The sequence below is a fragment of the Trichosurus vulpecula genome, chromosome 3 (genome assembly GCF_011100635.1).
Source record: "Trichosurus vulpecula isolate mTriVul1 chromosome 3, mTriVul1.pri, whole genome shotgun sequence".
Lineage (NCBI taxonomy): Eukaryota > Metazoa > Chordata > Mammalia > Diprotodontia > Phalangeridae > Trichosurus > Trichosurus vulpecula.
In genome coordinates this window covers 244,425,627-245,579,059 of record NC_050575.1, presented here as the reverse complement: position 1 = coordinate 245,579,059, position 1,153,433 = coordinate 244,425,627, and the positions used below count along the sequence as shown (strand labels likewise).

General features: G+C 36.3%; 2 protein-coding genes and 3 pseudogenes across 2 annotated transcripts; all 5 read left to right on the top strand.

The window, feature by feature from the left end:
- The first annotated feature begins 336,453 nt into the window (after positions 1–336,453).
- Positions 336,454–336,658, top strand: LOC118841297 (annotated as a pseudogene).
- A 20,310-nt stretch (positions 336,659–356,968) lies between these two features.
- On the top strand, positions 356,969–1,055,452 carry SNTG2 (syntrophin gamma 2). Its single transcript, XM_036750363.1, has 17 exons — positions 356,969–357,040; positions 617,141–617,278; positions 645,174–645,230; positions 645,334–645,391; positions 695,356–695,399; positions 695,504–695,545; positions 727,708–727,795; positions 737,157–737,248; positions 771,735–771,862; positions 840,750–840,879; positions 844,897–844,935; positions 883,075–883,191; positions 905,003–905,074; positions 910,439–910,648; positions 992,324–992,416; positions 1,002,528–1,002,638; positions 1,055,315–1,055,452. The coding sequence occupies exons 1-17, from the start codon at positions 356,969–356,971 to the stop codon at positions 1,055,444–1,055,446; spliced, it is 1,623 nt and encodes a 540-aa protein (XP_036606258.1). The 3' UTR covers positions 1,055,447–1,055,452.
- LOC118844965 lies at positions 517,721–518,151 on the top strand (annotated as a pseudogene).
- On the top strand, positions 751,217–751,558 carry LOC118844966 (annotated as a pseudogene).
- Positions 1,031,798–1,033,091, top strand: LOC118843001 (phosphatidylinositol 5-phosphate 4-kinase type-2 beta-like). The gene is given in 3 exon segments (XM_036750364.1): positions 1,031,798–1,032,205; positions 1,032,208–1,032,739; positions 1,032,742–1,033,091. Coding segments are annotated over 3 exon segments (1,248 nt in total). The 3' UTR covers positions 1,033,050–1,033,091.
- Positions 1,055,453–1,153,433: the final 97,981 nt, after the last annotated feature.

Genomic DNA, 1,153,433 nt, shown 5'->3' with positions numbered 1-1,153,433 from the left:
CCCATATGTTCTTGTTTGGAGATGATATTGTGCTAGTTGCTTCAAGACCTGAAACACCATGGAGCATCCTAGAAGATATCGATACTTGTTCGGGGTGGGGGGTAAAAAAAAAGGTGTATAAATTTAACAACCAAGTCAAAGAAGAGTATCCTTTAGCCAGAATCCAACATGAAATTTGGATGAACTGTAGAATCTGATCATCAATATGCATATCTGGGACAGAGAGCAAAGATGAACCTTGAACTGGGCCCAGAGTAGAATGGGAAGAGAAGAGTAGACTGAATGATTTGGGGGGATTAAAAAGTTCCTTTAAGACCCCTGAAAATCCCATGAAAGTTGAGATAAATCTTTTGTATGAAAAATATTCTGGCCTTGCTATTTACCAGAAAGTCTCTGAACAATTACAAATTAATATCACACAATGCCATGGAGAGGCATATAATGAGAGTAAATAGATTACAAAATATAACCAATTAGAAACTTAAAGAACAGAAAGATTTTTTGAAGGAAATGCCACCAAGGCGAAGAAGATGAGGTTTTCATAAGGACAAAGAGGGATAAGAAGATATTCATAGTACTCCATTAATATTATTCATATTTGAGGAAAAAATGAGGAAGGCTTCTAGCATGTTGGATGAATCTTCTGTAGCAAAATTAAGGGAAAGTCCAGGTAAGTGTTACACAGAATGGGCAGGAATTAATTATTTGATATGTACATTGTAAGAAGAATTTTGTTGATTTATAAATTTACTAATGATTCATTTTACAGAGATAAAAATAACTATGTCATAACATATTCATATTATTTATATCCCAAGTATGAAAATTTTAGAAAGCAATCTAGTTCAGTCCCCTCACTTTTCAGGCAAGGAAATGGACAAAGAGAGATGAAGTGATTTGCCTAAAGTCATGTCACTCCATTGTTACAAGAAGAATACTATTCCAATAGAACTGTTAAAATGAAGAGAACTTATTTGTACTCTTTGAGGAAAATGAATCGTTTTCTTTTTCCTAGTAAACTTTGTAATCCTGCAAAAGCTTGTAACTCAATCATCATTAAAGCCCATTGTAGCCTCATTGTGCTGTAGGAGTGAATTGGATTTCTTAGTGGCTGTGCTAACACAACCTATATTCTTGAAATTCTATTCACTCAGATATTGTATGAAGGTTGCTCCTAAGAATGGACTATATGCCTGTCAGAGGATCAGTTTAGTTAAGGTTGAAGTTATAGTTAAGTGAATATTTGCTACACTTGAAGGTAGAAAGATTTGGATTTGAAATCCCGTCTCTGACACATTGTTAAGTGAACATAGGCAAGTCATCTAACTTCTTTAAAGGTTGGTTCAATTAATCAACAAGTATTTAGGAAGGAAACAATTATTTATTAAGTGCCTACTATGTTCCAGGCACTGTCCTAAGCATTTTCCAAATATCTAATTTGATCCTCACAATAACTCTCAGATGTTATAATTATCTCTATTTTACAATTAAAGAAACTGAGGCAAACACAGGCTAAGTAACTTCTCTGGTGTCTGAGGCTGGGTTTAAACTCAGGGGGCTGATTATAAAGATCTGGGACTCATCAGTATTGAGATGATAGTTAAGCTCATGGAAGCTTATGAGGTCACTAAGTGTGAGAGTATAGTGAGAAAAGAGAAGAAGGTTCAGGGGAAAAATGGGATATGTCATACTAGGCATGTCATGTATGATGATGCAGCAAAAGAGATTGAAAAGGAGCAGTCAGATAGGGAGGAGGTTAATCAGGAAAACACATTGTCATGAAAACCTACAGAAGTGAGGCTCTGGGTTGGAATGGATAGAGGTTTGGCCTATGAATAAGGGAAAACCTGGGCTTGAGCCCTTCCTCTGCCCCATATTTTCTGTGGGCAAGTCACCTGATTTTTCCATGGTCCAGGTACTTCTCTAGGACTTTAAGTTACAAAGAATGTACTACTTTGTTTTGGTAGAGATATTTCCTCATAAGCTACTCCCTACTCAAATGAAATTGCACAACCAGTTTTTAAAATGGCTGAGAAAAGGAGGTGAGAAATAGGATGACAGTTAATAATAAAAGTATCTAGTCAGGGCTTTTATGAATGGGGAAGATAGGTGTGTCTGCAGCAGTAAGGGAAGAATCAATTGACAGAGAGATTGAAGGTTAGGGTGAGAAAGAGGATATTGGAAATAATCTGCTGGAGAATATAAGAGAGGATAGGATTGGGAGGCTTTGGCCTTGTTGTAGATAGTGGGCACCTATTGATTAAAGACTTGTAATGGGAAAAATAGTGATGGATGGGATAAAGTGGTTGTGAGTGAAAGAGCTGAAGTGAAGAGAATGGTGACTGGCAGTAATAATAACTGTACTATTCATCAGAAACCAATGAGATAATGTACATAAAGAGATCTACAAACTTTAAAGTATTATGAAAATGTGCATTGTAATTTTAACAGATCTTTAAAATGTCTTGGTAGATGAAGTCTCCATAATGGTAAGAACACGGATCTTTGAAGCACTGAGGTTTGGAGATAATCATGCACTTACACAGTCCTATATCAGTAGAGATATGATTGGTTTTTATATTTGAACTACAAGGAGGAGCATATGATTTAAAGCTGGAATGTACCTCAGGGGTCAGCTAGTTTAATTCTGTCATTTTTACAGATTTAGAAACTATGACTTTGAGAGGCTGAACTGCATATGTAGTTTGTAAAAGACTCTGATGTCAAAACCTAGTCTGTGATGTAAGTGAAAGAGTACTGGATTTGTACTAAATGGAGCTGCATAGGTGTGACTGCTTAACACCTTTTATGATCTCAAGAAAGTCACTTTATCACTCTGGGTCTTAGTTTCCTTATATCTAAATGAGGTTTTGGACTAGATGACCTCATAGGTTCCTATTGACTCCAAATCTATGTTCTTTTCCCAGTGTATCAAGCTGCTAATGACACACATTTAAATAATCCAAAGCTCTTTGCATCCATTATCTAATTCGATTCTCACAATAAACCTTTGAAGTAGTTCACAAAATTTTATTTTCATTTTACATAAAACTGAGACCCAGAGAAATGAAGTGGCTTAATTTTCTGACCTTTTTTCTACCATATTTATTAAAGAAACTTTCATTTAATCTGTGTTTGTTTTTTTATCTAATTATATATCTAATTATATGTGTTTTCCCCCTTCCAATAGTATATAATCTCCTTGAGGGGCAGGGACTATTTCATTTTTGCCTTTCTATCTCTAGAGCCTGAAACTTGTTCCACTTACCAGCTACTAAGTTCTGTGATGAAACACTGTTTAAAATATCACTGAAAATAAACACTAAAAGTAGGTTACTTAATGGTGATTAATCATACTGAGAATTCAATGTAAAGAACATAAAGAGTGCCACCGTTAATATAATGTCAGATGTAAAAGTAATACCCAGCAATATATGAATCTAAAAACATTTTTAGATCATTGTATAAAGGCCAAAATTTCTAATATAAAGATTCACAGGTACTTATGTGGAATTTTCCAGACATAAAGAGCTGATTGTTTTTGTTATTTTTATAAACAAATAATCCCTTTTCCTATCTCCCAGTGCTAACATATCCAGTAATATGCATGTAGATCTTCCACTAGTTGTTGCAAATGAAAGTTAAAGCACATTTAGGGATATAAATTATTAACATTTGGCTTATTGATATATAGCAACTAATTTTCAAGGTACCAGCTACAAAGAGCAGTAATGGTGAATTAAATATTCATATTATCAATATGATAATTAACCCATAAAACAATTATAATTAAATTGAAAGCAGCTTGCTTTATAAATAACCAGAATGAAATTGAAGAACTTGAAATGATAGGAAAACATCACATTAAAATTCTTCCATGTGGCTTGAAAAGAAACGGATGATGTAGAATCTAAATAAGAGTATAAATAGTTAAATCTCAAGGGCCTGCTTTTATTTATTTCAAACTAAGGTGTTATTTCTATGGATAAGTAAGAGATTACTTTTACAGGGAGAAAGGAGTAATGTAATATAGTGAAAAATACACTGGATTTCATGTCAGAAAAGGCACTATGTGAAATAAAAAAATACCCTGGGTTTGCAGTCAGAGGTTCAAATCTTACCTCCTCTATTTACTCCCTATCTAACTTTGGGCAAAATACTTAATTCCTTTATATCGGCCTCAATTTCTGTAACAACAATGTTGCTAGCAGCTGCTGTGGAGGTGAAAGACCAACAACAAGAGCATACAAGAGGGCTGCTAGTAAAGGTTCTTTGATCTGCTTTTCTAAGGAAAGCAAATTTAAGGGGTTAACAATCTCACTTTAATTAAACATACAGATATCATTCACTTAGTTCAGGGGAAAAAGTCAGCACCCTGAACTTCAGAGCAAATACAAACAGAAATTACAAGCAGAAATTATAAACAGAGCAAAATAGCACACAGAAATCAAGAGACAGGCCTCTAGCTGTCCAACCAGGACTTTACCTACATAGTTATCAGAGAGAGAGAGGCACCAACATCTGGGTATGGCTACCCAGAGTCTTGTCTGTCTAAATCACCAACACTCTTCCAATGAGTGTACCCTCAAAAGCAAAACAGCAACCTCAGAACTCATATACCCTCTTCAGGGCCCTGAGGTCTCAGTACCTCCTTAGCAAAAAGGGTGTGGGAAAGATCTTTAATCACTAGCACCACATCATATATATTGTTTCTAATCAATGGCTCTTAATTCAAACAAAAATAAGACTCAAAGACACATGATTGCTTCAGTGCTAAGAAGCACTCCAAGACAAAAAAAGGTCCCACTTTGCTTGCCATTACATTTGAAAGGCAAGACTCAAAGGTACTTGGTTACCTCAGTGCTGAGAAGCACTCCAAAACAACACAAAAAGGTCCCACTTTACCTGCCCCATTCAAAGGCAATACTCATTAAAGGCACTTGATTGCCTTAGCATTCCAAAAGGGAATACAGTAAAAAAAATCTTACCCTGCTTAACATTACATATTCCTCAGCTGCAAAATGAAGGGATTGGGTTAAAGGATCTCTGACATTTCTCCTATCACTAAATCTATGATCTTATGATCCAATTCACCCAGATTAAAAAGAGTTAGATTTCCCAGGCCTATTTATTTAAAGACTAAAGAAGTAGTTATATGCATACGAGAAATAGCTTTAATAGAAAGAAATAAGTAATATAATGTTGTGTGGTAAAAGAATATTGTATGTAGAGTCAGAAGAGGAAGCAGGGTGGAGAGGAAAGTCTGATAAATGTGTGTAACAACAAGCAAAGTATTTTTGCTGGATCGAGTCCTAGACAATCAGAGACTTGTATTTGAGTTCTAGACAATCAGACACATGAATTAAGTTTCAGCCAATCAGACTCTGACTAGAACTGTATGTAAAGAGAGCAGGTATTAAAAGAAAGCAGACATTGAGAGAAATAGTTTTGAGAGGGTTAACCAGTTTTGAGAAGAAGAGAATGAAGGGAAGACACAAAGAAGAAGAAAACTTTGAGTGTTGCATTGGGAAGAAACATTTAAGAGCTGAAAGGAAGCCTCTGAGAGCTAGGAGGAGATTTCTGAGAATAGAGAGGACACTTCTGAGAGTGAAGAGAAGACCTTTGATGGCAAAGACTTGCTGAAGGAGATTCCAAGCCGTAAAAGCAAATACAGCTGTTGGGCAGAAACCTGCCAATGGGAAGAAGGCTTAGCTTAAGCTCTTTTTGAGAGCTGTGAAAGTGAACAGAGCTGTCATCACAGAGCCTATGGACTTTGGAGGTGAATTGAGTTGGTGCTCCTGGTAGGGTGTGTTGTTGCCCTGTTAAGCTTTGTTTTCCCAGAGGCAGAAGCTTCGGGCACGAGCCCCTGAAGCCTGTTGTGGGGCAAGAGCAGGAAGAGCTTGGAATGGAGCAGTGCCAGTGAGCTGAGACCTAGAGCAGCAGCAGAGAGCTGCCTTTGTGTGAATCTGGGCAAGAGTCGGGAATGATCAGCCCACAGAGGAAGAGCCATGGGACTGGGAAGTCAACCTCAAGATGAAAGAGGACTTTATTTGAATGCTTGGTGTTGATTGTTCTTACTGTAACCTAGCGGTGGATGGTATGGCATTTTCTGCTACCCCTTAAGGATGTGTTGTGCTAGGGAAAACCCTAGCCTGGGACTCCCTGATTTTGGGGATGAAATGATATATGTTGTGTACTTTGATGTTCTTACTGTAACATAGGGGTGGATGGTATGGTAATTTCTGCTACCCCTTAAGGACGTGTCATGCTAGGGAGGACCTTGGTCTGGGACCCCCTGATTGTGTAAACAAGTATCTTGGGGTGTGCTATTAAATGCACATATGTCATATGATTTTAAATACACACACACACATATATTTATATATGTATATATATATACATATATACATACATTAGATGATGTGTTTTGCTTAAGGATGCTGTTATGAATGTTATGCTTTACTTTATTGAACAATGCTTTAATTTATTGCTGAATAAATAGAGAGTTCATTATACTATGCAATTAAACCCTTGAAATTATTCACAGCAGCAGTCCTCAAGTATTTTGCTGTGATTGGCATTACAGTGTGAAATCAAAGGACCTGCTTCTACGACTCTGGAAAACTCCCTTGACATTTCTGGGCCTCACTTCCCACATCTGTAAAATGAAATGGCTAGACTAAATAACCTTCAAGATCATTTTATCTTCTCTAACTATGATCTTATGCTCTGAATTTGAGCTCTGGCTCCATCCACCATAGTGGTGTGACTTTGGCCTAGCTACTTAAGCTCTCTGAAGTCCTTGCTTCCTCATTTGTAAAATGAAGACAGTTTTTATACAACCTACTTCAAGGACTATTTTAAAGAAAACATTTTGTAAATTATAATTTTTTTTACATATAAGCTAACTTGGTTATACTTTATAAATAAAACATATAGTATTTACCATTATTATATGAGAAGCATAGGTAACAATCCATGAAATCTGGGATTTTCTACTACCTCTCTGAGATTCATAAAATCAATTTGTCTTTTCCTACTAAAATTTTCTTTTTTCTTTTCACACTGTCTTAAGAATGTTTGGAAGTCTTAATTAGCTTTTTAATGGGCAGCTATAATTCTCGTTAGTAAAGACAGAAGTAGAAAGTTCCTAGAGTTGGCAATATTGGAATGTCATAGAGATTCAGGACTGTCTAAATAATAATGATTCAGATTTATAGAGCATTTTAAGTTCTTTAATCTGAATTCACAACAGCCTTCTAAATATATTGTCCCCATTTTATAGATGAGTAAACTTAGGCTCAGAGAAATTATATGACCTGTCCAGAATCAGAGGAATAGCAATAGATCAAGGTTTTGAACCCACATCTCCTGACTCTAAGTTCACTGCTTTTTCTACTTTACTACATTCTTTACAACTTCTCAGGCTATTAGAAGCACACAAACAATGAAAGGATTACAGATGGGAAAGGCGTTGTTGTTGTTTTTGTTGTTCAGTAGTGCCCGACTTCTTGTGTAATATTTGGGTTTTTTCTTAGCAAAGATACTGGAGTGGTCTGCCATTTTCTTCTCCAGCTCATTTTAGAGATGAAGAACTGATTTGCCCAGGGGGTCTCAGAACTAGTAATTGTCTTAAGCTGGATTTGAACTCAGCAAGATAAGACTCTCTAACTCTAGGAACAGAACTCCCTTAACTGCACCACCTAGCTGCTCCAAAGAAAGGTTATAAATTGAGTCCTAAGCCTAAGTGGATAAATGATTTACATAATGTGGTGTTAATGTGATTAAAGATCTTCCTCACCCATTCAATAGGGACTTTACTTACACTCTTTACTTACTTAGTTAAAGCCCCAGGCCCACACCATTTCACTAACTAGGCATGATGCCCCAGGCCCACACCCTTTTGCTAATTATGTGTGAAGCCCTCAGGGCCCTCAGGAGAGGTGCTAAGGCCAGAGCCAATTGTATGTGCACTCGAGTTCTAGCCAATCAGATGTCAGGTAGAACTATATATAAGGAGACCCCAGAGTGTGAGAGAAGCAGAATTGAGAAGCAGACATCAGGAAGACATTGAGACAGAGACATTATGAGAGAGGCAGAGTCTAGAGAGACTGCAGAGCAGAGAGTACAGACCAGAGAGTTGCGGAGATCAAAGAGCTGAGAATCTATAGCATTGAGAGCCTAGAGAACTGAGAATCCAGAGAATCTAGGTGACTGAAAGGACTCTGAGAACTGCAAGGGCTTTCAGAACTACAGGAGAAGACACAGGCAAGCAGACAGTTAGGACTTGTGAGTGATTGTTTACATGAGGGCTCTAGTGGTGGTGAGGGGGCGGGGAGGAAGGTTACAGGATGACTTGTTTCCTTGCTCTAATACCATGTTATAATTTCCTTGTTGCTACATTGAGGTAGGCTTACCAGTTTGGGAATATAATTAGTGCTATATAGAACCAGGGTTATTGGTCTTTGGATTGGATCCTCTGGTGTTTAAATAAATGTTTACTTTCTCTACCTAGAGAGTTTTTCATACTTTGTGATTCAAAACCATATAGGCACGTTCGAGATCATCCTTAAGGTCATGGATCTTGCCTTACTGATACACATATCATGACTAGTGAAGCTAAGAGATAGCAAGGGGGCCACATTATCTACTCCAGAGGCAGATCCAGGACTAGAATATGGGTCTTCTAACTCCCAGTTCAGCTTTCTTTCTATTATAACATCTTTACCTATAGCTTTTGATTTAAGCAGAACCATGAGACAGAGTTTATGTTTGCACCTCCCATTCCTTCTGTCAATGTACTCCTTGAATTCTAGCTCTATTATAAATTTGCTAAGTGACCATGGACAAATCACACAATCTTTCTGCACTTCAGTTTCCTCATGTGAAAGATTGTGGGTTGGATTAGATCAGTGGGTCTTATCCTGAGTTCAACTGATTCTAAAGGGAACTGTGCATAATTTCTCGGGGGTTCAAGAAGTTGGTATGGGCAGGAACCCTCACATCTTTCTTTTTTTTCAATAATCCTTTGTAATCCTATGTGTTTTATTTTAAAATATTCTGTGGACTCCATAAGATACATCAGACTGCCAGAAGAGTCTATGACACACACGCAAAAAAAGTTTAGAACCTTTGGATTCCATTACCTATAAGACCTCTTCTAACAATTTTACATGATGGAAATATTGTCATGAGTGGAGTTAGAAGCCCAGTTCTGTTCCTATTACCTTTTTGACTTTGGATAGGTCACTTATTCTCCCTTGGCTTCATAGTCCTCATTTATAAAATGAGGGCATTAGACTAGATGATCCATCTCTAAATATATAACCACATGATATGTCTGCACCCATGTCCCTTTTCTGCCTTGTGTTTTGGTGGAAAGAATAGTGAACAGGAGTCAGGATGATCGGGTTCTAAAATTGACTCAAGAACTCACTACATGGCTTTAATAAATCACTTTACTTCACTTTTGTTGTTGTTTAGTCATTTTCAGTTGAGTCCAACTTTTTGTGACCCCTTTTGGGGTTTTCTTGTCAAAGAGACCAGAGTGGTTTGCCATTTCCTTGTCCAGCTAATTTTACAGTTGAGGAACTGAGGCAAACAGGGTTAAGAGACTTGCCCAGGGGCATATAGCTAGTGAGTGTCTAAGGCCAGATTTGAGCTCGGGTCTTCTTGCACCTATATGACAAAGCAGGTAGAACACAGGGCTTGGAGTCAGCAACACTCATCTTCCTGATTTCAAATATGGCCTGAGACACTTATTAAATGTGTTTAACCTAAGCAAGTTACTTAACCCTATTTGCCTCAGTTTCCCCATCTGTAAAATTAGCTGGACAAAGAAATGGCAAACCACTCCAATATCTTTGCCAAGGAAACTCAAAATGGGGTCATGAAGAGTCAGACATCAGTGAAAGGACTGAACAACAAACAATTTCCTGACTCCAGACTTGGTGCTCCAACCACTGATCCACTTACTTCTCTGAGGCTCAAATCTTTATTTGTGAAATTAGAGCTGAACTCTCTGACTTGTATGGTTCCTTCCAACTCTTTCTATTTTCTCTAACTCTTCTCCATTCCTGGAATGTTCTTATCTGGTCTACTGACTTCCTTTAAGTCTCAACTAAAATCCTGTCTTCTATGGGAAATGTTTTCTAATTAATTAGTGCAGTGACTTCTTAATTCCAGTGTAGTGACTTTCCTCTTTTATATACTCACTATTTATTCTACATTTTACTTTCTATTATTCTATCCCTGTATTATTAATATTTATCCTTCTTTATTTACTATTTATCTTGTAGTTTATTTATACATATTTGTTTGTTTGTGGTTTCCCCCATCAGATTGTGAAATCCTTGAGGGCTGGCACTGCCCTTTGCCTCTTTTTAAATCTCCAGTGCTTAGCATAGTTCCTTCCACATAGTAAGCACATAATGTTTATTGACTGACACCTATTTTACCTAGGTCCAACCTAGGTATTGTCATGGAGTGCCACCCAGGGTATATTAGTTAAAAGCTCTTTAATACTTCCATCTTTTTTTTTAATGACCCATACTGTCTAAACATCTAGGATCTTCTAAACCAACTGAAATGTGCATGGTGCCCTCCATATTTGACCACAGCTCCCGAGGTTTCAAACTCAAATTGACACTTTCTATTTCTTAAGTCTCTAGTACTTGAATTAACTAAGCTGACTTATGAATTTACCAAAATGGGCAACTGCTGTTCTAGTACCATGCAATCAATCTAAATGAGTGATCTCAAATTAGAAAATGACTGGCTAGCCATTTTAACCCATGCCTACTAGCATAGAAGGTGGAAATAAAACAAATATCACCTGACCAAAGGAATCATACATAAAGTTGAAGCAGATATAATGAGATGTAGGGCTTTGCAAGTTTTAAGGGCAGATTCTCCCTTGGTTGACATAAAGTAAAGGAAGGAGTATCTAGAATTGTCCTACCTCTTTCCATTGCTCAATCAATAAATCAGTTATTACACACCTATTACGCAGCAGACTGGAACTACAAAAACAGAAGTGAAACAGTTGCTGTTCTCAATGAGCTGAAATCTATCAGAAGAAATGATACATATTCATATGAATGGGTATAAAATATGTGTAAAATAAATGGGTAATTTTTAGAGTAGGCATCTGGGGAGATCAGAAAAGATGATCCTCTACAACAAAGGAGCTTCTTCTTTTTTCCAGTGGAGGAAATTTGTCCAAACTCCTCTGGCAGACATTTTAATGTTAATTTACAATTAATAATTGATATTTGCCTAGCACTTTAATGTTTGCCAAGTCCTTTACATATGCTATTTCTTTTAAACCTCAGAACAACCCTGTGAGTTAGGTGCTACTGTTATCCCCGTTTTATAGGTGAAACTAAGGCCAACGGAGGTTAAATGGCTTGCCCCCAGTCACTTGGCTAGTAAATGTCTTTATCAAGATTTGAACTTAGATCTCCTTGCCTTGAAGTCCAGTATTCTATTCACTATGTCTCCTATGTTCACTATCTGCTGACTACACCTTATCTATTCACCATTTTCCCTAGTGACTTTTTTTGCTTTGTTTAGGGATTGCTCTTTCCTACTTCTATGTCTGATTGTCTTTAATTCAACAAAGGCTTCTTAAGCAGACACTAAGTGTAAGGTACATAGGAACACAAAGCTTTCGAAAAATCACACATTTACTACTTTCAAGAAGTGTATATTCTTATGGGGCCTAGAATATACAGATGTTGTTGCTTTTGTTGTTGCGTTTGTCCTTTCTTCTCCAAGAGGACCATGATACCAGGGAAATAATGATATGCCTTGCAATTTACTTTGATTTGAGAGAGGGAGGGCTGTGCAAGGTCACCAGCCTCACTTTCTCTTCCAGAGCCATCTGAGTCCAGTGGCCTGAAATTTACCAGGAGGACTGAAGATGGCCCAGGATGCACTGGGTGACCCTGCCTTTCAGGCTAAGGCCTTTTCAGGCTAAGGTCTTTGATTGAGGTAATGCCCATCCAGTGAATCGTCCTCATTAAGAAGTTAATCAAGGGGTAGCCCCTATATTCAAAACTCAAAAAACAGTAAGGCTGGTGACCTTGCACAGCCCTCTCTCACTCAATCAAAGTCAACTGCAAATTATGTTAACATTTCCCTGAAGTCCTGGTCTTCTTCTAGAAGGAAGGATAAACATAACCCTGTGCATAGTGGCCCCTGCCCCGCCCTGCTCCATTTTGGTGACTGAAGGCTCCCTCTTATCTTTGGGTGTACTGGCTAGATTTCTTTCTCAAAAACCAAGCCTTAAACCCAATTCACTCTGGAGCTCATAGATTGGACAATAGTTCCCCGCCCTTCTAGCACACAATGAATGTAAATACCTAATAGTAACTGTTTCTCTTTTGGCCAGGAGCCCTAAAGGTCTCCCCCTCCCAGTTTGTTTTTGAATTTTGATATACAGATAAATATGATGATAAGGAGGCATGTGAGAGGGATCAAGGCTAGGTTCAGCCAAAATGTTCTAGGAAGTGAGTATTTTTAGCTATGGAAATCACCTAAGAAGGAGCCCCTGACTTGAAATCTTGATGGATAAGAAGGATCCGGAAAGGGATTCAGGATGAAGTGCATTCCCTGTATCAGAGGTAGCTTGGTTGGAATGAAAAGACAGCTGTTAATTTTGATTGAAATGCAGACAGTATGAAAAAATAAATAAAATGAGATAAAACCAGAGAGATAGTTTGAAACCAGATTGTGGAGTGATTTATATAACAAGCTGAAGAATTTGTATTTCTTAATAGAGGAAATAAGAAACCACTCAAGACCACTCTGTAGTGGTCATAATTGTCCTCATGTCAACAAGTTTCTTGCATTTCCTTATTGTGGGAACTCCTTTTGCTAATTCAAATGATCTCAAACTTAGAGATAAATCACCAAGAGTTGAGGCTTGAGAGGTTAATAACTTGCCTGTTCCTACACAGGCAATGTCAGAGGCGTCATGTGAACCCAGGCTTCCCTTATTCCAAGTCCAGAACTCTATGCACTATACAGTACTACCTTTGAAATATTATTTGGAGGAGTTGAATGGAACAGAATTTTAACACTAAATCAACAGGACTCAGAAAAAAATTCCACAAAAATTAGAAGGCAATTACAATAGTTTGAGCAAGATACAAGAAGAATTTTCCAAGGGTAGAGAGAATTGAATGGATAAAAGAAATGTTATGGAGGTGGTATCTACAGAAGTTGGTAATTAATTGTATGTGGGGAGTGAGGAAAAGGAAAGAAGCAATAATTACTGAGTTTTTGAGCCTAGGCTATAAGAAGAATGATGATGTCAACAACAGAAGAAAAGGCAGGTAGAAAACAATTTAGTAGTGCTTACTTTGTCTTTTTCTTTGGCTTGCTATCTTTACAGTAGTTACATGAATTCAAGATAATAGTCATGGCTAAAAAAGAGTTTAATTAGATTTAATAAAAACACAATAAAATTCAGAAATATGTGTAAGCCACAATATGATTCATGTTCCAGGTCCAACCCCACTAAGGCAGGAAAATTCTTTTCAAGTTGGAATCCGTTGTCTCTGTCCTTCTCTTTACCTTCTCTCTCTCTTCCCTCCACAACATTAGCTTCCTCAGCCAATGTCTATATCACAATCATTTGAAGACATTATCTGTAATATCTTTTCATAATGTCCCGGGTGCAATTTTCAGCAAAAGGAATAAGGAGCCAGTCTCAAATTAAGAGACATATTGCAATTTGAAGGTTGGAATTCCCCTTACACCCTAGCTGGAGCTTGTCTACTACTCACTTCCCCACTGGAAAGTAGATATATCCTTTCACTTTCAATATGGTCACTTTGCATCACTCATGTCTGTAATTCATTGACCTACATGTCCTTAAAAGCAATGCCTTCCCTGGAAAGAACTGATGTTAAAGTATCCTAGGGTCAACAATGCTAGAAGACTGAAATGGATTGGTATGTCCTGGAAAAATTTTTTTCCTAGAAGACTGAAATGGATTGGTATGTCCTGGAAAAATTTTTTTCCTGTCTCTTCATATTTAAAGGCCTATTTTAGTCCTTCATCTAGCATTGTCTTCCACCAACTGCTCTCCTGGTTAGCTCCTTTGTTTATGCATCTTAAGAGAAAAATTGAGCATAGGACGCTATGTCCAGATGTGTGAGTCATGGCACGGGGTCATAAAGATTTGAGAATGGCGTGGCTCAAGAACTAGTGACTTACCCTCTGACTAGAGATTTTCAGTTTCAAACTGGATGAATGCCCTCTTTATGAAAATGTTGTAGAAGTAATTCTTGGTTAGATATGGGTGGCATTATATGCTTTCCACCCTTGAGATTCTGAAATTCTATGGTTCTGTAGTTCTGATGGGCTCAGTATGTAGGTAGAATTTTGCCATGTTTGCTTGAATTTAAGGCAGCACTATCACATAGACAAATACATGCATGTATGAATGTTTGCACACAATACATATATCTATACAGTTATGTTTGCATTTATTTCTGTCTCACTAATTCAAACTAATTAAAGGAATGGTCAGGCTGAATGAATATCTATTAATGAAAAGAAACAGCATTTTGTTATTTTCAGTGACATACAGCATCTAGGAAAGGTCCTTGCACAAAGTAGGTGTTAAATCAATCAATTTATGAACAAGCATTAAACACCTATTGTGTGTTCAGAACTGTGTTAGGAACATGGAATACAAAGATGAAAAACTCCCTGACCTTAAAGAGCTTTCATTCTAGTTAGGGTTAAATTCTGCCTGGTTTTTGTTTGTTTCTTTCTGACTCCATTTTGACTCCTTTTTTCTTTGCTTTTCTGTATAGCCAATTCACTATTTTTATGGTGATGAGGACTGAGAATGTGCAGCCCACTCCCTGAGAAAGATTTGTCATCAATCCCCTCAACCTTCAAAGCCATGATATCACAGGGTCTGCTTGGGAAACAGCTATATCTCCAATGAAAGGAACAAGTTTCTCTTCTATATCCTCCCCTCACCCTAAGAGCTCTCAGACCCCAGGGACCTGTGAACACATCAATTCTGCACATCGATTCTCCCGAGACCAATTAGTCTGGCCCCCTTTGCTTCCAGAAGAATAAAGCCAGCAGCAGCATTCCTACACTATTCTGGAGTCAGAAAATGTCAGAACTATCAGTCAGAACTGACGTATACAAATTGGAACCTGGGGTCCTCCCTATCATGAAGCCACACAGAATGTCAGCGGGAGAGCTGGAGGGATCTTTTATCCACCTTGTGCCTTCTTCTCCCTAATGCCTCTAGAAAATCTTCTCTAGGCCCACATTCTCCGTGTACTTAATAAAGGATACCAGGAGGGCATGAACAGGAAATCAAGATGCTTTCAACCGAAATCAGTATATTGTGACATGAACTAAAGCCCTTATTCCTTCTGTCCAAAGAAAGATCATACAAGTCTGTCAAACCTTGCCTAGGTGAGCCCAGAAAAGAATATATTTCTGACAATATGAAAAATTCAGGTTTTTTGAAATTCCATGGAATAATAGGAAATAAAAAGCTCTCACTAGAGAGTCAGTGTGGTTTAGTGACTTGAGGGCTGGTCATGGATTCAGGAAAACCAGGGTTTTAATCCCATTTTAGATATTTAATAGCTATGTGACTCTTTATAAATTTCTCTGATCTCTCAGCTTTCCCACCTGAAAATTGGAATAACAATAGTGTCAACCTCATAGGGTAAGTCAAGATCAAATGTGAGGATATATGTAAATCATTTTCACTAAACCACTTATAAACATTTCTTATTATTTAGTCAAGGTGGTTTGTCACTTCCCTTGGTCTAGTAACCAGGATATCTGTTTCTGAATCCCAGTAATACTTACTTAGCTATGTGAAATTGGTTTGCCATTTTCTCTTTGAACCTCATTACCCACACCTTTAAAATGAGTGTGTTGAAATAGATTATCCATAAGGTTTGTTTCTGCTCTATGTTCTCTATTATAATACTTTGACTGATTACTCAGTGTACAAACTGATGTGGTCCAGGGCAAAGAATGCTGATTGTAGAGTTGGTGGGTTAAAACTGGGTTAAAATTCTTTTGTCTGATGACTATGGCCTGTGTGATCTTGGGCAAGCCTCATCCTAACTCTGGGATTCAGTCTCCTCATCTGTAAGACAAGGGGGTTGGACTAGATGGCCTCTAAGGTCTCCTTCAGTTCTAGAGCTGTGATCTTATGAAATATGCAAATAATACTAATACTTATGCTAATTAGCATGCTAGTATTCATATAGCACTTCAAGGTTTGCAAAGGACTTCACAAATATGTTATTTTTTTTTCCTCAACTGTGGGAAGTAAGTGAAAAAAAAAACTAAAATGCGGTGGATGCTTTAAGGAGTTATTTAGGCTGGGGGGATATTCACATAGTCTGGTAATTGACACAATAGACAGAGCTGTGGAATTTGAGTCAGGAATTCAAATTGAGTCTCAGATATTTTCTAGCTGTGACCCTAGGCAAGTCATTTAACTTCTGCCTACCTCAGGTTCCTTTTCTGTAAAATGGGGATAATGGCATCTACACAGTAAACCCCAAGTTAAGTGGGCAGCTTCTGGCCATCAAAATTTACCTGTCTTTGGAGAGAAGAAAGAGAAGGAGAGGGAGAGGGAGAGGACGAGCTGAGTTACTAAACTAACTGGGTCCCCATTCAGGCAGCTCAGTCTACTCAACAGATTATGTTTGTGCTTCATTTTTGAAGAGGACTGTGGCATCAGAGAAACGATAACATGACTTGCAGTTGACTTTGCTTTGAGTGAGGGAGGGCTTTATAAGGTAACCAGTCTCACTTTCTCCTCCAGAGCTAACTGGATCCAGTGACCAGATATTTATCCAGATGACTGGAAATGGCCCAGGATGCAATGGGAGACCCTGGCCCTTCCAGGCTAAGGCCTTTTCAGGTACTCACTTAGAGTGAGATAATGCCCATTCAGTGAATAGGCCTCTTTAAGAAGTGAATCAAGGGATAGCCTCTTTGATTAGGAAAAGAAAAAAGAAAAAAAATCTAGCTGGGAGAGGAAGACCCCCAGGGTTACTGTCCAAAGAAAAACAGCTACCACTGACATTCACTCTATGCCAGGAGGGCCCAAAATATGGCCATTAAGTGGAGTTTGGGCAGGCCATTCTATGGGCTTCTGAGTGAACTGGGTTTAAGGCAGAAATCTTTCTTTCTTTCTATGGGAGGATAATTAGCATTTTCTTTGAAAAAAAGATCTGAGGTTTGTGGTGAATGACAAACTTTATATGTGTCTACAGTGTGGCAATATTAATATCATATAATTAAGTAATAAAATTAAATCCTGAATATAATATGATAAAATGTAATATAAATTTAGTTGTATGCATGGAATAATGCTTAGAATGTGAGAGGAAGTAGAGGTACTATTGTAATCTGTTCTTGTTAGACTATATCTGGAATACTGCATTTACATCTAGGTGCCACTTTTTTTGGAAGGACATCAATAAACTAGAGACCATCCCAAAGAGTGACCAAAATAGTGAAGGGCCTTGCAGTCATGGCATGTGAAGATTATATCACATGGACATAATTTACTTATGGAAGAAAAGATATTATTGAAGGTTAGGAAATGAGAGGGGGTATCTGCATGATAGTCATCTTTCACAGTTTCACTGGCTATCATGCAGATGAGACATTCAAGTTATTATACTTTGCCAAAGAGGGAAAAAAAAACTCAGAGTAATGGGTGAATGTTGAAAAGAAGAATATTTAGGTTAGGTGTCAGGAATAACATTCTAATAGCATTAGTTATCTGAAAGTGGAAGATGGTATGCATAGATGAAGTAGGTTCCCCAGCACCAGAAGTCTTTGAACAAAGATTGGTTGACCACTTGTTAAACATGATGAAGAGATTCATATTCAAACGAGGGTTGAACTACATGGCCTCTGAAGTTCACTGCCATCCTGTCACTCCCAGCCTCTGAGAAAATGAAGAATATGTGATTCAGTTAATATAAAACACAAAATATGCAATGTTCATTTTACAATGTAATGGTTTTCCTAATTGTTTTAAAATTATGTCAGGATCATTAATAAGCATTAGAAATGGGAACAGTTTCACATTGAAATGGCTTGTACTGGAAAAGAAAGCCTGAATGTATAGAATGGCACTGGAAAAATTATTTCTTGCCAATTTAAAAAAAATGAGTTTGCAAATCATCTAGCTGTTAGAGTGCTGTATTCTTAAATGCTAGTTGATAGCAGTATTTATAGCAGTTTCTTTGATTAAACATTTCTCTTTCATGTCTTTTGAGAATGTCAGTGAATGGCTGCCCATATTTCTGAAGAAGAGATGAAAGCCTTCACACAGAAAGAAGGAAATCAATTTGTATCTCACTATGTGGCTATAACTTTGCAACAGACTGAAAAGAAATATCCTTTCTTCCTTTCCTTCCTGAAATAGAACTCTAGTAGCACAGATATTCTTTAATGAGAAGCCTCAAACTGAGACATATTTAATTGACGTACAGTACTTTTTTTGCAAGCATTCCTGTCACTGAGTTTGCATACTGTAACTTGAAATGTTCAGAGTGTATCAGTTCAGAAGTATAGTGCTTCAGGTCCTGAGTAAATAACTAGACAGGCTGCAAGAAGTAGATTTTAAGAAAGACTGTCAATATCTGTATGTCATGGACCAACCTAGTAAAGAACATCTAAGGGAGACGTCACCCTTGATCATAATCCAGTTTGTCTCTACTCAATGCCTTCTCTACTCTGGCCATAATCTCTATATTTTCATATAAGAAATTTGTACTCCATCACTGAAATTAACTCTGGGCTCTGGTAGGAACCTTGGACTCTGGAACCAACTTGGTCAGAGATGAGCTTTCTCTTTATTTTAGCCACAACCAGGCCTTCATGCCACTACCAGTCCCTTTCCCTGCCATGTCACCTTCATTCTAGTCATCCCCAGTTTATCCCAACAAAAATCTTGGACTATACCCTTGGAACCATTCTGGACTTTTTACAGGTGAGCTTTTGGTTTATCTTGTCCAGAAGTATATTTCTATACTACTTCCAGGCCCTCCTCCTTGTCAGAATGTGAGCTCTTTAAGGATAAGAAGTATCTTGGTTGTATTTGTATCCCTTGGTCTTATCAGAGCCTGAAGCAAAGCAAGAACTTAATAGATGCTCCATATCTCTCTCTCTCTCTCTCTCTCTCTCTCTCTCTCTCTCTCTCTCTCTCTCTTTCTTTCCCCCTTCCTCTCCCTCCCCCTCACATCTATATCTACATCTATCTATCTGTGTATCTATGTATCTATCTATCTAATCTCCCTGACTCTCTATGTTTATTTTTTCTTGATCTAAAGTAGAGTACCTAGGAGAGAATGACCTTGAAAGATTTGAAAAGTCAGATTACTGGGAGTCCATACCAAAAGTAATGAAGCACCAATAATGATGTAAATATAGGCATGTTAGACTCAGCACAGTGGCAGTTCAAATCTGCATCTGGGTCACCACGCCTTGGCCCGATGTAACTGAGGTGAATTTGTTTAATTTGGGAGTGAACTTGATAAAAGTGAATATTCATAGAGTCATGGTAGGATCTGCAGATTAAAAGGAAAGTATGGAGTTTTGGGGTACTGAAATAGTGGTTGGATGTATCCCAGTTACTGGGCTGCTCTTTATACTTGTGGTGCCTATAGTTCTGTGGAGTGAGTTCCAGAGTCCTGAGGCAAAACAGGTGGGTGGCAGTGATGGGAGTGATTTCCCAGGAGCCCAGAGCAGGGGCCCTGGGAGATCATGCCTCTGTCCCCCTCCCTACCCCACTAGCACTTCAAAGGAGACAGGCCAAAGAAGAGGCTGTGGGAGGAAAACATGCTGGAACAGTGTGTTGAGAACAGACCCCCAAGGGAACTTTATTTGGACTTTTTTGTGTTGGGACTTTGCTAATTAAAGCATGCTGGTATCTGAAGGTGACAGGAAGAAGCCTGCAATGGCAGTGTGGGGAGAAGGACGCACCCTCAAGAACGACTTTACTTGGACACTCTGTGTTGACTGAGGAAATTGTAACTTGCTGTAACCTAGGAGTGGACGGTGTTTTGTAAACAAGTATTTTGGCGGGCTGCTACAGAATGATATGTTTTGTTATAGCTCCCTGAATGTGATTGCATTCTATAATGCTTCTGTTTGTTCCAGGATCCATGGCCATTTAGATATTGTAAGGCCAAGGATCCTGGAAGGGGTGGATTATGTAATGGTAATCAGGGTAGGATTTCTTTTGCTGTCAAGTGTCTTTGATGAGTCTGGTCTTTGTTTGAATGGGGCAAGTATAGTGGGATCTTTTCTCTTGGAGTGTTTCTCAGCACTAAGACAGTCAAGAGTCATTGATTTGCATATGATTTGGTACTTTCCCACACTTTGGTTTCCCATACCCTGGATGGTGAGTCTTTAGCCCCCAGGGTCCTGAACAGGGTGTATGTAATGGAAGGCAATCATTTGACTTTTGGGGGTACACTCATCAAAAGGGTGACAAGACCCTGGGCAAGTCATTGAAATAGCCTCCCTGGCTTTGATAACGCAGACAGATAGATATTGGTGCTTCTCTGGTAACTATGTATTGCTGTGGATAGACTAGTTTGTTTTATTCACTCTGTTTATAATGTATGTTTGTAATTTCTGTTTGTATTTGCCCTGAAGTTCAGGGGGATGATCTTTTCCCCCTGAACTAAGTAAATGATATATGTATGTTTAATTAAACTGAGACTGTTAACACCCTAAAGTTGCTTTCCTTAGAAACGCAGATCAAAAAACCTGTGTTAACAGCCCTTCCGTGTACTCGTCTTGTTGAGTCTTTCACCCCCACAGTAGCTACTAGAAATATTATTGTTACAATAGCATACACTTGTAGTTTTAGCCCATACTCTTCACTGACTAGGGGATGGTGATGATGACGTCAGCTAACATTTATATAGCTTCTACTATGTGCCAGGCATTGTGCTAAGCACTTTAGAATTCATATCTCACTGGATTCTCAGAACAACACTGTGAAGGAAGTGATATAATTCTCATTTTTATAATTGAAGAAACTTAGAGGTTAAGTGACTTGTCCAAGGTCACACAACTAGTAAGAGCATGAGGTTAAACTTGAATTCAATTCTTCTTGACTTCAGGCCTGTCAATCTATCCACTGCATGAAAATACCTGCCTCAGTAATAGGCATACTGATATAGTTAAAGAAAGGAGTTAGTATGCCCCTGTGTTGGAAGAAATGTTTGTACTCCTTTACCTGCTAAATCTTCTCAGTAAATGTCAATTTGTAACAACTAATTGATATCAATTGGTTAAATGATTCTCAGGTGCTAACCAGAGGTGACTAATATTGGGGAAAGTGGGGCGGAGCCAAGATGGCGGCTGGTAAGCAAGGAATAATGTGAGCTCCGTACGGAGACCCTCCAAAAACTTATAAAAAATGGCTCTAAACCAATTATAGAACGGCTGAACCCACAAAACAGCAGAGGGAAGTAGAGCTCCAGCCCAGGACAGCCTGGATGGTCTCTGGGTAAGGTCTATCCCACACGGACCTGGGAGCTGGGAGCTGGGAGCTGGGAACGGAGTGGAGCAGAGCCCAGCCTGAGCGGCGTGGACGATCCAGACCAGAAGCCGGGCGGAGAGGGCCCTAGCGCCCTGATTCAGTGAGCTGCGGCAGTTACGAGACTTCTTAACCCACAAACACCAAAGACTGCGGAGAAGGTTAGTGGGAAAAGCTGCAGGAGTGGAAGGAGTTCCAGGTTCGGCTTCCAGCCCTGGGGGCAGCGGAGCTGGGGCAGCTACAGCTGTTGTTACTTCCGGCTCCAGGCCCACCTGGTGGGAGGAATTAAGTGGTGGATCCGAGCAGGAGTGCACAGCCTGCCGAAGATCTAAGCCCAGTTCGGGTTGGGGGTTGGGGAAGGAGCAGTGCTGGTGCGGCAGAGCTGGCACCTCCCCCCCAAACGTGGAACATAGAACTCTTAAGTCTACAAGCAGTCATACCCCACTGAAAAACTCAAGGGTCAAGTTAGTTGGCTAGGAATATGGCCAGGCAGCGAAAACGCACCCAGATTCAGTCTCAGACTTTGCATTCTTTCTTTGCTGACAAAGAAGACCAAAACATACAGACAGAAGAAATTAATAAAGTCAAAGAGCCTACAACAGAAACCTCCAAGAAAAACAGGAACTGGTCCCAGGCCATGGAAGAGCTCAAAAAGGAGTTGGAAAAGCAAGTTAGAGAAGTAGAGGAAAAATTGGGAAGAGAAATGAGAAGGATGCAAGAAAACCATGAAAAACAAGTCAATGACTTGCTAAAGGAGACCCAAAAAATACTGAAAAATACACTGAAGAAAACAACACCTTAAAAAACAGACTAACTCAAATGGCAAAAGAGCTCCAAAAAGCCAATGAGGAGAAGAATGCCTTGAAAGGCAGAATTAGCCAAATGGAAAAGGAGGTCCAAAAGACCACTGAAGAAAATACTACTTTAAAAATTAGATTGGAGAAAGTGGAAGCTAGTGACTTTATGAGAAATCAAGATATTATAAAACAGAACCAAGAAAATGAAAAAATGGAAGACAATGTGAAATATCTCATTGGAAAAACCACTGACCTGGAAAATAGATGCAGGAGAGATAATTTAAAAATTATTGGACTACCTGAAAGCCATGATCAAAAAAAGAGCCTAGATACCATCTTTCAAGAAATTATCAAGGAGAACTGCCCTGATATTCTAGAGCCACAGGGCAAAATAGAAATTGAAAGAATCCATCGATCACCTCCTCAAATAGATCCCAAAAAGAAATCTCCTAGGAATATTGTTGCCAAATTCCAGAGCTCCCAGATCAAGGAGAAAATACTGCAAGCAGCCAGAAAGAAAAAATTTGAGTATTGTGGAAACCTAATCAGAATAACCCAAGATCTGGCATCTTCTACATTAAGAGATCGAAGGGCTTGGAATGCGATATTCTGGAGGTCAATGGAGCTAGGATTAAAACCTAAAATCACCTACCCAGCAAAACTGAGTATCATGTTCCAAGGCAAAATATGGATTTTCAATAAAATAGAGGACTCTCAAGCTTTCTCAGTGAAAAGACCAGAACTGAATAGAAAATTTCACTTTCAAACACAAGAATCAAGAGAAGCATGAAAAGGTAATCAAGAAATGGAAATTGCAAGGGACTTACTAAAGTTGAACTGTTTTGTTTACATTCCTACATGGAAAGATGATGTGTATGATTCATGAGACCTCAGTATTAGGGTAGTTGAAGGGAATATGCATATATGTATGTTTATGTATATACATAGGTGAATGTGTATGTATGTATGTATCTATGTGTATATGTATGCATGTGTATGTAGGTATATATATATGTGTGCTTTTATATATGTACATACATATATATATATATATATATATATGTAAAAGAGAGAGAACAGACACAGGGTGAGTTGAAGATGAAGGGAAGATATGTAAAAGAAATAAAATGAAATTAAGGGATGAGAGAGCAACATACTGAGAGAGGGAGATAGGGAGAGATAGAATGGGGTGGATTATCTCGCTTAAAGGTGGCAAGAGGAAGCAGTTCTGTGGGAGGAGGGGAGAGGGCAGGTGAGGGGGGAATGAGTGAACCTTGCTCTCATCAGATTTGGCCTGAGGAGGGAATACCATACATACCCAATTGGGAATCTTACCCCACAGGAAAGAAGAGGGAAGGAAGATAAAAAAAATAAAGGGGGGGGATGATGGAGGGGAGGGCAGATGGGGGTGGAGGCAATCAAAACAAACACTTTTGAAAAGGGGACAGGGTCAAGGGAGAAAATTCAATAAAGCGGGATGGGTTGAGTAGGAGCAAAATGTAGTTAGCCTTTCACAACATGAATATTGTGGAAGGGTTATACATAATGATACATGCGTGGCCTAGGTTGAAGTGCTCGACTTGTTAGGGAGGGTGGGTGGGAAGGGAAGAGGGGAGAGAATTTGAAACTCAAAGTTTTAAAAACAGATGTTCAAAAACAAAAAAAAAAGTGTTTGCATGCAACTAAAAAATAAGATACACAGGCAATGGGGCGTAGAAATTTATCTTGCCCTACAAGAAAGGAAGGGACAAGGGGATGAGAGGGGAGTGGGGTGATAGAGGGGAGGGCTGACTGGGGAACAGGGCAACCAGAATATATGCCATCTTGGAGTGGGGGGGAGGGTAGAAATGGGGAGAAAATTTGTAATTCAAACTGTTGTGAAAATCAGTCCTGAAAACCAAATATGTTAAATAAATAAATTAAAAAAAATGTACAAAATAAAATACAAAAGGTTATAAAGGAAAAAATAATATTGGGGAAAGTATGCTAGTATGGAGATTCAATATGATAGTTTGGAGAAAAAAATACAACCAAAATAATTTTGTAACATCTTGATGGACTAATCCATAAACCACCTGATAGCCTAGTATTAGAAAGTTTCTAACCCATATTATAGGAGAAATAAAATATTAATAAAATATGTAAGAACATGAAAAAGGAGCTGGTCTCATCCACTGTTGTAATTTACTGTTCTTGGCTGAGAGACCATGCAGTTTTATCTAAAAAGAACTGTTTTCATAATTGTAAAAATATTTCGGAGGGGGCAGAGCCAAGATGGCACTGTGAAAGCAGGGAACTACTAGAGCTTTCTCACAAATTATGTCAGCTATATCTGAAAAAAATGAATCTGAGCAGATTTGAGAGAGTTAGAAGCCACTAGTAGACTGAGTGGGGCAGGAGCACTGGCACACAGATTGGCACCAGACCACACCAACTAGGAGCAACAGAGGAACCCAGCAAGTGCACCTGTCTAGGAGAGCACTGGAAGAAGGCTGGGCTTGCAAAACACCAGAGCAGGAGCAGACCCAGGGAGGAAGTACCGGCTAAGGCAGCAACTGAACCCCAGGCCTCTCAGCCCAGGGCAGGAGTCTGTCGGAGCTACAGGAGACACCAGCACAGAGCCTGTGGCTGGGAGAGCAGCTACTCCAGAAGCCTCCAGCCCACAGCCTAAAGGTTTGAGACTTGCCTTCTTGAACTTCCAGGAGTCATGATGGCCAGTAAAATGGCTCTCATCCCTCCCTTCCTCAACCATAGAATACTTACTCCCTGAGGAGAAACACTGAAATAGAGGAACAAGAAGTGGGGCTTCAGTAGCCTTTTAGTGAGAGAAACTGGGCAGAGGGCCCTTCTTGTGGTGGCAGAAGGAGACTAGTGCAGGAAGAGAGGTGTCCCAGCAGGCCCCACCTCAGCAAAACAAGGAAAGTTCCTGAGCCCCAGGGGGTTAGAGCTAGCAAACATCAACACCAGGACCCCAGATGTACATTTGTGCAGCCAGGGGAAGTGGCAAATACCAGCACAGACAAAGTCTGAGACCACCCATGCTGTAGAGCAGTGCCGGGGAAGAGGAAACTTCCAGCAGCCAGACCACCCCTCCCCCACACCTCACAAAACCAGAGGCCACAGCACACAAAGCCAGTGAGCAGGCCCACAGTTCCCAACCCAAGAAGCTTGGGACAGAGCCCCCTGAGGCCCAGAAGCAGAGATCTACTTTCGAAGCCAGGGGGAAAAACACCATGATAAAGAATACTAAAAAGCCAAAGACTATTAATTCCTATTATGGAGAAAAGGAAGATCAAAATATCAATTCAGAAGAGGATAGCATTGACACTATACACACATCTGAAACCTCCAAACGGAATGTGAATTGGTCTCCAACCCAAAAAGCATTCCTGGAAGAACTCAAAGAGGACTTTAAAAATCAAATTGGAGAGGTAAAAGAAAACATGGAAAAAAAAATTCACTGATGAGAACAAATCTTTAAAAAGTAAAATTGGCAAAATGGTTAAGGAGGTTCAGAATACAAATGGAGAAAATGTCTCATTGAAAAGTAAAATTAACCAAATGGAAAAGGAGAAAAAGAAGATAAATGAAGAAAACAATTCATTAAATATTAAAATTGTTCAAGTAGAATCTAATGCCTCGATGAGATATCAATAATCAGTAAACAAAATTTAAAGAATGAAAAATAGAAGAAAACATGAAATATCTGATTGGAAAAATAACTGACCTGGAAAATAGATGCAGGAGAGACAATCTAAGAATTATTGGTCTACCCGAAAGCCATGATGAAAAAAGGAGTCTGGACAGTATCTTCCAAGAAGTCATCAAGGAAAACTTTTCCAAGGTCCTAGAACCAGAGGGTAAAATAGTCATTGAAAGAATTCACCAATCACCCCGTGAAAGAGATCCCAAATTGAAAACTCCAAGGTGTATTGCACCCAAATTACAGAATTACCAGGTCAAGGAGAAAAAAGTTCAAGTAGCCAGAAAGAAACAATTCAAATATCATGGAACTACAGCCAGAATCACATAGGATCTTGCAACTTCTACAATAAAAGAAAGGAGGAATTGGAATATGATTTTTTTGAAAGGCAAATGAGCTTGGGCTACAAGCAAGAATCAACTATCCAGCAAAACTGAGCGTAATTTTTCAGGCAAGGAGATGGACATTAAATAAAATAAGGGAATTCCAGACCTTCCTGATGAAAAGGCCAGAGCTCAATGGAAAATTTGATCTTCAGATAGAAAACTCAAGAGAGACATAAAAAGGTAAATGGAGGGGAAAAAAACCTATATTATTCAATAAGAGGAAAATGTTTACATCCTTGTATAAGATTACATTGATATATGTATGTTACATATATGTCAATCTTGAGAATGATAATGTCATTATGACAATTGAAATGGATATACGTAGACTGAAGGTGTCAGTATAGAGTAACTGAAGTGATGATAAAACAGAATTAAAGGGTGCAAAGGGATTTTTCTGGGAGAAGCGGTAAGGAGGAGGTAGAAAAGGGTAAATTACATCACATAAAGAGGCACAAAAACACAGAGGGAAAGAAGGAAGGGAGAAAAGTAATGTCTGAGCTTTACTCTCATCGGATTGGTTCAAAGAGGGAAATACATGATCTGATAAATATAGGAATCAAATTTGGCCTACAGGCAGTAGAAGATGAAAGGGGAAAGAAAGGGGTGGGTGTATAGAAGGGAGGGAAGGAGTAGCAAGGGGAAAAGTGTAATATAAGGGAGGGATGTCATTAGGGTTGGAAAATTGAGGAAGCTGGTGGCCAAAAGCAAAACTCTTTTGAGGAGTGGAAGGGAGAAGGGAGAAATAAAGGCATAAACAGGGTGTGGGGTGGGAATACAATGGAGAAAAAGACACAGATAGTAATCATAACTGTGAATGTGAATGGGATTAACTCTTATAAAACAGAGGCAGATAGCAGAATGGATTAAAAACTGCGATACTACAATATGTTGTTTAAAAGGAACACATTTGAAACAGGAGGATACACAAAGGGCAAAAGCCTGTAGTGGAATATATTGTACTTCAACTAAAGTAAAATAAAGCAGGGGTAGCAATCCTAATCTCAGACAAAGCAAAAGCAAAGGTAGATCTAACTAAAAAAGATAAGGAAGGACACTATATCCTGCTAAAAGTCACCATTGACAATGAAGCAATATCAGTACATAACATGTATACACCTAGTTATATAGCATACAAATACATAGAGGAGAAGTTAAGGGAATTATAGGAAGAAATAGACAGCAAAACTATACTACTGGGAGATCTCAACCTTCCCCTCTCTGAACTTGATAAATCTAACCTCAAAATGAACAAGAAAGTAGTTAAGAAGTTGAATAGAATTTTAGAAGAGGTAGATATGATAGATATCTGGAGAAAACTGAATGGGGATGAAAAGGAATATACATTTTCTCAGCAGTACATGGCACATACTCAAAAAATGACCATGTACTAGGGCCTAAAAACCTCACAATCCAGTGCAGAAAGGCAGACATAGTCAATGCATCCTTTTCAGTTCATGATACAATTAAACTTATTCGTAATAAAGGACCATGGAAATATCAACTAAAAATTAATTGGAAACTAAATAATCTTATCGTAAAGAATGAGTGGATCAAAGAAGAAATAATAGAAACAATTAATATCTTCATTCAACAGAATGACAATAAAGAGATAACACAACAAAACATATGGGATACAGCAAAAGCAGTCCTCAGGGGAATTTTTTTTTTTTTTTATATTTTTAGTTTTCAACATTGGTACTCACAAGAGTTTGAATTACAAATTTTCTCCCCATTTCTCCCCTCACCCCACTCCAAGATGGAATATATCCTGATTGCCCCACAGTCAGCCCTCCCTTCTGTCCCTACTCCCCTCCTCCTCTTTTCCCTTACATTCTTGTAGGGCAAGATAAATTTCTATGCCACATTGCCTGTATATCTTGTTTCCTAGTTGGATGCAAAAACATTTTTGAACATCCGTTTTTAAAACTTTGAGTTCCAAATTCTCTCCCCTGTCTGCTCCCCACCCACCCTGCCTAAGAAGGCAAGCAATTCAACATAGGCCACATGTGTATCATTATACAAAACCCTTCCACAATACTCATGTTGTGAAAGACTAATTATATTTTCCTCCTTCTTATCCTATATCCCTTTTTTCAATTTTCTCCCTTGAGCCTGTAACTTTTTGAAAGTGTTTGCCTTTGATTACCTCCTACCCCTATCTGCCCTCCCTTCTATCCTCCCTCCTTTTTTATCTCCTTCCTCTTTCGTTCCTGTGAGATAAGATACCCTATTGAGTGTGTATGGTATTACATCCTCAGGTCAAATCCAATGAGAACAAGATTCACTCATTCCCCCTCACCTGCCCTCTTCCCTTCCTACAGAACTACTTTTTCTTGCTACTATTATGTGAGATAATTTACCCCATTCTATCTCTCCCTTTCTTCCTATCTCAATATATTCCTCTCTCATCCCTTAATTTGATTTAACTTTTTTAGATATCATACCTTCATACTCAACTCACCCTGTGCCCTCTGTCTATATATATGCATATATATGTGCATATATATACATGTATATAGATATATATATATATACACCCATATATGTGTGTGTGTGTGTGTGTATATATATATATATATATGTATATTCCCTTCAGCTGCCTTAATACTAAGGTCTCATGAATTATATGCACATCATCTTTCCATGTAAGGAATGTAAACAAAACAGTTCAACTTTAGTAAGTCCCTCATGATTTCTCTTTCTTGCTTACCTTTTCATGTTTCTCTTGATTCTTGTGTTTGAAAGTCAAATTTTCTTTTCAGCTCTGGTTTTTTCACTGAGAAAGCTTGAAAGTCTTTTATTTTATTGAAAATCCATATTTTGCCTTGGAGCATTACACTCAGTTTTGCTGGGTAGGTGATTCTAGGTTTTAATCCTATCTCCTTTGACCTCTGGAATATCATATTCCATTCTCTTCAATCCCTTAATGTAGAAGCTGCTAGATCTTGTGTTATTCTGATTGTGTTTCCACAATACTCAAATTGTTTCTTTCTGCCTGCTTGCAGTATTTGCTCCTTGATATGGGAGCTCTGGAATTTGGCAACAATGTTCCTAAGGAGTTTTCTTTTTGGAATCTTTTTCAGGAGATGATCGGTGGATTCTTTCAATTTCTATTTTACCCTCTGGCTGTAGAATATCAGGGCAGTTCTCCTTGATAATTCCTTCAAAGATGATATCTAGGCTCTTTTTTTGATCATGATTTTTAGGGAGTACAATAATTTTTTAATTATCTCTCCTGTATCTATTTTCCGGGTCAGTGGTTTTCCAATGAGATATTTCACCTTGTCTTCCATTTTTTTCATTCCTTTGGTTCTTTTTGATAATATCTTGATTTTTCATAAAGTCATTAACTTCCCCTTGTTCCAATCTGATTTTTAAGGTAGTGTTTTCTTCAGTGATCTTTTGGACCTACTTTTCCATTTGGCTAACCCTGCCTTTCAAGGCATTCTCCTCATTGGCTTTTTGCCATTTGAGTTAGTCTATTTTTAAGGTGTTTTCTTCACTATTATTTTTGGGTGTCCTTTAGCAAGTAATGGACTTGTTTGTTTTGATTTTCTTGCATCACTCTCATTTCTCTTCCCAATTTTTCACCTACTTCTGTAACTTGCTTTTCCAAATCCTTTTTGAGCTTTTCCATGGCCTGAGACCAGTTCATGTTTTTCTTGGTGACTTTTGATGTAGGCTCTTTGACTTTGTTGACTTCTTCAGGCAGTATGTTTTGGTCTTCTTTGTCACCAAAGAAAGATTCCAAAGTCTGAGTTTGAGTCTGATTTCATTTTTGCTGCCTGTTCGTGTTCCCAGCCAACTACTTGACCCTTGAGTTTTTCATCGGGATATGACTGCTTGTAGAGGATAGAGTACTTTGTCCCAAGCTTGAGGGGCTGTGCTGTTGTTTTCAGAGTTATTTCTACACAGCAGGCTCTGCCACATTAGTGCTCATCTTCCCCCAAGAACTGCCAATGCGGACTGTGACTCAGATCTTAATCAGGCTCTGCATTCCCACTCTGATCCAGCACTTCATTCCTCCCACCAGGTGTGCCTGGGGCCGGAAGCAACTGCAGCTGTAGTTCTGTAGCTGCACCTCCTCTGCTGCCCCCAGGGCAGTGGCCAAACTGCAAACTCTTTTCACTCTGTCCCTGCAGTTTTTTTTCCCCACTAAGCTTCTCTGTTGTCTTTGGTGTTTGTGGGTTGAGAAGTCTGGTAACAGGCACAGCTCCCTGATTCGTGGTGCTAGGGCCTGTTCCTCCTGGCTCCCTGTCTGGTTGGTCTGGATGCAGCAAAAATGGACTCAGATTCACACTCATAATTTGGAATCTTTCTCTGGGGACAAAGAAGACTAAAATATACAGCCAGAAGTCCACAAAGTCAAAAAGCCTACATCAAAAGTCTCCAAGAAAAACATGAACTCTTCTCAGGCCATGGAAGAGCTGAAAAAGGATTTGGAAAAATAAGTTAGAGAAGTAGAGGAAAATTTGAGAAGATAATTGAGAGTAATGTGAGAAAACCATGAAAAACAAGTCAATGACTTGCTAAAGGAGACCCAAAAAATACTGAAGAAAATAAGACCTTACAAAACAGACTTACTCAAGTGGAAAAAGATCTCCAAAAAGCCAATGAGGAGAATAATGCCTTGAAAGGCAGAATTAGCCAAATGGAAAAGGAGGTAAAAAAGACCACGGAAGAAAATACTACCTTAAAAATTAGATTGGAGCATGTGGAAGCTAGTGACTTTATGAGAAATCAAGATATTATAAAACAGAACCAAAGGAATGAAAAAGTGGAAGACAATGTGAAATATCTCATTGGAAAAACCACTGACCTGGAAAAGAGATGCAGGAGAGATAATTTAAAAATTATTGGACTACTTGAAAGCCATGATCAAAAAAAGAGCCTAGATATCATCTTTCAAGAACTTATCAAAGAGAATTGCCCTGATATTCTAGACCCAGAGGGTAAAATAGAAATTGAAAGAAACCACCAATCACCTCCTTAAAAAGAGCCCCAAAAGAAAACTCTAGTAATATTGTCGCCAAATTCCAGAGCTCCCAGATCAAGGAAAAAATACTGCAAACAAGAAAAAAACCAATTTGAGTATTGTGAAAACACAATCAGAATAACACAAGATCCAGCAGCTTCTACATTAAGGTATTGAAGGGATTGAATATGATATTCTGGAGGTCAATGGAGCTAGGATTAAAACCAAGAATCACCTATCCAGCAAAGCTGAGTATCATGCTCCAAGGTAAAATATGGATCTTCAATAAAATAGAGGACTTTTGAGCTTTCTCAGTGAAAAGACCAGAGCTGAATAGAAAATTTGACTTTCAAATACAGGAATCAATTGAAGCATGAAAAGGTGAACAAGAAAGAGAAATCATAAGGGACTTACTAAAGTTGAACTGTTTTGTTTACATTCCTTACATGGAAAGATGATATGTATAATTCATGAGAACTCAGTATTAGGGTAGCTGAAGGGAATATATATATACATATATATAAGATATACATATATATGCATATATATATAGACAGAGGGCAGAGGGTGAGTCTTATATGAAGGGATAATATCTAAGAAAATAAAATAAAATCAGGGGATGAGAGAGGAATGTGATGAGAGAGGGAGAAAGGGAGAGATAGAACGGGGTAAAATATCTTGCATAAAAGTGCCAAGAAAAAGCAGTTCTGTAGGAAGAGAAGAAGGGGTAGGTGAGGGAGACTGAGTGAATCTTGCTCTCATTGGATTTGACCTGAGGATGGAATACCATACACACTCAATTGGGTATCTTACCCCACAGCAATGAAGGAGGAAGGAGATAAAAAAGAGGGGAGGATAGAAGGGAGGGCAGATAGGGGGAGGAGGTAATCAAAAACACTTTCAAAAAATTACAGGGTCAAGGGACAAAATTGAATGAAGGGGGAATAGGATAGGGAGGAGCAAAATATAGTTAGTCTTTCACAACATGAGTATTGTGAAAGGGTTTTGCATAATGATACAGAAGTAGCCTATGTTGAATTGTTTGCCTTCTTAGGGAGTATGGGTGGTGAGGGAACAGGGGAGAGAATTTGGAACTCAAAATTTTGAAACTGGATGTTCAAAAAAAAAGTTTGTACATGCAAATAGGAAATAAGATATACAGGCCCTACAAGAAAGTAAGGGAAAAGGAGTTTGTGAGTGTGGTGACAGAAGGGAGGCCTGACTGGGGAATGCGGCAACCAGAATATACGCCATCTTGGAGTGGGGGTGAGAGGAGAAATGGGGAGAAAATTTGTAATTCAAACTCTTGTGAAAATCAATGCTGAAAACTAAACATATTCAACAAATAAATAAATAAATAAGCAAGCAAGCAAATAAATAAATAGATAAAGAAAGAAAGAAACAAATAAATGCATGATTAAGAAAAGCAAAACCAAAAAAAAAGAATTGTTATAGAACATTATTGTACTGTTTGAATCCAGCCCTGCTTGTCTTGTTATTTAGTGATCCCTAAGTAAGGACCCAGGCTATATAGGCTGACTAGAAACCTAGTCAGATCCAAAGACTGATGCAAAAATTGTTCTCACAATTACACATCTCAATCAACCCATACATCTTTTCTAAAAACTGGCCTTGTTCTAGTCAATCAGTTACAGTTTCTTTGTTCCTTTGATTGAATACAGACAAGGGGAGAATTGGGATACCTCTTTTTCTGATTTCTGTGAATTGCACCTGTTCACTATCCCCCTCCAAACTCATAAAGCCCCTAACTTTAATTCCATGCTTTCTCATGCTTTATATCCTTTTATTTTAATGAATAAAACATCTGACTCCTCTTGTTTCCAGGTCCCAGTGACAAGTTGAGAAGACCTTGATCTGATTTGTTATATAATTAGCATGCATTGATTAATAAATCAATATATTCAGAAGCTCAAAGTTTTGTTTCCTCAGTTATTTCAGGTTTTACCCATCATAATTTTTGGTGAAGCCAGTCATACCAAGAAAGTTCTCTGACCCCTAGGATGGCATCTTAGATGGAAGTCTTCATGGATGTCAAATCTGGAAATATGACTCTCTCCCCACCCTTGTTTTCACATTCTTTCATTTTAAAATAAGGTTCACCCCTACATTGCTAGGGATGATTTACTCCTACTCTTCTGGGGATGGTTTGCTTCCACTCTACTGGAGAAGAACTATTCCCTGCAAGAAACAATGGGTTTCAGTAATAATAAAATACTAAAGGTTTCACCTTGGATAGGGCAAACTGACACCCTTTTTGCAAAGTTCTTACTGAACTAGAATTTACTGTACAGAAGTGCTTAAAAATAATGACTTCAAATAAAATATGTATATGCACATGGATATATACATACATATTCATATACATACATACACATATGTGTGTGTGTGTGTGTGTGTGTCTCCAAATGCCAAATTGGGTGATAGATAAAAACTCTGAGATTAGACTTTCAGTAGGAGATAAGGAGACAATTCTTCTGTGTTTTTATTTCTTTGTAAAATGCAGAAAAGTCTTTGTCTTGTGCAGTATTTGATGATTTTTTTGGTAGATTTTGCTACCTTAAAAGATTACTAAGTGGAAAAGGAAGCCAGCCCAAAAGACTGCTAAAAAGTTATAGCCAAGAAGTTTAAAATGCTGGAGAAGATCAATAAAGTTTCTTACTCAAAGCAGTTCATCCAGATGCTAAACTCTCTGTCCCAGTAAGCAGCACTAACTCTAACCTTAAGCTTTCAGTTGGAGAATAGTTTAAAAAGAAAAAGAAAAAAAACCCTGCAAGATACTTTCTCTCTGTCATTTCAGCCTTAATCATGCTGGAATTAAAAAAAAAAATAAATTAAATTAAATTTAAAAAAATTAAAGAAAGGAAAACTTTTCCAAATTTGTAGAAATTGATGGCATTATAAATGAATTAGAGATTCCAGATCATAGTAAATGCAAAAAAAACAATTATTAGGATTTCAGGAGCCAAGATGATGGAATAGGGAAGGAACACCTGAACTCTCAAAAAATCTGTTTCCAAACAATTGTAACATAACTCCTCAAAATGAATTCTGGAGTAGTAGATCCAACAAAAAGAAAGGATGAAACAATGTTCCAATACAAGACAATTTAAAAGGTTGGCAGGAAAGGTCTATCTCTCTTGGGTAAAAGAGGAGCCCAGTCTATTGTTAGTGGTGTCCAGGGAAGCTAGCAGCAGGCCCTGCTCCAGTAAGCCAATAGGAGATACTGAAATTCAGTATATGCCAATGACCTCAGTGACCCTCAGCCTCAGTGCAGCAGCAGGGGAACGGCCAGGTCCTGTAGCACACAACCCAAGAAGCTTGGGACAGTTCCCCCTTTACCCCAGGAGCACAAAACACCTGGGAAAATGAGCACAAACAAAAAAAGACAACTTCACCATAGAACAGTACTATGGTGACAGGGAAGATCAAAATTCACTTAGAAGAGGACAACAGTGTCAAAATGCCTACATGCAAAGCCTAAAAATTTGCCTTGGTCTCAGTCCCAAAAACAACTTTTGGAAGACCTTATAAAGGATTTCAAAAATAATATGAGAGATAGAAAAATAATGGCAAAGGAAATGAGAGATGTGCATGTTAATCATGAAAAAAGAGTCAACAACTCAGTAAAGGAAGCAAAAAATGCTAAAAAGAAGTAGAAAAATTTGCTGAAGAAAACAATTTAATAATCAAAATTGCCCAAATAGAAAATAGACTTAACTAAAGGAAATAATTCCTTAAAAATTAGAATTGAACAAGTGGAAACTAATGACTCCATGAGACATCAAGAATCAATCAGACAAATTGTTTTTTAAAATGAAAAAAATAGAGGAAAATGTGGAATATTTCATTGGAAAAAAAACAACTGACCTGGAAAATAGGTCCAGGAAAGATAATTTAATAATTACTGGACCATCTGAAGGCTATGCTCAGAAAAAGATCCTGGACATCATGTTTCAAGAAATTATCAAGGAAAACTGGTATGATATCCTAGAACCAGGAGGTAAAACAGAAATTGAAAGAATCCACTGATCACTACCTGAAAGAGATCCTAAAAAGAAAACTCCTTGGAATATTATGACTAAATTGCAGAGGTCAACAAGAACATATTGCAATTAGCCAGAAAGAAACAATCGAAGTATCATGGAGCCACAGTCAGAATTACACAGAATTTAGCAGCTTCTACTTTAAAGTATTAAAGGACTTGTAATATGAAATTCCAAAAGACAAATGAGCTGGTGTTACAACCAAGAGTCACCTACCCAGCAAAACAAAGCATAATAATTCAGGGAAAATGGATATTCAAATAAATAGAGAACTTCCAAGCATTCCTGATGAAAAGACTAGAGCTGAATAGAAAATTTGACTTTCAAATATGACTCAAAAGAAGCATTAAAAAGGCAAACAGGAAAGAAAAATCATTATTTCAATAAGGTTAAATTGTGTATTTTGCTACATGGGAAGATGATACTTGCATCTCTTCAAAATTGTATCACTATTACAGCAGTTAAAAGGAATACACACAAAGAGAGGGTGTGAGTTTAAGTTGACTGGATGATATCTAAAACAAACAAACAAAAAAACAAAATTAAGGAATGGGAATAGGGAGTGCTTTGAGAGAAGAGGGAAGGAAGAGGTAGAAGTGGGTAAATTATTTTACATGAAGTGGTGGAAAAAAGATGTATTTCAGTGGAAGGAAAGATGGGGCATAGCAGTGGGCATAACTTGAACCTTCCTCTCATTGGAATTGTGTCAAAGAACGAATATGGTACATACACAATTGGGTATAGAAATCTATCACCCTTTAGGGAAATAGTAGGGGAGGGAGTAAAAAAAAAGGAAGGTTGATAGGAGAGGCAGTGGTCAACAGCAAAACAGTAGTGAGGAAAGACAAAGTGAAAGGAGAGGGAGAGAGGAAAAAAAGATAAACAAGGGGAAAACAGGATGGAGGGAAATACAGTTAGTAACAGTAACTGTGAATGTGATGAACTCACCCATAAAATAGAAGCAGATAGATTTGATCTAAAAAAAAACAGAATATGTTGTTTACAAGAAGTATAACTGAAGCAGAGAAACACACACACACACACACACACAGAGTAAAGGTAAGGTACTGGAACAGAATTTATTATGCTTCAGCTGAAGTTAAAAAATAAGGAGTAGCAATAAGGATCCCACACAAAGCAAAAGGAAAAAAAATATAATTAAAAGAGATAAGGGAGGAAAGCACATCTTGCTAAAAGGTATCATAGATAATGAAGTAATATGAATACTAAGCATATATGCTAAACATATGCAGTAAACATATATGAATGGTATAGAATCCAAATTCTTAAAGGAGAAGTTAAATGAGTTATAGGAGGAAATAGAAAGCTAAACCATACTAGTGGAGCACCACAACTTTACCCTCAAGAAATAGATAAATCTGAATAAAAAATGAATAAGAAAGATGTTAAGGAGGTGAATTGAATTTTAGAAAAGTTACAGATGAGAGACATCAGGACAAAACTGAATGGGATAGAAAGGAATATACCTTTTTCTTTGCAGTACATGACATCTATGTAAAAATTAATCATATATCAGGGTATAAAAAACCTTACAGTCAAATGCCGAAAGATTAAATGCAACCTTTTCAGATCATAATGCAATAAAATTACATTCATAAGGGCAGTGGAACAATTAATTGGAAACTAATAATCTAACCTTAAAGAATAAATGAAACAAAGAACAAATCATAAAAACTATCAGTATTTTCATTAAAAACAATAATAACAATAAGACAACACGCCAAAATTTATGGGATGCAGTTAAAACAGTATTCAGGGGAAAATTTATACCTCTAAACTCTTACATCAATGAAACATAAAAAGATCAGATCAATTTATTGGGGATGCAAGAAAGAAAACTTGAAAGAGAATAAATTAAAAATCCCAATTGAACACCAAATTGGAAATTCTGAAAATCAATGAATGAAATTAAATGAATGAAAATCAATTAATGAAATTGAAAGTACTAAAACCACTAAACAAGCAAATAAAACTCAAAGCTGGTTTTATGAGGAAATAAACCTCAAGAAAATAGATAAGCCATTGATTAATTTGATTTAAAAAAATAAGAAAAACAGTTTACTATTGTCACAATGGAAAGGGATGAATTTGCTATCAATGAAGAAATTAAAGCAAGTAATAGGGGTTATTTTGTCCAATTATATGCCAGTAAATCTGATAATCTAAGTGAAATGGATGAATATTCAAAAACTGAATTGCCCAGATTAACGGAAAAGGAAATATAATACTTAAATCTTGGAAAAAAAAATTGAACAGGCTATCAATGAACTCCCTTAAAAAAATCTTCAGGGGTGGAGCCAAGATGGCAGCTGGAAAGCAGGGACTTGCTTAAGCTCTCCTGCAAATCCCTCCAAACACCTGTAAAAACGGTTCTGTATAAATTCTAGAGCTGCAGAATCCAAGAAATAGCAGAGGGAAACAGGTCTCTAGCCCAGTAGAGCCTGGATGGTTGCTGGGAAGGGTCTATTGCACAGTGCTGGGAGGGTAGAGCAGCCCAGCATGGCTTTGGGGCCATTAAACAGTGAGCTGTGGCAGTTACCAGACTTCTCAACCCACAAACACCAAAGAGCTGGTTAGTGGGAAACTGGGATCGAGGCGAGAAGTTCTGCCCCATCCCTGGGGGTGGCAGAGGTGGTGCAGTGGTGGTGGTGGTGGCAGCAGCAGGAAGCTCCTGAGGCTGCTTCCACAGCTCCAGCATCAGTTTCTTCCAGAATCCTTCCCTCACATGGTAGGAAGCAACTAGCAGCAGATCAGAGCAGGAGTGCAAGGAATGCTTTGTGAGCAAAGAGGCAGGTTCTCTTGCTGTGCCCTGCTTGGATCTGGATTGCAGTCCTGGTTGGTGGTTCTTGAGGGAGGAGGAGCACTTCTGTGTCAAAGCCTGTGGTGCTGGTGGAGTAGAAGTAGCTCTGAAAACAGCAGTGCTTGGACCCTAAAGCTTGGGACAAAGTACTCTCTACTCTACAAGCAGTGATACCCTGACAAAAAGCTCAAGGATCAAGTAGTTTGCTGGGAACATGAGCAGGCAGCAAAAACAAAATCAGACTCAAACTCAGACTCAAATTCAAACTCTAGTTTTTTGGTGACAAAGAAGATCAAAATATACAGCCAGAAGAAGTCAGCAAAGTCAAAGAGCCTACATCAACAGCCTACATCAAAAGCCTCTGGGGAAAAAAAAAAAAAAAAACATGAATTGATCTCAGGCCATGGAAAAGCTCAAAAAGTATTTGGAAAAGCAAGTAAGAGAAGTAGAGGAAAAATTGGGAAGAGAAATGAAAGTGATGTGAGAAAACCATGAAAAACAAGTCAACGACTTGCAAAAGGAGACCCCAAAATACTGAAGAAAATAACACCTTAAAGAATAGACTAACCCAAATGTCAAAAGAGCTCCGAAAAGTCAACGAGGAGAAGAATGCCATGAAAGGCAGAATTAGCCAAATGGAAGAGGTCCAAAAGACCACTGAAGAAAATACTGCCTTAAAAATTAGATTGGAGGAAGTGGAAGCTAGTGACTTTATGAGAAATCAAGACTTTTTAAAACAGAACCAAAGTAATGAAAAAATGGAAGACAATGTGAAATACGTCATTGGAAAAACCATTGCCTTGGAGAATAGATCCAGGAGAGATAATTTAAAAATTATTGGACTACCTGAAAGCCATGATCAAAAAAAGAGCCTAGTCATCATTTTTCAAGAAATTATCAAGGAAAACTGCCCTGACATTCTAGAGCCAGAGGGTAAAATAGAAATTGAAAGAATCTACCAATATCCTCTTAAAAAAGATCCCCAAAAGAAAACTTCTAGGAATATTGTCCCCAAATTCCAGAGTTCCAAGATGAAAGAAAAAATACTGCAAGCAGCCAGAAAGAAACAATTTGAGTATTGTGGAAACAAAATCAGGATAACACAAGATTGAGCAGCTTCTACATTAAGGGATCAAATGGTTTGGAATATGATATTTAAAGGAGCTAGGATTGAATCCAAGAATCACCTATCCAGCAAAACTGAGTATAATGCTCCAAGGAAAAAATAATATAGATTTTCAACAAAATAGAGGACTTTCAGTTTTTCTCAATGAAAAGACCAGAGCTGTATAGAAAATATGACTTTCAAATACAAGAATCAAGAGAAGCTTGAAAAGGTAATCAGGAAAGAGAATTCATATAGGACTTACTAAAGTGGGACTGTTTTGTTTACATACCTAAATGGAAAGATGATGTGTGTAATTCAGGAGACCTTTCTCAGCATTAGGGTAATTGAAGGGAATATACATACATATAGACAGAGGGCATATGGTGAGTTGAATATGAAGGGATGATATCTAAAAGTATGAAATAAATTTAAGGTGTGAGGGAAGAATATATTGAGAGAGGAAAAAAGGGAGTGATAGAATGTGGTAAATTATCTCACATAAAAGTGGCAAGAAAAAGCAGTTCTGTTGGAAGGGAAAAGGGGGCAGGTGAGGGGGAATGAGTGAATCTTACTCTCTGGTAGAACATATGCCATCTTGGAATGGGGGGGGAGAGTAGAAATGGGGAGAAAATTTTTAATTCAAAATCTTGTGTAAATCAATGTTAATGTTGAAAACCAAAATATTAAATAAAAATGATAAAATTCAAAAAAATACTTAAAAAAAACCTTAAAAAAATCCTTAGGGCCAGATGGATTCACAAGTGAATTCCACCAAACAATTAAAGAATTAATTCCAACACTATATAAACTATTTGGAGTAATAGTTGAAGAAGGAGTCCTACCAAATTTCTTTTATGCCACAAATGGGGTGCTGATACCTAAATAAGGAAGAGATAAAAGAGGAAAAATAAAATTATAGACCAATTTCCCCATTGAATATTTATGGAAATTTTTAAAAAATAAAATACAAGCCACTGATCCACATCACTATATCACAAGGATCATGTACTATAACCAGGTGGGATTTAAATCAGGAATGCAGGGATGGTTCAATGTGAAGAAAACTATTAGTATAATTAATCATATCAGCAACAAAACCAATAGAAATAATGATTATCACAAAAGTTTCAGAAAAAGCTTTTGGCAAAAATACATCATCCATTTCTATTAAAAACTTAGGGAGCAAATGAATAAATGCATCTTTCCTTTTAAAAAATGACAAGTAATATCTATCTAAAACCATCAGCAAACATTATTTGTAATGTGGATGGGCTAGAAGCCTTCCTAACAAGCTCTGGGGTGAAGCAAAGGTGTCCGTTATTAGTACTATCACTCAACAGTGTACTAAAATGTTAGGTATGGCAATAAGAGAAGAAAATGGAATTGGAGAACATAGAATATGCAATAAGAGAAGAAAAGGAAATTGAAGGAACTAGAATATAACTTTTAATAGATGTTATGATAATATACTTAGAGAATCAACTAAAAAACTACTTGAAATACTTAACAAATTTAGCAAAGTTCCAGTATATAAAATAAATCCATGTAAATCATCAGCATTTCTATATATTACCAACAAAGTCCAGCAGCAAGACACGTGAAGAGAAATTCCATTTAGAATATCTGTAGACAATATAAAATACTTGGGGGTCTACCTGCCAAGACAAACCTAGGAACTATATGAACACAATTGCAAAACACTGCACACAAATAAAGTCAGAGCTAAAAAACTAGAAAATATTAATTGCTAATGGATAAGCCAATTCAATATAATAAAAATGAAAATTCTGCCTAAATTAATTTATAATGCCATAACAATCAAACTACCAAAAATTATTTCAGGAAGTTAGTAAAAATCATAACAAAATTCATCCAGAAGAACAAAAATTCAAGAATATCTAGGGAATTAATGGGAAAAAAATGTGAAGAAAGATGGCCTAGCCATACCAAATCTCAAATTATATTATAAAATGGTAATCATCAAAACTCCCTGGCACTGGCTAAGAAATAGAGTGCTTGATGGTGATCTAGTGATCTAGTGTTTGATAAAGCAAAGAGCCCTAGCTTTGGGGACCAGAAATGACTATTTAACAAAAACTTCTGGAAAAACTGGAAAAAAAGTATCATAGAAACTAGGTATAAAACAATATTTTATATGATATATCAAGATAAGCTCCAAACCAGTACATGATTTAGTGATAAAGGGTGATACCATAACCATGTGGAGGGGATGTGGGAAAATTGGGACACTAAGGCACCATTGATAGAGTTGTGAACTGATCTAACCATTCAAGAGAACAATTTGGAGTTACGCACAAAGGGCAATCAAACTATGCATATGCCCATGGATCCAGCACTACCATTAGTAGTGCTGGATCCCAACAGGATTTTAAAAAGTGTGTGTGTGGGAAGACCTTTGTAAAAAATATTTATAGCAGCTCTTTTTTTTGTGGTGACTAAGAATTGGAAATTGAGTGGATAACTATCAATTGGGGAATGAGTAAACAAGTTGTGCTATAAGATTATAATAAAATACTGTTGTGCTATAAGAAATGATGAGCAAGCTGATTTAAAAAAAAGACCTAGAAAGACTTACTTAAACTGATGCAAAGTGAAATGAGAAGAATCAGGAGAACGTTGTACATAGTAACAGTAAAATTGTGTGATGATCAATTGTGAATGATAGCTATTCTCACCAATACAGTAACCTAAGATAATTCCAAAGGACCCATGATGAAAAATGCTATTCATAGCTAGAGAAAGAACTGATGGAGTCTGAATGCAGGAAGCAAACCATTGTTCACTTTCTCTATTTTTTCATTTTATTTATTTTATTTTATTCAGTTTCTTCTCTCACAACATTACTAATATGGAAGTGTGTTTCATATGATTGTTCTTATTGAACATATATCAAATTACTTAGCATCTTAGGGAGGGAGAGAGTTGAGGAAGTCAGAGAGGGAGAAAGTTTGCAACTCAAAATTTTAATAAATTGAATGCTAAAATTTGTATTAGTAGATTTTGGAGGTTTGGAGACTAAGGAGATTAGAGATTTATTAATTAAGAATTAGATTCTGTAAAAGTTTCAGTGATGAATAGCACTTAGATCACTTTTACCCTGAAGACTGATAGATCTATTGTTTCAGTGCAATGAAGGAAGGCATGCTGTTCATTTTTTGCCTCTTGTTAAACCTTTCTTGACCAGGGAAAGTGAAGAAATGGAAAGAGTGATTAAAATTGAAGAGGTTTTCTGTAAGTAAAGATTACCTACTTCATGTCCACCATTGCCTGAGCCTAGACTCTATTGTGTATAGTGGGGATAGATATTCACAACGATGGGGTTGTGAGGAAGTGACCAGGAACTCGGAATGTCTTTTGAGAAGGCTTAAGTGGACATTTCAAAACTTTATATAACAGAATTGTTTAAATGAACCAGAACTAAGGGTCACCAAAGAAAATTAGAAAAGATGAATTTGTGAGTTCTTAGGAAGCCAAAAAGGTAACATTACAATTAATTGGGGTTGTGTGAAATTTTGCTAAATTACAAAAAAATAAATACAATGACTGTAGATTAGTTATTTGGATAGTTTGGGTTGTGATTAGAAGATACAGCACTCTGGCCCTGAAAGACTATTCTGGAGCTGTGTTCTCAAGTGTTTAGTATCTTGTAAGCTCAAAAGCAATGGGATGGCAATTCAAGGCTACCTCTTGAAATCCCTCTCTCTCTCTCTTTCACAAAAAGAGGTTGGAGCTACATTATGAACAGGAAAATAATTGATTTAGGTCTTTGGGTGATTTTTAAAAGAAAATAAATAATAAGTTTTGAAAAAGTGAAAGCACTATTATGAACCCTTGAAGATTATCGAATTGTTAAGTTTGGGATCTAAATTTGAGGAATATGTGATTAATAGAGCTGGAAAATTGAGATTTTGATTTTCTAGTTGTAATTCCAGATTCTAGAATGTCCAAGAAAAGATATTCTGAAGTGCCAGTCAACTACATGGGACTTCGGGGACTCAAGACAAATGTGCTAATTAAATGGACTTTGGGAATGGGTTACTAGCATACAAGGAGACAAGGAGACTTGATGTTATTTGATGTTGATGATCATCATTGTATTACTTTGGTCATTTGTTTTATGGCGTTTATGTTTCCTGATTTTTCTTGATTACCTCAGTTATGTGTAAATCTCCTATCAAATTATTCCATTGTGGGCCATCTGAGTAGTTTGTTGTGTAGTCTGACTTAAATAATTCTGATTATGAATATATGAAATACCTTATAGATTTGGCTGTCTTATAAGAAAACGTTATTCAATTATGGGATGTGTGAGAACACTTTATTCATTGTTTGAACTTAGCTTTGTATGGCTAGGAAGCTGGACCACCTCCACCTGGTTGCTTAGAGACCCTTAACTAAATACCTAGGTTATGCTGATCAGAAACCTAGTTAGATCCACATATTGATGAAAGGAGTTTTCTTACAATTATAATATTTCATCCATTTAGAAATCAGATTGACTAATCTTGTATCGTGGTTTATATCCTGCTAATTGTTCCCTTTTAATGTGCTAAAAAAATCTGTCTCCCCGTGTGTTCAGAGTCTAGTGCCAAGCTGATGAGGTCTGGTCCTGATTTGTTAGGCAAATGGTATACACTGCTTAATAAATCAATATGCTTAGAAGTTCAAACCTTTGTTTCCTCAAACCTTTGTTTCACGCATCACGGGAGCATGTCTGGTTGGTGCTGAAGAAGGAAACAACGCCTTTGGTGTATGGACCCTTTGGTGGTAGGGAGGAAACTGCCATCTTGTAGCTTTCTATTTTAACTTATTATTCTTCCTAATTAGTTAGTAAATTCAGGTATTTCTGTGCTCCTGTAGGACCTACAAGTACTTTCAACAACCTCTAAATTGTGGCAATTTAATGCAAAGCCATGGTTTCCCTACCTAGTTACAGCTTTGCTGGTATTGCTGAAGTATTAACAGAGGAGAATCTCCAGCCCATTGAGCAGATCCATTAGGGAGGATTTATGGGATGATATGGACAATATTGAAAGATAAAAATGTATGTGTAATTTATAATTTGCAGTGATGAGGAAGCAACCACATATATGAAATCACCAATCCACACAACTATGGGAGTCAGTTGTTATAAATGGAGATCCTTCTGGGAGAAAGGGATATAATGATTTACATTCACACTAAAATATAAATTGCCTGTGTCAGAAAGTAAGTTTTAGAAGAAGGATCAGCTAGCTACATGTACTGCTTTAGTGAGAAAAGGGCATACATGGAAAGGTGAACTAAAGTCATATTTTGTCTCTTTCATAATTCTTCCTGAGCTGGCCTTAATGATCACATATAAATTGTCAAAAAACATCTGAAAGGTGCTAAAGGCATAGCTCTGCCCTGAAAAGAAAGGCCTTCATTTATGCAGAGGTAAAATTACAGCCCCACAGAAATGCCATCCACTTAGTGCAGCAGCTTGAACCAAGGGTGGTTTGACCAATTTAAGTTCATTTCATCTGAGAAAGGCTGTGGGATTCTGAATTAATTACTTGGTCACACTAGGAAACTTTCAAGCCTCCTCAGGGTATTTTTGAAATAGATTATTTTTTTGGGGGTGGCGCAAAGAGTCCCATTTCATACTAAGGAACTAGAATGGAGTGCTCTCTTTCTTGAAAATTAAAATGCAAGTTTTAGGAGATGATATTAAGTCATAAACACTTTGTTTCATATCTTGGGAGCTTAATGAAAACCTCAGAGAAGGTGCATTTTGGCCTTCTGGTCACAGAAAAGATCAAAGAAACAAAAATAGCAACAATAAAACAACCTCCCATTATCTGCAATATGCAGTAAGAATTTGAAACAGAAGCATTTGATGAATAAAAATTCAGGGCAGACATGGCTTTGAGTAGGGCAGCAGGTGGCAGAGTGGATAGAGTTTTGGGACTGGAGTCAGGAAGACTTATCTTCCTGAGTTCAAATGTGGCCTCAGATACTTACTAGCCATGTGACCCTGAACAAGTCATTTAACGTTGTGTCTCAGTTTCCTCATCTGTAAAATGAGCCATAGAAGGAAATGTTAAGCTGTGTCAGGATCTTTGCCAAGGAAAACTCAAAATGGGATAATAAAGAGTAGGATGTGACTGAAAAACAACAAAATAACAACAAATACATTTGAGTGGGAAGCAGCTTCCTGAAATATGAAGACATTTGAATCCAGGTACCATTTAAAAGTTAGCACAGTGCCTAGAACATTGTAGGTGCTTAATAAATTATCATTAATTCACTGATTAAAATGATTTTTTTTTGTAATTGAAAAAAATTGTTTTCCCTCTCTTCCCACTTTCCTATCTCATTTTAGGAGAAGAGGAACAAAGAAAGAAAAAAAAAGTTCGACCTCAAAACAAATATGTATATTCAAGCAAAATAAATTCCTGTACTATCCATGTACAAAAAAATTAATATCTCATTCTACACCCAACATTCATTGTCTCTTCAATGAGCTGGGGAGGGGTGCAGGTTTCATCTTTTGTTCTCTGGGGTCATACCATTTAAAACTTGATATTAATATGTAACATAGAATGTTTGCTGCTTGAGAGAGACTGTCTCATTTGTTTTTCTATATATACATAGTACCTAGCACAGAGTATGACCCAGAGTACATATTTAATAAATGTTCACTGGTTGATTGTTCTTGAAGGTGATGTAATTTATTTTTCCAGTATCACGTATGGAAATACCAGCTTCAGTGTGGAATGGTCAGACAAAAGGCTATGTTTTCAGCAAGAAAAATCTCATTTTCATTCTCAGACACTCCTTAGGACAGAGGTGTGGGATGTGGGTTTTACTCTTAATTTGTAGGTGAAGAAAAGAAATATCTTCAAGATTTCATGTCTAGGTTCAATTAAGAAAATCTTATTTCACCTTTGAACTTGCTGTGCCAGGCTTTGATTAGAAACTGTCGATAAAATCCAACAGTTCTCATGAAAACATGCAAAAAATAAACTGCTAGAACACTAAAGACAATTGAGAAAGACAGTCTTTCTCATGGAGTTTAGGAAGTCATCAGTTTTGACTGGCATATTTTCTTGTCTATTTTTTTGGGTGAAATAATCCCTTATGGGTATATAGCGTTTACAACTTACCAGTTCTTTTACATACATTATCTCATTTGACTATCACAGCACCCTCGGAGTTAAGTAGCATGGGTTTTTTTTTCCTTTTTATATATAATAAAACTGAGGCTTAGAGAAATTAAGTAACTTAAATTCTCACAGCTAGGAAATGGAAGTGACAGAATTTGAAAACAGGCCTTTTGCTCCATACTGCTTCCAAATCAAATACAAAATGCAATGAAGCAAGCAATATAGAAGTTTCTTCCTTTATTAATGAACTAGGTTTTCTCCCTACCAAGAATTCAGCTATCTTTTCTAAAAATGAAACCATGTATTTGAAACTGCATTGTCACAAGTAATAGAATTTCTGATGCCTTTTGTCAATGAAAGCTATTTTCTTAGAGTAAACTAATATATTCTCCATTAAGATCCTTCTCTAATGCTGGTATGGAACTGACCATGTATTCTTAGAATCACAACAGTGGACTGAAAGTTCTGGTGGGTCCTATGAAAAGGTAAAGAGAAGGTGAGGAGTTAAAGCAGGGAACTCCCATATAGCCTTTAAAAGTATTTAATTATCTGACCTGAGTTCAAATCTAGCCACAAACACCTACTAATTGTGTGTCTTTGGGCATGGCACTATCCCTCAGCTCTTCCTATTTTCTACCCTGATTCCTTTAAGACCTAATTTCAATCTACTCTTTCACAGGAAGTCATCCTCAATTCCTCTTAATTCTAGTGCCTTCCCGCTAGTAATTATTTCCTATTTATCCTGTATATGGCTTGTTTTGTATATATTCATTTGCATATTTTGTTCCTCATTAGATTGCACGCTTGTGGAAGGCAAGGACTGTCATTTGTCTCTTTTTGTATTCCCAGAACTTAGTACAATGTCTGGCACATCATTGGTGCTTAATAAATGTTTATTGATTGGTTATTATAATACATCACTGTATTCAATATTTTGTCCCTAAACGTTGCCTATTTTAACTTATTTCTTTGTATATACATATACGTACACATACATGTATGTATGTATATGTATATACACACATACATGTATGTACACATATATATGTATACATATATACATACTTAAATGGATATACAGTTATTTGTATATATACATACACATATATGCAATGTGTCTATGTATATATAACACTATATGTGTATATTACATAGTCATCTAAAAGCATCCTTTCCACAAAATTGAACAAGTTGTATGATGATTTTTTTCCTGTCTAAATATAGAAATGTCTCATGTTCTTTTATTTGAGCACCACAGGACAGAGAGGGAGAGCATCCATTTTGAACTAAGGCTACACCAAGAAACAAATGATGATAGCTCATACATTTCACAGAATCCTACATGTACCAAAGTATGATGGCACAAATGGATGTATCATAAAAGACCTGAAATAGGACCAAGGAGTTCTGTTTTGAAACTCAAGCATGCTGATTTTAGTATTGGAAGAGATTGATCCAAAAGAAAGACATTTCATAAATAAGGATTAAAATTGCCCAAACAAACTACTCAATGTCTCTATCTTCGTGACAACAAAAATTACATGGCTCATTCTTATTTTAGTGGTCATCTCCTTTAAGAAGCGGCACAATTATAGGAAGAGCCTCTTCCTTCAAGTCCTTGAAACTTTTCAGGACTTTTGATGTTTTAATTACACAGATGAAATACCAAGACTGGAAAAATCCATTTCAGGATCACTCTTTAGTCATCTATGCACAGAGGAATACACAAACACAAACACACACGGAAAGAGAGAGAGAGAGAGAGAGAGAGAGAGAGAGAGAGAGAGAGAGAGAGAGAGAGAGAGAGAGAGAGAGAGAAGCTAGAGATAGTCTGAGACAAGCACTTGTATTCACTTCCATTTTTGTGCAAAAATCATAACAGTTGTTAAGGAGGGTGGCAAGGAGTGCCATCCCTCTCTCTTACCTCCATTTGCTGGAAATATGAAGGGGAACTATGAGAATCCCAAACAATATGTTGGAAAGAGAGAAATTAAGAATGAGAGAAGAATTTGCTTCTTCTTTTATGCCTAGTGAGTGGGCAACATCACCTGTTCAGTTGTCATAAACAGACCCTTGGAAAGGGAACAGAGGGACAGGAAGAAAGAAAGAAAAGGAAGAAGGAATGAAGGAAGAAAGGGAGGAGGGAAGTAAGGGAGAAAGGAAGGAAGGAAAGAAGGAAGGAATGAAGAAAGAAAGAAAGAAAGAAAGAAAGAAAGAAAGAAAGAAAGAAAGAAAGAAAGAAAGAGAGGAAGAAAGAAAGGGAGGAAGGAAAGAAGGAAAGAAGGAAAGCAAAAAGAAAGAAAGGAAGAGAGAGAGAGAGAGAGAGAGAGAGAGAGAGAGAGAGAGAACATGCAAACTACTATGTACAAGCAAACTACATAAAGGAGAAAATGAAAATAAAATCAACAGAGGGAAGACACTACAATAAGGGGGAACAGGAAGGGTAGACGTTTTTATTTTAGCTGAGTTTTGAAGAAAGGCAGGAAACCCAGGAAGTGAAGATGAAGAGGGTTACTGTTGCAAGCACAGGACAGAGTCAGTGAAAATGCCTGGAGATAGGAAATGGAGTTTCTTATTTGTGGAACAATAAGGAGGCCCAGTATCATGGTAAGGAAATGTATGAGAGAAAGGAGTGTACATTGTAAGAAGACTGAAAAGGTATGAAGGGGCAGGTTATGTAAGTATGAATGCCAAAGAGAGGATTTTATGTTTAATCCTGGAGGTGATAGGAAGCCAAATGCAGAAACACTTCTCGAAACAAAGAACTGGAATACCTAAGTTTTTCAGGGATGGAAAATATAACAGAGAGAGACATGAATTCTAATTGAATTTATGACATATGAGAGTTGGAAAGTATTTGTCATAATCTTGGGATTTAATCTTTCCAATTACTGAAACAGAAACAGAAGCATTAGATTCTTCAATGAAAATGGAGTTGAGATGTAGATGTGCTTACTTAACAATGCAGCACAGACTGAAATTCAAGTTAGAAAATAATTGAGGTTGTGCCAGTGGAAGCTCTCTGACCTCAAGGAAATGAAATATGGGTGAGGATGGGGGATGACAAGTTCTGTCTTTTATACATGTAATTGGGTTCTGTGTCCCTCTTGGATGACCTGGGAATATCTAGTCACAATTCCTAGTGATTCTTCCCTCCAGCCAGAGCTACATTGCAGGACTGGCTCTTAATTTGGGTATAGCAAGCCTGAGTTTATGAAGGCTTAACAAAAATATCTTCTCCATTGACTCCCTGAAATTCTTACCTTTAAAATCAAGCCATTGGATTGATTGTTATGGAAAGCTTGGGTTAAAATATAAAGGAAACCATAATGGAAAATGGGATTGGATTGTAAAAAGAAACCAAGATTTAGTGTCAAAGGCCACCAGTTGGAATTCCTTTCCTGACACCTTCTGATTGTGTCACATTGGATGAATAACTTACCTCTCAGCCTCAGTTTTCTCATCTATAAAATGTGAATAATAAGATTCACAATACCTGCATCATAGAATTATTGTGAAGAAAGTGTTTCATAAACTTTGAAGTGATCTATCAATATGAAAATATACTCCAAAGTTATGACATTTGGAGAAAACAGTGTCCCCTGGGTATCAACTCTGCTTGCTTTGGACTCAACTGAATATGATAACTTCCATGCATCTTGTTTCCCCCCATGTTCCACCTTTCTAACTGCCTTTTGTCTTCCCCCATTAGATTGTAATAACCTTGAGCTTACAAAATAAATGTTTATTCAATTGAATTATGAAATTGAAAGAAATCTGCAGTCTTGTGAGAAAGATACTGGCTTTGGAATTAAAGGACATGGATGTGAGTTACACCTCTTATGAGTCACATGGTCTTGGAAAAAGAAACAACCTCTTTCAGCCTCATTTATCTCCTTTAAAAAATGGAAATAATAGAACTTGAGAGTTGAAAGGGACCTTAATCATCATCTTGTGCAAGCCCCTGCTTCAAAGAGAAGGAAACATGCCTGCTCTGCTTAATTTAAGGCTTGTTTAGTGTAAAGGCAATCAGTGAATGGGAAGATCTTTCCCACCCATTCACTGGGCTTTGGGGGTGGGGCTCTCAGGGTCCTGGGGGGAGTGGCTAGGACTGGAGCCAGTGGTAGGCGCCTGAGTTCTGGACCCCATGATGACATGAAGCCTGTGGTTGGAGGAGCTTGCTGAACTGTTGGAGCAGAGCTGAGAGGCAGTTGGAGAGGCAGTTGGTGAGAGCAGTTAAGAGCTGAAGGGGAGAGGAAGCAGTCAGCTAGCTGGAACACAGCTTGGAGATTGCGGTGGAAGTGGCAGAAGCGGCAGCAATGGCGGCAGGTGCTACAAAAAAAGCAGGACTGACCCTCATGGAGACTGGAGAGTGCTGTGCAGGGGCTTGAGGCCAGTGAGTGGTCTTCTTGCTGGAGGGCCCTGGCATTGGTGGGGCTTGGCTTGCTGCCATAATGTTTTTCTGTGGCTTCCTGGTCACTATTGTGAGATGGGCATACTGGTTTTGGAAGGGTCTTGCCAGGATGTTGAATTGGGGACACTGGTCCATGGGTCTCCTACTTTTGAGTTTCAATAAATGTTTTAACTCCTCTGCCTTCCACTTAGAGAATTCCTTGCATCCTGCAATTCTGATCATTCAGGCATTTTCATGGTTATCTTTGAAGTCATGAATTCTGCCTTACTGATATATTCAGGAAGATCAAATGAAATCATGAGTTTTCTAAATTTTCAAGCGCTTAACAAGTGTGTTACAAGTATTACTGCCATACTGGTTCCAAAGAACTAGAGGAAGACCTTCAGCTGAATGAGTTGATCCTCTAAGGAGGATTTAGAGGAAGAGCCATAGGTTTGAGAAATCAAGGATGGAGATGCCATTTGAACCAGTGAAAGCTATGCAGAAGTTGATGAGATTAAAGATCCATTTAAAAATCAGACAATTGCAAAGGGCAGGGTGATAGTAATGTTCTGAGTACCTAGACAACAAGGAGCTACAGTAGGGTGTCTGGGCTCCCTGGGAAATTACTAAAAAAAGGAGCAGGGTGTCGCTAAAGATAAACCAGCGATTTTAGTTAATCAGTCAATAAATATTTATTAAGCATTTTCTGTGTGCTAGGCATTGTGTTATACACTGGGGATACAAAAATTATGTAAGAAAACACAAAACAAAACAAAACAAAATGCTCTTAAGAGGTTCACAGTCTAACAAGGGAGACAACAAATAAATTTTGTATTTTGGTTTCAAGCTTGCCCTGACAGGTTAGAAAATAGACACCGATACATAATTCCACCTGGCATAGTTTTAAAAGATAAGAGGCCACACATGCTTTCTCTTTCCTAGAACCTAGTGTTGAGTGGAAAAAAATAATCAGCTTCCTACCCTATGTGGTCTCAAATTTAGAGCATTTCCTTTCAGAGGGAAGATAAAGAGGTCCATTAAAAAGACATACCATAAGGGGCATTAGCCCTATCATACAAATTTGATGGCAGATAGTTAAATCCAGCTTTTGCTGGCTTTGATATTACATGGTGCACTTAAAGTCAATTTTTGATCATTTATAAGGAAAAGAAAACTCCCAGATCAAAAATGTGTCCAACCCCCTGGGTCATACATCAAAGACTACAGGCCACTCAGCTGTCTTGACTATTGCTACACTCCAACAATAAGAGAGTTGGAAATTTTGTGGCAATTTCCATGGAGGAAGAAGTATTGACTTCATGGGGACCTTAAGGGTAGCAAAAGGAGAATTCCATCAACCTATTACTGTTCTCCATTAAAATTCTAAGGCAGGAGTCCTTCCTGGATAGTGAAAAGTTCAGCAGGTCTGACAATGTTACCAATTTCTGATCTATATCTACCATTTAACAGGATTCTGTTTAATAGCACAGCATGAAAATACAGCTGCAGCCCATGTGCTGAAAAAATGTATTGAAAACTGTATTATTGGGGACAAAATAGAAAACGTTTTGTTTTGTTTGCTTTGTTTTGTTTTGTTTTTCAGCAAAGGAATATTATTTCAGAGAATTAAACGATCCAGTCATATCCTTAAGATGACTTTACCCAGTTGTGCCTCTGTGGCTCTCATATCACTTGGGCTGAGTAGTCATTTGTTCTTTCTAAACTGACATATCTTTGTACTTTTAAAAATCATTAGACATTTCGTGAGGAAAAAAGAAAGTTACCAGTATATAGTCCTGTTTTTAGATGCCTTTCTTGGTTTTCCTCTTCTGTAAAATGGAGTTAAAATAGACAGTCTCTAAATTACTTACCAGTCTAACAGCTTAAGATATTTCATACAATTCAACTTAATTTAATTCACTTCCATGCCCAAGGAATTTCATTTTACAATCAGAAAGTAAATTTACGTAGTGTAGGCTAGTTTTGGTTTTCATATGTTTATAAATGTATGATTAAAGTTAGAATTGAAGCCTTTGGATCCCGCAGGCCTGTTTTAGAACCTTAAAAGTCTTCTTATACATAATCCCACCTATGCATATGACATTCCAGAATATTAGTATAATTTCAGTTCCTTAAAAAATATATTTAACTTCCCTACATTTATACTGCCTATCTTCTCGCCTGGAAATCTCTCCTCCTTTACCTATGCATCAGTTTCTCTGGCCTTTTTTATGATAGCTCAAATACCACCTTGTGCAAGAAGCCTATCCTGCCCCACTTTCTCCGCAGCTAATACATTCTCCCAGAATGCTTTCCATATGTTAGATATTTGCCATTTAGATACATAGCTATATATACATTCCCACCCCCCAACTTTCATTGACATTTGAACTTTTAAGGATAGATACTGTTTTTGACATTGTTTCTCTAGTATTTACCACAGTGCCTGACACATAAAAAGTGCTAAATAAATGCTTGTTGACTGGATGACTAACCATCCTCTGTGTGTCTATGTATTATATTATTATTTTTTTAAATTAAATAAATTTCTTTATTTATTTTTAGTTTACCACACCCGGTTCTACATAGTTTTGAGTTCCAGTTTTTCTCCCCTCCCTCCCCCCTCCCTCCCCAAGACGGCATGAAGTCCCATATAACTGTCATGTATAACTTCGCATTGAATTAATTTATGCTCTAGTCAGGTCGTGGAGAAGAATTTTGACCAATGGAATGAATCATGAGAAAGAAGAAACAGAACCAAAAAAAAAAAACCCAAAAACAAAAACAAAAGAGAAGCAGAAAAGGCGAGCATGTAGTGTGTCTCGATCTGTATTCAAACTTCGCAGTTCTTTCTCTGAATGAAGATAGCATTCTCCATCGTGAGTCCCCTGGAGTTGTCCTTGCCCTTTAGGTTGCTGAGAAAAGCGCAGTATGTCAGGGTTGGTCCTCATGGAATCCACATATCTGTGGCTGTGCACAACGTTCTCCTGGCTCTGCTCCGCTCACTCAGCATTATGTCGTGTAGGTTTTTCCAGGTTGTTATGTAGTCTGCATCATCCCCATTTCTTATGGCACAATAGTATTCCATCACCTTAATATACCACAGCTTGTTCAGCCATTCCCCAATTGATGGGCATCCCTTTGCTTTCCAATTCTTGGCTACCACAAAGAGAGCTGCTATAAATATTCTTGTACATATGGGTCCTTTTCCCGCTTGCGTGATTTCTTTGGGATACAACCCTAGAAGTGGTATTACTGGGTCAAAGGGTATGAACATTTCTATAGCCCTTTGGGCATAGTTCCACACCGCCCTCCAAAATGGCTGGATCAGCTCACAACTCCACCAGCAATGCAACAATGTTCCAATTTCCCTACATCCTTTCCAGCATTTATCATTCTCCTGATTTGTTATTTTAGCCAATCTGACAGGAGAGATGTGGTATCTAAGAGTTGTTTTGATTTGCATTTCTCTAATCAGCAGCGATCCAGAGCATTTTTCCATATGCCTGTAGATAGCTTTAATTTCTTCCTCTGAAAACTGCCTGTTCATATCCTTTGACCATTTCTCAATTGGGGAATGGCTTGTATTCCTATATATTTGGCTTAGCTCCCTGTATATTTTAGAGATGAGGCCTTTATCAGAGATACTAGTTGCAAAGATTTTCTCCCAATTTTCTGCTTCCCTCCTAATTCTTGTTGCATTGGCTTTTTTTGTACAAAAACATTTCAATTTCACATAATCAAAATTATCCATTTTGCATTTTGTAATGCTCTCTATCTCTTGTTGGGTCATGAATTCTTTACTTTTCCACAAATCTGATAAGTAAACTATTCCTTGCTTTCCCAAATTACTTAGAGTATCAACTTTTACTCCTAAATCATGAACCCATTTTGACTTTATTTTGTTATATGGTGTAAGATATTGGTCTATGCCCAGCTTTTGCCCTACCATTTTCCAATTTTCCCAACAGTTTTTGTGAAATAGTGAACTATTAGCCCAGAAACTGGCTTCTTTGGGTTTATCAAAGAGTAGATTGCTAAACTTGTTGATTTCACCTGCTTGTGTACCTATCCTATTCCACTGATCCACACCCCTGTTTCTTTGTATTATATTATTTTATGTCATGTCATATCATGTCACATCACATCACATCACATCGTATCATATCATATCATATTAGCTACAGCAAATAGAGGTCAAGTGACTTGCCTGAGGTAACAATCTGTTTGAGGCTGAATTTGTACTCAGATGTTCCTGATTCCAGGTCCAGTGCTCTCCCCTGTGACACATAGATGACTCTGTGTGTATATAAATAATAGACAATTATAGACACATGCTCATATTATTTGCATGCACATGTTTATGCATATATATAGGCACACATGTATGTGCATGCAGTGTTACAGAAGAGAAGGAGTACTAAACTTGGAGATGGGAAACCTTGGCTCCAGTTGGGGATTTTCTACTAACTAGCTGTGTGACCCTGAATAAATCACCTACTTTCTCTGAGTTTCATTTGCCTCCTCTATAAAAATGATGAGTAGACAAACTTTAATCGTCTTTTAATCTCTGAGTCTACAAATTTATTACTGTGGGCTGAAAATTGGGAGAAAGTTGCTTCTATGGTAAGCTGAGTATTTCTGAAAAAAACATAAATCCACCAATTAGAGAAAAGGGAACCTGTTTATTTTTCATGTTACAGAGAATATGGATGAGGGCATTGAATAAAATCAAAAAGTAATGGGATTCTTCAGAGAAGAAACTTGACATTTTTGATCCCAAATTCTAAATATGAAGAGATAACTTCTTTCCTAGCATTTATTGACTACTTGTAGAAGTGGAAAATCAGTAAATATTCAAGTGAATAATAAATGGGAAAATATTAAATTTATACACTAAGTTTTGGAAAGTATAAAATAGCATAAGCTCAAGTGAAGCTGTGTGTTCAAGTTGTCAGACTTTTTTTTTCCTCTCTTGTTGACAATATTCCCTTATATGAAAATTCAAAAGTTTTTAAGTTATCCTTAAAGGACGAGAGGAACAATATCTCAAAGATTCAAAGATTTCTTTTTCCCTCCTTCCTTTTCTCTTTCTCATTTCTTCTTTGCTTCCTCCCTTTTTTCCTCCCTCCATCCCTCCCTCCCTAATTTCCTCCCACTCTTCCTTCCTCATTTCTTCCCTCCCTCCCTCTCTTCTTTTCTCCCTCCCTCCCTCCCTTCCTTCCTTCCTCCCACTCTCTCTGCCTCCCTTCCTTTTCCTCTTTCTTCTCCTTTTTTCTGGTTCTCCTGCGATTTCATTGGTATGGGATATACCAGGGTGGAAACTCTCTACAAAAGAAATCATTAACCAATTTCCAGTTTATAGTCTTAGAATAGTCTGGGACTGCTGAGAGATTAATTAATTGCTCAAGGTCAAAATCCCATATGTATTATAGATAGGAATTAAACCCAGGTGTTCCTGAATCCAAGGCCAGCCCTCTAGCTACTACACCACAATGGTGGAGAAAGTACTCATAATTTAATCCTTGCAGTAACATTGAAAGAGAAATGTTTGGAAAAGAATTCAATTTGTAGGCATGCATATAATCAAACTTTATGGGTGCCTGCAAGGATCTATTTAAAAGTTTTTGCCCCTTTTGTGAGTTGGTTGGAACTCTCTTTTTCTTTTTGCCACTCCAATCAAAAAGTTACTCTGGGTCAGAAGAAGTATACCCTTCAAGTAGGGACTAAATGAGGTTCCTTTACTCTGTTTCCTGCCAAGGGCAAAGGAAGACATTTGAAAACCAATGATGAATGAATTTATAAAAGGTCCAATTAAACTCCTGAACATGTAAATGTTTTATTTAATCCTCTGGTCTGAGCATTACTCTTGAAATCTCATCAAATAGGTTGTTATTGTAAGTTCCCTACCCAAACTCCAAAGTTGCCAAATTTTAGTCAAATTAAAAGAAACAAAGGAATTTCTCATATCATGCTAGCTATTATTTTATTTCTATTTCATGGAGAAGAGAAACTAATGGGATAGGAAACAGTTGTGGATTGTGATTTGAATATTGGATATAGAGTCTGAATAAATCAACGAATAATTATTATGCAACTATTACATGCCAGATGCTGCTATCCATTGAGAATATGAAGACAAAAATGAACAGTCTCTGATCTTGAGGTACTTACATTCTCTTGGAACCAAAAAAGACCTTTGAGTCATGGAATACAACTCATTGCTTCAGAATTGGATGAGATTTCATAGGCCTTCATCCTTGTCATCTTACTGTTAAGGAAATTGAGGCCCAGGGAAATAATCTCTTCTCTTAGACTTAGCTTCCTCAGTTTTAAAATTAAAGGATTGACTTAAATTATCTGAAAGATTGCTTCCAGATCTAAATTACATGCTTCTAAATATATAGGAGCTAAAAGGAAAATTTGAAAGAAATGCTAATTGTTTACACACTTTTATTCAGAATTAGGTTGAAGTATCGTGCAATTTTGGTTATTTATAAATTCATGTATCCAGAGGTATTAGAGAGGACACAAATAAAGGTTTTGTAGTATTCAAATACCAAAATTTTGTTGGAGTGGTTTCACAAAGCAAGGTGCAGGCATCTGCCTATACTAGCCTTTGGAAACAAGGTTTATTTGAAATTTTATTTCAGATATCTTATAACAGTGGTTTGATGAAGCAGAAAGATTTCTGAACTAAATGTGAACAGACACTTAAATATGAATTGTGATACTAATTTTTACTCATGTGATTCTCAATAGAGTTCTGGGCCTGGAGTCAAGGAGGCCTGAGTTAAAATCTGACACTTACTAACTGTATGACTCTGGACAAGTCACTTAACCTCTGTTTGGCTCAATTTCCTCAAACGTAAACTGGAGATAATAATGGCACCTGTCTCAAAGAATTGTTGTGATGAGCAAGTGAGATGATATATACTAAAAAGTGCTTAACACAGTGGCTGGCACATAGTAGGTAGTAAAGGTATACTTATTCCTTTTCCTTTCCTTTTCCTATCTATCTCACAAGGCTATTGTGAGAATCAAATGAAATAAGTGTAATGTGCAGTAACTAGTTTAAAGTATTATGTAAATGTCATGATGATATCTTAAAAAATGTTGTTAAATAACAAATGGTATAACAAACTTAGAAGTTTAAACTACATAGAATACATTCCTCTATTAAATTATAACTGTTTTTAATGGAAAGGTATTTATTCCTGGTCAATAAGAAGAAAAAACCACATTATCTTTTGGATGAATTCAAGACAATTGTTATAATTTTACCCAACCCAACATGATAGAGCTTCTAATGGGAAAACAATAGTTCTGCATACATGTAAAAGATGATACAAACTTAAAATCACAATATAAATGTCAGTTTTAATTTTTCTATAAATTTGGGAAAAATTCTTTGTAAACTTCAATCAATACAAAAGTTAATCATTATTTCATGATGGTAATGGAGTATTGAATTATGTTAATGTAATATAAGCTTTAATATCCTCTTTCACTGAGATTACAGATATTGTTACTGTATCTTGAAGAACCAATGGAATTTGGGAAGTTACTGATTAACTGTCATCCTCTAAGGACTTTGTAAGTAGACTGAACATTATAAGTGTCAATGTGAAGAGACAGTTAGAATGTACACAGAAGACAGACATAAAGCGCTCAGAGAACCTATTTCTTGAAATAACTGAGTTTAGTCAATATCTTTTGAAGTATCATGATGAGAATTATTGAAAAGGAATTTTAATTGGTACCCTGCAAGAAATGAACAGTGAGACTGCATTTCCAAATGTGAGAAGTCAGCTGTTACAATGATGTCTAAAGATAGCTTTTACTATGATCAGTCTCACAGATGTTACATAATTCTGTCTTTGTTTTTTCTTTGTTCTTTGCACTGTTGATAAATAGTGTAGTCAGTTACCTTGATGCTTATTTAAGTCTAAAATGTTAAGGGGATTTGATAAACAGAGAGATGAATAAAATGTTATGGGAAATTTTTCTTGTTGATTAAATGATACTTGATAACTAGGGTAGGTCTGGATATAGTAATTTATATAGTCTGTAATCCTTGCTATTGGGGAAGGCTGAGGCTGATGCACCCCTGGAGTTCAGGAATCTTGAGCTGCATTAAGGCTTAATGTACACCAAGTCTGTAACCAATATGGTGAGCTCCAGTGAACAAAGGGTCTCTAGGATTCCTAAGGGAGGGTAAACCAGGACACAATGGAGAAACAGAGTAGTGACAGCCACCCTTTCAGCCTGAGCAAGATAGAAAGATATAGCATTAAAATATCAACAACAGCAAGATAAAATAAATATAAACTAAAGAGGGGACTCATAGCTAATTATTTATTTAGTGAGAGATGTTGCAACTTTAGAAATTAACAAAGACATATTGAAACTTTCCATTTGATGACATTAGAATCTGAGATGAAAATTAATAATGAAAATGAACAAAGTAGCAAATGTATACACATACATAGTACATTCCCCAAATGATTAAAAAAAGTATGATTATATGGATGCAATTCTATACAAATGCTTTTTAAAATGTCATGAAGAGTTCATGATCCCAGGAAAAACAAAACAAAACACACTTATGGGAGGTCTCTGAAGCACTCTGTACCTTGTGGAGAGTAATGATTATTACCTAGTAACATATTAAGAGATTGATGATCACCTAGCTATTTTTTATATGAGGAGAGAAAATCTTTTATACTACAATAATAATGTAGTTATTATTATTCTTAAAACTATTTAGCCCATTTTTTACAAGTATGAATGAGGAACTAAGAACTGTCTTTTATGTCAAGCATATTAGTCCTCATGAAATTTATATTTTCATATTTTTGTTCAATAGCTATGTTAATATCAATGATGGTCATTGGAAGAATAGGGAGACAACATTTGAAGTCAGGAATCTTGAAGATAGACTGGAAATCAAATACATCATGTGAAAAGAAGATGTTCTTAGGGTTTGAGACGTGTTCCCAATAAGACAAGAAGGTCCTTCAGAGATTTCCCATTTCTAGGGATTATGGACTCTTCAGGATATTTTAAAAAAGCATTTGGATAGAACTCTATTCATTTAGATATGCTTCTTCAACAATTCAGGGAAAGCATATTTATTTCATTTGTGTTTATGTATATTATTATATTATGTTTTGATATATTATATTATACATATGGAGAAGCAGAAATCACTTCATCCATATCCATATCCATTTTTGTGTAGAATCACAGATGTTTTTAGGTTCAAGCAACCTCAGCAGACATCTAGTCAAACCCATGCCTAAATTAAAATTCCCACCACAACATACCAAGCAAATGGTCATTCAGCGTTTTGTTTGATACCTCTCATGAAGGAGAACCCACTTCTTTCTGAATCTGCCCATAATGGAGTGGGATGGTTCTAATTATTAGGAAATTTTCCATGATATAAAAGTAAAATACAGAATTTGCTTTATTTTTGAGCATGGTACTGTCCCCTGCATTCTTGGTGCCTTTCATTTATTAGAATTGCCCCTGCAACATTCTCCCATTGCTCTTCATTCTCTCCTCTAGGGGCAAATAATAGAAACCTTTCTCCTCCACAACAACTTTCAAATGATTAAAGACAGTTCTTACGCATATATATGTGAGCTCTCTCATAATTATATGTGAATACAAAACCTGTAGATGTGTTAGCTTAATATATACACAAGTACTACATATATTTTGTATTTACTTATCTGTATACATTCTGTCTTCCCTGAGAAGGATGTCAGATACAAACTCCTCGAGTGCAGGAACTGATTTGTTGTTTCCTCAGTGTATTTCTAGCACAAAACCAGACATAAAAATGCTTAATAAATGCTTGTTGATATATTATTAACTTTATTGAATTATGTATCCTGAACTACAGTTATGTATATCAGATTATTCCTAACTGAATTGAATTATATATATTGAACTTTGTCTTTCTGAGAAATCCCCTTTCTCCAATAAATTCAAATTAACTTTCGGCTTTAAAGATTTCCAAGTTACCAAGTAAAAACTGAAACTGAACTTTCATTTCTCTCCCTTTCCCATGAAAATGCCCCCTTTATAACTGCACAAGAAAGTGAAATACCCACATTTCAACCTATCTTATGATTTTAAAAAGTCCTCTAAATTCCTACCTTGACTTTTCATCATGGAAGTGACTCTGGGTTCTTAAAGGTTATTCTAGAAAAGGATAAACTATGAGAGGTAGCAAGGAGGTGTAGCAGTCTTATTTAGAGGTATGGATATGCTGATATTCCAGTGACTAAGCTAATTAAATCCAGAGAAATTTCTCAACAGGTTGGTCACACTGCAATGCCTTTTTTGCCATAGCAGCTTTGGATATTATTTAATAATAATACTAATAGTGATGTTTATGATAGCTAACATTTGTGTAGCTCTCTAAGGCTTATGAAGTGCTTTGCACACAGTACTTTATTTCATTTCCTAAATTTTATAAAATATTTGCAATACATAAGATTGGAGGTATAATCCACCCTGTTGATATTTCAAAAGTATTAAAGCAGATTTGTGAGAAGACTTGCAAGAAAAATAAACACAACTGGAAATATGGATCTTGACTGAAAAACAAAAGAATTTTTTATGTAATCAGAATATATTTCCCCATTTTGTAGAAAGTAATATTTAAAGTTATTTTTTATTAATGCTAAAAAAGATATTCCATTACAAATTGTATTTATTTGACTTGGAAAAAATCCTTTACTGTTTTATCTTTGTAACACTTACACCATTAATTTAAATTGGTTAAACTGCATCTCTCATGCATTAGTAATAAGGCTAGACTAAATTACAATCTTTAATTTTCCAGTGATGTTTTTACTGCCTGGTGATATATGGACAAATACATTTCTCCAAAAGTGTTAATTCATCTTCTCTACCTTCCCTAATGTAGGGGTGGCTGGCAAAAAGTAAAAGTTAAGTGAAATAATACACATGTATATGCCTCATGAGATACGGATTTGGATTCTGAATTTTCAAAGGAAAATAGAACTGTCCTAATTATTAGCCTAAGAAAGTAAAGGGGAAAAAAGACAGTATGCTTATTTTGGGAAAAGACCTGGCATTTTGATACAGGTGGTGCCTAACTTATATAGTGTTAGTATGACAACAATCCATATTTTTGAAGCATGTTGTTTCCCCATAAGTACAACTTTACAAATAAAAGTTAGGTCACCAGTCCATCTCACAAAAACGTGAATGTAACTAAAGACTTAGCTGACCATTAGCAGTAGCCTCATTCCTTAGGCAATAGGCAATAGAGAGTTTCAGAGATTTCTTTCAAGGAACTCTTTTAGGCTCCTTGGATGCCTATTTCTGCCCCCATTGCAGGCCAGCCATTTATACGAATATATGTTATTAAGTTGAGTGTTTTTATCTCACTGTGTCTGTACTTTTTGGGGAGTATATAATAAATTCTAATTGATGAGAAAAAATTACAGAATGCTTTGGTACTTTGGAGTATAATAATATGATGTTAGGATTTTGTGGATTTTGATTTAAAGAAACAGGGAACTTTAAAGATCATCTGCTCCAACATCCTTCTTTTGCAAAGGAGTTAATTTATTTATGGTCAGCTATGAAGGAGAGAAAAGATTCAAGCAATAAGTAGCAGTAGATAGCAGAAGTAGGATTTCAGCTCAGATATTGTCTGTCTAAGTCTATGGCTTTTCCAAGTTCACTGAGTTCTAACATTTTTTAAAGAATGAAAATCTTTATAATGTCAAAGAAGTTCATGGATTACAACTTAAGATTAATTGTACTAGTAGCTTAATAAACAGGTGACAATTCTGACTACCAGTCTGATGCTGTTCATTTTAAAAACCAGACCCAAGGCAGTCACAAGCTCAAAGTGAATATTTGCATGCTATAGTAGCCTCCAGAGGGAACTCTGGAAGACTGTAAATCTCTCTAACATTCTCAGGGAGCAGATATCCAATTTCTAATTCCATGTTTTCTGGTTGGCAGCTTCTCCTCTTGTTCATCTAAGGGGTATGATTAATGTGTATATATCAAATCAAATTAGGTCATTAGGCCTCTTCCACGAGGAACATTCCACTTTCTTCCTTGCCATGATCTGCGGTGTCTAGATGAGCCTTAATCATATGAAAAAGGTAAAATGGAATCTCCCACTCACATGACCAAGGAAAGCCTCCTAAATCAGTACACTTTCTTCACTCAGAAGCATGGGTTGTTTTTTAAAAGCTACTAAGAATTCAGTAATGACTTTAAATGAATTTATATTTTATTAATCACAACAAAATATACATAATCATTTGAAAAAGAAAAGACATTTACATATAGCCATATATATATGCAGATATGTATATGTGTGTGTACATTTATATAATGTTTGAGACTTTTTTGGCAGCATAATATAATGGATGAAGGTCAGTATGTAAACTTAGAAAGACCGAGTTCAATTCCTGCCATGTTTACTTCTCAATGTTGTTGTTTTCAAGCATGATATAGGGAAATAATAATATCTATTTGAAAAGCTTCCCGTAAGTAGCAGGTGAGAATATGAGGCAATTTTAACAATTTTAAAATACTATGAAAATGTTAGCTTTTACAATTTATTTGTCTATACCAGGTGTGTTTTCTCACTTTTTATACTGAGTCAATTTGATGAGGTGGAGGCTTCACAGCAATTCTTTGGACCCTCAAGGAACTAAAGTGTACAGACTGGGAGCCGTTTTGTTGTGGGAGAATTTGGATGAAAAGCAGCAGAGCCATGCAAGGAAAACAGCTAACAAAACTTTATTACTACTTACAAGATAACAGGAGAGGGAGCATCTTATTTGTATCCCCCATTACCTGAAGAGGAGAACAACTCATAGAAGGGTGATTTCCTGACATGGAACTTCCCAACAGCTTTAACAATCCATTTGGTCAAAAGCCAAGAGACTCATTACACTCAAATTTATGTAGTGTTTTAGACAAAGATTGGTTGGCACCAATAGGAGATTATTTTGCCATCCAGAGGGGGAGATTGTAGTATACTTGAGACCAATGCAACGAGGGTATTTTCTAAATTGCCTGATAAGGAATGAGCAATGGGAGAGAGGGAAATATGGGATTTGATTCTAATTGGACCAATCAAGCAAGAGGCTGGGAGGGGGCTAATGCTCAGTTTCTGGGTTTTCTTAGCCTTATATATATATATATATATATATATATATATATATATATATATATATATATATATATATATATATATATGCTTCCTAGAAAGTTGGGGCCACGCCAGTAAAAGCAGTTTTACCTGTTCAGAAATTAAGTACTAGATCATGCTGCATTTAATATTCAAGTGATTATGGGTTGTAAATCTAAGTAAAAAATATTTATAATTCAAATGCTTACTTCCCTGAGCAGGTATTCAGAATGAATTTTGCATTATTATTTCAGGTATTTTATTGAAGGTATATTGCTTAAAATTCTGAGGTGAGGAGTGTCTATATATTCACATAAAGGAAAATGACTCTTTGACCCTTGCTTATTGTCCAAACCCTCTCTTATTCTATTGTCTCCTGATATCATTTTAGGCACAAAGGTTTTTGGAAAGAGTATATTATTTTTGTATTTTCTAGGCCTTTATACTGTTAAACATCAGGGCTGGTACTCCTGGTGGGGATGTTCTTTGTGGCAGGGGAATAGGGAGGTAGAAAATCTACTGCCTATAAACAGTTTATACCAAGCGGTCTCTTAAACACCACAACTGTCCAGAGCCTCAGATCCTGCCTCTCCCCCATGCATTCCTGCCTAAATTGATAGCCAAAGAAACATACCAGCTGAGTCCTGGGCCTGAGTTACTGTGGCTTGCTGAGAAAAACGTGACAGTCTATTATGAATAGTTAACAAATCTCTCCCTTTCTAGTCCTTGTGCTTTGGAGCCCAAAAGGTGAAAACTCACTTCCTTTACTAATGCCCCATTTCCAACTCTTGGTCCCCTATCTGCAACTGTAGCCCTCCTCCACCTCTATTCCCATTCTCCTCTGTCCTCCCCTGCGGCTGTACCCTCTGAAACCCCCTTCTATGATGAACAAAATGTTCTTTTATTATTTTCCTCTTCTCCTTCTATCTCCTTGCTATCATAGTAACCTACCTACTCCCTGAATAATCTGCACCTTTGGCCAGGCTACTGAATGCTCCTTTCCCATGCCTTTTGATACACAGATGCAGCAAAAGGGGAAGGCCAACTCCCTGCAATTGCATCCGGCCTAACTTTCTCATCAATTTCCTTCTAGATTTACTCCTCTCAGATTTATCACCACATCCAGACAGTGGTGGCAGTTATCTACCAGTTCCCCATGTCAAGTTCTCTCTTTTCTAAGGAAGTTAGTTACTTGGTTCAGTCTTCCACTTCAGCCTAACCCCTTGCCTTATACTTTGGAACTTCCATTTTCTTATTGAAGTTCTTTTATCTCTAAGATGAAGATTGTCTTTCCAGTTCATCAACCTCAACTGTAATGGTTTGCACTTTCACGGTACCTCAGTCTCACAGGTACAAATATACTATATCTTATCAAATTTCATGTTCCTGAACTATGAGGTTTTTCTCTCTGATGATAACATCTTATTCCTCTATCTCTCCTTGTGCATCAGCCCTCCTAGAAATATTTTCCACCCTTCCTGCAACTTTAATTTGACCCACCTCTTCTTGCTTTCAATATTTCTCCAGCCTTGGTTTCCATCCTTAAAAACATTGACTATGTTAACTTTTGCTGTTTTCTGCCTTCCAATCCTCTGATCCCATGTCCAATCACCTAGCTTTGAATTACCTTCACTATCCATATTCTCTCCTTGGGATAAGAGGAGTGAGATGCAGTGGAATGCTGGTGGAAGAGATCACATAGCCATTTTGACTTATTTCACTGTAAGTTTATATCATCTCATCTCAATTTATTTATAAGCAAAGAAGGAACAAAATTGTTGTTGTTGTTGTTGTTGTAATTTTGCAGAGTGTATGATTGTGTATTTAGACAACTCCAGAGTCAAATCAAAATTAATCTAAATAATAAACAACTTTAGCAGATAGTATTTACAATAAATGCAAATGAATCACTTATATATCAGCCTATAGAGATGTGGCACGATAGAGAACCAAGAAAATTTGGGATCAAATCACACCTTTGAAATATACTGTTTGCGTGACCCTGGGTAAGTCATGTAACCTCTCATTGCTCTAAGACTATAGATGACAGGAATGTTGCCAAACTGCATTGGTAGGGAAATTTTCCTCACCTAGGAGATCCCTTAAACAATGAAATCATAGATACAATCCTTTCCCTAATCTCAAATTGACTTTCATATCTCTGTGAAGAGTCTTTTAGTCTTCTCTGTTCATCACACGGCACAGAACACCGCTTCCAAGATTTATTTTTCTCAAACCACTTACAAGATTCTCTCCCCCCAATCCCTCTGCCCCCATACCTTTGGCAGAGGATTTCACCTCATGTTTTAATGGGAAACTTTAGGTCATCTGCCATACCCATTTCTACAACTCATGTACCTATCGCCCTCTTTCTTTTGTCCTTTGCTCCAGCCTCTGAGAAAGAGTTAGTCCTTATTCTTTGTAAGTTCAACCATTTTACTTGTGCTTTAGTTCCTAGCCTTTCTCATTTTCTCTGGAAAACTGCCCTTTATCGTTCTCTGTCTCTCTGTCTCTGTTTCTGTCTCTGTCTCTGTCTCTCTCTCTGTGTCTTTGTCTGTCTGTCATCTCTTTCTGTCTTTGCTGTCTCAGTTTCTCTCTGTGTCTCTTTCCCTCTCTGTCCTTATCTCTCTGTCTCTGTTTCTGTCTCTCCCTCTCTCCTTCCCTCTCTCTGTCTCCTATCTCTGTCTCTGTCTCTGTCTCTCTCTCTGTCTCTCTCTCTCTCTGTCTGTCTCTGTCTCTCCTTCCCTCTCTCTGTCTCCTATCTCTGTCTCCGTCTTTCTCCTATCTCTTTCTGTCTCTCTCACTTTCTCTCTGTCTCTCTCTCTCTTTCTTCTATACTTGATATAAATGTTTCTAGATCACCTCCTCATCCTCATCCTAAAATAACCCCCTCTTGATATTTACCATGTGTTTTACTATATCTCTCCTGTCTTTCACCCATAATCTCCCAGAAAAAAAACAAAACAAAACAAAACACAAAACCACTATCCTTGATGCCTCTATGTCCTTGCCACCCACTGACTTCTTAATCCTTGCAATTTCTCGTTCAACTACACGACTGAACTGCACTGTTTTCTCCAAGGTTACCAATACTCTCTAACTAATAAATTCAGTACCAATTTTTCCTTCTCAGTTATCATCATTGTTGGCATCTCCACAGTTTTTGAAACTGTTGACTACTACTTCCTCTAATACATTTTCACCCTTCCAGGTTTTTTCAATATTATATTCCTAGTTTATCATCTGTATATGGGGCCATTTATTCTTGGTCTCCACTTGTTCACCACCCATGTCCTATGGCCTTTGGACTCATACACTCCAAGGTTCTATCCTGGGTCCTTTTATATGCTGTCCTTAAATTCCTTCTTCATGTGCTTATCAGTTTACCTGGATTTAATGAGCAACTCAAAGAATATTACTCCAATCCTGAGCTCTTTACTGATCACCAAATATTGCATCACCTCTTGCCTTCTGGACATCTCTCCATGAATATGTCATTAGTATATCAAATTCAACATACAGCAAACAAAACTCATTAACCACCAGTCCCACAAACCTCCTTGTTTCCTCACTTTTCTATTTCTTTCAAGAGTGTCACGATACTTCCATTCATCTATATTTTTAATTTCTAAGTTATCTTTGACTCTCCTCACTTGCTATGTCCCACATCCAATAATTATCAACTCCCACTGATTACCTATAATATCTTTTACATCTATTCTCGCCATTCAGTACCTCTTTCTACCATCCTTCAGGCCACCATTACCTCTTTCCTTGATGATTGCTATCGAGTAATATGTCTCTTTACTTTCAAGTATCTCGCCTATCCAATAGCCACCACGTAACTGCCAAATTGATAATTTTTTTTTCAGGAATGTGAACAGTTCAACTTTAATATCACCTTTATGACTTCTCTTTCCTGTTTACCTTTTCATGCTTCTCTTGAATCATGTATTTGAAAGTCACATTTTGTATTCAGCTCTGGTCTTTTCATCATGAATGCTTGAAAGTTCTCTATTTCATTGAAATTCCATTTTTCCCCTGAAGTATTATACTCAATTTTGCTGGATAGGTTTGATTATTCGTTTTAATACTAGCTTCTTTGACCTCTGGAATATCATATTCCAAACCCTCTGATCCCTTCATGTAAAAGCTGCTAAATCTTTTGTTATCTTGATTGTGTTTCCACAATACTTGAATTTTTTCTTTCTGGCTACTTGCAATATTTTCTCCTTGCCCTGGAAATTCTGGAATTTGGCTACAATATTCCTAGGAGTTTTCCTTTTGGGATTTCTTTCAAGAGGTGATCAGTGGATTCTTTCAATGTCTACTTTCCCCTCCGCTTCTAGAATATCAGGGAAGTTTTCCTTGATAATTTCTTGAAATATGATGTCTAGGCTCTTTTTTTGATAATGGCTTTCAGGCAATCCAATAACTTTTAAATTATCTCTCCTGGATCTACTTTTCAGGTCAATTATTTTTCCTGTGAGATATTTCATGTTGTCTTCTATTTTTTCATTCCTTTGGTTTTGTTTTAAAATCTCTTGATTTCTCATAAAGTCATTACCTTCAATTTGCTCCATTCTAATTTTGAAAGAATTATTTTCTTCAATGAGGTTTTGGACCTCCTTTTCCATTTCACCAATTCTGCTTTTTAAGGCATTCTTCTCCTCATTGTTTTTTTGGACCTCTTTTACCATTTGGGTTAATTTATTTTAAGGTATTATTTTCTTCAGCATTTTGGGGGGTCTCTTTTAACACACTGTTGACTTGTTTTTCATTATTTGCTTTCATCACTCTCATTCTCTTCCTAATTTTTATTCTGCTTCTATTACTGGATTTTTAAAATCCTTTTAGAGCTCTTCAATGGCTGTCAAGCAATTAATAATTTTCTTTGTGGCTTTGGATGTAGGAGCTTTGACTTTGTTGTCTTCTAATGGTTGTATGTTTTGATTATGTTTTGATCTTCCTTGTCACCAAAGTAAGATTCTATAGTCTGATGTTTTTCTGCTGTTTCCTCATTTTTCCAGCCACTTCCTTGACTTTTTAGCTCTGGGCTCTGTTTCTAGTGTAGGGGGTATATTGTCCCAAGTTTCAAGGGTTTTGAGCAGCTGCTTTCAGAGATACTTCTAGGGACCTGTAAATTTTCAACTTTTCCAAGGTGCTATGATCAAAGGAGAGGTGTTTACTCCTCTCCAGAAGCACTCTTTTCTGCCTTGGAACTGTGAGGAGGATTCCCTCTTCATGTCTGTCACAAGCTCTGCCACAGTAGGGCTCCTCCTCACCTCAGGACCTCAAGCCAGGACTGCTACCCAGATCGAAGCAGGTCAAAGCAAGAGACTCCTGCCTCAGCTACAGCAAATAAATCATGCAGTCCCCCTCTCATTAGCTGCTTGATTTTCTCCACCATCTGTGATCCAAGAGCCCTGGAAGCAGCCACTTCCACTGCCACCACTGCCCTCCACAATTGCTACCCTAAGGCTGGGGCCTCTCTCACCCAGGTCAGACAGACTTTTACTACTGACCTTCTAAGTTGTCTTTGGTGTTTTGGGGTTGAAAAATCTGGAAACTGCCATAGCTGGCAGTGATTCAGTCCCCTGAGGCCTGCTCCATCCCTGTCTAAGCCAGTGTGGCCCTCGCTGGACTGCTCTCTTCTCTTAGACTGGGCCAACAGACCCTTCCTGTTGGCCTTCCAGGTGATTTTGGGCTACAAACTTGTTCTACTCAGTCATTATGTGGGTTCTGCTGGTGTAGGATTATTTAGAGCAATTTTACAGGTATTTGGAGGGGTTTGGGGGGGTAGAGCTCAAGCAAGTCCCTGTTTTTCCTCTGCCATCTTGTCTCTGCCCCACCAAATTGATATTTCTAAAGCACAAGTAACACTAGGTCACTCACTTGCTCAAGGGACTACAGAGGTGATTGCTGTAAGATAAATTATGAACTATTCTGGCATTCAAGGTCCTTAACAGTCTGACTCTAGCCCATTTTTCTAGACATCACACATTTCTCCCTTTCAGTACACTCTATACTTCAAGGAAACTATTTCTACTTTCCATATATAACATTACTTCTCCTTTCTCTTGCTTCTATCCAAGTCATCACTTCTATCGTCCTTACTTCTGTAAGCTAGCTTCCTTCAAAGTGCAGCTCCAAAGATAGCTTCTTAAATAGGTATTTATTGACTGTCCCTACTTCAGCTGTTAGCATGCCATCAAATTGCTTTGTATTCACTTTGTATATATTTTAAAAATTTCCTTCTCTGTGTGCATTAGGTACCATGAGAAGCACCCTGGATATGGAAACCGAGGACCTGAATTCTCATATCCCAGATCTGCCACTTAATATCTGTGTGATGATGGGCAAGGCATTCTACTACCTTTCTGAGTCTCATTTTCCTCATCTGAAAATGAAGAGGTTTGGATTAAGTGTCTTCTTTTTTTAAATATATTTAGTTTTCAGCATTCATTTTCACAGGAGTTTGAATTACAAATTTTCTCCCCATTTCTACCTCACTCACTCCAAGATGGCGTATATTCTGGTTGCCCTGTTCCCCAGTCAGCCTTTCCTTCTGTCATCCCACTCCCCTCCCATCCCCTTTTCCCTTCCTTTCTTGTAGGGCAAGATAAATTTCTACGCCCCATTGCCTGTGTATCTTATTTTCTAGTTGCATGCAAAAACTTTTTTGTTTTTGTTTTTGAACATCTATTTTTTAAAACTTTGAGTTCCAAATTGTCTCCCCTCTTCTCTTCCCACCCAACCTCCCTAAGAAGTCAAGCAATTCAACATGGGCCACATGTGTATCATCATGTATAACCCTTCCACAATACTCATGTTGTGAAAGACTAATTATATTTTGCTTCTTCCTAACCTGTCCCCTTGTATTGAATTTTTTCCCTTGACCCTGTCCCTTTTTCGAAAGAGTTTGTTTTTGATTACCTTCATCCTCATCTGCCCTCCCTTCTATCATCTCCCCTTTTTTATCTTCCTCCTCCTTCTTTCCTGTGGGGTAAGATATCCAAATGAGTATGTATGGTATTCCCTCTTCAGGTCAAATCTGATGAGGGCAAGATTCACTCATTCCCCCTCACCTGCCTTCTCTTCTCTTCTTACAGAACTGCTTTTTCTTGCCACTTTTATGCGAGATAATTTACCCCATTCTATCTCTCCCTATCTCCCTCTCTCAATATATTCCTCTCTCATCTCTTATTCATCTTCAACTCACCCTGTGCCTGCTCTCTTTCTATATGTACATATATACACATACATATATACATACATACACACTCAAATATACATACATACATACATATATATATATATATATATATATATATATATATATATATATATATATATATATATATGCATATTCCCTTCGGCTACCCTAAAACTGAGGTCTCATGAATCATACACATCATCTTTCCATGTAGGAATGTAAACAAAACAGTTCAAGTTTAGTAAGTCCCTTGTAATTTCTTTTTATCTTGTTCTTTTTCTTGATTACCTTTTCATGCTTCTCTTGATTCTTGTGTTTGAAAGTCAAATTTTCAATTCAGCTCTGGTCTTTTCACTGAGAAAGCTTGAAAGTCCTCTATTTTATTAAAAATCTGTATTTTGCCTTGGAGCATGATACTCAGTTTTGCTGGGTAGGTGATTCTTGGTTTTAATCCTAGCTCCATTGACCTCTGGAATATTGTATTCCAAGCCCTTCGATCTCTTAATGTAGAAGCTGCTAGATCTTCTATTATTCTGATTATGTTTCCACAATACTCAAATTGTTTCTTTCTGGCTGCTTGCAGTATTTTCTCCTTGACCTGAAAACTCTGGAATTTGGCAACAATATTCCTAGATTCTTTTTGGGATCTATTTGAGGAGGCGATTGGTGGATTCTTTCAATTTCTATTTTGCTCTGTGGCTCTAGAATATCAGGGCAGTTCTCCTTGATAATTTCCTGAGAGATGGTATCTAGGCTCTTTTTTGGATCATGGCTTTCAGGTAGTCCAATAATTTTTAAATTATCTCTCTCCTGGATCTATTTTCCAGGTCAGTGGTTTTTCCAATGAGATATATTACATTGTCTTCCATTTTTTTTCATTCCTTTGGTTCTGTTTTATAACATCTTGATTTATCATCAAGTCACTAGCTTCCACTTGCTCCAATCTAATTTTTAAGGTAGTATTTTCTTCAGTGGTCTTTTGGACCTCCTTTTCCTTTTGGCTAATTCTGCCTTTCATGGCATTCTTCTCCTCATTGGCTTTTTGGAGCTCTTTTGCCATTTCAGTTGGTCTATTTTTTAAGGTGTTGTTTTCTTCAGTACATTTTTCAGTATTTTTTTGGGTCTCCTTTAGCAAGGCAGTGACTTGTTTTTCATGGTTTTCTCTCATCCGTCTCATTTCTCTTTCCAATTTTTCCTCTACTTCTCTAACTTGCTTTTCCAAATCCTTTTTGATCTCTTCCATGGCCTGAGACCAGTTCGTGCTTTTCTTGGAGGTTTTTGTTGTAGGCTCTATGACTTTGTTGACTTCTTCTGGCTGTATGTTTTGGTCTTCTTTGTCACCAAAGAAAGATTACAGAGTCTGAGACTGAATCTGAGTGCGTTTTTGCTGCCTGGCCATGTTCCCAGCCAAGTTACTTGACCCTTGAGTTTTTCAGCAGGGTATGACTGCTTGTAGACTAAAGAGTTCTATGTTCCAAGCTTGGGAGGATGCGCTGCCACACCAGCACTGCTCCTTCCCCAAGAACTCCTAACCCGGACTGGACTTAGATCTTCAGCAGGCTCTTCACTCCTGCTCTGATCCGCCACTTAATTCCTCCCACCAGGTGGGCCTGGGGCCGGAAACAACTGCAGCTGTAGTTCTGTAGCTGGCCCACCTCCGCTGCCCCTGGAGTGGTGGCTGAACTGCAAACTGTATCCCCATCCCCAACAGCTTTTCCCACTAACCTACTCTGTTCTCTTTGGTGTTTGTGGGTTGAGAATTCCGGTAACTGCTGCAGCTCACTGATTCCGGGCGTTAGGTCATGGTCCACCCGGCACCTGGTCTGGTTGGTCTGTGCTGCCCACGCTGGGCTCTGTTCTGCTCAGCTCTGCTCTGCTCCCCTCCCAGCTCCTTGCAGGATAGACGTTACCCAGAGACTATCCAGGCAGTCCTGGGCTAGAGCCCTGCTTACCTCTGCCACTTTGTGGTTTCTGCAGTTCTAGAATTGGTTTAGAGCCATTTTTTATAGGTTTTTGGAGGGACTTGGCAGGGAGGTCACACTAGTCCCTGCTTTCCAAGTGCCATCTTGGTTCCGCCCCCTGGATTAGGTGTTTTCTAAGGTCCCTTCCATCTCTTTGTCATATGAGCCTATGTCGTTTCTTTCCAGGAGAATGAAAGATCCTCATGGGCAATAAAATTTTATTTTTTTTTCTTTCCATTACTAGGGCCCAACAATACCTGGCACATAGTAGGCATTAAGTAAATTCCTGTTGAATGAAAGTAAATTGAAGTTTCTATTCCTAAATAGGACTCTTAACTGTGTACATAAATTAAAAAATAAAAGCAAAGATAGATGCAAAATGTCAGTTCAATTAAACCAAATGCCTTCTAAATGCCAGAATCAGAGATATAAATTGAAAGCTAGGTAGTACAGTAGACAGAGCACTGGACCAGGAGTCAGGAAGACCCAAGTTTGAATCCTGCTTCAGATATTTACCAGTTGTATGACCTTGCACAAATCACTTAACCTTTATCTACCTCACTTTCATCATCTACAAATTAGGGATAATAATAACACCTGCCTCCCAGTGTTATTGTGCAGATAATATAAGATGATACTTCTTAAGTCCTTTGTAGGCCTTAAATCTCTATATAAATGCTAATTATCATTATTATTTACCTAAATTATTAGACATATATCTCCATATCTTATGGGTATTTTTTTTTAATTTATTTATTTATTTTTAGTTTACCACACATGATTCTACATAGTTTTCAGTTCCAGATTTTCTCCCGTCTCTCCCCCCTCCCTCCCCAAGACGGCATGGAATCTCATATAACTACCATGTATAAATTCGCATTGAATTAATTTATGCACTAGTCAAGTTGTGGAGAAGAATTTTGACCAATGGAATGAATCATGAGAAAGAAGTAACAGAACCAAAAAAAAACCCCAAAAACAAAAACAAAAGAGAAGCACAAAAGGCGAGCATGTAGTGTGTCTCGATCTGTATTCAAACTTCACAGTTCTTTCTCTGGATGAAGATAGCATTCTCCATCGTTAGTCCCCTGGAGTTGTCCTTGCCCCTTAGGTTGCTGAGAAGAGCACAGTATGTCAGGGTTGCTCCTCACGGAATCCATACATCTGTGGCTGTGCACAACGTTCTCCTGGCTCTGTTCCGCTCACTCAGCATTATGTCGTGTAGGTTTTTCCAGGTTGTTACGAAGTCTGCATCATCCCCATTTCTTATAGCACAATAGTATTCCATCACCTTCATATACCACAGCTTGTTCAGCCATTCCCCAATTGATGGGCATCCCTTTGATTTCCAATTCTTGGCTGCCACAAAAAGAGCTGCTATAAATATTCTTGTACATATGGGTCCTTTTCACGCTTGTGTGACTTCTTTGGGATACAACCCTAGAAGTGGTATTGCTGGGTCAAAGGGTATGAACATTTCTATAGCCTTTGGGCATAGTTCCAAACTGCTCTCCAAAATGGCTGGATCAGCTCACAACTCCACCAGCAATGCAACAATGTTCCAATTTCCCCACATCCTTTCCACCATTTATCATTTTCCTGTTTTGTTATTTTAGCCAATCTGACAGGAGAGATGTGGTATCTGAGAGTTGTTTTGATTTGCATTTCTCTAATCAGTAGTGATCCAGAGCATTTTATCATATGCCTATAGATAGCTTTAATTTCTTCCTCTGAAAACTGCCTGTTCATATCCTTTGACCATTTCTCAATTGGGGAATGGCTTTTATTCCTATATATTTGGCTCAGTTCCCTATATATTTTAGAAATGAGGCCTTTATCAGAGATACTAGTTGCAAAGATTTTCTCCCAATTTTCTGCTTCCCTCCTAATTCTTGTTGCATTGGCTTTTTTTGTACAAAAACATTTCAATTTGACATAATCAAAATTATCCATTTTGCATTTTGTAATGCTCTCTATCTCTTGTTGGGTCATGAATTCTTTACTTTTCCATAACTCTGATAAGTAAACTATTCCTTGCTTCCCAAATTACTTATAGTATCAGCTTTTACTCCTAAATCATGAACCCATTTTGACTTTATTTTGGTATATGGTGTAAGATATTGGTCTATGCCCAATTTTTGCCCTACCATTTTCCAATTTTCCAAACAGATTTTGTGAAATAGTGAATTATTAGCCCAGAAGCTGGCCTCTTTGGGTTTATCAAAGAGTAGATTGCTAAACTTGTTGATTTCTCCTATTTGTGTACCTATCCTATTCCACTGATCCACACCCCTGTTTCTTAACCAGTACCAGGCAGTTTTGATGACTGCTGCTGTGTACTACAGTTTAATATCTGGTGTGGCTAAGCCACCTTCTCTAGTATGTCTTTTCATTAATGCCCTAGATACTCTAGACCTCTTGTTTTTCCAAATGAACTTTGTTATTATTTTGTCCAGCTCAGTAAATAATTTTTTGGTAATTCGATTGGTATGGCACTGAATAGATAGATTAATTTAGGTAAAATTGTCATTTTTATTATATTAGCTCGGCCTAACCATGAGCAACTGATATTTTTCCATTTATTTAGATCTGATTTTATTCACGTGAAAAGTGTTTCATAGTTATGTTCATATAGGCCCTGGGTTTGTCTCAGCAAATAGACTCCCAAATATTTTATAGTGCCTTCAGTAACTTTGAATGGAATTTCTCTTTCTATCTCTTGCTGTTGGGCTTTGTCAGTAATGTATAGGAATGCTGAGGATTTATGTGGGTTTATTTTATATCCTGCAACTTTGCTAAAGTTGTTTATTATTTCAAGTAGTTTTTTACTTGATTCTCTAGGATTCTCTAGATAAACCATCATATCATCTGCAAAAAATGATAATTTAGTTTCTTCTTTTCCTATTCTAATTCCTTCAATTTCTTTTTCTTCTGTTATTGCTATAGCTAATGTTTCTAGTACCAAATTGAATAATAGGGGTGATAATGGACATCCTTGTTTCACCCCTGATCTTATTGGGAATGCATCTAGTTTATCCTCATTACAAATAATGCTTGTCGATGATTTTAGGTAGATGCTATTTATAATTTTGAGGAAGGTTCCACTTATTCCTGTGCTTTCTAGTGTTTTTAATAGGAATGGGTGTTGTACTTTGTCAAAGACTTTTTCTGTGTCTATTGAGATGATCATATGGTTTCTGCTAGTTTTGTTGTTGATATGATCAATTATGCTAATAGTTTTCCTAATATTGAACCAGCCTTGCATTCCTGGAATAAATCCTACCTGGTCATAGTGTATTATTCTCATAATGAGTTGCTGCAATCTTTTTGCTAATATTTTATTTAAAATGTTTGCATCAATATTCATTAGAGAAATTGGTCTATAATTTTCTTTCTCTGTTTTGACTCTACCTGGTTTGGGTATTAGTACCATATTTGTGTCATAAAAAGAATTTGGTAGCACTCCTTCTTCACCTATTTTCCCAAATAGTCTACAAAGTATTGGAATTAGTTGTTCTTTAAATGTTTGATAGAATTCACATGTAAAACCATCTGGCCCTGGAGGTTTTTTCCTAGGGAGTTCATTGATGGCATGCTCAATTTCTTTTTCTGATATGGGTTTATTGAGAAATTTCACTTCCTTCTCTGTTAGCCTGGGCAGTTTATGTTTTTGTAGATATTCATCCATATCTCTAAGGTTGTCAAATTTATGGGCATACAGTCGGGCAAAATAATTCCTAATTATTGTTTTGATTTCCTCTTCATTAGAGGTGACCTCACCCTTTTCATTTTCGATACTGGTAATTTGATTTTCTTTTTTCCTTTTTTTAATCAAGTTGGCCAAAGGCTTATCAATTTTTCATAAAACCAGCTCTTTGTTTTATTTATTAATTCAATAATTTTCTTGGCTTCAATTTTATTAATCTCTCCTTTGATTTTCATTATTTCTAATTTGGTATTAATTGGAGGTTTTCAATTTGCTCTTTTTCTAGCTTTTTCAGCTGTATGCCCAGATCATTGATCTCCTCTTTCCTATTTTATTCATGTAGGCATTTAGGGATATAAAACTTCCCCTAAGAACTGCTTTTGCTGCATCCCATAAGTTTTGATATGTTGTATCATTATTGTCATTCTCTTGAATGAAATTATTAATTGTTTCTCTGATTTGTTCTTTGGCCCACTCATTCTTTAGAATTAAATTATTTAGTTTCCAATTAGTTTTTAGCTTATTTTTCCATTGTACTTTATTAAAAATATTTCTTATTGCATCATGATCTGAAAAGGATGCATTGACTACTTCTGCTTTTCTGCACTGGATTGTGAGGTTTTTATGCCCTAGTACATGGTCAATTTTTGAGTATGTGCCATGTACTTTTGAGAAGAAAGTATATTCCTTTTTATCCCCATTCAGTTTTCTCCAGAGGTCTATTATATGTGCCTTTTCTAAAATTCTGTTTACCTCCTTAACTTTTTTCTTATTTATTTTGAGGTTAGATTTATCAGGTTCAGAAAGGGGGAGGTTGAGGTCTCCCAATATTATAGTTTTGCTATCTATTTCTTCCTGTAACTCCCTTAACCTCTCCTCTAAGAATTTGTATGCCTTACCACTTGGAGCATATATGTTAAGCAATGATATTGCTTCATTGTTTATGGTGCCTTTTAGCAGGATATAATGTCCTTCCTTATCTCTTTTAATTAAATCTATCTTTACATTTGCTTTGTCTGAGATTAGGATTGCTACACCTGCTTTTTTTACTTTAGCTGAGGCACAATATATTTTACTCCAGCCTTTTACCTTTACCCTATGTGTATCCCCCTGTTTCAAATGCGTTTCTTGTAAACAGCATGTTGTAGGATTGTGATTTTTAATCCATTCTGCTATCTGCTTCTGTTTTGTGAGAATGTTCATCCCCTGCACGTTCAGGGTTATGATTTCTATCTGTGTCTTTTTCTCCATCCTAATTCCCCCTGTTTATGCTTTTATTTCTCCCTTTCCCCTTCTCCTCCTCAACAAAGTTTTGCTTTTGACCGCCACTTTCCTCAGTTAACCCTCCCTCTTTATTCCCCTCTCTTATCTTACCGTTACCCACTTGCTACTTCTCCTCTCCCTTCTGACCACCCCCCTCCCTTTTTCCCCCCTTACCCTCCCACTTTCCGTAGGACAAGTTAGATTTCTAAACTTATCAGAGTATGTTATTCCCTTCTTGAACTAGATCAGATGACAGTAAAGCTCAAATACTGCTCTTCTCCCTCCCTTCTTTCCCTCTACTATAATATGTTTTTGTGCCACTTCATTTGGTGTAATTTACCCTTTTCTACTACCTCCTTACCTCTTCCCTTATAGCCCTCCCTTTATATCTCTTACATATATTTTATATCTTTACATCAGTTAATTTATACAGGCATTCACAACCTATGTATATCCCTTTCAATTGTCATAATAGCTGTACCATTCACAAGAATGACATATATATATATATATATATATATATATATATATATATATATATATATATAACATACATAAGATGATATAATCCCACATAAAGATGTAAACAACCTGCCCTTATTGGTTAATAAGGTTTCTGGGGTTTTTCCCCCAGGTTACCTTTTTATGTCTCTCTTGAGTTTTGTATTTGGAGATCAAATTTTCCCTTGAGTTCTGGCCTTTTCATCAGGAAGGTCTGGAATTCCCTTATTTCATTGAATGTCCATAGCCTTGCCTGGAAAATTATGTTTAGTTTTGCTGGGTAGTTGATCCTTGGTTGCAGTCCCAGCTCTTTTGCCCTTCGGAATATCATATTCCAATTTCTCCTGTCTTTTAATGTGGAAGCTGAGAGATCCTCTGTGATCCTGACTGTAGTTCCACGATATTTGAATTGCTTCTTTTTGGCTGCTTGCCGTATTTTCTCCTTGAGTTTATAGCTCTGAAATTTGGCTATAATGTTTCTTGGTGTTTTCAGTTTGGGATCTCTTTCAGGGGGTGATCGGTGAATTCTTTCAATGACTATTTTGCCCTCTGGTTCTAGAACCTCTGGGCAGTTGTCTTTGATAATTTCTTCGAAGATACTGTCAAGGCTCCTTTTTTCATCGTGGATTTCCGGTAGACCAATAACTCTCAAATTGTCTCTCCTGGATCTATTTTCCAGGTCAGTTGTTTTGCCAATCAGATATTTCACATTTTTTTCTATTTTTTCATTCTTTACGTTTTGTTTTATTACTTCTTGATGCCTCATAGATTCATTAGCTTCCACTTGCTCAAGTATAATTTTTAATGAGTTAGTGTTTACATTTTACTTTTGAGTCTCCTTTTCCAATTGGTTGATTTTGCCTCTCAGGGTGTCCTTTTCTCTCTCTAGATTCTGAATCTCCATAGCCATTTTGCCAATCTTATTCTTTAGAGACTTGATTTCATCAGTGGATTTTTTTCCATTTTTTCCATATTTTCTTTTAGCTCCCTAATTTAGTTTTTAAAATCCTCCTTTAGCTCTTCCAGCAGTGCTTTTTGGGCTGGAGACCAGTTCATATTAGCTTTTGAGGTATCTGATGTATCTACCCTGTCAATGCCATTCTCCTCCATATCGATATTTTGATCCTGCCTGTCTCCATAAAAAGAATCTATTGTCCTCGTTTTTTTTGTATTCTTCTTCATGTTTGTTGTTTTCCCTTTTCCTGGCGTTACAACGAATTTCTATCTTTGGGCTCTCTGTCCCAGCTTTCTTATTCTGGGGGTCGTACATCTAGAATTATAACCTTCAGTTTCCTGAGGTGTGGGGGAGGGGTCTGGCTCCCTGGTGTCTCACTCCCTGTGGGTGCTCTTCAGCACTTGCTTTTCAGCGATGGTCTCAGCTGTTTGTTGTTTGAGCTGATGTCTGGCACTTCCCCTGGGGGAGCAAGGTTACTTCTGGGCTCCTGGCGTTGACCCCTGCTGACTCTGCCCCTATGGGACTAATGAAATTCTGCTATTTGATCACTGAAGCCCCACTACTTTCTTTTCAATTCCAACGATTTTTTTTTTCCTGAGGGATTCTCTGGGTGGGGAGGGGAGGGATTAGAGTTATTTACCTGGCCATTAAGCATCCTGGAAGTTCAAGAAACCGCATTTAATACGTTTGGGCTGCAAACGTCTGGAGACGGTATTTCACAGCTGATGGCGTTGCGCTGCCTCTCGTCGCTTCCACAGACTGCCATCCTGTGTTGGGAGGCCTGGGGATCTCTGCCGGTTTCGGGCGCCCAGCTTTCTCCCAGCCCGTCTCCCACGTGGATTTCCCGGCCAGCCTCTTTCACCTTGGTCTGGAGCAGCTCCGCACCGAGCACTCTCCGAGCCTACGGGTTTGTGCCTCCCGCCTTTCAGACTCTCCTGGCTCGGAAATTTGCCCCGCACAGACTCCTCGCAGTTTCTGACTCTCTCAAATCTGCTCAAATTCATTTTTTTATAGGAATCTGACAGACCTTGTGAGAGAGCTCCGGTAAGACGCTGCCTTCCTGCGGCCATCTTGGCTCCGCCCCCCTTATGGATATTTTTTAATAAAAATAAGGAAATAATAAGTTTCCCCTCCTCAATTGGAACAGATATTCTTTAAAAATGAAATAGCAATGTCGTATAAATGGATGCAAGATGAAGCTTGCTTTTTTTGCCACAGGATTTGTGTTTCTCAATTCAAAATTACTCTGTCCCTTTAGCGTTCTTCACATCTGGAATAAAGTCTGAAAAGCAGAAATTGTGGTCTTGTCTCCAACCTTCCTTCAGAAGCAGCCAAGAAGTAGGCTATGAAGACTCTATACATCAGAAAGCTGACTTGAATGGATGCAAAGGATTTTGGAAGGAATGATTTGGATGCACAGGAATGCTTTTCTTCCGAACTTCAAGCTTTGAGCTCTTTCTTTTGATTAGCAAGAGATAAAAAAATCAGGCTTCCCCCTTTCCCTGCTTGGTTAGAAGTAGGAACATTTTTTTTATATATTTTCATCCCTTATGTGATCTGGGGCCTAAGAGCATTCAACCAATTTTTTCCATCTGTAGGATGCTTGTATCTCTGTGTCCTTAGGATTACTGTTAAGAATTACGGCATCAATATATACCAGTACTTTCTGATGGATTTATTTGTTTGTACTGATCTAGAAAATATCTGGTATTATTGTGCTTTTAATTGTGTGTTTGTGTGTGTCCCTTTCTTTCTCTCTCAAAATTACCTCTCTGTTCTGTAGGTCTCTTAAGCAAGTATCTTATCAGCCACTTGTGAAAATTCCTGAGTTCTTTCTCAGAGGAAATATTCCCAAGTCCCTCCTCAGAACAGTGTTGCTAAGAGTGTGATATGTAAGCCCATTGGCAAGCATTGCAAAAACTGCTGCTGCCACTCATTGAACTGAAAAGGAACTAAAATGACCACTGAGAGAAGTCCTCAGTGGAAACAACCAATAGAATCAGGTCTGTACAATATTTCTTTGGCTCCACTGGCAAAATTTATAATATTGGCAAATTCGTGTTCAATATAGAATCACTTGGTCTAGATAAAAGTGAAATTCACTTAATTTTTCCACATATCTAGGAACTCATCAGTTGCCTACTTTCTCCAAGCCATTTTACTTTCACATTGAAGCTAACTATTGAAGTCACCATTCGTAAACTGCAGGTCGATAGAAAAATGTAGCAATGACTACTTGTCGAATTTTAATAAAAAAAATCAAATCACAATGTAGATTGCCTTTATTTAAGAAAAAGTAAAGCTAATGACAGAAAATTAGATATCTCAGGAAATAATTTAGTGCCTTGTCTTTCATTTAGTATATTTTTCTAAACATAAAATCCATGAAAACTATATGAGTTGGCTCAAATATTGTTTATATTTTTTCCTGTGGAATATTTTCCATCTGCATTCCATTCTTTTGGGATTAGCTGATTACTTTTTAATAGAGGGGATATTGAAAGTTAAGTCCATTCAAACTTAATAACAAAGTGTACTCTGCCAATTTGGAAGTACTTTATAATTAAAGGAAAATATAATTAAAGAGTAGTGCAAAACTATTGAAATAAAATAAAATAAATTAATGGAGATTTATCTACATCAAGAGAATACTTCAGTGTGGGCAAGGTGGACAATACATTTGATTTGGACTCATCTTTCCAAACTTCAAATTCATACGTGAACTAGGTACCTCATAGTATTGGTATTAGGAAAGTTCTATGTGAACTTTAAAAAAGCTCTATGCAAATGCATGTTACTTATACCTTGATAGGCTGATGATTTGGTTTGTGTATACCTGACACCTATTAAAGATTGAAAAGCATTATGTCTTCTCAGCCTACATAATTCTTGTCTCTTGTCCCTGCTTTTTCGTTAATTACTCCATAGAGAATCTACCCAATGTACATTGAGATCTTCCTTGGAATTATTCACATTTTTATTTGATAGTACTGGCTAACTAGGGCTATCTTGCTATTACCATTTATTCTTATTACTTTAGTGACCACCCCTTACAGATCAGTATTTTAAATCACCTCTTGTGTAAAATTTGTCATTAATAGTATGATTATTTAAACACACAATATGTCATTTTATTATCCTTTATGTAACTTGAATGCTTAATTCTTCCAAGATTTGGGTTTTCTGTGATTGGCAACCACACAGCATTATCACCAATCAATCAAACTTAAAATTTATTAAACACTTACCATATGCCAGGTATCATGCTAAGTGTTGGGGACATAAATAAAAAAAAGAAGGAAGAAAGAAAGTCCCTCTCCCCAAGGAGCTCACAATCTAAGGGGGGAAGACAACATAGAAAAAGAAGCTGAATGGCAGGGAGTGTGATGGGAAAGAAGAAGGTACCCTACTCCGGGCATGGGGGGAGAGTTAGAGAAGTCTCAAAGTAGTGCATCCAGGTGAGAAATAAGGAGATGTTCTGAGCTTTAAATGGAGGTTTAGAAAAATATTTGTGTTAAAATGAAGTGCTTTGGCATCTGAGAGCATCTAGAAATTATTCAAAGGAAAGACTGGACAATTTTCCAAATGTAAGCCAGTCAAATTTCCTTTCATTTAATTCTATGCCTAGAAATATGTACTAATGTATCACCCATTCAACTACACATTAAAATGTAGGTAATATCCATTGTTCATTCATTTGATCTTTCTTTAATGGTTAACCAAGGATGAGGAGGGGAAGAGTCATGATGGCGTAATGAGATGTAGAAATTTTTCCTTAGCTCTTTTACATTATCCACAATGACCTAGATGGTACAGCAAACCAAATTCTGATAAAGAAAACCAAACAAGAATTATAGTGAGTCATCTTTCCAGCTCAGGGAAGCTTAGAAGGATAAAAAGAGAATCTTGAAGATACTGGGGTTGGGGCTGGACAGGAGCATAGGTAGGTGAATGTTGTGGCAGTAGGCTGCGGTGGTGACAATGGTGGCAGAGGATAGTTCAGCATTCAGGTCAGTAAGGGGACTAAACTCTTGGCAGAAAGAGATCCTTAGGGGCACTTGAACTAACACTTAAGCTGGGCGGAGCCAAGACGGTGGCTGCAGAGCAGGGACTAGCATGACCTCCCTGCCGAGTCCCTCCAAAAACCTATAAAAATGGCTCTGAACCAATTCTAGAATGGCAGAACCCACAAAATAGCAGAGGGAAGCAGGGCTCCAGCCCAGGACAGCCTGGATGGTCTCTGGGTGAGGTCTATCCCACATGGAGCTGGGAGCTGGGAGCTGGGAGCCAGGAGCGGAGCAGAGCAGAGCCCAGCGTGAGCTGCTCGGACCACCCAGACCAGGAGCCAGGCGAAGCGGGCCCTAGCGCCCTGAATCAGTGAGCTGTGGCAATCACCAGACTTCTCAACCCACAAATACCAAAGACAGCGGAGAAGGTTAGTGGGAAAAGCTGCAGGAGTGGAAGGAGTTCCCGCTTTGGCTACCAGCCCCAGGGGCAGCAGAGGTGGGGCAGCTACAGCTGTTGTTGCTTCCGGCCTCAGGCCCACCTGGTGGGAGGAATTAAGTGGCAGATCAGAGCAGGAGTGCACAGCCTGCTGAAGATATAAGCCCAGTCCGGGTTGGGAGTTCTTGGGGAAGGAGCAGTGCTGGTGTGGCAGAGCTGGCATATCCCCCCCACCCCCAAACTTGGAACATAGAACTCTTTAGTCTACAAGCAGTCATACCCCACTGAAAAACTCAAGGGTCAGGTTAGTTGGTTGGGAATATGGCCAGGCAGCGAAAACGCACCCAGATTCAGTCTCAGACTTTGGATTCTTTCTTTGGGGACAAAGAAGACCAAAACATACAGACAGAAGAAGGTAACAAAGTCAAAGAGCCTACAACAGAAACCTCCAAGAAAAACATGACCTGGTCTCAGGCCATGGAAGAGCTCAAAAAGGATTTGGAAAAGCAAGTTAGAGAAGTAGAGGAAAAATTGGGAAGAGAAATGAGAAGGATGCGAGATAACCATGAAAAACAAGTGAATGACTTGCTAAAGGAGACCCAAAAAAATACTGAAAAATATACTGAAGAAAACAACACCTTAAAAAAATAGACTAACTCAAATGGCAAAAGAGCTCCAAAAAGCCAAAGAGGAGAAGAATGCATGAAAGGCAGAATTAGCCAAAAGGAAAAGGAGGTCCAAAAGACCACTGAAGAAAATACTACCTTAAAAATTAGATTGGAGCAAGTGGAAGCTAGTGACTTGATGAGAAATCAAGATATTATAAAACAGAACCAAAGGAATGAAAAATGGAAGACAACATGAAATATCTCGTTGGAAAAACCTACTGACCTGGAAAATAGATCAGGAGAGATAATTTAAAAATTATTGGACTACCTGAAAGCCATGATACAAAAAAGAGCCTAGATATCATCTTTCAAGAAATTATCAAGGAGAACTGCCCTGATATTCTAGAGCCATAGGGCAAAATAGACATTGAAAGAATCATCGATTGCCTCCTTCAAATAGATCCCAAAAAGAAATCTCCTAGGAATATTGTCACCAAATTCCAGAGCTCCCAGATCAAGGAGAAAATACTTCAAGCAGCCAGAAAGAAATAATTTAAGTATTGTGGAAACACAATCAGAATAACCCAAATCTGGCAGCTTCTACATTAAGAGATCGAAGGGCTTGGAATACGATATTCTGGAGGTCAATGGAGCTAGGATTAAAATCAAGAATCACCTACCCAGAAAAACTGAGTATCATGCTCCAAGGCAAAATATGGATTTTTAATAAAATAGAGGACTTTCAAGCTTTCTCAGGGAAAAGACCAGAACTGAATAGAAAATTTGGCTTTCAAACACAAGAATCAAGAGAAGCATGAAAAGGTAATCAAGAAAAAGAACAAGAAAAAGAAATTGCAAGGGACTTACTAAAGTTGAACTCTTTTGTTTACATTCCTACATGGCAAGATGACATGTATGATTCATGAGACCTCAGTATTAGGGTAGCTGAAGGGAATATGTATATATGTATATATGTTTATGTGTGTGTATGTATATATATATATATATATATATATATATATATATATATATATTTATATAAGTGAATGTGTATGTATGCATATATCTATGTGTATATATATGTAGAGAGAGAGAGAGAGTGGACACAGGGTGAGCTGAAGATGAAGGGAAGACATCTAAAAGAAATAAAATTAAATTAAGGGATGAGAGAGGAACATATTGAGAGAGGGACATAGGGAGAGATAGAATGGGGTGGAATATCTCGCATAAAGGTGGCCAGAGAAAGCAGCTCTGTGAGAGGAGGGGAGAGGGCAGGTGAGGGGGGAATGAGTGAATCTTGCTCTCATCAGATTTGGCCTAAGGAGGGAATACCATACATACCCAATTGGGTATCTTACCCCACAGGAAAGAAGAGGGAAGAAGATAAAAAAGGGGGGGATGATGGAGGGGAGGGCTGATGGGGGTGGAGGTACTCAAAAACAAACACTTTCAAAAGTTGACAGGGTCAAGGGAGAAAACTCAATAAAGCGGGATGGGTTGGGAAGGAGCAAAATATAGTTAGTCTTTCACAACATGAGTATTGTGGAAGGGTTATACATAATGATACGCATGTGGCCTATGTTGAATTGCTTGACTTCTTGGGGAGGGTGAGTGGGAAGGCAAGAGGGGGAGACAATTTGGAACTCAAAGTTTTAAAAAATAGATGTTCAAAAACAAAACAAAAAAGTTTTTGCATGCAACTAGAAAATAAGATACACAGGCAATGGGGCGTAGAAATTTATCTTACCCTACAAAAAAGGAAGGGAAAGGGGATAGGCAGGGGAGTGGGGTGACAGAAGGGAGGACTGACTGGGGAACAGGCCAACCAGAATATACGCCATCTTGGAGTGGGGGGGAGGGTAGAAATGGGGAGAAAATTTGTAATTCAAACTCTTGTGAAAACCAATGCTGAAAACTAAATATGTTAAATAAATAAACTAAATTAAAAAAAACATTAAAAAAAAGAACTAACACTTAAGACAAGAATGCATGCCATCTGGAAGCTTTGTTGCCCATTACCCAGTTTTGGTTTACAAAACCAATATGGAGAAAGACAGTTATGGTCATGAAGGAGTACAGGTATTAACTTTGTAAGGAGCAAGGGTCAAGTACCAGAAACAATTCTGTGGCTCTGACTGTAAGAGCAAAGCGAGGTGGGGATGGGGATTCCTTTCTAGCCTTTGTCCCCACAAAGAAACCTGCAGTGGAATAAGCCAGAGGAGACCAAACCTGAGTGTGTACCAACAGCTCAGTATCTCTGAACCTACAGAAACTCCCAGCATGCTATCCATGACTAGGTCCAGAAGCAGTTTATAAAAACTTAACCATTCACAAGCTATCAGAAAGGAATTTGTAGAATATAGACACAGAGAGCCATGAATAGACCTCTTCCCAGATCATAACACTTTGGAAGCACCAAAAGTTTACATGCCCCCAGACTGAGTTGAAAGATATAAAAGATAGAAGTAAGGAAAGACAGCCCCAGAGGTGAGCAGAGCCCAATGTTAACAAGAGATCTAAAGTGAAGAGATAGACTGGAAAAATAAGCAAACAAACCAAAAAAGAGTCTGGCTTTACGAAGCTACTATGGTGACAGGGAAGCTCAAGATACAAATTCAGAAGAAGATAACTTGAAAGCATCTAAAAGTAAAGTCTCAGTGAAAAATGCAGGATAAAAACCAGCCCAATAAGAATTCCTAGGAGAGTTAAAAAATAAAAAAGAGCAAAAAACAAATTAAAAATCTAATATGAGTAGTAGAAGTGAAATTGAGAAAATAAATGAGAGCTATGCAAGAAAATTAGGAAAGGAGAATTATTAACAACTTGGTAAAAGAGTCACAAAAATACAGAAGAAAATAGCACCCTAAAATTGCTTACAAATCTTCACTGAAGAAAATCATTTTTCTTAATAATTAGAATTGACCAAGTAGAAGTAATAACTTCATAAAACATAAAGAAACAATAAGATGAAATTTTTAAAAGATTGAAAATAATAGAGGAAATGTGAACTATCTCGAAGGAAAAACAACTGACCTGTAAAACAGACCAAGGAGAGATAATTTAAGAATCATTGGACTACCAGAAAGATATGCCTCAACAAGTTAATCTCTACTGAGTAGCTATGGATATCACTAAAGAAACTAATGTTTCAGGGTTTGGTGCAACCACTGCAATACTATGCATAGGAGGGAAAAAAGGGTGAATATAAAAGAGAAGGGCATTGTGAAGAAAATTGGGAGAGATTTGGACTTGTGAAGAGGACAGATATTAAATTTTGGGAGGAAAAAAATTAACAATTGAGGAAAATGTGAAGAACACTTTTTATGTTCTGATTCTGTTTCTGTCTTCTGTGAGAACAGGTAGAAGGAGGAGTAAAATTAAGTAGGATTAACTAAGTAGAAAAGGCAAGTAAAATCATTGGTATGAAAAGAAAATTCATAAAGTTGATTAGTTAGTGGATTAATTTTGAAAATTAGATAGGAGTTGGGTTTGAAGAAGGAGGCAAGATAGGGTGAAGTTATGAATTTGCTGAGACTAAGGAAAGAGAGATGAGCATGTCTGCCAAGTGGTTAAGAGGTTATAACATTCTGTACTTGTTATCTTGAGGTACTTGTAGGTAAGATATAAAGACCCAAAATAAATTTTAAAAACTGGGTTTAAAATTTTGTTAATTATGTGATTTTTATATCTGCCACACTAAAGTGACCATAAGTACTGTTCAAAATTTAAATTGTTTCCTGTTTTAGAAGAGAAGGAAAAATGACTCAAAGATTTCCTCTCCACACTTCAGGTTATCAGCACCAATGAAATGATTCTTAAAAAAGTTAGAGAAAATATTCAATGGGGCAAAACTAAAGACTCTGAAGTAGGAAGGGAAACTGAACAGTCAACAGGAGATTGAATAATAGAGACACATCATGTGGAAGGAGGAAAAAAGTAAAAGGACATCTACATATGCATTAAATCTATTGTTACTTATTTTCTATACCCAGGATGTGTGAATTCCAAAGCTCTACTTGGAAAGCAAATGGTCACTCAATATTCAGTACCAACTTATAAAAGTTCTGAGTGGATAGACTGCTACAATTGGAATCAGAAAAATGGGGTCAAACATTTATTAACTCTATGTCCACAGACAAGTGACTTATCAGATCTAAATTTCCATTTCCTATTTTACTTGTAATTTACTTGAAGTTTCTAGAACACTATATACCATGTCTTTCCTCCATATCTTTGAACATGTTTCAATTGTTCTTTCACTTCACCAACACCTTTAAATTTCCAAATTTCCTTCAAAATTCAGTTCGAATTGGGGGGTGGATCCAAGATGGCAGAGGGAAAGAAGGGACTTGCTTAACCTCTCTCCCAGGTCCCTTCACACACCTGTAAAAAATGGCTTTGAACAAATTCTAGAGCTTCAGAACCCATGAAAAACCAGAGGGAAGTAGGGTTCCAGTCCAGGAAAGCCTGGATGGTCTTTGGAAAGGGAGCAGAGCAGAGCACAGCCCAGCATGGGCTGTGCCAGGACCAACCAGACCAGGAGCTGGGAAGAACAGCTCTAAGGCCCAGAATCATTGAGCTGTGGCAGTTACTAGACTTCTCAACCCACAAAAACCAAAGAGAACAGAGCAGGTTAGTGGAAAAACTGCTGTAATTGAGTGAAAAGAGTGCATGGTTGCCCCTAGCCCTGGTGGCGATGGAAGTGGTGCAACTCTGGGGTGGCTTCCAGAGCTACAGCTGCCGGTTGCTTCTGGCCCCAGGCCCACCTGGTGGGAGAAATTAAGGGGCAGATCATAGCAGGCATGCAGAGTCTGCTTTGATCTGGGTCGCGGGCCTGGCTGGTGGTTTTGGGGGAGGAGGAGCACTGGTGCGACAGAGCTTTCTACTAGAGGTAGCTCTGAAAACAGCAGCTTAGCCCCTAAAGCTTGGGACAAAGTACTCTCTACTCTACAAGCAGTCATACCCTGATACAAAGCTCAAGGGTCAAGTAGTTTTCTGGGAACATGAACAGGGAGCAAAAATGGATTAAGATTCAGACTCAGACTTTATAATCTTATTTGGTGACAAAGAAGATCAAAACATACAGCCAGAAGAAGTCAACAAAGTCAAAGAGCCTATATCAAAAGCCTCCAAGAAAAATATGAATTGGTCTCAGGCCATGGAAGAGCTCAAAAAGGATTTGGAAAAGCAAGTTAGAGAAGTAGAGGAAAAATTGGGAAGAGAAATGAGAGTGATGCAAGAAAATAGTGAAGAACAAATCAATGACTTACTAAAGGAGACCCCAAAAATACTGAAGAAAATAACACCTTAAAAAGTAGACTAACTCAAATGTCAAAAGAGCTCCAAAAAGCCAATGAGGAGAAGAATACCTTGAAAGGCAGAATTAGCCAAATGGAAAAGGAGGTCCAAAAGACCACTGAAGAAAATAGCACTTTAAAAATTAGATTGGAACAAGTGGAAACTAGTGACTTGATGAGAAATCAAGATATTATGAAACAGAACCAAAGGAATGAACAAATGGAAGACAATGTAAAAAAGCTCATTGGAAAAACCACTGAACAAGAAAATAGATCCAGGAGAGATAATTTAAAAATTATTGGACTACCTGAAAGCTGATCAAAACAAGAGCCTAGTCCTCATCTTTCAAGAAATTATCAAGGAGAACTGCCCTGATATTCTAGAGCCAGACGGTAAAATAGAAATTGAAAGAATCCTCTGATCTCCTCTTGAAAAAGATTCCAAAAAGAAAACTCCCAGGAATATTGCCGCCAAATTCCAGAGCTCCCAGATCAAGGAGAAAATACTGCAAGCAGCCAGAAAGAAACACTTTAAGTATTGTGGAAACACAATTGGGATAACACAAGATCTAGCAGTTTCTACATTAAGGGATCAAAGGGCTTGGAATATGATGTTATGGAGGTCAATGGAGTTAGGATTAAAACCAAAATCACCTAACCAGCAAAACTGAGTATCATGCTCCAAGGCAAAATATGGATTTTCTACGAAATAGAGGACTTTCGAGCTTTCTCAGTGAAAAGACCAGAGCTGAATAGAAAATTTGACTTTCAAACACAAGAATCAAAAGAAGCATGAAAAGGTAAACAAGAAAGAGAAATCATAAGGGACTTACTAAAGTTGAACTGTTTTGTTTACATTCCTACATGGAAAGATGATGTGTGTAATTCATGAGACCTTTCTCAGTATTAGGGTATTTGAAAGGAATATACATATATATATACATATATATATATGTATGTATGTATATATATATATAAACAGAGGGCACAGGTGAGCTGAATATGAAGGGATGATATCTAAAAAAATAAAATAAAATTAAGGGATGAGAGAGGACTATATTGAGGGAGGGAGAAAGGGAGAGATAGAATGGGATAAATTATCTCACACAAAAGTGGCAAGAAAAAGCAGTTAATTGGAAGGGAAGAGTGACCAGGTGAAGGGGATTGAGTGAATCTTGTTCTTATGGGATTTGACTTGAGGATGGAATAACAGACCCACTCAGTTGGGTATCTTACACCACATGAAAGTAGGGGGAAGGGGATAAAACAGGGGGGACAATAGAAGCGAGGGCAGATAGGGGAAGAAGTAATCAAAAGCAAACACTGTTGAAAAGGGACAGGGTCAAGGGAGAAAAGTGAATAAAGGGGAAAGGATAGAATGGAGGGAAATATAGTTAGTCTTTCACAACATGACTATTTATGGGAGTGTTTTGTCTAATGATACATGTGTGGCTTATATTGAATTGCTTGCCTTCTTAGGGAGGGTGGGTGGGGAGGGAAGAGGGGAGAGAAATTGGAACTAATAGTTTTAAAAACAGATGCTCAAAAAAAAGTTGTTTTGCATGCAACTAGGAAATAAGATATACAGGCAATGAGGCATAGAAATCTGTCTTGCCCTATAAGAAAGTAAAGAGAAAAGGGATGGGGGGAAGTTGGGTGACAGAAGGGAGGGCTCACAGGGGAATGGGGCAATCAGAATATATGCCATCTTGGAGTTAGGGAGAGGGTAGAAATGGGCAGAAAATTTGTAATTCAAAATCTTGTGGAAATCAATGCCGAAAACTAAAAAGTATTAAATAATAAAGTATGGAATTCAAAAAAAAATTCAGTTCAAATCACACCCACTCCTGATGGACTTTTTCTGGTTCCTGCCTCCCTTCCCTTGAACTTCAGCTGCTAATTCCATTCCTTCTTGAATTATTTTCCATCTACTCTGTATTTATCTTGTATATGTTTAGTTGGTACATGCTATCTTTGCCATTAGAAAATAAGCTCCTTGAGGGCAGAAACCATGCTTCTTGTCTTTCTTTGCAATTCTAGTTATTAGCACTGATACATAAAATGTTTTTATTTTTTTCCCTCATTTTTTTAATTTAGTTTTCAGCATTGATTTTCACAAGAGTTTGAATTACAAATTTTCTCCCCATTTCTACCTTCCCCCCCACTCCAAGATGGCGTATATTCTCGTTGCCCTGTTCCCCAGTCAGCCCTCCCTTCTGTCACCCCACTCCCCTCCCATCCCCTTTTCCCTTGCTTTCTTATAGGGCAAGATAAATTTCTATGCCCCATTGCCTGTGTATCTTATTTCCTAGTTGCATGCAAAAACTTTTTTTTGTTTGTTTTTGAACATCTGTTTTAAATCTTTGAGTTCCAAATTCTCTCCCCTCTTCCCTTCCCACCCACCCTCCCTAAGAAGTCAAGCAATTCAACATAGGCCACATGTGTATCATTATGTATAACCTTTCCACAATACTTGTGTTGTGAAAGACTAACTATATTTTGCTTCTTCCAAACCTATCCCCCCTTATTGAATTTTCTCCCTTGGCCCTGTCCCTTTTTGAAAGTGTTTGTTTTCAATTACCTCCACCCCCATCTGCCCTCCTTTCTATCATCCCCCCCTTTTTTAATCTTCTTCCTCCTTTTTTCCTTTGGGGTAAGATACCCAAATGAGTATGTATGGTATTCCCTCCTCAGGTCATATTTGATGAGGGCAAGATTCACTCATTCCCCCTCACCTGCCTTCTCTTCTCTTCCTACAGAACTGCTTTTTCTTGCCACTTTTATGCAAGATAATTTACCCCATTCTATCTCTCCCTATCTCCCTCTCTCAATATATTCCTCTCTTATCCCTTAATTTTATTTTATTTCTTTTAGATATCTTCCCTTCATCTTCAACTCACCCTGTGCCCGTTCGCCCGTTCTCTCTCTCTCTCTCTCTCTCTCTCTCTCTCTCTCTCTGTATATATATATATATATATATATATATATATATATATATATGTGTGTGTGTGTGTGTGTGTGTGTACATACATATATACACATATATACATACATACACACTCACATATACATATATATACATAAACATACATATATATATATATATATACACACACACACATATATATATATATGCACATTCCCTTCAGCTACACTAGTACTGAGGTCTCATGAATCATACACAGCATCTTTCCATGTAGGAATGTAAACAAAACAGTTCAACTTTAGTAAGTCCCTTGCAATTTCTTTTTCTTGTTCTTTTTCTTGATTACCTTTTCATGCTTCTCTTGATTCTTGTGTTTGAAAGTCAAATTTTCTATTCAGCTCTGGTCTTTTCACTGAGAAAGCTTGAAAGTCCTCTATTTTATTAAAAATCTGTATTTTGCCTTGGAGCATGATACTCAGTTTTGCTGGGTAGGTGATTCTTGATTTTAATCTTAGTTCCATTGACCTCTGGAATATCGTATTACAAGCCCTTGAATCTCTTAATGTAGAAGCTGCTAGATGTTGGATTATTCTGATTATGTTTCCACAATACTCAAATTGTTACTTTCTGGCTGCTTGCAGTATTTTCTCCTTGATCTGGGAGCTCTGGAATTTGGCGACAACACTCCTAGGAGATTTCTTTTGGGGGTATGTTTGTGGAGGTGATTGGTGGATTCCTTCAATTTCCAATTTGTCCCATGGTTCCAGAACATCAGGGCAGCTCTACCTGATAATTTCTTGAAAGATGATATCTAGGCTCTTTTTTTGATCATGACTTTCACGTAGTCCAATACTTTTTAAATTATCTCTCCTGGATCTATTTTCCATGCGAGTGGTTTTTCCAATGAGATATTTCACATTATCTTCCATCTTTCCATTCCTTTGGTTCTGTTTTATAACATCTTGATTTCTCATCATGTCACTAGCTTCCATTTGCTCCAGTCTAATTTTTAAGGTAGTATTTTCCTCAGTGGTCTTTTGGACCTCCCCTTCCATTTGGCTAATTCTGCCTTTCAAGGCATTCTTCTCATTGGCTTTCTGGAGCTCCTTTGCCATCTGAGTCATTCTATTTTTTAAGGTGTTGTTTTCTTCAGTATATTTTTCAGTATTTTTTTGGGTCTCCTTTAGCAAGGCAGTGACTTGTTTTTCATGGTTTTCTCTCATCCGTCTCATTTCTCTTTCCAATTTTTCCTCTACTTCTCTAACTTGCTTTTCCAAATCCTTTTTGAGCCCTTCCATGGCCTGAGACCAGTTCGTATTTTTCTTGGAGGCTTTTGTTGTAAGCTCTTTGACTTTGTTGACTTCTTCTGGCTGTATGTTTCAGTCTTTTTTGTCACCAAAGAAAGATTCCAGAGTCTGAGACTGAATCTGGGTGTGTTTTCACTGCCTGGCCATATTCCCAGGCAACTAACTTGACCCTTGAATTTTTCAGCGTAGTATGAATGCTTGTAGAGTTAAGAGAACTACATTCCAAGCCTGGGGGGATGTGCCAGCTCTGCCACACCAGCATTCCTCCTTCCCCAAGAACTCCCAACCCAGACTGGACTTAGATCTTCAGCAGGCTCTTCACTCCTACTCTGCTCTGCCACTTAATCTCTCCCACCAGGTAGGCCTGGGGCTGGAAGTCACTGCTACCATAGTTCTGTAGCTGCCCCACCTCCGCTGCCCCTGGGGCAGTAGCCGAGCAGGGAACTCCTTCCACTCTAGCAGCTTTTCCCACTAACCTTCTCTGTTGTCTTTGGTGTTTGTGGGTTGAGAAGTCTGGTAACTGCCCACAGCCCACGGATTCAGGGCGCTCAGGCATGCTCCACCCGGCACCTGGTCTGGTTGATCTGCACCGCCCATGCTGTGCTCTGCTTTGCTCCGCTCTGCTCCCAGCTCTTTTGGGATAGACCTCACCCACAGACCATCCAGGCTGTCCTGGACCGGAGCCCTGCCTCTCTCTGCCACCTTCTGGTTTCTGCAGTTCTAGAATTTGTTCAGAGCCATTTTTTATAGGTTTTTGGAGGAGCTTGGCAGGGAGCTCATGCTAGTCCCTGCTTTCCAGCTGCCATCTTGGCTCTGCCCCCCCATAAAATGTTTTTGAATAGTTAAGCCCCTGTTTGAAGAAATGAATGAGGGAATAAATGAGCAAGGAAGAGCTCACTATGTACAAAACACTGTACTTAATGCTAGGGATAAAATTAGAAGAGAAAGTTCGTTCCTTCAAGGAGCTCATATCCTAATAGGTGAAGACAATGTATGTAGGAGGTTTCAGCAGGAAATCATATGAGAAGACCCCATGAACTTAGTTGTCTCATCTGTGACACAGAGATGATGACAACTTCCCTGATTACCTCACAAAGTCATTATGACTATCAAATGATCTCATATCAAATACAAAGTGTCCTTTGCTTAGTTGTTTACCTTCCTTAGATATATTATGCAGAGATATCTCTATGAACATGCTGTGAAAGGAATCCTTGCCAAACTTTATGTCTCAAGGAATAAAAATATCTTATCTCCCCTGACTATACTGATAGTTTATAGTGATCCTTTTATTCTTCTTAAAAATGTTAGCCAGACCTTCCAGTAATTTGAATTTACTTCAAAGTTTATAGTATCCAGTGATATGACAATTCAAAGACTGAGAAAATCATTGGTATACTGGTAAACGTTTAACAACTCGTAATCCAAAAATTAAAAAAAAAGTTTAATCTATATTATTAAATTTTTCTCCTCACTTTCTTAACCTTATGCAGTCACCAAAACAATAAATCAAACTCTAATTTATAGTTTTCTGCTTGCTAAGGTGTAAATGCTGAAAATGTAATCATTGGCTTTTTGCACCTGGTTAAAAGCTGGCTCCAGATAAGTCCTGGACAAAGAACTCAAAACTAGGAAAATTAGCACAGATTTCCCTCAGGAAGTGACTTATGAGTGGAGGCTGGAAGGAAGCTAGGGATTCTAAATGCTCCAAGTAAGAAAAGAGTGCTTTCCAAGCCTAGGGAACAGTCTACAAAACTGAAAAAGCAGAAGATAGATTTGTAAGTTCAGGAGTTAAGAAAGGAGGACAATTAGTCTAGAAAAGAAAATGAATGTGTGCGATAGTGTAAAGTATGGCTACTTAATATTACTTTATATTTTGTATATATTCTATCTTTCCAACCCTAGTAGAATGTGAACTTTTTGAAAGTTGGTAATATTTCATTTTTATAAAATATTCTCAGGGCTTAGAACATAGTAGGCATCTCCTTAAATTTTAAATTGAAAAGTTTAATAAGAAAAATTAATAAAACCCCAATTCATAAGCAAGCACAGTTAAGGTTTTCACTGTTCAAATTTATGTGGAACTGGAATTACTTTATTTTTCTCTCGCATTTTTGATGTATATCTCATTAACAATCCATAGCTTCTAATTAGGCCGATAAGGGAATTCAAACAATTCTACCAATAATTTGAAAATTTACACATGGCTTTTAATACTTATACTGCCATGTCCAAACTTTAATCTCATATCCAAGTGATATTATTTCAGAACTAATTTTCAAAGCAATTAGTGGGTATGCATTATGCAGCATTGTAATATTAAAAAAGGAAAATAATTTATTCTCTGTTCTCTAATCCTTTCCATTAAATCTAAATCCATTTTTATTAAATGGCACACAGAACAACTTTCATTTCCAATTAACAAAAAACAACTAAAACTTTTGAAAGTCCTTATGTAATAGAGGACAGAAAATTAGCAGTTTGGTGTGCTTTTTAAATTCAAAGAATAATCAACATTACTACATATTCAACCCCCCACCTTGTTTCCTATAATGTTGTATAGACATTACGTTTTTTTGCAACACAATTCTCAATTTGGAAACCTGAGCAGAAATTGTAAATAACAAAAAAAAAGTATTTCAGACTCTCCCATTTACAATTTAAAATATGGTCAGTATATTATTGACTATAACATTGGAGAATGTTCAATAGATTTGAACTCAGTAATCACATTTCTTAGCAAGATGATTAACAATGACTTTTTGTGCAATGAAAAGTGTTGTATTCTCTCAATACTATAGACAAACTCTTTTGATAATATAGAATTTGCTATTAAAATGTCACAGTTTATTATAGTGGATAGAGATCATGGGGTCATAGAATTCAGAGTTGGACAAGATCTTAGATGTGATCTAGTCCAAAGCTTACAGGTGAAGATACTGAGGCTCAAAGAGAAGGGATTTATGCAAGGTAACACTGGTAAGAACCAGTAGTGCTAGGATTCATATCTAGGTCTTCTATCTCCAATTCCAGTACTCTTTCTCTTGGGTTGAAGTTTCACCTCCAACAGACATGGACTGGGCAAGCTACTTAACTTCTCATCGTTATAGACAACTGTCAGACTATAAGGTGCTGAACAGTTGGTAAATGTTAACACACTAAGAGTATTATACATTGGTGAAATCACAAGTCTGGATTAAAAATTGAAAATAAAATTGAAAAAGGATCAATGGAAGGGAGTTTGCAGTTTGATAAATGAACGTTATTTTTTTTTTACAAATTTTTGAATAGGTGACACAGTGGATAGAGTGCTGGGTTTGGAGTCAGGAAAACCTGAATTCAAACCTGCCACTTACTGGCTGTGTGACCTTGGGCAAGCACTTAAACCTCCATTTGCCTCAGTTTCCTCATCTTTTCAATTGTGATAATAATAGCACCTGCCCCACAGAGTTGTTTCAAGATCAAATGTCATATGATTGTAAAGCATTTAGCACAATGACTGACACATAGTAAGCATTATATAAATATTAGCTATTATTATTGCTATGTTTGTCATTGTTGTTTTTATTATTAATGGGTTTATAAGCAAGATTCTAATTCTAGTGGCACATTAGGCTATTGTGCTAAGGGTGAAATGGACATGGCAAGAGATCTAATCTTGCAACAAACCTTTTGATCATGTTTATTTACTTACCTGAGAGATTCAGCTCAAGTAATTTCATATTTATAGAAAATTGTTTGTCCTCTAGATTATGTATTTTACCAACGATTCATAGATTCTAAAATGCCAATACAAAAAAGTTGCCCACTGTTCTTGATCATAAGACGATTTCAATAAGTTCCAAGAAAATGTGGACTCTGAAAATTTCTAGAATATATCGCTAATAGAATGAATTGTGGACATTTACAAAGGAAAGCAGTGACCAATGAGAGTAAAAATGACTTAAGGATTCAATAACAAGTCATGCCAAATTATTCTGGATTATTTCCTTTGTTGACAATGTTTCTATACTGATAGATCATGGAAATATTCTATCTATAGTTTAGTTTGACTTCAAAGAGCTATTTGAAAGAAACTCAATATGTCCTTAAAGACAGGATGAAGAGAAGTCTGCCAGATGATAGCAGGGTTAGGTACATTTGGAACTGGTTGAATGACTGAACAAAATAAGTGGTGACTAATGGATTAATATCAGCTAAGAGAGATGCCTCTAGTGGAGTACCTCAAAAATAAATTCACTCAATCAAGTATTTTTCAAACTATAATGTGTGCAAGGTAGATGGTAGATGGTAGATTTACAGACAAAAATGAAACTACTTGGCCACAGACTATGTTCTGCTTAGGAGAAAAAAATAGTGAAGAGAAAATTAAATATAAAACATATTAAAAGTATGTGCAAATTGATTTATAGAGAGAATAATAATACTTCAGAAAGTCAGTATTGGCTCCCTGTTGGACGTAAAACTTGAATGAAACTTTAAAGGAAACTAAATACTACAAGGCAAGGGTAAGGGAGAAACACATTCGAGATATAGGGGGAATACCCTGTGTTGTGGATAGAGAAAAGTTAATGAGCCAATTTTGATATATTTTAAAATAATAATAATATGAAATTCGTCTGGAAAGGTATGTGGAAGCCTTTTTAAAAACTCCTTTGGAGTTTCCCCTAGGAATATTAAAAACAAGCGTTTCTCTAGTCTAAACCCCTTTCTAGATTTATCACTTTGAAAAAGTAGGTAATAGGGCAAGAACACAAGTTCTAGATAACAAAACATTTTCAGTCTGCATGTTCTTTGCAATAAATATTAAAAATAAACGCAGTAATAGGGATTTATAACCTGTGGATTAAAAAGAATTCTACTCTGTAAGGCATAAAAAACTTGGGTACTTTTTGGAGGTCAGTAGATGACGGGAAGCAACTTCTTAACATTTAGTTATCCAGTACTAAAATGTATGACTTTGGAATGTGATAATTTCTATCTAACTGGAGTCAAGTAACTTAAGCTCTCTGAGACTCAGTTTCCTCATTTGTAAACTGAGGAGATTGAACTGGCTCCAAGGTTCCTTTCATCTCTAAGAATGTGAAATGTTGGTTTATTTTTTCCCTAGGAAGAACAGTCAGTGTCAGAAATGAAATTGATTTCCACAAACCACAGATAGACTCCAATCTCTTTACTTTCTTGTCACCATTCAGTTACTAGTAAATATTTGACTTTCTACTATACTGCCCACAATCATTTGTAAGCCTTTGAGTTAGTCCATTCCAGTGCTGTCATTTAAGCTGGAAAGCTAGATTTAATGAGAGATTGCGTGGAAACTATTGTACATTACACTCCTACTATGTGCAACAGTAGCAAGAACGATTCATAGTACATCAGGGGAAATGTTTTCCCTTTCCAAGTCTACCCTTTCTTCGCTGAGGGCCTCTCTCTACCTTTCTATGTCAGTATCTCCCTCTGAAAAGTGGAAAGAACAACTGCCACCACGTAACACTCAAAGTCAACTTTCCAAATCAAAGTCTCTCATCACATAACACAGATCAGTGAGTAAAGGAAAAAAAACAGGAGATTTGTATCCCCACTCTGGTCCCCACCCCATCATACATGGTTGTATCATAACGTTGGCCCTCTGAAGAAACAGCTCAGCTTTCTGGATGAAGAATTTTTATAGGATATTAAAAATCTTACATTCAAGATATATCCTATAATTCACTTCAGTGGACTTTGTAATGCAGTTTTCAAAGTACAGATAAGATAGAGTAGAAAAGCTCAGCGGTGTCCCAGTGGGTTTCTGGCTTTACACAGGTGACCTAGATGCTTTCCTTCATCAGTGAATAGATTTGTTTCTTCCCCAAAGCACTTTGTTGCTAAAGAATTAATGATACTGGGACCTGAACTTCTATCCTCCCACCTTGTTATTCATGTGCATGAATAGAGTTGAGCATTGTTTCATTCTCTTAATATTTCTAATTTTGTTTTCTGGGCCTTAATTTAATCCTTTTTTTGCCCCCTCCTTTCTACTACTGTGCAGTGAGGAGAATAAAAAGAAGGCAAGTCAAGGATTTGCAAATTTGAGTCTCTAAAGCATCAGGATCATTACTTTATTCCTGGAAAATAATTAAGGATCAGATGAGCATTTTTATATATCAGAATGATCATATTCAAAGCTCAGGCCATTTATTTCATGGAAAATGGAAATTTTTCATTTATCCATAGAAAATAAAAGGATGGTATGTATAAGTAAATTTTCTTTTTCCTGCTGGTATTTTTTCCTTTCCACTCACTATTCCAAAAGAAGTGTTCATGCTTATGAGGTAATTTAATGTCTTAGTGTGGGTATATCTATCACCATTTCATTGTGGGTTTGGGAAAAATCACTTCTTTCTTGAATCATTTTTCTCATTAAAAAGGAGTCAGGCTGGACTAGAAGATGATCTAGTTTTGCCATTTTATGATGTCATTTATATGATGCTATTTTATTTGGATTAGGAAGGAGGATTTTTGTTTTATTTTGTTTTGTTTTGTTTTAAGCTAAGGCCAAGGAAATAGATGTAGCTAGATATTCCTGGCTATTGCATGGACATTTTTGATGATACACTTGAATTTCCCATTTTTTAACCTGGGGAGCAATCTGAAGCCTCTATTGACTAAGATGACATGTAGGAAAGAGGATACCTTCCCTCTTTCCACCCCCTACTGAGGTACATAGCAACTCCAACTCCTTTCATTTAATGGTGTGCTGCAGGCAGTCATGATGGCATTTTTGGTCGTTGATCAATAGACTTAATTACATGTAAAAGCAGTAGCAAACTTGGGATTGTATATAGTTGGGGGAGATGGGTGGTATGCACAAAAACCCAGTGGATTTAGCTGGGGTTTTGATAAACTTAATGTGATTACGAAAACAATGAAAACAATGGCCTACTTCCTAATTCTTAGTATATGAGTAAATGCAAACTGTCCCCATCAACAAAATCATGGAGAAACAGGTAAATTTAGGGTCAGAATATCCTATGTGGGCTGATATGATTCATCTTCTAGGTAAGAGTATTTGGTAAGACTTTCAGTTACCCTATTTCTCTATGGAACCATAACTTCTCTTATCACCAATGGAGGTGATAAGTGGAGGGAGAGTTGGTGCATGATTTTTTTGTTTCCATACAATTGTGGACTCTTTGACCTCTGAAGCTGAGAGGCAACAAAGTATGTATTGGTTGTCTGCTGCTTGTGCTACTTTTGGCTTAGCAATTAACACCAAAAACAAACAGGTGTGCTCCACCGGCCAGTACCACCCCATTCACACATGAAATGTATGAATACAACAAATGGAGAATGTTGTTTTAATGCCAAACATACATTTGCTGAAAAGACTATTTTATAGAGAACTCAAACAAGGCAATTACTCACATGAAGATCAGAATATGTGATACAAAGACATTATAAAGTTTCTCTGAAAAACTTTGAAATTGATGTGTGATGTGGGAGATCCAGGCAAAGGACCACCTAGCATGGTGGGCCCTCATCAAAGAAGTCACTGTACTCTGTGAGTGAAGCAGAATTGCAGCTCAAAAGAAAAATGAATGCTTAATTTTAGAGCTATCTCTCCACTCCAAATGTTCATGTGGGCTATTTCTGCCCAATCAGTGGTAGAGCCTTCTGAGCTCGTATTGGAAAGATCAGCCACAGTCAAACACATTGTACCTTGACCCCAATATAGTGATTTTATTTTGGTCCTCTTTGAGAACAAAAGACAATGACCAACTGACCAACCAGGTGTGTCACAAGGCTCTGTCCTGCGTGATCTTCTCTCTATACACTATTTCACTTGGTAATCTCATCATCTCCCCGGGATTTAATTATTATCTCTATTCTGATAATTCTCAAATCTACTTGTCCAGCCCTAATTTCCCTGCTGATTTCCAGTCTCATGTATCCAACTGCCTTTCATATATCCAAACTAGATAACCTATCAACATTTTAAAGTCAGCATGTGCAAAAGTGAACTCATTACCAGGACCCCTAACGCCTCCCCTCTTCCAAACTTTTCCCTGTTTCTGTGAAAGGTGCCACTATCCTCCTAGTCCTCCCTAGACACAACCTAGGTGTCATCCTTTACTCTTCCCTCTTCTTCACATCCCATATCCAATCTGTTGCAAAGACCTATTGATTCTACCTTTGTAATATCTCTTGCAAACATCTCCATTCTCCTGGGACACTGTCACTATTCTGGGTCAGACACTTATCACCGCATGCCTGAAATATTTTGGTAGATTAATACTTGGTCTCCCTGACATAAGTCTTTTTTTTCCACTACAGACTCTTCTCCATTCAGCCCCCAAAGTGATTTTCTTAAAGTTCAGTTCTGATCATGTTATTCCTAGCCCCTACTTGACAAACTCTAGTAGCATCCTATCATTTCCAGGATCAAATACAAGATCCTCCATTTGCCATTCAACATCCTTCACAACTTCTGGTCTTAATATAACTTCCAATACCTCCACCATTCACTTTTCGATTCAATGACACTGGTTTCTTACTGTTCCTCAAACAAGACACTCCATCTCTCAGTTCAGGTTATTTTCCTGGCTGTCTTCCATGCTTAAAATGTTCTCTGTCCTACCTTTGGGTTTCCTTGGTTTCTATCATATCCCAGCTGAAATCCTTCCTTCTACACTAAACCTTTCCTAATCCTTCTTAATTTTAGTGCCATCCCTGTTAATTATTTCTTACTTATCCTATAAATAGCTTATTTGTACATATTTGTTTTCTTGACATCTCTCCCATTAGAATGTGAGCTTCTCAAGGGAAGAGATTGTCTTTTGCCTTTCTTTGTTATCTCTAGTACAGAGCATAGATCCTGGCACATAGCGCAAGCTTAATGCTTATTGACTGTTTCCAGGACTATTGCAATATCCTAAATTCAAGTTCCACCTCTAATATATAAAAGTTATGTGATCCTGGCTCATATGACTTCTCAGTGTTCTAGGCAACTCTTTAATAATAAATGCATAAAAACAATTTATCATTTTCTATATGTTAGACACTATGCTAAGTGCTAGGTATGCATATAGAAAAAATAGTATCTATTCTCAAGAAGCTTGCTCTCTAAATTCACTTAAATACTGATTAAATACTGATTTCTTTCCTCCAACACAATGTAAGTTCCTTGAGGACAAGGAAGCTTCCTTGTTTTTGCATTCCTAAAACCTCATAGTCTTCGCATTCCTAACATATCATAGTTCCTGGAACATAGTTGATACTTAAGAAATGTTTGTTGACTTGAGCTATGTAATCTATTAAGTCATAGATCAACAGGTCTATGGGGGAATTTCTCCCACTGGAAGTACTCTCGCTGAGGCCAGCAGAAATAATTGGGAATAGGCTCTAAATTGTATTCATTTATATAAAGGAGAGGAGTGGCCAGCAAAAAGTGTTTCATCAAGGAATTCACAGGTAGGGTAAGTGTAAATGATACTTCATTTTCGAGAATTTTGACTTGATTATTGTTTCCAGATATGGAACTGGAAGTGAGGAGGGCAATTCAGTGATGACCTAGAGTGAACGTGCCCAGCAAATGGCAGTATGGTGCTTTTCAGTTGACTGTAAATGGTGACCTAATCGGAGCTGGGAGAGTGACAAGTTAAAGCTGGCCACAACCACAAAAAAAGTAATGTAAGGATGAAGAAAAATGGTAAAGATTTACTAAATTTAAATTAAAGAGCAGGTGCCTATTTGCATTTGGGGAAATTGTCCCCACACTAATGAAATCACCAGTCTAATTTTAGAAAAAAAAGATCAGTGGCTCCTTATTTCCTTTAGCATTAAATACAAATAACTCTGTTTGGCATTCATATCCCTTCATAATCTCACTCCACTCTAGCTTTCAGGGCTGAATATTTCATTTACGCACTCTACAATCCAGCCAAACTGTCCTCCATGCTGTTCTTTGTATACAACATTCCATTTCTATCTTCATGCTTAACTCAGCCTGGTCCCTGTACCTGGAATTTACTTTTTCTTCCCTCTTTGCCTCTTAGAATTCTTTTTCTGTTGTTCAGTAATTTCAGTCATGTCTGACTCTTTATGACTCCATTTGGGGTTTTCTTGCAAAAGACACTGGAGTGGTTGACCATTTCCTTCTCTGGCTCATTTTACAGGTGAGGATACTAAGGCAAACAGGGTTAAGTGACTTGCCCACAGACACGTACCTACTAAGTGTCTGAGGCCAGATTTTAAATCAAGAAAATGAGTCTTCCTAACTCCACACCCAGCCTTCTATCTACTAAGCCTCCTCGCTGCCCATTAGAATTACTAGCTCACTTCAAAGCTAAAATCATCTTCTATTTCCCACATGAGAGTTTTTTTCACCTGAGTGCTCCAGTTGCTATTTCCATTCCTGATTTCCACCTTCAAAATATATTCATTCTATGCACTTTTATAAGAACATGATTTTCCTCAGTGCAATGTGAGCTTCTTGTTATAGGGACTGTTTTCTCTTTGTCTTTGTATCCAAAGGAGTTTATACAGTTGTCAATTGATTTATTGATTGGCTGATTGGTTTCCTACTAGAAAGACCTAATTGACTTCCCTGTCTCCAGTCTTTCCTGACAGATCAATGTTTCTAATGTAGAAATTTAGTAACGTCCTTCTACTGCTCAAGTATTACTAGTAACTCCTTTTTGCCCACCAAATAAAATCTGTTTTCCAAGCCCAGCATTAAAGACTGTCTAGCTACACCTTACCTTTCAAACCTTATCTACTGCTTTCAGATTACTTTAAACAAACACTGTTTTTAAGAGCTATACCAAGGAAAAGTCAAGTGAAGTACTTGGTTCACATATATAAAGCTCAAGAGGGGGCACAGAAAATAGAGAGTATACCCATCTACTTTTATGACCGATAGATTATAGATGATGTGTATATGTGTGTGTGATAGATTGGGATAGATCATAGATGATGAATAGATAGATATAGATGACAAAGAGATGCATAGATAAATAGAAAATTTATTAAGCATTAAGGATATGAAAACAATATTATTATTCTCAAGGAGCTTACATTCTAGTAGGAGAAGATCAAATGCAAAAGGGAGCTTTATGGAAAGGAGAAAGGAGAAATTATACTATAACACTAAAATATGGAAACATTATGTTTTGACACATAGCTAGTTAAGGGACTATATCTATAAATCTTAATGATCATTAAGGGCCAAGTTCAAGGCCTACTCTCTCTATAAAGCCTTCCCTAATTTTGTAAGGCAGAGTGACCTTTCTTCCTTTCAAATTCATTTAGTACTAATCAAATAAGGCCTTGTATTTACAGTTATTTGCATAGTTTACTCCTAATATATGAAGCAGCATGGTAGAATGTTATTGTGCTGAGCGTAGAGGTGGGATGACCAGGGCTACAATCTAATCTGTCAGTTACTAGTTATGTTAACCTGAGTGCATCTCTTAGCTTCTATTATTCCCAGTGCAACAACCCAGTGTTTATTGTACACTCTTCCCAATTTGACTAATTTCCCAGACTTCTTGGGCATTACTCTGTTTCACAAGTTTTATCTATGCTCTAGCAAAACTGACCTGCTCGCTATTGTACTGAGTGCTCTATCTCATAATTCTGAGCATTTACACAAGCTGTGCCCTATGTCTTGAGTGCACTTTCTCCTTATCTATCTATCCATCATCATCATCATCATCGTCATCATCATCCTCATCTCTTTCTATTATCTATCTGTGCCATCTCTTTCTGTTACCTTTCCATCCATCCATCATCTTTCTCTTAATCTCTCTATCGATATCTGTCTTTCCCTCTATCTGATTATCTGTTATCAATCATCTATCCATCTGGCTTCTTCATGGGATTGCTATGTTGATCAAGTGAGATAAGAATTGTACAAATGTTAGCTATGATAATGATGGTAATGAAAATGATGATGATGATGATGATGATGGTTCTGATTTCTTTCCTCCAACAGAATGTAAGTTCCTTGAGGACAAGGCTGATTCCTTGTGTGTCTTTGCATTGGTAACACCTCATAGTGCCTGGAAAATAGCTGATACTTAATAATTGAGTTGTTTAATCTATTAAGTCATAGATTAACAGGTATATGGGGGAAGTTCTCACACTGGAAGTACTCTTGTTGAGGCCAGCAAAGATAATTCTAATGTTTCTCTGCTCCTTAGGAATAGGGTCTAAGTTGTGTTCATTTTTGTATCTATTGTTTTTCCTCTTTAAAAACCACTACTAGTCTATTTTCAAATTTTTCCATCAAGGAAGGGTAAGTTTACTACATTTTATTTTCATGTTTGCAAAAAAACTTTAAAAATAAAAAAGCAAACTTAAAGATGTACATAATGTGATGAGATCCTCTAGAAAGCATTTCTATAATTGGGAATTCTCTTTTTAACCCTTGGTAGGGTCAGAATCTAATATTTATAAGCATTGAACTTTGATTTTAGTAGTTTACCACAACTTCTTAAAGTTCAATTTAGTTCTTATGGCTATTAAAGCTTTTTCCAAAGAGGTTTATGCTACCATTTTGTACAAAGTACCATAATTTCAATCAATCAATCTGTATCTATTAAGTGCTTACTATGTGGCAGGTATTAAGCTGAGCCCCAGGAATGCATATAAGCCCTTTCTCTCAAAGAGCTTACAATCTAATTTATAAAAGTGAAAAATATTTTATATTCCAAGAATGTCCAAACTTGAGAAGAAAATGAAAGGCAAATTATCAGAGTTATGACTCCATAATATAATACACACTCTTAGAGAAAATCTTTAGAAAAAAACCTTAGATCTAGATCTCTAGGTTCACACAGACTTCTCTGAAGTATACCAGACTTCTCTGAAGTATACCGGGACATAATTTGTTTCCAATTTTCTTGGGAAAAAAATAAATCATCGCACTGAGGAATGAGCATGCAACAAAGAGAACAGAAGAATGAAATAGTAATGAGCACAGAGGCTCAAATGAATACTACTGACTGCACAATTCTGCTTGGTTTGCTACAACCTCAGTGAGTGGGTTTGTGTGTGAATATAGCAGGTAATTGGGAATAAAGGTCACAAACTTGTCACCTAAGACTATGGTGACTCAATGTTAGTGATAAATAAAGTATAATTTTTCCCTAATGCAGAAGCCTCACTCATGAGTAGGGAGTAACTTATAGTACATAGCTGTTTAACATTTCTGTAATGTGCAAAAATAACTAGTAGGGAAAACAAATAGAGAATTGGGAATGATCCTGTATGAAGAAATGAAATATAATTGAGTATGTGAAAAAGCAAACACAGTAAGAGAGTAATCTGCTTGTTCTGCCCCCATCAATAGTGTGTAGCACAGTGTAGCACACAAATTACTCTGAATATTGAATAAATAAATTAATGATCAGAAGTAGCCTCTTACAGAACAACAATTTCTCTTCCAACATTGTTCTAACTAGTATCATAGCGTAGTTGATTTGGAGATACCAAGGACCTCAGAGATCATAGCATAAGACTAATCCTACCCCCATTTTAGAAGTGAGAAAATTGAGGGAGAGAAAGAAGGACAGAGGGAGAGGGGAGAGGGAGAAAGGGGGGAGGGAGAGAGAGAGAGACTAAAAAATGTACCACACTGCCTTGACTGAAAGAAGTAAAAAATTATGGGTAAGAAATATTGCCTATTCTGTCAAATTCAGAAGCTGCAATTGTGAGTGTGATGAATTACTTTTCACTTTTATCTACTTTTAAAACTTTGTTACAAACTGTCTCACTGAAGGGTAGAAGGAGTATTTGTAAATTAATTCAATAAAATAAGATAAAAATCTTAAAATAAAATAGACCATATCTTTTTCATTGTTGTTAAAACACAAAAGGTAATGTAGAATCACAAAATGTTAGGATTAGAAGTCTTCAGAGTTCATCCAATTCAATCTTTTTATTTTGCCAGAGGGTAATGGTAGATGTGGGGAACTGAAATTACTTGTCCAAGGTTGTCTATTAGCCAACAGACAAACCAGGACTAAAACCTTGTACTCTTATTTCTAAATCCAGCATTTATTTGTTGAGACATCATTTTGCACTTCCTCATCACAATGAAAAGGTTTTCGTTTGTTGGTTTTTGCTGTCCTCTAGAGGGTGAAGGGTGATCACTACATGGTGGTTATCCTGTGTGGAATAAATCATTGCTAAGTTACTAATATTAAATACTTTGTTTGAGTGTATGATTTATTGCTGTCATTTAGTCATTTTCAGTTATATATGACTCTTCACAACCCCATTTGGGCTTTTCTCAGCCTGACACTCTATCCACTGTACCATCTAACTACCCAACTGTATGGTAAGAAAAGAAGACACTTCACATGATACCTATTTTCCCAAAGATGAATTATTATTTTTTTCTTTATATTCTACTTTGTCACACAACTAGGAGAAATAGGTGAGAATTTACAAAGAATAAGATTTAGATTTGATGTAAGGGGGAAGAAAATCTTTACAATTTAAGTTATCCAAAAATGAAATGGACTGCCTCAAGAGGTAGTAAATTCCCCATTGCTAGAGTTTCTGATCAGGTATAGATTGAACTGGATTCGTTCCAAGGTTCGTCATAACTTTGAGATTCTATATTAACTCCTAAACAATTGTACTGAGATCTCCTTAGCTGGAGGTCTTCAGACCAAAGTTAGATAGCAACTCCTCAAGGATATCAAAGAAAGGATTCTTTTTCAAGTATGAGTTAGACTACATGGCCTCTAAGGTCCCTTCCAGGTCTGAGATTCAGAGATTTTGTGAATTTAGAAAACGGTTGACAAAACTCTTCTTCATGAGAATGTGTGTTCTTTCTCGAATCATCATGCCAGATGTGAAAGATTACAGCAAACCTACAAAGAACAGTATTTGTTTTAGCGAAAATGAGCAAAGTACAACTCAAATTTCAACAGACAAAAAGAAATTATATCTATTAAGTTGTTAGATTTTAAGTACTTTAAAATTAAAAGTTGTTAACAGCAAGCAAATCATTTAAATCATTTCATTCTATTACTGTAGATTTATCTTTTCAAATTCCACAGGCTATTAATGATTATGCAAAGATTCAATAATATGTTTTTATGTGTTGAAATCATTTCTACTGTTATGTGTTGCATTGTTCCAACAGTAGATACTGGCCTTTCTGATCTCACTCCTTCTTTCACTCTCTTCTCTCATTAATTTTTCTTCTAAGCAATAGCTTCACTTTCACTAAACTTTCTAAGATTAACTTACAACTAGGTAGAGTTTTTCAGCATATACATATATTTGGCACCTCATATTGTCAAGATATTAGTAGGCACCCTATTTTCCAGAGCTGAGTTCCAGAATGCAGGCTGTGTCAATCTCAAGATGATCTCACCCTCTGGATGATCTCAGTTAGAGCAAAATTCCAGAATTGCTTCCCACCAGCATCAGGTGGTTTCAGAGCTTGGCCAAGTACCTGTAGTACCTATGTTCTGGTCATGAAGTTCCCATATGAATCAAACATTACGTTATTGCTATTACCTCTCATTGTCAGGGCTACAGCTCAATTCCAAGCCATTGGTTTAAGTATTGAGCTCCCACCGCACTGCCTCGCCTCCCTTTCCTGACCCTATAGGGGCAGTGCTCTGGCACATATTTCCTAGCTGCAAGCCATTTCTTTCACTTTGAAATTAAACTTCAGTTTGATCCCTGACTGTCCTTTCTCTAGCCTACTTTGTTTGGCTCCAACCACCCACAGGTTAGAGGTTGGTTCCGGTCTGGTTGACAATATGTTTAGGGCTCTGCACAAGGCTCTGAAGATGACAAAAATTATAACCTGACCCTACTTTCGAGGAGTTTACATATAGTAAGGGAAGGTAAGACATGCACACAAATAACTTATACAAAAATAAATATGATAACTACCTAATATGTATAAAAACAAAGTCTTCAACAAGACACCTTTCCCAATAAATGTTCATTTGAGTGCTTTCTCTGTTTTAATTCTTTCCTGTTTTTCCTTTACATATCTTGTCTGTAAATATTTGTTTGCATCTCTCCCCTTAGATTGTAAGCTCCTAGGGGGCAGGAACTATCTATTGTTTGACTCTTTTTGTATTCCCAACTTATCACAGTGCTTGGCCTTTTTTCCCATCAGCTCTACTGCTTTTAGACTTCTCTGAAATTCTTCAGCCTGCCTCAGAACTTGTAATCTTCTCTTCCTGGTCCCATCCTCCTCCTTTCAGCTTCATTTTGCTTGTTGTCTTCCACCATAAGATCATAAACTCTTTGAAGACAGGAACTGTCTTTGTTTTTAATTTTATTTCTATCCCCTAAGGGCAGCTAGGTTGTGTAGCTGATAGAACACCAGAGCGCCAGGTTTGGAGTCAGGAAGACTCATCTTCCTGAGATCAAATCTGGCCTCAGACACGTACTAGCTATGTGACCCTAAGCCAATCACTTAATCCTTTTGCCTTGGTTTCCTCACCTGTAAAATGAGCTGGAGAAGAAAATGGGAACCCACTCCAGTATCCTTGACAAGAAAACTCCAAAAGTCATCACAAAGAGCCAGACACTCCTGAAAGCAACTGAACAACACCAAGCATAATTTGTATCCCCAGTTCTTAGCACAATACCTACCACATAGTTATTACATTTGTTGAGCACTTGAGAGTGAAAGACTTAAAAAAGACAAAGATCACTGTGGGGAGAAGGGAATGAAAAGTATCAGGGGAGGCTGCATCAAAGAGGTAAAATTTGGTCTGTGTCCTGAAATACGTGTATTATTCAAAAAGGCAAAGATTAGGGAAGAATATTCTGGACTTAGGTCACACTATGAGCAAAAAGATGAATTTAAAAATCTGATATAAATTCCAGTACACTCCATACCTAAAAAGAAACTCTAGAAGATAATTATGTTACAGTCTAATTTAGAACATGAAGGAAAGTATCAGATTGTGGATGACCATGAAGATTCAGACTTTATGTTATAGGCAATGGGGAGGCTTTGAAGGTTTCTACGAAGGAAAATAATGTAATTAGATTAAATTCAGATTATTCTGCCAGCAATGCAGAAGATGAAATAGATGCATAAGGAAAATTATGTTTAATCATGAAGGCCCAGGAGGAGGAAGCAATTTATTCCAGTTTCCCCTCAAAACAATTCTATAAAAATCTAGAAAACATATGACACCCTAGTTCAGATTAAGAAATAAAAAAAATTAGACATTTTTGCAGCTCAGGTTGGCATAGGGAAACTAAGGTTGGTGGATAATGGGGACTGGTTCTCTACTGAAGTTTGTTGAGCAGAGCCTTCTAGTTCAAGGAATGAAGAAGGACCTGTTGTTGTTTATTAAGGCAGAATAGGATTCTGAATGCAGTGCAGCAGGATCTGGCACTGGGGAGGGAGTAGGAGCGTGGGCCAGTTGGTATCTCTGTTAGTCATCCATCCCCCAGAGCTCCCAGCCTAATGTGAAGTCCAAAGCAGAACAACCAGCACAGATTGATCAGACCAAAGGAGATCCTACAGTTATCTTTCTCAGAATCTGCAGAAGTTTCAAGCTAGCTGACAGTGTCTGAGTCTAGCAGCAGTCTACAGGAATTCCAACCAGGGGCAAGCCTACAGTTTTGTTGCTTTGGCCCAAGTCAAGGTGAGAAGATTGCAAAGCTCAAGTAAGGAAGACAGTGATCAGACTTTACCCTGTAGCAGAATACTTTGAACACACTGAAAACTTATAGGTCCCCAGACAGAAATGTCCCTGGGATTCTTGATTAACACAACACTGAATACAAGAAGAAAGAATCAAGAGGACCCAGGACCCAGCAGCAACTCTTCTCTGTTTCCAGTCTATGCAACATCATTCTTTCCCCAGGTTTAGCTGATCACTTAACACCTTCTTAACTTCCTCAGTTGTCTATCCCCTCTAGAAGGCTAAAGAAAGGAGCAATAAACTCCTCCCAAAGCCCTCCAGGACTCAGAACTCTCAAGGTTGCTCTTCATTTTCTTAATGCCTCTGCTTAGTTTCCACTGAGCAGAACCTCATGTCCATACCAGGTACTTACTAAATGCCCTGCTCCACCCCTGCCAAAACATATCTTTTTCAACTTCCTTTTTGTGTATCGTTTTCCATCATTAGATTGTAAGCTCTTTTTGAGGGCAGGTCTTCTTTATATTTTTGCATACCCAGGTCTTAGTACAATGCCTGACACATAGTAAGCACTTAATAAATGTTTATTGAATTGAATTAAAAAAGACAAAAAATGCTATAAGAAAAAAAAAGCAATGTAAAATACAGCCAGAATGAAAAAAATCAAATTCTAAGGAGCTATAGTTAGGATCACACAAACTTTAGTAGCCACCACTCTAATGCAGCAAAGAAAGGGCGACATTTATCACTTTACTAGCAGAACAACTTTTTAAAGGGCAACATTTTTCACTTTACTAGCAGAACAACTTACCCAGAAATATTAAGCATAATCATATATGAAAGACATGGGTACTTTCAATGAAATAGAGGAATTTCAAGCATTCTTGATCATAGAAAAAATAGATAATTTTATTAAAGATAACGAACAAAGCCAGATTTGACCAAAAAGAAAAAAAAAAAACTTCAGAACTTTGATCACCACAATGAACAAAAACAGTTGGCAGGAAGTCATGAGGAAACATGCTACCCACCTCTTAACAGAGAGGTAATGGATTAAGGGACAAAGTAAGTTGTATTTTTGGAGAGAAATTGCCAATATGGATCTTTTTGGTTTGTTTCATTTTTGCTTGACTGCATGTTTGTTACAAAGTTTTGTTTTTCTTTTCTTTTTTCAGTGTAGTGAAATGAGAGGCAAATAAGATGAATTTTTATTCATTGAAATACATTTAAAAAATAGGACAATTGGTAGGAGAGAGAACAGTTTGGAGATTATTGTGATCTTTTCAATGAAAGGTAATGAAGATCTGAGGTAAGCCAATGGCAAGGGGAAGGAAAAGGTGATTATGTAATTCAGAGATCTTAAAATGATATTAGAAGTTAATTATCATGATTAGATGAATCTAATAAGATAGGGATGAACAAATGAAATTAGGTCAAGGTGACCTAGAATTTTGAGTTTTGGTAACTGGTAGTGACATTTTCATCCAAATTTTAAACTCATTTATTTGTTCAATGTGGAAGAAAAAGGTAATATAAGGTAGAGAATGGCAGGGAAAAAGAGAAGCCAGACAAAGATTTCTAGGACTGTTTGAGCTGAGGATTGGGGATGGAAGATATTTTACAACTGTATCTTATGCATAATTTCTCTTGTGAAATTTTTTAATGGTAATATACACAATAATGGCAGCCATATGTATCTCCATTGCCTTTTAGATGACTTCCATCATTCATTCTTTTGAGACTTGATATTCCATGGGTCACAGCCATATAATTCCACCAAAAGCACATAAATGTTCAAAATGTGGGTATTAGTTTCAAGGAGAAACTGGGGGGTCAATAAACACAAAAACACTTTCTCAAATGCAAGCTATACCTCTTTACATCCTCTTATGTAACTTGAGGCCAGATCCATTGTTGAGCTATAATGACTTTCTATGTACCCATTAATGCATTTATTTTGTGGCTTGTCTAGGCACTATTATAGATTAGAAAAAGTGTCACCACACTACAGGCTGTGGACAAAATCTGGCTCACCACCTTTTTTTGTACAGCCTATGATATAAGAATGGTTTTTACATTTTAAAATTCAATTTACATAATAAACATGCTCCATTTATATGGTTTATAGTTAGGACAAATGCTTTTGAGTGATTATAGGTATCATTTAGGGGTATTTGCAACATTATGGGCCTTAATGCAATTTAGACAACATAATCCATAAACAAGACTGCTGAGAAGACAAGCTATATTGAATTCTTTTTCCATTTAGACTCATTCAATGATAGTAGAAAACACTTTTGATGAGCATATATTTCCTTGCCTTATGCCTCATTTTCTGACACAGAGAAAACTCTCAATAAATGTTTTTTTTTTGTTTATAACACTTATAATATTTTTTTTCATTTAATTTAATTCAATAATAATATATTTTTCTCAATTTATAATTTCATTTATAACATAAGAGTGTTGTGAAATCAAGTTATCTCTTTTGGAAAATATATCAAGGAATCTTGTAAGATTTTGACACAGGTATGAAATACACTTTTTTGGAAGAGACTAAATCTATTCTCTAACAAATCAAACTCTTTTCCCCTCCATAGGCAACGAACAAGAAAACTATGGTTTTGAATCAACCTACTTTATTTTGAAATAGAACCTCTGATCTCAGGGGAATGAAAATGAATGAGAACTTTTGGGTAGCACACTCCATTTGTTAGTATAGTCATCGATTAAATTATTAATATACTTCTTAACAAAAAAGAATATATTCATGTCTTCCCCCAACAAAACTTTGCCAGTCCTAAAGATATGAATAGATTTGATGGTTTCTGGCCATGAAATATAGAGCGTAGCTCAGTTCCCTGCTGTCAAAGCTCATTTATAATAAAAATAAAAGAGACCTTAACCTGTGACTCACTTTCTAATAAATGTCTTCTTCTTCCTTTGTTTTTTCACAAGGCAGAAGGGCCTGACTGACATGACAGATGCTCATCCCCTCATTGATATTGACCTCAAACCCTCTATTCAAATACTCAGCATTTGTAATCAGGTTTTCCTGAGAAATAAAATGAAACCAGGTGATTCAGTGAACTCTTTTCATATCCTATAGTCAAGGCTTAAACTTTTTCCACTCATGACCTCTTCAGAACTTCTTAATCTGTGGGGAAGAAGCACTGCTAGATCTCTGTGTGCCCCATGTGTATGAAGCAAGATAGATAATGTCACCAAATCATAGCAACTCAGATTTGGAAAGGAAACTTTCCAATTTCACAACTAAGTAATAATGCCATCTAAAAATCACATTAGAGGCCGAAGAAATAATTTAGTCCAACAGCATAATTTTATGACAAAAACCTGAGGCACAAGATGGTTGATTGACTTACTTAAGGTATTTTAAGATTAATTTTCACATGTAGCTTATGGAAATATGCTTCATATAAATGTCTTATTGATTCATGGTTACTCTGTAGTACAAATAATACTTTCTAAATACATGGATCTATGTCTTGGTTCTGACAATATGTGATGGTGGGCAAGTCACTTAACAGCTCTGAGCCCCAATTTCTTTATCTGTGGTAATTTTTGTATCATCTATCTTAGAGTTATTGAAAGGAGAGATGCTTCATAATTTATTTGATTATGTACAGCATTTTTTCCGTTCCATTGATTGCTATGGCCAGAATCTTTTTAAGCCCTTCAGGGTCAGACATTTTTGTGAAGAACTTCTCTGTGACTTGGTTAATCTGGTCCTTTTATCTCACACACACACACACACACACACACACACACACACACACAATCACTAGCCCTATACTCAAAACCATTTAATACCTGTTGAAAAACTACTACCTGGTATAGTCTTTGACAACTCAAGACTACTTATATGTACCACAGTAGAGTTTTTAGAGGAGAATACTAGCACTCACATAATCTTAGACCACATTTAACCATTATGTAGGTAGTTTAGCATTGCTACTTTTTCTATGTGATTTGTGCCCAATAACTAATGATTTGACACAGTACTAGAGAACTTCAGACATATCCTTATAAATATCCTATAAATAAAATCAGAAATTATATGAAGTGATGTAAAAAGACACCATCAACAATACATGTGACCAGAAGAGGAGATGGACTGGTCATGAAGCATATTGGAAGACAATCAATAAATAGTCCAAATGGCACGTGTTATGTTGGTAACCCAAAGACAAGGGAGATATCATGGTACAGTGGAATGAGTGCTGAACTGGAAGATACCAGACCCAAGGTTGAATACTGGTTCTACAACTCATACAAGTCACTAAATGTTTGTAGGCCTCTGTTTCCTCCTCTGTAGAATAAGGGAGTTGGGTTAAATGACCACTAAGTTCTACATCTTCACCATTACTTTAAAAGAACAATAAAAATATTAGTTATATCTTTGTATTATTTATTGGAAAACATGTACAGGGAGGAGTCATCTGTATAGAGAGAAATCTCCATTGATGACAGGAATACTAATACAAATAAAATCACAGCTCCTTCAAATCACTATGGAAAGAAAGAGAGAGAATAAGAGAGGGAAATAAATTCAGAGAGAGAAGCAGAATACCTTCCTTAGCATATATTTTTATATTTCATTTTCAAAAGTGAATATACTGAGGGCAACTTCAGCCTGTCATTGTAGTTAGCAGTGGTTAAAATTATGGTTGCAAAGACTAATGGTGTATCAATGAACACCATGATTACTTATAGTGTAATGGGGAGACCTCTGACATTTAAGTTTAAATCTTGCCTCTGTCATAAGCTTTATGCCTGTGAGAAAGCCCCTTAATCCCTCTAAAACTCTTTCCTCCTTTGAAAGATGAGAATAATAAAGTTTGTAGTTGGCTATCTTTTAAAATTATTGTGAGGATCAAATGAAATAATGTATGAAAATATATATATGTATACATATATATATATATATATATATATATATATACATATATGTATACACATAGATATGTGTGTCTAATGGTAGCCATATCTAAAGTGGGGGAATGGAAGAAAAAAGTTTAAAAATTAAAAAAATACAAAATAGCCTTATTACATATTTAAATGGATAGCAAGTTGTATATAATAGATTTGCAGTTACATGTGCAGCCATTTTACTATACTTTATTATAGAAATATTTGGTTTATCCCATAAATTAAAAAATAAAATAAATATTTTAAATAAGGAATAAAGAGAAAATAGACCTAATCATTCTGTAGATCGAGAGTGGTCTCTGTTATCTAAAAGGAGGGAGGAGTTAAAGCAGTAGCAGCATACCTATGGTATTTTGAAATTTCCAGATATCTATCCTCTGTATCATGCTGATAAATCCACTTTTGAGGAAAATTACCAAGAGGTGTGTATATGTACGTGTGTGCGTGTACGTGTGTGCGTGTACGTGTGTGTGTGTGTGTGTGTGTGTGTGGAGGGGTGGGTGGGTGTGGGTGTTTCCTCTAAGATATATATTTTTTTATAAGTTGACAACACTGTAGGGTCCATTCAGTAATAGTTAATGGTGATTCTATACCTCAGATTTTGTGAAAGTTGAGTATCTATTGGAATTACTTAGGAATACTTCCATCCTTCAGATATTCCAGGAAAACATTAGAAGCTTGATGTTGACCAGGATGCAAAGACTTAAAAAATGAGGCAGCATGGAATGGGAAGAGTTTAGAGGTAAAGGACCTTCCTTCAAATCCTGGCTCATAGTGCTGTGAAAGTGGTAGAAAGGATCAGTCTAACATGACAGACACAAGCCCAGGGATTGTGTTCCTATCTTCCACCTGCAGGCAGCTATAGAATTAAAGAAAGACTGGAATTCTCCTCAGGGCAATTAGTCTTAGGTCCCATTCAACAACCTATGTCTTCCTTAGAGCAGTCACAACTGCATCAGTTTTCCACCACACTTTTCCCTTACCACCTGAACAACAGAATAAAGCACATTCACTTACTCTTGAAAAGCTGTTTAACTTCTGCATTTGAACAAATCAATTTTATATGTGTTGAATATTTTTTCCTCCCCCATGAAGTATTTATCTTGAATATGTTGTGTTTAGTAAGTCCATCTCCTTTCTTGGAAAAGAATAGAATCTCCAACACAAGCCATAAAAGCTACAAATACTGCTTGTAAAAATTGAGGAGGGGAGAATTTCTGATTCTGTTTACTTGTTTCCATCTCCCAGGCATCAGACTTTCCTACACACACACACACACACACACACACACACACACACACAAACAAACATGTATTTTAGAATTAAAATACACATATACGTACATAGATATATGTTTATGTATGTATTTTTCCCAAGGAGAAAATATCGAGGGTGATAAAATCGTCACATGGTATTGAAAATTTGAGAAGAAATGCTTATAATAATAATAGCTAGCATTTATATAACCTCATATATTCTACATCTTTTGCTAATCACAACAACTCTAGGAGGTAGATGCTATTATTATCCCCTTTTTACAGTTAGGGAAACTAAGGCCAAAACGAATTAAGTGACTTACCCAAGGTCAATCTTTCAATCAATCAACATATGCCAAGTTTCTACTATGTGCCAGACACTGAGCTAAGCTCCAGCAAATGGCTAGTATGTTCCTAAGGCCAGATATAAACTCAGGTCTTCCAGATTCTGGACCTAGTGCTCTACCCCCTGCACTGACTGTCTGCCTCAAAAATGCTTCTACTAATATATTGTTAGACTTGGTAAGGACCGTAGCAATCATCTATTACAGGGGTCCTTAAGATTTTTTTGTGTGTCATGGATACCTCTGAAAGTCTGGTGAAGCCTAAGGACCCCTTCTCAGAATAATGTTTATAAATGCATAAAACTAAACATATAGGAGTAAAATGGAAACCAAATACATTGAAATTCAGTTATTAAAATATTTTAAAAATCAAGTTCATTGACCTCAGATTAGGAATATGTAATCTCTTCTAACCTCATAATTTTACAGAAAGTGAATTGTGGTGGAGATGTGAAAGATGTTAAGTATCTATTATGTGCAAAGAACGGTAGTCATCCTGTGCTAGGCACTACTCAGATACAAAGATAAATGAGATATTATTCCTTCTCTCAAAGAGCTTACTTTGAATAGAGATGTGCTATGGACTATTTGTACTCAATACCATCTCCCACACCATGAGTAGAGAGTATGAGATTGCATAATATGGAACTATCATGCATTCATAAGGAGGAGCCACTGGAACCAAACAGACTGTGTCTGTTCAAATCTGCCTTTTCCCTTCCTTTGAAAAATAATTGTACCATGCAGTATAGGAATTTCAATACTCCTGATTAGTGTTTTAAATCATGCTCTGTGTGTTTGTGTATCTTTTAATATGATCACTCAGATTTTTACAACATAAACACATGCTTGTTAGAAATTTCTCTCACTGTTGACAACTAATAGGAAGGGAGTGAGGAGAAAGATGGGCTGGAGGAAGGGAGTGATCTTTTGTTTTGAAATCTACTAAAATATGTCATTAATTAAGGCTTTATCAAGGTTTCTCTACATACTAATAGAATTAGAGTCCGCATTCATGTTTGGATAAAGCAAAATTTTGGAAAGCATTTTTGGCTATATGAAAGCTATCAAGAGAGAGTTTAATGTATGCCATTATATTTAGTTATCATCTATCATTCCTGCCAATTGGAACTATGAGGCTATGGTATGGAGGTGAGGATGGGAATACTGTGGGATATGGGTAATGCAATTGAATAATAAAAACCAGGCATAAACAATAAAACAAGAGTTCACCCAGGTGTCCCTTGCACTATCCAAAAAGTGAAGGCCACTCAGGATTTTCAGTTAAAGCTCCCAGGTACCGTCTTAGGTGCTGTGGCAGTTTCTGTGTCTGAACCCCTCAATTCTTCCCCTAGTGGATTGTGGCCCAGACTTTGTGTTTTTTTTTTTTTTGGTAGGCTTGGATTATGGGTTTATCCAATCAGATTTCTTTTGTTTCTAACTTTCTCTCTTCCCTCCCTATCCCACTTGGAAAAATTCCTCCATCTCTTCCTTTCCTGCCGCTGTGCTTCACCGATTAACTCCTAATTCCAGGACATATCTTAATAAGCCTTTGATCATGCTAAATAAAAGTAAAAATAAAGCAGAGGAATGAATCAGGACAGAGCCTTGACATAGATCATACATTGTATTGCATCTTCAGACCTATCACAAATAAATAACACTTGGGGAGATTAAAACTATCTTTTCTTCAGTCTCCCAGCCAGTGGCCAAGAGCTAATTGAGAAGCTCAAATTCCACTTGACTGAGGTACAAGAACCTCAGAGTACGCTTGACAGAAGGAAAAAAAAAATGTTAAATGCCTACTCTGTGCCAGACATTGTGCTAAGTGATATACAAATATTATCTCATTTGATCCTCACAACAACTATGAGAGTTAGATGCTATTATTGTCCCTATTTTGCCACTGATGGAACAGAGGCAGAGAGTGGGTAAGTGACTTGCCCACAGTCACACCGCTACTAAGTATATGATGCTGGATTTCAACTAGGATCTTCCTGATTCCAGGAACAGATCTTTATGCACTCTTCCACCCAGCTGCCTAGAGTAAGAAAAGAGAAGGTGCTGGTCACAGGTTCTGAAATCCTCAATCCTGTGGAACTGGCCAAGATGAAGAGACCAAATTTTCCTCTATGAGAATATACTAAATGGCCAGTGACTCTTAGTTTTGTTTAAGGGGTCAAAGGGGAATAAAAGAGAAATAAACAGCATTCACATAGCTAGCACAACCGCCTTCAAAATTCTGGAGCTTCGTTTTGACTTTCTCTTTTAAAAAAAGTTTTATTTTTGTCTCTCTTTTTTTTACATTTTTATAATTTCCCTGCCCCAAGTATTTCTTCCTCTTTCCCTCCTAGGGAACCATGCCATATAATAAATGAACTAAAAACAAAGAAAAAAGGGAAAACAATTAGCATAACATCTATATCATGTGAATGTCTGAAAAGATGTGCAATGTATAACAATTGTGGACCTCTCAAATTTTCAAAGCGGTGAGGAGAAACTGTCTTCTCATTTTTCTTCTTTCCAACCATACTTGTTCTTTATAATTTATAATAACATTCACTTTTGTTTTTGTGTATGGTTTTAATTTCTGTTTTGGAAAGAACATTGTTGTAATCATTGTATATGTTGTTTTCTTGGATCTACTTACTTCACATTACATCAGTTCACATAGATCTTTCTATGCTTCTCTGTACTCATAATATTTATAATTTCTTATGGCACAGTAACATTCCACTACATCCCTGTAAATTTTATTTAGCAATTTCCCAGCCAATGAGCATTCACTTATATTCCAAATTCCTTGCTCTCATGTAAAATATTGTTATAAATATTTTCTATATCTTGGGATTTTCTATTTATCAGTGGCCTCCTTCAGGTATAAGCCTAGTAATGAGATCACTAGATTAAAAGAATGGACATTTTATTCACTTTATTTGCATAATTTCATAATGATTTCCAAAAATACTTGTATGCATTCATAGCTCTACTAATATTATATGTGTCAATCTTCTTATCACAAAACTAACATTTACTATTCCCTTCTTTTGTTGTCTTTGTCACTTTGCAGTACGTGGAGTAAAAAGTGAGGACTGTTTTCATTTACATTTCTCTTATAACTAGTGGCTTAAAAAATCTTTCATATGGTTGTTGATAGTGTTTACTTCTTTTGAGAATTATTTGTTCATATCCTTTGGCTACTTGTGTATTGGGAAATGACTTTTGACCTTTTTTTAAATCACTCTTTCTTTGGATTTTTCCATCAAAGATTGCTCTGAAATTTTGTCATAAGAGTCGACAGGATGGTTACTTGACCAGATGGAACAAATTTTATTTTTTATGTTAAATTATCTTTTTTATTGTGAAAGTAACATTATAGGAACAGAATAGAGATTGGATCTATAATTTCATCAGTATGGTGTACTCCCAGGAGAGGTAACATCTACCAATGCAGTCTGGTACCTTTACTGACAGTTATAATTTTAGTTAGTTAACAAAAATGTCAAGAAACTAAGTAACTTACAAAGAGTCACATAGTCAGTACGTACCAGAAGCAGTACGTGAACTCAGACCTTCCTGGCTCAAAGGTTGACTCTCTATCTATAGCTATAGCTGATTCTCAATAATACAAACATTTTAATATACAGAGAAGAAGAAGGTTGGGCTTCCAACAATTATTCCACCTACTTAAAAGTAATTATTTTCTTTAATACTTCTTGAATGACTCAATCAGAACTGAGTGTTCATAGGACATATACAGCTCCTGGAATCATTTAAGTCATAATATGAGAGAGTTGCTCATGTCCTAAGGAGTTAATACAAAAGGGAAGAAACTATCCAGAAACAAAGATTCTGAGATTCTAAAATTCCAGAAATTTGACTTTGTGGCTTTCTAGAACATTCCTGAGGAGGAGCACATGGCTAGGGGAAGGGCAAGTCTTTGGCTTTGGCTGTGGTTATTCCTACTCTCTGTCTCTGTCTCTCTGTCTCTGTTTCTGTCTCTCCCTCTCTCTCTCTCTCTCTCTCTCTCTCTCTCTCTGTCCCTCGCCATTCCCACCTCTGCCTTTAGCCAGAACAGTCTTCAGGATCTTGGCCTTCCTGCCTTCCTATTGATATTCTAGTGTTATCCATACCTGCATAATCCTTCAACAGCATCTTCATTGAAATAGAAGGACTAAGAGGAAGTTGAGTGCCTTATTCTTGGGGGGAAAAGAACTTCCAACAAGCAGGACCCCAGAATTATGCCTTTGTCACATGTGTTCCTTATAATTTCAAGTATACTTCACCCTGGACTTGTTGGAAAGTGTGCCATAGATTTTTGAGGGGATGTTTTGTCCAAGTTGATTACTGTAGAACCATAATAAATCAATCTTTCTATAAGCTACTGAAAGCTGGCTAACTGAAAGGATTCTGAACTAATAATTTTTTGGGGAAGCACATTGTTGGAGACTCAAGCTAATAGCATTAGGGGCCCCTAGAATTCTGAGGGGGAAATGGAACTATCCTGTCTCTGGAAACATGACTCATCAGTGAAATTTTGAATTGTAATAAAGATCTTCAGAAATTACAGTGAGAATTACAGTAAGAATGTGAAAATGTGTTGCACATAGTTCCCCCCCCCCCTGGGATTTTTTTCAGAAATGTATTTGATCTGGATTCAAATTCCAGTCCTGCTGCTAATTAGCTGTGTGACCTCAGGCAAGTCACATGATACCTCTAGGTCTCAGGTTCCTCATTTGTAAAAAGAGAAAATTTGAATAATTGACTCCCTTAGCTCCCTTCTAATCCTAAATTTATATTCCTAGATGAACAAAAATATTCTATTTGTGTCCCTTTTTCTGTCAGAACAAGAGTCTAAGGCAGACTTATATCTGCCCTTTTTTCTTTTCTGTATTTAAACAAATATATGTGGGTATGTATATATGTATGTGTATATGCATGTGTTTGTTATGTGTTTGTGTGTGATGGGATCTTATTTTAGGAAGATATAACTAAACCTGGAAGGTATCTTATGATGAGGTTTAGAGTTGGTCCAGCTGGTTTAGGTATGAAAGAATTCGCTTACACTTTCTCTGTAGCAATTGGGAGCTTTATTGACACAAAATCGATATAGGTCTCCTAGCAAGAAAGCTAAGGGAAATTCCAATATTTGGGGGAGTTATGCTTATATAGATGTTTCAGAATGACAATGTACTTTTAGAAATTTTTACAGAGGTTAAAGATTAAAGACAGGACAGGAGGATACAGGATGAGGGAGACAAAGGGAATTCTTTATGGTTTAAAGGATTTAAGGCCAGGGAAGGAGGACACAGGTTAAAAATTAAAAGATGGGGGAACACAGGATAAGGGAGACAAGCAATTCTTTTGGTACAGCTTCAAGATAATGGAGGAAATGACTTTAGGTCACGTTCAGGTTACAGAATAAACTACAGGCTTCACAAAGTCAACCCTTACTGTTGTTTTTAACTCAGGGTACTGTTTGTATCCACATCACTTAGAGTCCAACTTGTCTAGTCCTTTTCATTTTAAAGTTGAAGAAACTAAGGCTCTAATTGTTATTCTATTTATTTTAGTATCTACTAAACCCTACCATCTCAAGTAGATCCTTATTTTGTAACAAATATGTGTAACCCAACAAAACAAATCAATATTTTGGTCACATATGCAAACGCATATCTCAGTTTGATTCTCCTGTCCTTTACCTCTCTTATACAGTTTACAGCATTAACTCCAAAGGAATAAATTAACTGAATATCAAAGGTCATCTGTCAAGAAGACAGAGGAGAAAGGAAGGAGTATTTTCAATGACATATAAAAGGAGAATTTTTACTTACAGGATAGCGGTGATCATAAAAGAAAGACAATTTTAATTGCATAAATTACACAAGCAAATTCAATGGTTTTAGAAGGAGAGTCAACAATTGGGTTAGAATCTTCATGGCAAATTTATGTGATAAAGGTTTAATATTGAAGACATAAGGACCTGATACAAATATATAAAAACAAGGGCCAATAAGTAGACAAAGGCTATAAAAAAGTAGTTTTCAAATGAAATACAAATTATTGGATGACACATGAAATTGGTCATACAAATCAGGAGTAATTTAAAAAGCAGAAATTGACTAACTCTGAGGTTTCATATAATTTCTACAAGATTGGTCAAGGTGACAAATAAGGGTAATGATTGTGGGAGAAACTAAGGGAGAATAGGCACACTATTGTGCTACTGGAAAAGCTACAAATTATTTCAACCATTCTGGAAAATAAAATGGAATTATTCCTTAGAAGGTTACATTTTTTCCCATAAATTATACAGTACATAACATTGCCATCTTTTTGCTTTGTTGAACCTGTGATTTTATAGATTTAGGAAGCTCTGTGGTAAAGGAAATTTGTCTACCTAATCTGCACCTCTTTTGCTACGTATCTTAGAATAATCTGAAACACTGTGAAATAAAATGACTTGCCTAAGGTCAAACAGCCAATGTGTCAGAAATGGAATTTGAATCCAGGTTTATTTAAATCAATAATTATTTATGAAAGGCTTATTATGTACTGTGCAGCATACTGAGAGCTGCTGGTAGAATAGGAAAACCAGACATGACCTCAAGGAGTTCACCTTCTAATGACAAATATAATATGTGAGCAACTGGATCCATGTAAGATATATACACAGTATATATGTGAGAATGCAAACTCAGAGGCAAAGGCACTGTCATTTGGGGAGACTGGGAGGGCTAAGTCTAAGAAGACTAGAAAGATAGAAATGGGCCATTTTATGAAGAGCTTTAAATATAAATCAGATGACTATATATTTCATCTTGGAAATTCAAATATAATTGAAATAATATAGATAGAAACTACTGGGATTTATTGGCTAGAGATATGACAGACTCAGTTCTGTACTTTAGAAAAAATAACTTTGTCAACTAAGTGGGTCTAGGTGATTTTGAGAAAGGTAGAACAATTGATTAGAAGACTATTGCTATACCCCTAGAGAAGGAAATGGCAAACCATGCCAGTGCCTTTGCCAAGAAAACTCCAAATGAGGTCACGAAGAGTTGTACATTACCAAAAATACTAATAATAACAACAGCAAAAATGACAATAGCTGAGGCAAGAAGTAATGAGTTCCAGAACTAGAGTGGTAACTGTGTGATTGAGAGAATGATGCATAGATAGATAAATAGATAGACAGAAATATGTGTGTATACAAGTCTATACATACGCACACACATATATATGCATATATATACACACATACATACATACACACATATATGAATGAGAGATATTGTGAAGGTAGTAATGAAAAGATTCGGCAACAGATTAGATATGTGGGACAAAGTAAGAGTGAGAAGTTGCAGAGAACGCTAAGTTTGTGCACTTGGTAACAAGAAGGCTAGTTACACCCTTAGCAGTAATAGAGAAGCCTGGGAAAAGGTCAAGGCTTGGGGATTAAATATACTAAGTTCTTTGTTGAATGTATTGAATTTGAACTGCTTACGGGACATTTAGTTAAGAGATTTCTAAATGGCAGACGGAAAGGCAGAGCTGGAGTTCAGGATAGAAGATGAAGCCAGGTATGTAGATGTGGGAGTCGTCTACATAGAGATGATAATTATCTCTAAGGTTTTCTCCCTAGGGCTGCAAAGAATGTTCACAGCTCTCACTGAGGAGGCCCTGTATGCAAAGCAATCTCCAAACAGCAGCATCTGGAGGGACTTTTTCCATTTGGCCTCTAAGCAAACACCTTTATGGAACCTAGCTTTTCCTATTTTATACCTGGCTTGATACTGCAATCAAAGGATCACTGAATAAAATATTATCTCTTTGGTTGTCTCTATCAAGAAATCTTGTATAAAACAAACCATTTCTTCTTATAAAATGAGAATTCAAGAAAATGCTAATTTTGTGAAAGGGAAACCCTCAAAGCTGTGGGGATGATATGTGGGTGTGTGTGTACATATATATATATATATATATATATATATATATATATATATATATATATATATATATATATATATGTGTGTGTGTGTGTGTGTGTGTGTGTCTGTATGTGTGTGTGCATGTGTGTGTGTGTGTGTACACACACACACATATATATATACACACATATATATGTGTGTGTTCGTATATGTATATATGTGCACATATACGTATATATGTGCACATATATAACACTATTAGATATTTTCTTACTAAAGATATGAAATAGGAAATAGTATAAAATACCACGCCTTACGTAAATGCAAATTTTACAACTGTTGAAAAATGGAAGTGGTGATATATTTAAGTAGATAAAATAAATAAAGAGCTATACACAGCTAGGTGGCTCAGTGGATAGAGAATGAGGCCTGGAGTCTGGAAGACTCATCTTCATAAGTCCAAATCTGACCTTAGACATGTACTAGGTTTGTGTCCTGGATAAAGTCACTAAATTTTGTTCACCTCGGTTTCCTCATCTGTAAAATGAGATGCAGAAAGAAATGGCAAACCATTCTAGTACTTCTGCTAAGAAAACCCCAAATGTGGTCATAAAAAGTAAGACATGACTGAAATAGAACTTAACAACAATAAATACATAGTAATAAGATTTAAATTGCTACATATCATCACCTATTCTGCGACTCTATTGTGAACTGCCATAAAAAAGAGTAGTTTAAAATACTCGCCAAAACTTTTAATGATGTCCATTCTATGTAATAATGATAATTACTGGACCCTATAAATCAGAAATTCTAATAGGGCTGAAGAATAAGTCATACCTTCATAATGTATGCTTCTGTCTCTTCTTTTCCATGCACAATTTCCTAATGTATCTTTCCTTTATGCAAATTCATATTCACACAATGACTCTAATATAAAAAGTATTAAAAAGTGGTTCAATCATTATTAAGCTGGGATTCTCCTTCTTTTAGGGTCATTGGCAATGCTTTTTCAACAATTAAAATTTAATTTCTGGGAAATGACGCAAATCTGTTAGAAATATGTTGGAACTTTGGCTGTAGGTGGGGAATAGAATAATAGATGTATTTTCTTCCCAATGAGAGAAAGGGAAGGATTTGTTGGAAAGAATGCTGGACTTGGAGTCAGAGGAGACCTGGATTCAAATGTCAACTCTCATATTTACCATAAAGTTTTTAAATTACTATTGAATTTCATCTACATTTCATTCAAGAAACTTTAAATGTATTCTCTGGTTGGCTAGCAAAAGTAAGCACATAGTTGAGGCTAATATGCAACAGTTTAGAAAGATTCTGACCCAGGACATCTCATATAGCTTTCTGGACCTGAACAGATGAAAGGTTCCTTGGATGTCACATTATTTAGTTGCTAAAAAACCCACAGAGGTTAACTGTAGAGCAATCCTTCTTGTCAGTTGTTTGCATGGCACATATCAACAACAGCATAATATTGAGCAGATTAAAGCTAAACCAGGTTGAGAAAGCGGACCAATTATGTCAGATCAGTTGGTAGAAAAGATATCTATGTTCCACCACATATTTTATGTTTTTCTTTTAAACAATCAATATTATCTCAGAAGTTTCAGTGCCATTTAACATTTTAATTGACATCTTGGATAAAGGCACCACATTTTCAGGTGAAGTAAAACTGGGATAGATAACACAATGGATTGCAGAGTTGAGAAACAAACAGATCTGAGCAGACTAGAGCACTGGGCTAAGTCTAATAAGATAAAATACAAAAATAAGGTTTTACACTTGGCTAAACATAGCATCTTCACCAATTGCAAGACTGGGGAGGTATGGTAACAAAGCAATTTTCTGAAAAAAGACTAGTATGAAAAAAGACTTAGTATGATGTGGCAGCTTAAAAAAATAGACTAATGAAATTTCATGCTGTATTAGCAAAGGATGTGGAGGTGAAGGGAACACCATACTCTGCCTTCATCAGAATTTACATGCAGAATTCTATTCAATTCTGGGTGTTACCATTTAAGAAAGACTGATAAGATAGAGAGTATCCTTTAAGGGGTAACCAAGATGGCAAATTTAATTCATGGTATATGAGTGTTACTTGAAATAACTAGGCATATTTAGCCTGGAGAAGAGACTCAGAGATGATAACATAACTGTTTTGGAGTATTTGAATGGTTTTCCTACTTCCTTTTGCATCTTCTGCTCTGCCTGGTTTCAACTCCATGGAATAAGATGCTACTCCCAGGATAAACTCATCACTTTGAAACTCACAACCATGCAGATAACTCAAGCCTTAACTGATTCCATTTCCTTTAGCCTCCTCTTCCTTCTGAAGGACTGGAAGGTCAACTATCAAACTCTTCCAAATGCTTCTCTTTACAGAGAGAAGAAACCGAACTCTAAGCTAGCTCCATTTTGCATGTCCTGTCCTGCCTAGTTTCAATTACACAGTACAAGGTACCCCCATATTGGGTACACCCTGATGTCCCATCACCCTCCGACCTCCATTTTCCTGGCTTCTTGTTGTCTCCCCTTTATACTGTAAGTTCATTGAGGACAGATGCTGTCTTTCTTTTCATTAATTGTATTATGAGCATTTTTGGATGTTTTAGTACAGTACCTGGTACATAATGTTGTTTAGTAACTTCAATCCTGTTCCACTCTTTGTGACCTCATTTGAAATTTTCTTGGCAAAAATATGGGAGGGCTTTGCCATTTCTTTTTCTAGCTCATTTTACTTATGAGGAAACTGAGGCAAATAGGGTTAAGTCAATTGCCCAGGGTCACATCATAGGAACTTAATAAATGTTGATTGGATTGGATTGAAAGAGGTATTAGTTGTTTTTTTTATTTAGCCTCAGAGGGCAAAATCAGGGATATTATGTGGAAGTTGCAAAGAGGCAAATTTAAACTAAATGTAAAGTAAAGCTTCCAAACAATTAAAGCTGTCCAAAAAAAAAAACTCAATGTTTTTCTTCTAGAGGATGTCAATGCCTCTTCTTGAATGTCTTCAAACAGAAGCTGAATTACCATTTGTCCAGTATGTTACAGTGAGAATTGCTTTCATGTACAGGTTGGACTAGTTGACTGTCACACTGCTTTTCCAACTCTCAAATTCTACGATTCTGTGAAATTATAAGCCTTCGGGGAAGGGATAATGTGTTAAATTTTCTGATGTCCAATTTAGCACCTACTACAATATTGCATGCTCAGTATCTAATTACTGGTAGATAGAGCACCCATTACCATATATGTATATGAAAGTGTTACGTTCAAATAGTCTGATTTAATTTAGAATGTTTATACTCCAATTTGCATTAATTTAGTAACCAGAATTTCAGTTGGAATTCTTGTTTTCATTTTATCACGTTAAAATTTTTTCAGTAACATTCACACATGCTCATTCTTCAGTGTTGCCTCTCTGTTGTTGTTAAGTCATTTCAATGATATCTAGCTCTTGGTGACCCCATCTAGTGGTTTTTTTGGCAATGATATTGAAGTGGTTTGTCACTTCCTTCTCCAGCTCACTTTACAGATGAAGAACTGAGGAAAACAGGGTTAAGTGACTTGCCCAAGGTCACATAGCTAGCAAGTGTATGAGGTCAGATTTGAATTTAGGTCTTCCTGACTCCAGACCCAGTGCTCTAGCCACTGCACCTCCCCCCCCCCCCACCAGCTCCCAAAATGTTGCCTCTACCTCAAAGATATTTTCTAACTCATTTGGAGACGACTGTTCAATTTCTGCCATAAATGTGTTTCCTTCATTAAGCCATGCCATCATTAGAGACTGTGTTAGAAATAGTATGGGTCTTAAAATCAAGGGAAGGCTGGGATCAAATTCCACCTCTCACATTTACTGTCTAGATAATCGTATATACATAGATAGAAACATATATAAATGCTAGGCAGCTAGGTGGCTCAGTGGGTAGAGCACTCATCCTGGAGTCAGGAACATCTGAGTTCAAATCCAGTCTCAGATGCTTACTAGCTGTGTGACCATGCACATGTTGTCTTACCTTTGTTTGCCTAGGAGGCTGATAGGGAGTTCAGTGGATATAGCAATGGGTCTGGAGTCAGGAAGACTTGAATTTGAATCTGACCTCAGACATACTAGCTACGACACTGAGCAAGCCACTTAACCTTTATTTGCCTTAATCCACTGGAGAAGGAAATGGAAAACTACTACAGTATCTTTGGCAAGAAAACCTCTTAGCATTGGTGTGGTATGGTCCAAAGGGTCATAAAGAGTCAGACACAACTGAACAACTAAACAACAAATCTTAGAAAAGGCTCTGAGACTCACTTCCCTCATTTGTAAGATGGAAATAACTGTAGTGACAATATAAATGAACAATGGAAAACAATCAAAAAACCTGAACCCTGTATAACTACAGTGACTAAGCTTAGCTCCAAAGTAGAGCTGAGAAAATGTAGCTCTCCCCTCTTGGCAGAGGTGGGAAATTATGAGTATTAAAAATTCCCTATATTCTTAGTCTTGTTGGATGTTCAGGTTAGTTCTGCAGACCATTTCCCCTTCTCTTTCTGTTTCATCCTTTGTTACAAGAGATGGCTCTTAGAGTTTGGGAGTGGGAGGGATATATATATATATGTATGTATATATATATGTATATATGTATGTGTGTGTATATAAATATATATACACACACATATATATACATATATATATAAATATATATGTAAATATATGTATATATTTACACACATATATTTGTGTGTATGTATGTATATGTATGTAAATAAAGATGATGTAAAAACAAAACATAACAATTAAAATTATGAAATATTAATTCAACTACCTACCAATTAGAACTATTAGAAGGATCAAGTATGATAATATATGTAAAGAACTTTGTAAACCTTAAAGCACTATGTAAATATTTATTTTTTATTGTTATTATTAACTAGGTTCACCAATATCTCTTCCATAATGGAGATATCTTAAGGGCTAGGTTTTTGAACATATTGTAGCTAATGGTATAGCCCTAGCTTTTCCTGCTTTTCTAGTCAGATATGTCCTTGAGATGTTACTTGATGTGCTTTTTTAAGCAGTTAATTTTTATTTTCAATAGGGACATAATGTAGCTTCTTCTCAAATGGATACCAGTTAAGACAGATCCTGTATCCTGCAAAATATGCCTAATCAGCAAAAAACTGATTTTTTTTTTTTTAAAAGAAAGCACTTTAATCTATATGGTAAGGAGGCAGAGTAGGCATTGGTTCTGGACTCCAGTACCAGATGATAAGGACATTTTCTATAATTTATTGTCAGTAATTATTCAATATACAATAAGCATGGAAAATACGGAGTGATGGAACTTAAGGATCCCTGGATTTATAGAGAGAAGACCTAAGCTCAAGTATTCACTGTCAAATCAATATCTTCTCCAGGTTTATCCAGGTTACTGGAGGCCCCCAGAATATAGAACCACTAGATCTTGCCTGCCTTGCCTGCCTCTCCTCCATCTCGGGACACAGAAATACTGACAGCTAACCTAGTGATGGGTTACTCTGAGAGGAATGTTCTAATCGCCTGCCTTCATCAGGCAAGCCCCTCTCATCAACTGATAGTCTACGTGGACACCTCCCCTGATGGTTAGCATCCTTGAAGCTCCTCTCAGTGTCCTAAGTAAGAAGAGTATAAGGACAGTAAGAAGAGTTCTAAGTAGGCTAACCATCAGGGAAGGTTTCTAGGCAAAATAATTGGCACAGTGACAGGTACAGTGAAAGTGTACTTCTGACTGCTGAAGAATAAACCCCTTTCCAAAACCCCTACTCTCCAGTATCTCATTCTGCTCCTCAACCTAAATATAAACCAACCCCAATAATATCCCAATCTTTATTTGACTTTTCCACTGTGTCCTCTGTAATTCCCAAACTAGAATGAACAATCACACTTTCATTTAGACCTTTTCCTTTAATGGCCTTTCTCTCTTCTAGCACTTCTTGAGACCTGGTTCCACTGAATAGCACTGCGCCCTTGACATCTTTTTTCAAGTATTGGGTTCACCTTTTCAGACAACACCCAATACACTGATCCTAGTGGTTAAATCATAATAGTCATTGCCTTTTCCAAACTATCCTTCTACCACCTCCAATCAACATCTCCTCTATCATCACTTATCCCATAATGACTGGTAGCCATTATGTACCAATCACTAGTAGATTTTTTTTCACCTTTTTCAACAAACTCAAAGTTTAGCCTGTAGTTCCCCTCTCCACTTCAACTCCTATTTTTCAAAGTAGGGGACTTCAATATACATGTTGATGTTCTTTAAATGCCTTAGTTTTCCAGTCCCTTAATCTATTCAACTCCCACCACATACTCTTTCTCTCCACTTCAGCTATACAAAGGTTAGTCATATCTTTTTTTTAATTTTTCAGTCACTCATATGTTCCACAGCCATTTCCAAGCTCTGAAACTCTATCTCATCAAAATATTTTATCACCCCATCTTTTCCTCATACCATCTGTTATTATTCCTCAATCTACACAAAAAGGGAAAAGGACCTATATACAAAAAATATATTTATAGCAGTCCTTTTCATTATGACAACAAATTGGAAATTGAAAGGATATCCATCAACTAGGGAATGGCTTAACAAGTAGTGGTATATGAATGTAATGGGATACTATTATGTAATAAAAAAAAAATTAACAAGTAAATATCAGAAAAACCTGGAAATATTTGTATGAACTGATAGAAAGTGACATAAGCAGGACCAGAACAACACTGTACATGGTATCAGCAACATTGTGTGATGCCCAACTATGAATGACTCAGTTCTTCTCAGCAACACAATGATCTAAGAGAAGTGCAAAGGACTCACAAAGGAAATGCTATCCACATCCAGAAAAAGAACTGATAGTCTCTATATGCAGATTGAAGCATTTTTTCACTTACTTGTTTCTTTTTCATGGTTTTTATCCTTTTGATCTGTTTCTTCTTTCGCAACTGTGACTAATACGGAAATATGCTTTACATGATAGCACATATATAACCTATGTCAAATTGTCTACCGTTTTCAGAGGAGGAGAGGGGAAGGAGCAGGGAAGAAACAGTTAGAACTCAAAATCTTGTAAAAATGAATGCTAAAAATTATCTTGACATGTAATTGGGATGAAGTGAAATACTATTTAAAAATAACTAAATGCCGTAAAAAACCCCAAACTATTCCTAGATAAATTATTTGTCCTCACTGTTATTTATAATCCTTTCTATCTTTACTATTTTTCAATGCCATAAACTCTGCTCTAGCTACATTCTTCACCACTTTCTTAACCCTGACCCCAGTGTCAAATCCATCTAAATGACATTCTTCTCTAGTCTCAAATCCCTTTCTCTCCTGTATTATCATCAACCCACAATGCCAAACTAAAACCCCGAATTACTCCCATGGATTGCTGAATAAAGCTAGAGTAAGTCATTTGACCAGTCTCCAAGTTCACTGTTCTCAACTGGGCCTCCACTATAGCCAGGCAAAATTTTCATAAGTGATTCTCTTTCTCACATGTTAGATGTCCCTGAGACATATCATACTCTACATGTCTAAAATAGAATTCATTAACTTTTCTGAAAAAAACTCATCCCTCTTCCAAACTTTCCATTTTTCTTGAGGGTACCAACATTCTTCATTTTCACTGGTTTCTGACTTCACAAATATGCAGTAAGTTGAAAAACATTGCTATTTCTTTCTCTACAACATCTTTTATTTTGCCTTCCTCCCTTTTTTCCACAATAACCTCCTACATTCAAATGTGCATCCGTTCTTGCCTGAATTATTGCAAAGAGCTTCTGATCAATCTCTCTGCCTCAAGTCTTTCCCCCATTTAATCCGTCTCCCTCTTACTTGCCACAGTGATTTTCTTAAAGCATAAATCTGACCATGCTTCTTTTCTTCTTAATATACTCCAGTGGTCCTGTGTTACCTCCAGAATCAAATATAAAGTGTCATTTGGGGGCATGTAAAGCTCTTCAGAAAGTAACCTTTTTCATTCATTCCAGTCTTCTTACATATTAATCCCCTCCTACCACTCTAAAATCTAACTATAATGGACTACATGATGCTCCATCACCTAACTATGATTTTACACTGATCATCATTTTTTCCCTAGAAAGTTCTCCCTCCTCATCTCTACCTCTTTAAATTTCTGGCTTCCTTCCCAGCTCAACACAAATTTTACTCAGGTGACCATTCACAATTCACCAGCTGGTCATCCTTTACCCTATATAAGGTTATCTGGTATCTAGTTCACACACACACACACACATATAAATATATATATATTATATATATATATATATACATGTACATATATATGTGTGTGTGTTTGTATGTGTATGTATATACATATATAAATATATATGTATATCACTTGCATATATCTACACAAAACACATACACACACATTGTTTCACTGTGATTATTAAAATTTAAGTTTCTAGAGGGAATGGATTCTTTCTTCTCCAGTCTTTTCATGCCTCAGATTTAGCATAGTGTGTGGCACATATCCAGAGCTTAATCAGTGTTTCTTGATTGTTCAAGAATAATTATTATTGCACTACTTATCTCACAAGATCACTGTGAGAATCAAATGAGATAAGGTGTGTAAAACACTTTATAGATCTAATCCTATGTTGGCCAATAGTTGACAATTCACCAATAATGACATAAAGTTCATATTAATCCATCTGTCAATCTATACACCTTCCTCATCTGCTATGTATCAGAGATTGTGCTAAGGGTTAATGATAACCAAAAAATAGAAAGAAAAAAGAAAGAAAACACTCTTCCCTATGAAACCTTCAGTCTAGCCAGAAAAGAGACGTATGTATTTAATCTATACGAAACAGATGCAAAACAATTTGGTGTAGTCAAGGACACATTATTACCAACAGGAGTAGCAGCAAAGTCTTCATGTAGAAGATGGCATTTGAACTTAGTAACTAAGGATTCTAAATGGTAGAAGTGAAGAAGAAGAGCATATGAGAAATTGAGGATAGTCAATTCCAAAAGTACAGAGAGGATTAATTGTGTCTAAAGAACAGTACCAACTGTTATTTTCCCTGATTTGTCACTGTATGACAATAGGATCAGCATTTTAGAGCTGGAAAGAAACTTAGACATCTTCCAAACCAAGGAAGAAAGTGAGGCTCATAAAGAGGAAATCAATTTTTCTAGGTCACACTACTAGCTAGTGGAGTTGTGATCACAACTCAGGTTTTCCTGGTCTTTAGTGCAGCTCTTATGATTGTATGACATAGTTTTTTTGTTTTCTTCATATTACTAGACTAAAAAACATGATACCAGACAGTCTTGAGCCATTCTTCGGGAATTTGAAAAATATGAGGTTAGCCAGTTTTTGATGTGTATCGTACCTCAAGAGGAGCTACTCTATCTTTGTAATTCTCCTCATATGGTATCTCTAGCAAAGCATGACACATGATTAGGTGCTTCATAAATACTTAGGATGAAGATGATACTTAGCCCAGCCATCTGTTAATACAAACAAATGGGAAAGTCAGACAAGAAAGAATGTAGGCATTTCTCATTTGAAGTGTGATTCTTCTGTTATTTCATTGTTACTTAAACTACCTAATTGACATTTTGTCAATTATTCCTAAGTGCTATTGGACATATGAAGAAACACTATTACATTTCTCAGGCTACTAAGATATTCTGTCAGCATACCAGAATGTAATATGAGCTAGACTAGGAATCAAAAGTCCTCTGATCAATCCCCACCTTTGTCACTTCATGGTTATGTGACCTTGGGCAAGTCACTTTACCTAAATAAATGCTAATGTTTTATTTTGTTTAAAAAAAGATATTTTTACTATTCACTTCACATATAGTGTTGAAGAAAGCACTTACAGCATGGCATATTGGATATGGTGATAGGCTTAGAATCAGGAAGATAGAGGTTCAAATCCTGCCACTAATATTATGACATGATCATGGGGAAGTGGTAAACATCTCTATACCTCAGTACCCTTATCTATAAAAAGGGGATAAAAATATCTCAAGGTTTTTGTGATGGTCAAATAGAGGAATATATGCAAAGTCATTCTTAAACTTTAAGACACTGTAGAAAAACAGCTATTGTTAAATCTCAAAGGCTTAAATAAAAGTGTCTAGTAAAACACACACACACACACACACACACACACTCACACAAATATCCCTGTTCACATCCTTATTTGTATCTGCATGACAGAAATATTAGTTAATTCAGAGAAAATTAACAAATGTGAGAGAAAGGACCGTAATTTAACTAAGCTACCTAAGAGATTTTTTTTTCATATGAGGATTTCTGGAAACCTGGCTGGTCATTTCTCGGTCTTGGATTCTTACATTTTCAAGTCCTATAATTGCTGGAGTCCTCTAAGAGATTTAGCAAACAAATCCATTGACATTGTATAGCTATAAAAATTAAATTTTAAAATATGACAGAATAACTGTTTAAATTATGGTTTTAACAATCCAGCTAGCAACTTCTGTGGGAGTGTAAGATCCACCAACAACCAGCACCCAGAAAGCTGCCAACACACTGCAAAAGCACAGGTTCTTTTGATGTGCTTTAGTAAGGAAAGCAAGGTTAAGTGGTTGACAAGCTTACTTTAATTCAGCATACAAATATCATTCTCTTAGTTCAGGGGAAAAACCACCACCCTGAACTTCAGAGCAAAATACAAAGTGCAAACGTGGACAGACAGACCTTGTCTGATTCAAATCCCAAAACATAGTTACCAGAGTTTAACGAAGTCCCAGCATCCATGTTACAAGCTGGAGGGCTCTTAGCCACAGCTGCCCGGAGTCTCTACATCAGCATGCCACCAAGAGTGAGATCCCTGAGCAAATTACAAACAGCGACAGACAGACCAAATACAGATTCATAGTTACCAACATCTAGGTTCAGCCCGGGAGCTCATAACGTGGGCTGGCCCAGAGTCACTCGCGCCACCACTGCTGCTGGTAAGAGCTCCAGGGAATAGAAAGCCAACCCCTGGTTTTATATCTTTTTTCAGGGTCAAGGGTGAGTCACACATGCGACTCACCCATGTGACCTAAAATCATCACAAAGAGGAGACTTAAACCCACGTGGTCTAAGAGCCTCTGATATCCCAAACCTATCACTCAAACTCATGTGCAAACCAGGCCCTCCCTTTGTTAGCCCGACCTGGGGCTCCACCTTGGTTATGAATTCCCACCCACGTAGGTTTAGTGTGCCTAGTTGGAGTTTGGGCATGGGGCTTAGCACCTAGTAAGACTCAAAAACACTTAATTAATCATTTTAAAACAGTAAGAAAGTCCCAACTCAATTGATATTACAATTATTCATATAATTTTACACAGCAATCCTCTTCAACAAAGAATGCAAAGATCAAAGGAAGTCTCCATACAGGCTTGCCAGAGTTTTGTCCTAGAAAGGAAAAACAAAAACAAAAACAAACCAAAACACTGGAAACAAAATGAGTGTCCATCCTTTGGGCAATGTCTGAACAACCTGTCATCAAAGAACGCAATCAAGTATTACTGCTCTATAACACATGAAGAATATGACTAATTTAGAGAATTATATGAATATTTTTAATTATTTAAGAATAATAAAGATAATAAAAATAATAAATGTATGTATACATATATATATATACATATACATATATACATATGCATATATATACACATACATATATGTATACAATATACAGAGAGAGAGAGAGAGAGAGAGAGAGAGAGAAAGGGGGGGTGGATCAGGGATGGCAGGAAAATGGAGCTCTGAAATCCCAAGGCACACATCTTTAAAGATTGAGCCAGAACATGTCTCTCTTGAAGTGACCCAGAGAATAGGCCTAGAACTATGCAGGTTCTGTAGGATGGCCCATACAGTCCCCAGTCGAATGGGGCAATGGCTTCTCTAATTGTCCAAACTATAGGCACTTAGCGACAACAGCATCTAGATCAATAATATAATCAATCTTGAGTCCAGAAGACTAAAAATGAAGCATATCCTCTGTTGCCCCCTTCTTTCAGTAGTGCAGAATAAGGCAAATATTATCAGAAATGCTTGTCATTTTTTTTCTTAATCATACTCTATTACAAAGTAGTATTCTATTGGAGGTAAGTATTGGGATGTGATCATGATATAACAAAAATTAATAAAACATTTTTCCTAAGAGAAGAAACATTTGAGAATATTTTTTTTTAAAAAAAACTTCTCCATCAGTTTTTGCACTCAAAATTCAATAAACATAGCACAATGTTGTTTCCGCAAATTGAAAGTATTAAAGGTTTGACCAGAGAGTAGATCGTTCCTTCAAGCAACCCATCTTAGCAAAGCTTGGAGGGGCACCTAGGAGGGAGAGTGAGTAGAACACTGGCCCTGGAGTCAGGAGGACCTGATTTCAAATCCATCCTCAGACACTTGACATACATACTAGCTGTGTGACCTTGGGCAAGTCACTTAACCCCAATTGCCTTGCCTCCCCCCTTCACAAATATTTTAAAAATCTTGGTAAGACTTCAACAAAATGGAACTTTGTCAAAGGAATGTATGGTTTGATGAAGACTAAATTAAAATAAAGGGCGGCTAGTAGATAGTGCTAATGGGCATATTTTTGAGCATGGTATAAGGAAAACAGTTCTGGTCTTAGAGTCACAGCATCACAGAATGTCAAAGTTAGAAGTAAAAACTGATGACCTCTACTTCAGCGTGAACTTGTGCAGGAACCCAATATCTGGTGGTGAGATAAATGTGGTGATCTTTGATGTTAGAAGTGGTACTTTTGATTTCTCCATTCTTCCATTGAAGATGGCTTCTTTGAAGTCAAGTCCATAGCTGTGGATACCTACTTGGGTAGGGAGGACTTTGACAACCACAGGGTCAAACATTCCATTGCTAAGTTCAAGAAAAAGCACAAGAAGGACATCAGTGAGAACAAGAGGGCTGTCTGCTATATCAGTAAGGCAAGATTCATGACCTCAAGGATGACAATGAACATACCTGTATGGTTCAGAATCAAAAAGTATGAAAAAATCTCTAGGTAGAAGGCAGAGGAAGTATAAGATTTATTTAGACACCAGAAGATCCAATCCTAAGACCAATAACCCCAATTCAATATAGCACTAATTACATCCTAAAACCAGTAAGCCCACCTCAATGTAGCAGCAAAGAAATTATTACACATTATTATAGCAAAGAACCAAGTCATTTTGTAGCCTTTGGGGTCCCCTCCCCCCCCGCTAGGGCCGTCCCAGGAACAATCACTCACAAATCCTGTCTGCTTGCCTGTGTCCTCTCTTGCAGTTCTGAAAACCTTTCCTGTTCTCAGAGTCCTTGTAGTTTCCTGGATTCTCTGGATTCTCAGTTCTCCAATCTCTCCATGCTGTAGATTCTCAGCTCTTTGATCTCCACAACTCTCTGATCTGGACTCTCTGCTCTGCAATCTCTCTCAATGCTAGCTCTCTCTCAGTGTCTGCTGCCTCAATGCCTTCTTGATGTCTGCCTCTCAATTCTGTTTCTCTCACACTCTGGGCTCTCCTGATATACAGTTCTAGCTGGCATCCGATTGACTAGAACTCAGCTCTATGATTGGCTGAATTCATGTACATCTGATTGGCTAGAACTCAGTGCACATACAATTGACCCTGGTCTTAGCACCTCTCCTTAGGGCCCTGAGGTCTTCACACCTCTTGTGACATAATTAGCAAAAGGGTGTGTGCCTGGGGCCTCATGCCTAGTTAGTGAAAGGGTGTGGGCCTGGGGCTTCACACCTAGTAAGTAAAGGATGTAAGTTAAAGCTCTATTGAATGGGGGGGGGGGAATCTTTAATCACATTAACACCACATCTGCCATCTATGTTCTGCTTGTGAACATACAACTTGCATTCTCTCTTCTAATACCCAGGCCAGTATTGAAATTATTTTTGCTGTTGTTTGTTCTTCGTTTGTGAGTTAAGGTGCTGTCTACTCCAAGCATGTGAAGACTTCTTCTATAGGATAGGTTTCAGAGAAAAAAATATTCAAATTGCCATGAAGGTGTCTGAAGCAGGCACTGTGGAGTGCTTAAAGTTTGGTTAGATATTGAGATTGACTCCCTCTCTGAAGATATCAAATTCTATACCTCTATCGCCCATTTCTGTTTGAAAGAGCTGAATGCTCACCTCTTACATAGCATAAAGGATCCTGTGGAAAGGGCCCTAAGATATGCTGAGCTTGATAATTCACAGATACGTAACATTGTCTTGGTGGGTAGTTCTAAATCTAGGAGCTTCTTCAAGACTTGTTCAATGTCAAGGAATTCAAAAGATTATCAAGATGGATGAGGCTGTGGTCTATGATGCAGCTTTCCAGGCTGCCATGTTGTCTGATAAATCTGAGAATGTGCAGGACTTGTGGCTGTTGGATGTCACTCCTCTTTTTCTTGGAAATGAAACTGCTGGTGGAGTTATAACTGTTCTGATGAAATGCAATAACACCACCCTCACCAAGCAGATGCATACTTTTACCACCTACTTAGAAAACCAACCCAATGTGCTTATTCAGGTTTATGAAAGTGAGAGGGCAATGACAAAGGATAATAATCAGCTTGGCAAATATGAACTCGCAGGAATCCCCCTGGCCCCAGGGATGTTTCTCAGATTGAAGTAACATTTGACATTGATGCCAATGCTAACTGCAGTGTGTCTACTGTAGATCAAAGGACAAGCAGGGAGAATAACATTACCATTATGTATGGCAAAGATCAGCTGAGCAAGAAGATAGTGAGTGTCTGGTGCAAGGGGCTACAAAATTTACAGCTGAAAATCAGAAGCAGAGACAGGATATCTTCCAAGATAGGCTTTTCAACTGGTGATGAAGACAAAGAGAAGATCCTTGATGAATATAATGAAACAATCAACTGATTGGAAAAGATCAGATTTCTTAGAAGGAAAAATCTTAGCATCAGCAGAAAGAATGGGAGAATGTCTGCAAACCCATCGTTACTAAGTTGTACCAGAGTGTAAGGGAATTTCAGGAGACATACCTGGTAGGTTTCCAGGGTAGGGAGCAGCCCCATCTTGAGGTACTTATTCCAGACCCACCATTGAAGAAGTTGAAATGCACCAGAAGAAAGAGCATTCCACACAGTTTTCCGAAAACTGAAGGACTCGAATTTATAGCTGAGGCAGTAGCAATTTTAAAGCAACTCTTAAACTACTGTGTAAATCTGGGCATTCTGAATACTTTAATGTGTGCAGAGGGAAAGAAAGTGAATAGCATTGCACTTTATCAGTATTGTAAACAAGTAAAAGTGGAATTTTTGTTCTGAAGAACAAAATCTATTTGCAATTGGCACCATAAAGAAAATCAGTTCACAGTCCTAGTTTGAGTCCATGCATTAACACTTACTATTTATGCAACCCTCAACAAATCAGTTAACCGATGTGAAATTGTAGTTAACTCACATATATAATGGATATAATGATACTTGTGCCATTTATCTTATAGGTTCATGGAAAGCAAGCCCCTTTGTAAGCCTTAAAGTACAATTGAAATAAAAGCTTCAAGAGCTATTTTCTAAAGACACCTTGCTTCTTTTCATGGAAAGAATCTTTAGAACTGGCCCTCTTTTCAGGAAATAGAACAGCAAGTCTGGGCCCCAGGCTCCAAAGTGGTCCTTATTTTTGGCTTGAATATAAAATGATAGAGATTCTATTAATTATTGTAGCTAGTTTATATTCTTTGAAAAATAATATAAATTCACTGGTCTAATTCATCACCCTGAAAATTATAAATTGGTCTTTCAAAGTGAAGAACCAGACTAACCTATTTTTTCTACGTCCCTTCCAGCTCTTTTTTTTTGTCTGTGGTGCTTCTCCCACTACAAGTTAGAACAAGGAAAGAAAATTGAACTAAATATGTGCACATATACACTTATGCAAGCTTGAACTAAAATTATTTTTTCTTTGGGTTCAATGATCAATTTAATTAAGGACCACACCAAAATTGTCCAGTTTTTTTTTCTACTTAGAATGAAAAATATTTTCCCCAACTTTTAACAATCAACAACAAATTAATATCAGACTTTATTTAGTATCTGTAAATAAGGGTTAATAATAAAAATGTATACCATTTTCATATCATGGTGATTTAAAAGAAGAAGAGAGAATAGGTATGTTCTTTTTAAAAACATAATGCTTGAGGGACAGAGCCAAGATGGTGGAGTAGGAGGAGGGTACTAATTGAACTCTCCTCCCGAACTCCTCAAAACATTTGTAAAACAATGACTGTAAACAAATTCTAGTGCATCAGAAGCCACAAAATGAGACTGAAGGAGATTTCCAGCCCAAGACAATCTGGAAGACCAACAGAAAGCAGAGCACAGACCAGCCTGGGCCATGCCTGCAAAGACTGGACTGGAGCAGGCCTCACAGCACTGAATCACTGGCAGGTGCAGCAATTTCTTGACTTCTCAACCCACAAAAGTCAAAGACAGCTTCAAAAGTCGGTAAGAAAGGTCTCTCACCTGGGTGAGAGAGGAGTGTGGTCCAGCCACAGTCTCAGTCCCAGCCAGAGGACAGTGGCAGGCAGTGCCAAAGAGGTATCTTCTTCTGGAGATTTCTACCCATAGAAATTGGGGAACTGAGTGGCTGATCATGGTCACAGTCCTGGGTGGTGTTCCTGGGGTGAGGAGAAGTGCTAGTGTGATGGAGCTGGTAGTGACTGTGGAGAGAGAAACTTCCTCACAGTTCCAGGGCAGAAAAGATCACTTGTGGTAGCTCATGGACCAAAGTGCAGGCCAGGAGAGAAGTAAACATCACTCTTTTGATCACTTTGGAGGAACAGAGAATTTAGAGTTCCCTAGAGATATGTATGAAAACAGCTGCATAAAACCCCTGAAACTTGAGGCAGTACACTGTTCATTTACCAAAGAGCTCAAATGAGCAAACAGGGGAAAAAGAATAAGGCTATAGAAGCTTACTTTCTTGGTGGAAAGATGTTTTGTTACACACTTTCTGATGAGGAATATCAAAGTATGCAGCCAGAAGAAGAAAACAAGGTTAAGGCTGCTACCTCCAAAGCCTCCAAGAAAAATAAGAAATGGTCTCAGGCCATGGAAGAGCTCAAATAGGATTTTAAAAATCAAGTAGGAAAAGTGGAAGAAAAATTGAGGAAGGAGGAAAAAATGAGGCTGATACAAGAAAATCATGAAAAACAAGTCAAGAGCTTGCTAACAGAAACCCCAAAAAATGCTGAATAAAATAACACCTTTAAAAATAATCTAAATCAAATGGCAAAAGAGGCAAAGAGGCAATGAGGAGAAGAATGCCTTGAAAAGCAGAATTGGCCAAATGGAAAAGGAGGTCTAAAAGTTCACTGATGAGTAGGCAGCATAAAAGGACTCAGATTGTAGAATCCTTCTTTGGTGACAAAGAAGACCAAAACATACAGCCAGAAGAAGTCAACAAAGTCAAAGAGCCTACATCCAAAGTCTCCAAGAAAAATATGAATTGGTCTCAGGCCATGGAAGAGCTCAAAAAGGATTTGGAAAAGCAAGTAAGAGAAGAGGAAAAATTGGGGAGAGAAATGAAAGTGATGCAAGAAAATCATGAAAAACAAGTCAATGACTTACTAAAGGAGATTCAAAAAATACTGAAGAAAATAACATCTTAAAAAATAGACTAACCCAAATGGCAAAAGAGCTCCAAAAATACAATGAAGAGAAGAATGCCTTAAAAGGCAGAATTAGCCAAATGGAAAAGGAGGTCCAAAAGACCACTGAAAAAATGCTGCCTTAAAAATTAAAATCAAGCAAGTGGAAGCTAGTGAGTTATGATATTTGGCTAGAGTAGACCAAAAGAATGAAAAAATGGAAGACAATGTGAAATACTTCATTGGAAAAAACCACTGACCTAGAGAACAGATCCAGGAGAGATAATTTAAAAATTATTGGACTACCTGAAATTCATGATAAAAAAAGTGCCTCAACATCATCTTTCAAGAAATTATCAAGGCTAACAGCCCTGATATTCTAGAACCAGAAGGTAAAATAGAGATTGAAAGAATCCACCAATCACCTCTTGAAAAAGATTCCAAAAAGAAAACTCCTAGTAATATTATAGTGAAATGCCAGAGTTTCCAGGTCAAGGAGAAAACATTGCAAGCAGCTGGAAAGAAACAATTCAAGTATTGTGTAAACACAATCAGGATAGCACAAAATCTAGCAGCTTCTACATTAAGGGATTGAAGGACTTGGAATATGATATTCCACAGGTCAAATAGCTAGGATTCAAACCAAGAATCACATACCCAGCAAAACTGAGTGTAACACATCAGGGCAAAACATGGATTTTCAGTGAAATACAGGCTTTCAAGCATTCTTGATGAAAAAAACCAGAGCTGGATAGAAAATTTGACTTTCAAATACAAGAATCAAAAGAAGCATGAAAGGTAAACAGGAAAGAGAAATCATAAGGGACTTACTAAAGTTGAACTATTTTGTTTACATTCCTACATGAAAAAATGATATTTGTAACTCATGAGACCTTTCTCAGTATTAGGGTAGTTGAAGGGAATGTTCATATATAAAGACAGAGGGCACAGGGCGAGATGAATATAAAGGGATATCTAAAAAATAAAATTAAAGGGTGAGAGAGAAATATACTTGGAGAAGGAGAAAAGGAGAGATAGAATGGGGTAAATTATCTCAAATAAAAGAGGCAAGAAAAAGCTGTCATAATGGAAGGAAAGAGGGGGTAGGTGAAAGGGAATGAGTGAACCTTGCTCTCATCAGATTTGGCTTAAGGAGAGAAAAACATACACACTCAATTGGGTATCTTACCCTACAGGAAAGTAGGTGGAAGGGGGGGCGTGATAGAAGGGAGGGCAGATTGGGAGAGGAGGGAGTCAAAAGCAAACATTTTTGAAAAGCAACAGGGTCAAAGGGGAAAATTGAATAAAGGGTGACAGGATGAGATGGAGGAGAATATAGTTAGTCTTTAAAAACAGGACTATTATGGAAGTGTTTCGCATATCAATACAGGTATAACATATATTTAATTTCTTGCCATCTCAAAGAGGGTGGGTAGGGAGGGGAAATGGGAGAGAATTTGGAACTCAAAGTTTTAAAAAACAAATGTTAAAAACATTGTTTTTTACATGCAACTGTGAAATGAGATATACAGGCAATGTGGTATAGAAATCTATCTTGCCCTACAAGAAGGTATGTGGAAAGGAGTTTGGGGGGGCAGTGCGGTGATAGAAGGGAGGGCAGACTGGGGAAAGGGCGATCAGAGCACATGACATCCTGGAGTGGGAAGAGGGTAGAAATGTGGAGAAAATTTGCAACAAAACCTTGTGGAAATGAAAGTCAAAAACTAAAACTAAATGTAAAAAATAGAATGGAGGAAATGTAAGCTAATGACTTCATGAGAAATCAAGAAATTATAAAACAAAACAAAAAGAATGAAAATTAGAAGACAGTGTGAAATATTTCATTGGAAAAGAACTGACCTGGAAAATAGATCCAGGAGAGATAATTTAAATATTATTGGACTACTTGAAAACTATGATTAAAAAAAAAAAAACCTAGGCATCATCTTTCAAGAAATTATCAAGGGAAACTGCCCTGATATTCTAGAACCAGAGGGTAAAACAGAAATGGAAAGGATCCACTGACCATCTCCTGAAAGAGATTCCAAAAGGAAAACTGCTACGAATATTGTAGCCAAATTCTAGCATGCGCAGGTCAAGGAGAAATTATTAAGAGTGACCAGATAGAAACAATTCAAGTATTGTGGAAACACAATCAGGATACCACAAGATTTAGCAGCTGTTATACCAAGAGATTGGAGGGTTTGGAATATGATATTCTAGTGGTCAATAGAGATAGGATTAAAACCAAGAATCACCTACCAGCAACACTGAGTATAATATTTCAGGGGGAAAAAATAGAATTTCAATGAAATAGAGGATTTCCAAGCCTTCTTGTTGAAAAGACCAGAGGGAATAGGAAATTTGATTTTCAAATACAAGAATCAAGAGAAACATGAAAAGGTAAGCAGAAAAGAGAAGCTATAAGGGACTTATTAAAGTTGAAATGTTTACATTCCTTCATGGAAAGATGATATTTGTAACTCAAGAGACTTTTCTCACACACATATATATGTATATGTATGTATATATATATATATATATATATATATATATATATACATATATATGTATATATACACACACATATATATGTGTGTGTATGTGTATGTATGTGTGTGTGTATGTGTATATGTGTGTATATGTATGTATATATGTATGTATATGTGTATATATATACACATATATGTATGTATACATGTATATATGTGAGTATATATACACATGTATGTATGTTTGTGTATGTATGTATATATGTGTACATATTTGTGCATGTGTGTGTATATGTAGATAGATGGCACAGGTGAGCTGAATATGAAAGGGATGATACTTAAAAGCAAAATTAAGTTTTGAGAAGAATGTACCAGGAGAAAGAGAAAGGGAGAGGTACAATGTTATAAATCATCTCAAATAAAAGAGGCAAGAAAGAGGTTTTATAATGGAGAGGAATAGGAGGAAAGTGAGAGGGAATAAATCGAACTCTCATTGGATTTTACTTAAGGAGGCAATAACTTACACACTCACTTGGTTATGGAAATCTATCTTACCCTACAGCAAAGCAAGGGGGAAGGAGATGTGAGAGGGGAGATAATAGAAGAGATGGCAGATTTGGGGAAGCGGCAATGAGAAGCAAATACTTTTGTGGAGGGACAGGTCAAAGGAGGGAATAGAATAAATGGAGGGTGGGACACGACAGAGGGTCATATAATTAGTCTATCACAACATGACTATTATGGAAGAGTTTTGCGTGACTATACATGTATAACCTATATGGAATTGCTTGCTTGCTCAATGAGGGTGGGTGGGGATGGAGGAAGGGAGAAAATGTGGAACTCAAGGCTTTAAAAATGAATGCTAAAGTTGTTTTACGTTCAACTGGGAAATAAGATATACAGACAATGGGATACAGAAATCTATTTTGCCCTACAGGAAAATAGAAGGGAAGAGGACAAGAAAAGGGGGTGGGGGGTAATGAAGGGAGGATAAATTGGAGGAAAGTATACTCAAAATGCATGCTTCATGGTGTGGGAGGGCAGGAGAGAGATGGGAGAAAATTTGGAATTCAGAACCTCGCGTTAGTGAATGTTGAAAATTGAAATATATATATATATATATATATATATATATATATATATATATATATACACACACATACATACACACACATACATACATACATATATATATATACACTTTATGATTTATGAAAAATGTTATATAATAAAGAGTTAAGGGTGATGTTTGGATGTCTTCATGAGGGCAGGGGAGGAAATTGGAAGATGAATTCATTTATGTATTAATTCACTAGCAAATCATTTTTCTGTTCTCCTTTCTTTAGTCTTCATTTCCAATCTATAATTCAGTTTTGTTGATTCTGCCTCCACAATATCTCTCATCTGGAAATTGCTTTCTATTCACACAGTTATAATCCCAGTTCAAAACTTGCCTGAATCACTGCAAAAGCCTCCCAGCTGCTTTCCATGGCTTCATTTTCTTCCTCCAATCTATTACAATCCAATCCAATTCAATGTCAAAATCATCTTACCAAGGCATAGGTTTGATTATGTTTCCTCTCTTCTCGAAAATGTTCAATGGTTCTCTATCTCTTTAATAATTCAATAATAAGGAGCAAGCTCCTTAGCCTGAAATTTAAGGTCATACACAGTCTAACTCTAATCCTTCTTTCCAGTTTTTTTTTTTTTATCCTTCTTCTTTGTATACTCTATATTCTCTTTGAACTGAATTACTAGTTATTTCCTGGACTCAACATGCTATCTCCTAACCCCTATAAATTCATTTAAACCATCCTCCACATGGAATGTTCTCTCTCTTATCTTTCCTTTTCAAATTATCTTCTTTCAGAAATCATATCCAATGTCACCCACTCCTTGAAACTTTCCTTGAACTCTGTAGTCAAAAGTATGGTCTCTCTCCTCAAATTAAAGAACTTTTTCTGGATCTCTTCTTTGTCTGCTCACCCCCACTTTATGTTATATTTAATTATGTTCATGCCATAACTTCTTGAGCCTTTCATATCAGTAAAAGGTAGATTTCTTAAGGATAGTGACTGTATCAATTATAAATTTTGCCTCGATCTTTAAAAAGGGCTTGAGGAAAGCCCTCAGTTCATTGGGTGAACACTAGAGTAAATTTATAGAAGGACATGGATGGTATTCACACTAGAAGGGCAGGTATTGATGGGTTGTAATTTGCTTCATTGCAGAAAACATGTACATTGATGAGGTTACAATTCTGAGTAGCCTCGGCTCACAACACTTCACGCAGTAGGCACATAATAAATGTTTCTTGGATTTGTGGTGGCATTTGTTAATGAGTTGTAAAATATTTGCAACATGGTACTTCTTTACAGGCCCTAAGGAAGGTATCATTAAAAGTGGAGGGTTAGCCATTGTAATATGGGAAGGCCAACTAGATAGACCTATATAGGCATTTTATTTCAGTGATCCCTTCTGATGAATAATTCTTTCTGAAGACCCAAAGTGAAGGGGATAATTTCAGTGTAGTTGAATCAGAGAAATGACTCTGACTACATTTTTTCCCTTCACCAGTCATGAAGAATATAAGTGGGGAAAACCTAAACCAGTGTAATGAAGCAGCCACTAGTTTTAATGTAACATTTATCACTTGATGGGCCTAAAATTGTATTTAACTACTTTAGTGAAGTGAAATAAGCAAGTTGCACTTTCTCCTTCCTTGCAGTTATGGCATTTCTTTATGATTTTGCCATAGTTTGCAACAATTAGAAATATATATCGTGCTGTTAGTGGGTATTATGCCTACATAAGCTATCTAGATAAAACATAGAAATAAATGCACTAGCTCCAAATTGGTCTTCGGGAGATGTCTGAGAAATGTTCACCAATTAAAAAGATGCATGAAGAATGAAGTGGGATTATATCATGAAAGATAAAGCCATTCTTATTTTATGTAAGGGTATTATCAATGGATATTTAGCCACTTAGGGGAAGAGAAGCTAGTTGAAAGACAAATAATTTGTTCTCTTTCATCAGACCCTTTATAGATTTTCAATTAAACTGGGCTTATTTTATCTTTACCCTTCATATTACAGGGCTGGAAATGCAGTCACCAATTAGGAAAATAGCATACTAGGACTTGGGGACACTGAGGGAATGTAAGATTATCAGGGCAACATTTAAAACTCAAACTAGAAACTGTTTTCATTACACTTCCCAAGTCTTCTATAAAGTCATCCTATATCTAATTCTCTCCCAGACCTTACAAATAGCATGCCTGATAGAACACAAACTGGTTTTGCATCATAAACTCACTGAAAGATAACACTCTGAATTTGTGTTCAGAGGACATGGGTTCAAATCCTGTCTTTCTTCTATATGTTTGATTTTGTTTTAACTAAAATTTCCACCTGTCTATAATTGTTTCCTCATCCATCTAATGAGAAAACTGTACTTGTTACTGTTCAGTCATGTCCAACTCTTAATGAGGACGTTTTGAATTTTTCTTCACAAAGATACTGGAGTGTCTTGCCATTTCCCTTTCCAGCTCATTTTACAGATGAGGAAGCTGATGCAAACAGGATTAAGTGACTTGGCCAGGATCACACAGCTTTTAAGTGTCTGAGGCCACATTTGAATTCTGGAAAATGGGTCTTCCTGACTTCAGGGCCACCACTCTATCCAATGAGCCACCTGACTTTGCTCAGCTCTCCCTTATTTAAACCCAATTCATTAGCAAGTCAAGACCGCCCTTGTGATGACATTATTTCTCTTTGAGAATGAAGGATCAACAAAAACAACAGCTGTCCTGATAAATGCACTAAATGATCTCTAAGGCCCCCCAAGCTCTAAATCTATACGTCTACTCTGTCAACTCTTTCTCTGCAGGGATTGCAAATGTGAAACAATTTTGTGTACAACAATTTTGAGCAATATATATATAATATATATATATATATATATATATATATATATATATATATTTATCTCATGTCTTGATTTTTGTGATTCTTCTCAAGAGAAATCTTAAGAACCTCAGAAATTCAAATGCTACCCGAATACCAACCCCTCTATGCAAACAATCATTTTTCCTTCAATTAAAAACTTTTAGTGATAGGCAGCTCATGACCTTAGATATAACTGACTCCATTAGCTCTAATTGTTTGGAATTTTTACTATATTGGGAACTTGAAGTTTTTTTTTGTTTTTGTTTTTTTTCCTGAAACTCCCATTCACAGATTTTAGATCAGCCTCCTAAGGCCAAGATACACAAATGCAAACCTCTTTCCACAGGACAGTGTAGCAATTTTTTGAAAACCACTGTCATGTAAGTTGTAAGCTCCTTGAGGGCAGGGATTGTCTTTTGCCTCTTTTTCTATCTCTTTATCTTAGCACCAGGTTGTTTAATTGATTGATTATCAATTGATATATGGAGCAGCAAAAATGATGCAACTACAGGAGTTAGAAAGAAAGGAGCCCAATATATTTTCAATAGAGTTGGCTAACATTCCATCTCTGAGCAAACCCAAATATACACAGAGCAGTATGATTGGCTTTACAACCAATCAGAGAATGGGGAAAGGGTGTAAGCCTGGGGCTTAGTGCTTAGTAAGTAAAGGGCGTAGGGCTGCTACACACAAACCTCTAATCAAGCCTCCCCTTAACTGGCCCCACCTGAGGTCTATTGAATGGGTGGGAAAGATCTTTAATTACTGATTGGCATCACAGAGCAGAGGATTTGCATGATAAAACTAGCCTTTTAGAAATATCAATTGGCTAAATGTGTTGGGGATAGTTTGAAAATAGGAAAGGTTATGGAAACAGAGAAAATTAGGAAACTAATCTAATACTGCAGGCAAGAGGTAATTTGGACCTGAACTAGGGTAGTGGTTTTATATATGAAGAGAATGACATAATTCTGAGAGATATTATGAAAATAAAACTTAAAAGAACTGGTTACTGACTAGATATGTGAAAGAGGGAAGGTAAAGTATCAAGAGTGACTCAAAGGTTTTGAACTCAGAGTAGAACTTCTGGCATTAAAATTAAATGTATTTACAAAAACTAATGTTTAAAAGCATCTCACATTTTACACCTCTCCAATGTGTTGAGACTTAAGTAGTGGCTTATTTTGCTTAACCTTATTTCTGTCTCAGATGTCAAGAGATTTTAAAGAAAATATCTTTATGCTTTCAAGATGTCAGCTTTACAGAGGAAAAGAAAAGGCATGTTATTTTAGGATTAGAAATTTCACATTAAAAATGATCAAATATATTTCTGGAGGGCTTTTTACCACTTTTTCTAATGGAATAGTCTGAACAATCACATGGAAAACATTTCCTTCTTGATCCATAAGTATTCTGGGGAAGTTAAAGTTCCTTTGGGTTTGTCATCAATTCTGCACCATGTTTTAGCCTGCCAAATTTTTCAAAGCCACAAATAATTAGAATAGATAGCAAAAATAAATCCCTTTTCTGCCCTGAAATACTTTGGATTAGGAGAGACTTAAGAAAAAGAAAGAAAAGAGTAATCAATGTGGAGGTTTAACCAACTGAATCCACTTATAATCTACATATTTCTCCAATAATGAAAATAAGCTCTAATTAATTTTATTGGTGTCAGAGTCAAAATGTTCCTTCTCTTACTATTCTTGGTATCATGTGACAGATACAGATTTACAGAAGCTCCTTCCTGCAAACTCTACATGTATAAGCTCATTTCACATATACAAGAACCACACTTAGTTCTGAAAAAATAAATAATAACCTTTCTTTTGGTTACTCACTATTCAACAAGTATTTATTTTTTCTCCTCTGAAAGGTATTAGGGAAGATAAAACTTTTGTGCAATATACTTCTTCCTTCGTGGAGAGTAATAGCTAAGGAAGGAGATAACATACAAAAAAAATGAGTCATACATCCACAGAATCTCCATCTCCTCTCTCTGTCTCTGTGCTTCCTTCTGTCCATCTGTCTTGCTGATTCCTCTCTAAAACAAACCTTAAAAATGAATGGCCATATTTAAAACTAAAACTCTTACTCTACAGATAGATGGATAGATTAAATTGATTATTGATAGATCCAATGCCTAGTTAGACATTTATATCAGCAAGGCAACAATCACAACTTTGATGATAATTGTGAATAAGCCTCTGTAGTTCTGTATAACAAAATATGAGACTCTCCATATAGAAGGCAGAAGAAGTAAAACATTTATTCAGAGACCAGAAAACAAATCCCCAAACCAGTAAGTCCAATCCAAACAAGCAGCCACCAAATCCCAAAACCAGTAAGACCATTTCATCATAACGGCAAGGAACTTAAAACACAGTATCACAGCATGGACCCTCACCATCCCATTAGCCTTCCCCTCTGCTGAGGCCTTCCCACAAAAACTCACAAATCCTAGCTGACTACTTGCTTGTGTTCTGCTCCTCCATTGGTTCTAGCTCACTCTGAGTATTTCTTGTTCCACCCTTCCAGTTCTACTAATTCAGCAAGCTCCTCCCACCACACATGACTTGGGCTTCCTGTGACATAAGCAGGTCATATTGGCCTATTAATGGGTGGGAAAGATCTTCAAATTTATATTACCATTACAACATTACATCAGTTAATAATACTGGACTGTTCACGAAGTCCAGAGACATGGACTCAAATGTGTTTTTTTAAGCTGGGTAACCAGAGCCAAATAACTTCTTCTCTCTGAACCTCAATTACTTCAATTTTAAAAGGACAAAAATGAGGGGGTGGAGCCAATATGGTGGCTGGAAAGCAGGGACTCACTTAAGTTCTTCCCCAGGTCCCCCCAAACACTGATATAAAATGGCTCTGAACAAATTCTAGAACTGCAGATACCACGAAATAGCAGAGGTAAGCAGGTCTCCAGCCCAGTAAGCCTGCATGGTCACTGGGAAAAGTCTATTGCACCATGCTGGGAGCTGAGCACAGCCCAGCATGGGCTGTGCCAGAACCAACCAAACCAGGAGTCAGGTGGAACAGGCCGTAGGGCAATGAATCACTGAGATGTGGCAGTTGCCAGACTTCTTGACCCAGAAACACAAAAGATAACAAAGCAGGTTAGTGGGAAAACTGCTGGATTGGAGGTGTGTGGTCCTACCCAGCCCTGGGGACAGTAGCACTAGCAGCAGGAAGCTCTTGCAGCTGCTTTCAGAGCTCCAGTAACAGCTGCTTCCAGAGTCCCTGGCCCACACGGTGGGAGGAATCAAGGAACAGTTTGGTGCGGGATTGCAGGGAACACTTTGCTGGCACAGAGGCTTCAATCTGGGTTTCAGTCCTGGTTGGCAGTTCTTGGGGGAGGAAGAGTCTGGTGCGGCAGCACTTCCTGTGACAGTGGAGTAGAAGTAGCACTGAAAACAGCAGTGCAGCCCCTAAAGCTTGGGACAAAGTACTCTCTACTCTACAAGCAGTCATATCCTGACAAAAAGCTCAAGGGTCAAGTAGTTGGCTGGGGACATGAACAGGAAGAGAAATAGGACTCAGACTCAGACTCAGACTATAGAATCTTTTGTTGGTGATAAAGAAGATCAAAACATACAGCCAGAAGAAATCAACAAAATCAAACAGCCCACATCAAAAACCTCCAAAAATAATATGAATTGGTCCCAGGCCATGGAAAAGCTCAAAAAGCATTTGGAAAAGCAAGTAAGAGAAATAGAGGAAAAATTGGGAAGAAAAATGAGAGTGATGCAAGAAAATCTTGAAAAACAAGTCAATAACTTGCTAAAGGAGACTCAAAAAAATATTGATGGAAATAACACCTTAAACAATAGACTAACTCAAATGTCAAAAGAGCTCCAAAAAGCCAATGAGGAGAAGAATGCCTTGAAAGGCAGAATTAGCCAAATGATAAAGGAGGCCCAAAAGACCACTGAGGACAATACCACCTTAAAAATTAGATTGGAGCAAATAGAAGCTAGTGACTTTATGACAAATCAAGAAATTATAAAACAGAACCAAAGAAATAAAAAATGGAATAAAAAGTGAAATATCTCATTGGAAAAACCACTGACCTGGAGAAGACATCCAGGAGAGAGAAGTTAAAAATTATTGGACTACCTGAAACCCATGATCAAAAAAAGAGCCTAGACATCATCTTTCAAGAAATTATCAAGGCTAACTGACCTGATATTCTAGAACCAGAGGACAAAATAGAAATTGAAAGAATCCACTGATCTCCTCTTGAAAAAGATCCCAAAAAGAAAAATCCTAAGAATATTGTTGCCAAATTCCAGAGTTTCCATGTCAAGGAGAAAATCCTGCAAGCAGCCAGAAAGAAACAATTTGAATATTGTGGAAACACAATCAGGATAACACAAGATCTAGCAGCTTCTACATTAAGGGATTTACAGGCTTGGAATATGGTATTCTGGAGGTCAAAGAGCTAGGATTAAAACCAAGAATCACATACCCAGCAAAACATGATCCGAGGCAAAATATGGATTTTCGATAAAATAGAGGACTTTCAAGCTTTCTCAATGAGAAGACGAGAGCTGAATATAAAATTTGATTTTCCAATACAGGAGTCAAGAGAAGCATGAAAAGGTAAACAAGAAAGAGAAATCATAAGGTACTTACTAAAGTTGAACTGTTTTGTTTACATTCCTACATGAAAAGATGACATTTGTAGACAGAGGTCACCAAATGAGGTGACTATGAAGGGATGATATCTAAAAAAATAAAATTGAAGGGTAAGAGAGAAATATATTGAATATATTGGGAGAAGGAGAAAAGGAGAGATAGAATGGGGTAAATTATCTCACATAAAAGTGTCAAGAAAAAGCAGTTCTGTTGGAAGGAAAGACGGGTCAGGTAAGGGAAAATGAGTGAATCTTGCTCTCATTGGATTTGACTTGAGGAGGGAATAACATACACACTCAGTTGGGTATCTTATCCCACAGGAAAGTAGGGGAAGGGGATAAGAAAGGGGGATGATAGAAAGGAGGGCAGACAAGGGGAGGAGGTAATCAAAAGTGAACACTTTTGAAAAGGAACAGGGTCAAGGGAGAAAATTGAATAAAGGTGTATATGATAGGATGGAGGGAAATATAGTTAGTCTTTCACAACATAAATATTGTGGAAGTGTTTTGCATAATGATACGTGTGTGGCCTATGCTGAATTGCTTGCCTTCTTAGGGAGGGTGGGTGGGGAGAGAAGAGGGGAGAGAATTTGGAACTGAAATTTCTAAAAGCAGATGCTCAAAAAGTTGCTTTTGGATGCACCTGGGAAGTAAAATATATGGGCAATGAGGTATAGAAATCTATCTTGCCCTACCAAACAGTAAGGGGAAAGGGGATTCAGGGGGAGTGGAGTGACAGAAGGGAGGGCTGCCTGGGGAATGGGGCAATCAAAATATATACTATCTTGGACTGGGGGGAGGGTAGAATTGGGGAGAAAATTTGCAACTCAAAATCTTGTGGAAATAGGGGGCAGCTAGGTGGTGCAGTGAGTAGAGCACCGGCCCTGGAGTCAGGAGGACCTGAGTTCAAATCCGGCCTCAGACACTTGACACATGTACTAGCTGTGTGACTTTGAGCAAGTCACTTAACCCCGATAGCCCTGCCAAAAAGCAAAAAAAAATCTGGTGGAAATCAATAAATATCAAATAATGAATTACAAAAAAGAAGAATAAAAAGGACAAAAATGGCAATGGCATTAATTATCTCAGAGAGAGTCTATGAAGTGTCTTATTAACTTTAAAGCACTACTGAAATTTGAAATTATTCAGTTAATCTGATACAATAAATAGTCCTCACCCTTAACAATCTCTTATCCAGCTTAAATCTCTTGTTCTGTCCTTGGAACCTATTTCCTCTGAGGACTTGAGGTATAGCTTATCAACATTCCTCTCATAATCAAATCAGCAGATATTTGAGTGTCCATCAAAAGGCAGGAACCTTTTTTCAAGGTCCTGTTCTGAACCCTCTTCCTACACTAAAATGAAAGTCATGATGCAACTGTCCAAAATTTCTCCCTTCCTTGGAATAAATAACCAAATTCAAAAGGAGTGTTTTTTTTTCTTTAAAACAATCAATGGAAAAAAAAAAGATACTATTAAATTTTGTTTGAGAGACTTCATATAATCACATTAAAAAAAAAAAACCTCACAATTAAAGACCCTTAGAAACACTTCAACAAAACTACATTGGAGAGTGATTGCAGCTGACATTTGAAAATTTACACTTTTATCATTCATTAAAAAGAAGGTAGAGCTGTACTCTAACTTTAATAAATTAAAATAACAGCAAAGTACATTGTATTTTAGATCAGTATTATTGCCCATTAAGGTTGTCTTTCTATGTATGAACTTAGTTATGATGCTTCCTTCAATCCATATCAGTTCATGTATATCTTTTCATAATACTTTGAATTCTTCAAATTTATCCCATGTTTAATAATGATATTTAATTTTGTTTTTATTGTTGAGTGGTTTTAGTCATGCCTGACTTACCATGACCCCAATTTGGGATTTTCTTGGCAAAACCATTATCTTCCCCAACTCATTTTACAGGTGAGTAACTGAGGCAAACAGGGTTAAGTAATTTCCCCAAGGCTACACAGCTAGTAAGTATCTGAAGCTGGATTTGAATTCAGGTCCTCCTAACTCCAGGACTGGCTCACTATCCATTATGCCACCAATGATGTTAACATATTTCAATTTGTTCAATTATTCCTCAGTTGTTGGCACACAGTTTATTTCCTACTTTCTGTTATTACAAATAGTTCTACTAGAGATACTTGTTTCACAGGGGTTCAATAATTTCTTGAAAGTAAGACCATGATAGTGGGATCTATGGGCCAATGGTGATGAAACTTTTCATCATATTTTTAACAATCCTGATTATTTTCCGAGAAATTCAATCAATTCACAGTATCACCATCAATGAATTAGTATTCTTACCTTTCCATTACCAATACATGATTGAAATTTTCCATCTTTTAGCATCTTAGTCAATATGATTGGAGTAAGAACAATATTTGCCCTTCTTTGCTTATTAATAATTTTAACACTTGCTCAGATGGTTGCTGATATTTTGCACTTAATTTCTTGAAATTTGTAAATGTCATTTAACTACTTATCTCTTGGGCAATGTTTCTTAATCATCAATACTTGTTTTAACTCCCTGTAAAGTTTGCGTGTCAAACTTATCAGATATCATTAATTCAAAGATTTTTCCCAGTCTATTACTTCTCATTCTCATGATATTGATTTTATTTGTGTGTTTTAATTACTTTTAATATAGCCAAATCTGTCTCTTGTGGTTTCCTTTATCCTACTACTTCTTACTAATTCTCCTCCATTCACAATTGAGAAGTATTATTCTCCATTCTCATAACTTTGCAATAGCACATTTTTCAAATATTTAGCTTTTTTCATTTGGAAATTGTTTTAGAGGATGCAAAACATTTGGATCAACTATTCTTCACCAAACACACAGGAACCTACTCTAGAAGTTCTCACTGAATAAGGCAGATGTTAAGAAGAATAAAGAACATTTTTATAAACCTAGGAGTTAGTGTTCTCATGTTTATCAGTGTCTGCCATATGTATTTCCTTTAAGGTCCTGTTTAGTTTATAAGTTCTATTGCTATTTTTCCATCTTTTCTACTGCAAGATATTTAGTTATTTACTAAACTATGATATTATTTAAGGTACAGTAATGCCAAATTCCATTAATTCCCCCTTTCTGCAGCATGTCCCTTGAAATCATTTACCTGTTTTCCAACCTAATTATGTCATCATATTTCTAATTTTATGAAGTAGTCCTCTAGAAAACTGAGTGGTATAGTATATCTGGGGATTAATTTGGGTAGTGTATTCATTTTTTAAATATAAGCATAGTCAAGCCACAAAGTAACGATTTCTGCAATTTTATATGCCTTAACTTCTATGAAATTTTTGGTACTTGGATTTTTATAAATTTTGTGTGTCTGTTTTGGAAAGTTAATCTCAAGATATTTAATCAATTTATTAAATGGCATGTGTGTATGCTTATATGTGTGCGTGTATATAAATATGGATCTATATATAGATACACATGTATTTGTTTATACACACTTGCAAAGATAATACACAGGTATGTATACATGTGGTTTTTTTTAGTTTTTAATTAGTAGCATATAAAATGCTAATGACTTTGTGGATTTCTTTTGTGGTGTTTTAATATATTAAAATCACTTTTATTAATTTTCTAAGTAAATTTCACATCATATTCAGAGGGATATAATTGTACCTTCTCTATGACAATGCAGTTGTGGTCTTGTGATTTGGTCTTTTGTACACTTATTCATTAGGATATAACTTTAAATCCCCTAGCTTCTTTAGTTCCTTTTTTCTTTCCATGATTACATTTTTATTGCATTATACTTTGTGAAGGATGTGATTGACTGTTCAGTTTTTCAGCCTCTATTCATGAGTTCATTGTTCAATAACATAATTTTTGAGAAAGTCTCATGGGAATCTATGCATATTCTCTAAGATTACCACAGAAGTCTTTATAAACCTATCAAAATTCAGGGTTTATATCTCATTTTGCTCAAGTTTTTTATTTCCTCCTAGTTAATATTTCTGTTGGATTTGTCATACTCTAATAGGATTTTAAAATTAGTAAGAAATAAAGAAATGTTTTACTATAGAGATTTTTTTAATTCATTTTTTTCTTTGAGAACTTATTTATTTTGTTATTTGGTTCAAATATGCGTATTATGTGTACAGTTTAATTCTCCTCGAATTTTGGTTGGTATTGTATTATCTGTAATAATGATATCCTTCAGGAACAGATTTTCTTCTAGTCATTCCATTTTTATTTACATAAATTAATAGGCTTTTAAATATATTTCTTATATGGAATTAATGGAAAGGTTTTATTGTCTAATCCATTCCATAACTACTCAATAATATCCAGTAGCATCCTTTTTTTTTCTCCAGGAGCCGATAGAAAAGTCTTATGTTTGCATTCAAAATTTTTTATCTATCTTTCCTATCTTTCCAGTTTTCTTATTCTACACTCCCCAATATTTGCTCTTTGATCCAAGGAAACTGTACTCTTAGCAGTTCTTTTTTTTATTATTTTTTTTTTATTTTTAGTTTACAACACACGGTTCTACATAATTTTGAGTTCCAGTTTTTCTCCCCTCCCTCCCGCCTCCCTCCCCAAGACGGCATGGAATCTCATATAACTACCATGTATAACTTCGCATTGAATTAATTTATACACTAGTCAAGTTGTGGAAAAGAATTATGACCAATGGGGTGAATCATGAGAAAGAAGAGACAGAACCAAAAAACAAACCCAACAACAAAAACAAAAGAGAAGAAAAAAGGTGAGCATGAAGTGTGTCTCAATCTGCATTCAAACTTCACAGTTCTTTCTCTGGATGAAGATAGCATTCTCCATCGTGAGTCCCCTGGAGTTGTCCTTGCACCTTACGTTGCTGAGAAGAGCGAAGTATGTCAGGGTTGGTCCTCACAGAATCCATATATCTGTGGTTGTGTACAATGTTCTCCTGGCTCTGCTCCGCTCACTCAGCATTATATCGTGTAGGTTTTTCCAGATTGTTACAAAGTCAATATCATCCCCATTTCTTGTGGCACAATAGTATTCCATTACTTTCATATACCACAGCTTGTTCAGCCATTCCCCAATTGATGGGCATCCCTTTGATTTCCATTTCTTGGCTATCGCAAAAAGAGCTGCTATAAATATCCTTGTACGTATGGGTCCTTTTCCCGCTTGTGTGATTTCTTTGGGATACAACCCTAGAAGTGGTATTGCTGGGTCAAAGGGTATGAACATATCTACAGCCCTTTGGGCATAGTTCCAAATTGCTCTCCAAAATGGCTGGATCAGCTCACAACTCCACCAGCAATGTAGCAACGTTCCAATTATCCCACATCCTCTCCAGCATTTGTTATCCTCTTGTTTTGTTATTTTAGCCAATCTGACAGGAGAGATGTCGTATCTAAGAGTTGCTTTGATTTGCATTTCTCTAATCAGTAGTGATCCAGAGCATTTTTTCATATGCCTGTATGTAAGCTTTAATTTCTTCCTCTGAAAACTGCCTGTTCATATCCTTTGACCATTTCTCAATTGGGGAATGGCTTGTATTCCTATATATTTGGCTCAGTTCCCTGTATATTTTAGAAATGAGGCCTTTATCAGAGAAACTAGTTGCAAAGATTTTCTCCCAATTTTCTGCTTCCCTCCTAATTCTTGTTGCATTGGCTTTTTTTGTACAAAAACATTTCAATTTAACATAAACAAAATTATCTATTTTGCATTTTGTAATGCTCTCTTTCTCTTGTTGGGTCATGAATTCTTTACTTTTCCACAAATCTGATAGGTAAACTATTCCTTGCTTTCCCAAATTACTTATAGTATCAGATTTTACTCCTAGATCATGAACCCATTTTGACTTTATTTTGGTGTATGGCGTGAGATATTGGTCTATGCCCAGTTTTTGCCCTACCATTTTCCAATTTTCCCAACAGTTTTTGTGAAATAGTGAATTATTAGCCCAGAAGCTGGCCTCTTTAGGTTTATCAAAGAGTAGATTGCTAAACTTGTTGATTTCTCCTACTTGTGTGCCTATCCTATTCCACTGATCCACACCCCTATTTCTTAACCAGTACCAGGCAGTTTTGATGACTGCTGCTCTGTAGTACAGTTTAATATCTGGTATGGCAAGGCCATCTTCTCTAGCATTTCTTTTCATTAATACCCTAGATATTCTAGACCTCTTGTTTTTCCAGATGAATATTGTTATTATTTTGTCCAGCTCAGTAAAATAAGTTTTTGGTAGTTTGATTGGTATGGCACTGAATAGATAGATTAATTTAGGTAGAATTGTCATTTTTATTATATTAGCTCGGCCTAACCATGAGCAACTGATATTTTTCCATTTATTTAGATCTGATTTTACTCGCATGAAAAGTGTGTCATAGTTATGTTCATATAGGCCCTGGGTTTGTCTTGGCAAATAGACTCCCAAATATTTTATAGTGTCTATAGTAACATTGAATAGAATTTCTCTTTCTATCTCTTGCTATTGGGATTTGTCAGTAATGTATAGGAATGCTGAGGATTTATGTGGGTTTATTTTATATCCTGCAACTTTGCTAAAGTTGTTTATTATTTCAAGTAGTTTTTTACTTGATTCTCTAGGATTCTCTAAATAAATCATCATATCATCTGCAAAAAGTGATAATTTAGTTTCTTCTTTTCCTATTCTAATTCCTTCAATTTCTTTTTCTCCTCTTATTGCTACAGCTAAAGTTTCTAGTACCAAATTGAATAATAGGGGTGATAATGGACATCCTTGTTTCACCCCTGATCTTATTGGGAATGCATCTAGCTTATCCCCATTACAGATAATGCTTGTCGATGGTTTTAGGTAGATACTATTTATAATTTTAAGGAAGGTTCCACTTATTCCTAAGCTTTCTAGTGTTTTTAATAGGAATTGGTGTTGTACTTTGTCAAAGGCTTTTTCTGCATCTGTTGAGATGATCATATGGTTTCTGCTAGTTTTGTTGTTGATATGGTCAATTATGCTAATAGTTTTCCTAATGTTGAACCAGCCTTGCATTCCTGGAATAAATCCTACCTGGTCATAGTGTATTATTCTCATGATGATTTGCTGCAATCTTTTTGCTAATATTTTATTTAAAATTTTTGCATCAATATTCATTAGAGAAATTGGTCTATAATTTTCTTTCTCTGTTTTGACTCTACCTGGTTTGGGTATTAGTACCATATTTGTGTCATAGAAAGAATTTGGTAGTATTTTCTTCAGTGGTCTTTTGGACCTCATTTTCCATTTGGCTAATTCTGCCTTTCAAGGCATTCTTCTCCTCATTGGCTTTTTGGAGCTCTATTGCCATTTGAGTTAATCTATTTTTTAAGGTGTTGTTTTCTTCAGTGTATTTTTCAGTATTTTTTTGGGTCTCCTTTAGCAAGTCATTGACTTGTTTTTCATGGTTTTCTCACATCCTTCTCATTTCTCTTCCCAATTTTTCCTCTACTTCTCTAACTTGCTCTTCCATGGCCTGGGACCAATTCATGTTTTTCTTGGAGGCATTTGTTGTAGGCTCTATGACTTTGTTGTCTTCTTTATGCTGTGTGTTTTGGTCTTCTTTGTCACCAAAGAAAGAATGCAAAGTCTGAGACTGAATCTGGGTGTGCTTTCTCTGCCTGGCCATATTCCCAACCAACTAACTTGACCCTTGAGTTTTTCAGTGGGGTATGACTGCTTGTAGACTAACGAGTTCTATGTTCCACATTTGGGGGGGAGGTGCCAGCTCTGTCACACCAGCACTCCTCCTTCCCCAAGAACCCCCAGCCTGGGCTGGGCTTAGATCTTCAGCACGCTGTGCACTCCTGCTCTGATCCACCATTTAATTCCTCCCACCAGGTGAGCCTGGGGCCTGAAGCAGCAGCAACTGTAGCTGCCCCAGCTCTGCTGCCCCCAGGGCTGGAAGCAGAACCACGAACTCCTCCCACTCCCGCAGCTTTTCCCACTAACCTTCTCTGAAGTCTTTGGTGTTTGTGGGTTGAGGAGTCTGGTAACTGCCGCAGCTCACATATTCAGGGAGCTGGGGGCCCCATCCACCCAACTCCAAGTTTGGTTGTTCCACGCTGCTCAGGCTGGGCTCTGCTCCACTCTGTTCCCAGCTCCCAGCTCCCAGCTCCTTGTGGGATAGACCTCACCCAGAGACCATCCAGGCTGTCCTGGGCTGGAGCCCTGCTTCCCTCTGCTGTTCTGTGGGTTCTGCCATTCTAGAATTGGTTCAGAGCCATTTTTTATAGGTTTTTGGAGGGACTTGGTACGGAGCTCACACTAGTCCCTGCTTACCAGCCGCCATCTTGGCTCCGCCCATGTAGCTTGCTTTTATATATTTCTTTGCATGTTGTCTCCCCCAGCAGACTGTGAGCTCCTTGATGGCAGGGACATTTTTTGCTGCTTTTTTCTGTATATATTTTATTTACTATTTTAGTTTTCAACAGTGATTTCCACAAGATTTTGAGTTTCAATTTTTCTCCCCATTTCTACCCTCAACTCATTCCAAGATGGCATATATTCTGACTGCCTCGTTCCTTAGTCAGCCCTCCCCTCTTTCACCCCATTCCCCCCATCCCCTTTCCCCTTACTTTCTTGTATGGCCAGATAGATTTCTATGCCCCGTTCTCTATATAACTTCTTTCCCAGATGTATGCAAAAAAAAAAAAATTTAAGCATCTGTTTTTAAAACTTTGAGTTCCAAATTCTCTCCTCTCTTCCCTTACTACTCACACCTCTAGGAAGGCAAGCAATTCAACATAGATCACACATGTATCATCATGCAAAACACTTTCACAATGTTCATGTTGTGAGAGGCTAATTATATTTCCTTCCATCCTATCCTGTCCCCCTTTATTCAGTTTTCTCCTTTGACCCTGACCCTTTTCAAATGTGTTTGCTTTTGATTACCTCCTTCCCTGATCTGCCCTCCCTTCTATCATCCCCCCCTTTTTTTATCTCTTCCCCCTTACTTTCCTGTAGATTTAGATTCCCAGTTGAGTGTGTATGTTATTGCCTCCTCAAGTTGAATCTGATGAGAGTAAGATTCACTCATTCCCTCTCACCTGCCCCCTCTTCCCTTCCAAGAGAACTGCTTTTTCTGGTCACTTTTATTGGCCCATTCTATTTGTCCCTTTCTCCCTCTCTCAATATATACTTCTCATCCCTTAAATTTATTTCATTTTTTAGATATCATCCCTTCATATTCAACTCATCCTGTGCCCTCTGTCTATATTCCCTTCAAATCTCCTAATACTGAGAAAGGTCTCCTGAATTACAGAAATCATCTTTCCATGTAGGAATGTAAACATAATAGTTCAACTTTAGTAAGTCCCATATGAATTCTCTTTCTCGTTTACCTTTTTATGCTTATCTTGATTCTTGTATTGGAAAGTCAGATTTTCTATTCAGCTCTGGTCTTTTCATTAAGAAAGCTTGAAAGTCCTCTATTTTGTTGAAAATCCATATTTTGTCTTGGAGCATTATACTCAGTTTTGATGGGTATATAATTTTTGGTTTTAATCCTAGCTCCTTTCACCTCCAGAAGATATTCCAAACCCTTCGATCCCTTAATGTAGAAGCTGCTAGATCTTCGGTTATCCTGATTATGTTTCCACAATATTCAAATTGTTTCTTTCTGGCTGTTTTCAGTATTTCTCCTTGACCTGGAAACTCCAGAATTTGGCAGCAATATTCCCAGGAGTTTTCTTTTTGGTATCTCTTTTAAGAGATGATCAGTGGATACTATTAATTTCTGTTTTACCCTCTGGTTGTAGAATATCAGAGCAGTTTTCCTTGATAATTTCTTGAAAGATGATGTCTAGGTTCTTTTTTGATCATGGGTTTCAGATAGTCCAATAATTTCTAAATTATCTCTCCTGGATCAATTTTCCAGATCAGTGGTTTTTCCAATGAGACATTTCATATTGTCTTCCATTTTTTCATTCTTTTGGTTCTGTTTTATAATTTATTGATTTCTCATAAAGTCACTAGCTTCTACTTTGTCCAATCTAATTTTAAGGTGCTATTTTCTTCAGTGCTGTTTTGGACCTCCTTTTCCATTTGGCTAATTCTGCCTTTCAAGGCATTTTTCTCCTCATTGGCTTTTTGGAGCTCGTTTGCTATTTGGTTTAGTCTATTCTTTAAGGTGTTATTTTCTTCAGTATTTTTTTGAGTCTCCTTTAGCAAGTCATTGACTTGCTTTTCATGGTTTTCTTGCATTATTCTCATTTCTCTTCCCAATTTTTCCTCTACTTCTCTTATGTGCTTTTCCATATCCTTTTAGAGCTCTTCCATGACCTGAGCCTATTTCATATCTTTCTTGGAGGGCTTCTATGTCGGCTTTTTGATTTTGTTGACTCCTTCTGGCTGTATTAGTTGATCTTCTTTGTCACCAAAAATGGAATCTAGAGTTTGAGTTTGAGTCTGAGTTTTAGTCTGAGTTCATTTTTTCTGCCTGTTCATGTTCCCAGACAACTACTTGACCCTTGAGCTTTTTGTCAGGATACGATTGCTTGTAGAGTAGAGAGTACTTTGTCCCAAGCTTTAGTGTCCAAGCACTGCTGTTTTCAGAGCTACTTCTACTACACTGCCACCTCACGCTCTGTCACAGCATTGCTCCTACTCCCCCAAGAACTGCCAACCAGAACCGCAATTCTGATCCAAGCAGAGCACATCAAGAAAATCTGCTTTTTTTCCCACAAAGCACTCTTTGCATTCCCGCTCTGATCTGCTGTTAGATTCCTCCCACCATGTGAGCCAGGACTTGGGAAGCCATTGATGCTGGTGCTCTGTATGCAGCCTCAGGAGCTTCCTGCTGCTACTACCACCACTGCTGCACGACCTCCTCCACCCCCAGAGCTGGTGGCTGGACTGTTCTGAACTGGATCCCACAGTTTCCTCCTGACCTGCTCTTTGGTGTTCATGTGTTGAGAAGTCTTGTAAATGCCGCAGCTCACTGTTTCATGGCCCCAAGGCCTCTTCAGGTTGCCTGACTCTGGGTCTGGTCTGTCCAGGCACGGCTCATGCTGGCCTGCTCTCCACTCTCAGCACCGTGCGATACACCCTTTCTGGTGACCATCCAGGCTCTCCTGGCCTGGAGATCTGTTTCCCTCTGCTATTTCGTGAGTGTCATGGCTCTAGAATTTCTTCAGAGCCATTTTTTACAGGTGTTAGAGGGATTTGGGGGGAGTTTAAGCAAGTCCCTGCTTTCCTGCCACCATCTTGACTCTGCCCCCAGAATCTCTTTTGCTGCTTTTTGTATCCATCATACTTAGCACAGCTTCTGACACATAGTAGGTGCTTAATTGTTGTTTACTTATTGATTGATTGATCCTCAACTCTTTCCTCACCAAATATCCAATTTACAGTCAAGTCATGTTGATTCTGTCTTCATAGCAACTCTGAAATCCACATCTTTTTCACTGCTTGCATAGTCATTACCCTTGTTCAGGCCCTCATCATCTCTTGGCTGCACTATTGCAAACAGCTTATTTCTTGGTCTCCCACATTTCAGTCTATGTCCATCCAATCTATCCTCTACACAGTTTTCAAATTATTCCTTCTAAATGACAGATTGGACTCTCCTGCTCAAAAACTTTAAATGGTTCCAGAGTGACTCCAGGATATAATATAAACTTTTGATCTTTATATGTATTAATTTAAAGTTCCTTACAATCTTGCCCCAGAGTACCTTTCCAGATTTCCATCACTTTCACCTTCATCCATGTTACATTGCAACAAACAAGCATACTTTCTATTGCCCAAATGTAGCACTACATTTCTTACCACTGTGCATTGGCATAGTCTTTCAGCTCCCCTAGAATGGCTGACATTCTATTGTGCATGACCCAACAGTAAGTAGTTTCAAATATTCTTCAAAATCCTACTGTCATTTAAAAGTTGCATGTTCTTGCTTCAGTTGTTAGAAAGAAAGAGAAAGAAAGAAAAGAAAGAAAGGAAGAAAGAATGAAGAAAGGAAGTAGGGAAGGAAGGATGAAAAAGAGAAGAGAAAAGAAAACAAGAAAAATAAACGAATGATGAGGGAAGAAAGAAGGAAGGAAAGAAAGAAGGAACACTAAAAAAGAAAAACAAAAAACAGAAAAAGAAACATAAGGTAAGAGGCAGAGTGAAACCTTACACTGTGACAGGAGATAGTACTGTGGAAGAATGTGGCACAGAGAAGGGAGGAAAGAAGAACTGCTGACCATTGGGGGCAAAGTAATAAGATTGAGACTCTTTTGATGGATGGAGTAGCTAGACCTTCCAGTACTTTGAGAAATGATGATGTAGAGCCACTTACTCATCGAGAGAGAAGTCATCCAGAGAAAGAGCATATATGGACTGTGATTGACTCATTGCTGAGGCCTATCAAGACAATTATTTTGTTACTCTAATGTTAGCAATAGAGAGGCCACTGCTTTTCCAGAACATACATACAGTATATTATTGAGAGAATAATGTGGTGGAGTGGATAGAGGGCAGTACCTGGAGTCAGGAAGACTTGAGTTCAAATTTAGCCTCAAACACTTAATAGCCATATAACCCTGGGCAAATCACATAGCCTCTGTGAGCCTTAGTTTCCTCAGTGGTACAATTGGGATAACAATAATACTATCTCAAAGGGTTGTTTCAAGGATCATATGACACAATATTTGTAAAGTTCTTAGCGTAGTGTCCAGTACATATAATCGGTGCTATATAAATGCCAGCTATAATTATTTTTATCACTGTCATTATTGTTCATTATTATTATGAACTTCTGCTAATAATTTGTGTAGGAACAAATTACATCAAAATAAATTACCTAAAAAAAGAAAAAAAAATCCCTTGAATTGAATTGAACTATGTCTCTGACACAAAGAATGCAGCCTTGTAAGATTCAACCCTCTTCCCAATGGGAAAACAACAATCAATTGGCAATTAAAATAAATGTTTTAGAATGGGTTTATAAATGAGATAACCTAACAGGGTTATTGAGTATGACAGAGTGAAGGCCTAGTACCACAGAAATGAAAAGTGAATTTAAGAATGGAAAGGACCACAGAGGCCATTTAATTCAATCAGTACATGCTACAAGTATCTAATCCTTAATTTCTGCATCACTGGCAAGTGGTTATCTTACTTCCACTTCAAAGCCTCCAGGTAGGGCAAACTCACCACCTCCTGAGGTAACCTATTGCAATTTTGACAGCACTGATTGCTGGACAGTCTGGTTCCTTAACATTTTCCACCTACAACTTTTGGTCAAAATGATTATTGCAGTGTTTCTGCTGAATAGCGGAAGCTAAAAATACTACATGCATCAGAAATAAAATAAATATAAACTGATAGCAAAAATGGATCAAGTAGACCTAATAAGAGCTTTCTTGTATGTACAATAATGAGTTTTGTAGAGCACTTTACACTTTCGATCTCATTTGATCTTCAGAATAAGGCAGGTGCTACAAGTATAGTTTTATCCAGGAGTTAAGACATTTAAGTCAAAAGGCATTTATTAAGCATTTAGTATGTGCCAGGACTTCTACTAAATGATAGGAATACAAATACAGAGAGAAATAATCTTTTCCCTAAAATAGTTTATATTCTAACAGGGGAAGATAAAAGGGGGGTTGAAGATAAAAGGGAGTTGAAGGGAGGGGCAGTGTGATAGTACCCAGCTTGGGGTCATGGTGCAGAAAGTGTTCTGGAGATGAGTCAGCAGTGCAGCCTGGAAAGGCATGAAGACAGGGTTGATGTGGACTTCCTCTTTAAACTGGAAGTTCCCAGAAGAATTAGCCAATATGAGGAAGAGGCTGCAGGGACAGCAGGTACTCCCAATGTGAGAAGTAATCAATGAGGAGATTCTCAGACAACAAGATTTTTATGATAATAGCATTTACATAGCACATTAAGGTTTGCAGTGAATTTTATATGTTAACTTATTTGGCCCTCACAACAACCCCATGAGGTATGTGCTATTATTATCCCTACTTTACTGATGAGAAAACTGAGGCTGAGTGTTCAAGAATCTTGCCCAAGGTTATACAGCTTAATAAGTACTTGAGTTAGGATTTGAATTCAAGTGTTCTTGACTTCAAGTCTTATGCTCTATTTACTATTCCATCTAGCTGCCTTAGATTTAATGCTTTAGAGATGGGAAAAAAAATTCCAAGTCCTGTAGCCTGACCCTCTTCCCCCCAAAAAATTACAGTTCTGGAAGCTGAGGCCCAGAGAAGTTAAGCAACTTGTCCATGGTTATACAGTTATCCTAAGTCTCAGAACCATGATTAAGTTACAGGTATTTTTTATTCCATGCTCAGCATGTGATTCAAGACACCATCTGGGATGTTAGCACTGTGCTTAGAACACAATGACACTGTTGAAAATGTCACCAATGGCAAATGAAGCTTCTCTTCCTCCTCCTCTTGTCCTTCTTCTCCTTCTCCTCCTCATTCTTCTTCCTTATCTTGTATCATTTCAAAGTCATTACGAATAAGGGAAATAGAAAACAAAATAAAATAAAATTTTCATTTGCATCAGATTTCTTTTATTACATCCTTGGGCGAGAATTTAGTGCTGAACACTTCAGAAATATATTGATTTCTCTTGGAATGCCTTCTTTACTCTAATGAACATTTACTGAAACTCCCTTGAAAGGACATCCAAAAGATTTCATTTTCATGCTGCATTTGCTATGGCTGAATCACTGAGCCAAAGAAGCTATGTAGGGTGAATTCAAATTTACAGAGACAGTTAAGGAGATCTATACATCAAAACAAGGTATTTGTAATTACGTATCTGCCCAAGTTTATTGAAAGAACAACCTGGTAGGGCTAGATGTATTGTGTTTCTGCAAAACACAAACTTTTCTTAATCTCTCAGTTTTAGATGGGAAGCAACATTGTCTGCCCTTGGTCAGTTTCTGTGATATTTACTGTCATTTTTTACATTTTAATTTATAAGCAATTTCTCTAAGGTTGTTTGATTTCTTCCTAGTTGTTATATTGAAAATTCCTGTAGCTGCTGCCAAACAGATATGGAGTGAGGAAGGTGACAAATCACCTTAAACTGCAGGCACTATCTCTGTGACCATGGAGAGTCACCTTAATCCTTCTGGGCCTTTGTTTCCTTACCTGCAAAATAATGTCTAGTCTTCATGCAGCACACTAAGATTTATAAAATGCTCTACAAATATTACCTCAATCTCTGGGAGGTAGCTCTTATTATTATCCCCATTTTACATATAAGGAAACTAAGGCAGAGAGCAGTTGTCACGTAGCTAATGGTATCTGAGGCTAGATTTCAACTCAGACATTCCTGACTCCAGGTCCATTGTGACACCTACCAAAAACTAGATGATCTCAGAAGTCTTATTCAGTGCCAGATAGCATATCTGGTACTTCTGTCTCAGTTTTCCTATCTGTAAAAAGGGGACAACCATACCATCTCACAGGGTTGTTTTGAAACTCAAATGAGGTGATAGAAAACATTTTACTCATATTAAGCAACTGTTATTTAGATAGTCTCATATTCTGAACAGTTGGATCTGCATATGCATATGTATAACTAATTCACAGAAAATATATTTTCTCACTGTGTTCTATTTTAAAAGTATAAAGATAGGATTATTCTTTATTAGTTTAATATAAACAAAGAAAAAATATAATTTATAAATATATATATATATAATATAAATATAATTTAAAACAACATAAATACTTCAATAATCTTTAATGGCACGATTTCTGCTTAATCATACTCATTATCTTAAATGTAAGCCAATCTTAAACTAACCAGCCTTTTCTGAGGCTCAGAAGCCCTTCAGGGAATAAAAATGATGCCAGAGTTTATCACAGTTCCTGGCACAGATTAGGTGCTTAATAAATATTTGCTGTTCGATTGCCAGTATCAAGAGATTTCAGTGTTTCATTGTCCAAAGACCTTTCAAAGAGATACAATTTTATGTTGCCTCTCTGGGGTGAAAAAATCATTTATGATCTATTTATAATTTCAGAGAAAAGGGGTTGCATTGCCTTCTATGAACTCACCATTTATTTTCTGAATAATCCCTTTTAATTATATATTTTTTCCAAAATAAGTGACAAAGTATAGCAAAAATAATTCATGTTATAGTTTAATGCCATGGATCGACATTCAGGAAAAAAAAAAGAATTATAAATGTCTTTTTTTCAAATCAGCAGAGACTTTCACAGTTGATTTTCTCACTAATCAAGTTTTTTTCCTGCCTGTTGTTTGGCCTACATTTTTCTGCTATATCCTCTCTTAATTCTCCTACTTACTTGCTGACATGCTGCATTTGGGGCTGGAGTTTGTAACAGGAAGTAAGGAGAAGAAAAGTATAGCAACAGCAGAAAGTGTGTTGCCTCTGTGCTCAAGAGAGAGATGAAAGGATGACACCTTCATTCCTTGCCTGGGCTGTTTGCCAGTGCTGCTAACCAAGATCTATGATGGGTTCACTGCAGCCAAAACAGGTCAAAAGTCTTCTGTTACCTCCATACAAATCACCAACCCACCTGATTTTTAATTTACCCTGGGTCATCCAAAAGATTAATGTTCCTGAGTTCCTGTCAGTGATTGAACTTGCAAACCAGTCTCAATGCCTTGACTGAGTTGTGACCCTAAGACCACAGTTCTTCCATTACTGATGACATCTTCAGTGAAAAGTGTGACAAACATCTTGTGGAAAATGTTGACCCACTCCTTTATCTACTGAAGGGATCATTTAATCTGCATTTATTCTAGAAATCTTGCATCACAATCAATGCTATTTCTGGAGGAATGACTGTGGACTAAGAGAGCAATGATTCTACCACCTCCTAGTATACATTTACATTTGGTAATTCTATGGTAGAGGTCTGTCTTATTATTCATTGTTTTTTAAGTGTTATATTGTATTTACTCTGATTTTATGTTGAGCAAAAAAAAAATCTCATATGAATCTCCAAAAGCATTTTGCTTCTCAGGAAAAACAAAAACAAATCCACCGTGTCAAGATCATGTGACTAGAACTCCTTGAAATATAACAGCACAGAAAGAGGAAAGAGTAGCTATTGGTAGGTGCTCTTTAATTGAGCAGATCAGCAAATCTACATTCAACTAGACTATGTGCAGCTCCACTGTAATGAAGAGACAGCACTGAGGGATTGAAAGTTACTGACTCTGGTGACCATAAGGAACCCAGCAATGACTCAGAGCTACAGCAGAAATGCAGTTTTAACTTCCAGGGTTAGTTTGGTTGGTATTTAGCAGTGCCACCTTGTTATTCTAATCAGAGGTAAAGGCATAAAGACACCTGAGCAGTCAACAGCAGTCACAGTTCAAGGGTCCTTCATGGGTATTGGTCCTGTATGTGAGAGCTCCTGCCTCCCACATAATTCAAATGAATCTCTCATTTGTTAATTATTTGCCTGTACTATTTGAGTATCTTTTTTAAAGGTCTTTATACTTTCTTGAATATCTAAAGAAATCCCAGTTGCTCTTTTTAAGGACTATTGACTTCTCATCCCTTTGGATGTCCTGATTTTTTCTTGGTTACCTGGCTCCTTACTCTACTATGCCTTAATCTAGAATTTAGGGATCAAATTTCATAATTAGAAGGCATCTGAGCAGGTATATGATAGATAAGTCTAGACAATATGGGATAGCTGGTCTGGTCCCTGGAAATTTCTGCTCACATTCTGGAAAATTAGGATGGATAACCCTTTACCATTTAAGGAAAGTAGTTCCACCTTCAAGGACTGATCCCTAGATCCCTCTTTACTGGTACCATATCCACTTAGCTGATGTTGAAATTTCATAAGTATCAGAATTGGAAGACTTTTTTTTTTTACATTTTACATTTGATTATTCTGTTTCCAGTAGGGCAGTGATCTTTACATGTTAGAACAGACAAGAATTAATCCTTCCACGGAGAATTAAAAGGACTTGGATATGAACTATACTTGGCATCTTAGTTTTGTAATTATAGAATATCAAAAAGTCCTTTCCAAAATAATTGAATTCACATAATTATAACACATTTCATATTTTCTCATTAAAGTATGGTTATTTCTTTTACTATAAATAGTACATAAGTAAATCCCCTCAAAAGTATTGTACTTTAATATAAATCCGAGATAACATTTTCAGGAAATCAATATTATGCCCTTTCACTTTCATACCAATGGACATTAGAAAATCATTATTAGTACACAAAAGACAATGTGGAGAATGCAGGAATTATCCAAATGATTCAAGTTAAAATAATTTTTTTGACACATCCAGATAGCTGAACCAAAAGTTTCCTTAATCTACTATCATAAATGATTCATTAATAGAATCATAGATTAAGAACTGAAAGAGATATCAGAGGTCATAAAGACCAACTACCTTATTTTACAGATGATGAAATTGAACCCCAGAGGAATTAAGTAACCTGCCCTCCTTTTTCTAAGTTACTTTGTAGGCACTGGGAAAACCCAAGGGCTAAAATGAATGTCTACAAATCAGGAAAACATTCATAAAATAGGATGATTCATCTGCATATTTTGCCTGAAAAAAATTGATATAGTTGAGCTAGGAATATGCCTTGAACCAGCAAAACTTAACACAGGCCAATGTGTGACATGGAAGAGAAAAAGCAAATGCCAGCATAGAAACAGCATAATCAGGAAGAATCATAAGACACTGGGAAGCAGACTGTATTCTAATGTTCAGATATAAGAAAGATTTTTTATATTAATGGAATAGGACATGACACAGGCCGCAGGAGACATTCTGGAGACACTAGGTTAAGAAAACCAAAACTGTCTTGTAATAGAATACTGAAATATATTGGAAAACAAGTGAAACAAAAATAAAAAAAATAACTCAGGCAAATACAGACTGAAATACTTTGTCCTTCACTAATTGTGTTGATGGGGTCCTGGGTGCCTGTGCTTGGACCCCAGTTCCAAAATCACATCCAGTTCCAAAATCGCATGTCTCCCTAGCCTTAAATCCCTGTCCCTAGCAGTTCCACTCCAGTTCAAGGGCAGCATGCCCAAGCAAATTACTTATCTCTCCTCATGACACAGTAGCTATCTGCACCTATAGGATTTATTGGTTTGGACTCACTGTGTATGTGCGGAACTGGCTGTGCACTGGGTCATAATGATATTTACTATTCACTGACCTATCATATGCATGCTAGACATAGACATATGTATACTCCCTTACATTTATCTTGTGTAACAAGACATTGATGGAAGCAGCCTGGGTATTTCCCAGTCGGCCTTGGTAGTTGACTTAGTGGACATTTCAGGCCTAAAACCACACCTCCATGTAGCCCCACTTTGGGCTATTTCCCACTAAACTCTGGGTAAGACACCTGTGCAGTCGATACAAAAAGTGCATGTTCCTTTAAGAACTGACCACTCCTTAACCACTCCCTAATCCTTCCCTGAATCACCTAATTAGCATATTTGACATACATTTTACCACAGAATATACTATATAAACTACCTGAAGCCCTCCAAGGTTGTAGGTGCCCTAAAAACTCTTGCCCACTGAAAAGCGTAATAAATCTTTGCTACCTTGGCTTAAAGAATGCTTGAGTCTGTGAATTCATTCCTATTGGTCCTGACCCTCTCCAGTACTCTGGTCCTCAAGGGGTACTCCCCCTCAACTATCATGTCTGGGAACTCCAGTCTTGGGGTTCCTGGACTTCGTCTCTTCTTCAACAGTGTGACCTTAGAACATTTAGTCCTCATTTTCCCTTTCAATAAGATCAAGGTATTAGGATAATCCCCAAAAATCAATACAACAGCATCAACCATCAAATTTCTGCTCTGAATATTTACTATCTGTGTGGTTATAGGTAAATCAGTTGATCTTTATGAGCCTCAATTTCCTCATTTGAAAGACGAGGGGGCTAGGTAAGATGGCCTCTAATATACTATCCAACTCTAAATTCATGATCCTCTGGCTACCTCCTAAACTTATTGTGAAAATCAAATGAGATAATGAGTGCAAAGCACTTTGCAAAGCTTAAAGCAGTCTTCAAATGCAAGCTGCTGTTATTGCTCATCACTGTCCTCTCTTAGTGCAGCATGGCAACCTGATTATGAAGAGATATAGGAATGTAGTTTAGTGAAGGCCACATTGATATAGCTAAACATTATAAATAAGTTGCTGAGGCTTTGGAAGAAAGATAATTGTGATCAAATTGGATAAAGTGTATAAAGCGCTTTTTGAGTATTACTGTAGTACATGAATGTAAGTTATTATTATCACTATTGTGAAAAAACACTCATTAATTGACACTGAAAATACAAAATGACCTTTTACATGAGTGGTCGGGTAATACTGCAAAGAAGAATTACAATCCATTACTCTTAGAACTGCAAAGTGTCTGATTAGGATAGGAAGAGCACAGCATCTGACTGTGATGGTAAGGCAGATTTCTGCAGCTTGGGCATTAACTTTCTGTAATAAACTTTGTTTTTCTCTTTGAGTGTGAGAAGGATTAAGTTAAATTCATTTGAGCAGAACCTGGGTGTGTTGGTACGTTAGGGTTTTGAGCACCGCTACAAACATATGCTTCCCTGACCTCATCACATGATTCCCTGACTGGGAAAAACTGCTAATCTCAAGTTGTTCTCTAGCCAAGACTGGAAGGTGTGTAAACCTCTCCCTATCCCCTTCTTGCTCTCCAAGTACCTTGGAGGTATATTTGGGGCCTGACATAACAGGTCCCAGTAGGTCAGACAGCTAGGAGACTGTCTTGTACTCAGCCTGACACTCTCAGGTGGTTATTGTTTCAGTTATGTTGGAGGCCATGGACCTGAGCACACATTCTGAAGCATGGAAGACAAGGACAGATGACCCATCCAGAAGCGTATGCCCTATTCTTTCAATTCTCTCAACGCTAGGGATTTGAGAGAACTTCAGGTTTCTTTTTGTGTTTTTTGGTTTTGTTTTGTTCATTTTTGATGCTTACTCCTGTATTCTCCTTTACAGAGAAAGGGACTTCCAACCCCCATGCCTATAATGGGTCAATCATTTCCAATTCCCAAGAGTTTGCCTTTGGGTTGTTTTTTTACAAAATTGGGAAAAATCTAGTTTCTCTAAAGTACTTAAAGGAAAAGAGCTAGTGTAGTTTTGCAACACTGTTTGGCCTCAGTATCACCTAGAGGGCCATGAAGCATGACCCATTTTTGGCACTTAAAAACATCATAATCTCTTGCAGTTAGAATTATACTGTCACAGAGAAAGAAAATGGATAGAAGTTTGCCTACATGATGGCCTTTGTCAAGCTCTTTTGGAACCTTGTCCTCAGAAAAGATTGTTAGATTCTCATAGCTAGAGTTCCCCAAAAAGAGGCAATGGGGGCCAAATAAACGACCCCCTTCTTATGGCCCCCAGGCCTTTGTCCCCTCCCCTCTCAAGACCTCCTGCTCAGGTCCCAGCCACGGGTCTCACAGAGGCAGCTTCCCCTTCAGCCCCTCTCAGGTTCTGGCCTCAGGCACTGCCCCCATGGTAGTCTCTGGGGTATCTCCCCCTCTGACCCCTTCCCCTCCTCAGATGCCAGCTGACCTTTTCCCTTGCCAGTTGGATTCCCTGGTCCTACAGTCCAATACAGATCAGCCAGCACTCCCCAGCCCCTCCCTCACAAGAGGTGGGACTTCCTATCTCCATCCGCAGGCCATTGTCCCCACAGCAACATCAGGGGTTTTTCCCCTGAGGGAAGTGTCTGCCTCCCCTAGATAATTAGAATACATGTTTGGTTCTCCATTTCATATCTCACTTAAGTTAAAGAAAAATTTGGGAGATACTCAGAAGAACCCATTAAGTTTACTGAGGGTTTTAGGGATCTGTCCCTACAATTTGAGCTTTCTTGGGATGATTTTCATAGCCTCTTCTCTACCTATTGTACCACTGAGGTCAAAAGGAGAATTTGGGAATAAGCTCCAAAATTTGGGGATCATTTGGCTAGCAATGACCCCATAAAATACCCCCCAGGAACAGCTGCTGTTCCCACTAGTGATCCCAGATGAGACTATCGAAAGAGTGAAGACAGGGGAAAGAGGGACCATATGGTAATTTTCCTGGTAGAAGGCCTAAAAAAGGCACTTCAAAAGCAAACAAATTTTCCCCCTTGAAGTCTGATGACGTGTTGGTCTGAAGTCATTAGCCTTTCATTATCTCTAGGCCCAAATCTCTAGGTTACTCTTAACCTAGGCTACCCTCCTTTGTCCAGCTACTTCCCACCATTGATCCTATCAAAGTGCCTATGCCCAAGTCTGTCACCCTTAAACTAGGGGAGCCTACATTGTCTGTTATCTCCAGGTAGCCTTCAGCTACTTCCTACCCTTAATCCCATTCTCCTGGTTCCTGGCGTCTGACTTCACCCCAGTCCCATCAAGATTCTCCTCAAGACCCTCCCTAAACCCTTCCTCCTACCATTCCAGGACCACTCTAGATCCCTTCCACAACCTTTCTGCCTGTATATTTCATCTTGCCTCCATGAGGGTGCTCAGATTCAACCTACCTCAGACTGAATCTGGCCTACTTGTGGAAACAAATATCACAAATGGTGAGATTTCTTAAGACTACCAATGATGGTGAATCTGTAATAAACTTTGTTTTTCTCTCTGAGTGTGAGAAGGCTTGAGTCAAATTCATTTGAGCAGGACCTGGCATGTTGGTATTTTGGGGTCTTGAGTACCCCTAAAACATATGGTTCCCAAATGTCATCATTTATGATCCCATTCATGATTTTCTTGCTAAAAATACTGGAGTGGTTTGCCATTTCCTTCTCCAGTTCATTTTATAGATGAGGAAACTGAGGTAAAGTGGTTTAACTTGACTTGCCCAGAGTCACTCAGCTAGTTAGTGTCTGAGGCCAGGCATACCTCATTTAGCTTAGTCTTCCTGACTTCAAGTTCAATACTCTGTCTACTGCATCACCTAGCTGCCCCCCCATAAGAATTTATAGAATAAATATAAAGAAAATAAGCACAAAGAAATATAATATTATTAAAGACGAGATATTTTGGGATGGAGAACAGTAGTGGTTTGTAGGTATTTAAGAAATGCTTGTTAAAAAACCTCTTTTCCTTCTTTTCAGAGGTGAAGGACTGGAATATGGAAAATTGCATATATTATTTGAAATGATGAAGTTTAGGGGTGCTGGGAACACCAAAATATCAGGATACAGGGTGATATCACCTGGAATGAATTCATACACTCAAACCATCCTCTGGTCAAGTGGCAAAGTTTGTTGTGATGCCAACAGAAGTGGGCAGAGTTCCTTAGGAAACTTGCAACCTAATGGGGGTGATTTTAAAGCTTATATGGAAAATGGGCAGCAGCTTATGGGAGAACCCAGCTTAACAGGAGGTGGAAGCCTCCCAAAGGAGACCCTCCTCTCCCCCAAGAGCGATACCCACTTGCCAGGAAAAGCTAGGGATTCTTATAGAGGAAAACCTGCTGTGGGCATCTAGATGAGGTAACCAGGGACAAGTAGGCAAGGAGACAGGGGTGGTTCAGAGTTTCAAACATATTTAGGCACTCCATTATTACATTGTTCAGCCCAGGGCAGAGGGGCAGAGGAGACTTTGTTAGTTTAGGAATTTCATAGACCAGGCTACTTGAATCTCGAGGTCTCTTAGAGTGGCTTTAAGTGGTACTTGAGATAACGGGCTTCTCATTGGCCAATCTATTTGAATCTACCTCTCTCCTAAGTATTTATAATAGCTGCCTAATTATTTTCTTTGTCGTAAGTCTCTCTCTACTGCATTTCATCCCATACACAGCTGCCAAAGTGGTTTTCCCTAAACCAGATATGACTATATCAATTCACTATTCCATCACCTTCAGTGATTCCTTATTGCTTCTGGCATCAATATGAAATCCTCTACTTATCTTTTAAGATCCTTGACAAATTGACCAAACCTACTTATCCAGCCTGGACCATACCTTCCCAAATTCTGAAAACCAGCCAAGTAGACCTTATTTCTTTTCTTCAAATATAAAAATCTATTTTTTGTCTATGTATCTTTGTCCTGCCACGATTAGAATAAATATCTTCCTTACTACCTAACAGGATCTCTTCAAGAAGGACCCTGGCACCAACTTGCATGTGAAAACATTTGGCAGTCAGATATGTTTGAACTCATCCCTCTCTGGCAAATAAGAAATGTCAGTTTCTTTATGGGACTAGGCTGCCTCTAGCAATCTTGGTTAAAAAAAAAAAAAACAAAACATTCCCAAACAGGTCCCCCAACCACTCACCCCAATTCTATATGGCCACCTTCTAGACCACATCTCCCCTAATTTTGACAAAGAGACAGGAGAGTTGTCCCCTGAAAAAGGCCTAGCTCAAGCCACTTCTGTTTCTCTGTAAAAAGAAAACAAGGGTCCCACTTAAACCGGTTACCTAGCAAGTGCCCTAGGGGCTAGAAGTGATTACATTATGATCTCACCTTTAGAGATAGACTTATGAATTAGACTAAGCTGTGGGGTTTTGAAAAAAAAATGGGGAAAAGGATGGATTACAGAGTAATGTTAATTGTCAAATGATACCATATATTATTTTTTCTCATTTGATAAGGAAGGGGAGAGAATTGCATTTGAAAATAGGTGATAAAATAAAAATACAGATCAAAGAAATATGATATTTATTTTTTGTTTAATATTAACAATTTTTAACATTTCTTATTAAAATTTTTTGAATCCCAAACTTTCTCCCTTCATCTGTCCCCTGCCCATTGAGTAGACAAGTCATTGGATATAGGTTATATGTGTACAGCCATGTAAAGCATTTCCATATTAATCATGTTGTTAAAGAAAACATGGGCCAAAATATGAATAAAAATATGAAAGTAAAGAAAAAGTATGTTTCAATTTGTGTTTAGACACCATGAGTTCTTTCTGCAGGGATAAATAGCATTTTTCATCATAAGTCCTTCAGAATTGTCTTAGATCATTGTAGTGTTGAGAATAGCAAACTCATTCATACAATATTGCTGTTGCTGTATATGATGTTCTCCTGGTTCTACTTTCACTTTTATTAGTTCATGCAAGTCTTTGCAGGTTTTTTTTTTTTTTTCTGAGAGCATCCTGCTTATCATTTTATTATAGCGTGGTAATATTCCATCACAATCATATGTCACAACTTATTCATCTAATCCCCAATTGATAGATATCTCCTCAATTCCCATTGCTTTACCACCAGTAAGAGTCGCAATAAATAATTTTCAACATCCAGGCCCTCGTGGCTTTATTTTTTTTTAAATTCCTTTGGGATACAGATCTAGCAGTGGTATTGCAGGGTCTGCATGGTTTTGTGGCCCTCTGGCTATAGTTCCAAATTGCTCTGCAGAATGGTTGAATCAGTATACCACTTCACCAACAGTGCATTAGTGTCTCAATTTTCCCACATCCCCTCCAACATTTATCATTTTCCTTTTCTGTCATATTAGCCAATCTGATTGATGTACCTCAGAGTTGTTTTAATTTGTATTTCTCTAATTGATAGAAATTTAGAACATTTTTCCATATGACTTTGATTATATTATCTGAAAACTGCCTGTTCATATACTTTGACTATTTACTAATTGAAGAATAGCTCTTATTTATATAAATTTGACTAAATTCCATATATATTTGACAAATGAGGTCTTTAGCAGAGAAACTTATTGTAGATTTTTTTCACAGTTATGATGACTTCATATTTCCCTATATCCTATTTTTCCACTGCATAACTTACTTTCTCTCCCTTCCTTTTTACCCTGTCCATCCTCAAAAGCATTTTGTTTCTGACTTTTAACTCCCCCATCTGCCGTTTCTTATATCAGCCCCTTCCACTTTTTCTTAGCCCTGTCCTCTCCTATTTTCTTGTAGGGTAAGATTTCTATGCCCAATGTCGTGTGTATGTTATTCTCTCTTTCAGACAATTCTGATGAGAGTAAGGTTCACACAGTCACCCCTTTCTCCCTTTCTGGCCTCCATTGTAAAAGCTCTTTTGTGTCTCTTTTATGTCAGATAATTCACCCCATTTTACTCCTCCTTTCTTCTTCTCCCAATTCATTTTTCTTTCACATCACTTAATTATATTTTTTAGATAATTAGCCTATCATATTCAACTCACACCTCTGCCCTTTGTCTATGTATACTCCATCTAACTGCCCTAATAATGAGAAAGGTTTTAAGAGTTATAAGTATCATTTTCCCATGTAGGAAGGTAAAGAAGTTAACTTTATTGAATCTTTTATAATTTCTCTTTCCTGTTTAACTTTTTATGTTTTATATTTCTTATTATTATTTTTGCTTGGAAACACTTTATTTTCAACAATTAGGGAAGAACTGAAAAAGTAATTTTGCATGGATAAAATTAGAATGTTAATGTTTCATAGGAAATGACAAATTTGACAAATGACAAAGAAATCAGGTGAAAATATATGAAAAAAATATGAAGTTAAGAAAGCATAATCAGAAAAGTATCCACAGTAACTGGGATCATGTGAGCAATACTACAATAAATAGAAATGTAAATATAATCTGGAAGATACACAAAAAGATGCCAGGAAGGGAAAAGATGCTGCCAAAATTACTATATACTCCTTAATAAATAATAAATTATGGGTCATGTGTCATATGTATTATAACGTATTTTTTGAGTCTTATTTTTGAAAATCAAATTTTCTATTCACCTTTGGTCTTTTCATCAGGAATTCTTGAAAGTCCTCTATTTCATTGAATATCCATTTTTCCCACTGAGCTATTACACTCAGTTTTGCTGGGTAGGTGATTCTTGCCTGTAATCCTAACTCTTTCACCTCCAGAATACCATATTACAAGCCTTCCAATCCTTTAAGGTAGAAACTGCTAAATCTTATGTTATCCTGACTAAGCCCATATTTGAATTTTCTTTTAGCTGCTTACAATACTTTCCTTGCTCAGGGAGTTCTGGAGTTTTGATATAATACTCCTGGGGACTTTCATTTTTGTATCTCTTTCAAGAGCTTATGGGTGGATCTTTTAATGTCTATTTTATTCTCTAATTCCAGAACATCAGGACAGTTTTCATTAATAATTTTCTGAAAGATGATATCTAGGCACTTTTTTATCACAGCTTTCAGGTAATCCAATAATTCTTAACTATTGTCTCCTGGACAGTCAGGGATGGGGGCACAGAGCCAAGATGGTGGCTTAAAAACAGGGACTCACTTAAGCTCTCCCCCAAATCCCTCCAAACACCTGTTAAAATGACTCTAAACAAATTCAAGAGCTACAGGACCCATGAAATAACAGAAGGAAACAAGTCTCCAGCCTAAGATGGCATGGATGGTCCCTGGGAAGGGTCTATCACACCATACCATGAGTGGAGCACAGCCCAGCATGGACCATGCCAGAACAGACCAGGCTAGGAGTAGGCTGGATGGAACAGGTCTCAGGGCACTGAATCACTGATGTACAACAGTTACAAAACTTCTCAAATCACAAAAACCAAAGACAACTTAACAGGTCTGTGGGAAAACAGCTGGATCTGGATAAAAGAAGTTCATGGTCCAGCCCCAGCCCCAGGGGCAGCAGAGGAGGCTGAGGTGGCAGCATCAGGGAGCTCCAGAAGCTGCTTCCAGAACTATAGCATCAGCGGCTTCCAGAGCCCCTGGCCCACATGGCAGAAGGAATCAAGCAGAGGATCAGAGCAGGAGTGCAGGGAGCTCTTTGCTAGCACAGGGGCAGGGTTCTCTTGCTTTGCCCTACTTGGATCTGAGTCACAGTATTGGTTGGCAGTTTTGGGGGGAGAAGGAGTGCTGGTGTGTGAAGAGGGAGTCATCCTGGTAGTTACACAGCAGAAAGGAGTGCTTGAACTCACACAACAGAGCATATGCCAGAAGAGGAGTATAATACCACCTTACAATAGAATTAGCTCTGAAAAGAGCACAGCAAAGCCCTGAAGCTTGGAACAAAGCACTCTCCACTCTGAAAGCAGTCATAATACTACATAAAGTTCAGGAGTCAAGTAATTGGCTGAGAAGACAAGGAAGCAGTGTAAAAGGACTCAGACTACAGAATCTTTTTTGGTGACACGGATGATCAACAAATACAGCCAGAAGAACTCAACAAAGTCAAAGATCCTACATCAAAAGTCTCCAATAAAAATATGAATTGGTCTCAGGCCATGGAAGAACTCAAAATGGATTTGGAAAATCAAGTAAGAGAAGTAGAGGAAAAATTTGGAAGAGAAATGAGAGTGATGCAAGAAAAATAATGGAAAAAAAAACAAGTCAGTGACTTGCTGAAGGAGACCCCAAAAATACTGAAGAAAATAATACCTTAAAAATTGACTAGGTAGGGGAGCCAAGATGGTGCTGTGAAAGGAGAGAACTACTGGAGTTCTCTCATAAATTCTGTCAGATACATCTAAAAAGATGAATCTGAATAGATTTAAGAGAGTTAGAAGCCACTATTAGACTGAGTGGGGTAAGAGCATGGGGCACGTTGAATGGCACCAGACCACACCAACTGGGAACAGCAGGGGAACCCAGCCAGTGCACTAGTCAGGGAGAGCACTGGGAGAGCAAAATGCTGGAGCAGGAGCAGGCCCTGGGTAGAAGTACAGGCTACAGTGGTGATCCAGCCTCCAGGCCTCTCAGTCCAGGACTGGAGTCTGTTGGAGCTATGGGAGACACCAGTGCAGAGCCTGTGGCTGTAGGAGCAGCTACTCCAGAGCCCTCCAGTCCACAGCCTAAAGGTTTGAAACTTGCCTTCTTGAAATTCCAGGAGCCATGATGGCCAGATAAAATGGCCCTCATCCCTCTCTTGAACAAACCCAGTGAATACTCCCACAGGAGAAACAGAGGAGCCAAAAGTGTGGCTTCAATAGCTTTTTAGTGGGAGAAGTTGAGGAAAGGGTCCTTTCTATGGTGTTGGAAGGAGACTAGTGCAGGAAAAGAGGTATCCCAACAGGCCCCACCTCAGGAGAACAAAGAGAATTACTGAGCCCCAGGGTGGATGAGCTAGCAAACATCAACATCAGGACCCCAGACATGCCTTTGTACAGCCAGGAGAAGTGGCAGACACCAGCACAGAGAGCAACTGAGACCACTCTGCTGTAGAGTAGTCCCAGGGAAGAGGAGACCTCTCACAGCCAGACCACCCCTCCCCTACAAATCATGAAACCAGGGGCCAGAGCACAAAAAGTCAGTGAGCAGGCCCACAGATCCCAACCCAAGAAGCTTGTGATAGAGCCTCCTGAGCCCCAGAAGCAGAGATGCACTTTAGAAGTCAGGAGGAATAAAAATAAAAACACCATGAATAAAACACTTTAAAAAGCTTTCAAAGAACGTTGATTTCTATTATGGAGACAGGGAAGATCAAAATACCAGCTCAGAAGAGGACAGCATGGACACTATACCCACATCTGAAATCTCAAAAGGGAGTGTGAACTGGTCTCCAGACCAAAAAGCACTCCTGGAGGAACTCAAGGAGGACTTTACAAACCAAATTAGAGGATTAAAAGAAAAAACGGGAAAAAATCACCAAGGAAAACAAATCTTTAAAAAGTAAAATCGGCTAAATGGTTAAGGAGATTCAGACTATAAATGGAGAAAATGTCTCATTGAAAAGTAAAATCAACCTAATGAAAAAGGAGATAGAGAAGCTAAAAGATGTAAGCTACACATTAAAATTAGAATTGGGAAAGTAGAAGCTAATGACTCTATGAAATATCAAGTATCAGTGAAACAAAATCTAAAGAATGAAAAAATACAAGGAAGTGTGAAATATCTGATTGGAAAAACAACTGACCTGGAAAATATATCCAGGAGATATAAGCTAAGAATTGTTGGTCTACCAGAAAGCCACAACAAAAAAGAGCCTGGACAATATCTTTCAAGAAATCCTCAAGGAAAACAGCATGAACCAGAGGGTAAAATAGTCATTGAAAGAATCCACTGCTCACCCCGTGACAGAGATCCCAAACTGAGAACTCTAAGAAATATTATAGCCAAATTCCAGAATTATCAGGTCAAGGAGAGAATACTGAAAGCAGACAAAAAGAAACAATTCAAATATCGTGGAACTACAGACAGGATCACACAGGATCTTTCAGCTTCTGCATTAAATGACAGGAGAAATTAGAATACAATATTCTTAAAGGCAAAAGAGCTTGGACTACTACCAAGGATCAACTACCCAACAAAACTGAGCATAATTTTTCAGGCAAGGAGATGGACATTCAATGAAATAAAGGAATGCCAGACCTTCATAATGAAAAGGTCAGAGCTCAATGGAAAATTTGATCTTCAAATACAAAGCTCAAGAGAGACATAAAAAGGTAAACAGGGGGAAAAAATCCTTGTTAACCAATAAGGCAAATTATTTACATCCTTACATAGGATTATATCAATTATGTATGTTTCATATATGTCAATCTTGAGAATAGTATAGTTATTAAGACAATTGAAAGGGATATACATAGACTGTGGGTGGTAGTATAAAATAATAGATATAATGATAAAAAACATAATTAAGAGATACAAAGTGATGGTTCTGGGAGAAGAGGTAAGGAGGTAGTAGAAAAGGATAAATTACATCACAAGAAGAGGCACAAAAACATTATAGCAGAGGGAAAGAAGTAGGGAGAAGAGCAGTATTTGACCTTTACTCTCATCAGATTTGGTTCAAGAAGGGAAAAATATATTCTGATAAGTATAAAAATCAAACTTGTCCTGCAGGCAGTAGGAAAGGGGAAAGAAAAAGGAGGGGTTGGTTAGAAGGGAGGGAAGAAGTAGCAAGGTGAAAAAGGTAAGATAAGGAGGGGAATCAAGAGGGAGGGTAAACTGAGGAAGGCTGTGATCAAAGGCAAAACTCTTTTGAGGACTGGAAGGGAGACGGGAGAAACAAAAACTTAAACAAGGGGGAAATGGGTTGGAGAAAAAGACACAGATAGTAATCAAAACTGTGAATGTGAATGGGATGAACTCTCCCATAAAACAGAAGCAGATAGCAGATTGGAATAAAAACCACAATCCTACAATATGTTGTCTACAAGAAACATATTTGAAACAGCGGATACACACAAGGTAAAAACCTGGAGTAGAATATATTGTGTTTCAGCTAATGTAAAAAAAGGAGGGGTAGCAATCCTAATGTCAAACAAAGCAAAAGGAAAGGGAGATATAATTAAAATAGATAAGGAAGGACACAATATACTGCTAAAAGCCCCCATAGATAATGAAGCAATATGATTATTTAACATATATGCACCAAGTGGTACAGCATGCATACTCTTAGAGGAGAAGGTAAGGGAGGTGCAGGAAGAAAGAGATAGAAAAAGTGTACTAGTGGGGGACTTCAGACTCCCCCTCTCTGAACTTGATACATCTGACCTCACAATCAATAAGAAAGAAGTTAAGGAGGTGAATAGAATTTTAGAGAAGGCAGTTGATAAGCCTCTAGAGAAAACTGAATGGGAATAAAAAGGAATATATTTTTTTCTCAGTGGTATATGGCACATACTCAAAAATTGACCATATACTAGGGCATAAAACCCTCACAATTCAGTACCAAAAGGCAGAAGAAGTCAAAACATCTTTTTCATATCATGATGCAATAAAAATTATTTGTAATAAAGGACTATGGAAAAATAAACTAAAAATTAATTATAATCCTAAGGAATGATTGGATTAAAGAACAAATCAGAGAAACAATTAATAACTTCATTCAAGAGAACTACAATAATGAGAAAGCATTCCAAAACTTATGGGATGCAAAAAAGAAGGTATTAGGGAAGTTTTATATCTCTAAATGCTTACATGAATAAAATAGATGAAAATGACATCAATGAATTGGGCATGCTACTGAAAAAGCTAAAAAAGAATAAATTAAATATCTTCAATTAAAAAGCAAATTAGAAATACTGAAAATCAAAGGAGAGATCAATAAAACTGAAATCAAGAAAAATATTAGATAAAACTAAGAGCTGGTTTTATGAAAAAAACAATAAAATTGTTAAAACATTTGTTAAATTTCATTAAAAAAAGAAAGAAGAAAACAAATTACCAGTATCCAAAATGAAAAAGTTGAATTCACCTCCAATGAAGAGTAATTAAAACAATAATTAGGAATTATTTTACTCAATTGTATGTCCATAAATTTGACAACCTTAAGGAAATGGATGAATATTTACAAAAATACAAATTGCCCAGGTTAACAGAAGAGGAAGGAAAGTACCTAAATAACCCCATCTCAGAAAAAAGAAATTGAGCAAGCCATCAATGAACTCCCTAGGAAAAAATCCCCAGGGCCACATAGCTTTACATGTGAGCTCTATCAAACATTTTAAAGAGCAATTAATTCCTATACTTTATAGACTATTTGGGAAAATAGGTCAAGAAGGAGTCCTACCAAATTCTTTTTGATGACACAAAATGGTACTAATACCCAAACCAGGAAGAGTCAAAACAGAGAAAGAAAATTATAGACCAACTTCCCTATTGAATATTGATGCAAATATTTTAAGTAAAATATTAGCAAAAAGATTGTAGCAACTTATCATGAGACTAATACACTATGACCAGGTAGGATTTATTCCAGGAATGTGGGACTGGTTCAATATTAGGAAAACTCTCAGCATAATTGATCATATCAACAAGAAAACTAGCAGAAACCATATTATCATCTCAATAGATGCAGAAAAAGCCTTTGACAAAATACAACACCCATTCCTATTAAAAACGCTAAAAAGCATAGGAATAAATGGTGTCTTCCTTAAAATTATAAATAGCATCTACTTAAAGCCATCAACAAACATCATTTGTAATGGGGATAAGCTAGATGCATTCTCAATAATATCAAGGGTGAAATAAGGATATCCATTATCACCCCTATTATTCAATTTGGTACTAGAAATGTTGGACGTAGCAATAAGAGAAGAAAAAGAAATTGAAGGAATTAGAATAGGCAAAGAAGAAACTAAATTATCACTTTTTGCAGATGATATGATGATTTACTTAGAGAATGAAGTAAAAAACTACTTGAAATAATAAACAACTTTAGCAAAGTTGCAGGTTATAAAATAAACCCACAAGAATCCTCAGCATTCTTACACATTACTAACAAAGCTCAACAGCAAGTGATACAAAGAGAAATTGCATTTAAAGTTACTGTATACACTATAATATAATAAAAATGACAATTTTACCTAAATTAATTTACTTATTCAGTGCCATGCCAATTAAACTACCAATAATTATTTTACAGAGCTGGATAAAATAATAACAAAATTCATCTGGTAGAACAAGAGGTCTAGCGTATCTAGTGAAATAATGAAAAGCAATGCTAGGGAAGGTGGCCTAGCCATACCAGATATTAAACTCTACTATCATCACCAAAACTACTTGGTACTGGCTAAGAAACAGAGTGGTGGATCAATGGAATAGGTTAGGTATACAAGATGCAGTAGTCCACAACTATAGCAATCTAATCTTTGATAAACCCAAAGAATCCAGCTTTGAGGCTAAAAACTCACTATTTCACAAAAACTGCTGGGAAAATTGGAAAATGGTAGGGCAGAAACTGGGCACAGATCAATATCTTACACCATATACCAAAATAAAGTCAAAATGGGTTCATGATTTAGGAGTAAAGGCTGATAATATAAGTAATTTTGGAGAGCAAGAAATAGTTTACCTATCAGATTTATGGGAAAGGGAAGAATTCATGACCCAACAAGAGATAGAGAGCATTACAAAATGCAAAATGGATAATTTTGATTATGTTCAACTGAAAAGTGTTTTTGTATAAAGGCCACATCTCTAAAATATGCATGGAACTGAGCCAAACTTATAGAATACAAGTCATTTCCCAATTGATAAATGGTCAAAGGATATGAACAGGCAGTTTTCAGAGGAAGAAATTAAAGATATCTATAGGCATATGAAAACATGCTCTAAATCACTATGTATTAGAGAAATGCAAATCAAAACAACTTTTAGGCACCACAGCTCTACTGTCAGATTGGCCAACATGACAAAACAGGAGAAAGATAAATGCTGGAGAGTATATGGGAAAATTGGGACACTGTTACATTGCTGGTGGTACTGTGAACTGATCCAGCCATTCTGGAGAGTAATTTGGAACTATCCCCAAAGGGCTATAAAAATTTGCATACCCTTTGACTCAGAAATACCCAGGGGTTGCATCACAAAGAGATCACACAAGTGGGAAAGGGATCCATATGTACAAAAATATTTATTGCAGCTCTTTTTTGTGGTAGCAAAGAATTGGAATCAAGGGAATGCCCATCAATGGGGGAATGGCTAAACAAACTGTGGTATATGAATGTCATAGAATACAATTGCAATATAAGAAATGTGGAAGATACCGACTTCATAATAACCTGGAAAGACCTACATGATATGATGCTGAGCGAACTAGGAGAACATTGTACACAGCCACAGACATATTGATTCTGTGAGGAGTAACTTTGATAGACTTGTCTCTTCTCAGCAATATAAGGGTCAAAGTCATCTCCAAAGGACTCATGATGGAAAGAGCTATCTACATCCAGAGAAAGATCTATGGAGTCTGAATGCAAATTGAGGCAAATGATTTGCTAACTTTTTCTTCTTTTTCCTTTTCACCTTTTTTCTGGTTTTGTTCTTCTTTCTAATGATTCATTCCATTGGTCATAATTCTTCTTTACAACTTGACTGTTGTGTAAATAAGTTTGATGTGAAGGTATATGTAGAAGATATATTGTATTCATTGCCGTCTTGGAGGGGAGGGGAATGAAGAAAATCTGGAACTCAAAAATATATACCACTGAGTGTTGTAAACTAAAAATAAAAAAAAAATCTTAAAAAAAAGAATGCCAATGATTTATATGGGTTTAATTTGTATCCTGCAACTTTGCTAAAGTTGTTCATTATTTCAAGTAGTTTTTTACTTTACTCTGTAGGATTCTCTAAGCATATCATTATATCATCAGTAAAGAGTGATAACTTAATTTCTTCTTTGCCTATTCTAATTCCTTCAGTTTCTTTTCCTTCTCTTATTGCTAAAGCTAATATTTCTAGTACCATATTGAAGAATACTGGTAATAATTAATGTACATCCTTGTTTCACTCTTGATCTTATTGGAAAGTCATCTAGCTTATCCTTATTACATACAATGCTTGCTGAAGGTTTTAGGTAGATGCTACTTATCATTTTAAGGAAGGTTCCATTTGTTGCTTGTTCTCTAGTCTTTTTAATAGGAATGTGTGCTTTATTTTGTCAAAAGCTTTTTCCGCATCAATTGAGATTATCATATGGTTTTTGTTAGTTTTGTTGGTGATATGGTCAATTATGCTCATAATTTTCCTAAAATTGAATCAGCCCTGCATTCCTGGAATAAATCCTACCTCATCCAAGTGTTTTATTCTCATGATAACTTGCTGCATTCTTTTTGCTAATAGTTTACTTAAAATTACTGTATTTATATTCATTAGGGAAATTGGTCTAGAATTTTCTTTCTCTGCTTTGGTTCTTCCTAATTTATGTATTGGTACCATATTTGTATCATAAAAAAGAATTTGGTAGGACTCCTTTTTAACCACTTTTCCCAAGCAGTCTATATAGTATTGGAATCAGTGGTTCTTTAAAAATTTGATAGCAATCACATGAAATCCATCTGGCCCTGGAGATTTTTTCTTAGGGAATTCATTGATGGCTTGTTCAATTTCTTTTTTTGAGATGTAGTTATTTAAGTATTTTACTTCCTCTTCTGTTAATCTGGGATATTTATATTGTATATATATATATATATATATATATATATATATATATATATATATATATATATATATATATATATATATATATTTATATTGTATATATATATGTGTGTGTGTATAAAATATTGTTTAAAATTGTATGATATAATATACATTATATATTATATCAATATATTATTATATATAATAATATATCCTAATATAATATATTGTTTATACTTCATTAAGATCATCAAATTTATGGGCATACAGTTGGCCAAAATAATTCCAAATTACTGTTTTAATTCCCTCTTCATTGGTGATGAATTCATCCATTTCATTTTTAATACTGGTTATTTAGTTTTCTTTTTTTAAATCAAATTAACCAAAAGTTTACCAATTTTATTGCTGTTTTCATAAGACGAGCTCTGAGTTTTATTAGTTAAATAGTTTTCTTAATTTCAATTTTTTAATCACTCCTTTGATTTTCAGTATTTCTAATTTGGTATTGGGGCCTTTTAATTTGTCCTTTTTCTAGCTTTTTCAGTGGTATGCCCAATTCATTGATCTTCTTTTATCTATTTTATTCATGTAAGTATTCAGAGATATAACCGTTCTCTTAAGAGCTGTTTTTGCTGCATTCCATAAGTTTTAGTATATTGTCTCATTATTGTCATTCTCTTGAATGAAGTTATTCATTGTTTCTATGATTTGTTGTTTGACCCACTCATTATGTAGGGTTAGATTATTTAGTTTCTAATTAATTTTTAGTCTGTCTTTCCATGGACCTTTATTTACATATGATTTTTTATTTCATCATGATCTGGAAAGGATGCATTTAATATTGTTGCCTTTCTGCACTAGATTGTGAAGTTTGTATGCCCTGGTACCTGGTCAATTTTTATGCATATACCACGTAACATTGAGAAAAAGGTATATTCCTTTATATCCCCATTCAGTTTTCCACAGAGGTCCGCTGTATCTATCTTTTGTAATATTCTATTCACCTCCTTAACATCTTTCTTACTTCCTGTGGAGTAAAATATCCAATTGAGTAAGTATGTTATTCCCTCCTCAAGCTGAATCTGAGGAGAGTAAGATTTCCTCATTCCCCCTCACCTGCTCCCTCTTCCCTTCTGTATTAGGAGGGCAGAGTTTATAATCTCAAAGAGGATCATAAACATGTCTGAAAGGTTCGGAACTGCCGGATATAAGAAACTCTCAAAGTAGAAGGCAGAAGAATCAAAACATATATTTAGGCTCCACAGTAACCAACCCATGAACCAGCAACCCCATTTTGATATATTGATCAAAAGCTTCCAGGCCCAATAAGTACGCCTTGAAAGAGTAACCAGGAGGCTACAGAGAAGCATGATTGCGTAAAGCAAAATCATGCTTCCCCCTCTATGGTAAAAAGATTACCCACTGGCCTGAAGTCTTTGTTCAGCTTCCTCCCGTAGGTCAGCTCTGCTACTGGCAGCTCCTGCTTCAGCTGTGGCTGTGGCTGTGGCTGTGGCTGTGGTTGTGGCTGTGGCTGTGGCTGTAGCTATAGCAGCCTCTGGCTCCAACGGGAGCTGCTTTTAACCATCCAGCTTCTGCGGGGGTGTAAGGTACGCCGGGGAAAGCACAGGTTCTTTCAATCTGCTTAAGCAAGGTGAAGGGGTTGACCAGGAAAGCACAGGTTCTTTCCATCAGCTTAAGCAAGAGAAGCAAGGTGAAGGGGCCGACAAGCTTACTCCAGTCCAACATACAAACAGCATTCAGTTCAGGGGAAAAAGCCAAACTAGTCAAGGCCACTTGTTGACTAAGTGCTAAGGAGCCCATTTTTGGTTGCCAATACACCTTCCAACAGAATTTCTTTTTCTTGCCACTTTTACATGATGTAATTTACCACATTCTATTTCTCCCTTTCTCCTTCTCTCAGTATATTTCTCTGTCAAACCTTAAATTTATTTCATTTTTTTAGATGTCAACTCTTCACATTCAACTAACCCTGTGCCCTCTGTCTATATTACCTTCAATTTCCCTAATTCTGAGAAAGGTCTCTTGAATTACACACATCATCTTTCCATGTGGAAATGTAAACATAACAGTTCAACTTTAATAAGTCCCTTATGAATTCTCTCTCTTGTTTACCTTTTCATGCTTCTCTTGATTCTTGTATTTGAAAGTCAAATTTTCTATTCAACTCTGGTCTTTTCATTGAGAAAGCTTGAAAGTCCTCTACTTTATTGAAAATCCATATTTTGCCTTGGAGCATTAAGTTTGGCTCGATAGGTGATTCTTGGTTTTAATCCTAGCTCCTTTGACCTCCAGAAGATCATATTCCAAACCCTTCGATCCCTTAATATAGAAGCTGCTAGATCTTGTGTTATTCTGATTGTGTTTCCACAACACTCAAATTGTTTCTTTCTGGCTGCTTGAATTATTTTCTGAATTGACCTGGAAACTCTGAAATTTGGTGACAATATTCCTAGGAGTTTTCTTTTTTTGGGATTTTTTTCAAGAGGCAATTAATGGATTCTTTCAATTTCTACTTTACCCTCTGGTTCTAGAATACCAAGGCAGTTTTCATTGATAATTTCTTGAAAGATGATGTCTAGGCTCTTTTTTTGATCATGGCTTTCAGGTAGTCCAATAATTTTTAAGTTATCTCTCTTGGATCTTTTCTACAGGTCAATGTTTTTTTCCAATGAGATGTTACACATTGTCTTCCATTTTTTCATTCCTTTGTTTCTGTTTTATAATATCTTGGATTCTCATAAAGTCACTAGCTTCTACTTGCTCCAATCTAATTTTTAAGGTGTCAGTGGTCTTTTGGACCTCCTTTATCATTTGGCTACTTCTGCCTTTCAAGGCATTCTTCTCTTCATTGGTTTTTAGGAGCGCTTTTGACATTTGGGTTAGTCTATTCCTTAAGGTTTTATTTTCATCAGTATTTTTTGCTGCCTGTTCATGTTCCCAGCCAACTACTAGAGCCTTGAGCTTTTTGTCAGGATATGACTGCTTATAGAGTAGAGAGTATTTTGTCCTAAGCTTTAGGGTCCAAGCACTGCTGTTTTCAGAGTTACTTCTACTCCACCACCACCCCAGGCTCTGTCACAGTAGCACTCCTCCCCCACAAGAACCACCAACCACCACTGCCATCCAGTTCCAAGCAGGGTACAGCAAGAGGAACTACCTCTGTACCCATAAAGCATTCTTTGCTCTCCTTCTCCGATCTGCTGCTAGATTCCTCCCACTTTTTGAGCCAGAGACTCAGGAAGCAGCTGTTGCTGGAGCTCTGGAAGCATCCTCAGGAGCTTCCTACTGCTGCCACAGCCACCACTGCACCACCTCTGCCACCCCAGATATGGGGCCGGACCACTCTAAACTCAATCCCACAGTTTCACACGAAGCTGCTCCTTGGCGTTTGTGTGTTGAAAAGTCTGATAATTGCCACAGCTCTAATGCCCTAAGGCCTGTTCTGTTCTGGCCAACTGACTCAGGTCTGATCTGTCCTGGTGCGGCCCACACTGGGCTGTGCTCCGCTCCCAGCACCATGGGATAGATCCTTCCCAGTGATCATCCAGGCCCTCCTGGCCTGGAGACCTGTTTCCATCTTGCATTTCATGGGTTTGGTAGCTCTAGAATTTGTTCAGAGCCATTCTTACAGGTGTTTGAAGTGAAATGCGGGAGAGCTTAAGCAAGTCCCTGCTTTCCAGCCTCCATCTTGACTCTGCCTTCAGCTTATTTCTTCACTCTTAGTTCTGCTTCCAGGGTGGTGGTTGTACTGTCTCAAATTTCAGGGGTTTTGTGAAAGTGTTTTCAGAGATACTGCTACAAACCAGTAAGTTTTCAGTTCTTCTAAGGTGGTATGATCTAAGAAGGGGTGTTTACTACTCTTCTGGCTTGTGCTATAGTTTGTGAGTTATCACAAGCACTCTTTTCTTCCATGGAACTGTGATGAGGATTTCAGCTTCCCTGTGCCTGCAAGTTCTGGTATGCTACTGCTTCTCCTTGCCCTGGGATTGCCTCCAAGGTCTGGATCCAAGTATGGGCAAAGCAACAGAGTCCTTCCCCTAGCTGAGAAAAGACAGTCCTGTAGTCTCTTTCTGAATGATTGTTCAACCCCATTACTGTCCGGGGGTTGAGAGCTCTGGAAGCAGCTACTGCAGCTGCTGACTTCTTCTCCCCCAAGGCCTGTTCCTGGTTTGTTGGGGCCAGGTCTGCACCAACACAACCTGCACTGGACTACACTCCACTCTCATCCTGGTGCAACAGACCTTTCCTGGTGACCTTATTAGTTTTCTTTGACTGGAAAATTGTTTCACCCCATCCTTTTCCGGGTTCTCCCACTCCAGAATTTATTTGGGGGAATTATTAAGTTTTTCAGAAGGGTTTTGGTGAGGACTAAGGTGAGTCCTACCTGTTCTCTGCCATTTTCCACAGGATTCTTGTCCAATCTGGAACTGTGACTGTGGTTTCAGCTTCTCTCTGGCTGCAAGCTCTGGTGTATAGTGCTCTGCCTCACCCTTGGACTGTGACCCAGATTCAATTATGGGCAATGTAACAGAATTCTGCCCCCAGTGCCAGCAAAAGGACCCCTGTAATCACCTTCTGACCAATTGTGTGACCCTTCCCCCCACCATCTGTGGTCTGAAAAAGTGCCACTGCTGCCTCTGATTCAGTTGTCCTGAAGCCTACTGCTGGTTTTCTGGGCAAGGCCTCTGCTGGACTGTGCTCTATTCTTACCCTGGTGCAACAGATTATTTTGCCAACCTTCTAAGTGGTCTTGGACTGGAAAGTTCTTTCACCTCATTCTTTTGTCAGCTCTGTTGCTTCAGAATGTGTTTTGAGAAGTTATTTAAAATTTTTCAGAGGAGTTTAGGGAAGAGCTCAAGTGAGTGCCTGCCTTTACTCTACCATATTGGTTCTGCCTCATGATTTTGATTTTTCAAATAAAAATAAATGTTTGATTGATTGAATAATGAGCTTACCATCTTTCTAAGGAGATATTATTTACACATACAAATCAACTAGAAAACAAAACAGTATTTAAGAAAATTGTTAGCTTTGTGTGACAGAAAGAATGAACAATAGGAATAGGAGATGTAGGAATGCCAGTATGATAAAATGATAATTATAAGATTGTTAATTAGATTATCTCTTCACTGACAGATATGCAGGCAAAGTGTGAAAAAAACTCTAGGCATCTCTGATGTCTTGTCTACTCATTGTCAAACACTTGGATATTTTGTAAGATCTGAATTTTCATCAGATTTTTCATTTGTGAATTAGATGGTTTGACATCTTGAAGACAAAGCCATATTCTCAATTTATCCAGCAAGAATAGATGTGTAATGCTGTCTTTTACCTTGCATAAGAAATGGATAATATATGAGTCCAACCGTGAGGCAATAATAACAATGTAGATGATAATTGTCAAAATACCTATGTGGTTCTGTATCGCAAAGTATACGAGACTCTCCACATAGAAGGTAGCAGAAGTAAAGCATTTATTCAGGCACCAGTGAATCATATTCCACAAGCCATTTATCCAGTTTCTCACAGCAGTAAAACATTCCACACACAATATAACAACCTGGAGCCTCGCCATACCAAAACCTCTCCAACACCCTGCTAGGGTCTTGCCAAAAACAAACTTACAGTTCAGCTAAGTCAGCTTGTTCAGTTCTAACAGTCATGAAGGTGAGCATTAGCAGCCATTAGTAGCCATAACTGTCCTTACTGTCCTCTCTCTCTCTCTCTCTCTCTCTCTCTCTCAGCATTTCCTATGACATAACTTCCTTTTCCTGTCAGGAAGCTCCTCCCAACACATGTGTCTCAGGCTTCCTGTGACATATGAAAGGTTATATGGCCTATTAATGGGTGAGAAAGATCTTCAAATCCAAATTGCCACTACAATAAGAAATAAGAAGTGGTACACCTTTCAAGATTTTGTCATCAGTCATTCCTATTTAGCCGTGACATAGTCACAGTGAACTTAATTCTTACACTGAGTCTAAGATGCAAGAGTCATAGCATCATAGATTTAGGTCTAGAAGGTATATTGTAGTCATCAACTCTATCCTTCTTTATTTCACAAATGAGGAAATAGAATCCTAGAAATATTAAATGACTTAATCAAAGATATGAAGATTATTGTTGCTGTTCAGTCCTGTCTAAATCTTCATGACCCCATTTGGCATTTTCTTGATAAAAATGTTAAAGTGGTTTGCCATTTCCTTCTACAGCTTATTTTATATATGAAGAAACTAAGTCAAATAGGGTTAAGTGACTTGCCCAGGGTCACACCATTATTAAGTGTCTGAGGTAAAATTTGAAAATAAGAGAGCTCTAATTTTAGTGTGCTTTCTGCAATTTGATAGCCTTTTGATTACAGAACCAGGTGAGGGTTGCTTGCCTGATTCACAACAAAGTCTTGGCCTTCTGTCATCACCAAGTATCCAGGCATTGGATTTAGACATCTAACGTGTTCCAGGGCCTATTGCCACAGATTCCATAGGGAAGATCTGGCTATTCTCAGAGCCTTGGATTTAAACGGCATCTCTTCTTCAAAAAGTGACTCTTCATTGTAGAATACAAACTTCTTGGAATGGTAAAAATCTCCAACCAATTAGCACTAAAAGGCCTTAAGTCTATTTTTTAACTTCCTGTTCAGGAATGGCCAATCTCTATCACAGCTCTTCTTTTGACTAAGGGTTAGAAACACCTTGCCTTTCCCCAGCTGATGTTCACTCAATAAACTGTGTTCCACCAGCAGGTGTAGTAGCTGCCCTTACAATAAGCCCGTGATTTATTTCTGAGGATAACTTGGTTTTTCTAAAACCAGTTTCATTTTTACCTTCTATAAAAATTAATTTTAAAAATGAGAAAACTTGAAAAAATAGCCCAGGTTTAAGGTTATAAGATATAAAAGATATAAGGTTATAGGATTATAAATTTAGTACTGAAAGGAACTTTCAAGGACATTAATTTAGAGTAAGGAAAGCGAGGCCCATAATGATTGAGTAACTTGCACAAGATACATAGGAAGTAAATGGCACAAACAAGATTTGATCAAGTGTTTTAACTCCAAAACTAACATTTTTTATATTGTACCATCCTACTACTCCTACCTGGCTTCTTTTTTACCCCTTAGATAGATAGATAGATAGATAGATAGATAGATAGATAGATAGACAGGCATATACACACAGAGAGAGAGAGAGAGACAGATATTGTTACTGATATAGATGATACAGATATAGCTAGATATAGATGGATGTATACATATACATTTGTGTATGTGTGTTACTATACACATATATGTGTATCTATGTGTATCTATATAAGTACATATTTGTATATATGTATATGTGTGTATATACCATATATCATGTAGAACTATATGCATGTGTATAGATATAGATATATGCTTATATACCTATGTGTGTGTGTATATATATATATATATACATATATATATATATATACACAAACACACACACATACATATACATACATTTATACATATACGTATTTTATCTCTTATTTGGTCATAAATTCTTCCCTTCTCCATAAATATGAGAAGTAAACTATTCCCTGCTCTCCTAATTTGCTTATGGCATCATGTCTAAGTCATGTATCCATTTTCACCTTATCTTAGTGTGAGATGTTGGTCTATGCCTAGTTTCTGCCATACTATTTGCCAGTTTTTCCAGAAATTTTTGTTAAATAGTGAGGTCTTCTTCCAGAAGCTGGAGTCCTTGGGTTTATCAAACCATAGATTAATATAGTCATTGACTACTGTGTCTTGTAACTACCCTATTCATCCCCTCTATTCCTTAGCCAATAGCAAATACTTTCAATGATTGCCCCTTTATAATATAGTTTTAGATCTGATAAAGGCAGGCCAACTTCCTTTGCATGTTTTCCCCACTAATTCCTTTATATTCTTGACCTTTTGTTCATCCAGATGAATTTTCTAATTATTTATAATAATTATTATTTTTATTGGTATGACACTGAATTAATAATTTAATTTAGGTAAAATTTTCATTTTTATCATATTATCTTAGCCTACCCATGAGTAATTGATATTTTTCCATTTTTTTAGATCTGACTTTATTTTTGTGAAAAGTGTTTTGTAGTTGTGTTCATATAGTTCCTGGGTTTATATTGCCAGATAGACTCCTCAATATTTTATATGGTCTAGAGTTATTTTTAATGGGACTTTTCTTTCTCTCTCTTGATGCTGGGCTTTGTTGGTAATATATAGAAATGCTGATAATTTCTTTGGGTTCATTTTATATTCTGGAACTTGGCTAAAGTAGTTAGTTGTTTCAAGCAGTTTTTTAGTTGATTCTGTGAAATTCTTTTAACCAGCTAATCAATGTGGAAGGAGGGGTACCTATCATGTGCACCATCTTGTACTAGACACTGATAGAGCTATAGATATAACCCAGTGAAATAATCATTTTAGCATTTGATATTTGATTATTTTAATTGGTTTTCAATATAGGCATTTTATATATTTTCAACCAGGAATTTCTTGAGTTGTTCAGTAACTTTCCCCCCAACACATTTAACTGTTGCTATTTTATTCCGTATATAATCACATATGAATCTGCAAAGAATTTGTCCTTTACCATTTACCATGTTGATCTCAAATTGTGTCTCTTTCTATTTTTGTTTCTCTGTTTCTCTCCCTTTCTTTGTGCCTCTCCTACACACATATACACTCATGCATGTGCACACAAACACGTAATTTTGGAGGAATACTTTAAGATGCATCTTTAAATTACAGAATATATTCTTCATTCTTTTAATAAAAGTAGTTGTGTACTGTACCATAATTTATCTGTGTTAGGCAATGTCAAAGCCTGGAATAGTTTTTATTCATTTTTCTTCAGCAAGATATATACATATAAATTTATATTCACATATACCTATATACACACACTTATATGTACACACATATACACATATATGTATACACACGCATATATATGCATTATATATATATATCTCACATATATGTGTATATATCCATGTCTAGCTATATCTATATCATCTATATGAGTATTGATATCTATGTATACATGTGATATATGTATCTCTGTGTGTATATGCTTATCTATCTATCTATCTATCTATCTATCTGATAGAAATGAAGTCAGGTGGGAGGCAGTAGGATGGTACAACATAAAAAGTGTTAGTTTTGGAGTCAGAGCAATAGATCAACATCCAGTCCTTTCAAGATGCCTCAGTATTAATCACAGTACGAGTTTAATGGCCATATGAGAAATTATATTATGGTGAAAAAAACCAAACCTTTTCTTCTTACAAGGGCTGGATATCACCATTCTTTAGTTTTCCAGATGTCCTGCTAACTGAACTATTATACAGACTTGCATGTAGGGGTTGAAGAACATGAGATGATCTAGAACAGAGAGACTGAGTATATTAATTTGCCCTGTGGCTTTTAAATTTTTGTGCCACTTGATTTTATTTGGTTCACTTCATGTCTTTTAGACCCTGGGCTTAGTCAGTAGTAGGACTTGTTTTCACAATGAATTTGTAGCTACTTCTGTACTGCCAATTTTCTTTCTCTCTCAAGATTATAGAGGATTTTACAAGTGACTTTTTGATATTCTTGATAATATCACTATCAGATAACATAGGCTTATTACACTTTCATACAACTATTACATTTTGTTTTGTTTTGTATCCCTAGTTAAATAGGAGAACTTATTATGAAAAACAGAGATAATGTATTTAAAGAAAAAAGTGGAACATGCCTCAAGCTAGGGAAGTAGAGAGAGTGAAAAAAGGAATATGCTTCTGAAACAAACACAATATTACTGTGAAATTTCATTGAAACATGTTTCACATGAGTAATGCCAAATTGTCATCTATCCTTTGACTGAATGAGTAGGAAATCATCATCTCTGAGAAATAGCGATAGTTCTCTATCTCTGTTTCTCAGTCTCTCTTCGTGTATGTGTGTATGTATATATGTTGTCACAAATTAAGGCATCCTCACTTCAATACTCCCTTGAGGAAGAGGGTACTATACTTATTTGGATCAACATCACCATCCATTGTGAAATGTACATTGAAATTCTTAATTCACAAATGGGGGTAAGGAAGGCAAGTAAGCAGAAAAATTATTTAGCTACACTAGGATTCCTAATTTTTTTCTTCCCTTCCATTGTAAAAGTTCTTTCATACCTCTTTTACAAGATGATTTACCTCATTCTTCCTCTCCTTTCCACCTCGTCCCAATGGATCCTTCTTTCTTACTCCCCTAATTTTATTTTTTTGAATATCATACTATCGTAGTCATACGTCTTTCTCATCTCTTAATTTTATTTTATTTTTAGATATTATGTCTCATAGTTAATTCAAACCTATGCCCTCTGTCTATGTATATTTCCACCCTAATAATGATAAAGTTCTTAGGAGTTACAAGTATCATCTTCCCAAGTAGGAATGTAAACAGTTTAACCTTATTGGATCATTTATAATTTCTCTTTCTTGCTTACTATTTTATACTTCTCTTGAGTCTTGTATTAGAAAGTAATATTTTCTATTCAGTTCTGGTCTTTCCATAAGAAATTTTAAAAGTACTCTATTTCATTAAATATTAATTTTATCCCAGTGGATGATGCTTACTTTTTCTGGGTAGGTGATTCTTTGTTATAATCCTAGGTCCTTTGGCTCCTGGTATCATGTTCCAAGACCTCAGATCCTTTAATGTAGAAGCTGTTAAATGTTGTGTTATCCTGACTATGGCTCCACAATATTTGGGTTTTTTTCTGGCTGCTTGCAATATTTTCTTTTTGACTTGGGAGTTTTGAATTTGGGTATAATATAACTGTGAGTTTATATTTTGGGATCTCTTTCAGGAAGATATTGGTGAATTTTTAAACTACTATTTTACTCTCTGGATCTAGGATGTCAGGGAAATTTTTCCTTTGATAATTTCTTAAAGGACAACGTCTAGGTTCTTTTTTTATCATGGTTTGAAGGTAGTCAAATAATTCTTAAATTATCTACCCTGGATCTATTTTCCCAGTCAGTTGTTTTTCCAATGAGATATTTCACATTTCTTCATTTTTTCCATTCTTTTGATTTTATTTTATTGTTTCTTAATGTCTCATGGAGTTATTAGCTTACACTTTCTCAATTTTAAATTTCCAGAGCATTGAAGGCTCTTCACAATTTGGGCCTACCTATTATTCCAGAGTTATCATATATTATTTTCCTCACATTTTCTATGCTACACTCAAGCTGTACTGTTCTGCTCAGAATACATTATGAATATTCCCACTTCTCTGTGCTATGTTCATTATGGCTGTGATATCCTTTCCCTTACATTCTATGTTTTGGTAATGTTTTCTCCCTCTTTGGCAAAATGGGGATTTAGAGCAAGTGTTGAAATAGGTTAGATATAAATCATGATACTGATTTACCTCCATGGATCTATATCAATGCCAGTCTGAAGTCATGATTGGGATATTATGAATGTCAATCTAAAGTAATTGTAATCTAGAAATTCCATAATCAACAAACAGTATGGCTTTCATTCAGTAGACTATACAAAAGAAGATTTCAGCTCAGTGTAAGGGGGGAAAATGAGTCCTGCCAATTAAAAATACTCAAAAGTAGAATGGGCTGTCCTTAAATGGCAGTGTTTATGTAAATGCTGCATGGCCACATGTCAGTAGTGTTGTAGAGAGAAATATTATTCAGATGAAGTTGAAATAGGAGAAGGGAATGGTAAACTGCTCCACTGTCCCTACCAAGAAAACCTCAAGTTGAGTCATGAAGAGTTTCACATAACCTAAAAACAACTCAACAACAACAACAAAGTTAGAATATGACATTATGACAATAAGAGTAATGTAAAATTCCCCTGTGCTGCTTATGTAGATGAAACATGTTCACCTGGGTCTGTCTAGATGTGGCTGACAGGCAGTCATGAATAAATATCACTAGTCTCCTTCCTCCAACCTTCCCTAAGAGCGATTTTGATTCCTGACGGAAGAGGATCAGGAGATTGGAGCCATAAAGCTTGCTGCTCTGCAAGCTTTGGTCAAGAAGGAATTTTTTTCTACATTTAAAGTGTTACTCTTATTTGCTATCTTTTTAATGCAGAACTCTAAGTTACATGTCTGGAAACTTTACTTTCTTTCCACTAAATGCCAACTATACAAAGATCACCATATGTAGCAGATAGAAAATAAACCCTTTTATTCAAGGCAGTAGCAAACAGAAATCTGCAAAGCTATATACATTAAAATATACCAGTGAATAGACAAAAATAATGAGCTCTTTCCCCTGGAGCCAAGATAGTTCAAGAGAGAGTGACACATACAGGGACAGAGACAAAAGTAGAGACAGACAGACACGGAGAACAGCTGATCTCACCCAAAGAGAAATCCGCTGTCTCTAGTGTGGCAAGCTGGAAATAGAGATGTAGTAAAAGTGCTGACTCTCCTATATGTCAAGTTCTACTCAAAGTCTTTGTCTCTATTCAGAGACCTCTCCTTGAAGAGAGCCTAGAACCATGTGTTTTCTCTCACAATTTCAGAAGCCAGAAAAATAAGAATCTCTCCTCTTTGAAACTCAGGTATAGAATACTGAGTAAACATTCTCTATCATTGTGGAAAATCTGGCATATGTAGGCTTGAGCTTTGCATTACAATATCAATAATTACAGCAATAATAAAAATAGCTTGAATTTATATAGCCTTTTACATTTTACAAATATTAAAGCAAATAAAAATTGACATGAGTTAAACACAGTTATTTGATCTTCATTTTAGTTAAGTACTAATTTTAGGGAAATATAATTATTGTTTTGGGGCAGTGAAATGGCACAGTGGATAGAGCACTGGGCCTGGAGGGAAGACCTGAATGACAATCCAGCTTTAGATATTCACTAGCTGTGTGACCTTGGGCAAGTCACTTAAAAATCTATTTGCCTCAGTTTCCTCATCTGTAAAAATGGTGATAATAACAGCACTTATCTTTATTATGAGACCCAATGAGATAATAATTATAAAGTGTTTAGTATAGTGCCTGGAAGTGTATAAATGTTAATTATTATTATTATTACCCCCATTTTGCAAGCAAAGAAACTGATGCTAAGAAAAGTTAATTGACTTGCACAACATCAGACAGCTAGATGGGTTTGAAGAAGGATTTGAAATCAGTTTTTACTGATTCCAAGCCCAGCATCCTTATACCCTTTATTAAACTATTCCTACTTTTTGAGATTGTTCAAGGTAGTCCTTCTAATTCTGAGAAACTATAATTCTTATAAGTCATGGAACCAATAGAAGAAAGAATAATAGAAAGGAGAGTGTTGCTTACAGTAACAAATTATATGGGGTAAGGTGGTAGCTGAATGAGATATATTAGTCAATGGAAGGTATGGGGAACAGCATGAATAAAACTATGGAGGTAGTAAAGTATAAAGAGTGTACTGAGGATACATTAATTCTAAGGGTTGGCCAAAATGGATTATTAGAGCTCTGTCCTCCACTCCAACTGCTGTGTATACTCATAAGCCATTCCCCATACTTGAAATGCATACCCCTTTATCTCCACCTTTCAGAAACTTTGTCTTAATTCAAGGCTCAATTCAGATGCCATCTGAATTTATGTACTGTTCTGTAAAGCATTTTTCTAATGTAATGGAAGCTGCTTCTGGAGATTCCAGCTCACAGATGGTAAGGGCACAAACAATTGGTCAAAAGGAGATTAATGGGGTCTTTTGCAGGACTGAGGCAGGACTATGTTGCTCTGCCCATATTCAAATCTGGGTCATAGGACTGGATGGCTGTCCCATGTCAAAGAGGAGCACTAACACACCAGAGCATGTGGCCACAGAGGAATGGGGACTCTCCTCAGTTCCAGGACAAAAAAAAGCATGCTTGTGGTCACTCATAGATGATAGCACAGACCAGAAGAATAGCAAATACCTCTCCTTATATCATACCAACTTGGAAGAACTGAAAACTTACAGGTCCCTAGAAGTTTCTCTGAAAACAGCTGCACAAAACTCCCGAAGTTTGGGACAATTCACCCTCCACCCTGAAAGCAGAACCCTACTTTAACAAAGAGTTAAAACTCAAGTAATAGGCTGGGGAAATGAGCAAAGAACAGAAAAAAGTCTGACTATAAAAAGTCACTAGGATGACAAGGAAGAAGATAACAAAGTCAAAGTTCCTACATCCAAAGCCTCCAAAAAAATATGAATTGGTTTCAAGCCATGGAAAAAATTCAAAAAAGGATTATGAAAATCCACTAAGAGAGGTAGAGGGAAAATAGGAGAGAGAAGTATGAGTGATACAAAAAAATCATAAAAAAAACAAGTCAACACCTTGGTAAGGAGACACAAAAATATTGAAAATCACACCTTAAAAACAGACTAGGCCAAATGGTAAGAGAGGTACAAAAAGGCAAAGAGGAGAAGAACGCCTTAAAAAAAACCATATTGAACAAATGGAAAAAGAGGCCCAAAAATTCACTGAAGAAAAGTCCTTAAAAAGTATAATTGGCCAAATGGAAAAGGAGGAACAAAATCTCACTGAAGAAAATAATTGCTCACAAATTAGAATTGAGCAAATGGAAACTAATGACTTTATGAGAAATCAAGAAACAATAAAACAAAACCAAAAGAATGGGAAAATAGAAGACAACATGAAATATCTCACTCGAAAAACAACTTACCTGGAAAATAGATCCAGGAGAGAGAATTAAAAAAAAACAACTTTTGGATTACCATGATCAAAGAAAGAGGTTAGCTATCATCTTTCAAGAAATTATCAAGGAAAACTGTCATGATATTCTAGAAAAAGAAGGTAAAATAAAAATTGAAAGAATCTACAGATTTCATCCTGAAAGAGATCTCAAATTGAAAACTCCTGGGAATATTATAGCTCAATTCCTGAGCTCCCAGGTAAAGGAGAAAATGTTGCAAGGAGTGAGAAATAAACAAATCAAGTATCATAAAGCCACAGTCAGTATAAAATAAGATTTAGCAACTTATATTTTACAGGATTGGAGGGCTTGGACTATGATATTGCTGATGGCAAAGGAGCTAGGATTACAACCAAGAATCACCTACCCAGAAAAACTGAGTATAATTCTTCAGGAGAAAAATGGATATTTAATGAAATAGAGAACTTTCAAGCATTCTGAATGAAAAGACCAGAGCTGACTAGAAAATTTGACTTTCACATGTCAGATGCAAGAGAAGTATAAAAAGGTAAACAGGAAAGGGAAATCATAAGGGCCTTAATAAGGTTGAACTGTTTATGTTCCTACATGGGAAGATGACACAACTCATAAGAACTTTCTCATTATCAGAGCAGTTAGAAGGGGTTTATATAGACAGAGGGCACAGGTGTGAGTTGAATATGAAGGAATGATATCTAAAAAATGAAAAATTAATGAGTAAGAGAGAAATATACTGGAAAAAATGGAAAGTGAGGAGTAGAATGGGATAAATTATCTCACATAAAGGAGGCAGGGAAAAAAAGCTTTTACAGTGGAGGGGAAGAGAGGAGAGATGAGGGGGAATAAGTTAGCTTTACTGTCATCAGAATTGACTCAAAGAAGGAATAATACACACACTCAATCAGGTATAGAAATCTATCTTACCCCACAGGAAAGTAGGAGTGGAAGGGCACAAGAGAAGGGTGGGGAGTGATAGAATGGAGGACAAATTGGGGGAGGAGATAATCAGAAGAAAACACTTTTGATGAGGGATAGCATGAAGGAAGAAAGAATAAATGGGGTGGGGGAAACAGTATGGAGGAAAATACAGTTAAGAACAGTAACTGTGAAAAAAAAGTTGAAGAAAGTTTTTTTCTGATAAATGTCTTGTTTCTCCAACAGAGAGAACTGAGTCAAACTTATAAAAAAAAAGGCCATTCTTCAAATGATAAATGATCAAAAAATATAAACAGCTTTCAGATAAAGTAATCAAAGCTATCTGTACCCATAGGAAAAATATCTCTAACTATTAATTGGAGAAATGCAAATTACAACAACTCTGAGGTACTTCCTTTTACCTATTAGATTGTCTAAGGACAGAAAATGAAAATGAGAAATATTGTAGGGGTTGTGGGAAAGATGAGACATTAATATGCTGTTGGTGGAGTTGTTGAACTGTTTCAACAATTAAGTAGAGCAATTTGGAACTATTCCCAAGGATCTATTAAACCATGAATACCCTTTGATCTAGCAGTGCCAATAAAGGGCCTGTATCACAAAAGAGATAATTTTTTAAAATAGAAAAGGACCTATACTTACAAGGGAATTTGTAGCAGCTTTTTCTCTGGTGGCAAAGAATTAGAAATTGAGGGGATGTCCATCAATTGGGGAATGGCTGAACAATTTGTAGTGTGTGATTGTGATGGTATACTATTGTGCTACAAGAAATGGTGATCTAGATGCTCTCAGTTAACCCTGGAAAGACTTACATGAGCTGATGCAAAGTGAAACACGATGTGTCCAAAGTAACAATAATATTATAAGATGATCAGCTGTGAATGACATTTATTCTCAACAATACAATGATCCAAGACAACTTTGAAGGACTTATGGTTAAAAATGCTACCCATCCCCAGAGAAAGAACTGATAGTGTCTGAATGCAGACTAAACATCTTTTATTTGCTTTATTTATTTTTCTTAATTTTTTTGGTTGGACTATGTTTTCTTTTACAACATAACTGTTACGGAAATGTTTTGCATGACTACACATATATGATCTATATTAAATTGCCTGCCTTCTCAATGAGGGTGGGTGGTGAGGGAGGAAGGAACAGAATTTGGAATTCAAACTTTTAAAAATTAATGTTTAAAATTGTTTTTACATGTAACTGTAGAAATACTAAACAATTTTTTAAAATAAAATTAGGATGATGAGCTCTCTCACTGGGAGCAAAGAATCTCAGCTCAAGAGAGAGTGAAACAGAGAAAGACTAAGACAGAGACATAGAAAGAATCAAAGGGACACAGGGACAGAGAAAGAGAGAGAAAGATATAGATGGAGACACAGATTATAAGATCTCACCCAAGGAGAAATTCCCCAAAGTATCTAAGCTGGGGATACACACATAATAGAGATGCTTGCTCTTCTATTATGTCAAGTACTTCCTGGAGATTTTTTCTCTAAATCCTTGGGGGCAGCCTTTTAATTGAGTCCAAGTTTTACAGAACAAATGCTTTTATTAAGGGGATTTGTTCTGTGAAGTTTGGATTCAGTCAAAGGTTACACTTGAGGACCTAGAGAGCCATAAATGGCCTTCAGGCTGCAGGCTCCCCACCTGTGTGATAGAGTGTTAAACCTGAAGTCAGATGTAGGCAGACCCAGGTTCAAGTCTACCCTCAAAAACTTATTAGCTATGTGATGTTAGGGAAGTCATCTAACTTCTCTGTGCCTCAGTTTCTTCATCTAGGTATGAAGAAACAGAGACAGTTTCCTATGGGCATAATAATAGCTCTTCTAGAGTTGCAAGTTTGTAATGAGATGATATTTGTAAAGTATTTTGTAAACCTTAAAGCTACATATAAATTCTAGCTATTATTATAAAATAATAACATGGTAGAAAAAAAGTCTGAGCTTCTGATTCAGAAGAACTGTCTGTAAATCACACCTTCATCAAGTCACTTAATGGTCCTCAGGTTTCTCAACTGTAAAATGAGGTTGGACCTGATTGGTGACCCTGTATGGGGTCACAACTGACAGTTGAAGATGTACTGATGGTGTTGTGAATGGAAAATGTTTAATTAAGAAGCCCTGGACAAGATGACCTCAAAAGTACTTTTCAACACTAAATCCATGATCATAAGTCATACTTGTAATAGGTTCCTCAGTAGGTAGCTTTGCTATGCCCCTAAATACTTAGCAATTAACTAGGTGAATTAAAAGGGGCAGAGCTAAGGTAAGCAACCAAGTCTTTCAGTGGCAAAAGTGTTTTGGCTATTATTTCAAAGTGCCCTCTTTTGTTAGCTAATGCACATAACATATAATGCTGAGTGCCTGGCTGACACCTTAAACTCATCTTTTCACTTAAGTGAATGAGGCACTGGTTGTTGTGCTCCCTTTCATATCATTTTCATTCATTCTTAGTTTAATAACTGTATGATCCAAACACTAGATTGATATGATGAGACAAGACCTTAGCTCTGTATCTTTATGGGCCATTTGTTAATTAAGTTGACCTTTCAAACACTTACCTTATGGAGATAGTAAAAGATATTTCACCTATATCTCCAGTAGAGATTCGCATAGCTTAAAAATGGTGACTGAGTCCTTGAAATTCAGAAATGCTCTATTTTAAATCTTACGTACTGTTCTTACTAGCATCACTGTTACTGAGAATATTTTTTAAAAATTTCTTATTCCTTCCTAAGGAGTATCAATTCCTCTTTCTCTTTAGGAAAAGAAATAGAAATCTATTACATAGGTGTTACTTCTAAGATTACTTTAGTGCATTTTTTTTCCTTTGTCAGTCTATTGTGAATGTACATGAAAAAACTTTTATGGTGAATCAAAATATGCTAAGAATGTGAATATGTTTATTATTAGAAGTTCTCGTATGCTTCTAATTTTCCTTTTCTTTCTTTTTATAAGTTTCCCAATTCTTCTATTTAGTAGATTATTTGTGCAGAACTTTAAAAAAAATTCTGGTTAGTGTTTTCTGAATTCTTTACCTCCTACGCTCTTAAGTACCCCTCCATCAAACATTTGCTATTTCTAGTCAACAGATTTATGTGGCTATTCCTATCAAGATCCCAAGGGGAATTACTATTTCACATTTCTTGCCTCCAAATCAATACAGTAAGAGCATTAATATTTGTTTCCTCTGTCTGTTTGCACTTTAGCTTTGCAGATCATATGGCATGAAGATATGTTGTCATATGATGGAGACTTGCACCAGTTTCAAGATACATACTTGACCTTTCTCTAATAATTGTGCCTTGGTTCATCTCTTCTTATACAAAGCAGAGAAAGCACGTGTCCTTTTCCCTATTATTACATGAAACAATGCTCAGAAAAACCAACAACACCAGCTTGAGCTCACGTATTTTCAATATCTGACATAGTAAAACTGTATCTACATTAAATCTTTTAATCAAAGATTTATCTATCCATAAGGATTTGTAAGTGCCTTCTATGCCAAGCACTGTGCTATGGGCATTCAGCAATAACACAATATTCTAACTCTTTGAAATTCTTTAATGTTCTGACATTGAAAGCTATACATCATGAAGTAAAGCAGAACAAAATCCCTAAGACAAAGGATATAAAGTTAAAATAAAATAAAGAAAGTTAAAGATCATTCATTTCTCAGGACATTAGTGTATAAGAAAAGTCAGAAGAAAGAATTTAAATATGTTGGTGGGGAGGGTTCCCCACTCATTTAAAAGGATAAGAATCATCTAATTTTAATATAATCATAGATATACTTAATTGAAATAATGTATTAAATATAATTATAAGTTTTGTATTAGGATAGAACAAAAGTGAAAACAAAGGTCAATGATATTCCTGTGGGAAGATATTCATTATCCTCCAATAGTGTTTAAGTAACAGATATCATCTAACCTAAGTCTCAGGAATTTAAAGAATATGGGGTCAAGAATGATCTTGGAAATTAGAAGTCATAATTATAACTGTTTGATTCTTTGAACAAAAGCTGACAATTTCAGTAAGACAAAAGGCTTTATCACACTACAGGCTAGTGCTTCAAGCTACAATATATTTGGTGGAATAGCCATTATAACCAGGGCTTAGCTAGGGTCACTTTGAAAACTGATTAAAAATATTTAATGCTTCCATTCTTAGCATCTTCCTGGTAAGTTTCCATGTGGGCTTAATTTGGAGTCAAGGCAGAGTCCAGGATAAATACACACACACACACACACACACACACACAGAGGGAGAGAGAGAGAGAGAGACAGAGACAGAGAGAGAGAGAGAGAGAGAGAGACAAAGAGAGACAGAGAGAGACAGAGAAAGAGAGAGAAAGAGAGAGAGAGTAAAGTCATCAGTCAGGAGTCATGTTAAAGGTGCCAGACTGTGGTCAGAAAGTAAAAGATCAGTATTTGGCTAAAGTTAGGTACAGCAATTAGAAGTCAAGGTCAGAAATGTAGGAAATCAGAGCTAGAAGGTCAAGGTCAAGAGTTTTTGATACCTTTTTGATAGCTTCTCCCTCACCAATCACCAGGCTACAAGTAGAAAAGCTGCATTAGTCACCCAATCAATGGGCCAGCAACAGAATTCACCTTCACATCTTGTTCTACCCTCTCTCTATCCAATTTTTGGATATCCAAGTCTTAACTGTGGATATATACTGTCTTCAACAGTCACCACTACAGCACATGGCTCTGTACTGCAAAAGATCTCTGCAGAAGAGCAAAGGAATAAAGGGCTAAAAATAGAGCTCAACCTCATAACCTGAATTCCTTTTCCTCCCAGATCCTCAGAGATGCGAACTCCAAATGACAGAAGTCAAATCTTATTGCAGTGATATCAGTGTGGTAGAGCCCTATACTGCTGGTCCAGAGAACTGAGCCAAAGAAGCTAACATTGGGGCCTGTTCTGTTCTCCAAAAGTCACTTAGGGCTGATGCACTATGAATTGTCCTTCTTGGAAAGACATTGAGATGCTTTGACTATCAGCCCTTAGGAAAACCACCATCAGAGAGAAAGTTAATATTAGGAGAAAATAAGGGGGAAAATGATTAAAATGAAGAAAGATCTAAGGAGAAAGAAAACTCCAAGATCTTGAGAATAATCAGATAAATTAATGGGGAAACATTAATAGTAGAAGGAAATATGATGTCCAGATCAAGTAAATAAGTTCAGGCCTCTATGAATAAATATTGTGAAAAAAAGAAAATAACAATATTTAATGAGTAAGAGAAGCCTGTGGAATCTGAAGAGACCATGGAACTACAATATGACATATTCCTAAGTGGATAAAAAAGGAATGGGAATTATTAGAGCAGACTGTATAGCTTGCATAAAAGAAAAATTTGAAAGAATAGAAAAACTTGAATCTCTAAGGAAAAGTCTAATAACAGAAAGAAAAGAGAGGATAAATTACTGGGAATGTGAATACTTAAAAGTGAGGATAATCTAGAAGTAAAGCAAGAACATTAAAATAAAACATACTTTAAATTCAAGCAAAACACATTAACCTTGAAAATAGGTTGCATAAAAAGAACCCAAGGTATAATACCTCTCCCAGAAGAACATTGCAATCCAAAAGAACCTGAACAATATAATAATATAAGAAAACTTTTCAGAATTTCTAAAAACAGAGAAGGAAATGTCAGTTGTAAGAATACACAGCTTTTCTCCAGAAAAAAAAAATAAAAAAGGAGTGACTGTAAACTCCAAACAATTAGCAGTTAAATTTAGTAATCCCATTGAGAAACAAAGGATTCTACAAATGACAAGGAGAAAGACCTTCAATACATAGGAAAGAAAGTTCAAATAACTTACGATTCTCTTCTCACCAGAAAATGAGAAAGGTATAAAGTGTTTTGAAGAATAATGCCACTCAGGACTCAGCCCAGAGTTACCTTCCCTTCAAATGTAAACTTAATTTTAAATGAAGAATAGTATAGAAGTGTAAAAAAACATTCTTACAGAGAACACCATACCTGAACAAACTATTTGCCTCACAAACAGCCTAGGCAATAGAAATGCAGGAAAGGTGAATGCATGTAGAATCCAAGGACAACAACAGTAGGAGAGTGAAAACACAAGTCAGTAAGAGGGTACACAAGGAAACAAAGGATATGGTGGAAGTCATGTGGAAGAAAGTCAGGTAGAGAGGCAGACCTGGGGAATTATGGGCAGAACCTTAAACTATCCCCTATGGATCCATCAATGTTCTTTGTAGGACCTCATTATAAAATGGGATGGTGTATGAAAGGGCAAGGGAAAGAGGATAGACAGGAGACTATAATGTTCCCAGATCCAATTAAGGCCTAAAAAAAAAGAAAAGGTGACCCTTAATGTTTTCAGGAAGAGTCTATGGGGAAGTAAATGAGGAGGAAGGGGAAGGATTGAAAAGTGGAAGAAAGAGAGAGCCTTTGTTTTTACCGTGGTTTGAGGATCTAGTGATGAATGTTTCTATAGGTGAAAAATTATATTCTGTGAAGAAATATAGGGGAAAATTCTGTATATTATTGAAAAATAACCACTTGTTTTGAGAGAAGAGGAGTTAGAATTCCTCAGGGAAATGTCACCTAGGGGAGTGAGAGGACATGGACACAGGCAGTATATTTTGAAACTAATGGGGAAGGAAGTTGACAAGGAGAGGGTATAAGTCAGAGTTAGGCTGAATATCCAGGACATGGGACATGATAGAAGGTGTTTCTGTGGAAGTTTCCTTTCACATGTAATAATTAATATTTTTCAGGGAGTGATGCACAATGTAAAAGAAGAATCTGTGGATGAAAATTTAAAAGTCAGTAAAAGAAACTGTCCAGAAGGGGAGAGCCTAGAATCGAAACTTTGGAAGTTTTAAGTGAATGAAAAATGCAGAGAATGGAGAGGGAATTGATGAGGGCAGCGGTCATGAACCAGAGAAAGAGAGTCTAGTGTAGACAGAGAAAGAAGATAGGAAAGGAAGAGAATGAGTGAGAGAAATCCTCTTTGGAAAGGAATGAAAAACATGGAATTAAAAAAATACAAAACTAAAGAATAGGACAATATGAATAGGAGGAGAGAAAATGAGAATCTACTTGTGGTGATAATGTGATTAAAGATCTTTCCAGCCCATTCAATAGGCTTCAGGTTAGGCTAGTTAAAGGAGGCCTGATTAGAAGCAAGCCTACACCTTTGTGATGCCAATCAGTAATTAAAGATCTTTCCCACACCCTTTTGCTAAGTAGATGCTAAACCTCAGGCTCACACCCTTTTGCCCTGGGGCCCTAAAGAGAGTATGTACACCCAGAAGGTAGCCATTGGGAACTGAGAATTCAGAAGTCAGAATAAAGAATTCACAATCTAGCCCAATGAGGAGAAGTAAGATCTCTGAGACCACAGAGTTTCAGAAAGAGTTCAGAGCTGAGAGTGGAAACCAGGGAACTGAAGAGACCAGAGAAATAAGGGGGGAGAGAACACAGGCAAGCAGACAGGATTTGTGAGTGTTCAAGGAGAGGCCCCAGTAGAGGGTGGAAGGTTACAGGATGACTTGGTTCCTTGCTATAATACTGTGTTATAATTTCCTTGTTACTACATTTAGGTGGGCTTACTGGTTTTGAAGTATAATTACTGGTATATCTAATTGGAGTTATTGGTCTTGGGATTTGATCATCTGGTGTCTAAATAAATGTTATATTTCCTCTGCCTTCTACCTAGAGAGTTTTTCATACTTTGTGATTCTGAACCATACAGGCATGATCATGGTCATCCTCAAGTTCGTGAATCTTGACTTACTGATACACTACTTTAGTGTGAAGAAGAAAGAGAAAAATTAAATAACCTGATACAAGCAAGCAAGAAAAAAGGTATTAATAAGCAAAACTCAATAGGGAAAAGAGTAACAAATGGGAAGAGAGATTGGGAGAAAGGGGAAGAGAGCCAAAGAAAATTGGACAGCCTTTGAAAAAAAATTAAGCTAATGTAATTAAAGAGATATCATACTGTTTTTGCAGTGGAAGAAGGAAAGAATTGTAGCTTGATTAAAAACCCAACATTAGACACAAATGGAAGAAAAAGAATTTATAGAATTTATAGAATAATTTTTAAAGTTTATTTTAGCATGTATTTTTAAAATTTTTAAGTCCAAATTCTTTGCCTTGAATCCTTCCTTCACCCACTGAAAAAGAAAGCAATATTCATTGTACACAAAACATATTTACATATTATCTATGTTACAAAAAAAAATTAAAGCAAGAAAAATAAAGTAATTACTTAAATGTGAACTCAGAATTCATTGCTACTTTCTCTAGAAGTAGATAACATTTTTCATCGTGAGTCTTTGAAAAGGTCTTCTATCACTGTATGGCTCAAGGAAGCTAAATATTTCATGGTAAATAAGCATAACAAAAATTGTGTTACTGTATACATCATTCTTCTGCTTCTCACTTCGCTTTGCATCAGGGGTTTTGTTTAAATCAATTAATTAATTAATTAATTTTTACTTTAAAACATTCACTTCCACAAGATTTTGAGTTTCAAATTTTCTCCCCAACTCTCACCTCCCCCAACCCCAAGATGGTATGCATTCTGATCACCCCTTTCCCCAGTATGCCTTTGCTTCTATCACACCCCAATCCCTTTATCTCCTTCCTCTTCTATTTTCCTGTAGGGCAAGATAGATTTCTATCCCCCATTGCCTGTGTATCTTATTTCCCAGTTGCATGTAAAAACAATTTTTAACATTCTTTTTCCAAACTTTAATTTCCCCCTTCTCTTCCTTCCTCCCTCCACACCTACCCTTATTGAGAAGGCAAGACATTTGATATAGGTCATACATGTTTAGTCACGCATACCCACACACACACACACACACACACACACACACACACACACACACACACACACACACACACACACTCTCCCTCCAACTATCTTAATACTGAGAAAGGTCTCATGAATTATAAATATCATCTTTCCATGTAGGAATGTAAACAATTCAACTTTAATAAGTCCCTTATTATTTCTCTTTCCTGTTTGCCTTTTCATGCTTCTCTTGAATCTTTTATTTGAAATTCATATTGCCTATTCAGCTCTGGTCTTTTCATCAGAAATGCTTGTAACTCATCTATTTCATTGAATATGCACTTTTTTCTATGAAGGATTATGCTCAGTTTTTCTCAGTATGTGATTCTTGGTTGTAATTCTAGCTCCTGTGACCCATAAAATATCATATTACAAGCCTTTTGATCCCTTAATGTAGAAGCTGCTAAATCTTGTATTATCTTGATTGCGTTTCCACAATACTTGAGCTGTTTCTTTCTGGCTGTTTACAATATTTTCTCCTTGACCTGAGAACTCTGCAATTTAGCTACAATAATCCAAAAAGTTTTCCTTTTGAGATCTCTTTCAGGGGGTAATCAGTGGATTGATTTCCATTTCTATTTTACCTTCTGGTTCTAGAATCTCAGGACACTTTCCCTTGATAATTTTTGAAAGATGATGTCTAGGCTCTTTTTTTGATCATGGCTTTCAGGTAGTCAAATAATTTTAAAATAATCTCTCCTGGATCTGTTTTCCAGGTCAATTGTTATTCCAATGAGGTATTTTACATTGTCTTCTATTTTTTTCATTTTCTTGGTTTCATTTTATAATTTCTTGATTTCTCATAGAGTCATTAGCTTCCATTTATTCTATTCTCATTTTTAAGAATTCTTTTATTCAATGAGCTTTTGGACCTCCTTTTCTATTTGGACAATTCTGCTTTTTAAGGCATTTTTCTCCTCATTGGCTTTTTGGACCTCTTTTGCCATGCAGAAGTCTATTTTTTAAGTTGTTATTTTCTTCTGCTTTTTGGCAGCGTCTCCTTTAGCAAGCTGTTGACTCATTTTTCATGATTTTCTTGCATCACTCTCATTTATTTTCCCAATTTTCCCTCTACTTCTATTACTTGATTTTCAAACACCTTTTTGAGCTCTTGCATGGCCTAAGACCAATTCATATTTTTCTTGGAGGCTTTCGATGTAGAATATTTGACTTTGTTTTCTTCTGGTTGTATGTTTTGACCTTCCTTATCATCAAAGTAAGATTCTATAATCAGATTTATTTTCTGCTTTTTGCTCATTTCCCCAGCAAATTACTTGACCTTTTAGCTCTTTGTCAAGGTAGGACTGTGTTTCCAGTGTGGGATGTATGTTGTCTCAAGCTTCAGAGGTTTAGTGCAGCTCTTTTTGTAGATACTTTTGGGAACCTGTAAATTTTCAGCTCTTCCAAGGCATTATGATCAAAGGAGAGGCATTTGCTCCTCTTCTGGCCTGTGATCTGGTCTGCAAGTGACCACAAGCCCTCTTTTCTGCCTTGGAACTGCGATGAGGATTTCCCCTCCACCACCACAAACTCCACCATGCCACACTCCTTGTCACTGCAAGACCACCACCCATGACTGCAACCCAGATCCAAGCACAGGCAAAGCAAGAAAAACCTGCCTTGTTACAACCCAAGAGACATCTACAATCCCCCTCTGATCATCCATGTGAACCCCCCACTGTCAGTGGGTCAAGAGATCTGGAAGCAGCCACCACCACTGCCACCACCACTGCCACCCTGGGGCTGGGGCCAAACCATGCTCCACTCTCACCCAGGTTAAACAGAACTTTCCTACTGACTTTCTAAGTTGTCTTTGGTGTTTGTGGGTTGAGAAGTTTGGAAACGACCACAATTGCCAGTGATTCAGTCCCTTGAGGCCTGGTCTGGCCCTATCTATGCTGATGAGGCCCACACTGGACTGCATTCTTCTCTCAGACTAGTACAAGAGACATTTCCTGTCAAACTTTCAGGTTGTCTTGGGCTGGAAATTTGGTTCACTTTGTCACTTTGGGGGTTCTGCTGCTCTAGAATTTGTTTAGCATCATTTTTACAGGTATTTGTAGGGTTTTGGGGGAGAGCTCAAACAAGTGCCTGTTTTTACTATGCCATCTTGGCTCTTCTTCCTATCTCAAGTTTTTTTTCTGAAATCTTTCTCCTCATCTTTTTTATGAGATAATTGTATTCTATCACAATCACATTCTAATTGTTCAGCAATTCCCCAACTGCTAGACATCTCCTCAATTTCCAATTCTTTGCTACCACAAGAAGAGTTGCTATAAATATTTTTATACATGTAGATCCTTTTCCCTTTTCTTTCATTTCTTTGGGATAAAGACATACTACTGCTATTCTTGGGTTAAAGGGTAAGTATGGTTTTATAGCCCTTAATTGTTTTCTACAATGGGTGAATTCAATTCACAACTCCACCAATAATGCATTTTTGCCCACATCCCCTTCAATATTTGTTATTTTTCTTTTGTGTCATGTTAGTCAATCTGATGGGTATGAGGTGTTACCTCCGAGTTGTTTCAATTTAATTTTCTCTAATTATTATTGATTTAGAGCATTTTTTCATATGACTATTGATAGTTTTGATTTCTTCTTCTGAAATGGACTATTCATGCCCTTTGATCATTTATCAATTGGGAAATGGCTCTTAATTTTATAACTTTGGATTAGTTCCCTAAACTTTTGAGAAATGAGAACTTTATCATAGAAACTTGCTTTATTCCCAGTTTCATGTTTTTCTCCTAATTTTGGCTACATATGTTTTCTTTGGGAAAACTCTGTACATTTCATATAATCATCTTCATATAATCATATAACCATCATATGAGTTATTCTTCCTTTTTTCATAAAACCTTTCCTTATCCATATGTCTGACAGGTACATTTTCTAATGCCTCTTACTTTGTTTATATCACCTTTTATATCTAAATGACTTACATATTTTGACCTTATCTTGGTATGTGATGTAAGATAATTGTTTATGCCTAGTTTCTGCAAGATTGCTTTCAAGTTTTCTTAGCAATTTTTGTTTAATAGTGAGTTCCTATTCCCAAAACCTGGATGTTTGGGTTTATGAAACACTAGATCACTATGGTCATTTACTAGTATGTATTATGTACATAATCTATTCAATGGATTCAGTACTTTATTTCTTAGACAGTACCAGATTGTTTGGATGATTACCATTTTGCAATACAATTTAAAATTGGCTATTGTTAGACTATCTTCTTCCACTTTTTTTCATTGAATTCTTTGATATTCTTGACCTTTTGTTTCTCAAGATGAATTTTGTTGGATATTTTTAGCTCCATAAAATTTATTTTGGTACTTCTGTTACTGTGGAATGGAATAAGTAAATTAATTTAAGTTGAATTGTCATTTTTATTATATTAGCTTGACTTACCCATGAGCAATTATTTTTCCCAATTGTTTACTTTCTTAGTTATTTAATTTATTTAATATATTTAATTTTCAGGATTGATTTTCACAAGAGTTTGAATTATAAATTTTCTCCCCATTTCTACCTTCCTACCCACTCCAAGATGGCATATATTGTGGTTGCCCCATTCCCCAATCAGCCTTCCCTTCTGTCACCCCACTCCTCTCCCATCACCTTTTCATTTACTTTCTTATAGGGCAAGATAACTTTCTATGCCCCATTGCCCTTGTTTCCTAGTCGCATGCAATAACATTTTTTTTTTGTTTTTGAACATCTGTTTTTAAAACTTCTAGTTCCAAATTCTTTCCCCTCTTCCCTCCCCACCCACCCTCCCTAAGAAGGCAAGCAATTCAACATAGGCCACAAGAATATCATTATGTAAAACCCTTCCAAAATACTCATGTTGTGAAAGAGTAACTATATTTCAGTCATTTTTAAACTATCCCACTTTATTCAATTTTCTCCCTTGACCCTGTCCCTTTTTGAAAGTGTTTGTTTTTGATTACCTCCTCCCCCTATCTGCCCTCCCTTCTATCGTCCACCCTTTTTTACCTTCTTCTTCCTTCTTTCCTGCGAGGTAAGATACTCAATTGAGTATGCATGTTATTCCCTCCTCAGTTCAAATCTGATGAGAGCAAGATTCACTCATTCCCCCTCAACTGCCCCCTCTTCCCTTCCTACAAAGCTGCTTTTTCTTGACACTTTGATGTGAGATAATTTACCCCATTCTATCTCTCCCTTTCTCCCTCTCTCAATGTATTCCTCTCTCATCCCTTAATTTGATTTTACTTTTTTAGATATCATTCCTTCATATTCAACTCACCTTGTGCCTTTTGTCTATATATACACGTATATTCCCTTCAGCTACCCTAATAATGAGGTCTCATGAATCATACACATCATTTTTCCATGTAGGAATGTAAACAAAACAGTTCAAATTTAATAAGTCCCTTGTGCTTTCTCTTTCTCATTTACCTTCTCATGCTTCTCTTGATTCTTGTGTTTGAAAGTCAAATTTTCTATTCAGCCCTGGTCTTTTTCACTGAGAAAGCTTGAAAGTCCTCTATTTTATTGAAAATCCATATTTGGCCTTGGAGCATCACACTCAGTTGTGCTGCGTAGGTGATTCTTTGTTTTAATTCTAGCTCCATTGATCTTCATTATATTGTGTTCCAAGCCCTTCAGTCCCTTAGTGTAGAAGCTGCTAGATCTTGTATTATTCTGATTGTGTTTCCACAGTACACAAATCGTTTCCTTCTGGCTGCTTGCAGTACTTTCTCCTTGATCTGCGAGCTTTGGAATTTGGCAACAATATTCCCAGGAGGTTTTTTTGGGGATCTTTTTCAGGAGGTGATGGGTGGATTCTTTCAATTTCTATTTTACCCTCTGGCTCTAGAATATCAGGGCAGTTCTCCTTGATGATTTCTTGAAACATGATATCTAAGCTCTTTTTTTTTGATCATGGCTTTCAGGTAGTCCAATGATTTTTAAATTATCTCTCCTGGATCTATTTTCCAGGTCAGTGGTTTTTCCAATGAGATATTTCACATCGTCTTCCACTTTTCCATTCCTTTGGTTCTGTTTTATAATATCTTGATTTCTCATAAAGTCACTAGCTTCCACTTGCTGCAATCTAATTTTTAAGGTAGTGTTTTCTTTAGTGGTCTTTTGTACCACCTTTTCCATTTGGCTAATTATAACTTTCAAAGAATTCTTCTTCTCATTGACTTTTTGGAGCTCTTTTGCCATTTGAGTTAGTCTATTTTTTGAGGTGTTATTTTCTTTTTTTTTTCTCCTTTTTTATCTTTTTTTAAATTTCTTAAATTTTTTTTTTAATTTTTAGTTTACAACACATGGTTCTACATAATTTTGAGTTCCTGATTTTCTCCCCTTCCTCTCCACTCCCTCCTCAAGACGGCATGGAATCTCATATAACTACCATGTATAACTTCGCATTGAATTCATTTATACACTAGTCAAGTTGTGGAGAAGAATTATGACCAATGTAATGGATCATGAGAAAGAAGAAACAGAACCAGAGAAAAAAGACCCAAAAACAAAAACAAAAGAGAAGGAAAAAGGCAAGCATGTAGCATGCCTCAATCTGCATTCAAACTTCACAGTTCTTTCTCTGGGTGTAGATAGCATTCTCCATCGTGAGTCCCTTGGAGTTGTCCTTGCACCTTGTGTTGCTGAGAAGAGCGAAGTCTGTCAGGGTTGGTCCTCACAGAGTCCATATATCTGTGGTTGTGTACAACGTTCTCCTGGCTCTGCTCTGCTCACTCAGCATTATGTCGTGTAGGTTTTTCCAGGTTGTTATGAAGTCTGTATCATCCCCATTTCTTATGGCACAATAGTATTCCATTACCTTCATGTACCACAGCTTGTTCAGCCATTCCCCAATTGATGGGCATCCCTTTGATTTCTAATTCTTGGCTACCACAAAAAGAGCCATTATATATATATCTTTGTACATATGGGTCCCTTCCCCTCTTGTGTGATTTTTTCTTTGGGATACAACTCTAGAAGTGGTATTGCTGGGTCAAAGGGTATGAACATTCCTATGGCTCTTTGGGTGTAGTTCCAAATTACTCTCCAAAATGGCTGGATCATCTCACAACTCCACCAATAATGTAAAAATGTTCCAATTTTCCCACATCCTTTCCAGCATTTATCATCCTTCTGCTATGTTATTTTAGCCAATCTTATAGGAGAGATGTCGTATCTAAGAATTGTTTTGATTTGCATTTCTCTAATCAGTAGTGATCCAGAGCATTTTTTCATATGCCTATAGATATCTTTCATTTCTTCCTCTGAAAACTGCCTGTTTGTAATTTTTGACCATTTCTCAATTGGGGAATGGGTTGTATTCCTATATATTTGGCTCAATTCCCTGCATATTTTAGAAATGAGGCCTTTTTCAGAGATTCTAGTTCCAAATATTTTCTCCCAATTTTCTGCTTCCCTCCTAATTTTTGTTGCATTGGCTTTTTTTGTACAAAAACATTTCAATTTAACATAATCAAAATTATCCATTTTGCATTTTGTAATGCTCTCTGTCTCTTGTTGGGTCATGAATTCTTTTCTTTTCCATAAATCTGATAAGTAAACAATTCCTTGCTCTCCCAAATACTTATAGTATCAGCTTTTACTCCTAATTCATGAACCCATTTTGACTTTATTCTGGTATATGGTGTAATATATTGGTTTATGCCCAGTTTCTGCCCTACCGTTTTCCAATTTTCCCAGCAGTTTTTGTGAAATAGTGAATTCTTGTCCCAGAAGCTGGCCTCTTTGGGTTTATCAAAGAGTGGATTGCTATAGTCATTGACTTCTCCATCTTGTGTACCTATGCTATTCCACTGATCTACACCCCTGTTTCTTAGCCAGTACCAGGTAGTTTTGATGACTGCTGCTCTGTAGTGCAGTTTAATATCTGATATGGCTAGGCCACCTTCTCTAGCATTTCTTTTCATTAATACCCTAGATATTCTAGACCTCTTGTTTTTCCAGATGAATTTTGTTATTATTTTGTCCAGCTCAGTAAAATAAGATTTTGGTAGTTCGATTGGTATGGCACTGAATAGATAGATTAATTTAGGTAAAATTGTCATTTTTATTATATTAGCTTGGCCTAACCATGAGCAACTGATATTTTTCCATTTATTTAGATCTGACTTCATTTGTGTGAAAAGTGTTTCATAGTTATGTTCATACAGGTCCTGGGTTTGTCTTGGCAAACAGTCTTCCAAATATTTTATGGTGTCTACAGTAACTTTGAATTGAATTTCTCTTTCTATCTCTTGCTGTTGGACTTTGTCAGTAATGTATAGGAATGCTGAGGATTTATGTGGGTTTATTTTATATCCTGCAACTTTGCTAAAGTTGTTTATTATTTCAAGTGGTTTTTTACTTGATTCACTAGGATTCTCTAAATAAATCATCATATTATCTGCAAAAAGTGATAATTTAGTTTCTTCTTTTCCTAATCTAATTTCTTCAATTTCTTTTGCTTCTCTTATTGCTACAGCTAACATTTCTAGTACCAAATTGAATAATAGGGGTGATAATGGACATCCTTGTTTCACCCATGATCTTATTGGAATGGATCTAGTTTATCCCCATTACAAATAATGCTTGTTGATGGTTTTAGGTAGATGCTATTTATAATTTTAAGGAAGGTTCCATTTATTCCTATGCTTTCTAGTGTTTTAATAGGAATGGGTGTTTTACTTTGTCAAAGGCTTTTTCTGCATCTATTGAGATGATCATATGGTTTCTGCTAGTTTTGTTGTTGATATGGTCAATTATGCTAATAGTTTTCCTAATATTGAACCAGCCTTGCATTCCTGGAATAAATACTACCTGGTCATAGTGTGTTATTCTCGTGATGAGTTGCTGCAATCTTTTTGCTAATATTTTATTTAAAATTTTTGCATCAATATTCATTAGAGAAATTGGCCTGTAATTTTCTTTCTCTGTTTTGACTCTACCTGGTTTGGGTATTAGTATCATATTTGTGTCATAAAAAGAATTTGGTAGGACTCCTTCTTCACCTATTTTCCCAAATAGTCTACAAATTATAGGAATTAGATGTTCTTTAAATGTTTGATAGAATTCACATGTAAAACCATCTGGCCCTGGAGATTTTTTCCTGGGGAGTTCATTGATGGCATGCTCAGTTTCTTTTTCAGAGATGGACTTATTTAGAAATTTTACTTCCTTTTCTGTTAACCTGGGCAGTTTATGTTTTCGTAGATATTCATCAATATCTCTAAGGTTGTCAAATTTATGGGCATACAGTTGGACAAAATAACTCCTAACTATTGTTTTGATTTCCTCTTCATTAGAAGTGAACTCACCCTTTACATTTTTGATACTGGTAATTTGATTTTCTTCTTTCTTTTTTTCAATCAAATTTGCCAAAGGTTTATCAATTTTGTTGTTTTTTCATAAAACCAGCTCTTTGTTTTATTTATTAATTCAATAGTTTTCTTGGTTTCAATTTTATTAATCTCTCCTTTGATTTTCAGTATTTCTAATTTGGTATTTAATTGGGGGTTTTCAATTTACTCTTTTTCTAGCTTTTTCAGCTGTATGCCCAGATCATTGATCTCCTTTCCCCCTATTTTATTCATGTAAGCATTTAGGGATATAAAACTTCCCCTAAGAACTGCTTTTGCTGCATCCCATAAGTTTTGGTAAGTTGTTTCATTATTGTCATTCTCTTGAATGAAGTTATTAATTGTTTCTCTGATTTGTTTCCAATTAATTATTAGCTTATTTTTCCATGGTTCTTTGTTACAAATAATTCTTATTGCATCATGATCTGAAAAGTGTGCTGTGACTACTTCTGCCTTTCTGCACTGGATTGTGAGATTTTTATGCCCTAGTACATGGTCAATTTTGGAGCATGTGCCATGTACCACTGAGAAGAAAGTATATTCCTTTTTATCCCCATTCAGATAGACCTCTCCAGAGGTCTATCATACCTGCCTTTTCTAAAATTCTGTTTACCTCCTTAACTTTTTTCTTTTTTATTTTGAGGTTAGATTTATCAAGTTCAGAAACGGGGAGGTTGAGGTCTCGTAATATTATAGTTTTGTTGTCTATTTCTTCCTGTAACTCCCTTAAACTATCCTCTAAAAATTTGTATGCCTTACCACTCGGTGCATATATGTTAAGAAATGATATTGCTTCATTGTTTATGGTGCCTTTTAGCAGGATATAATGTCCTTCCTTATCTCTTTTAATTAAATCTATCTTTACTTTTGCTTTGTCTGAGATTAGGTTTGCTACACCTGCATTTTTACTTTAGCTCAGGCACAATATGTTTTGCTCCAGCCTTTTACCTTTACCCTATGTGTATCCCCCTGTTTCAAATGTGTTTCTGGTAAACAGCATATTGCAGGATTATGGTTTTTAATCCATCCTGCTATCGGCTTCTGTTTTATGAGAGTGTTCATCCCCCTCACGTTCAGAATTATGATTTCTATCTGTGTCTTTTTCTCCATCCTATTTCCCCCTCTTTATGCTTTTATTTCTCCCTTTCCCCTTCTCCTTCTCAACAAATTTTTGCTTTTGACTGCCGCCTTCCTTAGTTTACCCTCCCTCTTTATTTCCCTCCCTTATCTTACTGTTTCCCACTTGCTACTTCTCCCCTCCCTTCTGACCACCCCCTTTTCTCCCCCCCCCCACTTCCCCTCCTACTTCCCTTAGGATAAGTTAAACTTCTAAATACTGCTCTTCTCCCTCCCTTCTTTCTCTCTATTATGTTTTTGTGCCACTTCATTTGGTGTAATTTACCCTTTTCTACTACCTCCTTACCTCTTCTCTCATAGTCCTCCCTTTATATCTCTTACTTATATTTTTTTAACTTTACATAAGTTAATTTATACAGGCATTCACAACCTATGTATATCCCTTTCAATTGTCATAATAGCTGTACCATTCTCAGGACTGACATATATATGTATATATATAAAACATACATAATGTGATATAATCCCACATTAAGATGCAAACAACCTGCCCTTATTGGTTAATAAGGTTTGTGGGTTTTTTCCCCTGGTTACCTTTTTATGTCTCTCTTGAGTTTTGTATTTGGAGATCAAATTTTCCATTGAGTTCTGGCCTTTTCATCAGGAAGGTCTGGAATTCCCTTATTTCATTAAATGTCCACCTCCTTGCCTGAAAAAGTATGCTTAGTTTTGCTGGGTAGATGATCCTTGATTGTAGTCCCAGCTCTTTTGCCCTTCGGAATATCATGTTCCAATTTCTCCTGTCTTTTAATGTGGAAGCTGAGAGATCCTGTGTGATCCTGACTGTAGTTCCACGATACATGAATTTCTTCTTTTTGCCTGCTTGCAGTATTTTCTCCTTGAGTTTATAATTCTGAAATTTGGCTATAATATTTCTTGGTGTTTTCAGTTTGGGATCTCTTTCAGGAGGTGATCGGTGAATTCTTCCAATTACTATTTTGCCCTCTGGTTCTAGGATCCCTGGGCAGTTGTCTTCGATAATTTCTTCAAAGATACTGTCAAGGCTTCTTTTCTCATCGTGGATTTCCGGTAGACCAATAACTCTTAAATTGTCTCTCCTGGATCTATTTTCCAGGTCAGTTGTTTTCCCAAGCAGATATTTCACATTTTTTTCTATTTTTTTCATTCTTAACGTTTTGATTTATTGTTTCTTGGTGCCTCATAGATTCATTAGCTTCCACTTGCTCAACTCTAATTTTTAACGAGTTAGTGTTTTCATTTTGCTTTTGAGTCTCCTTATCCAGTTGGTTGATTTTACCTCTCAGGGTGTCATTTTCTCTATTTACATTCCGAATCTCCAAGGCCATTTCACCAATCTTATTCTTTAAGGACTTTTCCATTTTTTTTCCATGTTTTCTTTAACTCCCTAATTTGGTTTTTAAAATCCTCCTTTAGCTCTTCCAGCAATACTTTTTGGGCTGGAGACCAGTTCACATTATCTTTTGAGGTATCCAATGTATCTACAGTGTCATTGCTGTTCTCTTCCGTATTGGTATTTTGATCCTACCTGTCTCCATAAAAAGACTCTATTATCCTCGGTTTTTTTGTGTTCTTCTTCATGTTTGTTAGTTTGCCTTTTCCTGGCTTTACAAAAAAATTCTGCCTTTGGGTCTCAGGGCTCTCTGTCCCAGCTTTCTTATTCTGGGGGTTGTGAGTCTAGAATTGTAGCCTTTAGTTTCCTGAGGTGTTGGGGAAGGGGTCTGGCTCCCTGACTTCTCACTCCCTATGGGTGTTCTCCAGCACTGTTGCTTTTCACCAATGGTCTCAGCTGTTTGTTGTCTGAACTGATCTCTGGCACTTCCCCTGGGGGAGCAAGATTACGTCTGGGCTCCTGGTGTTGACCCCTGCTGACTCTGCCCCTCTGGGACTAATGAACTTCTACTATTTCACCACTGAAGCCCCACTTTTTTCTCTGTTCCAGCTTTCTTTTTTTTTTTACCAAGGAATTCTCTGGGTGAGGGGGGAAGGGATTAGAGCCATTTACCTGGCCATTATGTCTCCCAGAAGTTTGAGAAGTCAAGTTTCATTCCTTCAGGCTGCAAGCCTCAGGGCTCGATGTTTACCAGGCCGGTGGCATTGCACTGCTTCTTGTCGCCTCCACAGACTGCCATCCTGTGTTGGGAGGCCTGGGGATCTCCGCCGGTTTCAGGTGCCCAGGTTTCTTCCAGCCTGTCTCCCTTGTGGGTTTCCCAGCCAGCTGCTTCCGCTTTGGTCTGGAGCAGTTCTGCAGCCAAGCACTCTCCGAGCCTACAGATTCGTGCCTTCTGCCTTTCAGACTCTCCCGGCTCAGAAATCTGCCCCATGCTGATTGCTTGCAGTTTCTGACTCTCTCAAATCTGCTCAAATTCACTTTTTTATGGGAATCTGACAGACCTTGTGAGAGAGCTCTGGTAAGACGCTGCCTTCATGCGGCCATCTTGGCTCCACCCTAAGGTGTTATTTTCATCAGTATTTTTTGGGGTCTGCTTTTGCAAGTCATTGACTTGTTTTTCTTGGTTTTCTTACATCATTCTCATTCCTCTTCCCATTTTTTCCTCTACTTCTCTAATTTGCTTTTCCAAATTCTTTTTGAGCTGTTCCAAGGCCTGAGACCAGTTCATGTTTTTCTTGGAGCCTTTTGATGTAGGCACTTTAACTTTGTTGACTTCTGGCTGTATGTTTTGGTCTTCGTTGTCACCAAAGAAAGATTCCAAAGTCTGAGTCTGAATCTGAGTGTGTCTTCGCTGCTTGGCCAAGTTCTTAGCCAACTACTTGACCCTTGAGCTTTTCATTGGGTATGACTATTTGTAGAGTAGAGAGTACTTTGTTCCAAGCTTGAGGGGCTGCACTGTTGTTTTCAGAGCTATTTCTGTACAGTCGGCTCTGCCACGTCAGCACTCCTCCTTCTGCAAGAACCACCAACCCAGACCAGAGTCAGATCTTAAGCCGGCTCTGCACTCCTGCTCTGATATGCCTCTTAATTCCTCCCACCAGGTGGGCCTGGGGCCAGAAGCAACTGTAGCTGTATTTCTGTAGCTGCTGTCCCCAGGGTGGTGGCCAAACTGAACTCCTTCCACTCCCAGCAGTTTTTCCAACAAACATCTCTGTTGTCTTTGGTGTTTGTGGGTTGAAAAGTCTGGTAACTGCCACAGCTCACTGATTCAGGGTACTAGGGCCTGGTCTTCCATGCTCCCAGTGTTGTTGGTTCTGCCGCCACTCACGCTGAACTCTTCTCCACTCGGCTCCAAGTTACATGTGATAGACCTTACCCAGCAACCATCCAGGCTGTCCTGGGCTGGAGCCCTGCTTCCCTCTGCTATTTTGTGGGTTCTCCAATTCTAGAATTTCTTCAGAGCCATTTTTGTAGATTTTTGAAGGGACCTGGGGGAAGCTCACGCAAGTTCCTGCCTTCTAGCTGCCGTCTTGGCTCCACCCCAATTATTTAGATCTATCATTATTTTTGTTAATAGTGTTTTGTAATTGTGTACATATCTGTGTATCTTGTCTGGTAGACTCACAAGATTTTTATAATAGTCTTTCATCATTTTAAAAGAAATTTCTCCTTCTATCTCTTCCTTTTGGCTTTTGTTGTTATGATATAGAAATGCTAATGATACATGTGGATATAGTTTACATCCTGCAACTTTGTTAATGTGGTTAATTGTTTTTACTAGGTTTTCTTTAGTTGATTTTCTTGGGTTCTCTAAAAATATCTGTAAAAAGTAATAGTTTTATGTCCTCATTGTTTTGTTATTCTGTTATTTTTCCCTCATCTTATTGCAAATAATGAATAATGATGGGGATAATGGAAATCCTTGCTTCACCTATAATCTTATTTGTAAGGCTTCTAGCTTATATTCATTACAGATGTTTGCTGTTGCTTTTATATAGATACTACTTATCATTTTAATAAAAGTTCCATTTATTCCTAAGCTTTCTATTATTTATAATAGGAAGGGTTTTAGTTTGTCAAAAGCTTTTTCTGCATTTGTTAATATGTTTATATCATTTTATTGTTATTTTTATTGATATGGTCAATTATTCTAATAGATTTTTTTTTCTAATATTGAAGCAGCCCTGTGTTCCTGGTTATAAATACCACCTGGTCATAGTGTATGATCTTTTTATGTACTTTTTGCATCAATATTAATTAGGGAAATTGGGGTATAGCTTTTATTCTCTGTTTCTGCTCTCACTGGTTTAGGTATCAATACCATATTTGTGTCACAGAAAGAATTTGGTAGGTCTCTCCCCTTAATTATTAATATTTGTAATATGGGATGTTTTCTTGGGAAGAGGTTTGGGAGGCATCTTGGTGATAATCATAATGTTGTAAAACACAGAAGACAAATGTATGGTGATAACTTGTCAAATATATAGTAAGAGAGATCCTTTTTCAGTTATGGTTTGAACTAGATGGCTATTGAGGTCTCTTCTAATGCTAAAATTCTTATATTCAGTGATCATTCAATACACTCAAGTATTTTCACATTCCTTCTTGTCCTCCATGGGAATCTTTCCAATATCATTCTCATGCTGTGGTAACTAGGAATAAATGACAATAAAACATTACATATATACACATGCATATATGTATATATGTGTGTACACACTATATATATATATATATATATATGTATATACACACACACACACACACACACACATATATATATATATATATATATATATATATATATATATACACATATATGTATGTATATAATCTTCAACACTAATCCTGAAAGTCAAAGACACAAATTATCCTGAAGAAGAGATGACATTCCTGTAAATAGGATGGCAATGAACTAAGAATAGTGTTTTGGGAATTATGAAATTATCAGTATCTCAGTGACCACCAAATCATTGGATTTTACTATTTTCTTTCCATGTTCCAAATCTTTTTTTTTTTTAATCATCTTGTAGACCCAAACTACTAAACAGTAGACAGGAAATATTTATCCTCTAATTTGCTTAAATAACAAAAAGAGATGAATTATTTTTCTTTTCATTATCATTATTTACTCCTAAGAACCTATCAACAAAACATCAGAAACATAATCGATACCTCTAATTTCATGATGTTTGAGTTGGAATCTTGTAGCTAAGATTTCATTATGCAAATTGAGACTGTGACAAAATTATGCAATGCTCTTGAGTGGAAATGTTTGTAATGAAAAATCACTTTACCTCTGATTAAATTAATGAATGTATGCTAATTTTACAGACTTACTAGCATGTTTCTGTCTTGTACCAGAACCAGAAGGCAGAAGCAAATTGATAAGCCTAGAAACATTCCTTTTGAAATATGATGTCTGTGGCATTAACATAATTGAGCATCTCCAGCTTAAGAAGTCAGTCAGTTTTCAAGAGTGTGATGCCTTTGTCATAGCGGATTTGAAGCTTCCTTTTTTTTGGGGGGGAGGGGAACCTACATCTAATTATACTTTTAGTTTAATGTTCTAAGAATTTTCTTTAAGCTTTTGCACTTCTTTTAATTTGCTCCATACAAGAATGATGAAGGAATTCAAAACCAGGTATTGAATATGGTTTTATTTTATTTTTAATTGAAATCATTTTAATAGTATTTTATTTTCCAACTTACATGTAAAAACAATTTTACATATTTTTTAATTGTAGTTCCAAATTCTCTCCCTTCCTCAGTCTTTCCCTCTCCTCCTCAAACCCTGAGATGGTAAGCAATTAGATAGAGATTATACATGCAGTCATACAAAATATGTTTCCACATTAGTCATATTTTGAAAGAAAACACAGATGAAAAAACACAAAAATATTAAAAGAGTTTAAAATAGCGTAGACTGTCAATTTTTTCTCGGGAGGTGTATAGCATTTTTTCCTTATGAATCCTTTGGAATTTTCTTATATCATTGCAGTGCTAAAAATAGCTAAGTCATTCACAGTTGATCATTGTTCAATATTGCCGTTCCTGTGTACAATGTTCTTCTGGTTGTGTTCACTTCACTTTTTATCAGTTCATGTAAGGCTTTCCATTTTTTTTTCTGAAATCATCTTGCTCCTCATTTCTTTTAGCACAATAGTATTTCATTACAATTATGTACCACTACTAGTTCAGCCATTCTCCAATTGATAGATATCCCCTCATGGATATGATTTTAGTGATCTGAGGATCTTAAATTTAAGGAAGAGAAGACTTCAGGAGGCATCCAATATACCTTGATTCAAAACACAATTATTAAACACCTGCTTTGTAAAGGGTACATTGTGAAGAAATGAGAATACCAAGATTAAAATTAAAAAAAAAAGAATAACAGCAATTTCTACTCAAAAGATGCTATCGGGGGCTAGTACCAGTACACAAATAATTATGATGCAAATTCAATGTAGAAGAGGTAAAGAGGAAAATAAACTTAAACATATATTGATGGTAAGATAAGGGAAAATTTTGTGGATGAAGTAGTACCCAAACATAGTTCTGAAGGTAGAAAAGTTTAACGGAGAGATATAAAGATATTTCATTCCAAACATGTGGGACAGGGCACTCAAAATTTCTTCAGCAAGGTGTGAAGGATAAACTAGAAAGAGGTGAGAACAGGTTGGGGAAATTGCAGCAGGAAGTTCCTGAGGCTGCTCCCAGAGTTCCAGCATCAGCCACTTCCCGAGTCCCTGGCTCACAAGGTGGGAGGAATCTAGCAGTGGATCAGAGCGGGAGAGCAAGGAGTGCTTTGTGGGCACAGAGGCAGGTTCTCTTGCTGTGCCCTGCATGGATCTGGATTGTGGTCCTGATTGGCAGTTCTTGGGGAAGGAGGACTGCTGCTGTGACAGAGCCTGGGGTGATGGTGGAGTAGAAGTAGTTCTGAAAACAGCAGAGCTTGGACCCTAAAGCTTGGGACAAAGTACTCCCTACTCTACAAGCAGTCATACCCCAACAAAAAGCTCAAGGGTGATGTAGTTGGCTGGGACGATGAACAGGCAGCAAAAACAAACTCAGACTCAAACCCAGAGTCAAACTCAAACTCTAGATTCCTTTTTTGGTGACAAAGAAGATTAAACCATACAGCCAGAAGAAGTGAATAAAGTCAAAGGGCCTACATTAAAAGCCTCCAAAGAAAAAATATGAATTGGTCTCAGGCCATGGAAGAGCTCTAAAATATATATATAAATATAAATATATTTATAATTGTATTATCTAAAAGTTAACTATTTTATTTTCTTTTTCTTATCCCCTCAGTTTCTAATTTTTGGTCACCACAAAAAGGCCTGCTATAAATATTTGTGTATGTGTGTGTCCTTTTGCCTTTTTTATGATATCTTGGTAATATGGAACTAGAAATGCCATTTCTGGATCAAAGGGTATGCACAGTTTTGTAGCCCTTTGAGTATAGTTCTAAATTTCTCTCCAGAATGGTTGGATCAGTTCTCAACTCCACCAATAATGCATCAGTGTTCCAATTTTCCCACATCTTCTCACCTCACATAATTATCATTTTCCTGTTTTGTTATATTAGCCAGTCTGATAGGTATAAGATGATACCTCAGAGTTGTTTTAATTTTCATTTCTCTCATCAATAGTGATTTAGAGCTCTTTTTCATATGACTATAGATAGCTTTAATTTCTTCATCTGAAAATGGTCTTTTCATATCCTTTCATCGTTTATCAATTGCGGAATGAATCATGTTCTTATAAATTTGACTCAGTTCTCTATGTATTTTAGAAATGAGGCCTTTATCAGAGACATTGGTTGTAAAAATTCCAGTTTTCTCTTTCCCTTCTAATCTTTGTTAGATCGGCTTTGTGCAAAAACTTTTCAATTTAATGTAATCAAAATCATCCATTTTGCATTTCATAATGTTGTCTCTCTCTTGTTTGGTCTTAAATTCTTCCCTCCTCCATAAATATAACAAGTAAACTCTTCCTTGCTTTCCTAGTTTGCTTACAGTAACAGTCTATATCTAAATCATGTACCAATTTCAACTTTATATTAGTATAGGGTGTAAGGTGTTGGTCAATGCCCATTTTCTGTCACTCTATTTTCCAATTTTCCCAAAAGTTTTTGGCAAATAGTGAGTTCTTATCCCAGAAGCTGGAGTTTTTGTATTTATCAAACAATAGTTTACTACACTCATTGACTACTGCACCTTGTGTTCCTAACATATTCCACTGATCAGCCACTCTATTTCTTAGCCATTACCAAGTAGTTTTGATGATTGCTGCTTTATGATACAGTTTTAGATCTGGTATGGCTAAGTCTCCTTCCCTTGAATTTTTTTTCATTAATTCCTTTGATATTCTGGACCTCTTGTTCTTTCAAATGAATTTTGTTCTAGCTCTATAAAATAATTTTTGGTGGTTTGATTGGTATGGCATTGAATAAGTAAATTAACTTAGACACAATTGTCATTTTTATTATATTACCCCAGAATGCCCATGAGCAACTGATATTTTTCTAATTATTAGATATGACTGTATTCATGTGAAAAGTGCTTTGTAATTGTGTTCATATAGTTCCTGGGTTTGTCTTATCAGGTAGACTCCCAAATACTTCGTATTGTCTGCGGTAATTTTAAATAGAATTTCTTTTTCTATCTCTTGCCCTTGATTCAATTGAAATGTCTTATGGGTATCTCAAACTCACATGCCTAAAATAAATCTCATTCTATTCCCTCCTAAACCACTTTCTCCTCCAAAATTCCCTTTCTGTTGAGGGTAGAATCGTTATTCTAGCTATTTAGGATTGTAGCTGTAGTAGATGATCTTATAGTCATCCATTGTTCATTTCTGCCCACATTATTCCCTATTGCCAAGCAATAGTTAAGCCTTGTTGGGCTTAGGGATTAGGACAAGGGAGGGATTTTCAGAAGAGAGAATGTGGTAATAGGTAAAGGGTAGGCACCACTTTCAAATCTACTTCCTATTTCTAAAATTTCCCCTCTAATATTCATTCTCCACGGAGTGGTTAAGTTAGAATTCTTAAAATATACGTCTTATAATATCACTTGCCTACATAGAAACATTCAATGGAATCCTATTGTGTCTAGGATAAAGATAGTTTGTCATTTGAAACCTTCCATAAATTCACTCAACATGAGAGGCAGCTTAGCATAGTGGAGAGAGCACTGGATTTTACAGTCAAGAAGACATAGGTTTGAATCGTAATCAAGACAATGGCTAATTATATACCCTTGGCAAAATAACTTACTTTCTCTATGCCTCAATTTCTTAGAATTATAAAGTAAGGGAACTATACTTGATATCCTTTAAAATCCTTATGAGCTCTTCATCTATGATCCAATCTTTCCATATTTATATTATTCATGTTCACATATTCCATATTGGACTCAAATTGTTCCACAGACTAAATATTCCATTTCCCTTCTCCCTGCCCTTGCATAGTTCCCACAATTCTTATCAATGCCACCTTTTCAAATCCCTAGCTTCCTTTGAAGATCACCTTCTAGGCAAAGCCTTTCTTGATCTTTGTAGATTTAACTTTGTGCTTCCTACAATTATCTTATAATTACTTATCTGCTTAACTGTTTACCCTATTCCACTGCCAAAAGAATATAAACTTCTTGCAAGCTGGTGCTGTTAAACTTTTGTCTTTGTATTCCCAGGGTATAACTATGTATTGTATTATGAAATGAAAATAAAAGAATGGAACTGATTGTTTTTGGAATTCCAAAATATAGAATAAGACCAGTGGAGATAAGCTAATCTGTAAAAAAGATTTCAGCTCAACATAACTAACAACCACAAAACAATTTGAATTATAACAAAATATTAAGGATTGCTTTTGTAGGTTATGATTTCGCTGTCATGTAACTTATTCTAGTAGATTAGGCTAGAGGGCTCCTGAACTACTTTTCACCACTGAAATTTTGTGATTCTGGGGGTTGTTTTCAATAATCTTAGAGCTAGCAGTCACATGAATACAAATGAATATGGGGGCAGTGACAATCAGAATTTTTTCAGTTGGAATTGCTGTTGACTTTCTTTTCCAGGAGGGACACAAATCAGAATTTCATAAAGTATTCTTAGTGAAGATTCTGACAGAGAAGAGGAATTGCTTTTAATACATAATGGGAGTATAAAAAATGATGTTTTTGTTAGTCTTATTAAATTACTTATATTTTCTTTAAAAACTTTACAAAATTTCAATTTTTATACAATCCTTTTTCTTATTCTTTCTGTTTTTGATGTCCCTTAAGCTCACAATTTTTTTTCCTTATTAAGAAAAATATATCAGAGTCAGGAGATAATTGTCAAATTCCTATATTATAGTAGTCAAGAAAATAAAGGACAGGCTTCAGAGAAGATGTACAAAGTAGCAACTGCATCTCTTCTCTCAGTGGATAAGTACAGTGTCTACCCCAGGAAAGAGCATTCAAACAGAAATGGGATTATTTTTCCATTTGTGACTCCCTCAGTGTAATTGTATCCTAATAAGAGCTAGAAGGGACACAGAAAAACAGAGCTTTGTTTTTGTTTTTGTTTTCTAAGCACTTCACTGTTTTTCTGAAATAAATAATTTGTCAGGGAGGATGAAGAACTTCACTGAAAAGAGCTCCCAAAGAAGGAGGACTGTGATCAATCTGAACGGCCCTTTCAGTTTCCTTACTATCCTATTAACACCTGTAATGTGTTCTACTCAACTCCAAAAGCCATTCTAGGGAATCAGTCACAGCTCCCAGATCTTTCTCATGTTCTCAGACAGTTGTTGTGACTTGGCTATTGGCTCTGCCCCTTGGTAAATAGTGTACCTTATTCTAATATTGTCTAGGGTTATTGTAGATTATGAAATCAGATCATATAGTTCAGCCTTCAGTGTATTTACAGAAAGTCTTCTCTTTCATTTAGTGCCTGCTGCATTTCATTTGAGATCGTAAGTACTGGTCTAGGAATGGGGAAGATGTTAGTTCAAATCCTACCTCACACACCAACTAGCTGTGTGACCTTAGGAAAATCTCTGAATGCCTAGGACTTTGCCTAAGTTTCCTCATTGTACTGGTAATTAAGATGGGCTCTTAGCTCTTATTCAATCAAGTGCCCTTGAAGAGTTTGGCCTTTGTTTCCTTGATTAAAGTGTCACATGTCACATGTGTGACTCACCTTTGACCCTGAACAGGACATATAAACCCAGAGGTTGGCTTTCTCCCTTGAGGCTCTCACTCTTAGAGTAGTGTTGGCATGGGACTCTGGACAGCTGCTCTAAGAGTCGCCCAGCTCACCCAGATGTTGATGGTTTCTTAGTATCTATGAATTGTCTTTGGTCTGTTTATAAAGTATGTTTGTAACTTGTTTGTATTTGCTTTGAAGTTCAGGGTGCCGGCTTTTTCCCCTGAATTAAGTGAATAATATTTGTATGCTGGATTGAAATAAGATTGTTAATCCCTTAACATTGCTTTCCTTAATAAAGTAGATCAAAAGAACATGCGCTGGTAGTGTTCTTGTTGTTGGGCTTGTATTGGGCTTTCACCCCCACAGCAGCTGCTAGGTGAATTGTTGTAACACTCATTTGTAAAATGAGGATAAAAATAGCACCTACTTCCTAGGGCTATGAGGATTAGGTAAAATAACATATCAAGCATTTTGCAAACTTTAAAGCACTTATATAAATATTAGCTCATTATTACAAAAGAATGATTGTATATAGCTATTTACTTACACTTGTAAATGAATAAAAGCAAATTACTTCATTACACACAGTAGAATGTTTTTTTAATTTCTTTTGAAAGTAGGAAGGAAACAAGAATTTATTAAGTTCCTATCGTGTGCCAGGCACTGTGCTAAGCATTTTACAAATATTCTCTCATTTGATCCATTATTATCTACATTTTACAGATGAGGAAACTGAAGCAGGTAGTGAATAAGTGACTTGCTCATGGTCCAACAGTCAGAGCTTCCTGACTTCAGGTTCTCATGTACCTAGTCCAGCATTCCCTCCACTATAACACCTTAGTGCCTAGGTGCCAGTGGAGTGTCACAGTGGTGGAGAATAGAGGATTAGAAATAAACCCAGAATAAAATTAAACATACTTTGCAGAAATGAGTTATTGCTTCATTTATCACAAGGAAAAAGTGAACAATCTGTTCACTTACTGCTTTTTTTCAGATATTGTTTGGATTAGCGAAAAACATGCATCAGCAGTTAGCATATGAAAGACAGCAAATAATAAGAAAGTCATTGCCATATGTTGGTTGGCTGTTTTCCTTAAATGTCCAAGAGGACCAAAATGAAATCACTAGGCTGGAGTCAAGTTTCAGTGTGTCCTACTGTGGCTGATGAGACCAAGATGAGCTCAGAATGTTCTTAGTTTTTTTTTCCTTTCTCTTAACAATTATTTTAGGCTTTTGATGTAGGTTCTTTGACTTTGTTGACTTCTTCTGGCTGTATGATTTTATCTTCTTTGTCACCAAAAAAGGAATCTAGAGTTTGAGTTTGAGTCTGAGTTTGAGTCTGAGTTCATTTTCCCTGCCTGCTCATGTTCGCAGCCAACTACTTGTCCCTTGAGTCTTTTGTCAGGATTTGACTGCTAGTAGAGTAGAGAGTACTTTGTCCCAAGCTTTAGCATCCAAGCACTGCCATTTTTTGAGCTACTTCTACTCCACTGTCACTGCAGGATCTGCCACAGCAGTGCTCCTCCTCCCCCAAGAGCCATCAACCAGGACTGAAACCCAGATCCAAGCAGGGCAAAGCAAGCCCTGCACTCCTGCCCTGGTCTGCCACCCGATTCATCCCACTGCGTGAGCCAGGTACTCCAGAAGCAGCAGAATCTGGAGCTCCATCAGCCCACCACCTCTGGCATCCCAAGGGCTGGGGACAAACCACTCTCTATCCCAATCTCGCAGTTTATTCACTAAGCTGCTCTGTGATCTTTGGCATTTGTGGGTTGAGAAGTCTGGTAACTGCCACAGCTCAATGGCTCATGGCCCTAAGGCTTGCTCCAGACTGAATCCCAGTCTGGTCTGTCCTGGCCCGGCCCAAGCTGGTCTGTGCTCTGCTCCCAGTGGCATGTGATAGACCCTTCCCAGTGACCATCCAGGCCCAACTGGGCTCCTGACCTGCTTCCCTCTGCTATTTCATGGGTTCTTCAGCTCTGGAATTTGTTCAGAGCCATTTTTTGCAGGTGTTTGAAGGGATTTTCGGGAGAGCTTAAGCAAGTCCTTGCTTTTCAGCCTCCATCTTGGCTATGCCCCACCCAGTACAATTAAAGCACCCCAGATTTAGAACTGTTTAGAGGCAACATGATTTAGTGAATAGAGTTCTGGATTTACAGTCCTATCAATTCATCTAACATAACCTCACCAACTTACAGATGAAGAAATAGAAGTCTAGATATGTAAGGTCGCATAGCAATTGACAGAACAGGGATTTAACTTAGATTCTCTGTTTCTAAATCCAATACTCATTCCATTATATCATGGTGGGGAAGTCAGATGATCTTCAAATAAACTATTAAGGCCCAGTGTCTCCAAATCACAAAAATCAGTTCCTTTTACTACTCCCAATAAGTAACCACCAAAGACAAATGCCTAAGGTGTTTCCCTTCATGACAGAAGCTCCAGAATGAGGCAGTGGACAGTGTATTGTGATGAGTTAGGAAGTTGGGTGACACTATAGGTCTTTCCAAAATAGCGGTTTAAGTTTTTCAGTCAAGTCAAGGAAGATGACTCCATTAACAGATCTTCATCTCACCCCCTAATCTCATCTCTCTGCCCTTCACATTAGGCAATTATGAAGGGCATGTTGCCATTAGCAAAGAAGTCTCCATTTTCTTTTGCTTAATTAGTCTTTATATTGCCCTGCTCCTGACATTGCTTTCCTTTCAGTTGCCATCACTTAAAACTCAGTGAGTTCTAGGATGCAAACCAGACAGATCAATCTTTGACAGAAAGTCAATGAACTGCCAGGGACAAATATGTGCTAGGTACCAGGAAAATGGTACTTCAGTTGAAACCTTTGGCATCACATCCATTTTCATCTGCAATGGTATGTTTACTTCACATTTTTAATCCTTCTATTATCCATTTTTCTCCTTTACTGTCCATAAAAACTAACAAACTGTTAGAGAAGAGAGAAAATAAAGCTGTTCTCATGTTTTCCTTAAGATGAAAACAGATAAAAAGAGAAAGGAGAATAGAAAGATCTTGAACTTGAAGCCAGAAGACCTAGTTTCATGTACCAACATTTCCATTCACTATCTATGTGAATACTGACAAGTCAGGTTCCATCTCTGTGTCTCAGTTTCCTCATAAGGATAATTATTACACTTATACATCTTTCCTCACAGGATAATAGGGGATAAAAATGCAAAGTACCAGATAAATATTAAAGAATAGAATAATGAGGATGAGGTTTAAAACTTAACATGTTACTGTCCTTCATTCTTGAAGAGGACCAAAATAACATCACTATGTTGGAAACAAGCTACAATGTGTTGGACTGTGGCTGATCAGGCCACTATGAGCTCAGAATGCTCTACCACTTCTCAGAAACAAATAGCCCATGTGAATATTTGTAGTGGAGACGTCTCTAAATTTATTCATCACCTATTTCTTTTGAGCTACTGCAATTCTGCTGCACTCATAGAGCACAGCATCTTCTTTAAGATGGGGATGCTATTCTGGGTGTTGCTTTGCCAGAATCTCTGATGTCACACAATTAATTGCAAATTTCTTCAGAGAGATGTTGAGAGCATCCTTCTATTGTTTCTTCTAACCTCCATGTCAGCACTTGTGATATGTGAGTTCTCCACAAAAAAAAAAATATTCTTTTAGGCGAACATACATTTGGCATTTGAACAATGTGGCAAACCCATCAGAATCGCACTGTTTGCAATAGCATTTGAATGCTTGGTAGTTTGGCTACAGAAAGGACTTCAGTGTCTGCTACCTTATCTTGCCAGGTGATCCTAAGAATCTCCCTAACATAAGTCAGAAGAAAGCAATCCAGTTTCCTGGCATGGCACTGGTAGACTACCCTGGTTTCACAAGCATACTGAAAGGAAATCAGAACAATGACTCTGTGGAGCTTTATTTTGGTAGGCAGTCTAATACTTCTCTCCCATGCTTTCCCTTTGGAGATTCTCAAACACTGAGCTACCTCTGGCAAGGTGTGCATTGACTTCATGATCTATATGTACATCCCTAGGAAGTATACTACCAAGGTAAATTAATTTATTGACAGCATTCAGAATTTCTCCATTTGCTGTAACTATTGGTTCCATCTGTGGATGGTGTGGTACTTACTGGTGGAGAATCTGTGTTTTGTTGGTGTTAATTGTTAGGCCAAAATTACCACAAGCAGCAGGAAATCAATCCATATTTCACTGTATCTCAGCTTCAGAGTCTGCATAGAGTGCGCAATCATTTTTAAACAAAAAATCATACACTAACTCCCCCTCTACTTTAGTCTTAGCTTGTAGCCTTTATAAATTAAATAATTTACCATCAATGCAATAGCTGACCTTGATGCTGTTTTTATCCTCATTAAAGCAACTGCCAACGTTGTTAAAAATATCATGCTAAAAAGCATGCGGGCAAACACAAAACCTTACTTCATTCCATTCATGACCAGGAAAACCAAAGAGCATTGCCCATTACCCAAATCCCATGTGAGCATGCCATCATGGAACTGGCATACAGTAATGATGAACTTCTCTGAGAACTGAAGTTTTAACATAAGTTTCTACAAGCCCTCATGATTAACAATATCAAAGGCTTTTGTCACCTTAGTCAATACAGTGTGCAGACCTCCGTTCTGCTCCTGGCATTTGTCTTCAAGATATTTTGCAGCAAACACCATATCAACCATTCCTTGGGCCTTTGTGAAGCCACCCTGTCTCTCATGTGGATCATCATCTTCCAGGAGAAGTATCAACCTATTAGGAATTTCCAGCAACTAATGCAACACCTACCCTCCCCCCCACCCCACCCAAGATTGTCACAGGACAATCTATTTGTTTTACTTTTACAGAGATGTAAAATGGAGGCATCCTTGATGGGAGATAACCTCCTCTTGCCATAAAACCCAGAAAATTTCAGTGAGCTTTTGTATGAGCAGTGGACTCCCTGCCTTCTAAATCTCAGCTTGAATAGAATTAGCACCAGATACTTTGACATATGAGAGGAGCCCATCTTCTTCAGTTGGAAATTTGGTTAGAGAGAGATTGTCTTCAACGTGAGGTATAAGGTCAATGGCTTCAGCATTGATTAATGATGATCTGTTGAGAACACTATGGAAGTTTTCAGCCCATCTCTCCAGGATCATATCCTTATTATCAATCAAAGTGACTCTATCAGCACTGGGTAACTGAGATGCTCTATAGGTCTTTGGCCCATAAATAGCCTTTGGGTCACCATGAAAGTTCTTTGGATTATTACTATCAGTGGAAAACTGAACTTCAGCTGTCTTCTTACTGAGGCAAGAATCCTGCATCTCTCTAAGCTTAGCTTGCATTTTACTTTTGATGGAATTAAATGCTGCCTTCTTAGGGATGGATAAATATCCTGCTGGTGAATCCTATGTTCTTGTTTTTTCATTCATTTAGCAACTTTTGAATTTCCCCATAATTTTCATCAAATCAATCTTAATGTTTACAAGTTTTCTGGCTCAGATAAGTAAATGCAGTGCTATACAACAAATCTCTGAAAGCTGCCCAGTCCTATTCTGCTCCACTTTCAGCTTTTACTCCAAGTTAACAAAGAACTGTTTGTGTTCAGAAAAGTGCTCCAATCTATTGATATTGTCATCTAATAGTCATCTTGCTGGGGGGGTCACTGTTTTCCTGAATATGAATATTTACCTTGAAAAGGATAAGTCTATAATCAATCCAGCACTCTGCACCACATATTACCTTCATCACTCTCAAATCTTGTCTGTCTCTTCTCGTTACAATGACAAAGTCTATTAAATGTTAATGTTTGCTGCAAGGGTGTATCTATGAAGTCTTACTGCTTTCAGGTAATCAAAAGACAGTGTTTGTGATGAGAAGGTCACAAGATGTACAAATCTTCAGGACTCAGTGACCACTGCTCTTGCTATTTCCAACTCTATTCCTCCCAAGGACTCCCTGCCATGTCTGGTAGTCTATGCCTACTCTTACAATAAAGTCACCCAGAATCATAACCTTGTTCTCTTTCAGCACATCAATGATGAGGGTCTCCAGGTCTTCATAAAATTTTTTCTTTGACCTCATCAGGGTTCATCATGATGATAGCATATGCATTGATGATAGTGTAGAGAACCATGTTAGAATCAGTAACGCCTGTGTTACTTTGGTTGCAAAAAAATCATAAAAGTACTGGGGTTACAGAGAAAGGCAAAAAAGTGGTTTGAAATGAAACTTGGATCCCCCTGAAACATTTTGAGAATTTTTCTTTTTCAGTCCTTTTAGTCATGTGCAACCCTTCATGACCCCATTTTGGGTTGTCTTGACAATGTTATTGGAGTAGTTTCCCATTTCCTTCTCCATATCATTTTATAGATAAGGAAATTGAAGCAAACAGAATTAAGTTACTTGCCCAGGATAACACAACTATTGTATTGGAGGCCAAATTTAAATTTGGTTCTTCCTAACTCCAGGCCCAGTGCTCTATCTACTGAACCACCTAGATATCCCAATAATGCATTATTATACATCTTTTCCCATTTCCACTCCAATATTTTAATTCTCTTTTTTGTCAGTCAATCTACTGTGTTTGATGTGATATTTCAGAATTGTTTTAATTTGAATTTTTCTACTTTTAGTGATTAAAGCATATTTTCAGATGTCTTTTGATAGCTTTGATTTCCTCCTCTGACAAGTATCTGTCCATATCCCTTGACTATTAATCAATGGGAAAATGGCCCTTATTCTCATAAAAGTGGATTGGTTTCATATATGTTTGAGATATGAGGCCTTTGTCAGAGAAACTTGCTGCCAAGACTTTCCCCCAAAATTTCCTGTATTTCCTATACTTTTAGTTGTCTTTGCCTTGTTTATGCAAAAACTTTTTTTAATTTTATGTAGCCAGTGTTACCCATTTTACCTCCCAGAAATCTCTCCTTTTCTCCTTTAGTAATGAACTTTTCCCATGTCCATAGATATAACTATAATTTCTTCTATGGTCCACTAATTTGCATATATCATTTTTGATATCCAAATCACCTCCTCATTTTGTGCTTATGTTGGCATAGGATGTGAGATGCTGGTCTATGCCTACTTCCCAGTTTTCCCAGGAATTTTTGTCAAATGAAGAGTTCTTGCGCCAGTAATTGGGAGATATCAAGAGTCTTATATGTCTCATAAAAACAAGTGTATTGTCAGAGACATAAGCAAAATACTCCATCACTGTACACTTGATAATTCAATATTTGGGCTAACTCTTAGAACCAAACCACATTAAAGGAGTGTGATCAGTGAAAATTATAAAGTCACAGATATCAAAGGAGTCCTAAAACTTCTTAACTTCTGTAATCATTGTAATGATTTATTTTTGCTTAGTTCCATTCTTTAGGTGACATTTTTATTAAGTGCTGATCAATTGGTTCCACAGGGCCATATGGCATCTGGCAAGTAAATACAGCTCCAATATCAGAAGGTAATGCATCTGTTAGAAGAAACAGCCATTAATGTTTATTATACCACCCAGAGGTCAGGCAGTATGAGCTCCTCATGGACTTGGGTTTATGTTTGTGGGAGTCATTTTCTGCTAAGGAAATCCTCCATGGATCAAGTCCTTATACCATTATGAAGCAGAGGACCTGCAATGTCAATTCAAGTCTAGATACTTAGTTATTACTGTGCAAATAGAACCATAGGCAAGCAACAATAAACTACAGAATCAGTTAAATCTTTGAACTAGAACAGGAAAGTAATTATAAAGACATAACAAACATTCTCAGCAACCAACTGGAGGAATCCCTACTTCAATTTTTCCCCTCTGCATAGTCCAGAGAAGAGGCTCTACCCTCCACCACCGCACATATGCATTATCTGATATCCTAAAACAAACTGAAGAAAACATCTCAGTACCCTAGCAGCCATGAGCCTCATCAAGTAGAGCTCCTGGTCATCCCTACCCTACTAGAAGATTTTAAAAATCTATAGCTACTTCTCCACCTCACTGTTCTTGAGAAAGATGAAAGCTATTGCTTTGTTTTGTTTTTAGAGCAAAATCATAAAAAATTACATTGAGTATATAATCCATGACCATGAAAAATAGAACATCCTAATAAACTATAGAGAAGGAAAAAATTAAGTGGGTGAAAAATGCCCATTTTTCAGACTATGACATGAAAAGCAATCTTTTTATAGTTTCTTTTAAATGGTTGTGATTCTGTTTCAACAAACATTAGTCTGACTAAAAAGATGGAACCACCTTGAGCTGGTTTGTCTGCCTTTAGTTAGTTCTCTGTCAAATCAGTCCTAAATATCACACTATACGGAGGTTTTTGTTTTGTTTTGTTTTGTTTTGTTTTTGGCAGAGGAAGGTATTTATTACACTCCTCGAGAAAGCAGGTGCAGTACTCACTGGGAACACTCACACTGCTACAGAAGCAGGAGTGGGGGTAACCATCACCTCCACTCCTGTTTGAGTTATGGTTAGTTTACATTCTTTACTTTTTACATAGTTTTCTTAGGTTATACAGTTTATATAGGTACGATAATAAGGATACAGAAGCAAAAGTGAAGTTAAGTAGTTCTGTCTTCCTTGTCTGAGTTAAGATTAATCTACATTCTTTATTTCTACCTTCCTTTTTTAAAATATGCAAATTATGCAAATCAGTAGGCCTGTACTCTTGATCAAGACCAGATTCTTGAACTGACATGATAAGCTTGAACTGGTTCAACCAGTTTGGGCTCTCTAGTTTCCCTGACATCAGGATGGCCATTGACTTCAGAAATAAGTGTTAACTCAGCTATATGGATAGCTTTTGTGGGAGCAAAACCAGATACCATACTATCTTTTCTTACAATTCCTTCCCTTTCCTTTTTAATAGGATTTTTGCTCCCACACTTCCTATTCATCGCTTCTAGTCTCAAATTGTTTTAACATTAATTCACATTCTTCACCATTTTTGCCATCATCTTTTTTTACGATCAACATTTTTACATTTCCTCCTCCATTAAAATATACTACACCCCCCCCCCATATCCTGAATGGCACTCTGTACAGTTTTGGTAACTAATTGTATGATACAGGGTATACGTAGAGGTAACAAGATTAGACCACATAATGTTAGTAGGAAAACTCCAGCAATTTGTTTCCACCATGAACCTTTGACAAAATAAAACCAAGAAGGATTGAATGGACTGGTCCATGTCTGAACTGGGACATGTGCTAGTTTCCTGATACTATTAGTGATCTCTTTTACAACCCGTCCATTATCATCTATTTTTATGCAACAGCTAGAGAGGTTTAGTTTCCCACAAACACCCCATTCTTCTGCTAGCAAATAATCAAGAACCAATCTGTGTTCCAGTACAGCCTCCCAGGTTTGGGTAGCCTGATCAGCCAGTAGGTCCAATGCCTCGGCAGTCTGGTTGGTGATAATCTCTACTACAGATTGTAATCTTATAAGCCTGTTTGAGGATATAGATTGGAGTTCGGTATCCCCAATTCCCATCCTGGGCCCATGTAGCAGGCCCATAGGTTTGAACAATTCTTTGTGGAGGCCACTCTTCCCCCCACCCATTGGCAACCCCAATGACTGGTAGGGAAATATCTATCCCCCGCTTGAGCCTCTCATGTTGGGGCATAAGGCCATCATATAGCTGTATTCCTAATTTGTCCCCTTCTTGACCTGCTAAGAAGAAAACTTTTGGTCTAACCAACCCCACATAGCACACCCCTGTCCAATTTAAAGGGAGAAGGGTATAGGCCATATGGCCACAAATCCAATAATGTCCTTTTAGGGCTGGTTGCTCTGTCTTGTGTATTTTGGAAACATTCCAAAGAAAGGGATAATATTGCTTATCTTGTGACCCCAAGGGTCCTCCTTTGTAAGACTGGACTCCATTTCTTCGATATGGGCACCTCCACAGCTGCTCTTTCCTTCTCCACTCATACTTTTCTACCTGGGAGCTACTTGTTTTGTTCTTTTTACTCCAAAATTATCAAAATGTCCAAAATAAGAACCATTATCCCACCCCTACTGTCTATAAGGAGCCAGGATTATTCCACTAGTTTTTCTTTATGCTTGACATCTTTCTATGACTACCGAGTGCCAGAAATTCCAGCCTATATCACCCTTACTCATAATAAGTATTATACCACAAGAGGTCATTAGGTTCAGTATGGTAGAGTTACACTGCACCCAAGTCCTATTACTATATTGGACATGGGTGGACCTCCCTCTGTAAGACACACAATTATATCTCGTTGTAACTGGTTTCCACTTATAGGTCCCTTTACATTTGCTCTCTCCCAGATTTTCTCTTTGTCCTGTCTGGTTTACACAGTATTGACCTCGAACTGACTCTGTCAAATGCCACTAATGTTTCTCATGAGTGGACCAGAACCCAGTACCATTATGTATTTCTGACCAGTTACTAAGGATCCAGGCCAGACTCAAAGGTACAGGTACCCAGGGCCAATTTTCAAATTGTTGTGGGCCCCCACAGATCCAACAATTGGTCACATTAAAAGTTTTGGCAATGACTTCCATCAGCTGAGTGAACTTATTCCCCTCCTCCCATGGAGGGGAAATAGGGGCTCTGATGGTCAGAGTGATCCACGTAACCAGGACAATAGGAGTGTATCTGGATGTCATTTTCTTGCCTAATTTTACCTTAATTTACCTAATTTTACTAACTTTAGCTCTCTTTACCTTTCCAGAAGAAATACGCCTGTGCTTTCCCTTAGGCCTCCCCACTTATTCTGATGGAAGAGAAAAAAATGCTGCTGTTCCTGTTCTACCCACTATTCCTAATTCTCTACTAGTGGAGTAATCCCTCCATCCTTCATTGAAGCTGGTATACCCTGAATGATTGACAACAGAAACAATATTAATACAAACGTTATTAGCCCATTTTCTTCTGATGTCCCTCTCTCTTCTGGTGTGGAATAATCTTCAAGGGATTAGAATTCTCCTTAATAGTCCATTCTTGGGATTCCCCCACAGGTCCTTTTGCCTTGGTGTAATGAGTCTGTCCTTTCTCAGCACTTCCTATAGCAGTCTCTGTAGTAAGAAGTACCTGGAATGGTCCCTCCCAGATGGGCTGAAGCTTAGTTTCTTTCCAGCATTTAATCAGCACCCAGTCTCCTTGCTCAGGTGACCTGACCTGCACAGTCTCTGGCCGTTCTTTTGCGTTCGTCTGCATACTCTTCTTGTTCAAACAAGATCTCGGGTTTTTCAGCTTGGACAGTGGAACCATTCTAAGGGTGAGTGGGAGTGCTCTTCCCTCTGTCCTATCTTACTCACCCTTCCTGGAGTCTTCAGAATCCCGGACTAGCCCCCAAATTGTGAGAAATGTGGTTTGGGGGATCACTGAACTTCCTAGGCAGGGCCAAAGTCCTAAGGAAGAACCCCATGATAATCCCTAAGGAAGGTTGCTCAGACCACAGGACTTCCAGAGGAACACCAAGTGGTAGCCCCCCTTTATCTGTGGGGATCACAGGGCTTCCTAGGGGTCAGACCCTAAGGAGGACCCAAGTGATGGCCCCTTAGAATAGTAGTGGTGAATCACAGGACTTCCTAGGGTTGGACCGTGAGAAAGAACCACATGACAACCCCTAAGGAAGGCTGTGCAGACCACAGGATTCCTACAGGAAGACCAAGTGGTAGCCCCCCTTTATCTGTGGGGATCACAGGGCTTCCTAGGGTCAGACCCTAAGGAGGACCCACGTGATGGACCCTTAGAATGGCGATAAGATCACAAGACTCCCAAGACAGGGCCAGAAGACCCAAGTGATAGCCCCTTAAGAAGGCTGTGCAGACCACAGGGTTCCCAGGAAATCCCAAGTGGTAGCACTCTTAACACCACAGTGGGGATCACAGGACTCCCCAAGGCAGGGTCAGGAAGTTAGCCCCAAGATGTGCTTTCACAGCTCATTGTTTTCCTGGTAGCATAACCTTAGCACGATCCATGTGATTTGCCCACTCTCACCCAAAGAACTCAGGACCAGAGTGGGCAGAGGAAGGCATTTATTACACTCCTCGAGAAAGCAGGTGCAGTGCTCACTGGGAACACTCATGTATACAGAGGTTTGATTTATATTTCGTGTTGTGTTCTTAATTCTGTGGTTCTTAGGAATGATACTTATTTCAAGGACATATGCAAAGGTTTTATCTCTTGAAAACACACTTCAAAGACTTGGAGATATTCAAGCATATACTGCTTTGGATATGTCAAACATTTCAAAAATCATTCAAAACCATATTCAACTAAGATCAGTTTCACTAAAATGTGAAAGAGTCTCCTCAAAAATGAAAAACAATGCAAAAATATGACAACTTATTACTGGAAAATGGGTTAATTCCTTTTCACAAAACAAGCAAAATCCTTCAGAGTAACTTTGCAGAGAATTAATGGGCAATTTAGGATAGACAAGTAACACCTTTTTTTTTCAGGAGCACAAGTAGAAGAAGGGGAAAATCTAATAGGGAGAAATGGGATGGAGTTTTGTGGAGGAATATTTGGAATTAGAAAATATAAAGGAAAAATAAAAAAGAGGAAGTGACCAAATACATCACAATTGTCAAAAAAGTCATTTTCTTCTAAGACAGCAGGGGTGCGGTAATCATTAAGGCATCACTAGAGGTTTCTTTTATCCAAGACCAACAAATAAATTTTAGAACAGTAGATAAGACTATTTTATTTACCTTGCTCTTGCATAGTTAGCAATCTTTTATTTTTCCTTCTATATCTGTGTTCAGTGTGGTTTCATGATGAATTAAAGAATATACATTAAAATCTTGTGAATTTAATGCTGTCATGAACAAGTAATTTTAGCAAAAGGAGAACATATTAAAAGTTTTTAGATGGAGAAAATTATATATGTTCCTGCTTTTCAATAAATTTAATTATTTTACTTTGTCCCTGTTAATTTGTATATCACTCTATACCTAAGAAAAGCTAGCTAATTATTTCTCATTTCCATGCCTTTGTTCTTCTTGACCTTCCGAGCTGATAGGATAAGTCCCTGATCAAGTTTAACCATTTCTCAATTCAGTTTAACCATTTAATCAAGTTTTAATCTCTTAGTGAGCAGAAGAAGTAGAAAAGCTCTAGTTTAGGAGGTAGGGAACCTGCGGCCTCAAGGCCACATGTGGTCCTCTAGGTCCTCAATTGCAGCCCCTCTGTAGCTATTTACAGAGTGAAAAATATAAGTCACTAATTCCAAAGTTGTCATGACACCTAGCAGTTAGAAGGTCTTAGCAGAAATGTAGTCTTCACTGTGGTTACTTCTGTTTTGCTGAGGCAGCTTTGTGCTCCTTGTGTCTGGAACCCTAAGGAGTCCTGAAAATGGGTTATAAATACATTTATATCTCGTAAATATTTATCCATTTTTAAAGTTTTCAGCTGAGTTGCAATATAATTGGATATTATAGTCTCTGATGATTTTCATTTTTTCTTAATTCCCTGTGAATTCCTTTTCCTCTTTTTTTCCTTAATTTTCACAAAGGATCATGCATATGGAATTTTATAGGTTTGTCACAAGTGAAAGTTAACAAAAGGATAAACTGAGTGAATACTCTCTCTGTCTGATGAAAGAGGGCTAGGCTTCAGATGTGGTTGATTATGCCCTACTTGGACACTTAGGCAATGCAAGTTGCCTTATGTGATCCAGCTGCCTCTAGCAACCTTGGCTAGAAAAAAAAATCTTAATGAGATTACTCTGAATTTGGTCTCCCCCTAACTTTAATAAAGGAAAAGCAAAGACAAGAGAGCTGTCCCCTAGGGAGTGCATAGCCCAAGATGGTAAAAGAGCAGATGCCTGGGGGGCTGGGAGAGATCATAGTGCTGGATCATATCCTTCAGAATCTTTCAGAAGTGGGGTCTGACAAAATGAGAAAAAGAATGGATCATAGAGTAATATTGTGATTAAATGATATAGCTTTATATTAATTTTCCTCAGCTGTAAAAGGCCTCTATCAAGATTCTCATTGGATACCAAACTCAAGACAGAGAAATAAAAGACCTCTTATTTGCATAGGGGTTACTTTATGCTTTGTGTAGTCATATACCCCCATTTCCTGTTGAAGGACCTAAGACTCTGTCCCAGCTTGCTTTCCCACTAGCAAGTACAAGAAAGCAAAAGAATAATTCCCAAGGTTGCAAACTGAGTGAATATTTTGTAGCTGTATTTATGTGTTTCTAGTTATGTAAATTCCCAGATATTTTATACATTGTGTGGTTACTTTTAATGGAATTTCTCTGTCTTCTCCACCAAGATTTTGCTAATAATATACAGATGAGCTGATGGTTGTTTTGATTAATCCTTTTCATTGAATTTCTGGTGTTTGCTAAGTGAAGTCCTATGTCTTCTAATCGAGATCATTTGCTTCATTCTTTGCTAATGTCTATTCTTTGAATTTATTTTTTCTTGTCTTTTTGTTATATTTAGCTCATCTAGCAGTGCATTAAATAATAAGGGAGGCAGCAGGCATCCTTGCTTCGCCTCTCTCATTAGGAAAGCTCACAGGCTTATTGCATTATAAAAAAAATTACAATAGGTACTTATTAAAGTTCTTTTATATCTATTTTTTTACTGTTTTAGCAAAGATGAATGCTGATTTTTGTCTAAATCTTTTTTTTACTCTGCTAACAAAAAATGAGGTTTTACCATTTCTGTTTATATGATTTGTGCTTACTGTAGTTTTTCTAATGTTAAACTATCCTTGCATTTCAGATATGAATCTGACCAGGTCATAATGGATATTTTAATCACCTCTTTGCTAGTACTTAATTTAAATTTTTTCTCATTAATATTAATTGAGGATATTATTTTCCAGTTCAAAACATATTGAAGATAGCCCATTGAGGATTGCTAGATCAGAAAAAAAATTAAAAGAAGACATCATAGGTGGCTTCAAATATTTGAAGGGCTATCCCTTGAACATGATTTTTTGACGCCAGAATACAGAATTAGGAAAGGTCAAGTCAAGCCAATAAGCTTTTCATAAGCTTTTAGGGGTCATTCCTTGATTAACTTCTTAAAGAGGCCTATTCACTGAATGGGTGTTACTTCACTCAAAGTGAGAACCTGAAAAGACTTTAGCCTAAAAGGGTCAGGGTCTCTCAATGCATCCTGGGCCATCTCCATTCTTCCCGGTGAATATCAGGCCACTGCACCCAGATGGCTCTGGAAGAGAAAGTGAGGGTGGTGACCTTGCACAGCCCTCCCTCACTCAAATCAAAATCAACTGCACGTCATGTCATCATTTCACTGATGTCATGGTCTTATTCAAAAACTAAGGAGAAAGCCAACCTATGAGTAACCTCTCCCTCTCTCTCTCTCCCTCTCCCTCTTCCTCTCCCTCTTCCTCTTCTTCTCCCTCTCCCTCTCACTCTCCCAGTTCTACCCAAAAGAATGTATATTTCAATGGCTGAAGGCTGCCTCCTTAACATTGAGTTTACTGGCTAGATATATTTTTTTCTCAAAAAGCCAAGTCTTAAACACAATTAAGTGTGGAGTTCATAGATTGGACAATAGCCCCCTGTTTCAACAATCTAGCTAGCAGCTGTTGTGGGGTGAAAGATCAACACAAGCCCAACAACAAGAATGCTGCCAGCATAGGTTCTTTTGATCTGCTTTACTAAGGAAAGCAACGTTAAGGGGTTAACAAGCTTATTTTAATCCAGCATACGAATATCACTCACTTAGCTCAGGGGAAAAAGCCAGCACCTTGAACTTCAGAGCAAAATACCAACAAAGTACAAACATCAACAGACAAACCTTGTCTGATTCAAACCCCAATACACAGTTAACAGAGTTTAACAAAGTCCCAACATCCAGGTTATGAGCTGTTGGGCTCTTAGCTACAGCTGCCCAAAGTCTCCGCTTCAGTGCGCACCACCAAGAGTGAGAGCCCTTCTCTTCTTATAGCATTTCAGACATCATCAAATGTCATCTGAATGACCAGAACTTAGGCTCCTATGATTGGCTCTTGAGTTAGCACCTCCCCTTAGTACCCTAGGAGCTTCACACCCACATAGGCTTAGCACCTAATAGGGGTTTGGGCCTGGGGCTTAGCACCTAGTAAGACTCAATGAAATACACTGAATTAATCAAAGTAAACAAAAGCCAAACTCTTCAAGGGCACTTGGTTGAACTGAGTGCTAAGAGCCCATTTTGCTTACCAACACAGCCCCTCCCCTCTTAGCACAGAATGAATGTAAATACTAAATAGTAACTGTTTCTCTTTTGGCCAGGAACCCTGAGGGTCTTCCCCTTCCTTCCTGGTAGGTTATACAGAGAATGTGCAATATTTCCCTCCAGGTTCTGATCGAATATGTGGATGCTTAGTGAGCCTATTTCCAGCCAAGAGTGATTATGGAGTTTTATTGTGCGGTGAGGAAGAGTTTTCTAGTTAGCTGAGGAGTCAGAATAAATTGTTGTGTGCAGCCAGGTAGAGAGATGGACAGCAACTGCCCAATCTTTGCACATAGCCAATGATATCAATAAACAATGAATCTGTTGCTTTTGTGTTTATTCTTTCCTGATCTTATCTAAGAAGAAAATATTTAGGTGACTGGTAATTTTGGAAGATCCATGAGAGCGATCACAGAGGTTTTACTAAAAACCAGAGCCTGTAGTAGTGGTAGCCAAGTCCAGTGAAGAGCCAGCACAGCAAACAATTTGCTTGATCCAGCCCATGAAAGGACTGACTTGTCAGTTGAAACACTGAGTCACTCCAGGAGCAAAGTCCTCAGAGCAAGGAAGTGGACCATCCTTCAATGATACTTCATCATGAATAATACTTGGTAAGGATTTCAAGGGAGAAAAGGACTCCTAGAGCCAGGACTAACAAAACATTCCTTGTCCTCTCATCTTGCCTACATCAGTGCATCACTACACTTGTATTCTCCATTTGATTCTACTATCCCCAAGGACCAAGTGTATACAGAAGGGAGAATTCCCCCTCAGTTTCAGGGAGGCTTTTGTAACTTCTGTCTTCAATCAATACATTTTTGTCAAAGTTAATAAATTACTTCTGATTGATTGATTTGGAGGAACAAACTGGCTGTGAACTCAGAAGTACCAATCTGGCTTCCTCTATTTACATGTAGGTAGTCCTGGCCAAAGGAACCATTATCAACAAACCTCTTAAATCAACAATCAAAAATCAAAGTCTAGATTGATATTCATCTCAAAATTGTTATTTATTCACCTAAGTTTAGGAAAGGACAAATGAAAGTTAGTCCCAAATCCAGGATCAGGGTTATTTAAGCAGGAAAACATCTTTCATTTCCCGATGCTCATATCATGGCAGCTAGGGTGGAAGAGAGGGTTAGCCACCCTTCTTCCAACCCTCTTAGGAGGTCCCAGGATTATGTGATGGCACTAAAGAGTGCCTGGCAGGCAAAGAAGCCATGGGGGCATTTACTCCCTTTTTAAAATGCTATCTAATTCATCAACATACTGCACTTGACTATGATAAGCCCAAAGGGTATTTCAATGCTGAGTTCTTGGAAATAACCAGAGACTTCTTTGTCTCCAAAATGCCTAAGCACTGAACTAGTACCTTTAGTCAGATGGAATTAGGAAGGAATGGTAACTCTGTGTCTGACTTCTTCAACCTTATTATACTTTTATTGAACCTCTCACAGAATGTGAGATTATATAATTGAAGCATTTTGTAGCAATATTACATTATATAAATATAAGTTATATGTGAAAATTTTTAAATAAACAAAAACTTATGAAGTAGAGAGTTTCCCATCACTTGAGGTCTTCAGAAGAAGTAAGATGACAACTTATCTGTAATACTGGAGATAGAATTCTTGAGTCTAGAAGGGACTTGGACTTTAATATGAGTTTTAACAGAATTTCAATATGCCGACATACCTCAAAAACTATAATTCTATAACTTCCTCTGAGTCAGGAGCCAGGGCAGACCCTAACATACTGCTTCCACTCTAAGAAGAATGAATCAATTTGATTTAATCAACATTGATTAAACACCTACTAAATTTAAAGCCAATGTTCTTTACTGGTAGAAATTACCACCCAAGTAAAGTCTTCTGCAAGACCTTTTATTCTTATGATCTAAATTGTACAAAAGAAATTATCAAGATACTTATTTCTTTTGTAGTTTTCATATATATGATTTATATTTTAGATATATGCCTGTCTATAAACGTATAAACATATGTGTGTATATGTATGAATAAATGCATATATGTATCTGTGTATAATACAAAAGCACAAACATTCCTTATGAAACTTTGCTTGTTGTCTTGAGATTTACCTTTTTCATGCAATAAAATAAAAATCAGTATTATTGTTGAGGTTTAGGCTCTGCCCACCCAGGGACGCTAAAAACTGTTGGGTTCTGATGATATGTTGTAGTGAAACCATCTCAAAGATTTCAGAGTCAGATTACCTCTAATCTAACTATAGGCATTTATTGAGATTGGTCTCTCTTGGAATGGGTTAAGTTCCAAGAGGAAACAGCAACTTCAGAGAAAGCAAGATGGATTTTTAGGTTTTTTTTTTTTGTTCCTTCATATTTTTTTTGTTTTTGTTTGTTTCTGTTTTTGATTTTGGGGCAGGGCAGTTGGGGTTAAGTGACTTGGTGAAGGTCACACAGCTAGTACATGTGTCAAGTGTCTCTGGCCAGATTTGAAATCAGGTCCTCCTGATACCAGGGCCGGTGCTCTACTCACTGCACCACCTAGCTGCCCCCAAGATGGATTTTTATAGTGTAAAGATGCTGAGTATAAAATCAAAATTTACATAGAATATAGGAATATGATTAATATTATAAAGCCAGGAGGAGTTTGCTAAGGGATTAGGTAATGGAGGAGGGGTGCCAGCCAAGGTAGAACTGCAAATGTGATTACCCACAATGCCTACAGAAAAACCCATTGGGGGGTACATATGTATAGAATCTTCTCTACATCACAAATTTACTCCAGGTTGGTTGGTTCTTTACTATTACTGAGAAGGTGCCTACTTAGGGAAAGTCCCTTCTATTGTTTTGGGGTCATATCCTACTTGGGCATCTTGGTGGTGCTGCTTTCTGATTGGCTGAGAATTGTGGTCCTGTCTAAGGCTAGATGGATGTGGTTGTAGTAGAGTGCTTGGACACACCTGCTGTTTCTGTGGGAAATGTGAGGCATGGGTCTTGAGGCAGTGGCTGGGATCCCATCACATGGAGATGCCTGCTATTTCTGTAAGAAATATGAGTTCATGGACACACATGTTGCTCTAGTGAGCAGTGAGGCATATATAAAGAAGTTAAGATAGAATGTCTGTGTCGGAGCAAGGTGAGTGGCTAGGTAGGAGCACTATGTCTGCTGCTCAGTGAGGCCTATAAGGAAGTTAGAATATTGGGACTTGAAGCAGTTTTATTAAGATTCCATCACTACTACTATTGATTGCTATTTATACAAATTAGTTTTTACAAGCTAGACTCATTTCTAGGGGTTGCTTGTCAAAAGTAAATAGTACATATTGATTTATTTGTGTCTGTAGCACTAAAATAAACATCTTAAAATTTCAAAGCACAGTTGGTATTTGAAAGCTTATTATCCATAATGTGAGTAAAAAGTCACCTGGAATGGGGCCTAAAAATAAGAGTTTTCATGGATGACCATGTAGTCAAGCTGTGTATAATGAGAATTTTGTAATAGATGATATAACTTTTAGGTATTCTGAAGCTTTAACAGTGTATAATTAATGTTTTAAGGTTCGGTCTTTAAATCAAAGGATCGAGCAAATGAAAAGTTAAGTATCTGTGCTTGAGTCTACTGTAGAGATTTAATTATGAAAAAATAAGGCTTTTCAGACCATTTTACAAAAATCAAAACACGTTTCCAGTGCATTAGTAATTTGGTTATCCAAAATAACATTTGTCAAATTAAATAAAAAAAAATAAACTCTTCTCAAAGTTCACTTATAGAGAATAGGAAGAATTGACAGTTTTCCTTGGTAGCAGTTTAAATTAGATCTAACTTTATCTTTAACATATTAAAAGAGAAACTCTATTCTATGTAGTCATGTGACAAGGAATTTGCTTTATGTAAAAATAAAACCATGGTTCATTGTGCAGTTTGACAGCAGTTTTAAATAAGAGAATCAGCAATATGCAGAAATATATTTTTGCATATTTTAACAAAGAACAATAAATTTTCTTATGAAACCAAACAAAATGAATTTTTTCTTTCTGTTTTCTAGCAACAACTCTCAATAAAGACTTTTTGTACCTTGATTTACTATGAATTGGTTGTCCAAGTAAATGTATTCCTTCAGGACAAAATGTTCTGCAAATAAGACCCTTTTGAAAGTCAGACACTACTTCACTTATTCTGAAAACAATGTGTGAGGGGTGGAGACAAGATGACTGCTGGAAAGCAGGGACTTGCCTGGGGGTGTCCCCCAGGACCCTCCAAACACTGATAAAAATGGCTCTGAACAAATTCTAGAACTGCATATCTCACGAAATAGCAGAGGGAAGCAGGACTCCACCTCAGGACAACCTGGATGGTCACTAGGTAAGGTCTATTGTTCATGGAGCTGGGAGCAGAGTGGAAGGGAGCCCAGCGTGGCCTGTGCCTGGACCAATAAGAATGGGAGCTGGGTGGAACAGGCCCTAGTGCCCTGAATCAGTGAGCTGTGGCAATTACCAGACTTCTCAACCCACAAACACCAAAGACAACAGAGAAGGTTAGTGGGAAAAGCTGCAGGGACAGAGTGAAAAGAGTTCGTGGTTTGGCCACCACCCCAGGGCAGCAGACGAGGTACAGCTACAGAACTACAGCTGCAGTTGCTTCCAGCCCCAGGCCCATCTGGTGGGAGGAATTAAGTGGCACATCAGAGCAGGAGTGCAGAGCCATCTTAAGATCTGAGTTGCAGTCTGGATTGGCAGTTCTTGGGGGAGGACTAGCGCTGGTGTGGCAGAGCTTGCTGTGTAGAAAGAGCTCTGAAAATGACAGCACAGCCCCTCAAGCTTGGAACAAAATACTCTCTACTCTACAAACAGTCATACCCCAATGAAAAACTCAAGGGTCAAGTTGTTGGTTGGGAACATGGCCAGGAAGCGAAAACAGACTCAGATTCAGACTCAGACTTTAGAATCTTTCTTTGGTGGCAAAGAAGACCAAAACATACAACCAGAAGAAGTCAAAAAAGTCAAAGAGCCTACATCAAAAACCTCCAAGAAAAACATGAACTGGTCTCAGGCCATGGAAGAGCTCAAAAAGGATTTGGAAAAGCAAGTTAGAGAAGTAGAGGAAAATTGGGAATAGAAATGAGAATGATGCCAGAAAACCATAAAAAAAACAAGTAAACAACTTGCTAAACGCGATCCCAAAAATACTGAAGAAAATAACACTTTAAAAATTAGACTAACTCAAATGGCAAAAGAGCTCCAAAAAGGCAATGAGGAGAAGAATGCCTTGAAAGGCAGAAGAAGTCAAATGCAAAAGGAGGTCCAAAAGACCACTGAAGAAAATACTACCTTAAAAATTAGATTGGAGTAAGCATAATCTAGTGACTTTATGAGAAATCAAGATATTGTAAAACAGAACCAAAGGAATGAAAAAATGGAAGACAATGTGAAATATCTCATTGGAAAAACCACTGACCTAGAAAATAGATCCAGGAGAGATAAGTTAAAAATTATTGGACTATCTGAAAGCCATGATCAAAAAAAGAGCCTAGATATAATTTTCAAGAAATTATCAAGGAGAACTCCCCTGATATTCTAGAGCCAGAGGGTAAAATAGAAATTGGAAGAATCCACCAATCACCTCCTGAAAAAGATCCCCAAAAGAAAACTCCTAGGAACACTGTTGCCAAATTCCAAAGTTCCCATATCAAGGAGAAAATATTGCAGGCAGCCAGAAAGAAACAATTTGAGGATTGTGGAAACACAATCAGAATAACCCAAGACCTAGCAGCTTCTATATTAAGGAATATGATATTCCGGAGGTCAATGGAGCTAGGATTGCAACCAAGAATCACCTACCCAGCAAAACTAAGTATCATGCTCCAAGGAAAAATATGGATTTTCAATAAAATAGACGACTTTCAAGCTTTCTCAGTGAAAAGACCAGAGCTGAATAGAAAATTTGACTTTCAAACACAAGAATTAAGAGAAGCAGGAAAAGGTAAACAAGAAAGAGAAATCATAAGGGACTTACTAAAATTGAACTGTTTTTCTTCCTACATGGAAAGAAGAGAGCACAGGGTGAGTTGAATATGAAGGGATGATATCCAAAAAAATAAAATCAAATTAAGTGATGAGAGAGGAATATATTGAGAGAAGGAAGAAGGGAGAGATCAAAGGGGGTAAATTATCTTACATAAAAGTGGCAAGAAAAAGCAGTTCTATAGGACGGGAAGAGGGGGCAGGTGAGGGGGAATAAGTAAATCTTGCTCTCATCTGATTTGACCTGAGGAGGGAATAACATACACACTCAGTTGGATATATTACCCCACAGGAAAGAAGGAGGAAGGAGATAATAAAGGGGAGCTGGCAATAGAAGGGAGGGCAGATAGGGTAAGGAGGTAATCAAAAGCAAATACATTTGAAAAGGGACAGGGTCAACGGAGAAAATGGAACAAAGGGGGATAGGATAGGAAGGAGCAAATTATAGTCAGTCTTTCACAACACGAGTATTGTGAAAGGTTTTTACATAATGATATACTTGTGAGCTATATTGAATTGCTTGCCTTCTTAAGCAGGGTGGATGGGGAGGGAAGAGGGGAAAGAATTTGGAACTCAAAGTTTTAAAAGCAGATGTTCAAAAAAATCATTTTTTTTAATGCAACTGGGAAATAAGATACACAGGCAATGGGGCATAGAAATCTATCTTGCCCTACAAGAAAGTAAGGGAAAAGGGGATGGGGGGAAGTGGGGAGACAGAAGGAAGGGCTGACTGGGGAATGGGGCAATCAGAATCTATGCCATCTTGGAGTCGGAGGGAGGGTAGAAATGGGGAGAAAATTTATAATTCAAACTCTTGTGAAAATCAATGCTGAAAACTAAAAATATTAAATTAAAAAAAGAAGCAATCTGCCTAGATGGAATTATTCTGTTTCCCTGACCTGTAGAAATATCCTCCTCTCCACCTTCTTTCCTTTCCCTGCCTCATTGCCGCCTGTGGAACTGACACAGCTTGCTGGAAATTCTTGTTTTCTTTGAACACTGCTTATTTTCTGTCTGTATTTTTCATCACAAATTCTGTCTCCAGATAAATATAAGCTAATTTTTCTTTCATTCTGAGTGTTTACATTAAATAATTGAACCACAATGGGGAATTTCAAAAGCGAATTCATGAAACAATAGCCATAGACATAACTGGGTGTCTATGTAGGCTCAATCTCTATCTCTGTCTCTCTCTCCTTCTTCCCACTCTTTCTCTTTCTTTCTCTATTTCTCCCTCCTCTTTCTCTCCCTCTTCCCTCTCTCACTCTATAAACTAGCTTCACATTCGTAAAAAGTTATCTCCTATTATATATGACACTTCATTAGACCCTGAAAAAGATAATTTAAATGGGACACAGTCCCTACCTATATCATGTAGCTAATATTTTACTAGCAGAATAAGTCATCAAGACAGATAACTATAATGGACAATAATGCCTGATCAATTAATTAAAGAAGTATAAAAACAAAGTTCTCTGTGAGATCTGAAGAGGAAGGTTTCTACCAAGGGGAAAATAAAAGAAAAATTCTTGGAGGAGGTGCTACTGAGGTGAGTTTAAAAATCTCATGTAGTAGGGATTGGGCTTCTGGATGTGTAGGAATTTTTGTGGCAACAACTGGAGTTTACTCTTCCCCTGCCCTCTGAATGGGCCTTTAAGGACCTCCTGGCTTAAAGTATAAAAGGATTAGCATGATGACAGGGAAGCTTGTCAAAATTCTTCCTTGAGTTCAGTAAAAGAGTTGTACTATTTTCAGATAAAGCCCTATCTAGTTTTCCCCATCATGTGTTTGTTAGGTTGATACTTAACAAATACCTAAATATTATTGTTTACCTTTGTCCCTATTGAATTTTATCATTAGATTCAGTCCAATACTATGGCCTGTCAATATCTTTTTAAATCCCTACTCTAGCATCTAGGGTATAATTAGTTATCCCTCACAGCTTTGTATCATCTATAAACTGTGTTAGCCTATTATCTATGTCTTCTCCTAAGTCACTGATAAAGATGTACAACAGCAGATGACCAAGCCAAATATCCTTGGGACACACCATTGCTATATTATGCTTCCAATGTCTTAAGAAGCAGCATAATTCAGTAGAAACAGTACTGAATTTGCATTCATAGGAGCTGACTTTACAGCACCTCTTTGCTAATTAGTACCCTCAAACAAATCAGCAACATTGCTAGGCCTCCATATCCTCATATATAAAAGGAGTTGGAGAAATAATCCAAGCTCCTTTTTTAGTTTTAAATCTTTGACAGTAATAAACACTAAGTTGACATTGTACTATTAATGTAGAACTTTGGGTTTTGCCATTCAAGCAGGGAAGATGGCCTTAAAAGTTCAGTGTGATTTCACAAATAACTTATTGAATGAGTGTTTCTTCTTCCAATTGTATGGAAAATTATATTTAACATCCTGAAAAAAAGACATGGTCATTCCAAAGAATCATTAAGATAAATCCAGAATAATATTAAAAAACAACTTTGTATTACAAGTTAAGCATCTCCTTTTAGCATTTGTTATTGCTTAGTAGTGCCTACTGAAAATAGAGCTAGTCAGGCAGCAAAGCAGAAATTTTGCTTTGAAATATTGACATATTAACAAAAATGGGACACTCCAAAGTGCTACCTCTATGACACTGCCCTGAACTTCAGGAGAGGAAGCTTTCTTGATTAGAGGGTACAATGAGCACTATTTTCCAAATGGCTGAAATGTATTTTCCACATCAGTGGCCACCATTTTCCAAATGGTTGGATGTAGAGTGAGAATTTACCCAGAGTGACAACACTATTCTGGGTTTTCAATAACAGCTGGATTTCCTTACTAAAGATATACATTTTGTGATGCCTTTGTTCTTGTGATTTGGGGCATTATCACTACTTTTAGGTGAAGATATTAGACAAAGGTGGGGCAATCCTTTTGCTACAATAGAATGCTCCAAGTTTTGCAATTCACTTCATATATAATTCTTTATAACCTTTATATAATCCTATATCTTTTATATCAATCTTGTGAGATAGTTGCTATTTTCCCATTTTACAAGTAAAGGAACTGAGAATTGGAGAAGTGAAATAACTTACCTGCGATCACATAGCTAGAAAATATCAAAAGTCAGCTTGGAACCCTCTTTCTCATAAATCCAATTTTTTACTAGACTACCTCACTTTGATTTTTAGTATACCATGCCAAAAAAAAGTTTTTTTAGAGGCTAGAATAGAACATCATATGTTGTTCATGCTATAATCCCTCTGCTATCCACTGGGTCTGTCAGGTCATTTCTTTGTCAGGTCAATATTTTAAATAATTCCTCTACTTTTTAATAGACCACTAAATTTAATCTATTTGACAACAGGGTATGAAATTTACATAACCCCTGATTTCTGTGACGTGCAAAGAGATTATCTGTTTCCTTTGTGACATCAATGAATATCATCCATTTTATTCATTTCAATCTGTTATGTTTCAAAAGACAGACATAAAAAGTTAAACGGGGGAAAAATACCTTGTTGGTCAATAAAGGCAAACTGTTTATAACCATATATAGGATTACATTGTTTTATATATAATATATGTGTATATATATATGTCAATCTAGAGATTAGTACAGTTACTATGACAATTGAAAGGGATATACATAGACTGTGAATGTCAGTATAAAATAACTGATACAATGATAAAAAAAAAGGTATGGCTCTGGGAGAAGAGGCAAGGAGGTAGTAGGAAAGAGTAAATTATATCACATGAAGAGGCACAAAAACTTTAGTATAGTAAAGGGAAAGAAGGGAGGGAGAAGAGCTATATTAGAGCTTTACTCTCATCAGATTTGGTTCAAGAATGGAATAACATACTCTAAGAAGTATAGAAACCAAACTTATCCTACAGGCAGTAGAAGGGATAAGGGGTAAGAAGAGTGGGGGGTCAGAAGGGAGAGAAGAAGTAGCAAGGGGAAAAGGGGAAGATAAGGGAGGGAAACCAATAGAAAGGGTAAACTGAGGAAGGCAGTTGTCAAAAGCAAAACTCTTGTGAGGAGTGGACAGGAGAGGGGAAAAATAAAAGCATAAATGGGGGGGGGGCAATAAGATGGATAAAAAGATGAAACAGTAATCATAACTGGGAATGTGAATGGGATGAACTCTCCCATAAAACAGAGGCAGCTAGCAGAATGGATTAAAAACCATAATCCTATAATATGTTGTTTACAAGAAACACATTTGAAACAGGGGGATACACATAAGGTAAAGGTAAAATCCTGGAGCAGAATATACTGTGCTTCAGCTGAAGTAAAAAAGGAGGAGTTGCAGTACTAATCTCAGACAAAGCAAAAGCAATGATAGATCTAATTAAAAGAGTTAAGGAAGGACAGTATATCCTGCTAAAAGGCACCATGGACAATGAAGCAATATCATTATTTCACATATATGCAACAAGTGGTATAGCATGCAAATTTTTAGAGGAAAAGTTAAGGGAATTACAGGAAGAAATTGACAGCAAAAAAATACTTGTAGGGGAACACAATCTCCCCCTCTCTGAACTTGATAAATCTAACCTCAAAATAAATAAGAAAGAAATTTAGGAGGTGAATAGAATTTTAGAAAAGGCAGATATTATAGACCTCTGGAGAAAACTCAATGGGGATAACAAGGAATATACTTTTCTGGCACAGGGCAAATACTCAAAAACTGACCATGTAATAGGGCATAAAAACCTCACAATCCAGTACAGAAAGGTAGAAATAGTTAATGCATCCTTTTCAGATCATAATGCGATAAAAATTATTTGTAATTAAGGACCATGGAAAGATCACCTAAAAAATTAATTAGAGACTAAATAATATAATCCTAAAGAATGAGTGGGCCAAAGAACACATCATAGAAACAATTAATAACTTCATTCAAGAGAATGACAATAATGAGACAACATAATAAAATTTATAAGATGCAGCAAAAGTAGTTCTTAGGGGAAGTTTACATCTCTAAATGCTTACATGAATTAAATAGATAAAAAAGGAGATCAATGAATTGGGCATGCAACTGAAATAAAACAGAAAAAGAACAAATTGAAAATCCCCAATTAAATACCAAATTAGAAATACTGAAAACCAAAGCAGAGATTAATAAAATTGAAATCAAGAAAACTATTGATCTAATAAATAAAAGTAAGAGCTGGTTTTGTAAAAAAGCCAAAAAAATTGTTAAATCTTTGGTCAATTTGATTTAAAAAAGAAAGAAGAAAATGAAATTACAAAATGAAAAGGGTGAATTCACCTCCAGTGAAGAGGAAATTAAAACAATAATTAGGAATTATTTTGCCCAATTGTATGCCCATAATATATTTGACTACCATAAGGATATAAATGAATATTTACAAAAATATAAATTGCCCAGGTTAACAGAAGAGAAAGTAAAATTCCTAAATAACACTATCTCAGAAAAAATAAATTGAGCAAGCCATCAATTAACTCCCTATGAAAAAATGTCCGGGGCCAGATGATTTTACACGTGAATTCTATCAAACATTTGAAGGACCACTAATTTCCATACTTTATAGACTATTTGGGAAACTAGGTGAAGAAGGAGTCCTACCAAATTCTGTTGATGACACAAATATGGTACTAATACTCAAACCAGAAAGAGTCAAAACAGAGAAAGAAAACTATAGACCAATTGCCCTAATGAATATTGATGCAAAAATTTTAAATAGAATATTAGCAAAAAGATTGCAGCAACTTATCATAAGAATAATACACTATGACTAGGTAGGATTTATTCAAGGAATGCAAGGTTGGTTCAATATTAGGAAAACTATCAGCAATAATTGATCATATCAACAACAAAACTAGCGGAAACCATATGATTTTATCAATAGATGCAGAAAAAGCTTTTGATAAAATACAACATCCACTCCTATTTAAAACAATAGAAAGCATAGAAATAAATGGAATCTTCCTTAGAATTATGAGGAGCATCTACCTAAAACCATCAGCAAGTGTTATACACAATGGGAATAAGCTCAATCCATTCCCAATAAGATCAGGGGTGAAACAAGGATGTCCATTATCACTGCTATTATTCAATTTGGTACTATAAATGCTAACTCTAGCAATAAGAATAGAAAAAGAAATTGAAGGAATTAGAATAGGCAAGAAAAGCTAAGTTATCACTCCTTGCAGATGATTTGATGATTTATTTAGAGAATCCTAGAGAATCAAGTAAAAAAAAATCCTTGAAATAATAAAAAAACAACTTTAGCAAAGTTGCAGCATATAAAATAAACCCACATAAATCCTCAGCATTCCTATATATTGCTAACAAAGCTCAATGGCAAGCAATAGAAAGGGAAATTCCAGTCAAAGTTACCATAGACCCTATAAAATATTTGGGAATCTACCTGCAAAGACAAATCCAGGGCCTGTATGAACACAATCAAGAAACACTTTTCACAAAAATAAAGTAAGATCTAAACAAATGGAAAAACATCAGTTGCTCATGGTTAGGCTGACTAATATAATAAAAATTACAACTTTACCTAAGTTAATTTACTTATTCAGTGCCATACCAATTGAACTACCAAAATTATTTTACAGAGATGGATGAAATAATAACAAAATTCATCTGGAAGAACAAGAGGTCCAGAATAACAAGGGAATTAATGAAAAGATATGATAGGGCAAATGACCTAGCAATACCAGATATTAAACTGTACTATAAAGCAGAAGTTGTCAAAACTACTTGGTACTGGCTAAGAAACAAAGTGGTGGATCAGTGGAATAGGCTAGGTACACAAGCTGCATGAGTCAATGACTATAGCAATCCAATCTTTGATAAACCCAAAGAATCCAGCTTCTGGGCTAAGAACTCACTATTTCACAAAAACTGCTGGGAAAATAAGAAAATGGCATGGCAGAAACTGGGCATGGACCAATATCTTACATCACATACCAAAATGAAGTCAAAATGAATTCATGATTTAGGAATAAATGCTAATACTATAAGTAATTTGGAAGAACAAGGAATAGTTTACCAGGCAGATTTATGGGAAAGGGAAGAATTCATGACACAACAAGAGATAGAGAGTGTTACAAAATGCAAAATGGATAATTTTGATTATGTTAAATTGAAAAGTTTTTGTATAAACCAATCCAATGCAACAAATATTAGGAGGGAAGCAGAAAATTGGGAGAAAATCTTTATAAATAGTGTCTCTGATATCTAAAATATACGGTGAACTGAGGCAAATTCATAGGAATACAATCATTCCCCAATTGAGAAATGGTCAAAGGATATGAACAGGCAGTTATCAGAGGAAGAAATTAAAGATATCTATAGGCATGTGAAAAAATGCTCTAAATCACTATTGATTAGAAAAATGCAAATCAAAACAACTCTTAGGTACCACATCTCTCCTGTCAGATAGGCTAACATGACAAAATAGGAAAACTATAAATGCTGGAGAGGATGTGGGAAAATTGGAACATTGTTACATTGTTGGTGGAGTTGTGAACAGAACCAGCCATTTTGGAGAGCAATTTGGAACTATGTCCAAAGGGCTATAAAAGTGTGCATAGCCTTTCACCCAGCAATACCACTTCTAGGGCTGTATCCTAAAGAGATCACATAAGTGATAAAGGGACCCATATGTACAAAAATATTTATAGCAGCTCTTTTTATTGTAGCAAAGAATTGGAAATCAATTTGTGGTATATGAATATAAGGGAATGTTATTGTGATATAAGAAATGGGGAAGATACAGAATTCATAAAAACATGGAAAGAACTACATGATATGATGCTGAGTAAGAGAAGCAGAACCAGGAGAACATTGTACACAACCGTAGACATAATGATTCTGTGATGACTAACTTTGATAGACTTGGCTCTTCTCAGCAGTACAAGGTTCAAAGACAGCCCCAAAGATCTCATGATGGAAAAAGCTATCTAGATCCAGATAAAGAACTACGGAGTATTAATGCAGACTGAAGGAAACTATGAGCTTTCTCTTTTTTTCTATATATACATATTTTTGGTTTTGTTTCTTCTTTCTATTCACTCCATTGATCATGGTTCTTCTTTATGACTTAACTATTGTGTAAATAAGTTTAATGCAAACGTATATGTATAACATATATCGGATTCCATACTGTCTTGTGGAGAGGGAGGATGGGAGGGAGTAGAAGAAAATTTGGAACTCAAAAACCTGTGGAACTGAGTGTTGTAAACTAAAAATAAAAAAAAATTAAATTAAAAAAAGTGCTAGATGAATGTGAAGTATTACTGTCTTCGTTTTGTATAGGACACAAGTCCATTCATCAGCATTTTCTCTTCCCATGTTCTTTCTATATATTCCACTTCAACTCTTTCACTTATTGTAATAACCTTGAATCTCTTTGTATTCATCAGTTATCAACATCTTTTATAATGCTCTGTTTCCAAGAGTTGATCATTAAGTTTCTTACTAATAGGTGTACATTAAAGAACCTAAGAAAATAAGCTTGGAAGAGTGGATAGAATGTTGGAATTGAAATTAGGAAGACATAGGATCAAAATTACAACTTTAACATTCATTACCTATATGACTTTGGGAGACTCTTTGCATCTTTTTACCCTATTTTTTTCATCTTAAAATGTTAATAATAATGCCTGTACTACATACCTTATATAGAGTTGTTGTGAGGTCCAGATGATATAATGTATATCAAAGGCTTAACCAGCCTTAAAATGTAACATAAATGTTAGCTATCTTTATGACTATCATCCCTGTCAATTATTACCTCCTGGGATACATTTTTTAAACAAAAACATAGATAACGTGGACATGGGTTTCATTTGTATTTATCAAAATTTTGAAAAATTATTGTTATTCTAAACCCTCAACATCAAAGATTTTCATATATATTAATAGGCTTGGTCTTAACAAAAATGAATTATCTTAGAAATTGCCACATATCCTGAAAAAAGTATTAAATGTGAAAAATTCACTTCAATATCATGTAATACCAAAATACTCAAATACAATAATAAAACTTGTGATATTTAATAATATTTTATACTACTATACTTCTATATCACTCTTTCAACCTTGTTGATCTTCTCCTATAAATGACATTTTATTTACTAGGTGGGTGACTATGGGCAAATCATTTTGAAGTTCTAAGCCTTAGTTTCAATATCTATAAAACAGGGATATGATAATTGTGCTATCACACAGGGTTATTGTTAGGACCACTATTGTAAATTTCAAAGTAACATATTGGACTGAGTTGTTAGTAATAACATTGTCACAATCATGTGAGGGCACAATTGCCTTAAGTATTTTTATCCCAAAGAAGGTCTTTAAGGAGAAGTCAGATTAGCACTTAGGGATGCTCTGGCTGGATTTATGATTTGTAGAGGGGTTGGAATAGGTCAATTATAATTTAATTTAATTTTATATAGGGATGGTTTTCAGATTTGGAAACTGAGGTACAGAGCTTATGAGGCATTTACAGTAGGCCAAAAAGACAGTTAAGGTCCAACTGGAGCCTAAAACATAGATTCCTCATTGCCAGCCAGGAAGTGATGTTTTAAGTATCCATCCTTCCTCAAATGGAATACAGTTGTGTTGAAAACTGGATTTCTTGGCTGCTCCAAAGGACTTGATTTTTTAAAAATACTACCAAACCCCCAGAACTTTAAATATCTCCAATCCTGGCATGGATTCTGTTGCCTAATATGAAAAGTAAAACTTTTAAGGAAATAAGTTGTCCTTTAAGACCTTTCCCCAATGTTTTGTATTCAGTTGATGATTTGAGTTTCCAGCTGTGATGGACTTCTATTTCAAATTTCTAGTCTGGCACCAGCAATAGAAAAATCAAGCTTGAAAAAATCATCACTTATGAAGATGAAATGAAATGATTTAAAATAGATGATATCTAATATTACTATAAGTAATAACAAATTTTCATTTCAAATATATGAACTTTCTGGCGGTAATGTCTCTGTCCTTTCTTATTGAAGAGCCTTCCCATTTGTTCTATTTAAAAAAGTAATAACAGACCAACAGAAAAGAGTCAGAGGAATAATACCATATCATGACTTCTGCACAAGATTAAAAGTGAGATTGAAGGTCTCTGATTCTTGATGGTTAAGGGCATTGCAAATCCTAAAGCCTTCCATATTACCACCATCATTATCATTAATTATTACCTCCTTGTAGAAGACATCTCTGGGCAATAAGATCTGGAATAGCATAAATTTCTTTACAATTATTAGGCGAAGTTTTTGTTTCCATTAATCTCTAAGAGGCTCCAGAGAGAAAAGTGTATGTAAAAACCATTCCCAAACTTGCTATAGGCAAAGTTCTGCTATAAGCAGTGCCTCCTGTCTAAGCTCTCTTTTAGCAGACACTTTAATATCCCAAAGATCTGATATTTAATCAGTATGGGTCTTTCTTAGAGTCTTTCAATCTCCATGAGGCATTATGATGAAAAGAAAAAGAAAAAAAGGAAAGTAAAAAATAAAAACGCCTGATAAATGATGTTGTACTGATGGCTGTTTCCCATTATATGTGCTAGAGGGATCCTTAGCTATGACAGATAGTCTCTTTGTCACAAAATTCAAATTCATATCCTCTCCAGTTTGTTATGACTAGTATAGTCTTTGAAATCCCAGGAGTTTGTTCTACAATGAGGCATTTAAAGAAGATATAAGGGAGGCTAGAGAGACCAAGTGCCTTGATGCCTGAAATTCCCAGTCACTATTTTTTTTGGTTAAGTCTTTTAAAGTTTCTACTAAAATGCAAATATCTTTCTTCAGAGGAAATGCATGAATGGCTAGTTACTCAAATTCTAAGGTTATCATACATAAGGGAGCTAAATTTATGGACACAGAAAGACTGAAAGTTAGTAATTTACTAACATCAGGTTTTATTACAGAGGAGAGTCCTAAGTGAAATACCACAATGTCCTCCACAGGTAATGTGAATATGTTTGGCAAGGAAAAAGTATAAGAACTTATACAGGTCATGGGTGTCATTTTAATCAAGTGGGCAGAAAAAGACAGAAAATTTAGATTCAGATGATAGGACTATCTCACACATTTCATATTGTAATGTATTCTTTTGATGAAAAGAGAAATGGGTCAATGTTGCCCTCATTTTCAAAACCAGAAGAGAATGGAATCTTGCCAAGTATATTGCTCAAAGAGTTTGATTTTAATTGCTAGTAAAAGAAAGCACTACGAAAAACTTGGATAGTGAGTACTTGAGAAAAGGATCACAAAGAGATACCTAACATAGCTTCATCAATAGGATATATGAGATTATCTTTGTTTTCTTTTTTGACAATATTACTAGGTTGAAAAATGATAAAGATAACATTAAGTCGATTTTGGAGACCATTTGAGAAAGTCTTTTGTGTTGTTCTTGTGGAAAAGTATATACAAAATTAAGGAGATTCAGACTTGTTTGAATGAATGAATCAAAGGAATAGCCATTAATGGTCTAATGTCAAATAGGAAGGAGGTCTCTAGTGGACTGATCTGGCAATCAGTGCTTGTTCTGTTCTATTTACTATTTTTATCAATAACATAATATAGGCATAGATGGAATGCTTGTTGAATTCTTGGGTGACACAAAGCAGAGACAAAAGCCAGAACATTAAATATAAGAATAAAGATTTTGCCAGTTTAGAATGTTGAGCTAAATACAATAGGATATAATAAAATAATGATGAACATAAAGTCTTAATGCTTAAGTTTTAAAAATCAACTGCAAAATTAAAACATAGGTTAGACAAAGTGAGACAGCTATTTATCTGAAAGAGCATAGTAGAATTTTAGTGGAACTTAAACTAAATATCAGTGAATAGCAGCTGATTAAGGCCAAGAAATGGACCCCTTTGCTAAGTTCAATCAAATTCCAAATGCTAAAACAAACTACCACTAGGTCTGTGGGAGCCAGAAATACTTGTCCTTTTCCTTTCCCACTGAAGGGTTGCAGTTAATACCGAATTTTCATTGGCCTAGGTCCTTAATATTTGGGGTTATACTGAACTCCTCACTCTCATGAAATCTACACACCCAAATCAGTCAGTAAATGAAGACTTATTAGGTGTTTACTATGTGCCAAGCACCATGCTGAGTGCTAGGGATACAAAAAAGGCCAAAGATAATACCTATCAAGGAGCTTATAGTCTAATGAGGTAGACAACATGCATAAAACTATTTACAAACAAGCTACATATGAGATAAGTTGGAAATAATCCATAGAGGGAAAGCTTTAGAATTTAGGAGGAATTAGGAAAATTTTACTGTAGAAAATGAAATTTTTATCAAGGACTTAATGAAAGCTAGGGGAATCAGGAAGCAAAGATGAGAAGGGAAAGCATTTCATAGGTAGGGGAGAGTCAGTAACAATTTCTGGAATCGAGACATGGAGTATCCTATTTGAGGAACATCAAGCAGGCCTTTGTTACAAAGACCTGCTGATTTTAGAGTGTCTTTGCCTATGCACTCATATTTTAGAAACTTAAATACCTGAAAAACTTCTCAAAAGACTCTATCTTGAGTTAGCCTTTTATTTAGTCTGAATGTTGAACTTGTGGACTGACATGGTATTATTATCCATCCTTGTGTCCCTTTTCTGGTCTCAAATCCTGGCCTTTATCTCTTAAAGAGAAGTCATCCTAACAATCTTTTTTAATCTCACCTTGTTTGGCCTAAGCTTCAATAAAAGCTGAAAAATCAGTGTCATTTTCATCTTTGTGTCTTGGATTCCCTTAAAATGATATTCTATTCTGTTTTTTTCTTTCAATAGTAAGTTACAATGGGAAGAATAATCATTCTTATTTCTGGTATATACTTTCTACTTAAGATAAAGCTAGTCCATTTCCTTCTCTGGACCTTAATTTCTTTCAGTACAAAATCAAGAAGATGATCTAGATGTCCTCTTAAAATCCTTCCAGCTTTCGATATAAATCCGTAATCATATGGAGTTTCTACTTTTTGGTCCCTTAGAGTACAACAAATTGTCCTTTGAAATTCTTGAACTACAGAGGAACACATTTTGTTAACTTCAAGATTCTCTTCATGGAATGAACCCACCATTTGACTCCTACAAGAGAATCCAGGAACATGGAGACCTAAAATGAAAGCTAATACCTAACATTTCTATATCACTTACTATGCTAAACACTTTGCAGATTTTACCTCACTTAATGCTCACAATAACCCTGGGAGGTCTGTGCTGTTATTATAGCATTTTCGTGGATTAGGAAACAGAAGCAAAGTGATATTTTTTAACTTTACAGAGCCACAGAGCTATTAAGTGTCTGAGGCCAGTTTTGAACTCATATCTCCCTATTTCCAGACAAGATGCTCTATTCACTTCTACCACCACCTGATTTACCTGTTTATATTCTTCTGGACATCAGCATGAGAGGTTAAAATAAGATGTTAGGACAGGTGCTCTAAGTGGCTGCTCTTCCACTAGCATAAATTTCTTTATTGCCCACATGTGATATGAGCTGAAGAGCCATGTAGCAAAAGTTTTGTACCCTCATCTAGAGATAAAGGCAATTCTTTCTACCACCAACACAACAAACATTTCTAAATTGTCTACTATCAGAGAACTATAACAGGCATTGGAGAAAGGTACAAAAAATACTTGGCATAATGTAAGTCTCAAGTGGGGTAAGGTTGTACACAGACAACTACAATTCAGAGCTAATTCTGTCACATGTATAACAGAATTATATTATATATATATATATATATATATATATAACATATCATCTGTGTAATAATTATATTGCATGAAAAGTATGCAAGAAAGATGCAAAGTGCTACATGATGTCTAAAAGAAAAGTTACTGAAAGAAGATATATAAACTTGAGTTGTCATTGAATTGGGCTTTATATTGCGGGTAGCCTTCCATCTACACTTGTCCAATAATTTATTCAAATAAGAGAGTCAAAGAGATTAATGATATAAACTTTTCTTCTTTCTCTTTATGCCACTAATGAACTTGAATCAGCCACTTTCTCTTCCTCAGCCTTTGTTTTCACATCCATAAAAAGAAAGAGTCTGATTAGATGGTGATTTTCAAGGTTACACTGAGCTCTAAAATTCCATGATTCTAACAAATAAAATCAAGTAACATATGAAAATGAGATTAATTGTTATTTTTCCCATTGTTCAGTTATTAATGTTAAAGCATTTGAGAACTGACCAGAATGCAGCACTATACAGTTGGGAAGAATTCATGCTCCTGTTCAACAATGGGAAAGATTTGAGACTATAATGATCTTTGAGGCAGAAATCAGACCTGAATTATTCCCGGGAGTTTTTAAAGACTTACATGGCGTCTGTGAGAGACAGACTTCCAGGAAGTAGCAGGGACTTCAAAAGCTAAGCAGCAGTAATGGGGAGAAAGTACCCCTAGCCTATTCAGGATGCAATACGCTGAGCCAGAAAGAATCATCAGCAAAAAGGAAACAAGTGAAAGGAGACACTGAAGGGAAAGTCTGAAAAGGAAAAGTGAAAGAAGGGCTAAGAGAAGAAAAGGAACAGATTGAGAAGGGTGATCAATCTCCTACAGACATCTAAAAACAGAAGACTCAGGCTGCTGAATTTCTCAGTTGTATCTATACCTTCAAGGACTGAGGGAAGTTCCGTAAATGGCCTGCTCTTTCCCCTAACTCCCCCACCCCACGACTTTTGTGTAACAGACATTATAACATACTCTACTCATTTCTTTTACCTAAATGTTTTTGCTTGATTTTTTGCCTCAAATTCAAAGAGGTTAGAGGTTAAATAGAGATAAAAAACAACAACAAAAATTAAATTAGGTTAGAGAACTAAATATCTATCTAAATGTGAGTAGTAATTTTCCTAACTGGGTGTTCTGAGCTAATGTGATTATATTACTATCTTTCATCTACTAAAAATTCCATAAAGTAGCCAAAGAGAAGAACAGTTGGTACTTTAGATCATTATATTTGCTCCATAATAGAAACTAATTATGGTGACAAAATGTGGTTAATTCAGTTTCCAGAGTGAAAAGGGATAAGGAAGACAGGACAGGGACCAGAGAAACGCTCATGCCCTAACTATCCTACTGTAAATAATACAGCAATTGCCTGGAAAAGATTCAGCCCTGTTCATATCCAGAAAGAAAGAAACAAATACCAGTGAATCAAGTCTGCACTCTACAGAAATACTCATGGATAGATTAATAAAATTAGGTCATTATTATATTCCTGGGTATTTTATTGCTTCTATAATTTAAACTCATCAAGGAGTATAATTTAACTCAGAATCCACTGGAGCTCTTTCTCCAAAATATGTGATTATTTTTAAAGTTGGGGAATGTATTGGGAATAGGTGATTAGCCTGATAATGCATTTTGAAATTCACAATTTTGGAAGTATTTTATATTGTAAAGTGAAGAAAAATGCAATGCAGTTCTAAGTGTTTTTTTCCTCTATTTTATTCATGAAGTGTTTAGAGATATGAAACTTCCCCTAAGAACCACTTTTACTGCATCCCAAAAATTTTGGTATGTTATCTCATTATTGTCATTCTCTTAGATGAAGATACTTATTGTTTCTATGATTTGTTGTTTGACCCACTCATTCTTTAAGATTAGATTATTTAATTTCCAATTAATTTTAGTCTATGTTTCAATGTCCCTTTATTACAGGTAATTTTTGTTGAATCATAATATGAAAATGATGGGTTTAATATTTCTGCTTTCTGCATTGGATTGTGAGGTTTTATGCCCTAATAAATGGTCAATTTTTGTGTAGTTGCCATGTACCACTAAGAAAAAGCCATATTTATTTTTATTTCCATTAAATTTTCTCCAGAGGTCAACCATATCTAACTTTTCTAAAATTCTATTTGTCTCCTTAACTTCTTTTTTTGTTTGTTTTGTTGTTAGATTTGGCTAGTTCTGAGAGGAAGAAGTTGAAGTCCCCACCCCCAATTATAGTTTTGCTGTCTATTTCTTCTTGTAACTCCCTTAAATCCTCCTCTAAGAATATGGTTGCCATACCACTTGGTCTATATATGTTTAGTCATGATATTACTTCCTTTTCTATGGTACCTTTTAGCAGGATGTACTTTCCTTCCTTATCTCTTTTAATTAGAATTATTTTTGCTTTTGCTTTCTCTGAGATCAGGATTGCTACCCCTGCTTTTTAACTTCACCTGAAGCATAATAGTCTAGCCTTTTACCTTTACTGTATGTGTATCCTTCTGCTTCAAATGGGTTTCTTGTAAACAATATATTGTAGGATTATGGTTTTTAATCCTCTCTGCTATCTGCTCCCATTTTACAGAAGAGTTCACTGAATTCACATCCATAGTTACTATTTCTGTCTTTTCTCTCCATCCTATTTCCCTCCTTGGTAATGCTTTTCTCTCTCCTTTCTCCCTTTCCCTCTTCACTAGAATTTTGCTTTTGGCCACCACCTCCCTCACTCTGCCTTCCCTTCTATCAGCCCCTTCTCTTTTCTTCTTCTTTTCCCTTACTACTTCTTCCCTTCTTCTATCCACTCTCTTGCTTTTCTTTCCCTTTCCCCTCCTACTTACTAAATTTCTAAATTAGATTTCTATACCTAACTGATAATGTTATTCCCTCTTTGAGCCAAAACTGATGAGAGTAATGTTCACACAATGCTCATATCCCTCCCTTTTTTCCCTCTACTGTCATGGGATTTTGTGCCTTTTCCTGTGATGTAATTTACCCTTTTCTGCCTCCTGCGTTCTTCTTCTGCCAGTACAAGCCCTTTTCACCACTTAATTAGATTTTTTGTCATCATATCGTAGTCAACTTATACCCACACCCTATCTCTATGTATATCCCTTTTAAATGTCCTAATAACAACAGAGTTCTCAAAAGTTACGAGTTTCACCTTCCCTTGTAAGAATGTAAACACTTTGCCTTTATTAATAACATTTTTTTTCTTTCCTGTTTATCTTTTATGCCTCTCTTGAGTCTTGTATTTGAAGATCATATTTTCTGTTGAGCTGTGATCTTTTAATCAGCATATTTTGGAAGTCCCCCATTTGGTTGGATTTTCATCTAATTCCATGAAAGATTATGATCAGTTTCACTGGGTGTTTGATCCTTGGTTGTAATTCAAGCTACTTTGCTTTATAGAACAACATATTCCATGACCTCTGATCTTTTAAGGTAAAAGCTGCAAAGTCCTGCATAATCCTGACTGTGGTTCCATGATATTTAAATTATTTCTTTCTGGCTGCTTACAGTATTTTTTCTTTGACCTGGTAATTTTGGATTTTGGCTAAAATATTCCTTGGCATTTTGAATTTGGGAACTCTTTCAGGAGGTAATTGGTGGATTCTTTCAATGATTATTCTAGTTTCTTGCTCCAGGACATAAAGGTAGTTTTCCTTGATGGTTTCCTGAAAGATATTGTCCAGGTTGTTTTTATCTTCATGGCTTTCAGGTAGAACAATAACTTTTAAATTATCTCTCCTGGATCAATTTTCCAGGTCTATTGTTGTACCAATGAGTTATTTAATGTTTTCTTCTTTTTTTCATTCTTTTGTTTCTGTATGACTGATTTGTGATATCTCGTAGAGTCACTAGCTTCCAATTATCCAGTTAATTTTTAACAAATTGTTTTCTTCTATTAGATTTTGTACCTCCTTTTCCATTTGGCCAATTCTGTTTTCTTTAGTGTACATTTTTTCCCATTTGGTGAATTGTATTTTAAGGACTTGTTTTCTACAATCAATTTGTGTCCTTCCTTTTCCAAGCTATTGATTCCCCCTTGCATACCTCTTATTTATTTCCTCCATTTTTCTTCTACCTCTCTTATTTGACTTTTACAATTCTTCTTGATCTCTACCATGAAGGCATTTTGGGATTGAGACCAGTTATCATTCCCCTTTGAGGTTTCAGATGTGGGTATATTGATGATATTGTCTTCTTCTGAATTTGTGCCTTGATCTTCCTTATCCCCATAATAGGAATCTATTATTATTGTCCATTTCTGCTTCTTACCCATGGTATTTACCTTTTTCCTGGCTTTTAAATTTGAGCTCTCCTGCTGGAGCAAAGAGGGCCCTGACTCAGGCTTCTTATCCTGGGAGCCAGGATTTGGTCATTGGTTTTGTGTGCTGGGGCCTCAGGTGCTGGCAATTAGAGACTAAAGGAGTCTGGTGGCTTACCTGGTGACAAGCTGATTTCAGCAACACTGGAGCTCTCATGGTGGGGGTGGGGAATCTGTCCCCTGGAGGACATATGCTTACCCAGGCTTCTTTAAGACTCTGGAAGGTTTGGCTGCTGGAAGATGTCTGCAAGCATGGAGCTGTGCCTCTTGGAATTGTGCTTCCTAGACTTGTGCTGAAGTGCCTGGAGTTTTAGCTACTGGAGGATGCCTGTCCACTATTAGCATGCGGTGGTTTTCTAAGCTAGTGTCTATCAGTTCCCCTTTGCTTGTTCTGAGGCACTTGGGGATCCTGGTGTTGGTGCTTGCCTGCTCCACCAGCCTGGGGCTCAGGATATCCCCCAGTTTTCTTAGGTGAGAATAGCTGCTTGCTTGCTGGGATGTTTCCCACTCTGTACTATGCACCCTCCTCCAGTGCTAGAAGTACCATTCCCATTAATCCCTCAAGCTTCTTGGGTTATAAAACTGCTACACCCCATCTTTCTGCTAGCTTGGCTATTCCAGGGTTTTTCCTGGGGCTATATTTTCTGGACTTTCAGAGGTAAAACAGGGGATGAGTGAGAGCAACTTACTTCTCATTCTGTCCTAATTCTGTCTTGATGACCTATTTCCTCTTCTGCAGTAACCTTGATGTAGTGACAGAAAAGAGATACTTTCTAAGTGGACTATAAATATAAATTTAATTGTTGATACTTTGTGTTCAATCCTTGTTCAATGACCAATGAATAGACATGCTATTGATAGATTGAAACACACCAGTATTAACATTGGCAATATATAAATTAAACGAGAAAACATAAAGACAACGTGATTAAATGTATTGCAAGTTCATAGGAGTAGCATTGTTAGTTTCATCACGTGCCCAAAGACAACAGAAAATGAAGCTTAACGATATAGGAAAGAAGCAAAAGGACCACCATGAAGACAATTGAAGCTTACACACAAATAAATATATCAGAAGATAAAAAAATAGAAATACTTTGAAAAACCTGAGCCTATCCTTTCATCCCAGTCTTTTTACCCAAGGAGGTCAGAGAGGCTTTCAGAGGGTAGGGCTAGCCTCTCTTGGAAAACAGGAACTTAGGAAGCACCAGATGGCCTCAGGGCTCCTCCCCCAGGCTGCAAGGACATGGCAATGAACTTTACCTGACAAGAGTGGGGGCACCTGGGCCCTGCCCAGATGAAGCTGTATGGGGAGGTGTTGCTGGAGAACTACAGGAACCTGTCTGCCTGGTCGGGAATCTCCCTCAGGACCCTTTCTACCTTAGTGAATGTCGTGACATGCCTCACGTTTTAAGCAGTTATTATTTGCCAAGTGGGAATCAGAGGTTGCCAGGTTCTTGGAGGAGACACCTAATCGGAGGGAAAAGCCACAGGCATAAAGGTCAATGGGGTTGCTAGAGGTTTATCCATATTGTTCCTCCTAATTGTATGTGTTTTCCAATGTTCTGTCCTGGGTCCTTGATTTTCTCTCTATTTTATCAACTCTGATGTGTTTAAATATCATCTCTTTGCAATTGACACCCATATCTGTTGATGCAACTACATCCATTCTCACATCACTAAATGTCTATTGCACATTTCAAATTAGATATCTTGTAGTCATCTCAAATTCAAGATACTCAAAACAGAACTCATATATTTCCCAGGCAAAAAAATACCTACCCTTTTTTCTAATTTCTCAATTATTCTCAAAGATATTTTTTTTGCCCATCACCCAAGTTCACAACCTTGGAGTCATCATTTTCTGGTCATTTTCTCTCATCTTACCTATGCATTCAATTCCCAAGAGTGCTATTCCTATTTTTACAATATCTCTCCTACTTGTCCCCTTCTTCTTATTTGCACAACCAGAAATCTAGCTTAGGTCACCTTTAGTATCCCCATACCTGAGATACATTCAGTCCTGGCCTACCTTTCAGAAGATTTAGTTTTCTTCAAAGTTCAACTCAAGCATCATGTTCCATAAGAGGATTTTCCTGATTTATCCTTCCAAGGTGTAAGAACTTCCTCTTAAAATTTATCTTGGATTTCTGCATTTCTAAACAAATTTTATATGCACTTATATATGTTCATTGTCAGATCCCAATAGAATAGAAGCTCCTTGAGGACAGTTAGAGCCTTCTTTTTTGCCTTTCTATCCCTAGAAATTAGGATAGTATATGACATATAGTAGTAGGCATTTTAAAAAGATTTTCTAATAAATTGCTATAAAATACTTCCTTTATTTGCATAATTGTAGTCAATTATGACATTAGAGTACTTAATAAAAGTTTTAGGTTGATTGCATGTATGTGTATATATACACTTACACATACATATATGTATCTATATGTATGTGTGTGACTATGTATTTCCTTTTGGATCTGCTTTCCTCAATCCAGATAACTTCATCTTAGAATTATTCACATCCATCATTACTTACAGCATAATCGTATTACATTTCATTCAGGTACTGCAATTTGTACAACTGTTCTCTAATTATTGGACACATGATTTGTGTCCAACTCTTTTTATTATAAATAGTGAAGCTAGGAATGTTTTGGTATAGACAGGCCTTTTTCTCCTGTTAATTGCCAACTTGGAGTATAAACATCAGAGTAGCATCGCTGTGCTGAAAGGTAAAATCAATTTTATAATATTCGGTTACATAAGCTTTGAATTATAGTGACTCTTTTTATAATGCCACCATTGAATTCATTTCCATCTGATATGCATATGTATACACACACATATATATACACATATGTACTCATATACATATATAATGTATATACACATGTATATGCATACGTTCATATATATGCATGCATAGGTATAGTATGTATATATGTGCATACAGACACACATCTGTAAAATTAAAAGTATGTTTCTGTGGAAAGAGCCCTAGATTTGGAGTCAATGGATCTGAGTTCAAATCTTGCTTCTGTCAGTACCTGTGTGACCAAGGAAAAATAACTTTACTTTAGTTTCCTTATTTAAAAAATGAAAGAGTAATTCATGGTGTCCTCTGAAATCCCTTTCAGCACTAATTCTGTGATCCTTTGAACATGAGAGGGTAGAGTGGGTTTTAGAATCAGGAAGAATTGGGTTTAAAAATTACCTAAGACATATACTGGCTCTTTGAAACTGGGCAAATAAAATTCTTAGACTATACATTGCAGAAATAAATAATAAGTTGCACTGGTAGAATAAATTTCCTGTCTAGGGAATCCATATAGTAAGGAAGGTTTTCCTTGTAGTTCATGTTGTGGTTATCAGGGTCATTTTTTTTAAATTGCAAGGGATTTCTTCAAGAGTCATCTTTCTCTGATTTTTTAATAGTTTATACATCCTGAAATAATTCATTACTAAATGTTTAATAGAATTCACTTATGAATTTGTTTGGTATTAAAGTTATCGTCTATGGTAATTAACTTGTGGTTTATTGAATTTCTTTTTTTTGAAACTGGATTGTTTAGATTCTGTAGTTTCTGCCCACAACAATTGAGCTTCCTGTGGGTATGGCCATTCTTGGAGTGGGCAAGGAATACATTTTGTTACTATTATTTTTCTCTAGTATGACAATCAATGCCTCTACTTTAAACTAATTTTGTCTTGCTGACTATTAAGGATAAACATGCTGGTGAGGGCTCATGAGATTTTTCTAGGAATATGGACTCACAGAGTACCTTGAATCTGTGATAGTCATTCCAAAGAAGAATGTAAGGGTGATCAAAATGGAGGAATACTATATATGTGTCCTTTATTATTATCTATCTAAATCTTATTGATCCTTCAAGACACAAGTCAAGTGCTATTTTATCTATGTATTCTCCTGGGATGGCTCAAGTTTCTTTCATTTTAGTGTAGCGGAAAGCATCATGCCTTGGAGTCAAAATACCTGGATGTGAATGCTAACTTTGCTGATCTCTACATGTACGACCTTAAATAAGGTATGTCCCTTTCTGGTCTTCTTTTTTGTTACCTGTAAGTGAAGTATTTGCCTTATAGTTTGAAATCCCAGGAACCTATGATCTCTCTCTCCTCTGACTTTTTACTAAACATCAACATGCCTGGAATGCTCTGGCCCTACATCTAGATCTCTTGATTTATCTGTATTCCTTCTAAAGTCAACTCCTGTCAGATTTTGGGCTAAAAGCTTTATCCCTCAGTGGCCTCACATGTGATTTGCATTTATCTTGTATGTACCTAATAGTTTACACATTGTCTCCTCCAAAGTTGCTTGAGGACAAAAACTATTTCTTTTACTTACTTTGTATCTGTATCATGTAGTAACTGTACTAAGCTTGGCATGTATAAGCATTTAATAAATGTCTGTTAATTGACTGACTGAGACACTTATATTTTGCACCCAATCATTTTTCTCCTTAATACATTCTGCCTTGGATTGTTTGGTCATGTTTGAATGTATTTTAACATTAATTAATAAATGCAGTTACAGTGTTGGTATTTATATTTATTATTTATGCCAATTCTTAATTACTAACCATGCTAATAACCTAACCATTCAATTAATAGTTTTAAATTTTAATGTAATAATTATTAATAATGAATCATTAATAATATTTAATCATTTGATGTGTTGTTTTTCAGTAGTTTTTGGTCATGTCTGACTCTTTTTGACCCCTTTTGGGGTATTATTGGCAAAGATAATAGTTTGCTATCCTTCTCCAGCTAATTTTACAGATAAGGAAACTGAAGGAAACATGGCCAAGTGACTCGGCCAAGGTTGCACAGCAAGTTTATGAGGCAGATTTGAAATCAGGAAGAGAAGTCCCCCTGACTTCAGGTCTAGCACTCTATTCACTGTGTCACCTAGCAGTTCCAATAATTTAATGTATGTGTTTATTAATATTGAATATCAATGTTTCCTGAAATTGACCACCAGCTCTTTAAATAAGGAACTAGGGATTATAACTCTGAATCTCTTACTGTAGTGCTGAGCACAAAATCATAGAACTTTGGAATTGAAAGGGACTTTAGAGGCAGCCTTGTCTAGCTTGTGTCTGATTAGGCACATGATGGGTTTTCAATAAACCCTTGATGATTGATGATTATTGTTGAAAGGATGAGTTGGAGAACTCTTTGATATCATTTTTGCTCTATGATTTACCTTCACTAAAAATAATAACAAAAACAAAAAAAAGCTTAAAAACAACTGTAAGAACCTGAGGCCCCAGCACAGAAAAATGGTAACCAAGCCTCAAGCCCCCAGAACAATAAATCTGGGACAGTACCTACTGGGCTGAGAAGCAGAGATCAAATTTTAAGAAAATAAAGGCAAACCATATGAACATGAAAAATAAAAAAAATCAATGACCGTAGAGAAATATCTTGGTGACAGGGATGATCAAAACACAAATTCAGGAGAGGACAACATGGTCAGGATACGCACATCCAAAAACTCAAAGGGGAATATGAACTATTCTCAAGCTTGAAAAGTTTTCTTCAAAGAGATCAAGAAGGATTTTAAAAGTCAAAAAAATGAGGTAGAAGAAAAAATTAAAATAAAATTGACAAAATGGGAAAAAATGTACATTGAAGAAAACAACTCCATCAAAAGTACAATCGGCCAAATGGAAAAGGAGGTACAAAAGCTGACTGAAGAAAACAATTCATTAAAAATTAAAATTGGACATCTGGAAACTAATGACTCCATGAGACATCAAGAATCAGTCAAACAAAATTAAAAGAATGAAAAAAAGAAAAAAAAAACACAAAATATCTCATTGGAAAAAACAACTGACCTGGAAAATAGATCCAGGAGAGAGAATTTAAGAATTATTGGGCAACATGAGAACCCTGATGAAAAAAGGAGCCTGCACAGCATCTTTAAAGATGTCATCAAAGAAAATTGCTCCCAAGTCCTAGAATAAGATGATAAAATAGTCATCAAAAGAATCCACCAATCACCTCCTGAAAGAGATCCCAAACTTAAAACACCAAGGAATATTATAGCCAAATTCCACAATTATCAGATTAGAGAGAAAATACTGCCAGCAGCCAGAAAGAAACAATTCAAATATCACGGAACCACAGTCAGGATCATGCAGGACCTTACAGTTTCTACATTCAAAGATCCTAGGGCTTGGAATATGATATTCCATAAGACAAAAGAGCTTGGATTAGAACCACAGATGAACTACCCAGTAAAATTGAGCATGGTTTTTCAGGGGAGAAGATGAATATTCAATGAAATAGGGGACTTCCAGACTTTCCTGATGAAAAGGCCAGAGCTCAATGGAAAATTAGATCTTCAAATGCGAGACTCAAGAGAGGCATAAAAAGGTGAAGAGAAAACAAAGAAAAAAATATTATTCAATGAGGGCAAGCTGTTTGCCTCCCTATATGGGAGAATGATAGTTGTAAATCTTGAGAATTGTATCTTTATAATGACATTTAAAAGGGATATAAATAGACAGAGGATGTGGGTATAAATTAACTGATGTGATGATAAAACACCTAAGTAAGGGGTGAAAATTGATTGTAATGAGAGAAGAGGATAGGAGGAGGCAGAAAAGGGTAAATTATATCACATGAAGAGGACAAAAACATATTACAGTAGAGGGATAGAAGGGAAGGAGATGAACATTGTCTGAACTTTACTCTCATCAGATTTGGTTGAAGGAGGGAATAACATATTCATTTAAGTATAGAAATCTAACTTGCCCTACAGGAAGTAAGAGGGGAAAGAGGAAAGGGAGGGTGTGGTTATAAGGGAGAAAAGAAATAGTAAGGGAAAAGGGAAAGAAAAGGAGAGGGGTTGACAAAAAGGAGGGAAGATTGAGGGAGGCAGTGGCCAAAAGCAAAATTCTTTTGAGGAGGGGAAGGGAGAAGAGAGAAACAAAAGCATCAATGGTGTGAGGGGAAGAGAATAATATGGAGAGAAAGACACAAATAGTAATCCTAACTGTGAATGTGAATGGAATGAGCTCTCCCATAAAAAAGAATCAGATAATAGAATGGATTAAAAACCATAATTATGCAACATGATGTTTACAAGAAACACATCTGAAACAGGGAGATACACATGGGGTAAATGTAAAAGAATGGAGTAGAATATATTATGCTTCAGCTGAAGTAAGGAAAAAAAAAGCAGGGGTAGCAATCCTAATCTCAGAAAAAGCAAAAGCAAAAATAGATCTAATCAAAAGAGATATGGAAGAAAACTATACTCTGTTAAAAGGCACCATAGACAATGAAGTAACAGCATTACTGAACACATATGCACCAAATGGTATAACATCCACATTCCTAGAGGAGAAATTAAAGGAGTTATAGGAAGAAATATACAACCAAACTACACTAGTGGAGGACCTCAACTCCCCCTCTCTGAACTTGATTAATCTAACCTCAAAATAAACAAGAAAGAAATTGAGGTGAATAGAATTTTAGAACAAGTAGATGTGGTAGACCTCTGGAGAAAACTGAATAGACATAGAAAGAAATATATCTTTTTTTCTCAGTGGTACATGGCACACAAAAATTGACCAATCATCAGGGCATAAAATCCTCACAATCCAGTGCAGAAAGGCAGAAATATTCAATGCATCCTTTTCAGATCATGATACAATAAAAAATTATATGTAATAAAAAGCCATGGAAAGATAGACTAAAAGTTAATTAGAAATGAAATAATCTAATCCTAAAGAACGAGTGGGTCAAATATCAAATCATAGAAACAGGGGTGGAGACAAGATGGCGCCTGGAAAGCAGGGACTTGTGTGAGCTTCCCACCAAGTCCCTCCAAAAACCTATAAAAATGGCTCTGAACAAATTCTAGAACTGCAGAACCCACAAAATAGCAGAGGGAAGAAGGGATCCAGCCCACGACAGCCTAGATGGTCGCAGGGTGAGGTCTATCACACACGGAGCTAGGAGCAGGAGGAGAGCTCAGCCCAGCGAGGCCCACATGGACCAAGCAGACTGGGAACCCGGCGGAGTGGGCCCTAGTGCCCTGAATAAGTGAGCTGTGGCAGTTACCAGACTTCTTAACCCACAAATACCAAAGACAACAGAGAAGGTTAGTGGGAAAAGCTGTGGGGGAGAGAGTGGAAAGAGTTCCCAGTTAGTCCACTGCCCTGGGGGCAGCAGAGGTGGGGCAACTAAAGGAAATACAGCTGCAGTTGCTTCCAGCCCCAGACCCACCTGGTGGGAGGAATTAAGTGGCAGATCAGAGCAGGAGTTAGAGCCTGCATAAGATATGAGTACAGTCCCAGTTGGGGGTTTTTGGGGAAGGAGGAGTGCTGCTGTGGCAGAGCTAGCTGTAATAGCTCTGAAAACAACAGCACATCCCCTCAAGCTTGGAACAAAGTACTCTTTACTCTACAAGCAGTCATACCCAACAAAAAACTCAAGGGTGAAGTAAGTTGCCTGGGAACATGGCCAGGCAGATGAAAACACACTCAGACTCAGTCTCAGACTTTGGAATCTTTCTTTGGTGACAAAGAAGACCAAAACATACAGCCAGAAGAAGACAACAAAGTCAAAGAGCCTACATCAAAAGCCTCCAAGAAAAACATGAACTGGTCTCAGGCCATGGAAGAGCTCAAAAAGGATTTGGAAAAGCAAGTTAGAGAAGTAGAGGAAAAATTGGGAAGAGAAGTGAGAATGATGTGAGAAAACCATGAAAAACAAGTCAATGACTTGCTAAAGGAGACGCAAAAAAATACTGAAAAAAATACTGAAGAAAACAACACCTTAAATAATAGACTAGATCAAATGGCAAAAGAGCTGCAAAAATCCAATGAGGAGAAGAGTGCCTTGAAAGGCAGAATTAGCCAAATGGAAAAGGAGATCCAAATGACCACTGAAGAAAATACTACATTAAACATTAGATTAGAGCAAATGGAAGCTAGTGACTTTATGAGAAATCAGAATATTATAAAACAGAACCAAATGAATGAAAAGTGGAAGACAATGTCAAATATCTCATTGGAAAAACCACTGACCTAGAAAATAGATCCAGGAGAGAGAATTTAAAAATTATTGGACTACCTGAAAGCCATGATCAAAAAAAGAGCCTCCTTACCATCTTCCAAGAAATTATGAAGGAGAACTCCCCTGATATTCTAGAGCCAGAGGGTAAAATAGAAATTGAAAGAACCCACCCATTCCTCCAGAAAAAGATCCCAAAAAGAAAGCTCCTAGGAATATTGTTGCCAAATTTCAGAGCTCCCATATCAAGGAGAAAATATGGCAAGCAGCCAGAAAGAAACAGTTTGAGTATTGTGGAAACACAATCAGCATAATACAAGATCTAGCATCTTCTACATTAAGAGATCGAAGTGCTTGGAATATGATATTCCGGAGGCCAATGGAGCTAATATTAAAACCAAGAATCACTTACCCAGCAAAACTGAGTATCATGCTCCAAAGCAAAATATAGATATTCAATAAAATAGAGGACTTTCAAGCTTTCTAAGTGAAAAGACCAGAGCTGAATAGAAAATTTGACTTTCAAACACAAGATTCAAGAGAAGCATGAAAAGGTAATCAAGAAAGAGAATAAGAAAAAGAAATCGCAAGGGACTTACCAAAGTTGAACTGTTTTGTTTACATTCCTACATGGAAAGATGATGTGTATGATTCATGAGACCTCAGTATTAAGGTAGCTGAAGGGAGTATGTGCATATATATGTGTGTGTATGTATAGTTATATAGATATACATACATGCATACATATATATATACATGTATATATACATATATGTGTGTATGTATATATGTATGTGTCTGTGTGTGTGTGTGTGTGTGTGTATATATATATATATAGACAGAGGGCACAGGGAGAGTTGAATATGAAGGGATGATATCTAAAGAAATCAAATTAAGGGATGAGAGAGGAATATATTGAGAGAGGGAGAAAGGGAGAGATAGAATGGGGTAAATTATCTCTCACAAAAGTGGCAAGAAAAAGCTCTTCTGGAGGAAGGGAAGAGGAGGCAGGTGAGGGGGAATGAGTGAATCTTGCTCTCATCAGATTTGGCCTAAGGAGAGAATACCACACACACTCAATGGGGTATCTTATCCCACAGGAAAGAAGGAGGAAGAAGACAAAAAAAAGGGGATGATAGAAGGGAGGGCAGATGGGGAGGAGGTAATCAAAAACAAACACTTTTGAAAAGGGACAGGGTAAAGGGAGAAAATTCAATAAAGTGGGATTGGTTAGGAAGGAGCAAAATATAGTTACTCTTTCAGAACATGAGTATTGTGGAAGGGTTTTACATAGTGATACTCATGTGGCCTATGTTGAATTGCTTGACTTCTTAGGGAGGGTGGGTGGAAAGGGAAGAGGGGAGAGAATTTGGAACTCAAAGATTTTAAAAACAGATGTTCAAAAAGAAAAAAAAAGTTTTTGCATGCAACTGGGAAATAAGATACACGGGCAATGGGGCGTAGAAATTTATCTCAAAAGGAAGCGAAAAGGGGATGAGAGGGGAGTGGGGTGACAGAAGGAAGGGCTGACTGGGGAATGGCTCAACCAGAATACAAGCCATCTTGGAGTGGGGGGGAGGGTAAAAATGGGGAGCAAAGTTGTAATTCAAACTCTTGTGAAAATCAATGCTGAAAAGTAAATATATTAAGTAAAATAAATTAAAAAACTCATAGAAACAATCAATAACTTTATTCAAGAGAATGACAACAATGTAACAACAAACCAAAGATGCAGCAAAAGAAGTTCTTAGGGGAAATTTTATGTCTCTGAATCCTTACATGAATGTAATAGAGAAAGAGGAGATCAATGAATTGGGCATGGAATTGAACAAGCTAGAAAAAAATTTAAAATCCCCAATTAAATACCAAATTAGAAATTCTTAAAACCAAAGGAAATGTTAATAAAATTGAAATCCAGAAAACTATTGAACAAATAAATAAAACTAAGTTCTGGCTTTATGAAAAAAAAAATAAAATTGATAAAACTTTGGTTAATTCGATCAAAAAAAGAAAGAAGAAAAGCAAATTACCAGTATCAAAAATGAAAAAGGCGAATTCACCTCCAATGAAGAAGAAATTAAAAGAATAATTAGGAATTATTTTGCCCAATTGTATGAACATAAATTTGACAATCTTAGGCAAATGAATGAATATTTTCAAAAATATAAATTGCCCAGATTAACACAAGAGGACATTAAACACTTAAGTCATCCCATTTCAGAAAAGAAATTGAATAAGCCACCAATGAACTCCATGGATTTACAAGTGACTTCTATCAAATATTTAAAGAATAATTAATTCCAATACTATATAAGCTATTTGGGAAAATTGGCAAAGGAGTCTTACCAATTTTTTTATGATACAAATATGGTACTGATCCCTAAACTGGGAAGAGCCAAAGCAGAGAACAAAAGTTATAGACCAATTTTCTTCATGAATATAGATGCAAAATTTTTAAATACATTTTATCAAAAAGATTACAGCAACTTATTATGAGAATAATACACTGGGATTAGGTAGGATTTATTACAGTATTGCAGGGGTGGTTCAGTATTAGGAAAACTATCAGCATAATTGATCATATTTACAACAAAACTATGAGAAACCATACGCTTATCTCAATAGATGCAGAAAAACTTTTGACAAAAGACAACACCCATTCTTATTAAAACACTAGAGATCATAGGAATAAATGGAACTTTCCTTAAAATGATAAGTAGCATCTACCTAAAACCATCAGCAAGCATTATATGTAATGGGGATAAACTAGATGCATTTCCAATAAGATTAGGGGTGAAATAAGAAAGTCCGTTATCACCACCATTATTCAATATTGTACTAGAAACGTTAGCTTTAGCAATAAGAGGAGGAAAAGAAATTGAAGGAATTACAAGTTGAAAAATTAAGAAGAAACTAAGTTATTACCCGTTGCAGATGATGTGATGATTTACTTAGAGAATCCTAGAGAATCAAGTAAAAAATTACCAAAATAATAAACAACTTTAGCAAAGTTGCAGGACATAAAATAAACCCACATAAATCATCTTCATTTCTGTATATTACTAATAAAGCCCAACAGCAAGAGATAGAAAGAGAAATTTCATTTAAATAGAAATTCCACATAAAGTTGTGGTACACATTACAGAATATTTGGGAGTCTACCTGCCTAAAACAAACCCAGGTACTATATGAACACAATTCTAAAACTCATTTCATGGTAATAGTGAGATCTAAATAATTGGGAAAAAAAGTTAGTTGCTCAGGGTAGGCCGAGCTGATATAATAAAAATGACAATTCTACCTAAATTAATTTACTTATTCAGTGCCATACCAATCAAACTACCAAAAATATTTTATAGAGCTAGAAAAAATAATATCTAAATTCATCTGGAAAAACAAACGTTCCAGAATATCAAGGGAATTAATGAAAAGAAATGCTAGGGAAAGTGGCTTAGCCATACTAGATCTTAAATTACATTATACAACAGCAATCATCAAAACCACTTGGTACTGGTTAAGAAATAGAGTGGTAAATCAGTGGAAGAGGTTAGACACAAAGACAGAGTAGTCAATAATTATAGGAATCTACTCTTTGATAAACCCAAAGACCCCAGCTTCTGCTATAAGAACTCACTATTTGAGGAAAAACTGCTGGGATAACTGGAAAATACTACGGTAGAAACTGGGCATAGACCAACATCTGACACCATACACCAAAATAAAGTACAAATGGGTACATAATTTATATATAAAGACTGATACTATAAAACAAGTTAGGGGAGCAAGGAATAGGTTACCTGTCAGAATTGTCAAGAATGGAGGAATTTATGACAAAACAAGAGATAAAGAATATTATGTAATGCATAATGGATCATTTTAAGAACATTAAATTGAAAAGTCTTTGCACAGACAAAGCCAATGCAACAAAGATAAGAAGGGAAGCAGAAAACTGGGAAAGAATTTTTACAAGTAATTTCTCTGGTAATGGCATCATTTCTAAAATATATAGAGAACTACGTCCAATTTACAAGAATACAAGTCATTCCCCAATTGAGAAATGGTCAAAGGATATGAACAGGCAGTTTTCAGAGGAAGAAATTAAAGCCATCTATAGTTACATAAAAATGCTCCAAATAACTATTGATTAAAGAGATGCAAATCAAACCAACTCAGCTACTACATCACTTCCATCAGATTGGCTAACATGACAAAACAGGAAAATGATAAATGTTGGAGAATATGTGGGAAAGTTGGAACACTAATTAATTGTTCTTTTTGCTGTGAGCTGATCCAAACCATTCTGGGGAGCAATTTTTAACTGTGTCCAAAGGGCTATAAAAATATGCATGCCCTTTGATCCCGCTATACCACTTTTAAGGCTGTATCCCAAAGAGATCAGAAAAATGGGTAAAGGACCCACATGTACAAAAATATTTATAGCAGTTCTCTTTGTAGTAGCCAAGAAGTGGAAATTGAGGGCATGCCCATCAATTGGGGAATGGCTGAACAAGTTGTGGTATACGAATGTAATGGAATGCTATTGTGCTATAAGAAATGATAAACAGGAAGATTTCCGAAAAACCTGGAAAGATTTATATGAATTGTTGGTGAATGAAGTGAATAGAACTAGGAGAACATTGTACACAGTAAGACCTACAGTCTCTGATGACTGATTTGGATAGACCTAGCCCTTCTCAGCAATGTGAGGAGCTAAAACATTTCCAAAGGGCTTATGATTGAAAATGCCATCCACATCCAGAGAAAGAACTATGAAGTCTGAATGCAGAGAAGACTATTTTCTTTATTTGTTTGTTTATTTTGTTTTGTTTTTTCTTTCTCATGGTTTCTCTCATTCATTGTAATTCTTCTATACAGCTTGACTAATGTGAAAATATGTTTAATAGAAATGTATATATTAGATTGCAGGACATCTTGGGGAGGGAGGAAAGAGGGAATGGGAAAAAATTTAAAATTCATGGAAGTAAATGTTGAAAACTAAAAATAAATAAACTAAAAAAAAAGAAGTTCAGTTGCCTTAATGATGCCCTTCTTTAAGTTCTAGTGGCAATGATCTGGCTCTGAATGGCCATTAAAGTCATTAAATATTTCTTTTTAAAATTTTCATGTTTCATTATTTAATATTTTTTTATTTTTAACATTGATTTCCACAAGATTTTGAGTTACAAATTTTCTCCCCATTTCTATCCTACCCCCCATTCCAAGATGGCATATATTCTGATTGCCCTTTTCCCCAGTCAGCCCTCCCTTCTGTCACCCCCCATATCCTTTCCCCTTACTTTCTTGTAGGGCAAGATATTTTTCTATACCCCATTACCTGTATATCTTATTTCCCAGTTGCATGCAAAAAAAAACCTTTTTTGACCATCTGCTTTTAGAACATTGAGTTTCAAATTCTCTCCCTTCTTCCCTCCCCACCCACTCTCCCTACGAAGACAAGTGATTCAACATAGGACACACATGTATCATTATGAAAAGCACTTCCATAATAATCATGTTGTGAAAGACTAACAATATTTCCCTCCATCTTATCCTGCCCCCCTTTATTCAATTTTCTTCTTTGTCCTCCCCCAATCTGCCCTCCCTTTTATCATTCACCCTTTCTTATCCCTTTCCCCCTACTTTCCTGTGGGGTAAGATACCCAAGTGAGTGTGTATGTTATTCCCTCATCAAGTCAAATGTGATGAGAGCAAGATTCACTCATTCCTCCTCAGCTGCCTCTCTTCCTTTCCAAGAGAACTGCTTTTTCTTGCCACTTTTATGTGAGATAATTTACCCCATTATATCTCTCCCTTTCTCAATATATTCCTCTCACCATTTAATTTAATGTAATGTATTCAACTCATCCTGGGCACTCTGTCTATATGTGTATATACTCTTCCACCACTCTAATACTGAGAAAGGTCTCATTAATTACAAACATCATCTTTCCATGTAGGAATGTAAACAAAACAGTTCAACTTTAGTAAGCCGTTATGATTTCTCTTTCTTGTTTACATTTTCAGGTTTCTCTTGATTCTTGCGTTTGTAAGTCAAATTTTCTATACAGCTCTGATCTTTTCATCGAGAAAGTTTGAAAGTCCTCAATATTATTAAAAATCCATATTTTGCCATAGAGCATTATACTCAGTTTTGCAGGGTAGGTGATTCTTGGTTTTAATCCTAGCTCTTTTGACCTCTGGAATATCATATTCCAAGCCCTTCAATCCTTTAATGTAGAAACTGCTAGATCTTGTGTTATCCTAATTATGTTTCCACAATACTCAAATTGTTTCTTTCTGGCTGCTTGCAATAGTTTCAATTTGACCTGGGAACTCTAGAATTTGGTGACAATATTCCTAGGAGAATTTTTTTTTTGGGGGGGGGGGGAACTTTTTCAAGAGGTGATTGGTGGATTCTTTACATTTCTACTTTACCCTCTGGTTCTAGAGTCTCAGGGCAGTTTTACTTTATAATTTCCTGAAAGATGATATCTAGGCTCTTTTTTTGATTATGACTTTCAGGTAATCTAAGAATTTTTAAATTATCCCTCCTGGATCTATTGTCCAGGTCAGTGGTTTTTCCAATGACACATTCCACATTGTCTTCCATTTTTTCATTTCTTTGGTTTTGTCTTACAATTTCTTGATTTCTCATAATGTCACTACCTTCCACTTGCTCCAATTTAATTTTTAGGGTGGTCTTTTCTTCAGTGGTCTTTTGGACCTCCTTTTCCATTTGGCTAATTTTGCCTTTCAAGATTTTCTTCTCCTCATTGGCTTTTTAGAGTTCTTTTGCCATTTAGATTGTTCTATTTTTTAAGGTGTTATTTTTTTCAGTATTTTGGGGGTCTCCTTTATCCAGTCATTGACTTGTTTGTTATGATTTTCTTGTATCACTCCCACTTCTCTTCCCAATTTCCCCTCTACTTCTCTTATTTGCTTTTCCAAATCAATCCTTTTTGAACTCTTCCATGGCCTGAGACCAGTTCATGTTTTTCCCGGGGGCTTTTGATTTAGACTCTTTTACTTTGTTGACTTCTAGCCGTATGTTTTGATCTTCTTTGTCCTTTTTTGCTACCTGTTCATCTTCCCAGCCAACTACCTCACCCTTGAGCTTTTTGTCAGGGTATGACTGCTTTTAGAGTGGAGAGTAATTTGTCCCAAGCTTTAGGGACTGCACTGCTGTTTTCAGAGCTACTTCTACTCCACTGTCACGGCAAGCTCTGCCACACCAGTGGTCCTCCTCCTCCTAGAAATGCCAACCAGGACTGTGGCCCAGATCCAATCAGGGCTAAGCAAGAGAACCCTGCCTCTGCACCAGCAAAGCACTCCCTGCACTCCTGCTCTGATCTGTCACTTGATTTCTCCCACCTAGTGAGCATGGGCCTGGGAGTAACCACAGCTGGAGCTCTGGAAGCAGCCCCAGGAGCTTCCTGCAATTGCTGCTGTTGGGGTTGCCACTTAGCCTCCACCACCCCTGGGGCTGGGGCCAGACCCTCACTTCTGTCTTCCTGATCCAGTAGTTTTCCCACTAGCCTGCTCAGTTGTCTTTGGTGTGTGTGGGTTGAAAAGTCTGGTAACTGCTACAGCTCAGTGATTCATGGCCCTCAGGCCAGCTCTGCCCCATCTCTTCTGTCCTTATGCAGCCCATGATTGGTTGCACTCCACTCCAAGCACCATGTGATAAACCCTTCCCAGTGACCATCCAGGCTGTCCTGGGCTGGAGACCTACTTCCCTCTAGTGTTATATGGGTTCTGAGACTCTAGAATTTGTTCAGAGCCATTTTTATAGGTGTTTGGAGGGATTAGGGGAGAGCTTAAGTGAGTTCCTGCTTTCCAGCTGCCATCTTGGCCCTGGCCCCACCTCATTAAACATTTCTAGAAGGAAATCAGCATATTTAGCCCTTTGTTTAAGGATTTTTTTGATATGTTAGTTGGTTGAATTTGTGTAGATATCACCTATTGCATTCTTTTTGACTCCACTCTTAGATATGATCCAATTAAGTGTTCTATCCAGAAATAAACCAATTTTGCTTATATTCAATAAATCTATTTTTTTTACATTTTTCTTGTTACTATTATGATCACTCATCTTATTCTCACTTTTGGACAGAGTCCAGATAGAGACAGTCCAAGGATAAGTCAATATCTTACTATTATTAATTCATATTTATTGCTAGGCAAGGTTACTGCACAGTTCAGTAAAATATCTGCTATTTGTAATTAAATAAAAATATTGGAAAGTAAGGCAATCTATGGTAGACTAACTGAAAGGATCCTCAGTGCAATTCCCATATGTAATGGCAAGTAAAATGGGACTTTTTGTTGTTGTTTTTCATTTGTTTTGGAGTGTTTCTCAGTACTAAGGCAATCAAATGCCTTTGAGCCTTGCCTGTGTATGAATCAGGAGTCTTTGATTGAATTGGGTGTCTTTGATGACCTGCTTAAGTCACAGGAAGGCTTAAGTCACTTGGATTGAATCTCATGGCTGTGGGACCTCTGACCCTAAAGAAGTATATATATACTCAAAGGTTAGCATTTTGTTTGGGGCTCATTGACAGAAGGAGGACCATGTGAGTTCACCAGACAAGACTCTAGGTAGCCATTAAGGAGCCCCCCTGATTTGAAACCCCAGATGTTGGTGCTTCTCTCTCTGATAACTGTGTATATATTGCTATGGTCAGATGGCTAGAAGCCTTTCTATTGATTTGGGTTATTTTGCTCTGTTTATATAATTTTTGCTTGTAATTTCTGTTTGTGTTTTCTCTGAAGTTCAGGGTGCTGACTTTTTCCCCTGAACTAAGTGAATGGTATATGTATGTTTAACTGAAGTAAGATTGTTAAGCCATTAAAGTTCTTTCCTTAGAAAAGCAGATCAAAGAACCTGTGCTAGCAGCCCTCCTGTGTGCTGGCATTATTGGCCTTACACAGCCACAGTAGCGGCAAGCAGCATTATTGTTACACCATAGCAAACTGGACAACACGGATAATAGTAACCTCATTCTTTTTTTCCCATGATTTTTCTCCCCTCTGCAAATTCTCTATATTTTGAAAGCTTTTCATTCTATATAACTTGGAGAGTATAGTTATCCTATATGGCAGTATCTTTTTAAAATGTCCTTAAATATGTATGGATCTGCGTGAATTTTCAAATATTGTGGGCCACCATTCTGTCTGCGCTAATGTTATAGTCATAATAAATTTTATTTGGTGAATTCTTAAAGATATTTTGAAGTTAAAAAATTACCTTTTCCCCAGTCTTTAATACTTCTGTCTATTAGTTGTCTTACTCACAACTTGCATTCTTCACAGAAAAACCTAGCCATTAATCTTCTCATAGTTCTTGAAAATTCAAGAAATCCATGTTGCACTCCAGACAAATTAGTAACAACCCTTAAATTTTTCTGGTTGCCATGTCTCCCTGACAAGCTTCACTTATTTTCTGTTTTGCAGGCTGCTTTGCAGCAGTAATTTGCCATTTCCTGGAATTGTTTCTTTGGTTTTGACCATCCTTCTCTTTGTTTTCTATGAGCTTGATCCTTAGCTCTAAAACCTTCTGTAGCATTTTAAATTACGTAGAATCAAGAATCTTGAATTAACACAAGTAAGAAAGGCTCAAAATAATAGATTTAATCTTAACTGGAGACATTCTGTTGAATATTGTCAACTGCCTGACTAGGTATGGTGGCTTTAAGTCCTGAGTCATGCAATATTCTCCTAGTATATTGATAAATATTTAATGAATGGCTCTCAAAGAAAAAAAAATATTATACCTGACACATTTTTAAATTTAATCTGAATTATTAGAACTTTGTCAAGTTTAGACATCCATAGAACAATAAATCAAGTCCTGATTTGTAGCATTTGCTAATTCCCAAAGTGTAATTGCTCACAATGAAAATTTAACAAGGGGCTCTATGGAGCTAGCATGAATGGATTCTATCACCCTCTTGCCCACTAGTCACATTATCCACACCCCTTCCTCCAGATATGGTGGAAGAGAGCATCAGATAAGCTTAAAGGGGTTAAAGAAAAGTGATCATATAAAACAAGAGTTGAGCAATTAATTGAACAGAAGAGAAGTGCAACAGAGCCTAGAGATGAAACATTCAGCAGATGTGTCGTAAAACCCCATCAAAAACAATGAGACAGGAGCATCAGATAACACTGATAATTCAGCAGCCTAAGTTACTTCAACCAAGAATATTCCCTGGCCAAATGTTGCCCATGTTTATCTTATAGTTCTTTCCCCCAGTTGAATGCATTCTCTGTGTATGCCTCCTCCCACTAGAGATATGTTACCTTTGGAAGAGCAGAGACCATCTATACATAGAAAATTATTTCTTCTTACTCAACTTGTGATACTCTTTGATTAAGTGTGTATAACCTTGGATCAATCCATTTTAAGGTTAGTACATAAAAGTGAATACATTAATAGGGACTACTGAACTATCATTGTCAGTGTTACTAAGACACAAAATATATCAAACATGGGCTAATTTTCAGGAGGCACAGTGAAATTTTAAATACTTTCATTGAATAAATATTTACATAATTGCATCAGAGTGAGCCATTTGTTTTCAGGAAGCAGTTTTTGGACACCAGAAACACCAAGTCATCCATGACCTGGCAATTCTATCTCTCTCTTTTTTTTTGCTAGGGGGAAGGCAGGGCAATTGGGGTTAAGTGACTTGCCCAGGGTCAAACACCTAGTGAATGTGTCAAGTGTCTGAAGCCGGATTTGAACTCAGGTACTCCTGATTCCAGGGCCGGTGCTCTACTCAGTGTGCCACCCAGCTGCCCCTTTTCTTTTTCTTTTTTTCCTGGCAATTCCTAATGTGTTATTTTATTGTATCTATTTTTATTAACTTCTTTTATCCATCTATGTCTACCTCAAATATATGGGAAGCACACCTATTTCAGGTGGCCTTAAAGCATCTTCAAGAACATGGAATGAATTGACATTTACACAATAATTACTTTTAAAGACTTCTACTTGTAGCAAATATAACAACATCCTAATTGAATATGTGTGATAAGCAAATTATAGAATATAGAATAGAACATGAGAACCTTCTATATTATATGTTATAAGCCACTCATTTGATAAATAAGAAAACAATACAAGAAATGGTCCAAGTCATTCAAGTAATAAGTGATAGAACCAGGATTCAAAAACCAATTCCTCTCATTTAGAATCCAATGCTCTTATATATTTGAAGATAATAACTTTGATTTCTCCTCCTCTCACCCATAATTGAACTGGTATATTGTTTATTGAGCAGTCTTCATAAGTTATATAGGTTGAAAATAAATCTTGTCTTGTTGTCCAAACTTTTGGCAATGAGTCTCTCCAAACCTACCTAAGATGACGCTCAAAGAACAGACTTATAAACCATCACAAACCTGTCTGAAACCCTTTCAAAATCATTAAGCTCTGCAAGCACTTTTGTCCTGGTGACATAATTTTCGAGAATTCAGGGTCACCTTTGAGCCACAATTAGACATTAGAGGAAGACTTCACTTGAGGAATAAAGAGATCATCACCATTGAAAAAAATTAATGGTTTTGAGCAATATAGATTCTGCAGTGTATTTAAGAATATAAACATTTCAGATAATAATATTTAAAAGGATCATCAGTCACCACATTGCTAATATCAGTAGGAATTAACTTGTAGTGGCACCTATAATACTGGCAATATTGGGGTGGATTTCACTAGGCAAGAAAGGAAATAAGTTTATTCCTTCATTCCTAAGAATGCATTTAAACATAGATAGGGACAATAGACATCTACTACTACATTCAAAATGGACGAATATTCAAGGAAAGTACCAGGTATGTCTAAGCATAGTTTATAATTGTAAAAGCAATTTGACCTCTGCTTCAATTTGATAGCATGTTATGTTCCCTGATATCAATTTAAAAGGCAAATGCCAGGATTTCATAGCTGAGATGAAGGAATTATCTGGTGAACTGGGGCCCCTATCACTGGACAATGGATTATTTAGGTCATTGTACCATTGACAAAATATTAAAAGGATGATTCACAAAATTTTGAAAGGGTAAATTTAAATTATATTTTTTTAATCTTTAAATACCAGTGTAAATATACCCCTTGCAACCAGGGACAGTATTTGACTTTGGCTCGTAGCTACTGTTGAGGATGTTCTCTTATACCTGACAACAGTCCAGGGAACTTTGCTTGAGAAAATAACCTCATCTCTTCTCAATGGCTATTCCACTCTTCTTTAGACCAAGTCCAATAGTTGGTCCACAAAGGAGATCCAAGCTTTAGGAGTAGGGAAAGTAAGGAGAATAGAGGGAAGGCAAATCCTGGTAGACAGTTTTCTTAATATTCCACTGCAATTACACAATTCTTACTAAATGATCTATGACTTTGTCCCTTTGATGGCCAAGTAAAACATTTAGATGACTTTCTTTTTCTTTTTTTTCTGGGAGAGAGAAAATGGAAGTTGGCAGGAAAGATTTGTGGAAATGAAACTTTCAAATTCTTTGGTTTCTATTTGTTACTGGCAGAGGCAGAAAAATCTTTACCACAATATTTCAATGCATCTGACATTCCATTAATGTAAGTACTTAGGGTAGGATTGGGGATCACAATCCAACTAGGCTTGCATATTTTAGGCAACTCTTCTACATATACTCCCATAACGACAGCTTAGGGGGTCAACCAGTGCCAAGGAGCTTTCCTCTCATCCTTGTAACATTACATAGATACCCATAGGATATATGAGTTCTCTCAACAGTTACTATTTCATCTCCCAAGAAGTTCATCTACCTATTATATTAATGGAAATGAGAAGCTCTTTCCCATCCATTAATAGACCTATATGACCTACTTTGAGCCAGAGTCACATGGAAGCCTGAGTCACATGAGTCTGGGTCACATGGAGTCTTTTGGTACGAAGAGCTAACCAAACGGGTGAAGCAGGAATTGTGTGTGTGGTGGAGCTGGGAGAGAGAGAGAGAGAGGAGGCAGAAAGAGAGAGCTGAGCAGCTAGCATGGGTGAGAGAGGGGAATTTGGCCTGAGGGAGCTTATTTGTGGAGAGGCCTGATAGAGGGAAGGCATGGGAATGATGTTGCCCCCTGCATTGGTAATGTGTATAGACTTTTTTTGTTACTATGATAGATTTGGCTCTCTGGTCTTTGAATAAATGTCTTGGTTTCATCTTCATTGAAGAGAGTCTGTTTTATCTTGTGATTCAAACTGGGGAATACACCTGTCTGAAAGACAATTGGAAATGAAATATGAGAGATGAGCAGAGAGGTGAAGGCAGAATAGGTAGATTTGATAATCATTAGCAGAAAGATTCAAATTAAATCCCTATGAAGTGATAAGATCATGATGTGAAATAGCATAGAGGGACAAGGTAAGAGGACCCAGGACAGAGCCCTGTGGAGACCTAGAGTTAGAAGGAATAACATGAATGAGGATATAGCAAAGGAAATTGAGGAGTCAGACAGGTAGGAAGAGAAAAAGAGAGTGGTATCCCAAAACTCTGAAGAGAAAAGAGAATAAAGGAGAAAAGTGTAATCAACACTATCAGAGGCTTCACAGTGTTCAAAAGAAATGTGGTTTGAGGAGGTGCCATTGAATTTGGGAGAGGAATTAAGAGACTGGTTTTGGTGGAGTCATGAGGTTGGAAATCAGATTGAAAACGACTAAGGAGTAAATGAGAGGAGAGAAATTGCAGGCACCTATTGTGCTTAATATTTTCAAGGAATTTAGCTAATCAGAGAATACAATAATACTTTCACGATCCATGGGACAATAGAGAGTGGGATTGGAAGTGGGGGTTGTTTTTATTTGTTTGTTTGCTTGCTTGTTTGGTTGGTGTGTGTGTGTGTGTGTGTGTGTGTGTGTGTGTGTGTGTGTGTGTGTGTATTAGGGAGACAGACATGAGCAAGTTTTTAGGTAATATAAAAAATGAGCCAATAAACAGGGAGAGAATTAAAATAAATGATACAGAGGGAATGACAGGGAAGACAATTTATTGGAGCAGACAAGATGGAATAGGATATTTTGTGAAGGTAGAGGGATTAGCCTTGGTAATGCAAAAGGCCACCTCTTCACATGAGACTTGGATGCAGGAGGAGATAGTAACAAAATATATCTGAGAAGGAGCTCACAAAAAGGCTTAATATTTCTGTAACATATGAGGTAAGGTTCTCAGATGATACAGTCAGGAGAGAGAAAGCCATAGTAGGTTTGAGAAGGGATGAAAAGGTTTGGAAGAACCACTGTGGAGAGTAGGATACTGTGTTCGTAAGGAAGTACAATAGAATTGCCTAGCAGTACTGAGGTCCAGTTGATGTTGTTTAACATACCGTAGTGGACCCATTCAGAACAGCTGATTTATTTTCTCTATGTGTTCAACAGTACATGAGTAGGAGTGAAGGCAATGGCTATTGAGAGTGTTACAAGACTGAGGCTTGGCAGTACATAGTGAGTAATATGATAAAGGGGACAGGGACTCAAAAGGAAAAGGCAGTGTAGAGTTGAACTGGTTCATCAAAGGGTCAAAATGGAGAAAAGAAGGGAGAGCAGCTAGTACAGAGATGATGGCCTGAGAGACAACCAAGGCATCTAGGGATTGACTTTTCGGTCAGAGGCTGATGATCGTGTGCTCATAGTTTCTACACTGTCTTTTCCTTTTGAATGTGACTGGTGATCTGGAAGCAGGACAAAAGCTCTAGCAAGTCCAATGAAACTGAAAAGCTTAAAATGATAGACCGTGTTAAAGCAAAAAATTATTCTATGTGATGGTGTGATATAAATGCATGAAACTTGTATTTAGGCTGATGTATATAGTGTTGTATATCGAACTATCATAAGCATATTATTTTTTATAAATTGTCATTTAAACATAAATGAAAGTAATTTTGTAGATATGTACTAGTCTATGAAAAGCAATTGGGAATATGATATGATAATAACTTACCTTCATGTGGCAATTGAAGGTTTCCAAAGCACTTTCCTCTGACAATATTGTGAGGTAAGTAGTACAAGTATTAATATCTCAGTTTTACAGGAGAAACATTTAAAGGCCAGAGAAGTTAAGTCACTTAATCAGCAACTTACTGCTAATAATTATGAAACCTAGAACACAAACCCAGTCTGTCTTCTTTTAATTTGACTAGATCCTGTGCCCATGCCTCTTGGCAATCTAAGGAGCTTAGATTTCAAATTCTGAATTCTGCAGGTAGGTTGTAGAGGTGATGTTTGTACATGTAGACCATATGGACTTTGAAGTCCCTTTGTATCCTGACAATCAGAGATTATCTAGCATTTTCCCTACTCCATGAAGATTTTTCTTAGGTTGTGTTCACAAGTTTCCATGGTAGTAATCCTTATTCAAATGAACAGAAATAGAATGCAACACCAAACTATCATCTCTTTACCATAACAAAGGATCAGAGAAGAACTTTAGTGGAGATGGAAACAAATAGGTCATATCTGCTTACCTCCAGAAGCATAGGAGGGTGGGATAGAGTAGGGATAGAGTACTAGGAATCTACATGAAAAGATATTGAAAGATACATCAGCTTATGAGATGAACCATGTGGACAGTGCTATTATAAGTGTAACCCTTGTGCATGAGACAGTTGTACTTTGAGCGATAAAAAAGTCTAGGTCTGGAAGGCACCCTAGAGGTCATCTAGTGTATCCCTTTTATTTTGCAGATGAGATCATTGAAATCAAAGGGCCAGGAGTATGATATTTGACATCACAGCTAAACAGCAGAGCCAGGATTTAACACAGATGTTACTGACTGCAAATTCACTGTACTTTCTACATTTCCTTCCAGGATCTGACTGGGTTTGAGCACTCCCAAGAAGTCATGGAATTTCTTGGTATAAAACAGCATGAGCCTTCTGCCTAAGCATTTACAGAATAAGTCACCAAGAAACTTTTAAAAATAGTAAGGGCTCTGGTCAGCATTGGCTGGCTCCACTGCCTTCCTCTCTCCCAGTTTCCTTTAGGAGGCCTTCATAAGATTGCTTATTTCCAAAAGAAATCAACAGATTGTGACACAGTAGGTTTTGAATTATTAAATGTGGGAATAGAGGATGCAGGGGAGGGAGCAAATCATAACTTAGTGAATTTGACTGATTTGTAGGAAATATAACATAAAGGGAAGTCCAAGGTATAAAACTAACTGCACAGTGTAATATTTCCTTTTAATAAACTGCATCTAGTTCTAATACCAAGGGTTTAGAATGCCTTTTGTGTTACTTCAAGACTGAATATCATTCCAAATAGATATTTTCCTTTGTGTATTTGGATAAGCCAGTGGCTAATTTGTACTCCAGTAAAAGGCATTTTTGTACTGAATTTTCACATTGTGGTTTACTAAAGTGCAAATTAACAGAATTACTGTACTTACAGTGGGAAATGAATAGCACATAAAAGCAAAGTAGAACCCTGAATAACATTGGATATGGATAAAATTAATATTGAATCACAAAATTAAAAAAAAATAATTCTCTTGCATGAGATAAAGGTAGTGTAATGCTGGCCTCAGTTTGAATCACTACTGTATTAGTTGATAGCTGTGTAACCTTGGGCAAGTGACTTAAACTCTCTGAGCCTCACTCTTTTTACCTCTGAAATGAAAGGATAAGACTAGATAACCTTTAGTTTCCTTTCTAGATCTAAATCTATGATTCTATTTTATTCTATTCTATTCTGTTATTTTAGATTGCTATGATATCACAAAGAAAGGCAGAATCAGATAGTGATATAGAATTGGTCTCAAAGTCAGGAAGATGTATATTCAAGGCCTGTCTCTGACTGTGGCCCTAGGTAAGTCATTCCAACTCTCAATGCCTCCAGACAACACTCTAAGACATTATGTTGCTTCAAAGGTGTGTTCTAAACTGGTAAAGGGAGTTCCTCACTGAGTTCTCCCAACAATTCAATTCAATTCCACAAACACTTATTTTATTTATACCAATTGATCTACATCAAATAAATAACAGTATTAGTTTTTAAAAATGCATAAAAGGAATGTTCCTTAATTCAAGATAGGTCATTAATGGAATTTATATGAAAGGAATTTGATAAAAATTTTACAGCTTATGAAGGCATGGATGAGTTCAGATCTTTGCAGATGGAGGGAGTTTCCACATTGATCAGATCATGTTCCCATTGAAGCATCAAGGAAATATGTTATGTTATGCTATGCTATGCTATGTTATGTTATGTTACATTATGTTATGTTTTCTTATGCTTTGTTGCACTATTTCAGACCATATTATAACTGTATTCATATTGCACCATGATGCTATCAATTACTAACAAACACTTATAAGATAAAAACCATCTCTATCAATTCTATAAAATATTTAATAACTCCTATCACATCATTTGTGAGGCCTTTCCCAATTCCTTCAACAATCAGAAATGATCCCTGTCTTCTTTAAACTTCCATAGAATTTTGTATCTTTCTGAGCATGCTCATGATCTACTTCTCAGCCACTCTAAAACCATGCTGCCCACTCTTTGGGAAGTCTCCTCCCTCCTCCCCACCCAGAACTCTGAATCTGTACCTAGGATGCTAGGCTCATACAGGTGACCTTTTGACTTGTCTTGCCTAGAACAAGTCTACCAAGCCTCTTCTTCCAGAACATGACCCAAATGTGATAATAATTCTGAAGCACTACAATTCCTGGCACATAATAAATGGTACATAAATGTTAGCTGTAATAATAGTAGTAAATATTATTATAATTATTAATAGTAGTATATGCCCCCCAACCTTCTCAAGCTCCCTTTTATGCTTTGTCTTCCTTCTTTAGAATTTAAGTTCCTTGAAGACAGTATTTGTATCTCTAGTGCCTAGCCCAGAGTAAATACATAATAAATCATCATTTATTCATATTTATCTGTGTTATATGTCTTATTTTTCCCTAGTAGATGTCAAGGCTATTGAGGGAAGGAACTATGTTTTATATCCATTTTTATATCACCTATTCTTGGAGAGATTTCCAGATATTGCGTGGTTGTTACTGTTCTTGCTAATAATGATATTGGGTTTCCTAGTCCCTTCAAACTATGAATATGGTGGTGGTGTTGCAGTGAGAAAGAATGAATATTTGAAAGGGACACCTAGCCTGTGAACCCGGGTAACTGAAAGGATGATGGCATCCCTAACATTAATAAAAAATGCTTAGAAGTGCGAAAGGTTTAGGGGAGAGATAATGAGATCATTTGAGGATATGTTTAGTTTAAGACATCCAAAACAGCAACATAATTATGTATTATGTGCTTAACTACTCTTATCTGTCATATTGCTATGTACATTGAACACAATTTAAGTTAAGATTAGTATTAGTATATTAAAAACTTAGTGCATTGGGAAATACTACATTGGGAGATTTTGAGCTGAATTTCCACTAAGGACTTTTGATAGTAGGAATATATCTTGACAGTTCAGACAGAATTACAGAAGAATAATTGAATGAAGAAGTGAGTAATTTGTGAAGATATTATTAATTAATTAATATTAATTTAATTAAATTAATATTAATTTAATGTTACAGGAATAACAATAACAATGATAGCTTACTATGCTAAGTGCTTTACAACTGTCATCTAATTTGATCTCCACAACAAACCCTGGAGGTAGGTGTTATTATTATTCCCATTTTACAAATGAGGAAACTAAGGTAAACCTAACTTGCCAGAGGTCACAGAGCTTGTCAATGTCTGAGGCTAAATTTGGACTCAGCTTTTCCTGACTCCAGGGACAGTAGTGCTCTATCTATTGTGCCATCTAACCACAGAAAGAGTCCTTCTTCTAGGCTGGAGGTTACCTGCATCAGGAGCTTATTCTAACATCTTGAAATGATTCAAAGAAAATACTTGGAAATTACTCATTAGGTTCGCTACCGAGGAAGAAGAAATATTAAAAATATAAACACTCCTGAAAAGTGAAGGTCTCTTTGAAGATGTTGTTCAATGCCTATATGAAGAGAAAACTAAAAAGCTAGAGATGTCAAGCAAGCTCGATACAGACCAAGCAAGGTGTTCACTTTGCCAGCTCTGTCCCTTTTCATAAGAATAATCACATCAAGGTGACAACGAACCTACTGGGTACCCCGATACAAGTCAAAGAAACATTACAGAGGTGGCAGGTGACTAAAGTACAGGTTAGGGAGAGATCACTGGACAAGCTCAAGAGACCAGCTTTTGGTCTGGTGTGTAATCTGAAATCGAAAACCTGGATATCACATTATGTTTATGTTTAAAGAACTAGAGGAGGAATTTGGCATTCAGAGAATTTCAAGAAGATAATCATAAATTTGTCAGTATTTTCCGGAAATTAGAGAAGGAGCCTTATAAATGTGTGCAAATGTAGAAAGGTTGCATCAGAGATTAGTAGTCCAAGAATCAATAAATCCAGATCATATAAACAGATTGATTGCTCCAAGTGAATATAAGTCTTATAAGAAATAAGCAAACACTACTACAAAAACCTCTGAATCAACTTGAAATAGCTAAACAGCATATTGGATACAACAAGCTGCTAAACAGTATATAGTTATTTGAGCAAAAAGCTAATTAAAGTAGAGGTTCTTTTTTGTCACAATGCTATGAAAAAGACTTTCTCAAAATAACATTTATTATTTTTTGATTCATAATTAAAGGAAATCCTAAATTTCAGTAAAAGGTTAGTGAAAATCCCTGTTGCCTACAATATCAAATATAAAATCTTCTGCTTGACTTCTAAAGCCCTTCATAACTTATCTCTCCTGTTTTTTTACCTATATATCTATGATTGAGCCAATGACACTGATGTTATAATTTCTCAATCACTGGATGTTATCTACTGACTCTGTGCATTTTCAGTGCCTTTCCCTTATGCCAAGAATGTTCTCCCTCCTCAAACTGGGTGTCTTCAAGACAGCTAAAATCTCCCCTTTTGCAAAGAAGCCCTTCCCAATGCTCCTTAATGCTAGTATTTTCATTTTGAGATTGCTTCTGAGTTACTAAATATTGATAGATATAGATATACATGTATGTGTATATATATGTATATGCATGCATATGTATATATGTGTATGTGTATGTGTATATATACATATATGCATATACATATATATACCTGTGCAAATAAATATATACATATGCAAATATATATATAGGCATATACAGATAGATAGATAGATATAGATCTATATATACACTGTGTGTGTCTTTTCCATTAAATTGTGAGTGCCTTGAGGGCAAAGACTTTTTTTCTTCCTTTGTGTCTACAATGCTTAGCATAGCGTATAGCACATAAGACCTTAATAAGTGCTTGTTGATTTGACTGAATGAAAATAAAGATACATTGTTCCCCATCCAAACCCCCTGAAATCAGGCTACAGACTCCTTGGGCCTCTTATAGACCCCAAGGTAATCCTCATCTTAGAATGAGCACTTAGTATTCAATTATCCAAAACACTCAGTAAAAACTTCCTGAAATATATTTTAATGAAATACAGAAGTGAGGCAAGGTACTACTGTTGTTTATCCAATTCTAAAGTCAGGGGCTAAGGTCTCCTGAGGTGTAAAATACTGAACAGAATTAGTATTCTTAGAAGGATAAAAGTCACAGAACTCTAATGTAAGAAAAGGTATTTACATGGTCTGTCACAACAGCTTAAAATCTGCATGTTCGATCTATTCAAGATGGCAATCCAGATTTGTATATGTAGAAATTGTTATCCACTACCCCACTATTGCTGAAAGGGGGACATCTAGGTGGCTTAGTGAAAAGAGTGCTGGGCCTGGAGCCAGGAAGAACGGATTTCATATTTAGCCTAAGACCCTTCCAAGCAATGTGATGCCGAGCAATTCATTTAACTATGTTTGCCTGAGTTTCCTCATCTATAAAATGAACTGGAGAAGGAAACGGCAAACCACTCTAGTGTCTCTGACAAGAAAGCACTGTGGATAGTATTGACATGCTATAGTCTATGAAGTCATAAATTTGGACACAGCTAAATAATTCACAACAACAATTAGACCATTATTGGCAAATGGTGGTGGGATTAGGGACAGAAGTCATTGAAAACCACAAAGGCTCTAAGAGTTCTCTTATTAATAGTTATTCATTAGACCTTTTCTCTTACGTCCATAGGACATAGGATAGAAGTGGTTGTGAGAGCTGAAAGTTAAAAGCGTCTTGCAAAGGTATGCAATAGACCTTAAGTAAGCATTATATTCCATTAAGTATATAAAATACATTTTTAAAAGCTATGTTTACAATTCATGCAAGGGCAGGACACAAGGACTACGCATATGTGACTTTTGCATTAGTGTGAGCTTGGAAAGTCCTAATGTTCTGATGAGCTTCACTAAGAATATTGACACTTTGGTTCTGGCACTATCAAATTTAGCAATCATATCCGGTGTATTAGCATTGATTGGGACTAACTTCATCTTATTGGTGGTATTAGCAGAATATTTCTTTTTTTGAGGTTAAATAGATAAATTTTATGAAAAATGAGAATAGTTCTTTATCAATACTACATAAACTGTCTGGGAAAGTAGATAAAGAAGATATTACACACAATTATTTTTTTTTGGCAAAAATGTATTCATTGTATATAAATTGGAGAATGATAAATTGAGAAAGAAAAATGTAGATGAATATCCCTAATGGGTATGATGTCAAAATATTGAATATTAGCAAAGATACTATTGTAATATTTTAAAAGATTATACACTTTGGCTGTGTGACCCTGGGCACGTCACTTAACCCCAATTACCTCCAACCCCCCAATAATAAACCAAAAGAAAAAAAGAAAAGATTAAACACTTGATTGGATTTATATTATTTTTTAAATTTTTTTAAGCATCCACTTTTGAAACTTTGAGTTCCAAATTCTCTCCCCTCTTACCTCCCCACCCACCCTACCAAGGGAGGCAAGCAATTCAACTTAGATCACACACGTATCATAATGAAAAGCACTTCCACAATACTCATGTTGTGAAACACTAATTATATTTCCTTCCATCCTATCCTGTCCCCCTTTATTCAATTTTCTCTCTTGACCCTGTCACTTTTCAAATGATTTGCTTTTGATCCTCCCTCTATCAGCCCTCGCTTCTATCATCCCCCCTTTTTAATCACCTTTCCCTTTCTTTCCTGTGGAGTAAGGTATCCAATTGAGTGTGTATGTTATTCCCTCCTCAAGTTGAATCCTATGAGAGGAAGATTGACTCATTCCCCCTCACCTGCCCCCTCTTCCTTTCCTACTGAACTGTTTTTTCTTGCCACTTTTATGTGAGATAATTTACCCCATTCTATCTCTCCCTTTCTCCCTCTCTCAATATATTCCTCTCTCACCACTTAAATTTATTTCATTTTTTAGATATCACCCCTTCATATTCAGCTCATCCTGTGCCCTCTGTCTATATTTCCTTCAACTCCCCTAATACTGAGAAAGGTCTCCTGAATTATACATATTATCTTTCCATATAGGAATATAAACATAACAGTTCAACTTTAGTAAGTCCCTTGGGATTTCTCTTTCTTGGTTACCTTTTCATGTTTCTCTTGATTCTTGTATTTGAAAGACAAATTTTCTATTCAGCTCTGGTCTTTTCACTGAGAAAGCTTGAAAGTCCTCTATTTTACTGAAAATCCGTATTTTGCCTTAGAGCATTATACTCAGTTTTGCAGGGTAGGTGATTCTTGGTTTTAATCCTAGCTCCTTTGACCTCCAGAATATCATATTCCAAGCCCTTCAATCCCTTAATGTAGAAGCTGGTGGATCTTGTATTATTCTGATTGTGTTTCCACGACATTCAAGTTATTTCTTTCTGGCTTCTTGCAGTATTTTCTCCTTCACCTGGAAACTCTGGAATTTGGCAACAATATTCCTAGGAGTTTTCTTTTGGGGATCTTTTTCAAGAGGCAATCAGTGGATTCTTTCAATTTCTATTTTACCCTATGGTTCTAGAATATCAGGGTAGTTTTCCTTGATAATTTCTTGAAAGATGATGTCTAGGATCTTTTTTTGATCATGGCTTTCAGGTAGTGCAATAATTTTTAAATTATCTCTCCTGGATTTATTCTCCATGTCAGTGGTTTTTCCAATGAGATATTTCACACTGACCTCTATTTTTTCCCTCCTTTGGTTCTGTTTTATAATGTCTTGGTTTATCATAAAGTCACTAGCTTCCACTGGCTCCAATCTAATTTTTGGTGGTATTTTCTTCAGTAGTCTTTTGGACTTCCTTTTCCATTTGGCTAATTCTGCCTTTCAAGACATTTTTCTCCCTATTGGCTTTTTGGAGCTCTTTTGCCATTTGGGTTAGCCTGTTATTTAAGGTGTTATTGTCCTCAGTATTATTTTTTGCATCTCCTTTAGCAAGCCGTTGACTTGTTTTTCATGGTTTTCTTGAATCACTCTCATTTCTCTTCCCAATTTTTCCTCTACTTCTCTAACTTGCTTTTCCAAATCCTTTTTGAGCTCTTCCATGGCCTGAGCCCAATTCATATTTTTCCTGGAGGCTTTTGATGTATGCTCTTTGACTTTCTTAACTTCTTCTGGCTCTATGATTTGATCTTCTTTGTCACCAAAAAAAGGAATCTAGAGTTTGAGTTTGAGCCTGAGTTTGGGTCTGAGTTTGTTTTTGCTGCCTGTCCATGTTCCCAGCCAACTACTTGACCCTTGAGCTTTTTTTCAGGAATTGGTTGATTGTAGAGTAGTGGGTACTTTGTCCCAAGCTTTAGGGTCCAAGCACTGTTGTTTTCAGACATACCTCTACTCCATGTCAACCCAGACTCTGTCACTGTAGCACTCCTCCTCCCCCAAGAACCACCAATCAGTACCCTAATTCTGATCTTAGCAGGGCACAGCAAGAGAACTTGCCTTTGTGCCCACAATATGCTCCTTGCATTACCGCTCTGATCTGCTGCTAGATTCCTCCCACTGTGTGAGCCAGGGATTCAGGAAGCCCCTGAGGCTGGCACTCTGGAGGCAGCCTCAGCAGTTTCCTGCTGCTGCTACCACCAACACTGCATGACCTCCTCCACCCCCAGAGCTGGTGGCCGAATAGCTCTGAACTCGATCCCAGTTTCCCCCTAACCTGCTCTTTGGTGGTTGTGGGTTGAGAAGTCTGGTAACTGCCACAGCTCACTGTTTCATGGCCCCAAGGCCTCTTCTGGCTGGCTGACTCTGGGTCTGGTCTCTCCCAGTGTGAACCATGCTGGGCTGCCCTCCGTTCTCAGCACCCTGCAATAGACCCTTCCTGGCGACCATCCAGGCTCTCCTGGGCTGGAGATCTGTTTCCCTCTGCTATTTCATGGGTTCCACAGCTCTAGAATCTGTTCAGAGCCATTTTAACAAGTTTTTGGAGGGATTTGGGGTGGAAGAAACTTAAGCAAGTCCCTGCTTTCCTGCCATAGCATAATATTTCAAGCAGAGATTGGAGCAAAAAAATAAAAACCTAGAAGAAAGTCAATGAATAAATGAAGTAGTCAATTAATTAAAAAGCATTTCTTATGCACATGTCAGGAACTTATAGAGTAATGGCCAGAAAGGGGTGAGGACACAGGGATGGAAAGTGAAGTCATAGGGCAGAAGCAATGGTGGTCTTGTAGGGATCACTATTCCCATAGTAAGAGAAGAAAAGGGTGGGATGGCTGGGGGATGGGGGGGGGAGTCGCTGTCAAGACTTGTTGCTGTTGATAAAAGATTATAACAATATATAACAAAGATTATACCAAGGTTCATCATGGTGAGGACATACATCCTGAGGACTGTGGCTTAGGGCTTTCCTGCACATGGCAATCACATTATCATGAACCTATCATTCATTCCCTTTGGGAGGCATGCAATATTTTTGACTAGATTGTATCTGATTATGAAACCTGTGATTGCTTCTTGGTGTTCTTCAGCATGTTGGCCACTCGCAAGAAAAAAAAAGTATACCCACTTCTGACTTCAGTAAGCCAGGCTTCAATTTTCAGCATTGCTTTACTCAGGACTCCCAATTATTCTCTCACAGAAAGAACTGTTTATCTCTCAGGTCTACTGGATTTCATGTTTTCTATAAATGTGTGCTAATTCCATGTACCGATGTTTTTGTTTTGTTTTGTTTTGTTTTTTTTGCATTTCAACTAGAGTGTAGGATCTATGCCTGTTCCAGGAAGCAGGCCAAGATGAAGCAGGCAATTTTTAGGGTATCTTTTCTAGCCCTTTCCTTCTGCCAGGAAGTGAACAGTGTGGTCCTTAAAAGGGCTGCTCAGACACCCAGGGAGCTGCAAATCCCACGGCTAATTTGGTCCACTAAGAAGATCTAAGTAAGAAGCCCAAAGCCCTGGGTTGCCTTTGTGCAGGGTTTTGGCTATAGCTCCCAGGTGCTTCATCACTCAACAGTTACCACAGGATTTCAAGGTGGATGAAGTAGTGGATGATAGGTGATGTCTTGCCTTGCTCATTAACTTAAGTGAGGCAAAGTTGCAGAGTCATCAGCTTCACTCTCTCTTCCAGAGTCATCTGTGTCCAATATCAATACTTAAGTCAGAAGGACTGGCAATGGCTCATAATGACCTTGTTGTCTTCGATTTCTGACCAATCTCTAAGCACTTGGAGAAGTCTTTACATGCTTGAGTAGACATCTCTCTAATTCGTTGATGGTTTTGATGCCCCTTGACTACTCTTTACCTGGTTTATCCTGTCTATTGAGACACTTTTATTGGGGTTTGGCCACCGGGCATGCCACATCTTCTTGGAGCCAGATGGCAGAGTTAAGTAACAGTTGAAGAACAAAGGTGGATGAACAGCCCTCTGTATCATTAATGAGATATTAGCAGCTTCTGTGAATACATACACACATACATATGTGTGTGTGTGTGTGTATTTTAAGGATGGAACTGCATAGTATAATAAGGACTCTTCACTCCAAACTTAATCAGCATAACATTTATTCTGTACACAAGGACACTATAAAACAATATTATAGAAATATAGAAAGATAAAGCTTAACAGAGTAACAGAAATATTTACATACATCACCAGATGGGGGGCACCAACATCTGAGCTCATGTTCACAAGCCAGGCAGGCCACTTGATAATGGCTTCCCAGAGTCCCATACAGGAAATAAAAAAGGCCTCAGGTGAAGAGCCCTTCCAGTAAATGAGTCCCAAGGAAAATATTAATTCCCCATAATATATACAGTTTTCAAACAAAGACTCAGCATTGGATCGGCTTAATGCCAAAAGGTGTGAAAAACCTACATGACTGTGCACCTGATTGACTCTGCGCTAGGGCTCTATGTCTATGTGACTCAGCACAGGATGTGTTACAGCTGTGAACTGGGCCAGAGCTCAAAGGAGTAAGGCATTTGTGATTTATAAGACAGAGTGTCTGTGTTCTAAAGGACACAGAATTGATTCCATATGTTCCTAGAGGGGTGGCCAACACTTCAAGGAAGAGGAACCAGCTATATATGTTCTAGTCTTTTTTAGTCCAAGGAGAAAAAAGGAACATATGTAGTCACATAGGCCTGTAAATGTACAGGAAAGATCTTTATATTCCATTAACCCTTCACTTTGAAAGAGCTTGGCAAGCCCTCTCACCAGAGGTATTGGTCCTTCATGAACACCCCATTTAGGTAGTGCAAGCATGGCAGCACTGGGGGAAAATGGCATGGTCAGGTGACTTGGGCTATCTAGATGAAATGAATTTTCAACAATTATCCTGTCTCCAGATTGGGAGCTAAAGGTCTAGGATTAAGTGACTGGAATAGCAACAGCCACAGGAAGAATAACATAAAGATGATGTAGTAGGGTTGCAATGGGACATTAGAAAGCATCATGAGTAGATTAAATTGTTCAGCTCAAGAATGAAGACAGAGTTATCTGACTCTGGTAATTCTCCAGTGCCTAAAGAATAGAAGAATCATCTAGGTAAAACACTGCAATTTGACAAACTTTTTTTTAAAAATTGTACAAATGGCTTGTGTGCCTGAGGAAAAAAAAACACAAGGATTCCACCTCAATGACTCCAAGCCTTTTCCTGAGAACAGTCTCAAAAGATTTATCCTTCCGAAACCACCATAAAGTACTATTAGTCAATTGTATCTTCTCAGATTCTCACAGTGTGCATACATTATCCATAGTTTTGATAAGAGGAAAGACTAGAAAAATCTGAAAAGAGTAGATTACCAGATAATGAACAAAAGATCTAAAATGGCATAATATACTAAACCTCAAGTTAGAGATTCCCTGGACATCTTGTCAGTCAGCCAACCATTTCTATTACTGACCTCTCAAAGTGATTAGTACCCAATATGAATAACAGAAGAAGACAAAGAAAGGAAAACTTGCATCTGCCCAACAAAATTCCACTAATGTTAGTATATGAACCAAGGAATATCAGGGGAAATGGCCATATTTCAAAGATGTGCAGAAAAGTTTATTGGAGATATGAACTACCTAGAAGTGTTTGTGTACCTTGATGATCTTGCGGTATTTAAGAAGACATTAGAGGCACATAAGAGAAGGTATATGAAAGTGCTGGATTTGTTAGAAGCTGGTCTCAAGCTATTACTTGACAAGTGTAACACAGAGCTTCTATCAATTACATAGGAAACATAGTGTTTCAGCAGGCATTGAGAACTGACTTAGAGGATATACTGTGGGATTGTTTACCATATGGCCATATGTAAGGGCAAGCAAAATGAGATTTTTTTATTGTTTTTTTTTTTTGGAGGGCTTCTCAGCACTAAGGTGATGAAGTGCCTTTGATTGAGTCTTCCCTTTGTTTGTAGGAAGGTCCCCACCCTTTTGCTAATTAGGGAGGGGCGGAGTCCTTGAGATGTGTGAAGCCCCTGGACACTGAAAAAGGGTATATATACTCTGAGGGTAGCCATTAAGCTAGAACTCTCAGAACTGCAGGAGGAGAGGTTTTGCTTTGGGAGCTCACTAATTGGTAGAACATTGGTGTGATTTGGCCAGATGAGACTCTGAGTAATCATTAAGAAGCCCTCCCCAGCTTTGAAAACCCAGGTGATGGTGCTTCTCTCTCTGGTAACTATGTATGTAGAAGCTAGAAGCTCTGTCTGTTGATTTGTGTTTATTTTCTCTGTTTATAATTTCTGCTTGTAATTTTGGTTTGTGTTTTCTCTGAAGTTCAGAATGCTGACTCCCCCCCCAACCCCGCACTAAGTGAATGATACATGTAGATATAATTAAAGTGAGATTATAAACCCCTTAAAGTCACTTTCCTTAGAAAAGCAGGTTAAAGAACATGTGCTAGCAGCCCTCCTGTGTGCTGGTGTTATTGGCTTTATACCTCCACAGCAGCTGCAAGCAACATTGTTGTTATGACATATCTAGACAATCTTTATTAACGGAAGACTTTTTTTAAAAGAATTCATTGAGTATTATTATAAAATTTGTGAAGAATCATTTACAAATTGACATATAGTCTAACTCATGGATATGTATGTGGTTGGGGAAAAAATGAATGGTAAGAAAACTTAACCTGTCCTGGTCCCTTCAAATCATTTGTAGATAATTGGGATAAGAAGTGTGAACAATTTTTTGAGGACTTGATCAATTTCTTCTACATACATACCAATGTATGTTTATGCAGATCCACTCAACATCTATGTCCCAATCAAATTCTGTGTTCTGCACAGGGATTCTGGCCAAGACGTTATACCAGCTGTGGTCAACAGGAACCCACTTCATTTGTCAGTAGATAGCTTACAGACCTTGAGACTCACTATCTCATAGTTCATGGTTTTAAAGTATGTTGTCATTGAGAAATTCATGGAGCTCAATTTCAAATATGGCCTAAAAACAACACAAGACTTACCTTTTGACCTTTAATCTGGATGCTACTTATTAGGGGTATGCATCAGCATTAGAAAACTAGGAGGTCTGTTTTCACTATAGACCAGGAAAGACTAGCATAGATGCAGATATTCTGCTCAGTAGGCTACAGGAGTGTGAGCCTATGGTGATAATCACATAGGAACTAAAGGAAATATGAAATTGAAAACAAGCTGGACTTTTGTTACATGACAACGCAGCTGAGACCTTTGTGCTTCAACCAAAAGGTCAATTGTTTGTAAACTTGATTTATTTCCATCAGTTAGTTACTTTTGAATTACTAGTTGTAGATGTAACTACAGGATGAAGGGATACAGCAAATGATGCAATCCAAGAAGCCAGGAAATATTTTTTAGGGATATGAATTCCATTCCCTAGAAGGATGATCTTTTTGAGATACCCAAAGAAGTCATATTTTGCAATAAATCACTAAATTAGACTTTCCATTGCACTATTTGTATCTTCTCATTAATTAAATATTTTTGAGTCCTATGCATGATGCTATATCTACCAGAATGGAGCAAAGATGAAGAAACCACTATCCTTGGCTTTGATCATCTTACAGTCTAGTTAATGAGAACAAAATACACACCATGTTCGCAGATAGTAACAATTCAAGACAGAGTAGGGTAAATGTCATAAGGGAGATATAACATGCCATGGGAATATAAAGGAGAGATAATTATGCATTTTTATTGATAAAAGAATTTAGCCCTCATAAAGAAAGTAAGAGGAAATGAAGGAGAAACTGTCCAAATAGTGTTAGCAAAGTAATAATTTACTTGATTTTGATTATTATACTTCATCATATAATATTAAAAGACATCATGGCATAGCAGATGGAAAGCCAACCTCAGAGTAAGGAAGACCTGAGCTCAGATCCTGTCTTTGAAATTCATTGGCCCTATATGTTGACTTAGACAAGAGACTTAATTTCTCAGTGCCCCCATGCAACTCTCTAAGACTTCATGTTACAAAACAGTTGCAAAAGGCAATTTCTAGTTCTCTGCACTGGAGAAATAAAAGATCTAGAATTTTCTTAAAGCATAGGAGGGTTAGGCATTGAAGAAGGGGAATAAATGTGTCAATTAAGGGAGGTAAAAGGAAATCCTACACCAGTAACCTGAAAGAATGACCACAACTCCCACAAATGAGTACTCTTTCCTGATGCAATCATGCTCTTTACTTACAAAGTGCTTTCTACCCCATTACAATTATCTAAACTCTTCATTAAATGTTGAAAAAGATCATCATGTGAAATTTTCATGGGTATTAATAGGTAAGTAATTGCTGAGGAAGACAAAAATAGAAGAATAATCCAATGGCAGGCTCAGAATATTTTATTTACAGGAAATGAATCTATAGGACCAAATGGGACAAATGAGGTATAAATCATTGAAAAGAAAATAGACAAATAGATATGGAAGAGGATAGAGAAATTTGTAAATGTCAATCAATTGGTATTTTCAATGATCAAAGTTAATATGCAAGGCAGATAATGCATTTTGATATCTGTTCTTGAATTATAGATATTATGTTTCCTTTATATGCTACTCTGTTGAGAATAAACCTTGAATTTAATTTTCCATACCTGGGGGGAAAAAGAGAGAGACAGAGTTCAAAATGCAATTAAGTGTAAGAGACAAGTAAAAGTGAATTTCTAAGGAAAGATTAGGGAAATAAATGTGAGTGTCATGTTCAAATGAAAGTTAAGGAGGACAATCAGTATTGAAAAGTATTTGATAGGAATCAGTGTTTAAAATAAAAAGGAACTAACCATAATGAAAAAAAAAAGATTATATATCTGGTATTTTGTAAAAAATCCTTTTTATAATGAATTTCAAAATTTCTAATGGCACATTAAATTATAAAATTATCAAGCAGCATTTCATAAAAGTCTCAAAAGTGTTGCTCTGAAGGAGTGACCAATAAAATATTTTTTACTTGGTAGGAGACTCATCTAAATTCCTACTCCACATGCTTGGAGTGGAACCTGTGGAGGAGGCTGAAGAGGAAATCTGAATAGATTTCCCTCTCCTCCAAGAAGCATTTATAAAGTGTTCATTATGTGCAATATACTGTGCTAAGATTTGGAGATCAGATAAAAACAAGAAACAATTCCTCCTCCAAAGAAGTTTATGCTTTTCTGGGGAGATAAAATATTTAAACAGATGAGTACATACATGCAAATTTGGGAAAAACAAGATCATCAATAATTAAGGGGAACTTTTGTACCTTGTTCACACGGAGAGCTCCAGAACCCAGTGAAAAAGATAGAGCATGGATAAGGAAGTTGTTTTTGTTTGTTTGTTCATTTGTTTTGTTTAGTTTCAAAGTGCAAATGCACTATACTAGTGGGTATGGAACTTGTTATCCCCCAAACATAGTCAAAATATAGACTGATGATATAAGGTATAACTCTTACAGGAAGGTTGTTGAGCTTGAACCAGTAGCCCACATGAGCACTTCCAAATAATGGAAACAGCCTCTTTGGGAAAGTACTGGACTAAGAGGATAAGAAACTATGAGAAACTGACACATTTTCTTACCCATTCAAAAATGTTTATTCAGAACAAATCACAATATAATTTCTCCTGAAATGCTTTCTTCCTACTTCACTCTGCTTCAAATCTTGATATGTGAAAATCCTATCCATCCTTTAAGGTCCACTTGCATGACACCTTCTCCATAAAATCTTCCCTGATGCCACCCACCCCTCATTATTATTCTATCCTTCTCTGATCTGTCATGGAACTTTGTTTCACTTCTATATGCTTGTCACATATTCTTTTGTAGCCCTTTATAAGCATTCCTCAGAAATTTCTTCATCTTGGAAGCCCATTCAAGACCTGGGATTCACACATTGGGAGTACCTGCCATGCCCATGGCCTCTTTATTTGACTGGATGGCTCCTCCAAGAATATACATTTGAGGAAGACATCCAAGCCAGCCATGTCTTACTCCTTTCCAGGCTACACTCTGTATTTTTTCTACCATGACCCACCGCTAAACACCTCTTTCATCCTCAATTCCTCTTTCAGTATTCTCTTATGTATTGTCTTTTTCCCATTAGAATGCAAACTTCTTTTCTTTAGATTTTTTTGAGGGGGGGGAAGGTAGGGCAATAGGGGCTAAGTGACTTGCCCGAGGTCACACAACTAAGAAGTGTGTCAAGTGTCTGAGGCCAGATTTGAACTCAGGTCCTCCTGAATCCGGGGCTGGTGCTCTACTCACTGCACCACCTGGCTGCCCCAGAATGTAAACTTCTTGAAGGCTGACTTTCTTTCTTTCTGCTTCTATTAGAATATACCCAGAACTTAGCACAGTTCCTGGCTCAGGTAAGCGCATAATGAATGTTTGTTGACTTACTGTTGACTGACACTTAAAGTGTGATCTGGCTGCATAGAATTTTCTATCAATCTAAACATACCTGTTTGCCACATTGTGGGACATAGTGAAATTACCCCCTTTCTGTCTTTTTGTATTGTAACTTCCCAACTAACTGGCCTCACTACCCTTGGGATTTTTTCTTCTTTATTAAAACTTTTTTTAAAAAATGGTGTCTGAATTTTTAGGTTTTTTTCTCAATATAAAGAAAAGTTCATTTTTGTTGGATTCTGAATGTATTAAATAGTTTTGGCTATAAAAATGTAGACTATGCAAGGGAGATGAGGACAAAAGGGAACCTGAAACCAATTACCTTAAAATTCACCATGAGCCTAAATTAAGCTTCCTTTAAGACTGCATAAAGTACAGCTTCAAATAAGAAAGGCATCTTGGGAAAAAAATTGTTTGCACTTTTCTCTGCTTGAGGTTATATACTTTAAAAATGGTGTTGGGTTTTTCAAATCTCTTCTCTTTGTTATCTGCTTTGACCCACTAGCTATAGAGGTTAGTAGTAATAGGGGCTTGAAAACCCCAAAATGAGGATGTGATCATTTTATACTGAGTTTTCAAAGGCTTTAAATAAAATGAATAAGTAGGAGTACAGTTAAATGTACAGAATCTTAAACTAAAACTATCTAGTTAATTTTTTTTAGAATCAATGTGTAATATGTAGTTACCTAAGCCCAGAGATATACAGAAGGAAAGCTCCAGGTTAAAATAAATTTTAACACCTAACAAAACTAGGCTGATGATATTACATATAACTCTTACAGAAAGGTTGCTGAGCTTGAACCAGCAGCCCACATGAGCACTTCCAAATGATAGAAACAGCCTCTTTGGGAAAGTACTGGACTAAGGATAAGAAATGATGAGAAACTGACACATATGCTGTCATTTTTGTTGTTTGTCCTTAGGGACACATATGCACCATCATCTTCAAAAGCCAGAGAGACAGAACTGCCCTTTGTTACGACTGTCAATAAAATGTCCCCATGTATTCAGGTAGCTAGATGGTGCAGTGGAGAGAGCACTTTGCTTGGAATCAAGAAGACTAATCGTTATAAGTTCAAATGTGGGTTCAAACACTAGCTGTGTGACCCTGGGCAAGTTGCTTAATCTTATTTGCTTCAGGTCTTCTTCTGTAGAAAGATCTGGAGAAGGACATAGCGAATCGCTCCAGCATCTTTGCAAAGGAAAACCACAAAATGGGGCCATGAAGAGTCAAACATGACTGAAACAACTGAACAAATAAGGTATGTTATTTGAACTTGAAAAGAGAATTCTACCTTGATGGAAATACTGATTTTATCAACAATTCCTCATTGCTCTTTTGCCCCTGGATTTAAAGGAACTCACAGAAGCAAAAGTGAAAATTGGGACTATAGATTACACTTTTGTCCCAGACACTGTATTTCAAGTGACCATCATAGTCATTCTGAGGAAAACATTTGAAGAAAAGATTGTCACAGCTTTCAATAGATTCTTCCCTTGGAAGACTGAGATATAAAAACTACCAATTTGTGGGATACACTGAAGTGAGTGGGGTCTTAAGTTATTGCTGGTGTCAACAATAATAGTAAGTAAAATTTATGTTACACTTTTGAGGCATGCAAAACATTTTTACAAATGTCCCATTTTTCCTCAAAAACAACTTTAATAGATTGGTACTCTTTTTATACTCACTTTGCAGGTGAGCCAGCTAAGGCATGCAAATTTTAACTGATGCCCAGGACTACATAGGTAGTCCTTTCCTTTCCTCTTTCCTTTCCTTTTTCCTTTCCTCGCTTCTTTTGAATATAGCTATTTTATGAAACTGACCTAGAACTCAAATCTTCCTGGCTCTGGTTTGTCTGGACCATTGTGTCAATGGAGTGTTACCTCTCATCGGGAACCATTTCATTTTGCTTAGAATATTAGCAGAATACTGCAAAAACAAGTTGAGACTCAATATCTACACACTTTGAAGAACCCATGAAGGCATACAGGAGAATAAAATAAACCTGTGACAGTGAACATGATTAAGAGTACAAACTTGTTAATAGATGAGGTATACCATGAAATCTTTGAATTTGGGGTTCCCTACTACTATAAGAATGGAGGAAGTGGCTGAGAAAGAAGTACACATAGTGGACAAATGTCTCCTTTCTCCATAAATTGGATGTGAGAAATGCCCAGGGCTAAATCTGCAATATCCAACTTAGCAGCTTTTAATGGTTCTAGAAAAACATCTAGAAAAATCCCCTTCTCTGTTATGGGATGACCTCAGATGTCATCTGAAGAACCTGTTGTTGGATGGTATAATCCCAAATAGTTCATGTATTTGGCCCACAGTTGTGGTACCTAAGAATGGAAACATATATATGTACCTAAGCTACCTAACCTTGAACAAAAATAAACACAATGGTCCAATATACTTTGCCAACAGTTCCAGAAGCCCTTGATTGTCTACTATGAATCCAAAGGTTTTCTGTATTAGATTTTTTTCAGGAGATATCAGAATTCTATGGTAGAGGAAGACAAAGAATTTTCATCTAACTAGATTTTACAAGATTGAATGTGTTTCTTGAGGCGTCTGGGAGAATCTGCCATCTTCTGATGATAGAGAAAGTAATTGGAGACATGAATTGTGTGCAAGTGTTGGCATCCCTTGACAACATCATTGCCTTTGGGAAGACTTTGAAAGATCATGAAAAAAGACTGATAAAAAATATTGAAACAGCTGAAGGGAAATTGCTTAAAACTTTCAGTTGACAAGAGCAAGTTTTATAAAGCCTCTGTCAAGTATGTTTGTCATGTTGCATCACAACAAAGTATGAGTACTAACACAGTGAAGTCCTGGTGACAAGGCTACATGTTAGATCTAAGGATATTTCCCATACTCTCAATTCTATAATGGTAATCAAATCAATACTGATAATGGTATGAGAAGAAGTGTGGCAATTTACTCTTTAATGAATCCACCAAGTATTCCTGGGTTTTTCCCAACCAAAGCCCCCAATCCTAGAAACCATTCCCCTTCCTTTATTAGATTATAAACTCCTTGATGACAGAGGCTATATTATTTTTCTATTTGAATTTTAATTGATACCTAGTATGCAAACAGTGATTTTTTATTAATTCAGAAATAGTGAAGTCATTGCTATAATTATTGTATATAATAATAATCATGAAGTCTTAGAGATAGTGTGGATAGAATGTTGGGCTTGGAGTCAAAGAGGCCCGAGTTCACATTTTTCCTCTACTTATCATCCATGTGACCCTGAGATAATCTCTTAACTTTGCACACGACTAATTCTCTAGTAGTTATCTATTAAGCCCTGGTGTAAAAAATCCTTTTCTAATGGGAAGTATTCCTATATTTCCAAAATAGAGTTTTATAGTTTGTGAAGTTTAGTAATCTTGGATAATGCTATATAAACCAAGCAGCCTGTAAATAAACTGGACATGATTTAGTCCTTCAAGGATGTACAGTTTTAGTGGTGTGAGTAGGCCTATGATCTAAAAGTGTGTTGTAATTCCTATTTGACTCAATAAATGGTATTCATTAGTTACAGTGTTTAAAAAAATCCATCATTCTTTGGCCAATTAAGTAATGAGTCTCTCCAAGTGTGGCTAGGCCCATACTTGGACAATAGATATACAATCTATTAAAAAGTTGATCCTTGAAATTTTGCCAGACTATAACACCCTGCCAAATCACTTTTCTAATATAATTCTCAAGAATCCAGATTTATCTCTCTGTATTGATGTTGTTGAAGAATAACTATAACGTCAGATATAGATATATATATATGCATGCATACATATACATGTGTATGTGTATATATATGTATATATATATATATATATGGATATATGAGGATTGCAAAGGACTTTATATACATTATCTCATGTGATACACCAAACTTATAGAGTAGGTATTATAAAACCATTTTACAGATGAGGAAACTGTAACTCATAGAACTTAAGTAACTTGCTCAAGGTCACATAATTAGTGTCATAGGAAAGATTCAGTATGTCATGTCTTCCTAAGTCCATGACTAGTATATTATTCATTATGCAATGGCACCTCTGATTGGGGAGGATGTAAACAAGAAATGGCAGGCATTTTTAATTTGGAAAGCATGTGAAGAGCAATATATCATAACTTTCCTATCAAAACAGATAGTTATTGATATTCCCAACTCCACCTTTCTCTCTTTCAAATAGGCTTGAGATCACTTCCTTTATGTGGTATGTAAACCATTTGCTTTAGTATATTTTCATGGCATTTAGATTTTTGCCAGTATTTTACATATAAGAAAAATAAGGCTACTTAATTTCTACAAAAAAACAATAATTTGGCTGCATGGGAAAACTAAGAAATGGAACTCACTTGACTCTGAAACAAGTGATTTCCTCTTTTATTATTCTTTTCAATCATTATAATGATAATAATATCTTTTGTTTTTGAGAACTTTAAAGATTCCAAAGTATTTTTATATTTTTATCTCATTTAATCCTCATAAATCCCTGAGAAGACATCATGAGGGGTAGTTTAATGTTGTGAATGGTTGGCCAGATCTTGAAACAGGAACACCTAGGTTTAGGTCCTGCCTTTGACATACTAGCTATGTGACCCTGGCAAAGTCATCTAACCTCTATATGCTGTTATGCAACTCTCTAAAACTATCATTTGCATGTGTCATTCATGTTTTATAAAATGTTTATTTAGATTTCACAAGTTAGAAGTCTATAAGAAATAACTGAGTTCAATTATATCATGACAAATGCTTTCTAGAATTATGACACAACTACTGACATTAGAATTAGAAGATCAGGGTTCAAATCCTACTTCTCACTCTTATTAATTGTGAAACCCTGAGCAAGTCAGTTAACCTTCTAGAACCTCAATTTCCTCATGTCTGCAATAAGGATAGTAATAATTTCAATATAAATTCACAAAGTCACTTTGAAGAAGCATAAAAATAGGGAGAGGGCCTAGATTGGCCATATCTTTGATATAGGGAACTCATTGGTGAGGTAACTATTACTACCAATGCAAGTTATGTCCTTCTCTGGCACTTACGTTCTTAAGAGATTTGACTAAAACATTAAGAGGTTAACCAATTTGCCCAGGGTCATGCAGCCCATATGTCATCTAATCTGCATAGTCCTTTATGCTTGAATCCCTTGCCCCTTGTCTAATGACCTGGGTTACTTTCTCCATCTGACTCCTAAGTACTTGCTCACTGCTGCCAAATGGAGCTTGAGAAAGTCACAGTTGTAATAAAAAGGTACATTATAAATTCATGTTATCTAATATCAGGTAGGTCTTTGATTGCCAGATGTACACAATAGTTAATAAATGAATTATGTATTAAATACTTACTGCGTGTAAGGCACTAGAGAAAGAAGAATAAACAATGCAACAATCCCTACTCGTAAGGAGATTACACAATAGTCAGAAAAACAAGGACCTATAGGAGTACAAATATCATAAAGATGAAGCTAATAAATAGAAATAAATAAAAAATTATAAAAGAATAAATATATTTTATATTATGTATCTACAATATAATAATTACAGTAGCTAACGTTTATATAGTTCTTATTATGTGCCAAATAATATATTATTGGATCCCTATCACAACCTTGAGAGGTAAGTGCTATTATTATAACCATTTTACAGTTGAGTAAACTGAGACAGACTAGTTAAGTGACTTCCCTAAGGTGACAGAACTAGAAATACCTGAGGTTGGATTTGAACTCCGATCTTCCAGACTTTAGGCCTAGCACTCTATCCGCTATATACAAGTCATGCACAAAGTAATTAAATACAAGAAAATTTAGATGAAAGGGGCATTTTGGAAGATTGGGAAAGGTTTTGTTGTTTGTGCTACCTCTTAAAGCTAGGAGCTCTTTGAGTCAGAGATAAGGAGTATACATTATAGGTATAATGAGGGAAAGTCATGAGAAAGACTTATTTGTGAGGATCAGACAGATGATCAGTGTCACTTGTTTACAGAATGCAGAAGGAGGAATAATATTAAATTAATCTTAAAGATAGGTTTGCATTAGGTCATATAGAGCTTTAAAAGTTAAATAGAAAATTTTATACTTTATCATACAGTCAATACAAAATCACGAAAGTTGACTGAGTAGGGTAATCACATGATCAGATTTGAGTTTAAACATAATTACAGTGTAGATAATGTATTAGAACAAGGGGGGCATTTGAAGCAAAGATATCAATTAAGAGTCTATGCAATAATTTTTACCAAATAATTCTTTTCCCCAAATCTTAAGTCTTTACTGTTGTCAAATTAAAAATTATTATGTTTATTTGCTGCTATAAATTTTATGTCTCCTCTACTCCATTGTTTTCTACTTTTCTATTTCCTAGCCAGTACCAGACAGTTTTGATAATTAATGCCTTATAAAGTTTAAGATCTGGTATTGCTAAGTCTCTTTATATTTTTTTTCCTATTATTCCCTTCAATTTTATTGAGTTTTTCTTGTTCAAAATGAATTTTGTTACTATTTTTCTAATTCAGTAAAATATTTTTTGGTAATTTGATTGGGATGGCATTGAATATATAAATTAATATGGGTAAAATTCACATTTATATTATATTGGCCCTGCCTACCCATGAACAATTAATCTCTCTCCAATTATTGAAATCTAATTTCTTTGTATAAAAAGTTACAAATGCATATATATATATGTATATACATATGTATACTTATATATGTGTGTGTGCACGTGTGTGTGTGTGTGTGTGTGTGTGTGTATGTGCTTGTGTGTGTATATGTGTTGGGTTTGTTTTGGCAGTTTTACTCTCAAGTATTTTATACTGTCTAGAGCAGGGATGAGAAACCTGTGGACTCAAGGCCTCATGTTGTCTGACAGGTCCCTTTTGACTGAGTCCAAGTTTTACAAAACAAATCCTGTTTTTTAAGGAGATTTGTTCTGAGAAATTTGGATTCAGTCAAAGGGCTGTACTTGAGGACCTACAGTACATGTGGCCTAAAGGCTGTAGGTTTCCCTCCCGTGGTCTAGAGTTATTTTAAATGGGGTAATTTTTACTACCTCTTCTTGCAGCGTGTTGTTTGTGATATCTAGGAATGCTGATGACCTAATGGATTTACATTGTATCCTTCTACTTTACTAAAATTATTAATTGGTTCAATGAACTTTTTAGTTGTGTCTTTGGGAGTTTTTAAAATATTGTCATGTCATCTGCAAAAAGAGATAGTTTTATCACTTCATTTCCTATTCTGATTCCTTCTATTTCTTTTTCTTCTTATAGCTCTGATTTCCAATTCAATGTTGACAATGGACATTCTTGATTCACACCTGATCTTACTGGGAAGGTCTTCAGTTTATCCCCACTAAAATAAAGTTTGCTGACTGCTTTAGATAATTTTTTTATGAAATTAACAAAAAATCCATTTATACTGACACTTGCAAGTATTGTAAATTGAAATGAATGTTATGCTTTATCAAAAGATTTTTCTGCATCTATTGATATAATCATATAATTATTTTACTTTTATTATTGATGTAATCAATTATGTAAATATATTTCTTTATGTTCAACCATCTCTGAATGAATAGTATAAATCCCACTTCATCATAATGTATAACCTTTGTAATATATTGTTGTAATCTTTTAGCTAGTATTTTATTTAGGATTTTTGCATCCATATTCATTGATGAAATTGATATATAATTTTCTTTTAATATTTTTATTTTTCCTGATTTAGGTATCAGTATCACATTTGTTTCATAAAATGAATTTGATAGAATGCCTTCTTTAAATATTATTCCAAATAATTTATTTAATATTGGAATTAGTGGATCTTTAAATATTTAATAGTATTCATTTGTAAATTCATTTCATCCTGGTGCTTTCCTCTTAGGAAGCTCATTTACAGCCTGTTCAATTTCTTTTTCAAAAATACATTTATTTTGATATTTCATTTCCTTTTCTGCTAAGCTAGGCAACTTATATTTTTCTAAATATTGTCCCACTTTACATAAATTTTTAAATGTGTTGGCATATGATTGGGCAAAATAGCACCTTATAATTATTTTAATTTCATCTTCATTGGTGATATATTCATCCTTTTCATTTTTAATATGAGTGATTTGGTGTTCTTTGCTCTTTTTTAATCAAATTAACCAATTGTTTTTTTTAAACCAACTCCTAGCTTTATTAATCAATTCCTTTTATTCTCAGTTTTATTAATCTCACCTTTAATTTTTAATATTTCCAATTTAGTGTTTAGTTGGGGATTTTTATTTGTTTTTTTCTCTATTATTAATTGCATGCTCAATTCATTAGTCTGCTCTTTCTCTATGCATCCCATAAGCTCAGAGATGTTGTCACAATATTGTCAATCTTTAATGAAATTGTTTTTATTATTTGTATTTAACCCACTTATTCTTTAAGATTAGGTTGTTTAATCTCCAATTACTTTTAAAATATATTTTCTTGATCCTTTATTAAATGTAATTTTATTGTAGTATGATCTGAAAAGGATGCTTTTCATATTCTGATTTTAACTATAAAATTGTTATGTACTAATATACTGTCAATCTTTGTAAAGGTATAATAAACCACTGATAAAAATGTGTATTCCTTTCTATTTCCATTCAATTCTCTTCAGATACCTATAATATCAAGTTTATCTAAATGTATCTAAATCTAGTTTATCTACAATTGCACTCATTTCCTTTACTTCTTTCTTATTTATTTTTAATTAGATTTATCTAATTCTGAGAGGGGAAGATTAACATTCCTTACTGTTATAGTACTATCTCTCTCCACCTGTAATTCATTAACTTTTCTTTTAAAATTTTAGATGCTATATTATTTGGTGCATGTGGGTACTATATTGTTATTACTTCATTGTCTATGGTTCATTTTATCAAAATGTAGTTACGCTGTTTATCCCTTTTATAAATTTGTTTTAGTCATAACTTTGTTTGAAATCATAATTGCTACCCCTGCCTTTTTGTATACAATGAAGCATAATAAATTCTACTATAACTTTCCATTGTAACTCTGTCTGTATCTCTCATTTTTAAATATGTTTCTTGTAAACAATGTATTGTTGGATTCTGATTTTTAATCCATTCTGCTGCTTCCATTTTATGTGTGAGTTCCTCCAATTCACATTTAAATTTATAATTACTATTTGTGAATTTCTTCCTATCTTAATTTTACTCAATATTTTCCTTCTTAAACTCTCTTTTTACCCTAACCCTTTTACATGATCTTCTCTCTTTAGCCTTTTATTCCTTATTTTACATACCACCCTAAAAGTACCTCCCTTATCTATTCCCCCACACACCATCCTAATCTTAATCTATATACCCTTGCAAAAGTCACCCTCCTACCCCATCACCCAGTTTTCTCACTTTTCTAGAAGTTCAGAAGTCTTCTAAATCTCTTCAAGTGTATAAGCTGTTTCCTCTTCAACTCAGATAAGAGTAAGGTTCCAATATTACCAGCCCTCTACCCCGCTTACTTCCTCTGGATTAGTTCTTCTTTTCATATATCATTTTTATCAAATAAATTCTCCTTTGAACATTTTCCTATCCAATTCTGTGATTTTAGAATCACCTCATAATATATAACTGAGCCCCAACTTTTCTTTCAAACTACCTTAATAATCATGTTTTAAAAATAATATTACTAATAACAATTAATAATTGTTAATGTTAATAACATTTCTGCACATCATAAGTAAACAGTTGGACTTTAATCTTGGCCTTAGTATTTAATGATTTCCTTATATTTCTTTTGGATCTTTTATATCAAATTTCCCATTGAGTTCTGTTTTTTTTGTTGTTGTTACAAATTCATGACAGTCTTTCAGTTGATCAATGTCCAGTATTTTTTCATTCCAGATTAAATTCAACTTTTCTTGATAAGTTATTCTTTGATGCAATCCCAGCTCCCTTGCTCTTTGAAATTTAATGTTCCAACATGTGCAGTTTTTTTTTTTTTAGTGTAGAAGCTGCTAAGTCTTCTGAAATATTGTTTTCCATAATATTTAAATTGTTCTTTCTTTGTTCTTTGAAAATTTTCTCTTTAACCTGGGAATTTTGAAAATCGGCTGTGACATTCCTGTAGGTTTTCTTCCAAGGATTTCTTTCGGATGGTGATTGGTAGATTCTATCTCTACTTTACCCTATTATTGTAGAACTTCAGGGCAATTTTCCTTTATAATTTCGTGTAATATTGTATCCAGATTTTTTATCATAACTTTCAGGTAGTCTGACAATTTTTTTATTGTCTCTCCTCAATCTGTTTTCCAGATCAGTTGTTTTTCTACTGAGTTTTTTCAGATTCTCTTCTATTTTTTCTCATTTTGTTAAGTCTTGGTTTTTTGTGATGTCGTTTGAATTCACTTGCCAAATTCTAATATTCAGGGAAATATTTTCTTCCTTAAGATTTTGTGACACTTTTTTCTAATTAATTAACTTTCTTTTCACAATTTTCTTGGATTGCTTTGGTTTTTCCTAACTCTTCCTTGTTCTCTCTTATTTGATTTTTAATTCCTTTTTACGTTTGTCCATTAGTTCTTTTTAGGCATGTTGCCCTTTGCTACTGTTTAGGGCTGCTTTGGCTTTTTTTAAAATCTCACTATCTTCCTCTTAATGTGATCCCATATCTTCTTTTATACCAAAGTTGCTATTAATGTTTGGGTTCTTTTTCCTTTGCTTACTTATTTTTATTTTTAATTTATCTTATTTAATTTAATAATTTAAGCTGATGACAAGAGCCTGAACTGAGGTTATAGCAATGTGAGTGGAGGGAAAGGGTCACATATTAAAAATGTTATGAAGATAGAAAAGGCAAGGTTTAGCAATGGATTGGATAGTGAGGAGGCCACGATAAAGTCACAAACAGAAATCTGGAAGCTGGAAGTAGAGTGTAGTGTATTCAACAGAAAAAAAAGGGGGAATGGAAGAGGGATGACTATAGGGGGAAAGACAATGAATTCAGTTTTTTTCCCCTTTTTTTAAAGTTTTTTTGAAATTTATTTTAAACTTGAATACAAACTAAGAAAAGAAAAAGAAAACATTGCCATGTACACAGCAGAACATAAGGGAAGATTCAATTTAAAACAATAAATCTCCATTTCAAGAAAACCTATATAATAATTATTATGCATTTTCAAAGCTGTCCAGCTTTTCTTTGCTTCCTTGAAGGTTTTCTTTTTTCTCTGCTGTGCACTTTTTATTTTATTTTTCTACCTCCCTCCCCATCTCCCCCAAAAGGCTATAATGAAGCACAGTTATATAGATATATATGTCTGTATGTGTATATATATATGTATATGTATGCATGTATGTATGCATGCATATGTGTATATGTTTTAGTATGTGTATAGATGTATATATATAGATGTGTTTGTATCTGTACATACATATGTATGCGTATACATAGATATATATAAACCTGCGCATAAATACATAAGTACACTCATACATATACATGTAAGACCATACTATACTTATTTCTACTTGTCATCTGTTTTTCTAAAGGCTGATAGCATCTTCCTTCATGTGCCCAGTACTTTCCATGTTTTTCTAAATCAAGCAGCTCATCATTCCCTGCACCAAAGTGTAGAAGCAATTTAGACTTGAGGATCTTTCCCTCCTATTAATAGGCCATGTGACCTGCTTACGTCACAGGAAGCCTAAGTTACATGAGGTTGGAGGAGCTTCCTGACAGGAAAAGGAAATTTTGTCACAGGAAATGGAAAGAGAAAGAGAGAGAGAGAGAGGGAGGGAGAGAGAGAGAGAGAGAGACAGACAGACAGACAGACAGACAGACAGACACAGAGAGAGAGAAACAGAGAGAGAGTGACAGAGACAGAGACAGAGAGAGAGTGAGCAGTTATGGCTGCTAATGGCCGCTAATAGCCACCCTCATGTTAGTTAGAACTGAACAAGTTGACTTAGCTGTGCTGTGAGTTTGTTTTGGGGAAGACCCTAGCAGGGGGTCATAGAGTTTTTGGGATGGAGAGGCTCCATTTTGTGATGTTATACATGGAATATCTCATGCTCTGAAGGATTGGGTAAATGGCTTGTGGGATATGGTTCTCTGTTGTCTGAATAAATGGTTTACTTCCTCTACCTCCTAGGTGGAGAGTCTCATATACTTTGTGATACAGAACTACACAGGCATGTTGACAATTATCATCTACATTGTTATTATTGCCTTACTGATACATTATTTGGTGGTGAATAGGATGGAGGGATTGCAAGGTATAGGATTTCTATTTAGAAGTAGAAGAGCTTTAGAGGAAGAAATGGTTGTCCCAGGATGGGAGGATGTAACTTATTGCTCCCTAGCAAGGGAGTGGTCTAAAGTCATTGGTCTCTGTGAAGACTGGAAGCAGAGGCTACAGAATGGAGAACCTAGAGATTTGGAGCTATATCTCAGAGAAGTTACTATTGAGCCATGAACAGAAGTGCCTATAGAGATCTCTAGACAAGGCCAGATTTTACTCACAGCCTATCATATTGTATGTGAAAACAGGGACAGACTATTACAAGAGAGAACTCAGACAGTTGCTGAAACATCTGATAATTCAAGTGAAAGTGCTTCTTCTATACCACAGCAAGATGGATAACCTCAGGCAGTAGAACAACAGGAACCTAGTAGCCTTGTAAATTCAGCTAGAAAGCAAAGAGAGCCAAGGAGGTCAGGAGTGCAGCTCAGTTCAGCTGAGGTCGAGACTAGCAGTCAGTCTGGTTCCCATGATAACAGGGGCAGAGAATCTAGACAAGAAGATACAAGGTCCGAACCTCAGGCATGAAGTGATACTTTGTAGCCTACTGCTACTTCTGAGCCACCATTGAGTATTACATTATCATACCAGACTTCTCAAAGTGAAGTGTGCCCCATACAGCAGAGGAGGTAAGAAACACAGGATTGTGATACTGAATTCAGGGAGATTTTGGATGATTTTACATGGCAGGAAATCACAGATATCTTGAGAAGGTTCACCCAAAGAATGGGAGAATCATTAATATCTTGGGTGGTGACAATCAGTGATGAAGGGGCCACAGGAGTGTCTGTAGAGTCTGTGAATTGTATTGGATTCATAAGTATTAGTCAGAATTCTTTTGTATAGCAAGATTTTAGGGATTATCGTTTGCAAAGAACTAACCAAAGAATCAATTTGTTGGCTTTGGCTATGATAGGCTGTAAAGAACAATATCCTGCTGATACTATGTGGCTTACTGCAGATAGACCCTGGTACTCAATTAGGGACTGTATGAGAAAGTTAAATGAGGAGGTAAGGAATATTACTCTTATGTGAGGGAATCTGAAGTTTATTATGAGATTCCCTTGGGAGTATCTCATAGGAATTTGATCATTGAGACAGCACCCCCCACTTCTAAAACATGTGATTCTGACTTTGCTGGTGGAAGAAGTAGAGAACCTTCTTTCAGAGGTGCTGGATAAGATTTCACATTTAAGTGACTTAGAAGACTGGGGAAATGATAGATTTCCTCAGGAGAGAAAGGTAAAAAAAACAAAAGATTCAACATTGGAATAGAATGACAAGAATAGAAATGTTTACTGCTCTACTGAAAGCCAGGGTAGCTTTTAGAAGAATAGATGGTATTCAAACTAATGAGCTATACAAAAAGTACCGAGATAAGGGGATTAATATCAAAGGGAATAGAGAAGTAAGAACTGCCCCTACAAATCCTACAGATCTTGAACCCATGTATCCAAGTGAGTCACACCTTCAAGACTAGGGAATAGGCTGAGCCCCAGCTTAGATTAAAGAAATGCACAGATGGGATTACAGACTATATATTGAAAGAATACTATATCAAATACTATAACTAGGGCATAGATAGACACTGTGGCAGAGGCCAGCTTGAACAGGAGTAGGAGGGGCTGAAATTTCAGCTAAACAAGTGAAACTGATGATGAAAATTAGACAATTGCCTAAGAAAGAATATGCCGTGGTCATTGTACCCATTCCTGAATACATCATTGGAATAGATACGTTGAAAGTCATGACTCTGAATTTGCCTGAGGGGATATACCAATTTACAGTAAAGAGGACAGGAATTAATACAGTTTTAGTGGGAAAAGTAAAGATGGACCCAATCACTTTACCTGAACCTTCTAAAGTAATTACTTTGAAGCAGTATCATGTGCCAGGTGGGCAAGATGAAATTGCCAATACTATAAAGGAATAAGTTGAAGCAGGAATATAAATTCCTACAACCACTCAATGGAATAATCCTGTATGGCCAGTATGAAAGTCAGATGAAGTATGGAGAATAACAGTGGACTATAGACCATTGAATAAAGTGACTCCACCCTGGTATGCTGCTGTTCGTGATACTGTTACCTTAATAGAGAGGATCCAGAAATATGATGGGACTTGGTATGCAGTAATTGATTTGGCCAATACTTTCCTTATGATCCCAATGGACTCCAAACAATGGGACCAGTTTCCTTTCACATGGCACGGTCGAGGTTGACAACATACTTTTGCATGCTTGCCACAAGGATATTTGCATAGCACAAATATTTGGCATAGGATTGTAGCTAAACATTTGGATGAATTAAAGTTACCTGGTATACAGCTTACCCACTACATAGATGATAGTATGATACAGGGACAAAATGTAAAAGAAGTGGAGAAGAGTTTGATATTTTTTATTGAGTATATGAAAAGCAAAGGATGGGAAATTACCACTGCCAAGATTCAAGGTTCTACTCAGATTGTAAAGTTTTGGGGTATACAATGGAATAAAGGGCAGTGAGAAATTCTCCCACAAGCTTGTTAGAAGATTCAGGATTTTCCTATCCCCACCAATAAGAAGGAAGCACAAAAGTTCATAGGACTGTTTAGTTATTGGAGGCATCACACTCCACATCTTGGACAGATTTTGAAACCCTTACATAAAGTTACCATGAAAAAATTTGAATTTAATTGGGGACTTAAGCAGAGTAAAGTTTCATGGATTTATGGCCTATGCAAAGTGGACCGGTGGAATTACAAGTGACTGTACAGGATAACTATCTGAATTGGAGTTTATGGCAGAAACAACAAAACCGAAATGTACTTTTAGGATTTCTGTCAAGGAAACTACCTTCATCTGGATTACAATATACACCTTTTATAAAGCAGTTGTTAGCTGCATATTGGGCTTTGGTAGTGACTGAAGAACTGACTCTTGGGCATGAAGTGATATTAAGGCCTGGAATCCCAATTATGACTTGAGTAATGTGTACCCCAGCATCTCACAGAATTGGACATGTTCAAGAGGCTAGCATAATTAAATGGGAATGATATATTCAGAACAGATTGAAAACAGGCAAAAGAGCAGTTTCTGCTCTATGTGAATCTATCACAAGCATCAACATTGATGGAAATGACAAACCCTCAGAAACAAGGCAACAGTTGGTACAATCCTTGGTAAAATGGAATGACTTCTACCAGCTACCTTGCCCTCCTATTATTTAACCTACACCCCTCTATGAATCCCTCCCTTATCCTGTTCCACCACCCTATCTTGTTGCCTTCTTGTTTCTTTCTGAATTAAGATGTTTATACATATATACATATATACCTACGTAATGCATATATATATATATATATGTATGTATAATGTTCCCTCTTTTACCCATTCTCCTTAATCTACACACCTTTCTATATTTCCCTTTATCCTATTCTCTCACTCTCTTATTTCTTTATAAATATAGAAGACATTTATGCCCTACTAAATGTATATGTTGTCCTCTCTTTAACACAGATCTGATGTGAGTAGGGTCCTATCACTACCACCCCTCCTCCCTCATCAGATTCCTCTGTATCAGTTCTACCTCTTGTGCCTCATTTGTATGAAATACTCTTTTTTTCATTTTCCTATACCATTTTGCTTTTTAGATTCACATCACACTCAGTTCTACCCCAGTCTTTCATTTGAGCTACCCAATTACTAATAATAATCTTAGACATATGGTTTATATTACCATGTATAAAAAGTAATCACTTTGTCCTTATTGAGTCCCTTATAATTAGTCTTTGATATTTACCTTGTATTTCTACTGGATCCTGTATGTAATTTTTTTAAAAATTAAATTCTGATCTTTTGCAACAAAATCCAAGTCTGCCAGTTCACTGAATTTCCTATTTTTCATTCTGAAATATACTCAACTTTGCTGGGTATGATATTTTGGGCCACAACCCCAGTTCCTTTGTTTTTCAATACAGTGTTCCAAGACCTGTGGTCTTTTAGTATAGCTATTACTAGTTCTTGTGTAATTCTAATTGTGACTCCACACTATTTGATTTTTTTTTGTTGTGGTCTTTTAATACTTTGTCCCTAAACCTGGGGTTTCCAGAATTTGGATGTGACATTCCTATATAATTTCACTCAGTGTTCTTTTTCAGGTGGTGATTGGCGGATTTTTTTTCTATTTCTATTTCCCCCTCTTGTTCTAAAATTTCAGGGCAATTTTCTTTAACTATTTATTATGTTACTATGTCAATATACTTTTTTTTTAATTGTAGTTTTTAGGTAGGTGATTTTTTGTTTTCTTTTCTCGATTTGTTCTCCAGAACAGTTCTTTTTCTTATGTTTCACATTCTCTTCTATTTTTCATTCTTTTTCTTTTATTATTTCTTAATCTCTAATAATATTGTTGGCTTCCCCTTGACCAATTCTGGTTTTCAAGGAGTTGTTTTGTTCCTTAACATTCTGGATTTCCCTTTTCATTTGTTTGACTTTCTTTTCATAATCTTCTTTCTTTTCTTGGACTATCCTTATTTAAAAAAAAATGTTTCTCATTCTCTCTTCTAAGAATTCTTTTGGAGCATGTGACCATTTGACCTTACTCTTTTGGGTGGGTGCTTCACTATCCCCCTCTGAAGATGAGCCTCAGTCTCCTCTATTCCCACAGTAACTGTCTATTGTTAGGTTCTTTCTCCTTTGTGTGTTCACCTTTATTTTGTGTTGTTTTTTTAGTAGCCAAGAAAATCTCAAATTGGGTCATGAAGAGTTGGACACAATCTTGTTGCAGCTAGGGGGTGCAATGGGTAGAGTGCCAACCCTAGAGTGAGGAAGATCTGAGTTCAAATCTGCCCTCGACCACTTACTACCTTTGTGACCTTGGTCATATAATCCTGATCACTTAAGCTTATTTGCCTCAGTTCCTCATCCATAAAATGAGCTGGAGAAGGAAATGGCAAATTGGTCCAGTATCTCTGCCAAGGAAACCCTAAATGAAGTGGCAGGGAAATGGATAGGACTAAAATGACTCAGCAACAACAAGAAGATGGTCACATATTTCACAAAGCCAACTACGAAAACTTGATCTCTACTATCAAGGAGCTGGGGAAAGTAATACAGAAAAAAAAAACAAGAAATAAAATGATGAGAGCAGGACTCCTGGTTCTATTGTCATCTTCTGATGGTTGGGAGTGTTTTCATAGAGTCACAGTTTGGGGAAAGTTTTTATTTACATCTCTTAAACTGTTCATCTCATTGTTATCAAAAATCTTCCTAATATTTAGGGTCCTTCATAATTTAGTCCCAGCCTATCTCTCCAGCCTTATGTCAAACTACTTCAATGGCTTTATAAAACTTCTTCATTCATTAACTGATTCTATATTACAGTGAAACTTCAGTACTCTCTATCATCTGTTCCAATCCTATAATATCCTTTCTCTATATATTTCTTCACAATACTCAGAACAAATAATATTTCCACTTGTGAAATCTCTCTCCTTTCAAATTTTCCCAGTTAAAGCTCACCAAGAAGTCTTCACTGACACCATTATACAAGTCAAAGTAATGCCTCTCCTCCTCCAAGAAAATAAACAAAAATTTAAGACATTATTTTACTACAATTGAAGGTATGTAAAAACATTTTAAGACCCGTCCATGATAGCATATATCAAAATTATTTCCACAGTAACAAACATAAGAGTAAAACTGGGGCTATCTAGGAGTACTGTTAGACTAGGCATCAAAGAGTACCGTGGCTGAAGGTGTGTGAGAAAACTATTAAAAACCCAAAGATTGATATTGAAGTTTACATGAATATTGGCTATCTGATGACAATTTAAAAAAAGAAACTTTTAAAGGAATACAGAAAACAAAAGGATATTAGAAAGTCATCATATTTTAATCAACAAATAAAAGCAAAATGACAAAAGACTGAGGAGATGCAGAGGCAAATGAGGGTTAGAACAAAAAACAGAATTCCACAGCATTCAAAAGTTTTTGAGAGAGGCAGCTAGGTGGCACAATGGATAGAACACTGGCCCTGGAGTCAGGAGGACCTGAGTTCATATCTGGCCTTAAACACTTACTAGCTAGATGACCCTGTGCAAGTCTCTTAATGCCATTGCCTCTTGCTCCCCTCCACCCTGCAAATATGTGTGTGTGTGTGTGTGTATACACACACGTATATGTATGTATGTATGTATATGTGTATATACGCATATATGTATGTATACATATATGTGTATATATACATATATAGTATATATTTTGAAATAAATATATGCACACAAATATATATACACACATATGTGTGTACACATGCACACACACACACACACACACATATATATATATATATATATATACATATATACATATATGTATATGAGAGAGGAATGAGAAGCTAAGAAATTTGAGGAGAGAGAAGCAGGGAAATTGTTCTAGTGATTTATAAAGTTTCAAAAAGTCAGTTGGAGTCTCCTGGGCTACGGTGGAGGTGGAAGTGTAGTGGTAGCCCGAGTCTTTCCATGACGTATCCGGATTGCAAAGTGAATTGGCCGCGATGTTTCTGCAGTATTACCTCAACGAGCAAGGGGACCGGGTCTACACCCTAAAGAAAATAGACCCTGCAGGAAAACAGAGCTGCTGAGCTCACCCAGCCAGATTTTCCCCAGGTGACAAGTACTCAAGACACAGTATCACTGTCAAGAACAGACTCAAGGTTCTCATGACCCAGCAAGCACGATTGGTCCTCTGAATTGCCAGCATACCAAGCAATGACAGCCACCAAGGACTCTGGCCCAAGAACCTTTCCCTACATATTGGAGACCTCATTCAGGATGAGCTCAAATCTTTGACTCTTAACCCATTCTCACAACTTTAAAATTATTCCTTTTGTACACTTGCTTCTTAGAGTCTTAATTTGCCTCTGTTTTTCTCTGTATTTGGTAGCAATTAAGCTAAAATGAAAAGGCCTTAAGTTGCCACATCTTTTTAATCAGTGTTGTAGGCTATTAAAGCTGAAATGATTAAAAAATGTTTCAAAAAGTCCAACAGAGCAAAAATGTAAGTTGACTCAAATGAAATAAGAAGTTAGTTTATCCTTAACATAATGAATGACAGAAAGTTTACATCAAGAGAGGTGACTGAATCTCTAGCCTCTGTGCAAAATTGGAAAACAGAATTCAGTTAAGATCGTAATTGTTTGGCTCAAAATATTTTACTAAATTACTACTAAAACATTTTACCAGCTTCCATCTAGCTGTTTTACGAGAAGACATATTTTTTTTTGCTAACAGAGAATGCCAATAACTCCTAAAAACATTCCAAATACATGTTCATATTCTTTAGGCAACATATTCATAGCTTATTAGTCTTTAAAAAAACCTATTAACAACTACAAACAACAAAAGCAAAGAAATAAATAATATATTGGCTGAGGACAATGAACAAGCATGGTAAAATGTCCTAGGATATTAATATGGTGAATATTGATTAAGTCACCTAAAGTTACTGTGACATTTATACTGCCTTTATTGATTATGCAAAATCCTTTTGTTCTGAACTCATGGTTTAGGCATACATTGGAAATATATACAATAGATCCAAACATAATGAGAATGCTGGAATATTTGATATCTACATGGAAAACTATTCTCTATTTAAAATAGACCACCAACACACAAATTTCAATAATAATGAGTATAAAGCAGGAGACCATTAAGACTCCTTGTGGTTCTACCTAGTATTAAATACAATATCATTATTTCAGAATAGGTTAGTATGGCTTTCAAGAAGATGAGGCAAACTGTATCAAAGAATTTCATTAAGTATTTGATGTGAATGAATGACATTATTATATGGCTTCTTTAAAAATTTACATAAAAACTAGCCATTGTTATATGATTAATAATTAAGGATAAAGATTGCACTTGGGATTTCATTGACTTATGGCCATTCTAGGCTCATGCTTTATCTGTGACTTTTAGCCTTAGAGAGCTGCCTAATATACTATATAATATGAACCATTATTACATTTTTCTTCGTTCCAGACATGAGATTTCATCCAGGTAGGAAACTCCCCCTTGTGAGCACACATTGCACTGTGACAGATTTAGTAACTCATCTTAATTTATGATTTTGAAGAAATGGAGCACTGAGAGGTTAATGACTTGTTTTAGAGTCACACAGCCTATATGTTTCAGAATTGGAAGTCGGACCCATGTCTTTTTAGCATCCCTAGCCAATATGCCATAATACCTCTCATTTTATCTTTCAAATTATGGAAATAAGAGAATTATCATAATAGCAGGAGTGAGAATGGATATTTCTTTCATTCTTTATTATTTCTTTCCCCAGTGTCTGGCTAGTAGTAGTCATATAATAATTATTTCCAGGTTAATTTATTCAATAATTCAAATAGGAAACATTTATTAAGCACCTACTCTGTGCAAGCAATTATCCTAGGTGTTAGGAATACAAAGAAGAAAAATGTCAAAATATCTGTCCTCCAGAAACTTACAGAGTAATAGGGGGAAAAGTAGAAGGTATGATATACATGCAAAAATATGTGGGAAATGAAGTAGGATATGTTTGAGGATAAGAAGAGCTAGGTAAAGTGCTATGAGATTTTAGAGGAGAGATCACTTTAACTTTGGAGGGTTCTGTAGGTCAATCAAATAGCATCTAATCTGGCCCTTAAATAATGGGAGGGGGTAGAGCCAAGATGGCAGAAAGAATCCAGGAAGTTGTCTGAATTCTCCCTAGTTTCTCTCAGAAATAACATTAAGTCAAGCCTATAAAAAATTCCGGAGTGACAAAATCCACAGAAAAACAGAGTGAAACAATTTTCCTGTCCAAGATAACTCAGAAGGACTTCAGGAAATGTCTATCTCACTCAGGTAAGAGGGGAGCACAGCACAGCCCAGGCAGTGTCCAGGCAAGCATGTGGGAAGTTCTTGGGCACAGCACAGATGAGCATCTGAGACCCCAAGGTCCTGACTTAGCAGGCCAGTGATACAACAGGGCAGCTGTGAGACCTTCAGCTACAGCACAGCATACAAACTCTGGAACTCAGAGCACAATAGGTATGACTAGGCTGAGCCACCCCAGTGCAATGGGCAAGCTGCCAGCCCCAGAGGCCATGGCAAAGAAAGCCAGTAACCAGAACCCTGGCCCCCAGTGCAAGAAGCTTGGGATAATGCCCCCTATACTCCAGAAACAGAACTCAACTTTAAAAAATTAGCAAAAATAAGAGGCCTTAGAATAGAAAGTTACTATGGTGGCAGGGAAGACCCAAACACAAACTCAGAAGAGGACAACAACGTCTAAATGCCTAATGTGAAGCTTTGAAGGGGAATATTTATTGCCTTGAGCCTGAAAAATCCTCTTGGAAGAGCTCAAAAAGGATTTTAAAAATCAAGTAATAGAGGTAGAAGAAAAGTTGGGGAACAAAATGAGAATTATGCAAGAGAATTATGAAAAAAGTGTCAACAGCTTGGAGAAAGAAAGCACAAAAATTGAATGAAGTAAACAACTTCTTAAAAAATAAAATCAGCCAAATGGGAAAAAAATTCCTCTGAAGGAAGATAAAAACTTTAAAAGTAGAATTGACCAAATGTAAAAAGAGGTACAAAAGCTAACTGAAGAAAATAATTCCTTCAAAATTAGAATTGGGCAAGTAGAAGCAAATGACTCTATGAAACATCAAGAATCAGTCAAAGAAAATCAAAAGAATGAAGAAAATAGAAGAAAATGTAAAATACCTCACTGGAAAAACAACTAAACTGGAAAATATATCTAGGGGATATAATTTAAGAATTATTGAACTACCTGAAAGCCGTGATCAAAAAAAGAGTCTGGACAGTAACTTTCAAGAGATAATCAAGGAAATTTGTCCTAAAATCCTAGAAGTAGAGGGTAAAATAGTCATTGAAAGAATCTGCCAATCACCTCCTGAAAGAAATGCCAAAATGAAAACTGCAAGTAATATCAAGGAGTCACAGTCAGGATTATACAGAATTTAGCATCTTCCACATTAAAAATCAGAAGACTTCAAATACAATATTCTGGAAGGCAAAGGAGCTTGTATTACAACCAAGAATCAACTATCCAGCAAAAGTGAGCATAGTCTTTCAGGGGAAAAGACTGATATTAAATGAAATAGGGGACTTTCAAAATCTCCTGATGATAAGACCAGAGCTGAAAGAAAATTTGATCTTAAAATACAAGACTGAAGATGAGCATAAAAAGGTAAATAAGAAAGAAAACAAAACAAAACATGGTATTCAATAAGATCAAACTATATCCCTACATAGGAAAATGATACTTGTAGCTCTTAAGAACTATATCTCTAATCGGGCACTTAGAGGGTGTGGTTATAAGTTAACTTTGATGTAATGATAAAAATAATTATTGAGGAGTGAAAAAGGATTGTACCAGGAGAAAAGGCTAGGAAGAGGCAAAATGGGGTAATTTATATCATGTAAAGAGGCATGAAAGACATTACAATAAAGGGAAAGAAGGAATGTGGTGAGCATTGTTTGAACCTTACTCTCATCAGATTTGACTCAAAGGAAGAATAACATATATACAGAATGGAATAAAGAAATCCATCTTACTATATAAGAAAGTAAAAGGGGAAGGGGAAAAGAAAAAGTAGGAGAGTGATAGACGGGAGGGTAGATTGAGGGAAATGGTGGTCAAAAGCAAAACACTGATGAGGAAGAACAGGGTGAAAAGAGAGAGAGAAAAAAAGTATAAATAAGGGATAATAGGATGGAGGGAAATACACAATAATCATAACTACAAATCTGAATGGGATGTACTCTCCCACAAAATGGAAGTAGATAGCAAAGTGAATTAAAAACCAGAATCCTACAATATGTTGTTTACAAGAAACACATTTGAAGCAAAGAGATACACAGAGAGTAAAAGTAAAAGGCTGGAACAGAATATATTACACTTCAACTGAAGGAAAAAAGTAAAACATGGATAGCAATCTTGATCTCAGACAAAGCAAAAGCAAAATAGATCTAATTAAAAGAGCTAAGGAAGGAAACTACATCTTGCTAAAAAGTGCCATAGATGGTGAAATAATATCAATACTAAACATACATGACCTGAGTGGTATAGCATCCAAATTCTTAGAGGAGAAATTCTTAGAGAGAATTCTTACAGAAAGAAATGGATAGCAAAACTATACTGTAAAGGATCTCAATCTCCCCCTCTCAGAACTAGATAAATCTAACCACAAAATAAACATGAAAGAAATTAAAGAGGTAAATAGAATTTTAGAAAATTTAGATATTATAGACCTCTGGAGATAATTGAATAGGGGTAGACAAAAATATACCTTTTTTCAGGGGCATATGGCACCTTCAAAAATTGGCCACGTATTAGGGTATAAAACCCTCACATTCAAATATAGAAAGGCAGAAATATTAAATTCATACTCTTCAGATCGTGATGCAATAAAAATTACATGTAATAAAGGACCATGGAAGGTAGATGAAAAATTAATTGGTGGGCAGCTAGGTGGCACAGTGAGTAGAGCACTGGCTCTGGAATCAGGAGGACTCAAGTTCAAATCCATCCTCAGATACTTCACACACTTACGAGCTGTGTGACTTTGGGCAAGTCACTTAACCCAAATTGCCCTGCCTTCTCCTCCTCCAAAAAAAGTTAATTGGAAACTAAATAATCTAATCCTAAAGAATTTCTTAGATAAAACAATAAATCATAGGAACAATCAATAATTTCACCAAAGAGAATAACAATAATGCAACTACATACCAAAATTTATGGGATGCAGTCAAAACAGTTCTAATGGGAAATTTTATATCTCTAAATGCTTACATGAATAAAATAGAGAAAGAAGATCAGTGAATTGGGCATGAACTTTTTGAAAGGCTAGAAAAAGAAAAAATTTAAAATCCCCATTTAAACACCAAATTGGAAAGTCTGAAAATCAAATTGAACTATTGAACTAATAAATAAAACTAAGAGCTAGTTTTATGGATAAAGACAATAAAATAGACAAATATTTGGTTAATTTGACTAAAAAGAGAAAGAAAACCAAATTACTACTATCAAAAATAAAATTCACTATCAATGAATAAAAACATTAAAACAATGATTAGCAACTATTTGGCCCAGTTATATGTCAATAAATCTGACAATCTAAAAGAAATGGGTGAATATTTACAAAAATATAAATTGTTTGGCCCGACAGAAAAGGAAATAAAATACTTAAATGATCCAATTTTAGAAAAAAGAAATTGAACAAGCCATCAATGAACTCCAAAAGAAAGAAATCTCCAGTGCTAGACAGATTTACAAGTGAAATTCTAGCAAACATTTAAAGAACAATAATTCCAATACTATATGAACTGTTTGGAAATAAGAAGGATTCTTACCAAATTTGTTTTATGATACAAAGATGGTGCTGGTACCTAAATTAGGAAGAGACAAAACAGAGGAATAAAATTATACACCAATTTCCTTAACAAATATTAATGCAAAAAATTTAAATAAAATATTAGCAAAGAGATTACAGCAATTTATCATGAGAATAATACCCTATGATAACTTTGGATTTATACCAGGAATGCAGGGCTGATTCACTTTTAGGAAAACTATTAATATAATTGACTATATCAATAACAGGAACAACAGAAATCGTCCAATTATTTTAATAGCTCCAGAAAAAGCTTTTGACAAAATACAGCACCTATTCCTGTTAAAACACTAGGAAGCATAGGAATAAATGGAGCTTTCCTTAAAGCAATAGGTAACATTTATCTAAATCCATCAGCAAACATTTTTTTTTTTTTTTGTAATGGGGATAAGCTAGAAGACTTCCCAATCAGATCAGAGGTGAAGCAAGGATGACCATTATCACCACTATTATTCAATATTGTACTAGAAATGTTAGCTTTAGCAACTGAAGAAATTAGAATAGGACACAAAGAGTCAAAACTATCACTCTCTGGAGATGATATTATGGTATACTTAGGGAATCCTATAGATTCCACTAAAAATACTTGAAATATTTAACAACTTTAGCAAAGTTGCAGGATATAAAATAAATCCTCATAAATCATCAGCATTTTTCACAAAAATAAAGTCAGATCTAAATAACTGGAAAGCAACCAGAATAAAACAACTAAACAACTGGAAAAAAATAAATTTCTCATGGATAGGCTGTGATAATATAATAAAAATCACAAGTCTACCTAAATTAGTTTACTTATTCAGTGTGACACCAATCAAAATACCAAAACAAATTTTATAGACCTAGAAAAAATAATAACAAATTTCATCCAGAAGGACAAAAGGTAACAATATCAGAGAAGTCATGAAAAAATGCAAAGGCATTTGGCCTAGGTGTACTAGATCTAAAACTGTATTATAAAGCAGCAATAGTCAAAACTATTTGGTACTGCCTAAGAAATAGAATAGTGGATCAGTGGAATAGATTAGTTTCGCAAAACATCTATTGCTTGATAAACCCAAAGACTCCAGCTTCTGGGATAAGAACTTACTGTTTGACAAAAACTACAAGAAAACTGGAAAATACTATGGTGGAAATTAGACATAGACTGACATCTCTCATCATAAACCAATAAAAGTTTGAAATGTATGCTTGATTTAGACATGATACCATAAGAAAATTAGGATAGTAAGGAATCATTTGCCTGTCAGATCTATGGAGAGGGGAAGAATTTATGACAAAACCAGAGACAGAGAATTTTATGAAATGCAAAATGGATAATTTTGATTATCCATTGATTATTTGCACAAAGCTAATACAATCAATATTAGAAGAGAAATAGAAAGACGTGAAACAATTTTTACAGTGTCTCTGATAAAGCCCTCATTTCTCAAATATTCAGAGAACCAAGTGAAATCTATAAGAACATATCATTTCCCAATTGATCAGTGACAAAAAGGTATGAATATGTAGTTTTTAGATGAAGAAATTAAAGCTACCTATAGTCTTATTAAAAAATATTCTAAATCACTATTGCTTAGAGAAATGCAATTAAACCAACTCTGAGACACCACCTCAAACCTATCAGATTGGCTAATATGACAAAAAGGAAAAATGATAACTGTTGGAGAAGATGTGGGAAAATTGGAACACTAACGCATGGATTTGTGAACTGATCCAACCATTCTGAAGAAAACTTTGGAACTATGCCCAAGGGCATTCGAACTATGCTAACCCATCAGTCCAGCAATAGCACTACTAGGTCTGTATCCCAAATAAATCATAAAAAGGAAAAGGACCCACTCGTACAAAAATATTTTAGCTGTTCTTTTTGTGGTGGCCAAGAATTGGAAATTGAGGGGATGGCCAACAAATGGGAAATGACTGAACAAGTTGTGGTATATGAATGTAATGGAATACAATTGTGCTATAAGAAATGATGACCAGGTGGATTTCAGGAAAAACCTGGAAAGAATTGCATGAACTGATGCTGAATGGACTGAGAAGAACAAGGAGAAAATTGTACATAGTAACAACAACATTGTGCAATAATTAACTATGATTGACCTAGCTCTTCTCAGCAATGCGATGATACAAATCAATTCCAAAAGATTCATTGTGGAAAATGCTATCCAAATTCAGAGAAAGAACTATGGAGACTGATGCAGATCAAATCACACTATTTTTCCTCTTTTGTTTCTTTCATGGCTTTTCTCTTTTGTTCTGTTTCTTCTTTCAAAACATGACTATAGTGGAAATATGTTTACATGATTCCACATATATAACCTATGCCAGATTGCTTGCCAACTTGGTCGGGGGCATGGAATGGAGGGAGAAAAATTGGAACTCAAAATTTTATTAAAATGAATTTTGAAAACTATATTTACATGTAATTGGAAAAAAATAAAATATGAGAGAGAGAGAGAGAGAGAGAGAGAGAGAGAGAGAGAGAGAGAGAGAGAGAGGGAGGGAGGGAGGGAGAATGGGAGGCATTTCAACAGAAGAACCTAGAAGCCAGGGATCTATTTCAAGGATGTCATAGAGAGGGAAAGGACTAGAAATAAGTCCAAAAGAATAACATATCAAAATAAAAACAAAAAGTGAGAGAAATGTTATTGCAATAATTATTTTTAATAATTATATAATTTAATAATTATATAATTTATGTGAAATAGTCACATGTATTTGAATCCTATCTGTGACATTTCTTAACTGTGAAACCATATGGCTCTCAGCCTCAGTTGCTTCATCTTTTAAATGAAAATAATAATAGCTAAAGTAACCAACTTCACAGGCTTTTGGTGGAGGTCAAATGACATACTGCATATAGAATATTTTGCAAATCTTAATACTCCATAAAATGCCAACCTTTAAGAAGCACAAATGTTTTTTTTGTTTATTCTGTCCCACACATCCCAACTCCATTGTTGCTGTATATGATGATGCTCAAAAGGAAGATTACAGCCCCATGACTCTCTTCCTTTTATGAATGTTTTTCTGTAACAACTTCAAAAAAAAGTATTATAGCCTTTCTTTCATGCAACCTGGGGACTCTAGAATTCTTTGCTTTTTCCCACACACAAATGGCTGGTTTGGGTAAATGTGTACTTGGTTAGGTATTTCCCCTGCCCCCACACAAATAGCTTCGGATGTCATCCAAGTTAGAAATCACTTAGCACTCATAGTTCTCCAGATATTTTGACTGGAAAACAGGAAAGGGGAAAAAAGATAAGTAGATGTGTGTGTGCATGTGTGTGTGTCTGTGTGTGTGTGTGTGTGTCTGTGTCTGTGTGTGTGCATGTATGAAAGAGAGAGGGGGGGGGAGAGAAAGGGAGAGGGAGAGAGAGAGATATTGGCATCATGAGTTTTCCTTAATGTAGCCTGATGTGTTCCAGTGCATAAAATTTATGCTTTCCATCCAACTCCCTTTTTCTTATTGCAATAACTTACTCTTTAGGCAAATAAAATGAGAATTTAGATTTTAGATTTTGACTATACTTGTGGGGCCAGTGCCTATCATTCAGTGTCTTTGGGTAAAGGAACTGAATCTACATTCAAAACTTTTACAGTTTTCAAATTACCAGTTTTATGGAGAAGGGGGTTTATTATTTTGTAAGCATCTTGGGCCATTTGCTTCCATTTGAAGGAAACATAAAATAAAGAATGTCTTGCAGGCTCAGTAGAGCTAGTAAAAGTCACAAAATCTCTGAGTTGGATAGACCCTCAGAGGCCATGTAGTCTAAAGTCTACCTGGCTGAGAGGCCCCTCTCCAATATTCTTAGCGAGTAGTAATCCAGCATTTGATTGAGTATCATTATTGAAAAAGAAACCACTACCTCTAGAGGCAGCCCATTTCAGTTTTGTACAGCTCTTAATGTCAGGAATGTTTTGTTGTTGTTGTCATCATTTTTGTTTTGTTTTGTTTTCTCTTCACATTGAGCTGAAATCTACTTCTCTGCAACTTCCACCTAGTGCTGCCCACCGGGACCAAGCAAAGCAAATCTAATTTCTTTTCCTGATGACAGTTCTTCAAAACTTGAAGACAGTTCTCATGCTCCCTCTTCAGTCTTCACTTTTCTAATGTAAACACCCACAGTTTCTTTAACCTGTCCTGATGTGCCATAATGTTAAGGCTTTTCATTTTCTTAGTCACTTTTCTCTGAACACTCTCTAGGTTATAAATTTCCTACCTAAAACGTATAATATCCATTCAAAAATACACCTCCTGAAACTGACCACAAGAATCCATGTGTGTTCTAAAGAACCAGGAAAAGCATAATCAGGCAATGATTTTTCATGTTCCAGACACAATTTCTTTCCTAATGTAGCCTAAAATTGCATCAGATTTTTTGGCTGCCTTAATTTACTCCAAACTCTTGCTTAATTTGTGGTACTCTAATATCTCCAGATCTTTTCCAATGAAGTGAATTCTTCTGATTCCATCTAAAAGAGATATGAAGGGAAAGTAGAAAGAGCACTGGATTTGTGTCAGAGGAACTGGACTCAAATCCTGGCTCTCATAGTAGCTGCCTGTGTTACCTTGGCATGCCACTTAATTGTTCTCTGACTCATCTATCAAATGAAGAGATTGGACAAGATGTCCTGAATGGCCATTTTCAATTTTTAATCTTATTTTATGTAAAACTTGATGCTTATCATAGTTAAATATCATTTTATTAGATTTTCATCCAATATTCTTTGTGATTCAATAATTTTAGTTGTTTTCAATTCTTTATTACTCCATTTGAGCAAAGACATGAGTGTTTTTTCCCAAGTCATTTTACAGATAAGAAAACTGAGGAAAACAGGGCTAAGTTACTTGAGCAGTCACATACTTAGTATCAGGTCTTCCTGACTCCAGGTCTGTTGCTCTATTTACTATGCCATGTAGCTATCTGATATTCTGGCTTATTATTCTTTTTTAAATTTGTGTTGTGCTTATTTATTCCATATATTGGAATGTAAATGTAAAATCTGGAATGTAAATGTAAAATCCATGTAAAATCTGAAATCTTACTAGAGTCTCTTCTACACCTTTGCCATTGTGCTTAATATGGGGAGATTTTTTTGGTGGGGAGAGGTTAAAAAATAGAGATATCCTTGCATACCTTTGGACTAATTATTTGGCTTCCTGAGATTAATTTCTTTGTGTGTGAAATAATAGTGTTAAAGAATCTCAAAGTTCCTTTTGAACTACAGATTTCTATCTTCTGGCAGATCTAGAAAATGTTTTTCAGTCATGTCTGACTCTCTGTTACCCCATTTGGGGTCTCCTTGGCAAAGATACTGGAGAGGTTTGCCATTTCCCTTTACAGCTCATTCAATAGATGAAGAAACTGAGGCAAACATGGTTAAATGATTTGCCCAGAGTTACACAGCTAGTATGAATCTGAATTCAGATTTGAACTCAGGAAGATGAATCTTCCTGACTTCAGGCAGCACATTCTATCTATTGGATCACCCAGATGCCCCCTAAATAATTCACAACTGATCTAACCAAAAACGAATACTAGAAGCCTTCAATCGTCTGGTTCCCTGGCAAGTTTTATCAAGACACATAAAGGATCTTCATTAGAAACTTCAAAACTTCAGCATAAGGAACCATAACCAACATAAGTACCAGTAGACACACATAAGCATCACTTACACTCTGGCAATTTTTAACCAGAATTTTGAGGGGGCTCCAAATTATTGCACCTTTACATTAAAAAAAAACCAAATCCCTTCAATATGGTTTCCTTCTTCTCCCATTCTCTTCATCCCAAAATCCCTTGGCATCATCTCCTTGTTTCCCCCCAGTCTCTGACAAAGAAGCTGCCTTTTTGACTTGATCTCATCCTCTTTCATCTTCTCCAGCCAGTTTGCATGCTCGATCATTGTAATACCTCATTGAATCTTTAGCCTCTCCCTACTACTAGTTCTTTCATAGTTGTTAAACATGCACAAGTCTCCCTCATCCTTAAAGAAAACACACACACACACACACACACACGGAGAGAGAGAAAGAGAGAGAGAGAGAGAGAGTTCGCTCTAATTTTTCCTCAATCCACCACCTATATTTCTCTTCCCCTTTTCAGCCAAACTCCTTACAAAAGCTCACTGTACTTGATGCATGCTTTTTCTCTCCCATAATTCCATCTTTAATCTTTTGTAATCTGGTTTCTGACCTCATCATGCAACTGAAATTGCTCTCCAAAGTTACCAATAATGTTTTAAGTGAATAATCTGATAGCCTTTTCTCAGTTTTAATTTTCCTTGACCTATCTGCTGCATTTGATAATATGACCAACCTCTCATTCTCAAAATTTCTCTCTTTCATGAGTTTTCAGGAAACTGTTTTTTCCTAATCGATTTGACCTGTACCTTCTCCATCATCCGTAAGAGTGTTGTCAAAAGTTCTATCCTAGGTCCTTCTCTCGATATATACTCTCTCCCTATTAGTAACATTAGCCACTCCCAGGTGGTTAATTATAATTTTTATGTAATGATTCCCAATCTCTACTCTGAGCTTAGACCCAACATCAATAATTGCCTACTGAATATTTTAAGCTTAATAATGATATCTAGCATTTATACAACACATTAAGTTTTGCAAAGCATTTTATGTATACTAACTCATTTGATCATCTCAACAGCCCTGAGCTAGATATTATTGTCACCATTTTACAGAAGAGGAAACTGAGGCACAAAAAGAGTAAATGACTTGCAAAGAGTCAAATAGATTGTATCTGAGGCAGGATTCGAATTCAGGTTGTCCTGACTCCAAGCCCAGTGCTCTGTGCACTCTACCAACTAGCTATCCCTAGACAGATGTCCTAGAGTCATCTTAAACTCAGTATATCCAAAATTTAAATCACTGTTTTCCCTCCTAAAACTTTCTCTTCCACCAATCTTCCCTATTTCCCTGTTTTCCTGATTATAGGCACCAATATCTTTCTAGTCTCTCAGGTTTGTTACATTGTCATTATTCTAAACTCATTCTATGTTTTATATCTCTTCTTCCTCTTTTTGGTAAAAATTCTTGAAAAGACAATCTGCAATATGTGCTTCCACTTTCTTTCCCCTTCTTAACTTTTGAAATCTGACATTCAATCTAATCACTCAACAGTAGCTATTTTCTCCGAAGTGACTAATGATCTCTTATTTGATAAAGTTAATGACCTTTTTTTTTAAAAAAGTCTTTTCTCTTGACCTCTCTTCTTGCCTTCAACGCTGTGGATTACCCCCAGATCACTCCTGCATATCCTCTTCTCTCTAGGTTTTCATGACATTGCTCTCTCTTGGTTTTCCTCCTATTTATCTGACAATTCCTCTCACTTTTTTGCTGATTCTTCATTAGTAACAAACCAGCTGACATTTGGGGTCCCCCAAGGCTCAGTCCTCTTCTTCCTCTAACTAATTTCTGTTAATGATGTCATTTCTTCCCATAGTTTCAATTATTATTTCTATGCATATGATTCTCCGATCTACTTCTACAAACCTAACCTCTCTCCTGACCTCCAATCTTGCGTCTCCAACTTCAACCATCTTAAACTGTGTGTCCAGTAGACATCTTAAAATCAGCAACCCCCCATTCCCTTTTCTCCCAAATCCTGCCCTCTTCCCAACCTCCCTTTTTACTGTTGAGGATAACACAATGCTCTTAATCACCCAGGCTTGCTACTCAGAAGTTATCCACTACTTCTCACTCTCCCTCATCCTCCATATACAACCAGTTGTTAATTTCTGACATTTCTACCTTCTTGACATCTCTTCTATATGCCTCCTTCTCTCCTCTGCTCCTGCAAAAATCTCAGTGCAGGTCCCTGCCACTTCAAGCCTCAACTATTGCAAAAGCAAAAGAGTTGGTCTCCCTACCTCAATGCTCCCTTCACTTCAGTCCATCCTTCACTCAGTTGTCACATTGTTCTTCTGAAAGTGGATGTCTGACCAGTATCATCACTCCATTTTAATAAAAAACAGGGGCTCCCCAAGGTCTCCAGTAGTAGGTAGACAATACTCTGGCTTTTAAAGCCCTTCTTAACATGGCTCCTTCTTATCTTCCCAGATTTCTCATACTTTATTCCTCTCCACATACTTCATGATCCAGTGGCACTGATCTGGATATTCCTTTTGTAGGACACTCCTATTAACTGTAGGCATTTTCACTGACTGTCCTAATGCCTGTGATTGTTCTCCCTCCTCATGTCTATCTCCTACTTTCTCTGGCTTCCTTCAACTCTCACATAAATTCCCACGTTCTGCAAGATGCCTTTCTTGATCCTTAGTACCTTCCCTCTGATACTACCTTCCCTATATGTATATTGTTTTTGTATTGCTGTTTTCACGTGGTTCCCGCCCCCCATTATTCTGTGAGCTCCTTGAGATCAGGGACTGTTTTCCCCTTTCTTTGTATCCTGAGAGCTTAACACAGTGTCTGATACAATGTAAGTGTTTAATAAATGCTAGTTGACAAATTCTCCCTCACTACCATGTTCAATCAGTTGCTCAATCTTCTCAACATCTCTCATATCTGATCCTTTCTCTCCATTCTCAGAGCTACTGTCTTAATTCATGCCCTCACTATATCTTTACCTAGATTATTGCAACAGCCTCTTAACTTTGGTTTCCCTTTCTCAAGTCTTTACATATCCCTTTAAAACAAATCTGACCATCGGACTCCCCTATTCAACGAATTCCAGGGGCTTCTCAAGGAAGAAATATCAACTTGTCTTCAATTTTTAAAGCCTTAAATAATCTGTCCTCAACATGTCTCCTTCCCCTTCCTTATTCTATAATCCAGACAAATTTATCTTCTTTCAATTCCTTAAAAGAAGAAAAAAACCTCTGTCTCCTCTTTCTCCACACCTTTCTACTGGCCATCACCTATGCTGGGAATGCAATTTCTATTTACCTCTTAGAATCCTTCCCAGTGAATCTTATGTAATAATTTCTTCAGGAAGCTTTTCCTGATTAGCCAACTCTTTTTATCCTATCTACCAATCCACCTTGTACTTAATTTTATGTTTATTTTATTCTCTTTACATTAATTCTATACATACTTAGAATAATCCTTGTTGTCTCTTTCATAGGAAAGGAAACTCCTTGTCAGTAGGAATTATTTCACTCTTATATCCTAGAACCTAGCACAATGTTGATTACAGTGTAGGAGCTTAATTTTTTTTATTAATAACATGATAATTTTAGGCATAATAAGAGAAGATTTGGGGAAGCATTATAGCTGTTTTCAAGTAATCAGAAAATTACCCATATACAAGAAAGATTAGACCTATTCTACTTGGTTCCAAAAGGCAGAACTGAGAGCAAGTTTCCAAAGTTACAGAGAAACTGTTTTTAGTTCAGTATTATGAAACACTCTTTCTATAATCAGAAGTATCCAAAAATTGAAGCAGCTGCTCAGAAGTCCATGGATTCCCCCTTATTGACATTCCCCAATAGAAGGATGGATGGCTACTTGTCATTTTGGGAATTACTGTTCAACTATACATTGTACAACATGATCTCTGAAGTAATAACAACTAGCATTTACATAATGACTACTCGTATAAGTAAGGCAAGTGTCACAATATTGATGACCATGCATATGCCTACATAGTTCTGTATCACAGAATATAAATATAAATATAAACAGAATATAAAAAGACTCTCCATGTAGAAGGCAAAAGATACCAGAGGATCAAATCCCCAAACCGATAATTCTGATTAAACATAGCAGCAATTATATCCCCAAATCAGTAAGTCTATTTCATTATGATAGCAAAGAACTTAAAGCACAATATCACAGCAGGGAGCCAAGCCATCCCATAACCGTCTCCTGTGCTGGGACCTTCCCCTTTGCTGGGGCCTTGCTATAAACACTCACTCACAAATCACAGCTGCCTGCCTGCTTGCATCTGGAAGTTCTGAGACAGAGCTTAACCTTTTTAGAGCCTAAGGGCTTCACACCTCTCCTGACCTAAAATTAGCAAAAGTTGTGGGTCTTCCTACAAACAAGCCTCGCATAACTAAGCTTCCCTTAACTACACCACTAAGACCTGTTAATGGGATTAATGGGCCAGGAAGATCTTCAATCCCATTAACACTACACTACTACGTGCCAGGCACTGTGTTAAGGGCTTTACAAATCTTATCTCATTTGATCTTAATGATAACCAAAGAAGATAGTTGCTATTATTATCCTCACTTCACGGTACAGGGACTGAAGCAAGCAGAGGTTCAGTGACTTGCTCAAGATCACACATCTAATTTCTCTGCATTTGACCTCTGGTCTTTCTGACTAATATCTCATCATTCTATCCACCATGCCACCTAGTCTCAAATAATATTCTGTGGTCTTGTACTTTTGAAAAATTAATTGAGAATGTACTGGGGTCATTCTTATTTATTTGGCAGGGCGGGTGGGGTGGGTTAAGGTGTATAGAAACTAACTTTTGAAAAAAAAAGTTCCATAAAAATTTTCGCCAGTACTGTTCTTATAAAATGTATGAAATAACCCAGAACACAAGAAATGCTGTACTTCACAAAGAAATCACTGATTTGCTCAGAGGAATTCAGGGTATACGTGGAGCCCCTGAAATTAAACTGAAACCACAGACTCTTAAAGCTTCAGGGGACCTTAGAGATCATCTATTCCAGTAAACTCATTTTACAGAGGAGGAAATAGTTATGCAGATTGGTGCAGTGACTCGCTTAGGTCATGAAGTGATTTCATAGAATCTTAAAAAGCTTGGATTGGGAAGACTATAAGGATCTTAGAAATCACCTAATCTAACTTCACATTTTATAAAGAGGGCAATTTAAGGGCAGAAGGGGAAAGGATTGATCCACTGCCACAGTTTGGTAGTAGTTCAGCAAGTGCTTGAATCCTCTTCTCCAGATTCCTAATCTAGTGATTTCTCCACTGTACCACAACTACCTTAAGACCAAACAATAATTTATCCCTTAGAATATTAACTCAATTTACAGTAATATCTTGAGCCAGCTGGATATGGATCATGGGATTTGCAGTATGATGCAAGGAACAGAGATCTAGATTTGTCTTCAAGGGATATGAGTTGGAAACCCGGGTATGCTTTATGCTACCTGAATAACCTTGGGCAAATAATTTCACCCCTTTCTGTTTCAGTTTGATAAAGATATTAGAGAGAAGTCTCTCCCAAAGCTAAATCTCTAATCCTAAATTTCCCTAGAATTTTGCCAAAGCATTGTTTCCTGAATTTTGACCACTTGATCTGTTAATCTCCCTAGGGTAATGTTTTACGCTACAAATAAGCCTACATGGTATGGTTTTAGTCATCTGGAGTTACTACTTTGTTGACTCTCTAATGAAGATTTTTTTCCACCTTTATCCCTTGATTTCATTATAAAGAAACTGTTAATAGAGAATTTTTCTCCCCAGTGGCTGATTTTTTTTTCTCAAATGGAAACATATCTGATTAATGCTGATATTGATGACCATTTTTTTCCTTCTTTTTCATTTCTTCTATGTCAGGAAATGGAATCTGATTGGAATGACTGTTCTCGGATCTAAGCACTAAAATAGGCACGCTCAGGAAGAGTTTTGGTCACAGGTAGAAACATCTCTTATTCTTAGACACAGCTAGTCGTATGCTGGCTCTCAAGTGATCTTAGATTCATTTCTTTTTCCAGACTCTCCAGAAAAGAGACAGGGAATTTGTGCATAACAAAACCCTCTTTTGGAAGAGGGGAACAGAAAAGCAGAACACTGTATGTTTCTCTTTGTAAAATAAACTAAAATAAAACCTAACCAATGTGGTACTCTTAAGTGCTATTTGCTACTATCTCAAATGAACTCCCAGCTACCTATATTCCATTAAGGGCATAGCTAATTTTTAGAAATAAATGCACCTTGCTGTAGGGTGACTAGGATGATGACCAGATAACATATGAAATTAAATTGAAGAAATTGAAGACAGCCTCGTAAAGAAAAGAGACAAGACCGTACTCTTCAAGATTAATAAATCTGTTAAGTGGTAGAGGGCTTGGGCTTTCTCCATTTTGCCCCAGAATACAAAATTAGAAGTAATGATTAAAAGGGCAAGTTTCAGCTAACTAAAGTGTCCCAAAAGCTTTACTGAAGTTTTAAACCTTCATAGAAAAGAAAAATAAATCATTGCTAATGCTCAAAGCTTTCCAAAAGTAAAAGGGGCTACCTTTGAAACAGTGATTTCTTCTTCACTAAAAATCTTTCTTCAAAGAGGTTAGGTGGCCACTTGTTAGGAATGTCACACAAAATATGACTTTTTATGTACTGTTTTGACTAGATGTCCAGTGGAAAGGGAAAGAGTATTGACTTTATTTATTTATTTATTTTTGAGATGACCTGGTTTGGAATTCTGGCTTTGCTACTTAATACCATTGAGACTTTGGGCGAACTGCTGCCTCTCTCTGGTCCTCAATTTCTCATCTGTAAATTAAAAGTTATAGATGATCTTTTCCTGCTCCAAATCTTATTATTGATGGATGCTCTTCCTACTCAGCAATTCTGTGAGATTTGTTTCAGGTAGAAATTAAAGACATCTATAGGCATATGAAAGAATGTTCTAAATCACTATTGATTTAGAGAAATGCAAATCAAAACAACTCTTATGTACCACATCTCTCCTGTCAGATTGGCTAACATGACAAAACAGGAAAATGATAAATGCTGGAGACGATGTGGGAAAATTGGAACATTAATACATTGTTGTTGGAGTTGTGAACAGATTCAGCCATTTTAGAGAGCAATTTGGAACTATGCTCAAAGGGATATAAAAATGTGCATACCCTTTGACCCAGCAACACCCCTCCTAGAGATATATCCCAGAGAGATCACACAAGTGGGAAAGGGACCTGTATGTACAAAAATATTTATAGCTGCTCTTTTCGTGGTGGCAAAGAATTGGAAATCGAGGGGATGCCCATCGATTGGGGAATGGCTGAACTAGTTGTGGTATATGAATGTAATTGAATACTATTGCACTATAAGAAATGAGGAAGATAGGGACTTCACAATAACCTGGAAAGACCTACATTATCTGATGCTGAGTGAGAGGAGCAGAAACAGGAGAACATTATACACAACCACAGAAATATTGATTCTGTGATGACTAACTTTGATAGACTTGCCTCTCCTCAGCAATACGAGACTCAAAGACAGCTCCAAAGGACTCAAGATGAAAAAGCTAGCTACATCCAGAGAAAGAACTGTGGAAACTGAACGCAGATTGAGGCAAACTATTTTCTCTCTTTCTTTTTTTTTTCCTCCTTTTTTTTGGTTTTCTTTCTTCTCTGTCATGATTCATTCCATTGCTCATAAATCTTCTTTGCAACTTGACTAGGGAATGAATAAGTTTAATGAGACGGTTCATATAGAATCTATATTGTATAGAATGCATGTTGTCTTGGAGGGGAGGGAGGAGGGGAGGGAAGGGAAGAAAATTTGAAATTCAAGAACATGTAAAACTAAGTGTTTTAAACTAAAAATAAAAATCTAGTTAAAAAAAGATTTGTTTCAGGTGAGGTGTTGAATATGTCAGGGACAAAAGGTGCTCACTAGATGCTGTTTTTTTTTTTTTCTGAGACTCTAAATTTAATTTTGTTGGGGTATCAGATAAGTGAAAGTGAGAAAGGCACCACCCATAAAAGAAACGGCAAGAAAAAAAAAAAACAAAAACAAAACAAAACCTGGGCCATTGCTTTCCAGGCAATGGAAGGAAAGGCAGAGGGCCAAGACCAGCAGGTGCAAATTGTAGGAACTCCAGTGAATGGAATCTAGGGAGCATTCAGTACTTTGCAGGGGAGATATGGAATCTCAGTTTATACAGCAAAAAGGCAGAATAAGATAGTTTTGCTAGGATGGAGGAGACATGGTCATAAACCTTGACGTGGGGAAGATGCTGGAATATGTTTCAACCTGCAACAAAGTGTCTTTATCCTGGGAAAAGTAGTTCAAAGGGTTTGAAACATTTTCCCAGGGTGGAAGAGGGGCAGGATCGGGAAAAACCCACGTGTAAATGGCAGAAATGTAGCAGCTCTCCGCGACGAGATGACTGTGAGAAACAGCGGGGTCTGCGTGGACTAAAAGGCTGAGTGGAAAGGAGACAGCAGTACACAGAGCCAATTGAACGAGGAAACTGAACTTACAGCTGTTCTCCCCTTCGAATTTGTTAATCGCTTTCCCCCAAAGGGCCCAACCTGGTGAGAAGCAGCGTTCATTCGTTCCCCTCCCTGGCTCGGCGCCCCTCCCTTTCTAGAGCCCCCTTGTGCAAGGAGCGTGTCGTGGCCCCTGCTCTTGAGCGGCTCTCATTGGGAGTGCGGAGCTGAGCTCATGGCCTGGCCGAGATCTGCCGCCGCCACTGCCTCTGCCGCCACCGCCCGTCTCCAGCTGGTGTGAGCTAAGAACCAACTGCCTGACTGACAAGCCCTGAGCACTGGCTGAGCCCGGAGCCGGGGACGCCGCGCTGGGGCTGAGCCCGCGGCTGCCCCCGCTCCTCTTTGGGATTATTCAATGCCTGATAAAGGAGCGATAGAGTCGAGTACCGCGCAGAGAGGACCCGAGCTGCATGGGAGGAAATGAGTGTGGCGGAGAAGCAGACACCCCCCGCACCTCGTGAGCGCCCGGTCACCCTCCTGGTCCCCACTTGGGTAAGTACGCAGCGCTCCCCGGTTTGCGCGTCTCAGCTGCCGTTTCTGCGGCCATCCAGCTGTATCTGCTCCCTTTCGCACCACCTGGATAACTTTCCTGACAAGGAAGAGGAGTAGAGAGCAGCCACTAGGTGTGGGGGGCCTTTGGGACACCCTCGGGACGGAGCTCAAACAGATTGCGAGGAAAAGTCCTTCCTGCCCAAGCCGTGGGGGTGACTCTCCTTCCTTCCTTGTTCCTTCATCTCCCATATCTCTTACTCTAAGAGAAACTTCTTGGATTTTACTCTTCTATTTATTTTGAAGTGGCGTGGAGGGCTTAGCAGGACAGGGCAATTACTTTAACTCGAGGAGAGAAAAAGCCTCTTTCCCCCTCTCCCCTCTTAGTAGGAGCGTTTAAGGATTTATGTCCAGCTCTTCTTTGGGCTTCTGTCCCAGATTGTAAGAGGGACGTCTGTTCCGCCTCCCCCCACCCTTGCCCCTTCCAATCTCAAGTCTTCAATCTTCTTATCTTGTCCTTCTACACCAATAGACAACAGTGGCGTAGGGGACCTCTGTAAACTTAGGGAAGTGGTTGATCTGAGTTGACGGCTCCTCAGCTGTCAGCTGTTCTTCCAGGATTCATCCTTACACACCGTCCACTCCAGCATCTATCCACCCCGCCCCCAAGCCTTTCGGTCAAACTTTTAGTGGTTTTAGATGGTGCAGACACACTTGAAAAAGTTCTTGATCACCTTAAGATTTGAGAGAGGGAGAGAGGGATGGAAAAAGAGAGGGGAGAGAGAGAGAGAGAGAGAGAGAGAGAGAGAGAGAGAGAGAGAGAAAGAAACAGAGAAACACCATCCCATCAGGTTACAACTAGGCACAAGAAGCTTTCAGAAAAGGAGGCATGGTTGTATTCCTACAGATGAAGTTAGAGAAAACTACTTAAAATATACATTTCCCTGACCACCCCCACCCTCTTTACCACCACTACCAGAAGACTAAAAACAGTGTAACCATTAATACCTTTTGCCAGCTTTCTCAGAATGGCTGATTGATGTTCCAAAAGGCAATAAGCTTTGGAAAAAGTGACTGAATTGTCTCCTTTGTGATAATGCATCTATACTTTCATTGTACTTCAGTTCCTAAATGAAGATTCTCATCATAAAGGCACAAGAATCATAGATGAGAGTTTGTTAAGTGTTGAAATATTGCTAGTGAATCTTAAACCTAAGCTTCTGATAAGTTTCTTAAAAGTACCTTTTTTATAAAAAATGAAAATTCCTTGGAATTTGTGGCAGGAACTATAATCAAAGCTTTTCATATGGTAAAATGAACCTTGTCAAAATAATAGGCTTCATAATTATAATTTTCATAGAAGTATGAATGTTACACAACCAAAAACTTTCTTTTGAATGATTGTTTAAATTTATAAATTATGCCCCCCAATGGTTAAGTATTGTATGCTTTGTATATCTGTGGGAGCCTTTAAAGTATTCTGGTCCAACTCAAATACTCTTCAAAGCCATTAATATTAACATAGATTTGAAATGATGAACAATGTATCATGTTGACCCATTTGATGACTTAATTCTTGAAAAATTTTAATATAAAAGATGAATCTATCACGTTTATTCCAAGTACTTTTCAAAATGCTAATAGCTTATCAATCCATTCATTGCTTGCCTTGATGTATTGAATTTGCTGACTAATACACAGAATTTAAATATATTTTCTTGAGGTGGAGGATATTTGCCACAACTAAATTAAAAGGCACTAGTAGCCTACTTTTATAGCAGTTTGAAACCTCCTTCTATGAAATGACAAATGAGTTATGTCATAGGAAACTTTATGTCAATGTTGGAAGTTAAATACCAGGTCGATGGCATACAGGAGATTGAAAGTAAGAAGTCTAACATTTAGTAAATTCATTTTAAAACTAATGAAATATATGCTATGATCCCTGTTGTCCTACACATAAAACTTGTGAAATATTCTGAACTTTCATTACCCAATTATTTGTTTATATTTTAGATGAGGATTCATCACATAAGATATACCCTTTACTTTTTCAATGTGATGGGGGCTATGCTGATAATATATGTAATGTTCATCTTTTGAAAGGTAATGCAGCATAAGGTACTGGGTGTTATTTGGTTTCTCTTAGAACAGATGACCAAAAGATTAGCCAAAGGTTAATTAATATTGGAAAAAACCAATTTTAATATCAACAAGTCTGTGGTTTTCTTAATGATTTGGAGTAATATTTAAAGGTTTTAGTTAAAGAGAATTCATATCTTTTATTAAATTCTAAAAATGCATATACATGAATTAACATATGTTGAATTTCTTATAACCTAGAGCTGATACATTATGTAGTGTAAGATGTATTCACAACTTCTGTTGGACAATATGAATGTAACAAATTTTATGAGGATGTAATGAGTGTTTGCTATTTGATTTTATTTTTCTCTTTTGTTCTATTTATAGTATTTGTCCCTTATTTTTTCCAACTTAAGAGAGTTTTAGCTCAGATTCTGCTTGTATTCACATTACAAAATCCCATTGCAGTGAACCATTAGTACAGTGTACTGTGTGTTTTCTGCTATTGATTAGTATTTACAGCACACTTTCTGTTTTTAAATAACAATGCTACTTCAGTCTACCAAGCTTGAAGCATTAGACTGAGCGAGACAATAATGATCTGTTTCATATGATGGGTTTGTAGATTGAAAGGTAGGGGGAAAATGCTAGGTCATTAGAAATGTGCATTTTGCAATATAACCACTTAACCATCACTTTAGAGGTTGAATTATTACATGCAGTAAATTAAACACCTAATCTCCCAAAGAATCTTAATCATTCGTTTCATGCTTTCATTATGTGTGCCTCAGCCTTGCTGACTCATCTTTCATTTCAAGTGTGGAATTTCTGATGATGGCCATGACATCATACATAAAACACAGCAAGTACACTTATTTTTGGAAAGGGCAAAATATTCTGTTCTAACAGATGGGGGGAAACAGATCAATGGTGAAAATTTTTAGCAGGTTCTACTGCAGAAAATCAACTTATGTTTCATAGAAAATTTGAAATGTTAACAATATAGAGTATCTTTCAAACTAAAATATATTTAGCATATTCTACGGAAAAATTTAAAAGTGTATTTTAGTCCAAGTTATTTTTTATAGCGCTATTGTAACCCGAGAGAGGTGAAAGATAATACAATTTTTTGTATATGAATATCATCATCTATTAAATGAATATGCTCCCAAAACACGATTATCTCACAAAGAGTGTAAAGGTAACTAGAATTGGACTAATTCTAGCCTAGGATATCAGATACCCAAAATCTTGGAAAATTCTTATTATATCACGCTCCTAACACATGATCAACCCTGTATAAGCATTGCTTTCTTCATATATGTCCATTTCCACTCCATGATTCTGTATTCTGACTTTTTTTTCAGTTAGTCTTCTCTGTAAATGAGTGTGTGTGTGTGTTTGTCTTAAAGACTAAAAGATATAAGAAATTCAAGATTATTTTTAAAAATCCATAGGAAAATTATATTAAAATTCATGGTGGAAAGAAGAGTAAACATAGAGGAATCAAATACTTGGTCTAGCTCATCTAGCTGTGTGACTTCAAGTAAGTAACCTACTTGCTTTAGTTCATAATTCCCTCAGCTGTAAAAGGTCCCTGTCTGTGCTACCATTCTGCGAATTTATACATTCCTATTGAACAGATGCATTTTTTTATTATTAAGTCACCTGGATAATGCATTTTTCGATTATGTTAGGTGAACACTAGATGTCACTTTACCCCAGACCATCAAGATTCTTAAATTTTCTGGCATTAACAATATGAGGCCTCATTTATCCCACTATTCCTTCTGTAGTGAATAAAATACTAAGCCGTTACTACTGAAGTGTCTTCCTTAAAAAGGTCTGACAGAGAGCGATGACAGGGGAATTGATTTTGTGAGCATTCACAGCAATGAAGAAGACCCTCTCCTTTCCTTCTCTGATGACTCTTAACAGATGCATAGGACTCTGTTAGCCTTAGCTACACTTGCAGATCTTCCCATATTATGCTAATCATCAGTAGTACTGTCCTCAGAAATTTCAGCTAAAATGACTCAGGAAGACAGTTTCTGATGTCTAAATTTCAGTGTTTTATGTGTTACTTTATTTATATTTTAGACAGGAAGAGAATCAGGGGGAAGTAAATGTATCTTTTTACTGACTAGATAAATGACTATTAAAACTGGCATTTCTAGAAGACACAGAATTGAGAATTCCATCATTAGCCTTCATTGTATTCTTTTTTCTCTGTCTTTTGCATCTGGAAATTCTCAGAACTGATTCCAGTATTCAAACAGCTACACAGTGTCAAACTAGCCATCCACCAATCACATGTTGAATATCTCATCTGCTGTGTTTAGATAAACAGTTAAGTTCAGTATAGTCAGTTTTGGATGAAGAATAATATTCAGTGATGATAATATCAGTAACACAGAATTGTACAATCTAAAAACCATGATCATATTAATGTTAGATGAAATATTATTTATAGAGCCAGTCAACATTATAGGTTTATCACCATTGATTTTTATATTTTATTTTTTAACATTGTCTTGTGGTTGGATCACAACTTTAAATAATGTATGAAATATTAAATATTCAAAGTAGCAATAATGATCAGCAAAAGCAGCTTCCTATCAAGCAGCTAGGCATTTAAAGGTGAAGAAATGATAATTAATTATATAACTTCTGAATGGAAAGCATTTAAATTTAGACATTCATAGGATTTAGAGCTGAAGGTTTCTTAGAGAGAGTCTTTATTTTATAGGTAAAGGAGCTAAGGCCCAGATCAGGGAAGTGATTTTCTCAGTCAGAGGCATACTAAGTGGCTAAGAATCAAACTTAAGGCCCCCTAACTTTAAATCAATCTATTTTCTGTTGCACCTCTTGTTTCTGGTAGCATAGTTCTTTAATTATCTTCATAAAGTTTATTTGAACAATTAGATGATTTTAATTCCAAATATTTGTTTCTGTTGTGAATTACTTTTCAATGATTTAAAAAATACTTGTTTCAAGTGTGTAAGATTGTGAATAATTGTTGTGGGTTTATGTTATATTTAGAGGCATTATGGCCTATTGGATAGCTTGCCGGACTTAGATTTAGGAAGAGTTCAAATTCTGCTTCTGAGGCTTTCTAGTTGTGTGACCCTGGTTAAGTCACTTAATCATTAGGGGCCTCTGGCAAATCTCTAAAAGACTAAAAACTTATAAACTATTGTGTTCTGCCTTGATGTAGGTAGTTCCCTATACTTATACAATCACAAATCCTTTTTAGATTCACTTGTGTGCTATACTGTAAATTTTCTGAACTTGCATATTGTCTCAATTCATCAAACAATTATTAAGCACCTGCTTGATAGAAACACTGTTGTAGACACTAGGAATATAAAAGCCAGAAAGGAAAAATAAAATATTTATCATAGTTATCTATATTGCCTGTAAACTATATCCCTGAAGCTTCCCTGATGAAATCTCATCTCCATTGTATACAATCAGCATTTAATATAATGATTTATATTTAAGTCACTTGGATTGTGCATTATTGTTTTCCATGACAGTCTTTTCAAGCCGTTGCCAGCTTTGAGGAAGTGGGATGCCAAGGTATTGATTTACACTTTGAATTTAGGAGAGAAGAAGAGAACTGCATGGAGTAGGTATTGAACCCTGAGAAAAATCCTAGAAGTGTCACCTCTACATAGTCTACCATGAAAGATTCACCTGAAAATACAGGCCCTTTTAAACAATGTGAACACTCCCTTGAGAGAATTAAAGGGGATGCTGGTTTGGGGTTATTTATTGTAGAACATGGATGCTTTTCCAGATATTTTTAGTATTTTGAACTGGAAAGGAACCTTAGAATCCATCTCATTCAACTCCCATTTTGTAGATGAGGAAAGAGATGCCCAATGATTGGGGAAAGATCATTGAATTTGGAGTCAAAAGATCTAAGTTTAAATTCTGACAGCTACTTGCTGTCTGTTTGACTTTGGTCTCAGGGTCCCTCCTTTCTAAAATGTGGAGATTGTGGTAAAAGTCCTCACATGACTTTTTGAGCTCTAGAATCACTGAGATCTCATGATCAGCCTTTGGTAACAGAGTGAATTAGTGGATAAACCAGGACTAGGAAATGCCAGTATCCAAGCTATCAATTTAGTGCACTTTCTATTACTATAGCACATTGCATCTTTTGATCAGGGCCCCAAAATGATACTGAGTGTTCCCAGAGACTTCCTTTATTTTAAAAATAGTTTCTGAGGGTTGGCCCATGTGGCAGCAGTTTCTACCTGCTGTTTTTCATCTTTTTGTGTGCCAAGGTTGCTGATAACTAGTTTCCACTAATCCTGACTTCTCAGCGTTAGAAAAGCACAATGTCAGGAATATACGTGAATCACACAACCGAATATACTTACTGTAGCAAAGGTGTTCATAATTCAGGGGGATCTGTGTGTACTTCTTCATCAGGACTGTTCAGATTCTTTCCACAGCCTCTTATGCTACACAGTTCATATCTACATCTTTGTTTAAACCTTCTGTAGAGGAGCCATACACCATGACGACATCTGAAGTCTCTGTTCTCTATATCTCTTAATATTTAATGAGAACCACTGTAATACCTGTTTAAGTAACACAGGTTATTAATGTTACCTTATTTCAAAGTAATTCTAACTGGATTTAAAATATTTGACCCCAGGACTATTTCAGGGTAAGAAATATGCAGATAATGTGGTCTATAATCGTATTAGTTCACATTTATATAGTATTTTAAAGTTTACAAGCACTTTGTGTATACAGTTGATCCTCACATCAACTCTTTGCGATATCAATCAGTCTATAAGTATTTATTAAGTGTCTACTACATGCCAGATATTGTAGTAGATGCTGGGATAAAAAGGCAAAGAACGAAACAATTCCTACTGACAATGAGATTGTTATTATTATCCCTCTTTTATAGATAAGGGAAATGAAGCTCATAGAAATCAAGCGATTTGCTTGGGGTCACACAGTTAATCAGAGCCTGTAGTTGAATTTGAACCCAAGCTTTCTTCACCTCTACTATAAGTATTCTAGTGTACCCACTATCTGATACTTTTCTGTCATCTACTGTAATATAACATAAAACATGATTAATACCTAGACTGTCATTATGTTGGGTTAACAAAAAATGCTTTAAATATGAAGTTATTTCAATATTTTGTAGTGGAAGTCATTCTCCATTTGGGGTGAGAAAACCTGAGTATGAGACCAGGTTGCAATATTTACCACTTTTGTGACCTTGGCCTTCTAAACTTTCTGAGTCTTAGTTTCTTTGTTCTAGATGGATAATGGAATTTGTATGACCCATTTCACAGGATTTTTGTGAGAAAAGTACTCAACAAATCTGAAAGAGTAGTAGGAAACAGTTTGGTGTAATGGAAAAAGTACTGGATTTGGAGTTAAATGACAGGAGTTCTAATGCTTGTTCCTTTATTTACTACCCAAGAGTCCTTGAAGAGTTCCTTAGTTCTAGCCCTCAGTCCCCTCCACTAGCTATAAAGTGTCAAAAGATAGACTAGATAATCTAGATAATCACTAAGGACCCTTAAGGTTCTAAATTTATGATCTTTTTGCTATAGAGGTGATTTGTTAGTATTATTTTAGAGCCAGAAGTCCAAAGGGTACTTTTAATGAAATAATTTTATTTTATAAACAATGAAAAAGCAGAAGCATCCTACTTAAAGGTCATTTCAATGATAACAATAAGTGTACGGTGCATATAGATTCTTATGTTAGGAAATGATGGAGATATAACTCCTTAGATCCTGTCCTATCATGTACATATTTGTGTGTGTATTTGTTGTTGTTGTTGTTCAGTGATTTCAGTCATGTCTTACTCTTTTTGATCCCATTCTGGAGTTTTCCTGGCAAAGATATTGAAGTAGGTTGTCATTTCCTTCACCAGTTCATCTTACAGATGAGAAAACTGAGCCAAACAGAGAATAGTGACTTGCCCAATGTCCCACAAGTAGTAAATGTCTGATGCTAAATTTGAACTCAGGTCTTCCTGACTCCAGGAAAGGTGCTCTATGCACTGTACTACTTAGCTGAATATATCATATGTATGTCACATATATATGCTTTCATATGTATGTGTGTATCAACATATATATATATGTATGCATATATGTATATACATATATATATATATATATATATATATATATATACACATTTCTCTCCTCTTGAGAGTATTTTGCTTGCTTAGTTTGCCAAATAAATGACAAGACACAACCCCTACACACTTGAAAGTACTATGTCAAACTCAAAGGTGGGGTCAGGGAAAGCTTCCTGAAGAATGTGATAATCTGGCCTTTAAAGGATAGTGAGAATTAAGGAAGCATATATGTGAAACAGTTGCTTCTATATCTCAGGAATAGTATGATAAAAGCCTCAGATATGGGAAAGCATCAAATATATATGGAAAATGGTAAATAGTTCAGTTTGGCTTAAGCATAGAATATATGGAAGGAGCAATTTGAGATAAGACAAGAAAAATAAAATAGTGGAAGATTACAAAGAACCTTGAATGCCAAATCAAGGAGTTTCAATTGTGTTTGGTAGGCAAAAATGAAACCATTGAAGATTTTTCATCAGAAAAGAGAAACAGCCAAATCTATGAATAAGAAGATGAATTTAAAGTTAGTATAATATATAGACTGGAGTGGATACAATGGATTTGGAAAGATCAACTAGGAATCAAGTGGGAATGAAGGCTACTCTCTGTTTGACTGATTATAAAGTTTAGTTATAAAGTTAAAGTGTAGTTATGAGAGGTATCTTGAAGATGGAAACAATAATGCTTGGTCACTGATTAGATATGAGAAGTGAGTGGAAGGAAAAAGTGAAAAATAACTCCAAGTTTACAAATATGATAAAATGCATGGTTGCTGAAACTATTAACATGAGAGGGAGGACCGGTTTTGAAAGAATGATAATAAGCTCACTTATGGTCAGGTTGAGTGTTAGATTTCTATAAGACAACAGGAACAATATACATCACAGGAAATTGTAGAAGCAGTGGTGGAACTTAACAAAGTTCGGAATTGAATGTAATGATTTAGCAGTCTTCTGTTTAAAAGTGGAAGTTTAGGCCATAGAACTCAATGATATTGACAGGAGGAAAGGCATATAGAGAGAAAATAAGAGGGTAGAAGCAGATCTTTGTTGAACCCTTACCTTAAGCATTCAGAAAGAAAACAGAGATCCAACAAAGAGACAGAACTGTGATTGCAGCAGTATAAGAAGCAGAATGGCATGGTTTCTCCAAAGCCAAAGGAAAGATTATTCAAAAGAAAAAGTTTAACATGGTCAAAGGCCTTAAAGGTAAAAAAAAGATGAATTTTGATTAAAAGCACATAAAAGGAATATAATTTTTCAAGTAGGAGGGCTTTATCAAGGTATAAGGGGTAGATTTGGAAGGGGTAGTGACTGAAGCCAGATTGCAAGAGATTGGTGATGAGGAAGTGAAGATACTGCTGCAAGAATACGTTTTCCAAGCTATGTAGAAGAGAAGGTATCAATGAGATTTGATAGAATTGTCTAAGGAAGGCAATTTTGCCTTTAGAAAGATCTAATCATATTTTTTCATAAAGATGAGAGGGAGAAAATGAAGAGCGGGAGATAAATTACACTTTCTTTTTCATTTTTTAAATTTAGGATTATATTTTCTTTTCCCAAGTACATGTAAAAACAATTTTAGCATTCATTTTTAAAAAATTTTGAGTTCCAAATTCTCTCTCTCCTTTCCTCCCTTCTCTCTCCCCTCATTGAGATGGTAAGCAGTTTGATATAGGTTATACATGTGCAATCACACAAAATATATTTCCATATTAGTCATGTTGTAAAAGAAAACACCATGAGAAAAATAAAGTGAAAAATTGTATGCTTCAATCTGCATTCAAATGCCATCTGCTTTTTCTCTGGATGTAGATAACACTTTTCATCATGAGTCCTTTGGGATTTTCTTAGATCATTGTATTGCTGAGAATAGTTAGTCATTCACAGTTTATCATCATACAATATTGCTGTTACTGTCTGTGTACATCGTTTTCCTGGTTCTGTTCACGTCACTTTGCATCAGTTCATCTACATCTTCCAAGATTTTTCTGAAAGCATCCTGCTCATCATTTCTTATAGCAAAATAGTATTCCATAATAATCATATGCCACAACTTATTCGCCATTCTCCAATTGATGGGTAACCCTTCAATATCCAATTCTTTGCCATCACAAAAAAACAGCTATGAATATTTTCAAACAAATAAGTCCTTTCTCCTTTTTCTTTGTTCTCTTTGGGATCCAGACCAAGTAATGGTATTGTTGGATCAAAGAGTATGAAAAATTTTACAGAGCTTTGGGTGTACTTCCAAAGTGTTCTCTAGAGTGCTTAGATCAGTTCAAAACACCACCAACATCCCCTCCAAAATTTATCATTTAACTTTTCTGTTATATTAGCCAACCTAATAGGTATGAAGTGGTACCTCAGAGTAATTTTAATTAATTATTAATCAATTGTAATTTAGAGCATTTTTCATATGATTAGAGATAGCTTTCATTTCTTCATCTGAAAACTGTTCATACCCCTTGACCATTTATCAACTGGAGATGACTCACATTCCAAAAATTTGACTCAATTCTTTGTATATTGGAAAATGATACCTTTATGAGACACTCAGGAAATTTTACCTATTTTTCTGCTTTCCTTTTAAATTTGGCTGTATTGGTTTTGCTTGCACAAAACATTTTATATTTAATATAAACAAAATTATTCATTTTACATTTTGCAATGCTCTCTATCCCTTGTTTGGTCATAAATTCTTCCTTTCTTGATACATCTGACATGCAAACTAGAATGAACTTACATTCTAATAGAAGAAAGCACCTGTACAAATATAAGCATGTATAAGATATGCGTAAAATAGATATAAGGTGTACATCATCAAATTATAAGAAGTGTGATTTTCACCATTGACTCAGAAACAGAGAAGTCAGATGTAAAAGGTTATATGGGGATGAAGATTAGTACTTTGAGAAGACAATAAGAAGGGAAAGTGAGGGGCAGAAAGGACTTCCAAAATGGTTGCTAGTGAGGTGATACAGATATAGCATCTAGTGCTTCTCAAAACATGTCTGAAATTTTCTTAAGTTCATGAATGGGCTAATTCTTCTAAGACAACTTTTAGAAATTGTCCTAAGAAGAAGAAATTGTATTCATCCAATTCCATGACTGATTGTTACAAGGTAGTATCTCTACCTTCTCTATCTCCTTTCTACCCAAAATTGCCACTATGATAGATGTGTTTTTTGTTTGCTGTTTTTCTAAAATTAAGTCACTTATTGTGAAACTAATTTTACACATAGGATATATGCTTAAACTTTTTTACATTTAAAAATGTGAATTTCCCCATAAACTATCCATAAAAGTTATTCCTTCCACTGTTGTGTTCATTTATAAAATTCTCCTTTAACATACTCATAGGCAATTTATATATCATTCAAAAGGTTTTGCCTTATTTACTTAAGATTTAACCAAAGCAGTATTGTTTAGTGGAAAGCATATTGAATTTAGAGTTAGAAGATCTATTTTGAATTTTACTTCTGAGCCAGAGAGAGTATTTGTGCATATAAGTGGTGAAATCAGGAAGCGAGAGTCTAAAGGGAAGTGTACAGGGTGTAGAGAGGTAAATATCTTAGATTTTGGACTTACTGAATTTGAGATGCCAAAAGGACTCAAAATAGAGTTGTTTCTATGGAGTTTAGGAGAAAGCATCAAAACTGAAGAGAGAGATTTTGGAATTATCTACCTAGATAGGAGTTGGCCATCTTACTTTATCTCTATCATTTTCCTCATCTGTCAGATGAAGTCATTGGCTGAATAATCTCTAAGGTTTCTTTAAGTTCTAACATCCAATGCTGTTAATACCTTTCTATATTTCCATTTTTCATATTTGTTATTCTTAATTGTAGTGTTGAGAAATAGCCTGGTGTAATGGATAGAGATCTAGCCTCACAGTCAGAAAGACCTAGATGCAAGGTCCACCTATGTCAAATACTGTCTGTTACCATGTGGAAGTCACTTAAACCTGGAGCAACTTTTAAAACTGTAAATTGTAGAAAAATTCCTGAGCTGCATTGGTGGAGGGAGTTTCCTTACTGGAATTTCCCTGATGAAATTATCAAACTAGACTAAAAACAAACCAACAATTGCAAAACTTTTTTTCTATAGTTTGTCTTTTACTAGGTGAGATTTGATTGTGGGGGAAAATATATTACTTTTCATTAGCTGGGTTCCTTTTTTGTTACCATAACACTGTCTGCTGGCTCCTTGTGTTGCTGGCTCTGAGCACAGGGTGTAGTCAACTTTTCCACTTACATTCCATTTAATTAGCTCTTACTAAGTGCCTACTACATGCTCAGCATTGTGCTAAGGCTGCAAGAGATTTAAAGGTAAACATTTCATAATCATACTTGATATTCGAATGGGGCTTTGTGTTTTGTTAAGTGCTTTCATAGTTATCACATTTGATCCTCACAATTGCTGTTTGTCAGGTAAGGAAGAAAGAGACAGAGCCTGGTGCCTCAGGAAAATGCTGAATTTAAAAGTCAGATAACCTGGATTTAAATCCTGGTTTGTTTTCTTTTGTTTCTTTGTTTTTCAATTGTTACCTTTGAGATTTTGGGCAGGCCACTTAACCTTCCTGGGTCTCAGTTTCCTCATATCTAGAAATAAGAGGATAAACTAGTTGGTCCCTAAGGTCTCTGTCAGTTCTAAATCTAAGATCCTCTAATATTAAACTAAATCTGGCTGTATCAGTGGCACCTCTGGCTCCATCAGAATTCTGTAGACATTTAAAAAAAAACTTATGGGGCAGCTAGATGGCACAGTGCGTAGAGCACCAGCCCTGGAATCAGGAGGACCTGAATTCAAATCCGCTTCAGGCACTTGCCACACTTACTAGCTGTGTGACCTTGGGCAAGGCACTTAACCCCAATTGCCCTACCTTCCTCCCTAAAAAAAAAACAAAAAAAACAAAACAAATAACAAAAAAAACCCCAAAAACAGAACACAACTTGTATTAAGAAAATACAGAACACTATGCTAGGCATTTGGGGCGATAGAAATTTGTATGAGACATAGTCCCTTTATTTACTGACTATGTAAGAGTTGAAACATCAGTCCTCTAGCTCTAGGATTTGTTTCTTTTAAAAATGGAGTCCATGTAAAACATTTATGTAAAACAGATGCCAGTGTGATATACCATTAGGGACTTGGGTTCCCTCAAATCCAAATGCTGATACCAAGAAACATCATAGAAATAACTCCTGAATACAGTTAGGTTTCTTGAAGAAAGGAACATATTGTGACATAAATTAGCCATTAAAACCAATCACTCAAGCAACAATCATTTATTAAGCACCAGTATCAGGTACTGGGCTAAATACAGGCATATAAAAATAAACAGCCTTGCACTCAGGAAACTTACATTTGTTCAAAAGAAGACATAAAAGGAATATGTAAAATATAAACAAAATAGTGGTTTAAAAATTGCAACCCATTCATATTCTGAGTATGGTGGTCCTTGAGCTCTTAACAAACTTTCACCTTCAGAAAAGAGATGGTGATATGTTTTTCTTTTCTTTTATCATTTCAACTGTTTCCTAACCCCTGCCCCCTCCAATCTCTAGAGGACTTAGCTTATTTCACTGTCTGACTTTCAAGACTAAAAGTGTATAATGGATTGCTTTCCAGGATGTAAGCTGATAGTGAGCTTAAGGTACCTTCCAGTGTGGATGGGTATCCATCCCGTTAGAGAATACTTGAAGACTTAACAGCCTTCTAGATCCAGAAGGATAGATTCCTAATGGTGGAATGTTAGAGCTTATAATAGAACAACTATTTTTAGGTGGGAGAATTTGAGGATAAAAGGAACTTTTCTAGCACCTTTCAAATCATATCCTTTAGGCAGTAACCTATTTGTAAGGCTGATCTTGCTCTGAATGAAAACACCACATTTTCTTAATAATACCTTAGAATGAAAGCATTCATAATTGATTTTAGAAATATGTTCTATCTTTGAGTAAGTCATTTAGATAGAAACAGAAGTCCCTATTTTTACCAGATGCAACTTTAAGCATAAGACAGTAGCAAGACTTGGGGAGTTTCTGAAAAGCAATTTTATTTAATAAAAAGAGCACCAAATTTGAACTACTATGACCATGAAAATTTGTATAATTTAGATATATGAGGACCTTAGAGATCATCTCATCAAAATGCCTCATTTTGCAAGTGAGAAAACTGAAGCCAAGAGAAGGGCGTCTGCTTAGTGTCATACAGCTAATAAATTGCGGAGATAGGATTCAAATCTAGTACCTCTGACTAAAAATCCAGTGCCCTTTCTAATACTTTCCATCATTGTGGTATATTATATTTTGCTGAGTACAATTACTTCGTTATTATTTTTGCCCTCTATTGCCAATTGAGGGCAGCTTAATGGATTTAAGACTTTGGGAACATTTGGGATATTTTATTCCAAAAATACATCTATTACTTTATTTCTTCTTTTCTTGACTTTTAGCCACTTATTATATTGCATTGCTTTTTTCCTGCAGACTTTAGTATAATTTTAATTCCAATTTAATTTTTAGTACTCTCAAGTGTTTATATATCTTCCAGTGGATAAATCTGAAATAATGACTGTCTCAATCTTGTGCTGCATAAAGTAAGGGGGACTTGTGAAAAAAAAAAAGAAGAAAATTACAAACAAGGAAAGATTTACATGAAGAAAACTCAGACTAGTACATTGTGGGATGATACTGGAAAGATTTTTATCCTATCAATATTTTCTAGAAGACTTGTGCTATAAAAAGATAGAGAATAATTATTCTGAGTTTTGTTTCTTTTTTTTAGAAAGGAAGCTAATTTTTTTTAATTCAACCTTAACTAAATGTATGATCTTAAATGCAAAATTAAACCCTCATTTCAGGTATGTGTCATGTGACACTGCACATTGACTGGGTTCAACTACCTGCTTGGCAACTCTATCTGTAGTCTAAGTCATCATGGTATAGAGGACAGATTGCTAGACCTAGAGTCAGTGGTCTGGCGGTTTGAGTTATGGTTCCAATATGCACAACTGTGACCTTGGATGAAGTTACATCTTTGTTTTGGGATATTACTTTCTTTCTTTAATAAGATAATGGCATCAATCTTACAGTGTAGTGAGGGAAATCATTTGTGAATCAACAAATCAACACATTATATTAAGTGTGAGTGCTTACACTTAGCAGCCCATACCTTTCTAATCTTACACTCCAATACATATTCTTCAATCCAGGGACCCTGACCTCCTTGCTGTTTCATGAACAAGACATGTCATTTCTCTGATCTGGGAATTTTCTCTTGCTGTCCCTCATGCCTGAAATGTTCTCCCTCAAACTCTCAGACTACCAACCTTCCTGGGTTCCTTTATATCCCAACTAAAATCCCACCTTCTACGGGAAGCCTTCTCAAACTCCTCTTAATTCCAGGGCTTTACCTCTTGTCATTATTTCCTAGTTATCATATGTGTGTATTTGTTTGCTTGTGAATTCCTTAAGGGCAGGGACTGTCTTTTGCCTCTTTTGTATCCCCAGTGCTTATCACAGTGCCTAGAACATAGTAAGTATATAATAAATGTTTATTGATTGATTTATAGGCATTATGCTAAGCACTGGGGATATGAAGAAAAAAATTGAACCAGTCCTTGCCTCCAAAAATCTTATGTCTAATGTGAGACTCAACATGTATACACATGAGTATATATGTAAAACTTATACAAAATGAGGAGAAGGTTGTTTTGAGAAGATTGCCATAATCATTGTGGGGACCCCAAAAAATCATCACAAATGAATTAAGTCTTGAAAGAAAAAAAGGATTTCAAGATATAGAAGATAGGTGGGAGCACATTCCAGGCAGGAGAATAAGCAGTACAAAATTTATTGTTTTTTGGGGGTAGCCTACTATGGCTGGAATTATGAACTTAGAAGGCTTGGAATCAAACCCACCTTTTGCTACTAACTGTATGACTTTGAAGAAGACTCTTACCTTCTCTGGACCTCAGTTCCCTCATATGTTAGATGAAAATTTGTATGTAAGATGATCTTTATAAGGTCCTTTCTAGTTCTATGATTCTATCATTCTATATAATTGAATATGTTGTTGACCTATCTGAGATTTTTATAGATTATATAAAAGTCAAATGTGAGTTCCTTCAAACACACCCCTTCAGCAAAGGACTTGTTTCTTATTTTGGACCCTGTTCAGGGCAGAGGTCATTTACAGGAAAATTAAAAAAAAAAAGAAAGATGGGAAGCTCCCAAAAACAAACAAACAAACAAACACAACAAAAGACTTATTTACAGGCCTATCTGCCCTGGAAATAAATAAGCATTTTCTGCCTCAATCAGATTTGTGGGGCAATGGGGAAAGAGGAATTGAGCTTGGATCCAATTGAGTATAGTGACTTTGGTTTATTCTTATTTTGTTGAGTTCAGGGAAGATTGACATACAAATGGCAGAGAAAGTATGAAATATCTCCTTTAAAAGAATGCCATAGGGCAAAGAGCACATGAATTGGAATCAAAATATCAGTTTTATTAATCCTGATTCTGAAAGGTGAGAACTATGGGACCCTAGACAAGTTGAGAAATGTGGAACCTTAGACCAGTCACTAAAGCCATTTAAGTGTCAATTTCTTCATCTGTTAAATTGGGGTGATGCTTATATTCCTTATTTTATGGGAGTGATGTGAAGAAATGGCCTGAAAATTTACAATGTTGGGGGTGGAGCCAAGATGGCACAGTAAAAGCAGGGACTTGCTTGAGATTTCCCCCAAACCTAAGTACATGTAAAAATTACTCTAAATAAATTCTAGAGATACAGAACCCAGAAAATGACAGAGTGGAATAAATCTCCAGCCCAGGACAACTTGGTAGGTTGACAGGAAAGATCTATTATGCCAGTCTGGGAGAGGGGTACTGTCTAGTGTGGGCTGCGCTCTCATACACAGGACTGGAGCAGTCTTCTAGACTAAATTTAATTAGTTAGTAATAGGGAGCTCTGTGCCATAAGAAATGCCCCATTCCACATTTGGGTAGCTCAAATAATTTGTAACTTATTTGTCTGACTGAGGTAAGATCTGTTTCCAAATCAGCCTTTTGCATGATACATATTTGAAAAAAGCAGTTGTATTTTCACTCCTCCCAAATATTTTCTTTTCTAGCTGACCTTCAAATTCCCTCAATCTTTTCTCATATGTCATTCTTTTAAGTTTCCTTACAATTTCTGATACTTTCTTCTGGCCACTCTCTGGTTTATCAGTGTCATTATTCATGTGTTTTATAAATAAATGAAGACAAGAGTCTATCTGTGCTCTGATCAGCATCCTGTTAACTGCCTTGTTATGACTACTGTGATTTTTCAATGCAACTTAATTTCCATCCTTTTCCTAAAGGATAGGTATTGTACTCTTTACTAAGAATTGGTGTATATTCAATTAAAACCTAAGGTTCCCTCCCCCCATGACTTTCTACTAAACAATATTTTCCCCATTTTGTAGCTGCGTAGGTGATTTTCTAAAAATTAAAAGCAGACTTTCCCTTAATCCTTAAGTGTCATGTCATTTGATTTGGCCCTTCTTTCCAGCTTGTCAAGATCTTTTAGCATTTGGATTCAACCACCTATCACATTAGTTATTCTTTACAGCTGCTTGTCATCTCCAAACTTCATAAACATTCCTTCTATGTTTTCATTCAAGTCATGGATAAAAATATTGAACAGGACAGTAACATGGCCTGAGCCTTGTCGAAGGTCACTAGAAACTGCCTGGGCTGACAGTGATATTTTCAGGTACAGGTATTTAATCAGTTCACATACCCAACTTTTTTTGTTAGTCCAAAAAAAAAAGAGATTATCAAACACATTCCTGATATTTGAGTCAATTACATCTATTGGTCAAATAATTTTCTGAAGGAAAGGAAATAAATATCCTTTCTTATCACTCATTCAATGTTACTTGAGATCAGGTATACAAGTATGCATGGTCTTATTAAATACAAATATTTCTATTGCCAAGTTAATGTATACAAGGTCCTCATTACAGAAAGCATATCCCCTATATTGAATTTATGGGAGAACATAGAACAGAATAGCATAGAATGGACAGGCATAGATAAATTATAATTTGCAGGATTGGAAAACAGAACTCACATTGATGTGACAGAACTGCTGAAGATTTGGGGTATTAGAGTGTTGTGTTATAATCTAGACACAATATTAATAAGGATCTTTGACTAAGTGAAGCTAAAATACCTTCAGTGGAATTTTACAATTCTTTTATTTGTATATTTTCAGAAGAATCAAACTTGCTTTATTAAACTTGTCTAAAATTAATATGCATGAAGTAAAATCTCTATTCTAATGATGTGAACTTAGTGTTCCCAGAAGGATACCTGTTCCATTACAATGTTCATTCATTCAGCCATAGTAATAACTCCTTAAATGCTTCAGTGGATCCATGATTACACTGGTGTGGGTACTCTCTCTACTTCTACAGATTCTAATCCTTTCACACTTTCCTCTGGTTCTTTGGCAATTTCATGGAAAATAATAAAACAACACAGCCATCCATCAATACATTTTCTGATTATAGAAGTCCTCTTTTGTAGGAGGTAATTCTGCTACCTACTTTGGGGTAAACCCTAGATCTGAGTGATATCTAAGTTTGTTTCTAGTATTTCTATGGAGTTTTACTCTGAGGGAGAGAAGAAATTAGAGAGAGAGCCTGTTCCGTCTGAGCACAGGGCCCCAGAATTAACTCATGTTTCCACAAGCTCATAGTCCCCTCTGGGGAGTGACATGAGGTGAGAAGAGGTTGAGCGATGGACAACTTCTTGGAATCTCATCTGGGATTTTTGGAGGATGGATTTCCAGTCAATTCTGTGATTAATATTTTTGGGGAGCCCCATTATATCATTAAGTCAGAATTCATGACTTCAAAGATAACCATGAATATGCCTGAATGGTCCAGAATTGCAGCATATAAGGAATTCTCTAAGTAGAAGGCAGAAGAGTTAAAGCATTTATTGAAACTCAAAAGTAGCAGACCCACGGACCAGTGTCCCCAATTTGACATCCTGGCAAGAACCTTCCAAAACCAGTATGCACATCTCACAATAGTGACCAGGAGGCCACAGAAAAACATTATGGCAGCAAGCCAAGCCATACTGGTGCTTCCTCTACCCAATGTCAGGGCCCTCCAGCAAGAAGACCACCCACTAGCCTCAATCCCCTGCTCAGCACTCTCTGGTCTCCACAAGGTTCAGTCCTGCTTTTCTGTGGCACCTGCCAGCGTTGCCACCGCTTCCGCCACTTCTGCCGCAATCTCCAAGCTGTGCTCCAGCTAGCTGACTGTTTCCTCTCTCCTTTAGCTCTTAACTGCTCTCACCAACTGCCTCTTAGCTCTGCTCCAACTGTTCAGCAAGCTCTTCCCACCACAGGCTTCCATTGGCTCCAGTCCTAGCCACTCCCCCCAAGACCCTGAGAGCCCCACCCACTAAGCCCATTCAAATGGGCTGGAAAGATCTTCCCATTCACTGATTGCCTTTACATCCAGACAACTTTGAGATTCCTTTGAATTTGTTTGGTCTTTGTGTGTGTGTGTGTGTGTGTGTGTGTATGTATGTATGTATGTATTTGGGCAGCTAGATGGTGCAGTGGATAGTGCACGAGGCCTGGAATCAGGAAGACCTAAGTTCAAATACAGACTTATGCATTTACTAGCAGTGTGACCCTAGGCAAATCACTTAACCCTATTTGCCTCAGTTTCCTCATCTGTAAAAGGAACTGGAGATTTTGTTTCATTTCAGTCATGTCCATCTCTTTGTGATCCCATTTGGAGGTTTTTTGGCAAAAATAATAGAGTGGTTTGCCATTGTTATTTCCAACAGTTATGGCATTGGTTGGCATATATTAGATATTTTAAAAGTACTTGTTGATTTTTTTTTCTTTGTGAATTTCTAGACTTGCCTCTTCTTAGTGATGTGGTGGTCCAATGTTCTATATAATTATCACAATCTTATCTTCCAAAAGGGCATCTAGAAAGCCAAGTGGATAGGAACTGGGCTTGGAATCAGAAGACTCTTCATGAGTTCAAAACCAGCCTCACACATGTACTAATTGTGTGATCCTAGGCAAGTCACTTAACCCTATTTGCCTCAGTTCTTCATCTGTAAAATCTGCTGGAGAAGGAAATGGCAAATTACTCCAGTATATTTGCCAAGAAAACCCCAAATGGGGTCACAAATAGTCGTACATGACTGCAAAATGAATGGCCAATAACAATCCAACAAAAAGAACATAGATAGTATATTCTTCAGAAGACTGGTGAACCTCTTTGTTGAATGTATATCTACCTGCATTATGACATGATGTACTAGATGTTTATATTCAATTTGTTATTAAAATGAGTTATTTTATAATAACATCTGTAAAGGAATTGAAATATATGCACAAGAGTTAAAATATTGAAGTAAGAGAACATTTAAGGTCCTATTTGTTCTACCACACCAAGTCTTTCTTTTTTTTCATTTTTTTTTATTTTTAGTTTACAGCACAAGTTTCTACATAATTTTGAGTTCCAGATTTTCTCCCCTCCCTCCCCCCTCCGTCCCCAAGATGGCATGGAATCTCATATAACTACCATGAATAACTTTGCATTGAATTAATTTATACACTAGTCAAGTTGCAGAGAAGAATTATGACCAATGGAATGAATCATGAGAAAGAAGAGACAGAACCATAAAAGAAACCCAAAAACAAAAACAAAAGAGAAGAAAAAAAGGCGAGCATGAAGTGTGTCTCAATCTGCATTCAAACTTCATAGTTCTTTATCTGGATGTAGATAGCATTCTGCATCGTGAGTCCTTTGGAGTCGTGCTTGCACCTTGTGTTGCTGAGAAGAGTGAAATCTGTCAGGGTTGGTCCTCACGAAATCCATATATCTGTCGTTGTGTGCAATGTTCTCCTGGCTCTGCTCCACTCACTCAGCATTATGTCGTGTAGGTTTTTCCAGGTTGTTATGAAGTCCGTATCATCCCCATTTCTTATGGCATAATAGTATTCCATTACCTTCATATACCACAGCTTGTTCAGCCATTCCCCAATTGATGGGCATCCCATTGATTTCCAATTCTTGGCTACCACAAAAAGCCGCTATAAATATTTTTGTACATATGGATCCTTTTCCCGCTTGTGTGATTTCTTTTGGATACAACCCTAGAAGTGGTTTTGCTGGGTCAAACAGTATGAACATTCCTGTGGCCCTTTGGGCGTAGTTCCAAATTACTCTCCAAAATGGCTGGATCATCTCACAACTCCACCAGCAATGTAACAATGTTCCAATTTTCCCACATCCTGTCCAGCATTTATCATTTTCCCTTTTTGTTATTTTAGCTAATCTGACAGGAGAGATGTGGTATCTAAGAGTTGTTTTGATTTGTATTTCTTTAATCAGTAGTGATCTAGAACATTTTTTTCATATGCCTATAGATAGCTTTAATTTCTTCCTCTGAAAACTGCCTGTTCATATCCTTTGACCATTTCTAAATTGGGGAATGGGTTGTATTCTTATATATTTGGCTCAGTTCCCTGTATATTTTAGGAATGAGGCCTTTATCAGAGATACTAGTTGTAAAGATTTTCTCCCAATTTTCTGCTTCCCTCCTAATTTTTGTTGCATTGGCTTTTTTTGTACAAAAACATTTCAATTTACATAATCAAAATTGTCCATTTTGCATTTTGTAATGCTCTCTATCTCTTGTTGGGTCATGAATTCTTTTCTTTTCCATAAATCTGATAAGCCAAGTCTTTTTTTTCCTAATCAACAAACAGTAGTAAGAAGAATGTATATTTTCTGTACCTCTAAGTGAATTGTGGAATTTGCTACAGTACCATTTCTAGAAAGTTTCCTGTGGTTTTTTTTATATTCATGTTTTTCAGTACCACTTTCACTTCATTCTTTAGGTACTTAGACAATAATCTAAATCTGGAAGTTCCATCATCATTACTTATAAGAATAGATCTCCACAGAAATGTTGATATGTCTCTTCTATTACATGTCTTTTCTCTTTCTTCGTCCTTCATCTAAATTCATCTGCAAATGCTTTAGGGTGACCAAGCTGCCTTAGCTGGGTCTCACAACATAGTTTTTTTTTCAGGCTCATTTTCTTCCTTTTTGCATTTGACTGTTATGTGAGTGATATTGAATATAACCTTCTACAGTGGTTCATAATGTTTTACAAATAGGTTGTATGCTGAAGTGAAATGTTGCCTGACCAGCAGTTTCTGGATTCTTTTGGCTACCTTGTTATGTTGACAGTTTATATTAGTTAAACTTGTCTAATAATGTTAAAAGAGTCAATGCCTTTAATTTTGTCAATTTCTCTTTTTCTTAGGCAACCTCTTTGTTAAACAAGTTGGGTTAGAGCTTTTGGTACTTAAACAGTGACCTTTTTTTTTGAACTCTGTATTTGTCTTAAAATAGAAATAGAAAATTAGCTGCTTATAGAATCATGGATCTAGACCTGAAAGGGACAGCAGAAATCAATTAATCCAAACCTTTTTATTACAAATGAGGAAACTGAGGTCTAGGGCAGTTAGATAACTTGCCTAAGGTTACATTCAAATACATTTATCCCTAGGTCCTCTGATTCCTGAGGCAATCAGAATTCCTCTGATTTCTTTCTACTATATCACTTTGTCTTTCTAATACAACAAGGAAAGTAAGAATCTGCCCAAATTGATCAAATGACAAAGTTTTTTTTTATCTTCTGAGTTAAGTTCTGGTCAGGTAGAACATCACTTACCTCTTGACTTGTTAATGAAGTAGACACCAGATATTCTATTACTCCACTACTCATCTATGTAGTTGCCCTTTACTACATGGAAATTGGCCATGGCAGTGCCCAATATTGCTCTTCCTAGCATACTACTGCACAGGCTGAATTTACTAAAAGAAACACGTTACTGGAAACAAGTCATGCTAATATTAGTCCTAATTTTATTTCCTTTGGGAATAATCCCTGGTTTTGACCTCATATGAAGTAAACATTAAATTATTATAAATATAATAGACTGTACCTTAGTCTGAAATTAGGGTCTTACACATGGTTCATCCTAAATTCAAATTCTAAAAAACAGCAACAACAAAAAAACCCAACAAAACCCAATTTATATTAAAAATGCTAAAAGAGAGAAATCCCTACAGTCTAAAAAGCAACAAATTGAAGACTAACAAGGAAATAAATCCTTTATACAAACTGACCTGACAACATTAGTAAAGGTCTAATCACACATTGTTACCCATTTCAAATTAATTCTCTGCATTCACCTAGTTGGAAAATGACCGATTCTTTTGTTTGATTGTCCTTAATCTTGTCCCGAATATTCAATTACAACAACAGTGAGTCTTTTCAGTCAAAGTCAACATAATGAAGCCTTCCTGTCATTCTTTATGTAGATCAGCAGGCATGGTGATATAATTAGATTTACCTATTTCCAAAAGAATAGAACTTTCAGATGCTGGGGCCACTGAGCACAATCCAATGAGTTTTATCTCCTTTATCAAAGACTGCTCAGGCTCTGCATTCAGTAAAGAGCTAAAATATTTTTGTAACATTTAAGACTTTTATGAGAAATGTTATAAAAATTAAATTCCATGTAATTTTCAAGTCAAATTTCTATTGGGAGAATATATTTACTTTGGATATGTCAAGTTTCCTAGGAGTGTGAATAGCAATTTTGTTTTCCTTTTTTTCTTTTTCTGCAGATGAGATGACAGTTTTGGGTCACTAGGTAGGAAATGGATAAGGAGAAGGGTACATTAATTGTTTCATTCCTATGTAAGTGTTCTAACATTTAAAACAATTAGTTTCATCTAATTGTTCTCAATTACTCTATTACTCTAGCTAAATCCTAATAATTAAGTAAATCCTAATAATGATAGAAGTTCTTCAAGCTTCATTGCTCCTTGTCAACGATAAAAATCAACTTTTATACAGAAACATCACATTCTCTGAAACCATGCAGAATAAACATCCTGCAATGATATGCGATCAGAATATCACTGGTGCTGAACCAAAAAAGGGTATCTTTCCTTCATGCCAGTATTCCATAACCTTTTCCTAATGAAAAACTACTGTTGATTTCCCTGAACTTATTATTTGACTGTAGAGGGGCAGCATTTAAAATGCAAGTAATTTATCAGAGTTGGAGAGTGGGATGCTGGAGAGAGAGAGAATCTGACAAGTTGTCATGTAGATTCCCCAGTGATTTTTTATTCAGTTAAAGGGGGAAAGAAGTCTCATGCTCTAAGCAAACGTAGGCTACTATAATCTATTTTAGTGGGCATTCATTGTATCCTAAAATTCATTGAATGTATTGTTTGTCATGTTGATAGAAATTATGATGAAAAGGAAGAGTGGAGTTACCTATGGAGTTACTTTTGTTTCAAGAACATTTGGTGCATTTGCTCCTTTCACCAATAATCTTCAAGAGTTAAGATAAATGAGAATGATTTTACCCTGCTACTTTCTTCAAGTAGGAAAATACAGGTATTATAACTCTTCATTTTCCATCCATGGCTCTGCTTGGTTTTGACTGCCCAGAACATCATGCCTCACCCAGGACATGCTGATCAAATGAAGTCTCATCAGCATGTTAATAATTCAGTTTTTGATACTCAAAACCCTTTCAATTTCCTCTGTTGCCTCTCCCCTATTTTTGAAGGGCTGGGTCAGGGTGGAGCACTGGACTCCTCCCCAAGACTTCCTTTAAAGAGTGCTGGTATTTGAACTTTCCAGATAGTATTCCATTTTCTATCTGCAGTTCCACTTGGTTTTGACTCCACGGAATATCATGCATCTGCTTTGGGTACTCCTTGTTCTGCACTACAGCTCTTGCTCTCTCTCTCTCTCTCTCTCTCTCTCTCTCTCTCTCTCTCTCTCTCTCTCTCTCTCTCATTATCTTACCCCATTTGTTTGTAAACTGAGAATGGGGACAATCTTTCTTTTTCTATTTGTGTCCCCAGTACTTAGAACACTACCTGGCACATTTGTTGGATTGAATTGGTACATTATTTAAAAGGTCAACCTTTTTCAATATTTTGGTTAATTTTGCTGAACTGTTTCACTTTTTTTCCTTGTTGGATGACTCAGCTGGAGACAGAATACACTGGGAAATGTTAATGGCAAATATTATCAATAAAATTTTATTTTTTAACTGTTAATATGTCCTCAAATTTCATCAGCCTGTAACCACCCTGGTAATGAGACTCTCCAGTTCTTTTCATGACAATTATCAGGCTGGATGAGACCATATATGATCCCTTGTCCTACACCCTAAATTTACAAATAAAGAGATCAAAAGTTACATGGGAAAGGAACTTGCTCAGGTTCACAGGAATACTCAGTGCAGAGCCAAGCTTGGAACCTGAATCTTCAGATTCCAAATTTAGCACTTTCATTTATACTTCTCATAATGAGTACTTCTCTGATGAGAGAAACTAGTTTATTCCTCTTCATTGTTTTCTATTTTTAAATTACCATCCTGCCTTGAAAAAACAAATATTCATTTTTACCTCATCACATGGTGACTCATTTCTCTTTTTTTACTTCCTTGGTGAAGAAACTTGTCAAAGCACTTTTGAAAAGTCCAAATAAATTGTATCCACTGGTTACTTTTTCCCTATGTACTTATTTATCTACTTTAAAAATACTAGAAAATTAATCAGGCATGATATTTCCTTGTTGCAACAAGTTCACATTTCCCTGTCTTCCTATCTACTCCATCCTACCCGCTAAGGAATGCTTATACCTGTTCAGTTGTCTGAATCTTCGTTATTAATTTCACATGTTTCCCCAAACAAAAGGGAGCCTCCACTGACTTTAATTCCTGTGATCTCTTGTGGAGTTCTTTTCATTGTAGTTAGGTGCTTTGGCAGTCCTTTGTGATGACATTAAGCAATCTCATATTTTTCATTTATCTTGCCCACTTGGTCAGTAGTTCACAGTTTTCTCCTTTAGACCTTTCAACATTCTGGAGTGGCTAGAGTCGTGGTAATTTAGCTAAGTGTAATTTGTCTGTTAGGCATTCCCCATTATGTGATCTGGTATTTTTAGCTTGGCTGCTTCAAAAGATAATCTGGAAACAACCATTCTTTTGACATTTTTTCCACAGTAAAAATCAAAACAAAGAAATTGCTTAGCTTTGCTATTTTATTCTCAGCAAACTTTTTTGTCTTGTAATCTTTAAATATATTTTTCTACCCAGTGGCTATAATGGACTATAACTGGCATCGTACCTGGTAAAACCAGGAGTCTGTTCAGTTTGTGGTCAAAAAGTAGACAAAAGTTCACTAAAAACTACAAAAACAATCTTTATTAGTCATATACTTCAATTATTCAAGGATTATGACTTCTTCCACCTACATAATACCTTCCAGCAAGCCAGACCACAACCCCTCCATGTATTAGAAGTGTTAGGAGTTATCTTTAGCAATTTTCTTAAAAAATCATCACCTGGTATCCAACCATTTGTTAATAACATGTTTTAGTTTAACTAGATTGTTTCTTGGATCAAGAACCACATATTTGTTTCCAGACTGTTACTTGAAGCCTTTCTATTTGAATAACACTCACCAGAGTTATAGCTTGGCAGAAGACTCTATCACTCTATCATTTAATCAATAATCAACAAGCACATGGTAAAGCTTACTAAATGGTAAGCTTTGGTGATATGAAAAAAGCAAAAAAAAATAGTTCCTGCTCTAAAGGAGTCAGCATTCTAATGATAATGTATATGAATACATATAATTTATATTAATCAGAACATACATGATGAATATAGAGTAGTTGAAAGTTAACCATAGTGGGAGGGGATGGTCCTGGCAACTAAGGGAATAATGATAAGGAAAGACTTCTTGGAAGAGACGGCATTTGACTTAAGTCTTAAAGGAAGCCAGGAATTCTAAGAGCTGGTGTTTGGAAGAGAAAGCATTTCCTACATAAGGAAAAGCCAATGCAAAGGCACAGAGATGGGGGAAAAAGAATGCTGTGTTCAACAAACAGTGAGTAAGCCAGTATAGCTAGATGATAGAATACATAGAGGGGAGAAAAGTGAAAGAGGACTGAACATATGAACAGGCAGGAAGGGGCTAGGTTGTGAAGAGCTTCAAATTGAGGTAATAGGGAAATTGGAAATGCAAACAAGACTGGAGAATATTTGTAGGAAGCAGGGAAGGAGACATTAAATACGAAGAAATTGAAGGTTAGGTTTTTTTTTTAAAGTGTCAATGATGGTGAAAGGGGAACTTCTGGAAAAGCTGGAAAGGAATAAGTTCAGTGACCCATGTGGAGAGATTCGTCTATGAAAGCAGACAAGCCATCTCAACATCAGAGATGGAAGTAAAGTAAAATATAATGGGGGCAGATGTCAGAGGGATTGCAGATTAGGAAGGGAGAAGATGGAGCTCTTTTATAATGGCCTCCTTTTGGGGAGAAATCAGAGAATGAAGTGAATTCCTTGGCAGAAACTCAGTACAGGAGAAATAGTTTTTAGGGGGGAGGAACCTATTGGAATAGCTGCTATTGTGTATCATATTGGGAACCAATAAGACAGAAGTAAGTTTGACATACCATAGTGAGGGCCCAGTTGAGATTTACTAGCATAACTTTATGGCAGACCCAGCCAATAAACCAGGCTCACTTCTCTGTTCCTAGAAAACAATCAATCAGGACTTTAGTTACATATTAAAATAAAATTGTAGCCTATATACTCTGGCTCTTCTCCCTTAGTCATGGTGACTACATCTGTTCCTCAAGGTACTTTGTAGGGTTTTAGAAAATTTTCCTTCACTGCTATTGAGGAAGAGAGCCCCCACTGGTTGTGTCCTTCCCATTATTATACTAGGCCTCCATTTCATTTAATCACTTATTATTAGGTATTATTTTAATAAATGGATATTTGCTATGAATATATACTAAGAACAAGTATACAAAGGTTTTCCTTAATACATCAAAGGCGTACTATCACCTCCATCATTTTTAGGAGAGAAGGATCAAAATAAAGTTCAGTTCCTCCTTGTTCTTGTTCTTGTTCTTCCTTCCTTGTCTCATTCTCCTTGTCAAGTTCATGTGCATATACAGCATGATTACTGAATGGATCTTTTCTTTGGCCCAGGATGCTAAAGCTCATTTATGAAGGTGATTCCTTTCTCCTAGAGGCATCAATGATGCACTGCCTCTAGAACCTAGACTCTGGAATGCCTGAATGCCATAGCGCTTCTTTATTACTCTTTTTTGTAAGGCTCTACTTCCTTCTACTAGAATGGAAAAGAATTAATGAAAAAGCCAAGAACTAGGATCTATCTCTCAGGGGAGCAAAATTGCATAGGGTACGTTGAACCAAAAGTCTTTCCTTTTATAGCAGGGTCTTTCACTAAATATCATGATCAATGGATGCACTGGATGAGGGGAAGAAAGATAAGAAGAGAGGCAAGAAGCCAACTATTGCCTTCTCTTAAATGCCTCCACAGCTAATTAAAGAAACTTCTATTTTCTTATGTGGTTAACCATCTTTAATCAAATAGAGAATGTCTACACATTCTCTACAATCTCTTCAAGATTACAAATAAACATGATTATCTCAGAAGCAACCTTCCTGGCATCCTCTGTGTGTAGAAGTTGCATCAGCAGAAAAAGCTAATAGGGGTCTGCAAATGTCTCCTGTTACTCAGTGCCCAGGTACAAAATATAATTTTTATCTAAAGATAGTCAAAAGAAGTTACAAAATATAAATATTTCACTTAAATCAACATTCCTTGAGCCTAGATTCAGTGAAAATAGATTTACATTATAGGACTATTATTTATTTTAAATGCAAACATATTAGAGGAAAAGAGCATCTTTTTTTTTCTTTTTAATAGATGAATAGTATATTTTTATTATTTATTTAATATTTGAGTTTTCAGCATTGATTTCCACAAGATTTTGAGTTCCAAGTTTTCTCCCCATTTCTACCCTGCCCTCCATTCCAAGATGGCATATATTCTGATTTCCCCATTCATCAGTCAGCCCTCCCATCTGTCACCCCACTCCCCTCCCATCCCCTTTTCCCTTACTTTCTTATAGGGTAGGATTGATTTCTATGCCCCATTTCCTATATATCTTATTTTACCTGACCCATCTCCCCTTTCAAAAAAACTGCTTTTTCTTGCCACTTTTTTACGTGAGATAATTTACCCATTCTCTCTCTCCCTTTCTCCCTCTCTCGATATATTGCTCTCTCATTCCTTAATTTAATATTTTTAGATATCATCACTTCATATTCAACTCACCCTGTCCTCTGTCTATATATATGTATATTACCTTCAACTACCCTAATACTGAGAAAGGTCTCATGAATTACACACATCATCTTTCCATGTAGGAATATAAACAAAACTGTTCAACTTTAGTAAGGCCCTTCTGATTTCTCTTTCTTGTTTACCTTCTCATGCTTCTTTTGATTCTTGTGTTTGAAAGTCAGATTTTCTATTCAGCTGTGGTCTTTTCATTGAGAAAGCTTGGAATTCCTCTTTTTTATTGAAAGTCAATATTTTGCCTTGGAGCACGATACTCAATTTTGCCAGGTAGGTGGTTCTTGGTTTTAATGCTAGCTCTTTTGACCTCTGGAATATCATATTCCAAGCCTTTCGATCACTTAATGTAGAAGCTGCTAGATCTTGTGTTATCCTGATTGTGTTTCCACAATACTCAAATTGTTTCTTTTTGGCTACTTGCAGCATTTTCTCCTTGACTGGGAACTCCGAAATTAGGCAACAATATTCCTAGGAGTTTTCTTTTTGGGGTCTTTTTCAAGAGGTGATAGGTGGATTCTTTCAATTTCTATTTTACCCTCTGCCTCTAGAATATCAGGGCAGTTCTCCTTGATAATTTCTTGAAAGATGATGTCTAGTCTCCTTTTTTATCATGGCTTTCAGGTAGTCCAATAATTTCTAAATTATCTCTCCTGGATCAATTCTCTAGATCAGTGGTTTTTCCAATGATATATTTTACATTATCTTCCATTTTCTCATTCCTTTGGTTCTGTTTTGTAATATCTTGATTTCTCATAAAGTCACTAGCTTCCACTTGCTCCAATCTAATTTTTTAAGGTGGTATTTTCTTCAGTGGTCTTTTGGACCTCCTTTTCCATTTGGCTAATTCTGTCTTTCAAGGCATTCTTCTCCTCATTGTCTTTTTGAATCTGTTTTGCCATTTGGGTTAGTCTGTTTTTTAAGGTGTTATTTTCTTCAGTATTTTTGGGGTGTCCTTTAGCAAGTCATTGACTGTTTTTCATGGTTTTCTTTCATCTCTGTTCCCAATTTTTCCTCTACTTCTCTTACTTGCTTTTCCAAATCCTTTTTGAGCTCTTCCATGGCCTGAGAGCAATTCATATTTTTCTTGGATGTTTTTGATGTAGGCTCTTAGACTTTGTTGACTTCTTTTGGCTGTATGTTTTGATCTTCTTTGTCACCAAAAAAATTCTAGAGTCTGAGTCTGAGTCTGTGTCTTTTTTCCCTGCCTGGCCATGTTCCCAGTCAACTATTTGACCATCGAGCTTTTTGTCAGGGTATGACTGCTTGTAGAATAGAGAGTGCTTTGTTCCAAGCTTTAGGGGCTGTGCTGCTGTTTTTAGAGCTACTTCTATTCCACAGTTACCACAAGCTCTGCCACGGCAGTACTCCTCTTCCTCCAAAAACCACCAAGCAGGGCAAAGCAAGGCCTGCACTCCCCCTCTGGTATGCCACTTGTTTCCTACCACTGTGCGATCCAGAGACTCAGGAAGCAGCTGATGCTGGAGCTCCACTGCCACACCTCCTCCATCACTCCCAGGGCTGGGGCCGGACCACTTTCTAACCAGATCTAGCAGTTTTCCCACTAACCTCCTCCGTGGTTTTTGGTGTTTGTGGGTTGATAAGTCTGGTACCTGCTGCAGCTCAATGATTCATGGCCCTACAGCCTTCTCCAGGCTGTCTCCCAGTCTGGTCTGTCCTGGCATGGCCCACGCTTGACTGTGCTCTACTCCCAGCACCAATCCTTTCCAGCAACCATCCAGGCCGTCCTGGGCTAGAGACCTGCATTCCTCTGATGTTTCGTGGGTTCTGCAGATCTAGAATTTATTCAGAGCCATTTTTACAGGTGTTTGGAGGGATTTGGGGGAGAGCTTAAGCAAGTCCCTGCTTTCCAGCCACCATCTTTGCTCTGTCTAGTATCTTTTAATACCATAAATTTTTAAGCTCCAAGTCATCACACCCAAGTGGCCTACAATGATCTCAGTGTGTTTTTAGTGGTTTCTTCTACATAGAATCTTGGTGTTGAAGGGATGATAATGTTCATTAACCAGTGTACAAATTTTATCTATGACATCTCCAATAGTTGTCATTGTATTTCTGTTTTAACACTTCATGTGACAGGGAAGTGACAAGGAACTCACTACCTAATGAATTTTTGGATAACATTTAAACATCTGTAATTTCATTTTCTCGTAGATCTAATTATTAGGAAGTTTCCCTTTATATTGAACTGAAATGCCCTTCCTTATACTTTTACCCACTTTCACCCTTCCACATGATAGTCCTTCAAATATTTAAAGCAATAAGTTTTCTTTTCTCTAGTCTGAACACATCCAGTCTTGTTAACTATTTCTTACTTGATATGGTTTTCATTCCCATCACCATCTTTTCTGCTATTCTTTAGATGAGCCATAGCTTATTGCCAATGTACTTCTTATTGTGGTGGTACCCAGAGCTGAAATCAATATGCCATATTTTCCCCTATCAGCAGAATACAATGGGATTTTTATCTCTGTTGTTCTGGGTATTATACTTCTATTAATGTAACCTAAGTTTGCCTTTCTCCACTCAATTCCTCATGATGACATGGAAGCCATCCTGGATTTTTGATGGCTATGCCTGCAAAACATAAACTCTGACATGCCTAAACAAGTCAGTAAGTCTTTGAATATAGACTGGAAACCATCATCCAAGTTACTTTTGGAATAGGTCACTACTACAAGATTGAACACTTTTTTTGGTGTGGGAGAAGAGAGCAGCTTACAAAAATACACTCACCAATGTATGGAGGAAGTAAAGACTATAGTGGTGGGAGGGTACCATGGACAGAAACTGAGTAGGTAGATGAAAAAAAAATAGTTTAGTGGTGAGGTGGGAGCATGAACAAAGAGTTCATTTCAGTACATTTTCAGTTTGACATGCCAGTGGTATCTCCAGGCAAAGATGATTAGTGGTTTGTTGAACAGTTACATTTCTTTGAAGGAACATATCTTTTCTCTTATATGTAGGAGACTGTGTGAGACACTTCCAGGTCTGGTGTCATTCCTTAGGATTCTGGATGAGGGTTTCTGCATGGACTGTGTTACTTATTTAATTAAGAGATACTATATCTATGTGTATGTACACATACATATACACATGTAGATATATTAATTGTTTCTTCTGATGATGCCTTTTTATGGCATAAAAGTAGCCCTCTGTTTAGTACTTATGAAAATCAAACACACACATATACACCATAAGCATATATGTGTGCAGGTGTGCATGCACACACAGACACAGACACAGACACAGAAACACACACACAAACACACTTTGATGCTGAATAAGCATCTCCCAGAACAAAAAATAATAATTGAATGTATACCATTTTTTTCTGCGTGTCATTTATAGCTCATATGCCATGTCATATAAGAGGCCTTTCCTAATCTACTCTTCCTTCTATCCCTCAGTTATTAAAACTCATTCCCCTTTGAAATCTTTTTTGTTATTTTATGTTTACTTATTTTTGTGCATGTTGTATCCATCTAGTAAAATGGGGGCAGGGATGATTTTGTTTTTGTTTCCCTAGTGCTTAACATATTGTCTTGGAAGTCAAATCAAGAAGTATTCATTGCCAGTTAATCAATATTTATTAAATGCTACCCACTGTGCTAAATGTAGGGAATGCAAAGAAAGACAAAAAAATAGCCTGTGTTCTCAAGGAGCTCAGATAAGGTTTTTAATTAATGTTTAATTGAATTAGATGAATAATTATAGAACCTTAAATTTGAAAGGTATTTCAGAAGCATGCCATAGCTGAAAAAGAATACCCTCTACAATATAACTACTGTTCCTACAGTCTTTGGTTTGAAGGCTTCTAGTGAAATATAATCCCCTATCTTTCAAAGCAATTCATTACCTTTTGGATAACTTTGATAGGGATTTTGTCCTTATGTTAAACCTAAATCAGCATTGCTACAATATCACCTGATGGGGAGGAGGCACAAGAATCTGAAGTCAGCATATCTTTTGTCCACTGTTCATTTAAAAAGCTAAATATTATTATAATCAAATTCAGTTGACTGAGCCATCTGTATTGTCAGAAAGTTGGCTTTGGGAACATAATTAGGAGGCCAGATATAGTTGATGAAATAGTCGGAACATTTTTTGGCTTCTTCAGAAAACTCATTTTTGTGTAGTGATGAAATCCATTTATTTTGGTAATGTTTGACAAGTATTCTGTTGGACGCCAGTGAATCAAATATTTCAAAGGTTCAGCAGAATAAGGTGATGTTGCAATCTAGTGTTCAAGTTCCTATAAAATCAGGGATTATTGGAGGCTTGTGAGGTACTCTGAATGTTTATCCTGGCTGTTATTCCCTGGCTAAGGTCCCCTGGCCTTCTCTATCAGCAACTGGACACCAACAGTCTCTCCATACTCATTATTTTCAATACTTGCCTGTGTTTATCATCTTGGTATATCTTAGGTTTGTAGGATTGGAGCCTACAATATTGGTGGGTGCTAAGGATAAACTAAAACTTGCCCTAAGCAAAGTCATCCTAACCTAAGGAAGGATGGGGAATTGGACTGGAGATTCAGTAATGACCAGAATTCTATAGCTATCTGACATGTATGGAATCTTATGCAAAAGGCAACCTGGCTGAAATCTGAGGCTAGAATTTTTTTGAATTTTTTTTTTTAAAAACTGGTACAAGTTACTTTTGTCCTCCCCAGTTTTCACTGTTTCTTGAGATACAGCTCTGAAAAAAAACAGATTTTTTTAGAAGCCCATTATGTCTCAAATGGAGCAACTTGAGGCCAATATTATCCCCCAGGAAGAGTCAGACAAGACTTAAATGACTGAACAACAATAACAACTTCTGACTTCAGGCCCAGCACTCTATCCCTTTTACCTTCTAGCTGCCACACAACAGACACTAAGCAACAGATGCCAAGAAAGAAATTCTATGGCTTTTAAGAAGTGTGATTTGTTGAGGCTCATTTATTCAAGCATGGAGGTGACAAAGTGGATAGAGCACATGTCCCAGAGTCAGGAATATTTGAGTTCAAATCTAGCCTCAGACACTCACTAGTACTGTGACCCTGGGCAAGTCACTTATCCCTGTTTGCCTCAGTTTCCTCATCTATAAAAGGATCTGTAAAATAAATTGGAGAAGGAAATGGCAAGCCACTCCAGTATCTTTGCCAAGAAAACTCCAAAAGGGGTCATGAACAGTTGGACATAACTGAGAAATGGCTAAATAACAACAACACTAAAAAGGAGGCAGGAGATTGTAGATATTCTTAGAGCACATGATAAACAGACCTACAGAGGTATGGGGCAGTGGAATGTGGTGCAGTGGATCGAGTCCCAGCCTGAAGTCAGGAAAACTCATCTTCTAGAATTCAAATCTGGACACTTACTAGCTGTCTTACCCTGGGGAAGTCATGTAACCCTGTTTGATTCAGGTCCTCATCTTTTACTGTAAATGAGTAAAATGATCTGGACAATGAAATGCCAAACCATTCCCGTATCTTTGCCAAGATAACCCCAAATGGGGTCACAAAGAGTCAGACATGACTGAAATAATTGAATGACAAATAGTCCCTAATCCAAACCTTTGTGGCTCACAGTTTAGGTTTTTGATGATTTAGAATAAGCGTGAATAGCATTGTTTTCTGTTTGGGCCAGAAAGTCTAAAGGTCTTCCCTTCCCAGATTGACATTTTTGTGATGATAAATTGGGCCACCTTTCATCTCAATTTTGACTTATCCCTTAGGCATTGAGTGGGTATTACCTCAAACAAACTGAAACTTGGGAAAGATCTTAATTTAGAAATACCAAGGTCACCCACTTCATCCTAGGTCATTGCCATGTATCTTGATTTTTGTCTTGCCAGGGGACTTTGATGACTAATGGAGAGAGTGAGGCTGATGACTTTGTGTAGCTCTGCCTCACTTAAATTCAGTACACTAGCAAGTCAAGGCATCACCCTTGTGATGGCATTGGTCTTTTTGAGAAAGAAGGATGAAGATTAACAGACCACTCCTGATTAGCAAGTCGATTAGTTCTATTTCTCTGAAACTTCATGTACCTTCAGGAAAGGGTACCCACTATAAAGATGATGGCGAGAGAACCACTGAGAGTGGGGAGGAAAAGCAAACAACTGAGTCAGTCTGGATTATTAATTCCGTAGAAAGGCAGTCATACTTGTTGAATTCAACTGATTTGAGTTGAATTGTTAATGACAACGTGGAACACTACCTTTAGGAGAAATATAACCTAAAAATATGACCTATGAGAAAAATAACTTAAAACCAAGCTGAACACAAAGAGTTTTAATACAGCTTGTCCCATTTTGGGGGTCAGGAAACCCTGTCAGCCTTTTTACCAACACCATCTGTTCAGATCTACCATTTTTTCTTTTCCTCATGTTAATAAGGGCCATCATTAAAACCATAAGTTATCGAGGAAAGTTGAATTCTATTCATTATATTCTGCTCTATTAAAGTACTTTTTCACATCTGCATCATGATTGGTAAATATCTCTGAATTCTTGAAGGAAATGTCAGCAGAGTGCAAAATTTAGTGGGGCCTACTAAGTTTGAAGGGCTTTGAATATAGACCCAGGATAGACTGTGTGTATGTTATCTGAGAAATAGGCCTAGCTAGGTTTGTAGAGGCTCACTGCTAGGCTGACTACAGGGTGATGAATTTGTCTACAGCCATTCTCAAAGACTTTCTTTTAAGTCACAGAGGGAATCTGGTCTATGCATGAGGGAGGAACCACTCCATCAAATTTCAGATCTTGGAAATATTGAAGGCCCTGAGTAAAATAAAAAATTTCCATTAGAAATCAGTATTTTGAACATTATAGTGCTTAAAATTTTACCTCCCAAGTATCCTTTCAACAATGTGGAAACAGTCCCAAGAAGAAAAATTACTTGCTTAATGTCACAATCTGATAAATAATAAAAACAAGAATGCAGGTTTTCTTAATCCCAGACTAATCCCAGCATATCCACATTGCTACTTGAAATGGAAGAGGCAAAATATCTACAAAAGTTTTCCTTATTCATCCACTGTTCATAGTAAGAAGGTTAAGTGACTATACCCTGACAGCCTTCTTCAGGATGATTCAAATTCCTCCTATCTTCTTAGTAGTTTTGTTTTATGAGACCCTGAAGGACAGATCATAAAACCTTTTGTCAAAGTCACTAGTAAGATAAATGCTTTAGCAAGTATTATTTTTCACAGTAATTTTTAAAGAATGTATATTCTTCTGAGAGATAGCATAGCAAAACTATGTGTCATGGGGGTGGAACATAGAAATATAAAGAAATGTCAGCTGCTGCTTCCATATTATGGCATATGAAAGGTAGGCCAAGATATTTTTCTTGCCCAATGAAGGATATACCAACTAGTGACATTGGCATCTATGAATATATCTTTAGTAGATGAAGCTACTGGTGTCAGTTATCCAGCTTAGCTTGGGTAGAGCATAAGCAGCTGAGTATATAGATTAAAAGGAAAAAAAATGAAATGTACAAGAATTTCATCTGAATCTATCATGTAAACAACTCTGTGTTCATTGGGGTGTGACTGCAGTGGGAATTAGGTGAAAAATGGATTATGGCACAACTTGTAATGCATGCTGGTAGTAGAGAGGCAGCATAGTTTTAATGGCTAATGAGTATATAGAGTTGTCTTCAAAGCCAGGAACATGTGGGTTCAAGATATACCTCTGACATTTCTTCAGGGGTACCCATAAAAGGTATTAGCAGTTGAAGGCACTCTGCAGTTCAGTATCCATAGTCCGTGAGCCCCCACCAGCATACGTATTTTTACCAGTCAGCTAATAAATTACTTAACTTCTCAGTGTTCTGGGAAGCTGCATTAATTAAATCTATCAAAGCCAGAGAAGATACCAGCCTCCTTTGGTAATAGAAGTTCCTCACTAGGAGCTCCTTACATCAATGAAATCACATATTCTATTCTTCTTTCTATACCCCCATAAACCTATATCAGTATAATAGAAATCCCATTAGCCTCCAAATCAGAGGACCTGGATATGAATCCTGTCTCTGCTGCCTATTCCCTTTGTAGCCTTGCGGAAGTCACTTATCCTCTTTGGGACTTGGTTTCCTTATCTATAAACCTGTTGACTTTGATCTAGAGATGATAACTAAGGTTTCTTTCATCCCTAGGTACTAGAAATAGACACATCTGTAAAAATTTACTATAATAGTACAATCATTCCCAGGTCTGGTGGCATATTCTTAACCTCCATGTTGTCAGACCTTCACCCTGTTGATATTAGAAGATTTTTTTTTTCCTCAGAATGGTGTTGTTGAAGCTGTCATTAGACAGAGGAGGCTGAGTGTGGTTCTCACTGTACGTACTGGATTAGATGCCTTGGGCTGAAGAAAGACAGATTTATGAATGCACTTGGTAATGCCAGTTGCTCGCCAGTTGTTATTTTAACAAATGTCAGCTATGGGGATTGGAACGCTGTTAGAAGCCTGTCAAAAGTAGGATGGCACTTGGCAACTATGTGTTTGTATGTGTATTTTAGTAAGTTTCGTTCCACTGAAAAACTAATTTGTTTTTAAAGTATAAAATGCATGTCTTCCAATCCTCATTTTAGGATAGATCACAAAAGCAGACAGACAAAAGTTCAAATATCAATGGATAAGATTATACAGATAGAACTCAGGGAGAGGTCTTTCAATTTACTCAAGAGTTAAATGCAAAGTCCTTACTTCAAGTAGTCACTTTACTATGCTTCCATTTGGTACTAGTAGGTTTTGCTGAAATTAAAGTTTCCAGTTCCTTTTACAATTTAGTTTCTAGCAAAGAAGTTGGGAGACCATATTAGAATTCATTTCCACAAAATATTCCTAAATTTAATTGTACTCCCTAGTGTGACTTTGTAAAAATGACATCTTAGGAGTTCATGCTCTTCCCATGACAAACTTCACCAGTTTTAAATGTCAAAATGTAATTTCTCTAACTGCCAACGTAGTAAATTTAGCATTGAATTTAAAAGCAGTATCTCACATCAAGGTCACACAGTTTTTAACTTAGAATTTAGCCAAGGAATCTAAAAATTAATTTGATGAACTGCTATAACTTCTTATTCTTCCTTCTCTTGCAGATGGGCTTTCCAGTCCAATTCAGCAAGCATATATTAAATACCTATTTTATTGAAGGCACTGTCCTAGGCAGTAGAGATGACAGTAGTCCCTATCCTCAAGGAGCTTTCATTCTATTAACTCTATAATATTAAACACTTTGAATTCATTATGGATAATCTGCATGTCGGGCAGAGATATAAGTAGCTTGGGCAAGGAGCCAAAAGTATACATTTCATTCATCTGAAGGGAGTGAAGTGGCAGCACCTCCACTGGTCCTGGCAAGGGAATAATTTACCAGGCCCAGGAAAGAAGCTGTCATCTGATAAGTTACTAATTTAACTCATTTTTCTTGCTAAATATCTACGAAGCTCAGTTGCTTCTCTGCTGATAAAGGATATAAAATGTCACCACCTCCTTCAAATTTCAGCACCCCCAAGCAAATTTCAGAGTGCCCTAATTGCAGCACTGGGTGGGTGATTGGTGTATCATGTAACGTGATATGATCAAAATATCAAAGTATCAGACAACTAGGATGGTCTCATGTTTGGAAAAAATGGTATCTTCTGACCCTATTATCTTTCTTAGCAAAAATACAAAACAAATTTTTCAAACTATTTGCTGGTGGTTTTGAAGAATTATTCAGTAGAAAGGTGATCATTCAGAATCATGAAAATTGGTGCTAGGACATAGGCAATATCTTGTCTGGCAAGTCATCTCTCAAAAATGTATGAGTTAAAATTTGCAAATGCTTTGAGAGTTCTGGAATCATAAGTGATTCACATATAGCTCTTACTCTGAGACTCACTGAGCAGAGGAAGTGACTCAGCTGCCATCTCTGAGAATGGGGATGTGGGCAATGATAATTTAGCAAAGGTTTGGGAGCCTTAACCTTTCATCTTGCTTAGTAATCTGCCTTCTCTGAACAAGTCTAGATGCCAATGAGTTCCCAATTGCTAAAAGTTCCTAGTCTTAGCACTGCCAGATGATTGACCTGTATATACTAAACTCTCAGCTGATTTAATGATTTCTTTTATTTGAGTAATTAAGCTTTTATTTTTTTTAAAAAATCTGAAGTCTTCTGACTTATCGTCAGTAGAATGAGCTTGTGATTTGTTCAGAAGTTGTGAGGAGTAAATTATAATTCTAATTTTTGGAAGGCATGCTAGAGTTATTTGCATTAATACCTTTTCTTCCCTACTAGATAATAAACTCCTAGAGGATGATAACTATGGTATACTTATTTTTGCATCCTCTAATTCTGAGCACACAGTAATACACGTAGCAAGTGAAGAATAAATATTTGTTGAATTGAGTTGTTGAACAAACTTTCAGTTGGTCCCCCATTTTACCAGTGGCACATCTTCATAAGATGAATGAAGGATTTAAAATGCCTTTAACTACCATAAAAAAGTACAGAACTAACTATACCAGCTTTGAGCTCACCCCCTTGCCCCATGTTATTATTATCAATAAGCCATTGTAATAATATAGCATATGATATTGCCGTTAGGATGAGGGAAAAAATCAAGAAGAGAAAACTTGTAAAATATAGTCATACATGAAATAATGTTAAATGCAATTTTGACTTCTTTTTTGACCCTTAGTTTGAACCGTTAAATTTGAATATGCACAGAATTCAAATTAGGTATGAGAAGAAGTTGCCGTTATGTTTTCTATTCTTTATACTGTAGTGTTTATTACATATAGAGAAAGACAGATGTAGCCAAAAAAGAGTCCAAATCCAAGTATTTTTTTGTTTATTTACCTTTTAAAGACAAACTTAAGAAAGGCACTAGTGTGAGCCAGGAGCGTGCAACAAAATGACTTGGTTACATTCATTTATTTTTTATTCTGTTTCAAATCAGTTACAAGCTGATGGCCAGAAGATCTTGGATTAAGTGACATACATACCTATAACTCTTACAGGGTTTACTTTTCAGAGTCCCCTGAAATGAATTTTGCAGACACAATACCTCCGTAAGGGATAAAAAGGTAATTACAAAAATGTCTAACTCTAAGCAAGATATTTGTCCAGAACAATGGCTGTGAGTCAATCCCAGATATAGGTGAACAACAGCAATGACTTAATCTTCACTTGGGATCACTTTCCTTGCTTTCAGTAAGACTTTCCCATAATAGGTATGGTCTTTATAGTCCCCTGTGCTCCAGTAGATGGAAGCTGAGATGTTTAAGTGGCCCTGAAGAGAAGAATCCAAAAGTTGATGGTAGAAAGAAGCCTGGTGACTACATGTCTAGCAGAGATATCCATTTACAACCAGCAGAGCAAGATCTTTATGAAGAGATGTACAAATGGAAATGGATCCTGTAGAAAGCAGCAGAGAGTGGTGTGATGACCTCACAGAGGATATCATTAACCTTATTGCATCAGAGTTGTAGGTTGCCTTGGCCACATGTATTCTTTTCCTATATATGATGTGGGTACAGAAGTTACAAAATGCCTAGAAATGATGGGCATCATCATGCATGTTTTCTGTCTACACATGCTCCTCAAGTATGTACTTTCTATGTGTGGTCCCTCATCATACATATTTCTTACAGTTGTGGCCTGCTTTAATTTCCTTGGTTATGAGCATTCTCTGAATAGGTACCTTCCCCATCAATGAAAAGGAAACCAGTAAGGGACTGCACCCCATGCATACACATTGGGAAATCCTTTCTTGCCACTTTATTTGCCATGCTGTTTGATTAAATAGCTTTGCTTGAACTAATGTGTCCTCTGGCAAGCAATAAAAATTAACACATTGATAGGGGCCAATGAGCTATGGTATTGATTAAATAATGAATTGTAGAGTCCCTTCTACCCCTGGTAGTTTTGTTAAGGACTCACATAAGAATAAAGGTGCCTAAGAGTAAATGTGCTTCAGAGACTATAGATATATTTGTGGAGTGATGGAGAATGATATTCAGATAAGATGACTAGAAAAGAAATCATAAAGGACCTAAGAACAAAGAAAAGGCAATATCTCTAGGCTTTGAAACAAAGATAACAAAGCAAGTGTTGTTTGATTTTTTGTTGGTTTTGGTGGGATAGTGATTATATTTCATTAATGAAAGATTGTGGTGGGCTAATCTTTGCTCTCTCTCTTCTTCCCTTACACCCTTATGAAACAAAACAAAACAAAAACAAAACACAAAACCCTTGATTTTTTTTAATCTGTGTTCTGTGTCTTTTCCCTTTACTAAGTTATATCCTCCTTGAGGGTGGATAAAATGTCTTCTCTGAACTTTTAGTCTTCTCCAAGATCTAGCACAGTATTCTGCACACACCAGGCACTTAATGAAAATTTGTTTTAATGGCTCAATCAACCAACACGCATTTATTAAAGACTCTGTAGATGACTCTAAAGTGCTAGGGTTACAAATACAAAACTGAGACTGTTTTTACTCTACAGGAGAATATATTCTACTAAGGTGACACAAGATGTTCACAGAGAAAAGTAAGATATAAAGCAAAAATATACAATAATCATCTTGGTCATTAACAGCTCAGAGAACCAGAAAAGTTCTCTTGAAAGAGATGGCACATACTCAAAACAAGGAAGGATTTCCAAGAGACACAGTTGAGAAGGGAGAACATTACAGGGATGGGGAGATGGTCTATTCAAACACATAGAATCAGGAAATATAACATCACATACTGGGAACAGTAAGCTTGCCAGTTTGGCTGAAATGTGGAGTGCATGGGAGAAGGGGAAGTAATATATAATTAGCCTGAAAAGTGAGGTAAGAGCCCGGTTGTGAAGGTCTTTAAATGCCAAGCATAAGAGTAAGTATCTTTAACCTAAACATAATGAAGTGCTTCTAATGCTTTTTGATGAGAGGAGTGACACAGTGAGGGCTTCAAGAATATCAATTTGTCAGTTGTATGAAGGACAGATTGGAAAGGAGAGAGGCTGGTGCAGCAATGTGGTATAGTGAATAGAGCACTAGGACCTGAGTTCAAATCCAGCCTCAGACATATACACACATACTAGCTGTGTGACCCTGGGCAAGTCATTTAACCCTGGTTGTGTCCTCCCCCCAAATAAATTAAGAAAAAGAAAGGGGAGAGGCTGAGTGAGGGAAAATGAATACTCATACACTATTACAATAGGCTGATGTTAAGGTTCTAGATAATTTTGGCTCTAGTGTAAATGAAAAAAAAGAGAGGTGGATAGAACAGCTGCTGAGAGTTGGAATCAATGAAATTTATCAAAGATTGGGTATGGGGGAAGGAATCTCCATGAAGTGTGCAAGATGATTCATATTGTGAACCTGGTTGACTGGAAGAGTGGTGGTACATTTGACAGAAATAGAAAAGTTATAAGGTGGTTTGGTTTGGGTTACGAGGGGTAATACTATGAGTTCTGTTTTAGATCTATTGTATTTGTAATGCCTAAGGAATATCCAGATGGAGATATCCAGCTAGCAGATAGAGAAGGAGGACAGGCACTCAGAAGAGATAAATACTACATATGTAAATTTGGGAGACATTGGCATAGAGATGAAAATTGAATCTTTAGGAGTTTATGTTATTACTGAGAATGTAGAGGAAGAAGAGAGGGCCCAAGATAGAGCCCTAAGATGTCTAGCAGATGGGATAATGGTTAGGAACTGGCAAAGGAGGCTGAGAAAAATCAGTTCTACAAGATAGGAAGAGAAATATAATGTCACAGAACCTGCTTGGCCTCTCTTTAATCTCTTTCCCCTTCACTTTTAGCCAATCTTCAAGATCTATCTCAAATTCAGAAAAGTTTTATTTACTTTAGTGCAAAGAAAACTACTTAGACATCTTTATTTATCTGTTCTTGCTATGTTGGTTTTTATGTAAGATTTTATAGAGAGAATGGAAACTTTTTAAATATTAATTTTGCTTGATTGAAATTAAAGCACATAGTATACTTTAATCTATAGATTCTTTAGAGAGATTTTACAGTCACCTACTGACTTTAAAAAATATTGGATGAATTGAACAAACCAATTGAATAAATTGAATAAATTTTATTATTTTGTTGTGTTTATACTGTTCAAATTTATTGGGCCTACCATTATTATTCAGTAAGTTCCTATACTGGACCCTTTCTTATGTTAATGCTGTCTATGGAACCTATGATATGAGAAGATTAAGTGAAAGTGCTTTTTATGAGATCATTTTTATATTTCCATAATTAATCTTCTTCAGGTGGATGCCATGACATATCCTGTTCTGTCATATAAGACCTATCATATTGTCTTTGACTTCATATCATAATTAATTACAATGCTTTCACATTAAAACACACTCTGTTTCTTTTGATGGTCACCATGATCCTTGAAGTCACCCAGTTGAAAGCCTCAGTTTCATCCTCATATCCTCACCATCATTTTTCCCATGTGTCCAGTCAGTTGCCAGATGTTATTCTCTCTCCATACTGTCTTTCATATGAAACCCTTTCTTTCTGTTTACAGAGCTCCCATCCTAGTTCTGGCTTTTATCACATTTCATCTGTATTGTTGTAATTAACCTCCTAAATGGTGCCCCTGCCTCATGTCTTTCCCTACTTCATTTTCCACACAGCTGTCAAAATTGTTTTCCTAAGAATCAAATATAAACTCCTCTTGAAAAATCATTTAAGGCTTTTTGAAATTTTCATAATTCCTGCCTTTCCAGTTTTTCTACACATTCCCTCAATGAGTGCTGCAGTCCAGGCATATTGACCTACTTTCCCTTCCTCAACACAGGACAATTCATCTGTCATCTTCATGTGTTTGAGTGGCTTTTTCCCATGGCTTGAATGCCGTATCTCCACTCTTATATTACAAAGAACCCCTGGTTTCCTTCATGTCTCAGCTCAAATCCTTCTTTCTGTAGGAAGTCTTACTTCCCCCAGCTGCCAGCACCTTCCACTCCAGCTTTCTCTTCTATCATCATTTTGTCTATTTTTACATTCCCATTTATATACCTCTTCTCTGCCCAATTAGAATATAAACTCAATGGACAGGGGATGTTTTTATTTTTTTATATGCATCTCCAGTCCTTAGCATTTAACAATATTTCTGGCACATTGTAAATGCTCAACAAATGTTAGTTGTTGGTTTGAGAGTAAAAGCTTAATAAATATTTGTCAAATTATATAAACAATGAACTTAGAGAGTACACCCACATGTGAAAGTATGATTTTTTTTTATTTCAAGTAACTGGACAGAGGGAATCAGATATAAAATGAGGAGGTTGGAAGTACATGATCTCTAAGGCCCCTGCCAACTCTCAGTCCTGTGGTTCTAGTTTAGAGAGCTTCTAAATAAAAGCTCACTGCACAAATTTCTAGACATTCAGCATAAGAAAGTTCGCTAGCTCTTCTGTGGTTGGTCAGATGTTTTTCCTGAAGTCATCTGGCACTTTTAAAATTGTATCACTTTATTTATAACCACATCAAACAATTGTTATGAACAGAATAGACATATTATGACACTCAAAATTCTCTCATCTAGATATTCACTTGGTAATACTGTCTCCACCTATCTTGGACTTCATATTTACTTTTCAGCTTCAAAGGCTTGTAGATTTGAATGGAAACAAATCATTTACCATCACAGAAAGCTCAATTAACAATCCTTTCCCTTAAAGTTAATTCTTAATTACAGACACCAGCCTAGTTAAACACTACCAAATAAAATACATGTGTAGTTGATGTAATACACTTAACAACTAATCTGGTAGCATCATTTTGTAGAAGAACAGATGAGGATTGATAATGTCGAAGTTAAATACCAAATAGGAGTGAAGATTTCCTAAAGTAAAATCATAAGACATCTGATGTTGAATAATTCATAGAAAAATTCCCTGATTCCTAAAGACCAAAATAAAAGATATTGCCATAGGGGAATAAAGTTCTTCAGAGTTACTCGGATTGTGCTAGACACAGTAAACACTCAATAATCATGTTTGTTAATGTTCAGCTTCTGGTCCCCTGATCTCTAAAGAAAAGTAAACTAAGCAATATTCTTATAGATTTCAGTACATTAGTTCTCTTGGCTATAAGATGACTTCTGCGAATGAAGTTTTCCTTACTGTGATTTTTATTAACTTCAAATAGAACTGTGTCATCCTTACTTAGAATGTAAATTAGAATAGAATGTTAGAATATTACAATGTAAAAGTAATTTCCTAGGTTAAAGAAAATTATCACAATTATTGATATATATTATGTAAATGGAAATAAAAATGACATCATGAGGAAAGTGAATGTAAAACCATGAATTAAGTTCTTACTGTGAGTAAATCTTGGGGAAACAGAGGAGCAAGGTAGTCCCTGCTCTATAACTCATATTCCAATACAGAGAAACAAAACATAACTCATATTTATTGACTGGCCAATATCACATATAGGAACAGCCAATTGTTGTTTGGAGGGTTAGGGAAAATAGGAAGCATTTTGGAGAAACAAAATTTAACTTTGTATTTGAGAAGGAGGAGGTCATAGTAGAAAGATCACTAGATGAGGAATGCTTTACTTGCGTGGGGTGGGTTATGAGTGTGTACACATACACACACACACACACACACACAAAGAGATAGGTAGATAACTGGATTTCAACAATAGTGACTGGCATTTATACAGTCTTTTTTAGGTTTATAGAGTTGTTGTATATGTTAGTGCATTTGATCCTCAGAAACAACAATGTGAGATCAGGGATGCTACTAGTATTCCTGCTTTATATATGAGGCAGAGAGATTAAGTGACTTACCCAGGGGCATTCAAATTGGGAATGCATGTCTGAGGAAAGATTTAAACCAGGGTCTTCCTGACTCCAAGTTCTTCACTCTAGCCACTGTCACATGATTATACAATATATACATATATAATTGAAAATAATTATTTTCTTGTGCAATCCTATATATTTTGTTATACATTGAAAAACATTCTGAGAAAGTCTATGGGTTTTCCCAGATTTGGGTCCATCATTTGGGTTCCCAGAGCAGTTCATAACATACATTATGAAATCTTGCTATAGACTGATTTCTAGTCAGGAAAGCTCTGAGTTTTAATTGTAGCCTTAACATTTACCAGTAATATCTCTGGCAAACCTTTTAAACTCACAGAGCCTTGGTTTCTTCATCTGTAATTATATATATATATATATATATATATATATATATATATATATATATATATATATATATGTGTGTGTGTGTGTGTGTGTATTATATATATACTACCTGTGTAGTAAATGGATTTTAACCTTAACAGATTTTAAATATGTGAAGTATTGATATTATTACTAATATCTTCAATTAAATTCTTCTTGAAAAGACTCAGCAATATGTAAAGATGACCATGAGTTTTCAAAAGCTGTGCCAATGTAGTGAAAAGTCTGGCAAGTCCTACTAAGTTGGAAAGGTTTCCAAGATGGACCCAGTTGTACAGTCTATATATCATCAAGTACCAGACTCTTTAAGTTTGAATATGTTCATTTAAGACATTTTTTTTGAAAATCATAGCTACTTAATTAATTATCTGCCAAGTCACACAGAGATTACAATTTGTTTTGGTGGAAGGATTACCTTCCCCTTTGAAATCACAGGTCCTTGAAGCAGTGAAAAAAATCCAAGTCACTTAACCCTATTTGTCTCACTTTCCCCATCTGTGAAATGAGCTGGAGAAGGCAATGGCAAACCATTCCATGATCTTTACCAAGGAATCTCTTAATAAGGTCACAAAGAGTCAGACATGAATGAAAACAACTGAACAAAAAGTAGCCCACGCAGTCCAGAAACTCTTGACAGTCCTCCAGAAGACTGGGTTACAGAAACTCTGTGTACTTCATAAGACTGGATTTAGGAATTCTTCCCACTTGCTCACATGTGTCCCTTTCCCATGGATTCCATCTTTTGGGTATTGAGGTCACAACAATGCCTTCCTTGCTTGGACCAGAAATACTCCTGAGGCCTTGTGATTAAAAGTCTCTCCCCCAATACCACCTTTCAGATTTGGTAAATGATAAATCTCAAAGAAGCAGATTCATTTATTGCCAGAGGTGGAGATAGAACCTTAGGACTCCCACACTTGATCCTTTGCTTTTTCCACCTATGTGCCATAAAGCCAGCATGATCTATGGCTAAACCTTCTCCTTAGACTTCTCTGGTTTGTCACTTCTTTTCTGCTTAGATTTCCTGATTTGCTGCCGAGGTAAAACTAGCTATATTTACAAGGAAATTGTAGCCACTACTCTTCTCTCTTAATTTTCTTTTTGCTTGCTAACTACAGTAAAATGGAACTCTTTCTTTCACAGGATGCTTGTTCCTCTTACCTCATTCTCTATAATTCTCATTCTTAAAGGAAAGTGCCCCTAGAATGGACAGAAAAAGAAAACAGCAAGATGTATGGGGAAAAAACAGATTTCAGAAGCAAGGGACATATTATCTTTTTTAAATTAGATTTTCTATTTTTGTTTTACAGAACTCCATTCTACATGTTCTTGAGTTTCAAATTTTCTTCCCTTCCCTTCCCTCTCCCTCCCCCCCAAAACTTTTTTACACAGTAGTCAATTTGTAAGGAAGAATTATGGCCAATAGAATGAAGCATGAGAGAGAAGAAGCAAAACCAAAAAGGAAGAGAAAAAAAGAGAGTAAATAGTTTGCCTCAATCTGCATTCAGAGTCCATAGTTCTTTCTCTGGCTGTGGATAGCTTTTTCCATCATGAGTCCTTTGGAGCTGTCTTTGAGCCTTGTGTTGCTGAGAAGAACCAAGTCTATCAAAGTTAGTCATCACAGAATCAATATGTCTGTGGTTGTGTACAATGTTCTCCTGGTTCTTCTTCTCTCACTCAGCATCAGATCATGTAGATCTTTACAGCTTATTATGAAGTTTGCAATTTCCCCATTTCTAATAGCACAATAGTATTCCATAACATTCATATACCATAACTTGTTCAGCCATTCCCCAAATGATCAGCATCCCCTTAATTTCCAATTCTTTGCTACCACAAAAAGAACTGCTGTAATTTTTTTTGGTACATACAGATCTTACGGGACATATTATCAAAGGAACAATCTAATTAAGAAAAATCAAAGGGAAGTGATCATGATTGTGGACAGCGTCTATCACCTTGAAGTAGATATACTATTTCCCTTAGTTACTCAAATGGGCAGGAGAAGACAGTGAACAATGAAGCAGATGGCACAAATGTACAGTATTGGTTATATATAGTATCATGAGATCTTGGATCTAGAATTGGAAAGGACCTCAGAGGACATGGGGATCAACTCCATCGTTTTATAGATGAAGAAATGAAGATCCATGGAGCTTAAGTAGCTTGCTTGAGGTAACAATAAAATGGTTTCTTACAGGAAAAGAGCAGTCAGTCCTATAAAGGCCTGGTTAGTCCTAAAAGCCAAGTCAATAGAGGGAAAATAAATTAGGTTTTTAAGATCATCATCTTTCTTGTATTACAATAGAAAAGTGGTGCTAACCAAATTCTCAGTATTTATGTGTGAATAGAACTAAACCAAAGATACTTGGTATGTGTTTAAGGAAATGGCAGTCTTAGGAAAATTTTGCTGTAGTTGGTCCAGCCCTTTCTGACCCATTTATTTGTATTTTCTAGCAACAACAAAAATGTATTTAAAACAATTTTTAATGAAGGGTTGCATTATGGATGATTTTTTTATTTGTTTTCTCTGAAGCCTTTATTCATTTCTTCTCCAAGCAATCACCTCATTTGCTGAAGATAAAAACTGTAATGATCATGTTTTGTCAAACACCTGAAATGTATAAATTATTTTTATTCTCAGATACAATCTCACTTCTGGAAAGGAATCACCTAAAGGAAAAAAAGACTTCCTCTGACAGAATAATTGCCTCTCCCTGGGTTAATATATCATTTTCATCAGAGAAAATTTAGAAAGACTTATGTACCTGCTTCCATTAAACATGAAGTTTATCTGTTTTCTTTTCAGATTCAAGGTCTGGATAGGAAGCACTTCATGCTACAATGCCTTTTGTAATTAAGTTTGTTTTCCCTCCTTCAAAATGGAAAAATTTTTTGTGTACCTTTTCTATATTAATTTGTTTCATTTGGCATTCCTGATTTTCTCCTAGATGAAGTGGAAAAACCAGAGTTTTTCCTTCATCCTGTGGTAGTGCTAACTTTACATCTTAGCTATAGAGGCTTGGTCATGGAGGCCTAAATGTGCCCATGGACACATTTCTCAGCAGCACAGAGTCATTAATGGCTAATTGTTGTTATTGATGTTCATTTGTTTTTCAGTCATGTGTACAATTCTTCATGAACCCATTTGGAGTTTTCTTGGAAAAAGATACTAGAGTGGTTTGCTATTTCCTTGCCCAGTTCATTTTAGAGATGAGGAAACTAAGGCAAATGGGGTTTAGTGACTTGAACAGTGTCACAGAGCTGGTAAGCATCTGAGGTCAGATTTTAATTCAGTGAGATGAGTCTTCCTGAACTGAAGCCTGTCATTCTATTCACTGCACCATCTAGCGGGTGGTCAATTACATACTGTTTAATGAGAAGCGTTTATAGGCCTCTAACCAAGACCATTTAATTATCATTTGTAAGTCAAGGGAAGAACCTGTGTACAAATGATATACTTTCCTAAATGGAAAATGAATATTTGTTTTTATTGATGTTTCGTAAATGAATGACCTATGATGTCTAGTGGATCAGTCTGGCTAGACTAGGACCCTTGTTCAGAGAAAGCAGAAGGGGATATGGAGACCTGAATACCTAGGATGATTTCCTTTCTTCAGTCCCCTAAAATAGAAATGTAGGCACATAGATCTCAAAGGAACCACAGAGGTCACTTAGTCCAATTGTATCTTTATAGAGAGGTAAGTGATAAGCCTATCATGAAGGTTCTGATACCAAAGTACCTCTGCATCCTTAACTAATATACTCATAAAGAGTGTATTCAAAAGGTACCTAGTGTCCACTTACCTTAATGAATTTAAAAAAGGATTCCCACTCCTCTTATCTCCTACCCTATGAAACACCTCTGGCCCTAGTCATTGGAGATGCACAGATCCAAATCCTATTTGTGGGGAGGTAGAATTGCATTTCCTTTTTTAAGATCTCATATTGAATGAATTCTTCTAGCAAATTTCACTAATTTATCTATAAAATGAAGGGGGTGCACTGGAAGATGCAGTGGAAAGAGCAATGGATTAGTAGTCAGAGTACTTGGGTTCCAATCTCACTTCTGTTACATTCTATTTATGTGACCTTGGGCAAGCCTCTTCAGCTTTCTGGGCCTCTCTCTGTTGCCTCACCTGTAAAATGAGGGAGTTGAACTAGAACATAGCATTTGTTATAGGCTTTCACAGTCTTTCAAAGCCTATGGACTTCTCAGTATAAAATAAAACATATAGAATTGTAAAGAAAACTAATTCTACTGACATGCAGTTATCAAAATATTTTTAAAATCACAAGTTCACTCTGGGTGAAGAATCCCTGGACCAGAAGATCTCTGAGACTTTATCTAGCTTTATTATTCTTTCATTGGTTTCCTTTGTTGCATTACGATTATGCTCTGGCTTACAATAGAACTGTTATTGTGCATTGAATGTCACCATATTCATCCAAGCTACTGTGAAAGCAGAACCACAGACCAATCCTGAGTTGGACAGATACTCTCTAATTGTTATGTTCCATTTTCACAGTGTTTTTGCTCTCCTTAGCTCTTTCATAGGTATCATCTCATTTCCCCACAATAGACTTTAGGAGTAGCAAAGGTATATACTATTCAAATTTTACTGAAGGGAAGGGGAAGTTGACTCAGAGCAGTTCTCCCAAGGCCTCATGGCATCTAAATCTTATGGTTCCTAGCCTACAAAATAGATCATTCCCAGAGAAAAGAAACTGATGCTTTGAACTTTTGCTGGTTTATTCAAATCAAAATGGAGCATTCTTAGGTTCTATGCAGTGTTTTTAAAGAAGCCTTAGAAAATTGGGAGAAGCCCACAAAAAGCTGGTGACTGGTCGTTCCATAGATCAGATACGTAAAGTAATCATGAGGAAGACTTGGAATCATTATCATCCTATGGCATGAATATTAATTTTGAAATACTGTGCTCACTGATCAGAAGGAGCATCCCAGGGTCCAAAAGAAGAAAAAAAGCTTCATTTCAAAGAAAAAAGGAAATCTGATATGTTGTGATTTTATGATATTAATGTTCTTTGTAAATTAAGCATTATTATCAAATGCATAAGAGCTTTAATCAATAATTTCATTGATTTTAGAAATTAGAGCTTAGCAAATTTTGGTGAGCTAACCAACCATATAAATGAAGCCCTCCTCACCAGTACATACTCAGCATTTCCTCCACCATGCCACAGAAATATCTTTGGCCTGGAAGCTCACACCAGCCACAGAATTCATAGATTGGAAGTACTCTTTGTCCCTGCATCTGCCCTCTCCCTCTATTTGGATGGCTCCTTTAAGACCCTCTATTTAAGGAGTACCCAAGCCATCCATGTCCAATTCCTCTCTAAGCTTCAATCCAGACTCTCTCTACCCTCCTTTGTCCCCCTTTTAGCTTCATTTTGAATGTTATCTTCTTCCACAGATTGTAGAATTTGAACATAAGTTCCTTGAAGACAAGGGGTGAGTGTTTGTTTTTGTCATTTTGCTTGGATTTGTATTTATAGAACACAGCATAATGTCTGGCACATAGTACACAATAAATACTTCTTGGTAGATTAACTGGAGTAATGTGATCTGACTTGTTCATGAGGAAGATTAATCTGGCAATTAAAATTTAGTAGAAAGAAAAGCCCCTCTCTTAGTGTAGATGAGATATATCAAGAGCCTGAGAAAGACATATGGGGCAGGCAGACTCAAATGGACTTTTTGAATGCTTGAAATGAGGGAAGAGAGAAAATAATAGGATTCAAATATGACTGTGAGGTTTAAAGCATGGTGACTGGGACACCTGCCTCCAACTAGATCATTGCCTTGTTGTGGCAAAAGGGCTTGTGTATCTCAATGAAATTATGAGCTATGCCATGCAATGTTGCCCAAAACAGACTGGTCATAGTGGAGAGTTCTGAAAAAAGGGGATCCACTGGAGAAGGAAATCACTAACCACTCTAGTATCTTTGCCAAAAAAACCCCATGGGCAGTACTAATATAATTTTTAAAAAAGATGGCATTGGAAGATGAGCCCCTTAGGTTGGATGGTGTCCAATATGCTACTGGGTAAGAGTGGAAGACAACCAAAAAAACTCCAGTGCTAATTGAATGTCTGGGCCAAAGCTGAAAGGAAGGTCAGCTGTGGATGTATCTGGTGAAAAGAAAATCTGATGCTATAAAGATCAATATTGCATAGGAAGCAAGAACGTAAGATCTATGAGCCAAGTCAAATTCAATGTGGTCAAACAGTAGATGGAAAGATTAAACAATGACATTTTTGGTGTTGGTGAACTTTAATGGATAGGAATGGGTGGATTGAATTCAGAAAATCACTACATATACTACTGTGGGCAAGAATCCCTTAGAAGAAATGGAGGAGCCCCATAGTCAATAAAAGGGTGAGACACAGTACTGGGATATAATGACTGAATCTGTTCAAATCCAAAGAAAACACTTCAACATAACAGTGATACAAGTTAATGCTCCAACTACTGATGCCAAAGAGGTTAAAGTTGACCAGTTCTATGAAAACCTACAACATCTTCTAGAAATAACCTCCCCCCCAAAAAATGTCACATTCATCATGGGGGATTACAATACTAAAGTAGGAAATCAAAAGATAATTGGAATGACACACAAATTTGGACTGGAAGTACAAAATATAGCAGGGCAGAAACTAATAGAGTTTTGCCATGATAACTCACTGGTCATAACAAACATTCTTTATCTTTCAACAACCCAAAAGATAACTCTACACATGAATATCACCAGATGGTCAATATAGAAATCAGACTGATTATATACATTGCAGCCAAAGATGGAGAAGTTGTATTCAGTAAGTTAAAACAAGACCTAAAGCTGACTGTGGATCAGATCATGACCATGTTTTAACAATATTCAGACTTAAATTGAAAAAAGTAGGGAAAACCATCAAACCATATAGGTATGACCTAAATAATATCATTTATGAATTGATTTAAGGGATTAGATCTGGCAGATAGAATGCCTGGAACTATGGACAGTTCACAATATTATACAGGAGACAGCAACAACAACAAAGAATCCAAAGAACAAGAAGATCAAGAAAGCAAAATGAACATCTGTTAAGGCTTAACAAATAACTGAGGAAAAAAGGAAAAGTGAAAAGGAAAGAAGGAAAGATATACCAAACTTAATGCAGAATTCCAGAGGAGAGCAAGGAAAGATAAGGTTTTCTTAAATGAGCACTCCAAGGAAATAGAAGAAAATAATATAATGGAAAAGATAAGATCTCTTCAAGAAAATTAGGGATATAAAGGGAAAATTTTCTGCACAAATGGACATGATAAAAGACAAAAATGGTAGGGAATTTAACAGAAGTAGAAGATATTAAGAAGAAGTGGCAAGAATACACAAAAGCACTGTACAAGGAGGATCTCAACATCACCAATGACCAGAATGGTGTGGTTACTGATCCAGAGCCCAGAGATAGTGGAGAATTAGTCAAGTGGGCTTTAGGAAGCATTACTCACAATAAGGCTAGTGAAGGTGAGGGAATTCCAGCTGAGCTATTTAAAACCCTAAAAGATAATGCTGTTGAAGTGCTGCATTCAATATGCCAGAAAATATCAAAAAATCAACAGGGACCACTGGATTGGAAAAGACCAGTTTATGTCCCAATCCTAAAGAAGGGCAATTCCAGGGAATGTTCAAATCAATGAACAATTTTACTCATTTCACATGCCAGCAAAGTTATGCTTAAGATTTTCAAAGCTAGATTTCAGCAATATGTGAACTGAGAATTACCAGAATAGGCTGGTTTTCAAAAAGACAGAGGAACTAAAGACTGAATTGCCAGTATTTGCTGGATTATGGAGAAATCAAGGGAGTTCTAGATAAACATATGCCTTTGTTTCATTGACTGCACTAAAGCCTTTGATTGTGTGGATCACAACAAAATGTGTCAAGTCCTAAAAGGGATGGGATAATCTTAACTGGAGACACTCTTTTGAATATTGTCAACTGCCTGACTAGGTATGGTGGCTTTAAGTCTTGAGTTATGCAATATTCTCCTTTATCATAAAGAGACTTATTAATAGGAACATAGTGATAAATATTTAATGAATGGCTCTCCAAGAAAAAAAAATTACACCCTACACATTTTTAATTTAATCTGAATTATTAGAACTTTTTCAAGTTTAGACATCCATAGAACAGTAAATCAAGTCCTGATGTGAGAGCTTGCCAAGCCTATTTCAGGGCTGCTCATCCACCTTTGGTGTGTACCTTCACCCAACTCTCTCCTGTGACTGTAAGGAGGTGTAGCATGTATACTAGAAACACCCCAGTTAAAAGTGTCTCAGCAGCTAGGCTAAACCAGTATTGAGGGTAACCAACAGGCCTCAAATCTAATGAATAATGGGGATGTCTACACCCACCATGTAAAGATTTCCCCCTCACAATGGGCAGATGAGAACAATTTGTTTCAATAGCCATAAAGTTGGCTGAAACAGGTGCTGTGAAGGGCTTAGTGCCTGGTCAGACATCAAAGATGCCAACGTCATGCACTGCACCTCAGGCCATCTTCAGTTGTCCTGACTTTTGTCTTATCATTAGAGTTTGAGGACTCTGGAAGAAAGATTGAGGTTGATGACTTGGTGCAATTCTACCTCACATTCAAGACATCACCTCAAGATGTACTCTTCAGAAACAAACTTATAAAACAGCAACATGGAGTTTCAGCTACTTTGGTAATAGGTTCATAAGATCATTGATGTAAAAATGTAAGTCTCCTTAGAAGCCATTTAGTCCATTTTCCTCATATTATAAATCAGAAAACTGAGTCCCAAAGACATTATATTAAGGTGTAGGAGAAAACAGTATTGGAACCTAGGTACTCTAAACATAAACCCACTATACTTCTAAGCGTACACTGATTCCTCATCTTGTTTCTTATCCCATCACAGATAAGAAACAGCAAAGGAGATAGGAAATGAGAGGGCCTAAAAGAGACAGATGGACCAATCATAATTGGAAATATACTTAGCAGGTTAATGATGAAAAAGGGGATTTAAAAAATAAATTGTAAAACACTGAGGAAAGAGGACTAAATAACATAGAGGCAAACTGCCCCATATACATACATATATATATATATATATATATATATATATATGTATATATGTATATATCCCATTAACATAACTGTATTATAGCACAGAACAGTAATTGATGTTCATAATATTGAATTTGAGTAATAAATAAGAGGTTTCATTATGTCTGGTATCTCCTTTTTAATAAGATGTGAAAGAGTACAGGATATCCCTAAAGTCAGGACACATACACAAACATTTTCAACAATATTTTATTTGTTTAATTGGAATATTAACAGACCTTAGCCCCCTTGACTTGTTTTTCTGGTGTATACTAAAAGAGGAGTATTTGGGGATGGAGCCAAGATGGCGACTGGAAAGCAGGGACTTAAGCCCTCTTCCAAATCCCTCCAAACACCTGTAAAAATGGCTCTGAACAAATTCTAGAGCTGCAGAACCCAAAAAAATAGCAGAGAGAAGCAGGCCTCCAGCCCAGGACAGCCTGGATGGTTGCTAGGAAGGGTCTGTCACATGGTGCTGGGAGTGGAACACAGCCCAGCCTGGGCCATGCCAGGACCAACCAGACTGGGTGTCAGGTGAAGCAGGCCTGAGGACCATGAATCATTGACTTCTCAATCCACAAATGCCAAAGACCACGGAGCAGGTTAGTGGGAAACTGCTGGATCAGGGTGAGAGCAATCAGTAAATGAGAAGAGCTTCCCCTCCTTCCCCCCCCCCCATTTGAATAGGCTTCAGGTGAGGCTCCAGGTGAGACCAATGAAGGGAGGTCTGATTATATCTTCGCTCCCAAGTAGGCCCAAATCCCTAGCTACTAGGTGCTAAGCCCATGTGGGTGTGAAGCCCCCAGAGTCCTAAGGGGAGTTGCTAAGACCACAGCCAATAGTAGGTGCCTAAGTTCTGGTTGCTCAGATGATGTTCTAGTTGATTGGATGGTGTCTAACAACCATGTAAAAAGAGAGAACACAGCTTGGAGAGGGAGACTTGGTGGAAGCAGGTGAAGGAAGAGCGGCTAAAGCAGAGCCAGAAGAAGCCAAAGCAGCAGGCGCTACTGAGAGCAGGACTGACCCAAGTGCAGACCAGAGAGTTCTGAGCAAGGACTTGAGGCCAGTGGATAATCTTCTTACCAGAGGGCCCTAGCATTGGGGGAAGTACAAGTATGATTTGGCTTGTTTCTCTGTAACCCCGTGGTTACTATTGTGAGGTACACTTATTGGGCCAGGAAGGTTTTGGTCAAGATATCGAATTGGGTACATTGGTCCATGGGTCTACTACTTTGGACCTTGAATACATGCTTTAATTCTTCTGCCTTCTACTTAGAGAATTCCTTATATGTTGTGATCCTGAACCATTCAGCCAAATTCATGTTTTTCTTCAAAATCATGAATTCTGCCTTTATGTTATAGCAGCCCAGCCCTGGGGATGGTGGAGGTGGTGTAGCAGTGGTGGCTGCAGCAGGAGGAAGCTCCTGTGGCTGCTTCCTGAGCTTCCACAGAGGTTGCTTCAGGAGTACCTGGCTCACATGATGGGAGGAATTAAGCAGTAGATCAGAGCAGGAGTGCAAGGAGAGCTTTGCTGGTGAAGATGCAAGTTCTCTTTCTGTGCCATGCTTGGATCTGGGTCATGGTCCTGGTTGTCAGTTCTTGGGCACTGAGGTGCACTGCTGTGGCAGAGCTTGCAGTGACTGTAGAGTAGAAGTAGCTCTGAAAACAACAGCACAGCCCCTAAAGCTTGGGACACAGTACTCTCTACAAGCAGTCATACCCTGACTGAAAGCTCAAGCATCAAGTCATTGACTGGGAACATGAACAGGCAGTGAAAATGGACTCACAGGTTAGGATCTTCTTTTGGTGACAAAGAAGATCAAAACACACAGCCAGAAGAAGTCAACAAAGTCAAAGAGCCTACATCAGAAGCCACAAAGAAAATTATGAATTGCTCTCAGGCCGTGGAAGAGCTCAAAAATGATTTGGGAAATCAAAGAAGAGAAGTAGAGGAAAAATTGGGAACAGAAATGAGAGTGATGAGAGAAAATCAATAAAAACAAGACAATGACTTGCTAAAGGAGACCCAAAAATTACTGAAGAAAATAAAACCTTAAAAAATAGACTAACCCAAATGTTAAAAGAGCTCCAAAAAGCCAATGAGGAGAAGAATGCCCTGAAAGGCAGAATTAGCGAAATGGAAAAGGAAGTCCAAAACATGACTGAAGAAATTACCACCTTTAAAATTTGATACAATTTGATTGGAGCAATTGGAAGCCACTGACTTTATGAGAAATTAAGATATTGTACAACAGAACCAAAGGAATGACAAAATGGAAGACAATGATATCTCATTGGAAAAACCACTGACCTGGAAAATAGATCCAGGAGAGATAATTTAAAAATTATTGGACTACCTGGAAGCCATGATCAAAAAAAGAGCCTAGACATCATCCTTCAAGAAATTATCAAGGAAAACTGCCCTGATATTCTAGAACAAGGGGGTAAAAGAGAAATTGAAAGAATCCACCAATCGCCTCTTAAAAAAGATCCCAAAAACAAAACTCCTATGAATATTGTCGCCAAATTCCAGAGTTCCCAGGTCAAGGAGAAAATACTACAAGCAGCCAGAAAGAAACAATTTGAGTGTTATGGAAACACAATCAGGATAACACGAGATCTAGCAGCTTCTACATTAATGGACCGAAGGGCTTGGAATATGATATTCTGGAGGTCAATGAAGCTAGGATTAAAACCAAGAATCACCTACCCAGCAAAACTGAGTATAATGTTCCAAAGCAAAATAAGGATTTTCAATAAAATAGAGGACTTTCAAGCTTTCTCAATGAAAAGACCAGAGCTGAATAGAAAATTTGACTTTCAAATGCAAGAATCAAGAGAAGCATGAAAAGGTAAACAAGAAAGAGAAATCATAAGGTACTTACTAAAGTTGAACTGTTTTATTTACATTCCTGCATAGAAAGATGATGTGTAAATTCATGAGACCTTTCTCAGTATTTAGGGTAGTTGAAGGTACAGAGTGAGTTGAATATGAAGGGATGTTATCTAAAAAAATAAAATCAAATTTAGGGATGAGAGAGAAATATGTTGAGAGAAGGAGAAAAGGAGAGATAGAATGGGGTAAATTATCTCACATAAAACTGGCAAGAAAAAACAGTTCTGTTGGAAGGGAAGAGGGGGCAGGTGAGGGGGAATGAGTGAATCTTGCCCTCATTGGAGTTGACTTGAGGAGGGCATAACATTCACAATCAATTGGGTATCTTACCACACAGGAAAGTAGGGGGAAGGGGAAAAAAGGGGGAAAAGGGACAGTGTCAAGGGAGAAAATTGAATAAAGGGGGACAGGATAGGATGGACAGAAAAATAGTTTTTCACAACATGATTATTGTGGAAGTGTTTTGCCTAATGATACATGTGTGGGCTTTGTTGAATTGCTTGCCTTCTTAGGGAGAGTGGGTGGGAAGGGAAGATGGGAGAGAATTTGGAACTCAAAGTTTTCGAAGCAGGTGCTCAAAAAAAGTAATTGTTTTTGCATGTAACTGGGAAATAAGATATATAGGGAAAGGGTCATAGAAATCTATCCTGCCCTACAAGAAAGCAAGGGGAAAAGAGATATGGGGGGTGGTGCGGTGGCAGAAGGGAGGGCTTACTGTGGAATGGGGCAATCAGAATATATACCATCTTGGAGTGGTGGGGGTAGAAATGGGGAAAAAAATTTGTAACCCAAAATCTTGTGGAAATCAATGTTGAAAACTAAAATATTAAATAATAAAATATGAAACATAGTGTTTTAAAAAAGCAGAAGGTGTGCTCAATGAAAATCACAGATGCAGTGCTCTTGATTGAATACATAAAGAGTGAATGTGCTAAAATTGAAGGCAATGTGCAGTTAATGCATTGAGTTCACGTGAATCTTGAGAAGCGCATCTACCTTTGCATCACAAAGTTCTTTCACTACTTCCTCATTTAGAATGGTTTCAGGTTTACCTCAACCTTCCTAGCCTCTTTGAAAGATTATTTTTTGTCCTTTAAATATAGCTTGATTAGTTAAACATAATACTCTGTGACCTATCCAGTACTGAGAAGTATCTTCACCTCTCAAAGAGGTATTTATTAATTCAGCTAAATATTGTACTAGCTTTTAGGGCTGTCATATGGATAACATTGTTTACGTATTTAAATTCAAACAAATATATTTGGAAGAGATGCCAAAGGGATCTTGTTCAACCCATATATGAACAGGAACACCCCTCTCACTCTACTATAAATTTCCTGACAAATTGTAATCCAGACTCTCCTTGCAAGCCTTTACTAATGGGAAACTATTACATATTAAGGAATTCTGAGGAGTGGAGGTAGAGCTGGATAATATAAGTAGAGTGGTGAGAATAATACATCAAAAATGCAAATCAAACAAAATAAAATAGAATATGATGATTCCATAAGAGGCATTGATTGAATTTCAAAGATAGATAGATAGATAGACAGACAGATATGGGTGTCTTTTGAAGACAAAAATGAAATACTGAATCACCTTTCAGCAAATCATGGTTGTTGAGTTGGGAATTGAGCATTACAATCCAGTGGCTGTGCTTTCATTTAAAATTTAAAATTAAGAAGACACAATTTAAACAGGCTTTTCTTCAAAAGATCTATCCTTTTGTTAAATGTATATTATATATATATATATATATATATATATATATATTATGTGTATATATAATATATAAATATATATTTCCCACATATATACTAAAATGAAACATATATTTTGGCTTGTAATTTTTGTTTTTTTTTCAAGTTAAATTTCCAGGTACATCAAGAAACTAAATGCTAATACTGACCAAGCTAATTGGTATAGATGCTTGTGGAATTCTTAGATCAATTATTTCAACTAACAAGTTAATGCTACATATTTGGTATATATTCTGCTTTGCTTCTCAAGAGGATAACAACTTTCACTTAGGGCAAGAAATATTTATATTTCTTCATTCACAGAAAAAAAGAACCAATATTCATTCTGAATATTAGTCTTTGGCTCCTAGCTAAAAGCCATATGTATAGTTGAATATGTATTTTATTAACATGCATAAAATTGTTTATTAAACAAAATGACAACAAGAACAGAAACAAAAAAATTGCCAGGTAAATGGGATAAACTAAAAAGATACCTACAATGTAGTTACCTCAGTCTTCATCTTTCTATTCCTATATAGTCATAGTCTGGGTGTTGGGGGGGAGATAGAACTTTCCAGCTTATTTAAATTCTGAAGTCAGTTATTATTATAGAATGAATTCATCCAAAGAAAGAAAGCATTTATACTTCCACAAGAAGTTAGTTCTATTAAAAGACACAAAGTTTTTTTTTTCTTTTCTTTATACTGTATTCTTCATGTGACTTCAATAATAGGATCTGCTAATATATATATAGAGATTTTAGATTTGCAAATTATTTTACATTCATTATCTCATTTGATCTTCATATCAATCCTACAAAGTAGGTCCTAGAAATATTGAAGAAAATTGAAATGATTTGAAGGCATAAATAAAACAGTTAAGTAACTTGCCTATGGTCACACAGTTTTTATATTGGAGGTGCGATTCAAACTCAGTTCTCTCCTAAACTCCAAGTTCAGCACCTTTCTCGTCATACTATGGTGCCTTGATTAAACTTTAATTCTCACTTCATAGTTAAGTCTTAACCCTGAAATATACTCTAGTTGGCATCATTTGGTGATAAATGTCACAGTTTCTGTGTCACAGCAAACATTATTTCATATTTTAAGGACAGACCCTGTTATCTAGCACCAGAAATATTAAAAAATGATCTGGAAATAGATGTGAACTTTTATGATCTATTCATGCTTTTTATTAAGGTGGTATTCCAGAACTGATACATTTTCAAATTCAACATATTTTCACATTCAAGTTAACTAAAAATTTTAAGTACTTACTATGTGTCATGCACTGAGATTATGCAGAGAGATAATGTAGTCCCTGTTTTCAAGGAGTTCACAGTTTAATTGGGGAAATGACATGGAAGCAACTATGTACAAGCAAGATATACATGCACACACACAATAAATCAGTGGTAGCTTCAAAAGGAAGGCACTAATATTAAGGACTGGGAAAGTCATCTTGCAGAAAATGATACTTTAGCTGAGACTTAAAGGAAGCCTACGAAAGTACGTGTCATAGATGAGGAAGAAGAATTTTCCAGGTATGGCAGACAGCCAATAAAAATGTCCAGAGTGAAAAGATGGAGTGCTTTGTCAGAAAAGCAAGCAGGGAAGCCAATATTACTAATGGAGGTGCATGTGGAGAGGGGAATAAGAAGTAAAAAGACTGAAAATATGAAAAGAGGACAGAGTATGAAGAGTTTTATAACCAGAGGATTTTATATTTGATCCTGGCAGGGATAAGAAGCTACTGTAATCTATTTTATGGGATTTGTGGTGATACAGGTTTACCTGTGCTTTAGGAAGTTTAATTTGGCAGCTGAGTGAAGGATGGAATGGGATGCAGAGAGAGTTGAGAAGGGAGACCAATAATAAGGCTTTTGCAGTAGTCAGGTTTTGAGGTGATAAGCACCTGCACTGAGGTGTTTGCAAAGTCTGAGAAGAGAAAGGAGCATGTACTAGAGATATTAAAAGATAGAAATGACTGGACTTGATGGTTGAATATGGGAGGGTAATAAAGAGTAAAAGAGGGTAAATAAAGAGTAAAGAGGATGACACCTACATTGTGAGCCTCAATGACTGGAAGGATGGTGGTATGCTCAACAGTAGCAGGAAATTTGGGTAGAAGGGAGTCTTTGAGGACTTCCAAAATCAGTTCTGTTTTGGACATGTTGACTTTTTAAATTAATTATTTATTTATTTAATAATTTTAGTTTTCAGCATTGATTTTCACAAGAGTTTGAATTACAGATTTTCTCCCCAGTTCTACCTGCCCCCCCCACTCCAAGATGGCATATATTCTGGTTGCCCCATTCCCCAGTCAGCCCTCCCTTCTGTCACCCAACTACCCCCCATCCCCTTTTCCCTTGCTTTCTTGTAGGGCAAGATACATTTCTATGACTCATTGCCTGCATATCTTATTTCCTAGTTGCATGCAAAAACTTATTTTTGAACATCTGTTTTTAAAACTTGGAGTTCCAAATTCTCTCCCCTCTTCCCTCCCTAAGAAGACGAGCAATTCTGCATAGGCCACGTGCATATCATTATGTAAAACCTTTCCACAGAAATCACATTGTGAAAGACTAACTGCATTTTGCTCCTTCCTATCCTATCCCCCTTTATCCAATTTTTTCCCTTGACCCTGTCCCTTTTCGAAAGTGTTTGCTTTGGATTACCTCCTCCCCCTATCTGCCCTCCCTTCTACTGTCCCCCTTTTTTATCTCCTTCCTCCTTCTTTCCTATGGGGTAAGATACCCAATTGAGTGTATATGTTATTCCCTCCTCAGGTCAATTGCAAAGAGAACAAGATTCATTCATTCCCCCTCACCTGCCCCCTTTTCCCTTCCTACAGAACTGCTTTTTCTTGACACTTTTATGCGAGATAACTTACCTCATTCTATCTCTCCCTTTCTCCCTCTCTCAACATATTTCTCTCTCATCCCTTAATTTGATTTTATGTTTTTTTAGATATAATCCCTTCATATTCAACTCACCCTGTGCCCTTTGTCTATATATAGATATAGATACAGATATATGTGTATATATATATATATATATATATACATATATATATGTGTGTGTGTGTGTGTGTGTGTGTGTGTATTCCCTTCAGCTACCCTAATACTGAGGTCTCATGAATTATACACATCATCATTCCATGTAGGAATGTAAACAAAACAGTATTCAACTTTATTAAGTCCCTTATGATTTCTCTCTCTTTTTTACCTTTCCATGCTTGTCTTGATACTTTTTTCTGAAATTTACATTTTCTATTAGGTTCTGGTCTTTTCACTGAGAAAGATTGAAAGGCCTCTATTTTATTAAAAATCCATATTTTGCCTTGGAGCATGATACTCAGTTTTGCTGGGTAGGTGATTCTTGGTTTTAATCCTATCTCCATTGACCTCTGGAATATTGTATTCCAAGCCCTTTGATCTCTTAATGTAGAAGCTACCAGATCTTGGGTTATTCTGATTGTGTTTCCACAATACTCAAACTGTTGTTTCTTGCTACATGCAATATTTTCTCCTTCATCAGGGAGCTCTGGAATTTGGTGACAATAATCCTAAGAGTCTTCTTTTTGGGATCTTTTTCAGGAGGCAATTGGTGGATTCTTTCAATTTCTATTTTGCCCTGTGGCTCTAGAATATCAAGGCAGTTTTCCTTGATAATTGCTTGAAAGATGATATCTAGGCTCTTTTTTTTATCATGGCTTTCAGGTAGTCTAATAATTTTTAAATTATCTCTCCTGGAACTATTTTCCAGGTCAGTTGTTTTTCCAATGAGCTATTTCACATTGTCTTCTGTTTTATAATATCTTGATTTCTCATAAAGTCACTAGCTTCCACTTGCTCCAGTCTAATTTTGAAAGTAGTATTTTCTTCAGTGGTCTTTTGTACCTCCTTTTCCATTTGATTAATTCTGCCTTTCAAGGCATTCTTTTCCTCATTGGCTTTTTGGAGCCCTTTTGCCATTTGAGTTAGTCTATTTTTTAAGGTGTTATTTTCTTCAGTATTTTTTGGGTCTCCTTTAGCCAGTCATTGACTTGTTTTTCATGGTTTTCTCTCATCACTCTCATTTATCTTCCCAGTTTTTCCTCTACTTCTCTAACTTGCTTTTCCAAATGCTTTTTGAGCTCTTCCAGGGCCTAGGACCAGTTCATGTCTTTCTTGGAGGCTTTTGATGTAGGCTCTTTGACTTTGTTGACTTCTTCTGGCTGTATGTTGTGGTCTTCTTTGTTGCCAAAGAAAGATTCCAAAGTCTGAGTCCGAATCTGAGTGTGTTTTTGCTGTCTGGCCATGTTGCCAGCCAAATTACTTGACCCTTGAGTTTTCCATCATGATATGACTGCTTTTAGAGTATAGAGCACTTTGTCCCAAGCTTGAGGGGCTGTGCAGTTGTTTTCAGAGCTACACAGCAAGCTCTGCCACACCAGCACTACCCCAAGAACTGCCAACCCAGACTGGACTCATATCTATGCTGGCTCTGCACTCTTGCTCTGATCCGCCACTCAATTCCTCCCACCAGGTGGGCCTGTGGCTGGAAGTAACTGCAGCTGTAGTTCTGTAGCTGCATCACCTCTGCTGCCCCCAGGGTGGTGGCCAAACCATGAACTCCTTTCCTCCTGTCCCAGTAGCTCTTCCCACTAACCTTCTCTGTTGTCTTTGGTGTTTGTGGGTTGAGAAGTCTGATAACTTCCACAGCTCACTGATTCAGGGTGCAAGGGCCTGTTCTGCCTGGCTCCTGGTCTGGTTGGTCCATGAGGCCCATCCTAGGCTCTGCTCAACTACGCACCCGGGTCTGAGTGATAGACCTTACCCTGCGACCCAGGCTGTCCTGGGCTGGATCCCTGCTTCCCTCTACTATTTCCTGGGTTCTGTAGTTCTAGAATTTGTTCAGAGCCATTTTTTATGGGTGTTTGGAGGGACGTGGGTGGGACCTCATGCAAGTCCCTGCTTTCCAGCTGCCATCTTGGACATGCTGACTTTAAGATATCTACCTGGCTTTCAGTTTGAGATATACAATAGGAAGCTGCAGATGTGAAACTGAAGGTCAGGAGACAGATTAGGGCTGAATAAATACATCTGCATAGATAATAAATGAAGCCATGAGATGAGATCACTAAGTGAAATCCATCATGGAATATTCCAAAAAAAGAGAAGCTGACAATAATTAAAAAATATTCGGGATTTCGTAGTCCTGTAAGTTGTCTTTCATATCTATAATGATATTATTTTCTGAACTTTCTTCCCATGCAGATTCTCTCTTCTCAGGTAGACTCATATGTGTTTGTGACAAAAAAATCCTCACCTGTATTGTTTGGAAATAAGCTTCTCTTGACTTCTGGTTATTCTTGTAATCAATTAATCAATAAACATTTATTAAATGCCTATGTGCCAGCCATTCTGCTAAGTACTAGGCATGCAAAAAGAGGCAAAGTACAGTCTCTGACCTTAAGGATCTTATAGTCTAATGGAGGAGACAACATACAAATAAATACATGCAAAGGATATATAGAGGATGAACAGGAAATCATTCACAGAGGGAAAACATTGAAATTGAAAAGAGTAGGGTAGCAATCTTAGTAACAGATGGCATTTTAGTTAGGACTTAAAGGAAGTCTGGGAGGTCAGTAGTCAGAGTGTGAGAGAGAGAGAGCAAGGAGTACAAGCAGAGAAAATGCTTTGAGCCAAGAGATAGAATGCTTTGATGGAACAACCAAAAAGACAGTGTTAATGAATTGAAGATTATGTGGCATGTGATAAGTTGTAAGAAGATTGAAAATGTAGGGGTGTAGGTTTTGAAGAATTCTTAATACCAATGTAGCATTTTGGATTCTGGAGGCAATAGGGAGTCATTGGACTTTATTGAGTAGTCAGTAACATAATACCTGTGCTTTAGGAAAAACATTTTCTCTAGCAGACAAATTGAGTATGACTGGACTAGAGAGTGGAGTGATTTGAGAAATCACAAGAATGATGAGTAAAACCAGAAAACAAATGACTGACTGATCCTTTCAGGAATGGCTTTGACTCCAGAGTCTTTCTTTGGAATACTACCTGCCAGAGCTAGGGTATAACTTTAAGAAAACAAGATCTCCTACATGTCATATTAAGTCAATAAATATAGTTCCATGGCACTCTATTAAATCAAAACTGTCATTTTAAGTAGTTTTTGCGAAATCATAATTTTTAAAATTGCCAATTAAATTTATTTTCAATTTATCATATAATTTGTTGTCATTCAGTCATTTCAATTGTGTCTTACTCTTCATAACCTCATTTGAGGTTTTCTTGGCAAAGATACTGGAATGGTTTGCCTTTCCTTCTCTAGCCAATTTTACGATGAAAAACTAAGGCAAACAGAATTAAGTGACTATCCCAGGGTCATACAGCTAGTGTCAGAAGTCAAGTTTGAACTGAGGAAGATGAGTCTTCCTGACTTCAGACATGGAACTCTATACACTGTGCCACCTAGCTGCCCTTATCTAATAATACCTAGCTTTTATACAGTGCTTTAAGATTGGCAGAGCACTTTAGAAATGTCATCTAATTTGATCCTCACAAAAGCCCTATGTTGAAGATGCTATTAAAATCTCTATCATACCAGGAAATAAATTGAGGCATATAGAGACCAAGTGACTTGCCCAGAATAAGAAAGCTACTACATTTCTGATGTGGGATTCAAAGTCAAGTTTTCCAGATTGGAAATACAGTTCTCTACATTTTGTACCATCTAGCTGCTTGTGGACTATTAGCTTCATTTTCTTACTATATTGGACTCCCAAGCCACCATCAAGAGAGCTGTGGTTGGAATTAGGTGTTGATGACTCAGATAAACTCATTTATCTTTCTGTGCTAGGCAAGGGGGATATAAAGACAGGAATCAAACAGTCCCTCCTGACCTCAAGGATCTTACATTTGAGATGAGGGGGAACAAACCATATATAGATAAACAAATTAGTCAAGCAATAAGTTTTTATTAAACACCTATTATGTGTCAGCCATTGTGAGAAGCATTAGGAATGACAAGACAACAGGGCAATAGTCCCTACTATAAAGGAACTTAATGTACTAACATTAGCTTTCCTGGAAAGGATGAGTCAGTTGTATGTTTTATGGCTGCAACCAACTTTCCTATGACTTCCCAGGCCGAAACACACCTCCATGGAAACCATTCCCCTTGTATGTGTTTTGTTATTCTATTATAAATAATTATAGCTAGTATTTGTATAATACCTTAAGGTTAATATTGTGCTTTGATATATTGTAACTTATGTAATCCTAAAAACAACCTTGTGAGTTATGTGTTTTTATTTTCCTCATTTTACAAAGGAAGAAACTTAGGGGTAGAATGGTTAAAGGCTTATCCAGGTTCATACAGCTCGGAAGTGTCTAAGGTAGGATTTGAAATCTGCTCTTCCTGAATTCTAGTCCTCCACTCTATCTATAGTGACACATGGCTTCTTGAAGGTAAGAACTCTTTTACTTTGTGTATTTATATTGACTGTACCTTACACAATGCCTGGCATGTGATAAGAATTAATAAATGCTATTTGTATATTCATGCACATGTACAAACAAGTATAAAATATATACACAATTCATATAATTTTGGAAATGAGGGTCCCAGTATTTGGGGGGCCTACTAAAGCTTCATGAAGAAGGTAGTGCTTAAGCTTAAGAACCAGGTGTTTAAAAAGATGGAAATAAATATGTAGTGAATCTTTTTAGACAAGGGGGATCAACCAGCTCAAAATCAGACATAGGAGATGGAATGTCACATATGAAGAACGGCATGTGAACCATTATGGTTGAATAACAGAGTTCAGTAAGGGCAATGACATGTGGAAAGGGAAGAAAAGGGGCACATTATTAGCCTTAAATGGCAGGTAGTGGATTTGTATTCAATCCTAGAAGTTATTCTAGGGTTATTGGGGAAATGCTGGAGTGTATTGAGTGGATAGGTGACATAGTCCAACCTGTACTTTAGAAAAATAACTTTGGAAACTGAGTGGATTGAAGTGAACAGAACCAGGAGAACACTGTACACAGGAACATCGTACACAGAAATAGCAACATTGTGTGATGATCAACTGTGAATGACTAAGCTCTTCTCAGGAATACAATGATCCAAGAAAATTTCAAAAGACTCATGATGGAAAATGCTATCCACCTCCAGAGAATTAATGGAATCTGAATACAGAATGAAGCATATTATTTTTCACTTTCTTTTTTCATGCTTTTTCCTCCTTTTGTTCTGTTTCTTCTTTCACAACATGATTAATATAGAAATTTGTTTCACATGATTGAATATATATAATCTATATCAAATTGCCATCTTGGGAAGGAGAGAAGGGAGGAAGAGAGGGAGAAAAGAGTTGAAACTCATTTTTTTTAACTTTTCCTTTACTTTCTTCCTTTTGTGTTTTTTGTCTGTTTTCTTTAACAACATGATTAACTTGGAAATATTTTGCATGACTGCACATGTATTACCTATATCAAATTGCCTTCTCAATGAGGGGGAGAATGAAGGGGGGAAGAGAAGAAGGGAGATAATTTGGAAATCATTTTTTAAGTGAATGTTAAAAAAGGTTTTTTACATGTAATTGGGGACAACATTAACTAAAAACAAACAAAACAACAACAACAAAGAGAAGTGTCCACTGAAACAGCTCTCATGGGAACCACAGAGAAGGCAATGGGACCAGGCCAGTGGAAACCAGCAGGGGAAGCGGGGGCCTGCAGTCAGGAGGTCCATGCTGGAATCCTGGCTCTACCACTTAATGAGATAGATGACATCGGATATGGTCACTTTTCCTCTTGGGAATTCAGTCTCCTTCCTTATAAAAAAGGAAGGGGTAAAATTGGTGACGTCTAAGGTCCCCTCTAGAGTTAAATCTATAATCTTACAATCTTAGAATCAGTGATAAAAAGTCAAGTTGAGCACAATCAGACATGCAACCTATATTGAAGGATTTATATTGGAGGGATAGAAAGGAGGCAAAGAGAGATAAAAAGTCCTAAAGCAGGAGGTCTTAATACTTTTTTGTGTTCTGGAATTGTTGAATATTCTGGAGAAGCCTTGTGGACACCTTCTCAGAATCATGCTTTTAAATGCACAAAATAAAATACGCAGGATTACAAAGGAAATTTTTATTATGTTAGATAATCAATAGTACCAAAATATTAAAACAGTTCATGGATTGTAGGCTAAGAATTTCTTTTCTAAAGGATGAAAATGCTGGGAACTCAATTCCCTCACATGAATTACTATTAAGACAGATCTTCCCTTACCTTTCATATTCAATTAGGTTTACTTCAACTTCATTGCTAATTGAAATCAGCAGAGGAATAAACCCAGCATGAGATAGAAAGAGTTAATAATGATGTGATTATAACTTTCTAGGTCACTGGAGGCTAATCTCATCACTGTATATAGATTATTTCTGTCTTGTCCTATTTGGGTAATCATTTCATGTCCAGAGTTCCCTTTAGTCCTTTCATACTTATCAGCATTTTCACTATAATAAAGTTTGTTCTCAAAATACAGTTTGCTTTTGAACAATTTTTTTCCTTATGTTCTGTGTGTTGGTGAACTTTCTAGACTTTAAGTGTCCTTGATTGCATGAAAGTCTTTTCTAGGGTGTGACTCCTCAGTTTTGATGGCTCCTTTCACTTACAGTTGAGGGGGAGTTGCTAAGTGCAGTGAATCTTTATTTCCCATTGACATCATAATGCATATAGTACCACATGCCCTCATTAATGTGTCTGACTGTGTAACAAGCTCTTCATGGTTTCTGCAACATAAAGCTGGCAGAATTTTTGTTCCTTTTTTGAAATAAAAAGTTTGCAACTATATTTATTTATTGACTTCCTTTTCAATTTTTTAAAAATTCAATTATTTATGGACAAAGGCACTTTGCAAAATGTTAGAGAGAAGACAATAATGATTGATGATGATGATGATAAATGGGGGACAGCAAGGTTGTACAGTAAAAAATTCACTGGCTCCGGAGTCTGAGGACCTGGGTTCAAATCCTTATTGTGCTTCCTCCTTGGGTGATCTAGAACAAGTAATTTCACTTCTCTGGCCCCTCCTCATCAGTAAAATGAGGAATGTGGACAGGATGGCTTCTGAGATCCCTTTCAACTCTGGATATATGGTTCTGATTTTTACAAAGCACCTTAAAATGTGCAAAATGCATGACATACATTATCTCATTTGAACCTCACTTACATCTTTGTGTATATAGTCTATCAAAAGATGATTGTGAATCATCTTAATGATAATTCAAAATAGAAGGTGCTGAATGCATAAAAGGGGAAAGAATAAGTTGCTGAGATTTCACAGGAGAGTGATTTTTGGACCGACGAGGATCAGGAATAGTCTCAGGCTAAATCTGGTATTTGAATTCATCCTAGAATGATTGCAAGGATTTTAGAAGGTATAAGACATGGATATCCCAGATGTAGGGAGTAATGTAAATAAAGATACATAAGCTAAAAAGGAAGGGGAAAGTTTGAGTGTAGAAAACAGCCCAGTTTTTCTTATTGTGACATAAAACTATTGTGTAGAATAGAGCTACTTATGGCCATATTGAGGAGGACCTAATGCCAGTTTTTTTTCATATATGCACATTTTAAAAACCCAACCTTACCAGTTGCCAACTGTCTCTCTGTACTCTGCTGGTTTTTCCTAATATCAGTGCTGCTTCATTGTGAGGGTTGAAGGAATAACCTGTTTTTTCTCTAGGTCCTCATAGTTCAATATAAGTATTATAACTATCTTTGGGAAAAGAGCAAGGCCAGAGATACACAAAAATTACTCTAATGTAACTCTATTTTAAAAAATTAAACTGCCATTCTCTCAAAGTAACATTTTCTTTTACTTTAGAAAAGATAATGTTCTTAGTTTATATAAATGTATAAACACTCAAACATCTCTCAATGTTTATGAACAAGTTTTGCTGCTTTTGAAGTGTCAAGGCTACCTAAAATGGAATTGACTCATGGGTATATATTATTAAAGAAGTTAGAAGCCATAATTGACCAGGTATCTTTTATACAGCATGACTTAGCTTATGAAGAGTTTTTAATTTAGCTAATGACTTGAACTATTTTATCAGAAAATTTGGAAGAATGGAATTTGAAATCCTGTAGAAACTGATGAGAAAAATCACCTTTATTAAAGTAAGTTAAGGGAGTTGGTAATTTGGTTTTTAGCTTTAGATGATAAGTAAACTTCATATTTTTGTTTGAAAATTAAATAATATATGTAAAGCACTTTTAAAACCTTTAAATACCCTATAACAGAGTTACCATTTCTATTATTATTCTTATTTGGAGTAATTCTTCACTTGCCCTTTTTCTTCTCTGTGTACTTACCACAAAAAAAGAAGAAAATATTTCAGCTATACTGCTCTTGTATGCTCCTCCCTACCCCAGGGAAAAAGAGTTATTATTTTTTGTGGCTTTATCTTTTTCTTCTTCTTCTAATCAGGAAGTCTTAATATTGAGTATAGAGGACCAGATGGTGACTTATATTGTTCCATAGCTTTAGGGAATATAGCTGGGTCTCACTTCACAGTCTATTCCAGGTATGCATTTCTGATGCATGTCAAGTATGAGTGCTAATACCTCAAAGAAATTATTCAGTTTTCTCAACCGTATTAAATATACTCAGGATGTTAAGAGAAGAGAGAGATTCTGAAACATGTTTTTAGAATATTAGGATTTGTTTCTAAAAGAGAGAATATACTAGGAATTTTCTTTCCAGAGATGTTTTAAGTGTTTTCTCATCTAGCACAGGGGTTCTTAACTTGCGGTCTGTGAACGCACACGTATACACACATAAATAAAATATATATGTATATACATGTATGTGTATATGTATATACACATATATGCACATGCATATACATATACACACATATATACACATAGTACATGTACACACAATGCATGTGCATAAAAATATACATATACATATACATTTCAATTTTATTTGTTTTTGTCATAATCCTGTATATTTTACTTTATACATTTAGAGACAGTCTTCTGAGAAGCTGTCAGTCCACAGGTTTTGCCAGACTGCCAAAGAAATCTGTGACACACAAAAAGTAGTTGAATATAATCTTTTCTTTCAGTTTTTTTTAGATTTGCTAAGGGAAAGGGGACTTGGATCATTACATATTAGGAAGCACTCAAAAAATATTTATCCTGGAGAGAGAATATCTTGATTTTATTTCCAGAAAGTTTGGTTCCATTCCCTACTGGGTTAATTTCCTCAGAAACAGAGTTGTGCACTATTGTTTCTGGTGTGTTGTGATATGCTCTGTTCCCTTGGTGTTGCTAATCTCTGGATAGTTGGCTTTGAAGCTTGAACTTCCATTGTAAGCAAAGCATTCTCGCTAACACTCTCCTCTTCCCACAACCCCCATCTTTTTCTCATGGATCTTCCGTTTCTCAACCAGAAACCTTAATATCTTCACAACTTTGCACCCTGATTAATTCCTTACCTAAATCTTTTAATATCCCTTAGGTATATTCATTGCTATACAGGGCAGTCCATTTGCCATTGATATTTTGGCTACATGACTGGCCTCTTAGTTCTGGAGTCACAAGTCCTGTGTTAAATTCTGCCTTTGATCCTGGTTACCTGTGTGGCTTTGGGCAAATCACTTAATATCTCTGTGCCACTTTTTCTGCATCTGTAAGATGGGTTGTACTTGGTGGCCTCTAAGGTTCCTTTAAAACCTAAACTAATAATCCTATTGTCCCTTCTAAATCTTGTCTTCTCCAGTCTTAATACCTCCAATTCCTTCAACACTAGTTTGAAATTATGTAGATAGCCTAAGCTTTACAAATCTACACTATCTCCTTGGATTTTTCACAACCATCCTATTAGGTGGGTTCTATTATTATCCCCATTTTACTGTTGAGAAAACTGGGGTTCTGAGAGAGATTACTTACCCTAGGTCACCTGGTTAAAGTGTGTGAAGTGAGATTTAAAACTAGACATTTTAAATTTAAAGCCTCATGCTCTATCCCCTTCAAACTAGCATTTACTATTATGGGAATATGGGAAGTGTTACTAGATACTAGATAAAATGGAGAATCAGAAGGATTTCAAAACATTAAGGTCGGTGAGGTACAAACATTTATTAAACACTTATTCTTCTCCAAGTATTGTGCCAGGTGTTGAGGATTAAAAAAAAAAACATAAAATAGTCCCTGCTCTCTCAATGAGGCTATAGTCTTTTAGGGGATATAACATATATATACATATATATACACACACACATATATACATAAGTATATAGTGAATAAATATATACAAAATAAATAGACATTAATACAAGGAAGTTAGAGATGGGCAACATTATTGTTCTGGAAATCTAGAAAGGTAAATGAATAATGAAAATGAAATGGCAAATGAAGGACAAAAAACAAATAAATAAATGAATTAGTGAATACAAACTGCTACTCAAGGACATTGAGTACAAATAATAAAGTGAAATAGATTCTGCCCATAAGAAAGGGTGTGGGAGTGAGGAGGCAATATGCATATGGGAAAGATGGCCAGGAACTGGAGTTTTAGTCTGGAGAGTCATCAGGATTGTCATGCCCTTTCTAGGAGCAAAGGTAGCATTGATTTGATTGCTTGCTAAGCATATTGTTGAGGCTCTGATAGAACCTGGTTTACTGGTGAAATGTTAAATGGATGGGAAACATGTTCTGGGATGGACCAGGTTATCGAGGGTAACATGAGTGCTCCACTTCAGTCTTTTTTTGAAATTTTTATTTAATTTTGAATTTATGGAATAAAACAAAAATTTCCATAACATAGTATTAAAAAAGATGATTTCACATGAAATTGTAAATCTATGATGTACAACTTGTTATTCCTTTTAAATATATAATAAAGCTATCTTGTAAATTTTTTTCTTCCTTCCCCCACCCCACCCTAGAGATGGCTACCATTAGACCATTAGACACAAATAGGTATATATACGTGTGTGTGTGTGTGTGTGTGTGTGTGTGTGTGTGTAAAATAGTTCTATATATACTTCCATTTGTTAGTTCTTTTTCTGGATGCAGATGGCATCTTTTTATGTTATTTATTTTTGTGAATTTATAATAGTCAAAATGACAATCATTCAAAGTCATTCTTAAAACAATATGGCTGTTATTATACACAGTGTACCCTTGGTGCTACTCTGTTCTTCTCCATTTTGTGTAAGTTTTACATGCCTTTCCAAGTTCATTAAGCTCATCAGTTCTTATAGCACAGTAATATTCCATCACAACCCTACATCACAACTTGTTCATCCATTCCTCAGTTGATGGCACAAAAAAAGGTGCTATAAATATCCTATTCATGTTTGAAGTTGTAATTATCATTTGTGAATTTCCCTCCATCTTACTTTTTTCTTTCTCAGCTTCTTTTTACCCTATCCGTATTACCTTATCATTGACCCCAACTCTCCCCCTCCCCATCTCACCCACCCCTCTAAAAGTTCCCCCACTCTCCCAATACAACCCACATGCCCCTGCAAAAGTCCCTCCTCTACCCTATCCCCCAGTTTTTTCATGTCTGTACATGCTCAGACGACTTCTACACCCTTCCAGATGCGCATCTTGTTTCCTCTTCAACTCAGATGACAGTAAGGTTTCAACATTACCAGCCCTCCACCCCAGCTTGTTTCCTCTGTATTAGTTCTTCCCTTCATGCCCCATTTTTATAATATAATTGCTCCCTTTTACCTTTTCCTACTCAATTTTGGTTTTTGAATCACATCATAGACAACTGAGCCCCAACTTTTCTTTCAAACTACCTTAGTAATAACAGGTTGAAGAATACTGATAACATTTTTACATATATACTAAGTAAACAGTTTGACCTTAATGAGTGTGTTATGATTAGTCTTTAATGTTTACCTTTTATTTCTTCCAGATCTTTTATATTGAATTTTCCATTGAGTTCTGTTCTTTTCTCTTTTTTTGTTACAAGCACCTGAAAGTATTTAAGTTCATCAAATATCCTTTTTTTTCATTCAGAATTATACTCAACTTGGCTAGGTAAGTTATTCTTGGATGCAACCCCAGTTCCATTGTTCTTCAAAATATAATGTAATAAGACCTATCATCTTTTAGTGTAGAAGCCGCTAGGTCTTGTGAAATCTTGACTGTTTTCCACAGTATTTAATTATTTTCCTTGTTGCTTATAATATTTTCTCCTTAATCTTGGAGTTTTAACGCATGGCTATGACTTTTCTATGAGTTTTTCTCCTGGGATCTCTTTCAGCTGTTGAATGGTATTTTTTTTTCTGTTTCTACTTTACCCTCTTATTCTAGTATAGACCTGCATAACTTGGCAGTAGAAAAGGGCCAGAATTAAAATAGGCTAAACTTCTTCAGGCCACAGATAAGTTTTTAGCAGCTCACTTTACAGGTAAAAGTATAATTAATGATTAAACTATTTTGCAAATAAACCATATTAGACAAGAGAAATTTCAATTGATATCAATTAATTAACTTTTTACTTAAGATTTTTATTCATCATGAAATAACATTAATGTTAAAAATTACTTTGCTAAGCAATACAAGTTTTAATACATTTTTTCAACTTTTCTTACTGTTTAACATTTAGTTAATGGGACATATTACTCTTCTTTTCAGCAATCAGTGTATTACAACTACCCTTCACTGCATGGTCATATGGGACAAACATATTCTCAAAAACACTTTGTTTTATCAGGACATAATCCAGAAACTGCCTTCAGCAAATGCTTTTTTATGAAGTCACCTTCAGTTAAAGACTTCTCAGCAGCAACAATTTCTTTAGAAATCTAAAATTTAACCTTAGTAGCTGCCTCATTTTCTGAGTTTACTTTCTTGAAAAACCATTGTTCCCCACTGAGATTTTTTCAATAATTTGCATGTTTTAATTTGTTTTTCATTGTTGTCCAATTTGCTTAAGTCAGAATGTTTTGATTTGAAATGGTGATGAAGACTACATTCCTTTGGAATGGCTAGCTATTACTTCTCAGCAAACAGAGCACAGTATTTTGTCACTGGTATAAGTAAACAAGTATCTATTTGTCCACTCTTGATTAAGCACTTTATGTTCTGATCTTCCCTTTCTTTTTGTCACCCACTTTAAAAAGTCATCCCAAAAACTTTAACCAAAAAGTCTCTACAACTGCTCACATACAAAGAAATACTGAACTGAGCGTCTGACCTTAGAGAGAGTACAATACACTCATGTAACTGGAAGGGTGGCCATGTAGCAAGGGGCAAAGTGGGAGTCAGCTACATTTGGTAAGAGCTACACTCGCTTTGTCCCTGTTCAACACCAGTAACAAAAAAAAACACAGCAAAAAGGTAGGAATCTTGCTCCTCTCAGACTAGAGACAGACTGACAATTGTTGGTTGTCATGAGTCATTTGACAACAGAAGAGAGTGGCAGGGGCAACCCACCCCAAGTTACATGACAAAGTAGTGATTAGTGGAAGGCAGGCTAAGCAGGGCATGGACAAAGCACTTGTTGCATCTTTACTTTCTTTACATGCTCTACATTTTTCTCTGGCCTCCCAAAATCCTCTGGTGGGCTGTAAGTGGCCCTTGGGCTTTAGGTTATGCACACCTCTTCTAGAACTTCAGGATTATTTCCCTTAATAATTTTTTGTAATATTGCAGCCAGATTCTTTTTTTGACCGTAATTTCAGTTAGCCCAACAATTCTTATATTATCTCTCCTCGATCTTTTCTACAAATCAATTGTTTTTAATGAGATGTTTCAGATTCTCTTCTATTTTTTTCTAGCTTTATTATTTCTTGGTGTCTAATAATGTCATTCAATGAGTTTTCCTGATTCTAGTTCTCAAAGAATAATTTTCTTCCTTGAGATCTTGTAACTTTCTTCCAATTTTATTTTCATAATGTTCTTGGATTGTTTTTTTAAATATTTTTTCCTCAATCTCTCTTACTTGATTTTTGAATGCTTTTTACAGTTCTTCCAAGAACTCTTTTTGGGCTTGTGACCATTTGATTTTATCCTTTGGGGTAGGAGTGGCTTTTTTTAACCTCATTATCTTCCTCTGAATATGAACCCAGATCTTCATTTATACTAAAGTAGTTATCTCTGGTAGGGTCCTTTTTGCCTTTGTTTTTTCAATTTTTTAAATTTTTTAACAGCTTATTATAATAACCAAGTTTTAATCCCAGGTTATGGGTAATGTTGCCCTAGGCCTCAGGTTCTCCTTCTGGTTATTTTCTGAATTCTGTCCAGGGGCTCAATTTCAGAGACTCCTCCCCTGTCCTAAGCCCCTGTTGGGCCCCCAGCCATCCTGTTCCAAAACTCTTCTTGCTCCCTGAAGTATTGCACTCACAGGGCATGAGCTTGCTCCTCTTCATCCACAGGCACAGCCAGCAACACTTCTGGTTAACACCACCAGGTATGACTCTCTAAAACAGCAAGGGTGGGGATGGGGGGCAGGGTATCCTTCTACCTTATCCCATTCAGCCATTTGCTGTTTCTTAGATGAAATTTGGTGAGGTGAAATTTTGTGAGGTAAAATTTCATGAAGTGAGAGTTTCTGAGGCTGTGAGGTGAAAGTTTGTGAGGTGAAATTTCTTAAGGACAAGTGAGGTAAAAGTTGAGATAACATTTCTTGAGACCTAGTCAACTTCAGGACAGAGCTGTCCTAGGGCCTAGAAGTCCTGTATTTTCTGAGATCCTCTCAATTATCTTAGGAGAACAACTGCTTTGCCCCTTTATTTTTGCTGCTATTAGTTAATTTTGTGGTGATTTTCTCTCTGTAGAGGAAATCTGAAGAGCCTGGAAATTTCTGACCTACTCTGCCATCTTCCCAGAATTCCTCTTTGGGTTCAGGCTCAGAGAAAGTGAGAGATTTTGTGAGGTAGAATCCCAGGTATTTGTCCATGTTGGGCTATTTAAATCTGCAGAGATAAGATAATTAAATTCATGTGAGCAGATAAGGTTACATAGAGAGAGGAGAGAAGAAGGCCTAGGACAGAGACCCAGATTCCCATGAATAAGAAATTGGACATGTATGATAATTCAGACCAGGAGTCTATGAGGATATAGTTGGGTAGGTATGATGAGAAGCTGAAAAGCAGTGTTATGAAAACTCAGGCAGAAGACAGGATACAGAAGGATAGATGGTTATTAACAGTGGTAAAAATAGAAAAGAGGTCAGCAGGGCTGAGGATTAGGGAAAACAAAACATAGGATTTAACTGGTTGGACATTGTTGGCAACCATGGAGAGAGTAGTTTCAAGTTAAATGGTGGTTTTAGAAGAAGAGTTGCAAGAAACTGAGAAGTGAGGAAGTCGATGGAGTGAGTGAATGAGAATAGAGACCTTTTTTTCTAGCAGTTTCACCGTGATAGAGAGAAAACATATATGATGGTTTGAGGGCATGGCAAAGTCAAGTAAAGATTTTTAAACTTGATATATCAAAATAGTTGCCAATGCTATAAACACACATATGCACTGGAAAATACACACACAAGCATTTGTACTCATACACACATATGTATGTATATATGTGTGTATGTATATGTATATATATGCATTTGAAAAGAGAAAAGGAGAGGGAGAGGGAGGGAGGGAAGGAGAGAGAGAGAGAGAGAGAGAGAGAGAGAGAGAGAGAGAGAGGGAGAGGGAGAGGAAAAGGAGAGTGGGGGAGGAGGGGGGCAGAGTAGAGGGAAAGAACTACTTCCATATCCAAGGGAGTACTAAACTTAATTAAGAGGTAGGTGTTCTCTTGGGAAAAAACATAACTGAACCACCATCCTAAAGCCAGATTTTGTTATTATTACAGCATTTCATAACCGTACACCTGCTTGTAATGGCTATTTTTGTTTTGACTATATTTAAATTCTTAGAATTTACTATGTGTGTGTTGCTGTTGCTGTTGTTATTCAGTCATTTTCTATTTGTGTACACTCTTGGTGACACCATTTGGGGTTTTCTTGGCAAAGATGCTAGAGTAGTTTGCCATTTCCTTTTCCAGTTCACTTTAGAAATGAGGAAACTGAGGCAAACAGAGTTAAGTGCTTTGCTCAGGCTCACAGAGCTAATAAATATCTGAGGATGGATTTGAACTCAAGTCTCCCTGACTCCAAGTCCAGCATTCTATCCACTGTGCCACCTAACTGGCCAGATAGTATGTTATACTAATATAATCAATAATAGTATATTAATGTAATTAATAATGTTATATATTATATTGACATAATTATTAACATTATATTATATTCAAAATTAATTATATATTGATACAGCATATATTTTATGATACATTATAAAATAACATGTGACATCAATATATTAAATATTGTATAATATTGTACATTAAATATATCATATAATATTATACATTAACATTATAAGCATCAATATTATATGTATAAGAGGGGGGCGGAGCCAAGATGGCGGCTGGTAAGCACGGACTAGAGTGAGCTCCGTACCCGAGTCCTTCCAAAAACCTATAAAAATGGCTCTGAACCAATTCTAGAACGGCAGAACCCACAGAACAGCAGAGGGAAGCAGGGCTCCAGCCCAGGACAGCCCGGATGGTCTCTGGGTGAGCTCTATTCCGCACGGAGCTGGGAGCTGGGAGCTGGGAGCTGGGAACGGAGTGGAGCAGAGCCCAGCCTGAGCGGCGTGGACGATCCAGACCGGAAGCTGGGCAGAGGGGGCCCTAGTGCCCTGAATACGTGAGCAGTTACCAGACCCCTCGACCCACAAACACCAAAGACTGCGGAGAAGGTTAGTGGGAAAAGCTGCGGGAGTGGAAGGAGTTCGCGGTTCGGCTTCCAGCCCCGGGGGCAGCGGAGGTGGGGCAGCTACAGTTGTTGTTACTTCCGGCTCCAGGCCCACCTGGTGGGGGGGAATTAAGTGGCGGATCACAGCAGGGGTGCACAGCCTGCCAAAGATCTGAGCCCAGTCTGGACTGGGGGTCCTTGGGGAAGGAGGAGTGCGGCTCTGACAGAGCTGGCACCTCCCCCCCAAACGTAGAACATAGAACTCTGTAATCTACAAGCAGTCATACCCCACTGAAAAGCTCAAGGGTCAAGTTAGTTGGTTGGGAATATGGCCAGGATGAGAAAACGCACCCAGATTCAGTCTCAGACTTTGGATTCTTTCTTTGGTGACAAAGAAGACCAAAACATACAGCCTAAAGAAGATAGCAAAGTCATAGAGCCTACAACCAAAGCCTCCAAGAAAAACATGAACTGGCCCCAGACCATAGAAGAACTCAAAAAGGATTTGGAAAAGCAAGTTAGAGAAGTAGAGGAAAAATTGGGAAGAGAAATAAGAAGGATGCGAGAAAACCATGAAAAACAAGTCAATGACTTGCTAAAGGAGACCCAAAAAAATACTGAAAAATACACTGAAGAAAACAACACCTTACAAAATAGACTAACTCAAATGGCAAAAGAGCTCCAAAAAGCCAATGAGGAGAAGAATTCCTTGAAAGGCAGAATTAGCCAAATGGAAAAGGAGGTCCAAAAGACCACTAAAGAAAATACTACTTTAAAAATTAGATTGGAGCAAGTGGAAGCTAGTGACTTTATGAGAAATCAGGATATTATAAAACAGAACCAGAGGAATGAAAAAATGGAAGACATTGTGAAATATCTCCTTGGAAAAACCACTGACCTGGAAAATAGATCCAGGAGAGATAATTTAAAAATTATTGGACTACCTGAAAGCCATGATCAAAAAAAGAGCCTAGATACCACCTTTCAGGAAATTATCAAGGAGAACTGCCCTGATATTCTAGAGCCACAGGGCAAAATAGAAATTGAAAGAATCCATCGATCGCCTCCTCAAATAGATCCCAAAAAGAAATCTCCTAGGAATATTGTTGCCAAATTCCAGAGCTCCCAGATCAAGGAGAAAATACTGCAAGCAGCCAGAAAGAAACAATTTGAATATTGTGGAAACCCAATCAGAATAACCCAAGACCTGGCAGCTTCTACATTAAGAGATCGAAGGGCGTGGAATGCGATATTCCGGAGGTCAATGGAGCTAGGATTAAAACCTAGAATCACCTACCCAGCAAAACTAAGTATCATGTTCCAAGGCAAAATATGGATTTTCAATAAAATGGAGGACTTTCAAGCTTTCTCAGTTAAAAGACCAGAACTGAATAGAAAATTTGACTTTCAAACACAAGAATCAAGAGAAGCATGAAAAGGTAATCAAGAAACGGAAATTGCAAGGGACTTACTAAAGTTGAACTGTTTTGTTTACATTCCTACATGGAAAGAGGATGAGTATGATTCATGAGACCTCAGTATTAGGGTAGTTGAAGGGAATATGCATATATATATATGCATATATATATGTTTATGTATATATATAAGTGAATGTGTATGTATGCATGTATCTATGTGTATATGTATGTATGTGTATGTATGTGTATATATATATATATGTAAAAGAAAGAGAGCAGACACAGGGTGAGTTGAGGATGAAGGGAAGATAGCTAAAAGAAATAAAATGAAATTAAGGGATGAGAGAGTAACTTACTGAGAGAGGGAGATAGGGAGAGATAGAATGGGGTGGATTATCTCGCATAAAGGTGGCAAGAGGAAGCAGTTCTAGGAGAGGAGGGGAGTGGGCAGGTGAGGGGGGAATGAGTGAACCTTGCTCTCATCAGATTTGGCCTGAGGGGGAATACCATACATACTCAGTTGGGTATCTTACCCCACAGGAAAGAAGAGGGAGGAAGATAAAAAAAAAAAATAAAAGGCAGGGGGATGATGGAGTGGAGGGCAGATGGGGGTGGAGGTAATTAAAACAAACACTTTGGAAAGGGGACAGGGTCAAGGAAGAAAATTCAATAAAGCGGGATGGGTTGAGAAGGAATAAAATGTAGTTAGCCTTTCACAACATGAATATTGTGGAAGGGTTATACATAATAATACATGTGTGGCCTAGGTTGAATTGCTCAACTTCTTAGGGAGGGTGGGTGGGAAGGGAAGAGGGAAGGGAATTTGGAACTCAAAGTTTTAAAATCAGATGTTCAAAAACAAAAAAACTTTTTGTATGCAACTAAAAAATAAGATACACAGGCAATGGGGCGTAGAAATTTATCTTGCCCTACAAGAAAGGAAGGGAAAAGGGGATGAGAGGGGAGGGGGGTGATAGAGGGGAGGGCTGACTGGGGAACAGGGCAACCAGAATATAAGCCATCTTGGAGTGGGGGGGGAGGGCAGAAATGGGGAGAAAATTTGTAATTCAAACTGTTGTGAAAATCAATGCTGAAAACCAAATATGTTAAATAAATAAATTGCATTAAAAAAAATATTATATGTATAAGTAAATGCAGTCATTGTTTTGAACATACATTTACATCATATTTATACCACATACATATATTCACACTATACGATTATAAGGAAAACTACTGTCGGTGGCCTTGAATGCCACAATAAAAATTTTCAAATTGAATAGTATTAATTAGAAGAGTATCATGATTAAAGTGATTGATAAGGAACAGTAAGCTAGCAAATATCAATGAAGAATAGAAGAAAGAAAGACCAAGAGTCAGGAAACCACATAAAAAGTTACTGCAATAATTCCAGATGCATTTAGGCAAAGCCTAGACTAAGTAGTTGGCAACTCCCATATATCATCAGTTGCCACATCCCAGAGATAATATCGAGCTTTCAGTCATTGGTGTCTAGATAATTGTGGATTCCTTTGAAAGAAATAGGAAAAGAAGCAATGAAATAATGATAGAAAATTGGCTTACTAGCCAACATGTCTTAAACCTAGCATTATTTAGAATCAGAGAATATGAAAGGAAGAAGTGACCTTAGTGGTCTTCAAGTCCAAGAAACTTCCTTTATAGATTAAAAGAGAGGTTAAATAACTTGCCAGAATGCATCCACCTAATTAATGTAAGAGCCTGCACTAGAACTCATTTTCTGATTCCCGGGGTACGGTGCTCTTTTCACTTCATTACATCTCTAAGTATACTGCTGTTGTTGCTGCTGCTGCTGTTTTAATGAAAGAAAAAAATTGATCGATAGTCTACTAAATGTCTAACACTGTGCTAGAGGCAAGACAGAGATACGAAAGTGAAACAATCCTGCCCACGAAGAGGTCACCACAGCAGTTACCAGGAAGGGAAGTTTTTATCTCAGGTGTCACAGGAATGGGGAGTTCAATCTTAACTATTATCACACTTTCCTAAAGGAATGGGAGTACTGATTTTTTCAGCTTTTTAACTCTGAACTTCATCAATATGAAAAAAAAATATTTCCATGTCCATAACAGAAACAAAAGATTGTATATAAAACTATGAATCTCCGTTTTATATTGTTTGCTTTTAAAAAAAAGTATGTCATAAATTCTTATACATTGCTTTCTGAACTGTCCTGCTTATCTATGCTTCCTTCTGAACTTCTTTCTTCTCTTGCCTATGCATTTATAAAATATTTCAGTGGACTCCTTTTTGGGGGTTTTGGCTGTGGGGTAAGATTATTCCTGCATCCTGTGGCTTCTAAATTGAACACTGTGACTTTCTAACCATCCTGCGGCATATTGAGGGGAGCTGTCCACTCATGCCTCTTCTGAATAAGGTGCCTTCCAGGTTTACATACTTGCTTATTGTTCCTATTCTTTTGGTTAACAGTGGGGGGGGGGGGGGTTCTGTTTGTTTTATTTTGTTTTTGGTGGTTTTTTTGCAGTTCTGGGGTGCAAGAAGTCAGTTATTTAGTGTCTTAGTGGATTTCTTGATGATTGTTTGGTCCAGTAAATTTTAATTGTTTTTGTTTGCTAGAACAGGTATAGGAAAGCTGGGCTTTCTACCTCCATAATATCATTCATCTTGATTTTAAAGTCTGGTAATAATCCAAAATAATCTCTCTCTCTCTCTCTCTCTCTCTCTTTTTCCCCCCACCCTCCCTTCCTCCCACTTTCTCTCTCTCTCTCCCCCTCCTTCCCTTCTTCCCTCCCCTCCGTGTGTGTGTGCGTGTGTCAGAGGTAGAGCAATTATTTAAACACACATCATTTTGTTGATTTTTGTTATTCATACCATCTTCATTTCTGAATATATCCTTCTTTCCTCCCTTGTCCAAAGAACTATATCTTATAATAAAGAGATAAGATAAAAAATCAGTTCATCAAAATTAACATATGAATAGAATCTGAGAATGTTGTATATAATGTTACACAGTCATAGACCTCCATGTCATCAAAGAAGTAACTTGAGGTTCCAAAGAATAGAGGTACATTTTCTCATTTTTAATATGAGGAAAATCTTGATCATTATAATTGCATTAATATTCAGTTCCTTTTGTCATTTTTTTCATTTGCTCTGTGTGTGTGTGTGTGTGTATAATCTGGCACTGATTATTTCAGTCAGTATTAGTTCAAGTCTTCCAAGTTTATTCTTCACATTGCCTCTTTCTTTTGGTGTGGTAGTATTGCATTACAATTATGTAATAAAATTTATTTGGCTATTTCCTAATAGATAAGTGCATACTTTGTTTTCAGTTTGTTGCTACTACAAAAATTGATGTTGCAAATATTTTGGTCCATATGAGACCTTTCTTTTTGTCTTGATATATTTAGTACATGTCCTTTGCAGTGGAATCTTTGGGTCAAAGAATATGAACATTTTAGTCACCATTCAATCAACAATGTATTAGCGTGCCTGTCTCAACAACCTTTCCAATATCATCTATTTCTGTCTTTTATCATCTATGATAATTTTCTGGGAATCAAATGAGATGTCAAGTTTTTTTATTACATTTCTGTTATTGTTACTGATTTGGAGCAATTTTTCATATGGTTGTAACTGATTTACCATTTTTTTCTAACACCAATTTGTTCATATCACTAGAAACTTATTCAATGTGGAATTCTTTTTGGTCCTATATATTTCGCTGTTTCCCTATACAAGGTGTTCCAAAAGTCTTAGTGCAGCTTTAGGCTATTACACCTTGAATATCTGTTTATCTTTAGTATGGGACAACTTACATATAAGTATATATGTGTATTAGTACAGGAAATTATATAAGAATGAATATAATTAATACTATGCAATAACTTAAATAGCTATTTAATTTTAATGTCTTAAAACTGCATTAAGACTTTAAAACACACTATATATCTTAAATATAAGATCCTTTTCAGAGATATTTGATGCAGGGACATCTCGCTCCAATCAATAGTTTCCCTTCTTATGCTAGTTGCATTGATTTTGTTTGTGCAAATCTTGTAAATTTCATTTAATTGGAATGGCCTATTTTATATATTGGATTTATTTTATCCCCTTTTGGATTATGTCTTTTCTCCCATGTTACAGTTGTGAATAATAATTGGTATAATTTTTTCTAATATTTAAGGATGATGTGAGCTCTCACATCTAGTTTTTTTTTCCTTCTATTTTGAACTTATCTTGGTATGTAGTATAAGTAGTTGATCCAAATGTAATTTTTACATAACAGCTTTCTAGTTTGTTCAGTTCAGCAGTTGTTCCTCCAAGTGGTTTATATTCATAGTTTTATTGAATACTCTATTATTGATTTCAAATATTGCTTATTCTTCCTTATCTAGTCTACTTCACTATTCTATTTTAAACCAGTACAAAATAGTTTTAATGATTTCTGCTTTACTATGTAGTATAATATCTGATAGTGTGATACTCCCTATCTTGCTATTTTATTCTTTAATTTATCATGACATTTTTACCCTTTCTAAATGAATTTAGTTACTACTTTGTCTAGTGCTATAAAATATCCCTTTGTTTTTTGATTTGTAGAGGACTGTCTGTAAATTAATTTAGGTAGTATCATTTTATTGAAGCACTCTACACTTGAACATAAATATCTTTTTTGTTTGTCATTCTTTATTGCTTTGAGTATTTTGTAATTGTATTTATATGTTTTGAATGTGTCTTGTTATATTGATTTTCTGATTTGTGATATATTTTACAATTATCATGAAAGGGACTTCTATTTTTTTATTATTTCCTCCAGAATATTTAAAAATGATTTCTCCACATTTTCCATTATATAATTAATTTTGTTATTATATTATTGCCATTTTACTGAGGCTAGCAGGTAGGTGGTGCAGTGGATAGAGCACTGGGCTTGGAATCTCATCTTCCTGAGTTCAAATCTGATCTTAGACACTAGCTGTGTAATCTGGGCATGTCAGCCAATTCTCTTTTTTCACCTCAGTTTTCATCATAAAATGAGCTAGAGAAGGAAATGCCAAACACCTCCAGTATCTCTTCTAAGAAAATCCCCAAATGCGGTCACAAATTGTTGGACACATCTCAACAACAACAAACTTTGCTTGTTTTTTGATTGTCTCAACTGATTACTTGGTTGATTCTTTGAATTTCTCTATGTAAAACAATAAAACTTATTTCACTAACAAATTAACTCACATTTGTAGAGAACATGTATGACAAAGTTGTACCCCATAAGTTTTAGCACTTGGAGAATCCTTATTCACCTTTGTGGTGATTTTCTTTTAGACTCCATGGTCTTTTTAGAGCACATGAGAGTGAATAATCCACAATTCTATGAATAATAAGGAGTCTAGCCATGATTTGAACCCAGGTTTCCATGATTGTAGTAGAGTATTTCTTCAACCAACTTAGCTATGTTTCTCTTTCAATCTTTTGTAAAATTTCCTAATATCTTCCTTTGAATCCCATTGTTTCTTTAAAAGCTTCATCTTCTTTAGAACTCAGTTCTTCTATTCTTTCTTTGATAGTCATATTTCTAGGATTCAGTGCCTTAGACCAGGAGTTCTTAACATATTTCGCCATGGACCTTTCTGCAGATCCTTTCTCAGAATAATGATTTCAAAATATCTTATTTTAACAAAGTGCTAAATTTTGATTAGAGTTTAGGGAAAGTAAATTTAGTTTTTTTTTCCTATACAAGTTTGCTGACCTTTGGAAATTTATCCACAGACTCCTTGGAGGCCCACAAACTACTAAGTTAAGAACTTCTGTCTTAGATGAACATAAATATAAATGTCAGCATGTTTAATTCTCGCCATTTGGGAAGAATTTTTTAAATCACTAGAGGAAGGCTATGTGGAGAAATCATAAAATTAGTCTAATATGAACTACTCTTGACTAGGAACTACTGAAATTTCCAATTTTCCCACATCCTCTCCAGTGTTTATCATTTTCCTGTTTTGTCATTTTAGCCAATCTTACAAGAGACATGTAGTATCTGAGAGTTGTTTTGATTTGCATGTCTCTAATCATTAGCATTTTAGAGCATTTTCTAAATGCCTATAGATATCTTTAATTTCTTCTGAAAACTGCCTGTTCATATCCATTGAACATTTCTCAACTGGGGAATGACTTGTATTCCTATAAATTTGCCTCAGTCCCCAGTATATTTTAGAGATGAGGCCTTTATCAGGGACAGTAGTTAAGCTACCAATTTTCTGCTTCCCTCCTAATCTTTGTTGCACTGGGTTTTTTTACTAAAATATTTCAATTTAACATAATCAAAATTATCCATTCTGCATTTTGTAATGCTCTCTATCTCTTGTTCTGTCATGAATCTTTGATTTCCCATAAATCTGATAGGTAAACGATTCCTTGCTCTCACAAATTGCTTGTAATAACAGCCTCTATTCCTAAATCATGTACCTTTTTTGACTTTATTTTGGTACATGGTGTAAGATATGGGTCTATGCCCAGTTTCTGCCCTATACTTTTCCAACTTTCCTAGCAGTTTTTGTGAAATAGTGAATTCTTAGCCCAGAAGCTGGAGTCTTTGGGTTTCTCAAGGAGTAGATTGCTATAGTCCTTGACTTCTCCATCTTGTGTACCTATCCTTTTCCACTGATCTACCACATGGTTTCATAGACAGTGCCAGGTAGTTTTGAGGACTGCTGCTTTATAATACAGTTTAATATCTGGTATGGCTAGGCCACATTCTCTAGCATATCTTTTCATTAATTCCCTTGATATTCTAGACCTCTTGTTCTTCCAGATTAATTTTGTTATTTTATCCAGTTCTGTAAAATAATTTTTGGTGGTTCAATTGATATGGTGCTGAGTAAATAAATTAATTTAGGTAAAATTGTCATTTTTATTATATTAGCTCAGCCTAACCATGAACAACTGATAGTTTTCTATTTATTTAGATCTGACTTTATTCACATGAAAAGTGTTTCATAATTGTGTTCATATAGGCCCTGGGTTTCTGTTGATAGATAGACTCCCAAATATTTTATAGTGTCTACAGTAACTTTGAATGGAATTTCTCTTTCTATCTCTTGCTGTTGGGCTTTGTTAGTAACGTATAGGAATGCTGAGGATTTATGTGGGTTTATTTTATATCTTGCAACTTTGCTAAAGTTATTTATTATTTTAAGTAGTTTTTTTTTACTTGATTCACTGCAATTCTCTAAGTAAATCATCATATCATCTGCAAAAAGTGCTAATTTAGTTTCTTCTTTGCCTATTCTAATTCCTTCAATTTCTTTTTTTTCTTCTCTTATTGCTACAGCTAACATTTCCAGTACCAAATTGAATACTAGGGATGATAATAGACATCCTTGTTTCACCCCTGATCGTATTGGGAATGCATCTAACTTATCTCCATTACAAATAATGCTTGTTGATGGTTTTAGGTAGATGCTATTTATAATTTTAAGGAAGGCTCCATTTATTTCTATGCTTTCTAATATTTTTAATAGGAACAGGTGTTGTATTTTGTCAAAGGCTTTTTCTGCATCTATTGAGATGATCATATGTTTTCTGCTAGTTTTGTTGTTGATATAATCAATTATGCTGAGTTTTCCTAATTTTCAACTAGCCTTGCATTCCTGGAATAAATCATACCTGAATGTATTGTATTATTCTCATGATTAGTTGCTGCAATTTTTTTGCTAATGTTTTATTTAAATTTTTTGCATCAATATTCATTAGGGAAATTGGTCAAAAATTTTCTTTCTCTGTTTTGAATCTTCTTGGTTTAGTACCATATTTATGTCATAAAAAGAATTTGGTAGAACTCCTTCACCTATTTTTCCCAAATAGATTATAAAGTATAGGAATTAATTGTTCTTTGAATGTTTGATAAAATTCACGTAAAACAATCTGGCCCTGGAGATTTTTTCCTAGACAGTTCCTTGATGGTTTGCTTAATTTCTTTTTCTGAGATGGGGTTATTAAGATATTTTACTTCCTCTTCTGTTAATCTGGGCAATTTATATTTTGGTAGATGTTCATCCATATCCCTAAGGTTGTCCAATTTATGGGCATACACTTGGGCAAAATAATTCCTAATTATTTTTTTAATGTCCTCTTCATTGGAGGTGAATTTACCCTTTCCATTTTTGATACTGATAATTTGATTTTCTTCTTTTTTTTTTTAATCAAATTGATCAAAAGTTTATCAGTTTTATTGTTTTTTTCATATTTTCATAAAACCAACTCTTGGTTTTATTTATAACTCAATAGTCTTCTTGATTTCAATTTTATTAATCTCTCCGTTGATTTTCAGTATTTCTAATTTGGTATTTAATTGGGGATTTTCAATTTGTTCTTTTTCTAACTTTTTCAGTTGTATGCCCAATTCATTGATCTCCTTTTTCTCTATTTTATTCATGTAAGCATTTAGAGATATAAAACTTCCCCTAAGAACTATTTTTTCTGCATCCTGTAAGTTTTGGTATGTTGTCTCATTATTTTCATTGTCTTGAATGAAGTTATTAATCATTTCTCTGATTTGTTCTTTGGCCCATTCATTCTTTAGAATTAGATTACTTAGTATCCAATTAATTTTTACCTTATTTTTTCATGGTTCTTAATTACAAATAATTTTTATTGCATCATGATCTAAAAGGCTGCTTTGACTACTTCTGCCTTTCTGCACTGGATTGTGAGGTTTTTATGCCCTAGTACATGGTCAGTTTTTGAATATGTGCCATGTATAGCTGGGAAAAAAGTATATTCTTTTTTATCCCCATTCAGTTTTCTCCAGAAGTCTATCGTATCTGCCTTTTCTAAAATTCTGTCCACCTCCTTAACTTCTTTCTTGTCTATTTTGAGATTAGATTTATCAAGTTCGGGGGGGGGGAGGGAGTTGAAGTCTCGATTATTATAGTTTTACTGTCTATTTCTTCCTGTAACTCCCTTAACTTCTCCTCTAAGTATTTGCATGCTATACCACTTGCTTCATATATGTTAAATAGTGATATTGCTTCTTTGTCTATGGTGCCTTTTAGCAGGATGAAGTGTCCTTTCTTATCTCTTTTAATTAGATCTAGCTTTGCTTTTGCTTTGTCTGGGATTAGGATTGCTACCACCTTATTTTTACTTTAGATGAAGCACAATATATTCTACTCCATCCTTTTACCTTTCCTCTGTGTGTATCCTCCCATTTCAAATGTGTTTCTTGTAAACAGCATATTGTAGGATTATGTTTTTTAATCCATTCTGCTATCGACTTCTGTTTTGTGGGAGAGTTCATTCCATTCACATTCACAGTTATGATTACTAACTGTTTCTTTTTCTCCATCTTATTTCCCCCTATTTATACTTTTATTTCTCCCTTTCTACTTCCACTGTTCAAGAGAGTTTTGCTTTTGACTGCTGCCTTCCTCAGTTTACACTCACTCTTGATTCCCCTCCCTTTTCTTACCATTTTCCCCTTGCTACTTCTTCCCTCCATTTCTGACCACCCCCTGCCCTTTCCTTCCCCTCCCCCCCACTGCCTGTAGGACAAGTTAGATTTCTATACTTATCAAGGTATGTTATTCCCTTCTTGAACAAAATCCAATGAGAGTGAAGCTCAAATACTGCTCTTCTCCCTCCCTTCTTTCCCTCCACTATGACATGTTTTTGTGCCTCTTTATGTGATGTAATTTACCATTTTCTACTACCTTCTTACCTCGTCTCCCAGAACCATACCTTTATATCTCTTAATTGTATTTTTTATCATTATGTCGGTTATTTTATACTGACATGCATAATCTATGAATTTCACTTTCAATTGTCATAATAAGTATACTATTCTCAAAATTGACATATATATAAATATATATATATATATATATATATATATATATATATATATATATAAATATATATATATATATAAAACAAAATAATCTTACATAAGGATGTAACTAATTAGCCTTATTGATTAACTAGGGTTTTTCCCCCATTTACCTTTTTGTGTCTCATTTGAGTTTTGTATTTGGAGATCTAATTTGCCATTGAGCTCTGTCCCTTTCATGAAGATGGTCTTGAATTGCCTTATTTCATTGAATGTCCATCTCCTTGCCAGGAAAATTATGCTCAATTTTGCTGGGTAATTGATCCTTGGTTGTAGTCCAAACTCCTTCACCTTTAGGAATATCTTTCCAATTTCTCCTGTCATTTAATGTAGTAGCTGAAAGATCCTGCATGATCCTGACTATAGTTCTGTGATATTTGAATTGTTTCTTTCTAGTTGCTTGCAATATTTTCTCCTGGACCTGTTAGTTGTGGAATTTGGCTATCATATTTCTTGGAGTTTTCAGTTTGGGATCTTTTTCAAGGGGTGATCCATGGATTCTTTCAATGACAATTTTACCCATTGGTTCTAGGACCTCTGAGTAATTCCCCTTAAGGATTTCATGGAAGATACTGTCCAGGCTCTTTTTTCAACATAGCTTTCAGGTAGACCAATAATTCTTAGATTGTCTCTCCTGGATCTATTTTCCAGGTCAGTTATTTTTCCAATCAGATATTTCACATTTTCTTCTATTTTTTCATTCTTTAGATTTTGTTTAACTGATTCTTGATGTCTCATAGAGTCATTACTTTCTGCTTGCCCAATTTTAATTTTTAATGTTTTGTTTTCTACCTTTATCTTCTGTATCTTCTTTTCCATTTGGTTGATTTTACTTTTCAATGAGATATTTTCTCCATTTATATTCTTATTTTCCTAACCAATTCCCTAATTTTACCTTTTAAAATTTCTTTTCCTCATTGAATTTTTTTCCCATTTTTTTCTTTTGCCTTTCTAATTTGGTTTTTAAAGTCCTCCTTGAGTTCTTCCAGGAATGCTTTTTGGTCTGGAGAACAGTTCACTTTTCCTTTTGAGGTTTCAGATGAGGGTATAGTGTCCATGATATACTCTTCTGAATTGGTACTTTGATCTTCGCTGTCTCCATAATATGAATCAGTCACCTTTGAAAGCTTCTTACTATTCTTTTTCATGGTGTTTTTTTTTCTCCTGGTTTCTGAAGTGGATCTCTGCTTCTGGGGATCAGGGGACTCTGTCCCAATTTTCTTGTGTTGAGATCTAGCTTTTTCTACTATGGCCTGTGGTTTTGTGAGGTGTGGGGGAGGGGTAGTGTGGCTACTGGGAGTCTTCTCATTCCCAGGACTGTTCTATAGTAGCGGTGGTCTCAGCTCTTGTCTGTGTTGGTTTCTGACACTTCCCCTGGCTGTGCAAAGCCAAGTCTGGGGTCCTGGCATTGATGTTAGTTAGCTCCACCCCCTGGGGCTCAGTTACTCTCATTGTTCTGCTGAGGTGAGGGCTGTTGGGAGACCTCTCTTCCTGCACTAGTCTCCTTCCATCACCACAGGAAGGACCCTCTCCCCCACTTCTCTCACAACTGATGACCCCCTTCTGGCTCCTCTGTTTTTTCTGAGTTATTATTCTCTGGGTTTATTCAAGGGAGGGATAAAAGCCATTTTACTGGCACATCATGGCTCCTGGAAGTTCAAGAAGGGGAGTTTCAAACCTTTAGACTTTGGTTGGAGGCCTCTGGGATAGGTGCTTCTGCGGCCACAGGCTGTGGACTCCAACAGACTCCCATTCTGGGCTTAGAGGCCTGGGGCACGATCGTGGCCATAGCCAGTACTTCCACCCTGGGCCTGTTCCTGCCCCAGCATTTGGCTCACCCTGCCCTCTCGCAGACCCACACACTGGCTGGTTTCCTCTGCTGTTGCTGGGTTGGTTTGGTCTGGTACCATGTGCCCAGCGCTCCTACCCCTCTCAATCTACTAGTGGCTTCTAACTCTCTCAAATCTGCTCAGATTGACTTTTTTAGATGTTTCTGACAAATTTTGTGAAAGAGCTCTGGTAGTTCCTTCCTTTCACAGTGCCATCTTCGCTCTGCCCCCTGACAATTCCTTTTTTCTAGGTACACAATTCTTTAATTTATAAAATGTTTTTGGCAATGTTGTGCTACCTTGTCTCAAATGTCATTTTAAGGAAAAAGGGCTTGGTAAACCTTAAGGACGAATAGAAATGTGTTCAATTAAGCTAGGTTAAGTTCAGATTTGGATTCACACTGGCAATAAGACACACTCCTGACAGAATAAGGTTTTTATTGAAAGACAGGGGAAATACTTTATTAAACCTGCAACCACATTATTTAACAATTCCTACTACACAATTAACACAGTGACAAAGACAGTGACACAGACACACAGAGGCATCACCTGTTCAGATGATCATTGCCACCCAAGGTTTCTTCAAGCTGGGGAATCCCTCTCTTTTCTACAAATGAAGCAACAACGACAAAAGACACACACACACACACACACACACACACAACATACAACATACACTTCATGTTCAGTACCTGCACCCAAGGCTTCTCCAAAGCAGGGGAACCCCTTTTACAGCCTCCTTGATGGTTTTTCTGAATGTAATCCCAGGCAAAGCATCCTCTCTGTGCGTAAGGTTCCAATGTGATTCACCCACATGGTGATTTTTACAGGACCCTGAAGAAAGCAAGTTTTACCAGCCAGAGAGGGGAGCCACCCCCACCCCCCTCATTCCTAAGAACTGGCTAGGTTAATGTCTACAGGAATGTTTCTCCAGTGGGAGAGGACTTATTTCTTATCCTTTGTCTTAAGAGTCTCCTGTTCTTCGTTCAAGGCCTATCAGTCTCCAAGCGGGAGAGTCTAAAGTTTTGTTAAAGTGGGCAGGGAGCTTGTCACATATATGCTGGGCTTATACTGTAATTTGGAGGATTTTCTCTAATGATTTATCATTCAAAATGTGAGATATCAATAGTCCCTATGATTTTGCAATTATGGAATGCTAGAATGTCTAAATTGGACAGGACTTTAGAGATTATTTCTCTCATTCTGCCCATTTTACAAAGATAGAAATTGAGTCCTAGCACTTGAGAGTGAATAATCCACAATTCTATGACTAATAAGGAGTCTAGCCATGATTTGAACCCAGGTTTCCATGATTGTAGTAGAGTATTTCTTCAACCAATTTAGCTATGTTTTCTCTTTCAATCTTTTGTAAAATTTCCTAATATCTTCCTTTGAATTCCATAATTTCTTTAAAAACTTCATCTCCTTTAGAATTCAGTTATTCTATTCCTTCTTTGATACTTATATTTCTAGGACTCCGTGCCTTAGACCAGGAGTTCTTAACCTATGTTACCATGGACCTTTCTGCAGAGCCTTTCTCAGAATAATGATTTCAAAAAATCTTATTTTAACAAAGTACTAAATTTTAATTAGAGTTTAGGGAAAATAAATATATTTTTTCCTATACGAGTTTGCCGACCTTTTGAAATTCATACATGGACTCCTTGGAGGTCCACAAACTACTAGGTGAAGAACTCCTGTCTTAGATGAACAATAAATAATAACATCAGCATGTTTAATTCACATCATTTGGGAAGAATTTTTTAAATCACTAGAGGAAGGCTATGTGAAAAAATATAAAAATAAAAATAATACATATATTGTTGACAGGAATCAGTGGATTTGGAGTCAAAGGAACTGGGTTCAAATTTCTGAATCACCTTGTAACACCTTAATGTCACTGGTCTTCAGAACCCTCATTGGTAATGAGAGTTTTGGATTAAATGACCTCTGAGATCTCTTCTGTCTCTAAATTTTTGTACCATTAAGGTTATCTATCTCAATATATGTACATATATATGGAGGGGAATTTGGTTCTCCAGTGAGCTATATTGCATTTTACCACTCTAAAAAAATTAAAAAAATATTCTATCTTTAAGGTACTTTATTAACCACTTTGAATCATCAAAATACTATTTGAAATATCCAAAAATTTCTATGTTGAGAATGTTTAGTTATGCAATTGTATTACTGTTCCTATCAAACAACCAACAAAAATTCATTAAGAACCTACTATGTGTCAGATGTGGTAGATTTTTTTTCAATAAATTATGAACTCATGTACTTTGATCCTTTCCATTGAAAAGTTAGAATCACAAAGGACTGCTTTGGGAAATACAAAGTAGATACAACCTTTTGTAATATACTCAAATCATGTCACTAAATTTTATAGATACATTCAAAATGTTGGCAATTACTATGGTTTAATTATTTATAGTCTTATACAAAAGACTAGCTACAAAACATTTATGTACACACTTAGATAATAGCTAATGACAAAATTATTAATAAATGTTGACATTTCAAATAATTTTAATGAAAAGCAGCCAATACACTGAAGTAAATTTAATGTATCTTATACAATTAGTTTTCTTTCCCAGGGGAACAGCTGAATAATTTCTGTAGATTTTGTTTTTGTTTTGAGAGTTTTTATTTTGCTTTACAACACTAGGTTCTACATAATTTTGAGTTCCAGGCTTTCTTCCCCACCTCTGCACCTCCCTCCCCAACATGGGATGGAATCTGATATATCTTCTATGTATAACACACAGGTCAAATTGTAAAGAATTATGACCACTGGAATGAATCATAGGAAAGAGGAAACAGAACCAAAAAAAAAACCTGAAAACAAAAACAAAAGAGAAAAAAAGGGGAAAAAAAGGCCAGCATAAAGTGTGCCTCAATCTACATTCAGACTCCATAGTTTTTTTCTCTGGATGTAGATAGCATTCTCCATCATGAGTCCTTTGGAGTTCTCTTTGCACCTTGTGTTGCTTAGAAGAGCAAAGTCTATCAGGGTTGGTTGTCACAGAATCCATATATCTGTGGTTGTGTGTTAATGTTCTCCTGGCTCTGCACCACTCACTCAGCATTATATCATGTAGGTTTTTCAAGGCTGTTATGAAGTCTGTATCATCCCCATTTCTTATAGCACAGTAGTATTCAATTAACTTCATATACCACAACTTGTTCAGCCATTCCCCAATTGATGGGCATCCCCTTGATTTCCAATACTTTGCTACTACTAAAAGGGCCACTATGAATATTTTGGTACATGTGGGTCCTTTTCCCACTTGTGTGATCTCTTTGGGATACAACCCTAGAAGTGGTATTGCTGGGTCAAAGGGTAGGAACATTTTTATAGCACTTTGCCCTCCAGAATGGCTGGATCAGTTCACAACTCCACTAGCAACATAACAGTCTTCCAATTTTCCCACATCCTCTCCAGCATATATCATTTTCCTATTTTGTAATTTTAGCCAATCTGACAGGAGAGATGTGGTACCTGAGAGTTGTGTTGATTTGCATTTCTCTAATCAGTAGTGATTTGGAGCATTTTTATATGCCTATAGATATCTTTAATTTCTTCCTCTTAAAGTTGCCTGTTCATAACCTTTGACCATTTCTCAATTGGGGAATGACTTGCATTCCTATAAATTTGGCTCAGTTCCCTGTATATTTTACAGTTGAGGCTTTTAGAGGATGAGGATTTTAGAGATACTGGTTGTAAAGATTTTCTCCCAATTTTGTGCTTCCCTCCTAAGCTTTGTTTCATTGGCTTTTTTTGTACAAAAATATTTCAATTTAATATAATCAAAAATATCCATTTTGCATTTTGTAATGCTCTCTGTCTCTTGTTGTATCATGAATTCTTTTCCTTTCCATAAATCTTATAGGTAAACTATTCCTTGCTCTCCCAAATTGCTTATAGTATCTGCCTTTATTCCCAAATCATGAACCATTTTGACTTTATTTTGGTATATGGTGTAAGATATTGGTCTATGCCCAGTTTCTGCCCTACCATTTTCCAATTTTCCCAGCAGTTTTTGTGAAATAGTGAATTCTTTTCCCAGAAGCTAGATTCTTTGAGTTTATCAAAGAGTAGATTGCTATAGTTGTTGACTTCTCCATCTTGTGTACCTAGCTTACTTCACTGATCCATGACTCTGTTTCTTAGCTGGCACCTAGTAGGTGTGATGACTGCTGCTTTACAATACAGTTTAATATCTGATAAGGCCACCTTTCCTGGCTTTTTTTTTCCTTAATTCCTTTGATATTCTGGACATTTTGTTCTTCCAGAGGAATTTTCTTATTATTTTATCCAGCTCTGTAAAATAATTTTTGGTAGTTCAATTGGTATGGCACTGAATACATAGATTAATTTAGGTGAAATTGTCATTTTTATTATATTAGCTCAGCCTAACCAATGGTAACTGATATTTTTCCATTTATTTAGGTCTGACTATATTCCCGTGAAAAGTGTTTTGTAATTGTGTTCATATAGGCCCTGGGTTTGTCTTGGCAGATAGACACCCAAATATTTCATAGTGTCTACAGTAAATTTGAATGGAATTTCTCTTTCTATGTCTTGCTGTTGAGCTTTCTTAGTAATGTATAGGAATGCCGAGGATTTACGTGGGTTTATTTTATATCCTGCAACTTTTCTAAAGTTGTTTATTATTTCAAGTAGTGTTTTACTTGATTCTCTAGGATTCTCTAAATAAATCATCATATCATCTGCAAAAAGTGATGATTTAGTTTCTTCTTTGCCTATTCTAATTCCTTCAATTTCTTTTTTTTTTCTCTTATTGATACAGCTCATGTTTCTAGTACCAAATTGAATAGTAGGGGTGATAATGGACATCCTTGTTTCACCCCTTTTTCTGCACAAGATTGTGAGGTTTTTATGCCCTACTACATGGTCAATTTTTGAGTTTGTGCCATGTACCACTGAGAAGAAAGTATATTTCTTTTTATCCCCCTTCAGTTTTCTCCAGGGGTCTGTCATATCTGCCTTCTCTAAAATTCTGTTCCCCTCCTGAACTTCTTTCTTATTTATTTTGAGGTTAGATTTATCAAGTTCAGAGAGGGGGACGTTGTGGTCTCCCATTATTATTGTTTTGCTGTCTATTTCTTCCTGTAACTCCCTCCTCTAAGGATCTGCATGCCATACCACTTGGTGCATATATGTTAAACAATGATATCACTTCATTGTTTATGGTGCCTTTTAGCAAGATGTAGTGTCCTTCTTTATTTCTTTTAATTAAATCTATCTTTACTTTTGCTTTGTTTGAGATTAGGATTGCTATACCTGCTTTTGTTTACTTTAGCTGAAGTGCAATATATTTTAATCCAGCCTTTTTCCTTTCCCTTATGTGTATCTAGCTGTTTCAAATGTGTTTCTTGTAAAAAGCATATTGTAGGATTATGGTTTTTAATCCATTCTGCTATCTGCTTCCATTTCATTGGAGAGTTCATCCCATTCACATTCACAGTTATGATTATTATCTGTATCTTTTTCTACATCCTATTTCTCCCCTGTTTCTGCTTTTATTTCTCCCTTTCTACTTCCATTCCTCAACAGAGTTTTTCTTTTGACTGCTGCCTTCCTTAGTTTACCCTCCCTCTTGATTCCCCTCCTTTATCTTTACCATTTTCCACTTGCTACTTCTCCCTCCCTTCTGACCACCCCCCTCCCTTTTTCCCACTTTCCCCTCCTACTGTCTGTAGGACAAGTTAGATTTCTATACTTATCCTAGTATGTTATTCCTCTCTTGAACCAGATCTGATGACAGTAAAGCTCAAATACTGCTCTTCTCCCTCCCTTCTTTCCCTCTACTGAAATGTGTTTTTGTGCCTCCTCACTTGATGTAATTTACCCTTTTCTACTACCTCCTTACCTCTTCTTCCATAACCCTCCCTTTACATCTCTTAATTATGTTTTTTATCCTTATAACAGTTATTTTATACACACATCAACAGTCTGCGTGTATTCCTTTCAATTGTCATGATAGCTTCACTATTCTCAAGATTGATGTATATATGTATATATGTATTACATGTATATATATATAAATATATGTATATAACATACATAAGATAATATAATCCTATATAAAGATGTAAATAATTTGCCTGTATTGATTAATAAGGTTTGCAGGTTTTTTTTCCCCATTTACCTTTTTATGTCTCTCTTGAGTTTTGAATTTGAAGATCAAATTTTCCATTGAGTTCTGGCCTTTTCATGAGGAAGTTCTGGAATTCCCTTATTTCGTTGATTGTCCATCTCCTTGACTGAAAAACTATGCTTAATTTTGCTGGGTAGTTGATCCTTGTTTGTAGTCCCAGCTCCTTTGCCCTCCAGAACATCACATTCCAATTTCTCCTGTCATTTAATGTACAAGATGAAAGATCCTGCATGATCCTAATATAGTTCCACGATATTTGAATTGTTACTTTTTGGCTGCTTGCAGTATTTTCTCCTTGACTTTGTAATTCTGAAATTTGGCTATAATAGTTCTTGGTGTTTTCAATTTGGGATCTCTTTCAGGGGGTGATTGGTGGATTCTATCAATGACTATTTTATCCATTGGTTCTAGGATCTCTGGGCAGTTATCATTGATAATTTCTTCAAAGATACTGTCTTTGTCAAGGGTCTTTTTTCATTGTGGATTTCCAGTAGACCAATTATTCTTAAATTGTCTCTCCTGGATGTATTTTCCAGGTAAGTTGTTTTTCCAATCAGATATGTCACTTTTTTTCTATTTTTTTATTCTTTACATTTTGTTTTACTACTTCTTGATGCCTCATAGAGTCATTACCTTCCACTTGCTCAATTCTAAGTTTTTAATGAATTGCTGTCTTCATTTTGCTTTTGAGTCTCCTTTTCCAATCGGTTGATATTACCTCTCAGGGTGCCATTTTCTCTATTTAGATTCTTAATCTCCATAGCCATTTCACCAATCTTCTTCTATAAGTACTTGATTTTGTCAGTGGAATTTTTTTCCATTTTTTTCTGTTACCTCCCTAATTTTGTTTTTAAAATCCTCCTTTAGCTCTTTCAGTAATGCTTTGTGAGCTTGGAATCAGTTCTCATTCCCTTTTGAGGTATCAGATGTCGGTATAGTGTAATTGCTATCCTATTCCAAATTGGAATTTTGATCATGTCTGTCTCCATAAAAAGAATCAACGGTCCTCGGGTTTTTTTGTGTTTTTCTTCAAGTTGGTTAGCTTTTTCCTGGCTTTACAGTGAATTTCTGCTTTTGGAGCTCAGAACTCTCTGTCCCAGGTCTCTTCTTCTGGGGATTATGAGTCTAGTTACTGGCTTTATGTACTATAGACTTTAGTTTCCTGAGGTGTGGGGGAGGGGTCTGGCTTCCTGAAGTCTCTTCTTCCCCTGTTCTCCGGCACTGTTGCTCTTCAGCAATGGTCTCAGCTGTTTGTTGTTTGTGCTGTTGTCTGTCACTTCCCCTGGGGGTGCAAGGCTATGTCTGGCCTCCTGGTGTTGACTCCTGCTGGCTCTACCCCTCTGGGACTCCGGAACTTCCACTGCTCAGCCACTGAAGCCCCACTTCTGTCTCCTCTATTCCAGCATTTTTTCCCAAGGAATTCTCTGGGTGTGGGGTAGGGAGGGATTAGAGCCATTTACCTGGCCATCATGTCTCCCAGAAGTTCAAGAATATGCATTTCGTACCTTTGGGCTGCAAGCCTCAAGAGTTGTCTCAGAGCCAGTGGCACTGTGCTGCTGCCTCTCCTTGCTTCCACAGATTGCCATCCTGTGTTGGGAGGCCTGCAAATCTCTGCCTTTTCAGACACCCAGCTTTCTCCCAGCCTGTCTCGCTGGTTGGTTTCAGCAGCTTCTTCCACTTTGGTGCTGTCTGGAGCAGCTTGGCACACTGAGCACTCTCCCAGCCTACAGATTTGTCCCATTGGCCTTTCGGACTCTTCTGGCTTGGAAATTTGCCCCATTCAGATTGCTCACAGTTTCTAACACTCTCAAATCTGCTCAGATTCACTTTTTTACATATATCTGACAGAGCTTGTGAGAGAGCTCATGTAAGACGCTGTTTTCATGTGGCCATCTTGGCTCTGCACCCTGTAGAGTATCTAGAAGAAGCAGAATACTTTAAAATTCTTTCCCTTGAAGTCACATTCACTGCCTGATATATGTTGATGAAATGAAATAAAATTTATATAAAAAACAATCTTGATTATGTTTATTCATGCAAAAAAGTATTCTTGTGGTTTGGTGGTATTCTCTTGTAATAGCTGTAGTGACACAAGTCCCCTGTAGAACCCTTTCTATAATGCTTCATTATGACATGGAAGTGATCATTGGTTCTTGAAGGCTCCGCAAATGTAGTGAAAGTTGAGAGAGATCCTAAATATTAGGAACCTAAGGCCCAGGGATGTAGAATGATTCTACCAAAATTAAGTAGATAGTCAGTGGCACGCTCAGTACTCTAGGTGTTATGATTCTGATTCTAGGTGATGGGGCAGTTCGTTTAATAGTGATCTTTAGAAAATGATGCATGAAGCAATAAATGGACATTACTCATAAACAATTCACTAAAACTTTAAAACTGTATTTTATTGTGATGTAAGGCTCACTTTATACTCTTCCTCAAGGAATTCCAGACCTGACTCAGAGATGTGGACTTATCTTGCCAAGGTTCTGATTCCTAATAGGCAGAGTTGAAGTTTCTCTTGATTTCTAGCTCATTGCCCACCACATGGTAACTGCAGAGAAATCTTCAAAGAAAGTTTGAGCGTGGCTCATATCAAGGACCTCCACAGAAAGTGAAGAGCAGAATCCTGTCTGGAAAAAATATTCAATGTCTAGTCTGAGTATCAGAGATGTGATTGCTATATTTCTTCTATAATAGATAAATGGGACAATCAAGAAAGGCTTCTTGTAGAAGTTGGTTTTTGAGCTGTGTCTTAAAAAGAAGTAAGATATTCTGGGAATGAAGATGATAAGGCAGTGCATTCTGGGAATGAGGGCAGTCAGTGAAAATTAATAAAGATAAGTGATGCAGTGCAGTATAGAAGGAATAGTAGAAAGGCACAAGCCAGAAGGGAAAGAAAAACTATTGATGCTGAAAAGAACAATTATGGCCTTCATCTGAAGGTCTTTAAGAGTGAAAAGAAGAGTTTAAATTTGGTGATAGAAGAAAATAGGGAGCCTCCAAATTTTATTGTGTGGGGCACTTAAGAAAAATCATTTTTGTAATTACATGGAAGATGGTTTGAAGTGGTAAAAGATTAGTTAGGAGGAGATTGCAATAGCCTAATTTGTTGATTCTCTTTCCATGACCTCTAATTTTAATTCCTCCTCCTGTGCAACTTTTCTTTCATTTCTTTCTTCCATTCTTGGAGCTCTTCATGCCAATCTCTTCTCCTATTTTATATTCTACTTGTAATTATTTTGGAATTATTTTCTTCTGAGATTTCATCTTATCATTCCCTTAACCCATGGTACTTCATTATGTGAAAAAAATTATCCAGTTTAATCATGTCTTTAGTTTTTCCCCTCAAATTGTCTGGCAAAGTCCTGCTCTATTGTTTCTTCACAGCACTTCTTGACTCTGTAACTGCCAAAGTAACTGTCATTCCAGTTCCTCTGTAAAGTATCTAGGAAAGAGTAGAACAGAAGAAGCTACTCTAAGATCTCAGTTCTAATCCAGCTTGCCAGACACATAATTTCATATTACTTTAATTTTAAACAGATTCTCTCTGGGCATTGAGAATCATGACAATGGATAGAATTATTGATTCTGAGGTCCCCAGATATGTACCTAGCCTTTCTATTATTTTGAGTGGGATAAATGAACTAATATTTTGTTGTTCTTAGAATTTCTACCTCTGATCTTCTTCCTGCAATTTGTTCTGTGCCAAAGCTAGATTTTTTTCCTCTTCTATTCTTGAATGAAATGTCAAGATCCAGATACTTTGAACCTCATTGTGGTTCAAAGGTGAGATACCATTATTTGGGTGAGAAATTATTCCTCCATTCCAATTTGGGTTTAACATCTGTGGTTCACATGAACAAACCCCACAATCTGAAGTAGTTTTAGAAAGAAATTTATTAGATCATTTCCTAGAAGACAATGATCTGTAAAGGAGGGTGGCTCCCTCTCCCCCAATTTCTAGAAGGTTTACTTTATATAAGACTTAAATAAAGGTATCCACACAGGAATCGCATGTATGTAGTTAGGCAATTTTGACTAGAGGGCAATGTCAGATCAAGGAAGATTGAAATGAATCAATACATGTAAACACTCAATATTATTTAAGTGAAGCCAGAACACAAAGGGAACCTAAAACATAAATTTGTGTGGAAACAAAACAAGACCTTGGTGAAGGGACCCAAAAAAGTCTATTTTGGGTGTATCCAGAATCTGAGGGGAGGCAAAATTCCTTGTAGTCATCTTTGGCATTCCTAGAGAGTGACTGAGGTCAGGATAATATTTTGGGTGCAGACTCTCTAATCAAATAAAGTTGGATTTAAACAGTTTAATAAGTAATGTTTTCTGATCAATATAATAAATGTTGAATAATAATCCACAAAGAAACATTCTTCTCTATTTCTACCTGGATCCTGGTCTTCTCTCTAACAGTATACTTCCTTGGCCAAGAGCTGTGTGGGGTCAGGCTCAATATCCATTCAAAAGTCCATCCTTCCAAAGTCCGTGCATGTTCTCTTGAGAGCATTCCCTCCCAAATCCCTCAAAAGGATTATTGTCTTTTGGCCATGTTTTCTATAGCCCCTAACTGGAATATCTGACATCTTCAGTCTTTATATTCTGAAACAATCCTTAAGCAGATGGAGGAACTCACTGGTGTTTCTCTTTGTGTTTCCTTTCCCTTTGATTCACATGGCATCTTTCTACATCATTCCAGAGGTATTTCTTGGGGGAGCTGGGATTGACTTATTTTTTTTTACATTTCTATCTTTGCTAGAATAAGGTTTTGTTCTTCTAGAATGGAGGACAACAATCATAATAATTTATATCTAAACCATGCTTGCAAAAGAAAATATATATATATATATATATATATATATATATGTACATATATACATATATATGTTAACAATTATTGTTAAAAGCACCATTTTTCTCTAAATTTAGGACATTGGATAAATCACTTAACCTCTCATAGCTTTTGTTTGTTCATCCATAAAATGGATGGTTGGGCTTTTATCAAAGATGGAAATGTGAAAATGTCATGTCTCATTTTGATGTGACAGAGGATTTTGGACTACTCTGGGCTTCATTCTCTCTATTAAGGAAGAAACTGTTGATTAAATTGAATTATTCTACATCTTAGAAGAAAAGTGGCATGACATTATTTACTTTTATAACGGATTTTAACTAAAGAAAGAATACTTGATATACCCAAGTATGCACTTTTTTGTGGGAAAGCTGATTATGCAACTTGTAGAAAAACAATTTGCAACATCTTTACCAAGATTTCATGACAAGACATTCTGAAAGAGAAGATGGCTAAAGTGAATGGAAGAGTCTGAAAAAAGGAATTTATGATAGTATAATCATTAACCAGATGATGGAGAAAGGTGATGGGAAAATTCACTCAAAGAAACCAATGTGACTGTACAGGGAGCTGTCTGAGATCAAACATGAAAACACCAGGTAATGAAAGAGAGGGAAACCTAAGAATAGATAGAAAAGAATGGTATCAACATATAAGGATAGGCTTCACAAGTCAAAAAGGTAGGATGTGCCAAGGGTATGAAAAATGGAGAGAGGGAATAAAATGGATTTTTGTGTTTGTTTCTTAAGTATATCCTGAGAAAGAAATAATAGACTACCACTTGTGATAGATGATATATTCTTTTAAGTATTGTTTAAATTTATTTAATATATTTAGTTTTCAGCATTGATTTTCACAAAAGTTTGAATTACAATTTTTTTTCCCCATTTCTACCCTCCCCCCACTCCAAGATGGTGTATATTCTGGTTGCCTCATTCCCCGGTCAGCCCTCCCATCTGTCACCCCACTCCCCTCCCATCCCCCTTTCCCTTCTTCTCTTGTAGGGCAAGATAAATTTCTATGCCCCATTTCCTATGTATCTTATTTCCTAGTTGCATGCAAAATTTTGTTGTTGTTGTTGTTGTATTTGAATGTCTGTTTTTAAATCTTTGAGTTACACAGTCTCTCCCCTCTTCCCTCCTCACTCACCCTAAGAAGGCAAGCATGTCAACATAGGCCACATGCATATCATTATGTAAAACCCTTCCACAATACTCATGTTGTGAAAGATTAACTATGTTTTGCTCTTTCCTAACCTATCCCCCTTTATTGAATTTTCTCCCTTCACCCTGCCCCTTTTTGAAAGTGTTTGTTTTGATTACCTCCTAGCCCCGTCTGCCCTCAACTCTATCATCCCCTCTTTTTTTATCTTTTTCCTCCTTCTTTCCTGTGGGGTAAGATACCCAAATGAGTGTGTATGGTATTCCCTCCTCAGGTCAAATCCAATGAGAGCAAGATTTACTCATTCCCCCCTCACCTGCTGCCTCTTCTCTTCCTACAGAATCACTTTTTCTTGCCACTTTTATGTGAGATAATTTACCCCATTCTATCTCTCCCTTTCTCCCTCTCTCAATATATTCCTCTCTTATCCCTTAAATTGATTTTATTTTTTAGATATTATCACTTCATATTCAACTCACCCTGTGCCCTTTGTGTGTGTGTGTGTGTGTGCGTGTGTATACACCTACATATATACATACATAGACACACACATATGTGTACATATATATGTATATACATATATATATATATATGCATATTCCTTTCAGCTACTATGATATTGAGGTCTCATGAATCATACACATCATCTTTCTATGTAGTAATGTAAACAAAACAGTTCAACTTTAGTGAGTCCCTTATGATTTCTCTTTCTTGTTTACCTTTTCATGCTTCTCTTGATTCTTGTGTTTGAAAGTCAAATTTTCTATTCAGCTCTGGTCTTTTCACTGAGAAAGCTTGAAAGTCCTCTATTTTATTGAAAGTCCATATTTTGCCTTGGAGCATGATACTCAGTTTTGCTGGGTAGGTGATTCTTGGTTTTAATCCTAGCTTCATTGACCTCTGGAATATTGTATTCCAAGCCCTTCGGTCTCTTAATGTGGAAGCTGCCAGATCCTGTGTTATTCTGATTGTTTTTCCACAATATTCAAATTGTTTCTTTCTGTCTGCTTTCAGTATTTTCTCCTTGACATGGGAGCTCTGGAATTTGGCGACAATGATCCTAGGAGTTTTCTTTTGGGGATCTATTTGAGGAGGCGATCTGTGGATTCTTTCAATTTCTATTTTACCCTCTGCCTCTAGAATATCAGGGCAGTTCTCCTTGATAATTTCATGAAAGATGATATCTAGGCTCTTTTTGTGATCATGGCTTTCAGGTAGTCCAATAATTTTTAAATTATCTCTCCTGGATCTATTTTCCAGGTCAGTGGTTTTTCCAAGGTGATATTTCACATTGTCTTCCACTTTTTCATTCCTTTGGTTCTGTTTTATAATATCTTGATTTCTTACAAAGTCACTAACTTCCACTTGCTTCAATCTAATTTTTAAAGTAGTATTTTCTTCAGTGGTCTTTTGGACCTCCTTTTCCATTTGGGTAATTCTGCCTTTCAAGGCATTCTTCTCCTCATTGGCTTTTTGGAGCTCTTTTGCCGTTTGAGTTAGTCTACTTTTTAAAGTGTTGTTTTCTTCAATATTTTTTTCAGTATTTTTTGGGGTCTCCTTTATCAAGTCATTGACTTGTTTTTCATGGTTTTCTCACATCATTCTCATTTCTCATCCCAATTTTTCCACTACTTCTCTAAGTTGCTTTTCTAACTCCTTTTTGAGCTCTTCCATGGCCTGAGACCAGTTCATGCTTTTCTTGGAGGCTTTTGGTGTAGGCTCTTGCACTTTGTTGACTTCTTCAGGCCATATGTTGAGAGCCATTTTTATAGGTTTTTGGAGGGACGTGGTGGGGAGCTCACACAAGTCCCTGCTTTCCAGCTGCCCTAGATGATATAATTTTAAATTTGGTAGAGAAAAGATATGATCTATAAAATTCTGTTTTTATTTCATTTTAAGGTAAAGATAATTGTTATTAAAACAAAAACAAAATGCTAATAAGTACATGATTTTAGAAACTAGAGATCAAAATAGCTGAGGATGTACTCACAAGGAATTTCCCTGGCTTAACTCAGTCTATTTATTAAGTGCCTACTACATACCAGGTACCTTGTTAAATAGCAAATGAATTTTAGTTTCCAGAATGAGAAAATCTGTATATCAGTGTATACAAAAACTTGTAGTTGTGATTAGAAAATCATTGTCAGTAATTGAGAAATCAAAAAGAATGAAAAAGGTACCAGGAAGCTACAGAGTGGCAAATGTTGGTTCACTTAAAAAAACAGGAAGAAAATAGCTTCTGAAAATTATAACTTGAAAAACTTGATTTCAATCATCTGCAAAATTCTAGAATATGTTATCAAATAGTATTCAAACACTTAGGAAAGAGCTGTTATCAGCAGCCAGCATGAGTTCTCACTTCATTTCCTCTAAATAATTATTAAATTGGTAGATCAGGTGAATGCCAGAAGCAACATGTCTACTTTTTTCCACAAGGACACTTGACAAAAATTCTAATATCATTGAAAGCAAAATGGAATAATGTGTACTGATTGAATATAGTGTCAATAAGTTGCTTCATAGCTTATTGGTCATTCCAACTCCAAGAGATTGAGTTAAACCCGGATCCCCCACTAAAATCTTATTATTTTATCACATCTTAGAATGAAAGTAATGGGCTTCTGTCCTGCTTAGACCACAAGAGAGTTACAAAGATTATTGGTAATATGGAGCCTGGTCATTTGAGAGAAGGGATTGTTCCTGATTAACTTTGTAACTCTCCCAGTATCTTCAATGGTGCTTTCCAACATAAATTCTTAATAATTTCTTGAAAGAATGGCCAAATGTATGAACTAGCAAATAACAGTAATGATAATACTCCTAATTCAATCTCATTGACCCAAGAACTTCTGCCAGGGATGTAGATTACAATCCATCTAGCTCTGTCCATCCTATGCAACATCCAATCATTTCCTCATCAAACAGGATCAAACAGAAATACATCTAATATAACAGAGGCCTTCTTCACTTTTCCCCCAAATCATTACAGTACCAGTGGAGCTTATTTTAAAAAAAAATCTTAAAAGGTAGTAAGTTGGAAGTGTTTTTGACAACTTACTTAGATCATTATTTTTATATGTGCTTTAATGCATTTATTAGGAGATATGACTAGGCAACACAGTGGCTAGGTCCTGGAATCAGAAATTCCAGTTTGTCTAATTTCAGATACTTACTAGCTATGTGACCCTGTGCAAGTCACGTAACTTCTGTTTGTCATAATTTCATCATCTGTAAAACTGTGATTAATAATAGAACCTATTGTTATGTATGATATCCTATTATGTTTGTTGTTTGTTGTCTATTATGGAGAAAGAAAACATATTTGATTCAGTAGAACAAAACATCACTTTAGAGAATCATGTACAGCAAGATGTGTCCCTTCAAGGTATTGAGACTGGAAGACATAAAAATGGAAAAAATGCTATTCAATGACTCCCTAATATAAACATCAGTAAACACATAAAACAGGGGGATGTATCATACATGAAAAAAGGATGTGTGTTCAACAAAAGTATTCATGATTGTGATGGAATAGATCCAGGTGAAAATTCATATTCAGGCAGATTCCCAGTAGGTAGTGAAATCTTCTAGTTTGCAGGTGACATTGAGTTGACTGAATCAAGCCACAATACATCACAGAATCTACTAGAAGAGATCAGTACTTTATCAAAGAAATTTGACCTGACCATCCATACAGAAAATATAAAATATCACCTGACATTTATATGATGAATGAAATTTTCATAAAATTACAGTCTCTTTTGGGGATGCAGCGTGGTGTAATTGGCAAACATATTGAGTCAAAAGAGAATTGGTTTCAAATTTGGAATAAAATTAAGATTAAATGCACTAACTTAGATTTATCTCCAAGGTTAATGACAATTCTAACCATCTGTAATGTAATCTTATTGGACTCAAGATGTATGGTTTTAGTTTTCTGGGTTTTTTGTAAATGAGATAAATGGGATCTGTATAATTTTGTGCTCCAAAATTATATTAAAAGACTGAGCATGGGAACAGATATTGGAACTTCTCAGAGAAAATATTCCACTATTTGGGCTATATTTACTAGGATTCAGGGAAATTCATGCAACTGAGTAACAATGTAAGTGGTGTAGTTCGACCCTTCTCTGACACTACACAATTCAATGAACTATGTGCTCTATGACCCAGTATGTTTATCAGATAAGAACAACTCTTAAATTGAATTACAGAATCAGTCAATGGACATTATTTGAACAAGATTTTCCATAGCCTGAACTGGAATTTTCTTTAGTGCCATCAAGTTGCAAAAAATGCAGCTGGTAACCTAAATAAGCTACCTGTGACTTTCAGAATTTTAAATAGCAGAAACATTCTAGCAATTCCATAGTCCAAAGGGGTTCATCCCAGTGGTGGAAGATTTCAACCTGGGGTATAGAAATCTATCTTGCCCTACAAGAAAGTAAGGGGAAAAGGGATGGGGGGAGTGGAGTGACAGAAGGGAGGGTAGACAGGGGAAAGGGGCATTTAGAATATATGCCATCTTGGGGTGGGGAGGGTAGAAATGCGGAGAAAATTTGTAACTCAAAATCTTGTGCAAGATTTCAACTCAGTAGTTTAAAATTCCACTTTGAGCCAAGGCCCCTAGTGGGAACTGGTCTTGGAAAAAACTGGTCCCCTACCAACAGCAATTTTTGGTCACTTTCTGGTCTGTTACAGATATTATTGAAGATTGCAGCCTTGAAGCACTATTTTCTAAATAGCTTTTGAAATAGAGAGACTCAAGTCCTATTATTCTATTTTATATCTTTAAATTTTACTTCATGCATTTCTAATGAACCCAAAATTCGTATTTTTCTGCCTAGTATATACTACTGTTATTTTATACCTTTGTTCTTCATGTCCTATAATATTTTCTTTCAATAAGAGAAAATGGTATGAGGATAGTTAGGCATCAACAATACCTTTTGACCTAATATCTTTAATTTCAAATCTCTGTTAATATCAAGCACTCATATGTTTTTGTTGTTTTTTCAGTTATTCAATTATCTGTTTTGGAATATATTATATAATGATGCTAAGCATTACAATACATATATTTTGGCACATCCACTTTCCGGTATTTTCAAATGAAAGAAAAATTTTACGTGGCAGGTGCTGGGTGATATTGCAGCCAACTCTACCATTTATGTTACATGTTATCAGGTAGTTTTGTCCTAAATATTTCTTTAGCTTCTAGATTCTGATTACAAAGGCATCCTTCGATGCTACCTCTACTAATGTGCTTAAAGCACTGACCTACATGATGTTATTTTAAATCATTTTGTCCATTAAAAATTTGCAACTGGCAATTTGCTTCCAATATAAATTTTATGACAGCATTAAGAGGTTCTTGCTTATAGCTAGATGGTTTTGGGTATTATTCTAAAGAGTACTTGACAATGATCAGTGAAGGTCTTTTTAGTTTTAAGAATATCGGTGTCTCAGTTCTGATCAGAAAGATTGAAAGTATGTAGAATGGATTCTCTATTTGCTTAGATTTGAATGTGAGTTTTGTCAATATCTATGCAACTTTGGGTAACACCCACTGGGGCTCATTTTCTTTTTTTTTCATTTTCTTTCTTTTTTAATTTTTAATTTTTTCTTTTCTTTTTCATTTTCAATCACATCTTCATTTCTAGTCCACAACACCCAGCTCGATATGCTCCTGAGTTCCACCTTTTCCTCCCTACCCTACCCTCCCCCTCTTCCCCCAAACGGCGTGCAGTCCGATATAGAGTCTACATAAACCTTCGCATCAAACCTATCTACACAATAGTCAAGTTGCAAAGAACCATGACCAACAGTCTGAGACTTGAGAGAGAAGAAAGAAAACCAAAAAGGGAGATGAAAAAAAAAGAGAGTAAACAGTTTGTCTCACTCTGCAGTCAGACTCCACAGTTCTCCCTCTGGACACAGCCAGCTCTCTCCATCACGAGTCCCAGTGAGCCGTCCTTGAGCTCTGCATTGCTGAAGATATCCAAGTCCACCAGAGTTAGTCACCACACAACCAATACGTCTGTGACTGTGCACAACGCTCTCCCGGCCCCACACCCCCCACTCAGCATCACATCATTTAGGTCCCCCCCCAGGTCACCATAAAGTCCATATCCTCCCCATTTCCTACAGCACAACAATATTCCATTACATTCGTACACCACAGCTTGTTCAGCCACTCCCCAACTGATGGGCATCCCCCTGACCTCCCGCTCCTCACCACCACAAAAAAAAAGCCACCATAAATATTCCTGTATGTGCAGGTCCCCTTCCCACCTGTGTGATCTCTCTGGGATACAGCCCCAGGAGTGGAACCACTGGGTCAAAGGCTATGCACATTTTTATAGCCCCTTGGGAATTGCCCTAAACCACTCCCCAAAATGGTGAGATCCATCCCCAATGCCACCAGCAATGCACCAATTTTCCGATTTTCCCACATCCTCACCAGCATTTATCATTTTCCTGTTTTGTCTTGTTAGCCAATCTGACAGGAGAGATGTGGTACCTAAGAGTTATTTTAATTTGCATTTCTCTAATCAATAGTGATTTTGAGCATTTTTTCATATGCCTATAGATATCTTTAATTTCTTCCTCTGAAAACTGCCTGTTCATATCCTTTGACCATTTCTCAGTTGGGGAATGGCTTTTATTCCTATAAATTTGGCTCAGTTCCCTGTATATTTTAGAGATGAGGCCTTTATCAGACACATTGGTTCTAAAAATTTTCTCCCACTTTTCTGCTTCCCTCCTAATCTTTGTTGCATTAGTTTTGTTTATACAAAAGCTTTTCAGCTTAACATAATCAAAATTACCCATTTTGCATTTTGTAATGCTCTCTATCTCTTGTTGGGTCATGAATTCTTCCCTTTCCCATAGATCTGATAGGTAAACTATTATATGTTATCCCAAACTGCTAACAGTATCAGCCTTTATTCCTAAATCATGAACCCATTTTGACTTTATTGAGGTATATGGTGTAAGATATTGGTCTATGCCCAGTTTCTGCCCTGCCATTTTCCAATTTTCTCGGCAGTTATGGGGGAATAGTGAATTCTTAGCCCAGAAGCTAGATTCTTTGGGTTTATCAAAGAGTGGATTGCTATAGTCCTTGACTATTGCATCTTGTGTACCTAACCTATTCCACTGATCGACCACTCTGTTTCTTAGCCAGTACCAGGTAGTTTTGAGGACTGCTGCTTTATAGTACAGTTTGATATCTGGCATGACGAGGCCACCTTCCCTGGCTTATCTTTTCATTAATTCACTTGATATTCTAGACCTCTTGTTCTTCCAGATGAATTTTGTTATTATTTTATCCAGCTCTGTAAAATATTTTTCGTAGTTGGATTGGTATGGCACTGAATAAGTAAATTAATTAAGGTAAATTGTCATTTTTATTATATTAGCTTGGGCTAACCACGAGCAACTGATGTTATTTCATTTATTTAGGTCTGACTTTATTTTCATGAAAAGTGTTTCTTAATTGTGTTCATATAGGCCCTGGATTTGTCTTTGCAGGTAGACACCCAAATATTTTAGAGTTTCTACAATAACTTTAAATGGAATTGCTCTTTCTATCTCTTGCTGTTGGGCTTTGTTGGTAATATATAGGAATGCTAAAGGATTTATGTGGGTTTATTTTATATCCTGCAACTTTGCTAAAGTTGTTTATTATTTCAAGTAGTTTTTTACCTGATTCTCTAGGATTCTCTAAATAAATCATCATATCATCTGCAAAAAGTGTTAATTTAGTTTCTTCTTTGCCTATTCTAATTCCTTCAATTTCTTTTTCTTCTTTTAATGCTAAAGCTAACATTTCTAGCACCAAATTGAATAATAGGGGTGATAATTGACATCCTTGTTTTACCCCAGTCCTTATTGGGAATGCATCTAACTTATCCCCATTACATATAATGCTTGCTGATGGTTTTAGGTAGATGCTATTTATAATTTTAAGGAAAACTCCACTTATTCCTACACTATCTAGTGTTTTTAATAGGAATGGGTGTCATATTTTGTCAAAAGCTTTTTTTGCAGCTATTGAAATAATCATATGGTTTCTGCTAATTTTCTTATTGATATGATCAATTACACTGATAGTTTTCCTAATATTGAACCAGCCTTGCATTCCTGGAATAAATCCTACCTGGTCATAGTGTTTTATTCTCCTGATAAGTTGCTGCATTCTTTTTGCTAATATTTTATTTAAAATTTTTTGCATCAATATTCATTAGGGAAATTGGTCTATAATTTTCTTTTACTGTTTTGACTCTTCCTGTTTTGGGTATTAGTACCATATTTGCATCATAAAATGAATTTGGTAGCACTACTTCTTTGCCTTTTTTCCCAAATAGTCTGTAAAGTATGGGAATTAATTTTTCTTTAAATGTTTGATAGAATTCACATATAAAACCTTCTGGGCCTGGAGATTTTTTTTCCCAGGGATTTCATTGATGGCTTGCTCAATTTCTTTTTCTGAAATGGGGTTATTTAAGTAATTCACTTCCTCTTCTGTTAACCCGGGCAATTTGTATTTTTGTAAATATTCATCCACTTCCCTAAGGCTATCAAATTTATGGGCATACAACTGCGCAAAACAATTCCTAACTATTCTTTTAATTTCCTCTTCATTGGAGGTGAATTCATCCTTTTCATTTTTAATATTGGTAATTTGGTTTTCTTCTTTCTTTTTTTATTTATCAAATTGACCAGAGGTTTATCAATTTTATTGTTATTTTTTTCATAAAACCAGTTCTTAGTTTTATTTATTAGTTCAATATTTCTCTTGATTTCACTTTTACTAATCTCTCTTTTGATTTTCAGCATTTCTAATTTGGTATCTAATCAGGGATTTTCAATTTGTTCTTTTTCTAGCTTTTTCAGTGGCATGCCCATTTCATTGATCTCATTTTTATCTATTTTATTCATATAAGCATTTAGAGATATAAAACTTCCCCTAAGAACTGCTTTTGCTCCATCCCATAAGTTTTGGTAAGTTGTCTTAGTATTGTCATTCTCTTGAATGAGGTTATTAATTGTTTCTGTATTTGTTCTTTGGCCCACTCATTCTTTAGGATTAGATCATTTACTTTCCAATTAATTTTTAGTTTATCTTTCCATGGTCCTTTATTACAAATAATTTTTATTGCATCATGATCTGAGAATGATGCATTGAAGATTTCTGCCTATCTACACTGGATTGTGAGGTTTTTATGCCCTAGTACATAGTCAGTTTTTGAGTATGTGCCATGTACCACTGACAAAAAAGTATATTCCCTTTTATCTCCATTTGGTTTTCTCCAGAGGTCTATCTGCCTTCTCTAAAATACTACTCAGCTCCTTAACTTCTTTGTTGTTCATTTTGAGGTTCGATTTATTGAGTTCAGAGAGGGGGAAGTTGAGGTCCCCCACTAGTATGTTTTTACTGTCTATTTCTTCCTGTAACCCCCTTAATTTCTCCTCTAAGAATTTGCATGCTATACCACTTGGTACATAAATGTTAAATAATGATATTGCTTCGTTGTCTATGGTGCCTATTAGCAGGATGTAATGTCCTTCCTTATCTCTTTTAACTAGAACTATCTTTGCTTTTGCTTTGTCTGAGATTAGGATTGCTACTCCTGTTTTTTTTTTTCTTTTCACTTTAGCTGAAGCACAATATATTCTACTCCATCCTTTTTTTATCTTTCCCCTGTGTGTATGCCCCTATTTCAAATGTTTTTCTTGTGAACAACACATTGTAGGATTATGGTTTTTAATCCACTCTGCTATCTGCCTCCATTTTATAGGAGAGTTCATCCCACTCACATTCACAGTTATGATTACAAGCTGTGTCTTTTTCTCCATCCTCTTTCCCTCTTCCTTTTATGCTTTTATTTCTTCCTCCTCCATTCAACTTGTCAAAGAGTTTTGCTTTTGACCACTGCATTCCTCAATTTACCCTCCCTCTTGATTTCCCTCCTTTATCTTACCCTTTTCCCCTTGCTACTTCTTCCCTCCCTTCTAATGAAGCCCCCCCCCTTTCTTTTCCCCTTTCCCCTCCTACTGCCTGTAGAACAAGTTTGATTTCTGTACTTATCACGGTATGTTACTATTTTCTTGAAGCAAATGTGATGAGAGTAAAACTTGTATGCTACTCTTCTCCCTCCATTCTTTTCCTCTGCTGTAATATGTTTTTGTGCCTCTTCATATGATGTAATTTACCCTTTTCTACTACCTCCTTACCTCTTCTCCCAGAACCCTCCCTTTACATCTCTTAATTATGTTTTTATTATATCAGTTATTTTATACTGGCACCCAGTTTATGTACATCCCTTTCAATTGTCATAATAACTGTACTATTGTCAAGATTGACATATATATATACATATATATATATGTATGTATACACACACACATACACACACACACACACACACACACACACACACACACATATATATATATATATAATATATATAAAGCAATATAAGCCTATAGAAGGATGTAAACAATTTGCCTGTATTGTTAACAAGGTTTGTGGGGGTGGGGGGGTTTCCCCTTGTTTACCTTTTTATGTGTCTCTTGAGTTTTGTATTTGGAGATCAAATTTTCCATTGAGTTCTGGCCTTTTCATGAAGAAGATCTGGAATTCCATTATTTCATTGAATGTCCATCTCCTTGCCTGAAAAATTATGCTCAATTTGGCTGGGTAGTTGATCCTTGATTGTAGTCTCAGCTCCTTTGACCTTCAGAATATCATATTCCAATTTCTCCTCTCATTTAAGGTAGAAGCTGAAAGATCCTGCGGGATCCTGAGTGTAGTTCCATGATATTTGACATGATACTGTCCAGGCTCCTTTTTTCATTGTGGTTTTCTGGGAAACCAATAATTCTTAAATTGTCTATTTTCCAGGTCAGTTGTTTTTCAATCAGATATTCCACATTTTCTTCTATTTTTTTCATTCTTTAGTATTTGTTTGACTACTTCTTGATGCCTCATAGAGTCATTAGCTTCCACTTGCTCAATTCTAATTTTTAATGATTTGTTATCTTCATTTTGCTTTTGAGTCTCCTTTTCCAATTGGTTGATGTTACCTCTCAGGGTGTCATTTTCTCTATTTCATTTCTGAATCTCCTTAGCCATTTCACTGAGCTTAATTTTTAAAGATTTGATTTCATCACTGTTTTTTTTTTTCATTTTTTTTTCCATTTTTGCCTCCCAGATGTGGTTTTAAAATCCTCCTTTAGCTTTTCCAGTAATGCTTTTTGGGCTTGAGATCAGTTCACATTTCCTTTTGAGGTATCAGATGTGGGTATAGTGTCAATGCTGTCCTCTTCTGAATTGGTATTTTAATCTTCCCTGTCTCCATAAAAAGAATCAATGGTCCTCAGTTTTTTCATGTTCTTCTTCATCTTACTTAGCTTTTCCTGGCTTTACAGCAGATTTCTGCTTTTGAGGCTCAGGGATCTCTGTTCCAGATGTCTTCTTCTGGGAATTGTGAGCCTAGTTGCTGGCTTTGTGTATTATGAGCTTTGGTTTCCTGAGGTGTGGGGGAGGGGTCGTATGGCTGCTGGAAGTCTCCTCTTCCCCTGGGGGTGCTCTCCAGCACCAGTGGTCTCAGCTATTGTCTGTGCTGGTGTCTGCCACTTCCCCTGGCTGTGCAAAGGCACATCTGGGTTCCTGGTGTTGACCCTTGCTGGCTCCACCCTTCTGGAACTCAGTTATTCCCATTGTTTGGCTGCTGAAGCCTCACTCCTGGCTCCTCCATTCCAGGGTTTTTCCCGAGGTATTCTCTGGGTCAAGGAGGAAAGGAGAGATGAGAGGCATTTACCTGGCCATTTCATCTCCTGGAAGTTCAAGAAGGCCATTTTCAAACCTTTGGGCTTCAAGCTTCAGGAGTAGATGTCTTGTGGCCACAGGTGCTGCACTGCTTCCTTCCATTGCTTCAACAGAATCCTGTCCTATGTTGGAAGGCCTGGGGATCTCTGCCAGTTTCAGGTGCCCAGGTTTAGACACCCAGCTTCCTTCCAGCCTGGATTGCTGGCTGGTATCCTCAGCTGCTTCCACTTCGGTGTGGTCTGGTGCAGCTCCTCAAGCCAGGTGCTCTCCCATTCTACAAATCTGCCCTATCAACCTTGCAGACTCTCCTCACTTGGAAATTTGCCCCTCTCAGTCTGCTAGTGGTTTCTAACTCTCTCAAATCTGCTCAGATACTTTTTTAGAGGTATCTGATAGAACTTGTGAGTGAACTCTGGTAAGACGTTTTCACATGGCTGGCTCATTTTCATCTACTGTAAATTGAAGGGGTCAAGACTAAATGAATTAAAGTCCCTTCTAGGATTTCAACTTTTTAAACCTGAATAAAAAATCTCCCCATTTTGACCTGATCAAACTTATGTTGGAGCAGATTATGTTTACTTTTTAAAGAAGTACATTTAAGATACCTACCACTCTATGTACAGTATCTGCTAAACAAAATATCTGTTGGTATTTAGTAACAAACTTTTTTATTTTTCATGATTTTATAAGAAAGCTGGCATTGGACATTGCATTAGATTTGACTTTCACATATCTTTTTAATAAGTAGCACCTGAGACCCCCTATTGCTGACAGAGAAAGAGAGAGAAAAAAATTACTCTGCAGGCAAACTGTGAAGTTTTTAATCAGCTTACATTGCTGAATTTAAATTAATTTTTGGCAAGTCAATTTTGCTTCCTTAACAAGGTTCACTGTTTCAAATTTAACAGTGAGTTGTGATTGTATCTGTTGCTCAGGCATTCCATCTAATCCAATAACTGATTAATGTGTCATGATTAATGTATTTCTCAAAATCCCTAAAAATATGCCATAGCTAAAAATAGCATACAACCTAAAATAATCTTCACTTAACAGAGAAGAATTGTTATTTAGCTATAGCTCAAAATCACTATCATTTTTCTGGGTGATAAATAATTTCAAAATATGTTGTAATCAATATGTTGATATGTTGAAAAGAATGTCATATTTGTTGTCTAAGTTTGTTGACCTTATCAGAACCAGATTTTTATTTGATAAAGAAAATCAAGTATGACCTTAGACTTCATAAATCTAAATTAGTACAGTCTCTACTGTGTCACATGCTACTCCACTTTTTTGAATTAAAAAAAAAACCTATCCATGGAATAGGAATCCACAATTTACTATCTGTGTTTCATATTGAACAGACAATAGTAAAGTGTGTTGAATATTGCTACTACTACTATTTTATTTTTATCATGAGCAAAAATGACTAACATATAAGGGAAAACCACACTCCTCATTTAAACCATAGTCTATCAAAACAAATTCATAGATTTGCCATGTCATTTCTCATGATGCACCCAGATACCATACTTGAACTGCCAGAAGACAGGTCATATACTTCATTATTAGTTATAAAAGGTCATAGTTTGTTGCTGCATTATCAGAGTTTTTACATCATTCCACAATAATTTTATTTACAACGTTGTTGTGACTATTCTGGATCTATTTACTGCTTTGTAGTATGCTTTGAGGTCCATATTGTTGGTGCATTTTTCCCATTATTTCTCTTGAGACTCTTCTTCCTCCAGATAAAGTTTACTTTAGTTTCTTGCTCTCCAAAATAATACTTTGGTAGTTTGATTGGTATGACAATGAATAAACAAATAATATAATTTTATCATATTGGCATCATCTAACCTTAAGCAATGCATGTCTCTCCACTCATTTAAGTCTCATTCATAGTTCCTTTGAAAATAGTTTTTTGATATACCTAAGCAATTTATCTATTGTGGACTTGCTATTGGCTTTAAATATATTTAATAGTTCTCTGCTTATTTTAGATTATAAACCAGGGGTGGGGAACCTGCAGCTTTGAGGCCACATGTGACCTTCCAGATTTTGGCTGCAACCTTTTGACTGATTCCAGACTTTACAAACAAATGCTTTTATTAAGTGGATTTGTTCCATAACATCTGGATTCAGTCTAAGGGCCACACTTGAGAACCTAGAGGGCCACATGTGACTTCAAGGCCACAGGTTCCCCTTATGGACAATATTTTATGCAAGTATGTTTCCACTTTGCAGTTTGTCTTGTAATTGCAATTGCATTGATTTTAGTTTCATAAAAATTTTGGAAAGGAGTTTATTCAAAATTAATTCTCACTTTTTAGAAAGTTTTGCTTCTATCCTTTCTTTAAGATTTTTCCACAGTAACCATGGTCATACATGTGACTCCTTTTCAATATATTAGTTTCTTATTATGTGAAAGAAAAGTTCCTGAAGGGTGCACACATACCTGGACTATTTCTAGTAGTTCTAGAAGCTGTCCCCATTTTTTATACTATCTCTATCTCTCTTTTCTCTTTTCTTACCTGCCCCATTCTACCTGGATGTTTTTGCAATTCTGAAGTGGAAGATGTTCCTTATTATTGTTTCTCATTGGATTTCTAGATTCTTAATGAATCCAATGTGAGTTTCATGTTTTTCTCTTTTAAAAAATATGTGAGAACTGGGTGGTCTGCTTCTGTTCAGGCAGCTATTCTGGACAGAAGTCTGAAATCTATTTTTTCCTAAAATAAATTCATTTCTATGTTCTCCTTTTTCTTTATCTTTATCAGAATTGTTTAAATGCAAAATAATTTGTGTTCTACTTTTAAAAATTATTTATATCTTTTTCTGCAACTTAATAAAACTAACATTTATATAGTGTTTTAAAGTTTTTAAGGTGCTTTACATACATCATCTCATTTGATCCTCAGAATAACCTTGACAAGTCAACATTTTATAAGTCAGTAGGAAATAGAGTTTAAATGACTTGTCTAAAATCATACAGCTGGTTACTGTCTAATAGTAGATTTCAAATCAGATTCAAGTCTTTCCTCTATCAACTGTATCTCTTATTGGTCTCAATTTGGCAAGTTTGACATTTATGAATTTAGAAGTTATACAAGGTATATTTCTTTAGCAGTGATATTTCATTTTCAATGATGTCTTTAAAAGAAATTTGGCATTATTTTTCTCTTTTTACATTGTAAACTTTTGAGTCTAAAATCATGATTTCATCTGCTTTTTTGGGGAACTGCCTGAGGCTTAGTAAATTTTCTTTGAAGTCCTCATTATCTTTCAGTTCACATCTTTGCTTTTAAAATGTATTTTCTGGTATGGAACATATATTTGGATTTTGTTTTCTTACTCATTCTGCTACTTTGTTTTTATTGGAGAATTTACTCAGTTGAATTTACAATATTTTTTAGATTTATATTGATTTGCCTCTATTTCTGAGTCAAAATTTGATTCCTTTGCTTAGCTTAGTTTTCATTAATTTTATCCTACTCATCTCAAACATACTTTCCCTAATCACTCCACCTTTCCGTCCTTATCTTAATTTCCACAAGTTTACTTAATCTCCTACATTATCTATTGATATTTTTTCCTATGATTCTCTCTTCTGACCTAGCTATGAGTGTGCTTCAAAATGCTACCTGTATCCCCACCTAATAATTCATATTTATTTTTGTTATAATCATTTTAGGAAATTTTTTTGACTATGATTATTTTTGTTCCATCTCACTCAGTTCTTTCCCTTACATGATCTTGAGAATTCCAGCCTTTCATTTCTGGCCAATATCTCACATAATCTTTCTTTATTCTTTCTTTGTACCTCACAAATGGCAGGGACTTCTCAAGACAAAAACTTTCCTTCTTACATTCGTCAGGGAGCAGGATCACACATCCTTCCACTCTTCCCTTACTGATCTTTTTAAATTAATTAAACATTGTTTTAGAGGTACTTTATTCTGCTGATTATCACTCTAAGACATATTAATTCATGAAAGAGATAGTGTGACCTGGTCACTATGTTTTGTGAATTAAAGAGCCTGGTCTGATTCCATGTTTTCATTATATCCAATATCTAGAGCAATCTTTCCCACCTCACACTGTTAAATGCTCGATGTTCTTAAGGGCCCATCATTCTACTTCTGAGAATCATGGCCATTGTTTGGAGAAGGGAAATGCCAAAGATCCCTATTTCCCTATTACCAATCATGTTAATACATTTTGACTAACCATGATTATTTTTCCATCCAAGATGTGACATGCTTCCTATTTCCCTAAAAGGCTCCCTTCCTTTATTCACATTACCCTAGTCTATCACCCCCATCCTCCACAAGGCAGTTTCAGAGATTCTCCTCTCTTCTCTATTTGTGAGTGATTTCCCTCAGTGTCTACTATTTTATATATGTGCACACATATACATAAATACATACATACACAGATACACACAAACACATTAATCTCTTCTATAGGATATAATTCAATTATTTCTCTTTCTCATCCCTTGATTATTTTAGTCCCTTAGGACATTAGTCTGTTTTGTCTTTTTGTCCCTAGATGATATTTGTTTGGTGGGTCTTTAGCCTTAACCAATATGAATTTTTAAAAAATAGCTTTGTTTTGCTCTAGATTAGTTAGAGAACTGATGCATTTTAGTCATTTCTTTTTAAATGATTTAATTATTGCCTTCTTGGAAAATTTGTATTTTGTTGATTGAAGATTGTGCTATATTTTATAACATATATTAATCTGGGGGGAATCCTAATTATCTTTGTCACAATATAATTTTCCATTTTTTTACTCTGGTTTCTAGAAGACAAGAAATTTAGTGTATTCAAATTAATTGCCTTTGATAGTTACAGATCTTTCTCTTGGATTCCTGTCACATCTGTTTTTGGATATTGAAATTTTCAAGTTTAAACATGACATTCCTTTGTGATTAAAGCTTAGGGTTATTTGCTACCAATGAGCTCCGGTTGCACAAAATGACTAATAATAGAGTTTTAAATTTTGCAAAATGCATTGCAAATATAATTTCATTTTGTACTGACAACAACCCTGAGAAGAAGGTACTATTTTCTCTATTATACAGATGAGGAAAGTGAGGCAGAGAGATGTTAGATGATTTGCTCATGGTCACATAGCTATAAAGTGTCTGAGGCTAGATTTGAACTTATATCTTCCTGACTTAAGTTATAGCATCCCATCCATTGCAGCACCTAGCAGTCTCTTAATTAGTATTTTGTCCTCTATTTTCATTACTTGTAGGCAATTTATATGTAGTTACTATTAATGATCCAGCTCTAATAATCTGCATTTCTGTGATTTTAACTACTCTATAAATGACTGACTATTCCATTGTCAAAGGGCTATCATATGTAAAAAGGATTAGCTTTGTTTTTCTTGGTCATTATGGGACAGAACTGGGAGCAATGCTTAAGTTGCAAAGAGGTAAATTAGATTGATGTTTCTTAACATCAATTTAGAATAATTTAAATATGAAATAAAGCTTTGAAGGTAATGGAGCTTCCTTACTTGAGGCTTTAAAGAAAAGGCTTGATAAACACCTGTTTACTATATTATAGGTTTTCATAAAAGTATACTTGATAAAGAAATGAATAAGTATTTTCAGGAGAGTATCCCATTTGTAATCTGTAAAATAATATATGTTTGTTGAAAATATTTTAAAGTTTACACAGCTTTATTTTTTTCATTTTTTATTTATTTAACATATTTAGTTTTCAGCATTGATCTTCACAAGAGTTTGAATTACAAATTTTCTCCCCATTTCTACCCTCCCCCCCACTTCAAGATGGCACATATTCTGGTTACCCTGTTCTCCAGTCAGTGCTCCCCTCTGTCACTCCACTCCCCTCCCATCCCCTTTTCCCTTCCTTTCTTGTAGGGCAAGATAAATTTCTACGCCCCATTGTCTGTGTATCTTATTTTCTAGTTGCATGCAAAAACATTTTTGTTTGTTTTTGTACATCTGTTTTTAAAACTTTGAGTTCCAAATTCTCTCCCCTCTTCCCTTCCCACCCACCCTCCCTAAGAAGTCAAGCAATTCAACATGGGCCACATGTGTATCATTATGTATAACCCTTCCACAATACTCATGTTGTGAAAGACTAACTATATTTTGCTCCTTCCCAACCCATCCCCCTTTATTGAATTTTCTCCCTTGACCCTGTCCCCTTTTGAAAGTGTTTGTTTTTGACTACCTCCACCCCCATCAGCCCTCCCCTCCATCATCGCCCCCATTTTTTTTATCTTCTTCCCTCTTCTTTCCTGTGGAGTAAGATTCCCAATTGGGTATGTATGATATTCCCTCCTTAGGCCAAATCTGAAGAGAGCAATGCTCACTCATTCCCCCCTCATCCGCCCTCTCCCCTCCTCCCACAGAACTGCTTCCTCTTGCCACCTTTATGCGAGATAATCCACCCCATTCTATCTCTCCTTATCTCCCTCTCTCAGTATGTTCCTCTCTCATCCCTTAATTTGATTTTATTTCTTTTAGATATCTTCCCTTCATCTTCAACTCACCCTGTGTCCTCTCTCTCTCTCTCTCTCTCTCTCTCTCTCTCTCTCTCTCTCTCCATATATATATATACACATATATATATATATGTATATATATACACACATAGATGTATACATACATACACATTCACCCATATATATACATAAACATATATGTATGCATATTCCAGCTACCCTAATACTGAGGTCTCATGAATCATACTTGTTATCATTCCATGTAGGAAGGTAAACAAAACAGTTCAACTTTAGTAAGTCCCTTGCAATTTCTTTTTCTTGTTCTTTTTCTTGATTACCTTTTCATGCTTCTCTTGATTCTTGTGTTTGAAAGTCAAATTTTCCATTCAGTTCTGGTCTTTTCACTGAGAAAGCTTGAAAGTCCTCTATTTTATTGAAATTCCATATTTTGCCTTGGAGCATGATACTCAGTTTTGTTGGGTAGGTGATTCTTGGTTTTAATCCTAGCTCCATTGACCTCCGAAATATCGTATTCCAAGTCCTTCGATCTCTTAATGTAGAGGCTGCCAGATCTTGGGTTATTCTGATTGGGTTTCCACAATACTCAAACTGTTTCTTTCTGTCTGCTTGCAGTATTTTTTCCTTGACCTGGAGACTCTGGAATTTGGCGACAACATTCCTAGGAGATTTCTTTTTGGGATCTATTTGAGGAGGCGATCGGTGGATTCTTTCAATTTCTATTTTGCCCTGTGGCTCTAGAATATCAGGGCATTTCTCCTTGATAATTTCCTGAAAGATGGCATCTAGGCTCTTTTTTTGATCATGGCTTTCAGGTAGTCCAATAATTTTTAAATTATCTCTCCTGCATCTATTTTCCAGGTCAGTGGTTTTTCCAATGAGATATTTCACATTGTCTTCCATTTTTTCATTCCTCTGGTTCTGTTTTATAATATCTTGATTTCTCATCAAGTCACTAGCTTCCACTTGCTCCAATCTAATTTTTAAAGTAGTATTTTCTTCAGTGGTCTTTTGGACCTCCTTTTCCATTTGGCTAATTCTGCCTTTCAAGGCATTCTTCTCCTCATTGGCTTTTTGGAGCTCTTTTGCCATATGAGTTAGTCTGTTTTTTAAGGTGTTGTTTTCTTCAGTGTATTTTTCAGTATTTTTTGGGGTCTCCTTTAGCAAGTCATTGACTTGTTTTTCATGGTTTTCTCACATCCTTCTCATTTCTCTTCCCAATTTTTCCTCTACTTCTCTAACTTGCTTTCCAAATGCCTTTTTGAGCTCTTCCATGGCCTGGGACCAGTTCATGTTTTTCTTGGAGGCTTTTGTTGTAGGCTCTATGACTTTGTTGTACTTCTTTAGGCTGTATGTTTTGGTCTTCTTTGTCAGCAAAGAAAGAATTCAAATTCTGAGACTGAATCTCGGTGCGTTTTCGCTGCCTGGCCATATTCCCAGCCAACTAACTTGACCCTTGAGTTTTTCAGTGTGGTACGACTGCTTGTAGACTAGAGAGTTCTATGTTCCACATTTGGGGGGGAGGTGCCAGCTCTGCCACAGCAGCACTGCTCCTTCCCCAAGAACCCCCAACCCTTACTGGTCTTAGATCTTCAGCAGGCTGTGCACTCCTGCTCTGATCTGCCACTTAATTCCTCCCACCAGGTGGGCCTGGAGCTGGAAGCAACAACAGCCGTAGCTGCCGCACCTCCGCTGCCCCTGGGGCTGGAAGCCAAACCGCGAACTCCTTCCACTCCCGCAGCTTTTCCCACTAACCGTCTCAGCAGTCTTTGGTGTTTGTGGGTTGAGAAGCCTGGTAACTGCCGCAGCTCACTGATTCAGGGAGCTAGGGCATGCTCTGCCCGGTTGCTGGTCTTGTTGGTCCAAACCGCTCAGGCTGAGCTCTGCTCCACTTGGTTCCCAGCTCCCAGCTCCCAGCTCCGTGTGGGATAGACCTCACCCAGAGATCATCCAGGCTGTCCTGGGCTGGAGCCCTGCTTCTTGTCTCTGCTGTTCTGTGGGTTCTGCAGTTCTAGAATTGGTTCAGAGCCATTTTTATAGGTTTTTGGAGGGACTCGGTACAGAGCTCACACTAGTCCCTGCTTACCAGCCGCCATCTTGGCTCTGCTGACACATAGTTTTATTGAAGCTATAATTTGTATGACATTCTTATATATTTATTTTAAAAATGCATAGCATTTATCAGAGAAAAATAAGGGTCACAAGAATAGGATGACTGAGAAATCCAGCTTATTTAAACTCATGCAAAGCTAGTGACAAAGGTCATAATAGCCCAAAGGTAAATAGACATGAGTTCAAATTACATTGAAAATATCCAAGGGTGAGAAAATTACTGCATATTTAACATTATAGGACACTATATATAGATTATGATAAAAAGATCCTCAGCTTTCCTTTTATGATTCCCATTTCTTGGATTTGAGTTATCAGATTGTTGGCAATAAATGAGAGGTGATATGCTTTCATAAAAAAGTAATAGCTTTGTATAATATTAAAGAGTAAATTAACTACTTCCTTGGGTTTAAGGGATAAAGGGATCCTAAATTTGTACCTCTAATTGGATGTCCGATGTTATTCACTTCTTCATTTGTGTCCAACTCTTCATGACCCCATATAGGGTTTTCTTGGCAAAGATACTGGATTGGCTTGCCATTTTCTTTTCTAGTAAATTAAGGCAAAAGAAGACTAAGTGAGTTGCTCAGGGTCACAAAGCTAATAAGTGTCTGAGGCTAGATTTGAACTCAGGACTTCCAACTCCAAGCCCAGAGCCATATTCACTGAGCCACCTAGCTGCTTGAACTTAACATGTTCAATATATAATTCATCATCTGTCCCTCAAACACTCCTCTCTCCATCTTCCTTATTTCTGTGAAGGGTAACACCAATCTCCCAGTGCCTTATGCTCCTAATTTAAGGGTTATCCTGATCTACTCACTATCTCTCACCACGCCCACCCCACATCAAACAAGTTGCAGAGGCTTGTTGATTTCACCTCAGCAACATCTCTCAAATATAATCCCTTCTCCCCTTTAAATCCACCCCCATCATCATCTCATGAATGGAATATTGTGATAGCCTGCTGGTGAATCTGCCTTTCTCAAGTTTCTTCCCAACCAAATCCATCCTCCATTCAGCCACCAAATAATTAGGTCCCTCCTACCTTTCTAGTCTTCTTACACCTTACTTCCTGCCATGTGCTTTTTGATCCAGTCCCACTGGCCTCTTTAGTGTTTCACAAACAAGGAACTCATTCAATCTGTCAACTCTGGCTATTTTTTTCTGGCTGTCCCCGATGCCTGGAATGCTCTCCATCCTGAATCACACCTGCTGATTTCTCTGGCTTCCCTAAAATACCTCCTCAAATCCCATCTTTTTATAGGAAGCATGTCCCAACTCCTCTAAATTCAAGTGCCCTCCCTCTGTTAATTGTTTCCTATTTATCCTGGAAATAACTTACTTTGGATATATTTTTGTATGTAATCTCCCCCATTACATCATGAGTTATTTGGTGCAGGGACTGTCTTTTGCCTCTTTTTATATCCTTGGTGTATAGCACAGTGTCTGGCATATAGAAGGTGCTTATCTTTTTTAATTGATTTGCTGATTCTCACTAGACAGCACACTTTCTACCCTTCCCTCTAGTCTCTCAGGGCTTCTCTCTCTCATTTGGATCTGCCACAGTGGTGTAAAATATCACATTTTATGAAACAGCTGTACTTCTTAAAAGACATGGTAGATAGTCTGACACATGTTGATAATTTCCAAAGTCTAATCAATTGCATTTTAAATCAATTTTAAATATTTAAATGTTTGTAGGAAGGGTCTATAAAATAATATCATTAATTATTGGCTCAGTTATCAAAATCTAGTTGTATATGTTCTGCAACTGATTCATGATCACAGTAAAGAAAACAACCCACCTATACCTTACACTCTACTACTTCTTTTAGTAGTTTTCTGTAAGTTCTCCGAAAAAATTCCCTATAATTAGCTAGTGGCCTTCCTCTTGTTCTTTTGATACTTTATGGATGTTTATACTTACTATACTTTAAAGAGGATATTGCCAGATGCAGCATTCTTTGCTCTCTGTATCCATAAACAAATGATAATATAAAAGAGCAATCCTTGCATCTCTGCCTTGACTTTAAGCTAGGGCAAAATTTATGTGGATATCTCTGATTTCGCTCTGACTGCACTCAATACTTGTATACCAATGACATTTGCATTTAGCGGACTTCATATAGGACATGAAGTACAAATTGCTTCCTTTAGATTATCATTCACCAAACATACATAATAGTCCTGCTCTTGCTAACTCTCTGACCCCTTTAACTCACACACTAAGTTTTTTAGGTTACTAGAAAGACTAGTTACTGAAACAAAGATTCAGTCCCAGGAAGTTCAAACAAGATTTAAAACCTTAAAAGCCCAGAATGCCAAGGAGTTAAAACTTGACTTGTCCTGCTTCCCCCAAGTTTTCATATTCTTATGGTATAAGAAAATACTTAGCACTGATATGTCAGTGTCCTCATAGGATGTGGAAAAATTGGGACACTAATTCATTGTTGGTGGAATTGTGAGTTGATCCAACCATTTTGGAGGGCAATCTGGAATTATCCCTAAAGTGTTATTCAACCATATACTATATACTATATGCTATATATTAAACTATATACCTTATACCCTTGCACCCAGCAATACCACTGCTTGGTCTATTTCCAAAGATGATTAGGAAAAAAGGAAAAGAACCAATATGTTCTAAGATGTTTATGGCAGCTCTCTGTGTAGCAAGGAAATGGAAATTGCAAGGATGTCCATTAATTGGGCAATGGCTGAACAAGTTGTAGCATATGATTGTGATGGGATAAAACTGTGCTTTAAGAAATGATAAGCTCAATTAATTTAGAAAAAAAAATAGGAATACTTGCATGAAATAATGAAAAGTGAAATGAGCAGAACCAAGAGCACATTGTCTACAGCAATATTGTTTTAAGAGTCGATTTGAGCAAACAAGTTATTTTGTCTATTATACATATCCGAATTAGCTATAAAGGACATATGAAGGAAGACACTATCTGCATCCAGAGAGGGAACCGATAAGGAGATGTCTGTATAGAATAATTTTATACACACATACACACAAATGCATACACACATTTGTGGCTAATGGTAGTTATCTCTAGGGCTGGAGGAGGGAAGCAAACAAAGAAAAAAGGAAATTTATATGATAATTCTATTGCATATTTGAAAGGAATAACAAGTTGTGCAGAGTAGATTTGTACTTTCATATACACCCATCTTTTTATTATACCATATTATGGAAATGCTTGTTTTATTCCATAAATTTTTAAAATTTAAAAATATAAGAAAAAATCTTGTCATACAAGGCCAAGCAGTAATCTTTGTTGCATTCTACTGGAGATCAACTTTCATGCTGAATTCAACCATTAATGAACACTTTTTGCATCCAGTCAATAAACCAGTTCAAAGTCCATCTAATTTTAATTCATTTAGCCCGTATCTCTATATCCTTCTCCCCACTTGTCAAATGCTTTCCTAAAATGTGGGGAAACTATATTTATAGCATTTTCTTGATCTTTTAGCAATCATGTAGAAAAAGCATGTGAGTTTAGTGTGACATGCCCTGTTCATGCTGAAGCCATTCTGTTTCTTTGTACTCAATTATTCCTTTTCTAGATATTCACCAGCTACCTATTTTAGTTGTATGTTCTAGAATTTTGGCAAGAATATAATTCAAGCTCACCAGACCAAAAGTTTCAGAGTATTTATGTTTCCTTTATTTGAAAAGCAGGTCACTGGCCTCCATCTAGTCTTGTAGTACAACTTCCATTAAAATTACCAATAGTTACTCAGCTGTCAAGTCATCTATTTTTCCCAAAACTAAGTATTAATCTGTTCCAAGTGCCTTGAATTCATCAGCTAGATATTATTGTACTCTTTTTACTTATCTTCTCTATCAAGGCCCTGTTAATCATTTCTTGCTTTTGTTTTGCTCTTTCCAATGAAAAACTCATTCTTCATGGCTAGACCATGAAAAACAGAAACAAGGCAGGATTTTATGAATTCTCTTTTCTACTTCTCGGCATTCATCAGTGACTTATCTACTCAGAATGATAGTCCAATCCCTTCTTTGTTCTTCCTCTTCTCCCACAATGTAGATTAAAAAATAGAATGAAACAAACAAAAAAGCCAAAGGTGGTATATATCATACTCCAATGGTACCATGATTTCTTTTCCTGCATTGATTAATTTTTGCTCAAATATTTTCCACCATGATTCCTTCCTCTGGTCCCTGAATGTATCATATAATTTTATCTTCTTAATATACTCCTCTTTTAAAGAGGGGAACAAATTCTACTCCCTTTCAAAATCTGATTTGTTTCCTTTTTGATTAAGCAAAACTTTCTAGAGTCTTGTTATAGTCATAGTTATCATTCCTCCCAATTTCAATGACACTCATGACATCAAATTTGCCTACTTTCTATAGGACCTACAGGGCAACTTTCTTGTCTGTACTTTATCCACTCTGATGTAGACATTAGATGCCATAGGTCTTACTGATTAATGTATCTTTTCTTGAAGATTTTTTTCCTGTAATAAACCAGAAGTTTTCTTCCTGCATTTGAACTAACCTCTATCCTAATTTTCTGAATAGGTACATAGGCAGTTTTCTCTGTCCTGCATTGCATTTTGGATTTGACTAGAGCATGAAGATACCAGTTTAATACAGACATTTGAGTGCCTGGTCACAAGTCTCTCATACTTATCTTTTAAGTCATTGTCAAGAAATCCATTTACCAAGTGTTAGGTTCCAGACCAGCAATTTATTTCCCAAATTTTGTTTCTGTTCTGCATCTCTTGCCTTTGATGGATTTTAATTGTAAAAATATTACTGATACCCCCATGGTCTTCAGATTTTCCCCATGGTTCATCATTAACAATACTTGGGTGGGGGGGTGGGTTCTCCTGGTTGCCGTTAGTATTAATTAATTAATTAATGTAGTCATCTGTTCCAATAAATCTTGGAATAGTCCCTGGTATATCTAATATACGTTTCCTTAAGAGACAGCATACCCTTTTATTGTATCTGGTAAATAAATGACTGTCTCAGTATGCCTCAGTAGTGATTCTTCAACCACTGCTTCTCATGTCTTCTTACTCTAACCCTTAATGGATGATCTTTAGATAGAGAGGATTTATGAATATACTTAATTATTCTTTTGAGAACAAACAGCTGTTTCATAGTTAGAGCAGCCTGCTCCCTCATCTTCAGGAAGATGTTTCTTAGTTTGTTTCTTAGCTCCAGTTATTCAGTGGACCATTTTCTTCTTTTATTTTTCTGATGTTATTCCACCAACTTAACTCTGGGTTCCCAGAGTATCTTGGGATCCTTCTACGCACTTTGTTTTCACATTGAAGCTGTCATTGTTGTTGCTGTTGTTGTTGTTCTTCTTCTCCTTCTTCCTCTTCTCTTGTTCTTCTTATTCATCTTGTTCTCCTTGATCTTTTTCTTCTGGTTCTTCTTTTTCTTCTTTTCTTCCTCTTTTTCCTCCTGCTGCTTCCTTTCTTCTTCTTCCAACTTTCTTTCTTCAGTTAGTATGTGCCAAACTCGCAAATAAGCTGTCATATTGCTACTAATAATCTAGTGTTACAGAACCTAACTTTACTTATTATTATTGGATTTATTTTTAACATTACTTTGATTTATTTGTAAAATCAAACTTTTTGCAGCTATTTTCACAACTCGTGAAACCATCTTGGAATATCCCAATTCAAATGAAAAAAAAAGTCTTTGAGATTATTGTTAAAAAGTAGTGTTTTTTTTTCAAATATACATGTTTTTATTTTATTTATAATGTTTTACAGTAGAGGTGTCAAACTTTTCAATACACACTGGCTACAAGCATTCTTCAAAATTCTCTAATGCACTGGAAGTAGATTTAAAAGTACTTGGGAAATGTTTAACAAAAGACATACAAGTAAAACATAAGTTAATTCATGCTTTTCTTAATTTCTAGCATATAATTCTTTTTGTGTTTGACACTATTTTGTACAATATTCCTTGGCCCCATTTCTTATATTTGACTTGTATGTTGAAGCATGTAACAATTTCTAATTTGTTAATTATAGATATCATAAATTATTATTATTGTGTTGCATTTAGGTAACTGGAATTGAAAAATGATATTTACCTTACAAATAAGATTAGAGGGAAGTTAAATAAGTACCAAGAGACATAAGTAAATTATAAGAACTGAGACAAAACTTTTGACCAAAGAAAACAAATGAAAACAGGGTCATATTATCTTTTTAGAACTAGATCACAAGCTCATTAATGAAAGGATGAGATACCATGTTCTTGTAGAAGGAACACATGATTTATGCTGAGAGGACTTGGCACTACATCTTCAAACTTTTATATGACTTTTGCCTAGTTAGTCATTCACTCTAAATCTATTTACTCATCTAAAATTGTGGTGTTTGGACTCAAATGACCTTAAATTTTCCTATGAGTTATAAATCAAGGAGTCTTGATCTTTTTTTCTGTTATGAACCTTTTTGACACACTGATAAAACCTTTAGCTCCCTTCTCAGATTAATATTTTTAAATAAAAAAATACTTAGCATAGTAAAGGAAACCAATTATATTAAAATATTTTTATTATTACTTTTTTTTAAAGTTAACTAGCTTCTTGTGAAGAGACCCTGACTAAAACAAAACAAAACAAACAAATAAACCCTCCTCTAGAAGGAACCAAGTCTTACGTTTATTTGCCACTTCCATTCCACTTGGCCAGAATTGTAGACACAGGGAAAAGCTTAGTATATACTTGTTGATTGATTGAAGAAAAATGTATAGAAATATAAACGTACCCCACACTTTATTCAAATTAAACAAATTTTTAAAAATCCTAAGTTGTCACAATAAATCCAGTAGTTGCAATGATGAAATGGTTCTATATATACTGATTGAAAGTCCTATGAATGAAAATTTTTACATGTCTTGGCATTCATTAGAAAGGAGGTACTTCGAAGTCTTGTCCATATACCCAAGAAGTTTTTTTTTTCCCAATAGTTAATTATTATGGTTTTTTAAATAACTTAATATTATATTTATAGGATCTATAAAGACAAAATTATATCACTTTTGTATTTTTATCTCTTTTAGTAGACATATTATGGTCAACTTGTAGTTGGGAAGGAATTGTGTGATTTACAAAGCTACCACTAACAAGTAAATCTAGGAATTTTAAATCTCCTATAGGAGATTACATTGTAATTGCATTTTAATTCATCTTCTAAAAGTCTAGCAAGAGAAACTGAAACTGTGTTTGCAATGTTTAAATACTTTGAGTCTGAGTAGATGGGTTAATGCTTATTCAGCTACTCCTACCAAGATTTTTTTTTATTAATTTTTTTTTATTAATTTTTTTTATTTTTAGTTTACAACACAGGGCTCTACATAATTTTGAGATCCAGATTTTCTCCCCTCCCTCCCCCTTCCCTCCCCAAGACGGCATGGAATCTCATATAACTACCATGTATAACTTCGCATTGAATTAATTTATACACTAGTCAAGTTGTGGAAAAGAATTATGACCAGTGGGGTGAATCATGAGAAAGAAGAGACAGAACCAAAAAAAAAAACCCAAAAACAAAAACAAAAGAGAAGAAAAAAGGCGAGCATGAAGTGTGCCTCAATCTGCATTCAAACTTCACAGTTCTTTCTCTGGATGAAGATAGCATTCTCCATCGTGAGTCCCCTGGAGTTGTCCTTGCACCTTACGTTGCTGAGAAGAGCGAAATATGTCAGGGTTGGTCCTCACAGAATCCATATATCTGTGGTTGTGTACAATGTTCTCCTGGCTCTGCTCCGCTCACTCAGCATTATATCGTGTAGGTTTTTCCAGATTGTTACGAAGTCCGTATCATCCCCATTTCTTATGGCACAATAGTATTCCATTACTTTCATATACCACAGCTTGTTCAGCCATTCCCCAATTGATGGGCATCCCTTTGATTTCCATTTCTTGGCTATCACAAAAAGAGCTGCTATAAATATCCTTGTACATATGGGTCCTTTTCCCGCTTGTGTGATTTCTTTGGGATACAACCCTAGAAGTGGTATTGCTGGGTCAAAGGGTATGAACATATCTACAGCCCTTTGGGCATAGTTCCAAATTGCTCTCCAAAATGGCTGGATCAGCTCATAACTCCACCAGCAATGTAGCAATGTTCCAATTATCCCACATCCTCTCCAGCATTTGTTATCCACTTGTTTTGTTATTTTAGCCAATCTGACAGGAGAGATGTGGTATCTAAGAGTTGTTTTGATTTGCATTTCTCTAATCAGTGGTGATCCAGAGCATTTTTTCATATGCCTATAGATAGCTTTAATTTCTTCCTCTGAAAACTGCCTGTTCATATCCTTTGACCATTTCTCAATTGGGGAATGGCTTGTATTCCTATATATTTGGCTCAGTTCCCTGTATATTTTAGAAATGAGGCCTTTATCAGAGAAACTAGTTCCAAAGATTTTCTCCCAATTTTCTGCTTCCCTCCTAATTCTTGTTGCATTGGCTTTTTTTGCACAAAAACCTTTCAATTTAACATAAACAAAATTATCTATTTTGCATTTTGTAATGCTCTCTACCTCTTGTTGGGTCATGAATTCTTTACTTTTCCATAAATCTGATAAGTAAACTATTCCTTGCTTTCCCAAATTACTTATAGTATCAGATTTTACTCCTAGATCATGAACCCATTTTGACTCTATTTTGCTGTATGGTGTGAGATATTGGTCTATGCCCAGTTTCTGCCCTAACATTTTCCAATTTTCCCAACAGTTTTTGTGAAATAGTGAATTATTAGCCCAGGAGCTGGCCTCTTTAGGGTTTATCAAAGAGTAGATTGCTAAACTTGTTGATTTCTCCTACTTGTGTGCCTATCCTATTCCACTGATCCACACCCCTATTTCTTAACCAGTACCAGGCAGTTTTGATGACTGCTGCTCTGTAGTACAGTTTAATATCTGGTATGGCAAGGCCACCTTCTCTAGCATTTCTTTTCATTAATACCCTAGATATTCTAGACCTCTTGTTTTTCCAGATGAATTTTGTTACCAAAACTTATGGGATGCAGCAAAAGCAGTTCTCAGGGGAAGTTTTATATCCCTAAATGCCTACATGAATAAAATAGGGAAAGAGGAGATCAATGATCTGGGCATACAGCTGAAAAAGCTAGAAAAAGAGCAAATTGAAAACCCCCAATTAAATACCAAATTAGAAATACTGAAAATCAAAGGAGAGATTAATAAAATTGAAACCAAGAAAACTATTGAATTAATTAATAAAACAAAGAGCTGGTTTTATGAAAAAACCAATAAAATTGATAAACCTTTGGCCAATTTGATTAAAAAAAAGAAAGAAGAAAATCAAATTACTAGTATCAAAAATGAAAAGGATGAGGTCACCTCTAATGAAGAGGAAATCAAAACAGTAATTAGGAATTATTTTGCCCAACTGTATGCCCATAAATTTGACAACCTTACAGATATGGATGAATATCTACAAAAACATAAACGGCCCAGGTTAACAGAAAAGGAAGTAAAATTTCTTAATAACCCCATCTCAGAAAAAGAAATTGAGCATGCTATCAATGAACTCCCTAGGAAAAAATCTCCAGGGCCAGATGGTTTTACAGGTGAATTCTATCAAACATTTAAAGAACAACTAATTCCTATACTTTGTAGAATATTTGGGAAAATAGGTGAAGAAGGAGTCCTACCAAATTCTTTTTATGACACAAATATGGTACTAATACCCAAATCAGGTAGAGTCAAAACAGAGAAAGAAAATTATAGACCAATTTCTCTAATAATATTGATGCAAAAATTTTAAATAAAATATTAGCAAAAAGATTGCAGCAACTCATCACGAGAATAACACACTATGACCAGGTAGGATTTATTCCAGGAATGCAAGGCTGGTTCAATATTAGGAAAACTATTAGCATAATTGACCATATCAACAACAAAACTAGCAGAAACCATATGGTTTCTCATCTCAATAGATGCAGAAAAAGCCTTTGACAAAGTACAACACCCATTCCTATTAAAAACACTAGAAAGCATAGGAATAAGTGGAACCTTCCTTAAAATTATAAATAGTATCTACCTAAAACCATCGACAAGCATTATTGTAATTGGGATAAGCTAGATGCATTCCCAATAAGATCAGGGGTGAAACAAGGATGTCCATTATCACCCCTATTATTCCATTTGGTACTAGAAACTTTAGCTGTAGCAATAAGAGGAGAAAAAGAAATTGAAGGAATTAGAATAGGAAAAGAAGAAACTAAATTATCACTTTTTGCAGATGATATGATGATTTATTTAGAGAATCCTAGAGAATCAAGTAAAAAACTTCTTGAAATAATAAACAACTTTAGCAAAGTTGGAGGATATAAAATAAACCCACATAAATATTCAGCATTCCTATACATTACTGACAAATCCCAACAGCAAGAGATAGAAAGAGAAGTTCCATTCAATGTTACTATAGACACTATAAAATATTTGGGAGTCTGTTTGCCAAGACAAACCCAGGGCCTATATGAACATAACTATGACACACTTTTCACGCGAGTGAAATCAGATCTAAATAAATGGAAAAATATCAGTTGCTCATGGTTAGGCCAAGCTAATATAATAAAAGTGACAATTTTACCTAAATTAATCTATCTATTCAGTGCCATACCAATCGAACTACCAAAAAATTATTTTACTGAGCTGGACAAAATCCTACCAAGATTTTTTAAAAATATTCTGATGTTCTTAAATACACTTAGAAGCATTTCAATGGCAAAATTAGATTCACAAAAAAAAATGTTGACTAAGATTGAGTGGAGGAAGTAGGTAAAATATACAGGTGGGAAAATAAGTAACTACTTTTAAATCTACATTTATAAATAATACCTTTGTGTGTACGTATATGTATGTAAGTATAGATATATGTATTCATGTACATTTAACAATATAAAATAATTTTATTTTTTCAGTTGCTATCCATTTATCACTTAATGTTATCCAAACCATTCCTTCTTCCACATAGCTAGAGCAGGTGAGTTTAAATGAATATTTGGTCCACCAAGTTGGGTACTTCAGCACCAATTCAGGTCATAATCCCTACACGTTTTCTCATGTAGGGTGATTCTTGTCCATATCTGCATTTGGCATGCTAGGTGCCTTCCTCTAGTTCTTTTAACATTTCCTAGATATCGGTGCATAGACTGGGCATCTTTTATCCCTCATTTTTATCGTGTGATTAGTGCTGCATTTTCTAATCAAACATATTCTTGATTATGCCTTTTATGCTATTCCTTACTTATAAGTAATCATTGGTAATATGCTACAGTCCATTTAAATTCACCATGACTCTCTTGCTTGCCATTTGGGTTACATTCATACATACATACGTACATACATACACATTTTCTGAGATTGTGACATTGATGGACAGGTACATAGCATCATCTTGAAAATATTGTTCTTGTGAAAGCAATTTTTGGACCACTAGAAGCATAGAATTATTGTTAAAAGTACTACATAATTTCACACTTTTGATCTAGTCTGATTTCTATTTGAATTCTATACTCAGGGCATTTTCCATCTACAAGCAAAGAAATTGTTTGAAGAACTCAATAAGACCCGCCAGATCAAATCAACATAAATAAGCAATTGATTTGATATTCAGTGAATATAAAACAAAGATTAGGAGAAAATAGTGAGAAATATATGGAAAACCATGAGTCATGAAGAAAGAATGATAGAGATTAGCAATTTATACTCACAAAAAAAACTTATGCTTTGAGTGTCACACATATGTTCTTCAATGCAACAATTGGTAGGGACTGGCCATGGCAAGGTATGAATAATATCACAAATATTAAAACAATTATACTTTAAAAGATAGAAAATACACATTATTGATATGGAATTCATACTATTTTTTGTTTTATGTTGCTTTTAATGTTATTAGTGAATCACCCAATTTATCTTAGCTTCATTGGAGAATCATCTATAATTTTCAAATTTGTTTGGGGGACATCTTCCTTGAGGAGATCCTTTGGAACCGAATTTTGCTGAATTCAATCAAATGCTTTTTTCAAAAAGAATCAATAAATAGTATGCACAATGATATCTTATATTGTTCTATGTAGGTGTCAGTTATGCAGCAATTGAAGCAATGATTATTATAGAAAATCATATTAAGATCATAGATCTAGTACTGAAAGGGAGCTCAATGGACATCTAGTTTCAATACCTCATATTACAGATATAGAAACTGGGACCCAAGAGCAGATTTGCCTAGGATTACATAGTTAATAAGTGTTACAGTGGGGATTTGGACCCAAATCTTTTGAGTCTTGAACCAGTACTTTTTTCCACTGTGTTGTCTCCTCTCTGAAAACCTACCCATTTTCTCATATTTTCATTAACTACATCCACAATGCATGAATGAATCATACATTACATCGATGGGGAAAATATAAATATGTGAGTTGTTGCTTATGTTTTACTTTTATGTTGGTCATTAAAATAACTGAATTTTCCATTCTTTTCTAAATGGTTTTCCCTTTGAGGTATCATGAACTTCAATCACATAGCTTCTTTAAAATTGTGTTATCTTAATCACAGATTTCTTTCAAATGAATTTGATCAGGCCAATTCCTCCTCACAACTTCATCTTCTTATGTGCAATAGGACTTTGGGTATGGAAGTGGTAGAATCCAAAGGAGATGTTCCACTATTTTTGCTGACAACAATACATAGGTTTTGAGTTTTGAAGGCTGGTATATCTGTAGGTCTGTTCCATTCATGTTTGTTTATTGTCTGACATCCAATTTCACTGAAAATTGTTTACCCCATGTTCTGACTCATCTGGTCTCATGCTAAGGTTGTTCCAGAATCATTTTTTCCCCCACAACTGATTTTTATAGGGAATTAGTACTCTATAATTTCTGTCATCCTTTTTCATGATATTTTGTACATGAGTATGTACTTTAAGTGATGCTGTTCTGCAATGCCACATTTCTCTGCTTGTCAAGTAAACGAAATGTTGCTAGCCAAGGTAATTTGTGGGTTCTTTAACTATGTCATTGGGCTTCCTCTTTTCAGTCAGATAATCTTCTCTAAGAAATGTTAATAATTAGACCCAGTTCTTTTACTTTTAACCATTGTCCATTTTTTGAAGGATTTAAGAATGTTTGAATAGATCATCTTGAAGCTCCTGCAATTGCATGTTGTGTATCATTTATATTTTTCTGCTTTCTGTTTAGGTTTGATTTTAATCTTTGCTGCAGGCAAAGATAATGCATTTAATAAGCACTTGTTATGTGCTAGACACTCTGCATACAAAGGCACTTCCTATTTTCAATTGTATTTTATTATATTTAGAAAGGGACCATGAGTATGTATGTTTATATTATATATACACATATATGTACACATGTGTACATATATATGTATGTGTATATATAAGGGTGTGGGTGTGTATACACACACACACAAATAAATGCAAAGTAATTATATGCAGATTGCACTGGAACTTAGAGGTGAGGAATCAGTAAATGCTTCATGTAGAAGGTGGTGCGTGAGGTGAGTTTTGAAGGAATTCAAGGTTTCCAAGCAGTTATTTTCCTAAAGAGACAGAAGCTACTGATTCTACTGGCTGCCATATCATTAACCTGTTGATTCTTCTATGTTAAGGGGTTCTATGCTTATTTTTATTTTGCAAATGTTTTTGGTTCTTTTTATATATAATCCCTCTTTTTATGAAGAAAGCCTTTATGTATTCTGCTTCTTAGTAGTCTGTTTTACCCTCTTTCATTTCTTCATTCCAATTTTTTTTTCCAAAATTTTCCCACCATCCTTCCCTCCATCCACTTATATACCGAAATAATGGAGTCATCATATAATAACCTAGTTTGGAACATATTGTCAGATTCTTCAGGGAAGATCCATGTCTTTATGCTCTGCAATATATGTGTTATGTAAAGTTGTCTTCAGTGTTCTGTTTGCTAACATTTCTTACGAATATTATACTTTAAGATGATGGGCATCTCAATAAATGAAGTTTTGTGCCTGATTAAATGAATTTTATCAATTCATTCATTCACTTCTCAGAGGGGAAACTAGGAGATATGTGTCTTTTTCTTCTATACCTTCCTCATTTCTTCTGGTTTTACTTAGCATAAGAATGTTAGTATGATTGTGGACCAATTCTTCCACTGACATATGAACAAACTGGCCATTAGACAAAGATCACACATGAGTAGAACAAATGCACCAATGAACAAACATTTATTAAATATCTACTATGCCCCAGGCTTTCTGTGCTAGGTCCTGGCAGTATTTTTTTAAATGAAAAGTAATTCTCACTTTCAAAGATTTTACAAATTACAGGAGAAGAGAAGTCCATATGTGTAGAATAAATATTAACAAATGCAGTTGATGGCATTAGTGAAATTTTCACCATACTTTAACTTTCCCTTCACTGTGGCATTAGGCAGAAAAGACTGATGGCAATTTTTCTTTTATTGGTAGCTGTGGTCCCTAAATTCAGTAACTAAGAGCCAATCCCCTGCTAATAAATTTCTCTGTACTTAGGTTAGTATTCAAATAGCAGATACTGTTTGTTGTCAGGTCTCTATTTGAATTCTTTCCAACTTCTGATCTGCTTCTAGGGTTTGTATTCAAGTAATAGAGTCTTTGAGAGTCCAGGTCACCCACAGATCAGATTGATGAAATTGGAGAAGACTTTTATGGAGTTACCATCTTACATGTGAGGAAATTGAGTTGTAAAAGGCTACTCAAAGGGTAGAAGAGAAATGCTTACATCACAGATCTTTTACCCTTACCTGCATTCCCCTTCTGCTAGATTATCCTGCCTCCTATAAATTTGTTTTAGTTTTGATAAACCATTAAAATATTAAAGTAGCAATTTGCTATATTTAATATTCATCATAATCATTATAATATTTTTGTGAGTTAATTGGATATTTTTACTCCTTATGAATTCTCTATAGAACTAACATTTGAAAATATATTAGATGCCTCTGAATTTAAAATGGCAAAATAGTTAGTGTATTTCTGGAGGGTATCATAATTCTTTTGGAATGAATAAGTACTATTAAAGCAAGTAATGACCTTCCTAATTATGAAATATACCAAATATTTTCATTAAATTGGATTATATAACAAAAATGCTTGTCATCATGAACTCTAATTAAAGGCAATGATCTTTTGCATTTTATTTTATGTAAGTTGCATGACACTAAATACTTATATATCATAACTATATTAAAATGTTTTATAAAATCTCTTATTAAGTAACTTGAAGTATTTAGAAGTAATAAATGAGATTGCAAGAATCAATGCATTTAAGTATTCATGTATTTAATATTTTAAACGTCTATAAACCTTTGTTTACTCTGCTCCCTTGCCCTGGAATGCCTTCTCGTATCTTATCTGGTTATTGAGGTATTATTCTTCCTGCAAGGTAGATCCCCGTTGTCCCCTTCTTTGTGAAATCTAATACCTCACTACTGTATCTTGCTGCTCTTAACTACAATAGCATTTGTTCCTTGTATTAATGTCTTTTGGTAGAGTTTATCTTCATGTAACCACTTTTTCAGTCTGTCATGGAAGTAAAGTTCACTTGGGTAGATTTCTCAGTTTTTTGGTCCATGACCCTCTTCTAAAGAGTCTGCAGAAATTATTATGTGACCCTACTTGATTTGTTTTGTTCCAACTCCATTTTGTTTCAGGCACGTAGTTCATGAATTTTTAAAGAATTTAACTGAGAGTTAAAACAATATAATAAAACCTCAGATTCTTTAGAAAATAAATGGATATTCTCTAGCTATCCTCTTTGAGGAAACATTGTGGATTACAGTCTCTTGTAGTTCTAAATAAACATCTTCTCCTTGCTCCTCTCAGCAGATATTACCAAGTATGATGGCTCTTATGTTTATGATAACAGGCCAAAAATATCTTCAAAGTGATCAGGGAGGTAGAGACACTCTCTCTGTCTGCCTCTCTCCTTCTCTCTGCCTCTCTCTCTCTCTCTCTCTCTCTCTCTCTCTCTCTCTCTCTCTCTCTCTTTCTCTCTCTCTCTCTCTCTCTCTCTCTCTCTCTCTCTCTCTCTCTCTCTCTCTCTCTCTCTCTCTTTCTCTGTCTTTCTCTCTCTTTCTCCCCTTCTTTCCCCTCTCTCTCACTGTTTCTCCCCCTTTCACCCTTTCAACCTCTTAAAAATCATCAAAATCCCTACATATTAATCATGGGGCTGATTTAAATGACCTAGAGCCCTTCAGTAATAGTGAAACATGGAAAAAAAATCACTGATAAGTGTCAGAGATGAGACTTTATTTGTGTTTAAAAGTCAAGTTGGGAAGTAATTTTTGACACTATCATCCACAAGTTGATCTAATGCATAAATGAAGTCTTGCAGCATCTTTTGTCTCTAGCCTTACTTAGGTTGGGGTTGGCTATAAAGAATGGACTTCAGGGAATCTCATTTGGACACAAATTAATTGTATATGGTCTCTCTTTACTTTCCTAGTGTGGATCCTGATTTACCACAAAACCACTTTTTCTGAGAGTCAATCACATGCTATGCCAAGAAATATAGTCAGGAGAGATTAATAAACTACCCATTTCCTTTTAAGAAAAATCCTGTAGACCAAAAGGATAATGTCAATCTCTGCATATCTTATAATGTGAATATGTTTAAAAATAATAAAAAGGTATATAACTTGAGAAAACAACTTCAGTTTTCTGGGCCTCTATTTCCTCCTCTTTATAATGAAAGGGTTGTGCCAGATGACCCATTTAGCGATCTTTAACTAAATTAAATTTTATATAAAATATATGGAATGTTAGAATTTTCTAAACCACAACAAAAAAAAACTTTTATTGAGAAAACATTCAAGCAAATACAAAAAAAAATACACAGTTGATGAAGTTGGGGTGGAGCCAAGATGGCAGCTGGAAAGCAGGGACTAGCGTGAACTCTGTCCCGAGTCCCTCCAAAAACCTGTAAGAAATGGCAGAACCCACAAAACAGCAGAGGGAAGCAGGGCTCCAGGCCAGGACAGCCTGGATGGTCTCTGGGTGAGGTCGGTCCCACACGGAGCTAGGAGCTGGGAGCTGGTAGCTGGGGACGGAGTGGAGCAGAACCCAGCCTGAGTGGCGTGGACCATCCAGACCAGAAGCCAGGTGGAGGGGGCCCTAGCACCCTGAATCAGTGAGCTGTGGCAGTTACCAGACTCCTCAACCCACAAACACCAAAGACTGCGGAGAAGGTTAGTGGGAAAAGCTGCGGGAATGGAAGGAGTTCGCGGTTCGGCTTCCAGCCCCGGGGGCAGCGGAGGTGGGGCAGCTACGGCTGCTGCTGCTTCCAGCTCCAGGCCCACCTGGTGGGAGGAATTAAGTGGCGGATCAGAGCAGCAGTGCACAGCCTGCTGAAGATCTAAGCCCAGTCCCGATTGGGGGTTCTTGGGGAAGGAGCAGTGCTGGTGTGACAGAGCTGGCACCTCCCCCCCAAACATGGAATATAGAACTCTCTAGTCTACAAGTAGTCATACCCCACTGAAAAACTCAAGGGTCAAGTTAGTTGGTTGGGAATATGGCCAGGCAGCAAAAACACACCCAGATTCAGTCTCAGACTTTGGATTCTTTCTTTGGTGACAAAGAAGACCAAAACATACAGCCTAAAGAAGACAACAAACTCATAGAGCCTACAACAAATGCCTCCAAGAAAAACATGAACTGGTCCCAGGCCATGGAAGAGCTCAAAAAGGATTTCGAAAAGCAAGTTAGAGAAGTAGAGGAAAAATTGGGAAGAGAAATGAGAAGGATGCAAGAAAACCATGAAAAACAAGTCAATGACTTGCTAAAGGAGACCCAAAAAAATACTGAAAAATACACTGAAGAAAACAGCACCTTAAAAAATAGATTAACTCAAATGGCAAAAGAGCTCCAAAAAGCCAATGAGGAGAAGAATGCCTTGAAAGGCAGAATTAGCCAAATGGAAAAGGAGGTCCAAAAGACCACTGAAGAAAATACTACTTTAAAAATTAGAATGGAGCAAGTGGAAGCTAGTGACTTTATGAGAAATCAAGATATTATAAAACAGAACCAAAGGAATGAAAAAATGGAAGACAATGTGAAATATCTCCTTGGAAAAACCACTGACCTGGAAAATAGATGCAGGAGAGAAAATTTAAAAATTATTGGACTACCTGAAAGCCATGATCAAAAAAAGAGCCTAGATATCATCTTTCAAGAAATTATCAAGGAGAACTGCCCTGATATTCTAGAGCCACAGGGCAAAATAGAAATTGAAAGAATCCATCGATCGCCTCCTCAAATAGATCCCAAAAAGAAATCTCCTAGGAATATTGTTGCCAAATTCCAGAGCACCCAGATCAAGGTGAAAATACTGCAAGCAGACAGAAAGAAACAATTTGAGTATTGTGGAAACCCAATCAGAATAACCCAAGATCTGGCAGCTTCTACATTAAGAGATTGAAGGGCTTGGAATGCGATATTCCGGAGGTCAATGGAGCCCCACCCTTTATTGATTATACCATCTAGGTGCTCAGATCACTCTGCCTTTTCTTTAACCTATAGGACCCTACTTCAACCATATAATAGAAGGGACATTGAATTTGGAATTTAAAAATACAGATTCAAGTCTCATTAATCTCATTTATTTGGAACTTAGCCTTCTCCTTTGTGATCTTTAATTATATGAAATTTCACCAATGTTTATGGAGTCATAATTGAACAGTAACTGGCATAGCCATTTGTACTAGCATTGGGAACAAAAAGTCCAAAAAATTTGGTCTGTGGTGGTACTAGCTAGACCAAAGATCACTAGAACCAAGACACTAGACTGACCAGCAGGGCAATGGAACTTCAGACATGTAGTGTCAAGGAGCTTGAGAACCAGGGACAGTCACATGAGCTGGTTGAGGGCAGGAATTCAGATCCTAAAAGCATTAGGTGGGAATGGCAAGGTGAGAATTTTATGCAGTTCCGGGATGTTGCATACCTAAAATGATTACATGCATATTCAATTAAATCCTTTCCTTTGAATGTTATCCATATATATGCCGATATCTATGTATATATGCATCAGTGAGACAGAGAGAGAGTAATAAACATCAGCTATTGATTCAATGCCTGAGTAATTGTACTGAAAATCACATTTTGTTGTATATTTATCAGCTGTAGAGAATCATTTCATTTTATGGAATTGATGATAGATAGTCTAGTGCTCAACTTGGTTTTCTAGTTATGTCTTTGAGGGGCAAATGGACAAATGCTGTAGTTTTATATATTTATTATTATTATAGACCAAAAATAAAACCATACTAAAAATCATAATTTAACCATGAAATTAATTTTTTCACAAATTTATTAAAGTTTGTCTCCTTTATATTTTTAAATTTTATTTCCAAATCTGTCTTTCCCAATGGAAACCAGAGAGCATCATATCATATTTGACAGAATATGCTATTTCAATTATTAGACATCAAGAAATATAGGAAAAGATGGCATTTATGACAGCACGAAATTGATTTTATGAGTGATTGTCCTTCATAAATTATATGACACTGGAGAGTGAAAGGATGCTATTTGGAAGAAGAAAATTAAAAAAAAAATAAAAACCCACTCACCAAACCTATCATTTACATAGTATTTGTGTATCCATAACAAGACATCATTTATGTAAGGGTCAATGATTTAGATTGAGCATCAGCTTTAGTCACTCAGCAATTCTACTCGTACTGTAGCTCACAATCTGACAAGAAAATTAGTTTGCCTTTCCTACTAAATTGTTCAAACAAGTAGAAACAGATTGATCTTTCATTAGCCTTAATTTGTCTAGACTTGTATTTATGTGCAAGAGTGAGTAAGATCCTTTTCAACAAGAATTTACATTTTGGATCCCTTGGTTCACACATTTCTATAGGTATAAAATAAAATGGTTCTATCCACATAATTAATGTATTTGAAAAGCTAAGCCATTGAACAGTCATTATAGTCCAAAGGATTGAAGACTGTCAAAGCATAACACCAGTCTTTTACAGATGAGAAAACCATACTTCCATAGTAAAGAGCAGAGCTGTAATTTAAATACAGGTCTTCTGACTCTAACTCCATGTATCTTACTTTAGTCCTCGGCTTTGTACAATTTAATGTCATATGTCCCAAAAGTCTTAGTGTAATTTCAAGCCACGTTCTGTTCATTCACTATTTTTTAATTGAAAACTTTCAAAGACATGGACTCAACTCTTGGCATTTATCAAAAATGATTTTAAATGTAAAGGATTATTAAAAATGATGAAATTGATTCAGAAACCATAATTTTCTATAGTAGGGATATTTAATATATCTGTGATTTCAATGGAAAGGAACTCTCTGGTAAAGAAAATACCTCTACCATTCAAGATTTTTTTCTGAAATTTATAGTCTTAAGGAATTGATAAGAGCACTGAGAGGTCAAATAACTTGCCAAGGGTCAAACATCAAGTATGTGTTAGAGGCGTAACTTCAATTCAGATCTTCCTGGCCCTATGACTGGCTCTACCTGCTATGCCATGCTGCATTTAATTGTCTGTAAAAGTACTTATATAATAAAAATCAATATCACAGCCACTAGGAATATTTATTAGTGAGTTATAATAAATTAATGCATAATTAATTTATCAGTAACACCAAATTGGATAAGAGTTGTAATGAATTACAAATCAGGATGTGAATGGATATAACCTGCATGGATATACATATAGTTATTCAATCATTTCCATAGTGTCTCTTTGTGATCCCATTTTGGTTTTTGTTTGTTTCTTTTTGGTGAAGATACTGGACTAGGTTAACATTTCCTTCTCCAGCTCATTTTACAAATGAGAAACTGAGGCAAACAAGGTAAAGTGATTTACCTAGGGTCCCAATGAGGATGAGCCTTCCTGATTCTAAGCACAGTGCTGTATCTAGTGTGTCATCTATGGATATGTAAAAGAAAAAAAAATATATTACTAAGGAAGTCTGCAAATTTTGTGAAAATTGGGTCTTTACAATGAGATAGATGAAAAAAGAATAATCGACAAAAATTTGAGACAGGTTAAACAGCACTACTTTTGTTGTGTTTTTGTTGATGGTGTTTCTTGAGTAACTAGCACATGATTTACCCAAAGTATTCCCCATTGCTGCACTGCTCCCAAGTTTAAGTTAAATATAAGTAAGAAAGGTAATGTTTTTGACTACATTTGACTAAAATTTTTGAAGGTAGAAAAAATATGCACTTGGATCATACGTAGATAGAACCATGGAATGTTGCAATTGTGAATAAATTAGATCCCAAACTAGAAAGATGTATGTAAGAAATGTCTCACTTACTAGCTGTGTGACCTTAGGCAAGTCCCTTAACCACAATTGCCCTTCCTTCCCCCCTCCAAAAAAAAAAGAAATTTGTCTTATTTTGTTGTCATAAAACTGGAATGTAAATAAAAAGCTGGGGTTAATGTGAAAAGGTTATTCTCCCTACCCCCTTTAAGAACAAAGACAACTTTCCTTTAATCTTTGAGTAAGAGGGTATCCTTTTCAGATACAGGTAATTTTAATATTTGAAAGGGTTAGAAACCACAATTATAAAAAGAACACTGAGAAAATATCATCATAAAGGCCCTTACTGAGGGCAGAGATGGCTAGAGTCCTTTTATTTTCCAGCATCTAACTTTTTATGTGATTGACATGAGGACTTTGAAATTAATAGATAGGAAACCCTGATCATTTGGTGAATATGAGACAAATGTATAGGGCTTAGTTAATCAAAAAACAAGTAAACATTATTGTCTCTTATGGACCAAGCACCGTGCTAAGTGCCAGAGATACAAAGAAAGGTAAAAGACATTCCCTGCCCTCAAGGAGATTACAATCTAATTGGGGAAAGTAACACATAAAGAGATGCTGAATAGGGGAAAATGGTACCCAGCATGGGAACATAATAAATCTTATAACTGGATGAAAAATTGTGAGATGACTGTTGTGGGTTCCCTTATTAAAATGGAGGATATTGGAAGAGCTCTCTGATGTCCACACTCAACCCTCTCCAATAGGAAGGAGGGAGAGATTCCTGGAGAGTGGATATTGAGGAGGTGTGAATTCAAGAGTTAATGTGATCTCCCAACAAGATGAGTTCCTGAAAACAGAATATTATGCAATATCAGCCAGATGAGAAATTAATTTAACTATCAGAAGTGAGATGTTACACTGAAGAGACCCTTCTTTGAACTAGTCGGGTAGAGTTCAAAACTGACAGCTTAAGAGGGCTCAGAAAAGCAGAGCTCACAACTGAGAACTCAAGATAGCTCAGAAGAACCAAGATTAGAACAGTTCTTTTATCAGGCTAGACCTCCAATTTGGTCTCAAAAAAAAAAAAACCTTAGAGCTCAAATTACCATTTGATGCTTAAAAGAGCTAAATGGATTAGGAAGGCTTTGACATCCATTGCATAAGACATGAAAACTCTTCAGAACCCAGAAAAGGTAACCAACATATAAAATCTCTAGAGATGGCAGGCTTAGTTTTTTTTTTCTTTTCATGGAAAAATATTAATACTATCTCAGCATCCTAGAGGAAGAATTGAGGATACAGTGAAAAATTAGGCTTACCTAGCAGTTTCTCCAATAGTGCAGATTGTCAAATTAATGTCCACAGTGCAGAATTGAAAGTTGCCCTAGAATATGTTTTCTCTACACATGGGCCTGCATACTATGGTTTTATAACTTAGTCAACAAACATTTATTAGTCATTTACTATGTGTCATGTACTGTGTACCTTTTCCTCCCAAAGGCACTTCATGCTTTGGTGGGATTGTGTTTTCTTGATTTATGGGTATGATGTTGTTAGCATTATTCTTGTTTCACCTTCTATTTAGTGAATATTTCTGATCAAGAGGTAATTGGAATGGAGCCAAGATGGCAAAGCAGAGACAGCAACCCAACTGAACTCTCCCAATATTCCCTTCCAAACAACTTTAAAATAAATCATCAAATCAATTGTGGAGCAGCAGAATTGACAAAAGGTTGAAATGAAACATTTTTGTAGCCTAAGGCAACTTCGAAGGCCATCAGAAGAGGTCTGTCACTGGAGTGAAGGCCAGTTCAGAGCATATATACATAGTGGCATCACACCAGTGCAGACCTTGAAAGTGATAGCAACAGGAACAGCAGCTGCTTTGGGAGCTCTCAGCCCAGTGACAGTAAGATGGATGTACAATAAGTCAGAAAGAGATTACAAGGGACATTTTGCTGGCACTGGGTGTAGCTGGTGTTGATTGGCAACTCTATCACTTATAAGCAGCTCTGAGTCACAGTTTAAGGGCAAATAGGAACACTTTTGGCCAGGCACAAAGGAACAGGGTGCCCCTGATTGCATTTCCAAAACAAAGAAGAGCAGTACGTCTTGCAGCTTCAGGGGACCTGAGGCCCTTCCTAGGTAAGGAGAAATAACTACACCTCTTCCTGTATCATACCACCTTTGAAACACTAAAAAAAAAAACAAAAAAAACCCTTGCAAACCTCCAGAATCAGCTCTGAAAACAGCCACATGAAAAAACCTGAAGCTTTGGTAAGTGCCTCCCCATCCTCACATTTGCAGAGCCAAATTTTAACATAACATTCAAAGTCAAGAAATAGGCTGCATAAGTGATCAAACAGAAAAGCTATCACTTTCAAGGCCTGCACTGGTATGATGCCACTATGTACATATGCTCTGAACTGGCCTTCACTCCAGTGACAGACCTCTTCTGATGGCCTTCAAAGTTGCCTTAGGCTACAAAAATGTTTCATTTCAACCTTTTATCGATTCTGCTGCTCCACAATTGATTTGATGATTTTTTTTAAAGTTGTTTGGAGGGGAATATTGGGAGAGTTCAGTTGGGTTGCTGCCTCTGCTTGGCCATAAAAAGCTACTACAGTGTCAAGAAAGACCAGAACATGAATTTAAAAGGAAACAATCATGTGAAAACAGATACAGGCAAAGCCTCAAAAAAGAATGCTAATTGGATCAAAGGCTAACAAGAATTCCTGGAAAAAGTTAAAGAAAGAGATAAGAGTAGCAGAGGAAAACAATGGAAAAGAAATGAGAGTGATACAAGAAAATTACAAAAGGAGAATTTAACAATTGCTGAAAGAAGCACAAAGATACTGAAGAAAATAACACTTTGAAAAACAGAATTGGCCTGATGGTAAAAGAGACACAAAAACTCACTGGAGAAAATAATTCCTTAAAAATTGAAATTGGCCAAATGGAAGCTCATGACTCCATAGGACATCAAAAACCAAAAGTTAGTAGAAACATCTTAGCTAATTTGTTAAAAGGAGAGCACACCAGAGAGGGTTCCAGAGCACCAGTGTTTAGCAGTACATGACTATTTAATATATAAAGTTCTCTGGGAACTGCTGTAACCTTCAGGTAAGGTTGATGACTCAACTCAGACAAAAGACAAAAGAGAATGGAGAACCAAAAGGATGGGGAGAGACTAGTCCAATATTTGTGTGGCCAGAACCAAAAACAGTGCCTAATAAATGCCTGTAGACTACTTTATAGTAGGGAAATAAGACACTAATGCAGATAGTTCACATGCACATGGTTATATAAGCTAATATGTAGGAGATATCAAAGAGTTGCAGGATGTCTGAGGGTGAAGGTTATTAATGATTGGTGACAGGGAACATGAAAGCCTTCTTGGAGGAGATGCTATTTGAGTTGGGATTTGAAGGATCCTGTTTTTGAAAGCCTGTTTTACTAGTTTAGAGAGCTAATTTTAAAATCAGGAAGACTTAGATTTGTGTCCTGACTCTGTCACGTATTTCCACATCTGTGAATATAAAAACATGGCCATTCTTTCAGTACCCCAGCAATTCTCTAAGATGATTAGTATCTCTTACTATGAGCAGGTAACTTTAGCCTTCTAGGCCTAGTTTTTCTCACTGGTAAATGAGAAATTGGACTCAGATGATTATTAAGACTAATCCCAATTCCAAATCTGTGATCCTGATTCTGTGGTAATCAATTCATGTGTCTGATTGGTTTTATAGAGGGATTTTCTACAGTGAGAATTTCCTACACAGATAAAATCATAATTAATGGCTAAAAGAAAAAAATCAATAAGTAATACGAGGAAGGGAGTATATCCTGGACATGAAGAAAAATATAGAGGGAGGAAAGTGCATGGTGTTTTCAGGAGACAAAAAAATAAGATCACTTTAAATGGAATGGAGATTATTTAGAGGGTAATAACATTAGATGAATGCTTCAGGTGGGGTAGCATCAGATTGTGAGGGTCATTGAATTCCATTCAGAGTGCATTTTTCTCACTGGATACTAGATAGCTGCTAAAGATTTTTGAGCAGAAGAGTGATGAAATTTGATCTATTTGTGAGAAAATGTATTCTAGTAGCAGTATCCAAGGTAGTTTGGAAGAGGCAAAAATGGAGGGAAGAGTAAGGATGGATGATAATGAGGACCTCTGGCAAGGTAGTGGCAGCATATGTAAAGGGGAAGTGACAGAATTTCAAAATGTCCTAAAAAGGATAAAAAGAACTTGGTTTCTGAGTGAAAATGAGAGTTTAAGAAGAAGGAAGAGTTAGATACAAACAAAAAACAAAAGGGAAAAAGGCAAATGGAAGGGGGAAGTCTTCATAGTATTATATTATTCCTTATTTTCCTAAATATTCATTAATGTTGAAAGGTAAATCCATAGAGGATAAAAAAGTTCTAATTTCAGTACTCAGGATGTTCAGTTTCATAAGCGAGTTTGTTTTAGGGAAATGCTGGGAAAAGAATAATGTACCATACTTCCACATTTCAAGATGATAGCTTGGCTTTTAAATTTATTGAAATGAGAGGAAATTTGAATATTCTTGAAACCTAATTAATTGTTTATTTACCTGATGGTGTTCTTTGTTTTGTGTTCAGTTCTTGTTCCCCTTGATTCCAAAGTTGTGAAGCTTTCTTTAATTCTCTCATTGTACTATATTTGTACTACGTACCCTTAATTTATTCTTCTTAAGCTGGGAGCCAGCACCATCATTAAGCCTTTGAAATATTTTTGGTTTTGATATTTTGGTTAGAGTCTCAAACTCTTTGTTAATTGAAAAATGTTAATATAATTGCATTGATTTTCCTAGATTGCCCTTATATTTGACAAGGGGGCTTAGGACCTGATTATGCAAATCAAGTGATTCCTTTTTCCTGCTTTAGTCCACTTAGGTTTCAGTAATCCTTGCTTATTATAAACTGAAAAATAAGTCACAAAAGATAAATCATATTGTAACTTCTCATCTGTAAGTGTAAATTGTTATACTAGGTATTACTGTGATTTAAATATGTATAACATTTGCAAGAAAACCATACTGAGATAAATTATGTGCATAGAAATATAATTCTTTAAAATCACATAATATGAGAACTAAATATAGTCAGAGGTAGACTGTTTGAATTACGTATATTAGGAGCTGATTTTCCTTGCTAATTCTAGTGAATACCAAGTATTAAGGTTATTAGATTTTCTTCCATTGAAAGCGCTGACAAACATGCCATGACAGATGGATTGAAGATGCTTTGAGAAAGCTGCTATCATTTGTCATGATGGAAGACCAAGTAATTTGGAGGATCTGATGAAGAGTCATTTCTACTTCTAAAGCTATCCATGTACTTTCAAGGTCATTTCAAAGTCAATATCCCCTCTGAATGCTGCAAGATCATTGCATTTAGAGATAAGAGGCCCTTTTTAGCTACCAATATGTCCTTATTCTCTCTGGTAAGTTTTCTCATCTGTAAATGAAAGGATTGAACCCTCCATTTATGAATCAGCCAAATAGCACTTATTAATAATAACAAGTAGTATTTATATAACACTTTAAGGTTTGCAAAGTACTTTGAAAATTCTATCTCATTTGACTTTCAGCAGATCTGGGAGGGAGATTTTATTATTATGCTCATTTTACAGATGAAAAAACTGGGCCAGACAGAGGTTGTGAGTTGGTCAGATCCCACAACTAATTAGTATATAAGGCAGGATTTTAATTCAGGTCTTCTTCACTCTAGGTCCCTGGTTGCCTTAACTCAGTCACCTTGCTACCTCTTACTATATGTTAGGCCCTCTGCTAAGCAATGGACATGAAAAAAATCACTACTTGCTCTCAAGGAGCTTACAATGTAATGAGGGGACAACATGTATGTGAAAAGTAATAGATAATATCTAAAGATCCTAGCTACTCTAAACATTAATATACCAGAATCCTGGAAGAATTTATTTTAATTTGCAATCTCTTGCTCTAGAAGAGTCTCATCACAATATAGCCAAAAGTCATGAGCTTCCCTCCTGCATAATATATGTTAAATCACAGCTGTCTGCCTTTATTACTTTCCTGGGCCAGTGATCCTCCAAATGAAAGAGATTTGATGGTGTCTGAAAACCCAGACACAGCTGTTGCTCATCTGGTTCTGTTCCTTTCCATCCAAAGTTGGCATATAAGTCGTTTAACCATGCAAAATCGTTGTCCTGGATCACTGTATTGCTGAGAATACCCAAGTCATTCAAAATCTATCATTGAATAATATTGCTGTTACTGTGTAGAATGTTCTCCTGGTTCTGACACTTCAATATGCATCAGTTCATATAAGTCTTTCCAACTTTTTCTGAAATCATCCTACACGTCATTTCTTACAGCACAATAACATTTTATTGCAATCACATTCCACAACTTGTTTAGCCATTCCCCCAATTGATGGGCATCTCCTTAATTCACATTTAATGTTTTAGCTCACTCTCTGTTCTTTCTTAACTGAATACTGTGGTATTGAAATTCCATTGCATGAAATTCATGAAATTCAATATTTATTTTTATTTAATTATTAATTAGTATTTAAATTCTTCCTATTCCCAGAACCTAGCATGGTAACCTGTATCCAGTAGATACTCAAGAAAGGTTTGCGGAGATGATTCTTTCTTATACTACTGGCCATTGTTACATATTATTTTTATCTCTCCAGTTACACTATAGATTCTGTGAGTTAGAACAGAAGTCATGTGTTTTGCTTTTGTACTATTTTATAGTACCTAGAACAGTTATGGATTGCAAATAGTGTTATTCATCCAATGAATTGAGCATATTGCAAGATTTACAAATATGTTGTACTTTTATATTGGAAGGGGAAATACCACTGGAACTGACCAGGGAGATATTCAGTAATTGAAAAGAAGTGAAAATGTTATGTCTGCTTTGGGACTATAGAAGATGAATCCCCAATATCTTTTATTACATTTCTTCCTACTTGAGATGGAGGTGCCTTTTATTCTCCAATACTAGGCTGACTGAAAGTAATCTCTAACAGGTGGTAAGAAAAGCTGGGAAATTTTCCAAATAGAAAGCCAGCAGTAGACTATGTTGACTGTTGCCTTAGAACCAATCTGCCTAATTTCAAAGGAACTCCTTATCAGAGAGTTGACAATTTTTTGATCACTGCAGCCCTTGAAGCAATTAAATAAGTATTAAATAATAAAATAACTATTATGAGAAATGTATGTCAAATATAATTGAATGATGAAAATAAATATTTAGAATTTGTATATGTCAAATTAGAATTTTCATTTAAATTTATAAACCATTCATAGAATGTGTATCATAAACATCTATATGTTATATATGAATATATGTATATATGTGTGTATAGAATGTAGCCTACATGCACACATACATATACACATAGATATATATGCACACATGTGCATATATATGCATATACACACATGCATATTGTGTGTTTATATACAATCATATATGTAGAATTATACATCTATAGATATGTAGAGATATGGGAAGTTACCTGATATGGCCATCCATCCTTTTCTTGAAGACTTGCATGGTAGGATTGGTAGGGTTGGGGGGACTTGACACTGCTCAAGGCTACCCATTCCACTTTTGGAGAGCAGTTCCTTATGCCCATGCAGTCACAGATATATTCACCTTCCTCATTCCAATTCTCCACATGTGTGTTTTAAACCTTCTCTTCCCTCAAGATTTCCATACCTCTTACAACCTCCAGCGAAGTATCTTGCTCATAATGTCCAAGAGAAAAGAGGCCATTCACCCTCAGTTCCCTCCTTTTCTCCATTTTCTTAATCTCAAAACCCCTGGAAATTATCCTCGTCTTTCTACTCTTTTATTCTAGTTTATGATAATGTGATAGCCCTTCTCCTGTCATCACTGCCTCTCTTCAACAGAGTGCCCCCTTATTCATTCATTTCTCTCTAAAATTTTAAAATTCTAACTCTCTACTAGTTCTTTACTTGTTTCTTTGAAATATATAATCTCCTCTGTGCTAGATATCTTTCTTCTTTTGATTCTCCTGACTTGTGAAATCCCAAGTTCCTATACTGTGGAATTGGAATTAAGCCATCGTTAAGTCACAGTACCTTTGTTACACCTTACCATACTCAAAAAAATTACATGGAACTCTTTGTCTCCATATCCTCTTGTGTTACTTTGCAAACTGGCTCTTTCCACAGATGCCAACAATCTTAATTGCCAAAATATTTCCAATGTGCAGGGGTCAGATCTCATGGGCTTTTTTCAGTCATTATCTTTACTGGTCTTTCTGAACCGTTTTCTACCTTGAACAAGAATCAGCTGGATATTCTGTCTCCTCTGGCTTTACATGAAATTACTCTCTTCGGAATTTCTTCCTATCTCTTTCTCAGTCTCTCATCTCCCCAGCTCATAATTCATATCTTACCTCCTACCTGGATCATTAGAACTACTTTTTATATACATTCAATATATTAGTAGACTAAAGAATAAATTCTATTCTAAAATGAACATAATCTTGTGCTTAAAGGGCTTATCTTGGCCCTCTTCACTTCCAGAAGATATCATTGGAATATATGGATACACACATACATGTATGTTTATGTATGCATGTATGCATGCATGCATGTTTGTGTATATTCACTCTTCCATCCATAACCTCTCAGCTTACACAGCCACTGCCCTGGTTTAGACCCTCATCTCATGACTTTTTGCCTGTATTGGCTCCTAATTCATCTGCTTGATTCGAATCTCTCTCCTATCCAGGCTTCCTCCATGTACCTGCCTAAGTTAATTTCCTTACATACCAGTCAGAATATGTCACTTTCCTACTCACTAAAACCCGTTGGCTCCCTATTACTTCTAGGTTCACACGTGAATTCCTTTCTTTGTCTTTTAAAACCTGACTCCAGCCTAGTTTTCTAACCTCTCTATATATTCCTCTGCTTCCTGAAAACTCTGCTATACCCAAACTGGCCTTCTTGTTACAATTATGTTATAATACTATGTTATTATTCTTGTTGTTATTTTGCTCACGCAGAATTCATTCTGTCTCTGCTCTGTATGCATGGGCACTGGATATCTAGTGACTTTGAATCATCAGGATATTAAAATAAGCAGGTGTGTATGATTAATTCTTTCATCTCCTGGAACCTGGATTCACATGGAGAATTATGTTTAAATCCCACCTCTGACATTTATCAGCTATGTGACAATAGGAAAACTGATTTAATTGCCCTGAACTTCAGTGTCTTCATCTATAGAATGGGGATAATAATACCTCTAACATCTATCTCGCAAGTTTTTTTGTATGATTAAATAAGATAATATGTGTAAAATGTTTCCCAAAATTTAAAGAGCTGCATAAATGTCAGTAGCTATTATTATTATTTTTAGAAAGTTCTCATTTTATTCAATAGGATTCAAGTAGAAATAATCCTGCTACAAGTTATTATCCCACCATTGTTCTTTCGTATTAAGTGTTCTCAGACTATAGAAGATGAAATAAATGCCTTAAAAACATTTGAATAAATGTTGTAGTGTGTAGGAACTGGACTTGCGATTAGGAAGTCCTGGGTCCAAGTTACTAATCTCTCTCTTCCTTCATTTCCTTATTCGTAAAATGAAGAGGTTGGACTCTAAAGTCTCTTAGCAACTCTGTCTATGACCCTATGAAAAGTATGAGACCCTATGAAAAGCTCATATTCTGTAGTTTCAATGAAACTGCCCTTAGAAAAACTCCAATGGCACAGAGAACAACAGAGATCATATAAATGTGATGGGAGGTCTGCTGCATGGCCAGAGCTCCTGGCATAATATCTATCCACATGGAGAAATTAAGGAGCTTACTTCTATGAGCATAGTGAGAATGTAAGGGAAGTGCCTTGGAGAAACTATAGTCACTGTGTAAAGAGAGATTGTGAAACATGCATAGAACTCCTTTAACTGATTCAGGCCTGCTACCTAAAGAAGAGAATCTTGATTTGCTATGGAGGCATTGAAATAGGCCTGCCAGCATCAGCCACATTCTCTTTTCCCTCTGTCTTTTGAGTTCAATTGCTGATGTCTTAACTGATGGCATCTTGGGAGAGTGCATATCAACTCTGAAAGTTTCTAAAGGTTGAGAGATTAAGCCCCAGAATTCTGTGACTAACAGTCCAGTCTGGGTTTTGCAGACAGTATAGCAGCTATGCCCTGAGGAACAAGAAATAACCTATGAAAGTTAAGCTTGAGACTTTAGCCCAGTTGTACCTGAGACATGGACACATGAGACAGGTGTACACTGTCTGGGTGTGAACTTGGTGAGATCAAATGGAATAGGAGCTATAGTTCAAGCCTATGTCCCCTGAGGTCCAAGTGATGTATGGGAGAGTATGCCTCTTAGGGAAAAGATCATATTTTTGTTCTTGCCGTATCTTTGGGATAAAATTACTTTAAAAAAAGCCAAGTGATGATAAGTGGTTGAATGGAACTAGGATCCTAATCACTGGCCAACAGCAATACAGGGAAAACAAGTTAATGGCAACTCTATCCAATGGTATTAGAGAAAAAGTCTTCTCAAACACTTCCTCAGAGTACTCTGGCAGATAAATCCTGTGTGACACTGAGAGAAGAGGGCCAAGGTTATACACTCTATGTTTTCCTTGATCTGTTCTCATGTGATTTTTCCAGTCATGTCTATTAGTTCTCTATATTATTTAAAACATTTTGTTCCATATATCATGGCAATTGTGGGCTTTTGGTACTTAAGTACCAAATCTACGAACATTGACTTTTTAAAACATTGTTCCATAAGATTTTATGAATCTATATTATGGTCCAGGCAATTGTGCACAATTATTTGAGATGTTATAATAATCTGGTTCCATACAGTACATTGGTACAGTTATTCTGGATATTTTGAGGTCTTTTTTTATGGTATGGTGATATTGTAGTCTGTTAGTTCATGAAATGTAGGGGTTTCTGATATGTAATTCGAGTATCATATATTGTTATGTATTCAGTAGGTCAGTCAATAATAGCAAGCATTTTAAGGTGTTAAAATTTTGCAGCTTGAAACAGGTGATATATATTCTGTCATTTTTTCATAATCTAACAGGAATTGTTGGTATTAATACTTTCATTTTCATAATTTTATGAAAATAATTAGTTGAATTATTATTACTAATTTTTATTGATTTCTTATGTTTTATATAATAATAATAATAATAGTAATAGTAATAATAATAATGAATTGTAAGGTGTTCCCTCCCTTTCTTACCTACCAGTTTTGAAACATTAATTTTCTGGAACAAAGAAAAAAATATTAATCAAAAGCAATTGATGCAATGAAAGTATCTGACAGCGTATGCATAATTCTGACTCGTTATCTCCCAACTTTGTCCCTTTGATGAGATCTCTGTTGAGAATGTGGAAATATGTTTATTATCTCTTCTTGAGATCATTATGTCATGTTTTCATAATTTATTTTTTTATTTACATTATTTTTATTCCTTTGTAGATTTTATTTACTCTGTATTCATTTTTACAAGTTCTTATGTGTTTCTCCCTGTTAGCTTGTGGGCTTCTTGATATTATGGAATATCTTTTACCTTTCTTTGTATTGCCATCACTTAGCACAGTGCCTAGAACATTGTAGGTGATTCATAAGTTTTAATTTATTGACTAATTTATTCATATTCCCCCCTTTTTGTTTTTTTGGAACGTATCCATGAAATCATTAATGTTAGTATTTCTTAGTGCAAAATAATAATGTGTTGTATTTTATGCCCCAAACTATTTAGAATTTCCCTATCCATTGGTGCCTACTTTGTTTCAAGTTCATTGCTACCACAAAAGTGCTATTTTCTATTTTTAGGACTTTTCTTTTGTCTTAGATCTCTTTAATTCATTCTTGGAATATCTGTATAAAGTGTTAGGGGACATTCTTTCCTAGAAATTTAATAAATGCTCTTATGTTTTCTAATATGTTCTGTTATTTTTTTCTATTTTTATCTTCTAGTAAGTCCTATTAAGAATATTTAAAATTTTGATAAAGGGAAGAAGGGTTTTCTTTTTTTTAATGGAAAAATGTATTTTCAATCATACCCAAACCAAGAGATTACAGCTGACCAGAGGTAGACTAGGACTAAATAGGAAAATTATTTTATTACTTCTCTTTGTCATATTTTAATTTCATTATTCATCCAATTTGATCAGCATTATCAGTGTAAAGAACAGTAGATTTGGAGTCAGTGGGCATGGAAGAGAGTACCATACCCTTCTACTTTCTAACTAAGATCGGAAGTTTAAAAAAAAACACTTTTCTGATTTATGAGATGGAGAATACAGAAAGGGTTATTTCAACTATTAAAAGAAACAAATTGGTTGTAGATTGTAAAACAATAATATAACACATAGGATTTGGGGATTTAGAGATAAAGGGAAGTTTTCTAGATTTGCTAATAAGTAATTATGGGCCCTCAAAGCAAAATGACCTGACTTCTTCAAGTCAAATTTGTAATAACAGTTAGTATTATGACCTGGATTCTTTTTAAAAAAAAAGACAAGGTACTTGCCACTATATTAGAATGTTGCAAACTACCTTCTTATTCATATGAAATTATACAGAATCAAAGTGTGATTAACTATGAAATAACTTGGTTTTGGTTCAGTAAAATATCCTATTTAACAGGTAAAGATTCAATAAAAAAAATTTTGGCAAACTTTGATCGGATAATCCTTAATTTACTATAATGAAAATTTCGTGAAGCATTGAAATAATCTCTATTTACTCAGTTGTTAAAATTTAATTAATTTCACAAACTTCTGATTATTGTAAAACCTTATTAAATTGAGACACATCTCAAAACTCAAAAAAATAATTTATTAGCCATTAAATGTTGTCATCAGTTACTTATGATTGTTGATAAATGAAACCATTGAAAACTGAGTAACAATTTTATTACTTTAATGCATTTATGATGATGTATCATCAACTTTTTAAAAATGTGGTTTTAAGGCTTAATGCATTTTCTTTAAGATTAGAATGAAAGTAATCATGTGACAGTGGGTTCAACAAGAAGCAGCTCTAAGCAGTCAGAGCTCCCTGTGGTTGAGGACAGCTGCAGCCTCAGCAGTCTGTGCCACATGTAGTAACCATCCCCAAAGAAGGGGGTCATCATGTTGGATGATTTGAAGAGATTCCTCTAAAAAAGCTACTAAGTATCGAAGGTCTTTATGCCTTTGTAGTCTCAGACAGGGATAGAATACCTGTTATCAAAGGAGAAAAGGCAAATCACAAGAAAACAAGCTTATAGCAGAGATTTATATAAAAAGAAACTTCTAGTTAGCAGATAATAATGCTCCAGAGCATGCTGTGAAACCTGCTTTCCTTTGTACTTTCGGAACAGGGCAACATACATGGACTTTCAAAAATTGAAAGTATCATTTGCTACTACAACACATACCAAGTGGTCCAATTTGAATGGTTACCATTGGTGGTGAGTTTCTTAGCAAGCAGCAGTGCTAATGGTGGACTGATTGTCAGCCTCAAAAAAAAACCTTTTTTCCCATTGTTTGAGGAGTTGAGGCAGGTCATGGAAAGTTCTTAACCTAACTGTGGCCTTACGCTGGCCATATTTTGATCTCAGGGAGTCCAGTGAAGCAACCATGACTTCATCAAGTGCCATGACTGCACACACTCAGAAAAGACAAGTTCCCCCAGTTTATACTGAAAGAAAAGACTATACTTATTATTTCTAGATTGATAGACTGTTGTGTTGGGTTTTAGGCTTAATTCTTCTATAGTGTGATTTCTGGGGATATGTATTGCCAATGCAATATTCACAGCACTGATGGTAGCTATGAATATACTGGTATAGTTCTGAATTGGAAAATATAACAGACTATCTATATGGAAGACAGAACCAAAACATTTATTCCAACAGCAGTCACATCCTAACACCAGAAAACCAAACCCATCAGAGCAAAAAATAAATCCATACACAATAACAATGTAAGGGGCAGAGCCATTCCCAAGCGTTCCCCCTACTAGGGACTTCCCACAAATAAAAACTTACAGCTAGCTGCTTGCTTTCTTCCTCTCACTCCCTCAACTCTAACTGCTCAGACCAACATCCGTTCTGATTCACCCTTCAAGAAGCTCCTCCCACCACAGGCTTCCTGTGACTTAGGCTTCCATTTGACTTAAGCAGGTCATGTGGGCCTATTAATGATGGGAAGATATTCAAATTACATTACCATTATAGGAGATCACTAAAATGGTTCATTATCCATCACAGCTCCCATAGAGTTAGCTCAACCAACAATGAGGGATGTGATTCTTATTCAGTGGATAAGGATCAAAATGTTTCTGTGGGGGGCGGAGCCAAGATGGCGGCTGGTAAGCACGGACTAGAGTGAACTCCGTACCCGAGTCCCTCCAAAAACCTATAAAAATGGCTCTGAACCAATTCTAGAATGGCAGAACCCACAGAACAGCAGAGGGAAGCAGGGTTCCAGCCCAGGACAGCCTGGATGGTCTCTGGGTGAGGTCTATTCCACACGGAGCTGGGAGCTGGGAAAGCAGTGGAGCAGAGCCCAGCCTGAGCGGCGGTGGACTATCCAGACCAGAAGCCGGGCGGAGGGGGCCCTAGCGCCCTGATTCAGTGAGCTGCGGCAGTTACGAGACTTCTCAACCCACAAACACCAAAGACTGCGGAGAAGGTTAGTGGGAAAAGCTGCGGGAGTGGAAGGAGTTCGCGGTTCGGCTTCCAGCCCTGGGGGCAGCGGAGGTGGGGCAGCTACGGCTGCTGCTGCTTCCGGCTCCAGGCCCACCTGGTGGGAGGAATTAAGTGGCGGATCAGAGCAGGGGTGCACAGCCTGCCGAAGATCTGAGCCCAGTTCGGGTTGGGGGTCCTTGGGGAAGGAGCAGTGCTGGTGCGGCAGAGCTGGCACCTCCCCCCCAAACGTGGAACATAGAACTCTGTAGTCTACAAGCAGTCATACCCCACTGAAAAACTCAAAGGTCAAGTTAGTTGGTTGGGAATATGGCCAGGCAGCAAAAACGTGCCCAGATTCAGTCTCAGACTTTGGATTCTTTCTTTGGTGACAAAGAAGACCAAAACATACAGCCTAAAGAAGACAACAAAGTCATAGAGCCTACAACCAAAGCCTCCAAGAAAAACATGAACTGGCCCCAGGCCATAGAAGAACTAAAAAAGGATTTCGAAAAGCAAGTTAGAGAAGTAGAGGAAAAATTGGGAAGAGAAATGAGAAGGATGCGAGAAAACCATGAAAAACAAGTCAATGACTTGCTAAAGGAGACCCAAAAAAATACTGAAAAATACACTGAAGAAAACAACACCTTAAAAAACAGACTAACTCAAATGGCAAAAGAGCTCCAAAAAGCCAATGAGGAGAAGAATGCCTTGAAAGGCAGAATTAGCCAAATGGAAAAGGAGGTCCAAAAGACCACTGAAGAAAATACTACTTTAAAAATTAGATTGGAGCAAGTGGAAGCTAGTGACTTTATGAGAATTCAGGATATTATAAAACAGAATCAAAGGAATGAAAAAATGGAAGACAATGTGAAATATCTCCTTGGAAAAACCACTGATCTAGAAAATAGATCCAGGAGAGATAATTTAAAAATTATTGGACTACCTGAAAGCCATGATCAAAAAAAGAGCCTAGATACCATCTTTCAGGAAATTATCAAGGAGAACTGCCCTGATATTCTAGAGCCACAGGGCAAAATAGAAATTGAAAGAATCCATCGATCGCCTCCTCAAATAGATCCCAAAAAGAAATCTCCTAGGAATATTGTTGCCAAATTCCAGAGCACCCAGATCAAGGAGAAAATACTGCAAACAGCCAGAAAGAAACAATTTGAGTATTGTGGAAACCCAATCAGAATAACCCAAGATCTGGCAGCTTCTACATTAAGAGATTGAAGGGCTTGGAATGCGATATTCCGGAGGTCAATGGAGCTAGGATTAAAACCTAGAATCACCTACCCAGCAAAACTGAGTATCATGTTCCAAGGCAAAATATGGAGTTTCAATAAAATAGAGGACTTTCAAGCTTTCTCAGTGAAAAGACCAGAACTGAATAGAAAATTTGACTTTCAAACACAAGAATCAAGAGAAGCATGAAAAGGTAATCAAGAAACGGAAATTGCAAGGGACTTACTAAAGTTGAACTGTTTTGTTTACATTCCTACATGGAAAGATGATGAGTATGATTCATGAGACCTCAGTATTAGGGTAGTTGAAGGGAATATGCATATATATATGTATATATATATGTATGTATATATATGTGTATGTATATATATGTGTGTATATATATATGTGTTTATGTATATATATAAGTGAATGTGTATGTATGTATATATCTATGTGTATATGTATGTATGTGTATGTATGGGTATGTGTATATATGTGTTTATGTGTATATATATATATATATATATATATATATATATATATATATATATATGTAAAAGAGAGAGAGCAGACACAGGGTGAGTTGAAGATGAAGGGAAGATATCTAAAAGAAATAAAATGAAATTAAGGGATGAGAGAGTAACATACTGAAAGAGGGAGATAGGGAGAGATAGAATGGGGTGGATTATCTCGCATAAAGGTGGCAAGAGGAAGCAGTTCTATGGGAGGAGGGGAGAGGGCAGGTGAGGGGGGAATGAGTGAACCTTGCTCTCATCAGATTTGGCCTGAGGGGGAATACCATACATACTCAGTTGGGTATCTTACCCCACAGGAAAGAAGAGGGAGGAAGATAAAAAAAAAATAAAAGGCAGGGGGATGATGGAGGGAAGGGCAGATGGGGGTGGAGGTAATCAAAACAAACACTTTGGAAAGGGGACAGGGTCAAGGGAGAAAATTCAATAAAGCGTTATGGGCTGGGAAGGAGCAAAATGTAGTTAGCCTTTCATAACATGAGTATTGTGGAAGGGTTATATATAATAATACATGTGTGGCCTAGGTTGAATTGCTCAACTTCTTAGGGAGGGTGGGTGGGAAGGGAAGAGGGAAGGGAATTTGGAACTCAAAGTTTTTAAAATCAGATGTTCAAAAACAAAAAAAGTTTTTGTATGCAACTAAAAAATAAGATACACAGGCAATGGGGCATAGAAATTTATCTTGTCCTACAAGAAAGGAAGGGAAAAGGGGATGAGAGGGGAGGGGGGTGATAGAGGGGAGGACTGACTGGGGAACAGGGCAACCAGAATATAAGCCATCTTGGAGTGGGGGGGGGAGGGTAGAAATGGGGAGAAAATTTGTAATTCAAACTGTTGTGAAAATCAATGCTGAAAACCAAATATGTTAAATAAATAAATTGCATTTAAAAAAAAATGTTTCTGTGATCTACATAAACCACCTAAAGCTCCTCTATTAGTAAAGTGTATGCAATCCTGCAATAGGTAGGCCCTGCTCTGTATATTCTATTTCTGTTTTGTGAATAATAGGGAACTTATTTTTGTGTGTACCATGTTGTGTATCTGCACTGAGAAGCAGATAGCCTCTAACAGCAGTAATTAACCAGTACTATCACTATCTCTGTTTATATCATTTTGAGGCAGACATTTAAGATAGTGTTAGTAATTGGTATTTCTCTTTAAGGTTTTGTATGTCTAGGAAGAAATCTCTTGCCTTGGATTTATTTTTACATTCAGCTATCAATAATCACTCAGTATTTTGATGTTTTTTTTTTTCTCTTTGTACTATTTAAGTGTGAAAATCAGTATCAAAGCTTCTGTTTGTAACATTTATATGGATAGCATAATACAACAGTTCTTTTTCCTAAATAAGGGTCTAAATAAAATAGTATTTTGTGAAAGTTTAAAAAAGATTAGAATAAAACAATCTCAAAGCTAGAAGTTTCTTTAGAGGTCATTAGGTCCAAAACTTTTCTGAAATGGAACTTTCTTTATAATATCCCTGAAAAGTAGACATCTAGCCTTTTTGGAAGACTTCTAGGAAGGGGAAATTCACAACTTCTAACATATCTTACTTCAGGATAATTTTAATTTGTACAAATATTTTCCATATTTAAAAGGATTTGTGATGTAGCTATCATTGGTGTGAGAATTCTTGGGTAGGGAATCTTCTTCTAGTTGTACAGATAAAAACCAATCCAGTACTTCTAATTGTAGGCTATGTGCTCATATCTTCCTCTATATCATTTCCTGTGATTGTACTAAATGGGCTGGGCAACGTCTACATGACATGACTGCATGGATGTCAATATAACATACAACATCTCATCCTTCTCTCTTCATGCATGCCAACCACTTACTTTTCTGGTCATATATCTCCCTAATTTTACAATTTAACTCTTGGCAAATTAGTATTATGTGATAGTAGATTCAGAGCTCTAAGGGGTTTTGGAATTCATCTAGTCCAAATCCATCATTTTTCAGACTTCTACCAATTATTTTTAGTTCTGACCTCTGCGGCCAAGTGGAATAAATAGACATATGCACATGGGTGTCTGTGTGTGTATATGTATTTCCATCTTTTCGCAAGTTCTTATTGAGAGCCATCATATCATAGTAAAACTTCTTTAGGACAAATATTCCCAGTTCTTTTAATCAGTCTTCATGTGACATTAATTCAAGGCCCTTCACCATTCTAATTATGCTCCTCTGGATGTTAACCAGCTTTCTAAAGTCGTTCAAAAATTATGCTACATAGAACTGAAAACAATATTCCAGATGGGATGTGACTAAGGTAGAACATCCTGGGGCTATCACTTGCCTAATCCTGAATATCATACCTTTCTGAATGCAGCCTAGCAGGAGGATTTTCTCCTCTTTTTGGCTTCCATATCACAAAGCTTAATTATTCAACCTGTAATATGAAAAATTTCATGGTCACACAGACAGTTGATGTGGTATAGTCAGGATTAGAACCCAAAGGCAGAAAAAATTAATGTAAATGAATTGTTCAGTTAGAAGAAAACTGAGTGTGGATCCCTGAATCTGAAATTTCCTAATTGTGTGAGTTTGGGCAAGCCATTTAATTTATCTAAGCAAGTTTCCTTATCTGTCAACTAAAAGGTATCCTATAGACTTCCTTGTGTCTTGGAAAAAATGGGCCTTGTAAAATAAATTAATTGTAAGCTATTACTATTACATGATAAAGTCAAGCATCATTTCTGTTACCAGGTTTACTGGTAAATATTTAATAAATTTCAAATCAGAAAAAAATACAACAAATTTTAACTTGTTTAATCCACATTATTAACATTTTCCTATCACTTTCTTGGGATTATATAATTAACAAAATAATAAATCACACCTTTATTTGTAGCATTTGCCAAATTCCAAAGTACAAATGCTCTCACTGAAAATTTAATAATCTCCTCTCATGACCTAGTCTGAGCCAGCTCTAACACACATCTGATATACCATACATATTTCTCCTGTATACATTTTTTTAAAAGCCCAGCTAGCACACCAGAGGTTGTAGTCACAGGGTATTGAAGACTTTGGTCTCAGTTTCAGGGCAGAAAATAGTGCTTGTGGCTGCTCATAGGCCTGAGCACAGGCCAAGAGATCAACGAGCACACCTTTCCTTGGATCCTGCCATGTTGGACGGTCTGAAAGCTTACAAACCCCCAGAGCTAGCTCTGAAACCAGTGACACACAAAACTTGGTGCTTGAAACAATACTGCTCCACCCCCGGAGCAGTGTCCAACCTTAATATAAATCTAAATGTTGAGAAATAGGATGGGAAAAATGAACAAACAGCAACAACATCAACAACAAAAAAGATCCTGTCCATAGATGATATGAGCGAAGATTGAGACACAAACTCAGAAGACAACAAAATCAAAAGAGCTACATCCAAAGCCTCAAAGAAAAATGTGGATTGGTCTCAGGTCTGAAATAATTCCTGGAATAGCTCAAAAAAGGATCCTAAAAATCATATAATAGAAGTTGAGAAAAATTAGGAAAAGAACTGATAGTGATGCAAGAAAATCATGAAAAAAGAGTCAACAATTTGGTAAAGGAGGCCCCCAAAATACTAAAGAAATAATACCTTGAAAAACTGAATGGAACAAATGGTAAAAGAGGCACAAAAATCCAATGAAAAATGCTTTAAAAAGGGGAATGGGTCAAACAGAAAAAGATGAACAAAAAATCATAGAAGTAAAGAACTCCTTAACAAATTAGAAAAATTGACCAAATGGAAAAGGAAGCACAAATGCTCACTGAAGAAAATAATTATTAAAAAATTATAATTGGATGATTGGAGGCTAATAACTTCATGAGACATAAAGAAACAATAAAACAAAACAAAAAGAATGAAAAAATAGAAGAGAAATTTCCCATTGGAAAAACAACTGACCTGGGAAACAGATCAAAGAGAGGTAACATAGGAATTATGGTCTACTTGAAAGCCATGATCAAAAAAGAGCCTAAATACCATCTTTCAAGAAATCATCATGGAAAATTGCCCTGATATTCTGGAAGCAGAAGCTAAAATAGAAATGGAAAGAATTACTAATTACCTTCTGAAAGAGATCCCAAAATGAACCCAGGAATATTACAGTCAATATCCAGAGCCCCCATATCAATGAGAAAACATTGCAAGCAGCCAGAAAAAAATTCAAATATCATGGAGCCATAGTTAAGATAACAGTATTTAGTACCTTTGACATTAAAGGATCAGAGATCTTGGAATATGATATTCTGAAAGGCAAAGGAGCTAGGATTACAACCAAGAATCACTTACCTATCAAAACTGAGCATAATCATTCATGGGGAAAAAATGGATATTCAATGAAATAGAAGGTTTTCAAGCATTCCTGATGAAAAGACCAGAGCTGAGTGGAAAATTTAACTTTGAAACTCAAGATTTGAGAGAAGGATAAAAAGATAAACAAGAAAGAGAAATCATAATGAATTTGATAAGATTAAACTGTTCACAATCATATATGGGAAGATGATACTTGTAACTCTTAAAAACTTTTTTTTCATTATTAGAGAAGTTAGAAGGAGTCGACATATACAGAAGGCATAGGTGTCGGTTGAATATGATGGGATAATCGCTAAAAAAGAAATTAAGGGATGAGAAAGAGAAATGCACTAGGGAAAGGGGGAAGTGAGAGGTAGAATGAGTCAAATTATCTGACATAAAAGGTGTGAGATGTTTATAGTGGAAGGGAAGCTGTAGAAGCTGGATAGGAGCCCTTGCACCTTAATATCTTTGGAATTGCCTCAAAAAGGGAATAACCTACACACTCAGTTGGGTATAGGAATCTATCTTACCCTATAGGAAAGTAGAACAAGAAAGGGATGAGAAGATTTAGAACAGCACTCAAAAGGATATAAAACCATGCATACACTTTGACCCAGTAATACCACTACTAGGTCAGTATCCTGAAGAGATTTTTTTTAAATAGGAAAAAGACCTATATGTACAAAAATATTCATAGCAAGTCCTTTAGTTGTGGCAAAGAACTAGAAATTAACCAAATGCCTACCAAATGGGGAATGGCTGAAAAAGTTGTGGTATTTGATTGTGATCGAATACTGTTGTGCTATCATAAGGAATGAGGAAGAGAAATCAATGAAGTCTCCAGGAAAAAAAATCTCCAGATCAGATGGTTTTACATGTGAATTCTAACAAACATTTAAAGAACAATTAATTCCCATACTTTATAGACTATTTGGGAAAATAGGTGAAGAAGGAGTCCTACCAAATTCTTTTTATGATACAAATATGGTACTATACCTAAACCAAGAAGAGTCAAAACAGAGAAAGAAAATTATAGAACAATTTCCCTAATGAATATTGATGCAAAAAAATTTTAAATAGAATTTTAGCTAAAGATTGCAGCAACTTATCATGAGAATAATAGACTCTGACCAGGTAGAATTTATTCCAGCAATGCAAGGCTGGTTTCATATTAGGAAAACTATCAGCATAAATGATCATATCAACAACAAAACTAGCAGAAACCATATAATTATGACAATAAATGCAGAAAAAGCTTTGGACCAAATACAACACCCATTCCCATTAAAAACACTAGAAAGCATAGAAATAAATTGAGTTTTCCTTAAAATGTTGAGTAGTATCTATCTTAAAACTATCAGCAAGCACTATATGTAATGGGGATAAGCTAGATACATTCCCAATAAGATCAGAGGAGAAATAAGGATCTCCATTATCACTGCTATTATTCAATTTGGTACTAGAAATGTTAGCTTTAGCAATAAGAGAATAAAAAAGAAATTGAAAGTATTACAATAGGCAAAGACGAAGCTCAGTTATCACTCTTTGGAGATAATGTGATGATTTACTTAGAGAATCCTAGAGAATCAAGTAAAAACTACTTGAAATAATAAATAACTTTAACAAAGTTGCAGGATATAAAATAAACCCACATAAATCCTCTGCATTCCTATATATTGCTAAGATAGAGAGAAAGAGAAATTCCATTTAAAGTTACTGTGGACACTATAAAATATTTGTGAGTCTACCTGCCAAAACAAACCCAGGACCTATACGAACACAATTACAAAACACTTTTTATGTAAATAAAGTCAAATGTCAATAAAGGGAAAAACATCAGTTACTTGTGGTTAGGCCTAGGTAATATAATAAAAATGACAATTTTATGTAAATCAATTTACTTATTCAGTACCATACCAAACAAACTACTAAAAATATTTTACAGAGCTGGATAAAATAATAACAAAATTCATCTGGAAGAACAAAAAGTCCAGAATATCAAGGGAATTAATGAAAAGAAATGCTAGGGACGGTAGGCTAGCCATACCAGATATTAAACTGTATTATAAAGCAGCAGTCATAAAAACTACTTGGTACTGGCTATGAAAAAGAGTGGTGGATCAATGGAATAGGTCAGGTACACAAAACAGGATATTAAATGACTATAGCAATCTACTCTTTGATTAACCCAAAGAATCCAGCTTCTGGGTTAAGAAAAACTGCTGGGAAAACTAGAAAACAGTATGGCAGAAACTGGGAATAGACCAATATCTTACACCATATACCAAAATAAATTCATAATGGTTCATGATACTATAAGCAATTTGGGAGAACAAGGAATGTGTTACCTGTCAGATTTATGGGGAGGGGAAAAATTCACTACCCAACAAGGGATAGAGAGTGTTGCAAAATGGAAAATGGATAATTTTGATTATGTTAAACTATAAAGTTTTTGTACAAACAAAGACAGTGCGACAAAAACTAGGGGGAAGCAGAAAATTGGGAAAGAATCTTTACAAGCAGTGTTTCTGATAAAGGTCTCATATCCAAAATATACAAGGAACTGAAAAAAAAATTTATAGGAATACAAGTCGTTTCGCAATTGGGAAATGGTCAAAGGATATGAACAGGCAGTTTTCAGAGGAAGAAATTAAAGATATCTATAGTCATATGGAAAAAATGCTCTAAATCACTATTGATTGGAGAAATGCAAATCAAAACAACTCTTTGATACCACATTTCTCCTGTCAGATTGGCTAACATGAAGAATGATAAATACTGGAGAGGATGTGGGAAAATTGGAACATTGTTATATTGTTGGTGGAGTTGTGAGCTGATCCAGCCATTCTGCAGGATAATTTGGAACTATGCCCAAAGAGCTATAAAGTGTGCATACCCTTTGACTCAGCAATTCCACTTCTAGGGCTGTATCCCAAAGAGATCACACAAGTGGAAAACAGACAAGTATATACAAAAATATTTATAGCAGCTCTTTTTGTGGTGGCAAAGAATTAGAAATAAGGGGCATGTCCATCAATTGGGGAATGGCTAAACAACTTGTGGTATATGACTGTAACATAATAGTATTTTGCTACAAGAAATGAGGAGCAGACTGACCTCATTCCAACCTGGAAAGACTTATATGAACTGACGCAGAGTGAGGGGAGCAGAACCAGGAGATAATTATGCATGATTACAGACACATAGCATCTGTAAGGACTAACTTTGATTAACTTAGCTCCTCTCATCAAAGACAGCTCCAAAAGACTCATGATGGAAAAAGCTATGCACATCCAGAGAAAGAATTATGGAGTCTGAATGCAGATTGAGGCAAACTATTTGCTCTCTTTCTTTCCCTTCTGTTTTGGTTTCATTTCTTCTTTCTCATGATTCATTCCACTGGTTATAATTCTTCTTTTCAACTGGACTGTAGTGTAAATAATTTCAGTGGGAATATATATGTGGAACCTACATTAGATTACATGCTGTCTTGGGAGGGAGGGGAAGGAGAGTGAGGGAGAGTAAATTTGGAACCCAAAATCTTGTGGAACTGAGTGTTGTAAACTAAAAATATAAAAATGAACTTAAAATTCAAAAAAAAGATTTTGGAGAAAAGGGAAAAAGCACATAGCTAATCATTGGGAAAGTCAGTACTGGAACACAGAACTCCAGATGTTTAGTCCTGTTTGCTTTCTTCTAACCCTTCCTGATGCTTAATTTACTTCAACTGATGCACAATAGTTTGGAATTTTATTACTTCACATTGGGGAATTGGGGACTAAGGAAAGTAAACGTTCTGGGACAGCACCTCTAACTTAATTCTGTCATGTATGGATAGAAATCTTCCCTATGTTGTACTGCTTACTTAATGAGCTACAAATACCCTTTAAGATTTACAAAGGTCTTTTATTGCAACTATCTTAAGAAATGGGCAATGGAAGCCCAGAAAAATTAAAATGAAAAAAAAATTCTTTACTGTTTGATCTTGGGAGAGTCACTAGTCAGCTGACTCTAGGTCCTGGATTTCCTGTCGCATCAATCTGCCTCCCCTCATGATTTAAAATTTCCTGACAGCAACAGTGTTAGATGTACTTATGGATTTGCAAGATGCCAAAATCCCAATTTCCTTCCTCAGTTACTTTGAAAAATTCTATCTGTATAAGCAAGTAACATAATTAATCCTGTTTTGATTTACTATATGTTTTGTTAATGGGTTTTGTTTTCTTATGATTTTAATAGGGAGTTTGAGGTGAAAGATCTATGAAGTGAATCTCGTTTAAATAAAACAAATGATTATTTTTAAAAAAAATTGGTTCTGAAAGGTTGTGAAATTAGCTTGGTCTTTCTTAATTTTTATTTTAGGACTTAACCTATGTAAAATTTTGAAAAAAAAATCTTTGACTTCTTTTATTTTATCTTCAGTATATTTTTCTTTACTATATATTTTTCTGTCAGCTCAGTCTGATGCCTTCAATGTAATCTACATGAGGACTGTGTCTATTTTTTGTTTTTATTTTTTTTTACTTCCAGCATCTAGGGCAAGGGGTCTTTCACATGGTAGTCATTTTTTGTTCAGTTGTTTCAATTGTGTATGACGCATTGTGACCTCATTTGGGATTTTCTTGGCAAAGATACTTCAGTGGTTTCCCATTTCCTTCTGCAGTTCATTTTATGGATGACGAAATGAAGCAAATAGGCGTAAGTGAATTGCCCAGGATAACACAACTAATAAGTGTCCAAGGCCAGATTTGAACTGAAATAAATAAGTCTTCCTGACTGTGGGCCATGTACTCTATCCACTGAGCTATATAGCTGCCCTATAATAGTCACTTAATATTCTTTAAGTTGTATGGAAGTTATTTAGCCAGACACCCTTATGTTAATGTCATTTAAATGGCATGAAAGTCATTTAACCCAAAATCTTTACATTATAGCCAAGGAAGCTAAGTTATAGAGAGATTAATTGACTTGTTCAAAATCCTTAAGTGACAGATTCAGAATTATAATGAAGGTTCTCAGATTCTAAATCCAGAACTCCATCTGTCTCTACTAAGTAGATTTGTCTTTATTCCATAGGGCACAATAGATTTTGAATTTTTTTTCAGCTGTGGAGTGAAAAAATAACATTAGTGCTATCATGAAATATGCAGGATAGATGCGGATGGGACTAATGAGGAAACCAATTAGCATAGCAGGATAGGATATTAAAGTGAGATGATACTCACCTTAACCAGAATGACAGGTGGAATGGTTTCTTTTGATAATCTAAGCCATGTGAATTTTTTCATTGAGTACTATTTAAAATCAAATACTTCCCAATACATAACATACTTGGGTTTTTTTAGTAGGACCTTTTACAAATGACCTGTTCGTTGAAAGATGGATGAGTAAAAGTATTTTGCAGTAGGTGGGGATTCCAGGACCTCTCACATAACACAAGTTATGTAAATTTGTTTCACCTACATGGAAACAAACCAAATGGTTTGTTTGAAAATGGCCTGTGTTAATATTGAGAATGTAAGGGGAATTAGAGTAGAATAGTTCAATAATTTTGATTGCATGGAGTTATATATGTATTTGTGATATGTAATATGATGAGCATTCTTTTTAAATCTAAAAATAAAAAAATAAATTTAACTCACTTGTTAAGGAGGATTTGAAAAAGCAAAATTATCTTAGCCCTGTGGCTTTCGAAAATTGTGGAGCACTTGTTCAGGAAAGTTAGTTACACTGCTCAAATACCTGATCCAGCCATGACAGAGGTTTAATTGAAAATCACTCTAGCGTTGTTTTATGATAATCCATGGTTATTAATCAGTTTCTCAAGCAGGAGTGTGCTCAAGTGATGGTATTTAACCTGAATACTGAGTAAGAGGCTGTGTGAAGTGGGATTAGTTCTTTTCCTCCCACATTTTAAGTGCTTTGAGGTCTCAGTTCAAAACTGGTTAATTATTCAATTTCTACAGAGCTCATTGGGTAGAATAGTAGAAAAACAAAGTAAACCTAAATGTGATATTATGGGTTAGCGTTTTACTTACCTCTCCCAAAATTCTCAAATAGGAATGATCAGGTATTGTTTCTACTTTGCTAAGTAGCCTGAGAAGACTATCTGTAGTCACAAGCAACCCCCCACCCCTTTTTAGGAAGGGATCCTTAAATTATAGTTCCAATATACCATTATTTGAGTATGCTGTTCTCTTTCACCTTCTCATGATATATTTTGGGATACTCCCTTTATCTCCCTTCCCTAATAAATTTACTTTTTACCTACTGGTGCATTTTTAATGTGTCTAATCTAATGGCCTCAATATTCATCTTTCCCAATCTGTGTAATATTTAATATTGCTGGCCACTCTCTTTTTTTATATTGTCTCTTCTTCCTGGATTTTCATGACACTTGCTATATTGGTTATTCAACCTATCATACCTCTCTTTAGCCACTTTGCCCCATAAGCATTCCTAAAAATATAATTGATATGATATAATGTGATATAAAAGTATGTCATATAACAATTATTATTACATAATATGATACAATTATTATAATACTAGTTCAGTATCTGAATTCAGATTTGAAGTCTTGCATCTTGACTTGAGTTTAAATGCTTTACCCACAGCACCACCTAGGTGTGTCTTCTGAACATTCTTATTACTATCTAAGGTCCTACACTACCACCATATTTCTAGTCATCTAGCTTTGTAAAACTGCGGTTTTCTTCAGTTCCTTAGACTTGTTCAGTCCACATATCAAACCATTTCCTAATCTTATTATTTGCATCACCAAAAAATCTCCTTAACGTGGCCCCTTCTCTTCACTCTCAAAACTGGCACCTTTAGTTCAGCCTCTTATTACACATTTACAGGACTTTTCTAGATCAAATCACTTCTCACTCCAAATCATCTTCCACGGAGCCACCAAAATGATTTTCCTAATACATAGTTTTCACTATGCCACCCCTTTCCATACTCAATAAATTCTCATGACTCCTTGTTACCAATAAACTCCTCCATCATTTGATACTTAACAACCTAACCCTATTGTACCTTTCCTACTATGAAACACATTTTCTTCTCTATGCACTCTATGATCTAGTTATACTGATCTTTCTTTTTCACACGCAGGACACTTCATTTTCCGTCCTTATGACTTTGCCTTTATCCCATGCTTGAAAGACTCTGCCTCTTCCCTCCCAACTCTTGGATTTCTGGTTTTCTCTTTTCAAAATGTATTTTTATTACATTAAATATTTCACAATTATACATAATATATTTAATATTCATTTTTTCAAAATTTTGAATTGCAAATTACATTCCTCCCTCCAGCCTCTCTTTCCACTTGAGAAAATGAGCAATTTGACATCGATTATACATGTGAAGTCACACAAAACAAATTTCCATATTAACTACATTGCAAAAGAAAACACAGCCAAAAAAAGGAGAAAAATAAAGAAAGTTAAAAGTATACACTTTCATTCAGAGTACCAGTTCTCTCTCTCTCTGGAGGATAGTATTTTTCATCATGGGTCCTTTGTGAATTGTCTCAGATAATTTTCTTGATCACAGTAGCTAAGTCTTTCACAATTCATCATCCTTGCAAATTATTTTTACTGTGGGCAAAGTTCTCCTGGTCCTGCTCACTTCACTTTGTATCCATGCATATAAGTCTTTCCAGTTTTATTTTTTCTGAAACCATCTGGTTCATCATTTCTCACAGTACAGTTCTATTCCATCAGAGCCATATGCCCCAAGTTTTTCAACCATTCCCCAACTGATGGACATTCTCTCAATTTTAAACTCTTTGGCACCGCAAAAAAAATACTTTAAGTATTTTTGTAAGTATAGGTCCTTTTCCTTTTTCTTTGAAGTCTATGAGATACAGACTGTGTTAAAGAGTATATACAGTTTTATAGCTCTTTTGGGCATAGTTCCAAATTGTTCTCCAGAATTATTGGACTAGTTAACAATTCTACCAACAGTGCACTAGTGTCCCAATTTTTACACATCCCCCTCCAGCACTTGCCATTTTCCCTTTCTGTCATTTTAGCTAATCTAATAGTTGTTCAGTGGTATCTCAGAGGTGTTTTTATTTGCATTTGTCTAATCAATAGTGATTTAGAGCATTTTTTTTCCTATCGATTGCTTTGATTTCTTCTCAAAATCATCTGTTCATATTCTTTGAACATTTAACAACTAAGGATTGAGTCTTAATTTTAAATTTGCCTCAGTTTTGCTTATATTTGAAATTGAGGCCTTTATCAGAGAAACTTACTGCAATCCTGGTACCTCCCACCCAGTTTCTTGTTTACCTTTCATTTTGACTTAATTAATATTTTCTGTGCAAAAGCTTTTTAATTTCATTCAATCAAAATTATCCGTTTTTCTTCCTGTCATCCCCTTTGTCTCTTGTTTGCTCATAAACTTTCCTCTTATCCATAGAGATGACAGGTATATTTTTCCATTCTTCTATAATTTACTTATGATATCACCCTTTATGTTTAATTCATTTATCCACTTTGACTGTATCTTGGTATGCAATGTGAGATGTCATCCTATGCCTAGTTTCTTCCAAACAGCTCTCCAGTTTTCTGAGAAATTTTTGTCAAATGGTGAGTTCTTACTCCAAAAGCTTGGATCTTTGAGTTTATCAAACAGTAGATTACTATGGTAATTTACTTCTGTGTATTGTTTACCTAATCTGTTCCACTGATCCATCACTCTATTTCTCAGCTTGTACCAGATTGTTTTGATGTTTGCCACTTTGTAATATAGTTTAAATACTGGTACTGTTAGACCAGCTTCCTTCATTTTTTTCTTCATTCATTCCAATTATATTCTTGACCTTTTGTTCTTCCAGATGAATTTTGTAGTTATTTTATCTACATCTACAAAATGTTTCTTTAGTAGTTTGATTGATGTGGTACTGAATAAGCAAACTAACTTAGATAGAATTGTCATTTTTATTATGTTGACTAGGCTTCCCCATGAATGATAAATATTTCTAAGATTCTTTATATCTGATTTTATTTGTGTGAAAATGTTTGGTAATTGTGTTCATATAGTTCTAGGGACTGTCCTGGTAGGTAAACTCCCAGGTATTCGTAGCAACAATTTGGCTAGCAGCTGTTATGGGGGGTGAAAGACCAATACAAGTCCAACAACAAGAATGCTGCCAGCAATGTTAAGGGATTAACAATCTTATTTCAATTGAACATACAAATATCATTCACTTATTTTTGTTTTGGGGCAGGGGGGAGCCAGCACCCTGAACTTCAGAGCAAATACAAAAAAATTACAAACATACATTTTAAACAGACCAAATACAATTCATAGTTACCAAGTAACCATCAACATCTGGGTTGAAGAGCCTGGAGGATCTTACAGGAGGGGCCCAGAGTCCCATGCCAACACTCCTCCAGGAGTGAGAGCCTCAAGCCAATAGCTCTGTTCTCTCTTTTTATACAGTCTTTGGACATCATCAAACATCATCTGAGTGACCAGAACTTAGATTCATACTATTGGTTCTGGTCTTAGCAACTCCACTAGGGCCCCGAGGGCTTCACACCCACATGGGCTTAGCACCTAGTACATAGGGGTTTGGGCCTGGGGCTTTGCAACTGGTAAAGCTCAATCAAAGACACTTAATTAATTTATCATTCTAAAACAGTAAAAAAAAGTCCCAATGTAATTCATATTACAGCATTTTATGTTGTCTACAGTTATTTTAAATGTAATTCCTCTTTCTCTCTTCCTGCTGAGTTTTGTTTTTTTTATATTTAGAAGTGTTAATCTTGCAATTTTAGTAAAGTTGTTCATTGTTTCATGTAGTATTTTTAGTTGATTCTCTAACTCTGAGTCTAACATTATATCATCTGTAAAGAGTGATAGTTTTATTTTCTCATTGCTCATTTGTATTCTTCAATTGATTTTTCTTGTCTTATTGATATAGTTGGGATTTCTAATACAGTACTGAAAAAATTTTGTGAAAATGGGCATCCTTGCTTCACCACTGATCTTTTTAAAAAGGCTTCAAGTTTATTCCCATTACAGATAACGTTTGCTCTTCATCTTAGGTAGACAGTACTTATCATATTAAGAAAGATTCCATTTATTCCATGGCTTATAGTATTTTTAAAAGGAATAGATGTTACATTTTGTGAAAGGATTTCTTTTTCTTATTGTAATAATCACATAATTTTGTTGCTTTGTTATTCATATAGTCAATTATGTTAATATTTTAATATATTAAACTATTTCTGCATTCTTGCTATCAATCCAACCTGGTCACAGTGAATGGCCTTTGCAATATATTTTTGTAATCTCCTTGTTAGTATTTTGTTTAAAACACTTTGCATCAATATCCATTCAGGAAATTGGTCTATAATTATCTTTCTCTTTGTTCTCTCTGGTTTAGGTATCAAAACCTTATTTATGTCATAAAAAGAATTTGGTAGGACTCCTTCTCTACTTTTTTTTCAAATTGTTTATATAATATTGTGATTATTTGTTCCTTAAGTGGTAGACTTCACTTGTAAATCCATCTGGGCCTGGATATTATTAAGAAGCTGATTTTTGGCTTGTTCAGTTTATTTTTCTAAGATAGGGCTATTTAAGAATTATATTTCCAAAAAAAAAAAAGAATTATATTTCCTCTTCTACTAATCTGGGCAGCTCAGATCATCAGTTTTGCTGGCATATAATTGGGCAAAATTGTTCCTAATAATTGATTTAATCTCATCTTCATTCATGGCACTCTCATTATTTTCATTTTTGATAATAGTAATTAGGTTTCCTTCTCTTTTTAAGTCAAATTAACCAATGCTTTATTTTATTATTTCTTATCATAAAGCCAGATCCTATTTTTATTAGTTCCTTTTTTTTTCTTTGAATCTTACTACCTCCTTTGATTTTCAGAATTTCTATTTTGGTGCTTAATTGGGGAATTTCGATGTGGTTTTTTTGTTTTCTTTTTTAGTAGTATGCCCAATTTATTGATTTCCTCTTTCTCTCTTTAATTTATGTATACCTTTAGAGATATAAATTTTCACCTAAGTACCAGTTAGATTGTATGCTACAAATTTTGGGATGTTTTTCGTTGTCATTTTTAAATGACATTGTTGTTTCTGTGATTTGTTCTTTGACCCATTCTTCTTTAAGGTTAGATTATTTAGTTTCCTATTAATTTTTAATGCATGCTTCCATATCTCTGTTGAATTTTATTTTTATTGCATTATAGTCTGAAAAGGGTTCATTTAATATTTTGCCTTTTTGGATTTGTGAGATTTTATGCCCTAACACATGGCCAATTTTTGTGAAGATGTCATATACATCTGAGAAAAAGGTATAATGGCATAACTCAAAGATATTGCAGGTTTGGTTCCAGACCACCACAATAAAATGAATATCACAATAAAGTTAAGTCACACTTTTTTTGTTTCCTACTTCATATAAAATTCATCCTTATACTATACTGTGTTCTACTAAGTGTACAATAGTATTGTCCAAAAAATACATATGTTAATTAAAAATATTTTGTTATTAAAATGCTAATCATCAACTGTGCTTTCAGTTGTAATCTTGTTCTAGCTGGAGGGTCTTGCCTCTATATTGATGGCTGCTGACTGCTCAAAGTGGTGGTTACTGATGATTGGGATGGCTGTGGCTATTTCTTTTTTAACATTTAATTTTATTTACTTTTACTTTTCAACATTCATTTCCATAACATTTTGAGTGCCAAATTTTCTCCCCATCTCTCCCCTCCCACCCCTCTACCCCAAGATGGCATGCATTCTGATTACTCCTTCCTGCATTGTGCCCTCCCTTCTATCATCCCTCCCAGCCCCTTCCCTTGTACTTTTTTGTAGGGCAAGACAGATTTTTATACCCCATTGGCTATATATCTTGTTTCCAAGTTGCATGTAAAAACAATTTTTAACATTTGTTTCTAAAACACTGAGTTTCAAATTCTCTCCCTTCTTCCCTCCCCACTCACCCTCATTGAGAAGGCAAGCAATTCAATATAAGTTATACATGTGTCATTATGCAAAACACTTCCATAATAGTCATGTTGTGAAAGACTAACTATATTTCCCTCCATCCTATCCCACCTCCATTTATTATATTTTCTCCTTTTACCCTGTCCCTTTTCAAAAGTGTTGGCTTCTGACCACCACCTCCCCCATTGGTCCTCCCTTCTATCATCCCCCCTCTCTTATCCCTTTCCTCCTTACTTTCCTATAGGGTAAGATACCCAACTGAGTGTGTATGTTATTCCTTCCTTCCTTAAACCAAATGTGATGAGAGAAAGTTTGGCTCATTTCCTTTCACCTCCCCCACTCTTCCCTTCCATTATAACAGCTTTTTGTTGACTCTTTGATGTAAGATAATTTACCCAATTCTATCTCTCCCTTTCTCTTCTCCCAATATATTCCTCTCTCACCCCTTACATTTTTAGATATCATCCCTTCATATTAAACTCACTCTGTGCCTTCTGTCTAGTTACAGAGAGCCAGATAAATATAGATATACATACAGATATAGATATAGATATAGATATATACACATATTCCCTTTAACTACTCTAATGTGGCGAAAGTTGTCATGAATTACAAATATCATCTTTACATGAAGGAATGAAAAGAATACAACTTCAATAAGTCTCATGATTTTTCTTTCCTGTTTAACGTTTCATGCTTCTCTTGTTTCTTGTATTTGAAAGTAAAATTTTCTTTTCAGCTCTGGTCTTTTCATCAAGAATTCTTGAAAGTTCTCTGTTTCATTGAATATTCTTTTTCCCCTGAAATATTATAGTCAGTTTTGCTGGGTAGGTGATTCTTGGTTTTAATCATAGCTCCTCTGACCTAGAGTTGTCTTAGAACCTTGCATTGCTGAGAAGATCTATGTCTACAAAAGTTAGTCATTGCACAATGTGGCTGCCAATTCTGCTTTTTAAGGAGTTATTTTCACCAGTGAATTTTTGTACCTCTTTTTCCATTTGACCAGTTCCGCTTTTTAAGATGTTATTTTCTTCACTATTTTGTTCTTCTTTTACCAAGCATGTTGTCTTTTCATTATTTTCTTCCCTTTGATCTTATTTCTTTATCTAATTTTCCCTTAAAACTTTCATTTGATTTTGAAAATCATTTTTAAGTCCTCTAGGAATTCTTATTGGAGATTTGTTCAATTTATTTTTCGTGGCTTTGCTTGTAACTGTTTTGACTTCATTATCTTCTTTTGAGTTTGTGTCTTGCTCTTCCCTTTCATCATACCTTCTTATGATCTGATTCTTTTTTTCTTGGTTGCTCATTTTATTCACCCTATTTCTTGATTTTGAACTTTATATTAAAATTCAGTTTTGTTCCCAGTGTTGAGGGTGGAGGAGAGGAAAGGGGTCTGTCTCAAGATTGAGGTTTTTTTTTCATACTGATGCTTTTAGGTTTGAAAGATTAGAGTGCTTTCAAGGTGGTGTAATATGGTGATGTGTAATCATTGCTCTCCTGCTCTGCACTATGTTCCTTACCCAGGAAGGGCCTCTAATCCCTTTGGATTGAAATTGGTATTGTTTCTCAAGGCCACTGTTCCTTTGGGAATGGAAATGATACTGTTCCTCAGGTACCCTGAATCCTTGGGACTAGAAGGGATTCTGCTTTTCAAGAGCCCTACTCTCTTGGAACCAGAAGTGATACTATTCCACAGTGTCACTGATCCCGTGACCAAAAGTGATATTGATCTGCAGGGTTCACATACCGTGTTAACAGAGTGCTCTTCTCTGTCCTTGAACTATGACACAGAAGTGAGTGTAAACAATGGATTTGCCAAAGAGCATCCAGTCCTGTATCTCATGCTAGCACAGGGGTTCCTGTAATCTCTGGCTTAAAAACTGCTGCTGCTTCTGTCACCACTACTTAGGCCCCACACTGGTATTTCAGCCATGTGGATTCTGGGCCAGTCCTTCCCCACACACACACACACAACCCCAGTGTCACAGATGTCTTTTCCTAACCTTCTAAGTTGGAAGAATATTTTCCCCTCACTTTTTGTTGTTTTTGCCACTCCAACATTTGACTTGGGGCATAATTTTAAAATTGTTTGAAAGAGATTGTTGGGAGAGCTTAGATGAGTGCTTACTCTACTTTGTCATTGGGGCTTCACCACTGCAAGTCTATTAGATTCCCTGTTTTCCTTCATGACATAACTCAAGCGCTATCTTCTCCTGATTTCAGCTTGGAGTGCTGTGTCTTCAACACCAAGGTTGCTTTTAAAGTCTGTTTTTGTGCATATGTGTGAGTATGGGTGTGTTTTTATAAACACATATGCACATGTTCTCTCTACTATTTCAATGTAAGCTCCCTGATGACAAGGACTGTTATTTTATCTTTGCATCCACAGTGCCTAACATTTAGTTAGGACTTAATGCATACTTCTTAATTGACTTTTTGATTGAAAAATGTACAATCACACAAATGCAAATCATTTACGTCTCTATGGGGCAGCTTTAGCCATAGAGGTTTAGCTCTAAAATCTAAGAGGAAGAGACCTCTTGAGCTATCTGATATCATCCTATTTTAAAACAATACAAAGACTGGCACAACAAACTTTTATTTTGTACTTGCTCATCATAGGAAGAGCCATGGTCCCACTTTCTTTTTTTCCCTTTTAATATTTTATTTTTTTCTACTTACATGTAAAAAATGTTAACATTCATTTAAAAAACTGAATTCAAAATTCTCTCCTACCTAATCTCCCTTCCCATGTTATTAAGAAAGCAATAATTTAATATAGATTATGCATGTACAAAATATATTTTCATATTACTCATGTTGCAAAATAAAATGCAAACAAAAAATAAAAATAGTATTTTTAAAAAGTTTGCCTTGATATGTATTCAGACTCTTTCAGTTGTCTCTTTGGAGGTATGTAGCATTTTTCTATTATAAGACCTTCAAAATTATTTTGGATCATTTTACTGCTGAGAATAGCTAAGTCATTAACAGCTGATCATCATACAACATTGCTGTTATTGTGTACAATGTTTTCCTGATTCTGCTCACTTCACTTTGCATCAGTTCATGTAAGTCTGTCCTAGAATTGTGACCAGGGTACCTACTCTCCTGCAGGCCCATGCTGTAGTTTGGTAGTGCTCCTCCTTGCCCTGGACTGTGGCCCTGAACTAAATAGGGGGAATGCAACAGAGTTCTATGCCACTGCCAGAAAAAGGAGCCCTCTGATCTCCTTCTGACCAGTTGTCTCAGCCTCTTACTGTCTGTGAGCTTAGAGCTCCAGAAACCACTGACTCAATCATCCCCAAGGCCTACTTCTGGTTTTGGGGGGTTTGTCCTGTACTGGACTGTACTCCATAACTCACCCCAGTGAAACAGACCTTTCCTACCTCCCTTCTAAGTTGTCTTGGGCTGGAAAATTATTTCACCCTGTCTTTGTCATTGTTGTTCTGTTGCTCCTGAATTCATTTTTAGGCATTATTTTAAAGGTGTTTGGAGGAAAATTTGGGAGAGCTCAGGTGAGACCCTACCTTTACGCTGACATTTTGGTTCTGTCCCTCCCATGGTCTCACTTTCTGTGATAGTAAGGGGGATAAGAAGCAAATATTACCTACCAACATATATTACAGATTATTTATACTTCAGTTATCTGTGATTTCATTATTGTGGGTACTTCTTCCACTGATGGAGATAAGTTCTATGCTACTTGGAAAAAAGTCTTCAATAATTTTTCTCCCTATCAAATCTGTTCCCCTATCTCCAACTTAGTGATGAGGCTTTCTCCAGACTTAATCTAATTTTTGGGAGAAAGATACAGTCTAGAACCAGGACTGCCACTGAAGTTTTTTCAACTTAGTAGATTCTGGCAGAGGACCTATTGTAATATATATTCAGCACATTAGGGAGTTCAAAAAGAAAGCACTAATATTAGTCTAATGGAGAAAGTCATTCCCAATAAGTGAGATCAAAGAAGTCTCCCTAAAGCAGGATGCACTTAAAATGGATTTTACAGGATGAGTATGAATTCAATAGGTTAAGTGGAGAAGAAAAGGAATGGGTGTTAGGCATTGGCAGCAGGCTGAGCAAATGCACAAAGGAATGGACATGTAGAGTAGAGTATATTCAAGGAGGTCAGGGGCTGCACATTTTGACTGGCATGACATGGAATAATATTAGACTGTAATGGTCAAATATCATTATATATTAGAAAGCTTTGAATAGTTTTAAGTTTACTAAGAAAGCAATTATTAGCCATGGAAGATTTTTACATAAAGATGATCTATACTGGCAAAGGTAGGAAGGACAGGAGAACAGAATTCCCACTAGGAAGCTGTTTCAGTGTGTTTGTGTGTATGTGTGTGTGTGTGTGTGTGTGTGTGTGTACTATGAATAAAGAAAAGAAAATATGTATTTAAGACCTTAGTATGTACAAGACTTTGTGCTAAGCAAGTCAGAAAAGTCTTTGCTCTCAAGGAGATAGCATTCTAATAGGTCAAGACAAAACACACAGAAGGATTCTAGCTGCATATGTAATTGCAAAGCCCAGTGGTCAGTTCTTAGGGTACAGGACTAAAGCAGATCATAATGTGTCATCTTTAGTGTGATATATATTAAGAAAAATCTATTTGTTTTCTGATGTTAAAACCTTTGGCAGTATCAAGGACTTTCACAATGAAAAATGTCTTGCCTGCTTCTCAAATAAAAGGTGGAGGGAGCCTGATTGGATTACAGTTAGTGGAAAGGTAACCAGGATGATGAAGGATCACAAGATGATGGCTGGTGAGAACCTATTGAAAGACATTGAAAAAAATGGAGAATCAAAGACTTAGAAATTAGGGTTATTTTGCTTGTTCTCAAAGGGAAGAATTAATAGAAATGGGAAGAAGTTGAAAAGAAATTATTACGTAAAGAAATCTTTCTTGACAAAGGTATTCAAAAGTACTTTCTTGAGAAGTGGTTTCTCTCTCTTTGTTCTTAAAGTAAATGCTAGATAGACATTTGTCATGTTTTTTGAGGACAAAATTCTTGTTCAGGCATGGGTTTGACCAGAAGGCCTATATTCATTCACTCATTCCTAACTGTGTTTCTACAATTTTGAGAAGAAATCAGCAGGACAGTACTGATGAGGAAACTAAACTCTTAAAAAGGAAAATTACTTAATGTCAAATTACTTGTTAGTTACAGAGCCAAGACTAGAATCCAGATCCCTATTCTCTCTCTTATTTGTCCACTAATCTATGCTAATCTGCACATTCCGTCCTATTCTGTGTAAGCTTTCCTCCCTCTTCCCTATGCAAAGCCTTTTCCCCCATATTCTCTCATTCCTCTACTGTTTTTTCACTTGTTTACTACTCAAAGTGGTCATTCCAATTCTGAGTCTTCAGGATATATTGATTTGCTTATTACATCTTATTCACAGAGATTTGGAGAATGGCTTTATCATGATCCAGTTGCAGAATGATAACTACCCAGTTTCTAATGTTTCTTAAAAGAAACTATATGCATTTCAGAACTTGCCTGCCATCTCTTAGAATATAGGAAGAAAACATTACAATTTTCCTGTAATGATTTCCCTCCAGATATGTAAGGGAACTGTAGGATGTTTTGTGGTACATTAAAATTCATTGTATTGCAAGGCCCTTTTATCCCTTGGCATTTGAAGTGGGATTCACAGGTATCCCATGAATACCAAGTCAAATTTAACTCTCAATATATTTAGGGACTCTGTGGTTCATCACACTTTAGCACTAGTTCCCCAAAGCAGGTTACAATCACTTCATGGTATTCTGAAATCATACTGCATTAATCCATAATTCTGTGATTCCTAGTTAGAACATAAACAGAAGTTTAAACTAACTAAATTATGCTGATTTGGATTAAAAAACAACATTTGGAAGATAGATTATAAATGGGATGTACATTTTGAAATGTTAAAAGAAGTTATAAAAGTCAATGGAAACAATCAACATACAAGGGCATACATTTACCTCATTCAGAAAATAGTAGAATATTGCACTTTTATAGGATCAATGATCATTTTTCTAAAAACAGAAGTAACAAATTACCGTAGGTCTTTAAAGGTTACAAAGTTGTTTTCTTTCAATGCCCCTGTGATTCTGGCAATACGAACTTTTTTTTCAGTTTGCATATGAGGAAATGGAGGCTTGAAAATCATCTTAAAGCCCTAGGCCTTCCCCTGGACAATGCATGATTCTGTCTGAGAGAGAACCAGTGTCACTGAAGAGCCAGTAATTTTGGGCGGTTGTAACTGTGTTGAAAAAGTCTTTTTATAAGAGTGAAATTTCAACTCTCAAGGAGCTAAAATCCTTTGACAAGCAAAAGATACAACATGTGAAAATGTTGTTCTTTGAGTGCAGAGCAAGAATTAACAGCTAGCAGTATCAGAAAGTATCACATAGGAGGTGTCACTGATCTGAGCTTTGAGGGAGCAAAAGATTCCAAGAAGTATAGGTGGGAAGAATGTCTTCTGGACATGGTTAAGAGCTAGTGTAAAGGCATGTATACTGGGTAGGAGAAAATATCAAGGAAGGTGCTATAATCACTAACCCACCAGATATAGGAAATATAAAGAAAAAATTACTAAAAATCAAGACCAGGGTCCAAATATTGGACTAGCTAGGTGACTGTTTCTCTTCTCTGGGCTATAGTTTCATACTCTGTAAAATCAAGGTTTGGCTTAGTTGATCTCTCTATATCTTGAGGCAGGTAGGTGGCACAGAAGATAGAGTGTTAGGCCTGTAGTCTAGAAGTAGCCCAGCTTCAAACGTTTGCTAGAACTGTGACCATAGGCAACTCAACTAAACCCTGTTTGCCTCTGTTTCTTCAACCATAAAATAAAGGTAATAATAGCACCTACTTCATAGGATTGTTGTGAGGATCAAATGATATAATATTCATAAAGTGATAGCTATGGTTCCCTGCACATAAAATGTGCTTCCTGAATGCTATTATTATTGCTATGGTTATTGAATCCTATGACCCTATGAAATATGAAATAATGTTGAAATAAAGAATTTAAAATACATTGGAACTATCTAAAAGTGTAATAAACATATGAACTGATGCAAAATGAAATAAACATAGTTAAGAAAACAATATGTAGTCCCTAATAACTACAACAAGGTAGTGGGAAAAATAATTATGAAATAAGCAAAAATTAATGTTGTAGAAGTATGAAGAATAAGCTTGACTCCCAGACTATGATATGAGAAGACAGCTCCCTCCATGCCTTTGCAGAAATAAGGGGGTCCACTTGTTGCATATAAACATTTCCTGTAAAGTTAGATTCTTTTTCTCCAATGCATAAATTAGTTTTACTATTTTTTTCTTTTTCCTGTTTTAATATTTACACACACACACACACACACACACACACACACACACACACACACACACAATTGATGGCTCCCTACAGGAGGAAAGGGAGAAGAATAGAGCAGCAAATCTAGGTGGTATAAAACAAAAATATATAATTAAAAATCTACTTTTTTACAATGCACTGAGTTATTGTGGGAACTATTTGGGTTCTCCCTTACAGAAAATTTTCAAGCAAAGGCTGTATGTCCACTTCTATAAGATGAATTCATCAGCTAATTGATAAAGCATTTATTAAGCACCTTCTTTGTAACAGGCACTTTGCTAGACACTGAGAAACAAATGTAATGAATGAAACAATCCCTATTACTAAGAAGAACATGTTGTAATGGAAAAGACAAATATACACATATTCACACATACATATATACATATATATGCACATAAATATATACACATAAACACATATTGTGTATATATGTATATGTGGGTATATGCATGTATCTGTGTATATATGTATATATACGTATGTATACACACATGTATTTGACAGCTAGGTCCTGCGCTAAATAGAGTAGAGGAGTCAGATTCAGGAAGACTTGAATTCAAATCCTTAGCCTTTCAGCCTGAATTTCCTAATCTATAAAATGGCAATGATAGCACTTGCCTATCAGGGTTGTTATGAAGCTCCAGTTAAATAATATTCCATACTTATAAATAATATGCCAATTATATAGCTACATGCTATATAAATGCTATTTTATTATTAAGCACCTACTAAGTGCCAGGTAATGTTCCAGACCCTGGGAATACAAATACAAAGAATAAAACAATCCTTGCTTGCAATGAACTTAGATTATAATGGAAGAGAGAAGTAAATATTAAAATATACACAGCACTAATTAATATAAAGTTAATAAATAGTTATATACACATACACACAATGTAGTTAAAGAAAATGTACTAAGGAAGTGAGGTAACTGGCATGTGAGGGAATTGGGGATGCCTTTATTATACTTGAGCTGCATCTTAAAGTAACAAAGGATTTCTTTTTGAAGTAGAGGTGAGGGAGTACATTCCATGAATGAAGAATGGTGTCATAAGTGTAAACTTTATATTGTTAGATATTAAAGTTTAAGTTTAATATTATAGTTATAATGTGCAGTTTCAGTCATGAATGACTCTTTGTGACCCCTTTGGGGGTTTTCTTGGCAAAGATACTGGAGCCATTTGTCATTTCTGTCTCCAGCTCATTTTACAAATCGGAAAACTGAGGCTTGACTGGATCAAAAAAAAATTATTTGCCTGGGTCACATGGCCATGCAGTTAGCAATTGTTTCAGGCTGGATTTGAATTCATGAAGAGTCTTACTGATGACATGCCTAGTGCTCTATCCACTGTGCCATTTAACTGCCCAGTTATGATGAGGCTCCAAAATGGAGTCATTAAGTTAAAAAGCATATGGGCAGACAATGTGTCAAGCAGATAAAGCCTATCTCTTTCTGATTGAATAACTCTTTTGGGTGGCTATAGTTGTCAAACCTAGTCCTCTCTTCTGCTATCTTAGACAGCTAACATTAGATCCATCCCCTCCCCTATTTGTGGTCTCAATAAAAATAAAAAGTTCCCCCTACCCAAGCTTCACCCAAACATGGTATTGATAGGTGACACCAAAAACTTTACTTCACAAGAGTCTGATTAAGAATGCCCCTTCTCACATCTGGCACCAATTTCCTGTTCTCAATCAAGTTCAATGCTTAGGGTATAAAATTGTGCCACCTGAATCCCAACTTTGACTGTATTTCCTCTCTGATACATTTCTTTCTCCATCATACTGGGTAAATTTCTTGCATCTATGGGAATACACATTTATATTCCCATATGGTGTGTGTATGATTTGTTTACCTGCCTACTATGCTGCATAGTGATGAAGGCTGTCATTGTAACATATTCCAAAACACTGTTTTCTAGAAATTCCTGTTTTTGCTTTTACCTAAGCCATGAAACCAAATCAAGCAGATGGCCAGTAAAAGAAGAATGGAGGAGTATCATGAGTGAGGAACTGACAGAGAAGAATAATTTGGTTATATAATATAAACTGAATATGTACATATATATGTATATGTATATGTGTATATATATGTGTATATATATGTATATATATATATATATATATATATATATATATATATATATATATATATATGGAGGGGGGAGAGAGAGAGAGAGAGAGAATAAATATCAAAGTAGATAAATACCAGGAATTTATGAGGGATTTTAGCAGCCAGAAGGCAGGTGGGGGACCAGGAAGGGGGAGCAGTAAAGTTTCATATAGAAGGTGGTACTTGAATTAAGAGAGGGATTCTATGAAGTGGAAGTAAGCAGAGGTATCTTCAGATATACCTTGACTAGACAAGTTCCTTTCTTCCAATTTTGAATTTCTGTAGTAGAAAAAAATTGGGTTTGTTGTTGTTGTTTTTTAAATTCCAGATTGATTGAAAGCAAATGACCAGTTTTGATCAATCAACATGTTCCCATGTATGGGCAGGCTTTATGATATAACTTAATCTCAGTTTAGGAATGCAATTAAATGAAGCTTCTGGTTCGTGCCAAAATAAACTTGAAATTGTAAGCTTCTTACAGGCTACTCAGAAATGTTTCTTGGAAGCATTGGAATAGATGAAAGACACAAGAGCCAAAATACATTGTTGTATTTCATTCCATTTCTTTTTGGAACTTCTTGGTAACTCCTACTTTGTCTTTTTTTATTAGATTTTTTTTTTATTTTCAGTTTACAACATTTAGTTTTACATGTTCTTGAGTTTCAAATTTTCTTCCCTTCCCTCCCCTCCACCTTCCCACTCCCCAACATGGCATGCAGTCCAATATACATTCTACATAAACCTTCACATTAAACTTATTTACACAATAGTCAAGTTGCAAAGATTTATGACCTATGGAATGAATCATGAGAAAGAAGAAACAAAACAAAAAAAAAGAGAGAGAGAGAAAATTGTTTGACTCAATCTGCATTCAGATTCCACAGTTCTTTCTCTGCGTGTAGTTAGCTTTTTTCCATCATGACTTCTTTGGAGCTGTCTTTGAGCCTTGTATTACTGAGGAGAGCAAAATCTATCAAAGTTAGTCATCACGAAATCAATATGTCCATGGTTGTGTATAATGTTCTCCTGGTTCTCCTCCTCTCATTCAGCATCAGATCATGTGGGTCTTTCCAGGTTATTATGAAGTCCATATCTTCCGCATTTCTTGTAGCACAATAGTATTCAATTACATTCATATACCACAACTTATTCAGCCATTCCCTAATTGATGGGCATCCCCTTGATTTCCAATTCTTTGCCACCACAAAAAGAGCAGCTATAAATATTTTTATATATACAGGTACCTTTCCCACTTGTGTGATCTCTTTGGGATATAGCCCTAGGAGTAGTATTGATGCGTCAAAGGGTATACACGTTTTTTATAGCCCTTTGGGCATAGCTCCGAATTGCTCTCCAAAATGGATGGATTTGTTCACAACTCTACCAACAATGTATCAGTGTTCCAATTTTCCCACATCCTCTCCAGCATTTATCATTTCTCTTGTTTGTCATATTAGCCAATCTGAAAGGAGATATGTGGTACCAAAAGTTGTTTTGATTTGCATTTCTCTAATCAATAGAGATTTTGAGCATTTTTTATATGCCTATAGATCTCTTTAATTTCTTCCTCTGAAAACTGCCTGTTCATATCTTTTGACTATTTCTCAATTGGGGAATGACTTGTATTCCTATAAATTTGGCTCAGTTCCCTGTATATTTTAGAGATGAGCCTTTATCAGAGACATTGGTTGTAGAGATTTTCTCCCAACTTTCTGCTTCCCTCCTAATCTTTAATGCATTGGCTTTGATTATACAAAACCTTTCCAGTTTAGCATAATCAAAATTATTCATTTTGCATTTTGTAATGCTCTCTGTCTCTTTTTGGGTCATGAATTCTTCCCTTTCCCATAAATCTGACAGGTAAACTATTACTTGGTCTCCCAAATTGCTTATAGTATCAGCCTTTATTCCTAAATCATGTACCCATTTTGACTTTATTTTGGTATATGGTGTAAGATATTGGTCTATGCCCAGTTTCTGCCATACTATTTTCCAATTTTCACAGCAATTTTTATGAAATAGTGAATTATTAACCCAGAAGCTGCATTCTTTGGGTTTCTCAAAGAGTAGATTGCTATAGTCGATAATTTCTCTGTCTTGTGTACCTAACCTATTCCACTGATCTACCACACTGCTTCCTAGCCAGTACCAGGTAGTTTTGAGGACTGCTGCTTTATAGTACATTTTGATATCTGGTATGGCTAGGCCACCTTCCCTAGCACTTCTTTTCATTAATTCCCTTGACATTATGGACTTTTTGTTCTTCCAGATGAATTTTGTTATTATTTTATCCAGCTTTGTAAAATAATTTTTGGTAGTTCAATTGGTATAGCACTGAATAAGTAAATTAATTTAGGTAAAATTGTCATTTTTATTATATTAGCTCAGCCTAACCATGAGCAACTGATCTTATTCCATTTAATTAGATCTGAATTTATTTGTGGCTGTTGGGCTTTGTTAGTAATATATAGGAATGCCAAGGATTTATGTGGGTTTATTTTATATCCTATGACCACTAAAATTGTTTATTATTTCAAGTAGTTTTTTACTTGAATCTCTAGGATTCTTTAAGTAAATCATCATATCATCTGCAAAAAGTGATAATTTAGTTTCTTCTTTGCCTATTCTAATTCTTTCAATTTCTTTTTCTTCTCTTAATGCTAAAGCTTACATTTCTAGTACCAAATTGAATAATAGGGGTGATAATGGACATCCTTGTTTCATCCCGATCTTATTGGGAATGCATCTAGCTTATCCCCATTACATATAATGTTGGCTGATGGTTTTAGGTAGATGCTATTTATAATTTTAAGGAAGACTGTTTATTACTATACTTTCCAGTGTTTTTAATAAGTAGGTGTTGTATTTTGTCAAAAGCTTTTTCTGATCTATTGAGATATTCATATGGTTTCTCCTAGTTTTGTTATTGATATGATCAATTATTCTGATAGTTTCATGATATTGAACCAACCTTGCATTCCTGGAATAAATCCTACATGGTTGTAGTGTCTTATTCTTCTAACAATTTGCTGCAGTCTTTTTGCTAATATTTTATTTAAAATTTTTGCATCAATATTCAATATGGAAATTGGTCTATAATTTTTTTCTCTGTTTTGACTCTTCCTGGTTTAGGTATTAGTACCATATTTGTGTCATAAAAAGAATTTGGTAGGACTCCTTCTTTGCCTATTTTCCCAAATAGTCTATAGATTGTGTGAATTAATTGTTCTTTAAATGTCTGATAGCATTAACATGTAAAACCATCTGGCCCTGGAGATTTTTTCAATTGATGGCTGGCTCAATTTCTTTTTCTGAGATGGGGTTATTTAGGTAATTTAGTTCCTCTTATGTTAAACTAGGCAATTTGTATTTTTTTTAAATATTCCTCAATTTCCCAGAGGTTATCAAATTTATGGGTGTGCAATTGGGCAAAATAATTCCTAATTATTGTTTTAATTTCCTCTTCATTGGAAGTGAATTTGCCTTTTTCATTTTTGATCTTGGTAATCTGGTTTTCTTTCTTTTTTTAAATCAAATTGACCAGATGTTTATCAATTTTATTGTTTTTTTATAAAAACACCTCTTAGTTTTATTTATTAGTTCAATCATTTTCTTGGTATCAACTTTATTAATCTCTCCTTTGATTTTCAATATTTCTAAATTGGTATCTAATTGGGAGTTTTCAATTTGTTCTTTTTCTACTTTTTTTTTCAGTTCCATGTCTATTTCATTGATCTCCTTTTTTATCTATTTTATTCATGTAAGCATTTAGAGATATAAAACTTCCCCTAAGAAATGCTTTTTGCTGCATCCCATAACTTTTGGTATGTTGTCTCATTATTGTCATTCTCTTGAATGAAGTTATTCATTGTTTCTATGATGTGTTCTTTGGTCCACTCATTCTTTAGGACTAGATTATTTAGTTTCCAATTAATTTTTAGTTTATCTTTCCATGGTCCCTTATTGCAAATAATTTTTATTGCATCATGATCTGATAAGGATGCATTGACTATTTCAGCCTTTCTGCACTGTATTGTAAGGTTTTATGCCCTCGTACATGGTCAGTTTTTGAGTATATGCCATGCACTGCTGAGAAAAAAAGTATATTCCTTTTTATCCCCATTCAGTTTTCTCCAGAGGTCTATCACATCTGCTTTTTCTAAAATTCTATTCATATCTTTAACTTCTTTCTTGTTTATTTTGAGGTTAGATTTATCGAGTTCATAAAGGGGGAGGTTGAAGTACCACTTGGTGCATATATGTTAAATAATGAAATTGCTTCATCATCTATGGTGCCTTTTAGCAGGATATAGTGAACTTCCTTATCTCTTTTAATTGGATCTATCTTTGCTTTTGCTTCGTCTGAGATTAAGATCCCTACTCCTGCTTTTTTTACTTTAGGTGAAGCACAACCTATTCTACTGCATCCTTTTACTTTTACCCTTTTTCAAATGTGTTTCTTGTAAACAATATATTGTAGGATCATGGCTTTTAATCCATTCTGCTATCCACCTACATTTTATGGGAGAGTTCATCCCATTCACATTCACAGTTATGATTACAAGCTGTGTCTTTTTCTCTGTCCTGTTTCCCTCCCCTGTTTAGGCTTTTATTTCTCCCTCCCCTCTTCTGCTCCTCAAAAGACTTTTGCTTTTGACCACCGCATTCCTCAATTTACCCTCCCTCTTGATTTCCCTCCCTTATCTTACCCTTTTCCCCTTGCTACTTCTTCCCTCCCTTATGACCACTCCCCTTTCCTTTCCCCTTTCCCCACCTACTGCCTGTAGGACAAGGTTGATTTCTATCCTTTTCTGAGTATGTTATTCTCTTCTTGAACCAAATCTGATGAAAGTAAAGCTCATACACTACTCTCCTCCCTCCCATCTTTCCCTCAACTATAATGTGTTTTGTGCCTCTTCATTTGATATAATTTACCCTTTTCTACTATCTCCTTACCTCTTCTCCCAGAACCCTCCCTTTACATCTCTTAATTATGTCTTTTTTATCCTTACATCAGGTATTTTATACTGACACCCAGTCTATGTGTATCCCTTTGAATTTTCATAATACCTGTACTATTCTTAAGAATGGTATATATATACACTATATATATATACACTATATATATATATATACACACTATATATATATATATACATATATATATATATGTATGTATGTATAACATATCTAAAACAAGATAATCCTATATTAGGATGTAAAAAATTTGCTGTTATTGATTAACAAGGTTTGTGAGGGTCTTCCCCCCTGTTTACCTTTCTATGTCTCTCTTGAGTTTTGTATTTGAAGACCAAATTTTCCATTGAGTAGGCCTTTTAATAAGGAAGGTCTGGCATTCCCTTATTTCATTGAAAGTCCATCTCTTTGCCTGAAATTTATGCTCAATTTTGCTGGCTAATTGATCTTTGGTTGTATTCCAAGTGCCTTTTCCCTTCAGAAGACCATATGCCAGTTTCTCCTGTCAATTAATGTAGACACTGAAAGATCCAGCATGATTCTGACTGTAGTTCTACGATATTTGAATTGTTTCTTTTTGGCTGCTTACAGTATTTTCTCCTTGACTTTGTAATTTTGAAATTTGGCTATAATATTTCTTGATGTTTTCAATTTGGGATCTCTTTCGGGCATGATCAGTGGACTCTTTCAATGATTAGTTTTCCCTCCCATTCTAGGACCTCTGGGCAGTTATCTTTGATAATTCCTTTGAAGATACTGTCCAGGTTATTTTTTTCATCATGGCTTTCCAGTGGCCCAATAATTCTTAAATTGTCTCTCCTGGATCTGTTTTCCACATCAGTTGTTTTTCCAATCAGATATTTCATGTTTTCTTCTATTTTTTTATTCTTTACATTTTCTTTGACTATTTCTTGATGCCTCATTAGCTTCTACTTGCTCAATTCTATTTTTTTTTTATTTTTAAAAGTTATTTTTTTATATTTATTTTTATTTTTAGTTTACAACAGACGGTTCTACATAATTTTGAGTTCCAGATTTTCTCCCCTCCCTCCCCAAGATGGCATGGAATCTCATAGAACTACTATGACTAACTTCGCATTGAATTAATTTATACACTAGTCAAGTTGCAGAGAAGAATTATGACCAATGGAATGAGTGATGAGAAAGAAGAAACAGAACCAAAACAAAACAAAAAAAAACAACCCAAAAACAAAAATAAAAGAGAAGAGAAAAAGGCGAGCATGAAGTGTGCCTCAATCTGCACTCAAACTTCTTAGTTCTTTCTCCGGATGTAGATAGCATTGTCCATCGTGAGTCCTTTGGAGTTGGGCCTGTACCTTGTGTTGCTGAGAAGAGCGAAGTCTGTCAGGGTTGGTCCTCACGGAATCCATATATCTATGGTTGTGTACAGTGTTCTCCTGGCTCTTTTCCGCTCCCTCAACATTATGTCGTGTAGGTTTTTCCAGGTTGTTATGAAGTCCATATCATACCCATTTCTTATGGCACAATAGTATTCCATTACCTTCATACACCACAGCTTATTCAGCCATTCCGCAATTGATGGGCATCCCTTTGGTTTCCAATTCTTGGCTACCACAAAAAGAGCCGCTATAAATATCCTTGTACAAATGGGACCTTTTCCTGCTTGTGTGCTTTCTTTTGGATACAACCCTAGAAGTGGTATTGCTGGGTCAAACAGTATGAACATTCCTGTGGCCCTTTGGACATAGTTCCAAATCACACTCCAAAATGGCTGGATCATCTCACAACTCCACCAGCAATGCAACAATGTTCCAATTTTCCCACATCCTCTCCAGCATTTATCATTTTCCTGTTTTGTTATTTTAGCCAATCTGACAGGAGAGATGTGGTATCTAAGAGTTGTTTTGATTTGCATTTCTCTAATCAGTAGTGATCCAGAGCATTTTTTCATATGCCTATAGATGGCTTTAATTTCTTCCTCTGAAAACTGCCTGTTCATATCCTTTGACCATTTCTCAATTGGGGAATGGCTTGTATTCCTATATATTTGGCTCAGTTTCCTGTATATTTTAGAAATGAGGCCTATATCAGAGATACTAGTTGTAAACATTTTCTCCCAATTTTCTGCTTCCCTCCTAATTTTTGTTGCATTGGCTTTTTATGTACAAAAACATTTCAATTTAACATAATCAAAAGTATCCATTTTGCATTTTGTAATGGTCTCTATCTCTTGTTGGGTCATGAATTCTTTTCTTTTCCATAAATCTGATAAGTAAACTATTCCTTTCTCTCCCAAATTGCTTATAGTATCAGCCTTTACTCCTAAATGATGAATGCATTTTGACTTTATTTTGGTATATGCTGTAAGATATTGGTCTATGCCCAGTTTCTGTCCTACCATTTTCCAATTTTCCCAAGAGTTTTTGTGAAATAGTGAATTATTAGCCCAGAAGCTGGCCTCTTTTGGTTTATCAAAGAGTAGATTGCTATAGTTGTTGACTTCTCCATCTTGTATTCCTATCCTATTCCACTAATCCACACCTCTGTTTCTTAGCCAGTACCATGTAGTTTTGATGATTGCTGCTCTGTAGTACAGTTTGATATCTGGTGTGGCTAGGCCACCTTCTCTAGAATTTCTTTTCATTAATGCCTTAGATATTCTAGACCTCTTGTTTTTCTGATGAATTTTGTTATAATTATGTCCAGCTCCCTAAAATAATTTTTTGGTAATTCAATTGGTATGGTACTGAATATATAGATTAATTTAGGTAAAATTGTCATTTTTATTTTATTAGCCCGGCCTAACCATGAGCAACTGATATTTTTCCATTTATTTAGATCTGATTTTGTTCACGTGAAAAGTGTTTCATAGTTATGTTCATATAGGCCCTGGGTTTGTCTTGGCAAATAGACTCCCAAATATTTTATAGTGTCTGCAGTAACTTTGAATGGAATTTCCCTTTCTATCTCTTGCTGTTGGGCTTTGTCAGTAATGTATAAGAATGCTGAGGATTTATGTGGGTTTATTTTATATCCTGCAACTTTGCTAAAGTTGTTTATTATTTCAAGTAGTTTTTTACTTGATTCTCTAGGATTCTCTAAATAAATCATCATATCATCTGCAAAAAGTGGTAATTTAGTTTCTTCTTTTCTTATTCTAATTCCTTCAATTTCTTTTTCTTTTCTTATTGCTACAGCTAACGTTTCTAGTACCAAATTGAATAGTAGGGGTGATAATGGACATCCTTGTTTCATCCCGGATCGTATTGGGAATGCATCTAGCTTATCCCCATTACAAATAATGCTTGTTGTTGGGTTTAGGTAGATGTTATTTATAATTTTAAGGAAGTTTCCATTTATTCCTATGCTTTCTAGTGTTTTTAATAGGAATGTGTTGTATTTTGTCAAAGGCTTTTTCTGCATCTATTGAGATGATCATATGGTTTCTGCTAGTTTTGTTGTTGATATGGTCAATTATGCTAATAGTTTTTGTAATATTGAACCAGCCTTGCATTCCTGGAATAAATCCTACCTGGTCATAGTGTATTATTCTTGTGATGAGTTGCTGCAATCTTTTTGCTAATATTTTATTTAAAATTTTTGCATCAATATTCATTAGGGAAATTGGTCCATAATTTTCTTTCTCTGTTCTGACTCTACCTGGTTTGGGTATTAGTACCATATTTGTGCCATAAAAAGAATTTGGTAGGACTCCTTCTTCACCTATTTTCCCAAATAGTCTACAAAGTATTGGAATTAGTTGTTCTTTAAATGTTTGATAGAATTCATATGTAAAACCATGTGGCCCTGGAGATTTTTTCCTAGGGAGTTCATTGATGGCTTGCTCAATTTCTTTTTCTGAGATGGGGTTATTTAGAAATTTTACTTCTTTTTCTGTTAACCTGGACAGTTTATATTTTTGTAGATATTCATCCATATCTCTAAGGTTGTCAAATTTATGGGCATACAATTGGGCAAAATAATTCCTAACTATTGTTTTGATTTCCTCTTCATTAGAGGTGACCTCACCCTTTTCATTTTTGATACTGGTAATTTGATTTTCTTCTTTCTTTTTTTTAATTAAATTGACCAAAGGTTTATCAATTTTATTGGTTTTTTCATAAAACCAGCTCTTTGTTTTATTTATTAATTTAATAGTTTTCTTGGCTTCAATTTTATGAATCTCTCCTTTGATTTTCAGAATTTCTAATTAGGTATTTTATTGGGTATTTTCAATTTGGTCTTTTTCTAGCTTTTTCAGCTGTATGCCTAGATCATTTATCTCCTTTTCCCCTATTTTATTCATGTAAGCATTTAGGGATATAAAACTTCCCCTAAGAACTGCTTTTGTTGCATCCCGTAAGTTCTGGTATGTTGTTTCATTATTGTCATTCTCTTGAATGAAGTAATTAATTATTTCTCTGATTTGTTCTTTGCCCCACCCATTCTTTAGAATTAGATTATTTAGTTTCCAATTAGTTTTTAGCTTATTTTTCCATGGTTCTTTATTAAAAATAGTTCTTATTGCATCATGATCTGAAAAGGATGCTTCAACTACTTCTGCCTTTCTGCACTGGATTGTGAGGTTTTTATGCCCTAGTACATGGTCAATTTTTGAGTATGTGCCATGTATCGCTGAGAAGAAAGTATATTCCTTTTTATCCCCATTCAGTTTTCTCCAGAGGTCTATCATATGTGCCTTTTCTAAAATTCTGTTTACCTCCTTACCTTTTTTCTTATTTATTTTTGGTTAGATTTATCAAGTTCAGAAAGGGGGAGGTTGAGGTCTCCCAATATTATAGTTTTGCTGTCTATTTCTTCCTGTAACTCCCTAACATCTCCTCTAAGAATTTGTATGCCTTACTGCTTGGTGCATATATATTAAGCAATGATATTGCTTCATTGTTTATGGTGCCATAAAGCAGGATATAACGTCCTTCCTTATCTCTTTTAATTAAATCTGTCTTTACTTTTGCTTTGTCTGAGATTAGGATTGCTACACCTGCTTTTTTTACTTTAGCTGAGGTGCAATATATTTTACTCCAGCCTTTTACCTTTGCCCTCTGTGTTTCCCCCTTTTTCAAATGTGTTTCTTGTAAATAGCATATTGTAGGATTATGGTTTTTAATCCATTCTGCTATTCGCTTCTGTTTTATGAGAAGTTCATCCCCTTCACTTTCAGAGTTATGATTTCTATCTGTGTCTTTTTCTCCATCCTATTTCCCCATGTTTATGCTTTTATTTCTCCCTTTCACCTTCTCCTCCTCAACAAAGTTTTGCTTTTGGCTGCCGCCTTCCTCAGTTTACCCTCCCTCTTTATTCCCCTCCCTTATCTTACTGTTTCCCACTTTCTACTTCTCCCCTCCCTTCTGACCACCCCCTCCCTTTTTTCCCCCTTCCCGTCCTACTTCCTGTAGGTCAAGTTAGATTTCTAAACTTATCAGGGTATGTTATTCCCTTCTTGAACCAGATCAGATGACAGTGACGCTCAAATACTGCTCTTCTCCCTCCCTTCTTTCCCTCTACTATAATATGTTTTTGTTCCTCTTCATTTGGTGTAATTTACCCTTTTCTACTACCTCCTTACCTCTTCTCTCATAGTCCTCATTTTACATCTCTTACTTAGGTTTTTTATCTTTACATCAGTTAATTTATATAGGCATTCCCAATCTATGTGTATCCTTTTCAATTGTCATAATGGTTGTACCATTCCAAGACTGACATAAATATGTATATATATAAAACATACATATGATGATATACTCCCACATAATGATGCAGACAACCTGCCCTTATTGGTTAATAAGGTTTGTGGGGGTTTTCTCCCCTGGTTACCTTTTTATATCTCTCTTGAGTTTTGTATTTGGAGATCAGATTTTCCATTGAGTTCTGACCTTTTCATCAGGAAGGTCTGGAATTCCCTTATTTCATTGAATGTCCATCGCCTTGCCTAAAAAATTATGCTTAGTTTTGCTGGGTAGTTGATCCTTAGTTGTAGTCCTTTTGCCCTTCGGAATATTGTATGCCAATTTCTCCTGTCTTTAAATGTGGAAGCTGAGAGATCCTGCGTGATCCTGACTATAGTTCCACGATATTTGAATTGCTTCTTTTTGGCTGCTTGCAGTATTTTCTCCTTTAGTTTATAGTTCTGAAATTTGGCTATAATATTTCTTGGTGTTTTCAGTTTGGGATCTGTTTCAGGGGGTGATCGGTGAATTCTTTCAATGACGATTTTGCCCTCTGGTTCTAGGACCACTGGGCCGTTGTCTTTGATAATTTCTTCAAAGATACTGTCAAGGCTCTTTTTTCATCATGGATTTCCAGTAGACCAATAACTCTTAAATTGTCTCTCCTGGATCTATTTTCCAGGTCAGTTATTTCACATTTTTTTTCTATTTTTTCATTCTTTACATTTTGTTTTACTACTTTTTGGTGCCTCATAGATGCATTAGCTTCCACTTGCTCAACTCTAATTTTTAATGAGTTAGTGTTTTCATTTTGCTTTTGAGTCTTCTTTTCCAACTCATTGATTTTGCCTCTCAGGGTGTCATTTTCACTTTCTAGATTCTGAATCTCCATAGCCATTTCACCAGTCTTTTTTTCTATAAATTCTTTTAGCTCCCTAATTTGGTTTTAAAAACCTTCCTTTAGCTCTTCCAGTAGTGCTTTTTTGGGCTGGAGACCAGTTCACATTACCTTTTGAGGTATCCAATGTATCTACAGTGTCATTGCTGACCTTTTCCATATTGGTATTTTGATCCTGCCTGTCTCCATAAAAAGAATCTATTGTCCTCGGTTTTTTTTGTTGTGTTCTTCTTTATGTTTGTTGGTTTACCTTTTCCTGGGTTTACAACAAATTTCTGCCTTTGGGGCTCAGGGCTGTCTGTCCCAGCTTTCTTATTCTGGGGATTATGAGTCTAGAATTATAGCCTTCAGTTTCCTGAGGTGTGGGGGAGGGGTCTGTCTCCCTGATGTCTCACTCGCTATGGGTGCTCTCCAGCACTTTTGCTCTTCAGCAATGGTCTCAGCTGTTTGTTGTTTGAGGTTCCCCTGAGGAAGCAAGATTAAGTCTGGGCTCCTGGTGTTGACCCCTGCCGACTCTGCCCCTTTGGGACTAATGAACTTCTACTATTTGACCACTGAAGCCCCACTTCTTTCTCCTCTGTTCCAGCATTCTTTTTTTTTCTTTCCCGAGGAATTCGCTGGGTAAGGGGGGGAGGGATTAGAGCCATTTACCTGGCCATTATGTCTCCCGGAAGCTGTGTTTCATTCCTTTGGGCTGCAAACCTCAGGAATAGGTATTTTCCTGGCTGGTGGCATTGCGCTGTCTCTCCTCGCTTCCACAGACTGCCGTCCTGTGTTGGGAGATCTCCGCCAGTTGCAGGCACCCAGCTTTCTCCCAGCCTGTGTCCCACGTGGATTTCCCAGCCAGCCGCTTCTGCTTTGGTCTCGAGCAGCTTCCCACATTGAGCCCTCTCTGAGCCTACAGATTCGTGCCCTTGGCCTTGCAGACTCTCCCACCTCAGAAATTTGCCCCACGCAGACTGCTCACGATTTCTGACTCTCTCAAGTCTGCTCAAATTTACTTTTTTATAGGAATCTGACAGACCTTGTGAGAGAGCTCTGGTAAGACACTGCCTTCATGTGGCCATCTTGGCTCCGCCCCTCTCAATTCTAATTTTTAATGAGTTGCTGTCTTCATTTTGCTTTTGAGTCTCCTTTGCCAATTGGACGATTTTAACTTTCAGGATGTTATTTTCTCTATTTAGATTCTGAATCTGCTTAGCCATCGTGCCAATTTTACTTCTTAAAGATTTGATCTCATCTGTGTTTTTTTTCTATTTTTTTCCTTTTATCTCCCTAATTAGGTTTGTAAAATCCTCCTTTAGCTCTTCCAGGAATGCTTTTTGGGCTTGAGACCAGTTCATATTCCCTTTTAAGGTATTAGATGTGGGTATAGTGTCAATGCTGTCCTCTTCTGAATTTGTATTTTGATCTCCCTGTCTCCATAAAAAGAATCAATGGTCCTAAGTATTTTGTGTTCTTCTTCATGTTGTTTAGCTTTTTCTGGGTTTTACAGTGGGTTTCCGTTTTAGGGGCTCAGGGATCTCTGTCCCAGGTTTCTTGTTCTGGGAATTGTGAGCCTAGTTACTGGCTTTGTGTATTATGGCCTTTGGTTTCCTGAGGTGTGGGGGAAGGGTCATCTGGCTGCTGGAAGTCTCCTCTTCCCCAGGGGTTTTCTCCAGATGCAGTGATCTCAGCTGTTGTCTGTGCTGATGTCTGCCACTTCCCCTTGCTGTGCAAAGGCACTTCGGGGTTCCTGGTGTTGATCCTTGATGGCTCCCCACTTCTGGGACTCAGGAATTCCCACTTTTGACTATTTAAGTGCCACTTCTGTCTCCTCTATTCCAGCATTTTTCCACAAGAAATTCTCTGGGTCAGTGAGGGAGGGAGCAATGGAGGGGTTAGGACCATTTACCTGGCCATTATGTCTCCTGGAAGTTCAAGAAGGCAGGTTTCAAACCTTTGGGCTGCAAGCCTCAGGAGTAGATGTCTCATGGCCACAGGTGCTACCGTGCTGCCTCCAGTCACTCTGTCTGACTCCTGTCCTGTGTTGGGATGCCTGAGGATCTCCACTGGTTTTGGGTGTCCAGCTTTCTCCCAGCCTCTGGATCACCGGCTGGTCTCTGCAGCTGCTTCTGCTTTGGTGCTGTCTGGTGCAGCTCTGCATGCCAGGCACTCTGCCAGCCTACAGATCCATCTCGTCCACTTTTTGGACCCTCGTAGCTTGAAAATTTGCCTCACTCAGTCTACTAATGGCTTCTAACGCTCTCATATCTGCTCAGATTCACTTTTTTAGAGGTATCTGACAGAACTTGTAAGAGAACTCCAGTAAGACGCTGTTTTCACACAGCCTTCTTGCCTCTGTCCTGTCTTTTTTTGATATAGAATTAGAGTACACTAAAACTTAATGATTCAGGAACTTCTAAAAATTTATTTCCCTTAAAAATGGCTTATCCAACCTGGACCAATATCAGTTTCTAATTTAAAATTTCTATCCATTCATCACTTGAGCTTTTCCAGGTCTCCATATTTGTTAATGTTCTACCCTCCCCAAAATATCTTTTATTTATACATATATGTCCATACCATTTCCTCATATAAAATCTAAGTTCATCAAAAGCAGGGAGTTGTTAGTTGTCTTAGTCTAGTTTCTACTTGATTGTGGAATAGTTGACAAAGATTTAGAAATTTACAAAATTGTTAGTGATAGAAATAGCCTTGGAGTTTAGTCATCCTATCCAGTCCTCTCATTGTTCACGTGAGAAAATTGAACCCTAATGAGGTAGCATGACTTGTCCAATGCAACATAGCACATAAGTGATCTATGTGAAATTGAAAGCCATGTCTCCTGCTGGAATAGCAGTACACTTTCCACAACAGTAACCCATATAATCTTCTATATATCCTTTATGTAAATCCTTCCTGTTTTGGATGCAATGGGTGGTGAAAGAGTCTTTATCAGAGAAATACAGTCAATAGAAGGAAATTGTAGTTGTAGAATTCATTTAAAATGACAACTTTTATATAGCAAAAGGAATGCATTGTTATGTTGTTCTTATTTACAGTAAGTTTCCATGGCATGAGCTCCATAGTTATTGTTATAGGTGAGGCCACCACTCATGTTAGTTATTACCAAGAGTGTCTTGAATTCAGTGATTTATATATTTTTTTAATTACCAAATCTTTATATTAGGTTTTGACAGTTTTACTCTCATTTTCAAAATTTAAAATGATTTAATTTGAGATCTCACACTCATTAAACAGTTAAAATATCCCTATTGGAATGTGATACATTGGGAAATGTAGGCTCATTAAGTTTAGAATTTATGGATTGTCTTCTAAGTTTATTCTTCCCAAATGATCACTGTCTTTTGATAGTGCTGCTGCCTTCTTCCTGTAGATGACATCTGTGTTCAGAAATAGATTTCTTCCCTATCTACAACAGTTGTGAATCCATATAAGCTGCTGTGGGGTGGATCTAAAAGCTTCATGCACTTTGTAGTTTAGAAAACAGGCTTCAGCACTTATAAGCAGCTATGACATTTCATCTTAAATGGGACTTTTTGGAATCAGAATTTTCCCTTTTAGAAAATTTAAAGAGTTGTTTTGACATATTCAAAAGCAATGCCAGACTAACTGGCATTAGAGTCCAAGTAGCATCGTAAAGTGACTCATTTCTGTTTTCATGCATGTAATGGCCTTTTAAACTTAAACTTGTGAGTGCAGCAAGATTTTTTCCCCAATCATTTTCCTCATGATTGGATTTTATTTTAAAGTATAATATGAAAAGGCTGATAACTATTTTACATATAATGCTGAAATATTTCTGCATAAAAAAACTTGTGTTATTCAAATGTGTTACATCTCAATTAAGTGGTTTGTGATCTCTGAGGTCCATTGTGTTTTTAGCTTTCTATTTTGCAGTAATGTAAAACATCCAATAATACACAACCTACAACTGTTATACTTATTGTCTTTCTAACTATATAGCAGATAAACTTTTGATGCCAATTCCTGGTCTGTGTGTGTGTGTGTGTGTGTGTGTGTGTGTGTGTGTTTTATTTAATGTTCTTGAGTCCCTTAAGTGGGACAAATTGAGATGCTTCATGTCAGACACTTTTGTAGTAGATGAGTAGTAGACATTTATTTTATAAAAAGAGGGAAATTTATAAACTGAAAAATTTAAACCTCCAAATAAAAAAGGAAGCTGATCCATAACATTTTTCTTCATAATTAAAAAAGAATGCCCTACTGTTATGTTATGAGGCTTATAAGCTGACATCTTGTTTTATGGATCTTTTACTAATGACAAATTATTTTTTGCCAAGTCTACTTATCTTTAAAGAATACATTTAAAGGATTTAAAGGATACATAGTATTTAAATTAATCTTTTTACAATTTTCATCAAAAATGCCAATTGTGATCATACTGAATAAAGTCCAGACAAGCTCTTCATAAGTCTCATTGGCCATTTTCAATTAAGAGTCCTAAAATCCAACATCTTCAACCTTGCAGAAGCAAACTAACTACTCAAGAATAGCATATTAATCATTTTATCATTCAATTAATAAGCATTTATTAAGTTCTTACTGTTTTCATGGTGCTGTACTAGGCACCAAAGATAAAAAGACAAAAGGGAATAGCTCTTACCCTCCAAGGGGTACATTCCAATTAAGAAAACAACATCTGTACATACATAAATGTATAAATAAATAAAGATGCAAATAGACATATCTAACTCAAATTATTTTCTTCATAATTAAAAAAATGTAAACCTTACCACTATTGAAGCTTATGAGAATATTCCACATTAGGTTGGTCTATCTACCAATCTGTCTATCTACCAAATTATCAATAAATCGATAAATAGATAAAATTGTATATACCTATATTTCTATAGATAAATAAGCATATGCAAAATGGATATGATACATTTGGGGAGAAGATACTAGCAGCTGCATAGAACAAGAAAGTTCTCAAATAGAAGGGGAAATTTGAGCTGAAATTTAAAAGAAGAGATTCTCAGGGGTGATTGGGAATTCATTACAGTTAAGGGAAGAAGCCTTACAAAGTCAAGGTAGTAAAAGATATGGAGTGTTGTGTGTGAGGAACATCAAAAACTGGAATAAGAAAGGTATTATAAGAAATGATGAGCTCAATGATCTTAGAAAAACATTGATAGACTTGAATAAAATAATGAAGAGTGAAATGAATAGAACCAAGAGAACATTGTGCAGAGTAACAGCAATATTATTTTAAGAACAACTTTGAGTGAATAAGTCATTTTGAGGATTATAAATAGCCAAATTAGTCACAAAGGATATGTAAAGGAAGATCTTATCTGTATCTAGAGAAAGAACTGATAAATAGGATTATGTATAGAATGATTTTATATATATATATATATGCATATATAAGCATGTGTTTGTCTATATATACACACGTACATATTTATCTCTAATGGTAGTGATTTTTAAGGAGGTTGAGGAGGGAAGAAAAAAGAGAAAAAATAAATTTGCATAATTTATTATGTATTTAAAAGGAATAGCAAGCGATACATAATAGATTTGCACCTTTAAAGTTGTTGTGAAATCATTATTTTTTATTATACTCTGTTATGGACATGCTTGTTTTATTCCATAAATTATTTTTTTAAAGATCCATTTGTCTAAACCATAGGGAGTGTAAAGTGGAGTGACATAGCAAAGTTTGGAAGGTATGATACACCCAGGTTGTGAAAAACTTTAAATGCCAACAGAAGAAATCATATTCATTTCTAAAAGTAATAGTCACTGGAGTTTATTGAATTAAAAGATGACATAGACTTATGCTTGAGAACAATCACTTTGGTGACTGTGCATAAGATGATTTGAAATGGAAGTGTTTGAAGCAAGAAGACCAATTAGGAATACATCACAATAGTCCAGGTGAAAGGTGATGAAGGTCTGCAGTAGGGAGGTGGCACCATGAAAGTGATGAGAATGAAATAGTTGTGAAAAATGTTTTGGAAGTAGAAAAAATAATATTTGGTGGCTGATAGGCTATGTGTTAGGAGTTAAGTATTAAATCAAGATTACAAACCTGAGTGAATACAAGGATGATGGTACCCTAGGGAAAAATATAAAAATTCAGAGCAAAGGTCAATTGTACATAATGAATTCTATTTTGGTTATTTTTGTTGATATAGGATATCCAGTTTGAAATGTCAAGTAGACAATTGGTGAGGTAAGATTGGAGTTTAAAAAGGTGAATAGGGCTATGTATATACATAACCATTTTCATAGATAAATGATGGATAGATTGATGATAGGTATATAAGGGAATCTGATGCATAGAGCTAACATTTTACACTATTGGAACTGATAAGGTCACCAGTGGGAGCCTGAGAGCCTATAGATATAAATGAAAAATGTCCATAGAACAGAATCTTGGGACATACCATGACTTAGGAGGTATGATATAAATGATGATTCAGTAAAGGAGACTAAGATGGAGCAGTCAGACATGTAGGAGGAAAACTGAAAGAGAAAAGCAAACCCAGGAAAACCCAGAAAGCAGATAGTACCAAAAGAAAATGGCCAACAATACTAAATGATGCAGAGTGATCAAGAAGGATGAAGATGCATAGATTTAAAGATTCTTAGTGACTTTGACAACAGTTTGAGTTAAATGAGGAAGTTGAAGGCCAGATTACGGAGGATTTAGAACAGAATTAAACGATCATAGAGGGTGTATAGGCCATTAGTGAGGAAAGCTTTTGAAAGTTATTTTGCTGAGAAATGAAGAAGAGATATAGACCAATAGTTTTCAGGGATGGTAGAGTATAGGAATTTTTTAAAAATTTTTTGATTTGTATAGAGGTGACTTGGACATGTTTTGGTCAAGAGGAAAGGAGCCATTAGAGATGGAAAATTAGATCATGAGAGGGAATGATAGTGGGGGCAATCTACTGTACAAGATGGATGAATTCTGTGCTTTTTTAAAATTAAATTTTATTTTGTTCAATCAGCAAAAATACACCTTCTCTCCTTTCTGTATCCATTCCAAATGAGAATGAAAGAGAAAAAAATCCTATTACAAACATGTATAGTCCAAAAATGCAAATGTCGGCATTACATATGTGTGCATACACACATATAAATAATATACATACAGATATATATATATATATGTGTGTGTATATATACATACATATTACATGGGCATAATTTGAACTCTGAGTCTTTCATATCTCTATCAGGGAGCAAACAACATGGTTCATCAGTAGTCCTCTGGTATCATGGTTGGTGATTATGCTGATCAAAGTTCCTAAGTGATTCAAAGTTGTTTGTCTTTACAATATTGTTGTCATAATAAATTGTTCTTCTGTTTCTATTTGCTTCACTCTTCTTTATGCCATATAAGTCTTTCTTGGCTACTCTGCAACCATCCCCTTCATCGTTTCTTATACCACAAAAGTGTCCCATCCAAGTTATATACCATAACTTCTTCAGCATTCCTCAAATGATGAGCATCCCTTGAAATTCTAATTCTTTGTCACTTCACAAAGAGCTATAAATATTTTTGTACATTCTTTGAGTTTATTTTGCTTAAGACTTCCTTTAACCTACCTTTGATTCTTCCTTTGTCCTCCTCCTCTTTACCTCCTACTTGCCTGTTGAGTGAAATGTATTTCATTCATACCTAATCTTCTCTTTATATTCATCTCTCTTTTGACCAGATAAGAAGATAGGTTCAAGTATCAGCCAGTCCCCTACCTCTTCCTCCTTGTTTTTATGGATTTCTGCTTGTGCTATTTGATTATGTGAAGCAAGTGGTTCGATGGAAAAAATAGTGTATTTGGAACTGGAACACTTGGGTTTAATTCCTAATCTGCTACTTGCAAATTTTCGCAAGTCACTAAATCTTTCTAAGTTTCAGTGTCTTCATCTGTAGAAACAGACAAAATGATTAAATTTATCCCTTTCAGCTCAAGAAGCTGTGATCCTGTAAACAAGTATCACAAGATTTTAATTATCTAATAAATCAATAATCAGTATCTGAATGAAGAACAGCCTGTAATGGTGAGAGTGAATAGTTGCAGTACTGTTGAAACAACTTTTGGTTTCAGAAAGTGGTGCTGCTTATTGAATACCCAAGAAAATCAAAGAAAGAAGCAAAAGTACTATATGTACAAAAATACTTAAGAGTAGTTCTTTTTGTGGTGTGAACGAAGCAGAGACTAAAAGGTCACCCAAGTTCAGCTCTCAATGCCAGAGTTATTGGAATGGCTATTATTAGGTGAAGGAAGTTTTGAGTTCACAAATCAGGTGAAGGAACTGGGCATGTTTAGCCTGGGAAAAAGACTAGAGTCCAGAAAGAAAGCATGATAAGTGCATTAATATATTTAAAGGCTTGGGAAAAGGGATTACATTTGTTCTATTTGTCCCCAGAAAGAAGAACCAGCAATAACAAGTGCTTATAAAAAGGCAAAGAGGCTAATCCAGGCTGGATGTTAGGAAAACTTCTTTAGCAATACCAGCTATAAATGCAAATCAAAGCGTATATTCAACATTCTTTTTCTTGGGGTTCTTTTTTGGTTGATGTTTTCTTTCATGACTAAAATGGAAATAGGCATGCATGATTTCACGTGTATAACTTATAACAAATTTCTTGCTTTTTCAAGAAGGGGGAGCAAAGAGAAACAGGGAGAGAATTTGGAACTCCAAATTTAAAAAAAATGTAAAAAGTTGTTTTTACATCTAATTGGAATAATAAAATAAAACACAAGTCTGGGAAAAATTGAAAATAAGCAATGATAGCTATGCAAAAGTGGAATAAGTTGCTTCAAGATTATGGGTTCCCCCTATTTGGAAGTCTTTAAGCAGAGGCTGGATGAACAGTTTGTTGGGTATATCATAAAAAAGATTCTTAGTCATTTAGTTGGACTAAATGACTTCTGAGTTTCTTTTTAGCTTTTAAATTCATGATTCTATGACTAGATTATAGATAAGCACTCCAGGCTTATACTCATAACACTTAATACTGGCTCATCAATGTTGCCTTGACCTTTTAACTTCCACAGACTTTCGGAGTCTCGACCTCAAACTCACTAATCCATGCCTTCTGGCTATAGTATCTTTCTTGTTTCTCTACAGTTGGCCAAATTTTTGCTTGGTTTACTGAACTTTGTGTTTCCCAGAGTTCTTAACCATGCCCCATGATCATTGCCTTATGTGCTTATTTTTCCTATCTTATCGTATAAAATGCACTACTTTACCAAACAAATTCCTTCTTGACTAATGGTTCCTTCAAACTCCCTCTCTCCTCCCTCCTCTAAACCTCGACAACCCTTATAAGGATCTTAAATCATGCTCTCCTATAATCTCCTTCATTGTTTTTGTCCCTTGTCCTACACACAAGACCTGTTCTCATTGAACTCTTCTTGCTCTTCACTATATTTCAGAATTTCCACATAGTGACAGAGTCAGCATAAAACACATGTGGTCCATTTATAATTCACAAAGAACTTTTATCAATATTTTGATGATGATTAGCAGATTTTTTCTGGCAGAAATATGAACCCCTCTCTTGTTTCTGGCAGAAAACAAAAATAATGAGATAATATAACAGGTTTCAAGCCTTACAATTAATATTAAAGATGACATTGAAGTAGAAGAAAGGTTTGAAAAGATGTGGGAGGCAAAAAAATAGTAACTAAAAAGGCTAAAAGGCATGAATGACAGTGTAGGCAGCTGAATAATTTAACTATGAAGCTCTTCACTTTTCTCTGATTTTCATGTTAATTTTGCTATAAAAATATAGCTTTATACCATAGCTTTGAGTATAGAGTCAAATTGAATTGATTAATTTCTGATTTTTTCATCCCGTTTCTACACTTAGATTTTATTTAGTTTCTGTTTATTGACACTAAACCAAAAAAGGTAGGTGGATGTTCTATGAAAAGAGTTATCAATTTCTAATTAGATGGCTGGCTAGAAGAAAGAATTCCTTGTGAGAATGATCTATAGCATAAAAATTATGGAAGGATCCATATTTTAATCCCATGTCTCATCGCCAGTCAGTGTATGTAAATTTTTCTTTAAAAAGCATGTGGACTATTCTTGAAAATTTCAGACTATTTACATCACTTCAGATCTCTAGAATACAACAGAATAGCCATAAAGAATTCCAAATGCCTTCTCTAATGCTTAGGTGATAGATCACAATAGGCAGTCGAGGCAATGGAGCTTCATTCAGCTGTATATCAATTCAAGGTATCCTCAATGATTTTCCTTATTCAACATCCATTTCCTATTATAGTTAAGTAAAATCTCTTTTGTCGACTGTTGAATGACTAATTAATCTATGAGAATTATGAGCCCTTTAGCCATCAGGCTGAACTCTCTTACCTAAAAAAGGTAAAAATCATCCCCATGATATCACTAACGTGACCCCAATCCTGCATGATATTTTCGGAGAAAATGGTTATTTGGGGACAGAAGTTGCTACTTTAGTCATACTGCATTCTTATCGCTTATGTTTTTTGGTTTTTCTGTGCCTTTAAAATTAATCACTTGTTTGGCATTAAATTTCATTTGTATACTAAACTCTACTGCTTGGCCCCTTTTCAGTTATTCCTATTAAGTTTTCTTTAACTAAAAGAATTTTTGCAATTTGATCTTCTACTGATAAAAACAATTATCTTACTGGACTCAATCAAACTTTCCACATAGTGAACATAATAACAGAGTGGTGTGGCTGAAGTAGTCTTTAAAGTTTATCAAAATGTGACTTCATTATTTTAGAGATGAAGAAAATGATGTGAATTGTCCAGGTTCACATAACTAGAAAGTGGCAACCCTCTATTTTCTTTAGCCCTTTCAAGTGCATTTTTCATTGTACCATATTTTTTCTTCCAAAGGATTTTGAATACCAAGCTAAGTATTTGTGGCATTTGGCAGTAGAGAAGCATTGGAGGTTTTTAAAGGAAAAGAATGATATGAAGAAGATGAAAAATTTTCTAAAACTCTTTTCTTATAAAGGATAGATAAGGAAAAAAGAAATAGTAGTATAATTTTAATGTGCTTGAGAAGATGCAGTGATGAATTCAATATCACATATGCTGAAAAAGATGCAGTTTATCAGGTTCCACATTAGGGCAGTTGACAGTGCTGTCATAGAATTTGTGGGCAAGTAGGAAAAGTTAGCTATAGCTAGAGTTTACATGAAATGGTGGTTGACCATGGGATGATATTTTGTTTTGTTTTTATGATAGGAAATCTTGAGTACTATACACTGAGACTTAAAGGGTGTGGTCATGTTCACTGGTAAAAGGACTAGATCACTGATTAAATTACATACCCTTGAAAATCTTATCTGAAGTAAGTTCATTTACTTTGTCTACTTGGTATAAATTTCTGACAGAATTCCACAAACTTCTCTGTACCTTCTTTTGCTATCATGACTCCTACCCAATTATATCCTGCATTATATTATTTGGTTAGTTACTTATCTAATTACACACCACATAATAGCAGTTAGTAAAAAATATGCTCCCTCTAAAATTGTCCAAAGCAACACAGTGCTGTTCTTACCCTGAATGATTTCACTGTTAATCTTTTTTTTGTATGTAGTTCCTCTTAGACTAAATGACCCTTACCTCTCACAAAATAGAGATAAACTAAATAGTCCAACTTATTCAAAATGCCACATGAATACTTTCTGGTCACTAAAATATAAAACTTAATATCAAGTCTAATACAACTAACAACTGCTTTTAGACAATGACTATTTATTAGGATGGCATCTTTTGATGTGAAGGGAGAGTATCACTACTTGTCCTTTCACTTGAGATCTAATGCTGCTACCTTTGTTTGAATAATAGTATGAAATAATACATAGTCCTATTATTAAAATTGACATGGGTTCAAATATCACCCTTGATATTTGCAAACTAGTTGTACGATGATGGAAAAGTTGCTTAATCTTTACATGCCTCAATTTCTATATATGTGAAATGGGGATAACTATATTTGTAATCTTTAACTCACAGACTGTCACCAGGGCAAAATTAGATAATATATATAGATTAGATAACTAGATAATAGATGTTGCAAATTTCAAAGCAGTTAGGTATTATCAAAACTGTGAAATAAGCAGACAAATGAAAGAAGTGGATAATAATTCTTCACCTGAGTATCACCTAAGCAAAGTGGGAAAATTAAATTAATAATGAGTGGAGGATGCCAGTAATATAAACATTATTTTTTCCATTTGAACCAAACACAATGTCCTTTAAGAAGATCTAACTTAGATTTTGTTTTACTCTTAATAGGTAGATGCATAGAAGTGAGAGAGAGAAGTTATAAATAAATTTATTAGTGACAAGCAAAGTTTAGACTTTAACTGAAAAGAAATGTGCGTTCCTTCCCTATGTTGGTGTCATGGAGTGGGATGGCAGCCAGAGTGGGAGAGAGCTGCCATGAGTCATGGTTTCTGCATATGAACATACCTGTGGATGAATGATCTGTTTGTTCTTCTTTGAGTATTATCATGTCATCCATGCTGACTAGAAGTGCATATAGGAGATTTTTTCCTGTAAATTATGAAACTAGATATCATCATTAATCCACCTACAGTAAGTACACTGATGCATATTTTTACCAAAAATGTAGGTGGTGACATTATCAAATACTGCATGTACTATGTGGGTAGATTGATAGATTTCATGAATTTTCAAAGCAAGGACATTGCTAATGAGAAAGCATTTTTTAATAAATGTGAGCATTGAAAACCAACCTCAATGGAAGCATTTCTTGGACAACATCCATCTTAGAGACCCTGGAGGTACGATGGACCTCAAAAGGCATCAGTTTTAAAAGGGGCCCAAATGGGAAACACCTCAACAACATAACTGACAGATTGTCAGCTATGCCTCTCTTAGACTTCCAGTGATGTGGAACTCATTATCTTGGGAAGCAGTTCATTCCAGTTTCAGACAGCTTTAGTCATTTGGTTATTTCTTAGATTGAGTTATAATCCTAAATCTTTTGTAACTTCTGCCTGTTCTAGTTCCACCCTGTGAGGCCAAGCAGAACAAGTTACTCTTGTTTCCGTATGTTGTTGTTGGTGCTGTGTAATCATTTTTCAGTTGTGTCCAATTCTTCATGACCCCTTTTAGTGTTTTTTGGCAAAGGTATTACAGTAGTTTGCAATTTCCGTTTTTACCTCATTTTACTGATTAAGAAATGGAGGTGGGGGGGACAGAGCCAAGATGGTGGCTGGAAGGCAGGGACTAGCATGAGCTCCCCACCGAGTCCCTCCAGAAACCTATAAAATTGACTCTGAATGAATTCTAGAACTGCAGAACACACAAAACAGCAGAGGGAAGCAGGGCTCCAGCTCAGGACAGCCTGGATGATCTCTGGGTGAGGTCTATCCCACACGGAGGTGGGAGCTGGGAGCAGAGCAGAGCCCAGCATGAGCGGCATGGACCAACCAGACCAGGAGCCAGACAGAGCGTGACCTAGCACCCTGAATCAGTGAGCTGCGGCAGTTACCAGACTTCTCAACCCACAAACACCAAAGACAACAGAGAAGGTTAGTGGGAAAAGCTGCAGGAGTGGAAGGAGTTTGCTGTTTGGCCACTGACACCTGGGCAGCAGAGGTGGTACAACTACAGCTGCAGTTGCTTCTGGCCCCAGGCCCACCTGTTGGGAGGAATTAAGTGGCGAGTCAGAGCAGGAATGCACAGGCTGCTGAAGATCTAAGCCCAGTCTGGATTGGGGGTTCTTGAGGAAGGAGGAGTGCTGGTGTGGCAGAGCTGGTGTGGCAGAGCTGGCGCATCCCCCCCAAATGTGGAACATGGAACTCTTTAGTCTACAAGCAGTCATACCCTGCTGAAAAACTCAAGGGTCAAGTTAGTTGGTTGGGAATATGGCCAGGCAGCGAAAATGTACCCAGATTCAGTCTCAGACTTCGGATTCTTTCGTTGGTGACAAAGAAGACCAAAACATACAGACAGAAGAAGTTAATGAAGTGAAAGAGCCTACATCAAAAGCCTCCAAGAAAAACATGAACTGGTCCCAGGCCATGGAAGAGCTCAAAAGGGATTTGGAAAAGCAAGATAGAGAAGTAGAAGAAAAATTGGGAAGAGAAATGAGAAGGATGCGAGAAAACCATTAAAACAAGTCAATGACTTGCTAAAGGAGACCCAAAAAAACAATGAAAAATACACTGAAGGAAACAACACCTTAAAAAATAGACTAAATCAAATGGCAAAAGAGCCCCAAAAAGCCGATGAGGAGAAGAATGCCTTGAAAGGCAGAATTAGCCAAATGGAAAAGGAGGTCCAACAGACCACTGAAGAAAATACTACCTTAAAAATGAGATTGGAGCAAGTGGAAGCTAGTGACTTTATGAGAATCCAAGATATTATAAAACAGAACCAAAGGAATGAAAAAATGGAAGAGAATGTGAAATATCTCATTGGAAAAACCACTGACCTGGAAAATAGATCCAGGAGAGAGAATTTTAAAATTATTGGACTACCTGAAAGCCATGATCAAAAAATAGCCTAGATATCATCTTTCAAGAAATTATCAAGGAGAACTGCCCTGATATTCTAGAGCCACAGGGCAAAATAGAAATTGAAAGAATCCATCGATCGCCTCCTCAAATAGATCCCCCAAAAAAATCTCCTAGGAATATTGTTGCCAAATTCCAGAGCTCCCAGATCAAGGAGAAAATATTACAAGCAGCCAGAAAGAAACAATTTGAGTATTGTGGAAACATAATCAGAATAATCCAAGATCTAGCAGCTTCTACATTAAGAGATCGAAGGGCTTGGAATATGATATTCTGGAGGTCAGTGGAGCTAGGATTAAAACTTAGAATCACCTACCCAGCAAAACTGAGTATCATGCTCCAGGCAAAATATGGATTTTCAATAAAATAGAGGACTTTCAAGCTTTCTCAGTGAAAAGACCAGAGCTGAATAGAAAATTTGACTTTCAAACACAAGAATCAAGAGAAGCATGAAAAGGTAATCAAGAAACAGAAATTGCAAGGGACTTACTAAAGTTGAACTGCTTTGTTTATATTCCTACATGGAAAGATGATGTGTATGATTCATGAGACCTCAGTATTAGGGTAGCTGAAGGGAATATTCATATATATATATATATATATATATATATATATATATATATATATATATATATATATATATATATATATATATATATATATATATATATATGTGTGTGTGTGTGTGTGTGTGTGTGTGTGTGTATGTTTATGTATATATATACATATATGTATATATATATGTGAATGTGTATGTATGTATATATCTATGTGTGTATATATATGTGTGTGTGTGTGTGTGTGTGTGTGTGTGTGTATATATATGTATATATACAGAGAGAGAGAGAGAGAGTGAGAGAGGGAGAGATAGCGGGCACAGGGTGAGTTGAAGATGAAGGAAAGATATCTAAAAGAAATAAAATCAAATTAAGGGATGAGAGAGAAGAGAGATAGAATGTGGTGGATTATCTCCCATAAAGGTGGCAAGAGGAAGCAGTTCTGTGGGAGGAGAGGAGAGGGCAGGTGAGGGGGGAAGGAGTGAATCTTGCTCTCATCAGATTTGGCCTGAGGAGAGAATACCATACATACTCAATTGGGTATCTTACCCCACAGCAAAGAAGAGGGAAGAAGAAGAAAAAAGGGGGAGATGATGGAGGGGAGGGCAGATGGGGGTGGAGGTAATCAGAAACAAAGACTTTCGAAAGGGGACAGGGTCAAGGGAGAAAATTCAATAAAGGGGGATGGGTTGGGAAGGAGCAAAATATAGTTAGTCTTTCACAACATGACTATTGTGGAAGGCTTATACATAATGATACACATGTGGCCTATGTTGAATTGCTTGACTTCTTCGAGAAGGTGGGTGGGAAGGGAAGAGGGGAGAGAATTTAGAACTCAAAGTTTTAAAAACAGATGTTCAAAAACAAAAAAAATAAAAGGTTTTTGCATGCAACTAGAAAATGAGATACACAGGCAATGGGGCATAGAAATTTATCTTGCCCTACAAGAAAGGAAGGTTAAAAGGAGATGGGAGGGGAGTGGGGTGACAGAAGGGAGGGCTGACTGGGGAAAAGGGCAACCATAATATACGCCATCTTGGATTGGCGGGGAGGGTAGAAATGGGGAGAAAATTTGTAATTCAAATTCTTGTGAAAATCAATGCTGAAAACTAAATCTGTTAAATAAATAAATTAAATAAAAAAGAAAAAAATAGAAAGTGACAAATTAGAAAAAAAGATTCTAAAATTTAAAAAAATGTTAATTGTTCATGAATAGGTTAAGGCAATTTAATAAAAATGACATTATTATCAAAATTAATACCAAAGGATTATTTACAGAGTTAGAAAACATAACAAAATTCTTTGATATAACTTTAAATCCTATTCGAGGATACCACACAACTACTGGAATTCACCATACTCTCCCCACCCTCCCCTTTCCATTACCCCTTTATGTATGACCTTCTGCTTGAACTTAAGATCCCTGAGAACAAGCAAGGTTGTTTTGCTTGTTAATATTTGTAATCTTAGCACTTAGCATAAGCCTGGTAAACAAGAAGTGCTTAATAAATTCTCTATCTACCTATCAAAAAAAAAAAAGAAAGAAATTGAGGTAAATGTGGTTAAGTGATTTGTCCATGTTCACACAGATAGTAAGTTGTCTGAAGCTAGATTCAGCCTCAGGAGGAAGAGTCATCTTGACACCAGGCCCATTACTCTATCTACTGCACCACCTGACTGCCCCATGTTACAGAACTTTAAATACTTTGTCAGTTACCACAAACTCCCTCCACATTCATTCCTTTCTTACCAAGGGTAAGTAACATTATTTCCTTGAGGTGATCTTCATATTATATGGTTTGAAGTCCCCTGACTATCCTGGTTACCATTTTTGGGGGGCATGTTGGTTTTTCAATGTACTTGCTAAAATTTGGTGTAACAAATCTAATCTCTGTAGAATAGATGTCAGAAGTTCCAACTTTTAATTTGAAGCAAGTGCCATCTAACCATTTCCAAAAATTGGAACAGTATTTTTTTCAATCACACCTTTTAAATTTCCCTCCGTTTTTTTTTTAATTAAATTTGTTTTCATTCATCAAGCATTTTTTCTGTCTCTCCTGCTCTCTTCCTCTAACCCCTTGGCAAAGCAAAGAAAAATAAAAGTATTCTAACAAATAAGCATAGTCAAATAAAAATAATTTCTGTGTTGGCTATGTCCAAAAATATTTGTTTCCTTATGCATATCATTCTATCATTCTTCTGTCAGGAGGTGGGTAACATGTTTCCTCATTGGTCTGGAATCCAAATTGTTTGTTTCTCCAGCACTGATGTCATAGTATTAATAGTTTGGGTTCTGATCACTTCACTCTCTATCAGTTTATATAAGCCTTCCTATTTCTTTAGTTCTTATAACATAATATCATTACTTATATTAATATATCGTGACATATTCAACCATTTGTCAATTGGACACCAATCTCAATTTCCCATTCTTTGCCGCCACAAAAAGCACCTATGAATATGTTTAAAAAACAATAAAGAACCATTGTCTCTTTTTTAGATCTCTTCGGGGTATAATCCTTTTAGCTATTTTTGCTAAGTCAAACAGTTCACACAATTTGGTGACTTTGGGGGCATGATTCCAAATTGCTTTCCAGAATGACAGTATTATTTCACAGTTCCACCAACAATGTATCAAATTCCTTGTTTTCTTGAATCCCCTCCAACAATTGTTATTTTTCTCAATTTTCTCATTATAATCAATGTGAGATGGAAACTTAGAGTTGCTTTAATTTTCATTAGTGTATTTTTAGTGATTTCGGGCATTTTTTTCATGAGGCTAAGTGGAGCTTGGGCTTGCTCAGCTTTTCATGGATCAGGAAGAGTGTCTTATCAGCCACATATCTGTTTTTTTTTTTAGTACTTTCAATATGCAGTTAATCTGAGAGTATCAACTTGACCTCACTAAGTGCAATTATATACTCATTTACATCTCCTAAATTATTTGGAATTTCATTTTCTTGAATGTTAATTTTGTTCTATCCTTCATAGTCTGAAGATCAAGCTCCATGTTAGAGAACTAGAAGCAAAAGAAGAATGGCATTTTGTCTTTCTTCTATCAACTTTCATCATCCCATCCACCCTCAGCACCTGTCCTATCCCTTCTTTGTTCTTCCTTTTAATGCATCTTCCCAAAATATAATTTTGCTTTTTGTTCTTATTTTTGTTGCTTCCTAACTTTGGTTTTAAGGGTTTTCATTTTCCTGACAATTACATAAACATGGCTTTTAAAAAAAATTCTGCTTCGGTTCCTTTCCCTTTCACCTGTCATTTACACAAACTTTAAAAAAAAATGAGTTGGTTGATTGTTCCATGTGTGGCCATATATGTGTCTTTAGAGAGTTCCACCCTTACCTTTTCTTGCTCAATAAAATCATGTTAGTTTTGTCATCACAATTTCATTTATGAGATTTTCCTTTCCCTATTGAGTTTCCCTATATAATTTGAATACCTGGGATTCTACCTATCCTTCAGAGTCTGTAATCTATTCTTTTTAAGTTGAGTGTATGAGAGAGACTCTGTCCTGATACTTCCACTTCTTATTCACCTTTGTATTCTGCCTTCTAACCTGGTCATTCCTCTAAATCTTTCAAACCGTCAAAGTTCTCTCAATTGTCCAATCCAAAGATCTTTTTTTCTCAAACTTTTTCTACTTTGTAGAATTGAACATTATCACCATTTTCTCTTCTTGTATTCTCTCTTCTCTGGGCTTATATTCCACTGTGCCCTCTTGAATTTCCTTTTAGTAGTATTACCATAGAATCATTGAATTTAAATTGGGGGGGATTTCAGAAATCATACAGTGCTACTTATACCTAAAATTAATTTCCACTATAATATATCTGAAAAGTAACTGTCCCCTGTTTGAAAACTCCCAAGGAAACTGGCTCTTTTGTGGCAGCCCATTTTACTTGTCAGCAGTTCTAAATGTAAAGAAGTTTTTCTTGACATCAAATTTGAGTTTATGACTTTTTATTCTTGGAAGCTATGCCTCTGAGATAAAGCTCAAAATCATGATAGGTTTTTGTTTTGGCCCTAACATCATACTTTTGACTCACTAAGCTTATTATTCACTATAATAATGCTCAGATCCTTTTTTTAGTCAAATTCCTGTTCCCCACATTTTGTAGTTGTGAATTTTTCCCCCACCGAATTTTATCTTCTTTGATGTTATTAGATGATTGATCTAACCAAGATATTTTTGGATCCTGGATGTCATCTAGTGTGTTTTAAATCGTCCTTTTAGCTTAGTGTCATTTATAAATTTAGTATCGATGTCTTTCTCCACTTCCTTAGGATGAATATATAATGGCACAAGGCCAAAAAAAAATTCCTCATTTTCTCCACAAGACTCCTTCTGCCTAACTGACATTGAACCATTAATAAACAACTCCTTGCTTCTGGAATTCTATCCAGTTAGGAATCCTTCCAACTGTATTGTTTTTAGTCCATATCTCTCCATCTTCTCCATAACAATTCTATGAGATAGTTCATCAAAAGTTTTGTTAAAAATCTAGGTAGGTAAATTATATTTATTATATTTTTTTTATCAACTAATTCAGTAACCATGCCATAAATGGAAATGAGTTGAGTTCAGCATGATTTGTCCTTAATGAAGTCATGAAGGCTCTTTTTAATCACTGCTTCCCTTTCTGGTTGTTTACCAATGGTCTCCTTACTGATCTGTTCTAAGTATTTACCAAGAATCGAAGTCAAACTCAGGGGTCTATATTTTTCAAATTGTGATATCCCTTTTTCTGAAAACAAGAACAATATTTGTCCTTGTACAAACTTGGGGGTACCACTTCCATTTTCTATGATATTTCGAATATTACTTGCAATCATATGTGCTAGTATTTTCATTTCCTGAGGATATAGTTCATTTAGACCAGGTGAATTGAATTCATCAAAGGCAGCTTTAGTAGCTTTCTTATTGTCTCCATATTTATATTGGATAGCAACTACCCATTAGCCATTTTTGTCTATACACCCAACTTATTGAAAGCTAACATCACTTGTGCTCCACAAATCCAAATCTATTGCAAATCTTGTAATCTCTATTTTTTTACATATCCTATATACATTCCCTTCTCTACTCACACAGCAGCCAGCCTACTGTAGTCACTCATCACCTCATATATGGGTTATTGCACAAGTCTTCTGATTGTTCTTCTGGCCTCATGTATTCCACCCACATACACACACACACACACATCAGTCTGTCTTCCACTCAGCTGCCAAAATAACTTTCCTAAAGGATAATCTGACCATCTTACACCCAATCTGTTGGTTCTTCATTGTCTCCAGAATCAAAAATAAAAACAATTTGTTTGGTATTTAAACACCTTCACAGTCTGGCCCCTTTTAATTTCCCAAAAGTCTTTGTACAATTTACTCTCATCTGCTTACTCTATAACATAGCTACACTGGACTACTTGCTGTTCTTTGTAGATAACATTTGTGTGACCTTTGGCAAATTACTTAATCTCCTTTGTCTTCAGTGGGATATTCCCTAAAATTAAGTTTCATCCTGCCCCAAATCTATGACCTTATGATTTGCCCTCCTTGACCTCATGTCACCTTTTTTTCCCTTTTGAAGCCTCAGTTCTGCTTCTTTTAGGAAATCACTGTCCTTAACATCTTGTAAATCGGAGAGATGCTCCTCTAGTCCCTTCACATTTTTTCCATGAGAAGATCAGGCTGTACCTAGAAGAAAGATATTTCACTATTATGGCAGAAATCTGAATGAACATCACAGATTCAATTCAAATTTCTGTATACTTTCCGCTAGTCTGCATATTGATTGAGCATCCTTCAGTCCCCTTTGCTTGAACTTTATTCAAATAAAACACTCTAACATGAGTATACCAAAGTCTCTGTCTTGGCCAAACTTCTTTCCATCATTTATATGCTCTCTTGGTAAACTTTTTGCCTTTTATCAGTTGAATTATTATCTCTGTACAAATCTCTTCCAGATCTCTTTGCCTAGCCCTAGTTGTTTTCTTCAATTTTAGTCCTGAATCACCAATTACTTATTCAGTACTTCCAACTGGATGTCTTACAGGCATCTCAGACTCAGCATGTCCAAAAAAGAAACTCATTGTTTCTCCCATGTTCACCCCTCATCTAAACTTCACTATTTTGTGAGGGTACAGGTTACTCAAGTGTGTAAACAGATCAGTATCATTGGCTCCTCATTCTCACCACACATAAACCAGCTTTGGTCAATTCTTTGAATTCAGTGCTTCTCAAATGGTTTGCCCGATTGTAAAGTTATGTGGTAAATTCTGGCTAGCTATGCTGCCAATTGTATGGAACTTATATTTACAGTTGAATTCCTATGTCTCTTGATTTTCCTGTGCTATTACCAAAAATGTTAGAGGACTACTTTGCAACATTTCCTATGTATGCCCTGCCCCCTTTACTGACATGACCGCCACTTCTTGCCTGAGTTATTACAATGGCCATTCAATCAGATTCCCTACTTCAAGTTTTTTCACTATCTAACCTGTTCTCTACACAGCTGCCTATGTGTAACTAACTCATAAAGCACAGGTATGCCCATGTCACTTCCCTAAATCAATAAACTCCAGTGTTTCTCAGATTAAATTCAGATTTCTCTTTTTGGCATTTATAGCCTCCACATTGTGGCTCCAACTTATTTTCCAAGCCATATTTCTAAAATGGTCTTTTTGCTTTCCTTTTCCGAATCTGGCATTCCTTCTCTTATCTATGCCTTTAAATGGGAGGCTTCCTGTGTTTGGAATGCACTCCATTTTCATTTCTGCTTCTTAGAATACCTAATTTCCTCCAGAACTCACCTCCTACACAAAACTCTCCTGATCCCTGTGTGTCAATGCCTCTGCTCCCAAATTACTCTGCATTTCTTTTGTGTATATTTATATGTGTATATATCTTTGTATCTCCAGGGTTAGACACATAATAGGTAACTAGTATCTTCTCATTGTTTGATTTGCAATTAAAAATAATTAAGCAAAATAAGTAGATTAGTTTTACTTTCCCTGTCTGCCAGTTGTGTAAGAGTAAAAATAGTTTCACCTTATTGCCCTACATTTTAGTATATGAAAAGCATAAGCAATATAGGAGAGTGATTTTGTTTTAAATTACACAACTGAAAACAAAGCATTTGGGAAAAGACTTTAAGTACAAAAATGCATAGAGCTTTATAACACCAGTTTAAGATTCTTTTACATCTTTTCCTTCTTAAGAAATTCATTGTTTTTCTATCACTGCCCACATATGTGTGTGTTTTTGCACTTGATTAACATATGAATATATAGTCAAGCTTATCTGCTCTTGACATAGTCTGCTTTTTCCAATTTGCCTAGAGGCTACTTAATTTTAATGCTATTTGATACAGGAGCAACAGTAATAGCTAACATGTATATAGTACTTTAAGGTTTGCAAAGCATTCTCCAAGAATAATCTCATTTGATGTTTTTTATCTTCTCAACAAAGCTGAGACGTAGTAACTATGATTATCTTCATTGGAATAGATGAGGAAACTGAGACTGAATATAGTTAAACTTACTGTGTTGGTAAGCAAAATGGGCTCTTAGCAACTTAGTTCAACAAGTGCCCTTGAAGAGTTTGGCTTTTGTTTCCTTTGAGTAATTCAATGTATTTCATTGAGTCTTACTAAGTGCTAAGCCCCAGGCTTTAACCCCTATTAGGTGTTAACCTAACCTATGTGGATGTGAACCTCCCAGGGTCCTAAGGGGAGGGGCTAACTCAAGAGCCAATCATGGAGCCCTAAGTTCTGGTCATTCAGATGACATTTAATGACATCTGAAATCCTATAAGAAGAGAAGACAGAGCCGTTTGCGCAGGGCTCTCACTCGTGATGGTGCTGATGCGGAGACTCCAGGAAGCTGTAGCTAAGGAGCCCTCCAGCTCGTAAACCCGGATGCTGAGACTTTGTTGAACTCTGGTAACTATGTATTGGCATTTGAATCAGACAAGGTCTGTCTGTTGATGTTTGTACTTTGTTTGTATTTTGTTCTGAAGTTCAGGGTGCTGGCTTTTTTCCCCTGAAGTGAATGATATTTGTATGCTGAATTAAAGTAAGCTTGTCAACCCCTTAACGTAGCTTTCCTTAGTTAAGCAGATCAAAAGAACCTGTGCTTTTGCAGCGTGCTGGCAGCATTCTTGTGGTTGGGTTTGGGTTGTTCTTATACCCCCACAATAGCTGCTAGCTGGATTGTTGAAATGCTTACTTATATTTAAATTCACATAGTTACTGTATCTGAAATGAGATTTGAACTCAGGGTCTTCTTGACTCAGAAGTCTAACATTCTATCCATGATGTTAAAAATGAAAAGTGTTGATTCAGTGGAAGGAAAACTTGCACTAGTTATAAGACCTGAGTTAGGAATATCAGTTCTGTACCTTATATTTTTGGGACCAGGCACTTCTCATGGGGGCACAAGTTGCTCATTCATAAAATAGAGATAATAATTGTATTTCCTAGAGCACTTCCATAGTTTTCAAAAGTAGGGCCCTGCCTACCCTCATCCCCTATGGGCCCCACCCAACTTTGTAGCTTCTTCCGATTCCTAATATTGGATACCCTTCGTCAAAGGCAGCTGACATTTGGGGTGGGGACACCGTGGGGAAGAAGCTAATACAGACACAGTTTCTCCTTCAGGGAGTTTATTTAGCAGGAAAAATGTTTTGAGTTGACCTTGTTTCCATTCCACCTACAAAACAGACATGAAAGGAAAAATCCAGAGGCTCTTCATGTTTCATCTCTAGCAGATGAAAGGCAAAAGATCTGTTTTGCATCAAAGCCAGTGTAACTGGATAGACACTCCTATCAATATTGTACAATCCATGGCCCTTGGCAATAACAAGCCCCGCGCCCCATACACACACTCCAAAGACTTTAGTCTCACATGGACTAAGTACTATCCTGGGAGGCTGACCCAGGTGAAATCAGTTTTTCTCTTTGGCTCATTGCCCTCACTCTGGGTTTTTATTCCTGGGAAATCTTCAGAATAATGTTTAGTTATAACACATCTGTAGGTTTCTCCAGATGTGGATAACAGAGCTGCAAATCCCATAAAGTTCTCAGTATACAATATGAATATAGTGAATAGTACTTTATTTTACCTCTGCATAGAATTCAGCATAAGGCTCCAAAGACTCACAGGAGTCAATGAACAAATACAAAAACATAAAAACACTGAAATAGTCAATGAGGCAATCTGGAACTCCCCTTAGGAGGCAGAAACAATCTCTGTGACTGCTAAACAAGTACTATTTCTTCTTGCACTTGTACTATCCAAAGAATTCACTGTTTTTTGGTCTCCAAATGCTATGTTTCAGCTTGTGTGGAATTTCTTCTTCTTCTTCTAAGCAGTATATAGCATCAGAAAAGATTTTTTTTCACAAAAAGGCTGGTGCCTGAATCTCAATCTTAGTAATTCTCAATCTCTTAGGACTTCTAAAACTATTCAGTTGACATTTCACATTCTGATCTTTATATTTCATGTAATTATTTGTCCTTGCAAGATTTTTCTTTAGCTTTTGGTGTTGTAGGGCTTCAAAAAGGCATACGTTCATGCATAGGTAACTTTCTGATAGCTTTGTGTTACACTCAGTACATGCATTATGAGAATCCTTGGGTATATTTCAACAATTCTGAATAGTGTTTCATATAATTACCTGAGATGTTAATTTAATTTTTATGCAAGGGAATTTACTCTTTTTCAGTTCTCATTCAAGAGAAGTTTAAAGATACTTCTCCATCTATTTGTTGATTATGTACAGTTTGGTACTGGCCACTGTTATATAGTGCCATAATATAGAAATTTCTGTCAGAAGGAACTCAGTTGTTTTTGTGGCTGGACTTTACATTTTAGTATGATTTCAAAAGCTGAGTTAGTGGATATATTTAAAATTCAAAAAGCACAAAGGAATCTGATAGCATAGCCAACTGATGGCAACAATTTATGTTATACAAGTCTTTAAATTAACATCAGATTAGCTGGGCTTTAAATTCCCTGGAACATGTCTCTAAGCCTGTTATTAAGTTATTGTGATTGCTTCTCAACGATGTGCGGCTGCACAGATGCCTTTGTCTTTTACCATTGGAGAGAATAATGGCAGTAATCAAACAGCATTTGTTGCTTCTTTATTTACGAGTTCTTGTTGATGTCCTTTCCTCCTGGTGAGCTTTTTTCCCTAGGACTCATTCCCATTTCCTTACATTTCCTAACTGTCTTCACGTTCAAAAACAATAAAGCAACCACATGTTTGTATTGCCTCTTAAAGTAATTTTTCCTCTGCTTGTCTTTGTGTCACATACTAAACTGTGGTTAATGTTATTGATTTATGTGTTATTCTTTTCATAAAATTAGAAAAGGTATAATCATGCAAACTGAAATTTCTGTTTTCTGCTCAGAATAGACTTCCTTGCCCATGTTCCTCCTTGAGTTACACTGGAATTGGCTGACAAGTCTATATGATTTAAATCGGGAAAGACTGACCTTAGAGACAATCTAGTTCTAAATCATCATTTTATAGAGGAGCACACAGAGACTAGAGAGGGGAAAATTACTTGCCAAAGTCAGAGACATAGTAGATAGCAGAAGTAGGATTCAAACACAGGTCCTCTAACTCCAAATGTTACTAGAAGCTAACATTCTGTTTATTGACAATGTTTTCTAATTTTCTTTTCTTGAAGATGGCATGATGGGGGTAGCTAGGTGGTTCAGTGAATAGAGCACCAGCCCTGGAGTCAGGAGGACCTGAGTTCAAATCTGACCTAACACACTTGATACTTAATTGCTGTGTGACCTTGGGCAAGTCACTTAACCCCAATTGCTTTGCCTTCCCCGCTTCCAAAAAAAAAGAAGAAGTTGGTATGATGGGTAGAATTGTGTTTCTCAGTTTTAAAGGAGGAAACAAAAAAGTGCAATGTAAAACAAACTTTTTTATGGGACTATTATACAATGTTTTCTGCCAAAATGCTTCTTATTCCAAGGTTACTCTAAAGGGATTCTAAATATACTTCAAGTTTTGGAGTATGAGAATGGAAGGAAATGAGTACCATGAGTAAGTACCATGCATCTAACCTGCTATGATATTTGAAGAAAGAACTTGGTAATTGAAGAAGGAGGTATATTTATTTTACTGCCTGGGCCAATTATTTGTAATGTGGTGACAATTTAAAATCCTTTTCTTTTTCCTAGAGGCCAAGATTTTATTTGTCTTTTTTTTTATATTTGACTTAAAAATTGCTTAATATATAAGGAGAAAAAGGATACATTATTAAAGTTTCTGATGGGACTGGAAACTTACAATACTCAAATTTGAAAGGATATATATGAAAGAAACAGAAACCTGGTTTATTATTTTTATATAATGTTCTATAAAAATTTTATGCATCTGATATCACCTGCAAAATTGTGATAATTTCACAGATTCAGTATTACAAAGGATCTCACAGATCACTTAGTACACATTTATAGCATTTAGAGTTAGAAGAAACTATAGAGATTTTTCCCTTTCACCTATTTTAGAAATGAGGAAACTGAGGCCCAGAGAGGTGATATAAATAACCTGTTCTGATATTATATATCTATATTTCTATTATATATCTATATTCTCTATCTTTCTATATAAATCTACTCATTTAAATCTTCCTATTTATTTTACATATGATATGATATAATACAATATAATACATATTTCATAACATTATGTTTTTATGTATATATGTGTATATATATGTATGTATGTGTGTATGTATGCATCTCTTAAGTCTCTTGCTTCTCTGTTTTTCGATCACTTTTTTCTTCAACATCTGAAATCGCACTCCCTCCCCAAATAGTTAAAATATTTCAAATCCCAGGTCATACGCTTCTATATCCATGTAGCTTTCTCTATCTCCTCCCTCAAACCAGAAATGAGCCCTCCCACCATTTTTCACATCCCATCCAGCTATCCAGTCATCCACCCTGCCCACCTTGCTACACGCACTTCCAATGCCTTGCCTCTTCCCACTTAGAATGGAAGGGAAAAAATAATTTAGTTTCTTGGGGATTTAGTTGTGCACTTGTGCACTTAACTTTGGAACCCTTCTTTTGGAGCTAAGCTGCATGCATTAATGAGTAAATAAATTTAATCTCAACCAGCCCACTATATTCCTTAGTAACCAGACAAGAACCTGCTTTACTCCCAATCCTGGTTTCTGTATTACACATCTTGCTATTTGCCCTGTTGCTTAGATCCTACTTCCCAATCCACCTCCTCTTTCTACATTGTGCTCTGGGTTTAATGGTAAAGTCAATACTTTCATATTACCATTTTTCCTAGAAAAGGTGACAGTTGACTGCCTTGTGAATCACATCTAGCAAGATATACCCCTCTCTGGTCACTGTTCATATTAGAATGTAAGTTCCTTGAGAATAGGGCCTGTCTCAAATTTATATGTGTCCTCACTGCTTAAGGCTTGCTAATGATTAGGTATCACAGTGGATAGAATGGTAGGCCTGGAGTCAGGAAGACCCTGAATTCAAATGCATCTTCAGACACTTACCAGCTGTGTGACCCTGGGCAAATCATTAATTTGTTAACCTCAGTTTCCTCAAAGGTAACTTGGTCTTAATAAAACATCTATTTCCCAGGATTGCTCTAAGGATCAAAATGCATGGGTTGGACTCTGGCATATAGTAGGCACTTACTATTTATTTCCCCATTCATTTACTTATGTATAATATTAATAAACCTCGGGAACTCATTCAACGGTATGTCAACAAAAAAAGCATTTAATAAATGGCTGGGTTTTAAAATAGAGATATAAAAACAAGTAGTTGCTTCAAGAAATTAAAGAAAGCTTGTCCTTAAGGAACACCAATTCACTCATCAATACAAATTTTGCAAAAAAAAAAAAAAGATAGATGATATTTATAACAATCCTTAAAGTATGTATACTAGAAATGAGCATTTTACAGATAAGAAAAACTGAGGGTCAGAGAGGTTAATAGAATTCCCTCAGGGTGCATAGTTAGTAAGAGTCAACTCATGTGGTCCTTTGTTTATACCCTTCTCATGCACATTTAGCTTTCACTTTGTGTTATTCCAAAGTCTCCCATGCCTGGAATACTCTCCCTCTTCTGTGACTGCTGACCTTCCTGGTTCCCTTTTAGTCCAACTAAAATCCCACCTTCTACAGGAAGCCTTCTCCAACCACTCTTAATTCTATTGGCTTCCTTCTTTTAATTATTGCCTATTTGTCCCATATTTGCATGTTGTCTCTCCCCTATTTGACTCTAATGTTCTTGAAGGCAGGGACTGATTTTTGCTTCTTATTGTAACCCCAGAGTTTGGCTCACAGTAGCATTTAATAAATGTTTATTTATTGATTGACCTTCATGTCTCACTCATGCAATTATCAGTTCCTTCAGAGGCCATATTATATTTCTCTTTGTTTTCTTCTCAGCACCTAACACTCTATCTCCAGATTCCATGCACTTTTACTGGCTATCTTCCACACCTGGAATGCTTTCCTTCCTGAACTCCACCTCCTGACCTTCCTTCAACTTTTCCCTAAATTCTCGCTTTCTGCAAAAAACTTTTCCCAAGTTTCCTTAATGTTAGTTTCTTCCCTTTTAGACTACCCCTACTTAATCCTATATATGGCTTATTTGTATAGTTTTTTTTAATTGTTTTTAATTTATGGACTAAAACAAACATTTCCAATAAAAAGATTATTGCATATGAAACTGAAAATCTACTCTGCACAACTTGCTATTCCTTTCAAATATACAACAAAATTATCTTGTAAATTTCTTTTCTTTCCTTCCTTCCTCCCACTGCCCTAGAGATGGCTACCATTAGACACAAATAAGTATATCGATACACATATGTGTGTGTGTGAGTGTGTGAAAATTATTCTGTAAATCTATTTATCTGTTCTTTCTTTGGAAGCAGATAGTGTTTTTCTTCATATATCCTGTATAGTTAATTTGGTTATTTATAATACTAAAAATTACTTATTCACTCAAGGGGGTTCTTTAAGCAATATTGTGATTACTGTATACATTGTGCTCTTGGTTCCACTCACTTCCCTCTTCATTTCATGCAGGTCTTTCCATGTTTTTCTAAGATCATTGAGCTCATTATTTCTTATAGCACAGTAGTATCCCATAACAAACATATCTCACAGCTTGTTCAGTCATTCCCCAATTGATGGCCATGCCTGCAATTTCCAATTCTTTGTGACCACAAAGAGAACTACCATAAGCTTCTTAGAACATATAGGTTCTTTTCCTTTTCCCCTGATTATCTTTGGAAATAGAGCAAGTAGTGATATTGCTGGGTCAGAGGGTATAATTAGTTTAATAATTCTTTGGGCATAATTCCAGATTGCTCTCCAAAATGGTTGGATCAGTTCACAATTCCACCAACAATGAATTAATGTCCCAGTTTTTCCATATTCCCTCCAATATTTGTCAATTTCCCCTTCTATCATTTTAGCCCATCTTGTAGGTGTAAAATGATATCTCCGGCTTGTTTTAAATTGCATTTCTTTAATCAATAATGATCTAGAGCTCTTTTATATATGACTATAAATCATTTTGGTATCTTCATTGGAAAACTCTCATTTGACCTTTATCAATTGCGGAATGACTTGCATTTTTGTAGATTTGACAAAGTTCACCATATATTTTAGGTATGAGACCTTTATCTGATGAAATGTCTATAGAATTTTGGCCCCAATTTTCTGCCTTCCTTCTGACCTTCACTACATTTCTTTTATTTGTACAAAACATTTCCATTTAATGTAATCAAAGTTATCCATTTTACATCTAACTTTGCTTCCTATCTCTTCTGTTTTCATAAATTCTTCACCTATCCATAAGTCTGAAAAGCATTATGTTTTGTATTCTAATTTTCTTGTAAAATGTCCCTTTCTATCTGGGTCATTTATCCATTTTGACCTTATCTTGGTAAATGGTATAAGATATTGGTCTATGCTCAACTTCTGCCATACTGCTTGTTTCTTCTAACAGTCTTTACCAAATAATGAATTTTTATCCCAAAATCTTCTTTACACTTGTCAAATTCAAGATTATTGTATTTATTTGCTGCTGTAAATTCTATCTACCTTTCTGTTTTTTTTTATTTAGTCTTTCCCATTAAAAAGTTAGCTCAGTGAGAGATAGGACTGTCCCCCCCCCTTGTCTTTTTAAATTCCCAGCACTTAGCACAGTGCCTGACACACAGTATGTAATTAATAAATGCTAGTTTACTTAGTGATTGACATAATGATCTTCATATGATAGACACACTAAATTCCATTGAAAGTTAATTGAAATCCTCCTAATTTACGAATAATATTATTTTTTTGTAAAAAAACTGGAAATTATTCTAGAGATTATTTTATCAGGTACTATCATTACACCCATGAAAAATATACAGTTTCTCAACAATTTCCTGTGATACATCCATAGCTCTGCCACACTATCTTATCTCAACATAATCAAATTAATCAACATGGTCAGAAACTGAGTACAAGATCTACTGGTTCTCATTCAATCTAAAGAGGATTTTTAAACTATCTCTTTAAGGTCAGAATCCATCTTTTAATTATTTATGTATCTTTCTGAGTGTCCAACACAATGCTTTAAATATACTAGTTTAGAGGTATCAAACACAAAGACCACAGCATCCTCAAGTACAGTATAAACAAGATTAAATAATGTTAATTAATGTGATTTTTCTAAGGCACTTACAGTCAGGCTTATATACAATTTAGTGGCCCCCTTTTCTCCTTATTAAGTTTGACCCTGATCTATTAGATATCAGTAAATATTTGAATATTTGGGTAATAAATTATAATTATAATAACAAACAAATATTTATGTAAAAATGCATTGTTGCATTGTTAAAATGACTTTTTTGAGAAGAGTTTTCATACGGGACAGATGGAAGTACCACATGCTATTTAAGTTGCATACAAATGATGATGCTGAGGATAATATATATTTATGCAGTACTTGAAGATTTACAAAGGGTTTTTTCTCACAACTGTCCTGTGAGTATAGATAAGGCAAGGTGTATGACCTCCAATTTACAAATGATGAAACTGAAACTTAGAGAAGATAGGTGACTTAACCGAGGTTATAGAGGACTAAGTATCAGAGATGTATTATACTTTATTCTCATAGAAACCCTGTGACTCAGTTAAGATTTGCTGAGCCTGTTTTAGAGATGAAAAGACTGAGGCTTGAAGAAGTTAAGTGATTCACAAAAAGTCACATAAGTAGCAGAAGCAGGCATGAAGCAAGGGTCCTCTTATTCCAAGTCCAGCATTGTTTCTACCACATTGAATGCATTCATTCATTTATGAATGAAACAATTTCATCTCTTCTTTGTGATAGGTGATCTTCCCTTGTGAGCTTAATCACACCTTGGTTCTTGTTTAGATAAAAGTCCTGGATTTAGAATCAGATCAACATGTTCAAATTCTGACTCTGCCAACTTCTAGATATTTTTAAATCACTAAATTATGCTGGATCTCAGAATTTCCATCTATAAACTGAAGGGGTATAACTAGAATTTCTTTCTTTCTTTCTCTCTTTCTGTCTGTATGTCTGTCTTTCTTGCTTGCTTTTTCTATCTTCCTTTCTTCCTTCATTTCTTCCTTCATTTCTTCCTTCCTTCCTTCATATCATTCTTTCTTTCATTCAGCCTTCCCCTCCTTTGCCTTCCTTTCTCTTTTCATTCTCTAGATCGCTCTATCCTGCCCAGGCTGGATACCACCACTCATGGGCCATTTGTAAATGATGATCCACAGGAAAATTTTAATCTTTTCTCTTTCTAACCTAGGCCAGTTTACCTCTCCTTTTACAACCTGGTGGCCACTCTCTTCCAAAAGCTTTCCATATTAGTGCTAGGTTAATATAAATTCCCATTAGCCTTTTTCCTACCATAGGTCAGAATTCCGTAACTTTAGTGATCCACCAGTCTGAGCCTCTTATATATTAATTTAACGATGAGCAGTAAATGAACACATTTACCTCAAGTCAGAACACAATCAATATCTGGTATATTTCTATCTTTGATAACCATCTGAATGATTATTCAATAATTTTTAAAAAGTGCTAAGGAAAAGGCAACATTTGTGATTGGACTGATTTTTTTTACATCAATTGTTTTGGGATGTTTATTTTTTTTCTAACACATTTTGAAAGGCCATATCATATTTTAAAACAGTGCCCAAACCCCTGGTCCTGTTTAACACAAATGCATATTCTGAAAGTTTTGTGAAAGACACAGTACAGAATGTAAATGTTTTTGCTTTTTACCTTGAGAGACATTTAAGGATGACAATAATCAATCATATCTAATTAGCTAGTGACAAACTGTGCTTAGAGTAATTAAAAAAGACATCAATGCTTACTTTCTAATGATTAAGATCATGTAGATTAAGAACCAGCTGTTAATCATTTTTGTTGCAAGGCTAATGGTTTTAACAGAAAATGCCAACATTTTACCTTAGGGTTTATTTTTAACAAAGCTATGAGCTGAAAGACTGATTTGAGTGATAGAAATATGTATTTTTAGAGGCTCAATTTGTAATAACTTTCTAAAATCCAGATGCCTACTTAGCAGTGCCATTAAATCAACTGCACCATTATGAAGGTTGAAATCTAATAAAATAGTTTAAAGGTTAGTACAAAGAGTAGCACTGTATGTGTATGTATGTATATATATACACACACACATATATATGTATGTATATATACACATACACACATATATGTATGTATATATGTATATATACACATACACACATATGTATGTATATATGCGTATGTATGTATGTATGTATGTGTATATATATATGTATATATATATATATCCTTAAGCCTAATTATATCATATTTAGTCAAGTTGTTTTATTTTAAGATGTCCTTGAGTATATATTTTTAAAATGTAGCTTTGTGCTTCTTTGAAAGGTATTATTTTAGAACTTCATTAAATGGGAAAATGCAAAAGATGCTAAAAATGAAAAAAAAAAGATCCTGTAAATTCTCTATTCTAGAAAATAGGAAAAATAGTCAGAAAATATTTTCTTTGAAGATAACAGCATTTCTTCTTCCTTTTTCCCTAATCATATATGTTTTATCCTTTAAATCACAACTCCACAATTTTCTTTTTTCTGAAAATTTCTTAGTTACACACTTAGAGAAATAGGTGAATTTTCAGAGTATTTATTCAGATATAATGTAATTAAAAGCAGAGAAGATATACTTAACCCATAGAAATATGAGTACCTTTAAAACCATAGCTATGCCAAAGAGAGATGAAAGCATAAACATGACAAATACTCCATTGATCTCCTTTCTAGCAAGTATGACCAGTTTACACACACACACACACACACACACACACACACACACGAACACACACACATACATATATACACATATATGTTGTGTATACTTATATATGCATGTATGTATATGTGAATATATCATAGAGTGTATACATATAAAATAGTGCTTGTGTGTATGTGTGTAAGAGTGTATATGTGTGTATATATACGTGTGTGTGTGTATATATATACATATATATATATACACATACATATATTTCACAAGAAAACAAAAACATCCAATTTCTCCCAGATAGCCATTATTGTGATTTCCTTGGCATTGACCATCCCCTCTAGGCTTACCCACAAATGCACCAAGACAAGATACTTTCCTTTAAAACAGTCAATTATGATGATGAGGAGGATGATAGTGATGATGATGATGATGATGATAACTGTAAAGAAGCTAAAACAAAAATCACAAAACTTATACACTGATAAGGTTGGATTCACACCAGTACTATAGAGTTTATTTAACATCAAGAAACTGTAATCTAAATTAACCATATTAATAATGAAACAATGGAAATTATTATGGAAATTATAATATTATGACAGAAGCATAAAAGGCTTTTTGCAAAAATACCAAAAAAAATTATTTTTTTAAAAAGCACTAGAAAACAGGAATAAATGGGCCTTTTCACGTGCAAAAAATAAATGATAATGAGGATAGAAATATATGATATACATAAATACCCAAGAATTATGATTACATATAATGGAAGAAGAAAACGGATTCCTGAAATCCTTTCCAACAATGTTAGCAGTGAGGCAAGGATATCTATTCTTACCACTTTTCTATTTGCCATAGTACTAGATATACTGAATATAGAAACAAGACAGTGCAAAAGAAATTGAGAAAATAGCCGTTGGTAAAGAAGAAACATAAATATCATTTTGCAGATGATATGATGGTATATTTAAAGAATCATAAAGTTAATGAAAAATTAATTGAAACAACAACTTCAGGATACTTTCAAGATTTCTAATAAATCCATTCAGACCATCATTTCTTTTCTTTTCTTTTTTTAATTTAATTTATTTAATACATTTAGTTTTCAGCATTGATTTTCACAAGAGTTTGAATTACAAATTTTCTCCCCATGTTTACCCTTCCCCCCAATCCAAGATGGTGTATATTCTGATTGCCCTGTTCCCCAGTCAGCCCTCCCTTCTGTCACCCCACTCCCCTTCCATCCCCTTTTCCCTTCCTTTCTTGTAGGGCAAGATAAATTTCTACGCTCCATTGCCTGTGTATCTTATTTTCTAGTTGCATGCAAAAACTTTTTTTTTGTTTTTGAACATCTGTTTTTAAAACTTTGAGTTCCAAATTCTCTCCCCTCTTCCCTTCCCACCCACCCTCCCCAAGAAGTCAAGCAATTCTACATAGGCCACATGTTTATCATTATGTAAAACCCTTCCATAATACTCATGTTGTGAAAGACTAACTATATTTTGCTCCTTCCTAACCTATCCCCCTTTATTGAGTTTTGTCCCTTGACCCTATCCCTTTTCGAAAGTGTTTGTTCTTGATTACCTCCTCCCCCATCTGCCCTCCCTTCTTTTTATCTTCTTCCTCCTTCTTTCCTGTGGGGTAAGATACCCAAATTAGTGTGTATGGTATTCCTTCCTCGGGTCAAATCTGATGAGAGCAAGATTCACTCATTCCCCCTCACCTGCCTTCTCTTCTCTTCCTACAGAACTGCTTTTTCTCTCCACTTTTATGCGAGATAATTTACCCCATTCTATCTCTCCCTTTCTCCCTCTCTCAATATATTCTTCTCTCATCCCTTAATTTGATTTTATTTCTTTTAGATATCATCCCTTCATCTTCAACTCATCCTGTGCCTTCTCTCTCTCTCTCTCTCTCTCTCTCTCTCTCTCTCTCTGTATATATGTATGTCCAGTTAGGTGATCTGGACATGCTCACCAAAGTCCCTGTTACCCAGATATAGTGTTAGACCTAAATAATTGGGGAAAAAAACTAATTGCCCATGGATGGGATGAGCCAATATGATAAAATGGCAATATATATAAATTAGTTTACTTATTCAATACTATACCAATCAAAATATAAAGGATCACTTCATAAACACAGAAAAATAATAATGAAATTCACATAGAGAGGAAAAATTTGTTTTAGAATCTCAAGAGAAATAAGCAAAAGAAGCAGAAAAGGAAAGGGTTCAAACAGTGCCAGATTTCAAACTATACTTAAAAACCATAATTATCAAAACAATATAATGCTAATATAAATAGATCTACTTGTAGAAGAGATTAAGTACACAAATAGAAAATGGATTTATTTCCCTAGTATTCAGTAAATGCAATAGTTATTTATCAAATATAAATAGAACATTATTCTTAGCGACTGGAATAACTATTTAAATAAGGCCTTACTGTAATATTTGACAAAATTTGCTTGGAAAATTGAACAGTACAGGAAAAAATTAGACTGACCCTTCATACCTTATGCAAAGATTAGGTTCATATAGACACATGACCCAGATAAAAAGATTGCATCATAAATAAATTAGAGAAACATGGAAACATACTTATCAAATGGAAAGCTTATCAAATCTATAGATTATTTAATAGTCATGGAAAGGCTTCCATGAAGTGAAGCAGAGTGAAGTGAGCAGAGCCAGAAGCAGTATATACAATATTATATTTATATTTTAGAAACAAATAGTTTGGTTAACTTATAAACTGATGAGGAATGAAGTGAGCACAACTAGGATAATGTCATGCAGTAAAAACAATACAATAATCAACAAACTTTGAAAGTTGTAAGAACCATTTGCACTACTTTCACTAGTAATAGAAAATTGTCATCAAGTAAAGAGATTTTGGAGTTCCTGAGTAAAGAAGTGAAATACTTGTAGATGATCACGAGATCAAGTGTTTGTCCTCCCCTGTGTGGGGCGGAGATAGATAAAGTAAAGAAATATGCCATAGCAGCCAAGTAAAGTTCTCTGACTCTTCCATCATGCTCTAGGAAGTTCATTATTGGGAAAGCCTCATTATCTTGCAAGATTCCATCCATCGAAGAACTCCACTTCATCAACACTCTCTGTTCATCTGATTAGAAGGTGGAAACATGAACTCAAAAAAACAAAAAACAACCTTCCATTTAAAAATGGAGTTCAGCTCAGTATATCTCATTTCTCTCCTTGCTTCACACTTCTCTGATGCTTCCACCATGCTCCTGTCCATCAAGTACATTTTCACACATTTTCAGCTTCATTTTGTGTATTGTCTTTGACTATTAGATTACAAGTTCTTTTGAGAGCCAGAACTGTCTTTTTTTGTAACTTTTATCCCATTGCTTAGCACAGTGTCTGGCACCTAGTAGGTACTTAATAAATGTCTACTGACCAGGAAGGGGGTCAATGGAGGAGGATGGTATGGGCAAACTTTAACAAGTACTGGGAAGGATGGTTATAGATAAATGCAGTGTGTTCTCGAAGGAGCCAAGTCTCAGTGAGCACCAGAAAGTGGGAAATATACAGAAGTCTTTGAAAATTAAAATGTAAACTGAATATCCTGAAAGTCTCATATAAATTTAAGCTTTAATATTTTAAAGAGAATCTTTATGCCCTCAACTATCTGAGTCACTTTTGTCTTATGCTTTCAGTAAAAGACAATTTCTTATATTTTCAATATATGAAAAATCAATTTTTAAAGTGGGCACAATCTCACTGTTAAAAAATTAATGATTTACTGCTTAAGTGTTAAGAACTTAAGACGCATTAAAATTTTAGGGACCCTCTGGACATTAAGGCTGTTGTCTTAATAATGAATCCAGAGTGAATGCACATCTAAGTTCTCTCCTAATTGTCTATTTCTCATCAAGTATCTTGAATCTATCAAAATAATGTGCAAATTTTAATATTCTACCATTGTTTTGCAATAAGAAAAAGTAAAAATGACAAAAATAAAAAAAAAAACCTTTAACTCATTCTCATTTGTCTGGGTCTCTTTTCTGCCATTATTGTATACAAATAATATATTTTCATATCCATATAATGGCCATAGTCTTAGTTGGATGACTTTTTATGGAGCTATACTTTACACGTTAAATGAAGTTTGGCTTCCCTTCTACATTAGATACTCAGGTCTTCGACTTCTGCCTATTTTCGTCCATTAAAAGAGCTGTAGTGTCCCAAAAGAGAATATATTCTTCTGTTCTTTCATCATGACATATCAGGACACTTTTTTCAGATGGTTGTTTGGATTTTCTTCTTAAGCTAATGTTAGATCATCTGCAAAGGCAATTTTTGCTCTTTTTTTCAAGTCAAATAATGTGGACTTGGTGTTCATTAAAAAGAGAATGAGAAAAAGGAACAATTTTCATAAATTTGTCATTGACAACTGAAAGCTAGTATGTTTACAAAGTATTTTTAAAGTCTCATTTCTCCCTAGGTTTGCTTCATTATTATGAATTATACCAGTACAATATTTTTTCTTATTAATACCTTCCCATGGGGCTGAGCACTTGGGTTAAGGATAAATTTACCTTATAATACAGGAAAATAAAGAATAAATGTAATTACAATCCAACATTTTTTGCCACCTGTGATCTAACAAAGAAGATACCATAAACCTCTTTGTGCCATTGACTAGGAGTCATGAGATCTGAGTTTTAATCCTGTCTTTGTCACTGATTTGCTTTGTTACCTAGGGGAAGTCATTTCATCTATTGGGGTTTCCAGTTTCCTAACACATAACATGAAGGAATTGGACCAGAAATATCACTTGTTTGTGAATGGTGTTACTATTCACATAGATAGCCTACGGTATCTTCTATGGTTTGTATTTTCAGGTTTCCTTAACCAGAATCCCCCTTCTCATAGTCTAATCTTTCTGCATGTGGCTTGATTTACATAGAGAGTAGTATTTACCAAAAAGAGAACCTTAGGAGAGTTTAGAAAATAACTAGGTAAAGAGTAACAAAGAGACAGATATGATATATGCTGGCCAAGAATGAGGAAACAAAGTAAAGGAGAGGAGGTGATAATTTAGCCAAGTTGGAGGTAACCCAAGGCTGAGGCCATCCATTGGGAACTCTCCTTTTCTGACTTTTTTGTTGTTGTTGTTGTTCAGTCATTTCAGTCATGTCTCACTCTGTGACCCCATTTGGGGTTTTCTTGGCAAAAAATACTGAAGTGGTTTGCCATTTCCTTCTCTAATTCATTTTGCAGGTGAGGAACTGAGGCAAAAAGGGTTAAGGGACTTGCCCAGGGTAACACAATCTGAGGCTAGATATGAATTCAAGAAGATGAGTCTTTCTGACTTCAGGCCTGGCATTGTATCCACCATACCATCTTGCTGCCCCCCTTTCCTACTTTTACACAAAATAGTCTCAGTGTTGCTCCCCCATCTCCACCCTTTGCTTCTACTTTGCAACACTCTCAGATGACTTGGGTGGTGGTATTGATGCTCTAAATATGTCTTCCTAGTTTCCTTTTTGCCCATGAAAAATTTTACCTCTGATATATTCATTTAATTTCCAAAACTCACCATTTCCATCTCCCTAACTTCTCTGCCAAGAACTTCTCTCTTCTTCTCCTTTTTAACTTCCCTTTTTAACTCTTTTCTCCCCATTCATACACAGCCAGCATTCTAGAGTCTGGTTCATATCCATATTATTTTCACCTGAACTGTTTAGGTATTTTCATAATTGATCTCCTTGCCTCAAGTATCTCTCCTCTCCAATCTATCCTCCACATAGCTGCCAAAATTATTTTTTCCTAAAATGCAAGTTTCCCCACATAATTGCTCTATCTAACAAAATCCAGTGTCTTTCTATTACCCCTAGGAAGAAATGTAAATTCCTTTGGTGCTTAAAGCACTCAACAACCTGGCCCCTTCCCCAGTCTTCTTACACATTACCCCTTACTAAGAACTCTGTGGTCTAGTCATATTGACTATTTGCTGTTGCTTACACAGGGCATTACATTACCTTTCTAAAAGCCTTTATTCCAGTTGTCCTTAATATTGGAGCCTCTGATTTCCTGTATTCATCCCAAGTACCACTTTAAGGTCCTTCCACAGCTGCCACTGCTTTCCCAGCCTAGGTTACTTTGCTCTGCCTTGTTTTACATAAATACCTGTTTATGCATGTTTCTTCCCCTTTTGTAATATAAGCACCTCAATAGCAGGAGCTGTGCTTCATTATTGTCTTTGAATCCTTAGAGTTTATCACAATGTCTAGAACAGAAAAGTGCTTAATAAATACTTGATTGATCAACATGTGCTAGGGATGCCCCTTGGAAGCTCCAAAATGATAATTAGTGGAGGTGCAATGTATTATTTGTTACCTTCTATTCCCAGGAGGCACTGTGCAACTGAAAAAAGAGCCCTGGCTCTTGAATAAGAAGGCAAGCATTCAAATCCCATCTTCAACACTTGCTACCTGTGTGGCCATTGGCAAGCTGCTTAACCTACCTGGCTCTGAGCTTCTTCATCTGTTAGATGAGGGTCTTGGATTTGATGGTCTCAGAAGCTCTGTACAAATCTATCTCATTGGTCCTATGATCTATATTTTAGGATATTTGAGGATTGTAATTGTTTGAGGGAATTAGGAGCATAAAACAGAAATGGCAGTTTACCTTCTCTAGGATTGGTCAGCTATCAAGGGAGAAATTAAAGCCTTATCTGTGCCCCCTAAAGGTATGTGTTTTCTATCTATGTAGTCACAATTGTGGAGACCTTCTATGCACAGAAGCAATTTAAAATGCAAAGATATGCATAATAATAAAGGAATTCTTAGTGGCCTAAGCATTCCAGGGGAGTTCTTTTCCTATGTAAGAAGATCATGGAAAGGATAATGGCTTGGTTCTTTTTTGTTTTCTTGGCTCTTTTCCTCAGGTGAGAGATCAAAGCCTCTTGGATATGTGTTTATAACAACAAATAAATGCAATTCTGGTAGAGGGGAAATAATTATAAATATTGAAACATTTTAGCACGAGAAAAGAAGACCTCATTTATTAAGATAGTCACATGTAAATGTTCATACACATGTATACAGTAGATAGTCATTTACATTAAAGAGGAAGGATGATGTTTGAGGTTAAAAATAATTTTAAAAAACCCAAACATACAAACATTTAAGGACATCAAAGAGTAATAGCAATCACAAATCAGATACTAAGATATGCATCTGTGAAATCTTGGTCACAGCTAATAAATAATGGAGGTGGGACATGAATATAGATATTTTGATTCAAGGTTTATCCCTTTCATCCACATCAAATAACTTCCTTAAATAAAATCAACAGAGTGACAATATGGGCCTAAAATAATGAACGAAAAGTCAACATGATAATATATTAATGCAGTATTATTGTCCTTAAGTATATTCATGTATCCGTTAGGTTGTATGCCTATTAAGTATGTTCATATACCCCATATGCTTGTTGTTGGTTTTTCATATTTAAATGTTTCTCTTCGTTTCTGTTAAAATATGAGCTAAGGATTCTTTGTCTGTTTGTTTTTGTCTCCACCACCACCCCATTCCCAAGGAAGGGACTTCCAGGCCTGCTTTAATGAACAGATAAAATTAGTTTCTATAGAACATCTATAGAACAGATAAAATTAGTTTCTATAGGAACAACAAATCTGATAAAGGCAGAAGGATGTAGATAGAGCATGGGAATTGGTATGAAGAAGGTATGGGTTTGCATAGTGACTTTAACCATAGGCAAATCACTTAATCTCTCCATACTTCAGTTTCTAATCCATAGAAAGAAGGACTTGATGGTCAGCTTCTTCATAGTTCTAAATCTATGATCTTATGAATTTAGTTCTTTTCAGCGAATTAAAAAAATTGCCAGAGAAGATGGCGGCTGGTAAGCACAGACTAGAGTGAGCTCCGTACCCGAGTCCCTCCAAAAACCTATAAAAATGGCTCTGAACCAATTCTAGAATGGCGGAACCCACAGAACAGCAGAGGGAAGCAGGGCTCCGGCCCAGGACAGCCTGGATGGTCTCTGGGTGAGGTCTATTCCACACGGAGCTGGGAGCTGGGAGCTGGGAGCTGGGAACAGAGTGGAGCAGAGCCCAGCCTGAGCGGTGTGGACGATCCAGACCAGAAGCCGGGCGGAGGGGGCCCTAGCGCCCTGAATATGTGAGCTGCGGCAGTTACCAGACCCCTCGACCCACAAACACCAAAGACTGCGGAGAAGGTTAGTGGGAAAAGCTGCGGGAGTGGAAGGAGTTCGCAGTTCGGCTTCCAGCCCCAGGGGCAGCGGAGGTGGGGCAGCTACAGCTGTTGTTACTTCCGGCTCCAGGCCCACCTGGTGGGAGGAATTAAGTGGCGGATCAGAGCAGGAGTGCAACAGCCTGCTGAAGATCTAAGTCCAGTCCGGACTGGGGGTCCATGGGGAAGGAGGAGTGCGGCTCTGACAGAGCTGGCACCTCCCCCCCAAATGTAGAACATAGAACTCGATAGTCTACAAGCAGTCATACCCCACTGAAAAACTCAAGGGTCAAGTTAGTTGGCTGGGAATATGGCCAGGCAGCGAAAACGCGCCCAGATTCAGTCTCAGACTTTGGATTCTTTCTTTGGTGACAAAGAAGCCCAAAACATACAGCCTAAAGAAGACAACAAAGTCATAGAGCCTACAACAAAAGCCTCCAAGAAAAACATGAACTGGCCCCAGGCCATAGAAGAACTCAAAAAGGATTTGGAAAAGCAAGTTAGAGAAGTAGAGGAAAAATTGGGAAGAGAAATGAGAAGGATGCGAGAAAACCATGAAAAACAAGTCAATGACTTGCTAAAGGAGACCCAAAAAAATACTGAAAAATACACTGAAGAAAACAACACCTTAAAAAACAGACTAACTCAAATGGCAAAAGAGTTCCAAAAAGCCAATGAGGAGAAGAATGCCTTGAAAGGCAGAATTAGCCAAATGGAAAAGGAGGTCCAAAAGACCACTGAAGAAAATACTACTTTAAAAATTAGATTGGAGCAAGTGGAAGCTAGTGACTTTATGAGAAATCAGGATATTATAAAACAGAACCAGAGGAATGAAAAAATGGAAGACAATGTGAAATATCTCCTTGGAAAAACCACTGACCTGGAAAATAGATCCAGGAGAGATAATTTAAAAATTATTGGACTACCTGAAAGCCATGATCAAAAAAAGAGCCTAGATGCCATCTTTCAGGAAATTATCAAGGAGAAATGCCCTGATATTCTAGAGCCACAGGGCAAAATAGAAATTGAAAGAATCCATCGATCGCCTCCTCAAATAGATCCCAAAAAGAAATCTCCTAGGAATATTGTTGCCAAATTCCAGAGCTCCAAGATCAAGGAGAAAATATTGCAAGCAGCCAGAAAGAAACAATTTGAGTATTGTGGAAACCCGATCAGAATAACCCAAGATCTGGCAGCTTCTACATTAAGAGATCGAAGGGCTTGGCATGCGATATTCCGGAGGTCAATGGAGCTAGGATTAAAACCTAGAATCACCTACCCAGCAAAACTGAGTATCATGTTCCAAGGCAAAATATGGAGTTTCAATAAAATAGAGGACTTTCAAGCTTTCTCAGTGAAAAGACCAGAACTGAATAGAAAATTTGACTTTCAAACACAACAATCAAGAGAAGCATGAAAAGGTAATCAAGAAATGGAAATTGCAAGGGACTAACTGAAGTTGAACTGTTTTGTTTACATTCCTACATGGAAAGATGATGAGTATGATTCATGAGACCTCAGTATTAGGGTAGTTGAAGGGAATATGCCTATATATATATATATATATGTGTGTGTGTGTGTATATGTATATGTTTATGTATATATATAAGTGAATGTGTATGTATCTATGTATCTATGTGTATATGTATGTATGTGTATGTATGTGTATATATATATACGTGTGTGTTTATATATATGTATATGTAAAAGAGAGAGAGCAGACACAGGGTGAGTTGAAGATGAAGGGAAGATATCTAAAAGAAATAAAATGAAATTAAGGGATGAGAGATTAACATACTGAGAGAGGGAGATAGGGAGAGATGGAATGGGGTGGAATATCTCGCATAAAGGTGGCAAGAGGAAGCAGTTCTATGGGAGGAGGGGAGAGGGCAGGTGAGGGGGGAATGAGTGAACCTTGCTCTCATCAGATTTGGCCCGAGGGGGAATACCATACATACTCAGTTGGGTATCTTACCCCACAGGAAAGAAGAGGGAGGAAGATAAAAAAAATAAATAAAAGGCGGGGGGATGATGGAGGGGGGGCAGATGGGGGTGGAGGTAATCAAAACAAACACTTTGGAAAGGGGACAGGGTCAAGGGAGAAAATTCAATAAAGCGGGATGGGTTGGGAAGGAGCAAAATGTAGTTAGCCTTTCACAACATGAGTATTGTGGAAGGATTATACCTAATAATACATGTGTGGCCTAGGTTGAATTGCTCAACTTCTTAGAGAGGGCGGGTGGGAAGGGAAGAGGGAAGAGAATTTGGAACTCAAAGTTTTAAAATCAGATGTTCAAAAACAAAAAAAGTTTTTGTATGCAACTAAAAAATAAGATACACAGGCAATGGGGCGTAGAAATTTATCTTGCCCTACAAGAAAGGAAGGGAAAAGGGGATGAGAGGGGCGGGGGGTGATAGAGGGGAGGGCTGACTGGGGAACAGGGCAACCAGAATATAAGCCATCTTGGAGTGGGGGGGGAGGGTAGAAATGGGGAGAAAATTTGTAATTCAAAATGTTGTGAAAATCAATGCTGAAAACCAAATATGTTAAATAAATAAATTGCTTTAATAAAAAAAAATTGCCAGAGTACTCATATGTTATAATTTCTTCAACAAACCTCTAAAAATTCAAAGGCAAACTTCAATCCAATTAAAATCACACTATCATAGCCCAGAAATAGCCAACTCAAAATAATAACATTCCTAACTTTCAGTTGACCTCAGGAGTGGTTTGGTTCTATGCAGATTAAAAAAAGGGACTTGTTCTTCAGCATTTTTCATTCTTGTCCCATTCTAATTTTATTAGGAGGGTCTTGATATAATATGGTGAAATAAAACTTTTTGCAAGCCTCACTCCCTTCATTTTGTCCCAAGGGCTAAGAAGAAGGATTAAACCCTCTTCCATATGACTTGAATACTGCTGTTCATAGTTTTTATCCACTATTATTCATGTACCTCTCTGGACCAAAAATAATAATAAAAAAAATGACCAACTCTAGAAACTCTAAAAAAAAATCTGCTACCCTGAAGCCACTATTAGTGTTGAACAGGAAGATAATTAATTTGTGATACATACATATGCATTAAATGTATCTATAAACCTAAGTAACAAAGGTTATATGTAACTATCCAGTGCTCACCTGTGGCTCCAAGAAGCTGTAGCATATGCAGAGACCATACCCCAGTAAACTATTTTGGCAAGCTAAACCAGGTTGAGAATAACAGGGAATAAGTAGATGAGAATAATTTGTTCCAGTGACCATGAAAGCAGATGAAGCAAGCACTGTGGAGTGTTAGAGCTTGGTCAGAAATTGAAGGTCATCTACTACACCCTGAGCTACCACCAGTCTTCTTTTTTTAATATATATTTTTTTCTTTTTAAATTTATTTATTTTTTGTTTATATTATTAGTTCAACAAGTTTTTGAGTTCCAAATTTTCTCTTCCTCCCTCTCCTACCCCCTACATATACCTTTACACTAAACATATTTTCAGTTTAGTTATGTTGTAAAGAAGAATTATAGACAATGGAATGAACCACGAGAAAGAAGAAACAAAGAAAAAGAGGGAGAGAGAGCAAATAGTATGTTTCAATCTGCAATCAGACTCCATAGTTCTTTCTTTAGACGTGGATAGCTTTTTCCATCTGAGTCTCCTGGACTTGTCTTAGAACCATGTATTGCTGAGAGGAACCAAGTCCATCAAAGTTATTCATTTCACAATGTATCTGTAATTGTGTACAATGTTCTGGTTCTGCAGCCCTCACTCAGCATCAGTTTATATACGTCTTTCGAGGTTATTATGAAGTTCACCTGCTCCTCATTTCTCATAGCACAATAGTATTCCAGTACATTTATATACCATTATGTTTAGTCATTCCCCAATCAATGGGCATCCCATTGATTTCCAATTCTTTCCCATCATCAAAAGAGCTGCTGTAAATATTTTTGTACATATGGGTCCTTTTCCCATTTGTATGATCTCCTTGGGATATAGCCCTAGAAGTGGTATTGCTGGGTCAAAGAGTGTGCACATTTTTATAGCCCTTTACACATAGTTGCCAATTACGCTCCAGAATATCTGGATCAGTTCACAACTCCACCAACAATGTAACAATATTCCAATTTTCCCACATTTCTCCAGCATTTATCATTTTCCTGTTTTCTCATGCTAGCCAATCTGACAGTAGAGATGTGGTACCTAAGAGTTGTTTTGATTTGCATTTCTCTAATCAATAGCGATTTAGAGCATTTTTATATGATTATAGATATCTTTTAATTTATTCCTCTGAAAACTACCTGTTCATATCCTTTGAGCATTTATCAATTGGGGAATGACTTGTATTCTTATAAATTTGACTCAGTTCTCTGTATATTTAGAAATGTGGACTTTATCAGACACACTGGTTGTAAAAATTCTTTCCCAATTTTCTGCTTCCCTCCTAATCTCAGTTGCATTGGTTTGTTTGTACAAAAAGTTTTCAATTTAATGTAGTCAAAATTATCCATTTTGCATTTTGTAATGCTCTCTATCTTTTGTTTGTTCATAAATTCTTCCCTTCTCCATAAATCTGACAAATAAATTATTCCTCGCTCTCCCAGATTGCTTGTAGTATCAGCCATTATATCTAAATTGTGAACCCATTTTGACTTTATTTTGGTATACAGTGTAAGATATTGGTCTATTTCCAGTTTCTGCAACACTATTTTCCAGTTTTCCCAGCAGTTTTTGTCAAATAGTGAATTCTTAGCCCAGAAGCTGGATTCCTTGAGTTTATCAAACAGTAGATTACTGTAGTCATTGACTACATCACCAGTCTTCTTGACTTTTGTCTTGTCACTGTACTCTGATGACTCTAGAAGACAGAGTCAAGACAATGGCTTTACCCAACTCTGCCTCACTTAAATCAAATTTAAATACAAATTAAAAGACATCACCCATACCATATTACCATTTTTATCTAACTCAAAGTCCTGTGACAATTAGCAGGTAATGAAGCAGAAGTGATATGATGAAGCAGCAGTTGCAGATACACAGGAGCTGTGTTCATGTCCTTGCACGTAGAGGTGGCCTAGGCCATAGGGTCATATTCTCAGTGCACTGAAACAACAGTGGGATTTGAAAGCTCCTTGGGTATCTCAGCAGCTTTTTAAAAAGACCACACTGCTCATCTCCTGATATAAAGAATGGCCTAGAAAAGGTGCCTTAAAATTTGTCTGTCTCTAGGAAGGCATCATTTAACTCCCTCAAAGGTGAAGTGCAAGTGAAGGTTCGAGAGATAAAGGATTCTTAGCTCAGTAAGAAGGCAGATGAAAGTCAGTTTGCTGATAACAATGCAAAGCACTTTTATGATGCCTTCAAGGTTATTTATGGGTCGAAGACCTATGGTGCATCTTAACTACTCAGCAGTTGATGGAGCCACATTGATTAATGATAAGGACATGATCCTGAAGAGATGGGATGAATACTTCTACAATGTTCTTAACAGACTGTCATCAACAAATGCTGAAGTTATTAACTGTATACATCAGGTTGAAATCAATTCCTCTGTAGCTGAACTTCTCGCTGAAGAAGAGACGTTGATTGCCATTTGGTTCCTCTTGTGGCAAAGTGCCTAGTGATGATTCTCTTCCAGCTGAGATTTATAAGGCGGGGGTCCATTACTCATACAAAAGCTAACTGAAAATTTCTAGATTACATAGCAAGATGAAGGTACTGAAGTAATCAAGTCCTTCAATAATTAGGTACAAATGTAACTAGGTATTTACATACTTTTAATCAGGTAATTAAATCTATCTGCAATTAGGTATTTAGGTGATTAAGTAATATTTTCCTTGGGTATTTAATTACATAAGCACTTAAGCTATTAGGTACTTGCAATTAGATAGTTAAATATATAGTTACATTAGTAACTACTTATTTAACTTTGCCCTCTCCTTAATCAGTCTGAAATAGTTTGAACTGGTCAGAACTTGTTTAGACCAGTTTGAAACATTTAAAATAAGTTCGAACCTGTTGAAATCAGTCTGAATCAGATCTAATCAGTTTCAATCAATCTGAACTGGTCTAAAATGGATAAATTGGAATAAACATGATTGAACCACTTTGAACCAAGTTTAACCTACTTGAATTGTTTTGAACATAGCTACTTAAGTATCTAGGTTCTTGTGTAATTAGTAAAGAAAGTAAATAGGCATTCATGTGTTTAGCACTTAGGTGATCAGGTAATTTGGTACTTAGGTACTTATAATCATATAATAACATAATTTTGATTTTAAGTAATTATGCACTTTGTTAATTGTTTACTTAGGCATTTGAATACCTAGGTACTTATTATTTGGTGCTTAGGTAAGTAGGTAATAATTTAATTTAAATATTTTGGTGCTTAAGTGATCATATCATTTGACAGTTAGATATTTAGGTACATATTTAATTAGGTATTTGTGCAATTAGATGATTAATTATTTCATTGCTTAGGCATTTAGGCAATCAAGTATTTATTCAATTAGGTACTTTGGTTGTTAGGTACTTAAGCATTTAGTTACTTAGGTATTAGTGTATTTTATGATGGATGAAAGTAGCTCATTTTTTTCATGTGACAGTTTGTAGAAAATTATATTTGTTTTGTTATTAAGCTGAAAAAAATGTAACCATTAGTTCCTTCTAAGTCAAAACTAAAGATTGTATTATCATGTGGTTCATTTACCTACATATTCTTTGAGACTGAGAAATATAAAACTCAATCGGGTGGGTGAAAATTAGCTACTCTCAAAAGCTAGTGCTTTTAAAAGATTTTCTTTTTAAAAATTATTTGGAACTAGCCTTCTACTTTTAAAAAATGCATGAGGCAAATGATATCCATTTAAAGTAAGCTTCTGAGAAGTATTCTCTAAAATTTGGAGCAATTTTGTTTTTATGTATTTGTTCTTTTTCCTTGATTCTAAAAAAATGAGGAGAAAGGGATATGATTGTTTTTTTTCCATCAATAGTTGCTTTCACTACTTGAGTGCACCACGTTGTCTGACTGAGATCAGGTTTGTATGTGACAGTGGTGTTGCTGTTCTTTGTAGGGAAAATATGGCTGTTTTTCAGTCTCAAAGAATTTGTAGGTAAATTGACTCCATGATAGTCTTACCTTTAATTATGACTTAAAAGGCATGCATGGTTAATTTTCATAATGAAACATCTTGATTACAAAACAACACATACACATATCAATATCTATGTATCTATACACATGTATGTATGTTTTGCAACCTGTCATCTTTAAAAAGAATAAAATTTAATATATATTGTTAACCACTGGCATGATGTTAAATTCTTATACCTCTTATCCTTTTCCCCAGAGATGTCACTTTTTGAGGGAAAAAGGAAAACCTCCCATTGGTCTTCATTTTGCCTGGATTGTTTAAAACTTCACAATTGTCGTCTCTTCACTGAAAGAGCAGACCATTGGATTTTATGTCAGCTTCTTGAGTCACTCTGTGTGAAAAACATACAAGCTCAGGAAATATTTATATAGATGAATGATAAAGGTTAAAATTCATGGTTTAGAATTCCAATTCTGCCTATTACAAACTGTGTTTTCTCGAAAGAGATGATAACCTGGATTTTCCACCTGCCTTCATTGTAGGAGTTATGAAGGAGGAGAACCTTGCTTTCTGCTATTGGCCTTATTCACTTCCTTATACCTTTGCATTTAAGTGGGGGTAGGAGCAGAGGAGGGAAACAATGCATTATTAACTTCATTCTATCTTTAGACAGCTCTAACTTTTAGAAAGTTCTCTTGGCTATTCAGCCAAAAAATGCCTTACTTTAACAGCGTGGTGGCAAGCAGTGTGGGACTTTCTGTCGTCTTTTGTTTTGGAGTGATTCTCATCATTAAGTCAATCAAGGGCATTTGAGGCTTGCCTTTGTTTCAATCAAAAGACTTTGGATCAGTATTCTTTGATGACCCACTTAAGTCATGAGAAGGCTTATATCACATGTGTTTGAGTTGAATGCTTGTGACTCCCTCTGAACCTGAAGAAGTGTATATGTACTCTGAGGTTAGCATTTTGCCTGGGGCTCACTCATTGGAAGAGTTCCACGTGATTTGACTCTGGGTAGCCCTTAAGGAGGGCCCCCCCCTTTGAAAAACCTAGATGTTGGGGCTTCTCTCTCTGGTAACTATGTATGTAATGTCTTTGTCAGACAACTAGGAGCCTTTGTGTTGATTTGTGTTATTTTGTTCTATTTATATAACTTCTGCTTGTAATTTATGTTTGTGTTTTCTCTGAAGTTCAGGGTGCTGACTTCCCCCCCCCCAAACTAAGTGAATGGTGTATGTCTGTTAGTTAAAGTGAGATTGTTAACCCCTTGAAGTTGCTTTCCTTAGAAAAGCTGATCAATGAAGCTGTGTTAGCAGCTGTCCTGTGTGCTGGTGTTATTGGCCTTACACCTGCACAACAGCTGCAAGCAACATGTTGTGACAAACAGCTACCCATTTCTCTTCATTATGCCCTCTAGGTCTAAGTAGAACAACTCTAATCCATGGGACAATGTAAGAATTATTAAAATAGATTTCGTGACATTTTAAAAAAATAGTTTGATTAAAGGCACAGAATATAATTTGTTTCCTTTATATTCCTAGTATTTTTAATTCGTGCATTTAAAACATCATTCTGAGAAGGGATCTATGAGTTCCATCAAACTGCCAAAGTGGTCTGTGACACACACAAAAAGTTAAGAACCCTTGTTTCAATGTCTGAAGAAAGCTAGTATGTCCAAATTTCTTACAGTTAAATATAAAAAGAAAACTTTTGATCCTTCTAGAACTAGATCATTGATCTAACATACTATATAACTTTTCCCTTTAACAATAAAACTTATAAATGTGGTTCTAAATCCTCAGTCTAAAGAACATCCTTACTTCTCAGTCATTCCTCAATACTTTGCAATCTTGCTTCTCTCTCTCTCTCTCTCTCTCAAGCCAATCTGACTAACCTCACTGGTGACCTATTTGCTGTTGTTTGTCCTTTGTTCTGAAGGAAGACTATAGTATCAGAAAGGTGATGCTATGACTAGCAAGTGAATTGGATTTAAGTGAGGGAGGGCTGTGCAAAATCATCAGCCTCACTTTCTCCTCTGGAGCCACCTGGCTTCTGTGGCAAGATATAAATCAGTTCTCCTGGAGATGGCCCCAGATGCAGTGGGAGACCTTGGTCTTTTTAAGCTAAGGTTTTTTCTAGGTCTGTTTGACTGAGGTAACATCCATTCAGATAGCAAATAATTTGGAAATATTGCACAGCTTCATATGCATAAATGGGTATCATATTTCTTGTCTCCTCAATGGGGAGGGCAGGGTTAATGTGATTAAAGATCTTCCCCCACCCATTAATCTCCTTAATAATCCTCAGCTCTAGCTAGTTAGGGAAGCTTCCTTAGGGGAGGCTTGTTTGTAGGAAGGGTCACACCCTTCTGCTAATTAGGTCAGCAGAGGCATGAGGCCCTAAAAAGGGTATACATACTCAGAGGGTAGCCCTTAAGTTCTCAGAACTGCAAGCATTCAGAACTTCAGGAAGAGAGGACACATGCAAGCAGACAACTAGAATTTGTGAGTGTTTAGGAGAAGGCACCAGCAGAGGGAAGGTTACAGAATGACTTGGCTCCCTGCTTTGATATTGTGTTTTAATTTCCTTGCTGTTACAATGACATGGACTTACTGGCTTTGGGATGTAATTGCTGCCATGTTGAATTGGAGTTATTGATTTGGAGATTTGCTCTTCTGGTGTCTGAATAAATATTTTACTTCTTGTGCCTTCTATATGGACTGTCTCTTATATTCTGGGATACAGAACTATAGAGGCATATTCATGGTCACTATTGATATTGTGACACTTGCCTTACAGATACAGGGGGGGTGGAATTGGTGATAAAAATAATTTTAAAAATAAAATTAAAATAAAGGTATTTTTCCTTGAATACTGACATTAAATGCCAAAAACAAAACAGACCTTATTATAGTAACGGTAGAGCTGGATTCAGCTCAGCCTAGCTCAGGAGAACAGACTGTTATATTTTCAGTTTAAGAATTTCAGTTGGCAAATGCTACAAGCCAGGGCTTCATTATTGAGGTTTTTTATTGTTTAGTCTTAAAAAAGTGATGGTGAAAATGTTAATGCGGATTAAAGCTAAAAGTTTATTGTGTGTGTCAGCTGTTAAATGTCTACCAGCACACCAATAGATATTTTTATCCTGTTAACTTAGTTATGAAGGCTGATGAGATATGAGAAGACATTCCAACCTCTCACATTGTAGAGGTTGGAGCATTGAAGTTTAGGGGTGCTTTGTAGTAACAATGTGCCTGTGTAAGACCAACAACAACCAGCACACAGAGGGCTGCCAACAAAGGTACTTTGATCTGCTTTACTAAGGAAAACAACTTTAAGGGGTTAACAATCTCAGTTTAATCAAACATGCATATATCATTCAATTAGTTCAGGGGGAAAAGATCAGTCCCCTGAATTTCAAGGAAAATGCAACCAGAAATTACAAACATCAGCACAGAGACATTGTTTGATTCAAATCACAATTCATAGTTACCAGAGAAGCACCAATATCTATTTGTCTGGGTTACAAAGCCGGGGCAGAGGGGATGGTTTCAATGGCTTGCCCAGAGTCTTGCCACTCATATCCTTTCAGTGAGTGTACCCTCAAAAGTCAAATCCAACCTCAGATCTTATATACCTGTCTCAGGGCCCTGGGGCACTTTAGGCTCACCATTTAGAGTGTGAGTAATAACAAATAATATTTTAAGAAAAAAATCAGAAAAGTATTCATATCATCAAAAAATATGAAAAATATGCAGTGTACCATAACTTTGGACCTTCTGATGGGGTATGGGCTCTGGGAATCTCCTTGAACTCTTCTTAAATCTTCCCACTTCATCTAGAGTTTGCCCGAGGCCATAAGCCTTCCATTATCACTAGGCCCAAATCTCTGTTACTCTTAACCTAGCCTAGCCCTTCACTGTCTGTTACCTCCAGATTGCCTTAGGCTACTTCCCACCCTTCTTCGCATCAAAATTCTATTCTCTTGGTTCCTCTAGTCACCCCAGTCCCAGTCCCATCAAGATCCTCCCTAATCCCCTCCTCCCATCACCCCAGACTACTTGGCCAACTTTAGATCCCTCCCACAATCTTTCTATGTATAAGATCCATCTTGCCTCCATGAAGGTGCTCAGATTCAATCTAGCTCAATGGAATGAGATATTATATAGGAAAAGGAGAAGTAAAACTGGGAGAAATGAAAGATATTAAAAATTATTTTTAAATGGGAGTGATATGATAGAAATAAAGACACTTGATCCAAATTAGACAATTAGGTAAGTATATAGAGCTACTTGGATCTCCATGTACTGTGATCTTCTTTAGACGTGTACTTTACAGTGTATAGGCATTGTACAGTGACCTAAGTGGATGGTATTGAACATATATATATATAATTTTTTCAGTGATAGATTAGAAAGCATATGAAGTAGTGAATAAATTAAATTCTCTCGATACTCTATGTATAAATGAACTTAAAACATAGCATAAAGAAATGATATTTCAATTAACATTATTGATTTTTGTCAACAAATAAGGGAAAGTTATATGTCACTTTAGAATATATTATGATTGTTATCTTGAGCAGTGGCTATGAGGATTTAATGAATGTAGAATATGGCACTTTTTCATCTTAATGCTGGAGGGTTTAATTACATTTAATATAAAAAATTAGTTAATAAAACATCAGATAAGCTATTTGTTAATAATTATTTCCTGGCTACTTTAACTCAAAGCATGAGTAAACTGATAATAACAGTGGAATTATATGAAGAGAGAGTTACTCAGACTATATTCTATCAAAATGAATTTCTAGCAATTTTATGGAAAGTGATTATTCAGCAGAGTAATAAAGGAAAGTGAAATCATAATTTCACAAAATCTCAGACTTGGGAAGGACCTCAGAGACCATCTATTTCAATCTGTGCCTGGGAAGAAGAAAAAAGTCCCTCTATAACATGGCTAAAAAGTGATCCTCCAGCCTTTGCTGAGAGACCTCCAATAAAGGTGAAATCAATACTATTCCACTTTCGTACAGCTCTTATTGTTAGATTTTTCCTGATATGAAGCCTAAATTGTTTTCTTTGCAATTTCTATCATCAGTCCTAATTCTGTCCCTCTGGCACCAAGTGGAATAACTCAAATCCCTCTTCATCATAACAGCCCTTTCAATACTTTAAGATAGATATCACATCCATTTTAAGACTTCTTTATGCTAAACGTTCATAGCTTCTTCTCTCATCCTTCATTTGGCATGATCTGGAAACCCTTAACTATTCCACTTGCTCCCTTTTGCATACACCCCAGCTTATCAGTGTTCTTCCTAAAATGTAGGACTGAGAACAGAACACAATACTCCAAATCATAATATCATAACCTTGGAGGCCCATTATGTGACATGACACCTCAGTTTCCTCATCTGAAAAATGTGGGAAGACAGGTAAGGTGATCTTTAACTTTCCCTTATTTTCTGGAAGTAATTCTCCTTGAATTCTGTGGCCTATTAAGAAGAATTGTAAGAAGATATTTGGCATAAAGTGAAATATTTTCACTATGTTAGCAAATGAAGAATTAAGCACAGCCTTGAAGTTAAATACTTTAAGCAATTTGGCTGTGATCATTAAAACTGATTAACATCTTGTCAACTGAGATCTACTTTCCTGAAAACATTAACCCTTCTATTTGGGGGTCATTACCAGATTTGAACGTGCATAATCATGCAGAGTTGATGGGATTAGCAAGTAAAAGAAGAGCAGAGTCGGAGTCTCTTAATATTTCCTTTGGAAGTAGAGATTCAAAATTAATATTCATATTCCAATTAGTCCTTTTTAATGAAACCCTAGAAATTGGAGGTTATTAAAGGGTCCGACTAAAAGACTGAGATCATCATTTTCTTGAAAATCGGTTGGGTGAACACACAGCTTAACGAACAGCAAAAAGCCTTTGCTCAGTGTTTTTTTTAAAACTCTTTCATACATTTTTCTGATGGTGCTCTCATTTATATCAGTTTTTTTTTCTGAGTATTTATTTGTTTTGCACTAAGCTGTAGCCTGTTGATACCCACTTCATTTCTCCCTGTTGCTCCTTCAATGACTCTCAAGTTCAGTTCTTCAGCGATGGTAGTTTTCTATTATTCACATCCATGAAATATCACCAGAAAAATATTAATGTATAAAGTGTGGACTTTTACTACAGAGAGAACTTCGGATCGTTAATACCGCTTCCCTCAGGCAATTTCTCAAATGTGATGCCACCTTCTGTGATACTCCTCATCTTAAATTCTGGGCTCAATTTATTGTCCATTTGCAGTATTCATTAGATAGATAGAGAGATAGATGAGTTTGTAGGTTGTCCATGAAACTGAATATGATTGGAGAATATGCAAGCTTTGATTCTAAATATATTGCTGTTTTTCCACTAATATGTGAAAGAGCTGCTTTAGAAATTACATATGTAAGATCTATACATATTTGTCCAAGTGAACAATTCCTCATGATGGAACATCCTCTACAAATGCAAATAATGCAACCTGCTTATGACATAGTATATAAAGTGGGGAGAACTGTCCATGACATACAAAAGTTAAGGGATTTGAACTTCTTGCAAATGTTAGAAGTGGGATTTGAACTCATATTGGCATGACTCTAAGCCTAGGACACTATGCACTAGATCACATAGCTGAGTACACTATTTAAATCCCATAGCCACTATTTCACACAAGAATAAGTATGCAATGTCACACTGTCTTCCATGACAAAATGTAATTTCCTTGATTCTAAAGAAAAGTTTTCAGTTTTGAAATCAGAGCTCTATTCAACAGGATGTCACATTCCCTTTTTACTTAACCTGAACTAGCCATAGAATATAGTTCTCCATAGTTCAAGGCAGTGTAACAGTGATCTCGGGGTGCTGGGGATGGAAATCTTAGATAATGGGGAAGGCACAGGTCCTGTGAGTGGGGATTCTGATGGAGTTTCAAGCATTGACTATGCTCCCCTTCATTGCCCCCTCCATTGTAAAAACTTTTTTGCATAATTATTTTACGTGAGGTTATTTCCCCCAATTTTCTTCCCCTTCCCATTCTCCCAGTACATCCATCATTCTCAGCCTTACGTTTTTGTTTTGATATCATCCCAACAAAATATTCTCAGAGCGATGTCTTCTAACTGCCTTATAATGATAAAGTTCCTAGTAGTTACATGTGTTATCTTTCCATGTAAGACTCTAAAAAGTTTAATCTAATAAGTCCATTATGATTTCTCACTCATGTTTACCTATTTATGCTTCTCATGAATCTTGTATTTGAATGACAAAATATGTAGCTCTGATCTTTTCACCAAGAATGTTTTAAAGTCCTCTGTTTCATTAAATACTCATTTTTCCTTTGCATGATTATAATTATTTCTTGCTTGGAAGATTATTCTTTGTATTCCTAGCTCCTTTGCCTTGTAGCATATCATATTCCAAGCCCTCAGTTCCTTTGATGTGAAAGCTGCTAAATCTTGTGTGATACTATGGTTCCACAGTACTTGAATTCTTTCTGGCTAGTGGCAGCATTTTATCCTTTAACTGGGAACTATGGAATGTGTCTATACTACTCCTGGTAGTTGATTTTGGAATTTCTTTCAAGTGGTGACTAGTGTATTCTTTCAATATCTACTTTGCCTCTGGTTCTAAGATATCTGGGGAGTTTTCCTTTATGATTTCTTGACATATAATTTTTAGGCTAATTTTTTTCATCATGAATTCAAGTAGCAAAATAATTCTTCAATTAACTCTCCTCAATTTATTTTCCAGATTACTTGTTTTTGCTATGATGTATTTATATTTTCTTCTCTTTTTTCCTTTTCGGTCAATTCTAATTATAAGACATTTTCCTCAATATGTTTTGTACATCTTTTACCATTTGTCTAATTCTGATTTTGAAGAACTTAGTTTCTTCAGAATTTTTTTTATCGAGCTACTAATTTCCTTTACATAATTATCTTATATCACCATCACTTCTTTTCCCATTTTTTTCTCTACTGCTCATATTTGATTCTTAATATCATTTTTGCTCTTTTATCTCTTTTGTTAGCTCTTCTATGAAATCTTATTGGAATTATGTTCAGCCTGCATCTTTTCCATTGAGGATTTGCTCGTAGATCTTTTCAAATCATAATCTTCTTTTCAGTTTTTGACTTGAGCTTCCTTGTCATCATTGTAACTCTTTATGGTCAGGGGATATTTTTTTGTCCATTTTTCCCACCCTATTTCTTGACTTTGGACTATGTGTTAGATTTGTCTTCTGCCTACTTCTTGGAGCAGATGGGGGAAAACCAACCCGGCCTTCCAACTTTTATGTCTTTCTGTTTTCATAGTTAAGTCTGGTTTTGTTTTTTGTTTGTTTGTTTGTTTTAACCTATGTGTGTTCAATGCTTCCAAAGTGTTATGATCCAGATTGTTGTTTGGTCATTGCCCTCCTAGTCAGTGCCCTGCTGCTTAAAGGTAGAGCCCTTGCTCCCTTAAGACGACAACTGCTCCTTTCCACTATGGATTTCAATTGTACCCAAGTAGGGCCCCTACTCCCTCAAAGCCACAATCACTCCATTCCTCCCTCGAACTGCAACCTTGAACTGCATGATGGACATGCCAAAAAGGTACCAGTCCTATACCCAATGCCTGTAATCAGCTCCGCCCCCCACTCTCTCTTTCTCCCTCTCCCTCCCTCCCTCTCTCCCTCTCCACCCCCTCCACCCCGGAGATATTGTCTCATTGCCAACCTTGGACACTGGGGGTTTCTTGTGCTGCTGCTCCCACTGCTACCCTTGCTACAGCTACTACTGCTGCAGTATCCTCCAAGGCCAGCAGCCAATAGCTCTTTCCTCCCACCCCAGTGTCTATAGATCTCTCTATCTGTCTTCCTGGCATACCCTGGCCTGGAAAAAAGACTTGATGCTTTTTCTTGATTATCCTGCTCAGAATTCAGTCTGATACACTTTTAAAGTTGTTTGGAGAGGTGGAATGGGAAATCTTGGCAAAATTGCTGATTTCATTCTGGTATCTTGGATTTACTCTTTGGTATTTGATGGATGACTTAGATCTCTAGCCTTTAGAAATCTGATTTTTTCTGTGCCTCAGTTTCTGCCACTGTAAAATGAAAGGGTTTGACTAGATGATCACTAAACTTCCTTCCAGCTCTGACATTTTACATTTTTATTTTCTTTTCCCCTTTTCTTCACCTGTGATTTTATAGATATAGGTAACTCCCTGTGATGAATCTCCTTTTCCAAAATAGATAACAGTTAAGTGTTACACTGGGCACAGTGAGTTCAAACCCTGCCTCAGAAACTTATTAGTTGCATGGCCTTGGACAACTCTCTGCCTCAGTTTTCTCATAGTTAAAATGGAGATAATACATCTACTACCCAGGGTTGCTATAAACATAAAATATAGCATATATAAAACCCTTAACAAACCTTAAAAAACTATATGAATGAGAAGGATGACAATGATAATGGTTATTAGCAAGTGCTCTACAACTTATCTATCTGGGTTAATGAGAGATACTATGGTTTGCCATGGGTCACACAGTCAGTATATATCAGAGTGGGGACTTAAACTTAGGGTGCTTAACTCTCAGGCCAACTCTCAATATAGAGAAGGGGGAGAGAGGAAGGAGAAAGCTGAGATGAAATTAAAATACACAGAAAAATATTGTTTGTAGAATTTGAATTACTTTTTTGTTATTAATTTTAACACATTAGGAATCTAAGTAATTGTCTTCAAAGCTCATTAGTGCATTTTATTAGGAATACTAATTCTATTTAAATCTTATTGAAAAGAAGACATTATTCCATCATTTTTTTTATTTTTGTATGTACAATTTAAAACTTCAGGAAGAGGATATTAGTAAATTTGCAGCACATTTTTCAGTGAAAGATATTTTTAAAAAGAACTCTGTTGCTTACCAACTATTTTATTTGCATTTTTATTTTGTCTCTGCAGACTAAAACGGGTATTGCACTGTTGTATGATGAAGGGTCTGAAAGTGCTTTTGACATCCGATTGAAACTTACAAAAGAAGTACTCACAATTCAAAAACAAGATGTCATCTGTGTTAGTGGGAGCAATCATAGTGCAAATGTAAGTGCTTCTCTATTTCTTTGTGTCTGATTATATATTTCAATGTGTGTGTAAGAAAATAGGACAGTACTCAGATTAACTATTTAATTGAGAAATGCCACAGTTGGTTGAAATGAATTTAATTTTTATAAATATACTGAAAAAGACCCATATTTTTGCAATATATTTCCTGTTATTTCAAATATCCTAATCCACTGAGTTTGATACATCATTAAATAATAGTTTTCTACAAATAATGGAAACAGCTTCAAAAAAGTTATATATTTAAATGTCTTTATTGTTTTATGTTCTAAGTTTGTTTTTTCCTGTTTTTATTTTTTTACCCTGAGATTTTATAGGTAAGATGTTACTCCAAACAGTAATAAATAGAAATTTAGTATATTTTACTTTACAGTTATAGAAATGTACCAATTAGTCGAAAACATTTATTAAGCAACTATTATATTCTGGGCACTGTGCTAAGCACTATGGATACAAAAAAAGCAAAAAATCTCTGCTGTCAAGGAGATTACAACTGACTGTGGGTAGCAAAAAGCAAATGCATATATAAAAACAAGTTCTATATATGATAAATAGGAAACAATTGAGAGATGGAAAGCACTACAATAATAAAAGTTTGGAAAAGGCATCCACTATAAGATGGGATATTAATTGGGACTTAAGGAAGGCAAGGATGGCCATAGCCAGAGAAAAGGAGAGAGAACAGTTCAGGTATGGCGAACATCCAGAGAAAATGCCCTGAGCCAAGACATAGAGAATCTTGTTCATGGAAGAGCAAAAAGGCCAGCATTATTGGATCAAAGAGTATGTGGAGGGAGATTAGGTATAAGAAGACTGGAAAAGTAGGAAGCAGGTTGACTTTGATGAGCTTTAATGACACATAGAAGATTTTGTATTTGATCCTGGAGGTGATATAGAGAACCACTTTTTGCTGAAGTGACTTTTTGAGGGGGCTAATGGGAGGATGGATTAAAGTGGGGAGAGACTTGAGGCAGGTAGATCCACCAGCGTATATTTACAAGAATATTTGCAGGTATGAAGTGATAAGGGTCTGCATTAGAGTGGTGGCAGAATCAAAAGAAAAAATGGGGAATATTTGATTAGTATTACAAAAGTAAAATCAATAGGCTTTGGCAACAGATTGGATAAAGGTGAGGGTTAAGAAACAGTGAAGAATTGAGGATGACACCTACCTTGTAACCCTGAAGGACTGGACAGATGTTGTTGTTCTACTGTAATAACTAGGTAATAAGGTAGGAGAAGTACAGTGAAGAATTTAGGGAGACACATGAGTTGTATTTTTGACATATTTGATTTAAGATGTCTATTGAACACCGAGTTTGAGATGTCTTAAGAGCAGTTGGAGATGTGTGATTAGAGATCAGCAGAGATGTTTGGGTAGGATTCGCAGACTTGAGGATTACCCGCATAGAGAGGGTAATTGAATCCATGGGACTTGATAGGATCAACAAGTGAAGCAGTAAAGAGGGAGAAGAGAAGAGGATCCAAGACAGAACCTTGGTAGACACTTATTGCACTTAAGGGCATGTTTTCGATGAAGATTCTGCCAAGGAGACTAAGGAATACTCAGATAGGTTGGAGGAGAACCAGGAGTGAGTGATGTGCAGAAAACCTAGGGAGAAGAGTTTATCCAGGAGGGTGTGATCAGTAGGGTCAAAGCTATAGAGAAGTCAAGGAGAGTGGTAACTGAGAAAAGACCTTTTGATTTCACAGCTGAGAAGATTAGTAACTTTGGAGAGAACAATTTCAATGGAATATTTAGGATTTAAGCCATATTGTAAGGGCTTGAGAAGAGAGTAAGAGAAGAGAAAATGAAGGCTCCTACTGTAGATGACCTTTTCAAAGAGTGTAGCTACAAAAATAAGAAGGGATATATGAATAGATATCAATATAGATAGACATTGATATAGATAGATATTAATATCTATCCATCTCTATCTATCTATCTATTTATCTATCTATCTGAATGATAGCAGAGAGTGGAAAGACAAATGAGGTGTTTCTTAGAATGGGAAGGATATGAGTATGTTTATAGACACTACAGAAGGAGCCAGTAGAAAAGAGAGATTAAAAAAAGATAGAGTGAGGAAGGCAAGACAATATATTGGTGGAGGTGAAAAGGAATGGGATCATTTGAATAGGTAAAGGAGTTAGCTTTGGTAGGGAGTATGGCATCATGTGAGAGTGTTTAGAAGAAGGAGATAATGGCTGAAGATACATGAGTGATGAGATGAGTTAGGGAAGAGAAGAAGGAAACCATGGTGAATGGCCTCAATTTTTTCAAGAAATTATGAGGCAAGGTTCTCAGCTGAGAGGGTGAAGGGAGAGGGACCTGTGGGAGGCTTGAGGAGGGATGAAAAGGTTTGGAAGAGCCACTGTGGAGAGTGAGATAATGTGTTGATAAGGGCAGCAGAGTAGAATTGCCTACCATCAGTGAGGTTCCACTTAATGTTGTGTAACAAATCTGTAGTGGACACACTCAGGACATAATTTTCCTCTACCTTTGTTCAGCAGCACATGCGTAGGAATGAAGGCAGTGAATGGTGGGAGTGATCCAAGGTTGAAGCTTGGCAGAGCACAAGTGGCAAAATGATAAAGTGGCTAGGGATTCAAGAGTAGAGGACAGTATAACATTGAATTGTTTTACCAAGGGGTCAAGATGGCAAAAAAATAGACTGGCTAGTGCTGGTGAGATGGTACGGGAAACAACTGAGAGGCTAAGGGTGTGTATGTCACGGTACAGATGAAGAAGAGGGCTTGACAATGAGAGAAAGGGAAAACTAATAGGTTGTAGGCAGATGAGAACATTTCAAAATTCTTGAACTTTAATTTTATACATTTTTGGGTGATGGCAAGATCAAAGGTATGACCATCTTTGTTTATTGCTGAGTTTATGTGGAAGAGTTGCTTGTGAGAAATGAGTAGGTTTGAGGAACTGGGTGGTTAGAGTGTTTGAGGATGTCAATATGTATGTTGAAGTCTATTTGTATGAGGGCAAGAAATGAGGAGGAGAGAAACATTTTGAAACATGTGTTGAACTCATTGAGAAAGAAAGGGAAATTACCTGGAGGTCTGTAGACAACAGGTACCAGGATTGTAATTGGGTGATAGAAATGAATTGCATGAACCTCAAAGAGAAAAAATATTGAGTGATGGAGGGAGGGAGAGAACCTAAATGTGGCAATTAGGAGCAAGTATTCTAACTCCCTCACTTTGACCAGGTGGGAGTCCAATTGATGTGGTATAACATAAATAAGTGGAGATGTAGCAGTACTAGGAAGGGTAGTTGTTGAGGCTGTGTCATTAGAAGGGAAGTAGGCTTCAGTAAAAGCTAGCAGATGAATGAGGTGGGAGAGGAAAAGATTTAGAATGAAGAGAAGTGTGTTGCCTTTAGGACTGGCATCCCAGATGGCAGCTTGGAAGAGATGGGTGATGTTTGGTTGGAACATTGAAGTGGGAGACTTGAGGGGATGAGAATAAGGAATTTGATGGGAGGGTATGGAGAATAGCATTTGAATGATGAACTAGAGTGATTCAGAATCACTGGGATCTGTAGGGAATGAGACTACAAGTGTTCATCAGTGAGTGGAGGGGCCACCATCCTCTTTCCAAAGGAGGCTAGAGACTGAAGTGGAAACAAGACTAACAAATGTTATGTAGTTTTTGTTCCAAGTATAGATTTTGGAATCTTTATATTGGGTATCACGTCCAAGAAGAAGAACAAAATAAAAATTAATATCATATACTATTCATATGCCTTGTGTATGTGTGATTTATTTTACTTAGAAGGATGGACTTCCTTTGTATTCTTGTCCCTCTTATTTATAATTAACTTCCTCTTTAACAATAAATAAAAGATAGTGAATGTTATATATTGTTAATAATTCATCTCGTGCTTTAAGGTTTATAATTCCTATGTCATGAGGTAGTATTGTCTCTTTTACAGAGAGAAATGCCTTGTTCTCAGTTGCACAGTGTCAGAGGCAGAACTTACTCCTCTATGTACTTGACAACCAACTCCAGTGTGCTCATCCCCTGTACCAAAATTTCTCAAAGCTTAAAGGAAAAACAATCATTAGCTTACTTGCTTTTAGCAAATATGTCCCACATTTGAGTTTTTCATAAATTTAACAGCAAATGTATTGTGTTAGAATACAGTTGGGTCCCAATTAATTAGAATAATTAATCCTGGCAAGTGGTCTTATTATTCTAATTCATACTGCATATTTCCATTAGGTTGGAACCAATTACTGTAATTATAACTTCAAATAGTGTGAATTTTACTACATGTGACCACTCCATGGGATTCATCGTTCATGCTATTTGGGTATTAAGCCTATGTTTTCTTGTGTGTTTTTTTTTTTATTCTTTTTTTTTTCCTTTATTTATTTTTAGTTTACCACACACGGTTCTACATAGTTTTGAGTTCCAGTTTTTCTCCCCTCCCTCCCCCTCCCTCCTCAAGACGGCATGAAGTCTCATATAACTGTCATGTATAACTTCGCATTGAATTAATTTATGCTCTAGTCAAGTCGTGGAGAAGAATTTTGACCAATGGAATGAATCATGAGAAAGAAGAAACAGAACCAAAAAAAACAAAACAAAAAAAAAACCCAAAACCAAAAACAAAAGAGAAGCAGAAAAGGCGAGCATGTAGTGTGCCTCAGTCTGTATTCAAACTTCGCAGTTCTTTCTCTGAATGAAGATAGCATTCTCCATCGTGAGTCCCCTGGAGTTGTCCTTGCCCCTTTAGGTTGCTGAGAGAAGCGCAGTATGTCAGGGTTGGTCCTCACGGAATCCACATATCTGTGGCTGTGCACAACGTTCTCCTGGCTCTGCTCCGCTCACTCAGCATTATGTCGTGTAGGTTTTTCCAGGTTGTTATGAAGTCTGCATCATCCCCATTTCTTATGGCACAATAGTATTCCATCACCTTCATATACCACAGCTTGTTCAGCCATTCCCCAATTGATGGGCATCCCTTTGCTTTCCAATTCTTGGCTACCACAAAGAGAGCTGCTATAAATATTCTTGTACATATGGGTCCTTTTCCCGCTTGCGTGATTTCTTTGGGATACAACCCTAGAAGTGGTATTACTGGGTCAAAGGGTATGCACATTTCTATAGCCCTTTGGGCATAGTTCCACACCGCCCTCCAAAATGGCTGGATCAGCTCGCAACTCCACCAGCAATGCAACAATGTTCCAATTTCCCCACATCCTTTCCAGCATTTATCATTCTCCTGATTTGTTATTTTAGCCAATCTGACAGGAGAGATGTGGTATCTAAGAGTTGTTTTGATTTGCATTTCTCTAATCAGCAGCGATCCAGAGCATTTTTCCATATGCCTGTAGATAGCTTTAATTTCTTCCTCTGAAAACTACCTGTTCATATCCTTTGACCATTTCTCAATTGGGGAATGGCTTGTATTCCTATATATTTGGCTTAGCTCCCTGTATATTTTAGAAATGAGGCCTTTATCAGAGATACTAGTTGCAAAGATTTTCTCCCAATTTTCTGCTTCCCTCCTAATTCTTGTTGCATTGGCTTTTTTTGTACAAAAACATTTCAATTTGACATAATCAAAATTATCCATTTTGCATTTTGTAATGCTCTCTATCTCTTGTTGGGTCATGAATTCTTTACTTTTCCACAAATCTGATAAGTAAACTATTCCTTGCTTTCCCAAATTACTTAGAGTATCAACTTTTACTCCTAAATCATGAACCCATTTTGACTTTATTTTGGTATATGGTGTAAGATATTGGTCTATGCCCAGTTTTTGCCCTACCATTTTCCAATTTTCCCAACAGTTTTTGTGAAATAGTGAATTATTAGCCCAGAAACTGGCTTCTTTGGGTTTATCAAAGAGTAGATTGCTAAACTTGTTGATTTCACCTACTTGTGTACCTATCCTATTCCACTGATCCACACCCCTGTTTCTTAACCAGTACCAGGCAGTTTTGATGACTGCTGCTGTGTAGTACAGTTTAATATCTGGTGTGGCTAAACCACCATCCCTAGCATGTCTTTTCATTAATATCCTAGATACTCTAGACCTCTTGTTTTTCCAAATGAATTTTGTTATTATTTTGTCCAGCTCAGTAAAAAAAAATTTTGGTAGTTCGATTGGTATGGCACTGAATAGATAGATTAATTTAGGTAGAATTGTCATTTTTATTATATTAGCTCGGCCTAACCATGAGCAACTGATATTTCTCCATTTATTTAGATCTGATTTTGTTCACGTGAAAAGTGTTTCATAGTTATGTTCATATAGGCCCTGGGTTTGTCTTGGCAAATAGACTCCCAAATATTTTATAGTGCCTTCAGTAACTTTGAATGGAATTTCTCTTTCTATCTCTTGCTGTTGGGCTTTGTCAGTAATGTATAGGAATGCTGAGGATTTATGTGGGTTTATTTTATATCCTGCAACTTTGCTAAAGTTGTTTATTATTTCAAGTAGTTTTTTACTTGATTCTCTAGGATTCTCTAGATAAATCATCATATCATCTGCAAAAGTGATAATTTAGTTTCTTCTTTTCCTATTCTAATTCCTTCAATTTCTTTTTCTTCTCTTATTGCTACAGCTAATGTTTCTAGAACCAAATTGAATAATAGGGGTGATAATGGACATCCTTGTTTCACCCCTGATCTTATGGGAATGCATCTAGTTTATCCCCATTACAAATAATGCTTGTTGATGGTTTTAGGTAGATGCTATTTATAATTTTGAGGAAGGTTCCCCTTATTCCTATGCTTTCTAGTGTTTTTAATAGGAATGGGTGTTGTACTTTGTCAAAGGCTTTTTCTGCGTCTATTGAGATGATCATATGGTTTTTGCTAGTTTTGTTGTTGATATGGTCAATTATGCTAATAGTTTTCCTAATATTGAACCAGCCTTGCATTCCTGGAATAAATCCTACCTGGTCATGGTGTATTATTCTCGTAATGAGTTGCTGCAATCTTTTTGCTAATATTTTATTTAAAATTTTTGCATCAATATTCATTAGAGAAATTGGTCTATAATTTTCTTTCTCTGTTTTAACTCTACCTGGTTTAGGTATTAGTACCATATTTGTGTCATAAAAAGAATTTGGTAGGACTCCTTCTTCCCCTATTTTCCCAAATAGTCTGCAAAGTATTGGAATTAGTTGTTCTTTAAATGTTTGATAGAATTCACATGTAAAACCATCTGGCCCTGGAGATTTTTTCCTAGGGAGTTCGTTGATGGCCTGCTCAATTTCTTTTTCTGATATGGGGTCATTAAGAAATTTCACTTCCTTCTCTGTTAGTCTGGGCAGTTTATGTTTTTGTAGATATTCATCCATATCTCTAAGGTTGTCAAATTTATGGGCATACAGTTGGGCGAAATAATTCCTAATTATTGTTTTGATTTCCTCTTCATACTTTAAATCAGGATTCTGAAACATGGAAAACAAATGTTTTAGTTGACTAAACGAACATTTAAGAGGAATATAAATGATTCATCGGCTTTAGTAGCTAATCATTTTATTCAGAAATGCTACCCTAGCTACACAAGAGATAATCTTTGTTACTGGATAATTATAAATTTTTCTCATAAACAGATTTTATGTGTTCCTAGTTGTATTCTAAACCAACAGTTCTTGGCTTTTCTTCTTAATAATAGGCAGCATAGGACAGTGGAAATGCTAGATTTGTAATCAAATAATTTAAATTCAAATCTCAGTTCTACAACATACAAATTTTTTTCACTTTAACTTAATCACTGGATCTCATTTTCATCATATGTAATGTGAAAGTACTGAGCTAGTTATTCCATAAGGTTAGACATTTCAGCTCTAAGTCCTATGCAAGGACAAGTTTACAAATCTGGCTCTACCTTTTCCTATTTGTGTGAACTTTTGCAAAATTTTAGGCCTCTCTGAATCTTAAGGACCAATCTGATACAATGTGTTTCATAAGAATTTTTAAGCAATTTGTAAACCTCAAAGTGCTATAGAAATATTAGAGATAATTATGATAATTAATGTTATCTTATCTAGGTTTCAATTTCATGAGGTATAAAATAATGTAAGCTCCTTGAGGGAAGGGACTGTTTTTGCTTTTTCTTTGTATAAGGAGAGCTAATTGAGATAAGAGGCAGTGTGATTGAGAAAGATAAAACCATGATTACCACCCCTCACTAGGCCTTTGGGGAGAAACCCATCCAGAACCCACATTCAAAAGCCCCATGAATAGGCAGTACCTCCAGGCCACTGGCCATGACCCTTACCTTTGGACCTACAACTATCATCCAGATGAGGATGTCCAGTGGAGACATGCCTCTAGTAGAAATACCTTAGTTACAACCAAACTTTGTACCTAGCAGAAGCATTAAGATACTCTGAGGAAGAGAAAAAAGACAGAACAAACAAGGCAGTTCAGACTACAATTACTAACTCTGCCTCCCTTTAGGCCCCTGCTGAGATGGCTATGGAAACCCTAAAATCTTGTGAATGGCAGCACTCTTCCTAAGTCATCATCCTTGCTGTTACCAATGCCTTTTCCTCTGCCCTCTACAGAAACAAGTCCAATGAATAGAAGGCCCAAGCAGTTATCTTTAAAGCAGCTGAAACTCCCTCCCCCTTCAGTAGTCATAGATTCTAAAAAACTGGAATCAAAGTTCTTGCCATCAAAGTCCTTGACGCTATCAAAGAGTCAAGCATTAGAAACAGATATAATTTCATAAATCATAATGACACTAAAGATATATCTGAATGTCAACCCTATCTCCCCTCTACATCATATCTGAAATTGAACCTTATGTTCATTTCTGCCCCCTGATCTCTACTATAGATGGCATCTAACCTATTAGAGAGATTCTTGTGAGCAACAGTTGTCTGTCTGTCTGTCTGTCTATCTATCTATCCATCTATCTATCATCTATCTTGTATTCCCAGTGCTTTGATCTTTGCAATATTATTTTTTTTCATTCTTGAATTCATGTATCCATTTATTCATCAAGCTGAGACATCTTCCTAGCTGTGCTTCCATTAATAAGTTTCTTAATGGGCTAGAATCTATTCTAGTCATGTTGCTTCTTAGATGCCTAGCTAGATTTAGTCTATGCTGATTTCTACTTTGAGATTCAATTTGCTGAGCTCTAGTAGCTTTAAGGTAGTTAGGACACGTTCAGTCTAAGAAGGAGTTACTTTACCATCCTAAATGTGGCCCAGCATTCAAGGGGTTCATCAAAAATCAATTCATCCTGTGATATATAGGAACTGAATCAACCATTCAACCCTCTAATTATCTTTATGCCTCAAACTCACAGATTTACAATTTAGGGTGGCATCCCTAATATTCTGTTTTGCTTCTTATCTCTCATATTTTAGAAGTTTGTGTTGAGGTTGGGAAAGTAACTCACAGTGGTACATAGCCTTTTCCTTCATCAAGGTGAGAAGGTTTAGGAATAATTTTATATTCCTTAACATAAGATAATACCAATGAACTGGAAGATAACAAAAGATAACTCAAGCAAAACTCTTAAATCCATTTCCATGTATATGCTGCATAGATACTGCATGTTCATCTTAAAAACAGTTTGTTTTATGCCTCTCTTGTTAGTCTAATCATGTTATGTGACCAAACCTCATGATGACCTAGATAGATAGATAGATAGATTTAATATCCAGTAGCATCACCAAATAATAAAATCCTATGTTCATTTGCATTTCAAACAAAGAGCAGTTTTTCTCTATGTCATTTTTTTCTGGTAACGTAGAGCAAAAGAGCCTTTCTTTTTTCTTAATTTTTATTTAAAATATTTCTTCTCCTATACCTACTATGAACATTAAAAAAATGAGAAATTATTTTTTAGAAAGGAAAACAGAAACCTTATAATAAACATCATTGTTAAATCAAATTCCTCACACATACATATGAATATGTAGTGGTGAATTGCATATGTGTTAACTGTATGGCTGTATATGTGTTACATGTGCACATATGTGACATGTACACACAATAAATATGTATTGTGTATGTCTGCATGTATATGCATGTGTAAATACATGTATACATGTTCAATGACTAACCACAGTTCCAGAGGGAAAATAAGACATTCTACTCTGTCTCTGTCTCTCTCTTTCTCTTCCTATATTTAGTTATATATATATATGTGTGTGTGTGTGTGTGTGTGTATACATATATATTAGTATACATAACTACATATAGAGAGAGAGTATAGATACATATGTGTACATACATATATATGTAATGTATATATATATATCATTATCGTTATATTAATTATTACTTTGATCAGTTATATATCCAAAATGGTTTTTCTTTTAAAATTGTGACATTAACTTAGTGATAAATGAAAATAAAAATCATATCAGCTGAGAAATGATTTCTCAAAAAGGCAATAGATTTGAATCTTTACCTGATTTATGACCCAGAGTATGGTTACCATAAAAGATTATTTTGTCACTTATTAATAATTCATATTTGCCTAATTTCTAATTACATACTCTTGTCCCTTTGGATTTATATGATAATTTCAAAATATTCTAGAAGGTCTCACTGCCTTCTACTGCCATTACAAGTGCGCAAAACTCATTTTTAATTTCACAATTTGGTTTAACTATTAGGAATAAGTAATAGTAATAATAATAGATTATTATTGTAAATATAAAGCTAGCAAAATGGCTAACTCAGATAAGGTCAAAGAGGGTAATGACTTTTGCTGATCCTTGTCCTTCATCCATTCTTAAGATTTTAACTGAATTCATTGCTCTGAGATTGTTTGATTTTGGAATAGGGAATTTGGGCTTCCCAGTTTTTCCTTCTACTATTAACCTAAAACCCCTAGCCAAATTCCCTTTAGATATAATCTAGGGTCTCCTCCTCTTCAAATCTGTAAGTAAAGAATGTTCCTAATATAAAAGAGAAATCAGGCATGGACCACATAGTTTGTTCCCACACAGGAAAAAGGAACATAAAGCAGTACAGGCTCATAGAATATTTAAAAGTGACTTCACTAATGCCTCACCAGTAGTGCAATTCAGAAGCATCTTTGAAAGATACCTGCCTTTTGCAACTGCTAATTGGCCATTTTACACTTTACTTTTTCTAAGCAGGTGAAATCAAACACCTAGTAGGATCTTCTTTCCACTGGCCTTGCTTTCCCTCAGAGGGTAAATCTTTCCTTACCGCCAGTTCATCCCCACGGCTGCGGTACCTTTAATGACTCTGGCAGTATCTCTTGTTTTTTTGCAAATACTCATAGGCATTCCAAGGTATTTTGCTGTCACCTACATTGGTGCTAGAGGGGAGGAAACTCAAAAAAAGAAGAAAGGAATCTGAGAGCTTTTGGTGCAGCCTGGTTAATTTAGTTAATGCTTAGTTTGGAGAAGGGCTTTCCAAAGAATCCTTGCTTCACCATCATAGCAAGTTAGTGAAGAACCCTTCCTTTCTCCACCTCTTTGTGGAATAATATATTGTCTTTGCTATAGCTCCTCCCAAAAACTGCCTCTTTTCCTTCCTTGGTATGTTACTCTGTGTCATCACATTTTTTGGATCAGCAAACAGCGGAAGAAACTCAACCCAGTCATGAGTCAAATGTAACTGAAGGAAGGAGAATACATCTCTTTATATACAAGTTTCCATTTAGTCTCCAGCAGTCTGATAGATAAGAGTTGTATATGTGCCAAAGATGGGAATTTTGATTGGAACTGCCATGGGCTTGACCAGAACCACTCTCTGGATGTTATATATTGAAGTGATTCATGTACACATCTATACATCAGTACTTTATGAATCTGTGTGTGATTTATCCCTGATTTCATGAGTTTCTGTGGTAGCTAACTTTTTATTGATAAGCTTTGGGTCACTTGTATAGGCTGGTCCTCAGAGAAGATTACTTAACAGAGCCAATTTTAAGCCTTTCTAGATTGCAAGGACCTGTCAGAGATTGTATTTTATTGTTATGGCTTTCAGCAACCTATGGTTATCATTACTCCATGGTGCATATAGAATGTTTTAATTAAATAATCTAAACATAATGCCACTTAAGTGTTTGTTGAATGCTGAATAAAGATTCATAAAACCCCTTCATTTAGATAAAATCTTAAAAATATTATAAGTCTTCATATGTATGATTTTCCCAAGGAAGGGATTCAAATCATTTACTAAAGTCCTTTCACTTAATCTTAATATTTTCATTAAGATAATGAGTAAATCAATAAAAAAAAAAATTTAAAATATCCATGCAAGAGACTATGCTAGGTTCTTGGAATATGAAGACAAAAAATAAATAGTACAACCCTTCAAAAAAACTTACATTCAATATAGGGGGAGTAGTAAGGACAACATGCATACAAATTACTAAAATATAAGATGAAAAATAAAAATAACTTCAAACCTGTATTCTAAATATATATTCTATTTGCAAAAAGAGAAGCAAGGATATAGAATTAAAATGATTGTTTGCTTATATGAAAAGAAAACATAACTGAAACAGAAACCTTCAATATTTAGAATAAATTATCTTCATATATAGGATGGTAACAGCTGACACTTATATGGTACTTTATGAAAAAGAACAGTGAGTTTAACTTACTGCAAACTTAGTATGTGTCACCACATTGTCTCTGTCTCCTAATCTGTAAGATAAACTCAAGAAGGAGATGGCGAGACACTATCAAAAAGAGCTAAATGGCTTGTCTAGGACCACACAGTTAGTAAAGGTTTGAGGCCAGATTTGAACTTGGGAAGATGAATCTTCATGTTTCCAGGCCCAGTGATCTACCTACTGAGTACCTAACTGCTCTTATGGCTATCAAATATGAAAAAACCCATCTTTAATAATTAGATAAATGCAAATTAAAGAAATTCCCATAAATTTGGGAAAATTAATAACAAATATTTGTAGGGCTATAGAAAAACTGGCCCATTAATGCACACTGAAGGTGTGAATCTGTTCAGCCATTCTGAAAGGCAATTTGGAACTATACCTTCAAAAATTACCAAGCTACAAGTGCACTTTGATCATATGCAAAAGTATTTTTACCCACTCTTTTGTGGTGGCAAAGAATTTGAAACTAAGGAGATATACATCCCCTGGGGATGATTAAATAATTTCTGTTATGTGAATTTAATGGAATAATATTGGGTTGTAAGAAATAATAACAGGGATGTTTTTAGGAGTTTATATAGAATGAAGTAAAAATAATCAATAATCGTTTATACAATAAAAACACTTAAAACAAAGAAATTTAAATGTCTTAACTCTACAAGGTAATGCCCAATTTTGACTCAATAAAATGAGCATTGAAACACATTACTTCCTAAAAGAGAGATGATGGACTCGGGGTGTCAAGTGTGATAAATATTTTTGATATTGTTGATTTGGGATTTTTTTTGGTTTAACTATGCATATTCATTACAAGAGTTTTGTTTTTTCTTTTGTTTATTTTTATAATGGGGGGAGTAGAAGGGAGATAAAATCAATTTTTACTCATTTAAAAACATGACATTCACTCATGACCATGTCTACTATTTATATACTCTATAAATATCATCTGTTATTTGGTTTTCTGATTTAAAGGTGTTTCATAATTGTCTATGAAAATATTACCCGACAAATGTATAATGTATATTTATTTTATACTTTTTACCATGTCTATCCGTCCATCTATCTATCTATCTATACACTTGAAATTTTGGGAAAGGGTTAGACTTACCTCATTTGATGTTTATAGTAACATTGTGAAATAGCTATTGGAGTAATTATTCCCATGTTACTGATGGGAAAACTGACTTGAAGATATTTCATGACTTCTCTTCACAAATGCAGCAATTTTGCAACTATTAAAGTAATACATACATGTTAAAATTTATTAGTATTCATTTTCCTTTTAACTAGGAATATGTTTCCTTAAGAACTACTCTATAATTCACCTTTTATTTTTATGTACCCTTTTTTGTGATGTGAGAGAATAAAATAAAAGTAGTTCTAATCTGCAGGATTAATGAAATAGCTATGTAAAGCCTTTGTTTAAGCATTTATTATCTGCCAGGCCCAGTTATGTTTTGGGGATAAAATATAAATCAGACTCCTTCATTTTGCAGAAAAGGAACTTCAGACTCAGAGGTTAAGTGAATTGACAAGGATCACAGAGGCTGTTTAGTAAGTACCAGAGTCATAGATTGTGTCTAGGTCTTTTGACTCAACTGCAGTGTATTCTCTTTAAATAGATATGGATAGATAGATAGAAAGACAGATACATAGATACAGTTTTTCTATGTTTATATTGCCCAATTTCGCCTTTTAAAGCCCTAATACTCTACCTTCCCAGAGAACAATCCCATATAAGAAATAATTTTTAAAAGAACAAAAATGGGAAGCAGAGGAAAAAAAAATTGGCAAAGCTGAGCAATGCAATGAAAAAATCTGAAAATATTAGCAGTGTTTTACATCTTCCATTTCTTCAAAGTAGTGGAGAGAATTGTCTTATCATCTTTAGGACCAGGCTTATTCTTCGGAAATTTGTAATATTATTTTTTTAATTTTTTTTGATTAAGAGGCGAAGGGGAATGTACTATACTTAATTGAGGGGGGGAATGAAGACAACAAGGAAGAGAAAAATAGATACCTCTATAAAAGGAAGAAAGAAAAAGGAACTAATATTTTTTAAATTTTATTTAAATTTATTTATTTAAACATATTTGGTTTTCATCATTGATTTTTACAACAGTTTGAATTACAAATTTTCTCCCCATTTCTACCCTCCCCCCCACTCCAAGATGGCTTATATTCTGGTTGCCCTATTCCCCAGTCAGCCCTCCCCTCTATCACCCCTCTCCCCTCTCATCCCCTTTTCCCTTCCTTTCTTGTAGGGCAAGATAAATTTCTACGCCCCATTGCCTGTGTATCTTATTTTTTAGTTGCATGCAAAAACTTTTTTTTTGTTTTTGAACATCTGTTTTTAAAACTTTGAGTTCCAAATTCTCTCCCCTCTTCCCTTCACACCCACCCTCCCTAAGAAGTCGAGCACTTCAACCTAGGCCACGCATGTATCATTATGTATAACCCTTCCACAATACTCATGTTGTGAAAGGCTAACTACATTTTGCTCCTTCCCAAACCATCCCCCTTTATTGAATTTTCTCCCTTGACCCTGTCCCCTTTCCAAAGTGTTTGTTTTGATTACCTCCACCCCCATCTGTGCTCCCCTCCATCATCCCCCCCTTTTATTTTTATTTTTTTATCTTCCTTCCTCTTCTTTCCTGTGGGGTAAGATACCCAACTGAGTATGTATGGTATTCCCTCCTCAGGCCAAATCTGATGAGACTACCTGAAAAGACCCAGGAACTAATATTTTAAAAAAAAAAAACCAAAAGCCTTCAAAAGAGTGTAAAACTGTAAGGGGCATGATTGACAGTGATGGTAAAAAAAAAAGCATATGGAAATGGCCTTAAATAGATAAAGCAAAAATAATTATAGGAACAATTTTTAATGCCTATTTATAAGAGGCACCAAAAATCACAATTCAGAAAAAACAAAGAGGAAAATATGAATCAATTTCTCAATTTTAAATGTGAATTTATTAAGCATTCCAATAATATAAAAGCAGATTGGTTAAGAAAAAACCCTATAATATGTTGCTTTCAAGAAACACATCTAAATTTCAAAGACATGGACAAAATAAAAGGCTTCAACATGATTTAGTATTCATCAGGTGACTATAAATCAACAGTTTCAATCATGCTATCACACAAAGCAAAAAAAAAATCACAATATAGAGATAAAAATAAGAAACTACATTATGCCAAAAGGAAGAATAGCCAACAAAGCAAAACCAGTATTCCACATATGTGTTCCAAATACCATAGTATCTAAATTCATAAAGGAAAAAAAATTACTGAGTTATGAAAAGACCTAGATAATAGCAAAACAAGAATGGGAGGCTTGAATATCTTAGTGCTCTTTCTATTACATTTCACTATTTCTTGGAACTCCAGGTTTGATATTTTTATTTTTTAGCATTTCAGCATATTTCTACTTTCAAAACACTTTGGGGAATGAAATAATTCAAAAAGTACCCAGATTTTATATATAAATTTCTCTGTGTGTAAGGGATGACTCAAATAAAAGTATTTTTTAATTTTCTTCCTTTTTAACTATACAAAGTTTTCTCAGCATATAAGATTTAATAGCATCCTACTTTAAGGAGCAAAAGTGTGACTTCCAAAAAGAGTCAAATTAAAATATTGGGACTCCTAATATTAGAGTTCCTTTAATTATAAAAGTTCAAACACAAAGTTGGTTTCAAATTCTTTTTTTTGGAGGTGGGGAGAAGGGAGGTTTTATATAAACTGTTTAACATGTTAAAAAAACATATGGCATAATTACTGTTACCTCTTTGGACTTAAACATTTAAAAATAATAAAATTCCCTTATTAAGGGAATTTGTTCTGTGAAGTTTGGATTCAATCAAAGGTTCACACTTGAACTTAGAGGGCTACATGTGGCCTTGAGGTTACAGATTCCCAAACATTGGTTTTGAATTTTGAAGCAGCAATAAGCATTTCATAGATTACATATTGTGTTCTCCAAATGTAATGACAGACTACATGCTTTTTTAAAAAAGAGAAGAAAATGGAGAATATATTTTGGATAGAAACCTTTGGGGAGTTGTGGTTGAGTGTCATGTAGAAATTTTAAAAAAATGTTATTTGCTGATAGGTTACATTAATAAAAAAACACCAGTAGAATAATACAGAATAGAATAGTAGAATCAAATGTCTTGGTAAGGGATGTAATGTTCCTACTAAACTCTGTAGTGTCCCAACCCCATCACAACTGTGCACGTGTTTTGTTTTTTGTGTTCTTCAAATAGATGGAAAATCAGTATTACCAAGATATATATTTTACCATGTCACTTACCTGCTCAAGGACCTTCATTGTATCTGTGTTGTTTAGGGAAATTAATATCATTCCATCATATGTAATTTTTTTTTTTAGTTTGTGATGTTTAAGCTTTTTTTGTTTTTTATAATTTCAGCATCACTATCAAAGGCAAATTGGCATGTTGCTATTTCTCATCCACAGTGTTTAATCTCTTACCTCTATGCTGTTGTAAAGGCTTCTTCAACTTTTTGGAACTGCTATCTTCCCTCAAGAGTGAGCTCAAATGCTTTTTCCTATAAGAGGTCTTTTTTGAGCACCTTAATCTGTTAGTGGAATATTTTGCATATATTTTCTATTTACTAATATATCTACTTCCAGTGGAATGTAAACTTCTTGAGGGTCAATACTCTTCATTTCTATCTTTATATCCCTGGTACTTAATATGGCAGCTAATATTTATTGATATTGTATTCATTTGTCCAGATATACCTCTGATTTTATTGATGTAACAATCTTCCTATGAGGAAACTTTTACCAATTCAACTGTATAGCTATTCTTTTATTTATAGTCTAACAGTTTTGTCTATGTGGACTGAAAAGATTAGTTACTTGTCCTGGATCACATAGCTAGTATGTATAAAAGGTAAGCCTTCAACCCAGGTTTTCCTAACTTTGAGGCCAATTCCTGATCTACCATTTCATGTAACTGGTACAAGAAGAACATTGCCTGGCATACACTTCATATTTCATAAATGCTTGTTGCACCAACTTGAAAACTTATACTTCTAATTTTCCTTCTCCTTCTTTCTCCTCAATTTCTTTTGCTTAATCTTCTCCTCTTCCTTCTCCCTCAATTAAGATCCTTTTACTCAAGATCTTGATCATGGTCTAGCACAATTGTGGGGAACCTGCAGCCTCAAGGTCACATTTTGGGATTTGTTCTCTGAAGTTTGGATTTAGTAGAGGGCCTCACTTGAAGTGAAGTGCCACAGGTGGCCTCAAGGCTGCAGGTTCCTCGCCTCGATTTAACTTTTTCCTCAAACTTTTCTTCATCTCATTCAGCTCCATCTTTTTCTTGTCCTTTTGTTTCTCCTTAAGTCCTACAAAATGTTCCATTCCCATTTTCTGGCCATTAAAAAAAAATCCCAAATTGTCACAATCTCCTCCAAAATTCTTCCTTCTTTAAAAAATCTTATTATTCCAATTACATGTAAAACCAATTTTATCCTTTTTCTCTACAGCTCTGAATTTTAATTTCTTCCCTCTGTCCCTTCCCTCTGCTCTCCCTAAGACAGTAAGCAATTTGATAAAGGTTATACATGTGCAGTCATGTGAAACATTTCCATATTAGACATGTTGTGAAAGAAAACAGAGACCCCCAAAAAAACAAGAAAAATAAAAAAAGTTTAAAAGAATAGTATGCTTTGATCTGCATTTGGATTCCATCAGTTCTTTCTCTGGAGGTGGATAAAATTTTTAATCATAGGTCCTTCAAAATTGTCCTAGTTATTTATATTGCTGAGAACAGCTAAGTCATTCTAAGTTGATCATCATGCACTATTGTTCTTACTGTTTTTACTATTCTGGTTCTGCTCACTTCACTTTGCATCAGCTCATGTAAGTCTTTCAAGGGTTTTTTTTTGTTTGTTTTCTGAACCCATCCTGCTCATTATTTCTAACAGAATAGTATTCCATCACAATCATATATCACAACTTGTTCAGCTACTCCCCAAATGATGGGCATCCTTTCAATTTCCAATTATCTGCCACCACAAAAAAATATATATAAAAATATGTTGTACATACAGGTCCTTTTCGTTTAAAAATTCTCTTTGGGATACAGATCTAGGTTAAAATGGTATGCACAGTTTTATAGGCCTCTGGTATAGTTTCAAATTGCTATCCAGACTGGTTGGATCAGTTTCCAACTCCACCAATAGTGCATTAGTGTCCAAATTTTCACAGATCCCCTCTCAACATTTGTTATTTTCTTTTTGTGTCTTATTAGCAAAAATGAAAAGTGGGAGATGGTAATTCAAAATTATTTAATTTGCATTTCTCTAATCAATAGCAATTTAGAGCATTTTTTTCATATGATTATAGATAGCTTTGAATTCTTTACCTGAAAACTACTTTTTCATAACTTTTGGCCATTTATCAGTTGGGAAAAGATTCTTATTCTTATAAATGTTTTTCAGTTCTCTACATATTTAAGAGATGGAGTATTTATCAGAAAATCTTGGCATAATCCCACCCCTACACCCCAGTTTTATGCTTTCTTTCTAATCTTGACTATACTTGTTTTGTTTGTATAAAAAGGTTTTTTTTTAATTTAATGCAATTTTTAATTTAATGTAATCAAAATTAACTATTTTATAATCATATAATTCTCTCTATCTCTTGTTTGGTCATAAATTTTTCCCTAATCCATAGATCTAACAGGCAAATTATTCCTTGTTCTTCTAAGTTGTTTATGGTATCACCCTTTATGAGTAAATCATGTACCCATTTTGACCCTCTCCTGGTATATGGTGTGAGGTGTTGGTCTACGCCAAGTTTCTGACAAACTGCTTTCCAATTTTCCCAGCAATTTTTGTCAAATAGTGAGTTACTCTTCCAAAAGTTTGGATCTTTGCATTTATCAAACACAAGATTGCTGTGGTTGTTTCCAGATATGTGTTGTTTGCCTACTATTTCCCTAATCCACCATTCTATTTCTTAGTCAGTACCAGATTGTTTTGATGATTGCTGCTTTGAAATACAATTTGAGATCTGGTACAGCTAGTCTACCTTCTGTCACTTTTTTTGTGTTAATTCCCTTGATATTCTTGAGCTTTTGTTTTTCCAGATGAATTTTGTTATTATATAATTATTATCATTCTCTTAATAAAATTATCCATTTATCCTATGACATTTTCTTTAACCCACTCTTTTTAAGATTAGGTGGTTTAGCATCCAATTAATTTTAATCAATGTTTCCAAGGTCCTTTATTGTATGTAATTTTTATTGTACTGTGATCTGCAAAGGATTTATTAAATATTTCTATATTTCTTCATTTTACTATGAAGTTTTTTTGGCCTAATATAAGATCAATTTTTTGTAAAGGTGACTGAGAGAAAAAAATATGTTCTTTTCTATTCCCATTAAGTTCTCTGCATATGCCCATTATATCTAATTTATCTAAGATTCTATTAATTTCCTCGGCTTCTAACTTATTTATTCTTTTGTGTTAGATTCATATAGTTCTGAGGAAGGAAAATTGAAATCCCCCACTATTGTAGTTTTGCTATCAGTTTGCACCTTTAATTTATTTACCTCTTCCTTTAAAATTCTGAAAACTATAGCGTTTGGTGCATGTATGTTTGGTATAGATATTATCTCATTATCTATAATACTTTTTAGCATAAGGTGACATATATATCTAAAAGAGTATAAAAATATTCTAAATATAGAAATAAATAAAACTTTAATGGGATAGGGATGGAAAGAGGATAAAGTAGGGATCTTTAGAGGGAAGGGTGAGTAAATAGGTCAAAGAGGTGTACAAAAGGGTGTTTTGATTTATGGGAAGGGGAGGATAAGGGAGGGATTGTTGTAGAGGGCTAGGATAATTAATAAAATGGCAAGGTAGCAGGTAGAAGTAAAATAGAGGAGTTAGGAGAGATAGAAAAAAGAGATATGCACAAACATAAAAACAAAGATTAGGAGTAGAGTCTCTTAAGGAAAGAACATATTTATATATGTATGTATGTATATATACATATATATACATATACATGTTGTGTGTATGTATATATCACTATCCATACATAAGTATATCCAAGCTTAATTGTAGGCTGGAGGGAAGAAAGGGGGGAGGAGGAAAAAAGAACAAAGTAAAAATGTGCAGTAGAGAACAAAAGAAAGCCTACAAGGAGGCAAAGAAAAGAAGGATGGCTTTCTCATAAGGTGCAGTATTTAATACATAGGCTTTCTTGAAATGGGACATTATTGCTATATATTCTGAATCCTCTCCTACATTCTGGTGTTCATATGACATGTTTTTATTTCTTTTCTCATTTTATATTTAAGTTTATACTGTTTCTTTTTTCTTTTCTTATTATGTAATTAAGTTTTAGTATTTGTCTAAAATTTAAAAAAAAGATTAAAAAAAGAAAGTAATGGTGAAGTTGGGCAAAGGGGAAGATTGGAGGGAAAATAAGAATTCTCTTTTTTTTGATACATTGAGTTTGAGATACCTTAAGACATACAATTTAAAATGTCCAAAAAAAGGAATTGGAGTTGTGTGACTTGATCTCAGAAGAGATACTAAGGCTGGATCTATGGATCCAGAAATCAATAGCATAGTGATAAAAATTAAACCCATGACAGTTGTTGAGATCACCAAGTGACATGGTACGGAGCAAAAATGGAGGTGGCCCTAGGACACAGCCTTGGGGGCCACCCACAGTATACATGATTCACATTTAAAGGAGACTAAGGAAGAGTAAGCAGATAGGTGGATAGAAGAGCAAAAAGAGGAGTCATTGTTGCAAAAACCCAAAGTGGAGAGAGTATCTGGGAGGAAATGATCAATACTAACTATGGATTATTGCAGAGAGGTTGAGAATGAGATTTAGAAAAGGCCATTAAATTTAGCAACTAACAGAAAATTTTAAACTTTGGAGAAGGCAGTTGTAGTTAAATGATGAGTTCAAAAGCCAGATTACAAACTGTTTAGAAGAAACTGAAAGGAGAACTGGAGGTACTGAGTGTAACTGGTAAAGGATACGAAGGACATGGGATAACAGCCAGAGGGATGGTAGAATAGTAAGATGTTTGTTTGTTTTTTAATTAAGAGAGATATGAACAATAGGTAAGGAGCCAGTTGATATAGAAAAAAAATAAATATAAAAGAGTGAAAATGATAGAGCAGTCTTCTGTATAAGACAGGAGAGGATCAGAGTAGGGCTACCTTTTCTTTCAAGAACAGAGTAAAAGAGGAGATAATTAGGGAAGACATCAGATTGACTTGAGATGAAAAAGAGAGAAAATAAGGGTTTTCTCATGGAATAACTATAATATTTATGAGGAAGGAGGGCAAAGTCTTCAGCTAAGAGGGTTGGATAAGAGGGTACCCTGGGAGGCTTAAGGGAAAAATGAGAAGTCTTAGAATAGTCACTGGAGAGAGTTGTATAGTGAATGAGTTAAGGAGAAGAATCATATTTGCTGCAAGGAAGATTTGGTTGAAATAAGATTCATACATTTGTGGTGGACCTAGTCAGAGCAGTTTCCTGATTTCCTCCAACTCCATTCAGCAGTACACAAATGTGAGTGAAGGAGGTAGATGAAAAGAATAATTGGAGTTTGGCATAGTCTGATTGGCATTAGACAGGGGAGCAAGAGATTAGAATGTGGAGATTTTAGGTATTGCAGGAGTTATGGCCTGGGAGAACAAAAAGGTATAGCAAATGGATGCTGCAGTGAAAAAGGATGAAGGAAAGTTTTAAAGGTCATAAGTATAAGGAAAAACAGAATGATCGAAAATTTAATTATATCATTGTATCTCAGAAAACATAAAATTAAAGGGGAACACTTGTGGTTCATGATCAAGAGTCTGGCCATATCTGTGTGTAGCTGAAGTTTACTAGAGAAGTAGGTTATAGGTATTGAGTAGATTGAGGAACTGGGAAATTGGGGTATCTGAGAGGACTATCATTATGTATGTTGAAGTCTCTTTGTATGAGTATAGGTGATGGGAAAGAAAGACTAAGCCAAACACTGTCCTCATTCAGAGTGAAAAGACAGTGCCCTGAAGGTCTATAGGTAATAGCCACCAGGAGAGTGATTAGCCTTAACAAAGAGACAGACCCATCTCTCCTTCAGAGCCTGAAGAAGATGAGGAGATAACAGGGGCTAATATCAAGGGGTCCAGAAATGAGAAGGAAAGAAGATAGAATTCTAAGCAAATAACTTCAGTTTATCAGTGAAGTCTGACCTGTAATCCTGAAGTAAGAAGGGAGGGGTTGCTGTGAGAAGAGTGAAGAGGGAAGAAAATTCTTCAAACAGTTGTTGTGGTAAGTGGGGATAGAAAATCAATAGGAGGGAGTGCGGGGGGAGTTAAAATGATAACCTTACTCGGTGAGGGGCTTTACCTACTAACTCAATAAGGCTCTTTCTTCATTTAGGTTTTCTGATTACATTAGAGAGAAAGCTTTATTTAGGTAATCAGGTAATAATATTCTTCACCACTTGTTTATGTGAATTTAGGTTAGTCTTTAGGCCCCACAGCAACCATTAAATGGGAGCGGAGAGTGTACAGTATTATAGGAGGCATCAAATTTTCAAACTATCAATCTGAAATCCATGAAACAGTAGGGTTTTTGATACTTCAGATACTACTGAAAAATGATAGTCTGAATAATTGCACAAAACTAACCATTTTTATTTGTAAAAAATGGATTTTTTCAGCAATGCAACCATCTTGTCAGTAATCAATTTGAAATTGAGTTTAGATGTAAGAGATTTCAACTATATTGTTATGACCTAGTTTTATATTTGTGGAGATAAGATATATGAAAAAATAATATACGACAGGAAAGAAGTCAATCCAAAGACTGGAACTAATAGAATAAGTTGCAAAATAAGAAATCTCACAGGTGTCCTGAAGATACTTTTCTGTCAGATGAAAGATATATTGAGGCTAAGGATGTGATCTGCTATTTGAAAACCAACTCCACTCCACACTATTGGTAATCCACAGATAAAGGAATGATACAGTATCCTTTTAAAATAATATTAGGAAGGCATTTATATATATGAATAAAATGTCAAAATGTAGTTTTTGATTGAATAATGGCTAGTATTTTCATAAAGGTCTCATCTAAAAAATTTGTGAGCAAAAAACTGGATTCACTTCCAGTGGAATTGTTGGATATTTCATATAGGGTCTGGAGTTAATTCCCTAAAAAACTTCTTTCTTGGCATTTCATACCTTCAAATCTTAATTGTGTTCAGATGAGGCCCAGGAGTATAGGGAAGGAAAAAAAACTAATTCCAGTAATTGAAAGCATAGCAAACTAAAAAAATGAAAAAATCAAAGACTGAGAAAGTGAGGATGTTTTTCCTCTTCTCCCTAAAATTAAGTCTTGTTTATAGAGGGAGCCCTGCCTGAAATCTCTAGGTGGTGATAATTTCACATTAATTTCAACAGCAAAGAATATTTACCAATGTTTTGTTTCTATCTCAATATTACCTAGAGTATGTTTAATATAGAATGTTTATTGAATGAATTTAGCTATACAACACTTGGTGAATTAGTAGCATTCATCTTCAGTTTCCTTTGGATAATTGTGCAGTATTTTCACTGAGAAGGTCATTCCCTACTCCCTACATAGACTTCATTCATGGGATGATATTTACTACAAATCAAATCACTGCAGTCTTCACAAAACCAAAATTTACACGGAGTAAATGGAAAGGTATATGGTAGGTATAAATAGACTATCATTTATTATCAATAATTCAAAGACCAGAATAAAAAAATTCATCTGAGAACTGTGGAGGGCTGTCCATGCTGTGAGAATGAAGGATAACAAATGGATAAGCACAATGGCTACACTTATTCTTATAAAATGTTGAAAGACCCAGAGAAAGGTCCATAGGACACTGGGAAGCATCTCTATGCTTAATAAATGCTTCCTAGAATTGAACTTATTTGAAAGTCTCAAAGACACAGAGCTCACATAGTCTAAAAGTTGGGAGTTCAGAAGCAAAACATAACCAGGAGTCCTCTATCTAACACTTCTAAAAAATAACCATTTTGGCTCTGCATAAAGCTCACCAGTCAGAGGAATGTGGTGATAATCTTGATTAAAGATCCCCTTCTCCCCCATTTAATAGGCATCAGGTTGAGCCAGTTAAGGGAAGCTTGACTGGGGAGGGGATTGTTTGTTGGAAGGCCCACAGCCTTTTTCTAAGAAGCTGTGAAGCCCCAGGCCCACAGCCTTTTGCTAAGTAGGTACTAAGCCCCAGGCCCACACCCTTTTGTTGATTAGGTGTAAAACGCTCTTGACCTAAACAGGGTAGCCATTAAGCTCAGAGTAGAGAGTGCTTCAAAGAAGACAAAACTGAGAGAGAAGAGAGCTTCAAGAAACTAGAACTGGAAGAGACAGAGAGACTGAGAGACAGAGAGAGAACTAGAAGGGCTAAGAGAGAGATGGAGAGACAACAGAGAGAGAGAACTGTAAGGGCTCTGAGAATTGTAAGGGCTTTGAGAACTACAAGCTCTCAGAAGTGTTGGAGGAGAGGACACAGGCAAGCAGACAGGATACATGAGTGAGTGTTTATGAGAAGACCCTAGCAGAGAGGAAGGTTACAAGATGGCTTGACTCCTTGCTGTGATATTGTGTTTTTTTAAGGGGGAAGGCATGGCAATTGGGGTTCAGTGACTTGCCCAAGGTCACACAACTAGTAAGTGTGTCAAGTGTCTGAGACCAGACTTGCACTCAGGTCCTCCTGACTCCAGGGCTGGTGCTCTACTCACTGTGCCACCTAGCTGTGCCCTGTGATATTGTTTTAACTTCCTTGCTGTTCTATTGAAGTGAACTTACTGGTTTGGGGATACAATTACTGCTATGTCAAATTGGCATTATTGGTTTAGGGGTTTGTTCTTCTAGTGTTTGAATAAATATTTTACTTCTTCTGCCTCCTATATAGAGAGTCTCTCATATTCTGCAATACAAAACTATATAGGCATATTCATGGTAACCATAGATATTGTGGAGTTTGTCTTACTGATACAGGGAATCAATCTACTACCAGCAGAAACAACCAACTCCACTTTGGGATAACACTAACTAACTTGGTGAAGAGTAGGCTTAGATGAAATATCATAGTTTTTGAAGGAATAAAATGGTGAAAAAAAGATTATATTTCTTTCACTTGGCCCCAGATAAGAGAGGTGGGCACAATGGATGGAAAGTAAATTGATTTCAATTTAAGGGGGAAAATACAACTTCCTATCAGTGCTGTCCCAAAGTGGAATAAGTTCATTTTGTTAGCTTTGTGTTTGGGATTTTCAAATCAATTCATCTCAGTGGAGCATTTATTAATCATCTACTGTATATAAGGCATTGATGATAGGGACAGAAAGGCAAAAATGAAATAATACCCTCAAGGAGCTGATTATATTATAATTTTTAACTTCATGTATGTGATTTTGATAAATGTTTTGTCTTGATTGTGGAGGGCAAAAGCACTTCTTAAGCTATTAAATAACATGTAAATATACACTATGCTACAAACTGTAAGGTTGTTCTTGGTCATTTAATGTCATCAGGACTACATAGGTGTTCTACAAATGCTTCCTGTAATTATCCACCCTGAAAATTTAATTACCAGCAGGTGACCACAGACTGAAGACATGTTTTTTCTTCAGTATGTGTAGTCACTTCCTCGTATTCATAGTATTATTTTTGTGAAGTTGATACTACTGTTTACTACTGATACTAGTTTAAAATTCAAAAGACAGCTTCACTTAGAGAATATCAATAATTTTCAGATTTAGTCAAAATATAGAACACCTCATCAATCTACAACTTCCTTAACTGACACTCTCACCTGTCAAGAACATGGAAGTAAAAGAGATTTGACTGAGCAAACAATTACAGCAAATAAACTGCTTGTACTTATCACATAGGAAAGGTCCTCATACTTTCACTAATACTGTGTTTCCTCACATTTTGCAAACATTTTAATGACTTTGTTTATTTCCTTTAAAAGCTGATAATAGGGAAGTAGAAATTTGTAAGTGAGTCCCTAAGGTAAGGACATCTTAGGGCAGACATTCTGTACTGAGTGAGCCTCATTACTGTGTTTGTTTGTTTGTTTTTTGGAGGGGAGAAAGGCAGGGCATTAGGAGTTAAGTGACTTGCCCAAAGTCACACAGCTAGTAATTTTGTCAAGTGTTTGAGGGTCACATTTGAACTCAGGCCCTCCTGACTCCAGGGCCAGTGCTGTACTCATTGCACCACCTAGCTGCCCCTTTTCTATTTTTTTTTTATCATTACTGTGATAGGGATAGAGGAGAAAGAAAAGGTATGAATAGTAACTATGAGAACTTTTTTTTAAAAAAAAATTATAATCGTGGTGTGTTATTTTAGAGTAGGCATTCTTAGTGCTATGAACTTGTATGTATGTGTACACACACACACACACACACACACACATATATATATATATATATATATATATATATATATATATATTTAAATATTTTGGTAAGCAATTGATTTCCTTTGTAATTTTATATCTTTTATTTTATGAATTTAAAACCATTTTGAGAGTGGGTACAAGAGTTTCACCAGATTCCCTAAGCATGTCCATGGTACAAAAGTGTTAGAAACTGCCTGTGTAGATGGAGAAGGAACTATGGCTAAAGACAGAATCTTTACATTATGGATTTTGGAAAGGAAGGAGAAGCTGACAAACAGAGAAGGAAAAGCTAGAAACATCAAAAAACTAAGAGAATTGTAGAGTCTGAGGTGGGAGAGAGTATTCATTAGAATGTAAGACCAACAGTCTCATAAGATACATAGATGCAAAAAAACAAAAATGAGGACTACAAAACTGTCTATTGTATTTGGCAATTAAATCATCAGTAACTTTCCAGAGAATAGTTTAACTAGAATTATAGTAAATGCAATCAGATTGTAAAGTTTGGAGGAGCAAGTAGATAGTTAGCAAGTGGACAAAGATAACTCTTTCAAAGTGTTTGGCAATATAGAGAAGAGAGATGACATGATAGGCTAAATGGTGAAAAAAGGTCAAAGAAAGTTGTTAGGATATTTTTTCTAGGTGGCACACTCCTAAATAGTTACATGTCACTATTTTAATTATCTTAAAATGTGTCTATACATATATAGTCATTATAAACTGCATATACATATTATGTACCCATATTCAAGTGTTGTATTTTAAACTAAATTTATTTTTTCTACAATTTTTTAAAGCACAGAAATGTTACACTTCGCAGACAACCTATCGGGGGCTTAGGCCTAAGTATTAAGGTATGTGTTTCTTTCTCCATTTGTCTTATTCCCTTCTTAAATTAAGCACATGAATGGCAAACAATGTGAGTTACTGTTTCATTTTGGTCAATGTGTTTTCCAGGGAGGTGCTGAACACAAGGTACCTGTCGTCATCTCAAAAATATTCAAAGATCAAGCAGGTAAAAGAACCCCTCCCTACAAAAAATTATGTTATACATTGTTATAGTATTTGAGGACCAAATGTAGGGTATGGTTGAAAGTATGCTGCAGTCAGAGGATCTGGGTCTGAACCTCAACTCTTTTGATTACTATTTGTGGTCATTTCGGCAAGCTTATATAACTCCTTTAGTTTCCAGTTTCATTGCATGTAAAATGGAGAAATTTGACTAAGTGAACTATAATGTCCTTTACTACTCATTTTAAATATATAATCTTTTAGAATTTGACATATTTGGCATATACTAGAACATTTAGTTGCACTATTTTGTTTTAAAATTTATTTTTTTTGTGCCATTTTCTTTATTTAAACTGATTCTCAAAGCCCTACACAATGATGCATAAAACATGTGCTGGTCCAGTTCTCCCAACATTTGTATTTCTTTTCTTTAGTTACAGTAATAAAAATTAGTAATGAACAAGCTATTGACAGTCATTGATATCTCAAAAGATAATTGTGTATGAATAAGAATAGACATGATAAAATTGCTTTATGCCATTGTATAAATTAATTTGCACAAACAAATCTTGAAATAGAGTTAATTCTATTAAACATCTCCCATCAAACAAAAAAGGAGTAAATATATAAGAGTTTCATATCCTCTCTGGGGTAGTATCCTCCCTGGGGAATGGAAAGTATGGAAGATTAAGTATATGTTTTTGCTCATATGGGGTATGGGTACCTTTAGTATGAGGAAATTCAATTTCCATAAGTATAAGGCTTGGCTAGAAATCAAAAGAAGAATGATTTTTGGTGGTCAAACTCTGTGTCATTATACTTTAAAAAGATATATCATTTTTTCTCTTTGGTCAGCCTTTTCAAACTTTTAGATAACTGCCATTGCATTCTATCCACTCTTTAGACACTTTTATTTTCTCTTATTCATTTGGGGACAGATCTCTGGTCTCTTTTGTAGATCTAATCTTATCTCCTAGTCATATCACCTGATACTCCAATGTAGTCTCCAATGTAGTAACCACCACATACACTCCTTTAAGCTGGGAGAGTATATATCAACACATTTTATTGACTGAAATTGCCAGGCAACACACTGAAAAATAGCATAATAACATTAAGAGAATTAAAAGAATATTTGACAGAAAGAAAGCAGTAAGATATGATAGTGAAAGAACCCTGATAGATGTAGTAGGTAATGCCAAAGGGTCCAATGACTAATTTACTGTCAAGCTCCTCTGAGGGCTCATCATTATATGGATAATCAATCTCACCCCAACAGTCATTATGCCACTGGACACCTATCTCACATATAATTTTGTTCCTCAATGTTCCTTTCGCATCTTCTGTCCCTGGCAGAAGCCCCTAGGGAAAGAGGCTGAATTTAGTTTTCTTTTATATAGCACCCTTTAACTACTCCTATTCGGATACACCTTAAGCAACTGGTCAATTTCCTCCTACAAAGTTCTTTTTCTTTCAAATGGCATTTAAGAATCCCATCCTCCCTAGAGAATTAACCTGTAGAATAATCTCAACCAGAAAGAGTAAATGCAATCTGCTATGGATTTACTAGATAAATAAGATAATTCCCATAACATCCATGATTGAGGAAGGGAAGGAGAGGATTATTTTAATACAGGTCATCGGTGATATTATAATCAGAGAGGTATCAAAGAAAGCCGATAATAGATTTTAGATTATTTTTAGAATAATTGCATGCATTTACCAGGAGAAAATGGTGGTCATGTATTTTTAGTTCATTTTATTTTCTATAAATCAGCGTGTGAATTATTTTCTTTGTGATTTTCATACATTCCTGGTGGGGAAAGTATCTAAATGTTTCATTACTGTTCTACAATATAGTCCTGCTTCAGTGTGGCTAAACTGAGGTGATATAACTAAAGCATTTTACAAATAATTAAATATGACATAAATGTTTACTGCTGTATTAATAATAAATAATAACAAAATTTACTACTACTACTACTACTACTACTACTACTACTACTACTACTACTACTGCTGCTGCTACTACTTCCAACCAAAGGTACATTTTGGGAATATCATTGTAGGTAGTACCTAAATAATATGCATGTTTCTTTGAGGAGGGGTTTAAAAAAAACAACTCAACCTCATTTAAACTTTAAACAGACAGGATTATATTTAATCATGGATCTAGAACTAATGAGGATATAAACACAGCTGTTATCTATACTCATGGGGGAAGGCAGTTCTCTTCTAGGCTATTTCATTCTGTTTTGTAGTTTCAGAAAACTAACATGAACTTGAGAATTTTTTAAATAATCTTATGATAATGGAAAAACGTGCATCTTGTGAATAGATAATTGAATTATCAATAATCAATTAAAGTCCTAAAAATTAGAAAATGCAGCATGGGCAGGAGGGCATAGAACTGGAAACTGAGGATACAAACAGGTTTCAATTTCCAGTGATCCAGAATAGCAGAAATATAGTACAAATGTTCAGGTAGAGTTGAAATAAGGTGCAAGGATATGTTGAGAATGGAACTCCATACAGGAAATAGAGGAGCAATTTCTCAGTATCCAATGAAAAGTTGGGAAGTTCATTTTAGAAAAAAAATTAATATCCCTTACAATCAGGCTTCTTGAACATTCACACATGCTTAATGTGATTAAATTTGTCCAAAGCATTTTATTGTATATTTCATGTGTTAATAAGTTTAAAATCAATAGGCTGTTCAGAAAGATAGCAAATGAGTAAAGTTTTCCAGGTTAATAGACTCGAAGTTCTACAGAAGAAAAGAAATCAATAGAGTTAGTTATACTTAATTATTTCAGTGCTACTGTAAACCATCTGCTTGACTGACTAATAGTTGAAAAAATAATTTTTCAAAGAATATTGTATTTCCTTAATATTTGAAACAAAGATTTTCAGTTCTTCATTTATATGAGGTGCTGAATTTCTGGATATGAATTGGGAAGTATAATAAAGGTACTGAATAGCAAGCTTTGGAGTCAGAAAGACATATCCTTGCCTCTGGCACAACCAAGCTGTGGGACCCTGGGCAAGTATTTAACCTTTTAGGATTTCAGACTATTCTCAAAGGCTTTGAAGTAGCAGTACAGTCACTGAACTTCATAGGTAGATGTAGATCCCTTAAAGGGAATTCCCTCCACCTAGTCAGGAAATTTCTTAAAATTATTTATCTATAAAGTAAGAAATTAGGATTAAGCCTTTTGAAATTCCTTCCATATCTAGTTATAGGAACTTACATGCTTCAATTTCATTATCTGTAAAATGGGGGAGTTCCTTTAACAGGAATTCCTTCTAGTAGCAGTTCTTAAAGTGTACTCCAGAGACCCTAAAGAGTCCCTGAGATTGTTTCGGGGCATTTGCAAGGTCAAAACTATTTTTGTAATACTGTCATTTTAGTTCCTTTTAAAATTTTAAATGTATTTACATATGCGTATTGTGCATGTATACGTGTACACACACACATGCACAGAGTTTGTTGTTGTGCTTTCATTCTCAAAGAGGACCAAAATGACATCACTATGCTAGAATCAAGTTACAGTGTGTCTGACTGTAGCTGATCATACCAATATGAGCTCAGAATGTTCTACCACAGGTGGGGCACAAATACTACATATGAACATTTGGGGTGGATTGTCTAAATTCGAACATCTCATGTTTCTATTGAGATAAATATATATTCTATATTTTATTTATAATGCATTTTACCATATGTGGATATAGTATTCTATCACCATCCCCAAATGAAATATGAATTCCTCAAAAGAAGGAACAATTTCTCCTTTTTTTTTGCTCCACCCTGTAGCAGAATGCTTGGCACAAAATAGGTGATTGTTAAATGCTTCAGGACTATGTTCAGAAAAATATGGTGAAGGACTTAGAGTCATATGAAGAGCACTTGAAAGAAAATTCCGGAAGAGAGAAGACTAGGGACTGAATGAATAAATATCGACTAAGCAAATATAATGATCAAACACTTTAATAAATTCTAGAGACACAAAATTTTAAAAATTGAGACTCACTACTCTCAAGAACATTACATTCTAATACAAGAAGATAATTCCGATATAGTATGGCATTTAAAAGCAAGACAGAATGTCCAAACGGTCCTTAAAGTTTTTCAACAAGACAAGATATTAAGGACCAGGGGACCATACAGTTCAACCAAGGGAAGGTGGCAAGGTTATGAGCACATCCCTTTGCCTACCAGGGAGTACTCTTTGATCAGCATCTCATTACTGAAGAGGAGGTTGAGCATTCCTTCATGAGGAGCTTCATCTCCTATGAGCCATAAATGGTCTGGCAGTATAAAATCAACCCTGACATTTGGACTTTAAAAACCTCCCAGACCTTCAGATAAATAAACAAACTATATTCCAACTGTAATTTATAGAGAAAAAATAATTTGTACCCGCTCAACAACATTTAAGCCCAGGCCTTTCACCTCTATCAGATTCTCCAAACCTAAGAGGACCTGTAAACTCATGCCTCATGGACATTTTAAGTATCTACTAGCAGTCAGTGTCTGAAAAGTATCTTCCCTGTTCAGGTAATGGAGACATTTGCCAATCTGGGCTCTCCTGTCCATAATTCTCACAATTTCCAATTGCCTTAGTATAGTACTGACTGCCTTGTGTGCCCCATAACAATGGCAATTTGAGGCATTTGATTTTTTAAAGCTTATGTCTTAACAGTGTCCCAAAGAACATTATGACTAGGCTAAATTGAGCCCCATGAATTGGAACAGCATTGAGTATCTGAAAGGAGGAAAATGGGTTAACTTGGAGGACCATATCACCTACAAAAGAGTATATTGGAAGAGGAAGGAAACCAGGAATGAAGTTCTGATTGATATGGCTAAACATAGCACAGGAGGAAACAGGGCATCCAGGAGAAGAAATAAAAGAAATGTAGAGAAGATACTCAAATGCAAAGTCTCAGCACACTTCTTACCAAAGTTCTATGAGATCCTCCTTATGGAGTCTTTAATACCAGCCTTCTCTACACCAGCCTAGAGTATAAAGAAAAGTCAGTTGCAAAGAGGAATGTGCAGTTTCCCTGCATCAATATTCTAAATCGTCATGCTCTACAATCATTGCCTCCACTTCCTCTCCTTTTACTCACTTCTCAAACCCATGAACTATGGTTAAAGACTTCATCGCTCAAATAAAATTATTTTGTCTGAAGTAATAGTGGTCTCTTAATTGCCAAGTAAAATGACCTTTTCTGAGTTCTCATTCTTCTTAACCTCTGCATCATTTTGGCACTCTTAATCATTCTCTTCCTTGTCGCTCTCTTCTAAGGGTTTTTATGACATTCTTATTTTTTTAATTCTCATCTTACCTGTCGATCTGATCCTTCTCAGTGTAAAATGTACTCTTCCTTTAAGATAAATGGAAGTAGTCAGGAAAGGTATGGAAAAAGTATTTTGTTTAATTGAAGTGATTTATATTGTCAAAAGATATGATATTGCCACTGTTTATACACGAAAATGTTGATAGCTTCCAGGAGCAGACTAAAAAAACTTTATTTCAATATAAATTACTCGTAAATACAGAAAAAATATAGCTTTCAGATGGAATTTATACAGTTTCAGAGATGAAATAACTATGATTTAAAATACAAAGATACAATTCTGTTTGTGAATCATATAGAATGATGCCTTGCTAATGGAGAAATAGTTCATAGTTATAAAGAAACCAAGTAAGATCTCTCATTTATTAAGTACACACACACACACACACACACACACACCAAAATAATGGATGACCATGTTGAAGATTTCAAAGCAACAAAGCATTCACATATGTCAGCTAAATCACATATGAATGTTAATAACCAAATAACACAACTTAAAATGGGAAATATAAGCATTTGCACATTGAGGTATGATTTATAGAGGATCATCATAGCCATTGATTTGAAAGGGAAAATTTGGGAATTTGTGGCTCAAAGTTAAAAGTGAATTCACGTAATTCAGAAAGCTCTAATTTAGCCTTTGAATGTTAAGGAATGCCAAAGCATCTGGGTATAGGAAACTGCTGAAGGCCCAGCAGAAAGGCAGAAAATATGATATGTAGAAACGATGGCAGTTTGTTTCCTTGTTAATGGAAAGGGAATTAACTTCATTAGACAAGAGTGAGGTCTATTACCATCCTGTTCCACCTAGAGCTGGAGAGAGACATAGGTTCTCCTAAGGTATTGCTCTTTGTTGCCACCTCTGGCTTGAAAAAGAAAAGCAAAGCGGATTTTGCAGTTGCTTGGGTATTCCTGTGAACTGGATGTGTTGACATGATCTTCTTTCTGATTTAACAACACCACATCTTAGTGACTGAATAATTGGCTACTCTTGTTTGTTACCTGAGAAAAAGTCAGTTTGAGATGTGCACTTCTCTTGCTTAAAGAAATCTACAATTCATGTTAAAAGCTAGCATTTTCAAAACATTCTTTCAATGGTGATGTTTAATTAAAAGAGCTTATAAATATTATGTTTAAGCAGAGAGGAGAAGAGTATTTTTCTAACTTAAGGAAAGGTGGTGAGGATCAACAGTCAAATAAGGAGCAGAGAAGCTGTTTCATGTGTTGTTGATTTCCCAGAAGAGACTGATAACATTGACACCTATAGAACAAAGCTTCTAACCCTAAGTAGGTGATTGTTTTTTCTCCAGAAACTGAATGAAATCTCAAAAGTTAAAGTGAAGTTGTAGGTGAAATGTATTTTCCCACAATAGAGTTGCTTCAATGACCATAAGAGAGTTCAAATATAATTGTGTTGGTGTTTTAGCTCGGCACTTAGACCAGTTGACATATTAGTGTGAGAACGTGTGTGTGCGCGTGCGCATACATTCCAACGTTTGGGGGATTTTTTTAGGCTCACGTTTGTCTTTAATGTCACCATAGCCCTCATTTCTTGTGTTGCATAATTATCCTTTGAAGGACTATCATCCATGTCCATTAATTGTAAGTAGACCCTAAGGCTCTGTCTGTCCTATGCTCTTTTCTCTCCACTTTCTTTTCATTGAAGACCTCATTTGAGCAGAAAGTTCACACAAGTTCAGTAATCTATATGTAGATCACTCTTGGTTCTAGTCTTTCTCTTTAGTTCCCATCTTGCATCAAAAAGTGTCTCTCCTAAACACTCCTAAAAAAAACCTCTCATCTGTATCTGAAATGAAGCATGACCAAAGCATTAATCATTTTCTTTCTTGGGGAACCCATCACTCTTCTGAACATTTTTTATTTCATTCAAAGTTATCAACATCCTTCCAGTAACCCATATCTGAACCTTCAGGGTCAATCTTGGCTCTTTGGTCATACATCTGTCCACATATTTAATCAATTACCAATTCTTGTCCATTTTCCTGCACATCTTGCTTATCTGTCTCATTATCACATGACCACCTAGGAAAGACTTACATCACTTTGTTTTTCCTCAATTTTCAGAGTAATCTCCTTGTTAATCTCCTTGCCTGCAGTTCCTCCTGCACACTACTGACAAAGGGGTGTTTCAAAAGAAAAATGTCACTATCCTTCTTAAGATGTTGTAATGGTTCTTCTAGAACAAAATACAAACATCTTTGTTTGACATTTGAAGTTTTCACTATCTGTTTCCAGATTATCATTGAAGAGTTGCTACACATTATTCCTTTTCACACACAATATTTAAATAACTAAAACTACAAACACTAATACAGAAGAAAGGTAGATAAATATTTTAAAAGATATGGTGGGGACCTACCAATATAATAAGAATGATGATATAGATTTTGTCCTATATGCATCAGATTACCAAGATGATCCTTCTTGAAGCTAGACAAAGTAATTTTTGAATGCACTTAAAGTTCAGTATTAAAAAGGAGGCATATTTCCTGTTCTCAAATTATGTTATAAAGCTGTAGTCATAAAAAAGTATTTGGTGCTAATTAAAGCTGAGAAAAGTAGATCACTACAACATATTATGATTTCAAGAAACAAAAAAAGTAAAAATAAATTGCTGAGAAATATATATGTATGTGTATTAGATATACATATTATACATATATATTTCTTTTTGAAAGGAACTGCTGAGAAAATCAGAAAGCAGTTTTGCAGAAATTAGATTTAGAGCAAATTTATTTTCATATAGCACAATAAATTTAAAATGATATGTTATCTGACTATAAAAGGTTATACCATTTAAAATGAGAAGAGAACAAGTTCAGTTACTTTTACAACAATGGATAATGGGAAAATACTTAAATAATGTGTAGAAGAGGTTAAAAATAATAAAATTATAATTCTGGTTTGCACAAAATTATTTAAAAGCTTTTTCATAATTTGAATCAATATAGATATAATTAGAACAAAAATCATACCACAAAAAATTTTTCATCAACTATCACCAGTAAAAATCTTATATCCTATACATATATCTATCTATCTATCTATCTATCTACATATATATATATATATATGTATATATATATATATATATATGCTGTTAGCAAGTCTATAACACTAAGAACTCTTCTCCAAAAGATGAATGGTCAAAAGATATGAACAATACTTTTTAAAAGAATTGCAAACTATAAATGGCTTGAAGAAAACATATGTCAAATCACCAAGAGAAAAGAAAATTAAAAGATTTTTGAGTTTTCATATCACATCATGCAAATTGGCAAAGATGGCAAAAATAGTGGCAGTCATTTTGGAAAGACTTGTGAGACAATAAGCACACTAACACACTTTTGACATCTGTGAAGTTTTTGCCATTGTGTATATCAATGTGCAACTATGCAGGAAAAGTTACTCTACTAGTTGTACCCCTTAACCAAGTAATCCAAGTGATTGCATTTAGTAATAGCAAAAGACAGAAACAATGGGAACACCAAAATATTGTGGAATGGCTGACAAAACCATGACATGAATATAATAAAATATTTAACATAATAAAATATAGATATAATCAAATGTTATTTTGCAGCAGTAAATGACAAATATGAAGAATTCAGAAAAATATCAAAAATTTTGTTTGGGATAATTTACTGCAAAATTTCCCAACTAAGAGACCTGACATAAAGACAAAAAGCATAGAAAAAGCCTATTGTAAAGTTGGTTATGACAGAGTATCACATTGCTTTGATGAATGTTTTACTGTCTATAATTTTGCAGTGTTTTGCAAAAGTACCATATTATCTGCTAAATCTGAATAAAAGTGAAATTAGGAGAACTGGGGCATTACTTTTTTTTTTCTTTTCTACTGAGCTCTACCACTTTAATGACTGCTGGAAAATGTTTCAATACTCCAATTATATAGGCTTGGTTGCTATCATATTTCCATTATGTCTTAAAGATGTTGATAGATTCTCAGAACTGGAAGGAATGTCAGAGAGGAACTAATCCAAACTGTACCTGGCCAAAAATGTCCTTTAAAACACCTCTGACAGGTTGTCATTCATAAATTAATTCTAGGGATGCAGAATCTGCTACCTATCTCTGGAAGCAAACCATTCCATTTATGGACACCTCTAATTTTTAGGAAATTTTCCTTATGTAAAATTCCTTCTTTGCAAATTCCTCCCAGTCTTGTTAGTTTTTTTTTTTTTTTTTGGAGGGGGGAAGGCAGGGCATTTGGGGTTAAGTGACTTGCCCAAGAATACATAGCTAGTAAGTGTGTCAAGTGTCTGAGGCCAGATTTAAATTCAGGTCCTCCTGACTCCAGGGCTGGTTACTCTACTCACTGTGCCACCTAGCTGCCCTCAGTCTTGTTAGTTCTACTCTCTGGAGACAACCAGGACAAGATTAATCCTCCTCTACCCTTTAATTTACTTGAAAGTTATCATGTCTGCTGATATGCTATGGTTAATTTCTACCTATAAAACATTGTTATGTCTTACCCCTTTCTCTCCACTCACATAGCCACAATCCTAGTTCAGGTCCTTACCATCTCTTGCCTAGTGTATGATAGCAGCCTCTTTTTGGGTATCCATACTCATAATTTTTCCCCTCACCATCTTACCTCACCAGAGCTACCAGAATAATCTCCTAAAGGTACAAGTCTGTCTGTCACTCCCTCACTCCTTAACTTTTAGTGACTCTGTATTTTCTCTGGGATAAAGTACAAACTCCTCAACTTCATTTCCAGTCCTTTATGGTCTTGTTCTTGTTTACTTGTCCAGGATTATTTTTCATCATCCTCTCCATGTACTTTACATTCTAGGTAAACCCCCCAAACCTGAGTATTCCATTTCCACATCTGTGCCTTTACAAAGGCCGTCCATGATATCTGAAATGTACTCTTTCCTCACTTATGCCTATTGAAACCCTTCCTGTTACATTCCATCTCTTGTGCAGAGCCTCTTTTGCTCCACCTACTTGTTAGTGGTTTCTCTTTCCTCCTCACATTAACATGTCTTACTGTTCTGACATCATATTAGCCCCTGGAGCAGAGGAAAAGTTTGCATTTTGCCTTTGTATCCCCAATGACTAATATAGCACCTTTCATACAGCGAGCACTTAGTAAATGCAGGTTGGATTGAATTGGATTGGTTTGGATGACCTCTCCCTACTCTCTCTCCTCTGAATTTGCATCATTATTAAAAATATCCTGTTTCGAAGATGGCGGCTAGTAAGCAGGGAATAATGTGAGCTCCGTACGGAGACCCTCCAAAAACTTATAAAAAATGGCTCTAAACCAATTATAGAATGGCTGAACCCACAAAACAGCAGAGGGAAGTAGAGCTCCAGCCCAGGACAGCCTGGATGGTCTCTGGGTGAGGTCTATCCCACACGGAGCTGGGAGCTGGGAGCTGGGAACGGAGTGGAGCAGAGCCCAGCCTGAGCGGCGTGGACCATCCAGACCAGAAGCCGGGCGGAGGGGGCCCTAGCACCCTGATTCAGTGAGCTGCGGCAGTTACGAGACTTCTCAACCCACAAACACCAAAGAGTGCTGAGAAGGTTAGTGGGAAAAGCTGCGGGAGTGGAAGGAGTTCATGGTTCGGCTTCCAGCCCCGGGGGCAGCGGAGGTGGGGCAGCTACAGCTGTTGTTACTTCCGGCTCCAGGCCCACCTGGTGGGAGGAATTAAGTGGCGGATCCGAGCAGGGGTGCACAGCCTGCCGAAGATCTAAGCCCAGTTCGGGTTGGGAGTTGGGGAAGGAGCGGTGCTGGTGTGGCAGAGCTGGCACCTCCCCCCCAAACGTGGAACATAGAACTCTGTAATCTACAAGCAGTCGTACCCCACTGAAAAACTCAAGGGTCAAGTTAGTTGGCTGGGAGTATGGCCAGGCAGCGAAAATGCACCGAGATTCAGTCTCAGACTTTGCATTCTTTCTTTGCTGACAAAGAAGACCAAAACATACAGACAGAAGAAATTAATAAAGTCAAAGAGCCTGCAACAGAAACCTCCAAGAAAAACAGGAACTGGTCGCAGGCCATGGAAGAGCTCAAAAAGGAGTTGGAAAAGCAAGTTAGAGAAGTAGAGGAAAAATTGGGAAGAGAAATGAGAAGGATGCGAGAAAACCATGAAAAACAAGTCAATGACTTGCTAAAGGAGACCCAAAAAAATACTGAAAAATACACTGAAGAAAACAACACCTCAAAAAACAGACTAACTCAAATGGCAAAAGAGCTCCAAAAAGCCAATGAGGAGAAGAATGCCTTGAAAGGCAGAATTAGCCAAATGGAAAAGGAGGTCCAAAAGACCACTGAAGAAAATACTACTTTAAAAATTAGATTGGAGCAAGTGGAAGCTAGTGACTTTATGAGAAATCAGGATATTATAAAACAGAACCAAAGGAATGAAAAAATGGAAGACAATGTGAAATATCTCCTTGGAAAAACCACTGACCTGGAAATAGATCCAGGAGAGATAATTTAAAAATTATTGGATTACCTGAAAGCCATGATCAAAAAAAGAGCCTAGATACCATCTTTCAAGAAATTTTCAAGGAGAACTGCCCTGATATTCTAGAGCCACAGGGCAAAATAGAAATTGAAAGAATCCATCGATCACCTGCTCAAATAGATCCCAAAAAGAAATCTCCTAGGAATATTGTCGCCAAATTCCAGAGCTCCCAGATCAAGGAGAAAATACTGCAAGCAGCCAGAAAGAAACAATTTGAGTATTGTGGAAACCCAATCAGAATAACCCAAGATCTGGCAGCTTCTACATTAAGAGATCGAAGGGCTTGGAATGCGATATTCCGGAGGTCAATGGAGCTAGGATTAAAACCTAGAATCACCTACCCAGCAAAACTGAGTATCATGTTCCAAGGCAAAATATGGATTTTCAATAAAATAGAGGACTTTCAAGCTTTCTCAGTGAAAAGACCAGAACTGAATAGAAAATTTGACTTTCAAACACAAGAATCAAGAGAAGCATGAAAAGGTAATCAAGAAACGGAAATTGCAAGGGACTTACTAAAGTTGAACTGTTTTGTTTACATTCCTACATGGAAAGATGATGTGTATGATTCATGAAACCTCAGTATTAGGGTAGTTGAAGGGAATATGCATATATGTATGTTTATGTATATATATATATAAGTGAATGTGTATGTATGTATGTATCTATGTGTATATGTATGCATGTGTATGTAGGTATATATATATGTGTACTTTTATATATGTATATACATATATATATATATATATATGTGTACTTTTATATATGTATATACATATATATATATATATATATATGTAAAACAGAGAGAACAGACACAGGGTGAGTTGAAGATGAAGGGAAGATATGTAAAAGAAATAAAATGAAATTAAGGGATGAGAGAGCAACATACTGAGAGAGGGAGATAGGGAGAGATAGAATGGGGTGGTTTATCTTACCTAAAGGTGGCAAGAGGAAGCAGTTCTGTGGGAGGAGGGGAGAGGGCAGGTGAGGGGGGAATGAGTGAACCTTGCTCTCATCAGATTCGGCCTGAGGAGGGAATACCATACATACTCAGTTGGGTATCTTACCCCACAGGAAAGAAGAGGGAGGAAGATAAAAAAAAATAAAAGGGGGGGGATGATGGAGAGGAGGGCAGATGGGGGTGGAGGTAATCAAAACAAACACTTTGCAAAGGGGACAGGGTCAAGGGAGAAAATTCAATAAAGCGGGATGGGTTGAGAAGGAGCAAAATGTAGTTAGCCTTTCACAACATGAGTATTGTGGAAGGGTTATACATAATGATACATGCGTGGCCTAGGTTGAAGTGCTCGACTTCTTAGGGAGGGTGGGTGGGAAGGGAAGAGGGGAGAGAATTTGAAACTCAAAGTTTTAAAAACAGATGTTCAAAAACAAAAAAAAAAGTGTTTGCATGCAACTAGAAAATAAGATACACAGGCAATGGGGCGTAGAAATTTATCTTGCCCTACAAGAAAGGAAGGGAAAAGGGGATGAGGGGGGAGGGGGGTCATAGAGGGGAGGGCTGACTGGGAACAGGGCAACCAGAATATATGCCATCTTGGAGTGGGGGGGAGGGTAGAAATGGGGAGAAAATTTGTAATTCAAACTGTTGTGAAAATCAATGCTGAAAACCAAATGTGTTAAATAAATAAATTTAAAATAAAAAAATATCCTGTTTCAACAAGTCCATGTGTACGATGCATTCTGTTTCCCTTATCATTGCAGTCACACTCTTCTGTTCATACCCTCGCTTTTCAAGATGCTACTAAAAGTATAGCAAATTCATGCAATAGTTAAGATTTAATCTGAATAGACTACACGGCAGTTCAACCATTATATACTTTATTCTGCGCACAAGGCAACATTAACCAAGCAAAAAAGAGGAATCAGTCAGTCTCCCCAAAATGTGTATATATATATACATATATGTGTGTGTATCATGGGAGAAAGCAAATTTAGCCAAGTGAGGAAAACCCTGCCCTTCATTCCTGTAATTTACAGAATTAAGGTGAGGTATTTTCATCCTTTTTCCAAAATGATCTACCTTGGATTTGAAAGAAGACAGATGTTTTTTAATTTCTTTCTCTTAAGGAACATTAAAATTAAGGTACTTTCCCATTAAAGGATCATGGATGTATACTTTTCATTTTGAAGCCAATGCAGCTTTGAGCTACATTGCTAAAGTTTATGTAAGGTTTCATATATGAGGCCAGCCTTTTGAATGTTCTTGTCTTGGGAGTTTTGTCATTGACAAAACACATTTAATGCTTGATGTAAGGCATTTCAACTGTACTCACTAAGTCCCATCTTTTCAGAAGAGAAGTATTCATGTTGATCAAGGCATCATACAAGCTTAATTTCAGAAATGGTAGGACATTATACAAACACATATACATGCACACACATATACACAAAAGCATATGTACTTATTGCATATTTACACACATACATGCACAGGTATTTATGTACATTATATATATATGTGTGTGTGTGTGTGTGTGTGTGTGTGTGTGTATACACACACATGCACAAAGCCTCCATTGTTAAAATCTTCATTATCTACTATTAGCCAATAATAGTGGATTAATTATATATCCTGATTAACTTCAGTTACTATGTTTATTTGGAAGGCATTGTGAATAGAGTGCTGGTCTTGTAGTCACAGATCTGATAATAACTCTTTAACTTTTTGAGCCTCAGGTCAGTCTTTAAATTATAGATATCCTATAACATACACAAGGAAAGGGAGATCCCACACAAGAAGTTCCCTCAACAATAAAATTACAGATCTTTAACATTGATATTTTATTACTATTATCTCAAATGGAAAATTAAGTAGATGAATAAACAAGTTTTATATTTTGAGAGCTCTACTATTATGGTAATATTTTGCAAAACTTTATGGCATGAATATAACCTCAGTATGGTTTAATAATCTCCCCCAAAATTTAATGTTTGAAGTCTCAAATAAATAACCACCTTTGGTAATTAAAACAACTTGCCTAGGTTCTTTGAAAGGCCATTCCTCACATTGGTCAACAAAAATTCTTCTGCTTATTACTTTAAAGCTAGTCTGTTACAGTAGCTTTCCTACCCATAGTATCCCTACTACCATTCCTGCCTTCATTGTTTTCCAATTCTCCATGCATTAAATACTAATCATTTAAAATATTTCTATTACTTTTTATTTAACTGACATAAATAACTTTTTATATAACTGACACCAAACCCTTCATAACCTTGGCATACTCCCCCCATAACAATTAATTATAGCCGAGTAAAACAAATCAATACATGGACTATGTTTGAAAAGTTATAACTCAATGCTCACCTCTATCTCACCACCTTTTGTACTGAGAAGTGGGAAATATGCTTCACCTTCAGTCTTCTGAAAGCATGATTTGTCGCTTTATTGATTAGATCTCTGAAGTCTTTCATTATTTTCCTTTTTTGTTATTGTTGTCATCATTTTTTTTTACTGTTCCTACATATTTCGCTCTTTCCCATTTCAGCAAAGTCTACTCAAATTTCTCTGAATCCAAAATGTTCCTCATTTTTTATACCATAATAATCAAGTGTTTTTAATTTGGGATCAATAGACTTCCACTATGCCTGTGTATAGATTTCAAGAGACCAATGAACATGTGTATACGTGTGTGTGTATTCCCAAATATTCCCTAAATATGGGGAAAGGGGAACTTTCCCTCTGTCTTTGACTTCCTTAGGGTTAGTGGTGCTATAAATGGTTCAAAGGGTGTATTTAATTCCTAGTTGTTTTCCAGAATGGTGGGACAAGTTTACAGCTCCAGGAATAATGCATTCATGCTACACTAATCTGCACAAAGCAAAATTTCCTCCTCTTAAATCTTCAGTATTTCCCTACCTTCTATCTACCAAAAAAATCATCCAAACTGTATAATCATGGGGAAAGTCACATGTCCTCAACATTGTTTTTCACCCTTAACATTCAGTAAAAGGACATGATTAACTGAAAGCAAAGGCAGGTGTTTACGTGTATTAGCAAAAGCAAAAAGTAACAAAATGCATTTCAAAGAGAGACAACTCAAACCTCTGACATTGCAGCAATGCTAATTTATTTTCCCAGCTCCAATTGACCTTGACTTCTAGTCTTTGCTAGTTGTTGCCCCACTGGAAACTACCAGATGTTGATTCTCTGGCTCCTGCTGCATGTAAATTTTAATTGCCTCCAGCTTCTGATTCAAGTGAAATTCTCAGTGAGGGTGTCACTAAGCTTTTTTAGATTAAGAAAGGGACCCATAGGGTTTTGCATTTGAAGTAGGATACTGCAGAGGAATCCTATGGACTTTCTTCTTTCTTCTCTAGGGGGAGGGTTGCACCAGGAAGTCTCCCTCCAGAAGCCCCAGGGCTTAGAACTCTTGATCTCAGGAACTGTTGAAATTGACGTTACCCACTAGGCAATTCTCAAACTTTGCCCAGAAATTTCCTTTCTCAGTTAGAATGCTAGATATTTTGGCTCTAGGGAATTCATAATTTCCCTCCTGTACAGAAGGTTAGGGTTCAGGAAGTAATGCTTTTGAATCCTTCTGTTAGACTTTATGCAAGCAAATGGCTCCTATATTCACAAGCTTCTACTAGAAGTCACCATTATTAGTCCTAATGGGGTATTAGGATAGGAAGAAATCACACCCCCAACCACGTTCACTATATTCTAGAAAAAGTACAAGGAAATAAAGGTAAAAAATGAATCTTCAAGAGTTAACTTACCTAATAGAGTGGAACAAGCTTGATTTTTGTAAGCCATTAGAGAAATTAACTGATGCTCAGTTAGCCATTTATTAAGAATGCCCTTTATCATATCAGTTGATTTCTTCTAATAGCAAATGTCACATGATCTCTTCAATTTAAGAAAGAATTTCCTCATTTTGATCATTAACTGGCAGTGGAATCCACCTTCTTTACAAATATCATCTTACAGTTTTACCCAGATTCGAAGTGAAGATCATGGCCAACTTTATTCTATTTCCCTATTTGGAATCAAGACATTTGTACATATAAGTTGTTTTCCTTTTGTAAAAAAAAATCTCTTTGTGATACAGACCTAGTAGTTGTATTGCAGGGTTAAAGGGTATACATGTTTTTATAGCCCTTTGGGTATAGTTCCAAATTGATCTATGAACAGTTGAATCAGTTCACAATTTCACCAACAGTGCTTTAATGCCTGCATTTCCTCACATCCCCTCCCACATTTGTCATTTTCCTTTTCTGTCATATTAACCAATCTAATAGGTGTGGGGTGGTACCTCAGAGTTGTTGTAATTTGTATTTCTCTAGTCAAGTTATTTAGAACATTTTGTCATAGGACCATAAATGGTTTTGCTTACTTGGGCTGAAAACTGCCTGTTTATATCTTTTGAACATTTATCAATTGGGGAATGGCTCTTATTTTTTTCTATATGGCTGAATTTTCTATATATTTGAGAGATGAGGTCTTTATTAGAGAAACTTGCTGTAAATTTTTTTCACAGTTATGATTTCTAAGTGTATTTTCCTCTATCCTATTTTGCCTCACTCTCTCTCTCTCTCTCTTTCTCTCTCTCTCTCCCCTTTCTAAGGAATTCTTTTCTTCAGTGAATTTTTGTATGTGTTTTTCCATTTGAACAATTCTATTTTTTAAAGTTTTATTTTCTTTAGTATTACTTTCTACCTCCTTTACCCAAACTGTTGACTCTTTTTTTCATGATTTTTTTCATCACTGTCATTTCTTTTCTCATTTTCCTTTTCCTCTTTTATTTGATTTTGAAAATCCTTTTTTTTAAAAATTCTTCCAGTAATTCTTTTTTTTTAAATTGAGGCCAATTCACATTTTCTTGAGATTTTGGATGTAGCTGTTTTGGCTTTGTTAACTTATTATGAGGTTGTAATTTGATCTTCCCTTTAACCATGATAACTTTATATGATCAGTATTTTTTTGTTGTTTGCTCATTTTTTTCCAGTCTATGTCTTGATTTTTAACTTTATATTAAAGTTGGGATCAGCTCTGAGGATGGAGGGGGTACTATGCCAACCTTCAAGATTATTGTTCAACTGTTTTCAAAGCTTTTTCTGTGGGTCTGTAAATTTTTAGTTCTTTCAACGTGGTATGATCTGAAGACAAATATTTACTCCTCTTCTGGCCTATGCTCTGGACTGGGAGCAATTATAAGCACTCTTTTCCACCTTGGAACTGTGACCAGGCTCCCTACTCACCCAAAGTTCAAGCTCTGGTGTGGTACTACTCCTCACCCTAGGACTGCAACTCAGAACTATGCCCTAGACTTGGTTATGGACAATGCAACAGAGTTCTGCACCTAGCACCAGCAAAGGGACCCCTTTAATCTCTTTCTCACCAGTTTCCCAACCCCCTTACTAATTGTGAGCTGAGAGTTCCCAGAAACTGCTCCTGCCATTGCTGATTCCGTTATCCCCAAGTTCTGCTACTGACTTGCTCTATTGTGCTCTACTCGTACCCTCTGAAACAGACCTTTCCTGCCAACTTTCTAAGTTGTCTTGGGTTGGTTACCTTATCCTTTTATGGGTTCTTCCACTCAATAATTTGTTTTCAGGCATTATCTGAAGTTGTTTAGAGGGGAATCGGGGAGAGCTCAGAAGATTCCCTACATTTTTCCACCACCTTGCTTCTGCCTCCTCCCAATATATTCTGTATATTTACATATTTTAGTTTCAGTTGAGCAGCACACTTATTGTCCTCAACTTCATTCAAATTTGATGAAGCTCCAAGAAATCCCTTGGCTCCTAAGGAGACTATATGGGAGACAAAGACCAAAGTATGATCGTTTTAAAGGATCATAGTATTATAAGTTTAGAATTGCAGATGATTTTAGGGATTATTTGGTTCAGCCTTCTAACTTTACAAGTGAGGTCACTGAGGCCCACAAAAGGCCAGTGATTTGCCTAAATTGTAGGTAGCAAGACAGAGGGAGAGGGAGAGAGAGAGAGAGAGAGAGAGAGAGAGAGAGAGAGAGAGAGAGAGAGAGAGAGAGAGAAGAGGGAGGAAGGAGCACAACAACAAAAATGAAGAAGAAAAAGAAGAAGAAGAAGAGGAAGAAGAAGAAGAAGACTTTAGAAAGCTGCTTATGGTGCTTAATGTCCAAATTTGTTTTGTTGTACTATAAATGTTGATTATAAGAGTTTTCTCTTTTTTTTTAAATTTCAGTGCAGGATGATGGTAGTAGGACATGCTTAATATGAAGAAGACATGTTGACCTTTTTGTCTTCAGTAGTTCCAGTCCTTTCCTTCTCATTCATTTGTCCTTTACATGATCCTCTGTGTGTGTATGTGTGTGCATGCATGATAATGAAAAGAGGATTGAATTTGAAATAAGAAAACAGTGTTCAAATCCTGGTTCTTTTACTTCCTGGATGATCTCAGATAAATCACTGCATCTCTCTATATTTCATTGTCCTTGTCCATAAAATGTAGAGGTTGAACTAGATTTTCACTAAATGATCTATTTCTAAATATGTGATCCCACAAACTTACAGTTCTCATTTCTAGTATTTTTAACCTACAATTATTAACAACTATTCTCATCAAAAATTAATGTTTTTTTTAGTTGCCTTAATATATGGGCTTCTGGGTACATGATCCACATAGACCAGTATCTAACACATTCAGTGTTATTAGATTATTCCCTATTCTGTTAATCTTCCTCAATATTCATTGCATTCACAATTTTTGTCTCTCTTTTAGACTGTCACATGGTAAATAACACTTGAGCCAAGATTTCCTACATAAAATACATCCAAAGGCTTTTCTACAGGACAAGTTTATAGATAAAAAGCTATCCTTCTTAATGATATCCCTCAAATTATGCTCCTAACTATGATTTCCTATATGAATTCTCTGATGCTTAGTAAGTTCTGAGATTCCAAGAGAAGGCTCCCTTACATTTATTTCACTTATAAAGTTTCCTGGCAATGTTTAGTTTCTGGTACATGCTACGATTTAAGCTCTGGTCAAAAATTTCCCACTCATGTTATTTCTAGAACTGTAATCCCTTATAGTGTTTTTGTATTTTGGTAAGGTATGAACTACACTTCAAGACATCCCCTTGGTACATTATGTCTGTTTTACTTTTTTATTTCATTTTAGTATCTTCATTCCTCTTTCCATTTTTGTACCTTATTAACAGAGAAAGGAGAGTCACAATAATACCATTAGCAGGAAAGAATGGGAAATTTCTTCTTATTTCCTTGAACTTTAAATATTTCATATCTGACACCCATTTGGTGTCACATTTTTCAACTCAACGGGCAAATTTTACCTGCAGCATCAATCATATTCCTATGCTATGGAACTTAACACCTATGCCTGTTATAGTACACATTCCCCCTCTGTGTAAAGGGAAGAATATTTTGAATTTAAAATGAAATACAACTAAACAGGTTTATATGACAATTGATTATTTAACCTGATTAAGAGTGGAGATTAATTTCACCAGAATCATTATCTCCGGATGTTTTAGATGTGAAAGATCTCTGTGTGCGTAGGTTGATTTAAGAATAGTCCATGCAGAAATTTTGTAAAGATAAAGTGTTGACCATTTCCTATACAGTTTGAGTATGAAAGGTGGGAGTATATAATTCTGATTTGTAGCTTAAGCATTCCTTATCATACTTCCCATAATTAAGGAAGGCCATTATTCTGGTATTTTGATGGAGTTGAAATAGTTAATAATTTGAAGAACAAAATGGAGTCCATTTGAAAGAAGCCAAATTTCTTACCTTTTAATAATAGTGGTCAATAAATATTTTAATCACTCAGAATGTGGAAATAAGGGAAAGCCAAAACCAAGAATCCAGGTTACATAATAGAAATATGACATCAGAAACTTGCACTAGGAACATGAAATGGGCCAAATTCTTACTTTAATTTTAATGAATTACTAAATTACACACATAGTTTTCAGGGTACTGTAGACTATAATTCTCTATTCTTAGGGATGAGGAAAACTGGAGTGATCTAATGGGGAAGTTCCTGTGTCTTGAAAACCTCCAGAATCCCTGAGCTAGAAACACTGAGTAGGATACTTAAATGTGGTGGTAGTGAGCGCATCAATATAAAATTCTGTGACATGGGGTAATCAATAAAGGAGTTCTCCTGGAGCCTTTCCTCTCTCTGAATTCAGATACAGTTTAGGAGGTGGAAACCAGTGGCAGGAGCCTAAGAAATCAAAGTTAAACCCAAACAAGAGTTTGAAATGGAGTGGAACCTTACCCTGGAACAAAAGGCCAAATCAGAAACTGAGGCTAGAGGTACTAATAAAGTCAAGAAGAGGCTGAAAACTATAAAAAATACTATGTTTCCAGAGATGATGCTGCAGAGGTAAATGCAGAAGAAAAGAGTAACTCCACGATAAGCATATGCAAAGAGTAAGGAAAAAAATGGTTTAGCAATGAGTGCTACCTGCATGCCTGGAATAAATGAAGCTAGAGATGGAAATAAAATAAGAATTCTGAAGTAAAATAGAAGACAAATGAATTCCTTGGACTATAAGGTGGAAATCCTTGCCCAACTAGCAGACACTCTGAAAATTATATTGAAGCAAACACAACTCAGAAATCCCAGGTTACAATAAAATAATGTTAGAATAAAATGAAAACACTGGGGTGGGGCAGGATTTAAGACATCTGCTATTAAAACAAATTATCTAAACAACATGTCCAGGAGATGTCGTTTGTGGATTATTAGAATCCCTGGAAACCACAACCAAAAAAAAAAGACATGAATACTGTATTTCAAGAAATCATGATAAAAGTTGACCCGATCTACTATCACCAGAGAGGAAAGGAAGGACGGGAGAGAGAGAGAGACAGAGAGAGACAGAGGGAGAGGGAGAGACAGAGAGAGAGAGAGAGAGAGAGAGGGAGGGAGAGACAGAGAGAGAGGGAGGGAGGGTGAGAGAGACAGAGAGAATCCACCAGTAATTATCTAAAAGAAACCTGAAAAATGAAAATTCTCAGGAATGCCATGGCCAAAATTAAGACCTTCTGAGTCAAATAAAAATAATACAATGAACAGAAAGAAAAATTTGGAATATCAGGGAAGTACCAGTCAGGATCCCACAAGACTGCAACTACCCTATGGGAGAGAAAATCTTGTAATACTACATTTTAAATGGCAAAGGATTAAAGCTTGAAACCAATGTTACCCTTCAAGGCTCAAAATAACCATACAGAGAAAGGAACTTTAATATAACAGAAGACTTCCAAGATTTATTAATGAAAGGTACCTGAAATAGGTTAAAAAAAAACTTTGAAATGGAAACAAGTGAAGAAAATCCTAGAAAGATAAATACAATGGAGCAGTTGAAAGGGGCCATATTCAGAAGTGCTTATATTTTAATTGCAGAGTGTAAAAACAAGAATCCTTTCAGAATTAGAATGTCTTCAAAGTTCACCACATATGTTAAGTTAGAGAAATACTAGGCCTGAAGATTATTTTCTTCAATTTCAATTGGCTTGTGAAAAGAACAAAAATAGAGAGGAAGGAATGAGCTAGGGAAGAAAGTAAGAAGGCTGTAGAACTTATTGTTTCTCACTTTTGGAGTACACAAAAAGTAAGTTGTAGAAGATTTATATAAAGAAAAATATTAAACTCAATGGGGGAATGGTCATGAACAAGGAGTGAAGACAGAAAGGCTTTAATAGAAGTGGTAGATACTGATAGGGTCTGTATCCCAGAGATTTAAAAAAAACAGAAAGGAAAAGGATTGGTGTTTACAAAAATATTTATAACAGCTCTTTTAGTTGTGGAAAAGAATTGGAAATGGAGGGGATGTCCATTAATTGGGGAATGCCTGAACAATTGTTGTATGTGATTGTGATGGAATAGTATTGTGCTTTAAGAAATAATGAGCAGGATGCTCTCAGAAAAATGTGGAGAGACTTACATGAAGTTACACAAAGTTAATTGAGCTGAACCAGGAGAACATTGTACAGGGTAACAGCAATATTATAAGATGATCTACTATGAATAACTTAGTTATTCTCAGCAATACAATGATCCAAGACAATTCTGTAGGTCTGCTGGTGAAAGGTGCTGTTCACCTCCAGAGAAAGAACTTGTAGAGCCTGAATGCAGATCAAACACAATTTTTCTTTATTTTTCTTGTGTTTTTCTCTGTGTTTTATTTGACAGAATGACTTACGTGGAAATAAATTTTTCATGACTACACATAGAGTGTAGTACTATACTATGTCAAATTGCTTGCCTTCTCAGCAGGAGTGGGGAGATAGGGAGGGAGAGAATTTGGAACTCAAAATTTTAAAAAAAGAATGTTAAAATTGTTTTTATATGTAATAAGGAAAAATAAAATATTAAATAATATTTTTTAAGAGAGAGAAATGATAAAATGAGGGAATAGACCAAATTAAGACAAACTAAATTTGGATGGTGAATTAGAACAGGGGGATTAAAAAGAATGAAAGAAAGCATAAGAAGAAATTATGCAGAGCTGGACAAGGTCAAAAGGAGGTGACAGTAAAGTAGAAACAAATCATTTCAGTCATAGTGTACTGTGGTTCATCTCACATTCCTTCTCTCTCACAGCCTTTTTCTTTGTGAAGAGAGTGTAGAGTTAAAGAGAGGAAATACTATAAGAGAACATAATGGAAGGAAACACACTGTAAACAATCTTTGAATGTGAACAGTTTGAACTCATCTTTCAAATTAAAGATAGCACAATGTATGAGATAACAGAAACCATCAGTACATTGTTTCCAAATAACAAATAAAAATAAAATGATACAGCAAGTTAAGATGATGGAAGGTAGCAGAATTTTGTATGCTTTAGTCAGACTCAAAAGAGTAAGTGTAGAAATGATCATCTCAGGCGAGCAAACAATAAAAAGAGATTTTATTAAAAAAGATAAAAATGGGAACTCCATCAAGCTTAAAATTAACAAAGGCAATGAAATAATATCAAAATGATTATGCACTGGATGACAAAATCAAAATATATAACAGGAAAATTAATAAACTTACAGTGAAAAAGAGACAAAAGAATTATAACAGTTCAAGACCTCATTGTGCTAGTTGCAGACTGTGACAATTTTTTTTAGATAAAATACTAGAGTTCTTTATTAGACTTGTACAAACACTATTAGTTTTTGAATATAATTGTTCCATTGGATTCTTTAAGATAAGATTTAATGAAAGGACAAGCTGTTAGTCTTCATTGTGAGCACTGACCACCAATACTTAAAATGTTTCAAACTGATAATATACAGTTAACAAAATACCAAGTAAAATGAAAGTTTCCTAAAAATTATGATTTGTTGTTTATATTATTTTAAATTTAAATGGAAAAAGGGTTACACCATAATATATCCAATAATTGCAATCCACAAGCATTTATTAAGTACCTACTGTGTGCCAGGCACTGTGCTCAATGTCAATGTTTTAAAGAAAGAAAAAAGACAGCCCCTGCCTGTCAGGAGGACACAGTCCAATGTGTATGTGAGAGGCAGGGGGAGAACAATGTGTAAACAAGTAGGTACAAACAAGATATATACAGAATAAATGGGGTATTGTCTCAGAGAAGACACCAAGATTAAGAAGGATTGGGAAGGCTTCTTTCAGAATGTAGGAAGGGAAAATAAGTATGAATTAAGAGCTATAGTAGACTGTGATTTATGGTGTGGATTTCTGGCATTGTCAGCCTTATTTGTTTTTGCATCATAACCTTAAATTTTAAAATTTTGCTGAGCTTACTATGACTTTCTAGATTCTGGGGTGGGGAGATGGGAATTAAAGTATGATTATCTAGAAATAAATAATTTCTAGCTGAATGTGTAAATATTACCAGAGTGTTCACCTAAGTAAGAATATATCTTTGCATAAGAGTTAGACATAATAGATAGCTGATAATTAATGAATGGAAATACAATGTCCATATTCCTATGGTGTCTGTGGTACTATTACAAAAATTGACTATGAACTAGGGCATAAAGTAATTAAACAATGAAGAAAAAGATGACTATTGAAGACATTCTTTGATTACCACAACATAATAGATTTCTTAATCAATATAGAACATTTTTTTAAAAAATTCAAATTTAGCAACTAAATAATTTAATTCTAAAGAATTGGTGAATGAAAGAACAAATCATAGGGAAAAAAGATTTTATTAAAGAAAATGGCAAGAATTAGAAAATTATCCTAAGTATGCAAAACCTTTTCAAACAAGATTCATCTTTTTTAACAGTGTTTTATTTTATTTTCTCTTCTATTATATTTTACTTGTTTTGTTGAATATTTCCCAATTATATTTTTATATGTAATATTTAATTTCCCCCAAATTATATGTTAAAACAATTTTAAACTTTTTTTAAAGTTTTGAGTTCCCAATTCTATCTCTCCCTCCCTGGCTCCCTGAGATGGCAAGCAATATGGTATAGGTTATACATGCGCAATCATGTAAAACACTTCCATGTTAATTAAAAAAAAAATGAAAGTAAAAACTAGCATGCTGCAGTCTGTATTCAAACAGTATCTATTCTTTCTCTGAAGACAGCATACTTCATCATGATTCCTTTCGGATTATCTTGGACCATTTTATTGCTGAGAATAGCTAAGTCATTCATAATTCTTGATCGTAAAATATTGCTGTTACTGTGTACAACCTTCTCCAGGTTCTGTTCACTTTACTTTACATCACTTCATGTAAGACTTTCCAGGTTTTTCTGAAATCATCTTGCTTGTCATTTCTTATAACGCAATAATATTCCAGCACAATCATATGCCACAGGTTGTTTACCATTCCTCAGTTGATGAGCATCCTCTCAATTTCCAATTCTTAGCCAAAAAAAAAGCTGATATAAATATTTTTGCATAAATAGGTCCCTGCCCCCCCCCCCCACACGTGTTTTTGATGTCTTTGGGATAAAGTTTTAGTAGGGGTATTGCTGGATCAAAGGATCTGAATTGTTTATAGCTTTGGGCGTAGTTCCAAATTGCTCTCCAGAATGGTTAATTAGTTCACAACTCCATCAAGAGTGCATTAGTGTTCCAGTGTTCCCTAATCCCCCCAATATTTTTTTATTATTTTATTAAATTTTATTTTTTTTACTTATGGAATAAATCAAACATTTCCATAATATAGCAGAAATTTTTAAAAAGTTGGCATCCCTGGAATTTCCAGTTCTTTGCCACCACAAAGAGAGCTTTCCCATTTTGTCACATATATATGTAAATATACATATATATGTATGTATACGTGTGTATACGCATGTATATGAATATGCATGTATATGTGTGTGTGCATGTGTATGTATAATTATTCTATTCATACTTCTATTTATCAATTCTTTTTCTGGATGTAGATACCATCTGTCTTCATATGTCCTTTACAGTTAATTGGGTTATTTTAAAAGGCAACATAACTTATTTCCTGAAAGTCATTCTTAAAACAATATTGCTGTTACTCTATATGATATTCTCTCATTTCTGCTCATTTTGTTCTTCATAATTTTGTGCAATCTTTTCCATGTTTTTTTCTCCCTAAAATCACTTAGGTCATCATTTCTTATAACACAGTGGTATTCTATCACAATCATATACAATTTGTTCATCTGTTACCCAATTGATGGTCATCCTTGAAATTTTCAGTTCTTTGCCACCAAAAAAAGAGGTTTCCCTTTTTGTCTTATTAGCCAATCTGACAGTTGTTAGTAACACCTAAGATTTGTTTTAATTTGAATTTCTCTAATAAATAGTGATTTCAAGTATTTTTTCACGTGGCTATACAAGGCTTTCTTTGTCTGAATATTCCCTGTTCATATATTTTAACCATTTATCAATTGGGGAATAAATTACATTTTTATAATTTCATAAATTTTTATAATTTTATAAAATTGGGCTCAGTTTTCTATATATTTGAGAAATGAGGCCTTTAGAAGAGATACTTGTTGCAAATTCCTCCCCCCACCCTAAGTTTTCTGGTTTGCTTTTAATTTTGGTTGCATTCATTTTGTTTGGGCAAATTTTTTTTGATTTTATATAATCAAAATCATCAATTTTACATTTTAATGATCTCTATATTTTTCTTTAGTCCTAAATTCTTCCTTTATCCATAGATCTTACAAATAATCTATTCTATGCTCTCCTAATTTGCTTATGGGATCAATTTTTATGTGCCAGTCATGTATCCATTTTGACCTTATCTTGGTTTATGGTGTGAGATGTTGGTCCCTATTTTCTGTGATCCTGTTTTCCAGTTTTCCCAGATGTTTTTGCATTAAAGCCTTTGACCTTTAGGTTTATTTTACAATTGATTACTATGGTCATTTAGTATAACCTAATGTATACCTAATCTATTTCCCTGATCCACCATTCTGTTTCTTAGCCAACACCAGATTGTTTTGATAATAAAATTCATATCTAAACACTTTAAATGACAAAAGAGAAGAGTAAGAAACAAATAAATTGAATATACAACTGAAGAAAAACACTAGAATATACAATAAATTAAAAAGACTACACTAAACACTAAAATAGAAATCCCAAAAATAAAAATAAGCAATTAAGGTAATGAAAAATATTAAAAAAATAAAAATAGTGGGCATTTTTAGAAGAAAACCTAATAAAGCACAAACTTTACCTAATCTGTTTTTAAAGAATAAACAAAATTGCTCATATTGAAATTTAAAAATGCACAAGAAGTAAAGGAAAATATTAGAGAATATTTGCTCAGCTGAGTGAATAAATGATAACCAGTTAAATGAAATAGATGATATATATTAACAAAATTATAAAACACTCAGAATGACAAAATAAAAATAGAGAACTTAACCCAATCTTAGCAAAATTTTGAGAAAACAAATTGTTTGCAAAAATAAAAAAGAATATATCCTTCAAAAAGCTTTCACTGAATAAATATGATCTTGATAGATAAACCAGAGGAAACAAGAAAAAATAGAAAATGGTAGACCAAATTCCCTCCTGAATTGTAATGCAAAACATTAGAAAAAAAATGATATAGCAATCTACTAAAAAGATTCTATACTCTGATCTGGTTCGATTGATACTAAGATCATAAACATAGTTTGGTATTAGGGAAACTACTGAATGTATTATTTATCACATTTATCACAAGATTACATTAATGGCTGCAAGAAAATCTTTTGAAAAAATGTCATATGACAATTATTTCTGTTAAAATTTTTTATGAAGAATAGAAATCATTGTATCTTCATTTAGAATGAAAGAATTTCAGCTAAAACCAAGAGCCTGCATTATTTGTAATGGAGAAGAGTTAGAGACCTTTCTCACAAGTCAGAAGTATTATAAGGTTGTTCATTAGCTCTATTATTATTTGATGCAGTTCTAGAAATGTAAGCTGTGAGAATATTAAAAAAAGAAATTAAAAATACTTAAATGAAAAGGAAATAAAATTATTCATTTTAAAAATCATAGGACAGTCTAATTAGAGAAGTCTATATATTCAACTAAAGGCTACAGAAAAAAAAATTAGTTACTCCATCGAAGTAATAGGATATAACCCAAACCCACAAAATCATAAGCTTTTCTGTAAATTAACCCAAAAGAATGAGGCAGAAACATAAATTCTATTCATGATCTCCATGTTATTGTTCTTGGTTCAACTCCTCATGACCCCAGGGACCATAGCATGCCACTAATGTCCATGGAATTTTCTTAACAAGGATACTAGAATGGTTTGCCATTTCCTTCTCCATGAGCAAATATTGTTTAAGTGACTTGCCCAGGGTCATACAGCTAATAAATGTCTGAGGTTGAATTTTAACTCAGGTCTTCCTGACTCCGGTCCCACAGTCTATCCCCTGAGACATCTAACTGCCACATGGCTAGTTGTATAACCACTGTAGAATGTATAAAATACATTGGAATATACTTACCCAAGGCACAAATTAGAATTATAGTAATAAAACTACAAAATATTCTACAGAAATAAAAGGCAAGTAATTGAAATGGAATTTATTGTTTATGGTTTGAGCTCTGGTTATATAAAAAATGGCTATACTACCTAGCTTGATTTGTGAATTCAGTGCTATACCAATCAAACTATAAAAGATCATTGAATAAGCCTAGATAAAATTATAACAAAATTCATGTGTAGAAAAAAAAAGAGTCAAGCATCTCAAACAAATAATGAAAAAAAGTTATGAGGACCTACCAGTACCACATCTCAAACTTTCCTATAAATCAGTCATAATTAAATAAATTTGTTATTTGTTAAATACACATGCACATGTCAAAGCTGATAAAACAAATTATATACATGATACTTTTTACATAAATGACCATATTTAGTTCCTATTATAAGTGTGTGGTAAAAAGCAAGATTTTATATGAAGCTTAAGGAAGTAAAATCATTAGCCTTAATGCTATTAGGGATGAACTATGGGAAGTGAGTTGAGACTTCCTGGAGGTTTTGGCATTTGGAATTTGAGCTGGGCTTTAAAGGATCTCTTTCTCATTTTAACTAGTGCATCATTTTCCAATTGGGTTTCAATCCCTCCAAAAGATATGACCTGAGCAAACCACCCTGAGTTTCTTTAGTTCTATATTCCATGAATAATTTGAAATACCTCATTTAGTAGAATATTATTCACAGTATTATAGGATCACAGAATTTAGAGCTTGAAGGGATCTGAGGTTTTATTTATTCCAACTTTCTTATTTTACACTTGAGGGAATTAAGCAAGTTGAGTCCATTTTTTTTTTCTTGGAAGAGGGAGTCTACTGAAGTCCATCAAATTTATGGAATGTACAGAAGTAACAGAAAATTGTTTTTGATATTTTTTAATGTTTGTATGATTTGTAATTTTACAAACATATATATGTATATATATATATATATATATATATATATATATATATATATATATATACGTATGTATAATCTCAATTCTTCCCCTTGTATAGGTTCACTCCCATGCCTAACTTCTTTCTCACTTCCACTTCAAATCCCCACCTTATTTCCAAGTGTATACTAAAGAGCTATTTTCCCATGTTTTCCTCACCTGCTAGTGCCTCCACTTGCCCCTTATATTTGTTTATATGTGTATATGTACATCCTTTGATAGAATGCAAAATCTTTGGGAGAAAGAACTCTTTTGTTTTTATCTTTCCATTCTGAGAAGCTAAGCCAGTGCTTGAAACATGGTAGAGGCTTAATAAATGTTTATTGACTGATTCAGATAGTATGGATACATGCAGGAAGAGTAAGCAATATGCCTTGAATGATAGAATGTTTAAATTTCAGCTCGCAGAAAACAGGCAACAGATGTGTTTAGTCAATGTTTAAAATGAATTAAATCTAATGTCAAAGATATATGGTGCATTTGAAGGTTATTAAATTTTAAACCTGGAGAAGTAGGAGTTTGTTTTATTATATTGTTGCTATGTAAGCATAAAGCTAGAATTGTTTTGAAAATAATTTGAATAACATTTAAATATATTTACCTTAAGATTTCCATAAATAGTTTGCATTTTTGTTTTTTAAACTTCTCCAGAGAAAATGTACTCATGCTTTCCTTCATTTTAAAATGCCTAATTCTATTGTTTTTTTCCAAGTTACATGTCTTTCTTCTATCATTTGTTCAATACAAACAGAAGTTCATTTTTTCCTCTAAAAAAATGCCCAGAGAAAGAATAACAATAAAACAAAAAGTTTTCTTTTAATCAGTTTTCTTTAAAAAAGACTCTTAAGGAAAAACTCATTCTGTATTCCCTTTGTAACTTTAAAATAAATATTCTACTTTCATTCATTCTAGGGGCTTTTTAAAATAGTAAATTGAAAATACTTCAAGGAATTTGAAATAACTACTCAAAACTGGGAAATGTTATGAATGCCATATTTTTAATTCAGATGATATTTTCCATATACTCACAGAAGCCATTAACATCACTTTATAAATTGAAGACAAGTAAGAGGCCAGTTAACAATCAGCAGAGCAAAGAGTCCATAACAAAATATTTGAGTAAATTTACATCATAGGCCACCAAAACATCTTAAGATAGCAACAATCTCTTAATTCATTATTGTTGTAGAATATCTATATTATTCTCCATTTATGCTTCTCAATACATAATGCTATGTTTTTGGTGAATATATATATTCTAGATTTTTTTCCCTTATCCTAGAACCCCACAATGGTCTTTTCAATGACTGAAAATATTCTTCATTGGAATTAAATTCACATTTTAGAATGTGTACCAATTAGGAATAATATGAGATAATTTACTTAAACTATGGCAATAGTAAGGAAAATTAATGAAAAATCCTTTGAAGTGAAAAAATTGGGGTGGAAAACTTATTTTTTACAAACTAGTCATGTAGTATATTTAATTACATATACTAAATCAGAAGCATAAATAGTAAGAATTATATTATCTTGGAGGTGGTTTGACACTATGGATAGAGAGCTCATCTTGAAGCCAGGAAAACCTGGGTTCAAATTCTACCTCTGACAAACTCAATGTGTGATCCTGGGCAACTTTCTTTCTTTTAGGCAGATATCTAAACAAGACTTCTTAAAACCTTGGGTGCATGAACTTTAAAAAAAGTATTTTAACAACTATTTCAATGTAATTTATTTCCTTTGCAATCTCATTTTTATTTTATGTATGTATTAAAACAAAACAAAGCATTATTTTGAAAGGAGGCCCAAAAATTTCATCAGACTAACAAATCAGTCTATACACTTCTATAAAGGTTAGGCCTGTGGCCTAGGACTTTAAATTTCAGACTGTTTTGTATTGGTAGGGGGTGTTTCCTCACCTTGGGTGACCTAAATTTAAAAAATGATAGGCCTACTCCGTATCTCTGATATGAATTATTGTTATTGTTGTTCATGAACCTCTGCTGCCATGGAATGATTCCTGCTTTTTTTGCCTAAATGCTTATAACCAATATCTCTATCAATCTGCTTTTGCTAGGAAACAATGTCAAATTAATCAGCCTTTACTTAGAAAATATCGTTTTCCCCTCTTCCATCAAAGTGGGATAGTGTTTATATAGTCCTGTGGTTTCTCTCCCTTTCTCCAAGATTTTTCAAATATCACCATAATGATTCCATATTCATAACCTTTGTTCTTTCAACATCCTTGGAATCACTTTGATTAAGCCAATTATATAGTTCCTTACTTTGGTTGTATTTTATTTCTTGTTAAATATTTGTGTTCCATACTGACATATCTGAACATCATTTTCCTAGATTGTGCAAAAAGGAATAAAAGTGGGGTTGAATAATCCAGTTTTCTTTCATCATCTGAGCAGTATTCTTGGCCATTGCTTATGTCTTTTCTTTTTCCTTGACAGCTTAAATGGCTCTTTTTCATTAGCTTCACTTTTTTTAAAAGCTCCAGCTTATTGGCAGCTAGTGCCTTAGCGTATACAATGCTGGACAGGGACTCAAGGAGACTTGATTTCAAATCTTCTTTGACATTCTTATTTAGCAGTGTTATCTTCTATAATTCACTGAACCTCTCTCAGACTTAGTTTCTTCAAATCTAAAGTAGGAGTAATAATAGCTACCTTGCAGAGTTGTTGAGAGGGCCATTCAAATAAAATAATCTTCATCTACTCAATGTCCTTAAAATCTGATGAACCAAATCAAACATAATGATCCTAAAGCTTCCTTATTCCCGGACACTCTAGACCTGAGTTCAAATCCTGCCTAAGTTATGATCCTAGGCAAGTCACTTGCCTCTCTCAATCTCAGCTTTCTCATCTATAAAATACAAATTAATATAGCACCTGCCTCACAGGGTTATTGTGAGGATCAAAAAGATAATAATGTTAAGTGCTTTGCAAATCTTAAAGCAGAATATGTACATTCTAAATATACCTATTACTACCTATTACAATTACCCACTATTGCTACCTATTACTATTAGCTACTATTAAAATAGGCTCTAATTTTCCTAATAATATTCTTATAGAACTGTACCACTTTTATGTACAACTTTAGAAAAATGTCCTTGATTCTATCCTTTGTTCTTTTCATTTTGCAATCAATGCAATTTGATGAATTCTTGCTGCCACCAGGTCATAGTGCCCCATAACTTTGGGCATCTCTACCTTTCCTTTTTCATCAGAACAATTTCTATTTACATTTTCAGAAATGTCATCTTGTTACCGATTGTGTACGATTGTGAGTTTGGAATGGGGTTAGCTAGAGATAGAATAGTGAGTGGGTACTCACTGCCCCCTCTCCATTGGAATAAGGGCAAGGAAAATAAGGGGGAAATGTCAATTTTATTTTTTCTGGGACAACACCTCATCCATGACTGATGATACATGCATTTAATAAATTGTAGGTCAATGATAAGGAAGGGCAGTAGACACGATGAGATCATTAGCAAGCAGTGACCGTGTTATCTTTGGGTTTATGATTGATGAGGCGAGCAACTCTGGGCACAGCTTAATGTGTGCTCTAGACTTTACAATATAAAGTGATCCAAGAAAATATAGGTACTATCTCATGACTTAAGACTCAAAAAATAAAGTAGACTGAAGAAGAATAATGAGTATATTCTATGTACCTAGTCTTCACTAGATGTCAAGATTATCCTTCATTTATCATAAGCTATATTCCAGAAAGTAAACTCTCATTATCCAACACCATATTTCTAGCTGAACATTCAGTTCAGTGGCTACAAGATTAGTACATTCAATATTATGACAAACATACAAATGTTATTTTGGCTGTCAACAGACAGAGTCTAGGAGATGGGAGGTGATAATACTGGCATATTGTGATCTAGTCTTACCAAATCTAGAACATTATTTTCATTTTGGAATGATACACTTTGGAGATGACATGGGCAACTTGGATTTTTGTATAGAGAAAGGGAAGCAGAATTTTAAGAGGAATGAAGACCATGACCTATGAATACCAGCTAAAGGAATTTGGCATATTTGTTATGCATGAGAGAAAACTTGAGAGGCATTGTAGTATAGTGGTTAGAGAGCTAACATCAGAATCAGGAAGAATGAGGTTCATATTCCACCTCTGAAACATACTGACTATGTGACCCTGGGCAATTATATGAATATAAGTCATTAAAACTGGATAGTGTTTGTTATTTAAGTTCTCAAGATTTAACAAGCTTTAGGTAGCTCTCTATCATGTCCCAGAAAGATGAACCAAGAAGATAACACAACTCAGCTCTAGAAACAGCTGACTCCATACCCCTCAGTATTGAGTTTCTGATTCTCATCTTCTCTCTTCTTCCTGGGTGAATCAATGAAGGAAAATCTGGGATGTGTAACGATGAATTCCTCCTGACAGCATTTATAGTTGGTTATGGTTAGTTACTCCTTTTCTGTAAAACAAGGGAATCTGTTCCTCCCTCAGTCAATAGTCAGTCTCAGTAGAGGGAAACTAATCTGTTCAAAGGACCACCAGCAGGATATTGATTTGTTGGGTCAAGAAGATAGCATCCTTTGCCTGTACTCCTGATGAAGGCATAGATATGTTTACCATTCTGATGCTTCCTTTATTCAACTTATTAAAGTATTGAAAGCCATAGGTTCTAGGATTCTCTTTAGGTTGTCCCTTCATGTTAAAGTTATATAATTATCTATATGAAAGGCAGGAATCACATGAAGAACCATGGCAAAGACTCTGCTTGCAGGAGTCTGATGTTCTTGAGCAACTCTCCTCATATCTCATGTTACTCTAGATTTCGAGTTTCCCCACCGATGCCTTTCACACTGGACTACCAAGTGAGCTACATTTCTTAGGCAAGGAAAACACTCTCACCTTAACGAAACCATTTTCTTAGCTTCATTGAAAAAGTCAAAGACCTTGAAAATTTAGAATATACATGGCACCTAATTGTTTTCAGAAAAGATACACATGAACAAAAATTTAGGCAAGACAGTGGAACAATTCTTTCAGTTTCAATACCTGTTGAAGCAGATAGTTCAGTTTGGCTTCCTTTGACTATCTCTGTAGCAAATGTACTGTTCAATGCATCACTAGTTCTGTACCAGGGAGGTCTTGGTTCTTCTTAAGAGTCTTTCCTTCATTAACTAGATCCACTTATCCCACTGATCAGTGATTTATTGGGAATGCACAAACCCCATCCAAGACCTTAATGAAAATAAACAGAAATTTACATGATGCTTTAATTTTTTTCCTTAGCCCATTAAGTAAATTTTTATTTTCAATCTATTAAACTCAACTCTGTAAACTGAAATAATTCACATAGTTCATCCATACAATTTATTCTCATCTGATTTCTGTTAAAAACAAAATAATTTATTCAATAAAGAAAATGTGTAATTTATTATTTGTCTTCCAAAGCAAATTATAAGTATTATATACCTTGGTATAGTATAATTTAATATTGCATAGAATATAATATTGTATAGTATAATGTAGCATAGTATAATATAATATAGTATGATATTAACAGGACATAATATAATACACAACACAACAGAACATACTAGAACTGAACTGAACTGAACAGAACAGAGCAAACATGACATAACAAAAACAAATATAACAAAGAACTTTCCACCTAACATCAATTTGGAATACAGTACTAAAATTTTTCAATGGAATGGCCAGTTTAATCTCAGTGTTCCTGACTATCTTACCTATGGTACTAGGCTTTTTAAAGTTAGATTTAGCTTTCTGTAAAAAGTGTAATTACTATCTGTATTTGAAGAAAATGAAAAATTACACAATGGTTCCAAACTCTGGCCATATTTAAACAGTGTGGCAAACCAATTTTCTTTTTAGTGCTTGAGAGAACTCAAACAATTAAAAGGTCTTACAGCTATGTATTTAGAATTTATTTTTAAGGTATTTCTTTAAAATGAATTTATAATTGTCTAACTTCTAGAACCTAAGAGTCTAGTTTTAGCAAGGTCATGCTACCTTATAGCTTTTAATAATATTCATAATAAGAGCTTACATATGTGAACTATGCAGTTTTGGGAGTTTAGGACAGTTTAGAGCAGAGGAGAAAGGAAGGCCATATATGTGTGATGATGAAAAAGATTTGCTCTCTGTTTTCCCTTATGTGGGTGAAACTAAAGGGTCATGCAATGATTTGTAGTTAGATAGGGATGTGAGTACAATTTAAGTGCTTTGAATACTACTCTGGTAGTAGTTTCAAGAAAAGTCTCAGGACTAGTTTATGTCATTTGATGACACAAGTGACTTAGCCTGGGAGTTGGTATGAGGAAGAGGGAACATGAAATCAAAGTCAAGGATTGTAGTAAGAGTGCTTTGTTTTTCTTATGTGTTCTCATGAGACTAGTGATACGAGTAAGAGAGGTGTTCATAGTGAAAGTTATTTTTCATCTGGGATTGGCAAGAGCGAGAGATTGGGCATGTGTTAATATAACTGTAGAGCTTGGGAGACATAGTACCACATTGGAGACTGGGAGGGAATAATAGTGCAGCTGTGGCGACATTGGAGGAACAGCAGCTCTTTATGTTTTTTTTTTGTATGTGCATGTGTTTGTGTGTGTGAGATACACCGCTTTGCCAGTCTGGTGGAGCTTATAGACTCACTTTCAATATAGTGCTTTGAAATAAAGAAAATAAAATATATAAGATTGCAAAAGAAATCAATTACTTTAAACCAAATTATCCACATAAAGAGATAGATATGACAGATATAGATGATATAGACATAGACACAGACATAGAAATATATCTATGTAGATACAGATATAGATGATATAGAGGTGGGTATAAATACAGTTATAAATAAATATAGATAGAGATTTTAAATTTGTGGACTCCAGGTTATAAATCTGTCTATGCTTTGGAGGCAAAGTAAAGTTAAAGTAGAAACTATACTCATTCTCTGATATTGCTACTAGTTCCTTCCCTCACTCCTGCTTTAACAGTTATTTGTGACAGAAAATAAGGTAAAGAATCTCTGTGAATCTGAATGATTTTATATGAGGAGATAATCCCTTCTCCTACTCCCTCATTAGTCAGTCTCTAGGAAAGAGATTAGACTTGTTACTACTTCCCTTGTATTATGAATACCCAGATAAGGAAGATCCTTCTTACAAAGCAGGTCTGTACCTTCTCTATGACTTGGAGCCTTTAAACGGCTGCCTGGAGCCCTGGGACATTCAGTGACATGGCCAGATCACACATTCAGTATAGATTTTGAGTCAGACTTGAATCTGTCTCACTGGTTCTGAGGACAGATTTCTATCCACAGCCGTACAGATTACATAAGGGCAGGGGAATAAACTTCAGGGGAGAGAGGCTTTAATTATTGATATTGCTATATATAAATGTGTACCAGCAGATAGATAGTCGGATAGATAGAGATCTAAATGTAGACATAGATTTTTTTCTAGTAAATAGCAGTTCATTTGCACGCTCCAGAGGAGGAAATGCTACTTGCAGTTATAAAATTCTAAGAATCAAACATATCCTTATGTATATCATAATAAAGGCCACATATACTGCACAAAAGATATTATGAAATGAACTCCAATAATTACAGTTTAGTGAACACTACATTGTATTCCTATGTAGTTTTTAATACTATGGTATAAAAGATTTGATGAAAGGTCAAAAGAATCTTTATGACCAGTATCTCTGATAAAAGCCTCATGTCTAAAATACACAGGAAACTGAGTCAAATTTATAGAAATACAAGTCATTCCCCAATTGTGAAATGCTCAAAAGATATGAACAGGTAGTTTTCAGAGGAAAAAATTTAAGGTATCTATAGTCATATGAAAAAATGCTCTAAATCACTATTGATTAAAGAAATGCAAATCAAAGCAACTCTTAGGTACCACATCTCTCCTGTCAAATTGGCTAACATGACAAAACGGGAAAATGATAAATGCTGGAGAAGATGTGGGAAAATTGGAATATTGTTACATTGTTGGTGGAGCTGTGGACTGATCCAGCCATTCTGGAGAGCAATTTGGAACTATGCCCAAAGGGCTATAAAAACGTGCATACCCTTTGACCCAGCAATATCACTTCTAGTGCTGTATCCCAAAGAGATAACACAAGTGGGAAATGGAGCAATATGTACAAATATATATATATATATATATATATATATATATATATATATATATATACATATATATATATAGCAGCTCTTTATGTGGCAGCAAAGAATTGGAAATCAAGGGGATTTCCATCAATTGGTCAATGGCTAAACAAATTGTGGTATATGGATGTAATGGAATACTATTTTGCTAGGAGAAACGATAAGCAGATAGACTTCATTATAAGCTTGTTCTGCATTATATATAATGTATAAATATATATATATAACATAAATATACATATATAATACATATAATATAGGTATTTTTTCTTCTGAGGGAGATAGTTGTTAAATATTTATTAGAAGACCCTCTCTCCTCTGGGAAGGTCACTTGCTACAGCAAATAGAGTGAGGAATCTCTGTGGATCAGCAGTTTAAAATGAAGAGAGAATCAGTGTCTCCTCCTTAAGTAGTCTCTATGATTGGGACTGGATATATGGCTTTTTGATTTCACTTATATGGAAAACATTCTAATGAAGAAACTCCCTCTTGCAGTGTTAAGTCAATGACTTCTCTGTAACTTTCAACCTTAGACAGCTGGGCACTCCAAGGACTAGCAGTAACTCTGAAATGTAAATAACCTTATCTTCTCAACTAAGATACTAAGAATTCCTATCCCTAACTGTGGATCCCTTTGATGGAAAAAGATAGCCTATGAAGAGAGTACCAGAGTTTACAGTCTGAATTCTATGCATTATTTGGTTTCCTTCACACAGAAAACAAATTGTGTGCTGCAAACTCATCACTAAGCATCAGGATAGGTGCGAGACTCTTTCCAGGATCAGTAAGAGAATGTCCTCATTAAAGGTTTATCTTGCTCTGAGAGGAGGCTTGAACATCTTAGTGGAGATTATTGTGGATGGTTTGACTGAAGAGCGATAAAATCATATGGCAGGGCACTTTTTCTCAAGTAAGCTGTATATAAATGATAATATCACAGGCCAATTCTATCCTCCATAGAGACACTCACTGGTGATTTACAGAGATTTACATATATTATATACATGTAATGAATATGTTACAAATATTATCTTACTTGGTCCTCACAACAACCTCACAACAGCCTTGTGAGGACTTATTTTATTTCCATTTTATGGAGGAGAAAACTGAGGCTGAGAAAAATGAGGAAACTTGCCCAAGGTTACACAGATAGGTAGTGGCAGAGCCGGAATTCAAATATAGTCTCTCTTCAAGTGAGTGTGATTACTTAAATTAACTATTATTGTTTTTAATTTTATCATTATATTATAACATGCTTATAGAGTGATTATATTATCTTCTCATCCCCTAGGAAACCTTTAAATTTTAACAAAAGTTATTATCCAAAGCATCCTGTAAAATTAAAAATGCCAAATACACAGTCTCATGAAAAATTTAAAATGACAACAAAATTTGAAGCACAACTCTCTAAAGTTTGGCAGAAAAAGATAGTAAGTCCAAATGTATTTGCCAAATGATAAGTTTTCTTTATTTGAAAGAGGCTGGTCAAATCTATTGATTTACAGCAATTAAGAAAACATTTTAGCTAGATTCATTTATGAGTCATTTTAATTTTAATAAATGCTTAACATTTTTGAAATATAATACCGATTCAAAATATTTTTAAATTATTTTACTTTAAAGACACTGTTTGAATATGAGTGAGAATACAACATAGAAGGCTCTTGAAATTATATAGTAATTAAACATGTATTGTTGTAATGCACATGCAACCAAATTAATTGAAAAAATAAAGAAGATTATTTTAATATGTCTTTATAATGCTACAATGTATACAAAACATTATCTTCCATTTTTTAAATGAAAAACATGTTATTCAAAAGCAGCCAATGAGATGGAAAAAAACAAAGATCATTTTCCCATTTTGTGTACATGTACACATTATCTCTTAAATTATAAGAGTTCTTTGCCATTTTTTGTATCATGGTCCTCTTTATCAGCCTAGTGAAACCTACAGGTTCTTTCTCTAAATAATGGTTTTAAATGAATAAAATAAAATATGTAGAATTACATAGAAAACTAATGATATTGAAATATAGTTACCAGTGGATCCATGATGGCACCGTGAAAGGAAGGAACCACCAGAGCTCTTTCACAAATTCTGTCAGATATGTCTAAAAAGTGAATCTGAGTAGATTTGAGAGAGTTAGAAGCCACTAGTAGATTGAGAGGGGTAGGAGTGCCAGGCACGTGGCACCAGACCAAACAAAAAGGGAACAGCAGAGGAATCTAGCCAGCATGTGGGTCTAGGAGAGCACTGGGTGAACAAAACACCAGAGCAGGAACAGGTCCAGGATGGAAGTACTGGCTATGTCCATGATCAAGCCCCAAGCCTGTAAGTCCAGGACTAGAGTGTGTAGGAGTGTAGAGCCTGTAGTTTGAAACTGGCCTTCTTGAACTTCCAGGACTCATGATGCACAAATAAAATACCTTTTATTCCTCCCTTGAATAAACCCAGAGAATAATACCTCAAGAGAAAAAGAGGAGCCCGAAAGGGGGATTCAGTAGTGAGAGAAATGGGGGAGAGGGTCCTTCCTGTGGTGGTGGAAGGAGACTAGTGCAGGAAAAGAGGTGTCCCAGCAGCCCTACCGTCAGCAGAACAATGGGAATAACTGAGCCCCAGGGGATGGAGCTAACTAATATCAATGCCAGGTACCCCAGACTTGGCTTTGCACAGCCAGGGGAAGTGGCAGACACCAGCACAGGTAAGAACTGAGACCACCCATGCTATAGAACAGTCCTGGGGAAGAGGAGACTCCCCGCAGCCAGACCACCCCTCTACTACACCATAGTACCAAAGGCCATAGTACAAAAAGCTAGATCCCAACACAAAAATTTAGGACCGAGCCCCTGGAGCCCCAGAAGCAGAGATCCTCTTCAGAAACCAGGAGAAAAAAAAACACCATGAAAAAAGAATAGTAAGAAGCTTTCAAAGATGACTGATTCATACTATGGAGACAGGGAAGATCAAAATACCAATTCAGAAGAGGACATCATGGAAGCTACACCCACATCTGAAACCTCAAAAGGGAAAGTGAACTAGTCTCCAGACCAAAAAGCATTCCTGAAAGAACTCAAGGAAGATTTTAAAAACAAAATTAGAAAGGTAAAAGAAAAACTGGAAAAAAATTCAATGAGGAAAACCAATCTTTAAAAGGTAAAATTGGGAGGGGGCAGAGCCAAGATGGCAGCTGGTAAGCAGGGACTAGAGTGAGCTCCATACCCGAGTCCCTCCAAAAGCCTATAAAAAATGGCTCTGAACCAATTCTAGAACGGCAGAACCCATAGAACAGTAGAGAGAAGCAGGGCTCCAGCCCAGGACAGCCTGGATGGTCTCTGGGTGAGGTCTATTCCACACGGAGCTGGGAGCTGAGAGCTGGGAACCGAGTGGAGCAGAGCCCAGCCTGAGCGGCGTGGACCATCCAGACCAGAAGCCAGGCAGAGGGGGCCCTAGCGCCCTGAATATGTGAGCTGCGGCAGTTACCAGACCCCTCGACCCACAAACACCAAAGACTGCGGAGAAGGTTAGTGGGAAAAGCTGTGGGAGTGGAAGGAGTTCGTGGTTCAGCTTCTAGCCCCGGGGGCAGCGGAGGTGGGGCAGCTACAGTTGCTGCTGCTTCTGGTCCCAGGCCCACCTGGTGGGAGGAATTAAGTGGCAGATCAGAGCAGGAGTGCAACAGCCTGCTGAAGATCTAAGCCCAGTCTGGACTGGGGGTCCTTGGGGAAGGAGTAGTGCTGGTGTGACAGAGCTGGCACCTCCCCCCCAAACGTGGAACATAGAACTCCTTAGTCTACAAGCAGTCATACCACACTGAAAAACTCAAGGGTCAGGTTAGTTGGTTGGGAATATGGCCAGGCAGCGAAAACACACCCAGATTCAGTCTCAGACTTTGCATTCTTTCTTTGGTGACAAACAAGACCAAAACATACAGCCTAAAGAAGACAACAAAGTCATGGAGCTTACAACAAAACCCTCCAAGAAAAACATGAACTGGCCCCAGGCCATAGAAGAACTCAAAAAAGATTTGGAAAAACAAGTTAGAGAAGTAGAGGAAAAACTGGGAAGAGAAATGAGAAGGATGTGAGAAAACCATGAAAAACAAGTCAATGACTTGCTAAAGGAGACCCAAAAAAATACTGAAAAATACACTGAAGAAAACAACACCTTAAAAAACAGACTAACTCAAATGGCAAAAGAGCTCCAAAAAGCCAATGAGGAGAAGAATGCCTTGAAAGGCAGAATTAGCCAAATGGAAAAGGAGGTCCAAAAGACCACTGAAGAAAATATTACTTTAAAAATTAGATTGGAGCAAGTGGAAGCTAGTGACTTTATGAGAAATCAGGATATTATAAAACAGAACCAAAGGAATGAAAAAATGGAAGACAATGTGAAATATCTCCTTGGAAAAACCACTGACCTGGAAAATAGATCCAGGAGAGAGAATTAAAAAATTATTGGACTACCTGAAAGCCATGATCAAAAAAAGAGCCTAGATACCATCTTGCAAGAAATTATCAAGGAGAATTGCCCTGATATTCTAGAGCCACAGGGCAAAATAGAAATTGAAAGAATCCATCGATTGCCTCCTCAAATAGAACCTAAAAAGAAATCTCCTAGGAATATTGTCGCCAAATTCCAGAGCTCCCAGATCAAGGAGAAAATACTGCAAGCATCCAGAAAGAAACAATTTGAGTATTGTGGAAACCCAATCAGAATAACCCATGATCTGGCAGCTTCTACTTTAAGAGATCGAAGGGCTTGGAATGCAATATTCTGGAGGTCAATGGAGCTAGGATTAAAACCTCGAATCACCTACCCAGCAAAACTGAGTTTCATGTTCCAAGGCAAAATATGGATTTTCAATAAAATAGAAGACTTTCAAGCTTTCCCAGTGAAAAGACCAGAACTGAATAGAAAATTTGACTTTCAAACACAAGAATCAAGAGAAGCATGAAAAGGTAATCAAGAAACAGAAATTGCAAGGGACTTACTAAAGTTGAACTGTTTTGTTTACATTCCTACATGGAAAGATGATGTGTATGATTCATGAGACCTCAGTATTAGGGTAGTTGAAGGGAATATGCATATATATATATATATATATATATATATATATATATATATATATATATATATAAGTGAATGTGTATGTATGTATATATCTATGTGTATATGTATGTAATTGTATGTATGTGTGTGTGTGTATATATATATATATATATATATGTTAAAGAGAGAGAGCAGACACAGGGTGAGTTGAAGATGAAGGGAAGATATCTAAAAGAAATAAAATGAAACTAAGGGATGAGAGAGCAACATACTGAGAGAGGGAGATAGGGAGAGATAGAATGGGGTGGATTATCTTGCATAAAGGTGGCAAGCGGAAACAGTTCTGTGGGAGGAGGGGAGAGGGCAGGTGAGGGGGGAACGAGTGAACCTTGCTCTCATCGGATTTGGCCTGAGGGGGATTACCATACATACTCAGTTGGGTATCTTACCCCACAGGAAAGAAGAGGGAGGAAGATAAAAAAAAAATAAAACGGGGGGGATGATGGAGAGGAGGGCAGATGGGGGTGGAGGTAATCAAAACAAACACTTTGGAAAGGGGACAGGGTCAAGGGAGAAAATTCGATAAAGCGGGATGGGTTGGGAAGGAGCAAAATGTAGTTAGCCTTTCACAACATGAGTATTGTGGAAGGGTTATACATAATGATACATGTGTGGCCTAGGTTGAATTGCTTGACTTCTTAGGGGGGGTGGGTGGGAAGGGAAGAGGGGAGAGAATTTGAAACTCAAAGTTTTAAAAACAGATGTTCAAAAACAAAAAAAAGTTTTTGCATGCAACTAAAAAATAAGATACGCAGGCAATGGGTCGTAGAAATTTATCTTGCCCTACAAGAAAGGAAGGGAAAAGGGGATGAGAGGGGAGGGGGGTGATAGAGGGGAGGGCTGACTGGGGAACAGGGCAACCAGAATATAAGCCATCTTGGAGTGGGGGGGAGGGTAGAAATGGGGTGAAAATTTGTAATTCAAACTGTTGTGAAAATCAATGCTGAAAACCAAATATGTTAAATAAATAAATTTTAAAAAAAGGTAAAATCGGAAAATTGGTTAAGGAAAATGAGAATATAAATGGAGAAAATGTCTCATTGAAAAGTAAAATCAACCAAATGGAAAAGGAGATAGAGAAGATAAATGAAGAAAACAAAACATTAAAAATTAGAATTGGGCAAGTAGAAGCTAATCACTCTATGAGACATCAAGAATCAGTCAAACAAAATCTAAAGAAAGAAAAAGTAGAAGAAAATGTGAAATATCTGATTGGAAAAATAACTGACCTGGAAAACAGATCCAGGAGAGACAGTCTAAGAATTATTGGTCTACCTGAAAGGTATGATGAAAAAAAGAGCCTGGACATTATATTCCATGAAATCCTTAAGGAAAATTGCCCAGAGTTCGTAGAACCAGAGGGTAAAATTGTCTTCAAAAGAATCATCCATCACCCCTTGAAAAAGATCCCAAATTGAAAATTCCAAGAAATATTATAGCCAAATTCCAGAAATACCAGCTCAAGGAGAAAATACTGTGAGCAGCTAGAAAGACAAAATTCAAATATCACAGAACTACAATCAGTATCACACAGTATCTTTCAGCTTCTCCATTAAATGGCAGGAGAAATTGGAATATGATATTCCAAAAGGCAAAGGAGCTTGGACTACAACCAAGGATCAACTACCCAGTAAAATTGAGCATAATTTTCCAGGCAAGGAGATGGACATTCAATGAAATAAGGGAATTCCAGAACTTCCTGATGAAAAGGCCAGAGCTCAATGGAAAATTTGACCTCCAAGCACAAAACTCAAGATAAACATAAAAAGATAAATGGGGAAAAAACCTACTTAATTAATAAGACTAATTAGTTACATCCTTATATAGGAATTTTTGTTTATATATATATATATATATATATATATATATATATATATATATATATATGTGTGTGTGTGTGTGTGTGTGTGTGTGTTTGTGTGTGTGTGTGTGTGTGTCGATCTTGAGAATAGTGTGCTTATGACAGTTGAAAGGGATATTCATAGGCTGTGGATATGAGTATAAAATAACCAATATAATGATAAAAATATAATTAAGAGACATAAAGGGATGGTTCTGGGAGAAGAGGGAAGGATGTAGTAGAAAAGGGTAAATTGCATCACATGAAGAGGCACAAAACACATTGTATTATAGGAAAAGAAGGGAGGGAGAAGAGCAGTATGTGAGCTTTACTCTCATCGGATTTGATTCAAGAAGGAAATAACATAACCTGATAAGCATAGAAATCTAACTTGTCCTACAGGCAGTAGGAGGGGAAATGGGGGAAAAAGGGGAAAGGAGTGGTAAGAAGGGAGGGAAGAAGTAGCAAGGGGAAAATGGTAAGATAAGGGAGGGTAATCAAAAGGGAGGGTAAACTGGGGAAGGTGGTGGTCAAAAGCAAAACTCTGTTGAGGAATGGAAGGTGAAAGGGAGAAATAAATGCATAAACAGGGGGGGAAATAGGATGGAGAAAAAGACACAGATAGAAATCATAACTGTGAATGTGAATGGGATGAACTCTCCCATAAAATGGAAGCAGCTAGCAGAATGCATTAAAATCATAATCCTACAATATGTTGTTTACAAGAAACACATTTGAAACAGGGAGATGCACACAGGGGAATGGTAAAACAGATGGAGTAGAATATATTGTGCTTCAGCTACAATAAAAAAAAAGCAAAGGTAGCAAACCTAATCTCAGACAAAGCAAAAGCCAAGTTAGATCTAATTAAAAGAGATAAGGAAGATCACTACATCCTGCTAAAAGGCACCATAAACAATGAAGCAATATCCTTATTTAACATATATGCACCAAGTGGTATAGCATGCAAATGCTTAGAGGAGAGGTTAAGGGAGTTACAGGAAGAAATAGACAGCAAATCTATAGTAATGGGAGACCTCAACCTCCCCCTCTCTGAACTTGATAAATCTAACCTCAAAATAAACAAGAAAGAAGTTAGAGAGGTGAACAGAATTTTAGAAAAGGCAGATATGATAGACTTCTGGAGAAAACTGAATGGGGGTAAAAAGGAATATACTTTTTCTCTAAACAGTACATGGCACATACTCAAAAACTGACCATTTACTAGGGCAAAAAAACCTCACTATCCAGTGCAGAAAGGCAGAAGTAGCCAAAGCATCTTTCTCAGATCATGATGCAATAAAAATTATTTGTAATAAAGAACCATGGAAAAATAAGCTAAAAATTAATTGGAAACTAAATAATCTAATTCTAAAGAATGAGTGGGCCAAAGAACAAATCAGAGAAACAATTAATAACTTCATTCAAGAAAATGACATTAATGAGACAATATACCAAAACTTGTGGGATGCAGCAAAAGCAGTTCTTAGGGAAAGTTTTATATCTCTGAATGCTTAGATGAATAAAATACAGAAAAGGGAGATCAATGAATTGGGCATGGGACTGAAAAAGCTAGAAAAAGAACAAATTGAAAATCCCCAATTAAATACCAAATTAGAAATATCAAAAATCAAAGGAGAAATTAATAAAATTGAAATCAATAAAACTATTGAATTAATAAATAAAACCAAGAGCTGGTTTTATGAAAAAAAATAAAATTGATAAACCTTTGGTCAATTTGATTAAAAAAGAAAGAAGAAAATCAAATTACCAGTATCAAAAGTGAAAAGGGTTAATTCACCTCCAATGAAGAGGAAATTAAAACAATAATTAGGAATTATTTTGCCCAATTATATGCCCATAAATTTGACAACCTTAGGGTTATGAATGAATATCTACAAAAATATAAATTGCTCAGTTTCACAGAAGAGGAAATAAAATTCCTAAATAACCCCATCTCAGAAACAGAAATTGCCCAAGCCGTCAATGAACTCCCTAGGAAAAAATCTCCAGGGCCAGATGGTTTTACATGTGAATTCTATCAAACATTCAAAGAGCAATTAATCCTATACTTTATAGACTATTTGGGAAAATAGGTGAAGAGGGAGTTCTACCGAATTCTTTTTATGACACTAATATGGTGCTGAACCAGGTAGAGTCAAAACAGAGAAAGAAAATTATTGACCAATTTCTCTAATGAATATTGATGCAAAAATTTTAAATAAAATATTAGCAAGAAGTTTGCAGCAACTCATCATGAGGATGATACACTATGACCAGTTAGGATTTATTGCAGGAATGCAAGGCTGGTTCAATATTAGGAAAACTATCAGCATAATTGATTGTATCAATAACAAAACTAGCAGAAAACATATGGTCATCTCAATAGATGTAGAAAAAGTCTTTGACAATTTACAAAACCCATTCCTATAAAAACACCAGAAAGCTTAGGAATAAATGGAGCCTTCTTTAAAATTATAAATAACATCTACCTAAAACCATCAAGAAGCATTATTTGTAGTGGATATGAGCTAGATGCCTTCCCAATAAGAACAGGCGTGAAACAAGGATGTCCATTATCACCCCTACTATTCAATTTGGTACTAGAAATGTTAGCTGTAACAATAAGAGAATAAAAAGGCATTAAAGGAATTAGAAAAGGAAAAGAAGAAACTAAATTATCACTTTTTGCCAATGATATGAGGATTTACTTAGAGAATCCTAGAGAATCAAGTGAAAATTACTTGAAATAATAAGCAACTTTAGCAAATTAGCAGGATATAAAATAAACCCACATAAATCCTCAACATTCCTGTACATTACTGACAAAGTCCAACAGCAACAGATAGAAAGAGAAATTCAATTTAAAGTTACTATAGACACTATAAAATATTTGGGAGTCTGTCTGCCAAGATAAACTCAGGGCCTATATGAACATAATTATAAAACACTTTTCACACAAATAAAGTCAGTTCTATATAAATGGAAAAAAAAATATCTGTTGCTCATGGTTCGGCTGAGCTAATATAATAAAATTGACAATTTTACCTAAATTAATTTATTCATTCAGCCCCTTACCCATCGAAGTACCAAAAATTATTTTACAAAGCTGGATAAGATAACAAAATTCATCTGGAAGAACAAGAGGTGTAATGCAAAATGGATAATTTTAATTATGTTAAATGGAAATATTTTTGTATAAAAAAGCCAATGCAACCAAGATTAGGAGGGAAGCAGAAAATTGGGAGAAAATCTTTACAACTAGTGTCTCTCATAAAGGCCTCATCTCTAAAATATACAGGAACTGAGCCAAATTTATAGGAATACAAGTCATTCCCCAATTGAGAAATGGTCAAAGGATATGAACAGGCAGTTTTCAGAGGAACAAATTAAAGATATCTATAGGCATATGAAAAAATGCTCGAAATCACTACTGATTAGAGAAATGAAAATCAAAACAACTCTTAGGTAGCACATCTCTCGTGTTAAATTGGCTAAAATGACAAAACAGGAAAATGATAAATGCTGGAGAGGCTGTGGCAAAATTGAAACACTGTTACATTGCTGTTGGAGTTGTGAACTGATCAGCCATTCTGGAGAACAATTTGGAACTATGCGCAAAGGGCTATAAAAATGTTCATACCCTTTGACGCAGCAATACCACTTCTAGGGTTGTATCCTAAAGAGATCACCCAAGAGGGAAAAGAATCCATGTGTACAAAAATATTTGTAGCGGCTCTTTTTGTAGTAGCCAAGAATTGGAAATCAAGGGGATGCCCATCAATTGGGGAATGGCTGAATGAGTTGTGGTATATGAACGTAATGGAATACGTTTGTGCTATAAGAAATGGGGAACATATGGACTTCATAATAACCTGGAAAACCCTGCACGATATAATGCTGAGTGAGCAGAGCAGAACCAGGAGAACGTTATACACAACCACAGATATATGGATTCTGTGATGACTAATCCTGATAGACTTGGTTCTTCTCAGCAATACAAGGTTCAAAGACAACTCCAAAGGACTCATGATGGAGAGAGCTACCTACATCAAGAGAAACAACTATGGAGTCTGAATGCAGATTGAGGCACACTATTTGCTCTCCTTTTTTTTTTCTTTTTCTCTTTTGTTTTTGCTTTCGGTTTTGTTTCTTCTTTCTCATGATTCATTCCATTGGTCATAATTCTTCTTTACAACTTGACTATTGTGTAAATAAGTTTAATGGGAAGTTATATGTAGAAGATATATTGGATTCCATGCCATCTTAGGGAGGGATGGGGGGAGGAGGGGAAGAAAATCTGGAACTCAAAATCATGTGGAACTGAGTGTTGTAAACTAAAAAAAAAATCTTAATTAAAAAAAAATAAATACAGTTACAAATATATCTTTAAAAAGAAACAAATTCAAGGTTAAGAACTCCTACCTAAAAGTATGCAGAGATCTTTACCTGTGAGGAGGGAAAGGTTAAGTGGAAATAATGCAGAAGGGAATAAATTCACAAGGTAATGTTTTTTTAAACATTCCAGACATATCCTTTTAATTGAAGCAACCCCTATACATTTATTTGAGGAAGAAAATATTAAATAGCTTCTACAATAACTGTTTTGCTCTATGTGACAGCTGAATGAAAAATTGAAGCAACCCCTATGCATTTATTTGAGGAAGAAAAGGAAGAAAATATTAAATAGCTTCTACAATAACTGTTTTGCTCTATGTGACAGCTGAATGAAAAATGTGAATCAGAATTTCCACATAATTTAATGAAATCCTTCATTAGTGAGAAGAGACATTTGTGTTCCATATTAAACAAGTCATTTGTGCCTGGAAAGTAACTTTTAATTTGCTTAAAATTGGTACCAGTCTATTTAGTTTTACTTTGTGATTGCTGATTGCTACAGTACCCACATTTTCACAAGCAAAGTCATTTCAATTGACTGCTATAAATAGTATATTTAAAACAATTGTATTAAGAAAATATCCTGTTATTAAAAAATTCTCTCTTAACACTTGACACTTTTGTAACCCCACAGCTGACCAAACAGGAATGTTATTTATAGGAGATGCAGTAATACAGGTCAGTGTGTTTTGAATTCAATCCTCAAAGTTGTATCATGTATTGTATTTTAATTCATGTGTATTCATTTTACATTCATATATCCTAATCTGTCGTCTATCTAGGTTAATGGCATTAATGTAGAAAACGCAACCCATGAGGAAGTGGTAAGTTGCATATGTTTCTTGTTTTCCATCTTTTATCATGCATTGTGTCGTGTTTTTATTTGGATTACCTGTTCTTTCTAGACTTTTTCAATGATAGTATCTACTAAATACACAGAAGAAAGAGTTATAAAAAAATTAGCTGGGACAGGGAACTGTCCTGTGTAATTAACTAGAGATTTGTTAGTGTGAAATCTGCATCTTTCAGAAGATGGAAATTGGCCCATCTATTTGAATTTGTGGTATTAAGAACAGTCATTTACCTGGTCCATCTAATGAAAAGAGTCCAGCTGCCTCCAGTCAAAACCTACTAAATTTTGATTATGCTATTACATCATTTTGAGCATTAAATAGTTTAATGTTTGCTCAATGAATAGGCCATTAGATTTGGAACAAATGCTGGCACAATATTTTTTTAATTGAAGCCCTCTGATTAAACATGGAATCAAAGATCAGGTGTTCTAAATCAGAGCTATTACTCTTGTTCTTGAGTTGTCCATTCAAGTATTCTTCTCTGGCATGGTACTAAATGTGGGAATTCTAAGGAATTTTTTTAATTGTCACTACCCTCAAGGAAATTGAATTCTATTAACAAGCATTGGTCAAGCATGGTTTATGCCCAAGGCATTTCTACATGTAACAATTGACCTCTCCAAGTCTCAATTCCCTAATCTATAAAAGGAGTGGGTCACACTAGGTGACATTGACATATGCAAGCTAGTTTAGAAACTCTAAATGATGTTTGCTAGGGAACACTACAATCAGAGGGAAAAGTTAAAAAGTGATTACTAAAATAGCTTTTGTTTAGGTTCATATTACAAACTGCAGTGTTTTCATCCAGAACGGTAATGTTACCAATGATGCTAACAAAACAGGTTTTGCAGTTTCTAAAAGTTTTCTTCCATATGTCCTCTTCTTGAGGTCAGTGATTTCAGAGTACTTGGGAATTGTGAATATTGCACACCTTAATAATTCATGCAGTAATACAAGTACCATCAAGTTCATTCATCCAGAAAAAGGAAATTACTTTACAAGGTGATCAGTAACTGTTTATAGCTGAACTGGCCCAGTACTACAGACTGAGAATTTGTTTGCATATTGTGTTTTTTGAACAAAATTTAAAACATAATTCTTGTATATGTATACCAACCATCAGGAATAAAAAGAAACTTGACTTCTATACAAAATCATTAGAAAATTGGTAAGGTGTTAACAAATCTGTTTTAAGGTTCATGGGGTCATAGGAATTTAGAGGTGGAAATGATTGAGAACATCTAATGCAATCTCACTTATTTTAAAATTGAAGCAACTGATCTCAGAGACTTTAAGTAACTTGGCTGAAGCTGCATAGGTAGTAAGAACTGTGATTCATGCCAGTATCATAGAATTTGAGATTTGGAAGAAGTTTCAGAGGCCATCCCAAAGCTATCTAAGAATCTCCACTACAACAATCCCCTCTAAATCTCTTTTCTCTCTGATAAAATGAGGGGATTTGCCTTGATGACTTGCAAGGTGCCTCCATGTCTATGTCCATGTCCATGTCCATGTCTATGTACAATATTATGATCTTCAGTGAGAAGGAATCCACTACCACCCCATGAAATCCAATCTATGTTTGTATGCCCTAATTGGTAGAATCTTTTTTTCTCATATATCAAGCTAAAAATCATCCCCTTTGAAAATCATAACCATTCTTCTCAGTTCCCCTACCCCCTGGGTCTTAACAGAAAAAGTTTAAACCTTCTTCCACTTGATAATGTTTCAAATACATACTTCATCTGCTGGCTAAACATCTACCTTTCAGTCCTAGTACTCTTTGGATATGAATTCTAGACCATTCACTATTGTGGTTGACCTCCTATTTATTCTCTCCCCTTTATAAATGTTTTCTTTTAAATAAGGCACCCATAACTGAACACAATGATGCTGATTTGATCTGACCATGCCAGAATATTGCCATACTTAAACCTCCTAAGTCTTAGATATTATGTCTCTCCTAACGCAGGCTAAGGGCACCTAGGTGACACAGTAGATAGAGTAGCAGGCTTGAAGTTAGGAAGACATCTTCCTGAGTTCAAATCTGACCTCAGACACTAACCGTATAACCCTGGGCAAGCCATTTAACCCTCTTTATCTCAGTTTCCTCGTCTGTAAAATGAGCTGGAGAAGGAAATGGCAAACAGCTCTAACATCTTTGTCATAAAAACCCCAAATAGGGTCATGAAGAATCAGACATAACCAAAAATGAACATCAATGACAACAACAATGCAGGCTAAGTTTGTGTTCGATGTCTAGGTTTCCATATCATAATATTGACTCACACTGAGCATGCATTTAAGTGAAATCCTTACGTTTCAGATAGATTGTCTCTTAGCTATACCTCCCCTATTTTTTCTTGCTAAGATGACTTTTTTTTTTAAACTCTGGTACTGTTACTCCAAATGCAGTGCTCTGCTTCTGCCTATTGAAACATGTTGGTTCCTATACACTTGAGAAAGAACTGACTCCAATGCAAACATATTTACATTATGATCTGTATATATATTTAACATACTTATTTTAACATTCTTAAATCTTTTTAATTGTATTCAAACAATATAAATACATTGAATAATGTGTTACACAGATCTTGATGGTTCTTTGGGAAAGTGTGAAGTTATTACATGCTGGAAGACTATATTGTCCTTTAAAATACCATTTTATCACTTCTGTTACACTTTAGTGCCATAACTTGTAAATAGTAAACAGACCCCAGGATTTGGGGGAGGGGGAAGGGAACAGGGAAATATGTGGTTGTGATGCCATAATTAGCATCATCCTCATGTTCATTGTCATTCCATAATTATCCCAGTGCACCGCACCTGCCACCATCCATACCTTACCCTTTGTCATTCAGATGTCTTTCTGAAACCTGAGTAGTGGCAACAAGTAGAGAGGGAAGAGCTACTTGACAGAATAGAATTTTAGGCCTGAAAAATATAGTGTGTACCATTTCATCTAATCCCTTCATATAAGAACTAGAAGAAACTATGGGTCACATTCCATGGAGTACAGACTATGCCTCAGACATTATGTGATCCTAGGCAAGTCATTTAACTTCGGTCAAGTTCAATTTCCTTTTCTATAAAATGAGGATAATAATAGCACTTATCTTGCAGGGTTTTTATTAGGATCAAATGAGATAATATGAAAAATGTGCTTTGAAAGCTTTCAACATTATATAAATGCTAGCTATAGAGAAATGGATTTGTCCAAGTTCAGATGGTTAGTGTGTAGCAGAGTCAGTAATGAAATCTAGGTTTCTTGAATCCTATGCCATTATTTTTTTTAGTACACAACATAGGATTTTGGGAAGGACTGGTGAATTACTTATTATTTGATTATTGTTTGTTTTTAACCCATTTGTGGAATTATGCCTTCATACTACTCTATTAAGTGACAGCTTGACATATTGTGTAGAATGCTGGACTTTTATAGTAAGGAAACCTTGGTTCTTATTCTTTCTCTGAAAGTAAATGCGTATTTGGCTTCTGGTTTCTGTGCTTATCCTTGAACTAAACATTTTTTTAATCATTGACATATAAAGGCATGTATCTTTATAAAATATTTAGATAATATGAAACTGGAAGGGATTGCTAACACCTTGGATGACATGATCAGGATACAAAATAATGCTGATTATCTCTATCATTGGGATGTAATTTAGTAGCATGAAACTAAGTAGAGAAAAATGTCTAACAATTGGATTTTAACAATAAGCTTTAGAATTATAAGATAAGGGAGGTATGGTTATGAAGCACTTTTTCTGGAAAAAAGATCTGGAGGTTTTGGTTGATGATCAGCTCAAAATGAGAGAAATGTGTGGTATAAGTCCTTTATGGCAGCTACTAAAATTCTGTGCTACATTCAGAGAACAGGGGAGAAATAGTCTGCCCTCTCAAATTCTAGCACAACAAGAAGTGGTTATGTAATAGTGACAACAAATGACACTGTATGCAACATTCTGCCCCTTTAGTTATTCATTCGTGCTGAGCAGTACAGGTAGAGAACTAAAGGGGAAGCTATTTCCCAGAGTAAAATTTGACATGGCAGCTAATCAGAGTTTTTCTTTCTTAGAATCCTCTCTATTGACATTGTTGAATATCTTATATATTTTGTTCTTTTTGTTCTGCTTTTTGCATTTTATATTAGTTCTACAAATATTCCCACGCTCCCTGATTTCCTCATATTCATTATTTCTTGTTATTGCCCAACTGATAATTGGTAACTTTGTTTAAGTTATTTACTTCTATTAATATTTGAAAAAATAGAGGGGTGGAGCCAAGATGGCAGCTGGAAAGCAAGGTCTTGCGTGAGCTCACCCTCAGGTCCCTCCAAACACCTATAAAAATGGCTCCAAACAAATTCTAGAGCTGCAGAACCCACAAAATAACAGAGGGAAGCAGGCTCCAACCCAGGAAAGCCTGGATGGTCATGGGGAAGGGTCTATCCCATGGAGCTGGGAGCAGAGCAGAGCCCAGCATGGGCAGCGCCAGGACCAACCAGACTGGGAGCCATGTGGAAAAGACATAGCACCCTGAATCAGTGAGCTGTGGCAGTTACCAGACTTCTCAACCTACAAATGCCAAAGACAACACAGAAGGTTAGTGGGTAGAACAGGTAGAACAGAGTGAAAGGAGTGCATAGTCAGCCCCAGCCCTGGTGGTGCAGAAGTGGTGCAGCTCTGGGGCTGTTTCCAGCTACAGTTACTTCCAGCCCCAGGCCCACCAGTTATTTGTTGAGTTCTTTGTTGAGGTTTATCAGGAAGTGAAATCCTGTTTGACTGTTTCTGTTCTTTATCTAGTCTGCCTTACTGATCTAGTTTTTAATATTTTGTTTTATGCAAAAAGGTCTTAATGACTGCAATATATAGTCTGAAGTATAAAAAATGCTTTGCCCCCACTCATTCCTCCTTTTATCCTCATGATTTCCCTTGAAATTTTAGAACATTTATTCCCCCAAATGAATGTTCATATTTTGTCTAGTCCTCTAAAGTAACTCAAAACAATTCAAAAAAACCATTATTAAGTAGGACTTAGTAAAGACCTATTATGTACAAAGATACAAAAGTGATCACTGAGCATAGAAAGCAAAATATATATATGCTTTCCTTCCTTTCATATGGCTTGCATGCTCTTGGAGATATTATGTACAAATGTGCCTAAATGCAAAATATATACATTTCCTTGATAAGATGTTTGGCATAGAAACACATCTGAAAATAAATGTAGGTAGTATTATTATATTTATTATATTGCCAAGCCCAAACTGTAAATTGTAAATATCTACCCAGTTAGTCATGTGTTCTTTTATTTCTATAAGTAGGGCTTCATACTTGATTTTGTTGTGTTGTTGTTTTTAGTAGGCAGCTAGGTGGCTCAGAGGATAGAATAGTGCTCAGCCTGGAGTCAGGAAGATCTGAGTTCAAATCCAACCTCACACACTTACTAGTTATGTGACCCTGGGCAAATCACTTAACTTCTGTTTGACTTAATCTACTGGAGAAGGAAATAACAAATAAATTTATTATGTTTGGCAAGAAAACTCCATAGACAGCATTGGCATGCTCTAGTCCATTGGGTCATGAAGACCCAGAAACAACTGATTGACCAAACCACAAATTGTTTTTATAAAATTCCTGATTGTGTCTGGTAGGTTAGATGCCAGCACTTTGTGTGTTATAGTTATTTTCAGTGAATTTTTTTAAACCTCTCATTCCCCAGAATTTTTGTTAGTACTGTGTTGAACCTGAAATGAATTTTGCTGATTTTCTTTATATTCTTCCACTATTCTAAGGCCATTAACTGTCTCAATTACTTTTTTCTACTAACCTTTATGGTCTTTTTAAAAATGGATAACACTATAATTTTGTGATTTTTAATATTTCTATTTTTAGTTTTTTTCATAGTTAGATCATATAAGAATTGAAAAAGTAGAATATCCTTGCATTATGCTTATTTGTTCTAGGGAAAATTTACAGGGCTAATTTATTTGAAATATTTTACTTAAGATCTATATCAAAGAACTGCCCTTTCATACCTATGCTTTTTAGGTTTTATAGGATTAGATGCCTGATATATTTTGTCTAAGTCTTTTTTCATTTTTTTATATTTTTTTGTATTATGGATGATTGATTATACTGATTATTTTTCTAATGTTGAACAAATTATTACATCCTTATTATGAATCCAACTGGATCATAGTCAAATATTCTCTGAATATATTTGTGTAGCCTCCTTGCTATGAATTCATTTAAGATTTTCAGAAGAATATTCATTAGTAAAATTGATGTACAGTTCTTTCTTTGCCTCATCTTTTCCTGGGTTGGGCATTAGGACTATCTTTGTGTTATAAAGAGCTTTGTAGATTATTTTCTGTCTATGTTTCAAAAATAATTTATGAAGAATAGGTATGATGTTTTCTTCAAACAATTAGCATTTTCCTCTTTTTTGCAATTATAACTCCAGAGGAGAAAGTGAGTCTGGTGACTTTGCACAGCCCTCCCTCACTCAAATCAAAGTCAACTGCAAGTCATGTCATCATCTCCCTGATGTCATGTTCTTCTTTAAAAATGAAGGGCAAACGCAATAGCTATCCAAAGAAATACTTTTTCAGAAAGTTGTCTTTGAATATTTACTATACTAATGGACAAGAGAGAAAAAGGATGGTCAAAGAAAACTGGAACTATTTGATAAATCATTCTTGTAAGAATATATTTTCAATCAGGTTTTAAAGGCTATAATGATAAAGAACATTAGCATGATAAAGTAGCACAATGAAGATAATTTGTAATTTACTTCATTTTCATTACTCTCAATGAATGGTTTAGAATTAATTAGTGATACTTGAGGCATTGATAAATTATAACTAAGCTAAACAAAATAAATGTAAATGTTTTCTATTAAAATTGAAGTTTATCTCAAAAATTAACATTTGAGTTAATATACAGAAAAAATTACAAAACATATAGTGTTGACATTAAGATCATTTAACTATTTGAACTTTTATTATTAAGAATTAGTGAGTCAAGTCAAGGCGGGGCAGAGCCAAGATAGCGGCTAGAAAGCAGGGACTAGCATGAGCTCCCCGCCGAGTCCCTCCAAAAACCTATAAAAATGGCTCTGAACCAATTCTAGAACTGCAGAACCCACAAAACAGCAGAGGTAAGCAGGGCTCCGGCCCAGGACAGCCTGGATGGTCGCTGGGTGAGGTCTATCCCACACGGAGCTGGGAGCAGAGCGGAGTGGAGCAGAGCAGAACCCAGCATGAGTGGCACAGACCAACCAGACCAGGAGCCGGGCGGAGCATGCCCTAGCACCCTGAATTAGTGAGCTGCAGCAGTTACCAGACTTCTCAACCCACAAAAACCAAAGACAACAGAGGAGAAGGTTAGTGAGAAAAGCTGCAGGAGTGGAAGGAGTACCCAGTTCGGCTACTGCCCGGGAGGCAGCGGAGGTGGGGCAGCTACAGAAGTACAGCTGCAGTTGCTTCTGGCCCCAGGCCCACCTGGTGGGAGGAATTAAGTGGCAGATCAGAGCAGCAGTGAAGAGCCTGCTGAAGATCTAAGTCCAGTCTGGGTTGGGGGTTCTTGGGGAAGGAGGAGTGCTGGTGTGGCAGAGCTGGGACATCCCCCCAAGCGTGGAAAATAGTTCTCTTAACGCCACAAGCAGTCATACCCCGCTGAAAAACTCAAGGGTCAAGTTAGTTGGCTGGGAATATGGCCAGGCAGCGAAAATGCACCCAGATTCAGTCTCTGACTCTGTATTCTTTATTTGGTGACAAAGAAGACCAAAACATACAGACAGAAGATGTTAACAAAGTCAAAGAGCCTACAACAAAAGCCTCCAAGAAAAACATGAACTGGTCTCAGGCCATGGAAGAGCTCAAAAAGGATTTGGAAAAGCGAGTTAGAGAAGCAGAGGAAAAATTGGTAAGAGAAATGAGAATGATGCAAGAAAACCATGATAAACAAGTCAATGACTTGCTAAAGGAGACCCAAAAAAAATACTGAAAAATATACTGAAGAAAATAACACCTTAAAAAATAGACTAACTCAAATGGTAAAAGAGCTCCAAAAAGTCAATGAGGAGAAGAATGCCTTGAAAGGCAGAATTAGCCAAATGGAAAAGGAGGTCCAAAAGACCACTGAAGAAAATACTACCTTAAAAATTAGATTGCAGCAAGTGGAAGCTAGTGACTGTCTGTTTTCTGATGGAAAGCCTTCCTCAGTGGAGCAAGGGGTGATTACCTAGAAGTTGGAAATAGCTCATACCTAGAAAGAGATGAATCTTTCAACTGAAGAGAGTCCACTAGGTCATGATTGGGTTGTAGTTGGCATCAGTTGGGGGAAATTTCACAATGATTACAAAAATTACTGAAGTAAATTCTAGAAAAGAATAAGGCACAGAATAATGTCATTATTTAGTAGAGATATTTCAGGACAAAGCTTAAATAGAGGCAGGGATATAGTCAGAACAAAAAGTGAGAGGATGTGGCCAGGGCAGTAAAAATAAATTATTTGAGAAATAAATCAACAAATATTTCTTGTGTGCTGCTTTTGATGCCATGATGTGAAGTTGACTCTGGGTTCCCAAAGAATATTCCAATGGAGTATGTACCTTTGCAATTGTATTGAAGGTTCAAAGTTCACCCCATAGAATACTGAAACTGCACCCTGGCCACTTCTAAGTGATTAACTCATCCCTGAATTATTTAGGTACTTTGGCATGAGAAGCAATCCCATTATAGTCTGTCAAGATCATCTAGTCTCACCCCCTCAATTTGCAGATGAAGAAACCTAGCCCTAGCAGGGTTAAATGACTTGTCTAAGGTTACTCAATCAATAATTAGCATACAAATTTCAAATTCGGGTCTACTAGCTTTAAATTCATCACTCTTTCTACTGTATTATATTGAAAGTACAATGTATTTGAAGAACAGTGAATATCATAAGAAGAGATATCAGAAATTATCTGTTCTAGCCACCTGAAGCATGAATTCTCTTTTCAGCATCACCATTTGGTGGTTCTCTAACCTCTTCTTTCAGAAATCTGTCTATAGGGAACACAGTATGTTCTTTCATGTATAAATAGACCACTAAACATGAGGCAAAGGTTGATATAGGATACTAATTGGAGAGAAGTATGGAATCTGATTAAATGAGATCTTTAATGAGAGAATAGGGAATCAAAAAGAGAGATAGAGCTAGTATTTTATACTTTTGATACATTATATAGTACATTAAAATATGTAAATAGTATATATTAAACTATTAATCCTTGGGAATTGATACAATCAAATACTTAGCTTCATTCCTTCAAAAGACTGTCTTGAATCCTCCAGTTATCAGTGTCCATCCCACCCTGCTGAAATTGCTCTGTTTCATTGTCCATGTTTTTGTATGTGTGTGTGTGTGTGTGTGTGTGTGTGTGTGCGCGCGCACACGCATCACTCCTCTTAACGATTTATTGGTGAACATATGTTATGGCATTACACCAGTAGAATATCAGTTTTCTTGAGGTCAGGGAACACTAAACTGAGACAATACCTGGCTAATTATCATAGTCTGGTCATTAAATCATTTTTTTTCTCTTAAAGGAAGTCAATTTACCTTATCCTTAATTTACTTATCTATAAAATGTGAAATTTGAACCAGATGATCTTTAAGGTCCCTTCCAGTGGTCAAAGTGTGTAAAATTAACTACCAACAGTAAAAATGTTTTACCTCATAACCATAGGATTGAAAGGACCTTGTGAACTTTATAAACATCATTATAATATTGCAATTTGGTAATGATAATGATATATTTCTATCATACTTTAAGGTATATAAAGTGCTTTCATCATAACTTTTTAAAAAACACATTGTGTCTTATTCTTCCAAAATTAAATCTGAGGAAAATGAGGCTCACACCTGAGGCAGAAAACTTATCTCCTAACTTTGGTATAACATGAGTAGTAAGTCTAGGAATTGTGATTTTGACATCTGTCCTTCAGCACTCTTCACATAGCCCATTATATACAGGTTGCCAGGTAAATTCCACAACATTTGAGTCTTCACAGAATAATCAACAAATATGGTTGGCAAAGGTAAATGGATCAGGTTTTTGTTTCTTTGACTGGTTTTTATTTCAAGATCTTCTACAGTAAGACTGAAATTCCCTTTCCCTACAAAGGCTCCTTCCTTCATTAAAATATTCCCTTAAATAAATCCTTAAAAATAAATGATTTGAATTTTATTGGTACATTTTTAAAAGCATTTCATTAGTGGTATGAAAAATAGATAAATGTTTTCCCCTCTTACTATATTCATTTTTATGTTTTGTAGAAATTTACAGTTTTCTTTAAGTCCATATCAATTATAGTAGACAGAGTGTAACATATTCTGTTTGCTAGAGTAATCTGAAATATAAAAACCTTCTGGGAATGGAAAAGGTAAGAAGGATGTCAGCTTCCAATCAGATATTTTAGAAAGGTAAACAGATTTGAGAACAATTTTAATGCTCTATATATCAATATATTTACTGGAGTTCATCATTCCCTAAAAGAGGACAAGAATTTCGGACTCCAGACCCATTAGAATTTACACACACACACCCCTTTTTTTGTAAATGAATGTTTTGTAGTCTGATTTCATGGGTTCATCTGAACTTCTGGCAGTGGTTATGGTATAGCCATGAAAAAGAAAAGAAAGTTTCATTGGTGAAAACTTCCTTTCCAATCTACATTACTCCAGTACCTGTATTGTCTTAAATAAACATTTTTTTTCTTCATTACTACTTTAAAAATAATCTTTGTTCTCTCAACTTTAAGAAATCTATGCCACACTGTACAGAAATCAATAATAAACTCTCCTTCTGCCAGTTCTTCCTGAAGCTATTTACTTGTTTTCCGAAGATCAATAAAGCTCTTTGCCAGAGTAGTTTGCCAGTTTTTGATGCTGTTTTTCATGTTTAAATCATACTTTCTTCTGTATTTTGACTGAGGCAAATCATCTTTCTTTGTGGGTTTGCATGATCCTTCCCTCAAACCGGCCCATTCTATAATATCCTATATAATGATTGAAATGGGTTTTTTAAGAGTTACAACTTTTAAACATTTTCTTGGAGTAATATTCATTCTTAAAAATCACAAAATTAAAAACTCAACAAAGAACAATGAAACATATGTGAATGTCCTTAGGACAGTGTCTGATATAGATCAAGTACCTAAGAAAAATATTGTTGATTAACTTACAGGACTATCCTTACCTTCTAACCTTTGTGGTTTTGGTCACGCATTTCTTTAAGCCTGTAATTCTACATCCACAATCTCTGTCTTTGTAAATCATACTCATTCATCAAGGTTTGTGTCTGGTTTCACTTCTTATTTAAAGTGGCCTACTGAGTTTCCTGGCAAAAAGAGATCTCACTTTCCTGTAATCTCACAAAGCAACTTTTCTCTATATTTTTTATCAGTTAGTCAGCAAACATTTATTAAGTGCCTACTATATGCTGGGCACTGTTGTAAGTGTTGAGGATGCAAAGAAATATAAAAGACAGTCCCTGATTTTGAGAACAGCAAGAGAAAATACGAAGAACTGAAAGATGGAGTGCCTTGTTTGAAGAACAACAAGAAGACTTTGTGATGGGGCTTGCATGTAAGGTGTAGAAGGACTAGAACAGCAGAAGAGGAGCAAATTATGAATGGCTATGAATACTAAATGGAAGGAATTTTGTTTGATCCTGGAGATGATAGAGGAGTAACCGAGTCACAACTGTGTTTTAAGAAAATCCCTTTGTAGGCTAAATGGAGAATGGATTGGAGTGAGGAGAGATTTGTGTTTGGCAGACCAATCAGCAGGCTATTTCAAAAGTTCAGGCATATGATAAGGGATTGTATCAGAATGGTGATAGTTTTAGGGGAAAAAAGATGATTCCACCGTTAACACTTAGGTTATGAACCTGGGGGACTTGGAGGATGATGGTGCTCTCAAAAATGATAGGAAATTTGAATGAGGGAAGAATTTGGGGGGGAAAGATGAGTTCAAATTTTGGAGATGTTGAGTTTATGATGTTTATAGGATATTCAGTTCAAGATTTCTAATAGGCAGTTAGAAATGTCAGATTAAAGGTAAGCAGAAACGTTAGAGCAAGATAAATAGACTTGAGAATAATTAGCAGAGAATGAGTCCATGGGAGTTGATGATATCTCCAGGTAAAACAGTATAGACTGGGAGAAGAGAAAAAACCCAGGACAGAGTCCTGTGGGATACCCACAGTTAGTTGGTGTAACCTGGATGAAAATCCAGGAAAGAAGACTGAGAGGGAGTAGTCAGATAGTTAGGAAAGGCAGGAAAAAGCAGTGTCATGAAGACCTAGAGAAAAGAGATTATCAAGAAGAAGAAGGTGATCAATACTGGCAAAGGCTACAGAGAAGTCAAGAAGAAAAAATATTAATAAAAGACTATTAGTTTTGACAGTTTAGTGATTGTTAGCAGTCAAAGGGAGTGATTTCATTGAATTATGTTGTTGGAAGACAGACTATAAAGAGTTAAGAAGAGTGAAAAAGGCAGAAATGAAGATACCTATTATAGATGGTCTTTTCAATTAGTTTAACCACAAAAGGCAAGAGAGATATGCCATGATAACAAGAATGATTGGATAAAGTGAGGTTTTTTTGCTTGTTTGTTTGTTTTATTTTTAAACATCAGAGAGATGTGGGCACATTTTAGGGAGTATATTTTATATTTTAGATATTTATGAATGTCTAATCTTTCATACTCAATTGAAAGGGACTATTTATTAGTTTTACTGATATATCCATCACTTTCTAGTGCAAGAGCTAGAGTAGGAATTAATAAATATTTATTAAATTGAAATGAATTAAATTTATGCATTTTGGAAGTATGATAAAATTTCAGTTAACCTTAAGAACCTTTAGGTAACTACCACTCTGTTTGTTTGCCAGGATAGACTTTTTTTTGTTTGGATTTTTTTTCTTTCTCTGGCTTATAATCAAGAGTAAGAGAAAGCTTGGAAGTAGGGATTTGATACTACCCTAAGATAGGAATTGAAAAATCTGAGTAGGTTGGATGTGAGACATTGCACTCTTGTTTCAGGTCTACTAACTAAAATGAGGGCTGAGATGCTTCTTTCCAAACACATTATTACATTGTAATTCCTTAAATAGGAATTATTCCTTTCTAAATAACTGCTCCTACCACTCCCTCCCAAACCTGGGACATATTCATCCCTAGCTGCCATTATGCATGTTTGGGGGATGGAGAAGGAAGTGGAAGCAGCTATTCAAAATTTTAGAACAGATTAAATAATGTCACTTCTGAAAAACAAGGAATTTTTTATGTTCTATTTATGTTAAGTAAAATAGGAAATAACAAAACCTCATTTGTGACTCATTTCTTTCATCCAAACTTCTTTTTAAATTTCTACCTCTGCTTCACCTCAGGGCATTTTTTTCTGAGCTCTATCAGTAGTGTTTTTACTACTTACCCAATTATACTTTAAAAATTTTATAAATGGTAGACTGAAATGGTAAGTAGTTCCCTAACTAGAAGTAGGAAAGATCCAGAAAGACCATTTCTGACTTTGACTTGCCGTATAAGTGATAAGCAGGAAAGTTTCAAAAAGTTCTAGAAAGAAAAAAAAAAGTAATGGAGAGATAAATCTCCTAAATGTATCCACCTTGAATACTGATGCCTAAGTGCCTATTTCAATTCAGTAATATGAACAAAGCAACAGCCATCTCATATTCACCCCAGCAGTTGAATGATCAACCAGTCACCGGAGGAATCTGGAGGAAAATGTCAAATTCTCTAATACTAAGCTCTCCATAACTTTTAGAGACCTGGATAACTTGACTCCCCAGCTCTAGTTTGTAGGTGGCAATGCTCTGGGATTATATTTTGTGTGTATTAATCTAATTGGACTGTTGGCTCAGTCCCCAGCTAGCTGGAAAATTTTGCCCTCTTCCCCTCATGCTATATTTCAACTCAATCACAGTAACATAGTCCTAGGGAGTCTATTACACAAGCATGACTAACCACATTTATACTCCACCACAAAAGAGAAAAGAGAAAAGAAAAATAATACAATAACTGTTATCAAACCTAAGGAGCCTTTTATTCATCTATAGATATAGCTGATAGTTCTAAGAGTAAAGATCAGGTTCTTAGACACAAAATTTTGCATTGACCCACTAACACTCCTCTCCCCCAAATTACCATTTGTTTTTCTGTTCATAGGGTCCTCAAACATCAATACTCAGTTGAGGAGAATCAGAGCCTGGGGACACTAATTCCTCCTTCAATTGCTTTCTCCCTTCTTGTTCTTGGTCACTGATTTGAACTAAAGATTCCCTGTCTGATTACTTCCTTCCATGGCTAGTTCAATGTCAAATGCTCTTCTAGAGTGTTCACTGCTAGTGCAACAGTATCGTAGACTCAAAGGCACTTCCAAATGTAGAGAGTGATTTAAGCATTTACTATAAGCCAGATACTATAGGTAGAAGTGAAAAAAAAATATTTCCTACTCATAATCAGGGCAGCAAGGTGGTGCAGTGGATACAGTGCACAGTCTGGAGTCAGGAAGAGTTGAGTTCAAATTTGACCTCAGACCTTACTGTGTGACCCTGGTTAAGTCATTTAACCCTGTTGGCCTCAGTTTCCTCATCTGTAAAATGAGCTGGGGAAGGAATTGGCAAACTACTCCACTATTTTTGCCAAGAAAACCCTAAATGAAATCAAGAAGAGTTGAACACTGCTGAAACACATTAACAATGATACTCATAGTAAACTATTGATATAGTCCAGATATAAGCACTGAATATTCCTCATGCTAACTAAGTTGTTCTTTAAGTTTTTTTTTTTTTTCTTCAGAGAGCTCCATGTAATGGAATCTTTAAAAGTATTGGGTGGGTTTTGATAGACTGACTCCTAAATATTTTATAAATTTTGTAGTTATTTTAAGTGGAATTTTCTTTTATATTACTGCTTCTTGGAATTTGTTGTTATTATATGGAAATGCAATTATTTTGTTTCAGGCAACTTTGTTGAAGTTTTAATTAGCTTCTTTGCTGATTATCTAGGATTTCCTATCATTTTGTCAGCAAATAAGGATAGTTTTGTTTCTGTTTTGCCTATCTTTACTCCTTTAATTTCTTTTCTTTCTTTCTATTGCAGCATTTCTAGAAATATATCAAATATTTTAACTCCTTTGTTAATTAAGAAAGCTTATAATTCATCCCTATTGCATACAGTACTTAACTTTTGTTTTAGATATATGCTTTTTAAAAAGATATTTTTAAAATATCCCTCTAAGCTTATAATCTGTGTTACATTCTTATACTAAGTGATTTGTTTGTTATTAAAGTGTAAATCAGGGTTGTATTTTGCATATTTTTTTTGTTTGTATCTAATGAGAAAAATTTTGTAGTGTGGTGTAATGGCAAGCAAAGTGGGCCTTTTTGTTTTGCTATTTTTTCTTTTGGAGTTCTAGTTCTTCTTAGCACTAAGATAATCAAGTGCCTTTGATTGGGACTTGCCTTTGTTTGAATCAAGAGTCTTCGGTGACCTGCTTACATCTCAAGAAAGCCTAAGTCACATGATTTTGAGTCACATAGTTGTGATGCTCTCTGTGGGCTGACCCTGAAGAAGTGTATATATACTTTGAGGTTAGCATTTTGCTTTGGTAGCTCACTCATTGGAAGAGTGTTCATGCAATTTGGCCAGACAGAACTCTGGGTATCCATTAAGAAGCCCCTGGCTTTGAAAACCCAGATGTTGGTGCTTCTCTCTCTAGTAACTATGTATTTATTGCTATGGACAGACAGCTAGAAGCCCTGTCTGCTGACTTGTATTATTTGTTCTGTTTACATACTTTCTGCTTGTAATTTCTCTTTATGTTTTCTCTGAAGTTCAGGGTGCTGACTTTTTTCCCTGATTTAAGTGAATGATATATGTATGTTTTATTAAAGTGAGACTGTAAACCCCTTAAAGTTGCTTTCCTTAAAAAAGCAGATCCAAGAACCTGTGCTAGCAGCCCTTCCATGTGCTGGTGTTGTTGGTCTTATACCTCCACAGCAGCTGCTAGTAGCATTGTTGTTAGATGTGGGAATATTTTTTTTTTATTTTTAATATGAATATTTTGATTTTCTTAATGTTTACCATATGTTCTATTCTATTACAAGCCCAAATTAGAGAAAATTGAATAACTTTACATGAATTGCTATAGTGTGTTTGACAGTAATATATTTTACACTTTCAAATAAATATCCATTAATTATATTGGTTTATAGTTCTCATTTTTTCTTTCCTTGCTATAGTTTTGGAGCCAAATTTATCTCATAAAATCACACTAGTAAAATTTTTTCTTCCTCAATTTTTGAGAATAATTTTTGTAGTACTGGTATTAATTAGCCCTCCTTTCTCTGGTAGTTTTTTAAACATCACACAAATATCACACAAACATCACATGAATTTCATGAAGCATCAGATCAATGCTATGCTAATTATATGCCAGCATTAAACATCATGCCAAAGTCACAAAACTATCATGCCAATGTCATGCCAGTTACATATCAATGTCATGTTAATATTAGTCACCATGCAATCATTATTCCATTTTATTAAATATCACACAAATATTCACCCCAATGCCATGAGAACTTCATGCCAATATTAAACCAAAAGTAAATATCACACCAATTGATGCACACATCACATCAATTATATGCCAATATCATGCCAATAAATAATAGCTCTAATTTCAATATTATTTGTTTTCAATATTTTGTTTTCCCTTTTATTATACTTTCTGGTAGATTAGTCCTATTCATATAGAGGAACATTAAGCATTCTACAATCATTGTGTTACTGTCTATGTCTTCTTGCAACTCAGTTAATTTTTTCCATTATGGATTTAGATATTATGACATTGAGAACATATAAATTCAATATTGATTACAACCTCTTTTCTTTTTTTTCTTTCAATAATTTCCTTGTTTATCTCTGTTCATATTATGAATTGTGATTTTTTCTTTGTCTGATCCATATTTTCCTTTGTTCTATTTATATTTACCTGAGACATAGTAAATTTTATCCCAGCCTCTCATTCTTATTCTAAGAATGTTTTGATTTTTAGATGTGTTATTTTCAAATAGGCAGTTTTAGAGTTTTGTTTTCTTAGCCAATCTGTTACTTTTTATGTTTTTCTTTTCATTTTATGTGACTGTTTGATTCATTCACATTTAAATAATGAGAGTTAGCTTTGTACTTCCGTTCAGTTCCATTTGTAGTTTTCTTTTTCTAAATTAGGATTCTTTTGTCTTCTTGTGATTTTTCTTGTGAGCATTTTTTTTTGTAATCTGATTTAAGGCAGCCCTTTTCTCACATGCACCTCCCTTATGAGTCAATATTTTCTCTGTTTTTTTTAGAATTTTACTTAACTTATTGATTTCTTTTTAATTACATAATTCCTTGATTCTTTTGCCTCTCCTTTTCCCACTTAGTGAAATGTATTTTTACCCAGAAATTTTTCCCTCTCTCTTCCAATATAGCTTATTCTGTTTGTCGAGAATCCTTTCCCCACCTCAACTGCTGCCTTTTCTGCATTTCTTTCTAAGAAATATTTTTTGCCTTATTCTTTTCTTTAATTCTCTTCCTTTTGATTGATGAAGAAGATATATGAATAGTAAGCCTGGAAAGGCAGATGAACCAGAGATATAAGAGCCAAGCTGATTAGTTAATATTTGATCCTAAAAGCAAAAGGAAGTCACTGGAATTTCTTGAGCTCAGAAGTGACATAATTGTGTCTGTGCTTTAGGAACACTACTGTGGCAGCAATGTGGTGGATGAATAGGGCATGGTGGGGGGAGATATACTGGAAGGAAACACAGAGTCCATTTATTCCAACCCCTTTATTTTGTATTTGAGGAAATTTAGGCCTAGGCAAGCTAAGTGATTTGCCCAAGGCTACAAAGATAGTAAATGATAAGGTGAGATTCACAACCAGCCCTCTTTCTCCAAAGCCAGTGTTCTTTCCATTGCCTAACATTATTTATTAATGTGGAGACTATTGCAGTAGCACAGTGTAGAGGGGATGAGAGTCTGAATTAGGGCATCAGCCATGTGAGTGAAGGCTACAAAGGATGTTATGGAGGTAGAATTGATAGGACTTTATAAACTATTCCCAAACCTTTGCCTGTCAGGTAGAAATATATTAGAATATTAGAAATATATTGGAAAAGGATGAACAATCATGGCTCCCATGATAGAAATTGATCCTCAATTTCTTTTGATCTCAATATAGGGAATAGTAAGAGCACTCATCACTGCACTTGGTGAATTCAAATCCCCTGCCCCTAATGAACCACATTCTTGGGAGCTGAATAGGCTGTTAGATATGATTGTTGAGTCGTTGCCATTAACGTCCAAAAGATTATGAAGAATGGAAGAGGTACTAAAGGGATGAAATTGGGGAAAAGACTGCTTTGATTTTTAAAAAAGACAATAAAATTTGCAAACTGTGGCCCTGAGAGTTTGATTTTAGATTAGAGCTGTCTAAAAATAAGATGTGGTACACACGAAAATGCTGAAGTCTTCCTCAGGAAAGATCTTCAGGAACAAATTGGATAGCCACACGTCTAGTATAGTTTCGAGGTATTCTTTTTGTGTTAGAGCTTTCTTCCAACTCTGGCTCCAACTTTGAATATTTACTGATTAATTAAGTCGTTTCACTGTCCTTAAAGAAAGACTGCATCTCTCCAGTGCTGACAACCCTGAAATCCACATGGTATTGGGGACTAAGATCAAGGTTGACATGATGCTATGGCTATAAGCCTTCCTTGTAGCATACTCTATTGCAAACAGGACTTTCTCATCTGGGCAGGAGAGTCCACAGTGGACTGTAGAAAAACAGACAGAATTGGTAAGGACTGAGAAACAAGAGATGGTTCACAAGGAGAGAAAAACATCAGTTATCAAATTATCAAAGATGAAAAAAATAAAATAAATAATGTGTTGGATGAAAGAGAAATTCCAAGGTCTTAAAGAATGGGTGGATAATGCAGTTGTACAGGAAATGAAACTAGAAAATATGGATTGAGATCATGGGAAAATTCAAGCAATTAGTATCTCAAAAAGTTTGATCTCCTAAAATGTTCCGATACAATGTGACACATTATAATGGACTTACAAATATGTAGCTAAGGCCTGGGTTAATGTACCATTCTTCTGGTTTATCTGAATCAGCTTCAGCTACAAACAGCTCCTAGAAGACATTGTTAGTGTTTCCGAGCTGTGTCCTTGCTGTGCTGGTCACCTCTTCTCTTTATGAAGGACTTTGGAAATCCAAAAGTCCATTTCTGAATTAGAATTTAATAAAATATGTCTTAAAATTACATAGCAAACTTCTAAAAGAATTATATACAGTTTTTATACTGTCTGTGACTCAAATAATAGAATTCAAGAACAGTAAAAAAATTTGTGTCATGAAAAATATACAAGCATACTATCCAAAGAAGAAAAACTTAGATCATCAGCCAGAAAGAATGGAAATCAACACAAGGAAAAAAATAGACATAAAAACATGAATTAAAAACACACAACTGCACAGCGCAGACGTTACTATATTATTCATACCCTAAATGATAATTATCTTCAAAAAGACTATTCTCAAAAATAGATCATTGTTAATGTTTGTTCATTATGTCGTAAGGATATGAAATACCCAAAGGCAAATGGAGATAATAGAGCCCTGATTGTCATCTTGAGGGAAGAAAGAAAGTCAATTAGTTGAGTGATTCTTATACTTTAATCATCTAAAAGAAAAACTGGGAAATGAATCAGTGACCTTATTCACAAAAGAGGAGGTAAAAATGAATAAGCTGGTTACACAGTATTTTCTGGACTTTCTTTCTAAAGTTACTAAAGGCAAATGAATGTTAGTTCAAAGAAAAATAAGAAGCTAGAAGGAAATAAGTTTTCAATTCTGAACTATATGACATTAATCAAATCAGTGAGAGCACTGAAAATTATACAGTAATCAATGTGGGACTTGATGTGTACTTTAAAAATTGAAGAACTTTATCATTATATAAGCTAGAAGTAACCTTAGAGAACACATTGGTTGGCATATTCTCTATCCTGTAGGAAAGCCTCAAATAATGTTTGAGTATATCTAGTCTCAACTCCTTATTTTTGCAGCAAAAATTGAATGAAGCAGAGGATAAAGAATTCCTGATTATTCAGTTATTTAGTATTTGATTTCTATCATATAAGGACATGGCTTCCATGTATGGAAAGCATCTAGGTTTCCATACTTCAATGGATCCCTGTTCTTAATGATGAGTTAGTTTATTGATTGGGTTATTTCCTCCTCACCATTGCCCCTCAATGATGCAGATTGTAATTCATCTATGCTTTCCCATCATGTGTGATCCTCATCCATAAAATTCAGTAAATATGCCATCAGGAGTACAACTAGCATATTTAGGGCCTCCTTCTAGATGTTTGACCTTTGCTTAGTCAATTTACCAGTCTGAGGCCCAGCTTCATCTTCTATAAAATGAGAAGGCGATACTAGTCTCTGAGTCCCCTTCGAGTTCTAGATCAAAGATTCTAATATTATGTGGATACAAATGAATGACACAAGCTTTCCATTAGTTAGAAGAAGTTTCATGGAGTGGAAATATTAGCATTCATCATAGCCACTTTTTTCAGTAAGTCAACTAGCATTTAGTGTTTACTATATGTCAAACAGTGGGAAAATAGAGACAGAAACAGAGAGATGCACACACAGAGAGAAAGAGAAAGCAAAAGGAGAGGGGAGAGACAGAGACACAGAGAAAGATAGATACACAGAGATAGAGAGAGACAAGACAGAGCAAGAGAGAAGCTGAAGGTAATCCAAAAGGAGAATGAAAGGCAAAGGAATTAGCAGATAAAACCTGGAAAAGGCCTCCTACAGAATGTGGAATTTGAGCTGACTTTTAAAGGAAATCATGGAAAATAAGAGGTAAAGGAGAGAAGGAAAACATTTTGTGTAAGGAGGACAGCTAATATAAAAGCAAAGATGAGAGATGAAGCTTAAAATAGTTCAAGGTAGCTCATTGTTAGAGTGCATGGAAAGCAAGATGTAAGAAAACAAGAAAATTAGGAAGTGGACAGGAAATGAAGAGCTTTGATGTCAAATCAATTTGTGTCTTGTTGGCAAAGGGGAGTTACTGAAGTTCATTGAGCAGAAAACTAACCTTGCCAAGCTTAAATTGGGGCTAAGTGGAGGATGGTTGCAATGGGAAAGAGAACAGAGGCATGGAAACCAGGGGGAAGGCTATTGTAGTAACACAAAAATGCCCCCAAAGATAAATATAGTATTAAAATGACATTGGATTATTTGGAGCTTCCACTAAGCTAACTTACTCTCTGTTTTCAATCTTCACACTCAGGAATCACCGGCAGCATCTGCTTGGGGTGGGGGTTTTGCCCCCATAGTGATATTTCAGTATGAACCCTTTTTCATCCACAATAGGCAAGAGACAGTGTCTTTGTCCAGATGTGAACAAAAGGTATAGAAGCTGGTTATGGTAGATTGGAGAGGGAGTGGGAGAAATGACAGTAGGATAAGCTAGGCAGGAAAAAATTCTTCTAGAGAAGAAAACACTTGAAGAGGAGGCTGATGAAACATAGGCAAAGAGAAAAATCTGTGTAGCAATGCAAGTGCAAGGGACCAAAGAGCAAATTGGGAACTAGAGACTGGGGCTAGGAATATGAGTAAAAGAATCTGAAAGTTCATACATCCAACAGTGAAAGACTAGGTACAAAAGAAGCTTATAAGTTGATAAATTAACATATCTTCATAAAAACAATAGGGCAATTAGATCAAAACTCAAAATGATGGCAAAACACAGTGAACTGGTAGTATATCAAAAAAGAAAATTAACTATACTTCCCAGATCAAAAAAAATTCTGTAGATTTCCCAGAGTTAAAATTTCAGAGTGATTTGAGACAAATGTTGCTATGAAAAGAAGATATCCAGAATGACATCATGTTGGAAATAAGAGCTCTTGATGCAGAAATAAGAAAAAAATGACAATATAGTACTTAGAAAACACTGTGGGTATTTAACAAAAAATGTAGAGGATCTGAAAGAGGAAATAACATTTGGACAACAAAAAAATACTTCTTATGAGGACTTTTAGCTGTACAATTATATCCATAATACCTAAATCAAGGAAAAATAAAGTAGCTTGTAGATCAATATCACTAATGAATGAGACTTGAGAGAACTTTAAATATAATCCTGGCATAAAGAATGTACAATATATTTGCATAATTTTATAGTATTCTATACGTGTGTGTGCACGCCCTTGCCTGCACAATCAAGGGTATTTATCAAGGATAGTTATCATGTTAAAACAATTAACATGATTAGTGATATTTAATTATTATATAAACAAATATATTAATAGATGCAGAAAGTGTTTCACATAGCACTACATTCATTTATGCTTTAAAAAGGCTTAAAAGCATAGATATTAGAAAATTTTAATGTGATAACAAGTAAATATTTAAATCCAAAAGGTGGATTATTTGTAGTGGAGAAACATTGGTAATATTCCCAATAAAATAAGTGTAAAGTAAGCATATGCCCCTGTCGACAATTATTTGCCATTATTTTAGATTTGTTAGATAAAGAAATAAAACAAGAAACTAAAATTAAAGACGTAAAAGAAGAAACAATTTTGTCTATTTTCAGATGTTAAGCATGGAGAATGGAGATATAATTTCCTTGGTAGAGGGAACTCAAAAATGATGAAGCTCCCTAAACCAATGTATGTTGGTATATTCTCTTCAACTTATAGTTACAGAGATTTGCCTACAGCATTCAGTACTCAAGAAACTTGCACAGGTTCATACATCTTATATGTGCCAGAAACAAGACTTTAGCCTACATTTTTTCATGAATTCAAGGTCATATTTATTAGCTGCACTATGCTACCTCCTGGCAGAAGAAAATTTAACACATTAATTGAGGACAAACACCAAAACTTAAAAATGTTTTAGAAAGAATATTATTAAATGGCTTTAGCAAAGGAGAGAGCCAGAAAAATTATGATTCCCCCTCTGGTTTTTCTAATGATCAATTCATACATTTATATGTGTGTGTGTGTGTGTGTGTGTGTATGTGTATCAGGAAATAGTAGAAAAGGAATTTTCATTCAAAATAACTATAAAATTCACAAAATGTGTGAGTTAACCCACTAAGATCCACAATCAAGACTTATATGAACATATTTACAAAACACATTTTAAAGATGGAAAAGGAGCTTAAATAATAACAAATATATCATTCATGTCACAGTAATGATATTAACTGCATTATTTATAGATTAGTGCAAAAATAATACAACTATAATGAAAACCATGAGCAACCATATGAAAGATTATTCTAAATCCTAATAATGACTACAGATCAAAATGATTCTGATTTTTAACTCATAGTCAGCAAATTGGTTAAAATATAAGAGATATAAATAATTTCTTTTGAAGAGCCATGAAAACACAGACACAAATGGCAAAGCAGTTAATTTATCCAACCATTGAGGAAAGCAGCTTGCAATCAATTTAAAAATATCAAACTCTTTGACCTAGAAATTCTATTGTCAGGCATATACTCCAAGGCCAAAGAGAGAGGACACACATAAATAAAATATTCATAGTTTACTTTTGGTGGTAATAGGAAAACTGAAACAAAGCATATGTTTTTTTTTTATACTTCAAAAGTTATATGACAAGAAAAAGCATCAATAAAAGTAAGGTAGATTAATTGAATACACTAGGCCAAAAGATCAAAAGCATGTTTAGACAGGAGGATGTCTGAAAGAAATATCTAAGGGTTGCAGTGAACTTCAAAATCATTCTCAGCAGTGTAATCTTATGCTATAAGAAATACAGCTCCACTAAGAAAGTCATAGCTTCTGAGGACAAGAAGCCCATAGTTCTGTACCCTGTCTTTGTGATATTTTATTTGGACTTCAATTCTAGACACCATAGTTTAAGAAGGACATTGCTAAGGATATGCTAAAAAATTTCCAAACGAGGGTAATCAAGATTGTGGAAAGCCTTAAATTCAGCTCAGATGAGTGATTGTCATTAGGAAGATTAGAGATATTTAGCCTAGAGAATAAAATGCTTGGGATGGACTATAATTGCTGTGATTATTTGAAGGGTCATCATATGGAAAACAGATTAGATTTTTCTTTGGTCCTAGAAGGCAGAACTACAAGCCAAGGTAAACGTTTCAAAAAAGTGAATTTAGGAATGATGTCAGGATAAACTTCCTAACAGTTAGTTCTCTCAAAAAACTCAATACCACAACTAGGTGGCACAGGGTATCGATAGAGTGCTGGTCCTGAAGTCAGGAAGACTCCACTTCATGAGTTCAAATCAGGCCTCAAACACTTACTAATTGTGTGACCATGGGCAAGGGTAGCAACAATGTTGCTAAGCAGCTACTGTGGAGATATAAGGCCACCAACAAGAGCACACAGGAGGGCTGCTAGCACAGGGTCTTTAAACTACTGTTCTAAGGAAATCAACTTTAATGGGTTTACAATCTCACTTTAATTAAACACATGTAAATTATTACCTTAGTTCAGGGGAAAAAGTCAACACCCTGAACTTCAGATAAAACACAAACAGATATTACAAGCAGAAATTATATAAACAGAGCAAATAACAGAAATCAGCAGACAGTGCTTCTAGCTGTCTGTCCATAGAAATACATAGATAGTTACCAGAGAAAGAAGCAACATCTGGGTTTTCAAAGCCAATGAGCTCCTTAACAGCTACCCAGAGTCTTCTCTGCTGAAATAGCATGAACACTCTTCCAGTGAGTGAGCCTCCAAAGAAAATGCTAACCTCAGAGTCCATATATACTTCTACAGGGTCAGAGGGCATGTGACTCAAATTCATGTGGCTTAGGCTTCTTTGTGAGTTAAGCAGGTCATCAAAGTCTCTTGCTTTAATCAAAGGCAAGGCTCAATCAAAGGTACTTGATTGCCTTAGTGCTGAGAAGCACTCCAAAAGAAAAAAAACAACAAAAAGTCCCAGTTTGCTTGCCATTACAGCAAGGCACTCAGTCCTGTTTTCCTCAGTTTCTCACCTGTAAAATGAGCTGGATATGGCAAAACACTGCAGTAACTTTGCCTCAAAAACCCCAAATAGGGTCACAAAGAGTTGGACATGACCAAAGCGACTAAAAAACAAAAATGAAATGGGCAGTCTTGAGAGCTGGTGGATTTTCCCTCCTTGGAAGTCTTTATACAGATTTCTTATGGGCATGAGTTAGATTATATGGCTATTGAGATCCCTTACAACTCAAAATTCTATGATTCTGAAATTTTCAGTAGTTATTACTCATCCATTTTGTAGCACTGTGCATTAGCAAAATATTTCCAAGATATGTATTTCAGGAGCTGCCATTGCCACCTTATCAATTTGTACTGTGGATTGCATATCACAGAAACAATTTCAGTTGATTTTCTTAGAAAAAATCATTTAATTCAATATACTGTAAATCTGTCATTGATAAAGCTGCCCTTCACTGACTTGGTATACCCCAGGGACAACCTATTGATTGACTCTGCCATTAAGAAAATTGATTAGAGTTGAAAGAGTGTCAAGACGATAACTGATGAAGAAATAGATTCTCCTGGTAGAAATTAATGCACCTGTGTTTTATAGTTATTATATTTTTAATTACAGAGGATTGAGGGATATATTTAAGGATTTTCTTTAAACATAACATCAGCAACAACGTCACAAGTAGAAAAATAGTAGATAATGCCTTTTTAGTACTATTGATCTGGTGTAGTGGAAAGAACACTGGATACAGAACAAGAAAATCTGGCTTCAAGCCCTACCACTGACTGGGGGATCTTAGCTGCATCTCTTCTTGGAGTCTATTAATCTCCTAAAATTGCTGTGAGGAAGCTTTATAAGCCTTACCAAATTATGCGAATGTGTAGCATTATGTGCTATTTAAATGCCAGTGACTAATTATTATTAACTCAATGATTTGGATAAAATCATCAATAAGTAAATGGTTATTTAAGCCAGACTTTTTTTCAAGTACAGGAACATGCCTATTCATCTATGAACACATAGTTTTTATTCTATTAACTATAAATGTTGCTTTAAAAATATTTTAATATTCAAAGATGAATGTCCTAGTGTCCTGCTAATGAAATTGAGGATCTTCCCCACCCATTCAATAGGCCTCAGATGGAGCTACTTAAGGGAAGCTTGATTTGGAGAGGCTTGCTTGTAGGCAGACCCACACTCTTTTTCTATTAGGTGCTAAGCCCCAGGCTTACACTCATTTGCTACTAGGTTCTAAACCCCACACCTACATCTATCTTCTGCTAGATGCTAAGCCCCAGGGCTACACAGGGTATATATACCCTGTGGGTAGCCATTAAGCTCAGACTAGGGAGCTGCAGAGACTGGAGAACTGTGGAGAGTACAGCTAGAGAACTTCGGAGAGTGGAGATAAGACAGTTGCAAAGAAGACAGAATTGTGAGAAGAGATAACTTAGAGAGAACTGGAAGGGCTCTCAGAACTACAAGGGCTTTCAGAACTTTGGGAGGAGAGGACTCAGGCAATCAGACAGTTAGGATTCATGACTGTGTCTTTACAGGAAGGCCCTAGCAGAAGGGAAGGTTACAGGAGCGTTTGGCTCTTTGTTGTGATAGAGTGTTTTAACTACTTATGTATTTCTCTATTTCTGTTACATTGCTGTTGTTGTTACATTGAGGACTTACTGGTTTTGGAATACAATTAATGCTATGTCGAATTGGGGTTATTGGTTCTGGGATTTCATCCTCTGTTGTCTGAATAAATGTTTTATTTCTTCTGCTTTCTATACAGAGAGTCTCTTATATTTTGTGATTCTAATCTATTCAGGCATATTCATGATCACCATACATACCTAGTTTGTGGATTAACCATGTTATTTGATATTTCCTCTTCTGTTGCTGAAAGGATACTTTCAGAATTTCAGTAATATTTAGTATTTCTGCCAGAGAACAGTATTTCAGAATTTCAGTATTGTGAACACATTTACTAGAGAACAGATAGAAAAAAAGTAAAAAGCCAAATGAATTTGTTAATTAAGGTCGTTGTTAAAAGAAGTCAATAACATTAATGACATCAATTTAGTTTTAGGAGAATTGTAAAAAGTTTGTTTTTGTCATTCATATTTACTTTAACTAAAGGAATATAGGAAAAAGTTGATTTTTATGTATAGCAGGTGCTCTATATCTATTCCTTAAAAAATAATTGAATAAATGAATATTGGTAAAGGAAGATCTTATCTAGCTCCAGAGAAATAAATAACAAATAGAATTATGCATAGTATGGTTTTGCATTTATGTTTGTGTCTGTGTGTGTGCATGTAAAAGGGGTCTTCTCTACTGCGGGGTGGGAGGGAAAAGTTTAAAACTTAAAATGTCAGGAAAAAAAATTTAATTTAATTTTTTAAAAGATGGCTTTGAAAGTGATATCCTATAAGAACCCCTTTGCACTGATGTTCTTTGTCCTCATATTAGGAATGCACATCTGGTTTGATCTATATTCAGAGGAATGTATTATTTTATTTATACTATGGAAGGTAAGGAAATGGAAAGGCAAGCTCAAAGAGAAAAAAAGCATCATGACTTAAGCAGATGCTTTGTAGTAGATAGCTACAAATTCAATTAATCATGAAATCTGAAGAAAAGTAAAGCTTCCTTCCAGTCTTTCTTGTGCTAAGACTTAACATTATGTCTGTTATTAAGTTTGATGTATGATGATTTCTCAAAATGTCAAATGCTTCACCATTTACATGTTTACAGCATAGAAATATATGCTAAACAGGTTTTGTTTACGTGCATAAATATGTTTTAAACCATATGTAAATGATTTGGATATGAGCTGCCATTTTGGGTTATTCACATCATAGATAATTTGTCATACCTGGCATGCTTACGGTACATGTAAATCAGCATTGAAATATATTTTTCTTTATGATGTTAACTGATTTTCTTGGAAGATGAGGAACACAAATCAATTTGTGATTCTTCCATCAATAGAAAGATGAATTTGATGATTTGTGGTAAATTTTCTTGCATTTAACAAAAAAAATTGTATTATTTAATGATAGCATATACTACATATTAAAAACATATGTTTTTAAAAAGAGATTCTACTATGTGCCTTAAATCTAGCAAGCATCAATAATAAGAAAATATAAAGTAACACTAGAAATAAGTATGAGAAAATTGTACCTGGATTTTTTTTAAACTTTCTTGTATGGACTGAAAAAAGCAGGCAGCAAAGTGCATAAAATCCATATTATCTATCAAATATTCTAGGATAAATTATTATCCAACATGAATGAGAAATTCCAAAAACACTACAAAAAGCATTCATTTGTTGGTTGAATCCAAATCTATTAACCATTTCATTTTCATTAAAAATATAGTTTTATAATTTTACATATGGGAATGTTCTTATTTCTAAATTAGCAGTTCTGTTTATATCCAAAAGTTTCATTAGCATGGAAATTAGCTTACATACCACAAATTATTAGAAAATATGATTACCATGAAAATCTCATCTCCAGTCATAGTGCCAGTGGCAAAAGAGTTCAGAATTATACAATCATCATTCATTTACATCATTCATTACATCATCATTTACAAGGCAAAATAATGTTGACTCATTTAAATACTTTTTTCACAGTTCAAGATTCTTCAGTTAGAACTTAAAATTATATTTCTTTTTAAAGTTCTATAAGACAACATTAGATGGAAACTATAAAAGCTTTTTGCAGTTTTTAGATGAAGACATCAAAACTGTTTATAGTTATAAATGTTCTAAATCATTATTAATTAGAGAAATGCAGATTGGTTAAAATGATTGAAGGAGAAAGTGACAAATGTGGAAGGGATGCAGCAAAATTGGGATACTAATTCACTGTTGGTGGAACTGTGAACTGATTCAACCATTTTGGAGAGCAATGTGGAAGTGTGCCCAAAAATTAAACTACCTATTTGACTCATCAATATCATTACTAAGTCAATTTCCAAAAAGAAAACATATTAGGGGAAAAGGAAAAGAACCCTCTATATTCTAAAATATTTACAGCAGCTCTCTTTGTGGTGGCAAGGAATTGGAAATTGCAGGGACGTCCATCAATTGGGTCACAGCTGAACAAGTTGTGGTCTATGATTGTGATCGAATACTACAGTGCCATAAGGAGCTCAATGACCTTAGCAAAACTTGGGTAGACCTTCATGAAATAATAAAGAGCAAAATGAGCAGAACCAAATAAATGTTTTATACAGTTAAAAAAATATTATTTTAAGAACAACTTTGAATGAATGTATCATTTTGACTACTATAAACACCCAAATAAACTAGAGAGGATATATGAAGGAAAATGCTGTCTGCATCCAGAGAAAGTACTGATCAATAAAAGAATGATTTTGTACATGTATTGTACCTAATGATAGTCATTTCTTTTGTGACAGGAGGGAAGGAAAAAAGAAATTTATTGATAATTTTATATGTAAAACAAATAGCAACCTGTATGTAATAGATTTGCAGTTTCTTATGCAATTATTTTTTTATTATACAATGCTATGGAAGTACTTGTTTTATTCCATAAATGTAAAATTAAATAAATAAACGTTTTAAAAAGTGAAAATTTCAGTTAGTCATTAGTTAATCAGTACAGGGTTCCATACAACTGATTTTTTTTTACTATTTTCTTGAAGGGACACACTAGAAAGTATTAATTAGCAGAAGATACATACAGGGTTGTTAATTGAATGAACACACTAAATTCTGCCTCTAATTGCTACTGGCTTGTTTCCTTCTTAAGGCTTTATTGAGGCTTAAAAGCATTCTGGGGTAGGGTTGAGCTTTAGAGGTTACTAAAATTGTAGAACTTATCTTTCTAATCACTTCAGCATGAACTGAGGAAAATCTTTTGACCCTTTTGGACTAGTTTCCCTTCTCTTAGTATCAAACTGTGTACTTAGGCTTAGTCTAAAATCATGCTAAACAACTATATTATTTACTAGTAGCTTCACATAACAGAAATATCAATAGGAATTTAAAGAAACATGCATCTACTTGTAAGCCTTGATGACTACGGGAAAGGAGTGTTGGATACATAGTCCCTCCATTTTCCATAATATTGTTATGAGTAAAGGGAAAGGAAATTTTCCCCTGGAGGAAATAGGGATGTGTTGGGGGAATGAAGGAGCAAAAAGGCTGTGGGCTGACTTTTAAACTTCATTTTTCACTGTAGCTGCTACTTCCCAGTCAGGTCCTTGTTCAAGTCTCCCTTTGCTATACCATCCTATCTTGCCTCTACCATCTTTGTACATGCTTTGCCACAACACCTCAGATCTTCTTGCTGTCCCTGCTTTCTGCCACAGGAACAAGATTCAGTCCTTCAGGTCCCTGCAATAGAAACAAAAGGGACCAGTTTGGATCAGAATCCCCCTTTTCTTCTATCTGAGTGGCTTCTCTGTTGAAGGAATTTCTTTCTAAGGACAAAAATCCCATATTTAGGAAATTCAGTAATGCCTACCCTATTTCTTTGACAATGCTCCATAAAAACTTCATATTTGGTGGTGAAAAACTGAAAACAAATACTTGCTGATTTATTGTTTTAAAACATAGATTGCAATACCTGAAATTGCCTATTTTAGGAGCCCAATTATGTGGATTACAGATAAATCACATATAGGCCTCAAAGATTATTAGCTAGGCATAACTCAACTATAGTTAAAATTAGAAAAGAAATAATCATTCTTTAAATCATAATGTATACGAAAGAGGTATTACTGATTCAGAAATAATGTTTTCTGAAGTCTAGAGCTTCTTAGTATAAAAATGATATGTTCAGTAAATATGTATAAAGCCAGGAATTTATTTAAGATCTTACAATCTTAGATTTTGAGTTGGAAAGGGCCTGAGATGTCCTCTAGTCCAACTTTTTCATTTTATAGATGTGGACTCTGAGGCCTAAAGAAGTCAAGACACTGGCTTGAGGTCACATGTGTAGTAAATGTAACAACTGGAATTAGGCTCCACATTCTTTCTCTACTGCACCTTGTCACTCCCTTATCTAATAATAAAAATTCTTGTAAGGAAATGTGAAAGACAAAAAAAGCTAATCTAATGCTTACTTGGCAACGATAAATCAATCAACAAGTATTTAATACGTGCCTACCTTGGGCTAGTCCCTGTATCAAGCAGTGAGGAGATGAAGACAAAAGCAAGATGGATGGTCTCTGCCTTCAAGGAGATTCTATTCTAATAGGAAGAAAACCAGGGCTTCAAGGAGGCAGAGGTAAGAAAGAAAACTATCTTAGGCTTGAAAAAAATCAGGGAAAAGGTAGTATCTGCAGTGGTAGATTATAAAAGGCAATAAGCATATTATCTCTATTCATTTCTATGGAGATACCTTTAAGTGTAACCTTCAATATTGCCCAGTGCAAGTAAGGGTAAGCATTACATGGTTCCTAATGACTAATATTTAGGTAATGCCAGCACGATGAATATTTTCTCTTGTAATTGGCATTATAGTTTTGTCATTTAAGGAGGTTGCAGTGAATCTGCTTTTATGTTTGAAATAATATTCAAATGATATTTGTAAAAGTAATATTTACAGATTAAATTTTACTTAGGTGACCTTCCCATCGAAGCCCTTTCCTGTTCCTACAGCTTGTTAGTTTTCTTTTCCTCCTCAAATTTTCTTGTGATTGTATATCTCTTTCATCATGTTGCAATAATGGAACATAAGCTTCTTGAGGTCACTGGCCTTCATTTATTTTGGCCCCAGTGCCCTATATATAGTTTATATTTAATAAATGCTGAATTTCATTGAATTTATTTGGGGGGAGAAACATTCTGTCATTATTAATTCCATCTGAGCTTTCCAAGGTCTCAACCCTACAAAGGTAATTATCAACCCCAAATGAGTGGGAGGAAGACTAGATATAAATATAGATATATGTGATTGGTCTTATTGTGGTGGTAAAGTAGCTCTTCTTTGTCACACTGACAGGTACATCTATTACGAAATGCTGGCGATGAAGTTACCATCACTGTTCAGTATTTCAGGGAAGCTCCATCATTTCTGAAGCTCCCATTAGGTAAGAAGAAAAGGGGAAAATTCAAGGATAAAGGTAGAATTCCCTCCCTTCCTGCCAAATTTATCCAAATGGAGTAGCACTGACAGGAATAGAAATCTTTTATGAAACCATATATTGAAAAGAAAGGATTTGTTTTGATACATTGACCAATATAGTGTTCTATATTCTTAAGATCCTCTGCATTCTAAACTATCTTGTGACTGCCCTTTTAAATTTAACTAGTGGCAAATGAGCCTCTCTTTTTCCTTTTCTGTACCTACGTGTATTCCTTATTCATTATGGTGGTTTATGACTTTATTACTCTGGGCTCTGATTTTTTTCCTCTAACCTATATGGATATTTCCTCTGCTTACACAGATTGAAACCTGTCCATGCCTTAATAGATTATTTAATGAAATCTGTGAATAAAATCATCAATAAGTATATATTAAGTACCTTCTTTGTGCTAGACACTGTAGTAAGCACTGAGATTTAGAGAAGACACTCAAAACAAGCCCTGCTCTCAAGGAGCCCACAATCTAATGGGGGCGGGGAACAACATGCCAATGACTGTCTTGCTGTGTATGTGACCCTTTTCTAGCCAACTTTTCTTCTGTGGTCACATCATACTCTGATTATGACCATGAGTTCCTGCACGCTATATTTGGTCCTATCGCCCTGACGGCAAACTCTGGCAACCACTACAAGGCTGAAAGGACTTCTAATACAATCTATAGTGAGAACCATGTACCTGTCACCTAAGCCTCATCTGAGAGAACTATAGAAAGGTTCAACATGTAGATGTGGTCAGAGCTGATGATATTTTGACCTATACTAATTTCTGAAAGCTGCCAACTAATAGCTAGAGGTCTGGTGTTCTGCTGTAATGAAGGAAATGGCCACTATTCCCTTGTCTTGGAAAAATTAAAATTTATGATGTAAGCAGAAAACTGCTTATACTTCAGATTTGTACATCAGATGAATTTAGTAGATTTACTTTTCTCTGAAGTATGACATTAATGTAATGCTTAAAATTAGTAAAATTCAGCAAATTATGTATGTATTTCCAAAGTGCCATTACTTATCTAGTCTGAATAACAGAAATAGTTGATTGAGAAAATTAAGTGATATGTATATTGGAAAATAAAGTAAAACAAGAGCTGATTCAATGTTTTCAAGTTTTTGAAAGTAGATGAAATTCCTTAGGATGGAAAAATTCCTTAATTAATGAAAGTAGCGGGAGAGACAAGTTATCATGATGTTCACTTCAGAATGAAAAGAAAAAAAATGTTTAGAATAGTGGGGGTGAGGGGAAAAATACATCATAAAGAGCTGAAATGAGCATGACCTAGATGTAGGCAAATGAAATACATTCATTTAATTTGTTTAAACTAATACAATTAAGTTAATATGAGTAATTTAAATTAAGGCAATACAATAATTTGATGTAAATAGTAAATTAAATTATATTGTAAAATGTGTTTAATAAAATATGTAGATGCAAATAGAACTCAAACAAGACAGTGGCAAAAACAGAAGGGAAGAAAACATTAAAGTATCTGAAAAGAGAGATACAGGATTTCATAAAAGTAAGAAAAGGGGATAGGAATCATGGCTCATAATTTGTGTAAAAGTAGATGACTATATCCTTTAACACAGATACTGTGGTTTGTTAGAAAGAGTGGTCATTTTGGAGTCAGAATACCTAGGTGTAGGGCAGCTAGGTGGCACAGTGAATAGAATGCTGGGCCTGGAATAAGGATGACTCATCTCAGTTTCCCCATTTGTAAAATGAGCTGAAAAAGGAAATGACAGACCCCAAATGGGATCAAAAAGAATCAGACACAACTGAAATTACTAAAAACAACAAAAACCCTAGGTATGAATCCTGATACCAGTGACATTGGGAAAGTCATTTCCCTCAATATGGCTCTTACTTCCATACCTATAAAATGGAAAGGTCAGACTAGATGATGCCCAAGTTTCCTCAAACCCCTTGAAGTACTGTAATGAAATGGAAAGAATTCAAGTTGGAAGAATCTTGATTTTCAAACTTATATCCTACAATTACTAGCTATATGATGATAAGTTAGTGAGTTAGCCTTCTGAACCTGTTTCATGACATGTAAAAATGGGGCAATAATATATGTAGAACTTCACAGGTTTGTAGTGGGCATCAGATGATACAATGTATATTAAATGCTTTGCAAAATGTAACTATATGAATAGAAAAATTTTTTTATTATTATTTCTTTCCCAATGAAGAGTTAAAATGAAATAAGAAAATTAAAATTATTGATGTTTGAGCTCATAGCTTTTGAGTTTAAATGAAATGGGAATGTCAGCCTAAAGAAAAAAAAAATGAGAGTTTAATCAATCCCAGTCCCTCCCAGCTACTAATCCCTTGCCCTCTAAGGCCATTCAAATTAATCAAAAAATATTTAAGCTTTAATTATGTGCTGGGTACTATGCTGGCACTGGAGACATAAGTATATAGAATGAAACTGTCCCCATTTGAAATGAACTTACCTTTTAATGAGGGGAAATATTATGTGTACATAAATACATATACATGTCTATATACATGTAGTACAAAATTGACAGCTAGGTGAAGCAGTGGATAGCACTGTGTCTGGAGTCAGGGAGACCTGACTTTAAATCTAGCCTCAGACACTTGCTAGAATTCTGGTACTGGGCAAATTACTTAACCGTTTGTCTCCGTTTCCTCATCTGTAAGATGAGTTGGAAAAGTAAATGGCAAACCACTCCAATATCTTTGCAAAGAAAACACCAAATGGAGTTGCAAAGAATCAGGTGTGAGTGAAACAACTGAACCAGAAAACAGCAAAATAAAGTTAAATATGAATAGATATAAAGTAATTAAATATAAGGTAGTTTGAAAGGGAAGATACTAGGAGTTGGGGCAATAAGGTAGTTGATTTCTTGTTATTTACATTTCCTTTAGGCTGATAATAAAGCTGCCATTTCATTAATTTCATTTATTTATTTATTCATTTATTTAACCTGTATATATATTGTTATTTTTATTTGCTGTCTCTCCTATTAGAAAGTAAGCTTCTTGAGGACTTTTTGAGGGACTGCTTTGCTTCTGTCTGTGTCCTCAGAATTTAACACACTGCCTGGAACATTTCAAGTGTTTAACAAATGCTATTCTGATTGATTGATAACCATACTACTCATCAGCAGAATAGTATTTGAAAAACAAAAAAAAATCCACTACAAATGTTAAAATATAAAAACATTTGAGATGTCTATGTCCTCTTAAATATAATATTGATGCATTCTTTAAGCCTGTGGAGCTTCCCTTGATTTAAATAAAATTGCACACAAGTTCATCTAGAGAAATAGCTGTCTTCTATCTAGTTCTAGTGGAACTCTTGAAAGAAAGAGTGAACAAAAATGATTTATTAAGAATTTGAAATGATTAAGGAAATATTTAATAGACTTTGGTAACTATAAATGTTAAACTGTGGTGTTTTTAAGTTCATAAATATTATTAAGCAGTAAATAACGTAAGTTAGCATATTTTCAGGAATCATTTCTCTAGAATATTACTACATACATTAGTAATCTAGATTGAAAACGTAGGGGAAAAAATCTAACTAAATGTCATAGGATTATAGATTTAGAGCTAGAAGGAATCTCTGAGGCTATATAATCTGGCCCCCTTATTTTATGGATTAAAAAAAGTAAGTTCCAGGAGGGGTAGGAATCAATTGATTAATTAAATCAATGTGCCAAGGTCGCACAGGTAGTGAGCCTCACATACAGGACTTAAATCTTTGACTTCTTATTCCTCTATTCTTCCCACTGTGTTATGTTTTCTTCCTAAGAAAATATCAAGTGTGTTCATGTATGTATGCATTTTAAAATATTCTGTAAAATCGGTCAGTCAGCAGGCATTTACTGTGTGCCAAGATAATTTGGCGGGGTGGGATAAAAAGAAGTCATGGGATTATTTTTGAAGGGAAAATAATATTCTTAGGTGTTTCTCAGGCTTCTTCTGGGAGGAAAAATATGCCATGAGACTTTTGGGGATGGAGAGGAGTAGAATTTATGGACGGGAAGGTTTGCCCTGCTGTCCCTAACTCCATGAGGTGGCCTTGCATAAAGAAGTTTGCTCTTGGGTCTGGATAGGATAGCATGGCCTTTTGGAATCTTTTTTCCCTAGCTTTGGTGATCAGGAACTGGGCCAAGGCAAACAATCTTCATAACGAGGAGTGTTGGAAGGAATTGAAGCTTATTGTACCACTAGTATGAATGCCATTTCTAGAAGCACAATTAAAAGCTGAAATTTGAAGAGCAATATTGAAGAGAGGGAATTGCTGATGCTTAGGGATTTAAGTAAGTATGGAATTAGTCAGAACCAATACAGTGGTTCTGTTGGTTCTTAGAAAACAAGACCTTCTGAAGTTTTAGTGCTACATTCTTACATGTCCCACGAAACATTCTGGTACATTTTTTATTTTACTTTTATGTCCTTAGGATCCCTTTACAATTCTTTGGGTTACTGGTGTAGTTGATAGCTGGGGAACCATTAACTTCCTTTGTTTATATTCTTGTTGTGATTTGAAATTTTTCAACCTTTATTTTAGTGTTTCCATATTGCCAAAGTCCATTACACAAGTGGATGAGAATGTGAAAAAAATGAACATATATCACATGAAAGTCATATTTGCTTATCATCTGTCATCATTAATCAATGAATACAATCAGTTCATGTAGTTAATTCTGAGTACTCAGAATTCTTCCTTGGGCCTGAATTTTATGATGCTTATAAATCTAATTGCCGACTTACTTATTTGGTTCTACCATGCCCAACAAAGTGATAGAAAGTATGCATCCAAGAGGCTCTAAGCTCAATGCTCTCAATGTTATACTGGTCCCAGTGAGCTGTCTTCTAGATATAGTAGTAAATGAGAGAAAGAACTGAACAAAAATGAGAGAGAGAAATGAGAGCAAATGATGGAAAGATCCACACTTAGAAAGGACTTTCCTTAGAGTTTATCTAGGTTTGTTCCCTCTTTGGGATAGCTGTGGTTTGAGGGACAGCTGTCTTGTTAAAGTCAAGAACAATGCATATGATATGAAAGGACCCTGATTCAAATCCCACATCTGACACAATTAATATCTATGAACTTCATTAACCTCAACTGTAAAATGGTGTTAATTGTACCATATTCCTAACACAGTTGTAGAGAAAGTGCTTCACAAAACTCAAAGCTCTATGTAAATATTATTATTATTATAATTACATGTTACATAAGTCCTCCAAATTAAACTACAGCTAGCTCAGAGCCCAATAATAAAAAGTCTGATGATATATCCTATTATTTGTTTAGGTAAAGCTGCTTCTGCCCTGAAGTCATCCTGGCCTTAACCCTTCCTTGGTAGGGCAAGTGAAAGCATTCTCAGGATAACTAGTTATCTAGAAATAGGGCAGAATGCCTTAATGCAAGAATGGTAACTAAGCAACAGAAATGACTGTTAGTAGATTTAAGATTGGAGGATTTAGACCTGAAAGGAAACTTAGGGAAGATTTAGTCTAACCCCATCATTTTACAGATGATAAAATAAGAGCCAAAAGAAGTGCCTTGCCTGTCAAAATATAGGTATAGCCTTGGCCACATAGTGGGTCAGTTCTAGCTTGTATACTCAAATAATATAGTCAAACTTACAGGGCCAGTATTAGTAATTTAGGCAAATGAACATCTTCTCGACAACTCAAAATAAATTGTTTTGCCTGAATAATTCAAAAGAGTGTATATGTTTATGTGTATATGTGTGGTGTGTGTGTGTGTGTGTCTGTGTGTGTGTGTGTGCGTGTATCTGAACTAACTTGGAAATCTAGTTGTAGAAATCTAGCCAGGTATATAATTAAAGTAGAGTACTTGGAGGAAGTTTTAAGAAATTATAAAGATAGATCTTCCTGATTGAGCAAAATGCCCTAATCCATTGTTTTAAAAGTCTGATATCAAAGTAGAGTGGCCAAATAGGTGGCACAGTGGCTAGAGCACCAGGCCTGGAATCGGGAAGACCGGAGTTCAAATCCAATCTCAGAAATTTACAAGTTGGGTGGCCCTGGGCAAGTCACTTAAGCCTGTTTTCCTCAGTTTCTTCACTATAAAATGAGCTAAAGAAGAAAATAGCAAACCACTCTAGTACCTTTGACAAGAAAACCTGAAAGAGGTGGACAAAACTGAAACTACTGAAAAAATCAAAAGAGAACCGACTAGCAGTTGAGATTATGTCAATATATTTTCAATGCAGACTCATTTGATTTTCAATTAGGAGTTTCCTATAAGCATTGATACTTACTGAGGTAATATGTTTTATATTTTTCAGAAATTAATTCTGATGTTAAGAAAAGCAATCCATTCCATATCACAAAAATAATACTATCATGGTAAGAAAATATCTTAGGCACTTAATATTTTTGATCTTGTAACATTCATAGGATCATACATTGATAGATATAAGAGGACTTAATAGTGATTTCACCCAATCTTCATGTTTTATAAAGGAGGAAACTAGAGGCCATACCAATGAAGGGACTCACCTAAAGCAATATATATATATATATATATGTATAGTATCAGAGCTGAAATCTGTATGCAAATGCTGTGACACTAAAAATCCAGCATTCTTTTCATTGTTGTTAAGTAATACAGCCTTTATAAGTTCCAAACTTTAAGCTCTGCAAAGAAGACATTTTATACCAATTAAAACCTCTGGTTTAATTTATTATTTCAAAAGTTTCTGAAAGAAATGACCATTACCCTTATCTGCCACTTCAGAGAGAGATGAACTAAATATTGGAGCACATACATGACTGGCCAATTTTGACAGTAGCATGCCTGCTCATCAATTTATTCCTTCACTTAGGTTCTTTTGTTGAATATTGTGGCATACATATACATAGTCACACTTGACCTTGGATGTGCCTGAATTAGGGAGAGGAGGAATACAAAAGACATAAAAGGCTTAGTACCCAAGTTAGGAAAAGAGAGGAAGCAAAATCTAACATGGAAAAGAGGTAGTGCACATGCAGCCTAGTACCTGAAGGACTCTTGTGCCTAGTGTTCCAAAAGTAGCATTAGTTTGGTTAAATAAGAATTTTTTGGAGGAGATGACTTATAAAACATGTCTTTGATGGTTATAGAAAAGGGATACTGTATAAGGACACCAAATAGTGGCTGGCTATTTTAATTTTTTGTTTTTGAGATATGAGTTGAGTGGATAGGGTTGCATGGGGTCAGTCCTTTCAGATGCTCTCAATTTATCTTTTACCAGTGAAGTTCTAGAGCCAAGGCTGGTCAATAACATTTTACTCCACTTGGTCAGTCCTCAGCATTTCATTCTTCCTTTCAGGCTCTCAAATTGTTTTCAATAGCAGCTGCTCTGGTAGTTTTCAGAGAGTCACAGATTTTCAGAGTTAGAAAAGAGCCTAAAAATATCTAATCCAAATCATAAATGACTGCGAATCCACTTCCACCAACCTTGATACCCCACTGGAAACATTCCATGTCCACAAATTCAATCCTTAAGAAATCAGTGCCCCCCTCCCCAAACTACTGTCCTTCCAGACTACTAGCTCTATTTGTAGTCTAACCTCCACAACTCTGTGTAGTATGTCCCCACCATGGACAAGCAAGTGGCTTAGCTCAAAGGAGAAACAGGAGGTGACATGAGCTTTTTGTTTTTGTTCAGTTCTTCAATGGTGTTCAACTCTTTGTGACCACATGGGCTATAGTGTGCCAGGCTCTTGTATCCTTCTCTATGTCTCAAAATCTGTCCAAGGATATGTTGGTTGCTTCCATGACACTCTCTATCCATCTCATCCTCTCATCTCCCCTTTTCCTTTTGCCTTAAATCTTTTCCAACATCAGGGTCATTTCCAGTGAATCCTGTCTTCTCATTATGTAACCAAAGTACTTAAGCGTCAGCTTCATTATTTGACCTTCCAGTGAATTGACTGAACTAATTTCTTCAAGTATTAATTCATTTGATCTCCTTGTTGTTCAAGTGATTCTCAAAAGTCTTCTCCAGCACCATGATTCGAAAGCTTCTATTCTGTGGCACTCTGTTTTCCTTTAAGTCCAACTCTTAAGGCCATGCATTACTACTCAAAAAAAAAACATAGCTTTGACTATACAAAGCTTTGGCAAGGTGATGTCTATGCGTTTTAGTATGCTGTACATATTTGCCATAAGCTTTCCTTCCAAGGAGCAAGCATTTCTTTTTAATTTCATGGCTGCCCTCACTGTTTCCTATGATCTTTGAGCCCAAGAATAAAATCTGACATTTCTTCCACTTCTTTTCCTTCTATTTGCCAGGAAGTGATGGAACCAGTTGCTGAGATTTTAGGATTTTTTGTTTGTTTGTTTATGTTAAGTCTCAAGTTAGCTTTTAAATGCTCCTCTTTCACCTTCATCATGTGCTAGGCAAGTTAATCTACTACCACTGATTCATTCTTCATCTCCCATCACACACTGATGGGATATCAGGAGTTGGCCATCACCCTGAGTCCAAGAGTTATTGGGAAACGGTGATGTTCAGATCACTGGTCCTACTTCTCCAAGAATGACAGTCTCTCCCACCCCCTAGGTTATTGGTCCTCCTCCTAGCCCAGTCCCCAAAGCCATCACCCAGTGAATCAACCCTTTTGGAGAAATGACCAAGTAAGTGCTTATGGACAGTATCCATATCTACTGAAGACTCAGTCTATGGCACAGACAAATGTTTACAGTCAGAAACTGAATTAAAGAGGAGTCATTACCATATGTCTCCTGCTATACCCTAAGGGGCAATGAGCCATTCTTCTGGCTTGGAGCTTAAACCTTTGGTTAGGATATTAGCTCTTTGAGAGCAGGAACTGCCTCAATTCTAGGGTGTGTTTAATATTCTTTCATTCATTTATTCGTTCATCCATTTATTCATCCACCAACATCCCAGGGAGTGTAGTTATAGGGCCTAGATTCAGAAAATATCAGAGATGTGGAAAAGAGTGGTGTAATGAACCCTTAATTTACAATCAGAAGATCTGGGTTTGAATCTCAACTCTTTTATTGCCAGTTGTGTGACCCTGAGCAAGTTCAATTTCTTCATCTTTAATATAAGGCAACTGGACTACTTTATCAACAAATTCTTTTTTTAACTTTTTATTTATGATTCATGGTGCCCAAATAATCCACAAAGAAGATAATTAGCATAATAAAGAGGTGATATCAATTTGTCTTTTGTTATGGAATAATATTTTTATTTGGAAAACTGATATTATGTTTTGCCCGTATTTCAACATTACTCTTTGTTTTTTTTCAAACTATAGGTTAGCAATAATTTTCTCTCCTCTGGTTTTCAGGGTCCCCAGGACCATCCAGTGATCACAGCAGTGGGGCTTCTTCACCTCTCTTTGATAGTGGTTTACATTTAAATGGAAACTCCACCAACACAGTAAGCATGCTCATTGTTATGAGCTTTATTTTAACTAGTTCATTCAACAAAACATGCATTAAGTATCTAAATCAGAATACTATGTTTTCTTCTGGGGAGCTACAAAGATGAAGGAAGTTGCAGAATCCAAAGGTATATAGGACAGAGAAGCAAATAAGTATAGTTTAAAAAATATAGAGTGTGTGAAGTATGTAACAGGAATAAATATGAGACTGGAAAGTTCACGTCTATCTGAAAGGTCAGGAAAGTAAGACTTCATGGAAATCTCGGTTTCCATGTCTGTAAAAAGAAGAAAATGAACTTATATCAGGGGTATTAAACTCAGAAGAAATTAGGGTCACTAATCCATACCTAAGAATCCCCACAGGCCACATAAAGACAGTTTTAAAAATGTATTATTATTATTGAATTTTTATTTATTTTAGTAAATATTTCCCAATTTCATTTTAATCTAGTTCAGGCTGAACTTAGGAGTTTTGCAGCCTATTTATTTGACACCTCTGAGACAGATGACCTTTAAATTCCCTTGAAGTTCTAAATCTATTATTCTTTGAACTGAATATTGAGGAATAAGTAGAATTTCAATAGGTTGATTGCGGGGAGAAGGAATTCAAGGGGAAAATGGCATTCTAGTTGTAGGGAACAACTTTAGAAAATATACAGAAGTGGGAAAATACAGAAACAATATTTTTAACAGTAAAAGTACCAAAAAATAATAAATGAGAATACATACATTTTTGAAGCAAAATTTCAACATCCAGTCCAAAGAGCAAACTAGAGCCTATGAGCCAAATCTGGCCAACCAATTGTGGTTTTTTTGAAACTTACAAGGACGAAACAAGATGCAAAGCTCTATCTAACCCGGAGGCTACAGTTTGCTGATCTAGTTCCCTGACCTATATAGTATATTCGGCTAAACTATTCCCAACAGAGAAAACTTGATACAATATTGATTTAAAAAGCAATCCTGTTGGTATTTGCTTTGATGTTTATTAATATACCATACCACTGCACTTTGAAGCGGAGTTGATAAATCAATGATACTACACTAAGCTTAGCAGTCATAGACCTGTGTAGGCAGTCAAAGCTACACAAATTTCATCCAAAATATGTTAAATGATTTTATCTGATTCTTTCCAAGTCCAACGAGACCCACTGGTCAAAGACATCTCTAGAGATTCTTTGGTGGATGAATTGAAAATGCCTTTGGAATTATGAATGTGAAATATTTAGTGTAATTTTCATTTTCCCCTAAGATAGATAGAAGCAGGATAAAATTATGGAGTAGGCAAAATTTGGATTGATACCCATCCTTGTTACTTTTCAGGGCTTGTCACCCTTTCTAGTACCTAGCCCATGTATGATTCCCAAAGGGGCTCCCCAGCTACCCCTGTGATGTCAATTGTGAGTTCATGCATCTCAAAAGCATGAGAAATGTTTTGGATCATGATTCGCTACCCACACAAAAATGCAGACAATCATCTAATTCATCTACATTTAAAGCCTTAAAGAAAAAAAGACCATGATCTTAATTTTTTTCACTAAAATATTTTGGGTTTACTGAAAATAGAAGCATAGAATCCCAGAGCTATGATGGACCTTAGAGGTGATTTAGTCCAATCCCCTTATTTTACAGAAGAGTGACCCGAGGCCTTAAGAAGGCGACTAATCTGAAAACAAAGAGCTAGTTATAATAGAAAGAAAATTAGTAATAAGCATCATTAAAGTATTTATTTTGAATATTGTTTATGACTCTTTGTGGCAATAGTGGTGGAGGTAATACTAGTTGTTATTCCGTTGTTTTTCAGTCTTGTCATACTCTCCATGACCCCATTTGGGGTTTTATTAGCAAGACACTGGCATGATTTGCTCTTTCCTTCTCCAGCTCATTTTATAGATAACAAAACTGAGGCAAACAAGGTAAAGTGACTTACCCAGGCACATTTACTAAGTGTCTGAGGTGATATTTGAACTCAGGAAAATGAATATTTCTTAGTCTAAGCCCAGCACTCTATCCATTGTAGTATAGCAGCAGCAGCAGCAGCAGCAATAGCAATATTTTAAACAAGATGTCATCTGACCAATAATAGTATCATAAGCTTCAGCTTTTGAAGTGAAATTAGAGATTATTTAATACAAATAATTTATTCCATATATGAGGAAACTGAGTCACAGAAAGGCTAAATAGCTTGTTCATGATCACACTGGGGAAAAGCAACAAAACTTGACATTTGACCTACATTTTTTACTTCAAATCCATTGCTCTTATTGCTATACCAAAGGCCTACTATAAGAGGCATAGAAACTTGTAATTTAAAAGCAACATCTAATATCATTAGTCCACTAACTGACCAAGCACTAATTAATATATTAAATTCAACAACCAGAGCTACCCAGCTTTCAGACTCTAGTTTATCACCATGTCTATCCCACCTAACCATTTCACCTTACTGCTCTGTTTTTTTTTTTAGGGGGGGAGTTAAATAAAGGGGAAAATTCAGAAGTATAACTGCTGCTCTCTAGCTCTGTAATGACCAGCAAAATAATGAGCTTCCCTCAGGACTCTATAATTGGAGGGTTGGAGTAGTTAATCCCTGAAGTCCTTTTCACCTTCTCTAAGATGATATGAAAAATAATAAATGGGTAAAAAGCTGCCTTAATGCCTCTCCTCAGGCATCCTTCCAGAGATTCCTTCTAGATTGTTGGTTCCATCATGAAAGAAGCAACTAATCTAAACTCTTATCTGTTCCCTAGCACACCTATAACAGTACTCTGCATAAAACTGACTCATAAATAGGTTTGTTGTTTTGTATCTCTAATAATTCTTTCAAGTGACAGCATTTAGTGTTACCATTGTCACTAAATCCAGCTGTTTAGTTTACTGATCCAAGGTATTCACCACATGAAGCATGAATTTCAGAGAGAAAAGAAGCAGGCCGAATATGCATACTAAAGGAAATATAAGACTCTTATACCCTTACCTTTTTTTTTCTCTTTTAAATATTTGCCTCGTTAGCCTCCTACCACCACCACCATATATCATTTACCACTATAGAAATCCAAATTATACAACTTCATTTTTTGAGATGAAAAGGGGATATATATCATGGGCTACCTTTTTTCTCTAAAGAAGGTCTAGTGTTGTAATTTACTCTGTTGCCCCACCCCCCAAGAATAATAGCACTTGATGAGTCCTGTTATTTGACCAAATCAATAAACTTAAAGAATTAACACAATTTCTGGATTGGAGAATGAATCACATTCCCGCTATGCAGCTGTCTCCCCTTTGTTAAACTGTCCAGCCATAAACACTCAAAACTGCCAAAGGCACAGCATCAATTTCAATCTCACAGGAGTTAAGCCAGGGGATGATTGCGCCATTTTCATAGCTGCTTTGAAATCAAAATTTCAGTTTTCTTGCATTTTGTGACCTGTGAGAATCAGCTCCATTTGGAGCCTCTGCTTTCAAAAGATTTTTTACCTCCATTTGAGACTATAGACTTGCTTTCAAAAAACAGCATTTTATGTTTTTAGAGTGCATTGGACTGCTTTACCTTGGTGTTGTTATAGTGGTCCCCAGTTATGTCCAGTATGCGTGGTTAGATGGCAACTATAGATTCTTGGGGCCATCAAATCTCCATGGATGTAGTTGATGTATTTTTCCCCCAGTGATTGTTCTTGAGAACTGAGCTTACACATTAGTGAGTTCGGTGTAGATGGAATGATAAGAATCTATTTTAAGCAGATGTGACAGAGAGCTGCTGAAGAACGTTTCTGCATTTGTTTTTGGTAAATTATACTGAAATTTATAGAAAAGGTTAAACATAGTTGTTCTCTAAAGTCCCTAACCACCCAGGGATTTTATTAAAAGTATCACCTTGTTTCTGCTTAATATATGTGCACTATAAAACTGAGTTCATAAGAGAATACAGATGAAGCTCTCTGTATATATTTAGTTTCATCATAATTACAATACATCTTTCTAGCCATCATAATTTTAATGGTTACTAAGTAAATAATAATAATAATAATCATAATAATTGTGCATTTGTCCTTTCTGGAATTGCTTAAATATCACATGTACCTTTCTACACAATGTTTTTACTGAATTCCATTCAACTGAACTAAATTTATTTGTCACCTACTATTTGCAAAGCATGGATCTTGGTGCTAAGAATACAAATACATATATACACATGTATACACACACATATATGTACATACACATATATATACACATAATGAGGTAATATGTGTCAATGCTTTGCAATCCTTATAGACATATATAAATGCTATGTATGTGTGTATATGAATATGTAAAAATGTTCATAAATCCACAAAACTATTTAAGTGCTAAGTATAGGCATAGATAAATGTTTATAAAATATGCATATACATAGGATTTATATAGCTGTCTAAGGTTTGCAAAGCATTTACATGTTACCTTATTTGATATTTAAATATATCTACAAATATATCTTAATGTATATATGCTTGTATCCATATCAGACTCTGTTCTCAAGGATGTCACAGTACAATACAGGGGAGGTGCAAATACATACATGACCACATTACAAAGGAGAGAGTGAGATAAGCAGAAAGGAGAGGCCGAGGTAAAGTGCTACTACAGGGTTAAGAGAAGATAAGGGATCACATTCACATGGTGAAATCATGGCAACTGAACAAAGGCTTGAAGGAAGAGAGGAACTGCAATAGATGTCCCCTGATCAGTCCGTGAGCATTTATTAAGTGCTTACTATGTGCCAGACACTGTGCTAATATGATAAACTGGTAATACAAACACAAACAAAAAGAACGAAAATCCTTGCTCTCAGAGAGCATTTATTCTAATAGGGAAAATAATTATAATATTAATAATAACAATAATAATGATGATGATAATTGCTAACATTCGTATAAGCATTTACTATGTGTCACATACTGTGCTAAGTGCCTTAGTAATATTATCTCATTTGATCTTCACAACAGCTCAGGAAACTGAGGCAAACAGAGGTTAAATGCCTTGTCCAGGATGACTTAGCTAGCGTCTGATGCTGGATTTAAACTCAGATCTTCCTGACTCTGGGCTCAGTGCTACAGAGCAGTGCTGCCTTGTGGGAAATGCAAAGATAATTCTACTGGATGTCCTCCTTAAATAGAAATTCTGGAAGGAACACTCTACCCTCCAGTCATACAGAGGGCCTAGAGGCAGAAGCTACTTCCAGGGAGTGATTTCCAGGGCTCTGGGGATAAAGTAATCTTTCAGGATGAAGAATTTTCTGGGGCATAACTGAATGGTCAAGAAGATTTAAGGCTGGTGAGAAATGAAACCTGAGTGAGGTTCCATTCCAGATGTAGAATATGTGGACCAAGGTACAAACAACAGACAAAAATAGATAAACTATTTTGCTAGGATCTAGAATATATGAAGTGTTGTATGTATGTATGAAATAAACCTAGACAGGCAGGTTTGATTCAAATTGTGAAGAACATTGAATGCCAGAATCAATTTAGTCAGTAGGCAAAGCAAGACAACTGAAGTGTTTGTGTAGAGGAGTGACATAATTATATGCTTGCTTGGGAAACATTGTGACAGATAGCTTGTAGAGAAGGCTCTTTCTTGATAGGAAGACCAGTTAGAAGAATATTCTAATAGCCTAAGTATGACAACAGAATGAAGGACTAAACTGTGTCTGCTATAGAAATAGGAAGATAGGGACAAATGTGGAAGAAATGGCAAGAGTAGACATTTTGTGACTGGACAACTTGTTGATTAGTAGAGCAGTAGAGAGGGACAATTCAAAAAGATGACTCAAAGCCCATGAATCTAGGAAATCAGGAGGATGATTTTATTTTATTATCAACAGAGGCATTGTTGAGTAGAAAGTATATTGGGCATACAGTCAGAAGATATCTGACAATCCTATTTCTGACCTTTATTAAGTAGCTTCGTGACCGTGGGAAAATCATTTCACCTCTATCGAGGTCAGTTTCCTTATCTGAAAATTGAGATATTATTACCTATAGTCACTATGTCAAAGAGTTGTGAGAATCAAATGAGCTAATGTACTGTCCTTTAAATGCCAGCAAATAATGATAACAGACATAATGAGGTTAGAGGGAAAGATGTATGGTCACTTTTGGATATGTGAAGAAGTTCAGAGTTGTTGAGGTTCAGGGATACCCCAAAATGTTGAAGTGCCGTGTGTACATCTTGAAAGAATTTACTCAGGCTGTCACTAAATCAAGTAAAGGCATCTATTGTGGGGAACACAGCACACCAAACAGGCTCCTTCACTCCTTACAGGAGACACAGCTTATGGGAGACCCCAGCTTACAGGGAGCAGGTCATTTATGCAGATAGCAGCTCCTTAAGAGAGACAGCCCCCCCATAAGAGGTTGGAGCTCACCCACGAAAGATAAGGCAGCCCAGGAAAAAGAGTGAAGGTCATGCATTTCTCATCAGGGTGATGGTAGGGAAATATTAAAGGCACTTAAAAATACAAATTTGGAGTTTGGGGAAGAGGTGTGGGTAGAGATCTAGGTTTTCAAGCTATCCACAGTGAATTGATAATTGAAGTCTTAGAAGTATAAGAATGTGAAAAGAAAAAAAAAGCAAGGCTTAGTATAGAATCCTGGAGAACATCCATCTTTAAGGAGTGAAAGAAGATGAGCAATAAAGATAGAGTAGTCTGAGAAAGAAGAAGAAAATCATGACAGTGTAAAACTTGGCTGGTAGATATAGTAACAACCATCTGAACTGAGTGATATAGATAGGCAGAATAATTATAAGGGAGAGCACAATTGCTATACTAGTGGCAGGAGGAGGGTCTGAAAATGGCAGACAAATGAACAACTTTAAAAAATTCTGAGGTAAAGTGCTGCTGTAGGGTATATTCTTAGGCTGTGAAAGGCTAATGAATATAATGTTTTAAAGGCAAAATGAAATTATGATGATTTGAAAAATGAGGAAATGTGCTTTAAGATGAAGTTTGAAACAATGACAAATACATGCAATTACATAAGATTATCTGAAAACATAAACTAGTGCCTACGTTCCTTCCCTAATCAGTCATTCTTATTATTGTCAAGGGCACTATCAACCTCCCAGGTTCTCAGGCTCACAATCTAGGTGTCATCTTTGACTCTTCATTATCTCAACCCCCATATTTTGCTCTTGCTAAGGCCTATCAATTTTACCTTTGTATCATCTCTAGCATATGCCTCTCCTCTCACACTGCCACCACCCTCATGGAGTGTCTCATCACCTCTTGCATTCGCCAGTAATCTGCTGGTTTGTTTTCCAGACACAGGTCTCTCTTCATTCCAATCCATCCTTCCCTCAGCAACAAAGGTTTAACCATGTCACTCTCAAATTCTGACTCAAAAAATTCTACTGCTACCCTGTCACTAACATGAACAAATATAAAACCCTCTGTTTGGCAATAAAATACTCCTCTACCTTTCCAGTCTTCTTCTACCTTATGCCCCACCATGTATTCTGTGATATGGTGACACTGACATTTTTGATTTTCCTCAAGATAGACACTCCATCTCCTAACTCCTGGCACTTTTACCGGCTATCCCCCATATATAGAATGTTCTCACTCCTTACCTCTATTTCCTGATTTTCCTAACTTTCTTTAAATTCCAGCTAATGTTCCACTTTTTATAGACAGCCTCTTCCAATCCATCTTAATACTAGTGCCTTCCCTTTGTTGATTATTTCCAATTTATCCTGTATATCGCTTTGTCGTACGTATTGTTTTCCTATTCTCCCCATTTAGACTGTGAGCTCCATAAGAGCAAGGATTATCTTTTATCTTTTTTTAATCCCAAGAGTTTAACCCAGTCCTGGCACTTAGTAAGCCCCTAATAAATGTATACTGACTACCCTAATAACTGGAATTGGCATTACTTGATGGCCATACAATATCAATGTTGTCATCATTAATTATGACCTTTCACCACCTCTTAAAGAAAAATAAAATAATAGAGTGAGCACCAGAAGAGTCTCATCAGAAGCTCGGAACACGATGAGGCTACTGGTCTATATTCTATCTGTCACATATGAGAAATAGAGACAAAAACAAAATACCCATATCCTGTAAGTTACAGTCTAGCTGCAGAAAACAGGATGTACATATATTTGTATATGAAATACATAAACAAGGTAATTTATGTGGGAACAAGGTACTACTGAGTGGTGAGAATCAGGAAAGGTTTCATGTGGAAGATACTGCTTTAGGATACTTTCAGAAAATCCTGGGAAGACTTATCTGTACTGATGTAACAATAATGTTGCTAGTAGCTGCTGTGGAGGTGTAAGGCCTGTAACACCAGCACACAGAAGGGCTGCCAGCACAGATTCTTTGATCTGCTTTTCTAAGGAAAGCAACTTTAAGTGGTTAACAATCTCACTTTAATTAAACATACATATATCATTCACTTAGTTCAAGGCGAAAAGCCAGCACCCTGAACTTCAGAGCAAATACAAACAGAGATTACAAACAGACAATACAATCAGACCAAATCCAGTGGCTACCCAGTCTCCACATCAACGCTCTGCAAGTGAGTGAGAGCCCCAAGCAAAACACTAACCTCTGAGTTTATATACCCTTCTTAGGGCCTGAAGGCTTCATACCTATCAGCAAAAGGGTATGGGCTTGTGGCTTCACACCTAGTATGACTTAATGAAAGGCACTCGATTACTTTAGCATTCTCAAAGAGAAAACAGTAAAAAAAAAAAAAGTCCCACCTTGCCTAACATTACAAGTGATACAAAGTGAAGTGAGTAGAACCAGGGCAACATTGCACACAGTAACGGCAATATTGTACAATGATCAACTGTGAATGACTTAGCTCTTCTCAGCCACACAATGATCCAAGACAATTACAAAGAACTCAGGATGAAAAATGCCATCTACCTCCAGAGAAAGAACAGATGGAGTATGAATGCAGATTGAAGCATACCTTATTATTTTTGAGGGGTTTTTGTCCACATTTCCTTTTGCAACATGGCTAATATAGAAATGTGTTGCATTACTGCACATGTATAATCTATATCAAACTTCTTGCCTTCTCAAGGGAAAGAATTTGGAATTCAATTTTTAAATGAATGTTTTTTTTTGTTTTCATGTAATTGAGAAAAAATAAATGAATAAAAAGTGCTATTTACAAAAGAACATACTGCTTTAGCTGAACTTTGAAGGAAACTGGTAATTTTAAGATATGGAAAATGAGAAAGACGTTTGTCCCAGGCATGTGGGATGGGCAGTACAAAGGAGGAACAGTAAGAAGCCTAGGTTCTCTGGGCCATAGTGTACTGTGTGTTATGGGAAGTAATGTGTAATAAGCCTAGAAAGTCATATGAGTCCAGGTTTTAAAGATATTTAAATGCCAAATTAAGAAAATTATATTTAATCCTAAAATTAATGGGTATCTGCTATAGTTTTTGACCATTAGTATAATTAGAGTCATGCTTTAGGGAAGTTCCTTTGACAGCTAGGTGGAAAATGGATTGGAAGGTAGAGAGACTTAAGGTATGGAAACCAATTAAGAGGCTATTGAAGTAGTCCAAGATGAGAGATGATGAGATAAGGCAACTGGTGATACAGTCGATAGAGCACTCAGGCCATAAGTCAGTAAGACGTGAGTTCATGTCTTACCACACTAATTAACTATGTGAGCCTGGGTAAGTCACTTAGTCTCCAACTGCCTTAGTTTGTTCATCTGTAAAATGAGGATAATAATAGCACCTGTTTCTCAAGGTTATTGTGAGATCAGATGAGGTAATATTTATAAAAGTACTTGGCACAGCATCCAAAACAAAGTAGGTACTATATAAATGCTTATGCCCTCCTTCCCAATAAGGTGGGGTGAGTGCAAATGTAGAGAATAGGAAAGAGAAATTGTGGATTTAGAAACAATAATATTTGCCAAATGACTGAATATCTAGGGTAAGGAAGAGTGAAGAGACGAGGATGAAAATAAGGATTGAAAACCTGGAAAACTAGAATAATGTTAGTACTGTCAGACGAAATAGGGAAGTTTAAAAGAAGGGTGGGTTATGGGTGAAAGAGAATGAATTTTGTTTTGTACATTTTGGATTTGAGGTACTATTAGGGCATCTAGCTTGAATTATCAAGTAGGTGTCTGGTAATATGGAGCTGGAGCATAAGAAAGAGGCTGGGGTGGGTACACAGATCTGGAAGTCATCACTATGGGTATGATAATTAAATCTATGTCAACTGAAGAATTCATTATGAGATGGTACAGAAAAAAACAAGAGAAAAATATTCAGGGCAGAACCTTGGGGTACACCCAAATGTAGTGGGCATGTTATCAATGATGATCTAGCAAAGCAAGCTCGGTAGTCAGTAAGAAAACCAAGAGAGTGCAGTTTGACGAAAGCAAAAAAGAAAGAGTATATAGATCAGTATTGTCAATGTTTCAGAGATATAAAGTAGGAATAACAATGAAGACTGCACAGTAACAAGTCCCTGCTCCCTAACCGCATTTGCTCTATCTTCCCTCAATAAATGCCAGTATGGATTGAACAGTATTGAAAAACCTGGAAGATTAGATTATGCCCAGTATTGTCATGGTCATCTTTATTTCTTCTTGGTTTCTGGCTTATAAAGAAAAGTACACACATAGGAGAAAAAAATTCATTGGCTTGGAAATCAGGACAACTAAGTTCTAATCCCTAAACTGTGCAACCTTAGGCATATTTTCAAACTCCCTGGTATTTCACCTAGAAAACAATGCATTAGCAAAGGATAACCACTAATGTCCCATCTGTGATTCTAAGTTAACCCATGCAATTTATAGAAAAAATACCTTATTTCACTAAATAATTATTCACCATTTTTTGCAAAAAAAAGTGGAGTGTGACCATTACATGAAGCGTTTTAAAAAATTGTGCAAGTATTACTTTAAAATCATTTATTACTATACTGTGTCATTGGCAGATGAATTGTACAGTTAGCTAGGTCAGGAAGATGCAAGTCTTACCATATCACATGACTTACTCATGGCAGCTTCACCTGCTGCCTGTTCCCTTTGCGCCAACCACTCTTCATTAGGTTTTGTAACAGTACCACTACCATGGTAGCATTGTAAACAAACCATGCAAGTTTGCTTTCGGGAAATATACTGACAATGTGCATACGCTGAGAATCCTAAGCTTGCTGCTCACAATGCATGAGAGATAAATGCATATCCATGTGCCACTAGAGAATATATTGCTGCTCTGTTTACCTTTTAAGTGGGGTGATGAACAGAATTATAACATAAGACCAGTACACAATGAAAGGTTATAAACCAATTTTTGGACTGAAAAAACAGGGTGCGAGGATTATGTGGTGGTGATGTTTATGCAATGAAATACGGTGAGACTCAAACCACATGCCCAGAAATTTTGCACTTAACCATTCTACCATGTATAAAGAATGAGACTTTTGACCAAAAGCATGAGAGCAGGGCTGTACTTTCAGAACTGGCACACGAGAATGAATATAAATCAAGGAGGTGAGGCAAGGGGAAAAGGACAATCTTCTACTTTGCTGAATGAAAAGTTTGTGAAGATATCCAGAAGGAATAAAAACAGATATTTGTCAGGAACATTGCTGACCAAGATTAAAATTCTCTCTCTCTCTCTCTCTCTCTCTCTCTCTCTCTCTCTCTCTCTCTCTCTCTCTCTCTCTCTCTCTCTCTCTCTCTCTGTGTGTATGTGTGTGTGTGTGTGTGTTTCATCAGGCTTAAGTTCTTATGTAGGGACTTCAGAGTAAGAACTGTTGTTGAATTACAAATTTGGCTCTTTAAAATTTTTTAAACAGAGACAAAAGCAATGTGAGTCAATAATTTGGACAAAAACAATTAAGCAGACCAAGAAAAAATAGTTAAGAAAATGGAAGTACTTGTAATTTTCCATTAAACTGCTTTCATTTCAATTTGTAATGTCTCAGAAAAAAGGACATTGGCTTCAGACTTGTACATTACTTCCTACTTAATCATAGATCCCAATTATGTTACCTTGGCCAAGTCATTTAAGATTGATGAGTCCTAGCTTCCAGATATATAAAATGGATACAGTAATACCTGCACTACACCTCACAAATATTTTATGAGGAACGGATTTGGGGTCTATGCCTACCCCCAATGACTGCATGGATAGATTTCAGGGAGTAAATAAAATTGGATGTGGGCAAATTATATCTTTATTTTCACTCTCCTCTAAGTAAAAAAAATCATCATTCCCTTTAAATATTTTAAAGTATTATTCTGAGAAGGGATCCATAGGCATCTGAAGACTGCCAGAAGCATTTGTGACATTAAAAAAATCAGTAAACATTTATTAAGTACCTAGTATATGCTAGGCACTGTGCTAAGCACAGGGTATACAAAAAGGCAAAAGATAATCCCTGCCCTCAAGGAGCATGGTAGACCTGCCCTTTAGGAAAATCACATTGATGGCTAAATGGAGGATGGATTGGAGCAGGGAAAGAGTTGAAGAAGTCAGACCCACCAGCAGGATATTACAATAGTGCAGGCAACAAATTGGTTATGAGAGGTGAGAGATAATGAAGAGTTCAGGTTGACTTCTAGGCTATGAGCCTGAGGAACTAGGAGTATGTTGCTACTGTTTACAGTAAAGGGAAGGGAAAGGAAGGGAAGAGGAAGGAGACTTTAGGGGGAAAGATAATAAGTTCCTGCTCTAAGCTTCTCCAGTTTGGGAAGGTATACCATAACTTGTATTCCATTATTAAGGTTAAATTATGAGTCTCTTCAAGTGGTTGCATTATTTGAATTCACATTGCACATTACCATTTACTATACATTATATAATTTTAACTTCATATACTACAAATTAGAATGCATGTGACCACTTTAGGGGATTCACAGTTCACACTAATAGGGAGCTAGTTGTACTTTGAAAACCTAGGTACATACTAAGGTATCAGAATAGGTAACGTACTTATTACCTATCACCTTTAAATGTAGGAAAAAATATAGGTAATATACATATAAATCAGAATTTTTTTTCTATTACAGAAAGTACAACCCAAGAATCATAGATTATGTTTTAGATATCACCTGCTATTAAGAATTATTCCTGTGTTATAGGTGGAGTAAAAATTAGAAGGCTCCAAATTTTGTTATAACTTGTAGTACAGTCTTGGTTTTACAACTGCCTGAAAGCAGTTCTGGGTCACTCATGAACAGCCACAAAATGACAAGGGCCCTGGTCATACTTCCAGGGTAGAGAGAAGCATGAGAGCTTGTATCTGCACGGGTTCAGGGATCCTTCCTGGGTAAAGACCAGAACAGAGACCAAGAGAGCAGTGACCATACCTCTCCCAGAATAATACCATCTTGGAAGTACTGAAATTTGCAGACCCCCCGAACTAGCTTGGTAAAGCCTGTGTTGAAAAGCCTGGGACAGTGCCTATTCAACACCAGATGAGCAGAACCCAACTTTAACATAAATTTCAAAGTCAAAAAGTAGACTGGAAAAAATGAGCAAATAACTTAAAAAAGAACTTGACCATACAAAACTACTATCATGGTAGGGAAGACCAAGATACAGTCTCAGAAGATGACAGCAATGAAAAACAGCTACAAGCAAAGCCTAAAAGAAAAATATAAATCACAACATAAAATTCTGGAACAGCTGAAGAAAAAGCTGATTGGTAGAGGAGGAAAATGTGAAAAGAAATTAGAGTAATTTCAGAAAATTATTTTTAAAAAGAATTAATAGATTACGTTTTTAGAAGGCACAAAAATACTGAAGAAAACAATTCTTCAAAGAAAATAATTGGCCCCAGTCACTGACCCTCCACCAAGCACTCAGCAGCCTCCCCCTCAACCCCCCTCATTTCCCAATACTCCATCACCTGCCCTCCCTGCCTTCTGCCACCCTTGCATTCCTCAAGAGTTTCCACCAGGAAGAAGGATTCCTACTGTATGTCCATTATCCAGAATCTTCACTCTTTCAACCCCTTTGCTGATGCAAGTAAAGATGATGACCTGCTTCCTTCTGGGACTGAGGATTAGATCCATATAGGAATTCAACAGAGAAATGGAAGGAAGACCCTCACTACTGTCCAGGGGATCACTGATGATTATGATAAAAATAAACTAGTAAAGGCATTCGAGAAGAAATTTGCCTGCAATGGTACTGTAATTGAGCATCCAGAATATGGAGAAGTAATTCAGCTACAGGATGACCAGTGCAAGAACATATGCCAGTTCCTCGTTGAGACTGGACTGGCTAAGAACAACCAGTTGAAAGTTCATGGGTTTTAAGTGCTTTGTGGCTCACTGAAGCTTAAGTGAGGATTTCCTTTCAATGAGCAGAAAAACTCCCTTCTGTCCCCTGTCACAAGTTTAAAAACCTCACAGCTTGCATAATGTAACCATTTGGAGTGTGCTGTTTAACTTGGACTAGTGTAACTCATTCATATAATAAAAAAGCCAAAAAAAACTGACTAAATGGTAATAGAAGTACAAAATTTCACTGAAGAAAAGAACTTAAAAAGCAGAATTGGCTAAATAAAAAAGAGGTACAAAACTTTATTGAAGAAAATAATTCCTTAAAAATTAGAATTGAGCAAATGGAAGCTAATAACTCCATAATATGGCAAGGTACAATAATATAAATTCAAAATAAGGTGGAAATTGAAGGAAATTAAATATCTCATCAAAAAACAACTGAGCTGGAAAATAGAGATAAAGGACAGATAATTTAATAATTATTGGACTACCTAAAAAACCATGATCAAAAAATGATCATCATATTTTAAGAAATTATAAAACTACCCTGATATCTTAGATCCAAAGAGTAAAATAGAAATTTAAAATCACCTCCTAAAGGATATCTCAAAATGAAAACTCTCAGATATATTATAGCCAAATTTCAGAGCTTATGGGTCAAGGAGAAAATATTGCAAATATTCAGAAAAAAAAGAACATTCATATATCATGGAGCCACAGTCAGAATAACACAAGATTTAGCAGCTTCTGCATTAAAGAAGCAGAGGAATTGGAATAATATGTTCTAGATGGAGAAAGAACTAGGATTACAACCAAGAATAACCTACTGAGCATATCTGAGTATAATCCTTCAGGGGGAGGGGGTGGGAAATGGATTTTTAATGAAACACACTCAGTTGGGAATAGAAATTGATCTTACCCAACAAGGAGGTAGGAAGGGAAGGGACCAAGAGAAAGGGAGGGGTGATAAAAGGAAGGGAAGTTTAAAGGAGGTAGTGATCAAAAGCAAAACACTTTGAGAAGGAACAAGGTAAAAAGAGAGACAGCTAGAAAGATGGGCTATGAGACATGATAGGGGTGGAGAAGTTTCAGAAAGAATATAATGTGATGCAAAGTGAAGTGAACACAACCAGGAGATCACTGTACACAGTAACAGTATTGTAACAATGATTAACTGTGAAAGACTTAGCTACTTTGATCAATACAGTGAACCAAGACAATTCTGAAGGACTAATGATGAAAAATGCTATCCAACTCCAGAGACAACTGAAGAACTCTGAGAGTAAATTGAAATATAATTTTTTCACTTTATTTTTATTGTGTTTGTGACATGGCTGATATGGAATTTTTAATGATCTCACACATATAAGTGATATCATATTGCTTGCTTTCTCAATGAATGGTGCATGGGCTAGATGAAGGAAATTAATTTCGAACTCAAAATTGAAACAAAGAATGGTAATAAATAATAAATTAAAAGAAACACTAAATTTCACTTAGAAGCTAGTGAAAATAAAGATGTAATTACCCCCTTCTAAGTTGATACTCTTTGAAATCTATTCTTGCATCCTTAGGGAAATGCATGGACTTCAAGTTAAGAAGTTCTGACTTAAATTATGGCTTGATTGATGAGGCAGCTGGTGGCATAGTGGTCCTGGTCCTAGAGTCAGAAATACTTCAGTTGAAATCCAGCTTCAGACACTTACTATTTGAGTAATCCTGAGCAAGTCATTTAACCTCTGTTTGATTCAATTTCCTCAACTATAAAAATAAGGATAATAACAACATATACTTTGCAAGATGGTTGTAATGATCAAAAGAGGTAATATTTGTAAAAAGATGTTTACCATTGTTCTTAAAACAAAGTATGTGCTATATGAATGCTGATTCTTTTCCTTCTAACCTTTTCCTTCATCTGAGGACAAACTTAACTAAATTAGGAGAAGCTTATAACCAGGATTAACCTCAAGAATGCAAATTTTTCACCATGGAAATTTTCAAAGACTATTTAACCAAAACAGAGTTTGAGAACTATGTCTGTGGAGGGAAACTGATGAAATTTCTGTTCCTTGAAGTACCACAGTGAATTATAGAATGAAAAGAGACACAAGGAGGTCATATGATTCAATTCCCTACTTTTTGGTGACTGAGTAGATCTTTTAGTTTCATTTTCCAGAATTGAGACTCTATAATCCCACTGATGAATCTAGCCTAATATTTTCTGCCTTACCTATATGCAATTGAGAAATTATTTGCTTTGATAATAGAGTTACAGATTTAATAGATCAGAGATACCAGAATCATGTGATTTTGGAGCAGTATAACTTAGAAACCATTTTGTCCAACTCACTCATTCTATAGATAAGGAAACTGAGACCTATAGAAGGGAAGTGTCTTATGGCCAAACATCTAGTTGGTGGTAGACCCATGACTTAAACCCATGTTTTCTAATGCCTAATGTACTGTTTTTTCTATCATAAATACATTCAATGATCTTTGTGTGTTGATGTTTCTCTGCAAACATATTTATTTTTAAATATAAACTGAAGCTTATATTTAGAGTTAACAAGAAGGTAATAGTGTCTCTGTATTTGTCCTGGTTAGATCACATCTGGTGGATATGCTCAGCTCTAGGTAACACATTTAGAAAGGACATATCTGTAATGGATATCTTCTTGCAAATTTCTAATATTGTCTTACAAACAGTAGCCTAAAAATTCTCAGTAAACAACTTCTATAAATTATCTGTGTGTTTGTGAGCATGTGTCTGTGTCTGTGTGTTTTGTGCATAGTCTATTTCAACTTTTGAACTGATTTATAGACTCTCAGTGACTAAAGTTTCAGTATTTCAATTATTTGTGACCTGACCAGTGTGGCTGTTCCCTTTAGTTATCTATATTGCAGCCAATCCATGCTTTCTTAACCTTTGCTATTTTTTGACCTTAACTGAATGAATGACAAAGTATTTGTTAAGAGCTTACTATATGCTAATGACTGATATCATTCTAAAAATATCCCATAGATGATCACTAATTTTTGCTCACTATTCTTCCTTTTCTCTCTTGCCTTCTTTCTCTCTCCCACTTCCCTTCCTCTTTCTCTCTACATCTATGATAGATATAGTGTCTCTCTGTCTCTATGTGTCATCTGTCTCTCTTTCTCTCTCCCCCTCTCCTTATCGTTGATAAATTAGTGTTATCAGTGTATTGTTAATTATACTTGATATCTATTTTCCATTCTTCCTACATACCCAATTCATTTTCTAGTCATACAAATCTTCAATAATAGTATTTATATCACTTTTTACTTTAAAGGAATTGTTTGACTAAAAAAGTAAGATCACAAATTGAATATTTTTCATCAAAAATCTCTCAAATATTCAAACTGAAATTACTATTCACATTTCTCTTATGAACATGTGAAAAATGTAGTGCTAAAAAGTACTAATAAAATGAAAATTTGTGTCAAATTATTGGGCTGCAAAATATTCTTTGATTTGACCACAGCTAAAATATTTCAGATTAACAACTTCCTCTAATTAATTTTAAAATTTAGGACTGTTAATTGAACTTTTCCTAGAGTAACACCTCTTTGGAGAGGAAACAAAACAAAAGAAGAAAAAACCCATTACCGCCACCATAAGATGATAAGGAATAAACCTGGATAAATATCTACAGATGTGACACTTTTAGAGAGCATATAGGAAGGCTGTTTTTGCAAGGCTTAGTCTATTTCTTAATTTCCCCCCTAAGGTGTATTTTTAATTGGCTGCTGAATAACCTCAGTAGCTTTGTCTAATAGGTCATTTCACATCTATTTGGAATGCTCTATGTGTATATGTGTTTTAATATTGCTGTTCATGATGAGGTTTTAAATAGATTTCTGCATCTAAACCTGTTTTGCCCTCAAGTGAAAGTAAAAATGGTGATATTATACGAGCAGATGGCATTATTATTCTAAGAAGAGTACAATTTATCATTCTGTGCTACATACTCAAATACAGATGTATGATATGTCGTTCTTTGGGCCATGAGTTATTTTAAAAGAAATTTGTACCTAAAAATGAAGTGAAATCTAAAGATACTTTTAAAATTTATCTTAGTATTGGTTCATTTAAAGCAAAAGCACTGGGAGAAGAATGACTCATAGTGATTCCCCACTGACTAAAACAATTATTTTCAGCCATTTGGGAAAGCTGTCTCTTTCTTGAACTGACCAGATGTGAGGCAAATACAGATATCTAGCTTATTTACACATGGAGACAATGTATGCCATCTCTGTCAAAGCATCTACCCATTTTTACACATCCAAAAAATGTTCAGGGGCCTTAGGGGATGCTCAAGATATATGATTTTTTTTGAAAATTTTCAGTAAAATCCCAGTAAGATTTTCACATGGATTAAAAACTATAAATATTAAAATGGTCTCCAGTTAAAAGTGTTAACTAGGATATTAAAAACCAATGTCTTATTGGTCATGTTCCTTTTAATTATTCATTTCATTGCCACCCCCCTTTAACACAGAACACATGCAAACACGCATACACACACATTATCTTATCTGGTCCTCACTATCCCATACAAATTCAGTTCAGTGAAAAAACTTGGAGATGTTATATTGGTTGACTTCTAATATTGGAAAGGTTGTCATATGAAAAGGCATTAAACTTATTTTACTTAAAGAGAAAAACTAAATCTGTAATGTAGAAATTATAAGAAGGAAGACTTTGGATCAATAAAAGGACAAACTTCAGACAATTAGGATATATCTGAAAATAGAATATGCTTACTTTGAGGATGATGAATTTTCTGTTATTATATGCTTTCAAATGGAAGCTGGATGGTACATTTGGTAGCTCAACCAACAGGCACTCGTTAAGTGCCTACTGTATGCTAGGTACTGTTGATATGATTTTTCTTTGGGTAAAGTTTAGATGTTATGATCTATGACATCCTTTCCAAGCTGATACTTCTATGGTTCTATAATTCTATTGCAAAATACAAATCCATACCTAAAAATGAATTTGGTCATAAATATTCAGCAGTATAGCCATTGGTATTTATGCTTATACATAGAGATTAAAAAATAACACCTATGATTCAAAGAATGTGTGATCTCATTGATGTGGTACTATCTTCACTGTACAGATCACAACTGAGCCACCGTAGCAACTTTTTTTTCAATTCCTGATTGTATCCTTCTATAAATCCCAACATTGATGATACACCCAGTGCCCAGATAATTTTTTCTTGATTTTTTTATTATTCAATGGAACAAATAAGATAATATTTCAAGGCATTTATACAGTGCATATAACATAGTCGATACTTAATAAATGCTTTTTCCTTCTACTTCTGTGGGTAAAAGTGCAACTTTTGAATTGGCTATCTGTTATCTTTTGCTTTCCTTACATAACTTTTTGACTTTCCTTTCTGAACATCCATTGCTGAGATGATATCCTTTCCATCTCACACTAAGGTCCTATTCTATTGCCTCCTTATGGCATGAATGGGACTCTGGACCCTCAAAGGCTCTGTGAGCAAGATAGAAACTCTAACAAGCTATTGCTTAAAGTAAGGTTGTAAACTAGTAAGTTACTCTAGCACTAAGGAGAGGGATAGGAAGAGTGATGGATTATTATGTCTGTTGTCTGAAGACTGGCCTAGCTATATTCCTGAAGTTTCAGGTCAAGTTGGCTGAGGGGATGTTAGTTTTGTTGGACACAACAACTCTCAAAGACCATTGGTTAAGACTGGTTAAGTTAGAAAAAATTTATTACCTGCGTTGGTAGGGGAAGTATCCTTACCAACAAGTTTTCAGATCCTTCAAATATTCCTTTTGAATCTTGCTTGCAATAAATTCCTAACCTGGAACTTTCCATTGGATTACTCACCATGGCGAGAGCTTTACCTATTTGAAAAGGATACTATTTATTGCATAAAGCCTTGTAAAGTTATGACAGTTCCTCAGATCCATTGGTAATCAAAAGAGTCTGAGCAAAACATTCCACAAAGGAAAAAAAAAGTTGGTGAAAGGATACTATTGCTCAGACTATGACATATGGTCAAATAGACAATCCAATAAGTCTATCAGAATACATTATATAATGCACATGTGTGTATAAGGATAGATAGATAGATAGATAGATAGATAGATAGATAGATAGATAGAGGAAGGTATGGAGGCGAAGTCAAGATAGTAGAGTGAGAGGAAGCAATACATCATAGCCTCCCACTAAACTTTCTCCACCATGTTCTAGAAAATATATCAGACACATTCTGATTGGGAAAGTCAAGAGAAAGTCATAATAAGTCATTTTTCCGGCCTGGGTTGTTTAGGAAGACATAGAAATAGGGCAGAGCCAAGATGGCAGCTGGAAAGCAGGGACCAGTGTAAGCTCCCCACCAAGCCCCTCCAAAAACCTATAAAAATGGCTCTGAACCAATTCTAGAACTGCAGAACCCATAAACTAGCAGAGGGAAGCAGGGCTCCAGCCCAGGACAACCTGGATGGTCTCTGGGTGAGGTCTATCCCACACGGAGCTGGAAGCAGAGCAGAGCCCAGCATGGGCAGCGCAGACCAACCAGAGCAGGAGCCGGGTGGAGTGTGCCCTAGCACCCTGAATCAGTGAGTTGCAGCAGTTACCAGACTTCTCAACCCACAAACACGAAACACAACAGAGAAGGCTAGTGGAAAAAGCTGCAGGAGTGGAAGGAGTTTGCCATTCGGCTACCGCCCCAGGGGCAGCAGAGGTGGGTCAGCTACAGAACTACAGCTGCAGTTGCTTCTGGCCCCAGGCCCACCTGGTGGGAGGAATTAAGTGGTGGATCAGAGCAGGAGTGAAGAGCCTGCTGAAGATCTAAGTCCAGTCCAGGTGAGGGGTTCTTGGTGAAGAAGGAGTGCTGGTGTGGCAGAGATGGCTGTAATAGCTCTGAAAACAACAGTGCATGTCCTCAAGCTTGGAACAAAGTACTCTTTACTCTTCAAGCAGTCATACCCTGCTGAAAAATTCAAGGGTCAAGTAAGTTGGCTGGGAACATGGCCAGGCAGTGAAAATGCACCCAGATTAAGTCTCAGACTTTGGAATCTTTCTTTGGTGACAAAGAAGACCAAAACATACAGCCAGAAGAAGTCAACAAAGTCAAAGACCCTACAACAAAAGCCTCGAAGAAAAACGTGAACTGGTCTCAGGCCATGAAAGAGCTCAAAAAGGATTTGGAAAAGCAAGTTAGAGAAGTAGAGGAAAATTTGGGAAGAGAAATGAGAAGGATGTGAGGAAGCCATGAAAAACAAGTCAATGACTTGCTAAAGGTGACCCAAAAAAATACTGGAAAATATACTTAAGAAAACAACACCTTAAAAAAAAGACTAACTCAAATGGTAAAAGAGCTCCAAAAAAGTCAATGAGGAGAAGAATGCCTTCAAAGGCAGAATTAGCCAAATGGAAAAGGAGGTCCAAAAGACCACTGAAGAAAACACTACCTTAAAAATGAGATTGGAGCAAGTGGAAGCTAGTGACTTGATGAGAAATCAAGATATTATAAAACAGAACCTAAGGAATGAAAAAATGGAAGACAATGTCAAATATCTCATTGGAGAAACCACTGACCTGGAAAATAGATCCAGGAGAGATAATTTAAAAATTATTGGACTACCTGAAAGCCATGATCAAAAAAAGAGCCTAGATATCATCTTTCAAGAAATTATCAAGGAGAACTGCCCTAATATTCTAGAGCCATAGGGCAAAATAGAAATTGAAAGAATCCACCGATCACCTCCTCAAATAGATCCCAAAAAGAAATCACCTAGGAATATTGTCACCGAATTCCAGAGCTCCCAGATTAAGGACAAAATACTGCAAGCAGCCAGAAAGAAACAATTTGAGTATTGTGGAAACCCAATCAAAATAACCCAAGATCTAGCAGCTTCTACATTAAGAGATCGAAGGACTTGCAATACGATATTCTGGAGGTCAATGGAGCTAGGATTAAAACCAAGAATCACCTACCCAGCAAAACTGAGTATCATGCTCCAAGGCAAAATATGGACTTTCAATAAAATAGAGGACTTTCAAGCTTTCTCAGTGAAAAGACCAGAACTGAATAGAAAATTTGACTTTCAAACACAAGAATCAAGAGAAGCATGAAAAGGTAATCAAGAAAAAGAACAAGAAATAGAAATTGCAAGAGACTTACTAAAGTTGAACTGTTTTGTTTACATTCCTACATGGAAAGATGATGTGTATGATTCATGAGACCTCAGTATTAGGGTAGCTGAAGGGAATATGCATATATATATATATATATATATATGTACATATATATGTATATATGTATATGTGAGTGTGTATGTATACATATGTTTGTGTGTATATATATATATGTGTGTGTATATGTGTATATATATATATATATATATATATATATATATATACACAGAGAGAGAGAGAGAGAGAGAGAGAGAGAGAGAGAACGCACAGGGTGAGTGGAAGATGAAGGGAAGACATCTAAAAGGAATAAAATCAAATTAAGGGATGAGAGAGGAATATATTGAGAGAGGGAGATAGGGAGAGATAGAATGCAGTAAATTATCTCTCATAAAAGTGGCAAGAAAAAGCAGTTTTGTAGGAAGAGAAGAGAAGTCAGGTAAGGGGGAATGAGTGAATCTTGCTCTCATCAGACTTGACCTGAGGAGGGAATACCATACATACTCACTTGGGTGTCTTACCCCACAGGAAAAAAGAAGGAAGAAGATAAAAAAGGCGGGGGGGGGATGATAGAAGGGAGGGCAGATGGGGGTGGAGGTAATCAAAAACAAACACTTTCGAAAGGGGACAGGGTAAAGGGAGAAAATTCAATAAAGGGGGATAGGTTAGGAAGGAGCAAAATATAGTGAGTCTTTCACAACATGAGTATTGTGGAAGGGTTATACATAATGATATGCATGGGGCCTATTTTGAATTGCTTGACTCCTTAGGAAGGGAGGGTGGAAAGGGAAGAGGGAAGAGAATTTGGAACTCAAAGTTTTAAAAACACATGTTCAAAAACAAAAAAAAAAAGTTTTTGCATGCAACTAGAAAATAAGATACACAGGCAATGGGGCATAGAAATTTATCTTGCCCTACAAGAAAGGAAGGGAAAAGGGGATGTGAGGGGAGTGGGGTGACAGCAGGGAGGGCTGACTGGGGAACAGGGCAACCAGAATATATGCCATCTTGTAGTGGGGGGGAGGGTAGAAATCGGGAGAAAATTTGTAATTCAAACTCTTGTGAAAATCAATGCTGAAAACTAAATATATTAAAAAAAATAAAATGCATGCAGTTTTTTTAAAAAAAAGACATAGAAATCAGATTCTGGAGACAGCATCTGAAAGAATAGGAAAAAAAGTGATATACCTCATAGGAAAAATAGTTAAACTGGAAAATGGATTGGGAAAGATAATGTAAGACTCATTGCATTACTTCAAAGCCATGAACAGAAACATAAGAACTAGACATCATATTTCAAGAAACCTTAAAAGAAAACTCTCCAGATCTCTTAGATCCAGAGGGCAAAATGGAAATTGAAGGAATTCACTCATCACCTCCTGAAGGAAAACAGATTTCAGAGGATAGTTACCCCAGAAGGTTTCAGAATAGTCTACAGGGGAAAAAAGACCTTCAAAGAAATAGAGGACTTGCAAGTGTTCCTAATGAAAAGACCAGAGCTGATAAGAAACCTTGAAATAGAAACACAGGAGTTAAATGCAAAAAGGTGAACAAGAGTGAGCAATAAAAAGTGATTAAACAAGGTTAAATTGTTTACATTCTAATTTGTGGAGATGATACCTGTAGCCCTCAAAATTCTATCATCATCAAGAGTCATAGAGCGAGTCTAATTAGACACAGAACCTGGAAGTGATTGGTTATGTTTTGAGGATCTCAAAAGAAAAAAAAATATGCTGGGGAAGAGGAACATACTGTGGGAGGGAGAAAAGAAAAGGATGGGGGAAATTATCTCACATAAATGAGGTACACAAAGAAGATGTTATTCAATAAGAAGGAGGCTATGGACTGATTGGAGTGGGTGACACTTGAACTTCACTCCCATCTAATCTGGTAAAAGAGTAAAGAATACACACTGACACAAACAATTAGGTATAGAATTATATATCACCCAACAGGGAAATGAGAAGGAAAGGGAAGGTAAATAGCAGTGCAGATTAGAGGAGTTATTAGAAACAAAATGGACTCTTAAAGAAGAGATATAGATAGTCACTGAGAATGAAGAATGACCTCCATCCAGAATTATACAAGAAGAAAAGAGTGGGCTAGAATGAAATGTGAATTCACAAATATGATCATACTACCAGAGAAGAATAAAGCAGAGAAAGAGGATTAGAAATAAATACTGGTAGCGAAGATGGAAACTTTTTAAATAAAATTATTACCAAAAGAGTATTTAAAGATCTGAGGGAAAAAAACTTCATCAATATGAACAAGTTGTATTTATGCTAGGGATGCAAGGATAGTTAAATGTTACAGAAACTATACAATCCGGTACATTAAAAAAAAACAACCAAAGACACCTGTTTATATCAATAGATGGAGAAAAGACCTTACAAAAAAGAAAATACACATTTTTGCTAAAAATAAAAACTTTAAAAAGGCACTAAATCCTTTTTTTCCTTTTAGCATTTTTATTCTGAACTTGAACATCAAAAAAGAAGACATTTCTAGACACAAATTAGAACAGAAAAACCATGATTATATCTAAAACTACGAATCTCTTATCACATACAACCTAGTTTTTAAAAAATAGCATATAATAAATTCAACCTACTACTCTGAGAGAGATGTCATGCCTGTTATTTTATTCTGAACTTTGTTCTGTTATCTGCATTTAAAAATACTTCAATAACCTTTTTCCTTCTTTTCTTTTACTTTGTTGTCAGCACTATCACTGATTCTCAGTTCCTACCGATTTCCCTCCCCCTGTCATTGCAAATGCAAAGCAAATGAAAACCAGGCCCATAGTCCTTGTATCAAATAACCATAACCAAAGAAAATACTTCAATAGGCTTGTCATGTTCAAAATGTTTGATTCTGCAACTGAAGTCTGTCACCCTTCTCCTAGGAGGCAAGTAACATTTTTCATCATCAGACCTTTGGAGTCATGGTCTATTGGTAATTACATTGATCAGAGTTCAAAAATCTTTCAAAGTTTTCCTTTTTTTTTTTTACAACATGGTTCCTGTTATTTTTTTCTCCTGATTCTTCTCACTTTACTCTGTATCAGTTCATATGTGTTCTCTCTCAAAACAATGTAAACCCCTTGGGAGCAGAACTCTTTTTTTTGCTTTTCCTCTCTTTCTCTTTCTGTGTCTCTCTCTGTCTCTGTTTCTCTGTATGTCTGTTTGTCTGTCTGTCTCTGTCTCTCTCTCTCTGTGTCTCTCTGTCTCTGTCTCTCTCTCTCTTTCTCCAGAATCTAACTCAGTGCCTGTCACATGGGGGTGCTTTATAAATGCTCTTTATCAAATGATTGATGTTTGTAGCCCCAATGTGAAATTCATGGGGCCTACAGCAGCTATGAATATGCTGGCACAGTTGTGAATCACAAAATATAACAGACTCTCTTCATTGAAGGTAAAACCAAAATGTGCATCCAAACACCAAAAAGCCAAATCCCAACACCAGAATGCCAAATGCATTATAGCAACAAAGAAATCTACATTAGCAATACAGGGGGCACCAACATCCCCAAGTCTGTTGGGCCTTAGGCAAAATGCCCCTCTCTCACCCATGTTAGCTGCTCTCTTTATGTCTCTCTCTCCCAGCTCTGACTGCTCTGTTTCACTTCCTCTCAGCTCTGTTCCACCCTTCCTGCTCCACCCATTCAGCAAGCTCCTCCTACCACAGGCTCAAGTGACTCAGACTCATGAGACTCAGACAGGTCACATGGGCCTATTAATGGATGGGAAGATGTTCAAATTGTATTAACAATATGCCCATTGCATTAACAATGCATTAACATAGTTCTTTTTTAGTTTTGTGTGAATACATTAAGTATTAACATTAAAAATATTTCACTTCAAAAAAATATTTCACTTCAAATCATTTATCTTGTTTTTGAGATGTTGGTTTCATTTTGGTTTTGTTTAAAACTGAGTTGGCAAATAAAGTTTTCTCTCTTTGTAGGAAATGGTATGCTGCCCTTTCAGCTATTATTCTTAATTACTACATGTCTATCTGAAATATTTTTAAAGTTTTATATGCTATAAACAAAACGTTACAGATATCATCAGATCTTGGCTCTGGTGCAGCTAGGAAATTATTGCATTTGAATGTTGTGCCCTTTGTAAAAATTATTTCATTGACTTTATGTCACTGTGAGTATTTTTCTGTTATTTTCTTAAGACTAAATTCCCCCTATTCTTTGATAACTAATTTAGATATAAATGTTATGTTCTTTCCAGGGAACAAATCTCAGACCTTTGATAAGTTTGCTAACTTTGATTCAGGAAAAACTGGAGCCCAAGGTTTCTTAAAATAATTTCTCATTAAAATACTTATCTTTCCAATATTTTATTTTCTGTTATATTTATCCTGAATACTATGTATTATGGTGCAATTTCTATGAATACATAAAAGTATGATGCTGCATTATGCTCCTGAGGGTCTCTTCTTTTTGCCCACAAAGCTCTAAAGGATGAGCTCAAGTAAGACCAATTTATATGGAATGCAGATTTGAATCCAGTTAGGTCTTTGAGATGAAATGGTCAATTCTCTCTTATTAAAGCTCTTCAGAAAAAAAAAGAATGTGTGACTACTTATCAGTTATTTTATTGAGCCTTTGTGTTCAAGTTTAAGTTAGACTAAATGGCCTTTGAGGTCCCTTCCTATGATATTTTTAGGTCCTGTATCCTAATCAAGGCCTTTTCTAATCTCTTCTTCCTTTTCCTCAATTATTAGCACTCTTCTTCTTAGTATTACACTGTTCATTCACTTCAGTCATGTCAGTCATGTCCGAATCTTTGTGACCCCATTGAGATTTTCCTGGCAAACATACTGGACTCGTTTGCTGTTTCCTTCTTTGCTCATTTGACAGATGAGGAACTGAGGCAGCCTGGGTTAAGTGACTTGCCCAGGGTCACACAGCTGATAAGTGTTTGAGGCCAGATTTGAACTCAGGAAAATGAGTCTTCCTGACTGCAGACTTGGCACTCTACGCACCACACCACCTAACTGCCTATTTAATATATACTTTGTATTTATTTGTGCATATGTTGTATCTCCCCACAATTTACTTCATCTGTGACCTGTACTAGAAGCTAAAATAAAAAACAAAATTAGAAATATTTTGATGAGGCAAGATTGGGCTGATGTGGGGAAAATATTTCAGTTTAGTTTGACATTTATTATGCAAAGGGCATATGTATATATACATATGTGTATAAAGGTATAGAGAAAATGTAAAGGGATACAGTTGAATCAAAAAAAAACTTTCACAAATACGAGATTGGGAGAGATGTTTACATGTTAGTGGTTCTGAAAAAAAAAAGAGTTGGGTAGATAGGTTAGATGTTTACAATTTGCTATATGCATATTCACACACACATACTCAAAAACAAAAGCAAAATAAATATGAGGTAATGTGTCAGTGGGGTTAGCACTATCATCTGGTTGGGATCAGGAAAGGCCTCATTGTATTGATAAGGTGCTCAAGCCTCACCTTGACCACAATAAGGGAGGGACTTAGTTCCAGTAGAGCATTGTCATTGTATCCAAGAGTCCTGTTGCTACCCCTGGTCAGTAGCATATGGACCTAAGGGATACAATAGGAAGGAAATTCCCTGCCACTAAGGCACAATGTTCAGGTCCTTAGCCCTCATTCTCTTTTGTGAAGGCAAGAAGTCTTACTCATTTAGGTGAGGCTGACAAGGGTCTTAGTCTCAGCCCTTGCCATTAACTTATGGATATGGAGAGAAGGGAAGATGTCCCTATCACTAGGGCATGGGTTTCAAATTAATACCTTGCTCTGTCTGATGAAGGTAGCAAGTTATGCCCATGCAGGTCAAAGAATTGTCAAAGGGTTCTCTATAGATGATGAGGTCTTACTGATGCTCCAATTTGCAAAATATGTTTTGCTGATAGCATCAAGATCTATGATCTTTCACAGCTTTCTAAATGAAACCAATAGTCATTCCAAAGAATTTAAAAAGTAATCGCTTCAGGAAAATTTTTCAACAATTCAACTTCTCCCTGAAACTGAAGCCTAGCTTTTTAATACCAATATATTTCCATTGATAATGTATGACTGAAAGTAATGAAATACTATAGATTTTGAAGGATTGAAACTGTACATCATGCAAAGGGCAACAGAGAAATACATGGTGGGCATGAATAGATTGCAAAACATTACAAATGAGTAATTATGCTAGATGAGTGCTATAAATGACATACTCCAGTAAATGAGTGACCAGAAAAAAAGATAGAATGGTCATATATCAAGATAAAGGAATTACTGATTGATAACCTAAAAGCTCCACTGGTACCCATTCTCAAATTAGGAAAACAAGAGCCTCAGTATATTGTGTGAATCTTTTACGTTGAATTTATGCGAGTATATACTTGAGAGTTGAACAAAATAGACTTACTTGTATAGGTTTACTATCTACATTTTTGGAGGGAACAGTCACATCTCTGAGAACACAGATCCATTGGAGTATAATCTTTTCTTGTAAAGTTCTTCCTATATAAGATATTCTACACTTCCCTGACACCTTCAGGAGGGGTATCATTATAAATTACTATGAAGATGATAGATAGATAGATAGATAGATAGATAGATAGATAGATAGATAGATATGTACATAGTAATTTTCTGTCACACAGTGATCCCCCTGAGATAAACCTCTTGTTTACCCAAAAGGTAATCAAGTATGTTTTCCCTCTCCAATGAATGTTAATGCAGGGGTCTGGGGTAAACAGGACTCCTTTTCTCTTTCAACGAATGAGCCTAGACCATTATACTGGATGAGTTACTATATTTACTTGTTGTAGTTCTTCTATCTCTTTCTTTGCTATCATTTCTTTTTTAATGTTGTCCCAGCATCTAACTCAAAAAGCTATGATACCACCCATAACTTCCCTTTCTACTATACTGCTTCGAATCTTCTCTGGACCTGGCAAAAAGAACTAGTTTGACTCAAATTTGGTGTATAACAAGAATAAATAGATCCCAGGATCTTAAGGGACTATTTTGCAAGTGATATGCATAAAAGTTCTGCATAGATCTTGTGACACCTGTTTTAACACCTTGCCAGTTCTTTTCTTTGCTTTTTTATTTTTTTTACTTGAATGTTCTCAGCTGCCCCAAATGATATTGAGGCTGTGTTATAAATGATCTCCAGATAAGTAATAGTACTAATAATAATGATAGTAATGTCTACATTTATATAGCACTTTAAATTTGCAAAGTGATTTGAATATGTTAACTCATTGGATCCTTACACAACCCTGTGAAGTATGTAGTTATTATTTTCCCCATTGCACAGATGAAGAAACAGAAACAGTGAGGGTAAGTGGTTTGCCTTGGGTCTTATAGCTGGTAAATTACAATTCAAACTCAAGTTTTCCTGATTCCAACTACCACACTCTATCCTCTTGTACCACCTGTCTGCCTAGACTAGAAAGATTTATCTTCAATAAATGAAGTGTTATATTGTGAAAGTGGTTCAGACTATAAGGTCACATTGTCGGCATGGTGAAAAAGACAAACTGAAAGAGGGAAAAATATTATGTAACAGAGCACTGGGAACTAAAAATATTATTTCTAAAGAATTTTTAGAACAGCATGAATGAAGAATGCAGCTTTTGAGTACGTGCAAAATGCCTGCCTTGTTTACAATTTCTCATCTGTACCATTACTGTGACACATCTTCTAATATTCCAAGCTAGTTTAGAACAATAGTAGTTTTGTGATACTCTGTCAATATACCTGTCTAAAAGGGGGGAAAATCTTTGAAACACACAGGAACTCTGTGAGGCAATGAATCCCAGATTTGCTGTGAAAGATTTGGGATATTTGCAGTTTTAGAATCATAGTGGTTAGAATTGGAAGGGTACTTAGATATCCGTTATTCCAGACTCTAAAACCAGGTATTCTAACTCTAAATCCCTGGTACTTTCCACTATATCATACATCCCGTCAATGTGTGTTATGAAATTCTCAAAAATTCCTTACCATCAGATTTAATCTTAATTTACTTTTATTTAAAAATTGTGTGTGTTACCTTGATGTAATTGAAAGGAGAAAAAGATACTATGAAAAATGAGATTCCATGAGTCTACAAAGTTCGGGAACTATCAAATCATAGAATGTCAAAGCTAGAAGGAATCTCAGATACCATATAATCCCCATGCTCACACCTTTGTCCACCTTACAGAAGAGGAAACTGGAACTGATTCTCATATCAGTTTTACTTACCCATGATCTCATGGTCCAGATTAAAGAGTCAGAGATGACTCTAACGCTTATCTAAAGTTTTCTTTTTAAATATGTGTTTCATTTTAAGTATATTATATTTTCTTTCAGACCTAAGATCAAAATCCTTACCTCTCAGTTCTGAACTACCCACTTGTTAAGTCTTTTCCTGTATGTCAATTAAGTATAAATATTGTGGATATTAATTTTCTTAGAATATTGATGGGATTTCTGGCAGTTTGTATAAATTATAAGGATCAAAGTGGAATGTGTTCTCTCTTGTAATTTCCTTGTAAGAAACTAGAACTGGATGGCAATTGAAATATTTAGTTTACCTGGGTTTTGTACATTGGTTGTACTAAAGTCATGAAAAACTGACAGCTACAAACTTCTATGTTTTGGTTCGTCTGGTGGTCTCATGCCTCATTACCTCTACAAGCTATTAAGCTATTGATAGTTTTAGTGTTTTGTATTTTTTGGCTGATTTCAAAGGAACAAAGTTTTACATTTTTTGGTTACCTCTCCATTCTCAAGAAGGTGGAATCTATTGAAACAGGTTAAAAACATTGGTTAGGCATTTTACTGTGTAAGAAATGAAAATTCATTTTCCTCTCTTTGATTTTGTTTCTTCTATAAAATGAAATGGTTAAACTATAAGCCTATACAACGCCTAAGGTCTTTGATGCCTTTTTAAGATAACATTAACAATAGAAATAATCAACTCCCCCCAAATACATCACTACTACCTGGCATACTGTGTTCCTTTGGAGAAGATATTTGGTATTGCTTTTAATGGTGACTACTTCATACTTGGCTCACTTTCCCCAGATTGAACTTAACTGCTAAGTGTCACAAAGTATGGTTCCTAATTGGGATCCTTTGGTGGTTTGGCAAAAACTTAGCAAGTTGATAAAGGAAAAGATAAAGAAAGTTGTCATTGAAGGACCTGTCTCTTGCTTCTTTTCTCTCCCCTATACTCTTATCTGTAATATATGAGAGTGGGTTTACCTCTTCTATAGAAAACTGAATTTTTCTTCCCATCGTATTGAGAAAACCAATTCTTTTCTTCATCCCTTCAGATAATTAGGATCTGTCAATGGTGTAACAGAAACTTTTTTTAACTTCCTCTATATCTGTCTGTTGATTGAGCACATAAATGTAAGAAAATCTGATTTATAAACTAGTAAAAAAAAAGGAGAATAATGAGTAACTGAATGTTAGCCTTTTTACTGCACCTATTTATGTAGTGTTCTTTAAGGTTTGGGTAATGGCTGAAAAATGTTAACAAAGAAAAGCTGACTTAAGAAATTCAGGTTATAGACAATCTTAATGATATCTTTGTTCCTTGTTCCTGTTGTCTTATTCTCAATTTCAGGAAATGTAAAATAAAATGTTTTATAGGCTATAGTCAAGGCCGTAAGAGGAAATCTCCATTTCTAGGCAATGAATAATAAATTTGCAAGGCTAGCCATGGCATGAGCTAGGCTTATTTCTCCTCCCTTCCCCATCTCCTTCATTATTTGTTTCTTTTAATACCCTTCCACAACCACTTATAGTGCTCTAAAGCCCCAAAACATAGAGATAAAGGAGCAGCAAATAGCCCCTGGAATGCCTGCCAATCATTGCTCTTGAATATCTAAGAAGTAAGGAAAATGGTAAAATATCTACAGTAGACATCAGAGATGGAATACTTTCTGTATGTGAAATAAAAACTCAGAAGCTATCATGTTAATTCCATCCTATGGCATGGGTTTGTATAACATACTTCAAGGGAGATGGATGTTCTGAAGAGATAAAATTGAGGTTCTCTTTTAACACAAGGAAGCTCTGGGAGAGCCAGAAGCCATGTTCTGAGTCCGGCTCTCTGTGGTTATTTTGACTACAAAATTTTCTCAATAATAATTTACAAGATATCTTTTATTTCTCTGGTGTGGTCTCTGTCGTACCAAAGACATGTTTAGAATTCATTTGTAGCCAAGTAATATGGAAAATGTCAGAAAGTCTGATCACCTCTCCTATCTCTAAACATGCTTATAAACCCCCAAACTTAAATCATTTCTCCAGGGTTGTAACATTGAGTGGAGCCTTCTGTTTTATTTTCCTTTCTTCAAAATAGGTTTGAAGAATACAGTTTTCTTACAGACGTTGCATCACTATCACTTGTGGAAATTTCTCCTGTAGGTAGACGTAGGATGGGAAAATCCACCCCACCTTACCTCGTCAATGCTCCATCAGTTGTCTCGATTCCAACTCTTCTAGAAACGAAGAAGTCTTCTATAAGAAACTAGGATAATTTGTTTATCATCACCTTTTTATCTGTTAAATATCCTGACAATGAGGTGGAATGGGGCTAGACAGGGTTGAGTATTGTTCCAAATTTTTGTTTCATAAGTTGCTGTGGACAAAATGTTTATGATCTATTAACTATTCATCTGGTGATGAGACTCTAGGTACTTAGCTGGGCTAGTCCTCAAACATCAGAAACAGTCTATCATCAGGCCTGTATTCAAAACTTCTTCAAGTTTGATAGGACCTGACACTATCATGAATTATAGTCACCTCAATATGATCAGGGGATCCAATTTGTGGAAGAAAATAGAAAATGCTATACTAAGGCTGTCTTCCTCCCACTTAAAGAATGAGTAAATGTGGGTATTAATTCAAAATCTGTTGATATTTAAAATATTTTAAGTATTTTAAAGCTATTTTATGAATTACTTTAATCAAAGGTAAATTTTTCTAATCAAGACAAATAAAATAATAATACTTCTAATTAGTTTTAGTTTCCATTTGAAATTATGATCCTCAAAAGTAATCTGTGACTGAAAAAAAAAACTTGCCTCAACAAAAAGGGTTGTCTTCACTTCCATTATATAAACTGGTTTCTATTAATTTTCTATGGCTTGATATTTTCATAAAAAAAATTATTTGAAGTAATTATAGATTTTCATTTACTCAACAAATATAAATACATGTATTTATACATATAGCTATGTACCTACACATACACACATATGTGTTTTTATTGTCTAGATGCTTTGTTTTCAAATCCCAAAGCCCATATATGAGTTCTGGTTTTTCCTCTATATTGAAATAATTTTGACACGTATTTGATGTCTTTGTTGTCATGACTTGAGGTGGTTTATCAAGTTGAAGGGTTCAGTCGGTGATTACTCGAATTTCTCTTTGTATTTTTTGCAATAAATATATGTTGTACCATCATCTTATTTTTTGTTTATGTAAAATAAGATATCCACTGTATAAAATGCTTTTAGTGGAAAAAATAACTCCACAAAATACTTATCAACAGAACGATAATTTTATAAGTAGACATTTATAGAAGACCAAGTCTTGAAGGCTTTTGACTCTTTTTGGCTTCTTTCCTCACTTACCCCACCCATCTTCTCCTCTGGATATTGCTTCTTCTCCCCTTACCCCCTCCTGCATCATCAGATTCTTTCATTTGTACCTCTTTGTACCTCTGCCAGCACCTTCTCTTTCTCTCTGTCTAATACTACTCTTATAGTTTACTTTCAATGAAAGCATGTAACTAGTGGCTCAAAAATGTGAGAATAATTGAATTTTAAAGATCTTTAATAATTTCATTTCCTGCTTTAGTATAATTAATATGGTCTAATAATTATAATTATGTAGAGCATTATTTTTAGATTGTAGACCCATTCCACATGTATGGCTCATTCTGAACTGATAGACTGTGATTATTGATTTTCATTTATTCTGTACAGGCACCATCATCACCTTCCTCGCCCATAGCTAATGAACCAAAATATGAGAAGCGCTGGCTAGACACCTTATCAGTTCCTCTCTCTATGGCTCGAATCTCAAGGTACAAAGCTGGAACAGATAAATTAAGGTGTGTAATCATCATCTCAAAAGGGAAGAGTTAATGAATTGCATTTAATTTTTATGATAAACATATATAAAAATTTATTTTCAACATCCACTTATTTCATTTAGTTACTATACAATTTCATGAATGCTATATTTTGTTACTGCTTTACATGTTCCAGAAATATTCAGTAACGGTTTCTTGTATTCAAGAAAACCACAAAGGGAAAATGAATATGTAGTAAATAGTGGGCCAGCCAAAATATTCATGAGAAAATTTATTTGTATCTTGTGGTTGCCTGGCTCATATCATCTATACCTACTGGAAAAGAAAATACTATTTCTCAATATAGCATATTGAGATATGGTTGGCTTAGGAGTGAGGAGAATTGTGCTCTAGTATTGGAGCTAGCTATGTGACTTGGAAATCTCTAAAACTGGGGTGGGAGGGGGCATTGATTTTCTACCCTATGAGCTGAAGGACCTGGATTTGGTGATCTTTGAGTTATAGTCTAGATTTAACAATCTGTGGTTGGTGTGATTGCTGGGGTGGTGGGGAGGTTCAATTATAGTATTACTGTTGTTATTGCTTTTGGATACTTTGGATGTTTTCTTGATTTTCCAATAATCCATGTATGGCTACTTCCTTCAATTACAAAGATCTCAATGCCTACATAACTTAGTCTATGTTTTCATTAATTGCTCCGGCCAGTCTACTAATGATGAACCTCAGTTGAAAGACTGACAGTGTCTCACTGGATGCATGTGCGAAGCCTTTACAAACTGTTAGAACTTGCCAAAGTTTCTCTTCTACTGACATAGTCTTTAAGTACCCAAGGTCGAATCCATGCCTGTAAGGTATCAGAGAAGGGTTTTAGTAAAAATACCTATATTTAGGATTGGCTTGATTGAACTGTTGGCTAATGAGTAGAATATGTGAACTCTTCCTGGGTATGATAGTAGAGATTCTCTTCTTGGTATGACTAAGAAAAAAATATGAAAAATATTTAAAGACTCAGCAGGTATTCTGACTGTTGGCCACAGGGAAATAATTTTCTCTTCCATGAACATAAGCTCAACTTTTGGAGTAAGAATTCAGGTGGAGAAAGAAAAAAGAAATTTTTTTCTGGGGTTCAGCCTCTGTCACAGAGCAAAGACTCAATCGGGTCATATCTTCCATGCTGCTCATATTATAATAATTGGACTGTATGTGATTCTTGTGATGAATTGGCAAAGGACAAATAGGTTATATAATGGATAGAGTACTGAATCTGGGGTCAGGAAACCCAGAGTTTGAATCACACCCCTGTACCAACAATGCTACTTGCAGTTGCTGTGGGGTATAAGACCAATAACACCAGCACACAGGAGGGCTGCTAGCACAGGTTCTTTGATCTGCTTTTCTAAAGGAAAGTGACTTAAAAGGGGTCAACAATCTTACTTTAATCAAACATATATAGACAAATATACATTTTTATGTATACATATGTGTGTTTGTTTATACATATATATATATATATATAGACATCTACATAGATAGAAATAAATGTAGATATATAGATATACCATTCGCTTATTTCAGGGGAAAAGTCAGCACCCTAAATTTCAGAGAAAATACAAACAAAAATTACAAGCAGAAAGTGTATGAAGAGAGCAAATACAAACAGCAAACACCAACAGACAGGGCTTCCAACTGTCTGACCAAAAGCAATACATACATAGTTACCACTAAGAGAAGCAAAAACATCTGGGTTTTTCAAAGCCGTGGGGCTCCTTAACAGCTACCCAGAGTCTCATCTGACTAAATCACATGGACACTCTTCCAATGAGTGAGTCCCAAAGCAAAATGCTAACCTCAATATATATACATATATATGTATATATGTATATGTATATATATATATATATGTTTGTATATGTGTATATATACACATATATACATACATATGTATACATATATACACACAAATATATACATATATATACACATAAATACACACACACACACACTCACACATATATCCTTCTTTAGGGCCAGAGGGCATCACAATCCTCATGACCCAGACTCATGTGACTCAGGTTTCCATGTGACTCAGGTTCAAGAAAGGTCGCACAGGCCTGTTAAGTGGCAGGGAAGATCTTCAAATTGTATTAATATTACAGCCCCAGAAATGTATTAGCTAAACAATTCTGAACAAGCCATCTAATCCTTCAGACTTGGCTTCCTCCATTATAAAATGGGATTAATAATAGCACCTACCTCACAAAATGGTTGTGACGTTCAAATGAGAAAAGTATGTAATTCTTTTTCTAAAAATTAAAAAGGTGTTTAATCAATAGTTATTATTATTATTGGTGGTGCTGGTATGTTTTCAAGCTGTTAATAATAGAAAGTGAAGGAAAATAAATTATTTCAGTATAAATGTTTAAATGTAAGGCCTATGATAACATGTCTGCTCTTATACATATATGTATGTATATATGTAAAATGTAATATGTCTATTCTTATACATATATACATACATAGGCATGTCTTTTGGCACATAGGAGAATACATAAAGATAGCTATAATATAGTAGTCATAATTTATAGCCGCTATCTTAGAATCAAGTGACATAGTTACATTTGCCTTTGCGAAAAATCACTTTGTAAGCTGTGGAGAGGATAGACAGGGAAGAGTAGAGAAAATTTGAGGCAAGGAGACCACTTAGAGATATTTTGATAATCTAGTTGGGGAATGATGAAGGATGGCTTGAACTAAGATGGTGGCTCCATATACAGGGAGACACATTTATATGTTTGAAATATTATGGCAACAGAATTGATAATATTTGGCAATGGATCAGACATGTATGATGAGGGAATGTGAGGAGTCAATCAGCTAGTCAACTAGCATTTATGAAAAGTTCACTATGTGCCAAGCTAAGTTGGAAGGGAAGAAAGGGAGGAAAAAGAAAAAAAAGGAGCATGCAAGTGAAGAAGGAGCAGGAGCTGAAGTAAAAGAGTTTTGTATATTTTAAAGTACAAACTAATAGTGCTGTAGGTACAAATTTGGAGATAAAAAGAAAGGGAAAAAAAATCAAACAATGCCTGCTCTCAAAGAGCTTACAGGGGAAGATAGTAAGCAAACAATGTTGAGATTATGAACCTGAAAGAAATAGTCAACTTCAGAAGATGGGAGGAATTGGGGGAGGAAGAGAATGAGTTATGTTCTGGCCATATTGACTTCAGGTTGTATAAAGGCATCCAATTGGAAACACACAATAGGCAATACGTGACATGGTCACTGAAGCTTGGAGAAGAAATGGGGGCTGAGTACATAGATCTGTTATTTACTCTCATAAAGGTGATAATTAAACACATTGGAGCCAATGAAATCACATGTATAAGGGTGTAGAGAGGGCCCAGGACAAAGCCTTAGAAAGCATCACAGGCATGATATGAATGGTGACCTAGCAAAGTAGCCTGAGGATGACCAATCAGCCAGGTAAGAATAGAACCTAGAAAGAGCAGGATCATGAAAACAAAGAGAGAGGGACATGTGAGGTTCAGTTGGTTAACAGTGGGGTCCACATTGAAAAGGAGGAAAGTGAAGTTAGATGAGCTTTTGTGGCCAAAGTACTGGAGGGATCGTAGGTCATGATAAGGACAAAGAATAGGTATATAGCAGAAGAGATGCTCTGGAAGACCATAGTAGGTGTGATGCACATGGAGAAATGGAATTCAGCTAGAAGGCACAAGAGTATAGAGTGCTGAACCAGGAGTCAGGAAGACCTAAGTTCTAATTTGGCCTCAGATACTTACTAGCTGTGTGGCCCTGGCAAAGTCATTTAACCTCTGTCTGCCCCAGTTTGTCCATATATAAAATGGAGATAATAATAGCACCTATCTCCCAGGGTTATTGAGAAGATACAAAAATGAGAAAGTATCTGTGAAGTGCTTGGCAAACCTTAGAGAATTATATAAATGCTAATTATTTTTATTTTTATTATTGAAACAGCCAAATAGAAAATCTGAGTTTTTTTTTTTAATAAGGAAGGTAGAGGACACTTTTGAGTAAGATAAGATACACTAATCCAAAAGCTCAAAGGAAATTAAAAGATTTAATATACTATCAACAGTGAGTGATTGAAAATGTCCATAAGATAAATATAAGAACTAACATTTATATAGCGCTTTAAAATCTGCAATGCTTTTTTATGTGTCATCTCTTCTGATCCCCACAACACCCTACAAGGTAAGAGGTGTTATTAGTCCCATCTTAGAGAAGATGGAACTGAGGCTGAAAAGGGGCCAAATGATTTACGCAGTGTTAAATGAAGTATCTGAAGTAGCATTTGATTTTAGGTTTTTTCTGACTACAAGTCCAGCACAGTATGTACCACACTACCTTGCAGTATTTGATTAAATATTTTATTACCTGATAATCCTCTGAGCTAGTCTGGTGCTCCAAAAATGAAGTTGAAAGGACATAGAAATTGTAGTCAAAGAACTTTTAATTAAAATCCAACTCTGCCACTATCCGTGTGATTTTAGCTTCTCTTGACTTAAGTTCCTTCAGAAGTAAAATGAGTTAATTAGGCTAGATGGTTTCTGAGGCTTCTTTCAGCACTAGTTCTATGATGATCATCTTATTTCATATGATGCAACAGGATCAGTCTGTCATCTTGGTAGGACTTTACAGAATTTCTCATCTGCTAGAATATCCATCAAGAGCCCAGCATCACCTCCATAGCCAAAGCAGGCTTTAGTAGAGGACATTACTTTCAGTAATAACATATTAACATAATTAATCCAAAAACACTCCAGGAAAGAATAATACTTTCACCACTGCAACCTTTAGAAGAAGAAGAAAAGTCTAGGTTTCTCAGAAACAATGGAATAGAGAATTCAGATTATAATGGCAGATTTGACAAAGATATATCAATCTTTCTCTGATGCACTTCTCTTAGTTTATTTGAAGTGAATAGGTTATTGTGAAAAATACAGTCCCTACCTTTATTGAGCAGTTTCTGTCTTTCAGCCAGCTAAAGTACAAAAGATGTGGGATTCCAGCCACATGAGTTTAAAGATTAATGCTATTCATTTGTCACCAGTTGTGCCCTATCCTCCCACCACCAAAATGCCTGCAGGACACAAGATGAAATGTCACCTACACTAGCCTGGAAGTGATGGGACTCTCTTGTAATTATTAACTAAATGTAGATTTTACTTGCTATTTTGAGGTTCTGAATATGTCTCAAGACTTATTTTTATTCCTCGAGATTGAAGACTTTGACCTATTAAGCCATCCATAAAGCCATCATTAAGATAAATGCAGTGTGTCTACAAAGAATTAAATAGAAAGCAAGGGGATAGTTTATTGTCTGGGCCATTTACCTCCCTTAGTCATTCTTATTGCATTAGAAAAGCTACTTGGCAGACTGACAATTTCCTGACTTTCCAAAAGGCAGGAATATTTTAAATTTCATGTATGTAAACATAGCTTAAAAGCTTTGCTGACCTCTATTTCACAATTTCAAACAGGGTTTTAGCATTTGCAAAATGTGGAAACATGAAGAGAAATAAAAAACAGATAAAGACAAAAATCTGACTAGATATGGCATTATTGTAAATCACTTATATAGTTTTCATGTGCTAAAATAACATTAGTACACAGAGCACTGCTTGCAGAATAAAACTATATATTGAATATATCACCAAGGTCAGTTTCTTCACTTAGGTTTTATAATGTAGGGAGAAGCACAGATCATCCAGGCCTAGGCAGATTGAACTGTGAAAGTCTAGTTAATTATCTTTTGAAGGAATGAAAAGTGTGGTAGATGGACTGAGGAGTCTAAGAAAATGGTTTATATAAAACCTGGTTTCTGTCCAAATTTATTTTCAAATGGATTTTTAATTATAATTTGTTTTTCTACTATCTATGTTTCCTAATGTATTTTTCTCTTTTTTTGTTTTTTTTGGGGGGTTTTTTTGTTTCTTTGTTTTTGGCAGGGCAATTGGGGTTAAGGGATTTGCCCAAGGTCACACAGCTAGTACATGTGTCACGTGTCTGAGGCCAGATTTGAACTCACGTCCTCCTGACTCCGCGGCTGGTGCTTTACTCACTGCACCACCTAGCTGCCCCTCCTAATGTATTTTTCAAAAGAATAATTATTTAAATGCTTCTTGCAACACCTTCAGATTTGCAAGATATCTTACATATTACCTGATTCAATCATTTGATGAAGAAAAAACAAGCAATATAAAAGCAAAAAATTGAAAATATCTGAAATTATGCACTGCCTGATATGGGTGGAGCTTTACTTCTACAAAAGATGAAAATTCCTTCTTTGGGCCATGCTTGGTCATGATAATTTGACATTTCCTTTTGCTTGGTTTGGATTCATTTTGTGGTTTGGATTCTTTCCTTTAACATTGTTGTAGTAAATATTTATAATGCTTTCCTATCTATGCTTCACTTTGCATAATTTCATATTTCTTTTAATGCCTTTCTGTAAATAACACATCCAAGTTTTTTGTTGTTTTTTTTTTACAGCACAGTAATTTTCCGTTACACTTATGTTTGAAAATTCATTGATTCCATAGTCAATGGGCATGTATTTTGTTTCTAGTTCTTTGCTGCCAAAAAATAAACTCTACTATATACACATTGATGTGCATAAGAACTTTCTTTTTATCATTGACCTCTTTGTGGGGTCTCTGGGTCAAAGGATTTGTTAATTTTAGTTTCTTTGAATCATTCCAAATTGCTTTTTGAAGTTACTCTAATAATCAAATGCATCAAAATACATCCCTAAAAAGATCTCTCTATGCCTATAATTTGTATGATATTTACTAAAGTGAATGTTGTCCTTTGTCAAAGGATTTTCCCTCCATCTTTGGTGACAACCTTGTGGTTTTGGATTTTTCCTGATGTTGAACCATTCTTGTACCTTTGACATAAATGTAATTCTGGATGCATTTTTGAATGATTTGTTGTACTCTTTTTGTAAGATGTTATAAAAATTAAATCATATTCATTAATGTTGTTAATCAGTATTTCTTTTTCTTTACAATCCCTAGCTTAGGTATTAGAACTTCATTTGTCTCATATGAGGAGTTTGGCAGAGTGCTTTCTTAATACTTGGGAATAATTTGTGTAGCATAAATATTTGAATTAGATGTCAAGGACCTACCAAAAGAGTATATGGTGGGAGGAACAAATTTTGCTAAAAATGGACTTAGGGGACAATTATATAAACTTTTGTAATATAGTAAGTACAAATTTCTTATATATTTCTTATTCATTCTATTACCCACTTTCTCCCAAAATCTATTTTGGGGGTTTGGAAAGATGTTAAAATAGGGCAAGTAATCTAAAGGAAAGTGCACTGATCTAAGGATCTGTCTTCAGATCCTGGCTGTACCACTTGCTGGCTGTATGAACTTAGGCAAGTAATTTTACATTTCTTAGGTTCATGTTCCAAAATATTTAATTCAATCCAGCTGCATTGAGAGGCATTGTGTCAAAAAGGAGGTGTATGACATTCATATTGTATTCATCTCTAATCCGATTAAATCTGGAGTCTTGTGTTCAGTTTTATATATCATGTTTTAGGAAGACCTCATTGAAAAAAAAATGTATTCTTTCCAGGGGAGAGTAAGCGGGATGTAGTGAAGTAAAATTGCATGAGTTCTGAGCTCTGAATTGAATTCTAGAGATAAGAAATAGTTTGACAAAATAACACAGCAAGTTAATAGCAGAACTGGGCATACAAGAAAGGCTATAGTCAAGGTTGTCAGATTTTTTTCCCACTTTTCGTAACTTCATCATTATCTTTTGGAGGAGTTCACCTTGTCAAGGTATTTTTTTCTCTTTTTTATTTGAGAAACTGTACATAATGTTCTTCCAGATGGGCTGTACAGTACTTAATAGGAAGAGACATGTGCAGATAAACATGTTGATTGTGTTTTTTTTCCAAATTTATTTTTTATTTTTAGTTTACAACACTCAGTTCTACAAGGTTTTGAATTCCAAATTTTCTATCTCCCCTCCCCCCCCCCCAAGAGAGCATGTAATCCAATATAGGTTCTACATATACCTTCACATTAAACTCATTTACACAATGGTCATGTTGTAAAGAAGAATTATAACCAATGGAATGAATGATGAGATAGAAGAAACAAAACCAAAAAAGAAGGGAAAAATGGAGAGCAAATTGTTTGCCTCAATCTGCATTCAGACTCCGTAATTCTTTCTCTGGATGTGAATCACTTTTTTCCATCATTAGTCTTTTGGAGCTGTCTTTGAACCTTATATTGCTGAGAAGAGCCAAGTCTATCAAAGTTAGTCAACACAGATACTGTGTGTCCATAATCATGTATAATATTCTCCTGGTTCTGCTCCACTCACTCAGCATCAGTTCATGTAAGTCATTCCAGGTTATAATCAAGTCCTTCTGCTCCTCATTTCTTATAGCACAATAATATTCCATTACATTCATATGCCACAATTTGTTTAATCATTCCCCAATTGATGGACATCCCCTTGATTTTCAATTCTTTGCCACCACAAAAAGAGCTGCTAAAGCTGTAAAGAAGAATTGTGACCGATGGAATGAATCATGAGAAAGAAGAAACAAAACCAAAAAAAAGAGAAAAAAAAAGGAGAACAAACAGTTTGCCTCAATCTGCATTCAGTCTCCATAGTTCTTTCTCTGGATGCAGATAGCTCTCTCCCCCTCATGAGTCCATTGGAGTTGTCTTTGAACATTGTATTGCTAAGAAGAGTGAGGTCTATCAAGGTTAGTCATCATGGAATCCATATATCTGTGATTTTGTATAATGATGTCCTAGTTCTACTCTGCTCACTCAGCATTATGTTGTGTAGGTTTTACAGATTATTATGAAGTATGTATCTTCCGCATTTATTATAGCACAATAGTATTTCATTACATTCATATACCACAACTTGTTCAGGCATTCCCTTGATTTCCAATCCTTTGCTACTACAAAAAGAGCCACTGTAAATATTTTTGTACATACAGGTCCTTTTCCCACTTGTGTGATCTCTTTGAGATACAGCCCTATAAGTGGTATTGCTGGATCAAAGGGTATGAACATTTTTATAGCCCTTTGGGCATAGTTCCAAATTGCTCTCCAGAATGGCTGGATCAGTTCACAACTCCACCAGCAATGTAACAGTGTTCCAATTTTCCTACATCCTCTCCAGCATTTATCACTTTCCTATTTTGCCATTTTAGCCAATCTGACATGAGGGATGTGGTACCTAAGAGTTGTTTTGATTTGCATTTCTATAATCAGTTGTGATTTAGAGCATTTTTTTCATATGCCTATAGATATCTTTAATTTCTTCCTCTGAAGACTGCCTGTTCATATCCTTTGATCACTTCTGAATTGGGGAATGACTTGTATTCCTATAAATTTGGCTCAATTACCTTCATATTTTATAAAGATTTTCTCCCAATTATCTGCTTCCCTCCTAATCTTTGTTGCATTAGCTTTGGGTATACAAACACTTTTCAATTTACCATAATCAAAATTACTCATTTTGCATTTTGTAATACTCTCCATCTTTTGTTGGGTCATGAAATCATCCTTTTCCCATAAATCTGACAGGTAAACTATGCTTTGCTCTCCTAATTGGCTTATAGTATCAGCCTTTTTTCCTAAAGCATGAACCTGTTTTGACTTTACTTTGGTATACAGTGTAAGATATTGGTGTATGCCAAGTTTCTACCCTATCATTTCCCAATTTTCACAGCAGTTTTTGTGAAATAGTGAATTCTTAGCCCAGAAGCTGGACTCTTTGGGTTTATCAAAGAGTAGATGGCTATAGTTGTTTACTGTGTCTTGTGTACCTAACCTATTCCACTGATCCATGACTGTTTCTTAGCCAGTACCAAGTAGTTTTGATGACTACTGCTTTATAGTACAGTTTAATATCTGGTACAGCTAGGCCACCTTCTGTAGCATTTCTTTTCATTAATTCCCTTGATATTCTTGACCTTTTGTTCTTCCAGATGAATTTTGTTATTATTTTGTTCAGCTCTGTAAAATAAGTTTTGATAGTTTGATTAGCATGACACTGAATAAATAAATTAATTCAGTTAAAATTGTTATTTTTATTATATTACCTGGGCCTAACCATGAGCAACTGATGTTTTTTTTTCCATTTATTTAGATCTGACTTTATTTGTGTGAAAAGTGTTTCATAACTGTGTTCATGTAGGCCTTGGGTTTGTCTTGGCAGGCAGACTCCAGAATATTTTATAGTGTCTACAGTAACTTTAAATGGAGTTTCTCTTTCTATTTCTTCCTATTGGGCTTTGTTCATAATATACAGGAATGCTGAGGATTTATGTGGGTTAATTTTATATTCTGCAACTTTGCTAAAGTTTTTTTTTATTATTTCAAGGAGTTTTTTACTTGATTCTTTAGGATTCTCTAAGTAAATCATCATATCTACCAAGAGTGATAACTCAGTTTCTTCTTTGCCTATTTTAATTCTTTTGATTTCTTTTTCTTGTTGTATTGCTAAAGCTAACATTTCTAGTGCCAAATTGAATAACAGGAATGATAGTGATCATCCTTGTTTCACCCCCGATCTTATCGGAAATTCATTTAGCTTATCCCCATTCTGTATAATGCTTGCTGATGGTTTTAGGTAGATGCTATTTATGATTTTAAGGAAGACTTCAATATTCCTTTGCCTTTCTAGTGCTTTTAATAGGAATGGGTGTTATATTTTGTGAAGGCTTTTTCTGCATCTATTGAGATAATCATATGGTTTCTGCTAGTTTTCTTGTTGATATGATCAATTATGCTGATAGTTTTCCTAATATTGAACCAGCCTTGCATTCCTGGAATAAATCCTCCCTGATCATAGTCTATTATTCTTGTGATAAGTAGCTGTAATCTTTTCACTAATTTTTTTATTTAAAATTTTGCATCAATATTCATTAGAGAAATTGGTCTATAATTTTATTTCTCTGTTTCTACTCTTACTGGTTTAGGTATTAGTGCCATATTTCTATCATAAAAAGAATTTGTCAGGACTCCTTCTTTGCCTATTTTCCCAAATAGTTCATATGGGAATTAATTGTTCTTTAATTGTTTGATAGAATTCGCTTGTAAATCCACCTGACCCTGGAGATTTTTTCCTAGGGAGTTCATTGATGGCTTTCTCAATTTCTTTTTCTGAGAAGTTGTTATTTAGGTATTTTATTTCCTCTTCTGTTAATCCGGGCAATTTATATTTTTTGTAAATAGTCATCTATCTCCCTAAGATTATAAAATTTATGGACATACACTTGTGGAAAATAATTCCTAATTATTGCTTTAATTTCCCCTTCATTGGAGGTGAATTCACCCTTTTCATTTTTGATTCTGGTAGTATGATTTTCTTTTTTTAAATCAAATTGACCAAAGGTTTATCAATTTTATTGTTTTTTCATAAAACCAGCTTAGTTTTATTTATTATTTCAATAGTTTTCTGGATTTCAAATTTATTAATCTTTTATTTGGTTCTCAATATGTCTAATTTGATATTTAATTGGGGATTTTCAATTTTTTCTTTTTCTGGCCTTTTCAGTTGCATGCCCAATTCATTCATCTCCTTTTTCTCTATTTTATTCATGTAAGCATTTAGAGACATAAAACTTCCCCTAAGAACTGCTTTTGCTGCATCCCAAAAGTTTTGGTATGTTGTCTCATTATGGTCATTCTCTTGAATGAAGTTATTGATTGTTTCTATTATTTGTTCTTTGACCCACTCATTATTTGGGATTAGATTATCTAGTTTCCAATTAATTCTTAGTCTATCTTCCCATGGTCCTTTATTACAAATATTTTTATTGCATCATGATCTGAAAAGGATGCATTGACTATTTCTGCCTTTCTGCACTGGATTGTGAGGTTTTTATGTCCTAGTACATGGCCAATTTTGTGTATGTGCCATGTCCCACTGATTCCCTTCTGTCCCCATTCAGTTTACTCCAGAGGTCTATCATACCTATTTTTCTAAAATTCTGTTTGCCTCCTTAACTTCTTTCTTGTTTATTTTGAGATTAGATTTATCACGTTCTGAGAGGAGGAGGTTGAGGTCCCCCGCTAGTATGGTTTTGCTGTCTATTTCTTACTGAAACTCCCTTACCTTCTCCTCTAAGAATTTGGATATTATACCAGTTGGTGCATATATGTTAAGTAATGATGTACTTCATTGCCTATGGTGACTTTTAGCGGGATATATATCTTTTAATTAAATCTATCTTTGCTTCTGCTTTGTCTGAGATTAAGATTGCTACCTCTGCACTTTTTTACTTCAGCTGAAACATAATATATTCTATTCCATCCTTTTACCTTTACCCTGTGTGTATCCCCCTGTTTCAAATGTGTTTCTTGTAAACAAGATATTGTAGGATTTTGGTTTTTAATCCATTCTGCTCTCTGTCTCCATTTTACGGGAGTGTTCATCCCATTCACATTCACAGTTATGATTACTATCTGTCTTTTTTCCATCCTTTGTACCCTCCCCTCTTTATGTTTTTATTTCTCCCTTCTCCATTCCCCTCCTCAAAAGAGTTTTGCTTTTGACCACCATCTCCCTCCATATTCCCTCTTTCACCCCCCCCTTATCTTACTCTTTTCCCTTACTACTTCTTCCCTCCCTTTGAACCACCCCCCTTTTTTCTTTCCCCTTTCTACTCCTACTGCCTGTAGGGCAAGTTTGATTTCTATACTTAACAGAGTATGTTATTCCCTCCTTGAATCAAATCCATTGAGAGTAAAGCTCAAACACTGCTCTTCTCCTTCCCTTCTTTCCCTCTAGTATAATGTATTTTTGTGCTTCTTCATGTGATCTAATTTATACTTTTCTGCCTCCTCCTTACCTCTTCTCCCATTACAATCTCTTTTCATCTCCTAAGTATTTTTATCATCACATCAGTTAATTTATACCCACACCTTCTGTCTATGTATATACCTTTTAGATGTTGTACTAACTATACTGTTCTCAAAATAAGCAAATGTCATCCTCCCAAATAAGGAATAAGGCCGTAAAAAGTTTGCCCTTGTTGAGTAGGTTTTTTTTTTCTTTTTTCCCTGTTTACTTTTTTATGGCGCTCTTGAGTCCTGTATTTGTAGATTAAATTTTTCATTGAGCTCTGGCCTTTTCATCAGGAAGATCTGGAATTCCCTTATTTCATTGAATGTCTATCTTCTTGCCTAAAAGATTATGCTCAGTTTTTCTGGATAGTTGATCCTTGGTTGTAGTCCAAGTTCCTTTGCCTTTCAGAATATCATATTCCAATCTCTCTGATCTTTTAATGTAGAAGTTGCAAGGTCCTGTGTGATCCTGGCATTAGTTCCAAGATATTTGAATTGTTTCTTTCTGCTTGCTTGCAATATTTTCTCCTTCACCTGATAATTCTGGAATTTGGCTACAATATTCCTTGAACTTTTCAATTTGGGATCTCTTTCAGGGGGTGATCAGTGGATTCTTTTGGTGACCATTTTATCCTCTGGTTCTAGGACCTCAGGGAAGTTTTCTTTGATGACTTCTTGGAAGATAATGTTCAGGCTCTTTTTTTCATGGCTTTCCAGAAGAACAATAATTCTTAGATTATCTCTCCTGGATCTATTTTCCAGATCAGTTGTTTTTTCCAGTGAGATATTTTGTTTTCTTCTATTTTTACATTTGTCAATTTTGTTTGACTGATTCTTGATGCCTCATAGAGTCATTAGCTTCTACTTGCCCAATTCTAATTTTTAACAAATTATTTTCTTCAGATAGCTTCTGCATCTCTCTTTCCATTTGGACAATTTTGCTTTTCAAGGATTAATTTTCTCCTGTTATATTCTGTGATTTTTCTTTTACTTCTCTAAGTTGGCTTTTAAAATCCTCTTTGAGCTGTTCCAGGAATGCTTTTTGGACTTGAGGCCAGATCATATACCCCCTTTTGAACTTTCATATGTTCATATAGTGTCAATGCTGTCCTCTTCTAATTTGTATTTTGATCTTTCTTCTCTGTACCCATAATGTGTTTCAATGTTTTTTTTTTTACTTTTCTAGATTGCTTCTTCATGATGTTTGCTTTTTTCCTGGCTTTTTAGTGGATCTCTGTTTCTGGGGCTCAGGGGCTCTGTCCAAAGCTTCTTGTGTTGGGAGCTAGGGGCCTGATTACTGGCTTTGTGTGCAGTGGCCTCTGGTTTTGTCAGCTAGAAGCTATACACTACTGCAGCTCACCTGGTGCTGAGCTGGAGCTGGCTGGTGTGTGCCCTCTGGGGCTCAGGAACTCCCACTCATCTGCTAAGGTGGGGCTTGCTGGGATGCCTCCCTTCCTGCACTGGTCTCCTGTCATGGCAAGAGGGGGGTCTCCATAGCTTCCTGAGCTAAAAAATTACTGAGCCTCCACTTCTGGCTCATCCATTCCTGGGTTTCTCCTAGGATAGTATTCTATGAGTTATTCAAGGAAGGGATGAGAGCTCTTAGAGTTTACTTGGTCATCATGGCTCTTGGAAGTTCAAAAAGGTGATTTTCAAACCTTTAGATTATGGGCTGATAGTTCCAGGAGTAGCTGCTGCTGCTGTCACAGGCTCTGTGCTTCTGTCTCATCTAGTTCTGACAGACTACTGTCCTGGGCTGAAAGGCCTGGGGATAGCCACCACAGCCAAAAGGCTGGGCCTGCTCCTGTTCAGTATGGTGCTCTGCTATGGCTGGGGGTAACTCCTCACACCCAATGCTCTCCCAGGCCTGGTGCAACAGATCCCTCTCTTTCTGAACTCTGCTGGCTTGAAAATCTGCCACACTTGATCAGATTCTACCTCTCTCAAATTGATTCAGATTCACTTCTCAAGAGGCATCTGAAAGAATTTGTGAGAGAGCTCAGGTACGTCCCTGCTTTTACTCCACCATCTTGGCTCCCCCCTCAGGACTATGCTCATAAACATGTTTTTCTAAACATGATTATACATTAAAATTAATGTCATATTCTTTTTTCTTGCAAAAATGTTTCATTTTAATGATTTTGGGCAAACTATATTTTACTCTTGTGAATTAAAATTGTAGTCTTACATGTTTGCTATTATAACAACTGTAAATCTTCCTAGAAGAATGTAAAATGTCATCTTTTGATAAAATTATAGAATCTATATATTAATGGGATGATAGTGAGATGGTTCTCTATAATATTATGAATAGTGGGTAACAAGTATCTCTGGATTTAGACCCAAAGAACCTGTATTCAAATGTAGGCTCTGATGGCTATGTGACTTTGATCAATTTGCTTAATCACTTTGAGACCCAGTTTCCTCATATGTAAAATGAATGGTTCCTTCCAATACTAACAATTATCTAAGTTTCCTTCAAAAGCTAAAAAAATTCCTATGATCCTAGTACTATGAACTTTTAGTTTACATGTATTCATACATACATACATGCACACACATGTGCACACAACAGGGTTCAAAACTGCAGTTTTAAATGATTAAAGCATATACACACATGTATATATACACATACATACATATAAACATATACATCTTCATAGATACATACATGGATCATATGAGTGCATTCAACCTACATTTATTAAGACCCAACCACATTCAAAAGAATCGCTCTAGGAACTAAGGTAGATATCAAGATAAGTGGCATAGTCCCTATCCTAATGCTTAGAGTATAGTAGGACAAAGAAAATGCACAAAGAGTAGCTAGAATGCTACATCTTGGTTACATTAGAAAGGTTAAAAAAACAAGCTTTACAATTTTTTGATAAAGGAAATTTTTTGATGGACAGGATAAGAGAAAGCATTTGACCTGTTTTTTTCTTTTATTTTTGAGGGCAGAAGGCAGGGGAATTGGGGTTAAGTGACTTGCCTAAGGTCACACAGCTAGTAAGTGTGTCAAGTGTCTGTGGCAAGATTTGAACTCAGGTCCTCCTGACTCCAGGGCCAGTGCTCTACTCACTGTGCCATGTAGCTGCCCCTGACCTCAAGTTTTAAAGATGGTTAGAATTGTACCATGAAGAGATGTGGGGGAGGACATTCTGAGAGCAGGAAACAAAATTAACAAGGAAAGAAGAAAGTAAGTATGGGACACCTTCATAAAACAACGAGAAAGTTGATTTGAAAAGAACCAGAGGTTCTTTAGCTAGGGTCCAAAAAAGATATCTTAAAATTTTATAACTATTTCAATATAACTATTTCCTTTGCAATCCTCTATGTTTTATTTAATACATTTAAGAACATTATTCTGAGAAGAGACCCATAAGCTTGACCAGACTATCAAAGAGGTCCATCTCACACACACACACACACACACACACACACACACACACACACACAGACACACACACACACACACACACACACGCACAAATACAATCAAGAATCCTTGGTCTAGGCTATAAAGGATTTCATGGGGATTACAAATAATAAGGATTAAAAAGATAGAATGATCCGAGATTGTAAAAGGCCTTGAATGCCAGACCGAGGGATCTGAACATTTTTCTATAGGCACACAGGAAAATTGGAATGTTTTGAATAGTTCTGAACAAGTTCTGAATAATCAGATCAAGAATCATGCTAAAGTATAAGAGATGGTTTATTGTGGGGAGACCCTGTGCACAGGGAGACTTGATAAAAGTATATTCCATTTAGAGTCCAGAACTTCTTCGCTGGTGGTGGTGGAAATGAAAAGGAGAGGTGAGATTGGTCAGGTATTGTAACCATTGAATATGATTTCTAATTACGTAGTAAAGTAAATGTTTAATCATACCTGATACTTCTGTGTCCTCTTATGGTTGACATTCTCCCAATAAGAAATTGAGTGGAATTAAGGCAGTTTTAAGAGGCATCATTTCTATTGGACATATTTTGTTAAGCGACAAAAATCTTATATTTACATTGCAGTGGACTAAACATCATCCCCAAAACTCTGTATTTATGAGATGTGATCCAAATATGAAGTAGCTAAGTGGCGAACTGGATAGAGAGCTAGGCATGAATTCAAGAAGCCTTGAGTTCAAATTTGGCCTCAATCAATTGCTAGTTATTTGACTTTGGGCAAATAATTTAAACTTTATTGGCCTTAACTTTAAAATGGGGATAATAATAGTACATAACTTTAAGAATTGTGAGAGGATCAAATGAGATAATATTTCTAAAGTATGTAACACAGTACCTGGTACATAGATTAAATGTAAATGTAAACTGATAGCCGTTTAGCTGACTATATATCTTGGGGTATCCATTTTTCTCTAACTGAATTTCTATATCTCTAATTGTGGAAATGATGAGGAGATCTGGGCTAAAACAGTGGTTTCAAACTCAAATACAAATGGGGGCATCACTAAACTGTATAGGAGGATCCCTGTGTGCTGCATACTGATTAAGAACAACACATTATTATTTTCTATATTTTATTATATTTTATTTATTTTGTTAAATGTTTCCCAATTATATTTAAGCTGGTTTGAGCCAAACTCAAGAGTGTTGTGAGCTATATGTTTGACAATTCTGGTTAAATGATATTATAATTGGATAGAGTTGGAACTAGAAGAATGACTAGATCCAATGAGTAATCATTAATGGTTTGATAACATAAAGGTCTTAAGTGGTGTACCCTTGGAATCTGTTCTTGTCCCTATGAGATTAATATTTGTATATCTGACTTAAGTAAATGCATAAATGTCACATTAATCAAGTCTGCAGATGACACAAAGGTTGAAGGGAAAGCTAACACCCTGGGTGGTGGGATCAAGGAAGATCTTGAAAGGCTAGAACATTGAATTGATCCTAATAAGATGCAATGTAATGAGGATAAATATGAAGTCTTACATTTGAATTCTAAAAAAAAATAACCCTTATGAGTCCAAGAGAGACCGTTATGAATAGAAGATAATTTTTCTGAAAAAAAAACCTACACGTTTCAGTGGATTTCAATCTCAGTATTACAAAATATTGTAATATGGAAGTCAGATATGCTAATGTGATTTAAGATTATATTAATAGTTTTGAGTAATAAAGAAATGAGAGCTCTAGGCTTTATGCCCTGGTAAATTGTATTTTGTTCATTTCTGAGGCTCATAATTTATGAAAGGTATTGATAAGCTAGAAGATACCTAACAGAGAAAACCACAGCGGGGAAGAACCTCACCTTCATGCCATATTCAGATCAGTTGAAGAAAACTGTCATGATTTGTAAAGAGAAGAAAAAAACTGGCAATTGGATGTAGGATAAGTGTCTTTATGTACTTCAAAGGAATCACATGGAAGGAGGAATAGAACTATTCACTTTCTCTCAGAGGGTGGAACTGGGATGTATGGTTGTGAGTTAAAAGGGAGTAAACTTTAGGGTTATTTTGATATAAAACTTTCATACAATTTTAGGAGACTAAAATTGTAGTGTATTGCGTTGAAAGCTGGCTTCTTCCTCATTTAGAGGACTTCTAGCAAAGATCAAATAACCATGCATTTGTTCTATTTAGAAAGTATGGTTTCTTTCATGTGCAGATTGGACTAGGAAGCTGCTAAGCTCAGCTCTGAAATTCTATGATTCGTTTGTATGTGTGTGATGAGGAGGAGATTTTACACGTCATAGACAGAATGGTATATTTTGAAGGATTATGAATTTTATCATTGCTGGAACTCCCTTCAATATATACATCAGAGGTTAGCAAACTGTACTGTGGGACCAAAAAGATGTAGAAACCATTTTTAGTTCACATGCCATGCAAAAAGAGGCATCAGCATAGTTTTGACCTTAGTTTATCAATCCTGATGATGACCAAGAAACTATATTTCCTTAAAAAGTGTTATTCTTGTTCAAGTCTTTCCATAAATACTCCAGGAAGACTGCAGTGTAGCACTATGGAGATTTAGTTGTAATTCCTAATTCTTATTAAATGTGACCAGCCTCCCATCTTTTACAATCATCTATGCCCACATTTGTATTTTTATGCTGCTTCTCATCCAAGTTTTACAATTCAATTCAAATCAACAGATATTTATTAAACACCCATGTATGTGCGAATTCTTCATAGAATTTATACCCATCTTCTCCATCTGATGTTGGAAGTATGTTGCTTTTATCCTCTTATTTTTTTAATGTTTTTATGACCTTTCCAAGTTAAGATGATCAAATGTCCATGAAATTATGTGTTTATTGCCCTTTGACACAGGATGGAACTAACTCTGCCAAACGTCTTTATTTTCCTCTCTAAGATTAACCCACGGACCATCATTACATTTAGCTGAGACTTCTTATATGACCACTGGTTTCAATTATAGTGATTATATCCACTCTATTATCCAGGCCTACACCTGGCCTTGTCCTCAAAACTTTTGGTTTACCAAGTATTACTATGCATGTGATTAATATCATTTTTATGGCATTTCATATAAGTATAAAGTAGGATCTCCTTTCCCCTAACCACTGCAACTGGGGTTTCCTCCAGGGGAATTAGGAGTATACATTGTTGAAAGTACAGATATCAGGATAATGTATAAAGAGCTAATTATTTTCTACAATGCTCTGTGTCTGACTGCTATATGACAAATTCTGTAGTTTCAAAAATAAAAAAGTCATGTCCTACAAATTAATTGTATTTCCCCCATTAAAAATCATACCCTACCTCACTACAAAAAATTCATGGTTAATGCAAACCTATTTTTTCTTCTCTTTCTAAATACTCAGGAATCATCCTTGACCAGTATTTTCCTTAAGCAATATCAATAGCAACATTTTCTCTCTTATGGAATATATATTTCCTAAATAAGATAAACCTTCTCTTGGGACTATCTGGTCTCTGCAGCAAAATGCTACTTCTAGAAAACATATGTTTAGAGTTTTCACTTTGTGTATCAAATGGAAATTTCTCTATGCAAAATCATTCATTTATATCTCTATGGATTATTCATTTTGACTATAAGAGATGAGGGCTGTGTCTACTGATAGATACTGCAAAGGCACAGCTGTTGGATGTGAAGATGATTTCTTGTTATCTAAGCATGTTAGATTCATCACAGCTCTTCTTTTATAAATGTTAAGTTGATTTTTTATTCTTTGTTATGTGAAGGTTTAACATGCTACCAAATGCTTGGAATGATAGCAAAATATGATAAAAAAAATTCGGTTAATGAAATTGTGCCATTGAACGTAAGGGGGGAAGCAATATCTTATACATCTATGTATTAATATCATTTCTCCAAAGCAGTTACCTTTGTCAAGTTTGAAACAAATTGATCTTTAATTCAATGGCCAAAAAAGAGGAGTATATTTAGTTTGAAACATGAAAAACACTGTCTCTATTTCCAAGCGCAATCAGCTTTGCCTCTCTGGATTCAGCCTTGTTGTTTTAGAAATATTACCAACCTCTGAATTTCTCCAATTCAAACATTTTCTTTCAATGATAGTGTGTCCCAAATAATATTTATTAATTTGTAAACTTGAAGTTTTCAATTCACTACTCAATATCTTCAACAGTTTTGGTTTTAGTTTCAAGTATTTCTTAGTTGAAAGTGATTTCTGAAGTGATTTAGCAAAAGCTATAGCTGTCTATAGTTTGTTGCTACAATATACCAGATAAATGGTCATCTAACATTTGCTTTAATACATCTAGTAAGAAAGAACTCACTGTCTTCCATGATAGGCCCTTAACTCTTGTGGATACTGATAAATTTTAGTAAACTTTTATCACATCAAGCATAAATGTGTCTCTTTGAAACCTCCACCCATTTATCCTACTGCTATTCTCTGGAGCTAGGTGCAATGACAGAACTTCAAATGCTTTAAAAACAATTAGTAATAACTTCTTCCCTAACTCCCTTCTTTAAAACAAATATCTCAAATATCTTGAAGCATTTCTTCATTTGGTGGGAACTTGAGAGCCATAAGTACAGTGGTTATAATTCTTTGGTCACACTGAAACTTACCAGCACCCTTATTAAAAAGCAGTACCCAGAACTGAATGAAATACTCTGGATGTGGTCTAGCTAGAATGGGATACTATGGGAATATCATCTCCTTCTTCCTGAAAAATCTGACTTTCTGAATGAAGCCCAAGAAGATACTAGTATTTTTGCCTGATATAATACACTATTTGTGAACTCACAGAAACTCAGAATTTGAGAATAAAAAGGACTTAGTGGCCAGCCAGTCTAACCCATACCCAAAATGAATAAATACTACAATGTACCTAACAAATGGTAACACCTGAAGACCTTTACTGAGGCCCATACTGAAACCCATTTTTTTTTCTGGATAGTATTTGAAGTTCTCTAGCATACCTACTTTTATTCAAAGTATCATCTAAATGCTTAAATACTTATTGATTGATTGAATGTAAAACACAAAATAAAATTCATGACAGAATGAAAATACAAAAGACTGAAGAGAAGAGAGAATTCTGAGTAGTATCTTTATCTTCTCAAATTTTTAAATAATATTTTATTTCCCAATTACAGGTGAAAACAAATTTTAGCATTTTTTTTTAAGTTTTGAGTTCCAAATTCTCTCTCTTCTTCCTTTACTTCCCACCTCCCGGAGATAGTAAGCAATTTCATATAGATAACACATGTGCAATCATGCAAAACATAATTTTGTATTAGTCATGTTGTGAAATAAAACACAGAATAAAAAATAAAGTAAAAAAATAATATGCTATGATCTGTATTCAGACTCTGTCAGCTCTTTCTCTAGAGCTAGACAGCATTTTTCATCATGACTCCTACGGAATTATCTTGGATCATTGTGTTCCTGAGAATAGTTAAGAAGTTAACAGTTAATCATCATACACTATTGCTTGTTACTATGTACAATGTGCTCCTTGTTCTCCTCACTTCTTTTTTGCATCAATTCATGTAAGTTCAAGTTTTTCCTAAAATCGTCCTGTTTATGATTTATTATAGCACAATAGTATTCCATTACAATAATGTACCACAACTTGTTCAGCCATTCCCCAATTGATGGGCATCCCCTCAATTTCCCATTTTTTGCCACTACAAAAAGAGTTGCTATAAATATTTTTTATAAATAGGCCTTTTTGAATTTTTAAATTTCATTTTATTTTTTGTCTCTGGTAAAGAGACCTAGTAGTGGTATTGCTGGGTCAAAAGGTTTGCATGGTTTTATAGAGCTTTAGGCAGATTTCTAGATTGCACTATAGAATGGTTGGATCAGTTCATAACTGTACCAATAGTACATTCGTGTCTGAATTTTCCTGCATCACCTCCAACATTTATCTTTTTTTTTTCCTTTTCTGTAATATTACCCAATCTGATATGTGTGAGGTGGCACCTCAGATTTGTTGTAATTTTTATTTCTCTAATCAACAATGACTTAGAGTAATTTTTTTCATGACTATAGATAGATAGCCTTGATTTCTTCATCTGAAAACTGCCTGTTCATATCCTTTGATCATTTATCAATTGGAGAATGACTTGTATTCATATAAATTTGACTCATTTCTTTATATATTTAAGAAATGAAGCCTTTATCAAAAATACTTGCTTTAAAAGTTGTTTTCCAGCTTTCTCCTTTTCTTCTAATCTTGTTTGCATAAGTTTTGTTTGTGTAAAAATCTTTTTTGATCTAATATAATCAAACTTATTTATTTTCCATCTGATAATGATCTTTATCTCTTGTGTGGGCATGAATTCTTCCCTTCTCCATAGATCTGACAGATAAACTATTCTTTGCTCTTCTAAGTTGTTTATGTTATCATCCTTTATATCTAAATCATGTACCCATTTTGACCTTATCTTGGTATACAGTGTAAGAGGTTGGTCTATATCTAATTCTTGCCATACTATTTTCCACTCTTCGCAACAGTTTTTGTCAAATAGTGAATTATTGTCCCAAAAGCTTTGATCTCTGGGTTTATAAACTCTAGATTACTATGGACATTTCTGACCATATTTTGTGTACCTAAACTATTCCGCTGACCAACCACTCTATTACTTAGCCAATACCAAATTGTTTTGATGATTACCACTTTATTAATACAGTCCGAGATCTGGTACAGCTAGGATACTTTCTTTGCATTTTATTTTTATTAATTCCCTTTATAATTTTCACCTTTTGATCTCTGGATAAGTTTTGTTATTATTTTTCTAATTCTGTAAAATAATTTTTGTAGTTTGATTAGTATGACATTGAATAAGTAAATTAATTTAGTTAAAATTGCCATTTTTATTTTATTGAATCAGCTTACCCATGAGCAATTGATATTTTGCCAGTCATTTAGATCAGACTTTATTAGTCTGTTTATATAATTCCTAGTTTGTCTTGGCATGTAGACTCCTAAATATTTACTATTTTGTACACTTGTTTTAAATGGCCTTTCTCTTCCTATCTCTTGCTTATGGAGTTTGTTGGTAATATATAGAAATGCTAATGATAAATGTGGGTTTATTTTATATTCTGCAACTTTACTAAAGTTATAATTTCAACTGGCTTTTTTTAGTTGATTCACTGGGATTCTTCAAGTATATGCTGTCATATCATCTGCAAAGAGTTATAGTGATGTTTCCTCATCGTTTCTTCTACTTTCTCCATTTTTTCTTCTCTTATTGCTATAGCTAACATTTCTAGTACAATATGGAATAATAGTGGTGATAAAGGGCATCCTTGCTTTGATTCTGATTTATTGGGAAGGCTTCTAGCTTATCCTCATTATAGATACTGCTTGCTGATCATTTTAGATAGATACTGCTTATCATTTTAAGGGAAACTCCATTTATTCTGTTACTTTCTAGTGTTTTTAATGAGAAGGAGTACTGTATTTTGTCAAAAGCTTTTTCTGCATCTATTGAGATAATCACATTTTCTGTTGATTTTGTTATTGATATGGTCAATTATGATGATAGTTTTTCTACTTGAAATCCCACCTGTTCATACTATATTATCCCTGTTATATAGTGTTCTAATCTCCTTGGTAGTATTGTACTTAAATTTTTTCATCAATATTTATGAGGAAAATTAGTTTATACTTTTGCTTCTCTTTTTCTTGTTGCTGGTTTTGACATTGGCACTATATTTGTATGATCAGAAATTTGATAGGACTCCTTTGCCTTTTTTTTTCAAATAGTTTATGTAGTATTGGAATTAATTGTTCTTTAAACATTTGTTAGAATTCATTTGTGAATTCTTCTGGCTCCAGGAATCTTTTCTTAGGGAGTTCATGCATGGCTTGTTCAATTTCTTTTCTAGGACAGGGTTATTTAAATATTCTATTGTCTCTTCTATTAATCTGATCAATTTGGACTGTTGTAAATATTCATCCATTTCACTTAGCTTGTCAGATTTATTGGCATATAATTAGGCAAAATAGCTCCTAATAATTGCTTTAATTTCTTCTTTATTGGTAGTGAATTCACCCTTTTCAGTTTTGATACTTTGATTATTTTTCTGTCTAGATCAAATTAACCAATGTTTATCTAGTTTATAGTTTGTTTAATAAAAAATAACTGCTAGTTTTATTATTTCAATGCTTTTCTTACAATTTTATTAATTTTTCTTTGTTTTTTCAGGACTAATTTGGTATTTAATTGAAGGGTTTTATTTTTTTTCTTTTTCTAGCTTTTCTTTTTTTACTTACATGCCTAATTCCTTGAAGTGCTCTTTCTCTAATGTATTGATGTAAGCATTTAGAGATATAAATTTTCCCCTAAGTTTTGCTTTGATTGCATCCCATAAATTTTGATGTGTTTTCTCATTGTTGTCGTTGCCTGTTTGATTGTTTCTATTATTTGTTCTTTGACTCACTCATTTTTTAGGATTAGATTATTTTGTTTCCATTTAATTTTTAATCTAACTTTCCACAGCTCTTTATTGAATGCAATCTTTATCGCATTATAATCTGAAAAGGATGCATTTAATATTTCTGCTTTTATGCATTTTGTTGTGAGGTTTTTATGTCTTAATACATGGTCAGTTTTTGTGTAGGTGCCATGTACCATTGAGAAAAAGCTATATTCCTTTCTACTCCTATTAAGTTTTCTCCAGAGATCCATCATATTTAAATTTTCTAAAATTCTGTTTACCTCTTTAATTTTTTTCTTGTTTATTTTTTTCATTAGATTTCTCTAGTTCTCAGAGGACAAAGTTGGAGTCCTGTACTACTATAGTTTTATTGTCTATTTCTTCCTGTAACTCAGTTAAATTCTTTAAAAATTTGTATGCTATATAATGTGCTGTATATATGTTTAGTATTGATGTTACTTCATTGTTTAAGATACCTTTTAGCAAAATGCAGCTTCCTTCCTTATTTCTTTTAATTAGATCTATTTTGCCTTTGCTTTATCTAAGATCATGATAGCTACACATGCTTTTTTTTTTTTTTACTTCAGCTGACCCATAATATATTCTTCTCTAGACATTTACCTTTACTTTTTATGTGTGTCTCTCTGCTTCAAATGTTTTTCTTATAAATACCATATTGTAGGATTCTGGCTTTTAATCCACTCTTCTATTTGCATCTGTTTTATGAGTGAGTTCATCCTATTCACATTCACCATTATGATTACTATGTATTTTCCTCTGTCTATTTTCTCTGTTTATCCTTCATTCTCTCTGATCATGCTGTCCCACTCCACCAGTGTTTTGTTTTTGACCACTGCCTCCTCCAGTCCATTATCCCTTCTTATCAGCCCCTCCCTATTCTCTTTCACCCCCTCCCCATTTTCCTTTAAGGTAAGATAGATTTCAAAACCCAAGTGAATGTGTTTGTTCTTCCTTCTTTGCACAAGTTCTGCTAAAACCAATGTTCCCCCACCTCCTTCACTATAATGACTTTGATGCATCTTCATGTGAGATAAGTTATCATATTCTCCCTCTCATTTCCCTCTTCTCCCAGTTCTCTTTCTCACCTCTTAATTTTGTTTTTGTTTTTAGATATTATTCAATGAAAGTCAATTTATACCTGTGCCCTCTGTCTATGTATACTCCTTTTAACTGCTTGAACAATGACAAAGTTCTTAGGAGTTACAAGTATTATCTTTCCATGTAGGCTTGTAAACAGTTTAACCTTACTTAATCCCTTACATTTTCTCTTCCCTGTTTACCTTTTTATGCTTTTCTTGAAACTTATATTTGAAAATAAAATTTTCTAATGAGTTCTTGTCTCTTCCTCAGGAATGCTTAAAAGTCATCTATTTCATTGAATGTCTATTTTCCCCCTGAAATATTATACTCAATTTTTCTGTGTATGTGATTCTTGGTTGTAATCCTGGATCCTTTGTCTTCCAGAATATCATATTCCAAGCATTCTGATCCTTCAATTAAGAAGTTGCTAAATCTTGTGTTGTACTAACTATGGCTACACAATATTTGAATTGTTTCTTTCTGGCTGCTTATGGTATTTTTCTTGACCTGGGAGCTCTGGAAACAGGCTATAATATTCATGGGAGATTTAATTTTGGGATCTTTTCAGGAGGTGATTCCTACAACTTCTATATATGCTCTGGTTCTTAGATATCAGCGCAGTTTCCTTGTTAATTTCTTGAAACATAATGTCTGGGATTTTTTATCATCTCTTTCAGGTAGATCAATAATTCTTAAATTATCTCTCCTAGATTTTCCAGGTCAGTTTTCCTTCCAATGTGATATTTCACATTTTATTTTTTTCTTCTTTTGATTTTGTCTTGCTTCTTGGTGCCTCATGGATTCATTAGCTTCCACTTGCACAATTCTAATTTTTAGAAAATTTTTACCTCCTTTGTCCTTTACCAATTCTACATTTTAAGGAGCTCTTTTCTCCAGTAATATGTATATCCTTTTCCATTTTTATGCTTTCTTTATCAAGCTGCTGGCTCTTTTTTCATGTTTCTCATGTATTGCTCTTATTTCTCCTTCAATTTTCTCATTTAGTCTAAATTTTCTATTATATCTCTCCAACCTGATTTGTAAAACCATTTTTGAGCTTTTCCTATAGTTTCTGTGGGCCTGAGAACAATTCAAATTTTATAGAAGTTTTGCCACTGTTGTCCTCTTCTGAGTTTGTGTTTTGATCTTCTCTGTCCCCATAATAACTTTCTATGGCCAGGTTCTTTTTCATTTGTTTTATTTTTTGCTCATTTCCAGCCTATTATATAACTTTTAACTCTGCTTCTGGTGTGAGGGGGGCACCATCCTAATGTTCTTGCTCCAAGCATATGGGGCCTCTCCACTGACCTGAAGCTGTTGGCTTGCTGTTGCTGCACAGGTCCTTGCTGCTGGCCTGCTCTCAGGCAAGGGTCATGGTTTTGCTGCTGGCTTGCTGGGGTGCAGTCTACTGAAGCCAGCAGTTTGCAAGGGTTCAGGTGAGGTTCTGTCTTACTCCACAATCTTGATTGTGCCTCAAATCCCTCTCAAATTTTGAAGGTCAGCAATAGTAAGGAAGAACAAAGCAGAAGAATGTGAATTATGAACATTTTAAAAAGTTGAAAGAATTTTTTTAAATGGACTTACTATTGAAAGAATAAAAAAGCTCTACTCTTTATGATATTCCTGGAATTTGGCTTGCTCTTCAAATTCTGCCCCAAATCCTCTATTCTTAAAAAAGTCAACCCTTCTAACAGCTCTTTCTGATTCCCATAGAAACCAGACTCTATAAAAATGTACTAACCAGTATCAACTCCTCCTCTCAGAGAACAGTACAACTACCAAATTCAAAATGCTGGTGAAAATTCTGACAGGGACCAAGGACTTACTCCTGTCTCAAAATTTCCCCTCTATCATTATGGATGTGAATTTATTCACAGTTTCTGACATTGTTGATCACTCACAGCTCCTCTATATTCTATTTTTCTGTTGTGACAAGAGACATAACGGGAAGAATTTAAGATGCAAAACATCCCAGTCTACTAGAAGGAAGAAATTAATATCATGATCCAGAGGGATATTTTGTCATATTCTTATACAAATTAAGGCTCCATGGTTAGGGGATAAGAATCAAGAGAGGATACTGTTTTATCTCAATTGTGCATTCCACTCTTGCAGGGTTTGTCTGATTCGAGTCAGGTCCCTGGTAGTTTAAGTTTACTCATGAAATGAAATTAAACATTCCTAGAAGATTTGACAGTTAAAAGATTTATGGGTGTGTGTGTGTATATGTGTGTATGTATGTGTGTGTGTAAAGGGAAAAATATTTTCTAAGTATAAAGATTGAGGCCATTTCATTTAATCAGCTGTGCATAACTCCTTGCCTCTCTGTTGGCCATGATTCTCTACAGGAAAAACATGAAAAGCCATCTGGTGTTCCCTGTAGCTTTTTGTACTCAGGGGACTGGGGTTTATAGGATGTTCAGGAAGAACTAATACTTCTGTTGAGAGGGCTTGCTGAGCCCTTTTCAGGCCTTTTCACCCATCTTTGGTGTCCACCTGTCACCTAATTCTCACATATAGCTCCAAGAAGGTATAGCATGATCAGCAGGTACATTCCAGTAAACCATCATGAAAGACAGGCTAAAGTAATTTGATGGTTACCAAAGAGATTTAAACCCATTGATGAGTTTGGGGGATGCCTACTCTAAGCATGCAAAGACTTCTCACAGTGGAATGGGCAAACAAGAATGATTTGTTTCAATGTCCAGAGGTTGCTAAAGGAAGCACCGTGGAGCACTTAGAGCTTGATGAGATTTCAAAGACACCAAGATCATCTGCATCCTGAGCCATTGCCAGTCATCCTTGCAATTGGACTTCAGTGACTCTGGAAGAGAGGGTGAGAATTATGATTTGTGCATCTCTGCCTCACTCAAATCCAATTCATGTGCAAGTCAAGACATCACCCCGTCATGTCATTGTTCTTCCCTGAAAACAAAGGACAAGGGGGCAGAGCCAAGATGGCAGAGAAAAGGCAATGACTCCCCTAAGCTCTCTTTAAAATACCTTCAAAGACCTTTAAATAATGTCTCAAAACAAATTCTAGAGTAGCAGAAGACACAAAAGGATGGGGCTAAACAATTTTCCAGTCCAGGACAAATTAGAAAGTTTATGGGAAAGGTCTGTCACACCAGAATGAGAGTTGAGCACAGGCCAATGGAAGCTGTGCCCTAGAAAAACAGCAGTAAGTCTTGGGGACAATGGAATCAGTAGCAGCAGTGGTGATTTCCAGACCATCAGCCCATAGATGGCAAAGGGATCAGACAAATGGTTAGAAAGAGGTTACCAGGGTCCCTTTGCATTGCAGTTGGATCTAGGTCTCAGTCCTAGGGCAAGGAGGAGAACTAGAACACCAGAGCTTACAGACACAAGGGAGCTGGGACCCTGGTCACAGTTCTAGGATGAAAAAGAGTACTTTTTGTTGTTCACAGAACAGTACTTTTGGTTGCTCGTAGATCCGTGCTTTGGTAATTCACACATCAGGAGAGTAGTGAATACATTTCTCTCTAGATCATAGCATCTTAGAAAAACTGAAAATGTACAGGTCCCCTGAATTTTCTCTGAAAAAGAAGCTACACAAAAAACCTGAAGCTTGGGGCAGTGCCCTCTCTACTCCAGAAGGAAAGCCTCACTTCAGGATGGGTTTAAAAGTCAAGAAATAAGCTAGGAAAATAAGCAAACAGCAGAAAAAGATCCTGGCTATAGAAAGTTACTGTTGTGATGGGTAAGATCAAAGCACAAACTCAGAAGAAGACAACAAAGTCAAAACTGCTAAATCCAAAGCCTCAAAGAAAAAATATGAATTGGTCTCAGGCAATGGAAGAGCTCAAAAATAATTTTGAAAATCAAGTGAGAGAGGTAGAGGAAAAATTGTGAAGAGAAATGGGAGTAATGAGAGAAAGTCATGAAAAAAAAGAATTAATAGCTTGGTAAAGGAGGAACAAAACAATACTAAAGAAAATAACACCTTAAAAAACAAAATATAACAAATAGCAAAAGAGGCACAAAATTCCAGTGAGGAGAACACCTTAAAAAGCAGAATTGGCCAAATGGAAAATGAAGAACAAAAAGTCACTGAAGAAAATAATTCCTTAAAAATTTAAATTTGTCAAATAGAAGCTAATGACTTTAAGAGACATTAAGAAACCATAAAACAAAATGAAAAATAAAAATATAAAAAAGTGAAATATGTCATTAGGAAAAAAAACTGACCTAGAAAATAGATACAGGGGGCAGCTAGGTGGCACAGTTAGCAGAGCACTGGCCCTAGAGTCAGGAGGACCCGAGTTCAAATCCATCTTCAGATACTTGACACATTTACTAGCTGTGTGAACTTGGGCAAGTCACTTAAGCCCAAATTGCCCTGCCTTCCCCCCTCCAAAAAAAAAAAAAAGAAAATAGATCCAGGAGAGATGATTTAAGAAATATTGAACTACCTTAAAGCCATGATTTTTAAAAAAAAGCCTAGTCATCATCTTTCAGGAAAACATCAAGGAAAGCTACCCTGATACTCTAGAACCAGAGGATAAAATAGAAATTCAAAGAAACCACCAATCACCTAATGAAAGAGATCCCAAAATGAAAACTCCCAACAATATTGTAGCCAAATTAGAGAGCTCCTATGTCAAGGAGGAAATATTGCAAGCAGCCAGAAAGAAACAATTCAAATATGAAGCCACAGTCAGGATAACACAAGATTAAAGAACTTCTACAGAAAGAGCCAGAGGCTTGGAATATGATAATCCAGAGTACAAAAGAACTAGGATTAGGACTAAGAATCACTTACCCAAAACTGAGTATAATCCATGGATATTCAATGAAACACCTGACTTTCAAGCATTCCTGATTTAAAAAGAAAGACTAGAGCTGAATAGAAAATCTGACTTTCAAATACAAGATGCAAAAGAAGCATAAAAAGATAACAGGAAAGAGAAAACATAAAGGATTCAACAAGGTTGAACTGTTTACATTCCTACATGGGTAAATAAACTATTATTAGGGCAATTAAGAAGGAGTATACATAGACAGAGGGCGTGAGTGTGTCTTGAATATGATGGGATGATTATCTTTAAAAAATAGAATTAAGGAATGAAAAATCAATGTAATGGGAGAAGGAAAAAGAGAGAGGAAGAAGGGGTAAAATATCTGATATAAAAGAGGCACAAAAGAGCTTTTACAGTAGACAGGATTATAGATTAGGTGGGAGCACACAAACTTTAACTCTCATGGGAATTGGCTGAAAGAGGGAACAAAATACACACTCAGTTGGGTATAGAAATCTACCTTATTATTCATGAAAGTAGGAGAAGAAGGGGAAAATAGAAGGAGGGGGCTTATAGAAGGGAGGGCAGATTGGTGGAGGTAAAGTCAGAAACAAAACATTTCTGAGAATGGGCAGAATGAAAGGACAGAGACAGAGAGATAGAGACAGACAGAGGGAGAAGGATAAATGGAGGGGATAGGATACAGGCAAATACATCATATTCATAACTGTAAAAAATTTACAGCAAGTTTCTCTGATAGAGACTTCATTTCTCAAATGCATAGATAATTGAGTCAAATTTTTAGAAATAAGAGCAATTGCTCAGTTGATAAATTGTCAAAAAATATGGACAGGCAGTTTTCAGATGAAGTAATCAAAGTTCTCTAGAGTTATATAAAAATGCTTTAGATCATTATTAATTAGAGAAATGCAAATTATAAAAACCTCTGAGCTCCCACTTCCCACCTATCAAACTGAATAATATGACAATAAAGGAAAATCACAAATGTTGGAGGGGATATGGGAAAATTTGGTCACTAAAACGCTATTGGTGAAGTTATATACAGAGTCAAGCAGAAATTTGGATGAAAAAGGAAAAAGTGGACAAAAATATTTATAGCAGCTTTTTTAGTGATGGCAAAGAATTGGAAACTGAGAAGATATCCATTAATTAGGGACAGGCTAAACAAGTTGTATATGATTGTTATAGAATACTATTGTGCTATAATAAATGACAAGCAGGAAAGACTTGCATTAATTGAGACAAAGTGAAATCAGCAGAACCAGGAGAACATTGTACTTTATAACAGCAATATTGTATGTGGTGATCAACTGTGAATGACTTGGCTATTGTCAGCAATGCAATGATCCAAGACAGTTCTCAAGGACTTGTGATGAAAAATGCCATCCATCTCCAAAGTAAGAACTGATGGAATCTGAATGTAGATTGAAGCATTCTTTATCTTTACTTTCTTTATATGATAGCACCTATATAACCTATATCAAATTTCTTAGTGTCTTGAGGAGGGAAATGAGGGAGGAAATTTGAGCCTCAAAATTTTATTAAAAATGAATATTAAAAATTGTCTTTGCAAGTAGTTGGAAAAATAAAATACTATTAAAAAAGACAACCCCCCAGAAATATAAAGAAAGTAAAGATAAAGAATTATATTCCAAAACCAGTAAAGCCACCTCAATGTGCCAACAAGGAAATTGTAACACAGTATTATAGCAAGAAACCAAGTCATCCCGTAACCTTTACCCCTGCTAGGATCTTCCTATAAACAATCACTCACGAATCCTAACTCTCTCTAATCAGCACTCTCTTCTGCAGCTCTGCCGATGCTGGATCTCTCAATATCTGCTCCTCAGCAGATATATGGTGGTCATGGTGGTGGTAGTGGTGGTGGTGGTGGTGGTGGTAAAGGTTGGGGAAAATAAGAGAAACAAACTCAGTGATAGTATCTTGCTCCCACCACCACTACTACTACCACTACCACTACCACTAACACACCACTACCACTACCACTACCACTACCACCACCACCAGCAGCACTACTGCTACTACTACTGCTACTACTGCTGCTGCTACTACCACCACTATTACTACTAGTACTACTACTATTACACACACACACACACACACACACACACACACACACATCACTGACGATGTCATGAAAGAGGAAGAGACTAAAATAGTGTCACACCATGCATCCAGGTAGAAAGTAAGAGAGGTCAAACAACATACCAAAGAAAGTCAGGTTCAGGAAGCATGCCTATTCTGGATAGAGAGAGGGGTATATACATATATATATATATATATATATATATATATATATATATATATATATATATATACACATGTGTCCATGTATATAATCCATAATATATATATATATATGTTTACCTAAAGTCAAATTAGAGTATCTTGTTTAAAGAAACATGATAGCTAATGTTACACAGTTATAAATTTTTTTCACATGCATGATCTCATCTGGTCTTTCCAACAACTCTGTTAGATAGGTACTATAGCCATCATTATTCTTATTTTATAGATGAGGAAAATGAGGTTCAGGGAAGATAAGTAATTCACCTATGCTCTCACCCATTCAATCAATCCACAAGCTTTCAGTAGGCACATGTGCTAAGCCTAATACCAAGTGCAAGGTAAATGCACTGGTATAAATTATTTGAGACAAGATTTGAATTCAGGTTTTCCTGATTCGAAGTCCATTCTACAGAACTCCACCATATAGCAGTCCATCAGTAAACAGTTATTAAGCACTTATTATGTAACAGACAGAGGCAGCTAGGTGGTGCAGTGAATAGAATTTGGGTCCTATAGTCAGGTAGATTCCTCCTCCTAAGTTTAAATCTGGCCTCAGACACTTACTAGCTGTGTGACCGTGGGCAAGTCAATTATCCCTGTTTGCCTCAGTTTCCTCTTATGTAAAATGAGCTGGAGAAAGAAATAGGAAACTACTCCAGTATCTTTGCAAAAAAAATGGGGTCACAAAGAGTCAGGCATGACTGAAAAATTACTGAACAACGAATATAACAGGCACTATGCTGAGTGCTAAGAATATAATAAAGAAAGGCAACAATAGATTCTTCACTGAAGGAAGTCGCATTCTAGTGGGAAGGACAATGTCTATAAATCAGAACATATAAAGTAAATACAGAGTAGAAGGAAGGTAATCTTGGAAAGAAAGATATTTAATTAGTGTCTAGCAGAGGAGGAGGAAGCTGTGGAAGATCTGAGTTCAAATCCTTCCTCTGAAGATTACACTCTATGGGACCATGGAAAAGGATTTGAACTTCTCTACGCTAGTTTCCTAAAATGGAGAAGGGAAATCATAGTAGTGCCTGCCTTGTTATATATACGTCTGTGTGCATCTCCTAGCTCACTAAATAACTCATAAATAAGTCCTTTGAAAGTAAGGACCATTCCATTTTTCCTTTATAAATCTTATGCCACTTGTAAAATATTTTGCACATGGTGAGCACTGAATAAATGTTTATGGAACTGAAATGTTTAAAATTGAATATGTGAATCTATCTAGTCTTCGATTTTATGCTTTAATGATGAGATTTTGTGATGGAGAAATGTGCTGATTGATTCCTTGATCCAAGTCTAGCATCTTCTATTATATCATATTGTCTGTGTATTTTGTTTCCGTGAATCCCTGTTGCAGACCTGGTAATGAGCCTCTCCACACTGAGGCTGATCTTCACATGAAATGAAAAGAACCTATCATTGCAGCCATACCTGACACTTTTCTGTATGGTTATGATCTGCCTGGGTTTGGACCACTGAGACATCAGAGGAGGACTTTAACTCATTTAATCTTCACAACAACCCTATATAATAGCTGTTGCAAGTGTTATTACCCCCCATTTGACAGATGAGGACATATGTGCTTAGAGGTGAAATGACTTGCCAGGGTAACATAATCAATTAGTGATAAAACTGATATTCAAATTCAGGCTGCTGAATGCCTCCCAGCCATATTCTCTTGTAATCTGCTTCAGAACGCTATGTTCTCATTACAGTAAATTCTGTCCCCTTCTGAGGGAAATATGAACACATGTAAAGCTGAGTGTTCATTCCATTTATCCACATTACTCTCTTGAAATTTATTCAAGTTCTTATGAAATGCTTCAATTCAATAAACACTTTCTAAACACCTTCTAGGTATAGGATACTGTTCTGGATACAAGGGAAGATGATAATTGCAATGAAGTGATGAAAATGATTTACCTTCAGAGGATTTACCAAATATAAGGGGCATATGACATATACAAAATCATCATAATACATAATAGAATACAATTAAACACCAACCAATCTCTGATTAGGGAATTAGGAAGTTTCATGGAGCAGGTGGCATTTGAGATGACACTTGAAACATTAGTATGACTTCAGTAAATGGAATTTTGGGTAAAGGGTATGTCAATTGTAGAGAACTGAATGTACAATCACATGGAGATTAAGAGGTTTGGGTTCCGTACTAGGGACAGTGAAGGACCCAGTTTGTCCTGAATACATAAAGAATTACTACAAAGTAGGGTGGGACAATTAGGTAGTACAACGGATAGAGGACCAGACCTAAAATCAGAGTAACAAGAGGAATACCAGAGTTCAAATCTGACCTCAGACTCTAACTACCTGTATAAGCCTAGGCAAGTCACTTAACCCTCTTTGCCTCAGTTTCTTCATCTGTAAAAAGAGCTGGAGAAGGAAATGGTAAACTGATCCAGTATCTTTGCCAAGAAAACCCAAATGGGGTCACAAAGATTCTGAAATGACTGAACAATAAGAAGTTGTATGGAGAACAGCTGGGAAGATAAATTAGCCCAGTTTGTGAAAGGATTTCAATGCTGCACTGGGGCCTTTAATTTTCGTTTAGTAGACAATAGGGAAATAGCCATTGCGGAGTTTTGAGCTGAAGAGAAAAATGGTCAAAACTACACAGAGGAATGATCAGGCATCAGGTTAACACATGCATTGGAGAAGAGTAGAAGTGGAGAGAATGGAATTTCAACTATGAAATTGAAAAGGATACCTGAAATAAACATAAAATGGTTTGTATATCAATTTTTCTTAGAATCTTCAGCTTCTATACTGTTATAAAAAGAGGAGTTTTAATCAAGGCCGTCCAGGTCTAAACTTATGGAGAATGATTGGCATCAGCATGACCTTAGACACGTGATTTTCTTTAGTAGAAAACTGTAAAATGTGTTTGGATTTTTTTTTAAATCATCTCTTTTGGTGATGGTGAAAAAGACTCTCTTCCTACTTAAAATTCTGGGCTATTTCCCTTCATTATTATAAAGTGGAAAAATTACTGAGCTTGGAGTTATAGGAACTAAATTGGAATTCCTATTTTGCCCCTTACTAATTTCATGATGAGAGAAATGGCACTTAACCTCTGGCTTTCAGTTTTTTCACCTATAAATTGAAGAATAAAATGAAAATTTTGATGATATATAATGTCCTTCCCAGTTCTAGATAATTGAGCCTAATTCCACAAATAGGAGTCCTGTTACCTTTAGAAATATATAAAAAAGAATTGTATCCTATCATTGTTTTAAGCAATTGTCTCATCTTGTTATAGCTTTTGCTTGTAAAACATTAGGATTTGAATTGTTATTTAGTTGCAAGACACCAAAATGTTCATTTTTATTGAAACATCTACTTGGAGACAATTTTAATTTTATTAGTTTCTTGGAAATTAGTCTCAATCCTGAATTAATCAATCCACAGGTATTTAACAGTATTTAGACACTGTGCTGAGCAAGCAAGTACACTAAAAAAAAACAATCCCTACTCACATGAAATCTACATTCTAGCAGTAGAGAAAATATCTATTTATATAATTGTATACAGTATAAAATATAAAAGGAAATAAGTACAAAAAGCAATAGTTGTTAAATATAAGAAACTTTGAGAGACAGGCACTAGCAATTGGGGATGGATCAAGAAAAGCTTCAGATAATTCTTTATCTATATCTTAAAGGAACAGAAGAATTTGGTCACATGAAGGTACAATAAAAGCTGTATTTCAGGCACACAGAACAATCGTTGCACAAGTAGATAAGAGATAGAGGGTTGTCTGAAGAATAGAAAGAAGAGTAGTTTGGCTAGACTGAAGAGTGCCATAGAATGAGTAATTAATGTCTGTCCTCTGAGTCTGGAAAGATAGGTTTAGGCAATATTGTGAAAGACACTAAAAGCTGAAGAGAGGAGTTTATATGTCATCATAGTAATGATAGGTATCTACTGGAGTTTATGGAGTAGGGAATGGCATGATCATATCTGCTTTTCAGGGAAAAACACTGGCAGCAGTGTGTAGGATGGATGGAAGTGGGGAGAGACTTGACTCAGAACAATTAGGAGGTAGTTGCAATAACCTAGATGAGTAGTGATGAGAATTTGTGCTAAGGTAGTGATTGTGTGAGTAGAAAAAAAGAGGTCAGATGTAAGAAATGTGAAAGTAGAAATACCAAGATTTGGCAGCTAACTAGACATGTGTAATGAAGGAAAGTGGGGATTCAAAGATAATTCCAAGGTTACAAATCCAGGAAACTAGAAGAATGGTGGTGCCTTTGACAGAAACAGGGAAATCTGGCACCTTCCAGATAGGGTTTGGAGAGAAAGACAATGAGTTCTATCTTGAGGTTGAATTATACGTCTCTGAGTGGTGTTATATTGATATTCAGTAAGGAGAAACTAGATAGAGATGACAAGCCCATGAGAGTTGTTTTAAGTCAATGAGAGAAAGTTTGAGGCCTAGGACAGAGAAAGAGAATCAGGAGTGGGAGGTCTAAGACCAAGTCCTGAGGAATAACTGCATCAAACAGTTTGATACAGATAGTGAGCAAGCAAAGGTGATTAAATGGGAATGGTCAGACAAGTAGGAAAAAAATCAGGCGTTTTTATGCTGATAAAAGCCCAAAGACGAGGGAAAGGATGGTTATTTCTATCAAATGAAGCAGACAGGCTGAGGGAAAAAAGAGGGTTTTATTTTTTTTAAAGTGAGAAAGAATTGGGTTTGGCAATTAAGACATCATAAGTGTATTTGTGTGCTGTATGACAATAGAGGTCATACAGATGAGGAAGATGTATTCAAGGATATGGCTAAGATTTGGGTGAGTACTGTCAGTTTTGGAGCTAGAATAACATAATGATTTTATATCTTCAGTTTGTCCTCATGAGTGTCGCCTTGGTTGAATTAGTATTCTTTGGTCTTAAGAAGTAATCTAAAAAAGCAGATTTCATGAATTACTTTATTATTACATAATTAGGTGATGTTATTATTATGTAATCTAGTATCTCCTATCATGATACTCCTACATCACTATAAAGAGAGAGACAAACAGAGTCAGTGGTGTTATGTGGTGTTATATAACATGGAGTCAAATCCCAGCTCTTGCTTCTTAGTATTTATATCAATTTCAGCAATTCTCATCCCCTCTTTGGGCCTTGGGTTTCTCACCTATTAAATAAAAGGTTTGGATTCAATGATTGCTAAAGCTGCTCCTATGTCCAAGTCCTCTTATGTCTAGATCGGTATACCTTGCATGCCTTTCCTCAGGTCCTATCATACATATTCTCTCATAAATCAAAAATTGGTGTTTGCAAAAAAAAAATGACTTACTGCTTAGGGGCAAGCTATTTACCAAAAAATACATTCTTTGCTTTATTCTTAGTAAGATCTCAGTTCAGGAAGCCCTGGTGTGTAGAAAATGTTCTTTTACTTCCTGTACCATGTCTGCTTTTAGTGCTCTAATTTGTGAGCTCGCTGGAGACTTATTAACTTCATTTCAGTCACTTAATTACTGGCAGGACAGGAGTTTGGCTCAATTTGGAGTGAACATGCTGAGTATTTCCTTTTTAGCTATGAACATAGAGAAAGGAAGGAAAAGGCACTGTATTGGGAGTCATAAGGTCTGTGTTAATATTAATAATAATCAATAATATTTACATGACATTTTAATGTTTGCAAAGACAAAATATATTGTCTAATTTTATCTTCACAAATTTGGGAGGTATTTTCTTCATATGTATGATAAGGACACTGAGGTAGAAAGAGATTAAGTAATTTGTCCAGAGTCACACAGCTAGTGAGTGTTTGAGGATGGATTTAAAGTGAGATCTTGGTGACATCGAGCCTAGTGTTCTACTTCCTGAACCACCTAGCTCTCTCTGGTTTGAAAACAGAGACTAAATGCCTTTACTAGTGGTGGACTAGATGACCTTTTATGTCTTTTCTCCCTTTAAATTCTAGGATCTTAAAGCTAAACCTTAGTCCCACTCTTCACAAGTACTTAATGTGGCTACTGCTAACCATGCTACTGGGCTCAGACCCTGCTATAATTGCCAGCTCAGTACCAACATGCTCACATTTGAATGGGTCACCCTGTGTTTCATAGTCATTGAATGCCTAATAGAGTATTTGAAGGTTGAGCTAGACTTTGAAAAATCCAATTCAACTAATATTGATTAAATGCCTATTCGGTAAATGGCTAGATTCAGATAATCAGACAGGGAAGAGAACATTCCAAATAGAAAGAACAAGATTGAACATACCCTTCCTGAGAAATTGTGTTTAGTGGTAAGTTCTTGAAGTCAGAAGACCTAAGTTGAGTGCCTAACTCAGATACTTATTTCTACCATACTGGGCAAGTCTCATAACTTTCCTGAGCATTAATTTCCTCATCTACAAAAAGGCTTAACTTACAAGGTTGTTGTAATGGAAATACTTTTCTTCTTAGATATCTCCTTTCCACTAATCCCACACATCTGATCAATTGTCAAATCATGTCCTTCCTATCTCAACAATATCCCTTGAATACTTCTCCTTCCTTTTATTTATGCTTCCTCCACCATAATGCCAACACTTATCACCTCTCCCTGAACTACTGAACTGATCTTGTCTTTGGTCTCAAGCCTTTCTCCCATTCAAACAATCTTCCATATGACCAAGTGAAGGCCTCACTGTATCTCTCCCATCATGCCCGTACTCAAACACTCTAGAGCCTCCTTATTACCACTAGAATCTAACATAAGTTCCTTTGTTTGCCATTTACAGCCTTCACTCCTTTCCGTGTGCTTTGTGGCCTAGCTTTACTGGCTACAGAGTTCGTTTTCGCTGCTTGTTCATGTTCCCAGGCAACTACTTGACCCTTGACCTTTTCGTCAGGGGTATGACTGCTTGTAGAGAGTACTTTGTCCCAAGCTTGAGGATCTACACTGTTGTTTTCAGAGCTATTTCTACACAGTAAACTCTGCCACGCCAGTGTCTCTCTTCTCCCAAGAACCGCCAACCCGGACTGCAACTCAGATCTAAGCAGGCTCTGCACTCCTGCTCTGATCTGGCATTTAATATCTCCCACCAGGTGGGCCTGGGGCCGGAAGCAACTGCAGCTGTAGTTCTGTAGCTGCACCACCTCTGCTGCCCCCAGGGTGGTGGCCGAACCAGGAACTTCTTTCACTCTATCCCCGCCATTTTTTCCCACTAACCTTTTCTGTTATCTTTGGTGTTTTTGGGTTGAGAAGTCTGATAACTTCCACAGCTCACTGATTCAGGGTGCTAAGGCCTGTTCCACCTGGCTCCCAGTCTGTTTGGTTTGAGCACAGCCCACACTGGGCTCTGCTTCGCTCTGCTTCCAGCATGGTGTGATAGACCTTACCCAGTGACCATCCAGGCTGTCCTGGGCTGGAGCCCTGCTTCCCTCTGCCATTTCATGGGTTCTGCAGTTCTAGAATTTGTTCAGAGCCATTTTTATATGTACTTGGAGGGTCCTGGGGGACAGCTTTAGGTAAGTCCCTGCTTTCCAGCCTCCAAATTGGCTTCACCCCCCTGGTATTACTTTTCTTAAATTTGGTTGTTACTAGATGAATACTGATTCCTTTTGGGCCTCAGTTGAAAGAATTGGCTTTTTCATGAATTACTGACAGAGGAGCAAGCTTATAGTCCAATAAGATGAGCTTTTTCTATACAAATATACAGTGTTATTAAGATAAGATAAAACATATGTCACAAACCCCTACTTTAAAAAAATACATAATGTCACAGTTGATTTTTCTTGTTGTTGAGTCATTTCAATTGTGTTAGACTCTTCATCACCCAATTTGGAGTTTTCAAGTTTTCTTGTCAATGATACTGGAGTGGTTTACCATTTCTTTTTCCAGGTCATTTTACAGATGAGGGAACTGAGGCAAAAAGAGTAAAGTGACTTGCTCAAGGTCACACAGGTAGTAGTAGAGGCCAGATTTGAACTTGGCAAGATAAGCCTTCCTGACACCAGACCCAGGGATCTAATGTGCCACCTAGCTGCCCTATAGCACAATTGGAAAAAGAGCTAAAAGAAATAAAATATTCTCAAATATGGATTATGAACTTTAGCCACAGTTTCAAAAATACTTAGTGTCGTAGAAAGAATATTGGAACTAGGGTCAGAAAACCTGAAATAAAATTTCAGCTCTAATAATACTCACTGTCTGTACCATCTTAGGCAAGCAAATTTACTTATCTGGTTCTCAGTTCCCTCATATGTAAAGTGGGGAAGATTGATTAGCTCACCCATAAGGAATCTTCCAAATTTAAATCGGTGATCTTCTGACCTACAATCCCAACCTGCCACCTTTTTCCGAATGACTTAGTTTGCTATTAAACTAAAAATACTGAAGCCATCCAGTGCGACGTTTCTCATACTCCCTCATCTGAATAGGGAAATAGCATGATGAATTTGAACAAAGTTCTTCCTCTTTCTGGGCCTTAGTTTCTTCCCCATAAAATGAAAGAATTATACTGAATGATTTGTAATGTCATCTCTTCAGCCTGAAATTAAATCATTCTAAGAATAAAATATTTTAAGATCCTTTAAAATTTTATGTCCTTTCCTATCCCTTTTTCTATCCAAAGAAAAGGCATTTTAAGGACTACTATATAAAATATGTATGTATATACATATATATCTATATCTATATCCATATATATATATATATATATATATATATATATATATATATATATATATCCATCCATGTATGTGTGTGTATTTGTGTGTGGCTTAGCTGTTACAGAAATGACACACATCTGGTTCTATAACAAGAGCTTCTTTGGCAGTTTAGGGAAGTCTATACACCCCTTCCCAGAATGTTTTAAAAGATATAACACAGAACACATAAGATTACAGAGCAACTCAGTTGTAAGATATAGAGCTATTAAAACATTTGTTTTTAAAAGTTCAGAGACATCTCCCCCCACCCCAGTTGAAAACTCACTGTTCTCTTCAGACAATGAAAATGATGTTTAAAATGCCTCTCTACTGAAGAAAATTCATTTTGTTTTCTGTACTTTTTCCTGACCATTGTAATGGTACTATGAGTTTCCCTGTAGTGGTGACTTTTTCTTTACTCAGCATGTGGAGAAATGTGTCTGAATTTTAAGCAAGCTTCTTTGTTAACATTTAATATCTAGAAATGTCACTGTGCAAATTAGAGAAAATAATTAGTAAAATAATTTCCTATACTACATACTAATGGTAACCCCAGTCATAATAAAGTGTTTTCACTATCTAATTATTAAAAATTAAGATATTGTTACATTGTTTTGGTGTGGTCATTTTTCTTTTTTTAATTTATTTATTTAACATATTTAGTTTTCAGCATTGATTTTCACAAGAGTTTGAATTACACATTTTCTCCCCATTTCTACCCTCCCCCCCACTACAAGATGGCATATATTCTGGTTGCCCTGTTCCCCATTCAGTCCTCCCTTCTGTCACCCCACTCCCCTCCCATCCCCTTTTCCCTTCCTTTCTTGTAGGGCAAGATAAATTTCTATGCCCCATTGCCTGTGTATCTTATTTTCTAGTTGCATACAAAAACTTTTTTTTTTGTTTTTGAACATCTGTTTTAAAAACTTTGAGTTCCAAATTCTCTCCCCTCTTCCCTTCCCACCCACCCTCCCTAAGAAGTCAAGCAATTCAACATAGGCCACATGCATATCATTATATATAACCCTTCCACAATACTCATGTTGTGAAAGACTAACTATAGTTTGCTCTTTCCCGACCCATCCCCCTTTATTGAATTTTCTCCCTTGACCCTGTCCCCTTTCGAAAGTGTTTGTTTTTGATTACCTCCACCCCCATCTGCCCTCTCCTCCATCATCCCCCCCATTTTTTTTTCTTCTTCCCTCTTTTTTCCTGTGGGGTAAGATACCCAACTGAGTATGTGTGGTATTCCCTCCTCAGGCCAAATCTGATGAGAGCAAGATTCACTCATTCCCCCCTCACCTGCCCTCTCCCCTCCTCCCACAGAACTGCTTCCTCTTACCACATTTATGCGAGATAATCCACCCCATTCTATCTCTCCCTATCTCCCTCTCTCAATATATTCCTCTCTCATCCCTTAATTAGATTTTATTTCTTTTAGATATCTTCCCTTCATCTTCAACTCACCCTGTGTCCTCTCTCTCTCTCTCTCTCTCTCTCTCTCTCTATGTGTGTATGTATACACATACACACATAGATATATACATACATACACATTCACCCATATATATACATAAACATATATGTATGCATATTCCTTTCAGCTACCCTAATACTGGGGTCTCATGAATCATACACATCATCTTTCCATGTAGGAATGTAACCAAACAGTTCAACTTTAGTAAGTCCCTTGCAATTTCTTTTTCTTGTTCTTTTTCTTGATTACCTTTTCATGCTTCTCTTGATTCTTGTGTTTGAAAGTCAAATTTTCTATTCAGTTCTGGTCTTTTCACTGAGAAAGCTTGAAAGTCCTCTATTTTATTGAAAGTCCATATTTTGCCTTGGAGCATGATACTCAGTTTTGCTGGGTAGGTGATTCTAGGTTTTAATCCTAGCTCCATTGGCCTCCAGAATATCGTATTCCAAGCCCTTCGATCTCTTAATGTAGAAGCTGGCAGATCTTAGGTTATTCTGATTGGGTTTCCACAATACTCAAATTGTTTCTTTCTGGCTGCTTGAAGTATTTTCTCCTTGATCTGGGAGCTCTGGAATTTGGCAACAATATTCCTAGGAGATTTCTTTTTGGGATCTATTTGAGGAGGCGATTGGTGGATTCTTTCAATTTCTATTTTGCCCTGTGGCTCTAGAATATTAGGGCAGCTGTCCTTGATAATTTCTTCAAAGATGATATCTAGGCTCTTTTTTGGATCATGGCTTTCAGGTAGTCCAATAATTTTTAAATTATCTCTCCTGGATCTATTTTCCAGGTCAGTGGTTTTTCCAAGGAGATATTTCACATTGTCTTCCACTTTTTCATTCCTTTGGTTCTGTTTTATAATATCTTGATTTCTCATCAAGTCACTAGCTTCCACTTGCTCCAATCTAATTTTTAAGGTAGCATTTTCTTCAGTGTTCTGTTGGACCTCCTTTTCCATTTGGCTAATTCTGCCTTTCAAGGCATTCTTCTCCTCATTGGCTTTTTGGAGCTCTTTTGCCATTTGAGTTAGTCTACTTTTTAAGGTGTTGTTTTCTTCACTATATTTTTCAGTATTTTTTGGGTCTCCTTTAGCAAGTCATTGACTTGTTTATCATGGTTTTCTCGCATCCTTCTCATTTCTCTTCCCAATTTTTCCTCTACTTCTCTAACTTGCTTTTCCAAATCCTTTTTGAGCTCTTCCATGGCCTGGGACCAGTTCATGTTTTTCTTGGAGGCTTTTGGTGTAGGCTCTTGCACTTTGTTGACTTCTTTAGGCTGTATGTTTTGGTCTTCTTTGTCACCAAAGAAAGAATCCCAAGTCTGAGACTGAATCTGAGTGTGTTTTCGCTGCCTGGCCATATTCCCAACCAACTAACTTGACCCTTGAGTTTTTTCAGCAGGGTATGACTGCTTGTAGACTAAAGAGTTCTATGTTCCATGTTTGGGGGAGTGCGCCTGCTCTGCCACACCAGCACTCCTCCTTTCCCAAGAACCCCCAACCGGGACTGGGCTTAGATCTTCAGCAGGCTGTGCACTCCTGCTCTGATCCTCCACTTAATTCCTCCCACCAGGTGGGCCTGCGGCCGAAAGCAACAGCAGCTGTAGCTACCCCACCTCTGCTGCCCCTGGGGGCAGTGGCTGAACCTCGAACTCCTTCCACTCCCGCAGCTTTTCCCACTAACCTTCTCCGCTGTCTTTGGTGTTTGTGGGTTAAGAAGGCTGGTAACTGCCGCAGCTCACTGAATCAGGGCGCTAGGGTCTGCTCCGCCCAGCTCCTGGTCTGGTTGGTCTGAGCTGCTCACGCTGGGCTCTGCTCTACTCAGCTCCCAGCTCCCAGCTCCCAGCTCCATGTGGGATAGACGTCATCCAGGCTGTCCTGGGCTGGAGCCTTGCTTCCCTCTGCTGTTTTGTGGGTTCTGCAGTTCTAGAATTGGTTCAGAGCCATTTTTTACAGGTTTTTGGAGTGACTGGGTGTTGAGCTCATGCTAGTCCCTCCTTTCCAGCTGCCATCTTGGCTCCACCCCCAGTGTGGTCATTTTTCAATGTCTAAAATGAACACATGTGTATTCCCTTAATTCTATACATTGCGCTACTATACTCTCAGCTGTGAATGTAGATAAACACATTTCCCTCCCTCATCTCCCAGAGCATTTAGGCTTGAAATTATGAAAACAAAATAATAGACAAGGTAAAGAAGGTCTTTCTTCATTTCCACATTACTGTGCAGAATAATAGAGAGATAAGCATTAAAAAGAAATGACACCTGGATTTTTAATAACTGGAGTATTTGGGGGAAAGAATTCAAAGATCACAATAATCAAATTTTCTAGGTAGAATCATACTTAATCCTTTAAATACCATAGCTCTTTCAGTGACAAGAGGTAATCACATAGGCTACAAATTTTTATTGAGGGGTAGCTAGGTAACATAGTAGATAGAGCACTAGTCTTGAAGTCAGGAAGAGCTGAGTTCAAATCCTGTGTCAAACATTGACTAGCTATGTGACCTTGGGCAAGACACTTAACCTCTGCTTGCCTTGCCTTTCCCAACTGTAAAATGAGGATGATAATAACATCAGCCTCCCAAGGTGGTTGTCACCATCAAGTGAGTTAATATTTGTAAAGCACTTAGCATAGTGCCTGGGACATATTGAGTTCTTAATAAATTTTTATTAGATTGCATTGGATTGGATTAGAAGGGCTAGCTGTTAATATCATCATCATCATCACCCATTACAGGGGTGGAGAACCTGTGACCTTCTAGGTCCTTGCGTGGGCCCGGTTGACTGAGTCCAAGTTTACAGAACAAATCCTTTTATTAAAGGGATTTGTTCTGTGAAGTTTGGATTCAAAGGGCTACACTTGAAAACCTAGAAGGCCACATGTGGTCTTTAGGCCAAAGGTTCCCTACCCTTGATTGAAATAGCTTCCTCATGAGTCTACCTGCCTCAAGCGTCTCCTCACTCCAATCCACCCTCCATTCAGAAAGTGATTTTCCTAAAGCACAAGTCCAACTATGTCAACACTGTATTTGATAAACTCCAGTGTCCTATAGAATGAAATGCAAAATCCTATGTTTGGCATTGAAAGCCCTTCATAATTTCATGCCATTCAACCTTTCCAGTCTTCTTATATATTATTCACCATGAATTACTCTTGGATCCAATGATATTGGCCTCCTGGGTCTTCCATGAACAAGATATTCCATCTCCTAGCTCAGACTTTTGCTGTCTGAAATGCTCTTCTTCCTCAACTCTACCTACTGAATTCATTGAATTCCTTTAAGTCTTGGCTAAAACTCCAACTTCTACAGAAATCCTTCCCTACCTCTCTTAATTCTAATACCTTCCCTTCGTTAATTATTTCTTATTTATCTTGCTTGCTTTGCATGTCTTTGTTTGCATGTTGTCTCCCCCATTTAGATTGTAAGCTTTTTGAGGGAAGGGCTATCTTTTTGCCTCTTTTTAATCTCTAGTGCTTAGCGCAGTGTCTGGCACATAGTAGATGATGGGTTAATTGTAGTAGTAGTAGTAGTAGTAGTAGTAGTAGTAGTAGTAGTAGTAGTAGTAGTAGTAGTAGAAGTACTACTAGTAGTAGTAGGAAGAGGAAGAGGAGGAGGAATATACAGCTCTGTAGATATAGAAAGTAAGAGACATTGGATTAAATTTCTCAAGACTCATGGACAAAGTTTGCTTATTTTGTTTTTAGTACATCTGTAGAAACAAACTTTAACTTTAGTTCATTCCTCTAAAATGAGAGAATCATACTATATGACCTCAAAGGTCCTTTCATGTAACAGTTAAGATTTTACGAACTTTTAAAATTTGCTTCTTCTAGAAAATCATTGTAGATAATTTTATTGAGTAAACTTCAACAAGATCTGAAATTAATATTCTGAATTTCTCAGCTTCTTCATTCAGAAGCTAAATTCTCAAATAATTAGCACTATTTTATATGGGATGGATATGTGGGTGTGGTCCAAATATTTAAAGACAGCACTCATTGCAGTAAACCTAGTTAAGAACTGAGGTCAGCCCAACTTTTGCAGATGTTAGGAGGCAGGTTGTGTTGGCACCATCAACATACTAGTAGCAAGGTGGTGTGCTGATAAGCAAGGTGGGATTTTTTGCCTTTGTTTTTTCCTTTAATAGTGCTTCCCAACACTAAGGCAGTCTCTCAACACTAAGGCAGTCAAGTACCTTTGATGAGTCTTGCCCTTCAAATGTAATGGCAAGTAAAGTGGGACTTTTTGCTGTCTTTTGTTTGAGTGCTTCTCAGCACTAACGTGTTCAAGTGCCTTTAATTGAGTTTTGCCTTTGTTTTAATCAAGAGTCTGATCGAATCAGGAGACTTTGATGACCTACTTAAGTCACAAAAAAGCCTAGTTCACATAGGTTTGGGTCACATGTTTGTGATGCCCTCTGACCCTGATATATATATATATATATATATGTGTGTGTGTGTGTGTGTGTGTGTGTGTGTGTACACACACACACATATACATATATACACATATGTGTGCATATACACATATATGCACATATATATTATCATGTATATACTCAGAGGTTAGCTTTTTGTTTTGGGAGCACATTCATTGAAAGAGTGTTGGTATGGAGACTCTGGGTAGCTGTCAAGGAACCCCCCAACACCCCCACCCCCACTTTGAAAACCCAGATGTTGATGCTTCTTTCTCTGGTAACTATGCATGTATTGCTATGGTCAGACAAAAGCCTGTCTGTTGATCTGTTTATATTTTTTCTGTTTGTATTTGCTGAAGTTCAGAGTGCTGATATTTTCCCCTGAACTAAGTGAAGGATATATGTATCTTTAATTAAAGTAAGATTGTTAACCCTTTAAAGTAGCTTTCCTTAGAAAAGCAGATCAAAGAACTTGTGCTAGCAGCCTTCTTGTGTGCTCTTGTTGTTGGTCATGCTGTTGGTCTTTCATCTCCACAGCAGCTGCTAGCAACATTGGTGTTACAGGAGGGCAGAGAGGTGAGGAAGGATAGGATGGGTCCAGGCTGGTTCAGGAGAGATATAGGCCTAGAATTACATCTATCTACCGCCCATCAAATATTTTCAGCCCAAAGGTACAATAGATTTAGAAAAAGAAAAGACTGTATTCTGATTACATTCCCTTGGGGAGAAGGGGACTATAGATTATACTTAACAGTTTACCCCCTTCCTATCATTCATTGGTTACAGAAAGGACTATCAAAAGTGCAAGTAATATATTTTAAAAGCAGTAAACATAAATTAGAGATGTTCAGAAGCTCAGAGTATACCAAAAATATATGGGAGAAAATGAATTCTTCAGCTGGAATCAAGATAAGATCTCAGTTCAAACCAATAAATAGAAACTGAACAATCTCACCAATGGGAATCAATAGAATTACAAGTCCTGAAAGTCAGATCACATGATAAGCTTAGCTTTCCTGCCTATCTGAGGATCCAGGGGTTCCTTTCAAAAGTTCTGTTTTCATTCTCTCTCTCTCTCTCTCTCTCTCTCTCTCTCTCTCTCTCTCTCTCCCTCCCTCCATCCTTCCCTCCCTCCCGCCCTCTTTCCCTTCATTTCTCTCTTCTACCTCTCTTTACGTTGTTTTCTCAGAGTGTATCCAGTCAACTGAACTTTTTATACTGTGTCCCAGTCATTGTTCTCTCACCTAATCTTAAGTCACATTTCTCTCTTCTCATGTACGTCGTAGACTGGCTGCTAAATTTAATTCAAATTTTCATAAATATTTGATTTGTATGATTTAGCTAAAGGCTGCTTTTTATTGCTTAAAAAATCTGTATATACAATGATCACTCCTAGTTCATTCATGTCTAACAAGTTAGCATGAGGTAGCATGCTGGCAAAATCAGGAGAATGAAGGATTGTTGGTCCAGGTTTTTCCTCAAAATAGATACCTGAGAAGGAACTCTCCAATGGGAGAAGAGGGCCGCTGAAGCAGAGGGAGAAGGCAGTTGATTTTGCCAGCATGCTTTTCCTCTTCCTACACTACCAGGAACCTCATCACTTCATGCCCATACTATTTCAAAAGCTTCCTGGTTTGTCTCTTTACCAAAAGTTTCTCTCCATTCCAGTTTGTCCTCCACTTAGCTGTCACAGTGATTTTCTTCAAGGGCAAGTCTAATCATATTTCACAACCCATCCCACACAACTCAGTAAATTCCAGCAAAATCCCTATCACCACCAGGATCAAGTATAAAATGCCATTTGGCATCCAAAACCCTTTCTAAATAGCCCCCCCCCAACTTTCCTGTCTTCCTACATCCTGTGCCTCACATACACATATACTCTGCGGTTCAGTGATGCTAACTTCTTTGCCATTCCTCAAACAACGCGATACATCTCTCAGCTCCAAGCATTTCACTAGATGTACCCCATCAATAGAAAGCTCTTCCCAATCCATTCTGTCTCCTGGCTACTCTGACCCAGATAAAGTCCAATGTTTTGCATGAAGCTTCTCCTAATCCATTTTAATTCTAGTGCCTTCCCTCTATTGATTATTTCCAGTCTCTTGTATATAACTCGTTTGTTCATGGTTGTTTGCATGTGGTCTCCCACATTATACTGTGAGTACCTTAAGAGCACAGGCTTTCTTTTCTTTATAATCTCAGCACTTAGTGTGGTACCTGCATACAGTGGGTGTTCAACAACTTTTTTATCGACTGAGTGCTTTTGGAGATATGAATGATGAAAGATGCAGTCAGAAACCTGATTACAAAGGGATTAGAATAGTATTTAGAGAGTTGGAGACACCTAATATAGACAGCTTTCTCAAGGAGTTTAGCTAGGAAGGGGGGAAAAATATGGGGTAATAACTAATGAATATGGTCAAATCAATGAAAGTTTTTAGTTTGTAGGATTTGTCTTTTTAAAAACTAAAGAGATATAGGCATGTTTTTAGGCAGCAGAAAGGATCCTATAATTGGGAGCTATTAATGGTAAGGCTATATGTAGGGATTTGCTGGTAAATGTTTAACAACTGGATCACCCCCCAAAATGTACACAGAATACACTTTTAAGATTAATCTGAATCATTAACATTTTCTCCACCACTTTGTTAAGTCTACTCGATGAATAAAATAATAAATCAAATCCTAATTTGCATTGTTTGCTAATTTCCAAGGTACAAATGGTGGCACAAAAAATTTAGCAATCAGCTTGCTCCCAATGTGAGTTGACTCCAGTATACCCTGGTATCTAATTTTTTAATGATTTTTAATGTTTTTTGACTGGTGTTGCCCTTGCTTTCTTTACCTATCTGCTTGGTGGGGAGATCAGATATTTACTGACTGGAGCAGTTTTGAAATTTGACAGCATCCTCACTGTGGTGACTCTGTTAAATCAGTTTGTATCAGTTAAACTCTGTTTTAAAAAAATAGTCTCAAACTTCTGGGAGTCAAGATGGTAGAGTAAGCAGTAAATCACTGTAACTTTCCCATAGTCAGTACCCCCAAACAAATCCTGGAATAGCAGAACCAGAAAAAAGATGAGATGAAACAATATTTTAGCCCAAGAAACTTGGAAGATCTGCAAGAAAAGTCCATCTCACTCAGGTAAAAGCAGAGTGCATTCCAGGACAGGAAGCAACCCAGCAAACCAGCAGCGGACCCCACCTCAGCAAGCAAGTGGGAGATCCTGATCCCCAGTGTGGTGGAGCAGGCAAATGCCAAGACCAGGACCACCCCACATGCATTAGCATAGCCAAGGGATCAGGCAGACTCCAGTTCCGAGAACCACCACTTGCTTCAGTGTGTCCCTGGGCAAGTAGGCATCCTCTAGCAGCCAAAGCTCCCATGTGCTTAAGCACAGCACAAGGCAAATAGGAATCCTCCGGTGGACAGGCCTCCATGTGCTTCAGGGTAGACCTGCTAAAATGCAGAAACACCCTACCCAGCTTCAACCCATGCTAGACACCACCACCCTAGCTCAGCACCATGTAACCTTTCAAACCCATATGGCCTCCAGCAGCACCAGAAAACCCCCACACCACTATTTCAGTGCAGCAATAGGCTCAAGGAAGCCTTAAGGAAACATCAGCACAACACCAGGTAAACAGCCAGGGCCTGTAGCCACTGGCACAAGAAGCCAAGACAGTATCCCTTTCACCACAGGAGCAGAGCTGAAATTTAAAAGAAAAGAAAAAGGCCAAAAATAAGCAAAACCCAAAAACAATTACAATAACAGAAAAGAATCTGACCATAGAAAGTTATTATGGTGACAGGGAAGATCAAGAAACAAACTCAGAAGAGGACAACAACGTCAAAACACTTATGGACAAAACCCCCCCCAAAAAACATCAAGTGGTTTCAAGGCCAGAAAGAACTCATGGAAGAGATCAAAGAGGAGCTTAAGAATCAGGTAAGAGTGGTAGAAGAAAATTGTGAAAAGAAATGAGAGTGAGGCAAGAAAATTATGAAAAAAGAGTCAATAGCTTGGAAAATTGCTTAAAAAGTAGAATTGGGTAAGTGAAAAAGGAGATACAAAAATATACTGAAGAAAACAACTCCTTAAAGACTACAGTTGGCAAAATGGAAAATAAAGTACAAAAGCTAATTGATGAAGACAATACCTTAAATGTTAGAATTAAGTAAGTGGAAGCTAATGATGCCATGAGATATAAAATATCAATCAAACAATTTCCAAAGCATGAAAAAATAGAAGAAAATGTAAAATACCTCATGAGAAAAACAACTCACCTGTAAAATAGATCCAGGAGAGAATCAGAATCATTGAACTACCTGAAAGCCATAATCAAAAGGAGGACTCAGACAGCATCTTTCAAGAAATTATCAGGGAAAACTGCCTTGATGTCCTAGAACCAGAGAGCAAAATAGGAATTGAAAGAATCCATTGATCACCTCAGGAAAGAGATCCCAAAATAAAAACTGCAAGGAACATTATAGCTAAATTTCAGAACCATCAGGTCAAAGAAAAAATACTGCAAGTGACCAGAAAGAAGCAATTCAAATATTGGGGAGTCATGATCAGGATTGCACAGGATTTAGCAGCTGCAACATTAAGGATTGGAGGTTATATAACATGATATTCTTGAAGACAAAGGAGCTAGGGGTACAACCAAGAATCACCTACCCAGCAAAATTAAGTGTAATACTGTAGGGGGAAATGGATATTCAATGAAATAGAAGGATTTCAAAGTTTCATAAGAAGACAAGAACTAAACCAAAAAATTTGACTTCCAATATCAAGACCCAAGAGAAGGAAAAATAGGTAAAAAGGGAAAAGAAAACAAGGGATTCAATAAAGTTAAATTGTTTACATCCCTACATGGGAAGACAATACCTGTAATCCTTAAAATTATATCACTAATAGTACAGCTAGAAGGAATATATGCAGACAGAGGGAGTGGGTATAAGGTGAATTTGAGGGAATGACATAAAAACATTAAGGGATGAGATATAGGAGTACGATGGCTGCAGAAGGAAGGGAGAGTTTAAAAGGGGTAAATTATTTCACCTGAAGAGGCATGAAAGACCTCTTACAGTGTAGAGGAAAATGGGGGGTGGGTGGGCATCATTTGAATCTTACTTTCATCAGTATTGGCTCAAAGAGGGAATCATATACACTATCAGTTGAATATAGACATCTATCTTACCTGGCAGCAAAGAAGGAGGGGAGAAGATCAAGTAAGCAGATGAGGGTGGGAACTGATAGAAGGGAAGTCAGATCAGGGGAAGTGGTAGACAGAAGCAAAATACTGGTGAGGAAAATAAGAGTAAAAGGAGAAAGAAGAGACACAGGAGGAGGAATAGAATGGAGGGAAATACACAGATAGTAATCATAATTGTAATGTGAATGGGAAGAAGATAGCAGAGTGAATCAAAAAACAGAATTCTATAATATGTTGTTTACATGAAATACACTCAAAGCAGAAAGAGACACACAGTGTAAAGGTAAGGGGGTGGAGTATAATCTATTATTCTTCAACTGAAGTAAAATAAAAAAGCAAGGGTAGCAATCCTGAAATCTGACAAAGTAAAAATATATACCTAATTAAAGGAAACCACATCTTGCTAAAAGGTACCATAGACAATGAAGCAATATCTATACTAAACATATATGCACCAAGTAGTATAGTATCTGAATTCTTAAAGTATAAGTTAAATGAGTTAAAGGAAAAAATTGATGGCAAAGCTATACTCATGGGGGACCTCAACTGTCCCCTCTCAGAACTCAATAAATCCAAGCAAAAAATAAACAAGAAAGAAGTTAAGAAGGTGAATAGAGTTTTAGAAAAATGAGATATGACAGACCTTTTGCATGTTTTAGACATAAAAGATGACACCACAAGCAAATTAGAATAGAAGGAATAGTCTAACTGTCAGATCTATGAGGAGCGGAAGAATTCATGACCAAGCAAGAGACAGAGAGCACTACAAAATATAAAATAGATATTTTTGATTATAATAAATTAAAAGTTTTTGTACAAACAAAATCAATGCAACCAAGATTAAAAGGAAAGCATAAAAATGGGAAACAATCTTTACAGCAAGTGTCTCTGATAAACCCTTCATTTCTCAAATATATAGAGAACTGAATCAAATTTATAAGAATATCAACCATTCCTTATCTGATAAATGATCCAAGGATATGAACAGGTAGTTTTCAGATGAAGAAACCAAAGCTATCTATAGGCATATGAAGAAGTTTGCTAAATCACTTTTAATTAAAGAAATGCAAATTAAAACAACTGTGAGGTACCACCTCACAGCTCTCAGATTGGTTAATGTGACAGAAATGGCAAATGATAAATGCTGGAGATATGGGAAAATTGGAACACTAATGCCCTGTTGTTGGAGTAATGAAGTAATCCAACCATTGTAGAGAGTAATTTGGAACCATGCTCAAAAGGCAACCAAACTGTGCACACCCTTTGATCCAGCAATACCACTACTAGGTCTGTATCCCAAAGAGATCATAAAAAGGGGAAAGGAACTACATGTTCCAAAAATATTTATGGCAGCCCTTTTTGTGATGGCAAAATATTAGAAACTGAAGGGTTGTCCATCAATTGGGAAAGAGTGAACAAACTGTGATATATGAAAGTAATTGAATACTATGGTACACTAAGAAATGAAGAACAGTTAAATTTCAGAAAACCCTGAATAGACTTGCCTGAACCTTTGCAAAATGAAATGAACAGAAAATATTGTACACAGTATGAGCAACACTGTGTAATGATCAACTATGAATGACTCAGGTCTTTTCAGCAGCACAATGATCCAAAACAAGTACAAAGGACTCACGAAGGAAAGTGCTATCCATATCCAAATAAAGAACCGATGGATTCTGAATGCAAATCAAAATATTTTTTTAACTTCATTCTTTCTCTTGTTATTTTTCCCTTTTGGTCTATTTCTTCTTTCATGATTGTGACTAATCTGGAAATACTTTACATGAAAGCACATGTATAAACCATGTCAAACTGCCTTCCATTTTCAGAAATGGGAAGGAGAAAAATTCGGAACTCAAAATCTTAGAAAAATAAATGGTAAAATTTTTCTTGACATGTATCTGAGGAAAAAATAAAATACTATTAAAAGTAAACTCTTTGGAAAAGTAAAAAAAATCACACTTTTCATAGATGAAAGTTTGTTCAAACAAACTATTTGGACCTGCTGGACCTGCTATAATTAAAAATAGTATCTTCTCATTGTGTCCCTTTCTTCTCATTTGATATCAATTTTACCTTTTCCTTAGCCAGTCAATCTTTATTGACTTTATTTATAAACCTTATTCTGGCATGACTCCTCTGTCAGAATTATTTCCAAACTGTATAAACTTCTATGTAACAAAAAATGCCTATTCAGAGTATCAATTTATATGTTCATAATAAAAGTCACAGGCAAAATGGTGATGTAGATTTATAGAATTTGTAATCTGGAAGGGAACCAAAAGTTCATCTGATCCAGACTTTTCATTTTCCAGACAGAGAGTCTAGACTTCAGAGAAAAGGCACTTGCTTGAGTTTACAAAGTGAGCTATACAGAATCACAAAATCTCAGAATATGAGGGCTATTTCTTCAGGGAATTCCGATACAGTCTGAGAACTTTCATAATTTGGGTTGCTGTCAAAAAAATTAAAGAATCACAGACTTAGCCATGTAGATTACAATTTACGTGTGCTTGCCTCTTCTTTGTAGTCTTCATCTATGTTCTACCAAAAGTTCACTAAAGGGGATTCACCAAAAATGCTAGCAACCTTTCTATCTTTCTCCCAACACCATGAGAATATTGGTATAATAATCTCTATCCATTTGTCATCTCTCACCTTATTCATGCCTAGATACATTTTATAGATCATCCGTCAAAATGCATGATGAAATCTGGGCAAGAGATTTTTTTTCATCCACTCAGTCTTTCTTATGTGAATGAAGAGACCAAATTCACTTGAGTGATTACAGATTTCTTCTAGGAGGCTCTGTAATGTTCTGGGATTTGATACAATAAGCAAATTATCATCCCCAAAGAGGACTATCCTGCTTTAACCTGGAATTCATGCTGGATGTCCTGTCTTACAGCAGCAAATATATTTGACAAGTATATGCTTCTCTTTTATACCTTATTTAATATTTATTCTCAGATCATCTTACAAGCTTATTTTCGCTATTACATTTTCCAAAAAATCCTGAATGATCTTAGTGTTGTGTAGGAGGTATATTGCAGTAAAAGAACCTGTGAATATACATTTTATTCTACCATTTTCCCCATAATCAAGTATGATAATATCTTATATTATTGATCTCTTTCAATCAAATGTGAACTGGTAAAATGTGCTCCATTGTTAAACTCAGGGGCTTTCTGATTTTTTTTTTCCTTTTAAAATAAAAGAGTATCTTAAATCATTATTAACAATTTGTAAGGGAATTTCAGGTGTCAGCCATACAGTGGAGATATTTCTTTGTTGTTGTTGTTGTTTGTTGTTGGGAGGAGGGGGTTGAAACAGCAGTAGACAATCTATACTCGTTCATTCATACTAAAGGAGAAAGATGAGGTGCTCAGTTGTGAACTGCTCAATCATAGTGCAATACTTGGCCCTTAACAAATGTTTGTTGATTGATTGATGGGTTGGGTAATATCAACAAGTCATTACATAGTAATTATGTTTTAAGCATCTAAATGTGAACTATTTTGGAAGTACCATTTTCCTAAGTAAAATAGTCTTACTGGCTATAACTTATTACCTTCTAGCAGTTTTTTTGTTTGTTTGTTTTGTAAAGTTAAGGCATTTGGACTATTGTGTCATTATTCTCAATTTTATTGGACAAAATGTGTTATGGTAAAATCAGGATTGACTTGGTTTTATTTTTGGTGTTTGTATTTAAGTAAATCATTCTCTGCTTTCTTAGTTGTAAGAGGCAATGTATATGAAGCCAAAAGACAGATGGTATCAGTAATGAATTAGAACAGGGTTTCTATTTGTTTGGAGCTGTTTTTGTTTTGTTTTGCTTTGTTTTTACTGCTGTTGAAGCAGGTTAACTTTCTTTTTGTATTTTTGCTTAGCACAGTTTAGCATTTTCACATTTGACAAACTATGGCAGTGATCCAGCTTTCAATTAGCTTACATTAATGGGTACTAATGGGTACTTATTCCGAAAACAAGATGCTGATTAAAATCAGTCAATATTTATTAAACTCCTGATGTGTGCAGAATATTTTATTGTGTGCTAGTAGTACTGGTCTTTTTTGAAGAATCATTCAAGCTCTCCACTGAGCCCTTGATAAACTCACAAGAGCAATTCGTCATTTATTAATGTTGTGTTTGTAGACAAAAGTTACAAAATAAGATGAATCTGCCTGCTTAACCCCACATGTAGCAAAATTCCTCCTCTAAAGTCAAGCCAAAATCCCTTTGGGATTCTCTTGTCCAATGGAGGAGAAATATTAGTAACTTAGGAAGCATGACAAATTAACTTATGGCCTCCTCCCTCTCCTATGCCTCTTCTATGACATCTCAGGTACCCAGTGCCCTCTACTTTTTTCAACACTCCCCATAAGTATCCAGACCTGACCTCTCTAGAAAATGTCCCCAACTCCAGAATTGTCTCTTCCTTCTTTCCTTTCTATAATCTGCACTCAAAGCTCAATATCAAATTTGAAGAAAGCAGTGAATAATCTAATTACAACAATGCTCACTAAGGTGTGAACGACTAGTGTGTTTTTCTTCTTTTAGATTTGAACTTGAATTTTAAAAGGGGGCTTTGTTAACTGAAATCACTGTCTTAGTTGGGGAATGGTGGGGAGTTATTTTTGAGCTACAGGATGTTCCCTGAGAACACCTTACCTTTCCTGTGCTTTCGGTGTCCCAGACTATAATCACTGCTGGCAAGGCTGCCAGGAGGGGGAATGGCTGACCACTTCAACACAGGATAGGGGCAGGAAGGGATGTATGATTTCGCTATAAATGTGCAACTCCTTGACACTCTCTATATATCTCATTTCCCTATCAGAAGTGAACTCTCAGGTTAGAACTCTGTTACTGTAACCACACACATATTTTTTTTTGGCTTACACTTGTCACTCTAAATAAGACCCTGCTTTATGACCAGTAGCTAGAATTCTCCTTTTCTACCCTAGTATTCAGCTAAACCAGGGGTGAAAAACCTGTGGCCTTGAGGCCACATGTGGCCCACTAGGTCCTCACATGGAGCCCTTTGAATTAATCTAAACTTCACAGAACAAATCTGCTGACCTAAACCTTGTCTCAGACAACTCTCCACCCTCCACCCTTAGCATTCTAGAAAAAGGGTAACATTTTGTTACCCCATTCCCAAAAAGCTACAGCCTGTGATACAAACAAAAATGTTAAGAATTTTCAGTGAATTGGATAGCAGTACTCATTTATTTTAATTATATATTACCTTAATGGGAAGGCAGCAACATGAATTATCCCTTTATACTCTTGCTGGACTTGCGTAGGAGAATTAATGTAATCCATAATTAATAATTAATTTTAAAGAGAAGTTACCAATCTGAATTTAAGCCTACACTTATTTTATTTCAGAAATATGAGCAAATGTAGTTAGTCTTCTTCTGCAGAAACTATAAGTACTACATAATCAGCCTACTAGTTTATAAGCTTTTTGAGAACAGGGGTCCCCCCCCTTTTTATATCCCCAGCACTTAGCTCAGTGCCTGGCACATAATAGGCACTTAATAGACATTTAGTGAATTTAACTAAATAGGTAAATAATGTCTATGAAAAAGGAAAATTTACTTGATTTACTCCTTTTGCAGAGACTGTCAACCCTAAACAGAATGCCTTGAAAGGAAAATTTCCAATCTTAATGATGTTTTATTACATATCCAGGCTATTACTTTATTCCACAGAAATCTGTGTCTAAAAAAGGAAATAGGGAAAATATTTTCCCATTATCCAAAAGCCATGACAAAGATGTTTCTATTCCATATCTGTGTTGAGCCATCATCCTGAGAAACACTTTCTCTTCTTGTCTCTGTCCCTGTCACTCTTTATCTAAGGGAATTGATAGTGTAGTGTTTTCACCACATACAGGGAGCAGAGAGGAGAAGAGCACCAAGGTGTGGCCTAGAAACCAGGGGAAATTCAATTCAAAAAACATGTATTAAACACCTATGGTGGGACATAGCCCGTGGAAACATTGTTTCTTTTTGTTTATGTCCATGTAATGGTCACTGTACATAAAGAAATAATTTGGTTATTTGAATTGCAAATGAGAAGAGGAGAATTGTGATTCAGCTTGCTAGACAGGTCCTTTATCCTTCCCTCATATTTAGTATCAAACACTTCGACACATTCAGATTCTTGGATTTCATCAGTGTGCATAGTCCTTCCCCCAACCCCTCTATAACGTGATGTTCCTAGGATCTGTGACTTAAAGAAATTAATCTCCTATCAGCCAATCTAGAGATGACTCCCTTTGCACATAATTAAGTGGCAATCATATGGTCTATTGCTAGAATCAAGTTTTAAACACTGTTAGCTTAGTATGAGCTGCCAGAAGCCAGTGTCTGCATGCCCTTGGTATAGCCTTCAAGATTCCAGGGTCGCCTCCATGCCACATTGAATTCCAAGAGAAGGATTTTAGTGGATGAATAATAATAAGTATTTATTACATCATTACTGTATTTCAAGCACTGTGCATTGTAAAACAATGTTAAAATATGGTGCCTGCTGGCAATGCTTGTTCCTGAGGATGCTGAGGATAGTGAATTGCTTCAGTTCAGGAGTTCTGAGATGCAATGGGCTGGGACAATAGGTGTCCTCAATAAGTCTGACATTTATATAGTGAGCTTCCTGGAGCGAGTAAGGGGAGGGAGGTTCTGTTCCCAAGAATCTGGAGAAGGTAAGTATAGACCCAGACGAAAAACAGAGTAAGTCAAAGATCTTCTGCCAATCCTGAACAAATTAGGAAGAACTAGTTTTGAAAAAAGAGTCACTGCACTAAAATATTTTTCATTTAGCCTTTATAACCACATCCATTCAATTACATGAAACAATGATGTGAGAAAGACCCACTGATAATTTCAATGGAGAGGGAAAAAAAAAACTCTTGGTAAAGGCTTCAGGAGGAAAAGGAACCAATGGCATATGTTGGGAACAGATAGGAGGAGGTTATATAAACTGGATGCTTCCTACTACTACTTCTACAACTACTATTACTACTGCTACCACCACCACCACCACTACTACTACTACTATTACTACTACTACTACTGGGGATTGAACTACTTTTTTTCACTTATTCCCTGTAGAAAACTTGGATCATAGAAGCATAGACTTAGAGTGAGAAGTAACATTAAAGATGGCCCTCAGAGGGTGTCAAATGTCAACCATGATTCCTATCAAAGTATGCATTTTATCCAAAGCAATAGGCAGTATTCATATAGCATTATATTATCATAGAATTTTACCTTATTTTCTTATATATACTTTAGAATCATAGCAAATCATAGGAAACAGAGATAGAAGCACCCTGAGAGATCGTATACTACAACCCCTCCTCAGCCGACAAGATATACTGATAAACTCTGAGGACCATGGATCATAAAATCATAGATTTAGAGCTGGAAGGATATTAAAGGTCATCTAGTCTAATCTCATTTTTTACAAATGAGCAAGCTGAAAACCAGAAAGGTTAATTGACCTCCCACAGACCTATTAATAATAGGTAACAAAAACAGGATTTGAACCCAAGTCTGCTGCCTGGGGAGAGGGAGTGTTTAATTGTACCACACTACAAGTTACATGATGGGTCCAAGGATCATATAGGTAGTATATAACAGAACACTATAATAGGTCTTTTGATTCCAAATCTATCCCTCCCTGATATAAGCAATCTCTTTACCCCTCCCTAATCGTGCATGTACCCTACTTCCCATATCTTTTCCAAACCTTATCTCCTCTTTTCAAGCTTACCACACTTCAGCTACTCCCTGGCCTATTAGCTGAGAAATTTAATTCATACTTTCTGGAGAAAATTGACTTTGAGTCCCCTTCTCCACATCTTAAACCCACTTGCAATATACTAAAAATATCTCCTATTAACTCTGCTACAGTCTCTAAAGAAGAGATGGCCCTCCTCCCCATCAATGTTAGCTCCTCTTTGCATAACTGCTTTCATTACACACCCTTCTCTCTACTCCAAAAAATGATTTCCCAAACTATCCTCTCCAGTTTTCAATCTCTACACAGCTATTGGTTCTCCTCCTCTACTGTTTGCAAAGGTACCCAAGTATTCCCCATCCTGAAAAAAATGGCTTATTACTATATAGTCTCTATAACCCCTTCAAGCTTTCTCTAACATTTTGTTTTAAGCCCTCTTCTCTCTATTCTCTCAAACTGTGACTCCATCAGATCACAAGATTTCATTTACTATCTCTATGTCAATGCCTCCTGGATCTATTTATCCAGCCTCAGTTTCTTTCATGCATTTTAGTCCTTCATCACCACCTGCCTATTGGGCATTTCAAACAAATGTATTGTATGAATCTCGAAGTTAATTTATCTGTCAAATATGAATGTCCATATAGTCTGGGACAGCTAAGGACAATGAAAAGAGTGCTGAGTGTGGTGCCAGAAATACTTCAATTCAAATCAGACTCAGCTCACCTGGGCAAATTGCTTAATATCTATCTCAGTTTACCCAGATGTAAAATGGGGATAATAATAGCAAAATTAGAGAACCACATGAAATAATATTTGTAAAGTGCTTAGCACAGTATCTGTCACAGGTAGGTGCTAAACAAATGCCTTTTTCTTCCTTCCTACATCCAAAATAAAACTCATATTTTCCCAAAAAATATATCCTTATTGACTTCCCCATTTCTGTTTTGAGGCCACTGCCATCCTCCCAGTACCAGTGTCACTCTTGACTTCTCACTCTTAACCCCCATATCCAGTCAGTTGCCAAATCTAGTCAATTCTTCCTTCACAAAATTTTTCATATCTTCCCCCTTCTCTCCACTCACATGGCCACCATCCTAGTTCAGGTTCTCATCTCCTCTAGCCTGAGCTATTGCAATAGTTTTCTAATGGCACCCCCTCCCTGCATTAAGTATGTCCCCACTCTAATGCACTCTCCACACAAAACTTCCAAAGTGACTTTTCTAAAGCATAGGTAGGAGCATTTGACAACTTTCACAACCAAGCAAGAACTTAGCTTTCTAGTCTTACTATATGACACCCCCTCTATTCAGGCTACAATACAGCTAAACTTCCCTTCTTGTTGTTCCTTAAAGGCAAAACACTAACTTCCTTTCTGGACTGTTGCATGGACAATCCCCCATACCTGACCTGTACTCACCTCAGTCTCTTCAAATTCCTGTTTTACTTCAAGACTCAACAAAAGTACACATAGACAAGCCCTTCCCTGATGGTCCAGCTAGTATTGCCTTCCCTTCAAGGCTACTTTTAAAAAATGTTTTATCTGTTTTTTTAAATAGTTATATGTGAACATGTTATCTTCCTTGTCATACATCTGAGATGATTTACCACTTTTCTATGTAGGGTTCATTTTGTCTTTGTACCCCCAGAATCTCACATAGTCCTTAACATATAGCAGGAACTTAAGAAATGGTTGCTGATTCATCAGTTAATTTCCCACTATTTCAATATGAGACAAATTGTCTTGGAAGCCTTTACTGTCCCTTATCTCCCATCCAATTTGATCTCTCCCTGGCCCCAGGATGAGCTATGAGCTTCTGTTATGATTTGCTAACTCTTAGTTAATCTTTTCTGACTTTTAGCTAATATTAAATTGAGTGCTCCCACTCCTTTTCCTATAATTGAATTTCACTTTACCCTTTAAAGGCCAATTCAACTGGTATCATTTCCTAAAGCCCACTCTGATTAGCTCTGGTCAGTAACAACCATGATGATGATGATAGATAGATAGATAGATAGATAGATAGATAGATAGATAGATAGATAGAGGTTTATTTAATACTTTAAGGCTTGTTAAGTCTCACAGCTACTCAGTGAGGCAAGTACCTTGGGCTGTTTTATCCCTCTTTTATAGAGGAGAAAATGAAAGCTTAGAAAGGATACTAATAATCAAGCAACCAATCAATATTAAGTGTCTGCTATGTGCCAGGAACCACACTAAGTGCAAAAGAAAATCCCTGACCTAAAAAAGCTCACACTCTAATGGGGAAGACAATATACAAACACCTATGAACTAACAAACTATCTACAAGATGAATAGGAAAGGCTTTCTATAAAATGTGGAATTTTAGCAGGGACTTGAAAGAAGCCAGGAAAGCTAGGAGGCAGAGATGAGAAGGGAAAACATTCAAGGCATGAGGGAATTGATGATAATGCCCAAAGTCAGGATATGTAGAGTCTTCCTTGGGGAACAGCAAAGATTGTAGTTTCATTTGATCACATAGTATGGGGTAGAGGGGACTGTGAGATGTAAGAAGATTGGAAAATTATATTTAATCCTGGAGATGATAGGAAGCAATGGAATTTTTTGAGTAGAAGAATTATATGGTTAGACCTACACTTTAGGAAGATCACTTTGACAACTGAGAGTTTGAACTGAGAAGAATGGACTGAGGTGGAGAAGAGACTTGTAGCAGGGAAAACAAACATTAAACTATTGCAATAACCCAGGTATGAGGTAAGGAGGACTTAGACCAAGATAGTGGCAGTTTCAGAGAAGAGAAGCAGGCATATTTGAGAGACATTTTGAAGGTAAAATTTACAAGTCTTGACAACTGATTGGATATAGAAGATGAGAAAAAGTGAGGAGTTGAAAGTGATACCTAATTTAAGAGCCTAAATGGCTGAAAGAATGGTTGTACACTCAACAGTAATAGCAAAGTTAGGAAGATGATTTGGGAAAAATATAATGAGCTCACTTTTGGATATGTTGAGTTTCAGATCATCTATAGCAATAGTCTCAAACACAAAGAAAAACACAGGGATCACATGTTGACTTAGAGAACCACAGAACAATATTATTTATGTTGGATTAGATTTTTATTTATTTTATTAAACATTCTCAATTACATTTTAATCTTGTTCAGGCTACATTCCAGTGTTTTGAATCCCCAAGTCTGACATCCTTGATCAACAGAGATATCTAAAAGGCAGTTTGAGATAAAAGAATAGAGATCAAGAAAGAAGTTAGGGATGGACAAATAGATCTGAGTCTTATGCATCAAGATGGCAATTGAATCCATAGAAGCTAATAAGATAAACAATTGAAATAGTATGGAGGGAGAAGAAAACAAGTCCCAGGACAGAGCTCTGTGCTATGCCCACAGTTAGTGGGAATCAACTTAGATGAATATCAAGCAAAGGAGACTGGGGAGTGGTTATCTATATCTTTCTATAATTTCATGAAAACTTAGGGAGGAGAAGAGGGTGATCAACAATATCAAAGGCTGAAGAAAGTATAACAAGCATGGTAATTAAGAAAATGCTATTAGATTTGGGAATTAAGATATCATTAATAACTATGGAACAAGTAGTGTTGGTTGAAAGATGAGGTCAGTAGCCAAACTAGAGAATTAAGAGGGGAAGGAGAGCAAAAGGTGTGGAGGAATCCAATGTAGATCTCAAGGAGTTTAGCCACCAAAGAGAGGAAAGATATGAAACAATAGCTAATTGGTTGATTAATAAACTGAGGGTTTTTTAAGGGTGGAGGAATACATGGCCATATTTGTAGGCATTAAGGAATAAACATGAGACAGGGAGAGATTGAAGATAGGTGAGAAAGTGGGGATGATAGAAGGTACAATATGCTGGAGAAGCACTATATGAATGCTTTACTCAGACCCAAATCAAGGTCAAGAATTTGCAGAGTTCAAACCAGAGGAGTATTAATCAGAATTTTCCCTGTATCAGAGCACTTTGGGAGTGCAAAAAGCTTGCAGATCCCCAACCTATCCCTGAGATCTTAGAATAATACAATATTTATCATCAAAAAAAAATAACAAGGATCAACAGTAGGATTAGCCCAGACCTTCCTTCCAGAAGTACAGCAGAATCTAGCTATAGAATCAAGTCCACATTCAGAAAATGGGCCCCAAGAAGGGTGCTTTATTTGGCCTCATAGATCAAGTTAAAGCAAATACTTAAAGCAAGTACTTGGGTGTAAGAATTTACAGGAAATTGGTACTCAGCAAGGTGGTACAAACAGGAGCTTTAGTCTTATGTTGTTCAGTGTGCAGATGAAAAAAAGCATACCCACATACACCATATGACAACATAAAAATATAGGGGTTTATCTCAACAGAAGTGAGAAACTCACTCAGTGCAAGTGATTCAAGTGGTGAAGTTATATACCCTAAAAATGAACTTGGTGAAGAACAGGTATTTGGTGTCTCAGTGCCAAATGTGAGAAGAGGCATTATTAATTAGATCTAAATGTGATGAAGAAGTTCTTGGAGTCATTTATCAATACCAGGCTTGGTTGAGTATCATGTAGGAGTAATTCATTATCAGGGCCAGAAAGTGGTAGAGGGTCTAAGTGATGTATGGTAGCAGAAGAGGAATGGCTCAGAGATGGCAAGGAGTTTTATTTGTTTAAAAGTTGCTAGAATTAACTGCTTGAAACAGAGTTAACATAGGTGAGGACAGTGGAAAAGTGCAATTCTATATGTATTTACCTATATGCTTTATGGGCAGCATGACCACTCAGCCTAAGGGACTCCTTATTAGAGTACTATCATTATAACTATAACATCAAACAATATAAAGCTTACATGTTTCACAAATAGGCAAAGAACGAAAGAACTCCACCATAATGAACTATTGCGGTGGCAAAGTATGCTCAAGATGCAAACCCAGGGGTCAATAACTCCAAAATATCTACATCTCTTGCCTAAGAGAAAAACATACATTGAGCTCAAACTCAACCACGATCTCTGGAAGGTATGAAGCAAGAGTGTTCTTAAAGAGATAAAAATCTTTTCTTACGAATGGAATGAGAACTCTTGAGGGGAAAATGAAAAAGCGATGAGAGCTGTGGAAGAAAAAATTAAAATGGAAATTAAATACTTCACACAAGAAGTTCAAACTTTGCCCAAGAAAAACTCTCTGCAAATTTGAATGGACCAAGTAGAAACCAAAGACCTAACAAGAAATATTAAGTCAAAGTAAAAAACTGAAAAAAAAAATTAAAAGAAAAAAACAAGAAGAAAATATAAGGTGTCTCATCACAAAAACAACTGATTTGGACAACTTGATCAAGAAGAAAAAAATGGAAAATCATTATACTATCTGAATGCCTTGACCATAAAAGAACTGACATCATATTTCAAGAAAACTTAAAAAATACGATTTCCCAGAGAAGGCATAGCCAAGATGATGAAGTAGAGGGAACACAACAGCAGAACTCTCCCAACATTCTCCTCCTAACAACTTTAAAATAATGTGTCAAATAGAATTCTGCAGCACTATAGTCAAGAAAAGGTCAGTGTGAGACATTTTCCCATCCCAGGACCCATATGTACAAAAATATTTATAGCAGCTCTTTTTCTGTGGTGGCAAAGAATTGGAAATTGAGGGTATGCCCATCAATTGGGAAATGTCTGAACAAGTTGTGGAATATGAATGTGATGGAATATTATCATTCTATAATTAATGATGAGCAAGCAGATTTCAGAAAAAAATCGGAAAGACTTCCATGAACTGATGCTAAGTAAGCAGAATGAGGAGAACATTGTACATAGTAACAGCAACATTGTATGATGACCAGCTTTGGTAGACTTAGGTCATCTCAGCAATACAATGATACAAGACAATTCCAAAAACCTCAAGATAGAAAATGCTATCCACATCCAGAGAAAATCTATTCAGTCTGAATATAGATAGTAGCATACTATTTTTCTCTTTGCTGTTGTTGTTTTATTTTTTGTGGTCATTCCCTTTTATTCTGATTCTTCTTTTACAACTTGACCAATGTAGAAACATGTTTAATATGATCGTATGTATTTAGCCTATATCAGATTGCTTACCATCTCAGGGAGGGGGAAGGGAAAGGGTAAGGGGGAAGAAGAAAAAATTGGTACTCAAAATCTTATAGAAGTGAATGTTGAAAACTGTCTTTACATATAATTTGAAAAAAATATTAAATGGAGAAAAATAAATTAAATATTTTTCAAAAAAAGAAAATGACTGTAACAAAAATATTTTTGGTAAGGTATAGAAGACAAAACTAGAAGAAAGCCAGACTGAGATCTTTTCAACTCCATGGACCAGTATAAATAAAATCTGGAGCTTCTGGGTCCAAAGAGAGGATTCAAGTACTGAAAAGCCATAGTCAGGATTACACACAATTTAGCAGTCACCATAACAAAAGATCAGAGAACTTAGAATATGATATTCCATAAAGCAAACGACATGGGTTTATTGACCAGAATATCTTACCCAACAAATCTGAGTATAATTCTATAGGAGAAAAATGCCCCTTTAAAGAAATGGATGACTTCCAAGTATTTCTGATAAAAAGATCAGAACTACAGATAAACTATGAAGTTCAAACACAGCAGTGAAGAGAAATATAAAAAAGTTCCCCTGGATAAACAATGATAAAGGATTAAACAAGCATAAACTGCTTACATTCAAATATGGAGAAAATATTCACGTGTCTCCTCTGAAAAACTTTCACCATTAGGATTCATAGTGGGAGTCCAAGCAGAGAAGGCCTGGGAGTAGTTCTATTTTGTAAATAAAGAATGGGGATAATAAGAACAATAAACTGTGGGTTGGGGGTCAGGAAAAGGAAAATTAGAATAAATTATTATAGATTATGAGGGTGCACAAGTAGACATCTCTACAAATAAGGAAGATGGAGGGAGAAGTGGATGTTCAAAAGAAGGAAGAATAGGTATATATAAAGAGGTGGGTACAGAAATATATTTCAAACAATAGGCAAATTGAAGGGAAAGGAAAGAAGAAGAAAGAGGGAATTAGAAGGAGAGTATACTAAGGGAGGAATTAGTTTTAAGCAATATTTATAGCTCCTTTTGAGGTGGCAAAGAATGGGAATCTGAGAGGGTGCTGATAAATTGGAGAATGGATGAAGAAGTCATGGAATATAAATATGATGGAAATCTATTTTCCTTAAATATTATCTGCATAATGACAAAGCAAGTTTCCAGAGGAAAAACTATGAAATGTGCTACCTACCTCCTAACAGAGAGATGAAGAGCTCAGAATGTAGAATAAGACAATAATTTTTTGACATAGCCAATGTGGAAATTTGCTTTAATCAATTATGCATGTTTGTAATGGGTTTTGTTTTTCTTGTGTTCTAAATTGAGGTAGAAAATTGGGGTTGGAAGGTGAAAATGAAGATGTTGGATGGTTAAAATAAACTATTTTTAAATGTATGATATAATGGTTCCTTTTCCCGATGTGTAAGTTTCGTCTTCTGTAAAATGCAGCTGTAATGATATGTGTACTGTGTACCTTACAGGGTTGTTGTGAGTAAAGTCCTTACAAATTTCACATTTTACATTAAAGTAAGCTAATATTTATTTTCATTTTAACTATCTGCTTCATCCTGAGGAGCTATTATGTCAATAGGCCCACTCCAAAAACAAGACAATAACCTTTGAAAAAAATTAACTAAAATTCAGAGTCTATTCTCTGGAAATAGTGAGTAGAAATCACCTTAAAAATGGTTTAGTTTGTGAGGGGAGGAGCATGGCTTCATGAATAAAATGCTGAAGAATAATAAAAGTTTCTCTTTTGTCCTTAAATTGCTTAGGCTGATTTTTGATCATATGCTAGTTATGCAAGAAAAATTTCAAATCACTGCTGTAAAGAATGAATATATGTATATAATTTTGTGATTCTATATATCTTTAAGTAATGTGTAGGAATGACTTTGATATGTGCCATCATCCTGTTGTTAGCAGATTTAAAGATTATAATAAATGGACTTTGAACGAATTATTACTGGTGATATTATAAAGAGATAACATCAAAATTTCTACAAGAAAAAGTTATTACCTTTGTGAATTCCCTTTTTAAGTTTTTATTATATAAGAAATGACTCTTGGTGGTGAGGGATTTGAAAGTTTTTAACTTAATTCCAACAGATATTTAACCAAACCCTTAAATATGTCAAGTCTGTGAGCACAATCTCTCTACTATATGCCTATACTGAATAATATTTTTTGAAAGGTTAAGTATAAACTTCAGTAAAAAAGCACTCACTGAATTTCAAATATCTTTGCTTTTTTATTCCTTGCAAAAGACTGGTGCAGAAGTCTATCAGATAGTGTAGGAACAGAGATGTTGCCTTATATTCTTCCCTCTTCCTGCAGATCTAATGCCTTTGAAGTGCTAGCCCTGGATGGAGTCAGTACAGGCATCATTCAGTTTTATACATCCCAGGAGAGTGCTGACTGGCTAAGAGCAGTATCAGCTAACATTGGCGATTTGACACTTCAAAATGTATGTATATACATTTCCCCAACCTTGCTACTTTTGCATTGTCATATTCAATCATTCACAGAAGCAATATTGTCATTAATTAGTCTTTAGTCAACTTGCTGTATTTCAGAGCCTTCTTAAAATACCTATAAAACTTATGTATGAAAAATAGACATCCAGATTTTTTTCAACTATTCATTACTTTGAAGTTTCCTTATATCTCTTTATACTTTGTACTTTCATATCAATTGCCTTATATGATCCCCACAAAATGCCACTAAGTAGACAGTGCAAGCATTATTATCCTCATTTAAAAAAACTGGAAAGAGATAAGGAACAGTAGTAACTCGGAGCTGAAACCCAACTCTTCTGATTTCTCATTTAGTGTCTTTTAGTGAAATGTAGTACACTACACTACTGAAGCCAATTTCCAAACATGCAGATGAAGGACATTTTTAATATATACCCAGATACTTTGTAATTTTGTAACTATTAAGTATTAATTATGAGGCAACATGACATAATAGTAAGAAGACTTGATTTTGAATCAGGAAACATGAGTGTGAGTATGGATTCTGACACTCAGTGACTATATGAAAAGCTTTCCAGGATCCACAGTGGAAGTTTCCTCAGAAAACAAATCTTAGGAACAAAACAAACAAATGAAGTTACAAATGCATGGTTTATTTTTGTGAATAAGTTTTTGATCCATGAACTCTTCTAGACTCTAAAGATTTAGGGAACTTCAATGTTTATAATACATATTTATATTATATTTACAAAGAAATCTATTGATCAATAAACATTCATTAAGTATCTACTGCATGTCAGGTACTGTTTTGAGTGCTAAGGATAAAAGTACCAAAAGGAAAAAAAAACTGCTCTCAAGGAGCTTACATTCTAACAGCAGAGACAAGTGTATGGAGATGTATATATGTATGTCTGTGTATATGTTTGTATACACACCTAAAATGCATGTACACATAAAAATGTACATAGAGGTATACACATACGTTTGCATATAATGTACACACGTATACAAATAAATTCAGAGTGGTGGATATGTGTGTCTATACATGTGTGTATGAAAATGTATATACATACACATATATGTGTCTCTGGGTGTCCTCCATGCCTGGAATGCTGTGCCTCTTCCACTCTAACTACTGACCCCTTTGGCTTCCTTTAAATCCCAAGAAGACTCCTACTTTCTACAGGAAGCTTTCCCCAACCCCTCTTAATTCCAGTGCTCTCCCTCTTTTAATTATTTCCCATTTATCCTGTGAATAGCTTGTTTTCTATATATTTGTTCTCTGTGCTATTACTCCTAGTAGATTATAAGCTCTTTGATGGAAGGGACTGTCTTTCATCTCTTTTTGTATCCCCAGTGCTTAGCCTCACCCTTTTTCCATTAGGTACATCCTTCTTGGATTGTTCTTTCTTGGCTCTGACCAACATATCAAGCCTTCTATTTTCCTCTCCTTTCCCTTTAACTATACCACACATTAGGATCATAGGAAAATAACAATAGTACCCAACATTTAAATATTATATTAAGGTTAACAAAGCATTTTATATATGCTAACTTATTTGAGCCTCACAACAACCATGTGAGAAAGGTCCTATTTTGTCCCCATTTTAATAATAAAGAAACTGAGATGCAAGAGTTTACATGACTTGCTCAGAGTCACACAGATAGTAAGTGTCTGAGGCAGTTTAAATCAGGTCTTCCTGATTAAAAGTCTCATCCTGTATATGTGCTACATAGCTGCCTAGGATCGTAGCTATGACCTGAAAAGGATACCATCTTGTCCAAGCTCCTCATTGTACAGAAGAGGAACTGAGGCCAAGAGAGGTCAAGTGTCTTGCCCAATATCACATAAGTAATATTTAGCAGAGCCAGAATTTGAACCCAGATCTCTTTCCATAAATCTAGCATTCTTTCTAGCATACTCTTCATGATTCTGTCCTTAGATGGCACCTTTGTCTTCTAAAAGAGGCATTCTGAAGAACTAATGATTTAATACTCAAAGGGAAAATGTTGGTGGGAATTGAAAATTATGGAAGTTTGTTCCAGGCCATCATTAGGGGCACATATATTTTGTTTTCTTTTTAAACACACTAAATGGTCAGTTTTGACTGGGTGACTAAGGGTCACCCTGAGCAGCTTCAAACCCATTGAGAGACTGAGTTCTCCAACTGTTTTAGCCTGGTGTATTCTCTTGCACCTTAGTTGCTCTTGGCTAAATCTTCCCCAAATTTAAAAAAAAAATATATGTATATATATATATATATATATATATATATATATATATATATATATATATATATATATATATATATATATATATATATATACACACACTGAAATACTCTTGGAACCAGGAAGTTGATATGATATTCTAATCTTTAGATGGGAAATTGGTCTTTCTCTCAACTAAATAGGCCAGTGCAACCTCCATTATGTTTTTCATTCTAGAATATGGCATTTTGTACTCCAAAGTCTTTTAGACTTTATGAAGAAACAAAAACAGGTTGTGACACCTGGATAACATTTACCAAAGTGCACTTGCCAAGGAGAGACCTTCAACCTGAATTGGCATTCAGCATATTGTTCTTTCAAAAGCAGATTCTGCAGTAGAATTGCTTTTTTTTTCCTCTCATTTTCCTTTGGAAATAAAATACCTGTAATCTTCATTTTTTAAAAAGCAATATTAACAATAATAGTAATGACAAATACATTTATTTCCTTACTGTTCACAAGTAACTCTCTTTATAACACCCATGAGACATAAATAATACAATAATTATGAGTCTTGTTTTAAAGCTTAAAGGGTCAGCCTTTGAGTAGCAAATAAATGACCTCAAATTCAGAAAGGCCAGTTTTCAAGTCATTCTTCTGACATACACTAGCTGGATGATTTTGAGCAAGCCACTGACCCTCAATGCTGTAGACAACTTTGAGGCAATAATTTGCAGCAAAGGTGCCAATTTGCATTGATAGTGTGACTTTCCTCCTCTGGAAATTCCCCCATCAGTAAAATCATATGTCCAATACTTATCTCTTTAAACCTTGAGAGATTTATTTTTTAAACAAATGCATGTTATATAAATTTAATGTTAGACATACTTTTTAAATTTACTTTTGTTTTTGAAGCTCTTTTGTTTTGAATGAATTTGACTTCTGAAGTATAAGTGGATGGATGGATCAAATAGGATCCTCAGCTGTGTATTTGGTTCAATGTATTGCCCGTCCTAAAATCGTTAATGTGAAACAAGTATGCTTTAGATAAATACTTTGCAGTCTGTCAGTAATAGAATCAAAGAGTTTAATAGCTGAAAGGAGCAGTGGATACCCTCCCCGCCATGCATTTTATAGATGAGTAACCTTCACACAGATCCAAGAGGTGAAATTCACACAGGTAACAAAAGGAAGAAGTAAATCTGAACTCAAAACTTCAGAATCTAAATTCAGCCTCCCTAACATACCCCTATAAGTCTTATATGCTGATAGGCCTTTATATTTTTTGATGCATCTTCCTTTAGATTATTTGAAAGAACCATGGAGTACAACGAAAAGGGACTAAGAAGACTGTCCAAATATCTCCTCATGCAATCCCCTCATTTTACAAATGAGGAAACTAGAGAAAGAAAATTATTTTTTCACGATATTGATTAATTTCAATAACTCTGGGAGTCAGGTGGTTCCAAGGTGATTATCACTATTTGATAATGGTGGCAGAGGAATCTGCTGGTCTATAGTCTCATTTATATAGATTGAGCTATAGATTGAGCTTCTACTTTTCTAAGAGTCTCTTAATTACACTTTTATGGCTGTTCTCATTATCAGAATTGTTTTAATAAATTTATGACAACTTGTTGAACGGTTCTACGGTTTAAAAAGAAATATAGCACACGCAAAAAAACTTTGTCCAAGGGCATTTTGTGTTGCTAATTAATTTCAACTGCCAAATAGACAGCTTGAAAAATTAAAGCATTAACATTCTTGTTAAACTAACTCTTCATTTCTTTCTCCAGATGAAAATGGCAAATAAATGCTGTTCTCCTTGTGATCAGGTAGGATTTTGTTCATCATTTTAATAGTAGGATAGATCTCTATATGTCAAAACTTTTCTCACTTTTAAAGGTGCATTACGTATGTGAATTGGGAAGCCAGTGCAGTGAAAAGACTTTGGCCCAGTGGTGAAAACTTCCTTTTAACCTTGATTTAGGCATTGATTTGTAGTACAAGCAATTTGTTAGGAATCCCTTAAGCTGGTTTTCTATTTTGTTTGGAAAATGAGAATACACTAAAACCTCATTCTGACATGGACCTTAAGGCCACATTACTTATAAGATTGCATTAAAACAAGATTTTCTTAGTAGTAAAACCCCTTTATATATGATGTTCAGAAAACAAAAATGCTTTACCTAAAGCAATATGTAAATGTCTGTTGTTGTTGCTGTTATTCTTTCTTTTTTTTAATTTTTATTACCTGGGGGAGAGAGGCAGGCATGGGACTGGACCTGTAATTTCATTAGCATAGTGTATCTTCTTCCTGTGAGGAACTCTCTCCATCTATGCCCAACTCATTTGGTCATTTAGAATTGTAGTGAACTGCCTAGGGCATTGAGAGGTTTAGTGACTTGCTCAGAATTATACAATCAGTATATTTCAGAGAAAAGACTTAAACCTAGTGCTTTCAGACTCCAAAACACATCATCTACCAATTACGCTTCACTGCCTATCATCATCACCATCATCATTAAGTTAGGTCAAATCTAAGCCTATAGTGGTATGTTCTAAATCAAGACTATTGTGAACAGTTTCCTCTAAGGAGAAGAAAGTTTGTGAGTTTGTAAAGCACCTAGTTCTGTTAAGAATGGTGTTTTGTCTTATGAAATCTACATTGGTTTCTCTTTAAGATAGCAAGCAAGCTATCCTCACAATTTGATTGGTCAGAAGACAAAGCTTCTTTGTCATCAAAGACATAAACAGCCCAACCCATAGGAAATTGATTCTTCTTAGGTTTGGCAAAGTTTCCATTAACTTATGGGACATGTTACTTACCCAGCTTTGTTTCCTGACCAATACAGAGAGAGAAAGGGGCAGTGTCTATTTTTTAGCAAATTTTATTCTTATTGTCAGTAATTTTGAATTGAATTTTATAGTTCACAGGTGTTTTATTGTATTTAGGCCTGAAGCTGAATCCCTGACCTTACTGGCCTGAGGTAGGCCTGGTCCAGAGCATTCATATTTAAAGAGAAAAATAGATAATTAAATGAGCAGGAACATTTTTTTCTATAATGATATATGTAACAGGGATATAAAAGTTTCCTAATGCACATATCTGATCATGTCATTCTCCTAATCAGAAATTTCAGTGCCTGCCTATTAGCTTTATCATAACTTTGTTTTTAAAGCCCTCTACAATCTGGCTCCAGTCTATCCCTTCTTTGCATTCACATTTTTCTTCCTTAGGTACTCTTCGAGGAAAATCATCTGCATACTTTTCATTCATGCAAGTCAGTCAGTCAATAAACAGTCAACAAGCAGTTATGACATACTCTATGCTAATTGCTTGAGATGCAAAGAAAGGCAAAAATATTTTCCCTTCCCTCAAAGAACCCACATTCTAAGGGGGAGACCATCTACCATGCTTGAATTGCATTGGCTCCTCAGCTCTGTATTTCACAACTCCTATCTTCCTTGAAAGTTCAGTAGAGGTGTCACTTCCTCCATGTAGCTTCCCTCATTTTTCTTTGGCTGAAAGTGTTCTCTCCCTCTTGGAATTTTTCTAGAATACTTGGTCTAGATCTCTCCTCTGTCCCTATCATTCCTGACTTTGTATTACACTTATCTGTGTATTACTATACCTCCTTCAGTTGAATGGAATCTCCTTGAGGGCAAGGACTATTATTTTTAAATATTTATATCACCATTTTCTTGCACAGTGCCTTGTATGTGGTAAGCACTTGACAAATGCTTTTTGATTATTAAATTTAACCCCTGTGTTATATAGCTGCTGGGCATAGAACAATCACCTCATAAATATTATCACGTATTATACCAGGCATTACTTGTACATAGTTGTGTTCAGAGGGTAGAGAAACAGGATGGTTTCACCAACAATATATTCTGAATATATAATAACAATTATAATATGTAAGAACCAATTAAATAGATTTTTAATTTAATGCTTCATATTGTTTACTTGAGGTTTATTTCAAATGACACTGCATAATGTTATTTGTTTAATATAAATTCCTATCCTAATGCTTCATCTTGGTGTAGAACGATGCTGACCTCTTGAAGGTTATATCAGTGGAGTGAAAGCTCTGTCGAGTATTATCATGCTAGCATAGGTCCAGTGAAGATGGACTAGCCTTTTTGTCTCATAGAACAGTGGTGTCAAACTCAAATAGAAACAGAGGCTACTTGCAAAACAAAACATTAACCTTATCTATTTTATTATATTTTTATTTATTTTGTTAAATATTTTCTTATTACACTTTAATTTGGTTCAATCCATTCTTGGAAATGTTGTACACCATACACTTGACACCTCTGTCCTAGAAAAGTACTTATGCCAATCAGTGAGGAACATTACCAGGCTGGCTGCTGGGTAAATAGTTTCATTTTGTTTTTTTTTAATAACAGTGCTCCTAAATTCTCTGACAAGACTAGGTAACTCATCTTCACTGCTGTAACCTATTCTTCTGAAGTCGAAAATACTTGAAATATAGAAGACTGATTGATTATGCATCATGAAAATCTCTGTTTTAGTAGGATCTTCATGAATAAAAAAAATCCTTTATTTTAATTGATGTAGGTATTTTCCAACCCATGTAGATTGTAAGATCTCCACTATGTATTCCACATCCTTATATGTTTGTATAGCCCCCAAAATGTGTCATCTAGTGGCCAGCCATATAAGTGATCAGATCATCCCAGTTATCTGGGCTTGTCTTAGGTGACAGACACATAATCCATCAGACATGAGTGTTTTTCTTAAAGCATAGGTTTGCCTATGTCTCTATTCCCACTACACCCCCACTCACATACCCTATTTTTCAGTAAATTCCTATAGCTCCCTATTACTTTTACAATCAAATATAAAGCCTCATGTTTGACTTTTGAAGAGAACATCTTCATATCCTGGATGCTTACTACCATTCTAGTCTTCATAACCATTTTACACCCCACCCTCAACACACTCTATCATCCAGGTACACTGACCTACTTGCTATTTTTTGTACACAGCTCTCTATTCCCCACTTCTGTGCCTATGCATTCATTGGCTGTCCCCTATAATCCCACCTTCACTTTTAGGTTCCCTGACTTTATCAAGCCTCACCTCCATCTACTCTTCATCTCTTGTATGTAACTAGTTATTTACATGTTGTCTCCCTGATTAGAAATGTGATATCTTTGAGTATACGGACTGTTTTTTTCCTTTCTCTGTGTTTCCAGTGCTTAACTTGCCACAAAGTCAGTGCTTAATAAATGCATGTTAATTACATAATTGATGACTGCTCCTCATCTCCTCACTCTTTCTCAGTCTCATTTCCTAGTGTATCATCTATACCATGTCAGTTTTCTCCCAGGTTCTTTCCTAGGCCTTCTTTTTTCGTCCCTCTACATTTTTCCTCCTTACCAACTTCCATGATGTCTCTTCAAGAGACTTCATACACTCAACATGTTCACAACTTAAGTCATTATTTCCTCTCTGAAACCATCACTTCTTTCAAACTTCTCTTTTTGTTGAAGGTGCATCTAGTTTCCCAGGTTTATAACTTCAACATTATCCTGGAGTTCTCACTATCCCTTGCCCAATGTGACCAATCAGTTACCAAATATGTCTATTTTTACTTTCATATAGCTATATCACGTCCATGCCCTTCACTCTACTAATAAGGTGGACTTGAGTTCAGAATTTCATCGCTGCCTGTCTAGGACAATAAAATCATATCCTAATTGGTTTACCTGTCTCAGGTCTCTGCCTCTTCTGTTCTATTTTCCACAGTGTTGCCAGCGTTGCTCCTACACACAGGTCTAAAGATGTGATTCCCCTACTCCATCCACTCTAGCAGCTTCCTGCTTCCCATTTGTCACTTAGCCCTGGCACAATAGTTGCTTAATGATATTTATTATTTCCTATAGGACCAAATATATATCCCTGTTTTATTTTTAAAGGCTTTCACAATCTGGGGTCAATGGATCTTGTCAGTCTCATCAGACATTATTCCCCTTCTAGCTCTCTGTGATCCAGGAAAAGTGGCCTTCTTTCCATTCCTCACATAGGAAACTTGATCTCCTGCCTCAAATGAGATAATATTTGTAAAGCACTTAGCATAGTGCTTAGAACATAGTAAATTCATGATAAATACTTATTCCCTTTCCCTTCCCTTTTATGCCTTTGTATTAGCCAATCTCTAGGCATGAAATGTATCACTTTCCTTATCTCCTACTGATAGAGTACCTCTCTTCAATTACATAATACTTCAATTTAATAAGCATTTATTAATCACAAATTACATACCAGGCATTGTGCTAAGTGCTGCAGAACCAAATTAGAAAAAGAAAGACAGTCCTTGTCCTCAAAGAGCTAAAAAATAAAAATAAAAGATTCTAATCCTTAGAATCTATTAAGAGGTGTCAACACACAGAAGGAAGCTGGAGAAGTGGAAGAGAGAACACCCAGGGGCACCTGGCCCCCAAACATTATGGTTTATGGGATTCAAACCAAGCAGAGGTTCAGAGGGAAAGTGCACAGTTATCTGAAAGTTCAGGTCCCAGTCCTTTTTAAAAGAAAGCTTTCTGAGGAGTTTAGTGCTCCACTGTCCAGCCCTCCAATCAGGGAGGAGAGGATGCTGAAGGAGTTGGGAAAGTGTTGAGTATCAGTTAATAGCATGATGAGATTTCAGGTAAGCAACTTATCCTGGGTGGGGCATCATATCCAAGAAGCTCAAACCAAGCAGAGCTCCAGATGGAAAGTGAAAATTCATCAGTTACCATCTTCTGCATAAATCCTTTCCAGATCCCTGCACCTTCTGATTTTCTCTCTCTCAAACTGTCTGGTATTCAACTACTTTGTAAATATGCTTGTTCATTCACTTTATATTTATGCTACATATAATTGTGTCCTATATTAGAAGTTAAGTTCAGTTCATTAACTAGATATATTGTTTAATTCAGTGTGTGTACATCAATACTTAGTATAATTCCTATCACATAGAAGGTATTTAATAAATAACTGATGATTGAGTGATTAATTGATTGATTAGGCTTCAAGAAATCTGGTGCCCTGGGGGCACAGTCACAATGGCAGCTGGAAAGCAGGGACTCGCTTGAGCTCTCCCCAGGCCCCTCCAAAAACTTATAAAAAAATGTCTCTGAACCAATTCTACAGCTGCAGAACCCATGAAATAACAGAGGGAAGCAGGGCTCCCACCCAGGACAGCCTGGATGGTTGCTGGGTAAAGTCTATCACAACAGAGCTGGGAGCAGAGCAGAGCCCAGCATGGGCTGCACCAGGACCAACCAGACCAGGAGCCAGGAGGAAAAGGACCTAGTGCCCTGAATCAGTGAGCTGTGGCAGTTACTAGACTTCGCAACCCACAAGCACCAAAGACAACAGAAAAGGTTAGTGGGAAAAGCTGCAAGGACAGAGTGAAAGTAGTTTGCAGTTTGGCCACCGCCCAGGGACAGTGAAGGTGGTGGAGCTCTGAGGACAAAACTACAGCTGAAGTTGTTTCCCACCCCAGGCCCACCTGGTGGGAGGAAATAAGTGGAGGATCAGAGCAGGAGTGCAGAATCTGCTTAAGATCTCAGTCATGATCTCGGTTGGCAGTTCTTGGGGGAGAAGGAGCACTGCTGTGGCAGAGCTTGCTGTGCAGAAATAGCTCTGAAAACAACAACATAACCCCTCAAGTTTGGGACAAAGTACTCTCTACTCTACAAGCAGTCATACCCTGATGAAAAACTCAAGGATCAAGTAAGTTGGCTGGAAACATGGCCAGGCAGTGGAAACAGACTCAGATTCAGACTCAGACTTTGGAATCTTTCTTTGGTGACAAAGAAGACCAAAACATACAGCCCAAAGAAGTCAACAAAAGTCAAAGAGCCTACATCAAAAGCCTCCAAGAAAAACATGAACTGGTCTCAGGCCATGGAAGAGATCAAAAAGGATTTGGAAAAGCAAGTTAGAGAATTACAGGAAAAATTGAGAAGAGAAATGAGAATGATGCTAGAAAACCATGAAAAACAAGTCAATGACTTGCTAAAGGAGACCCAAAAAAATACTGAAGAAAACAACACCTTAAAAAATGGAATAACTCAAATGGGAAAAGAGCTCCAAAAAGCCAATGAGGAGAAGAATGCTTTGAAAGGCAGAATTACCCACATGGAAAAGGAGGTCCAAAAGACCACTGAAGAAAATACTACCTTAAAAATTAGATTGGAGCAAGTGGAAGCTAGTGACTTTATGAGAAATCAAGATATTATAAAACAGAACCAAAGGAATGAAAAAATGGAAGACAATGTCAGATATCTCATTGGAAAAACCACTGACCTGGAGAATAGATCCAGGAGAGATAATTTAAAAATTATTGGACTACCTGAAAGCCGTGATCAAAAAAGAGCCTAGATATCATCTTTCAAGGAATTATCAAGGAGAACTGCCCTGATATTCTAGAGCCATAGGGCAAAATAGAAATTGAGAGAATCCACTGATCACCTCCTGAAAAAGATCCCAAAAAGAAAACTCCTAGGAATATTGTCACCAAATTCCAGAGCTCTGAGATCAAAGAAAATATACTGCAAGCAGCCAGAAAGAAACGATTTGAGTATTGTGGAAACACAATTAGACTAACACAAGCTCGAGCAACTTCTACGTTAAGGGAATGAAGGGCTTGGAATACGATATTCCGGAGGTCAATGGAGCTAGGATTAAAACCAAGAATCACCTACCCAGCAAAACTGAATATCATGCTCCAAGGCAAAACATGGATTTTCAATAAAATAGAGGACTTTCAAGCTTTCTCAGTGAAAAGACCAGAGCTGAATAGAAAATTTGACTTTCAAACACAAGAATCAAGAGAAGAATGAAAAGGTAAACAAGAAAGAGAAATCACAAGGGACTTACTAAAGTTGAACTGTTTTGTTTACATTCCTACATGGAAAGATGATGTGTATAATTCATGAGACCTCAGTATTAGGGTAGCTGAAGGGAATATACATATATACATATATACCCATACATATACATATACATATACATATACATATATATATATATAGACAGAGGGCACAGGGTAAGTTGAATATGAAGGGATGATATCTAAAAAAATCAAATTAAGGGATGAGAAAGGAATATATTGAGAGAGGGAGAAATGGAGAAATAAAATGGGGTAAATTATCTCGCATAAAAGTGGCAAGAGAAAGCAGTTCTGTTGGGAGGGAAGAGGGGGTAGGTGAGGGGGAATGAGTGAATCTTGCTCTCATCGGATTTGACTTGAGGAGGGAATAACATACACACTCAATTGGGTATCTTACCCCACAGGAAAGAAGGAGGAAGGGGATTAAAAAGGGGGGAAAGATAGAAGGGAGGGCAGATAGGGGGAGGAGGTAATCAAAAACAAACACTTTTGAAAAGGGACAGGGTCAAGGGAGAAAACTGGATAAAGTTGGATAGGATAGGAAGGAGCAAAATATAGTTAGTCTTTCACAACATGAGTATTGTGGAAGGGTTTTGCATAATGATACACATGTGACCTATGTTGAATTGCTTGCCCTCTTAGGGAGGGTGGGTGGGGAGGGAAGAGCGGAGAGAATTTGGAACTCTAAGTTTTAAAAGCAGAAGTTCAAAAAAAAGTTTTTGTATGCAAGTAGAAAATAAGATATAAAGGCAATGGGGCATAAAAATCTATTTTGCCCAACAAGCAAGGGAAAATGGGATGGAGGGGTGGGGGGTGACAGAAGGGATGGTTGACTGGGGAATGGGGCAATCAGAACATCTCCCATCTTGGAGTGGGGGGAGGGTAGAAATGGGGAGAAAATTTTTAATTCAAACTCTTGCAAAAATTAATGCTGAAAATTAAAAATATTAAATAAATAAATAATGATTTTTAAAAAAAAAAGAAATCTAATGCCCCCTACATACCAGTGTGTGAGAACTTTGTAGCACTTTGGTAGGAACATCTAGTATTGAAATTCCTTAATTTGATTATTTTGACTTCCACTGAATTTTAAGGTTTACAAAGTGTTTTCATCACAACCCTGTAAGCATTGCATTTCATATATGCTGAAATTGAGGCTCAGAAAGTGGAATACATGGAATAAATATTGTAGTCAGGCTAATAACATATCTCCACATACCATGTCTAGTTGTCTGTTTATTATATCACATCACCTGTCAACTTGTGAGAGAAATATCAAGCTTATGTATAACCTCCCATTTGGAATGTGTCACTCTGAGGAGGTCTATGATCAAACAAGACATTTATCTTCCAGTGACAGGATACTGGCACTCAGTTGCAGCTAGTTCACTAATGAGTGGACATTATAAAACTTTCTTTATGATCACATTGATTTATACCTGTAAACGCACCTATTTTTTAAAGCAATGAAACCAATCTACCCGATAGCAAATACTACCTTTGAAAAATACCTAATTTTCTGGAAAGTATCTAAAGCAAAACTCCTTTGTTCTCAAGAAGAGAACATATTTCCCATATTTAACTTTTGAAAATACTAACAAGTTATTGATCAAAAAATGTTTATACAACCCCAATTTTTTATGCCACTACTTTCCTGTATAATAAATATTACTTCAATCTGATCCAAAGTAGTACCAAGTGAGAGCTATTGTACTGTTTTAGGAGTTTCTTAGGTCTTCAATTAATTCTTTTTGGGCAGATGACCATTTGACATTACTCTCTGTGGTAGATGGAGGTTTCTTTGCCTCAGTATCCTCCTCTGAAGATGAATCCCTGTCTTCTTTATTCCCAAATTAGCTCTGTATGGTTGGTTTCTCCTTTGCCTGTGTATTTTTTGTAATAGTTTAGTTTTTATAATCACTTCTACTCCTGGAGCATGAAGGATGGTGCCTCTGGCCTCATATCCTCTCTTGTTCTCCCCTCTGACTTTGAACTCAAACCAAGACTTCTAGCCTCCTGTAAGTGCTCACAGCCAGCAACATCCTGCCCCACTGCTTCTGCACTTACGAGGCATGTGTTGGTTCCTTCTCACCCCCACGATGTCTCAACAGCACAGCTAGGTCTACCATTCCTTGTCAGCAGAAGTTCCCTAGGTCTTCCCCAGCTCAGATGCCCAACTCTGTTCACTGTCCCCTGGGTAAAAGTTCCTGTGGCTAGGGTTGAGGCAACCTCCCAACCCAGCTTGCTCCCTAGCCTGGAGGTGTTTACTCTTCACAAGGAGGAAACCTCATTTGGGGATTTTTCTTCAGATCTTCTCTGATTGTTCCAGGAGGACCCCCATTCTGGCCCTACTCCTATTTATTTTCACTACTCTGTGTTCACCCTGAGGTGCTATTTTATCTCTTTTGTGGAGGAAAATCTTGAGATCTTGAGATTTTTCTTTGTGGAATCCTCTGGAAAACCATTTCTAAAGAGGGATAAAATGAAAGGAGATAGAGAAGGATAAATAGGGGAAAATAGAATGGAGGGAAACCCAGTAATCATAATTGTGAATGTAAATGGGATGAGTTTTTGGTATTCAGTCTTTTTAGTCATGTCTAACTCCTTATGACCCCACTTGGGGTTTTCTTAAAAAAGGTACTGTGGCAGCTTGCCGTTTCCTTCTCTAGCTCATTTTACAAAAGAAGAAACTGAGGAAGACAGGGTTAAATGACTTCCCAGGGTCACCCAGCTAATAAGTATCTGAAGCCATATTTTAACTCAGGAATATGAGTCTTCCTTACTTTGGCCCTGACACTCAATGCACTGTACCACCTAGTTGCCCCCTGAATGGCAACTCACCCATAACTCACGCATAAAATGGAAGGAGATAGCAGAGTAGATTAAAAATAAGGAAACACACTTGAAGCAGAAAGGCACACACAGGGTAAAAAGCAAGTGTAGCAATCATGATCTCAGCAAAATAAAAAAAGTAGATCTAATTAAAAGAGATAAACAGGGCAATGACATTTTGCTAAAAGGTATGTACCATAGATAATGAAGTAAAACCAATACTAAACATATAAGTACCACATATAAAACTCTTAACAAAAAAGTTAAATAAGTTACAGGATGAAGTAAACAATGAAAGATAGTAGTGTGGGACATTAACTTTCACCCTCTCAGAATTAGACAAATCTAACCGAGAAAAAAACAAGAAAGAAGTTAAGGAGATGAATAGAATTTCAGAAAAGTTAGGTATAATAGAACCCTGAAGAAAATTAAATGGGAATAAAAAGGAATATACCTTTTTCTCAGTGGTACATGGAACCTACAGAAAAATTCACCATGTATTAAGGCATAAAAACCTCACCCCCAAATACAGAAACACAGAAATATTAAATGCATACTTTTCAGGTCATTGTGAAATAAAAATTACATTCCATAAAAGACCATGGAAAATGTAGATTGAAAATGAATTAGGAACAAATTATTCTAATCCTGAAGAATGAGTAAGTCAAAGAACAAATCATAGAAACAATAAAAAATTTCATTAAGGAAAATAAAAACAATAAGTCAGTAAAACATACCAAAATTTATAGAATGCAGGTTAAGCCATAGTTAGGAGAAAATGTATTTCTCTAAATATTTCTTATTGTTCAGTAGTTTTGGACTTATGTCTGACTGTTCATGAACTGATTTGGGGTTTTTCTTGGCAAAGATACTGGAGTAGTTTGCCATTTCTTTCTCCAGATCATTTTACAGATAAGGAACTGAGGTAATCAGGGTTAAGTTACCTGTGTAAGGTCACACAGCTAATAAATGTCTGAGGCCATATTTGAACTCAAGAAGATACGTCTTCTTTATCCACGGCACTACCTAGCTGCCTAAACACTTACATCAATAATAGGGAAAGAACAGATCAATTTAATGGGGATAGATTTTTTTAGGAAAATTGAAAAAGTACAAATTAAAAGTCCCCAATTAAGCACCAAATTGGAAATCCTAAAAATCAAAGGTAAGATTATTAAACATTGAAAGTAAGAAAACCATTGAACTAATAAAAAAAAACAAATGGTTTCATGAAAAAACAGTAAAATAGATAAACTGTTTACTAATTTCCAGTATCAAAGGTGAAAAAGGTGAAGTGACCATAAATGAAGATGAAATTAAGGTAATTATTAGGAGCTTATTTTGACTAATTATATGCCAATACATCTAATAATGTAAGTGAAATGAATGAATGTTCATTTAAAATATATGTTTCCCATATTAACATGAGAAGAAATAAAACACAACCCTATTTTAAGAAAAGAAGTTGAATAAGCCATCAATGATCTCCCTAAGGGAAAAAAAAGTGCCCAGGACAAAATGGATTCACAAGTGAATTCTACCAAACATTTAAAGAACAATTAATTTCAATATTATCTAAAGTATTTGGAAAAACAGTCAAAAAAGGAGTCCTGCCTAATTCCTTTTACAACACAGATATGGTTACCTAAATCAAGAAGAACAAAAACAGAGAAAGGAAACAATAGACTAATTTCCCTAATAAATATTGATGCAAAAAAAGTTAAATAAAACACTAGGAAATAAATAACAACAATATGTCACAAAAATCATATGCTATGACCAGGTGGGATTTCAACTAGGAATGTAGAGCTGTTTCAATATTAGGAAAATTATTGTCAAAATTGATCATATCAGTAACAAAACCAACAAAAATAGTATGATTATCTCAATAGATACAGAAAAGGCTTTTGACAAAATACAACACTCATTCCTATTAAAAACACTAAAAGCCATTAGAATAAATGGAGCTTTCCTTAAAATGGTTAAGTAGTATGTATCTAAAACCATCAGCAAGCATATTTGTAAGGGGGATAATCTAGAAGATGTCCCAATAAGATCAGGGGTGAAGCAAGAACAGCCATTATCACCACTATTATTCAATATTATACTAGAAGTGCTAGCCATAGCAATAAAAGAAGAAAAAAGTAATTGAATGAATTAGAATAGATATTGATAAAATACAACTATAACTCTTTGCAGATGATATGATGTTATAATTGGAGCATCTTAAAGAATCAATTAAAAACTAGTGGAAATAATTCACACCTTCAAGCAAAGATGCAGGATATAAAATAAATACATATAAATCATCAGCAGCTTTATATATTATCAAAAAAGTACAGTAGAAAGAGATAAAAAGAGAAATTCCACTTAAAATAATTAGAGAAAATATAAAATGTTTGGGAGCCTACCTGCCAAAATAAACCCAGGAACTACATGAACACAATTACAAAATACTTCACACAAAATTGGGAAAATATTATTTGTTCATGGGTAGGCTCAGCCAATATGATAAAAATAACAATTGTATCTAAATTAATTTACTTATTCAGTGCCATACCAATCAAACTACAATTTTTTACAGAACTATAGAAAATAACAAAATTCATCTGGAAGAAAAAAAAGATTAAGACTATCTAAGATACAATGGGGAAAAAATGTGAAGGAAAGAGGCCTAGCAATACCACTCTCAAACTCTATTACAAATTCCTCATCATCAAACAATCTGGTACTGGCTAAGAAATACAGTGGTGCATCAGTGAAATAGGTACACAAAACACATTATTAAATGACCATAGTAATCTGGTGTTTGATAAGCACAAAGATCCAAACTTTTGAGACCAGAATTCACTATTTGACAGAAACTGTTGGGAAAACTGGAAAGTAGTGTGCCAGAAATGAGGTATAGACCAATGTATCACTATATACAAAGATAAGGTCAAAATGGCCATATTATTTCAACATAAAGGGTGATGCCATAAGGGATCATGGAATGTTTAACCTGTCAGATCTATGAATAAGAGAAGAATTTGTGAAAAAATAATAGATAACATAATTGGATGTAAAAGCATAATTTTTATTACATTAAACTAAAAACGGCTTGCATAAATAAAACCAGTACATCCAAGATTAGAAGGAAAACATTAAACTGGAAGAGGGGTGGGGAATTACAACAATTCTCTCTGATTAAGGCCTCATTTCTCAAATATATAGAGAACTGAGTCAAATTTTTAAGAATACAAGTCATTCTGAATTTAATAGATGGTCAAAAGATGTTAATAGGCAGTTTTCGGATGAAAAAATCAAAGTTATCAATAGCCATATAAAATACTCTAATCACTGCTGATTAGAGACATGCAAATTAAAATAACTCTGAGGTACCACCTCACACCTATCAAATTGGCTAATATGACAGAAAGGGAAAGTGACTAATGTTGAAGGGAATGCGGGAAAATTGGGACACTCGTGATGAAGTTGTAAACTGATCCAACCATTCTGGAGTGCAAGTTGAACTATGCCCTAAGGGTAGAAAACTATGCATATCCTTTGACCCTGCAAAACCACTACTGGGTCTTTATCCCAAAGAGGTTTTTTTTTAAAGGAAAAGACTTATTTGTACAAAAATGTTTATAGTAGCTTTTTTGTGGTGACAGAATTGGAAATTAATGGGATGTCCATGACTTTGGGAATGGCTGAAGTAGTTGTGGTATAGTTGTGATGGAATATTATTGTGCTGTAAGAAATGATGAGCAGGATAGTTTCAGAAAAACCTGGGAAGACTTATATGAACTCATGCAAAATGTAATGAGCAAAACCAGGAGAAAATTGTACACATAACAGTAATAATGAATAGTGGTCAACTGTGAATAACTTAGTGATTCTCTGCAAAACATTAATCTAAGACAATTCTGAAGTCTCATGATGAAAAATGCTATACACCTATAAAGCAGGAACTGATAGTTTAAATACAGATCAAAGCAAACTTTTTATTTTATTTTTTGTGGTGTATTTTTGGGGGAGTCTGTATCTTTTTTCATAATATGACCATTATTGAAATATATTTTGTATGACTGCACATGTATAACCTATGTTAAATTCCTTGAGTTCTCATTCATGTGGTTTTGGAGGGAGGGAGAAAATGTGGAACTTAAAACCAATTTAAATGAATATTAAAAATTTTACATGTATTTAGGAAAATAATAAAATATTTGAAAAAAAATAAAAAATTTACATTGCATTTAATAGACACAATTTTCATTGTAGTCATCTCCAGATCCTAAGGCATGGAGTTTAGGTAATATTTAGGTAACAGGTTAGAAACAGAGTAACCAGAACTAAATCTAATTCCAAAGAGGATTGGAGGACTGCCAGAATTTCTCCTTTCAAAGAACTAATTTCACCCAACCTACCTCACAAATTATCAGCTGTCCTGCTTGTTTAAAAGCAGTGAGTATCTTTACAGCCTCTCCCTGGCCCCCTGCTTCTCCCTAGCAATAATTAATTTATTTAAGTCAGTGTATAATTTGGCAACCTCTGAGAGACACGACATGCCTTAAAGTGTTAAGAAAAATAATCACAGAATCTCCAAGATATGATGAAATTCAGAGGTTATTTAGCCCAATTGAAACCTGAACAGATACTAGTATACCTCTGTTGATAAAGGATCATCTAGGTAATGACTTTCATTTAGAAGGAACCCATTATCTTCTTAGATATTCCATTTCACATTTTAAATGATTTTTTTATTATATCAAACCTGAATTTTTCTCTTTGCAATTTCTACCTTGCAATTAAGTTCTCCACAGCCAAGCAGAACAAGTCCCATCCCTCTTCACACTGACAGTCTTTCATATAATTAGAAACAGCTAGCACATGGTAAAGTCTTTTCTTCTTTGAGCTAAACATCTCTAATTCCTCCATTCAATCCTTCTACAACAAAGTCTACAGTCTTCCCACCATCCTGGTTGCCCTCTATTAGACATTTTCCCATTCTTCCGTGACTTTCTTATAATTTGATGAATCTTACCAAACATAGTTATTCCAATTGTGAGTGGTGTTACCCAGGGAAAGGGAGTTAATCATTTTAGGAAAACTGTTCAGTCATTTTTAGTTGTGTCAGACTCTGTGTGACCCCATTTGGGGTTTTCTTGGCAAAGACACTGACGTGTCTTGCCATTTCCTTCTCCAGATCATTTTACAAATGAGCAAACTGAGGCAAATGGAATTAAGTGATTTGCTTACAGCCACACAAGTGTCTGAGGCCAGATTTAAACTCAGGAAGATGAGTCTTTCTGACTCCAGGTCCAGTACTCTATCCACTGTGCCATCTAACTGCCCCATTTTTTTCAGAAGGGGATTCCCTGGTAAAACTAAAGACTTGAAAGAACAATAAATTTTATTGATTCATGTTGTTGCAGCTTACCAAAAGCAGTCAAAAGCTAAATGAGACTAAACCATGGCCTTGATATAAAGGGAGGGTCAGCAACCCCTCTGGGAAAATTAATATAAATGAGTTGAAAATGATCTGGGAAATGGTGTATATACATTAAATATAGGTGTGTGTCTATGTGTTTACATATATATGTGTGTGTGTATATATACACATATGTATACATATACACATATGCATACGTACACACATATATATGTGTGTATATGTATGTGTGTATGTGTGTATTCCCTTTCTTGGGCAATAAAAACCTATACATGTTCATATGCCCAGACAAAATTATTCCTATAATTAAATTCATGCAGAGATGTATGTTTCATCCTTATTTAAGGTACTGTGGCTAAGAGCAAAAAATATTTGAATGCAATAAATGAAAATGTCAGAGAATGATGAAAATGACCTCAGTCCCACCTCTTCTCATTTCACACTTATAGGCTAAGAATGGCAGAAGTATCCATCCAAGGTCACATAGCTATTTAGCAAAACACCTGAGACTTGAATATGGGTCAGCTGACTATAAATCTGGCACTCCTCCTATATCCTGCTTCCCCTAATCCTCAACTTATTTATTAAAAGATAGAGATATTGTTCAAATAAAAAATTTTCTCAAAATTGAATGATTTGACTAAGGTCACCATTTAGCACTGCATTAACAAGTTTTCACTACATTTACAACTCCTGCAGCTTTTTTTTAAAAAACATATTTCCATATTAATCATGTTGTGAAAGAAAACACAGACCAAAAAAAGAAAAAAAATGAAAAACAGCATGCTTGATCCTCCTGCATCTTTTTTAAACCAAAGTTTTGTTATGTACATAGTTGCTTATGTTACATTTAACAGACAAATTACGAGAAAGAAAAAGTTCTAGGTCAACTCTAAGGCCTGAGTACATGGAGCTCACATCCAACCAATAAGTTAACTCCATTTTAAAAGCAAATAATGGGTTTATTTCAAAGCCCAGGGGTTTTCACTAATATAGTGACCATCTATGAAAACCCTGAACCTCCTTACTTTGCCATATCATGGAAACAGACAGGGCGTTTTTCGGTCATTCAGTCATATGCAATAATTTGTGGCCTTGTGGACCATAGCACACCAGTGCTGTCCATGGGGTTTTCTTGGCAAAGAGAGAGTGATTTGCCATTTCATTCTGATCTAATATAAATAGCTTCAACCCTATGGAAGACATTTAATTCCTTGCTATTCTATGAAGGTAACTGGTACTTACTTGTTAAACTTCAATATCTCAAAGGATCTGTGATTTTAAAAATGTAGGTATTCCCTCCACTGATAAAGGCAGCATTGGTACTCTTCCATCCATGTTTGATCAAGAACGTTTGCATGATCTACTGTGCCATCTTCCCCCACCAAAAAAATTCATCTCCTGGTGGCTAAATTTCAGAGGAAAGAAGTATTTGTAGTATTTTAAGAAGCCTTCTCTATAGGCATAGATTTTGGAAACTTGGGGTCCCCTCCATGCCATCATAACATATCAAGTCAGAAAACTTCAGTGGGATAGGTTTGTGGTCTGGATTAAAATTTAAAAATCAGCAACTTTCTACAACATGCTTTTCTTCCTTTCCCTCCCCAGGCAAAAAAAAAAAAAAGCCACCAATCTTCCTTCACCAGTTGGGTTGAGTAAAGCACCTATTCCAGTGACTTCATTGTTCAGATTCTATCCCATTCTAGAAATTTGCAAAAGCCATGGAAGCAGCTGCCTTATTTTCTCATCCTCCAAATGGGTACAGCAGTTTTGATAGTAATTAAATCTTTTCTCTCTAAACAGCAGGAAGGAACATTTAGATTCATTCTGAGCAATTAATTCAATACACTGGTAATACCAAAGGAATAGAACTAGAATAAGAATGGAGGAAACAAAGGTTCTCAGAGAAGTCAAAACTGGCAAAACACAAGCAATGGGGAAAATGCAGAATTTAGCAGGTTAATGAAGAAAAGGATACTGCCATAGTTAAACATATTTCTTATGGAACAAGAAACAATATTTCCTAAGAAACTTCCCTCAAATAAAATAAAAATGACAGCCCAAAATACAGATATGTCTGCTTCCTTATGCTAAGTAATCAGCTAAAAATTGCTGTTGGTGCTAGTCTTCTTTCAGGAAAGTAAGGCCCAGGTAATGCAGTCAATGAATTTATAGCTAGCTATTCTGGCTGATTCAGGCTTACAGATGTAGTTTCTCTATAAATGGCCTCAGGAAAGATAAATGAAAATGTACTTCTTTATTATCATGGTAGATGTCTTTTTAATTTAGTTATGAGGATACAATCAGGTAAGTGTTCGTAACAGTATAATGTACATTTGCTAGTAACTTGTAATAAGCAATTACAAAAATCTATAAAGTAAGAAATGAAATTAGAGTCATTTAATATTATTTATTAACTAGGTGCGTAGGAGAGAATTCCTAAAGCAACTAATGTCTCCAATAATAGTAAAGTTATTACTGAATCTTTACTGATTGTATTCAGGAGAATCAAATTAAATGTGCAGTTTAATTAAATGTACATCCAACTAATACAAAATCCAGATTATTAAATTCTATACTACAGGAGAAAATGGACAAGAATTGCATAGGATGCATAGATTATTTGTCATCCATACTGTTGGAGAGAGTAACTATGTTGATAAGAGAGATCCCAGATCTCTTGCAGTATTAAATGATATTGTCATTTCTGTGTTAGAAGTATCGCTTCCCCCCAAAAAATGATTCTATACAATTTTTCCAACCCAATAGCTTTGTGAAATGAGAATGTATTAGAAAACCCCTCTATTTAGCTGCTTGTGCCCTGAAATTTGCAGAGGACTCATGCATTATTTCCTGATCTCTATTACTTCCCTTTTATAGATATGAATTTTGCAGGCATACAAAAAAGTAACATTCCAGTATACATCTGTTTAGGTCACCAGCTTTTTATTTTCAGGGCTTTCCTCTCCCTTCTCTTCCAGACTCATACACACTTTCGTCCCCATTGGTTACAAGGGAAGATCATAGAGAGTACAGGAATCATAAAGGTGCTGCTAGGGGTACATACAAATAGTATTTAAAAAAGAAAAAAAAATCATTGACATATATTTGTAAAATGATATCCTTTGATATAGGGAAGTAAGGGAATACCAGGGAGCCTGAGGGTTATACTGGCATCCAGGAAATATTTAAGGCATAGTAAGGGATGACTCAAGGACATCTGATGGGTCATTTGTGGAAATCTGCAATAGCTAGCATTTTCAAAATGCTTTAAGATTATTCAAAGTGTTTCACATGTGTTAGCTCATTTGGTCCTCACAACAATCCTATGAGGTAAGCGCTAGTATTGTCCTTATTTCAAAATGAAAAGAAATTGAGAGAGAAGTTAGATGGCCTTCCCAAGATCATACCGCTATAGTGTCTAAAGCAGGATCTACAGAAATATTTGGGCAGAGGGTGAGAATGCATGGATAGGCTTCACTTTGTTATATGGCTTCAAAGACATATTGACATGTACTTTCTACCTCAATCTAGAACACCCAAAGCATTCCCTAATGACTTGTGTCAGCATAGCCTGGAATTTCTGGGAGATCCCCAAAGTCAAGAATTATTTGTTGAATTGAAGTAATTTGAAAAGAGAGTGTACTTTAAACACTTCATTACAAAAATAACGAAATAATCTGCCTGTCTGAATTTGTAATTTGGAAAATAGGGAAGTCATAGGAATTCATCATGTATGTGCATAAGGCTACACTTATGAAAGCATATCAATAAACCTCAAGGTTTCTAATATTAAGTCTATATGCCTTATGTTTGAGTCACTCTCTATACCAGGTCCCTTTGCCTTAGTCTCTACTTTTTAGTGTTTTTTGTTTTTTTCTTTTTTAAAGGAATATCCCAAGATAATGGAAACTTTTACCTTTCACTTCAATTCAACAAACCTTATTTAAGCATCTAAAGGGTTGGAAGGAACTATGCTAGACTCTAAGAATAGGATAAAAGGTATTTGTGTCTCTCTGTGTATGTTCTTTGGCCCCCAACTAGGTAGCACAGTGGGTAGAGTATCAGAAGACTTAAATTCCAATCCTCTCTTACTAGCTGTGTGACACTAAACAAGACACTTTATCTCTCCTTGGCCTCCATTTCTTCCTATGTAAAATGAAGTTAATAATAGCATCTACCTCACAGAATTGTTGTGAGGCTCAAATGAGACAGCATATGTAATGTACTTTGCAAACCTTAAAGCTCTGTATAAATGCTGTTGCTGTTTTGGGTTTTATTATTTTTGCTATTGTTGTTTGGCATGGCTTTAGACTCAAATAAGGAAGAATCACTTGTAGTTGGAAGATCAGAGGAGGTAGCACCAAAGATGGGCCTTGAAGGAAGAATTGAAACAACAATATAAAGAAGCAGGGGTTAATCCAAGTCTCTTCCAGGAACAGAGGGACAGGGAGGAAGATGGAATCAGGGAAACAAAGTCATCCAATATGGCCAACTCAGCAAATGAGTACATAAAAGGATGTCCTGGAAGAAAAGGCTAGAGTGGTAGGTTGAAGATGGATATGGGCATTTTGAATGTCAGGCTGAAGGGTTAATATTTTATCCAGTAAGCATGGATAAAAAGGTTAAAGGTTTTGAGCAGAGAAATGATGTGACAAGATTACCTTGTCTGTGGTCTGAAATATAGAAGCAAGGGAGCAAGTCCTTGAAGATAAGGATGTTATTAGTGAAGTAGAAAGTGGACGCAAAGAAAAGAAATGTTTGTATAGCTCCTACTATGTGCCAGAAAGTGTTCTAAGCACTTTTATAAATATTATATCATTCAATCTTCACAATAACTCTGCAAGGTAGGTATTATTATTTTATGATTTGAGGAAACTATGGCAAATAGAGGTTAAATGACTTGCCCAGAGTTCCACAGCCAGTAAGTGACTGAGAGCAAACTTAAACTCAGTTCTTTCTGACTCAAGGTCCAGTTTTCCAAGTACTGTACCACCTATAGCCTCTACATTCACTACCTATGGCTTTGATGAAATGAAGATCAAAGAAAAGATATGCTTAGAGTGTTTGCCAAGTCACAAAAATTCACAAAGGGATTGACACTTAGTCCTAGAAGGAAATGGAAGAGAAGTCCACCCAAAGAATTATTTTTCCTTTTACCTTAGGTGAGCGTTGAATTATCCAAATGGGGTAAAGGGAGGGAGGAGGAGAAAGGTCAAAAGAGAGAAAGAATAAAGGACAGATTAAAAGGAAAATGCTTTAAGTCAGTGAAGCCTTCATTTTAGTGATTACTTAGAAGCTAGAAGTACTCACAGTAGCTGGCATTACACCCATTGGTAAAAAGGTAGTAGCACCTTCTGCTTTATTAGGTGGATGTCAAAGGGACCTTTGGGGGCTCACCTGTACCCCCACTGGATTTTAGTACACAAGTATTACTGTGTTACTCTTCTGATTATAAATTATCAGTGGCTTCCTAATACCTCTAGAATAAAATGCAAAACGCTTAGACTGACATTTAAGGTGCTCCACAATCTGTTTTTTGACTTATTTCATATTACTCTCTTTTACATATTCTATATGTTAGCCAAACTGATTGCCTCCCAAAATTATCATGCCATTTCCTACCACCATGTTTTAGCATAAACATGACCTAGGCCTGGAATATACTCACTCTTCACTTATTCTTATCAGAATATTCTCTTCCCTAAAGCCCTAGCCTGGATATTCTCTCTTCTTTGAAGCTTTCCATGATCACCATCAAATAAAAGTGGTTTCCCCCTTCTCAAATTTCCCCAGGCCTAGTACACTAAGAACTTCTTTCTCTTGTCCTGCCTTCATCACACTGCACCTTATAGTTTATAAACAAACCTGAGTGAGTCACATAACTTCTTGAGTCCGTTTACTCATCTGTATTTACTTCAGCATTTAGAATTCCATGATTGTTGGTATTTGAGTATATATTGAAAGTATAAATATCATTTATCAGAAAAAAATGATTAGTTGTCTTGCTGCTGGCACTAGTCAATAAATAGCAACTTATTGTTTTTTTTATTTTATTTATTTAATATATTTAGTTTTCAGCATTGATTTTCACAAGAGTTTGAATTATGAATTTTCTCCCCATTTCTACCCTTCTGCGCACTCCAAGATGGCGTATATTCTGGTTGCCCCATTCCCCAGTCAGCCCTCCCTTCTGTCACCCCACTCCCCTCCCATCCCCCTTTCCCTTCTTCTCTTGTAGGGCAAGATAAATTTCTACACCCCATTTCCTGCATATCTTATTTCCTAGTTGCATGCAAAAACTTTTTTTTTTGTTTTTGAACATCTGTTTTTAAAACTTCGAATTCCAAATTCTCTCCCCTCTTCCCTTCCTGCCCACCCTCCCTAAGAAGTCAAGCAATTCAACATAGGCCACATGCATATCATTATGTAAAACCCTTCCACAATACTCATGTTGTGAAAGATTAACTATGTTTTGCTCCTTCCTAACCTATCCCCCTTTATTGAATTTTCTCCCTTGACCCTGTCCCTTTTTGAAAGTGTTTAACTAGCAACATACTGCTAAAAGAAAAGCAGATTATATGAATCTATTAATTAGGCAGATGAAAATCCTACCTGGTTTTTACTTTATTACCAGAAGAATAACCTTAATTTATTATATCACAGTTTAACCACTTCAGAAATTAATATTCTCATCGTGGTTCCGCTTTGGATACTTTGTCTCTGATGAAATTCATTGGTAGATCAGATAACTTATTAACATCTGTATATCCTTATAAATGGACTACTGTATTCCCTTTTAACAATTGTGTCTGTGATCTCCATTCTGAGTAAAGGCCTTACTTCTCCACCTCCCACATATACATCCATACCCTCAAGAATGAGTTAATAGATCATTTGTACCATAATGTAACTTATTTTGTTTCATATATATATATATACTGTATAGGTATGTTCACAACAGTCTTAGATTGTAAGCTCCAAAAGAGTATGGAACCAAATACATATTCCTATTTTTAAATTATAGAACACTGTAATTGTGTAACTCATTGAAACATGGTTACATAGTGGATAGAGTGTTGGTCTTGTCATCCTGAGTATGTTTGCCATCCATCTGACACTTCATAACTGTGAACAAGTCACTAAACAACTCAGAGCCTTAGGCAACTATATAAAGATTACAAACTAAGTCAAAGCAAGGTTACTAGAATGACTCACAAAGTAATTGCATGAGAAAGTCATAGATACTTGATGTATTTGAAAATAAGTGTTCAGTGGGGGTAAGGGAAAAGGATTAGAAGATGGGGAGCTATCTGAGAAATATGTAACTCATAATGATTTCCCAATTATATCACCTGTCAAAATCTAAATACCATATTTTGGCATTCCAAGAGGACCATCTTTTATCATTTTAGTTGTACACAAACAAAGATTTTTATCACCATAGAACTCACCAATGGAAACTTCAGTGTCGTAATTAATGATGACATTGCCATGGTGAACTTGTAAAGTTGGAGTGAGGGTGGGGGTTGTCCCATCAATTACTACTATAATTTGAGTCTTGCCCCTTCTCTATCAAGTTGACAGTCTGAGTAGGGACTTGGCAGAATCTCAGTCAATAGGACATGAAAGCAAATGTCTCAGGAGAAATAGCCACCTTACTTTGCCTGCTGGTGACTAGCAAATAAGTACTGACCCAAGTTTAGGACTTGGGTATCATCTAAATCTCAACACCTGACAGACCTGAAGTCCTGAAGGCACAAAAAATTATTATCAATAAAAATAAGAAGAAATTCCTAATACTTTCTACACTATATAAACTAGGACATGCCTATCCCCACTATAATTAGAATGCTTTGGTGTACTTTAAAATTAGTTATATGACACAATGACAGTTTATTATTGTTCTTCCTGCAGCATTACTTACCAGATATCCACACATCAACTGATAATAAAAATACAATTCTGCCAGAGAGCATAATAATAAAATGAATAGAATAAGAAGCCAGTGAGTCTTCACAAATGTCTGCTTTTCCTGTAACATAGTTCAGCTCATTAAGTTTTACAACTTGGTATTTCAAAAAGGAATCACTTGCTATTAACTGGGCAAACTTAGAGGCCCTCCTAGTCATAATTTAGTTTGGAAAATCTTGACAAAATATTTTTCATGTAATATACAAATATATGTATATACATATATGTGTGTAAAATTCATTTGTAATGTGATCATAGACTAGAAAAAGAATTTTTCTCATTTCCCATTACTTTTCTTTATATCTAGTGTATCTTCATGTACTAGAGACAAATTTTCTAAGGCAAAAAGCACTTATTTAACTTATTCATTTGCAATATACGAAGTTAAGAATTCAAAATGATTTCAGTGATTCTGAGCTTAAAATAAGTCATCATTTAAATAATAGACTACAAAACTGTCCTCTTATGGGAAAGATCAAAATATAGAATGCATTAATTCAGTATTTTCATGACTTAAACAGCTGCTCATTTGAATCCCAATTCAAGGCGTAAAATAATATCTGTTCAAATTGTAATAGCATAAACTCTCTCTCTCTCTCTCTCTATATATATATATATATACATATATATATATATATGTATATATATACATATTTACATATACACATATGTACATGTATCTATAGACACATATATGTATATAAGAGAATATATATACTATATATAAACACAAAGTAAATAATGATATACTGCACTTTGTTAAAGCTATTGTTTTTGTTGTTATTAATAAAAGTATAAGCATATAACAATTCTTTAATAGTTTGATATGTCTGTAATCTCATTGATATCCTGCCCTAAGCTGTAATTGATGAGCTAACTCTCTTTCTTATCCAGTCCAGGATGTAAGTTCCTTGATGGCAGGTGCTATATTACTTGTTTGTATTTGTATTTCTAGCACTTAGCACAATGACTGAAACATAATAAATCTTTAATAAAGTTGTTCAACTATTCATTCTTCCGTGGAGGTATACCTTTCAATGCCTGTCATTTGGTTAACTCTTACAAAAATCCATGAGATACCCCTTTCAATTCCTGTCATAGATTAATTTCCCATATGTGACCAGCCCATTTCCTTTCTGATTAAGCATCCATCAGATAAGGTCCTTAGTGCTTCTTTCAACTACTTGTTGTGACACATCTGAATAAAAAATGAAGAGCTTAGTCTAGCAATTAATTATCCATATGTTTCAAGAATATGTACTTTTAATATCAGAGGGGAAAAATTCATAGAATAATAAACTTAAAGCTTACAGAGAACTCAAAGGTCATTTAGTTCAAAGAAACCTCCTTCTCAGCTCTCCCCTCATTCTTTCTCTCTCAAAATTTTCCATCCTTCCTACCTTTTCATTTACTATCCAAGGTACCACCATACTCCTAGTTGCCCAGCTTCCCTACCTAGTTATCCTTAACTCCTCATTCTCCCTCATTTCAACCATCCAGTCAATTGTTGAGACCTCTCATTTGTGCTTTCAAAACATCTCTCTCCTTCTTCTATCTAAAACCAACACCTTGATGCAGGCCTTCATCACATCATGCTTAGATTGGTGTCCCTGCTTCAAATCTCTCCATTCCAGTTGATACTCCAGTCAGTCAATTAACATTTATGTAGTAACTAGTTTGTGTTACTCACAGTGCTAAGGACTGGGAGTATAAAGAGAGGCAAAAGACAGTCACTGCTCTTAAGGAGCTTAAAATCTAATGGGGGAAATGACATGCAAACAACCATGTACAAACAAAAGATATGCAGGAGAAGTCGGTAACAGTCAACAGAGGCAAAGGCCAAGACTTAAGAAAGATCATGAAAGTATATGAAGGTGAGATTTCAGCCAGGGCTTGAAGGAAGTCAAAGAAGTCAGGTAGAGATGAGGGGATACATCACTGAGGCAAGATTCATGACCTCAAGGGTGACCATGAACATGTCTGAATGGTTCAGAATCACAAAGTATGAAAAACTCTCTATGTAGAAGGCAGAGGAAGTATAACATTTTTGTAGACTCCAGAGGATCAAATCCAAGAACAAATACCCCCTATTCGATATAGTAGCAATTATATTCCAAAACCAGTAAGCCCACCCCAATGTATTAACAAGGAAATTATAATACAGTATTATAGTAAGGAACCAAGTCATCCTATAATCTTCACCCATACTAGGGCCTTCCTGTAAACAATCATTCATGAATCCTAACTCTCTGTTCAACACTCTGTTCTACAGCTCTGCTGATGCTGGTTCTCTCAATGTCTCTCAATGTCTTCATATCTGCTGCCTCAATGTCTTCCTCTCAGTTCTGTTGCTCTCAGCTCTGTTCTTCTTCAATTATCTTCTCCTCTTCAGTTCTCTTCCTCTTCAATTCTCCTCCTCCTCAATTCTGGCCTCTTCTTGTATACAGTCCTAGCTGGCAACTGATTGGCTAGAACTCAAGTCTCTGATTGGCTGAATTCGTGATTGACTAAAACTCAGTGCACATACCATTGGCTCTGGTCTTAGCAATTCCCCATAGAGTCCTGAGGGCTTCATATCCACATCAGCTTAGCACCTAGAAAGTAGGAACTTTAGGCCTACTTACAAATGAAAATATAATCAAGCTTTCCCACCTAGGCCCACCTGAGGCCTATTGAATGGGTGGGGAAGATCTTCAATCACATTCATACTACAGGAGAGAAAGAAAGCATTCCAGGGATAGAAGACAGCCAGTGAAAGTGGCTAAAGTTAGGGGGATAGAGTGCCTTGTTCAAGGAACAGCAAAGAAGCCAGTTATACTGGATTACAGAATATGAGAGGGGGTAAGGTCTAAGACACCTGGAAAAGCGGAAGGGGGGAGATGTAATTAAGAATCTGGAACACCAAACAGAAGATTTTATATTTGCTGCTGAAGGGGAGGGAGATGCACTGTAATTTATTAAATGGATGACATGGATGACTGATACTTTAAGAAGTTCACTTTGACAACTGAGTAGAGGATGAACTGAAATAGGACGAACTTGTGGCAGAGACACCAACTTGTAGGTAACTACAATAGTCCAGACATGAGATGATGAGGATATGACCAGGGTTATGGCAAAGTCAGAAGAGAGAAGGAACCATGTATAAGAGATGTTACAAAGGTAAAATCAAGAGGATTTGTCAATAGATTGGATATAAAGGAAGAGAGAAAGTGAGAAGTTGAGGACGACACCTGTTACGGACTTCCGAAGCCTTGTAACTATGCTCGGGGTTCCCCCAAGCCCCAGGCCTTTGCCTAAGCAAAGGACCTGATCTCGGGGACAATGAACGGGGCGGGAGCCAAAAAGATGGTGAGTGACTCCGTTTATTATTTCAGCAAGCAGCACATTTATAGCTTTAGTGACACAGGTACATTCTTTGGTTACGTGGGTGAAGGACAGGTAAAATTCAATTCACCTGGGTGCTAGGACCGCCCCGACTCCACCTACTCTCCTCCCTTTCTCTTCCCTCACTACCCAAAGCTCCCTGTGGGCAGGCAGTCCAGGCAAAGAACCAGAAACTCCACGTGGTCAGGCAGCCGAAAGTTCCATGTGGTCAGGCAGGTCCAGGCATGGGCAAAGACCTGGAATTGCCAGGGAGGCAACAAAGGCGAGACCCCTCCTCCTGGCTCCACCCATATCTCAAAGCCCTGAGTCTATCTCAGCAGGCCCCTGGGCCTGGAGGTCCGAGGAGGACAGGGCTTAGCTCTAACTCGGCCCGCAACAGACACCCAGGATGCATATTTGGGTAACTGGGAGTTTGGTGGTATTCTTAGCAACAATAGCGAAGTTAGGAAGGGGGGAAGGTATTGAGAGAAAAGTACTGAGTTCAGTTTTGGACATGGTGAGTTTAAGTTGTTATGGAACATTTAGTTCTAGATGTCCAATAAGCAGCTGGAGATTTGAGACTAGAAGTCAGCAGAGAGTTTGTGGCTACATAAGTAGATTTGAGCATCATCAGCAAGGAAATGAAAATTTAATTAATGGGACCTGATGAGATGAATAAGGGAAATAGAGAGTCCTGAACAGCATCCTATGAGACACCCACAGTTATTGGGCATGATCTAGAAAAAGTATTCAAGAAGGAGACTGAGGAGCAGCATCCAGATAGGTAGGAGGGGAACTAGGAGAAAGTAGTGTCATGGAAACATAGAGGGAAAAATTTGTCAAGGAGAAGAGGGTGATCAGCAGCATTGATGCCTGTAGAGAGATCAAGAAGGAAGAAGACTGAGAAAAAGCCATTAAATTTAGCAACTCAGTGATCATTAGCAGTTGGAGAATAGGGTTGTGTTTGGTTTGGGTTGAATGATGAAGTTGTAAGAGACTGCCAAGAATTGAGAGTAAAAATAAAGTAAATAGAGGGGTGGAGCCAAGATGGCAGCAAAAAATCGGGGACTCTCCCAGGCACTCCCCCAGGACCCTTCAAACACTGATAAAAAATGACTCTGAACAAATTCTAGAAGTGCAGAACGCATGAAATAGCAGAGGGAAGCAGGGCTCCAGCCCAGGACAGCCTAGATGGTCATGGGGTAAGGAAGAGCCCAGCGTCTGGACCCACCAGACCAGAAGCCAGTCAGAACAGGCCCTAGCATCCTGAATCAGTGAGCTGTGGCAATTGCCAGACTTCTCAACCCACAAACACCAAAGACAACAGAGAAGATTAGTGGGAAAAGCTGCGAGGACAGAGTGAAAGGAGTTTGCAGTTCAGCCACTGCCCCAGGGGCAGTGGAAGTGGCGCAGCTACAGAACTACAGCTGCAGTTGCTTCCGGCCCCAGGCCCACCTGGTGGGAGAAATTAAGTGGAGGATCAGAGCAGGAGTGCAGAGCCTGCTTAATATCTGAGTCCAGTTCAGGTTGGCAGTTTTTGTGGTGGGAGGAGTGCTGGTGTGGCAGAGCTTGCTGTGTAGAAATAGCTCTGAAAACAACAGCACATCCCCTCAAGCTTGGAACAAAGTACTCTCTACTCTACAAACAGTCATACCCTGATGAAAAACTCAAGGGTCAAGTAGTTGGCTGGGAACATGGCCAGGCAGCAAAAATGGAATCAGATTCAGACTGAGACTTTGGAATCTTTCTTTGGTGACAAAGCAGACCAAAACATACAGCCAGAAGAAGTCAACAACGTCAAAGAGCCTACATCAAAAGCCTCCAAGAAAAACATGAACTGGTCTCAGGCCATGCAAGAGCTCAAAAAGGATTTGGAAAAGCAAATTAGATCAGTAGAGGAAAAATTGGCAAGAGAAATTAAAATGATGCTAGAAAACCATGAAAAACAGGTCAATGACTTGCTAAAGGAGACTCAAAAAATACTGAAGAAAGTAACACCTTAAAAAATAGACTAACTCAAATGGCAAAAGAGCTCCAAAAAGCCAATGAGGAGAAGAATGCTTTGAAAGGCAGAATTACCCAAAGGAAAAAGGAGGTCCAAAAGACCACTGAAGAAAATACTACCTTAAAAATTAAATTGGAGCAAATGGAAGCTAGTGACTTTATGAGAAATCAAGATATTATAAAATAGAACCAAAGGAATGAAAAAGTGGAAGACAATGTGAAATATCTCATTGGAAAAACCACTGACCTGGAAAATAGATCCAGGAGAGGTAACTTAAAAATTATTGAACTATCTGAAAGCCATGATCAAAAGAAGAGCCTAGATATCATCTTTCAAGAAATTATCAAGGAGAACTGTCCTGATATTCTAGAGCCAGAGGGTAAAATAGAAATTGACAGAATCCACTGATCACCTCCTGAAAAAGATCCCAAAAGGAAAACTCTTAGGAATTTTGGTGCCAAATTCCAGAGCTCCCAGATCAAAGAGAAAATACTGCAAGCAGCCAGAAAGAAACAATTTGAGTATTGTGGAAACACAATCAGAATAATACAAGATCTAGCAGCTTCTACATTAAGGGATCAAAGGGCTTGGAATATGATATTCTGGAGGTCAATGGAGCTAGGATTAACACCAAGAATCACCTACCCAGCAAAACTGAGTATCATGCTCCAAGGTAAAATCTTGACTTTCAGTAAAACAGAGGACTTTCAAGCTTTCTCAGTGAAAAGACAAGAGCTGAACAGAAAATTTGGCTTTCAAACACAAGAATCAAGAGAAGCATGAAAAGGTAAACAAGAAAGAGAAATTACCAGGGACTTACTAAAGTTGAACTGTTTTGTTTACATTCCTACATGGAAAGATGATGTGTATGATTCATGAGACCTCAGTAGTAGGGTACCTGAAAGGAATGTGTGTGTGTGTGTGTGTGTGTGTGTGTGTGTGTGTGTGTGTGTGTAAAGACAGAGGGCACAGGGTGAGTTGAATATGAAGGGATGATATCTAAAAAATAAAATCAAATTAAGGGATGAGAAAGGAATATATTGAGAGAGGTAGAAAGGGAGAGATAGAATGGGGTAAATTATCTCACATAAAAGTGGCAAGAAAAAGCAGTTCTGTTGGGAGGGAAGAGGGGCCAGATTAGGGGGAAAGAGTGAATCTTGCTCTCATTGGATTTGACCTAAGGAGGGAATAACATACACACTCAATTTGTTATCTTACCCCACAGGAAAGAAGGAGGAAGGAGATAAAAAACGGGGGATGATAAAAGGGTGGGCAGTTTGGGGGAGGAGGTAAACAAAAACAAACACTTTTAAAAAGGGACAGGGTCAAGGGAGAAAATTGGGTAAATGGGGATAGGATAGGAAGGAGAAAATATAGTTAGTCTTTCACAACATGAGTATTGTGGAAAGGTTTTGCATAATGATACACATGTAGGCTATGTTAAATTGCTTGCCTTCTTAGGGATGGCGGGTGGGAAGGGAAGAGGGGAGAGAATTTGGAACTCAAAGTTTTAGAAGCAGATGTTCAAAAACAAAGGTTTGCATGCAACTAGCAAATAAGATATACAGGCAATGGGTCATAGAAATCTATCTTGCCCTACAAGAAAGTAAGGGAAAAGGGGATGGGGGGAGTGGGGTGACAGAAGGGAGGGCTGACTGGGGAATGGGGCGATCAGAATATATGCCATCTTACAGTGGGGGAGAGGGTAGAAATGGGGAGAAAATTTGTAATTCAAACTCTTGTAAAAATTAATGCTGAAAATTAAAAATATTAAATAAATAATTAAAAAAATTTTGAAAAAGAAAATAAAGTAGAGGCACCAACTGGAAATGACCTTTTAAGGAGTTTAGCCACAAAAGCCAAGAAAAATGCAATGTGCTAGCATGGATAGATGAATTAAATGAGATGTGAACTTGTTTGCAGGCAATAGGGAAGAAGCCAGTAAATAGGAAGAAACTGAAGATAAGTGAGAATATGAAGATAATATTTGCTACAATCTGCTAGAGAAAAGAGGCTAGAATTCGATCTCTTGTTCATGTATAAGGTTTGGCCTTGTCAAAGAGAAGGACTATTTCATTATTTAACAGAGGGGTAAAGGAAGAACTGGTGACAAAAATATCTGAGTGATGTAACAGGAGGAAGAGAAAAAAGGGAGTTCTTTGCTAGTTGCCCCAAATCTTTCTTTAAAATATGAGCTAAATCTATAGATATTCTCCACCAACTGTAAGGCCAATCAGTAAGTGAAAGATCTTTCCCACCCATTGAATAGGCCCAGGTGGCACCAACAAAGGGAGGCTTGATTAGAGGCAGGCCCACACCCTTTTCACTAACTAGATGTGAGGTCCCAGGCCCACACCTTTTTACTAGTTAAGCAGATGTGGGCACGAAGCCCTCAGGGCCCTAAAGATTGTTGCTGAGACCAGAGCCAATGGTATGTGCACTGAGTTCTAGTCAATCAGATGCTGTCTAGGACTGTATAAATAGAGAGCCCAGAACTGAGGGCAGCAGAGCAGTTGAACTGAGAGTGGCACAATTCAGAAGCAGATATCCAGAGGATATTGAGGCAGCAAGAGCTACAGGAATCAGAATTCAGCCCAAGGAGAAGGAGCAGGAACTCATAGTCAGCATTGCTGCATAAGAGAGCACTGAGCAAAGAGTTAGGATTCGTGCATGATTTGTTTATAGGAAGGCCCTAGCAGAGGGGAAGGTTACAGGACAATGTGGCTCCTTGCTATAATATTGTGTTATAATTTGCTTGTTGCTAAATTGAGGTTGGCTTACTGACTTTGGAATATTATTGCTACTATATGGAATTGGAATTACTGCTCCTGGGATTGGATTCTCTGATGCCTAAATAAATGTTATACTTCCTCTGAAAAAAATAAAATAAAATAAAATATGAGTTAAATGTGACACTAATATACTGTTGGTAGAACTATGAATTGATCCAACTATTTTAGAGAGCAATCTGGAATTATGCTGAAAGAGTTACAAAACTATGTATACCCTTTGACCCAGCAATACTACGAATAGCTCTATTTCCCAAGGTGATCAGAGAAAAAGGAAAAGAACCTATATGTTCTAAAATATTTGCAGTACCTCTTTGCAGTAGTAAAAGGTATGCCCATCCATTGGGGAATGGCTAAATAAGTTGTGTTATATTATTGTGATGTGCCATAAGAAATGATGAGCTGGTTGATTTTGGAAAAACATGGAAAGACTTGCATTAAATAATTAAGAGTGAAATGAGCAGAACCAAGAGAATGCTGTATAAGGCAACAGCAATAATTTTTAAGAACAACTTTGAATGACTGAGTTATTTTGAGTATTATAAATATTCAAACCACCTACAAAGGAAAATGCTATCCTCCTCCCAGGAAAGAACTGATAAATAGAAGTATAATTGAAATATGCTTCATATGGTTTTATTTTGTGTCAAATGGTGGCTTTCTCTAGTGTAGAGTGAGGAGGGAGGGAGGAAGAGAGAGAGTTCAGAACTTAAAATGTAACACAAATAAATTTTAAAATATATGATTCAGGTTCTCAATTAAGTCGGGGGAGGTGGAGACATGAGATGTTTAAAGAGGGATGAAAATATTTGAAAAACCCACCACAGAGGAGGACATAGTGAATTAATCCAAGGCAGGGCAAAATCAGCAATATAGTAAAGTGACCAGAGAATCAGGAAGAAAAGAAAATGGAGTTTACCTGGTTTACCCAGGGAACAAGATGGGGAACTGAGGAGATTGTAGATACTGCTTAGGGAAAAGAACTGAAATATTGTGCAACTGAAGGCTACAATGTGGTTGAAGAATAGAGTTTGGGTTAATGAAGAAGAGGGAGAATTAGAATAACAATAGATTATGATTAGATGTTAGGACATTTCAGAATTCATGAATATGGAAATAGTTCATTTACTGGTGATGGTTAAATCAAGGATATGAACATCTTTGTGTGTGGCTGAGGTGAGGTGAGGAGTAGGTTATGTGAAATGAGTAAATTGAAGAACTAGGAGTTTAGGGCATTTGAGAGAGTATCAACGAATATGTTGAAGTTTCCTGTATATAGCCCATCAGGGCAGAAGTTGAAGAGGAGAGGACTATAAGCCAGATTCCAAACTCATTGAGAAAAGAAGAATATCCTGGACTTCAACAGCTATGAGAACTTTTATTCAGTGGTAGATAAGGATGTAGTGTACCTCAAAGGAAAATAAGTTCCTGAGTAATGATGGTAGAAAAAGAACCAGGATCTGGTAATGGGAACCAAGGAGTATTCCAACTCCCTCACGTTGACCAATGAGTTAGGAGGAAAAAATGAAAGTGCAATCAATGGAGGAAAGGGAGGTTCATAGAGGCTGTGTCACTAAGGAGAGATCCAAGTCTCCTGAGAGCCAGAAAATGGAAGGAGTGGTAAAGGAAAATATTTAATATGAAAGCCAAGTTTGTGTCTATGTATCAGGCATTCCAGACAGCATAGGGGAAGGGGTATGTAGCTTTAGAAAGGTACATATGGCAGTAGTGAGGGATTGCATTGAGGGGAAAAAGAATAAGAGATTAGGCAGTGGGAGATGGAAAACCATTCAGAATCAGTGGGATGGAGAACATATGACCAAAGTGGGAAGAGGAAGGGGATAGAATAGTTGATTGATGAATGAGTTTAGATTGGTTTTCATTGTCCATAGGGGTTTGGACTCAGTTATGTAGTTCAGGCTAGAGAAGTTATGTAGTTTACAGGACAAGTTTTGGGAGCTGAAAGAATTGTGTCACTCCCCCTTCCCCAAAGTAAGAGACAATGCTGACAGGATGGTGTTTCTCTTCTTCCCTGGAAGGGAAGAGACTGGTACTTGATGGAATGATGGTTCTCCTCATCAGGGAGGCAAGAGACCAGGCTGGAGATCTGATATGATGGAATAGTATTTTCTCCTTTCACTTCAAAGGAGGAGACTGGTGGACAAGGGAAAGGCAGTTCTCCTCTTCCCAAGGGAGGCAGGATACCCAATTCAACTTCACTCTGCTATCAAATTGATATTCCTAAAGGTGAAGTCTGATGATGTCATCCTCCTATTCAATGATCTCTGGTGGCATTCTATAACTTCTAAGATCAAATATAAAAATGATCTCTTCATATAAACCCCTCTATAATCTACCCCCTTCCTAGCTCTCCAGTTTCCTCATACCATAGTCCCTTTCCATGGATTCAGCAATCCAGTGACATTAGCCTCCTTGCTGTTCTTTGAAGAGGACATTCCATTTCTCAACTCTGCTATAACCCCATGACTAAAATTCTCTCTCTCCTCATCTCTGGCTCCTGACTTCCCTGGCTTCCTTTAAGTCTCAGCTGAAGACCCTTCAAGAAACCTTTTTCTAGTCTGCCTTAATCTCAGTTCCTTCCCTCTGATACTATTCCTAATTTATATTATCCATGTATTATTGGTGCAAAGATATTTGCATGTTATCTTCCCCATTAGAGGCAGCTAAGTGGTTCACTATATCTAGCACTGGGCCTAGTGTAAGGAAAATTGGAGTTCGAATCCAAATCTCTAACTCGGTGACCCTGGGCAAGTCACTTAACCTCTATCTGCCTCAGTTTCCATAACTATAAAATGGCAATTATAATAGCACCAGTCTCATGGGGGTAATTGCAAGGAAAAAATAAGATGATATTTGCAAAGTCCTGAAAACAGTGTCTTCTACATAGTAGGCAATTAATAAATGTTTTTTCTTCCTTCTTTCCTTCCTTCCAGCTTCATTCATTTTCTTTCCTTCCTTCTTCCTTCCTTCTTTCCTTCCTCCTTTCTTTCTGCTTTCTTCCTTCTTTCCTGCCTATTTCCTTCCTCCCATTAGACTGTGAGCACCTTGAAAACAGGGGATCTGGGGTTTTTTGTATTTTGTTTTGCATTTCTTTGTATCCCAAGCTCTTAGCATACTACCTGGGATGTATTGGCTGCTTTATAAGTCACCATAGGGACTACCTTGTCCTGTCCTCTACTCAGTACATGAATCTACTCTATTACATGTCCATGACACCTTTTTCTTTCCAGCAAGGGATTCATAGGATCTTTAGTGCTGACCAAGAGTGTATTGTGGTATTTTGAATTCCAGTCAACAAAACTAAAATGATATTCCAAGGTGTAACAAAAATGTTGCTAGCAGCTGTCGTGGGGGTGAAAGACCAACAATAAAAGCACACAGAAAGGCTTCTAGCACAGGTTCTTTGATCTGCTTTTCTAAGGAAAGCAACTTTAAGGGGTTAACAATCTCACTTTAATTAAACATCCATATACCATTCTCTTAATTCAGGGGGAAAAGCAAGCACCCTGAACTTCAGAGAGAATACAAACAGAAATTACAAGGATACATTATATAAAGAGTGCAAATAAACACAAATCAGCAAACAGGCTTCTACCTGTCTGTCCAAGCAATACACAAATAGTTACAGGAGAGGGAGAAGCACCAACATCTGGTTTTTCAAAGCCGGGGGTGGGGGGGGAGCTGCTTCAATGGCTACACAGAGTCTTGTCACCAACACTCTTTCAATGAGTGTGCCCCCAAAGGCAAAACGCTAACCTCTGAGTTTATGTACACTTCTTCAGGATCAAAGGGCATCACAACCATGTGACTCAAACCCATTTGACTTAGGCCTTCTTGTGATTTAAATGCTTGCTCAGGGTCAGGGTGTCACAACCATGTGACTCAAACCCATGTAAACTAGGCCTTCCCTTGATGTAAGCAGGTCATCAAAGACTCCCAATTCAATCAAAGATCCCTTAGTGCTGAGAAGCACTCAAAACAAAGACAACAAAAAGTCCCCTTTGCTTGCCATTATATTTGAAAGATAAAACTCATTAAAGGTACTTGATTATCTCAGAATTCCAAAAGAGAAAACAGTGAAAAATAAAAAAGTCCTAGTGCTAGCAAGCATATGGATGATAATAATTTTGAGTTCACAGTAAGCATATGAAATTATCAAAATACCTTGGATAAATTGAAAATGTTTTTTTTTTTAATTAAGCCAGAATTCAACACATATCTTTGCTGAGTGTCATCAGTTTACAAGTGTATGCTACTAGTTTGGTCCATGTTTGCATATTTAATATAATATAATTATATTATATATTATATTATATATTAATATATATTAATTATATATAATATATTATATAATATATTATATTATATTATTATATATAATATAATATAATGCAGGTGACATAAAATGATGGGGTGAAGAGATACCAATAGGATCAATTTGGACTGTTGTTCTAATTATCATAAAAAAGGGAGAATGAGGACAGAAATCCTGTGTAAATAACAATAGCTAACACATATATGACACATTAAGTTTTGCACAGTGATTTACACATGTTATCTCATTTCATTCTCACAACAAGCCTGTGTTATAGGTGCTATTTTTATCCCCATTTTAGACATGAGGAAACTAAGTCAAAAGTAGGTTAAATAACTTGACCAGCTAGTAAGTGTGTGAGGCATAATTTGAGCTCATTTTTTTTTGTGACAGTTTATCACTCTATGCAATCTGCATCCTAGCTACCTGACTTCCATATATTATCTCCGCCACTTCCAATCTAGTTGAACCATAATTATGAATACTAATAAATATTGGAAATTAGAAAGAGAACTGAAGAAAACTGTAGATATAATTGTATTCTTTACATTTTACCTTCTACATCAAGTCTGATGGTCACCAAGTTTGCCAACACTTTTTAAGCACTGACTGATTTGGAATTGAAGCAAAATCAATAATCACTTAACTAACAGTTTGTATATGTAAGGCACTGTGATAGGCATACAAAAACACACTTATATGTATATAGATATTGCCACATATACATGAAATATTCTTTTAATATTTTTCTTTATTAGTTAATATGCCTTTAATAAAATTCTTTTCTGAAGCTTCCTTGTGGTATGGAAATGACCCTCCTTTCTCAAAGGCTTTGCCAAGATACAAACTCCAAAAACAAATCCTACCAAGCTGGAAATACTTTGAGTATGGCCCTAGAAATGGATTATATGTCTGTTTCTGGAGGAAAATTTTAGCTAGGTTTGCAGAGGCTCACCATAATATTGACTTTGGTCTGGTAATAATTTTTGACCATAGAAATTCTTTAACATCAGATGCCAAGTCAGATGGTAGTTGTGATCTGTGTCAATAGCAAGAATGCCATATTGAAGAAGAAAATACAGATTTTTGAACTGGTAAAGTATAAGCCTCCTTTCAATGCCAACTTGTGCTAATATGTTATCATCCCTTGGTATGTAGTAATACACCTGACCTAACAAACTCTATGGAGTGCAGGTATATAAAGTGACATTAACAACAATCTTATGTTGGCTTTAAATTTACAAATCACATTACATATATTATCTCATCTGAGCCTCAAAACCCTGTGAGGTTTGTAGTACAAATTTTGTCTCATTTTACAAATAAAAAAAGTTAGGCTTAAAGAGTTTATGTGAATTGCCTGAGGTCACACAGTGGTGAAATTCAGGCTTGAATCTAGAAGTTTTTTGATTCTAAGTTTAGTACTCTTTTTTTATCCATCTCACTGAGAGTCAAATATATTCCCATCTGAGATCATAGTGAATATGTTCACACATACACACATACACACGTATGTGTGTGGGTATATGTGTGTGGTATATGTATGTTACATTCACTATTTATTATATATTGTATTAAATTATATTTATGTGTATTGTTACATACATGGTATTTAAAAATCATTGACATTTCTCTGAATTTCAGGAATGATATTAAATTTAGTTTTTATAATACAAATTATTATTGGTATTTCATTACATGTGCTTATCATATTTAAGGATGGCCCATTCAATACCAATGAAAACAAGTTATGTAATTAGTTAAAAAATTTTCTTGGCATAGTATAGAGTCATTATGAATTATAACACTGAAATTTTATTTGATCTCAACACAGGTATATTATAAAGACAAAGATTAATCAAATTTACCTTACTTCAGACCTCCTCCATGACTGACTGGAAATTTAAAATGCCAACAGTTACTTTAGAAACCCTGGGAAGAAATCTCAAGAGTAAAATCTTTTTTCTCACTATGTCTCTAGCTGGTGCTGATAGAATCTGACGCAAATTATGTTAACCTTTATATGGGAAAATGCAATGTAATCAATAAAGGACACCTCAACTTTTCAGCTATCACATCACAGTTGTTGGCGAAAGCAAAGTCTTGAATTTTAGATGTGTACCTCCAGATTATATACCTTTGTGAGGATATAAAATTTTGAGTGGAAAATTGGGCTGGATTATTTAATCTCTGAAATGACTCTATTTTGAGTGTGCAAAAATTGCTTGGGGAAAATTTGATAATTTTGCTATTTTTGCTCCTTTTACTGTATTCTGATATTGAGGCTTGATTTTTAATTTTCAAAGGTTTTCCTCTGCAGGTTGTACATATGGGGTGGGTAAATGAAAGGCCCCAGGGAATTGATTCATCTCAACCCTACAAACACAAGTTCCTGGCCCTGAAAGGTTCATCCTTCTACATTTTCAGCACTCCACCGGTAAGAATACATTTGAATTCAGTAAGGAATGGGTTGTTGATGCATTTGCTTGTATTAGAAGCAAGGATCAAATTGATTGGAGGGGAAGGCATGATTCTAGTTAAATCAGCAATTGGCTTCTCTTTTACAGAGGTCCCAAAATGAATTCACTACTTTTTAGCAGACTGTCCTAAAAGAACACTCTTCACTGATGAACAATTCTAATTCCTTATTTTGCCCAATGAAATTAAATGTGACCTCCTTGCTCTCACAAGAAATAATAAACAGAAAATCATTTTAATGTACAATATGATACTGGAATTTTAAAGAATATAGTGACTCAAGGAACCAGCTATAGGGTAAAGAAAATGTTCCTCTGCAAGACATATTTTCCAATTTAACCCATGCTTCTATCAATATCTAAAAATTTTTCTTACCAGGCATCTTTTTAAAATTTTACTAGTACAGAGTCGTATCATTTATTCCCCATAAGAGAGACTGACATTCATATTCTGTGCATTTTAAATTATCCCAATATTTGTCAGGTCTCCCATTTTTAAAAGATCAATGCAGTCTCAGCATGTTGAACAAGGCTGTTCCATTTATTATGAAATGAAGCAGAGTCACAAAAAGTGGTAGGACAAGAAGTAATTGTCATAGTTGTCACAAGTCTGGGTACATACTCAAGGTAACTTTAATGGGCCTTTTTACCATACCCATACTCCTCCATTAACTCCTTGTATCAGGAGGGCAGAGTTTATAATCTCAAAGAGGATCATAAACATGTCTGAAAGGTTCGGAATCGCCGGATAGAAGAAACTCTCAAAGTAGAAGGCAGAAGAATCAAAACATTTATTTAGGCTCAACAGTAACCAACCCATGAACCAGCAACCCCATTTTGATATGTTGATCATAATCTTCCAGGCCCAATAAGTACGCCTTGAAAGAGTAACCAGGAGGCTACAGAGAAACATGATTGCGTAAAGCAAAATCATGTTTCCCCCTTTTATGGTAATAAGATTACCCACTGGACTGAAGTCTTTGTTCAGCTTCCTCCCGTAGGTCAGCTCTGCTACTGGCAGCTCCTGCCTCAGCTGTGTCTGTGTCTGTAACTGAAGCTGCAACTGTAACTGACGATGTAACTGTCGCTGTAACTGACGATGTAACTGTCGTAACTGTCGCTGGCTCCAACCGAAAAAGGAAAGAGAAGAGAGCTCTCCGAGCTGTCCTCTCCCCTCTTATAGGGTCTCTGACATCATCAAGCTCCGCCCAAATGACCAGGGCCGATTGGTTCCCGAGTTGGCCCCTCCCCCTAGCATAGCCGTTAACACCTCCCCTCAGCCAGCCCCATGACTCCTCACACAGGAAGTTGTCTGCTTCCCTGGAATGCTCCTTGGGCCTCCTGTCCCGGAAGAGCAAGCCACAGTGTCCAGAGGCTCAATGAGGCAAGCTGAGCCATTCAAAGAAAACAAAAGCCATTATGGCTACACTCCTTAACACCAGCTTGGTGTTAAGTTGAGTAAATAAGATATTAATGAAAACAATTTCATAGAAATTGGGACAGAATCTGAAATTTTCACTGACTATCCAATTTTCGTCTTGAGCAGAATGATTTGGTGATAATGCTATAGACAACATTACATAGACTGTACCTATATCTAAAAATATAGATGATATTTTCACAGTGATGACTTGGACATATAGACAAAGAAAATAATATGCTGATAGATTTTTGTATAAACCAAGGTTGTTTAAAATACCCGGAATTTTGTGTACTCAATAGATTGGGATAAATGCCATCCAAGGATAATCTCATGGCATCTATTTAAGATATGCTGCCCTATTGAAGCAATAGGAAAGAAGAAAAAGTTGATTTTTTTAATCTACAAATAACCTTGATAGACTCAATTCATCAATCTGATGAAGCAAAGGTAGGAATTAAGTCTGATTTATGCATTTCAGATAGTAGCCATCAACAACTGATACTTGTTACTTTTCTCAGATCAGAGCACCTCATGTATTACCATTAGAGACTCAAAATAGCCATGTAACAATTCAGCACTTAATTTGAAATTGTAAAAAAACATGAAGAAAAAGCATGCGCACATCTAGATATCTAGCTCAACACATTAAAATTAAGAGGCTTCACTAGTGAAATTTGGGTTTTTCTCTATTTCTTCAAAGATGGAGAAAATACAGCAAGAAATAAATGCTATAGATACCTAAAACAACAAATTTTCAAAAATCCATCTGGAACTTTACTTGTTCTTGCTTTTCTGAAAGGTAAAATGTAGTTCTTTATGTAAGGACTTTATCCGTATAATAACAATCATCGAGAAATTACTTCCATTATTTATCAAAATTCTACACTAATACAAGCAAGTCCATATTTCTAGATGATCCCAACTTCTCTGTGAGAAAATAGAGCACTCTGGGTTCTCCACCATGACTTGACAAAACATATAACAAAATCCATTTTTTGTGAATGCCATGTCTTGCTTGCTTATTTTAAAACTCAGTGACCAATTTTCTTTGTATTGATGTATATAGTGAACAATGTGTCTTATAAATAGAGTGCCCTAGCACAAGCAAGCCAACTTAGGCTACCAATAGCACTTTGTATTACTAGTAATATCCAGTTTAGAAATAAATATATGCTTGTAGCTATCCATTAAAAAAATAAATAAAGATTTGGAATCAATACAACCATCAGGTACATTAGTAACATTATGCATTTGGAAATGTATTCCTCTCTCATTTGCCTTTACAGCATGAGATTTTCCTTTTTCTATCATTTTTCTCTATAACTTTGTCCAGGCAATCTATTTGTTACAGACAACTCAGTAGTCCATGCAAACACACCCTAAAAATCTGCTTAATTAAAATAACAAAAATCCCAATTCGTGTATCTACAACTCATTAAGTGTTACAACAAGGTTCCCTTGCAGCAACCTGTCAGTTGAGTAATATATATTAAAGAAAACAGAACTTTTGTGCATTTCTAGAATTTGAACCCGAGGTATAGGGGAAAGCCTGAAGACTCTTAATCTGTTCTCCAAATGTTTTCAGAAGAAATTTAAACAGGTTCTGCTACTTAACTCCCCGTATACTCCTTTAGGCAAGTTGCTTCTTAGTGTGCCTCAGTGCGCCTTGTCTGTAAAATGAAAGTTTGATTAGATAATATCTAAGGTCCCTTTCAGCGCTAATCTCTATCATGATCCTTCAAATTCTCATCTGGAATTTTGCTATTGATCCACTGTAGCAGGGAGCATGCTAACAGCTTGAAAAGCCAACACATCACAATAAATCTCTCATTTTTAGCTCCCCTTTTCATCTTTAGAAAATGTGACCAAAAATGTATTTATTGAGGCAGCATGGAGTACTGGGTAGCTAGAGTTGATGTCAAATTGACCCAGGTTCAAATCCCACCTCAGATACATATTAGCTTCATGATCCTGGGCAATTCATTAAACTCAGGTTCCTCCACTTTAAAATGAGGAAGAGGTTGGACTCAGTGTCCTCCAAGGTCCCTGAAGGTAGAAATCTATAATCCTATGAATTTAGTAAAACAATTTAATTTTCCAAGAATTGACCATTGAAACTCCATATGAACTCACCACTTCAACTCATTAAAGCTCAGCATGGTCAAGATACTGGCAACTCTGGAAATTGTTCCTTCCAAATCATTTGAAATCAGAGAACACTTTGGGAGTGAGGAGGATTGGGATGTATTCATGACATGCCTGCAGAAGGCAAGGCATTTCCAGGAAATTACTTTGTCAGCAGATAAAATCAATCATTTAATTAACAAGTTACCTATAAGGTTTTAATACCTGGTAAAAGTAAGATCTGCTAAGTGGATTGCTGTTTTCTGGTGTTTTATTTTAACTTAGATTTGCTTTTGTTTTAAATTTATCTGAACCAAACAAAGAGTAGAGTTAAGGGTAAAAGACTGAAAGCTAGAAAGTACCTTAGAGATCTATTCCAAATCTTTGGTTTTTATAGATAAAGAAACTGAGGCCAAGGAAGGTTAAGCAAATTTCCCAAGGTTATATCACTGTGTGGCTGAGCTGGAATGAAACTCCTGATCTAAATGTCTAAACATACTGCTGTTCCCATGATGCATGCTACACTCTAGAAATCACAACTACGATATTGTATATGGCTTAGGTTTGTTTTTCACACTATTTCTTAAAAAAAAAGTTTAGGTAATTAGTCTCAAGAATGAAATTATATAAATTCTATAACTTTTCATACAAGATACTTATTTTAGCAGGGTAATATGTGGTACACAGATAGAAATGACAGAAAATGGATGATGTTAAAGTTCTTATAAGCATATCCTATGCTATAATGATGATACAGCTGATCCAACATCAATATCTTCCTATTTCATATTAATAGGTCAAAAAACTAACTTCTTTCAAGAGAAAAATAGAAACTCACATTGGTATAATATTTAATATTTACAAAGCAATTTCAACAATCCTCTGAGGTAATTATAATAATTGTTATTTTTGATATTTCATACAAGAAAGTGAGGTTCAGAAAAGTTAAGAGACTTACCCAGGGTCACATAGGAAGTAATTATAAGAGCCACAACTTGAATCCAGCCCTTCTGATTCAAAATTTAGTCCTATTTCCACCCACTCAGGCTATATCTAAATGAGAGTTAACTAAACTTATAAGAAAAATTAACTTCACAATGTACCATGTGATCATGAAGAGGGCAATACCCTTTACCATACAATTAACCAAAATAATCATTTTCATAATTTTACTAGAAGGTGAGAAACTGACCATATCTCAGTCCAACACTGCCCAATCATAGAGAAGGTAGTGGATGTAGCTTGATGTAATGTGGAAAGAACATTGACTTGAGAAGCAGTGGGCTCAGAAATGAATCCCAATTCTACTACTTGATATACATGTAACCTCCCTCATCCTTAGTCTCTCTTTCTGCAAAATGAGGGATTGGACTGAACTATGAGTTCCCTACTAGATTTTATGATCTTAGAATGAAGAACTGGGTAGAAGTAAAGTTAGATTTAGGTCTGCCCTTACTTACTTTCAGCAATTCGATTTCCTTATGGTCATTAACCAATGATACATTTTCTACTGTTAACTAAGAGAAAAAAATTAAAAATAAATATTTTATGCAAAATGATAAATTGAACAACTATTTTCACAATTAGCTGCTTTCTGATGAGATTTAGGCTTTTGCAAATTGTGCCTATAATTGACTATATATCCTTTGGACATATAAATAAAACTGAATAAATTTGACTACCATTAGTGTTATATATACTGTTATTAGCCAATTTTCTTTCTTAAATTGTAATTTATAGTAATTATGATTAGTACTGGAACAGTTTTAGAACATAGTTATAATCAAGGGCTAGAGGGAGAGAATTCTTTTGTAAGTTATTTTTTTCCACAGATATAATTCAACAGCTTTATTCCTTATCTCCTATCCCACAGGGCAATGGAAAGTCAAAGATGTGGGAGAAACTAGAAAAAATTTCTAACTTAAATGTATATGTTATCTCATTGAGTTGAATATTCATTGCAATAGTGCAGTTCACTATGTCTGCATATCCTGTGGAAATATTATTTGGGCCTTCTTATGTGTTCACCACAAAGACCCACGTAGCATGCTGGGGCTTTCCTTGCGTTCTCCCAAAATTGCAAAGATTACCCCATAGACTACCTACTAGCTTTCCCTTACTCTTACGGCATGACCAGCCTATGTTCTTTTTTAATTAGGTATTTCTTGATGATATCTTATATTCAAGCATAAGCATACTCATATGTATCATGAACCTATTTCTGTTGCCTTCTCAGCTATAATCATTTTAATTCCATGAATACTAATTTTCTATGACTTATAGCCAAATCATATTACCAATAAAGTAAAGGTATTAAAAAGATGGGAATTTGCTTTTGGGAGAAGTTTGAGATAATAAGCAAATTTGAATTGCCAGAGATAATCCAGCCCACTTTTTTAATTCTGGGCTTAATTCATTTTTGATTTCCACCATCCATCTAAGATATACAAATTTATGTGTGATCTCTATCCAATTCTCTTTGGAATGATTATTCATCCACTTGGTTTTTCCTATGTGCATGGTTCAGTCAGAGTTTTAACTGGTTATGAATCATGTCCTGGAAGCTCTGCAATTGACCAGGGCTTAGTGTATATAATACGGTGTCATCTACAAATGAGAGCACTTAGAAGATTTCAGTCAAAAAGTATTCCTTCTCAAACTTGGAATCTGTGCTTAATAAAGGCATTTCCCATGCCCTCAGTATATTCTTTTCCTTAAAGTATCTTATGATTTAATTATTTCTTAATGCCCTTTAAGTTATATAGTCTCCAGTATGGATATCTTCTGTATGTACTTAAGCTAATCCAGACTTTTTCTCAACTTTGTTTACTTTAGATCCAATTCTACAACCTTAATAGGTTTATCTGAGACTCTGATGTTAGAATCTCAGTTTGGCATTTCCATATTGCAATTTCTATACTTACATGTCCTCAGGTTGGCCTTGTCTAATTGTGTCTCTCCCTAAGGTTTCTTTAAACTCAGTGATTCTCCATTGCTTCTCATGGTTTAAGAAGGTAACACTACTCTTCTTAATATTTTACCATATACCCTTCTCTTTAAGGTTTTACAAATTATTTTATATGTTAAACTATATAATTGGATGCCATCTCTCTCTGTCTCTGTGTCTCTTCCCTGTCTCTGTCTCTCTATCCCTCTGTCTCTCTGTCTCTCTGTCTCTCTCTCTCTCCCTCTCTCCCTCCCTCCCTCCCTCCTTCCCTAGCTCTCTCCTCTTCTCTTCTTTTGGCAAGTTAGATGTTTCTAAGTTCTTTTTTAGGCTTTTATCTCTATGTTATAATAGTAGATAACATTTATAGAGTACTTAATATTTCCAAAATATTTTGCATGTGTTATGCCATTTGGTCCTCATAGTGACCCAGAGAGAAAGATACTATTATCATTCTCATTTTATAAATGAGGAAATTTAGTATGATAGAGACTAAATGGTGTGCTCAGGGTCATACAGCTATGTGTCTTTCGGAGGCAGTATTTGAACATAGATCTTCCTAAGTCCAATCTTCTATCTACTATGCCATCTAGCTGTCTTATTATAGCATCGATTTATAGTAGCTAAACTTCCATATGAAATTGTTATAGCCTGTGTCTTTCTCCTTTATTCTATCCACAACCCATTTTTTTGCCATTAACAATCTTAAAATGCTTAAAATGGTCAAAACTGAATTGTTCCAATTACAAATTATGTCTTTTATTCCGAATTTTATTCTTCTAGTTTCATACTAATTTTGATCTTTGCTTTAACAAGTCAGCCATCTGACTGTATACAGACAAATAATTTAGGGATGACTACCTCATTGGTAATGCTATTTCTTTTCTGTTAAAATAGAATCAATTTCTTTTTTGTGTATTGTTATTCAGTTCTGGCTATATCTGGGGACTTCCAATTGTTTCTCAAAGAAAGCATTCATGATAAATAGGCATGAGACTTTAGTGTAATATACAGATCTTTCTCCTCTCTCATTCCTTAACCCTGATCCACGGTTTCTGATACATTTCTCACAATTGTGAAATACTCCCATCATTGTGTTGAAGTCATCAGTCCCATGAAACAATTTCTTGTTCATTTGGGGCACATGATTAAACCAAACTTGTCCAGTGCCTCTGCTTTTATTTCCAAGGAGAACCTTTTGGTATGGTGGAAAGTGCACAGATTCTGCAGACTGATAACTTGGTTTCAAATCCTGATTCTGTTGCTTACTATTTATGTTCTTTGAGCAATTCATATAAATCCCCTGGTCCTTAGTTTCCTCATCTATAAAATGGGTGATTTAACTAGGTAGTTTCTGAGGTCTCTTCCAGCTCAAGACTGGTGAACCTGTGATCCATACTTTCATTTCTTTTGTAACTTTCTTCTTTCTTATAGTGTTATTTATAGTGAGCGTATCCAGATCGACATAATTCACTTCTTAATCTAGACATTTGTCTACTAGCTGTTCATTGGACAATGTTCTTGCTTTTAGCATATGAACAACTGGGTTAACATTTATAGACAGTCAAACAGCTGTGTGATTATTAGCATCCTTAGTTCCCTTTTCTACCAATCTTTCAATATAACTATAGTATGATAGGGGGCTACCAAGAATTGAGAACTTCAGTTCGTATGTCATGACCAAAGAATTCATCAGCCAGGAGTTAACATGCTGGTGATGAGTTTCTGCACACTTAGCTGGGCTGGTACTCAGAAATTAGAATATCTATTGCCAAGACTATACTCAAAGCTCTTCCAGCATGATAAAACTTCCAAGAGCTTATACTTCACTGGCATAACCTTTGAAAGCAGAAAGTCACCTCCACATCATATTGAAGCAATAGAACAGAGCTTTGTGTTTGCAACATAACCAAAGTTGAACTTCCATAAAACTTGATTGATCATCTTTCCCTCTTAACATGGACTTGTTTCAGTGTATCAGTTTACTTCTGGAAATTAGCTGGAAGTTTGTGGTCATGCCATTGGCAATATGATAGAAGTTCCAGTTAGACCATAATAATCCTAGAAAGAGAAGCAATTCTAATTCTAAACATTCATTCCCAAGTAATTTGGTTGCTCACATAGATACAGTTTGTATAATTTATTTGAAGTTCAATTTCAGAATAAGCATTATTAGACATAAAATAAGTGCTTCCTACTACTTAGCTGTAAGTTAAGTAAGTACTTAAACTAAATATTTGTTTTAAAGCTTACTTGCTTGAAAAAATAAGGTTAACAACTTCTTTGGTCATTCATTTATATTTTGCTTAGTTATAAGAAAGATCTCTGCCCATATTCATCTTTTTCTAATTTACTTAATATCTAACGAGTTAGAATCAAAATTAATAGGCATTTTGCTTTTAGTTCATGGGATGCCTTTCTATTTGATAAAATAGTTCACCATGGCATGTGCCTAGAATATCTGAGTCAAAGGGGACTTCAGAAGATATCTAGTCTAATTTCTTATCTAGATTTCAATCCACTCTACAAATTTAAAATAATAACTATGAGCACTGATTGTATTTTTTTTTGCTAATCCTTTATTGAGTTGTCTCTTCCATTTTGTATTGCAGTATAAATGAAAAACGATCCTTGTGTTTTATTCCAGCACATTGAATTTGAGAGTTAGGTATTTAAGTCTGGAGACTCAAACCATTGAGGTTTAGATGTCATATATTAGGCTTTTATTTTCCTTTTCTTTTTTAACCCCGTTCCCTCCTCAAAAGTTCATTTTGCTTCTGACCACTACCTCCCTCAATATGTCTTCCCTTTTGTCACCCTATCCACCGTTCTCTGAGTCTAGTACCCTATACCTTCTCTGTAGGATAAGATTAATTTCTATGCTTAACTCTGTGTGTGTGTCTTACCCTATTTGAACCAGTTCAAAAGAGAATGAAGTTCAAGTGGTGCCTGATCCCCCCAACACCAATTTTTGCACTCCATTATAAATATCCTGATTTTCATGCCTCTTTTATGTGAAATAACTTTCCCCATTTTCTTCTCCCTCCTCCTTTCTCCCAGGATATCTGTCTTTCTCATGTTTCCATTTTCCTGTTTAGATAATCCTAGCATAATAAACTCCATGCCCTCTAAATAGATTCCAACCACCCCAATGATGATAAAGTTCTGAGGGGTTACATGCATAGTATTCCCACTTGGAAATATAAAAAATTTAACCTCGTTAAATCATTTCTCCCTCTTGTTTACATCCCTCATGTATCCTCTTGAGTCTTCTGTTTAAGCGTCAAATTTTCCATTCAATTCTAGTCTTTTCATCAAGAATGTTTGGAAGTCCTCTATTTGATTTCATGTCCATTTTCCCCTAAGGATTATACTCAGTTTTACTGGGTAGGCTATTTTTGGTTGTACTCCTAGCTCCTTTTCACTTCCAGAACATTGTACTCCAAGCCTTCCCTTCCTTCAATATGGCAGCTGCTAAACCTTATGTGATTCTATCTGTGGCTTCTTCAGTGGCTTCTTTCTGGGTACATACAAAATTTTCTCCTTTACCTGGAAGATCTGGAATTTGGTGATAATATTCCTGGGAGTTTTCATTTTGGGATCTCTTTAAGGAGGTGATCAGTGAATTTTTTTCATTTCTATTTTGCCTACTGATTATAAGATATCTGGAAATATTTCTTGAACTATGATGTCTATGATCTTTTTTATCATGGCTTTTTAGTAGTCCAATAATTCTTAAATTATCTCTCTTTAGATTATTCTACAGGTCAGTTGTTTAACCTATGAGATATTTCACATTTTCTCCTATTTCATTTTTTTTTACTTTGTTCCATTTTTCCTTACTGTATCATGGAGTCAATAGCTTCTACTTGACCAATTCTAATTTTCAGAAACCAGTTTCTTCAGTGAGCTTTTGTATGTCTTCTAACCAATTTTGCCAATTTTGTTTTTAAGGAGTTATTCAGTATTATTTTGTTTCTTTTTGTGGTTGTTCATTTTTCAGTCATGTCTAACTCTTTGTAACCCCATTTGGGATTTTCTTGGCAAAGATATTGGAGTAGGTTGCCATTTCCTTCTCAAGTTCATTTTACATATGATGAAAATGAGGCAAACAGAGTTAAGTGACTTTCCCAGGGTTCCACAACTAATAAGTGTCTGAGACCAAATGTGAATTCAGGTAGATGAGTGTTCTTGACTCTAGGCCTGACACTCTACCTACTATACCATCTAGGTATTACCAAGCTATTAATATTACTTTCATAATTTTCTTGTATTGCTCTCATTTCTTTTGCCAGTTTTCTTCTATCTCTATTATTTTCTTTTTAAAATCATTTCTGCTCCTTTTTATTTCTTTCTTTAGCTCTTCTAGAAATCCTTGTTGTGCTTGTGTTCAATGTGCATTTTTTGAGATTTTGCTTGTAGATGTTTGAAAATCATTATCTCCTTCTGATATGTTTTTGATCTTCCCTGTCACTGTAATAGATTTTTAATGGTCAGGTTCTTTTTTGTTTGCTCACTTGTACACGTATTTCTTGCCTTTGAACTATTTTAAAGTTTGGCTCTACTCAATTAGAGGAAGGAGAATAGGGTGACTGTCCCAAGCTTCAGGTTACTCTTTTCACAGCTGTTTCCAAAGGTCTGTAAATTTTCTTTGCCTCCAAAGTTGTGTGATCAGAGGAGAGGTAAGATCACTCCTTTCTTGATCTACACTCTGGTCCCTTGGTCCACACTTCGGTCTTTACCCTGGTAAGACCTGTGCTCCATCACAACCACAACTCCTCCATATCCTGGACTACAACAGACTCACAACTAGGGTCGTTGCTCCTTTGTAAAAGCTAGTTCCATCCTGGAACTGCTACTTGGAACTGGGTAATGGGCAATGACTTTGCCAAATATTTCCTGATCCTGTGCCCCATGCTGGCAAAAGGTTCCCTGTAATCTCTTCCTGACCATTTCTTCAATCCCTTTACCATCTCTGGGCACCTAGCACTCCCAGTACTGCTATTGATTTTGCTGCTACTACTACCACCACTGCTACCTCCAAAACCTACTGCCAGTGGTACTTCTTGACACTATGCTCACTGTGTGGATCCAGCCAGTTCCTTCCCCAGTGTCACTAACTTCCTTTCTGTCCTTCGAAGCTCTCCTATACTGGAGAAATGACTCACTCTAAATTATCACTGGTTATACCACTTAGAATTTTATTTTACGTGCATTGAAAAAGTTGTTTAGGGAGGAATATTGGGAAAGTTCAACAAAAATGTTCCCTTTACTTAGTCATCTTGTCTCTGCCCTTAAGTCTTTACTATCATATACAAGCACTTGAGGGGATATTTAATCTCTCTACTTCCTCTCAGATACAATCTATACTTGTAAAATCTGGGGACTTCCAACAGACCCTAAAAGGAATGGGACAGAAGCCTTATGCTATGTAGTGAATAGAATGTTGGACTTAAAAGTCGGGGATCACATTCTAGCTCAATGTTTACCTTGCTGGGCAACTATGGACAATTCACTTCTCTCTCTGCATTCTCTCTGCTTCTTCTGTACAGTGGAGATGATAGCCTTTACCTCAAAAAGTTGTTTGTAAAAGCAAATGAGATAATGAATAACAGCTTTAAAATACTTGAAGTGCCATATAAATCTCTGTATTGTTGTTGTTGTTATAAACTCAGATCATTTGCCTTTACATAATCCAGACTGGTTTGAATTACTAGCTCATTGCATACCTCCCTTTCTACTAAATAAAAGATCTCATCAATAAGCATATGTCTTATTTAGTGATCTGTGCGAAAGGAAGTTTAACTGCCTCCCTTTGCATCCTATTTCAGAGTTTCACAGTCTCAATCGCCAGGAAATTCTACTAAAAATTGTAATAGTAATAGAATAATGAAAATATTAGAACAAATTTGAAGTTATTTTTTTCTCCCATATTGATTCTTGCAGAGGAATAGCTGACTGTACCCTAAACTTGTCTAGAAAAAAATGTTTTCAGAAATCACTGGATGTACAAAAAGTATAATGATGCATACCTTTCCACAATTAGAAAAAGCACTAGATATAGATTTATGGATTAAGAGCTTGAAGGGTACTTAGATACCATATCTTCATATGACTGCAGAATCTATAGAAGCTATAAAGGAACTTTGGAGATCATTTACTCCATCCAAAATTCATTTTAGAATTTGTAAATCAAGGCCTAAAAAGATAAGTAATTTTCCAAAATATATACATCTAGCAAATGACAAACCTGGAATTTGAATCTAGATTCATTGACTTCAAATCAAATTATCTTTCTACTATCCCATTCTATACCTTAGCAAAAACCACTAATCAAATGTGAGCTAAGTATTAAACAGACATTAAAGTAGAAAAGTCAGAATAAACTTTACGTAGTTATTGTAAGTTAAAGGTTTTGCCACTTAGTGTCTTGAATCACAGAAACTCAGGGGATCTACAGTACCCCTAGTAATGTATAAAGTCACAAGAAGTAATCACACTTTAATATTTGTATATATGTGTATGTATGATATATGATATATGATATGTATGATATATACACATATGACTTTTGTGAAACTACTCCTAACTCACTATAAAAATATGATGGCTCTTATTACAGTATGATGGTCTAATGTGTATTATTGGTATAGGAATCTCTTGGAGCTATGAAATAAATGGTGGGTGGGTGAAGCACCTTTTAACTTGATCCTAAAACTTCAGAATTCTACAAAGTCATAGGACCACAGTTATATAACAAAAATGGACCTCAGAGGATATCTTCTTCCACACTCTTACTCTACAGATGAAGAAACTGAGAAACAAAAGGAGGTCAAGTGGCTCGCCCCAAGGCACACAAGTGGGCTTGCCACCTGATCAGTTTCTGTACTGTACAGACCTATGGCCATGGCACCACCTTGCCAACTGAAGCTTACAACATACTGGGCCTTATCTTTTGCCCTGCAGCTGAACAATCTGAATATTTTGCCTCCTTCTATTAGAATATGAGCTTTTTGATAGTAGGGAATATCTCACTTTTTCTATGTGTAAACTAAGAACTTCCCAGCATGCTTAGCTCATCATTAAATGCTTAATAAATATTTTTTCAGTAATTAATTTATCATTTATGCTTATATGGTTTCATAAGTTGCAAAGATCATAAAATTTATTACCCAGTGGCCAACCTGTCCTGATGGGTTTCTTCATATTTAGAGGCTGGTCTTCAAAAAAGAGTATATAACAAGGCCCAAGTTCAGTTTCTCAATTTAATGAAAAGACATTCCAGAGATTATGCTTTTCTGACATAGCCATCAAGAATTCAAAGTCACCAGCAGAGCAGTATACATTCTCTGAGGTGTCAGAGGAGGACTCCCCAAGAGAAGGCAAGTCTTCAGATTATTATGCATCTGAAAAGAGCCTCAAAGACAAGCCCTATCACCGTCTCCCAGACTTTTGTTGCCTCTGTCAACATATGTCCACACGCTTAGAACAATTTATTCCTCATAGTGCATGTGGACTCTTGGAACCTCATGATGGAAAGCCATGTCCATGGAAGTCCTGCCAGCCACCTATGGTTTAAGCAATTCATTAAAGGCCCTAATTTTGGGCAGGACACACACACACACACACACACACACACACACAGAAGAAGAAAAAGTCACCCACAGATACAATAGTCATGTCCTTTTAATATTTGTATATAGCTTCACTTCTAACCTTGTCCACAGTAGCCCATAAAGTACTACACCAGAGGAAGGTAAGAAGACCTGGAAAAGATAGGCAACAATGAGTAGAATCCATCTGTAACAGACCACCTATGAAACATTGTGCTGGAAGAGGGAGTAACAGGTGTAGAAAGAAGACTCAACATGAAATAAGAGGAGAAGGATAAGAGAGAAGAGGCTTGGAAAAGAAACTGTTAATTGCTAATACCCTTTTGTACTTAAGTTGAGAAGTTTTTAATATTTCAGTCACCTAAATAAAATGTAGGGGGAAAATCACCCCTGCTTGTTTTTGTTGCTTAGAAAGTCATTTGGAGTCAAATGTATTTTTAAATATAAATCTATCAAAGAAATCAGAAGAAGAAAACTCCATATGGAACATAATCTATAAGGAAGAGTCAGTTAACTGTCAGAAGTTCAACTTACTTCTTCAAAAAAATGAGTGAAGTAGAGGAATATTGTCAGAGCTCCTATGTTTCCTTTTCCTGTAACATATTAATGGTTATGTCTACAGGGAACGGTATTTTTTCTCAGGTTCTGTGTAGTGATCTTTGCAGTGCAGGAAGTGTCATCACTATCATTTATTTCTTTACTTACAAAACAGAGCATCAGTGTAGTGATCCTAATCAATCACTCCATCCAAGGGTATTTATAGATTGCCATTTAAGACTTTTCGACAGGGTCTAATCCAAATCTTACCATGTAACTTCCCTGACCAAAAATATACCATTTCATATTGCCTTTGAGATAAAATGCAAACTATTAAGCATTATATTTAAATTCCTCACCAAGTGGTCTTCAGCATTTATTTCCTATCATTCCCCTTCCTAGACCCTACAAGCCCAAATGGCCTGCCAGCTGTATTCTGACCTTGACATTCCATCACTTATCTCCACAGCTTTGCCTAAACCATTTCCCTTCTAACTGCCTTCTAACTTTGATCTCTTAGAATTCTTAGCTTCCTTTGTGGATAATTCCATATGCCATTTCCTGTGAGAAGACTTTCCTCTTCTCCCAAATGTCAGTGAAAATTTCCCACCTGAAATGATCTTATACTTAATTATCTTTGGTATGTGTCCTAAAATAAATAAATCCCTTAGAATAATGTAAGATCCTTGAGGAAAAGAACTGTTTCAGTTCCGTCTCTATATCTCCAGCTCCTAGGATAATTCTTAGCTCATGGTAGATTCTTTTTAAAAATTGTTTAATTCTCCTGAATTAACCAAAAATTGAGAAAAGCCAGGAATAATTGGCAATTTGCCCAAAGCACTTCCTAAATTGCCAAAAATCCATTCTAGCTTTTTTGATCACCAGATTTTAGTCAAGACTTTTTAAAGGCCTGGAAGCTATAAGTCAACCATAATTTGAGAAAGTATTGCTTTAGTTCACCAGAAGATACTATACCCCAAAATGTTTCTGGAAACACTCAACCTTTCTCTGTAAGAAATAAATAGCAATTTTTTGTTGTTGGTTTCTACTTTACAAGAGGTAATCAGAAACATAATCCTCCAGAAATTCAATGTTTTCAAACTTCGTTAAAATGTGTTAAAATAACAACCATAAAATCAAATTTATAGTGTATTAAAGAATTAAAAAATATAAATTATGCAACAGTTGTCAATGTATGCAGGAAAATGTGAGAAGCAATTTTTAACACCAATTAAGCAATCATAGCCTATCAGATTTTGTTGTTTACCTAGAAGAAAATAACCTAAGTGCAAGTTTGTTGATTGAAGAGATATTCAAACATTATAAATCTAGTGTTAACATACAGCAGGGCTTCATATCTTTGTTGTGTGTCATGAAGCCCTTTGGCAATGCAGTAAAGCCTATGGACCCCTTCTTAAGATAATATTTTAAATTTATGAAATAAAATTCATTGGCTTACAAAGGAAATGAATCATACTGAAAAATAATTGTCAGCATATTTTTTTAAAAGTTCATGAAACCCTGGGTTAAGAACCCCTGGCCCTAGGATTACAGTTTTGATGTAAGTAATAATTGGAACATGATAATATCAAAAGATGTTTTGATAAGTTAGTTGATAATTTTCAACAGCCCTAGTTTTCACAGGTTATTGAAATGAATTGATCTTACATGAAAAATGTGTGAGCTATTGTGTTTCAAGAAGATAATAAAGGAATGGATTGTTGAAAGTATTGTTCTTAATGATTATGTTACTGATTCATGCTACCTCTTTCTTTCAATATATTTACCCAAATGAAGATTTGAGCCACTAGTATGTGGTTTTCCATTATTTGGCTCCCAGAGTGACTGTGAGTGAAGTGATCCTAAGGAACATAATCACATGGTTGATGGCATAGTATTTCAGATGATATAAAATTCTTCATTGGAGAAAAATTCTAGGCTTTTGGAGTGAGGACATATATAAAGTTTAAGTTGCCTCCCCTCCTTTTCCTATTTGCCATCACAAATGTACCTCACTTTCCAATATATGTTTTCCTTTAAAAAGCTTGCTGTGTAATTCATTATGTCTTCCAACACCTATGGCTAAGGGAACATAAATTTCCAAAGTGAAGAACCCCTCTGTGATATGAATTATGACCTAATCCAGCTGTTCTGCTACTTTTATTACCTTACTTAATAATAGGTTTTCTTAAACCAGGCCATTTTTACAGATTCTGAATGATATACCCTTATACTTTAGATCTTACATTCATGTTCTGCAGTCACATTGGAAACATAGCCCAAACTCAGCTCCATAACACTGGATTATTGCCTTTGCCAGCAAAGACAGATATAGCACCTTGTAGAACCCCAGTCCTGCTGCTAGCCTAGCTCATACAGCTAACTTCCAGGGGAAAAAAGCTCCTGTGGAGAAGGAGCCAAGCATCCCCACAAGCTGACAACCAATTGCCACCCACAATGCAAGCAGGCCAGCCTATCTGAAGCATTAAGGCTCCCCAAGGGAGCCATGGGCCAAGCAAGTCAAATCACCATCATAACCTTAACCATCATCTCCCTTCTCATTCCCATGGAGACAACTCAGGATTCTAAACCCAAGAGCCTCAAAAAAAATAGCAATGTTTCTAACATAGTACCCTCTGCTATCATCCTAGGAAGCAACCCCTCTAGAGATTCAGAGTCCTGACTACTCCTACAAATATTGCAGCCACAGCTATCAGGATCCCAAAAAAGGAATTTCTTGCAACCAAAGTACTTGGCACTAATAAATGATTTGACGTTAAAAACTGATACAATTTAATTAGTAGAAATTAAATAACATCTTTTTTGCACTCTAAGGTCCATGGAACTTTTCCATCTGACTTTCAGCTGAAATCTTCTAATATGTGCTGTCTCCTCTATTAGAATATAAATTCTAAGAGTAAGGATTGCCTTATTTTTTTTTTCTATTTGTTCCCCCAACACTTAGTGTAGTGCTTTGCAAATAGCAAGCACTTAAGTGTTTTTTTTTCATTCTTTTATGGAGACAGTGGCCTTGTGTTGGTCTTTGTATTTTTTGTCATGTATATTGAAAGAAACAATTTTCTTGGGATGTGATTTCCTTCCAAAGCCATCTTTTTGGATATTTTCATTTGGATTACTAGATCACTGACAATATGAAACTTGTTTGTTGAACAATACTTTTGTCTTTTACTTATGTCTATTTGCTTTTGGCTAGTTTTCTGAGCATTGAACAATTTGATTTAATTTTAGTTAAATATCATTTTATTACAAAAAGAAATGTTCTGTCTTTTGAGTCAGACACCCAAAAACAAAATCATGTAATAATGATTACATTATCTTAAATACAAATCTTCACCTGGGAAGCAGATGACTTATTGTCACAGTTTTTCCCTAACTAATTTTCACAGTTATAAGTACAAAATATAAACCTAGAAGGAACCCTATATGACACATTAAATGTATGTTGTGATTAAATGTCGCCTCAAGAATAACAAATATGCACTTTTAGTTCCTTTTTGGCATTTGTGATGAATAAGATAATTCTCAGCTTCACACCCTCACAGGTAAATATGGAAGTCATACTGATAGTATATTAAAAGAGATTAGGCTTATCAGCCCTGAAAACAACCCAGGTCCCTGACCACAGATATTCTGTCACCACATGTGGGTTGTTCATCCATTTTGTATAATTAATATTATGACATTAATATATACCATATCTGGTCTTACATATTTATTCAAATCAATCAACAAGAATTTATTTTTAATACACTGCATAAGGTGACATGGAAAATGGAGAGTGGCATAAAACACTGTCTTTCGCTTCAAGGAGATTTTTATGGGGTTGAGGTATCATGATAGGTACTTAAAAAGACAATTTGTGATTCAAGTCAACTTGGATAAATGTCAAATGAATGACACAGACAGTGCTGTGCTCTTTGCTTTAGGGAAGAGAAGATTCACTTAAGTCTGAGTCGATCAGAGACATCATTGTCAAGGAGTTGGATATTAAGCCTTGAAAAATGAGTAAGACTACATTAATTGGAGGAAAAGGCAGAGAGCTGAGTTAATACAGTCTCTCCCAACTGTCAAAAAGGAAAAAAAAACTCTGTAATCTACCTGTATTAGAAACTAACCCTACATCTCTCATATATATATATATATATGAATGTATATATGTATATATTTACACATATACACATATATGTACACATATGTATACACATGTGTGTATAGGTATATGTATGTGTATATACCTATACCTACATACATATATATGTGTATGTGTGTGTGTGTGAGAGAGAGAGAGAGAGAGAGAGAGAGAGAGAGAGAGAGAGAGAGAGTTAGCACAGTAGATAGAGTGTGGAGCCTGAAGTTATGACTCATTTTCCTGAGTTTAAAACTGGCCTCAGATGCTAGCTGTGTAACCCTAAGCAAGCCACTTAAATTTGTTTACCTCAGTTTCCTAATCTTTATATTGGGCTAGAGAAGGAAATGGTAAACCCATCCAATGTCTTTGCCAAGAAAACCCCAAATGGGTTCACTAAAAATCAGATGCAATTAAATAACAATGAATACATATACATATGGATGCATATATGTATATATTAGATAGAAAGATTAGATATATAGCTAGATAGCTAGATAGATATTTTCCTTTTCCCATCTGAAAATTGTCCAAGGCTTACTCTGTGTTTGCAGAAGACTCTTGAGAGTCCATGAGCAGAAATTAATAACCCTAAGGAAATATGGTTTCCAAGTGCTTTAAGAGATTTTGCATGAAAGAAGGATTAACTTTGTTTTGCTTGGCCCCAGAGGGGCAGAACTAAAATCAATGGGAAAAGGTCACTGAGGCAGTTTCTGCTTGACATAAAGAAAACCTTAAAGATCTCCAAAAGTGAAATGGGATGCCTTAGGAAATTGTGGGTTCCCCCTTATTCGAAATCTCCAAACAAAAAGGAGATTCCTGTTCAAGTATGGGTGGGATTTGATGGTCTCTAAGGTCCCTTCCAGTTCTATGATTCTATAAATCAAAGGGCAAACATTAAAATACATACAGTGAAAAAGATCAAACATTGATAGGTTCCAGTACAGGGAGGGGACTACAGCTTGTAACAAGAAAGATACAGAGAACAACTCAAAATGTCAAGTTAATAGGTCATTAAGGAAATGTAAATGACATTTTGTACTCTGCCTATACTAAGTGGTCCTCCATATATTGAAGAGACTGCTAAAGATATAGGCCCTCCTGAGAATACATAATCTATATATCTCAAATGGTGTGGAAATGATAATGCAATAATAAAGCAGAGGCTATGATAGAAGTTCATCTTGTGGTGAGGAAGATGAAAAGGCAAAGGAAAAAAGACACAGAGAGAAAACAGGTCTCCTAACCCCATGATTTCTGAAGTGAAGTCATCGTATATGACCGTGATCTGTAAACATATTTGCTATTCTTAAGGTAAATCATAAAACCAAGTGATTTTCTTCACATAGAAAACTATTTACCAAAAAATACAACTCTAATTATTTGAATATATATATAGCACTTTGCTGTAATGACATAAGTAATCCTGTAAATGTATCAACAACAGAAGTTATAAAAATTCAAAGGCGGGGGGTACTTCTGGAATCACAGAAAGAACAATAACTGGGTCAGTTTCCGGATCATAATGGAAGTTACTATAAGTGCAGAAAGGCAGTTTTATTACAGGCTGAATCTGTTACTAACCAAAGGTCTCAGAAGCCATAGCACTTCCTCCCAAATTTTTATTATGGAGTTCCTTAAACTATCAATAACTAATGTTAAATTTTAACTTCTCTAGCTTTAATTTTATAATTTTCTTGAAAAAGTAAATAAATAACACACCAGTTATCTGTTGAATTCACTGTTCCTTACTTCTTGCTTATAGGTTGATTTAGCCTATTTTTATCAGGATCTGTGAGTTGACTGTGGAACCAATTAAATATTAAATGATATTATGCTAGGTGTAGTTTTTACTCACATCATTAACTTAAAGTTGAAAGAACATTTAGGAAAATTTAACGGCTTTGGAGTTTCAGATTTTGTACATCTCTAGAATTTTATTTAATTAGAAATTTACTGCAGGATTAAACAAATTGATTAAATTTCTTGCACATAGTGATTTTGGCACTTGAAAGACATAATGTATTGAACTTTTGATTATGCTTAGTGGTGGAAAAGTAAGAGAAACAGAGATAACATGACAAATAATCCAAATTTGGTAAACAACCCCTACAGCCCCTTCATAAGTCAATTTACCTCTTTGAATCAACCAAGTAAATTTTTTAAGGTAGTTGATCTGTTGAGTTGACTGATTGTTTCTGTTACTGAACTGTCAACTATTTTGGTCAAAAATAATTGTTAATGCAGGTAGACACAGTATTAAGAGTTGAAAGAGAACTTAGAGATCATATAAACCAAACCCTTTATTTTACAAAGGATGAAACTAATAGGTAACAGAACAAGTATTGGACCTGAGAGCCACATAGGATTACATAGGTTATATGGGATTAATAGGATAATAAATCTAGAGGTATAAAGGACCTTCAAGGTTATCTAGTCAAACCTCCTGATTATACAGATGAAGGAAACTGAGGCAAAGAGAGTGACTTGAGCAAGATTGTAATGGTATCAATTGGCACAATCAGGATAAGAACTCCAGTCCTTTGACTCCAAATCTAATACTCTCTATACTATGTCATGCTTCTCCAAATACTAATACATTAATGCCTTTCCATGATTGGTCATAATCCATCTTAATTTGACCCCTTTGCCAGTAACTTGAGGGATGAGATCCTAAATCACAGTGGATTACTCGTGGAACTATTTATCAATGTATTCTTGCATCAACGAATTTCTGCATTATATCTAATAAACTGAATGAATTCTGAAGATACCAATATTTTGCTTTTAAAATAAGCAGGTGTGATTAGTAACTGATATAGATAGTATATACAGGTTAGTGTGGCCAACTAATTAGTGCTTTATTTGATATTTAATTGATATAGAAGCATATTAAGTTTAATTTTATATCTACAGGTGATCTACATTATCAGACTAATAGAGAAAAGCATTTATTTACATGTGCATTTTCTCTTTCTTACAGGTGAGTACATTAGACTGGGTACGAGCTGAAAAAATCTATAACCTCTGTGAGGTACTATTTAAAGTTCACAAGGTAAGTGTACTGTGGAAATGGGACATTTTTAAATAAGCGAGAGAGTTTGAGGTTTCAGATAATTGGAGGAAAAACCAACTGCTTCATCTTTCAGGTGTATCCTTGAATTGAATAAGAAATTTAAAACATTCTGCATCCCCCCATAATCCCTATGGATTTATATCTAGTCTAGTCAAGACTGATGTGTACTTACTGGTGGCTTTTATTATCAGAAGACATCATTGGTAATATAAATGCCATTTTATCCATGGCATTTAAATCAAACATTCATAGGCATCTGATTTAGAATGGATAATTTCAAACTAGTTAATCTCTTGCTGCACAAATCAAATTTTAACTGTTCCTAATAAAATGACATGATTATGGGCTGTCTGCCATGTACTAATAAGACCTGTCAATGTAAGGGAACATGATATCTGTGAAACACATGGCATTATTTGAGATTATTTATCTTTTTTGAAAAATTAAGCATGTAATATGGAAGCAAATTGTGTAAACTGAAGAAATAAAACTATTCTTTTGAGGAAAATTATTTCATCATAAAGTCAGATCTCAAATTATATAAAAATTTCAAATCAAAACATCATTATATACAAGGAGTTTTGAACAGTGCATCTGTAATGAAAGAATTTCAAATGACATAGAAACTTCAAAGTATTGTATTCAATTAAGAACATCTATGGTTCTTAATTGGTAACTACCTATATGACATTGGGCAACTCACTTCAATCTCCTCTTCTGTAAATGAAGTGTTTAAAGGTGCCTTTAAGATTTCAGTTTCCATGATGATCTGGAAGCCTGTGATCTGAATTTTTCAGTCTATCTATCCTTTGACTCAATCAGTGAATCACAAAGGATTTATTAAATGTATCTTAATATACACTTAAATAGCATAGTCACTTTGCTATGAGCTGAGAATTTTTTTTTAAAAGGTGAGATAGCTCTTGTCTAGCCTCAAGGAGCTTACATTCAACTGAAAGACTACAACATACAGATAATTAAATTCAAGAGAAAGAATGATAGACAGGTAGAGAAACAGGTATTCAGACAAAGACAGATAGCCAATCCAAAGTAATAGGGGAGGGGTCACAACTGGGAAAATCAGAAAGGTCTCTTAAAGGAGGTGGTCTGAACCCTGCCCTTGAAGGGAGAGCATATGCTAAGGCACAAAGATAGGAGATCGAATGTCATGTATACAGGGGCAAGGATAACAAGCATTTGTATAGTGCCTGCTGGGTGCCAAACATTTCACTAAGCAATTAAAATATCTTATTTGATCTGCACAACTCTATGAGACAGATACTCTTATTTTCCCCTTTTTACTGTTGAGGAAACTGAGGCAAACAGAGGTCTAAGTGACTTACCCAGGGTCACATAACTAGTAAGTGTATTTGTACTCAGGTCTTTCTAGGATCAGCCCTCTATCTAATGTATCACCAGCTGCCAGAACAGTAAGTAGCCTAATTCAGCTGGAGCATCGAGTGCATGAGAGGGAAGATGTGTAATTACTCTGGATAGAAAGAGTGGAGCCAGACTGTAAAGCACTTTAAGTGATTAAAGGATGAATTTGTATCTTATCCCAAAGGATATAGGAGAGCCACTGAAGTTGCTTGAACAAGGGAAAAAGATAGTTAGATGTGTGCTCTATGAATATCAATTAGGCAATTGTGTTGATGATAGATTGAAGAAGAGAGAGACCATATTCAAATAGAATATTAGTAGACTATTTTCCAGGTCAGAAGTGATGAAGAATGAAACTAGGATGATCTCTCTTAATATTAGCACCTTCCCCATTGATTATCTTCAATATATCCTATAGAAATTTCATTTGTACACAGTTGTTTGCACATTGTCTCCCCCATTAGATTGTAGGATCCTTGCCTTTGTTTGTACCCCAGTGGTTAACACAATTCCTGAGACACAGTTAGAGCTTAATAAATGCTGTTTACTATCTGAATGACTAGTCAAGGAGATTGGATTGGCAAGAGGAGCCTCTGTTCCGGAGATTGGATCAAAGAGCAGGGAATGGGGTATGATGTATATATCTTTATACAGATGATTTGTACATTTTTAGTTTAGTATGTGTCTGTGGACTCCATTGACCTGAATGATGGAAGGTTACAAATTTAGAATTAGATTATAATTTAGATTAGATTATAATTAGATTACGAATTTAGAATTGAAAAGTACCTTTTAGATCATTTAGACCATTAAGTCCAAGCTTCTCACTTTACAGATGCGGAAACTAAGTCTAGGAAATTAGCATGGTTTTCTCAAGGTCACACAAGTAGCAAGTTTCAGAGGTAGGATTTGAACATAGGTTCTCTGTCTCCAAATACAATGTTCTTTCCATTGGACCATGTCACTGCTCTTCCGTGTCTGCAAATATTTTTTAAACTTTTATTAAGTGATTATAATTGCTGCCTTATTACTCAACATTACTCAAATGTTAATGTATTCTGCCAAGGTTAATTTCTGGGACCTTCAGTTTATCTTGAGGCTACTCCTTTGTTGACAAAGAAATGAAAAATCCAACCTCAAAGTCTAACTTTCAGGAATTCAAGATGCAAAAATAATTCCATTTATATTCTTGAGGGATGTAACAGATACTGGAAAGCAAAGATGTTGGACTTGAATTATTTACTTCCCTATTGATAGTTACGTAGCTTGGAGCATATGAAAGAGTTGAAAAACATTCATTTAAGTTAGTGAACATTCTGTCATTTCCAATTTTTAAAAGATACTTATACAATATGTTACCACAATCATTCCTTGAGGGAAGACTGTCTTTGCCTCTTTTTGCACCCTCAGCATTTAGCACAGTAGCTGACACATAGTAGGCTCTTAATAAATGCTTATTGAATGAATGAATACATCAGACTCTGCCTGACTTTTATTTCCTCCACACAAGTGTGTTACTGAAAGCATCTCAGAGTACACTCAAAGTCTCACAATAATTAATCACTCATAAGGTTGGGAACATAATTTTGTATCTCTAACAACACCTTCTGAAACTATTTATTTTGTTTGTATCGAATGTTGCAGAATCTTTTTTTTGAAACTAAACCACCATGCAAAAATCAATTTTTGTCTAGCATAATTTGTAAGTTTGATGTTGATTCTCTCCCATCTTTAATTTTTCTAACATGAAGTTAATTTATATTTCAGGAATTAGAGTAAATGTAAAATCAAAAAACAAACTATTACTTTTGAGTTTCAATTTTTCTTGATGATCTTTGTTCTTAATCCCCCTCCCATAATTATATCTATCAATGTTTAGACCAGAATCAAGTTTTAAGAAATTATTTTGTTTCTCAGTGGTGTTCTTTTCTCCCTAGAGGTTATTTTTCTTCCACCTATTAAAATTATGTCTATACCAAATTTCTACATCAGCCATGAAATTGATGAGAAAATTGCATCAATCAGTGCCTTGATTGCAGTCGTGACTTAAATTATGAACATCATCTGAATAGTGTATCTAAGACATACCTTTTTAATGATGAAATGGAATGCACTTCAAGTAACATTAATTTCCCCTGAAAAAAAATAAATTTATGTTTAACTTCTTTTGGGCAAAGTAAAACCATCCATAATCTTTCTAAATCATTTTTTTCTATTAAAACTAATGAAATGGACACATTTGTAAGTTAATGAATTTGCTTTATATTCAATTCAACAAACATAATTCTATTGCTGTGTGTAAGGCACTGTTCTATTTGCTGGAGATACAAAGGTAAAACCAACAATCCTGCCTTTGAGGACCTGATTTTCTGTATATAAATACATACATGCCCATGTTATTTTAAACTGGACTACTTATTTCATCAGTGAAGGAACCTCTTTGGGGGTGGAGGAATAGAGAGGGAGAGAATCCATCTGACCATTTAGAACATCCAGAACAGCACCTATTCTGTGACTTATATTCTTAGAGAGTCACCAGGCAATAGTAAGGTCAAGTGACTTACCCAGGGTCACATAGCCAGAAGGTCAGAAACTCTAACACTCTCTTTCTCTGCCTCTCTCTCTCTGTCTCTCTCACTCTGTGTCTGTCTCTCTCTCTCTCTCTCTCTCTCTCTCTCTCTCTCTGTCTCTCTCACTCTGTGTCTGTCTGTCTCTCTCTCTCTCTCTCTCTCTCTCTCTCTCTCTCTCTCTCTCTCTCTCTCTCTCTCTCTCCTCTCTCCTCTCTCCTCTCTCTTCTTATATTCAGAAACAATACATAGATTGAGAAGGAGCTAGTGACAGGAGAGAGAAGAACAATAAGAACAAGAAGGAGGAAGAAAGAAGGGAAGGAATAGGAGAAAAGAGGAGTGGGGAAGAGGGGAGAGAGAGGAGGAGAGGGGAAGGAAGAAGGAAGGATAGATATGAATGTAGGTTTAGATATAGATATCTCACATTGTTCTTTATACCAGTGAAATCACAGGTCATATATACACACTCAAACATACATGGATATACACACATACATACATACATACATACACACAAACACACACATACATGTGTGTGTGTGCATATATGTGTGTGTGTGTGTGCATATACACACATATATATATACACACACCCTATATCATGGGCAACAGAAAGAGGGAAAGACCTGGAGTCGGAAGAGATTTGTTTTTGAATCCTGACTCCAGTACATTCTAGGCTTATTCCCATATTCAATTCACGTGTTCTCCCTGAGCTTTGGTTTCTTCATCTGAACAGTGAGACTAATAATGATTATATTACCCTCCTCATAGGTTTGTGTTCTCACACAAAAGTGCAATTACTAATTTCAGTATTATGATCTGTATTTCCCATTGGTCCCATCAACATGTGGGACCTTTCTCCACTGATATAGATAATAATCTCTACTGTCAGGTTATACTTAAGGATTTTACTATGCTGTTCATGGATTTTTTGAGTATGAGGTAAAATAAAATACTTCTACATAAATATATTATATATACATCATATATTATCATATATCATATTCATTATACACATACATACATATATCTTTTATACTATATAATAAAAAGAAGCCTGGCCTAACAGTCTGGACTCTACTCCTAAATCTTTTACTTATTTCCTTTGCAAACTTAAGCAAGTAACTTCAGCTCTCTGCTTATTAGGTTGGGTTTTTTTCCCCCTCTCTAAAATAAAGAGGTTTAGTTAATTGACAAGTAAAGTCTTTTCCATCATTTTATATTGTAATATTTTACCTCCTAAGCTCCTCTCAAACTCAAACATTTTATGTGCTCTGTGTTAAGGTCCCTTCTACCTCTGATATTTTGTATGCCTTCTATATCTAACATGCTTTTCTGTGTTCTTAGGTCCTTTCCAGCAATTAAAACAACTAAACTTTTATTATATGTTTTTCAGCTCTGGCTTGCTGATGACTACTGGTTACAAGCAAATTTTTATCTAGGTCTTCACCAGGACTATGATCTGGAAGACCAACGGCCATATTGCTTCAGTGTCATGGTTGGACAGGGAAAAAGTCATTTTTTCAATGTAGAGCTAGGGAGTGAGCTAGCTGTGTGGGAAAAATCATTCCAAAGAGCCATTTTCATGGAAGTTCAAAGGACAGGGGTAAGTAATATATATATATATGTTCTTTATCAGTAAACTTTGACCCTTAATAGCCAGTATAGGAAGTCACTGAGTCATATATGATAGATGCTAGAAAAATATTTTTTCTTTGTTCTAATAAAGTTCAGTTTATTTTCTGATAACAACATAATATCTTTAACCATGTAAGTGTTGGTTAATCCATGACAGTCATGCTGAGCAATATTTATGTGTAATACCATGGATTATAAGAGAAGTAAAAAGTGAGGAGGAAATATTTAATTTTCATACTTGGAAAATGACCCATGCTTTTAGTTGTTATATTCTTGAACTGATGTCCAATAATGATCTACTCTCTGAATATAGCCTGAAGTGTTGGGTTTGCCTTGCTGATTGTATTTATAGAAGACCAAATAACCACATAAAAATCAAAGGACTCAGCTAGTTATCTGGATATTCGGTTTTCTAGAATATTATTTTCCTTTCTGTCCTGCATATTGATCCAAAAGGAATTTTTTTGAAGGATTCTCATGTTTGGCAGATACGTTTTTTATTCCCTACTGATGACAGGAAATAAGTTACATACAATTTCTCATGGAAAGCCATTGAATTGATAAAAAAAAGAATTGATTAGACTGTGTACTATCTAAAATAATAGAATCCCTTTGAAGGAGGATATGGATCACCAGAAATAAGAATAACAGAACATAAATAAATCAAATATATCACAGAGGAGATAACATTTTGCACAAACAAAAATGGAATAATTTTTCCTCTAACCTTGTTTGCTATATCATGGATATCATAAGCATACTGTAAACCAAGTATTAGTAATATCTCTAAATGAAATTTTGAATTCTAATTTTAGTCCCATATTTGATTTACTACTCACATGTGTTGATATATAGATAGAGGTTGAAATAATTTTACTCTAGATAATGGAAGCACAGTGAAACCTATTTTGGTAATATAAAAGGCAACTTAGCACGGTGCCTGGCACATAGTAAGTACTTAATGAATGTTTATTCACTGACCGATGGGAATTTAATCACAATAAAAAGGTTCAAATCCCACCTACAACATACTAAGTGACAATGGAAAATCACTCAACTTCTCTGAGCCTCAGTTTCCTTATCCATAAAATGGGGATAAATGTACCTCTCTGACAGAAGTGCAGAAGTCTCATGAACTTCTCTACATAAATCACAGCACAAACCTTCAAGCTTATATTTTTTGTATATGAAAGTCTATATATTTTGACTGGTATTTTTGTGGGTATAGTGAGATAAAAGGACAACCATTCCTGTGTATGGCTAAAGTGCAGAATAGGCCCTATCTCACAAGTTGTGATACTCAAATGTGATAGTGTATGTAAAGTGGCCTATAAACCACAAAGCACTATAGAAATGTCAGCCTTCATTATTATTAGCTAGCTATTCCCCCCTCATTTTTTCTATTGTATATTGAACATCCCTCCAATAACTATTATAGCATTCTCCAGAGTTTAAGCTTAGTTCAGTAGAATCATTGTAATAGCAATGACATTGACCTAACTTTGTCCCCAAGGTCATCCAATTCAATTAGTTACATGAAGTAATGTTAGCACTTGCATCAATAACTTACCTTTACATATTGCTTAATGGTTACAAAGCATGGACATTTGTGCATGCCTGCACACACACACACACACACACACATACATACATGCATGCTCGCATTTATATTTACTTATTTATATATGTACAAATATATACAAAATATATACAAAAATCTCAATTCTCACTTTTGAGATAGTGAATAAATGAATAAAAAAAAACACATTTATTAAATGCTTGTTGTGTGCCTAGCACTATCTAGGTTCTGGGGAGTCAAATAGAACATCAAGACAGTCCTTGATCTGAAAGAGCTCACACTCTAATTAGGAGAAACAACACATATGGGAAAGTTCAGGTGGAAAGGCTCAGAGGTTTTTGGAGTTCAGCCACAGACTGGGTGACAAGGTCTAAGAGTGCTTAGGAAGCACCAGCAAGTCAGATGTCAATACACAGAGTTCCAGAGGGTGTGGCAGAAGGGCAAATGGTAAGACCACTATTTTTATCCCTATTTTACAGATAAAAAGACTGAAACCCAAAGAAGTTGTGATTTTCATAATTATTATATGACAGAAAAAAGGAACTGAAAACTAGGTCTTCTGGTTACAAGTCTAGCATTCACCCCATAATACTACATCAGTCATTGATTCTATTCCTAACATTATATAAAAGTAAGGAATGCGAAATTAATGGCTCCTAATCTCAAGCACTTTATAAGCTAATTTTAGGAACAAAATATGAATAAAATTTACTTCAACAAATATTTACTAGGTACATACTACGCTTAAGGCACTAACATATCCGAATGCACAAATCAATTTAGACTTACAATGACTTATGAAACAGTATATTAATAAGTCTCCATTACTATTCTACAGGTTTGGTAAGGAACTGCTAAAATATAGTATAAAGGAATAATTATAGTCAAACAGCCATTCTTGGGGGAGGGGAGGATGTAAAATTTGAGTCATATTTTGAAGATGATTTTTTAAGTCAGGTTTCAAATTGGTAGAGCTGGAGAGAGAAGGAATTCTGGGCAGGAACTTCCAAGGCCATCATTTCAAAATGCCCGCTTATAGGCAGATGAGCTAAGCCTTCCAAGACAAACAAATCTTCATTCCTATATTGAAGTTGTCTAGAGATAAAGACTATACAACCTCACTTGAGCCTATTCTAGGGTGAACACAGCCTGTAGAAAATTGTCTTGGACATCACTTTTTCACAATTTCTTAAACATTGTAACTAGCACCACCATTAAAGATGTGAGCCCCACTATATCATTGTGCAGCTGGTCACTTGTTTACATTTTTTTTCTGTAGAATTTACAGTCAACTGCAATGCCATTTCCCCTAAAATCATGTTTTCATAGAAACATATTAGTGTAACTACATTTTAACATCCTTATGGTCATAAAGTCCTTCCTTAGTTTTAAGTGTTCTAGGAGGGGCCATGGTGCATTGGAAAGGATTGGAAAGGACATCAATCAATCAAGCATTCCTGGTACTAGGAATGAAAAGCATTAAAATAATCTCTAACCTTGAGAAGCTTACCTTTTATAGGGAGGAGACAACATGAATATGTAGAAATATTTACAAAATAAACACAAGGTAATGGGTTGGTGGGCAGGAAAGGACCAAGGTGTTGATAACTTGGGGTAGCTGGAAAGACCTCGTATAGGCAGTGGGAGTTGGACTGAGAGCTTTGAAGAAAACTGGAGACTGTAAAAGAAGTTGTTTGCTGTTCTAGTTTTTTTTTTTTCTCCATTAACTAATTTGATCATTCAAACTCTTTGGATCATAATCTCCTCATCTATAATATTGGAAGTTATCATTGGATGATTCCTAACTCATTTCCATCTCTATAATTGGTCTTCCACTCATATATTTTCATTCATTCAACATTCAATAACATTTATTAAGTGATTCTCTATGTGAGATACTATACTAAATGTTGGAGAATACAAAAATTCATATGTCATGGTCCTTGCCTGTAAGGAACCTACATTCTCTTGGCTAGAGGGTTAGAACATAGAGAAGCATATGACAAGACAACGACTGAGGAGCCATAGGAATGATCCAGGCAAATTGTTCCAGATAAATTTGAGGATAAAGGGAACACCCTGAACCAGGGGTGGGGCCTTGAGGTCACAGGTTCCCCACCCCTGCCCTAAACTATAGAAAGTAGGTTAGAATAAATAGCTAAAGATTAGCTGGAATATTCAAAGAAAGTTTCTGGAAGGCACTGGCATTTGAGGTCTAACTTTTTGGCTGAGTAGTATTTGAATAAAGAGAATAGAGGGAGGATGGCCATGTAAGTGAAAAGTAATCAAAGCAATAAATTTGACCAGGGTACTGGTGAAAGATCTTAAAGTTTGGGTTTGATACATGGGTCATAGAAGTTAATGTAGGCTGTTGAACAAAGAAGTAAAATGATGAAAATGGTGATAGCTAAAACAATTTGGTCAGTGAGTCCATAAGCGTTTGTTAAGTATTTACTATGCAACAATGTAAATGGAAAGATCAAAAAGCAAGAACGAAAAAAATGCCTGAAACTGAATGCTGTGGAATTATAATGATCAAGCTTGTCTTTTAAGAAGACATGAGAAAATAAACCTTTCTCCATTATCTGCAGAGGTAGGTGACTGGATGTACAATATTGTTTATAAGATCAGATTTAATTGATTCATTGGTCAGTTTTGCTGAATTAATTTTATTACCTTTTTAAATTTGTTATTATTAAAAGAAATAACACACAGGGTAGGGGAATGGGAAGTATATATTCAGAAATGAAGGGAATAGAGAAACAAAAATATAAATAATTATAAAACTAAGCAAAATGCATTGAATTTTTTTAAAAGAAAAAATCAAGAGCCTGGGTACAAAACCTGTTCTATACTGACTCTAGCACCAGCACACTTCACTACATACAGCAGGCTATGTCTTCAGATTAAATAAACTTAGCTTGTGTCTAAGAGTAGCTCAGAAAATTCTTCTGTATCCACTCTCAAGGAATTACCTGAAGAAAAATGTAGCTATCTCATAATAATTTAGAAAAGAAAGAAATTGGAGATATGAAGATCAATTCAGTTTAAAGAGTGCTAGAATTAAACTCAAAAAATTTTATTTAAATCCAAACTCTGAATGGCCTAAGGTGAGTCATGAAACTTCTCTGTGCTTCGGTATCCTTGTTGTACAATGATGGTGTTGGACTTGCAGAGGTGTCAAAACTCACTCCTCATGGAAACCAATGGGCTAGCAGAACTCCTGACTGCTGCCTGAACCAGGTTAAAATGTAATTGGGAAATGTTTAACAAAATTAAAAAATACAATAGAATGTAGATCATGTTAATTTGTGATTTTCTAAGTCAGTATGTACCCCACAGAGTTCAGTTTCTATTTGATTGTGACACCCCTGGTAGATGATCTCTAAGGTTTCTTCTATCTTTAAATCTGTGAGCTTGTGAGTGATAGAATCTAGGCATAAGGAAATGAAAGCTATAGTATGGCAGTTATGAAAGTGGATAGAACGAATAGGAATTGTACAGAAATAATAATAAGGCTCACACATACATATAACTTTAGTTTTAAAAGTTTCACAATTTATGATTTCATTTTCACTATAATTTTATGAATCATTATCTATTTATGTTATACCCTTAAGTAGAATCTAAGCTACTTGATTCAATCATGTCCAACTCTTCATTATTCCATTTGGGGTTTTCTTGGCAAAAATACTGGAGTGGTTTGACATTTTCTTCTCCAGCTCATTTTACAAATGAGACAACTAAGGCAAACAGGATAAGTGACTTGCCCAGGGTCATATAGCTAGTAAGAGTCTCAAGCCAGATTTGTATTCACAAAGGGGAGTCTTCCTGACTCCAGGATAAGCACTCTAACTTCTGCCCTCTGTACCTTCTAGCTGCCCCTATCTCTTTCCTTAATTTTCTGAGAATACTTTGTCTAGATTTCCCCTTTGTTCCTATATCATTCTATCATTTGTTATGCTAATTTGGGTAACATGTCTTGGCTTACTATTAGACTGTAAGCTACTAGTTATCAGAAATTGTCTTTGTATTCCCAGCACATAGCACTATGCCTGCAAGTAATAGGTGCTTAATGTTGAATTGAATTAAAATACTCAAACTCAGTACTGCATTTCAGTTATACATATATATATATATATATATATATATATATATATATATATATATATTTAAATTTCAATATCTCTTCCAGGGTTCTGCTATTAAATCTATGCTCTAAGGATTTAATGTCAAAAATGAGGCAGTGGCTCCAAGGAGCCAAATATTCATCTTAGGTAATTTCCTAATCACTCAGAGCCCTGTGACAGCCTTCCTCACATCAGCACAGAATGCCACTGATCATGCTGATACTTCTAAAGGAAATGTATTAATTACCTTAGCATCACTAAATCACCCAGGCAAGGATGATGATGTATGTGGCAATGTTAGGTTCATTGATGTTTTTGGTAAAGGCAGACTCAGATCATTTGAATTCAATTGAACAAACTTTTATTATTATAGTGAGCAGAGACCTGGGAGAGATAGGATGTTTCAACAAAGCCCATACAGTCCTTACCTCATAGAACTTATAATCAGGTAGGAGAATAAGATAGTTCATACTAATATAAAATAAGATAGTTCATACTGATATAAAATAATATGTAATAGGTTTTTTAGAGAAAAATTTCCTGTTTTAGCCCGAGGAGGAAAGGTCATTGCCAACCTGGGAAATAGAGTGCCTGGTTTTTATGAGAAGTAAAACCTCAATTAACCAAAAACCCACCTAAGCAGAGCCTTCAATTGACTGAAGTTCTGCTGCCTCCTATTATAAGGGAAAAAGATGGACTATAAGAAAAATTCATGTCATGGATGTTATCAAAAAAACCCATTTCTATGTCTTTCCTTGTGGTTGCTATACACTCAGGCTATTCTCATATACTAAGGCTGTGAGAATTGATGGTCAGAACTGAGGAATCTGAGGCTTGGCCACATCCTCAATCACTGAATAATAAAAGTAAGAGCTATCATCTATGTATCACTTTAAAGGGTTTTTAAGTGCTTTACTTTACTCATTTGATCATCACAATAATCCTGTTGGGTAGGTACTATAATAAACTCCATTTTGCAATTAAAGAAATTGGGGCTAAGGTTAAATGACTTTCCCAGGGTCACATAGTTGTAACTATCTGAGTAGAGTATGGGATGATTTTATGGATCTAAGATGTGAGATATTTTTCATGCCCAATCAAACAAGTTTTTATTAAGTACCTACTATGCACCAATCACTGTATAAGGCACCAAAAATATAAGTGAGAAAAGGAAAAAATATCCCCCCTTGCAATTCATCTCATCTTTTCCAGCAGCTTGCCCACTCTGTCATCCCCACTCTCTCACTTATCTTCAATCTTTCTCCATCAACTGATTCCCTAATGTTTACAAAATGCCCACAAATCCTTCATCTTCAAAATACCCTCACTTGATCCATCCATCCCTGCTACATAGCTATCATTGCATATCTCTCCTTCCTTTTGTGGGTAAACTCCTTGAAAAGGTCCTACAATAGATGACTTCATTTATTTTCCTCTCACTCTTCTTAAATCCCTACAGTCTTCCTTCTGACCTGATCAATCAAAACTTACCTCTCCATTTTACTAGCCATCTTAATTTCCAATCCTAATGGCATTTTCTCAGTCATCATCCTTCTTGACCTCTCAAAAGCCTTTGACACTTCTTAATATTCTCTTCTCTCTAGGTTTACATAACATTGTTCTCTCCTAGTTCTCCTATCTGACTGCTTCTTCTCAGTTTCCTTTTCTGGGTCTTCATCCAGATCACTAAGCTATTCTCCCTCTCTATTATTTCACTTTGTAATATCATCAGCATCCATAGATTCAACTATCATATCTATGCTGATAAGTCTCAGATCTCCTTAAGATCTCCTTAATCTCCTTTCTCTACCAACACTTAGTTTCACATCTCCAAGTGTCTAATAGATATCTAGACCTGGATGTCCCATAGACATCTTAAACTCAGCATTTCCAAAACTGAACTCATTATCTTTTCTCCAAAAACCTCCCTTCTTCCTGACTTCCCTAATTACTGTTAAGGATACCATCATTCTTCCATTTATCCAGGCTAGCAATCTAGGTATCATCATCAACATTTCACTCCCTCTCACCTCCCATATCTAATCTATTGCTAAGGCCCTTTTAATTTTACCTTCACAACATCACTGGTGTACTCCCCCTTCTCTTCTCTGACAGTGCTTCCACCTTGGGAGAGGCTTTATTGCCTTGCCATGCCTAGCAAGAGCCTGTTCTTTATTTTCCCTTCTGCAAGCCCATTTACACTCCAGTCCATCTTCCACTCATAGAGACAGCTAGGTGGTGCAGAGACTAGAGTGATGGACGTAGAGTTAGGAAGTCCTGAGTTTAATTCCAGCCTCAGGCACTTATTAGCCATGTAACTCTGGAAAATCACTAAATCACTATCTGTTTCCTCTATCAGTTTGCTCTATGTGAAATAGGGATCTAACATCAACTACTTTACAAGGTTGCTGTAAGGATCAATTTACTTAAACCTTAAAGTGCTATATAAATGCTAGCATAGTACCCAGCACATAGTAAGTGTTTAATAAATGTTTATTTGCTAACTGACTGACTGAAGAACTTACATTGTAATGAGGGAGACAACAAATATGTATCTAAGTATGTATAGTATAATTATCAAAAGGAATAAATACAAATGTATATAGAGTAAATACAAGTAGTTTGGGAGGGAACACATTAGCAAATGAGTGAAACAGGAAAGGTTTTACGAAGAAGATGGTGCTAGAACTACATTCTTTAAGGAAGAGAGGAACTCTCTGAGGTGGAGGTAAGCAGGTAATGCATTCCAGTCATAAACTGCGGCTAGTACAGACAGGAAATGGAGTATTGTGTGTTCAGAACAGTGAGAAGATTAGTTTTGCTGGCTTGAGGTGGGGTTGGGTTATAATGTCCAAATAAGGATAAAAAAAGACATTGGGTCCAGGTTGCAAAAGATATTAAAAGTTTAACAAAAGAATTGATGTTTTATCCCAGACGTAATCGAATTTGAGTAGGTCACCTAGTCAGATATATGGTTAAGGAAAATCACTCTGGCAGCATTGTATAGCATTGTTTGAGAAGTCTCTGGAGGCAATTAGAAAACTTGAAATAGTCTAGGTGAAAGCTGATGAGAACCTAAAATAGTATGGTACCTATTTGAATGGAGAGAATGGGCCAGATGTGATAGAAATTGTAGAGGTAGGTTAAGCAAAAGTTGGCACCTAATCAGATATCTAGGATGAAGGAGAGTGAGAAACCAAGGATAATGCCAAGTTTCCAAACTTGGGAGATTGGAAAGAATATGAAATAGTAGAGTTTGGAAGAGGAAATCAGTGTTAAGCCATTCAAAGTCCAGAACACCTGGGCAACTAACATTTCCTCATACATTTGGCCTAGCTCTGTATACATCAGATGTGAACTCTCAACTCTCAATTAATTAATATAATCTTTGATGGTGTGGTAGTACAGTAAAAACAAAAAAAGACCACTAGATTTAGAATCAGAAGACATAAACTTTGGGAAAGCAGATGTTGAAGGATTCAGAGAAACATTATGTAGGAACCCATAGCCAAATTGCTACAGGGGAAACCAATAGGAAAGGTATGGGAGATAATTTATCAAATGTATTGATTATATGTTAAAATGTTTTATTTATTCATTCATTCATATTCAAGAATGAAATTCTCAATACAAAGGGAAGCAATTGCAATGAGAAGGAAAAATGGGATTTGTCTGAAGATATCAAGGAATTTACCCATCAGCTGAGATTCAAAAAAAACACATGTACAGGTGATGGAAGCAAGGCTAGGGAACAAAAAATGAAAACAAAAGAATAGCATTATCCTATAAAGGTAGCATCAAGAATGATAAATATCAAAATAATTGGAAACTGACTAGGGAAGCTACAGACAATCGAAAAGTCTCTTGAGCTTTATTGATAGAAAAAGGATAAAAGAAGATATAGGATTTCTACTTGCAAAAAGAATTTGTACAAAGAGAAGGCAACAAAAATCAATCCTTTCGTTGCTTCTGTTTTCTCTTTAAAGCACAATGAGAGAGAGAGATAGAGACACAGAGATGTGTACACACATATATTTCCGTGCAGCTCCATTGACAGGCATCTAAAAAGATCACTTGAAAGAAGTGGCATATGAGCTAAACTTTGATGCAAGTAAAGCTTGGAGTCAGGAGTTGGTATTTCAAGTGTGAGGAACAACATATAGACCACTGACCATAGATGATTGAATACATGGAAGGGAAAAGTATGAGAAGATGAGTATTGAAGGAAGAGGCAAGCTGGTGAAGGATTTTATATTTAATTTTAGAGGCAATAGCAATCCACTGTTTTTTATTGTATAGAGAGGTGACATGTTCAGATCTGTACTTTAAGAAGACTACTTTAGTAACTAAGTTGAGGATAGACTGAAGAGGGTAGAGAACTGAGGCAGGAAGACCAACTAACAGGCTATTTCAATAGCCTCCAAGCCTAAGGTGAGGAGGATCTTGGGAGTGGCAATGTGAATGTAGAGAATGGTATTATATGAGAGGTGTTGTGAATGTAGAAATGAAAAATATTGGTTTCAATAACAAAATGCTTTATTTGTTGAAGATTTTTAATAAGAGTGAGAAACAAATATGTAGCCCTTTAGGAAATAGAAAGTGGTTTAAAGAATAGAAATTAAAGGATAAAAATGAAAGAGCAGCAAACAAGTGAGACAATATTCAGTCATGTCAATGGAGATTCCTTATATCATTGTCGTGATGTTTATTATCATTGTTGCTATTAATAATAACATTAATTGTTTACATATGCCATCTTACACTCACAGGAAACCTGTTAGTTGGGTGATATTATTTATCCTCATTTTGCACGTGAGCAAACTGAGGCTGAGAAATTAAGTGACATAAGTGTCAGAGGCAGCTTTTGAGCCTAGGTCTTCCTTACTCTAAGTCCAGCACTCTATCCTCTATAGCATATTACATAGTATCATACTCTACCATTCATAACAAAATCAGGCTTTTTAAAGCTTGACCAATCCAACACTCAACACATATACATTCAATTCACCAAATATTTGTTCAATTCTTACCAAAAGCATAACATAAGATGAGGCATTACAGATGTTTTTAAAGGATGTTACCCTGTTCTCATCCTCAAGGAATTTGCATTCTACTTGGGAAGGTGTAACATTCACAGGCAAATAGAGGATTATACAAGGTAGAATGAAAGAGGCAAAGAAAATATCCAACACAAATTGTATTGGACAATTTGAACAAAAAGACAGCATTTTCATCCCGAGGCATCAAGAAGGGCTTCTTGAAGTAGGTGGCACCTGAGATAAACTTTGGAGTAAGGGAAGGTTCTCATCATATAGAGGTGAGGCTGTAGTACATCCCTGCCATGGACAACAGGGGTTTTTTGTTAACTTTTTGAAGTTTCTAGATCACTCATATCTTCTACTATACTTATACCTAAGTTGCTTCCACTTAATAAGTCACAGAATAGATTCATAATCTTATCTACTTGTGTTACGCAACATGGAATATATACTGAGATGCATTTATATTTATCTGATGAAAAATTACAGCTCTTCTCTCCCTATTCTACATTATTCATCTATTTAGACTTCAGCTCATCTTCACAAAACAGGCAATATAGAAAAGAGCAAAACTATCCATTTAAGTAAAGAAAACATTTAGTGAGGGCCCCACAAAAGAACTTTTATTTAAATGATCATAAAAATGGTTATCAGACAACACACTAGAGCTAAGAAAAAAAATTAACAAAATCATTTAAGGCTGACTACACCTTACTACGAAACCACAATAAACAAGGGCAAAAATATACTCCTGGAGACTCAGGAGTTTTTTTTTGTTGTTGTTGCATGATGATTCCTTGGAGGAGTGTGAATGATTAGGCAAAGGAAGGAAGAAATAGAGCTCAGACAAAGTCTGGGATAAGGATGACTAAGGATGTATATTAATGGACCATCACATCCGTGGAAAATTTTCCTGAAACTGAAATCCAACTAGAAGATTGGTGAAAATATTCTTCCTCTGTCTCATATAAGTACATATTTTTGCTTGAAACAAGATTTCAAAACAATTTTCTCTTTAGAATTGATCTGAGACTAGAGGAATCACATCTGTTCTTAATGTAGCTAAATATAGTCTTGGCTTTTTTACTTACTAAATAACAACCTTAGTTAATCATATTTATTCTAATGACTCTCCTACTTTGGGATCAGCCAATATCCAAGAGTTCCCTTATAGATTTGTCCGGTGATATGCTAAAGAATAGGCAGTTCTTATCCAGAAAGAAAGGAAACATTTCTCTTGGATGATCCTCTGACATACAAACTCTTCCTCTTAGTATTCAAAGTTCTCTGTTAATCAACTTCAGCTAGGCTTTCTCTTGTTACTCCCATTCTTGTTCTGTGAACTCCAGCCAAATTAGATTACTTGATCTTCACATATTTCTGCTCTTCCCAAGCTATTAGGTCTTCTCACCTAATTCCCATGTATCATTGAAAACCCATTTCAAATATGATCTCCTCCACAAAGTCTTCCCTGCTGTCCCAGAAAAAAAGGTGATCTCTTCTCCCTCTGAACTCCCATAGTATTTTGTAACATATTACAGTTTCACTTTCTATTTTGAATTTTAAGTCAGTCCATCAGTGAACAAGCACTTATTAAGCCTACTTTGTGCGAGGTACTGTGTGCTATGCTCTGAGGTTGCAAAGAAATGCAAAAGAAAAAAAAATAGCCACTACATTTTTTTCAATTTATAGGGGCCTAAGAACTTAACACCAGAAGCCAATCTGCTGGCAATGTCTCTCCACATTTAAAGGAATTAGTACTTGGCAGGAAACACAATCTGTCACTGAAACTATTCTCAAATCTTTTCTAATATTATAGGCTCCCAGAGCTTACAGTCTAATGGTGCAGCCTTTGAGAATTATCTCCACACTGATATAAGGCATCAGAGTAACACTTTGTTTATGTATTATCCTTCCTATAAAACTACAGTCCAGTGTGGATAAGGATTCTGTTTTATCCTTCTTAGACTTAGAAAAAACACTAAAACTGGAAAATGCAGAAACTATTTAACAATCCCATTAATAGAGGATGAAATTGAGGAGGTCTAGATAAAGAATAAAAGGCTTGCTTAAAGTCACAAAGCTTCTAAGTAAAGGCAAAGTAAAGATTTTAACTTGGGTATCCTGACCAAAGCCATGTACCTATGCTGTTCTACCCTTATACCATGTTCTCTCTCTCCCATACTATGTTGTCATATATATGATGGATAGATGATTGGATAAGTGAAATCTATAGACCAAATAGATGAAACCTAGAAGTACATGTGAATAGTTCTTTGATCTACAGATTATTCAGAAAAATCATATTGCTAAATCTGTTACCCCAGGAAATCAGCCTCTTGTTCCAGCTTATTAAGCCTCACTTACCCCATGTATACAGTAGTCTCTGACACTTAGTGGTAAGCTTATATTATTCAGAAACAATAATCATTATCATCTTCTGTAGAACCTAATTTATCAGGATGTCGAGAAGTGAACTATCCCACATGACTGAATATTCTGTTTAATTTGTCTTTAAACTTGAAGCTTTAAAAAACTGAACGTGGGTGGAAATCTTTTTACAATGTATGACGTATTCCACTGCCTTTATAGCCAGAGCATACTAGAAAAAAACATGAATATATTCTTGATGCCTCAGGATCATTATGGGAATTAGGTATTATACTTTTTTGCCTTTCAAATGTCATCAAGGAGTGGTAAGGTGTGTGGGGCTATTTGCCACTAAAATATATGATAGCATAGGAATGTCTCTCTATACCAGCACCTGCCTTAAATGAGCCATAGAAGTGGAAAGGGGGGTAGGCAGGTAGAAATGCATGAATAAAATCTCTCTTTCAGCCACCAGGTGGTGCCCTGAGCTCAAGATGCTCTAGCTCCCCTTCAGTTTCTATCTTACACATGTGCCTAGGATGGATGTCTGCCTGAAACCCTGCATGAACATCCTGGGTCCCACCCACCCAGCCTTTCCATTCTTCTTGTGAATATCTGCTGGAGTTTACCTTGTGTTATTTAGGTTAGGGTTTAAAATACAAAAAGAAAAATGATCACATAATGTTTTATTCCTTCCCCCAATCTCTTAGATTTTTATCTGTTTTCCCATCTTCACATGATCCAAAGGAACACACATACATTTCTTATATATTTTACTACTTTTACTGAATGGAACACAGAGTGAAAGTATAGCAAAATTTCTGAGAGGTTGCTCATCCACCACTTCTATCAAGATCTAAACTTTCCCCTCCTTAGCAGTAGGCTCTATTCACATTAGGATCAGAGTTCCCAACTTCAATTTTGTCAAGGAAAGCAATGCTCCCAAAGATTATATAAAGAGGAAGTTAATGTAGACCCTACATATACATCATAATAATAAAGAGGAGGAAAGAGCAGGCTCATCACATGGCAGGTGACAATCCCTAGTTCAACGTCCAACAGAAACAGCATCTGCTTCCTTGATGATTGTTCTCTGCTCCAGTGATCATTAGGAGGTCTCTTTGGAGTTTTCAATATCACTGTTTGCTATCCTCTTGGTACCAAGGTCCCTATGACTTCATACAACAATTTTACTGCATATTCATTCAATATCACAAGTCAGTTTCCTGTCCATCTTCAATGAATGACAGAATTTCAGGAGTGGGAAGAGACTCCAGGGAGCATCTAGTTCAACCCATAACAACAAAAAAAAATCCCTACTATAAGCTGCCTAGCATTTGGCATCCATTTTGTCTGATGAATTCTTGGCATTCAAAGCCCTTCACAACTTGTCCTTCTTCTCCTTTTTCATTCTTCTTACACTTGACTCCCCTTCATATAATCTGTAATCCAGTGACACTGACCTTCTTGTTGGTCCTTCTACTAGACACTCCATCTATAGACTTTGAACATTTTTACTAACTGTTCTCTATGTCAGGAATTCTCCCCTTGCTCATTTCTGCCTCCTGACTTCCCTTGATTCCTTCAAGTCCCAGTGAAAAATCCCATTTTCTACAAGAAGCCTACTGATCCCTATCAATTCTAGTATCTTCCTTCTGTGATTGTTTCCAACTTTTCCAGTATAAATTTTGTTTGTGCATAAGTGTTTTTATGTTGTCTCCCCAATTAGACTGTAAGGTACTTAAGAATAGGGACTGTCTTTTGACTTTTTTATATCCCCAGTGCTTAGCATAGTGCCTGGTAAATAGTAGGTGCTTAATAAATACTTATTGACTGAGGAACTCCTATGAGAGGAACTCATAATCTCCCAAGGCAGTGCATTCCATTTTTTGATAGCTCTGATTTTTATGATCACAGATTTAGATTTAGACCTCAGAATTCATCTTATCCAACCCCCTCATTTTACCTGTGAGGGAAGTATGACACAGCAAAGCTAAGGGACTTACCTGAAGTCACACAAGTAGAAAGAGATAGAGTTGTCATTTCAACCCAGATTTTTCTAACTGCAGATCTAGTGTTCTTTCCAATTTGATATGGTGCTTTGACAATTTTTAAGGTCTAGACCTCTCCAGGGGTTCTTAACCTGAGGTCCATGAGTCCCATAATACATTTCAGGAGGTCTGTGAAACTGAATGGAGAAAAATAATTATATCTTCATTTCAATATAATTTTTTTTCTATAATCCTATGGTTTTAATTTTTTGTATTTAAAGTATTATTTTGAGAAGGGATCTATATCAGACCACAGACATGAACACAAAATTAGGAATCCTTGCTTTACAACAACCTTAGTGGTTTTTTTTTTGTTTCTTTTTATTTATTCCATGTAGCTATACAAGTTACAGAAAATTCTCATACCTTTGGGACTTTCACAAGGAAATATAAAGAAAAAGATAAATCCACCAGAGCACACATTAAAGTCTAATAGCCCCAAACTTCTCCACCCTCTGAGATTTGTGTTTGCTTTATAGTTTCAAGATCTAGAACCCACAACTCACCTCCCCCAATCTCCATCCACTCCTCCTTGATCCTGTAATTTGTTGTTTTAATCATCTCTTGAGTGGAAAACTAGGTATCAAAACCCAAAGCATATCGGACAACTTGTAGGATATAACCAAGAGAGCACTTTCACAACTCAGGCAGTTTAGGTTTGAAGATAAGATCTGACGTTGATAAGCTATGTGACCTTGGATCCTATGAATCAGAACTATCCAGAAGTGGAATGGGATGTTTGGGGAGGCAATGAATCCCTCTCATTTGGAACTCATAATCCTAGTCACCTACATCTTAAATCTGTATTTTCAAGGATAATTTAGAAATACTGATGGCACAAAGTTACTTAAATAATTCAAAGCAGCTACAATTCAATTGGTGGTAGGGCCCCCTAAACCTATTCCAGTTGTAGCACATTCATACCTTGGATAGGGAAGGAATTGAAACTATTGTTATCAATGGAAAAAAAAAATGCATTACTACTAGTGGCCAACCTTTGAATGACAAGATGAGCTTTGCTGAACTTTGATAAAAATGTTTATTGCACAGCAATTCATCACCAGAAGTCTTTCTAATTTGGAAGGGCCATCCAGAGATCATACTCCACTAGCCTAACCTTCAGGAATCCAGGGACACACCAAGAGAGAAAGACAAATTTGAGTAGCCAAATAAATATATTCAGGATTCTGGAGACAAAAAGAGAAAAAAAGAAAAAGAGAAAAAATGACCTTTTAGTGGAGAAAATTCACTGAACAATCAGTGTAACCCATGAGTTAACAATGTGCTTCTCTACTTGTTTGCAATGAATTGACATGATAACCTTGGATAAGTCATTTAATCTTTTTTGAATTATTAGTTTACATAAAAAATGTAATTACTATTTTCTGTCTTTGAGTTGTATTATAAAGTTTAATGAATTGATGTTTAGAAAGCACTTTCAGATAAAAAGTGCAGAATATAATTACTTTGAATGCTAAAAACAATTTCCAGATACATGCTTAAGGAAAGCAGGCTGAGGTTATCCATAAACCCTCTGCTAATGTTAATGAGAGTTCTTAAAACATTTTGTATGGTACATTGAAAATATGTTCCATTGTTTCACCTAGGGAAAAAAAAGACAGAAAGCACCTAATATAAATTCAGTGAGATATTAAATAGTACCTAGATTAGAATAGATTTATGGGATCATTAAAAGGTAATTACTGATTTGTTATCCAAAGCACCAGTTTAATTACACAATTAGGTTTTAGATTGCCTCCATTACATACAGGAAACTTATTGTAATTTTAATTTACCTAGTCATTTTGGGTTTTTGAGTGTTTTTTTTAAATGTAGTTTTCGAGCTAGGTTTATTTTGAAGTTAATGCCATCAACGTAATTGTGTGGTTAAAGAGACAATATGGTAAGAATCGTAGTTATGGATTCAGAAGGTTTGGGTTAAAATTTACTACCTATATAACTTTACACAAATCAAACAAACCCTCTAGGCCTCAGTTTTGTCATTTTTAATGTAAGGGGGTTCAATTAGCTGACCTTTGAGGACCCTTGCTGTACTACATCTGTGCTCCTTTATTTATTTCACTTAAGTAGTTTTTTTTTTCAAAATTACAGTAGCAATCCGTTGACTTTTTACAATTAGTAACTTTACTAATTATGAGAACTTTGGAAACAAATAGTAGTTCTTAAATCTTTATACCATTTATGCCCTTATATTTCTCATAGAAAAAAAAAAAAGAATTGCGCATGTCCACCAAGGAATTTTAGGATATTTTAGAATCTCTTCTTAATTATGGTTATAAGAATTTATTATTTTTCTTTTAAACCATCATACACTTGACATGCCTCCAGTGCAATTCAGTTCAACAGGTATCATTTTTGCCTATGCACTGTGATAGATGCTAGGAATACAAAGACTAAAGGAATTATAAACCCTGTCCTCAAGAGGCTTACTTTGGGGACCGGAGGGTGGGGGATTTATAACATTTACACAGATCAATAAACACAAGCTAATTTAAGGAAAGAAAAAGAGCACTAAACCTAAGATTATCTTAGAAGAGTCCATATAGAAGGTGATGCCTGATTTGAGCTTTGAATAAAGTTAAGGATTCAAAGAAAGGGATCACAATTTTTTAAATTTTAATTTATGGAATAAAAAAGGCATTTCCATAACACAATATAATAAAAAAGATCATTGCACATGAAACTGCAAATCCATTATGTACAACTTGCTATTCCTTTTGAATATATAATAAAGTTATCATGGCATTTTTTTCCTTTTTATTTCTTCCCTCCCTTCCCCTCCCATACCATTAGGGTCTACCATTAGACACAAATGCATGTATGTGTGTGTCTGTGAAATCATTCTATATATACTTCTATGGTTCACATTTCAGACATGGGTGACAACCTTTGCAAAAGCCTAAGGATATGAAATAAAATATTAAATTTGGTATAGAATTTGTCAGTCAGTTTGGCTGAGTGAGAGATTATATGAAAGATACTAATGTGAGCTAAGTCTGGAAAGGTAAGCTGGTGTTAGACTGGGAAAGGCTTTAAATGCCAAGTGAAGAATTTGTATTTACACTCTCCAGTAATAGAAAGCCACTGGATTTTCATGAGCAAAGGAATGACATAGTTAAATCTGTGTTTTAGAAATATCACTTTGACTGCTGTGTAGATAATGGATTAGAAAAGGAGACATTCAAAGCAGAGAGACCAATTAAAAGGCTAATAGTCTAAGCAAGAGAAGATGAAGACCTAAACAGAGGTGATGACTATGTCATAATTAGAGGGAAGGAGACATATTCAAAATATTTTGCGAAAGGAGAACTGAAAAGATTTGACAACTGATTGTATAAGGGGAATTGCAGATTAAAGGGACAAAGACAACTTCAGGGCCACAAACCTGAGTGACTGAAAGGATGATGCCATCCTCAGCAGGAATAGAATAGTTTAGAGGGGGAAAGTTGATTTCTTTTATTGTTGTTTAGTTGATTATTTGTGTTCAACTTTTCATGACCTGATTTGGGATTATCTTGGCAAAGATAATGGAGCAATTTGCCATTTCCTTCTCTAGCTCACTTTACAGAGGAGGTAACAAAGACAAACAGGGTTAAGTGACTTACCAATGGTAACAACTAATAAATGTCTGAGGCCTGATTTGAACTCAGGTTCTCCTGACTCCAGGGCTGGAAATCGATCCACTGTGCCACCTATGAAACTATTGAAATGTGTTATATTCTCAAATGATAAAAGTATTCTTATAAATTTTTTGTAAGCATGAAAAAGATTAAGGAGAGTTTCTGTGCTTAGTTTTCTTCTAATTAGTGTTTGTCTTCAGTTCAAATTTAATGGAGTATTATATCAATTTTTACAAAAGCTAATCATTATGATTTTGCATGTTTATATTTATCAAAATACTGAGAATACTGATGCTAAGAATGCTATGCTCTTCAGGGAATTATATGCATTCATCTAAGGTGCATATATTAATATTTTATGTTTTTTTGAAATTCATATGAACTTTTAACATTTGCATGATCCCTTTATGCTCCAAAAAAGTGACAGTCATGTTGATTTTCATCAACATCATCATCATCATCATCATCATCATCTCACCATCATCATCATCATCACTTTGGGACATTAGTTATTGTTTTATTCAGTTAGTAAATTTTAAGTGAGCCTAGGAATCGTAAGTCTCATAAATGGAGAGGACTTTAAAGGTTTCTTATTCCACCTATAAAACAGACGCATCATTTTACTCTATATATGCTGCAAATGGTGTCAACTATATTGAACAAGATGCTTCTCTCAGGTTAAGCTCATCACCATGCTGCTAACCAAGCCCTCACTAACACCACCTCCCTCTGCCTCCTTTCCCCTCTGATAGGAGAGTTGGAGGGCAGTGTACCAAGCTCCTCCCAATGCCTTTCTTTATTGAAGGCAGAAACTGATCAAATCACCCCACCATGCATCTGCACTCTGCCTGTTTTCAACTCCATAGAACAAGATGCCTCTTGGCCTTCCACCCCCCTCACTTTTCCTTCCTTCTGTTTTGTATTCTCTCTTCTCTTTAGAGTGTAATCTCCTTAAAGACATGGACTGTCTGTTTTTATTACTTAGTATAAATGGTATATAATAAGTGCTTTTATTACTTAGTATCCCCAGCACTTAGCATAGTGCTTAGAATGTGGTGGGCACTTTAAAAAATAAGTTGTTTGGATTAGATTGGATTTCCTTTATAACATCTCTAACAAGTTCTAATTACATCAAGTAGATAGATTTTGGAATAGAATAAATAACAATCACTGAAAAAGCAAATGTACATATGAATGAAGAAGTATTTATTAAGTGCTTACTATGTGCCAAAAACTGTGCTGAGACCTGGGGATTCAAACAGAAGAAAATGAGGCAGTCCCTTTTCTCAAGAAACTCATACTCTAATTGGGGGAAACAATATATATTACAGAATTTAGTTGCAAGGTAGGGGAAAGGAGACTGAAATTCCAAATTGATCAGTGCTAAGGTATGTGGAAAGGCCCAGAGACGCTTGAGATAGAAAAGCAATTCAGTGACAGTGCCTGGAGTTTGGAGAACAAAACAATAGGGCAAATGGCAAGTCCTAGAGGACCTTAAGAAGCAGTGCCAAAGCCAATGATAAAGTCTGGTCATCCTACACATTGGCATGTGCCAGCACATTGCCTGGAACATAGTAGGCACTTAATAAATGTTGATTGATTTATCTTACCAGAACACTTTTAAAGCTAGTGATTCTCGGTATGAACTGGGATAACCACATGGTGTTTAGTCTTCTCATGAAGCCTGAATGTGGGAAAAGTGAAAAGCAGACAAGGGAGTCTGGGTGTTCTCAGAGTTATCTGGGAAAAATGAAAGGTGTCACCAATTTATGTCTGACTCATCATCTGATAAAAATCTCCTTCTTACCCCACACTTGAGTAACTATGTATTATTTGTAAATAGACTTTGTATGATTGTTCTTTGAGGAAATTAGAATGATGATTTATTGATCAAGAATAGGTTAATTTCATTTAGTTTTTTCATAGGAATACTGAACTGGTAGATCAGGGGGATGTGTTATATATCATTTATCAAGATTTTCAGCAGAAGATTTGACAAGGCTTCTTGCTATACTTTTAGAAACAACATGAAGAGATACTGGTGGATTATAATGCAGGTGGGAAGATTTAGAAATAGTTGAATGACTAGACTCAAGGCAGAATGATTAATGGATTGATGACAGCCTGAAGGAAGTTCTAGTGTATTACACCAGGGATCTTTCCTAAGCTATCAATATATTTATCAGTGATTTAAATCAGAAGTTCCCAAACTTATTTGGCCTACCATCCCCTTTTCAAAAAATAAATTACTCAGTGCACACTTGGAAATCTACTTTCTTTAATCCGTTACCATTTTGTAAAATTTACATAATTTCAAAAACATAAAATGTTTTTTAAATGACACATCTTAAATTTAATAATTTATTGTAAATTTGTGGGGCTTTTCCTGCACTGAAATTTTGATGATGCAATATTGTAACATGTAACCATGTACTATAGTATTGCAAAGCAGTCATTACAGATTCCTGCCCGTGCATGCTGGACTTCCCAACAATGTGCAACACACCCACACTTGCCTGTCAATACTTGCTTGTTAACACCTGTCAATGGACTTGATCACTGATGGATTATAACTTGCATTTTGTGTATTTATTTGGAAAATAATGTAATCAGCATGATTTTAACTCTGTAACACAACAGATGAAACAAATATGAAAGTTTTTTCAAAATTTTCTTATCTTCTCTTCTTTCCTTCATCTTCCACCATCCCCTTATTTTTTATTAAGTGCCCCTCAACCGCACTTCAGTCTTCTACCACCTCCTCAATCGTTCCAGCACCCCCAGGGAGTGGTGTCACTCACTTTGGGAACCTCTGAATGGTGACTGTGCCAGTTCATTGTAGCTGATATTTAGAAGCTTCCACAAATGAGGCATACTGGCCAATGATGTTAAAATCAAGAATCTTCTCTGCAGTGTGTTTTTATTTTATACAAACAAAAGCATCTGGCTTTCTTTGAGACAACCAGAAACCTGAGGTGTTTGGAGACAGGAAAGAGGAGCAAGGAGATGGGCAGAGCGGAGTCTCACTGGAGACACAAAAGATAATTCATGAATTTCTGGAGTGGCAGAATAAATGTGTGACTTAGTCAATAGGAATCTGGGCCCTGAATAAGATGATCTTCAGGTCATCATGAGGGCGAAAAGGGATCTATGATCTATTTAGTAGCAACCTCTTGACCTGGTTTCTAAGTTGTGGCAGGCTATCATTGCTATCATTATATATCACTCTTCTGTCCTATAAGATAAGCCTGCATCTCACTTACCTCACATATCCAGTCATTTGCCAGATCTTAAGTTTTCCACCTCTATAATATCTCTCTCATTGTGCTTTTCTGTCTGCTTATGTAGCCACCACTCTAGTTTAGGCCTTCTGTCCCTGTACCCTGGAGTGGTACAAAAGCATCATAATTGGTCTCCTTACCTCAGGTCTCTCCCCTCTTCATAACTGTCAAAGTGCTTTTTTTTTAAAAAATCTCAAATCTGACCTCTTTACTCGCATACATAATAGATTACCTCTGGATTCTATCGGTCAAAAATAAAACCTGGAACTGGAAAAAAAATTTAAAAGAAGCCTAATAAGTAATCTATAAGGGGAGAGATCCAAAGTCAGTGGCCCACTCACTCCAAGACTCTGTAAATTTTTTATTATGTAAAGTTTAAACAAAGACACAAGGAAACAACAGCTGATTGGCCAGCACAGAGACAGTTTCCAAATAAGACACAAAGGTTGTTTAAGAGATGTAATGAAAGGAAACTCCTTACATTGTTTGTATCAATGGTCAGATACCTGGAAAGATTTTTGGGGGGTCAGCATGACCTATCTGGTCTCAGCAACAAGTCTGGTCTCTCAACTATGCAGGGCTAGGTCCAAACAATGTAATAAAGTTTTCCCACAGATCAAATATAAATGCTTCTGTTTGGCATTTAAAACTCTTCACAATAAGGCCCAACTTAACTTCAGAATTTTGTTATACTCTTCTTCCTGTACTGGAGTGCCCAGGGCTTAGCACAATGCCTGGCACATAAAAAGTACTTAATAGATGTTTATTGATTGATTGACCATACTCTCTGGTCCATTCAAACTGGCCTTCTTCCTATTCCATGTACATTACATTTTCTCCTATCTTTGTGCCTTTTTCCTGACTGTTACCTAAACCTGAAATGCACTTTCTCCTTACCTCTGCATCTTAAAATCCTTCATTTCCTTCAAGATTTATGAAGAAAACTATCGCCATCTACATTAACATTTTTCTGGTCTCCTCTCCTGGTTCCATTTCTCCCAAGATTACCTTGTATTTATTTTATTTACATTTTGTGGGTATTTATTTATGTGCACTTTGTCTCCCAATTAAAGAATCAAGCCCCATGAGAGTAGAAACCATTTCAATTTTTTGGTTGTTGTTGTATCCTAGAGCCTATCATGATAAATGGTATGTAATAAGTGCTTGTACTATTTAATTGATTTGTTTATTGGAGAACCGGTCCAAATTGATGAGCACACAAATACATTTAAGTGTTTGAATACTTGAGAGATCTCCCTGCTTAATTTTTAACATCTACAAATTTAAATTCTTGCAAAAGGTTATAGGAAGAATCAGAGAAACATTTGAAAAATGATTTAAAAGTGATGTAAAAAACACTTATGTGGAGGCATAGACTTGAGTATTTGAATAATAACTCACCATGAAGTATTTTGGGGCAAGTGGTATCAAAACAAAACAACTTTATAAAATGTGTTACTCCAAAATGATTACATAGGTCAACATTTTCTTTGCAGAGATCTCTTGTTTCCCATAAAAATGCCTAAATTTTGTTTATTTAAAGTGATATCCATTTTTAGTTTTAAAAAGGCACCTTTCTGGGGCAGCTAGGTGGCACAGTGAGTAGATCACTGGCCCTGGGGTCAGGAGGACCTGAGTTCAAATTTGACCTCAGACATTTGACACATGTACTAGTTGTGTGACCTTGGTCAAGTCACTTAACCCCAATTGCCCTGCAAAAAAAAAAAGGCATGTTTCCCAAATTCATCAATCTTTTCCATTATGAAAACTTTTTATCTGTAGTATGCAACATATCAGATATGTTTAAAAAATAATCTTCAAGGCAAATATGACATTAAAAGGATTTTAATTTTTTTTTTAAATATCATCTTCCTTTGTCATTGTATCCCTTCTCTCTCCCACTTAGGGAGTCTTTTTTCTTTTAAGAAAAGAGAAGGGTGAAAAATAGTTCATAAAAATTAATCAGCACATCCATCAAAACCAAAAATATTTACAGCATTCCATATCCATACATCTATAGCTCCCCACCTTTTATTGAGAGGGAGATGGATGGTGGATTATCTTTTCTTCTGAGTCAAGCTTGATCATTCTAATTACACATCTTATTGATTTGGTTTTGTTGTAGTTCTTTCCATTTATATGTCTGCAGTCATTGTGTGCAGTGCCTCATTTCATGTAAGTCATTCTGTGGCTCTCTGTGTTCTTCATTATCATTAAGATGCAGTTATATAGTATTATACTCCTGTACCAAAATCTATTTAACCTTTTCCCAATCCATGGACATCTACTTTGTTTTTAGCTCTTTGCTGCTACAAAATAAGTACTACTATAAATACTTTGGTGTATAGAGAGCCTTCCTTTCTATCTTTGACCTTACTGAGGTATATACCAAATAGTAGGATCTCTTAAACAAAATGTGTGGATACTTTAGTCATTGTCTTAGCATAATTCCAAATTGCTTTCCAGAATGGTTGAATGAATTCACAGCCTCATGAACAGTGTGCCTAGCTTTCCACATTTCCTCCAACAATGAATATCCTTATTATGTCATCTTTGCCAATTTGCTGTATATCAGTGTATCTGTAAGGCAAGTGTCACAACATCAAAAGTGACCATGAATATGCCTGTATAGTTCTGTATCAAAGAATATAAGAGACTCTCCATATAGAAGGCAAAAGAAGTAAAACATTTATTCAGACACCAAAGGATCAAATTCCAAAACCAGTAACTCCAATTCAACATAGCAGCAATTATATCCCAAAACCAGTAAGCCCACTTTATCATAACAGCAAAGAATTTAAAACACAATATCACAGCAGGGAGCCAAGCCATCCCATAACCTTCCCCTCTGCTGAGGCCTTCCCATAAACACTCACTCACAAATCCTAGCTGTCTGCTTGCCTGCTATCCTCTCCTCCTGCAGTCCTGAGAGCCCTGGCAGTTCTCAGCGCTTACTGCTACCCTCAGAGTATATATGCCCTTTATAGGCCCTGAGGATTTCACACATCTTGTGACCTATTTAACAAAAAGATGCAGGCCTTCCTACAAATAAGCCACTCCTAATAAAACTTCCCTTAACTAGCTCCACCTGAGGCTTATTAAGGGGATTAATAGGCAGGGAATATCTTTAATCATATTTACACAACAATGAGGTGATACTTCAGAGGTATTTTCATTTGCTTTTCTCTGTTATTGACCAGGAGTAATGTTTAATCAGGTTAAATTCTCCTTTTTTAAAGTTTGTTCTTATTATTTGACCATTTATTCATAGGGGAATAGATTTGGGTGTTATATGTTTGTGTTCCCTATGTGTCTTGTATATATGTCAAACAAAGGTGGCATTTTAGTAAAGAGTGACAAAATATTTTTTTTTTCTTGAAAGAAATTCATACTATGGAGGAAGCATTTGAAAACAGAAATTTGCAATGATTTCTATCCTTACGTTGCCCAAAACAATTTATGGAACCTAAAAATAATCTCATATGTACATACTTTAAAAACTTGAAAAAATACTGTAACTCATTTTAACAATCTTTCAAGTGAAAGTTCAGAGGGTTTAGAATTATGTTTAATCTATTTTTTTTTAAATCCAACACTTTAGGTTAGAAAGAATAACTGATTGATATTAAAAAAGATAGAAATTTACTAGCCATATTTCATCTTTACCAAAATAATTAGGAGATGAGATTTTAAAATGAGCATCATGATTTAGCAAACATAGGCAGTATTATACTTTTTCCCTTGAAGCTATATATGTGTGTACGTACACATATATATGTATATATGTGAAATATCTCTACCAAGACATAAAACTGCACATCAAAATTATCTTAATTCTGAATCACATGTATAGAGATAAGGACTGTTTTTGTCTTTGTGACCTCAGTGCTTAGAACAGTGTCTGGCGTGTGGTTGTTGTTTCTGTTGTTGAGTTGTTCCAGTCATGCCTGATTCTTTGTAACCCCATTTGGGGTTTTCTTGGCAAAGATACTAGAGTGGTTTGCCATTTCTTTCTCCAACTCATTTTACAGATGAGGAAACTGAGGCAAACAGGGTTAAGTGCTTGTCCAAGGTCACACAGCTAGTAAATGTCTGAGGCCAGATTTGAACTCAGAAAGTCTGCCTGAATCCAGACCCAGCACTCTATCCAGTATGCCACCTAGATGCCAATCTGACACATAGCAGGTACTTAATAAATGCTACATGACTGATTGATTTCGTTAAAGAGAATGTTCAAGCACAGAAACTTTAATGATGCTAGTCTCAGCATGTTCCTGGTAATTTATAGTTTTAGAGAGCTGTCAGATGTTGACTTGTCCAGGATGACACAGTTACTACAGTTCAGAGGCAGGACTTAAGCCCAGGCATTCCTATCTTCAAGGCTGGCTCTCTACCCACTGTGCAAAGCTGCCTTTTGTGCATGTACATAATTTATTCACTTGGGAAATTCCCAAAAATATTTTACTTAGAGGGTGCATGGTCAAACAAGTTTGGTGACCCCTGCTCTAGTCCAGTGCTTCTTAACCTGTGGGTAGAGACCCTGTATGGGGTCACGTAACTTAATGTGGGGGACCACAAAAAAATTGGCAACAGTAAAAGGTTTTTGAATGCACAATAACCAAAAATTAATTTAGAATCAAATGTGTAATAAATGCAAGGTATTTCTGGCAGTGCCTGACTCGGTTGTATCACGCAACTTCACCACAACTTGGTTCTGAATACACAACATGCGCACTTTGCCCCGAACGTGCCAACACCAACAAAAGCTTCCAGAAACACCGTGGCTCAGATTCAAGACTATTGCAGATTACAAATTGCGGTGCTTTTATTGTACATACAAAATTGTTAAATGAATTTTGGCTTGGAATTAGGACAGAATTTCCAACAATTTCTGAAATGGCTCTAAACATACTTCTGCCATTTTATACTATGTATTTATACAAAGCAGCATTCTCAGCACTGATGATAATAAAATCAAAATATCAATCAACTCTGAAAAATATTGAAGATGCTCTAGGTCCTACAGTATCAAATACTCCACTAAGATTTAATTCTTTATGTAAAAATAAATGAGCACATCCATCTCATTAGTATGCAAATTTGCTTTCATCTTTAATAAATGGTAAAATTAGATATGTACTGAAGAATTATTTTAAAATAGATTTATGATTTATTATCAGTAAATGTTTGATTGGTATAACTATTTTATATACCCGTATACCTGGGTTGGCATAAAAATTTCTCAGGCAAAAAAGGGTGATGAGTAGAAAAAGTTTAAGAAGCCCTGATCTAGACCATCTGCCTTTAGCTAATGCACAGTAACACAAAAGTTTTAGAATGCATTTTCAAAAGCAAGAACTATGTGATTTATATTCTCCCAAAAGTCAATATTATCTTACACTGCAGTCATAGAAGCATTTGTCCATAAAGAAGAAGATGATACATGTGGGACATTATATACAGTATCTTGATTTTTCAGTGCACTAAATTTCCCATATACTTTTTATTATGTAAAATGTGATTTGGCCATGTCTACTCCATCCTGCATTTGTGAATGTGATGATTTGAAAACACCAGCCAGTCAACAAACTTTTATTAAACACTTAGTTTGTGACAGGTACTGTGCTAATTGATGGGGATACAATAAAAGACAAAAACAGTCTCTGCCCTCAAGGAGTTCGTAGTGTAATAGAGAAGACAACATACAAACATCTATGTACAAACTGCGTGTGTGTATACATGCATACACACACATATATATACACATACACATGTGTGTGTGTGTGTGTGTGTGTGTGTGTAACTGGGATAATCTCAGAGGGAAGGCACTAAGATTAAAGGGAATCAAGAAAAACTTCTTGGAGAAGGTGGGATTTTAACTGAGACTTGAAAGAAACCAGAGAAGCCAGGAGGCTGACTCAAGGAGGGGGAGCTTTCCAGGCATGGGAAAGAGCCAGTAAAAAGACCCAGTCAGGAGAACATGTCTTACTAGAGGAAGAAGAAGAGCAACAATTTTAAGCCTTTATATTTAACTTTCTGGTTGTCATCCTTTGTTCTTGAACAGGACCAAAATGACTATACTATAGTCAGGTTTCAGTGTGCTTGACTATGACTGATAAAACTAACATAAGCTCAGAATGTTCTACCACAGGTCAGGCACAAATCGTCTGTGTGAACATTTGGGGTGGATTCTCTGAATTTGAGTATCTTGTGTTTCTTTTGAGCTACTTCAATTCTTCTTTGCTCATAGAGCACAGCACTTTCTCTGATGTGGGTACACTATGCTGAGTGGTCCTATGCCAGTGTCTCTCATGTCACACAGTGTGTTGGTAAACAAAATGGGCTCTTAGCACTCAGTTCAACCAAGTGCCCTTGAAGAGTTTGGCCTTTGTTTCCTTGATTAGATTTGGGAGCCCTTGGTGGCCTCCTTGCCTCAGGGGAGGGCCTAGCTTATACATGAGTCTGAGTGACATGTTTGGGAATCAGAGGCTTTTAGACCACGTGGGTTTAAGTCACCTCTTTGTGACAATTCTAGGTCACCTGGGTGAGTCGCATGTGTGACTCACCCTTCACCCTGAAAAAGATATAAAACCAGGGGTTGACTTTCTATTTTTTGGAGCTCTTACCCACAGCCATGGTGGCGAGTGTGATTCTGGGCCAGCCCTTGTTATGAGCTCCCGGGCTAAAACTAGATGTTGGCAACTATGAATTGTATTGGGTCTGTCTGTCGACATTTGTAATTTGTTTGTATTTGCTCTGAAGTTCAGGGTGTTGGCTTTTTCCCCTGAACTAACTGGAGTGGAGTATTTGTATGCTGGGTTAAAGTAAACTTGTCAACCCCTTAACGTTGCTTTCCTTAGTGAAGCAGATCAAAAGAGCCTGGGCTTTTGCAGCATGTTGGTAGCATTCTTGTTGTTGGGCTTGTCTTGGTTTTTCACCCCCACAACAGCTGCTAGCCAGACTGTTGAAACACACAATCAATTCCAAAGGTCAAGAGAGACCTTGAGAGTGTCCTTGTACTGCTTCTTCTGACCACCATGTGAATTCTTGCCCTATGTGAGTTCTTCATAAAACAGTCTTTTTGGCAAGTATGGCAAGTATTTCGCATTCAAACACGTGGCCAGCCCATCTGAGTTGCACTCTCTGAAGTAGAGTTTGAATGCTTGGGAGTTTAATTCAAGAAAGAACCTCAGTGTCTAGTACCTTATCCTGCCCAAGTGATCTTCAGAATCTTTCTAAGACAATCAAAATGGAAGCTATTCAGTTTAGCTTTCTAACCATGGGTCGAATCCAAAGTATTCTGTTATCTCTATATGAAAGACATAGCACTCAATTAGCCCCTTTAGAATACACATGAGGAAGGTGGGTAGAAAAATTTTAGAGGAAAAAGCAAGTTTTAAAAAACTCATTTAGGAAGCAGGTTGAAAATAAGTCTTTTTAGTTCTACTGTATGGAAAAAGAAAACTGCTTTTCTACAGGTCATTGACATCTTTAGTGCTAGAAGTGAGGGGGAAAAAGGGGACCAAACAACACATTCCTGTTGTGGACATGGTTACTAAACTATATGCTACAACCTCTCAGCCTTAGCTGCACTTACTGGAATCACTGTATTTGGATTCAAAGAATTCTATATGGAGCTAAGGAATGAATAGCTGAATTTATATGTGTGTGTATGTATGTACATGTATATATGTGTGTGTGTATGTATATGTGTCTATATACACACGTATACTACATGTATATATATATATTATGGTATATACATGTATATATGTATGTATAATGTACTCTAGTATACTTAATCAGGGAGCAACTGTTAGCAGATTCCTTGATGAGGTTCACCTTTATAGTTCAGTTAGTAAGAGTAATCATTTATTAGCTTAAGTAAGACCCTTTACTTTGTCATTCATTGGAAATCTTGACTGAACTTGAAAACTATTTAGAAATTCAAGAGCTGTGCAGTTGATAGATACTTGGAAGTCTAGGCATTATCTCTTATGGCAGTCAATAAAGAGTGATAAACTAAGTTTATCAGTTCAAGCAAACAAATGATTAAACTTCACAACAGAAGTGGAAATGTGACCTTTAAGTAATGAAGTTGATAAAGGTTTTTATACTGTTTGTAAACACTAGACCAAGTTCAGTACTTCAAAAGGTACTTATCTAAGCTGGTGCTCAGACTGTCTTTCCCAGGATAATTAATGTCTCTCTAGCTTCATAGGTTCTACCAACATAAGAGCCCTACTGGCCTAGCCTTTTGAGATCTCAGGATCACCACCACAACAGGTAGAGGCACCAGAATAGGACTTAGAAGGAGGATTTTCCATTTGTATCTGTCTGTGTACCTATATGATATACAGGTGCAGATACAAATAGATAGCAAGTAAAAACAAATAGTCAGGATGCTCTCTCCTCATCCTGCAAAATCACAACTCTTAAACTCATACTTCCTCAGTTTCCCCTTGTGCCTACAACCCTTTCACCCCTCTGACTAGAGAGGTTGGGGGGGGAGGGGCAGGGTGGACATCACAGAACTCCTCCCAGTTCCCTCTTTTAAGGAGGGCATCCAGGGCAGCCACCTCATCATTTCCTTCCTGGCTGATTCATTTGTATTTGAACATTCCCTTCTGCTTGATACCTTCCTCCCCTCCTACTTTTTATCTTCAGGGTATGTGTTGTTTTTTCTCATTAGATTGTAAACTCCCTTGAGGGCAGAGACTATCCTTTTCCTTTCTTTGTATTCTTAGCACTTAGCACAGTTCCTGGCACATTATAGGAGCTTAATACATTTCTATTCACTATATACACTCTTATTATTAAACATGTTGTTTGTTTATTTTTTTTTGTTTGTTTTGGGATGAGGGGAGTGGAGTAAGATAGTCTTTCATTGAAGTCCTCAGTGGCTATCTTTTCTGTTTTGTCTAAGTTTATGATTTCACTCAGGTTGGGAACTCCCTCTACCAATACAAATCAGCAGACATTCAGCAATTTGTAATCTTAGAGAGTTGTACAAGGTGCTGAGAGGTATTAGGAATTATCCAGGTTCAGAAAACCTATACATGTCAGAGGTATGTCTTGAACTCAGGGCTTTCTGATGCTTTGCAGGGCTCTTTATAAGCCATGCTGAATCCAGGCAACTCACATTTATAGTTTAATAATAGTAGTGGCTATTATTAAAGGATAAAAGATACAAATTTTTAGAAGTATCTTTTAATTTAACAGAATCAAGTAGATCTCTAGGACTATAAAGTATTTTAGTAGAGTTCTCAACACTAATGAAATCACAAGACCCCTTGAGGAACTTTGTTTTCATTTGTATTTGTTTCCCCAGAACTTGCATAGTGGTAGGCACTTAATAAATGTTTATCAACTGATTGACAGTGTTGTACCAGAAGCGAGTGAGACACACCACAGAGGATAAGTTTTAAATGGAGAATTTATTAGCTGGCGGCCATCGGGGCGCTGCAACCCAAATCAATGGCCTCATGTTGGGGTGATGGCTTGACTTATATAGTACATGGGGGGGTACAGTGATTAATTATCTCCTGGAACCTACAGGCCAGGTCACAGGGTGGGGGGAACAGGAACAAAGGTCCTGGCTGATCAAAAGATTCAGTCAGGTTATCATAAAGTGGGATAATCTCATTGACATTCCTTGGTGGAGTCATGGAGCCCCAGGCATATCTGCTAGACAGAAAGGGTCTGCCAGGTTATCCTTCAGTGGGATGGTCCTATCTATTGACATTCCTTGGAGGAGTCGCAGGGCCCCAGGGATATCTGCTAAATGCCAAAGAGATCTGAATCCATTGTTTCTGGGGGTGCTTGTCAGTAGCTAGGGGTTTCTCAGGGGTTCCTAATTTTTCCAGTATTACAACAGTATGGCATAATTAGAAGAACATTAAACAAGTCATAGGATCATAGATGTTCATGGGTAAAAGGCAAGGGAGTTCAGTCAAAAAAATAAACAAACTATATTTTACAGCTGAGGAAACAGGCCCAGAGAGCTTAAATCATTTGCTGAAGGTCACATAACTATTAAGCATCAGAAAAGAACTGGGATTTCGGAATCAAACCTAGGTCTCATAACTCCAAAGCCAAAACTCTTGCTGGACTCTGGTTCCTCTTTTTGCATACTAAATTAAATAGCATCCTATAATACCTTACTAGGTTAATTTCATTGGGAGTCCAGGATGTTGTGTGAGAAGTCACTTTTCTGAGCCTCAGAATCTGATCTATTTGGGGTTGTGGTAAGGAAAGCTTGTAAATGGCAAATTGCTAAAGAAAGACAGGAGAGCTATTGTTGTTTCCCAGGGAAGTGGTAGAAAAGGAAGTATAGAAAACCAAGCATCTCAGACATGAAAGTGATAACTTTTCCTAGCTTTTCAAAAAAAGGCAATCCTCTTCCTCTCTCCCTCTTCCCCTTCCCCGTGCCTTGCAAAAAAAGGCTTGAAGTAATAAAGCAAGTTGAGGCCATTATAAAATTCACATAATGCACTGAATAGTGAAACGTTTTCATCAGATCATAATAGCTCCTACCTCCCAAGATTGTTGTAAGGATCATACAAAATAATATTTGCCACTTGATAGGCATGTAATAAATATTTGTTTCCTTTTCCTTTCTCTCCACTAATATAGCCAACACCTTCAGAACGTCATCACCTCTAGATTCTTAAATCTGCCTCCTTAATTGGTCTTCCTGGCTCAAATACCTCCCCACTTCAGTTCATCTGTGTCTTCTAAAGAGATTATTTTAAGGGCAGATCTGACTGTCATTCTCCTACTCAATCATCTCCAACGACTTATTTTGTACTTGTCTTCCTCTGCCACCCTCAAAAAAAAAAAAACTCCTTGGAAGTACAGATTCTTTCATTCTTTGTATTTATATCCTCAGCACATAACACAGTACTTGGCACATAGAAGGTGAAAAATACTTATTTGCTGAATAATTGGTATGCAACTTAAGAGGAGAATAGAAATCAGATGAGAGGAGGAGGTCCAGCAGAGGCAGGATATTCACCCCTAGATAACTGAAAGCCGATTGCAAATCACAGACTTTTCCAATACCAGAGAAAGGCAGATAAAATATTTAGGTTAGAATGCTGAGACTGCTATTTGAATAGAAATGCACACAAGGAACCTGAAGGGTTTTATTGACAAGATAAAATACTTCTTTGTAGAGGGTACTCATTGTAATTTGTCATTTTGGCCCATGGCAAATTACATTTCTTTTTCATTCTAATGGCTTGACAGGTAAAGCTCATAAGTTATCAAGCAAGCAACTTCCTGCAGTGTTGCTGCTTGAGCCAGAATAGACTGCTATTGTGCTGAAAGTAATGGGCCTTCCAGGGTCTGTTCTCAATCAGTCAACAAGTATTATTGAGTACCTATTAGTCTTTTCTCCATCCAACACTGAAGTAGGCACCATGGGGGGTAGGAGAAAAGTACAGTATTTTCTCTTTCTCCATATAAAACTGCGAGAACTTGTAGTTTTATTAATAAAGAATTAGATGACAATACAAAAGCACATATAATAAAGTGATAAATTGTGTTATTTTTAAACAAGAGTTTAGAGATGAGGGAGAGCAATTAAAGTCAGGGAAGAATTTAATGAGTAGTGTAGGACATGGTCTTCATTTTGACCTCTGATTGTTTCAAGTTATTTTTCAATTTTTTTTCCAAACTTTTAAGCCTTTTATGAATTAGACTTTTCAAAGAAACATGATTTCTCTTTGAACTGGAATATTGACAACTTAATAACATCTCTTCTACTGGCAAGGAGATCAATTGTTTTCTGATAGGGCTATTTCTAGACTCCTATGGCCTCCTTGTTGTGGCAATTATTTAACAGTATTTAAACTTCTATAAGAAATGGTATTGATCGGTGGCAATGTCCATTTTCTCCTTATTGATATCAGGTTGGTGTTGTAATTGTATGTAGCATGTTTTCATTTTTAAGATTTCTGTTAGTTTGCTATTGATTTAGATCTTTGCTCATGTAACATAGGCTCTAGAGCTTACTCCCAACCCCCTTACTACTTCTTCCTTCCTCAAGGTTCTAAGGGTAGCTCTGAGGATATACTAAAGAGTATAGTAGGTAAGGGGAACAAGGCAGGAAGGGGGAATAAGCATTTATATGGTGCCAAAGCACTTTACAAACATTGTCTTATTTGATCCACAACCCTACAACATAAAAGTGTTATTATTTCCTTTTTACAGTCCAGAAAACTGAGGCAGACAGCAATTAAGTGACTTACCCAAGGTCACATAGCTAATAATGTGCATAAGCCTGAATTTGAAGTCAGTTCTTCCTAACTCCACCCCCAGCAATGTATCCACTGTGCCAAGTTGCTTCCTAGTAAGAACCTAATAAGAACAGTCACTATAAAATACCATCACCCCTCCAAAAAAATATGTATCACACTCTTCTGAAGAGGTTAAAGAAAAATGAAGATGGTAGGGAACCATAGGTTTCTAGGGGTGCTCGAGACCCCAAAATACCGACACACCGGGTCCTGCCAAAAAAATTTGACTCAAGCCTTCTCAGCCAAGGGAAAAGACAAAGTTTATTAGGGATTCACCATAATGGGTTGTCTTAAGGAATCCCACCCTTTGTGACACCTGTTTTCACAAGCGGGCCAGATTCAATCTACTGAGCTAGATTAAATCTGAGCACCTTCATGGAGGCAAGATGGAGATTATATACACAAAGATTGTGGAAGGGATGGAGGGGTGGTCTGGGGTGACTAGAGGAGGGGTTTAGGGAAGGTCTTGAGGAGGAGTCTAAGGAGGAGCAGCAGTTAGGGATGAGGTCAGACTTCAGGGTGGAAGATAGCTGAAGGCTACATGGAAATGACAGACGATAGAGGGCTAAGGTAACAGAGCTAGGGTATAGATATTTTGATCAGGATTAAGGGTAGGAAACAGCTGGACAATAGAGCACTAGGCAAGGTAGACATTTGGGCCTAATGGTTATAACCTCAGACCAAGGCCAGATCAAGTGGGAAGATTCAAGAAGAGTTCAAGGGTTCAAGGGGTTCCCAGAGACTGTGCCCTCATCATTCTGCCCTCAAACAAATGGGACCCAAATTCCTTTGGGGTAAGGGGTGAAGGTCTCAGCTTCTGAAATTTCTTCCTGCTGGCAAGGGGTGTAGAGCTGTCCCTGCCTTGATGGGTCCCATTCAAGGGGTACATAGGCCGAGCAGTCTTCTGGAAGTTGATGGCTTGGAGCCTCCTTTTATCTACCTGTTCCCTGGGAGGGTGCTGGAGTCTTTCTAAACAGTAGCTTGAAGTCCTCCAGGGGCTCACAAGTATATTCCGGAGTTTCTAGAGGAAAAGCAAGAGGTGACACTGGTTTAATCCTAGAATTATGAGTCCACCTGGGGAGGCCTTCGAGTTTTACTGCTGTTGGAGTGGTGAGTATGACACGGTAAGGTCCCTTCCAGGTAACATCTAACTGTTCTCCCTTTTGGGTTTTCCATGATTTTAAATAGACCCAATCTCCCACTTGTACTGTAGCAGGACACTCTTGGTCATTGCCCTCAGGTTTTGGAAGACACTCGTCATATTCGATTAGAGCATTCCTGACGGCCCCTGACTGAGTTGCAAATTGGGTGATTAAATGCTGTCCTGTGTCTACAGGGATGTCAGAGGTTAGAAAGGGCCTCCCATAGAGAAGTTCAAAAGGACTAAGCTTGATATTTTCCTGAGGTGTGATATGCACTCTGAGAAGCCCAACTGGAAGATTCTTAATCGAATCTTCTTGAGTTTCTATGCACAGTTTAGTAAGGACCCGTTTAAGGGTATGATTCATTTTCTCTACTTTACCAGAGGATTTTGGATTCCAGGCTGAGTGGAGGTGGTAAGTGATTTTAATTGTCTTTGCCACAGCCTGGGTTATCTGTGAAATAAAAGCTTGGCCATTGTCACTCTGTAAGGAACCAGGCAAGCCAAAACGAGGTATAACTTCCTTTAATAGGAATTTTTCAATTAATGGTTGCAGTCCTTCCCAAGCCTGAGGCTTAATTGGATATTGAAGGTGATTGGGAAACACATTAGAATCTCTAAGGTGAATAAGGGCTGGGATGGCATGAGTAGCTTTCCCAGGAATTCCCTGATCCCAAACAATTGACTTGACTGTCTCCCACACTTCTGGAGAAACATGGGGAGGTCTGGTGAGCAGGGGGAAAAGGGAAATGTGAGGTTTAACTAGAGAAAATTGGCTCTCCAATTTCACCATCAGGTCCCTTCCCAACAAGGGGGCAGGGCAAGAGGAGATAATAAAGAAGGAGTGTTCAAACAACAGATCCTCAAATAAGCAGTGGAGAGGGTATGTCTGATGACATCCCATAGTTTTTCCCTCAATGCCCAGGACTTGATGGGTCGAGGGGTGGGTAGGACCAGAGTAATTGGTTAGAACAGAGAACATTGCCCGCATATCGATTATAAATCGGGTAACCTTACCTTCCACCTTGATATCTGCCCAAGGCTCGGCAAGAGAGATGGTGAAAGTGGGAGCACTACCGAGCCCTAGGCTTCCCCGTCAGTCCTGTGAAGACTGAAGAACAGGGTACTGGGAGGTGGCTCTACCACTTTTCCATCCTTGGGGACAATGTTTAACATGGTCCTGGAGGCTTTCTCCGGGGGGTTGCCCTGGAGGGGCACTCCTTGGTCTTCCTTGTTGCATCGAAAGCAGATTTTCCCTCTGCCAGAGTTGCCAGAAGGACCCTCAGGCAATTTCCTGGCCATGGCAGCAGCCAAGCATTGGGCATGTTCTCTGTCTCTAGCTCTTTCCTCTGCCTTGACTAAGTCTCTATTATTGAACACTCCAAATGCTGTCTCCAGTAATTGGGCCTGAGGTGTTTGGGGTCCCACTGCCAATTTCTGCAGTTTCCTCCTAATATCTGGGGCAGACTGATTAATGAAATACATGCTAAGGATTGCTGCCCCTTCAACAGAATCAGGATCCAAATTTGTATACTTCTTAATAGCTTCTACTAGCCGGTCTTGGAAAAGGGCAGGGTTTTCCTTTTCTCCCTCAGTTATCTCCCTAATTTTTAGAAAATTTATCTGCTTTTGGAAGGCTGTTCTTAAACCTTTTAACAGGCAATTTATCATATAGTCTCTCTTTCCCCTATCTTCACTTTTTTGATAATCCCATCCTGGGTCACTAGTGGGAACAACAGTTGTACCTGGTGGATATCTTGTTGGGTTATTACTAGCCAAACTATCCCCAAATTTTTGGGCTTGTTCCCAGATTCTCCTCTTCTCTTCAGTGGTACAACAGGTAGAGAAAAGGATATGCAGATCACCCCACGAAAGCTCAAATTGTAAGGACAGATCCCTAAAACCCTCAGTAAACTTGGTGGGATCTTCTGAGTATCTCCCCAGTCTCTCTTTAACTTGAATGAGATCTGAAATGGAGAATGGAACATGCACCCTCCTTGTCCCAGTAGGGGAGGCAGCCACTTCCCTCAAGGGAAAAAGCCTTGAAGGAGCTGTGTAGACTGAGGCTTGGGGAGGGATATAGGAAGTCCCACTTCTTGTGAGGGAGGGGCTGGGCAGTGCTGGCTGAACTAGATTAGACTGCAAGGCCAGGGGATCAGGCTGACAAGGGATAAAATCAGTTGATACCTGAGGAGGGGTAGGGGTCAGAGGGGAAGATACCCCAGAGACCCAAGTGGGTGCCTCCTCAGGTCCCAAGACTGGAACCTGAGTAGGGGCCTTTTCAGGGGAAGGGGCCACAGAGGGGGACACCCCAACAGGATCCTTGGCTAGGATGTGAGCAGGGGTTGCCAAGCGGGGAGGGACCGAAGCCCTGGGGGCCATAAGAAGGGGGTCGTCCAAAATGTCCTGTTCACCCCCATTGCCCTTTTGTGGGGCAGCTTTAGCTACAAGCATCTTACAGTCCTTTCTGAGGACAGGGTTCCAAGAGAGCTCCACGAAGGCCATCATGTAGGCAACTTCTATCCATTTTCCTTCTCTGCAACAGTATAATTCTAACTGCAAAAGAGTATTACGCTTTAAAGTACCAAAAACAGGCCATACTTCATGGCCTTCTAAGTGATACTGAGGCCAAACAGTATTGCAAAGGTGCACCAGCCTTTTCTTTTTAAGTTCTGTAGAGAAGCTAGATTTTTCCCAATTTTGCAAAAGACAACCTAAAGGTGAACTTGTAGGAATTGAAAAGGTTTGACCCATTTAGGGCATTTGGGCTGGAAGTCCCTTCCTCCTTAGTAAAGGAGAAGTTAGGAGTAATTGTCGGGAGACAAACAAAATAAAACAAGACAAAAAAATATACAAAAAGTACCTGAAATTTTCCCAAATCCCCAGCTCCGAAAGAATTGAAAGGATCTGGTATATGCTTTCGGATGGGGCATCCGTCCATATCCTCCATGCTTCAGAAGCCATGCTTAGGTCCATGGCCTCCAATATAACCACTGGACCGAGAACCACCTGAGAGCGTCAGGCTGAACAACAAGACAGGCCTCCTAGCTCTCTGACCTACTGGGACCTGCTGAGGTCAGGCCCAAAAAGCACCTCCAAAATGCTTGGAGAGCAAGGGGTGGGGGGGGTGGACTGGGAGAAGGGGAGGCTTACCTTCCAGTCCTTGGCTGTAAAAGAACTTGAGATTAGCAGTGTGTCCCAGTCAGGGAACTAGCTGAAGAGGTTTGGGGTTGAGGGGTCCTCGACACCCCAAAGTACTGACACACCGGGTCCTGCTGAAAGAATTCAACTCAAGCCTTCTCAGCCAAGGGAAAAGACAAAGTTTATTAAGGGTTAGCCATATTGGTCTGCCCCAAGAGATCCCACCCTATGTGACGCTTGTAACAAGCGGGCCAGATCAATCTGAGCTAGATTGGATCTGAGCACTTTCATGGAGGCAAGATGGAGATTATATACACAAGGATTGTGGGAGGGATTGAGGGGTGGTCTGGGGTGACCAGAGGAGGGGTTTAGGAAAGGTCTTGAGGAGGAGTCTAAGGAGGAGCTTGAAGGGACTGGGATGAGGTCAGACTCCAGGGTGGGAAATAGCTAAAGGCTACATGGAAATGACAGACAATAGAGGGCTAGGGTAACAGAGCTAGGGTATAGATATTTTGATCAGGATTAAGGGTGGGAAACAGCTGGACAATAGAGGGCTAGGCAAGGTAGACATTTGGGCCTAATGGTTATAACCTCAGGCCAAGGCCAGATCAAGTGGGAAGATTCAAGGAGAGTTCAAAGGTTCAAGGGGTTCCCAGAGACTGTGCCCTCATCACTACTATTAATTCTATAATTCCATGTCTGACTCTTTGTGACCCAATTTGGGATTTTCTTGGCAAAGATGCAGGGATGTTTGCCATTTCCTTCTGCAGCTCATTTGACAGATGGGGAAGCTAAGGGAAATAGGGTTAAGTGACTTGCCAAGGGTCACACAGCTAGTGTCTGAGGCTAGATTTGAACTTGAGTCTTCCATACTCCAAACCTAGCACTCTATGTACTATAACACCTAGCTGCCATGATAGAATATAGCCATCTTATTAACAGTATTCAATGAGATAGCTTGCATGCTATGTTGTTACCCATGGAATATTAAACGATTTAGATGAAGTCTGCCTATCCAAGAGGTAAATCTTTTATGGAGGAAATAAAGCAGAGGCATACAAGATGAAAAGATATGAGTGGCTTATGATTTACAGCTGTAGAAGGGTACCCACATCAATAAAATCACAGATCCATTGAAGTCTTGAAGTGTTCTGTATTAAGTTCAAATGCCTGATATATGTGAACAGGCTTTGGACTGTATCAGCCTCTGTGAAGAACCCAGAATATAAATTATGCCTGAGCCACTAAAGAATGTAGTTTCCTGGAGGCGACAAGGCAAGTCAACAAACGTTTATTAAGGTTTTACTATGTATCAGAAGCAGTACTAAATGACAGAGATACAAATACAAACACAAAGAAAGGCAGTTCTTGCCCTCAAGGAGCCTTCATTCTGATCTGGGAAGACTGTACAGTAAAGGGAACTGAGAAGGTGGGAGGAGAAGGGAGAAGGTGCCTCTGCCATTTGTAAGGTTAGAAGCAGTTGGGAATGGGAATGATGATTGACTTGCCTGGACCCCTCCCCAAATGGAGGCCCTGGGAGGAACTCACCCATGGGAAAAGGGGATTAGTAGGGCTGAGGATGTTCAAGGAAGGAGGCCTTCAGGCACTGAGGGAAGATCCAAGGTAAGATGTAACAGAGGAATTGTATAGAAGTCCAGGAATTCAGATGTTCAAGAAAGGAGGCCTTCAGGCACTGAGGGAAGATCCAAGGTAAGATGTAACAGAGGAATTGTATAGAAGTCCAGGAAGTCAGATGTTCAAGAAAGGAGGCCTTCAGGCACTGAGGGAAGATCCAAGGTAAGATGTAACAGAGGAATTGTATAGAAGTCCAGGAATTCAGATGTTCAAGAAAGGAGGCCTTCAGGCACTGAGGGAAGATCCAAGGTAAGATGTAACAGAGGAATTGTATAGAAGTCCAGGAAGTCAGAAACATAATCAGTTGTGGAATTACAAAATGTAATCTCTCTGAGGGCTAGGATAAGTTCATTTTTGTCTTTGTGTCTTCTGCATCTGACAGTACCTGAAACAAAGTAGGTACTCATTGATTCATGATACAACCTTCTTGCTAGGAAAGAGGAGGAAACAAAATGAACATATTTTCCATGCTACCCCATTCTTTTCTTGCTGCCAGTCGGGCAGCTGCCACCACAAAGGTTGCAGGGATGGCAAGAAAGAAAGGGTTAAAGGATGAAGATGAGAAGAAAGATTTCTGGTGCAAATTATTTTTTTTCCCTTAGTATGTGGTATGAAACAGATTTTCCCACATAAGGTTTGGGGTTTAAATAGAGCTTAGGTATCTACCATTTATAATAATTATTTCTGTGGGAAATATTTTCCATCCAAATTCTAGAATTCTGAAATTAATAATACTTAAGGCTGAAGTTCATCCCTATAGTCATTTAAATAAGGTTTTGTGTGCTAGTCTGAGAAACTGTCCATTATATAATTCCCCTATTCATTAACCTCCAGTGACTTCCCATTGTCCCTTGGATAATATAGACATTCATCTGTTCAGCTTTGAAAGCCCTATAGAACCTGGCCACAACTTATCTTTCCAGCTTCATTGGAGAGTACTCCATCCATCCTACAATTCCATATTTTTACATTAGTTATCTCCCTGTTTGAAGTTCATTCCCTCCTTACCTCTGCCTCATGCCTTTGAGGCATGTAAGTATCATAGTGGATAGAGGGCTGGTCCTGGGGTCAGGAAAACCTGAGTTCAAGTCTAGCCTTAGCCGCTTGCTATCTGTTTAACTCTGGATAAGTCATGTAAATGCTGTCTGCCTCAGTTTCCCCAAAGTGGCCTTCCAGCTCTGCTTGAACAGCTCCAGTGATGATGAACCTCTTCCTATGGCAAGCCATTTCATTTTGTGATTGCTTCAATAATTAGGAAGTTTTTTTTTTTTTCTATGTGTAATGCTGAAATTTGTCTCCTTATCAGTTCCCCCTATTGGTACAAGTTCTACCATAGAGGGCCAAACAGTCCAAGCCCAATTACTTTTTCTTATGACTTGGGGGTAACAAGTCCATATGACTAACCAAAAAAGGATTTAGATCTGCCAGTGAGACTTGCATACTTATAAAAAGGCTTTTGTTATTTCTTTTTAGCACAACAATATACATATCTATAATTATTACTGCCTTGTTAGCCTTTCATCAGGGTTAGCATTTTCCCTTGGGAATTTATTTTTATTCAGTTTGTAAAGTTTCTTACATTCTTTCTTCTATAAACATACTTCCTTTGGAAAGTGCTATACCATGCTTTTGAAGTCAAAAATATATACAGTATATTTAGTATGCCGTATTCTTGCACTGTCAGATGTCACGCTGAGCTCAATGGCATCTGTGTTGAAGGTTTTTTAATTACCATCCCCCCCAAAAAAATGCTTCCAAGCTGATGTGGAATCTGTATCCTCAAGATCTTGTCAAGCGTAACTCATTAGAATTCTCCTGCCCTTCCAAAAGTACATCAAACTCATTGGAATATTTCTCTATCCTTTATATCAGATAAAAACTGTTCACTTCAATGTCACTTTCCATTCCTCACCTCATACGCAGTTTTCCATTACTGAATACCTTTGACAAAATCCAAATGGAATGTTTGTATTTCCTTGTGATACCCGTATTTGTATTTATTAAAGTAAAAATAAGCTTTACCTTCTATTCCTCATACAAATATACTTTACTGCCAAGGACTTCCCTACATCTTTTCTCATTTATCTTTATAAACAGAGCTAGAAAAAGTATATATTAAGTGACAGAAAAGGTCATATAGTGCATTAGTAACAGAACAAAAACAAGAAGTTACCATCTTCAAACTCACCTGGCTCAAAAATATCAGACATTTTTCCCCCTCCCAAATCATCCACATTCAATCCCTTGTTGATTTCCCTTGATTTTATTTCCAGAAATGCCTTACTGAGCCACATCCACTTCTCTCCATTCAGATTGCTACTGCCCTTGTTTAGGTTTTCATCACATTTCACATGGATTATTTTAAAATTTTAATATAATAATCTAACTGATTTCTCTGACTTCTTCTCTGCCCTTTCATTCATCCTTTTCAAAGATGCCAAAATAAGCTTCCTTGTGCATAGCTCTGACCAAGTCACTCATATGATCACAAATTTTTATTAGTTCTCTAATGCTTATAGGACAAATAATAAATTATTTAGCCTGGCATTCAGGATCCTACCTACTTCCAACCTATTTTTCAAGGCCTATTTTACAATACTCCCCTTCATGCAATCTTCATTCCACCTATATTGGAACACTTATTGTCTCTTTCCTTTGCACATTTGATGGGGTTAACACTGTGGGAACACCTTTGGGCCCCAAAAGAATTTGGGTCCTGTTTGTTTGAGGGGGTACTGTACTTGGAGTACAGTCTCTGGGAACCCCCTTGAACTTTCCTTGAATCTTCCTACTTGATCTGGCTAGTTTCCACCCTTGATCTTGTCAAAGTGTCTGCCTAAATCTTAAACTAGCCTAGCCCTACATTGTCTTGTTACCTGCTGGTAACTTTCAGATACTTCCCACCCTTAATCCCATTCTCTTGGTTCCTAGAGTCTGACCTCATCCCAGGCCCACCAAGCTCCTCCTTAGACTCTTCTTCAACACCCTCCCAAAACCCATCCTCCCATCACCCCAGGACCACCCTAGATCTCTCCTACAATTTTTGTGTATATTAGTCTCATCCTGTCTCCATGAAGGTGCTCAGATCAAATCTAGCTCAGCTCAGATTGAATCTGGCCCACTTGTGAAAACAGGCACCACAAAGGGTGGGATTTCTTGAGATAACCCATATGGCTAACCCTTAATAAACTTAGTCTTTTTTCCTTGGCTGAGAAGGCTTGAGTTGAATTCTTTTATTTATTTATTTAATATATTTAGTTTTCAGCATTGATTTTCACAAGAGTTTGAATTACAAATTTTCTCGCCATTTCTACCCTTCCCCCCAACTCCAAGATGGAGTATATTCTGGTTGCCCTGTTCCCCAGTCAGCCCTCCCTTCTGTCACCCCACTCCCCTCCCATCCCTTTTTCCCTTCCTTTCTCGTAGGGCAAGATAAATTTCTACGCCCCATTGCCTGTGTATCTTATTTTCTAGTTGCATGCAAAAACTTTTTCTTTGTTATTGAACATCTGTTTTTAAAACTTTGAGTTCCAAATTCTCTCCCCTCTTCCCTTCCCACCCACCCTCCCTAAGAAGTCAAACAATTCAACATAGGCCACATGTGTATCATTATGTATAACCCTTCCACAATACTCATGTTGTGAAAGACTAACTATATTTTGATCCTTCCCAACCCATCCCCCTTTACTGAATTTTCTCCCTGGACCCTGTCCCCTTTCGAAAGTGTTTGTTTTTGATTACCTCCACCCTCATCTGCCCTCCTCTCCATCATCCCTCCTTTTTTTTAAATCTTCTTCCCTCTTCTTTCCTGTGGGGGAAGATACCCAATTGAGTATGTATGGTATTCCCTCCTCAGGCCAAATCTGATGAGAGCAAGATTCACTCATTCCCCCCTCACCTGCCCTCTCCCCTCCTCCCACTGAACTGCTTCCTCTTACCACCTTTATGCGAGATAATCTACCCCATTCTATCTCTCCCTATCTCCCTCTCTCAATATATTCCTCTCTCATCCCTTAATTTGATTTTATTTCTTTTAGATATCTTCCCTTCATCTTCAACTCACTCTGTGCCCTCTCTCTCCCTCTCTCTCTCTCTCTCTCTCCTCTCTCTCTCTCTCTCTGTATGTGTATATATATATATATATATATATATATATATATATATATATACACATACATATATACATACATACACATTCACTGATATATATATGCCTAAACATATATATATGTGTGTGTATATATATATATATATATATATATATATATATATATGCATATTATTCCCTTCAGCTACCCTAATACTGGGGTCTCATGAATCATACACATCATCTTTCCATGTAGGAATGTAAACAAAACAGTTCAACTTTAGTAAGTCCCTTGCAATTTCTTTTTCTTGTTCTTTTTCTTGATTACCTTTTCATGCTTCTCTTGATTCTTGTGTTTGAAAGTCAAATTTTCTATTCAGCTCTGGTCTTTTCACTGAGAAAGCTTGAAAGTCCTCTATTTTATTGAAAATCCATATTTTGCCTTGGAGCATGATACTCAGTTTTGCTGGGTAGGTGATTCTTGGTTTTAATCCTAGCTCCATTGACCTCCGGAATATCGTATTCCAAACCCTTCGATCTCTTAATGTAGAAGCTGCCAGATCTTGGGTTATTCTGATTAGGTTTCCACAATACTCAAATTGTTTCTTTCTGGCTGCTTGCAGTATTTTCTCCTTGATCTGGGAGCTCTGGAATTTGGCAACAATATTCCTAGGAGATTTCTTTTTGGGATCTATTTGAGGAGGCGATCGATGGATTCTTTCAATTTCTATTTTGCCCTGTGGCTCTAGAATATCAGGGCAGTTCTCCTTGATAATTTCTTGAAAGATGATATCTAGGCTCTTTTTTTGATCATGGCTTTCAGGTAGTCCAGTAATTTTTAAATTATCTCTCCTGGATCTATTCTCCAGGTCAGTGGTTTTTGCAATGAGATATTTCACACTTTCTTCCATTTTTTCCTTCCTTTGGTTCTGTTTTATAATATCTTGATTTCTCATCAAGTCACTAGCTTCCACTTGCTCCAATCTAATTTTTAAAGTAGTATTTTCTTCAGTGGTCTTTTGACCTCCTTTTCCATGTGGGTAATTCTGCCTTTCAAGGCATTCTTCTCCTCATTGGCTTTTTGGAGCTCTTTTGCCATTTGAGTTAATCTATTTTTTAAGGTGTTGTTTTCTTTAGTATATTTTTCAGTATTTTTTTGGGTCTCCTTTAGCAAGTCATTGACTTGTTTATCATGGTTTTCTTTCATCCTTCTCATTTCTCTTCCCAATTTTTCCTCTACTGCTCTAACTTGCTTTTCCAAATCCTTTTTGAGCTCTTCCATGGCCTGGGACCAGTTCATGTTTTTCTTGGAGGCTTTTGTTGTAGGCTCTTTGACTTTAACTTCTTCTGTCTGTATGTTTTGGTCTTCTTTGTCACCAAAGAAAGAATCCAAAGTCTGAGACTGAATCTGGGTGCGTTTTTGTTGCCTGGCCATAATCCCAGCCAACTAACTTGACCCTCGAGTTTTTCAGTGGGGTATGACTGCTTGTAGAGTTTAGAGAACTATGTTCCAAGCTTGGGGGCATGCGCCAGCTCTGCCACACCAGCACTCCTCCTTCCCCAAGAACCCCCAACCCATACTGGGCTTAGATCTTCAGCAGGCTGTGAACTCCTGCTCTGATTCGCCACTTAATTCCTCCTACCAGGTAGGCCTGGGGCTGGAAGCAACTACAGCTGTAGTTCTGTAGCTGCTCCACCTCCGCTGCCCCCCGGGCAGTAGCCAAACCAAAAACTCCTTCCACTCCTGCAGCTTTTCCCACTAACCTTCTCTGTTGTCTTTGGTGTTTGTGGGTTGAGAAGTCTGGTAACTGCTACAGCTTACTGATTCAGGGCGCTAGGGCATGCTCCACCCGGCTCCTGGTCTGGTTGGTCTGCTTAGCTCATGCTGGTCTCTGCTCTGCTCCACTGTGCTCCTAGCTCTGTGTGGGATAGACCTCACCCAGAGACCATCCAGGCTGTCCTGGACTGGAGCCCTGCTTCCCTCTGCTATTTTGTGGGTTCTGCAGCTCTAGAATTGGTTCAGAGCCATTTTTTATAGGTTTTTGGAGGGACTCGGCGGGGAGCTCATGCTAGTCCCTGCTTTCCAGCTGCCATCTTGGCTCCGCCCCACCTTACCCCCCAGTCGAATTCCTTTGGCAGGACTTGGAGTGTCAGTACTTTGGGGTGTCAAGCACCTCTCAACCCCAAACCTCATCACATTGACAGAAGCTCTTATTCGTACCTAGAACTCATTTCCTTCCCAATTTTACTTCTTGAAATATTTCTGCCCTTTTAAAGTTCAGCTCAGTTGCTATCTCTTGCAAGAAATGTTCTCTCATTTCTGCGACTAACTTTTCCCCCTCCTCAAATTTTCCTGTGCCCTATTACACCCCACTTACAGTACACCTAAGTACTGCTCATGTCCCATTTCATTCCAGTAAGAATGGCAATATTTTCCATCTTTGTATCTACAGTGTTTAGCACAATATCTTGCAAATGGAAGGTGTTTTTAAAGTATTTATCAAATCTATGTTTGCAAAGTTGTAGGCCATTAAACTTCATCCATTCTTTCTCTACCTCCTACCCAGTAATTAAAAAATAATCTTTAGAAGATATTCTTAGAAAGAAGAACCGTGGGTTCTGATATTCTCCACGCCTGTCAGTGAAGTATGGGACTACAGAGATATAGTTGGCTATGCTGTAGAACCTTACCAGCAAAAGATGAACTATTCTCTTCCCGTATTGTTATGAAGAATATAAGTTTGATTAATGTATGTTTGCACATCATTTTTATAATGATTTTTAGATTAATTAGAAAATGATTATAGATCTATGGTTATTGATGTCCTCTCAATTGCCTTTTAAAAAAAGCAGTATTTTTTGGTTATTTAAAAAAAACTGGTTACTTCTATCCTCATTTCAGATATCTTGAGATTCAGTCCCTCAATACTTTCAAAATTTTTTGTTGCCTCCAGGCACCAGATTTGTTCTGTATATAGTGTGTATACTTCTGTGTACACTATGTGATACTGTGTATAGTGTGTATGGTCTAGCTTCTTTACCTAAATTCATTTTCCAATTCAATTTCATTTCCTTTGCCTCACATGAGGGAAGGGAATGGTATTTTTGTTTTATTTTGTTTTTGTACCCCTGACACTTCAGTGACTTCTGATTTTTGTTTTCTTTTGTTTTATTTTTCTGGTCTGTAGCTGTGATTTCATAGGTATCCGGATCTCCTCACACCAAAGCAGATCAGCAAATGTTCTGCAACTTTAGTCACTCATAGGGAGTTAACTAGGGCCCCAAGAGACTAACTTACCCTTCATCAAAGTCAATGTATGTCAGAGAAAGGACTTGTACTCCTATCATGCTGGTGCTGAGCCCAATTCTCTGTCCACTGCTACCATGCTGCCTCTCACATATATACCTTGCACTTAGTAGGTACTTAATAGGTGCATAATGAAGTGGATTATCTTGGCTCTTTTTTACTTTTTTAATCAGCTCCAACTGACTGCTTTAGCTGCCCAAGATCCTGTTTCATAATGTAATAATAGGTCTATGTATCCCTGAGTAACCAAACTTTCACTCACTTTTAATCTTAATTTTAGTGTTAAGATCCCTATATCTTTTTTTTTTCACTTTATCTAAACATTCCTCCTTAGTTCCAAGTGTTCATATTGCTAAATGCTTATGGGAAATCTCAGTCTGGAAGTTTCAACAACACTTTAAATTCAATAGAAAACAAGAATTATATATTTTTTTTGCCCTCAAACATGACCCCTCCTAAGTTCTCTGTGTCTGTTAGAGGCACCAGTCAGTCATGCATGTCAGAAATCTATAAATTAGCAAGGTATAGAAGAAATAACACTGGCTCTAGAATCAGGGAATCTGCATTCAAATCTTGCCTCTGATACTTGGAATAGTGATTTGATCATCAAAACATTATCATTTCACAATCTCAAAGGCTGTAAATCTGAGATATTGTATTCCAGAAATTCAGGAGATATAGTGCTTGCTCTCCCCCACCCCTCTCTCTCTTTCTCCCTCCCTCCCTCCCTCCTTCCTTCCCTCCTTAACTTCCTCCCTCCCTCTTTCTTTTAAACTTTCATTAGTAAGTTTTTTAAGCTTTTCTGCAAAAATATAATTTTGATTGATTTTATTCCTTCTTTACCAAAAAACCTAAAAACAAAAACCATTTAAATATAATGTGATGAAGATATCTTGAAATTATTATTCTTAGTATTAACTCTTGGTTTTTAACTTTTGGTATGGTCAGAATTTAATATTATCACATCTAGTTGAAAGTTCTTTGGAGTCCTTGTGGCTATTGTGGCTTATTTGAATGAAGTTTATGCTACCATCTCATCTTTTTTAAAAGATCATAACAATTTCAAAAAGGAAATGACATTGGAGATTGTGGCAATAGGATTGTAGTTCATGACGGCCCAGGCTTCATTTTCCTCACCTGTACAATGATGGCCACTGAGGTCCCTTCCAACTCTAGATCTATAAGCTATATGTGGTCTTTGTCTCTTTCTCCTCCCTCACCTCCCACATTCATTCAAGTGTCAATTTTATTTCTACTATCTGTCCTTTTTTTTTCCTAGTTCCAGTGCCATGACCCCAGGCATCTGAGCAATAACCTTCTCAATCTTCCATATTCATCTGAAACATGCACAAACCTAATTGTCATTTCACTGATAAAAATCTTTTAGTGACTACTCATGGCCTAGTGAATATAGTTCAGACCCTTTAGGATGGCATTCAAGACCCTGCATATGCTATCTCCACCTTTCTGACTTTATTTTTCTATCTTATTTCCCATCACTCCTCAATTGTGTCCCAACCAAATTTGATTCTCATCTCTTCTATTCCTCTAGTGCCTTCCAGCACCTGTGCCTTTCCTCAGAATATTTCCTCATTTTAGAATTCTATCCCTTTCCCCTTCTCTGCAACCAGGTGGCACAGTGCTGGACAGAGTGCTAGATCTAGAGTCAAGAAGCCTTGCCTTCAAATCCAGCCTCAGGCATTTATAAGCTTTGTGACCCTGAGCAAATCACTTTCATCATATGTAAAAAGGGGACAAAAATAGCACCAGCAAAATCTCAAGACTTTTGTGAAGATAAAATGTTTGTAAAGCACTTTGAAAACCTTAAAGTGCTATATAAACACCAGCTGTTGTTGTTGGGAAGGCAGGAAGACAAGAAGGAAGGAAGGAAGGAAGGAAGGATAGAAGGAAGGCAGGAAAGAAGGAAGGAAGGAAGGAGGGAGGGAAGGAAGAAGGGAAGGAGGGATGGAGAGAAGGGAGAGAAAGGAAACAAGAAAAGAGGAAAGGAAAGGAGGGGAGGAAGAAAGGAGGAAAGGAAGGAAAGGAGGGAGGGAAGGAAAGAAAGAAACAAGCTTTAAGTGCCTAAATGTTCTGGGTACTGTGTTAAGCTCTTCACCAATATAATTTTATTTGATCCTCAAAACAACCGTATGACATAGGCACTATTATTATTCTCATTTTATAGTTGAGGAAACTGAGGCAGACAAGCTAAGTGACTTTCCCAGGGTCACATAACAAGCATCTGAGGCTGGATTTGAACTCAGATCTTCCTGTCTTCAGGCCCAATACTCTATCCACTGTGCCACGTAGATGATAATTGTGGGGATGGCGATATTGATAATGATGATGGACCTTACTTTATCTTCAAGGTCCCACACCAAAACAAACAAAAAAATGCCAATTTACTCTATTACAATCTTCTCTGATTCCATTAGTAAGTACCAAAATTGGCTTTCCAAGAACCAGTCTAGCTTAGAATAGATTAGTTCCTTACTACTGGCTTGGCCACTTGATGATGAATTCCCTGGCCATGGTAACACATTAAATGAAAGAAAATTCAAAATGGCTCTTAATTCTTTCTGAGCTTTTTCCATTCACACAGTGATAGTAGTGGTAGAAGGGCAGTAAAAGGGGAAGAGGTAAAGAATGCTAAGAATTACACAGTTTTGAGATGGTCGATAAACTTTAACTTGGCCTTTGGTGCTCAAAGCATGAAAGCATTGTCCAGTTGCCAATGAAAGAATATGTTATTGGAGGAGCTGGATTTTTGAACCTTGAAATACTTACCATTATCAAAACTCAAAGGTATATATATTTAAAAAAAACTTGTAAGTAAATGAAAGGATGGCTTGCAGGTTTTTCTTAGAGAGACAAACAAAGAAATTGATGGTACCGGTTTTTATCTTGTGCCTAAAGGCAACAAGAAACATCATTTCATGGGACACTGATCTTTTCATATTGCAGTGGCAATGATAAATACCTGTTAAAAATGACTACTATGAAAAGTAATTGTAACATGCAAAAATGTTAGTTGCAGAGAATGAAAAAGTTGAGAAATGCCACAAAGAATTCAATAAAACTCTAAAAATTAAATGTGTCTCTTTTGCTATTTGTTGACTCTACTGTAAACGTGGGAATAAGTGAGGATGGGCAGAAAACATGGTTCAAGAAAAAGTAATGAGAGAGGCCAAAGATTATACAGAAGCCTTATGGCTGTGTACCCTCTGGCTATTTCCCAGAAACAGATTGGTTTATAGCAAGGCTATTCATTTCTGTAAAACCATTATAGTTTAATTTAATTAGATTGTGATGTTAAGAGCACCAGTTGTAATGTTTCTATTTCTGTACCTTAATTTATTCCAGGGCTTAAGCCAGTCCTTCAATTAACATTCTCATCATAGGAAGAACAAGGCCAAATTAGATTTTTATTAATTGTCCATGATTTTAGTTTCTTCTTTTTAAGCCACTGAATTTGACTAATGATGACTAAGAAAAAAAAAAATATGTACCTAATTTAATCTCAAAAGCATGAGTCCTATAATTTTTCTAATGTTGCCTGTTCAGGAATGTGTTTGATATTTCTCATCTAGATTTTTCCTAGCTGTATAATTCTCCAAATAATTATTCTTCTGGTTTGAGGTTCTTTATTTAAAAAAAAAGGGAATTTATTCACTGATTTAAAGTTGCCCAAATTTTCCCCTTAAATTTCATAAAGATTATGTTCACAAAAAACAGAAGATGTTTGTAAAGTGTAGGTAGCTATTCCACTGCTTTCTAATACTGAGCTGTTTTGTTTCATGTAAAAAAGTATGATGATCCTTTTCTCTGATATTTGTGGTTCTCATTTGGAGTTAACTGACTTTTGTTGTTATTTTGTTAGATCATTTTGGTCATGTCTGACTCTCCATAGCCCCATTTGGGGTTTTCTTGGCAAAGATACCAGAGTGGTTTGCCATTTCCTTTTCCACCTCATTTTACAGATGAGGAAACTGAGTCAAAGCTGTTCAAGGTCACAGAGCTAGCAAGTGTCTGAGGCCAGATTTGAACTCAGGAAAATGAGTCTTCCTAATTTTCAGGTCCAGAACTTTATCCACTGTGACACCTAACTGCCCTAGTCAACATTTACCAAACCTTTATTATTCTTCTACTATGTCCAATGCATGCAAAAGCTATATCCTCGAGGACTGGATAAAGAAATCATTGTTCTGGCCCTCAAGTACTTTACAATCTGGGAAGTCTACATCATGCATAAAGATAGATTGTAAGAAACATTCACTATTCCAGTGTTTCCTTTTCCTTTTTTTCTTTTTTTCTGGACAGGAATATTTACTTGACTATATATTCTGACTCCTGCTTTCCCTCTGAAAATATAAAATTCATAGACATCATTTAACAGATTTTAAACTTCAAAAGAAATCAATTTCTGAATGGCAATTGTTATGAATTAGATTGTTTGTGTTTAAACATAATGAGTTTGCTAAATTAAATTATGATTTCAACTTTGATGCTTTACTTTAAAGCACCTAAGTAGAATTCATAGTTCCAGCAGAAATAATATATTTGGTACAGGCAGTAGGAAAAAATAATTCCTGCATGCCAATCAATTTAATCACATTATAATAATGTACAGGTATAGCACTTTAATTCCTATGTCTATAATCTTTGCTCATACTCTGTCTCCCATTTGTAATACCCTCCTTCCTCCTCACTGCTCTTCCAAATTTTACGTATCCTTTAAGGCCCGCTTCCTTTCCATAAGCTTTCCCTAACTGTAATTCTAAACCATTCAACAAATGCCTATGCCACACATTTTGGCATATATAAACTGTAGCATGTGAAGCAGCCACACCCTGGTAAAACCCTCTCAGTAGATGGGCTAAACCAGATTTAGGACAACTAACATGCCTCAAACCAGTTGGTGAATTAGGGGGATATCTACCTGAAACCTGTGATGACTTCTCCCCAGGCAGAATAAACAGATGAGAACAATTTGTTCCAAAGGCCATGAAACTGGCTGAAGCAGAAACTGTGGAATGCTTAGAGCTTGGTCAGACTTTGAATATGACAAGGTCACCCACTGCTTCCTGGGCCATAACTAGTCATCTTGACTTTTGTCTTGCCACTGAACTTCAGTGACTTAGGAAGAGAAAAGATGGCTGATAATTCTATGCAATTCTGCCTCACTGAAATCCAATTCATATGCAAGTCAACACATAATTCCTTGATATCATTGGTCAGCTTTGAAAATGAAGGACTGACAGCAAGATCTAGAACTGCAAGATACTGTGGCCATCATCCATTTCAAGAAAAAATACTGCAACAGAAAAAGTTCAAGTGTCAAGCAGCCACAGTCGGAATCATCCAGGACTTGGCAGCCCTGCTGCTATCTACCATCTTACTAAACTCTCCATGCCACTAGGCCTTAAAATTTTCCTCGACATCGCATCCTAAGAATCTCTGAGCTTTGCCATTCTTCAACTGAACCCTACCTTTTGTATTAAAATGAAATGGCCTTGAGATTAGGGACTGTCATTTTTATTTGTAACATTTGCACTTAGTGGCTGCCTTTGGCACACAGCAAGTGCTTAATTAATACTTTCTTCATTCATTCACTCACTCAACCAGAAAGATAGTGCATTGAGATTTTTGGTGGAGTAACGTTCTTCAGTAGCCCCTTCAGTTCCTTTCTGAGACATGGCTGGTACAGCCTCAGGAAAAGGGTTCCACTATCCCCACTGGCCACTAGTGAGAATTTAGCATTTAAATGGCTAGACAATTCCTCTTCCCACAGCCCAAGAGCTGAGTTATGTGGTTCCTTGTGGTGGTACTTGCTGCAGGTGATGAAATGAAATATGGAGCAATGGTCTTTTAAAAATCATTCTCTAGAATACCCGTCCTCAACTGGAATCATCTATCTCTAAATGATGCACTTCTTCCCCAAAATGAAAACAAATAAACAAACAAACAAAACTAACACACTTCACAAGACAAAGTTTATTGAATATTGTAGAAATGAAAAGAAGAATGTAATGCATTTTTACATACATACCTTGTCCCCTAAGACTGTCTCATAACATCTTCCTAGAGCTCATAGAAAGGGAACATAAGTAGAGGGGTGTCTTCTCTGGGTCTCAGTTGTTATAAAGTGAAATCAAGGGGAAAAAATTATCATGCAATTATTTTATGCATTTCATGGATACTTTTATGTGTATTATCTCCTCCAAAACAACATAGCTTCAGAAAATGTTTCTTTTTTTCCCTTTTTCCCTTTGTATGCCTAGCACAACATCTTATACATAGTAAATGCTCAATAAGTGTTTGTTGGTTGATTAACTGACGTAAGTCAATATTTCTCAAAGTGTGATCTTGAGATCCCTCAGAGTCCTAAGACCCTTTCATGGTGTCCTCATGGACAAAATTATTTTCATAATAACATTAAGACATTTACATTTTTAATATGATACAGATAAGGTACAGCCCGTATTAATAAAAGTGTTGTAGTATATGGGGGTGTTCAGAAAAGACTAGCACCTCCATCGTAAATACTTTCTAAGCCCTTTTCATGGCTGCTTATCCACCCTTGGTGCCTACCTAGCATTCAACGGTCACCTGTGGCTCCAAGAAACTGTAGCATGTGCAGTGACCACACTGTATTGAAACCTTATCATCAGATGGACTAAACCAGGGTAATTGAGGGTAATCGATAGGCCTCAAACCAGTGCATGAGTTAGAGGGATGTCTATCCCAAATATGTAAAGACTACCCCCCAGGCAGAATAATTACCCCCCAGGTCAGAAAAGAACAATTTATTCCAATGTCCATGAGGGTAGCTGAAACAGGCATTGTAGAGTGCTTAGAAGATGCCAAAGACATTCACTGTATCCCAAGCCATTACCAGTCATTTTTACTTTTGTCCTGCCACTCGACTTTGATAACTCTGGAAGAGTGAGGGTGATGACTCTGCGCAATTTTGCCTTAATTAATTCCAATTCGCACATAAACTAAGACATCACCCCATGACGTCATTGGCCCTTTTTTAAAAAACAAAGGATGAACACCAGCAGTATAATTTCAGTATTTTTTAACAGTATAAAGTGGTCCTGAGATCAAAAAGTTTGAGAACTGCTGATCTAAGTATTACTCTATGGATGACCCATTGTTAATTCATAGTCAGCATGTCTAAAATCAGCTGGAGAAGGAAATGATGCACCACTCTAGTGTCTTTGCCAAGAAAAGCCCACATGGGGTCACTGAGAGTCAGACATGACTGAGACAACTCAACAACAACAAAATGCCTAAAATCAAGCTCAACCTATGTTCTCCCAAACAAACTCTTCTTTCAGGCTTTCTTACCAACTATTTTTCAAATACTATCATTCTCTTAGTTTAAGGTTAGTGTTAGTTAAAAAACTTTGGAATAATTTTACTAGGTACATATGCCACTCTGACCTACAATTTCATAGGATGAAAAATAAGCATAATATCTAAACTGTGTCCCTCAAAAGATATTTACAAGAATAAAAAAAAATAATCTATGTTGCATGAAAATGCTTTGTGAACCCCACAGGAATGAACAAATATAAGGTATTCTCTGAGGTTATACTTTACTCTGACTCTTTCTAGCTATCTCTTGGTCTCAGTTTTTCATCTAGAAGGTAGGGATAATGATGCTTACACTATTAGCCTGACAGGATAGGGAGCATTTTGTAAATGTTAAAACACTTTGTAAATAAGAGCTGCTAATATTGCTGTAGTTACTGTTAGGTCTTACCTTATCCTCTTTTTAACCTCTTTTTACCATATCCAGTCACTCAACAAGTCTTGTGAATTCTCTTTTTGTAATGTCCCTGACATCCATCTCTTCCTTTCCATTTCCACATTTGTCACCATAGTTCGACCTTACATTATTTTTTGCTTAGATTATTGCAGCAACCTCTTAATTGATTTCCTTCTATTCATTTTCTCCCTTACTCTAATCTGTTTGTAGTCCCACCCACCCTCCCCCCCCAAAAAAAGATTATTTACTAGAGATACTGCATTGCAGATGTCCTGGCAGATCAGAAACCTCTCTTGAAGACCCATTGTTTACCATCAGAATTCCTTCTTTCCACAACCCACCCTACTACAAAAATAACCTTGTGTCCCATTCTTTAAAAGATCTTCCACTCCATCCCCACTGTCTTATTCCCTAAATTCACTGGTCTGTGACATTTCCAAATCTTCCTCTTTACTGTTTAGGTTCATATTTTTAAGAGTACTCAAATGTCTCTTTTTATAAATGAAGAAACTTAAACTGAGAAGGGTTGTAATTTGCTTCTCCCTCTGCCTGGAATGCCAATCCCTCAACCACCTGTCTACATATGACTCTTCTTTCAAGCCCCAGCTCAAGTTTTAGATCATACGCTAAAACTTTTCTTTTTTTAACAAATAATCCTCAGATAATGGTGGCTGGGTGGTATAGTATATAGAGTGCTAGACAGGGAGTCAGGAAAGCTTGACTCTGACTTTTACTAGTTGTATGATCCTGGGCAAGTCACTTAACTTGTCTCCCTTGATTTCCTCATCAATAAAATGGCAGTGTCCAAGGATTGTTCTAAAGGTCAAAGTAGATGAAGCATTTTGCAAACTTTGAAGCATTATATAAGTGTTAGCTATAATCTTCATCATTATCATCTTGAACTTTTTCTCCTCTAAATCTCTGTAGTACTTATTATCTCCACCACTCATTTAGGAATTAACGTGTGCCACCTTATATTGTTACATTTTTTGACATACACCATGCTTTCTTGCTTGAATTTGAGGAACATTATGATATGTGCCTTGTCTCATCAGTAGGTTCTAATTCCCAGGAATGTGGGGAATATGTTATATATATATATATATTTCCTTATATTATCACTACTTAACAGCATGCCTTTTCACACAGTAGTAGTTCAATAAATATTATCTAAAGATATTCCATGCATGACATCTATAGTTACTGATTTCATTTATAAACCAAAAAGGAAAATTTACCACCTGTTACTAATTATTAAAAGAGATTCAAAGTCATGGTAATTTTAAGAACAGGATATGATCTGAATGACATCTTATTTTATTATTTTCTAAAGTCTTTGCTTCACAATTGTTTGTATGCTCCCAAGTTGAGAGGTTTGTGGTCTTAAGAGTTTTTTAATTAATCTTCAGATTTTTATTAACCTTTAGAATTATCAGATGGTACAGTGGGTTTATATCTTTCCAATTACATTTTTTTCCTTAAGTTTCAAATATATTCATCTTCCTAGATGTAAAGGTGGATATCTCTACCTTTTTATCATAAATCTTAATCTAAACCAATTATCTCCTCTACAAAAGAGAATGTTAGACTGAGTGAAGTTAACCCTTAATTTCATGTTCTTTTGCTTAGATTATGAGTTATCACTTTGGCGGTATTTTGTTTTGTTTTGAATTAACATTCATTGCTAGTTGTATCCACAAGTATGAGTATGAATTATCTCAAAAATAAGATTGTCTGAGGTCCTTGACAGCATAGTTGATTTTTAATTCTCAATCTTAACACACCATATTTTTTCAGTCTTACGACTCTGATCTAACATAACGACCTCTTACAAATCATAACACATGATTCTATTCTGTATCCTCCCACAGCAAAATGACTGTAAAGCATAATTAAAGGGGTTAATCCCCACCAGTGACCACTATTCAGTTCAACAATTATTTATTAAATCTTTACTATCAAACATTTATCTAAGGACATGAATGATGCTACCAGGAATTATTCATCTGTCAATATAAATTAAGCATGTATTTAAAAATTCACATTCATATAACACTTAAAAACCTACAAAATCTCTTTCCTTCCCCCAGAAAATTATAAAGTAGGTATCCTAAGTATTATCCCTATTTTATAGCTGAGGAAAGATAGGCAAGTAAGGGAGCTTAGAATAGGGGGTGTACTGGTAAATGTTTAACAAGATCTCTCAAAAAATACACATATACATATACCTACAATACACTTTTAAATTTAATCTTCATTATTGACATTTTCCATCATTTTCTTAAGTTTAGATAATAATTGGCAAAACAATAAGTAAAGACCTTATTTATAGAGTTTGCCAATTTCCAAGGTAAAAATTTAACAGTTGACTCTCAGCTGGCTTTAGTACTCTCCTACTTAGGATCATGGGATCATAACTTTAAAGTAGGAAGAGACCTTCTACATCTTTGCCCATAGTCATACAAATATTAAATATCGGAATAAAGATTTGAACCTAAGTTACACCTGACTCCAAACCCTGTGCACTCTCACTACAGTACCTTTTCATTCATTCATTCATTCATTCATTCATTCATTCATTCATTCTTTCTTTCTTTCTTTCTTTCTTTTTCTTTCTTTCTTTTTCTTTCTTTCTCTTTTTCCTTCTTTCTCTTTTCCTTCTTTCCTTCTTTCTTTCTCTCTCTCTTTCTTTCTTTCATTCTATTGAGAGACACAGTGTAGCATAATCTGGAGTCAGAAGAACTGTGTTCTAGTTTCCCAGTTTGTTGCCAACTAACTAGTTGTATGACCTTTGAGAATTGGAACTGTGAGACAACTAGGTTATCACTACTGCCAATCACTTTGATGAGACTACCAAGTCTCTCCCTCATTGAGAGACTGCTTGTAGTCAGTTTTTAAAAGCAGTGAAGGCCCAGGCCTCCTAACCATAGATTTTTTCATCTGTAAATAGGTATGAAATGTTTGGACCTCACAGAGTTGTTAGGAAGAAAGCATTTTGTAAACTCTAAAGGGTCATATCAATTTTTGGTTCATTACTCAGTAATCGGAACCTGGTATTTGCATAAGAAAATACTAGGCAGCTGAGAAGGATATGAAAGAATTGGTTCTTGCCCTTGAAGTCTTTATATCACAGAGGTAAAGATGAGAGAGCAGCAAACAGGTAACAGTCAAAGGCAGCATATGATGGGGTACCATAATGAGAAAAAAAGGTGACGTGAGCTAAAGTGTCAACAGTGAGCCCAAGAATAAGTAATACCTTAGACATTATTTTATAAATGAGACAACAAAGGTCAAGAGAAGGGAAGTGATTTAAATCATCAGAATCTAGTCTTTAAGGGCCAGATTTTTTTTTGCTGTTTGGTCACTTTTCAGTCATGTCTGACTCTTTGTGACCCCATTTGGGGTTTTCTTGGCAAAGATGCTGAAGTGGTTTGCCATTTTTTCTCTAGCTCATTTTACAGATAAGGAAATTGAGGCAAACAGGGTTAAGTGACTTACCTAGGGTCACCTAACTACTAAGTGTCTGAGGTTAGATTTAAGCTCAGGAAGATGAGTCTTCTTGACTCCAGACCCAGCACCCTACCCATTGTGCCAACTAGCTGCCTCTTAAGGGCCAGAATAGGTGTGTAAAACTTTCCTGTAAGCCTTTCCTTGGAGCCTACACTGATGGTTTTAGTCAACTGCAAGCTAAATTTGTACAAGAACTGTGATGTGGAAGCCAAGAAACCTAATATGATTTTAACTTCGTTGAGAGACAGTTTCCAGAAACAAGGCCTTGACCACCCCACTGTAATCTATCCTGGTCCAGGGAATTACATCAGGAGTATCATGTTCAGTTCTGGCACCCCATTTTAGGTAAGACATTAATAGATGTCCAGAGGATGACAAATACAATGGTGAAAATCTTCAAATTCATGCTGTATGAGGAGTGGATAAACTAGAAATGGTTCACCTGAAGAACAGAAGATATAGGGCTTAGGGACAGGGACTGGTAGTGAGTTACCAGAAGAGCAATGAACTATCTTTCTAACCTGACTTCTTTCCACTGGATAACATTGTCACTTTTTTACTCTCAGGGACTAGCAAAGTACCTAAAATAACAGGTGCTCCCTCTGACTTTAATGATGCTGATGATGACAACAATTAATTGGAGCTCAGTTTCTTATAGTGGTACATCTTATCATTCATCTGTCTACTTTTCTGTATTTCTATGGCACAATGTTTATCAGGGAAATACAATGCAGCAAATATAAAGAACAATCGCAACATAAAATTCTATTCTCAGCTCTGTGCCACTCCAAGTTCTCTGTTTTTTCTCAGCTACTTAAGGGTATTATCACTTCAGGCTCATTCATTAATAAACCCCATTGTGTTTTGTTTTAACATTTGCTCTTTACTTCTCCTAACTCTGAAAATGCCTATTCCCTTGAGTGTTCTTCCAGTTGAAGGTGGTTCCATTAGCTTCAAGCAACACACAGCATAAGGTACAATTTGTGCTTTCCCAGCAAATTATCTAGAAATAAATCATCACTCCTTGGGGAAAGTCTCTGGTTTTAAGCCCTACTATGGAATTTCATTGTTAGGGAAAAGCTACATTTAGCAAAAAGACTACTGTATATACCCTTCCCTAAGTGGTCCTTCAGTAATTAAAGTCAGAGATAAATATTGTGTGTTCCTCATAGTTAAATCCAAACACCATACACAAGAAATAGTCTGGCACTTACCTAAACAATTTATGATGGAGCACTTCACTTTCTAATGTCTCCTGGAGTGAATATTCTCATTATGCACCATGTCAACTCAGAGAGCCCCAGGGGATGGTTTAAACTACAGTGGTCATAGTTCTCTTGATATTAAAGATAACTCCTACTTCTATTTTTCCCCTGAGAAGAAATGGCATGAGGGCTGATTTGTGCTGTTATATTTGATACACTAAAAATTAGATTCCTACCTACACATTCTAAATATCCAACTGAATTTAATACTTTAATCTCTCAAACCTGTGATGTAGGAAATAGAAAATTGAACATAATTAACTGTTTACTTCTTGTAACAAAACCTAAATATTATAGGATTCAAAATGTTGTACATTCATATTGAATACCAAGTCTCAAAGCAAATATTTAATTAAATATCACATGGCAAGAGGAAAACATACCAGTTCTTTTTTGCATGATACCTGGTATTTGGGGTATTTCTTTTACAAAACATATGGATTGCCTGGCTGTTTGAAATGTAGTTACTATGAAAGAGTACCACAGTCAGAAGATTGGAGTTTGAATGCCAGATCTAAATTTCATCACTTATAAAATGAAGGATTTGGATGAAATTATCTCTGTGTTCCTTTCTAGCTTACTATTATGTGATTCTGGGATACTTCTTCAATATTTTGAAGTTCTGATATTGTCTATATGCATACTCTGGCTACCAATATAGCTAACAGCCTTTCTGTGTCATAGTCAATGGTCTTGATGAGTCATGGCCAAAAAATTCTTCAACTTCTGTTCATTCTGATAATGAGTCTGTCTGAATTTAGCTAGACTGGTTCTCAGATGATAGATATATAATTTATCTTCAGAACAGCCTTCAAAGTCTTGCTGCTCCACTGGAGTTTTATAATCTTTAAGAACCATCACCTCCATATTACAATGAGAAATGACTAATCACTGGCCCACATTTAATGTTGGCTTATAAAATAGATAATATAAATAGATAAAATAAATAATAACAAAATAGTATAAAATAGAACAGAATTTAAGAGTAAATCTTGGAAGCTTGATCTGGTAGCTCTCCAAGATGGCTATCACCACCATTTCTCTCCTTCCAGCCGCTGCAGCACAAGATTTTCTGGAAATCGTAATATGGAGATAAGCATACCTTTACTACAGAGCTTGTATCAACACATGTAATACGTAAATGTGGTTCACAGTTAATTTGAAGAAAATCCTGAAGTTGCTAGGAAATGGGTGGGTTTAGTAGACTGAAAGTTTAACATGAATTAACACTGACACAGCAATACAAAACTGCCTAAGTGATCATAGGTTCCTTTGAGAGAAGAGCTGTGTCAAGAATAAGGAAGATGGTCATCCTTCAGTACTCTTCCCCAGTTATGCCATGTTTTCCTGGAGTACTATGGCCAATTCTGGGCACCACAATTTTCAAAGGACATTAGCAAACTAGAGGGGTTTCAAAAGAGGACAACCAGACCAGCAAGGAAATTAGAAATAATGTCATAGGAAGTTCAATACAAAGAACTGGGAATGTTTAATCACACACAAAAATAAAAAATAAAAAAGTATATTAGGGAATGGATAGCTATCTTCAAGGATTTAAAGGGCTCAAATTTGAAAGAGGGATTAGACTTGCCTGGCTTGATCCAAGATCACAGAGCTAAAAACAATGACTGGAATTTACAGGGAGGTAAATTTAGCTTTCATGAAAGAGAAAATGTCCTAAAATTTTGTTGTTATTTGGTCATTTCAGTCATGTCTAACTCTTTGTGACCCCACTTGGCAAAAATACTCGAATGGTTTGCCATTTCCTTCTCCAGTTCATTTAACATAATAGCTCTAATAATTAGAACTGTTCAAAAGTGGAATATGCTGCTTTAAGCAATAGTCAATTTCCCTTCACTAAAGATCTTCAAGTGGAGGCTAGATGACAACTTTCTTATAGGGCCTCTTAATCTGGATTCTACATCAAGGGACAGAGTCGCTATGAAGTTGTTTGTACCCAATCTGAATCATAGAATGTCAGCTTGAATGGAACTTAGAGAAACCCGGTCCTGCCCTCTTATTTTTAGATGAGGAAATTGAAGTCCATAGAAGGGAACAGATTTTCTCAGGGTTACACAACTAGAAGAAGGCAGAAATGGGATGAGATTCCAGACCTCCTGAATCCCAGGCCAGTGTGCTCTCATTATCCAATTATAATTATATACTATTATAAGCTAGTGAACAGTTTAGAAAACTACTAGAATATAGTGTTCAAAAATATTTCTTGAATAGATCCATTCCCCTTTCATCTTTTCCCTCTCTCTCTGTCCCCCTGTCTCTACATCTCTACATCTCTCTCTCTCTCTCTCTCTCTCTCTCTCTCTGTCATTCTATCTCTGTCTGTCTATCTGTCTCCTCTCCATTTCTCTCATTTCTTGCTTCCTCTCTCCCTCCTTCTCTCCTTGCCTCCCTCCTTTCTCTCTGTCTCTCCTGCTCTCTTTGTCTCTCCTTCTCTCTCTGTCTCTCTCTCTCCTCACTTTCTCCTCTACTCACTACTTCAAGGTCTATATCCTTATTCATAGGAAATGTGGTAGCTACACTGCTGTCTTCCCATACTATTCAAAGATTTTTCCAGATTCTCCATTTACCATCCTAGGAGGACCAAAGAAAATAAACAAAGAAATCAAAGAAAAGTAGTTTACTTTAGATGACAGTATACTAGATTTGAAGTCAGTACACCTGAATTTGAGTCTTGGCTTTGCTATTTTTTTCCTTCTGTGACTCAAATTGCCTTAGCTATTTAATGGAGATAATATTTGAAGTGCACTTTGCAAAGTTACTGAGGAGAAAGTTCTTTGTAAATGTTGAAGTGCTTATAGAAATGGGACCATTTCTTACTGGTAAATAATTTTGAGCCTTGATATTGAATGTCCTGTGTTGTTATGAACCACCCTATTTATTTGAGCCTGGCATTTAGGGAATTTTTTAAGGGTCTGTAGCATTTTCTTTTTTCTGTCATTCCTTTTTTTCACCTTCTTCTCACCATATAACCTGTATTTCTCTGTGAGCTATTCTGTTTTCTGCTGAAGAATGCATTGGACTATTGGGACCCATTGACCTCTAATAAAAAATAAAAAGTCAAACTACTCAACAGCTCTTGATGTTAGTCAGCACTTTTTGACCTGAGAATAAGTGGGTTGCTACCTTGGGATGTGGATATTTTGGAAAAACCATCTAATAACAATAGCTTACATTTATATAGTGATTTAATAGTTTAGCTATTTTTCTACAGCACTTTACAATTTACAAAGTTCTCTATATACCACAACTCCACCATGTAGGCAGTGCAAGAGTTATTATCTGAGTATCAGTTTCCTCATTTATGGAATGATGGGTCTAGCCATCTCTCTGGGGACCCTTTGAGCTCTAAATCCTATAGTCTTCCATAGTATGGATAAGGAACCTAAAGCTTTTCTTGGGCTTTTCAAGTGTTCAGTATCAGAACAAAGGTTCAAACCCAAGTGCCCCCATATGTAGAATCATTCCACTGTGCTATACTGGTTACAAAGCATTGTGTGTTCAGATGATCTCCAAAATAATCCTGTAAGGTAGGTAGGTAAGTAGCAAAAGTATTCATATTCCCATTTTACAGATGAGGAAACTGAAGTTCAGTGAGATGAATTTCCTTGCACAAAGTCACAATTTATTAAGTGACAGAACTGGAATTTGAACTCATGTGAGGGCTCCTTATCTACAAGCATTTATGGATCAAGCAATGCATTTTATATGTGTATATATGTGTATATGAATATGTGCACATATGTGCATAAAGGTATAATTTCTTTCTTTCTAGATCCCATGATTATATCCACATAAGAAATTCTGGTTGTGGAAACTCTCTCCATTGATACAGATGAACAACTCATCTGTAATTTATACTCTTGGAAAGTTGCTGCAGCACTGAGGGGTTAAGTGTTTTATCCACATATATATGGCCAGTATGTGCCAGAGATAAGATTTAAGTTTAGGTCTTCCTGACTCCAGAGCTATCCTCCACTATTCTACCCCTTACAAAAAGAAATGTCCTCCTCATTATGAATAAGATAGTTCTCATAGTTCTCTAAAGTTTACAAAGTAGTTTTATTGCCACATCCAAATGAAGAGGAAGGGAAAAGGGGAAGGGAGTGAGCATTATATAGCACCTACTATGCATCATCTTATTGAGTCATTTCAGTTGTGTCTGACTCTTTGTGACCACATTTGGAGTTTTCTTGGCAAAGTTATTGGAGTGTTTTGTCAATTCCTTTTCCAGCTCATTTTACAGATGAGGAAACTGAGGCAAATAGGATTAAGTGACTTGGCCAGGGTCACAGAGTTAGTAATTGTCCAAGGCCAAATTTGAACTCAAGAAGATGGGTCTTCCTAATTCCAAGCACTTAATTCTAAGTGCTTTTCAAAAGTTACATCATTTGATCCTCACAATTCTGTGAGGTGTTATTATTATCCTCATCTAGCAGATGAGGACACTGAGGTAAACAGATTAAGTGATCCACAGCTAAGACTTGTCTAAGGCCAGATTTGAACTCCATGACTCCAGGCCCAGCACCCCATCCGCTGTGCCAATTAGCTGCCTCGAGACCACCTCCCAGTTTAGTTCTTTTTTGATGATGCTATACCAAACTTCTTCATTTTCAACAAGTCATTCCTAATTCCATTCAACAAACATGTTCTGAGCACCTGCTACATACAATGCACAGTGGGAATTCTACTATAAAAATAAGAAAAGCCCTTGCCATCAAGGAGCTGATGTTTTAGAAGAGCATGCAACATAGTCACAGGTGAATACATACAAAACGATTTGAGGAGAAAACATGTACTAACTGGGAAAGTTTGAACAGAACTCATGGAAACAGATCTGAACTTTGAAAAAAATAAGAAGTCTGAGAGGGAAAAATGTGGAAGTAGTGCATTTCAAACAAGGGGGCTAGACAAGCTGCGCAAGGCAAGGAGATGGAAGATGCAATGTCATGTGCAAGAAAGAGCTGATAAGCCACATTGATTATGTGTAAAGTCTATGAAGGGGAAGAATGTGAGATGGAGACAGACAGTTTCCATCCTCAAAACATGTTGGTAAATGTTTTACAGAATTTTTAAAATGATAGTACTTTTGTCATTCTTTATAAATGTATGCTAAAAGGTGAAGTTTAACAAATTTGAGTCTGACTGCTCTTTAATCTCATATTTTCCATTGTGCTCTAATATATGTCATAGTCAACTACCCTGTGGGCAGCTATTTTCATCTCTGTTTGTCCTGATTTTATTGCCTCTCCTCGTTTCTTCTTTTCTGTCTGGCATTCTTAGATCAAGCCTTGAGATACTTAAAGAAATTTTGATTGGACTGGGATCTAACCCCCAGGAAACTTTGATTAGTGATTAAATGGACTCCACACAGTAGGAAGCTAAAAAATAGAGCTGTGTGATGCCTTACCTATAGAGCTGCTTCATATTTATATTCAGGATTTTTGCAAGAGAGCAAGAGAAAGTGAGGGGGAGAAGGAGAGAGAGACACACAGAGAGAGAGAGACAAAGAGAGACAGAGAGAGACAGAGAGACAGACCTTTCCATTTTTTCACTGTGGGGAAACACAATCATTGCATTTAGAGCTAAAAAGTACCTCAGAATTAATCTAGTCCAGCTATCTCATTTCACAGAGGTGGCAACATGACTTTTCTAAGGTCACACACTAGTAATAATAGCATAAATATTTATAGTACTTTAAGAACTTTTCTTCCAATAACTGTATGACAGAAGTAAGCAACAGAGGTGGCATTCAACCCCCACTCCTCTGACACCAAATGCATTGCTTTTAACAATGCCATATAGCCCTCTTTGAACTAAGATTTTACACTGATTAATATTTCTGTACAAGATACTTAGAATGATTTTCCACATTGGTAAAGATGCATGCTATATTACTATAAAGATGCTTTGTGACACATCCTCCTATCTTCACAGCATCTCAGTTAGGTAGCACAAAATACCCTTTATTATTACTGTAGTTAGGCAACATGGAATCCTGGGTAGAAAGAGGCTTAAATGCTGAGAACACCCAACACATGGTAACTGTGTGACCCTGGGCAAAGCATGTAACCTCTCAGTGCACTGGACAATTTTTCCAAGGCAGTAGTTTTCAAACTTTTTGATCCCAGAACCCCTTTACAATCTTAAAAATTATTAAGGACCCTGAAGAGCTTTTGTTTATATATTTTATATTTATCTATATTTACTATATTAAAAATTAAATTTTTAAAATTGATTATTTAAAATAACAGTAAAACTGATTCCATGTTAAAATAATATTTTTATGAAAAAACACATTTTCCAAAAGAAAAATTAGTAAGAAGTAGCTTGGTTTTATAAATTTTTGCATATCTCTTTAATGAAGACAACAGTATTCCTATATCTCTCATATCTACTTTTATAGTTAAACTGTTATAATATGTCTTAGTTGAAGTAAATGAAGGAATTTCACCTCATACTAATATGAAAAAGCATGGGGAGGATTTTATCTTGTATTATTCTGATTGTGTTTCCACAATACTCAAATTGTTTCTTTCTGGCTGCTTGCAATATTTTCTCCTTGATCTGGGAGCTCTGAAATTTGGCAACAATATTCCTAGGAGTTTTCTTTATGGGATATATTTGAGAGGCGATCTGTGGATTCTTTCAATTTCTATTTTACCCTCTGCTTTTAGAATGTCAGGGCAGTTCTCCTTGATAATTTCTTGGAGGATGATATGGAGGCTCTTTTTTTGATCATGGCTTTCAGGTAGTCCAATATTTTTAAATTATCTCTCCTGGATCTATTCTCCAGGTCAGTGGTTTTTCCAATGAAATATTTCACATTGTCTTCCATTTTTTCATTTCTTTGGTTCTGTTTTATAATATCTTGATTTCTCATAAAGTCACTAGCTTCCATTTGCTCCAATCTAATTTTTAATGTAGTATTTTCTTCAGTGGTCTTTTGGACCTCCTTTTCCATGTGGGTAATTCTGCCTTTCAAGGCATTCTTCTCCTCATTGGCTTTTTGGAACTCTTTTGCCATTTGAGTTAGTCTATTTTTTTAAAGTGTTTTTTTCTTCAGTATTTTTTTCAGTATTTTTTGGGTCTCCTTTAGCAAGTCATTGACTTGTTTTTCATGGTTTTCTTGCATCCTTCTCATTTCTCTTCCCAATTTTTCCTCTACTTCTCTAAGTTGCTTTTCCAAATCCTTTTTGAGCTCTTCCATGGCCTGAGACCAGTTCATGTTTTTCTCGAAGGCTTTTGATGTAGGCTCTTTGACTTTGTTGACTTCTTCTGGCTGTATGTTTCAGTCTTCTTTGTCACCAAAGAAAGATTCCAAAGTCTGAGACTGAATCTGAGTGTGTTTTCACTGCCTGGCCATGTTTCCAGCCAACTTACTTGACCCTTGAGTTTTTCAGTGGAGTATGACTCCTTGTAGAGTAAAGAGTACTTTGTTCAAGCTTGAGGGGATGTGCTGTTATTTTCAGAGCTATTAGAGCCAACTCTGCCACACCAGCACTCCTCCTTCCCCAAGAACACACAACCCAGACTGGACTCAGATCTTATGCAGGCTCTGACTCCTGCTCTGATCTGCCACTTAATTCCTCCCACCAGGTAGGCCTGGGGCCAGAAGCAACTGCGGCTGTAGTTCTGTAGCTGCCCCACCTCTACTGCCCCCGGAGCAGTGGCTGAACTGGGTACTCTATCACCCTGTTCCCCGCAGCTTTTCCCACTAACCTTCTCTGTTGTCTTTGGTGTTTGTGGGTTGAGAAGTCTGGTAACTGCCACAGCTCACCGATTCAGGGTGCTAGGGCCCACTCCGCCAGGCTCCTGGTCTGGTTGGTCCATGTGGGCCACGCTGGGCTCATCTGTCCTCCTGCTCCCAGCTCTGTGCATGATAGACCTCACCCAGCAACCATCCAGGCTGTCCTGGGCTGGATCCCTGCTTCCCTCTGCTATTTTGTGGGTTCTGCAGTTCTAGAATTTGCTCAGAGCCATTTTTTATAGGTTTTTGGAGGGATTTGGCAGGGAGTTCACACAAGTCCCTGCTTTCCAGTCACCATCTTGGCTCTGCCCCTCGGGGAGGATTTTAATAGGTAAACAATGTCTTAGTATTATTTTGAAAAAAGTTCTGACACCCACAATGGTGTAGTAAAAGCAGGGACTTGCATGACTCTTCCCCCAAACCCCTCCAAATACCTGTAAAAATGACTTCAAACAAATTCTAGAGCTACAGAACCCACAATATGACAGAGTGAAATAAATCTCCAGCCCAAGACAACCTGGAAGGCCCACAGGAAGGGTCTATCACACCAGGCTGGGAACAGAGCATAGTCCAACTTGGGCCACGCTGGCACAGGTTGGACCAGAGGAGCCCTCAGGGGATTGAATCACTGGCAGCTGTGGTGGTTTCCAGACTTCTCAACACACAAACACAAAAGACAAAGTAGAAGGTCAATGGGGAAACTGTCAGATTATAGAATCTTACTTTGATGACAGAGAAGATCAAAACATACAACCAGAAGACAAGAAAGTCAAAAGCCTCCAAGAAAAATACGACTTGGTCACAGACCACAAAAAAGCTCAAAAAGGAGTTTGACAATCAAATAAGAGAAGTAGATGAAAAATTGGGAAGAGAAATTAGAGGGATGTGAGAAAATCATGAAAAACAAGTCAACAGCTTGCTAAAGAAGGCACCAAAAAATACTGAAGAAAGTAACACCTTAAAAAATAGACTAACCCGAATGGCAAAAGAGGTCCAAAAAGCCAATGAGGAAAAAAATGCCTTTAAAAGCAAAACTGGCCAAATGGAGAAGGAGGTCCAAAAGCTCACTGAAGAAAATAATCCCTTAAAAATTAAAATGGAGCAAATGGAAGCTAATGACTTTATGAGAAATCAAGAAATTATAAAACAGAACCAAAAGAATGAAAAAATAGAAGACCATGTGAAATATCTCATCGGAAAAACTACTGACCTGGAAAATAGATCCAGGAGAGATAATTTAAAAATATTGGACTACCTGAAAGCCATGATCAAGAAAAAGAGCCTAGGCATCATCTTTCAAAAAATTATCACAGAAAACTGCCCTGATATTCTAGAACAGGGCTGTCCAACCTTAGGTTTTTATCAAAACAATAGACAATATATTTTGATTTGCCATTTTAGTGAGAGCTCTGCAGTAACTTGGCCTCATTTACTAAAGCATTTATGTAAATTTCTATGCTTGTAGGTAGGCCATATAAATCCCACTGTGTACCACATGCAGCCCACGGACCACATTTTGGACAGTCCTGTTGTAGACCTAGAGGGTAAAATAGAAATGGAAAGAATCCACCAATCGCCTCTTGAAAAAGATCCCAAAAGGAAAACTCCTAGGAATATTGTAGCCAAATTCAAGAGTTCCCAGGTCAAGGACTTGCCTAATGATCACTTGATGCTTTTTATTAGCTTTAAAGAGTAGTTTATTATTTTCCCAATTATGTATCAAGACAATCTTTAGCATTCATTTTTACAAGATTTTGAGTTCCAGATTTTTCTCTCTCCCTGACTCCCGCCCATCCCCTCTTCCTAAAATAGTGGGCAATTTGATATAGGTTATACATGTGCTATCCTGTAAAACGCATTTCCTTATTAGTTATAGTTGTGAAAGAAGAAACAGATCAAAAGGAAGAGAAGCATGAAAAAGAAGAAAGTAAATGAAAAAAGTATGCTTTGATCTGCATTCAGAGTCTATCAGTTCTTTATCTGAGTGTGAATAGCATTTTTCTAATCATGAGCCTTTCTACTTGTTAAGATCATTGTATTGCTGGGAAGCACTGAGTCATTCATAGTTGATCATCATAGGATGTTGCTGATACTGTGTAAAATGTCTTCCCAGGTCTGCTCATTTCCTTCTTGCATCAGTTTGTACAAGTCTTTCCAGGTTTTTCCAAAATTTGACTGTTCATCATTTCTTATTGCACAAGGGTATTCCATTGTATTTGTATACCACAGCTTGTTAAGCCATTCCCCAAATGATGAGTGCCTCCTCAATTTCCAATATTTTGGCACCAGGAAAAGAGCTGCTATAAATATATTAGCACATGTAGATCCTTTTCCATTTTTTTGTGATCTCTTTGGGGTACAGACCTAGTATTGGTATTGCTGGATCAAAGGACAGATTGGTTGGCCTTTGGGCATGGTTTCAAATTGCTCTCCAGAGTGGTTAGATTAGAGTCCGTAATGCTACCAATAGTGTGTTAGTGTCCCAATTTCCCCACATCCTTTCCAACATTTAGCATTTTCCTTTTTTGTCATATTAGCTCATCTGATAGGTGTGAGGTGGTACCTTAGAGTTATTTTAATTTGCATTTCTCTAATCAAAAGTGATTTAGAGTGCTTCTTCATATATCACTAGATAGCTTTGATTTCTTCATCTAAAAACTGCCTGTTCATGTCCTTTGACCATTTATCAGTTAAGGAATGACTTGTATTAAAAATTTGCTACAGTTCTCTATATATTTGAGAAATGAAGGCTTTATCAGAGACACTTGCTATAAAGATTATTTCCTTGATTTCTATTTCCCTTCTAATCTTGATTGCATTGGTTTTGTTTGCGCAAAAAAAATTAATTTAATATAATCAAGATTATCTATTTTACATTTCAGAGTGCTTTCTATCTCGTTTGGTCATGAACCTGTAACTCACTTAACTTCTTTAAGAATTTGGATGCTATATCACTTGGTGCATATATGTTTAGTATTGATATTACTTCATTTTCTATGGTACTTTTTAATAAAATGTAGTTTCCTTCCTTATCTCTTTTAATTACATCTGTTGTTGCTTTTGCTTTGTCTGAGATCAGAATCGCTACCCCTGCTTTTTTTTTTTACTTCAATTGAAGCATGATAGACTCTGCTCCAGCCTTTTACCATTACTATGTATGTGTCTCTCTGATTCAAGTGTGTTTCTTGTAAAGAACATATTGTAGGATTCTGTTTTTATCTACTCTGCTATACACTTCCATTTTATGGGAGAGTTCTTCCCATTCACATTCACAGTTATGATTTTTAGCTATGTATTTCTTTCTATCCTATTTTTCCTCCTGTTTATCCTCTCTCTCCTTTCAGCCTTTTATCCTCCCTAATCATGTTCTTTTCTATCTACCATCTTCCCTGATCTACCCTCTCTTCTGCCAGCCCTCCTCCCTTTATTTAATCTCTTCCCCTCCTACTTTTCTGCTAGGGAACATAGATTTCTATATTCAACTGATTGTGTATATTATTTCCTCTTTGAGCCAATACTGATGAAAGTAATATTCAAGTGATGCCCTTCTCCCACCCTCCCATCTTACCCTCCATTGTAATAGATCTTTTGCACCTCTTCATGTGAAAAGTTTTCCCCATTCTACCTCTCCCTTCTTTGTACAACCAGTATGCTCCTCTTTCTCCTTCCTTAGTTACTTTTATGTCATTCCCTCAAATTCATCTTTTACTCAAGCCCTCGGTCTATGTATATTCCTTCTGGCTATACTATTAATGGTTCAGTTCTAAAGAATTACAAGTATTGTCTTCCCATGTATGGATATAAACATTTCAACTCCTTTGAATCCCTTATGTTTGCTTTTCCCTTTTTACCTTTTTAGGCTTCTTTTGAGTCTTGATATTAGAGATCAAATTTGTTGTTCAGTTCTTAATTTCTCCAAGTAGGTGATTCAAAATTGTAGTCTTAGCTCCTTTGCTTTCCAGAATATCATGTTCCATGACCTTCAATACTTTAATGTTGCAGCTCCTAAGTCCCATGTAATCCTGATTGTAGCTCCATGATATTTGAATTGTTTCTTTCTGACCACTTGCAATATTTTTTGCTTGACCTGATAGTTCTGTAATTTGCCTATAATGTTCCTTGGAATTTTTATCTTGGGATCTCTTTCCTGAGGTGTTTGGTAGATTTTTTCAATGCCTATTTTGCTCTCTAGTTCCAGGAAATCAGGGCAGTTTTCCTTGATAATTTCTTGAAAGATTCTGTCCAGGTTCTCCTTTTGATTATGGCTTTCAGGTAGTCCAGTGATTCTAATATTGTCTCTCTTGGATCAATTGGCCAGGTCAGTTGTTTTTCCCATGAGGTATTTTACAATTTCTTCCATTTTTTTTTATTCTTTTAAATTTGTTTGATTGATTCTTGATGTATCATAGAGTCATTAGCTTCCACTCACCAAATTCTAACTTTTAAGGAGTTGTTTTCCTCAGTTAGCTTTGTACTTCCTTTTCTATTGGCCAATTGTACTTTTAAGGAGTTGTTTTCTTCAGTGTATTTTTGTATCTCCTTTTCCATTTGGCTAATTCTACTTTTTAAGCAATTTTCCAAGCAATATTTTCTATCATAATTTTCTTTCATCTCTCTTGTTTCTTTTCCCAATTTTTCTTCTACCTTTCTTATCTGATTTTTAAGTTCCTCTTTCAGCTATTCCATTAATTCTTTCTGGGCTTGAAATCACTTCCCATTTTTCCTTGGGGTCTTGCCCAAAAGTGTTTTGAGAGTTTGTGTCTTGATGTCCCATGTCACCATAATAACTTTCTAGGACAAATTCCTTTTTTCTTCTTGCTTTTTACTCATCTTTTTTGGCCTTTTTCCTTCCTTTTAAATTTGAGTTCTGCTACTAGGGTTGAAGGGGCACTGTCTCAGACTTTTTATGCCAGTGGCTACAGGCACTGGCTATTTACCTGGTTTTCATTAATGTTGTCCTGGGGCCTATGGGGGACCCTTGTGTCTGGCATTATGTTGAGGGAGTGAGTGGTGGGTGGCACTGCTGAAGGCTGTAGAGGTCTGGCAGCTTATCTGGTGCTGAGCTGAGGTCCTACTGCTGGTGTCTGGTGTATGTTGAAGCCAGTGGGGTGTTTCTGCATTTCCCTTAGGCTACACTGAAGCACATGATTGTCTGGTCACTGGAGGTTGCCTGTTTGCCTGGGCCTATGGTGAAGTACTGTGGCAGTTCTTGGAGCCCATTCCTCTGGCTATGCTGAGGTATGTGGGGGATCCTGGTGTTTGGTGTTTGCCTGCTCCACCACACTAGGGCTCAGAGTCTTCCACCAGTTTGCTGAGGTGGAGGTTTCCTGCTGGCTTACTGGGATGCTTCCTGTCCTGGGCTGCATTCCCCATTTCCCCAAGGGAGACGTACCTTTCTTTTGCCAATCTTCTAAGTCTCTTGGACCAAAAGATTGTTATACTTCATCTTTTTACTGGTTCTGCCATTCCAGGATTTGTTGTAAGGTTCTGCTTTACGGTTGTTTGGGGGTAAATATGAAAGAGCTACGGTGATTTGCTGTTTACCCTGCCATCTTGGCTCCTGGAAGTCTCCTCATTTTATGCTTTAAAAGACAAGGAAAACTAAAAGGCTAACTGCTATTTTAAATATGACTCTCACCAATGAGGAGAAATTGGTTGCTAAGGTACAATGATTAAAACTTTGGGGCAAAGTGATCACTTCATCTTAATTTCTGATAGAGAGGGAGAAAAATGTAAGGCATAGTCTGGTATTTATTCTAGATTTATGGAGAGTCAATTTCAAAGGATTCAAAGAAAGGACAAGTAGGATCCAATAAACCAAAATTTTACAGGGAAATTCAGCCCAGAAGTAGTTTGAAGTCCTCAAGAGTGAAATTCTAAAGAAACAAGGATAAAATATTTTTATGAAGAGGTAATAGGACATTGTCTAAAGAGGCTAAACTCAAGGCACAGGAAACTCAGTATTCATTATAACATTAGCTAAATTGAAAGCTAGATTGGTTAGACTGAGAGAAGGAAGAGGATCAAAGAAAGGATGGGTGAACTGCTCAGAGCTGGAGTGATCAATGACAACAACTACAAGAGAAGGAAGAATTCCCAGTTATTTTCCATCATTTTCTTTTCCAAAGCAGATGATCTATCTTTACCTCTATATTGATCTTGGCTTTCCATTTATTATACAGTCATTCTAATTCAAAGATCATTTTGAAAAGCTGTAGACACTGTAATGGGTACTGCAGGACTATAAGCAAAGAAACTGATTCCTCCATTGACTAAAAGAGGGAAGAGAATGCAAACCACAGGCCAGTCTGCTTGACTTTGAATCCTGGTCCAGTTCTAGAATATGTTATTAAAGGTGTTGCATGGGCTGTGGTGCTTTGCTGAGCTGGGGAACAGGCAGGAACTTTGAGCTGGTGAACAGGATGCCAGTCACTCTTAACCATCCCTTGCCTTTTTGTGTTCTGAGTTGCTCTTCCCCTTCTGTAAGACTTTCTCTCCAAACACTCCTTTGGACACAACCCTCTAGGAGTACCTTTTTTCTTCAAACCAAGCTCAAGAAAAAAAAATGGTAGAAACCCTGGCTCCATGCCAGTCAATCAAGTTGTATCTAACACACAACTCTCTTAATACTAAGCTCCCAGCCAAATAAGCCATAAGTTGAGCTTTAGAAAATATTGCAATTTTAGATACATCTCTCTCCCTTCCTGGTAGTGGAATCACCTCTATCTCCTAGGACTGAGTGGTTAACAGTTTTTAACACATTCTTTGGAATTAGAGCCAAACTAACATTCAAACACAAGTTTAACACACATATAACAACAAAGATAAGCCTTTCTTGGTGCCTAAGAGGGAAACATAAGACTAAGAAATGCTCACCTGTCCTCTCAAGAGAAGAATTAAAAAAAATCAGGCTCTGTATACAACTACAACAATCCTCCAGGGTGTCTGCACCTCCAGATGCTTCCCTTCTCCCTGCTCTGTGTGGCTTTCACTCTTTGCTTCTCTTCCTCTCAATTCAAAAGGACAGAAAGGACTACCTAATGAGTCATATCAGCTCCCTTCTAGGCAAAATTCTCTGGAGAGCAGATGAAGGGAACACTGAGAGAAATATTCCTGAAACCAGTAACCATCTATGCTCATTAGCCTGATCTATCCTGATCTTCTTGGCCAGACCTAGATTAAGAGAAGCCCATATAGAATTACAAAGGAATGGTTGGTAAACTCCTATAAAAGGAATTGGGAAACATAATAGATCAGCATGACTTCATCAGAAATTGTCACACCAAATTATTTGTATTTCCTGGTTTTGAAAGTTAAAAAAAAAACTAGACTGTTGGGGAGGTACACTGAGGGCATACTGTACCTATATTTGTGCAAATCATTGACAAAGTCTTACTATATTTTTGTTGACAGGATGGAAAGAGATAGCTGATCAGTTATACAGTTAGAAGGATTCAGAAATGGTGAAAAATCAGAAATTAAAAGTGCTAATTAGTGGATTGATGTGAACCTGGAAGGAAGTCCCCAGTGGTGTGCCCAAAAGATCTGGGCTCGGCCTTGAGCTGTTTAATATTTTTATCAGTGATTTGGATAAAGACCAAAATTGCATGCTATATTATCAGATTTTTCAGAATAAACAAATTGAGGACTGATAGATAAACATATTTTTTTTTTGGCAGAATGAGGATCTGAAAAAATTCGAAGTCCTGCACTTAGATTAAAAAAGTTCACTTCACAAGTACAAGATGGGAGAGTTGTGGCTATATAATTGTTTGTCTGGAAAGGTCCTGCGATCTTAATGGTTTGTAAAGAAAGCTCAATGTGAGTCAGTACTGCGATATAGCGTCCATAAAAGGGAATGAAAACAAAAGTTGCCTTGAGAAGCATAATGTCAAGGCAATAATCCCACCATCCTTTGCCCTGGTCATGCTCATAGGAAATCTGTTCTTCAGTTCTGGCCACCACATTTTAAATAGGAGATTGATAGAGTAAAAGGCACAGGAGAGTAACAAGGATGAAGAAAAGCCTAGAGACCACACCAAAACAATGTCAATTGAAGGAAGTCAGAATGTTATCAGATTGAAAAAATCCTAGTGACCTTTTCTGTCTCCTTTGCTGGATCCTCCTTCAGATCATACCCTCTATCCATGGGAGTTCCTCAGGGTTGTGTCCTGGGTCTGCTTCTCTTCTCCTTCAAGATTACCTCACTTGGCGATTTCTTCAATTCCTATAGATCTAATTATCATCTCTATACTGATGATTCTCAAATCTCCCTTTTCTGTCCAGTCTCTCTGCTGACCTCCAATCTCATACCTCCAACTGTCTTTCAGACATTTCAAATTGGATGTCCAGCAGCTTTCTTAAACTCACTATGTGAACTTATTATCTTTCTCCCTAAACTGCCCACCTCTCCCACCATCTTCTCAGTCCATCAAGGCCCACAACTTAGGAGTGGTCTTAGATTCCTCAAAATCTCTAAGTAACACCACTATGACCCCTCCAAATCCAAGGTGTTGCTGAGTCCTGTCAATTTCACCTTCATAACCTTTCTCCAATACATCCCCTTATCTCCTCTGAAACTGCTACCACTCTAGTATAGGCCCTAATACACCACACCTTGATTATTGTAATAGCCTGCTCACGGGCCTGCCAGCCTCACATCTCTTTCCATTCCAGTCCATCTTCCATTTAGTAACTAAAGTGAGTTTCCTAAAACATAGGTCCAATCATGTCACCTCCTCCTCCTCCTCAATAAACTCCAGTGGCTTCCCATTGCCTCCAGAAGCAAGTACAAAATGCTCTGTTTGACATTTAAATCTCTTCATAACCAAGCACCTCCTTACCTTGTCAGTCTTCTTATACTACTGACCTCATTGGCTTCCTTTAAGTCCCAGGTAAAAACCTAACTTCTCCAGGAAGCCTTCCCCAACCTTTCTTAATTCTAGTGCCTTCCCACTGATAATTATTGCCTGTTTATCCAGTATGTATAGCTTGCTGTGTGTGTGTGTGTGTGTGTGTATTTTCATGTTGTATCCTCTTTTAGATTGAGTGTAGAGACTGTCTTTTGCCTCTTTTTGTATCCTAGAGTTTAGCACAGTGCCCAGAACACAGTAGGTGCTTCATAAATATTTATTAACTGATTGAGTGATTGATGTTTACCCTCAAGAGGTGACTTACAGAGGGCAGAAAGCTTGCCTTCATTTATTTTAGGGGCTTAACCTGTGAAAAATCAACTATGTTTTTTTTTCCTATTTGGCCACAGAAGGTAGAACTAGAAGTGGTAGTTTGTCAGCAGAAATTTCCTAACAATGAAAGCTATCTAAAATTAGAATGGACTATACCAGGCTGTAGTGTATATAGGAATTTTCCCAAGGAAAGGCTGGATGATCATTTGTCAGAATTGTAGAGGGGATTTTTATGCATTTATCTGAGCTTCTTTCTGACTTTCTTGTTCAGTGAAACTTAGTATTAGGGACAAAATTAATAACTAATGTTTTTTCATCATCTATCATATTGATTTTAATGAAGTATGACAGTCCATGGCAGCAACCTGAGGTCTTAAATGTTATGTCAATAGAGAATGGGTTCTAGCAGGTATCAAGTTTGAAACAACAGCAAAAATAATAATACATAATATATTTTTGGTTTACATTTTGCAAAGTGCTTTGCTTGCGTCATGTCTCTCGATAAAACAGACTCACTCTACCATCCCCTTAAGTTATCATCGTATCATTCCTCCCTTTCTCAGCCAAACAGGAAAAGGTAATCTACACTAGTTGCCTCCAACTCAACTGAAACTGCTCTCTCCAAAGCAATCAGTGATCTCTTAGTTGTCGTATATGATTAGCTTTAGAGATCCCTCCTCCTTCCGGGCTTCTGTAACATTTCACACTGTTGATATCCTCTCCTCCTGGAGACTCTCTCTTCTAAGATTTTCTTGACACTGGTTACTCTTTGTTCTCCTCTTACATATCTGATTGATTCTTCTCAGTCTTTTTGGATATCTCATTAGCCATATCATACCCCATCACTTTATTTGTTACCATATGTGGAAATTACAAATCCTTGGGCCATGAATGTTGGGCAAGAGGAAGGAGGACATTACAATAATAGATGAGAAGGTACCACAAAACCAGTGGGGGAGGGGTCGTTAAAAACAGACTTCTTTTGCTTCACACTTTTGTTTTGAGTTGGTTGGTACTGGTTATAGTGAGGTATTTCCAGTTTAGCATGCCCTTTAAGATACTCTAATCCTTAAGCTTTCACCTCCCAGATCAGGTAAATTTATTTAGTATGAATTGCTTGAATTTTTTAAACTTTCTTGAATTTAAAAACAAACAGGAAAAATACATTTAAACAATTTAAACTTAAAACTTTACTAAGACTTTTGGGATTCATTGTCTGTATGCAGATTCATGTACGTGGTATATATACATTCACTTATGTGCCTAGTTTTGTTTTTTTTTTTTTTTCCTTTCAGGTAGAATATGTTGGGTTTGTGAACAAATTAATATATGATCATTCAATATTTGTTTTTACTCTTGATCTTTATTCAACAAATTTTTAATATTTTACATCCAAATAAAATCTTATGAAATTGATTACTAATCTGAAAGAATGATCTTTAATTCTTAACATCTGGGAAAACATCCAAATAATTCTCAGCAATTTTTACTTTACATATTTTTAACTGCATTTACAAAGAAAACGAAATCCTAAAAGTTTTTTTTTCCATAATTCAACAAAATATGGTCAAAACACAAAAAAAGTCACAAATACAAGAGTCAAACCAAAAATTATCAGAAAACCTAATCTTTCTTGCAGAGTTGGGAAGGTATCTGTAAATTTGAGGCTTTTCAAGATTATGAGATGGCGGGGAGGGGGAGGGGCAGGCTTATGTAATAGGCAGGTAGAAATAATTTCATTACTTCATGTGTTTGCTAAAGAAACTCTGACCTGGGGAAAAAGCATATTTTAATAAATAGGAACATTTATAGTATGACTATTTAATCATTGTAATAGCATCACACTGAACAAGACAAGACATAAAACAGAGATATAAATATTGAGACCAAATTCTAAAAATGCAAATGATGAAGTAGTATCTGTTCCTGAGAATGTATTGATTGAGTCAGGGCAGAAAATGTGATTTTGTGTAGCAAAGAGATACTGTAAACCAAAGCCTATTCTTTTCTTCTCTCTCCATCCTAAATCCCTTTAGAGATTATGCAAATGTGACTATGTACAATGTGCGACCTTTCACAATAAGCTTTCTCTTTTTTCCCCTCTATATAAAAGCCCAGATGAGCTATTATTACTGAACAACAATAATTGTGATTTACTATCAGCCCACATCATTTGAAATAAAATAGGTGTTGAATGCTACTTACTGAATCAGTATAAAAAAATTGTAGTTAATTTAGTAATATTTTTATTCCCTCCATGTTGATATTCTTGCTATTTAGTGTGTCCAGATCTTATGATATAAGACTTTCAATCCTTATGTATTTTTTTTTTGCATTTTGTAGTTATTTTATTTTGAAAAGTTGGGTTTTTGGTTTTTGCATCATCATAGTTTTCCCCAGTATATCTCCCCCACCCCCTTCCAAAGAGTTATCTCATATAATAAATAGTCTCTTTTTTTAAGAAAAAGAAAAACATCAGGCAGGACTTTTTAATACACTGTGAAGTCTGAAAACATGCAAATACCTGTGGACCTCTTACTTCAACAAATGGATGGGTGGGGAGTGTCATCTCCTAGATCTTTTTTTGAGTCAGGCCTGGTATTCATAATTTTGCACACTCAAGGACTTTCAAAGAGTATAGGAAATCCATTTATGAACTGTGAACTCTTCTCACAACATTGCCCATCTAAGTTGCACACATCATGGCTCACATCCATAAAAGAAAAGAATAACAAAAAGGAAGGAAGGAAGGGAAGGAAGGAAGGAAGGAAGGAAGGAAGGAAGGAAGGAAGGAAGGAAGGAAGGAAGGAAAGGAAGGAAGAAAGGAAAGGAAGGAAGGAAAGAAAAGGAAGGAAGAAAGGAAGGAAGGAAGGAAGGAAGGAAGGAAGGAAGGAAGGAAGGAAGGAAGGAAGGAAGGAAGGAAGGAAGGAAGGAAGGGAAGGAAGGAAGGAAGGAAGGAAGGAAGGAAGGAAGGAAGGAAAGGAGAGGAAGGAAGGAAGGAAGAAAAGAAGGAAAGAAGGGAAGAAGGGAAGGAAAGAAGGAAGGAAGGGAAGGAAGGAAGGAAGGAAGGAAGGAAGGAAGGAAGGAAGGAAGGAAGGAAGGAAGGAAGGGAGGGAAGGAAGGAAGGAAGGAAGGAAAGAAGGAAGGAAGGGAGGGAAGGAGGGATGGAGGAAGGGAAGAAAAAGGGAAGGAGGGAGGTAGGGAGACAGGGAGAGAGGGAGGAAGGGAGCGAAAAAAGAGGAAGGGGAGAGGGAGGAAAAAGGGAGGGAAGAAGGGAGGGAGAGAAAGAAGAGATGAGAAGCAGCTCAGCAAAACCAAGCAACATATCAATTATACAAGACAATATATGTAATATTTCACACCCATAGTCTCTCACCTCTACAAAGAGCGAAGGGAGATACATTTTCTTTTTCAGTTCTTCTCTAAGGATAGACTTGGTCATTATAATCACACAATGTTAAATTATTGTTGTTTTTGTTGTTGCTGTTCTTTCCATTTATATTGTGTCGTGCATATTGTTTTTATGGTTAGAAAACACTTCTAATGGAACTCTTTTTTATAGCACTTCTATTCCTTTGGTAAGCTGAGCATCACTAAGATGTATAGTATTTGTAAAATGAACAAGCCCACAGATCCCTATGGTAAATGATAGCCTGTTGCACCCAGAATGCATCCTAAAAAGAGGGAAATAAGGCTTCTCGGGGTATTCTCACTTCAAGTTCCATGCCCTCGAACCATTCCCTGATATTCTATACCAAGATTAGTTTGCATGGACACTGCAGGACACATAGAAATTGAATTGTAGTCAGTAGCAAGTTACCTGCAATATTCAGAATGGTTCAACCAAAAAGCTACCTCTCTATAATTTGCCCATCCCCCAGGGTTGGGAAAAGGATGATGAGAATCACTCAACTTTGGAAAAACTCTGGCCTGAATTTATATACATCATTAGTCAGACTGTTTTCAGGCCAGATTGATAGCTGATCTATGGATGTACCAGCAGCCAGACCCTGTGGCAGGTTGTTTACAACCTGCCCATGACTCCCTGAGGTGCTCAGATTGCAGGTTTGTAAGTATCCCTTTAGCTGCAAAGCCCTGAGCCACTCATTGACACCTAAGGTGAAAGGCTCAGTCAGACTGTTCTGTTGTTGTGTGTCTAAATCACAAGGAGCTTCATCAAAGCCTGTACAGATTTCAAATACTAGGAGTTATTTGGCCTAGAGTCAAAAAACGCATTCCAACAAATGGACTCCCAATATTTCTGTCTTCGTGCTTGACCTAAGTTTTCCTTTTGTCTCACCCTGGATTGTTAGTTTATATGCCATTACTTTCCTTGGTGTTTACTTCTAGAATTGAAGGTTAGAATTGTGTTATTCTATTAGAATGAATAATGGTTTTAAACCATATTTTCTCAAAATTAATATTTTTTTCTAGTCCAAAACATATATGTGCAGCTGGCAAGGAGAAGCATTGTGCTTCACAGTGGATTTTGCCTTGGGATTCACCTGTTTTGACAGTAAAACAAAGGTAAGATATCAAGGAGTTCAATACTTTTTAAATATATATACATATGTGTGTATATGTATATATTTATATATACATAAATATAATTTCTAATAACCAGGTCTTGAATTGGAACACTTGCTTAAATAATAGTTGAAGTTCCCTTAGCAAACTAATGCATATTGATTTGGGGTTGAGGAAGTCAAAATAAGACATTTAAAATATTAGTCAGAATAGTTTAATATATGCACCACCCTTGATAATATAAAGTGCAGTTCTCTCTGATAGCTGAATATGAAAGGAATTTTTCAAGTCTAATGCAGTTGTGAAGCTCAAATAGATATGGGGGCACAAATCCATACATAAGGATCTCTGGTGACTGTGTATTGACTTACTTTTAAAATGTGATACTATCTATTTCATTGCATTTTTATTAATTTTGTTAAACATTTCCCAATTACAATTTAATCTAGTTCTGCCTGTACCGGGTAGTGTTTGGGGCTGCATGTTACCATGTTTGACACCTCTACCTCTGGTATTGAACTTGAGTGGGGAGTGTCATAAAAGAGTTGAGTGAACAGAACTTAGCTACTCAGGGAAAGTACTGACAGAGATGTATTTCTACCTATGCCTGTCCCCATTAACATTCAATGAACACACTTTGAAAGAAAATACATTCCTTTTTAGGCTTACTGCCTGAGAATCCCAAGTATTAGAAAAGAAAAATAACATTTTCTATTCAATATGGTTGATGTAAGGAATGAGTCAGTTTCTTGTTGACATACTAAGCCAAATTGATCTTTGGGACCTATATCTTCATCCCCTTAAATTTAACATTTGTTTAACAACCCTTAGATTGTAATTTCATGAGTTAAATTGTAAGCTTCTTGAGGGATTGTCAGGGATTGTCTTTTGCTTTTTTTTTTGTATTCCTAGCATTTGACACAATGCCTGGAGCATAATAGGTGCTTAATAAAGGTTTATTGATCGATTGAACAGATGTCCATATACCTATCAATTTACCTATCTATGAACCCCTGTTTTTAAGAGCAAATGGAAAACTTACTTGATATAAGTAGTGTGCTGTGGCAGATGGAATTTTGCATATGAAATCAGAAGACCTGGTTTCAAACCCTAGCTCTGCTACTTACTACCTCTATTATCTCAGGCAAGTGACTTCACCCTCCCTGAGCCTCAGTTTCCTCATTTATAAAAAAAAAGAGAGAGAGTTGGACTAGATCATTTTCAAGGTGCCTCCCAATAAGAACTTGACCTTTGGTAGCATGCTACTATCACATATCAATATCATACTTATTGTAATGTGCGTAATCACCTGATATGATCTCACTGACCTATTGCTCTAGTCTGCATTTTTGCAATACTTTAGTACTGGATAACTGGATTAGCAAATCTGAAGGAGCATGAAAACTGTCAATCTGTTTAGCTTTTGCAGGCACTTATTCAAATTCAGTTCTTTAAAAACATTCTCTTCTGAATATTAAGTAACCAATACAATCAGTTTTTAAACATTGATAACAAGATCTCTTTCCCCACATCTCTTGAGACTCATCTTTGAAGAACAGATCATCTACTTCCTTTACATTAGTCAATGAGCTGTACAGAGTTCCATTTTCCATGCCTATCAGTAAGAAGTCCTAAACATTCCAGAACAATTTCTACTGTAGGTTGTTAATATTCTGGATGATCTTTACAAAATAGATAAAGTTCTGATAATCCTCAGTAATTTTACCCATAAACGTGAGACCCAAGTTTATCACAACTGATGGACAAATATAACCTTGGAAGGCAAAGGGCAGCATGGTGTAATGGTAAGAGCATTAATTATGGACTCAGATATACGTATGTGTGTGTGTGTGTGTGTGTGTCTGTGTGTGTGCACGCACGTGCATGCATGTGTATTTGAAACTTTGGCTGTTTTTTTTTCCTTTTTTTGTGTAATCCCTCCCTGAGCCTCAGTTTCCTCATTTATTTTTTTTAAAAGTGAGAGAGTAAGATTAGATATTGTCTAATTCCCCTTCTAGATCTACTGTCTGCTTTGGATTGTTAGAATTTTGTAACAAAATGGAAGAAAATTTGACTTTGAACGGGAAGGAATTTGAAAAATCTAGGACCTTAAAAATTGAAAGAATCTAAACCTGTTACAACTTTATAAAACTTTTTAACATTCCTCCATGTAACCTTCTAAGATTATCTTTAAGAGCAAAATCAAATAATCATCTATCTATAGACTTAAAGAGTATAATAAATCTGCTTTCATAAACTGATCCATTTATTTTATTTGCAGGCACTTTTTAATCCCCAATCCCTTGTTTATCATCCAATAGGGGATTTATGTGCCCATAACTTATTTTCTATCTCAGGTGTTTCACCTCTAGAAGACCAAATTGGCATTTACAATGCTTCAGTATAAAACCAGTTGAATGGAATGAACCTAACATCCACCTAACATGTTCAAGATCATCCTCCACACTTGGCCAAATAGCGAAATATGTTCAGGGTCTTGTTGTTCAGACATTTCAGTTGTGTCTGACTGTCCATGATCCCATTTTGGGGTATTTTTGGCGAAGAAATGGTTTGCCATTTCCTTATAGTTGAAGGAAATGTGCTCAGAGTCAGTGTCTGAAGCTGGAACTGAACTCATGAAGATGAGTCTCCCTGATTCCAAGCCTAATACTCTATCCACTGTGACATCTAGTTTGCCCCGGATTCATTGTAAGCAATAGTAAATATCTCTATGCTGCTTAACATCCTATTTACCAATCTGTTGAACAAAGTATGGAAATCATTTCAAATATCAAAAAAATTCTGTACAGGGGTGTGTGTGGGTGTTTTTGGGAATGTGTGTGTATGTGTATGTATATTGTATATGTATATGCCTGTATGTATACACACATATGTATATATGTGCTCATGCATGTGTATATTTCACTTTGTCATTATCTCTTATTTGAGAAGTCTACCTTCATGCCTGCAGTGATCCTCTAACTCTTCAGTCTTTCTTCCTTTGGTGTCTTCTCTTCCAGTTGATGTGGCTTCTTATTTCTTTTAGCTTAAATTCTCAACCACTGTCTCTCTAGTTCTCCATCTGCCCTTCAAAATTCTGGAGGCCTCTCTAGAGGTATACCATTTTAGACTGACCCTATAGACAACTTATGTTTATTCAGCATTGCCTACAACACAAAAAAGAGGCATTTAGGACTAACTCTACATAAGAAATTCCCAATAATTAAAATTGTTCAAGAACAGAATAGGTAGTCTTTTGAGGTATCTTTCGCTTTGTTAGAGGTAGTAAAGTAGAGGCAGGCTGACTATTTGGAAGGCATGATGGAAATATCTGATAGTATCTGACATGTATAGAAAGAAGAGAACACAATTACTCATTGTGTAATTTAATACTACCCAGGGTATTGTATTGATGAAGATCATCCCTTTCATCTTCAAGAATGTGAAAGTTGTTCTTTGTTGAGTATTTTTAAGGGAATCCAAAATAATTGGTGCTGCCCCCTGTCATGAGCTCCCCTTCCCACTCATGAGTTGCATGAGCATGAGCCTGTCATGAGTATGACAAATATTTCTGAGTTTTATAAGTAACACTATAGATCTTCACTTCTAACATTACAGCTCATGAGCTACAGAGTATTTCCTCTTAACAGATAGCCAGCAGACACAATTGTCTCTTAGCAAAAGCATTCAGTAAGATGGCATAGTAAAAACAGTAGCTGCAAAATATTCTCCCTTCAAACCTAGAGTGAACTCATCTACAAATATCCATAATACCCATGGGAAGAGTGGGCTCAAACTTAGAGTACTGTGGTGATGAAGAATAAGGTAATGACATATGAAGTTATAAATAGCAAAGATAGCTTACACTTTGTGGTGTTGCAGGGTCTTGCTTCATTGAATTCACATGTAGTAACCCTTGCAGTGTCTCTGTTGGGTAGGTTGCTGGGTTTCCAGATTCCGTTTTTCTACCTTGACTCTCCACTCTACTGCCAAGGGTTTGGTTCCTTGAAGCTCCCCTTTCAAAGCTACGTAGCTGATGGGAGAGGTAGGAGAAAGGAATTCCCTCTTTCCTCCTTCCTGAAAGGCAGCACCAAGTTTATAATCTGTTTCACGCTAAAATTTCTGGAAGTAAAATAATTCTTAACTACTTAAATCCCCCAGAAACATGGCTAACTTGTTTGTTCAGCCATATCAGTTGTTCTTTTCTTGACTTGGGGAGATGTTTGTATTTCATAAAGTTTTCACCATTGTATCTATGTTTTTGCAGTGAGTTTAATATCTCCCTAACACTGTAGAATTATATATTGGGCTTTCTGACCTGGGGTTTTGGTCAAAAACCAACTTCTCTTGTATGTTGCTGAATGTTTTACTACTGCCAAAAGAGAAACACTTCCTATTTAGTATTTATATTCACTCTGTGCTAGGAGGGCAGGGATCCATTGACAATCTAAGAGCTCCAGACTGAATTGGGTTTAAGGCTTGGGTTTTGAGAAAGAAATCTATCCAGTAAACCCGAAGTTAAGGAGGCAGCCTTCAGCCATCAAAATGTACCTTTCTTTGGGCAGAGCCAGGAGAGGAGAGGAGAGGAGAGGAGAGGAGAGGAGAGGAGAGGAGAGGAGAGGGGAGGGGAGAGGGAATAGGGGAGGGGAGGGGAGGACTGTTTCTCTTTTGGCCAGGAGCCCTGAGGATCTTCCCCTCTCAATTTGATTTTCTTTTAGTTTTGGTTAAAGGGACCATCCCTTGATTAACTTCTTAAAGAGGCCTATTCACTGAATGAGCAGTACCTCACTCAAAGTGAAAACCTAAAAAGACCTTAGCCTAAAAGTGCCAGGGTCTCCCAATGCATCCTGGGCCATCTCCAGTCATCCTGTTGAATATAAGGCCACTGGACCCAGATGGCTTGTGGAGGAGAAAGTGAGGCTGGTGACCTTGCACAGCCCTATCTCACTCAAATCAAAGTCAACTCCAAGTCATGTCATAATTTTCCTGATGCCATGGTCCTCTTCGAAAACAAAGGACAAACACAACAACAACTACTCCTGTCAAGTTCTTTGAAAAGGGGCTACTTGTAGAGTATATTCTTTGGGGGTCTATAAGTTGGCCTAGATAATCCCTGAAGAGCCATCCAATTCTGAGATTCTATCTGTGAACTTTTATGAATGTCTTTACTCCTCCTCCTCCCTCTCCTCCTCCTCTCCTTCTTCTTCTCCTTCTCCTTCTCCTTCTCCTTCTCCTTCTCCTTCTCCTTCTCCTTCTCCTTCTCCTTCTCCTTCTCCTTCTCCTTCTCCTTCTCCTTCTCCTTCTCCTTCTCCTTCTCCTTCTTCTTCTCCTTCTTCTTCTCCTTCTTCTTCTTCTTCTTCTTCTTCTTCTTCTTCTTCTTCTTCTTCTTCTTCTTCTTCTTCTTCTTCTTCTTCTTCTTCTTCTTCTTTCTCCTTCTTCTTCTTCTTCCTCTCCTCCTTTTTCTCCTCTTGCTTTATCTTTTACTTTTCACCTTTTGGGAGATCTGTATGGGCTATTTTTTTCTTCCGTTGTTTTCAAATTTAAGCCTTCTTGATGACATTTACAAGACTCCTCTTAGGTGCTCTAGCCAATACAACTGTAATTTCTATACTTGAAACCATAGTGCACAAATCTAAATCCCATTCTCATGTCTTTGTAATCGGTGAATCAACAAGGGTTTGTTAGGGGTCTAGTATGTATCAGGAATTATGCTAAGTGTTACATTTAAAAAGACAAAGATAAAGCAGTCTTTGCCTTCAAGTAGGCAAATTTGATCAGGAGAAGCAACTACGTAATATATACAAAATAAATTCGAGGTGATTTTTGGGAGGAGGGACTGGTGGCTAGGAATATCTCAGGAAAGGCCTCATATAGGAAAGAGTGCTTAAGCTATGGTTTGAAGGAAGCTAGGATTTCTAAGTGGACAGAAAGAAGTAGAGGACTGAATTCTATGTATCAAAGGAGAGTATACAAAGTACCCCTAAGGCCTTCAACTTCTTGCCTAGGGCTAAATAATCTCTCTTTCACACTTTCTTTTTGCAATAATCTAGTAATGCTTGCTCTATTGTTGGCAGTACCATTGCCCCATATGAAACCCGAGGAATGGATAATAATATTTAGATTTAGCACATCTTAGGAGGATCTCCTAAATCAGGGGTGGGAAATTTCATTCTATGAAGTTTGGATTCAGTCAAAGGCTGCACTTGAGGATGTAGAGGGCCATATATGGCCTCAAAATCACAAGTTACACACACTTGTCCTGGATAGATGCCCTGAAAAGACAATAACCTTTTTAGTGTACCTTAACACATATATATTAAAATAATATATTGTTGTTCAGTCACTTCAGTTGTGTCTGACTCTCTATGACAGCATCGGGGTTTTCTTGGCGAAGATACTGAGGTGGTTTGCCATTTCCTTCTCCAGCTCATTTTATAGTTGAGGATAGTGAGGCAAACAGGGTTAAGTGATTTGCCCAGGGTCACGCAGCTAGGAAATGTCTGAGCCTAGATATGAACTCATAAAGATGAGTCTTCCTAATTCCAGGCCCAGCACCCTATCCACTGTGCTACCTAGCTGCCCTCCCAATTATATAATGTTTTTGTTATATACATAAAATGAATATTTTACATGTGTGTATTTAAAACCTCCTAAATTTTATATTAATATCCATAGCCATATTTCCAAATTTTTAGTGTCCAAACATTCACCAGTTACATTTTGCAATATTGATATAATTTTGTTTTATATTTCTATAATATTTCATCCTTTAAATCCATTTCTTTTAAAATGTCTAGACATTCATTACACATTCACTGATACAGTTTTTTCATTAATTATAATAATGACCTTCTATTAAAAGTTTAACCCAATATCTCATCATGCCATAAAGATAACAGTGTAAAGAGCTTTGCAAACCATAAAATACTATGTAAATATTATTATAATTATTATTATCATTATCCTGTACTCTTGAAGGCAACGTCAGAGAATTTACAATCACTAGGGCCTTGGCAATAGGCTGCATGCAAATTATAGCAGGAATAGCCTAGAGGGCAAAGAGGCCCATTTCCAGAAGTCTGATCACTAAACAGTAGTAGGACTTATAGTTGTCATCATAGGAGTAGTAGCAGTTGTAACAGTAATAATAATAATAATAACAACAACAACAACATTTATATAATGTTTAAATAGCAACAGAAATGTTCGTCACTATGCTAAGTGCTTTTTTAAAAACAAATACTATCCCATTTGATCCTTATAATAATTCTGCAAGGTTGTTATGCCCATTTTACAGATGAGGAAACTGAATCAAATAAAGGTTAAATGATTTATCCAAGGTTATACAACTAGTTAGCATTTCAAGCCATACTTGAATTCAAATCTTTCTGACTCCAGGCCCAGTGGTCCATTGTGCCACCCAGCTGCCCCAAATTATTATAAACATGATAAAATGTGGTTTTTTGGTGACATTCTGGATTTATGGCTGTTGTAATTAATTAACTGTTGTTTGTGTCTAGGAAATGGTGGAGCCAAAATATGGAGTTAGATCTTTTGGTTCCAATTCTAAGTCCAAATCCAGTTCTATTTCTATGACTTTGGGTGGCATTCATAAATCGAAGCACAACTATCTTATTTAGTGTTTCTGTAGAATTGAAAGGGGGTCTCTTTCATCAAGGTCCATCCCTAGCAAAGGACAATTCAAGAGTGAGAATTTTTAGAAAGGAAACATTTCTTTTCCCTTGCTTATTGGTGAGTAAATTGTCAGTATGCCCCACCTGAACACGCATTTCCATAAAGCTAACCAAGTCATTTCTCATCACTCAGATCATGAATTTACCAATATAGTTAGTGTGCAATTACAATCTGGGCAGCCAGCTTGTACAAGTGTATTTCAGTAAGACCATATTTTATTGTCTTCCTGAATCATATAATACACTCCCTGCTTGACCTGAAAATTACCAGTCATTATTCTCAGTGGCTATTCTCCATTTCTTTGAACTGTAATGATGCACATAGCATCACTTGTATAAACAGACCTTTTTGCTTTGTGTTACCTGGCAGGAGTATGATTACATCTGTGTTAAAATGACATGTGTCTCCAAAGATGCCAATACTAGATCATCCTATCTATTAATTACATTGTTTAAGCAATTATATTTATTTACAGTTATTGTCAGTTGCTTATATTATTTTTTGCTAATTAACATCCAAGCACACATACCCACTCTTATGTTCGCAACCTTTTAAATGGTATCTTTAAAAGGGGTGCTATCTTTGAACCCCTCTCAGTCAACCCTCTTTTAACAATCAAAGTTAAACCAAGCATCACTGAAGTGTAAAGATCTGTGGGTTGCATTAATATTGTAGTATTGATTTAGTGAGCCAATTGGAAAATTCATCAGAAATCACCAGACTTCTTATGATCTTATGATGTAGGATTGCTGGAATATGCAAAAGGGAGCTTATTAGATATCTGTAGTCATCCATATTACAAATCATCAGTGGAAAGCAAGCTTACTAGCCCATGCTCACACTAGAAAAGAAACGATCATTTTGCACTTCATGCTCATTTTTAAGTCTCTAAAGTGTATGTTTAAGTCTTCCCCTGGGGACTAAAGTTTTCATGCTTTAGTAAGCAAAGAAGATTCTGTCAAGAGATTGGATTAATGCTTTCTAAAATTGAGTGCATAATTGTATAAGAAAGTATTCCTAATGGGGTTGCTCCTAAAAGCTGAGCTCATTTACATGAACTTTAATAGATCCCTAAAGTAGTTTGTATGACCTTGGCCAAGTCATCTGTAAAATGGGGATAAAATCACTTGTGATACCTAAGCATATTGAAACAATAAATTTGTATACCTTAAAGAACTATATGGTATGAGTTTATTATTATTCATAATATAGAATCATAGACATTTAGAGCTAGAAGGAGACTTAGAAGTCATCCTTCCAATACTCTGAGATTTGTATTTTTAAAGGTTCTTCTTTTTTTTTACAAGTAGAGTTTTAATTTTAAGTGATTTACATGAAACCTGTATTCTTTAACTTCCATATAAAGCACATTTACAAAGTCCTTAATACCATTTAGAATGTTAAAATAATAATAACAATAAATAAGGATTTATTTAAAAATAGGTCAAAAGGTGCCAAGACAAATTAAAATGCCCAATCCACCACCTGCATTGCCTTCCCATGCCTACAAAATATTGACACTAAGGGAAAGACATGAAAGATATCTAAAAATAAAGTCAATATTAAAAAACAATTGTAACTTGGTATAAAAATGCAGCTATTTTGTACTGGACTTTTCAGCAGTTGGGGGGGTACTTATTATAATTTTTAAAAACTATAATTAAGGCTATCTTTTATCAAATATATAATCATTAAGTTTTTATTTTCTATGTCTTTAAAAAAAGGAGTAAGCATTTATAGTATGTGTCTCATCTTTAAGTACTTTGGTAAATGTTCAGTTATTTTTTCAACACTGCAAAGAAGCAGTATTATCTAAATTTGTCAACCTAGTCTGGGGGAAACTAAGGTTAAATGATTTGCCCAAGGCCACTGATGGAGTTGGTGTCAGTCAGGATTAAACTTTTTCATTCTATTTGCCCTCCACTAGACCATGTCTTCTATACTGGAGCAATAACAGAGTGTTAGGTGAGAAATTTTTGCAGGCAAATAAGTGACATTTTCCTGAAATAGAAAATAGGACCCAATGAGTGAGACAGGGAAGAGGAGGGGAAGGGAAGGGGAGAGGAAGACAGAGACAGAGAGACAGAAAAAGAGGGAAGAAGGGAGGGAGGGAGGAAAAGGGAGAATAGAGAGAGAGGTTATAATCAGAGGAGAGAAAACTGTGGACTCAAACATACTTGTTTTTTGCCTCATGGGTGTGTGGTGGGAAAGAAATGAAATTTTTATAAGTATGCTGTGTATAAAATATTTTATAAATGTAAAATATTATATCAATGTTATGGTTACAGCATGGTAAATCTCTGTGGAAAAAACCTTGAATTTATCTTTAAATAGCATGTTCTACTTATTTACATTGTTTTGAAAAATGACAGTAAATTTCAATGACAAATTACTAATTAATGTCATTCCTTTACAGAATGTTCTCTGGAGGTTTAAATTCTCTCAACTTAAGGGATCCTCAGATGATGGAAAAACTCGAGTAAAGCTGCTATTTCAGAATCTAGACACCAAACAAATTGAAATGAAGGTAGGGAATATAGCCTGTCTCTCCCGACCAATACCACAAAATTTCTAATTTCATTGACATAGAGATGTCTGTTCTATGCGTTATAAAATAAATCCATGCACCAGGACTTTCCCTAAAATTCATTAACCAAATCACAAAGGACACAATCAATTTTTAATGAATGATTGTTTTACTCATCTAAATTTTGTTCAATTACACATCAGTTTCATGACCCAAGATGGTCAGCTTTCTTTGGAATTTTCAGGTAACTTCTAATTGTAGTATTTTTAAAATATAAGACAAGTAGAAATGTAATAGAGAAATTTTATGTAGAAATGGATGGCTGTGGCTCTTAATACATGCTGATTAAAAATCATTTTTGTCAAGATCTGGACAACAAAATGTCCTGTTATATGACAAATTTATTCTAAACGGTTTCAGTTTTGATGTAGATTAGGGATGAAAATAAGGAATAACATCAGAGTAGTACAAAAAAAAAGCTATAAAATGAAGCACCAAAAAATATTGGGATCCCTGCTTGGTTGGACTTTGCATCTTTATTTATGCATATCCGTGAAATTAACCAAAGAAATGAGAAATACATTGGACATCATTTTTAAAATGTTAGACTGGGTTGAGACATAGGGATTATTATGAATCACCTAATGACCAGCAGCATTCTGGAAGGTCCTGCTTCTCAAACTACAAAAACATCTCGTGTCTTTCCTGTTTGCATGTCGGCTCCAGTTCTCTAAAAATATAAAATGCTATTTGAAAGCTTGTTAAAGGTGCCTTTGCTATTTCAAGGCCTCAAGGTTGCGATTTATCTTTCATATCTTTGATAAGATACTCTAGTAGTCTAAGGTGGCAAGTGCATTTTCCAGCAATGTCTATTGTTGTAGAGAGTAACTTTCAATACTGGAAGTATCTGGCCTATGGGAATATACTTTAATAGCGTTTATCTCTTTCAGTATGTTAGCAGATTCTATCTTTTAAATATTCATCCTAGTCTCAGTTACTTGGGGTAGTAGAAGGAATGATGACAAAGACAATTTTTATAAATCCAAAATTTATGCATTTGACTTGAAAACATTATTTTTAAATCATCAGACTTTCCTTTCAAGTTGTATTTTTCTTAAATTAGCATTAGTTAGCATTCCTAGTTACTAGGGTGTTTTGTTGGGGGTGGAGCAGAAATGTGACCTAGAATTTCTTATTGGCAGAAAGGAGACAACGTAAGAAATAAAGTGCAATAAATTCTTCAAAAATTAAATTACAAACGAGTTGATAACTGAGTTGGTCGTACCTGAATATTATTTTTAAATTTAATCTATGCCAGGAGGCACCATTACAAACTCAAGTTTTACAGTCCATTATTTTTTTCAGTTAGAAAGAATAATTAATAAGTGAAATGAACAGATACACTGCTTTTCATGATAATTTCTAGAATGTAAGTGTAATAGGTAGCAGGGAGATCAATGGAAATGAATTTTTATATAACAAATAAGAGAATTTGGCATGTCACATGAAAATGATGTGGGGTTTTTAGTAGTCTGGATGTAAAATTGTTTTCTTTAAACCTCAATTAACTAGAATATTGGTTATTTGGATTTTTTTTTATTCATTGAGAAAGACCGCCCCCCGCCCCAGTTCCTTTTTATTTCAATCTCTGTGATTGAAAAAATTTCTAAAGTACATTTTTCCACTATAAGTCTACCTAGTGATTTGTGGAATCTTGGGTGTTAGAGGATAATGGGCTTCAGGGTCTGTAAGCTAAGCATTAATATTAATGAAGATCTGTCACTTTAGGTGATTGTTAGTGACCTCCGAATATATAGCATAGAATCTTTTAAAAATAAATGAGTACTTAATCATAGCTGGAGAAGGGTATTCGATAAGTATAGGCATTGAGGATATCTTGAGTTAATTTAGCTGAGTCAAGCTCTCTTGCCTGATTTGCCCATTATGATCTACTTGCCGATCATCAGAGTGTCCATGGAATTCCTTGTTGCAGGTTTGTACTTAGTAGTTGAGGAAGTAACATCAAAACGTTAATCCCCTGAGTCAACCAAGTCTCAACTTATGTCTCAATGCCTTTTTAAGGAAATACTAACTTAATTTACATTGTGATAAGGATTCAGATATTGCTTATGCCACATTTGGTATCAAGAGACACCTGAGCTTGAATCCTGACTCTTACACTTACCACCAAGATGACTATGTTCAATCTACTTTGTTATCTCTGGGCCTTAGTTTCTTCATTCATAAAATTCAAATAATATTCCTTGCAATGCTTCATTGGGTTGTTGTAAGGAAGAATTGAAATTATGTTTTGCAAATTTAAAGCTCTTTATAAAGTATGATTTTAGGTAAGTCAAGGATAGACTAGCAGGGCTAAATTTTTTAGAGGACGTCTAGCTGGCATAGTGAATATAATGCCCAGCCTCGAGTCAGGAAGAACTGAGTTCAAATATGGCCTCAGACACTTGCTAGCTTTGTGATTCTGGGCAAGTCACTTAACTGCGTTTTAATTTCTTCATCTGTAAAATGAACTGGAGAAGGAAATGGCAAACGACTCCAATATCTTTGCCAAGAAAACCCCAAAAAGGGGGTGATGAAGCATTGGACATGACTGGAACAAGGCAACAACAACAATAACAATAATAATAGGAGCACACTTCTTAGGAAGGGGAAAGTTGTGTATCAGAATGTTGCTAAAAGGAACACCCAATACCTCTCCTAAAAATGCCTCAATGTTTTTGAAAGGAAAAGTGGACCCTCCATATCGTTTTAAAAATAATTAGCTTCACTTTTGTGGCTGGTTTAAATGCACAAATGTCTGATACTCTTGTATTTACATATACCACAAAAGATAGGTTAGCCTGCAAAAGCCAACACCAGTTCAATGTACAGTAATTAATGGAGTTAAGTGAGATTATTGCATGAAGTTTTCTCTTGCTCAGGTTCTGTGATGATAAATTCTATGGAAAAATAATTTCTTTACCATGGAAGAAAAAGATTAGTACGAGACTTTGAATATAGGTGGTTGAAAGCTGAACTCGGTTGCAAGAGTAGATTAAAAACTGATGGAAGACTTGAAAGAGTAGAAGTAATTTGGCATGTTTCTGAAGCTGAAGCCTCCGTGCTGAGCTTCATCAGCAAAGAGCCCTGGGACCCACAGCATTTATTATTGATAGCAGTGAAGCTGTTCTGCTGCAACGAAGATTGTCAAGGAGCCAGATGGTGCAGAGAGGGAGGAACAACCAAGACAAAATGTCATCAAACAGAAAATTTCAGATCCCCTGTGTACATGACTGAAGGGACACAGAATGTTCCTTAAAGCAGGTAGTACAAACTAAGAAGTAAAGGGGTAAAGAAATAAAAAGAAATTTATGAAATGGGGCCTCTTATCCTTGACACACTCCTTTCCATCAAAAAAATCTATTTCTGTGATAATTTGGTCTTTGGTCTGTACTTAAAGATGTTAAAACAAAACATGGCTTACTTGAATCTTCTCAAAAGCTTATCAAATGGAGATTATCAACAGTGCAAGAAGGCAGCCTTCCTTATAAAAAGTGGACATGAAGCCTTTGGTTTTGTTTCTGTGGCAGCTTTATGGCTGTATCTGTACAACCAAAGGACTGGTTGTATAGAACACTGAACCATTTAAAACATTTCCATGGAACTAGCTTCAGTCAATGGCAGTCAACCCAACTGAGTAATTTCTAATTTCAACTGAGAAATTGATTCTAGTTTTCTTAGGACACCAGGACAGTCATGAAAGATCTTTCATGACTTTCTTTACTGATAGCAATTTTTAGAATGTTTGAAGGATGCAAAGGCCTTGAAGAAATATAGGACTACTTCAAGGGAAAAAATTCAGAGAGCTTCCTAATTGCTTTTCTTTTTTTAATCAGACCTGTGATTGCATCATTGTATTGAATACCTGGTTAGCAGCTTCCCTTACCAAAACAGCTCAGCAAATGGCACATAGAGCTTGAATGAATGAATACTGCTAAAAATCCTCTCTGTTGTAGCATAACCATACTTCATTGTGTAAAAAATTGGACTCTAAGTACTTAGCTTCAAATCCTAACCCTATTACTTATTACTTTTGTAACCTTAGGTAAGTCATTTGACCTTTCTGAGCCTCAATTTCCTCCTTTGTAAAGTGAAAGATTTTTATTTTATTATTTCCAAGGCCCTGTATAAGTCTGGTCCTATGATTCTAATATGTAATTTGTACATTGAGCAAAAGATTAGCACATGCTATCAGCTCAGATTTTCCTATCCAAAACTTGAACCCACCCCAGATTCTCTATAGACAATACTTAGCTTATAAGAATTGAAATACAATAAAATGCTGTTGACTATATAGGAGTGGGTATCAGATTTCCATGACCTTTACACAGGCTTACCCAAGAGGCTAAGCAGATGGTTCAAATATACTTTTGTGATATATCCATGACTACAAATGTTTCATTGTCTTCAATGTCAAAGACTTCTAGCAACATAGTCAGGCACCTGACACTCTGCCCTACCCCTGAGTACACATACAATATAGCAGAGGCCACCCAGGAACATCAGAACACTTCAGCCATACTGCTCTGCCATGATAAAATCTCTCCTGGCTCACTTTTCTTCAAAGATAACCAGCTTTACAGGATGATAAAAAGGACCACCTTATGCCAACGCCAGCCTAGGATTCTGTAATGTCTATTTCTGTGTCTCTGTCTCTGCTTCTGTTTCTCTCTGTCTCCTTGTCTATCTCTTTCTCTGTATGTGTGTATCTGTCTCTGTATCTGTGTCTGTCTATGTCTGTCTCTATGTCTGTGTGTGTCTTTGTCTTTCTCTGTGTGTGTGTGTATCTATCTCTCTGTCTGTGTCACTCTATTTCTCTCTGTCTCTCTCTCTGTCTCTGTCTCTCTCTGTCTCTATCTCTGTCTCTGTCTCTCTCTCCCTCTCTCTCTCTCTTTCCCTCTCTCTCTCTCTCTCTCTCTCTCTTTCTCTCTCTCTCTGTCTCTCTCTCTCCCTCTCCCTCTCCCTCTCCCCTTCCCTCTCTCTCTCCTGCAAATGCACACACACACATGCACATAGGTCATGGTGCTAGTAGGTGTTTATTATTATGCTAACGGATGGCAAAATTTAGAAGAACAATCATTTCTGCTTTGATTTTATTTTTTCATTGAATGAAAACTTTCCTTCCCCCAACTTACTGAATATTTATTAGTAACTGCTATGAATCAGGTATGAGCTATTTGATTTTTGACTTAGTTAAAAGAAGCATTGTTTCCTAAGAACCAGATATTTTGGTAACCCAATGAAGTCTATCAATTGGAGGAATTAATTTTTGCTGCTTTAGTCTGATATCTTGGAGATGCTTCACTTGATGCTTTAAACAAGTCAATTTACAGAATTTGGCAGTATACTTTCAATATGCCTTGTGTCTCACTAAGTGAAAGTTCTTAATTCCCCTTGAAATGTAACTAAGTGAATAATCTATCCAGGGTGAATAAAACCAAGGGCATTAAAAAAAAGCATATTTAGTTACTTTTCAGAGGTGGATGATTTCTCCTATAGAGTCTTTTATCTAGTGTGTTCTCAGCATTCTCATTTTTATGGCCAATGAATAATAAGATGGAATATTCCTTCAAGTAAACATGTCTACATCTTCTTACAGGAGCCTATACTAATCACATCTTACTTGGTCTTTCACTTCTCTCATTTCTCTTGCATGTGTCTGTCATCTTTTTCATGTTTCACCACTCTGATAAGGCTATTCTTCTAATATAAAAGCTTCAGTGGCTCCCCATTTGCTCCCAAATAGAACATAAAGCCCTGAATTTAGAATTTGGGGCCTCCATAATCTAGCTCCCACCTAGATGAGCCTTATACTACTCCCTATGATGTGTTTTATATTCCAGTCAAACTAGAATATTCTTATTGACCTGGCACCCCCAGCTCCATCTCTGTTTTTTATCATCCCTTCCCTGGACCTGGAATGGGCCCACCTCACTCTGAACATTACCTCTGACAATGAACACTAAACCCAACTCATGTACTGCTGCTCCACGAAGCCTTCTCTCTCCTTTCATCTACAGGCAAAAGTGATATTTCTTTCCTTTAATTTTTCACAGTGCTCTATCTGGACCTCTTTCGCACTTACCTCGTTTTCCCTTATATCACAATTACTTTGGTATATGTCTCCTTCCCATTAGTTTATAGACTTCTTAAGTTTGGACCCAATGCCTTATCTATCCTCATAGCTCCAATACTTAGCAAAGAACCCTGAACATAGTAGGTGTTTAATCAATATGTTTTAATGAATTAGGACAGGGATGATTATAAAGAACCAGCAGGTCTTCCTGACTGCATGTTGGACTCTCCATCCATTGCAGCACCTAGCAGCCTCAATTTACATTAATAAAGGTTAAAGTTACAAAGATGTCACTTTAAGATTGATGTCAGTAGCACAAGATCTAGCAGCTTCCACATTAAGGAATCGAAGGGCTTGGAATATGATATTCCAGAAGTCAAAGGAACTAGGATTAAAACCAAGAATCACCTACCCAGCAAAACTGAGTATCATGCTCCAAGGCAAAATATGGATTTTCAATAAAATAGAGGACTTTCAAGCTTTTCTCAGTGAAAAGACCAGAGCTGAATAGAAAATCTGACTTTCAAACACAAGAATCAAGAGAAGCATGAAAAGGTAAACAAGAAAGAAAAATCATAAGGGATTTACTAAAGTGGAACTGTTTTCTTACATTCCTACATGGAAAGATGATGTGTGTAATTCATGAGACCTTTCTCAGTATTAGGGTAATTGAAGCAAATATACATATATATAGACAGAAGACACAGGGTGAGTTGAATATGAATGGATGATATCTAAAAAATAAAATGAAAGTAAGGGATGAGAAAGGAATATATTGAGAAAGGGAAAGATAGAATGGGGGAAATTATCTCACATAAAAGTGGCAAGAAAAAGCAGTTCATTGGAAGGGAAGAGGAGGCAGGTGAGGGGGAATGAGTGAATTTTGCTGTCATTGGATTTGACCTGAGGAGGGAATAACATACACACTCAATTGGGTATCTCACTCCACGTGAAAGTAGGGGGAAGGGGATAAAAGGGGGGAGGATAGAAGAGAGGGCAGATGGGGGAGAAGTAATCAAAAGCAAACACTTTTGAAAAGGGAAAAGTTCAAGGGAGAAAATTGAATAAAGGAGGACAGGATAGGAAGGAGGGAAATATAGCTAGTCTTTCACAACATGAATATTTATGAAAATGTTTTTCATAAGGATATATGTGTAGCCTATGTTGAATAGCTTGCCTTCTCAAGGAGGGTGGGTGAGGAGGGAAGAGGGGAGAGAATTTGGAACTCAAAGTTTTAAAAGCAGATGCTCAAAAAACAAGGTGGTTTTGCATGCAACTGGGAAATAAGATATACAGGCACAAAGAAATCTATCTTGCCCTACAAGAAAGTAAGGGGAAAAGGGATGGGGGAGGGAGCGGAGTAGGGTGACAGAAGGGAGGGCTGACTAGAGAACAGGGCAATCAGAATATATGCCATCTTGGAGTGGGGGGAAGGGTAGAAGTGGGGAGCAAATTTGTAACTCAAAATCTTGTGGAAACCAATGCTGAAAACTAAAAAAAAAATACTAAATAATAAAGTATGGAATTCAAAAAAACAAAGATTGATGTCAGGAAAAACTTTTTAATAATTAAAGCTGTTCAAAAGTGGATTGAGCAGCCCTAAAAGATGGTGGTTCCTTATCTTTGGAAGTCTTCAAGTAAAGGTTGGCTGAAATTTGTCAGGTTTTTTTAGAGAGGATTCCTTGACTATATGGGTTAGATTAGATGACTGCTAATGCCCCATATAATTTTAAAATTTTGTGATAATGAATGAATGCATTATTAAATAAATGAATGAATGAGGTTAAAAGTTAAAGAACCTCTTCACTGTATATATATATATATATATATATATATATATATATATATATATATATATATATATATACATATATATATAAAATCAGGCCATTTTGTGACTGAATTATCAACTTGATATATCATTTTTAATTCTATAGAACTAATAAGATCCATACTGGGATGAACTTCTCTATGTTATGAAATTATCCCATTCCCTTCCCTCTTGTTTTATAAAGAGAACTAGAGTTACCATTATAGGAGAAAATACACTGACTCAGGAATGTGACAAGTTCAAATCTCTCCTGTGATGTGTGACTTTAGGCAAGTCACTTAACTTACTTGCCTTATTTGCCTCATTAGTAAAATGAGGGGGTTCAACTAGATGACCTCTGAAGACCCTTTTGGCACAACATCTGTGATCCTATGGTCCTGCAGCAATGGCGTATGGCATAGAGATTGAATACTGTCTCCTGAAATTTCCAGTATACAACCAGAAAATAGTGTTAGTCAATAAAGAAGTCAGTGTTAGGAAACATAAACAGGAAACACAAACATAGGTTCTAGTTTTAGCTCTGCCACTGACTCTCCGGCGGACCTTGAACAAGTTTCTTTGTCTTGTCTAAATTTCAGTTTCCTCATGTTTCAAATGACGGAGTTGCTCTAGATGGCATCTAAATTCTTCCTGAGTTCTAATAATCCATATGATCCAGTTCCATAAACTCAAAACTATTAACATATAAGCCACAAACAAGCATGTAAGCCTGTCAGTTAATTGTGTTTTCCCTGAGTATTTGCAGGAAGTCAAATGCAGATTTATGAGGTATATTAATGTAAATGGAGCATTTAGAAACTGTCATTTAAGATCTGTTCCATTTCTGTCAGGCCTGGCTAAAGAAATCCACCACCTTAACAATTTAGAATTCAATGTGCTGTCTTGAGTTCAATTTGTATAGAGGTTTAGGGGAAGGTTTGGACCAAGTGCAAAATGTTTGCACTGGCAAGTTACCCACTGGGAAATGTTTTATTCTGTAAGATAAAAATGCTGATTGGTGAGCTAGCAAACACCAAGGACTTGGAGAAAGGTATATTTGTTTGATTGATGATTTTTAGTTCTGTTTCTCATCTCTTCTCAGTGGCCATTTTATATCCTGAGTAATTTAACTAATGAAAAGATATTCATTTAACTCAGCACTTTATGTATACATTATGTTTAGCTATGTATCATATTTATATAAATTATACATTTAGTTATATATTAATTCAATAAACACATCAATTCAATAAACATTTTAAGTACCTACTATGTGCCAGGCACTATGCTAAGCGTGTATGCATATATACAGTGTGAGTGTGTGTATGCAATCACTTAGTTATGGCATATAGTTAGATGAACAGCCCATCCAAAAAATGTATATGGGCTTTGCACATTTATACATCACATATATGTGTGTGTATGTATATGTATAGATAGATAAATATAGATATAGATCTATGTTGATGCTTTTCTGTGATGTTTCCTTTACAATAATGTTTATTCTTTGATTCAACATAGACCATCACAATTCCTTGGGAACACAGGGAAAACAATAGAAATAAAAGTAGGGTTTATTATTCCTTTTTTACAGTGATTTAACAGGGGGATATTCCATTTTTTGTTCACCTCCTCAAAGTATATTATACAGCATAAATATTAGACATAGTGACCTTACAGTTGCATTCAAAAGAGCCAAAGATGTTGGCACTATGATAATAAAATATTTATTTATCATTATGTCCCAAGGACTTAAATCTTGAACCACCTCATTAACAAAGAGATTTTAAAAGAGCTTTTCTTGCCTTTCCCTAAATTTTACAGTGGCAGTGGTTGACAACTTTCCTTCAAGTTAAAAGGAAGACTTGTTCCATCTAATAAATGAAAAGATTGAGACATTGCAAGGGATATTTTATGTTGTAAGCCAGTGGATGTCATGGGGGAAATAGAAACAATATGGCTGAGCACCAACAATGTTGAATGATATCAGCTTAAATTTAAGATGACAGCAACATACTGTTTCACTTTGAGAGGTTGATTTTGAAAAAAAAATCATAGAACCCTTTTTTTGTATCATTCTAAAGGAATTTCCCAAGACCTACTGTATTTAATAGTTATTCTGATATTATTGACTCAACCCAAGTCAAGGGAGTTTGTTTTGGCAGTCACCACTATATCAGCATGCATACTACCAAATTATTTTGTTCATGAGATAGGATGCCGTCTTTAAGCGTAGCTAAAGTCCTTCCATTATAAGCTTTTAGTTACTTATGACTTTCTGAGGGGGGAGGGAATTCTCCTTATTGGCTCAAATTTTCCATATTTGATCCTTATTGAAAAGATAGAGATACTTTGGAAATTTTGAATTTAATTTTTTACATGTTTCTGAGTTATAGGATGGAAATGGATATGCATATTTTACTCGTCTTACAGACTTTTTTCCTACATTCTTGGTGGCAGTATCAAAATTTAAAATTGTATGTTAAGCCTACATCAGATTGCAATTCATCTTGGGGAGGAGGGAGGAGAGGAAGGAGGAAAAAATTTAGGACTCAAAATCTTACAGAAGTGAATGTTGAAAATTAAAAGTAAATTTAAATATATACATATAATAAAAGTTTAAAAAACCTTAAAATTTTACATATAGCATACTAATTATGAGCCATACTGTCTCTGCAAATTTCATAGAGAAAAAAAGTAATTTTAAGGTTCAATATACACTACACCATTCTTTCAGTATCTTCAAGAAATGTTCCACAAAAGGTTTCCTTTCAACCCCCTCAAAAAAAAAAAAACAACAGATTGGTACTCTATTGATGTTAAGTCTCTCCAAAAGATTATCTCTGCCCACTACAACATTCCAGAGAAGTTATCATTCAGGCTCTACTTGAAGACTTCTAATGAGTGGGAACCTATTAGCTCCTGAGACAGCCCATTCCATATTTTGGCAACTAATTATTAGGAAATTTTTCCTGACTTTTCTGACTTCAGGCCTAAACTGACCTCTGCAACTTTCTTTCACCCATTGTTCATCATTCTCATTGGCCCCAACCAGAGTAAGTCTTAACTCCTCCTCTATAAGACAACTCTTTAAGTATTCGAACATAGCTATGATATACCTCCTAAGATTTTTTTCTTCCAGTCCCTTGATTGTCAGGTATCTTTTGTCACTGATTTTTCATTGCTTTTTATCCTAATTTTATATATGATTCTGTGAGAACATGAGTATACCTTCAGTTCTTCCTTTTAAGCAAATCACATGAGTTTTGTGACCTGTTTCTTCCTTATGTTTACCCAGATTTTTTCAAGTGATATAAGAACTTAAGTCCTTTTCCTTTGTAGTTTTTGTCCTCAGTATACCCTCTAACTATTACTCATAGTCAGCTTTGTCTAATAGCATAGTAAACCTTTAAGCATGTCAAAGCCTTCTAAGTCAAACCCACATCAATGTGAAAGAAATTGGTCTAGCCAACCACATGAGAAAAAAAAAATGTATTATTTTAAATGTCACTTAGCTATTTCATGCAGTTAGATGGATATCAAAGTAGTTTTTGTATTTAGCATTTGTCTTGCATAAGCACTATAGGTGGGTGATGAGTTGGACTCAAAATTGTATACAGAATAGAGAAATGGAGTCATTGTTTAGTAATTGTGCAGTTTGGGGATGATTCTTAATTATACATTCCTCCCCCAAAAGCCATGACTTCAACACCAGTCAGTGTTCTCCTGACAGCTCTGTTTGGCTGTGAAACACAACACCATGGTCTCAGAGGAATCAAAGTTACAAACAACCCACAAAAGAATAGAAAGGTCTATGGCAGGCATAAGCAAACAATAGCAGGTGACACATGACAACTTTTAAGTGAGAAGTGGCATAAAAGACAATGTTGATGACAGCTATGAGGTAAGTCAGTCATATAATAAAAACAGAAGAGAACAACAGATGTACAACCTGATTCTTACATTGGTACACTGAAAATTAGAGGGGGGAGTGGTAGAGGAATGGCTCCAGTAGCTAGAGGATCCGTGGACACAGGAATCCTCAGGATTGAAAAAAATTATGGAGAGATTTCATTTTGCATCATATCATTGATGGGAGTATCCATACCTATGAAGGCACAGATCTACCAAATTTCACAAGCAGGCAAAGTAAATAAAGAATTCCACCAAAAAAAGAACTTTCAAAAAATGATGCTTATTGTTTTAAGCATGAAAGATTTAAAAAAATTCTTGAAGAATCTATTTCTAAGATATAGCCATGCTTTCTTTCCTCCATAAGTAGTGTATAAAGAACAGTTTAACTATTCAAGGTCAAGATCCTATACATAAATTTCCATACTTAACCTCCAGTTGGCTATACTCAGTAGCTGTTGAAGAATATGAGTCTGTTTTCCCCTACTTCGAAGGTTTCCAGAATATTTTGTTCTTTTAGAGATCTTTAGTTGGCCATTTAAAATGCTTGTCTTTTCCCTTGATTGTCAGCTGTCTTTTCTCACTGATTTTTCATTGCTTTTTACTGATTTTACATATGATTCTGTGAGAACCTGAGTATGCCTTCAGTTCTTCCTTTTAAGCAAATCACATGAGTTTTGTGACAGATTTCTTCCTTATCATTACTCAGATTTTTCTAAAAAATTAAAATTATTATTTCTATGCTTGAGATTATCAGGCATTTTTTGAGCTTGAGAAAAATCTTATTGCTAATTAAATGAAACATCTATTTTATGAACTGATGGAAACAAGAAAACAAAATGAATGTAAATGTGAAAGATGTGTTTTTTCCCATTTTTTCCCACCTATACCACATCTTCACATCTCAGAATCATCATCGGTACCATGTAGACAAAGCCAAAGGCACAGATATTCCAGGAAGATGATTGGTCCGGTAATTAGACTCTATTGGGCCAGATATGCTATCTTCCTAAATCCACAGACTCTATAAATATCCTCCATCTTCAGTGGAGTTAAATGAGTAGTTCATAAGGGATGGAGATATTAAGAGAGGGAGGAAAAATTGAGGCAGGAGTGGGTAGTATGCAATGCAGTTTGCTTAGAGAACGTAACCTGAGGAGCTTGCAAGTACATGACTAAAAGGCATAATCTGACAAGTTAGGAAGAGGTAGAGCTTTATTAACTACAGAAAGCTTGAAGATGCTTTGGTGAGTTAGCAGATGCTCTGAAACTGGAGCGAATACAAAGCTCAAACCTAAAGAAAAAAAAACTCCCACATTTTAATGTAATGATTTGGTGAGTTAATATAATGGTACAACTGGTATAGAATTAGACCTGAAATCAGAAAAATCTTGGTTTTAATCCAATCTCTGTCATTTACTAGCTCTATGACCTTAGGAAAGTCAAGCTTGGTTTCTAATCTTTAAAATAAGAATAATACTGGGTATGTCTCTCCTAGGTTTGTCATGGGAATGAAATGAAATTATGTATACAAGGCATTGTCTAAATTTCAGCTGGTAATGGTGGTGGTGGTGTTGGTGGTAGTAGTAGCAGCAGCAGCAGCAGCAGTAGTGGTAGTAGCAGTAGTAGTAGTAGTAGTAGTAGAAGTACTGGGATGTGGTAATGGTAGTAGTAGTAGAGTATATAGAATAGAATGGGGTGTATGAGGTGTTCAAAGAGGACTAGAACTTCTGCTGTGAGGACATGCTGAGCCCTTTTCAAGGCTTCTCATCCATCTTTGTATCTACCTGACATTTAATTCTCACTTTTGGCTCCAAGAAACTATAGCACACACAGGAGCCACAACCCAGTAGACCATTTCAACTTATGGGCTAAATCATGTTGAGAGTAACCAACAAGCCTATCAGTAAGTTAGGTGGATGTCTACCCAAAGCATGCAAAGACTTGCCCTGGTGGAATGGGCAGATAAGAACAGTGTGTTATAGTGGCAGTGAAGGCAGCTGAAGCAGGTGCTATGGAGCACTTAGAGTTCGGGCAAACGTTGAAGATGTCAAGAGAATCCACTGCATCCTGGGACATCACCAGTTCTTTTGGATTTTTTCTTACCACTGAACTTTGATGACTCTGGAAAAAAGAGAGACTGACAACTTTGTACAACCCTTCCTCATTTAAATCCAATTCACACCCAAGTTAAGATGTCACCTGGTGATGTCATTGATCCTCTTTGAAAATGAAGGACAAAAAACAAGAACAATAGTATATAGAATACAGGATTTGGAGTCCATGCACCTAGATTTGAATACAAATTCTATTTCTTATAACTATGTGAATTTGAGAAATTTTCTGCCCTGCTCTAGTCCTCAGTTCTCTCATCTGCTATTAGTAGGATGAATTCTGTAACCTCTACAGCTACATCCAATTCTAAAATGTAGGAGGATAGAATTTTACACTGCTTATTAAAGGAGAAAAGTGACTCACAAAGGCATTATGTTCTGATGTTATTCAGGAAAAAAACAAACAGTAAATGAGAGTGTATAAAAACAGACTATTGGCTTAGAATTTAGATGAACAATCAAGTTAATATGTAGTCTGTTTATGAAATGCTGCTTCAAAATGTCATGACATGAAGCATTCAGACAATAGCACATTTTCAATATTAATTAAAAGGGAGTAGCTCCTATACAATACAGATTATGTTTCTTTTACATTGTCTAAAGTTAATTATGTTGTTAGGATTTAATAATATTAAATAACAATGTATTATCATCCATAGTATGTTTCAAAGATGTATAATCATCTCTGCCAAATTATAATCAAAGCAGAAAAGTCTCAAAAATAAAGGTGTTCCCAGGCAAGTATATATTTAGTATAGGAATACATTCATTTGTATACAATTTAGTGTGATCAAATACTACTTTGATTACAAGAAGAAGACTTTTTTAAATACTATCATTTTTTTAGGTGAAGAGATAACATTTTTTTCTCATTTAATTCAATTATTTATTAAGTACCTACTATGTGCAAGGCACTGTATATACTAGGTGCTTGAGATACAAAGAATAAAATAAGTTACCCTACTTCTGTTCTGCTAAGGTAAAGGTGTCAGACACACTATAAGTTGCAACATGTGGCCCACAACAATCACGGTACAGTCAAACCAGATTAAAATGTAATTGGGAAATATTTAACAGAATAAACAAAAAATACAGTAAAACACAGATGGCATTTATGTCTTAAATAATAGATAAATCTAAAAAATAGATTATTTTAAAACTAAATCAATACGCAGTGAATTACTGGTCCCCTTGCTAGTTAAGGGACTTCAGCATTTGACCTAGTTCAACCACCCTCCGCCCCTAGATACTCTCTCCTTTCTGGTTTGTCAGGCACTAGTCTATCTGGATTCATCGCCTTCCTATCCCATCTATCCATTTATTCTTAGTGTCATTTGCTGGATCATTATCCATATCACACCTTTTAAGGGGGAAGAGAGGAAGTGAATTTCCCCAAGGCATGTGCTAAGCAGGGATGGGGAACCTAGGGCCTTGAGGGTACATGTAGCCCTCCAGGCCCTCAAGTTCAGCCCTTTGATGAATCTATACTTCAAGAACAAATCCCCTTAATAAAAGGATTTGTTCTGTGAAATTTGGACTCAGTCAAAATGTCACACCCTAGACACTGTTAGATTCAAACTGTCTTAGTTTGGGGTCTTAGGGTCTTAGAGGGTAACCCTTTTAAGGGGAAATATAATCACCTTCCTTACTTATACTCCCTGTGTTTCAGTTTAATCATCTGTAAATGGAAATAATAGCACCTATCTCACATGATTGTTGTGGGAATCAAATGAATTAACATATAAAATATGTTGTTAATCAACAAACCTTAAAAAGCTATATATATATATATATATATATATACTTTTCCAGCCTTTAAGTTCTCTCTGATTTTCCCATTCACACAGTCAACCCCTTACAATGTAATGCACCCACAAATGCATGATATTTACATATAACCAGCCCCTCACAACAATGACACTTTTACTTCTTAAAAGTAATCATGCATCTAACAGTAAGACAAAGGCAATAATCACATCAGAAGAATTCAAATAATAACATACATCATTGTTCTTGTGTTTGTCCTTCGTTCTCAAAGAAAACCATGACGTCAGGGAAATGACGACAGGACTTGCAGTTGACTTTGATTTGAGTGAGGGAGGGCTGTGCAAGGTCACCAGCCTCACTTTCTCCTCTAGAACCATGTGGGTCCAGTGGCCTGAGATTCACCAGGATGACTAGAGATGGCCCAGGATGCATTAAGAGACCCTTTCAAGCTAAGGTCTTTTCAGGTTCTCACTTTAAGTGAGGTACTGCCCATTTAGTGAATAGGCCTCTTTAAGAAGTGAATTTTGGGAGAGGCAATCAGGGTTAAGTGACTTGTCCAGGGTCACACAGCTAGTAAGTGTCAAGTATCTGAGGCTGGATTTGAACTCAAATCCTACTGACTCCAGGGCCAGTGCTCTATCCACCATGCCACCAAGTTGCCCAACATACATCATTATACAAAAAAAAAACCTAGAGATACTCTCCCCCAATGTACTTAGTATATGTGAGCAAGAATGGGTACACACAGCAACTTGGCAGAGAAATAGAGAAAAGAAAAACAATGTTCTTAAGGGAAAAAAATAAGGTGCTGCTGGTTTTTTTGTCATTGGTCCATTCAAGGAACATTTGCACTACACAGTAAACTTCTCCACTTACTGCTTATCTGTTGGTCCTTACTGCTCTTCAGCTGGGCAAATCCTCTTCCCTTCTAAACTAAAATGTCCCATTTACAAGGCCTTTCAATTTATGATCATGCTGTATCAGTAATTAAGGTGGGCTTTTAGCACTTATTTAACCAAGTGCCCTCTAGGAGTTTGGCCTTTATTTCTTTGATTAAATTAGGAGTCTTTGATGACCTCCTTGCCTCAAGGGAAAGCCTGGTTTACATACGTTTGAGTTCCAGGTTTGTGATGCTTTTAGGTCACACGGGTGAGTCACATGTGTGACTCATGTTTGACCCAGAACAAGATATATAACTATGAATTGTGATTTGGTCTGTTTCTAATGTAAGTTTGTAATTTGTTTGTATTTGTTCTGAAGTTCATGTTGCTGGCTTTTCCTCCTGAACTAAGTGAATATTTGTATGTTGGATTAAAGTAAGACTGTTAACCCCTTAATATTGCTTTCCTTAGTAAAGCAGATCAAGGAACCTGTGTGCTGGCAGCTCTTGTTGTTGGGCTTGTATGGGTTTTTCACCCCTGCAACAGCTGCTAGCCAAATTGTTGCTACACACCCTTAAAAGGTCATTTAGAAAGTGTTACTTCAATGTGATCGGGAAAAAGGCTTCATAAATTTTTTCCACTTCAACCCTTTCAGGGCTTCTTTTTTTTTATAAATTTATTGATTTTTAGTTTTCAACATTCACTTCCATAAGTTTTAAATTTTCTCTCCCTCCCCTCCTCCCTCCCCAAGATTGCATGCAATCCAATACAGGCTCTACATATACATTCCTATTAAACATATTTTCACATAAGTCATGTTACACAGAAGAATTAGAATGAATGGGAAAAACCATGAGAAAGAAAAAAAAAACAACAAAAAAGAGAGCAAATAGTATGTTTCAATCTGCATTCGGACTCCATAATTCTTTCTCTGGATATGGATGGCATTTTCCGTCATGAGTCTTTTGAAATTGTTTTAGGTCCTTGCATTGCTGAGAAGAGCTAAATCTATCAAAATCAGTCATAACACAATGTGGCCATTACTGTGTACAATGTCCTCCTGGTTCTGCTCACTTCACTGAGCATCAGTTCATACAAGTCTTTTCCAGGTTTTTCTGAAATCTGCACATCATTTCTTATAGCACAATAGTATTTATTCCATCACATTCATATACCATAACTTCTTCAGCCATTCCCCAGTTGATGGGCATCCCCTCAATTTCCAGTTCTTGGCCACCATAAAAAGAGCTGCTATATATTTTTGTACATGTGTATCATTTTCCCATTTTTATGATCTCTTTAGGATATAGCCCTAGAAGTGGTATTTCTTGGTCAAAGGATATGCACAATTTTATAGCCCTTTGGGCATAGTTCCATATTGCCCTCCAGAATGGTTGGATCAGTTCACAACTCCACCAACAATGAATTAGTGTTCCAATTTTTCCACATCTCCAAAATTTATCATTTTCCTATTTTGTCATGTTAGTCAATCTGATGGGTGTGATGTGGTACCTCAAAATTGTTTTGATTTGCATCTCTCTGATCAATAGTTATTTAGAGCATTTTTTCATGTGACTATAAACAGTTTTAATTTCTTCCTTTGAAAACTGCCTATTCATATCGTTTGACCATTTATCAATTGGAGAATGACTTGTGTTCTTATAAATTTGACTTAGTTCTCTGTATATTTTGGAAATGAAACCTTTTATCAGAAACAATGGTCATAAAATTCTTTCCCAGTTTTCTGCTTTTCCTTCTAATCTTGGTTGCATTGGCTTTGTTTGGAGAACAACTTTTCAATTTGATATAATCAAAATTATCCATTTTGCATTTCATAATGTTCTCTATCAATTATTTTGTCATAAATTCCTCCATTCTCCATAAATCTGACAGATAAACTATTCCTTGCTCTCCTAATTTGCTTATAGTACCAGCCTTTATCTCTTAATAGTGTACCCTTTTGAACTTTATTTTGGTATATGGTGTAAGACATTGGTCTATGCCCAATTTGTCCCATACTATTTTCTAGTTTCCCAGCAGTTTTTGTCAAAAAATGAGATCTTATCCCAAAAGCTCAGGTCTTTAGGTTTATCAAATAGGAGATTACTATAGTCATTGATTACTATGTCTTGTGTACCCAACCTATTGCACTGATCCATCCATCTATTTCTTAGCCAGTACCAAGTAGTTTTGATGGTTGCTTTATAATATAATTTAAGATCTGGTATGGCTAGACCATCATCTCTAGCATTTCTTTTCATTAATTCCGTTAACATTCTGGACTTTTGTTCTTCCAGATGCATTTTGTTATTATTTCTTCTAGCTCTATAAAATAATTTTTGGTAGTTTGATTGATATGGCACTGAATAAGTAAATTAATTTAGTAAATTTTGGACCTACCAATGAGCAACTGATGTTTTTCCCAATTATTTAGATCTGACTTTATTTGTGTGAATATGAAGTGTTTCGTAATTGTGTTCATATAGTTCCTGGGTTTGCTTTGGCAGGTAGATTCCCAAATATTTTATAATGTCTACAGTAACTTTAAATGGAATTTCTCTTTCTATCTCTTGCTGTTGGGCTTTGTTAGTAATATATAGGAATGTTGAGGATTTATGTGGGTTTATTTTACATCCTGGAACTTTGCTAAAGTTGTTTATTATTTCAAGTACTTTTTTACTTGATTCTCTAGGATTCTCCAAGTATATCATCATATCATCTGCAAAGAGTGATAACTAAGTTTCTTCTTTGCCTATTCTAATTCCTTCAATTTCTTTTTCTTCTCCTGTTGCTAAAGCTAATGTTCCTAGCACCATATTGAATAACAGTGGTGACAATGGACATCCTTGTTTCACCCCGATCTTGTTGGAAATACTTCCAGCTTATCCACATTACATATAATGCTTGCTGATGGTTTTAGGTAGAAGATACTTATCATTTCAGGGAACGCTCCACTTATTCCTATGCTCTCTAATGTTTTTAATAGGAATGGGTGTTTTATTTTGTCAAAAGCTTTTTCTGCATCTATCAACGTAATTATGTGGTTTGTGTTAGTTTGGTTGTTGATATGATCAATTATGCTGATAGTTTTCCTAATATTGTACCAGCCTTGAATTCCTGGAATAAATCCTACCTGGTCATAGTGTGTTATTCTTGTGATAAATTGCTGTACTCTTTTTGATAATATTTTATTTAAACTTTTTTCATCTATATCCATTAGAGAAATCAGTCTACAATTTTTTTCCCTATTTTGACTCTTCCTGGTTTAGATATAAGTACCATATTTGTATCATAAAAAGAATTTGGTAGAACTCCTCTTTCACCTATTTTCCCAAATACTATATGTAGTATTGGAATTAATTGTTCTTTAAATGTTTGATAGAATTTGTTTGTAAATCCATCTGGCCCTGGAGATTTTTTCCTAGGGAGTTTGTTGATGGCTTGTTCAATTTCTTTTTCTGAGATGGGATTATTTAAGTATTTTACTGCCTATTTTGTTAATCTGGGCAATTTGTATTTTTGTAAATATTCATCCATTTCACTAAGATTGTCAAATTTATTGGCATAAAGTTGGACAAAATAGTTTCTAATTATTATTTTAATTTCTTCTTCTTTGGTGGTAAATTTACCCTTTTCATTTTTGATACTGGTAATTTGGTTTTCTTCTTTCTTTTTTTTAAATCAAATTAACCAAAGGTTTGTCTATTTTATTGTTTTCTTTTCATAAAACCAGATCTTAGTTTTATTTATTAGTTCAATAGTTTTCTTAATTTCAATTTTGTTAATCTCTCCTTTGGTTTTCAATATTTCTAATTTGATATTTGAGGATTTTTAATTTGTTCTTTTTATAGCTTTTTCAGTTGCATGCCCAATTCATTGATCTCCTCTTTCTTTATTTTATTCATGTAAACATTCAGAGATATAAAACTTCCCCTAAGAATTTCTTTCTCTACATCCCATAAGATTTCGTATGTTGTCTCATTATTGTCATTCTCTTTAATGTAGTTATTGATTGTTCCTATGGTTTGTTGTTTCACTCTCTCATTCTTTAGAATTAGATTATTTAGTTTCCAATTAATTCTTAGTCTATCTTTCCATATTTTATTACATATAATTTTTATTGCATCATGATCTGAAAAGAATGCATTTAATATTTCTGCATTGGATTATGAGGTTTTTATGCCCTAGTACATGGTCAATTTTTGTGTATGTGCCATGTACCCCTGAGAAAAAATATATTCCTTTCTATTCCCATTCAGTTTTCTCCAGAGGTCTACAATATCTAACTTTTCTAAAATTCGGTTCAACTCCTTAACTTCTTTCTTGTTTATTTTGAGGTTAGTTTATCAAGTTCAGTGAGAGGGAGGTTGCAGTCCCCCCCCCCCCCCAGTATAGTTTTGCTATCAATTTCTCCCTGTAAGTCCCTTTAATTTTCCTCAAAGAATTTGGATGCTATTCCACTTGGTGCATATATGCTTAGTAATAATAGTACTTCATTGTATATGGTGCCTTTCAGCAGGACCCTTCAGTACTTCTTAAACTGTGGGTCACAACCCCAGAGGGGTCTCTGGATTCCAGAGAAGCACAGAACTCCTAAGACTGGCTATCTCTGTGACAAGCTATAATGGCAACCACACTGGCATACCCTGGATGGCTGCTAGTGCAGGTTCTTTTATCTGCTTTACTAGGAAAGATAGCTGTTTCAGGGGTCAACAATTGTCTTTACATAAAACACCAACAGAGAAAATGCAGAGCAGAGAAATAAAGACCAACAGACAGGGCTCTACTGCCTGAATCAAAACAATACTGCTATATACTTTACATCCACCACTGAATCAAGGGAGCTTTTACCTCTGAGCAGTTGGGGAGCTCTGAATATGCTACCACTCAGAGTCTCAACCAGGAAATCACAAGAGCCTTCTTGTAAGTGAGCCCCTCAAAGCAAAAGCTTACCTCTCAGAATATATACTCTTTCAGCTAATAGGCTCAAAGCCAGACCCCTCCTGACTCAGTTCCTTAATGAGAAATTATCAAAAGGTGTGTAAGCCTTTCTACAAGCAAGCAAGTTTCCCTTAATGGGCTCCACATGAGGTCTATTGATGGATGGGGGAGATCTTATTCCCCAGTAACCTTGCACAAACCCACCAAGTTATTGTCCAATCAGAACAGAACTCACAGCAACACAGTTCAGACTGAATTATTAAGCAACTTTGGCCAATACTAGCTCAAAGGTTTTTGATTTTCTCATTGAAGCTGTTGCATTTCCTGCTCTCTCTGTCCCCCCACCCCAGTGCCTTTAAAAATCACCTTATAAAGAATGACACAAATCTAGAATTGAGTTTTCCCTCGTTACCCTTCCCCAGAAAGTAAAAGTAATGAGACTTTCAGCTTTCATCACCTCCTTCAACTGCCCTACACCACCAAAGGGTAGGACAATAGTCATTTGTAAGGTTGTAAAAAATCCAGAGGCAGGATAGAGTTCTTAGCGGGGTATTTGAGGGCTGCCTTCATGTCCTCTCCCCTCCCCACCCAAAGTCCGTGATCCTGGAACTGACATTTCACAGAATGTATAATATTGTGTCATCTTCTTCTCCCCAGAACAAAGAGCAAGTCTGGTAGGTGAGACTGAGGGGATCATTTGAGGACATGGAGATGGTGTCATTCACTTTAGTTGTCTCCTTGGTCTGTGCCTGGCTGTTCTTACTCATGTTGATGCCATGAGGTATGGTAGCCAAGTGCTGCTGACACTGTGCTGAGAGGTGGCAGCAACCCAGACCTAAAGCAGGAATTTCCAAGGACAGTGGAATTCAGAAGCCCCACATCATCATTCTTCTGGGATCCCTCAGGACTAGGGACTTCTTCCTGAAGCCTCATATGGGTGTGATTGTGGATTTGGATAGGACCTTGTTTATGCATCTTTAAGTGTGTCTCCTTTGTATGAACATTTGTATGGTTTGTGATTATGCTTGTATCAATTTCTGTATCCCATGTACCCTGATTTACCAGGATACTAAGTAGCTGCAAAGTCTGGATTCACTTCTACTTCTCCATTGCATACCAGAAGTGGCATAAGAGGAAGACAGACATTTGAAAAACTTCACCGTGTTCAGCTCTAGGGGACCCTGAAGAACAATCATTGTGAATGAAGCTTTTTGGCAATTAAATCAATTTTTTCTCCAACTAATCAGGCATAATAGTTTAAACTTTCTGTCAACTGTCTGTTTCTAGCAGGATTTTCAACAATCTTCTCTTTAATTCTTTTATTTGGCTTCCTATAGTATTTCCTGGGCTATGTTCTTCTTTCCAGTTCCCTTCTCTTCAGTGGCTTAAATGAGAATCTCCTGATTTCTCAGTCTCACCTTTCAACTCTCACTGTGAAATTAAAAAGGTTTTTTACCTTAGGCTCCAAATGTTTATATGATTTCTATTTTTTAAAGTTTCACCCTCTTTAATCAACTAGCTATATGCAAATGAGCTGAAGTACCATAATTATCTGCAGCTGTAAGTCCTCAACATGGTCCAGTATGTCATTCTGTGTTCTTGAAGCTGTGTTTCTCCATACTCATATCTTTACATTTTAAAAGAAATACAAGTTTTTTCTCTGCTTCTATAAAACACCAAGCTGTTCTTATACAGGTGAGACATTATTCAACTTCATTTAAAAAGGTGATTTGAGCAATTATATTAAGGCTACCATTCATTTTTAGTCCAAAATGCCTGAGAGGGCCCTTGAAAGCTCTCTTTCTTCACACATGTATTTTTCTATTCCTTTCAGTTATTAAAATATTTATCCAAAACAGCAGCAATATCTTACATCATTTAACATTTAGTATAATTAATTTACTTCATGTCAAAAATACTTTTTTTCTGCTCCTTTTCTTATTAAACTGTTCCATACAAAGGAAACAGTATCTTAAAAGGACACTATATTCATATACCTATATATGTGTGGGTTAGCACCTCCATTAGAATGTAAAGTCCTTGAGGACAGGGAGTTTTTTGTCCTTGTATCTATTCCCAGTGTCTAGCACAGTGCCTGGTATATAGTGAGATTTTAATAAACTCTTGTTCCACTCTAGTCATTTTCCAGAGAAGGAAACTGAGGTCCATAGAAGCTAAATAAATTGGTTCTGTGGAAAGGACTCTGAATTTGAAGCCAGAAGCCATTGGTTTGAATCTTGGTTCTACTACTTACTAAATATGTTAGCTTGTGAATTTGCCTAAAGTCTATTTCTCAGTTTTCTCACCTGTAAAATTATAAAATTGGACTAGATTTTCTCTCAATTCCCTTCTGACTCTTGATCTATGATCCTATAATCCTACCTGTGCCACCTTGGGCAGTTCACTTAATGTTTCTAAGCATCAGTCCACTTGTAACATGAGGGGGGTTGAATTATATGACCTTTAAAGTTAATTCTACCTTTATAGCTATGTCATTTTAAAGGTTATAAGAGTAGAAAGTAATCCAGGGTTAGAAACTTGGTCTTCTGACACCAAATGTCATTTTTTTTCCACTACACCATCATGTAGTGATGATTTCAAGAGACTTCAAATCATCCAACTAGGTGCATCATTCCACATTTGAAATATTTAAGAGAAACCTCCTGTGATTTTTGTGACCCCCCACAACTTTTTAAAATATAGAATATATTACTATTCATTTGGGTAATAGGATTCTTAAAGAGTTTTTATTTTATGGATAATAAACCTTCTTAAAGACTCAATAAGTACAATTCACAAATGTTGATGTCTGATATCAAGCCACTTTGAGATTCAGTGGAAGAAAGGATGGAAGAATTATTGAACCAGTTTTTTCTCTCCTGTTATGTTATGATTGCTCTTATGAGGTATTCTTTTCTGAAGCATGCACCAAAATTTGAGCAGTGCAGCAACCTTTTCTTTAGTCTAGTTCAGTTGGTAAGAGAAATTTTTTTAAAGGACTTTTCTTTCTTTCCCTTCCATGAGCAAAGCCATATCCTTGCCTTGGCCATTAGAAACTCTGCTGTTCTTAGATAATGAGAAGAAAGATCAAGAGATAGGAAAGAACAGCTAGGAATGAGACACATTTTCCCCCAAGCCTTCAGAATAGTGATCCTAACAAATTCCCAAGGCACAGCACCTCGTCACTCTTTTTTTAATTAGATTTCTTATTTTTAGTTTATAACACTTAGTTTTACATGTTCTTGAGTTTCAAATTTTCTTCCCTTCCCTCACCTCCCCCCAACCCCCAAGATGGCATGCAGTCTGATATAGATTCTACATAGACCTTTGCATTAAACTTAATTACACAATAGTCAAGTTGCAAAAAAGAATTATGAACAATGGAATGAATCATGAGAAAGAAGAAATAAAACAAAAAAAGGAAAAAAAAAGAGAGAGCAAGTAGTTTGCCTCAACCTCATCACTCTTATGACCATTTTTTCTTCTTGTTTATTCTTCCTCCCTCCATTTCTACCATCTTGACTCTCCAACTCCTCCCTCTTCCTAATTCATTCTTCTTAATCCTTTCATCCTCCTCTTCCCCTTGAATGTTATCTATCTGTTGCAACTCCACCAGGGCCACTTTTCCAGCTTCCACTTTTAAAAGCAAACCCATATACACTTAACTCTCTCAGGGTTCTAAGGGTAATCAAGGCAAAAAGGGTAAATTCATAACCCCTGTTGCTTTCTTCCATGGTAACATTCGAAGCTGTCTCTTCCGTCTGGTGGCTACCCTATTGTTTCCTTCTCTGTTTCTTCTTGTCCATGATATTTCTAAGTAGTAGGGTAGAGCTTCTCTTTTATCAGATGACCATCTATTTGTCCTCAGTGTGCCTTTCTGCTTTAAATCAAATACTTTGTCTTGTACTTGTTCCTTCTTTCCAATTTTATAATCAGTGGGGGAGAGAAGAGTGAAACATTTCTTTTAATCTCATCTCCTCCTGCTTAATTCTAGTTTAGAGAGTCTCTCTCCTCAAGGACTCCCAAGTTTATTGTACTCTACTACTGCACTGAGCTCACTTCTGGACTAACTATTCCTTTTATATGTAGTCCGAATATGTGACTTGAATTTTTCAACTAATAACAAAGTATTTTTATGTGGCATCATCTGCCATTCTTCTACCAATAAAACATCCTTTGATCTTTTCAAAATGATTAAAGGCTTGTCCATACATACAGAGTTATAGGATAATTCCTTAACAACTAGTTTATTAATTGGAATCCCGCACTTAATTATCCAATCAACCAACATTTATTAAGTGCCTGTTATGTGCCAGGCACCATGCTAAGCACTGAAAGTACAAAAAGAGGCAAAAGACAGTTCCTACCCTCAAAGAGCTTAGAATTTAATGGGGGAGACAAGCTACAAACAAATATACACAAAGCAGATCTATACAGGATAAATACGAAATAATTAAAAGAGGGAAAGCACTATAATTAAGAAGGATTACTAAAGGTTTCCTATACAAAGTGAGATTTTAGTTGGGACTTAAAAGGAAGTCAGTGAGATCAGCAGTTGGAGCAGAGGAGGGAGAGAATTCCAGGCATGGGGGGACAGCCAGAGAAAATGCCCAAAGCCATGAGGTAGTGTTGTGTTTGTGGAATAGGCAGAAGGCCAGCATCACTGAGTGGAAGAATGTGTGTTGGGGAGTAAGATGTGAGAAGACTGGACAAGTATTAGGATGTTATATTATGAAGGTCATTTATTTAAATGCCAAACAGAATTTTGTATTTGCTTCTGAAGGCAATAGAAAACCACTGGAGTTTATTGATCAGGAGTGCTGGGGGGCGTGAGTGGGGGTGAGAGGGTGACATTTGATTAGACCTGTGTTTTAGGAAAATCACTTTAGCGGATGAATGGAAAATGGATTGGAGTGGAGGGAGATGAGGCACGCAGACCACAACAGACTATTGCAGTAATCAAGGCATGAGGTAATGAGAACCTGCACTAGAGTGGTGGCAGTGTCAGAGGAGAGAAGGAGGCATACTCAAAAGATACAGCTTGGATACGGGGGGTGGGAGGCAAAAGACACTGGAAGATCCAGTATGACTCCCGGGTTGTCAGCCTGAGGGACTAGGAAGAAGGTGTTGTTTTCTACAGTAATAGGAAAAATAACAGAAGGAAGAGGTTTAGGTAGAAAGGTAATTATTTCTTTGGGGATATTTTGAGTTTGAGATCTCTCTTTGTCCTCAAATTCAAGATTTCTGAAAGACAGTTGGAGATGTGAAACTGGAGATCAACAGACAGATTGGGGCAGAAAAGGTAGAGTTGGAAATCAATAGCATAGAGATGGTAATTAAACCCATGAGAACTGATGAGATTAGGAGTGAAATAGAATAGAGGAAAGAGAAAAGGTCTCAGGACAGAACATTCAGGGGCACCTAATGTTAGAGGTCATGATCTGGAGGACAAACCAGCAAAGGAGACAGAGGAGAGGTCAGATAGGTAAGAGGAAAACCAGGAGAAAATGGCATCCCAAAACCTAGAGAGAAGAGTATCAAAGAGGAAAGAGAGAGAGAGTGATCAACAAGCTGAGGGCAGATCAAGGAGAATGAGGATTGAGAAAAAACCATTGGATTTGGCAACTAATAGATCATTAGTAACTTTAGAGAGGAGTTTCAATTAGCTGGATTGTAAGAGGTTGAGAAGAGAATGAGATAGCTAGTGTAAATGACTTTTTCCAGTTTGGTTGAGTGAGTTGATAAGGAAGGTAATTGTAAGATTGACTATTAACAGTGAGGGTCCAATTGAGGTCATGTAACATAAATTTGTAATAGACTAGTCAGAGCAGTTGTGTGATTTTCTCTACCTTTGTTCAGCAGCACATATGTAGGCCCAAAGGCAATGAATGGTAGGAGTGACTGAAGACTGAGGCCTGACTGGGCATAATCAGCAATATGATAAGGAGGCTGGGGATTCAAGGGAGGAGGACAGTGTAGAGTTTAATTTGTTCACCAAGGATCTGAGGTAGGGAGGAGAGTGGCTAATTCAGAGGAAATGTTCTGAGGGAGAACTGAAGGGTCATAGATTGGAGGTCGCAGTGCAAATGAAGAATAAGCTTATGTAAGGAAAGGGAGAGGGAGAGGTGAAAAGCTTAAAGATCGTCATCTCTACTACAATTCAAGTCTTTCTTCCTTCTCTCCTTGTATCCAACTACAACAAGTAGAGTTGTTGACCTGGATGACCATTTGGTCTGGGTTTCCTCTGCTAGATCATTATCAACATCATGCCAGCTAACTGTGGGTGTAATACAAACCTCTCCTTAGAAGTCTTCTTCTTTCCCTCTCCTTTAGTGATTGAATTAGCATGCATGAGTTCAATTATCATCTCTATGGAGATAATATCTCCATATCTACATATATAGCTCTACCAAGGGTGTGGAACAGGCAGCCTGGAGGCCACATGTGGCTCTCTAGGTCCTCAAGTGCAGCCCTTTGACTGAATCCAAACTTCACAGAACAAATCCCCTTAATAAAAGGATTTGTTCTGTAAAACTTGGACTCAGTCAAAAGGCTGCCCCCAAAGTCTTAGAACGCCACGTGTGGCCTCCAGGCTGCAGGTTCCCCACTCCTGCAGGACTCTCTTGTGAGTTCCAGTTTCACATTATCAGTTAGCTGTTGGTTATTTTGAACTAAATTTCCCATAGGTACCTCAAACTCAACATGTTCAATAGAGAAATAAACACCTTTCCTCCCAAATCCACCCCTCTTCTGAACTTGCCTAATGTAGTTAAAGACACACCATTCTTCCATTCTGCTTCACAATTTTAGTGTGATCTTCAAATCCTCACTCTTCCTAATTCCCCAGGTACAAAATCTTCTTTCTGTTTTCTATGGTATGTCTCCTACACACCACCTTCTGTGTACTCACTTGGCCTAGTTCAAGCCCTGTTAACCTCTCATGTGGATTATTACAATAGCCTCCTACTGAGTTTCCCTGCCACAGACTGTCTTGTCTCTATATCAAATCATCCTCCACAGAGTTGCGAAAGTGATTTTCCTAAACCACTCATCTCATCGCTCTAACACTTAAGTCAGTGAAGTCCAGTGCCTTCCTATTGCCTCTAGAATCAAATATAGCCTCCTGTTTGGAATTTTAAGCTCTTTACAACCTGGCATCTTCGTCTGTTTCCAGTCTTCTTAAATATTTCTTTTTACACACTCCAGCCTTACTGGATTACTTGCTATTCTTCACACTCACACTCCATCTTCCATCTCCATGACTTTCTACTAACTGCCTCTAAGCATGAAGTGTTCTTCCTCCTCATCTCTGCCTCTTAGAATCCCTGATTTTCTTTGAGACTTAGCTCAAACACCACCTTCTGCAGGTCTGTCCCAGTCCTCTGTCTTGCTTGTGCTTTTCCCTTCAATGTACTTTTATGGGTACAATGGTATATCATTAAAATAGAAGGTCCTGGGCTGGGGGGAGGTAACGGGCCGGGCGGTACCATGCGGCGGTTAGGTCGCCGCCGCCGGGGCTGGGGATCGGGCCGGGGAAAGAAGCGTCGGGCCGCGGGCTCAGGAGCCGTCTCCGCCGCCGCCGCCGCCGCCGTCCGGGCATGTCGTCCAACCGCACCAGCACCACGGCGGTGGCGGTGGCGGTGGCGCCGCTCAGCGCCAGCAAGACCAAGACCAAGAAGAAGCATTTCGTGTGCCAGAAAGTGAAGCTGTTTCGGGCGAGCGAGCCGATCCTGAGCGTCCTGATGTGGGGGGCCAACCACACGATCAATGAGCTTAGCAGCGTTCCAGTCCCAGTCATGTTAATGCCAGACGACTTCAAGGCCTACAGCAAGATCAAGGTGGATAATCATCTCTTCAATGAGGAGAACCTACCCAGCCGTTTTAAATTTAAAGAGTACTGCCCCATGGTGTTCCGAAATCTCCGGGAGAGATTTGGGATTGATGATCGGGATTACCAGAACTCAGCGACACGCAGTGCTCCTGTCAACAGTGACAGGGCAGATGTGGAACACGTTTCCTCACCACCTATGATCGTCGCTTCGTCATCAAGGCTGTGTCAAGTGAGGATGTGGCAGAAATGCACAACATCCTAAAGAAATACCACCAGTTCATAGTGGAATGTCATGGAAACACCCTTTTGCCCCAATTCCTGGGCATGTACCGCCTGACTGTGGATGGTGTGGAGACCTACATGGTGGTCACTAGGAATGTGTTCAGCCACCGGCTGACTGTACACCGAAAGTATGATCTCAAGGCCTCCACTGTTTCCAGAGAAGCAAGTGACAAAGAAAAGGCCAAGGATTTGCCGACCTTCAAAGACAATGATTTCCTCACTGAAGGACAGAAGTTGCATGTAGGGAAGGAGAGTAAAAAGAATTTCCTGGAGAAATTAAAACGGGATGTGGAGTTCCTGGCCCAGCTTAAAATCATGGATTATAGCCTTCTGGTGGGCATCCATGATGTGGACCGGGCGGAGCAGGAGGAGATGGAAGTTGAGGAGCGGGCAGAGGATGAGGAATGTGAGAAGGATGGGGTGGGCGGCAACCTGCTCTGCTCTACGGCACACCCCCTGACAGTCCCGGTAACCTCCTCAACTTCCCCCGATTCTTTGGCCCTGGGGAGTTTGACCCATCTGTGGATGTTTATGCCATGAAGAGCCACGAAAATGCACCTAAGAAAGAGGTATATTTCATGGCCATCATTGACATCCTCACACCCTACGACGACAAGAAAAAAGCTGCACATGCTGCCAAAACAGTGAAACACGGGGCTGGGGCGGAAATTTCAACCGTGAACCCTGAGCAGTACTCCAAGCGCTTCAATGAATTCATGTCCAACATCCTGACATAGTCATCATCTGCCTGCAGCCAGAACCAGAGTGCTGGGGTGGGATCTGGGAGGGAAAGGAGGAACAACAGGTGGAGAATTGAGGTGTGGGGGGAGGGGTGAACTTCAGAGGAGAGACTAACAGCCTGCAACACTGTACAAGACACTGTAGCAGCGTGCGCGCGCGCGCGCGCGCGCGAGAGAGAGAGAGAGAGAGAGAGAGAGAGAGAGAGAGAGAGAGAGTGAGAGTGTGTGTGTGTGTGTGTGTGTGTGTGTGGTATAACTTTATGGGAATCTTCATCTTCTGTGCACCCTTTATTCCCCGACTTGACCCTGGTGGAAAAGTGGCTCTCTCTTTGTTACTGAGACACCCAGAGGCTGGGCAGGGCTCCATTGGGTTTATTTGGGTTTTGTTTTTTAAATCGCATTGCTTCAACATTGCTATTTATAATGTTGTGTGAAAAAAAAAATAGAAGGTCCTTGAATACAGGATCTTTTTTATTTTTATTTTTTGCTCTTACCTTGTATCCCTAGCCCTTAGCATAATTTTGGCATATAGTTGGTGCCTAATAGATTCTTGTTTGACCAATTAATTCTTGGTGTTCAATTTAACTTCTTTCAATATGACAGGCTTTGAGATATATCTTTAACCTTCATCTCCTAGTCTGCCATGCTGTTTTCTCATTTATAACAAATTGATCAAATAAAAGGGCTTTTTTTACATTTTCTACACTCATAGAAGTCTATGTATAACATATTTGCTACCTAAAGCCTCTCAGTATGAACATCCTACATGCAGTTCAGATCCTTTACAGAAGTCTTAAAGCATACAAGGCAACAAAGTGCTTTCCCAGTGGTCTGTGGGCTATTCTACGCTGTATGTGCTTAAATAGTTCAGAAGAAATGGAGCCAGAGTGGCCTGGCCCCTCTTCCAGCCTTGCCAAAAAAATGCTGCTTTTGTCCTGACAACATTGCCTGGCATAGTGAAGTAGAGATAGTACAGTAGAACCTCAGTTTATGAATTTAATTCGTTCCAAGATTCTGTTTGTCATATGATTTGTTCATATTTCAAAGAGAATTTTCTCATAGGAAATAATGTAAAGTCAGATGATTGGTACCGCATCCCCAAAATGTTAATATAAAATAATTATTTATAATTTTAAGTAAATTTTTTGTCCCTAATGCACCTTAAATACAATAGCAATGACTAGTACACAATATAAACCAAAAAAAAACCCAAATTAACCTGCACTTTACCTTTGAGAAGAGTCATGGCTGGCATGAGGGAGATGAGAGGGAGGAGGAGGAGGAGGAAGGATTATTGCTTGGAAAGAGAATCTCTTTCCATGAGAACATCAGGGATTTCAACATCAGAAGTGTTCTCTCTTATGCTACTTTCACTAAAAGTAGGACTAACACTACTGCCTTAAATTATTTTTCATTTTTTTAGAATCACTTTGCTGTTTTGACTGACTGATTTTTTTCTTTACATTCACTTCTGACTAGGAATCTATCTAACAACACTGGTTTTTGGCGTTGTGTTTCAGAACGTCACAGAAATGTGACCATGCAATATCCTTAAAGGTATTCATGGCTCTCATTGCTACAGCCTTATTGGGGTGATGTTTTTCAACAAAACACCTGACAAACTTCCCTAATCTCACTTGATGTGAGGGATTCCTCCCACCTCTCAACCTCTTCTATAGATGAGATATCCTCCACAACCTCTGGCTGTTGCTCCACAAGCAGATCCATCAGTTCATCCTTTGTTTGACATATAAAAGAAAAAGAAATGCTGCCCTAGTTGAGCATCATCCCTTCACAAGCCATTCAAGTCCAAACATGATGTTCGTACTACAAATTTTTGTTTTTCCTGAAAGACGAATTTTGTGAAAAATTTTTCCTCATCCAGTGAAGCATACGTAAACCAGGTTACTCTTAAACTGAGGTTCTACTGTATAGTAGAAGGGCTTTGGATTTGGGTTTGAATTCTGACTCTCTTACCTTACTACCTGCACGGTCTTGGTCACAAGTTATGCAGCCTCATTTCCCTCCTCTCTAAAGTAAGGGGATGAGGAAGTTATCTTTTTCCCTTTCAACCCTAAATCCTATGATTCCTAGTCCAGTCCTAGCTACATGGATACTGTGATCAGGAATTTAATACTTGTTTATTTACTAACTCAGTGGTATCTCATGGTGGGTAGCTCGCTCCCATCCAAGACCTTCACTAGAATACAGGTGGTTGAAATATAGTTAACTATGATTGTCTTCACACTAAAAAATCTCAATGATTAACTGAGTCTTACTATCTCATTTCTAATCACTCTCTTTCCCATTTCTTTGACATTCTCATTCTGATGTAAAAGTCATGTACAGCACTGCTTTCTTCTGAATCAAAGGTCAAATTGAGGATAATAATTGTACTTGGAAGTATTCCTGATAGGAATAATCTGAGATGAGTGTTAAATGAGTGGTTTTCATTGGTAGAAATAAAATGATAATGCAGATTGAGGCACACTTCATGCTCACCTTTTTCTCTTCTCTTTTGTTTTTGTTTTGGGGTTGTTTTTTTTGGGGGGAGGTTCTGTTTCTTCTTTCTCATTATTCGTTCCATTGTTTGTAATTCTTCTCCGCAACTTGACTAGTATATAAATTAATTCAATGCAAAGTCATTCATGGTAGTTATATGAGATTCCATACCATCTTGGGAAGGGAGAAGGGAGGGAGGGGAGAAAATCTGGAACTCAAAATTATGTAGAACTGTCTGTTGTAAACTAAAAATAAAAATAAATTTAAAAAAAGAAATAAAATGATATAAAGTAATTGATATTAATGATAAGGCAGTAAAGTAAAGTAAGAATTAATAGTACCTCCAAGTCAGTCTATGCTTCATCATAGCGTGGAGGTGACTCTAAGTTCTCAAAAGCTATACCATAATTTCTATGTTCTACCAAACTAGAAAAGCTTTGAGTGTGGACCAGTCATGAACTGTATGTCTATTGTCTAAAGACCAATCTACCTAATTTTTTAGAGTATTCACCAGGTTGTCCAAAGACTGATGAATTTTACAGTCACAACAACTCTCAGAGATCATATAGGAAGTCACATAAACTGTATCCTTCAGAACGGTACCCACAATTACAAAAATATAGCTCACTTGTGATCAAAGAGTAACCATATCACAGTATCACATCCTCACTGGCCTACTCCTCAAATTTGCTCTTAAACTCACTTAGTTAAGTCTCTAAGAAGGTAGGTACCTTCTGTCTTTAAGGTATATTCTGTGAGGTACAGTTCCTAAGAGCCCCTACAGTGTTTTTCCCACTAACAATATGCCAGGATACCTAATTAGCTTTTAACAAAGGAACTTACAAATGAGGTATAGTTAAAAAAAAAAAAAGGTGATACAAAAACATTTTCTCCAGGGGCCTAAGGCATTCTTCCCTACATGCATACATCCTGTCCATAGTAAGAATGGGCTCAAGCTTAAAGTACAATAGAAATGAGGCATATGTGTAGGATACACATATGGTATATGGGAAATACAGCTCCTGTTAATAGAAATCCCTTCTCTCTGCATGGAGTCCTTACATACTCCTGGGTACAACTCTTCTCACAGCTAGTTACTCAATTGAAGTCCCAAGATGTGCTCTTTTATTGAGTCCACATATGACATTAATATAAGAGGTCACAATCTCTGAAGCTGCCTTCTTCATCATGTGACTTACTCACTACATATGCCTCTACTCTGTATGTGTCTCTGCTCTTTCCAGATGTATTGTGTCTTACTGTTCTGGTAGTTCCTATGAATTGGTCAGTGGGGATTGGGATGAAGCAGGGATGTCAGAAAATCTCATCTGTCTAATTCCCTATCCCAAGATCAATTACCTCTCAGGGGCTTAGTTCCTACTCCATTTTGACACCAACTATCAAATAGCCAACTTCCTGAACTCACTGAATTTTTTTTATACATTAGACAAAGGGACATGACTGAGTCATTCAATCACAAAGTATTTCCTGTGTTCTATCATTTGCCTTTATCTCACAGGGAAAAAACAAAACAACAATCTATAATCCTTTCTAATTGATTAATGCTTTATTCATACATTATAGTGGCATAGTAGAAAAAAAAATCCTTAACATCAAATTCACACTTTGTGATTACTTTCTAAGTCCATTGATTGACTGATTATCTGACTATTTCAGTTGTGGGGGAAACAGGGAGAGGAAACTAGCATCTGTAATTAAGTGACACTGGCTTCCTTGTTATTCCTCATCCACAATACTCCATCTCCCAGATCTGAGAATTTTTGCTGACTGTTCCCCATGCCTAGACCGCTTTTCCATGCTCTTCTCTGCCTCCTTGACTTCAAGTCTCAGCTTGAGGCCTACCTTTAATAAGAAGCCTTTCTCAGTCCTCTTTCATTTTCATCCCTTCACTAGAAGCTATCTGTAACTTATCTTTCTTGTATTTTCTTCATAAATAGTCATTTGCAAGTGGTCTACCCCATCCTCCTGTGAGCTCCTTGATAGTAGGGACTGGTTGTTGTTTTTGTTTTTGAAGTGTATGTGTGTGTGTTTTGCCTTTTTTTATATCCCCAGCACTTAACAGAGTGTCTGTCACATATTAGGTGTTTAATACTTGCCTGATTGACAAGCCACTTCCTCATTTATACTTAACACCTTATGATTACACTCAAGATTTTCCCAAATTATATTGAGGTAAAGATGAAACCCCTCCTTTAAAATATAAAAAGTATAAAAATAAAGGCACTAAAGTACAAAAAATAGATTAACAGACAAAGATTAAGATTATGAAAAATGATAATGTGACATTTACTGACTGTGCCACCATGGGCAAATAAATTAACTTCTCTGAACCTCACTCTTCTTTCTGTAAAACGAGGGTAATGGTAGTACTTGCCTTGTAGGGTTGTTATGAGGTCAAGCAAGATAATGTTCTATTTATAAAATGCTTTGCCAGTCTTGAAGCACTATGTAAAAATTTTTTGGCTATTATTATATAGCATAATGCATTGTTCCTTTTTTTGTATGTTTTATAGAAATGCTTTGTGAAAATGCATGGATGTCTTCCCTAAATTTATGTTTTAGGTAGTTAACTATGAACCTTAGAAAATCTCCATTTTCTTTAACAATCTGCTATGTTAGAACTTACCTAAAACCATTTAGAATCTATTTACACATTTAGTCTGTTTCACTCTAGGCTTTAGTTTCTCATTGGTAAAATGAGAAATTTGGACTAGACAATTATAATTGGCCATTATAAAGCAGGTTATTGTGCAAAGATTTTTTTTCAACATTTTCTCCTTTGAAATTATATAAACTAATAAGGATCTTTTGAGTTCTAAATCTCATGCTACTATAATCTCTTGGGTGGTGGCGGGGGGACAGAGGGATTAATGGTTTCCTTTTTTATCTCAAATTTACCTCTTCAATTTAATTCCTACTCCCTATACCACATGCTCTGAGATTTTGTGAGGCATGCTATTCTCACTCTGTTCATACTATCATAGTTTTATTGATTTTGATCATACCCTTTTTCACTTAAAATTTCTCCTCATGGAAGAGTGCTAATCTGTAAAGACATCATTATATTGCTGTTGAGAAACCTAATTTTCCTCTGTTTGAATGTTCAGAAAGAAAAGGGATTTGGGGGAGGGAGAGAGAGAGAGAGAGAGAGAGAGAGAGAGAGAGAGAGAGAGAGAGATAGAGAGAGAAGAGATTGAGAGGGAGAGAGAAAAACTTTAGAAGGAGTACGTACCTATGTAAGTGATTAAGAAATACTTTTTAGTATAGAATATAACTAAAGTTTTTTTTTCTTAGCTTCTGACTTCTAAGGTACAGGAACTGACTAGGAGAAGAAGAGACAAATAGAATAAAATCTTCTGATTGAAGAGATTATGATATGATTTTATCCAGACCCAGAGATTTAAGAATTTCAAATATATGTATGTATATATATGTATACGTATATACATGTTAATTAAACATTGTCATTTCCTATCTGGCATAAATAACTCTAATGAAAACCTAAGGAAAGGGAAAATATTTAACTGGTATGATTTTATGTACAGCTCCAAGACTGACAGGGTGAACTAGAGCTAAACAATGTTATACTGAGAAGCAGCCAAACTGGCCTGACTGGGTACCTAAAGAGCCCTTCTCACAGCTGAGTAAACTCATCAGAAGGGGGAATATTAATTGTCCATAACCAGAAGTCCCCAAGAGGGAGCTCAGTTGAAGAGAACAAGGGATAGAAATTGGGATTAGAAGAGCAGGCAAAAGTATAGCCAGAATATGGGCCATGGATTGTGGAACTTGGATAGGCAGGCCAGAGCACAGCGAAGTTGGACCAAGCAGAAACACAAATTAAAAAGCAAGTCAGGGTAGAAGACTGGGCAGAGTTACTATACATAGATGCTTGCCAAGCATTCATCATGGAGGTGAATTTGTTCAATTTCATTCATTGAGAAAGCATAAATTATGTACTTACTATGTACACCAGGCTATGCTGGTCATGGGAAAGCAAATATTAAAAATGGCATATCCACAAACTCAAGGAGCTTACATTTTATTAGGAGAATCAATGTACAAATCTAAATATAACCAAAGTATGTGGTGAAGAGTCCAAAGGAAAAATCAAAAAAAAATTCCAGGAAAACTTTATGAAAGAGAAATCATTGTCAGGGAATCAGAGAAGGTAGTAGTCACAGAAGAACTGGCAACCAGGAAGGAAGAGAGATAAAAGATGACTTCTGCAAATACACGGAGGAGAGAGATGGAAATCTAAATTTGGGGAAAAGGCAACAGTTCAGTTTAGAGAGAATGTAGTATATATTAGTCAGCCAATAAATATTTTTAAGTGCCTACTATGTGCCAAGCACTGTGCTAACTGGAGATAAAAATGCAGATTAAAAACAAAAACAGTCCCTACCTTCAATGAGCTTTCAAACTACTAGGAATCTAATGTGTAAAGGTGATTAATGTGAAATAAAACTGGAAAGGGATGCTGGTGCCAGATATAGGTGAGCCTTATGGGTAGCTCAGTGGGTAGAGCACCAGGGCTGGAGTCAGGAAGACTCATCTTCCTGAGTTTAAATCTGGCCTCAGACACTTACTAGCTGTGTGACCCCGGACAAGTAATTTAACCCAGTTTGTCTTATTTTCCTCATCTTTAAAATGAGCTGGAGAAGGGAAAGGCAAACCACTCCAGTATCTTTGCCAAGAAAACCCCAAATTGGGTGACAAAGAGGTGGACATGATTGAAATGACCACAAAATAACAAAAGGATTTGTCATTTCATTCTCAAGGCACTAGGGTGGCAATAAAGGTTTTTGAACAAAGCAGTGACATGGTCACATCTGTTCCTTAATAGGACTATTCAGGTGGCAGTATAAAGGATGGGCTGGAAATGGGAGAAACTTAAGATAGGGAGACCAGCTAGGCTACTACAATGGTCTAGATGAGTCAGTGAAGGCCTGAACAAGAACCTTGACTTTGACCTTTGTTTACAGAGATTCAAAAGATGTTGAAGAGATAGAATTGAAAATATTTGTCGGGTGATTGAAATTTGGAGGTGGAATAGTACATCTAGGTAGAGCTATTCATTCAGAAATTAGAAATACAAGAAGTTAGAGCTGAAAATAAAGTTTAGAAGGCATCTGTTTATTGAAAATTAACAAGTAGGAATAAGTTTTTTGCCTAACTTGGCTCTATGTTTCTAGTTAGAATCTTAGCATGAAAGGATGTCAATGACTTATCTCCCACATGGATTTAGTCATCCATGTGGGAGACATCCATTGTCTCTGATGATAATGATATCTAAGAAGGTCCTAAGATGGTTAGCATTTTCTACTATAGGAGGTCCCAGAAGTTTCAATTTCTACAGCTTCCCTATCTAGACAATCCCCTTCATTTGACTAGAGATATCAATTCTTTGGTACGTCTTGGCAACTGGGGACACTCTCCCTACACTATATTTTTTGTTAAATAAATTTTAATAAAATATTTTGCTTGTATATCACCTACACTTTTCATTGAATCCCTACCAACTCCTAGAGACCCATGTCACAGAATCAAGAATTTTATAAAAAGAAAAAAAAATTTAGTAAAACCAAACAATACATTAAGTAAGTCTTTCTAGCATGATATGCAGTGTTCAACACATATTGCCCCACCTCTGCAAAAAAAAAAAAAGCCAGAGGAGGAACTTTCTCTTATATTTTCTTTGGGGCCAAGCTTTGTTTTGATAATTTTGCAGCACTCAGTTTCAATTGTTTGGCTGCTGCTGTTCTTCTCATAGTAATTGTATGTTTGGCTTTCCTGTTTCTGCTTACTTCACTTCCAGTTTGTATAAATTTCCCCATGCTTTTCTATTTTATGATATTCATCATTTCTTATAGCAGAATAATAACCCAATACATGCATGTATTACAACTTGTTTAGCCATTCTCCAGCTAATGGAGTCTGCTTTATTTTCAGTTCTTTGTCACTACAAAAGCGCTACTTTGCATATTTTTTTAAATGTATCTAGGGCATTTCTTTTTATCTTTGAGCTCCTTGTGATATATGCCTGACAGTCTGATCTTTGGGTCAAAGGATATATTTATTTCAGTCACTTTATTCACATAATTCCAATCTCCTTAGATTCTTAAATGACCAGAAACAGGATCCTTTGGTAACAAAGAGGAAAAAGAAAGGAGAGGGGAAAGGGGAAAGAAATTAGTTACTTGAAATAAGGACCTGTGGCACTAGAGAAGAGTAGTAATGTGAATAGATCTTATTCAGCCAATTGATAATTTAAGTAAGAAAATTAATAGCATGAAGTGATGTCTGGTTTATCTCTTTCCTTTTCTCATGTAGACATATTCCTTCTCATTTCTATTTTTTCAACATTCATTTCATAATAAGTAGAATTCTGTGTCATTCATTCTAAAAATTATTTTTTTTTATTTAAACAAGTTTAGGTAGTGTTTATTTCTGTTCAGAACTTGGCAATTCCTAAATAACATATTTATATGAGGGAAAAAGAAACATAGCTTTACTCCATCCCCTAGCTGTCACTTTCCTGGTATATGTTAAAGTGACTCTGGACTATCATAAGTTGCAAGAACTATATATTGTGAAAACAACTTTGCAAGGAGTGAGCATTCATCTTTAAAATATATGTCTCTAGAAACAAGGGAAGCAGGGGAAAATGATAGATGCTGAGCTGTTTGGAAAAGTCAAATTTTTAAGCATCCTGGCAAAGTAATAATGCTGAGCCTTAGTATAAATAAAATTTATGAAGTTATAATTCCATTATTTGCTGAAGGGGAAAAGGTGGTTTTAAAATGTGAGCCAAAGCAACAACTGAGTAGATTTTATGGCCGAAAGCAGACAGTATCAGAAGTGGTAAATTATAGAATGTAACCTTTAAAGGTTACAAAGAAGCACTTTCTTTGGGAAAGTTTATCCTATTGGGTCTAGCTAAATGAATCTGGGCCATAGAGAAGAAAGAGTAATAGTTGACCCACGTAAATTCCAAATAAGATTGGGAAAGGAGAATGTATATCATAAATTGATGCATTTTGTTCACACACCTTGGATCTGGCCTTGTGGACCTTTATCAGTTGACGGGTATGTTATCTCACTCTTAACTGAACTGCCTACCCACCCCTTCTCAGTCCTTCCCTGGTGGAAGCAAACCTAAAATCATAGATGGCTGAAGCTAGAAAGAACCTTAGAGAACATCTTGTTCAATCCTCACATTTCACCGTTGAGAAATTTGAGATCCAGAGAGAAGTAATTTCTCTAAGGTCACAAAGCATGCTAACGGCACATCCAGCAACAGAAGTTATATCTGATTTCCTTTCATGCTTTTTCCCCCACTATACTAAAAGCTTTGTGTAGAATTCAGAGAGAGAGAAAATGGAGAAATTGAGTAAACTCTGCAACTCATAAAAGGCATAGGATATTGGAGTACTAAAAACACCAAATATCTGTGCGGCCACCACAGGCTTAACATCTTCCTTGTTCCAAATTCTTGAAAAATGGAACTCATTATCATCTCCCCTCATTAGCACTTCCTCCTAGCTCCACTCATGTCTGCATCACCATGTTCCAGTCACCTATGCTCACAAATTTGTTGTCATCTTTGTTTCTTCCTCTCTCTTTCTTCTCTTCAATATTTTCCTACGTACTGACTCCTCTATTATTATCTACAAGCATGCCTGTGTCTTTCCCATCTTTAAAAACTCTCACTTGATTCCCATTAACCAACGTGCCACACATGTCCACACTTGATGCCTCCACTTCCTCTCTTCACATTCCTTTCTGACCTCTCAGAAATCGAGCTTATACCCTCATGACTTCATCTTCAAAGGGAAATTGTCCTCTCCAAAAGGACCAGAAATTTCTTACTTATCAAATCTGATAGATTTTTTCTCAATCCTTTTCCCTCTTGGATTCTCTAGCATTTGTCACTGTTGATCACCCTCTCCTTCTGAATATGCTGTCTTCTTTGGGTATTCATGACAGTGATTTTTCTTGATTCTGTTCTTATCTATCTGTCCACTCCTTTGTCTCCTTTGCTTACTTTTCATCCCTGGAACAACCATTAATCGTGTATTTGCCCAAGGGTTTCTCTTTTCCCTCTATGCCATCTCACCTGTTGATATCATCAGTTCCCATGATTCAATTATCTCCATGAAAATGATTCCTAGATCTGTCTATCCAGTCCAAGCACCTCTCCCTCTTAAATACCAGTCCTGCATCACCAAATTCTGCTTGGATATCCTGAACTTGTCGGATATACATCTCAAATTCAATATGTCCAAAACTGAACTGATTATCTTTTCTTCCAAACCTTTTCCTCTTCCCAAATTCTTTACGACTCTTTAAGGAACCACCATCCTCCTAGCCACCCAGGCTTAAAACTTTGGTGTCATTCTCAACTCCTCACTCTCATTCCACATATCCACTTTTTTGCCAAATTGTATTATTTTTCCTTTCCTCATATAGGCCCCTTTCTTTCCATGCACTCAGCTACGGCCCCAGCTCAAACTCTCATCAGTTCCAACCTGGACTAATGAAACAGCCTTATAGTTGATCTCCCTACATCCAGTGTCCACTCTAATCCATCCTTGACTCACTGCCAAAGTGATTTTCCTAAAGCATGTCTGACTCAGTCACCCTCCAGCTAAATGAGTTCCAGTGGGTTATTATTACTTCCAAGATCGAATGTAACAATCTCTGTTGGCACTTACCATTCTTTATCCATCGTCTCTCCTGTATGCCTATAGTAGCTCAAGCAACCCCCCAACACCTAGAATTGCACTTCCTTTCCAAGTCAGCCTTTTAGAAGGCTCTGCTCAGGTTCATCTCTTCATTAAACCTACTAGATTCATGTATGCATGTTTGCACATGCATACACATGCACATCCTTGTTAGTATTTTCTCCCTCCTCAAATTACCTTATATTAAATTATTTGTTTATATTGGCACATGTTTTATTCCCCTCCCTTAGCATTAAATATTAGCTTGTTGGGGTCAGGGACTATTTGGTTTTATGTTTGGTATCTCCAGTGATTATTAATAAATGTTTTCTAGATCAAATTGATTTTATAATTTTTAAAGTTCATAATAAATTGCATATATGTAAAAACATTTTAAAGGAACAATTCAGGGCAAGGATCTGCCATGAACTTGTTGTGTGACCTTGTATAAATTACATAACCTCTTTGGGACCTAATTTCCTAGCTTGCAAAAGAGTTGTGATAATATGCTCTCTCACAACATCCCTTCTCTTGCTCAATCCTTCTTGGACTTTTGGGAATATTTTTATTATAAAATGATATTAAAGTAGTTTGAAGAAAGTTAAAAGCATGATACAACAGAATAGATTTTTATCTTGATAATTAAAAATACGTGTGAAATGAAACCTGAAGCATGAGTGAGAATCTTCCCTTAAAGCATAGGTGCCCTTTTAAGTAGGGCATAAAGCTAAAATAGCCAGAAATAGCCAGGCCAGGAACAGTCAAAGGGTAGGGAATTTCTTAGAGTAAAGACATCTGGGATGGGAGATAAAAGGGGTCTTAACAGCCCACGGATAGGAATAGGAGGTAGAGTAGGAACAGTAATATATTCATTTAATGCTTTAAAGTTAACCAAGCATTTTCACATTCATTATCACACTTGATCCTCATAGTCACCCACTAAGATAAACAGGGCATGTGTTTTTATCATTTTAATGATGAGGAAGCTGAGACTCAGTAAAGTTGAACATCTTACCCAAAACCTTAAGACCAGCTTTTTTTTTTTGGCAGTCTAAGAAAACTGAGGCCCAGAGGTCCAGAAAGGTCAAGTGACTCAATAAGTTCATATAGACAGTAAGTGGCAAGGGTTGTAATTGAATCCAAATTTCTTGACAGCTAGCCTAATGCCTTTACAATAATAATAATAGCAAACACTTATATAGCACTTACTATGTGCCAGACACTATGCTAAGTATGTGACAATTATTATCTTATTTGATCCTCACAACAACCCTGGGAAGTAAGTGCTATTATTATCCCCATTTTACAGCTGAGGAAACTGAGGCAGGCAGCAATTAAGTGACTTGCCCAGGGTCACACAGCTGAGAAGTATCTGAGGTCAGATTTGAACACAGGTCTTCCTGACCCCAGGCCCAGAGCTCTATCTACTGTTTCTAATTGACATCTATCCACTGTACAATATCCTTCAGGCCTTCACCACTGTGCAGAGAGAATCATCTGGGTTTCCAGTGTCTTGAAGCTCCATAGTATATACACATGTCATTTCACCTCAATCATCACAATTGGTTTTTCTATTTGCAATTTTCCAAAGCAAATTGCATGCAATATTCATCTATTCCATTTGTTCAATAAATATCCTCCAGAGAAGGAATATACATCACTACTATTCTGTCACCCCTGTTTTGGGGCCTTGCACAGGAAAACTGATGTATGAGAAATGATTTGTGCCCCTTGCCTTAAAACTGAACATGTTATGGCTGAGGGCAGCAATTTTCTCTATTGGTATTTCTTTTCTTTTTTTTTCTTTTGCCTTACAAAGGGTCATTAGATGCCAATTAGGGAAAATCCAAAATCTTCTGATAGCTGCAATTCATCAGAAGTGCCAATCACCTTCACAGACTTTTTTTTTATTTTGGTGACAAATGTATAGTAATTTGTGCACTGAGATGGAAATATGGATAGTGCAATAAAGAAATGTGATTTCAACTGGAGAAGATTTATTGAGGACATGTGGGTAATATTAACATTGATATGTTGATTGAAAATGTCACTCTTATGATAGATAGAGACTACTTAAAGCTAAGGACTGTGAAAGGAGAAATATTTTCACAACTTGTGATTGACCTTATAATTCATATTTTGTAAGAGCGGATAGGAGATTACTTAAACTTTTCCTTAATTAGAGAAAAGTTCCGTTGTCTTAAAACATCCAAGTGGCAAATAATGCCAAGTTGTATATCATGTTTAAAATGAATATCCTAGCCTATGTTTGGTAGGAACAGATTTGGTAGGAAATTAGATTTCAAGTACAAATATACTGGGGGGAAAACAACCTGAATAATATAGCTCAGTGAAGTGTGAGGGAAAGAGTACTGAACTTGGGAGTCAGGGGAGGAGAGGTAGCATTGGTGAATGTGAGTGGGGCCAATGCAAATTCTGATTGCCTCTGGAAATGGAATTTTTCCAGTCTAATGACTTTAGAATACTATTTTCAAGGCTATGTACAGATGGTGAAGACTAGGTCCAATCCATTCCCTAAGGCATGAAGAATTAGAATATAGTTACAAATGAGGGAGGCTATTGACCTTCAACAGAGAGAAGATTTTTAATTGTTTAGGCTATATGTGAACAAATCACACTGCATTCAGCAGGTCAGCATTTGAAAGAATTGCCATTAGAAACAAGTTCCCTTTATATTGTTGAATTTAAACTTGTATCTTCTTCATTTTTGTTGTTCAGAATTTTTTTCTACATTCTATACACACACACAAACACACACACACACACACACACACAGAGCCATGTGACCCTAAACAAGTCACTTAACCTTGTTTGCCTCAGTTTTCACATCTGTAAAATGCACTGGAGAAGGAAATAGCAAGCCACTCCAGTATCTTTGCCAAGAAAACCCTAAATGGGGTCATGAACAGTTGGACACGAAATGACTGAACAACAGATAGATAGATAGATAGATAGATAGATAGATAGATAGATAGATCTGTGTGTGTGTGTGTGTGTGTGTGTGTGTGTGTGTGTGTGTGTGTATAGCAGCCCAAAGCAATTCAACTCTCACATGTGGCTCTAAGAAATTGCAGTATGAGCAGCATCCAAACACTACTAAACTGTCTTGACAGATGGACTGAAACAGGTTGAAGGTAACCAATGGTTCATAAACCTATCAATGAGTTAGGGGGTGTCTCACCCAAGCAAATGAAGACTTCCCCTGGTGGAATGGGTATATGAGAACAATTTGTTCCAATGACCATGAAGGTAGCTAAAGCAAATGTTGTGGAGTGCTTAGAGCTTGGTCAGACATTAAAGACTTCAGGTCATCTACTGCTTCCTGGACTATCACCAGTCATTATGACCTTTGTCTTGCCATTGGGCTTTGCCTCTAGAAAAGAGAGTGAGGGGGCAGCTAGGTGGCACAGTGAATAGAGCACCAGCCCTAGAATCAGGAGAACCTGAGTTCAAATTCAGCCTCAGACACTTGACACTTACTAGCTGTGTGACCTTGGGGAAGTGACTTAACCCCAATTGTCTTGCCTTTCCCCCTCCAAAAAAAAAAAAATACCAGAGTGAGGCTGACAAATTTGTGCACCTCTGTCTCACTTAAATTTATGAGGTCATTGGCCTTCTTTGGAAAGGAAGGACAAAGAACAAAAGTATGCCAGGAACTATGTGAGGCACTGCAAATACAAATATGAAAAAGTCCCTGCCCTCAAAGAGCCTACAATCTAATAGCAGAAGACAAGACAGAAAAGAAAGCTGAAGAGGGATAGGATGGTAGGGTTGGGAAAAAAAGGTGCCTGCCTTTGGGAACATGGTGGAAAAGTCAAAGAAATCCAAAAGGAGTGCAGCCAGATGGGAAAAGAAGAGATGTCTGAGAATGAAAACATAGCCCTTTACAACATTCATTGGTGCAGTTGGTTTTCTCCTCCCTAAGTGTAATCTTTCTGGTCTGTTATTGTGTAATTTATTTTATTTTTTTCAAGCTCCTACTTTAATTCAGCAAGGAAATTTTGAATTCTAACTCTGCTAACTTAGTGTAAATCGGTACTCTCCACTCCTTGAAATCTGTGAATTTATTTTTATTTTAATTGTGATTGTTCATAGTCTGACCCCATGATTTCACTGGTGTGGTAAATTCCCTGAATGGGGACTCCATCCAGTGACATATTTGGGAAGCTTCTCTGTAACATGTAGTATTTTATAGTAGCATGGTGGCGCTGAAAGGTTAAGAGTCAGAGATACTTGGCACAGATCATTATGTGTCAGAGGCTGGTGTTTCTGATGCCAAATTCAGGCCTCTCTCTAGAGCCCTATTTTCTCTGTCTTCAACAACCTTTATATTGGTAAGAATCCTAATTTGTCTGCATAACTTTGATGTTCTAAGAAACTTGTCAAACCAAGAAGCTTTGGTTTCCCAGTGCTAACCATTTAATTCAGGCCTATATTCAGAATACATGAAGTTTTAATGAGGCTATAAACTAGGTCTAATGCATTATCCCAGAATTAAAAGATGCTTTGGTTTGGTTTGGTATTATTTGTTTAAACTAGAAGTGCCACCTTTTGTCTTGAAGCTACAGTCATCACAGGGAACTAGGAAAGAAGGGAGGGAAGCATGCCGAGCTGCAAATGAAGGTGAAGGTGAGAGTACTGGGAAACATATGCTAGTTAGACCATTATCACAACTGCCATCTGCCTTTTCTTCTAAATAGGCTTTTTGAGGTTTCATGGTTCAATCCATGTTGAAAAATCAAAAATTTCTACTGCTATTAGATGGCAGGAATTATGCGTATGTCAAAAGATAATTTGGCTTTCCTTATCAGAATAATGGGGAATACATCTAAAAATATACACAAAACATTTTAAGCAGCTTGCATGTATGTCATCTGACAAGAAACTACCCATTAATGTTGGGAACTGAAGCCAGGATGAGTAAGCCAGCCATGTTCACATATAATACGTATTATCTTGGGCTTTCCAGGGGAGATCAAATAATCAGGCAACAAGAATTTCTTAAGTATCTATTATGTGCCATGCACTATGCGGTTTATAGAAGTACAAATACAAAAGTGAAAAAGTCCTTGCCCTCAGGAAACTTGCATTTTATCAGGAAAGATAACATTTAGATATATAGATACATGTGAAATAGAGACAAAATAAATGAAGGATAATTTTGTTAGGGAGGCCACTAACAGCTGGGATAAACTGAAAAAAAACTTCATGTAAAAGATGGTGCTTAAGGTAAGTCTTTGTGGAAACTAGGGATTCTAAGAAGCAGAGGTGAAGAGGAAGTATGTGCCAGTCATGAGGCACAGCCAGCACACATGCATGGAGATGGGTGAGATAGATAGATAGTTAGATAGAGATATAGACATAGACATAGTTATAGACATATACATAGAGATATACACATACACACATATATATGTATATATTTGGTCATGGAAATCCAATCTGGCAAGACTATGGATTGCTTGAAGATAAACAACTTATAATAAAGATGGAAAGATAGGCTGGGGCTAGGCTATGAAGGGCTTTAAAGGTCAAGCAGAGGAATTTATATTTGATCTTAGAAGTAACAAGGGATCACTCGAGTATGTTGAGCAAGAGAGTCATATGGTCAAATCTGTGCTTTAGAAAAATTGATAGATTCAGTTAAGGATAAAATTAAGTCAAAGAGAGTAGTTAGAGTTTTGTTCTGCAGTGGTTCAAACAAGAAATGATGAAGGCCTGAATTAACATGGTGACTGTGGGGTAAGAAAGGGATGGATGCAAAGGGTGTTGTGTTAGTAGAAATGATAAGACTTAGCAACTGAGTAGCTATCACTAAAGTGATAATAACATGCAATTAACTATGTTAAGAGGAGCTATCCCTTCTTCTGAGCCATGCCTTTATTTCCTGATGTGGTATCCCCCTGTGGGATGGCAGCAGGAGCTAGACTGCCTTCCATTCTCTCCAAAATGACTTCCAGCTCTCACTGTGCCTGTCTAATCTCCAGCCTCAATTGAGAAGAGGAACATGGCCTTCCTCTTATTGCTCCTGCCTTCCATTTCCTGATGCTCATGTATTATGAGGAACTCTTCTAGGGGCCAGCACAAGGCAACTTTCACCTTTTACTGACAGCCTGATCTCTGCCAACCCCACCCTCTCAATGTGGAGAATTTTCTGTATAAATAGGAGCAAATTTCCTAAGGCCTTTTATCTCCTGCTACACTTGTCATTTGAGGGAAGAGAAAGAGGAAAGTTAGTAAGGAACAGGACTTCCAACTCCTGTTGTGCAGATTCAACTTCTATCTGTTCTTGTGCCATCTCCTATCTAATCCCCAGCCTCTGGAGGAAAGAGGAATAGTGAAATGGCACCTCCCATCAGACCATTTGCCACATCTTCCATCTTGTCCTGCTTTTGTCCCTGCCTGATTGACACTTTCCTCTGGGAAGATGAGTGGCACCTTCCATTCAATAATAATTATTCTCTCACTTGGTCTTTCCTTAAACATCCCAGTGATTCTGAACCCCTGTAGGTCAATATCCAGACCCCATTCCCCATCCCCCACCTTCTGATTCCTTATTCCCACCCTGCTCAACCTTAGGATACCAAATTCCAAAACTACCTTTCCACTGTGCTCTCTGGAATGCCTTTTCCATAGGCAACAAATTTCCCTTTGATCTAAATCTTTCCATTTCCCATCACTTTTGTCTCCTAAAAATTAGCAAAATCCAGCTCCCTCATGATGACACTTACTCCCTGGTTAAATTTTCCAATATTGGTTACATCTTCAGTCATTCTCTTCAGCTCACTGGTCAAGGTGAGGGAAATGTAAAACTCTTTGCTACTCATTGTCACTTCCAGGTTTTCTCCTTACCTCCATCACTCAGTAATCTCTTTACCTTTGAGAAACATGTTATTCATATCTACCACCTATATACAATTCTGGTCACTATTGTCTAGAGATCTCCAGGTAACTACCCTCCTTCCTCAATTAGTTTAGTACCTCTCTCATAATTTTTCTTTCTTCTCCAACTCCTGCCTTCATACTAAAAGAATTCAACATACAATTCTGACTTTCCCTCAGATGCTCTAACCACCATTCTTCATTATACTCAATTTCCATTACCTACTCAACTGTACCCTTGAACTTGACATTATCCACAGATGTGCCACCTCCATGTTCAATAATTCTGAAATTTTCTTCTCTGACCAAACTCTATTGGCTTTTCACCTTTCCCTCTGCCTTCCTTTATTAAATCCTACTCTTCATTCATATCTAGACCTCCAATCCATTAAACCTTCAATTCTGTACCAAACCTTCATCCCTCATCCCTTCTACCATACTTCTAATAAGTAGTTATCCAGTCTTTTCCTGAAGACCTCTTAAGTCAGCCCATTCACATTTGGTAACCCTGGAAAGATTGCACCAGTGTGAATGTGAAGGCTCACATGCTGGACTGTAAGCCTAACCTTCTCCTTAGGATTATTAACAGCTAGGTGGTGTGATGGGTACAGTGCTGAACTTTAAGTGATGAAAACCTGAGTCAAATCCTGCCTTTGATAATTACTAGTTGTGTGTACCGTAAGCTCTCAGCCTCACTTTCCTCTTGTATAAAATGAGCGTAATAATATCTATGTTACACAGTTATTGTGAGAATAGTAAAGCACTTAGCAATTCTGAAAATACCATATGAATATTAGCTATTACTGCTATGGGGCAGCTATGTGATGCAATGGATACAGCACTGACCATGGGGTTAGGAAGCCCTGAGTTAAGGTTCTACCCAAAATAATTCATAGCTGTGTGACATTGGACAAGTAACTTAACCTCTCTCAGCCTCAGAGTGTCATCATTGAAAAGGTTGGAGCTGATAGCCTCTAAGTTTCCTTGTAGCTCTAGATCTATGATTCTGTGACCATTGAGGAATTACAGTTTTCAGAAACACTGATAAAAAGATCCCAGGGGATTCTCTATTTGAATGATACAACTCTTAGTCCCCTGCAGTCTTTGATGGAAAAAGACAGAAATCTAGCTTGATTGACTAGTAAGCATATCTAAAACCATTCGCCTTTTAAAATCATGTCACCCCTCAACAGTTTGTACCATAGAGCTGTAATTATAATCATAAAATCATTTGTAAAAGGATTTTGTATGCTTTCACAATACATTTCTCTTCTTTGATAAATGGAATACAGTGGATGTCAAAGTATTGAATCACTCCATGCCAAAGAAAACTTTCAGGTTATATTGTGTTTTCTGTGACCTCCTTATTTTTGTGGATTTAGGTAAGACATGGTCCCTGCCTTCAGGGAGATTGAAATCTTATAAAGCACCTGGGCCATTTTTTTTCACATGGAATACTGCTCAGCCAGATCTCTATCATCTTGTGCTTCTGTTGCATCATTATTTCCATTTGATAGATAAGGAAGTTGTGTCCCAGAGATGGTAGGGCCCAAGATCACAGAGTAGGTTAGTGGCAGAGCCAAGACTAGAACCCAGATAACTTGATTTCCAGCTTTGCAGTCTTCATGCAGAATGCTGAGCCAGAGACCTTTAATATTCACATCCAAAGATTTCTTCAGTATTAAAATAGATCTTTCAGTCTGCAACCCCAGTACATTTTCACTTGAGGAACTCTGGGGCTCAACAGTAATAATCATCTACAGCTTTGTTCAGTCAATATTCTAATTGAAAGTCAAAAATAGTCCTTTGGTCTTTACTTAGCCATAAAATGGTAACACAAGGCATCATTACTAACACCATGTGTTCAGAAAATAATGAACCTGAAACAGCAGGGCTTTGAAATTCAGGTGGATTCCAATTGTTCTGTGCAACAGTTTCCAATGTTTTTGAATAATCTCTGTCTTGTTCCAGGGAAAATTCTGAGACTCTCACGTACGAAAATTTTCTTCCCCTCTTTTTTTATCCTTGAGTGCAGAGCCTGCATTTGGGAATCTCCTGTATATTTTCTATAATCCAAGTGACATCTGTATAATATTATTGTCACCTAAACACCACTGAAAAGGCATTGATATAATCAAGTAAACATTTCTACAGAAAACTGTGTTGAAAGAGACACAAAGTTTAGCTGGGGAATAAATATGTTTATGAAGCTAACGAAAACAACTATAAATGGTGCAGTGGATGGATTATTGGAGTTGGAATTGGGAAGACCTCAGTTCCCATCCCACCTCAAATGATTTCCTTGCTGTGTGACCCTAGGCAGGTTACTTAGCCTCCCTGAGACTCAATTTCCTCATCTCTAAAATGGAGATGATAATAGCACCTACCTCACAGGGTTGCTGTGAAAATCAAATGAGATAATATATATGAAGTGCTTTACAAATGTTAAAAACACTATAGAAATCCAAGGTATTCTTATTATTGAGTTCACAAAGGAGCATCAATTTAGATTTATAAAGGGGCTTAAAGTCTATCAAGTCCAACATTTTTATGTTATAAGTAAGGAAACTGAGGCCTAGAATAATGAAATGAGATATTACAGCTATTAGGAGATATATCAGTTTAATTTGTAATTTCATTGTGTTCCAATTTCAATTGTGTCACTCTTATGGTCTCCAGAAAAGGGCAATTTCCATTATAGAGGTGATGAACGCCCATTTTGTATTTGATCCTAGAAGCAATAGGTAGCCATAGGAATTTATTGAGTAGTAGGGTGACATGGTCAGACTTGCACTTTATGAACATCACTTTGGTGGCTAAATAAAGTATAGACTGGAGCAGGGAGAGACTTGGGGAAGGGTGACCCACCGATAGGCTATTGTAATAGTCCAGGTGTGAGGTAGTGAGGGCCTGCACCAGAGTAGTGGCAGTATCAGGGAAGAGAAAGAGGGGATATTTGATAAACGTTGCAAATGTGAAGTCTACAGGCCTTGGCAACAGGTTGGATATGGGGGATGAGAGAAAGCAAGGAGCCCAGATGGCTCCTAGGTTTTTAGCCTGAGTTACTGGGACAATGGAGTAATAAGGATGGAAGGAGGGGAGGGTTTGGAGAAAAGATAATGAGTTCCATTATGGACATGTTGAGTTGAAAATGTCTATCATACATAAAGCACCACCTCTGAAGGATTCATAGACTTCATAAGGATTGAAGTTGAAAGGGACATCAGAGGCCAACAAATTCAACATCCTCGTCACTTTGTAGATAAGAAAATTGAGTCTCAGGGAGTTTAGGTGACTTTTCTAAGGAGCTACACACACACACACACACACACATACACAAGTGGTGTGTGTGTGTGTGTGTGTGTGTGTTTCCATTACAATAAGATTTGAGGACCAAGACAGCCAGGGGGTTACAGAAACTAAGGCTATCTAGAATGTAAGCTCCCTGGGGGCAGGAATTGAGGGATTGATTCAGTTTTTGTCTTTATATACTTAGTGTGTAGCACAATACCAGATCCCTCTTAGATGCATAATAAATATTTGCTTTTATTGCATAGGATTGCTGCATGTTAAAATCTAGCATTGTTCAAAATATAGTGCAATACAAATAACTTTTTAGCAGCAAGGTGGCATAATAGATGGAGTGGTGGACTTGGAGTAGGAAGACCTCCCTTCAGATCTCTGCCTCAAATACTTACTGACCCTGGGCAAGTCACTTAACCTTGGATTTCACAAGCTCCATGTGAGGATCCAATGAGATCATATATACATAGTGCTTTTCAAACCTTCAAGTACAATATAAATGGTTTCTAGGTTGTTGTAAACCCTAGTTCCATGGCACCTAAGTCCCAGCACAATTCAAAGTTCTGCTTAGATTGCTAGAAAATATATATTGCTGAAGCATAGATTCTAAAAAACAATAGTTATTTTGATAGTTTCCATTCATCAGTTTTCTACTTCCTATTAGTAAACCCATTTGTCTCCCCCTGGCACATGGGCATAACTTTTCAAGTCATTGAATGTTTCACACTGGCTTCTTGCTTTGTTTTTGTTGTTGTTGGTTTCCCCTTATATTCTAATGAGAAGATTTATTCTTTTTTTTTCTTACAGGAACTTGAATTCCAGGACCTGACAGCTATTTTACATTGCATACACTCTTTTATTGCTGCAAAAGTGGCATCGGTAGATCCCATGTTTATAGACAGCCAGAGTATTGCAAGAAGATACATGTATAGCAACTGAAAAATGGCTTCTGTCAAGCGATTACTGAAAATTAAATTATTTTCTTAAGAAATTAATTCTTTCCTGAACAATATTGCAACTTTGTGTGATTTTATAATGAGCCTATAGTTGTGATACCAATAAAATATGTAACTAGTTTCCAAATTTGGGTCATACTTGTTAAACCTGACAATTTAGAACATGTTTGTTCAGGGCAATCAGCTTGTCATATGTAATGTAAATCAGAATCCCCAAGCTAAGTGATCTATAGAATTTCTACTACCTTTTTTACAAGAAATATGCGATACCAAGGACTTTACTGCCTCTGTTGGGAAGATTCATCAGTATTATAAATGGAGGGACTGCAGTCCTACCATTTTCTTTTCTCTTAAAAGGTAAGAGGGTAGCTTAGTCTGCTGGTCTTGCTTTTATGAGAGATGATGTGTGAGAGAGAAAATGTTCAAATAGAATTCCTACAATGTAGGTTCTTCACAATATTTTTTCTTAATTTCTTATTCTCAAAAGAGAAAATCTTTCCAGTGTTTTTTTCTTTGTTTTGCTTAGTTTTGTTTCATTGTGTTTTGTTTTTGTTTATGCTGTTTAATTAAAAAGCACTTTAATGGAGTCAGTTGTATTTTCCTTTCAGGAAAAAAAATGATGCTGTTTCTAAGTGCATCATGCACATTTCTCAAAACCATACATGTATTGCAAGGAAAACAGAAATAAAACAGTAAAAATTAGGCAGCACAAGAGCTCTCAGCAACTAAATCTCAGGATCTTGTTGTCATCAGGATGTAGGTGAACTGATAGCAGAAGAAATAGTGTGCCAAGGTAAATCATGCTTACAACAACCCAGTAGATTCATGAGTCTCCTACCTACACATCTGATATTGAGGAAAGAAATGTTTTTATTGTAGCAGAAATATTTCTAATTAAAGTAATATTTTAATAGGACTTTCATAAAAAATTCCCAAAACATATCTGTGGTTTCTTTAAAAAATTCCTCCTGAAATATTATATTTTATATGGCTAAAATGTTAAAAATAAGATACTGTAGAGAAAATGATGTTGGTGTAGTCCCCAAAAACCTTTAACTACATGGCTATTTATCCTCTTCTTCCAACCCAGATTTTCCATTAATATTAACCTTAAAAGGAACTAGAACAGCTATAAAATATTCACAGGTCTAGAAGATTGAAAGAAGAATATTGTTTCCCGATAGGTTTTTTTTTCAAATTTCTACTTTTGTCACCCAAACTGAAAATTATCTTTGGCTTTATTCTTTTCTTTGAAAAAAATCTGATAAAAAAAATCTTAGAAAATAAGGATGTAATCCCGTAGGTAAGAAGAAAAGGTTAAGAAATTTTGTTGGTTGTATTTAATTTTGAGAATTTTTTTTCCATTTGAAAATTTTACCTTGGCAAAATTTGGTAAAGAAAAATAAATATAAGTGTAATAAAAAGTTTATTTTCTAAGTGTGGAAATATGCCTGAAATTAATACAACTATAACGGTAAATAAGACTTTAAAGATTATCTGGTGCAACTATCCCTTTTATAGGTAAGAGGATCCAGAGAAGAAACTGATTCTCCAAGATCACACAGGTTATGGTAGTAGAGCCAGGAGCAGGAACCAGTTTTCTTGATTCTCATAGTACTGTAGATTTAAAACTGAAGAGGACTTCAGATGTCATCTAGTCAACTTTCCTTGTTTTGTAGGTGAGGAAACTGAGCCCCAGAGATTAACTAACCAGTGCAATGTCACAGAGAGAGTGAATAGCAGAGACAGGATGAAAATCCAGGTTCTCTGGACTCCAAAACCAATCAGTTTTCTGCTAACCCAAATACAATCAATGTCTTTTGTCCTTAGCTCAATACAATTGGCACTAACACTGACAGCAGCCATTACAATAACAATGATGATGATGATGATGATGATGATGACAGTGATGATGCTATGATGAATAGTATTTTTATAGTATTTTTAGAGTTTGTAAAGGGTTTTTACATATATTATCTAAAGCAATCCTCACAATAACCCTGTTAGGCAAATGCTATTATCCTCATTTAGAGATGTAAATACTGAGGTCCAGAGAGGTTAAGAGACTAGCCCAGAATCACACAGACAGGAAGTATCTGAGGCAGGATTTTAACTCAGGTTTTACTTCATATATTTCTAGTAGGAGCTCACATTTGTCTGTTTCTTATAGGATGTAACAAGACAGAACAAATCTTAAAGAATTCCCAGCTTATATTTCTTATGGAGAAAACACAAGCCCCAGGTGTTACCACATAAAATGGGATTTTCTTGAGATTATAAAGAGATAAAGAATCATTTTGCCCTCACATGGGAATTAGAGACCATTTTCATCTGTTCTTGAATTTTTTTCATTTTTTAGCATTTCAGGGTTATGAAGAAAAAACAATCCATTATGATGTAAGTTTTCCAACACTTAAGAAGCCATTAATTGGTTAGTTCACAATAAGAATACAAGACCTCTATAACTTGATTGATGATCTTTGAAAGATACTGTGGCCAAAAAATTATACATACATACATCCATACACATATAGAAATGTTACCTTGTTGCAATCCCAGCAATGAGCCTGTCCAAACTTAGCCAGGTAGCCTGGGCTTTGTCATTAGCCCTTTATTCAGACTGAGTTCAAATCCAGCCTCAGATACTCATAAGCTATGTGACTGGGCAAGTCATTTAATCTCTATTTGCCTTAGTTTTCTCAACTGTAAAATGTAGGTAATAACAGCACTTACTTCAAAGGCTTATTTGGGCAGCTAAGTGGCACAGTGAATAGAACACAGCTTGGAATCAGGAAGACTCATCTTTATGATTTCAAATCCAGCCTCACACATGTACTAGCTGTGTGACCCTGAGTAAGTCATTTAACCCTGTTTGCCTCAGTTCCTCATCTATAAAATGAGCTGGAGAAAGAAATGGCAAACCACTCTAATGTCTTGGCCAGGAAAATCCCAAATGAGGTCATGAAGAATTAGACCTGACTGAAATGACTAAAGAGCTGCCAACATGAAGGGTTATTGTGAGAATCAAATGAAATTATATTTATAGAGTGCTTAGCACACTGCCAGACACACAGTAGGCATTATATAAATGATCCTTTAAAAAAACAAAAAAAAGCTTTCCAGTTCAGTGGGATTTATTAAAACATATACTTTCTTGGCACAACCTCTAGGAATCCATGGTCACTTCCACCCCACAATGAGGTACAATAAAATAAAGTGATTTTTTAAAATGAGGCTGATTAATTATATTTGAAACATTCCATTTTAAGATTTAAATCTTGTAAGAAGCAAAAGCGTTCTTCTCTCTTAGATATGCATAGTTGTTATGTGATAAATAAATAATAACATTATACTAAGGCATTCAACATTATAGCTATTAATTTGGTAAACACATGTTAATCAACAAAAGGCATGATGGGTCAGTGGGTAGAGTACTGGAACTGGAATCAGGAACACCTGATTTCAAATCTGATCTCAGACCCTTTCTAGCTGTGTGACGGTGGGCAAGTCACTTACTCTCCATTTGCCTAAATTTCTTCATCTATAAAACACACATAATAATACCATTTACCTCCCAGAGTTATTGGGATCATTAAATGAGATAGAATCTATAAAGTGCTTAACACAGTGTCTGGCACATAGTAAGCACTATATAAATATTAGATTGTTATAATAATGATAATAATAATAATTATTATTCTCTGTCAAGTGGCTATGAAGGACAAAACCTAAATACTTAGGGGAAACATAAAGATAATTAAAACAGTTTTCTTGCTTTATAGAATTCACTTAAGGAGTTTACAAAGGAAATTCATGAGAATGACAATAATCACAAGGATTTTATATGCCATGCCATTTGATTGTCACAACAAACCTAAAAGGCAGGTACTATCATTAGCTCTTTTTTACAGGCAGGAAAACAAAAACCAACAGAGGGTAAGTGATTTGCTCAAGGTTACTCAGCTAGTATGTATCTAAAAGCAGTATTTGAACTCCAGTCATCCTGATTAGCATTCTATCTACTGTGTCATCTAATCGTGTCACATAGAGGAGATAAAATATATACCCAGACAAATCTGAAGCAAACCATTAGAATATGATCTATGAATAATAGAAATGCAAATCACTCCCAGAGTAGAGGAGGAAAATATTCTTTCCATCTGTGAGGGTCAGAGAGGTTTCATGGAGAGAAGCTTGTTATATGTGTACATTCAGTAAGAGAAGCCCTGGAATGCTCTAGAGCCTATAATTTATCCCAATCAATAGGCAAACATTTTATTGTCATTTCTGAGACTTTCAACTGAGATACGTATGGAGTGGAAGGTCTCTTTTAGAACTGAATAAGAAAAGTCCCTTCTACATTTTTCCCCAGCCTAGTTGAAGCAATGATGATTAAATCATAACAAGGAAAAAAAAAAGAATTGAAGGATTTAAATTTAAGAAAGCTTAGGTTAGACACTATCTCAGCTCATGAACGATGCCTAATGCCAGGGACTGGAATTTGGTTTAAATAATAAAACTTCTTTAAAAAAAGGGAAGGAATGCAGGCAGTGGGCTGAGATGGCAGATAGTCAAAGCCAAGCTAGGCACAATGCTAATGAGGATAGTTTCTGCAGTCAGAAGTTAAAAGCATCAGGAGTCATATTAAATGATCCCAGTGCATTTCTCTTACTCTGAAAGCTCTGTTGAGCCATCCACCTTTTAAATACCCGTTGTTTTAATAACCTTGAAGTATATTTCAGTGTAACAGCACAGTACTACTGAGCCAGCCCATTCCCTCCCATTATAAAGTCTCTGCTCTGGGCTCAAGAGGGTATTAATAACTTAACAATAAAGAACTAGTCCTTCTTAAACATCCACCTCAACTCTGGACCCGTGTGTGTGAACTGTACTCAGTCCTGGGGTTGCCTGACCCCTAAAAAGAGGGGTGGACAAGAATATGCTGGTCAGTGTTTAACAATGAGCTCTCCAAAAACTAGAGGTACTTTTTTTCATTTGTACTGTTCATTTTCTCCATCATTTTCTTAAGTCGAGACAATCAACAAAATAAAAAAAAATAAGTACCATGATTTCAGAAGCATAAATGCTTACATTAAAATTTTAATAATCAGCTCTCCAAAGAGAGTGTGACCTGGTGCCACACCCCTAAGGTATCAGTCTCTTTTTTTTTCATAAAATTGTTGAATTCTTCCTTACTCCCAAGGACAATCACTTAAAACTACGGCTAGACTCATGTCAAAGTTTCCTCAAAAAGGAGTAAAAGGTATTCAATATGCAATGGAAATCAAGAATAGGAGATATATTTATTCTTTGCACCAAAAAACGTCAAAAAAAACACAGAAGATTCACAAGTGTGTATAGACAAAGACTTCAATATGAAGCAGTGACATCACTATTATACACTCTTAGGAAATGATATTTAAAACATCCAAACATGAAACATCCTGTGACTGCTAAATCCATATTTCACCTCCACTTCAGCTCTGTACCTTCCAATCATATATCCAATGTACCTTCAGGCATATGTCTTAAGGTAGTACTGGCAAGAGATTGGGTTTCTCCTATCACTGTCCATCTTCCCCAAGAAGTGCTTCAGTGGCTGTTGGGAGCACTTCTCAAAGTATAAATGGATTGAAATGAGTAACTCAGAACCCCCAAACTCCCAAGACAGCCACTCCTAAAAATATCTCTCTGGATCACTCTTCAGGCACCTATACTCAATGATAGCAGAAGCAGCAGCCAAAGGCTCTTGACTCCAACTCACTTGGGCAGCACTCAAGTTTGGATCAGCCATAACTCCTGGTGGAGAAGAAGGAATTCCACCCATCATGGGAAGTACCAGAGAAAGAGTTATCTGTCAGTTGTTCCAAATAGTCAAAGAAGAAAGAACCCTAAAGAGTGGAGTGACTCCTTTGTAGGTTTATTGAATGATTGGCTTTTCCTATTCCAGGGGCCATTCCTGTTTAATACCTCTTCTCCCTGCTGCCATGGTGGGTACCAAAGGATTGCTCTATATCCCAAAGTGCCAAATCTCTAAGGATTGAGTATATATTTTCCTGGAAGTGAGTGGAACACAGACTAAGCATTCCTTGGGAAGTACCCCATCCAGAACACCTATCACCACTGATGATCAGGGTCCAGGACTTTCCCCACGTTCTCTATGGAATGATTATTGTTACATGAATAAACAATGCAGTGGTTGCTCAAGAAGTTTGTATTGTATTGAATTCCAATAATACAAAACTCTGAAGTATTCTGAAAGGGCCAAGATTCTCTTATAGTTAGCTTTATTTTTCACCAAATGATAGCTACAACAAAGATAACTGAGTAACTCACATTTTATATCACTTTTAAAATCCGCAAACTTCTTGCTTTTCCACAAACAAATGAGATCTGTAGTGTAAGTACTGTTATCACCATTTTATGGATAAAGATACTGAATGTCAGAGTGATGAAATGACTTCCTCATGGCTATATGACTAGTAAGTATCAGAGTCCTGGGCATGTGCACGTAAACATGCACACACAAAAAAATATCCAGCAACTGTTCTTCAACAATTACCAAGATTATTGCCATCCTTAATGCCCCTGTAATCACCCTGGCTGCTGGACTCAGTTGGAAAGCTCAAATCTAATACTTGTATAATAAATGCTTTTTAATCAATTGATCTAAATCAGGTTTTCTTACAACCTTTTTTTAATATCATGGACTCCTTTGTCAAACTGCTAAAGTCAATAGACTTTTGAGAATAGCAGTTTCTTAAGATTCATTTTTAAAGGAAATGCTAAATAGTGAAAATAAAGATGTATTTTTCCCATCCAAGTTCATGGATACCCTGAAATCCCTTTAATTTCCCTTGACTCCACAGGAAGAATCTTTAACCTAAAAGATGTTTATCAGACCTTGCAAAGTAGGGAATTCAGCTTGTGTTGAGTCTTTGGAACCCCATCAGTAGTTTGGGGAGTTTTGGGGTTTTTAATTTGTATTATATGCTAAAGGAGTTAAGGACATTAAATAAACTATTAAAATAATAAAAAAGAATTGTCATCATGGGAATAATCTACCTAATTATGAACATTTGGTCTTCTTCTCCCTGTGTCTGACAGAAGAATGGATATGAAAGTAGCTTTGAAAGTTTCCCTATCAGTTCCTAAAATGTGCTATAGGAGTTAAAATAAAAATTCAGTATGATAATCAATGATATTTAATGGTGCAAACACCAGATTTCCACTAACTTACTCTTATTCTAACCGTGCTCTTATTCTTCCACTAACTCTGAGCTTGGATTTAACACTTAATTCCTCTTCTAGTTCCTCATCTATAAAGCAGTGATAATATCTGACCTTCATATCCTCATAAAAGCATTGAAAGAATCAAGTAAGACAATGGTCAAGAAGCTTCACTGTGTCTCACTGAATTTTTTAGTCATATCAGAAATTATTACATTAATACTATCTCAGACTAGCATACCACGAAACATAGAGGATCTGTCTTTATCACTGTGATTATGCAAATCTTTTCAAAAATTTATATTACAATCTGTTTATGTGTTAGAAGACTTTTCATGAGTGTATAGGACTTAAAAAATCATCATCTGGTGGGCATTATTCTGGGCTAGACTTCTCCATATTGAATTAGGTGGACCTTCAGATGACAGACACATAATCAGTCTATCACCATACTCACATTCAAATCTTTCCAGCATGATAGAACCTACCAGTGCTCTATTGGCATACCCTTTGAAAACCTAGGGTCACTTCTATATCATAAATGAATTCATCAATATTAGACTTTAGAAGAGGGATATGGAGAGAGTCCACAGTGGAGCAAACAAAATAATGAAGGGTGTCAAGATAAGAAACATTTGAAATAAGTGGGGATGATTACTCTGGAAAAAAGACTTGGGAGAGACATAATAGCTACTTTCAAGCTTTTAAAGAAATGTTGTGTGAATGAAATTACACTTGTTCTACTTATCCCTGGAAGATCAGAAAATAAACAGTTGTTGGAAGTTGAAGAGAGGCAAATGTGGATTTGAAGTAAGGAAAAACTACTTGACACTAATTAGAGGTATTCAAAAATGGAATGGGTTGTATCTAGAGATTTTGGATACTTCCTTATGGAAGGATCTGCAAGCAGAATATGGATGACCACTTACTTTTTAAATACATGGAATGATTCTGTTAGAGGTATGGGTTTACCTCAAAAGTCCCTTCCAACTCTCAAGATTCGGAGTCTCAAACTAAGTAAGATTTTGTGTAAGGGTGTGGAAGCTGGAGGGGTTTGAACACTTTGTTAGCAAAGCTATGCAGATTATGAATGGTACCACAGAAGAGTGGATTGACATATCCATTTCAGGAATAATGACATAATAATAATAATAATGACTATCTAATCAGTAGCATCAACAGCACAAGGCCCAGGAGTCAGGAAGACCTGAGTGCAAATCCAGTGTCAGACATATATTTACATGTGATCCTAGGCAAGTCATTTAACCTCTGCCTGCCTTAGTTTCTTCAAGTATAAAAGGTAGATCATAATGGTACCTTCCTCTCAAGGTTGTTGTGAAGATCAATTGAGAAAATATTCGCAAAACATTCAGCACAGTACCTGACACATAACAGGTGCTATGTAAATATTTTCTGCCTTCTTACCCCTTACATCCCCCCATGCCCATTATCTAATTATTGAATATGGTGTTAATATGGATAATTCAGTCAGAGACAGCATTTGGAAAGTAACAATGTTTGCATTAACTGTGCATAGGCTGGGTCAGGGGGGAAATCAATCAATCAACTGCCATTTATTATGTACCTACTATATGCTAAGGAAAAGACTGAGAGGGGGACAGAATGAGTCCCCACCAACTTAACGAAAGTGTTAGCTTTAAAGGAGTTAGGAAGTAGAAGCTAAATAAAAGATAAACCATTTGAAAAACTCAAGTGGTTTCACTTGAAGAAGAGCCTTGAGGCGATGGAAAGGGGAATGGTTGATGATAGCTTTCTTCAAGTGTTTTTGAAGGATTCTCATGGAGAAAAGGAACCAAATGTATCCTGTTTGGCTCCATAGGGTAGCACAAGTGAAAACTGCAAACAGATGAATTTAATATTAACGTATAAAAATCATCTTAGCAGTTAGAATGATCCAAATGTGGATGGGGCTGCCTCAGGACATGATGGGTTTTCATTTACTGGAAATCTGTAAGGAGAGTGTGGATGATTCCCTTTCAGGGATGCTGCAGAGAGGATTCATGGTCAGGTAGAGGCTGGTAAAGAAGGCTTTTGAGATCTCTTCTAGTGGGAATTTTCTGCATTTCTATGATAGTTTTCAAATTATTATATAATTTTACAAAACATAGATGTGATGAAATATGAAAGGCACATTAATAATGATCTCTCAAATAACTCAACTGTTTGTTTGTTTATTTGTGAATGTGATGACTCTGCAATGTAAACATTGTAATTATCATCATCCCCATAGCACAGAAAAGAAAACTGAAACTCAAAGAGGCCCAAGTGGCTGGCCCACAATCATGCAACTAGGAAGTGCCAGAATTGAAATTTGAACCCATAGTTTCTAAATGAAGTATTCTTTCCACTATGCTAGACTGTCTTATATTCAAACAATGAAAGTTTTAATGATAAAAAACATATGAAAATCTATAATTAATACATGGATTTAAAATATTATAATTAATCTAGACAGGAATACAAAGTATAAGCTAGCATCCACAAAAGATAAAGTATACTTCAATCTAAAATTCAGAATGCATATTATGCAAAGGAAATCTACCAGGGCCTGCTCTAGCCACAGGATCAAGACCTTGAGATCCACCTCTCAGCTTCCAGATGGACTCTGCCAGAGCCTTCTCTAACTGCCATACCTAGCAGTCAGCCAAAAAATAGGACAGAGGCACTGAGCACATCTGTCTTTATACATTCTCCATCTCATGTCCTGAACTTCTGTTTTTGCAATTGCACAAACTCCATTCCCCATTCCCAAAAGCCTTTACCCTTCCTCCTATCCATCTCAACCCAACCCTCCTTCCTCAATATCACACTCCAAGTCATTCTACCCTTTCCATTGTAACCTCTGGAATACCGACTCTATAATTAAAATTATTTGCCTCTTAAAACTCTTCCTTTCTCACTCCTATTTTACAGCACTCAATGAGATCTGAATTCCTCCTGATGACACTACTTCCCTTGCCATCCTTCCTATTATTAGTTACACTTTCATGCATAACTCCAACTGGGAGTTGGAATTCTCTTTGCTCTCCATTGCCAAATCAAAGCTATTCCATCATTACTCAGCAATCTCTCCTTTAAGTTTCAAATAATCTACATTTTTCATCCAATCAATATCCTAGTGGCCTTTATCTACTAACCTCCATGATATTCTTCTTCTTTCATCAAATAATTTAGTGCCTGGTTCACAATATTTCTCTTTATCCCATGGAGCCTTTATGTTAGGGAGCTTCAGTAGATAGATGATAGATAGACAGACAGATGCTTATTCTAACATTCAGCTTCCTCAATTTACTCACTTTCCATGACTTCCATTCCACTTTATCTCAGCTACATACAGATATAGTCATACTCTTGATATCACAATCACCTACAATTGTTCCATTTCCATGTTCATGAACTCAAAAATTCCTTCATTGAAATATAATCTTTTATTAATAAATCTTTCCATATGTTTTAGGACCCCTTACCCTATTCTTTATCCTCACCATGACCACTGTTATTTGCACCTCTTAGTTCTTCCTGAGACCCTCACCCTTATATGTCCTACACTCTCCTCTCTTTCCTATCTCAAGCCTGTGGTGAACAGGTCAACTCTGCACTATCCTTTTCTCTAAAATTCTTCACTCTCTTGTCTTTGGATCAATTGATCTGCTTTTGCCAAAGCCTAACTCTAGATTATTCATACTGTACGCTTTCTTTGCTCCTATTCATATTATTAATAGAGCTGAAAGAAACCAAAACATAGGGATTGGATCCACTACAAATTGATGTTATCCAATTTCAACTGGGTCCTCATTGCAAGGCAATTATTGTCCTTCTCCCCAATTGATTCACTGTCCCACTTTACATTTAGCAGCTGTTTCAAATTTTCTTATTTCTCCTCAAACCACCCATAGCTTCACTTCCTTCCAAGACTCTCTGCTGAGCTTTCCCATAGGTAAAAAGGTTGAAACCATTTACTGGGTTCTCTCTCTCTCTCTCTCTCTCTCTCTCTCTCTCTCTCTCTCTCTCTCTCTCTCTCTCTCTCTCCCCTCTCTCTTTACATATATATATATATATGTGTGTGTGTGTATATATATATACATATATATATAACTTTCCCTCCTCTCCCCTCTTCATCTCACATCACTCAAGCATCTTTCCCCCTACAATCTCTTCCTTCACTCTAGTTTTAGATGAAGAGGTAGCCCTTCTCCTTCCCAAAGCAAACCTCTACCTATACCCAATATTGTCTATTCTCATCTTTATACCAGACTGCCCTCACTATCATCCCCACTCTCTTTAATCTCTCCCATTCTATTGACTTTTTTTCCTGCTACCTGTAGATATAACCATGTTTCCCTGACACTTAAAAAAAATCTCACTTGATCCACTCTCTATGCTAACTATTGTCCCATATCTCTCTACTTCTAAACTAAACTTGAGAAAGTCATGCCCATTAGATGTCTCTACTTATTCTCCCTTCACTCTCTTTTAAACAAACCCTCTTTATTGGCTTCTTTCAAGATTCATCTCAAATCTCACCTACTTCCAAGAGATGTTTCATGATTCCCTCAACAGCTAGTGCCTTCCCTCTGTGATTACCCTCATCTGTTCTGTATTTAAATGTTGTGTAATATTAGAATGTGAGCTCCTTATAGATAGAAGATTTTTTGTTTGTTTTGTTTTGTTTAGTTTTGTTTTTCTTTCTTTGTATTCCCAGGACTTAGTTCAGTGTCTGGCACATAGTAAATGCTTAACAAAATGCTTTCTATTGGTTTATTGATTGACTACCTTTTAAGTGAGAAAATAAAGATATCAAGTATCTTTTTCTACATGGGACAAATTTGTGAAAATCTCTTTTGGCTTTGCATGGCCCTTTGAGTATGTCTGACAAAGTAAGCCTTTGGACACAGTTTGAAATGATATTGATTAAGCAAACTTAAAAGATAAGATTTTCCTTTTTATTTTCCCTCAAGACAATTTTAACTTTTAGTAATGTTAGCACATTACAGAGCCTCCTCCCACCCACCTCTCAAAAAGTTAAGACAAAGTCATTTTTCCTAATGCCATATTTTTCACAGTAATACCTATGACTCATACAAAATCAAAATCTCACAGCGGCCTTGAGACCTGTTCTGCCCATTTCTGAATAGACTTTTAAAACTTTTCTTTATGGTAAATTGGGCACAACTCCATCCAAAATTCTTTTGATAGGATTCTCTCATAGTTGGAAAGCAACAAAAACTTTACCCTTGATGTCAGTGCCTAAGGGCACTAAGGAGATAGGCTACTGAACTTTCCTTTGTACTAATCTATTTAAGACATCATGGTTATTTGAAAGCAAAACAAAATGACCCAGAGGTGTAGATTCCAGTTGAAATCAAAAGTGTTAATTCATGTAAAGAATTTTCCGGTTGGATAATTCTGCAATACTAAAACATCTGCAGAGTTCAAAGGTCATGTACCCCCATAAGTAGCAGAGTCCAGATTTGAACCTAGGCCTCCCAGAGCTAAACAAAATACTCTCTCCACTCTGTTTCGTTGTCTGAACTTACCATCATAACATCAGAGTTGAAAAGGACCATGTAGTTCATTTAGCCCAAACCCCTCATCTCATATATGGGGAAACTGAGCCTTGGAAAGTAGTTTATTCAAGGTCACAGAGTTATTTATTAATAGAGCCAGGTCAAGATTCAAGGTCTTTTATATCTTAATTCAATTTACTTTCCATTATACACTCACTTTCAGACAATAGCATCTTTTATAGTAACACATAATAATACACTACTTTAAAAAAAAAGCCAAAGCTGTCCAGCAATTATTCAACAAATGTTAATTATGGATCTACTATGCACAGAGCACTCTTTTAGATACTGGTTATGTTCTGTTTGGAATCACAGAACATTGAAAGATATTTTAGAAAAAATGTGGAATAAAATATACTAATGTTATGGATAGATTGTGTGAACAACTCATAGCTCAAATTGCTCACTTGTTTGATGACCAATACAGGAAAGAAAGCTCTCTGGCCTCATTTTCACACTGGCACTTAATGCTGGGTACCCTATAATAGAGTTTTTTTTTTTAGTGAGTTAGTTTTGAGTTAGTTAGGTTTTTTTTGTTTTGTTTTTTTAGCTAGAGAAAAAATCAATGCTACTTGATCGGTCAGCCAAGGGAAGTTTTAAGCTATGCATTAGGGAGATTCTTACTTGCCTTGAACAAATATGCTATGAAGAGATAATTCACTTTATCCCTATAATGTCAATTAATGCTTACAAATGAATCTAAGTTCTAAGTCTTTGGCAAGTCTAAAAGCTTTATTCTATCTATAAATAGAAGTGTTTTGGTTTTTTGGGTTTTTTTTTGCTTTCTGTAGTTCTTTGCTTCCTTTCCATAAAAGACCAGTAGCCAGATTAACAGACCTTATTCTGTCTTTCTCTGTCTCTATCTCTGTCTCTCTGTCTCTGTCTCTCTCTCTTTCTCCCCCATTAGAATAAAGAAGAAATGTTGGAAAAAATTCTGAAGTTTTCCAGCAACCATTCAGTGGTGTTTTCCAAAGTCCTTGACCACTGCTATTTAGCATAGTGCCTGGCATATAGTAGATATTTAATAAATGTTTAGTGACTGACTTGAAGGAAAATCATGCCCATCTTTCTAGAATTCATCCTATACTCTTCCATTGATAATAAGGGCTGACAATTACATAGAGTTTAAAATGCATTATTTCATTTGGTCTTTATAAAAGTCCTGTTTTGCTTATCAGTCCAAGCATTAGAATCATTGAATCTAGGACTGGAAGGGAGCTGTGTATAAGGCCAGTCTGTAAGTGAAAGATCTTTCCCATCCATTGAATAGGCCTCTGGATGGGGCCCACAAAGGTAGGCTTGATTAGAGGCAGGCCCAGGCCTTTGTGATGAGGATCAGGGATTAAAGAATCTTCCTACCCCCTCAATAGACCTCTGGTGGGGCCAATAAAGGAAGGCCTGATTAGAGGCAGGCCCACACTCTTTCACTTAGTAGGCTAAGTAGGTTCTGAGCCTTCAGGGCCCTGAACAGGGTATAAGAGCTCTGAGGTTGGCATTTTGCCTTTGGGGGCACACTCATTGAAGGGGTGTTGGTGACCAGACTCTGGGTAAGCTGTTGAAGCAGTTTCCCCACCCCACCCCCCCCCCCACCACCACCCCTTTGAAGACCCAGATGTTGGTGCTTCTCGGGTAAATATGTACTGTGATTTGGTTAGACAGAAATGTTGATCTGTTTGTATTGTCTCTGTTTGTAATTTCTGTTTGCATTTGCTCTGAAGTTCAGGGTGCTGGCTTTTCCCCTAAACTAAGTGAATTGTATATGTATGTTTAATTAAAATACGATTGTTAACCCCTTAAAGTTGCTTTCCTTAGAAAAGCAGATTAAAGGACCTGTGCTAGCAGCCCTCCTGTGTGCTGGTGTTATTGGCCTCGCACAGCCACAGTAGCTTCAAGCAACATTGCTGTTATACTGTGAGAGAGGGACCCTCTCATTTTACAAATAAAGAAACTGATGCCAGGAGAAGATAAATCACTTGTCCAAGGTCACACTGGTTGTGGGTGGCAAAACAAGGATTGGAATCCAGGTACTCATCCTCCAAATCCAGTGTTCTTTCCACTACACCACAATTATTACCCCCATTTTACAGGAAAGTAACCATGAGGTTCAAGGCACACCATGATGCCTCATTTATTGTTATAAAAAATTGGCAGGCTTATTCAGAGATGCTTAACTCTAGAGATTTGACCTCCTGGTGAGGAATTTTTTTTAAGACATAGTCCTTCAAAGCTTTCTACTAAGATCTGCATAGGATTCTTTTTGCTATCATGACAGAACTACCAAAAAATATAATGTCTGTTGAACATTTTAAGTAAAACCTTTAGTGGCCACTTTTCTAAAAGCCATACATTCTAGGCTGGCAGTGAAGAGATGGAGCACAGAAGTCCCTGATTAAGAAAAAGTTCCCATACTTTATTTCTCTACATGTTTTAATTCAGTCCCTATCTGAAAATATGATCAGGTAGGTGGTGCAGTGGACCTGGAGGGGGGAGACTCATCTTCCTTCAAATCTGGCCTTATACACTTACTAGCTATGTGACCACAGGCAAGTTACTTAACCCTATTTGCCTCAATTTCCTCATCTGTAAAATGAACTGAAGAAGAAAATGGCAAATCACTCTGGTATCTTTGCCAAGAAAATTCCAACTGGGGTCACAAAGAGTCAGAAATCAACGAACAACAACAACATCTGAAAGCAGTTCTAGTAAATAATGGTCTCATATGATTTAAAGATATCAGAACTTTATATGAATTTTGATTACCGTTAGTAAGCATGCTAAACTTTAAAGGAAACTTTCCTTTTTAAAAAATCTGAAACTTTAGCTTCAATCAAACTTGTAAAATATTTTCTTTGGTTATTAAATGTATGAATTTTCAAGTACATCACTGGCACTGATAATTTATTATTTAGAATTTCATACAAAGACAAGTGTGGTTGTATTGAAATAAGATCTTTCTCTATAGATTTTTTTCTGATATTTTATGAGCCTTAACAAGAAAAATATTCAGAAACCACAGCTCTCTTTCTATGATAACCTGTCATAGTTTTATGAAAAACATTTTCTATAAGTCAGCAAGAAGGCAGATTCAAGGTGATTGAAAGTATTGCTAGACTTTTAAGAAAAATCCTTCTCTTACCGGAGCTCAAGAGCAGAGTGGAGATTTTACCAGGTGGCATTAGAGAAATGACATCTTACCCCTTTGTTCTATGAATAGGGATTTTCTAGGGCTTCACAACAGCTTAAAATGGACCCAGGCAGATTTGGAAGGAGAAGAGGTTTGGTCAAAACAAATCAGGTCATTCCTCCGAATTCTCAATTTACATCTGTGTCCAAAGGAATTGATGAAATCAGTGTAAGCTGGGCTGCCAAAGGCTTTCTTTGCTTTAGACTGAGTGATGGCCTTCCACAGTTTTAACAGTGTCCAAGGGTTCAGACCAAGTTTCAAGAAATAACAATTTTACTCAGAACATCAAAGGCAGAGACTCTTTTAGCTTAATTTGGCATTGAGCAAATATTTTAGTCTTCTTTGACTTCAAATTCAAAATATAAGGTAACATTTATAATATTTTAAATGAAATATGCTTCCAATTACTAGTAATTTATGTTTGATACAAAGATCAAGATTGTTATAGTATACATTCTTTCAAGTACATTTATTCAGTCTCTTCAGGATGAATTATGTTTGGTTATCATAGCCACAGGTGGCTGCATTTGAAAGAACCTAAGAATTATGGCTTTACTTGGCTACTTTGCAAATTCCACAGTGCCCATAACCCACAGATCTTAAAACACCTTATAATGTCCATTATCAATAGCTGGCATTTATATAGTGCTTTAAGATTTGCAAACTGTTTTACAAACTTTTTCTCATTTGATCCTCACAACAACGCTTTGAAGTAGGTGCTATTATCCCCATTTTGGAAACGAGGAAACTGAGGCAGACTTGCCAAGGGTTTTACAGCTAGTGATTTTCTGAAGCAGGATTTTGAACTCAGTCTTCCTGCCTCCAGGGCCAGCATTTTCTCTATTGCCCCACCCTGGGAAGTAATATGAACAATTCACATTTCTATAGCATTTTAACCTTTACTGGCAGCCAGGTAGGATAGACTGATGAGGAAGCTAGATGGCATAAAAGGTAGACTACAATTTCTATAGTCAGAAAGATCTTAAGACTGTGAATTCCTTCAGGACAGGGACTGCATTTTGCCTCATTTTGTTATGCCCCTTTTTTTTGGTTGTTGTTCAGTAATGCCTGATTCTTAGTGATCCATTATAGGGTTTTCCTGGAGTGGTTTGCCATTTTCTTCTCTGGTGAATTGAGGCAAACAGAGGTTAAGAGACTTGCCCAGGGTCACACAGCTAATGAGTGTCTGAATTCACATTTGAACTCAGGTCTTCCTGACTCCAGACTCAGTACACTATCCATTGAGCCATCTAGCTGCCTCCCTAATCCTTAGCAAAGTGTTTGGCACATAGTAGATGGTTAATAAATGTTTATTGATTATGATTGAGTGACCTGAGTTCATATCCTATCTTAGACATTAATGATTGTGCCACCTTGGGCAAGTTATTCGATCTCTCTAAGCTGGTTTCCTTTTCTGTGAAAATTGGGATTAGCAATAGCATGTACTTCACAAGATGATGAAGACCAAATGAGAGAGAGAGACAGCGAGAGAGAGAGAACTCTTTTCAAACCTTAAAACACTAGATAAATGCCAGGTATTATTATTACTAAGTGCTTTCCTCACAAAAACACTATGAAGTACGTAGCATAAATATTATTGTTCCTAGTATATAGATTGTAAAAAAATCTTCAGAGAAGTTACAGGAATTTTCTTGGTCACACAGAGACAATATTGAGGATTGATATTTGAATTTTGGTCTTCTGACTGATTCTAGGGTTCTTTCTACTGTATCATGCTGTGGACGACTTACATTGGCATTATTAGTTTAACAAAATAGAAGAAAAAAGGATTCAGTAGAATTTTAAGCATACAGGAACCTATCCATAAATATGGACTTGAGGACTAAAGAGCATTATTTTGTGTCACCGTCTCACAACTCCTGAATAAGAAGTTCCCTTAACCACAGAAAAGAGAAAGGGGTGTTGAAAGGTATGTTGACTCAGTTACTTATTCTTCCCAGCTCTGCTTATCAAACAGTTTTGTGAAAGACTGGGATGAGGGAGAGACACCAAGCCTGCAGTTTTTGTATCACTCACTCTTTACCGCTTACCCCATCCGCAAAGTTGTCATGTTCTTACTAGCTTTGGGGAGGAAGTGACATTCAAGTGCCCAGCCTCTTTTGCTAAGGTGGACCTATCTGGATTATTCTTAAATTACCTATAAAAGCTGTCCCCATCTTGAAGCCGTTGCTGTTTTCCAGTGATGTTGCTACCTTGGCATACTTCAAACAAAATCCTTTTAATTCTTTGTGTCCTGTTTTGCCTTGATAGTCAGGTTGAAAGTCCAAGTGAAGATCTTTTCTTTCAACAGGGATATCGAGGGTTGTGCTGGTAAATATTAAATAACTGTCTATCCTGACAACAAAGTATATACCTATACATTTAAATCTGTATTATTAGCATTTTCTCCATCACTTTAAAAGTCTAGACAATCATCAAGAAAATAAATTAAGATCTGATTTGTAGCATTTGGTTATTTCTGAGGTATAAATCTCAGAATGAAAATTTAAAAATGGTTCTCAAGGATAGGTTTAAACTAATCCTAATGTTCTCAAGGGCTAGCGGACTCTGAATTTTGCTTAACCCTTTGGTGTATTCTGTGGCTAAGACTTCGGGAAGCTCATTACTTTCCCCAGTAACACATACAACACAGGGGGACGCAAAAACAGACATAAAAGGAAAGTCACTCAGGTAACTAAAGTTGAGTTAAAAAAAGACATAATGAAGACTCACCTAGCTCTCTCATTTTCCATCCTTACCAGAGAGCTTAACCCCCATACAAAAATAGGCAAGTCTCACCACCAGCCCAGAAGCTAGTTTTCTTGCTTTTATCTCTTTTTTTACTTTTATCTTTTCAGTGAGAAAGAGGTTAACACCACCCTTTGGGCTATTGACAACACCTAGTTGACTTTTAGCTCTCATAAGTCAACTGCTCTGCTTCTCAGATTATGATAATATTATGCCAGGTTGGGTACATCTAGATTCTAGAAGGTTCCAGGAACCACAAAGCTCACCTAGGAAAGTCTCTTTCAAGTCTTCTTTATCCAATAGTCCAATACAATTAGTTCAATACTATCATCTCACAGAGAAGCACAGGTCTATTAATCCTCTTCAAAGCCCTTTGTCACATTGGGCTGTTGTGGTCCATTCTCTGAGATCTGATCTGTTGCTCCAGTTAACCCAACTTCAATTGGTCTGGGCTATCCCTGAATCCTCCACTTCTCTATACACTTGGAAGTGTGTTTAGGATTGATTTTGACCCTAAACAAATAGTGCAGGTTTCCCAAATAACCTCACCAATGACCACTTGAAGCACAATCCTACTTGAAATAGATGCAAGTCTATTGTCTGTTCATTGGGAGCATTTGTTTGGAATTAACAGAAGTTCTGAGAATGCCCAAATATATTTGTAGAGTAGAGACTTTATGCTTTTAATTACTTAAGGTAATAATAACAATTCATATTTGCATATTACTTTACATTTTACAGAGCGCTTTCCTTCACAGCAACCCTACGAAGTAGATAATACAAATAGTATTATCTCCATTTACATAGTGGGACCTGAGACACAAAAAGATTGAGTGACTTAGTTGGGCCACATTCAGATTTCTTGATTCCAAGTCCGCTGCTCTTTCAACTCTACCCCATTATTACAATGTTGTTTAACAGTATCATACTAAAATGTAAAAGGATGAATATTGGTAGGACTTACTTGAACTATCTGACATTAACTTTTGAAATCTTGAACTTCTGAGAGAAGCAAAACAAATTCAGGTTTATTGCATCAGAATCAAAATTCACAAATGAGATTAAACACAGCAGTGTGAAAGTTTGCTGAAGACATGGGTGTCTTCCTTACAGAAGCTGTAGAATCATGCTTACCCAATGTTATTCACATCTGGTCTTATAACAAATGTCGTGGCAATGAACAGATGTCTGTGAACCAGAAGAGATGATAGGGAAAACTTGGAGGCATGGGATATGTATCATCTAAGCCAGAAATATCCTCAGACACTTTATGAGATTGCTGTTAGATGCTACTGTTAAATATTTATTTTATTATGCTAATGTATTACACCTCTTCTAGGGAGAATTCTCCGGGACTAGTTCTCCCAAGCACCATAACAATATGCCAGGCTCTTTTACTGCCTCCCCTCCAATTGTCCCACACTGCAACATTTTTTTTAATTGATCAAAGGGAGAGTACTCACACCATAAAATTTCTGGATCCTTGAAAAACTCAACATTGTTTCTTAAATATATTTCCATTTTATAGGATATAATCCCCATCCTAAAGAAATACTTCTAACAGTTCATTCAGTCAGCATGGAAGACTGATATGGAAGATATTCAAGGGGCAGTGAGCCTTTCAGTGGCCCTTAATTCAAAACTACTCCATTTTGTCCAGCTCTGCCAGTCACCAATCTGTTGGGAGTAATAACAACTACCTACATTCAAACACACTTAAATGTTTACAAATCACTTACCCGACCAGAACCCTGTGAGCTACATACTAAAACTATTATTGCCTCCGTGGAAGACAGAAAAAAGCGAAGCAACTTGTCTCGACACAGGAGAGGGACACAGGTCAAAGTATGTGGGGGAGCTAGGACTTGAAATTATGTTTGACTTCAAATTGAATGCCTTCTCACCAGAACACAGTAACTTCTATGTCAAGAACAAAAGCCCTAAAACTGAAAGTGAAAATGGAACAAGAAATATAATTTTCATTTTTTGTGTAGACACCACAAAATGTCACAGTGCTACATTACATAGGAGAGATATTAAATTTGACTTTACAAAAGGATAAGCAGAAGAATTTTTGTTCATTGATCTATTTGAGAAAGATGCAAAAGTTAATTTTGCCAATGAGAGTTCAATTTGTTCAAAAATGCCATTAAAGCAGCTGAAAGCATACTGATAAGAATAAATATGGCCATATTCCTCATGGTCACTGTAAGGGAATGAACATGACTTTGGTTTCTGTAAAAGATCTGGGATATATTGCTAAAGATGTGTGTTTTGGCCACTTATGAAGGAAAGAGGTGAACACTGGGCACTAATATGGCTTCTTTAAGAAATTAGTCTTATTTCCTATTTTCACTAGGTTCACTAGACTATTAGATTAGGAGAATGTCATAGATAGCATACTTGAATTTCAGTAAAGTATTTTTTCCAATTACATGTAAAGATAATTTTTAAAATTTATTTATTTTTAGTTTTCAACATTCGTTTCCACAAGATTTAGAGTTACAAATTTTCTCCCCATCTCTACCCTCCCCCACCCTAAAATGGCATATATTCCAATTGCCCTTTTCCCCAGTCTACCCTCCCTTCTATCACCCTATTCCCCCCGCCCCTCATCCCCTTCCCCCATAGGTTCTTGTACGGCCAGATGGATTTCTATACCTCGTTTCCTGTATATCTTATTTCCCAGTTGCATGTAAAAACAATTTTCTACATTTGTTTTTGGGACTTTGAGTTCCAAATTCTCTCCCTTCTTCCTTCCCCACTCACCCTCCTCAAGAACGCAAACAATTCAATATAGGGTTCACATGTATCCTTATACAAAACACTTCCATAATAGTCACGTTGTGAAAGACTATATTTCCCTCTACCCTATCCATCCCCCCATTTATTCAATTTTCTCCTTTGACCCTGGCCCTTTTCAAAAGTGTTTGGTTTTAACTATCCCTTCCCCCAATCTACCTGACCTTCTATCATCCCCCCCTCCCATACCTTCCCCCATGCTTTCCTGTAGGGTAAGATACCCAATTGAGTGTGTGTGTGTGTATGTGTGTTATTCCCTCCTTAAGCTAAATCTGCATGAGAGTAAAGTTCACTCATTCCTTTTCCCCTAACCCCTCTTCCCTTCCAGCTTTTTCTTGCCTCTTTTATATGAGATAATTTACTCCATTCTATCTCTCCCTTTCTCCTTCTCCCAATATATTCCTCTCTCACCCCTTAATTTTATTTTTTCAGATATCACCCTTCATATTCAACTCCCCATGTCCTCTATATGTATCTAGATATGTATATTCCCTTCAACTATGCTAATAGTGAGAAAGGTCTCATAAGTTACAAATACTGTCTTTCCATGTAGGGATGTAAACAGTTTGACTTTTGTAAGTCCCTGATGATTTCTCTTCCTTGTTTACCTTTTCATGCTTCTCTTGATTCTTGTGTTTGAAAGTCAAATTTTCTATTCAGCTCTGGTCTTCTCATCAAGAATGCTTGAAAGTCTTCTATTTCATTGAAAATCCATTCTTTGCCCTGAAGTACTATACTCAATTTTGCTGGGTAGGTAATTCTTGGTTTTAAGCTTAGCTTCTTTGACCTCTGGAATACCATATTCCAAGCCCTTTGATCCCTTAATGTAGAAGCTGCTAGATCTTGTGTTATCCTGATTGGTTTCCACAATACTCGAATTGTTTCTTTCTGGCTGTTTGCAGTATTTTCTTCTTGACCTGGGAACTCTGGAACTTGGCTTCAATATTCCTAAGAGTTTTCCTTTGGTGATCTTTTTCAAGAGGTGATTGGTAGATTCTTTCAATTTCTATTTTACCCTCTGGTTCTAGAATATCAGGGCAGTTTTCCTTGATAATTTCTTGAAAACTAATGTCTAGGCTCTTTTTTTGATCATGGCTTTCAGGTAGTCCAATAATTTTTAAATTATCTCTCCTGGGTCTATTTTCCAGGTCAGGGGTTTTTCCAATGAGATAATTCACATTGTCTTCTATTTTTTATTCTTTTAGTTTTGTTTTATAATTTCTTGATTTCTTATAAAGTTAGGAGCTTCCATTTGCTCCATTCTAATTTTTAAGGAATTATATTCTTCAGTGATCTTTTGGACCTTTTTTTTTTTCCATTTGGCCAGTTCTGCTTTTTAAAGCATTCTTCTCCTCATTGAGTTTTTGGAGCTCTTTTGCCCTTTTGGTTAGACTATTTTTAAGGTGTTATTTTCTTCAGCATTTTTGGAGAGATCTCCTTGGCAAGCTGTTGACTCTTTTTTTCATGATTTTCTTGCATCACTCTCATTTCTCTTCCCAATTTTTCCTCTACATCTCTCACTTGATTTTCCAAATCCTTTTTGAGCTCTTCCATGGCCTGAGGCCAATTCATATTTTTCTCAGAGGCTTTTGATGTAGGATCTTTGACTTAGTTGTCTTCTTCTGGATGTATGTTTTGATCTTTGTCACCAAATTAAGATTCTATAGTCTGAGGTTTTTTACACTGTCTTCTCATTTTCCCAGCCAATTACTTGGCTTTTTAGATCTTTTTCCAAGGTAGAACTATGCTTCCAGAGTGGAGAGTGCTCTGTCCCAGGCTTCGGGGGTTTTGTGCTGCTTTTTTCACAGCTACTTTTGGGCACCTGTAAATTTTCAGTTCTTCCAAGGTGGTATGATCCAATGAGAAGCCTTTAGTCATCTCTTGGCCTGTGCTCTGGTCTGTGAGTTACCTCAAGCACTCTTCTGCAGTGTAACTACTGGGAGGACTACCTCTCCACAGCCACCACAACGTCTGCCACACCAGCACTCCTCCTCACCCCAGGACCACCAACCAGGACTGCTACCCAGATCCAAGCAGGGCAAAGCAAGAGAATCCTGCCTCAGTTCCGGCAAAGAGATCCCTGCACTCCCTCTCTGATCAGTCACTTGATTCCCCCCAGCTTTTGTGGGCCTGGAACTCTGGAAGCAGCTTCAGTCGCTGACACTGCTGTTGCAGCTACCTCCACCACCCTGGGGCTGGGGACCGACTGTGCCCTTCTCTCACCCAAGTCCAACAGAGTTTCCCATTGACCTGCTAAATTGTCTTTGGTGTTTGTGGGTTGAGAAGTCTGGAAACAGCCACAGCTTCCAGTGATTCAGGGCTCTGAGGCCTGTTCTGCCAGTTCTGCTCAGGCTTGGTCCGTCTTGGCATGGCTCACACTGGGTCATGCTTGATTCCCAGCACTGTGTGATAAACCGTTTCCAGCAACCAACCACCCAGGCCATCTTGGGCTGCAGACTTGTTTTACTCTGTTTTTTCACAGGTTCTGAAGCTCTAGAATTTGTTTAGTGTCATTTTTACAGGTGTTTGGAGGTGTTTGGAGGAGAGCTTAAGGAAGTCCTTGATCTCAGTCTGCCATCTTGGCTCTACCCTCTCAAAGACAGTTTTTAACATTCATTTTTCAAAAATTTTGAATTCCAATTTTTCTTCTTCTCTCATGTCAGCTTTGGTAACAAATAACCAAAAAAATCACAGTGGTTTTGCAACCACTATTACCTCCAAAATTACCAAAGAATTCACACAGGTTAAAAGCAAAAAGCTTTCTTTATTACATTGGGTGATAGAATTAGACATATGTTGGGGCCTCTTCCAGTACGAGGCCCAAAGTAGTGAGGCTAAACCTTGATTTATATATCTATGATAAATTTACACATATATATGTGTGTCTATATATATATGTATATATATATATATATATGTGTGTGTGTATATATACATATATATACACATATATACATATATACATATATACATATATACATATATACATATATACATATATATACATATATACATATATACACATATATATACATATATATACATATATATACATATATATATATACATATAAACAAAGAATCAAGCAATGTAGTGTAACAACAGTGGTAAGACATAACAGCAACAGTGAGGCAAGGTTGTCTAGTGACAAAAACTCCATTCATAGCAGGGCTTCATGTCTGGGTCTGTTGGTACTTGCCCAAGCTCAGGAACCATCAGTTGTGTAATTTAATTGCAACAGAATTCATCTAGAGGGGCAACTAGGTGGCAGAGTGTATAGAGCACCAGCCCTGGAGTCAGGAGGACCTGAGTTCAAATCTGACCTCAGACACTTGACACATATACTACCTGTGTGACCTTGAGCAAGTCACTTAACCTCAGTTGCCTTGCCTTCCTCCCTCCAAAAAAAAAAAAAAAGAATTCATCGAGAAGGTGAGCTCAAAGGATTGTTATTCCAAGCTCAAGGCACAGCTTGCTTGCTGGGTCTTAGCTCTGGAAAATAGGGTGTCTCCTAATAGTAAAAAAGAGAGGGGTAAAAAGAGAGGGATGGCCTTGGATCCTGACACTCACTTCCTCACTTTCTAAAACAGCAAGCAATTTGATATAGATTATATATGTTCAGCAAAGTATTTTGGCAAGGTCTCTCATATTATCCTTGTAGAAAAAGTTGGAGAGATATGAGCTAAAGGTGACAAATCTGGGTGCATTCACCTGTATTTAAGTGACTTTAACCCGAAAGGAACCATTAAGAGGTCAATATTCCCTGGAAAGGTTCGGGTGGAATGTCCCAGGGATCTGCCTTTGGATGAATATTGGTTAAACATTTGTATCAGTGACCAAGATAAAAGTACTGATCGACATGTTCTTCCCAGAACCTCCACTTTAAGGAAAGTGCCCAAGCCAACCATACCTTCACTCAAAGGTGTGCCGGAGCCATATTGGAGACACTCAAGAGTAAATTGTTCAATTTTCAGTAAGAGCAATTTTACCTCAGAAATCACTGAGACATCACTCAGAAAACACTCCAAATCAGAGCTTGATATATTATATCATTGATGTCTAAGAAAGTGGAGAAAATATTAATGATATAGATTAAACTTATTAGACAGTTGTTGAACATTTCTCAATATAACCTTGCCTTCATTCCTCTCCAGGTCCCATTCCTGACTCTTGTCTTTATCATGCCACAGAAGCCTCCTCACCCTGGAAGTATATTCAGCCCTGGCATCTTTTTCTTCTCTTTGGTTGGTTCCTCCTAGAACCTCCATTTTAAGGAAAAATGCCCAGGCAAGTCATGTCTTCATGCCTTTATAGTCTCCAGTCCTGACAAAATGGACTTACTCTACCATGCTCAATACTGAGTATCTTCTCCTCTCTATCCCCACTCTTTCTTCAGCTTCCTTTTACGGGTTTTCTTCTTCCATTAGAAGCTCCTTGAGGGCAAGGACTGTCATTTTTATCTGCTTGCATTTGTTTTGTTAGCACTTAACACAGTGACTGGCATGTAGTGAAGGCTTAATAAATGCTTGCTGACTTGACTTAACCTATCAAATCTGCAAATAAAGCAAAGCTGAAAAGGATAGCTAACACATTAAATGACATTTATGATCCAAAAAGACTTCAACAGGCAACAACAGTGGAATTAATCCAAGAAGATAAATTATGATCAGTTTAAAAGTCCTTTGGATCAAAAAAACCAACTGCACAGACATTAGGTGGGGTAATTATGACTAGAAAACCATTCTGATTCTGTGAAAAATACCTGCTGGCATCAGTGGCCCTGAACTCAATATGAGTGAATAGAGTAAAGAAGCAGCCAAGAAAACAAGCGTAGTCTTAGGTTGCTTTAAAGTGAGGCCAGGTATCTAGAACTACAGAGATTCCAACCTCACTATACTATGCCCAAGTCAGGCCACATGTTAGAGCAATAGTTCTAAGTGTGACATTTTAGAAAAGGTATTGATAAACTGTTGGGCAGGTAGATGGTGGAATGAATAGACCACCAGTCTTGGAGTATGGAAGATTTGAGTTTAAATCTGGCCTCAGACACTTACTAACTGTGTGAGCCTAGGCATATCACTTAAGCCTGTTTGTCTCAGTTTCTTCACCTGTAAAATGAGCTGGAAAAGGAAATGGCAAACCCCTCCAGCATCTTTGGCAAGAAAACCCCAAAAGGAATTACAAAGTCAGGCACTACTGAAAAACAACTAAACAACCATTGATAAACTGAAGTGTATGCAGAGGAGGTCCACCTGGGGGGTGAGATGTCTGCAGACTATACCATATAAGGATTTCTTGAAAGAACTAAGGGGTGTTAGTGAGAGGAGAAGGGAAAGAAAAGGGGAATAGTACCTACTATATGCCAGGCACTATGTTAAGTAGTTTTGCAAATATCTTATTTTATCCTCACAACAATGCTGAGATATTATTATCCTCATTTTACAGGTAAGGAAACTGAGGCAAACACAAGTTAAGTGACTTGCCCAGGATCACATGGCTAGTAAATATATGAGGTCAAATTTGTAATGAGGTCTTCTTGACTCAAGGCTCAGTACTAGGACAGAAAAGAGAGGACTTAAGATGAACATAATCACTGTTTTCAAGTATTTGAAGGTCTATCGTGCAAAAGGAATAAGACCTATTCTTTTTGGCCCTAGAGGACAAAACTAGGAGCAATAGGAGGTGGAGGGACAAGTTTGGACTTCATATAATGAAGACTTTTCTAGCTTTCTAAATATGGACTGGGTTGCCTTAGGAACAAATGAATTCCTCATAACTGGAAGTCTTTAAACAGAGGCTTCATGCAGGTAGACAGGGATGTTGTAGGGGAGATTCCTGTTCAGGTAAGAGTTAGGCCAAGTGACATCTATGGTTTCTTCCAACTCTTTGATTCTATGCCTTAATTATAGCATTTGATATTTGTAATAGCCTGAGATACTGGCATCAATAATAATAATAATGCTTATTATTATTAATAGCAGTTACTATCTTCTAGTAACTGTGCTAAGTGCTTTACAAATATTTCATTTGATCATCACAAAAACTCTGGAAAGTAAATTATCCCCATTTTACAGCTCAGTGAAATGAGGCAGAAAGAGATTAAGTGACTTGCCCAAGGTTACTAGAAAGTATTGAGGCAGGATAGGAACTCAAGTTTTGCTGATTTCAGGATCAGTGCTCTATCTACTGCACCACCTAGATGCATTCATTCCGTCTTGTCCTCTATGTGTTCCACTCTTGACTGGATTTTCTCAGCTTGGAAGTTCACTCTAACCCTGTGGCCTTCTCAGCCTGGAAGTTCACTCTGCCCCTGTGGTCTCTTTCTCTGATTAATTGATTCCTCTCATAACATCTACTTTAAGGAAAGTGCCCAGGCCGATCATGTCTTCATTCCTATTGACATTCCTCTCCTGACTCTCCAAACTTGCTCTGCCATGTCCCTGCACAGGTACCTTTTCTACCCCTCCCCCCTTTTCAGCTCCCTTTTATGCATCCCCAATTGGAATGCCATCTTTTTGAGGGCAGGGACTGTTTTTTTCTTTTTGTTTGTGTTTTTATTCTCTGTGTATAGCATTGTGCCTATCATATAGTAAATAATAAATACTTGCTGACTTAATGACTTGACTTGGTTTCTAGTTGAGTTTGGATGCCTAGAAAAGTTTGTTAAGGTAATTTTAGGATGATATAACCAATGAATTTGGAGTTCATAGCATCAGGACAGCCTATCACTATGAAATTAAAACAAGTCATAATTGACCCAATTTTATTCTATCTCATTTATAAGGATGGTGACTCAAGAAATAACTGTATTCCCCTCCCCAAAGAAAGATACTGGATATTTATAGTTATTTCTTAAAGAGATTCTACAAACTCTTCTAGATGTCAGGCAGTGATCATTGTTAGAAGTCTTTGAGGCAGTCAATTCAAAGTTATTTTTCTGCTAATAAATGTCATTTGAGAATACAAATAAAAATAAAACTGAAAGAAATGAAATCTTTTTAAACATAGGCCTTGGCCTTGACAATCAATCTAAAGACTAAGGCCACATTTTTCCATGTAGCCTATGGATTCTCCCTCCATCTATGGATGTGCATGAATTGAAATTCACAAAGTAGGGGATTTTTAAGGTAGTATACTTATGCCACCTCATTTTCCTCTACCAAGTTGTATTTCTGGGCACTTCTAAATTTGACTCATGCCTAAGTTTTCATATTTTCACCTTGCTAATGGATCTGGGGGAAAATGTTCTTGAGAGAGTAAATAAATGAGTCACAAATGAATACTGAAATAACAAGAATAGCAACAGCACATTCCCAAAGGAAAACAAGTTCTTTCCAAGTTTCTTCGCACCTCCAAATGCCAATAATTTTGTACTCAAGGTGTTCCAAACTGTGAATCCAATAGCAAAAGCCTTGTCTTACCCTCTTTAGTACAGTGTATTATATATAAAGGGCAGCATCTGTGGCTAAGATTACCTGCTTCTCCTGCTTATTCCTATATGTCTGGTCTGCATCCTGTTTCTTTCCATGTAGTTCCCTATATAACCAAGACTGTACAGGTCTCCAACTTTTCAATAACATGTCTGTTACTCCTGTGTCAGAGGGAAAACTAAACAAACAACAAAAACAAAAATAACCTCGTTGCCTCGTTGTTTTACATTGGGGAAGGAAAAAGCAAATCTTCCCAGCTGCTGTCTGGGAAAGGAATTGTCATTTCTCCTTTCTTCCCAACTCCCTCAGCCTCCCTTTCCCTCTGGAGGGCTGGAGAGTGGAGCACTAAACCCCTCCCAAAGCTTTCCTTTATACAGGGTGTCCCTAAAGTCTGGATACACAGGAATATTGACAGCAATGTGGAGTTGTTGCATTGAGTTCAGGCGAATCTTGCAAAGAACATCAATCTTTACATCACAAATGATGGAAAGCATATTGAAGATGTTATTTGTTAATATTCCAATTAAATAAAATGTGGTTGAAAATTTCATTCATTTCATTTCTTGAAAATATGCATTTTTGCCTATATGTCCAGACTTTAGGAACACCCTGTAGGGGGCTGGGACCTGGACTTTCCAAATAACTTTCCTCTTTCCATCTGTAACTGCCTTGGTTTGGACTCCATAGAATGCTACCCACTGGTTAGACACACACACACACACACACACACACACACACACCCCAACCCTTTCCAGTTTCATTTTATTTGTAGTCTTTCCACATTAGATTTTAAGCTCCTTAAGAGTAAGCATTGTCTCTTTTTCTTGTTTCCATTCCCAGCACTTAATATAGTGCCTGGAGCATAGTAGGTGCCTAATAAATGAATACTTGTTAGGGAAAATTTAATGTCCATATAACACAAAATAAGCCTCTCTCCCTCTCTTTGGGGTGTAGTCCCCAAATTCCAGAGTCCCAGATTCTGAGGAGTTGTGAAGACTCGAACTTTCCAATATTTCTAATGATATCTCAATTGTCAAGTAGAAAACCTTAAAGAGAAAGCTGTCATGTTCTTCTATCCACCCTTTGGCCAAATATCCAACCAGGTCACTCACATACAACTCTAGCCCTACCAAATCAAAAAACCTCTGTATTAATTCCTCCATTAAATAAATAAATAAAAACCTCCATTAATCCCATGATCAAATATAAAATCCTCTGTTTTGCTTTTAAACATCCCTTTACAACCCAGTCCTTTTTTGCTCTTTTATGCCTTACTGCCTTCCTCATACTCTATGATCCAGGGACACTGGTCTTGCTATTCCTCCCACATGATACTCAGTCTCTCTACTCTCTGCCTTTCTACTGGCTTTCATCTACTTCTGGAATGATATCTCACCTCACTTCTACCTTCTGGCTGCTTTAGGTTCCTTCAAGACTCAGCTCATATCCTACCTTCTGCAAGAGGGCTTTCCCAGTTCCTCCACTGCAAATGCTGTCCCTTGAGATTACCTCTCATTTCAACTGTCTATATTTTATATGTACTTAGTGGTTTGGTTTCTGTTTGGGTTTTTTTATGTTTTCTTCTCCATTGGAATGAATTTCTTGATGTTCAGGGCCACATTTTTTTCCTTTGTTTGTATCCCCAACATTTTCTACAGTGCTGCCCATAATAAGTACTTAATATAGACTGGTTGACTGGCTGATGACATCTTGTTGCAAGGTATTTCAACCACCCAGAACACATGCTTGTCCACTTCTAGATCAAGGTAGATATTGATGCAGTGACAATTTCCAATCTTTTATACAAGCAGGAAATGTTTGAACCCAAACCATTGAGAAATTCCACTAATATCATATCATGATTAACATCACTTGGAAAATGTATCCTCAATAATGAGATCCTTTATGTCCACTATGTCAGTCATTATGTCAGCACTGGAAGCACAGCAAATATTACTTGAAAAGTTAGAGGGAAATGATTGCAGGTAAGTAGTACCTCTAAAGAAGTTCCTAAAATAGTACAATGCATATGTTACCACTGTAGAAACAAGAAGTCTGTGCAGCAATTTGGACAATGTGCTGGGTAGTATATGGGGCATGTATAGAACTGTGTAGAACTGAAGAAAAGAAAAAAGAGAAGCTGTGGGGCAAAGCCATTGATGTGTCTCAGTGGAAAGGAACAGCATGGGATAGTGGGAAGAGCAGTGAATTCAAGTCTAAGGACTTGGGTTCAAATATTAGCTTTGACACTAATTACCTGTGTGACTTGAGCAAGTTACTGGGCTTCTCTGTGCCTCTGTTTCCTTATCTATATAATAAGAGGATTGGATTCTATAACTTCCAAAGTCCCTTCCAGCTCCAAGTTCATGATCTTATAAAGAAATGCAATACATGCCCAGTGGCTTTACTATCACAATTTAACAAATGTTTGTTGAGTGATAGCTAAGGACACTGTACCAGGCACTGAGAGAATACTAAATGGACTAGTCTCTGGCCTCAAGCAGCTTACCATCTAGAAGTTTACACATTTTGACACAAATAAGGATACTATCAATAGATATATTTACAAACTGGAAAGAACAATCATAAAGGTGCCACAGAGAACATATTTAGGGAAATTAAGCATGTATTATATATTATAAAATCAAAGATGTGGTTCCTGGATTATTTTCAGTTCTTCCCTACAATGAGAATCTCACCATTCTAATATTAGCCATCTTTGGCTGTAGGTGTCGACAGAAGGTTGAAGATGACAACGTTGAGTGTGTGATTAGCAGCCAGAGAAATATACCTTGAACCCAAATCTTATACAGAGTTGCACATATGGCCCTTCTTTACTTGAACAAAGACCATATGTTTGAGTTCTGTCTCCTACTGCTCAATCTCAGAGCTTGCATTATGTGCCATATGGAGAAGAGAGAAGCTGCCTATCTGTGATGTGCAGTGATCCACAGACAGTCACGTAATATCAACCTCATTTAGGTCTGTCAACTTGAGGAAACGAGTCCTCACCCAAATTAGACTTGGATCAACTTTTCTGAAAACCAAATACCTCAGCATATTCTCTTTGATATGCCTAGACTTAGACATAACACTCAAAGAACACTCCAATTCTCTGACAGGCTATTTTCCTAATAATATAACTGCAGCTACTGAAGAAGCAAAGAGTAAAATCTCCTCAGATAATAACACCAAGCACTTGTAGAGTGCTCTCACTGAGGACTTTGAAGTACTTCAAAGATGTTGGTAAATGAATAGTGGTCAGGCAGGCGAAGGACTCACTTTCATGATGAAAAGAAAGAGGAGACAAGTGATTTCCCCAGAACTAGGTCATGCTGACAGAAACAACACTTTATTGTCTCATGATGTAGTAAATTCCCTTCCTAGTGAAGTGAAGGCCATGAAGATAAACCATGAAACTGCAACTCATGAGTTGTGGTTCCTCATGGTTTCTGTTCGAATTATTGTTTCTGTGCAAATACTCACCATATAAAATGAGCATGGACACAAATTCCTTAAAGCATTGAGGAAATGTATAGGATATATTACTTTTTATCTTCTAACATTCCCACTATATGAACTGTAGACAACCCATATTTTGATTCATGGCAAAATCCCAGAACAATTTATTAAAGGGGTGGTTTGTTAATATCTAGAAAAGGAAGAGGCAATCACAAAAAGCATTAAGGAGAAGTCAGAACAGATTTACTTCATCTTCTTTCATAGCAAGGTTAATAGATCAGAGGGATGCTGTAGATATATTTTATCTGTGTAACCTGGAAGTCAAACCCATTCACATATGCCTCTATGCATTTCTAGAGAATGATAATTTGATACTCTGTGCCTGTGTGAGGTGCATGATCAGAGAGAGCTTAGGAGAGGAAAGATTCTAGTTGTCTGGAATCTAGTTTTGAGAGAGAACATATATGGTTCCAGGTTCTCTTTAAGGAAGAGAGTACTGAGGGAGGGAAAGACTTCATGAAAATTTTGACATGTATATTATATATACACACATACACGTATACGTGTGTGTGTGCATATTATATACATATTTATGTCTAGACCCTCAAATCTTTACTCCCAGCTTACCATACTAAAGACTTGAGGGAATTCCTCCTTGAGTGAAATTAAATAAGAGTTGTACTAGAGTCAGCTCAAATCAGCTCATGAGAGCTGGTTGTTAAATTTTCAGTGTATTTACACAACAGAAAACAGTAAATGTTACAAATCAGGGCTTGATTTATTGTTTTATTAATTATATAAGTGAGAAACAGATGGAAAAAAAATATTTATAATGTGGTGGTGTTTTTCAGACATTTTTTAGTTGTGTCTGACTCTTCATGACCCCACTTGGGGTTTTCTTGGTGAAGACACTAGAGTGGTTTGCCTTGTCCTTCTCCAGCTCAGTTTACAAATGAGAAAACTGAGGCAAACCAGGTTAAGTGCCTCACCCAGAGTCACACAGCTAATAACTGTCTGAAGCCAGATTTCAACTGAGGTCTTCCTGCCTCCATGGCCTGTGCTCTATTTACTGCACCAACTAGCTGCCCCAATTTTAATATAGATTAAACTTAAAAGTACGTTGTACATCCAGTTTTTTTAGAAAAAATATGAACATAGATTAAACTTAAAAGTATGTCGTACTTACATTTTTTTTTGCCCCTGGAAAGTTGGTTATTAAATCTTTGCCAGGATACTCCCAAATCAGGGACTGTGTATGCGTGTGTGAGCGTGTGTGTGTGTGTGCACGCGCATGCCTCACTGAGCCATCTTATTCCTAGTGGGAAAGCTTATACACTCTGTGTACTATCTGATATATTCTAATTGGTATAATTTCTCTGATTTCTGTTTGCTCTTGCCTTGGATAAAGGAGATTTTTTTGCTATTCATTATCTGTGATGGTCTTTGTGTAACTGGCATTTGTGGGAAGGGAAGCACATCTTTGGATATATAACTTAGGTCCCTCTGCCATTAAAGAGATAGAGCTTTTCTGGTAGAAGAGATTAAAAAGTGTGGATTAAGAAAACTGAAGTTAAGAGGATTTAAAATTTAACATGAGCTTTTGAAAATTACAATATGTAGAAACTCATTCAGTATTTCAATGAACATGTGATCTCTGTGATGCTACTATTCCTTGTAATGCTGATAGACTGATGGAGCATTTATTAAACACTAAAAGGACCAGAATTTAAGAATCTCCCCAAGAATCAAGTTGCATCAATTGACAATACGCTTTTTTATTCATAAGGTGAAGAAAATAGAGATAGTAGGATGCACAGTTTTATTTCAAAGCAAAATTATGTCTGCTTGTAATTAGTTGCAAAGCTAGGAGAAATCATGGTAAATTACAGTAAAATTATTTTTTTAATTGCATCATTTGAAGTATCTCTTCATTCTTGTATGTAAGTACTTACTGTGTGTCACTTTAAGTACTAGGGATGTATAAATACAAGAAAAAGACACTCCCTTAATGCAAGGAGCTTATATTCAAAATACAGCTAGTGTAAACACTTCCTCAAATGGCAGTTCCAGGAAGAAACTCATGCAGACCTTCATCATCCCACTCCTGGACTATTGCAATAGACTACTGGTTGATTTGTCTGACACAAGTCTCTCCCTATTCTAGTCTATCCTCCACTAAACTAGCAAAATGATTTTTTCTTATTCACAGGTCTGACCATAACACACATATCCCTATCATACATTCAACACACTCCAGTGATTCTCTGTCACCTCTAGAATAAAATATAAAATTCAAAACTATTCATAACCCTCATAGCCTTCATGTTGCCCTCCCCTTTCCAAGCTTACACCCCATCACATACCCTTGCACTCCAATCACACTGATTTCCTTGCTGTTACTTGTCATCTGACTCCAGGTATTTACTCATATGCCTGGAATAGTCTTCCTCCTCATTTCCACCTTACAGTTTTCCTCAAGTCTAGGCTAAAATCCTACCTTCTACACGAAACCTTTCTCAATTGCCCTTAATTCTAGTGCCTTCCTTCTACTGTTTGATTTGACTTTGTCCTGTATATAGCTTGTTTGTACATAGTTTTCTGCATGTCATCTCCTCCATTAAACTGTGAACTCCTTGAGAACAGAAATTGGCTTTTCCCTTTCTTCGTATTCCCAGAAATGATGATCATCTCTTTTCATCCTATGGGATTCTCTTCTATATCTTTTTATCATCTCTACATAGAGTATATACCCAATGCAGGAGAGGGCTTGCCCTGGTTGCTTTTCATTGGATTTTTGTTTTTAAATATATAGCAGAGAAATAGATAGAGTCTCATAGAAATAGCAATGAATTCGGTATCAGAACATACTAGATATAATAAACATTTAAAAATTTGGAAATAATTCTATTCACCTTGTTAGAATTTAGAACTTTCTGGGGGAAATTTGGGTGAGAGAGAATTGAATGACCTATATTTATCAAGAAAGAAAGGAAAAAAAGAATCTAGGGAAATCAAAATTGATACACACACACACACATGCACACACACATATATACATCTTCCCTTGCAGCCAGCAGGTATATATAAACAATAGGCCTACCTTTAAAGGGCCAGTGCCAGCCACTGAGGATACCAAGGACATAAGGTCAAAAAGAGTAACCACACATACTACACATAGTTTTCCTGGCTTCTTTTAAGACCAAGCTCTAATTCTATTTTCTGCAATAAGCCTTACCTAGCTCCCAGGAATTGGTGCCTTCTCATCTGAGTTTAACTTCCTTCTAGTCTGTGTCTATCTTATGAACCATTTAGTTTTTTATATGTGGTCTCCCATCAGATTGCAAATTCCTTGAAGATAGTAGCTAGCTTGTTCGTTCATTTTTTTTCCCTTTCTTTGAATTTCTGGTGCTTAGCACGTTTGTTAGCACATAGTAAGTTTTAAGAATGCTTGTTGACTAACAAAGTGACTCCTTTAATTTGTTCAAAAATAGCCACCATAGCATATTCAAGGACCTCCCTGAAACTTTTTGGTTTAAGCTTTTGGAGAGTAAATCTAAAATGTGATCCTTTTCATCTTCTTTTCTTTTCTTTATCTCTCTGTTCTCTTTACACTTTGTTCAGCCTCCCCTCTCCTCTCCTCCTCCCCGTAAAAAGCCACAAGAGCAAAGCTGACCTAGAAGAATTAAAGAAAGCCCCAAAGAAAAACCCTTAGGGGTAGAGTAGAAAAACTGCTTAGAGGTTGACAACTTTTTCGCCAAGGCCAAATTACCCCCATCCCACCCACATGGACACACAAATCCTCCTATAAAAGTTGTACATCTTCGAAGTCCTTTCCTCCAGAACCCAGAGATTCATAGAATCAGAGATTTAAATCTAGAAAGGATTTTAGAGGTCATCTAATCCAATTCCCTCATTTTATTGAAGAAGGAAACTCAGGACAAAATGCTTAAATGACTTGCCAAAGATAACACAGCAGAGGCGGGAATTTAATTGAGGTCCTCTGACTCCAAGATTGTCATTCTTTTGACTTGACTAACCATGCTACCTCAAGTTAGAGGGGTGTATATCTAATCTTCTCTTGGCCCTACCCAGCTCCAGCCGCGTGGGTACCTCCTATCTAAGCTGCTACCCAGAAGAAGATTTGGAGATAGGAACCACGGTTGGCCCTAAATCTTTAAACCTTTGTATAGCAGAAGAGCTGGGTACAAGTTGTGTGTAGGGAAATGGAAAAGAGGAGAGAGAAAATGTCTATTTCAGCTTCCTCATTCTAGGCTCCTTAGAGCCTAGGTCCTTAGTCATCTTTAGTCTGGCCAGTGCTGGCATGGTACTTCTACCTTTGTGTAACTGAAGCTTTAGTGTCCCAGGACAGGAAGTCCCTGGGAATAATGGTCACTGAGGGACAGAGACAGGAAGGGTCATCTAATTGGCACTGGAAGCAACTGCCATAAACTTACACTGCCACTGGCCTCTACAACCAAAGAGAAGAAGAAATAGTTATTCATAATGACTCAAAAGGTAGAGGAACAAGATTTAGAGTGACCCAATAGCAATATATTTCCTTTTTTATTCTCCTGCCCTCCTAGGCTGAATCATCAAGTACTGTAAACACCTGCTCCCACTCCCTTATCTTGTTAGAGGAATCTGGCTGGAAATGAGTGAATGAACTTATCAAAAGAACATTCAGTAATGGCTTCATGTCAACTTTGGGGAATGTCTAGAAGAGCAATTCTGGTAAGCTATCCTCTGGGAGGTTTAACAATTTTAATCAATGACTTATATGAAAGCATAGAAGGTATGCTTGTCAAATATGTTTATCATAAAGATAGGAGGGGCAGTTAATATATTCAGTGATAGTTAGGACCCTGTCAGCAATCTTGACAAGTTGGAGCATTGGGATGAATCAAATAAAGATGGAATTTAATAGAGATAGAAGTACGACTTTTAACATAAAGTCAAAAAACCATCTTCAGGAGCCTAAAATAGGAGGGTCATGTTTAGATAACAGTAATTCTTAAAAACTCCAGGAAATCTAGCTGTCTGAACATTCACTTTAATTCAATTGTGTGACATAGTAGACAAAATAACCAATGCAATTTTAGATTGAGGTAAGAAAATCATAGTAACCAAGACAAGGGAGGGGATTGCTACACTCTACTCTAGTTGTATCACAGCTGGGAAAGTTTGTTCAGATACATGTGCCATATTTTGGGAAGGACGTTGATAAGTTGGAAAGTATCTGGAGGAGGATGATTAGGATGAGAAATGGCCTCAAGGATATGCTCTGAAAGGATTAGTTGAAGGATCTGTGAATATTATCCTGGAAGAAGAAGTCTGGATCTGGAGTTAGGGGCATGGTACCTCTTTTCATGGGGGAACCAATTGAGATTTTTGAGTAAAGGAGTGATATGCCAGAGCAGAGCATTAAGAAGTTAATTTTTAACAGATATGCTCAATATGGATTGGAGAAAAGAGAATGTATCTACACAAAATCATCACTGGTTTGACTGAACTTATCAATTATTTTTATTTTTTTAATATATAATTAATTTATTTATTTTTAGTTTTTGACATTCATTTCCATAAGATTTTGAGTTTTGAATTTTCTTCCCCATCCTCTTTCTCCCTCCCCAAGATGGCATGCAGTCTGATATAAACTCTACTTATGCATTCACATTAAACCTATTTTCACATTAGTCATGATGTAAAGAAGAATTAGAACTAATAGGAGGAACCATGAGAAAGAAGAAATAAAATAAAACAAAAGAAAAGAAAAGGAGAGCAAATGGTGTGCTTCCATCTGCATTCAAACTCCAGAGTTTTTTCTCTGGATGTGGATACCATTCTCCACTGTGGGTCTTTTGATATTGTATTAGATCTTTGCATTGCTGAGAAGAGCTAAGTCTATCAAAGTCAGTCATCGCACAATGTGACTGTTAGTGTGTACAATGTCCTCCTGGTTCCGCTCATTTCACTCAGCATCAGTTTATATGTCTTTCCAAGTTTTTATGAAGTCTGCCTGCTCATCATTTCTTATAGCACAACAGTATTTATTCCATCACATTCATATACCACAACTTGTTCCCCAATTGATGGGCATTTCCTTGATTTCCAATTATTTGCCACCACGAAAAGAGCTGCTATAAATACTTTTGTGCATACGGGTCCATTTCCCACTTGTGTAATCTCTTTGGGATACAGCCCTAGAAGTGGTATTGCTGGGTCAAAGGCTATGCACAATTTTTTGGCCCTTTGGGCATAGTTCCATATTGACTTCCAGAATGGTGGGATCAGTTCACAACTCTACCACCAATGCATTAGTGTTTCAATTTTCCCACTTCTTCTCCAACATTTATCATTTTCCTGTTTTGTCATGTTAGCCAATCTGATAGATGTGATGTGGTACCTCAGAGTTGTTTTGATTTGTATTTCTCTAATCAATAGTTATTTAGAACATTTTTTCATATGACTATAGCTTTCATTTCTTCCTCTGAATTCTTCCTCTGAAAACTGCCTGTTCATATCCTTTGACCATTTTTCAATTGGGGAATGATTTGTATTCTTATAAATTCAACTCAGTTCTCTATATGTTTTAGAAATGAGGCCTTATCAAAGACACTGGTTGTAAAAATTGTTTCCCAGCTTTCTGCTTCCTTCCTCATATTGGTTGCATTGGCTTTGTGCAAAAAGTTTCAATTTAATGTCAGGATTGCTACTTCTATCTTTTTTTTTTTTACTTCAGCTGAAGCATAATATATTCTGCTGCAGCCTTTTACCTTTACTCTCTGTATATTCCTCTGCTTCAAATGTGTTTCTTGTAAGTAACATATTGTAGGATTATAATCCACCCTGCTATCTGCTTCCATTTTATGGGAGAGTTTATCCCATTCATATTCACTGTTATGATTATTATCTGTGTCTTTCTCTCCATCCTATTTTCCCCCAATTTGTGCTTTTCTCTCTCCTTTCTGCCTTTCCATCCTCACTAGAGTTTTGCTTTTGACCAGCACCTCCTTCAGTCTGCCCTCCCTTCTACCCAACCCTTCCCTTTTCTTTCCCCTTTGCCCTCCTACTTTCCATAGGGTAAATTACATTTTCTGTACCTACCAGATTATGTTATTCCCTCTTTGAGCCAAATCTGATGACAATAAGGTTCAAATAATACTCATCTCTTGCCCTTTTTTCCCTCTACTGTAATAGGTTTTTGTGCCTTTTCATGTGATATAATTTACCCTTGTCTGCCTCCTCCTTTCCTCTTATACCAGTGTAATTCCTTTTCACCACTTAATCAGACTTTATCAACACATTGAGTCAACTTATACCCATGCCCTCTGCCTATGTATACCCATTTTAGATGGTGTAATAACAATATGGTTCTCAAGAGTTACAAGTGTCATCTTCCCTTGTAGGGATGTAAACAGCTTGCCCTTATTAATAACATGATGTTGTTGTTTTTCTTTCCTGTTTACCTTTTAATGCCTCTCTTGTATTTGAAGATAAAATTTTCTGTTGATCTCTAGTCTTTTCATCAGGAAGATTTGAAATTCCCCTTTTTTGTTGACTATCTATCTCTTCCCCTGAAAAAATATGCTCAGTTTTGCTGGGTAGTTGATCTTTGTTTGTAATCTAAGCTCCTTTGCCTTACAGAATATCATATTCCATGCCCTCCAATCTTTTCATGTGGAAGCTGCAAGATCTTATGTAATTGTGACTGTAGTTCCATGAAATTTAAATTGTTTCTTTCTGGCCGCTTGCGTTATTTTCTCCTTAACTTGGTAATTTTGGAATTTAGCTACACTATTCTTTGGCATTCTTAATTTGGGATCTCTTTCAGGAGGTGATCGATGGATTATTTTGATGACTATTTTACCTTCTGGTTCTAGTACTGCAAGGCAATTTTTCTTGATGATTTCCTGATACTGCCAAGGCTTTTTTTTTTTATCATGTTTTTCAGGTACACTAATAATTTTAAAATTTTTTCTCCCGGATTTATTTTCCAGGTCAGTTGTTTTTACCAATGAGGTATTTTACATTTTCTTCTATTTTTTCATTATTTTGTTTCTGTTTGACTGATTCTTGATTTCTCATAGAGTCATTAGCTTTCACTTGCCCAATTCTAATTTTTAACAAATTGTTTTCTTCTATTAGATTTTGCAGCTTCTTTTTGATTTGGCCCATTTAATTTTTAAGGAGTTCGCTTCAATGATTTTTTGTGCCTCCTTTCCATTTGGCCAATTCTACTTTCTTAAGGACTTGTTTTCTATTATAATTTTCATCCTACTTTTTCCAAACCATTGACTCTCTCTTGCATTCTTCTGATTTCTTTTCCCAATTTTTCTTCTACCTCTCTTATATGACTTTTAAAATCCTTCCTGAGCTCCTCCAAGAAGGCTTTTTGGGCTTGAGACCAGTTTATATTCCACTTTGAGTTTTTGGATGTGGATATATTGACCTCTTTTGAATTTGTGCCTTGATCTTCACTCTCCCCATAAGAATCTATGTTCATTGTTTCTGCTTTTTGGACATGGTGTTTGCCTAATTCCTGACTTTTAGAGTTGAGCTGTCCTGCTGGAGCATAAGGGGCACTGACCTAAGCTTCTTGTGCAAGGAGCTTGAGACCTGGTCACCGGTTTTGTGTGCTGGGGCCATAGGTACTGGCAACTGGAGGCTATAGGAGTCTGGCAGCTTACCTGGTACTGAACTGGGGTCAGCAACACTGGAGCTCTTTGGGTGAGGGTGGGGAGTCTGGCCCCTGGGGGATGCCTACTCACACAGGCCTTGCACTTGAATGTCTGAAGAATGTCTGCCAGCCTGGAGCTGAACCTCCTAGAGTTGTGCTTCCTGGAGTTGTGCTGAAGCATAGGGAGATTTGGCTGCTGGAGAACACTGGTCCACTGGTGGTTTTCTGAGCTGGTGTCTACTGGTTTCCCTGCCTATAGTGAAACACTTAAGGGGTCCTGGTGTTGGCACTTGCCTGCTCCACCACCCTGGGGCTCAGGATCTCCCCCTTGTTTGCTGAGGTGGTTCTTGTCGTTGGCTTGCTGGGACACCTCCCATTCTGTACAGCTCCCCCTGCCCCAGAGCCAGAGGGGCCTTTCCTGGTAATCCCCCAAACTTCCTGAGCTACAAGACTGCTGCACCCTGTCTTTCTGCTGGCTCAGCTGTTCCAGGTTTTTTTCCTGGGGTGATATTTTCTGAGCTTTCAGAGGTCAAGAAGGGAGAGTGACAATTGGGTATCTTACCCCACAGGAAAGAAGGAGGAAGGAGATAAAAAAGGGGGGACGAAAGAAGGGAGGCCAGATAGGGGGAGGAGGTAATCAAAAACAAACACTTTCAAAAAGGAACAGGGTCAAGGGAGAAAACTGAATAAAGGGGGATAGGATAGGAAGGAGCAAAATATAGTTAGTCTTCCACACCATGAGTTTTGGGGCAGGGTTTTACATAATGATACCCATGTGGCCTATGTTGAATTGCTTGACTTCTTAGGGAGGGAGGGTGGGGAGGGAAGAGGGGAGAGAATTTGGAACTCAAAGTTTTAAAAATAGATGTTAAAAAAAGTTTTTGCATGCAACTAGGAAATAAGATATACAGGCAATGGGTCACAGAAATTTATCTTGCCCTACAAGAAAGTAAGGGAAAAGGGGATGGGGGAGGAGTGGGGTGACAGAAGGGAGGGCTGACTGGGGAACAGGGCAACCAGAATGTATGCCATCTTGGAGTGGGGGGGAGGGTAGAAATGGGGAGAAAATTTGTAATTCAAACTCTTGTGAAAATCAATGCTGAACACTAAAAATATTAAATAAATTAAATAAATTAATATTTCAAAAAAAAATAAGGGAGAGTGAGAGAGATTTACTTCTTACTCTTTCATCTTGTCTCCTGGAAGTGGCTGTATCAGTTATTTTTAGCATCATATACATCCAGACTATGAATTCCTTTATTATCCCTGTACAAGGAACTAATAAGTACAATGACTCCATGAAACATTAGAATCCCAGTTTGTTAGAGTAAGGGATCATTTGGTTCTAACCCCCTAATTTTAGAGGAAGAAACTGAGGACTAGAGAAGGAAAATGACATGACATTAATTTATATTGGGCAAGTAATTTCCCTAGATATTTCTAGTTCTCCAAACTCAAAAAAGACAGAACTTTCTCTGTCTGACACCATCTTCAAAATGTGAATTGTCTAGAGACCTGAATTTAGGACAATGATTTGTTATATTTGTATCTCAACTTATTAATCTTTTTTAATTATTATTATTACTACTGCCTCTACCATAAGAATGAAATGGATGTAAAATTTCCTAGAGAATATCTCAGAGAAGGGGGACGTGCATTCTATTTTAGGTATAAGACCCTTAAAATGAGCTTGTTCTAAAACAGATGTGTATGTCAGGATAAACAAGTAAAGAAAGAAGAAAATATGAATTATAGAATAAGCATGACATTTCCTTAGGCTACCAGTACTAAATTAAACTAGATAAATGATCTTTTTTTTTAATAGCATGATTGTGATTGTGATTATAAGTGAAACCAGGAAGTTGCAGCTTAGTGAAAGGATGACTCACTACATTTCCTTAGTGAGGCAAATAAAGATCAGTCAGAGTTAGCTTCAGCATCTGCAGAAAAGAACCACTGTTGGAGTCCTAATGTATTCTATCTGATAGGGAAATAGCATTTTAACCAGACCCAGTAAACAACAAAGAAACCCATGATAGAGAAAACTTGATTTTAAACACATTGAAGGTATTGTTTTTCAAGAGATTTAAAAGAGAAGAGAGCACAATTTAATAAAAGAAAAATTCAATCAAGAGGACATCATTAATGACCTTATACTTGCTTTCTTATCTCTATAAAATCATGAGGAGATTTTAAAATAGAATTAGGTAAGATAATAGTATAATTCATCTGAAGGTCTGAAATTTCTAGGCAAATAATGACAAAAGGTAATAGTGAAAGGAAATATAAAAGTAAATTCGAGGAACAGATCAAATAAGCAATATTCAGAAGCAATCAAACACAATGGCTCGATTTTTTAATATGTCAAAGAATACAAATCACTATGAAAAGGATTCCTTATTCAATAAGAAAGTGTGGGAATACTGGAAAGCAATTTGGCAGAAATTAGGTTTAGACTAGACTCTCAAAACCACAGACCAAAATAAGCCACAAATGGATAAACATTGTCAATGTTAACGATAAAGTTCATACCATTAAAAATCAAAACTAAGTAAAAATCTAGGAAATTGAAAGATGTAGCTTACAGATTTATGGTGTTAGGAAGAATTCATAAATTAAAAAAAGACAGAAGAGGTCACAGAAGACTAAACAAAAAAAATTGAAGGGGGGGATTTTTAAAATTTGCATGGACAAAATCAATGGAAATAAAATAAGGAAAGAACTTGTCAGTTGGGTATTTTTTTTTGTGTCAGCAACACCAAAAGTATCACGCTACCTATCTAATATATATATATATATATATATATATATATAAAATTATATTTTCTTTTTCTTGGCATTATTCCCATTGCATGAATTGTACTTTTGAGAAGTTTGTTCAAATAATTTTATATTTTTATTCTTCATATTAACCTTCTTCAATGCTGCTTACGCTAATACTAATTTTTAGAGGCCTGCAGAATTTCTGGGACTTTGCCACCAAGGGATGTAATAGAAATGATACCTTTTTCCTGTAAAGTAGACTAGACTCTTAAAGGAGTGAAGTCATATGACTTTCTTGCTGCCTGAGGTATAAAGGACCCAGCCCATGGAGAGTTGTTATCATTGCTTTTACTGGAGCTCCTCCTTTCCTCACCTGCCATAACAGATTGCCATTCTTGGCAAGAGGGGAGAGGGGTGGGGACAGGGAGGACCCTCGAAGGATATAGTGTTTTACCTGAGTCAGTACCCTATTTTAACTATAGAAAGTATATTCTTTTAATCTTCTCTTTTCAGTAAAATTGTTTTAAGGGTCCACAGTGACTCATTGCTTTCTAATTCTATATCAACAATGCCGCTTGCTGCTGCTGTGACTGTGTAAGACCAACAACACCAGCACACAGAAAGGCTGCTAGCACAGATTCTTTAAACTGCTTTTCTAAGGAAAGCAACTTTAAGGAGTTAACATTCTTATTTTAATTAAACATACATATACCATTCACTTGGTTCAGGGGGAAAAGCTAGCACCCTGAAATTCAGAGAGAATATAAACAGAAATTGCAAGCAGAAATTGTATAAACAGAGCCAACACACACAGAAATCAGTGACAGGCCTCTATCTGTCTGACCAAAGAATTACATAGTTACCACAGAGAGAGACACCAACATCTGGGTTTTCAAAGCCAGGGGGCTCCAACAACCACCTGGAGTCTTATCTGGCCTAATCACCAACACTCTTCCAATGAGTTTGCCCCCAATGGCAAAATGCTAACCTCTGAGTATATGTACACTTCTTCAGGGTCAAAAGGCATTGCAACCATGTAACTCAAACTCATATGAATTAGGCCCTCCCTTGACATAAGCAGGTCATCAAAGACTCCTGATTCAATTAAAGATTCCTTAGTGCTGAGAAGCACTCCGAAACAAAGACAACAAAAAAGTCCCACTTTACCTGCCCCATTCAGACAAAGACAAGACTCATTATAGTCACTTGATAGCCTTAGCATTACAAAAGAGAAGACAACAAAAAAGTCCCACCCTAATTACCATTACAAATTCCCAAACCTGAATTGCTAGGTTGGTCTAAATTAGACTTGGTCAAGAGTGGTTTTTGGTTTAATACTCTCCTACCTTGCCCCTGTCATCATGGATCTTAAAGTAGGAAGCGATAGAAAAAAGTAATCTGCTCTTGCCTTTTGCCTTCAGTGAAGTAAAACAGGCTGTCCAACCTTAGGTTATCTTAGGGCCTCATCAAAATAAAATAATTTTTTGAGGGCTGCCCCCAGGATAAAAACTACAGCACACTGATAGAAAGTGGGGGAACGCACATCATCAATATGACAGGCGAAGGCGAGAAGTGCTAAAGCAAACACAAAACAACAAAGTGACAATACAACAATATAAAGGTAGGTACATACTGACTAGTCTGCATCATACAGATGGAACGCATTGCACAGATTGACTGAAAAATCTGTGCAATATGTTCTGTTTGTAATACTGTTTAAAAACCCCAAAGAAAATTAACATCAATGAGATTATTTATTAGTGATGGAATTAAAATATCTAATGTGCATTCCATGCAAATTATTATTTTATTTTTTCGCTCATGAAAATTAAAACCCAGAGTCAGGCTAAATAAAATCACACTGCTATGGGCCATGTTTTGGACAGCCGTGAAGTAAGGTATTGATAGAATCCTAATAAAGCTTTCCTTAGCCCTAATATTCTAATTTCCTTATTGACCTCACTGAAGAACAGAAATGTCCTAATTTAACCACACAATCTGGCTTTAACTGCCCCCAGACTCAATCATAGGTCTCACTGAACAGTAGACTCACTGCTCCCAGTTAGCCATTGCCCCCAGACTCAATACACCCATTGTCCCTACTTAGCCCACTACCCCCCTCCCCACTCAATATCCTAACTTCCTCACATGTGCCTCACTGCTCACTGGAAAAACAACAGGTGTGTTGATGAGCTCATGTTTCTCACAGAACAGCAGGTATGTCCACGTGATGGAATCTCAGCCACTACCTCTCGCTAGCCACTTCCCCTAGACCCATTCCTCACATTCCTCACAGAAACAACCAGTGGGTCCATACACTCAACCACAACCACATCCATCTGATCTCAGACAGGACCATAATAACCAGCCAATCAGAAAGCAGCACCACCAGGATGCCTGAGCAGGATGTGGACCGCAAAACAATAGCAGGGACTTTCCCTAAGTAGGCACCTATGCAGTAATAGCAAAAGCTGTCTTTTAGGTGAACTTGTGACATAGAGAGGCTTATTATAATATCATTATCATACATACATGATCCCTTGAGTGGGTTTTCTCTTTGCATTGTGGGTAATCACATGCACAGTTCCACTGAGCCTGGGACCTCTCCCCATTACCTAATCCCTTGACAAACCCCTCCTGCCTTTATAATATTCATAATTTCTTTTGTGTAATCAGCATCATTACACTACAAAATTTCCTGTCTTGTCTTTCTGAAGTTGCCAGTTCCCTCTTGGAACTCAGCCCACTCCTGAGAGGTGTTACATTCAATAAATGCCTTAGCTCATATTGGAGATGGTCTGAGTCTGTGAATTCATTCAAGATAACGCTCTCAACAGTTTTATTTTTCCCATTTTATAGAAACAGTAGCTGATACCCAGAAAGGATAAATAATTCACCCAAGGTCACACAGTCAGTCAGTGGTGGAAGAGAAACTCCTGCTTCTCAGCCTAGGGATTGATTGATTATAATAGACAAAAAAAAAATGCATTCCTCCCTCTGCCACATATTGGCTAAGTAAAATTCTAGTATAGGATGCAAGGTAAAGAGCTATCTTGATTAGTAGGGGGAGTTTCCATAGTTCCCTACACCAATAAAAGCACAGGCCAGGGCAAAAATACAGAAATAAATGAATTTTTGTAAAAACATTAATATAAAAAAAGATAGAGATATTTTACTACTAAAATTTTAGTTAGCTGTAAGTTAATGGTTGTTGAAAACATCAATTCTCAGGGGGTAAATAGATATCTGGTCAGGTTCTAAGAAACAGATTTTTCAGAGATCAGGAAAAGATTTAATACTGTTAAAATTCCTTGCTGAAAAAACAAAAGTCATGGTGTTTTTCAATCAAAGGTTAGAATGAATGAAATAAATACAATATTTTAATTATCTCATGGCTATTTTTCTGAATCCTTTTACTGTGTCTTTTCCCTTTTCTACTAAGGCAGGAACATAAGGATGTTGTCAAAATATTATATCTTAGTATGAAATGACAATGAGCAAATAGAGATTCTAAGAGGTCAAAGAAATGAGATATAAAGATAGGGGAAGATACATCAGGGCTTCTTTAGAAATTTCTAAGTCTCATCTTTGTTTAACCTCCTCATACATAAAACTCAACTTGCAGAGGAAGACGGTCAATGTTGAACAGGTGAACTGACCTCATAATCTGCAGATACATTCTATACCCAGTCCAGTTTTGTGGATGAAATGAGAATACTGACATAAACACATTTCTCTGATAAATGTCATGAGTAAAAATATGCCCTATAAAGTCAATATCCACACTCTTTAAATTTATTAAGAGTGTAGTGGGGGTAGGAAGTTGATCAGGACATCACTACTCAGTTGATTCCCCTTATCCATCCTGTACGATTAATCATAGAAAGTAAGGGGCAGGTAACAGACAATGAGGCATTAAGATTTCAAACAAAACGTGAAGAAAGATTTGCACTTTGTTACCCCTTTATGAGCACTGATGTTTTTCAGAGCAAATTTGATGGCAAGAGAGGACAGCTTGTTGTTAGCTAAGATAAGATTAACTACAAAAATTCATAGGCTCCGGAAAAGGCATAGCTGAAATGTATACAGGATGTCCCAAAAGTCTTCACTTAAACAAGCCCAAAGACTTGAGGGTCACTTTTATGGTGATTTAAAGTTTGCAAAGGATTTTAAAACATTAGCTCATTTTAGTCACATTATAACTTTGTGTGGTAGGTATGTATGTAATACAGTTATTATGCCAATTTTCTACGAGAGAAAACAGATATTCAAGGAGGACAAGTGACTTACCTAGGGTCACACAACTACTACAGCTGGAATCTGCTTTTGAACCAGGTCTTCCTAACATGAAGCTCATCACTCCACCACTCTGCCTCTCAATGAAGCCTCAACTGACAGACCAATTGACTATCAGACTCCAATCACTAGAGAAAGGCTACATAGAAGGCTATACAACTCCTTAGAAGTAGCCAAGAATATATAATTTAGTAGAAATTTAAAAGATACATTTTTGGCCAGTAGTTTGCTCATCTATAAATTGAGTGCTGTGGTGACATTATATGTAAAAATAATAAGCAGATTATCTGGCATTCACATATCACCTTAAGTTTTGCAAAGTGCTTTACAGATATCCCATTTGAGCTCCATAAGAACCCTGGGAGGTGGATAACATAGGTATTATCATCCCTATTTTACAGGGGAGGTAACTGAGGCACAGAGAGTTAAGTAGTGTGCCCCCAGTCATGCAGCTAGAGCAAAAGGTAGAATTTGAATATAGACCTCCCTGTAATTCCAAAATTGGAATACTATGCCATGCAGACTTGACAGTACAAGATAATTGCCAACTAGAAGGCTTGAACATAATCCAAGACTAGCATTTCAAACTCATATATTTCCTGTCTGCATCTAGTTAGCCCTGCAGAGAATGCTATTTTCATAGTAATGACTGTGTGATCTATGTTCTCTATTAAAGTACAGCCTCTTATCCTGTCTTTTTTTTCTTCTTAGGGCTTAGTTTATTCTACTGAAGCTGCCAGACCATGGCGGGCAAAGTTCAGGGGGAATGCCTCATCAAGTAATGAATGCTATTCTTAAGAAACAAATTAACTTTCCTACTTTCTGACCACTCAGCCTATCAATGTAAGACATTACCTTGAGGGCCTCCTCTATTCAGAACAATTTTTAGTGTCCATCTTGATCTGTGTATACTGTCTCCAGAGTGTTGCTAATGCCTCAGAGTGGGTGACACCATTTTGCTAAAGGAAAGTATAACCTCACTCAAATGCCGAGTGCACTGAGGCAGGTCATTGGAATCCATTATTCATGGCATGTTTTGAAAATGAAATATCCATAGCAATTGTGCATCCAAAGAAATGCTTCTTCCCAGCCAGGGGAATTGAAAGAAAGCTTTGTGATAGCAAAGCAGACTGTCAGTCAGAGTAGAAAATCATTCATTCACACAGTTTCATAATTGTGGATGTTTGGGAGAAGTCCCATAGATATCATGTGACAGTTTAAAATAATAGGGATTCCTCTGCTAAATTTGAAGATTCTAAATAAAGATGAAGCATTAAGACTAGAATTAATAAAAGAAAGTGCTTAGGTGAATAGAATTCTTTATCATTCTTGAAATTGAGTCCTTAATTTAAGTTCTGGACCCAGCACTTACCATCCATGGAGCCCTAGGCAAGTCATAACCCTCCCTGGAGCATGTTTCATCATATATAAAATCCAGGCAATAATGCATTGCAAGGTTGTTGCAAACTAAAGTTATTTTTTTTCTGTTTTTTTAGTGCTTTTAACTGGGGGTAATCACACTTTGGTTCTTTTGCTTTTCAAGAAGCTTTTGTTATCAGGAAAATGAGTCAATATCCATTTATTAAGTACCTGCTATGTTCCAGTCCAGAGGTGGGGAACCTGACCTCTAGGTCCTCAAGTGAAGCCCTTTAACTGATTCCAAACTTCACAGAACAAATCCCCTTAATAAAAAGATTTGTTCATTTAACTTGGACTCATTCAAAAGGCTGCACCCCAGGACTTAGAAGGCTACATGTGGCCTCGAGGCTGCAGGTTCCCCATCCCTGTGCCAGGCACTGTGCCAAGTGCTAGAGAACAAAGGCAAAACAATCCCTGCCTTAGAGGTATTCACCATCTAATGGGGGAGATATCATTCAAACAACTATGTACACTAGACACAGGATAAATAGGTTCTAATTAAGGGAAACTTTTCAGAAGGGGCATGATTCACCCTCATTTCCTCTTTTTTTCCTCATTCTCCTAAAACCCAAAGTGGTGGCCAAGAAGAGAGGAAAGGACAAGATTTATAGTAGGAATGTGGTCTAGGCTATGGAGGAAAGTCAAGGAAGAAAAGGGACTTTTCGATTGTTTCTGTTTCCCAAGTTCAAGTTCTGTTTAGCTTTAAATTTTAATCAATCAATTAATTAAATAAATGAGAATTTTTGCCATCTTAATCATTATTATTGCTGTGGTTGTTGCTTTACAATCAATTGATGTATGTCAGGGGATTCAAATTTCATTTAGAACTATCAAATCTTAGGTGATTTCAAGTCATTTATTCCTTGACCATGTGAATTATACAAAGTCTGTGGTTTTATAGTGTTATTCAGACATCTGCTGCCTATTGTATATTGTAAGTGTATATCACATGTAGAATATAGACCGTTCAGGAATGCTTGTTCTACTGGCCTCTAATCCACCTAATCTCCCTACCCTATCCCTCACCCAAACATATGCTCATTGATCCAAAACGCCAGGCTTTGCCTCACTGTATAGTCAAAGTTTCTTCTTGTGCAGTTGTCCTCTGGATCCCTTTGGCCATCTAGCAGGTTCTATTTGGGTCCTAGATCTGCTCCCTTCCCACCAAAACAAAACATATACATAAGTGCAAAGCAAAGAAGTTTATTGTTGTCCAGACATTTTCAGTCACGTCTGACTCTTTGTGACCTCATCTGGGATTTTCTTGGCAAAGATAATGGAGTAGTTTGCCATTTCCTTCTCCAGCTCACTTTACAAATGAGGAAATGAGGCAAACAGGGTTAAATGACTTACCCAGAGTCACACATCTGGTAAGTATCTGAGGGCAGATTTGATCTCTGGAAGATCAGTCTTCCTGACTCCAGGCCAGTACTCTATCCACTGAACAACCTAGCCGCCCCTGAAAAATAAAGACTATTATGGCATAAAAGATGTCCTAGGAAGTGACGGCTAGTTGAACAGAGGGAATACAACTTCTAGGCAATCAATATTGAGTGGGTAGAAATGGCCCAAATATTTCTATTTTGGCTTATTCATGTGCACAGTCTCCTTTTATTTCCACAAACAATCAAGACTGTTTTGCTTCAATAAATTTCCATGTGCAATCAACTATTTTTTTCCCTTTGGAGTTAAAAATTTGTCTTGTTGATTGCACAGAAGGAACACAAGTATCTAAATTCTCTCCTGTAGCTGTCTGTCTGACTTGATCTCAGTCTCTTGTCTTTCTGTTTCTCCCTGACACAAACACACATGTGTGCACAAACTCTAACAAATATGTAAAGGTACTGTATTAAATCATGAGCTTTTCAGAAACATGTCAAAACTAACATGGATATGAAATCACAAAACCTCATGACTTCATAGTCATGCTTTATCACTTTGCTTAATCACAAGTCAACACCCAGGCCACTTTCTGTGCTACAAATCCTTCTCATCTTGTGCGTGCGCATATGTGTGAATCCATCTGCATACACCAGAATTTTAAGGTCTAGAATATTAATATTATGACACTTTCAAAATGACTATATTCAGTATCTAGCTTAATCATTATTAGGAAAGAATAACATAATTAGTAGTATCCAAAAGTATGACAAGTTACTTTGAGACTTAGTGGGTTCTCTTATACTGCAGGGCTTCAGAGCCAAGACTGGTTTAATAGTAGAGATGATTGTTATGGTACTGGCCAGATGGAGGCAGATAGATGGCTAAATGGATAGCGCACCAGATCAGGAATCAAGAAGACCTGAGTTCAAATAAGGCCTCAGAAGCTTACTAGCTGTGTGATCCTGGGCAAACCACTTAATCTCTGTTTGCCTTAATCCCCTGGAGAAGGAAATGGCAAAACTGTTGTACAGACAGCAAGCAAGACACATGACAAAGTATACGTTTTAAATGGAGAATTTATTAGCTGGCGACCGTCTGGGGCATAAACAGCCCAAATCAGAACGGCCACAAAAAGGCTGAAGGGGACATATTTATACAAAACCAATGTGCAGTGGTTAATTATCTCTTGAAACTTACATATGTTATTTTAGCAGACCTGGCAAGCCTGTGTTATCTCACTTTTATGACCATGATACAAGAAGAGGAACTTCCTTAATGGAATAGATTGTAAATATAGCAAATCAGATAGCTGACAAAGTGTCAACCGAAATTACAACCCAGGATCTGTGTGTCCAATTTGCCATTAACAGTATATTTTTCAGTATTTTTTTGGGTCTCCTTTAGCAAGTCATTGACTTGTTTTTCATGGTTTTCTCGCATCCTTCTCATTTCTCTTCCCAATTTTTCCTCTCCTGCTCTAACTTGCTTTTCCAAATCCTTTTTGAGCTCTTCCATGACCTGGGACCAGTTCATGTTCTTCTTGGAGGCTTTTGTTGTAGGCTCTTTGACTTTGTTACTTCTTTAGGCTGTATGTTTTGGTCTTCTTTGTCACCAAAGAAAGAGTCCAAAGTCTGAGACTGAATCTGGGTGCATTTTTGCTGCCTGGCCATGTTCCCAGCCAACTAACTTGACCCTTGAGTTTTCCAGTGGGGTATGACTGCTTGTAGACTAAAGAGTTCTATGTTCCACGCTTGGGGGGATTCACCAGCTGTTCCACACCAGCACTCCTTCTTCCCCAAGAACCCCAACCCGGATTGGACTTAGATCTTCAGCAGGCTCTTCACTCCTGCTCTTATCTGCCACTTGATTCCTCCCACCAAGTGGGCCTGGGGCCAGAAGCAACTGCAGCTGTAGTTCTGTAGCTGCCCCACCTCCTCTGCCTGCCCCTGGGGCAGTAGCCAAACTGCAAACTCCTTCCACTCCTGCAGCTTTTCCCAATAACCTTTTCTGTTGTCTTTGGTGTTTGAGGGTTGAGAAGTCTGGTAACTGCTGCAGCTCACTGATTCAGGGTGCTAGGGCACGCTTCACCCGACTCCTGGTCTGGTTGGTCCACGCCACTCACACTGGGCTGTGCTCCGCTCCGCTCCCAGCTCCATGTGGGGTAGACCTAACCCAGAGACCATTCAGGCTGTCCTGGGCTGGAGCCCTGCTTCCCTCTGCTGTTTAATGGGTTCTGCAGTTCTAGAATTGGTTCAGAGCCATTTTTATAGGTTTTTGGAGGGACTTGGCGGGGAGCTCACGCTAGTCCCTGCTTTCCAGCAGTCATCTTGGCTCCGCCCATCCAATTTTCCATTAACATTCCACAACATGGTATATGCCCATAAAATATCAGGATAAGGAAAAGTCACATAATTCAAGATAATGTCTGGGGCCAAGGTTTTCACCTTTAATGGCCATGGACAGACCAAGGAATGCTCTATCTGGGTTTGTTGACATAAGTTAGAGACATCTCTGAGCCTACTCAGGGAACAAAGAGACTGTTAGGGTCAGGCTTTTCCTCTAGTTAATTAGTTCAGGCTCTGAGTCTTATCTATTGATATTCCTTGGAGCTGTCACTGGAGCTCCAGGGATATTTGCTAAATGCTAAATGGCAGGGTCTTAGTCCACTATTTCTTATGCAGACTTGAGGTTTTATCAGGAGCTGTGAGGCAGGGATCTTCAGCAATAACTGGTTTCTCAAGTACCACAAAACAATCCAGTATCTTTGCCAAGTAAACTCTATGGCCATATTGGCATGCTATGGTCCACCAGGTCGAGAAAAGTCAGACACGACTGAATAACAAATCAGACTGTGTAGATACTTTCTGAGTTCGTTTTTGACTGAGATTGTCATTCTTTTATTGTTCAGATGAAAATATATATATATATATATTTGATTACTTGATTAGCTAATTTTTTCACATTTGAAAAATATTCCTACCCAACTTTTTTTATAAGTGAGACTATTGGAGGAGGGGGACAGCAAGGAGGGGAAAGCTGTGGAGAAACAAACCTGTGCTCTAAATAGCTTCTACTGAATAGTTTGATCTTATTTGTGATTTCCTTTCAAATGTGTCTTTGGCAAAGAATCCGCGCCCTCGCCCCCTTCATGTTCTCTGAAGAATATAAGTGAGAATGTGATTCCCTTCATCTTTTAGTGAAATTGATGCATGGTAACACTGTAAGTGTGAATTTATTCAGAATTTGCATCATTAGGAAGTATCCATACCTTAGTTGGATGGAGTGTGACTGCTTCATGTCTTGACACGTCAAGTATTGATAGCAGGATATGAATAAGGTCTCTTTTAAATGTTTATTTTGCCTTGAGCCACATTTGAAGCTATACATATTTATTTTCTCCCTGGTCAGGGGGCTGGGTTGATGCCTACGGCATTTTTACACCCCTTATACCTCTTAATGCTGTGAGAGGGATAATGTGCTGGATTTGGAGACAGAAAGATCTGGGTCGAATTCAGCATTCTTATGTGTGACTCTGGGGAGCTCAATTGACCTCTCAGTACTGCCATACAGCTCTTTACATCTTGCCCTCTAAATCATGGGTGTATTGCCGTCAGTATTAGTGAAAGTAGTTGCTTATGCTTGGAGAAATTACAGATCCTACATTCATTCAGATGTACCAGATTAGGGGTGAAGAGCACTTACTACTACCACAAAATGTTGGAGGCTGTAGTGGGGCCCAGCATAATAACGTGGGAACGCAAGCATTGTGAATGCTTGGAGGTAATGGGGTGGGGGCAGAGGTGTCTATACTCAGACATAAGAAGTAGTGAGCAATGATTTGGAGTCAGATGACCTCAGTTTAAATCCTGCCTCTTCCACTTATTACTTGTGTGACAAACTCTCTAGGCCTCATACTTCTCCTGTATAAAAGGAGGGTATGAAACAGTACGACATCTGAAGTCAGCTATCTCTCTTTTAGGAGGCAGAGTTGTACCTCTCAGTAGCTCAAGAGGATCATAGATAAGTTATCTTTTAAGGCAGATATATGTCATTAACTTCCCAGGATTTCTAGTACATGGCTCTGAAACACTTTCTTCTCTGCAGTCCCAAATAGTCCTACACTCTGAAAAGTAAGGAATTTTTTTTTCTTTTGGCCATGTCATACCATCATAGTGACTGTCGAGTGGGCTTAGGGTTATATTCTGGAAGCTTAGTCTTCTCAGGCTTTGTGAGATGTGCTTATTTTGAGTCACATCCTGAAAAAAGGAAGAGAGAAGCAAGAGCAGGAGAAGGGACAGGCAGGGACAGGAGACAGACATGCCCCTAGTGCAGACTGACAAGAGGGGCTGACACAGTGGCAGGGGGTAAGAGCAGGGCAAAGGTCTCCTCTATCTGTCAGAGGTCTCAGGCCAAGTCCACAGCAGCTGAGGAGGCTTCCATGGTGGCCTCTCTCTGAGAATCAATTCTTCTGCTTTCACTTGAAGGGATTGGATTTTGTTGTTGTTGTTTTTATTTTTATTGGTTTTGGGGGTTTTTTTGTGGGAGAGTGGGAGGCCACAGAGTGCCAAATTAAAGGGCAGGAGCAGGAAAAGAGAGCACAATACCATACAGAAAAGTTTACATTGGTGTCTTTTGGGGATGCAGATTTCTTTCAGAATAAGTAAAGTCAAAATTGTATAGTGTGAATTTGTATAGAACCTCAATTGTATAGTGCTTACAATGTGCAAGACTCTGTGTTAAGTGTTTTACAATTATCTCACCTGATCCTCATAATAGCCCTGGGAGGTAGGTATTACTATTATTCCCGTATTACAGATGAAGAAACTGGGTTAAGTGACTTCATCAAAGCCACACATCTACTACATGTCTGAGGTTATATGTGAACTCAGATCTTCCTGACTCCAGGCCCAGTACTCTCTGCATTGTACCACCTATCTACCCAGTTTGATTGTGAAAAAGAGGCAGAAAAGAAGTTTTGTGCCTAAAAAAAACTTAAAGAAAAAAAATTCTGATTAAAATGTAAGCTCCAGACTGATAGCGGGACTGAGCAGGGAATTGAGAGGACCTGTGTGAGGACAGAGGAAGGACTGAGACTGCAGGGCATTGTGGTTCCTGAGTTCAGTTTTGGTAACTTTTTAGACCTCAAGGAGCTAAAACTCATGCTGTGGCAAATCAAATAACTGTTGGAGGCTATAGGATAATTAAAGACTGTGGTTTCATAATTAACAGAAAGGTGGGTTCTGAGTTTTACCTAAAAAGAGAAAGATGAGTCATTGAGCACCAGGAGACCCTGATTTGAGCCATGCTTGAAGGAGGAGCCGGGAAAAAAGAGACTAGGAGGAACAGTTAACTCACAGGGAAGCTTTGGGGAAACCCAACAGTTACTGATTGGCTGGTCAAAAATTGAAGCTCATTGGGAAAGTAGCTGAATCTGACTGTTGCCCTTCAGCTCCACCTAGAGTTTGAGAAATGTGAGACATCTCAAAAGTGCCTGGTTGCTCTTTGCTGCCCCTATTCTGCTTTAAGAGGAAAAAGCAGAAGAAAAATAGGTTGGACCAAGTTTTCCAGGACATTAAACGCTAAGAGGAGTTTATATTTGATCCTACAAGCAATAGAGATTCATTGGATTTGATTAAGTAGTGGAATGGCATAATCAGAACTACGCTTAAGGAAAATTCCTATCGCTTTGACAGCTATGTGGAAGATGGATTAGAATGGGGTTGTGTGGTTTGTCCTCCGTTCTCAAAAAGGACCATGACATGAAAAGATGACATGACTTACAATTGAATTTGAGTGAGGGAGGGCTGTGCACAGTCACCAGCCTCACTTTCTCCTTCTGAGCCATCAGGGTCCAGTGGCCAGATATAGATCAGGAAAACTGGAGATGGCCTGGAATGCAGTGGGAAACCTTGGCCCTTTTAAGCTAAGGTCTTTTCAGGCTCTCATTTTGAGTGAGGCAACACCCATTCAGTGAATAGGCCTCTTTAAGAAGTGAGTCAAGGAATGATCCCTTTAATATTTTTTTTTTTAAAAATTCAGACCTGGAGGGGAAGAACTTCAGGGTTGCTGGCCAAAAGAGAAACACTATTTACATTCACTCTGAGCCAGAAGGGCTAGAAAAATAACCCTTAAGTGGTGTTTTGACACGGATCTGTTGTCCAATCCATGAGATCCAGAGTGAATTGGGTTTAAGGCTTGGTTTTTGAGAAAGAAGTCCAGCGAGCAAAACCCAAGTTAACTAGATAGCTTTCAGCCATCAAAATTTACCTTCCTTTGGGCAGAACACCCTCAGGTAAGGGGAGAAGAGAGAAGGAAAAGGGGATGGGAGGAGAGGAAGATGAGGAGCTGAGTTGTCCAACTAGAGCTGGCCAGCTGGGTCCTGATTCAGGCAGCTAGGACTACTCACAATTTGTGGTTTGTCCTTCATTTTCAAAGAGGACCAGGACATTAGGGAGATGATGACACGACTTGCAATTGACTTTTGATTTGAATGAGGGAGGGCTGTGAAGTCACCAGCCTCACTTTCTCCTCCAGAGGCATCTGGGTCCAGTGGCCAGATATCGATCAAGATGACTAGAGATGGCCCAGGATGCAGTAGAAGCCCACTGAAATAGTTCATATGAGACCTGATTTGGGATACGAACTAAGGTGGTATTTGTGTAAGAAATGTGTAAATGTTTGTAATGTAAAAACAAAATATATTGGGGCAGCTAGGTGGTGCAGTGAGTAGAGCACTAGCCCTGGGGTCAGGAGGACCTGAGTTCAAATCCAGCTTCAGATACTTGACACGGGTACTAGCTGTGTGACCTTGGGTGAGTCTCTTAACCCCAATTGCCCTGCCAAAAAAAAACAAACAAAAACCAAAATATATTAATAAGATATTCAAAGTTCAGAACAACCTAGTTGAAACTTGCCATTTCAGCTACTCCTCATCCCCTTTTCCTTTTCAATATGAACCAGAATAGGGGTCTCAGAAGGCAGTTAAGTACTTCTTAGAGATTTCACAGCTCTCAAACAGTAGATTTCACTAAAGAGCAGCAGTAAATCATCTAACTTCAATGATATCAGCTTTTCATCACCCAAATCAGAGGTTTCAAAAAACCAGAAACTCAGATGAAAGGATGAATAATTTGTGGTATATTACTATGAAGGAATACTATTGTGCTATAAGAAATAAGGAAATAGAGATTCCGAAAAGACCTGGAAAGACATATGTGCTTATATAGGGGGAAGTAAGCAGAACCAGAAGGATAGTTTAGACTATAATATCAATTTTATAAAAGAGAACAATTTTGAAGAGATTTATAACTGATGAAGAATGAAAATGAGAGAAGGGGTGGGATGGAAGAGATATTGTGGAAGAACAAATGTAAAGACTTGGCAACTGATTGGATGTGTAGGATGAGGAAGAATGAGAAGTTGAGTATAACATAAAAGTCACAAACCTCAGATAATAAAAGAATGGTGACGTTTCCACAGAAGTGGGCAACTACTGAAGAAGGCTGGGTTTGGAGAGGAAAGATGATAAGTTCAGTTTTGGATATGCTGAGTTTGCGATGTCTCTGGGACATCCAGATTGAAATGTCCAATAGGCAGATGGTGATAGACAACTGGGGGGAGAGAGAGAGAGAGAGAGAGAGAGAGAGAGAGAGAGAGAGAGAGAGAGAGTGTGAGAGAGAGAGAGAGAGAGAGAGAGAGAGAGAGAGAGACATGCCTGGATAATTGCTAAGATTGAATTATAGATGAGATGCTTAGTCAATTGAATTTATCAAGTATCTATTAAATCCTCACTATGTTCTAGATACTGTACTAAATGTGGAGGACAAAAACATAAAAGTGAAACATTCCCTGTTTTCAAAGTGCTTACATTTTACTATGGAAAAGCAAGAGAGCAAGAAAGAAAGAGAGAGAGACACAGAGACAGAGAGACTAGATAGATAGATAGATAGATAGATAGATAGATAGATAAATAGATAGATAGATCCAAAATATATTTTGGACTAGACCTATGATTTCACTAGTATAGGGAATTCCCTATGTGGTAGTCTCTCATCTGTAACTTAAAAATCTTACAAAACTTCCTGGGGCCACTGAGAGCTTAAGTGACTTGCCCAGGGTAAGACAGCCAACATGCATCAGAGGCAGGGTTTGAACCCAAGTCTTTCTTACTCCAAGGCCAGATCTTTATTCACAATGAAAAATTGCCTTTATATATAAAATGTGTCCAGAGTAAATGCAAATGACTTTGGGATGTAAGGAAGAGTGGGAAGATCTACAAAGACTTCTTATAGGAATTGCATCAGAGCTTTACTTTAAAGGAAAGAGGAATTCTGAGAGGCACAGGTGAAGAAGGAGTGCATTCCAGACATGGATAAACTGTGAAGACAGAAGGGCAGGAGATTGACTGTTTATGGAAGACAGAAAGCAGCCAGTTTGATTGAAATAAAGAGTATGGGAAGGGAATCAATGTGAGCTCACTGAGGAAAGAAAGGCTAGAGTCAGAGTATGAAGGCATGTAGTGTTTGGGTTTTCATTTTATCCTTAAGGGATTAGTAGAAGTTTCTATAAGAGGGAAAGATTCCACATTGGCAGTTCCCCACCTGAGTGAAATCACAGAACTGGAACAAAAAGAGACTTTCAAATGCGAACTTTCTTTCTGACTTCAGGGCCTATGCTCACTTCTGGTATTGCTTATTCAAAGGATGTGAACAATTTAGGGATATTCTCACATAATTCCAAATTGTTTTATGGAGCAGTTGGACCTATTCACAACTCCATTGATAGTGTACTAGTACTAGTACTAGTACTAGTACTAACTAGATAGTTGTCCTTCCAACATTGACTTGTTCCTCCAAGTGGTTCTTTTGTCTAGAATTTAAGCTTCTTTCAGCACAACAACAATACTACCCCATCCTTTTATTAGCTTTGCCAATTTGATGACCATGAAGCGACATCTTGGGTTTTTTTTATTTACATTTCTCTTATTATCAATGACTAAACATTTTTTTTCTCTTGCTTTTGCTTTTGGGGCATAGATCTTTCAGTCAACTTTTCTAGAGTACATATATATATATATATATATATATATATGTGTGTGTGTGTGTGTGTGTGTGTGTGTGTGTATGTGTGTATGTGTGTGTGTGTACGCGTGTGTGTGTGTGTGTGTGTGTGTGTGTGTGTGTGTGTGTGTTAGCCAAGGCACTATGCTGGTCAGGGAAGGGGACACAAAGGAGAATAGTCCCTGATCCTGTGAAATTTATGGTCTACGGAATAACAGCATATAATCTAGACATTTTAAATTATATCAGAATTTCTACCTTAAAAAAGTGAAATTGAATTTATTCCACATAGAACCTTTGTGGTTCGTTCTCTGACTCTATACCCCTTAACTTACTAAAAGGGGTAGGAGGGCTTGTTCCTCCAAGTGGTTGTTTTGTCTAGAATTTAAGCTTCTTTCAGCACAACAACAATACTACCCCATCCTTTTATTAGCTTTGCCAATTTGTTGACCATGAAGTGACATCTTGGTTTTTTTTTATTTACATTTCTCTTATTATCAATGACTAAACTTTTTTTTTCTCTTGCTTTTGCTTTTGGGGCATAGATCTTTCAGTCAACTTTTCTAGAGTACATATATATATATACATACATATATATATATATATGTGTGTGTGTGTGTGTGTGTGTTAGCCAAGGCACTATGCTGGTCAGGGAAGGGGACACAAAGGAGAATAGTCCCTGATCCTGTGAAATTTATGGTCTATGGAATAACAGCATATAATCTAGACATTTTAAATTATATCAGAATTTCTACCTTAAAAAAGTGAAATTGAATTTATTCCACATAGAACCTTTGTGGTTCGTTCTCTGACTCTATACCCCTTAACTTACTAAAAGGGGTAGGAGGGCTTGTTCCTCCAAGTGGTTGTTTTGTCTAGAATTTAAGCTTCTTTCAGCACAACAACAATACTACCCCATCCTCCATTATTCTTGGTTAAACTATACATTTGTAAATTAGGTGTCTCATTAGTATTCTTTGTGGCCCACGAAAAACTTCCCTATGAATTATTTGTGTATCTAAATGACATGATTCAAACAACTCTTCTTAGAGAAGAAGACACTGAGGAAAAGAGAGATTGAGGGAGGTACCCAAGATCATAAAGAGTTAAGTTTCAAATGAAGATTCTTTGATTCCAAATTCAGTATTCCTTCAATTATGTCATGCTTACTATCATAGTTGTACACACACATATAGAGGGATAGGTAAATGGTATGGGTTTTTTGTTTGTTTTGCGAGGCAATTGGGGTTAAATGTCGTCACACAGCTAGTAAGTATCAAGTGTCTAAGGTCATATTTGAACTCAAGTCCTCCTGACTCTAGGGTTGGTGCTCTATCCACTGTGCCACCTACCTACCCTGTTACGTTAAAACAAACAAACAAACAATTGTAAATGTACAGTGTGAATTACCAAATAAGATTCTGTAACAATTGGGAGTTTCCAAAAGGTCTTCAGGAGATTTAAAAAACAAATTCAAGAGCTTTACTTCTCTATAGTAGGCAACTGGTGGTGGAGTAATGGATAAAGCATTGAACCTGCAGTTAAGAAGACCGAAGTTTAAATTCTGCTTCAAATACTTATTAACTGTGGTTCTAGGCAAATCACAACCTTTCTCAGCCTCAGTTCCCTCATTTATAAAATGAGGACAATAGTAGCACTTCTGTCACAAGAATCATATGAATTAACATATGCAAAATGTTTACAAACCTTAAAGTACTATATAAATGCTATAATTATTGATAGTTTTTTAAAAATAATTCTTTTTTTCCTCTTGGCTTTTCCTTGTGTATATTTCTCTTACCTAATTTCATATTTGTACGCACATATGTGTCTTTATATAAGCATATAGAGACACATATATGTATACATGTGCATGTGCATGTGTGTATTACATACATACATGTGTGTATGTGTGCGTGTGTACAGGGTGTTGCACAATCTCAGTGCAGTTTCAAGCTATTGAAGTTAGTTAATAAAAACAGGGCAGCTACATATCAAAGTAGATAGAGTGTCAGCCTGGAGTCCCGAAGACTCATCTTCCTGAGTTCCAATCTGGCCTCAGACACTTACTAGCTGTGTGACTCTGGACAAGTCACTTGACCCTGTTTGCCTCAATTTCTTTATCTGTAAAATGAACTGGAGAAGGAAATGGCAAAGCACTCCAGTATCTTTGCCAAGAAAATCCCAACTTGGGTCACAAAGAGTCAGACATGGAATCATAGAATTAATAGTAGTCATCAAGAACATTTGATTCAAAGAGAAGGGACTTAAGTTGGAATCACAGTTCTATTTACTGTGGGCAAAACTCACAATCTCTTCTCAGAGTTGCAGTTTCCTAATTTGTAGAATGAGATACAAATGATTTTTAAACTACCCTATAGCTCTAAATAATATGACAATAATATCTCAGCATCTGCTTTAAGGTTCACAAAGTGCCTTTCTCACAACAACCCTATGAGATAGGAAATGTAAGTACCATTATCCCCTTTTTACATATAGAGAAACTGAGGCTCAGAGAGGGAAAGGGCATTTCCAAAGTTAAATAGCTAGCAGCAATAGCGGTGGGAGCAAAGCAGCATCCTCCTCTCCCTTTTGCCACGAAACCACTTTTTCCACTCTTGAAGACCAGTTCAAAAGTTTCTGATGTGAGGTCTGGTGTAACCTTGTCCGCAGTCGAATCAAAGTGACGTTATATCCCATCTCTTCCCAGGCTAGAAGAGGTGAGTCCTTAGTGAGGGTTTAAATAACTGCCTCTTCAGCTCTCCTCCCCTGGGGAATTCTTCTGAATCAAAGATCCCTTTACCTGAATAAATGGCAGAGCCAATGCTAAAATCCACAAATCCTGATGCCAAATCCAGTGCTTTTTCTATTATACCCAACTTCCTCATTCATTGAAGAGAAGAGAAATCTCTCAACTAGAGGTCTCTAGGCTGCCTTGGGCTGTTTTTATATGTGTGTCAGAGCTATTCTTATGAAATGGGTCACTAACATTCTCACTATTCAGCACTCCAAATTGCAGAGCTCCCAGCTGGGTAAGCATTACCATCCCAATAGTTCTGTCATGGTTCTATTGCTGCATACATGTCAAGAATCTAAAACTTCTCCCAGTATGAGCCATGATTATGTAAACTGGACACACTCCTCTTTGTTTCATCTTGTCTCAGCTTAGTGGTCCTCCTAACATTTGCCTTCATTGTTTGACACAAAATGAAGTAAAAGGCTTTATACCGACCTAAGGAAAAATTTAAGATCATTAGAACATAGATTTAGAATTGGAAGGGACCTCAGAAGCAATACAGGTCAATCTCTCCGCTTTACAGATGAGTCAATCAAAGCCCCAAAAAGTTTAAATGACTTCACAGGAAAGTAGCATAAGAGATGGGATCTGGCTGCATGCTACCTGCCCACTAATTGTTCCTACACTGAGAGGGAGGTTCACCAAAATTACTTCTAGGGTCCTATCTGTCACTAAGATTTAATAATGAATTGATTAATGAAAAATCTACTGTTGTTGGAAGTGTGGGAAAAGAAAGCATAGTTCAATTGGGAAAAAATGGGCTGATTTATTTCTTCACAGGGCAATGTCATAGAACCAAAGGTTTTAAAGCTAAAATGGACCTCAGAGAATGTGAATAGTCACTCGTGTTAAAAATAAGGCTCAGATAACTTAAGTGACTCATACTGACTTGCACACAGTTCCTGACTAGATCTGACTCAGATCAATCCCCTGGTAGTTTAGCTTTGATACTGGAACAAAAGGAGACACGAATAGGTCATTCAACAGTTAACAAAAGTCAATTTATTTAACCATAGAAACAGAAGAATACTCAAAAAGGCTAGGCCTGAAAACACCACGAGTTGATTCAGCTGAGTGGAGCTCTTACCTGAGCTACTCATTATGATCTACCAGATAAGCATCAGAGGACTCTTTGTGGCTATTTTGTACTTGGGGAAGCAGGAAGAGATGTCAACAGTCTTAGCCTTTATTCACATGAACCAACCAAATCTCAAGGATGGTCTCAATCCTTATTAAGGAGGAAACAAAAACTAGCCTTCACTGGGTTAGGAGTTAGGACATTGCTTCCACCATACACACCTGGTAAGCAGTTCAAGTCCAGCTTCTCTGATGCTAATTAGTGATCTTTCTACCACTCTGCCTCTTCTCATGCTAAAAAAAATTTTCTGTGTCCTCCCTCCTTCCCACCTCCAGTAAGAAGGAAGCTGGGAATTATAAATGTTCTGGGTGTTTAATATTTTAAAATTTGGAATACAATCACTAAACGGTTAATAATAAAGTCAGTTCTATAAAACTGAGTGTTTTCAATTTAATGCATTTGTAAAATATGTAAATGATTTTGTTTTAATAGAATAATTTGTTTTCCAAGCATCCAGAACTACATGACACCTACAGGGTAACTACATGTGTCATAGACTACTTAGGAGTCAATTCTCTATTTTACATTAGTACATGAACAATATTTAATCCATTCCTTCCATAAAGAGCTGGAGAAGAGAGTGACCTTTTTTGAGAAATCTTTGGTATGGAAAGTACCTGAAGGTATCTTTGTCTTTTCTCAGTTCCTTATGTGAACTTAGATATGCTACTTTAAGTAGCACCAGAAATAATTACTTTGTTCAGAATAGACACTGAATAATGGAGCTATTAGAGCTGGAAGGGACCACAGAGATCATTGAGACCAACCCCCTGTTGTTACAGATGTGAGAACTATAGAAAAAGCAGAATTGCTGCCAACTGTTTGGTGCTTTTGATTTTCTTGGCCCACGTTAACATCATCATTAATGCACTTTCACTGATTCCAAATCCACGATATTGCGCACATTGGTCCCCTTCTCTTAATTTGCATCACATTCACCCAAGTTCAGGTCTTAAAGACCTCTCACTTCGACTCTTACAATCACCTTCTAACCAATTAATCAAGCAACAAGCATTTATTAAGAACATATTATCTGCCAGACCTTGTACTACACACTAAGGATGCATAAAGGAAAAGTGAAATAATTTCTGGTCTCAAGTAAGTTATATTTTTTCATGGAATACAACATATAGATAAGCATATGCTCTCTCTCTCATATATATGTGTACATGTATGTATATGTGTGTATATATATATAACTTTATATCTATCTATACACATATATGTATAGATACATAAGTATGTATATGTATATACACAATATATGCATACACACATACATTTCTATAAAGGTAGTGGGGGGGTAGGGTACCAGCAAGACAATTGATAAGTTTTCTGTGACTCTCTAATCCTTCATTCACACAACTGCCAAATTGATATTCCCCAAAAGGGAGGTCTGACCATGTCACTATCCCCTGCTCAAGAGGCTTCTATGCCTCCTAATTATCTTTTGGATAAAATGCAAACTCTTCTATTTGGTATTTAATCCAGTCCCAGTCAACCAGACTGAAGGCATATTGCTTCCTTTTGTGAAATCTATGCTCCAGCCAAAGTAGTTTATTATCAGTTCTAAGTATACAACATTCCATTTCCTGTCTATGTGCTTTTGTACATCGCCATACCTAAAATAGTCTCTCTCCTCACTGTTACCACTTGGAACCCCTGACTCTATTCAAGGTTAAACTCACAGGTCACCTCTTGGAAGAATCCTTTCCTGAGTCTTCCAGTCATAGCCTAGCTAGCCCATATCCTCCCTGAAATCATTGTGTATTTATTTTGCATCTACTTTGTATTTACTTACCTGTGAACATATTGTATCTCTCCTCTACAATAAGCTTCTTGAAGGCAGAAAATTCCTCTCTTTTGCATTTGTATCTCCAGCACCTAGGGTAATGCCTGGTATGTAGTAGGTGCTCAGTAAATGCTAGTTGACTGATTGGTTGATTGATCTCTTAGGGTATTCTATAGGTTAAAAATGTTTTGTTCTCACTTCCTCCTTATCTTCTTTTCTGTTTGCTAGGAAAGATAAATAGCCTAATTATTTCTCAAGTACTAACATTTTAATTTTCTACTTTAAGTGGGAGTAGAGAGTCATTAAGGCCTACCCTCTTAAATGTATAGGGACTATAAGTTAACAAAATACTGGTTTCATTTTCATTATAAGTTAAATACATTATTTCATCAGATTCGTGAGAAAAATTATCCTGCTTTGGGGTTGTCAAAGTATTCCTATTTCAGCAACAGCATTCTCTTTACGATATAATTCAAGTATTGTTGGGGCTGATAGGCTGTACAATTTATGTTTCTTTGTGGGTGATGAAATACATAGTATTCAGTAATATTTATAGAGCTGGGTATATTTCCTAAACATCCACCTCCCCTAAAAAAAGACCTACTTGACAATTTCCCCTTTTCAAATAGTCTTTAAGCCTGTACAATGGCAAAAGATAAAGACATTTTAAGCCAAGTAATGTACTCCTTTGCTCAGTTTCTGAGTGTATGAACATTGTAAAGTATAAAATGTAGACACAAATTTATGGAAATCATTATTATCTTTACGTTTAAAGGACCACTATAATATTCCTTAGTGTTTTTAAAAGTAGGCTGTATTAGTACAAAGATTACAATGTAAAATTAATCTAAATTCAAAGAAAGTATGAGAATATGTGATATCCAGATATATCACATTCCAAATGTGATATATCCTCAGTAGGGTACCTCCCTTCTTCAAACCAGGTTAGGAGGACTAATTAAACTAAACTTTAAAAGATTTCTGAAGTGAAAGTGAAAGGCATTGTATTATTTCTGTTTTATGAAAAATAGAATTTATGCTGGAAGGAAATTTAAGGATCAAATATGTAGAGCTGGGAAAGAATGTAAAGGCCATCTATTTCAAACCTTTCATTTTCTATATGAAGAAACTTAGACCCAAAGGAGACAAGTGATAAGCAATAAGTAGCAGAGCCAGAATTCCAACCTAGGTCCTAGAATACCAAATCAAGTACAGTTTTCATGGTACAAATATCATCTGCTGCAATCCCTTTCCTCAAGCCATATGTTTTAAATAGTAGAGGTAGGATTCGAACCTAGGTGTAATGGCTCAAAATACCATATTCTTGCCACTATAAAATGGCTTGAGGTTTTGGTTTTTCTTTTGTTTTCTTCAATAGTGACCTAATGATATTGCCTGGTTAACTACTCATTTTTGACTCCAAAGGAGAAAGGGCTAGCTAAGACTTGATTAGCAGAATCATGTTTTGGAACATGCTAAAAGACTCTAGCTAGGATCAAGTGATCCTTCAGACCCATCTGAGCATGCTAAGTGTGTACCCTGCTCGAACAGTTTGACGTCAAAAGGTAAAAGCTGATCTTGTACTGCCATTTTAAGTACTACTTGACCATAGGTATCTAATATCCTAGTGGTTACTGCACGTAACAACTTTATGGATTATATTAACCCATGAAACAATAAAAAATAAAATGACCTTCTATCTCGTATAGCACCTCTAGAATTCTGCATAGACTGGCAGAGTATGAAAGAATCATGCAATTTTTAGTCTAATAGACTCTCATTGATTGTTGGTCCTATAAATAAAAAATACTTGTCCAATGACTAACAAGTGGACATATTACTGGAAGACCTGAATCAGATCAATTTTGACATTCCTGATATAAACAAATGTGATAAGTGCAAGGGATGACACGTCATAACTCTGAGTGTCCTTTCATTAGGAAGTAAAATTAAGGGAGTCTCCCAGAATGTTGGGGGGTTACTTCATTTTGGAAGAAGATGGATGAAAGTCGCATAGTTTGGGGGCCATTTTGTTATAATTAGTTGATTATTTTAGCCAATTGAGTTAATAGTTGCAAGGATGAAATTTTCTATACTGACCTATTATTTATTAAATAGGTGATCAAATTGGCTATTGTATGAGTTTTGTAATGTATGAACTTCCTTGAGTTTTATGATTTTTCCCTTAACTTTAATACTTATTTTCCAAGTACAATTCATTTTTCTCTGTGCATGTCTTCCATTGCTCTATTAAGGTCATATTTTCCATTATTTCCAAAGGGCATAGAGACACATCTAAACAGATGTTCAAAGAACTCTGTCTCTGCCCTGACTCACCTTCCTTTTTTCAACCTAAATAGTATGAATTTGAAACCATTTTTATCAAAAACAAAACTAGCTAGTCTCTCTGAATCAACCTTTTTAATAGCACACAGGTACACATGAAGGTTGTCATTTATTCCTTAAGAGACTAGAATTCAAAAAGCCAGAATAGAAATTTGCTTCATTTCTTGACCTCCTCTCCCTCGATACACACACACACACACACACACACACACACACACACGCACACACACGCACACGCACATGCACACGCACACGCACACATGCACGCGCGCATGCAATAATGATTAGCAGCTCTGGACAAAGCAGTAAAAGTGTTCAGAGGGGTTAAATAAGTTTAAGGCAAAACCTGAAGTTTTATTTCCAAAGAATCAGTTCGAACCACACACTGACTCTAGTGTCACTGTGATGGCTCTACTTACCTCAGAGGGCATTGATCATGAGAAAATTGCTTTCTGTCAAAGGAAAAAAAATATCAAGACTGACACTGCACCCTGAATTTTTAGGTTCAAATCAGTCACAAACAATTTTATTTAATATAACATTAATCTAATATCAAAACATTTCGAACTTAAACAGAGAGAGGTGTCCAAAGAGGGAGATCATCTCCCTGACCTTTTGAATCCAAGATGATTTCAAGTAACATTTACAGGGATCTTGAATAAGGAAAAGATACCTTAAAATATAGTTTGGGTCAGGATTCAAGAATAATTGAGTAACCAAGTTACACAAACCATTATTTTTCCGGAACAAACCAAGGTCTCCTTCATTCCATGGATATCTTAATCTTTTCTCAAGAGAGAAAGATGGGTCCTAACACCAATGCTTCAGGTAGCTTAGGAAGCAATGATGTAAAGACAAGAGTAGCTCAGTTTTAAAAGTTTGAGTGCCTCTCTTAATCCACTCACCCCAACCCCCCCCCCAAAAAAATTGTGCTATGCCTTTCAAAGGATTTGGGAAAGGGCTTTAGTTTAAAAAATTCTCTCTTGATATTTTTAGTTTCACTAAAAGTGGGTTTTTTTCTAAATATGCTTTCACATTTGTAAACCCTAAAGCATCATATCTTAGGATCATAGGATCATAAATCAAGAGCTAGAAGGGACATTAGAGGTCATCAGGTCCAACTCTATTATTTTACAGCTAAGGAAATTGAGACTGAGGTAAGTTAAATTGACCTGCCCAATGTCATCCCATTAGTAAGGAGCAGAGTTAGAACTACTTCCACAGTGTCACTATATTGCTTAATGTGAGATATTATTCTAGCTCTTTTGGGGGGTTAGATTTGGAGGTTAGATTTTACTAGTACAGGGAACCCCCAGTGAGGAAACTCCCCTTACCAATTCACATGAGTAACTATAGACTTAGAGAGTTATAAATTTATTATTACATGGGGTCAATTTGTATGTTGTAATCCACGGTAAAAGAAGGAGTCTTATCTTTCCATTTAAAGATTAGAGGCAGACTTTAAACAAGGAAATATTTGGGTAATCAAACAAATTAATTCCCCAATCAATGAGATATAGATGCATTAGGGTCATGTCTCTACAGGGTTTTGATTTCAGAATGCTATTAGGTATAAATTTTTAGTGCCTGTTATGTCATAACTAAATATGAAAACCATGGGCAACTCATTCTTTCTCTCACATTTAAGTAAGGAGCCTAAGCTAGCTGATCCCTAAGGTCTGTTTCTATTCTAAATCTAGGGATCACAGAATCAGACGCAGAGCAGAAAGGGATTTCAGAGGTCACTTGCAGCATCTTCATTTTATAGTTAAGGAAACTGAGACACAAGGAGTTGAAGTGACTCATCCAAGGTCAAAGCATAATAAGCATTAGAGGTAGAATTTGAACTCAGATCCCTTGACTTTAGAGTCAATGTTTTTGCAACTATGCCAACTTGTCAAGAAAACCACTGTGGACCACTGTGGTCCCTCCCAACTCTGAGGGTCTGTGATTAGAAAAATCTTGAATTTATTTGAGCTGTGATTTATATTATGGTCCTCCACTAAGATTCGCCTCTAATGGATCATGGTAGCATGGAGAAGCCCCTGGGTCCCTGAGGCCTATGCTAAACGTGCATAAAATCTGATAGGCCCTACAAAGCTAGAAAACCTTCACAGGCAGCCTCAGTCACAGAGATCTATGTGCCAGATATCTCAGTGCTGGCCTGGCTACATCCAGCAAGGCTTATAAGCAAAAAAGCCGGCCACTGAGTGATGAATTGTTTTGGCTGTGGTAACTCATGAAACCATCTGTTTACTGTGGAGGAGTTGTGATCAGCGTTGGCGGAAGGAGTGCCTACATGAAGGAAATCACAGCTCTCCTGAAGCAATGAAGCATCTATTCTGATGTTCCTTTGTGTCTTCCTACAAATTGCTTCTCCTTTTGTTCCCCTTAGTGATTATTCCCAACAATCTGCATTACTGAAGCACTTTAATGTTATGCTCGGTGCACTTGAACAAAGGAGAATGTATTCTCATTACGATGCTTTGCATGTTTTAGAGGTTTCTGTTGGTTTATACAAAAATCATTTTAACCTCCAAACATAGGCAGGCTGTAATATTATAAAATTAAGATGAATGCCTCTAAATTATTCTCCTATTTATGTATGTACACAAAAAGTCTAGTAAAAAGTTTTTGTAAAAGCTGTTTAATCTCCAAAAAAAATATCATGGCCTAGGAAGTGTATGGTGTAATCTAAGGATAGGCTTTTCCAGAGCAAAGCCTATGTTCTTGCTACGTCTCTATCCCCAACATCTTAACCCAGTCCATTACAGAGAGTATTTTTTAATTATTATTGAAATTGATTGATCAATCAATGAATATTTATTAAATGCCTATACAATGTTCCAAGCACAATACAAGGTATTAGGAATGCAGAGATAACACTGAAAGAGCCCCTTCCCAAGGAAGTTTGTAATGTATCTCAAGAAATAGACTATATGGAGCAAAAAGCTACATATGTATGTAATGAAGGGCAAACAAAGGTACCCTCACCCCACCCCACCCCCAAACTAGAGCACACCCTATGGAGCTCTGAGCATGTGTTCAGGGCAAGTGCTTAATTTTTTTTAGAATTCCAGTGCAAAGAGTTTGGGAAGGCACTTGAAATGACAATGTCTAACCCTCTCCAGGACCTCCAAGAACTTTCCAGAATTTAGAGAATAGATAAATGTACCAAATTTATCTGAGTTGTTTTACTAAGTAGAGTAAACATTTTGCTGGGAATGGAGAGGGGGAAAGGATGTGGATAGAGTAAACAATGGTCACTTGGTCTACTCAGGCCATGACATATTCTATATTTAATTTGATGTCATATTAGAAGAGGAAGGTATTTTTCACAGAACCTCTCTCTATTCAATCACACAAAATGTTTGGGAAATTCTGAAGTAAACATGACTGATAATATCCTTCCCATCTTTAAGGCAATAATTCTGGGGTTAATTTTTATGTGATAAAGGAGCTTTAAATGAGTGTCATTTGTAGAACCAGAGGATCAGAGGTTGTGATTCATTCTATTATAATCTTTCTATGTAGTTGTTTGGGCCTAATTTATAATGGAGAACATTGGGAAGTACAATGCAGGAGTGTCCTCATGTACACTTAAAACTGTGAACACAAAACAATATTCTTGGTGAACTAATTTGCATACATTTTTAGGCTTGAATCTGCCATAACTTTATTTACTATAACACCAATCTAATATCTAATATTTTAACAATAATCTAATAGTCTAATATTTTTCTCTCTATCCAAAATTACAGTTAAGAGGCAACTTGGTCAACTGGGGTTCATGAACTTAAAAATATAAATATACATGTACATCTATCTGTTTATTGGTAATAGAATCTCAATATAATAATATCATATAATTAGTTTTCTTTGTAATACTATGTATCTTATCTTATGTATTTGAAAACATTATTCTGAGAAAGGTCACATAAGCTTTACCAGACTGATAGATGGACCCATGACACAAAAAAGATTAGGAAGTCCTAATATGAACTAAAGTGGCTTTAGAATCAGGAAGCCCTAGGTTCCCATCCAAACTCTGACACACACTAGCTGTGTGACCCCCAACAATTCGCTTAACATCTCTTTACCCCCAGGCAACTCTCCCCCACTCTAAGTCACAAAGCAGTTGCTGATTTACATTGGCAGAGATTTCCTCACCAGAAATTTCCTAAATCAGTGAAATCAGGTCTGAACATGGCCCTCCAAAAAAAAACAACCAAAAAACTCCTTATAGTGAGAAGAGTTACTGGGTAGAAATTGAAGAACCAAATATAAACATGGATTTATAGAATCTAGAAGTTGGAAAGGTTGACAGAAGATAGCAGATAGAATGAATGAGGGGCTTTATGTCAGTCAGTAAGTGAAAAAATATTAAATGCTCACTATATGTTAGGCACTGTCCTAAGTTCTGAAGATACAAAAAAGTCAAAGACAGTTCCTGTTCTTAAGGAACTCACAAGCTAAAGAGGGAGATAGCATACAAACAACTATGTAAAAGTAAGCTATATGCCAGATAAGTGGGAAGTAATCAACAAAGGGAAGGGACTAGATTTGGGCAAGGATCAAGAAAGCCTTCCTGTAGAAAGTAGGATTTTAGCTGGAACATGAAGGAAGTCATTCCAGGCATGGGGACAACCACAGCTGACCAAAACTGAAAGATGGAGTTTCTTGTTTGAGCAATAGAAGTAGGCCAACATTTTTATTTAAGGTGGCAGTAAGTGTAAGATGACTGGAAAGAAAAGGAGGGCAAGTTATTAAGGGCTTTCAACACCAAACTCAGGATTTTATATTTGATCCTGGAGGTGATAGGGAGCCACTGGGTTTTATTGAGTAGGAGTAGGTTGCAAGAGGGAGTTGTGCTTTAGGAAGCTCAGTGACAGCTGAGTTGAGAATGGGTGAGTGGGAAGTGACTTGTGGGGGAAACCAACTCATAGGCTATTGCAGTAGTCCATGTGTGAGGTGATAAGGGCCTGCACCATGGTGGCAATTCAAAATCGATGGTCCTATGAACTCCTCTTGGCTACTTTTATTTTTAAAACCCACAGTCTCTGAAGATATATGCGCCAAAGTAGAGAGAGTGCCTGTGAAATAAGATTCCAGATGTCTTTGAATTGCTGCAGGAAATTAGGCCAATTACTGAATCATCCTATGCCTGCCTTTCAGCAAGTAGAATAAATTCTGAGTGCTTCTCATAAATTCTAATTTGTCTAAAATCCAAGCAACCAGAAAGCACAAATAGCTGATATTTGTTTTGTACAGTTCAGCCACTGCTTTTTATGATAAGTAAACAAGATAATGAAATAATATTGACAGTTCAAATTTGCCATTTACAAAATGTTTTCCTCACAAGTCTGGCAGGCAGGTGGTACAAGGTTCATTATCCATTTGGGGGGGGGGGGAAATTTTATGTGATATTATTGATGTAAGGAGCTCCTCTTAAAAAATCCCTTTATCAATGCAGCTAAATGTCTGCTCTGTAACTTGAAGTCATAGCAAGTCACACTGGGTAGTGGTAGAGTGAGTAATGTGCTGATGGTAAACTTAGCCAGTATGTGTCAGAGGTGGGACCTGGCGACAGGTCATCATCGCCTCAAGGCCAGCTCTCTATCCACTGTACTATACTGCCTTCCCTTCCTATTTTATAGTTGAAAAGAACTGAAAAAGAGGTAGAGCTTATTCTCCAGTCGAGGTCTCAAATCCAACTTGAATGCTCTTTCTATGTAATCAAAAATTTATATTAAATATTTTAATTATCTTGCTTTTATTAGGTTTTATTTTATTTTCAGTTCCAAATTCTCTTCTTCCCCCCTCACCAAATGAAAAGAAAAACAAAACTCATTACAAATTTATGTAGTCATTCAAAACAAATCCCTGAATCAAATATGTCCAAAAATAAAAAGGAAAAAAAAAGAAAAATATCCTTCAATATGCACTCTTAAATCCATGACTTCTCTATCTAGAGGAGGAAAGCATGTTTCAGCATGAGTCCTTTAGAACTGTGGTTGGTCACTGTGTTGATCACAATTAAATAAATCTTTCAGAGATGACTGTCTTTATGATGATGTTGTTATTGCATAAATTGTTTCCCTTATTCTGCTCACTTTTCTTTGCATCAGTTCATATAAGTCTTGCCAGGTTATTTTTTTTTTGAAACTATGCCCACCACGATTTCTTACTGCACAATAATATTCCATCACATTTTCATGCTTGTTGAGCCTCTCTCCAACTGATGGCATCCCTTCAATTAACAATTCTTTGCTATCACAAAGAGGGCTGCTATATTTTGTACATGAATCCTTTTCTCCCTTCTCTGTTCTTTTTAGGGGGGTATGCTTCTCTTAACTCCAATGTTTGCATGTCAGATTTTTCACCCAGTTCTAATATTTTCATCAAAAATGCTTCAAAGACCTCTATTTTGTTAAATGTCCCTTCCCCCCTTCCCACCCTTGTAGGAGTATACTCAGTTTTGTTGGGTAGGTTATTCTTGGTTGTAAAGGATCTAAGTTTTCCCAAACTTATTTGACCTACCACCCCCATTTCAAAAACAAAGATTACTCAATACCCCCTGCCCCAGAAATCTACTTTCTTTAACCTTTTAAGGTACATTTTTTGGTAAATTTGCCTCATTTCAAACTACTACCATGCTACCCCTATGTGGTCCCCCATTGTTCCAGTGCCCCCACAGTGTATTCCAAGCTCTCTGTTCCTTCAATATCATAGCTGCTAAATTTTGTGTGATCCTGACTGTGGCTCCTCAGTACTTCAATTGCTTCCTTCTGTCTACTTGCAATATTTCCTCCTTAAACCAGGAGCTCTGGATTTTGAGAATTTTCATTTGGGAGTTTCAGGAGATGACCAATACATTCTTTTCAATTTCCACTTTGCCCTCTGGTTCTAACATATTTGGGTGGTTTGATTTCATGGATTCTTAGAGTATAGTGTTTAGGTTCTTTTTTATTCCTGGCTTTCAGAGAATCTAATGATTTTTAAATTAACTCTCCTTGAACTGTTTTCCAGGTTAGTTGTTTTTCTATTGAGATGGTTCACATTATCTTCTATTTTTTTCAGACGTTTGATTTTGTTTTATATCTTGATGTAGCATGGTGTCATTAGCTTCCATTTGGCCAATTCTAATTTTCAAGGAATTATTTTCTTTGGTAAGGTTTTAAAAAAAAAAAACTTCTTTTTTTTCTAAGCTGTTGAGTCTCTTTCATATCTTTCTTCCATAGCTCTCATTTGTTTTTTAAACAATCTTTAACTCTCTCTCTCCTTTTATTAAATTTTAATTCTCCTAGGAATTCTTGTTGGACTTGTGTGTAAGCTACATTTTTCTTGGAAGCTTTGCTTGGAGATGTTTTCAAGTAATTCTTTTTCTTTTTGTGTCTTGAACTTCCTATTATAATAGTAGCTCTTTAGAGTGGAGGGTTCTTTTTTAATTTACTCATTCTTCTAAACTACTTCTTGACTTCAGGCTTTATGATAGTGCTGGACTCTACACTTCTGAGTATGTCTGGCCTGTGCTTCTATCCTTTTAAATATTTCTGTTGCTTTCACAGCTCAGTCTGGGGACCTGCAAGTTTTTAGTGCTCCCAAAGTGGTACAATCTAAAGAGAGATCTGTTCACTGCCATCATGGTCAGCTCTTCAATTTCCTGACCCACATTGACTTGTGTATGTTTAAGAGTCTCAGCAGACTATTACCGAACTCAGTCACTATGAGACCACAGGGAGATTCTGCAGGTATGGAACAACTAAACTGCCAACTCCTTTTTCATCTGGGACTCATGCCCTAGTTATTCCAGTGCAGGCTTAGAAACTGGGCTAAAGGCTACACCTGAGTTTCTTCTATGCTCTTGGGATCAGAGGCATACAGCTGGATTTCCAGAACTTGTTTCTTATTCAGTCCACAAGTAGGACCCCTGCTCTGGACAAATCTTCCCTTTCCTGGATCTATGAACAGAACCTAGGTAATGGTTGACACATCTGCCAGATGGCACCCATTTCTGCACCTACTACTAATTCTATGATCTTGTAGGATCTCTTTCTTCCCTCATGCTCTGTCTCACTCCTTTCCCTCCCTGTATCTCAGAATGCTCCCAGCCACCACCATGCAAGCTCCTGGCCAGCCCCCATTCCCAGTGTCTACACACCTCTCCAAAGCTGCCCTGGGCTGGAAAAAATGTCTCATTGCAACTTTTTCTTGGTTTCCCAATCAGAATGAGGACCAGTGTGTTTTCTAGATCGTTGTAGAAAAGGGATAGTGGCAAGCTAGGCTCAATTGCTTCCTCTCACTCCACTCTCTTGATTCTGTCTCCTTGAATTATTTTTAAACAACTTTCTTCCATCCAGTGTGTCCTTTGGTTCTGATTTATTATCCCTTTCCTACAGTTGCCTTTCTTCCCTTAATTCAAGCATTTTCTCCTTCCTTGTCCAGATGTAGAATCCAAGGGGATTATTTTCTCCTCAAAGCCATTAAGATGTTGAATTTACCAGGGCAATGTGTCCAGAAAGATCAGGCTGACTGGGGTCTGTTTCCTTCTGAATGAAGTGTTTCACCCTTCCTGGGTCTCCATTCAGTGCTGCTAACCAGAACCCTCTCTCAAAGTCCATCTTTTTCAGGGTCTGCTGCACACTGGGCACAGAGCTCTGGTGAGAGCAACAGGTGGCATCCTGGCAGGTTCAGGCTCCTCCAAATCCTCAGGAGGCAGTTCACCCTGGGGGAACAGCCCTGAGGGAGGAAAGACTTATTATAACTTTTATTAAAGGAAACTCAGTATTGTTCTTCTTTTATTTTAATTCTGTTTTATTTTTAATTGATTAATTTTATTCTATTTGTAATACAAAATAAAGTAAGCATTTTCCTTCTATGGTTTAATATTTTTATAATAATTCTGTTTTTAAATTTTTATTATTTTTATTCTGTATGTAGCAACAAATATAAACAGTTCCACATGCAAAATAGTAAGGAAAAATGTTTACCAAAGCACAAATCTCTTCTTTTCATGAGAAAAGTTTTCACAAAACTTTCAGTGCTTTCCAGTCTATGTTTTCTTCTAATGTTCCTTATCTTCTGGACATTTAAAAATGCTTCAGTGATCATCTTTTGTTTCTTTTTTTCAAAGAGACAACCCTGTCTGTAACCCCTCTCTCCATCCTACTTCCAACCACTAAAACTAAAACAAATAAAACTTTTGCAATAAATATGCTTAATGAAGTAAAACAAATTCCCATATTGGCCATAACTTATAGTATATGTCTTATTATGCACCTTGAGTGCTTCTCTTAGGAGATAAATAACATATTCTATCACTGGTTCTCTAAAATTTCTGTTTCTCATAGCATTTGAAAGCTTTAGAATTTCAAAGTTGTTTTCTTTACCATACTGATATTATTGCAGAAACTGTTCTCTGGATTCTATTCACTTCAAATGGTATCGGTTCATACAAGTCTTTCTAGGATTCTCTGAAACTGTCCCTTTCATCATTTCTTACTATGAACTCAACCATTTCCAAATTGATATGCACTCCTTAGTTTCCAGTTCTCTTCTACAACAAAAGAATTTCTGTAAAAACTTTTTGTACTTATGTGTTCTTTTTCTATCTTTTTAAAAGCTCTTTGGGGTGCAGTCCTGGTAGTTGTATTATTGCATTAAAGGGTGTTCACAGTTGGGTGACTTTGGGGGCATAGGAGCATATTTCCAAATTCTCTCTCAGAATATTTGGAATGATTACAAGTTCTACCAAAGGTGGTTGGAAAGCATTCTTACTTCCCCCACGGTCCCTCCAACATTTGTCATTCTCTTTTCCAGTCATATTGATGATTTGAAGGGAATGAGATGGAAAATCAGTTGTTTTGATTGGTATTTTTCTAATTATTTGTTATTTGGAGCATTTTTATATGGCCTATGATGGATAACATTTTTGTCTCTGAAAATTTCCTATTCATATCCTGCGATTACCTGTTTGGAAATGGCTCTTTTCTATATATTTGAAACAATTTCTTATAGATATAAAATATCTAACCTTTATCAAGGGATCTTGCAATGAAATTTTTTTTATCCCAGTTAACCCACATCCCTTCTAATTTTAAGTCCATGAGGTTTTGAGCAATTAATATCTCTCCACCAATGGAGATCTATATTTCTCTAAAGAGTGTCTTGTAGTTTTGAGTTGCCTTTTCCCCCTATAGTTCTGACATATCTATGTAGGTATATAAATATTTTTAAATCCTGTAGTTATATTGAATAAAATTTTTCTAACTCTTTCTACTAGGTTATGTTGATAATATATAGAAGGCTAATACTTTGGCTGAGTTTATTTTATATCCTGCTTATTTGCATATTATTATTTCAATTTAACTTTAGTTAACTCTCAAGGTTTCTCTAAATAGAATATCAAATCATCTGCAAATATGTTAATTTTGTTTTCTCTGTTCCTGTGCTTATTCTTTCAATTGCTTTTGCTAGAGTTAGCACTTTAAGAATTATATTAAATATTAATAGTGATAACAGACATCTTCACTTTAGCAGTGATCTTATTGTAATGGCCCATTATACATAATACTGACTCTTTCTTTTATGTAGATTCTATTAACTATATTAGGGAAATGTCCATATATTCTCATGCTTTTAGTGGTTTTTAACAGAACCGGCTATTGTATTTTGTCCATAAAAAGCATAATCATGATTTTTCTTGTTTCTGGTTTTTTTTTAGCATGGCCTATTACATTTATAGTTTTCTTAATCTCAAAACAACCTTGCAGTATTGGTATAGATTTGACATGATCATAGTTTACAATGTTTGTGATGTTTTGCTGCAGCCTCCTTTCCATTTCATTTAAAATTCTTGGCCAATATTCATTAGGTATGTTGAGCTATAGGTTTCCTCCTCTTATCTCTTTCTAGTTTAGCTATATAGAAAATATTTGTATGATAGAAGGAATTTTGTAAAATCCCATCTTTTCCCATTTTTGTGGACAGTTTATATAATACTAGAACTATTTGTTCTTTGATAATGCTAAGGGCAAACAAATCCCAAAACATTTAATAAATTATAAAACAACAAATAACAAAGACAATTATCTTTTGTGCCTATGTAAATAACCGAATGGTACTAGTCTTCCATTTTAGTGAATCTTTGAAGATTGTCTGACATGTCTTAAATGTATTGGTCTACACTATCTGACATATAGTAAGGGCTTACTTAATGAATGCTTGTTGACTGATCAGCTGTTTGACTGGCATAGAAGAAAAAAGAGCTCTCTGTTATTATTAATAGTTTAACAAATAAATGCTTTACCCTTAGGCCTGTTGAAAAACTAAAGTTTTCATTTTTTGAGCTATCTCCAAGCAGTTAGTTGGGTGAATGAAAATAGAATTTAGAATGAGATGTAAAAAGGTAATAATAGAACTAGAAAAGAGTAATGATTATTGTCTGACAAGGGAGAAGTTAAGGGAAATATGAAATAAATTGAAATGAAAATTTGTAGAAATTCAGTTTGGAATGTATTAAGGAAACATTGAATGTTTTAAAATATGGGCCTGGTGGTTATAGAGGAAGATTTATCTTCTAGAGATACATAGGAAATATGAGAGAAGATAAAGTCATTTAAAGATTTAATGGTTCCCTGTCCTCTGAAGCTGGCTTTGTGAATTTCTGTATTATAGCAGAAAAAGCATTAGTTATGGAGTCAGGGAATATAAGTTCAAATCATGCTTCCAGTACCTACTGTTGGCAAGACTGGTCAAGTCACCCAACCTATCTAGGCTGTGAGGTGGTTATACTAGATGGCCTAAAGATCATTTCAGCTCTGTGTTTGATCCTCTAATCCAGTGACTCGGAGGTTCCTTCCAATGCCCAAATTTCTGATCTAGATGGTCATTTTCAAGAAGTACTGTTTTGATTGTTGTATTTTTTATCTTTACATCTGTAATAAAACAGTTCTTGTCCAGCAACCATCATATTCCTAAATATTTGTTGAAGATGGGGAAAAAAAGACAACACTTTTCCAAAAGTCCTGCATTTCTACTATTCAGTGGAAAGCAAAAGAGTGGGATGTTGTACAATTGTGTGACTATCTTTGGAAGTAATCATGTTCATAAGTAAAGTTTTCCTTGCTTAAAAAAGGGAGTGTGGGAGTGGCACTAAGTGGGAACAGAAAGCTCTTGGATAACAATGAATGGAAGGAGGAGAAAGCCATTTGTTTAAATTTCTTCATTTTGGAATCCCTGTTGTTTGGGTAGCCAGAGCAGTTGGGGGCCAAACACAGGGAGCAACTTAAACTGTGTAGGCTCTGTAAGAAGCTCAGTCATCCATCAGAGGAACGGCAAGGGGCAACTGCTGCTCAGGTCACAGCCCTTCATGCCTACTTTGTTTTTAATTTTAAAAATCTCATTTGGTCTGTGCCTCAGTAAGTTTGGAGGGTTATTCTCTCACTTAAGTAGGAAAGCAAAGATGGAAATTCAGCTGAATAAACCAGTTGGAGACCATAATAATGAGATGCTTAAAAAAGTTTGTACAGCAACTTAGACATAGAACCTGGAAAAGTAAGCATCGGAGTCATCTGTGAGCTGTCATCAGTATACTTTTGGGGAAAACACAGTGTCCTAGAGCTAGGGAAATGTGTTTACTTCAGTTCAGCAAACCCTTATTAAGCACCTACTGAATGCAGCCTGGCTTTCTAGGCTCCGGGGTGGGGTGGGGTGGGGGTTCAAACTTAAGATAAGATCACAGCTTACCACATATAAAATAAAAAAGTACAAACATAGATAACTATAATAATAACAATACATGATAAGTGCATTCGAGAGGTAGGCTTACTACAAGAGGTAGCATTTGAGTTAGATTTGAAAGGATGGATGGGAATTCATTAGTTGAAGAGAAGGAAAGTAAACTTTCTACCTAGGTATAAGGAACAAAGTGAAGAAAAGCATGTGCACTAAAATCTTATTAGCTAGGCTCTAATTTGCCATAAGCACCTACAGACACACAATTAATTATTTTTAGACTAATTTTTTCTATTTAGTGTACCCAAAAGTAGCAAAATTGTACTTTAAAATTATTTGTAATTGTGGTTTTCCTTAAAGAATATATACTTGGCTCCTCAAAAGTATGAATTATAATGTTTCCCTGTATCATTTCCTCCCTCTAAAAATGCTATCTTTTTTTGCAAGTGGTCTAGAAGACAGTTGTCATCTGCCTTTCCAAGCTGCAAAAAAAATGGGTAGGAGTATATATTTTGCAGCTTTCTGTAGTTCTCCACAAACATTCTGCTCTTATGTCTCATCATGAAATGGAGGAGACCTTGGACTCTGAAGGCTAAATCAAAAGAACTCAAGCTAGTAAGGATTTAAGTATAGTCATCAAGAAAATGCATCTTCTGACTGAGGACTAGCCTATATAAGCATAGAAAATCTCATTCCCAGTGGCCATTAGTTGCAGAATAATTTGACCATGGAAGTCCACAAAATGGAAAAAAAAAGCAAAATAGTGTTCACTTCCATGCCTTTAACTTCTTCAGTGGTGATGGGCATTGGGAGAAAAGGAGGCAGAGTCTGCTAAGAATTTAAATATTTTTAGACTACAAACATTAACTTAGCTCTTGGTACTTTAAATGTGAATTATTGTCCAATGAATCAATATATTGCTAGAGGAAGTGAATCACATAAATACTGACATTCTTGCCATAAATGAAACCAGAAACATAAGGAAATTAATGCTAAATGGAATGATCACTCACAGGTTCTCTTTGGAAAGACCAATAAAGGAGTTGGTAGAGTTGGTATTATCATATGTACAGTGTCAATAGGAGATTTTTAAAATTAAAAACAAAGCGTATTTGGTGACCTTCCCCTATGGAACTTATGATAAGCATCAGCAAATGTTTAGCATGCAGATGCTATCTACATGCCAACAGCTATTCCAGAAGACAAGATCGTGAAATCCAAACAAAAGACACACATTAATGTTAAGGACTTCAGTGTGGTGTTAAGAGAATAAGGGGGTAATGAAAAATACATTGGACAAACTTGTTCAAGTCTAAGAAGTAAAAAATGACAGAGGTGTGTAGACTCACCAGAAATCTTGTAATGTTTTATATATAATGAAGACTTTCCTCCAGAAGGGAATTAGAAGAATCAGAAGACCTTGGACTTGGCTAACAACCAACAAAATTATATGAAATGAAAATAAATGTATCTTAACACACAGTAAATTACTTGTTATTGATGATGGAACGATTTCCAAATAATCTTGCTGTCAGACCACTGACTTGCCAGAGTAAAAGTCAAAATCAATATCAAATTAGATGAAAAGTTTTGATTAATAAGAATACTAATAGCTAACATTTATGTAGTGCTTACTATGTGCTAGACACTGTGCTAAGCACTTTACTATTATTATTTCATTTGATCTTTACAGCAACCCTGGAAAGTAAGTGCTATTATTGTTCCTGTTTTACAGATGGGGAAATTGAGGCAAACGAAGGTTAACTGATTTGCCCAGGAACACAAAAGTTTACACTTTTTGCACACAATTTGCACGCAAATTGCAAGAGCTCCAATGTGAATTGGTCAAATAAGTTATCGATGCTGAAAATGGAGTCAAATAAGTTATTGGTGCTGAAAATGGGAAATTGAACAAATAAAAGATATTGATAGGATTTCTCAACATTTCCCAAGGATATTTAGCGTCTATAAATCAATTGCCTCAACAATATGGTGAAAGACCCCAGAAATTGTTGCAACTCACAAAAACTTGATGTCACAAGTATAAACTCATAGTGTCCAAGGGCAACTATATTTTAGAATATAAATGCACTTGAAAGAGATTGTGGAGGAAGTACGTGAAATTACATATTTATAGGAAAATAGCAAAGTGGCTGGAAGAAACACAAGTCATCAAAATTTTTAGTGTGAGACTTAACCAAGATAAATGATTCAAGAGTAGTCATGGATGAATCTGGAAGAGCAAAAGATAGTTTTGTCAGTATTACTATTGAAATGTCTTTTCTTCATTGTTGGCAAAGGGGCTACCACATTCAGATGCCAATATTTTGGACTTGAATATTTTAAAATAATGAATAAAAATGCATACTTTTGGCCCATTTTGTGGTTGAAGATGTGGATGATAGTAAAAAACCATTTGCAAAAGTCAGCTTATCCATAACTATACCTTTGACACTTGTGAAGGTCATTCTTATAAAGATTTTATGGGTTTAAGAAAGTAGGCATATGAGTTGGGAGTTAGTGATTTCCACTTAACAGCATTGTTTTATAATGCAATCTGTGATTTCTTCATAATTCATTGATTTATTTTTTTCTTTTCAGTCTTGAAGGTATATGTCTCAGTTCTTTCAAAATTCTGTCACTCCCAGCACAGATTCTATTGATATGTACTTGGTCTAAGCAAGCTGTTCTTTCTGTCTTCATCTACTTTAGTGGAATTTCAACTTCTTCACATACAATGTATCAGAGACTGAGCTCATAGAATTACTAATTTAAGTCTAGAAATGACCATAAAAACCACGTAGTCCAACGCTCTCAATCTGTAAATGAAGAAACAAGCTCAGAGAGTTTAAGGACTTGCCGATGGTCACACAGCTACTATTGTTAGAGGCAGGATGTATATCCAAGTTTACCCAACCACCAACTAGTAGATATCTATCTACTAGACTTTCTCTTACATAATGAACTGAAGTAATCTAAACAAGATACATTTCCATTGCCGTATTTCATGTGATAACTTGCAAACTTATGAATCAATGCTGGACATTTTATTATCATTTAAGAACTAAATACTGACAGTATATATATAGTAGGCAGGGAATATAAGAGAAAGGTAAACAGGCAAATCAGAGAAGTTTAAAAAATGAATTCTATCTTCAAATAGTTTACAATGTGGTTACAGAAGTAAAACTAACAGACGTAAAATGTTTCAAGGTGATAAAGAAAAACTACTGGTTCCAAGGTCAGTGCTTGCTCCAAGAAGAATTCAGTATTGGATGCAGTAGTCTGAGAAAGCTTGATGAAGGTGAGACTTGAAGTGAACCTTTAAGGAATGGTAGGACTTCTATAGGTGGAAAAGGAAGCTGACAGGCATCCAAGGTAGGGAGCTAGCATGGACAGAGACAAAGTGATAGAAATAAGCTTGGTATTCACATAGTACTTTGCCTCAGTCTGACCAGAGTAGCAGGTAGACATTGTCTATGACTATAAATTATAGACAAGTAGAAGGAGTTTTGACTGTGGGAATTTCTACTTGGACCAAAAAAAAATTGAAATGAAAACAAACCAAATACATATGTACAATTCAACCCATTGTTCCAGCCTTTTGTTATTAAGGATTTTTCTACAAAATAAATTATATTTTGAGGCAAAAGTAACCTCAGAGACCATCTCTTCCAAATCTCTCATATGGTGGATGAAGGAAACTGAGACCCATAAAAGTAAAATGACTTGTTCAAGGGTATACAGGTAGGAAGGAGAAGGACTGAAAACTGAGGTTAGGCCTTCTGACTCTAAATCCAATTATTTATTTATTATTTTACTTTCTCCATAAGATCAGGTCATTTTGGATCCAGATTGGATTATAAGAACCAGGCAGATGAATTTAGCCTTCATCCCATGGGCAAATGAGAGGTATTTTAGGTTCTTGAGATATAGAATGCTGCATCCAAAGAAATCTTTAAATTAAATTAGTAATATACAGTCTGAATTAGTGGACATTAATTATATGGAAAAAGGGTTTGTTGTTAACTTCTATAGCTATACAGTCACATATGTAGACCTATTTGTTAATTCCTGAGATCATAATACTTTGATCTAAGATAATGCAAGAAAAAAAAAGTCTGAAAGACATTTTGAAGGAGAAAAAAAATTTTAAAGATGATATCACTAAAATTGGAATCTAGAGTTCTATTAGGTCAATTCAAGGATCTGGGATGGACAAGGGGGAAAGACTATCAATGGGTCAGAGATTGGAATCAGATAATTTCAAGCAAAACAAACTCTTTAGTATTTTGTGATTTTCTTTTCTGGTAAAATGTGACATAACAGGATTAGAAGGAAAGAAAAACAAACTTAAAAATTTTAACCTTGAATTTTGATGGCCTGAACTTGCTTATAATACTAAAGAAAGTTGCAGAATAGATTAGAAGGTGAAATGCAATTTATTTTTTCTGCATACAACAAACATTTGAAACATAGAGATACATGCAAAGTGAAAATGAGAGGTTGGAATAAATTTTATTTTTCAGAATACTCAAAAGTCAGGACTGTGAGTATGATTTCAGAAACAGTAAAAATAGATACTGTCAAGAGAGACAGTCAAAGAAACTATCATACATCATGCTTATCTTTCCTTCCACACTTTGCAATCTAGCCAAACTGGACGTCTCTCTCTTCCTCATAGATAGCACCTCAATTCCTGTCCCTCTGACTTTAAAGATCTCATAAATAAATAAAGGTAGAAATATAAAATCTGGCCTTTATATGTTTTATGCAAAAATAGTAACCAATAAAGGAAATAGGAACAAAATACAAAGTTAAATGGAAACTAAACTGCATGCTATAAATAGTAAAAAATAAATCACAAAACAGTATAAACACATTAAAGACATTAACAGTGAAACAATAGGGGCAGCTAGGTGGCGCAGTGAGTAGAGCACCAGCCCTAGAGTCAGGAGGACCTGAGTTCAAATCAGACCTCAGACACTTGACACAATTACTAGCTGTGTGACCCTGGGCAAGTCACTTAACCCTAATTGCCTTGCCTTCTCCCCTCCAAAAAAAAATCGTGAAACAATAGAAGAAAATATACAATGGTCCACAGGGTCAAGAAGAGTCAGACATGACAGAGTGACTGAGCAACAACAAAAACAAGAAAAAGAAATTAAGGGAATATGCATAGGCAAAGAATAGAGGCAAAAATAATATGATAATTTACTTAGAGATTATAGAAAAATCAATACAAATTTAATAGACAAATTAGCTTTGGCAAAGTAGGAAGATTTATGAAATAAATTCACAAAAATCACCAGCTTTTCTCCACAATCTATCTGTCATTGTTTTCGCCTCGCTTTCTCTCCCTCCTCCTCCTCATTTCCCACCAGTGGGAAAATCCTGTCATTTCTATGTTATAACATCTCTCAAGTATGTCCTCTTCTGTCCTCTGATATCGCCACCATTGTGGTGTGAATTCTTAACACTTCATATCTGGAATATTGCAATAGCTTTTGGGATGGTCTCCCTGACACAAGGCCCTCCCCAATCCAGCCATTCCTCCACTCAGCTTTCAATCAGTCAGTCAGTCAAAAAGCATTTAATAACTGCTCACTATGTGCTGAGCACTGTGTTAAGCACTGGGGATATATAAAGATGCTCCTTGCATTCACATCAAAAAGTCAAATGATATTTCTATGAATTGATTAAGCCCTTCTAGAGGACAACTTGTATAAATAGAATAAAAGTGAATTATAGTTTATATCCTTTAACCCAATAACACTGCTACTGGATGGGGTTTTCTTCAGGACCCGAATGATAATAAAAACAGATATATACATATGTATGTGTGCGTGTGTATATATGTATGTACATACATACATACAGAAATATCCTAACCAAAAGCCTAGAGACCAATGGTATATTCAGTAATTCATTGGAAATGGGTAGACAAACTGTGGCAGTTGCATATAATAGAATATTACTGCACCATAAGGAATTATGAACACGAAGAATTCTAAGGAACATTAGAGGATGTATGAAGCGGCACAAAGTGAAGAAAGCAGAGCCAAAAGAAAGATATAAATAAAAGGCAATAAAACTCAGGTCACATATAATGGACAGTTTGGGTACCAAGTTAAGAAAGTTCAAGCGCATATCTTTCTTTTCTGTTAGCAAACAGTAAACTACCCAAGTAGAAAGTGATATATACTATTAAACATAATTATTATGATAGGCAGGCTTGCTTAACAGTTTTCAGGGAATATAATCTGTAGGTGGGTATTTGGTTATTGAGGGGGATGACAGCTCCATCATATTAGTAAAAATGGATGCATAGCTGGTCATTAGTGTCAAACACAGCCAAGAAGTAAAGAAGGAATATGAAAATAGCTTACCTAGTTTAAGAAGGCAGTCATGGGTAACTTTAGAGGGAACTATTAGAAGATTGAAGGAAATTAGGAAGGAGAATTAGGTAGTAACAGCCATAGATGTAACTAGTTTTTTTGTTTAGTCATTCTGTCATGTCCAACTCTTCGTGACCCCATAGATGATGGAATTCTCTGAGTAAATTATGATATCATTTTAACTCTGTCTTTGCTTATGCATTTTCCCTTATTTTCTTTTTCGTGGCTTCATTACCATTCAGTTGTTCAATCATGTCTGACTCTTCTTGACCCTGTGGACTATATAGCATGTTTTCTTCTATTGTTTCAATGTTAATCTCTTTAATGTGTCTTGGCAAAGATACAGGAGTGCTTTGCCATTTCCTTCTCCAATGTAACTAGTTATCTGGGAGCAAAATAAGCAGGTATGGATGGTGGCTGGAAGCACTATCAAGATCCAAGCAAGAGGCTGGTTATTGTTTGCTTATTTGTTCTTTTGAAGATCAAGACACTTGAGCATTTCTGAAAGAAGACATTTCAAAAAAAAATTACAGTGTTGATGGACCCAGCTAACGCAATAGTAGTAGGAAATGCAAATACACTAATGAATAATTTTGAATTTTTTTCAGTTAGGTCTCACTACAGGAACATATTTCACTTACACAGATCACATGACTTAGACAAGGGAAATTTAAGGAATTGCTTGTGGCACATAGAGGTTAAATGACCTGCCAAGAACCACACAGCTAACTGTTAGAGGTGGAATTTGAGCCTAGATCTTTGTTACTCTAAGGCCAACACATTTTACCTATGTCACATGGCCTTCAATGGAAAATAAAAAAAAAACATAACTGGTAATGAAATTTAATCTTCAATGTAGTATTAATAGTCTTAGAGGAGAAACATTTATTAAGACTCTACTATGTTCCATGCACTGTGCACTTTACAAATATTATCTCATTTGATCCTTACAACAATCCTGAAGTTATTATCCCCATTTTTATATTTTACCGTTGAGGAAACTGAGGAAAACAAAGGTTAAATGACTTGTCCAGGGTCACACCAGTAGTGTCTGAAGTCACATTTGAACTCAGTTGTTCCTGACTCCATCGCCAGTGATTTATTCATTGTGCCACCTAGTTGCCTCTATTTACATGTACTTGGATGTAGTAATTATTTACCAAATATTAATACCCAAATTGGTGCATAAAGTACGCAAATGGAACCAAAGACAGGTTATTGGTGTTCCCTCTTAAACAAGAATCAGCCTCTTTCTGCTGCCTAGCAAACCTAGCTATTTATTCCTCTCCGATTCTTCACCTTTCTGAATCTGTTCTGTATCTGTTCTAAATGCTATCCAATTGCCTGGCATAGTCTAAAGGCTACTCAACTGCTTATCAATCTGAATAGTAATCATTCTTCACCCACTTGGTTTTTCCCATCTTGGTGAACTCTATTATTTATAGTTTTGATTTTCTAAGTCCTTCAATACTACAGGTTGCAGATTAGGTGCTGATCTGCATTGGTAGAGATATTCCCCTCGTTGGGAGTCACCTATAACAGAGAAATGTTCTGCTTGTAACCCAGTCTCAAGTTCTGCAGTGTTCCAGGGCTTGATGTAAACAAAATAACCATTAATAAATAGGAATATATGGAGGACTTCATCATTCATAGGGGATCCCTCTTCAATCTGGACTTGGAACTGGAAGCCCTCCATGATTTTGGCACAGTTTCTGACAAGCCCATATCTCCTTGTTTAATGTCTTGCTTCATATAAATAATCAGAGAATCATTAAAAAGTTATCTTTTTTACATCTTTCATAGAACTCCATAGGATTCTGACAGATATATTAAAGTCACCTTGTTGGAAACCATAAAGATGAGGTTTTTCTTTAATCAATGAAATGCTTTTTATAGTCAACAGACAATGAGCACGTGTAAGATCTTAGATTCTCTCCACCAGTGATCAAACTCAAGTATAACAGGGGTCACTAAATTGCACATAAGCATCCCTGCAGGCCACATATTGCCTTAGAAAACCGCACATGTTTATATTTTCTTTTTTATCTAAAATACAAGTACATTAAAATAAGATAAGCACTACATTTTAATCTGGTTTGGGCCACACTCAGGAATGTTGTGGGTCTGTGGGCAGCAAATTTGAGATCACTGCTCTGCACATTTTCAGTCAATGAACTATGGTTTAATGCAGAACCACCATTTACAAAAGTTTTTCTTCCTTTCCCTTCCTTCATCAAGAATATATTGGATGTATGAATATTTTTCTCATATAAATTTTGTATCTGTAGAAAAATAAGCACATAGGTCAGTAGTTATTAACATTTTCTCAGCAATCTTTGGGAGTAATAGAGGTATGAGATTATATCTAATCTTTCACTATTCTTCCTGGGCTCTTTCCAACCATTTAATAATTAATCTTTCAACACCTTCCAATTGTGCCTTATTAGCTTTAACCAGACATGATTTTATTGGTGGAAAGAGTTTTCTATGATGAACTTTCTCTCCCAATGAGAAGTATTACCTTCTTACAACTTATAGAGAGTTGCCAGGGTTACATAGCCCATAGGTGGAAGAGGTATGTCTTCCTGATTGACCAGTTGGGCTGTCATGTGGAGTGAATGGCAGCAAACAGATGAGCCCTGCCCCATTGCAGGATCCTCGCTTGTTTCTGGTAAGCCAGTTGTTTCTGTTTTGGTGCTTTGGGATAATACAATAAGACTTGGGTGGTCCCCAAGGTTCTCTGTGGTAGGGGAAGGAGATCACTGTGGCACTGCCCTGGCTTAAAAAGAGATCTAGCTTCCTCTTTCTATCACTGTCTCTTCCTCTATCTTTTCTTCAACTATTCTCAGTGCATGACTTGGAGCTCCTTCCCTCCAGGACTTTCCCACAAAGGGTGGAAGGAGCCTCTAAATGAGAGTCAATTTGGTCCTGTTATCTATATGGTAAAATGCAAACTCTTTAACCTGGAAGTTAATGTCCTCCACAGATTGGCGCCAATTTTCTTTTTCACATTATATTCTTTCATATACTCCAGAATCCTGCTAAACTGGACTGCATGCTTCCTCAACTTGCTATGCCATCCCTAGCTTCTGTGTCTTCATGGAGGTAATCCTGCATGCCCACACTTATATTTCTTCCCCATCTCTCAATTTCAGAATCTCTTGCCTCAAGACTCAGCTCAGCTGTTGTTTCCTCTGCATCTTTTCCTATTCCTCCTAACTGAAAATGTCCTCTTCATCCTCAAAAGTTCCTAAAGCACTATCTCGGTCTCTTCTTTTCCTCTATCACAATCCCAGCTTCTATTATATTACTTAATTGTGTTCACATTTCTATTTCTCCACAGTAGAATGTAGGTCCTTGAGGAATTAAGACAGTCATTTAAAAAAATCTTTTTATCTCTAATATCTGGGGAGGAGATGGTGCCATAAAGAGCTCAAAAAAGAAAGAATATTTGGAATAGTCACCAAGGGGATTAGAAAAGAGAATCAATAAGGAAGAGTGAAAGGATTAGTACTTGGACAACAGAATGTGAGTCTGTTACTAAGTTCGCTTTTGGAAAGTCCTGGAAAGTCCCACTGTCCCAGTCCTTAAAGATCCAGAGCCATTTCTTTGCCACATTGCAAGCCGAGTAACTATGAACAAGTCTCTTTCCTTCTCTGAACCTGACTTTCTTCATCTGTAAATCAGGGCAATGCTTCAGGGTTGCTATAAAGCCTTAAAATGCTTTGGAAGATAAAGTTTATAAAGCAACCTTAACCAACGAGTGTTAAAAACAAACATTCAGATACATATTCGGTGATGAACACAAACTCATTAAATCATAATAATAGTTAGCATTTATAGGACACTTTCCAAAATTTCTCATGTGATCCTCACAGCAAGAAATAACAATAGCTAGCATTTATATGAGCATTTATATATAAAGTATTTATACAGGGTTTTAAAGTTTACAAAGAACTTTAGAAATATCATCTCATTTTATCCTCATAATGACCCTGGTAAGCAGGTCCTATCATCATCCCCATTTTACAGATGAGGAAACTGAGACAAACAGCAGTTAGCTGATTTGCCCAGGATCACACAGCTAGTAAGTGTCTGAGACTGGACTTGAACTCAGGTCTTCCTGACTCCAGGCCCAGAATTTTATCTACTGCCACACTTAGTTTCCTCTAATCAGTGAAAATGGCAAAAAATGGGCATTATTAACCCAATTTGCAGATGAGGAAAATAAGGGTCAATAAGTTCACATATTGCCCAAGGTTACACAACTATTCATTTTTAGCTTTGTAACTTCAGTGCCTAGCACAGCATGTGACACATCATAGGCACTGAATAAATGCTTATTTATTGGTCAATTGATTAGTAACTGTCCCCAGGGTGGGAACAGCATCTGACAGAATAAGGATTTGAACCCAAATCTTCTGACTCTGAGCAAGGACTCTTTTCATTCTACCACATGACTGTATATTTAATAAGAAATTTTAACTAAGATTATCAGCAAGTTTTTGCACTGGAGCTGCATATTAACTATGAACCTTTCTACTCCTTAAAAAGAGAGAGAGAAAATGAATATAATGAAGGTGAGTCTAGAATTAATTTATTTCCATGGACTGGGATGGTCAAAGAAAATGCATATGTGAACTTTCTCTATCAAGCAACAAAGATAACTTTAGCATTCATAGAGAAGTAACATCTTGGTGGGGAAGAGCTCATTGAACTGAATGCGAAAGCTTTGATTTTTCCCTAAGAGGAAAAATAATTGTCCTCTTTTAAACTAAAATAAATAAATAAAGCCCACTAAGTAAGAGGTTTAAAGCTTCCAATGCTAATAGATATCTGAGCTAGAAACAGCTTGTCATTATGATTTCACTGTTTACCTTGAAAGAGAGGCTAGAGAGTGCTTGATATTTGTCCTATCTACATGCTGGGAGATACATCCTTGGCCTCAACAAAAAATTCCCATGTGTTAAGCTCTCCCCAAATCACAGAAGCTAACGTTTTGTGTTTTTTTTTTTTCTGCTGTGAGGTTCTATATTCTTAACTATGTCGGAGATAGGGAAATAGGTGAACATGAGCCCATGAAATCAAATTTTTAGAATGCAGTCCTGTTCTCTGTGTGTATGTGTGGTACTACGAACAAAGTGTCTGATGACTTGCTTTTAGTTTGTGATACTAAGAGCTACAAGGAACTTAGAGATCATCTAGTCTGTCCATCTCAGTTCAGAGGAACTGGAAATTGGAAACTGAAGACACTGATAGGTGAATTTGCCCAATCTCAGCCAGTTAATTGGTGGCAGAGACAGGATTCAAAGCAAGGCCTCTGAGCCCTAGTGCAGGTATCTTTCCGCTAGACCACAATATCCTGACTTGTTGCACACATTTGCAAAATAAAAGCATCAAAAATAGGAAATTAACCTATCAGTGAGAGGTTTCTTCAGTGAACACTATCCTGAAGCCCCTTCTAAAAAAGTAGTAATTGGGAGAAGCTGAGGATTTCAAAGGTATCTTATAGTAATGGAAAGTCTGAGCTGGAAGGGGTCCTCTATTGGACTCTAAAGTAGAGGTCACTCTCTGATGTGTAATCAACCAGTCACAGTAGGAGAAGATGACCCATAGTATACATTCGTAGGCCTTGTCTCCAATGCAACTACACCTACTCATATCCCTTGTTGCTGTGTCCTATGAGCCTCTTTATGACCCCGTTTGGGGATTTCTTGGCAAAAAACTGGAGTGGTTTGCCATTTCCTTTTACAACTCATTTTGTAGATGAGGAAACTAAGGTGTTTCAACAATCCGGCTAGCAGCTGCTGTGGGGGTGAAAAAGCCAACAACAACCAGCTCACAGAACGCTGCAAGCCCTAGAGATATATAAAGACCATGAGGTTCTTTTGATCTGCTTTACTAAGGAAAGCAATGTTAAGGGGTTAACAATCTTATTTTAATTCAGCATACAAATATCATTCACTTAGTTCAGGGGAAAAAGCCAGCACCCTGTACTTCAGAGCAAATACAAACAAATACAAAACATCAACAGACAGCCCAAATATAATTTATAGTTACCAACATCTGAGTTCAGCTGGGAGCTCAACAAGGGCTGGCCCAGAGTTACGCAATACTCCTGCTGCAGGTCAGAGCTTCGAAAAAGAGAAAGCCAACCTCTGGTTTTTATATTTTTTTCAGGGTCAAGGGTGAGTCACACATGCGACTCACCCACGTGACCTAAAATTGCCACAAAAATGAGACTTAAACCCATGTAGTTTAAAAACCTCTAATGTCACAAACATGTCACTCAGACCCATGTAAAGTAGGCTTTCCCTTGAGGCAAGGAGGTCATCAAGGACTCCTAATTTAATCAAGGAAATAAAGGCCAAACTCTTCAAGGGCACTTGGTTGAATTAAGTGCTGAGAGCCCATTTTGATTACCAATACATAAGGCAAACAGGGTTAAGTGACTTGCACAGGGTCACACAGCTAGCAAAGGTCTGAGACCACATTTGAACTCAGGAAGACTTATCTTCCAGACTCCAGGCCCAGCACTCTATCCACTACACCACCTAGTTGCAACCCTAGTTGGTCTCCTTGCCTCAAATCTCTCTTCTTTCCAATCCATTCTCTCCATAGTTACTAAAGTGATTTTCCTGTCAGTCCTCTACTTAATAAACTCTATCTAGTGGCTCCCCATTGACTCTAGAATCAAATATCACTTCATCTTTATCTTATCTTTTTAAAGTTTGATTTTTGTGTTTTATAATGTGTATAATTTTTCTATATATTATAATGTATATAATTTTTAGTATAGTCAGGATAAGGATAAGGATTGAACCTGTGATTTCACTGGTATAAGAGATTCCTGAATAATAAAACTTCCTGTACCCATGCAGGTGGGCTCCTTCACTGCAACTTATAATGTTAGAAGAGTTCCCAGAATACTGAGAGGTTAAGGATTTTGGCCAAGCTCACATACACAATGTGTGTCAAACTTCAGCTGAGGTCTATCCTACTTCAAGAGGAGCTCTCTGTCTACTAAACCAAACTACCTCTCAACTAGTATACATGGATAATTTCTAAATAGAAGATAAAAACATATTGGCATGGTAAGCACTCGAAAATTTTCACCAATGACTCCAAAAAAGTTTGAAAACCACTGCTTTATTCCAATCATTTTACAGAGGAAGAAGCAGCCTCAGAGACGGAAAATGTCTGATTCAAGGTTACACAGATAACAAAAGTTAAGGCCGAGCACTTGAAAGTAGATTCATTAATCTGTGGTCCAAATAAAGTCCATGTATGAATGTCAGATAAATAGGAATTGAGGGAGAGATATAAGTGAAGGTATCTCTAGGAAAATCAAGACAAGAATCAGAAAAAAAATTGTGCCAGTATCTAGATTAGGGTAGGCAGAGTGCTGGAGCAGGAGCTGGCTACAAGGTAGATACAAGGTAGGTGTGATAAGAGTAATGAAGATAGGCACCATAGCATAGCATAGAATATGTTAGACTCGAAAGCAGAACACCAAGATTGGGTTCCAGTCCCAGCTTTGATGTTCACTAGCTATGTGATCCTGAGTAAATCGCTTCCCTTCCTATCAACAGTTTCCTTATCTGGGGAAAAAAATAAAGATAATAATATTTGAACTATCTACAGCTTAAGTTGTTTTTGTTTTTAATCATAAATTGTCATGGAAATATGAGTTTTATTATTTCTATCTTTCTGAGCCAGCTGAGAAAATTCAAAATTATTTGCTTAAGGATACTCAGCTAGTAAGTGGCTAGAAACGGGTCTTAAAACAAGACTTCTGACCCTTCAGCCCAGGGATCTTTTAGCTACCTTTAACTCCTCACTTGTGGGCTCCATTTAATACCTTGTTCGTGACTAAATAGAGAAGATATAGAAAACTGACACAAATACTAAAATATTACCCAAGTATTTTTTTGTCAAAGAGCCCCAAACCACCCAATTTCCTAACAGCTTGAATGTGCATTAGAGCAGAGCACTGGTTTATATGGTCAGTAGTTCAGTCTTGGGTAAGCACTTGGAGTTCACATTTCAGGAGAATTACAGCCAACAATAAAATATAGAACGGTGTGAGATCGTTGCCTCCGCTGGGAGGAGGAAAAAAGGTCAGACTATAAGACTTTTTTGCTTTTCATTTTGTAAGAGAAATTTATCATTGAAACTCATGAAGTTTGTCTGAAAGGGGCCATGGTTTGGGTTGGCTAGTGTATGTTAATCCCTTGCCTCAGTAAAACTGGTGTGATGATTTTTCTGTTCGAAACGATAAAGGGCTCAAATTTGAAGAGCTTTGTTAACGTAAATTTGTGGTGAACCATGGGGGAAAAATGTTGAAATGAATTCTCATCAGGATGGATTAATTGGGACTGGTGTGTTTTAAGGATTGGTGAGATAGGGGGGGCAATCAGTTAAGGACATGGACTATAAATTAAATTGATTCTCTTTCATTCTTATGAGTACAACTCCTAGGAAATAATATGATACCATGGGAAAAAAAAACTCGGCTAGGAGACTAAAAGCTTAGATTCAAGTGTCAGCTCTGACACTCTCTGTATAATCACAGTCAAATCACTTCTCCCCTCTAGACCTCAGTTTCCTTGTCAGTAAGATAAGATGGTTGGAATAGAATAGATAATCCTCCCAGTTCCATAGTATATGTTCCATCTTGGCCAATTTAATTTACCTATTTTGATGCTATATCTTCCGAAGAATCAAAATTACGACCCAAAGATCAGTGGACAGATGGAAGGTGAGTATCATTTGGTGATAGCATGTTATCAATAGTTAAATATATTCCATAAGTGATGTAAAAGATATTATCAAGGTAAATAATGATCAAAATAGGAAGTTTGCTGATCATGTAGTGAGATCAATAAGTACCAGAAGGATACCCAAGTGCAACACCGATGTCAATGAGATGCTAACAGACATAAAAGAAGAACCTTACATCTTGGGTGGAGCCTTCTAGAAAGATATTATGGAAGAATATAAGCAAAAAATCTTATAGTATGAGAAGGCATGATATCTTAACCCATATAGATGAGATTATGTCAACTATGGGATTATTAGAAAATAACCGTAGAGGCAGAGCTTAAGAGGAGTTTAGAGTCCATTTAGTCCCCTCTTTTCATTTTTTTGCATGAGGAAACTGAGGCCCAGAGACTCCAAGTAAATGGTATAAAGTCTTACAGTAGTAAGTAGCAGGGCAAGGATTTGTACCCAGGACCTCTGATCCCAAAGCCAAGTATTCAACCAGAGTGCCTCCTATAATATAGTATAAAAAAGTCGAAAGAGCTCTGAATTGGATGTCCATTGACCTAGGATTAAGTGTCAAATGCTGCAATGAGATAAAGCATGATGAATACTGAAGAAGAAAAACAGGGGAAAGGGCAGCTCTTGGATTTGGTGATTAGAAGATAGCAGTATCTGTAGAGTAGACGGATTACCAAGAGTTGAGGAGATAATGGAAAGTGAAGAAGTAGAGGTATCAGAGATATGGAACTCTCTCAAGAAGTTTAAAAGAAAAGTGGAGAAAAGAGAATGGACAGTACTTGGTTAGAATAAAATGGTCAACAGATTTTTTTAAGTATTGGAGAGACCTGAGCCTACTTTGAGATAGATGGGAAGGAGCCATCTGACAAGGGAGAATTTAAAGAAACATGAATGAGAAGGAATGTTTATTAACTAGAACAAGGTCCGGAAACAGAAAGCAGGAAATGAGAACAGCAAAGAGTCAGAGATGTGCCATAGTGATAGATAGTATGACTCCCTTTTTCTGTGATTGCAGAAAGGAAGCAAGTATAGGTAATGATGACTCTGAAAAAGTGGGTCTGAATTCTAGCACTTCCACCAATTAGCTGTACAACCTTTGGCAACTCATTTTATGCCTTAATTTCCCCAACTGTAAAATGAGAGGTTTGGATTAGACAATAGCTAAGGTTCCTTAAGCCTCCATTAATCTACAAAATTATAACTCTCAACTCTGCCATTTACTAGTTATGTGACCTTTGTAATTCTATAAAATTGTTAGAACAGATAATGATACAATACTCAGAACAAAATTAAAAAAAGTTAAGCACATCAATAACTGTCATTTATGAGTTTCATTTGGTCTATACATCTGTAACCAATAAGGTATGTTGTGTGGCATAGACACAGAATGGGATGTTTGGCCATCGACACCACAATGATTACCCTTTGTGGAATATCTTGAAAGAAGAATAACACAACACATGGCATAGTAAAAGAGTGAGCAACTTGAAATTGAAGAAGACCTAGTTTTCAAATCCTGCCTTTGACACTCAACCAATGTATGACCCTAGTTGATTAGCATCACCTCTAAGACTTGGGCTGCTCCTTTTGACTTGTATGCTATAGGTTACAAATAGATTGGAGTCTGTATGAGCAGAAGGCATTCCCATACCAACAATATTGGCAAATACCCCCCACTAAAACACTACCAAGCTTAATCTGATTATGGATTTTAAAACCAGTAGGGATGCAGCATAGTACAATGGGAAAAGAGCTTGCTTTGGAGTCAAAGGATCTAGGATCAAATCCCATTTTCTGCCACTTGTTTTTAAAAAAAAAACATGCCCATGTGTTCACTTACCACTCTGGGCCTTATTTTCCTCACTGATAAAATGAGACTAGACTAGATGACCTCTGAAGTTCCCTCTTACTTTATAAACCTAGGAATCCATCTATAATC

What these genes read in the sequence shown, in the direction of transcription:
- SNTG2 (XM_036750363.1), top strand. Translation starts at nt 356,969, where the DNA reads ATGAGTGTGGCGGAGAAGCAGACACCCCCCGCACCTCGTGAGCGCCCG. An exon ending in GCTTAGGCCTAAGTATTAAG is followed by an intron (nt 645,231 to 645,333) that starts GTATGTGTTTCT and finishes TGTGTTTTCCAG; the next exon opens with GGAGGTGCTGAACACAAGGT. An exon ending in GCTGTTCTCCTTGTGATCAG is followed by an intron (nt 844,936 to 883,074) that starts GTAGGATTTTGT and finishes TTTCCTCTGCAG; the next exon opens with GTTGTACATATGGGGTGGGT.